The sequence below is a fragment of the Anas platyrhynchos genome, chromosome 8 (assembly GCF_047663525.1).
Source record: "Anas platyrhynchos isolate ZD024472 breed Pekin duck chromosome 8, IASCAAS_PekinDuck_T2T, whole genome shotgun sequence".
Taxonomy (NCBI): domain Eukaryota; kingdom Metazoa; phylum Chordata; class Aves; order Anseriformes; family Anatidae; genus Anas; species Anas platyrhynchos.
This window is the reverse complement of record NC_092594.1, coordinates 31,539,321-32,692,753: the sequence shown is the minus strand read 5'-3', so window position 1 is coordinate 32,692,753 and position 1,153,433 is coordinate 31,539,321. Positions and strand designations below refer to the sequence as shown.

The following is a 1,153,433-nucleotide window of genomic DNA, read 5'->3' as shown; positions in this document are numbered from 1 at the left end:
TATTTTATTCTTTATTTCTCTTTTCCTATATTTCCTTCTTAATTATTTTGCCACTTCTTTATTTTGTCTGCTTTCTCTCTGGATGATCTTGTCCGGTCGTATAATTTCACCCGCTCTTGTTACATAGCTGGGACGCAGCTCTATTCCTCTGCTTCTCACTGGTCTCCATCCAATCCCATCTGCTTGTTTCTCTCTCTCTGACAATTGCTCCTGGGTATCATGCCATCAGCTTAAACTTAATTGTATGCCTTTCTTTCTCCATCTTCTCCTTGCATGTCATTGTCGACAATGACAATATTGACACCATCATTGTGACTTGCAACCTGAGGCAGGTTTGTTTTTGTTTTCTGAGATTCTGTTTTCTTCTGTTGCAACAGACAAGTCCTGTATAGAAACAATTACAACTAACAAACAAACACAGAAAACTATATAAAACTGGGAGCACGCTGACATGATGTAGAAGAGAACAGTGCTGTCGTACCGCTTAAATTTCAGCAGATTATGCCTGTGGCAACCACAGTCAAAGAGAGAACTGTAAATGTGTTAAGTACGAGGACTTCAGATGCTTTCATTATTTAATTTAAGACTTTGGGAAGGCTAAGTCAAGTGGTTTGATGTTGTGCACAGTGTTATTCTAAATTAAGCAACATGTAATAAAGGAAGAGCAGGTACAAATTTGATTCCAGTAGTTCTTGTCCTTGCTAATTAATTCTGAGCATTGCATTAGAAGGGTTAGGGGATTGCTTGGTTTTGTTTGTTTTGTCTTAGACATGTTTCTTCATTTTATGAACACAAACTATTTTCAGAGTATTTGCCTTCTAAACCGTACTCTTAAATGTACAACTTCAGCCTCGCCAAGCTGGGGTGTGTTTTGATAATAAGAACTGAATTTGTCTTGACATCTTGTTTGGAATATTTCTAATCAAATATTAACATTAGCACTGCCACATGTCTCTGTTATTTCCTTTATCTTTTCACTCAGTCCCACAAGCCTTCTCTAGATAAGAATAACACTAATGCATTACTTAAGAGTTCTTTTACTGGAAAGCCTAAATAATATAGAGCCCAGAATGAGTAGCAGCTATGGATTTCTGCAGAAGAAGCATGTTTAAAATTCTCCCAAAAGAGACCCAGTGGAGACTGACTTCATTCTTTGGCTTACGTATCTGTGTGTCAGTAATGATACGGGAAGGGCTCAGCAGTGACAAATAACTTTAATAGATATGGAAAAATCACTGTTTTATTGGGATTATGTGACAAAATTGAAAGTAAAACAGAATGTTTGATGTTGTTATAAATCTTCAATGAACGTTCCATGTTTTTGTGATGTGTCAAAGATAGGCAAATGCAAGCCTTTGCTTACACTAATAGGGAAGCAGAGATGGGTTTTGCATTTTAAATGTGGTCAAAAAGGAGAAGAATAAGGGTTAAGTGGTACTGTAAATTTGTCTTGCGTGCATAGAGACAGCCTTGACTTGGCTACAGTATGGATGGAGGGAGGTGAGGATGGCGAGGCTGTACAGCTAGCTGGGAGCCTCTCCTTGTTGCTGGTGCCCAAGGCGTGTATGATGCCCAGCACCAAGAGAACAGGAAGGCTGCCTGCCTTTCCCTTCATTATTCCCCTTGCCTCCACTGAGAAGTCTGTGCGTGAGATATGTGAGTTAAACGTCTTTCGTGTCCTTAAGTTCTCCCTTCGTCCGTGTTTGAATCAATGTGTTATACTTAATTATTTACCGTTTGAATGCCTGTGTTTGAAGTGCACAGCCCTGAGTCTGCTTTTTGTAAGAGACTGCTGAAACCACACCGGATCCCATTTTCTCTCTTCCGCAGTACCAGTGGTCAGATGGTCTGTCGCATCTTGTAGGCTTAACAGTTTTGCTGATAAATCTAACTCGATGCTAATGGATGTGCTGTAATACAATATGGAACAGAAGCTAGGACCCCGTGGCCTGTCATGGACCATGTAATTTATGACTGAAACATCTCAGATATTTATGCTGACAAGAGAAATACTTGATATTTCCTGCTAATGTGCTAGCCCACTCTTCTGATTCTAGATGATTTTTTGGCCTATTTTATTCCATCTCCTTTACCACTCCTGCCATCTACTCTGTCACTCAGAGCTGCCAGGGCTCTTTTGCTTCTGCTGCCCCATTTATTTTAACAGAGAGAGCAACTGGATGACTGCAATGGTTTGCCTAGAAATAAAATAGATTCTCTCATCAGTTAAAGCCAACACTGGTATCCTTCTAAAAGTAATGATATGTTCCAACTTCACATGACTGGGCACAATTTAGAAATCAGAGTGAAATTCTCTGGCCAACATAATGTAGGAAACTGGACTGGAGAACAGACAGTCCCTGGAGCCCCCAAAATCTATGAAAACATGTCAATCTTTTCTTCAGATGTAGTCACTTTTGCTCTCCGAATCTGGCATTGGAACTTGCATTTCTTCAATTTGCATTAATCCTAAGAAGCCTCTGTAAAAATATTGATTTGCAATTTCTTTTCCATATAGACTGTAAATATTTTTTTTTTCCCTCTCTCATTTCTGATGCCTTCTTGTGTGGTTCCAGCAATGTATAGATGGAGTGGCTTGGATTGGTAAAGCAGCAGTTTTCACTTGATTTCCATTTTATTATTTGAAAGAGTAGCCAATAATTTGGCACATTTTTTTTTTTTTTTTAAAAGAAAATATGACATTAATTTCACCTTTTTAACACATTGTTCTAAGAATGAAAGAAACCTAATGTAACAATAGGGATAGGCAAGCATTGCACAATATTTGATAGTCTTTTCTGTGTTAAATTCTGCTTTTCTTTTAAAATAAGACAAGGACCACACTGTGTTAAAGTATGGTTGTGCAGGAACGTTAATCTTCTTTTCTTTTAAATTGTGTGTTACTAATGTCTCCCAAATTTTTGCTTGCTTTTTGCTTGTATTCATCAATGTTTTAATGGTTTCATAAAGTACAAATCCTCACTGCATTTTAACCATCAGTCATGTGTACAAAAATCCTTTAATTTTACCCTGCATAGACACTGAAATAAAGAGGAAATTACATATTTAAAAATAAAATAGGACAACAGAATTCAAAATTGCATCAGCCTCAATTTGTTTATATGAGCATGAAAGGGAAGAGGGGGAGACTTATCCGTTGGGACTGTAAATGGCACCTCCTGCTGCGGTATTAAATTCACCATTTGCAACCTCCTGTGCTTCTCTGAGTGTAGAGGGTGGCGCCTGACTTCTTGGCGCCAGAGAGTCAGCAAAGGTGTCTAATAGATGCAGACACAGAGATGAGGGCTGCTTACTTAACCTTGCCCCAGCTCAGCCCCACTGGGGACAGCCAGCTGATCCCCCCCAGCCTCGCTCAGGAGAGCGAGGAGGCTCCAGAAGCAGTTTATGGCTTTAATAATTTACATATCCTCCGTTAATCTCCCTTACAAGCAAGCAATTAGTTGGGGAATATTCATACTGCCTTGATATATATTTTTTATATACTGATCAATTAGTGGGAAAGTAATGAGGTCATAGACTAGCAGGTGTGACTATTAATCTTTGCTCTTGAGAAAAATACTTTTGTATTTCTTGGTAAAAAGAAACAACAGATTTATTTATTTATTTACTTATTTTTGTGTTTTCCGATACTGTTTAGCATTTCCTAAAAACACTTTAAGCCAGATACTCGATACCGAGTTTGATCATCAAGACTCTCACCACACAAGCGTGTGTTTAAGAGGCTTGAAGCAGGATTGCTCATGTGAGTAAACTTATTCAGACACATAAATCTTTGCAGGACTGGGTTCCTTAGTGATTTAGGATGAAGTACCATTGGAAAAAAAAAATGTTTATTCTGTTGCACCTGCATGATGCAGCAGATATTGTGAGAGCACCATTAGCTACTTAACGTACCAACTAATGACTGGCAGGCTTAAACGAGTGTAGCTGAATAGCGGGCAGCCTGGTCCAGGAGGGTTAATGACACCAAATGGCTTAGTTGGTATGAAAACTGGAGACAGCTTTGCAGTCACGCAGAGCTTCAGTAGCGCCATGTCATAGAACCATAGATGTGGGAATGACATGATGAGAATTGTTGACTTACCTTGGAATTGATATTAATACAAGGGGAGAAAAAAAACATTGTCTAGCATGTGAAGTTTTTTTTTTTTTTCTTTAAGCAGATAACTGCAGTGAATCTGCATGTGTTCTGGTGGGTTAATAGTGATATATTTCTACTGTCCATCTAGCCCTCCTTTGCATAATTATATTCCCCCCTCCCAAATGAGGAGAGAAAACCTATGAAATCTATCACGATGTCACCTACTAGTATGAAACAGAAATCTAGATAAGAGTGGCTGGAAGGAACTGCAGCTGTGGCAGATTTGTCTTTTGGGTGCAACCACACTAAAATAGGGTGAGAGAAGAAAAGCAAAGGAAAAGAAAACAAAAATGATCTTGGAATACATCAAAGATACAGCAGAGAAACACAGAATAGAAAGAAATACTTTAAAAAAAATTAAGATCAAATGCCAAGCCTAGTTTTTACCACAAAGCACCAAGCTGATTTTTCATAAAATAAAAGAAGTCCCTGAATTGAGAAATATGTGTGTCTCTTAGATTGGATTGTGCAGTGAACAGTATCAAGAACTAAGCAATAATAAATCATCAGGCTGTATGTCAGAGTGAGCGCTACAAGATAAACCCCTGTTGGAATTGTCATGAAGGTGACCTTATGAGCAGCTACAGAAATACTAAAAAATAAAATAATAAAATGTTTCGATGTTCTCTTTAAAACTCCAAGGTAAATCTATTCATGCTTTGTCTTTCGCTATATTTGCTATTTTAATTTGCTGTTTATTAAATGAAATATTGCTCTATCTGGGGAACGCTGCATGATAAAATTATTGAAGATGCTGCTGGTGCAAAGCTATTTGTAGCAAATGAAATCCTGCTGTGTGCAATTCAGAACATCATATTGAACAGTCCAGATAGGAGCATCTGTGGATAGCTCTTAAGACTTGAGACTTGCCTTAGTTAGCTTGTTTGTTTTTATCCTGTGTTATTGATCTGGACTTCATCATATGTGTGGGGAATGGCTTTTCAGATGCTGGAAACATATTTGGAGGCAGGTCAAGTGGATTGAATAGAGGCGTAAAATCTGCTGATTCCTAGAAGATGTCAACACATGACAGAAAGAGTCTGGAGAGTGGGAGACCTCTTAAACTGGTATTGACATTGCCCAGAAATTTGCAGCATAAAAGGGGGAAGAGTGTTCTGTCTCATAAACAAAGCTTGCACTATCAGCAATGCCTTTGTGAGCTTTGACAAATAACATGCTATCCTTGCATGTGCTCTGAAAGGTGCAGTCAGTGTTAGTTTTTGAACACTGCAGTTAAGGCTAGAGGATAAATAATGCTACAAGTACAGAATGTTTTACTCATTGCATATGTCAAAACTGTAAAAAAAAAAAAAAAACAACTCCCCATGCTGCTAGGATAAAACATCATCCAGATTGATTCAATACCCTCTGGACTATGCTGAAAAAGAAATGTTAAAAAAAGGAGTATTTTGGCTACAGAGATGAACCAGGAATACTGAGCAATACCCTATTCTCTGCTACAGGCCGTGGGTGTGACCTTGGGCAAATCATTTATCTCCCTCTACCTCAGTCACTCATCTATGATAAAACAGAAGCAGTAGTTACTTCTCCGGTAGGGGTTTGGATGCATACGATAAATGGACAAACCTGGGTAGCAGAGTTACCACGGGACACACCGAAGAGGATGTTTCAGATGCCGAAGTGGTTTGCATTCACTTAGGAGAGCCTGGTTCTGTGCAGACCAAATCTGGGTATTTCTGCACTTGTGCCATCCTGGATCTATAAACTGGATAAGCTCTGTATGGTTTAATTGATCATTGACTGCAGTATTTTAGCATCTCCAGGGTTGCTTAGAGGCTTGATTAATATTTAAAAAGCTCTTTGAGATCCTGGGATGGAAAGCTTTTATTGAAATAGAAAGAACTTATTGCTACCACTGCTCGAAGATATTGTTTCCCAGGTTTGTTTTGATAGTCTGCAACTAGAATGTCTTATCAGTAGTCTTGCATTATTGTAGGAGAGACTACAGTCTAAACCCTTGTAGTGTGATTTTTTTCATTCTTATATTCAATAAAAAATGGTTACATGTCAAAAATACAATCAGGACAACACAAACTTTGTAGTTGTAATATAGATGCTGCTAAGAATGCTCTTGCACAAAGGGGTAGTTAGTATATACAGGCAGGATCCCGAGTGAAGTCTATGCGACTGCAATCCATAGTGCGCCACATCCGAGGTAACATCATTGCATTGTCAAAGACTGTTGATTCAACACCTCCCATGGATTCCTCTGTTCACCTATCCAAAATGCCTTATTAAGTAGCTATCATGAAGTAGGTTGCATGAATCCTACTGTATGCATTTTCAGGGGATTCAAAAGATAAGTCAGGTGTCTGGCAGGAACCGAGGAATTCTAAGTATTTGTCACATCCTGTGCATTTCTTCTAAGAATGAAGTATTCTCGCAGCATTTGAATACATGACTTAAATAGTGGATTTGTTGGTATGAATCAATGCAACTGAGACTTAGCAGACTTTGCAAATATACTTAATATATTATGAGATTTTCCATTTGAACAGTAAATGACTGACAATTCTTTGCAAGTGAAATGCTCTTTTCTTCAGCCCAGTTGCAGAGTAGACGGGACTTCTGCAGGACTTCTCCCCCAGTAATGACACTGGTCTCACTGCTAATAAATAATGTCAGGGATTTTATTTTTTTCCTGTCTCCTAAACCACAAAAGAGGAGTGTGCATATTTGAGCTCAGTAAGATGAGTTCTCAGGAGCAATTCACTTTGCACTAGACCCACAGAAAATGATTAGAGCAGCACAGTTATCCATTGAGCCAGCTGTCTGTTACTCTTTACTTCTTTTTTGTCTTACTTTTTTTTTTTCTTTTTCTTTTTTTTTCTTTTTTCCCTGTAGTGGTAACTAAATGGAATCAAGCTACTAATTGATTTAGATTATTGCAGCTAATTGCTGAGACCTTGGGTGCAGAGACTACCTAAGTGACGTGCTAAGAAGCTTCCTACAACATAAGGGTACACAAGAAAACAGTTCTGAAAAGGTACACACAAAACCAGTTCTAGAGTCTTCTGCAAAAATACCATTTCTCCCTGGCTTGTACACCCATATTCCCTCCCCATGGAGACTACGATGTGCATAAGGTGAGGGAACAGCATTTCCCATCTGTTTTGTATCCTGTTCTGGAGTCAGGAGGTGGAGGAAGCATTGAGTTGGACTGAGGATCTGTGAAGCACTCCCAGGTCCTGCAATTATATCACAGCCAGATATCTACAAGTGATAATGCAATCCATTTTTTGGATAGTTGAGCTGGAATTATTCCTGAACTCAGAAGTTCCAAAGTGAAAGCACGTTTTCCAAATTAAGGAAGGCAGAAGTGTGCAAAAGTCCCTTCAAGGCAAGGAAAGACCATAAATGTATTTCATAACAAATCTGCATAGTCAATTTTTTGTTGCTGGGAGGTGTTATCATAAAGAAATTTTGTGTGTGCAGTGGAATCTTGTATGTTTGTCCATTTCTCTTGGCTGCAGACCCCCCCCCCCCCCCCCCCCCCCGGCTGACTAGGAGCAACTGTGCTTCCCCAGCAGCATGAACTGCAGGGGCCCTGCAGTGGTTTCAGTCCACCTCCCAGCCCCATTCTGTCTTTCCTGGCAGGTTTCTGTTGATCTCTATCAGAGAGGTCTGTTAAAGACCTCTGCTGAGGGAAACTCACAGCCTGCCCTAAGCAATGCTGCCCTATTTTAATGCTGCACTGCCTGTACTGCTGGTGTGCTTTTTCTAGGTCTAACTTGACTATTTCTTGCTGCATTAGCTGAGTATGTTTTGTTCTATTGTCAAGGACATGAGACATATATTATTCCTTTCCTTTCTGAACCATGTTTTTACACAGGAATGTCTTTTAAGTACTTTCAACCCCTCTCAGCTATCTCTTCTTTAGTATCAAAACACCAGAATTTCTTTTTTAACTGGTCACATTTTGGAGTTTGCTCTTTGACCAAGTGAGCTCCGCTATGGCTTCCTGCTTGCCTGTTTGCCTGCATCTTTCTGAGCAAATGGCAACAGCATACCTGCTGGGAGAATGGAAGGGTTTTAGGATCATCTTTCCAGACCTGACTTTTTAAGTTCCTGTTTAATGACTGCCTTTTCTGGAGCAGTATGGTAATGTGAATTCGTCTGCAGCAGAGAAGTAATTTTAACCTCCCACTATGGTTTGGAATAGGACTTAGCTTATCTTAACTAACTGGTAGTAGGTCATTTTGAACTGCTTCTGTTTTCCAGTAAACTAGTGGTCCTTCCAAATTTCCTGTCATCTGGGGGTGAAAGCAATATTCCCTGTGACCATGCCATTAAAGAAAATATTGAGCATAGCAACATTCAAGACAAATCCTTCACAGAACTCAAACAGTGATTTGCCTAAGGATGGAAAACTACAGAAATAATTGCTCTTTCAGCATGATGATCTGAAAAGTTTTGTACCTAACCTGTGGTTAGGTACCATTTGGTGCAGTTCCATTCATGCCATATTTTTTCTCACACTCTAATTGATTATCATATAAGATCATATGGCAAACCTTATTACATTCAAGATATAATGTTAACTGCTCCACCCTTATCTACAAAGCCCATTACCTAATTAACAAATAAACAATGTTTTCTTGGCAAGACAGAATCATTTTTGGGTGTAACCCATTTTTTTATTATCTTGCAGGCACCTATGTTTGAATATTTAATTCCAGTTTTTTTTTTTTTTTTTTTTTTTCCTTCCAGGAAATAAAGCTGAATACTAAGTAATTTTCCAAATCCTTTACAAAGACTGGAAAGCATAATAAAAATCTAGTCCTTTATTCTACTGCAAGTCTATCAATTAATATCCAAAGCTAACCAATAATGTCTCTGAGATCACTTCTAACAGAGGTTTAAGCCTCCTAGGATACTCTTACCTTGCCTAAGTATTCCAGAGAAGAAACAAATTCAGTGGTAGATTGGTTTCTCATGTGGCTATACACTATTATTTTTTTTTTTAAATTAGTGTTTGTATTCTTGGGTCCAGCTGTTAGTCAGTCCATCTGGATGAGCTTTGATCAGACTAGTAAGTCTTTCTAAATCTTTTCCACTTCCTATTTATAAAGGTGCTCAACTTTATTCTTATGTTTCTTCTAAGGCCGGGGCTAGTGACCACTGTTGATGTACTAACATGTTAATGTACTAATATGTTAGATTAAGCCAAGAAGTTACTGTCTAGTAATATTCTAGAGGTAGTATACAGATCAAAAATCTCTTTGCTGCTGTCAGGGAAACGATGGGAGTCGACCCAGTAGTAGATTTTTCAGCCTTCCCAAATTGGTCTTTTCCCTACCACAGACAGGCAGAAAAGGCATTGTGCTGGACAGCGATTTTTCTGGAAAATACATTACTATGGCTCTGCCAGAATCAGACTTGGAGTTTTAGGAACTGAGCACAGCTGGCTTGCTATTGTAACTCATGCCTGACTTTACTGCTATCAGACATTCCCTTCCTCACAACTTACTTTTCTCTTCTGATTTTTTCAGTGAATTTTATCTTCAGAAAAACAATGCAGGGATCTGCCTGGCACTGGATGCCACTAACAGTACCTTCTCTGTATTTTAATAACTTTCTTCTGCTATCTCTCTGCCAATAGCTGAGCATCTCCTGATCTATTTCTATTCACTTGGTATAAACATAGTAATGATGCCCATGTATCTTCTTAGTCAAGAGCATTATATACCTTTTACATATATAGAAAACAAATTTTCCAGAAAGGCAGTGATAAGGGTCGTTTTGTGCTGTATGCTATTTAATCTTCCCAGTGTCAGCTCTGACCCTTGCCGAGGAATTGAAAAGATGTAAAACAGCAAAAAGTAATTTACCTTCCATTGTTTAGTCCATTCAGCTTTCAGAATCAGATTTAAATGGTTTGCATTAATTACTGTGAAACCTCATGAGACTTGAAGATCTATCTTTATGGGGTTGGAAAAGATAGAGGCTGTCTCAGCAGAATAAGGGTAGATTTTTTTTTATTGGTCTTTTGGTTAAAAATCTTTTCTGTTAAAAATTAGAAATAAGTAAAACTTTTTTTTTTTTTCCATTCAGCAAAAAATTGTGTTAACTTGCACAGAAAAAAATGAAAAACACGATAGAAGTTTTAGCCTAAGTCTGTTGAGCTTGGAAAGGACTAGTAGTTAAAATACAGAATTTCTATGTGTGTGTCTGCATAGACCAGTTTTTATTGCCAGAGCAGAAGTCATAGACAGAATATTGATTTTTGTTTCTAAGCAATACTCAATATGTTTTCATGTAGCTCCATATTTTTGGGAAAGTTTTCTGAGGACTAATGAAACTGGCAAGCGTTTAGGCATTGGCAAAGTGATTACATTTTAAATGAAATGGACTTTCGGTGACGTACTACTGAAAGTTAGTGGAGACAACTGGCAAATTGAGGGTGGGAGAAGATCAATACACAGAATCTACGGGACTTTGGATCTGTTATCCGAATTATTGATTGAGTGGAGAATTAAAGCAGAGATGCAGTGAGTTTAATTCTGCTGTGTGACAGGTGGAAAATGGGTACATTAATTAGGGAGCCCCAGCAGGAACGTTCTCAGCAGGACTTGTGGTTGCTCCAGGGAATCCTTTAGTAATTGTGCCTCGTTTTGTAGTGGGTTTGATGATGTCATTCTTAAGTCTCAATTTTCTGTGCACTGTATTTTTTAATCTTTAAACATTCTGTCTTGTAGAGCCAGGCAATAATTCTGTATAGTGAACGTAAATGGGGAATGCATGCAGAAGACTTTTGGATATTATAGGGTGGTTCTGTCAGACTTCATTGTCCAAAAATAATGTATTTTGGTAAAAGAAACCTGTTACCATTTGCTGTGCTTATCAAGCATCAGGCAATCTCCCCTGTAAGTCCATTATGTTGCATTTCAGAGTTGTCTGGCTGTCCCTCTCATGTGGCACTTGAGCGGTCACTCATAAAACCTTTTCTCTTCTCTTTATTTATTGTTTTCTTAAACTGAAATAAATATAACTTGACTTAAAATAGCCTGTTACATTCAGGTGAGGCAAAATATAGCAGCCTACATGAATGACAAGAGGTTACATGAAAGGGAAGTGGCGGAACAAGTGCACCCCACTACCCAGATGTACCTCACAGCCACACATCTGTGATTGCTCTCTTCCCTGATACAGATTCTGTAGAGTTTTTGGCATGAAGTGTGCCATTGGGGTCTGTATCAAGTGCTGTGCTCTAAGTTGTGCCTTTTCATGGCAGAAGGAAGCATCCTGTCCAGTACCAACTGCTGATGGTTTCCAACAGATCAGAGGCAAGCTGCCAATGAGGCTATGGCTTAGGGAGAATTTGGTCCTAACTGTGACAAGAAATGCAAACAAAACCGAAATTAACACCTAAAGCTGTCATGTAATACAAGACTGTCAAAACCAATTCTAAACCCATCAACCTCTACATTCATTTGGACTATTTCGAGCACTTTGTGGATATTTTTCCCTTGACTACATTCCTGGTTTCAGTCAGCAAGATTGGTGTCCCAGTTAGGAGACAGGGAGAGGTAAACATAGAGACCTTTGAAGTAAATTACTCCCCTGATTTATTTCTGTCTCGCCTCTACAGGAGGTAATGTTGCTGTTATTTTTCATCATGATGTTTGAAACATTAAAGTCTTAAAGTAGGCATTTAGTTCCCTATTTTCAAAATGTTTGCTCACAGAGGACTGGGGGTTCATGTTTGCTGCCTGAACAAGCTAGTCTTCTTTCATTAGGTTCAAAAAGTGAGGGAGGCAAAATTCCCCACCATTCTCGGTGCAATGCTCAGGTGAGGTGTCCCACCAGCCATGCCTAATGCAAGCACTTTATTTTTGATATAGAAAGAGTGGGCTGCCCAGGGCCAAAGGTGCTTTCAGGATCTGTAGCTCTGGACTTGCTGCTCTGAAGCTGTGAACGCCATGGCCACTGCAGCTCAGACCAGGTCTCTTGAGGTTCATGGACTCTCCTGTGCAAAGCAAGCAGTCAAAGCCAGCAAGTCTGACATGTCCTAGAGCCTGGTACTCTGGAAATATTATGCTACAGCTTTTCAAATTGACCTGAACAACCTCCATTGGGGTTGATGTCCCCACACAGTACAGTTCCTGCAAGGTCACACCTGCTAGCAGTGCCAGGGCTTGTGTCTCCAGCCCAGCCAGCCTGCAGGGCTTCCAGGCTTTCTCTTGCAACATGAAGTATGTGAAAGTCCTGGGGGACCTCTGCTTAACCCCCAGCCTGGCTCCACAGCAGAGAGTATGAATGTTGTGCTTAGGAAGACATCCTTCTGCAGATATGAGTTGCAGCTGTGGGCCTGGAGTCCTCTGAAGTGTTTCCAGTCTGCAGTTACAGGGCTGCATTTTCATACAGTTCATTTCACCTTGTACTTTAGACTTTGGGGCCAAGCAAAGAAGAAGATGGCTCAGGACTCTCTAGAAGCCCAGGAAACCTGTCCCAAAGCAGAAGGCTATGAAAATACTGAGCAGACAGATCCTGAACAGGAAGAAAAGGTGTTCTTGTCCCTTTCGTGCTGATTGTCTGGGGATGATTCCCAGCTAAGCTGGGAAATGTTGCATTTCAGTCCTTTCAAAATGCATTTTTTTGGGAATGGCTCAAATCTTCATTTCAGCCCTATTTAGAACAAAACCTTAAAAGACATATTTTTTGCCAGTTGTTCTTTCTTTACTTTGGCCAGCTCTATTAATTGTAACAAATGATGCGTAGCACTGCAGTATATGCAGGTAGCTACCATATGCTGTCTCAATGGAAACCACCCTGGTGTGTCTCTGCTATTTCAAGTACATAAACAGCGTGTTCTTACAGACTTATAATAGGTGCAGGTGATCTTTAAGAAAAGCTTTGTGAGTGTGGTTATAAATATAAAATGCTGAGTGGAGATAATAACTGTTTCAAACCTTTGAAAGACAGGCACAAACGAACTTAGTATAAGCAATGTTTCTAAGCAAAATATCTAGAGAAGTGGCCATGCAAGTAAGGAGAGAATGGTTAGAGCTAAAGCCCATTGTCAAATCGTCCTGTTCATCCAGCATAATATATTCCTAGCAGTGCTTGCTGTCTACTACAACTTAGGTTGGTATTTATTGCATTAAAATGGTGAATATACTTTAGTTGATCACAAATGAGCAAAATGAATGTGAATGATCATCTGAGTTCACACATGGCTAAATTATTTAGCTCATGGGCCAAAGTACAGCAAAAGTCAGCAAAAAAATTGGTTTCTGTAACTAAAAAGAGGGTTTTCCTATGTGTCTACGAAAATGGGCCAAATATGTACTTTCAGTACAAGCAATTAACTGTTTCAAAATAACTGTTTTAAGAAGGCTTACTGCATCCGCAGTTGCCCTCAGAGTGATATGGTCATGATAAAGTGATATGATCTTGTCCTACAAAATCTCAACTTTTCTGTGTCCAATTAGGTAATGTGGCATTGCGGTCTGATTAGTGGCACTACCCATGTTGATTTAAATGGTTTGGCTCAGAAATTACTGTCCCTTTGGAACAGGGTTTTTTCCTCCATGCTTTATAGTTTCAGGTAACGTGGTTTTGTGTATGAATCTTATTAAGCAGAGAGTAACACCAAATTGTATTATATGTGACCCAAGTGCAAAGGTTCAAATCAGATTTCTCTTAAACATTGCATTTGTGATTATGTTCATGATTATACAGTCTTTTAATAAAATGAAACGATTGGGATATGTCATATTCAAAGCAAAGGTCAAATAATTAATTCACACATCAGTCTACTTTCTCTCACAGCTTTCTAAAATTTCCCTGAGTTTGGTACATTTCTCTTTAATTCAAGGTAATCTGTACACTTGTGAAATGGTATTCATGATGTCTGAATTCTTGAATCCTATAATAGAGATTATTTTCCAGATTGTATGCACTCTACAGTACATAATTTGGCCATGGGTCTACAGCTAAATTTATAGTCTTTATAGTCTATGGACTGATTCTTCTTTGTGGTATACATGTTGTAATGAATGAACCTCAGGACATGTGGTAACTATTAAAACTTTGCATATAAATTATCCAGTCTTTGTTAAAGTTTCGATTATGCAGTCAGCTGAAAATCCCTGTCCTAGGGATCAGTAAAGAACAAGTAGAAAATTGACATGATTAAATTCGAAAAGTCCGTGGCTGATAAATGAAGATAAGGAGTCAAAGAACAATGGATCCAACAGTTAGCTCTCTGCTACAATACAAAGCATCTATTTGAGGCCCCTTATTTAAACAGAAGGGCAATTTAATCTTTAGGTAACCAACAAACTACAGCAATAAATCCAAGTCCAAACAGAAGTGTGCTTGTCACAGTGGATGATTAGGGCCATCATGAACAGGGCCCCAAAGCACTGTGGTATTAGGCATGATATATAAATAATAATGTAATATATTGTAGCCAGGGCTATTAGATAAGTTTTTATTAGGAGAAAAAATGACTTCCTTTAAGCAATGTGACTGTAAGAAGTAGAGAGATCATGTGGTCTTCAGTGATCTGTTCTGCTCTGAATATTGTCAACATAAGGAAATAATTTTATAGAGATTTGTGGATCCAAATAGTGTTGAGGATCCTTCTTAAAGCTGGTTGCCTGTGTAGTTCACTGTTCATTAACAGTTTAAATAGCAAAAATAAAACATAAACAAACAAACAAACCCCCAAAACAGCAACAACAAAAAACCTAACCTCAAACTAAAGTATGCTTTAAATAGCAAAAATAAAACATAAACAAACAAACAAACCCCCAAAACAGCAACAACAAAAAACCTAACCTCAAACTAAAGTATGCAAAGAATTCACTGCCTTTTGACCATTTTACTTCTCTAGATGAATACTCTCAATTGTCACTTGAAAAACCTCCGGTGCAGCCTGTTCTGTGATTACAAACACATTCTGCTGTCAGGGAACTAGCAGCTTTCAGCATCTAAGCAAGAGCTTGTATCAACAGAGCAAGTGCACATTCTCATGTTATTCTGATGGTATTTTTATTTCTTCTGTGTTGGGTATTATATCACTCTCTTTCCTCCTACTCTTCCTAATAGCATCTTGGTAGTGTCTGTACATTTCTGCAATTGCCTATCCATGGTTACTGTCTTTATGATGGTTAAAATCCTTACAGAAGCTTATTCATAATAACCCACTTGAGCTGTTCCTGATAGGTGCATCAAGGTCTTCTGTTCTCCTACTGCATTTTTTTTTTTTATTACCTTAGATGAGATGCATATAAAATTTCAAAGGCATTTCTTTGCCTTGTATTAAAACTCAATGAAAATATTCCCTTCTGGTCCATTGCCCGTGTTAGTATGAGTGGACACAATTCCACCAATGAAAACTGAAGCCTTTGTCTCTAATGCTTCAGCATTAAACTTTCTCTATCTGGAAAGGTGCTGTCTTCAGCTAAGTGTTCACCAACCATTAGTTTTTCTAATACATTAGGCATAGTTTGGGGAAGGCCTGGATTACTTCCCTTTCATGTTCTGTTGCTGCATATTCATTTGGTAATTTTCTCTGCAGAAATCATTACCCAAAGGGACTTCACTTAAAACCTAGCTTAATGGGAACCTACGTATCAGTAGAATCGTTATCCAGTACCATAAATGTATCTTCTCCTCCTTCCTTTCCTCCACCCATTTATTTGTTTGATTTTGCTGCCTTTCCACTGTGTGTAATTTTCAGGAGAGAACTTTTATTTATAAGTGCAAAAATAATACTTCCAGTATTTTGCAGGAGCTGAGGATGAAAAGGAACTTTCTCATAAGACTTTTTTTTTTTTTTTTTTTTTTTTTTTTTTTTATTGCCTGGCTTGTTCTGAAATTTCACAGCCTGAGATGAAGTAAATCTATAAGCAATAACATTTGGTAAAACACAAGGGTATGATGCCAAACCCTTCCTTGCTTGCAGCTACTTAAATCCAATGCAAAGGAAGATATTTTAGTTCAGGAGTACCAGCTTTAAATTAATCTATGTTTTTAATGTATGTTTTTTGTTATGGTACTTGATCAGTGTAACATTTGTATTATTGCCAAAATAACCTGCCAGTTTGGTTTTATGTGAAAAGAAGTTAATGATCTTAGCATCCAAGCAAAATTGAAACCAAAGAAGCAATTGTGAGCTTAGTGTGCTGTAAGGCTCCCCTTGGCTCTGAAATGAGAAGTACGAGAGACATGCTGCCTCTTGTCTCTCTTCCTTGCTAGTGCATTCGAGTTCTCAGAGGAACGCTTATGTAACTTATAACTAAAATCAAGTGAACAGGACGACAACTAGGAACAGAGTGAGTGGAGGCAAAGCAGAAATTTCTGCTTTTTCACGCAGACACTGAAGCACCAAGCTTGAGATGGGGTCACGTGTTTTAGCAAAGGCAGCTACAGCCAGCAAAACGGTAGGCATCTTCTCAAGAGAGGGCAGTGAGCCTTGCTGATAAAATAGGCAGGTATTATCCCACACTTAAATTATTGCTATGTGCATGATGATGATATTGTTTACCATCGTAGTTATTCATGGCCATGTTTATTTTAGGTGGAATAATGTCTGTTTAAATGTGTTTAGAATGATTTTAGTTTTGATTGCTACAACCCTGTGAAATTGATCTTACCTGCAGTTAGTAACATGACTCAGAGGATCTGACCTGGTGGAGAATTCTCTAAGAAAATTGATAATCATTGTTTCCATCTAGCAAAGATGTCTTTATGAAACCTGTATATTGTAATATCTAAACTAAAGTGAAAAGGTTGCTGGTATAGCTGTAGAGGCAGGCCCTCCTGGTGGACACGTAACCCGTAACATAGTTAGAAAGGTCTCAGTTGTACCAGTGTAAGCCAGAGCTATACCAGAGTTTTAACTTCCTCAGAAATGTAAAAAATAAAAATCATGAACATAGCTGATGTTATGTGATACAGCATGGTTACAAGTATCTATCCTAGACTTGGTCTTAGGGAAGATTCAGGCTGCATCCCTGGCTGGAGGTAAATTGCAGCAGAAATAGAAATTCCTCTTTGTTTTTCTCAGAAGATTGACCTCAGTGCTTCCTGGCACTTGTGCTGTCCATACCAGGTCAGCTCTTCCTTACCTCTGCTTCTTACTCTTTGCCTCCTTCATTTTCTCTCAAATGTATGCCAAGTGAAGTGTCCAGTAGGGGGAATAAAGGTGTCAGAAGTTGGTCTGAAAAATTCCCCAATCATATCTTGATTCCACTCCTCTCAGTCCACTACTGCAAATCCTAATAATGTTTGCTGATGCTGGGGAAGCACAGAATCTGACCCTACTTCTTAATCCTTCCCTTATCAGCATTTCCCTCCTTCTTGGTCATGTAGAGAACTCAGCTGGAAATCTCTGCATCACTTATTTTTTCTTAAATTTATGGTGATATCAGTGGTTTGTTTCTTCACTTCTTTGTCATGTATATCCTATCAAATCTGGGCTGAGAGTCTGAAATATCTATCTTCCCAGCCTCCTTTCCAGCTTTAGAAGGCCAACAGTGGGTAGATTTCCAGGGATTAAGAAAGTAACTCAGAAACCCGTCATCATTCAGTCTCTGTTCTGCTGCATGCACCATGATCGTGGGCAAATAACTTGGACACTTAGTGGTGTTTCTCATCTCCAAGGGGTACAGATGTGTTAAAGAGACTCTGAGGCTGCAGGATGGTGAAAATATAAGGTGCAGTGAAGATAGGAGGTTCAAGGGGTATTATGAAAAAAATATCAGAGCTTTGCAATGCATCTGCAGTCAGCAAGAAACAGTTAATACATTTCCTCAATCCTGACATGATGAACTTTAGAGTGTTATCTTTGGACAGTGACACATCCAGATTTTTTTTTTTTTCCTCTAACACTTTAGCTTTATAATACAGCCTGGGTGAAAAATCAAGAAACTGCAGAGTTTATGAGGAAAAGTAAACAATGCTTGGTAATTACTTGGATTAACGTTGCTCTTACAGGCATGACTTTTCTTGTGTACAGGATTTTTAAAAAAAGCAGAAGTCACAACATGTACTGATCATCCATGCAATTAAAGAGTATTCTGTGCCATGAGATAGACTTTCCTTTGTGATATTTTTATATAGCTGGAGTTAATGCTGAATATAATCTACATCCAATCAATGGTATTGTGCATCATCAGATGAAAAACATATTCAACATAACTGCTGTTAGTTCCTGTTTAAAGCCCTAATCAGAGTCTATGCCAACATGTAATCACATTGCAGAATAAATTGTTGTAATATAAAGTATGTGGAATAGATACTAAGACATGCGAAAAGACTGCTTTCCATCTCCAGAAATAATTGCTGAGAGGTTTCCTTGGAAATGCCTCAAACCACATGACCAAGCAACTATAACAGTTATTGCAGAGAGTGTGCAGGGTAAGAATCTGTCCAGCATAGGAGCCAATAAATGCAGGGAGGGAGAAGGTGGTCATGAGTTTGGTATCGTGTAATTCCCTTCTGTGCACGGGCCACACCAAGATCCAGGTACCACTAATATCACTATAAATTTAAGAAAGACTAAGTGACACAGAGATTTCCAGCTGCGTTCTCTACAAGTACATAAATGGCGTGACCGTAAGAGCATTTTCCATGCAGTTAATGATGCCTTTTAGCACTGCCTTGAGCATGAATAGTTTATCCAGGAAACCTACCTGGTCAGAGATACCCCTTTGATGCAGTCCTCTCCTTGCATCCCTCTTGTTCTGCACAGATACGTGCTGGTGGTGTTGCCAGTTTTGTATTAAGTAGCTACCCTTGGCTCAGCACGCTGCTCCATGTGCTTCCCCAGAGCCCTGTCCTGTAAGTGGGAGCTAAACAGCAGAGCAGCCTTTTTATGACATTTTTTTTCCCCTCCAGACCAGCTTCTGGATTGCCCAGACAGGTGTACAAGAATCTCCCTGTCTTCACATTCCCTTCTGGTTGAAGGTTTGCTAGTGTCACAACTTTCTCTTTACCATGCAGCCCTGCTAGCCTCAGAGGGGCAGATAGTACATCTTTGCTAGCAGCTCCTATGGCACTGCTGGGGAAAGAGAGGAGTTTTGTTCTAGCGCACAGCTTTGTGAGCTGCAGTGACAGCTGCAGGACAAGGGCGTGATTTACAAAAGCACTGAGTTAATTTTGTGTTCCTAATGCGTTCTCTTTCTCTTATGTCTCTCCTAAATCTCTGTTGTTCCAAAAGCTCATTCTGGTGGGACCTTTGTAACAACCCAGAGGGCATTAAGCCTTGGAGGGAGCCGAGACAATGAGTGCCACATACTGTTTCTTAAGACCTGGCAGTTCATATATGCAAACATCTGCGTCCAGCATTTGAAGTGTTTGTGAATGATGCTGCTAAGTAGAACTATTATGTGGTATTTCTTTGGCAATTTTCTTCTTACAGTTGTTGGTACGTAATGGCCAGGGCTTCAGCACTCAGCAAGCACTGGGGTGGGTCTCTGCTGGGCAGCCCTGCCACAACCCTGTGTCTCCTGGAGCATGGGAGCTGGATCAAGTACGTGATTCCTCCCCAAATGCACGGCCTCTGCTCAGTCCAAGAGGCTGCCAGGTCTGAAGGCTGGCTCTGCTGGGGGCCTGGCAGGCCTTACCAAGCCAGGACTGTTACCACCCACGGAGCAGTCTGTGGAGGATCTTTTACTCACCTGCTTCTAGTCCTTTCTTATCACGTTCTGGTTGGCTCGTCTCTCCAAAATTGGAGATGTATGGATCTGTCTTGCTTTTTCCTAAAAGTCTCTGCACTGCTTTAGAGAGAGCTATCAAGCATGTCCAGTGACTGTCACTCTCCCTTGTCTCCTGGAGCCTCTGGACCCATCTAATTAAGATGCTGTGTTTTGCTCCTGGTGTGTGCACACAGAGCACTCAACACACAAAAAAATCTGTCTCCTCTTCACAGCTTCTCTCCTGTTTGGACAAAATGAAAATCAAACGATGCAGTATAAACACGAGGGTTACAAAAGTCTTTGAATGTTGTGCCTATGGAAAATATAGGCCAGCAACAGAATTATGATTTAAACATTCTCCCCACCATGAATCTGCTATTGCACTGTTTTTAATAAAATAATTTGCAGCCGCTCCCAATCAGTTGTGTCAGCAGATTTAGTTCATCTTTGAGGCCCAGCAGGGATGACAGTCTATTTGTTATTAGAGTAATAAATAAACAAGGAACTTGTCAGAGGCAAAACTGGTATGTGTGCCTTTGTAAGATAAATGCTGCCTTTGAATAGACAAATATTTACGGTCTTACAGACCAAAATTGTCATCCTAGCTAAAGGCCTTGTATTGTGAAATTAAAGGAAAAAATGGTGATTTCTGGAGCTTTCCAGTGAAGGCAAAGATAGCTCTACCTAATGAAAATGTATCAAGAGATTTTATGATAACAGGCAGGCCATTTTAGTGAAACCATGGCCCTGTAACCCTTTGTCTTCGCAAAGAGAAATTTATGTTGGGTTTTTATGTCAACATGCTGTGGGTATAGCAAATATTAAAAAAAATTAACATCACCTCCAACTTTATGTCCCTGAGTGCACTACATATATGCTCTGAGGCTTGTGGCAAGAGGTTTTCTGAAATGCTTTAGAGGAATTAGGGGAAAGGATATACAGAAAATCAAGGCTGTTCCTGACATGAGTGCTGGGGAGTCTGAAAATCTTCAGAGGAGAATGCAGGTTGTTGGTTTGTTTATTCCAGCCTACCCAATATAACGTTGTATGTTTTGGGAATAACTGTATTCTATACAGAACTGGAAAGATATGCTAAATTTTAAAGTTCATTAGATGGCAAGCAGTCTCATACAACTATTCTTCTGTTGTAAGCTAGTCACTGCATCAACTGACAGAAGGAAGTATGGAGTTGAGGGGTCAAAACAAGACTGACAAGGCTCTTAAGAATGAAAAGATGCGAAGCGTGAAAGCAAAAGGATGCCAGCTGTTATCAACTTTTAGGAGTTAAAGTTCCTGCATTTCATTAAAAACTAGGGAGGAAATAAAAGATTCATTGAAATAAAGTGAAAATTCTCCTGTTCCTGAAAAGATTCCCAGGAGTCCTCAGAAACTCCCAAGAGGAATTAATGCCTCTCAGCTCAGGAGGTATGGTGCACTTAATTCAGTCTTATATAGAATATAAGTTGTGTGTGGAGTGCTCTGTGTGGTCTTCAGACCCATCAAATCCCCGTGTTTATTTGCTTGAGTAAAATGTAATGACCATGGACAGAAACAGAGAATTTTGGACATTTCCAATATTAAGAGTAGCCACAGCTCCCAGTTCCTTGATACCAGCCCTGCTTTTAATGGGAAACAGGAGTCTAAATGATGAATGGCATCAGGAGCCATGAATGGTACTGCTTTTTGGCATGAGTTATGTCAGACAGGAGATGCTGAGGGATGAAGTGATACCAGGACTGCCTCTCCTCGTATTTTTGACATAAGGAATTTGTAGCTCTCGCCAGCAAGTTTCTTTAGAAAATTCTAATATGATTCTCTTAACTCATGCCACCTCTTATGATCTTCATGCTATAATTATATATTCAAAAAATGTTCAGAGGGAAATCACAGCTGGGGATTGACTTTAAGTTACTCTGTGAGCTGAATCAAATCTCATTTAGAAGCAGATAAGACTTATTGGGGACTATCTCAGTGTTTCTCTTCAGGCAAAATTTTGATTTGTGTCCTGTGTTGTTATGGTGTGATGACAGCCTGTGTCTAAGTTCAATTCTGATCTCACTTGCCTTAATTTGTCAGTCTTCTGTGACTATCGAATTTACCTTGTTTATACCTATGTACGTGAAATGAGAATCATTTTGCATTTCACAGGAACTACAATGCAGAACTTACTGCTCTTACTTTAGTGGTATTTTTATAAGCTGGATCCATCTTTTGGTGCTGTCATTATCATAGAGTTTATTATGATCTAGAAGCTAAATAGTCTAAGCAGCAATAAGAAGCAAATTAAAAACCCCAGAGCAGTATGATTTCATTCTTCTTCACTGTGCTCTAACTGTAATGTAAAACTTGCCTTTTTTTTTTTTAAAAAAAAAGGAAAATAAAATTTGCTCTTCCGTCACCTTGTTTCTCTTTTAAGAGACTACCTCATAGCCCAATTCACCAAAAATAATTTCCTAAGCACATTCCCTGTGCTGTATCCTGATGTACACTCAATTTGCTGAGATCATTTTTTCTGACTGTCATTCAGTGAGCCACACTACAACTGTGCTTGTGCCCCACATGGGACACAGAGAAGCAAGATTAACCACCATCTAATTTCTACTTTTGTCATAAATGTTGCCCATAACACATGGCAGACAAAGTGTGCTCTCTGAGGAGTTTGACACAGCCACTGTCTGGCAGTCTGGGTGGTAGAGAATATATTATTTATCATACTCAATGGGATGAGGCGGGCACTGAAGCTACTTATTGGAGCAGCTGTGAACCCCCAATCTCCTTAATTTTCAAAACAGGTAATTAACTGGAAAGTCATTTATAATAACTACTGACATCTCCAGAAATCACGGAATGGGTTGTTAACTTTGCAGCTTTATTGTACTGATATTTTTGTTGACAGTTAGTACTGAAGTCTGTCAGAAAATTGCATATTCTTTGTACTGAAGGAGAAATATATTTTAACATTTCTGACATGTCGATATTAACCTTGAACAACAGAAGAAATGATTGGAAGCTGGATGATTTGGAGGACAGAGCAGTAGGACATTCTTGTCTGTGCTTGTTTTTAACCACTGTGTGAAAAGAAGTGACCCAAAATCTGAACAACGAGCATTTCATGTAGCAAGAGTTTTGCCACTTACTGTGCTTGGATGCTGGATTGAATCCTAAAATAACAATATGCATCGATGTAAAGGCTGACGCATCAGTGAGGGCAGTGTACCAGTGGGTGTGAGACTGCTGCAAACAAAAATCTGCTTTGTTTCACCCTAGCTTAAGCAAAGGGCCAAGGGTTCAGGCAACTGGGAAGAATGAATTGGTTCTAACAGGGCTGTCAGCCCGGATAAGCAATCAGATATTTAAAGCGGTAATGTTATGAGTACATGTATCAAAACTGACTAGTAAATGGAGTCACTTGTGGCATCTAGGTGCAGTGATAACGGTCTGGCAAATGCACTAGACAGATAAGATGCATCAGATAGGTGTCCTTACTTTACACTCTATTTGCCTACGATAAAACCTTCCATCTTCAAATGACTGTCAGGGAGTCTTAGGCTGAATTTTCTGCTCCTTTCAAGCAGGTTCTTTAGGATGAAAGACAGCTGATTTTAGCAAATGTTTCTGTTGAACATTTCTGAGCTGTGAGTTGTCTTTATTATAGTTTGATTCTTGTTGAACAGAAAGCAGAATTCAGCGGAAACCTGTTCCTTGCTAAGTGAGTATCATTTGTCAAAATATACTTGATACTAATGAACTAACCCCTGAATATGTGGTAGTAAGCAACATCATAGACTATCTATCAGGACATGTTTTTCTTAAGTACTTGGAATATTGTACTAGAGTTTGGCTTCACCTTAGAAAATTACTGTCAGTGGTTGTTAGACAACAAGGGAATTTTTTTGTAACCCCACAAATCAAGGATCTAAGACCCTCATAATAGTAACAGCACCTTGTTGGAACGAGTGATAACAAAGTATGGGGCAGGATTTGCCAGGATTTTCCAAAGCACTGGGCAATGAAGAATTCTGTATCCACTGACATGTAATTTCTTTTTTAGAGGGAACAGAGATAGACAAAAAAAGGGGGGGGGGGGGGGGGGGAGGGTGCCTTGAAAAATCCATCCTGATGCATAAGACATAGGTACAAAGCACACACGTTAAGATGATGTCCTTTCAGCAGTATTCCCCGAATGCTATTTTTTTGTGTCTTAATTCAAAAACTTCCAAGATTAAAAAAGAAGGATGGAAATAGTCAAACAGGGAAAAGAAATGCATAAGTTGCATGAAAAGTCTATCCAAAAACTTGAATTTCTGAGGCAGATTCTCCTGTTGACTACCCCCATTCTTCATACTGACAAAACACTGTTCCCTGGAATTGCCAGCTCATTTGTGAGGGCTATGAACATGGGATGGACAGCAGAATTCAACTCTGAGATTCTATTTACTAAATTAAATTTTGTTTCTGTGTTTTTACGTTTGCCTAATTTAATTGGATTTTGTCTGTTGTAGTGGGAAGCACATCTTCCTTCTTTGCTGAACATAAAATTAGCTTTCATTGGTGATTTGGGTTTGTTTGGATCTATATAAGCTTTTCCTCTAAATGAGTTTGTTCTTTCTAAAGCAAATATCACTCTCATATTTTGGAGGTGCAGAAAATTTGTAATCTTGTTTCTTCGTTTTCCTTATTATGTTGTGTTAATTTATGTATACATTAACATGTATTTGCATGATTTATTCATTTAAAGCTGTACATGTTTATTTGAAAAGAAGCTCAAAGAGCTTTATCACAAAAATGCTAAATTCAACACCATTGACAGAGCGTGTGTTTTTGGACTTTAGCCACAAGAATAAAAAATAGGTCTATCATTTTGTTTGATTAAAAAAACTTTCTGAAGCAAGATTTTCTATTGTTTTAGTGACTGAAGGTGAACTTCTGCAAGCACTATGAGGACTGGGAGATACTCTTTATTTCAAAGGCCCTGCTGTATATGACATTGTTTGGAGTATTTTCTTCCAGTCCTTGTGTAAGTCCACGTAGAGTAGGCAACAGTAGATCAGGGTGGAGGTAATGATTGTAAAGTATAAGCAACCACTAACTGTTGTAAAAAGAAATTTACCAAATCCATCTGCAGCAAAGGAAGAAAATACATTTTTCCTCTAAAAGTTGATAAAAAAATTAACATAATTTTCACCAGTAGAAAGTAAACTCAACATGCTCATATGCAAATATACCAGGAATCCCCTTCCATTAACTACAACAATGAAATCCATTTTATTGAGAAAAAGAAAGTAGACATTCAGAAAATTTTCGGACAGTGCTGATCCTCTTTCAGCCTTGAGCAAGATAGGCCAGAGCTAAGCCAAAGCAAAGCATTAACTCTTCCTGGAATCACTCCTGGGATCCAATCTTCAGTACACTGCAGAGCTCTGACCTTGATCCCACAATCAAGCAATCTTCGAGGTGCAGCATTCAGTGCCATCAAGAGAAAGCAGTCCTGGGGCCTCATATCACCACGTCAGCACAGGAAGAGCACAGTGCAATAGGCTTGTATTTGTAGCATAAGAAAAGGCCATATGTCCACTTCCGTACAATACAACATTGTCTTGGATTTTTTATTATGGATATTGTAATTTCTTTAGTTAAAATCAAAATTAGAGAGACAGTGGTGCATCCTTCTTATTCTTTTGTTTATATAGTTCCTGCTGCTCTAATAGTTGGATATTTTCAATTCCTTTTGCCAAAAAAGATGAAATCACCACTTCAGCCTTTTGTTTTGAATAGTTGAAAATGATGAAATTAAACTAAAAAAATAAAAAACACATAGAGAAGCTGAGTGGAAAATTGAAAAATCTGTAGCAGTGCATGGTGCTGTGTAAAATAATTGCCATTAATTGTTGTTTGGAGCAGGAAATAAGTGATTTTCAGTTGATGTTACGTAGAAAATGACAATTGCTATTAAATGGGTACAATTGTACAGAAGTAGTCAATGTAAAGTATAGGGCATGGAAAATTTTTCTATTAAGGGAAATTTTTCATTAAGTGCCTTGATATTCAGCATATGGACCATTTATCCACAGCCATCTCACATTCTCTGATAGGTCATCTCAACCTGATTAAAGAGCACCATTAAGGCACTCCAGCACTTTACAAGTGTATTAACGTGCTCTCACTGAGGAAGAGTCCCTCAGGCTCTCAGTTAATTGTAGTCCATGCCCACTTTCAAGTCCCACTCAGTGTCCACACTGTAAATCTTCATGCTTGTGCTAAAGAGGCTGCCTTAGCTCCAGAACTCACTGGAGGAGAGGTGAGGAAGAGCCTGACCTTGTTTTCTCTGGCAACATGGGACTAAATTCTTCACCGTGTCACCAGAGAGGCTGACCTTGGAGACAACTCAGCTTCAGGGCTGGACTGAAACAGTCAGCCCTGTGGCACAGGTTCACCTGCTCCTTCCATAGCGTAACAGTTCCTGACTTGCTCTTTTGCCTACAGTGTAGATAGGAGAAGTTCAGAGTTTTCACCTTGTGCCAGTGGGCATTACAAGCTGTGCTTCACCTGTCAATACAGATAAAGCCCAGTCAGGACTTCTAAACCAAAAATACCATCTCATTTCAGTTTGCTTGTAAGTGTTCTCTGAGATACCATCTCTTCATGTGAAGCTAATATAGACCTTTGCTGAGAAGAAAGAGCATTTAAAATCTTTACAGATTTTCCTTTCAAGCCACAGTGCATCTCTGACCACCCATTTTTCCAGGTAAGCATTATATGAGAGGCTTTCAAATCCTCAGGCTTGCAGAAACCAGCAGAACTAGACTGGAGCAGCAGCATGGGGCTGTCTACTTTGGAGATGTTTCCCTGATAGATAGCTCACGGTGTTTCCTGCAGAACTGTGCTCCAGTAGAGTCCTCATCACATTTGGTGATGCAGAGTGGGCAAGAAATTCAGTAAGTTGGTAACCAGACTGAGTGTGGAGAGTGCACACACAATGGATACCCCAGCAGCTCTAGGGCTGAACAATATTTCTGATGCCCTTTGACTTGGGAAAGGAGAACTTGCTCCTACAAATGTCTGAAGATCCCCTCCTCTCCAAATCCAGTTGTCTCTGCTTTACCTTGAGGTCAGGATTCAGTCCTGAATAATTTCAAACAGGAAGAGAGCGTTTTTTGCTCAAGCAATCCAATTTTAAGCTGCTCAGTCTGCAGTTCTTTTCACACATACCCACTCTTCACATGCTCTTGATGATCTGCAAATAAACAAACAAAAAAATCAACAGCCACCAGTTGTGAGTTGGCCAGCCCACTCTGTTGGATTGCACTGGAATTGTGTAGGCACAGGGATATTAAAAGAACTGTCTTGAAAAGGTTTTGTGTATAAGGCTGAACCTAGTACAGAAAACGTATGTGATTGTTGTCACGCAGAACTGGATTACACAGCTAGCTTAGACAGGAATAACAGAGCCTTTTAAAAATTCACTTCAGTCTCATTTACTTTATTCTGTGAATCAGAGAGATCCAAGGCCGAATAATGAAAATGGGAAGGAATTCCCCTAGTCCTGTGATGAGCATGAGACAGCTCAAATTCCCATCACTGCACAGAACTCCTTAAAGACCCGGAAGCAAAACACAGACCTGTAATCTGAGTGTTTAAAACACAAGGCACTAATTAGAGGTCAGATCTCAATTTCTTATGCAGTCTTGGCTTACGCTTGTTGCCTTTGGAAATCTTGGCTTCTACTTGCAGCATTGTGATGGGAGGTTCAGCAAAAGCTCCAGCACAGATGTTAATGCGTGGAGGTGAATTCAGATTGCACTTGGACTGGGATCAGAATTCGAACTTCTTGAAGCTAAGGATCCAGCACTCTGGGTTTTTAGTATTCTTTGCTCATGAAAATAATATTGTTGGAAAGTGACTTCTCTGGATAAGCATCCAAATCAATATGTATACATATGTTGTAGAAAACATGAAAGGTAGGTTATTGAAAGTGCTCCAAAGGCACATTTTGCAAGGTGATAATATATCAGTTGAATTTCAGAATTGCCTAGTCACCCTCTTCTGATTGATTTCCAGTGAGCTTTTTGAATTTCATTAATCATTAGCTTACTTGTTCAAGTTCCTAAAAACTTTAAAAACCAGACCCTACTTGAGTTGGAAGTATCACCCATCTGCTTGGGGCCTAAATTTGTAAGTCAGATCTTTCTGATCAGACTGTAAGTCAGATATATTTGTAGAGCATTTGTAACAACTCTGGAGCTGGTGACAATGCAAGTGAGGGTGAAACTGAAAACAGAGCTTAGCGAGTGGTCTCTGCTGCATGGGTCTTATGTGTGGTCCTGGCTTGGGTCAAGGCCAGGGTTGGGAATTCAGGTACAAATTCTGATCAAGAGCAACGTGTGTGTGTGTGTGTGTTTGTGTGTCTCTTTGGGAGTGGGATCAGAATTACAGTCTGACAGAAAGTCACTCAAGAAGGCAGGTGCTTGTTAGGTTTTGAGCAGGGCAGAAATTCTGAGAAATAATCTTGTGATATTTCTGCTTTCCAACTGCTCCTTTCATGTATGCAGTAGAAGACCAGGCAGCTTCTGGTTTTATTGGAGGCCATTCACCCATCCCTAGGAGTTGTTGCCTATTAATTTGAGTGTAGCTAAGATAACTAGCAGACTAAAAACTGTGCTTTCTTTTCTATTTAATTTTCTCTGCATTTTCCTGCGGTGCAGTATCACTGTAATTCACATATGAATGTTGGTTTGAATGGTGTTATTGTTGCAAAAAAGTTTAATAGGAGCCCGAGGGTGTATAATATTATTGAAATGAAAGTTTTTTTGAAACTCATATTTCAGAGCTCATTAACTTACACAGTTCTGTGGGGGGTAAGGATCAGTAAATGAACAGCAATTATCTATAATCTGCTGTACATGTGCTGGTGTCTTCCTTAGCCTCATATCTAGGTCTGTATCTAGATAGATAACCCTTTATATATTCATACAGATGGTACAGATGGAGAATTTATCTTTCCAACCCACTGTTTAACACTACCAAAAGACAAGGTCAAAAGATTACTGCACATGCAATCTTTGACTTGAACTCAAAGTCAAGCCAGAACCAAGAGTCTCAAAGCTCGAGAGCAGGGCCGCATGGGTAACCTTAACTCTGCCCTGCAATGAACCTGCCAGCGCGGCCGGCGTGCTCTGCTGAATCTCAAGCTCCGTGTCTGCTGACCTTCAGCCAGGAGTTAGTCAGTTTAAGCCCACAACAACGTTTAACAGTGGCAGCACAGACCTTAGCACGGCTTGTGAAACCCATCCCAGGAGCCAAGCGGGTTGTCGGGCTGTATTGAACCACGCGCTGCTACGGTTTCACTGTCAGCAGGATTCCTGTCATATAATATAGAGCTGTTTCAGGACTGTAGCACATGTCACTCTCCAGCTGCTGTCCAAAGTTTGCCAGTTGTGGTAAAATGGATTCTTCCTTAGCACCTAGTTTGAAAGAGTTACTAAAGGGTCAAGCAAAGCACGTTTTATATTATGTTAGGCCTACAACATGGTCAAATCAAAGCCAACGTTGGCTTCAATTCTTAATGACACTTTTCTTTAGATAAAGCTATTTTTCAGTTCAGATTTCATCTTTTTTTGTTGATCAGTTTGGTTCCAAATCTGTTTAATTTCTTTTTCTTCTAGATCCATGTATGCATTTTGCTTTGCCTTTTCTTAGGAGTTGAATCATTTCTACTGAAATTTCCATAAACAGTAACCTTTAAGTAAAGACAAACCTTGGAAAAAAACAGCCCCAAAGAGGAAAATTTGAGAAAACGGTGGCTGAAAATAGGGGGTGAGATGAGAACTTTCTTCTGCTCTGATCCAAGAATAGCAGCTCAATTCAGTTCTGACTTGTGATGGCCTAGATATCAGTGACGGGTGCAGTACAAGAACCTGGTGAATATTGCAAATAGACATTGGAAGCCACATGGACACAACAGACTGTGCCTGTCAAACCCAAGAGTGAATTACCCTCAAGTAGTTTGTGATATTACTGTAGCTCTGGGGTATGGGCAAGCCTGTCTCTGAGAGTCTTCCTGATTGTAGGTTCCATGTTATAATTTAGTATATAAAACTGTCCCTCAGATTCACTGCCTTTATATTTTTCTTTTCCTGGGCCTTTTATTGCAATTTTGTTTTTAGGATTTCAAGGGCTATCTGCAGCTTTGGCCCTACAGCTCTGCCACTCTGTGCATTTCCTCTGCTATGCCTCACCTCTCTTGCTATTCTGTTCTCCCATAAGACTTTCCCCTCTACTGCAGTTCTGCTTCCTTAACCAAAATCTCTTCCTCTGATGTTTTGCTCTTCTTGCTCCCTTGGAATTCATCATCTTCGTGTCCTACAGGACCTCTGCTCCCGTCGTTTTACCCTGGAGGTTTTCTTGCCCCCTATCCAACTCCTGGAAGGATTAGGAAGCACTGTCTGCAAGAATGCCTTCCATCTGCAAGTTTCAGCAGTATATGCCCAAGGCAACTTGGAAGGGATTGGTTTTTATTTTAAAACATTATTTGGGAGTAATAAAAATTCCCGATTAAGTTTTTCAAATAAAAAAAATAAGACTTGTTAAAGGGATAACCCTGGGGTTTCACTATTTCTCTTTTTTTTTAACATACAGTATTTCACAGTGAAGATGTTATTCCTGTTCAAATGTCACGTCCCCAGAACAGGTAATTCCATCCACTCCTACGGGCACCTGCAGTGCACAGCACACACCACTTGCACTGCTCTGCCTCATATGAACCACCGTGAGGGGTGGGAAAGGAAAAAGCAAGCCTGATTTCTGAGATCAGGCTGGAATTTCTTCCTTTAGTTGGCATCCTGGTGATAATGCTCATAAATGGTCTCTGCGGTTTTCTGATGGCACTGGAACTGGGACAATCTGTTTATGCCCTTGGAGGGTACAAGGGCTGCCAGAATTTGCTCACTTCAGTGTACTGCTGTGTGCAGTATTGCTGTATAAAGAAGTGGTACTCAACACGCTGGTAGCTATGTGTGTCCTACATCAACAACAAATGGAACTAGTCCCTCTCTTTTTCTTCTTTACTCTTTGCCCACTTCAGATTTTCTTTCTCTCTCTCTCTCTCTCTCTTTTTTTTTTTTTTTTTTTCCCTTCCCTTTTTCTCATTTTCAACCTACCACTGTTGGAAATCTAACAAGATAATTTCCTTTCTCCAGACTTGTAGCCAACTGTAGCTCCTTCAATTGCTTTTACTCAGGGCTATGACAGCTCTTCACTTTGAATTTTTATTAAAAAACCTTAAAGTGGGATGGGGAGTTTATACTCCTGATCTAACTTTTAAAAATAAAACTGTTATAGTTCAAAGGCAGGACAGCTGCTGGTAACTGCTGTTGAGAGTGCTGGCTGTCAGTCTGATTTTTACAATGACTGCTTCCCTCCTCCCCACCCACTGCAATAACTCCACGTTCAACACTGAACCTCAAAGCTGTGATGTCACCCGGGGGCTGTATGTATAGCAAGTGCCGACTTAAACATTACTAGGCTTTTGAAACCAAATAATTGAAAAATCAGTTCCTTCTTACTTTTCTGTCAGTAAGACAGCAATATCAATGCTGAAAAAGATCTGCCTGTTGTCAAATCAGTGCCAAGGACATGAAATTATGTCCTTCTGTTGTTTTGTTGATGTTGGTGGTGGTTTCTTCTTTTTCTTTTCTTTCTTTCTTTGTTTTCTTTTTCTTTTTTCCTTTTGCTATAGTTTCTGATATGCTTGAAACCAGTTTGATAAATTCAGATCCAATCTGAGTCAAGTGTTGGAGCTGGTGTCAGCTCGCCAATTGCTGTAGGATGGGCACTGAGCTCTGGAACTAGGAAGAAAAAAACTTTTCTAGCTTATATATGTGCTATTTGCGTGCTTATGCACACATATATCAGGTGCCAAAAACTGCCAAATGTTATAAATTTCAGGCTTGCTCTCTTACTGGTGAGCTTTACAGTGTTCATAGTAGTTAGAATAATCAGCATTGTGTGCAGCTTGCTCTGTAGCTATGGCCAGGAATACAGTCCTCAGACCAGACTCAAATTTCCCCAGGAACGGTGATGGGGGGAGGCAATGATTAAAGATGATACTAGACATTATCTGTAATGCTTATGGTCTTGGGCAGCCCTGAACAGTACACAGAGCCACTCTTGCAAACTTCCATCTCCATGGGGTCAGCCTACAGGTGATGTGGTCACTAGATGCAGCTATAAATGGCAGTCAGGTGTTACTTAACCAACCCAAACACTTGAAGGGAAAAGGGAGTTGTCTTCCTCTGAGATACCAAAAGGGTTAATTTGTTGTTGTTGTTTTGTGAGTGTCTTGGGTAGCTGCTGCTGCAATTATAACACCAAATTGTCTTCTTTTAGAGAACTATTAGCATTGGCAATGACATCAAGCACCAATTCATCAGAAGCCACAGTGTCAACTTCAGTTAGGTAGTGCAAAACAAACAGAGAGCTGAGATACTGTTCTTGGGAGAGGAAAACTGCTCTGGGGAAGGCATTACATTATGGGCACCTTTTTCTTTTAACAATAACATTTAATAGCCTTTTAAAGAGCATTTTCCCCATTCCCCCAAGTAATTTCTTGGCAGGCAGTTAAGAGAAAGGAAGAAGTTTTTTTTTTTTTTTTTTTTTCTAAGGGCTTTTATATGATACTAAATAAATCTAGCAGCCTTCTGAACAACAAACCCCTCCCCTACTCCTGCCTGCTGTGCTGCCCAGACTGTCTCTTACCACGGGCCCTAGGGTGGCCTGATGGTGTCTGTCTGGGAAGTGCTGAGAGCATTACCAAACCACACCGAGGGCCAAGCTCTCCAGCAGATGCCAGACGGAACCGGCATCAAGTTATTATTATTATTTATTAATTAAGCACCTGACTAATGTGCAGAGCAATTTGCAGCTGTTAAAATGCACATTATAGATGGAAGAAGCAAGAGGCATTTTCTTGAAGAATGTATCTGTTCTCCAGGGATGGACACCTTCTAAATGGAGAAGTTTTGCCTAAGACGAAGCAGAAGGTGAAGGACCTGGGCACCTCAGCAGTGTGCCTCTCCTGGCTTCCTCCTTGCACAGTGATCTGACAAACCCTGCTGCCACATACAGCATGTGGTGGAGGGTTGGAGGCTGCTGAGTTTGCCCTGCTCTTTTACAAAGCATGTCCCACATGTACAGGGGACCCCACTGGCTGTTTGTCCTGGATTCCCTTGGTGCCCACAGAGGAGCAGGTAGAATTTGTCCCTGAATACAGAATTGGGCTCTGTGGTAGATGCAGTAGATTGGGTAGATGCTGGAGCTGCAGACTGTAATCATGCATATAAACCTGTTTTTTAGGAGCATTCCAAATGAAAGGGAAAAAATCTCAGCAGCTTTTGACAGAGTGGTTGAGATGTCTTTCATGGTGTGGGTCTTAATGTTGTTTGCCTCAAAGTCAGCTTTCCCTGCAAGCTGGGGGTACTCATGTGAGCAAGGAATAACTGCTGGTTGAAGGGAGAGCTGGGATGAGGGACAAGACATGCAGGGAGTCAGAAGAAATAAGATCAGAGAAACAAGCAAGCACAAAAATGTGGAGCCTCTCCTCACCCCTTCGCCGCATTCTTTTCTTGAAATTTTCTGCTTTGTTGTTTATTTTTTTGCCCTGAAAACTTGTGTGGGTTGGAGTGTATTTGCCGAGGGATTTGAAAGGTTCTAGGAGGGTCTGGTTTGTGGTGGAAAAGCCCATGCAGAAATTTGTGAAGCTGTTAGCAGCAGCTTTGGGAAACATAAGTAAAGGGGTCAGAAAGAAAGATGTGAATCTATTTGTCTGCACACCATCAGTCATGGTGAGACAGATGCCTTTGTACTGGAGCCAGGACTCCATGGCCCTGTCAGAATGGACTCAGGTTTGGGTCCTGAAGGTAGTGGGCATTTTTTCATATTTTGACCTTAGCTGTAAGCTTGTTTGAGGGACATTTTTGATATCAAATTAAAACCAAAACCAAAACCAAAACAAAACAAAAAAGCAAAAACCACAAAAACCAGCAGTACTTAATGCTATATCCAGTCTGTGAACTGGACTAAATATTGTGCTGACGATCCAGTTCTTGACATTTGCATGCCATGGAGCTATGTAGTGCAACGTGATATATATTATTCATGCTTTCATGTACCTCGTTTTCACTCTGTGTGACAGCACTTCCAGGATCAAGGTTCAGCACACTTCAGTGGACCTGGAGGCTTTATGGTTCTGATGCCTGGCAGCAAAACAGCAGAGAAGCAGTCGGGATGCAAGGTGTCTTTTGCCCAATGGATTTGCTTTGGATCATGCTGGTTAACCAGGTCTTTGGTCAGCACGCAAATAGGCAATATCTTTGGCTCAAGTATGCACCTTAATTAAAATGATTCAATTAATGTAGATTAATTTAAGATTCAATTTAAAAACAGCTTAGTTAAAGCAATGAGGATAGCTGTGTAGACACTTTGATCTTTCTAAACTAGACTTTTTTAGCTGAGTTTAAAACATTTAGGCCAACGTGAAACAAGGTGCTTTACAATTAGTAACAGGGGCTTAGCTCATCCTCAATAAACTGCTTTAAGTAAATCAGAGTAAGCTTGTGGGCAGATAAAGACTAAATAGGTCAGAGACAACTGGTGTTGACTTAATAGATTTGCATTTCCTCTGGGTTAGTTTAGAGCTGATGCCCTCACACTGTAGGGTGCCTTTGCTGATGGTGCTCTTTTTCAGAGGAGCTATAAAGCTGAGTTCCTGACCAACGATAAAACCCCACTTAATACTCTTTCCTCTTTATGTTGGCCTGCTTGTATTTCAAAAAAAAATTGTGTTTGGAATGTCTAAAATTTTAATCAAAAGAATCTGCTTTGTGCTTGTGGCCCTGATCTTGGTGGTGATCAACCAGTGCACACCACAAATCAAGATGACGTTTAAAGGATGGCCTTAAGCCCCTTCTGTGGTGCTCTGCCCCACTCCAAGGATAGCAGTGCATTGACTCCTATGTAACAGCCATCCCAATGGATTGAAGCAATGCGTAGTGCCAACAGCCCTTTGCAGCTGGAGAAGATGAACCTCATCATCCTCTTCAGCAGGCTGAGTGCACAGTAGAAGTGGAGGACGTGTAAAGGTGCTGTGCTAATTCCGTGCCCAATTCTATGCTATGACCTTCCTGTAGCAGACAACTCCTCCCTATGCTGGCTGTGGGGCTGTCCAGACCACGGCTGTAACAGCAGAGCACTCCCAGGGAAATCCCATCCTGCTGGTCACCAGCAGCATCGCATGGGTGTAACGTGGAGCTGGGGATACTTTGGTGGGGTAAAGCAACACCAGACGAGAGTCGGACCCCATATTTTTCCTTCTCTTTTTGTATCAAGTAACTGCTTTGCTGTTCTATGTTAAGCACATTCCCAAATGGCTCTCTCAGTGACGACAAATACATGCTCAGCAGTTATTTAGTACCTTGTTTTTTAGATGTGCACGTCAAAGGCAACCAGCGGCTGCACCCTCCCCTCCTGCCCCAGACAATCTCTTAAAGAGACTAACCATGATGCCACATTGCAGCCCAAATATCAACTAATCATTGACGAGGATCCTGGAAAAGCTACGGTATATCATTATTCTCATTATATACATGAGAAAATTGAGACAGGCAGAAGCTAGGTCATTTGCCTAAGTCTGTACATTAAGCAAGTGTCAGACAGGGGGGTGAGCTCAGAGCTGCTGGGAATAGGAACCCATGACCTGTCTGTTAGACCATTTTGCTTCTGCTAAAAAGGTTATTTGAAGTCTGCTTTCAGTTTGCAAAATGCTTTGGTTCCTGACAGATTTAAAGGAATATGTAAAGCATCAGGCTGAAACATAAACACGAGAAATGAAACCCCTAAACCCAGGCCCCAGATGGGCTGATATGGATGGCCCAAATCACACGCTGCACGCAATGGAAATGAGCTCTTGGTCTTTGGAGACACTGATTTCATGCTGTGTATCTAAGAGAAGAGCACCAGGCGCTGCAGGAAGCTGGACACTCAGAGATCTGAGCTTATTCCTCTCACATCCCCAGGGAGATGGAAGTGCCCATGCTGTGGTTCTGTGTGGAGTGCTGTGATGGAAAGCTACGCCCAGTGACCATTTGTAATTAAGAATAGTTGTTATTATTTAGCATAATGACATGGGCAGTGTATCAAGGGATTTCTAACTTTGTAAGATAGACAGAATTGATGACAAAAGTCTTTCTTTAAAGAATAGTTCTTTCAAGGATAGCCAAAACTGTGCTTGCTTTGTCTGTGATATTAGACAGAGGGTAGAAGCCAGTCAGGTAGGAAACAGCAGGTACTGCAGGCACCCACGTTGGTTCTGCTGAAGTTTTGTGGTGGAGCAGAAACAGAGCCTGAGATCCCACACTGTTCAGTGGCAGGTGTCACCAGCGTCACAGGGACAGAGTCCCTTTCCATGCACCCAATAAAGTTCCAGAAACCATTCCCAGCAGGGAGACTGGTTTATGTGCTGAAACGCTTTTGGTCTTGTGAGCCAACACATTTCTATCTTCCGTTTATATCTTTTACAAATACATATATATATATATATATATATATATATATAGTATGTAAATGTTAGGTTCTCAGTAATGATTCTGTGTTTCTACCATGCTTGGGAAGAAGTGATGCACATTTTTGAATAAGGATTATAGGTTTTAACATACTAGTAATAAAAAAAATCAGTGTTGTAAGAATTTGGGCCGTGCTGCTACATGTCCTAGGATGCAATCGAAATCATCTCTCTCTCTCTCTTCTTTTCATTGTCATGAGTAATGCTGTAGTATTTCGAGGAATAAAGAAAAAAAAAACATGTCAATGAGGGGTTAAAAGTATTGACTTTTGGTACTCATAATAGGAAGACTTTTCTTAGTTCTGCAGGCAGGCTCGTATCAACTTTGAATTCAATTTAGGGATTGAATTTAACATGCATAACCCACTGGGTTTGAAACTATAAAGGGACTTAAAAATGTACAACAGATAGGACCTTAGAAGTCTAAAGGATCCTTCACAAGATGAAAAGTATTTTATGTTGTTTGAGATACAGTAGTCTCTGAATTACACTTCAAAAAGCTTAACACATCCTTAAAATACATTTACAAGGGAAGATAATAATGTACAGTTTTAAATTTAGGCAGTGCATGTTCACCAATAAAGTTTCATCATCTTGAATAATTTAAGCCAGTGTGGATATTATCACTGAACTTAAAGAGAAAACTGAAAAATGTGGAGACCCCTGCTTAGTGCTGATGACTGTGTAATGCTGTGAATGGTTGTAAATCCTTTGGGGAATCCACTGATGCATTCTTCTTGTATATTTATAAGAAAACTGTGGTATTAAAGTTTCATTTTCTTCTGTTTTAAACCTAAGCAAAAACAGGAGTATAAAAGCCATCGAGGAATGCAGAAGTATTACTAATGTTTCAGAAAATGGAATTATTAACCATAACACAATAATGCTCAGGGCCTGCTAGATGTTGCCTACTGATCATCCCGCCTTGAAATTATGTTTATTTGCTTAAGTGAGTTTTTGGTTTATATTCTGTGAAAACAATCTTTTTTTTTTTTTTTCTTTTTCTGTGCGTGAACCCAAAATTGCTTAGTCTGTGTCCTTTTCCCTCGGATGCGATACCATAGCAGCAGCACCAGAAGCACACGCAGTTGCTAGCTAGGTAGCTTATTATTATGGTCACACTCCAGCACACAGCATACTTGTTGGAAGTTTCCAGAAATATTGCACTGCAGTCATTTTCCTTGCCGTTATGCTAATGGAATCAGGAAAATCAATTGTCCTTAAGGAACAGGGGAATGAGATGTGCTGTAAATGCCACAGGATGAGTGATTGGTTGATTGCAGGGATGGTGATTCAAACGCGCCTCATCTCTACATTATCCTGATGAATTTTTATGGCCCTGCCTTTTTTTCTTCTATAGCTGTGGAGGAAGGTTTATGGCTTGCAGCTTTTTAGTTGATTGAATGCAGCTGGCATTGTTGCAGTGCAGAACAAATAGGTACTTTTTCTTTACAGCCTTAAAAGTAGATTGAAGAAATTGCACACCAACATTTTTGCAACAAAAGCATTCTTAAAAATGCAGATATTTTATGAAATTACTTTGCTCTCCTTCTCTACTGTCAGTAATCTTTCTATCAGAATAAAGGGCAAAAATTGCTTGAGATTCTAGAGGAACATAGCTCCAATTTTTTATTCTTATCACAAAGAAAGCTAACTAAGGAGTTTCATTAGTATTCATTTTAGCCCAATGTAATTTTCTCCTTCCTAGTAACAAAAAAAGAAAAAAACGTATGCCTGTAACACCACTGAACCAAAGAAGGTCATCCTAAGTATATCAGCATTTTCTGTAACTCTTTCAGATTGTATTCACAAGGTAGTAAAGATAACTGCCTCAGCTCAAATTATAATAGTCCTAGTTACAGAATATAGAACACTATATAATATAAAGGGTCTTATTTGATTGACTAAAACAACACCCATGATCAGCTCGGAGTGCTGAGCTGCTGACAGCTAAAACCAAACACATAAGAGCTTTCTATTTCCGTCCAATTAATTTGCTGATAATTTATTCTCCCACCATACAGTTTCCACATTATAGACCATGCTCCTGTAACACAGGGAGCCTTTTTATGCGGTGTCTTCTTCAGGGCTGGGAACCGCCTGTTTTCTTTCCTTTGAATTGGCAATCTTAAAGAGGCATTAAAACTTGGGGTTACAGCATTTCCCTTCGGAGTTATAGATACACCATCATGACTCAGGACTTTCGGAATATTGTTCCATTATGTTTTGCATCCATTCAATATTTTAAAGAATAAGAGCTCTATAGTAGCTGTGCACTGTGACATCTTCCTGACACAGCCATGTCTGCGCATTTCTAGCCTGATTTGTATCAACTTTGTTGTTCTTGGGTTGCTCCTAAACAGTGCCTTCCAGCCACATGATTACTTGCTAATAGTTATAGGAATCTGTGAATTTAAGATGAACTTGACACATTTTTTTTCATTTTTCTTTTTTTTTTTTTTTTTTTTTTTTTTTTCCATTTGTGCCTAAACCCAGTGATGATATCTGTAAGGGAAGGAGTGTGCTATTATTTTAAATACAGAAGCGCTGATTCACCACTGTGTTTAATCTCATATAATAAATTGCATCTGTGCCAAGCGGGTGCAAAATGCCACTGCTGATGTGATTGGGGAATTCTGGTTTGATCGCATTTTACAGCGAGTTTGCACAGGTGTTAATATCAGCATGAATGTAAGAACATGGGGAATGCTTCCTAAAATTAAAAGAAACCCCTCTGTATGGAAAATTAAGCTCAAATTTATGATATTGTAATGTTTCACTTTTGCATGAGCATCACTGAAATCATCAGACACCTCTAAGACTTGAATCGAAACCAAGTTTAACAAGAAACCTATATTCTGAAGGATCATGCATGTGTAACAGATGATAGTACACACACTGGGTAAATGCAGGTTTAAGTAGGACATAAGTAACACGCAGCACTTGTCCTGTGAATTTCACCTTCTGACAGCATTATAACGAGAAACAGAGGTGCCAGATCTTAGGGCTTACCTTAACAGAGCAAATGCAATATGATTTTTTTTAGCATTGTGATGACTCTGTTCACAGATGTCATGGATATTGATGACACTGTGTTTTAGTTTTTGCCGCCAGGTTACTGGAAGCAATTTTATTTTTATTCTTTTATTCATTCTGTTACCTCTGTTATCAACACTTCCCTACAAAATCTGCGCTCCCGTTTTCTTCTTGTTTCAGATACATACCCAGACAAAATTATTGTGAATTGCAAATGCCCATTATTGGAAATATATACTCTCTGGGTTGATTGTCTGTCAGATAGATTTGCTTGAATTTAATTTTATATACATAATATTGTTCTTTCCAGTGTCCTGGTTTCACAATGAAGCAATTTCCTCCAAATTGGTAATTCATTAATGTGAAGTGGTAATGACCTTCTTATCTTATTTGTTAGTGATGATTTTTTTTTTTTTTTTTAATCTGAAGCACATAAATGTAGTTTCATTAACACATTTTATTGTCGGAACTGCTGAAGTTTTTTTTGTCTTCTGTGTGGCTGGGATCTGTGTCAGCCACAGTGAAACAGAAGAGCAGGAGCTGCATGATGAGGGTTCGCCAGCACGGATTCGTGTCTTGTGACGCGCGCGTGGACTCCAAGGCGACTTACATTGATAAGGCTTTAAGAATGGCTTATTATCATAGTTACACAGGCAGCGAGCCAGAGTCAGCTCGCTCTGACTAATACGGGTGGTCTTTCTTGTTAACGTTTTGGTCAACTATCTAAGGGGATGCAAGGAAGTAGAAAGAAACCATTTTGAATATTAATGAACGAGGGAAAATCACCGCTCATCAGATTACAAAGCCCGCACTCATTCTGGTGAGCAGCAGCCAGAAGACGTTCCTACGTCTGCTTAGGCAGCAGAGAGATATTCCCCATGGAAGTACGGGGGCTCTAACAGTCCTGTCTCCTGTGGACGTTTGCGTTTTCAGTGCATTTATTTACATTAGGGTTGTTTGTGCTGTATTATGCCTGATTGAACCAAAGTCTCTTGGAGAGCAAAGCGCTTTTATTTTGACATTTTCACATGGAAGTCAGCCATCACCCCTATAAGGAGAGTAAGCAAGATTTATGATGGGAATATTGATTTCCTTTATACTCTGTTATAAAATACATCCAAGCACAAAGGATAAGCTAGACCTCTTTGTTTGCTTCTTCGTGCCATCTGATGTCAGGACTTGCTGGAAGTGCCGTGATATTTTAAATCATAATGCAGCGAGGAAGGCAATCTGGGATTGTCTATACATCTTTATGTCTGTATTTAAAAACCTTAGAGGGTGAGAGCTGTAGCAAGACTGAGCACAACCTGCAGCCTATGGGAAGGGGAGATGCCTTCTGAGCGGCCCCGTGGTCCCGTGCCTACCACCCACAGCCACTGGGGACTGTCCCCATCACTCATTTCCACCTGCGCTTCAGCTGCCTGCAACACCTTGTCTAGGCCAGGGCAGCCGAGTGTCTCCAATGAAGGGAACCGTATCTGTGCTCCGCTGCTCCTGTGCTGGCAGACTTCCCAGTTTTTGGGACACGTTTATGCCTTTCGACTTCTCTATCTGCCATGGGGAAGCTGGAGGAAGGATGAAGTTCTCAGCTGTTGTTACCAGCCCTGTGTCCCACCCGGGCGTAGCTCGTCTGAACGCAACATTTGGGCCAGTTTCCCAAATGCTTTATATACATGCATGAAGCGTTAGGAGTGGTCACGCTGAATCTGTGAGCTGTGCCGGCTCCTGTTAACATGACTGGCAAATCTCTTTGCAGTGAGAACATGATCAGCCCAGCAGCCAAAGCGAAGTATGTGTTTAAATCTTTCCAGGATCGGAGCCCTGGTAATTCTGTTCCCACCTTTTACCTCACTTATAGGCCTGATTTTTTTTTCCAGTGTAAGTTCTTTGAGGTAGAACCAACATGGACAATAAGTCAGATGATGTTAATAATCCTGTGACTTTTTGCCATTTGCCAATTTACAAAAACTTACCGAACACTCCTAAGATAGCTAGTGGTAATGCACAAAACCACATTTTCTCCTCCTGTCTTTGGATCTCTCCTTGTTACACATATGGCCTGACCTTAAAAAAAAAAGAATGAGTAATATTTTCTTGGAATGGAAAATCTTTCTGCTTCGGGTTTAAACTGAAAATAGAACCTGTCTCAAAAAAAAAAAAAAAAAAAAAAAAAAGCTGAAATTCCTGATTGTTTCACACGGGTGTGTATCGCAGAGTGCTACGTGCCCCAGTAGCCCTTATTAGAAACCATCAACAAAAAAAAAAAAGAGAAATGTCAGTTAACCTTGAAGTAAATTAATTTGGGTACACAGACACATCCTTTTGTGACTCTGCTTAGTTAACATGTGTACTATGAATAGAAAACGAACAAAATTGGGAGAATCTGATTACTATAAAGTAATCCCACTAGAGGGTGCAACAGAGTAAATTATTTCTTGCATGGCAATGTGTTAAATTTGCTGAGAATCAGAATGATTCCTTGTGGCTGAGCCAGCTCCAGGAGTGACTGAAGCTCCAAATGTGAAGTACCGTCTGCCTGCTACTCCTCGGTCATCAAGGCTAAGGCAGCAAGGCAATTCTTCTAGTAACCAGGCACTACCTGAAGCAGAGAGCTTTATTCTGAATTGTTCACTTAAAGCCTTCTTAGAGCAGTCTCTTCCTGTAAAAAAAAAAAAAAAAAAAAAAAAAAAAAAAAAAAAAAAAGAGAGAGAAACACAGAATTATCCACCTTTGCTTTGGGATTTGGTATGAATACAGTTTTAATATGGAAATATCTGATATGTGTATTTCTCTAAACCAGATGCAGCTCTCAGGCTTTTTTTTTTTTTTTTTTTTTTTTGAGATTTAGAGATGCTGTGAGTGGCAGACGTACCAAGTAAGAGCCATTTGATGTTTCAGTTTCTTCCTGTTCTGTTTTTACCATGCTTAATTTACATGCAATGCTTTGATACTATGCACCCATTTTTTCAGCTGTAAGCGCAGATTTCACATATTGTGTGTATTCCGACAGAAAAAGAAAGATTTACTGGTATCCCATGCAAAAAATATAAAAAAAAATATAAAATCCAAATATAATTATGCAGTGGCATTCTATTTTAATGAAAGTTACAGATGGATACAGCTTCTGCTATCCAATAACAGCTGATGTGCAGCCAAGGTGTGTATTGTACATATATGTTAACAGCGTTGAACCATTTCTGTAAAAATTAGGCTGTTTCCTGCAGCAGTTATCTGAAAAACAAATCTCTCTGTTTTTTCTTTTGTTATTATTCTGTGTTTGGAGAAAGCCAGTCTCACAAGTACATCAGGGTTCATATACTGTTCTGCCAATATTTTCTGTACATTTGTTGAGCCGAGCTATTTGGAAAACAGTGCATTAAAAATGTAAAAAAAAAAAAAAAATCCTTCAAAAAGCCATTTGTGAACGAAGTGACTTGCAATTGCTTGCTGGATTTACAAGATTATTGACTCTTCCTACGGGTGCAGCGTCAGCCCCATCCAGGTGCCTTGCCCGCGTGTTTGCTGCCAGCATTCCTTGGTCACAGGCTGCAAAGGGGTGCTGCGTGGGAAGGAGCAGCTCTGTAATCTTCCTGAAAACAGATAATGAGAGATTGTGCAGATAATTTTGCAATGCAGTAATTCATGGATGTGTGCATGTGCACGTCTGGCTGCGTGTCCGAAGAGCAGTGTCAGAACCCCGAGCTCTGTGTGCTGTCAGAGGAAAGGAGAGTTGGAATAACATAAGGGTCTGGCGTAAATTGAAGAAATGTGGGAAATTCAGTTAAAGGCTGAAATGCCATCTTCAATTCACCCCTGCTGTACTTAGTTATTGCAGTACATGGGGTACAGGAGGTCACGCTGCTCGGAGCTTTGGCTAAGAGAAGGCACAAGTATCTGTGGGGTGCAGGGACAAGAGCCTGAGTGAACGATGAAGTTTTGACCCAACTTTGGAGTTTTCCTGACTTTGTTCAATTTAAACGAGTCTTTTAATGTTACTTTGGCATGTTTGTCCTTGAACTGAGTCTCCCTGTCGGATTTTTTTTTTTAATTGGCATTAGTTTACAAACTTTCCTTTTTTTTAGTGTTTATTATATCCATGTGTTTATGAGCCTGAGTTATCAGGGTCACTGTGATGAGCAGCCCGAAGTGCTACAGAGGAGCTGTTCTTCCCCTGAAGTACTTTAATGAAGATATGGAATAATTATGGGCTGATGTTAAACATGCAGCTGGGGCTTCATCTTCGTTTGAGCAGGTATTTAATAATTTTTAGAAGGATTCTTTAAAGGCCCTGGGCTCGATCCATGCAACGTTAGCTTCCCTGGCGTTTGTCTCCATGGAGTCCACTCTGTTCAGCAGCAATAAAGCCAAGCGTGACGTAGTGCAGAGGGAGATCTTCTTTCATGCACAACTGCATCACGTCTTGTTGGGCCGAGGCTCCCTGGCAGCATTTTTTAAGAGTGTAGTTGCCAGGATCAGCTAATGCACTTGGAGGTCCCGGTTCCGTTCCACCCTGCATCTTAACATGGGGACGTACAAATGCCTTCCTGATTGTTTCAGAGAAGACTTTAAAGAACCTTTGTCTGATGATTCGGGAGGCTCTGTGTGATGGGCAGTTCTGCTGTAAAGGCCAGATGGGGGTGGCTGACCCTGTTGCCCTTAATCGATGAGAAACGAAAGGCCAGTGGCCAGGATAAATGTCCTGCCCTTGCTTACAGCAGAAATCTGCAAAGCCAGGAGCAGCAGCAGAGAACCCAGCAGAAGTGCTTCATACATACATACAGAACATCCGTGCTCAATGCTGGGACTGTTAAATGATGTCTGCTTTATCATGTATCGATTTCACACAGGATAATTAGTTTATCTTTTCATTTCTGCTTTAAGAAAGGCCGGCCTCCCACCTTCCTGGCTGCCTTTGTTCGCTCCTGCCCTTCCCTGCCCTCTCCCCCATTACCGTCCTTCAGTCAGAGCGAGGTCAGGAGGCAGGTTTGGTGTGCCACATAACTGAGTAGCTAGCAGGCTGTAAGATTGGGAGCGGAACGAGAAGGTCCTAAAATAGACCTGCTGCCAATGAAACACAACGTTTTTTTCCTTACTCTGAATTTTCTTATTCTTTAAGCCTTGCTAGTTCAGCTGCGTGTGGGTTGTGCAGAACAGGGACAGAAGCAAAAGAAACCCAAACAAATAATAAAATTAGCATTTTTCCATACTGGTCACAGGTTATGCTTACAACACAAAATTAACACCTCTGCTCTGTATTACAAATAGAGATCCAGTAGGCTTATTATTTCTTTGTATTGTGGTTGAGCCAAAGAGTGATTTCAGGGGAAGCCATGGAAATTTAGGATCTTGATTACCTGGTATTCTGAGTTTTCAGGCAACTAACTTCAGATGGCATATTGCTGTGCAGCTATCATGGTCTGGGCTAAAAAAAAGCAAAACAAAACAGTTCGAAAGTGCTTCCAGCTTTTGGCACCTAAATCCTTTGGCATGTGGATTAATTTAGAATAAATTGACAGTCAGAGCAGCAGCCTCAATATGTGCTTCATTAAGACTTTGACAAAGACATCTCGGGCTGCAATCAGTGCATGAGGCTATTAATGCTTTCTTAGTAGTGGTACAGTGTGGTACATGGTAGGGTGTTAGCTGGGTATCCCGAAAGGTTAACATCTGTCCCAGAACTACTGTAGGGAATATCCTGCTGTAAGTATTGGGGAGGCGGCTGCATTATCTCAGATGGGGCCGTGTGGTAACCAAAGGCATAAGCTTGCTTTTTAGCAGAGATCTTTGAAACAGCGTGGTGTGGCCTGGAGCCAGCATGTCGGATTTTTGCAGAACCATGCTCCTGTTATAATAATGGTGCTCTGTGGTTAGGTAGAAGGTGAAAACTGAAGTATTGTGGTGCATATATGAAGTTACTTGGCATGGCCATGACAGATTTTTTTCTTATCCAAATGGTGTTGAGGTCATCGGGAGCTTGTACGCATATGGTCTGGTTACACACCCTTCAGATTTAGAGCTTTTTACATTGATTGCTAGTAAATGTGGGCATGTCTAGAGAGTACGGCAGCCTCTCCTGGAACAGCTCCCTTCACAGTGGACATGCAGCACGATTCTTTTAGTGGTAAGCAAATCCCTCCCTAGCCAGAGACAGATAAAGGTTATACTCCTTTGCCAGTAAAGAGTAGTTTCCAAATGCATTTGGAAAGTAATGTCTAGACAAGTAATTTTTTAGTGATTTTTTATGAAATAAAAAAGATGGGATGAGACTGAATTTTGACAGTATGTGAGCTGTAGGAGCTGTATTGTAGGAACACCATCTCTGCATGATGTAGCAATGACCTCAGCTTTTGGGGGGTCTCATCTGTGACTCAGACAGCATCTTCACCTAATACAAAAGGAAGTGGTGTTTACTGACGTTATCTGTAAACACTTCAAACACATCTCAGTAAAGGGGGTGCATTGATAGCCTCTACCTAGACACTGTCCTCTGCTCCATTTCTGTCCTGGAGCCGCATACAGCATCACCGAGGGACAGGAAAGGGATATTTACTAGACATATAGCATCTAAACAGGAAAGCATTGTGGTTTTGAGGTTCAGTGCCTCATACTGCATATGATTTGTAGGACAAAGCCAAGGCACAGATGGAAGATAGACTTGTAGAAAAATTTAAAGGATGGAGAAGCCACCTTTGTCTTGAATAAACTACGTGAAATGCTGCTTCATTTAAGGTAAAGTCAGGGACTGAATGGCTATTTTGCACCTCTGAGAGCTTTGACATTGCAAAATTCTGCTATTTATTATCATTATTATTATTATTATTATTATTATTTTTTAATAAAGAATCCTAGAAGATCCTTTTGTAGGTAAAGAACTCAGCTGTAGTAATTGGCAGTGGAAGCTCTTAATTAATTAGCAGGTTTTTTTTTTTTTTTTTTTTTTTTATAATTCTTGTGTTCCTAAGTATAGTATCAATTTTCAGGGAACACATGGCAATCACTTTTATGTTGACATTTCCTAGAAAAATAAGCGTAAAAGGAACATTACCTAATATACAGGAAATTGTGATTCTCTAAAATTTTAGCTCATTTTTCTACTGGCCAATCTTTCATTTTCATTCTGTCTTTTTTTTTTTTTTTTTTTTTAATTAAAGAAACACTATCCAAACTACTGTTACGGTGCAGTGTTTATGGGGTCTGTGGCAGTATACAATACAAATCTGTATTTCATTCGATTCATTTTTTATAGTTCTTCCTAGGACAGTTACAGGTGATGTGTTTTTCTCCACTGTGCAAAGCTTTGGAATCAGACAAGTGGCTGAGGTTCCTGACACACGTAATGAGTGAAGAGAATCTCCTGGCACACCTGTGTGCAAACAGTTGTGTGAAGAGATGCTCAATAGTGTCTAAATATCAGTTTGGTTTGCCAGAAGTGCAGCATGAATTGGCAGGTTGAGATAAGGAGAGAATGATTACATATCTGGATGGGAATGCACCGACTGGCTTAGGAAAGCTGGCTTGGCTCAGGGAAATAATTGGCAGGTGTTTTTTGCCCTGTTTGCTGACTTGAGCAGTGGAAGAAATGTTGCAATCTTGTGGGATACCTGTAGGAAATGTGTGTCACGGAGTGCATGTCTGGTGCTTGGTTCAAAGAGAAAAGAGAAAATGGCTTAGAAGAGCCTGCACAAGTTAAGGAAGAGAAGTAGTTCACGATGGGAGGAAGAAACTGAAGAAGAAAATGCCAGGCTGTGCTCGAGTATACAAAGATAAAATCAGATGAGACACCACATGTGAACATTTGCAGGGTGACTGAAGGAAGCCCCAGCAGTCAGCAGTGGCAAGGAGGCTTTGTCGATGCCAAGCTCACTTCCCAAAAATTAGTGCTGTGGGGAAATGAATATGAAGAAGAGGTGAGGAGATGTTTTGGCTTCGTGGTGCCAATACGCACACTGTAATTGTTTGACAAATCCCCTGTAAATGAAGAGTGGTGAGAGGGATAACAGCTCAGTCTCAGAAGTGATCTACCTCTGAAAATTAGGCCTTCGCACCCAGAAATAGAAAGCTAAGGCAGGGCCCTCGGAAGCCAGTCAGAGGCTGGCAGCCCTTCGCTCCATTTGGAACACGTTTGGGAAGCGGTGAATGGCGGTAGGGAAGCACTAAAGAGCTCGGTTATCTGCTGCCTCTCGCTTTGTCTTGTTGCCCACACAGATGCAGGGTGCCAGATCGGAGCTCTGCTGTTCCCATGGTGGTGGCTCGTGTGGGTGCACCCACTGCTCCCCTGCGCTCAGGACACCGTGGGGCAGGGGAGAATCAGGCCCATGGCCGCTTCAGGGGTGTGCTGTGCACAGAGGATGTCGTGTTAGCAAAGAGGGATGTGTGTCAGCACCAGGCAGTGTCTGGCACTCTGTAGAGCTGGGCGTTGTAGCAGAGAAGACCTCGTCAAAGCAAGGATTTTGTTAAGCGAGAATGTGAAGTGAGCCAAAAGCTACAAGAACGTTGCTGTGGGCCCCATCTGGGAAAATGCCACAGATGAGATATTGTGGGAGTATGTAACAGGATAAGTGGTAGGAAAAATGATATCTCAACATATATAAATCCTCAAAAATACATGAGGGTATAAAGTCTTAATATTAATTTCAGTGATATTCAGAGAAATTTTTTAAAGTGGTACCTCTAGGGGCTGAAGTAAATAGTCCCCCTTAGAATAAACGTTTGATTGAATTCCCAGTGTGCCAAAGTCATTGGGTATCACTAGTAGTCTGGAGTTACACGAACTGAAATAATGATTAGTGTAATCGAATCCAACCCAGCGCTGAAAGGCACAAGCTGATCGTTTGTGGAGATCAGGAGGGGAACCTTCCACCCTTGTGCAGAGTTGCCTAATGGGTGAGGTACCTCAGGGAATGGGCTTTGTTTTGTTTTTCCTTTCTTTCCTAGATCACCCAGGCATGAGTACCATGCCATGGACTCATCTGTTGAGGGGACTTATTACAAACCATCCTCAGGAGATCTCACTAACGAAAAATTAGTGGAAGGAGGTGAGAAAGATCCCACCTGCGTTAGTTCCCTTCAGACTACACAGGGTACCTTGTAGCTCAGCCTGTAGGTTAGTTGAGGGAATAGGGGTCGCTAGAACCTCTCTTACACGTCTACATGAAATATCTGTACACCGAGACCTGGGCATTATAGGAACATTCAGACCAACATAGAAGGCCATAAACCTTGGAGGACTTGAGGCAACCTTGGCTGAAAACAGGGAAGGAACTCTGAGGCACTGAATTTTGGCAGCAAGTTTCAATTAATTCAGTACCCCTTGGTACACACCAGGCTATGGTGAATCTGTGGTGCAACACTTGCTCTGTAGTGAATCTTGCTGCTCACGACGGGCAGCTCACTGGCACCACTCTGTGCACTCCCAGTAGCCACACAGGGAGGCAGTGGGCTGTGGGCCGCTAATGCACATTCACATCGTGCCTCCCTTCCTACTGATTTTTTCAGAGGGCGAAACCTTGGAATCTAGTCTTGAAAATGCTGCAGACAGCTCAAAATGCTGACCCAATGTGAGAGGTATTTCCTCAGGGTATCATAAAGCAAAAAATGAAACCCTCTCTGAAAGCCCTAGCAGAGAGGGAGAAGATTGGAGAGAAATATATTTTGCATGGAGCCCCTAATCTTAATGCTGGAGTGCCATGTACGTAATCAGAAGGACATCTCTTCTACCCAAAAGGGCTTCACATTGCTTCTTTTTAAAAGTCACATTCTTAGGTGGGTCATTTGCATAATGTGTAATCACAATAATATCAGTCATGAAGGCACACGATGTAAACATTATTACAATTACTGATAAATGCCGTAGCCACTTCCAGTAAGGAGATGTGTAAGTTAAGAGAAACAATGAAATGAACCATGAAATCCTTAAATCTGAAGCATATTCCCCCACTTTTTTTAAACCAGAGGCACAGAATTCCTCAGGCACAGGTCTTCACTGGGAATTTTCCAGCCTGAGCCTCATTATATGGACCATTACTGCATTACTGTAAAACCTATTGATTTCAGCCATGGTGATGTGCTGGGAAAAATACCCCCTTCACGGTCTTAATTGCAGCTGCAGCCTCCAAGCTGACCAGAAAGGGACACAGAGCCAGTGAAGATCACAGACTGTTCACCTAAAGCGATGCCACCAGTGCACTGGACCAGGCGGGTCGCTTGGTCTCCGTCCTGGAGCACCCCCGAGGCAGAAGAGGGGCTTGTGGTGTGTGCTCCTGAGGCAGCTGGTGAGCCGCATTTCAGGGAACCGTGGCTTGTTCATGCAGGGGGATTGTGGTCCTGGCTGGTCTTAAATGAGTGTCAGGAACCGTGTGAGTGCTGTAGATACATTTTAAAAAGTGACTTGTGCTCTTTCCTGAGCCTGTAATGAGAGCAATCAGAAAAGCAAGACGACTTGTCAGAAAATATGAGCGGCTAGATGCTGAAGGAACAAATCTAAGGCTTGCATTTATTAATCTCAGTTACATGAGGTATAGACTAATATACTAAATGCATTTGTAATGTAGTTGCCAGTTAAGTTTTTCACTGACTTTGAAGATGATGGGAAGCTTTCCAAACCTCCTTTGTTTAAATGTACATTCAAACCAAAAATAACATTTCAGAGAGCATGGAGTGACGGGCTGCGGACAGATGTGTCTTGGCGTATCATTTCTCAATATGCAGATGCTGAAGAATTTGTCAGCAGAGAAACCTATGGGATGGAGCGTAGAAAAGAGTACCCTCACCACTGGAACACACAGAGGGGAGAGGGATGGTGCCTCTGACTGGCTATGGACTCAGCTCTCAGCAAGTGCTTTTCTCAAGGAGTTTTGGTGCCTGGTTCACAGATTGCAGCTGTCATGGAGCACACATCACAAGGCCATGCATTATGAATGTGTCTGTCTTTTAACTCGAGGCACAGGAGAAGTACAAAGATAAATTAGGCCCTCCCTAAATGAAGGAATGGGTGACTTTCTAAACTCATACAAGTCAAATCTTGGACATGCAAAACACTGGCACCACCTCTGGTGAAAAGCATGTGGCTGTGCTCTCTGCACGGGCTCATCTGGACAATCTTGGAGTTGTACTGCAGACCTTTCTGCAGTTCTGGCTGTGAAAATGATATACTGGGAAGAAGTGGGGATCTTGTAACATGTTTGAGGAATTTACATTGTCCCCCACTCCTGTTTTTCAAAAAATGTGAGAGTAAATTGTAAGGCATTTCTGATATTTATAGATAAAACATCCATCGGGTGTGGATGCTCTCAAATGCGTCCAGAATCCAAGCCCCAGCTGCAAGCTGCCTTCTGCTAATGCAGCTGTAGCATGAGTGCATGGATGATTGAAACTACCAGCCTGAGCAGATCCGGGAGCGAAGGTGTGAGGAGTACTAATATATTTGCAGAAAACAGCACTTAATTAGCTGACTGCGGTTTTTGCAATTTCTGGTTCTTCTTAACCTGTAGCAGTCTTATGAGCCTTTGTCTTATTAAGGGGTGACAAGGCCACTGCCCTGGTAGGTGTTTAGTTGCCTTGATTTCTGTGGGAGTTAGGTGGCTCAACACTTTTGAGGCTCTGAGTCATGGTTCAGTTAATGGATTTCAGCTGCAGAACTTCTAGTTGTGAATCAGGTGCTTGTGCTGGTATTGCTTTTAAATGAAACACCTCATCTGGGTCAAAATCAATGGTTTTCTTTGTGTGTAGTGTCTCTAAAGTCTACCTGTAGCTCGTTGCAGTCTCTTTATCTCTCCTGTACGGCAGGGCTTGTCACATGGAGAAACATCCCTGCCTCTATTAGTGGTGATGAGGAGTAATTAAGTCTGTAGCACGGTGACACCATTTTTGTGGGATTTTCTCCTCAGTCTAGGAAAACGGTGAAACACTATCTCTGTCTGAGGCTCAGAACAGGATCTAGAAATTGGGTCCACACTCAAAATCACTTACCTTTGCTTAAATTCTAGATGTGATATCACTTTTAATAAGGTTCATACAGACCTAAAATGAAAGTAACATCACTGTGATTGCTGGCTTTTGTTTAAATCTCTATGGAGTCACTCAAACATTGAAAGATTCCCTTAGTAAAGGACATGTCACACATCATTTTGGTTTGAGAAAACCTGAAAGACTGGAACCCACATATTAACAAAGGTGAACCTGTCTAATCAGCTCCATTTTGAGGCCAGAGGACAAAAAAAAGAAGACACCTACTTCATTAATATTTTATTTTTAACATCAGCATACTCTTTGTGACTGATCTGATGTAAAAATAAATACACCACTTTAAACTGGAAATCCTCTTTGCTTTTTTTGTGGCGGGTTCAGCAGTTGTAGAACAGAGAGACTGTAAACTCTGAAATGGTTTAATGGTTTTTGTTCTGTGCTTGTATGGCAAAAATACAGAGGAATGTTAGTCCGTGATTAAAGCTGTTATGTATAATGATTGTATAAATAACAACATTCATATATTCCTCTTAGAGGAAAGTACACACAGTGCAGTGGGTACCCTTACATACCCTGTCATGGTAATAAAAGTCAGAAAATGATTTTTCATTCTCAAATTTTAGCGAAGCTGTCTTTAGAGCAGAAGTATACACAGATGTAAGGTTTTCCTGGTAACCACAGGGTTTATTTATGCACCAGGAAACTTGTTGATGTTTAATATTTGTTCAAAGGCTTTCAGTAGTAATTCCTACCAGCCAAAACAACACAATTGACAAGGAGCAAAACTGAACTCAGCCAACAGGCAATTTCTGACTCCATTCTGTGTTTCTGCTTTCTATGGGAAACGGTAAATGTCAGCGTGGGCACCCTCAGGAAACCCATCGCTTGACACCAGAAAGAAGGGTGACTTGCCCCTTAATGGAAATTCTCTCTTTGCTGCTGAGAGGTGGTTCAAGAAGTCACTGGACTTCACCTTGGCATTTTCAACACATTTACTTTTGCTCAAGCTGTTGGGAAGGGGGGTGGTGGGGGGGGTGGGGGGCCATTACTTTAAGTCCCTACAGAATGCCTTATCTCACTTGTTTGAAGGGAGTGAGGAAGTTTATTTCTGTGAGTAAGAATAAAATTCCCGTGGCAGCAGAGGAGATGAGGCTGGAGAGCCTTATGAACAGCTTGCCAGGGCACAAGGTAGGACCAAAATAAAGTGTCTTCAGGGGCTTGAGTGCAGACATTGCTCTCCTAAAGTGAGACTGCCACTGATTGCTCCTGCTGCTTGCTGACGCTGCTGGGCCCCAGGCAAGAAATATATTCATAAAAGCATGTAAATCGGATCTCTCAGTATATGTAAGTATTTAACTCACAACCTGGATCGGTTCTAGTCCCAGGCTTTGGCCAGGACTGTTAGAGACCACTGCTCGAAAACACTTTCATGGAAAAACACCATAATGAGATTGCTCTCGCTGAGGGCTGGAGTCTTGGCTACTTTTGTGGCTGATGTGGATCGATTCAAAGTCAGGAGTGGCCTTGAGCAGTGTCCCAGGGGCAAGGGATCCAGGCTAGAGTTAAGTTTTAAGCGAGCTAGATAGCGTTCTTTGTGAAGAGAAGTTGTTTAAAGCAGTTTTAAGGCATTACAGGGAGTTCAAGGAAGGGTTAAGCTCTTTCCTGTCTCTAGCTATGTGTATGCAAAATGTACTCCTTGAATGACTGGTTTGATCAGCAAAGCTTTGCTCTTGTGCTCTTTTGCTTGCCTTTTCAGTGAACAGAACAAAATGCTTTATAAACATTTGCTTAATATTTCTTACAACATTTTGAGCTTAGCCTTCTTTTCGTATTTAAACTTAAAAACCTAGTGCACTGAATTACCATTTGGTTATAAACTTCACTGTATCACTTCCCTACTATGAGAAAATACTCCCCGCACATGAATACCAATTAGTCCACAGTTGTTTATAAAGTGCATAATGGCTGGAGTAGGTTAATACATTTAACAAACAAATGAACCACAAGGCAACCTGGCAAATATAGGATAAAGAAAATATGACAGTTTAAATTCTTTATATATAGGCATGAGCCCCAACTCCCACCAAGATAATCATAAATAATAAACTTCTCATTTTAATAAAAATGTGTTTTTGGAGAGATAAGAAAAATATATGAATTTATGTTAATGCTGCTTGTAGCAGACATCACTATGAATATTAAGAAAGTGTAGCTTATATTTTAATCACAGTTGTAATTTATATTCACAACATATTTTGTTCCCTATGGTCAATTACAAGGGCAAAGATTTTACATTATTTTTTCTAAATAAATAACTGAAATGAAATGTGTTTGTAAATTGCTCTGCTGTTGATCCTCCTCTAGGAAGTTTTACCATTTTCAGGTAATTTGCAGATTCTTGTCTGGAATGGTTATTTAGACACTGACATTTCTCCTGCGTCTGGCCATGCCTTGATATCAGGGGAATATTTTAGATTACGATTACCCAGGTGCTCTGCTGCAAGGCAGTGCCTCTCCCTCGAACCTTTCCTTCTAAAAGAACATTGCTGCTTCATGAAGGGAGGGAGGGAGATGGTGAAAACCTCATAAAACCTGGTCTCTGAATCTTCACTGCATCCGCACAGAAATTTTTCTTGGCAGGCAGTTTCTTGGCATTGACTGGCTGTCAGCAGGAGCAGCATATCTCCTGAAAATGTGAGAGTCCAGTTCCTCACACTGAGTGGAGGAGGCTGCACTGAGACTTCTTGCATGACATTTTCTACAAATAGTTATGAATTCATTCTAAACCTGTTTTTAGTCAAAACATGCTTAGCATTGTAATGGGATGAACACAAAATTCCAATCCAACAAAGTATGGAGCAGTTGTTAATTCATTTAGTCCTCGCTGGTCAAATACTTCATGCTTGCAAGTAAATCTTAGTGAAGTTATCTTAATGAAGAAGAATCTTAGTGGTCCTCCCATTGGAAGATGGGAGCCTGTGCTCCCTTTAGTTTCCTGCTTATGATTCTAGAATCTTATTTTTATTTTTACTTAAAAAAGATAACTACCAATCTACTGTATACTGTATACCGTATACCATATCTTTCTGTTTGTTTGTTTGTTAGCTTTATCTCCTCCTACAATGTTTCCGACTCACCAAAACATGCTTAACTAGTCAAGAAATACAAAATGTTAAACTGCAAACAGGAAGACGCCAGCTAAATTTTGGGGTTGTAAAGTTCACGCCATTTATGCATGTGCTTAAGTTAGGCATGTGCTTAACTTTGCTCAATTCTGACTTAATTACTACATGAGTCAATATTTTAGATCATTCTTAAAAACAGATACTTTAATCCCTGTATTGTAGGACCATTCTCTGCCCAGGCCGAACAATGGATCATTATTTGGCCTTGTTCTATTTAAATGTCCCCTCAATTGGTGCATAGGTTATTAAGAGGTGGGAGATATGGTTATCTAATTGCTGTTTTAAAGAATAGAGGAGTCTTCTTTCTGGATTTTTACTGAAAAAACTTGAATTTATAAGGCTACTCTGACAATTACTTCCATAGGCCTTGGTGTCCCCTGGTGAACCAGGCAGGGGCGTGCTTCTTTGGAAACAGCAGTATGTCTGGGGTACGGAGGAAAGAGATCTTTCTTAGGGTTTCCAGAAACAGATTTAGTTGTTGAGGACAATAACTTGCTGAAATAGATCCCAAAAAGGGTCTAAGGATCTTGATGCTTGGTGTTGCACTCTTAGCTCTAGGAACAGAGCTCACAAGCCAAAGGTGGGTGTTTGAGTTTTCTGTATTTTAACTAAAGAGAATTAAAACAACAATCATAGTGATGGGAGGGAACTTAATGTGGACAATGTGCAGTGCCAGTGGAAGCATCCAAACCTCTGTCTTTTGTATTTAAGGGGTTCTTTGAGGCCTTGCAGTCAGTGATCTCTACGAACAGGAATACAAAGATCATAATCCCTCCTGCATTTAAAATGTACAAGGGGCAAGGGAGGGAGCAGGACAAAGCAGCAAAATGCTTGTGATGAGAATGTTCTCCTCAGAAAGAAGGAATTTAGGTTAAATTTTGCTCCAGCTGAGGAGATTCAAACACTCACCTCCAACCTTCAATAAAAATATTCTTCCTATCAGCAAATTGGCTATTTTACAGTGGTAGCAAGGGATATCTTCTATATCTCCAGTTGAAACTGGGCCAATGTACAACCAATTATGCAAGAGTCATGGGGACAGAGTTAGAACAAGCAAGAGGAAGTCTATATTTTAATGGTTAGAACTGAAAAACAGGGGTGTAAGGATAACATTAGCGTTTGAAAGGTGGGCCACAGACACACACCTCATTTGCTACTTATCACGCAGATGCCTAAAGCTTTACATTGATATAGTCAAATAAAATTGAAAAGTATCAAGGTATGAGGATGCAATAAATGAAGTCATCCAGGCATAGTAGAGTTATATTATTATAGTGATTAGTTTTCTGGACATCAGAAGAGACAACAGTGGAGCACAACCAAGGGGACTTTATTAACACAAATCTGCAAACATCTCCATAGGAGGACTATGCTCTAGAGTTCTCAACAATCCTAAATATGTATCAGGTAAGTCAAACCTACGCTTTCTGTGTGCCAGGGGAAGTCCAAAAGTTCCTGACCTCATTGCTGGAAGCAAGAACAAATAGGCACTGATTAGACTCAAGTTAAGTATATTTCACCTGAGGGCTCATTAACTATAAGAGAAAGGGAATTGGGATGCCTTTTGAATGTAATAAAACACAGTGCTTGTACTGTAAAAAAATACTGCCTTGATGGCAAAAAATGTATATAATGAGTTTTCTGCTAAAATTATAAAGATACAGCTTAAGAAACAATTTTCCAACAAATAATAAGTAATAACTACAAGAGTGAATGCTAAAAAAGTTTGCAGTTACTAATATGAATATCAGAAAATATAGTACAAAGCAAAAAAGGTAGCATAGTTCCAGTGTATGGTTTAAGTTATGCTATAATTGGGTATGATGCTGAATATAATCACAAGAAGGCTGATAAAGAAATTTGGAAATGTTAAAAAAAAATAATAATTAAAAAAAAAACAAACACCAAACAATAAGGAGAAAGGGGAGATACTCCTAAAGGTGACGCTTAATATTGATATTATGTATAGGGAGAACAATAATAAAAAAGGCTATCAGATTTTAACCATAGAGCAAAAGCAAGCTAATAAAAGATATGCTTTATTGAAAAAAACACCACCAACAAAACATTAAAAAAAGGATGTGTGGCTAGTAATTCATCAGGAAATTTGTCTAAAGGAAAAAAAATTAATGACACCAAAAGGCCATTGGGAACTCTCTACAGAAGGAGTGCTCTGCTCCTGTTAAAAATTATGTGTTTATTAATGTCTGCACAAGTACTGCAGGACTGTAAAAGGATCAGAACAGATCCAGAAGGAAGATGGCTTTGTCAGCGATGTTTATTCATTTAAAATTATTACTGAAATGAGGAGGACTTCACCGGTTTTACTGTTTGGTTAGTGGTTGCAACAGCTCTGGATTCACAGATAATAGTGGCCTCATCAGCCCAATTTTGGGTCAATAAACAAGTAGCACAGAAGCTTCACTGTTAAAGCTTAAGGGTTGGAATCAGTTTATAAAACAAAGAGGTGATGAACATTTGAAGATTCCTACCTTTATAGGGAATATACTTTATTTCTCTGAATCTCGCAAAACACGTATCCCAGATGGTTTAATTTAGATTTAATTGAAATCCTCAACGTTAGAATTAGAGCGACAGTGTCTCTGCCTATGTACTGTTCTTCATAAAAATAAAGTCCATGTCAGAAGAAAAGATGGAAATTAAGTAGCACTAAAAAATAGACTTTGTGAGTAAAACTGAAAATCACAATAATTACATGATGGGCAGTGCCTTATTAAATTTATCTAGAGAATGCCAGGAAAGGCTTTAAAAATTATAAAGGGATATCTATTAGTTCATATAGTGGTTTTAGGAAAAAAAAAAAAAAGATGTAGGCATGAGACTTGGAACAATGAGCTTGGACTGTTTAGGAGAAATATAATGAGATGGAATTCCATCTATCCAGATAAGGATATTATCTCATAAGGATATTATCCTATAAGGATAAGGTAATATCCTTATAGGATATATCTGGGATCCTTATTCTATAAGGACATTATCGAGAGATGATAAATGTGAAAAGTCCCTTCTTGGATAGAACTGCTACTGACAAAAACAAGAGCCCAAAACCAAAACTTGGTTTGCAAACCCAAATTTGTATTTGCAGACAAATATTTGCCTTTGTGATATCATTTCTTTCAAATGGGGAAGCAATTAGGCACATTAACAGTCAGACATTTAAAAAAGATTATCTGGGATAGCCATGAGATAGTGGATGCTCCTCTGAAAGGTGTGGAACCCAAGTGTCTTTAGGAGGGCTCAATTTCTTAACAGTCGTCTTTTTGTAGTTAAATATTTTAAAAACTCAATCCAAATAAGGATGTACCAAATCAACCTCCCTCTTGAGTTAATAGAAAGCCGTATTTTCTGCTAAGTTCTGGCAGAGCTACAGACAAGAAAGCTTAAATGATGCAAACCAAACTGTGTTTTAGAAAAATAAGTCCCTTAGGTTAAGTACAAGAATATTCCTCTGTGACATTTAGTACATCACAGAGTCTAAAAAGAGGTTTATTCTCAGTGTGGGGGCACAGAGAAAGTGTTTTCCTTGGTAACATTTCTGTGTTTTTCTGTGGAGAAATATGAAAAATGCTATCAGAACTGAATCAGCATGGGAAACTTCTTTCCTCTTGCATTGGGTTCAAATGCTTCAAAAACAAGGAACAAGACAAGTCTGTTCATTATAATTTGTTTAATTATTGAACTATAAGTGCCAAAGATTAGGGACATTGAAGAAGTTTAGTAAATAAATGTACTGGGAATATGCTGATTACTTCATGCTAGCTATACAAAATTTCATTTTAATGAAATGGAAGCTTTCATTTGGGAACCAGTTTACAGACAATGCCTAGGTTTCAAAAGAGGATAACTGCCTATTGAAAACAACGTCAAAAAGGTTAGATATGTAGGTATAAATACCAGAATAGAAGAGCTACATACTTTATCATATTAGGTTTATGTTATAAAAATTATCTGTAGTGACATAAACAGATGGATGTCACCATAGACAGAATCATAGGCATTCTGCCTGAAAACCTGCATCCTTTTTCAGGGATTTCTTTTATAATCTTCCAGCTTTATTGTCCCAAGAAAATTAAGATGTTAATAAGTATTTTATTCTGTGGTCAGCATGAAAAACAATAGGGACAGCAGAATTGCAGAGATCATTCATTTGTGAAGTGACAGATCAGGATGGAGCTAGAATACATTCTTACTGGAGAGAATCTATTATGGACTAAAGCAGAGACAGGCATGTATGTATGTCATGACTGAATGATGTATCAGACCATATTTCAAAATTATGGTCCCAAGAAAGTGCATTTATTAATTAGGCCTTAGTGAGGTATAAAGAAAAGAAATTCCTGGGATGAAAAAAGAACATTTAGACTGCTAAAATAAATACAAAGATCTCTTCTGGGATGCATGACGCTGAAAAAAAGGTATGTTACATTAAAATACACACACAATAAGTTAATACGTATTACTTGCTTTATTGAAACACTTCTGGAAGAAAATAGCAACCGCAACTGCATAAAAGCATTTCAGACATAGGATAGCATTTTGGTAATTAAGATTATGTCTAGACCATCTAGTTATGAATGTTTTTTCAGAGGTAAACTACATTAAGCTATTTAGTTATGAAGTGCAAATTGTAAATATGAAACATCAGGGAAAGAATAAAATATAAAGAATGAAATGAGCAGAAGTAGGTGATAAATACTGGCTTTGCTACTAATCAGGTAGTGTTAGTTCTGTGCTGCCTGGTTCACAGAATATTTTTCTCTCTGTATAATAAAGTACATTTTGTTGTGTTGGATGTCTGTCTAAAATGCCAAACAAACTGTCTTTCAGAAAAATTATATGGCACTGTTACATTTCAATGTGTACTGGAAATCTGACAGGAATAAAAAAAACAACCTCAGACAGGGAACTCAGCTAGGTCTTAAAGGTATGCAGTGGGAATTGGTGTGCTAACAAGATTTCAGTTGCCCTTTGTCTATAACCTCCTCTAAGCCTGAACCTGTGCCCTTTATTAATTTTTTTTTTTACAAGCCACATAGAATAAATAGTAGAATATTTAAGAAGAGAGACTTCCTGTAGTTAGGGTATTAAGAAGAAGAGTAAAGGTAGTAATATACTTTGCCTAGGAAAAATGGCATCAACAAAACAAAAAATGAAGCAGGTGCTATTGTCTGAGATGAAAAAACAGTAGAAAAAAATGCAATTGTAAAGGAAGATCACTTAAATGTCCTTCCTTAACTGTCCATACTTGTCCTGTCCCAAATGTCTGGCTCTCTGCCTTGCTAAAAGTGTTCAGCTTCTCCTTGAAATCTAAATTTTTATGTTAAAGATGAAAGATTACCTGTAAAATTAAGCTGTATTTTTTAATTTATAAAAAAGTTAGGGGATTTCTCTGACAGTGTAAGATCAATATATATTTTTCTATAGAAGTTGCAATCACAGGAGGCTACACTACAGTTTCTGCCAAAGAGACAATGTAGGGACACTTCATATAAATTTGCCAATGTAGGGAAAGGATCATCACAGGGTAAACAAAAGTTTCATGCAAACAAGTGTTCATTCAGACCACGTGCATACTAATTCTGAAGAGGTCAAAATTTGACTTCTGCCTACCTTGGCAGTATTGTTTTAATAGCCATCTGTGAGTGTCTTTTCAGCACTAAAATTATTTTTAATGTAATGTTTCCTATGCTGGATGAAAATAGTTTTTATAATCTAAAGTGGGACTTGAGCCCAGTATCCCAATATATAAAGCCATTACATTAACCAGCTGAGATGCTCCGTCATAAAAAGATAACTACCTTTACATAAATAACTCCTGACAATGCAAGCAGAGCTTGTCTTTGAAGGTGAGAGAGAACACTGTAGTTTACTGTATTATGTGAATGATAAAAATGATATTTATAGACCAGACTAAAATGACCCTAGTGATGAGCACTGAGAGATTTACACTTTAAGGGGAAAAAAACTTTTTAAGAACTGACATCATCATCAAACAATTTGTGTTTCTCAGTGAATCTATGAGCTGAGCCTGGTGTTTTAATGACTAGAAATCATGAATATTAAACTAGAGAAAAGTTGACAGTATTTAAATGAGCATCATTAAGAGACACATAAATTAACAGGATTTTTAGTTCTTGTGGAACCGCCGTTTCAATGTTAATTAAACAACTGGAGTGCTCTTGTGCATTCCCAGCAAACTGTCCCTAATGTGTTCTGCTGAATATCATTATGGGTGGCTGCCTTGCTGTTTAATTATTTTCAAGCTGATTTTTTTTTTTCCGTTGCTGCAGTGGTTTTGTGCTTGTCTTGCATTCAGAAGGTGATGGGGCTTAATCCCAAAGGAGTCTGTCAGTTTGATCTACATGTGGTGCCTATACTGAAATACCCATTTTTGTAACTAATAAAACATGCACATATAGTGTTGCTGCCTAACCCTGCTGAAAAAGCCCCACTATTGCCTGCATTATCTTTGTACGTAACAGCCATTTGATGACTTACTGGGATTTTAGCGGTAGTTCTCTATCACAGTGGTAATCATTATTTATTCCATTCTGCACACGCAGGTGGTAGGGAATATGAATTTAGATATAGAGCCGGGAAGCAAAATAAGCATGAGCTCTAGTTATTTTATAAATGTGAAGAGCAATCCTGCACAAAGCTCTGTTTGCTCTATCTGTTTAGCAAATTCACTGTTCCTTTACTTCTACCTGCACTAGGTATGTGTAAATCAGGAATTAAAAGTGTTTCTTTTCAATCACAGACATTCAGCTCAGTACCATGTCGGTAGCGAGCACAGACTTTTTGATTTTCCTTTAACAGACCTTGCCTTACCAATCTCCCTTGGGTGGCTCTGCATCCTTCCCTTCCCATGGCAGTGGCACTCTGCCTGCCTTGCAGACATGTCCTCAGATGTTCACGTTTGAAGGCCATGTTGGATGGGGCTTTGAGCAACTTCGTCTGGTGGGAGGTGTCCCTGCCCATGGCAGCGGGGTGGACCTGAATGATCTCTAAGGTCCTTTCCACCCCAAACCATTCTGTGATTCTGTGATTTATCCAGACTCCATGTTAGACTGCCTGCTCAGCCAGAGGCCTGCCATGAGGCTCTGTGTGGACCCCTGGAATGGAAGACCACCTCTGCTTTTTAGGTTTTCACCAATGTTACCTCCTGTCTTGCCAGGTGGTTCCTCATACTATCTGCCTTGAACCTCATGTCTGACCATCAGGAAGCCCTGTTTGGACATGGGTCTGGGCAACCTGCTCTGGGTGGTCTTGCTTGGGCAATAGGGTTGGACCAGATATTTGGTCCCTTCCAACCTCAGCCATTCTGTGCTTCTGTGCCCTCCTGAAGCCAAGGAAGATGTCCAGACCAAGCACATAGAGGTGAACATCCCAGCTAAGCTACCCATAGGTAGGTGCTGCACTCTACAAGTGAGGCAAACACCGTGCCAAGCATCTGCGTAGGCTCCACGTAGATGGGCCACTGGGGACTGGGCCAGCTCTAGCTTACGCAATGAAGAGGATGTGGGTATTTTCTGCCCCTTCTGCACTGCCTAAGCACAACAGAGAGAAGGCTCTAAATGCTGAGTTAATGTCCATTAAGTCATATGCAACTGCCCTGCTTCCTTCCCTGCTGCCCTGCAGCGTCATTAGGAGCACAGAACACTGCCTCCAAATTATGGCTGCATATTACTGAAACCCATCAGATCTAAATCTTTGGGGCTTTGAACACATTCCTAATCCATTTAACCTCAACTGACCGACAGCCTGGCCTTCAGAATAAAAACGTGGGTGGCAACATGACAAATTGCTGGCTGGCCTGAGTTTGAGAAAAGGTCTTTTTAAATTTGTGAGTTGAGGCAAGAAAAAAATATTCTTGTTTTCTGCCCAGGAGAAGGCAGACTTGGATGTGTCAGCTGGTGATGTTTCCCTACTCTGTACTATTACTCGGTATCTAAGTAAAGCCAGAGTGCAGGTGTTAAAAAAGCTCTACCATCCTACACATTTGTAATGCCAATAACTGCATAAACACACTAGGAGCAGCAGTGGCTTTCTCCATGGAGTACAGCAATCTGTAGAGATAATATACTTAGTGGTGCTGTGCTGAAGTTTTGAGGAAAAAAGTAGATGGAAATTAGAAGTCTGATACAATCCTTGGTTTTAGGATTTTTTTTTTTTTTCCAATTTACTGAGAAACATGACTGAACATTTGTCGATGGGGGAAAAGTATTTTGCATCCAGACCTCAATTTAATTAACTAAAAGTTGTTTCTGAATGTTTTTCTTCCTACCTACCTACTCACAGTTGCCTGTATTAATAGAAACGGTTGATAGATGTCTTCGGGGGAACTTCCTATCTAATTAGTAGATTTTTTCATACTGCATCTTGCCAATAAAAACAAAATTAAAATAACCAAACAAAGCTAATTATGTGGTGCTTTGAAATACCTGTCACATAGTTGAATATACATTTCCTCCTCCCCTTATTGTACATTACATCAGTTAATAGGTATTTATACATGATGCATTTCACTTTCTGACAGAATGCCGTGGTGTCATGTTTGCTGAGGAGGTGATACCCAGGTCCTTTCTGAACGGTTCCTGACTGGAGCAGCAAGAAATGAGGCAGCTGGATTTCACAGAGTAAGCAGTCGCATCAGCCAAACAAGTTCTTGACTTTATTTGTTTAGTCTCACATCCTTGGAGATCCTCCCACCCCTCTTCCCCACCAAATCTCTAAGTAGCTGGTGACAGGAGATGTGAGTATTGAATGCAGAGCTGGAGTAGCACAGAGTTTGGGGTGTCTGGATGGGAGACCTATTTAGGTTAGATTTGGTGCCTGATTTGGTCTTGGGTTGGTTTGGGATAATGCAAAAGGGTGCTGTTCGCATGTTGTCTCTTAGAAGGTGTAAATAGTCCTTGGCTTAGTACTCCAGTACTGATTTAATAAAATGTATTCTGTATAGTCTCTCCAGATTTATTCCAGACTTAATCATAATGTAGGAAAGCATGATATTGTGTCTCAGTTTGGCTCAAGTGAAAAATAGAGTTTACTTGGAGGTAGACCAGCTCTTCTCTGAGTCATCAATTTGCTGAATTTTTACCAACTTTGACCAATCTCTTGGGATTTCCTGACCTCAGGGAGGGGGTGAGAGGCAGACGTATGTGCAGTTAGATTCTTTTTGTAGGATAATGTTCAACTCACTGAATACACACTGGATATTGCTTCCAGAGCTGGCAATTTCATGTAAGTCGTCTGCATGGTTTCAGATTGCATGCTACAAGCAGCTGGCAGAGTTGTAGACAGCTCTGTGTTTTATTACTTATAAAAGACCTGTCTTAGGAGGCATGTGTGGCAGTTCCTATGGATATTTAGACCAGTAGGAAGTTGTAAATGCCAGCAGCAAAAGCAGGTTGCATGGTGCTGCTAGTGCAAAGGCAAACAGAACTGTATTGGATAAAAATCTTGGCTACAGGTTTCAGGAGGGAGGACAACAAACCTAACCCAGGAACAAACTCCCATCAGTTTAGCCAGCCAGCAACACCCACGATAATTCAACAACCAAGGTAGGAGGCAGGCTTTCCTTTGCACTGAACTCTGCTGGAGGAAAAAATTAAGGTCTATAAGCTGAAAACAGTGCTTCAAGGGTCATGCCAAATGCATGCTCCTAGCACTGTTGAAGGCTGCATCTTCCTTATGTTGAAGGGCAATGATCTTCCTCATTTACATTTATTACAGCGGCCACGCTGATATGATTTTGATTCATTAGACCAACTTTTACCTTTGACTCATTTGAATTTCTTGGAAATATCTGGTACAGTCTATAAATTCTTGTCTTTCTTTCGTATGAAAGAGGAAATATGAGCCTCCAAAAATGCATTTTATAATGAAGACAACTGTGCCATCTTATTACTTATTCCTCCTCACCAACTCCCTTGTGTTTAACTTCCACAGTAAGTGCCACACAGCACAAACTGTTATTCCCGAACACAAGGCTGTATTCAAAACAGTTATTTAATTTTGCTGGGCCTGTAGCATAGGATCAAGCAGTGTTGTTTAGGTGCTAAATGTTTTATAGAGATTTTCAGAGTGTTTCTGTGTCATTTAAGTATTGCAAATTGCAACCAATGTCTTGTCAATAAGGCATTATACGGGTGGACGTCTTTGTGAAAATAATCAGAGTAATGAAAACATTTACATGCCCATGCCTCCCAATTTTGGATTTTCTTCTTTGCTGCCTTTGAAGCTTTAATTTATCTGAAGGTTGTTCTGAAGCTGCCTGCAGGTTTTCCAATAGAATCCCATATCCTAATTCGTGCCTCTTCAAAGCTAAGCCCATACATGTTTTTGCTCCTTTCCCTTCAGTCGATGATATCATTGCCATCTGTAATCTTTAGGTATTAAAAGGTAGGGATAGATTTTAAATATATCTTCATGTAGATAGATACTTCCATTGCTTAGCTTTCTGGCTCTGACTAAAATAGAGATGTAATGAATCCTCTGGTCAACATCTTTAGGCCTATTGCATGAAGGAACCTGGGGATTGTTCAGCAGGTGAATCCTTCTCCTCCCAGCTCTGAATACTGGTCTGCCTGCTCCAAACAGCTGCTGCCACAAGTTTTGGTTACTGAACAGGAATAAAGTCAGGGCTAGATTGCCAGCCCTGCAGTGTGTGTTTTTATTTATACCTATACAAATTCTGATTCTGTGTCCTATTTGACACTCTGCACAGTTGTCAGTGATGTAACAAGGTGTTGGAAACCTGGCCTAAACTCACCACCTCTCAATATCTCTCTCTCTCTCTCTCTCTCTCTCTCTCTCTCTCTCTTTTCCTTCCCCAGCAGACTTTAACAAACTAATGAAATTGGGCTTTGGCACCCTTGTTCTGAAAGGGTCTGGGATAGTGGATGAGAGGCAAACTGGTTCCTGGACATCAGCAGTTGCTGCTCTGTGCAGGTTATGATGCAAAGGTGCAAGCTATGCGTGCTCACTGCCTCTGCCGTGCATGGCAAGCTGGGTCAAGTTTTCCTCAGTGTGTAGGAGGAAAGGAGAAGGTTGCAATTTCATTGTTTAGAAAGTTGTTGCAAGCCTATAGTGGAGTGAGATGGGAAGCAGGGAATGCAAGAAGAGAAAACCCAGCAACCAATAAAGGGGCTTGAAGACAGCCTAAGGACTAGAGGGGAAGGAAACCAGAGACACCAGCAAGAGGAGAACCCTTGCTGTAGCGCCTGGTTTTGCTGTTTTTGCTCTTCTCTGGACACAGAAACACCGGAAATAGATGCAAGCTATTAACATGCCCAGATCGAGCCAGTTTGAGGCCTTTTCTTCTGACGTCTCACCTCTGATCCTGCACTGACACGCCAAGCACCCATTTGTGGGGCTGTGCAAGGATCTCCTCCTGCGTGGAGCTCCTCGACCCAGCCTGCAGTTCCAGGGCTGTGCTGGGTACCCGCAGCCCGGGAGCTCTGGTTGTTTGCAGGAGGTTTGTAATTACAGTGTTTTGAGACAAAAGGTTCTGAGCAGGAGCGTTTAGCTGGCTCCCTATCAATTGAAATGCAGGTTTTCAAGCAGCAGTAATCTGATACTCTTTGCTTCTGCGATTCCGAGCTGCTCCCGCGTGCACATCAGAGCCGTACACACAAAATCAGATATAAAACAGCTTTTCAGAAATCTTTCTTTGTTCTGGGCTTTTAATGTTTATTTTTCTTGTACACAATGATGATTCTAGTTAAAATAACATTGCATCATTTGGCTCAGGTTACCAGATAATTGGGGAGTCTTTAAAGCGGATTTTCAAGTTGAGAGTAGTAGAGACAATTTATAGTAGAACAGATGGTTGGCCTTCATTTGCCTGTTGACAGGTAGCGTGTTGTCAGCACTTCAGGTTGTTATCATACAGAGAACAGCAGTTCAGAATCTTAATTGGGACCCAAAAGGATATACTCTACAGCATTTCCTGGGCATTTACAGGCACAGGAAGATGTACAAAACAGAATGGGGGGAGGAAAGAAAGCCGAGGTATAAATGTGATTCAAATGCAAAAATGTTGGGTTTGTGCGTGACGATTGCAGTGTACAAATCTCTTAATGAGAAGAATACAAGAACTGAGAAGATGAAAGAACGGGTGAAAAGAGCACTTCAGCCCATGCATGGGGTGCAGCTGGGGTCTTTGCGTCCTCACACAAGAGCATCCTGTTGTAGCAACAACAAACAGTTTACTCCAGCAGCAGAATAAACTGTGCAAGCAGCCATGCAGGGCACCTGGAAGAACGTTAGGAAAATTGAGGGATTTCTAATTGATTTTTTTTTTCTCCACTGTGATTCATATACTCACTATATCATGCGGGAGGCAACTGAAATCATTCTCTGAGGCAGCAACGTTGTCATTACCTGTAATGTACGTGTCCAAGCAGGAAGAATGTACCATAAAAATCTGGAACACTTTTTAAATAGCAAGGTTTGCATTAAGTATTACAAATCAATTGCTAGCATTGTTACCCTTGTAGTTTATTTTACTATATTTAATTACTTTATTTGGTGTGCTGACTCCTCCGGGGAGGCTGTGTTTTCAGAAAGTCAATGGTTCCAAAGGGTTTGAAGAAGAAATGCTTGTTTGGATAACTGCTGGGAAACTAAAGTATGTGCTGGCAGCAAGAAAGCCGGCGGTGTGGTCCACGGGGGACAAATTCCTCTCTCCTACTTGCTGCTTAGAGAGAATCCCCTGAAATAATGCCATTATCCCCAAGTATATTGTCAACCTTTGCTCTTCAAATATTCTTTACCTCACACATCCAGTTATGAACTCCTTTCACAACTCATTATTATTATTGAGGGCTAACAGTGTGCTTGGCCCAAGTCAGTAGCACATAATTCCTGCCTACAGGGCTAACAAGCTATGGTGGGCTGCACTCTTTCAGAAATGAAATCAGAGTCTAGAAGCAGGTCACATCCCAGCTGTGATATTTTCCCAAGGAAAGCAGCTCGGTTAAGCATACAGCTAAAGCGTGATCTCCATCTGAGAGGCACATGACGCTGTATTATTTAGGAGTGGATTATTTGAAAAAAACAAAAATCAGTCTCAAGGAAGGTGCGTTTTCAAGCCTTGCAACAAAATGGAAAGGAAGCAAACACCTCTAGCACAACTTTGTTTTAAACAGTAATGAGACATCAGAGGAGACCATTATAAAATTCTTTGGGACTCCATACAGCAATACAACAGACACCTATTGCCACAGAAATTTCAGGAACACGTGGAAAATGCACACAAACTGGATTAGAAACAGAATGTCCTCTAGCAAGCTTCATTTTTTTTTTTTTTTTTTTTTTTTTTTTTTTTTTTTTTTTCCCCAGCAAGCCACAAATGCTACTTTCATGCTCAAAAACAAAAGGGGGAGAGAACTTTACATCGGCTGAGGAGTGTGAGAAATTCACACCACTGTGCCTTGCCTTGCGGATAAAAAGCTGACCTCTGCTTTCAGCAAGCCCTGCTTCCTCAGCTGGGCAGAATGATTGGACCTTATTCAGTTTAGAGCAAGGTTTGGATTCTCACTGTTTCACCCTTGCAAAAGATTATTTTGGCCAAATCATGATTAAAAAGATATTTTTAACTGGCTTCCACAGACAAAATGTCAGAGGATTTCTTTCTGAGTCAGAGATTTAACTTCTGTTTCGGGAGCATTTCTGGAGCTCTTCTGAGTTGCTGCAATTCTCCAGTGCAGTGTGCTGAGTTTATTGTTCTGTGCAAAATCGAGTGGGTGCTAACTATTGGACTGAGAGCCATAGTGGCCATGCATGGGGTCACTGATGCTCGGCTTTAGATGGATGAGATGTACCATGAAATTAGTGGGCTTGCTCATGCTGAAAGCCATGCATGCTTTGGTGCTTTGCCAGATTGGAACCAAAGTTGTCTTTTGATGCATGGTACAGGTGTAATACAGGTAACAACATTAACAGCTGGTCCGCTCCTCCGCACTGCTGCAACCTTGTGTGCACCTGAAAAGTCATGAATAGCATAAAAGCCCTGTTTATTTACTGTCTTTGCTCATTTAGATCTTGGAGACCCTGCTGAACCCGAGCTAGCAAAATTAGCTGAGCTCAGGTGAAACAAACATGTTCTTGCCAGTAAGCAAACGAAGGCCTCCTGCCCATGTCTGTGAAAAACTGCGTAGGGATGAACTTCAAAAGTGCTGTTGAATCTAGGGGCATTATCAGCCGGTGTGCCATCACTGCTCTCGATGGGTCTGCCTGATAATATCTACCTCCTACACAGTGCTCCCCGTCTGACAGAAAACTGCCTACCTGGCAATCTTTGCCAAAAACTCGTTCAATCTTAGGCATCTCTGACAACTACATGCACAATACGATGAGATGAACAGCTGTAGAAGCGAGATGTAAGGAAAAAAGATTAATCTATTTTTTATGGCCAAGAATGGGATTAAGAATCCATGCTAATTGTAGACAGTTACACTAAACCTCTATCTGCTTTGGCTACTCTTAAGCATTTCCTCTCTATCTGGTGCTTTATCTGTTAAATTAACCTGCCACAGCTGCAGAGGTATGAGCAGATGCTGGAGGACTACCTTGCTGAGCGGGATCCAAGCACAGAGATGGTGACATTTGACAGATATTTCACAGTTCGCTGGGCAAGAGCGTACCATTTTCATTTGCTGCCAACCCCCAGGGAGAACATGGAGCTCACCGGTGAGCCAGGACCACTCATTTTGTCTGGGGTAGGAGCATAGTCCCCGTCTGCAACCTGCCAGCCCCTCGCAGACCACGCACTGGGGCCCTGGCTCCCGGCTTCCCTGGGGAGCAGCGTGCAGCATCTGCTGGGGCTTTGTGGGGTCAGAGAGCCCAGGGCAATGCTCTGTACACCCTTGGTTCCTGTCCTGCGCTCCAGGCGAGCCAGGCACATTCGGTCCCTAATTATCCCCAATTAATAATTAAGTGGGTTTGTTTGTTTCTTTGTTTTTAAAGGCTTCTCTTTCCCTTCCATTTTCTTTCCTTACTGTAACATTTTCTTGTGATACTGGAAAGCATTTCTTCATTGTTTGGACTAATTTCCAAACAGATTAAAAACTGTTGTAGCAGTCAAGCTTCAGTTCCTTCGTTTATTAGATTCAGAAGACAGCAAATTCCTTAAAACACAGATATAAACAATTATGGTAATGCATTCTGATTTTATAATTAGTTTTCATCGCATGAAACATATATAAGTTTGAGCATCAGCTTTTTTTTTTTTTTTTTTTTTTTTTTTTTTTTTTTTTTTTCCTGCCCTCCTCTTTTCCCAGCTTCGAGTTTGGAGTTCATGCATTTCCATTCCCAAATGTGCTCACAGTCCTTGGTGGGCTACATAGTAAGGGATGCAGCCTTACTCCTCAGAGACACCAAAATATGAGAGAGAAGGCCACAAATGCTGGAATGGGGAATATTTTACTGTAAAATAGATTAACTGTGGCATGTCTTTTTTTTTTTTTTTTTTTCATTATGAAAAAGATAAGGAAATTGCATAAGCTTTCTGAAAATTTTCATTCCCATCTCACAGTGAGATCAGGAACCTGGGAACTCAAAAGCATTCAGTATCCAGGTGAAATAAGGCACAAATGGTGCTAATCTCTGGAGTAGGGCAAAGTGGCTCTTTTCACAGTGAGTGCTAGAGGGGAGGTTTTTGCCTACGGATATAAATACAAAGCTCTCAAGTACTTCATGGCAAGCCTGACCTCGCCCTGCTACACTCACTGAGATATTTTCCAGTGACTTTTTTTGGGCACAGAATCAAGCTGTTGGGACTTTGCTGAGAGCTGAATTTGGGCCCTTGTTGTTATTACATCCAAGAGCTTCTTAATTTTTGTTTTAATTACTTTTGTCTTACACATCCAGAAGGATAGGAAATGAGTTCTATTAATATGTTGAGAATGCAGTGATCATTAAAGAATAAAGAAAGGATTATAGTAGTCTGGTGCAGTCCTCCCACATGGAACCCCGAAACCTAATTGTAGCCCTTGAGGGTTTGAGCATTGCCCTGCTTAATGATAATTTGTGTCACTGCTCCAAAAAGGAAGTGGCTGTTAGGGCAGGAAAAAAGCTCTGATGAACAGCAGGAGAGATTAAATTAACATGAATGGGAAGAAGCCCCATATGTGATCCTGGGATCCATTAAGAGAGGTATTTCCAGGAGAAAGAGGGAAGTATTAATACCATTGTACAAAACACTGATGAGTTTTGAACAATCTCATCTGTATAATTCTCATCACTTACCTTCAAGGAAAACAAAGTCAAGCTGAAGCAGGTGCTGGAAAGGACAGCAGGGTGATGGGGGCGGACGGCTGGAGAGCCTGCCTGACAAGTGGGGACATCTCTATTCTGTGTATTGAAGTACGGCAAAGAAAGCCTTGAGCTAGCACCTGCCCAAGCTAGTACATCCAGATGGTGCACTCAAATGTGGAAATAGCAGCATCAGTGTGGCCCTGAACCTCAGCTGAAGTACCCTGCAATGCAGCAGTGCTTGTTTGCTCAGGTGAAATGCTGTGCTGAAGCACCTTTACAGCTTCCTTCAACTGAGGCTGGCTTCTGTGGAGGCCAGCTTGCACGGCTTTTTTCCTTGGGTTGTGGCACATCCTAAAAGATCTTGCTGAACCTACTCGAGTCAAGACTGAATGGATATAATTTCTCTCTTTCTGAGGAGAGAAGCACGTACTGAACTGTGTGCACATATGTTATGGGAAGGGTAGGTGAAGGAGGGAGAATGGGAAGGAGCTAGTTAAATCTGGAGCAAGGATAAATGTACTATAAGTGGTCATGAACACAGAAGGAGCCCTAACTGGCAAAGGAGCAGTTCTGCAGTGGCTTTATATTAAAAGTATTGAACCTGGTTCTTAGCTGATGTTTGTTACCTGTCACATTTCCTGGGTAAGTCCATGTCCCCTGTAAGTGCCAGAGTGCTCAGTAAATCTCCTGAGGCCAAGAATTCACAGGGTCTTCTGGGCTGGATAGTGGTGTCTAACTTACATCCATTCATTCTGTCACCTAAACACAAACATCATTTAACCTTTTTTTTTAAACACGTTTTATAAGTAGACCTCAATGAAACCTAAAAAGAATATTGGGATCTCATAGATAAGGGAAATATTTTCACCTGCAGGCACGGAGAAGTGAAATGACAGAGCTGTGGTTGCACTGTAGACTGGGGACAAAAAGAATCCATATTTCTCATGTTTCAGTTACAAGGGGCCAATTGAAACCAGTGACAGATTTACACCGACTGGCATTTGAGAGGGTGAATGAGGGCCCCCCCTTTGGTTCCTTTTAAAGAGGTCTTTACCCAGTACCGATGTGCAGCCACTTCTGGGTGAGAACTCAGAGGTGACAACTAATTTACAACCTCCTGCAAAGCCTAGACATTGGAAGTAAAGATTTGGCTAGAATGACAGGACGCTTTGTAGACCAAGATCCAATCACCAGATTTAGTTTCTTTGATAGGAAATTTTCTTTGGTGATTCTGGAAAAAAGTACTGCGTGAAGTTCCTTAACTTCACTGAATGTACCACTGCTTGATGTTGCCTTGGCTGATGTCTGCCGATGCGCTGAGATCTGTGCTAGAGCACTGCTTCAGTATGAACTAAATATCTCCTCTTTGAGTAGGAACTGAACTGCTGTCTCCCAAGTTCTCACTAGCTCTACATCTGATCTTAATTCATTTGTCATGGGTCTGAACGAGAGCGCTACATGCACAGAATGTGGTAGCTCCATAACTGTGGCTACCCCTGCACAAAGGGCTGTTAGTATAACATGGCAGAGAACTGAAGCTCAACTGCAAAGATCTTTGTATGTATGTGTAGGGCAAGGCCCACAAGGTGAGCCAGCCACGTTGTGCTGATGTGCACAGGGCGCTGATCACTCCTTGGGGGGCAGGACCCTTCTGAGGTCGGTGTGAAGGTACGCTGAATTTATGCACTGTATGCTTAAGCATGATGCCAAAGGCAGCCTCTATGTGTCTGTTTGTTTCACTCTTCAAGGCAATTTATACGGACTAGAAGAGACAGAGACAGTGGAGGTTAAATATTCAGGGTGGGGATTTAGCTGCGTGGATCCTTTCAAGGTTAATGGAAGTTGTACCACTAAGTCCCTTCATGTCACTCCGAATAGTCAGTAACCCTTGTACTGTATGCCTTGACAGGAACTTTGTCATAAACAGGAGCAGCTCCAGAATTAAAAATTGTCTGATGAGCCAAATGAATTGATCATTCGAAGGACAGCAAGTTCTGTTGCAGTTGCTATTATGTTCAGAAACTGAGACATACAAAGAGTTAAGGAAGAGATTAGGATTTTGCAAGAAGTGACCTCTGTTTTCCTATCTGAGATCCTTTTGAGCCTTATGATGCATCAGTTTTCATTATCATCCCCATGAAGATGTCATCAAATTCTCATCCTGTTATGTTCCAAATATCTCCTGAGAAATTTGAGCCACCTTATCTACACTGAGAGCTAAGCATGTTGAGCACTTGGCACAAACTGGGCTGTAGCGCAAAGGAAGCCAAGCTATGGCTTTAACCCAGAGGTAGTGCTCTGAGGTCCTGGCCATGAGCTGTCTCTGTAATATCTGGGTGCAAACTATTCTGAAAGGAGTAATGTTGCACACTGGGCTGTTAGGTTTCTTTCTGGTGTACCACAGCAGAAAACTGGAGGGCAGGGGACACCCGCCTTTCATGCAATAAATTGTATCTCCCGGGGATGTGGTGAAGTTGCAGAGACCCTCGCCTGGGCAGACTTGAATCCTCCACCAGCAGAACAGCTATAACCTCCAGGAAATGCTTCACATCATAAAACCCTCACCACTTCAAAAGTGGTGTTTGAAGTCACTTTTTCTAGCAAGTCTGGTCATCAGTGACAAGATAAGGGTTAAAAAGTCTTTCTTCCACTAGGAGAAAACAGTAGATTATCAGCCTTTATCCTTCTCAGAAACACCCAGGACACAGGTCAGCTGAACCTTTATGCGAGTCAGGACTCATTTTCTCTAATATAATCATATGTTTGGTGATGGATTCAAAGAAAATTGCCCAGTACTTGCAGGGTTAAATCACTAATAATGATGTTAGTAGTGATCCGGCTGGTGAAGTATAATTCCCCTGGGATCACTTTCTCCAAGAAAGGCAGCTGTGTGCTGTGGTGCTTTTTGTGAGGAAGGCATTATACCCTGATTTCATGTGGATTAGGTGATCGCTTTCTCATCTAACCCTTTTTTTACGCTTAAAGTTCATATCAGTGAGGTGATAAGAGAGTGACATTCACTGACATGTGACCATCTTTTGTCTCTATTTGTCTTCATTACCAGGTTTTGGTAACCTTGGAGAAACAAGTTACAGCAACCATCAGCCCAGGCGACAAATTTGCAAGCAGGCCAGGGTGTAAGCGGGAGGATCTGATCTGAGGTGAGTCCCTGCTCCTCCTGAGTAATGCACCTTCACAGACTTCACTCTTCAGGATGATTTGGTGTAGCAAAAAGGTGTGAAACAGGGAAATCCAGACCCAGGTAATTCAGCTCACGTTTAAAAGGAGGTTTTGCTTGTTGATTAGGTAATCCTTCTCTAGGAAATGCACGGCACCAACTGCTTTTCATGCTAGATTAGTGCTCCTGTGGTCAATTTGCTTTTACTAATGTCAGGGCCCCACGGAGCAGGTTCATCTGTCGCATAGCAACTGCTTCAGCAGCAGTGGAGGTAGCCATGCATAAAAGATTACACATGATGGCAGGGCACAAGTGTGAAGATTTTCAAAATTAGATACAATCTCAGCATGAATATGAACTGCAGAATTGACATGGAAGGATTTTTTTCAAGTCATCAAGTTTCCATATTTATCAGAAAAAGTGGTTTAACTGCAGTGCATGTAAAACCAAGGAAATGCAGAGGGCAGTAATTTAGAAAAAGCAGCAAACAAGCCAGTGTCTGTATACAAATAAATGTAAACAGAAAGCCCCACACAGCTTCTGCCAACTGTGAGGCCGCCTTTAGTTTCATGCTACGGATGCCCTCAGGAGCGGAGACTATCTACAATATTTTATGTACATTTCGAAAGGTCACCCTCTGAAACATCCCACTGGTAAGAGTGGGTGAGATAACTTACGTGGCTTCATTTACAGCAGACTTCAGAGCGACCCGTAAAGCTCCCACACCCTGCTCCACCCGTGCTGGGACTCTGCCTCCCTTGCTGCCTTGTTCAGAGGAGCACATACATTTCCAGCTTTTACTAGCTGCTTTATTTCTGGCTTCTGCTTTGTCTCACAGTCCAGCTTTCTTGGACATTTCTTTTCAAACTACATGCAATCTTTTCTCTTAATAGATGGACAGAGAGAGAGAGAGAGAGATTGATCGATTAGTTATTTTAGAAGCGGTATGTCAAGGACTGTGTTTTGTTGCTAAAAGAGGTTTTTCTTCTGTCTCTAAAGTAGAGCAAAAGTGAGAATTTGAAGATCTTTGTATTTGAAGTGCCCTGCTAATTTGACAGACCACTTTTGCAGGGAAGGTTTGTTTTTGTTTTGTACTCTTCTGTATTCCCTCTTACAGGGAGGACAAAAGACTCAGCTCACGCTGCAGAGCGCTGTGGCTGATCCTTTTGTATGCAAGACCAGCAGACTTGCCTGAAACAGGAACCTTGGAGGTAAATCAGGCTAATGAAGCAGCTCAGAGAGGCAATGTGCATTATTTGTATCCCACAATGATTTTAAAGTCAACACACATACAGTACCGAGTATTTTGAAGCCTAAGATACCTGTAGGAGATCCAAGAGAAGGCGGTTCATCTAGTCTCCTCAGTGCTTTCATTTAGCTGATAGCAATTAGCTCTCTTTTCATAGTGAGGAATACAGGAACCATTTCACTCTCTGGATAAATTTTATCTAGGCAAGAAATTATGTTATGACAGTTGCTATCCGTGATGCTAAAATGCTTTTATTAGGACAATTACAGCTCTTTTTTACTCCAGGCTGAAAGAGAAAGTGAAAAGCTAGCTTTGCTAGAGAGAAGGCAGTTTGTTAGGAATGGCCTTTTGCTGCAAAAAGATCAGGGTCTTCTGGATTAATCTTTGGATTATATAGATTTTCCAAGGATAAGACAGCTAAGTCATCCTCCGTCTCTAAGGAAGACAGCATTGTAGCTGCTTTGGCTAATCTAAGACAACAGCTTTTCCCTTGGAGGGTGTCAGTAATCCAAAAGATTGGTAGATAAAATAATTGAAGTTCTCAGGGGTTAAGTTTAGAGACTGCAGCCATTTTTGCAAGAGCAACAGCTTATTAAACTGACAAAGCCACACTTCACTACCCACTGGCCCTCGCTCAGCTGCCATCACAGTGTTACCTCCTCAGCTTGTGTTTGGGGCATTTTGAGGGGAAGGGAAGACAGGAGGAAAAAAATTAGGGCGTCATAACAGCCAAAATTCTTCCTTGCCATGAATAAGGTTCATAATTCTGTCCAGTTCAGCTGTATTTACCAACCTGAGATGTCGAAGCACAATCTAGGCTGCAGTGGTGGTGGTTATCCTGCTCTACACAATGGGAATGCTTTACTAACCTTGTTTGTAAGCAGGCAACTGAGGCACAGAGTGCTTACCTGATGTTTCCCATCATGCTATATATTTATGGTATAGGAAGGAGAGTCCCAAATTTTATTTCCCATTTTATACTATATGAGCAACCTCACGTTCTCTTGGGCCCAATGCAGGACCTCAAAGTCCAGCAGTTGGTACCATGCCATAGCTTGTGCCTGGAGCCTGGTACACCACAAAAAGCACACACAGCCCATGGAGCCAAGGGCTCTCCATCCCTCCCTGCATCAGAGCCTTTGTCAGTGAGCATGCTTAGCCCTGTGAGCCACAGCAACATTTCACGTGACATCTCCAGTGCTGAACCCTCCCCTTGCATGCTTCTCCAGAAGGCATGGAGCAATTGGGCTGGGGAATAGAAAACTGTTATTAAATCAATGCTTTATTCAGGTTTGGTCCTGTGAAAGATGAAAGAGGGAGGCTCTCCCAGGGGCCACCCAACCACGAGTCTTTTTGTGTTTGAAGAGCCCCATCATTAGCCTCCACTGTTTGCAGATATCTGACATATTCAGGCAACGTTTCTGATAAAACACATAGAATAATTTTCAGCCTCTCCTTACATGATATTGCCAAGGGCTCATTTTCTATCTTGCACTTAGACTGCCAGCTTTATAAGACCAGCCCTAGCTTTACTCAGAGCACGTTTGGCAACTCCTATTTTTCAAGCAGTCAAGTTCATCCCTGTCAGAGTGTGAGAAGAAACATGCTGCCATTTTTCTGGAGCTATTAATAGGAGACAAATCATCTTCCTTCTCTGATAGGAAAGCTAAAGTAAGAACAGCAGTCATGTCTTTCTGTCTAGATGTATTGAAGGTGATACTAATTATGTTTCCACAATAAAAAACAATTTCTTATCAAATGTATATGCATTTTACAAACCCACACATATGTACAAGTTTAGTACTTACAGTATGGATGGATTCTTTTGTTCCTTTTTAAACTGTCCTTTATTCTTCTCTAAAAACCACTCACAAAGCAGAAAAATATGAACAGTTTGACTAATATATGGATTTATGCTGTCCAGCCCTGCCTCTAACAACAATCAGTGCCTGTTCCTGTGGCAAAAGGTGCAGTTCTAGAGCTGTGGCATAGTGGTGCCAGTCACACTTTCTTAATAGACTTGGTAGGAGAAGCTTGGGGCAGGCTCTGAAGAAAGGTGTTTCAAAACTGTTTTTTTTTTTTTTTAATTTAAAAATATATATTTAGTGCTGTCACCTTGCATATACTGTCTCCTGCAGTGCATTTTCAGAGCCTCTTGTCCTTATTGGAGCACAACATATTCATGAAGAGTTGAGTAGGACTGTTAAGCTGCTTTTAAACCTCATATCTACAATTTCTTTACACATTCAGCTTATGTTTCCACCCAAGACAACCAAACCATTTTATGTTAAATCAAAAACAAACAAACAAACAAACAACACAAAACAAAACTATAGATTGGGTATAGCATAGAGAATAATGTTGATGTTTTTTCCAGTATTTGTGGCTACTCCTGAATATCAGTGGTTTTATACTTCAGCAAAACTGTATGCAAATTCTAGATCCTTTATCTGAAATCTGGAGGGCTCTGATAGAATTAATTTTGATTTTATTATCCTTATCTGTTCTTAAATATCTACTGGTATACCATAATCTCTTCTCTGTCTAATACATATTCTTTATATTTTTACAATTTGTTCTACTTTTTTAAAAGTCTGACTCTAGTAAGAGCAATACATGATGCTATAGCCTTTTCTTTACAAATATTTCAGATCTGATAATATGATCACTGACTTCAAATTGTACAGCAAATTGTGCTTTACTGATCATCCTGGTTCATTTTTTTGAAACAGAGTCCATGAGAATTATGACCCTCTTGATTCACTCATACAGGTAGTAAGTATATAAAGCCACTATATTCTGAAGGAGACTGAACTAATGAACTAATTTTCACTATTGATTTTTCCCCCAATTAATGCTGAAGTAACATTAAAGGTATAAAACTTGGTCATTCTATTTGATACATCTATTATCTGGATATGTATTTGCATGTTTTACTTCTGCTCTGGACAGCTAATTATACACCTAAGTCTCTCTTTCTTTCCTCCACTGTTCTCCTTCCCCCTTTCCATCCTATTTACATCATTGCTGTGGAATCCATCACTTTTTTTTCCAGTCTTTTTTGCTACATAGCTGAATTTCAATGGTTTACACAAGTCTATATTATTTTGGAAAATAAATATCATTCTGTTTTAGGTTTCTTAATGCAAAAAATATAATTCAAGCAGACTTACACTGTATAAAATTTATGTCAGTACAGAGAAAAATAGTCCCCATGTTATTTTTTAATTGATAATAATGTTTTCTTGCTGGAAGGAACAATCAGCCTTTCCATTTTCTCTTACTTTGTTTTCCTCATTATACCTTTTCAGATTAATAGTATTTTGCTATCACATACTTTCACCTGAGATTTGATGCTCCCATTCTACTGTATATCCAGTCCTACAATTAGCATTTGCTAATTAAAAATATCATATTTCACTGTTAATAGCCACTGTATCCTCTTCCTTTCTTTGTGCAGGTACAGTTTATTTTTCTTAGTCTGCATTGTTTAAGTACCATGTCAGGACTGTCTCAATGCAGATTCACAGCCTTCATCCATCAGTGACAACCTGAACTGTTTGTTCATCAAAAATTTTTGCTTAACTCCCAGATTCCTGAATGACTATAAGTGAGCTTGAACTCTTTACCTTTCCTCATCATCTCTCTCACTTCACCCTGGGGACTTAAATCTTGTCTTCAATGTCATCTACCTTGTCTAAAGACTGGCCCCCAGCCCTCTGTAGTTTGTGTTCCTTCTCTATGCTCATGAAATCCAGTATTCATTTTATAATTGAGCAGCATCATGGTAATGGTTGCCAAAAATGTACCTTGCACTGGGATTCAAGCCTAGTTAGATGTGAGGCTGCCAGTAGAGACAATGGAAAGAGAAAGGCACCTCCAGAGAGCAATTAATTTTACCTATCTCAGGCACATGACTTAGCATAGGCACGCACCGCTGCTTTGGCAGTGTCTTTTCCTCTCTCTGGTGACTGCAGTGGGAGCTGAAGTGACTATCTTAAAGTCAGCGCCCTGCCTTACCTTGGCCAGCTAAAGCTAAGTGAGATGAATCCCACCCTCAAGTTCAGAACAAGGCATCCAAAGATGATGCTGAACATGTTACTTCATAAATTGGTCCTGCTGGTAAGAAACTAGCTGCTCCATTTGGGAACCAGATGTTTAGCCATTATGTAGGTATGACAAGATGCAGGCAGCCCCATCTCTGAGTGGAGATGATCTGGACAGAGCAATTTCTACTCATCCAGAAGATTTTTGCTAGTGAGGGAGTTTGCTGCTGATGCTGTAGATGGCCAAGCCTTCAGCTCGCACCAGTTACATCAGGTTATTCAGTGTCTGTACCTACATGTTGGCTCACACATTTGTACTGCAGTTTCCAAACGCTGGCATCTCCTGCAGCTACCTTGTGTACCACAGTGACCTGTGAGAATAGTGTATGGAATCTTGCATCCCTATTTCTGGTCTGTCAGGAAACTTCAAATTGATCTTCAAGCTTAATTTTATAATAACCCATAGGTAGTTTAAATATTTCAGTCAGTTCACCTCCTAATCACCTTTCCTTGAGGCTAAATAATTCCCATTTCATCATTCTCTCAGCTACTATGTTAGCTTCTCCAGTACATTAATCATTTTGGTTGCCCTCTGCTGTGCTTTCTCCATTTTATCTACATCTGTCTTCCACTCTTATGACCAAAATTGGACATTATATTCCAAATTTGGTCTATCACCACAGGGTCTTATCAAGAAAAAATGTAATTTTATTGGCTCTGTTACAGATATACCTCTTTCTTAATGTATACTAGCATATTACAGACCTTCACTACTGCTGTCTGTTGAAGTGAGAGTGGTTGAGTTGGAGCAGTCAAATACACCCAGGGCATTTTCATCTCTCATGTTAACTACCTCATTACCAGCTTACCTGTTTTAGTTTTAGTGCATCTCTGTTAATATCAGCATTATTTACTATGTGGATGCTAGTATTGTGTGAACAGGAGAGAACAGGAAGACATTACAAAATGAAGTGAGGATACCAGCACTAATCGGTGAATTTTTTCTTGAAAATTTGGATGATTACATTGGGAATTGTATTTTCTCTTCTGCTTATTATATTACATTTCCTTTATACCCTTCATCTATCTATTAGTGGCAGCAAAGCTATTCTATAAACAGCTATATCCTTCAGAGTTCCAGTGATCAGCCCTACTTTAGTGTCATTTGTATTATTTGTAAATACAGAGAAAAACCCTAAAAGGGACAGTCTGAGGATTGCACAATATAGTGAATGCTGCAAAAACTGACTAAATTGCTGTGATGCTCTGATTTTCTCAGAGACACAGCCTCATCTTTTCTCTAAAAAAAACCAAACAACCAAAATCAACAAACCAAACCAAAAACCAAAGCAAAATAGTCCCAAAACAAACAAGCAAAACCAACAACCACCTTCCCTCCTCTCCCCTCTTCCTTTCCTCCCAAATCAAGAAGTAATCTGAAATGAAATAATAAAATTCTGTTCAGGAAAAAAAAAAAAAAGCATGATCCTATTTTCTGGGCAAAGCTAGGATTTTTTTTTTTTTTCTCCAATATTTTGTCCTATAATCTTCCTAGGATTTCATGCAACCTTATATTTAGACAGATTTAGAATTATGAGCCTTATCATAAATCAAGAAAAAGCCTCCTTTGGATCAGTGTCTTGTGCATTTTTAGTAACAGAATAAAGCAAGAGAATCATGCTATAATAATATAGAGGAGGATGGGTACAGCATACCATTTTCTTTTAAATTTTTTATTATTTTAGTGACAGACGGTTCCAGCAGTTAGAGTATCAGTTTGGGACTTAGGAAATCTGAGTTCAATTTCAGTTCGATTGAGTTCAGTCTCAGGGCAAGTCATGTAATTTGTCTTTGCCTCAGTTTCTCATTGATGAGCAATTCTCTGTAAATGCTGAACATACTGGATACTGTGGTTATAGAGACCATATATAAAGGTCTCAAGAGAAGCAGCAAAGCATCTTAACTTAACAAAGCATTTTACTGGAAGCAAAGACAATGCCTTTATCAGCAACTAGACTTGGAGAAAAGGTGGAGGATTTGGTCATTAGCCCCGGTGGGTTTCTTGTTGGCTTTAAATGTGCTGGGGGGAATTACAAAGGTGTGGAACAGCCACACATTGGTCAATTAGTTTGCCTTCTGCAGTTAATGGTAAGGAAAATGTGACATCCAGATTTCTCAGGAATCCTTTGAAACAATTATGGCCAGAATATACAGTCCAGATTTACAAGGGCTAAAAATCTGGGCCAGAATTCACAGAATATCTGAAGAAATATCCCCTGTGCACTGAGAACAAAATTACTACTAAGATTTTTGGAAAAAATATGGCTTTCATCTTTAAATGTGGCAGGTTGTTTGGATAATTTGGTTAGTTAAAGAAGTTGGGAAAATTCATGAGAAAAAATATCCTGGAACATGTACATTTGTGTACTGTTCATCCCAGGCCTTTTTCTGCCCCTTTATGCTGTTCAAACTGCACATACAACTTTTATTTTGACACACGTGCCAACACAGTGTCACTGTGAACTGTTTTTAATGCATGATATTAAAGATATAGACCAATTGATGCAATATGGTGCTTAACAACATTCACTTTAGACGATACCTGATGATTCCTGAAATTCTTTCTGCCCAGAATATTAGCTAATATTTCAATAGATGTGAACTCCAAAAATGGATGGAATTGATTACACCTCTGCACAAGAAATGACCATTTACTCCAGATGATGACTAGACTTCAGTGTGTAGACTGAATACCTATGACGGTATATATTTTTTGACCAGAAGGCAATCAGAAGTAGGATTTTGAAACACAACTTGTACTGGCATAATCTATTTAGATGAGATTTAAAGATTAAAAAAAAAGAGTAAGAGAATGACTTGGATGACTATGATGTAAATAAGATTAGATAATGAATCATTTCCTAATGCGCTGAGAAAATAAGATTAGTCTGTTCCTGGTCATGTGAACAGCTTTTCATTGATGACCAAATCCAAGCCACCAAAAATAAGCCTTTGCTTGTCCTCATCTCTTACATTGTATCAGGAATGTGTCTTTAGAAATGATAATTTTAGGCATCAAGGGTGAATACGGCAGTTTTGTGTGATTGCAGGATATAAGATGACAAAGAACTGGTGATCCACAGCTTACTGCAATTTCTGTTGCTCAATATGTTTCATTAAGGTTAGTTTATGAAGGTTAGAAGCAAGCTGAGACCATAGAAATAATGGAGTTCTGCCACCAGTTTCAATGCAGCCAGAATTTACTTGGGAGATTTCATGTTGTGTCTGTCTACCCTAAGAGGAGCTGGACATGAACTATTTGTTATGTGATAACAAATAATGGTCCTGGAAAACAGCACTGATGTTAGTCATCAACTAAACCTGGAGAGCAGAAACAGCAAATGCTTTATTCATTGAACCTCCATCTTTTATCCTTTTCCGGTTTCAGCTGTCATTAAACCTTTTTTACCGAAGTAGTTTTAAATTACCACATTAATTTCAAAATCAAGCTAAGTTCCTTAGTAAGTGAACCATTTTCATCAGTATCTGAAAGAATTCATTATTAAGTTGATTCACTAAGAGCTCTCAACTTACTACATCAAAAGAACAGCACATTTTTCACAATTCAATACATTCTTAGTGAGGAGGTTCAAAATAGTTGTTGAGCTACTATTGAGTATTCATGTAAAACATTGTAAAAGCATTGCTTTTTTTTTTTTTCTTGCTTTTTTTTTTTTTTTTTTTTTTTTTTTCTGGTAGTAATTTTTCTTCCCAAATATAGATATAGGACTAATATGCCATGGGAGATGCATCTCCAACTGCCATAAATCAGTATAGCTCCATTGACCTCATCCAAGCTACTCTAAGTCATAGAGATCTGACCTATTAAAAATCTTTATTTCTGCTTCTGCATTTTTATATCCTAGTCAATCTTCAGTGATGGGAAAGGCTGAGATGAAGGAGTGGATCAATGTGAGAACAATTGTTAAAATTTTAACTGTTTTTATTGGTAGAAATAATATGTAACTGCAAGGTGTATAAAACATAACACAGTGGGGTCCATTTATGAGATGAGCCTTTATGTACTACCACAGCACAAATAATATACTCACTTTTCCCATCTAGCAGCAACAGGGAATAAAGATGAAAGAAAATTGTCCGGGGGAGAAAGAAAAGAGAAAGAGTTCAGGCAATCATTCACCCAAATCCCTGAAGGCTAAGGTGACATGTTTGCATCAACCATCTTTTGTTGATTACTTTGTATTACTTTCATTTGTAATGGAGTTTTGGATGTACTTTGAATAAACAGTATTTGGCAAAACCAAAAGTATATTCTACTGTGAAAACAGGGGCAAACTTTAATGTAGTTTTGTTGGGTAAGTGAAATGAAGCAATTCCTCCCAAGGTGGTTGGTGTTACCCACAGCTTTATTCATTGACTGTCTTATTTTTACCAAAAGATAGAAAATTGTGCTTAGATTTGGTAAGCAGTTTTCAGGGAAATCTGATTTTATGTTTGATGTGGCAAAGTGATTTCACCAAAATAAAATCATTGTCCTGCCTGCCTCACCCATAGTCTAATAGAGCTTTACTATTTGCACATGGGAATAGTGGTCCTGGAGATATCCTAGAGGCTAGGGGCTGTAAAAATATTGGTTTAGACCTTTGTATATCCTTTTTCATACTATTTTCAGTGAGGAACTACTGCTTGTTCCGGTCTTTATTAGTACCATGTTCCATATGAATCATTCCTTTGCTTCTGAAAAACACAGCTTAGGGGAAGTTTGTAAGAGAAGAGTTTTGGAGTTTTTCACTCCTACAGAAATTCGTCTCCTGAACACTTTCATGGAAAGTGATGTTTGGGTCCAGCAACTCCAAAAGCAGATCAATATCTACAAAAGCAATAAAACATCTCAACAGAAGAGCAGCAAGTGCAAAAGTGCAATTCAAGAGTGATTTGCCCCTGACAGGAGAGCCTAGAGCAATAGAAATCTTGCTGAGGCACAGTGAATCACAGTGGCACAATATCGCACACCCAACACTGACAGAGCACAAAGGACCACAGAATTGTAGAAAAGAATTGTAGAATTGCTGAATTGGAAGGGACTCACAAGGATTGAGTCCAAATCATGGCTCCACACAGGACCACCCCAAAACCAAACCATCTGAGAGCAGTGTCCAAATGCTTCTTGAGCTCTGACAGGCTCAGTGCTGTGACCACTTCCCTGGGCAGCCTGTCCCAGTGCCCGACCACCCTCTGGGTGCAGAACCTTTCCCTAACACCCAGCCTGACCCTCCCCTGTCCCAGCTCCATGCCGTTCCCTCGGGTCCTGTCGCTGTCCCCAGAGAGCAGAGCTCAGCGCCTGCCCCTCTGCTCCCCTCGTGAGGGAGCTGCAGGCCGCCATGAGGCCTCCTCTTGTGAGGGAGCTACAGGCCGCCATGAGCCCTCCCCTCAGCCTGCTCTGCTCTGGGCTGAACAAACCAAGGGACCTCAGCCACTGCTGGTATGTCTTGCCCTTCACCATCTTTGTAGCCCTCCTTAGGACACCATCTAATAGTTTTATGCCTTTTTTTATACTGTGGCGCCCAACACTGCACAGACCACTTGAAGCGAGGCCGCACCAGTGCAGAGCACAATCACTGTGCCTCATGCACACCAGGATATGTTTGGTCCTTTTGGCTGCCAGGGCACAGTGTTGACTCATATTCAACTTGATGTCTACTAAAACCTCCAAATCTCATTCCACAGGGCTGTTCTTCAGCCTCTAGTCCCCCAGCCTGTCCCCAGAGAACAGGGTACAGAGTATGATAAAAGGCCTGATTTGTAAAGAGGAACCAGTTCTAGAGCTATAAATACCTTGCCAAAAGAAGTGTTAAGATCAAATGAATCACATACATCGGATATTTTCTTTAGGGTAATCATTACATTTTCCAGAGCAGCATTGCACACTGGCAAAAGGGAGGCAGTGAAGGCAAACGTCATGGAGAGAGATGATAACTTCACCTAGCTGACCCCTGGATCACCAACATAACTAAGAATGTATTTTACTTTCTAGAAGAACAAATTGTTGTAACTGTCCTAATTGTCTTCAGTGTTATACAACCAAAACTTCTAGCTGGTATCTAGTTCTCCCTGACATCAGCAGTTCACAGGAGTCTCAATGTTGAAAATGTTTCCAGTGACATAATAATTCACTTTCAGATAGGATATCTATATGCAAGCAGTGTATCAATGTGTTAATACTCTCTGGAAGAGAACACTCTGGGGAATATGTTTAACTACTTGATGCCTCTGGGTGCATCACATATCATCTGGGTGTCTTGTGCGTTCTGGCAGTGGGATATAAACTTATAAAACATTTCATCTGCGAAAGCACTTTGCTACTTTGCCTCCGTGATTCAATGAAGGGAAACGTGCTAAGGATGCTACAAACAGTGGTGTCTAAGTCCCCTTGTAAAGAAGCTACCAAAGAACTTTTGGGTTATTCAGGCTGTAGAAGTGAGTTGTTCTGTTACAGCACCTCGTTGGGGGGCAGTCACATTGTGCAGCGGGTACACAGATATTCCTACAATATTAGATTAATCCAGAGTTAGATTGCTGTGGCTGATTAAGGGATTCATCAAAATGAGCTTGTACCTTCCATAAAGGTTAACTTTGACTTGTACAAAGTGCATTAAAGATGAACAGTCTTCAGTATTATGCTCTTCAGAATTTTACAGTGAATGAGGCACGTCATTGATTATTTACAGAGCACTCTACACCATAATAATTCCAGAGTAATATCAAGATATATGTATTCTGAAGCTTGTTGGAATGGAAAAAATGTTGCCAGTGATATTTTGTAAAATAAGTATAGTACAAAGGTCATTGTGAGGAGGTGTACAATTACAGAATATCTTGGCCATGAAATTCCGTTGAAATAAGTTCAGAAATTATTAATCTGTCCTTAGAGTGAAATGATGCATTGGCAAATCTGCTGTGAACTGATTTTCACTTAGGTTTTTGTTTTAAGTGGAAAACTGAAGGGAAGAGAAACCCCAGCTGCACAAAGATTTTCGATTTCACCATGTTCCCACAGAAGAACTGCAGTTTTGACAGGGCTTCAGCTTCAACTGGCAGCACGTCCCATAAGAGATTTTTTCCTCTCCTTTCTTATACAAAGACAGTGTTTAGTATTGTATCTCTGTGTGTTTGCCTGGAGCAATCTAAGGTACTATGGCTTTTCTAATAGCAATTCACATTTGATTTTCATATTATGGCTGTTCAAGATTTCCAGTAGTGTTTTGGTTTTAATTTGACAGAAATTAATAAGTCTAAGGAGAAAGATATCATACATCAGTACGGTACAGCATATTGTCACACTTCCTAATTTGTTAGACAATAAGAATAATCTACCACTTCCAATTTAGACTCAGTAAAATAAACACATGTATATTAATGATTTAAAAATATTTCTGTTCAGTCAAGCATGTCTTCTTTATGCAGAATAGCATCAGATCAATAATTAGTTGCCATGCATTTTAATAACAAGAGTTTTTGCTTAAGATTGTTTTTCATAATTTTGCATTTATGTTTGACAAGTTCAGGAACTTGTCTTATTTGAAAGAGAAAATATTAATGCAGAAATTACTTCTCATTGTATTATTGCTTGCCAAATCTAATATGTAAATACCCAGTAGAACTCATGCTTATGTTAATGGGGAGAGGATCATAGAAATCTTGTAGACAGAGTCTATTTGTCCCACTTTGTTCCACACATTAGTATTCTCTATGGTACTTAATTATTCAGTGTTTTAATTTTAAATTAAAAATAAATACTGTACATGAATGATAATTCGAGTGAAATGATAGGAAAACATTGTCACAATGAAATATAAGTTCCTTTATGGTCTGTTTCTAGTCAAAAAAAGTATCACAAAGAACTACTCCTTATATTTCCTAAATTTAACTCTGTGCTATCATTAGAGATCTAAAGAATACATATCAGTGACTGGTTATAATGTGGAAAAGAAATCCATCTGAAACTGTTGTATAGCCAAAGGCATAGTGAACTTATTATTTAATACTGGATTTATTACTTCTGTGCACCTTTAGTGGAGTATGAGGATTGTCACCTTTAGTTAGAAAATTCATGCCTGGCATAAGAAATAGTTTTTATATATGGATTTTCTTTTGTCCTAGTGGATTCTCTCAAAATAATTCATTAATAACAATCTTATAGATGACAATTTTGCTGGGATTTGGCTCACTGCTCTGACTGTACTTGTTGGGCATTGTGGAGTACTGTAATGCCTCTCTGAAACGAGAGGAAAATTCTATTTCCCACACAGGTATGGCTCAAGAAGTGACCTTCCTCTAGATTCTTTTTTTTCCATTTACACTAAACATAGTGGTTGACAACAGACGTGTGAAGATAGTTTTCTTTGCTCTCTTTGAATTGGGAGCCATCTCTTCCCCTCCACGAAAGCATTTTGCTTTGCAGTAGTTGATGTTACTGCTTTCCCCCCAAGTTTGGACCTGCTGTAACTTGCACCTGGGCTGAGCTGTTGTTGAGTTGCTTACCACCTCATTCCCCTTAACATATTCCACTTTTACCACATTTTAAAACTCACCAGCTTGTTAGCAGCTTTTGTGTTCATTGCATGTATTTTGTCGAGTTTGGAAGAGGCCTTCAGCTCTAGCAATACATAAACCACATAAAATTACACATTGTTATTGATAACGGAGTTCAAGTAAAAGTCTGATTGTTGCTTTGTTAATTCACAATGGAAACAGGCAGGAAGTTCAATCCCCTGTTGTTACTGGTGCTCAAATCATATAATCCTGTACATTTATATTAAGCTCCATTTTACAAGCAGTTGGATTTTATTTCCCCACTACTCTTACTGGAAGGTTGTTCTGGAACGTCTCTGCTCTTCTGATTGGAAACCTTCTAATATCTAGCCTAAATTTATCCCATTTATACTTTTTGCTTTAGTGGCAACGTTGACCTGTAGCACAGATTTTTGTTCTTTCTAAGGTGCTTCTAATGTTAAACTAATCATTGACTGCAGTCATTTCCCCTCTCTTCCTCGATTTCCCCCCTAATCCATCCTGTCCCTGTTGTTTGCACTTGTTTGAGTTTTCCATTCTTGAATCAGAGGACCAGAATTACTCATAATATTTGAGAGGAGGTGATAGGAGTTCCTTGTGCCATGGCGTTAATTCTTTGCATTTGGAAATACCTTCCTGGATACACCCTGAAGCTGCATTTGTCTCGTTGACAAGTGCATTGCAATGACACCTCACAGTATCCACAGTCATGGGGGAGCATGGGCTGGTAAATTCAGCAGCTACTCTGAGTAAGCTGGGCAGATGCTGGTTACGTGTGAAGGGTAGGGATGTGAATATTTTTTGTAATAAATCAACACTTATCTTTTCACTTTGAAAAAGTATCTGTCAGTTCTAACTGGTAAATTTTAATAGTTTTTAGGCTATAATTTAATAATGAAGGGCTGGGAATTCTAAATGAAACAGAAGATGAGAATCAAAGCAAAATCCATGACAGAAAAAAAAACTTATTGCTGAAACTTGCATTATCCAAGCAGTATTTTGTAGTTTAAAAATATTCAGTTCATTATATATATGGCCTTCTGGTTATCTGAATAAAAGTTCCACTTTCTGAGCCAATGAACAAAACAAACAGGTTTATTTGAAATGTCAAAGCAGGGGATAATGTATTATTTTTTGCCATCTTGCTAATGGAAACAAGATATTTATCAGTATAGGAAAGCCACATTTCTTCACCTAGAGAATACTTCAATAAGGAAAGAGATAAGTCACTTACCTTAGTAACATATTCCTGTGAACTGGAGCAGCAAATCAATACCGTGGGACCAGGGATACAGGACATTAATAATCTTTTCTACATGTTAAGACAGGAATAGCCTTTTCAGTGGTACCAAAGCAGGGATATTGCTATATACTACTTGTAAGATACTTGAAATTATGATTTAATATGTTAATATTTAATATGTTAATTAATATCTACTGTGCAGATAATCTACAATCTAAAGTTCCAAGGGGGTAGGACTTTGGTTAAAGTTTTAAAATGAGTTAAATACATTGTATTGACATGAGTTGACCACACGCATGAGGCTGAGGATGAACTTGGTTTTGACTTGGCAGCTATATCTTGATTACATCATAAAGTAAATCATTTATCCCGTAAGTTTGAATTCCTGTATACGAAACCTGGGTATGATGCTTATCTTCCAATTGGTACTAACAGTTACAGTCAGGTATCATCTGTGTGTACAAAATTGAATTACACAGGTATTCCCGTATACTATACAAATATGAAAATGCTACACCAAGATAATATAGTTATACCTAAAGGTGAGTTTATTGTGACACCAATACTCATATAGAAACTACTGGGGGAGATAACTGTGAAGAGCTGTGCCATATAGTCTGTGACACTACAGACCACAATAGCCACACTCTTACTTTTTAAATAGAATTTGGAATTTAGACCCTGATTTGTCACAGCATTTAATCCTCGGTTTAACATGTGATAGAGTTCAGAGGTGGATTTGCATTTAAGTAGAAGCTTAAGACAAGTGCTTTTCCCTCTAGTACAGGTGTAATAGGATGCTTTTGTCATATATAGTCCAGAAGAATGAGTGGCAAATGATACGTCACCCCAGAGCATATCTAATATATACTTAATATCAGGAATAGAATGAATTAGTATTACGAACAGCTATATTAGAAATACATTAGTTTTCCCATGAAACAACATCTGTACTGCAGTTAAGACCACTTGAAAGTTTTTAGGTCTTGCTTTTGTTGTGATACAAATAAACTGGGAATTCATGGGATCTGAAAACCTGTAATGCTCCAGAACTTCGCACCTTTCTAAGGATGACTGGAAGAAGGGCTTTACAAATGCACAGCCTCATGGTTTAACTTGAATCTTTGACAAGTGTATATTTTAAAGTGTTGTTTTTCCTTCAGTCAACCCCATAATATACTTGTATGCTCAAAGCCTTACAAAATCAAAATTGCTATGGAGAAGGGGATGGATTGCCATATCCCTTCTGCAGTTTCAATTAAAAGGCCTGATCATCAAATGAACTCACTCTTTGGGCTTTGCAGCAGGTCCTAAATTGTCATTCACTTGCTAATTATACAGTCTGTGGTGCTGGTGATTAGGGAGAAGAAAATAAAGGCTGAGTTTGACTGCAGATCTGAAAGTGAGCTTTCAAAGGTGACAATTAGAGAAACCCTCTTTTGACTTGCAAAGTTGATACAGAGTCAGAGAAAGATTAAATCTGGATCCAGTAGCTTTGTTTTGATTGAGGGACATTTCCAGCTGCAGCTACACTTTGCACGGTTACATTTTTGCCCAATCAATATGCATAGCGGGTGGGCCATGCAGAATCCGCGATATCAACTGCTTACAGGGTTAGAAGTTTGCTTTCCAATCAGACATGCATGTTAGGCTTCAGTAAATCTACTGTACTGAATCTGTGAAGCAACACTTTCAAATATAAGGCACTATTGAAGTCAGTAAGTATAAAGAAATTGCGTTATACCGTATAATGGGTAATAACAAATTTTGGCAATGCTTTAGAATAAATGTTCTTCTGATATTGTTCCATTGCAGGTATTTCTACTGGAAGAAAATTCTGAAATTTCAAAATGGCAGAGTCTTCCAGAAGTGGAAATACATTGGTTGAGAGGAAGCGTAAGATCCCAAACTGCAGAGGTAAAATGAGAATCGATGCCACCTTAGAACTTGCAAAAGAAGTTGAAACAAACAGTAGGGTTTTTTAGCCATGAAAACTAGATAAGAGCGAGGAAAGTCACCGTGTCATTGGGTAGAGGGAGGATGAGTTTAAGGATAGCATAAATGCTTTCAAAAAATTAGATGATTTTGTGCCTCAGTGTTCAATTTGGACAATGACTCTGAACTTGGATGGGAGAAAATTGGCTTTATGGGAGTGAATTTGGAAGGATGGAAATGATGCCTTTTGAGGTAGAAGTAAAAATCAAAATCAAGGAGTGCTGTTTCAGGGGATCTGCGTCACTGTAGTCTGAAGGAATTGGCATTTGAAACTGCATTTCTACTTGAAGGATATTTAGGAATATGTTAAAGTGGGAGTGGTATGCGAAATTTCAGACATGATTCCTATATTTAAGATAGGAGAAAACTGTCATCTAGTTAAGCATAGGCATATTAGCGTGACATCAGTAGCATGCAAGGCATTGCAGTGATTTTGGAAAGAAGAGCAACAGAAAACACAGCAAATGGAAGACGTGGGATAACACAGTATCGGTTTACCAAAAGCAGATTTACTGGATTATCTTGATAATCTTTCTTTAGATTATCCTGATCTTTTTAGACAAATAAAATGGCAATAGATGTGATGTATGTACGCTGTGAGAGAAGCATCTGACACAGAGCTACACGGAGAATCATTTGACTGGAAAAGATGAAGATTAGGCCTAGAGTTGTAAAATGGGTAGGAACTGGCTAAAGCAGATAACAGATGATGCTGAAAGAAGAAATACCAAGTTAGAGGGAGATAAAAATGGAGTTTCTGAAGGCACAGTCTGGGGACCTATATCCGTTAATATTTTCATTAATCAACTAGGCACAAAAAGAATAAGAACCTGCTAGAGAAATGTGCTGATGGCTGAAGTTGGGAGGGATTGTCAATAGCAAGGAGGCTCAGAGCATACAGAAAAATAGAATATCCTAAAGGATTGGGGAAATATAAATGGGATTACATTCAACGGTTCAAGTAGCAAGGTCACGTAGCTTGGGACTAATGACAATTTCTAATATCACAGAATCACAGAATCTCTAGGTTGGAAGAGACCTCAAGATCATCGAGTCCAACCTCTGACCTAACACTAACAGTCCCCACTAAACCATATCCCTAAGTTCTACATCTAAATATAAGGTAAGGCTTGTCGGTGGGACTGATACAGGAGAATTGGGCATATATTTTGGCACTATTTCAAAAGAAGGATTTCTAGTTGAGATAGGGAAGAATTAATGACCCGAAGAAAGCTTTGGTAAGACTTCTGCAGGAATATGGTGACTACCTGTGACCACCTGTGTTTGAAAGAAATTCATCCTAGAAAGGTGAGTAGTTTGATGTGTTCACTCAGCGTACTGAAGGCTTCAAAGAAACAGCCATAAACATGACAGGAGTGAAGAGGAACATTTTAAGCTTTGACAATATTGTTACATAAACGAAGTGCAAACTGCTCATCAGTAATTTACCCTGTATTTTAGAGAAGGGTTATTAATGAAAGATACGAGTTTCTGGAAGAGCCTTCAACAGGAGCAGTGGCGAGAACCCCTCTGACTAATTCAGTGATGGAAATGGGTTTGTCCGAGGGATTCAGCAGCATGTCTGCATGCTGTAGCTGCTCCGTGGCTCAGTGGGCTGTTCCCGTTCATTCTGATTCCACATTAATACAAAACCATTTCAGCTTTTAACCCCATATAAACCTCTGATCCAGAGCAGGATTATGACAATTCTGCAGCTTTAGCAAGCAGACTAGGGTGGCAAGGAGATTCTCCAGCCCTAGCAAATTTGGGATCTGAGGAAGAATGTTTTACCTATTCCCTTCGCACTGAGAAGCAAAGGGAAGCAATCAGCTGTACTCCATAACGAGCTGAAATGGAGCTGCTCACAAATAAGAGGTGGGTTTCCCCAGGTGTTTGGTTGACTAGTCGTTACTTTAATCCAAAATGTTTAGCTGAAAATATTGGTTTCTCATTGACAAATTGAATGCCTTCCCTTCCCCCAGCCATTACGTTTTCTGGGTTTCTGCTCATATCTCTTCCATTTCCCTTATTCAATTTGTCTAGCAGAATGAAATGAAAACATGCTGACATTTTCAAGGAAATCAGATACTTCCCATGAAAGTTTCAATGGAAAATTTTCAGAGAGCCCTGAGGCTCAGGGGCTGGTTGCATCGGGGTGTGGCCAGCTAAATCTGCTGCCTGACTCACTGGGGGCAATGCCTTAGCGTCCCTTAGACCTTTCAGGTGATTTACTTCTGAGAGGGAAACATCTTTCATGGGGAGCCCTGTGCTGTGGGTGGCACCAACTGCTCTCGCAGCAGCTCTGGCTGACCTTGCTGCGAGTGGTGCAGAAGGCTGAGCCCTGGCTGCTTCCACCCTCCCCTCCCTCCCCCTTGCACTGCGGAGGCACATGAGAACTGACCACAGCGTAGCCCTAAATGTTTTATTTTTAACTTTTGCCAGACAACACGTGTATCCAAGGCCGAACAAAAAGAGCCGGAGAATGGGGTATAAGTGCTTGTCAATGTCAGACCCGATCATTGTCAAACAGGGGCTGGATTCTGCAGCTACGCTGCATACAGCGCTCCTGTTTCCTTCAGTGGTGCTCCCAAGCCACAGCGAGGAATGCCTAGAGAGATGGATAAAGGCAGACAGACATAGATACAGACTGACAGAATCAACCCCCAGATGGAGGTTGCTTGAATTTACCAGAAATTAAGATGCTGTACTGCTTAAGAAAGAGTTCCATGATCTCATTAAGTCTCTTTTGTGTCTCTCTTTTCATTTTATCCTCCACTTTCCTCCTAAAAAAGAAAAAAACCCACATACACACACAAAAAAATCCCAACAACTTTATGTCATTTGCAGATTGAATTAGAGGAAAATTGCCTATGGACTAAATAAAATGTTTGTGTACTTTTCTACTAGCGAAGTCCTGTACTGACGGCTTGTGTTTTTTAAAGGAGACGAAAATGCAGCATGTCACAGTAATGGCATATAGTCTAACTTGCTCTTGCAAATCAGGACTTCTTAATATTTTCCTTTTAAATAAAAATGCCATTTATCATTATCAAATGAAGTGTTAATGGAATCAACTCATACACAAACTCATGCATATATATCTATAAATAAATATAATATATACATAAAAAAATCCTTACTGCAGAGAATGATCAAGCACCTTGTCAGCAATCCATATTATATTCGTTAATTTGATTCCTGCCAAAAAATCACTTAAGTGAGACCTTCTGATTTCTTTCTTTAACGCTTGAGGCTCCTTTCATCCAGGCAGTGTTTATTAACCTATTTCTGGAAATCAGCATAAGCACAAGCTATATTTAATCTGTTCTTTTCATGTGCTTTTTTTTTGCTTCTTCCTTTTATTTTTATTTTTGTTTTGTGTGCATGTTTGTGTTTTTGTTTTTAATTCCAGTGTAAGAATTAGATACTGAGCATTGGCCACTGTTAAAAAACAACAACTTCAAATAGTGAGAACTGAAATAATAAATACTAAGGTTCATTATGTGTGTTTATATGCTTGGGGGAGGAGGGGGTCTGAATCCAGTTTAGTTCCAGGACTAATGGTAATGGCAGCAGGAAAACTACTCACCTGAAGAGTAATACTGGGACCTCATGGCTGAGCTTTGGGGTGCAGCTTCAAAGCTCTGCACTCTTCTCCCAGCTGGTAGCTGGTAGCCCAGTTATTTTCCATGGCAGATCTCTCACCTGTATGCTTCTGGGTCCCCATCTGAAAAGTGGGTGTAAAATATTAAACTCCTTACTTAATTTGAAGTCTGGGATGACTTGTTGAATGTTAGAGACTGAATCAACCCCAAATCCTTTGACAGAACCCAAAATAAATATGGGTTGCTTGAGCCACTCTGTTCAAGCACATTCCTGAAAGATGTTATACCTCACAAGAATCACTTGGATTTGTATATGTTGGTAAATAGAGTGAGTAATAAATCTTTGTAGTATTTATTGCTCTGCCAATATGTCTGTCTTGGCAATATTAAAAGATATGCATGTATGCTTATGAATTTTATTTCTCTTCAAAGGAGCTAGCTCCTTGCACTAACAATCACAGCTATGACTTGATAGACTCCTCTTTACCTGTCATGCCTGTAGAAATCTCCAGAGAATTAGAATTCTCATTAAGTGCTCTGGAAAGCAGAATTTAATCAAATGTATGCCAAAGCTCACAGTTAAAAAATATGCAACTATAAATTGCATTTCTGTAGAAGTTGTTGCAGTCCTACAGTGACCACTGAAGTCTTTTTTATTTATCGTACTATGAATACAGAATAGATAAAATTAAATCCTCCATAATCAATGGCTCCAATTTACATGCTTTACTTGTCAAAGTGACTTTCTCCAGTCCCCACAAAATGCTATATAATGTGACATCTCGCAAGTCTTCAGGAACACCCTAAGATGAATCTGAAAGATAAATATTGCAGTTGTGAGTCTTTCTGTCATGACTCAAATAATTTTAAAATTGCTAAGATGTATTCCTCTAACAATGTTAAAATTGTTCTAATGCAGGATAAAATGGTAGTTTTAGTCTCTGTAATTTTTATAGCAGCTTGTAATTTCCTTGCACTCGTTACAATTCTCAGCTCAGGAAAGATTACAGGAGAAAACATTTTCACTGGAAAGTCTGACTCTGCTGCTCATCTTCCCTGTGAAGAATATACCCAATATTTAGAATCTAAGAAGGCTTTTACAAGTTGTTTGGTGCTGTAAGTGTCAAAGTTAGACCATTTGGTTTGGAATAGTGTCATTTCTGGAGTCTGTTAAAGGCATAAGTATGAGCCCACCTCCTGGTTTCTCCCCCAAACAGCCTTTTATGAACACTGATGCACTCATCTGTATCTATTCTGTTTGGGGCCACTCACCAGCAGGCTGGGAGATTTTTGAGAAGTGTGAAATATCAGAGTGAAACATTCGTGTTCTGTGTTTCTGCTTTGAATCAGCTTTAAATCCCCAAATTAGAAGAGCTGTGATTGCCAAGGAAGAGGTTTTTAGAAGTGCTTGAACAGTAAAAACCCTCAAAAAGCAGGTACCTTATGTGTACTGAGATCTGACAGAGTGCTGTTGACATATGTCACTATCGTTAAATACACGGCGCTGAAGCTTGGGCTTATTTGTAGATGTGTAACACAGTTATCCTTTCAGGCTGTCTTTGGGTTAGGGTGCTGTTTTGACTGTAGCTGTGGTGACATGACAGAGGGGAAGAACAGATATTTTCTAGATAAGCTGATAAAGGAGGAGAAGCAGAGTCATCCTTCAGGCTCATGCAGAGATGGGAAGAGGAGGAGGACAAAGTGGTGTTCAGAGAGACAAGGGTGAAGTTGTTGCACCAAGTCACACTGAGTCTGGGTCACGAAAAGGTGTCTACAGATGATGGTGTTCTGTCAGGCTGCACACCTACAGCCACTGAACCAACACTGCCTTTTTCCTGTGGTTGAACTGGTGAGGATACATTTCAGAGATGGGTACCTGCATGGGCGTAGGCGTGTCATTCTGGCATGCACAAAGGACTGTGCTCAACTGTATTGCTCCAGGGTGAATTTGTGGAAGACCCCGGGCAGATTATGAAGTAGGAGGCCCTGTGGATTCCTGCCAGCATGCAGGGGAACATTTTGGATTTATATCCATGGGGACAAACAGGCAAAGTCTCTGATTTCATGGGAGCTGATTTCACAGGACCTGCTGACTGCCCTGTGCCTCTCTCACTGTCCCTTTGGGAACCACCTGGGTTTCCTGGATGGTGAGGGGTCAGTTTGCTTCATGTCAGTGGTTGGTGGAGAATTCCCTGCACCCCTCTCCCATCTTATCTATCCCCAGAACATTCAGGACAATAACCTGTGCAGACACTGACCTTTTCTCATTCTCCGGCTGCCAGGACTGGCTCTGAGACACAGGGCCCTAAATCACAAACCTAGAGAAGAACAAATCTGGCCTAATGCTGCCTGTGCCTTTGTACCCTCAGCTTTCTTGGAGGCAGAGCCCAGACACACACCTTCACTTTTCAAAGGCACGTTGCTGGTGCGCCAGTTCTGCAGTACCCTAGGGGCCAGCCGGACGGAGAGCCCAGAGCTAAAGTCAGCCTCTTTGTATGAGACCATGGCTTTTTAACTCATCTTCCCCATCCTTAGTGCCTGAAATTCTATAATTAAAAATTAAGACAAGTGGGTAACACAAACTTTTGAGCTAGAAACTGAGCGCTAGGCCTCCCTCCCCACCCACTTAAAAATGCCGTATATATTTTGTTCTTGTAAAGAGCTGTGGGATACAGCATCACCTCAATTGTAACGAAACAGCAAAGAAATTCCACATGGGGAAAGGTTTTCTGAGGGTATATTCTCAGTTACTGCTGAAGATTAAAAATAACTTCTCAAGCAATAAATTGGTTGAGACAGTAACAGGACCAAAATCATAGTGAAATCTAGTAATGAAATATTAATGCTACCATGTTAAGCTGGGAAAATCATAAAAATTCATTTTGCAGAGCTGCGTAGATCCTATTTCTGGTGTCCTGAGCTGGCTGGATTTTAATGTGCAGCGCTTTCTACTTGTGTCCCGTTCCTCTACACGGTTCTTATTAGCAGAAAGATGACCAAACTCTTAAGCCATGTAACAAGAAACCCTGTTGGAGAACATGCCAGCAGCTCTCTAGAATTGGAAGGCATGTTGTGAGTGACACAAAGAGCTGCCACGTACCTGGTGCTTCGCTTTACTGCACCACTAAATGGCCATTGTAGAGCCGTGGCAGACGTATGGGGGGATTTTATTTCTAGGGCAACATTATTTTGCGTGAAACTGAAATTAGATAAAAACTAGGTGTAAAGGTGTGTTTGAATTTCAGTTCCTGCTTGATCTTTGTGTGCCGAAAGGACCTCCCTCGGATACTCAGTCTAGCTGCAGGCTTTCTTTCAGGTCCTGGAACCTGCAGCTTTCAGAAGTCAGGCCAATTTAAATTGTGTAGATTTTGCTGCTTTACATAACCTGTTTGAATTCTGTGGGTTTAAAAACCTGCAAGGTAAATAGCTACATTCTGCATGTGCCTGTCCTCCTGGCTCGGGCTGGAGCTTTCATGTCACACCGTTAACCGTTAAACAGGGTGGAGGGAGGAAGCCTTGCAAGGTGCAGCCACGTGCCTTGCACCGTGCGTGGGGCTTTCCAGAGCTGAAGGGGTGGCTCATTCACTGTCCAGCCAAGGTAACTGCTTTGTTGGTGTCCTTTGTCCTCCAGCTTGTGTCAGCCACTGTCCCTTTCTGAGACACTACGTTATTAGCAGTGGCCATAGCTCAGCTAGAGGTGGCTGCTTTGAGCTCATAGATGTAAGGGGGGGCTGCATGCTTATTTTGTAACACTGCCTGGAAGGAGGGGTATGAACCTTGCAGTCAGACTGGCACCATGTGCCCAAGAAAAATCATGCCTGGAGTCACACTTGGGCATGCTGAGGCACCAAATGGAGGAGCCCAGGTAGCTTCCCTTGGAGAGAGAGGGGCACCCCCAGGGGTGAAAAAGGGGTCTGGATCTGAGCAAGACAAGCTGGAGAAGCAGACCTCACCACAGCATCCACACCTGATGCAGCTGGTGGAGAGACAGAGGTGTGGTACCTCCAGAAAACCAAAGCTGAACCTGAGATGGAGTCTTCAAAGGGGCACCCAAACCCACAGGACTGGCCTCGTGCCCATGACCGACATGGAGGCCTGGAACTGAGCTGCTCTAAGGGAACGGGCTGCATACACCAGCAGCCTGTGGCCAACATCCTCCTTCCACCCCTCACCCCAGGCCTGGGCCTTTCCTAGTCCCTGGCAGCTACTGAGTTTCACGGCCGAATTACCTCCAGGACATCGATGTGTGTATGTGTGTGTGTGTGTTTTTTTTTTTTTTTTCTCTACTGAATCCAAGGGTTTGCTCCCCTTGAAGTCTCAGAGGAGGACTCATTCAAATCAAATACCGAGCTGCTTTGCTGCCTGCGTGCCAAGGATAAGAAAGCTAAAAAATAAAAATCCCAGCAGCATCCAGCACTGTGCCCATGAGCATCACCTTGCAGCCCTGGTCCCTGGGCGCACACGGACCTCGCTGCCCTGGGCTTTGCCATTTGCTGCAGGCGCGAGCCTTGTGGAGCCGCCGAGGGGACACTGCAGGGTGGCTTTGCTGGGCGCGTGTGCCCCGGGGCAGCGCCTCGGCACGCTGATGCTCTCATGTGAGTACTGAAAGGCAGCAGAGAGCATAATCTGTTTTAATGGCTCCTTCTGCTGCTGCCGAATAGCTCCCTAGCTTGGATTACTTCTGCTGCAGGCACGATTAGTCAGCAGTTGACAGGGCAGGGGGTCTCGGTGGGGAGTCCATCGCTGGCTAAGAATAGGAGCCAGATAAACATTATTTTCTGGCTTATTGGGAGAAAAGCTTGCAGAGAGCAGAAAGTTTGTCCCTCGCTGTTTTCCTGGGTAGGGGTGCAGTCTTGAAGGCGATGAGACAAACACTTGAGGATGGCTGATAGCACTGGAGTGCAGCATAAACAAGGAAATGATACTGGATCCCAAGGCATGGGGAAAAAAAAAAAAAAAAAAAAAAAAAGAGGAGAAGATGCCTGCTAAAGAGAGCTCAATATCAGATACATTTTGGAAGAAAAGCTTCCTGAAAATATGCGAAGTCACTAAAACAAGGTCTGAAAGGATGCTCAAATGGTTCTCACCTCCTTCGCTGGAAAGAAGTGGGCGTGTTGAGGGAATGCTTGTTCGGTGTTTGCCTTTGAATAATGACACAAAATGTAATGGTCAGTGGAGTTAAGCCATTAAGAGTAAATCAGCTCTGTTTCCACCGGAAGGCAGCCTGGATTACCCTGCAACACCGAAGCCATCTGTAGTTCCCACATTGATTTTCTTCTCCACGGCACCGAACACACAAAATCAGCAGGCGCCTTTGAGTGCTCTCTCAGTCGCATGGAGAAAATAGATAAAAGCCCTCTGGGCCTCCTGTATGTCCGTGTGCGGCCTCACCTGTGTGACACCTGGCTGTGCCCAGCACAGAAAGAAGCATAGGCAAGCTGGGAAGCCTGCTGAATCGGCATATTTGCCGTGGAGGAGGAAAGACTGCCAGGAAGCAGTGACCTGCCTCCTTTCTGCAATGCACCGGCGTGTAGCCTCCCAACAGGAGCAGCTTTGTTTTGTGCCAGCATCTTGGAGACGGAGGAGGCTGTGCCCAATTCAGTGGAAATAAAAGGCAACCTCCTCTTTTTGTTATTTGCTGCTCTAGTGGAAACTCTGCTTCCCCTGATCCACTGCAAAATACTGTTTTCGTTTTCCAGGCAGCTACAGTTTTGGCCTTTGCAAGAGAAAATACCTGTTTAAGTGCCTTGGAAGGCACAGCAGCTTCTTCGCCGCGCCTGATGTTTCATTGCATCTGGCCTTGCCCTGACCAGGTGATGGCAGCAGCTCCGGTTACACCAGAGGCAGCCCACGGCGCTTCCAGATGCTGAAAAGCTCCATTTTTATCAATCAAGCAAAGGCTGAGCAGCACACGGAGGTGCCTGTGTCCCTCCTTTAATTAGACACTCCAAGAAGTGAGAATAGCATCAAATAAGGTGAGGTCCCGCTATTAATAACTAGCAATTTATATAGATGCTTTAAAAAAAGATCCAAATAAAAACCTGCCAGCTTCAGATCAGAGACAAAAAAGAGCCTTTTATGTTTCTGAGCTCATCTGAGCTCTCAAGTCGGGGAGTAAGTCCACTTCGCAAAGCCACGACTGAGCTCCTGCCGGCCTTTGCATTCAGCATCGCTGCGACTGGTCACGTAGCAGAGGGTGAGGCTGCCACGACCTTCCTGTCCCACACAGCACCCACAGCCCCTAGAAAAGCCACCGCCTTTACGAGGAGGCAGCGAACCCATTGGGACCCCCTGCCTGGTGGAGAAACCCACAGAAGACTGCATGCTCCTTCACTTTCAGTGCTGGGAAGAAAGGCAGCGTGCAGAAAGCCACAAATGTCAGAGGACGATGACGAAGTATGAATTCAAAGGTTAGTCCCTTGTTCCCCACAGCTGTAAAGGAGGGAATCACTGCCTTCCGAGATGGATAGCGCCATTCATCAGACACAGAGAGCTCAGTCCCTCGTACGGTGCCAAATCATCTGGACCTTTATCTCCCTGTCCCTGTGCGGGAAACAAATCCAGGCCTGCTGGTGCTTGGGATGGGGGATGGGGAAGAAGTTATTAGGAGGAAATTTTTGAAGCATAAACAAAATTTCAGCAAAAGGTTGTTCCTGCCATGACACGATTATAAATGAGATGATCAACCACAAAGAACATTATTCTTCATGGCTTTAGCAAAATGATGCTTCTGGTCTGGTGGTAGAAGTAAAAAATTTAAAGGGAAAGGGAAGGGGTTCCTTTAAAAATTCCAGATATTTTAATTAATGCCAATAGCATTAAAATATTATGGCTTGAGATGCTTATGAAAAGTCTCTTTTATTCATTAAATTTCCCAGACCCAACATAATTAGAATTCTTAACATTCGTGATCTCTCGGCGTTGGCTTCCAAAATTAATGGTCTGAGTAATTTCTTACAGCAGATGAACTGAGTTTCAAAATAAATGTATTGTGGTAGTAAACATCAGCTTTTTGTAAAGGTAGGGTGCATCATCTAACAACACTTTCAGAGAAGAAGAACACCCTCCATTTTCCTTCACCCAGATTTCCATATTCAAAGGACATATTAAAAGACTGGAAATTCTCATATGCAAAATTTAGGAACTCCCTGAACAGAAGCTGCCTGCATCGCTGCTGCATGCAAATCCCTTTGCAGTTTTAGCACCACAGGTTCTTACTGCAGGTTGCTGCTTCATGTGTCGGGGAGGTTGAGGGGGCTGTGAGGCTGCAGCGGGCACAGGAAGGGTTCTGGTTCAGGCGGCTGGATGGTGCCCTGCAGAGCTGGCTGCTGCCCAGAGCCTGCGTTGTAAGCCCGGGAAGGTTGGTTAACCCAGACGTGTTGCATGGCTCAATGTGTGCTGTTCTTTTTGGCATCTCATTTCCAGGACGTGGAGCACTCCCAGCTGCAGCTCCTGCTGCTGGGATGTGAACCCAGAAGAACCACACGGTGCTGGGGGCTGGAGGAGCTGCTGCTGCCTGCTGAGCAGGGCAGGATGGCACAGATCTTCTGGCAGCCTCCTGACGGTGACACTCAGGATGCAGGAGCCCATTCCCGGTCCTGGAAAGCCAGCAGGGATGATGGGTGCAAATCACTTTGCCTTCTCTGCATCTCATCCTTATTCCAGATTTCTGTCTTTGCCTGGCTGGTCCTGATCTCCACCATTCAGGTTCATTTCCCAAGGCTCAGCCCCCTTCTCTATGCTGCACCAGGCTTCCCACCCCTGCACTGTTGCTTGGTCCCCTGTCTTTGCACAGCCCATCGGTTAACGTGGCCCTGGTAATAACCCATGGTGGCAGGTGCGTGAGCCTGTGCTGCAGGCAGTGCTGCAAGGGGACAAGCAGCTCAGGCTGGGGCTGGAAGGGGCTCCCCCGGTCTGGATGAGCCGAAGGGCAAGATGAGCACAGCAGGACAGCATCTGCAGAGTTTTTAGAGTTCCCATGACAGAAAGTCTTTACTGAAGAAGTCAGGCTGGATCTTTATTTTTATTTTTCCAAATGCTCTCACTTGGCCACACTTGCTTGGACTTCCACAGCAGTAACGAAAGGCCCATCCTAAATGCAAAGGTCACAAGTTGACTAAATTTCTGCTCCCCTATCCAAAGCGTGAGGAGACGTGGTGCATCTTAAAGAAGCGGATGTCAGTTCTTTTTCTCTTTTACCATTACAAAACAGTGCATTGTTCCCTGGCCTTGCCCTTGGGAATAGCTATATTGTTTTGGCTGAAGCTTTCCAAAAAAATTCAGCCTGAGGCAGATGCCCGGGATGGAAAATGACAAGTTACTGGTCAAAATATGACAGTTATAAGCAGCTGAAAGTAGGGGCTTGTAATTGGAAATGTCAGATGGTCTTGACAATAGGCAGTGCTACCAGCCCACCAAGCTAAGGAAGTTTGCTCAGGATTTCATGTGCAGGGAGAGGCAGCGTGTGCTCCTCCTCGTCGTCTCGGTAATTTCATACATCACAAAAAGGAGCAGCTGCCTTTCCTGGGTGTGAAAGCACGGCAGGCGCTGCACTCCTGCTGCCGCCACCTTTGTCCTCTGTTCCCTGCCCCACAGCCCCATCAGCGTCGCTGATGCTCTCGGCACCCCCACTGCAAGTCCCCTGAGTTTCTGCTCATTTCTGGCCCTGATACCTGTGGGCTGGCCACTTGCAGCTCTCTGCCAGCTTTATCACCTGGCCCTTTGCCTTGAGAGGAAAACTTCCGAAGGCTCCAGGCACTGCTCGCCCTGACCCAGCTGGTCCCTCCCCACCACTGAGCCATCTCCCGGGGACAAATTCCCTCTCCACCCACCCCGCGCTGCAGGCAGTTGCTGCACTTTCATTAAGTTTATATTTAACTTCCCCCCAGCAGCTGGGACCAGGAGGAGCAGGTTAGTGTCTCAGAGCTGGAGCACGACATTGAATTACCTTGTTGGTTTACCTGGCCGTAATAGCAAAAACATCCCAGCGCTATAGTTAAGGGTTTGTCAGCATTTCCATTACAAACCTCCTCTTCTCAAGAGGTTTTAAGTTAGCTGTAAAAATCTGTTCCAATGCACAAACTTAGTTTATAACTTGGTGTAGAACTGTATTTCATCTTTTAATATTGGAAAATACACACAGTCAGTTCAGAGTGAAGTTCATACGTATTTACCAAAGAGGTACTGGTCTTAGGCGGAGAGAGCAACCTGTTCAGCATCTTCTTTTTAATTTAGCTGACAAATACTATTACTCTGGCCATTTTCATGGATAAGATATTGTAGTCTGACATTCTCTTCCATTACGGGCACACAAACTCCTCTAATATATGTTAATGTGATCATTCACAAGTGCAGCACAGTCAGTGTGGAGGAAACGTAAGAGGCCCGGCACAAAGGCTGCTTGCCCTTCGCTTCCCTTTATTCCACGCACTGATTCAAGGACACTTCACTCATGCTCTGCAAAAGCAAAGCCTTTGACCAGCTGCCTGGCAGGGAGGACTCGGCAGCTGTGTCGTCACGGGTCTCTCTGCCCTGGCCTGCAGGGCATGCAGGCACCAGAGGCACAGCCTCCTTTGGGTGCCTTCTCCTGCCTGGCCCGGTCCCCAGGGCCTCTCCTCCCCTCCTCACCCTCAGCCTGCCAGGTGCCGTGGGCAGGAGAAGGGTGGCGGAAAAAGAGCTGGCTCTCAGCTCCCACCGGGGTCCAGCTGATGATCTGTGGTTTCTCTAATCAAAAGTTGCTGTCTTGGTGCAAAAAGGCTGAGTCACTGCCCTTTGGAGGAGCAGAGGTTGTTCATGTCACATAAGGATCTAACCCAGGGATTACATCTTCTGCTCGTGGAGGGGGTTGAACTCAGTACCAAAAAGCACCACGTGGTTGGCATGGGAAGGCAGCCCCTTGTCCCAGAGCCTCCATCCTGCTGAGGCGAGGTGGGGACTGGGGTGAGTAGGATGTGCCATGCAGGGAGCCTCCACACTCACTGTCAAATAAATGTTTTCCCTGGAAATTTATTTCAATTTTATTTTTTTTTCCAGACAATTTGTTCTTTATGTGTTAATGAAAAGTATTCTTTTCAGCCTTTCTAGCTTTTGAAAACTTGTGGCAAGGCAGTCCAGGCCCTGCAGGCCCAGAAGTGCTCTCATTTTCCCGTTGTGGCTGCACTGCTGCTGCTGAAGCAACTCTGAGAAAGTGACTTGTTGTTAGCTAGGCTGCCTGGTTGCTTTTGCTTCCCCTCCCAGCCATCCCACCTTCCCCTTTTCTTGCTGCCCTCTCCTTGGTGCTACTGCTGAACGCCAGTTGTGGTTTGCTCAGGGTGGGATCTGCCTTCAGCCACTGCTCAGCCCGGGGCCTCTGGCTGCCCTCGCTGCAGGTGGCTTCCAAGTGAGTCAGGGTTCTCTTGCTCGCAGCTTTCCCTCCTCTTCTTCTCAGCTCCGCTTCCTTTTGATGCTTACCTTTGGATTCCCTTCCCGTATGCACACTTCCACCCCCGTGACAAGGCTCATTTTTCAGGACAGAGGTTCTATTTCTCATCAAAATGCTGGCAAAGATAAGGGCCATATAGGTCTGGGGACCAGCTGATGGAAATTCATCTAAATCCCTGCTTCCTGTCGATAGCCAAGGCTATGCAGGCATGGCTGCAAGCCCATGATTCAGCAACTTTAACTGATTAATCAAGTCACTTCATTTTTTATGCATGCAAGTTTGCCCAAGGCAGCTGTGTTCCGTCGGCTTCTCGTCAGCGTGTTAGCAGTGCTGAGGATGTCAAAGGGTTTGTGATACTGATATAAATATATATATATATGCGTAGGTTTCTGATTAGGTTGTGATTTTGAATGCTCTTCAGTGGTATGCGTTTGGTTGATAGAATCCTTTCTGCGCATTTACATGCACGTTGTACCTCTGATGCTGCGTTTCTTAATTACCGATGCACTTTATCTGAGTAAAACACATAACAGGCCCCTTAGCATAAATTACACTCGGTGTGTGTGCACTGAGAGTCCTCCCCAGGTGTGTGAGGGGATAAAGACGTGTTACAAAGCACACGCGTCTCAGAAAAGGTTCAGGAAATCTCGCTTTCCCCCCAAAAAACAAAACCAACCTTGCAGCTTAACCTCATAAGAACAGCAACCCAGAGCAATTTTGGGCTGGGGTGAAGGAAAGCTGTGTCTTGTATTTCCTACCTAACCTTGTGGCACTGGGGGTGTGCATGTAGACTGCAGCTGATGAGGGGCCTGGTAGCATCGCATCCTACTTTAAGGGAAAAAAAGGGGAAAAAAAGGAAAATACAAGGAAAAAAAAAGAAAAAAAAAAAGAAAAAAATGAAAGCAAATTAAAAAAAAAAAAAGAAAAAAAAAGAAAAAAGGAAAATAAAAAAAAAGGAAGGGATTCTGTATTTTGGGTATCAGTGTTCATTGCAGCAGCCATCGCAATGCTGCAAAAGATGACTTTTTTGAGGTTTACAGCTGGTGAGGGTGTGGAGAGCAGGTGCTGGGCTCACAGCCCACAGCTCCTCGTGAGCACTTGGCCATCTCAGCTGCTGGGGGCCGATTTGCTGAGCTCTGCTTTGGGGCTGCTCTCACCTTCTTGTACCTAACCACTCAGTACCCCAGTGTCTACTAGGTTTCATTGAAGAATTCATCGCCTTTCTTGGCTACGAGTGGAGATTCACCTCTGTATTACAGCCCAGATGCTCAGGTGGCCAAGAAGGCCAACGGCATCCTGGCTTGTATCAGAAACACTGTGACCAGCAGGGCTAGGGAGGTGATCGTCCCCCTGTACTCGGCTCTGGTGAGGCCGCACCTCGAGTACTGTGTTCAGTTTTGGGCCCCTCGCTACAAGAAGGACATCGAGGTGCTTGAGCGGGTCCAAAGAAGGGCGACGAAGCTGGTGAGGGGCCTGGAGAGCAAGTCCTACGAGGAGCAGCTGAAGGAGCTGGGCTTGTTCAGCCTAGAGAAGAGGAGGCTCAGGGGTGACCTTATTGCTCTGTATAAGTACATTAAAGGAGGCTGTAGAGAGGTGGGGGTTGGCCTGTTCTCCCATGTGCCTGGTGACAGGACGAGGGGGAATGGGCTAAAGTTACGCCAGGGGAGTTTTAGGTTAGATGTTAGGAAGAATTTCTTTACTGAAAGGGTTGTTAGGCGCTGGAACGGGCTGCCCAGGGAGGTGGTGGAGTCACCATCCCTGGAAGTCTTCAAAAGACGTTTAGATGTAGAGCTTAGGGATATGGTTTAGTGGGGACTGTTAGTGTTAGGTTAGAGGTTGGACTCGATGATCTTGAGGTCTCTTCCAACCTAGAAATTCTGTGATTCTGTGATCAAGGCGCTTGCCACAGCCCAGCAGCTCAGGCTATGGGACTTGGGATCGTGTGGCTCTACCAGGTGTAAAATTAAGAGCACAAATTAAGTTGGTATGTTAAAAAAAGCAGGAGGGAAAATTAGAAAATGATGCTTGGCTTCAATGAAGTCAAAGGGATACAGATAGCTGTGTTTGTTAGATTTTTTTTCATGGCAGCAGTAGTTGTTGATGTTTATTTTCCCTCACTTCAGTAGAACAGTGTTTGTTAATAATTCTAATAATAAAACATCCACAACAATGGCGAGATTTGCCAATTTTTCAAAATTGTGGCTCAATTGAATTAATAAAAAAGGGATTCTTCCTTTTTCTTTTTTTTTTTTTCTTTTTTTTTTTCCCCTAAACATAGAATACCTGGTGTAAAGTGGTGGTGCCCGCTGTGAATGCCTCCATGAGCAGCTCTGGCCAGGAGAAGAATTCAAGTAACTTCATAGACTTTGCATTGTCAGTTGCAACAATTATTGCAAATATACCCCCATCAAAACAAAACAAAAACCCAACCCTGCTAGAACTGACTCGCAGATGGACAAATTTGTTATTGTTTGCATGATCTTTAGCAATGTGTTTGCAGGTTTCCACAGCCTTGTTTAAATTCAAGCAAGGACCTTTTTGCACCAACTTTGCAGGATTTCATTTGTGAGTTGTACATTTAATTCTCCACAGCAGATGGTGATGTGTGGGTGTACTGCTGTATATTTGCAACAGATTCCTTATCCTACAAAATTAATTAAGTGTCTCATGTGCTGATTTAAAATCAGAATTGTATTGTTCGTAAAAAGCTAATTCTTGCATATCATTTTGCTGGGACCTGTGCAATCCACGCAAAACGTAGCAGACAAAAAGTCTAAGTGCTTCCTTAAAGCAAAGGGATGGTGGCAGCACCCGGTAGCCCTGACGCGGGCTGCCGAGCTCGTGCTCTTGTGTGTTTAAAAGTCACTTAAAGAAAAATGAGGGTTTGGGGCCTCGGTGCCAGTTTCCCAGATGTTGCTATGACAAAGGCTGCTGGGGCTGGCACCCAGCGCTCATGAACACCCTGCACAGACACGGCTGCCGATTTCAGCCCCTTTTCCTTTGGTGTGTTCCTTTCCTAGGCGGGGATTTATCTGAAAATGATTGCTCCTTTGCTAGTACTGCCTACAGTCACACACAAAGTTGAGGGGCTTTTTGGTGTTTTGCTTCCTCCCAGTCTGACCACGTCGCGTGTCTTTATGAACGCTTTCCCTGGGGCCTGCGGCTGCTCGGCGGCCTGTCTGGTGCTTTGGGGTCTCAGAGGAGAAAGAAACCGAGAGGGTGGACGGAGACATTGGGCAGTGGGAGGCTGCCTTGGCAGCCCCGTGGAAAACCGGGCTTCCTTCTCCATGGGGCCTCTGTTGGCAGCCTCCAGGAGGAAGCCCAGCGCCTTGGAGGCTGTGGTGCTGAGCAGGGACATGGCTGGCAAGGGGAACCCAGCACTGTGCCATGCAGGACCTGTCTGTGCAGCTGCTGTGGCAGCTGAGTGGGGTGGTTGTGTGGGGCACATGGTCACAAGAGGTTCCCCAGACTGGCAGCTGAGGCCTGTGGAGACAAAATGTGTTCTGGTGACAAATGACACCAGGACTGTCCCTCACACCTGCCCCCAAGCAACGTGCAGTGTTGGTGGCTCCTGGCATAGCAGGCCTGCCCTTGGCATGGTGTGCCTTAGACCTGGGGGGGCAAGAAAGGAACCGGCCTTGGATTGTGTTTGCCCGTGGGCGAGTGAGGGGCTGTAGCTGGGGCAGGTCTGCTGGCAGCTACAGACTGTGGAGTGGAGTGGGTAAATGGTTTAGGGTATTATTATTTATGCTACTGCCCAGGAAAAAATGTGCAGCCCCTTAATATTTAAAATTGAACAAAACTGGATATGAAATAGTGTGGGCCCTTTAAAGTGTGCTGGCTCAGTGTTACAGGCTTGAGGATAACAAAATCTCAAACTTTGTCTGAAAAGCAGCTGTTTACTTGTGTGTAGTATACGGGCGTGTCCATGTCAACGTCTTCCCACTTTTTCTACTGAAAGGTTATTTCAGAAATTTGCTAATCTGATTGTCAGAACAAACAGGTCTGCCTTCTTGCCTTCAGATGTGGATGAATTAAATTAATTAGAGTGACCTGTCCGTGTGGTTGCTTTACTTCCCACAGACCTTTTGAACAGTTGTCCCTGGTAGATTTACTGAGAAGAGGCTTTTCTAAAGGCAGTTTTTGGGTTTGTGAATATAGAAAAGATATAAGCTTGGTGACTCTTTCAGTGGAGTTAAGTTTCCATTTTCCCAGCATGTGGTTTCTGGTGAAGGCCTCAGACGTGCCTGCACAACAGCCTTCACGTTCTCCTGACTCCTACAACTACCTGGGACGTCAGTGATTTTTTTTTTTTAGCACGGGGCTGGGAGCGTGCATCTAGGTTCTGCTTTTTGTGTCCTTCCTGCAGAAGTTGTTGTTCTGCCCCTTTGTGATCTACCGAAGCTCACCCGCATTGGCTCCATCACCTCTGGGATTCAGAAGTCAGTTATTTTTAGACAAAAGATACTGGATTAGTCTGAGATGTCAGAGATTTTGTAAAGTTATGCCGGATTTGACCTTTCATTTTGCTCCGTACGTACAATGAATTACTGCTGTGCAGTGAGCTCAGGCTGAGAGATCTTTAGGGCAGGGAGCAAATCTTTCTCTGTCCCCGCAGGCTGACCTGGCTTTACCTCAGCTACCTGCGGCCGCTGAAGTGGAACGTGTGAGATATAACAACCTCGCCTGCTACAGGAGATGGCAAAGGTGGTTTCTGGGGGCATCTTCTGTGTGCACCTCTCGCCCATCCTCATCCTAAGGCTGATCCCACACTCAGGTAACACCCAGGCTAGGTGGGGAGCATCCAGTCCCGCTCCAGTGGTACCAATGGAAACCGCTAAGTGTCAGAGCATTTGTCTGTGTGTGATTGCTAAAAACCATCGTCCCTGTGTGAGCTGAGTTCCCCACGTGAACATCCAAAGTCACCCGCTGCCCTCGTGAGCCCCCCACCAGCCAGTGCCTGTCCCAGACCCCCCACACTTCCACCCCAGCGCCCAGGCTGAAGTGGGAGACTTCAGTGCTCTTCAACCACCCTCCCCCAGGTGATTTTCCATTTGTGCAGCAGGCTCGCTAATTGCAGAAAGAGTGATTACCCTTTCATGAAAGAAATATAAAACTTGATTACTTTGAGTGAGTGCAAGCGAAATACGGCTCTGATCCCAGCTGGGCAGAATTGGTGTTTCAATAAGAATTTTTAGAAACACTCAGGCAGGATGGGTACAGGGAGCAAAGGAACTGTCTGTGACCACTTTTATCTGGCACACAGTTATGATGCTCTCCTAAGCAGGTCAGAACTTTACGTACCAGATCTGTAACAGTGGCAGAAGCTTTTTGCCTTTGTTCTATGTGCATGTGAGCTTTCTTACAACTCACATAAGCTCACTTGTGATAGCTGTATGGAATGGAAAAATAGACACCTTATGTTAATGAGATGCTGAAGAACAGCTGAGCTGGGATTAAGTGGAAGTACAGAAATTGTCTGGATCAAAGTTCTGGCCCCTCCACAGTCAAAAAGAGGAGGACTGAGTGTACAGACATAGCTCTGCCTGAAGAGCAGCTGCAGTGTCCAGCGACTTCTACCTCACTCCTCTCCTGACTGTGTATAGGACACAGGAGAAAGGAAAGGGTGGACACAATAGGTGAAGCTAACAGATGGTGTAGCAGACCCAGTGGTATTTCATTACAGGCACTATTTCCTGAACCCTCCCCCCTCCTTTTTAAGAACAGAAAGTTTAGTTTCAATTAAACTCACTGGTGCATGTTATACTATTTCCTAAAGTGTGCCTCTATGTGTATATATGGATAGATGGATGGAAGACACTTTTCAGAGCCAACTCTTCAACCCAAGCAAATGATTTGTGTATTTTACTATGGAAGGGTCAGATTGATTTAAGGATTAAGCAAGCCATAAATTTAAGAACAAACTCATTTTGTGGCCAGAAATTATTATAACCACCATGGTAACTTAATCTCACAAAAACACAAGTTTATTAATAGGTGAAGGAGCTGAAGAACTGCACAGCCCATCCAGCCCACTGATATATTTTTCCTAATCTGTTGAGATTCAATGCTGCAGTTTTACAAGGTACACATTCTCAATCAGTGAGTGTTACAGAACATAAACATGAAGTGAATATTTGTATTCATGGGATTCAAACAAGTCAACTGAAAGAAATATCAACTCTAGTTATAACACATGGTGAAAAGAATCAAACTGGGAATGTGGTCAAATATACTGTTGTACAGCAGATATGTACACTTTTATATCGCGTGACATTCATAGCATGTTCATAGAAATGTCAAATTAAATGACTTAACCTGTATTAATGTTGAAATTTTCTTATTACTTTTGTTTAATGTTGATATTGACTGAGTTAATATTCTCATTGTGTAAGAACACTGTATATGGTAGAAATCCTTCAGTATCTCCCACATTCAAATAAAGGTATTTTACTCACAGTTACAATTTGGTATTTGGTGTCTTAAATGGTACCTTAAATGGCAGATTCTTTCTATCCTTCAGAAGGAAAAACCACAAATAATGAACATGCTTAGTCTGGTCTGACTAAGACATTTGTCTCCACGACCTTGCTTCTGAAATCATACTAACATCTCCCTCCTTTGAGGTGTGGCTGGGATCACTAAGACAGCTGAACACGGTTAAAAAGGTGGAAAGTCCATAGCCATTCTACACACTTTCATTTATTGTCTGGACAATTAAAGTACAAATAATTCAAACACAACAAGGTTATGAAAAAAACATTTACAATACTTTCCCTCAGAAATGATCTAAACTAGCAAGGTTATAACATGAAGTCATTCATTATAACTAAAGTATACAACTGCCTGGTCCTAAGAAAGATTTTTTAAATTATTATTATTATTATTCAGATAGTAAAACACATCGTAGAGAAAAGATTCTGACATGCCTTCCCCACTAATGCTTAGCAAATGCATCAAAACTTTCCCAGCAAACTGCGCTCATTCATAGCAGATGATGTATAAAGGTTTCCCTGAACATTGAATGAGTGTTCCTTTAAACTAAAATCTAACATTGTTAAAGTAAAAAACTGATAAAATTATGATGCAGCCTTTGCTTTAGTTATTTGTCTACTACAAAAGTTTGCCTCTTCAGTGTGAAAAAACAATACTTAGTCTACATGCAGTTAGTGGGTATAGCATGGAAAAAATGCACAAAATAAGCACAAGTTATAAATAACCATAACGTTTTATTACCATTAAGACTAAACTTGTATTGAAAAGATTTTATATAACAAGACAAGAAAAGCAATAGCAAATTTAACTATCAACTAGATTATGCATAGCGAGTAACTGTTTCTAGTACTCAGGGAAGAGCATGACCCTTTTTTGTTTTAAATATATAACCGTACAAAGCACAAACATACTAAAATGATCAGTGCACTGGACATGGGAGAGCACCCCCCTCAGTCATTTTGTTCCCTTAGCTCTGTTTTCCCCAATCTGAATTACATTAAAATAAAGACCCAGTTGTTTTCTTTTCTACTGTGCAGTAAGAAAAAATATTCACAACAAACATGACAATATATCAAACAATATTTCTACACAAGTTACCTTGATACCTCTGTCACTTAAGTATCATAAGAAAACATTTTAAGACATATACAAACAAAACTAGCAAAGTGTTACAACTTATAATAAATTAACCAAAAGAAAAAATAACTTTATATATATATATATTTATATTATATATACACATACACACACAACAAAATGACACAATAATATGCTTCTTCCCATAGTTTAAGTAAACAAATAAGTAGACTAGCCAAACTAGCTATATTTGATTTTGGCCATATGCATCACATCGGCAATTAAATAAATAAGTGTTTCAAGCAACATAAACAGTGTTCCAAATGTGCCAACACAGCCCAATTATATTAGCATGGGCTATAAAGTGAATTTGAAAATTCTTAACAAATTTAAAGCAAATGTATTCTTTCTAAACACATTACATTTAACTATGATACTAAGATATGTAAATAATTTCGTAGCACCTACTGCTCAAACCAAGGAAGTTTTTGATCAAAAATTAATTTTTTTTTTTAAACTTTTGTTCTGCTGATATCCCATACTGATGACTTAAAGAAAAACCGTCTTGCAACTCATCTCCTTGCTTTTGGGTTTTGACTGTGGGTAACTGCGTGCCTGGGAAGAACACTCTCCCGTACTGTATTTAATATTTTTTATTACATGCTATGAAAAGATACGAAGATCATCTGTTTGTAGCCCATCCTTCAAAAAACAATCTACTAATCCAGTTTAAAACACACATCTTGATCTCTAAAAAGTTACCAGTGCAGTATGAACATGACAAAGTTGTCAATTTCCCCTAAATTAGCCAGTCAAAATATTTTTTCTCAAATCCAGATTCTCTTGTAAAAATTCTTTATATTTTATAAAAATAGATTTTTCTTGAAACCCATTTTCAGCAAAGAGACCACCTCTTTGGCAACATTGTTAATGTTATTTAAATTGTTATGTCATCAGGTATCCCCCTTTACCCCATTCCCTTAACAGAAGACTGTTTAGTTCACATGATATAAAAGAAAAAAGGAAAAATAAAAAAAGTTGCAAAATTATGTTCTTTTTTGCAATTTTTATTGTTCCTCTTTAATTTTTATGTGGGGGGTTTACCAATCTGATTGGATCAATGTTTTGAAAAGAAGAAAAGAAAAGAAAAAAATTTTCTCGCTTTTAATCCCATTAGCTTGTAAAAATTGTTTTTTGTTTTCTTATTTTTTCAAATGAGTGAATGGTCATCTTAAAAAGACCCACCTTCAAGGAAGGTAGTAAAACTAGCTGGCCGGGTAAAAATCCCTGCACATTGTTATCTATGTATATTATATTCAACAACGACAGCTATGAAAGAACATTCAATGCATCAAAGGTTTTTTTTTTTTTTCTAAGCATTATAAAATCCTTTCCTGTTCCTCACAGGATATCCAATGTTTTAATACTTAGGCAACACTGGCTTATAAAGTCCATGGTTGAATATAAGCCTTGAAGAGTTTTTTTTTGTTTTGTTTTGTTCGTATATATATTTATATATATATATTTTAGTAAGTAAGGATATGAAATTCAGGATTTGTGGGTTTTATTGGTTTTAAAGGAAACTTGCAATACTCTGTCTCCTAAACGGTATCCATTAAGGCTGGCAATCGCCATGGCAGCTTCGTCGTAGTTGGTCATGGTGACAAAGCCAAATCCCTTGCACTTGTTGGTGTTGAAGTCGCGGATCACCTTGACATTATTGACCGCTCCGAAGGGACCAAACAGCTGCCACAGCACGCTCTCATCTGAGTCGGGAGACAAGTTGTAGACGAAGATGCACCATCCAGTCCCAGTGTGACCGGGGATATTCATTCCAACAAGGCTCGTCATACCATCAATTGTGATCGGAGAAAACCTACCAAGTAAAAAGAGGGGTCTATTCTAAATATATCTCTTGGCACAAGCTACATGGAACCAAGATTTCAAAATAATCAAGCCAGTGTTAATTTAGGTTCTCAGTCCTACCTAGCCACCTCGGTCTCTAACTCTTACTGGAGTGGAAGGGAGCCACACTACATACAGAAGACCAAATCTGTGCATAAATGCATTTCCCTTCAAGAATAAGCCCTATTTAAAGGCATACAAATATCTAATAGAGTATCCTTCAGCATTTAAGTTAAAAAAAAAAAAAAGAGCCTGTGTTTATGGCAGCATATACAAGTTAATTGAAAAAAGGCCTATAGGAATTTGCCATGTATTTCCACTACAAAATATTGTTTCATGAGCAATGGAAACTAATACTTTACTTTTCAAAAGTCTGCTGTGGAGAAAAAAAAACTTCAAAATTTATTTTAAAGATTACCATGAAATGCCATTGTTAGGATTCAGGTGAAACAGTAGCCTCTTTTAGCTGAAGATACTACCAGAGAGCTCTAAGTGGTAGGTTTTAATTCTCCTCCTAATAGTCCTTAATTGACATTCAGTGTGAAAAAAATCTAGTTAATAAAAAAAAGTCCAAAAGCCAGCCAAATATATTAAAGATTTATGCAGCAGTTGTAGAGTAAGTAAACAGTGCGTAGATATAGTTAGTGAGCATATGTCAACTAATACCTTCATACCGCGAGACTCCATGTCCGTGACTCTTCAGGTAGTGAACGTAGAGAGAGAAGCTCCTAGAAATCTGATAAAGAACCCTAACTTCTCCCCAAGTCTTTAGGGGTCTGCTTTGTTTATTTGAATGCCTGAATTAGAAAGCTGAAGCCAGGTAGTGTGTTTATAAACATGGAATAGCATTGGCTGGGCAGGACCTGTGGAGGTCATTTAGTCGAGCTCCAGTTAGCCTCACTTCAAGCAGAAGTGAAATTAGCTGCTCAGGGCTTTGCACAGGGAAGTTTTTGAAGTTTCCAAGGATGGGACTCCACTCCTGGGGCCACCTGCTCCAGGGTTTGACCATCCTCACTGTCAGTGACTTTTCCCTTACATTTGGCTGAATTTCCCCCACTGCAGCCTGTTACTGTTGGCTCTTGTCCTTTTGCAGTTGACCTCAGAGAGCAGCTTGGCTTCTTCTTCTTCTAACACCCTTGTAGGTAATTCAAGACAGCAGTCAGTGGCTACACTCTACATTTACCCTTCTTGAATTTTGCCAGGTTCATTTCTGGCTTGTCAAGGTCACCCCAAAGGCAGCCATGGCCAACAGCATGCAGAGTGCCCCTACTCCCCCACATCAGTGTCATCTATTAACACAAGGAGGGCGCACTGCAGCCCATGACTCAGGTTATTAATGAAGATGTTAAGCAGTATCAGCCCTCAGGATCAACATAATTTTCCTTTCATCAGTTTGAAAAAAATATGACATGATTTCTGAAGCTACACTTTGGGATATGTTTTAAAATAACAACTGCGCAGAGGAAAAGTCTTAATAAAAATCCAGTTTCACATGTACCTTCAGTCTGATGAGTTTTAATACCAGAATTGAATAATAATTCCTCTGGATCTTCTGAGTGATGACTGAGGGAATAGAGGGGGGAAATCCACAGTGTAGCTAAGAGAAGACAGCTCTTATGCATTCCAAAGCTTCTCCTTTTATACTTCTTGTGTTTTGACACAGTATTCTGCACAATATTAGTGCATATTAAATAACCATAAAAGAAACTACACACTTGATGGCTGCTGCTTTGGACTCCTTTCCTCAAATATACATATAAAGTGCTATCAGATGATACTTGGAACATCCATCTCGAGCTAAGAAATATCACTAGAGTGTAGCTACACGATAAACAGTTTGTGAATGCTAACAGCATTGGATCCTCAGACATACACAGAGGTTTGCAAAAAGATGTTAAGAATATATGATAATCTTCCTACTGAAGTTCACTTTCACAATTCCTACACTCAACATTTAGTTCCTAGTATGTGGGGGAAAAACAATTGTTCAGCATTGTTCTGCTAACCCATGGCATTTCTGCCGCTCTGAAAACAGAGGTGGCTGGACAGGGCTAATTTATTCTGCTCCTTCCAAAACACACCACCATGGAACTGTAAATAGGGCAGCTAAGACAGAGCTTGTACAAGCCAACAGCTTCACATTCCTTTAAAATCTGGAAGATAGGACTTCAATCCCATTGCTGCCAAGTGCCAACTGTGCTAGTACCATATGTAAGCCAGCAAACACTCGTTTTCTGCATGTTGAAGCTTAACATGAAGTACAGCACTAATACATACATTTCCTATAAGTGGTATTACTAAAATCTGTACAATGCTCAAAGCTGTGCATATCAAGTGGTATTTTATAGCTTTGTTTTTCAATAAATGCTGCACTGATACAAAGGGTTAAAGTTTCATACAGTTCATTGAAGAGCAGCTTTTCCCTGGAAACCTTTTGGAGATATGCAGCTTTCAACTACCTACATACCATGAGCACAGGAGGTACTATAAATGCAAAAACATACGCATGAAACTAGTAGAAGTTTACTGACAAATACAACACAAGCTACTGCTAAGCAGCAGCACTGACTTATGCACATGATCTGAAATTACTGATCAATAAAACCTTCGTCCCACAGCTGCACAGCTCATTTTCTATCTGTATTTCCCCACATAACATGAGGAAGGAAGACTAACCACCAACCCAAAAACAGTTCACTACAGATATTTTAGAAGCAGCTTCCAAAGTTTTGATCAATACAGTATTTTTCTGGTGACCCTATGCCTGTAATTAGAGTTCGCTATCACAGTTTAAGATTTGCTGGGAGGAATAAAAAGCTAATTTAAGATGCCTAAACAATAACTGTTCAAAAAACAAACAAGCAGCTGTTGTGATTCAAGGCTAACACTGCAGAATCAAAACAGTAAGGCAGACAGCCTAAAAAGGCAGGTAAGTCACTTTTTCCTCTGCAGGTGATAAGAAATCTGAACTCAAAACTCTGACACTTAGGACCAAGCACTGTTTGTCCTACACAACATACCAGCGTAATTCTGGGGAAGAAATTAAAAGCCAAGGACAACTCCCTTGAACACCACCACCTTTCTGAGAGCTTCTTGCACCTGACAGATACTTGAGGCTAAGTTTTGCAATATTTTTGGCATATATCAAGCAACAAGTTGGAGGGCAGAACACAGGAGGAGCAGAATGTGATGAATTCAGGTGGTGATACAGTGACTCAGAAATTACCATCACCACTACGTATATTGCAAATGAAACACAAGGAGTGCTTTAGAGAAGGTATGCCACCTCTGTCTTGACCATTGACTTCGGTTTCATAAGTAGTCTTACGATCTGCAATTTGTTTGTACAGCAGCTACCACCGCAGTAGTTAAAATGTACATTACAATCCACTACTGGCTAAAGATATACTTACCGTACCATTTACAGGATGAGCTTTGTTAAAAAAAAAAAGCTCAAACAATTTTCAACTGTGGTGAGTAGACCATTTCAGAAGATTAAGTGTTTTCTCATCTTAATTGTGGGGATGGCTGGACATCTTACATCAGGAGTAAGCCTGCCTGTATTGTGCTGTAAGGTTGGCTTGCGTTGATGTGTGCCATCAGAAGAAGCACTAACAATATATCATTTTAGCTATCAAACATTGAACGTACTGATGAAAACAGCATAAACATTTATAAATCAGCTGAACATTCACACATACAAGTACATACACAAACACACATTGCTATTTCAAACAAAAAATAAATCCCAAGCACCAAGAAAATGTCAACAAAGCACTAAACCTGTAACAAAAGAAACTTAGGGCTGATTAAGGTGCACACAGCTATATTTTTAAGTCAAACTTGTGAAGCCAGATGTAACAGAATGAAGGTCTTAACAGCTGAAAAAAGAATTAGGCTGCTGTTGTCCAGTTAAGTTTTTAACTAATATCTGATCTAATAACATACAACTTAAATTAATAGTTCTGTTTCTGGACAAAGTGCCATGTGGCACGACAACTGGAGTTTGAATGCTCGTAGCTGTTGCACCTAAACCATTTGAGAGCCCCACCTGTAAATAAAAAAAAGTTGAAAAACCCACAGAATGTGTGTGTGGCCTTTAAAGTAACAAAACCAACTGAAGTCCAAACTTAAAAAGAATCTGACATGCTGGTGGAAGAAAAGAAGGAATTAAAAAAAATAAAGTTAGTGAATTAAAAAAAATTGTAGCACCAATCTGTGCCAACACGGACATCTGGCAATCTGTGGAATTCTAATTACCTCTTTACGCCATAGGCCATATTAAGCAAATTGTCCAGCCTGAAAAGAGAAGGAGGGTCTTTGGGTTAATGTCTCACAGATGGCAAGATCGCTCAATGGAACTATTATTAATAGCGTTCCATTTTCAAAGAAGAAATGTTCAACAAGTTTCCCACACATCTAAGGAGTCTAACAACTTGCGGCCTGCTTTGTTAAGCTTGAGATTGTGCTTAAATTTCCACCACAGCATTTCAAGTAATTTTAATTTATATGAAGTCTTAAATAAAGCCTTAATTTTCATGGTTTGTTTTTACTTTTAAAAAGATTCACGTTTGGTTTATCTTTTAAGACAGTATTATGAAATTTTTGCAAATAATTCAGTTGTTCGCCTCATACTTAGTTAACTTTGAAATAAAGCGCTACAGTCCAAAATTGATGGAGCTAGAAAATGTCCCGACTTTCAACTACTTTAACATAATACATGCTCACCGCTAGGATGCATTCAGTAATTATCCTTAGCAATACATCGATCTAAATGACCACCAAGTTTCGCAAAATGACTAATCAACTGCTTTCCATGGCAGTACACTAAATAGGTCCTTTTATTGATGGACTGATAAAAAAAAGATAACCTCAAGGGACACAGCTGCATGCCAAAGATGTACTAAATTTGTATTTGCTTTTATATCAGTCAGATGATTGACTTTTTGCTATGATCTTATTTAATTCATTAGCACTTTGTCACCAAAAAAATAGAATCACTTTTTAATAATTCTGTAAAGCCAGTATACAACTCAGTTATTCAAGTATACGCATTTTAAAAAGAGACCTTTAATTGAACACTAGGTTGCCTGGAAGTTATTATAAAGCTAACAAGGACACAATGTATTGCAAACACTAGCTTATGGATCAGATGGAAATGGTATATTCAGAATGCGTAACAAAACACCTCCCAAAAGCATCTGAGGGATCACACCAAACACTAATACAAGGTCTCTTCATAGTAAGAGCAGATCTCAGGCTAATAAATTTAACGATACTGCTGCTGACTGGAACAGACTCAGCTTTTTTCCTGCTACGAATCCACTGTCATTAACATCAAAGTCTAGGCTGCATCAAAACTGTAATAACATAGCAGAAAATAAAAGCATTACCAAAAAAATTGGGAAGAACAGAGTAGTCACTGCTCATTTGATTATCAGTGTAACTCTATTCTGTCCTCCCTTTTTCTATGAGGCTTCAAGAGATCCGATTGTACAGTACTTCATCTGTTTTAGTAAATACAACATGACTACTGCTGTCAGCAGATTTTCCTCCTCATTCTCCAGGAAAGAATATTTAATTTTACAAAGAAAATCAGGTCAGCCTACACAACTAAAAAGTATTTTCCTGTGCAGCACCTGCCCCACATCATCATCACTGGTAGAACTTCAGTTCTTTTCCAGGTAATTACCTGAATCTCTGAGCCTGGTGGTGAAGTGGTCCAGGGTAGCGTCTGTTGGGAGACTGATACAGCTGTGAAAGGAGTGCCTGGCTTGTTTTCTGGCTGGGATTATTGGCAAACTTCACAGTAATTGGTTCTGTAGCACCACTAGGCTTCTGGCCATTTAGTCCCTTTATGGCTTCTTCTGCCTCTATTCTCTTATCAAAACGGATAAATCCCACACCTCGAGAAACACCTGGGAAGTAAGCACATGTGAACAAATGAATGAATATATGTAGGAACAGCTTCATCTATGTAACGATGAAACAATGTTGGTTTGACTTAGAGAACACACAGCTTGCAAATTCAGAGAAGTCCTATAATAAAGAAAAATGCTATTCCCCAGCTGTGTTCTCCATAATCAGACCCTACCATATACACAATCATTTTAAGAAAAGTGACATTCTGCATTTTGCAATCCCTCATTAAAAAAAAGCAGGTACAACCCCAAGCAGTTATACCTATAGAGAACTGGGCATGCATTTTACATTAAAAAAAATCACACTGTCTTAAAACCCAACTGCCAGCAAGCATTTGTAATTCTGCTATTTCCAGAACCACGCAGGCATCTAGGAAAGATTTATTTTAACCTGTGACTTGATCAACCAGAATCCGTGAGGTGATGATGCGTCCATATTGTGAGAATAACTGCTCTAATTCTTTCTGGGTCATTGTTTTCGGAAGGCCGCTGACATACAAGTTTGCATCTCTGATTGATGCTGAACTTGGACGGGCATATGACACCTATGGATTTAAGAAAAGGAAATGCGTATTAGTAAGCAGAGCTTCCCTTTACATTTTAAATAGACAGATTGTTTTCTTTTTCCACAAGCAAGAAACATTAGAGTTCAGTTGCTTGAATAACCCTGGAGTTCAGATACTACCTGTTCGACAAAACCAAGAGAACCAGGAAAGGTTAGAAGAACAAAGGAAAAGCAAGAGAGACCTTGAAAACAAATGCAAGGGTTCTTTAAGTGCAGGCACAAAATAACTATTGTTCCGAGGTAGATTAGTGTGTGACTTCCTACGCACGACTTTGTAAATTTACCCCTATGGGTTGTGGGTGTATGGATGATTTACTGTATCTAACATGTAATAACCTTAGAATATACGTTGCATTCTGAAGTTCCAGGATGCTTTTCTTCACAAGTCTGAAACAGATCAGATTATTTGCAGAGTGATCTTTTGTGCCATCTCTGTTTTCATCCTGAGCTGGCAAGATCTGTTCTGGATGAACAGCAAAGCACTGGTGAAATTACACTAAATGAACATCTGCTCAGGGAACTGTATACTGACACTCATTGTCGCATCTGCAATTTATCACAAGAAGTTCCCTTGCACCGTAAGCCCAAAACCAGACCATAAAATATTATGACCAAATAAACAAGAAAAGCAAGCTGAGGCATTTCATGCATGCTGTCAAGAAATTATTAAATCAAATCTTTAACTGCTCTTCTACCTATGAAAATATAAACCCAGACCTAAAAGAAAAATCAGATCTATAATTACAATATGTGCATAAAAAGCCTTCTGCACTATTAATATATTCGCTTAGAATAACACAAATTTAACAAAAATACTTCCCAGATAAGGCCTAATTGCAAGTATTCAGCACAGATCACGAAGAATTACTTCTCAGCACATCTGAAATAGCATCAGATCTAAACCTGAATATTTTGCACTTCATCCTGATTTATTTAAATATAAACAGATTGGTATGTTACTGTATCATGTCTTAAAATGCCTCTTGGAAGAAAATAGGGGGGGTCTTGTCATAAAAATAACGTGTTTGGCAATTGTATTCCCCTCTTCCCCAGCCTTAGCCCAAACACAAATGATGTCAAATGGATGTCTTTGTGTTTTATGTGTCAAAGAGTTGTCTTTATGTGCTCCACACCTAAAAATAGATGTTGACTCAACACAGAAAATGATGTGAATGACTAATATTTGCTTCTACAATCTTCTGCGCATAATAGCAGACAAACTCTAAAGATTTTAGATTTTAATGTTTTTGGCAACTTCTTTTTAACTTGCATGCTTGTACATAACCTTTTAAAACTAACATTTCAAGAGAAAGCTAAAGAGAGGAGGTGGAAAGATTTAGGGGAAGAAATGTGCAAAAGGAGGTTAGCTAAAACATTTGCATCAACCAAGGCAGGCTCAGGCGAAGCACACAGGCACAGGCAGGCCTAACAAGCAGGGAAGCATCCAGCAGCAGACAAGCAATGAAAGGGAAATGGATGGTGTGGAACTGTCCTGTGCCACAGTGACTTGGGGCCACACAGCCCACAAGCTCCCCATGAGCTGCAGCATCCACAGCACTCACAGGCCCCAAGCATCTCTCTGAGGCCACCTGAGCTCTGGCCCTGGTGCACCACTTGGCTTCTAGCTAATGAACTTAGTCAGGTGCTTGGGGACACAAAACCAGGGGTTTCATCTACATATACCGTGCTTAACATCACTGCATTGCTGTGCTTGGTTGAAAACTTACATGGTTTTGAGCAGGCTCTGGAAGACCAGCAAGCCCAGCTCAAGTCACCCAGAGGTGAGGAACAACATGGCCGCCAGGCATGAGGGCCGGGTGCAGCCTGGGCAGTTCAAGCATCACCTCACAGCTCCAGCCAGGTATGATCACGATCAGCCCCACATCAAGAGCACGTCAGGACTGAATCCCATCTCCTGAGGCCAGGGAGGTGCCACCCATTTCACGCAGCCAAAACCACCCTGGAGTGTGTGCATTTCCACAATGTCCCCACACTCTGCAAGTGCCTTACACTGAGAGGGTGCTACCAGGGCTCAGATACCTACAGCTTAACCTATTTCAGGAATAATATTTTAAAAAACACTTAAGAGCCTCTCTGGAGTGAGGGTAGGGACCTTACCTATTCCTCAAAACTGAGAGCTGCAAAATTAATAAAGTTCCTGGGAAAACAGCCAGGGGTTTCCTTTGGGTTTTCTCACTCTGGCACATTCATTAACCAAATGCCACATTACAGGGAAGATGAAAAGTACTGGGATATGCAAAAAACACCACTTCCCAGAGCACTGAGTGCCTGACATTTTATATATAGATATACACACACACTTCTACACAAGAAAGTAAAAAAGCCCTGCTCTGTTCTTGTGGGCCATGCAGATACGAAGCAGAAGGAATCTGCACGGTCTCAAATTCATCTACTCACAGCACATGTAAACATGCATCACCGCTCAGATCTGATTTTTATTTCCTCCTGCAATCAAACATTCAGGTTGCAGGGGAGTCTGGGCCAAAGAAAGAAGCTGCCAAAAGCAACTCAGCTGTCTTTAATATCAAGGAGAAAAGGTTGTGAGCTGAATGGACGCAAGGCTAGTGGTGTCAATTATTTATCTCCTTTTGAATCTTTTTCATCTTCTCTCACAGGTCAGCCAATGACAAATCGATTGGTTAGACCATGCCATCCTGCTTTCAAGCTATTATTCAGTTAGTACTAAGGACGGGATGTCTTCCCATGTATTAACTATCAAAGGAAGAAAACATCCATCCTGACCCTCCACCTGACCAGAAGCAACTTGCACTGTGAAAGTTAAAATGGGAGCTGGTGTTGGCTCCCATTTTATCACTGAACTATGAAGCACTCAGGAAGGATACTGCATTAATTCTTTATATTCACAGTTAAGAACAATTTTTTTTTTTTTTTTTTTGCTCACAGCAGTGTTAGTGCTGTATAATGAAACTGCTTGTTGAAAACAAAAAGAATACGGAAATCCCAGCCACTGGAAGAAATTCAAATAGATGAGCTAGAGTACGCCAAGCTGTCATTTGACTTATGCATTTTTCAGCACTGAAGTGTTTGTCCACTTGTATGCCTGTCGGAGGTCTAACAATATTTCATTTCACATAATAAGTTTAGTCCTTCACAGGGAAGATATTTTAATATTTTCTAATTCATTTCATGAATTATTTTTTATTAAATATTTTTATGGCTTACTGTATATATATACATATATATTTATAGCAACTAACATTAGAGGTCAGAAATTGGGGAAAACATGCTAGCAAGGCTATTTCTCATCTGACATTGAACATCAGCCTGTGTAATCGCTTCTCCAAAGTATGAGCAGCCCTCCCTCAAGAGGCTGCACTGCTACCAGAGAATATGTAGGGTCCAGAGTTTCATATTTTCCATGGTAATGAACAGTTATTTTTGTTCATGAACACAGAAAAATCACCCAGTTAAAGCAATTATCTTCCCTATTGATTTCCTACTCATTTTTCCAACGCAGAAAACTTTTTGAACAATTTTTAACCTCAAGACTTTTCAGAACATAAATTGATGCAGTCTGGTCTTTCCAAGCCAGAGAGCCCACAAAGGCACCTAGAGGCATGAATGCATCCCATTTGTCTTACAAGACAAGGTTCTGGATGTTATCGGCCATAACTTCAACACTGACACTCTTAACCATTTCACTGCTTCTCTAAGATGCCTTCATCTTACACATTAATCCTGGACTTCTAAGATGTTAAGCCCATTTTCAGGGGTCTTCTAGAAGTTTTTGTTTGTTTGTTTTTTAAAGTAAGCCAGAACAATGTCTCAGTTGCTGCCTGCTCCAGAGAGGTCAGGCATAATCCTTGCCTGGAGCAATGCCTCTGTGAGCAGAGCCACCCTGTCCTGGCCAGAACATCTCCTGACAAGCCACCTAACAGCTTGTGTCTTTCTAAAAACTTTTCCAAGATGATATATGCCTCTCACTTGGCACCTAGCATTGCTCACCTGGGGAATGCGAGACTAGACAGGAGCCTTTAATTGAGTGCAGCACAGCAGCACGGGCATCCCCAGCCACTGGACCAGCAGCCGACAGTTCCTGCAGTCCCCAGGACATGTCACCAGCTGCCACCACATGAGGTGCAGTCGCTGTTAAGCAATGCCCTGGGCATCTTTCAGAAAATCCTTGTGTAACATGTTCAAAAATACTAAGCTTCACTGTGACCTTAAAAGTAATTTTGAAAGACTTTGCTTTGTCTGCGTGATAAGCTCAGATGTAGGATTGCTTGCGTGATTTTGGGTGAGTCACTTCACAGTTTTTTCTGTCCGAGGTCCAAACACGCAAAATGGGGACACAACTGACCTGCGCCAGCTGCCTCTTACTTATTCACTGGTACACACTGCAAGTGCTTGAGCACAGCTGGGCAAAGAGCTTCACATGTGTAAGCACCATCCCACTTTTCCCCCACATACAAGCAGATCAGTAAAAATGCACTACAGCCAGAAGAGGCAGTTTCCTCAGAGCCTCTTCCAGGCCCTCATCCGTGCTCTAATTCTGTGTAAAAATTCAGAAACTCTTCCTTAGAAAGCCACATACTTGGTCATTGGTCAAAACAAAACATACACAGTCCTCTATTCCACACGCTGAAGATAGAAGCCTAGAAGGCCTTCACATCCCCAAGGGCACTACATTCTTCTTCTCCCAGCCCAGGGCTGGGGACAGTAGGGGAGTGACAATGCACTTTAAAGCAGCATTGAATCTCTCCATGGTACTGGGACTAATTATGATAGCAGGTAAGATAAAACAGCCTGTCCCGTCATTTTAGGGGAGACATCCATAGATAACAACCTAGAAGCCCTCTGGCTGTAGCAAGAGCCGGGCTAAGAAATAATTGCTCTGGCTCTAGAATGAAAAGGAAGCTCATTGGCAAATGTGAAGCAGTTAAAAAAGACATTTCGATTAAGCGCAGATGCCCAAAACTAACAGGTAAAGACTCTCTGGTGCCTGCTGAAAGCAGCAGAACCAGATTTGAACCTTCAAATGCTCCGCTGAAAGGTCCTGTGAGCCACATCATCACTACAGGCAAAGGGATTTGTTAACCAGCACTGAAGTCCAAGCAGGTACGCAGACAGTACACAGACAGAGGCTCTTAAAGAGCGCTGAAGAGCAAAAAGTCAGTTTACTTAAGGGTTTCCAGATCTGTGGCATCCTTAAAGCCTCCTATCTAAGGCTTTATCCCAGGGTGCCACAGTCACAGCAGACACCTGTTTATGAGAGATCCTGAGCTACCACGCGATAGAACAAGCCATTACCTTGACGACAAGAGCTACCAAACCATATCCCAAACCTGCAGCTCAAACATACCTGCAATGCGAGTTTTCAAGGAGGAAAGGAATGTGATAGGAGCTGCCCCCGGAACTGCAGATGTGGGTAACTCCACCAGCACATACGCTCAGTTCCTCCTTGCATCTTTCACACACGCACCCCTCCATCAAAGTATGCATGCCTGCTCTGTGCCTCCTCTCCCTTTTGTTCACCCCATCTCCCTGTATCAGAGCATCCCCAGACCTCTCCGCCCAGCCTGGCACAACACCCATTACCCTGATGGGAGAAGCTCCTGAAGGCAGGCTTGGGAGAATATAGGTAAGAAACTCAGAATTACATCTTAGGCAGAACATCACACTGAGGCTGTGCAACACTCAGACTCTGCTTTCACTACCAGCGAGCCACCTTTTCCTGGCTAGAACTTGGATTGTTGGGCTGGTGTTTTTCCCCAGCAAGCCCTGAGCTCTTTAGGACTGGGTACAGATCCTCTTCCCAGTGTGCTGCTGCAGCCTTCCTCCTCTTCTCCCTCCTCTTCTTCCTCCTCCTGCTTTTGCTTCAGCATCCTCATCTCATCAGGACTGAGAGACAAGCTTTTGAGAAATGGCTTTGTAGGACAGAGGAAATCTGCAGCGGCTGTTATTTGGCTATCCTATAGTGACAGGATAGGCTGTAGCTTTGCAGACAAACACAAAAGCTAGTGTGGACAGATTTAGAGCCTGAATTTTGTAGAAATACTTGGTCTTTAGAAAAATACCAGAGCAACCAAAATAGAAAGTAGTAACGTTGCTACTTCATCTCCAGAAAATAAAGGAGTGTTTTCTCCCAGAGAACTATTCACTCTATTTTAAACTAGTGCCATCCAGTCCTATTGATCAGAAAATATGAGAATGGAGTACAAGTAAACATTTGAACTAACAATTGAAGAGTAGTTATATTCCACAGCAGTTATTCATTTAACCGAAAATTAGAAATAACCCAAGAAGCAGAAGCAGCCTCTGACAGTAGAGGGATGATCCTATTTGTTTGTTACTAAATCCATCAAACCTGTGAGATAAGAAGAGGGAATCAAGGGCTCACAGAACCCAGATTCCTTCTCTCCTCATCAGAGGCTTTTTCCTGCTCTGGTGGCTGTCACAGCATGCTACCTGCTCCTGCAAGAGAAGAACAGAACCAACCTACTTCTCAGGCAGCAGAGAAGGAGAGGGGAACACAAAACCACACTTCAGGTGGTCATTTGCTGTTGTTTCATTTCAAACTTGCTTTTAAAATTCTGTTCTGTCCTTGTTCCAGTGTCCCCTAATGTGAAGCCAGGTCACCTGAATCAACGTGTAAATTGCAGAACACTTCCTTTCACTCCTTTCAGATGCTGGGCATTTTTTTTCAGGGCAGAGCAGCAGAGTTTAAGCAGTCTCTGCCCCATGCATCACACACCTTGTTTTCTTTCAGATACTTGATGCAACTGAATTGCTAGGCAATCTTCAACAGCAGCAGTGACCTTTCATATGCTTTTATGGATGGGCAAATTTAATTTCTAAAAATAGATTCAATTTCTGGAATATATATTTATTTCAACACATGCTGTATCATCTCTCATTCTAGACTATTTTGTAGAATTATGTCAAGTTTTAGCTGTAAAAATAAAGTGAAGCCCTTTTTGCCTCACAAGATGAGGATGCCACGAAATGGCATAAATAAAATATGCACTATGATCAGCTGAGGAGGAACATAACATGTATAACCTATTACCACCAAATACATAACACTTCCTTCAGTGCTTTCCCCAAACAGATATTCTGTAAATAGTCACCTCTCGACTTTGACTTGAAAGGGCATCATTGACTTAAATAAAATGCACATAAATATTTTAGCTGCTTCAGTGGAAAGGGATTATTTATTGTAACAATGAAATAACAAAAAGAACATTTCTTCAGTTATTTTAGTCTGCACATTTGAGAGCAGACTGTGCCTAGCTGTTTTGCTGATCCTGCTATAAAGCAGTTCCTCTGGTGCCTGCATGGCTGCTTTGCAAGGCATCAGGAGCGGGAGGGAACATTCGGCTGCCACGAGATGTTACAGAAGCGAAAAGGACAGGATTTGGGGACACACGCAGAACCTGGAGCTATTTAAAATCTTTTTTTCCATAGATAGGAATTAAGCTTTATGGGTCAAAAAACCAAGTGCAGATATTAGACCCTGGAGCCAGCTCACGTCCAGCCGAGGAGCAGGGACCCACGACAGCTGGAGCAATGAGATGGGAGGGAGCTGGCCAGCAGCACCAAGGTGACCTTGGGGTGTGGAAGCAATCTACGCCTATAAAAGGCCTCAAAAAACTTTGTGAGCTATCTATCCCAACAGCTCCCAAACAAAACACAGCCAAGGAAATGCTACCGCAGGGCTGTGGCTACCGAGCACCCGCAGACAGGCAGAGGCCAAAGGTTCGATCTATCCATCAACATGGCATTAGATTCGTTCTGCGCACGAAAACAAGCCATGCTCATGAAGAAAACAGCATAAAGTAATGCTCGGTACTTTCCAGTTCAACATTATTTTAGCGTTTAATTAAATATTTTTGTAGGCTACGAACTATATGCTACCAAATCCCTTTCTATACATCCTTTGTGAGGCTTTTTTAATGCAATGGAAGTGCATATTTAATAACTGTAAAGGGCATCTAGCTAGAATAAAGTAATCAGCTCTAATAATTAAATATAGTAATTCCAGGAATTAGGGTGCTTCAGAACGGGGCAATGAATCACAGCGAGCTGCTGGTAAGGGCTGTGTGGGGGCACCAGACAAGCTCAGGGAAGGCGGCAGCGCCGAGCGCGGCTCTGCAACAGTTTGGGAACCGGGGACATCTCCTCCAGCAACACCGACACTGCTGGGAACGGCAAAAACATGATTCACTGCTTGGTTTGTGCGACCATGGGGAAAGCCTCCTTCCCTACCACACAGTACCAGGCAAGCAGACCCAATTTAGGAAGGTTTTCCTTTTTTTTTTTTTAAATAAAAAAAAAACAATGATAAAATTTAACCAAAAACCCAGTTGGGTAAGGTGAGAGAGTCACATGCAATACTGGAATTAAAAATTGAGTTAGAAATTGCTGATTTGATGTCACTGTGTTTAAAGCTTGGCTATTTGAAGAGAAGGCTCCTTTAGGCATGGTTTTAGGTGACTCTTAATATTTACTTGAAAATACTTAAAGTCTACACAGTTCTTCCCAATCACTGAGGAAATTATGCAGCTCCTGTGCATGTAGGTTAGGTTAATCTCTTTGCTTATTATTAAATTTTAACAGCTTTCAAGAGCCCAACAAAATGTCATGTGTTCTATAAAAGTCTAGTAGCTATTAATAATCATGAAATAAACCCTAACCTAATAAACTATTGGTATTCATAAAATTTGAAGTGAATAAAAATCCTGCATGAAATGCTTTGCATGGTAAGTTCCTGCCTAGAACAAAAAACTCACTACAAAAAATAAAAAAGAAGGCATAATAGTTAATTTTGCTATTTAATTCAGTGCAAAAAAATGTAAAAATAATAATGGGGGGGGGTGTTTGGAGGATTTGATTTTTTTAAAGCTTCCACAGGTCCTGTAAGTCTGGAGTGTCACAGCAACAATAACATTGTTGTGACTCAAAAAAAGTCAAGAAAATAGGTGTGGAACACCACAGGTACTTATTCAGGACAACAGCTGTACTATATATACTTTTGCTAATGCTGAATATTACTCACAGTACAGATCAGTTTTTAATGCAACACTTCATTTAGGTTTTTAAAGTTCTAGAGAATTTTTTAAAATGCATTTAAGAGATAGGCAAGTAGTTTCCAAATACTGTATTTTTTCCTGACAACATAAGAATACTCTGGAGAGCAACTTACTGCTCAACTTTTAACCGTAAGCAGAAACTGCCGAGTCCAACTGCTGTATTTCCACCTGCAGCAGCAGATAAGACATTAGATTCTGCTTTTGCCGTACATGTTCCTCTGAATTATTCTCTATTTAACTGTACAAAATCATACTGCGAGCATTTAGATGCATGGCCCACATACACATCTATGGGATGGACCTGTTTGGTGTAAGGAATGCTTGGAAGTAGCCCTTTTTACGTGGTCCTTGTAAGTGTTCCACTCCTAACCCTCAGCTCAGACTCTCTGCTCCTGCCTAGTCGGACCAGGAGAAAATTGCTTGACATGGTCCTTAGAGATGCAAGAGAATTCAAATAATTTTGCCTTCAGGAAAAAAACACAACAATCTTTAGTAATAAAAAGGTAAGTACAACTAAGTACTGATGACACAGTATCTTCGACAAGACACAAATGTCAAGTTTTATACAGATTCTTTCAAAAGCAAAAATTCTATTTTTATATTCTGTAACATTTTTTGCTTTGAAATACAAAACGAAGCACCAAAGGCCAGCAATTTTAAATAATCGAAGCCATTTCACATAATTTGAGTCAGATTTGCTGTTTGTTCCTCTTCAGGTTTTTCATTTACATTCCTTAAGCTGTACTATTTTTTAGAATTTATTTTTTAGATTTCAGAACGTAGAAACCTTCTATAAGCTTCTTTAAAAAAGCTTCATCAGCCATGCAGCAACAAACGTGACTGTAGGAATTTGCTTTTCTTGTGAGACCACTAAAAAAGGTCGTTGAATAACTAATGGTCTATTACGACAATGAAATGAGAGACTTCAGTGGGATCTCTAATCCCTCCAGTTTTTAAAAGAATAAATCAAACTAAGCATGGGGAAATTGAGTTTTTTTAAATAACATTCGAACTTGAGAAGTGTGCTTTCAATACCTCATCCTGATAGTAACATGAGTATCACTGAAGAATGATTCCTTGTCAAGGTACTTCCCATTAAAACACAGGAAAACATGTAATTTATGTATATATGGTCCTGTATTTTATACCTGTTTATGAATAACTGTATCACTGTGGCTATTTTATTCTAAATAGAAGTCCTACTGCAACATTTTAAGGAGCTTCCTGTTACTTCCCCCACCTTAACAATAGTTTCAGTTTTAGAGAAGGGTTTTAATTTTAGAGAAGGAGAGATTTGTCTTCTGCTGTTTCAAGGAGACTGTGGCTGAATGCCCTTTGCAATAGGAGATTAAAGTAGTAATGAAACTGCCAGAAACTGTTTCAACTACTTTCTCCTCTTCCAAATTGAGCAAGAGGCTTTCTGCATTATCTTACCTTTATGGTTTTGGTCTGGAGTCTGAGTCCATTTAAAGTGTTAATGGCTTTCTCTGCATCCTTTGGATCAATGTAGTTAACAAATCCATATCCTAAACTCTGCCCTGTTAAAACAAAAAACAAAGAAAAAAGGACTTAGTACTTTTTGTAAACACTTTCAAGTTCCTTTCATCACTGCTTTCCCCTATGGTCTTCATGCCATTCCTCCCCATTTCATTATCTTAAATTTTTACATTGGCTTCCCACCGTTAAGAACTGTTTTTCTGAAGATCCTACTTTAAAAACAAAATGAAGCAAGCCTCCATGCTTCTCCAAGAGTTTACTGAAAAGTGTACAAGGCTTGACATCAGAATTACATAATGGTTTTGTGCCGAGCTCCCAATAAATATAACTGCTTGACTTGCCAGAACAGGAACGAGGTCACTGCTTAGAAATAAACACAATCTTGCCACTGTTTATAAACAAATCCATAGGTGTTTAAAATGCAAAAGTTACGGAACAATGTTTGAACATGAACCTTAAAGCAGCTGACTGAGAAAGACAGCCACCTTTCTATCTCATTTTATTGCTCTGTGAGCAGTCAGGAAATGGGAGGAGAAAGGACAGCTCAAATTGCACTAGGATAGGAGATTGCATTAAAGCTTTCCTCAGTGTATTAGAGATGACGGCAAAAGCAAAACAGCACAACTGCTGCTGCGCATGGGATAGCAGGAGCCCACTTCAGCAGCCAAAATCATTTCAACAGCTTCTGGTTTACTAGCAAGATCTGTGTTTGCAGTAAAAAAAGAGACCTGGTTAATAACTGGTAATAACACGGCGCTAGCAGCGCCACCGCTCTTCATTCACACAGAGCAGGGACAAAGCTGCGCATTTCCAAATGCTCTAAGAAAGCCTGTACTGAAAAGGCAGGTTTTCCCAAATTCTAAGTACCAGTTTTGCAGCATTGGTTCTATTAATGCTATGTGAGAGACCACAGCTTCCCCCATCCTTCCTCTTACAAAACAAATTCGGGAGGAGGTGCATGTTCAGAAAAAATAGGAGTCACTGTTTTTTTTTTTTTTCCCTTAGGGTACACGTACATAGAAGTACATAAACAGAGATCATCTCACTCCAAAAGGAAGCGGGCAGGCAGTGTCTCCTGCACCTCGACCACGCTGCTGCTCGTGCCCCTCTAGGCACGGATGTGCAGTGGATGCAAGTGATCCTGCGAGCAGGCAGCGAGCAGGAAAATCTGAAAAATCCTTCCTGAGGAGGATGGCAGCACTTGTGAACATGGCCTGCCGGGAGATTTCTATCCACGGCAGCAATGAACAGTGACCCAGCTCCTTCTCACCAGGAGAAAGCCGAGGTTGTGAAAGCAGCTGCACATGAAGTGCCTTGATGTACCCCGGAGGCACGGATCCTGCCTCCCTCCCCAGCACAAGGCTTTGTTTCTTTGTCTCCTGGACTACAAAAAAGCATCTGTCTTTCTCAGACACCACCAAAAATACAGTGTTTGCAGTAACACAGATACAGGGAGCGCTTCTGTCTTACAAAATCAGATCAAAGCACTAAAAGCTGCTAACTATGCTATGGAATACCTTAAAAATCCATGGAAACACTGCAGTTCATTCCTAAAATGCCCACATGCAGGCGTTTGGGTACGAAATGGCTGTTTCAAACTACAATATATCGAGGGAGCAATTCCATCCAATCAATTTAACTTCAGACCGAAGTATAAAAACATACCCAGTCCTCCTGGAGAGCTGAATTAACCCCAGCAAAGCTATTCTTACCCGAGTTACACGACATTAACCGAGGAAGAACTGGAGTCTGACTGAGCAGAAATAGGGTGAAGATGCTTCTCCTGCTATGCCTTCCCCCTCCTCTACCTAGGATACTTTATCCAGCCCCACTCCTGCACAGCTGAACTTAACCACATCCTTTGTGTATTTCGTTCGGAACAGTCCTAGGGAGAAGGGAGCCATTCTCTAGCAGACTAACCCTGTTTGGTGGGAGACAAAGGGAGGCAGAGGCAAGGATCAGGGCTTGGATACCCTGACCTCCTGCGCTGTGTACTGACCTTCAGAGGTACGCAGCTACTATGAGTAGCAGTGAGGCACTGGGACTTACATCAACCTGTCTGAACACAAGCTTTGATGTCCTGACACTGCTATTCCCAAGGTGCAGGGACAGAACAACCTCTAAAATAGAGGATTCTTAATTACAGGAAAATAGGGGAAAAAATTGACTCGTTTCCTTGGACTTCTCCAGTCACATTGTTCAAGTTACTCAGGTATCACCATCTCCGATTCTCCCTACCAACTACAAAATCCTCTCTCCAAGGTGGAGGATAAGGAGTACCAACAGTAACAAACCTGTTTGCAAGCCAAGTTCTGCAGGCACGCATGAAGAAAACAATGACATTGTCATGAGTTCTGCTTATAGTAACAGGTACGTGGAGATGACTTAATCTTTACAGTATATACTCATGAACACTGAAATATCTAACACTTGACAGAACTGAAAGTTTCTGATCCAGAAGGTATTAGTTGTGATTTTGTATCAAATACATTAATTGCAATAATGGCTGTATTACATTCTCAAACAAGACCAGGATGAGTCTATTCAGCATTCTGAAGACTGAATTTCTGTTCATTAAAGAAAGCTTACAATAAAAAAAAATCCAAACCCTACACCCTTTGCAGCCTGCTGAAGTCCTGGTGCCGTTGCTTCAATTAGCAAATTCCTGTTGCTGTGTGTTGCCATATGCTTCACTTTGTACTGGTGAAGCTGAAGGGAGAAAAATCTTTCTGTTAAGAGCGTGTCACTTCAGAAAGATCTCTTGCTTGGTTTACTTTTTGTTCTTAGGTACTCAATATGCAGTGCATCTCCCCTAAATGCCAATGTTTAATGAAGACAGGTGTTGTTTTCCCCTACCCCCAACCTTGAAAATTGAAAAGAAAATAAACCCAGAACAAAAAAAAATATTTTATGAAAAAGCTTTACGACTGCTGGCAGACATCATAAAGTTATAGTGTGCTAAACATTTACTGCTAAGCAGCAACAAAAAAAGATATATCCAGCTAAAAATATTATTTTCAAATTACTCCCAAGAGCAACACACCTTATGTCAGACAAAACAGACTCTAGATGTGAAAGAGCTAAAAAATTGTTACTGGGAGAGAAAGGAAAGCATTTGTTCCAGAATACAGTGAAGAAATACGAACTTTCAGTGCATCCCCCCCTCATGTACTCTTATTGCATGCACTCGAAAAGGGTAACATTTCTTTGGACGCAATCTGGCAACACGAAGCAAGCAGCTGGACCTCTCAGTGGGACGCCACACAGACACTGAAGTTCATTCCCATGCTACACTTCCCAGGAACAGCACCGTAAATAGTAAATATTTTCTGTTATTTGGAATCTAATAGGTCATCGCATGCTGTGATTCAGTACGGTAGGCAAGAGATATTTCTAGATGATCTTAAAACACCACCTTTTTGTAGCACTAATACCACTGCTCTTTCAGAATGTTTTGTGTAACTTGAAGAAAATGTGCAGGAGACCTCCTACAATTTGGTAAAGAACAGGTCTACAAATTAGTGATAACAGGATAAAAAATGAACATGTTTTGACCGACTTAGAACAAACAGGCAAAAAACCCAAACACACGAAGACAAGTCCAAGCTTGTAATGTACGTATTTCATATTTTCAAAGACTCCATTTCAGAGTTGAAAACCACAAGATTAAAAAAAACAAGATATGGAATGCATGAAAACATCATGTTTACAACATTTAATCACACACCCCAAAACATGCAACTATAAAATAGGCTGTGCCAGTTCAAGTCCTGTACCTGCCTCGCTCTATAAGCCAGTCTGCTTGAGCCAATTCCATACTTAAAAGAGATGAAGAGGAAACAGATGGCAATATAAATTACAACAGAAAAATCCTCAGAAAATGAGAGAAATGAACCCAGAGAAGTCTCCGACTAGCAAAGTTTAGAATATTCAGAATAAAAAAAATTTTCTTCCTTTTTAAAAGCTACAGGGGAAAAGATATTTTCACTCACTCACCAATGTATAGTAAGAGTAATACAGCAGAGAGCTTGGTGTATAACTAAAGTGCATGAAGTACTAACTAGTAACTCAGGTGGACATTAAACAATAGCTCCTAGCATTGTATACATTTAAATGAGATGATCTGGACTACTTGCACAGAATAGCCCTCAAAAGTAAAGGGCAAACAGCTCCCTTGTGATTTTTAGTAATTCTTAAAGCACCAAGCAAATTCCAGGAGCTTGAAGGAAGAATTTTTTGCACTGAAATTCAAGAAGAGAGGACTGGATAACCCAAGTAATTACAGGTCCGTCAGCCTAATGCTGAGCAAGACAACATTACAGAATATTCGATACTGGACTCTAATAATAAAGAATTAGAGACGGGTAATATAATCAATGTCAATCAAATTAGCTCTATGGAAAATAGATTCTGTCAAACTAAACTGACATCCTTCTTGATGAGATTACAAGTTTGACTTATAAATTTTAAGAATGTCGATGTAATAGCATTGATAGACTTGGTCTTCTATAAAGCACTTGATTTGGTACTGCTTATTAATTGACTAAAAATTAACATGGTACACATTAAATGGATTAAAAATCAGCTGACAGATCTCAAACTGGGAATTGTGGATAGGAAATAACCAGAAGATGCAAATATTGCAGATAGCAGAAGGACAGGGTGACAGGAAATGATCCAAGAGGACAAAGCAATTTAAGCTCCTCAGCAAACTGCTCCAAGTAACTACATCCTTTTAGGTAGCACACACCCAAGATTACATCCCTACAAACCAAGAACCTCAGCATATTTTCCAAACATGGACTTATATTACTAGTGAAGGGCTCAAATACAGGGTGATAGATAATCAACCACATCAAGCTTATAATGCTGCCAAAAGGATTAAGTGATGCTTCATGGCTTAAAACGTGCATTTCAATGGAGGAAAAAACAAAAGTCACTGTATCTGAACTAGCTGCATACTTCGCTGCTGTACACCAGGACTGGGCATGGAGCTTTGTGTTTCATGAACACTGATGCCTTGGAGATGGTGAAGAGAAGAGCCATGGGAATGACTACAACTTAAACTCTCAACTGAAAGGTGATGGGCATCAGTCTGCCTGATCAGAAAAGGTCAAGATGAACCTTAATAGCACTACAACAGTATTCAACTGACATTTTTTTTAAATAACGTCTGTACTACAGATTGCAAAGTCACATTGAAACTGTGGTCCCCACTACAAAGAGTTACTCGTGAGAATGGGACAGTAACAATAGTAACTCAAATTGTAGTCTTGTTGTCTTTTGCCCAAATATAAAACCTAATTAAAGCTGCCCGTCTGACAGCCATAACACGACCGCCACTGAGTGCTGATGCTTTTCTTTGTGACACGGTATCTTCCTCTAGAACTAGGCCAAGTCTGACAGCTCATCTCGTATTAGCCAGGCAGAAGCCGTCAGACTGTAACAGCCTTCAGTCACTCTGGGTTGGGGACCAAAGGATAAAACACTCACCATGAATTCTCCAGGGCTTCCAGCTCCAATTTTCGCCCATTTAAACCTCAACCATTTAGGGAAGAAACTGCTGCCAGGGTGAACATGTCAATTGAAACACTTGAGCACAGCCTACATGCAACTTCATGCATGCGCATCTATGCATGCTCTTGAACCTTCTCCCATGATTCTTAATTAGGGATGTTCCTAAAAATATTATCTACAGAAGTATAGCAAGAGAAGCAGTCAAGTGAGATTCCACAGTGAAAAGTCTACCACTTTCCATCTTCTAAAGAAGAGTATAAAAGATGGGACTCTGATGTTCAAGGCAAGTCCCACTCCAGCTGGTAGCCCTGTTTCAATGCACAACCTTGGAAGCCTCCAAACCATTTCAGAAGTGTTTTAAACACATTCCTGGAAGGACAAAGAATGACTACGACTCATATGAAAAGCTCTATGAAGCAGGGGCTTTTGGAGAAGGTTACATAAATACCACTGAGAGGATGTATTTAAGAATTACAAAGAAGGTCAAGTGAATTGCTTTTTTTTTTTTTTTTTAAGTTTCTATGACAGTTACCAACAAATAAAGCTGTTTACCTAAAAAAGAAGGTAAACTAAGTAGAGAAAATTCAGAGTATCAGAAAATGCAATCTAATCATAGGGCTGATGCTTTTCTGTAACAATACCATCAGCCTTACTCATTCCTCATCACTTTATGAAGGAGAAAGACCTGCTGTCACCCCAGAAATGCACGCTGCAGTCACAGAAGCAAAACAGGAGGGAAGTAACCTCAGCACACAGCCCTGCTCAGACCAGATGGTCAGAGTAAGGCCATCACCATTAGCTTGTTGTAATTCAGTTATGAAAGCAACTTGTTCTGTGCTTAGTGCAGAACTGTCATAGTACCCGTCTAGTCTACAGTTTATTTAGAACTAATACAGATGCTTTGTTTGTACTGACTAGGATTTGTTCAAGAAACGTTGTCTATGAAGAGAAAGCATCTCCCCCCATCACAATACAGCTATCACTTTTGTAAGAATTAAGGGAAAAATATACAGTCTCTCAAAGTAAAAGTTAAAATTCTTTCAAAGAGATGCTCTTCTAGATTAGGTTAGCTGCATTTAATACAATCCAGCCTAGAACCTCTGATGTGCCTTGATGCTACAGTGCACCTATAGCTAAGAATAAATAGGGCTGCTTGGTTGAAAACAGTTAGGAGCAAAATTCAAGTACCAGTAGATGCTTCTTCTAAAGACAGAGAGGAAAGGCAGGTTCTATATTCGCATGGGAAAAACCCTTGCAACAGACAAAAATGACATTTGGAGTTGGAATTTTTGGAATAAATAAATAAGCAAAATTTAACCCAAACCTTCACAGAAAACCCATCTGCTACATAGGCTGAAGCTTAAGATCTAGCTAGAACACCTGTGAACACACACATGCTGCCCTGCTCAGAAAGGAGAAGATCCCTCAGGAAATGATTCCCCTAAGGCCTCAAAACCCTCATCCCCAAATAGCAAAGCTGGGCCCTCCCTATAGATCTGTAGGGATAAAGTTTCCTTCACTGCCTTAATCCTGGCAAAGCCAAAGAGACCAAGATAAAAGCTTGTTTGTGCTGGAGACAAGTCTTTTTTTTGGGGTGTGTGTGTGACAGGTTCAGTGAGGAGTCACACACACTCCTGGGAGCTCTGTGCACTGAGGGCTTCACAGGCCCAGCCCCAGAGGAAGGGGCTTCCTCTGCACCAGGCCTTCACCAACCAGCACACTGCTACACGACTGAAATCCCCCAAAGGAAGCCCTTGCAAACGGTGTGCTACATCCCACGTAAAGCTCTCCCTCGGGGAGAAGATATGAGGGAAAATGAACCAGACGTACAGACACCACTCACTCAGTTTTAATATCTGAATGGGAAGTGCCAGATACCATGACAACAGGACTCGAAGAATAAAAGGAAAAGGAAAGAAGTGGTGCCCAAAATGTGAAAACAATCCTATGAACGCAGTAATTGTTTGACTGCTTTAACTACTACTGTACCTACCTGAACCTTGGCTCCATTTGGAAGGTAACTACTGGGCCCTGAATATAGTGACCTCAAAAACAAAACTGAGCCCGCACAACCCAAAAAAAACAACTGCAAACTCCCCACAACAGAAAACAAGGTCACTCAGCTAACACCCTGCCAAGTTAGAAAACTTGATTTCACCATGCAGTGCCAGCGAAGATTAAAACAGCAGTTCTGTCCTCTTGTAGTTCTGACAAATCCCTTAACGCAAGACAATGTCATTTCATGTATTGATTTTCAGAGGTGCTGAAGCCATAGCTCTTATGGAAGTTAAATACCAATTGACAATAGTAGACATTCCTCAAAATTAGACATCAAAATGGCGTTTATTGAGGAATATGAGGTTCATTTTCATTCTGAACCCTACATGCCCTTCCAGAAAACACAAAATGGAGCATGTTTTGACAGGGCCTGCTACTGTCTAGGCACCACTACTAGATCCTTCCAAAAACCCTACTCCCACTGAAATTTCAAGAGGGCTTTCGAAAACACACAATTACTGTTTTAAACTTGACTGCAACAGCGATACAAAACATGCCTACTCTTGCAAATAGTGCCTTAGAAGTATTTTTAAAGGATCCTAGCATTTCAGATATTCTGCATCTCATCTGAAAGACAACCTTGCTCTTACCTGCTCCTATACAGATTTCTAATGAAGTCAGCTGTGTAATTACTGTACTCGACGACTTGGACTAATCAGCATGCAAAGCTAAAGTGTCAGTTTGAGACAGATGCTGCTGACTTGACTGGAGTCCTCTGTGGTTCCCATTACAGTAGCATGGAAGCATTTTTATCTCTATAACGCACCTTTCCAACACAAACACCACTTTCAGCAAAGTACTTTTATTCCTACTTCGGAGAATAGAAACTGAAAGACATCGAGATCTTCACGGGGAACTTGGACCGTGGATGGACTAGCATTTAGCAGAACAGGAAGCTAAAGCTGTATTCCCCCCTTCCAAGACAGTAACCTTATTATTGGACCTCAGTGCTTTTGTGCGTTGTGCTGGGCTCGAGATATCTTGTAAACAACGCACACATTTTATGCTGTAGAATATATTAGCCTCTTTTTTTTTTTGTTTGCTTTCCTGCTTTTATCAAGTTTCTTTAAACGTAAAAATGGATTTTAAGCACAGGTACATTCATAGTACTGCAAGCAGCTGATTAAGTGTGTTTTCAGAAGCCACTGCTCCTGACACACAGGACAACTGGAGTTCGATTTCTGAACAAATATTTGGATTTTCTCCCCCCTGAGTTGACATCTCCTGCTTCCCTTTTTTCATCTTCTCCTCTGCTTTCCTTTAAGGAGCGCACAGCCCCTGAATTAGCAGCTGTTCTGAGAAGAGCAAGGCTGCACTCCTCCCCGCTTTGTCCCCGAACAGAACAGGGACTGTACTATAAAAATCCACTGTTCTGGAGACAGGCATGAATGGACAAGCAGCAGCCATGACTTATCTATCCCAAACAGTACATTCAATGCCGAAGAAGGGACGAATTGAACAGAATAATACAGAAGTGTGCAGGCTAAATTATTACAATATTCAGTAAGAAGTGAAAACAGACTTAGGAAAAAAGTGAAAAACAGATCAACGCAAGAAATGGGAAGCAGCAGTGTGGAAAGAAATTTGCAACAGCAATTAAAGGAGTCACTGAATTAGATGATATATATTATTTGTGGTAGGAAGCCTTCCACATCCAAAATTGGCTGTTATCACATCATGGAGAGAAGCTATGACACTGCCGGACCTAAAAGAAATAGATCTAGCTATACTCCACTGCAATCATAAGTGTATTGGAGATGAGAGACAGAGCAACAAACTAAAGACAAGAGTCAGTTACCAGCATTTTTAAATCAGTTTTTAAATTTTAAATTTAAATCATATTTAAATCAAAAATGACTTAAGGCTGGAGAACAACTTAAGATGCAAGATTAGAAGTGTCCAACATAAAAAGTAAATACTATCCCTTGGTTCAACAGTGACTAAAAAATGCAAAAGCCTACAGATGTTTCAAGTGTATAAAAATTATGACTGGAGAAGAAATACTGGAAGCATGTTACTTAATTTCTCTTACACAGAACACCAAGGAAGTACAAATTTTATGGTCCAAAACCTAAGATAAAAGGAGGAGGAACCAGGCAGTCAAACGTACATGCTTCGTAACAGCAAATGCATCTTCCCTCCTGCATTCCATTCCAGAAGCTGTTCTCTGAATTCGAGAACAGAGTGGATGGCAACTCAGAAACTTAATACGGAGCAAGGGGGCAGGAACTGGTAGCAGAACTGACTTTTCACTGGTCTGGTCTCAAGCAGAGGTGCACTGTCTCCAGAGCACCATGATCCTACCACATTGTGCATGTGCACAAAATGGTGATATCTGGCATCCAGAGGCCAAGTCCAGGTGAAAACCTGCTGCTGTAAAAGGCAATGGCAGCGAGTGGTGGGATGGTGCGGAGAGAAAGACAGTAGAGAACCATAACATGGACCAGTCATGGAACAAGTTTCCAACTTTCATGACAATCAGAACAGCACTAAGGACATCCTGCCTTAAGACACAGAACTCAGTTTACAGGAGAGATTTTTGTTAGAAGGCAAGAACATGCTCTCCCATAGAGGAGCTATGTAACCGGAGGAATCAAGAAAGAAAAGGCACAGCTGAAACATGCAGTGAATCTTCAAGCTTGGGAGCGTTTTGTGTGGAAATAACAGCCATAATGCTGAAGTCTTAAGGAAGTGGCAGAGGCACAGAAAACCAAAGGGAAAATAACGCTTTGCAAAACAGGAATATTATGTAGGACATAAAATGCAGCAGCAATACATGAGACCTGGTTGACTGAAAGTTCAAAATGCCTTGGTAATTTTGTCATTAAATGATTTAATTCACCAACGTTTAGGGTTTTGTACCTAAATAGACTGTCAAACAACAAAAAACAAGAGCCACCACAACACTAAGAAATCTCACAGTAATTCTGAACAATGACTCAGAATACCTATTCTGTCTCAAACAGCCCACTAATTAAACTCTTTAAGCTCTACTAACCAGTTTTTCCAATGCACAGAGGAAAGTCATTTATTACAGACCGGAATACAAAATTTAATATTAACAACACAACCTGTGTCTGCAGCATTTTTAATCTGATCAGTGAAAACATAAATAAAAGCTGCAACCTGACATCTAAAAAGGTTAATCTATAATAGTTAGATTTACGTAGATTACTTCACATAGCATCTGGAAAGATGCTGAGAAAAGTAAAGCTACTTCATCATGTTCCAAAATGCACCATCTATAAAATTTTGCTATCTGTAAGTACTTGGACTGTAGCAAGTCTACTTAAAATTTGCTTCAGTTTTAAAGCAGACCTTTCAAGAACTTTAAAATGAAAGGATTTTTTTCCAAGATGCTTCAAGTGGTTATAGTATTCTACGTAGATACTTGCAGGTAATAGAAGTAATGAAAAGCAAACTGCTTAAAGCAGGAAACATTATGACTTCGTTGTGTGCATATACTAACTAGTTCTACCTGTTAAATTTATCGATGATTTCATTGAAGAGGCAGCCAGTTCTCAGTAATTGCCTTTTTTGGTCTAAAATGCAGGTTTCAACATACTGTTCTCAAGAATATTAGAGTTATATTAGAAGAAACACATTCATCACTTCGTTTTCCCCAGACTGAAAAGCAAACTTTTTCCTTTTTTAGAGGCGGCACGCTGTCTGTATCAGTCAATAGCTTCTTCTATATGTCTATTTACGTAGCACTAGACATACCAGGTGTGGATATCACGACTACAAGCTGTTCTTGCTGGCTGACCACCACAGAATATGGTATAGATTTCAATACATGACTTCAGTAAGGAGACATTAGCTTTCAATGTTAAACATGTAGGTGGGTAAGCATGGGGGATACAAACATTTTTCTCCTTCCTTTTGTTTTCAGTTCAAAGTACTTAACCTGGAGCAAGTACGTACCATGATCCTACAGATAATGTCCAGATAACAAATCAAATCAGCTATTCCAATGCAGTAGAAAGCACCAGGGCAAATGCTCTATCAGTCTGGCTCCAGAGCTGTTCACATTAGGGACTGGGGTTGTTTGATTTAAGACTGAAACTTCCAGAGCAGAAAAAAATGAAGTAGAGAAATAGGGAAGAGAGATGCATGGGTAAATAGAAATGACACAGATACAGCATGTAGGAGAATAGGAGAACAGAGGAATCTAAAAAAGGAACTGCTGGAGTATACTTCTTCTTTGCTATATGTCCTATCTTACCCTGCCCTACCTACCATCCTCCCAACAGGGAAAGTAAAACCACCCGCTACATCTAACCAACAGCATCCTAAGGAAGAAGAAGGCATTATAGGATGCCATAGCAAGAAGCCCGCTGATAGCTAATTTCAGGTGCTTTAACGCATGTGCAAACATGGACTATCTGTACAGGACAGCAGGGACACTACACCTTTTACTGCAGAAACAGCAGCCCCTCCAGAACAGCAACAATTAATCATACTGGGGATGCTGCCATTTGTTTGCTTGCAGGTGAGCATGATACAGCTTTTCATCCATCTGCTTTTGCAACACCCCTTAAAAAACATCTAATTGAATAAATATTCTGGGCTCTTGTGAATAAAAATAATGAGAGTTCAGGTTTTTTCTTCAAGCTGATATATTCCACTGATTAAACAGATGCTGTGAGAGCCATAAGAACTGCAGTACTGGGTCAGAGCAGAGGTCTGCCTACTCCAATATCCTGCCTTCAGCAGCACCTGCAGATCAGTAACTTGTGCTGAAACTCCTAGGGGGGAACATAAGCAGAAACACCTGCAAAGTCAGTGACAAATCCTGCTCAAGGTGAACATGTCCAACAAACCAAATGAGTGAGTCAGCCAAAACAGAGCTGGTGAGCAGAGGCAAAGAAACAGCATCACATCACAGAAGTCCAAGCCTTTCTTCTACTTTCTCTACATTTTTCTTCTTAGACTCAAAGTCTCACAGTGAAAAGAAGGACCCTGAGACCATGGAGCCACAGAGATCTGAAGCCTTGTATCTCAGCAAAACCTGAAATAGCAGGCAGAGATACCCCAAGGCCTGAACAAGACTTGGGCTTTACCATCTGTAGTTTAAGTCAGAGGCTGCAATGCCCTTATCAAGGACTGTTCTAGGAGAGAAGGATGTGAATGAGGAGTCTCGAGAAACCCAAAGACATGCTTGGCTTTTGTCAGCTGACAAGCATCAGAGCAACTTCCAATAGACAATGGATTACTGAGTGTTATTGGCACTGACTACAATCACAAGACTGCTGTTGAGCTGCACACAAAAGTTGCTGGACACCCGATTCAGCTAGCAAGAGAAACTATCCTTTAAGAATGAGAAAAGATGGTTTTGTACCATTAAGGATGCACAGGTGTAGAGAACAGCAGTAAATCCTCCTTTCCAAGGTATTATTGTAGATAATGACATAACTTGATTAGAAATTAACCTCTCTTAGCCGTAAGTCAAATTAAGATGATATCCTAAGTTTCAAAGCATTGAGTTTGAACCACTGAAGTTTTCTGTGAGCAAAAGAGAAGGAAAGTATGTAAAGCATGTCAAGGCCTCCATTGAGCAGATTTCCCAAAAGGAATGCTACCTTCTGCAGAGGGTCCCTCACTTGAGAAGCATGGGGTAAACAGGTTAGCTTGATCACATAAATGGGTCCTCATTCAAGTCAGACACAGGGTATTCCAAAATCAGAGAAGACTCCAAAAACAAATATCTGATGGATGGCATCTGAGCGGATGGAGTCTGAAGAGGCAGTTTGCTTTATCTTTCACTTTGTACACGTAAACTGGGCTAGCAGAAGATACAAAGAAGAGCATGAGAACGCTGAAGATGCAGACTCCCATAGGCAGAAGATCCCAACTGGATTGGAAGGTCTCAGGGTGACTATTTCCAGAAGCTGAGGTGAAGGAGATCTTGCAGGGCTCTTCTGGCTGTGGAAAAAAGCACCTGCACTCCAAGTAGTCATATCATGATTTGATCATGATGAATCAGCTCTGCAACAGAAAGGGGCAAGTACTTTCTGGCTCACCAAGTCTGAGAAAAAACTATTGCAGGTAGGTCAAATAATCCTGGTAACAAATGTATAAAACACCATCTTATAGCCAAGAAGAAACTCCTACCAGTGTTAGTAAAAAGCAGTCTTGGAAAAGAGAGAGCAGGAGCTAAGCCAATTTCAAAGCCATTTAGAGTGGTTTTGTACAGGTAGTTTTTTTTCTTGAACAAGTTGTCTAGCAAGAGAACTAGGGAGATGGGCAGGGGTAACAGCTGCAGCACAGCTCTGTTGAAGGGCAGAAGGTCTTGAGCAGAAGTGAACAGATGAAATGCTGGTAAAGCCAACCTTAATGCCCTGAAAGGTATCTCCTCATACGCTGTCTACTGCTGCCACAAAAGGCCCTGCCTCAGCATTGCTAGTAGAAACTGCTGCCAATCTCCCAGTGCTTTCCTGGAACTTTCCTTTCCTCCCCCTTTGTCTTTGTCCTCCTTGGGCTAAAACGAAAGAAAAGAAAGTGTTAGGGACAAGGGACTCTGGGCTCTGTGTTTCCAAACAGAGGGGCACAATGGGTTAGAAAAGGGGCAAAATTCTGGAGGCAAGGATGGACTGTCATCAAACAGAGGGCTCCACCAACAGATCTATTTCAGCTGGCTCTTTCATGGTAGATGATCTTCACACAGACACAAAGGGCTGAAAACATCTCAGACTATGTCAGCAGATGCACCGAAAAGCCTCATAAGTAGCCATCTATCTGGAGGTCAGATTCAGACCTGTAGGTGTGCTTGTGCTGTTGAGAAAGCCATACCTCTAATCCTTCCTCATTAAACTTGATGGGAAGGTAATGTTACTTACTCAAAACTGTGAAGGATACACTAAATATGCATTAAAAGCATTTAATGCACTCCAGAACAGGTCTCAGAATTGAAACTGCTACAAAGTTAATGAAAAGATTTTTCTTAGCACCAAGGGTCATGCCTTCTTCCTTTCTGCCTATTTGCCCCACTCACTTCAATTGCTTTTTTCTCCAAATAATGAAGAAATCAAAATTCTTTTGTTTGCCTGTGCAGAAAATGCACCAGACAACTGCAGAGAGGCAATAAAGAAAATGACGGATGCAAATTCTATCTTTTTCCTTTGTGTTTAGAAGAGACATCAAATCATACCAAACATTGTAGAAATCCACCAAGACACTCATTACTATTCCTATGTTCCTTCCCCCACAGTGCTAATGAATTTAGTTCAGGTACTTAATGCAAACACTGATTTAGATGATCAATATTTGGTGATCGTCTTCAATCTGCAGCCCTTACAAAAGGATACGTGACACTGAAATTAGGTTCTCTGCTCAAGAAGAGAATGTACTTTAGGAAATAAGAAGCTATAAAAATAACTAGGCCACCAAATTAAGATCAACTTATTCAAAATCTTTAATGACATTCAGAACCACATATTTAGACTTAAAAAATAATTCTAGATTTTAGGTTTAAAAAGACTGACACGTCTGTTTTTACCATCTATTATTTTTTAAATCTTTCACACACAATTGGAATTACCAAACAAAAGGATTATAATCAAATTAAAGCATGCTCTGTATTCCATCTGATTCATGGGAAGACTCTTCCTTTTTCAGCTCCAGAACACATTATTGCAAGACTTCTTGTTTTCTGGGCACTTGACTTTCAGCTGCAGTTACACTACTGTATCTGACCACTCCTTTCCCACTGCATTTTGACCATGGACTCAACTCAAAATACCACTCATACAAGTCTCCTTTATTTACTTAAGTACAGTGAGACCAATCTGCAAGTCAATTCCTGAACAACCAAAGGTAAGTCACTGAATTTAGCATTATTTTCCAGCTAAAAGCACTCTAGTGCATATACACACCCACCCCATATATATAGATATGCAGAGCCAGCACTATCTATTCTTCTACCTGTATTTCAGGAAATAAGTCTGAGCTTTCAAGGAAGTGAACTACAGGCAAATTAGATACTTACAGGCATTTCATATCCAGCCATACTTTCTGTGCATGTGCTACTAAATACTGCCTTTAAATGCAAAAGGAATTAAACACCAGAATTGTATTCACTTCATAAATGGTGAACACTACAGTACCTAAGTGCTTTTCTATTCTGAAGGATTCTGTTAATTCTCATCTACCACTGGAGCAAAGCAATTGCTTTTGATGCTGAGACTAGTCTAACAAGATCTGTACCAATAAGTGATCAGAGATCAGTGACTAGTTATCACTGCCTCAGAGAAATACAAAAAAAAACAACCCTTCCAAGTCAAGAAGGGAATAAACTACCTCTACAAGGTATTTCTCTCATAAACCCTGTTATTAGGCAGGCTTATGCCATGAGGCATGAGTTTACATACTTTCTAAACATTTTATAAATCTTATCTAACCTAATCCCTACATTCTATAATCCTATCTGTTTAATGTAATTTTGAGTGGGCAAAACCGCTGGAACCAGTAATATCTCAAAATGGAAGGAACTTTCAGAGCACCACCAGTGAATAGGACATCAAATGTAGAAGTCGTTTATACCCAGATTAGAGTTAACCACTTCAGATTGGGTAACTTAAAGCTGGATTTCACAGTGAGCTATACTTATCTGCAGATGGGTCATACACTTAGTTTTCCTTCCCAACAGGAAGGATTTTTTGGTATACCCTTTTACTGAATTCTTAGAAACTTATATAAAACACTGACAGTCTTCGTACGTGAAATTTTCAGTCAATGTTCTATCTGCAGTTTCTGAACATAAATAACTATTTCTTTTGAATGAAAAAAATAGATATTCCCCCAATGATAAAGAAACACAATTTTACTTATAACTCAGCAATTTTCAACTTGGGGCTTTCAAATATAGACTTCACCATCTGTTACCTATTGTCATGAACTGTATTACCTCAAGGCCTCTTCCATGGATTTTTTTCACCTCAAGACCTCTTTCATAGATTTAAATTTAACCATTAATCTTGATTTTGCTTTGCAACTTTTCATTATGATTTTGCTTTTGGAGCTTTCAGAGTCCCCTCTTGATCCCAAGACGGGCACTGTGACCTCTCTCTCATCTACACTATCAGACAGCAAAATCTCACATTGAAATAAAGCTTAGCTGTTGCCTGCTGCAAGCAGTGGGCCAATACTAGAAGAGGTTGGTTTACTAAGGTAAGATTAAGTAGCGTTTTCTTGCTACTGCACACTTTGTCAGACTCAAAAGCTTCCCTCCTGGAGAGCCTTACTGTTAGGCAACATGATTATACCTGGCTTTCTTCCCTCCTGCCTCCTAGGGTCACTGCCACAGTTTGCAATGCCAATTAATGGCTTCTCCTGAGGATACAGACCTCCTCCAGGCAAGGCTCTCAGAAACAGCCACTGATTCTGGATGCTGAAATTAAGACTGCTTAAACAGGCCCCAGATTTCATAAGGGACCAGATAAGCAACCTCTGAACAGAACAGTCCAGACAGAACCACCAGTTCAGCACCATTCACCGCCTACGCTTGGTTAAATAAATATCTGTGCCATGATTTTTACAGCAGTACCTCTTAGTGCGTATCGGTAAGCCACTTCTTATGCACAGAGCTAGGAAGAAATAATTTTTAATACACAGGGACAGAAGATGCCAGCTTCATCCTTCACAGATGTATTTCTGGAGCAAAACGGGTGCATTTTCAGCTTACTGGGAGCAGAGGCAGAGCATCCACCACTGCAGGCTAGGAATTGACTGGTGCCTGGAGAAGCACACAATGAACACTGCTCACATGGAAGACTCCTCCTGCGCTCTCATAATGCTGCACTGTTTCTCATTCCGACATTTTGCTAGCTTCTGGTTCTGGGATGATGTGGTTCAACACCCGGAGAGTAAGGAACGGACGGACAATCCATTACTTCTAGACAGGACTACAGGCAGTCAGTACTTTTTTCTCTTCCATAACATGCTAACACACAGATGCGACTGCTTTAAGTAGATTGTTTGTCTTTTCTGCCTTTTCACTGGGATCATCAATATTTATATTACATTTACGATGCCACCATTGTTTCTGAACTACAATCTTAATTTAAGTCTATATCAGTCCTGTCATAATTACTTGAAATGAAAATGAAAGATGTAAATCTTTGTGTATAATCATAAAGGAATTCAAAAGGAACAATTTAAAACAGTTGCTTTTTGGGGAGAAGAGCAATGAAGTTCCTGATTATGCATGCAAAGAACATCAAATTGCACCACACAGCAGGAATATGCAAACTCTGTCATATGTTAAGTGATGCACAGAAATCCTGTATCAATAAATATTCTGCTTTACAGTGTGCCTGGATCATTTTAAGGTATGAAAGGTTTTTATAAGGTATGAAATATTCGAGATCCAAAAATTTTATATGGTGCTTGTTTGAAGATCAGGGGCTACAAATTTGTGTAAGTTATAGAGAAACAGAAGTGTAATTCTAAATAGCTCAGATCAGGTCACCAAATCAATTAAGTTTATAACAGGCATCCTCTTTTCCCCACCTGCAAATTTAGTCAACAAGGACAATGCACTTGGCCAGCAGCAATCACAATGCTTCTGATGGCCACTATGCTGACTATATCTTTTGTTCAATCTTTTGACAAAAGCAGCTCAGCATTTCTTCTCTGAAAATTTTCTAATGAATTCAAGCTGTTCCCTTCCTCAGCTTAAGTCAGTGAGATTTATTACTAGCTTTCTTTGGGCAAAAGAAGAAATGGAGTGCATCTGCAGTGCTATACAGTTTAACGTCACTTGTAAGAACTGAGCCTCGCATCCATCTGAAGACATAGTCCTCCTCCGTAAAGTCATCTCCTTTCATCTAAAACTGTTCTAAAATGTTTGTGTCATTTAGTTTTTTCTAAAACTCAAATTCCTTCTTCTCATTTTTTTGAGAGCTGCTGATTAAACCTGAACAACTGGGTTGTTGGACGAAATATGCTGTAGCTATGAAATGGTACAGCAGGGACCAGTTTCACTGTTAATTTAAAATGCTAGAATTAATTAGGTAGTGTAAATGAAGAATTTAATAAGCACACTTTACAACCACAAGTTCTGCTTTTATTAAACACCCCTGCCAAATGAAGGCAACTATCTTCAGTCTGTTTTTCCTTGTCTCATTACCTTAAAATCTCTGCAGCGAAAAAAAACATTTTTCTATTGCAGCCCCTCCCCCATAATTAAAATGTATGCCTGACTTCTATCTCCTCTTTCAAGTCATTAGCATCTTTTAAAAATGCTACTGTATATCCTGCCTGTTCTGAGAAGCTACCAAACAAAACCGAAGTTTACAATTTTGGTTTTGAATACCAAATTAAAGGCTGTCTTAGAAGCTGTCATTCCTATTCAACTCAGTACGGTGTACTACCAAATTAGCATATTTTTTTTAGTAAAGGAATATGCTTGTTTAAACATGTGTCTTTCCAAAGCGAGGGGTAACATCACGAATCAATTTTCTTAAAAAAAAAAACCCTGCTAGTGTTCTAAAAGACCTGCAAAAAGACTTGGAGCAGGTGATTACTGCTGACATATAATGTTTAATCCATTTGAAAAATAAAACAGTTCAGATCAAATTCTCTGAGGGATCCTATATATTTAACAGACTCTGTTTAGCTTTGAAATCCTTGAAAAAAGTATTTTTGAGAGCCTAAACATTTCACAAGATCTGCACACTTGCATAGCAGGGCAGGGAATATAGAATTTAACTGGTTCATGTAAAGGATTTAGTCCAGCCTCTGAAATACATTCAAGATTTGTCTAATATGGTTTTGCCAGGCTAGCTATTTAACATGATGATTTGGTCTGTGACCTTTTCTATGCCTCTAAACAGATGCTGAAACATTTGTTTAGCAGCACAAAACAGCATACACTTAGCTGTGATTTATTAAAAGAATTTCTGAACAAACAATGAAAAATTCAAAAGCAGACAAAACAAAACTAATTGTTTCAGACCTCCACCATCTCAGCTCAAATAGCTTAAGAACGCTATTTTTTCTGCAATACAACTTTACTGTTAAATAAATCTACAGTGATTTTTAAGAAGGAAAAGCAGCAAAGAACCCTGAAAAGGTGGTCATTCCTGTAACAGCCTGCTAACATGCTTTGCCAGCCCCAACCCCCAAAATGCAAAACAAACAAACATGAAATCCAATAAGCCTCACTTACATTATGACCCTGGAAGATGAGTTGGGTATGACCTTTGTACATTTCCATTTTATTACTCCTCATGTTCTAAGACCATCAAAAGATTATTAACTGCTTCTGGCTGACAACTCCATTCAATTTAGTAACTCCAATTTAGAGTGAGGAACACATACCCTGAAATGTAGTAATGTTGCACAATACCTTGATAATAGGCCTGAAGCTTTAGCAGATTAAGTTGTTTGCAAAAATAAATGGCACAAAGACTTTGGAGGACAATTGTTTTTCTCCTTGGTTTGGTTCTTATCTGGCTTGCATCACTTCTTAAAATATGCAGGCTCCAAAATCATTTAGGGGTGGTGACCTCAAAGCATTTTTTATTTTAAAAGAATAGTTATGAAATATTTTACCGATCATAACCATTTATGCACTTGGTATGGAAATGAGAAATATAGGCAAAAACTACCCAATATGTCTGTAAGATCATATAGGCAATTTCTCACATCTTCAAGTACAGAGACAAAAGCCCAGAGATAAAATGGAACAAGAAGAACGCTGTTCCTAGCAGATGAAGTAATGGTTCCACTTACAAAGGCTGCCAATTCTACATGAGAACACAGAATATATAAAATCTTGATGTTTTATTTCAAGTAAATCCCCATGAATTTAAGGCATATGGGAAGAAAAAAAAGCTACTGAAACGTAGGACCTTGTAGGATCAAAACTCAAGCTAGGCACACTAGACTTCTGCAGACAAGGGTTAGTTGTTCAATTCCATCTGAAATAACTGAAGTAACCTACGGTTCAATTTCTAAGATCATATTCAAACTGAAAAGAAAAAAAAATATATGGACCTAAACTAGTCTGGTAGCAGGTATCAAGGACAGTATGTCATATTGAGATATTGAGTCAGCTAGGCTTGTAAGAGTGAAGAGCTTCAGCTCTTCACATGGAAATTTTTGGAGAGGGATGACTATGACTGATTTTTCTTTTAAGTAAAAAAAAAAGTGAAGAATAAATAAAAAGTCAAGTCCATTTTTCAATCTGTTTTTTTTTCATACCCCCGAAGCTGCGTCCCAATCAGAAAATATATTGAAATAGATACATCATGGTCAACGTGCAAGAAGAAAGCTCTGCTGGACTACACTTCTGAGGACTTGAGCTGCCCTGGGGCTACTGCCATTTATTATGTGCCTTGCGTTAAACAAGAACATTGCTGCATGTCAGGAAGTAAATAAAAAAGAAACATTGCATGTTTAAAAGCACTAAGCAGATCTTCCTAATGCTGCCAATAAAACAGCTGCCAGGCTATTACAGGGATAGGTATGAAGATTTGTCTTTCAAATTCCTTATCTTTGCACAGTGCCCCTTTCCCACAGAATGCACACCCAAGCTGCCTGGAGTGCATCCTTGAGAAGAGATGGCTCCTGTTCTGGAACCCTTCACTTCCGAGGCTGCTGCTTTTCTTTATGCTAAACATAACACTGGTGATGCACTGAACAGCAGTGAAATTTCAGCTGTTCCCCACCTACAGTGCGAGTAGACACACAGCCTATAAAACTAACCTATAAAGCAAGCTATAAAAAGTCATTGCTCATCCTGCTGTTGTCTCGTGCATCAGTGATTTCCTGGTTGTGGCAGCAAAGATACAGAGCACATTAGGCACACTGGCACCTGTCCACACCTTTAGTGATGGTGCAGACACCTCTCCCCTCTTTTTGAGATTTTGAGTTAAGATCTGTAATAGGAAACTTCTCTCATTTTGACGACACCTATAAACATTTGCCATGTCATGCAGGAAGGGGTCTTCACAAATTAAGGTGTCTTCAGGGAACAAAGCTAAGATTAACCAACATCCACAAGCATCCAAAAGAAATTGAGAGCAGTGGCCCCCAACTACAGACCGCTACTACTACAGAAAGACATGGTAAGTGGGCTGTGAGGGACGCAGAGCCATCGTGACTTTGAAGTGTTGCTAACAGGCAAAAGTTTCATGAAGGACAGTAAGGTTCAAAAGAAATAATCAAAATTACAAACTGTCAGTTTGCTCAATCGATTTAGACTATGCTCTGCCATTCTGTGAATGATCAGGAATGCAGTATCACTGTCTGAGCTCTACTACAAGAAGCTGCATAGGAAGCATGTACATGCACACTGGTAACGTTTGTTCCTCCTCTCATTTCTGTGCACAGGCTAGAAATGCAAGGCTTCTCTTATAGTTTCCTAGATCGGATGTGCATCACTGAAAACTGCAGGCCTACCGCATGAAGAAATTTACTGTGATATTTGCAGTAAGTCCCATGCTAAGCACTTGTAACATGAGCACTGGGATTTCACTGACCCTAAATGTAAACTGACCCTGATGTATGTGAAGGTGAACAATGCTCAAGAGCTTACCTGTGATTTTGTCTCTCACGAGCTTGCAGGATTCTATTTCACCGATGCTCCCAAAGAGGCTCCTGAACTCCTCCTGGGTCATGTTCTGGGGTAAATAGTTGACTATGAGGTTGGTTTTGCTGTCATCTGTGGCAGCCCCCGTCTGCATGGGGGAAGGGCAGTTTCTACTGTTGCTGGAGGGTCCATTGGTTGTATTGGAAGTAGGGCCATTCGACACCTGAGGCTCCATGGTGCTAATTATCTAAATCAAAATAAGAGGAAAAGAGAAAAAAAGCCTTAAGTTTCATAGATACAATTGCTATTTTTAAAGATACTTACAAACGAATGAGTAGGTAGCATTCATGGCCAATTTAGATACTTCAACAAAAAACCCTGCTTGATTCCTCTGTTATTGTTGCAAAGTAGGTCATGCTAGTCTTTGGCTGTGAGCATATACTAAGATGCAGTTTAAAAAACCCTTCTTTTTTGTTAATGCGAAGCTGATTTCTGCTTTCATCACACAGCCATTTTCACAAATGTATATTTAAACCACATAAATTTAATTATAATTTAAGGTAATAATCATAATTAAAATTATAGTTCCATTAAATCAGATTAACTAAGTGTATGGCTCTATATGAAAAGGTAAAATATTTTACCTATTTAATAACGGTATCACAGAGTGCAATGACAACAACATTAACCAGGCACAGTCAATCTGCAAAGTGTCGTCATTTGGACTGCCTTGGGTTAATAAACTTGGTGTCCCAAGACATAATACTTCCTGGTTCCAATGACGACCTATATTCTCCGGTTATTTTTTTCGCTAACGAACTGACACCTCTTTAAATAATAAAGCCCTGAATTCGCAATCTTCCGAGATACAAAGGTCTTTAGATATTTACTGGAACCAGAAAGGTTTAATCAGAAAGAGCTTATCAGGCACTGACTAGAATTTTAACAAGTGGTTCTACCTTGAAACACAGAACTCTGATTTTCACCAAAGATACTCAGATCTGTACTCCGATTTTTCCAAAACATCATGCAGGAACCCATCCCAGCAAAGCAGACGTGTGACAGAGGCCGTATTGTCACCAGTGCTCCTGGCTGCATGGGTGCAGATGTCTGCAGGGTATGGACCAGAGAACCAAAGTCTACAACACAACGCTGCAGAGATATGGATGAAGAACACCAAGAGCCTGGGCACTGCCCAAGTACCTGCCTTACAGCGCCCAGGCTGTCTGGGGCTGCCCACAGAAGGGTACCTAATAACAGATGAATCAAAGCAATGCAAATGGCAGCTTTTGCTGTCTGCTGTAAGACTGGCTCTAGTGCAGCTGCACTGGCATCTGTCGAAGCCCATCCCTAGGACGGGACAGACAGACAACAATGGACCGACAGACGATGGTACAGGCTGGAGCCACAGGAAGGTGCACTGCAGGGATGGGCACAGCAGAGAGCGACCGACACTGAGCCTTGCGCTCGTCTCATCCTGTAATTATAATAATCACTCATGACTTAATTAGCTTTCTTTTTTAAAGCCAGGGAGGTACATATTGCAACAAATTAGGCTTGTAGTTTGGGGGGGATGACACTGAAACAGAGGAGCCTGTTCTAAAATTAACTGCGTCACAGGTTAAGTTTCTAAATAGCTTATATGCTGGTCAGTAGTGTTTTCTCTTTAAAATTGAAATGCTTTGGTGTTGCTTTAAAGCTTCATTTGTAGAATAACCCCCCTTTTTAATCAATTGAAACAAGTTTTGAATTACTATTATTTTTGATTATTTGACCCAGAATTACCTACTTGGCATAGCAATTTCCAAATAAAAAATAAAAACCTTGCCACATTGTGTAGCAACAGAAAGGCCTTCAGCCACAAAGCCGAATCCTTTTGAATACAAATTCCCCAGGAACAGTAACCTCCTGGAAGCAGTCAGCAAGCCCACTGCCGATCTGGCCAGCCACGCACCATCACCAACACCTTCCATGAGGCAGCACCAACCCCACGCGCTCGGCATTCAGGGCCTTCTGTCTCACCCGCTATTAGCCACATTCCCTCTTCCAATCCGATTTCATACATGTATTTACTCACATGTACTAAGTCCTTTGGATGCTACTAAATCTGTTTAGCTCAGGAGTCCATCTGGAAGATAATCTTTTGATCTCCACATCCCCAGCCTTACAGCGGACACTAACTCCAATCCTAAGCTCGCTAATAACCTGCTGCCCGTGTATGCTCTCCTCACCCTAAGGGTAACACTCATCCTGTGAGGCACGGTATATATGAGCATGCTAAGCAGTATCAGTTTAATTAAAACAAAAGAAATCCAGTTCAGGTTTTCCCTGAGCACCATCCTTGTGCTGATGAAGGCTGGCGTCCCTCCCTTGAGCCAAGCAGAAGATGGAGGCCGCCACCACACAGGACCAGGCCTGCTCCAGCACTACAGCTTGTCCTGCACCGCTGACCACCACCACCAAGCTGTCATTGCCTTTTGACTGAAGGTGATTATTTCATATGCTGTATCAAATTTTCACCCCTTCTTCATTTCATATAGTAGCTTCCACGCCAGGTGCTCCAGCAGGACAGTGCATATTTTCCTCTAATGTCTGTGTTCAAACGCCATTCTCTTAGCCAGTGAAAGCCTCGCAATTAACAAGGTACAGTCAGAAGGTGACAGTAAGACAGCTGATATGGTTAACTGCAGCTGTGTATTTAAGTCAGCTGATCAAATCGTTTCTATTATAAAAGCAACACAAACTGCAATTCTGGGGACTGGTCCTGCCCTTCTGAAGCAAACTAAATACTGTACCTGGTTTCAGTTACAGCAGAAGCAGGACTTCAGCACAATTCAATGAGAAAGGTACATCACCTATTATTAGCAACGGGAACAAAAGCTACATACCGTTTCCCACAATAAACAAAACCCCATGATCTTTTAAAAAAAAGTCTGTTAAAGCAAACAAAATTCAAAGCTGGCTGGTGTCCTACTTAAGCATTTTGCAAACTCTTTTTGGTTGCATTTTAAACATGCTCACCTTCCACTCCATGCAAATAAATGCAATTTAACTAAGATATTTAACAAATACTGAATATTAGATGTAAGCTGCTCAGAGAAAGCCTGTTCTTGAACAAATATATACTAGTATAATATTTCTGAGTACCCTGGCATAAATCTGTGTTGCACCATGCACCAGGTTTTCTTCCTAGTTACTCTTACTCAGCTCCAATTAGGTTTTCCTAATTATTAGATATTCAATAGTAGAAAGGAAAAAAATCACTTATTTGACCTTCAAATTATTACAAAATTGTAGGTTACTAAAAATTGATTTTCTATGTAACAAGAAATATTGATAGAGAAAAATTGTTAAGAGTTACTAGAAAGGTTTATTTTTTTTACTGAATAATTTTTAAGTCTGTGTATAGTGATTTCTGTGTAAAAACAGGTACATACCAGAGCATGTATTCTTGTGGTCTCAAACAAGTAATATTTCAGCAGTACATACTGATTTATTAGTAAAGACTTAATGGTAACAAAAAGGTTAAGTCCCAGTCCCCTTCTTTGAGCGTTGTCTTCTCCCCTACACATCCACCTCAAACTGTTCGGAGTTCAACATGCATTCACAAGGACACTGATGGTTGATGAATGTGTAATATTAAGATGTTGTTGATCCCACACAGTCAGCACATTACATAAGAGTAACTACATTATTTATTCAGAGGGTAGATTTTTAACATGCCACTCACTTTTCTGATTTATAACACTAAGATTTAGATTGTTAATTCAATACTATTATCACAATATGGACATTTCTGAAATTGATACTGAGTTTCCAGGAGCTCACTCTCATTATGCTTTAATTACTGGTAATAACATTATTTTATTGTTTTATAAAAAGAATACTGTGTTGCAATTAAATTCCAACAAAAAACTATGAAAGGAGGCTATAAATCTACCTTTAGCTCACCAAGAGCTTATTTGGATACTAATAAAACAAATACAGAAACTGAACAGTAATGTAACACAGAAATATGTTTTTAAAATATAAAATACACTATTATTCCTTTTAGATTAGTATTACACCTCTACATATGCTATATAAAATTGTTTTCATGATTTCCACATTGCTTTCAGTGTTTTCATGGTTTTGTAGCCCTTCCTGAACCTAATTAGGTAGCTACTACTGGTCTTGAAATATTGCAGAATATATATATGCTGATACGCATTTGCTACGGATATAGCATCACAGGTTTTCTTTTCCTTCATTTTTTTTGCCAGACTTCCGATACTGCAACGTTATTTTCTATATACAGGTTATTAGTATCTCTGAAGAAAAATAAAGTAGTTGCAAAAATAAATTAGTTGCTGTTTTTAGACACTGATAATTTAAGCACCAATATTTGAATATTCTATCTTCACAATGCTATTACTACTTTTAATCTGTGACTTAGGCAGAATTTCAAGACTGATTTTGTCAGTTAAACAAAGGCAACCCGTACCTCAAATTGTGGATATGTTTCATCACATTGTTGCTTATAAAAATTGCTTCTTGGTGTACTACTTTTCTCAGTATGGTAATGCATCAGCCAAGTAGAAGGTATTTTGGTTTGACAGATTTCACAAAGAAAAGCTTTGCTGCTCAGGAAGACAGCATAAGCTTTGCCAGTGTTTTGCAAAACACTGCTTACCAAAAGGCTTCGTATAACCCCTCCTACAAAATATCAGCAACAAATACCCGTTTTAGCAACTCCTACATTCCAAATAATGTTTCAGAAATACTCCTGCCATATCTTCATATACATTTTTTCCAATTAATTCAATTAATTTCAATTTATTCCTGCTTAACTATTAGCTGCAACAATAATGCAAATACCTGTATGTATAAACAAAACTATTACAATGCTTAAACAAGCCACAATAACTGACATTAATCTTCAGTTGCTATTACAGTAAATGTGTGACATCCATCTACCATTACAAAGCACAGTTAATGAATCATTTAGAAAACTACCCACAGACTGATTAAGACAGTCTTATCTTCCTATTGCATGCATAAGCAATAGCCAATGGCTCCATAAATGTAAATATACATGTTGTATATTTACAAGATTTGTTCTCAGTAGTCTAAAAGAAGATCTGCACATTGGACTGAAAAACTGTCACATACATGCACTGTGAGAAGCTTGCATTCAGCAAATAATTTAACACCCTTTCTTGTTATCCAAGTTACATATGCTCTGCTGCCCATTTTCCACAATGAAGAGAAATAAATTTGAGAGGGGGAAGAAAATCCAGTAGCAATTACAAATCTTAAAAATATGTATAGGCACCAAAGGGATGTGTTTGAGACATAGTCTTCCTAAAAAACACAACAAAATGAATAAATGTCTTCAGTCTACGAAGGATTCAGGAGTCCTTAAAATGGAGCTGTCCACATAAGTCAGAAATGTTATCTATGAATAATAAACTGTTCACAGCACCTAAATGCCAAGAAATATGATCATGGTAAATTACACCTCATGAACAATTCATGAGGTCTAATTTTATATTATTTCTAAGTGTTCATTAATGAACAAACTCAGAACATTCTCCCATAAAAAAGAATTTAGATAAATAATGCAAAGCTCTTACTTTATCTAAAAAAGCTCTTTAATTAGCATTGCAAGTTGTTTGCTTGTACATGGGAAAACAAATGGTGCCATGGCAGAGGTCCCATAGCCATCTCCTGAATAACGATGACAAAGGGAAAAACAAACAAAACCTCTCCAACAAAATAAACAGTGTTTTTTTTTTTTTTAAATCTCTCAGCATCTCTTCTTCTGAAGAGAAGGAAGTCAGGATGGCACAGAAATCTGGGTCCCACATCTTTTCTGCAGGTGGGAAAGGCAGAATCGTAGGAGCTGCCTGAGAAATCCAGCCACAGGCCTCCCATCTGCTCGCACACTTGTCTTTGACATGGCTATCCCCATAAGGCTGACCCATAGGTATCGCGTGAAACAAAGACCTGCACAATTAGGCCCCTCAGCCCAGGACCAGCAGCTGTATGCCCTTGCCCCACTTTAATGCTGCCAGTTCTCACTTCAGTGGGATTAAGCTCATCTCATATGTTTTGGCCTATTTTTGCTGGATGGTAAGATCTTCAGGACAGATCATGTCTTCCCACTGGAGTGTTTAAAAACAGTGATTTTTAACTATTCATTCGTTGAAAGCCTCAATTCCAGCAGGAACAAGCAAGTGGTACACCTGAACCTTGCAGGCATGTTGTGTGCGCTTCCATCAAAACTGACCTTCAGAGAGGCAGATGATGCTGTATGCAGCTCCAGCACAGATTTTCTTCTAACATAACTGTCAAATTTCACTGTCAATTATGTTTTTTATTAAAGCTTATGTACCACACAACTAGGCTTTGCTATTATTTACCTAATAAATACATCATGAACATGAAATAAAGAAGGGAAACGAAGCTTTTGAGCAAATCTGCCGGAAGGCAAATCCAATATCCCAGAAATGAATCATTATCAAACCCTCCATGTTTTGACATACTCCCCACTCATACACACTCTTACATGCTCTATCTTTCCCTCCCTTCCAGGGGAAGTCATATTAAATATCTTAAATATAGATATAGCTGAAAGTCTCAGCTCAAAATGAGCAGTCACCAGCTCTGGCAGCAGGGCTACAGCCTTACAGAAATCTGCTTCAGAGTGCACTACACTCAAGTTGAGATAGTGTTTTAACATTTTCAGCAAGTTCAAATTCATCGGGTGCTCCAATAATTGTACAGAGCATCCAAGTGATCCAAATGGAGAACAAGAAATGCATTCATTTTAAAAGTTTCAGTTCAAATAAATGAGAAAATTGTTTTCTTTAAATTTTATCTTGATCTAATCCATTATATGCTTTTGCATAAATATACTGAAGCAAAATATTTTGTCTCCAATTTGCAGCACAATGAACGTAAAGTCCACTGGCAATATTACTTATTATCACAGCAATGCCTGAAGGATAGAATTGATACCAGCATCAAGTCATGCTGGATGCTATAGGAATGGGTAGGCAGGCCAGGGACTTCCACTGCAGCAGCACAATAAGAACTAGAAAGGCAAACCCTGTTATTTTTATCTCAATTTTTGCAGAAGGTAAAAAACAAAAGGAAGACAAACCAGAGGAAAGCAGACCACTGAAGTCCCATCATGAGCTGTGACAGCTCTAGGAGTGTAACGGCCTATGCACAAGCCTGACCTAGTCATAGAGTCACCTTCCCTCACAATATCAGAAAAAGCAAAACAGCATTATACAGTAAATCACAATTATTTGAAACTTGAAAAGTTTCATGTTCCAATGAAGTATGGGATCAACAGTTGTAGACTTGCTTTCAATGACAGAAGGGACTAGGTTAAAGAAAAAAAGGTGTGTCACTAAAGTAACTTAAACATTTCATCAATAGCTAAGATGCAAGTAGAGGAAGGCATGCTCAGAACTTCATGTCCAATAACCACTAAGAGACAGTAAACATATCATACTTCGTATGGTCTCTTACTCTCACTGCAGGTATTCTGAGGCTAAGAAATGGAGAGGGGAGCACCACAGTTAGGGTACTGCTGTTTGATCCTCCCCAAGCCTACTGAAAACACATGGAAATGGAGAGCAATGTATGGGCAAGCACTTCATGTGCAGCAATTTTTGGGAAGCACAATATTGTTACAGATTTATCATATTTATTACCTCAACTCACAGTATTTGTTGTTCTGTATGAACTTCTATGAGGCTTCATTGCTGTTTCCAGCTTCTTCACTCATTGAGATGACTACGGAGAAGCCACGCATCCCATAAACCTCAGCACTGTCTGGCTCTATTCTTCAGTGTTGTCCAAACATCTAGGAAAGCCTACAGCAAGTGGGCTCAACAGCCCTGAAGCGATCAGGCAGTTGGACTTCATCTTTACAGGTCCCTTCCAACTGAAGGAATCCATTCTATCAGCACTAAGTGAAAGTAAAATGGAAAAACTAAGATAACAGGCAATGGTCACAGAAGTTGCCTACTACCCCTGCACCAGGTTAAGTCCTTTCATGAAGGCAAACCAACTTCTTGTAAGCCTGTCACTCAGAGCTTCTTTATTTAGACTGGTTTCACTGGAATTTGCTTGCAATCATTTCTGTCATTAAACTTGATTTACATATGAAAATATAGGAGAATGCAGCCTTGATTTCGCAGTACTCAGCCGCAGCTCTGGCATGCAGCTTTGGAGAGAGGAGTCACAGACAACACCCAGCAGAAAATGGACGCATCCCTGGCCTACTTGTTAGGCCTCACAATCAGCTCAGGTCTAAACCCCTTGTGATTCCTTGTCCCCCCACACCATGGACCTGAACAAGAGTGGTGGCAGGGAGCTGTCCTACTTCTGTGCCAGGACAGGGCCACCAATGGCTCCTGCCCACCCATGGCCCTAGGGTGGCCTCTGTTCAAAGGCCCGTACGTGCCCGAAACCAGAACAAAGGCAATGTAGTCCAGCTCTGCCTTCTGAAGGAAGATTTACTTCTTCAATCATCTTATTTCTGCCAAATTTGTGTCAGACCACTCATAACAGAAGTTTCACAAGTCTATTTTATCATTCTGTATTGTTCCTTATTCCCTCCTAGCTTTTTTAAGCTTAAGTCACAAGCTACTACTTAATTCTTTCAAGATGCATACAAAGGCCAAAGGGGTCTGAAGAAAAACAAAAACAATCTTAACAGTAAGATGACATGTTTTTTTGATTGATGCTATAAGACAAAGTTTGATGAAAGCATCTTTTTCCACCATGGACAGCATTTTATCAGACAGATGCCACAAAGGCAAGGTCTCCCCCTGACTGCCTAGTCATCTCTTTTTCAAGAAGGACAAACAAAAACTGTATTTAAATGTCTGTGTTATCAGGGTGATAAGAAAACACAAAACGTTAAGTATTTGAGACAAACCCTGAAAGATTGGAGAGGTTCTCAAAAACCTCAATACTAGACAGTAATAATACACAGCATGCTAGAGAAACACCTGAAACAGCTTTTCAGTGTGAAGGAGATACAACCTAAAAATACACTGAAGCAAAAGGAATGTAAATTAAGAACCTTATGTTTTTTTCTTACTTTCTGGATTTTATTTCAGCTTGGAGTTGTTTCCTAATCACCACCTACTTTTTTTTAGTTTACTGACCATATTACCGAGTTGCACACTGCTAATCTATATCTGAACTATATTACCAACCTGGGAATATGTGTGTCATACTGTGTACTCATGCACAGATTCCCACGGGTACGTATATGTAAGTGCAATAAGCAGACAGCAAGTCTTCAGCTGCTGTAGACCTGTCACAATTCCACTTTGTTTTTCCCTTTAAGAAAATACTCTAGAATCATTCGCAACCTGAAAGTTTAGACAGTGAAAGCTGTATTACAAGCCATGCTGTACAACCATGCTACTGGATCAACATTAAAAAACCTCAGAAGTCTACTTACCAGAAGCCAAGGCAAAGCAAGGCCAAAGCAGGCTCTCCATGAAGCCCAGGAACATCCAACCCCCCACTGCTGTTATTACTAGCAAAGTTCTAGAAACAAAAACTATAATTTTCAAAAGCCCTTAAGTAATTTAAGAATCGTTAATGTTCGCTGCAGTAGGATTTCAGCTTCTAAGCCATATATACACACTTTTTAAAGTGTTGCCCATACATTTCTCATACAAAAAAGAGTGCTTATATTATGCAGCAATTCATAGCTTCGCAAGACACACACCACAACCAAGGTATTTTAGGCTCCGTCCTCAACAGGACCTTAATGAAGACACACTGGTAAATGCAATTAGAAAACACTAATCAACATGTGTACATCTCAACTGCTGGCAACAACATCTCTATGGATACTGCTGTTCGCAGGTCTAAGAGACAGACCCTAAAATAGGACTTAACAGAACACAGGAATTTCCATCCCCTTCATCTGAAGTGTTAGCTCACTGCAAAGTAACAACTTATTTCCTCTCCTGATCTTAAACTGAACTGGACTAGCAATAAAGATGAAATTTACAGCTTCTCTGCAATTCACCTGCAAATCTACAGCCCTGTACCAACTAATGTTGAGGATGGGAACAATATCTTCATGAAAATAGGCATTCTTGCTTCTGTAACATGCTCTGGTAGAGCAAGTTACAATGAATTACTCCGAAGTAGTATGTCCATCACTACCTTAAGGGTCATGAAGATAAAAATTAAGTTGAGGATTTGAGAAATGTCTGGGGGAAGAGTGATAAGGAATGACCTTCTAATATACAGAGGTAGGTGTTTACTTTGGTATCGCAAAAATATCTAAACAATGGCTTAAACAAAATATGTTAAATGTATGGAAGGGACAAATTTCTGCATGAGATTTAATTCAAATAAATACTACAGATAAGTACCTATGCTGAGATCAAAGACCATTACCCACAGTTTAATTATGCATTATTCATCAATAAAGGACAAAATATCAAGGACATACTCATCTGTCACAGGTCAGGCTAAAAGACCCTTCCTGATGGTTTAAATTAGATAGAAACAGTGTTTGAAATAAGACACATACCCTAGGCCAAACCAAACATCTTCCTTATCCCTAGTACTAAGATTCTTCCTGAATTCCTGAAGTTTCCAAATAAATTCATATTCAAGTTCACCAAATCCTTACTCCAATAAACAAGTATAACCTAGACACCAACGCATTCAAAGATCTTTCAGAACTCCTCCTAAGTAAAGGAATGGGCCCATGGTTAGCAATCCTGACTATGGTGTGGTTAGGCTAACACCCCCTGCCAGCAGCCCTGCCAGCCTTACCCCCTGCTCATGAGCAGGGCAGGTCCCAAGTCACCACGAAATAGTAACTCAAACCCCCATACAACACATTTTGCTCAGAGGGCAAGGGGTAACCATTAAAAAATGGCAGCAGCGTTAAGATTATTAGGCAGAAGCATCTTAATATCCCCAACACAGAACATCTTACTCAAGTGCTTCAAAATAAAGAAAATTCAAAATAACTATGCTAATGCCATTTCTGTTGTCTAATTTTTCCTTCCAATATTCACCAGTCAGACTTAACGCTTCTTCAGAGCTGAATTCAGTCCAGTGTTTTGCCTCAAAGAAGAGCTCAAAGAAACAACAGAAGGCATGACCTTGTGTCATTATTAAAGCAAAAAAATAAAGAAAATAATCACCTAAGCATCTCTAGTTGCTGGGGCATTCAGCTGAGGTGCCACAGTCCGCTCTGGGGTGGGAGCCTCGGAAGGGAACACAGTGGCTCCTGCCAAAATGGCTGTTAAGCTTCTCAATAACCACGTATCACACAAATAATGTTTGATTTTTGCATATAGCAAAGACTAATCATGGAAATTAAACTCAATTTCTATCCCAGTGAGCATCTACATTTATGAACACTTCTTTCAGTAGTTTGGTAATGACAAGCAGAGACAATAAAAAAGGATTCTAAAAATACACTACTCTTTTTCCTGGATTAGTGTGTCTACAGTTAAATATAAACTGTGCTCTATAAATTATCAAACACAATGTCAAATTCTGAAGTGCACTCCGGAATCTCTCACAGAGCACACGAAATAGAGAAAATGGTAATTTTGTCCTGGCCCAGTTAGGCTGAAGAACAATATGCTACTGTGCTGGATCATGGCGCTACCTTCCATCGGTGGCCACTCTAAAAATGGCCACAACCACCACAGCAGTTGCGCACTGCATTTTTCAGGACCCCTCTGCATTAAGCAAAGAGATTAATTCCCTGAACAGCTGCTCTTACAGGAAGGAAATCAACAGCAATATTGCTACAGAATAGCTGGCACACGCACATTAGGAAGAATTTCCAGCGTTCACGCTTTCTGCTAAAAATCAACTTCCCCCTACTCATCTACTGCCAGTAACTTCATTTGGAACAAAGATATACAGGGAGCGGTATTAGAACTATTTTTATTTAAGGAGTATTTGTTTATGTGCATTATTACTTCCACAGCATCGTGACTGCGCCTTCTGCTCTGCAGAAATAAAAGGGGCGAGTCTGTGCCCACCAGCTCTTCTGCACACCATAAGCAAAGAGGCACCGACCTCCATCTGAAGCTCCAGGTATACCAGCAGAAGGTGAATACAAGGACAACAGGTAATAACCACATTTACAAGCCCTTCAATAGAGTCAAGAACTATATATCCCCAAATCTCTGCTCCCAAGTACAGAATGCGTTAACACTTCACCACGGTGTAGGAGCTTAAACATGGGTTAACTCTGTGGAGTGGTGAATTTTGTACGACCAAGCACAGAACTGCTCAACTCTACAGAGCCCACACCACACCAGCTCCAAACAATGGAGAACAGGCACAGCCTCCTCCCCACAAGTCAGTGTTCAACTCAAATAAACCTATTAGTATTGTGCCTGTGTGGTTTTTACCATGAACCTCTCAAACCTGAGCTGCTATGAACAGGCTCATTTCCTACCCACTATAAGCACATAGCACACATTTAGAGTTTAAATTAATCTGTTTATTAAACAAAAATCCCCAATGTGAAAATTTCCAAGAAAGTTTAGCCTAATGATAACTCTGAGTCAAATACCAGTTTCGCTTTTAATAGCCGTAGAAAAATATGGACTTCTGGCAACTCTACTCATCTGCACCGCAAGAGATAACGTGACAGTCGGCTCCTGGAATTCCACGTCCTCATTGGGCAGCCGCACACAACACTACAGGATGAGTCAGATCCAGCTTAAATTATGAATTGTGAGTATTGTTGTCTTTGCCAGTTTTCAAGTATGCAATTATGAAAGATTCATAAGGGAAGGAAAAATAAAAGAGGACAAGCTTCCTTCATTCCTCATGTACCTACAAAAGCTTTTAAGGAGCACTCAACCTGGGAGCGAATACAGAAGAGCCATCAGCTCCTCCAACCGAGCACGCACGCAATCACAAGCTGGAGCACGGGGCCCAGGCGCAGTGCGGTGACCTTCCCATTTTTTTTTTGGTCTCTACATGGGACAATGTCCTCAGCAAGTGTCCCCGAGGACTCGAGACCCAGAGGGAGCCATTGGTTTCCCTTCCACAGCTCAGCCAGGCGCACGGCTGAGCAATGGGGTAGGAAGGACCAGCACTACTGGAAGGGCTCCAGTGGCACCAGTGCCTTCTGCCAACACCAAAAGGCACCAATGTGGGCAGAAACCCGTTACGCAGAGAACCTTCCTGAAGCACTGAATTACAGAGCAACTTCCAGTATTCATTCGCGTCTGCTCTGAAACAAACATAGCGCATTGCCTTTACCTCCAAGACTTCTGGATGCTCAGAAGTCGAACACTACAGCCCCCATCCTAAAAAATGCTGGCGCACAATCCACGCGTTGGGAAAAACACCAACTGTAACATATGAGAGATTTCATAGCAATAAAAATGAATTTAGTATTAAGAAAAATAAATGAACCTGAGGAAAAAGTATTTTTTAGAATTCAAGGACGCATAATTTCCCATCACAACAGCATTGCTGACGCAATTGCATGTGCCTTAGCAACAAAGGCGTACTACAGCATCTTATATACATCACGACTCTAAATATTGTCAAAGCCAGGCTTGCATTTTATCGTGCAACTAACCCATTTTCAGAAAGGACACACAAAGGTTTAGCCATCTATCTTTTTCCCCTTAAGTGTTTTCTCTTAATATTCTATTTTTACTTCCCATTTAATTAAGGATTTGTTGCTGGTTCACAGCATTTCCTGACTTTTACAGATTTTCCTCACTGAAGGAGAAAGTCCTCACGTAAGACACAATCAAGGGTAGAACAATAGATAAGAAAGATGCTCGGCTTCCTCCTCTCTACTTTATGGGGCCCTAAAGCAGCGATAATGCATTAGGAGACCCAAAACTGTTAGGAAAAACATGGATTACCGTTACTGAAAATAAAGATAAACCTAACACCAGTGCTATTGAGCTAATTCTTCATGAATACATGCAAGCAATGTAACTGCTACCAACAAGACAAGCGTTAGGTAGTTGCAAAAATTAACTGCATTCTTATTATAATCTCATCTGAAAGTATTTGATTTCTTACAGTGATGTTCCAACACTATTGCAAATTGTCTGAATACTCAAATAAGTAAACAACAAACAGAAAGGTCTCATCTTCAGTGCCCCAAGCTATCATCCAAAACTGGTTATAATTAAAGGTGTGAACAACAAAGTAAGTAACAAACCTGCAAAGTCAAGGTTCTGAGAAATTAATGGGCATCACACCACTGCACCAGTTCAGATTTATCACTCATTATCTCCCTGACTAGCACAGTGCAGTTTCACGTATTTGTGCCTCATTCTTTCCTCCAAGCCTTCCCTTCCTTTTCTAGATGGCTAATTTTAGACAATTACTGCCTCTGACACATTGAGACCTTTTCTCCCTCCTTTATTCTTGCTGTAAAGCTAGTGACCTACAAAAGCCCCCTGTACCCAAAATATTCCAGTATTTTAACAAGTAAAGATGGATCATTTGAGGGAAAGAAAAAGAGCAAGCAAGCAAATAGGATCTGAACGCCCATTTCTCCATCATCTTCACTCTACATCATCTCAAATGGTTAAATGTACTTAAATGCAAAGGCTAAGTCCGCATTAGATACCGATTTTATTACGGTTAAATCTATTTTACTTGTTGAATTGACACGTAACCCTACTCTTCACAAAATTCTCTGGAAAAGGAAAAATGTGTCCTGCTGTCTGAGTTACTCAGAAGTCCTACGCTTTCGGTAACCGGACATTCACACGCACAATTCAGGAGTTATTACCTTACGGGAGTGCCCTTTCCATTCTCATCCCAATCCCAGTGTTTTCTTTAGCATCCGCTCAGATGCGAGAGAAAGATGCACATGCATGAACACACACACAAAATCCATGCACACTCATCTCTTCTTCCATCCTGCTCGGAAAGAAGAACAGAAAGAACGAGGGAGAGAGGAGTGCAATGGGGGAGGGGTGACTTCCCACCACGGATTAGCAAATTTTGCAAAATCTGGCCCATCGGTTACAGAGGTGCCATGCTTTTTATCACTGTCTCACTCGCAAAAAGACTGTTTGCGCCCACTTCTCCCCCCAAACCCCAATGACATTGAAAAAAAATACTGCAATGCAGTATTTGCCAGTGCATCCAAGTGTATCCAGTCAGCTGTCCCACAGACAAACAAATGTACATTTTAATGTGTCCAGGCATGTAAATTAGTTGTCTAGTGGACGCAGATTGCCAAAACAGACAAGTGGATTTGTCAAGTTATCAGCATCTCTCTCCCTCCCTGCTCTAATATCCTCTCTGCCACTGCCCATTTCTTGCCTGGGGTTCTTGCTGAAATATTTTGAAAGTGCAAGTTCCCACAGAAAACAACAAATTCCCCTGCCAGAACATGGGACACGAGCAGACTATTTCTTTTGAAAAACCTTTGGGTGTAGAGTGGCTCGAGGTTATGTACCAACACTATGACAATTACACACAAAATAACCTGCATTTAATTAATACATTTGCAGCACACCAAGTAGAAAGGTTGATGAAAAATAATTAAAGAAAAAAATCACCGTAACCTAGAAGATAATAAAAAACAATGCATTAAATATATGTAAGGTTGATCCATTTGGATTTTTCTTTCAGTAGAGTCAAAATATTTAACAGGACCAAATAAAGATGAGGAAGACTATTCCAAACCCATTCAAACGGGATTTTTAAATATACCCCTTCTAATTCAGTGTAACCATCCTTTGTCACAACAGCTCAGGCTCACTTTCAGAGAGCTCAAAAAGGCAAAATTAATAAAAGAAAGCAAAGGAGGCAACCAAGCCAGTCAACAGTGGAGAGGCATCTCTGTATCTAACATGGGAACTTGATCAGCAAAGTACATGGAGACAGGATTTTAAACTGGGATTCACATTGCATCGATGTCTAATTGTAAATTTCATCCTGACTAGTTGTTCACCAAGACAACAATATTTAAAATATACCCTGTCTAAGGACAGCTACACTTCCTCTACCTTTTTTATCTAAAAATAAAGCAGCTTTGTTTTAATCTTTGTTTGGTATTCCAAGCTATCTAGCTATTAATTTCACCAACTTAATGGCTATTTTTTTCTATAGGAGGCTCTACAATGCAATCTCTTACATGCAAGAAGAGAATGTCACCATGTACAGGCAGGCTGTATTCATTAATATCTTCTTAAAACAAAGAAAAGAGGAAGATCAGGGCAGGAACACGTGCGCCATAAAACAAGGATTACATTATTTTTAAATCTTTGTAAAAATACCAAATTGAACAGAAAATGAAAATGTAACTACTAGCTGATGACTCTTAAGGCAAACAATGCAGCTGTGTATAATAAAAGGCACCCTTATTTATTGTCATGACTAAGTTAGCAGATTTAGAACACAGTACCTCTGTTTCGAATGGAAGAATATCATTTGCACTCTCACGTACAACTGTTACACATCAGAATATAGCCTGTGCATGTGCACAGATATAAAGCACACAATTTCACACTTGCACACACACCCTGAAGATTTTTCTCCCCTTTACATTGTCAAGCAGAGCAGTTTTCAGAGGGCCATTCAGCTACTTCTTTACAGGCAGGATTGCAGCAGAAGCTATACATAAAACAAAGCAAATTAGAAGAGGGTTTTTTCTTTTCATTCCTATTTAAACCCAGCACTAACATCCCTGCTCTGATTTGCATTCGGAGTAATCATGCATGAGAGAAAGGAAAAAAAAGTGAAAAAATATCTGGAAACGTGAAGACAGAAAGAAAGGCGTGTTCTGTATTCTTGCTTTGCTTCTCTCGTGCCTCCTGATGTGTGATAGATGAGCATTTTCTGGGCAACCACATTTTTATATCTTTTACGCTACCGTCTATCACTTACTAGTCTACTACGCTTTTTAACACTTGAGCACCAATAGCCTCCCTTAAAGATGCACTTCTGCTATTTCACATTGTTCGCCACCACAATGAGAGACCAGCACAATTAGCGAAATATTCGGCTGCAGTTTAAGAAGTAAAGTTGCCACAAGGAGCCTGCCATTGAAAGTGGGTATTGCTACAGCAGATGGAGAATAGACGGTGGCTAAAGGTGGGGCTGGAGACGAAGAGGAGAATAATCTCGTTATTTTCGTAAATTTCGCTCAGCACATAAACCGTAGGATATGGTGAACTCCCCTGAACTGATTCTTCTGCCATATAACCATCTGATTTTGTAAAAATACCAATATCACTTAACACAAAATCACTGCTTAGGGTAAATTCATTCTACCTACTGTTCTCATAGGGACATTTGCTGGAAAATTCTAAGAAATGATTTGCAGAAGCTATCAGCTGTGGGAGTTCACTATTATACCTCTGTCAACTTCATTCAATATAATTTACATTTTTTTTTATACTGCCTCACAGGATTCCTTGCCATTTTTTGCACGTACAATTTCACAGCAGGGAAGGGGGAAAAAAAAGAAGAGGGAAAAAAGATACCCCTCTTTCGCAGAGAAAGAACAGATGCTTAAAAACAGATTTCTAGAAATCACTGTAAGCCTGAGCCAGAAATGTAATTAACACCTATTTATAAAGAATAATTAAAGTTGTGACTGCCACAAAGAACAGCAAAGATAATCGAGGTAGCCCCTGCTTTTTTTTTTTTAGATTTTTTTTTTTTTACACTGTTTGCAGTATTCCCACATGATTGCCACCTGCTCCCCCACTCAGCTTCCCCTATGCTCGTTTCCCCGGCAACCTTTCATTGGCTTTTCCTCCCAGCTATCGCTTTCAGTTCGGCTGCTCAGTCTAATCTTATTTGTTTTACACCCATCACAACAAGCAGCGAGACAAAGACAATCCTGTAAGAATGGGAGAAGGCCGCCGCTTTGTTCCCCGCTCACACCGGGTACCCGGGGCGGGGGGGGGGGACACGAGGGGGGACCGGGGAGGGGTGGGGGGCATCGTGCGGGCGGTGCCCCCCGCCTCTCCCCCCCCCCACCCCCCATCCCCGCTCGGTGCTGCCCCTGCCCCCCGCCGCTGCCCCTGCCCTGCCCGTGCCCATTTTGCGCGCACGCTCCGCGGGTGGATGGGGGGAGGTGGGGGGGGGAAAGACGAGCACAAAAGAGCGAAGCGAGCGGGTCGGAGCGCTCTAAAAATAGAAATACTATTTTCACAGAAATGCCTCCGGGCTCCTTCCCGGCATACTGAGGATGAAAAAAAAATCACGAAAAAAAAAAATCCACAACAACAAAAAAAAAAGCCCCCCCATCCTCCTTGCTTCCCCCCCCCCCCCCCCCCCCCCTTCTTTCTTTCCACAAAGCCCCCCGCGCTACCTGCGCCTCACCGCCGGGTCCGCGCCCGCCGCCGGCCGGGGCCCCGCAGGAGCGGTGGTGGCGGTGGCAGCGGTGATGATGATGATGGTGGCGGTGGCGGAGGGGCCCGGCCGGTGCCATCGCGCCGGGGCTCGCTCCCTTCCCTGCCTCCTCGCTCCGCGGCCGCGCATCCCCCGCGGGCGGCGAGCGCAGCGCGGCGGGGCCGGGGCGGTTCGAGCCCCACCGCCGCCACCACCGCCGCCGCCGCCACCCCGGACAAAGGAGCCCCCGAGCCGGCCGGCCGCGCTCACTTACCATCTTCAAGCCATTCCACTCCATCTGTGCTCACCAAGATGGACCCTCACAGCCCCTCACCGAGTCGGAAGCAAAGAGAGCGTTATGTAAAAGCTGACATTCCTTCTTACAGCGCGGCTGCCCAGCGATGCAACAAAATCGACATATACTAGGCGCTGCAACACACACAAGCCTCCTCCTCTTTTTATGAGGTCATGACAGGAAACTCTTTGAAATACAATATGCAGCATTTACTGAAGCTCATATAAATCACTCGCTTTTAAAATTACCATACCTATTGCGCAGTCCACCAAAAGAAAATTACCAATCTTGAGGCTTCCCCCCCCCCTTTTCTTCTCCTCCCCCCCTCCCAAGGATTTTGCTCCGCATTTGTATCTCCAAAATGTCAATGTGGAAATTAACTCCCCCCCCCGCCCCTTATAAAAAAAAAAAAAAGCCTCTTCTTCCTTCTGCATTTCGGTTAGCCACATACCAGCCTCGCATCAGAAACGAGCTTTTCTCTTTATTCTGGGAGAAGCCACAATTACCTTAAAACGACCGAGTACATCCTTTATTAAAGGACACGCACACATTAAATATGAAAGGGAGGGAGGGGGAGAGAGGAGAGGAGAGAGAGAGAGAGAGAGAGAGAGAGAGAGGGGGGAAAAAAGGGAGAGATCATGTACAAACACAGCAGCAAGCCAAACCCATGTGAAAACACAGACTGAGAATGATGCAGATCTGGGGAAATCTGTATGTTAGCCTCTACAGCTACCTCTAGAGCAAACCGCTACGATCGAGCTTAAATCTACCAATACCTACCATAACCATTCTTAATGGCAAATATTGGGTCTTGAAAGGCTTCAACTCTTCTACAGACTGGCTAAGGTTTCAGGGAACTGATTTTTATTGGTGTTTGTTAGAGATCCACCACGCACAGCGCGTGTGCGGCGCGAGGACGCGAGCGGAGCCGGAGCGCGGGGGCGCGGAGCGGGCGCGGAGCTGCGCGGAGCGGAGCGGGCGGGCAGGGACGGCCAGGGCCGCGCTCCCGCTGCTGGCGCTGCCTGCCGGCGGCCCCGCGCCGCGCCCCTTTATGGCACCATCTGTCAGCGGCGCCCGCGCGCTCATTGGCCGCCGCCGCGCGGGGAGGCGCCGCAACATCAGGTGCTATTGAAAGCGGCCGCCGCCAGATTGACAGCGCCCATGGTTTCCCTGACCCCCCGCGCCACAAGCGCCCGCGCCCCGCGCCTCAGCCGCTCCCGGCCCGCGTGAAGGGAGCCGAGCGCCGGCCCTCGGCCCCCGTCGCCTCACGGCCCGGCCCCGCCCGGAGCGGGTGGGCGCTGCCCGCGGCGTGGAGCGGCCCCGCAGCCTCGGCCCCTCAGCCCGGGGCGCCCCAACGGCGCCTCCTCGCCCGCCCGCACCTCACAACCCCGCCCGGCACCGCGCCCCCGGGCTGAGGGGAAAGAAGGCGCCCGGCCGAACAATGCGGGCTCGCCCTCGGCCGGCTGCCGCGGACAAAGTGCAACAACTTCGGCCCCCGGCTGCGGTCCCGCAGCCCTGCCCGGGCTGCTCGCCGATCCCGCACACCGCCACCCGTCCGCTCCTTCCCCTCCCCGACTCGGAGTTGCTCTCCTCAGGCACCCGCTGGCCAAAGTCACGGGCACGGCACCCCCTTGTCACAACTGACCGTGCCTTCACGTTCACCTCCACCACAGCCGCCCGTACCGCGCTACCAGCACGGAGGAAGCGTTTAATTTCATCGCTCGGGTGTCCGTCTCCACAGCCTGAGACGGTTCTTAAAAATTCAGTATTACTGCAAGCGGTTTTAAGCCTGGGAGCTAGAAGCTGAGGACGCTAGGATGGGCCATGTTACAATCCCACCGAGCTCTCTTTGCTAGAGAAAGAAAACCCACTTACAAACCAAGCCCACTTAAACACTTGTGAAAATATGTAATCAAATAATCGCTGTTCTTGAAGTTTTATTTTTTTTTAAACATACAAATATGCCCTCAGAACCATTCAGCTCAGAACTGACATTCTGTACATTTTAAATTTCTTTCAGCCACAGACACGCTCAAACACACACACAGACTAAACACACCAATAAAACGTATGAAATATAGTTAAGGTTATAAAATCCAGCTACAAACAGACCAAGCCAGGAGAAAATCGCATTTAAAAGACATCATACAACCTATTTGTGGAACGAGCACTGAATTCAATTAAAATATGAACAATGTAAAAGGACTGCAGAGAATTTCTCTTACCATACGTCTTTTTGAGCACATTTGTAGCTTAGCAAAAACTAGCAAAGATTAAACTAGTTTGGAAGACAGATTTCCTAACTCAAATATTTAAGTGACCTATTAGGCTGAACACACTAGCATTGAAACGCTACAGAGCTAGTATATTACCATTCATTCACGTGCAAATATACATCGAATATTAAAGTTAAATTTGTAATGCAAATTTTTTTAAACCCGGTCTCTTTCTGGATTACGAACATCGAAGAAGGAACCCAGAAATTTTTTTTTAAAGTCTTTCCAACTTCAGCCTACTTTGTTGCTATAAATTTGTTATGCACATCAAAAGATTCAGCCATTTTTCTGAAACAATAATTGCAAACTGCTCTCCTCAAAAACCAGCTATTTCATCGCTCTATAAATCCAGGTACTCTGCACACTGACCAATTTCCCAAAAAGCACCCCACACATGCAGGCTTTCCAAGGAACACTAAAACAAACGCTCAAACGTCCTCAGAGGCCTCCCTCTGTAAAGACAAAGGCAGAATCCTATTGTTGAAAAAAGTCAACCTTATTCTCGTGTTTCCAATAGTACCATTTATCTTTCAGGGTAAGTGCCTGACCACAGCATCACAGTTGACATATTTGTAAAGCATCAAATTCTCAATACAGCCTCTCCAGAATCAGCCAGCAAGCCCCTCAGCAAAGCATATTTTAAAACGCTATCTTCCATCCCCACAAAAAAAAGAAACTTGTCTTAAACAGCTAATCCAATATCAAAATGAAATCCCAGGGTTGTTTCCCAGCCCCCCCTCCCTCTCCTTACCATAAATGAGCAGTTTCTTGACTCATTAATGACAGTTTCCCTTAAAAGAAGTGATCTCATATCACTGAGCCCCTCTCCACCACGCATACATCCCAAAGGTTGCGGGTATCTTAGCATCAGTAGCCGCTAGCAAGCTCTCTCATACAGAGCCCAGATGGACTATACCAGAAGCCAATTCAGCGTTAATAACTACCTACTCTGTGCAGTTTAGAAGCCTTACGTGGCATAATGTCCTAGGCAACAGCAGCCGATTGAAACCGCAAATAAAAGACAACCCAATTCTCCAAAAGCATCAAAAGGAAAAGAAAAATGATAAATTGAAGAATGATTTTTTTAATCTCTTACTTTCAGAAGATTAAACTGAATCCTTCATAAACATATGAAAAAGGAGAAAAAACAGATGCTGCCCAGAAAAAGTGACAAAATATTACCTCATTATTTAACAAAGCAGCATTAAGCGTCCTGCTGATTTCAAACATCTTGCCACAGATTTTGGTTAAGAGAAACAGAAAGAATCCTTTGCAAGCCCTCTGTCTGCAAAGGGTTCTTCAATTTTCTTGCGCACAACAGAATAGTCAATATGTTATTTCCCTAGAGTTCGCACATTAAAACATCTAGTCAGTGAGCTGAATTTTCCCCTTATCACACAGTAGACTCCTGTTATATGTACTGCTCTCTTTGCAAGATTAGCCTGCCCCAAACATGGCTGTTGTTTAAACTATTCTTTAAAGTAACAGTTCACTCCATAACCACCAGGTGGGCAGTGTACACAGATTCAAGTAACCATCTTAAAGATTTTTCTTGGAATAGCTTTAGGTTGTGATATACAGCGTAACACCCCCCCCACCACCACATGCTTATCAAGCAGGGGAAAAAAACCACGTATATATTTTGCACTCTTCTGTGGTCTTTCCTTCCCAGAAAGAAGCCCAAATAAAAAGAAAAAAAATGAAAGCACTTCAACTTTTACCATTGATTTTTTTAAAGGGACCTTAACATTTGTGCAGGAGCAATTCATTCAGCAAAAATGAACTAAATGGTAAAATCCAATCAGTTCCGAGAACAAAATGAAATTAAAAGGGAAACACACCCATTGGAATGGTCTGTACTGCAGAAGAAACAAAATTAGCATCAAGTTCAGCGTGACACTGTTGTTTCACAAAAACACAAAATTCAGCGTACAAGTAATTCACATGTGGGGAGAGTCTGTTAGAAAATACGAACTATACCTTCAAGCAAATTTGAAGACAACTTTAAGATACTGCTATGACGTATTTTGGCTTAAATTCACTTATGAAATCACTGTTGCACGCATCAAAGCACAAGACAAATACATGGGAAGGATACACTTTTCAACAGTGCATAAGCCTCCTGATTTATCAAACTCCCCCCATTCCCACATCTGCAAGCGCTTTTTTTTTTCCTCCTTCCCTCTTTATTTAAGGCCAAATACCTCAAGGAATACTTCTATTACTATAAAATATTTATATATAAACTCACCCAATGCTCTACAGCAACACCCAGAGGCTTGAATGAGATTGGGATCCTTTGTGCTAGGTGCCATACAAACATTTAAAGAGTCATTTCGTACTAAAGGATTTAGAAACAACACTTACAAGATTAGAACATAAACCAGAGGTGTGAGAAGGAACAACGAGCCAAGATAATCAAGTGTCTTCATGAGCCAGGATAGATCACTATGATAATTACAAGATCTCTGGCAACTACCTGTGCTAAGGCAGAACCCAAGAGGTTATTTACTGAGGTTAAAGAATGAAAGCATGATACAGACAAGGGCTTCTTTGGATTTTTCCCCTACAAAGTACCATCAAGCTGATTCTTTCATATATAGCAATCCTTGCTGAGTAAGTATATGCAGAGTAGTGATTTTCTTTGTTGGCCTTTAACTAATATTAAAGTGATGCAGTAATGACTTAACCTTCTTGAATATGTATTGAGTTTCAAGTCATCCCTTTTTATACAAGGAGAAAGGTTATTTGCATCGATTTCTGTTTGCATGAAATAAGCTTATTTTCTCATTCACCATATGCCTTGAACACTAATTAAAAGTGTCACTTTCTTCTAATGTAAAAGCGTAATCATTTAGTAAATAAGTACTCTTGGCTTTCTGGTCTTTGTGATAATCTATTTAAGGACTTTTTATTTCCAGGTAACTTCAGTGCTTTGATTACCACGTACTCCTCTGATTTTGAGAGAAGTGTTTTATAAATATACATTTTTCCCCCCCCCAAACAAAAAGAAAAAAGCTAGAAGTGCATCTTTAAAGCCCCACACTCCTCTTACCCCGAGGCAAATCCATCCAATCAATATGAAACCATTCACATGCCACCATCTGCCAAGCTGTAGAGCAATGTGGCTGGAACAGACCTCTTATAAAGCAGCAGTAGTCTCATTTTCAGTCTATTAGGAAAGCACCAGAGCTCTCATGTGCAAGGGCACAAAACTCCAACTCCGACTCTTTCACACCAGTTCCTCCGTGCACTGCTGCAGAACTCCTGTAATTTTTGCTGCTCGAGTTTCCACGCTAATCATCAAAGCAAGAGGGAGGAGAAAATGATCAGTAACAGTCCTATTTCACTGCAGTACAAAATAAAGAATTCAGTTTAATTCTATCCTAATATGATTATAGCAAACCATTTAAGTGCTGCTGCCTGTGAACCACAACCTGGCATTTTCCATCTTCTCATTTCCCACTCTGGAAGAGGTCTAAACATTTATACCTAGGACTACGTTTATTCTTTCCTCAGACATTTCTATCAAAGTTAATATTTTATTCTGATCAAAGAATATTTTGTTGTTCAACAGACGGGAAGGTGCAGGTAGATGAGGAACAAAGGAGACATGTGGGAGAATAGGAGGTGGATTTAAGCTATCAAGTGATTTAATAGAAAACAACAGGCTAGGAAAGGACATTACACGATCCAAGCACTAGGGTTTGCCCTATGCAGTAATTCAAGAACCTCTGCAGAAACAGTCTCCAGTTCAAGATATCACATCAACACTATCTTTAACAACACTGAGCTCACACGTAGCATTTTCATCAGCAGATCTCATAGTAATTTAAAATCTCATCCACCGCATACACCACTGGAAACCTCACTGCATGAGGTCTGGCTAAAAAAGAACAACAGAACACAGAGGGAGTTTATCAGGGTGCAAGCCCCTTACAAACATACAGGGAAACTATTTTGAAGCCATCCACAAAAATCACAGGGAAATGTGAAGCTAAGCATGCAATTCTGGGATGTTCAAAGTCCTAACTCAGGTGGAAAAAGCTTGGCTGAGATGCAATGGACAATTTGGCCTGGAGTCAGACTTCAGAACAAGAAAAAAATCAGTCCAACACATCAGAGTGCAATTCTCTATGCATGTGTGCAGGAGGTGGGATGGACCAGGGACAGAGGAACAATGATCACTGAGCAGTGTACTCACACATACGGAGCCACCTCCTTATTTGAACAGCTTAATATCTGCTGTATAAACAAACAAAATCAGCTTATTTAGCTACTGAACAATTTAAAGAACCACCACCGAAATAAGACACCTTGCCAGCTGCCCCATGGAAATGAAGCAGGAGTGTGTGATCAAGACTAATGTTGCATGACAGTGCAATTTTCTCTGGGCAACTGCTCTTTGAGGTTAGTAAATTCACATATTTGTGAAAGAAGAGTTAAATTTAAGGTTTCTCTATGATAAACATAAAATGGTAGTCACAATCAAACACTACCCACAAAAAGTTTAGAGATCCACAGTTGAAATAGTGCACATTTTGAGGCGATAGATGAAAAAGGATGGCCAATGTGGTTTGGAGCTTATTTATTTCTTTCATTTGAAGAACCTCTTGGGAAAGCAGAAACCCATCCCTGCCTCCCGTTCTGCCTGTCATGGACCCACTGACAAGCTGCACAAGCCCTGGGCTGATGCAATGTAGTACCAGCTGTGCTGAGATTCCTCCTGATGCTGGCGAGATTAAATACATCATGAATCTACCTGGCAAGCCTGTCACCTTTTTGATCTGTGCCCAGAAAGAAAAAATCCAGGAGTAACCGAGATCTAGCTCCTCAAAGATGCTGGAAGTAAAAAAGACAAGCAGCAAAAAAACCAAAAACAACCAAAAAACTTTCCTACATACATGTAAGACCAACTAAATGAGGAATTCTGATGCACAAAACTTAAGCAAGCAGTCCCTGTTCCCACAGAAGTCACAATTCAACTGCTTTTATACAAATATGCTATTTAACATTGCTTGCCCACTTTCTTTTTCATGCCTTATGAGATGTGTAATTTGAATGCTGCATAGCTGCTCTAAGTATCACACACCAATTTTCCAAAGATGTGTGTATTTGCAAATCCCACTGTGGATACTTATGTTCAAATGCTGGGAGACTGGAACAAAGCTCTCAAGGGCACAGCAGAGCACAGAGGTAACCAAATGAGTAGATGTAAATAGCTCTGATCAGGAGAGAAGTCTCACTGATATGAGATCTCACATTCAAAGCTGGAAACCGGGCACCCACACTGATATGGACATGCATGCATGGCAGTAAATAAGCACACACAGATCTAGGAAATTGGTGAAAACCTAGAAAAGCTCCTCGAGTAGCTGTGCAAGAAAGCAGAGATGCTGTTAACAACCTCCCTGGTCCTACACACTACTGACATGTAAAATCTTACAGGGAAAAGGAGGGGTCAGTAAGGGGAACCGAGCAGGCAATGCCAAGAAAGGGGACAACAAACAGAAGGTGGAGAATTTGTAGAAATATTTGGCCTACCTAGTAGGAAGAGGAGAAAGGCAAGAGGAAAATGAGTCTACTCCTCACATAAAAGCACCTGCCATGCCAGCAAAGCCTTCCTTCCTGTGATGGTGAGCACCTGAGCCACCTGAAAAGGTGGCCAGTGCCCCACAGCCAGCCCCAGCCCTGCGCTCTGCTCCAGCTCCCAGCTAACACACTGCATCCCTCGGTCACATTGCTCATCTTCTCTGGCCAAAATTCAATACATTTTAGAGAACCACAGTCAGCACTGCAAATCTGGGAAGCGAGATGCAGCTGATATGCTAGGTTCATGCAGCATCAAGAGATGCAACTAATTCTTACCCCCCCCCCCCAATCCCTGGTTACTTTACTTTTGTCTCAGGAATACACATTTCAGTACTTTCAGTCCCCCGATTTTGCTTTCTTCCTTTTAAATTTAGAGATATTAGAACTTGGATTCAATAGCAGACATCATAAATTCTGCAGCTTGCTTTGCTATTGCTATAAGCAGGATCCAACCCTACCTACGGAGAGAGTTAAAACATTTCTACGTGCTGCCAATTTTGCGTAATACAGTTAGCAAAGTTTCTACTGAGCACAAATGAAGAAGTTTTCAAAGATTTATGACTGCATTTTTAAAATGTATTTACTTGTAAATAATGAAAGGACCTAGACACTGTAGAAGTCTAGACTTACCATGGAGATTTACATGAGTTCAGCCATTTTTAATGCGTCTGTGTGAGCACAACAACCCTCATAAAAATGTGAATAAGGTCCTTCAGCCAGTATTGCCTAATTTTAGAAAAGTTGATGGATCTAGCTTAAACTCATCTGTAATGGTGCTCTATATGCCTCGCACTCAGGCCAAATAATATCAATAGCAAGAACAAAGCTAAGAAGCTGAAAGGGGGATTAATGAGGTGATGTTTCCAAGCTTTGAGACAGTGATCAGAAGAAGATCTGGGGAAGAATGCGAGGTGGCTGGTAGGAGAACGGATCAGAGAAGAGGTGCAGCGGGAATCAAAGGAGCCTGACAAGCAGCATACAGAAGGGTTACGTCTCCTGCAACTCGCAATTACACAGGAAGGATGCAGAGCCAGGGAAGATACAAAAGAGAATAAAGACAATAAAAAGTGTCAAGAGCTATTAATTGTCCCAATTACTTCTCGTTAGAACAGCTGGCACTTATGGAGTATTTTAATAACAGTAGGCAGAATGTAAACAAGCCTTACAACTTCACATTTAAAAATCTCAGTCTCACCTGGGTCAGACCCATCATGTACCTAGCAGTAATCACCATCCTACCCAAACCCAAGGTGCTTAAAAGGAGAAAAAAAGTTTTAAGTGGCTCAGCTACATAAATCAAGCTCTCCTCATGTCCCGGAGCTTATTCTTGTACTTACAAGCATCTCTGCAGGAAGCTTCTCAACTACACCCATTTTATTCTACACCTTTCCTTTTACAGATAAAAAGTAAAGGGTTAAATAAATTGCTTCAAGTGCACCCCAAAACCAAAACTAAGGAATAAATAGCTCTCTTATGAACATGACTCATCTTTTTATTGTATAATCTGGATTCCAGAACTGACAGTTTTATAACAGTAACAAGAACTAAGACAGTGAAGTACAGAGGGGGAAAAAGGTGGAAAAAGCAGAGCAGGCACAGAACTGCAGAAAGGACCAAGGATGACTCTGAACTCTCCACACTGACATACAAACAGGAAAGGGCCAGAGGAAAGCAGCTACAAGAAAAAAAAAAATCACACGGGGTTCTTCTTGCTCTCTAGTTTACGGAGCTCACGTCTTGGGATCTGGATGACTCTTACCTGTCAAAAAGTCTTCAGTCTTTCCTATCCAACTCCTACAAGTTTCCAAGTGCATTTATGATGTTCATTACACTACTTTTTACAACAGACATATCTTAGCAGGTCATTTTCAGCTTTCTTTAAACCAAGGCAGATGAACAATGGGCATTTTAACATATACTTAACAGAAACCTATTTGAAATTCATTTACAGCTATAAGAACTTGTCTTAAGGCTTAGATCACAATTCCCAAGCAATCCATAGTGTGTTTGGATTTCCAGGGATCCATGGGGCTGAGCTGCAGAAGCTGGCAGGTTAGCAGAAGGGCAGGTTTATGTTCTGATCAGCAGCCCTGGGGTACTGCAGAAGGGCTGACCTCACCTAACAATGCAGGTCCACAGCTGGGCTCTTCTCTCTAAACCTCCTCATACAGGCAGTTATGGCAGATGTTCTCACTTTCAAGGCATACTTCACCCACCCTGTTCTAGGCATCTTAGGTTATCATGCTCTGGACCTCACCAGTAATGAATCAAGGGGAGCCTTGCTCAGCCAGAGCCTCTCTCTGGTCATACCAATGCCACCACAATGTTTGGTGCAATTCAGCACAGCAGTTTTTAAGTACAAGCCGCAAGGAATGTGAAGCAAGTTTCAGACAGCCCAGGGAACCAGACATGGGATTAGGAAACACCTGCATTAACAGCACCTGTATCAGCTGAACAAAGCCAATTGTGCAAGGCTGTGTTGGTCCGCACTTGTAAAAGCCCATCATTAGAAGCACACAAAATTAACGAGCCCAACACTTAGCAATCTTCATTGATGTTTGTTTCATGAACTCCAAACTAGATGCTTCCTAATAAGTAAGAAAAGCTTCAACTCTGGACCATGACTTAAAGCCAATTCCAGCACTCCAAGCAGCAGAAGCCCTACAACAAAGTTCCAGCACATACAATTTATAACTGTTGAGAAAAGCAACAATCACATCGAAACAGCTACTCAAAATCTATCCAGCTACAGGCCATCACCCCGCAGTTTAAGAGTATTTCATTCCATTGCTTGAACACATTTATATTCTTCCAGGCAGTTTTCCTGATGTTTTATAAGGATTCCCCAATGCAACAACAAACAATCTTTCTTTTAATAGTATCACTGGATGTGTTGTAACCTGCATCTAGGGACACCCTGCTCTGCTCAGATAAAACTTAATTGTTCTTCTGACATCGAACAATGAAGGAACTTTAAACTCACCCAATAAACTAACAGACCTATTTTTTACCATTTTCCATAGCCCTAGTGCCAGCAGAAGTAGACATCATGTAAAAAAAAAACAAAAAACAAAAAACAACAACTCTTAAGAAGAGCATGAGTGACCAACATATACCTAGTGAGCAAAAGAATGCATTTTATTTTGTTAAACTGTGTTAATGAAGAAACTGGATTTTTTTTCTGCTGTGCAAAGGTCCTGTTTCTGTAAATAGAGGCAAAACTAACAAATGCAGTGATGCTGTGTAAGATTTTAAAGTTTCAACTGTTGAGTCCTTAAAAAAAGCCTTAGAGCATGCAACTATTTTCTCTTACCCTTGATTCTCTCCTTCCTTTTCTATTGTCTGGATGATCTTTTCCTTTCTGTTAAAATATCAGATAGCATATCCATATGCCCACCATAAAACGGTACGGTTTGTTAGCAGAGATCTCAGCTTCTGACCTTTCAGGTTAACAGCACTATTTGAATTTAAGGCACAAATGAAACCATTAACCAGTAACTCCCACTGACATTGCTGATGACCAAAGGTGCTCAACATTGAAAACGAGGCCAATTATTTAGGTGCTGTCATCTGTGCAGGAAGCCACCCACTTCAGCTGGTGAGGAGAGCATCCCAGGCTGGTGGATGATGACATGGCTTTATTTATTCCTGCCTTTGTCACTTTTCATCTACCATATGCTAGGGCACAGTCTTCAACGCCACCAGTGCAGAATGTGGCAGTGTTTCCTCGGCACACAGATTACATTAAGCACACCAAACCTCTTTTCCTCTTCTTCTGGGATGAGATCATGACTTCAGACACTTCACATGCACAGCCTGTGCCCATAACACCAGGAGCTATGAGAAGACCCATGACAAGACTGCACTTCTGCACATGTTGCTGACAGATGCAGAATTTCCTGAAGCAAGGAATGGCCCGAATCCCATCACTCACTGCTCCATGTGGAAAGCAGGGCCAACCTTTCCATTATATCATAAAATCATAACAGTAATTTATTAAAAAAATCTGACAGAACAAGACACTATTACATGTTTCCCAAGCTTTTAAGTAATGAATGAAGGAAAGACATCTGACATACAGTCACACCAACTATGCAAACCAAAATAAGAATAGATACTAAAAAATCAATGTTGGAGGAAAAACACAGAGGTGAACATTAATATCTTGCTCCAAATGCTTCCTCAAAACTGAGGGAAATAGTTTTAAAAACCCCAACACCAAACTTAGTGAAAGCTTCACTTTACTCAGCTATTTTAAAACCCATGAAAACTTCACTTTCTACACAAGAGATTACTTGTAAGGTTCATATTAAGATGGACAGGCCAGATGCTCTGGTGTACCTAATTTGTCCATCAGCACTTCCCTCTCCTGTCCATAAGCTCAGCTTAACCATTCTGCTAGAGTGCAGCCACTGAGCAGCAGGGCTGACGGGTTAACGGAGAGGAGAACAAAGCACGTCAGCCGATGACAGTCCCGTACCACAGGAGGATCCCAAAAGCATCGTTTGATGCTAAATACGCAACACAGCCTGGCAAAGTTTCAAACAGGTTTCCAGGAGAACAGTCTGCAGGGCACAGCATTAGGTTCAGAGACAAGCAAGCAGGGAAGCCTCAGGTCATGCTGTGAGGGAACTCCCTGGCCTCACCTGCCCCAACAGGCCTCACCTGCAGCCTCCACCTGCACCAGGAGCTTTTAAGCTCCAAACCAGGGCAGGAAAGGCAAACTCCCACCTCTCAGTCTGTGAGGAAACCACTGTGTTTGAGAGAATGGATGGAAAGGACACAAACCCACACACCTACATTGTACTGACAGCACACCTTCCAGGAGGACAGGGTGAGCTTTGACATCCCTGTAAACATCTGTAGGGTCAGATCAGCAAGGGTCAGACAGGCACACAGATCCAAGAAGTGCCTGTGCTGCACACAGCATCCTGGTATTACAGGGATTTCTTTCAACTGTGTGGTTTCATAAAGGGTAGCTAGTTCTGGGTGCTAATAACCCTGATTCAGAACTCTACTCAGCAATGTACTCTCATTAGCTAGACCATCTGTGTAAAGGGAACAACCTACGCTGTCACAGCACACAGAGCCTGGGGCTGACCTTAATATCTTCCCCCACATATCAGCAGAGGACAAGAGGAGAGAAGTCTGGCACCCATTTCTTTCCTTCCTCCGCCAGAGGAATATATCTGGGCTAGCAAGAAAGTTTCGCACCCCTCCAGTCTCACTGCCAGCTGTGGGGAATGTGGAGCCGCAGCTTCTCTTTCTCTAAGGTCCCACTGGTGAGGTGGGAAATTTGGCTGTCCTGTGAGTGTGAAGGCATCACAAGGCTCTGACTTACTGGGAAAAAAGAGAGGCTTCACAGATCATGTGGAATAAGCCTCCTGACATTCACAGCCAGTGTAAGTTAGCTGATGGACTAGAAAGCACCCAGCATGACATGGAATCGCATGACAAACAGCACTTGCTGCTTTTGATCTTCTTGCTCCTTCCTCTGTACCACACACCTGTCAGCTTCAACAAGCCACTGCAAACTGCACAGTGGGCTTTCCTGTAGGTTCCCCCTTCCTACATCCAAGTCCTATTCAGGACTCAGACCCCTCACACAACTACTGCAGGAGTAACCTTTCCAGCAAGTGTATATGGATCCCAGGGACTTCAGAACGGCAAGGACACAGCCCAACAGCACATGAAACACATGTCCCAAGGCTTTTTTCTGCAAGTTCATTTTTAGTCAACCCTTTTTCATTAAACATCATTCCTCTGCAACTGCCAACAGCCAGCCACTCATCATATCCCTTAACAAGCTGAAGCAGATTAACTGCAGGTGTTAATACTTCCACAAAACAGCAGGCATGAGGAGTAAAGTAAGTCTTCTGTAACCTACAGCTTGGCCTGCAGCAGTGGTGGGCTTCAGGTAGGAGAACCCTCCCAGGAGGGCAAGCTCTGAAAGTCTTAGTGGGCAATATGCACTGAGGTGGGCAAGTCTTCCTTGCCCCCAGGGTGCCAGGCCATCTCTTTTGACCTAGAAAGCCTCTCCAATGGAAGCAGTTCTACTAAGCAATAACCATTTTTATATACCATGGAGGATTGGAATTCTGCTTAAGCAGTGAGCAACAGCTTAGCCAAATGTAGCTTCACATGGTTACTGCACCTAGAGGCTACCAAGAATGGCAAAGTGCATGAATTGAGGTGTAAAAACACTCACTATAGGAAATTTGCAGTTATGCTTTCTTAAGCAAAAGTACATACAGAAAGGATATACCATGAACAAGCTTACTGGAAAGGTTAGAAAACCCACTACTTACGTATTACCCATAAGAAAGCAGCAGGTGTATTTTGTTTTATAGCAAGCTTAACTGAAGGAAAGATAAAAATAAAGACAAACTTGAACAAGATGCAAAGACTCTTTAGCTATACATCGCATGGAAATATGGAGCACAACAGTTCACATAAAGTCAACTGTGCTGGAAATAGTGCATGAAATCCCCGAAGTGACAAAACTACTAGTCAGTGAAGAAAATGAAAGGAACCAAGTGGAAGAAATCAATCATGAAGAAAAGATGTTTTTTTCTTCTTTAAAAGGCAGGCAAGGGGCCAGATAACATAGGTGGACATATATGCAAAAAAAACATAGGGAAGCATAGGTTTAGCTAGGAGTACAGGAAGTGATATGTTTGATAATAAACCAAGAAGCAGGGACAGACTTGCTCCAAAGTAAGGAATGACAGCAAGCACCAAGGGGTGCAAACAATTTTTCTTGCACTGGAAAAAAAATTGTTCTAATGCAAATGGATGAGCTGATTAACAAAGCTTGCAGAGACTGTTGTGAAAGATGGGTGAATGGAGAGAACCCAAGGGAGACACTAAGAGCATGTAAACCAAATCAGGGAGCAGCTGACTGCATTTAGAAGGAAGAGGCTATAGGAGCACTTAGAAACACAAAAACAAGAACATGACCTAGGCACAGTAAACATGCTGAAGTGGACAGGAATAGAAGGCATCTCTTCAATGTATTCTTAAACTGGAAACATACAAGCGCAGTTTCACAAATAATACATTTGTTATTACTTTTGATAATCTGAAGTGGGTTTGGGGGTACCAGAATAATTATTTCTTACCGAATTCTTACCAAACCCATGTAGAATCTGTATTTTTTTTTCAGCACTAAAACCAACTGTTGAAAGGTGGGAAAAACCCTTAATTTATGGAAATCCTAAACTCACTCCCCCATGCATTAACTTTAAATCATTATGGGAACAAAGGCTGCATATTTTCTGTTATGAGGACATAAAGTTACATTTTTCTTTAAAAATAGTTTACTATGCCATTGAAATTGCAGATGCTTCTGTGCACTTTGGGGACTTCAAACACTGCATCAATTATCTGAATAAATAATGAAAAGACATTGTGAATAAAATGGTTCATCAAGCCTGGTTCACAAGTCAATTGCTTTTTGAATCTGGTAATATACTGTAATATTTGACATATTTTTGTTTTGCAAGAGGTCAAGAGTTTTCTGTGCTTCTGTACTATACGTGCTATGAACAATTCGGGAAGAAAACCAAATTGATAAAGTATAGAAGGCTCAACAAACTGTAACACATTTAGATTCTCCACTATAAGCCTCTTTCCACACCAAAAGAAAGAAAACCACCAAAACCAGTAAATGCAATCAAATGGGACACATAAAAGCCTCACCAGCAGTTCAGGCCAGTGACCAGCACTTAATACTTTAAAATTTAGTCTCTGACAAACCGTGCTAGGTCACAGAGAAGGCAGAACACAAAATGCCTGTTTGTTGAGCTATCGTTTCCAGAGTCTCTTACTGGCACCTGGAAACAGCACAAGCATAAGGCTGATTATCATTTCCGTAACCCCAGAGGAAAACTATCATGCAAGATGTTTGAGTAAGAGCAACGCTGTTCGAAGGCAGCATTCATAAACAGAACAAAGACTAAACAAAAGGCTAAACAAGTACATCATAATTAACAACAACAACCAAACTTTTAATTAAGATATGCAAGAAAAATCAAGGAGAGCTAATTAAAAAAACAGAAGCGTATATGCTTTCTTAGAAAAGTCTGAATTGGTACCGTGAAGTAAACAGACTAATTGTAAGTGATCACAATTATTTTGTCACCGTTACAGAGTTCAGTCGTGATTTTTCTGCTTGCTGTTTAATCCTAGATCTTGTTTGTACTCCTTTGTTGTTTTGATGTAGGATTCTTCTACCCAAATTTTTCAAAAAAAGCTGAAGAAAACACTACAGAAACTTAACTCTGCATGACAGGCATATTTTGTAATTAGTTTTGAGGCACTTTCTCTCCTGCCTAGGACAGTATAATTCTCACAAGGCCAGAATTATAATTACTGTACACTCCCCCTATTCACCCTGAACAAATCCACAGCTAACTGCAAATGGATCCCAATGCATTGCCACATCAGTAACGCCACACTCCGCCTGTTTTCCTTTTATCCAGGCAGCTAGACCAATATAAAAATATGATGTGATTTCACACAGATTTAACTGTTAGGTATGAACTTCCCCTAAGGCCAAAAAGCAGTTACAGATAATAGGAATCTAACTCGCAGTATTAAGGTTTTACTTCTTTCCTCCTGTACTACCCTTCCATGGAAATACATCCGCTTGGATTACTTCTGCAATTCTTCAGAACTGTTACCAGGCTGATTTGAACACTAGGAGTTGGCTAATGCTGATAGAAACAAGCTGAGAAGAATGCTGACAGAGTTATTTAAGAACTTATTTGCCATGCATCTCTTTCTAGAAAATTAATAAAGTTTACTGACTTCCAGCTACAGTAACCCCAGGTATGCAAAGGAAAAATAAAAACAAGTACAATAGGAGTTCCCACAATGCCTGAACGCAAACACCCAACTGGCTTGCAGTTAACAACTCCCATGTCTCCCCAGAACCTTGCTGATAAAACCCCATGCCCTGCCTAGGCAAATGCTGACTGTTTCTGTGTATCAAGCCTTTAGCAAGGAGCCATCCTTCGGAAAGTTATTTCTGCGGCTACGCTGCAGAACCAGAATTCTACATCTTAAAACACGCTCTTATATTCAATAAGAATTGACAGGCTTTCCAGGGATGCCCTGTTGGGGCCTATCTCTGCGCATCAGCCCAGCGCAAGCCTTGAGCTGCCTGGGGAGAGCCATCAGCCACAGGCAGCACACCCCGGGCCCTTCTGGAAGGCAGCAGGGACACCCCGTCTCTCAGGCCACAGATTGTCCCCTTCCCTCTGCCACGTGGCCTGGCCAGCCCAGAGCCTGGCAGCAGTCTTGGCTCAACCAGAGCTAGAGCACATCTTAACGTCAGCCACACTAAGCTTCTGAATCCAAGGGATTTCTTTCTCAGCAGAAGACTAATATATATTAAGTATATAAAATCATATATAAATTTTTCTGTATGTTTAATTTTGTATATAGTCCCTTCTGTATGAGTACAAGAGGTGTTACCCATGTTTAGAAAAACCCTTTGAGGCAGAAGCACACATGCTGGTGCCACACAACCAGCGTGGCCCTGAGCCATGGTTCAAGATCTGCCATCTCCTCAGCCCACGCCGAGGCACCCCTGCCACCAAAGCCAGGCACACATTTTTCCCTGGTCTGTGTTTTTCTGTTCAATAGGTGGAATAAAGCAGAAGGTTTATGCCTGTGCAAAAGGTTCTTCCTCTGCATAGCAATGAGCCTCACATCGTAATTGATTTTTTTTTTTTTAAAATGTCATTTAAATTATTTTGGTATGATTTATCTTTCCTTACTTTTTCCTAAAACATCTCAGAATATTAACAATGAAATAAACGTAATAATACTCTAACACCTTCAAACATTACCTAATTTAAAAATCTAATTTACTTTCCATCATTTAGGCTTCCTTACTATTTTGTATGTCACTCAGGGTGGATAGTAAAATTAGACTATCAGTTTCATTTCTGCTCTGAATACGTCCCAGCTTGCGCTGCTCAGCCACTAGCACGGTGCTCCCATTTAAGCTTTCCAATATTCAGGAGGTTTTAAATAAATAAGCGGGAATAGGTTTAATTTTATTAATATACGTATCAGGTGCTCTCCCCAGTTATTTTTATAAAAAAGGCCAAGCGCTGGCACACTAAAACTCACTGTTAAATAGAACTACGCGGCCTTACACTAATATAGAGGCAACAGAAGCCTCAACCTTGCCTTTTTTGCCCCATTTACGCCTTATTTACACACTGTAAGGAAAGAAAGCGGTGCTGAGCTTGGAGCAAGCCGCTGCAGGAGCTGGCAGCTATTTAATTGCACCCCCCAACACACACACACACACAGCCCCCCCCCTCGGCTCACCGCACACTGCACGCGCATCTTCCGCCGGGGCGTGCAGGAGGCGCGGGGGCGGCGGCGGCCGAGGCGGCAGCAGCAGCGCGGGCAGGAGCAGCGCGGGCAGCGGCAGCAGCACCAGGAGCAGCAGCTGCAGCACCGCGCGCGACGGCAGCACGTGGCGGCGACGGGGTCTCCCGCTCTGCCGGGCGGGGCGGGACGCGGCACTACGCAGCGGCGTGAGGCGGCGCCGCCATCTTGGCAGCGGCAGCGCCCGGGCAGACGGGGCTGAGGGGGAGCGGGGACGGGCTTTTTATCCCCGTCAGGCGCCGTGGGGAAGCAGCTGCGCGCTCGGCGGCGGCGGCTGCAGCCGGGGGAGCTCGAAGGGGGCAGCTGGGGTGGGGAAGAGCGGCGGTGTGAGATCCATGCAGGGGGAACGTGGAGGGCGGGTGAGGAGGGGGAGAGAAGCCAGCGGGGGTAACGTACCCGGCAGGTCTGTGGGCTCTGCTCCTTCCCAGGGCCGTCACACACGCAGGTGCCTCGCAGTTTGGTACTATCAGTAAACAAAACGCAGCCGGCAGGACACAGTGTGTGTGCACCCCCTGCTTGGAGGTGCTTCCTTCCTTGTTTCTCACCGGGTCCGTGACCCCCTCCGATAAAGATGTGCAGGGAAGAATTCTGAGTAGGTTAAAAAGCCTCTTTTTTCAATCAATGCTCGAGGAAAGGATAAGACGATGTGACACAAATGTATGATCGTGTGCCACAAATAGAACATTGTGGGAAGCTTTCCCTTAAACATAAGCTTTGTCCTATATTTTTTCAAACAGTTTATTTCCTTGCAGTGTAGGTCATTCCTAACATTAGGCTAAATTTAGCTGAAGATGCACCAACGGCAGAGACAGACTGCCTCAGAAAACAGGCCCACGGTCTCATTGCGTGGCCTGGTCAGGAGGCTGGATGCAAAACTATTTACATTTTTATTGACTTTTCCTCAGGGAGCTTGATTAAAGGTAATAAAATTGCAGCCATTTAAATAAAATATCTTTTCTCTAGAAAATTAAAAGTTTACAGTGTGGTATTCTTGTGCTGCAAACCATATATCCAACCTGCATTAATTTCAAGGGTATTTTTACCACACAGTGAGGAAATTCTAGCCCTAACATCTCAGGCCGTTTGAAGATCTGTACCTGAAACTTCAAAACAGGGGTCTAATCTCTGCTTCCACGAAGGATGGCAGAATTTGTACTTGTTTATGCACTTTGATTTTCAGTTCTTTGTGTATAAATTTAGCTGTGGGTGGGGTACCCTGAGCCAGATTTTTCCCTATATGCTATACATACAAAAAGAAAGACATACACGGTTCTGTGCTAGATTGACAATGAATTACATTTGCTAGCAAATACTGGATCAGATCCATCTGTTTCAGAAATTAGCATAGCATCAATTTGTTTGTTTGGCTTCATCTGTCTATTAGTTTGGTCAAAATCCTCATTTTAGAGAAACTAGCACAGACAGAAAGGACCCGTGATACTGTCAGTGAGGGCCTAAAATACATAAATACTCTAAAAAGTGGAGATATGAATTGCAATTATCAGAAAACCAGACAAAGCTAAATTAAGATTTATTTATTTATTTTTATTCTAGAAACAAGTTTGACTTTTTCGATACATTCTAACAATCTTAGGATATGAACAATCTTCTACCCCTTATCACTATACTGATAACAAAATACTTCTCTCTGAACCAGAGTTGAGTTGCTGTACTTGTGGGCGCACTGTGCCTTTTCTTTCTGTATTTTTTGACAGAATTATGGAAGTCCTTCCTGACTATGCAGCTTTGTTTTCAAGGGGTATTGGTATTCTTACAACTCCAAAACAATAGCCAAACTTAGAGCTCCAAACAACAGCCAAGAAAAGATCATCATCAATCGATTAAATGATAAGGCGTCATCCCATTAGACAACAGCTTTTTCTCTAAGCAGTTCATTCTGAAGTCCTCTATACTTGTAGAAAATGATATCTCTTGGAAAATGTATTATTTGATGTATATTGGGTCTACACTATTCAGTGTTTCAATTATTTCCCTTGATTTATTAGGACTCTGAAAAAAAATAAAAATCTACTTAATACTCCAAAACCTTATATCTACCACTTAATAGTTCATATCTGGTTACAGTGCAAATATTTCTCCACAAGCCTAGCAAAAGGTCTGCATTGTACAATTAAATATCCTTATATGGCATTTGCTTGATGATACAAGTTTAGATTCATATGATATTCCTCACTGCCTTTTAAAAATATACCAGAAAATAGTCATAGGAAAGTGTTCTGTACTCTTGAGAAGAGTACAGACTGATACTGCTATACTGAAAAGAGAATTCTAAGTAGATCTGTTCAAATATGAAGAAATGTGAATTGTAATCGTGTTTCTCACAACTGAATACTGCTAATGCGTGATCTAGGTATGTACAATGCAAAGTAAAAGATTTAGTTCATTTTCATGTTACATCTCTTAGTTACATCTCAAAACCAACAACACAAACACCTTCTAAAATAAGAACTTACGTTTCTCCTTCAGAAAAATGAGTCCTATGTTGTAGGCAATGAAAATGATGTGTAGTCTCAACTCAAAGGATGTGAGGGCTCATTCTACATGTGAATTAGATGAGCACCTGTGTTGCTTTGTCTATGTGCATCTACCTGAGCATCTAATTCATATTACTCCTCCCACAATCCGCCCCATTTCTTTGTCTAATCTGAGCAACCAACAATAGGATCTACAGAAGTTTAGAAACCTGCACTGAATGGAGGGGGCGTGATTTGCTAATGACAAATGGTTTACCTAGTTCACTGCTGAAATCATTACACCAAAGCAGAATTTTGCTTGTAATACTTTGCAACGAAAGAGAAAGACTGAAGTCAGATGGTGACAAAACCTAACAGCGTCTAAAGCTTATCTATATTTATAGATAATAAAGTTACCTATTTAAAACATAGCATTCTAAATCAATATATTGTTAATGGATACCACCATTTTTAGAATAAATAGCAAATGTTGTCAGAAGTAACTATGTATTTTAAGCAATGGAAAGAGAGTACAATTCCTTTTCAAGGTAAATCTAGAAACCCATTACAAAGCTTATCTTTGCAACTGACCTATAAAAGCTATAAACACATCAAAGGCATTGAGGACATCAGATACAAACTTTAATTCTTTACACCATCAAAACTCCCATGAAGCTAGTGTCCCAAGATCACAACAGTGAGCATGATCTAAATGCTAATTAACTGCATGGCTACCTTCATTCAGAATTTTCTTTTAAATCATGTTAAAATTTATTGAGTAGTGGTCTTTTTTTTTTTTTTTATGTTGAATGTAAGGCAACACAGATTTTTAGAATAGGATTTCTTAGAGGTTTTATTAGTACAGAAGAGAAAACCTGTCACTGAAATATATCCCTCTGCTTCAGGACAGCAGCTTTTTGTTTACAGTGGGCAGGATAACAGGTTATACTCGTGTCAGAAGCAAAGATGGGTGAAATTTCTTCCAGGTAAAGAAAGTAAAGATTCTAGACTTTCATCCCAATTTCAGATATTAGAGGAAAATGTTTGTTGTTATCTTTTTGTCCAGCTCTAGCCATTGTGCTTTTAGTCAATCACAACACTACCAGTTTTAGTTAATGTATTTTTATTTTTTATTTTTAAGAATACTTTACAATGTGGCTTACTATAAATACTTAACAAAACATACGATTATCGTAAGCTACTGAATACAGAGGGGATGAAAATGCCAGTGGGTCCTGCTGAATGATTTAGCCTTAAGGTTCCTGCTGGTTTTACTCAGATTCAGAATGGTAGGAGCAGAGAGGAAGAGATAAATAAAACATTTTTTTTTTTTTTTCAGAAAGTAGGTGACTTTGTCAGGGTACTGATTTAAACCATGAAGACTCATCTCTGATCAGTCCTTTAGCTGATCAGAAGAATATTGTTATGAAGTGAGGCTGGTTAAGAACACTCAACACCGCCCCCCAAGTGGCATTTATCAGTAAATTTCTGCTTTTCTGTTAACTATTATTGCACCTTCTCTGAAGTTCTGTACATAATTTAGTCAGCGACTCCCACTGATTTATCACAGTCACTCAGACATGTTTTTACACCATTCATTGAATATTTCGGTAGAGGTCTAATCTCATTTGGATTTATTACGATTTATCTTGGATTAAGCATTTATCTGCTAAGGATTATGACCTATGCTATAAGGTGCTGATGAAACATAGGAGTTCAGGAACTCCTAAGCACATTAGAATGAATCAGCAATGTTCTTTTTTAACACAGACTTCGCACATTATCTTTTTTTTTTTTTTCAGTCAACTTTGCAACATTCATACAGACACATTGAATAAGTATCTCATTTTAATTTAATACAGTAACCTGGAAAACTTAGCATCCAGTAGGAGTAAAGCCGCATTTAATTAGGAGCAGCTTAAAAGATCAGGCCTCAGACCCACATGACTTCATATTCACTCTGCCTTCAATAGTCAGTATAACATTTTTTTTCATTTTTTATACCAATTTAAATGTCTTTCCTTTTTGAACTGTATTTTGGTGAGTCTTCCACTCCTACCCCAACTTTCTGCAATTTCTGATTTGCGCAGACAGAAGCAGAAAAACAACAAGGACAAAGAACGAGGATAAATTCCTCATTTATTGCCTTTCTGGACTTCTAAGATTTTTTTTTTCTTTCTCATTTGAATAGGTTCAAACTGCTTCCTCTGTTGATATACATGGTACTGCACCAGAAGAAGTTGAGTGCAGTAATATTGTGTGATTAAAAGAAGTTGGTCTGTAGCTTTAGTTTGTGGCAAAGCCACCAACATATTCTATAGTTGCCCAACAATGGGCAATAGCTTCTAGCTATTTTCATGTTTAATTATTTGTATATTTATCATATTTTAGAAATCATATTTTATGCCATGTTCACTGACAAGCTTTAGAGAATTCCAGCGGCCACTTTAGTTTTGTATGCAAGTTTCTGTTACAGCTTGAGTTTTTACTTCATGATCTTACAGCACAAAGAGTGTTTAAATACCTTGAAGCAGTCTCTGGTAATATTGGAAATCAGACCTCGGATGTGAAACTGCACAATTTAACATGTTTACACACTCTTACTAAAGGAATTAGGAAGAAAATATATGATTCATTTCCAGTATATGTTTCTACAATTTGCTAAATACTGTCACATTTAGAATGTTCAATTATGTAACAAATGACTCTACTGTAGTATTATTGTTCATTTTGAGGACTCCTCTTGCTAACCAGGGAGTTTACAATATGAACGTAACTGTAAAGAGATGAAACCTAAGGCTGTAAGAGGACACTAGCTCCTCTATGTCTGACTTCATGAAATGAAGTAATGTAAGTTGGTTTTGTTTATCATGAGAACGTTTCAAAATTCACATTCCTTTCAAGCATGGCAAACCTTGGTAAATCCATGCTGCCTTCTCTTCCTTCACATTCCCGAGGATGTGCAGCATTATTTTCCCACAGGAGCAGATGCTGACAGGCCAACAGTTCTCTGGATCATCCTTCTTGCCTTTCTTTAGCATTATGGGCTTTTGGGTGGATTTGAGTGTGAAATCTGACTTTCACGTCATAGTTAAGAGATTTGACATAGTCCGTAGTTACATGCTCCCTATAAACTGGGACTGAAAAGTCTATAAACAGTTATTGATCTCCACGTGCTACTGGGGAAATTTTCCAAGATTGGTGACAGCTTGGAAAGCACTGGCATTTTAGAATCAGATCGCTGCTTCACTTTTTTGGCATTTACAGTCTTGCATTGTGGCAATGAACACGTTAGACGTGTGTATAACAAAACAAAATGCTTTTAGCGTTTTAGTATATTTTGTTTGAGCAATATGAAAGATGGAAATTTCCTGATACAATTCAAAATAATGGTTTTGTTTATTAAAGATCATCATGCATTAAGATGAAGTTGGGATGAGAAAAATGCTTGTTTGTGTGAAAATAATATCTGCTTTCTCAACACAAGCATCTCCTGAGGTTTCTTTGATTCATACCTGATTATGTTAATGACTAAACCAAGTTTTTACTCCTGTTAACGCTGCAGAATGCCTACAGTTATACAAGAGTAAAAAGAATTTTAGACCTCCCCTCTACCCCCTTTTCAGCCCCCAACTCCCTTGGCAATACATCTCTCAGTTAATTTGTTATTCTAGAATTACTTACAATGAGGAGGGTTGATTTCAAGTTACTGTCTTCTGTAGAGATGGTCAAAGCCTTGGTGGTCAGCCACTGAACTTTCATTATCATTCAGGATGTGCTGTGCACTTACCTACCAAAGGGCACATATTACATGACAGCAAAGGGTGTGTTTACAATGTGTAAGTTAACATATTACGTGTTAGCATGTTAACACTTGCTAAAATCACATCTGCTGTTAGAAATCCCAAGCTTGTTTCATGCTGCCCAGGGCAGGAGGGACCTCGTGCTCTTCCCACAGTGATTCCTCCAGCTGGTTAAGGACCTGCTGTGATGTATTCTGAAGGATGTTACATATGCCTTGCTTGGAAAGGTGATGTTTTCTGTCTATTGGCTGGAGACAGATGAGAAGGGGAAGTGGTGGGAGTGGTGCCTTGGATGATCTCTAGAGAAAAAATAAGGCAAATATGAATTGAAGATGAGCTGCATATACTTCTAGGTATAAAACTAATTGGCAAACCCAGATTTCTAATTTCATAATTTACTGTATGAGATTCCTGCACCACAAAAAGACACATTTTAAAATAGGTTTAAGAATGGACTAATAAGATTAGCTGGCTAATAATGTTTTAAGGCAAAAAGTATGTCATAGAAAATACCGTTAAATCTCAATCTGGAAAGAGGAAGCAAGCATTGCAAACAATAGGCTGCTTTGAACTAAGAACTTTGAGTACAGGCTGAAATTGTTCAAGATACAACAGGTTTTACTTAATTTCTATGACAGCATCAGTCATCCACAGTCTCTCATGACATGGGATATGTGAAGGTATCTTTATTCTGCCCTCTCAGCTTCCTTTAGGGAATGATTTGTGATTACTTATCTAGAATTAGGAGTACAGACACTGTTTCAAATGTCTCTTAAAATATGTGGTATTGCAAACAACGGATATAAAATGAGATTCACACACATAGCTTTGCTGGTGGCCAAGAACTGTGTTGCAATATGCCGGAAATCCAAACATCCTCCTACTCCCAGAGCCTTGCTGACAGATCTGCAACAACTTCTTTCTCTTGAAAAAGCTACATACAGAATAAGAATAAGAAATAGAGAAGCCTGCTTTTTCTTAGAAGCTAATTTAATTTATAAAATGGAAGGTTAAAGATTCCTCATCAGTATGAAAATCACATTCCTTCTTGATAATTTTACAGTTTCAGGTAACACATAGATTATCTAAAATCCACCCAAAAACAGAAAGAGAAAACCTTGTCATCCTTGAAAAAGCAACAACAGCAATCCTTAGGATTAGTGTCATTGTTTTCTTATATAGCCATTTAGACCAACAAATCATTCGGCTTCTGCATAAGTACAGGGGTGTGCATTAATGGAACTTGATACAGAAATAGAGCCTTAGTTCAGCAGATCCTTCTATGTTGAAAAACCAATTAAAAAGCAAACACAAGGGAATGGAAAAACAAGTTACTTTTACAGGAATGTATTTTTTAAACAGAGCATACTTTGCAAGAAGTGCTCTATTAGATGCTACATATTTTAATTAGCTGTTTATAAAATCAGGTTGACAGTGTCCTTTAATTAGTAGACATTGACTTATTCCACATGTATTATGGCATAGTGAATCTTATTAAGATAAATGTTTCTCTCTGAAGATATGAAAAAAAATCCACTATCATTTGTTTGCCTACCAGATTGCTCACCATCAATATGTCTGTTATTTAAAATGATGAATTTTAGTCACATATTTAATTAGCTAATAGCTGATCTCACTGTAAGGTCTTGATCCTCCTTACATGTGTTCTTTCATCCTGAAAAAGTCTTTGGTTGTATCTTGTTTTTGAAGTTTTCTTTTGAAATTGTCCTTGCTACTTTCAAACTTAAAATGCAGCAAATTAAATTATTAAAAGTAAAAATTATTGTGAAAACATTTACCGTTTTGTGTAGTTTTATACCTACTGTTCATATTACTAGAGGCTATGGATTAAAAAGAAACATAAAAAAAATTAAAGTTAGTTTTTCCACTTGGGTTGCTGTAGATCCTTGGCTTCTGAGAAAATTATGTGTGCTTTTAAAGGCTATTAACCTGAATAAGATTTCTGTGCCTTTGCATACGACTGCTCGGTATGCAGCCTTCTCACAGATTGAGGTTGTTTGACGGCAATAGCTGGAAAGTACAGAGAACGTGCTTTAGCCTATTCTGAGTCGAGAGAGCTAATAAGAAAAAATTATGTCTTAACACTGTTCACATGAAAGATGGTAAAGCTCTCATGGACATCATTGGTTTGGAAAGGGACTTTTGGGGAGATAATTTGTTATTAGTTGTTCATGGTGCTTCATGGTACAAATGGTACTTCTCAATCCCCATGGATTATATCAGTGCACAGAGTAACATACAAGGAAAAACACTCCCCTCTCTTTACAGAAGAGTATATGCCTGGCCTCTAAATCTCTTCTTTTCCTTCCAGTTTGCAGTGATGTATCATGCTACCAGTACCAAGAAGATAAGAAAGAAGAAAGCTTCTTCTTTATGGAGGTTGCATTAGAATGGGTTATTGTGGCAGATGTGGTGCTGCCAAGTAGAAATAGAGCCAGAGATGCTGCAGAAGTTTGAGGCTTTCCTACAAGTAACCTGGAGGCTATCTGTGGGGTTTAGGTAAGCCCAGGCTGCCAACAATTACAGAAGTTCTGAAGAAGCTCTGCGAGATGCATTTGTCAATGAACTTGCAGCTACATGGATGTGTATGCAACTGCCAATAAACTTGCATTAGCTTAACAAAATATCTATCTATCTATCTATTTATATATAGATATATACATATCTGTATTACGTGTGAATGAACTTTCATTAAAAGGAAACTCTGTGATAATATGTGGTCACTGATACGAGTTACTCAGAAACTACTATAGGCCAGATGGCACAAAATCAAACAATTTGCACTGCGAAAACAAAGGGCATGAGGGTGCCAAGTGCTTCACAGTGACAGACTAATAGCGTACTTCAGAGTAGGGTGGAATATCCATCAGGCTGTTTTTGCTGCTTTCAGCTTCCTCACAAACACTGAACAGTAATCAAGCTTCAATCTCTATGGAAAACTGGCTATATTACTTAAAGAAAAAAGTATTCTCTGACCTCTGGAGCATGTTATTACTAAGAGAAGGGCATAATTGACTTTTTGGATAGACAATTATTTGTTCTTGCTATTGTCCCGTAACAGCATGGTTTATAAACCTTATATCCCAGTCATGCAGGCAAAACTCTGTTACCTTAGCTTGCTGTTTAATTAGCTTTTACAATTGGACATTGTTTATATCCTAATAAATGTTGCCTGAGTATAGACTTCCCCTTAACCAATTATACCAGATGTTTTTCTGTGAAGGTCCTAATTAAATAGCATCTATTCTTGTGTTTGCTTTAAATCCTGCCTATTGTGTAAATCTCTGTAAGAGCACAATGCTATACTGGGACATTTTACCAACATTTCTATCCCTTTCTGGTTCACTGACTGGTTGCATTTGCTCCTTTAAAAGTTTTTGCTTACTGTAAATCTCAAGTTTACCCCACAAACATCAGGACTATATATCAGGAAGGTCTTGATGTTTGTGAGGTGAGCTTGAGACTTGGGAAACCAAATCAGTTCTTTCCTCTACAAAGTGGGCTTCTCAAATGATGCAAAGTCAGGTATGACCCCTGTCAGGATGGCATAACGGGGTGGCTGGTGTGGTTACCTGCTGTTCAGTCCTGCAGTTTTCAGTACAGAATTTTAAGCAAAGATGGAATTGACTTGAAAACCCTCCTCTATAGAGAACGTCACATTGCAGATACTGCCTCTGGTTTATGAGCAACTCTGTCACCCATTTTAATTTTGGTACAGTTTCTGGAACAATCAGCGTCAGCTGTCCCAACCTGTGCTGTCTCCACTCTTTAGTCTTTTACCTGTCTCGAGATGGTCAGGCTGGAGTCTGCATGGGGGCACTAATCCCTGATTATCTTGCCATCATCACTTACCACATTGTCCTTAGGGGAATAATGACCTTTTTCTCTTGAGTTCACATTCTTCTGCCATAGCAGAAGGATTTAGTATTTAGTATTAGTATTTAGGACTATATTAACCAAAGAACCTATACTCTTGAGGGAAGGTGGTTAGATTTGATAGGCCCCATATTTTGCTTTACTCTGTACCCTGGATTCCAGTGGGAATGGCTCTGACTTGCTGTTACCCTGTTTCTAAGCTGTTTAGAGTGCAGCTATGGACTTGAGTTTTCTTTATTGTACTGTTATTAAGGCTAAAATTGATAATATTTTGCACTAAAAGGACTTCTTTAGGTGGCACTACATGATTTATGGAATAATTGGCAAACCAAAAATGTTCCTGCACAAGTACAGCACAAAAACAAAGCACAAGGTGAACTAGGAGCTTGATAGCTGACCGCCTTGAACCTCTTAGTGCACTGATCTCAAGCCCACATGTGAACTTAACTACCACAGGCAATCTACCTGCAGCCTTTGAATTCATTCCTTGGATTCATTTAAAATAAAATAATAATAAAAAAAGACCATTGCTAGTCCATGTGGCTTGCATTAGTGTAGATCTACTTCACTACTATGTGAGTACTCATAGGCCTATATGATAGGAGAAAATGATAGTTCCTAGTCACTTAGCATGTCAAAAATATCCTAGGGAAGACAAGTGCAGATTGGGGTGTGCCAGATGTTTACCATGATCTGGTGTATTTCACAAATGTGAAAACTGAAAAAGGCCTTTTTGTACTGGGATTTTATTGTGTCTGTTGCCATGCTTAAGCTAACATAAGGTTATTGTGTTCTTAAGTAAATTCCTCCAAGGACTGTATCAGAATCATGTCAAACCTTCAGAAACATCGACAAAGTACCAGAGTATACATTACACTTAAGGTTTGAAAATTATGCAGATGTTCAAATGCCAAGAGAACTGATTTAACCTTTCATCTTTCCCAAATAAAGTTCACTTTTCTTCTGTGTATGTATATACCTTTCCAATAGGAACTTAAAAATGAAGGTTCTTTATTTCCTGAAAATAATTCTAAAATATTGATCTTGCAATAACAAGGGTTTGCTCCTGTCCTTGGGTAACATTTCTTTTTCTATTCTGCACCCAAGTGTCTGGTACTGGCCTTTCCCTTGGACGTCTTTCCTTTTCTCATCAAATGCAGGGCATACATTCACACCAACCCCTCAACATAGCTCTGCACCACTTAAAGGGACAGTAAAAAGCTATATTTGAGAAAGTGCTGCGTGTTGGTGGTACCCTGCTTTTACAAGCTCAAAAGCGCTTGTGGAAGAGTGGAAAAGAATCCCAGAGTCACGAGTTGCACACTGTCTGTACACAGTAGAGTTGTAATTTACAGAGTGGGTTCCTTCAGGCGGACTGTTTCCCCATGTAATTACATGATGCTGATGCACATCCTTGAGGACAATCATTAGGAAAAAATAGTTCAAAGTAGCCATAAAATGTAAAATTAGAAAATATTTTCAGGAGTGAAATGAGATGATGCTTTGCCAGCACGGGCACAAATTGATCCAAGTTTTGTGATCATGATGTCTCATGTTTCACATCAGTTATCTCAGGGTAACTTTTTGATTATTTCTGAAGTCACGCATTGAATGAGAGGAGACACACTCTGACCTATCCAAACGAGCTGCATTTTAATTTTTCCTATGCTTAGAAATACTACAGAAAAATGCAAGAGGTGATATTATTTTAATACATTGATACATTAAAGATACTGTCCTGATAGAAGAAATTACAATCTGTTTTTATACATTACATAAAAATTGCAGTAGTAAATGCTAGGGGAACAGAAAGAGTGGATTGAGTTTACAAATAATAAGATTACAGCACTTCTCTACCATGTACACATACATGTTTTAAAATTCACTTCAATTTTGTTGCCTCAGTCTAGGAATCTAGGTTTTGATTTTTCATTTTGTCTCTCCCTCTTTTTTATTTTATTTTTAAAAATCATATTATCAGATTATAATTTCTGTCTGAATCCTGCAGACCATAACATCCTGGCTAAAAACTTGAACAGACTTTTTTTTTTTTTTTTTCCTTTTCTTTGATTTGGACTGCACCTACTCTACTGTGCCTCCACAGCCAATGTTGATGGCCTATTTCTAGCAGAAACGTTGAGGCCTTTTATCTGACAGAAGTCAAAGCTGAAGTACTATATGTACACAAATGCATGCACTGCTTTATTCTACACTAGGAAAATAGTGTAAAAGAAGTATTATATGACATAATTACACCTGGATTTTTAAATCCCTACTTTGAAGAACATTATCTTTCATACACTGTACTGTATCTGGGGTGTGTGAAAAGCATGCAAAACTTCTGCATTAATACTTTAATTTTCTATTCTAATCCAGCCTTAGCAGTTACTTAAAAACAATTCATGAAAAATCCATAATGCAACTTAGTGGGCTTTTTGTTATGTATAAGAAGTTTTCTTACTTTCCTTCTTTTTTATTTGCAAATTTTTTAAACACTGTGAAATTATCAGGATTGTAAAATTGGATTTTTATTGATTTTCCTGGAAGATCTTTGAGGTTTCAACAGATATATATTGACAGCAGCCACCTCTAGTTGAATCGAAAGTATTGAATACATAATGCAAATCAATCTATTGTCAACATATTTGAATTATCCTCATGTTAAAAAAAAAAAAAAAAGTGATCAGATTTTTTTTTTCCTGTCAGTCTTTGCTCTCGTGGTATTATGTTTTCTTATATTCTTATGGGCTGCAACAAAAGATAAATAAAACAATGGAATATCTAATATTTTAAATACAAGCAAGAATAAAAAAGTAAAATATGCTTCACAAGTCCCTGTAGATTATAAATAAATAAAGATAGCACAAATCCATATTTAGAAAAATAATTTCTTTCTCAATATTTGTAATGGAGTTGTCAGTCACATTAATTTTTATGTAAATTTGTCTAAGCTGATGAATCATAACTGAATAATTGCTTAATCTTCCCAGGTTTGGCCAGCATTTCCATTTGTATTTCCATTATCTCAATTTATTTTTATTTGTTTATATAATGGTTTTTAAGAGTCCACTCCAGAACCCATACCTAACACGGCAAAAACAGGGGGCCTGACTCAAGTCACTTTCAGTCCAGCACAAGACGTGGATGCAAGAGACAGACAGAGATCAGAATAAGACAACACTAGTCACCATGACAGACAGTAATCTTGGCACACAGCTGACTATTCATTATCATTCCTTCAGTAGACATCACAGCATAGGAGATTTTTAGGGAGGGATTTGAAGGAGGAAAATTAGGTGAGTGGGAGTGAGAAGCAGCAGTGAGGGAAAGCATGAAGGTGCTGGTTTGAAAATGTAACAAGTAGAGAGTTATTACTGAATGAAATGTGTGGGGGGAAGACGTTGATTTCTCTATAGGATATTAAAAGATGATAGGGTGGGAATAAGCTGTGAAGAACCATAAAAGTGAAGCAGCTTCTGCTTGCTGAGATGTTGAAGGAGGAAGGATACATTGAAATAAGGAATATGGCTGAAACAATGAATGTGAAGGTAACCAGTGCAGAAGTGTTTTGTAATGGCGTTCTGTTGTTTTGTGATATTCAAAATTAGATTATTAGCTCTGGAAGGGCAGTGACCAAAGACATCTTTGTAATAAAGAGCACCCTAACGTCTTTTCAGATGCTATAAAAATGTGCAAATGAAAAGGAGCAAGTGTTTTTCCTGATCACTCTTTCCCTCATTCTTCAGTCCTTATTCTTGAAGTTACACCATTCAGGTATACTTCTCTTTTCAGATGAACTTTCTATATGAACTTTCGAGTTCTTTTCTCTAGTCAAATTAGCTTACTGTTTTTGGAAAGACTGCATATCATCTATATTTAACACCGTTTCAGCTTGGTGAGGTGACTATAACATAGCATTAAACTCAGACTAAAAAAAACCTGACTGTGGCATTTCTAGGTTTTTCAAGAGTGTTAACTCAGAAGAGCTAATTTGACTGAAAAAAATGCTTTCCCCCAGATGTCTTTGAATTCAATACACATTCTTGCAGGTATCTGATAGAATGGCAGTTGGATGCAAAAGGCCTTTGGATTAATATTTGTGGTCACCATAGAAGGAAGTCTCTCAGAAAAATGTGAATAAAGAGGTCATGTGAAGAACTGATATGGAAGGTTTCTCCACGGGCACTTAATTCTTAGAAATTTGCAGATGAAAAATGCTCTATGAGTATTAATAGATAGGAATGAAATATGGATGAGGGGACACTAAAGCTGGAATAGCAAGTAGAACAAAGGGGATAGGGGACTTGGGGACATGATAAGAAACCAGACTAGAGTAGCAGACAAAACTGTGTAAGACCTGGAAAAAAAAAAAAAAAAAAAAAAAAAAAGTTTAGATAAAAACAACGAACAGCTGAGTATTATGAAAAAATATTTTAAGGTCTGGGACATGGCTACCAGGGAACCTAAATAAAAGAGGTTGTAACAGACAGGGTAAAGGATGACCATAAACAAAAAAAGCATCCTAACTACCGAGATAGATATGGTCTGTATCTTCTCACAGACAAAGAGAAAGCCAGACTTGATAGCAGCTAGGCAAATAAAGAGGAAGAGAAGCAATCAGGTTAGGTCTATAGTTTTTACAACAGATGTGCAGGAGGTACTATAATGTGCATACACGGAGAGGTCCAGAAGATAACATAAAGATGTTTTTGTCTATGCTAAGCTTGAATTGGTGCTGATGTTTCTCAACGGATATGCAGAACATTTAATATACACAATCAGCCATGAGGTGTGAATGAACAGAAGAGAGTACGTGCAGCATATTCTGAAGAGAGGTCTCCCAGGATCATTTGCCAAGCAACAAACAGGGCCTGGGTGATTAGCTAGCCTGGGGAAACGGTATGAGGGAGAGGATGGGGGGCTCACTGTAGTTCTCTGTCAGCAGTGAGACAAATCAGGCTTTGCAATATCCTAGTGTCCACCCACAGCTTATGAAGGCTGAAGAGATAAAAGTATAAAAAATATTTTCCAGAGCTTGAATCTCGGTGGCCCTTGATGACTTTTAAATGCTGACACAAAGCAAAGAACAATATGCTTGCTCCAAAAGATCTTCTGACACCATCACAAAGTGTCCTTAGTGCAATACTTCAGATAGGTGTTTCACGTCATTGGCATAGGAACATGGCTATATTTGAAAACTTGTGACTGTGGCCATCATACAGAAATACACTGAGTGAAAAGAACTAGATGAAGAGACCTAAGCACCACTGAAAAAGAAAGGAAACAGCAGAAGATAACCTAAAAAACAGATGCTGTAGAAACAACCAGAGAAGTATGAACTGAAAGAAGGCTGGGATGCTGCAAAGGGCAGGGAGAAATAGAAATGATGAGGAGGTAACAGACTACAGAAAAATATAGGTGTGTAGAACCTGCAGGCATTACCCAAGTCAGTACCTTGTTAAGAGGAGTTACACTGGAGCAGAAAAAGCACATGCCCAACAGGAAGATAGGGAGGTGAAGTGATGTTTAAATAACAACACGTTAGATGGAGAAATATACAATTTCACTTCCCCTGATTTTTAGGCTTGGAGTGTTTCACTAACTGGTCATTGGTCTCTGTGAAGTGGTTATGTTAATTTACTAGATGTAAATAAACAGACACATAAATGTTTCCATTTGTCAGGGGGTGTAGTGACAGGCAAAGAGGAATGGCTCCAAACTAAAAAAATGGTAGATTTAGATTAGATATTCGGAATAAATCCTTTACTATGAGGGTGGTGAGGCACTGGAACAGGTTGCCCAGGCAAGCTGTGGAGGCCCCATCCCTGGAGGTGTTCAAGGCCAGGCTGGATAGGGCTTTGCACAACCTGGTCTAGAGTGGAAGGTGTCCTGGCCCATGGCAGCGGGACTGGAATTAGATGGTCTTTCAGGTCCCTTCCAATACAAGCCATTCTATGATTCTATGATCTCCCCCCATGTCTGTCCATGTATGCAAATATACATGATTCTAGGACTTGATGATTGCGCTTTTAATACCATGCTCGTCCGATGGCTAGCCTTGCTTCTGAGAACTTGGAGTTTGTATGCGCTGAGGACATACGATGAAGCTTCCATCTCAGCCTTGCATTAGTGAGACATGCATCATCAAACCCAGCACGCTGGGTCTTTTGGGAAACACACACATAATTAGCCCCTTTGCACCAAAGACCTCATCGCTGTATTCGCCACATGGTGAGTGTCACCCAGTGGGCCTGCGAACACACACACACACAGGCAGAAACCCTCCCGTCCCCTGGAAGCCTCACTGTATTTGCCATATGGTCAGATTCACCTGCTAGGTCTGGGGGATGGAAACAGACGGGTAACACACACACACATAATGAAGCTCCCCACTGGGCTGCCTTAAAAAAAAAAAAGAGAAAAACATAAAAAAAAATCGCCATAACTTCCACATGAGCAGACTCATGCGCTGAATTTTGGGGCGGGGTGGGGTGGCCACAGAGCTATGAAGGCTGCCTTCAGGTACTGCCCGCGCTCCACCTGAGCTCATCACCCTGAAACCAGGAGCGGGCGGGCTCTGCCCCTATGGGGCGACCCAAACCCTAACCCCCCGCTCTCCCCGGGGCCCCCAGGCTGTAATTGCTCCCCCGTGGAGGCGGCGGGGGTCCGCGCACCTCGGTAACGAGCCCCCCTCAGAGCCCAGCTCCCCCCGGGGGCAGCGGGCAGGCTCTCCCCGGGGCGGGGCGGGGCCGGGCCCTGTCAGCGCCGCAACATGGCGGCCTGCGGGTGGCATGGGGAGGGAAGGAGGGAGGGAAGGAGGGGGGGGGGGGGCGCGGGACTCCCCTGGCGGTGACGTGTGTTGCCATGGCGACGCGCGGGCAGCGTCTCGCGCCGGGTGGGGGGGAGCGGGGGGGATGACAACAAATATGGCGGAGAGGAGCAGGACGGCAGAGACGGGTCAGTGCCGGCCGCAGGCGCCTGGGCGGGGGGAGAGGGGAAGAGAGGAAGAGACAGACCCCCCCCCCTCCATCCCTTTCTGCAGGGGGTGAGGGCTGCTGCTGGCAGCAGAGGGGAGGAGAGGGGCTGCCTCGCTCGGAGCCCTGCTCTCCGGGGAGCCGGAGGGGAGCGCCTCCTGGCTGAGGGGGAGAAGGGGTCCGGGGCGGGAGCCCCCTGCCCAGGGAGCTGGGGAAGGAGGGGCAAGGCCCCGTGCCTTGAGGTGAGGGGCACCTTCCAGGGGGTAAATGGTAGTGGGGGGTGACCCTTCAGGCAGGGGAAGGGGGAGAAGCCCCAGGCTCTCAAGCCCTGTCAAAGGGGGGAGCCCTGTCCCAAGGAGAGCCCCCCAGCCAGGCTGGCAACCCCCAGCCAGCCCACACGAAATGTGGGGGGCAGCCCTGCAAGAGGCTGGTGGGGCAGCCTGCACCACGCACCTGCCTGCCTGCACGGGGCAAAGGTGGTGGTGGTGAAGAGCAGAGCAGAGCGGTGGACAGGGGTTCCCCTCACGTGAGAAACCTCAACCTACTTTGTCCAGAATGGGAAAAAAAATAGATTTGAGGTTGGAATAAAAACTGCACCATGAGGCTGATGGCTCAGGGGGTGACCCACAGGTGCTGCTTGACCTGTCCCCGGAGCCCTAAAGAGTCTGGAGGCTGCAGAGGGACAGCCTGCTGCATGCCTTGCATCTCACACGTGCTATTCTGCCAGGGTCTCTCTAGCGTAGGTGCCAAGTGTTTTTCCTCCTATTCAGGACAGATTAACAATGGCTCTGACTGTGTGTGTATGTTGAGATAAGTTTGTCATGAAACTCAAGTTTTGTGTTTCTTCCTGAGTGGTAAGAATCCTCTAGGTACAGGGGTCTTTCCTATTGTAACAAAACACTGTGAAGGTCTTTTCCACCCCACAAGAAAACAAAACCACCCAAATAATTTATGAAAATTCAAGTTATTAACATTGTGAGGATGAAACCAAGATAATGACAGTTTTTCTGAATATTTAATATCCCACAGCACCATACATAAATTATCTAGCTTCCTGAACCAAAAGCTCATTTTCCTTGCCTGCTGTTAGCTGCTGTGCATGTGCTTTTCTACCTCAGAAGTGGCTCCATGTTTAATGAAGATGCATTATCCGTAGAACTGACTTTGGATTTTAGAACCATTCAAGGTGAAAAAAAGTGATAACTACATGAAATGCTCTTGAACTCTGGAAAAAAAAAAAAATACCACGAAGGCTATTTCTGAGTAGATTGGCTTAAGGTTCTTCAACTCCCTGTCTGTTTCAAGCTTGCTGTCTCTGAACCCCCAAAACCACACCAAGAAGTTTATTATACATTAAATTTGTCCACAAGGCAGGTGATCTGTTTCATCTGCTGTGCAACACTGTGCTAAGCACAGCTGATCGGCTCTGACTGCACCACGGAACAGGGAATGCATCTCCAGTGGCCACCATTCGACTTCGTCAACTTTCCTACGGACTTCATCCACCTATGCCTATCTTTGTCAGTAACTTTATATAAAATGTGATAGAACTTACCCACTGTTTCTGTATTAGTACATAAAGTTACATTTATATTGCGTTCACTGCTTTAATCTTTAAATTTGCAGCCTTACAGTATTTGCTTTTTATTTTTAACCTTGACATGAGCTTATTCACATCTGTCCATTTCAGCTAGGTAGTCAGTCACTTTCTCATAAACGCATCAATTCCATGAGATTGCACTGAAATCATGTTTCATTGCGTGTCCTGATACATATCCATTTAAATTTTGCAGTGCCTGTCTAGCCATTTTGCAGCTGTAATCTGTGGGTCCCTCCTGTTCGGAGAAACCAGATGAAGAATTAAAACGTAAAGAGTCAAAAAGATAACACCAAAAGTTTTCAGAGATTCGTGGGGCTTGGGGAAAGCAAGTGAAACAAATTTATGGTTCCCATTTTTAAGAAAGGGCATAGAAGGTAGGGTCTGGAAAAAGTTTCTGGTTTTCCCCCTTAAACTTTGGTTTCTGACGCTGTTTGAAGCACAGAAAATGTAGTAGTAGCTAGGGAATGTTCTTGCTCACGGTGCATCCTGTGTACTTCCTATGTCCTCATGCTTTGTCGGATATGGACTACTCTTGAGGAGATCCAGGAGTCTAGCTCCAGAACCTGCATTTTACACACATCTGATTTTTTCTGTGTTCACGCAGGGAGAGCAAAGCCATTACAGGAGGACTGAACACTGTTCAAACCACATAAGCTGATTTAGCTGGTATGACTATATTATACTTGCTGTTTCAGTTTTGCAAAAACACCATGTTTTTATTCCTGGATTTGTCAGAGAAACACAATTCCAGAATACACAAACAATAGCTAAGTCTTATCTTTCCATTTTGAAATACTGTTATTTCTAATTTTCAAATGAGAAGACTGCATTAAAGAGATATTAAAGGTAATTTACCCATGCTTTATAGCAGCACAGATTACTGGTATGGAAGTGCTATTCTTCTCCTTGTTTGCTTATAAGGTATTTTCAATCTTTCTAAACTCTTAGCTTTGAGAATATGCTATGTCAAGTGCTTCTGTATATTAATTATGCTTTATGGAAAACATATCTTTTTATCATGTAAAAATTTTGCATTTCAGTTTACCTTTCTTACACTGGTCATTATACATACTGTTTCCATATAAAAATGTCTTCTAATGATTTTATTCCTTTTTCATGTAGAAAATTTTTACTTCTGTAGTAGTTTCTACAAATTTTTATTTTTATTAATAGGGAGGGGTGTTAGGACACAGAATTCTACAAAGATAGAATGCTCTCAACTCTTACTGTACTGTTATACTTAGCTTTATTTTCTAGATTATGGTTTAAGCCAATCTGTGTGTTTCAAATGAGATTGAGATTTAATGTGGAAGGTAGATTACTTCACATCTGTCTACTGCGGAGTGCATTATGTGGTATGATGCATGCTGGACTAGGCAGACATCTGGTCTAATCCATTAAAATAGTTCCTCTGTGTTCTGATGTTTGGTTAGAGCACTACAAAACATCTTGTTTTATTCTGGATTAATCAATCATTTCTCCATTGCACTTGGCTTCTTATTCTTACCTGTTTCCTTGGAACGGCTCAAATCCTATTTCTGCAATAGGCCATAAGTTTGTTTGCTTGCTTCCCTAGGTAGGTTCTTCACATTGCAAGCTTGGAATCCAAATTAAAAGCCACTTAACCTTCACTAATGAAGTCTGCAGGAGAATGAAAGGGATTAAGTTAGTTACTTTCAGGTGCTGCTTGGTGTCTATCCCTTCCTCATATTACGCTCAGCTGAACTTGATGTCTCATACCTTTAAAAATGCAGGATATAGCAAGGTGGCCTGCTTAGTTAAGTTTCTTCCAAAAATTTAACATCATTTTTCCAATTCTGTAGCAAAGATGACCTTATTAATTTATCTAAGGAAGGTTTAGGAATAGATCAAAGTGAGCACAGGATACCTGTATTTGATATTTTTTTTTTTGACTCATGAACCACCCTCTATCAAGATGTGACAATAACTGCATAATTGTTTTATCTTTCTGATAAATAGAAAATGAAGATCAGATGAAAGTATTTAACTTTTCAGACATGGATCTAGCTAAACTACATAGATCTTGCCTAACTACTGTGTTTTCCTCAAGTTACTGTTCATCTGTCGGTCTGTGTTGTTACCAGAAGACTTGCCTCTTGGGGTTTGGCTGGCCAGAGGGTGTGGGTTATTCCTGGGCTTTGTAACAGTTGTCGCTCTTGGGGTAGGTGTACGTTAGCCTGGATTGGAAGCTTAATGTATTATCCCGTAGTTGCAAGTCATTTTGTGGGTATTAGTATTTCTGGTGTTTCATCGAGTTGTTGTTGCTGAAGTAATAGCAAAAATAAAAAGAAGACATTTATTCATGGTACTGGATGGGGTATGAATGTGTCTTGAAACCAAAGATCCTTGTTACTGGGACAGATTTCTCAGCTGGGTGGGTAGGTGTTTCATGTTCAGGTACGTGTTGTGATAGTTACCTGACAGAGTCATGTTAACTCACATTTCATATTAGGACTGGTAAGGGTTTTCAAAAGTATTTGCAGTTGGGCTGGCCTGGCTGCAGTGAGGACAGCTTTAAACTACTGTAGAATGCTGAAACATCCCTCAAAGTTTTGGTAGTAATTAAAATTTCTAAAATACTTAGGGTTGAGATCATTGTTTCACCAATCTGTGTGTGGAGAGCCTGACTGATGTGTAAGTTCAGTAGTGCTTTCTAACTGATTTTAATGTGATAATGCTGAGCTAGACTGCTTTGAAAAAGAGCTTTTGATTATTCATTCTAAAAGAATAATTATTCTCTTAAAAATACTTAATCACATATGGTACAAACGCATTCTAGTATCAAGAACATACTGCTTTCTTTTAGGTGGCAGCAGCTGCTAAATAAAGAGCTGAACTGAATTAGACAACCAGTTCCATGGTCTTTTTTTTTTAATTTTTTATTAAATATAGGCCTTATGGGTAACTAGACTCTCTCATTCACCAGTTTTGTCATGAGGAAATTTAAAATAGGAGAAATCACTTAATTATTTTAACAGTAATACTTGTAATCTCAGTCTTTAAAGTAACACCAAATGTCGCTGGCACTTCTGGTCTCCTAGGCAAATTTAATTTCTTAAATTTAATTATTTCTTAAATTCCTTCTGAATGTTGAAGTGTATATAAACAACATAGCTTATTTCCTAATCTACACAAATACATAGCTTTGCACTTTACTAGCCTGTACGCATAGCTGAATTCCAGTGTTGGGGAAAAGTGGAACCTTGGTGCTGAAAGGGATCTGTCTCCTGTATCCTCCTATCGGCAGGAAAAGATTTCAAGTCAGTGGAAATTGTAAGGGTAGTGGGCCCAGACTTGCAGATGTTCCCACACCATAAAGAGCTATTTGCAGTTGTTTATGAAATGCTGCAGGATGTATTTGTAAACAAATTCAGAATGTGTTTTGTTCAGCAAACTCATTTGCCAGAGCTTACTGACAGCATGGGCATGTTTTAACTTAAGCAGTTCAAAGTCAAGGGGATATTAGAGAGGTTTATTAGTAAATTTGAAGCACTCTAAGACCATTAACTACTTCAGCTTTTAGTGCTTAAGTTGGAGTATTTATTGAAGTAACTCACAAAAATTAATTATAGTTAACACAGAAAAATAATATAGTAATCATTGTACTATGTTGCTGATAGACTGATATTCAACTTATTTCCAACTTTTTCAATTATCTAGTAGAAACAATTCCAACTCCCCACTAGAAGAATTTGCTGAAGAGCTGCTAGTGTATTTTTGGTGCTGATAGCTTTGATCATGTTTCTATTGCATAATTCGCCAAATAAGGAGACCTAAAAAATATTAATGAAGGCTTTATTCAGCCAGAAGATATAATTTAAGAAAAAGAAAGAGAAACAGCAATACGTTGAGTATTCCGGTTGCCACCTCTTAATGGTTTACCATTTCCTAGCCATGTTTCAAACAATTTTTCTCTGACAAATAATCAAAGCTTTTGAAAGTTACTTACCTCAAGCCTCCCAACATTTTTTCTTTCCAGTGAAGTTCAAAGCACCCTATTAATTATTAGCGCTTGTGAGAGAAGGTTTCTGAATTTATAAAAAGTAAAATGAGACATATTGAGAATTTTAATAGGTTTTATACTGAAATTTGTAGAACAAGTTTCTGCAAGTTTCTTTAGTGTTTCTGTCACTGTGTTTTCTAGGCAGAAGTCTCATGCAAAAAAAAAAATCAGATCAGACTCACAATGCATTTATATGGCCTACATTGCATTTCTGTCTTTTGAAGTTGAACTTTATAGATACAAAGCTCATTAAAATAGGTTTTAAATTCAACTTCTTGTGTTAAAAGGTAGCTGGCTAGGTCTCCACATGGGACTACTGACAGGACTGGGAAACGTAGATCTGCAGCTCAAACCCAATTATCAAATGGGATATCTAATAGCAATAGCTGTTACCTCTCTCAGAAGAGCTGGACAACCTGTCTACACTCAGGCTGTTTTCACACAGAATTTCTAGGTTGGAAGAGACCTCAAGATCATCGAGTCCAACCTCTGACCTAACACTAACAGTCCTCCACTAAACCATATCCCTAAGCTCTACATCTAAACGTCTTTTAAAGACTTCCAGGGATGGTGACTCCACCACTTCCCTGGGCAGCCCGTTCCAATGTCTAACAACCCTTTCGGTAAAGAAGTTCTTCCTAACATCCAACCTAAAACTCCCCTGGTGCAACTTTAGCCCATTCCCCCTCATCCTGTCACCAGGCATGTGGGAGAACAGGCCAACTCCAAACTCGCTACAGCCTCCCTTAAGGTACCTGTAGGGAGCAATAAGGTTTCCTTCTTGCTGCTCTTCTTTCCTCCACCAATATCTGCTTAGGAACAATAGCTATAAGGTGAAATGATGATGTAGTTATCTTCACTTAAAAAACAAACAACAAAAAAAACCTAGGATACCTCAGTAACAGAGAACACCAAACTGTGTAAATGAGGTGCTACAGGATGTGGAGTGGAATTTGGCTCAGGTGCTTTTTGCTGTCACTCAGATCCAGCTGCTGCCCAGCAGCATTGCTGCAGGGTTTGGGCTGGCTCCAGCACACCCCCCTGGGTGTTTGGACCATGCTACATCATTCTTGTTTATTGTGGATTAACTGTGCTGCCCTTTTCCAGAACTGCGTGATTCTATAGAAACCAGCTCAGATTTCTCGAGTAATCCCCCAAAGTAGTTGGCATGCAGAGCCATGACACAGCATTGCTATGTTTAGATTGCATTGTACCTGAGATAAGTCTTTCCAGGCTCAAGCTGTGTCTGCAATTAATCTACAGTAGAGGTAAAACCAAATTACAAGCAAGTGAGAGTTGGCTATAGGTACACGTTTTTGTGTTCATATTCCAGTTTCCTTGTTACAGTGTCTCTGAAACTCCTCATTTTCTTGACATTAACACAGAGGCCAAGTTTGTCATTTAAGAGCTTGGAGTGCTCTTGAATTGTGGAGTGCTCTACTTTTTTTTTTTAACCTTAGACTTTTAAATATATTTTTAAAGCATTAGTACTATTTGTAAGTCATAGTTTGTAAAACTCTACCAAATAATAATCATGATTCTGATTTAATTTTGTGAATTGTGCAAATTGAAAGATGTGGACTTCATATTAATTCTAGGGCCCTGATCCTGCAAGTGCCTGTAGATGTGAGATTGTGGATTTTTTTTCTTAATGTTGCTGCTTTCACGAGTAAATCTATTCATGTATGTATGTGTATAGTAAAGTGTTTTCATGATTGATTCTGGTTTAGGATAAGTAATGTATTAAGGTTAAAGATAAAATTTATACAGTGTGATACATATGGTTTCTCGTATACATATCTGCCTCTGTTTTTGCAGTATGGTTAACTGGCCTGATTCATAGAACTGTAGTGGCAAAAATCAACCATAAAAAAGGTTGTGGGAGGAGAAAATAAAAAAATATATATTTTAAGTATTATTATTATTACATAAATTTGCTATCTGACTTTATTTCACTTGCTAATTTGCATAGCTATTTACTTAGCAGTTGCTCTCCCAGTTGCAAGTGAAAACGGGCAAGATTTCGCTTTTACATATTGTTCCATAATCACCTTGAAAATGTGTTGAATTTCAATCTCTACAAAAACAAGAGGAACGTCAGTTCCTGTGAAACACCAGAGCAGAACGGCAGGAATCCATTCCAAGGAAAGCCCAACAGGAATCATTACAGGTTTGCTGATGTGTTTTTGTTTGCAATAAGCAGTGAAGTTACTGTAGGATCACAGCACACTTTAGAGCTGGATAACACCTATCAAATGGCTATCATGTTTTCGTGCATGTAACCTGCACATGGGGTAGCATATACTCGATTTATGAAATATTCCTCAAATAACATATACAAATCCCGAGGCAGTTCTGTTTTGGTGGTGGTAATTCTCCATGTAAAACAGGACTGTGAGGTAAACTTGCCTCTGTACTACTTACTTGTATCTGCAGTCTCTACTACTGCTGAATCACAGATGTTTTGTAACTACGCAGAATAGTGGTATATCTGCTGGTTATTTTATTTCTAAGCAGAACAAATAATCAGTAATTTGATCTCAGTTTTCTGTGTGTAAGTCTTCTAGTAGGTAGAGCTTTGGTTTGTGTTCTGAATACTTGAAGTAATTTGTATGCATTTCACATTCCTATAAATATTGTATCAACGTAGCATTTGCTTAGTTAAAAAAAAATGCTGAATATGGTGTATTGGTTAGTAGTGTTCTCTATAGTTAAATTCCTGTTACTCTTGCATCAGCAATGTAGTTAGTGGATCAAATGTGCTTTGCTGACATTTTTATATCAGGAAACAGGAATTCTGAAACAATATTTAAACCTTTTGCTCTACTGTACTTTGTGAATAAAATAAAGCACCACAATGATCTAATGTTTGATATGAAATTCTAGATTATGCTGAAGTGTTTATTATCTAGAGTAATTTCAGCTGTGTGAGTAAGCAATGCTTGGGTGGAAGAAATCCACAGTGGTTTAAACTTGTAGTTTGGAATGGACTGTTTCAGAAAGTAGAGGCAAAGACGCTATTTGCAACTAAGAATTTACAGGAGTTGTTTCAATGATTAATTACGATTATGAAAGTAACAGTGTAATTAATTTCAACAACAGGGTAAAAATATTCCAAAAGTAATATTAAAATCCTTATATTATTTTAGATGTATTCTAGTAGATAAGATTTTTAAGTAAATAAAGTAAATAAGTAAATAACATCTTCCTTGATGTGTTTGAGACTATTGTTGACTTGACTGACAGAAGACATGCCTATCGCTAAATGAAAAATGAACAGGAAGCGAGGATAAAACTGTATTTCTAAGTTACACCCATTCAAGAGTCAAGGAAAAATAAGTGTGACCCTAAGAAGGATGCATGAATTAAGGTGCATCATACATGGGATAGAAAATGTCAATGAACTTGCATCACCCTTACGTGAATCCACTATTACATGTGAAAATGGTGTTGAAGAGAAAAGACGCTGCTATGTGGAGCTGCTGAGGTGCCTCCCCACAGGATTTTGCCCTCTGTGGACCCATCACAGAGGGCCTGGTCTCCCCTGGTGTGAGGATTCATTGCCAGTTAGTGGTTGAGTCGGGAACTGAAGTCACGTATTGTGACCACTAGACTTAGTGATATTCAAATACATGTTTCTTTGGACAGGTGCATCCCCAACAAATGTACTGTAGCTACTTGTTAAAAACCAAAAAATCAAAATACCACTGAGTGGTGTGTTTGGTGGAGTACCAAAGCTGTCCCGAGGGCAGGCTCACCAGGCCTGAGGATGAGAAAAAAGCCTGATCCAATCTAGAAGTCACAGCTGTATTACCTCAGCGCTGAACCTGAATTAATTTGCATAGTATAGTTTATTATTGCTGGCACTGCATTACATCTATAGCTGGGTTTATTTGACCCTTTTTTTGGATCACAGCTGGTGTTGAGTAAAATGTGGTATGGGCATCTCTTCAAAGACAGTCTGGAAAGCCCCTGCTAAATCAGCAGACGTAAGGATGTCAACAGTACTAGGAACTCAGTGTGAAAGGTTTAATTTTCATAAAGAGCAAAAACACTATTTCTAGGTTTATTTAACCTAGGCAGTATTCTTGAAAGACTTCCATAGTACTTTGTACTTACTAAGGGACAGCTTTTGTGGGCAAGCATTTTGAAAGTGATAGTCAGGACTGGAGGGTATGAGACCTAGGACAAATAAAATAAATTATGCTACAGCCTGTTGATAAAGCTGACAATAAACATGTATCTCTGTTGTATCAAGAACAATTATCACCTGTTGGGTTGTCTTCAGTTTCCCAGCCCACAATCCTAACGAAGAGAGGCACACCAACTTAATGACTTACCTATTAAAACTGAAATCTCTGTATTAAAGGCTATGTAGTCACAGGTCAGGATCATTGCATTGTTTGGTACGTATTAGATGTTTTAGTTGCATCTAGCTGGCCTCAGTGTGAGTTATTTTTAACATAAATATTCATTTTGTCATGACTTCTTTTTAGTTATGCTGTCATTAAAACAATTTAATTACGCTGTTCTCTTAGGTTAAAGATGACCTGATTGGCATAGTGCACACTCCTGGTTAGGATATCATGAGCTGGTTGTTGCTTAATCACATGGCTTTCTTGTGGTCTTAAACCAGAAAAAAACATTTATTCTATAATATAGAGTGCAAAACAAGGAAAAAAAAAAAAGCCTCTGAGGAAGTAATGTTCCAGTTTTTGGAATAGAATATGATTTTACTGCATAGAGTAGAAGTGGGCAAGGTGTAGTCCACAGGGCAGATCTGCTGTTGCTTTGTCACTGTAAGTATGGATTAGGAATGGTGTGGTTTAGACCTTCTGCGCTGAAACTGAAGTGTGGTCTGCACCAACTAGAACTAACTGAACCGACTGAACCATCATCTCTTGGCTGGTGCTACTGAGGTTATTCAGAAATACCTGTTAGTAAGCATTTTGTAGGTAATCATTTCACATTTAAAAACCTTGCCAAAGAAAGGCTTTTGAATATACCCAGGATACCCGTGGGTCTGATTAGTGTACCTAACAGCCTAGGCTCGATATCCTGCTTTTGTTAAATCAGTGCTCCGTACCTGGGCAGCTGCTGGAACCGTGGCATAGATCTTTCCCTTTCTTTCCTCCCAGTTCTTCCATCTTTCTCTATGTTACTATGAAAACAGGTGTATTTTTTGTAAGCTTTTTTTTTTATTATTTTTTTTTTCAACATTATGCAGCATGGGAAATATTTGTAGCATTTTAGGATGCTTCCAGTGAACAGTAGTGCGTGACTCAACCACCTGCCTCTTTTTCCAGTTTTGCGGATAGTATCATGAGCTTTTGCCCTTACTTGACATTTTCGACTGACTGCAATTCCAAACCCTGCAATTGTCTGTGTATTTTGACTCAGTATTTTTTGCAGGTCATGGGCATTCCTTGTCTTTGGGAAATCAGTTGCTTACAGATTTCAAAAATGCGTGGGATCTGGAGGAAAAAACCTTTACCTGTTGAGGTTCTGTAGTACCACACAAAGCATCTGCTTTAACTCTGACATTCCTCTCCTGCCTTAGAATCCTTAGACACAAAATTTCCTCATGCTTGGTGGGAAACACTGCTTCCCTCACAAATCTTTTGGTGACCTAGAACTTGAATTTCTATGCACTCTTCAACTGGCATTGTAGCATCTCACATTACTTATATGCAGACCTAAAACTGAGCCATCTCTTATCTTCCAGAAAGGATGGGCTTGCTGATACAATTACCTTTTTTTCAGATGCAGCTGGGAGGACTAGCTGACTTCTGGAACTATTATTTACTGTTTTCTGCTAGTTGGGGATGTATGTCATGCATCATATTTTTGTTTACAGTTTATGTTTTATGCTTTTATTTGAAGAAGTATTGCTACTATAGCAACTGTTGCATCATGTGATACCTTTGATATTATCAAATGCCAAATACTTGTTAAGGAATAAATATGTATATCAGATGAAATTGACTGATTCTTACAATATTTTTTAAGTAAACTTATTTTTCAGTTAACATATCTAGCACTACTAACTTTTTTCATATTTTTCTACTTTCTGGTGATGAGTGTTTTAGTGGAGAGGTTAGAGATTATAAGTACAGTAAAAAGAGTAATGAAATTCATATTTTTCTTGTTTATTGAGTTTGCAGCACCAATTGCTTTTTTTTTTTTCTAATTTAATTTGGAAAAATCTGTTTATACCTTGCTGGACAATTTTGGTTTCACTAAAGGGATACAAAAAATTCCATTTGAATCTGAGAAGAATGTATATCCTTGGAGAGAGCTCACATTGAGGTAATAAATAAATATTCATGAAGTAAAGCTTGAAGTTATGCTTTTAGGTTCAAGACAGGAAACAAATATTACACATAAGTCAACTTGTGTTGATGTTTTTTTGTTTTATTTTGTTTTCCTGTAAACTTATCCGATAATGCCAGCCACTGGGACTGAGGAATCATTGTTCAGAGCTGTATCTGTCTGCCAGATGTTGCCTTCAGTTCAATGTTCTTCACTGTATTTTTGAAAGGAGTTATAATTGACCTTGGATTGGTAATTGGATCTCTATCTGGATCCATTTTTTTTTTTTTAATGGACTGGGTGGTAGAGGTTTATTGTCATCTTTTCATACTTAATCAGCCAGTAAATTGATGGCTTTGTCTTGAGCTAAGCACCTTCTGTACTTTTTTTTATTCCTGTTTCCCTTAAGGCTGCCTACTATCTGCTCAGTATAAGCGTTTAAGCACAGTATTCTTTATAGTACTGCCAAGCCTTTTGTAGAGACTCTTGCAAACATTTTTACTAATCATTGTGCTTTGATGTATCTGCATAGGAGAACAAGGCTTTTTCCACTCTCAGGTTTGATTGAGACACCAATGCCATGCCTTCTGCATGAGTATATCGGTTTGGACATGTATATCTAAAGAAGTCTGAGGTATTTGTTTATATGTACCTTGCCTTCTGACCCAAAAGAAAAAGTTAATGTCGCATTACCCAAGGAATTGCATTAGGAAGGTTAAAAGGATAAGTTGTCTGGTAGCCTCTGTAGAAACGGTAACTTGGGCAGTAGATGTTAAATGGCAAGCTTCCTTCCTATTTATGCAACCTACTGTAAGCTTTCTCCAGCTCATAGAAGAGAGAGCTAGCAGCCTATTCTTCCTGAGTAGTTTGAAAACTTCTGCAAAGCTCAAAAATTACCTGGTAATCTCCGCTGAAATGGTTGCTTGTCTTTTAGTTTGCATGTTTTCTTGGTTATGAATATCTTAGTGCTGCGAGACAGTCTCTTGACAACCAGTCTGTTGGTCAAACTGTGGGAGGAAAGTAGCTGAAGAGACACTTACTGTAAAGATGCTAAGTCTCAGATTGTGTTTCTAAATAACAATACAGCATGTTACTATTTTTTAGAACTAGACTGTATGAGAATGCCACGTGATAATCAACATTCCCCTTGATCTGCTTGACCTGTGAAACAGGTTAAAAGTGACAGTACGGGCATGGTATCTGAATGTGAAGCAGCAGGTGTGGTTGGTACCATGTAGGGTATTCTGGACCCTGGAAAGGTGAAGACCCTAGTCTTAACATAATTTTTTTCCATTTCCTTTCAAACCATGGTGACCCTGAATTAAGTCGATTTCAGGCTGACAACACTCTGCAGTGTGTGTAGATTCTTAGGGTCATTCCTAATCCTTGCTGCATGATACGTGGTTGTGAAGATCAAAATGATGCTTGTTTTTCTTCCTAGCATTTTTGAAGCCAGTGAAATTTAAATTCCAAGTTCTTGACTGCTGCTGCCTATAGGATTTTTAGGATAGCTCTAGAGCTTTCAGAGCTCATAGCAGGCATAAGTTCTCTATATTGTTGTTGCTGAAGCTTATGAATGTTGTAATATAAATCTTTTATTAAAAAGATTCAAAGAACAGCAGAACATAATGAGTTACTAACAGTTCTTGGAATTTTCCCTACAAATGCAGATATAAAATAATTTTGTATTTTTCTGGTTGGCAGAGAAGACAGTTAGTGGCAAATCCCTCGAGCAGTGTTCATTCAGAGACTTTTACATTTAGGAGCTAATAGGAGATGTGTTGCCATCTGAACAAATTTCGGTTTATTGCAAAATATGCTGAGTTCAGATTCACTTCTTTGCATGGGTTTGCAATAACTCTACTGCTCATGGCTGATGAGTATCTTTGCTGGGACACTCGGACACTTTCCACCTCCTGGGTGACAAGAATTTTGTTATTAGATCTTTACACACCAACTTAGCCATTAAGTTTCATGATGTCACTGAAAATAATACGATTTTCCCAATGCATTTTGTAGACCTAGTGACTTGATTTTGGTATGTTATTCAGAAATAATTTTTTCTTCTGAACAGTTTGACCCAAAGTAGAATATCTGGATTGATCAAAACCAATTAGAGCTAGCCTACACTAGATTCACAATCAAAGCTTGATTCATTTCCTGTAAAGAACAGTGCAGCAGCAGTTATTTGACCATACAGAAGAGGTGAAGTTAAAATGAAAATTATCAAATTCAGAAACTGTATTTCATGTTTGTTTACCCTGATGTAAAGGGTGGTACCTTATCAACAGCAGTAGTAGTTCTCTAGCTATTGACAGAAGAATCAGTAGTAAGATGTATAATATTTTTGTTATAACAGAAAAAAATCGAGGCATATGAATGTCATTTGTAATATTTAAATAAACTCTTCTACAATGTTCAGTTGCAGTTATTGTATCTTTTCGTGTTACCTTACTTTTCTAATTGGCTATCCATGTTAGGCAGTAAGTCTGATTATAAGAATTATGCAGGTTTACCAGGAAATTTTTTCTGTGTCTGTTTTAATGTAGCTGTGCTCTCCTTCTACTTAATGTAGCATGAGGGTAGCTGCCGGCTGCCACCTCCATAGATCCTGAAGTTTGTCACAGCTGGAAGTGGGCTTGTTGTTTACTCAGTTCAGAGAATAACTATTATTTACTTCCTCCAGAAGCTTTTTTTTTTTTTTTTTTTTTTTTTTTAAGAAAATGTACCTAAATTTGCATGATGTTTACTGTAGCAAATACTGTTTTCATCTCTGCTTAAATAAAAAAAAAAAAAGTGTTGGCTTTGTCATTTGAACTTAAGAGTAGTAAGAAGCTCTGAAAGTTTCTAAACTTTTCCTCCTAAGAATTCCAGTCCCTTTTAACTGATTCTGCTCATTTTCACTACTTTGATATGAAATATTTCCAAAGTGGCAATCGTGAAGAGTGCAGACACCTGAAGACTGTCCAACTTTTATAGTTAGTTACAGAGATTTCAGACACCTACAGATTTTATACTTGATAGAAAATTGCCATTAAAGTTTAATACTGTGGTAAAAGTAAATCCTAGGAATTTGCTGTAGACTCCGGGAGTTTAAGCTCTGAAGAATTAGAGTAAAGTAGCCATGTGTCCTACAACATATAAGAAAAATATTTGACAAAATAAGACCTGTAGTATGAGAATATTTCTTTTCCAAGTCACTCTTGCCTTTGCTTGTGTTATCTAACCTTTTTCAAAGGAGAACAGGTTCTCCTTAGGAGCAATGTACAATATGTTCTTCAGTTAATTCTTTTCTCCCCCTTTCTTTTGTTTGAGATTGAGCTATCTGTTGCATCTCTGCCTTTGGTCAGGAACATCTGCTCCAGCTGGGGGGACAGGATCTCTTTGCTGGCCTGAGAGCTTGCAGCTCGGTGTAACGTAGCTCTCCATCTGAAGGCGGTGATGTATTCTCAGCAACACTTGCTGCATCCGCTGAACAGATGAGCATGAAGCCGTGCCTCTCGTAATACAGCAATGCTGGCTCAGTTTAGGCCTTTGCTTTATTACCCGAGGAGGACATGCTAGTAGGGACATGTGCTCATGTGCTATGTAATAGCATGACGTTCAGAGGCTGCTGTTTCACAGGTTTAGTGATTAGATGGTAACTCAAAATAACAATAAAATAGCTCAGAGATAACTCAAAATACAACAATACATTCTGCATATTCAAAGTACTGTGTAGTAAAGAAACTCAAAGGACAGGCTAATACTGTTAAATGACTATGAGGCCAGGAAGAAGAAAGGAAAGCTTTTTGCTAGGACAGTTTCTTGACAGCTTCCTTCTGCACGATGTAAAGATTGTCCAATTTGTCAGTTAGGTAGAAAGGGAGACGTAGCTGTCTCCTACCTGCTTGTCCTACCACTCTTACGGTGGCAGTATTATGAATGGCATCTCTTCTGATTTCATCTTTATCTAAGTGGTGTTTACCAGCTATCTTTTAAGGATTAAAAGAAGCCTATTATTTTTTAGCAGAGACTTGACAGTGAGCATTTACCAGCAGAAGCTCAGTCTCTAGTCTGTTGGCTCTCCACCTTCTATTTCACTTTGATCCTTGACAGCTCATGTATTCTTGGTGGAGATCTACAGGTTTTCCCTGATTTATATTTTTTTTGTGTCCTTGTTTCCATGTGTTGGATTACAAATCATTATCTTGACTAGTTGCACCAGGTATATGGAGGATCTTAATCAAAGTGGCACTGGACTGGAACTTAGGAAATGTTTTTTCTGTGGCTGTTGTTCCAAATTGCAGGCTGCATGATGCAGTGGGATGAATTGTATTGAGTGACATGATCATGGCTATACACAGAGTCCTTGCTCAAGTCTAAGTTCGCCTCTGGTGTTACCAGCCTTTAAGCAAAATGTAGCAGCACTGCTGCCAGACTCTGCAGGGTAAAATACATATAGCTAAAAATACCAGAAGTAAGTAGCAATTTTACATTTAAAGAAAACACTTAAAATGCCCTAGGTTGCTATCTGTGGGTAATTATTCAGTCTAAAACAAATAACTTTGAGGTGGCAAATAGTAATTTTGCTAAATAAATAAATAAAAGTACACGGTGTTTAATTTATATTTTTTTATTTTTTATTTTTTAATTATTTTTTAAATATGAAAAGGTCTAAATTGTCCTGGTTCTGTTACAGGAATTCTCAAAGAAAGTAAGTTTCAGATTTCTTCCCTGGGAAGACTATGAATTTATATGCTAAGTGTTGAGGTGGATATACATATTTTTTAATCCAGGATTTATATACCTCTTAAAATATAGGTGGATAATAGAAAGGCTGACAGACCCTTTAGCTGTGGTGTCACATACATTGATATAATTTGTTACCTCAGCTAAGGTGTTTTGCCTCAAGAGGTAGAGTACATTTATATATGGAAAGGTCAGTTTTAATTAATAAGCTGTTTTCATCATTCGGGGTGATATGAATTGCTTGTAACATTAGTGTGAAATAGTTTTCAATATAAAAATAAAACAAATTGAGCTTTATGTCACATTCATCATCCCCCATAACCCATTTAAATGTCAAAAAATCAGTACAGACCAAAAGTCTATTTCTAGAAGCCTCAGTAGCCCTATTTATCAGAGTGAAATAAGATATTATCATCCCATTATTCCATCACATGCCTTATGCACTTGAAGACATACACATTACTTCTAGTTTTCTTCTAACACAGAAGATAGTTTTTCTATTGTTACACATTTTTTGTCCAAACAGTAAATAGTGAAGAGACAATGTCAGAATGTACAGCTAGTTATATTATTATGTATCTCTTTCATTAAAATGTAATATTCATGTATAATGTAATATACAAATATTAACTTATTTTCTTCTGCATTTCTCAAATGAAAAAAAATCAGTGTTCTTTCATCGCTACTTGGAAACAATTTTTTTTCACACTGCAATTTGCTAGACAGTATAATTTGACTGTGAGAACAAGGTTTTCAATATATACACTAATGATGTATTTTGACAAAAATCATGCAGTAGTATTGAAAATTTGTCCTCATTTAATTATGAAATAAAAAAACAATTTAATTTTTTTCTCTAAGTTCATTTTCGGAGCTTTGTTTGCTGAGCAAGCAAGGCTTGCATCATCACATCTCCGTAAATGTATGTCTCTCCCTTCTAATAACTTTAAATTTTCAATTATGAGTGGGACTTAACAGTTTCAGAGGTTCTTAGTTCATATAAGATGCATGAAAATGGGCAAAATGATAGAGGAAAATTATTCTCTTAGTACCCATAGTGAGGAAGATGCTGCTGTAGGAGTTCAATTCTAGAGAATCCATGCAAAATATCAGAGAGCTCTCCATGTCAGAGTTCCAGTCAAAAGAATTAGATTCAAATACAGATCAGGCTTCATTGCATGAGTGTTCAACTGCCAGACATGCAAGTGCAAGAAACCAGGCTGTGTGATTTGTTAGAGAAGCTTTAATATATGAGGCCATTCTTTTATGCAAATTCTTAAGCGAATCTTGACAAGAAATTTCATTTACTGGTGTATATTTTAAATTGTGCAAATTCTGTGTTATTTGGAAAAGCATGGGGAGAATATCCTTCAATTGTTTTTTACTGTTTTTTTTTTTTTTTTTTTTTTTTTTTTTTTAATGCTTATGCTTTATTTCTGCTTTTACTGCAACAGGTAGTGACATAGGAGGTGATGATATCATAGCAGGGAACGTGAGCAAGTACACTGTTCTCCCAGCTGGTTATTGTGGACAGCCTAAAAAAGGACATCTTATATTTGATGCCTGTTTTGAAAGTGGTAAGCATTTTCAGCATTACTTTATGTAACAGCTGCCAATATATTAATGCTTATTACTGTATTGCTAATTTTTATTAAAAAAATGTCTTAATGCTAAAGGTTTGTATTAAATACTGTTTTACACACTGATTCATTTCAGAGTATGATATAAAATCAGACTGTTCAAATGTAAAAAAAGTATGTGAAGTTTGTCATTACCTGTAATGTGCATTTATCAGGTACATCTCTCTTACCCCATGTAGATAAATTAATGGGTTTTATTCTATTATTATATGTATAATTATCATATACAGTGCTTATTGTTAACTAGTCAAAGATGTAGGATATAAAAATGTTATTTTATACTGTAATTTTCAAGGTTAACTTCCTCAACAAAGTTTCAAAGCACTGTCTATCCTTGCATAGCTGGAAGACTTTAGGAATGTGTATGTACTTGGTGTCTTTAAATATGGTTCTTATTTGTGTTTCTTGTGGCCAAATTCTATGCTGCTGAGATTATTGGAAGTTCTGCCTCTGATGTCAATAGGAGCAGAATTAATTTTTAGGAAGCTACAGCAAATTGAAAGAGAAACTATTTTTTTTTTGCAAGTGTTATAGTTAGTATATTAATTTGAAGAATATTTTAAATCATCTATGTTTATATGCATGTGGGAGGTATGTAATTAAATATATATATATATATATATATATATATATATATATATATATATATAAAAGTATGTAGCTGCATTTTGTGTTACATATATGTTTGTCTCCAGATTGTTAGCTTGCATCTATTATTATTGGCTTACAGACCTGCAGAGCACTGTTAAACACCATATGTACAAAAGGCATTTGGCAGGAAAAACTAGTTTCCAGCGTGGTTTATATGAGAGGTGCTGGTAATGCCAAAACTGCTACAGTGTCGTGTAAAATGATTTTCTTATAAAGAGTTATATCCCTAAGGGGTAGAATAGTGGCTGACAGTTCCTGGAAAAATATTAGATTGAGTTATTTAATTCCTCTGATAGCATTGTGTAAAACGCGTAAATGATGCAGTTGTGTAGTAAAGAGTATTTTATTTTTAGAGTGTATATCTGAAAGTTCAGACAATACTTACATATTAAAAAAAATAAAAATACTTTGGATGCTATTTCATAATGATTATGAATTTATGATTTTTTGCATTAGAAAACGATTTATGAAATTAATCAGTGGGCCAAGCTGAGAAATTTACTTTATTGTGTTAAGCTGCCGTGCAATGAAAAGGATCAATTGCAGCTATCAAATGATTTGTGAAGCAATGTGAATCATTCCATTATGGTTTAATTCCAATTTTTAAGCAACAGAATTAATTATATTTTTAAATTAAAACACTTCTGTAGTTCAAAAGTAATGCTCATACTTTGACAAGTACAGCATGTGATAGAGACAGGTGCTATATGAAATACTTAGTTTATTTACACAGTAGCGTGATGAGTCTCTGATGTTGCTTTGCATATTCAGACACCTCCAAAATACAAATATGAATAAAATTAATAACTTCATTTATTTTCTCATAATGACAACATATTAGCAAGAACAATAATAATGTGTATACTTCATTTGTAAATTCACTTTAACTATTGTTTATGTCAGCCAAGTAATTGCTTACAGTACCTTAATGGGTCAAAGCAAATTAACTGATTATTGGATATTTTATCAAATTGTTAATAACTCTGTAATCTCTCTCTTCCTATCTTCCAAACAGTAGAATAAGACGCTTATACAAAAATGTATCGATATGCTTTGAGTACCACCTTAAAATTGGCAATAGCTATACATGATATATTCTATTGGATTTGCCTTTTTCATAGAACATGGTTTTTTAATAGTTGACATTAATTTTGTAATAATTCCAAGTTACTGTTATCTTATAGACCTAAATATACTTGAAGGAAATACCTGAAGATAGAGTTGTGCTTCATCCATTATGACGATGATATTATTAAATGTGTCTGAAATCCGAGATCCCTCATACTTAAGAGGTGTTACAGGTTTTTTACAGTTAAATTTTTGTAAGGATTTATTTAATATGTATAAATAAATGCAATACAATTAAAAACAATAATTATAACACATGATGATTGTAGCTCTCTATCTACTGTAATGTTAACAGAACTTGTCATTGTTTTATATAACGCTTTCACTGTAAGTGATCATGATCCTGATGAAACTATGATAGAGTGGAGCAAAACTGCCTGGACAGTGGTACTTGGGGAGTATTTGTTGACGATCTGTTTTCAGGATAGAAGTTCTGTTAAATGTGATTCCACAAGTGACTTTCATGTCTTTGGCTGCATTCTGTGTTTTCTTGAAATACCTAGTTGATAGAACTGAAGCCTCCCTTCCAGACCAATTTTTCAGTGACTCTTTTATTTTGTCTTGCAGAAAGGGAAGTACATACCTTTTCAGAACAGATAAAGAATATTAAACTTGCAGAGAACAGGAAAAAAAGCATATAGATGAAGTGCTATGAATGATTTATTTTTGTAATGGCTATCATTGTTCTATTAAGTAGTGTTAAGGAGTATGAATTTGAGATGGAGGTGTGTTTTTATGTAGTCTGGTATGTCTGATATGAATGTCCATTTTGCTGTTTAGAGGGGCCTTTTTTTTTTTTTTATAAAATCATTAAAAACAAACAAACAAACAAAATAGACATGGAGATTTCTTTTTAGTTCACCGTCCTGTTGAAAAGCAAAACATACTACTTTTGCTATTCCTGAGAGATACTTATTTTCCTTCCTCATAGAGACTTTCAGTGAGGAAAATTTCAATGAGAAAGCAGTAATCCGTTCTAATGCTGTAGTTTGCTCATTATATGAAACTTTTCCTTTCAGTGTAGAAATGTTCTTACCAAAAATGCATTATTTTCCAGTAATGTAGGTATTGACAGCAGATTGGTCCTTTCTTCTTTGACTTAGTGGAAAGCTATAATATCTTGCCTTGACCTTTCCCTCTTCACGTTAAATAACTATTTTTTTCAATTGTTCCTCAGTGGTTGTATTTTCCAAATTTCCTATCATTCTTTATTTCCTCTGGACTGTGTCCAGCTGTTCCATGCCTTTCTTGACATGCAGTGATCCTAGGCAAACGTAATACTCAGATATGCTGGTGCCAGTACTATGTATCGTTTATTACATGATATGCCTTGCAATCTATTTACTTCTGCTATGTGACACAGTCCAATCTTTTTCACAATAGCATGACACAGTTGACTTCTTTTGAATTTGTGATCCCTTATGTTCTCCAGATTCTCTTCAGAAGAGCCAGCTAACCAGTTTGTAGCTTGCACCTAACTTACTCTTAATTAATTTAACTAGTGAAAGAATGTTTGCGATAAAATAAATACTGTCATTGTAAATGAAGAATGGTGGTTGAATCCTTTATCTTATAAATAACAGATGGAGGAGTAAAGGAGAGAGAAAGTAATTGACTTGCAAGTATCTAAGGAATTTGAATTTGTGTTCCCATAGTTCAAGCTAATGTTCTAACAACTGGAATCTTGTTGTCTTTATTAATATTTAAGAATATATGAGGCCAATAGAAACTTTTCGTATTCACTTATCACTGGCATAAAAGTAAGTGCTGAAAATTTAGATTTCTTGTATACCACAGTGTAATTTTTGGATGCCAATTTTCACAAGAAATATGAGTTACCTTCAGGGGAGAATGGAAGCGTGGTCATCTCTGCATAGTATCAATTTGAAGGGAATAAATGTCACATTTGAAATGTGTAAATTTGTGTCAGTTATAATTCTTTTTCTTCATTAAAGCATTAAATTATCAACGTAGTATTGGTTTAACAGCAATGCAGCGCTCTATAAATGTTTTTCTGACATCCTATCTCCTCTGGCAAAACTGGGAATTTTGCAAAATATAGTGCTTCTAGGAAATGGATGTATTCACTCCTGCTATATGAAGAAATACTTCCTCAGCGTGTCAGGCCCAAACTTCAATGTTCATCGGGGAATCTGGCACCTTAATATTCAAGGTGAATTTGTATTTCAGACATTAGAAGTTTTGTGGATCTAAATGACTTTTAGTTTAGCTAGTTGCCTGTACTATCTTGTAGTGTTGTGGTGCATGTATTTCTGATGGCATCAATTTAGTCAGCAGCATTTTTGGTGTTGTGGTTACTATTTGTTTTTATTTGCTTAATCATTTTTGGAGACAATACCTCCAGAGCTGAAAAACTTTTTTTTTTTTTTTTTTTTCTGTGTACTTACATAACTGCTTTGCTTTCCTTTGCAGGAAGTCATACCATTCACTAATTTTAAGTGATAGACATGAAACCTTTCAAACCTGTTTTGCAGAGCGAGCAAAGAAAACATGAAGCAAATATCTTTAAAGAGAAACCAGTATTTTTATGGTGCTGATGCCAGTTCAACCTTTCATGAAGAGCACCAGTCTTATCTTCTGGCTCTACAAAAGGGTGGATTTTCATAGTGATCCCAAAGCATGGCAACTTCAAGGGTTTGACCATAGCTTATGCAGGCTGCAGAAGTGTCGTTTATGGCAGGAGACAGAGAAAAGGAAGGACTCATAGCTGACAGTGACATCACTACTTTCTTCTAAGCCCCCAAACATGATGAAATAGGCCAGAGTACAATGAGTTGTAAGGTACTAGAAACACAATTGCAGCTATCCTGGAGCTCTGAAATGGACCGCAAAACCTGAGAAGCTCATGGTCATTGGGGATCTTTTTTTTTGGTCATAAGACTAAAATCTATAGACTGTAGATTCTCTGAGTATTCAAACAGTTTGAGTTCCTTGCACAATCATCTCATAAATCAGAAGAAACCTCAAGCATGCTGGATTCTTGGAGTACTCTAGAGGGTGCCATCAGACTACATGGATGACATGTTCTTTAAAGTGCCTTGGTTTGACTAGAGTCTGTCAACCCCTGTTCTAGGACGGTACAAAGCATGGCACACACTGTCATGCATTCAGGCTGCGTTACTACTGCTACAGTATACCTTCAAAAAGTCCATAAGACATGCCAACTACTCAACACCCATCTTGTTCACTGCACTGGTCATAGTACTTTGATAGGACCAAATTTTCTCTGAGTTCAAAACACATTTATACTTGCAGAGGCTTGCAGACATTTTTTTCACACGGTGCAAAGACCGTGTTTACAGGGTGTTGTTGCCTTTTCATCTCAGTCATTGAGTGCTTTCAAGACGGGCTTAAGATGGATATACCTTTTGCTTCCCCTGCCTCTTGACTTAAAGAAGTGGCATATGGAAGAACATTGATGCTTCCAGCTGTGGCTTCACTGAAGAACAAAGCAAGAATTCAAATATTGTTCGTTTTGTTTGGTATCATCTAGATTGTCAGTCACCTTGGGAGTATTGGTTAGTAAATCTGGCCTGTGCATACTTCTGGATCAATCCCAGCACCTTCTGTTTTGCATGGCAGGATGTTATAGGGAACATGGGAGGAAGCTGGAGTTAGGTGGTAGACTGTTACATGGTGAGTTGCAAGGATGGTTTTTGTGACAGAAGAAAGAACAGAAAATAAAACCCTAAAAACCCAAGTCTGACAGTTTCTGCAGCTTGTGGCTCAAATTACTTGTTTTATAATTTCATTTGAGGATTGAAGGAATAAGGTTGGCTCAGAGAGGTTCTTAAATCTCAGTGTTCATACTGTTAAATACAGGGGCTTTTTATAAGGTTTTGAAAATACATATTTTGGCTTGTTAGTCAAATATAATGCTGTTTAAATGTTAAAAATACTGTGTTTCTTGAAATTAGAAATGAAGCTGCCGTCTGCTTTTATTCTCATTTCAACCAGAAAGTGGAACTCCGCCAAGAGTCATTAAATCTTCCATCCTTTGGATGAATTCTTATTTTTTTATGAAAAAAATGTTATGATTGGGTAATTTGTGTATTGTGGTTTATGTTCAAAAGGTTGTAATTAAAGTTTTGTAAAATTTTAGATTTGACCTCAATTACTGTAAACCTCATATTATTATGTTGATTGATACACAACCACCTTGCAGCAAAAATGTTTGACAAACATTGGTTTGGCTTTTCCTATAGTATATTTATCAAAAATTTCATATTAGAAGCCCAATAAAAAGAATTCAGTGCTGATGGATTGCAAATGATTTTAATCAGCTGGAAAAAGTTAAGATCTACAATCTATTAAGGTATCTCATGTGACTGAGAAGTACTCTTGTATCATTTTTGTTAAGGTTTTAAATATCTTTCTATATTTCAAAAATAGGGTAATGTACTTATAAAACACTTTACACAACACTCAGACTTGCAGTAAGTGATTGTAATTCCGCTGATCTCTTTGTAAGCGCTTACAGGCGTGAAATAGGCCATTGAGCTTTACCATGAAAGATATCTTTTGAACAAAAGCAAAGATAGTATAGGATGAACTGCCCTTTGGGGATGCCTGTGCCCCAGTTGCTAAGACCTAACATGTAACTTTAGACAGCTAAAATTAGATGAGATTAATCTTACTTGTGATTACTAAAATATTGTAAAATTTGAGTTCAGGCATTTATGAAGTGGGTATTTTTGTTTGTACAAAATTTAAAAATGAAGAATATGGATGTGATGCTGTTAAAGTAATGTTCAACAACAACAAAAAAGTGAAATTGGCCCTACAAAATAGTTAAGTTTTAGCCATCTAATGTAGTATTGTAATATGCTTCCAAAATTGTGAATGCAAGCTGATCCTGAGTGTGTGTACATTTAGGTGAACAAAAATAACCTTCTTCACCTTATTTCACTGGCACTACTATAATATCATAGAACAGGAATAAAGCAATACAAGCAAGGGTAGTAACGGTAAAGTAATAGAAATAAAGAGGGGGGAAAAAAAAACACAACACATATTTAAAGTTACTTTCTTCCATTGTATCTAAACACAGTAGAATAAATTATTTTTTGGAGTAAAAAACTAATTTTTGTTACAAATTTCCTGGTAGGCTGTGTTTAGCCAGAATCACTAAGTCATGTAGACTGTTTTGGCTTTCACTTCTATGTGAATACTCACATGCAATGTAGAAACAGAAGAAATGAGTATTGATATAATCAATAATGAGGTCTGTTTTCAGTCTATTTTTGTGGCATCAAGGTATGTCTGATTAATGAAACATCTTATTTTTATTATTTTCTTATATATTGGCAGTTATTTATGCTCTATTTCACGTAAAGGTATTAAGTAGTTATCGCTACCACTAGGGATAATTTTACAAATGCTTTCCTTTTGTGAAAATGTCTGTTCCCAGTTCAGAGCAGTATTATTCTCTTGTAGTATCAATACTTGTGGACTACTGCAGGTTAGAAGTCACAAAAAAAAATTAAGAACAAAAGATTGATTTTTTTTTTTTAATGATGACCCTAGGCATAGATTAATGGATGTAGCATGCACAAAGTGATATCAGTTAACATATATGACATTACTCAGATGTCTCAAACTCCGGAAAAAGCATGTGAATGATTTATGGAATTGATATTAATCTCTTTCCAGTAAATGCATTACTAAAGTTACATGGGAAATTGATGTTACTACTGTAATGCCAAATTAATTTATTTCTTGCTAGGTCAGCATTTCAAATAGAACTAAATGTTAACCTTTTAAATATCTAAACAGAATATAGCATGGAAGACAATTTTACAAATGGGGCAGTGCTTAGTGTTGGTGTGATATCAGCTAACAAATACAACATTAATCAAGTATCTTAACTTGTGGGAAATGGATATTAATGACTTACAGAGCTAATGACAATGTGATAAGAATTAGTATAATAGCATCAGTACAAAATTAGTATATTAATTGTAGTTGGTGTACTGATTGTCATTTTCACAGTCAGTTTATCTTCTGATATTCATGTTACCTTCTTTTTCAAGACCTAGCCTTTCCATTCTCCCTCTTTCCATGTTTGTACCCCTCAGCAAGCATAAGCACAGAAGAGGTTGATTTGCTGTTTGGCTGACCTAAAGAAGGAGCAGAATAAGCAACTGAAAATAGAAGCAGTCTTAAATGGGATAATTTTAAGTTCAGAGCAGATTTGCACTAGCCCATGTATGAGAAACAACCAAGTGAAATAGAACTCCTTGGTCTGGAAAAGAGAGAATTGATGAAGAACATCTTGGAGATCTGTAAAATCATAATTCTCCGTCAAAATTACAATGAATAGGGAACAGTGTTTCCCTCTTTTCTCTATAGAAAAACTAAGGACTAGCAGATGAAACTAGCAGTTGACAAGTTGAAAGAAAACAAAGGGAAATGGTTCCTCACATTTTGTTTAATTAAGCTGTAGAGCTTCCTGTTGTATGTTGTGGATGCTAAAAGTTTGTATGTGTCAAAAACAGCTGACAAGACCAGGAAAGAAAAAATCAGTTGAGAGTTACTATACACTGACAACATTTCTGGCTTAGAAGTTTCATAAACTGCATGTTGTAAATTGAGGGACTGTTCTGGGGAGGTATCTAAATGATTGCTTTGTTCCGTGGCCTTCTCTGGGGATCCATTTCTGGCACGGTTGCTGGGCTAGACCTTGATCTGACCTGGTACGTCTGGTTAAATGCTTAATCTTTTTTAGTTCATACTTAGTAATCTTTTACATTTTAGCGTTTTCTAAAAATAGATTACAGGTTATATTTACAACATCATGCAAAGCTGTAATTTGGTCAGATAATAGGAAGGAAAATCTTACAGTTAATTTTTCCATTCAAAATAATTTTCTTCTGAAGGTAGTAGTTGAAGATGCTATTCTAACTTTAACAATAGATGTCCACAATCACACCTGATGCAGATTCTTTCTTAAGATCTATTTCTATATGTTCTTGGTATTTATTTACATTTCAATCACTTTCATTTTTTTGGTGGGATTTTTCTAAACTTGCTCTTTGTCAGAGAATGAATAATAATAATAATAAAAATATTTCATACAAAGGTGATTAAGTTATTTTTGAGGATAAGCAGAATGATTTTCACATATACTAGGTTTTGAGATAAATTTTCCAGTTTCCATTTTTCTGGCTCTGTTCAAATTTTTCCATCTGGAAAAATGATAGTGGGAAATATAAGAAAGAATAGCAATGTCCCTGCCAGTATGAAGGAACATTACATTACACTGAACAAATATACTTATCTGAATGTACAATCACTGAAATAAATGCAGCTGTGTTTATTTCAGCATAATCAGATATATTTGAATATAAAATCATTGACATAAATGCAGCTGTGTTTATTTCAAACTGCACATGTTAATATGAACATGAATGTGACATCGGTTAATCGCTTGTGAATGTATAGAGGTAGGTATATATAGTGGCACAATAGAGGCCTGTGTCTGTTGAAAGTAGCAGAAAAAAAATCCAGCTGAGTTTGTGATTTACCTAAGGATATTTATAACAGCATTGGAAGTCACTGATTAGGAGAAGCAAAATTCCCCTATAAAATCTGAATAAACCTATAGTTAATCTATAGAGAAACAGGTGACCTATTCTTTAGTTACTTACGAAGGAAATAATTGCTTTGAATAATTGCTTCTTAAAATAGAAAATCATGTTAGTTTTCAGCAATTTTTGGGTCCAGGTCAATCACTTCTAATGGGTGTAATTGGTAGCACTGAAGACACTATCTTAGGTTTTTCTCCGATTTTGAGCCTTGAGAAGAGCTGCCAGCCACTCTTCAGAATTTCATGGTACTTGCTGGGTACTCACATCTAGGGAAAATCCATGAAGAGCAGAGCCAGTGGGAAAATTTTAGGATCATTTATTTTGTTAGGGATGCTTCTCCTTCCTGTTTCTCCACAGTAGTTCTGTGCCTTTCCTGTCCTGTTTATATCCTTATCTCTGTCTTTTTGAATTAGAGCTATCCAGAATTAGAAGAAATTTGTAAGTGTTCTTTACTCTGCTTATGCAGACAGTGCTCTGTAGATGGATCAGAAAGAATGGCTGTACTCAGAATAGAATGTCAAGTGGCACCAGAACAGTAAATATTTTGGACCTAAGAGGTGGTGAAAAGGCTTTATTTCCTCCTTGGAGAAGGCTGAAATATTCTGCTTGACTAAATAGCTGTATTTTGTTCAGTTCAATAACCGGCATTATTATTTCTCTTTTGGAGAAGAAAGCAGCACAAAAGGCTTGGTTCTTGACTGCCTTGCACCTTCTGCAGTGAATTTCAACTTTGTGAAATGAGAGCAAAATGGTTGAGAAATGTTGAGCACTTTGCCTCAGTTTCATGTGAACCAAATAATGAATGAAATTTAGGAAATTTCACATCCTGTATTATGTCTACTAAAATTTGGTGATGTTATAAAGAATAAGGAAAGAGGCTGAAGCAGTGAAAATAAAGAATGAATTGAGACATCTGCATCAGGTCCTGCACTCAAAGGCTGCATTGGCACAGCAGTGTGGTGCTGCCATTGCTCTGCTCTGAGCAGAGGGGTTGGACTAGGTCATCTCCAGAGATCACTTTGAAGTCATTTAGAAGATAACCATTTTATTCACCCTGAAATTAGAATATACTTCAGATAGGTTCTTTTGTTCCTTTTTTTTTTTTTTCCATCCCTCTTAATTGTTTATAAATTCTCAGCTACGTACCGTTCCAAAGTTAACAATCCAAATTAAGATTTTTGCTTGCTTGAGCTACCACTGTAATGCATGAAGAGGCAAAACTCTCTGAAATGCATCATGGTCTGTTATACTGGCTGAAAAACATACTTCAGAAGAGGTGCTTATACATCAACTATAAATTTTTATTTTCTGAGTAATACTATTTGATTTTTAGGAGAAAATATTTTGCTCAGCTTAACAGTACTTTGGAAACATTTTGAATACATGTAGAGCTTTGTTTTTTATTGATTCTGTTTTGTAACCTAATTGCCTTCTAGGTCTGGCCTTTAGCATGCTAATTTTGATTTAGTGTTTGTATTTCTGAAAACAAACTGGGAACAAACCATATATTATCACTGTGTGTTCTTTAGACAGCTACTGGGATTCCAGATCTGCTACCGTAATATAATGTGAAGGTAAATTACCATAATGCATTAAGGGGCTATTATTATATTCTAACAATTTGTGGTAAAATCACATCTCTGTTTTTCTCATCTGAATCCATAAGATAACTTTTTGTTCATAAGAACTATGATTTAATCTCTTCTAAAAAAAAAAAAAATGTTTATTGGTGCTACTGTACTATATTATAAATAATTCATTATTAGTAGCCTTTTCAAAGATGGTAAATGAAAGTCAAATTTCTGATGTGAAAAATTTTAATCTTTTTTCATGAATACAATATAAAAATACATAGAGCTAAGGAGTGATACATCCTAGATTTTTTTCTTTTGTTTCACCATTATGATAGCTTAAGAAATTATGTTTACAGTGACTTTTGAAATGATTGACTATTAAGTTTTGGAGATTTATATCCCTTTTCTGTCTTTTTTTTTCCATTCCATTTATTTATTTAATTATATTAAAGTTCATTTATACAAAGCCTTTCATATATCTTTCATGTTGTTGTGAAGTTGTATGGTGACATTCTTCAATGTTGATCATATAAATGTATATATACCTGCACTGAGCTGACTGCCGCTTGTGTAGACATTCACATCAGGTATGTAGCAATGGTAGTGTTGCCCAAAATGTGTTTATACTGGATAAATACTGAGACAGTTAGCCTACACTGAGTTTTGTGCTGCTATAGGTACATTGTTGTCAGAATACCTGCGCTAGTCAATGTAACATATAATGATGCACTTACTCCTCTGAAATGCATTGTAGATACAGTTAAGACAAGGAATAGAATAGCAATGTAGTAATTAACCTATGCTTTTATCTGAAAAATAAAAGATGATGGCAAGTTGAAAACTTGTCTTTTGGTTATTACTCTATGTGTTTCCTGTTATTCTTCTGCATCAGTAGCTTCAGAATTGATCCATTCTCATTTATTCCAAACACTTATCCTCTTGCTTGATTATCACAACCTTATCCTGCCTGTTATTTTTCTTTCCTCTCTCAATTTTTCTAAATGATACTGTTGTAGTATCTTCTTTTCTATGTTGAGAGAATGTTGAGCTTCACTTTTTGAATGTGTACACTGAATGCTATATCAAATTAATGCTTGTTATCCTCATCTCCAGGACTCTGTTATCTTCCTTCCATTAGCATCTATTTTGTTTTTTATTATTCCCATCTGTGTGCTCTTCTTTATCCCTTTGGATTTAGTGATCCATTTATTTCCTTTCCTCATATTTGCATTTTCATCGAGAAACATCTTTGTCCCTTTTATTTCAGTTATGGTTTCCCATTTTCACATAACTTCCCCTCTAAATGTCTCTACTATTGCACCTGGAAATATTTTCCTAAATCCATCTTTCCAAAATTTTCCCTTTCATTTTTTTTTTTTAAATGATTTTTTTTTAATTCACTTTTTTTTTTTTTTTTTTAAATGAACCAGGATCAGAAACTGTTTGGTGTTGTCCTTAATCTGTCTTCATGTCTTAATCTGTCTACATTCTTTTGGATAGTAAGTGTATTTCTTACCACAAGCTTTGACTGTGCATGATAAATCTTTTCTCAAGCCCAGGCGATCTATGCTGGCAGATGCTCATGCTAAATCTTCAGGGCCTAGTTCTGGACAGAAATCATTGGAAAATTTCAGCAAAACTGCAGGGATTCCTGCTGTCTTGGATGAATTCGTAAGTTTGTGAAACTTTCTATGAATTAATAATCATGTGGCAATTGGGAAGATGCTCTTTTAGTCTGAGGGCTGGAGGTCAATAAGTGAATGCTAGAAGAAAGATACTGATTAGATCACATGAATATAAGAACATTTTGAGTGATTACAATCAGGTTCAATTAAAAGTGTCTGCTTGATATATCTGTAGTGTAACAATCATTTTGACATCTATGTACTTTTTAGGGTGCTTATGCTTATAACCTCTACTGCAGGAGATTGCTGTGCACTTTACAAGGCACTTGTTTTCATTTTATAGTTCAGAAATCAGATTTACAGAAGTTAAGGGAGTTACGCAGAGTTGCACAGTAGAATTGCTATTTGAAGCATTTTGACATAAACTTCTTTGAAGTACACTAATTGGATTTAAGCACACACCTTTGATTACTCTTTGCAACTGAACAAAGTACGTGTCATTCTGAATCATGGTGGATAAGATGGACTTCCCTTTGTGGGGATTCAATTTTAGATAGTATTTCAGATATAACAATAACAGTTTTTTTTTTTTTTTCTTTTTTTCAGTATTACAGGAAAACTGTAGTGTTGGAAAATTGTGCTAGGTTATCTACATTGACTCAAACTAATGATGAATGAACCAGCTGAGTAAAGAAAGTAAGGGAGAACAAGCATTATCTTTTGCAACCTATTCAATTTTGACTATTTTGACCTAGAAGAGAAGATAAGCAATACTGTGTGTTAGGAGAGGACTGTAGTAAGCTTTGTTAACTTATAATAATAGCTGGAAGACTTACATTAAATTGTTGATTCATTTACAAAAAGAATGCCTAAGACAAAGTTATATTACTATAATCTGATAATTGTAATTTAGTCTTTATTATCTATGTGCCTTCGTAGTGAACAAGCAAACGTAGGATAGTGTATTTTAGCAAAATCAAATTCAAAAGTGTATGAATTAGAAAATGTAGAGAAAATTAAAGTATAGGCTGATTAATGCAATCTGGTGTGATTAATGTTGGTTTTATTTCAGATTAGGTTCCTTGCTGTTAACATACAGCATGTAAATGCAAAAATTATAAGAGAGAAAGAAAGGGAGAAAAGAAAGATACTAATATCAATATGACTGTGTAATCCCTGGTTCTTCAGGATTTTGGAAGTAAACCTATGTATGCACCAAAAAAACTATTAGCTTTAGTTTTTAATTAAAATATGCCTGATAATCCTTCAGAATTCCTGATACTCTCATTATGTTTTTATTTATAGAATAAACATTTTTATTAATAAATTAATATTTACACCACTCCTACTCTCCTAGTGAACTAGAGCAAGCTGCCCACCTGTTCAGAATTATAAGTTTTTAATTTTAGTTCTAACTTTTAAATTGTAAACTATTTCCGGCCTTATAGTGAACAGTGGGACTGCTGTTTTTCTTGTTAGTCTGGGATGTTCAAAAGCAGAAGGCCCTTCTGTTGCTGACTTCCTTGCATATCACCAGTATAACAGAAAGTTATACTTCAGAGAGGCGATGTTTTGATGTCAGTATGGTAAGAACATGAAGATGAAGACTTCTTAAATTCCTGGATTTGAAGATTAGTTTTTGGAACCAGTATATTTTTCCTTGTCTGTTTGGTTAAAACTAGTGTATGTTAATATATCTTTCATTTAAAGATTTTCCACTATTAATAGTAACATTTAAAAAGTGTACTATTAGTACATCAAATATGCACATTTTTATTTCTAAGTAAATAGAGAAGCACAGTTTATAAAAGTTAGATAGATAGAATTATTAAAAATTAGCAAGCAGGAATAATTAATTACTTCTTAAGGTGATAATTGTTTTGTTATGCAACTGCTTACACAGCGTTTCCTGATCTAATAAATGTTTCTAATGCATTTAATAGAGAAAAAGATTTTTGTGCATCACAATGAACATGTTGTAATGTGCATGCATATAGATCCAAACTCAAAATTGAAATTAACCTTGGATGTATTTAAACAACAATTTATTAATTAACCCTTTTATCTTCTGTTTAATATGCTTTATGTGCCAAAGGACGTATATTAATACCCAAGTAGCTTCTTATATACAGAGAATTATTTTAAGATTAAATTTTAGTATAAAATGACCTTGCTATGGATTCACTAACTGTACTATTACAATACTGTATATAAAAAAAAAGTAGTGTTTTTTGTTGTTGTTTTTAATTGAAAAGGTTTGATACACTTTCAGGTTCTTACATAAATAGAGGTAAATTGGCACCTCTTGTTAGAAATCCAGGAAGACTAATTTTGAATAGAAATACTGCTGTGTGTATGTCATTGCTTTTGAAGACTTAAAAGCAAAATTGATCAAGGTCACTTCGTGTCCACAAGAAACAATAATGCAGCTCAACAATCACTGTATTATTATTGCTTTATGTTATTGATTTATTTTCTGTTTTTGTCAAATATCTTGTATGAAAACTTGGTTTGTTTTTAAAAACGTTTCTTTTTTTTTCTTTATGGATTATGGTGATCCTACCAAACACAGACCCAGAAAGAATAAATTTGGAGATACAATCAAATAAAAGATACATTTTTTTTTTTTTAAATTAGTCCACTTAATTAGAATCCTAAATAAAGCTTAACTGGACATGCTTATAGGCTGGAAACCTGTGGATAACAAAGAATTGCTAAAGAGCAGAAAAGTCACTACCTTATGTGATTTGCTTTGTCTATTAGGAGTATGTAGGAATAGCCCTGCAGATCGTGCCCATAAAAAACCTAATCCTCCTACTGAGTTGTCCATCCCAAATTTTGCAAATAGCTTCTTGACTCAAATATGCCTCTGACTGTACCCTTCATTTCAGCCTATATATAGACATAAGTAATAAGAGAATAATCTGAATGCTCATCTTACAACTTCTTTCCTAATACAGAATAAAAATTACACAGATAAAACATTTCAGCTGAAGACCTATCGTAAAGTAAACATTATGTGCCTCCTCATTAGGAACCGACTGGTATCTGTTAGACCAGGTGCTACCTGTCTTTCTTAACAGATGGATGGAAATCAGACCTGCAGTATGATGGAAAGACTCAGGAAGCGAAACTGAGAACACAATCATGAGTTGTGAGGCCACACATTCTCTTCCCCAGAAGTTCTGGGCTTCCTATTAGCCTAGTTGGAAGGAGCTAACTTGATCCTATCTGTGGTGGTTTTACCGTGCTGGGCAGCTAAACACCACAACCGCTCTCTCACTCCCCCTCCTTAGATGAGGAGGGGAAGAAGTAAAGCCAAGAACAACTCACAGGTTGAGATAAGGATAATTTAATTAAAGGGAAATAATAATAATTAAAAAATATTATTATGAACTAAACAATTTAACTGAAGGGGAAAAAAAGGGAGAGGGGAAGGAGAAAAGGGAGGAAAACAAACAAATAAAACAAATGAAGGCTATGTGGAAGTGCAGAGGAAGGAAATTACTCTCTACTTCCCACAAATGAGCGATGCTTGACCACGTCTTTGAAGCAGGGCCTCAACGCACGTAGCCAGTGTTTGGGAGGAGGACCAATGTTTTCACGACGAGAGCCCACCCCCTCCCCTCTTCTTCCTGTTTCCACCTTTTATTGCTGAGTGTGACATCACATGGTATGGAATACCCCTTTGGTTGGTTTAGGTCAGCTGCCCTGGTGATGTTTCTCTTCTCACTTTTTGCCCACCCCCTAGGAGGGCTAGAGAGAGTCCTGATGCTGTGCCAGCACTGCTCAGCAGTAGACACAACGCTGGTGTGATAACACTGCTGTTCCAGCTACAAGTGCAGAGCACAGCATTGTATGGGCTGCTGCAGGGAAAGTTAACATCCCAGCCAAACCCAGTACACTCACACGTGGATGTAGTGAAATACATTCTCCTGTATCTGCATTTTATATCCTTTCAGTCCCCTCTGGATCCTCTAGCATCTGTTAGTTGCCTGCTAGCTGTAATATAAAGAACTGTTTTCTCAGGATGTTTCAGTTATAGTAATTTCCAGCCTGGACAGTCAAAAAGGCATTGGTTGTGTTGACACTCAGTTGGCAGAGGTGCTGTGGTTTGTTCACTACAGTGGCAGCATTTTTTTTCCTAATTTGCCATATTTGAAAAAAGACTTAATAGTTGTATTTCATAGAAATTTTAAAGTAATAATTTCATGCATTTTTTGTGCATTGAAGATAAGCATGAAAAGTAACAGCAAAAATATAAACAAAGGTAGAACTTGTTGGCCTATACAGTAGTATGCAATTTGCACTCTTTTTAGATACCTGTATGTCTGATAGACAAGGCAAATTACATTTCTTTTATGACTCAGGCACGGATGCCTCTATCCAAGAGGACATACACGTGGGAACTACCTTTTAACCAACACAGGAAGCTTACTGTCAGTGTCCTACAGTGTGAGAGGATGGAAAAAAAATATATATATTTTTTGTTGCGCTGTTGCCTCTTTGTTTAGATGCATATCAGACCAATTTTTGTATGTCTCTTAACACTGTAAAATCCAACTACTTTTGCTCATTGTACAACTAGTGTAACCAGAAATTCTGGGAGCATTCGATACACATGTAACCTGCCACACCCTGCAACCAAGCCATCAAGCCATTACTTTGGAAGTATTTTGGTGTTTACGTGGCTACAGACATGGCTTTAGCAGCTTGCTTTGGTGGAGAAAATAAGGTTAGAAGATAAAAGCCTATAAAGGAAAGTAACACGCTTTTAATATACGTAATGATATAGTTGAAGCTACAAATATACCCGAATGGTTACGTATATACACACTGTATGAATATAAATGTGTGTTCGTGAAAATTCCTGTTTGTGTAGATGTAGCTATTTTACAAATCCCAACTGATTGATATTTAAAATTAGCATTTACCTTTAACATAATACATCCAATTGTGCACATCTGTCCAAGAATACGTTTTTGTTGCCAGCTTCCTCTTTCTAACAGTTTCCTCCTGTTTCTTTACCTTTTCTTTTCCTTGCCTTCCACTCTCCCCATGCTTTAGGCATTATTTGCTGATGAAATCCTCAGTTTGTGTTAACTCAGGGAATAAAATAGTATGTTGATGGTTTGGATTCCTGTTGGCATTCTGATGATCCCTGAGCAGAGTAATGTGCTGTCACTTTCACCATAACTGTCCAAGGTTGAGAATTTTATTACATCTTTAACATACTTTCATGTGAAAATGAAAAGGAGCTGAATAAAATCCAGTTTGTTTGAGCTGGGCTGTGTGTTCACTTATGTATATAAGACTCCTTAGGAAACCAAGTTTAATTTTATTTGTTAATACAATTTTGTTCCTGCTTTATGACAATTATCATATATGACTTTTTTTTTTTTTTTTTAACTGCCACAGTTTGAAGTGAGAGCATTAAGTTAAATTAATTTGACTTTGGTTGGCAAACGGTAATAGTAGTACTTTAACAGCTGTTTGCTTTCCTGAATTGTCCTTGGTGCTGAAATTGCTTTTGTATCTAAACAGCAAAATGTGTTTATAGGGCTACAGAATATGGAGATAAATTTAGCCTGTCAAACAGATATTATTGGGGCTTTTTTGTGCAGTGTTTCTAGGAGTGGATCCTGACTACAGTGCTTTAATTCCAAACCGTGTGTGCCTTTGGACATCTTACAGAACTGTTTGTGGAGCTTTTCTGTTTGATTTATGACCTTGCCTGTATGGACTTCTGATCAGATTTTATTCTCATTTAGTGCAAGAGGGGCTAATTATGAAAGTGACAAAGACTCTTTCATTGTGCTAAAGCTTTTTGAATGACAAAAAGGGGGCTTTAAATTAAAATGAACTTTAACAAGGCATTTTCACATTGAAGTGATACACACTCTACCACTGATAGAGTAATTCATTTTCAACCCTTTCTGATTCTATAAACACATTGTCTCACAAGATCAGTAATTTTTTACCTCTTGGGCTAATGAAGAGTGGATCGTAGACCAATGAATTCTCTTTTTGCAGAGCTGTTTTGACATTCTTAATTTTTTCTTAAATATCAAAGAAAGGACAAAGAGCTGTGATTTTATTGCATTAATATTAATAATCATTTATCTGCCAGAAAAACATTTAAATATCACTTGACATTTGCAGAGAAAGATTAATGTTTAATTTACTACAAACATAGAAATACTTTGAAATAAAAGGAAAACGCTTTTGGATTTGGCAAAATGAAAAAAGAGCCTAAAATTAAGAAAGACATTCAAATATAATAAAATATTCTAACAACAGCAGAAGACAAAAGCATGTTCTTGCCATTTAAATGTCAATATTTAAATTATCACTTAAGGTTAAAAAATTAAATCAACTAGATTGTTTAGTTAAAGCTTAAATTAGACATTAAAAAACCTAAGATGAGTGAGGGCAAGCAGTTGTTTTCTGTGTACATCTATGTTGATACAGGTAAGAAGGCCTGCTATAATTTTGATATAGAAACTCAAATTTTTGAGTATAGAAACAAACCAGCATAGTGTCATTTCTTACTTACATACAGTGCATTGGAGTAAAGTTGTGTTATAAACACTATGTTATAATTGGTGGTAAAACTGGAAGTCAGGGAGGGCTTCCAGAACAGGCTGATGACTGAAGGAAAGGAAAGGAAACTAGCAAGGCACAGGGGTCTGAAAATTATACATGAACAAATTGTGTTCCTGAAGGATCAAAATGCTGTATAGTAAAGGGAAACACAGAAATCTCCTTGGTGTGGAAAAAGCATGTCAGACTGGGAAGTATGGCAGATGAGTAGGTGAATGGTGAAATTGTTCATCAATCTAATCTGATGACATGGCTGAAAGTGTATCTAGATTTCAGGGAAGTATATCTGTAAATTTTATCATGGAGATTATAATATAAAGATTTCACTTCTAGGCAATGAAATACCGAGATTAGTGTATTAAATGACAATAATATTTCTAGCCCCAAAACTGGTTTTGATTGCTAATGGCATAGAGAATCAAATTCAGTTTCAGTAGAAGCTGTATATAGGACTGACATCTGTAATGAAAGGCTATCTTTACATTAGAGCAGCATTCAAAGAAACTTTTGCTTAAGATACAGAAGGAGTTTTAGCAATAATATCAGCAATTTCTTAGTTAAAGAGAATTCAATTCAGAATCCATCTCAAAAAGCAAGATAAGACAATACCTGGAGCATTTCCATTAATACTCTTTCTTTATATATATATATATGTGTGTGTGTGTATGTATGTATGTATATGCATGTATATATGTAATAATAATGAAGTAAATGTATTTACTGGTGACTTTGGAGAGGTCCTTCAGAAAATAATTTAACTATAGGTTTTGATTTGAATCTTGACTGATTGGTGTTTCTATCAATTAATTTTCCTCAAATGTGAGTTTGTAATTACCTGGAAAAAGTGGTGGTTCTGTGTATCAGGCACCAAACTAGGCCAAATGCAGGACTACAGTGTTGACATACAGTAATAAATGAACTGAAAAATTCTTGCTTGTAGTATGAAAGAGCTGTTTTCCCTTTATGTTATTATGATACTCAGAGTCTTTGCAAAATCATGACTGTATTGAACAGAAAACATTAGAGAAGTTAGGGCTGCTGTAATGTACTTAAGAGTAAAGAATATGCTGCTTTTAATGTTTTTAACTACTTCCAATGTGTTGTTTGCACACCTGTGATGTCTAGGCAGCAGATAAATAGGACAGTGTTTTACTTTAGATACAATAGGTAGCAGTGGACTTTAATGATGTACATGTATATTGAGCATCAGGTCCTCACAAAGCAAGTAGGTACAAGTTTTTCCCTGCTACACACAATGGTACGCCCCATTGTGGTACAGTAGTTATTATTCTCTGATCTGCCTTGGTAGTTGCTTGCGTGGTTAAGGCTGCTGATGTTATAATTTATTTATTAGCTTATTAATTATTTATTTAGGCTAGCACCCATTATATGCTAAGTGACTACCAAACAGAAATTTCCCCAAATGCTTTTCCTTTAAGAGCTTTGCTTTGAAAAATGTAATACATACACAGTAATGAGGTACCAGTTCTGATGGCATAGATTTTTTTAAAGAAAGCTGTGTTTCATGACGCTAATACAAAATCTCTTTGTATTCTGATTTTCCTTTAACAAAGGTTCACTGCCATGGATAAATAACTGCCCATCTGTCATTGGAGGCCTTTGGGGATTTGATAAAGAGGGAGTGGAGAAATCAGTAGTCTACTGTTTTTCTGTGGATTTGATGGTTTTGGTTTAGTGGGTGTGCAATGGCTCTCTTAGGGTATGGGTCTCTGATTTTTGTTCTTGACACTCCCTACTAAGTTGATGCATTTCTCCATTACTGCTTTCAGTTTCTTCATTTAGATTATTTCTATTTTGGAGTATTTATGCTGCAGTCTTGGGCTCTGCTGATATTTTTTCTAATTCTTAAGAATCTCACAGATGCTGGAGAGGGAGTCAAAAGACTGACACCATTTTTTTCATTCTTTACAATTTTTTCTACACAATGAGCATTGACATTTTATTCTTTATAGCACCAGATTTTTAGTTCCTTTAGCTGAAAGCATTAGTATTTATTGATAATGCCAATTCTGAAATAAGGTTCTTTTACTGCAAGTGATTAAATATCAATCAGATTTCATCAAAACTATAAAATTCCTTTAGTGAGATTTTACAATATGATTTCTTTGTATATATTTGTTTCTGCTGTTTACACAATAATACTTGCTATATATTGGGATGTCCATTGCTGTTTTGCTCATAGTGGTTTTTTTTGAACAACAACGATTGCTAAATATTTAAAACTGCTTGTTGCTGTTTTTCATTGTGCTCTGAACTGGCATCAGGACTGGTTCTCTTAATGAACATAAAAAGACAGGAAATATTTCAGTTCTTCTAGTTTTAGCTGAAAACCATGTGGTTAAAATAGGACATTTGTATCTCATGCCTTTATAAAAGAGATGTAGGTCCTTGTGTATCTTTTCTGTATATTCTTCCTACTTATACATATTTCTAATCCACTTTCACTAATTTTATTTGAAACACTTGTGCTTGTGTTGTCTTTCTAAACGGTATCATTTACTTTCCTTTTCTTTAAAGGAAACCTTCAAGTAGTGGGAGTAGGCTGCCTTTGGGACATGCTAGAATTTAAAAAAGATATTTATACTGTGGAGTCTTTAATAGTATCTCTCCATTTCAAGAGAAGCCTTAAAAATACTGCCCAATAAATTTTAATGATGACAAGTTCTTCTCTCTTAAAGGCTTCTAATCCCCTTAATTTTCTGCATTTAAGACCATTCTTTGGCCTGTTTAAAAATGGCCTTCTACCTTTTCCACTTCACTCAGAGGCTAATTCCACAAGGTTATTTTAATCTAGTGATTCAGATTAGATGCTACCTAAATTCTGCCTCCTATTCTCATTCAGAGAAGTTTCAATTTTTAAAACTGGTGGTGTGATTGGAGTGATATGGAGATTGGTGTGATATGGAGAAGCCATACTATTCACTAATATTTCCACAATATAACTTGATAAAAAGAATTATAGGTTTATTTATTACTCTTCTTTAGGTACTGAAAAATAGTAAATATAATCCCAGATAGTGTGGGCAAAATGCTCTTGGGAAATAGATCTAGTGCACCCGTAAGTTCTACTTATATCACTTGTGAGGAAAAATATTGGAAAGAGTAGATATCAGAGTACGATCCTGAAAATGTACAGGAAATCAGATCGATATGAAACTATTCAGCAACAAATAAACAAATGGAGACCCGTAATTCATACACTCAAAAGATCAATAAGATTTATTTTATGCTGTATTTATAGATAAATAAGAAAAGTGTTAATGCTAGAATTTTCATGTGCTGTCAGTCACAATTAGATTTTATCACGTTGTCTAGTTATAATCAAAGCCCAATCAGAATGGTTCGGCTTCTGTAAGTTATGCATTAATATGTACATCTCCCTTTCCAGTGATGGGAGCTGGCCTTTTACCAACAGATGCTAAGAACTATGTTAGTGCTTTTTCCCATAAAAGTCTTTTTCACAATGAGATTCACAGGCTACTGATTTACTGTCCTTTGGATGTCACTATTGATAGAAACTTAAAACATAATGAAAACACAGCAATTTAAACTTGCTTAATTGAGGTGAGAGGACAGAAAAGAGACTACCAATACAAGTCTGAAGCATCCAGCTTCTCAAGCCAGGTGCTTCTGAAATGCTTTGCCTGTTTGACTTCCCTAAAGCAGTCTGGATTTTCATTGAATGTTATGGGCATCGCTATTGTTATATGTATAACACCAGATATTTAAAAGAAAACTATATTCTTGAAGAGTGTTGAAATTTTTTTAAAGCATTGATATAACTAAAGCAGTGTAAATATTATTTTGTTTGGTAGATCTTAAGTGCAATTTTAATAATTTAAAAGTACTTAAATACCTTACACTTAATTTATATGTGTATATGTGTTTTTTAATTGCATTTGTTTTTATTCAAATCATGTTCTTTGCAGTTTCAGGAATCTTGATTTGACATATACTTTGGGCAGGAGTCCAGGAGATGATACAAAAACAATCATAGGTTTTCAAAGATCATTGCTATTTCATTAGATTTCTTCCTATTTAAAAATCAAATGCTGTTTAGTTGTTGTTTAGGGCTATTAAAACCAAGCTTTTTTTTTTTTTTTTTTTTTTTTTTTTTTTATGAATTCTTTTCACACACAAAAAACATAAAGCTAGTGGGAATTTACAACTGGTATTTTAGATGCACTTCTTTCAGAAGAAATCTAATCTTTCACAGAAGAAAGTTTTTACAGATCTTGGTCCCTGTAGTTCTGCTTCCATTTAGGACATATCAGTAAAATTTCTTTGCATTATCATCTCAATGTCTTTTGTGATCTTTAAGTATGAATTCCACTCAGGGTATTCCACACTCTACCTTTCACTTTATTTTATAAAATGCAGAGTTGTATGAAAACATAGATTAATACTGTTTGGCTGTCTTTGGACTTGATCCCAGGTTCAACTGGTGAAAATGATGTATATTCCAATCTGTTTCTTGGTTGTTTTTGTTTAAAGAATTTGTATAGATTGAAATGCAGCTGCAAGTGTATTAGTGATTTTTCTATTGCTTACTTGTCAAGATTTTTATTGTGTGGATGAAAAATAGTATTTCAAAACCTGGCAGCATATTGACAAAAACAGAAGAGCACTTTGTGTAATTCTCTTTTTGAAAAACTACCTCTTTTAGAGACAGAGATTGCCTCAGCTACTTCCATTCATATGTAACTTGATCAATAGATTTATTGATAGCTTTTAGCCAAGGTTTAATTCTTCCCCCACCCCCTCAGTTCACCATGGTGCTCACTTTTCTGAATTAAGAAACTAGAATTAGGCTCCTATAAGCAAGGCACATAATATGCAAGTGCTCTAGGTGTAAAAGGAGGCATTTGACCTTTTGTTGCTAATCTGTGACAGGTGCAGGCTATTTTCTTCCAAATGGTGTTAATTTTCATGTGCAAATCCACCCCCTGAAACCTGCATTCTATATATCCACCACAGGGGAATTGGTGGTCATCATAAGTACTGTAATGGACAGCTGAGAGGGATAATCACTGATATTTCAGCACATTCATGCTTGCAACTCAGTCGTTTTTAGTGCACTTCTGTTTTCACTGCTTATTAGGGAGGCTGAAGTTAGTTATTCATTGCTGGACAAAAAAAGTGTCTGAGAAAGTTCATGTGCAGGGAACAGCACATTGTTACAAATTAGTTTCCTTTACCATTTCTGGCAAACTCATTACAAAGTAATCGCGCCCTGCGCTGAAGTGCACTTCCTCTGGGACCAATAACTGTAAATAAGCAGGGCTGCAAGCTGGCTGATAAGTTGTTGTTCTGAAGATAACGGTCCTTTTTAGCAGAGTGTTTGACCTTTTTCTTTATATTGCCTCAGGCTTGTCTAAGACCCTCAAGGTCTATTTTTCATCTTAAAATTCTCTGTAGGAAAGCACAATGTGTGGTTTAAGAAGATTTTAGGATTGCTTAACATATCTATATTTTCTAGCATTTTTATGATAATTGTTAGAATGCTTAGTAAGTTCAGCTAGCATTTTCTTAAGCAGGTTTTCTTTCTTTGTGTAAAGTATACTTTTTATTGATGTAGGAAGCAATATATGTTAATATTTTATGAGGACTAAGTGTATGTTGCATGATTAATAAATAGTAATGTTTTTTTTTCTGACTTTTAAGGAAACTTGAAACATGCCACTGACCCCTTTTACTACTCACATTTTGAGATTATTGCACTAAACATTACTCTGTAAAACAGTTTAAGCAAATATAATTACAAATTTCAGCTTGAATGATTAAAGAAAGGGACGCCTCTTCTTTTCTCAGTATGCTAAGAGTATTGAACAGAACTGTGACTGAAAATTGAGCATGTCTTAAAAACAAACCTCAAGGCTAACTGAAAGTCAGTTTATAGACACTTGGGAATCTAATTTGTTCACATCTTCCCATGAGTTTAAAAAAGATCTGTGCCAGTATATTTGTAAAGTAAAATAATAATAGAAAAATCATCTATTTTCAGAGTGAATAGGAGAAGTCCATAATGGTTTCTAAAGTGTTAGCTATGCTAACAAATTGTTTATTTTACTTTAAGATATAGCCAAATAACTATTTGTTATCTAGATGTGCATCCAAGCTGTAAAAAGAAAATTAAAACAAGAAATGTCTTTCAATGTCAAAGAGTTCAAATCTTTACTGCTTTTTTTTTTTTCTCCTGCAGATCACATTACTTGATCAGTTCATTAATTTTACGTATACCTTAAATAACATTATTAATATCTTATGCTTTTATGGTGTTATTCCACGAATATCATGCAAAACACAAATTACGCAGTATTGATGCTTAAAAAATCTTAAAATCTCATAGATCCATATTCTTTGTTTGTTGAATGGTGTGGTGTGAGCATGAAGTAAAGGAAATCTGATGTTCTAGTAGTGTGATTTTTTTTATATTTTAAAAGAAAGTACTTGAGCAATATAGTTATGAACAAACTCTCTTACTCATATCATGGATTACTAGAGCAAGAATGTACACAACAAAAACTATGCAAGGGAAGGCATTGTCAGGCATGATACAACTACTGTGAACTACTGGTAGGTAGCTTACACAATATTGGTATTTTCTAGCTAATAAGTTTATCATGCATTACATTAAAAAATGAAAAGACAAATCCTAAGGAACCTTATATAAACAAATACAGTTTAGAAGTTTTTACTTGAGAAAAAAATGTTTATAGTAATTGTTAAAATATTAAAATGGTTTAATGGTTAAATGGAATAGTGTAATCCATGTTTAATTCCCGTTTCATAGTTTCTAATGCATTTCACTGTGTTACCTGTGGTGCTGGAATATGAGTCTCACACATTAACATAAATGTATTTCCCGTGATTACAACAATGTGAAGGCAGCACTGAAAAATTATTTTTATTTATGAGATTATTGTTGGGAGGTTTATATACTTTCTTTGACACACAAAAAACCAAATTTCTGTGGTACTGTCCATTTTCTACAAAGCATGCCTTAAAGTGAGGAAGTGTTTTATTCTTAGAGTTCTAGGCTTCTTTGTACCAAAACTGCCGTCTTGCTTAATGACCTTGCTGTGTGGGTTGAAATTAGGCTGACAGATTGTGAGCAAAGGCTGTGATACTACAAACAATGGTCTATTGAGCACGAGGAACTTGTTGAATTGGTTACCAAAGGCATCAGTGTTAGGTCCAGCCTATTTAGCATCTGGAAGACAGAAAAGAAATAGCGTGCTAATGAAATGTACAAATGATACTAAACTGCAAATGGCTGCAGGTGACTACAGCAGCTGACATATACTATGAAGAAGGCTAGTGAGAGGCAGTTCTGTGTGCAAAAAGCAATAAAGTGAGATACAACTCACAGAAGGAAAAAAAAAATCATTAAAGGGGCAGGTGAGTATTCAAATCAAGTATTCGAGATAAAGATTAAAAACAGTGTTGGGAGTCCTAGGGAATCCTGCACACAGTGATTAAATTGTTAAGACTGTTGCTGAGTTTGAGATAGCTATGTAGCTCTTCCAGAGCAGACTGGCTTCCAGTGTAGCAGCACTTCACCATCAGTGATTTCACTGACATCAGTAGAATTCTCCAGTGCTAGTTCAGGGATCTTATGGACTGCAAAGAATTAGTTCAGAGCGAGCCGTCTGCCTCCAGAACAGTTCAGATTGATATTGAAATAGCAACTGAAATGTTCAGTAGGTCAGAAATCAAGATTTCATTTTGCTTGCAGTTTGTTTTTAATGATTTGTGAATTTAAACTGTAAATTTAAATGCTTTTGCTTCCTCATTTGGAAATACTTCCATCAGAATTTGCACCTTCTGGTCTGTGCTGCAGATAACTTACTCCTTATGTGGAACTGTTGGGATCATTGGACACATGTATACCTAACAGTTTACATGCCGGACCTCGTTCACAGTCTGTGTTCATCCAGCTTGCTGCCTTAATCTTAGAGGATCCACCAGTTTCACATGTGCAACTCAGGTTGCAGTGACTCTGGGTGCCCATGCATTAAGCTATGTCCAGAGAGAGCTCGTGACCCGTGACCTGAACTGTGGCCTGTCCCTATTATTATTTCCATGTAACCTTATAATTATTGTTGTGCGAGGTAATTGGAATCCAACCTATACTGCTAAACAGCTCGGACCACCCAGCTGGTCTCTCACTCTCCCTTCTCAACAGAAAGGGGGAAAGAAAATAAGATAAAAAAGCTTGTGGGTCAAGATAAGATGGGAAGATCACTTACCAATTATCCATTTAGTTCCTGGGAAAATGAACTGAAAGGGGGGATATTTTTATTTTTATTATTTTTATTTTTATTTTTTTATTTTATTTTTTAAATTAAATTATTGCTGATTGAAATAGGGGTGAGTAGTGAGAAACAAAGACAAATTAAAATCAACCTTTCTCACCCCTTCCTCCTTCCCAGATCAACGTCGCTCTTTCATTCCTGCCCCCGCAACAAAGATCACAGGGACCTAGAGAGAGGGCAGGTGGTCAGTCCCTGATAGCCCCTCTCTGCTGATTTTTCTTCCTCACATTTTTCCCCTGCTCCAGCATGGGTCCTCCCCAGGTCCTTCAGGAGATACCCGCTTTCTCCAGCACGCTTCCTCCACAGGCTGCAAGGGTGTCTGGCCTGGAGCACCTCCTTACCACCTCCTCTGGCCTTGGTGCTTGTGGAGCTGCTCCTCAGCTTTCTTCCCTGCCTGTGTGCCATGTTTTGTCTCGAATACACCTTCACAGAGGTGTCACCAGCGTCGCTGAGGGACCTGGCCGTGCCCTACAGTGGGGCCATTGGAGCAGGCAGTGACCAGCATGAAGCACTCGGCCTCTGCTCACAGCTTCTCCTACAGGCCTTGTCATTGCCTGGACATGGGCACCCTGTATGGCAGATAACTTTATTTATGTTTGGAAAAGGACTCACTGTACAATATTGCCATTTTTTCAAATATTTCATATTCCAAATGTATCCTTCAGGCAAGTGTTTGGGAGCAGATTGTTAGCATGAAGTGGTTTTCTGCAGCGGGAAACAGGAGAATTTTGTTCTGAAAAGAAGGCTGTGGGCAGGAAAAAAGAGTGTAACATTAAAAATAGGGAAGATTGGAAGTGTTCACTGTTCAATTGGTAAAGCCAGAAACAATTTAGGATAAGAGACATCCTGAAAATATATTGATGAACAGATTTGAAAGTGTTTTTTTTTTTTTCCCTGCTTCTCCACTCCAAGATAGCTGATCAGCCAAATTTTGCTACTTTTGCTTATATTTAGTAGTGTGTTACCAATGAACAATTATACGAACTGAAATGCAACTTGCTGAGGAGGGAGTTGTTTAGCTCCAATAATGTTACAAATAACTATTTGAACCCAACACTATATATCCTACACCCAAATATATCAGGAATCATAAAAACAGGTTGTCTTAACACTGCTAATCTTTTTCTTGCATGTAAAGCAGCATTTGGGAACGACCCTGTCTTACAAGATCAGATAGGATGGGTTTTGGGTTGGAATAGGAAAATGTGAAATCTTATTTTTGTAGTATATTGATGAAATGGACAGTCTAAGCCCTGTCTTTAGATTTCTGGGCACATTTCAAAGGCGAAATGGCAAGTTAGCAATTTAAAAGCACTTAGCATGTTTCCTGGTGCTGAACTTTGCTTCTATAGCCAGTTTGGTTACTTGCTAAGTAATGCCATGGGGAATAGCTCTGACCACATTTAAAAAATTTATTCCATGAAATTCACCAGGAAAAAGCTAAAGTGAAACCTTATAGCCTCATTTGTTTCTGTGGAAGGAGGTGATAGTGGCCCCAAATGGTAAAGGAGATATATTAAGATGGCTTTTGAATAACAAAGGAGATAGAGTCCTGGCCATCTGTGGACACAGCACTGGCCAGATGTGCCATGTGAAACTCTGGGAACTAATTTTAGAGGTACTTGAACATGAGCAGAAAATGGAAACTTTATCAGAAAAGTGGGGAAAAAGTGGAATAACCAAAAGGGTGGGAGGATGCTTAACTGAAAGAATAAGATTAGAGAAGACAAAAAGTCAAATTGATTGAATAATAAAAGCCCTTGCAGACTTTTTTTTTTTATATGTATTCACATATATTTTACATACTGGTATGTATTATATATATCTTACTTTGTGGTTACTTACTTTGTCATTTAAAAATTATTTTGGACTTTTGTAAAGTCTCTTATACACATATCATATATTTTAAACATTGGAGGTAATTTTTAAAAAACTTTTCTCTGTATAGCTCCTGTTCTGGATTTTTTTCATTTATTGAAATACATTCTTTTTCGTATGTTCTCATTAGGTAATCTTGGACGGGTGGACCACATCACAGAGTTTGAGTATGACCTGTTCATTAGACCAGATACCTGTAACCCACGCTTTCGAGTTTGGTTCAACTTCACTGTTGAAAATGTAAAAGAATCACAGGTATGTACGTAATAAATTAAATAGTACAACAACTTTAAGAATTGCTTGTTCCAGAATATAAGATACTTTCATTCTTAAAAAAAAGAGATGCAGTTCAGGGATTGTAAGTGTTGCTTTGCTGTAAAATATGTTTCCTTCCTTCAAATTTTTATAAGTAAAAGCAGGTATCATCCTGACTAGATATCACCGTATTTTTCAACTAAGATGTAATATAATTACAAAGATAATGTAACAGTTGAATTAATGGGTAACAGGTGTTGTACACTTCTGTTAATATACGCAAACCAAATATATTTGTTAATGTATGAAAACGAAGTCCACCGTAGCTGTTCAAATACTATTACTCAAAACTTCATTTAAAATATCTAGAACATGAGGTAGCACTACAAACAGACATTACTCTAGTGTACTATAGAAGAAGCAACCTGTCACTGTGACCCCGTGAAAGAGGTTTGTCATTAAATGTGAAAGACCTTGATAAGCAACTGATTCAACTACTTCTAAATAACACTTTTTTTCATAAAAATCCTAAACAAACAAACAAACAAAAAAACCCACAAACAAATAAAAAGGGAAAGAAACTTCCTTGCTTCATTTATTTTAATTGTTTTAAAATAAGAAAAAAAAATTCTGTGCTTTCACATTGACAAATCCACAAAGATTTAATTCCACTTTTTGCATTTTATTCTGGCATCCTGTCATAGTTTGTCATAATCAGACTGTCGTTTTCACCTAACGGGAAAAACAAACAAACAAACAAAAAAAAACAACACATGTTTGGTAAGAAAAAAACTGTAGAAGCTTGATATTTGTATTCCTATGAAACTAATATCTTTATATCCACCACTGTACCATTCCTGTTACAACTAGAAATCATGAAATTGTTTATCTATCTTCCTGGAGCCTGATACTTTATCAGACAGACCCTTTCCCCTGCTGTGCCTTAGTCAACTATGATCAAATTATATAGTCATGAGATGAATGGGAATCTGTCTCAAGGAGGCAAAGAGATCTGGTAGGAAGATACAATATATATCTAGTGCTTACAGGATATTTGTTTTCATGGTTGTCTACATGAAAGAGAACGGTTTCACTATTAAGTTTGACTTGTGAGGTCTGTTTTTATAATGTGTCTTCCTATAATCTTTTTTTCATCTCTCCAATTTCCGTTAAAACAAGACCTGCATGAACGTAATCTAGTCTGGAACCTTATTTAGGTCTTTGTACTAGCGGACACGGGCAGTATTAGTCACTGCAGCTCAGCTATATTAAATGAACGTTAGAAATTGCTATATCAAACATACTGTATAACTTGGTGGTTTGTGCATTTTGATTATTTTCTTTTATGTTTTGCTAGAAAATAATAACAACCAAAACCATACTATTCAGTATTGCCTAAAAATGTTGCACAAATGCAGAAGTAACTTCAATCGCTTTATTTGTAAAAGTAGATATATTACTAACTATATATAAATAATTATCTGTCTAATATTATACTTGTTTTTAGTGTGTCATATGTGTGTCATGTGGGGGGTAGATATATGTATGCATTTACATGTCCCGTCTGGTTTCAGCCATTTAGATGAAGACTTAAGGATAGTAGCTAAATTTATTAGTTTTATTCATTGTATACATTACATTTCCTTCTTACTGTTCCTCTTTTTTCAACCTCAAATTCTGAACTAATATACTTCGACTTTAAAAAAAAATAAAAAAAAAATTGAAAATGTTCTTATGCATATCTCTCCAGTCTGGCTTGATATTCCATACTAAAGACTTTAGTCACAATGAAATTAATTTCAAAGGTATCATGAGAAAACAAGCAACCTCCTGTCATCATCTGACTAGGAACACATAATTGTACTGGATGCATTTTTGATTTAGTTTTCAGTTCCACTACCAGTTAGTAGAGATTTTTACAGTATGTTCAGTGCCCTATATTGTGTTATGAATCTAGAAAGAAGTGTTAAGAAGAAACTTCGAGATAGATATTCTTGTCAAGCTAACTACCCCTGCATTGTTCTGTAGAGTACTATTTTTTTACAGTGCAGTTTTTATTGTCTTAAGCTATTGAGCTTCCATCACTAATGTCTAGAAACCCCTTTTCATAGACTTTGCTCACTGAGACTGTTGCTTGATATTTAGCCTAAAGCTTTCTTTTAGTTAATCACATTATTCCTTCTTGTAATTCTGCTTGTTAATAACTCCTCTTGGTACAAATAAATCCTCTTCATCCTTGACTAACATTTCTATTTCTGTAGATTATCACATTCTTCATCATTTGTCTTTTAACCTAGCTATCATGTATGGTTCTTTCAGTTCTCTATCCAATAGAGTACTTTAGCTTTAAGTGTTTAAGTATTTTTCTGCTTTGGGGCCTTTGGACTTTCATCATAAGTGAATCTTTCCAGACCTTTGATAATTAGCCTAGTTTCCCAGGGAAACAAGGCTTATATGATCATACTGTCTATGTTACACTTGCTAGCCTAGATTTTTGTGTGGCTAATGGTCTTTCTCCTCTTCTTCCTCCCTCAATAGCTTTTTAACTCCTGGCCAGTTTCAACCCCACTGGACAGGAATTTCTGTAAGTTTCAGGAGAGCAGAATGCCAGATGGGCAAGAGACCCCATTAGTGTTCCCAATGGCAGAAAGGCTGTAGTATGAGATCATTTCTTATTCAACATCAGATAATCCACAGAGGAGACGTGCAGAAAAAAGTACTCATTGGAATTTGCATTTTTAAGGTAACATGAAATCCAACCAAGAAATCCAAATCCATAGCACTTTACGTTTTTGCGTCTTGCAGAACTTCTTGGTATTATTATTATCATTATTTTTTATTATTAATTATTATTATTATTATTATTCCCCTTCCAATTCCTTCAATATTTTCTTCATAATATGGAACTAAAATTGAATGGGCATTTTTGAGTACACTGACATCCTGGTTTTTGGAGAAGAGACTGTAGTCTTTGCTCTGTAACTGTCTTACAATAGACAGCTGAAAACTGCAGCAGCCTTTTGTTGCTTTTATCACTATGGAAACCCATGCCTAATTTGTTGTTCACTATCGTACATAAGTCTTTTTCAGAATGATTGCTTCCTTCCTCATGTTATGTATGTCTTAGGTTACCATTGTGCTTCAGCAAGAAGGGCAGGTAAAAGAACTAAGTTATGTAGTATAGAAATGGGAGACCCAGTCTTTTCAGAACTATTTTTAGCATTTGACAAGTTTATTTTACTTCATATTTGCTACTTTTCCCTACACTACAGCAAAATCAGTAGAACTTTAGTTTCATTGCAAACTGGTAAACAAGCTTCTTCCATATGACTTGGTCTTTCAACATCATACATTTCATTGTCTTTTTTTTTTTTTAGCAAAGAAAAATTAAAAAAAAATAGTGGTTTGTATTTATGGGAAGAAAGAACTATCATATAAGATGCCTGTGAGATGTAACATTTGGCCTTTTGGTCTTCCCATATGTTTTCTAACTTGCAAGTCAGTTGGTCTGATAAGATCTGAAATGTAGATTTCGTTAGTCACTTGTTCAGTGAATTCAATTAACACTGATATTGGAAAGAACAATAAAAAAGAACTGATATGTTATATGTAAGGCCTGTAATATGTAGTCATGCATTGATTACTTTTACAACAACCATGAAAGGAAGAATGAAGAAAAGAGGATTTGCATGTATTCTGACGGGCAAAGCCTCCAATTTCTCTAATTATTCATGTGTTGCAAGCTACTGTCTTTTTCTAGGTAATGCTCTATATTGGGCAGAATTTATTTCCTCTTAACATCAGCCTTGGCCCCTACAACACTGTCTACAATTTTGCTAAACTCCTTCTCTGTGGAATCAGAAATTGGATGAACAAATGTCACATTCAGTTTGCATTTCAAGTATTTTAAATAGACAGTGCTTCGGGTGAACAATTACTTCTAAGCTATTATCATTAAAGGTTTTACTAGCAACAGTGATTTGTCTGAGAACTGAGAAAAAAAGAAATGCGTGTACCACGATAAATTATAAATATACTAGGATACCAGAATTGGAGGATTTTATAGATGAAAATAGTAATTATTTCTCCTGGGGCTCATATCAAAAATTCTACCAAGTAGTAGGCATTCATTGTTCCAGATACTGTAGTCACTCTAGAAAAAGTGGATCTCTGTACTGGAAACCTTTGATAAATTTGAGAAGAGATAAGAGTTGAATAAAGCAATGTGATTAAAATATTAAAAACGTCTTTGAGGATATTAATTACTCTAAAGAACAGCAACCATATTATAGCATTGCCCATCTAGGTCATCCAGTATATTCTGTATGTGTATGTATTCTGAAAAACTCTACTGTCTGATGAATCATATTCAGAAATGAAATTTTCACTGAGATTAAAAAAATAATTTTCAACATAAGGGGTTTCCCAACAGTGTCAAATTTTGTTCTGAAAGTGTCAATAAACACATTATGAGTTCTTAATCACAAAGGTGACAAAACATACTGAGAAGGATAGAGGAGAAAAATAGATATTTGGCAACTAGGATGTGATCATTACCTACAGTTATGAAATCAATCCAAAACAAGGTTAAAATCAAAGAACAAAATGGTATCTACTTGAAGGAATTCTCTCTGTTCAACTTCAGTTGCACTTGGATTGAGAATAGAATATTGGCTGAAGATACTTTGTTTGCTTTTTTGTTTTTATTATGTATGAATATAGATCAGGAAAAATAGTAACCTTCTTTAGAAAGTTATGCAAGGTGCAAATGTAAGACAGATAATAACATAACTGGACCTTATAAATGCTTAGAGGACTTAGAGTTAGTTTCTCTCTCTCTCTCTCTCCCCCCTCCCCCCTTTATTCTTTTTTGGTTTGTTTTTGTTTTCCACGCTGTTTTTTGTGGGGGTGGTGGAGGTCTGGGGAGATGATGAGAGAAAAAAGCTGTAAAATCTCTAGTGTCTTTATTTCATTAGATTTTCAGTAATTATTTATTACTGTTACTGGATTTTTTAGTTTGCTCAGGCCTCTTATTACAGTCCTAAAAAAAAAAAGAGATCCTTAGTGGAGAATTGCTGTAAATACATATCTGTCTGCCTTGAAAACATGAGATACATAGATAGTTGAGTGCATTTGGACAACAACTTTTAAGTAATTTTAGTTACAACGGGGTAAGTAAACTATTTTTTCATATGGTATATGCCATTCAACTTCAAAAAATTGTAAGAATGGCATAGCCAGATTCATGATGCATATTTTGTAAGATCTCATGGAACCATGATACATTGATATGCATGTGATACATTGGATACATTACTTTTGTTTGTTTGTTTGTTTGTTTTTTTGGGGGAAGTGCTTGCATTGTCTGAAATGTATATTAAAAAACATAATGGATTATTTAAAAGGAGCCTTGGGAATATATAAAAGTAGTTTCACTGTCCTCTACTTTGGAAAGTGATATAAGTTTGTTTTAACTTGAAGGTGCATAGGGTTAGACGAAATGTATAGTGATTAAAGTAATTATTTATTTACTGAAGAAGCTGTATGAAATGTTAATTAAATAAAAAACAAAGTGATGACATTTAAAATAGATTGTATGTTCATCTCAACATTTAAAAAAAGAAAAATCAATTGAACATACTGCAGTTTTGAAGAAAAATAATTTTGCCATTTTGGAAGCTTGTGCCTATATTGGTCATGTATAAAATTAGATTTATAAACGATGATTCTTCCAAGTTGGAATCCTTTCAAGTACATATAATTTTATTTTGGATCAATAATTTTGTTGTGCTTGGAATAGATTGAGGATGTGTGTGAAGCTTTGGTAAGTACAATATACTGTGCATCTCCATGAAATTATCCAAAGCTGTCATGACATGTATTATCCTTTGAAAAGTAATGAATACAGATAGGTTAGTAGACACAGACAATATTCAATATTAGTAAAACAAATGCTGTCCTGATGAAATATTCTCTTTTGGCATGAGAGTGTTAAATTCATAAACTTATTTTATTCCAGTTGTCTCTAAGAAAATTTTAGATGTCAGGGTTTTATAATTATTGCAAGCATACTGTATGTTTCAGATTTAACACTTGTTTTTTGCTTGCAGGAAACTAATGGCCAGGTGTGTTTGATTTCCTGTTATGGTGGCATCTGTCACTCCGAATGTCAAAAATACATTATAAATGCCATAAACAAAATCAGCACTGTGATGATTTTGATGTCAGTGATGTGACACACTTGCTTTTCTTTCATTTTAAAAACTTATTTATTTATTTATTTATGATTAAATACCTACCTTTTTAGTTCCAGTGTTAATTGTCTTCTGTACAAATTTGATTTAATTCTGCTTTTATGACTGAAAAGTGTTAACATCAAAATGTGGAAACATAGAACTAAAGTAAAAAGAAAAAAAAGTCAAATTGAAGAAATAAAAGTGAAATCTTTAAGCTTTCCTGTTTTTTTTTTTTTTTTCTTACCTTTTTTTTTTTTTTTTTGACCTTTCCCATGCAGAATATTCTATACTTGAGCCATGTTGAGATACTATGCAGAGATTGTTGACACCTGAAGATAAAATCAAGACAAAATATATGCAGACTAATTCATGTTGTGGGGAGGGAAACCATTTCCTGTGTACAATGACAGTGCAGATCTTCTGAGATCTTCCTGGGAAGATCATGGAACAGATCCTCCTGGAAGCCATGTTAAGGCATATAGAAGATAGGGAGGTGATTCAAGACAGCCAACATGACTTCACCAAGGGCAAATTGTTCCTGACCTTCTGTGATGGAGTGACTATATTAGTGGACAAGGGAACAGCAACTGATGTCATCTACCTGGATTTCTGTAAGGCCTTTGATCTGGGCCACTACAACATTCTTTTCTCTAAATTGGAGAGAGATGGAATGATGCATGGACTATTCAGTGGGTAAGGAATTAGCTCTCTGGCCACATTTAGAGAGTTGCAGTCAGTGACTGTCCAGGTAGAGATCAGTGACAAGTGTTGTCTCTCAGGGGTCTGTACTGGGACCAGGACTGTTTAATATCTTTATTAATGACATAGACAGTGGACTGAGTGCACCCCCAGTAAGTTTTTGGATGATACCAAGACAAGTGGTGCAGCTGATATGATAGAAGGAAGGGATGCCACCAAAAAAGAAATCTAAGAAGGAAGTAGTAGTGATATTCCATAGAATGTAATTAGTTGAGAAATAATTTGGAGCTGAATAATTTGGCTACTGAAGTAGCCAGTGTTATGGCACCAGATTGTGATTGAGTGTATTAAGAATATGCCTCCAGTAATCCCATATTCTTTTACCTCTTGGAGTTAGGATTAGAGAGATCCTGCAATCCTTCATTGCTTTTGTTTGCTACCTGCAATTCTAACATGAGAACCCAATATGAACCCGATGACCGAATATTGGGTCACTGTGCATGGAACGTCTTTGCATTTCTGACACATTAAAATAAACGGAAAAAGTGGAGAAAACTTGAATTTTGATGGTGAAAATGGAACAGAGGATAAGTAAATTTTTGGAAGTTAGTGTAGTGCTGTGTTATACTCAGTAAGTGCTTTTCACTTTGCTTGTGTGAAAGCAGTTAGAGAGATCAAAGGAATTGTTAAGAGCGGTAAATCTTTCACTGATCCTAAGCACCCATAACCTCCTTCAGAACAAGTGCCACAAGGATGTAGTAATATTATTGTACTTTGTTGAAAAGACCGTGCATTTGGTAAACCCTTTTAGCCAGTATGGATTCATTCATCAACCAGCAACTCATTTTTAATCCCAGTGTGTTGCACATTTTTCTGCAAGTGTCTTGGAAAGCCAAACATGACTCAGGGCTTTTGAGTCCAAATCATGTTGTTCTTGGATTGCACAAGAGAATCATAAGCAACTGGTCCTACTCTTAACTTAACTAGCCTAACTCACTAAATGACGGAAACTTAACCTTCTTCAAAGCATGTAGTGTCACTACTGTTTATTCCAGGAAATAGCCTGGAATATAGCTCCAGAACATGGCATGTTACGATACCATGGAGTTCCCACCAGTCTAAATTAGGTACAGGCTGTCAGAAGTCACCAAATTTGTTGTAGTGATTGCCTCCAGATTGCTTTTTCAGAGCAGGGATAGATAGACTATATAAAATGTATCATTCTTATCTAATCTGATTGTACTTTTCATGAACTTGAAGCAAGGAGTTCTACAGATTAATTATGCAGTTTGTATGAAGAGTACTTTCTTTTCTTTTTAAGATATATGGTTAAGATTTTGTGTCATTTTTGTGTTATAAGAAATTATCTGCTCACTTTCTGCATATATTTGTGATTTTATAAACATGTATTTCCACTTATACAGTTTATTCAAGTTAGTAACTTGTGGTCTAATTCGTCCCTTCTTCGGCAATCCTAAAATCTCTTCCTACAGAAGCTTTAAAAAGCCTGGGTATGCCCTATATTTACCAGTAATTTTGAAGGGCAGGTAAAAGAGATTTTTCTAGGAAAACAGATGTACAGCGACCCATCAAATTCAACCCTGTATAAAAGATATTTTTATTTTTGCCAGTGGAATCTGAAAAAAGCATTTGTCTCTATGGTAGAATGAGGTAGAGTATCTCCCATTGATTTCAGTGGGAGCAAAGTTAATACAGGGTTAAATGCCTCAGAAAATCCCATCCTAGTTACAATTACATATTTTGTTGCATTGCTATACCTCTTATAAATGTATGCTTTATTTATAAAATTCTGGACATATCAAGCTTTAAGTTTCATTTTTTTAAAGGAGGAAAGAAATTAAAAAGGTATGGTTTGAAGCTAATCTATTTTCTAATGTTAATTGAAACTGAAGATTCTGCACTGTATAGGTCACCCAAGATATTACAATAGGTGTAATTAAATCATTATGTTTTCCTGCAGCCAAAAATATTTTAATCTTTCTGTTGAAGATACTGTGAAGTTTTCTGTAAAACAAAGGGAATGTGCAATTTTTTGCTTTAAGAAATTACGAAAAATAACATGGAATTAAATATTGACCCTCAATGTATAACTACTGGGTTTTTGGTACATAACACTGTATCATCAACTGATTATAATTATAATGATCAGTACAATTTACATCAGTTTAAGATCTGGCCTGTAAGCATTAGATAGGCAATATCTGCTGTTACACGGGAGCTCATGATGGCTTTGATAATTTTTTTTGTGAATCGAGAAGCTCCATGGAAGCTTCTAATTTTCATAGTGGCACTACCATGATGAACTGCAGCTCATTACAGTAAACTGATGGCAGCTGTTAATACTATTACAGGCAGAGACTTTTTATTTAAGGGAAACATTAGCCAGTAACTGCTAGATTTCTGACACAGTATTACATAAACTTCCTGTTAGGAAGGGGAGCAAAGAGAAATGGATTTGAACCCATTAGTATCAGAATTACGTGTCAGAAAGCTAGAGCAGAGTTCAATTTATTTCTGCAATAAACTGTAAGCGAGAGATTGACTTGACAATTATTTTACCTTACATTGCTCTGGTTGTTCTGAGATGACTATTCCAACATCAAATCATCTTGTTTGGACATCTTTTACTAAATAACATGCTAGTCTAAATATGCATTATGTTATGTAGGAGCTAAAACTCAGAATGCTTTTCAAGTAGAAATGAGTTTTTTATTACTATTTTTACTAAAGGATGTATATACAGCAGAACTTATTCAGTATAGATTTAAAACAACTGCATGTATTTCTGCTAAATCTAGTGTATGTTGCTGAATATAGTTTACATAGTCATTGAAAGGATAATCTTTCTAAAGCTTTTAGTAGCTTGGTGTAAGCAATATAAATAATCTGCCCCCAAACATTTGTCTACTCTAAGCCAGTCACTGTGCAGGATTATTGCTTCTGTTTCTGGTCTCCTTTTTCCCCACTAGTTTCCCAAGATAAGTGACAACAAATTAGTTAACCACTTCCTTACTATATTTTTCAGCCGTAAGAAGAGTATTTTATCATCATTTTTTCCTGTTTCATACATTTAACCTCCAACTAAACACTGAGGTCCATGAATCCAGATTCTTGAATTTACACAATACAATGGTACAACAAGCTTTTATTGGAATGACAAATATGACTGTATTTTTCTTGCCTTGAAATGATGACTTTCTATAGAACGTTTATTTAATTTTCTAGTAGTGTAACTTTTTTTTTTTTTTTTTTTGGTACAGAGTTGTGTTCATTGTCCTCATACTACCTGGTGAAAACTAACATGAAGCTTCACACAAAAGATTTACTGTTTTTTTATAGACTGGGGTATTTTTTATAGACTGGGGTATGGATTCTCCTAGCAGGTTTCCATATGCCTTTGCACACTTTAGTGCAAGACTATTGTCAGGAGTGATATAGGAAGTAGAATGTGGCTTATATTGCATCATCTTGGATGTTCATATTCTGTTCTGTGAACTCTGGGGACAAAACTAATGCCAACATCAGAGGACTACAGAATATTGTGATTTATGGTAGGACATGCTTGCCCCTGCAACTTTACATTGATGTTGAGTGCCTTGTGTTAGATTTAAATTGCTTCAATATCCAGATTAAACAGAATATCCTTCCTGACAGGCCTGTGGGATGGCAATTCCATGGGTTTGGAATAGCTAGGATTCAGATACAGTAGCCATTCCCTGCAGGCCATCTCTTCCCTATGGCTGCAAAAGGACAAACAAATTTCTGTGAAGCAAAGGTTAATACAGCTACTTACCTAAGTAATTTGTTATTTTACATGAAGTCTACCTGTTTTTATCACAAAACTAATTTGAGTTTTAAATAAATATATATTTATTTTATTATAAATACAGCCTGCATTATAAAAATCTGCCTACAAAAAGAGATTATATACATGTAGGAAGAGAATTTCATTTTGCCAAGAATTTCTCATGCATAAATACAAATGAATATTCTAAATGTAAATGTTTGGCTAGATTATTCCTCAGAGACGCATATTGATTTCTGTTGTCACCCTTCAGTGAGATTTACTGTGGAGTACCAGGAAGTCCTTTCTAAACACATTCTGAAAAAAATGTAAAATATGATTTCCCTGACAGTCAGTGAAAAGAGACGGAGTGAATGTTAACAAATTAACTGTGTTTACTCCATCTTCACCAGTGTAAGAGTCTTTCAGCTTTTAAAAAAGTTACTCATTTGATGCTTATAATATACAGGTCCATATTGTGCTTGATGTACTAGAAAGTATGTTTTCAAATTTATAGCTTAGCAAAAAACAAAGCTTTGCAGTTCCTGATTTTTTTTCGTGTATCTAAAAGTAGAATTGTGTCTCTCTCACCATAGTGGGAAGCACTGTAAAATTTTGTAGCTTAGACTGTTCTAACAAGCAAGTAGTATGGGTCTCATGGTATGTGATGGCCAAGTTTGATCCTAAAATAATTTTTGTGTTACCTTCAGCTTTCTAATAAACCTGACATTTTAAATTGTTGAATGTTTTTGTGTGTTTTATAATTTTGGATTATACTGATTTTACACTTCAGTGGTTAAATACATATATTGTTCTACAAATAAGATACCTTTTTTTTCTTCTTCCTATTTAGAATGTACAAAATATGTTTTGATGGTTTAGTTGGACTGAAGGGTAACAATTTTTTTTTTCCCACAAACTATATAATTTTATAGCTATCTAAGAAAATACCAAGATTACTCAGTCTTAGTCTTAGTATTTTTGAGCATTTACTAGAAGATTAGAGACTATGGGAATATTAGATTAATTGGAAAGAACTTTGCAAACTGTAAGTATCTGATAGAGCAATTTTTTTTTCAAGAATTTATCAAAAGTTTTAATAAAGCCATTTAAACTAAAACAAAGAGGACCCAAGCAGTTGCAAACAGTTTCGTTAATGTTATCTTTCTTTCACCTCTTATTTCTTCTAGTTATAGTCATTTGTGTAGTCAGGATGTTTAGTTTGCATGTAACACATAGAGCTTTATATAAGAAATGCAATAAATAAAATGCAGTCATTCTTATGTGGAAAAGTAAGAAAGAAAACAGCTATAATAGGAACAAATACTGGCCATCGTAGTTAAGTTGTATTTTTAACTGGTATTGATTGTGTGAGTAGAAATTAAACTTATTTTTAAATAATTTTATTGAATTTAAATTTATTTTTCCTACTTTTTTACATAATGTCTTGCGAATACTGTTAGCTTTAATTGTTGAACTCCTTGATAGTAGATGAGTGATAATAAAAATCAAGAACATCTGCGAATTCAGAGCAAATTAAATTTGAGAGCTACAAAATTTGAACAGTTTTTGCTTTCTTGATAGTGTGATATTGTTAACTTGCCTTCATTTGTTTTATAAATAGTTAAAAACTATTAATATCACGTCACTTAAAGTACTGTCAATAAATGTTTGGTTTACCAAATATATTTTAATATATAGGAGATGACACTGCAACATTCCTGTATTGCAACAAGATTTAAATCATATTTTCTATCCTCATTGCTTATTCTATAGGTAATAATAAATGTACAGACTTGGAAGCAAAACTTTGCTTCTGTTCTTTCAGGGGAGGAATGATGCTTGTGTTGTATATAGATAGTAGTAAGGTTACAAATATTGAAATCACACACCTATGTATTTGTATTTCCTCAAAACATTTGGGAGTGTTTGGAATTTGGCTTTTTTTTTTTTTTTTTTGTTAACAATCTTTCTCTGATATACTTGAAGGAGACAAAGCAGAAAGACTTTAGGAAAAATATTAATCTTTGTGGTAAAACTGGCTTTATAGAAGTCAAACAAGCAGAGGCATTTTAACATAATTTTCTCCTGACTTAAACAATCTTTATTTTATCACTTTGCCTCAAACTTCCTTTGCATGAAGTATGTGCGGGAGATACTTCTGAATTTGCATTTTCATTAGATTTAGCATTCAGCACCTAATGCCATAAATTTGTTTTTGAAACTCTTTAGTTCCCCTGAGTGTTCCAACATATTGAATGCTATTTGCTTTGTATTATGTTGGCAGCAAATCTGCAGTGAAAATGCTGTCAATATATATTCATAGCTAACATTGTTAACTAAAAGCAATATTGTTTTTCTATTGTAAGCTGTCACAAATGTTTGGCACCCTGTTGTGCAAGCCAAAAATATGTCAAAGAAAGGAATGAACATTTTTGAAGAAAACTGCAGTGATAGTGTCAAGTTTTCTGTATTAAAATACGGTCCTGTTTGTAGAGACCTTTACAATTTTTAAAAATTGTGTTTTGTAGTAATGTAAAGTCAGAATATTGTGAGAGCATGCATGCTGTTACAGATATTATATTACATGATAGGAGCACAGTAAACGATACAGCCATTTTGCTTTCTGATATAATGCAATGCTAATCAAGCTGTAAAGCTGTTCTATTTATCCCAAAGATTATTTTATTAAAAGATGGACTATTTGTGGAAAATGAACTAAATTTTTACATATACCTAGATGTATTTTTACTTCTTTTTGTAGGTGAAGTGTATAATTAACAAGAACAACCACAAAGTTTGCAATATTTTCCTTGGGCAATTCTCTCTCTCTCTCTCTTTTTTTTTTTCTTGTGTGTGTGTGTGTGTGTGTGTGTATCTGTGTGTGAGTTATACCGATTTTGTTTATTTGACTTTGTTTCCTTTTTTCAAACATTCATTCTTTTCTAAATAAATTGCTATGTTTTTGTATCTGGATGTATCTCATACATAAGAACATCTCAGAATTAAGTACTTTAGAGAACTTCTGTGGGGAGAAAAGAGTGTAAGATTAAAAGGAAAAAAATGTCTACCACAAAAATAACTGTGTTAGTGATAATAAATAATATATCTCCATACGTTAAAATAAGACAAATGGAGATCTTTTATGCTACTCTTGCAAATACGTTAAGTCAGAGAGCTTGTGACCTGAGCAATGTAAATAAAAATTTTCAGATAATGTAGTCAAACAGGCTCAATGAAGTTTCTTTGCAATGAGCTGACGTACACTGATATTAGTCACAATTCAGCTGAGATCAGTGGAGAGCAGTGATAAATTAACACTCCAGCCCCGTACATTGCTCTCACTGAAGTATCAGAGATTTACAAAGATGCAGATTTTCTCATACTCTCATTTGTCCACGGTAATATTTTTCTATATTCACTTAGGTGAAAAGATTAATCCATAAGTAGTGAAATACTGAAAAAAAACTAAAATGTTCTCATTCATGACACCTTTTGTCAGTTTTTAGAAACCAATGCCATTTTTTGAACTTGACAAATCATAATGTGTTAAGTTAAGGAAATGTTTCTGGGAAAACCTCAATACACTGAATATTTGATATGTTGTCCAAAACGAAACTTAAATATTCTAATCCACTGTTCAAATACAACTATTGGTAAGTCTGGTTGGCCACTACTTTTTATCCAGCTATATACTGGTGATACATATACATAATCTATGATTTTTACACAGATCCCAAGTACACTGATCACATGGCATGCTGCCAATAATAATTTAGGTATTCCTCTCACCCTTGTACTTTATGATAACCTTCTCTGATTTCTGCACTTATATGTACTACCATGTACAGATATCGCGAATGATTTCACAAAGTCCCTGTTATGGAATCACTGTTTTCAAACATTTTCTAAGAATTGCAAAATAACCCCAGTTTCCAATGAATTTAGTGAGATTTCAATAAAATCAGCGTGTTGGAAAATGGGCCCTTTTATTCTCTTGCACCAACTTCTATTCCTTTGCAAATGTACTTTCAAATAATATTGGATAAACTTCAGAGCTTCGTGCAGTGATAATGAATCAATGTATGACAGTGGCTTAATTTTAGTGTATGCTGCAAATATCTTATCATGAGGCATTCCAAAGTAAGTCTCTCTGACACTGGTTTTCTTTTTTATTGTCTCCAGTAAAAAAAGTTGAGAGAGATTCTTTCTCATCCTGTTCAGAGCTCGTCTTGCTGGGATCATGTTCCTATGTCCATTTTGAAAAGGCACAGGGGATTTTCTGAAGAAATGACAAATATAATATAATATAGATTATAATATATAAATAAATATCATAATATGAATATTATAATATATAAATAAATAATATAATAAAAGAGACTAAAGGCACATACTGATGACTCCCTTTACAACTGGTGCTCATGACAGTTCTAAAAACTGTATTTTGGACATGAGCCAAATTATTATTAATGAAAAAGACAACACTTAGTATTCACTTTATATGCAAAATCATAAGGTTTTCCCACTTCAGTTTTAATTTCTTTCTTTTTTAAACTTGGATGTATTAGATGTGACTTGTGACTTCACTTCTGAAGGTTTTTTTAGATTAGAATGAGAAACAGTTAAGTGGACTCATGGACTGAGGGGACAACTGTATCCACCCAAGGAGATTCATAGTAGTTTCTAGAATAGTGTATGTGACAATGTCAAGAACCCACAGACTTGAAACACAAGCAAGGAAGAAAAAAATCAGAGACAGGAGCATCTGACATTCAGATGCATCTGACCATCAGATAGTAAAGTACAATATACTGAGTGTGCCATCTCTAATAGTTCAGTTTTGCTTATTCTAACAGCCAGTGTGGTCTAACTTGGAGACAGAGAAGTAAACCTTACCTGCTCATGCTTCTGAAGCTCATGTTTCAATTATGGGAATGTGAAACTTGGAGGGGAATTCTCCTGGCAATTCATAATGGTAGGCACATGTAGCATTCACTTTACAGAGAAAAGTGATTTTTTTTTTTTTTTTTACGAAAGAATATGCCATTAACTATACAAAGGACACTGCTCTAAAATTAAGGTGATAACTTTGCATAGTGAATTTCATTACCACAGCAAGAATATATATATACATGTATATGTGTGTATATAGAAATGTAGAAAATGCTTTAATTTTTAGGAGTTATGCAGCACTTGGGATATGAAGTTAGTGCTGAGAGACTATCCCACTTTAGAAAATGGAAAGTAGATATTTAAATTCTGGATGAGGGCACTGAGTGCACCCTCAGTAAGTTTGCAGATGACACCAAGTTAGGTGTGTGTGTTGATCTGCTTGAGGGCAGGAAGGCTCTGCAGGAGGATCTGGATAGACTGGACTGATGGGCTGAGGCCAACTGTATGAAGTTCAACAAGGCCAAGTGCCAGGTCCTGCACCTGGGGCGCAACAACCCCAAGCAGAGCTACAGGCTGGGAGATGAGTGGTTGGAAAGCTGCCTGGCAGAGAAGGACCTGGGAGTGATGGTGGACAGTCGGCTGAATATGAGCCAGCAGTGTGCTCAGGTGGCCAAGAAGGCCAACAGCATCCTGGGTTGTATAAGAAGCAGTGTGGCCAGCAGGTCTCGGGAAGTGATCGTCCCCCTGTACTTGGCACCTCGAGTCCTGTGTTCAGTTTTGGGCCCCTCGCTACAAGGACACAGAGGTGCTTGAGTAATTTCAGAGAAGGGTGACGAAGCTGGTGAGGGGTCTGGAGAACAAGCCTTATGAGGAGCGGCTGAGGGAGCTGGGGTTGTTCAGCCTGGAGAAAAGGAGGCTCAGGGGTGACCTTATTGCTCCCTACAGGTACCTTAAGGGAGGCTGTAGCGAGTTTGGAGTTGGCCTGTTCTCCCACATGCCTGGTGACAGGATGAGGGGGAATGGGCTAAAGTTGCACCAGGGGAGTTTTAGGTTGGATGTTAGGAAGAACTTCTTTACCGAAAGGGTTGTTAGACATTGGAACGGGCTGCCCAGGGAAGTGGTGGAGTCACCATCCCTGGAAGTCTTTAAAAGACGTTTAGATGTAGAGCTTAGGGATATGGTTTAGTGGAGGACTGTTAGTGTTAGGTCAGAGGTTGGACTCGATGATCTTGAGGTCTCTTCCAACCTAGAAATTCTGTGTGATTCTGTGGGTGAAATCATTCAGCGCCTTGGCATGTCATGCCTGATGAGTATGCTTGGATACTATGGTAGTAAGAGGTTGTACTAGAAGTAGGCATTTCTGATTCTATATCTCATTCTATCCAGCTTTAGCTAGGTTATGTTAGTTTCCTAACTTTCCTACTAATGTCCAAATTATTTTTTTCTGCCTTTTAGTTCCTGATATTCTTTCCTTATCATCATAAATTAAAACAAACAAGCAAAAAACAAAATAACAGATCAAATGTATTGCTTTTGGAGTCCTTGACTGACATTGTGTAATAAGATCAATTATAGTTCTAGCTGAATGTCCAACACATTCAAGTCTGAGAGAGAATGTGTTTTTCCCTGTATTCATGGTTTTCTAGGTTCTTCCAAGACTGTGGGGATGATTGAATGTAATGTTTCTCTGGAGAGGCAATATACTTGGACAATTACATTCACAGGGGAATGGTATGTTCTTAATACAATAATAAACTTATAAAATTCTTGAATAGCTCACAAGACAGGGCTAGTGAATATTGAACAGGAAATAGTGCATTATATAGAGAATAGACAAAATAGACTTTTTTGTCTTTAATGTGTCTTTTTGCTTCAGTGACAGAGAGACGCAGGGTCTTTCTATCATTGTTTAAGTTATTTTGGAAAAACAGATTTTATCATGACTAATATCCATTTTCCACAAAGGTGGTGTCTTGTGTCGTAGAATGTTTAACTTTTGTGCATATGTGAAATTACTATGCTCAGCTCATCCTAATGGAAAGCTTTGGACTTCAGAGTGTCATGATTGCAGAGGATCATTCTGCGTCCTTACAGAAATTTCTGAAGCATTTCTGAAGCTTTAGAAAGCTATGTGTCAATTTATCTGCTAGTTAGAGTTACTTTTCATTATTTCTTTCACTATATATTGTGCAGGGGGACCTTCTATTTTATTTATTTATTTATTTATTTATTTTTTACTGTTGCTTTGTTAGATAAGAATTGGTGCTGCAGCAAGAATGAAGGTGTGTGAGCTATTAATTGTTTACAAATCCTTATTTCTATTTCTATTTTCTATGTGTATTTATTTTCCTTCTATTACCCTTATATGAAATTAAATTGTATCTTTCTTTTTTTATGCTTTAGAGTTTAGCCTTTATAAATGATGAAGGCCTGTTCCATGTGTCCCCTTGGAGAAGTGATGTCACAAAAATGATCAGAACATTTTTTTAACTTTTTTTTTGTGGTAGCTACAACAGTGCTTACCTCTGCTGAGGAATTTATATGAAGGACTCCTCCATGATGTTACCCTCTTTTTCTACTAGAAGGAATGACTCAGAATTCTCCCGTGGGTGGCTGTTGCAACAGTGGAGCACGAAGACTAAGAAATTAATAAAGTAAATAAGAAAGACAGTAAATATAGACCAAAACATCCTCATTTACTGTTAGAAATCAGAGAGGAACAGTATTAAGGTACATAGATGAAACAAACCAGCACTTATCTACGGTGAAATCTATAAAATGTCTTCGATTGCTCAAGGGATCTTTAGATATAGCATTATTTTCTCTATCTTATGGATGACTTGACCACCTCCGCTATGAATTTTTCATGATTTTCCTGACCCAGCAGCTCTTGCCTGTGGAGAGAGTAATACAGTATTGATTTGGGTGTTAGGTTTCTGCCTTTTTTGCCACAACAGGATTTTTCTAGCCTAGAAACCTCCATCCCTGATTACTCATTAGAGACTACAACAACTTTTCTTAGATCTGGAATGTAAAAGAAGAATCACTTGGTTACTTTTGTCATGGGTAGCCTTTGTAGTAGCATTTCATCTCATCTTATCTCAATCAATAATTAGTATTGTAGTTATTAAACTTTCCTAATTGAATAGGCACTACTAGGCCTTCAGATTACAAAGGTACTGTTGTCTGTTTAACAATTAGTGTGTTTTCAGCAGAATTATACTAGTGATTTTGCTAATTTAGAAGCATATTGCAAAAGAGTACAATAAGTAGGGGTCGGTCCTCCTGCATTCATCTTTGCATTGATGTCTTGGTGACTTATTTTCTGTGCCTCTCAGGCATATTAGAAAATTGAAAGGAGGCCATGATGTTGCTATTTCTCATTTAAAGTGTTTTTTTTTTTTTTTTCTAAATAAAAAAATCCATATCTTACATCCTCTGAAAACTTACTCTCACCATTGCCATGGAAACAGATTTTTAAAAGAGACTTAACTGAAATTTAGCAGCAGTTTTTATTTCTTTGTGATTCATACTTCATAAAAATGCAAATGTCAAACTAATACATGTTTTACCTTAATATTTTATACTACCATTTAGTCTTAATTGGTCTAAGTTTTTCTTAATTAAATTTTGAGCTTCTTTGAATGATTTTAAAATTGTACTATGGACCTATCCAGCTTTAAATTTTGTGTGACACACAATTTAAGATATTGTCATAGAGGAAAATCAATCATTTCAACCTGTAATCACAAGCACAACGAAAGATCTAGATTTAAAAAGCCCTTTGTCCTGATGGGAAATTTCTTGGCCTTTATAATCTTCATTTCCAGTGAAGTATCACAGCAAAAAGCATTTTATCATTTCTATGTTTTCCACTTTATTCCATCCTACTATGTGAAGTTGATTAGGGGATAAATTATGCTGTTCTCCTAAATAAAGCTTCTATTCATTAATCTCTTAGGAGGTGTATTTTGAATATCCAAAGCCACAGTGTGTACACCGGTATGCATTCATATCAACAAGCATAAGCTACATTAATTTAACATTTTATTTATTTAACATTTTATTTGGGTATAAATGTACAGTTGATGTTAGTTTGATAATGAAAATGTATCTGGTGGTCTTCTCTGAATCCCTGAGTCTTCTCTGAATTGAGATATCTGGTCAGACCTCACATAACACACCACATCTTGCTATTTTAAAATGAATATTCAGACAATTAGAGCGGGCATTTTATTGATCAAGATGGAAATGCAATGATAATATAGAAAGACAAGCCTATATTCTTTTGCTTTCAGTGTGCTCACCTGAAAGAATACTAAGGTACAGACTGAATACGACTTTGAAATTGTTTAACTTTAGCTGGTTTAAAAAGGTATTTTAGTTAAACTTGTGCTACTATGTGTTCACAATCAGACTTTTTTTTTTTTTTAAAAAAAAAATACTTTAATGTAGACTTCAATTCAATTAAGAATTTCCACATAAGTTTTGTAGCTTTTTTTAATTGCTTTTATGTAAGCCACTGTATTCTTCATTATAAACAAGGTCCATCTTTGTTGATATCATATAAGTCTAGCAAGACAATCTGAGTTTTACATAAAATATTCATGTGTTAAAAGCTTATTTGATCAGAAACACTTGAAATTTACTGCATATTTATTGAATCATATTGAATCAAAGCTTTATGTATTCAGAATCCATTTCTGAATTAATTAATTAATTAATATATATATATATTTTTTACCAGGATTGAAACGTTCACTAGAAAAAATATTTTGTGTGAGTAGCTTTTACTGTAAAGAGGATAATCAAAAAGAACATGCTGTGTTCACCCTCATTTGTGTACAAATTTTCATGATAAAAAATAACAATCGAAAGTTTTGCAAAATAACTCTTCTAGAAAGATAAATTTGCGTTACATTAGAAGATGGTTGCAGTGGAATCCCATATTCTTAAAGAAATATAGTGTTCCTTTTGAAGGAAATTTATACAATCCTCTAAAGTAGTGCCACAAATGTATTTTGAAATTAATCTTTGTTTTTGAAAATGTAAACATCAGAAGTTTTAACACAATGTCTTTTTTTAATTGAAGAGAATTTTGGACTATTGTAAATAACTGCTGGATATTTTCCTCCCTGCCAGTATCTTACTTGTGAAAAACTTGGAAGCCAACTACTTACCTTGTTCAAAATTGCAAAGTTTATAGAAGGTGAAAATTAGTTCCTTTTTTTTTTTTTAATTTTATACTTTCATGTTTTGTTGGTACACAAACCAACTTCTGCTGTGTTGTAGCTAGCTACACTGGTTCTTTGCTGGTGTAAAAAGAATTAGTCCACTACTCTTTTTTTTTTTTTTATAACAAAGTGAATTAGTATCACTGACAAAAAAATTGTAATTAGCCTTCACTTTTCAAAGTGAAGCTAACTTCGTTATAGCCATTTTTGGCAAAGAGACTTCGTTAAGACATCCAGTCAAACCTAGTTTTTTTCTTTTTTTTTGGTGATAGGACTTTCAGCTATGCAACAACAGGATTTTGTATCACTAATATTAGAAAGAAAAAATTGGTGTTCAGCATATACACTCATGGCCTTACTCAGAAATTGTGAGTGCTTACAGCTTGATCAGTACTTATGGATGATAGATCCCTCAGTACTAAAATGTAAATTAGCTGCATTTCCCCTTTTTTTAAATTGTATTCTAAGACATTTTGAAGCAAAGCAGAAGGAGATTCCAGTTAGATTATGCTTTACTGTGGAAAAAGATGTGTACTCACAGAGTGTATGCTGGAAGGCTTCTTCCTTGATGATATACTTTTTGTATTAAGTAACTATTCTCTAACATTTCTATGTCCTTTATCTTACTTAAAACTTGCATTATATATGCTCAAGATTTATAGATATATATTTACTTTCCGCAAACACCTTATTGAGATTATGAGGGTTATGGATGTGTGCTGAATGATAAAAGAGTCTCCAACTATATTTGAAGCTAAATTTAATGCTAATTTTCCCTGAGTTTAAACAGCATTAAATATTTATAGTAACCTGCTGGGTAAAAGGTAAGTTTTTTCCATCAGACAATGGTTGCATGAATTTGACCACTCAGTAGGGTCCATGGAAAAATGGTTTAAATATATTTGTGGTATTTAGTGCAAGTGAAAGATAAGTACGTTTGCTGCTGAAATTGTCTATTATTTAAATATGTGAACCTGTAAAAAAAAAAAAAGAAAAAAGTATCATTATTGTCTATATTACAACTTAATTTAAAAGCTTAGAAACATGTTGGTCAGGTTCCCAGGGCTGCCCACTCAGATTTAGATGAGTGTGTATAAAAGCTTTCTTTGTAAACATAGCAAGTCCTGCAGTTTGAGCAGTGTGTTTGCCCATTTTTGCATGCTCAGCCTATGTGCATTTTTCTGAAAAATAATGTGACATTCTGTATGGGTTGTGCTTACCACAATGAAAGAGAAAATTATTCAAAATATAATATTCAAGAACATGCTCACACGTGCACTTATAGGAACAGTACTAGAGAACCAAAAAATACATATTTGAAAACTAATCAAATCTCACTTTTGTACTGAAATGATCAAATAACAATGTTCAACAATGTCTTTACCTACAGACATTGTTGGTTCTGTATTAATAATCCCACCTAATCAACACTGTCCCTATTTATAATATGTATATGGTGCTATTTACAATGCTCACTTTCTCCTTTTTTGAGTTACTGTTTTGGCCTCTCTGTAAAGATGAGGAATGTTTTTCCAAGTTAATGACAGTCCTCTTCTACACAAGTAAGATACATATTTACAAACTGTTGTTTTGAAATGTAATTGATATGAATGTGTTTAATAGTTAGACTTGAGTTCCTCATCCTGTACTCCTTAATTGAGTGAATTAATTAAGAATGTGTTTGCCCATAAAAGAGTGGATGATCAGACTCAGTACTTGGTGTCACAAATAAAACTGAAAGTGAACATAATTATGTTTCACCTTCCTATTTACTCATTTGTTGTGTGCATAAGCATTCAGTTAGTTGTACACAATATAGTATCTTAAACGGTTTCATTTACACTTTGCTTTTTAAGAAGAGAGGAAGGGTTAAAGAAAAGTTAATGACTAGATAATGATCTCTTTCTGAAAGGCTGAGCACCACTTCTAATTTTCAATTTGCAGAACATCAGGGCAGAAAATACATTTCTGACAGTTTTTTTTTTTTTTTTTGGTAACTATACTTTATTCAGATTGAAATTCTCAATGCAGAAAAACAGAAGTAATTTTGAGTATAGGTGTGAGAGTGTTATTCCTACATACATGTGTATTTATGGTATAGAGTAACGGCTGTAAGAAACATGATATGCAAAGGTATCTTCTACCTGTGTTGTTCTTTAAAATCAACAGACACTGATGATGTGATTTGATGATGTGATGATATGATTTCTTCTAAATTAGTCCATATTGTTGAGTCAAAATAGCATGGTTATTGCCCTAAAATTTATACAAGAAATACATTTTTTTAAAAATTATTATTATTATTTATCATTTTGACTGCAAACAGTATGGAAAACTAAAAGCAGTTCAACCAGCACATTGCTTGATATAATTGTTCTTTTTGTGGGATTGTTTTTCTCGTCCCCAGAGAAACCCAACATCATATTCATGATTTGGATGAACTTATTGAACAGTAAGCAATTGCTTTGTCTCCATGAGGGATTTTACTACCCAACAGCATGATCAGATAGAAGAATAATTCTGCACTTCTATACAGAAACATTGTGTTGCTACTGAATCAAAAGAAAACTTATGTGATTATAGACTGTTTTGATAAACATCAAAGAAAAGAGCTGTAACTGTGAATGCTGTATCAGTTCATTCAGAACTGATTCAAATTAAATTAAATGATGAACAGGAAGAGGTGCAACTGAAGATTTTAATTTTAAAGGGCTAAAATTTGAGAAAGGAGGGAAAGTAGGACATAATGAGAACTTAGGGATTGAATGTTACCCCACCATCCAGCCCTCTGCACCAAACATATGGAAGTAACAAAATGATGGATGTGAAAGGGGCTTCTAACCTAGAGAGCTGAATGCTTTGTTATCACAAATTACTAAATTTAGCCAGCCAAGTTGTAAAATTAAGTATTCCTTAAAGAAGCGTGTTCCAGATAGTAGACTTCTGAAAGGTAGAGACTCTTGAATTTCTTAAATAAATCTCTTTATAACCACTTAATAGACATTTGTTCTTTTGTCTATCCTTTTTTATCCTTAAGAAGGCAGTTCTGCCTTCCTAATGTTTCTTGCTTCTATATATTTATGGAGAATAGTCATATCCATTTCTGGACCTCCTTTTGCCCTACAATACATTCAGGCTATTAAATCTCCTCTAAAGATAAATGCCTTCTTCTTACCTGCTTATGGAGCTTGGATTTATCATTTCTTGTTTCTGTTTGAATCCCTCTTTCTTGAGCATGTATGACAAGGGATGAGATTTTTTTTTGTTTTAATTTTATTTTTATTTGGACTATGTCTCTTGCAATTTTTTTCTCTTTGCTTTAAATACAAGTTTCTGAAATTGTTTCAATTTTAAGTTAAAGGTCTTTTCCATATTTAAACTGTGAGTGTTTTCAGGAAAGCTGACATTATTAATTATTTTCTGTAATTTCTCACCAGGCCCTTTTGAAATATAGGATGCTGGCTGCTAATCTGTTATTGCATATCCTTCTGGTTTCTGTGAATAGATTTAACTCATGATTACTTTCCTTAAGGTATTTTTTATTACCACTCTTCTGTTACATGTCCTCATAATTTGCAAAACACTCGTCTTAAACTGTATAGATTACCTACTTTTGGTTCCATCAATATTGTTGTTCATAATTCTGCTGTTTGTTTAGCCCTTGATATGTTCATGTTTACATGATTTTCCTATGTATTAAATCCATGTCTGCCTTAGTTTTGAATTATAGATCTTTTCATCAGCTATTCACCTTCAGAAAGCTTGTACTTCTAGAGCTCAACTGGTGCCATTTCCACTGAGAATATCCTGTCTACGAATATCTCACAGCAACTGAAAATCCCCCAAATTTCCTCAAAATTCTGGTCTTTGAATCATCTTTGATGTTTCATCACCCTTTTCACGGTGACTTAAATAATTCCATTGAGGATCACTTTTGCATCTGCGTCTTCAACTTCCTTTTCTTGTCTGGTGAATTTTTCTGTAACACATTCTCACAAGGAGGTGGCGATGTTGTTTGCCCTGACATGAAGAATAATGTGTGGAATTTTCCCCACACCCAGCAGGGTTCTCGTTGCCCTTAATTCTGTGTCATGCCATCTTTGTTCCTGGCATGCAGACAACTTTTCTCTTGTGCCTCTTTGAGGACAAACTCTTTCTCCACAGCCAGTTCTTTCCAGTGAGAACCCTTGTTTGCACGGTATTTTCTCATTCTAGGCTTAGTGCCAATCACACAATCTGATATTTCTGACTGAAGGTGTTTGAATTAGTTTTTATTTTTTATTCCTGCACTTTGGCTCATTGCTTTCTTGGTATTTTTCAGTATGTATTTCTATACATACCCTTAGTATCAAATCATTTTAACATTTAGTTTTTAGTGAAAGTAGTGAATAAATTTATAATGACTTATGCTTATAAATGTTGATGAAATTAAAGGAGTTATGAGAATACAGAAAACAAGAAATGTTAAACTGAAAAGGGCGAAGACCATATCTGAAAGCAGTAAATGTTACTTTGTGAGTACCCATATAGTCACACCAGTCAGGTTTCTGTACATGTATTTACAGGTTCTCATAAAATAGCAGGTGCAGATTTTCAGTATCTAAAGCTATTTTACAGGACTAGAATTGTACTTCAAGGTGTAAGTGCACTGTCAGGACTGTAAAAAGAGTTGTTTATGCCAGACCTGTACTTTAGTTTGATCAATACATTAATTCTTTACTTCCATTAATATCAACTTTGGTTTCAATATCATGAGATATAAATAAAATATTAATGCATATAAATTGTGACTCTATATTTTCCTCAGATAGTCTGTGAGCAATGAAGTATTGGTGGAAATAGGGCTATAAGTGTGGCTGTCAGAGAAGTATTATATCAAATTAGTACTCAGCAGGAACTTTATCAAATCTTGGAAATCTGTGGAATGTGTTTATTTCTTGTAACACCAGGTTTCAGCTGACGTTTTTCTGTATGAATCCTGAGACAACCAAAATGCATTACAGCTAGTAACAGTTGTTCTACTAAAAATCCTTAAAGTCTCTTTCTTTTTACATTGCAATTCACTAATCCATTCTGCATTTTTTTCATGCAGAATGGTGATATGAGTAACTCATGAAAGGCTGAGCATAGTAATGTTATAACGACTGCCAGCATTTTCCATCTACTTGTTAGGGATTGATAAGTAGAATATTAATAGTCAAAGGTGAATATCATAGCAGATGCATGAATAGTAAATAGAAACAGGTAATGAAGTACTTGTTTATCAACCTAATACAGCCATGAAAAGTTACTTTTTAATGTCATATTAAGATAGAAAACTTGTGAATTTATCTACTGCTGCCCAATGACACAGCATAATGTTTAATGTGTGTGTGTGGTTGGGAAATGGTGTATCATAAATGTGTTAAAGGAAAAAATGTGACTGCCCAAAATAGTTGGCTAAGTTTCACCTGTGTTCTACTAATAGAAAAAAACAAAACAAAACACCACAATGATTTTGGGATATATGAGGCTATTATTTTCTTGACCTTTAAGGTTTCTCAGAGTAGTAATAACAAAAGATAGGAAAGACATATTAGGCATGCCATTGGCTCTGTCCCCTCAGACAGAGGTTGTGTATCAGCAAGTCTGAATTTGATAATAACATTTAGTAACTTATACCACACTGAAATATTATGTATTTCTGGTCTCACCTATCCTTTTTTCCTCCAGGACTGAGACTCAGTTTCAGCTTGGTAATGGTAGTGTTAAATGATATATTGATGGTTATTTTGCCAGGTATTTGTTTTCATTGCCTTTTTTTTTTTTTTTTTTGGTGAAGAATAGATTTTCTGTAATAATAAATTGTACTAAGAGGATTTGAAATTTATTTCCTCTTAATTTTAAATAATTTCTCTAATGTTAATTTTATTTAATGATTTAAATGTGAAATATGTTTATTTTGTGACAGGAATGTCAGGAGTTGCCTCATATACAAAAGATTTTCATAATTTCAGCCCACAGCATCTCCATTGCGAATGGCAGTTCTTTTGCCTTATGAACAATGAACAGGGTGCAAGACCCCCTCTCAGGGTTTCAGACTTTGATTTAGATGAAAGGAATTTTTTAGGGATACGTAAATAGATTTTATTGCAGACTATTCTTTCTTCAGGAAGCAAATTCTTATAACTGCTGAATAGGTGAATTTTCAGCACAAATCAAAATTTGGACCAATGAAATAAAATGTTATAGCTAGTTCTATAAATAAGAATCAGATTTTCGTAATAAAAGCTAAAAGCTGAAGAAAGTGCTAACACAAGCAGTAACATTTTAATAGTAATTATTAGGAAGTAACAAGAGTGGGACGTTCCCTGTGGGCAGGGGAGCTAGGAGCTGAGCATGACAACAGAGGCAGTAGCGGAGGTCTTGCTGAAAAGGGAAATAGGGCAAGCAAGCCTGGGGATGGTAGGCAGGTTCAGCCAAGTGTCTGAATTGCCATAAAAGTCCATGGAGACAAGCCAGTGTTAAGACTGGGTGAGAGTCTTGGCCAGTATCTAGCCATGCACAGGCATAGATGGTGTATAGCTCATGAAATGGTCAAGGTTGGGAGCCTGAGCTTAAATGCAGCTCCCAAATGAAGGGGGGCAAATCCCTGCATCTCTGAACAGCCTGAAAGAATACACATGAGGTCTGGCCTTGTTAATGGGAGCTGAAACCCTGACATTAAAGTTTTACTCTTAATAAAGGAAGAAGCTCAGAAAAATTAGAGCATAAACAGCAATATTATTTATTTATTTATTTATTTATTTATTTATTTATTTATTTATTTATTTATTTATGCCTTTTCCCAACTTTGAAAAGAATATTCAGATTATTAGGGACTAAGTAGCTGATTTTAATCATTGTTTGTAAGTTAATAGTCATTGTATTATCAGAGATTACAAATACTTTTTTCTCTAATGCTGACGGATTTTTACCCTCATGTATTAAGGGTCTAATAACTATACATTAGGAAAACAAACAAACAAACAAAAACCACAACAAAATCAACAAATTAATTAAGGAAATAAATTCTGTCCTTTTAAAATGTCTGACTTTTTTCTTCTGGTTTAGATGAGCTGAAAGTGGAAAAATGAAGTGTTATTTTGGTAAAACTGCACAATCTTTGAAAAGACCTCTTTCAATCCGGAATTTTATGTTACTAAGGCTTTAATGGCAATTAAAAAAAATACTTGTGAAAATTTGATAATTTTATCTTAAAACGCCCCAACTGTCAGAAAAGTACCAGGAAATGTGAAACAACAAACTCTGTAAAGAGAATAGTAGAGTAAGGGCAAGAGAATCACCACGCTAACTATCCTGGGAAGCCTTATAAAATAATGGAACAAACGTTAAGGCAATAGTGTGTGTAACAATAAGGAAACATGAACTAAAAAGTAACCAGTTGTAGTTAACAAGTGTAACTGGAAGAATTTTGTTCCAGTTGTAGTAATTGGCAGACAAAAGCAGTAACGGTAACAATAATAAAAGTGATTTAATAAAATTAATTATTTCTACAATTTTTTATACGAGTGTAAAACAATATATGTATTGTAGAATATAGAAATTTCAAAGTGAAAATAGAAAAACATGATTTCTATTTAGTCAAATGTGAAAATACTTTTGAGGACAGGCATAGAATGAAAATTACTGAATATACACAAACAAAAAATAATTACAACCAAGATGAAACTGCTCACTAAAGCACTTCCAGATTTGGTGATAAGTCTAATTTTATTTGGCAATTTTACAAATGTTGTGGAGGAGGAGTAGACCTTGAATTACATTCTTACATTGTGCTAAACAGGAAAGTGCTGTGTATTAATGAGGACAATAATACTTCAAACGTACTGAATGATTTTAGAAATATGAATGTGAGGCAATAATATTATTTCAGCTTGGATAGAACATGACAGTATGAAAAAAAGAATCCCTTAAAAGCAAATTAAACCATAAATAAAATATTCGTCATATATTTGAAAACTGAAAAATGGAGACTTCAGAAACAAAAAACAAATTATATGTTTTTGCTGAACTACATTACTGATGACTTAGATACGGAAAATATGTTCTTTTAAAAGGCCTTAAAAAAGAGGGGTATATTATTTTCGAGATAGCATTACTTTCAAAACTCTTCTTTCATTCTAATAAACAATATTTCCTGCAAAGTAAGAAATGTTTACTTAAATAGCTCTTACTCTGCTTTACAATGCAAATTATCATAGTACATTAGATATTGTAGAGTGAATTTCTCTCCAAATCTGTATGATTGTTTGTATCTGCAAAAATGTGTTCTCAGTCAGTGATGCTACTCTCTTTGATTCTGTAGAGATTTGTACCTTGATTAATTTTAAAATGAGTATGTCTAATGTAGGTAAATATTAAAAAGTTAGGAAGTGTGTGACTTTCTAGGACTGTCTTTGTAGACTACTGTATTAAAAATATTCACAAAAATTATATCTGAAAATACGTTGAAGTACTATTGAAGTTTTGTGTAGTACACTAACTTTGTTTTTGCAGACTTTTAAATAATAATGTCTTCATGCATGAACATGTCCAATTTTTCTTTTAGAAGGTTTAGAAGGAGTAGGCAGACTACAGGATGACATTTAGAATACTGTAAATTTCTTGTGATGAGAAATAGTCATTTTTGCCATGAAATGAACTGATTTGTGAAGCTTGAATTTCAGTCCTGTACGGACTGTAAGCACTTATGTTCAGTCCTACGTAAGTAATCACTTAAGGAATATTTATTAATTAAAAGAACTTTAGCTGAAAGATGAAATAATATCAAAATGCATACTGCATTTTAATTTACTCAATTTACTCAATTTACTCAATTAAAATAAATTACCACATTCTGCTTTCATTAAGTGAACACATATTATTGGCTTACTTCCTTTTATTGTTCTGAACATTTACTTCTCAAAGTGTATTATCTTAACAAAGAATAATTTTCTTATATCTCTGTTTCTAATTTTCTTGTATTTCATTGCTTTTAAGTTTATCATATTTGTCACTGCCAAAGAGTGTTACATTTTTTAATTCAGTTTTAATTCAGTTTCCAAAAATACAAGAATTTTAGGAAGTGATTCTGATCCTGCAAAGCATAATGAAGCTCATGGATGACAGATTCTTATTTCATATTATATATAGTGCCTCACTCAAGCTCCAAAGAGTCAGTTTTGGAATTCCAGTTCTTACTGTCTCTATCTTGTACACTACTTGCTTTATTTTCCCACCACATTTGTGTGCAGGCCTTTGAGCGTGTTTCTTCTTTGTTGCCATGTAGTCAGAGATGTGGATGCTGATTTTTGTGAATGGATAGTGCACAAAAGTGCTTTGTCAATCTGCAATAATACAGAACTCTATTTGCTGTTCAGTAAACAAAAATTTCAGCCATAGGCAAAATTTATAATTCACATCCCAGGTCTTTATCTCTGAACAGAAATATGTTGGAATTCTTGTTTTCTCTGGCATATTCAAGGGTATTTTAGGCTTCCTTTTAATGGCATTAGGAAAAATTTCATACAAACAATTCAGCAGTTTCTTCAGTGGAACACGGCTTTCATTTGCTTCTGGTCTGCTTTGGCATTTTCATTAGTAGCTTTGTCATAATTGTATTGTAACAATGACATTTCAACCGTAATATGAAGATAGGAAGCATTGTTGTTACATTGATGGTCAGACTTATGAAGATAGTCTGTAGAACTTAAGCAACATAATTGAAGTAAGGTATGACAGTGTGAACTGGAAGATTTAACAGTTAATAAAATGCAATTTTGTTATAAAATGGAAGTAATTGCAAAACACCAAAGCATGAGTTATTAAGTATATTCCTCATCAGCAGTGACTGTGAGGCATCAGTTTATAAACATGAATTTAAATATGTCAAATGAAGATAAAAATCATGCATCAGCAAGATCTGTTGTCTCTAGTTCTGGTTACCAGTGTTGAGAAGGGGTTCATAGAGTAACCAGTGCAGAGAAAGGCTGTTACAATTATAGAAAAGTACAGAAGCTGTCTTACAAGAAATAACAAATGCTTTCTTTACCTAACATCTGTAAATTGTGAAGAAGTTTTCCCAGTTAATGAATAAGTTGTTTTATTTTTTAATTATATTCATTAACATAATGTTTGTTTTTTTTTTTTTTTTAATTAATTAATTTTATTTGTCCAGTTGCAGCTTCTAACCGTTAGGTATCATTATATCTTTCTTCTGTTAGAGAAAATAACTGTTTATAACTCTCTGGCATTTTCTACAAATCTTCAGCCACAACACCAGTCTGTTCTAGTCAAAAGAAAATTGGTTCAATCTCTTCTTAATTCCTTTACCAACCCTTTTAATTGTTTGATTAGTAAGGGAAAATGGAGAATTTTGCTGCTTAAGTTGTGCTTTCAGACTTCCAGAAAAATCCAGTCTCTGCATAAGAATTGTGGCTGTATAGGTACATTTCTGTCTGCAGAAAATACAAATACATATTTTCTTTTATGTAGTTGGGTATCTTCACCGACCCTTTAATCTTATAACAGAGAGCATACAGAGCCTTTATAACATTATAAAAAAGTTCTCATGGCCTCAAAGTTTTGGACAATATTTACATCAGATAACCTAAAATTTAAGGGAAGTTGTTAAAACATAATTACATTACCATTCACATATTAAATGTGTTCACAGATATCTATATTGTGTTTTCCACCAAATGGCACTAAAGTTACTGTGGCTTAGTGAATTGGGGTTTTAGAATTACAAGGCTATTCATTCCAAAGCAGTTTTTAAAAATTCTTTTATATTCCAGTTCATGTTGGTAAATCAGTAGATGATTCTTTAATCAGTAATGCCAGAAGAACTGCAGATGGAGACATTATTCTCTGAAGGTGCATATGAAGTCAAGGTTCTTATCACTGATGAGCATTAATGTTTCTGGCATGCTTTTCAAAGATAATAGTATTGACTAAATATATTGACTAGATTGCATTTTGGCCTTTGTTTCTCATCTTATTTCTTATTTCCATCTTATTTTCTTATTTTTTTGATTTCCGTCTTATGTTGTTAGATAACGTAAGTTATATTTTATCTGCAAACATATTCATTAGTAATGGTAGACAATGACAGTTTTAACGTTAAGCTCAAAGTATTTATCAGCCAAACAGAATTACAGAACAATTGAAGCTTAATTTTTGAGGCTTAGTTAGATTTCTGTGTTTCACAGTCTAGAGTTACATTCTGTAGCATTTTAGCCAGAAGATAGTTTTAAGTGGACAATGGAAGATGAAGAAAACGTTCATCTATGTATTTGTAATACTCTCCTGGTTGCCTGTCTTTCTTATCTGAGTATCCATCTACAACACTATCATTCACATCAATTTCACTTTTGATTTGTGAGTCCCTCTGTTTCAGCCCCTGTATATTATGTAAAGCTTGTATATATAAAATACAAAATTACAGAAACTTTGGTTCTAAAAAAGTTGGAAAAAAGAAAAAGATCTAATGAACGCAACTCTCAGCAAAAAGAAGGCTCTCTTATTGTCATTTAACCCAAAGTATGTGCATGCTTGTAAATATATAGGAGCAGAGAACTACACTTTTATCAGTAATCAGTGTGTAGAACAAATAATGGAAAGCAGAAAGTTCAAAAAGGTTTATTTCATCTTTAACTTCCTTAGCAACAACTATTAACTTCTTTTAAAATCTTACTGTAGTCTCTGGTGATTACCACAGAACCTTTCCACTCAGTGACAAAATTTGTGGAAAATCTCCCATGTAAACACAGTACTTTCCAAATGCCAGGTCTTTGCTACCACCAGAGATTCATCAAGAGTGGTATAGAAGGTTATACTTCAAATAATGAGGAAGTATGCATTAAATAATTTTGGATTGAGATACTTGATGTAAAAATTACTGGCAGAGCAAGAGCTATTTCTGTTTGTTTATACTTACCAGTCACAAAAATGTCAACTGTAGAAAGGCAGCTTAGAATATGTAACTAGACGACGTACTGCAGGAAGTTGACATAATTGCTACCTCAATTATAAACAGGCATACGTATGGAAGTAGAAATAGAGCCTTTTTTCATAACTCAACCAAATGCGTACAGCTCTTAAGCTGAAAACACTTTCTTTAGTTAGCTGAAATAGCAGGTTGCATGTTATTTTCTCTTTAGGCCAGTATCTGTTAGAAGAAACTAAACAATATTCAGTCATAGATGTAAAGCCAATGCCAGGCTATCTAACACTCACAACACAGGAAATGCCATAGTTCAGGACTTCAGGATTTCTCTCTCTCTCTCTCTCTTCTCCCCCCCGTCCCCCTCCCCCCCCTCCCCCCCCTTTTTTTTTTCTTTTTCTCCCTAGATTTTAATCTATGTTGTCCAGTTTCTGTGGACATTTGGTTCCAAAGATAACTTTAAACAAACACCAAAGAGGGCTAACAATATTTATATTGCATGTTTTTTTCTTGCCTGCCAGTATGGCTATGTGAATTAATAAAATATCTAGGTAATCAGGCTTAATCATCCTTAGATAATAGAAAATTTACAATTACTAAAAAATCTATCCTGCATATATCAAAATAAAGTGTGCTAGAAACTTTTAAAAACCACAGCATATCCAGAAAGAAAATAGCTTTTAGCTAAATTCTGTTAGTGGCTTTGAGGAGTATGGCTTCAGCATACACCAGAGGGGTATTCCAACATCATGGAAAGCTCAGAGATCAAGGCTCAGAGAAGTCAGTTCCCCTTAAATAATCTTTTTTTTTTTTCTTTTCTTTTCTTTTTTTCTCTCTTTTCCATTTACAGTTTAATCCATTTCATTTTTCCTTTCTTAAGCACTTCTGAGATCTTTTACCTTTTTCCTCTTTGACCTGGTCTAACAACTGTGTCCTAGCCTATTTCCCAGCTAAATAAAGCTCAAGGGTATTTGAATTCAATTTGGGCCCATCTTTATTCCAACAATGATGTTGCTAAATTAATATCATTATAGGTCGCTAAGAAACTGTGTAAGGAAACAGAACATGGCTAATAAATGCTATTTCTTTTCTGGACAAAGTAGCAAGTGCATTGTTGTAATTGATGTTCAAAGAGATTACTCTGTCATACGGTAAATTCCAGGCACTGTGTCATATTCTGCAAAATGTTCATTTGACTGATTTGACTGTTCTTTTTAAAATTATTTCCCTTTAAGGGAAGTTTTTTTTTTTTTTTTTTTTTTTTTTTTTTTTTATAATGATTCATTTAAACTTGACACATCTTAGTAAATGCTGAAGCACTGGGGATAGTATTTTTTCCCCATTTGCGTTTTTACCAGACATCTGTTTGTCTCTTAAGAGGAAAGATTCCCCACAGTAAACTGTAAAAGCAATGTGATTCTCTTTGTTTTAAAAAAAGAGAGTTAATGCTTTTAAAGTTTTTCTTATAGTTAAAACGTAGATGATTTAACTTTACTTTTTGTATAAAACAATTGTGAAATGAAGCAGCTGTGTGAAATCTAACAGAATCAGAGGTAAAAATTCAGAAGCAAATACTGTACAGTTTTTAAAAAGAGTATTTTATAAGTTGTATGGATAGAGAAGAAAAAGTAGATGCTGTATAATCCTGATTTAGAGGACTTCTGTCGTTAATAATATTATCATTAACAAAATGTGGAAGTAAGTTCTAGATAAAATTATATTACAACAGAATCTATACTGGTAGGGTATTGCTTTGAATCCAGAGGGTGGTTTTTCATGGTTCACAATCAAAACATAAGAAAGTATTGTGTGGAACTGTGGTGTTCTGTTTCTCCTGTTAGAATTAAATTTTTAATTGATGACACCATTCCGGGAGAGATTAACGGTATGCTGAGGGACAAAAATAGAATTCAAAATGATCTGACAACTGGAGAGGAGAAACAGCATCCTGGAAAGCAGAAGCAGAATCATAGCCTACACCACATGTGGAGTGATTTTTGAGCTCTGCACAGCATGAGTAAGGCCAAGCTGTATCCAGTTTTGCATGCTTCCCTTCAAGGAAACTCTGGACTGACTGTAGACAGCTAAAAGAAAGTGAAGGGAATGATCTGAAATGTAGTAGGTGAGCTGTAAGGAAAAATGAAAGAACCTAAGCTTGTTAGCCTAAAGGAAAGAATATAACAATTGTTGTTGAATAAAACAACAATTTTCAATATCTGTTGTCATTTGTGATTAGGACAGTAAGTAATGGACTTAAATTGTTGCAGTACATTAGAATTGCTGAAGGAGAATTCAAAATAATTAATAGGTGTCTAACTGTGGAGGCAGTGATCCACTGGAATGGCCCTGCCTAGGAAAATTACAGGGTGTCCATCATTAGATATCTGTAGTATAGATTAGAGAAGAACCTGTCTAGGGTGGCAAAGGTAGACCTGATTCTTCTGTGTGGTAGCAGGATGCAGTAAATGACATCTGAGGTCATTTGCTTAGAACAATGCTTATTTTATTGGTAAGTCAGACTTTAATTCATGTTACATTCATACTAGCAGAATCTTGATTTACATCTTGATTACCTCCTTTACCTTCTCATTACCTAGGGGAAACTAAGTAGTTTGCATTAAAATTGGCTTGCATATAGAACAATGTAAAATATTCACAATGAAATATGTACAAACTAGATAGTGCAACTATACTTGCATTCAAATTAGCAGTTTCACACCCCCCTGTTGACAAATGATAATCATAGGAATTAGTATGTAAACCTTAATGCACATATGGAAGCTTGATTTACACAAGCAACTGAAAAATACTTGCTTTTACAAACACTAACTAATAAGTTTCAGAATTAAGTTATATTTTGGATCTGTCCTGAGAAACTGCAAATTGGGCCCCACACTTAAGCTAATTGCATCCAACATCAGTGAAAGTTGCCTTGTGTTGAGAATGAGGAGTTGCTTTACTGGATGAAGGCCAGAATATCCTGGTTGTCTGAGTCTTATTTGATCAAAAGATCCCTTTGTTACATTCTACATTTGAAAATCATGAGGTATGTTATGATTTGAGATGATCAGAGCATATCAATATCTTCAAAAAGTGGTGTGAGCCCAAAATGTTATTCTGTAGAGAAAAGGAAATTGGGAATAAGGAGGTTCTTTGCTCAGATAATTTCTTTACTCGCTATCCAAGGCTATGCATATCTTTACCTCAGCTTTAGAAGTTATAAAAATAAGACAATAGTACATATTGTATTCCATAAATAGAATATACATGTGCAAAATAGAACATGAATCATTGATATTATTATTAATAGTTCTTAACTTTTATTACTATATCTTAATTATTTTCCCCACAAATAAACACATCTGATGTAGAACTGTTGGTGCTGTTTCCCTCAAGGTTTGAGATACCTGTAGTGAAGCAATATATTTAAGGTTCTATTTTTTGTGTGAAATATAATAAATTAATGAAAGTCAGATGAAGAAATATTTGTATTTGTTGCATATAGAATAAAGTAAACAAAGTAGTCTATAAAATCCTTAGGGCTGTAAGCATCTAAATTAAGCCTTTTGGCAGAAAGATAAAGTTTGTGTACATACATGTATATATATTGATTTAAATGGGTCTTACTGCCAAGGCATTACAAATGGGACTGTCAGTGTAGCAGCAGAGTACATCAGCAGTATCAGGCAGACCAAGGAGACTTGGACAAAATTATAGTGGACAAATCTTATTTAAGAGCTAACGTAACTCACTTTTCTTCAGTGTTAAATAAGAAAAAAAAATACAAACTATAATTTTGAGGTAAATATGGTATATTATTTTTTAACTGCCACTAAAAATGAATTAAATTTGTGGTTTGCTCTATCTTGGGTAAGTATGTTGCTATTGCATTTTTTTTTTAAATGTCTTTTGGGGGCCTCTTTGCCAAATGGATAAGTTCTACTTATATTAAAGTAATTGAGAAATGTGCTTGTCTAACTTAAAGTAAAATATATTTGTAAAGTAAAATCTTTGTCCTGTTTCTTTTGCCCATTTCTTTTTCTTTCTCTCTGCTTTCAGTACTCATTTTTCTCCAATCAATCCTTCTAGTTTCAACCCCACCCCTCTTCTCTTTCACTTTGCTTTTAGATCTTTATAGATCTCCCTTTCGTTTTCTCCACTACTACCCAGTTATACACGCTTTTATGTTACAGCGGCATAAAATCTAATTGTTTTCTATTTAAAATAAAAGGAAAAAAGCAAAATCTAAACCAAGTCCACTAGCCTTGAAATATATTTATTTTTTAAAAACACAAGCTGTTATATTTTTTAGCCATACAATAATAGACATCCTTATGGATGATGCTAAATACTCAGTGATGTACTTGAACTATTTTTATGAACCAGGTTTTTATCTTTAGATTTTTTCTTTTAGAAATGGGATTTTGTTCTCAGTTCATGAGATGAGAAGTGTTAAATGACACTTGTCCTTGATTCAGTTTGCTGCTTCTTCATGGTCCAAATTGCCCTTCATGCAGAGCTGAGCTTGTAATATGTACTCTAGATGCTGAGTAAATGCTTTCACTGGCTGTCCCTGGCTTACTTACTCAGCCAGTCTGAGTCACCTTCAAAACATCAAGATTATGTGTATATACACTGTAATAAATAACCACCTGCACTGAGGTAATGCAAATTGAATTTGTTGAAATATGGCCTATTATATTAAAATTTATGTTTCTATTATAATTTTTATTGTATGAAACAAATTTGTCCTGTATAGAATTACTGAGAAGATCTGTAACCATATATAGGAAAGCTTATCTTTTCTTGTGAACTGTTTAATAATAGAAGATACGTGCATGGTAAGAATCTAAACATCTATTTTTTAGCTCTTAAAAAATTCATAGCTGGATTTTGTCATTCTTAAAGCAGGTCAAATAACTTAATCATATTGTACTCATGTACATACCCTAAATCATGTATACATGATTAGAGAGTTGGTTTCTTTTTATACTTGAACTAGTTATTTTCTAAACAACGTCAATAGATTAGAAATAAATGTAAAACATTCATTAAAGGTATTTCAGAGAAAATTCAGCTGTAGGGGTGTTTTAATTCTGAATCTGTACAGAAGATAAAGATATGGTAAAAACAGAGGGACCATGCAAAACACAGTTCAGAAGTTGGCACACCTCTAGCTTTTACTGGATTGAAACAAGGTACTCAGTGAACTGTGTAACAAACAGGTATTTTCCTCAATGAGAGAAATAATCATTAAAGAAAAAATCTGAAATCAATTGGTAAATATTCAGGCACTACATTAGCCTTATTTCATGCTTATTCAGCTTTATTGAATTCATATCACCATCCATAAAAGCTGCCTCTGCTGTTCAAAGTAATATCCAGTATATCTCAATTAACAATGTGTTAACCTTTCATCCAAGCTGGCAACAAGAGTGAAGCTAAATAGATTAACTATCAAAAATGGAAATAAAAACCTAAGAACAAGAAGAGAAGTTAAAAATATTTTTATATCTTATAATCATTTTAAAAATATTAGTAGAACAGACAAAATAACATTAAACTACGAATATTCCCGTCTGATAATACAGATAGTACATATGTCTGTTTTTAGATATTTAAACTAGTCTTATGAATATTACAAGAATTTAAAAAATGTTTGGAAAAGCAGTAGGCCATACATTATATCTGAAGAGAATAAAAGCCTGTTCCAGCAGACAAATGGGAATTTTGACTGAGTCTATTTTTGCCATATTTTGCGGGTTATTTTGCATTAAATGTCTGTGGTTGCTGTCCATTGCAAGAAATTAGAATCTATGATCTGAGCCTTCATTGCTATAATAGTGGCAATATTTTTCTATTTAGTTAAAATTCAAATTCAAATTGAATTTGTTTATTTTATAAAATGTACCCTTCTGCTAGAATAGTTTATAAAACTAAAGGTAAGTAAAACCATTATCACTCATATTTTCATTATTTTTAGTTGTGATTTTTTAATCCTTTGCAATGTGAATGGGACACTATCTTATTGGATTTGATCTCTCTCTCTCTCTCTCTCTCTCTTTTTTTAATATATCTTGTGAGTTAAATCAGTTCAGTATGGAGATGTTATTTTTTATTAATTGATCTTGTCTTAATTTAAACCTAAGAAACTACATGGCATTATATTTTTTATCACATGTAAAAGCACAAGTAAAGAAATCTTTGAGGTTCCAATAGCATATCAAACAAATGCATATTATAGTGAATTTAAACTTGATTTTTGTTGCTGTTGTTGTTAAATATAGCCTACATGTCTCTACAATGTATTTTACTACTTTAAGGTCTAAAAATATGCTATAAATCATACAGGATGGGCTATATTACTAAGTTAGTGTTGCTATTGATACCTTCACTCTTGAATCCCAAGTTTGGTTTCAGGAGTTTTCCAGTGCAATCTGAATATGGCATTAACACTTTTTCTCCTTTACTCACTAATAGAAATTGTGACTCATGAATGGAGGGACCATATGCTACTTTGAAAAGGCAGCAGGGGCCACGGAGACAGTTTATAAATGATCTGAGTAAGAAATGAACACAGAGCAATTAAGCTAGTTAGGAGTCCAAAGGTTTTGGGAAGTGAGGATGCTAAAATTGGTTTCCTTTAAATATGAAGATAGAATTAAAAATTAGTAAAAAAACAAACAACAACAACAACAAAAACACAAAACAAAACATCTTTTCCCCTAATGATTTCTTCATTCAGTAAAGCATGGTTTTTCTTTTCTTAATGTGGGACAAGGAGTTTAACACTGGAAGTTGGTGAATGTCAGTGAAACTACAAGGACAGGAGTAGTGGCCACTCACGTTAGGTCTTGTCACTGAGGAAAGTCTGTGCATTAAAGAATGCATACACAATTACCACATTAATCAGGCTGGTCAAAATAGGTGATCCACTGAATATCTTTGTGCCCACTGCCATTTAGTGCAATTCACCCATATATCTATTATAACCATTTAACACCACAGGTGTGCCAAGTGCTTTGCAGATAACCTGAAGATGAAGGTTCCTTTCTTAAAAACTTAAATTCAAAATATCCAGAATACTGATTGGATGGTAATAAATGCTGGAAAAAAAACTCAGTGTTTCTTTTACCCATACTTCTATTAATTTCCTGATTCTTATTTAGCTTTTGAGAGCTATTTGGGGAATATTTTTTATTCTTTATCGGGTCTCTGGAAAGCAGCCAATTAGTGATAGAAGAGGACATAGCCAAGGAAGGCTTTCCAGATGTAAAAGGCAAGATGAAAAAGTGCCACAGAAGAGAGCTAAGGTACAATTTGAGTACAAAAAACAGACAGATTAAGATACAAGTGGTTTATTATAGTTACTATTTCTTTTGTAAATGAAAAAAAGTAAATTCAGTATTCTGCCTGTATTAATTACATACAGAGAGAAGAACATGAGGGACATAGTGCTGACTTAAATGCATGGGGAAAATTCATATTTAAGACATTTATTTTATTTTAAAATAATAATAATAAAAAAACATCTTCGGAAAAGAAAATAAAGTTTCTGCTACTTCAGGGAACATCTGAGTTCTCTTAGAGAACCTGAGATGTTAAAACATGACACATATCTTTAAAAAGAAAGCTTCCACGGATAGCTACCTCATATTTAATACTGCCATGTATGAATAGAGGTTATTTAATTGACTGCTTAGTGGTAGCAGTCACAAAACTGATCCATTATTCTTTTTTCTCTTCCTCTCTTGCAAAACTCTTCCCCCTTCTCTATACAGATTGTAAAACAATGTGACAAGGGCTAGACTGCTGGTGTATGGGGACCATACAATCATTCAGGCTGACCAGAGTTGTCTCATTGTTTCCTTGTGCTTTCCCATATGTCTGCATCTATCTGTTGTCTTGTGTCCTGTACGAAATGCTCCTTTGACACAGACCATTTCTTTCTTCTGTTTTCTGGCAGCACGCAGAAGAAAAGAGATGCTGATCAACATCTTAATTTCCTATACATTAGGGTAATATAAGCAATACACAACAGTAGCAAAATAATGTGAATAATGCAGATTTTGTTTTTGCCTAGATAAATGGAACAACATAACATCGAGTATCTGAAGTGCACTGCATATCTAAGTACCTCAAAATGCTTCAAGATTATTGTGATTCATTGTAATTGCCTCATGATATTGCCATTATATTGCAGTCATGTTATCATTTAAGTAATAAACATTTATCTTAGGAATGTTTGTGTGCACAACATAATTAGCTCTAGAATAAAGTGTGTTAAACATGAGGTGTGATTCATTAGAAGAATGATAGAATTTGATTTTTAAATTCTAACAACTTATTTTAACTGTTGCTTGTTAAAAGTGAAAATGAACAGTGAAGTTTTGTTAATTACAAAACTCTCATATAGAAGTTTAAGTAGTGATTGAAAGCTAGTATTTAAATATTTAAGTATATTATAATATTTAAGTATTTAAATATTAGTACAGTATGCAGTATAAATATTACTTAGATATTGTTGAGCTTTCCATTTTCTACCACTGAAAAATGTAATGAGTAGGTTGAGATCTGCCATATTTGTGATTCCAAGTAGGACTGACTGGTCTGAGGTCTTAACTAAGAAAGTCCTTTGTGTATCAAAAAATGAACTAAAAGAACAACTTAAACCAAATCTTCTTGGCTAAATATGACCTTTAGATTCACTACAAAAGTAATTAAATAGCTGTAAAATAAAATAAACAAAAACTTTCAGTTATGAAGATGCCAACCATAAAGAGAAGCTGAAAATCTTTATATAAAGTCAACTGTAGCTTAAAAGCAAAGTATACTGAGTTGTAAATTGGTCGCTTGATTATTCCATTCATTAAAACTTTTGTGCTCTGAGGCCTGTCTACAAAAGCCAGTGATCTAACTGTAACTTAATTAGCTTGGTTACTAGAAGAAATATTAGCTCAAGATACAGCACTGAGTTATGTTGTGAAGACAGTACCCATGTCTTCTGAGTCTTGGGGTATCATTTCTTTGTAAGTATGACACCTAAAACCAAAAGAAACAAGCAAACAAACACTGGAACTGTTAAAAGTGTAATTTTTACAACAACTAGTAATGTTTGAGGTCAGTGCAGTGGACCGTATGTAGAACAATCTAGTCTAATTGCCTTTCTCACTGCTGTTTTTGGAATGCTGTTTCTGAACAGTGTTAAATTTGAAGTACACTTCTATACTTACTCTTTGGTTACCTGTGCAGTGTCCTGTTGGGTACATTCCTGCTGAGCTGCCTGAATTTTGTATTGATCTGATGGCAATTGCTAATTTAGGTGTAATTATATAATGTTTTCCATTGAAAAGAATCTTTTAAAACAATAGGGAAGAAATAAAAATATCAATATATATATTATAGCATATTTCAGCAGATATCTAGATTTTTTGACTTTTTATGACTATGTTTTAACATATATTTGCAACTTTTAAAGTTATGCAGAACAAAATATTTAGTTTTTAATGTAGTTTGCCTTGAAAGTAAATTTTAAGGTTAAATCCTAATTTCAAATTGAGGTTATTTTGAAGGAGATTTACTCTTGTTATGAATGGGTTTTGTGTGGTTGGACTGTGTGCAAATGACGAAATCCCAAGAGAGTTAATTAGAAATAAGATAAGCTTCATATAACCACAGTATCTGGACTGAGAGATTCTGAGAAATTTTAAAACGTATGGTATCACTGTTATACGTTATAAAATATTCCTGCAACTGTAAACTAGCATGTGTAGATACATACTAGTATACATGCTAATTACTAAGATATGCACTAAAGTTTTATATATATATATATATAATTTAGATTAAGTTGTACTAGGGAGATAATTTTTGTGGATGGTGAATCACAAGTTAGTTTCATTCCACTTTTGCTTGGTCAAAAATAATGCTTGTAATGAGTACATTTGCAGATCTCAGTATGCATAGCAAAAGTGGTAGCTTTTGTTTATGAAGATATTTAAGGACAGAAAGGATCTACAGGGAATGTTAGAAAATGACCTAGTTCTTTTCAATGCCACAATAATGGCTGGCTTCTTGCAAAGAAAGTTCTTATCAAAATTAACAACTATCAGCCATAACATTTTTCTACAGTGCTTTAGCCATTGTATTATTTGTCTGCAGGTTTTAAAATTGGTAGTCAACATTGAGTACTCTGCAGCTTTGTGGGAAAAATAACTATCAGCTCTTTACCAGTTATTATAGGTTAGTCACATTAGAACCAAATAAACATTAGAAACCTGATCAGGAAGGGACCTATCCAAATTATTTTTGTCTCAGTGCAAGTCTATCCTGTATTCAAGTTAAAACTCCACCCATCTTTCTGGAAGAATAAGATCATATATATATTCTTCACTTCAAAGTGATAAATGATTGCTTACTATAGGTAACAGCAGGCTTTTTTTTTTTTTTTTTTTTTTTTTTTTTTTTTTTAGCATAAGATGATGCACCATCATGCCGTCAACAGTGGTGTTTCTTTGAAGTTTTCCTGTGTTATGTTCTCTAAGTAAATGATTAAAGTAGTTAAAACCCAAACCACCAGAGACTATGAGGTGTCTGCTTTTTATTTTTATGTTTTTCAAAAGATTCGTGCACATAAACCCAAATTTTCCTTTATATGAAAACTTTTTATGACAACTTAGATTGTTTCAGTATGGTTTGCTACAAAATGTAATTGCTATCATTTCTAACTCTTTTGGAATTAATTTTAAAATTCTGTTAATCCAAATTAGTCCAAATAATCCTGTTAGTCCAAATAATCCCTTAGTCATGATCTCCTATCTTTGACAGAGGAGAATGTTGTCAAAATTATCTGCACTTATTTTAGCAATTCCTCATGTACTCTGAAAACATAAGGCCAGAAAGTGAGCCAGAGTATTCTCTGGTTTCCTATGATCCATGTAAATTGCATTTCCCATATCCTTCTTGTCTCGACATAGTATCTCCTTTTATTGAGACAGAAGAAAATAAGGGAAAAGGATATGAGAACTCTGTATTACGTCAGCCAAAATAACTAGATTTGATACAGAGAAATGAAAATGCCACAGCTTCTACAAGAAGGTTGGTCTCCTGTTTAGAGTTATCTAAGTCCAGAGAAGGATGGAAAACTATGTGAGAAAAAGTATCTGGTTCATCAAGTTCTCAGTGAATAAAAAATAAATGTCAATGTCCAATATATATTTATCAAAATCTGCCTAGAGGGTCAGAATTATATCTTAAGCTCACCAAATTTCATGCAAAAAGAAAAAAAAATCATAAAAATAATTTAATGTGTTTAGACTTTTTATCTGACTTGTAAATCTTTTGGGATGTTTGAAAGTATAATATTAATGTAATCTCTGTAAAGCTGAAGTTTTTATTACATATTGTACTGTAGTAGTCACACAGGTGATGATCAAATAAAGCTTGGTAGATGTGAAATAAAGTATTACTGTTCTGGTTGATTTTTATTTTTTAAGAAGAAAATATCCTTATCTTCTTTGGAATTGGTCTCTGAATCTCATGATATTTTTCTCTGAGGAAATTTTATAGAGATGTGAGTTACTCATAGGAAGTGGTACTCAATACACTTTCTATTGTTTGTTTGTTTGAATCTATGTATAGATATATTTCTTCACATTTTCATGACCAACAGAGAACAGCTTCCTCCAGTACCGGGTAATTTTTGAATTCTTAGACCTATAGCGCTCAACATTATTATGATTGGAAAGAAAGCATAAGGTGTTGATAAAGGTCACCATAACAAAAAATTGTGAAAGTAATAAATAATGAAAAGGACAGATGTGCATGCCCATCTAGGAGGGGAGCCTTCATCACAGGAAGAAAGACCATGAAAGAAGCTAGTGTGAAATCAAGATGAATTAAGAACTGAATGTGGAGTCAGGAAGGGTCTGTATAAATTGGAAATGCTCTAGAGAAGACCCAAAAGAATGAGTAAAACAATGCTTTGATAATGAGCTTTTCAGTTCAATAAATAGGAGTATAAATAGGATCACTGGAAATTGAAGCTGAGATGAATTCAGACAGGATTTTTTTATAACCATTAGGTTAATTAGTGTTGGAATGATTTACGATAGTCTGGTTCATTCTCCATCACTGGCAATTGATGGGTGTTTTCACCCTCAAATATATACTTTAATTCAAAAAAGAATTAGTACATGCCTGTATTATACAAAAGGTTAAATTCGATGGTCACAGTGATCCCTCAGGCCCTTAATCTATAGATTTATGAAATTCTCCAGATGCTTTGGTTGTGTTGTTGCACTAGGCCCCTGCTGTTGGCCACTACATCATAAATGCATACAAAACATACTAAAGTCTGGCTCACTTATGTGTAGCTGACGATTCTGTAGTCCTGAAGATTCTGAGAAGTTGTTCACTAAAACCTTCCTGAGATATGGTACTTTCCTGAGATAAAGTGGATATATAAATAGAAAGCTTGTCCTAGGGAAATGCAAAAAATCAAAATTTGTCGTCATGTAAATGAAGTGGAAATGAAGCTTGCATGACTGCAAACTCTCATATTTGAGAATATGCTGGAATCAGTAGCAATTAAGAAAACATATTTCTTGTGTTAGGTTCTGTCTCCAGAATTTTATGTATGTTTCTTTGAATCGGCTTATATTAGCCCTTGACTAGGGATGTTGGACTGGATAGATTTAAAAAGGAATTAATTTTTTTTTTTTTTTTGTGAAACTGGATTAAAGTTTCATATAGGCCAGTATCATTTTTTCTCTTTTAACACTTCAGCAACAACCTCACTGGTGTGTGTCTTGGAGATAACAATATTATTAATCATAGAGCCATTAATCGTCATAAGATTTTGGCTATGAATTTGCTTCTTTCTTTGAAGCTAGAGCTGTCTCAGTAATATTGGGAAAAAAACTTGATAGGCAATGCAGTCACTCAATAGTAGCCAGTGTGCTTGAGGTATCTTGGCTCATGTACTTAAGTGGTCTTTACAGAGTTTGCGTGAGTAGATATTGCCAATTAATAACTGAGAAGGAAACTCAGAAATAAGATCAAAACTGAAAACACCTTCACACAACTCTTCACCCTGTTCTTCACTGGCTTAATGTCACTCCTGATTCTTCTTTCTTTTCTGCTCCTAGCAATGCAGGAGATAAGGAGAATGGGGGTTGTGGTCAGTTCTGTGCTGCTCCTTCCTCCTCACATTCTTCCCCTGCTCCATCATGAGGTCTCTCCCATGGGATACAGTTCTGCACAAACTGCTCCAACCTGAATCCCACTGAATACAGTTCTTCAAAAACTGCTCCAGCGTGGGTCCTTTCCATGGGGTACTGTCCGTCAGAAACATACTGCTCCAGTGTAGGTCTTCCAAGGGCCAGAGTTCCTGCCAGAAAACCTGCTGCATTGTGCACTCCCTTGGGGCTGCAGCTTTCTGCATGGCATGTCAACCTGCTGCAGCATGGGGTCCTTCATGGGCTGCAGCATAAATATCTGCTCCAACATAGTCCTCAATGGGCTGTGGGGTAGACCCTGCTTTACCACATTCATCTCTATGGCCTGCAGGGGAATCTCTGCTCCAGCACCTGCAGCATCTCCTCCCCCTCCTTCTTAACTGACCTTGGTGTCAGCTGAGTTGTTGCCCAAGAGTCACACTAAACAGAATCCTAGTAGATCCAATGGTCTGTGGAGCTTCTCGTGGCATATTCCCTAGGAGAGACCACATCAGTGTTCCATTTTGTTTTCTGTCACTTGTTTGTATGTGAACAAAATGAGGAGTTAAAATCTTCCCTACGACGATCTTGCAAATGTCTTGCCACATTTTAGCCAATAAGAGCCTACTTTTATTTATATGCATGGTGTCAGAGTTAGAACACCTTGGAAGGACAAAAATATCTCTTCAAACCCTCAGATACAAATCTAGTAATAATAAAAATCCCCTGAAGAATAAATGCTACAGAAAGGAAGTTAGTCATTTTGCTATTAAGTGCTATATGTAAAGGACAGAAAACTGACTTTCCAGAAGGACTAACATCTTCTCGACAGATACAATTGGCCGATTTTGTCTATCCCCTCCCTTAATGGATGACACCTGTAAAAAAAAGTAAATCTATTTTTAATAGGATAGTCTGCTTAAATGACCCAATTTCAAGAAGAGTGCACTTTCATGAATATTTATTTAATATGAAAACACTAAAGTAAACTAGAAACTGCATTCTATAAATAAAACCAGCCTGGAGGGTCAAACAGTGATAGACTGTATGATATGAAAGGTAATTTAGTATTACTTTATGTGCTAGGTTAGCAAAACAGATCTTAGTACATACCTCACAACAGCAGCCAGTATCTGTATTCTTACCTTTACACAGGCAGTAGGCAGCTTCTGGACAGTAAAGCATTGAGATCATAGACTAACGAATGGATGAAGCAGATAAAATGTTTGAAACATGTATTCTCATAGCTTGCTGTAAAACCACGTGTGCACACATGCAGTTTTCTGTTGTCTTTCTATGCAGTTCTTAACATTCATTGTTAGTGTGGGTTGACATTCCAGTTTACAATATGGTTAGGCAGGAGGTGCTTTTGAGAGGGCATGTAGAGATGAATCTATGGTTATTATCCAGGTTCCTGTCAGTCAATTTAATTCCGTAAGTTGCTCCTATTTAGTGCAGATTTATTTTTTGATTTTTTATTTTTATTTTTAATAGCAAAACAGCAACTAGTGTTATCGGATAACCTTGGGAGGTGAAATTAATACCAATTAAGACAGCAACTGGGTACATACGATTATTATGTTCTGTAAATATATGCACAAAATAACTAGCACAGTGAATCATATATTATATCAATAGGATCTAGTTATGAGCCACTAAGTACTATTCATTAGAACTATGTATTTGTTCTTGTGTCTGTTATGCTTAAACAGGAGAAGTGATCTAGATAATGGGAAGACCAATATTAGAGCAGAGTGAAGAATCCTACTCAGGTATTCTGACTCTTTCAAATGAGCACACGGAATCATTACAAAGAACTATTATTTTAATAATTTTTAACATAAAATCACATAGTCAGAAAAACAGCACATCTATACTGTTTATCTTTGTTCAAATTACAAGTAATTATATCAAAGTGATTCCTATATAATTTTGTAATTTTTTAAAGTATGTTTGTCTTTTTTTGTGTAAGTGCCATCATGCCTTCTAGTTGCCCAATGTTGAATTTGATTATTTATCCACTAAATCACTTGTAGTTAACTGTAAGATTTATTTTTGCTTTCTTTCAATACAGTACTATACCTTCATTTATGAAACACTCAGCATTTGAAACCAAGCAACGTGATATCACTTTTTTTTTTTTTTTAAGTAGCACCAAATCATCACTTTTTTGGATTAAAAAAAATACCAGTTTGAATGACATTTATAGGAAGTGTGTGAGAACTGCTTTCCTACACAGAGACAAGCTATATCCAAACCATCTGGTTCCAGGAAGGCAGCAACTCCTGAACCCACCAAATTCTTGCAGGTTCTGTGTAGCAGGCTGGCCTGGGAGCCTTTTCTTGCAGAAACACAAGATATTTCCAGTTAGGTTTTCATTGGTAACTTGCTGCGTGGAAGCTAAAGCTCTGCATAGTATCTGTGGAAACTCTCAGACCCCTGGAGCCACTTCCTCTTAGGAAGTGTCTGTCTGGGTTCATTTTTTCCTTATCAGGTAAGCATTCCAAGCTCAAGTTATTTTAATATCCACCTATCCACCTAATATAGTAACTCTCATTGTCTTTGTCTTGCCTTTAGGATGGTGAATACTTTTTACAGTGTTGTTCTCCACTTTTTTAAAACTGCGGGAGGTACAGGAAGAAGACACAAACATTTTAAGAGCTGGAGAAAAAGCTTTATAGTGGGAGATTTAAATAGCTCAATCTGTTTATCTTATCAAAAGAAGATTGATAGGTAAAATGATTACAGTGTGCAAGTAAATTCACAGGAAGAAAATACTGGATATTAAAAAGCTTTTTTTTTATTAAAGCATAGAAGCATGGTGGAAACTAATGCTGGAATCTTAAACCAGATAAATCAAGTTGGATTGAAGCACAAATTCTGACTGGTAGGTATCATTAACTTCTGGAGCAAACTCTTAAATTGAGGCTCTCTGTCTTGTGATTATCTTTGAAATGGGACTCTATATGCACAGGCAAAAAACATATAATTGTACTAAATATGAGGGTGAGTGGCATGTTTAGTGACCTATGAGCTGCAGGAAGCTAGCTTAAACATCTTATGATACTTCTGGCCTTACCCTTTATAAAATCTATGAAATGCCAAAATTCTCTTCTGTTGGAGACATATTGAGCCCACATGCTGAGTTTGTAAAAACACTTATGCACATGGTGAACCTTTGTGGGTTCCAAGATACTCAAAACCAGAAACGGGAATTTATTATTTGCCAGGACTTTTTAATATCATTTTGCATGACATTTTGCAGCAAATATCCTCATGCTGTGGTTCACTAGATGTCTGCTCACCTCTTGCAGCTGGTCATTTGCAGAGGGTCTTGTTTCTCTGTTTTTGTCTAAAAGTGTGTATTAAAAAATAAAAAAGACAAAATACTCTTTGACTCCACAGAAGTCAAAGACAAGGTTCTAGCAAGCTGTAACAGGGCTAGGATTTCAACCTAAAATTTAACTAATACTTTTGTCTTGATATGCACAATTCATATGCTTCTCAGAAAGATTTTAAGATTTTATAGATTGGTAGATCTATACCTTGGTAGATGTAGACCTTGGACTGCACAGTTGTGAGTGAAAGGAGAGTAGATTATGAAATTACCTCTGTGAATGCAAGATGGATTGCTATGAAGAATATTATGAGATCTTATTTTGTAGTATGTGGTATTTTACTTATTGCCATATTTTATTGTTATAAGGTTATGGTGGCACATTAAAATGTAGGACTACATCAGAATAATCTGGAAGCATCCGGTATGTCTTTATAAATACTGTAAATATTTTTATTTAAAAAAATCAATAAAATAAGAGAATGACTCTTATTTTACCAGTGTGCAACTTTTTCCTAGATTGCTACCAGTTTTTCATTTTCAAGTCCCTATTCTGCATCCTTTCTGTTGTACATCCTAATCTCTCTTTTTATAACACTGTCTCAGAGTGATTCATTTGTGACAGTCACAGAAGCATGCACTCCAACACCCACACGCAGGTAAATCTGCTGCGGTGATATATTTTAATTACAGATTTAGTCAGAAGTAATTAAGGTTTTATGTCACAGGGATAGCGGAGAGTTTTAAAAATTCATGCGGTTTCAGTCTTTGTGAGTGTGCAGTTTGTGACACAATGGCTTGCAAAACAAGAACGACCCCTTAGTGCTGTTAGATTAATTAATAGAAAGAGAATAAACTTAATGGAGCTAGAAAAGTGCAAAAAATTGTGTTTTTTCCACTGTATATCACACAGATGGAATGGTCGTCCTGGGATTGCAGCGGGGGACAGTAATTGCATTTTAATTACAGTGCTGATGGCTTCTGCTTCCTACCAGATGGAAGGCCCTTTTAAAATAGAGGCACAATAGCAAGCCTCTGCTTATTTTCTCTTCTGATGCTGGCTAACATAAAGTGACACAAGACAAAAGCTATTATGGTATGGTTTGATCAGAAAGACTTTATTCAGTGCTATAATACTTTCTAGTATGAAGCAAATCCATTCTATGCCGATATTAAAAAGACACTTCTTCTGTCTAGAAACTAAAATGAAAATATGCAGGAAACACCTACTGCTTTTATTAGTAACAATCATAGTTAATCACATTGTTGCTAGGTTGATAATATTTATAGAAAGAAAGACAGACAACTGAGATTTCCTTTGTTTAGAATGCTTAGCAAAGATGGTTCTCAGGATGGCACCATACAGAACAAGGTATGAGTTAGACTGAAGTTAGCAGATGTAAAGTTTACTGTGTGTCCTTTACTTTACAAATATTATTGGGAGTTAGCAAACATAAAAGTGCTGATTGTGGAGAAACTGATGTTGCAGAGAAGGGTCAGATCTGTAAATAGTGTGAAAATTACATTCAAAGCTATTAAATTGCATTAAGAAGCATACCTTTGTAGATGCACATACAGTATTCATAAGTGAATAAATGAATTATATTTAATAATATTTCACCTCTTTGTCATAGTTAAAGTGCTTTATATATTAGTTTTCTTCAGCAATATGCCCTTTCACTGTCATTGCATCTTCAAGACTATAGTTTGTTTCATTGTAAAAATATGTATAAGAATCTTCTAACTGTGCTTTGAGTCTTAAAAAAGTGCAGGTAGCAATAAATAGATTTGCTTCATAGTTAGCGTATAACTGATTTATTAAGCTGCTGCTTTGAGCCAAGGGTCATTCTCTTTAATATTTGTGTAAGAAATGCAGTGGGTACCTGGCTATAATAGTAATATTATTTAATACCTGTAATAATTAATAAAAATTAGCACATTGGAGATCAGAAAGATTTGACTTTTAGTGCTATGTTGCCAGCAACTCAGCTTCCTTCTGGGCAGTTTCCAATTAACCCACTGGAGTCATCTCCATATTATCAAGGATTTATGCTTAAAAAAGAGACAGTGAGCAGGCTGCCCAAGGCGCATGCTTCAGAGGATGTGAAAATGTGGGGAATGCTTTGAAGGAGATTGGAAGGTCCAGCCAAATGGTCCTTATTGCCCATTTTCTTGCTCTGTGGAATTTGAATTCTGGTAAGAATGGAACATCTCTAGGCTGATTATTCTTGATAAAAATATTTTTGCATAAGCATTTACACAACCAGTATTTTTACAGCTGAATAATACATGTACCATTTTCTTCTATAATAAATTTATATCAAGTTTATACTACTTTAGGCCAAAAGGTCACTTTGAGTATTACAGTAAAGGTTCAAAAAATGAATTACAAAGCAAGTAAAATATTCAGTGCTTTCCTCACTTTGGTCTTCATGAAATTGTAATCAGTTAATTTTTTTTGTAATCAGTTGAAGTGGAACAGCTTGCAAGCCTGTTGGAAAAAGGTCTCAGAATTCTAAGTGATATTGACAAAACTGCAGGAGTGATTCAGTAAAGATAAGACTAAAGTGTGGTCTAACATCTAGGAAGGACAAGCAAGTCTTGAGAACAAACTGCAAAATCACTGGTTAGGGAACTGCACCATCTGAAAGGAGGAGAGTGACAGAGAAATAAAATCTGAATTTGAATTGTAACTGAGTGGAAAAAAAATTTCCAAACAAACAAAACCCATATTACTCTGAAATGTGTAACTAGGAGTGTTGTGTTTAAGACATAATTATTATGATTTACCTCAGGCATGTGAAGTTAAGATGAATAACATTTCTTTAGTGTTTACTTCAAGAAAGATATAGGCCATTTGATGAAGTTTCAGAAGGAAACAGTCTAAAGGGACACCAATCAATTGTTCTTCATATCTTCATGTCATAGGATTTTACTCACAGAAGATTTAAATTAGATTGTAAAGGGTTTTTCTAACTACAAGGATAATCAGGCATTGGAACAGACTGTCTAGGGCATGAAGTCTCTTTTATTAGAGACTTTAAAGACATTCTTATAATCTAACCAGAGATGTGTGGTCAAGATGAAATTGCATTTATTTGAGTGTACTGGATAAATATCTGTGAAGAGTAGTTTCTAGTCGATACAGTCACTATTTATTATTATCTCTTACAGTCTCACAATTATCTCCTATGGTCCCTTGCAAATTTTATTACTTGTGGTTCTTGCCTTTTTTGGTCTTGGTCCTTGGCCTCTAATTACCTCTGTATTTTTTTTTTATTTTTAGAAATGTAAAACTACAGTAACAAAACTACGCATCATATAAGTTAGCAAAACCATGCCTAATGTAAGATATGAAAATTTCTAGTATTGAAAATGACGTCTCTATTGGGAGTTGTGAAAGTGGTATAAAATGTGAATTTGCTTTTTGAGCAACTTAAAGTGTGGCCACAATTTTTTGGACTTCACATTCAGTTCAGAAAAACAAAACAAAACAAAACACATTATGTTTAAGATGTCAAAAGAAAAACTACAAATGTGAGAAGGAAATGGCAAATAATTATTTGCTACAGTGTACTTAAAGATCTAAGGCCATGATGCAGCAAAAGAAACCACTGAAAGTTATAAATAGTTACACTGACATCAAGGTTAGTGCATCACTTGGTTAAATGCTCCCCTGGGTAAGATATGATCAAATAGTGTCTAAGGTTGGGAAAGGTACATGATAATGTACTGTAAAAATCTAAGAGCTAAAAATCCTGAAGGAAGAGAATTTTGTGACAGTGAAGGCAACTATTAAAAGCTAATGGAGTAAAAGAAAATACTAATTTTGTGCAGTATCTGGAAGTTAAAAATATCCAATTACATTTGAGATTGAAGATATGATCATGAAATCAATATAATTTAGAATAGTTTTCCAAGAGCAGTGGTACATAAAAACATAAAGGTAGTATGAGGTCAGAAAAAGGTCATCTATAACAAACTTTTATGGCCATCAGCAGATGCTTGTGTTAGCAAATAAAAAGACAATGAGAATAAATAGGAGCTGCAGTACTCAACATTTACAAATCAGAAACAGAAAAAATATGGTAAAAACAATGCAATTTTTATGTAGCTAATTGTTGGAATGGGGTACATGACCTACATGTTAGAGGAGAAAGATAATTCTTCATTTATCTGGTATATATGCAAATTTTTGCTTATCTTTATACATGTAGATATGCTGTTAAATACATGTGCTGGGAAGACATCGTGTTGACACCAGCTTCTTTGGAAACAACAGAAATACTTGCTAAGTAGAAATTAAGTTTAGACTTATTTCTAAAGAATAAGTAACGGTAACTATTAGTATGAGATGAAATTTAGAGTGGTCCCATAAGGGAATAACTCAGCAAAATGCATAACAGTTATTACGTTATTTCATTATGATAATGGGGTTTACTATTTAAAATAACTATTTGCAAAGGTCTGAAATGCCTAAGAACTTTCCAGTGTCAAGCTCCATATTTAAAGACATTTTTCAGGTACATTATTTCTGGCATTAAAGTTACAGAATTCTCTCAGGTGTTATGCACAGACTAGAGGACAAAGATGGCTTTAAACTTGGAAAAACTAAAATGCAGTTCTTTATGTGAAAATTGTTACTAATCATCACAACACTTGTAAGTTTTTCATATGATAAATATGCTTTCTGTATGTATACTTTTGTACTGATGTGTATGATAATCTGGCCTTCTAGATTTCAAAATATGAAATCATAAGTTTCCTTTCATTCTTAGATAGAGTGCAATTGCACAAAGAATATTTAGATTACAAGGAGCTGTACCAATATTGGCAGAGATGATGGACATTCCTATTAAATATCTACTTATTGTTTATATTATGTTTCTAAGCATAAATAAGAGAAGATTCATCTAGATACCATGGTAATAGGTGCTATAGAAGTTAGTTAAAAGAAACAAATATTTGACATGTGTATATCCATATTTAGGCAAATTGATGAATTTTGGCACTGTTATAAATTTCTACATTGTAGAGAAAGTTTGCCAGCAAGGAACAGAAGGAATATTGACTTTTTACTATAATGACATTTCTATCATATTAATTATAAACTCAGGAAATATTAATCTAATTGAAATAATACTGCTAAAATAATTTTTTTTCCCCCTAAGTTTAATAGTTGACAAAAAAGGAAGGATTTGAAATACAGTAAAAATTAGAGAAAATAATTGTTAAGATTATAATAATTAATCTGAATATTATTGAAAAGTTTTTAAAAAATTCTGTTTACCTTATTATAACTCCATCTGACCACAGTGGAAGTAATATATTTTTAATTATCAATAAAGAAAATAATATAAATAAACAATAAACAAATATATATTATATTCATTAATTTATTTTCAAGACGTGTCAATCAGCAATCCGTCATATTTAATTTATTTTATTGATGCAATAGAAATGACAATAACCAAACTAAAATGGGATTCACAGTTCACTTGCCTTCCACATTTGCATTTGACAAACTAAATTCTAAAATAGATTACATTGTTTAAATTTAAAAAATTGAAGATACCGAAAGATTCTAGTGATGTTACTCTTAATGAACAAAAGAGACTGTTTGCCAGGTTAGTAGAAGCCTCAGGCAGATGCCTCAGGCAGATGTTCAGCTGGACTGTGCTAAATCCAGGGTAAAAGCCAGAACCTGAGGGAAAGCTGCCTTGACTGAGAGATGAGAAGTTAGGAGATGCTCAGCATCTATTAGACACAGTATTTAAGTATAAAATGGTTTAAATGAACACTTGCATTAAAGCACACTATACAAACACAGACTTGGAATGTTAGTTTATGAAAAAAAACATTGACAAAAAGGCTATAGCATGCACCTTGTTTGCATCTGTAGTGAAGCTGATAATGATGTGAAAACACTGACTTCTATTTGATGCTGACGTGGTCTTCTTTTTAGGTGCAGAATTGGATTTTGATGCATCTGGCACATGTAGCGCTGAGTGCTCTTGACCTGAAATGGTTTCCTTCAGTATTCATGGCATCTTCCACTTCATATAAGAACATTTTCTTAGCAGTCTGCAAAGAGATGATACAATGGCCTTTATTGCCTCATTTTGTACTGATTGTCTAAATAATGTGTTTTACAAGTCTAGTAAGTGGTAGATTATTGAATCACGTAGTTTGTTTAGGGTTGTAAAATAGTTGCTGTGTTTCTAACTTCTGAATAATTTGGGATATCTTGTTTATTTATAATAATAATAGTAATTATTATTAAATTATTTGCCTAATACACTACTTGGTTTACTGAAGAGTTATTGGTGGAAAGAATGAAATATTTATTTGCACCATTGAATAAAACACAGAGCCCCTTAGTGGTTGTCACTACATACTAATTGCTATACCAGCATGCATATGTTAGTTTACACATTTGTGAGAGATTAGGTGTGTGCACTACAGCACTGTTTCAGTTCCAGTATTGTCCCAGTGTTTATCTTTCTTACTGAGCACTCACAAGTAAAAGAGAGGAATGTCAGAAGGAAGCTTCTCTGAAGCACAGTGGCCTAAGGTCATCACAAAAGGGCTTCCAAACCTGGATCCTTCTCTTACATCAGGACACCTTTTAGTTTGTGAAAGGGGGCAGAATTTTCATTTTAAACAGGCACTAGATGTCGTAAGCATTAACAGTTCATACTTTTCTGGACAAGCGATTCAAAAACAGGTTGAAGCATAATGTCTTACTCTCTGAACAATAACAACAGATTTTGAGTGTTGTTCAAAGTTGCTTTGGACTTGAGAAAATGGTTGGCCAATTCTTAAGTAGAATGGCTTTTCTGTGCTGTAACTGTATTAGATTCAGGGGGACTTAAGGTATCTAGAACTTTGGTAATTTCTCTGCAGGTTCTGGTTCTGACCGTGAGAAAAGAATTTGCACCACTAGTGAAGCCAGTGTGAAGCTTGATTTTGTTGTTGTTGTTAGATTTACAAAAAGTAAAATAATTGGTGCTGCTTTGTATCTACAACTTTCTTGTGAGAGACGCGTAGTAGCCACTACGGAGAAATTTCTTTTTCTGTTTGTGAACAGTAGATAGGTAAAACTGAAGAAATTTGGTTCTGGTTGTTAACAACAAAATAAAATGAACCCACTCTAAATTCTTTGCATTATTCCAAAGTTGGATTTTGGAAGCAGAGCTCTTTTGCACCAGTGGCATGCAATGATGAGGTCTGCACACACCTGTTCTCATGAATCTTATCTTGAATCTGGACTTTCTAAAAATACAGATACACTTGGTTATTTATCCATGTTCAGGAGTTAGCTTTCTGCACATTTTTTTCTAAATAACAGTTCTTATTTTTGTTCTGAAAGAGCTTTGTGTAAGGATGCAAAGTAGGATAGAAGGGCTTGGTTTTAAAAGCAACTGATACTTCTGAATGATATGTTATAGAGAAATGTATTCCACCTGTAATGGCCGTATTAACTCTGCCTTTATATAAAATATTTGTGCTTTTGTTAAAAAAGTATTACAAATTTGTTTCTCCCATTGTATGTGTAAAATTTATTACTGTATCATCAAATATATTATGGCTACATGTTGTTTGTTTTTATTATCTTTATCATATAACAAAGACAGTGTGAGAATTACACAGAAATGTATCTCTTTTCCAGAAATGTATTTATTTAGGCATGCATTTGCATTTTCTCCATATGTTGATTCGTCACTGAAGCAGGCAACTTTTATCAAAAGGAGGCCCACATATATAATACTATGAATATAAAAAAGACATTTATGAGAAAGTAGCTAAATAAAACCTGCATAGTAATAAAATGATAATCACCTCTGTATTAATTGCTAAAAGCGATGATTATGTTTGATAAAACACTGAACTGAGACTTGGGAGATCATATGGACTGGTTAGGAGAGTCTGTTTGCCTCATTTTCCACACCTATAGAATGGGAAAAATGCTATTGACTTTCTTTGTGAAGTAGTTTTAATATTTAATGCTGAATAATGCCATAGATTAGATATGTATTGTTTATAAACTACAGAATACATAAATAAAAAATCAAAGTGTTGTTTTGTGTTTAGAAATTATCCAGAGTAAGGATTTGAAACTATTCTGGAGAGTGTGTTAGAGCTATTAAAAAGTACTGATAGAAATTTAAACCACTTAAACTGGGGAATCAGTGGTATCAGGAACGACACTGTGGTTCAACTATGGTATCCATGACAGGACACAGGAAAGAAAGGACTGCAGCACTGTAGCAGTGCCCTGAATTGCTTCCAGTTTATTCTTCAGCCCCACAAAAGAACTGTTCATTATATAAATCATGTTTAAGTTCTACATAGGTTGTGAAGTGTTGTCTATATTTTAATTTGATTTATGTATGATGAAGAATTAAGATGTGCATGTCTGTTTTGTAATCTGTATGTAGGTAAAAACAACTTCAGAAGATACCTATTTTTCTTCTTTCATCATTTATTATTGGTACTCTGATTCTTCATTATATTGCAGGAGATGAGTAGGATTGCATGTGAATCCTTTTACAAGTATCTTCTCCAGCATTACAGGTGCAATATATCATTTTCTTTTCCAACAACTCTACATAGATTTATTTCTAAAAATAGATATTCCCTGAACAGAAAATCAGTTCCACACCGCTCATTCGCATGTCCTAGCCCATTCAGTCAGGGTGGTTATTTAGAACATCTTCCACAGTATAGCTCACAAACTCAATGAGCTTGATGAGCACAGACAAAATAGAAATTATGACTTATGAAAGGCCATGGAAGATTTCTTTCCTGCCACAACAGCGTCATTATGCTTTGACAGTTCCTGTTTGAGTTCTGCTCTTCCTTAGCTTCCTAAGCCACTTTCTAAGCCAATCTATCACTAATAGTTTTCTGGTGTGATTGTCTGAAAATATGTTCATGTAGGTCAGCTTCTTGAAATATAAAATTTGAGAAATAGTAGGAAAACAAAGTGTGATTAAAGTTTGTCTTAAAACCAGCTGTGCTTGTTTAGATAAGAGTGTTCCTACATTTTTTTTTAGAATACATGCCTCTTTCAATTTTTTTGATTAATAATCAATATGGTTTAGTAAAAACTTTTACTCATAAAGGAATATGTTTTATTAAAGATAATTATTGAGGAAAAAGGTTTGATGATTCCTGACAGAGAAGCCTCTTTTCAGTCAAACTTTTTGTACATAAAAATATGTTTTTATCTCCAAGAATGCATGTGCATTTATACTACACAACCAGAGTATTTCTTTATAGACTGCTTCTGTTCTTGTACACCTCAAAATTTTCCACTAAGTAATATTTATTACTATGAATGCTTACAGAAGACCTATTCAAATATGATATTCATCTAAGGGAAGAGTAACAAAAAAACTAGTATCATGATCTGAACAATATTTACTTGGTACATATCCATAACAAAGCATATAAAAAGAAGTTACAATTATTTATGTGAGAAATGGTCTACAACTGTAGCCTTCATTAGACCATCATGTCTACAATGATGCTACAGTGAGACTTTTTTAGCATTCATATAGAAAATTTCTTTTTACCAATTAAGTTGTAGCCAGTGTCAGTGAGATGGAAAAAAAAAAGGGGGAGAATTATTTAGTATTAAGTACAATCTGTAGTCATAAATCTACTTTTCTGACATGGGCCAGCTTGTGTTTCATTTCTTCCCCTCTAATTTTTAGGATAATACACTATGTGAAGCCAGGTTCATGTGCTTCAAACCAGAAACATGATTTTTATTTATTTATTTATTTATTTATTTATTTTTCCACCAGCATTTTACACATACCTAGAATCAAAGACTGAAATTCTGTATTTCAGCATTTATTAGGGATTAATGTATAGGTGTGGTGAGTTTTATCTTGGATAGAATGCTGAGCATCTGTGTCAATATTTATACCAGTTAGGTTATTCATATGCACCAGTTCATATGCAGAGCAATAATTGCAAATTCATTTCTTGATTTTGCTTCATTAAAATTCTCAGCTACAGTGTTTTGTTAATGGGTTTATTGCCCTAAGAAGTTTCAGTGAACACCAGTAAAAGAATATTAACTGCTGTAAGGAGGTTTCTAAAGTTTAGATAAATGACCTGCTGTTAAAATATTGAATTACTGTAGTATCATGCACCTTCCAGAGACTATAAGGCATCGAGAGGAGTGAATTTAAGGTAGTAACACAGAAAAGACTGATATTCTCTTCACAGGGTCATATGTACAAAGCTTAACTTATCATGGTCCTGCAAAACCTGCTTTAGCTCACACTGTCTGAGCAAGGGGCTTGGACTAGACAACCTCCAGAGTTCTCTCCAACCTCAACTGTTCAGTGAGTCTGTGATTCTATGAATACAAATACAATTTATTTGTTACATCAAAAATGAAAGTATTAAATATCACATTGCCCAACTAACAAATACTTTAGTCAAATAAAATGGATTACTGTCCCTTTCCAAATGCTGCCCCAGATTAAGAACTGTTCTTAATTAGGAATATTAATTTGAAAACCTCTCCTTTCTCTACTGTTATTTGTGGTAGTGTGGCAGAGTGTTAATGCTTATAAACTTGAAAATGACAGTGCATTTTAAAAATGCTTTGCCTAATTTTATGTTTGAAATTTTAAACTATTTAAAGATTTTATTTCACTCACATACAGAATTTGCATGAATGTTCTGAAGTAAAGGTTAGTAAAAAACAAATATATTTTTCCCCTGCTCTTCAAAGCAGGGGTTTTGTCGTGCATTCTACCAGCTACTAGGAAGAAAATTAACTCTGTCCTAACTGAAACCAGGACAATATGCTCTTCCTAACATGTTAGTTCTTCATGAAAATGTTATTAACATGAACAAAAATTTGATGAGATCAGTAGTGACAATCAATTATTTGATCACACTATAATATAGATTACATGAAGGCTCATGTACTGTTGCATTTCCAATAATAAACAGTTATGGAAATTATTTATATGAAATGTCCATACTGAGTAACTTTCAAAACAGTGATTTATCATAAGGTTCCCACAGAGATGAGACAACAAATGTAAAATTCAAAAATTCATACTGGATTTTGTTAGAAAGCATTCAGGGACCTTCAGCATTTTGACTATGTTAAGATACTTGGTCTATTCTCTCTGTGTTTACTGAGATTAATAGCCTTTGTTGTGATTCAAAGAACTTTAAATGTACTGTGTCTGTATGTAGATTTTCTGTATATGCATGCTTGTGGCACAACAGTAAACAATAAATTGTTTTGTCCATTGTGCATAATTTTCAAGGCTTATAATAAATCCCAGTGTATTCATATCTCCTTAAACGAAAGTTGAAAGGGACAACTTTTATTTTATATTATTTTTTTTTCATAGCATCCATATGTTTGTTCTGATGTCTATTTTGCAACATAGAAAAGAATGGAAGGATATTTGCTTTGCTTGTATGGGTTGCAGGCATCTGGCTTGGTTATTTCATTAGTTTAAGTAATATGTACATAATTAATGAAAGTCTAGTAGACTAATTATTTTTTAATTTAATTATTACTTAAAATTTAACTGGTTTCTTATATTCTTACCAATATTTTGGCACAGATTTCATGGAGATTTTGATCATTACCTCATTAAAATGAGTGAGAATTAAGAGGTCAGCAGGTCTTTCCAAAGACAACCCTAAATCCTCAAAGATTCTTGTATGATAGAATAAAAACAATTAATTCAGAAAGTAAAACAGTCTGGTGAAAATGGTGCTTTTATTTACCTTCTGTGTTGTAAAAGTAAAAAAAGCGCATAATAAAAGGCAAGCCTTTTAGTACTTTTAGTTCATAAAATATACATGAACTGATGGTGATCATGTGGAAAAATCCACTGTGTAGTCTTATTAGAAATGATAAAGAGTTCTGGGTCTTGTGCTCAAACCAGTAGGTCATATTGCCTCATTTAACTTATGAAGGTACTAAGATTATTTAAATCAATTACTTGGCATCTCAGTCTGAAGGCTAGGAACAAGACTGTCTCAACTGTGTCTATAAACTTCATCACCAAATTGACCCAACCATGTAAATGATTCTATTCTCTTGAAAAATTTTATACGGTAATATTCTAATGTTTCCATATATAAATAGTATGTATGGGTTGCTTGTGTGTTTATGTCAATTTGTTTGATGTACAGAATATTAGCAGGCCATGCAAAGTGGTGTATTACTTGCTGTTAAGAAGTAGACAATTATTATTGGTTACCACACAGTGAAGTACCATAATTTCCCTCTATAGTTAGTTTAGGCATTGAAACAGAGAACAAGGTAACATTGTTGTCAAAAGGTGGTTGTGTAATTCATCAGGTATAGAGGCACAGAACAAGAAGTTTTCTGCTTATTTTTGGTTTGCACCTGTGTGGTCATAGTAGCAGCTGAGCCTGAGTTTAAATTCAGACAGATGAAGTAGTGCAGTGTCCACAGGTATGGGCTAGGCTGTATTTCTGCATGGTGTGTATTAGTAAGTTCAACTGCATTTTTTTTTTCCCCTGTTGTTTGTTTTATTTTGCATGCCTGAGCCAGGAAGAGCCCAGCTTGTCATTCAGACACCAGGTTGTGTTTACTTGGCTGGCAGTTAGAATGATTATCTCTTCAGTAGTAATTTAAGCAATTAGATATGGACATCATGGAAAGACAATAAACGTGGAACTCTAGAATGCTGTGTTTACTACCATTTTTTTCACTATGGGCCTATACACTGAAAGCCACCAGAAAACTGCTTATGGAGGTCAAAAGTTACTCTTCTCATTGTAAAAGAGCAGAGAACAATTTTAAAGCTTCATCTTTGACATAAAGACTGAGTGCAAAAGAGGAAACTTTTTGCTTCTTCGACTTCAACTTGTGATGAAATACACTAAATTTCAAAATATCACTGTCTTTTTGTACCTTAAACCCACCATACTTTCTGAGAAAAGAAAATTTATAAATATATGGTGTCTCACATTTGAAAGTTAGTCTGCCTGCAATTTTTATGTAAAGGTGTAATGGGATATGGTTTTGTTCAACCAGGGACGAAAGAGCTCATCAGTTGTTTTTGAGAAATGTGCATTTGAGCATCTTCATGAGACTGATATAGTAGGGATTGACAACTGGGTGATATGACGATTAGTTTTAGGATTACAAAACAGGGTGTTCTGCTTTTATAGTCCATTGGGTAGTTGGGTTTTTGAGACTGTGAGGGCTTAATGATAGGAATTTGTGTAGTTATCAGAATTTTCTGTCTTGTTAATGCTGAGTCACTTCAGGATTGTAACAGCTCATAACAGATAAAAGGAAAATATATGCAAAGCTGAGATGCAACAAATGCTTGAGATACAACAATTGCTGCACCTCTCAAATGCACGAGGACTGATTATGGGCTACTGTTCTGCTGGAGTAGTTGTTGCGCTGTTGATTTCCCATGCAGGTTTCCTTGTGAGCGTGCATGGTTGTACAATCTCTAAATACATAATGTCACATTGTTTTCAAGTACAAGATAATAATTTAATGAGTAGTGATCCAATATTTGGTTTTATCATGTTCACTGTGTCCCAGGCTACCGTATATGCTGCCTACTATACAGTATTTAAATGCTGTGCTGAAGGCAGAATAATTAACTTCCTCATGGGCTTTCCTGAAGCATTCATTGCTGTAAGATTGGAGTGTCTTACAATGTGAAATAAATCGACGCCTTAATGTGTGTTTGTTGAGGGGAGGCTATTTCTGTTCTCAAGCATACATAAATGTCAGGCATATTGTATATGCCCAGTTTGAAACATCTGAGGCTTGATTTCTTTGAGGACTCACTGGTATACAATGCTTTGTTTGTTTGATGTATAGCTCCCATTTTTCTTCAGTTGCAGCTGAGACTGCTCAGCCGTTCTGCAAATCACAAACTGGAAAGATGATATAAATAGGGAGCACCTGGGAGAATGTGCTGTTTAAGTTTCTTGCACTGTGTTTGAAATTTCTGGAGAAGAAAAGGGTTACATGTAACTCCACTTTGTATGAGGTAGATCTTGTGCACTCCTGCTGTTATGTTGAGGCTTAGGTGCAGCAATTTACAATGCTCTGAGGAGGCAAATGTTTGGAATTATTTATGATCTTTACTCAGTTGAGGCAGGTGGGTAAAATCGTGGAAAAAAAACTCAAAATTGCTTAACAACATAGATGCCCAACTCCCGTTTTCAGAAACACATAAATTGCTTATGAGCTTAGGTGCTTTTGGAAAATTACTTTGCCTTTTTATTTTTTTTTCTGGAATAAAGATGATAACATCTACATCATTGTGGAAAGACAAAATTTCTAATCTGAAAATTTTCTACAGGTAATTTGTAACAATACAAATTTAGTTGAAAGCTATTAAAGAAGAATAATGACTAAATAAATGCAATATATCTGTCTCATGAACAATATATAATAATAGTCTTTTTTATCTGTTATATAACAAAAATGAATCTTTAGATAAACTGCATCCTTTTGAGGTAACATCCTTAACTTTGCTGATGCTAACACCATCAGAAATTTTCAGTCTTATATTCTTACTTGAAGTACTGAGGTAAATCAGCTTGTCTGACAGATAAGAATACTTATTGGACTTGCAAAAACAAATTTGCAACATGTAAATGAATATGTCATACCATTTAAAGCTCTATATAGAATACACTGCAGGCAAAGGTATACCTGCTAAAGATGTAGTACTATAGGACATCATGAGCATAACAACACAGTACAATTTAAAACTGATTATTTCTTAAATTGCTGTATGTAATTTAGTATATTAACATCGATTACTGCTAACAGCCTAATATAAAGAAAATACTTAAATTGCTTCTCAAAACTACATAGCAAAGGATGAAATAGTACAGGCAATATCACTTCTGAAACTGAAGAACATTTTCATAATTAGTAACTAATTCATATGAAACATAACATAAAAATGCACTTGATTATAATTCCTTCTTTCCTTCCTTCCTTATTTCCTTCTTCCTCTATTCCAGCTTTCATAGGTTGGCTATTTCCCTTAAATACTTCTGTTTTCTGTGATGCTTCTCAAGGTATCTGAAGAAATTGTAATATAAAGTGTAATGTTTTATCATGAGAATAAATACATTACATTAACATAATGCTCAGTTTATCCAGGTTTTGACTGTGAACTGACCTGAGATCTCCAAACTGAGTTTTGCTATATATTTTACAGAGCTTGAGGTACTGATCTAATTACCTTTGTGCTTTTAGTCTCGTAAACTTATGAAATGCAGTCAGCAAATCAGGTGTCTGGTATAGTTGTGACTAAAAGTTTTGAGGAAATTATTCTTTTTTTTTTTTTTTTTTTTTTTTGAGGGGAGGGGGGTTGGGGAGTGAGATGGGAGCATGGTTAAAAACAACAACAAAACTGTAAGTCAACAGGGCTGAATTCGTCTGGTCTGTCTTCTTAAGTGACATCAGTCTTGTATTTTATCTGTTATTGTTAAGCTGAGTTGCACCAATATATTTTTCCTGGAAACATACCTGAACTTTATACAGTTTTCAACACCCATTCTGAAATAGAAACACTAGAATTGTGTATGCAGCCCTAGTATCAGACTTTCCAATGCCTTATATAATTTTTATTGTATTTCTTTTATTTATTTCCTTGTTTATGCATCCAAGAATCCATACCACTTTGTCACAGCACTGTATGGTTTTCTAGTGTTAAATTGCTTGTCCAGGATGAACCCTCAGTATTTCCTAGGTCTTTCATTTCTATGAAATATGTAGCGTAAGGCTTGTGTTTTCCCCTCCCCTCCCCTCCCCTCCTCTCCTCTCCTCTATCTATATATATATTGTACATGCTTATCTTATAATATGTGCACAGAAGCCAAAATAGGTGATTCAGTTGACTTCTGTGGCTATCCTGTCCTTTGCATTATTTGCTTGTGTTACCTGCAAATTTTATTAGTAGACTGAATCCCTGCATTCTGATGTATGTGTCAATATGTTCACCGTCAGTCTGCCTATCAATCTTTCTGATGCTTTCTTAAAACTGCTGATAGGTTTTTCCCTATTGATAACTATCAATAGGGAATCACTATCAATTCAGCAAGTTCTTATATTCTTTGCTGATATTCTAAAAAGTTAATTTTAAAGTTAGTCTCATGCAGTATGGATTGAAATATTTTATAAAAGTGCAAGTATATTACATCGGTGAGATTAACATTTTCAAGCCCACTTTTAGTTTAAAATAATAAAATTATTTTTGACAAGTTTCATTTTCTGTAAAATCATTTTGTCTGGCATTATTTATGTCCCCTCCTTTAATTCTTTATCAATTGAATCCCTTATCAGCTTTTTCTTCTAACCTACTCAGGATTGATAGTTACCTGGGTCATCTGCTTTGCCCTTTATGAATATTTGCATAATCTTCTAAGACTGTAAGAATTTGTATTTTTTCTCCAGTACTGCCAGATTTATTAAAAGCATCACCCATTGGTAGACAATTTCAACATCTCTTTAAGGTTTCTGGTCATAAGTTTTTAAGAGTAATTGACTGAAAAGACAGTTATCCAAATTAATTATTATTTAACACTCTGAAGCACAAGAGGTGAATCATTCAGTTAGATATAGGCAAAACTGTGCAAAACTCCAAAATGGCTTCAGATTGTCTGGCCTTCGTGAATTGTAATTTATTTTATTTTATTTTTTTTTAAATCTACTGTGACATTCTTGCCCTGATGGTTCCTTATAGTTCTCTCTACTAGAATAAAATAAAATGATTTCCAGCAACTTACATCTTAGATGACAAATGACTGTTATATGTTCTGTTATCTCTATATCTGCATTTACAAGATTTATAATAAACAATTATTAATTTTGTTTGCTGCAAACAACTTTCTGAAGAGAACTTCATATAATGGAAATAAATGCTCTGTTTGTTGCCAAGTAAAGAAAGTGCAAGAAAGTACAATTTCAATGATCTTTTGTCATTGAGTCCACTGTGCTTTGGCCTTAACATCACTCATTGCTGTCCTGACAGTGATCATTCTTCTTTTTGGATAAGGTTAAATTCATCGCATCTTTAAGCTTTTTTTTTTTTTTTTTTTTTTTTCCCCAGCCCATTAGGGAATTGCTATAGAAATAAAGCTTATAATATTGCTTTTACATGCAATCCCTGCAATAATATTATCTTCTTACACTGAATGAACATCTTGACTCTGTCTGTGTTAATGGCAAAATCATCATTTCATTTAAGTAGGGAAAGGATTTTTGTCTAAATCTTAATTCATTGTCAGACCCTTCCATTATCAAGGAAGAAAAGAAAATGGTCCCCTAATGAAATTGAATCGACTTTTTTTTCTTCTTCAACTACAAACTGTAATTGCCACTGAATAGTCTTGAATATATTTTTCTAAGCCATTCACAATTAAACTGGGAAAAGGATTGCTTCTGCAACGCTTGCAGGGACCCAACCTGCAGAAGAAGCCAAACAGGGATTTCAGCCTTAACTTCTAACTTTTTATGTTGTGACTCCTCTTTTCTTTTGTGTTTATATGTGAGTCTTAAGAGAACATTGATCCAGTCTTTTAGTAGTGGGCATATTTCTGTCAGATGTGGAACCACTGGGATTTGTGTTGAACTGCAATTTATTTTAAATAGTGCCTTCTTATGTAAAATGACTTTGAAAACATTAGAGGCTCTTAATGAGTTAAATACTGGAATTAAGTACTGCATAAGCTCTCCAAGTTACTTTTTGTATTCTTAATAAGAGTTAAAGCAGAATGCTGATAATCAGAACAGCACTGAGAAAATGGATGCTTTTCAATGCTGAAATAGAACTTGGATCTCCTATTCCTTTTTTAATATTTGGTCAGCTATCTTTGAGCCCACCTGAAATGTCACCTTCTGAAGCTGTGATTCAAATTGCATTATAGCCAAGTCTGGATTTTGTCTGGATACATGATGTATGTGTGCTTTTTCACACAGTTCTTTTTTATCTACTTTTCCCACTATGCGTGTTTCTGTTTTATTTTGGCATTGATTCTGCAGTACTACTCAGACATGCTCATGTGAGCCCACACAATGTGAGGTAGGTGCAGCAAATTGCACAATCAAGCTCATTAAATAGAATTTCACTTCCATAACAGAATATGACAGCTGTCAGTTAAAACTGAGAATTCCTTTTCCCAACAAGCACATTTTATTCTGATACAACATCAAAGGAGTTCTTGCTCCTTCAAAAGAGATAGAATAATAGAGATTACAATGGAGTTTATTTTAATCTAGTTTAATCACCAGAAAAAAAGAAAAACAAAATGGTGTAGATATGAATTGATTTGCATGTTTGAAGCCACAAGGTGGGGAGAAGAAAATTTATAGCAACTGACCCACTCTTCTTTGGCATTCCATTTGAAAAGTAAAATGGGCTTGATAATTTTATTTTAATTATTCCATCTGGTTCATACAGAAACTCTTCTAAACTGAAAACTCTGTGCAGCATAGGCTTCAAGTTCTGTATGACCATTTGTGCTATGTTTGGATCATTGGGACATATTCCAGCACTGATTTGTGCCTGAGTATTTGCCAGAAAAACTAAGATAATCATAGGTAGAACACAGAAAGTGAACTTTCCTCTTCATTATGGCCTTTTTATGCAGTCTATAAATAAAGTAATTCTGAAGTTTTTTTTTATGAGTTTTTCTATAGAAAAACTCATAGAACTTCCAGAAATAGTCTGACATTTTTATTCTGTCCTAAGTATGCCTTTTATGAATAACCATTATGATATGCAGATATAAAAAAACAAAACCAAAACACAAACAAATGAATGAATAACAACAACAACAAACAAACCTTCAAAGAACAGAAATACTGTATTTGGCCCCAGGACTAATTTATATATTTGCATATGCTTTTGATTGAAGTACCAAATTTTGCTAGCAAGTTAAAATTTCACACAGCAAATAAAGACTCTGCAGAATATATTGCTGCAACTTGAAAATGACCTCTTGAAGTTATTAGACAAATTAACGGTAGGTTCCACTTCCAAGGGCTAATAAAGGTGACCTAGATGCATGAGCTATGTTACATGCTTGTGAAGTATTTAAATACTACTGGAACACACTGGGACAAATACCATTCTGTAACTGCCCTGAAATACTATGTCCATAATGACCACCAGAAACAGGATGACATGCTAGAAGGACCTCTGTCTGATTCAGTCCTGCTCCTGCTACATTACTTTTACAAAGGAGACATGTTACAGTGAGAAAGTGTTTGAAAGTCTGGCCAACGTCACAGAATAGCTGGTTTTATTTATTTATTTATTTATTTATTTATTTATTTATCGAGACCACATGTAATGCTCTGGAAAGAGGAGAAAGTTTGTTAGGACTTCAGTCAAAGCTCACACTGGATTAAGCTTTAGAAATTTGTTCTACAAAAGTGACATTATTTCTTCAGCTCTTCAGTGTTTCCTCAAAAATTGCCAAGTTAAAATGGCCTGTATTAATTATATTAACTTCAGTGAGAAGAGTTGCCTGTGTGGACTGTGCTTTACAGAGGTTGCCTCCAATAATAGAAATTATTTATTCCTCTGGACACATTCAGAATCACAACGAATTTCAACATCTATTTGCATCTCTCAGAACAATACACAAGATCTGTGTACTACTGGTACAATTTGACCCATCTATTTAATGGCTTTCTTTTACTGGGGTTTTCACTGGTCCTCTACTGTGGAGTAATTTTTGCTTGAATGTGTGAAAAAAGTTTTTCATGGATTATACAGAACTGTTTCGCAATAGTAGAGCTCATACCCTTGGAGGCCATGCTCTGATATAAAAATTGGAATATGAATTGACAAGTATTTGGAGAGAAATGTCCAAGTTACACAATTTATAGAACCTTTAGCTTTGTTAAATAATATTTTATTTAATAATAAACTGTTGCCTGGCTGAGATTAGAAAGAAATATTTTGATGTGGTTTGTGTTATACCCACTTCAAGCAGCCGTATATTTTTTCCTGTCACTCTCCTCAATATTAAATTTCATGTCTCTAACTGGTGTGAGTTGGCTTTATTTTCCTCAGTCAGAGCCTTTAATGTTTATGTTATTGATTCATTCTAAAAAAAGGAAACGATGAAAGGCTTCTTCAAGATACGTGAAATTTGATCAATTTTCTTCTTTTAAATTGGAAATACAATATGCCTAGTACTCAAGGATATGTGTCTCTAAGTGCAGGCGGTTAGAGCATACAGAATAATTTCCTGTTGTATTTGAATGTACAGGCTCAGCATCCATATTTTATAAACGCTGATGCTCTAAAGTTAAGTAGGCTAACATGGCAGTTTTGAAGTAGTAATTTATATTGCAAGTAAGACATTATTAAAGTTAAATAAGTGTTTCACAACTAACTTTATCATGTATATTTTTCAAATACTTGGAGTGATATCTGTAAGTGCAGTTCTAGCACACAACTGTAGTTTTTGAAACATGGTTAGAATCTCTATTACTTTATCTTCAATATTAATTTTATCCTGGTGCACATGGTTATATCAATGTTAATAGGTGAGTGACAATTCCAGAGGGAGAATATAAACAAAAATGTATTTCGTCAATCACTATCTCAAGACTGTTAGAACTTGATTCTACATTTGTTTTAATTCAATTTTAATCACGAGGGGAAATAACATTTAAAAAAAAAAGAAAAAAAGATCATTATTACATGTGACATGAGAGATCAGATAGGTAGAAAACTAGGAAACAACTTTAAGAAAAATCTGTCAACATACTACTTCCCAGCAGGCAGAAACAGCCACTGTGGCTCTTTTTCATACTGAAGACATAGAAAGAAATCCATACAGATGCTTTAAGGGTAGAAAAATATATTTTGGACCCTCCTTCCCCCCACCCCCCCCAAAAAAAAAAAAAAAAAAAAAAAGAATATGCAGGTAGAACTAGCAGTTATTAATATGCAGAGGGAAGGGAAGAATGAAGAATGCAGAAGTGCCAAAATACGTGGCTGTTTCTGCCTGCTGGGAAGTAGTATGTTGACAGATTTTTCTTAAAGTTGTTTCCTATAAGCAACTAAAAACTGAATGTTGTTTTTGACTTTTGGTATTGAAGGTATGGGCAGGGGGTTATGTAGGGTGCTGGTACACCTCCTTTGGTTGCAAGATCTGGCCTGTGTGTTATAGGAAGAGGTATGTGTGTGTTTGTGAGGAGTGTAGTGCTCTGGGAAGGATGATCATTCTGAGCAAGGAAAACATTACTTTTTGCGAAATATAGGTGGCTCAAAAGTAGGAAGAGGGAGCATTAAGGCAGTGGGTAGTATCATACAAAATAGAAGAGAGTTGTGGGGAAAGAAGACCCTTGAAGTTTCATACAAATAATTTATAAGTATCAAGATATCTAAATTGATATTACTGTGCCTCTGAATTATCCCTTTTTTAAACTTGAGCACAAACATTGGCACTTTAACACTTGGTAAATTAAGTTACATAATGGAAAATCTCTGTCATTTTCTTTTTTGAGGACTATTATGTAAAAGTTGGTATTTCATGCTTTGATTTTTCCTTCCAATAACCTACATCTTGATCCTCAGAGTGTCATGTTTTACAGATTGGTACCAGAGGAGATGAATTTCTAAGAAGATCATAATTTGAGAATGTTCAAAGCATAATATCAAATAAATAAATAATGTGTATCTTTGTTTCACAGGGATAGATGCATTTTATTGCATATTCTTACTCAATTTATAAATTCTTGTCAGTCTTAATGGCTTCCTTTATCCATTTTAACAGAACTACACGTTATTCCTATTGTTCCTCATACTTGTTTCATTCTCATCTTCTCTGTTAATTCCCTTTGTAATTGTTGTTCTATCTCCTCCCAGGTATTGACATAACACCTGCTGGTGAAATTTGCACTTAGCCCTGAAACTAGTAATCTGGACAGCATTGCTGTTTTCTTTGTTTGAAAACTTATAGGTTTTTATATTCACTTTAGTAATAAAGACAAATTCTATTTTTTCTTTAAAATACAACAACCATAAATAATTAAGTCAAGAAATTATTATTAGATAAGCTCTTCATTATACAGGATCTAGCATTCTTTATTCAAATTAATTAATGACAGTATTAGTACCTAAAAAGGTCTATAAGGTCTGTAGCATCCCATTCTGTTTTGTGTGTGATATTTCTGTTTTAAAGTGATATCATCCAACTGTTGCTAGATGAACATAGAGTTGAGTGACTAAAAGTCAATTTGCCTTAAAGAACTTCTATTAAACTTTTAATAAGAACATTAGTAATTTGCACTAATGACTTCTGTTTGTATTGGAGATGACCAAACTGTGTAAACTAGGAACTGAATGAATAAATGTAATAAATAACTCAGAGATAGTGCATTTTGCTGTGTTCTTTATTCTGTAATTGAAAAGGGTACTTTAATTAATGATGGTGATCATGCAGCAGAATGTGTTTTGGAGTGTGTTTCTTTGTAAAGGAAAAAAATCTGAGCAACATGAGAGGAACCTTTCTTCAACACAAAGGGGCAGGGCAAGGATCATTTTTTCATCTTTGAGACTTTTAGGATATGTAAATTATAAAACCTGAAAAATAAAGGTTCTCTTATCCTAAGATTTGTTTGTTCTTTAGAAATTTAATTCTTTTTTCTTATTAGTCAAGTTTATCAAAATCTTCTCCCCAAGCTGTTTTCATCACTTGAATTGACATTTATTAGAATAGTTAGAATCACTGTCAGTGTTTGTCCTGAGAGTTGTAGGATGCTACTAAGGGGTAGCATGTTCACGTATACTTTAATGGGGAGTTGGCCTAAGAGCATTTTTTCTGCTAGTTCTTACAGAATTTATCATTCTTAAGGCTTTAGTTTTGCATCTCCAGGAACCTCAGAGCAAGTGAGTGATTTAGCAGTGCTGCATGAAGCTCATTGTGTCCCAAAAAGAAAGGATGCTACAAGCACCCTGGAGATATAAATGGAGAAGATTCAGAATCCTTCCAATAAATCTGCTGGGCATTGTCATTGTGCCCAAACTTCTGAATTTTATTTTTACTTTTTTTTTTTTTTTTTTTTTGAGATCTAAACTATAAAGATTATAAGCTAGCTGAAAAAAATCTTACTGGAGCAGTACGGAGGCAAACCGATTACTTTAATTCATCCAGACCTAAAATAAGGGTGATGATGATGTATCGCAGCTTTTTGTTTCATCTGAGTTATGTTGTTTTTAGTTAGAATAATTAGCCCCAATTTCTGAGTAGGTATTAATTATTTAATATAATTTAGTTCAAACTTTTAAATCAAAGGTAGGCTAGCTATGAGTCACATGGTCCTTTTAGTATTTTTTTTTCTTTTTTTTTTCCATTTCCCAAGCTAAATTTCAGGCACCTGGAAGTTTCCCTGATAGGCTCTCCATGCCTTTGGCTTTAACATTGATTTCAGACTACACTATATCTACCTCTGCCTTCATTTTACCTTTTCTGATGTCAGGGACATCTTTCCTTCCCTCATGAATATTCAACAAGACCTGTCTACCAATAAAATGTATGTATATCTTGAAAAATGCAAAATCAAAACCTATACAAGCTGTGTTCTGTTCTTAGTAACACTGATGGCATAGAAGAGTGACTTTATTGAAGACAGCAGAGCCAATCTTTACTGTCACCAACTGAGAGCAGAACTAGACTCGTTTTTGTCCGGTGCTTCACCAGTTGTTGACCTTTTGTATAAAGTGCTTCTTGTTACCTTGAAGAAAGTAACAAATGGAGATACAGTTTATGTCACTCAGTGAACTTAGACTTTTGTTTTACCAGTGTATGCATTGCATGGCAATGGGATGTATGCTAGGACTTATGCCAATGTAACATGTTAATGACTTAGATTTTTAAGATTTACTTATGTTTGTAATCGATATAAATTTAGTAGAAGGAACTCAGCCTCAGACAGACTTTAAAGGAGTCTTTTGTCTAACTTAACATAATTTCTTCTGTACCCCCAAAGTCTCTCTATTCATTTTACTCTGGTCTGTATTTTCAATGATTTCTTCTAGTGAGTTCCCTTTTTGAGTAAAAAGAATTAGCAGTTTAATTGCCACCTGATTTCAGAACTTTGTTTCCTTGACTGAAGATATTTCCTTTAAAGACAGCAAACCTTTCTAGAATAACTAACAAACTGATGTATAAACCATGTATGCACAAGACTCTGTTTATAAAGTGTAGATCTATCTAAGCAATAGTTATTGTAAACAAATCATTTTTTCTCTTTTATTTCCATATTTAACACTTTTTTCTTTATTCTTTCTCCCCCCCTCTTTTTTTTTTTTTTTTTTTTTTTTTTTTTTTTCCTAGAAGAGAAATTACAATAATAGTATTACAACAGTAAACCGTGCATATATTGGCCAGAAATGTCATCATAATCTTTAAACTTCTTTCAAACTTTTATTTCTGAGAGAAACAATGTATCTAACTCCCACAAAGACATTTCAGCTTCTTACCATGTGGTTGACACAATGAGTCTTATCTAACAATAAGAAAAGCTATAAAAAACTCTGGAGGGTTGTCTTTGTTTTGTTTTTGTGTTTTGAATAATAGGTGGCAAGACATGTTTGACATAAGACTACAGAATGATTAGACTAAGGATTTGGAGTGCAGCTGCACTGATGATATTTGGCAGCCTTATTGACACATTGTATTGCCTCGGGCTAATGATTCTTTGCAGTTTTTCAGTCATTTCTTGCAGTCTGTTTAGGGAGAAAACACTTCATTATATCTACTTTTGAGCTGGTTTCTATCCAGCCTCTGTCTCTCTCAACTTGTTGTGGCAAGCTGAGGCAAGTGACTGCAGAGTTGACTAGTCTGGTTCTGGCAGATGGGAGTAATTCTTTCTTGCAAAAGGCCCTTCATTGGCAACCTGCTCAAGACTTAATAGATAGATTATTTACTAGGTGATAGTAGTAGAAATCTTTTTCCACATTTGACTCGAGCATCAAGCATGCTTTATCTGCCAGTCATATTATAGCACATCAACAGTGATTTCTAATGTATGTCTGGGCATGCAGAACTATCTGATATTTGCCTACCAATGGCTTCAGATTCTAGATACATTTTTCCTCTTAGCTAATTAGTTTGTTTACCCATTCTTTGTCTTCATTTTTATTTCAACTGGGATAAGGCAATCTCTCTAACTGTCTTGTATTTGTAAACTCTGTTAACTAGCTACTTTTAACATACAGTGAGCTAGTATTTCCATTACCTTGGACAGAAGAAAAGCAAGAGCCCAAATGGAGCATTTTTTTTAGTGCTTTACCTTAGATGTTATCAGGTCAAGTACTGTATTTCTATAATTTTATTTCATAATCATTCTCCAAATTCCACAGAAATTCAGATTGAGAGGAAAAACATATTTGAAGTGTAATAAAGGCATTATTTTGCCAAGATGCATCTAGTTAGATAATTATCATAATATATTTATAGCATTTGTAAAGCAAATTCTGGTGCAGTCCATCACATTTGTGACTTACCCAGGACAGGTTCAGGAAGCTGTATTCCCTACCTCCCTGTCCTACTCCTTTCCTTTGGAGTGACCTAACACAGTGTGTGCTATTGATACATAATGTGTTACAGTCAAGCCTCCCATGCTGGTCATCTGGACACAACCCAAATAATATCGAAGTAACATGTATAACAGTAATTGCTACTGAGTAAATTGTTTAATGGCTTATAAATTACTTTTCACAGTTAAATTTTTTGGCTCTCTGACATATGTTGCTCACATGAATTTTATGACCCAGATACTGTCCTTACCACCTGAGATACATATTGGGTTGGAAGTAAGCTTGTTTGGATTCATGACACCTGTGGCTATGCTGATTATGAGGCCACAACTGAACCACAGAGCGCTGTTAAAAATAGTTCAGTCTTCTGCCATGAGGCACATGCATATGACATATCCAATAGAAATCACAACAACTTGAAAAATTAGTATTGCTAGAAGATATGTAACTGTTCCTGAAGCAAACTTGCATCCTTAAATATATAATCATATTACACATTTCATCATTGTTCTATAAAATGATTTTTTACTCCATGGTAAAAACAACAACAACAAAAAGTTAGCTTTGTAGGAGCTTAAAGGTTTTTCATTCCCTTAACTTTGGTGTGCCTAAAATAAATGTTTAGTCTGATGTCCAGACTTTATGAGCAATTTTGAGGCCATTTGGTCTAATCTGAATTTTAGAAAAGCAGTTGGGCACTGCTGTGTGACAATTGTCACTGAGCTTTCTTGTCTCCTTGAAATGTTGCATTCATTTATGTTGATAACTATGCAGTCATCTGCAAATGAATCTTTACCTGTCCCTCCTCAGTGACATGTGGGTTATCCAGTAGCTTGTGAATAATTAAATTGGAGGCAATTTTGTTTTCCTGCACATAGTGCTAACTATTTGAGTATTCTCTTCTAGAATTCTTATAGGCTCAGACTTTTTTGGTATTCTCCCTAAGGTGAATTCAACAAACCTGGTTTGTTTGTGAAAAACAAACAAGCAACAACTTTTTTTTTTTTTTAATATATATATATATATATTTTTCTTCAAAGTATTAAATTATTTTTCAGAAACATTTCAAAACCATGATTCAAGATACAGAGAAATGAAGGATATATATATATATATATATATATATATATATATATATATATATGCACACACACATATATATGAAATAGTTTGCAATATTACTGTTATTAGTGACTTATAGAGAGGAATGAAAATAATAACATTTTGATAAATCATCTTTTACCATATTAAAACAAAGCAAAAAGACTTTTTGATTATTTGGAAGCAATGAAACAGACTTGGTTAGCAGTAAATTATGCAGATGTTTTTGTGGTTGAAAGGAGAAGAAAGTAAGACCAGAAACTCTTAACTCTGCACTAGCAATGTTGTTTGTCTAAAGCTTACCATAACTTCCAGTTTGAAAGAGGTTTAGCTGCAGCTGGCAATACATTGTGTATAGCAATCATGCTATAGTGCCTACATATAACAAAAAATAATATGAGGAAAGATGTATTCCACTGGTCAGCTTGTGGAAAATAGTTACATCCTTCTCCCTCTTCCTGACCATTGTTTGGGGAACAGAGGGGACCGAGAGAGGGCCTACATTCTACTTCCTCCTTTTTGATCATGAAAGTAGAACGTAGAAGTGGAGCAGAAATAGAAATGGGAGAGCCTTACTGAGATTTACAGCCTTATTGAGAAAAAGAGGTGATGAACTTTGAGTGAAATTCTTCTCCATTTGTTCATGGACTGGGAATTATGGCAATACAGCTTGGGTTTCCAACGCCCTTTTATTGATACATTTAGACACCAAAGAGATGTAGACAGGTACAGTAAGCTCAACAGCTGTAGCAGGATTGAGAATCTGATCATACTGTGAATGATTTGAAGTCAGTTTTTGTGGAAGTATTTTTCCCTAATGAGAAAACCTGTTTGTTCATCAATAAATATTATCAAGGGTAACACAATACAGATTTTCCAAGCATTCCAATATATAGATATATTAAGTATAGTTTCTGCTATGACAACACTATTAAATTCACCCACTTATAAATGTATGAGTAATCCCAAAGTTGAGGTATTTCATACAGAACAATTTATACACATATAAGTGAGTAGTACAACTACTTTTGAAAGAGCAGTCTGTAATATTTTTTTTTTTTTCATTTTCATTGGCAATATCTTCACTTGTTTGCTCAGATATGTCTGACTACATATTACAAATTCTGAAATGTCAAATAGTTGAAAAATTGCTATCTACTTGAAGATTTGGTTGTTGGTTGCTGCTAAATAGGATCAGTTTTATGAACTGGATGTTTGCTTTTCCTCCCTCCCCAGCAGAGCTTAATCTTAATAACAAGATCAGTACTTTAATAGTGGGAAATACTTTGCTTTTGCTCTGATGTTTTCTTCATTGTAACCAGTCACTAAAGAACATATACTATACTAATGTGTGGAAACAAAAACTCTCACCTTTATTAGATTAGAGTAGGAATCACATTGACCTAAGCCACAGCTGTATTTCATCTGATGTATTTTACTTGTGGCAAAGCAAAATGTACTTGTCAGTATCAATTTTATTTGAGGCCTAAAACCTGTGTTAAGTTCCCTAACACAAAAAAGATATTGGGTAGTTTAAATATAACTTTCTTTAAAACTTTTTAAAAATATCTCACAATTTTCGTACTTCAATCGAAAAGTTTTGGTGGTTTCTGTATTTTCCAGATTTGTGTATTAATTTCTTTTTGCATTATTCCATTGCTCCAGTGAAATATTGAAGACATGGAAGTATCTGCTACAGTGCATTTAGTTATTTTATAGCTATATAAAAAGTTGCAATGTGCAAAGAAAATTTATGTGACTTTTTCACATGATATATCACAAAGAGTACATTTTATAGTATCTCATAGAAAAAACATTATAATTAGTGCATAATAAAAACAGTTCCCTAAGAATAGAAATTAGCATTTTGGTCAAATGCAGTTCCTTAAATAAGATTAAAAAAGAACATAACGAAATAAAAGAAACCTGCCTCAGTTTCTTCATCTGAATGAAAAATGAGTCAATGGCAGCAAGCTTGCCATGAACATTATTTTTTCTAGCAGTTATACATAATTCCTAAAAATATAATAAGATTAACTAGATTTAAGGGTAGGAAACTAGCAAGTGTAAGACGTTCACAAAGCAGAAGTCTGCCACATTACAGGGCAGATGTACTTAATTTATTTGGTAGAGCAAAATTCTTCTCAGTAAACTATTTGGAATAAGATTGTTTCACTTTTAAAGAAATTAAAATTATTCCATCTCAAATCATAAGAATGTATTAATTAAAATTGAGTTAAGAACTTTATTTTAATTTTTAATTAATAATTTATTTTATGTAACAGGATTGCCTAGGGACTGAAATTTAATCACGATAATTATTTTACTTTGTATTTCTAATATTCTTTCTTGTTTTATTTAACTCGTGAAGTGGTATCTACTGTCAGTTTTTTTAGATTTCTCTTTCAGAATTAAAAATATATTATGCCTTGATTTGCTATGGCAATAATATGTCATTTAATGAGTTTAGAAAGTTTCAGAAAGGTGCCTAAACATTAAATCTCACTAAATGGAACAAAACTATGTCCTGCCAATGCAACACACAATTTAGTTAAATGAAAATTAATGATCTGAACCAAGCATGTAGTGTTGACTAAACTGAGAACAGAGATTTTCTTTTCTGCTATTGTAAGAGAGAAGTGCCAGAACCACTATAGTTACACATAGAAGCTAAAGCTGTACTGGGATTCAAAACTACGTCTCTCTTGTTGAGAGTGGGTATGAAGGAACTCTGTTGAAAATGTTCGTATAAACTTTAATTCACTTTGAAACAGTGGAAGCTTAAAAAACTGTGCACTGCGCTGACAGGAGCGGAAACCTCACTGATGTGTATTTTACACAGCAAAGTCCTATATTGCTGGTGTTTTGACCAGTTAATGTTTATTGCATTTTTATTGTATAAATAAATGTTTTACATGTTCAGTTAGACAGATACCCTTAATTTAAAATTCTCAGTCACTTGCATGCTATGATCATTTGGAGCACTGTTTTTGACATTTCTCATCAATGCTTTCCTGTGCTTCCACGGTGACGTTATTGGTAATTTCTGGCTTTCTGTTTCTTTCAGGGGACTAAAAAGAGCATTACAAACATGTTTTTTAAGAGATTAATGCTTTTACTTCATAATGTCCATATCATCATGAGTCCTCAGTAACTGAGAAAGAAGAAGGGAAATGTCTGAGGGTTGTTTGCTGTGTGAAGTTGCATAATTACTGTGTGACTAATGGGGAGAATTGTGCTCAGTAGGACTCATTTCACAAAAACTGGAGCTTCTTACAGCTTATTTACACAAAATGAGTTAACTTGCCCTGACTTTAATGTTTGTCTGAAAAGCTATTATTTCTCCCCTTATTACAGCAAGTTACTATATTATGATTGACAGAATGTGTGCTTTATGTAGTTTTGGTGCCAGTGAACATTAAAAAAGTTATCCAGAAAGATTTTAGACCTAGAGGATTGTGCCTGATGGACTATAGGAGGACTACTGATGGCAATATCTTTGAAAGGTCATTAAGAGGATTTCAAGGATTATACCCCCTCTTTTTGTCTGGGTGGAGATTAGTGGAGGAACCTGCACCAGTGGGCATTTGGTGCTATCAAACCTGACTGCAGAGTTCTCTTTGTGCTGTGAAGGCAGCTGGACAAAAGGGGGCTTAACACCGACAGCCTTGGTGTTGCTGTGCTTGGCAGAGGGAACAGGCTGCACAGAGGCAGGGCAAGTGACTTCTGGAAAAGGGCTTGGGTACAAAAGCGTAATGTCAAATAGGAGACAAAAGGAAACACTGTTATGTGCAGTTATTGAAGCAGAAGCTTATAAGGAAAGTCAGAGGGGGGATGATAAATGTATAGGGATGTATGTTCATGTATAGGGATGAAAAATAACAATGTTCATTTTTCTTACTTGCAGCTTTCCCATTTTACAAATCTAGGTTTAAGGTAAATAGGAGAGTGCGTCTTGCAATGGCACAAAAAGTACAAGAGGAACCATAGAAGCAAATAAGATCAGTCCCTCACGTTTAAGATCATCTTTGATATTTGAGGAGAGGGAGAAAATTTGCCAAATCATGAAAATACTGAAGGAGGCACTAGAAAACCATAAAAAGGTCTATAAAAACAAAATCATCTGGAAATAAAAATGTCACCTATGATACTGAACACAAAAGGCTGAACATGGCTGTAGCTGATCTCCCGTTAAAAAGGAGTTAACTTAAGCAGGGGCTAAACAGGGAGGAGTCAGGCACTTCAGGATGTTTTGCAATAGCCTGTGCTCCTGGAGATGAATGTTGGAAGGTTCTCCTGGTGATGTCTGGTGGATGTATCTACAAGAGAGAAAAGGAAGAGGACCTTTCCCTTCCAAGTTAATCTGTCCAAACTGTAGCTGTATAAAACTTTTACATAGAAACCAGTTTTGGGAGAAAAAGGTCAAGTGTCTCAAGTTTTTCACTGATACAGGTTAGTTCCAAATACCTTTTTGTCCAAACTGAATGTCCCTACAAATTAAGCTGGAACAATTTGAATAGGATTTTATTTAATACCTGGATAAAATATTTCCTTTTGGAATTTGTATATGAAACTTCTCTCTACTTCTTGTTTTTTGTGAGTTTAATACAGAGGGTCCTACAGACTTGCATGTCATGAGACCCAGATACTTTTTTTCAGCAAGGAACTCTGGTGTATCTGGGTTACTGGAACAGTGATAGAACTGCCAATGTGCGTTGACTCTTTTGTCAAAATATTTTAGATGTCTTCTGCTGCTGAAAATTAATCTAAAGCTGGATGCCAGTGTTCTGACTTGGAGTGAAAACTTCAGCGCAATTCATATGAAATTCTATAGATTTTGTGACTGAGATTGAATTCTAAAATAACTTGCACCTAGAAGTGATTTTTAAAATGTACTGTAAAAAACAAAACAAAACCATCTTTGAGAAAATTATTTTGTGAAAATACTGATTACCTGATAATAGTGCTGATAATACTTGCTGACTTATTTGAAGATAGGACTTCAGAAAATTTGTTATGAATGGTGTAAATAAATATATTCTAAAGTAGTTCTTGGCAATAACTTCTGTGGTGTATGCATGGGCAGAATCATAGAAAAGTTCAGTTTTTCAATTTTTCCTCTGAATGTCTTGCCCCAAAAAAGAGCCAACTTCTAAGATGGGTGAAGTTGCGCAGCACCTTGTCCCATTGAATTTTACAAATGTTTTAGGATGGAAAAACATCAGAAAACAGGGAATGGTGTGTCAGGTGGCGGCAAGAACTGGCTGCTCCATCAGGTATGGGTGAGGACATCAGAGATGTTACAATAATTCCAAGGGTAACAACATGACCCACAGTACCTCACGGAGGTGATTAGTACAGGTATGCGGGTGGTATCTGGGTGAGCCCGGAGTCCAGACCACAGAGCCGACTCATGTTGATGAGGCAGGTCAGGTCCATGTGGGGACCCTGGAGTGGGCAGAGAGGGCTGTGGGGACGGGGACCGGTTTGGGATGCCAACCCAAATCTTGGACATAGCTAAGCAGGACCCAGAACCAGGGAGAAAGGGAGGCAGCCCTCATTACTGGGCCAGGAACTGACAGTCCCATTCAGGGCTGAAATGGGGTTCCTGGGCCTTGGGCAAGGGTGGAGAAGGCTTTTTTCTTCCTCTAGGAAATTGAATAATTTATTATTTTTCTTTTAATGTTGTAGAGCATATCTAGTAGTGATATCTATAAGACGAGCTGCTCATGTCACTTGAAACTAAACTGTATGTGCATGTATGTGTAGTAGAAGGCTGTAGGTTTGGGTAAGTTTGGCCTGAACATGACTCTCTGAGTTTGTAAAATATACAACAGATTTTGTCATTAAACTTTGTGTGTGTGTGAGAGAGAGATAGAGAGGAAGTTTCTATAATCAACTCCCCCCTTTTTATTTAGAGGTGATATTTTAAAACCAGAGAGGAATTCTATACATTAATATTCACTAAGGTATTGTATTTATATTTCATCCTTTTTTTTTTTTTTTTTTTTTTTTTTTATCCACCTTAATGGAATGGAATTTATGTGTTGTGTGTGTTTTCCTGTTAAATGGCTTGAAGTGCTTTTTTTTTTTATTTTAAATTTTATATAAACCATACTGAGGTGTTTGGAACTGAATAATTGTCTGTTACATCCATAAACTTGGTAAGGATTTCAGGAAGAACTGATGCAGTACTATTGTTTTAAAAGAGCAGTGATGCTTTGATGTGCATCCTCAAAGACTTAATGGAATAACCCTAAAAAAAAAGAATAACCCTAGTCTGGTGATGTATTGATTTTTTTTTATTATTATTTATTATTATTATTATTTTCTAAGTCTTTGTAATTTATATGTTGAATGGAAATAAAGTAGTCTTGATGAAACTAGTGTTACTTCAGCCATTTTAGGTTTGTGTTTTCTTTTCCCATGTAATAGGTAAAAACATTATAATGGGAAATAAATATCAGAGAAACAAAAGACTTTTATACAGAAGGATTACACCAAAGTACCTGCTAAAAGAATGAAAGAATTTGAGATATAATTGAAAAGTAAAACTGAAAACACTTTCCATAGAATACTCACGAAATAATGTTCATGGCTTTGGAGTACACGAAGCAATAAATGGCTTTCATGGCTGATTAAATGCTGAAACGAAGCTAAGATGTTTGATCACCGTACAAGTAATTTATTTCAACACTATGAAACATGATTCCTATCATAAGACAAGATAAAAGAAGATACAACAATATTTCTCTTTGCTTGTGAAGGTCAGTTAGAACAATTAATAACAGGGAGACCAGATGAGTCAAGGGACAGACAATGGGCTCTAGACTGTACTTTTAAATGTGGGACATATGAATACTAAATAACCATTACTATAATCTGTTTTTCTACCATATGCAAAGTCATGCAGTTTTTTCAGTCCATTTCTCATGAAAAGTGTTTGCAGCATCAAAAGTCACAGTCGTGGTTGGCACATTTGATCCTGTTTCAGCAAAAAGACTAAAGAATACGTTGACAGTGTCAACTGGGAGTGAAGTAAATGAATTTATAAACTCAGATTTGTGGAATTAGGTGTGCACAGTTGCCCACATATATTTGCAGACTAACAGACCATGTGTAAACACAGATGTATTCCAGGCTTTGGTTCATCTCACTTAAAAAATTTGGCTCATATCCTGTTCTCCTTGGGCATTTAAATGTTTGAAAGTACTCTTATACAACTGAGTATTCAAATACCTTAGAAGTGAAATAGAATAAAAACAATGAAACTTCAGCACCATAAATCATGTAGTTTAAGATTAACAGAAAGATATATAACTTTATAAGAAAACCTATTGGGGGATTTTAAATCAAAAAATAAAAATGTTAAAATTACAAAGCTTTTTGTCTTTGACAGTCATTTAATAAATATTTTAATACTGTGCATTTGATATAGTTCCTATTATTAAAGAACTTTTATGATGAACTTTCCAAATTAAAAGGATAAAGACTCTGCACAGAATCTTAATGGGCAATTTTGTACACACTGATGTTACTACTTGAGATATTGCTGAATATTCTATCATATTTACATTCATATCACTAGAAATTTTCTTTTACAGGAAAACATGTTAGAAGGGCTAGCAAATTTCCTTTACCTATTGCTTTTGTGAGGCAAAGAAACAAATTTTCTTGCTTTTGTGTAGTTCATTGTATTTTAGTTTGCCGTTATTTTAAATATAGAATTTCTTCATGCCTACTCTATTTGCATTGTAGACATCCCAAGATTATAGTGTCTAGGCTTTCCAGGGAAGTAGTCAGGCTACCTGAGACAGTGGTCATGGCACCAAGCCTGACAGAGTTCAAGAAGCATCTGGACAGTGCTCTCAGATATAGGGTCTGATTTTTGGGTGGTTCTGTATGCAGGCAGGAGTTGCACTTGATGATCCTTGTGGGTTCCCTCCAACTCAGGACATTTTATGATTCCGTGTTTATTTCTATGAAGAGGGAATAGAAATTTGTATGTCAAAAAACTCTTTTTTTTTTTTTTTAAGGAAATTTTTCTCCAAAGCAACAAGCTTTGACAGTTACAGTAAGCAACATTTAATCAAAAAAAAAATAAAAAAATTCCTTTGTCTAGAAACACTTTAATTCAGCAGATGAAATTTTCATTGTAGGTTTTTTTTTTTTCTTTTTTTTTTTTTTTTTTTCCCCTCCTGCTTAACCCCTGAGTCTGTATTTGTGTATTTGGGCTAACTTCTATTTTGTCCATCTTCTTTATCCTGATAATTTCCAGAACCCAAACTGCTGGAAACAATTCCTCACTTCTTATCTATTTCAAAACTTAAAGAGTTGCTTAAAACTCACTATGAATATAATAGGCAATAGGTGTTATAGATGAGTCATGAATAAAAACCCTGTGAGATGGGATACAGACTGCTTCCATGCACAAGGTACAACCTCTCCCAAAAGACATAAAGTATAAACACCATAAAGAAAATAAAAGCAGAATTAAGTTGAAGAAATCCCAGCTTAATTCTTCCTCTACAAAATTCCAATGTAAACAAATGGGGCTCAATGTCAACCTCAGCAGGTAATAGTAATTTATTTTGTACCTTTTCTTATATACTTAGTGTGTTTAGTTGCATTCGTATAATTCTTAATTTTCTGTCACCTCTGGCTTTGACAATTTGTCTGTACATTGTGTAGCAGTGACAGATTCTCTTGTTAGATGACTGCAGGATTGTACTTTATTACATCTCAGTGATTTGAGTTTTTAATTTTGTAGGTTACATGACATCGAGTGAAAAATAGCAGAATGAAGTATAGGAGTACTGAATATAGGCTTCCCTATACAGTATACAGCAATATTGATGAATTCTGGGAGTATGCTTCTACCACCATTTTTCAGTTGTGTAATTCTGGCATTCATTGAGAAGAAACATACAAAACACTACTTCTGTAACATTTACACAATACTAAATAATTTACTTAATGATATAAAAACATTCAAAATACTTGCAATAAGTTTAATACATGTAAAAGGTTGTAAAATGTAAAATCCAGTTCTCACTCCTTCTGAAGGCTGACGTAAAAGTAAAGGGGCTGTTTTCCTTTTGCATGGCAACATATTTATAAACACTTGCTTTTGAACAGAAAATAAATTTATTTGAAAAAAAAAAAAAAGTATTTTACTGTCGTGTGTCCTTTGACAAAAAAATCTGTTCAACAGCCTGTAGAATAATTTTCTTAGACAAGTATAGGAAGAAAGCAAAGTGTCAAAGAATAATGAATTCATTATTGTCAATAATTGGTGAATAATGTGGTGAATAATCATACAGATGATGTGATATCGCAGAGGGAATCTGGATAATAGGATCCTCATTTCCTTACTGCAGGTTTTCATGGGAAATGTTACTTGGTCGTCTACCTAAAGTATCTTTCATTTCAGTGAGGTGTTGTAAGCAAGTTAATATCTAGGTAAATGGTGTTTGATTTGATCAGGAAGGTATGCTTATAGCCCCTTCCTCAGAGATGTACAATTTGCACAAAAAACTTAGAAAGTACAGTGAGCCACAATAATATAATAGTTGTCTTGAATCCAAAGTTTCACAGGCTCCTGAAGCATTGGAACAGATTTTTTAAAATTAATTATTATTATTATTTTTATCATAGAAAGGAAGAGAGAAGAAGGGAAGACCTCAGTGACAAAATAATGGGTGGGAAAGAGCAAAACTTTGGACTGTATGTAGCATTTGAAAGTTTGAGTTTGTGGCATTTGCAGTTGCTTCATACTAATTTCTACAGGAAACTGCAGCAATGTTCCATTGCCATTTGCAGTGCATGGCTTTCTGTGAAGCAGTCAGTCTTGGAACACTGTTTTGCAGCAACTCTGATTTAGGCAGATTGAGATCCTAGTGCTGCAATCAGGATCCTGTACTAGATTGGTATCTCTGTTAGTTTTAGTGCTCTTGGCTTTCAGCTCTCCCCTGTAGCCTCTAAACAAAGATGACATTCATACTTAGGGAGTTTTGACATTCAGATTTATTATGAAATTCTAATTGGAAATGACTATTTGTTATAAAATAGTAACATTCACAAAAGTAATAATAAAAGAGAATAGTGAAGCACTGTGATGGTTTAATTAATGTTAGGCTAATCTTAGAATATCGTAAATGTCATTTTTTGTCGGCTATGTTCAGGCTGAGTTTGGGTTTTAGCCCACAGCTCTGTGTGGTTGGTGGGTGGGCAGATCCTTCTGCCTGTGGATCATACTGTAGTACTTCAGTGCCCCTTTTTCTCTTTCCTATACCCCGTGGATCAGTAAACATTCTATTTTCTTCTTTTTCTTCTCTTCCTGTTTCCCACTGTCTGCTCATGGTTAATGCAGAGGCTGGCAGATAGGTATGCAGAGAAGTCTGAGTACCTGAAATAAGTACATATCTTTAATTATAATATCTATTTTTTTGTCTTACAGAGCTCTTTATTTTCAGTACCTAATAATAATACTTAACACTGTTACAGCATTTACAATTTTCACAGCACTGTACAAACATTGTCTAATTTGCCCTGTCTGCCTGCTACAATACACATGTTAAGAGAGTTGAAGTGGAAGTTCATGTGAAAGTTCAGTACCTGAGGGCTTTCTTTTATGCTTTGCCACTTGCCCTCAGAGACTTGTATTTACCACAATCCCCCACAAATCTGGTACTTCCATTCTGTAAAAAATACAAAGACAAAAATTTGAGGTTGTGCACAAACATTCTTATTTTCCCATTCTCATTCACCTGATTTAGATGCTCTACTGTACTCTTTATTTTTAGTCTATGCTTCTGATGTATTTTCCACATGAAACCTCTGTGCTTCTGATGTATTTTCCACATGAAACCTAGACCTAATCCCAAGTATTGCTTGTAGTACTGCAGCAGTCAAAGTATCCCTAACCCTGATTAGTCTGTAAGGAGAGGATCAAACTTTGAGATAATGCAAAACCCCGTGCAATGTTTCTTCTGGTGCAGCACTTCCTGTAAGACACGGGGAAGGATGACAAGGCATTCCTTATCCTCTGGATGAAGAAAGGCTGCTATAAGAATCTCTGTGGATCAAAAAACACAATTTATGTAAATCATAACAACTGCCTCCCTGAAATTAAACAAATAGATCTGGTCCAACATGCAGTTCTTAGTGGCCCTTTCTGGTTTGGGTATACAAAAAGTTTCTCTTTGAACAACTAAGAAGAAGTCTTACTTCACCTTGGCACTCGGGCAAGTTAAGAAGTGTAACTGCTTGTTTTTTCTCATTATATGCAGCTTAGGTCAGAAAGTATCTACTGCAGTATCATTTGGATTAATTCATTCACATTTTCCAATGCTGTTTTGTCATCTTGCCCATAAAAGCAGGGTTTCCCTGAAATCTGCACTAAAAGATGAAACAATTTTAGATGCCATTTCACTCACACTTCTAATAGGGACAATATTAGACAGTCACATTGTATTTGCAGCTCATGTGTTCAGCTTGAAATTTCATATTTGATTTTAAGATAATATTTTTGTGAAAGTGCTCACATCTCTGGTTCCACCTTTTCTCAGTAAAATTATATATTTTACTGTTAGTGGAATAAGAATTTTTGGAATAGCACTTGAAGGCTGCCAGGAACCAACAGTGAAACTTTGAGGTATTCAGTCCTTTTATGTTACATAATATGCTGAAATAAATTTATGTAGGCTTTTCTTACAAATTACAGTAGTTTTCCTATTATTTTCTCCCAAACTAATGTTTAAGAATAAGATCTTAAAATTTTTCTGAAATGCTAAGTATGACCCTGATTTTAATAATAATAAAAAACAAACAGACAACAACAACAACAAACAAAACAACATCAACAAAAACCACTTATTCTACCTTACCTTTTCTTAGGTAAGAAAGTGTAATACAAAGAGGAATGTTTGCAATATGACTGGAGAAATGTTGAAAATATTAACTTTAATACTGAAATGCCAGGTGTCTAGATCTCTCCAGTCTAACTGAAATTCATGGAAAGTAAAAAGCTTCCTGAAGAGGAATGACCTTCCAGGGATGGTTTGGGGAGAGGGGGAGAAGTCAAGTTGTTTGCTTTATTTTTTGGTTCTTAGCACATCAGGATTTTTTTTTTTTTCCCCTTGGAGAGAAGAATAGGTTAGACTACTACCAAAGTGGAATCTCAGTAGGGACTTGAAGGCACAGAATGGTAGCTATTCCTCATTCTGATTGGTAAATATTTTTTAGTATACATTTAACATGTAGTTGCTAAAGATGACTTAGATGATTTAAAGAATAAAGGATTTTTTTTTTATTATTTTTTTCCCTGTGGATATTCTGCTACTCTCGCAGGTGATATACAACTTGGAACTGATCTTCTTTTTTATGAATAAGAATACCATTTGAAACAAAAGTGATTACAGTGTTTTTCACTAATGAAATAGCGCAGGTGTATGTTTTGCTTTTAAATCACTTATTAGACTTTTTTTTTTTTTTTTTTTCCACAGCTGGGCACTACGAGACAGTGTAGTTTAGTGAATGCAGGAGTGGACTGGTAAATTTTGTTCAGCCATTGGAGTATGGTATTATTCGTGAAATCGTATTTTTTCAGACAATTTATCATCTTCCCCATTTTGGATTGTTTTACCCTCTCTTGTTGAAAGTGTGGAGTTAGACTAAGGTATGTAAACCATGACTTCCAAAGAATGATTTATCTAACTCATATTTTCCAAAGAAGCCTAAGACAGGACACAGTAATAGCCTTGAGGTTTGGCAAAAGCAATATCAGAATTTCTGGTTTCTCCACTTAAGTATGAAATGCTTCTGTCATCTGACAGGGCTGAAAAACAAATGTAATATTTTGTGGAAACACAACTAAGTCCAACTCGTTTTGTAGCACTGGTCCTTCCTGGAATCTGAGCCCCATCCACATCAAAGCAGTCTATCCTCTCTGCAGCAAAACCAGATTAGCTCTCTTATGTATATTAAAGAGAAAACAAACAAGTTCCTTTTCCTTTTACTGAGGTTAATGTCAGTCACTCCCTGCTACTGTACTCCCAGAATTATGATAAAAACCCAGAAGAAGGTAAACCTCTCCATTCCAGTGACTGTCTTGGCTCTTCTGAGATTGAATCCCTGCTCTTCTTCTTCTTTTTTTTTTTTTTTTCCTCTTTTTCTTCCTTTCCTGCCCCTCCCTCCACCCTACCGCCCCCCTTTTATTTATTTTTTTTTGTTGTTGAGGTTTCTGTATCAGATTGCATTTTATGATGCTCTTTATAGACTTAAACAGTACTTAGTTTATTCTATCTTACACATGAGGTCATTCTTGGAGTCCATTTGGACTCATGTACCCACTACTGTTTATTTATGGGTTTCAGATAGTTCAGGTGGCGGGACTGAGAAAATATGTAAGGCTGAACTTATGATCTTCTTGAGCTGGCAGTCCTCAACTCATCTTGAAAAATCTCTTCACTGTCTCCTAGTAACAGTGTATTCTGTGCTCAGAAGATTTTCTGATTTCAGGATCTGAGATAAACCTTTCTCCTAGCCCATTCTTTTGTGCCATACAAAGAACTCACCTAGTTTTGATCCTAGGAAGTCTGCCAGCGCTGTTTCCTTAATATATGTATATATATTATATGTATATATATTATATAATCTGTTTTTTTTACCCCTTGCATACCCCTTGCACCCTGATTTCGAGTTTTATTGTTCATAATTAGAAATACACTGGGGAGCAGACACAAATTTGATTTTACTCCCTGAGGCAGACCATTTCTAGGCAGCAATTTTTTTCTGTAGATATTGATAAAGACATACATGAGGAGGGACAACTCATGTTTAAGCCTCTGAGTGAGGGTGACTTCAAAGTTAGCTTTAAGTGACTCTGTAGATATATATTAAAATAACTTTAAGGAATACACTACAGAGCATGGAAAGTGTAATATGTCTTGAAAACAACTTTCAAAAGTGCAAGAGCATAACACAAAAGTAAGATAGGAATCATATAACTCACAGAATCTAGGGTTCTGCTGTTGCAAAAAAGCTCATAAAAGTCCTTTCATTTGAAATGCCATCTTAAAATTAATTGGAATTTTTCAAATATTTGCTTAGGGTGTATATTTTTTTTGTTTTCAGAACTGAATCATGCGAATGATAAAATAAAAATATGTGGAAATATTATAAAACTAACAGTAAAATTGCATTTATGTTTAATATAAAAATATATATCCAACAAAGAAAAAAACAACATTGATTATTCTTATACAAACCTAAATAGTTATTAAGGTGCTGAACCTTTTAATAAAGAACTAGATTATTTTTAGAGCAAACGCAAAGTAACAAAACCCCTTTAACAAATTATCCTTAGGAGATTGTTAGAGTTTTAATCGGTTTCTTGTACTTAAACTCATTTTCCCAGCATGATGTACACTATCTATGGGAGCTTTTCATAAGAAATTCACACTATGATTACGGCACAAGCTATTTCAAGTAAAACATTGTGAAATGTTACTATTGTTTGGGCAGTTGGAACTGAAATGATTGAGTGAAGGATGATAGTTATGCTGCAGGCTAATTACATGGCTAATGTCTTTGCTTTACATATCAATAGATGCTTCTAGAGATGAGCAATAACTGCGACTCCATTATCAGTCCGATACAATGCACTTAAATTAGCCACCATTTATGAATACTATTAAAATAAGAGCTGGCTAGTGCTTAGTGATGTTGCACTTGACATGTTTTTTGTTGTCAGACTGTAGATACTGCATATGGCATACTAGAGAGTTTTGACATGGACAGAGAAGATGTTTTTAAAATATTTTGCTATTAACTACACATTGATTAAAATCACAGATTTTTTCAATGAAGTATGAGATCCCAAAGGTCATTAAAACAATGGAAAAGAGGCATTAGATCTGAATGTTACCTTTCCAAATGCAGTAAGCTAACTAGCAAAGTGTTACACCAGTGAGAGGCTCTCTAGTCAGCCAAATGATGAAGCTCACTGGAGCAATGCTAAGGAGTGCTCTGTTTCAATTTTTGATATGGAAGATCATGAGTTTACCAATTTTTCAGCTTTAAAGCCAAAATGGAAGAGATCATCCAAAGTCTTAAAGTGGTTGCCATAGAACTTCATAGAACTTCATGGATACTTAAGGAGCTATTTTACTTGAGTGAAAGGCTTAACACAGATTTTATGTTAAGCAAGATATTGTCTCTTTGGCATTCCCTCTGTTTTCAGTGTGTGTGGGAAGAATGCACTGGAATGTCATACAGGCAGCACATGGATTAAAAAGAATTAGGTTTTGCTGACAATATGCCTCTTCTAAGTGGCAGCTTAACTATTTAAACACAAAGATTAAAAAGGTGGGATTAATTATTAATCCCTATTAATCACAAAGTTCTTGTTAGACTGTTGTTGTCCCCTGTTCCTCCTCCCCAGCCCTCTCTGCACTTGGACAGCACAGTGCTTATCAGATGGTTATCAGTGCTTCTCATCTTTTGACAGTAATGTTGAATCCAATGGTAATATCTAGAACTGATTAATATCTGGTGACAGCAGGCTTTTTTCACTTACTTAAACAACATCTAGTCTTCTATAATCTCAAATTTATAGACCAAACTATCAATCTTCAATACACATATAATTTTCACTGTGCTATATAGCCGCAGAGGCTAGAAAAAAATGTAAATCGTACAGTCAAATTTCAAAATGCTTTCAAAAGGTCAGGAAAATATTATTTAATTAACTGGAATCTGTTTATAGCAATCATTGAAATTCATTATATTTCAGCTTTCCTTAAAAGTAAACGAAAAGATGTTGGAGGTATCTAAGATGTGTCTGAAGAAAAAGATCAGTGTGTTTCCCTTGCTATCCATATTCTGAAGCAAAAAAAAAAGGATCAGGTAAGAAAAAACAACTCAAATAATTGCTTCATGACACAAAGCAAAGGTATATAGGGTAAGAATATGCAAATTATAGACAAGGATTGGGACCCTTTCCTTAAGGAAAGAAACTGAAGGTTACATGCAAAGAATTGCTATGTGTATAATTGATGCATTATTCTTTAACTGAAATCTTCACTGAAGACTGAAAGAACAGAGAGATAACTAAATTATCTTTGTAATATATATTTATATACTGTGATCAATTCTTGCATTTTTTTTTATTATTTTTTTTTTCCTTCACACTACAATAGACATGCTTCAAGGCCTCAGGGATGTTAAACATTTGCCAGTTAAATATTTACAGTTATGATTATCTTGTTTCACTTATGGGAGTTGATATTAATATCAACTGTTTTCTTTGTTTCTTCACATCACTCATATTTAAGAGATTGATTTTGTTTTTAATCAGCTTCATGTTGTAGTTATAGATACTATTATGGTTTGTGCATGTAAGCTTACTTGCTGGCAAAGTAAAAGCAAATTTTTGAACCTCCTCTGATTACTTTCCTAAGAAAGACTTCCCATACTTTTTTAAACTACCATTTCAGTAGAGGAAAAGTATTCCAGTATGGCACCATGTTGGAAAAGATCTCGGTTACATGAACACTAACAAACACTTTACCAACTTACATGTTCCAGAGGAAAAAAAAAATAAAAAAATAAACATGTCACTCTGACAGAAATGGTTATACAATTTGTTCAATAACAAGTTATTCAATAAAGACCATGACTGATTTACTGGAAGCTAAACAGTGGAGTAAAAGATCTTTCTCTGAGAAGATACTGTGATATTGCCCTGATTGCTCTTGAGACTAGTATGCCTTCTCCATACTTGTTAATGATTATTAGAATAACATCTTCCTAAATTACAATAGTGATGCTGTAACTTTGCTGTAGTTTAAGATGGTTTCCTAATAATGGTCTCAAACCAAAATTAGGGTCCTTTGAAGACACTTAGTGACCTTTTATACCTTCTTAATTTTTGAAGAGCATTTGCTAGTGGAGAGTGAGAGACTAGGAAGTGGAGAAAATACTCATAGCAATCAGAACATGAACAGCAAAATGACAACATGGTTGAAGAGCTAATATATTTGTCCACAGTGAAAACTCAGTTACTTTTTTATGTTTCATTGTCTCTGCTCCTTATTTCTACTTAGAAAACAACTCTTTAGGTTACGATATTTTATATTTATTTAGCATATCCAGCAAGTATTTTGATGGTAATTTTTTCTTATATTAATATAATATTATAATAACAATGCTTTGTGAGCCATATGGAATCAACAAGGACACAAACACAACTTGAACACATGATAAAATGTTGTGCGGATGAACTTCGTAATTTATTAGGCTCTGGAAACTACTGAGATCAAGGCAGTTTTTCCTGTGCTGTAAATGTTAATGAAGTGCTGAAGTATCCCACTAGACAGCTGTATCTTTTTCTTGATGAGTAACACTGAGTTGAGGAGGGTGGAGTGTTGCTGCAACATTTTCAAAGTCCTATCTTAAGTACAGTGAAGTATTTTCTCCAGTGCTGTGTAGCACAGTTTAAATTAAAGATTAAGAACTTCTTTCAGTCCACAGTCAAGTCGGTTATTACCTGAGCTAATGCTGAAAGATATTCCTTCTTTGACTCACATCAGAATGGATTGTGGATTGTTTTTACTTTGTTGAACCTTCATTTCTGCTCAGTCTTTTCCCAAATGGCAATATAACCTGTACAGATCATCTTTAAAATCACTAGGGATTATTATTATTATTATTTTCCCACAAAATCAGTCAGAGTATGACCTCTGCAGTCCTCTGGATTTGGAGGTTCCTAGTGCTAATTAAATGTACTTACTCCTTATCTCTGTTTATCTCATATCTGGTTGTTCTATGCCCATGAATCTGTAGTTGTTCAACCCTGTGCATCAGCTACTCTTTCATAACACAGAGGTGTCCTATATCTTTTCCAGATGCATGTTGAAAAGTTTCCAGAATGTCTCTCTTAAGTTATATTTTCCCTTTAGAGCAAGATTTGTACCTGGATTTGCCTCTTAATTTCCCTAGGGAATCTGGGAAGTGCATAATTAGAAAATCTTACTTGGTTTGATTTTGGAATGCATTTTTCCCTTGAAGACTGCTAGGTAATTCTCTTAAATACATTTATAAGTTTCTTGCAATGAAGTATGCATAATGCTGCTACAGAAGTAAAGCTAGGCACATACCAAAAATATCTCCCCAGTTCTCAGAAAAATCCAGCAAACATAGTGCTGAAAGATATTCCATCCAAGTTGTATTATGTATTAAAAGAAAAATAGGAGAATTTAATGCAACTTTCTTGATGGCCAATTATAGCCAGATTACCTTGATACCTATAATTTGGTTATATCACTTCAATATGTAAGTAAATACACTTTATTATAGATTTAATATACACTTTATTGTAGCTGTATGATTTTTAGACCTTTTTTAGCAGTCCAGTCACAGTTCTTAATTCTTTGACAGGTGGAAACAATGTGTCTTATGATCTGTGCTTATTTGCATGACGCTAAGTTCACTTACTTTTTGCTTCTTTTCTCTCTCTCATCAAAAATGTAATTGTTTTATTATGTGTTTCACAGCTTTTGTTATCTACATACAATTAGATAAAATTATAATTTTAAATTTATTATTTTTAGTAAAACTAAATAATTTGATGGTCTCTGTAATGCTTTCGTAGATGAAAATACTGTTTTTAAATTAATGTTCAATGCAGCAAAGTAGCATTATATTGAAACATGCAATAACATTTCAAAGAATTTCACAGGTAGTTACATTATGCACATACCTAGGATAATTGAGTAGAAATGTATCTATGTGATTATCATCACATGTGATGCAACTTAACATCAGTTTTTTTTTTCTTGTGCCTATTATGCTTTCAAACATATTTCTATCCATCCCTTCATACACCTACAAAAACGATTACTCACAGCATCCTATACAACTGTGAGGAAAGTCCTGGCATGGGTAATGTTTTGCATTATCTGAAAAATTTTTGAAAAATTATGAATTCAATATGAGGCTCAAATTTGTCCAAATTGATTTTTTTTTTTTGACAGCACTGCCAATAATGAATTTTGTGAATTTTGTAAGTTTTAAGTCATCTTTTGTTACTCTCTTTTCTGATTAATGCAAATGTGGAGAGTATTATTGTTTCTACTGTGTTAAGTAATGATTAGTGCTCCATTATTTTAAAGGGTGTGATACTTAAATTCAAGAATGGATTATATTTTTCTATACAAAACTATGTGCTAAATTTACGTGTTCAGATATTCCCATCCAAGCTATCAAGAACAAAAAGCCTCATCATTAATGATGTTTCTCCCTATTCTACATGTGTATCAAAAGTCTTCAGGTTCACGGAAGAAAAAATGATGGTGTTCCAAATCAGAGGTGGTTTTAACCAGCGCAATTTGGCTCTGCTTGTTTAGTAGACAGTTTGCTGTCTTTTTAAAGAGCTGCCCAGATATCAGAATTTGTATACTTTGTCTACCAGCTTTGAGGATCAATTCTACTTTTTTCTAGTTCCATTGTCACTGGGAAATGGAAACCAGAAAGAGTATGAAATTACCTTAGCCAGCAGCAGAATATCTATCCCTTCTGTGAAACATTTTCAACATACTAACTCAAAGGATTTTCTCAGAACAGTTTATTGTGATAAGAGATTCAATCTTCTCTGTGTCCCAGAGCAATAGGGAAAGCTCCTGGCCAGTTTCTGGTTAAAGCATCCATTTAATGACAGACAACAGCATAGGAGTGTTTTGCATGAAAAAGCAAGGAAGCGTCACATCTGTTTCTTAATGCAAAGGGATGTTTTGTCCAGTGAAATAGTGCATCTTACAGAATAACAGTATCCATGACTTATCTCCTGTTCTTTAGAAATGCATTGGCAAGTCACATCAGCAAACATTTCTCACAAAGTCAAAAATGGACAGTAAAGGATTTGATCTTTATGTCTCCATTTGATCAATGTGTGGTGGTTTTACTCAGATGGGCAGCTGAGCTCCACCACAACCGCTCTCTCACTCCCCCTCTCCTCAAAGAGGAAGGGGGAGAAAATACAACACAGAGAACTCGAGGTTTGAGATGAGAAAGGTTTAATTAAAGGGAAAGGGAATGGGGAGGAAAAAGAGAAACAAAATAAACTATCAGTCCGCGTGGAAGCACAGAGAGAGGGGAAAAAAATTATTCGCTATTTCCCATCAATGAGTGATGTTTGGCCACGTCCTGGGAAGCAGGGCTTCAAACGCGTAGTGTTTTTTTCAGGAGGAACAGCCCCCTCCCCCACGAGAGCCCCCCCTTTTATTGCTGAGTGTGACATCAGGTGTTATAGAATATCCCTTTGGTTGGTTTAGGTCAGCTGCCCCGGCAATGTCCCCTCCCCATCACTTGCCCACCCCCAGCCTGCTGGCTCTTGGGGGCTTGGAAGGAGTCCTGATGCTGTGCCAGCACTACGCAGCAATAGACACAACACTGGTGTGATATCAGTGCTGTTCCAGCTACGAGTGCAGAGTACAGCACTGTGCGGGCTGCTGCAGGGAAAAGGTGACTCCAGCTCAGACAGACCCAACACACAATGGCATTGGACCCAACACACAATGGCATTGGATATTTAAATGCACTAAAGGCCTTTCTTGGATTTCTTACACCTTATAATGTTCCAGAGGAAGGTTTCTAGGGAAATACCTTTCTAACACCACATTCAGTAGAATTAAGATCCATCAAAACATTCTTCTTGTCAGCCTGACAGCTGGAGCTTTAGTCTAGTGGTGGTATTATGCACTGCTCTCAGACCTTTCTCTAGGCTAAAAAAAACCCAACGCCTTCAACCTTTCTTCATCTGTTAATTTTTCCAGGCCCTTAATCATCCTGGTGGACGTCTAATGGAATTTCATCAGATTTTCAGTGTCTCATGAACTGTGGGGGACCAAATCTGGATATGTTATTTTTAGTGTGGTCAAACAAATGCCAATTGGAGTGGGATTTTTGTTTCTTATTTAAGAATTGATAAGAATCCTGTTCTTTGGCTAAATCTGTGTATGCTGACTAGCTCTATTGTAGATGCTTCTCAAAAGTAAATCTTGAAGGAGTTTACTTACGTTATAAGAAATATTATTACCACTTTGCAGATGGGAATCTGAAGCATAGTGTGGTGAAATTATTTTTGAAAGGTCATCTCACACGGTGAATCTGGGAAGAATCCAGGTATTGGTTTTAACTTAAGTTGCACATAGAAAAGGTGTTAAACCATGTAAAAAAATCAACCAAGCTTCTGACTTATTTGTAATTTTATTTTTAAAATTTATTTTTAAAGCTATCTGACACAGACAGTCACTGCAGAATAGCCTGAAATCACAAGCTGATCCTTTTGCTTCGGGTGTATGTTACTATATGAGTTCCTATCACATCAGATTTACTTTATCTTGTCGCTGTACTTACAAACTCAACGTTTTAAAAATTTTAACATACAAGAACCATCCTTCTCAAAACACCTTATTCTAACATCTAAGAAATAAATTGTGACAATTTAACAGTTGCTGCTAGCCTTGCTTTTGTCTTAAGGGTGTATATAGTGTGTTCCATAAATTGCATTGATTCAGGATTAAATTCTACTTTTATAATATACTGAGATGAGAGAGAGATACGCACATAGTACTTCATGTGATTGACTGTGAAACTTTACTTTGAGTTATCATTGTCAGTTTGGTGAATTACTTCACTTAAAATAGAAACAGGTCACATGGATTATAATAAGATTCTAAATGCTTTAGAGACAAGTACTGAATGGAGCTTCACCCTACAGAAATATACTTGTCTACCAAGAAATAATTAGTTTCTGATTGACCAGAACTCAGCCTTCTGGACTGCAGAGTAATGCAGCATTTGAAAATGAACGTGGAACATACCAAAACCTCAGGCATAACTCCAATATGTTTAATTCACTGTAGCCTATTTTCATGGGTTTAAGCCACATCTTATTGCTTCCTAAACTGATAAAATGTAAACATCAAAAACAATGTTAGCAAACTTTTGCCTTGCCCTTCCTTTCCCTATTGTAATATTCTCAGTGAACTATAAAGGATTTACATTGGTAATTTAGGTGAGTAGGTAGAGTTTACAATACTTTTTCATAAGTCTTTCCTGAGGTCTTCCTATCGTGGTTTTTGGTTCCTCTTCATGCTCAGGTGGGCAAGAGGCACAAAATTGCCTCTCAGCTTCACCTTTACTCTTAAGTATGTTTTCTGATGTACACAGTTTTAGTCATCATCATTTTTGAGGATATCCTGTTCTCACAAAAGAAGCTGCCTTTTTTAATGGAAAAAAACACTATTGTAACAGTGAGGAGAGACCAAGACCGTTAGGGAGAGAGGAATAACAACAGGAAATTTTTTCAAGGGTGATCAAATGTGAAAAAATATTCCAGTTATTGAAAAACATCGTCATTAAATATAAGCTTGTGAGACTCAATAAGATGTATATAATACTTCAGAAATAAAGTCAGCTTTCAATGGCTGAACCAAATAAATACATATTAGAATGGCTTTTCTATTAATTTAATTCATATGAATTAAAAAATTAAATAATTTTCATATGAATTAAATTAATAAGTAAATTTCCCATTTTTATTAGGTCCAGCAATATTTTATACCAAGGAATTACATTTCATCCAGTATTTCAGAGTACTTTGTGGAGGTGGAAACTTATTCCATTTTCAGAGATTGTGTATTTCAAGCAAAGGGTTCTGGTTACTCAAGGTTACACAGGTAATGAATGGTAACTTAGGAAGCATATTTCTTGATTCCCACTTACCTACTGTTTTCACAAGAGAAAGGTAAACTATAGCTTCAAAGCCTTGACAAAATGATGAGAGCATTGAAAAGGCATTTCCTTTTTTTTTTTTTTTTTTTTTCTTGGCACAGAAGAGACGGAAGAGAGGGCTTTATGTTATAACATTACGATTTTTGTTTTCCCTGATAAAAATATTTCTGTTTATTGTTATAGGAAACTTAAAAAAAAAAAAAAAAAAAAAAAAAAAAAAAAAGCTGTATTCAGACCAACTGTCTTCAATTGTAGACTACATTCTTTAGTTGCTTTGCTGAAGTTTTCATGTATCTATGCAGTGTATAAAAACACATTATATTTATGGTACTCTGTGTGGCATGAAAGGATTATATAAGAGGAACGATATTGCTATAACAAAAAACATATCTCCTGAACATGCTCCTCTGTTTAATGTGTGAACTGATGTGCTTGTGTAAAATTAATAATCACTTGAATTTTTAACAATGAAAACACTGGGAAAATTACAACAGAATGATGGAAAACTATGCAAGTGAAAGTATCAGCTGGAAGAATAATAGCTTCATTTGACAGTGTTTTGACATCATTGATGTACTGTTGTCACTGGAGACCTTCCTTTCTGTGTTTGTGATATACTATTTCAATCCATATTATCCCAATAGAATCGCAAACACTGAAAAGATGTGATATGTGATATTCTCACTAATGTGTGAGTTGACATGTTGATTGTTCTTTCATATCTGGGATTTGTGAAAATACTGTTTAAGTAGTATTCACCAATACTAATAAAGGATATACAGTTGACAAAGGGGATACAGGTGTTTTGGAAGTGATTAGCATGTAAAGAAGCAAGGTGGATTATCTACTCTATTTTGTACAAAGTGAAGAAAAGCAAGTGCAGTAATAAATATGCCTACTGCAGTTCCTGTGTTAAACTAAAGACAAGTTTATCATCATCATTTAATAGACCAGTAATACAAGACTTCTTGCAACCTAAAACTTCACGGTTCCTATTTTGAGGTGATGGCACATTATGGTTATAATTGCCCCTGATTTTTTGCCCCTGTTTTTTTTTTTTTTGTTTTAAAGCTAGAGCTAGATTATGTATTTTTTTTCCTCCCAGAAGATAGAAAATCATCAAAAGAAACAGGTGTGGGGAAAAGGGAAACAATGAAGCAAAGGAAAAGGTAAAAAGTCTGTGGTCATTGCAACTGTTATCAAAGAGTTCTCTCTTGTCAAGGCATCTATTTCTGGCTGAGTCTACAGCTTTAAAGCTTACAGTTTTTTTGCTGGTATACAATTCAGGTGCTCTTGAGTAATTCTGGGCAAGCATCGTTTTCTGTCTTGTTGTGCAACTTCCAGTTTTCTTTGGGTTGTAGGCTTTGTGGAGCACAATTTCATAGTCACGGTAGACACACTGGAGCAGGATGTAACAGCCTCATCAGGTTTCAAACTTCTTGTTGAGATTTCTCACCTCATCAAGTCTGCATTGTTATAGGCTTAAGCCTGGGAACAGTGTAGTGCAGAAGACTCTCAGAAACTTGGACTGAGCAGGAGGGAAACTGCCTAGGCCAGGTTAGCTGCCACTCAGGTACCATGTTATAAAACAATGAGAATTAGGAAATACTGGTGAAACAATTCAGTAGAATAGCCCCCCCGAAGAAAGACTATTAATCTTCTGCTGTTATCTCATCTCAGAAGCCAAGTGATATGAGAAAACAGTAAGGAAAGATGAAGTGCTCCTTTCCTACAAAGCCTAATGAGTAAGTTCTCTTCAAGTTTATTATACAACATTGGTTGAACGAGAGAAAACATGGGTTTGAATTTCAGAACAGCACACTGATAGGGATTTCCATATGCAGTGATAACATTTGCAGGAGTTTTTCTTGTAACAAATGTGTATCTCTAATTCAAAAAGAAATATTCTTCTCCTTAAAGCTGCTGTGTCTTGGCTTTATCCTAGTTACTTTTCTCCATCCCTGACAAATACTTCCTGTTTGGATTACCAATATGGATTAAAGGTATCAGTATACATATCAGTATATATAGACGGGCAAAAAGATTTGGTTAGCTATCTACATATTGTCTCTGGAAAATGGGCTCAATTTCTTCATTTAGTTCACTAGTTACTATGTTTCTGGTAAATATTTCAATCCTAGGCATAAAGCAGCAGATGGGAATAAAAATTGTGGGTGCCAGGATGTGTGGGAGAGGAAAGGACTGTTAAATTATGAAAGGGAATGCAGTATTCAGAGAGAATAGTCTTTGGAGGGAGAGAGTGGACAGGACAAAATCAAGGACAGGAATTAAAGTGTATAATATAAGCAAAAAAAGCGAAAAAAGTGGGAAGAATGAGGAAATAGCAGGCTACAAAAATCAATTAGATGAAGTTCACTGTAGTGCTTTGGAGGAAAGAGGAAGCACAGCATGAACGTAAAAGCTAACAGTGGGTGGAGAGCTGGCTAATGCTCCTAATCTGCTTCTCACGCCCTTTTTTTTATCAGCAAGCTTGTATCTTTGACATCGTACCATGGGGAATTACATTTTTTTTTCCCCCAGAGGCTGAACCTCATAGGTTATTATGAGTTAGGTTATTAATCCAGCATTCATAGTAAAACAGGTTTCCACAACTTTGTTTGTCAAATGGTTAGAAATCAACATCTAACTCTCAGCCTAAACTTATTCACGGCTGTTTTCTACTAGAATGGTTGTTTTCTATACTTGGAATAATATATATGTATATATATATAATTATTATTATTATATATATTCTACTAGAATGGTTGTTTTCTATACTTGGAATAATATATATATATTATTATTATTATAATATATATTATATATATATATATTATCTTTTTTCAGAACACTTTGTTGCCTTTCTTTACACTCAACTTTTCTAATATATTTATATACACAGGTTTTAATTCTACTGAACCTTCACTTCGCTATACAAAGCCCCATGTGAAGTCCATTGAAGTCCTTTCCATGGTGCTGAAATGACCCTCCTGTTTCATAGCGGCTCTCTAAGAGCTCTGTTAATAGCAACCACTGTGAGTTCAATGCAGCATCTTCCTAATCTGCTGCCTTTAACATGCCCTGTCCCTTGGTAAAGCTTGAAACTCTTGACAGTTCCTGACATCCTATATATAATAGAAATAAAACAGGAGTTGACAGTTTGCAACATTATAAATAAATACCTCATACTGTGAGTGATACAAGAATGTTGTATTCCTTTAAATTGTAGAAGATGAGGCTTTTAGAGTATGTTACCACTGGCATTTTTTCCTGTAACAAGGGGCTTAGACTGGAGGCTAGGGAATGTTAAATAAATTTCTCAAGCTCTAATGACATCTATTTTTTAAAAAAACAGTGTTGAATTGGAACCAGTGACCTTGTCATTGCAGGCATCACAAAATTTATTTTACAGTTTTCTCTGCTAGCATTAGTAAAGAATATATTGTGAAGGAAGGCAGGCAAAAAAAAAATAATAAAAATTGCAGCCATCATTGTGTTAATTTAAATGTATATTTTTTCATGTCCGGTTTAATGAAGATAATTCCAGCACTCGAGAACCATTTAAGTGATAATAAACAAAATAGTATCTGATAATACAACTTTCTATTCATTGACATGAGTACAGTTAAATCATATTAAAAAAGTATCAAACAGAATTACCTATGCAGAATAATTTTAGTTTGCAATCTCCAAATTTCTCTGTCTTTTTTTTTTTTTAATGACAACCTCTTATTCTTCTTAGAGTGTTACTGTAAGCTACTTTAAGCACCCTATCATTAATCCTGAAATATGTATATATCTTCCTGCATTGTTAGTCAGATGAATGTGCTGTAGCTCTTATGATCACCTGAAGAAAATTATAACTTTGAGAGAAATATTGATACTGTAAATTTGCAAAATGTAATATGATCCGAAGTGCAAATATATAATTTTCTCCTATTATAGCTAAAAAGGATTTGATTTTCAAAAAATACTTCAGGGAACTTGGGAACAAATGATCCCTAAATTTGGATTTGAATTTATGTACCTAGTTTGTGTAATCTTTGAAATCACTCCACCCATTAGGTGTCTGAAGTCTGGCAGGTACCTGGGATTTTGCCAGAGAGGTTTTTTCTGTTTCTTCAATTCAGTGCATACCCATAGCTGCCTAAGTCATATGCAAAGATGTAACTACGATCCTTATTCTGCAAATAAATACTCTTTCAGTGGTTCTTTGAATCATTTTAAAATGAGGGCATAGATCTTATGCTCATATATCTTTAGCTCATAGCTAAATGATCCTAGAGGAAAACATGTCCTTTCAGTACTCCTTGTGTTTCAGCATCCCTGGTTTCTCTAGCCTCTCCAATCAGTGACTCCCTGCTGAGGATTGCTGGGGTGCATAGCTTTTTCCAAGATATTTCTGGGGAGCTGTTTTCCACCTGAGGTGCATGTGCCTGCTCCTTAGGTACAGCATAGCATTAAAATTCCTTGGTGGCCCCAAACTTTAATTGTTGTTTAAATTTTGGGGGAAACTGAGGCTCTTAGACAATAATTGCACCAAGCAGTGTTTTACATTTGCAGCTGCTAAACTGAATTAGGAAAAAACAAACTTGTAAGTTCAGTACTTCCAGTAGTCTCCAAATATCCATTCAGTAGTCTCCAAATATCCATTTTCCATGTGGACAAGTGCTAAAACTGTTTGGTGACTCACCTTTTTTTTTTTTTTTTTTTTTTTTGTAAATTACATTTCATATTCTCAATCTCCTATGGAAATAATAAACAAACCTGTACCTGAAAATCATCCTAGTTCAAAAAATCCCTAAGCATGTAACCATGACCTAAGTAAGTAAATACTTCATTACTTATTCTACTATATGTTTCCGTATTACAAGATATAGTGATGTTGTTTTTACTAATTTGATAAAGTAAACTAGTAATTTGGTGGGAATAAAAAGGAAATGAATTACAGTTTTAGTTTTTCTTTCATTTGTTATATAATAGATCTGTCCAATTATATGAGGTTTTATACTTTTTACTGAGACAAATCCTGAAATCCTCATTTGTCCCTTCCTCAGGACAATCTTCTTTTAACTTCAATGAGATAATAAGGCTTATGTTGCTTTGTAAAGTACTTTGAGATCTATGGTGAAAAAGATTTAAATAATATTGAAAGGGAAATTTGATTGACTTCAAATTAAATAAGGAAGTTCAGGATCCAGTTTATGGAGATTGCTCATTTTTCATCATGTGTGCCTTTATGTATTCATGAACTTTTCTTACTTCTGTTACATGTGTAGTGAATTAATCTGCCTTCAAGTAGAAATGTGTAGGAGGGATAGTTGTGTCTGTCCTTGGATCAGGGGCTATCCTCCTGCTCTGGTACACAGTCTGTCTCTTAATGGATATGTTTGCTTACAGAATTACTTGTTTAAATAAATTACTTTAACATGTGGCTGAAGCATTACAAAGAAAATAGTTTCTTTATTCCATCTTGAGTAAAACCTGTCCTGAATAACAGTTTGTTCTATTTGCTAAGGCCGGGTAGGTCAGAACTTTAGAGAAGCCAATTAAGGTAGATTACAAGCAATTTTCAGTTTATAAACTTAGTAAAATTCATGAAACAGAAATCATAGAATCAAAGAATGGTTTGGGTTGGAAGGGACCTTAAAGATCATTTGTTTCTAACCTCCTGCCAAATAATGTAGGTTATAGAAATAATAATAAAAAAAAAATAATGAAAATACAGGCATATATTTTGAGAGAAAATGATAGATGAAATGGTAATGCAGATGGAAAAAATATAATCATATCAATTTCCTATTGATTTTATTGAATTAGTCATAACTACCACTTAAGCATTTTGCAATCTACTAAAAATGATTTTATAGTGTAGAGATTTCATTTTATGAGTTTGAGAGTTTGTCATAATGCAATCAAAGCATTTAGGCTAACATCTTCATACTAGGAAATATCATCCACATAGTATTATATAATTCTTTTTGATTAAGGGTAATATTTTTAACGTAACTCTCTAGTTATGTATAAGTAACTTGATAGAAAAATATCAGTTATGTAAAAAGACAATATTGTGCTCTGGGACTAGAAAATAAATCGGTGAAAAAATAAGTTAAATTTAAGTAAGCGTTGGAATATATATTGACACAAAGAAGATCTACTGCTACTTCCTCTGATGTTCATGGAAATCTTATGATTGACTTAAAGGAAAACCATTTTTGCACTGAAACAACTGATATAAGATTTTTGTGATCCTCTCTCTTTCTGTAAAATTTGTAAGGAAGAGGTAACTAGAGGATTAGAGCCACCCATTTCTGGATCATAACTTACATGAAACATCACACTCTCAGCCATTTGGGAGAGGAGGAGGAGGAGGGTGGGTGTATGGAGGGGTGTGTGTAACTCAGGTACGAGTGGAGTAGCCAAGGAACTCTGCTGTAACAGAGGAAGAAAAAAAAGCATCTTACAAATCACATGGTGATTTGTAACTTCTGTGCCCCAAACCTGTTTTCTCTGGCATTGTGAGGGGATTTTCTCATGCAGGCTAAAGCAATATCATTTCTATTATGTCTGCTATGATACTGACACTGCACTGTCAGCTACTTTTTGTACAGCCATTTCAGATTGAATGAACTTAAATGAAATAATTGGCTTCTTCTGAAAACAGTTGAAAATGGTTAGATTCACTGTTGCTTTAATGTCAAAACAGATGAATTTAGTAAGTGATCAGACAATATATTGCATTGGGTTACATAGACCAAGGCTGGAAGGCACTTGAAACTCTGTTTCCATCCACCTGATCCACCTGTTGGTAGAAACCTTCTGTTTTTACTCTACAGCACAGCCTCCTTAGGGATGATGATCTGAGAGCTGGGTTTTGTGGTAGAATAATTCTTGCAAATGCTCATTTGAAAATTTCTAAACACTTAATGTGTTTAACATTTCAATGTGTATGCTTGCAATATTTGTGGAAACTGCAATTCAAGCTATATTGGATTCCAGTACACTTATTTGGAAGAATTTGATTAAGTATTGCTGGAATGTCTAAACTGCAGGCTAGTAAATTATATAAGACACTTTAGTCTGTCTGTCACTCTGTCTATTACAGATGCAGTCAGAATTCCTGCTCTAGGTATTGACAGAGGATGATGCTGTGGTTTCGAATACTACAGCAGATTGCCACGTACTGACTTTCAAAGCTATTGTATCCCAGTTGTGGCTTTCATGTAGGGAGAAACATCTGGTTTCTTAAAATGTTCTGAACCAAGCAGCTGTATAATGGCTCTTTGGAGGTCAGATAAAGGTATCAAAGAGATCTTTCTCTTTTTTTCTTTTTTTTTTTCTTTTTTTTTTTTTTCTTTTTTTTAATTATTAATTATTATTATTTTAATTTATATTTCCTTTGTATAAAACCAGAGGTGTAAGATGTCATTATTTAATGAAAAAGAAAACACTTATTCAATGTTATTAAGGAACAACACTTTGTAAAAGGAAAAATATGAAAATATGGATCTGTCACAGTGGAAGCTTTGCATGGAGTTGCTTAACATTTGCTCAACAGGAAGATTTGTTCTGTGAAGTCTATATACATGTCTTTAGCTGCTTGAGAACAAAATAGGAAAGAGAATCTGAAGAATCTATTAGAGAATGCCCTGGAAGTGCATCTTTGTGTGAGGAGGAGCAGAGGCAAAGATATTGTTGTAGAACTAAGGGTTGTTCTACTTTGTGTTCAGAATACTTCCCCTTATTTTTAATTAAAACACATTTAAATTATAAGTGTAAATATTCAAGAACAATATATAAATTTATTTCAGTAACATGATTGAATAACATTGAAATTAAATATTTAGCATACTTAATTATGATCTTTATTGGTTCAAAACCACCTTTTTATCTTAAATTTTAGGGAGTCTATTTAGTCCTCAAGAAACAAATTTTCTGTTTCTCAAACATTTGAGAAATGAATGCAAACAGAAAGTCATCCTGAAATGAGGGAGAGTTTACCTACATGTACTCAAAGCATCAAATACTTTGTGCTCAAATAGAATATTTACATCAATAAAGCAGGTAGCTGAGTGTACAAATGAGCACTTACCTGGTACCTAATCAGCTGCTATGCTGAATTCCTGGGGATTGAGGTTTTAGCAGGTCAGTGCATACTAACTAAATACAATTTTAAGAATTCTCTTTAGTGTTTTAACTTAGGAGATGAAGAACAGTTGTAGGACTAATGTACAATACAGCTTTACACGTAAAGCCACAAGTAACAAGCTCTGTTCTAAAGCTACTTTAATTTGGTAAGAGTCTTTCTATTGACTTGGATGGACTTTGGATTGAGTATCAAAATGAGTATTTTTGCTTAAGTAAACAAGAAACATATGGTAGACAGCTGATTCTCTTTCTGTTGTTTGTTCAGTTAACAGCTTTGTTAGAATCACTACATTTATTACTGAGAATATAGAATAGGGATCAAATTAAATAATTTTCAAATTGCTTACACAAATTTATTGGCTTCTTGGAGGCAAACTGAGTAAATTAATCCCTGAGATTGGTGACTAAAATATCTTTATTCAGAATATTCATCCTTTGTCATCGAGGCTTCTTTTTAGAGGCTGTGGCTTTTTTTTTTTTCTTTCATTAGTAAACAGCTACTGAATCACTAGAGACATTTAAAAATAACCTTATAAAATTCAAAATGTAAATGCATATTTTGTGTTATTTAGCAAATATTTATTTATTTCTTTATGGAGTTTGCTGCAGGTGTAATACATCTTTTTTCCCCTGTATCTACAAAACATTGAAGACTTTTCTCCAAGAAGAATGCTTATTTCTGATTCTTTTCTTGCCTATGGCTGCTATTACAATATGGCATTGGTTGCTGATTGTCTTCTTCTAAAATACATTCTAATTTGCTCAAATGTTTCTATGCCTACCAGAATATTTAATCACATGTATCTCCAGTGACAGTGGCCATAGGCTAGTGCATACTGCAGGGTGACCGCATCTTTTACTAGGTGGGTATTTTTCTACATGAAGAAGGCAGCTGTTATCTTTCTTAAACCTGTTATGGCATATTAACTATGCCAGAATTAAACTGAGGCCCACTCTTAACTATTTTTATTTGTTTTTACATTTTGCAGTTATGCTGTTGGGAGATTTTTTTGTTTGTTTGTTTTCTTTCTAGAACAACTTCATATTTTAGTCAATTTTGTTTTCTTTCCATTAGTGTTCTTCTCTGTTGAATTTTCTCATTACTTTTTCCCCATCATTTCTTTTTATTCTCAATTTCATTTCAGAACATCAGTGCCATTCAGAATGGTGCCATACCTTTTGTCTGCCTGTATGTGTCATTCCCACTAAACCTTTTGCCTATTTTGATTCTTTATTTTCAGTTTTTCTTGTCATGCTCTGTTCTTTCTTTTAATGTTTCTGTCTTCCTCCCTTCTCTCTTCCAGGATACATTGTATTTCATACTGCTGTGTTATTTCATACTGTATGCACAGACAGCAGACCTCTGCTTACCACAGCTTGCAGCACCATGAGACTCGACTTTTGTGATCAGTTCAGAGAACCACAGGCTCTTTAATGTATTGTGGGGAGTGGGGTGGCAGGGAAGGTTTGTGCAAATTCCATTAAATACGTGGGCCTCCTCACTGTCTTCCACATCATTGCTATTTATCAGTTTGCTGATACATGGATAGAAGCATTCTCTTTTTATGTTAAGCAGAGACATTGGAAAGCAATAGATACACCACTGAAGCTCATGGTAACAGCAAGGTATTTTTATAACTTTGAGATATTTTCGCTTAAATAAAACAGGATGGGGATGAGAATGAACAGAGAGTAAGATACTATAGCACTCATATTTTTGTAAGGAGAAAGATAACACACAAAGTGTATGTTGCAAGTTAATCAGGTAAAATGTGTATAGTTGTAATACCTGAGGCCACAATTGGCAATGGCCAGCAAGGCATGTTACTTTGCAATGTGTAGACTTACCAACCTATGGAGAGACTTGGCTCTGTCTCTGCCTTGTCAAAACCATCTGTGACACATGAGTGTAAAAGAGGTTTTAGACAAGAATAATATTCAGGAAGTTAGGAAAAACTGTGCCAAACAGCAAAGCACTTATCTACTTACTTATAGTTTTTTTTTTTATCCTTCACTATGGCTTCAGTGTTGATATTTATATCAGCAACATGATTTGTGTTGATATTGCTTCAGTCCAAGACAAGATGAGGAGCCTAGACTGACAAAAGAAACATAAATGCATGTAAATTATGTGTTTTTTAGTTTGTTTGTAAATATGTTAATGGTAGAATTCAACAAATGCATTGTGAATAAAAATGAAGATACCTACACTTAGATTCCTCCCTACAGCCACAGGTTGCATTTACATCCGCAAAGTGTACACCCTTGGCTTGAACCTGTAATTATTTTGTTCATGATGCATCTGAGTTAAAATGTGAGTGCTAATTGAAATACTTACACCACTTTTTTTTTTCTTCCTTTTTTTTTTTTTTTTTCTTCTATTGGTGTTACTGTAAATTACACCCACTTAAAGATGAGTTAGGCTGCAACTGTTGAGAATCTGCTGTACAATGCAGCATAGATTTTTTAAGGATATATGTTTTGGCTTTCACTAACAAAGGCAAGGTATCAAATTTATTGAAATATAAGAATATAAATCTGAAGAGATGTGGGGGTTTTATGTTTCTTGCTCTCCCATACATACTGATTTTGTGTATGTACAATCACTTTCTTTGTTTTAAGTCTTGAATGAAACTCATCAGTATCTATTATAGGAGATAAAAAAAAAAAAAAAGATAGAGGTGAGGTGCTCATTGTGCACATAGAATTCAAAACAAAGCTGTCCAGAAAAATAAAGCATCTCATAGCTCATACAGCTCATCAGCAAACTTGACCCTAGGCAGCCTGAAAGGCAAGTTTGGCAAGAGCTCATGTAGACACAGCAAACAGGTTGCAAGAGATGTGCTGGGAGTCTCAGGAGACACCTGTCTTACAAGGCATTTGCTGCTGCCTGATGGGCTGTCTAAAGTTACATGGACCAATGGCTTTGGTGTTAAGGCAATTATAAAAGGAAGGTAAAACTACCAGTTTCCATAACAATCCATACAAACTGCTGATTTAATTTTATAATGCTATACAAAATGATAAACTCAATTTTGCCCATAATTAGTTTTACTGTTACTAGCACGTTCAGTGTCCCCAGTAGTCTGTGCAAGCTGGGGTGGAATGTAGCCATACAGTGAATTAAAAAAAAAAAAAAAAAGTGATTTGACAAATACTACAGCAGAGTAAACCTCATGTTTACATGATCAATTTTATTTAGTCATTTCAACATTTTTTTCTTCTTCCAGAGGGATTTAGGTTTGAATTTCAAGCTATGCATCTGTTAACAACACTCATATATGTATAAATCTTGGGTTTGTAAAAATGTGTACTCCTGTATACATTGTATCAGTATCTAACATATTTGTAAAGCTTTAAGTTTGTGTTTAAATGAGACAATGGGAATTTACCACCAAGTGTAATCATCTCATCACCATCTATACATCTCCATCTCTCTATATTTTCCTGTTGTCTTGCATGTGGTAAGCAGTGCAGTGCAGGATCTATGTTTTTGTTCTATGCTTATGCAGCATCTAGTGCATAGCACTTGGCACAAAGGAGTCCTGGCCAATGACGAAAGCTATGAAGTTTTATGATGATACAGCAAGTATTATTGTCAACTCCATATCTGTTAGAAAGTTCAGTTACATAAATGACTAGTTTGCCCAAGAGTTTTATCAAATATTTTATGTTGTTAAATTATTTGTGATATGCTCATTGTCATACTGCTCAGCATAAATTTAAAAGACAGTTTTAACAAGGAAAGAAAATATTTATAAAGGAAAACTAGAGGCAGAAATAAAAGTAATAAGTTAATGAAAACATCCTGATAATGGCAACAATCCAGATGAAAATTATCTCTGAGGTCATTTGCTGTTGTAAGGATGATGTTGCATTTGTATATACATGTATTATGTGTTGGATTTTTCCATCTTCATGAGCAATGGGAGTAGTGGAGGACATAGGCATTCTGAAAAGATTTTGAGGAAAAATTACCTTGAAGTACAATAGCCAGTGAGGAACATGTATACAGTAGTGCTGCTGGGAGGTGCTAATACCATTTCAAATTTCACTGGGGACTGGAAGAGCAAGGGAGAAGAAAACAGGAGCATTTAGGATGTAATAATAATGAATAACCTTTAAAGAATTGCTAGAAGACAGAGGCAGCAAGAATACACAGAAGAGTCCATGGCCCTGAAGCAAGAGCCCATTCATAGCAAGGTGTGCCATTTTTGACTGCAGAGAGCTATAGCTGTGCCTCAGGGAGAGGTCTCTCATGGGACAGGAAAAGGTTGTAATAAGTTATTTCTATACTGTAAATATCATATGTCAACTCCATATTGGATCTATCCTTTACTAGTTTATGTAGACTAAAATGTCAGCAACATACTTCCACTCAGTTTTATGTCACCTTCACAAAAGCAACTACTCTTGATAGCTATGTTGGTAAGAAAAACTGGATTATATGTGCTTTACTAAAAATGATCCAGAATATTATGGACTCTTGCTTTTATTTTATTATTCCATATTATTGCAGGTGTTTTGTGGTTGTTATTGTTTTTGTTTTATTTATTTATTATTTTGACAGCAATTAATTAGAGCAGGTAGCATTGACCATGATCAAGGAGGCTTTTGTTTCAGAAGGGCATTGTTAAAAAGGCAGGGTCATCTTTGGTCTTTGTAGGAGTACCCAGTGCCTTTTTTGATAGTGCCACCAGACTTTCCAGACAATCTTTCTCCTGGGACATGTAAAACTTCAGAGAATTGGTGCCCACATGTCATTATTTTCATATGTTCAGCAAATCTGGCTGGAGATTTCTGATCGCTTTCACATCTATGGATAAAGCACATTCAAAAACATTCAGTGACCAAATACTAAATTACTTATGGTAGCAGACACCAAGATTGGATAATATACTTGATATTTTTATATTTCATTTATGAAACTAAATTAAAGATGGCAAACAGGTGAAAAAATCTCAGAGTTGGTATACAGGGTCTTTGTGAAGCTCCTAGCTTTTTGCCAAATGCAAACATCAAATCTGCCTTGATATGAAGTGATGATTCCATCAAGTTCCTCAATATATATAACCTATATTCCCCAAGGTTTGAAAAAAAAAAGAAAATAATTGGCAAACCTAAAAGCTGCTTACCACAGAGATAAACATAAAGCAGAAGCAAATGTTCATATTGTAGCAGATAACTGGTCGAAAAAAATGTAAAAACTTCAACATGCTTCTGTTTGGAAAAAAATTTGAAAGCTTCTAAGACAGCTTGAAAACAGTCTCTGGCTGTAAAATCAGTGGTGTTATGCCATTCTGTAGTGAAGATGGTCAAATGCTGTCAAATTGAATGAAAGGAAAATCCTCTGTCACTGGCACAAACATTTCAACAGTTTAATATAACCGTCTGCCTAAAGCTCTAAATGAAGTTCTGCTCTCCCCCACATAGGAACAGCACTAAGATCTACAGACTTTTGTTTTTTTAAAGCTCTTGTGTAGACATCACAAGGTGAAGCATTAGGTCTCAGTGATATGCTTCCCCAGACATTCAAATGCAGAGGTCAATGCTTTGTCAAAAAGAAGGCAGAAAAATAAAAATGTTACACTTGTTTGCTAGCCTATGGGGTAAGGAGAAAATTCTTGGAGTTCAAAGACAGAGAAAACATTTGCCTCTGGAAACAAACAAACAAGACCACCTGTACTGTGTTAATTATGAAAATATCTTTTTTCTTTAGCTGTTGGACAAATCCTTTTCCGAGAAATGTCAGGCATACTATTGAGTTTGCTGAATTTCCAGTCAAATTAGATTTTGATCTAGATGAAGTGCAACCAAGTGTACTTTGCAGTCAAATATTTCTTGAAGTAAATGAAATGAACACATTACGGATTTATATAAATGCTTTTGGAGGTTTCTGTACAAATTCCTCTTTCTTCTAATCTTTTCTAACTTTTTATTTTTATTTCTTTTTTTTTTTTTTTTTTTTTTTTTTCAGTGTAAGTGACCATGAACAACTGTAATTCTGTAATTAAGGGAACATTCAAGTATATATTCCAGCTGTTAATTGCACATATCCATTTGTTTTCAAAGGATCACATCACATTCTATATTTTGCCCTACAGTATTTTGCTTACATGTCAGGTGATAAAATCCAGAGTTCTAGATGGATTTTGTTTGTAATAAATTATACAGTAGGTAATTAACCTCTTCAAAAATCAAAAATAGGTAAAATTAACCCCAAAGAGGATGCCGCATAAATTCCTGACATAAATCTATTTGCACACTTTCCTCCTTTTCTTGAAAATTTAACATAAGAGTTTCCAAATACAGCCTATTCACATGGCATGAAGTCAACATAGCTTAGGGATATGGTTTAGTGGGGACTGTTAGCGTTAGGTCAGAGGCTGGACTCGATGATCTTGAGGTCTCTTCCAACCTAGTAATTCTGTGATTCTGTGATTCTGTAACATATCCAGAAATCAGAAAATATGTATATTACTTCCAAATTATTAGTCCTCAGTAATTTCTTCCATGCTCAGACTCTGCATACAACACAAAATAGTTTGTAATTTGTTCATGTATATTTATATATGTTTGCTCTGAGAAGCAAGGCAGCCCCTGTAAAATATAACTATTCATTGGTCTTGAAGTTCCCCTGTGCTTTGACTTCACCTTCAAAATGGGTTAGTACAGCCTTCCTGAAACTGATGGTGTGATTAAATTTCCAAAATATTTTTTCTGTTCCTGACAACTATTAATGAGAAAGAATGTTTAATGAGAAATATGAATCCAGACTGGGACCACAGGTGACTTCTCTCTCACTTGTGTTACACTCCTAGCTAAGGCAAGTGCTAGGAGTATTTAAGAAGTTATTTAATTGGTTCCTAAGCACCTTACTTTTATGAGTGGGGCTTAACTGTGGAAATATAGGAAAGCACATTTCCTTGTGTTTGGTATCAGCACAGTAGCATATAAATGTATTTTAGAGAAAATCCTTGAAAGCCTCCTAAATTCTTACTTCTTGGGAAAATGGAAGACATTATCCTGTAATCTTTATTTTTATTAGAGACAATTCCCCCCCTCCCCCCCCCCCTTTTTTGAAAATTACTTTTTTCATGTCCCAATGTCCCATTAACTTTGGTGAGAGGTTCATAGATGTCTGAAGGAAGAATATATGATTTTTAATTTTTTTACTTTTTCAGGGGGGAAGGAAGTCTTGAAAATAATGCCTAATATCTCATGAGATATGAGTGCTGTGGTCTCATAGTTAGTGTCACATAGTGACACTTCTAACAGAGTAGTGGGACAAACTGAGCTGATACTGTATCACCATCTTCTTCAGCCTTCTACTTTAAATCCTTATAAACAGGTTGGTTGACTATGTATAATAAAATGTGAAATGTGTCTGTAAAGTAAAAGCAAAACATCGTTTTCCATCCTCCAAATACCCCCCAAAAAGACAAACCAAAACAAAACAAGAATATTAGACAAAAAACTATACATTTGTTATCCAGGCAAGATTTATAATCTTTACAGATTTATTCTGATGTGCCTTTTGTCCCCTCTTTGACATAGATGTTAAAATAAAAGGAAGAAATACTTTTCACATTACTTAATTTTCTTCAGGAAGCAGAATAATATAAACTAAAAATAGTTTGGTTGCTTTTTCTTGAAATGCAGCACACTTCTATGAAGTCTTTGTACTAGTCTCTCTTGTTTGAATCTTTATTTTCATGAAAAGAATAGCCTGCAGAATACCAATGATGGTATTAAAGTAAATGGAATTTATTAAAGCTTACTGTTAATAAGAGCCAAATCACATCAGATTACCATGGATGAAGTTTACCAAACACCATATCAGTTTAATGAAAAATGTGTCATTGCTGCTATTATTTCTCAAAAGAAAAAGGGTCAACTGGAATATCTAGATACAAAAGTATGTTTTTTGTTTGTTTGTTTGTTTTTTATGTAACACAATTTTTATAAGTACATTTTATCCATACAGACTTAATTTAATGATTATAACGGCCTGGTGTAATACCCTGAAATTATGTTTTTTCTTCTGTCAGAGGACAGAGTATGTAGAGGCAGAGGCACAGTCAACATTCTGTCTTTTAACAAAACTGAACATTTGACAGTGTAGAATTGAAGATGGTTGATGATGTAGTAGTACTTGTTATTAAGGCAGCTGGCTTCTGGGGGAAAATCCATTGGGTATTTATTATTGCTTCCTCTCTCTGTATAATGGCCTATCAGACAAGTATTTCTTTCCCTTTCATAATTATTTGTTTAGTTTATTAAGGAAAAAAGAATTCTGGTGACCATTAAAACTGAAAAAGTTTCAATTTCTTACACAAGTGGGAATGTAGTTCTTTTGAAAACTTTATTTTTATATATTTATGGAGATTAAACATAGACCACATAGATTTGTTGGGAATGCTATTATTGCAGAGTGCACCATCTGTTTTCTGTCTTCTAAGTCTTCTATGGCCTCTGCTTGAAGCCTGTCTGCAAGGATAGCTACACAGACCAAAAGTAAACACAAATGTTTAAGACTTGTCCGGCTTTCAGCAGCAGTGGCCATACCTGTTCTTGGCATTCCCTGATGCTTTTGACACCTATTAGGACATAGGGAATGTCTGTGTAGTTGACTAAGGGATACTGCAAAGCACATTTCAGTTTTCCGTTCTTTTTACTGTTGGTGATGGTAACATTTGAAACTGGGATCATTTGAAGAACAAGATTTAGAGGGACAATTGATATGTGAGAACAACATAGCTAAAAAAAAAACAAAAAACAAAAACAACATACAAGCTTTCTGAAATACAACTGTCTTGTTTTAAAATTTAAATCAAAAAGTAGTTTGTTTTACATAAAACCCTTAAGGTGGGGAATCTACCAAAAGCCAGGAAATTCAAGATGAAGGATGACCTATCATTAACTCTTCCTCTTGTATGCGTTTTTCAACAGTGTCAGTGAAGTATAGTGTCATCTTCCACCTTGAATTTTTTGGCTTTTGTCAGATTTTCTCACAACTTTACTGTATTATGTGTTTTTGTGGTGTGGAGCAAGATAGAACAAATATATATTGCATCCTGAAACAGATCTGTATAAATTGTACAATGTCACTTAGGCTTGACATGAAGAGTAAAGAGATCAGTTTGTAGCTCAGCTGGAAAAGAGGAATTTATTCCATCCAAGCAGAATCCTCCTTAGAGAAAATCTTGAAGAAATTTAAGGATGAAGAAAGTGAGTTGATGCCCATAAGGAGGATATGGGTTCTTAAATTCTTTAATACTGTAATAATTCTTTTACAGGAAGTTGGCCTGCCATGTTAGCAACCCAACCAATGGTTCAGGTTTTGTTGATTACTACAGCACAGATATTTCTAATGATGATAATCAGTATTGTAGAAAGCACTGTTGTATGAAGAAATCCCTCCTCACAAAGCAGATGGAATAAAAGATAAAAATAAAATATCAAAAAAAGTAAATTATGGGTTTCTAATCATGTGAAAGCCATGAGACTAGAAATGAGTACTGTAAAGTTAAAGTAACTTTTAATTTTCATAACATAAATTTTATAACAATGCAATTTTACTGACCTAAGGATAGGTACTTCATAATTGCATGATTAAAAAAATATATATATTAAAAAAAAAATTCTTTACCCCCCCCCCTCCCCCCCCCGCACTGTTTTACGGCTTTAGGGATGATTTATTTATTTATTCATTTTTAACATATTGGACATTATTTGAATTTCAAATAGTGCTTTGTTAATGACAAAGTCTTTAAAAAGTAAAGACATTCACATTTAAGGTTCCAAATAGATAGCAAAGTCCAATAGGAGACATTTCCATCCAACACTGATAGGAGATGGTATCTAGATGTCCTCATCCACAGCAGTGGAAATAAAGAAGAGATTATGGCTTATAATAAAAACTTATGTTAATGAATGAACTTCAGTATTCTGAAGTGCTAAATCTACTTGCCAAAAAAGATGTTATAAAACTCTTCTTTCTGCAACCAATGAGAAAAGATAAAACAACTGAAAATTGAATGTCATATTTTAAAAGCACTTTCTCCAAATACTGTACACATAAAAGTATCTGCACAAATTATTTAAATATTGTATCTGTTAAATAGCTGTGTATCTATGGCACAATTCTCTTTCTAAAAAGCACGAAAATCCCACAGCCTTTGGCAAGGTATTTTAGCTCTTGATTCTCTCTCTCTCTTATGTTTATGTAGCTTAATCTGCCTCAAAGGTCTTGTTCACTTAAGTGTATGCTGTGAATTATTTCCTTCCTATCTGCTGCGTGCATGCCATTTCCGACCTACCCAATGGAAGACAAAAAATGTTTCCTCAAGTGTCACTGTTTTTTTCCAAATGGTGATTTTCATATTTTATATGCCCAAAAAAGGCTGTAATACATTCTAACAAATAGGGTATTTTTTGTAATTTTAAAGGAAAATGAAAAGGAAGTAAAAACTTATGTACCATCTGGTAGGATATAGGAGCTGTAGGTAAGCACACTAATAGTAGCTAATGCTACCATAACATGCTGTGTTTTCAGCTCTGGAGGCATCTAGTGATGAATTCTCAGAACATTTCCTGTGCTCAAGGTAAACGTTACTAATCTCTTTAGGGAACTTGCTTGGTCTCACTGAGAATAATATCCATGTGCTTGCCAGCCTTGGAACCCCTAAAATCTGCTTAACATTGTGTCTGCTGAAGTTTGTTTTTTCTCTGTCCACCCATTCTTTGTCTTGCCCTTTTGACCAACTCAGATTATGCTTTCCCAGAGAACCCACAGTGAAAAAAACAGTCAAGTAAGCAGCCTACTTATTCTGAGAGATCTGGGTGAACACAAGGAAGTAGTAAGCTCCCATCAAAGTGTAAAGAAAGGCAGCTTTCCTTACAACTGCCCAGGCATCACCCCATAGAAATAGGAAATGTTCTCTGCAGTTTGTTATCATTGTAAATATACATGCGTACTTCCTAAGCTGTAGTCTCTGCATGTTGCAAAGTTCTTATTAGCTGAAAGAGACAGGCAGCAGAAAGCGTAATATATTGTTACAATTAATGCTGTAGTCTGTGACTGTGTTTAATTAATTATTTGTATCACACTAGCAGTATGTTTAGTGTATAATTAATTAGCCTGGAAGGAAAAGAGTAAGGAAGAACAACTTGAAAACTGGTGGGGAAAAGGTTTCTGGCATATGATAGTTAGGCTGGTTCATGCTGTCTTTATTCATTGTGGAAACTCCTTAAGGATTTTTATTATTTATATATTTTTTAAATATACCAAATAAATTCCTATACATTTGCTAAGGAAATTCAATACATTGCTTGCTCTATATGGAAAAATATATTAGTCCCAAATTAGTGCAAGATGTATAATACAGTTGCATGATTATTATTATTATTATTATTATTTTTGATATCTGTTTTACCTCTTAGGCAGGAAAAACATCAGCTCCTGTTCAGTATCTGTCAATACTCCAAGTGGATGTGTTACATTTTTCTCACTTCCCAACATGACAGACACTGGGACTACGGCTGCATCTTGGTCCTTCTAGTTCTGGCAGCTGAATTCTAATACTTGCTTGGGGCTTTCTCTGACAAGTGCGCTCTTTGGTAAGGATGCAAGGAGCTTCCCCTGCCTTTGCACTTAAAAGCACTGCAGAGAAAGCTCTGCTCCTGTTCCCTGGGGCAGGTGGACTGTGAAGCAGACAGAGGGGAGGCAAGTCATGCCCTTGTTTCTTTCCGTCTCTACCTGGGCCCTTGGTACAACTCACCTGAGTTGGTGGAATTAGGGGAGCTGGTTGCATTGCACCCGTCCTGGCATGCAAACCAGTGCACACTCTGTGGAGACTTGTAGGGGAGCTCAGCACAGCTCTGACATTTCTTCCAGGAGTGCTGAATACACCCTGCAATCCTGCCACCTGGCACATGTGTCTGCTGAGGTATTAGGACTGTAAGTGTGGGAAAACAGACCTTTGTGGAAAGATATGTGACGCAAAATGCACACAGGTTGGGAATGAAAAAGAGATGACTTCATTAACTCTGCTTAGTCTAGAGTATTGAGACTACTGGAGTCAAGGAGAAATGCCCCTCTACAATTTGCTGTTAAAGTTTTTGCACCATTAACAGTAGGATTCAAGTAAATTAAAGCTAATTTGACTTATTGCAGTGTCTTTCACTGCATTTATCTGGCTTGCAAATCAGTGCCACAACAGGATGAATGAGTCTGTCATGATGACAGTCACACACATAAAGCATGACGTAAGAACAATGTACTCTGTAAGATTTCTACAGGGAAATGTTACCTAGTTTTGTAGCTTGCTCAATGCTACTGAAATCAGTGAATAGCATTAATTATTCAAATCAGGCATACGTTTTTCTGTCTCCAAATGGAGATCCCTACAATACTTACACTCTCTAAATGCAGATAATTAAAGACTGTGGTATGATTCTCTCCTCCCTTGACCCAAAAGCAGTCATGAGTAAAGTCACTAAGGCAATTGGTTACTGTCACATAAAACTAACAGAAGGTGTTAGGTATACAGTAAGATTCTTAACTTGTATATACTTGCATTTATTTGGGTGGCAACTTCTTTATATTAGTTCATATATACGTACATATATATATATATATGTATGTATAAACTTAAATGGCAAAGTACCATGGCAATTCTTTTTTTGAAGGTGAACAACAGCAAGTCAAGAGAACAGTTATGTTAATGTCTAAACAGTGGGAAGGAGTGGGTCAGCAATGCCAAATTTTATATATTTTTTTCTTTGTTTATTGTTACGGTTATAAAAGAACCTACCTTGCTTATAATTCACTAAAATGGGTCAATGACTGAGCTAGCAGTTGCTCTGAAATTACAATGACTGACTGTAATTAAGAACTAATTTGTAGTCATAAAAAAGCCAGATAAGGGGCTATCCACTTCATAAAAGATGAATATAATCAAGATAACTGGCACAGCTGGTGGCCATATTCTGTCCTCAGTGAGCACATACAATTCCCATAGTTCCTAATAGGACTTCTGTATCTGCCTCAGAAGGTGAACACTTTAGAAAATTTCCTTTAGATCAATGATTTGAAGTGTTAAAGCTTATAGAGTGATGGGGATGTGGTTTGGGAAGCACAATGCAGCTGTTTATTAATTATACAGTATTAGCATTCTGATTGATGTCATGTAAATGAATCAGGTAGATGTGTTTCGCTTTGCTAGAAAAAGTCAAGTTTGTTTCAGAGAGAAAATATCAAGGCTGAATGTGCCATTTCATAAATGTAAGCAGGAATTGACTTTAACTCAAGCCATTCTTCAGTCACATTTGAATTTGTGGACTTATTTTCCTTGATATCACAGGCAGACCTAGCAGCGATACCCTGTAACCTTTTCATCTGTGATATTCAACTAACTTCTGTATGAAAACAGTCAGCTGTAGTTTTACTGCAGAAAATATATCTATAAAACCCTGTTAACTGTTTTCCTTATGCAAAACAGCAATTATGACCTCTTCAACTTAGCACTTATTCTACAGAAATAAGCAATTGCCATTTGGCTCTATTCATTTTGTACTTTGTTTCACACTTTCTTAAGATGTATCAGCAGACTTTTAATTATCCTGCAAATGATTCTATTAAGCATTCTCCTTGCATATTAAACGCAGAAGACATTGTTTTGAGCTTCCTTTGCCTCCTGTGAATAGAATGTGGGCAGACATAGAAAAATCAAATTATTTTACTAAATGAAAACAACCTGAGCAGAAGAAATCATTTTGAATAATGACAGCTTGGGTGAGAGTGTCACCATTTTCTATCAGTTTGCTCTGCATCACATAGGAGCTCACTTGATGGAATGTTAAAAAAAAAAATGTGTCTAGTAAAAATAAGCTGTGACAGTCTCTAAGTAAATGTAATAAATCAGGAGGATTTTCAAAGGGAATAAAAAGTGTCATTTATGATGGTTACAGCTTATACGCCCACTATGATTCCTGTACTGGTACAGTTTATACTCTCCCATGGTAGATAAAATTATTACTTGATCTGTCAAAATGGAGTGACAAAATTTTTGTGGGTAGACAGCTTATTTAAGAATAGTAAAGTTCTATTGTGTATTTGCTATCCTAACTCAAAGTACTGTAGGAAACAAGAAATGAGGGAAAGCAATCTTTGTTCAGAAAGTTGATACAAAATTGGAGAAAAGAGGTTAATAGAAAAAATCTTAATATTTTTCCCACAGGAATCTGGAAAATAACAAACATATTTTCATCTGAAAAGTTATTATTTCAGTAGCATATGAGACCTAAATTCTAGCCGTTTTCCTATAATATAATGCATTTGTTAATGCTCAGATTTCACTCTGCAGGAAGTGGACTGGGTTAATCTCTCAGATCCAGGTGTTTACAACCCAATAACAGACTGATTTCTTAGTACTATCTCAGAGTACCTCTTAGGTTTGCCAGACACCCATATTTGACCTGAACATTCGGAGTTATGGAATGCTTATGCAACCTCAATCATTAAATATAGGGGCAGGTGCATTTCATTGCAGTTGTGGTGTAACTTGTATATACATGTAGGTGGAAAACTGCTCTGAACCTTGGAAATGTGAACATAAAGTGGACTTCACAACATTTCTTTAAAGACAGAGGCTTGCTTTGCTTCAAAGTGTGATTAAAGAGAATACATTAGATTTACAAATCATTTCCATTTACAGTAGTACTATTTCTCTACTTTTTGAACACAGTCAAGAAGTAGCCAAGTCACAGTGTATAGCTGCTTGCACAGGTACATGCAGTAATTGAAAAAATCTTATGGCTAGAAGTAGTCATCAAGGTACCAGCAGTAAATAAAGTGCAAATATTTTAACAATGGGAATACTTAACCTTTGGGATGGATTGTGAAAGAAATTAATAATGAATTTGCCATGATTTGAAGTCTCTAAATTTTGATTAAGAGTCCTTCCAGCTCCTTAAACCCAGCACGAGCTACAGCTGAGACCTAAATAAAGGCCAGACATACTCTTCTGTACCCTTTTTTCTATGCTTGCACATTTCAAAAGCAATGTTATGGAGTTAAACTTCCTGTGCTAAATATGGAGTTGAAGTTATGTGCTCTGTTAGAAAACCATTTAGAGGATGAATGCATTTGCATATTTTCTGAAGATATATGATCACAGTTGAAAGGAAAGATGGTTCCAACATAAGGAATAAGTCCCATATTTCAAACTTGTTACTAATTCCCTGATAACAGATACTACAAAATCCCTCTGGACAACTTAAACCCCAAGTGCTCTGGAAGGAACATGGTTGTGAAAATTTTGGTGGTGATCTATCTACAGTGACTAGAAGAATTTTCACTTATAAAACAACTCCTTTCTCTCTGCTATGGCTAATTATTGACGCTATTTTCTATTCACACAACTTAATAAAGGATTCACATAGCTTTGGTAAGGGAGAAAAGGAGTAAAGAGAGACAAAGCAATTTGAATTGTGAAGCTATTACCTTCCCTTCAGATGAAAGAAACGTAAAGTGGGCATCTGGATCTCCAAAAATGCCTAGTGAGATACTGGTTTGTGGTTACCTGTAGCAAACTTCAGCTTGGTGCTGCTTTTGTGACTGCAAGAATACTTGTTTCAGTGCTTGCTGAAAGTAGAGTAAAATTGAACTTCTCCCCATGAAAAAAATGGGCATTCAAGGAAACAGAAAACATTCCCTTATGCCAACAGAAAAGTCAGCATAGAGCAGTCTCACTAGGCAAACAGCAAAATTCATGACAAAAGTAAGCAGAGGACATCAAACACACCATATATATATATATATATATATATATATATATATATATATATATATATTTTTTTTTTTCCAAGAGCAGAGTCTTCTAAATATAGATTATAGTAATTTACTTTCAAACAACTCATTTTCAGCATCTGACATGTTCATTAACCCCAGGTAGAAAAATTATTGTGGTGCATTAATTTTTCACCAATGAAGACATTAGTCATATTTGCAAGTATCATTAGTGTCTGCCACCGAGGTGGAAAAGTCTTACTGTCTCTCTCCAAATGGAGGATGCATTAGAATGTTAACTAGGGTCTGCTGAGTTCTGTGGGTTATCAACCCTTGCACACTTTTATGCACTGAATTTTAATTAGACTTTTCTAAAAGTACATCATTAAAAGGCATGTTTTATAAGTGAGTGGGACAGATATGTAATCCTTTAGTAAAATAAGGTAAAATGTACAAGGATTTAGTGTAAGTATTCAGATATTTCTTCTGACAATATGAAGGGTACAAGTTCATATATTAAACTGTATGTGTGCTCAGCAATTGTAAGAAGGAAATGAGATACAAGGTATTAGACTCCACAGAAGGGGAGGGAAGAAGGTTTCAAAAGGTGCTAACATCAGTAGGTGTCTCTGAAAGTAAGTGGGGTCAGAAAGACTTGAGTTTCTCTTCCCACTGTGTTGTGAGAAATTCCTTACATTATTTCTTTTTCCCTTCTTGTTAACATAGGTAATAGTAAAAGGTAGACTGTCATTAGATTATCCTGGGAGAGAAAAACCCTAGGAAGAACCATTAAATCTAATAATTAATGTTAAGCTTATTTGAGAAGAAATGAACATATGCAGGAGGATACAAAGAACAAGTATGATCACTGCCATGTACAGTAGTTGTATAATTTGTGATTCTGCACTAGATTTCAATGAGGTAACTACGGGTAAAGTTGGAAGAGATCTCTTGGGTAATGCTCATGTTGAAAAGTGTTTTTGATGGTTTTTCACGTTGGATAAACAATGTGAAGAACTGGATCACATATACATTTGAGCAATATTTACTGTGTCAAACTGGATCACATGTAAATGTGAGCAGTATTTACTATATCATCGTTTCTTCTGTATTTAATTTCACACTGAGATGACAGTGACTCTGTGGAAACTGCTTAAAACTTACGTGGCTACCCATTTTCAAGTCCAGTAAAGTAGTGAATCTATATGTTTAAATGTTATAATTGGGAACACAATTGGGAAATAAAGTCAAGAACGCTTTTGAACTTCATGTATCAAAATAAGAATAATCCTTTCATGGCTTTGTTGTGTTACTCTTGGGCTTTCCTTGCTTGTAAAAATTCAGTTTAACTGGTACTTAATTTAGTCTTGCTATTTTATTTTTTTTGCTAATGGTTTAAAATCTTATTTTTGATTATATTTAAGGAAGGAAACTTTGGACCAAACCTGTTTGGTCCTTACGCTTATTATTTTTTGTACATATGAATGGTTATTCAACCAAAAATTGTATGATGTTCAGATAGAAAGAACATAGTTTCAGGTGTTGCTTTTTTAATTTTGGTGATCTAATTTGGATGTTCTGTCTATAATAATAAGTCCATATGTGAAACATTTTGTATAACCATTTTTCAATACAGTTTTTCCCCTTTAAAAAGTTTCTAGGAAATAGAGAGCTAGTTGAATAATTAACCCTTCTGTTATTTACTTATACCTAATTTTATTTTTCTAGCTTTTACACAATACAAAAGCTACGTATAGCATTTTCATTTATTTGTCTTTGAGCTCAGCCATAGAAAGCTATTCTCATCTCTAGATACTTGTATTATTTAAGCACTTTTTGTTTTGATGGAAATTACTTTTGTAGGAAGAAATTTACCACTTTGACTGTGATCAGGGCCACAGCTCAGTCTGTAACATTCACTGCTGACATGCCTATTTCCTACCTGTCAGAATGAAATACTAATGGTAGGTCCTATCAATTCTGACATTGCTTTCTTATTTTTTATAACCAAGGTCACTTTGCTTCAAGTTTACATATGCCATGCAAATATAAATGAAACTATAAAAAGGATTTTTTTTCCAACAAATTTGTGCTGATTGTGCCTTATTTTAATATATATATATATTTATTTCAAGGAATAAAGCTTTTGAAAAATGTAAAGCAATCGATAAGACACTTCTTGGAAAATAGCAAAAAGGTGTTTTTCATCTTTATTATTAAATACTCATGCAAAATCAGACTGGCTAATCAGCTGGTCCTTTTCTCAGCATTTATGTTATTACATTATATTTAAATGAACATTTGAAAGGTGCTTAAGGACTACTGTCTAACCCTTACAAAATATCTGTTCACAAAGTCTAAAAGAAGCTTTAGTCTCTGTAGGAAAGGGAAGTGATGATTTCTTAGTGTAAAAGGCATTGCATTTCTCTTGAACACACCAAAGGAAACTTGCATTTAAATTCCCAAAGCCTATTTTTCACTAAAACTTTGTTCTTTAATCATAATTTCCATTATTTTCTGCTTGGTATCACATCCTTATATTTACACTCAGAAGTGTATTTATTTTGTTTATACTTCTGAAGATGTTAAGAATAGCACCATGGGAAACCCTTGTTTTATCTGCATGCTCAGGTGTAGCACAGGAAAAGCTTCTAATGTTACACTGCCAATGACCTCTATCATAATTTAATGGACTCTTTCAGTAGCCTGGCAGAAGTAATTTTGCCTGTTTAAAGCTAATATTTTGGGGAGAGTATTCTTGCTGTTCTATGTTTCCAATTGCATTTGTCATATCTCATTCAAAATTAATCTATTTGATTTAGATGATTTTGTGTGCGACTTGTTAGCTTTTTGTTTGTGTGTTTTATCTCTAATGAAAAATTAAAATTCTGAACTTTTAGCCAACTGCAATAAGACTATTATAGCATTGCTCTGACAGAGACAGTCTTGTCATAACATAAGGCAATATAAAGGTTTTGCATAACAAACTTCTTATTTATTGCAAAACTATGGAACATTGTATTTCTTTTGTTAAGAAATGTCAAAAAAAGGAGCAGTTTTCATATTCAACAAGCTGCTCTTGTGATGGAAACAACGCCACAGCACCTGGGATTCTCTGGAGCATCAGAATAGACCTTAATAAATAGTTTCTCTTGTGTAGTTTTTGCAAGGGAAGGAGTGGCTTCTAGACTTCTCCACTGCAATGTACACAATTTTGGATCTATTCCAGTTTTGAAATAATAAATTGATGAAATGTTACAAGAAAAGAGACTGGGATATTCAGAAAGAAACACTAGACTTTATAAACTAATGCTTTTTCATACTAGACAGGACAACGTTCCTAAGTTATATTCCTTCACAGCCACCCTCATCCTTATTGTCTTTTCATATGAAGCAGAAATATTTTAAATTTCCCACAAAATAGTTTGTAATTTTGGTCTAGTGGTCACCTCTCTATTAATTATTCTTCTATTATTTCTCTCATCATGCTACTGTTACATGTAGTATTTGATGCTTGTAGTGTTGCTTTCTGTCTTATAATTCCTACTTTCTATACTTGCTAGTTTCCTACCTCTTCCACAACTAGATTAAATGTTTCAAAGCAGGTGAATTTTTCAGAAGGATTAAATATTTTTATTTTTGCCAGTAATATCAAACAATGAGTCATAATGCACAAACTTAGTCAAAGCTGCTTGGTCTTATTTACCTTTATAAGATTTTCTAATACTACCCTACATACAGTCTGAGCAATTTCCCCTTCCATGAAGTAGAAATATAAATTTATTCCTACATTATAGAGCATTGTTGTAAAAAAACACAATACTTGTAGAGCCGTTCAAATGCTCATATGAAAGGTTCAAAATAGATGCAGAGGATTATATATTTTAATAATGAGTGTAACTACTACTACAGGCTATATCCCTTGCTTGAGTAAAATATAAAACAAATCAAGATTTTTCAGCAGCACTAAACCTTAATAGAACTGCCTACTCAGTGGACAAAAACAGACAATCCCCTGACTTTTTTTGGTAATTTTTGTTATAGTCACGATGTTGATGTGTGGCATCATTTCCACAATTTCATCCTTATTGAAGAAATACCTTTGTTAAACTTTGTATTTCATTTTTTTTAGTATCAAAGAAAATTTCATGGGCTGGAAAAGGCAGAATGAGAAGTACCTGTAATTATCATCACTTTCTGTTGACAGTTAGTGAGACTTTGTGTTATTTTAGTCAGCTTTGTAGCTGTAGAATTCTGGTTATTGAAGTAGATAGGTTATTTCAGCAGACAATTGGGTCTAGAAAATGGCTCAACTGCTTCAAAATCTGTAGGATTTTCTCTAGTATATTGAGATTTCTCTGATCTCAGGAATAGGAGAAAGTACACCCTTAAGTAGAAAGAATGCAATGTCAGGAGGACTCTGATAGATCTGCCCTTGACTTTGCACCCAGAGTTTGAAAAGTAGTATGCTTAGTGCCTCCATCCCTCAGTGTTCCACCTCAGAAAGTTGAAGGTTTATTTCATAATGTTGGAAGGCACTGAAGTCATATGAGAGGACATATACAAAGTATTTAGGTTCTAGGAAAAGCTGATACAGCCTGTGGTATTCTCTATGTTATTTCTTTATGTACAAGTAATTTTTTTCCTGTTGTTTTAATTTTTGTTTACATTAATGTGGAGTCTCTTACCAACTAAATCTAAAAAGAAATCAGTAAATAAAAGTAAAGCAGAAATATATTTTTGGGGCAGTATTTTTTATCTAGCCAGAAGCATATATATTAGATTTGTTTTCATGTCTTTTGTATGACGTGGTTAAGTCTAGGTATTACAAGTCTATAATCTTAAAATGCCATTTCTCCTGAGGTAAAGGAATTTATTTCTTATCATTTATTAATTTATTTATTTTATATGAGATCTCAGTGTTATTCAAGGACAGTGGCTGGGCAGTTTGAGAAAATTCATGGAAGGCATGTAAAGGACTGTTTAGACTATTTTCCATGTTGATATCACAGAAAAGGTCTCAAGTTATTCCCTTCTTGAGTAATAAGCCAAAAGCTCCTGTTGTAATGTGTGTATCCAGCATTGTATCTTTTCTCTTTCAGACAGAAGGGAATAGACTTATTTATTTAATCAATCAATCTAACCTATGCATTTCTGATGTACACGTTTACCAGAGGTCTGAGCATTGTTTGTGTTGCTCTGATTTATAGGGAGTTCTCACTGATATATGGCCTTGATGTTCTCCCTCTTCTGTATTTTAGCTGTTGGTGGCTCTCTTTTGACTCTATTTGTTAAGTCTTGTTACTACTAGGGTCTAAGTATAGCTCCCATTATTTTTAAGAAAATGTTGAAACACAAGCTCAAAAGGGGCTTTAGAAGTGCATAAATGAGAACTAGTGATGTGATAAGCACACATCAATTGGCTACTGGGGCTTTTCACTTCCTATCATTCAAATAATAATTAGAATATTTCGAAGCTAAGTACAGACCTGAGACAGAAAATAAAAGAGAAAGTTATATAATAAATATGTTAATATAACATAATTTATATAATAATATGGATCTTCACTTGTGTTGCTTCACACACAGTATGGAGTTATGTATGCTTTTCCTTTGTTTTGCAAAACTGTTCTTTACAGGAAGTATAGCTTGCTTTTTATAGTAAATGAAACTGCTAAATATGGATTATGTAGGAGGTGAATTGGTAAAAGACCTGCAGAATGGCTGCATATTTAAATACAAAAAGGAAATGAACAATCTAAATCCTTAGGGTAGGGACAGTCTAAAGCATTATTTCAACCTGGTTTTGACCAGAGACAAGCGTCAGGGAGAACTTCTAGAAACGAACAGCTTAAAAGAGAGGATATTTAGTAATACAAATACAGACTATAGTGGTGAATATCAGTAAATAAAATGCTAAATAAACATTGCCTAGAAATATCTGGACCAGTCACCATTATGCATATTTCTTGTAATCCATGTGTGAAAGCATTGACTTGAGCCTGTATTTTAGGATCAGGAAGGGTGTATGGAAGCTATACAGTTAACTATGGCTGCAAAAAATCTGATTTTGCAAAGATGAATCTAATATTCTTGCCGTTTCTGCACACATATTGGAAACAGCAACAATGTCACTGACACATTGATGGTAAGACCAACAGTTTACTGTAAGATATTTTAAATCCCTGTCCTACAAAGCTTTTAATTTTTATAACTGAAGCCTTGCTCTCTTGTGACTATTGACTCTCCATGAGGCTAATTCTGCCATAAATATTTTTTCCTTTACCAATGTAAATGTTTTTGATTTCTTATACTCCTCACCTCCCTCTCTATATGCCTAGTGATCTTCTCTATAGATCCCTTCTGTCTGGATAACTGTGTGCATCAGATGGCAAGTAGTTGGCTGCTGGTTTACATGTTGCAGGGATCAGTCCTTCACTGTTAGGGCAATGGACTGGATGACCTAAGATATGTCTTTCATCTTTATTTTATCACTGCAAAATGCAAGTGGGCGTGCAAATCATAGCTCTTAGCCAAAGCCATCTGCTCAAAAATATTATACAAACAGACAAGGAAGGTTTAAACTAATTACAACTTTCATCTGTTTATAAAAATGATTCACTGCAACTGCATATATCTGGGCTTCCCCTAGTTGTGTCATCTTCTAAAATACAAAAATTTCATCAGGGCACAATCTGAATACTCTGGACATTTTTTAGAAATATATGCACATTCCCCAGCCCAGCAAGAACACCAGCAGATTCTCTGCTGGCCGATAAGTTCAATGTACTCATTGTACAAAGACTGTGCATGTATATATATATACATAGATATTTTATTTTATTTTATTTTATTTTATTTTATTTTATTTTATTTTATTTTATTTTATTTTATTTTATTTTATTTTATTTTATTTTATTTTATTTTATTTTATTTTATTTTATTTTATTTTATTTTATTTTATTTATTGTATTTTTTCCTTAGAAGATCAGTGATAGCAATGTGGAAGCCCTACATCAGGCTTTCTATTTTATTTTTGCCCCTATCTTGTTTTTGCACATCAAAAGGCTTGTGTTTAGGGAATAGTTAGGGTTCACATTGACATACAGTTTTCTGTCTGGCATAGGAAAATCTCTGCATGCACAAAATGATGCCTATGTGAGAACGTTATTGTTTCACATGGGCTTAAGAAATTGCATTGAACATAGTTTACTTCTGGGGCTTTGAACCAACCAGAGTGAAACAGTCCTTCTAAACTTCCATCATCTCCTCTTTCTTCCAGTGCTCCTTCCATCCCGTGGACTGTCATATTAACAAAGCTTCTGGGGTAAAGTGAAAAGTTCCCCTTATTAGAACAACTTGTTCCCTTGTTGCATTGCCAGGCTGTTCTGGACAGCCATTTTCCATCCTCAGCTTTGCAGCCAGATAAGAACTGCTGCCTAGCCCCATTCAGCAGGTCACTGAGCTCAGCACTGAAGCTGTACAGTGTTACTGCTGGCTTTCTAAGTGACAGATGGAAAGCCATAAGTTTTGTCACTAAGTGTTGCCTGAGACAGTAACAGTTGTATGTGCAGTTCAGGGTGTTGGTGTGTTCAAAGTTTTATTTGTGTGTTTTTGTTGTGTTTGTGTGATATTTTAAAAAAAGAGGGGAAAAAAAAAAAGGGATCTCTTCAGTCATTGAAGAGAACTCCTTTTAAAAATTGTATAGAGAAAAAAGAAACCCATTTACATTTTATTTTTTGTTGACAGAAAATTTCAACTTAAGTATTTCTGTATATTATTATTATTATTTATTTTTTATTTACAAGGTTTTGGTCAGCTATGGCTTTTATTCATGCAAGTCATAACTGCAAGATTTTTTTAGACACATTTTTTTAGAGGTATCAACTGCAGTGAAACTGTCTATCTAAATAAAAGGCAAATTGCTCATGGTATATAAGCTGAGAATTTGATCACTTTCAACATTCTCTAAAGTAATTACATTAGCCTTCTGTTCCACTAGTTTGTTTTTCAGCATGTAGAAATCTTTTGCTTTGAAAAGTTTTTTTAGGACGGTTAAACTACATATTCCAATTATGCATATTTATACTGCCATTTACTTAGACTTTAGTCTCATATTAGCAAAACAGTAGAATAATGCTAAAGGTTTAACTTAATGTGAGATATGAGAATATTTGCTTAGAATTTGTGGGGTTGGTTTATTAGGAAAAAACAGCCACCATATTTAACTAATTATTGGAATTTTTAGCATTATAATAGCCAATAATTAACAATTTTACAACTGAGTTAATAAAAAAAATAACAATTAAACTTCCACATATGGCTTACTTTGTAAAGTTACCCTGCCATGCATAACTAACAGGTTTGCTACCACATGCCAAGGATAATACTGTTAATGAAGTTTAATGAAGCTGGTGGTTTGCCTGTTGCAAGAATAACATAAAATTCTTATTAAATATCAAATACAGTATAGGCTACAGATTATCCTGTATTTCCTTCTAATAGGCTAAGAGAAGAAAGACACCATGTATTTTGATTTGTTGAGAATTTTAGTTTCAGTGAGCAATTTCATCTTATAGTTTAAAGTGGAAGATTAACTGAATTTGGAGGGGAGTCACTACATTGCATGGGCATCTTAGTGCTATGACTAAATACTTGTCACTTTATGAGCAATATATTCTGATAATAATGATACACCACCCTTATCTTCTGCAGGTTTCATGTCAGTCAAATATTATTCAACCTGGACACTCAAAAGGTCTAGGTAGCAACCTGAGTTTTCATGGTCATAAACTGTTTTACAAGCTCCAGGCTTGTACGGCTGAAATGGCACTAAGGGCAGGACTGTTTGTATCCAAATACAACCTAGTGGAGTCAGCTGAGCACAGTGATTTCTGCTTGCATGGGTGCTGTTATGATGGCAGGGTTCTGTAGAAGTGGCTGATGAAGGAGCAGAATTTTCACTCATCACAGCCATCGTAGGTGAAGGCTAAATGCTACACAAGTTTCTCAGGAGCTAATGTTACCCAAGGGCTGTCTAGAAAAGATGTATAATAAGGCTTGTCTAGAAAAGACATGTAATAAGGCTGAACACAAGGTTCTGTGAACCGGCAGCCCTTGGTAGTTTTTGGATAAAATGCCTTGCTTTTCAAAATTGCAGCTGTGTGGAATTTGCAGATGCTGTGATTGCAAGCCAGAGAAAGCAAAGGAGGGGGAGCCCAGAAGCCAGCTGTGATGCTTCAGTCATGGCTGAGTGAAACTGCATTTGTGTGCATGTCATGCTAGTAACATACAGTGTTGCTGCCCAAAGAACCTCCACATTAAGGAATTTTTCTGACTTCATTCACTTTTTAATTATAACTAAAATCAGAAGATCATGTAGATACTTGCAAAGACTTTAATACATTTGAAATGAAGTTTGATGGATATTTCCATAATAAGCTGATGATAATCACTTTCTTATCTGATGTCAGTGTTTTTACATTTTTTTTACATTTTTTTACTGTTCTTAAAAAAAAAAGTTGAATTATTTTGAAAAGAGAACCTTTTCATGAGGAGATTTTCAACACAAATTGTCTATATTGTTTCATGTGCAAACTTCAGCTTTACCTTTTCAACTTCCCTGTAATGTTTTATGCCTTATGACATTTGTGTCAGATTTATTTTTGTTTCTCAGTGCAGGGTATATTCTTGTACAATTCAAACTGTATGTCATCCTTCTACTGCTAAAAAGAACTGGACAGAGGTTAGGATGTTATCTTTTTCAGACTAATTAAGTTCCAGCATAATCATTATACATAGGCTATACTTGCTTATTGAATACAAAACCTGTTTTGAGCAGGAGTTGGATGAGATAACCTCTCAAGGTTCCTTCTAACCTGAATTATTCTGATTCTATGAAAAGAAAAGGCATGTGTTTCATTGCCTAAAATTCTGTTTCTGAAAAGTCAGAGGTCATTTTGATTTAAGGTAACAGAGCAGCAGAAATGGGAAAAATGAGGTTTTCCAGGAGAAAGCTGTAACTCTACTGTGGACACAACTAAACACGTGCTTAAAATTCCTATCTGCCAGCCTCTAGGACCTCCATCCTACAGAAAATACCTGTTTTTTTTTCCAGATCGTGTAGTCCACAGAAGGCATACTTGTTTTTCTCAAATGCAGTCTTATCTTGTTTTAAAAAAAAGATTGAAGTGGAAGACTATAATTTAAAAATAAAAGTCCCCACAGTTGCAGGTTGTGGAGAGCTCATACTGTATAAATTTTTTAGAACACAAATATTTCAGTGGCTGAGTTGATGGATGAACTTGGCAGCCTGTCCTCAAACGATCTGGGATTTTTAGAAAAACAAAAAACAACACCCTTAATGCCAGGCTCTAAACTGTATTTAATAAAAAATAGAGCTGTGTGCAATGTGCTTATTTTGCCTTTTTTTTTTTTTTTTTTTCCCCTTACGAGGCCCATTGCTGCATTCAGACATTAGCCTCTACCTCATTCTGTCAATATCTAGGATAGGAGAGCCAATAAGTTGCCCTGGCAGCCTTTAGGAAGATGTATGCTAAGGAGAAAAAAACAGCTCAGCTACAACTTCCATGACTGTTTTAACTCTTTTTCATCTGCGTTGGTTGATCATGTTTATTCTCCCATTTAATTGAGAGAACCTTTTGATATACCTCTAATGGGTATAGTGCAGGTCATGTGCCAATTCTGTATACAGAGAATGTATACTGAGAAATGTGAATATATCTCCACATCTAAATTATTGCCCAATAACATAAGTTACTGTTTTCTGTACACAAGATTCTACAGAACTAACTGATCAAATTATTAAAGCTCTATCTAAAACTGTATAATGCAATTTCAAATAAAATTGTAAGTATTGAACTTCACAGTTTCTTCTCCTGCAGTTTCTATTGCCTTTAAGATTGGGAGCTGGAAGAAAAAAGTGCACGAGGCAATGCTTTAGTAAATATGCAGAAAATTTAAAACCAGGAGACTGGTCTTTGATTGTGTATCCAGCTGTGCAGTAGTTTACTGACTTGGTTTCTTCCTTTCTTAAATTGCTCTGTGTCACAGGCAGTTTCAATACAAAAACACACACAGCTGGCAATAAACCCACATGCTTCCTTCACTGCACCAGTTATAATATGTCAGATCTTGTGCAGTCAATCAAGTAATGTTAAGTTACATAGCTTTATTTACCGTTGAGTTCTACAAACCAGTGCTCCATGTCATAACTCAAAAATAATTAGAAAAATAGTTTGGCAGGGGCTAGGGTAAGAAGAAAGCAATTTAATTTCTATACAGCTCAGGGTTCATGCTCAGTTAATTACAGAATCATAAAATCACAGAAAAATTGAGGTTGCAAGGGACCTCAGGAGATCTGTAGTCCAACCTCCTTCTGAAAGCAGAACCAGCTGTGAAATCAGACCAAGTTGCTCAGGGCTTTAGTGAGTCAGATCTTAAAAACCTCCAGGGATGGAGATGGCACAACCTCTCTGTGCAGCCTGCTATACTGCTTCAGTGTCCTCATGGGGAAAATGTTTTTCCTCCTATCCAGTGAGATCTTCTCTAATTTCTAATTTATGCCAGTTGTCAGTCATCCTCCCGGCATCCACCACTCTGAAGAGCCTGCTCTGTCTTCTGCATATCCTCTTTGTAGGTACAGGTGGCTGCTGGTAGGTCCACATGAAGCTCTCTCTTCTCTAGGTTGAACAAGCCCTCCTCCCCCAGCCTCTCAGAGCAAGTGCTTCAGTTGTTCAATGTCTTTCTTACTGTGGGGCCCAGAACCATCCTCCGTAGTTCAGTATCTAGTGGGCTGGGTAGAGAGGGCTAGTTGCTTCCCTAGGTCTCCTGGTAATGCTCTTGTTCATATAGCCAAAGATGCTATTGTCCTTCTCTGCTGTCAGAGCACATGGCTGGCTCACGTGCAGCTTGCTCTCTCCCATCTAGTCAGTTCTCAGCTTGTGTCATTGCCAGGGACTGCAGAACATTGCATTTCTACTTGATGAGTTTCATAAGGCTCCTGTCTGCCCAGAACACCAGCCTGAATGACAGTCCTGCCCTTAAATATGTTGATTGGTCTCTTGAGTCTGGCTCTATCAATCTGTAAAATATTGCTATACATTTCTAGTGTAGCCATATCTGCTATATTTATTATGGTACAAATGAAGTAAATAGCATTTGGACTCAGTGTTTTAACATAAATTTCTATTTATATTGTAGTTGCGAAGATATGATACAGAAAGCTTAATAAAACTAAACTAAATCATATCATCATTTGAAATAAAATAAATGTATGGGTCAAATATCTATTTTATTTGGGTTAAATCTTAATTCTGACATCATGCTGTTGACATTCAATTACAATAGGACCCTCAGTGCTAGACATGTTGAAAAAAGGATCATAGGTTAGTATCTGTTTCCTGAGTATGTTACTAAGTCAGTACAGAGGCTGTAAAATGCATGATGATGTCCATTTTACAAATGGTTATAAAAACTCTGAAAAATAATGGTTTGGTTCAGTGTCCCATGGGGCTGGAAAGAGAAGCCAAATCGCAAGTCTCATTCCACTGTCCAGGCATTAGATTAATCTTCTTTCTGGCAGGTATTTAATTCAGAATAGATTTAGATCAGAACTTTTGTTTGAACACAGTGGCCATTTAATCATGCCAAAATGTTTCCACTGTTCCTACTTTTTCTTTCATTATATTGTGTGCAAAAGAAATTATAATCAGCAAAGCACTAGAACTATCACCTGGCTATCCTGAATCATAATGAAATACTGTGTGGCATTTTACTGTTCCAAGTCCTGATTTGTGGTTAAATTTGATATGCAGCATACTGAATTCACATTATTGTGTAAATATTCTCATTATAAGCTATAATTTGCTTTTGATCTGAGAAGGTCATAAACATGCCATCAGTTATTTCATAGTAGTATATAACAATTCATTGTTTTTTGCTTCACTTCAAATGAGAGGTATCTGCAGTAACTGTGTAGTAATGGCTGGCAAATGTTGACTTTTATCAATGGCTTGTGTTCACTTCATGCCTTCAGCTCCTACATATTACAGCAGTGATTGCTGTTTCTATTTTATTCTGTGGTGGTTTAGTATTATGCTGGATATACTGCTTTGCATAATGTTATCAAATTCCTACTATTAGTCCTTGGAATATATTCGTCTCAGATTCCAAGCTACTCTGAAATAATGGCAAGTTTAAGACTAATTTGCAGTCAATCATTCAAGGTCTATAAATGATTGTCAACCATCAATTTCATGTTTCTTCAATTCTGCTCTGAAAAACAAACATTTACATTTTATCTGGTTTCTCTCCTGTCCGAAACTCTGTTTTTCACTCTTTTTTTTTTTTTGTTGTTGTTGTTTTGCTGTTCCTTCTGGCCCTGTCACAATTTCTTCATGAATATAGAGTAATGAATGTAGCATAGAAGCTTTTATGAGAAAGTGCTTCAGCATCTCATGAGACTAAGAGGAGGAATTTGTACTCAAACTGAGCCAGAAAAGGAACGAAGTAACAAGTGGCTCCTTTCTCATACAAAATCTTGTTGTTAGGGAAGGTACCAAGGTAGCAAGAACAGAAAATAGTGTTATTTTAGTTCCAATGCCTGCAAATTAGAGCTGCGTACTGGTTGATATTGCCCCAAATCTGAACGAGTGCTTTATAATAAAGCAGAAATACAGAACAGCGTGACTTGTTAAATACACAAGGTCTTTGGAGGCATGGCAGAAGTCCTTTGTTTGGACTACATAGTTCAGTTTAATTAGTCACCAACATTGCATGTCTGTGCTAAAACCCATGCAATTAAGGAAAAATTAGCCACCAGCGACTACTGTTTAAACCTACCTACAAGTCAGGTTTTCACAATACTGCAAGTAGCACAGGAGGTAGCTGTACTGTGCAAAGAGAAGAAGCCCATACAGTGAGTTCCTAATACAGAGCAGGGAAAATGACACTTCCCACCAGCAAGGTGCAATGAGAATCTGAAGCTCAGTGCTGTGTGTGTATTCTCTGGATTATGAAAGTGCACTAAATGATACCTCTGAGTTGAACTTCTAAGTGAGGTTGTGCAACTTGTTGACTCGTTGCTTTTTAAAAGTTCCTCTTTGAGCTGTGTGTTAGCTCACAACCTTTTTGTTTTGGTGTTACTAGTCCTTTATTGGGGCAATTTGCAGGAACAAGTGCAGTACATAATCTAGGATTAAGAATCTTGATGATCAATTCCTTTTTTTTTTTTTTTTTTTTTTTTTGACACTGTTCTGCTGGTGGAGTATATTCACTTTTTCACTGTACATAAGGCATTTTCTGAAAACCATCAAATATTACAGCCTTTATTATTTGCATTATGAGAGCATTAACATCTAAATCATGGATGATGAATGACCACTCTGATGTCTGAAGCTGGTGTATCAAATCTGCTTGAGCAGTCATGTTAGCTGAGTGCACGGGTTCTTTCATACAAATTTACTACTCAGAACCATTGTTACATGCCCCTTGAAATGTATAGTGAAATGATGAACAGGCTTTTGGTATTATTTGAACTCTTTGTATCTGGCATCAATTGACTGATCCACTTTATTTATTGATTGACTGATTGATTGATTTTCACCATTACAAACAGCATGAGCAACACTCATATCCTTTTTCTTTATGAAGAGTCTGTTGAAAAACAGTTTTTGTGACTTTAAACAGATACTTCTATGCAAGTTTCTCCTGCAGTGTCAGAATATTGATGGGATCTTCAGGGATGTGCTGTGTATTTAGCCCTGCTGACACTGAATTTATTCCAGCCAAAGGTGTTTTAAAATGACAACTAAATATGTTTCTAGAAAAATATATCACTAATAGTTTCTCAGTAATTTACATAAATATTCAGGATGCCATTCACTGGGATCCTCAACTTTTTCACAATAGGTAGGTGTATTTACTACCTAAATTACAGCTGAGATTCCTAGGTTGCATTTGCTGTGTGTTGTTCTAATAATATTGGAGATTAAGCAAAGAAAGCCCAAATTTTTCTGGCAAACCAGTCTTGTCATCAGTTTGTCTGGAAAATCTTCATGTGGCTCATAAAAATCCATTTATTTCCACTGTTGTCTCACATGGTAGAATAACTTACATAACATTCTCAGGCATTCCTTATGTATCTGGATAAGAAAGTCTCATAGTTCCTTGTGGACATTTTTTTATTATTTCTACCTTGACATATAGGTCAGATAACAACATTCACTTTTTTTCCCCTGACTTTTATTGAGAAAAGGACACAAATTAACTCTCTTATTTACATTTATATTTAATTGGTGAGGGATCTTTTCTCTTTTCTGAAGACCAGGGAACAGATTCATATCCAGATAAATAGTTTACCACTGTCTACTTTTGAAGACCTGTTAATTAAAATGTGGATATATGCCTTTCTGGGTCTGTTTAAATATGCCTTAAATGTCATAGTATGAATTTTTGCTTTTAGACCAACAGCATACAAAAATGATGAAAATAGACATTTGTAAGGCAATTTTTGTAATAGAAGAAATTATTTTTTATAATTAACAAAAAATGTAGAAACCATATTTTTTTAACAACTTTTGTCTGTGAATGCTTCTTAGTAATTACATAATACTGTAGAGAAGTCCATTACTAATATGCACTGTTATAGTTTTTGCTGTTTCTTGTTAGTGATGGGTCTGTACATCCTTTATATACCAAACTAATTCTAAAACAAGTATTTGCTTTTGCTGAAAAGACATGAAACAGAAGACTGAGGTAGAGGATCATGTCAAAATATCTGAAAGTCAGCAGGAAATTGCTTTCTAGGAAAAAGTTCAACATTTCTATAGTGCCTTATTTACTTCACGATACAAGTGGGGATTAAATACTGCCTAGAACTACATGTAAAGCTTGCAGAATCCAAGAGGAGGGTGAAACAGAAAAAAAGGTTATGTATAAGTGTAAAATTGATGCTGGGACTAAGTTCCCTAGCATTCAGGATAAGAGGAGGTGGTAAAATTTGTTAAAGGAAGATGTCTTTATGCTTAAACACGCTGGTTAATATTCTAGCCTAAATAAGTCAGGAACAAACTCCCACCGATATCAGTGGCACTGAGATTTCACACTTTAGCTGAGGGAAGCAGTAGATCTTCTTTATTTCCATCTTTCTTTAGAACTCTGACTCCAAGGAGCTATTTGCTTTGCATTTGACTTTGCCCATGGGAGATTTGCTTTCCACTTCAGTAGGTGTACATCAGTCCCTTCCTGCCACTGCCTAGCATCAAGAAAGGAGGTTTCTCCTGTGTGTGTGTGGAGCTGCATCCAAGGGATCATAATTTTTCTTTCCATGCTTTGTGATTACATCAAGAGGAGGTGTTTATAAATGTGTTATTTTTATTTGGGGTTTTACTAAGGATGTGGTGTTCTGAATCAATGTCTATTTTAACATTAGTCACTGTACTACAGATAGTACTGCCAAGTGACTAGAGACAGAGCCCAGAAGAAACCACAACTGCTGGGAGTCCATGGTGGTCAGTATTTATGCTCATGAGCCACAGGAGAAAAAAAAAAAAAAAGAAGGAAAACAGAAAAAAAGAAAGTGGTGTGAGAACAGAACTCTCTTGGTTTTGATCTTTTTTTTTTTTTTTTTTTTTTTTTACATTACAAATATGTTTTTAAAATTTATTCAGGGGTGATATTTAAACTTTCCATCCCTCCCCTCCCCTCCCCTTCCATTCACAATGGCTTTTTTTTTTTTTTTTAATTCCTCATTTAACATTTTGTTTGTGCATGATATTGCATTTCTCTTTAGGAAATGCCAACAGTCAGTATTCCACAGCTGCAAAGTTACTACTGTCTTGAGGCTGATACAGAAACAGATACAGAGCTATAGTCTGTTTAAATGGAGATTAAAATTTTATGTAGCAATTAATGGTTAACTGGGGGTAAATGATCCAAAATTACCCAGCAGGGTCTTTGTTGAACAGAAACACTGCTTAAAATTGCTTGTTTACTAACAGTCTGATGATGAAGAAGACTTTTCTTTTTGTATATTGTCAGGTCCACTTAGAAGCTAGAATGTGCTACTTTGGTGCAGTAGGACAAAGATCAGAGGTATTGTAACTTGCCCTGGACACAGATTTACACTCCTTGATACACCATGTTAATGCTTTGGGATCTATGACCACCCAGTGAATACAGCTGACTGTTGGAAAGTGCTTAATCTTCCAGCTCAACAGAGACCTAATAAAACTGTGATAGTTGTAATGCAATGCAGCCTTCACAAAGTCATCTTCCTACTTCTCAGCACTACATGGAATGTATGAAGGCCCATGCATTTCTTTGCCAGTTTGATCACACAGGAAAATTATCTTCCTGTCCAAAAATGTATGTTCACCCACATTCTGTACATGAAAAGTGATGAAGGTACTGGTTTAAAGCTGACAACTTAGGGATGGGCTCCTGGTTTTTGAAAAAAACTTCTTTTGCCCCTTTGTCCATGCTTTTGTGTCACACTGGGAAGATGTGACAGAATATATCTCCTGGAGGTGAAAAGAAGATGAAAAGAAGAAGGGAAGGGGGACACGAAGACTTGTCCCATCTCTTTCGAGCAAGCTTATTTGTTTTGTGAAGTTCACTTAAATAGGCAATAACTACACTTGTGACTTTAGGTTACTTTTTGGTACTGTAAATACTGTGAAAAGGTAAGTATTGACAGAAAGTGGTACAGAGAACCTAGGTCAAATGCTTACAGATGGTGATGACCTGGTTGTCAGCCTTGAGGCAGTGTATGAAATAGTATAATGTATGAAATGGTAAAATTCCCCCTCCCCCCCCCCCCCAATTTCCACTGCAATCCTCCTAAGTCATACACTAAAATAAAACTTCAAACAAACAAAAGTAGCAGTTAAATCATCTGCTGTGCATTAAATGTACAAATACTGAAAATTAAAATCCTTCTTGCAGCATGCATCCCAAAAGGTTTAAAGATTGTTTTGTATGGAAGAGTAGGAAGGAATATGTCTGTCAATGCATGCTATATATGTTAGCTGTGAAAAATATTTCATAGACTTGAAGAATAGAAGGGAAAAGAATCCTGAGGAGTGATACAAAGTGCTGATTGGTTTTCAATACACATAGATCAATTTAAAAATTAAAAGAGGGGAATATCCAATAAGTATTTTATTAGATAATAATTACCAACATTTTCTGTAAAATTAGATTCATAATGTACACAAGTATCCCCCCAAAACTGGCCAAAAATTACAAATAGCCACTGATACAAAATTCAAGCGTAGGCAGATTACATTTCAAAGCGATAAGCCATTTTGCATTTGCTGGCAGGAGCTGGCATCTGTTTTTAGATGTAACATCCTCAGTGTAGCTGAAGAGCCTCTCAGAAAGAACGTTGCTGGGAAGAGCTCCAAGTGAAGACAAAGCCAGGTTTGCAAGATGTGAAAGTGAGCTTGCATTAGACTTCCACCACTCAGCAAGACCTACTGTGTGTAGTGAGCTCAGCGAGGTACAGAACTAGTTCATATTTGGCAGAAACGGGAGTCACTTGAGCTTGAGGTTGTCATGATCTTTTCCAAATAGCTCATTACATTTGCAGCTTCCAGGTGGGCTGGATGATACTCTTTGGTCTTTATTGCTGCTTTTTGGATGACTGGGATTTTCCCCTGATGTTCCTCAGCTTGACTGTGTGTGACAGTTCTGGCATTGTCTTGGCGAAGTCGAGATCTGGCAGAGAAATGCCAGAGCTAAGGAATCAGATCTCATGTTACATGGTGTCTTTACTGACACCACACTGTTAAACTACTCAGAAAGACAAGATAACACTTTCTTTTTCTTGGCCTTGTTGCCTTGATCCACTACTTGCATGCTGAAGTGGGACTGTCAGAGCCCTGACAGCTGGCATGATGACACACATAGAAGCATCTCCAGAGCTTATTTTTCAAGATAATTCTTTAAAGGGGTTGAGGATGTGAATGACAGTGTCTGCCAGGATCCACTGTACCTGAGTCAGCACCAGCTGTTTCCAGCCAGAAAACTATTCATGATTGTTTGTTCTTCACCAGGCTCTTTAACACGTAATATGCAGCCTTCTGTGTTGTGACTATGCCCTGGGAGGGCATAGTTTGTGTCGCGTTAAAGGGGTGTAGCTGATTAACCGTTACGGGCCCGTTTGGATTCAGAGTACTGAACCAGTCGGACATTCACCAAAACTGGGGGTCCGTTCGGACAATCACCAAAAACGTAATAACCGCCTGGGGGTCCACTCAGACATTCACCAAAAACGTATTAACCACCTGGGGGTCCGTTCAGACATTCACCAACAATGCATTAACCGTCTGGGGGTCTGGTTAGATTCAGAACACTGAATTATCACGGATAATCACCCTCACCCAAGTCGCATTAATGAAAGCTATCACAATGCAATCAAGTATGGTTTATTACAGCAACAGATAATCAGGTTCTTTTGGATTGCCGGTGATAGTGACTGTCTGCAAAAGCAAGCTAGTATGCATGAAATACACGGGTGTTATAGGTGTTACAGATGTTACAGATGTCACAGATGTTACAGATGTTATAGATGTTATAGATGTTACAGATGTTATAGGTGTTATAGGTGTTATAGGTGTTACAGGTGTTACAGGTGTTACAGGTGCGCAGCCTAGAAATAAACGCGTTAAAAGGATCAAAGACTCTATAGAGATTTATGAGCAAATATTCAGATCTCACCCAAAGGCGTCCCAATGGGGGGGGAAGAGAGGCTCAGCCCGTCGACTGATCCCAGGAGTCAGGAGGTCCTAAGGATGTTGTATGTCCTCGGGATGGTATCTCCCCTGACGATGGTATCTTCCCTAACATCCCCTCTCTCTTGGGCCAATTTATATTATTTTCTATCTTTTAGGTGGAGCTTGAGTGGCTCTAGTCAAGCATATCTTAGTTATGATTGGTGTAAAGTTTTCCCGTCTCCGTTTAAAGTAATAGGCTCCGAGAAATTCAGAGCGCATGCTCAGTGAGGGGTGGTCGCACCTTGGAGGCGGGTAGCTTTTGGGATGGAGGTGTGTTTTGGTATTATAATGATATTATAATGAGCAAAAAGTACACTAGGGTACAGCATTTGTCAAAACATGACAGGTCTTTGGCTTAGGGTGGCAAAAAGTGCAGCTTTGTGCACAAGAACAATCGAGGCCCCACCTGATTACAGAGCCTAGCCGTGGTGTCTCCACTCCACTCCACGCTCCGTGGTGTTCCTTAGAGCTAGCACACCAAGTTTCCCCAGCGCGATAGCATCTAAGGTTGGGAGCCTAGGGAATGCTCAGATAATGCAGTTATGCCCTACCCTGAAAGCCTCTTCAATGCTGTACCTTTTCCTTAAAAGTGTGAATGTTAGTTTTATTTTCCTAGTTACTTCAGGCATTTACACCACAGTTTGGAAACAAAATTGTTAGTGTATTTATAGTTTCCGAGTATTCAAGTGGTAATAAACCTGTCTTCAGTCCTTGAGAGAGATTTTGGTAAGAAGACTCATTGGAATGATCTTATTAGGAATGATATGTCATTCATGTAAACACAAAGGGATATATAGAAAGTATCTGTCTAATCACTTTGTAGTCATCAACCAGCTACAGTAACAGCATAGTATAAGGTCCTTTCTGACCACTGTGTAAAATTCTCTCATTTCTATTATTTGGGCATGTCCAGAAAGGCATGCTCTAACCATGTCTCAGCTGCCGAAGGCCAGGTCATGCACAGCACAGGACTTAAAATATTTAATAACTGAGTGAAAAGAGAGTCTGAGTGGTGACATTTGGACACCACAGACTTGCCGGTATTTTCTGGTTTCAACATGACTACTCTTCATAGGTAACCTTGTCAATGTACTAGGGAAAATGAGGACAGAATCACAGAATCATCTAGACTGGAAGAGACCTCTAAGATCACCGAGTCCAACCTCTGACCTAACACTAACAAGTCCTCCACTAAACCATCTCACTAAGCTCTAAGTCTAAATGTCTTTTAAAGACCTCCAGGGATGGTGACTCCACCACTTCCCTGGGCAGCCTATTCCAATGTTTAACAACCCTTTCAGTAAAGTTCTTTCTAATATCCAGCCTAAACCTCTCCTGGTGCAACTTTAGCCCATTCCCCCTTGTCCTGTCACCAGGCACGTGGGAGAATAGACCAACCCCACCTCGCTACAGCCTCCTTTGAGGTACCTGTAGAGTGCGACAAGGTCGCCCCTGAGCCTCCTATTTTCCTCATGTGCCTGGGGTTGCAGTATTTAGAAGCAGAAGAAGCTGACGGAGTATTTACAGTGGGAAGGATGATACTGAAGTTCTAACAAGCACATCACTGACCCAAAGGTACACTGTTATAGGTGTTCATGCTTTCTCAGACAGTGTAATTTTCCTTTGGGAGAGGAGCTGTCTGATGGCACCTGTTGTATCTAACATCCATAGTCTTCATTCTTTTGCAGAGCTATCGAAGTAGTTGGCGTTAAAGGCTGACTGCACGTATGTAATGACCTTATCCTTTGCTTTGATACTTCTATGAGTTTGCACAAATACAGTTTCAGCATACTTTTTTTTTTTTTTTCCTGGCTGACATACAGCAACCAATATAACAATCCTTTGAGCAATGTTGACTTTCTTCTTCTTCTTCTTCTTTTTTTTTTTTTTTTTTTTTTCTTTCTTTTCTTCCCCTCCCCCATCTGTGTCTAGTTCACTAAGTCCCCTTTTTTTCTCTTGGACTTTTATCTAGCAGGATCCAAAGGGAGACATCTCTTACACAAACAACATTTTGGTCATTACAGTATTTAGTAAAGACAGTGTACTTAAAAAGTGTTGATCATCCAAATGATACAAGGCTAAGACTCCTACACTCCCAGGCTTCAGTACCCAAACAGTGAAAAAAATAGTTCAGACTGACAAGCTTTACAGAAAAAAAAGAAATAGGTCAAGTGTTTTTCACATCCTTGGAAACACTTGTATCTGTTCTTATAAAAATAACTTGTTGAAAATAATATCTCATTTATATCCTATAGAATGTGATGAAGGTTGGTTGCCATGCAGTGGGACTCTACTTAAATAAATTGACTGTATCATGTATCCCAATTACTTTCACCCTAAATGCATTTCCAAAGAGCACTTAGAAAAAAAAAAAAAAAGTCACTTAAAAGCATGCAAGTGATCAATGCCTCTTTGATTCTAACTGCCAGATAGTGAGTTAGGTAGTTATTTTTATCTAAAAGTTTTCGATCTAACCATACAACCTAGAAAAATTGATGTTTGTGATCAGGAAATTTCACCTTGGAAAATAAAAAGGAGTCTACAACAATACTGGAAACATTTGCTGAGCTGCAATAATTTTTTTTTTTTTCCTGGCTATAGACTGTCCATAAAGAAAGTATCTAATTGTACTAGACGCACTTTGGAAACTTTCCCAGAGGAATAATAGATAAGTTAACGGAGCACTTTTTAATTTTGCAAAGTGCACTCTTCCTTATAATTTACTTAATATAGAAATTTAATGTACTGCAGTTTACTGAACAAATTACATTTAAAGTATTTTAGAGTTAGCTTGAAAGCTTTGCTTTGGTAGCCAGTTGGACTTTCTTATTTGATTATCCAGATAAGGACAAGCAGTAACAAAGTTCTCTGTCTTAAGTGGTTCCAGGGATTATCTCTCAACCATTACCACTGTTAAATGCAGAATTTAAATTCCCAGAATAAAATAAAGGAGTACAGTACAGTGCTTTCCTGCGTCTGCTCTAGTTAATACTTAGTTTCCATTTGACCAATTTGAGAGGACTTCTTATTTATTCTGTAACAGCTTTCATGAAAGAGCTATAACTTCATGTAATAAAAAATAAAGTTATAGGAAAATATGAGAATGCTGGAAATGGATATGACCAGAATCAAATGTCTTCTTTGCATGCGCTGCAGTACAGATAACCAAGGCTCTTCTTCCATTTATTTGAGAACTTCCCCAAAAGCACAATTCTGAATTAGAAATAACAACGTTATTTCTAATATAACTTGCTTTCATTGAATCTTTTTATAGACACGATTCATCATAAATGATTATTCAGCCCTGCCCTGCTTAGGGCAACCATATAATTAAAACAAACAAAAAAACAAACCACCACCACCACCAAAAAACATAACACAATCTGTTTTTAAAATTATGTTATGATTTTGTTATCAGACAGAAGGTCAAATGACTGTTTGTACTTGGAATGCCATAGACTATGGCACAAATTATCATAGGCTCTAAATTAGCATGTTAAAAAGTTTCACCTGTTACCTGAAGGAGTAAGATAGAATTGTGACAGAATCCTCTGTAAAATCCTCATTCCAGAGGATTTTGCTGTCTTTTAGACAGCCTGGGATGGTCACAGCGAGCACTTGGAGTACACAGACTTACTTGAACTTTATGAGAAGCCAATGCAGAGAGCAGAGTTTTGATGTGTTCTTGCAAGTCATTGTGGCTGAAGCACTGTTGCATACTGCATTGTTTGAAATTTCCTATGAATGGTTTCTCTACCAGGAGGAGTCATAGAAAAGACAGGGCATCAAAAGAAAGGAAGTATATCTGAACCTTTTGGTGTCTGCTGCTGTTGTCTTCAGCAAATGGGAGTCTGAAGTTGTACAGAGATGGCAGTGGCTGGGAAGAACCTCATAGGATGTGGGAGAGGATGGCAAGATGAAGAATGGATGTAGGAACTAGCATGACAGAAGACCGCAGTAGGCATTATTGAAACTATGTCATCACGTTAAGCATGTGATGTAAGAGATCACTGAAGTATTTTATTTTATGTTGTTTTGTTTTGTTTATTTTATAACACTCCGCACTGGGCAGGGCTGTTGTCTGCAGATAGATTGTTGATATGCTTCAGAGCTTGAATAGCTTTTTGGTGTTAGACTTGATGGCTGGAGATGAAGAATTAAGTTTTCTTCATCTGGAATATAGCCTCAAGATAACCTCAGAGAAATATTTTATGCTTCTCTTTCTTTGAAAAACATATATGCTGTTTGGTTTTAGCAAAAACATATAAATGGAAAAATCAGAAAATGGTCTCATGAGATTAACATTCAATTAATGGATGATTTTCTCTACACAAAGATTTTTATTATCGTTATCGTTACTGAGAATAATTAGTCATAGAAGTCTCTACTATCATCAAGTTGAAGAACATGACTGTATCTAATTAACGCTGATGTGTAGATTTGAGTCTAGGACAGCAATGCAAAATCCCATGTTCTTGTGAAGTATGAGCTTCAGTGACATCATGTGGTCAGGACACACTTTGTTTTATCTGAAAGAAGGTATTTTCTACACCTAAAAATGAAGGCATACTGCTTTCTGAAAACCGTACGTGTTAAATATGAGTATATAACCTATAGCTATAGCATGCCATCTACAGACCTTAAAGACTGTGCTAATGACATGGTCCTCCTAGAAAAATTATGGTGAGAAATTAGAGAGAAGCTGAAAAAAAGTATCATTTTGGATCTATCTCATAAGGTGGTTCCTGAGTTCAGAGAAAAGCTAAAACTACTCTTTTAAACCAGGGAATGGCCAGCTGGGAAAAGTAGCAGTCTGTTTCCTTATAGGTCCTTGGAAATATAATTTTATCATTTGACTGCTGTATGTCATTTCTGCCTGCACTTGTGGATTGAGTCAAAAACACAGTTTAGATATATCAAGTTGTTATTAATTGCAGACATAAAAAAAGATATTAAAGGTAAAGATGATCATTAATTTCCTTGCAATGACTAAAGTTTTTATATTTCCAGAGGCCTACCCTTTCTTTGATGAAGTACTTTCCATGCTTTGGCTCACTCAGAGTTTTCTGCCATCTCAATGAAACTGTACTTCTTCCACAGGGGAAAAAATATCTTGATAATGTTGGCATAATGCATGCTAAGTTGTTATAAAGGAAATGAGCTGGGTGGGTACATAAAATAGCTAAGATGGATCACTCTCCACAGATGAAACAAAACTTTTTGTTTGTGGTCTAAAAAGGCTTAGGTGAATATTTTATTTTCTACCTTTTTTATTTTCTACTTTTTTTTTTTTTCACCTTTAGCAAATTGTAAGAGACAGTCTTCAGCTTGTCAGGCAATAGCAAGTGAAATTAATGTGGAATAATCTCACAAATAAGGAAGTATGTAGATTTAGTGTGCAGATTGACTTTTTGTTTAACACCTTATATTCCAAGCCATTATGCCCACTGAATTTAATTGCAAGGAAATTAATATACAACGTCTAAAGCAATAGCAACAAACAAACAAACAAAAACAACAGCAACAAAAACATATAAATTTCTGTTGTTTCTTGCTTCTTTTCAGCTTTTCTCTTTTGATGTGCATGTAGTTGATACAGGTTATCAATTGTTTTTGTAGAAAAATAGTAGAAGACATTTAATAAAAACAACTTTAATAGTTTTCTGAAGATGATAAAATGTACATCCAAGGAAGGTTGATTTCACAGAATCACATTCTGTGATTCTGTGATTCTGTGATACATCCAAGGAAGGTTGATTTTTGCCTTTAATTTGAACATTAACATTTTATTTTATATTTAATGAGTGTAGTGTTGGGACTAGCAATTTGGGTGAATTTTGTTTCATTTTTCTGTGTAGGATGTTACTGCTGCTGAGTGTTAGCAAGTGCATCACTAATATACATTTAGAAGTTTTTAGAAAAATTTTAAACAATTTGTCTCTTTTCTAAATAACAACTGTTGTCATGAGCTATTTTTCTCCCATATTTTTCTCACGGATCTCTAGGGAAAAATTAATATTTTAACTTAATGTGTACCAAGACAGAAAGGTCTGAAAGACAGACTTAGATGTCTAGAAATACAACTCATCTCATGAGTATTTGTTATTAAAATCTACATGAAAGTGATGGTAGGAAGGGTGAGCAGATTTGAAAGCTCACAACCCAGTGAATTCTAAAAGTCTTAAAAATCTGCTCTTTCTTTGTTTAGATGGAAATTTCAGAGACTTGATAGCACATCAACTGTGAGATAAGTTGGAGGTGTGAAACAGCACAGTCTATCTATCTCCTTTTTTTTTTTTTTTTTTTTTTTTTTTTTTTTTTTTGACTCCTCCTTATTTTATTCAGGTGCATTTGCAGTCAGAAGCCTCTTATCAAATGTGTGCTTATAGTTGAAAATGACACACCTGCCCAGTATCTATGGTAACAAAGGCTCTCCTCAATCTCAGACTTCTTGGTGCTCTTTTCAGCCTTTTTATCCCCTGAAAGAAAAGATAATAACAAGTATTTTTAACAGTTAGTTTTAATTTTTGTTGCTAATTCTTTGTAAATTTTCTGTAGAAATCTGAGCATTTTACCACTATAAGCTTTTATCCACTGATTAGAATAGATTGGCCTTTTGCAATGATGCAGGGTTTTTGTTTTTGTACTTGCAGATATAATTGAAAAATGCAAGATAGAAATGGTAAAATAAACATTCTATTTTTGGAAAAGAAGAACTCCAGTTAAATGAGAGTTACCAATGATACTTATTACTGCAACAAAATCTTCCTGCTTCTATAGATTAACATAAAACACTGCATATCTATGCGGTTGCTTCTAATCAAAATTATAAATAAACTATTGTGTTTTTTATTGTTATGGAGAACTGATCTTGCCTTCCAAAAATGTACTAAGTTTTTCCCTCCTGTTGATATTGATTAAAAGGAAAGGTGTAGTTTCTCAAAATATCAGTTAGCTTGGATGACTACACTGAATCAACACACCATGGAAAGTAATCAGATTAATAACTATCTCTTTATTTATAAACCCTGACAATTAAAAGAAAAAAATCCCAAACATAAGGCCTGTTTTTCCTCTTAAAACCTCTCTCACTCTTTTCAGTTTTATAAGTACAGTCAGTATTAGCTAAAGAAAAGGGCTTCAGTACCATCTGTTTTGCCTGGTTCTGAGATTCTTTCAGCAAAATCAGAAGACAGCCTGGGCATATTTTGAGTTTAAGTGGTATTGTGTGTACGTTCTTTTAAATCAAGGTGAAGAGACAAGTTCCCCTGTGGAGTTCAAGAATCACTTAGCAAACCAGATCCTTGTCAGAAAACATAACAATATTCTTTCTTTATAGTGCATTCTATTCAAGGCTGCCTTTCATAAGACTACCCATGACATGAGGCTGCTATTCTTCAGTTCCACCTGTACTCCTATTTCTCATTTGACAAGCACCTTCCAACAAGTGCAAAATTCTTCACTTCTAAGAACTGTCTTTTTATTAAAATGTGTTATATTCCTTGTCTGTGTCCTACCTATGAAACCTCATAGACCTAATCTACTTCACAAAGGACTATGGGTCATATTTGTCTCCAGAATAACCATGTAAATCTCAATGAATTCACTGAAGTTACTGTATATTTATACTCATGTAGCAGAGCAGTGATCTGTTCCATTCATTGAATGATTTCTTAACCACTGCATCATTTTATTAGCATGGTTGAGAATGTGATGATTTATTATTTTGTTTTCATTAAAGCTCATCAGTTTTGGATACCCAATGCACAGTATCACAGAATCACAGAATTGTAGGTGTCGCAAGGAACCTCAAGCAATCATCAGGTCCAATCCCCCTGCCAAAGCAGATCTAGGATGCCAAAGCATACACTAGGATATGTCTAATGTTTTAGGCATGGAATTGTTTCTTAAACAAAATTACTGAAATGCAAATTTTTATCTGAGCCTGTGAAAAGTGTTGCAGATGAAGGTGAACAACTTGCATGTGTCTGTGAAGAGAAAAACAGTAGATGGATTCAAAGAGTAATAGGGTCAAAGTAGCTGACTGGAAGAAGGAACTTTGCAGGAGCATCTTGAAGAGCTTTGAAAAGTCATGATCTATGATCAGAAAAGACCTGATGATGGGTATTGTGACATTATATAAAACATTATATATAAATAAATATATATTATAAAATATATAAAATAAATATATATTATATATAAAACAGTGGCTGAGAGGATTCACAGCTTCAAATGACCTCTAGCCCAGTTGCTGGACACCCAGATGAGGTAGGAGGAAAATTTGGAATCTGTTCTGTTTGACAGTAGGGCAATGGTTATTGATATGGGCAGTAGGGCAATGGGTACAGTAGGGTAATGGATACTGATATTTCCCGAGATTGAAGACCAAGATTTAATAATCTTATTTCTTAAGTAAAGAAAAAACACTTTGAAAACGATAAACTTTGAAACCTTTTGTTCTACTATTTGTTTGGGAAGTCAATTATTTGAACATGTCTGTTGCACATAATTCATGCCTTATATTTCCTCTCTACCAGCTAAATCTAAGCATTTTCCATTTTTGATAGTTTTTCAAGTGTGCATATGGTTTTTAAGCGTATGCATTGGCTATGCAGAAAAGGGTTAGGGCAGTGCTTTGCTTCCATGGAGTTGGGCATGCGTATAAACCACTCAGCTGGACCTCCTGAAGGGAATCCAGAGCTGAGAGGCAAAAGTGGGACTTCATAATGTTAAGGCAGCAACAGCAGCACCAAAAGTGATGCTGCCTCTCTGGTGAGCAACTTAGCTAACGCAGTGTCTGTTGGAGGCAGAATAGGTTAGACAGGACAGCACAGGATCTCTGTGGATACTCTACTGGGTATTTTGCTTGCCACCTATGAGAAAACCTCTCTGTTCTTCTATCCAGTCTCTTCTTCGTATGTGAACAACACTGCTTACATCTTGATGCTTAACTTCAGGAATCTGCTGAATGGTTGACCTTCAAATGAAGTTCAAAAAAGGTTGACATTCAGGACTGAAAAGCATAGGCAATTTGTGCATATACCTGTATATGAACATGCATATATTCATATATAGAAATACGGGTGTATTGAGTATTTTTATATTTTTATAAGTATATTTAGCCACTGCACTTTATTCCTCTCATTTAGTGTCTACTTCTCTATTATGGAGTCTATGCAGGGTAGTGACAACAGGGAACAGAGGTCAAAAATATTAATAGGATTGTTTAATATTATAAAATAATTATATTTTTCAAGGTTATTCTTATATCCTAGTCAATAGCAATATCATCACTGTGTCTTCATGTAATCAGATTATGCTTAATAAAATATAATGCTGAATACTCAAAATTAAAATGAAGATGAAATAGGAGAAGAAGATTGTGATAAAGAAAGTAAAGTTGTCATCGTCTTCATTTTATCAAATAGTATCTACTGAACAATGGTAAGTCTCCACATTGGCTCTGTGGCCTTGTGCACAGAGGTCACCCAGAGATAACACATCTTTTCCCATCACCATTTCAATTATCAGGTTGTTTTCAAGTTTTTACAGAGCTGACATGAGCTTTAAAAGCCATGGAGCTTACTTCTTGGAGGAAGGCAAATTTCTCCATTGAAAATATGAAGCAAAACATAAAGACCTACTTAGTTTTACCCAGTTCTGAAGTATGGGTGTAAATACTCTTTCTTTCTTGAAGAAGATGCTTGAGAGAAACTCCTTCTTTCGCTTTTCACAGCCAAAGGAGAGAGCAATGCACAAAGAAATCTGTAAAGGAGATAAAAATGACTGGGGAAGAAGCTAAAGGCTGGGAGAACAAAGGAATGATAGTTTAAGGGGGAGAGAATGTGATTGCTCAAGAAATAATTAGACTTGTTACTTAATAAATAGTGTTTCTTCTATTTATTATACAGTTAGAGCTTGTTTGGTGTCTGTGAGGAAATAATTGATTTGACTTTTAACAGACACTTAATGAGTTATAGAATAGCTTAGAAATCTTCTTCACACTGTGAATGGAATTGTTTTCAGAGCCGATTTGTGAAATTTGTGAAGACAGGCCCAGAGTTCAAAACCAAACGTGAACTCCTACATGGAAGGTTTATTTGGATCATTCTTCATGCTCAGTCTACTTGTAGAAATTGGGTTAAACCTTTAAAACTATTTTTTTCTTCCTAAACTTAAGGGTGTTTGAGACTGAGATGCTATTGTGAGGTTCCCTTTGAAATTTTGTTTTACAAGTTGCTTCATGGTGATTGACAATATCATATCTGTTGCATAAAAGGAAACAAAGGCAGGGTAACTTCATTTTGCTACACAGTAAACTTCTTATGGATGTACCGAGAATCATTAATTTTGGCTTAATTTTATTTTAGATCGTTAATAGCACATAGAGATTTATATGTTTATTTGTTTGTTGTATGGAGATTACAACATGCAGGAGTTATCACTCTTACTGCATTTCTACTCTACCTTTAGCCTTGTTACTTTAAAAGAAGGTATAAAATATCTTTTTTGCAGACTCAAGTGCTTAAAATTTACTAACGAAAATGTGACTGTGATCAGTTACCAGGCTGTGGGTAAAAGCTGTTTCATTTAAAATTGGAAAGAAATCATCCCTTCTCCTTTACTCCAAATATAAGGGATAAACTGGATATATGGACTTTAGAGTCCAGGTGGGTTTTTGTATTGTCACTCAGTTGATTAAGGCTGATTTGTAACTGATAGACTGTAAATTTTGGGAAGGAAATATAACAAATGAGATTGCTTTTGCAGCTTTTGATAAGAATCTCTCTGGTGAACAGATAAATGAAAACAAACATACAAACAAACAAAACCAGAAACATTCTACCATTGTACAATATGAATATGTTGTGCATAATTTGGTAGATGCTATGCATCTCTGTAAGTAAGTATGTATTTTTAACCATGAGAATAGATTTTTTTTTTTTAATAAAAGGAAATTCCTTTCTAATAAAAGACTAATAAAATTAGTCTTTTAGACTGACCATGGGTTATTTTAATAATAGAAGCCAAGGATAATGAAAGTGAGGGATACAGAGAGTTGAAGAGACTGACTGAAGGAACCAGTGTATTCAGCACATATAAAAAAAAAAAACTACAAATACCAAAAATTTCATGGTTACTCACTTAACATGGTTTGTTACTTTTACTTCTGCAGCATTGAATGAGCTGAAGAACACTGCTAAGACTCATAGAGATTATTTGCATAGGCTGGAGACAACCAACATCTTTGATCTTCAGTGACCAAAGGCATAGAGGCATCTAGTGACTGGGAACAAATTCAGAAAGTATTTGCAGCAGTGGGCAAATATATTCAGCATTTGGATCAACTTAGTAGCATCATGGACTTCATCATTTTAAGCCTTTAATCAATATGATATCTTTTGTAAACATACACTATCTAACAGAAGTCTCAGGTTTGATGAGAGTAATGGGGTGATGATATGTGCTCTGTGGAAGGCTAGGTAATCATTTTTTATGAGAAACAAAACACAAATTCCATAGTGTTTGCAAATTCCACTTAGTCATCCTTCTGTAGCTCTTCTTTTTTTGCAAATTAACCGACATTTTCTTTTGGGTAAGGCCAGAAATGAATGTAGTAGTCCAGCTGGTAGGTTACAGATAAAAAAAAAAAATCATAAAAATAATGTTATACTTCAGGTAATTAGGAAGTTTGCTTATTCTATCATTAATTGTGCAGCTGTTTAATTTAAATATAATCTGATTCATAGTGTTAAAGTTTATTCCAAGCTGCATGTTACTGTTTTCCCTGCAGTCTGCAGCATTTTGTCAGGGAAATATAAAATCTGGAAATAAAAGGAAAACACTATTTTTTGTTTGCAAAATTACATGTTATGCCTATGTGTAATTTTTTTTTTTTTTTTTTTTTTTTTTTTTAATAAAAGGAACTTGAAGTAATGCAATTATTTCTACTGGGAAAACCCCTCAGGAACAAGTTGTACACAGTAATTATGATTTTAGACCGAGCTGACATCTTTACTAAGTTCTGTGTTATCTTACCCTCTATTAAGTATGTTCAGTTTTTGAAGTGGGTGTTTCAAATGTCTTCTCTTAATTATCACTGTGTAACCGAAGAAAAAGTACAAACTCACAGCCCCCTAAATGTGAAGACTGTTTTGATTTGTTTTGTTTTGATATTGCTTTTCACATATAAATCATATAGACACATCTGCGACTGAAATGGGGATAAGCCTCCTGGTGTTATCTTATTTCTTAATTGTAGGCTCTCATTTTACAAGGCATGTGTTGACTTGGTCCTTTCCTTATCATGCCCTCCTCTGTTGTTTACTTGCATATTTACTGGCAAAGCTGCTTATATTTTAAATCTATCTAGGCAGAGCAAGCTTTAAAAATGAATGTCAGATTTGTTTTAATTCAGAAACCATTTTCTTTAGCTGCACATGTATGCTTTTTTTTTTTTTTTTTTTCACACTAGAGTCATAGAAATACCTCCTCCAGATAACAGAAGGAGGCAGGTGTTACTGAGAATAATCTTTTTGAAGAAGTGGAACTATTATTAAAAATACTTTCAGATAAATGTCAGTTTTTATACTTTCTGATATTTAACTCACATTTTAACTCTTTCATTCTTTCTTTCTTTCTTTCTTTCTTTCTTTCTTTCTTTCTTTCTTTCTTTCTTTCTTTCTTTTTTTCTTTCTTTCTTTCTTTCTTTCTGTGCGTGAGGGGGCTCTTTGAAATGAGACAGTAGGATACAAAACAGAGCTGCTTTTGCTGTTATGCTACTAGTCCTGAAGTCCTGCACTGAGAAAGCTTTGCAGGACTTTGAATCTAAGCAGTGTATTTTTCACCTGACTGTAATATTATTAGGAATAAAATCCTATTGCATAGCCTGTGGTTGGGTGCTCTTTCACCTTAGAACTTAATAGTTCTTTGGCACTTTCCATTTTATTGCACAAAATCACATGCCATTTCATTTGCAAATATAAAATGGATACTTTATAATAGTAAAAAGGTAATAAAGTTATAATGTTCTGTTTATAAAGTAGATACCTTTTTTCCACTGGTGGAAAAACTGAAAAACGCAGTGTTTAAATCAGGAAGAACTAATGACAGCAATAAGAGAAAGCTGCTGCATTGGCAATGAAGCTGCTCTTCCCTCTCTAGATATTCTTTCCTGTTTATCCATTATCGCATATATAACAGTAATTGCATTTATAAACAATGTTTCATTGGGTGATCCTGGTGTTTTATAGATATTAATTAGTTAAGACTAATAATAATGTGAGGAGACAGGTAAATGCTACTATTTCTGTTTTGCAGGTGAAAAATGGGGTTCACGGAGGTCATGTGATTTTCCACACGGTTATGAAACTTATCAGTGTCAGGGCTAAAACTTGGGACTGAACACTGCTTCCTAATAGTGCTCAGAGACAAATCAGCCTCAGATCTCTGTCACAAATTTGAGAAAACATTTTTCCTGCCACAATATCTTGATTAATCGACTTCTGCTTGGCAGTAAATGTGGCAGCAGTGTCTCAGATTCCCAGTATCCTGTTTTGTGAACCTTTTAAAGGTCTTCTTCATTTTGCACAGCCGTCATATCCTGTCACAGTTATTTAATGATTAAGTAGAAAATGCATTTTGCACCTAAAGTGTGCCAAATAAAATGGGCAAATGTGAAATACAGCTGGATGAAAAAGAAAAGGTCATACCTTGTAAACAGTACTGAAAAGAATCTTCCAGATGTGACAGATCGTGTCTTTAGATTGTCTTTATATACTGCAGTTAGCTGTGCATCCACACAATGAAAAATTAATAGAACATACCCTGAAAATTTTGGAAAACAAACAAGAAACAGAAGTATTTGGAAACACAGAAAGTGGTATCTACCACAAAAGTAAGCTTAAACAATTCAGTTCTGGTAATTTAAAATATTCTGAAAATAGAAAGCAAATTCAGAAGACACTGGGTCTAAAGAAGCAGCTGGAATTTGCAGCTGGAGTTTAAAGGAACTACCTTCCTCAAATATTTCTGTATATGTTTCTAGAAAACTTACGGTAAATTATGCATTTTGGTGAAATTTATCTCAGTTTATATGCAGAGCAAGAGGAAGAGGCAAATGAGAATGATATAATCCAAGTTTCCAACTAATCTAAAAATCTAGTCTCAAAAAAGGAAGACAATGTGCAGTCCTTTCAAATTTTTAAGGCATGTGTCTCTGAAATAGGCACTAAATTCAGAGATCCATTCTGCCTGATTTCAGAAACTCTTAGAAACATTGTTTTGCATGTTACTGTCTATCTACTAGACCAGCAACAGCAAATAAGTAATAGAGAGTTTTGAGAATTGTGCTCTGCGTTTACCCATTGCATCTGAAATGTCATTTAATGCATATTTTTCCGTAATTTTGTTACATTTACCAAAAAAAAAAATATTTAGAATGACTTGTGTCTGTGTTTTTTCCACTCTTGATTTATCAATCTTTTAGGAGGAGAGAAAAAAAAAAAAAAAAGAATGTGCAAAGAACACCTTATTTTTCTGACTAGTTCATGAATAATGATTTTTATTTTTTTTCCTAGTAACATCTTCATCATGAAGTTATTTTTTCTTTGATACTTGTCTTTCTAATTAGTATAGATAAAAAATTAAAAACAACATTTTCCTTTTGGATAGAAATAATAGGCTGGCATACTTATTTTTTTGCACTGTAACACATTTAGAAAAATTATTTTCATACAGTCTTCTCTGAGAGGAGTATTGTGGTCACTATATATGATTTTTATTGTGAAGACTAGAGTTTAAAATTGATCTAATATAATCCCATCACAACTGCATGTATTTTCATTAATTGGTATTTATTATGTACTCTTTAGAAAGCCAATTTTCACTGTCTGAAATTTTAATACTATTTTAAACTCTGTATGAAAAAAAGAAAGACAATGTCAGTGGCAACTGAATGGCTAAACTAAGGATTAGAAAGAATTAACAAAGGATCACCTGGCAGGTCATAAATGCTCACTTTTGGATGCTGAACACTGGCAGAAATCTGTGGTCAGAAATCTCAATGGGTGTCACTTCTCCTCTTGGAGCCCAGAACAGTGTGAACCAAACTGCCTCACTTCTCTTGTCTAGACAGAGTTTTACCTGGCTTTATTCAAGGATCTTTTCCTCAGGCCTCTTGATACTTATAGCAATGATACTCTTGAGCCTGCAGCCATACAGAATCTGTAATAAAAAGAATGAGATACTAGGTATGGCCCTGGGAATTTCCTGCACTGTGAAACAATACAGGCAGATAGGTGTAACCCTTTGAGAAAACACTTGTGGAGGCTTCTGCAAATGAATCCTACAGGCTTTGTGGCACTGCACTTAAAACATTTTACCACTGGGAATACCTCTGGAACTGGTATTTTCACCCAGACTGGAAGCCACCATTTAAAGTGTAATTTTACATCCTTTTTTCTTAGTAGCACCTCGAGCTGTTTATATGTCATTGAATTCAATAGTCTGTTTTCATGCTGCTGCAGATTTGCACGACACTCCATTAAATAAGTATTAAAAAAAATGTTGCCAGGTTTTGGCAGATGGGGTGAGGAAGCTGGATTCTTCATGGCTTGAAAGATTGCTTTTTGACTGTTAGGTAAATTTGCTGGGTGTTTGTGCTGACATTATCCACAGTGAAATGGTTAATAATAGTAATATCAGTGAAATAACAAGTGCAGGTCACTCAGCTCACTTGTCACCTTTACATGTTTGTAGACAAGGGAGGAAATAACAGTGTATTGGATTGTATTCTGTACATATTTTTGAATTGTTAAAAGTCATAAAGGAGGAATACTTCACTGTGATCATGCTGGTTCTGTAGCAAAGGGGAAGAAAAACAGAGTACTTAAATACCAATATTAGAGCAAGAACAACACACTGAGTTAACTCTAATTAAAATCAGACTGTAACACAGATAAATCTGTCATCACAACATGTGCCTTTCATGTTTCCCTTCTCACTGCTTCTGGGTAGTTTTAGAAGACAAAGTATAAGAAGATAATTTATGAATGTGCCCAAGTCTTGCTATTTTGACTAAAAGTTTTGTAAAACTTTATACAGTCCTGGACCACTCACATGGGACTCCCATTTACATCTTTACATTGTTTTACAGATATGACTAAACCTATTTTTTCATTAATTAGCTTGTAAGCTTTCTGTGGCAGGGACCAACTCATTGCTACATCTCTGTACAGTACTTAGCCCAATGGGATCATTGCTTATTATTCCTATCAGAGACAGCTTAATTCTTCTAAGCAGCGTAGGCGAAATTGAATTTTGTTGTTCCTGGGAGAGCTGACAGGGTCAGGCAGGTTTTCAAGGGGATATGGTGTAGGGGACATGGAAAGCTTTCAATGTTGGGAGTGTTGATACATTTGAAATTGTGAGAAGTTCAGGAATGCTGCAGAATAAGGCTGGATTATTACAAACACTCAAAATCTACGTGAAGGTCATCATAGTATAGTTAATGTCCCATTTGTTTGGGCATCTTTGGCTTTGCAAAAACCAACTCTGCAAGCAGCAAATACACGGCCTAAAATGATTGAGTAAGTATTGTCCATCACACACACAAAATATCTAGGATTTAATGAGTTTATAAACTTACTGCCTGGAAGGGTCTTTGCTGCCTAGAAGGGTCTTTTCTGGTCAGCAACATCTCTGATGGGAAGGGTTGCCCTCTGTATCTTGTTGGAGCTCCTCCCTGGTGTTTCAGAGTTGCCATCTTCCACCTACCCTGACATGAGCATGGATGCACCCAGTACCAACAATTGATCAGCACGGGACTCTCAGCTCACCCAGGACCAGAATAATGCTAACTCAGACTGCACTGGGGCTGGGATGGTTTCTGGCAGAAGTTATGGTATGGATGTTACCCAAGCTCAGCTGTCTCCAACATGGGATGCATCACAGCATCAAGCGTAGAAACAAGGGCTGTGTTATGTGGGTCAGTGAATCACGGAGTGAAACAAAGGTAGAGGAGATGGAGACTTTCCAATGTGAGAGAGTGACTTGTTTTGCATAGGAGGGCCCAACAAGCATGGCATCTTGTCCTCGTTTCTTAAGACCTAGTCATGCTCCCCAAAAGTACAATGTCAAGCAGGAACTGTCAGAGGAATGCCAGAATAGAAACAGTATGGATCATACATGTAAATATAATTCTAGCATAGCTTCCAAAACCAGAACTACTCCAACTTTTTTAGTTGCTAAGAAATATCAAAGTATGAAAAATGATAAGGTAACTGCAGCAAACTGTGTTATACATAGTCATTCAGATAGGTCACCTGATTGTGAAGGAAAATAGCATTGTCCTTCAGGATTCAACCTAGCTAAAATAATATACCTTACATCTGAATAGGATTTTATTGCCAAAAAATGTGCTAGTTCTTTTCTTCAGTTGGGGGAAAAAAAATTTACTAAAGGCTTGGTTGAAAAGCTGTATTCTTCTCCATGGATACTGATATTAGAAAACAATATCAAATGTTTTTAACACTTTTTCATTCCTGCATGGTTATTTGATTACTTTCAAGAAGAAAATGAAAGTGTCTTAGAAATATCTGGAAATATAAAAGGCAGAGTGTGACCAAATGGTTTGAACTTTGAAAGTGTGTTACCCTTTGCAGCTGATAATGCTAACATTAACTTAGAGGCACCAGTCTGCTTGCAGACTAACAGAAAATAAGAATAAATATTTGCTTTCAGTTGTTGCCCTTTTCATAATATTCTGCATGGTATAACAAAATAGTAATTATTTATAGACATGAAACAGAAGTCTTGATAATATTTTTCTTGCAATATTACCAGCATCTCTGTTGGTCAGCCATTAAAATATGGAAATGATGAGGCTTGTCCACTGAATAATTATCATTATATCCTGCAGTAGAATGGGTCTTTTTTTTTTTGGTGTTGCTTTTTCAGTGAGAAATGCCCAATTTCGATCTTAGGATTCTTTAAGAATGAAAAAGATGATCATGATTCAGAGTTGGTTAAATGTGACTGAGGCTTCTGTCAGAATGTTTTAAAACATTTTCTGTTTCTGATGCTGTCTAAAATTGGATCTTTGCTCAAACTTGACATAATGCCTTAATTAAAGAATGGGTTACAACAAAATATTTATGACAAGTTCTTCTGTCAGAAATGTAACTCATCTGAAAACAAATCCTGATAGAGTGGAAAGAAAGGAATAAAGTTGTATTCAGTAACATGTGTTTGATTTCAGAAAAGGAAATTACCATGGCCTGTAGTTTTCCATGCATGCTTCTGGAGTCTTTAACTAGGAAATGTTTGATCTTGAAATCCTTTTTTCTCAATATCTTAAAATTTGTGGAATTGATGTCAGGTTTTATCTTGAAATACATCAAGACAAAGAGTAGCTCTTTCAGTAATGCATGTAAAGGACTTTATGGATTTATTAAATCAAGACACATTAGTAAGTTCCAAAAATGATTGTAAATCTGATCTAAATAACATGTTCCAGCTTAGGGTAACTAAACTGAATACTCAATACCAGTAGTAATGTATATCTGAGAGAAAAACATGACACACTATGTAAAATGCTGTTTCTCTGAATGGTGTTATAGAATTTTCTTCCTGCGTTAGCTACCCACAGCCTCTTATCTCCCCATGTGTAGATATTTTACAAGTTTTTTGTACCCAAACCAGTGACTTCCCCTTCTACTAATACAGCAATGTTCTTCACATACTGATATTCTAGCTGTCCTCGTTATTTTAGCTGTCATTCCTTACTTGTTTGCTTCTATGAATGTGTCAATGAGTCCCAGTCAATCTACTTGAGCAGAATAATGCCAATGAGACCTAAAACATGTCAGAATGTTGTAGTAGAACAACATAACTTCTAAGATGTAATAGCTAGCGTGCTAATAGTTACTTAGAGAGAAAATGTTTTCTCTCTGATAAAAAAAATATAATTTTGGGAGGTGTCAAAAAATAAACCTTTTCAAAAGACCCCCCACTCTCACCTTTTGTAAAGTTGAATCTACAGTAAGTTGAAAATGTTTTGTACTTCATAAAGGGAACATTTGAAGTGGAAGCATTAATTTCTACCTAATATATGGGCTACATATATTAGATACAATATAATCAATATAAAATACACTTTGAAAATGCAAGACTTTTGTCTGGCTGGAGCATATTAATAGGCTATAAGGGAAAAATGGTGTACTTGAGATTTCAGGGAAACTAGATTTAATTTGTTTCTGTTCAAAATGTGTATGTTTTCCTTGGAAGACTGTTCATGCTGTATTTTGTGCATGTTTGTCCTGTAGAGTGGTAGGGGCTGTGCTTTTCTTTTTGGAAATGCCTTATAAATTCAATCTTGTTGCTGTTTTTAATTTTTAGTATTTAATTGATCAAATGTATGAAAAAGAATGTGCATTCTTTTCTTTTTCTCTCTCCTCTCACTTTTTGTATGATATAGGCAGACATAAATCTGTTTCTATTTTCAGATACTTATATTTTTAAGAAAAAAAGCACCGGTACAAATTCTACACTACAAGTTGTGAGATAATAGTATTAGAATCTTGTTATATAATGACACTATATAATGATACCATAATGATACACATATCTGGATCTTACTATTTGTATAATAAAAATAAATGAAAGCTCTGAAAGTATTTAATTAAATACTGCTCAAACTTCTTTGGTGAGAAGATGATTGTCTTGATAGTGGAATTTAAACCCTTATCTCTGCTTTATGACTTTGGACATTACTTTCTAGTTGGCAGCAAATAGGAAATTTCAGCATAAACAGCTACAAGCAGGCAAATATTGTAGACAAGCTCACTTGCTGCTGCAGTACTGTGTAAAATCTTCTGAGATATGATTAAAGTTGAAGCCTAAATGGAGAGAAAACAAATAGGACTAAGCTAAATCTAAAAGGTAAAGCTGAAGAGGTTTATTTATTTTAGGCAATGAGATTACTGTTTAAATTGCATTTCACCTCATTATGTGACCATTATGTCTGTCACCTCTCTTTCTGACATTAAGTTACTATATACCACAGATTCCACCAATGACTTTTTGTAGGACACATTTAGGACATTTCGTAGAAGAGTTTGTATTTATTTTTCTACTGTACAAAATGATTTAATTTCTTTTTGAACAGACCTGTGAGTTAATTTATCTGATTAAGGATTAATTATGATAATATGGTACCAATGATTATCTATCTTCAATGTAAAAATCAAAAATATATTTCATATATTACAGAACTCTAGACTAAACAGCTTGCTAGCTTTTGATCTGGTATTGACTTGACATTTTGAAAGTATATTTTTAATGAAGATGGTGGCTTTATTTATTTATTTATTTATTTATTTATTTATTTTGTTTATTTATAGGGTCATCATTAAATGGTCATATCTCTGCAAGAAAATGTTGTGTTATAGAGCACATTTTGCTCACAGATGAAAGCTGTTTTTTTTTTTTTTTTCTTTTTTAATCTAAGAGAGCTAATCTTTTATACACAGTTCATAAAAGTTAAACTGACCTTTTTGTCTTTTTTGTGGCAGTGAACTGTGCAGCTTAAACACTTATTAAACCCTTTGTAAGTGATATGACAGAATTCTGTCACAACAGTTTGAAGCATGAAAGTAAATTAATGTTTATACCAGCTGAAACCATTCCTGGTTTCCCAACGAGTACTTCAGTACAGCAGATAGCTTACTTTTCATATAAATAAAAATACATATCAAGGATAGGACTTTCAAAATATTCTGACAAATGCAGTGGTTGTAACAGAATGTCATGCAAAGGCTCAGAGCTGAATTTTGACACTATAGACCAGATTTAATTTTTTATTTTATTTCTAGAATGTCACAGATTCTATTTTTTTTTCTTTCTGTAGTTTATTTCCTTCCCTTTGTATTTACTCCTACATAATCATTCCATAATCAAATAATTATCCATTAGTACAGCTGAGGGAAACACGAGAATGCTGAGACAATAGCAAATTAGTTAATATCATCAGCAAAATCCGTATTAAGTGTCTAGTTACTTTAACACATTCAGTTTAAAAGAAACAGAACATAGCTGTACTTGACTTAAGGGAAATTAAAAGAAAAAAAAAAAAAAACTTGAGGAGAAAATCTCTATGTTAATATGACCATGTTTAAATGCATCCACTTTCACCTTTTGTAAGTTCTAAATCACAGTAAGTTGCAAGTATTTCCCACTTCACAGTAGGAGCTTGGGAGGGAGAAACATTTATTTCTCCCATCTAATGTGATCAAGAAAAAAAAATGGTGAATGTATGACTTTTGTCATGATATATATCAAGGGACAAGAGGAAAAGCACATATGCTCCAATTATGATTTTTAGAAAGTAGAGTTGTTTTGGTTTTCTTTGAATTTAATTTGAATTTCTTTGAATTTAATTAATTTGAATATTAATGGAAATGATGATGATATCTGATAATGATTTATTTGGGGATACTCCATCTAGATTTTTCAGGATTGACCATACTGTCTGAAGAGGAATAGGCTTTCATTTAACTGTGTATATGTAGGCTTATGTACTGAGCTGAGCAGAAATGACATATAATTGAAAAGAACAGCTATGTGGCTGAGAGTAATGGAGATTAATTAATGTAGTGTTATTGCTAGAGAATTGTTTGTGATAAATTTTGCAGTTATTTTGTATACAATGGAAATATGAGAAACTGGATTATAATTGTCATGGGGTTGAAGGATGTCCCAGTTTATGGTCTCTCACTATTGCATTTTTCCTCCCTAAATTGTTTTTTTCCAGACCAGATGTTTCTTCCTGTACTTAGTTTTAGTAAATGGTTTAAATACTTGACATCAAATTCTGTCATTGTGTAAGTAGGTTTAATGCTGTTTTCAGTAAAATTTTTCCCTATGCATATCAGGGCTGCAATTGGCTGGCCAAACAGGATTTGTTCAAGACAGGATTTCAACCTGGAACAATAATGCAGCTTTAGCATCTTTCCTAAGAAAATCCCAGTTAATATCCTTAAATTATTCTCTTATGTCAGTTTTGATTATATTACAAGTACTATACAGTTTGAAGCATTGGCATAATAATAATATTCCACATTCATAAAGTATTAGAATTTCTCTATAATTAGTTCAATTTGTAGTTTAAAAATATTAAGAGAGAAAAACATTTTTTTTTTTTTTTTTTTTTTTTTTTTTTTGCGGGTGGAAGGGAGGAATTGCATGTAAAGGATGACTGCAGCAATATTAGTAAAAGGCAGGAAGCTATATCACTGCTAATCAATCTAGAGAGCTCTGTCTCTTACAGATGTCAATACAAAGTTAAGTGCTAAAATAATTGTAGTGTAGGCTTCCTCATAATTACTGTTGTTCATTTGGTATGTTGTGCAAAAAAAGAGAAAAGAGGAATTTGCTTTGCAGTCAGCAGTCACTAATCTCTAAGGAGAAGGAAAGAAGATAGCAGAAGGCTGATAGTCATCCATCATTCCTGACAATTTCACAGCCTAGAATAACTTGACAGAGACCCAGAACAAAATGTTGTTGAGAATTGAATGCTGCTAAGCTGAGTGAATTGACTTTCTGATGTCAAAGAAGGACCTGTTTGAAGTGGCTGATGATTTTCCTTTTCTGATTTCAGAAACACTGGTGTTTAAACTGCTTTGTGGTATGAATGCTCAAAGCAGATTTGGAAACTGGGGAACAGTTTTGAAACTTTCTCTCTAGGTATTTGTAAGGACTTTATTAGCCAATATGATTCTGGTCAGAAAGTATGTGAGTTTGATCACAATAGTAAAGAGGGTTTGAACTTTGCATCTTCTTGCTCTAGAAAGTCAAGAAGCGGGCATAAGGGATCAGAATTGTTCCTAATGTGTCTCAAAACAAGACATTTTTGAAGGATGTGTCTCATGTCACTTCCATCTCTCTTTGGGGTTGTACCAGCTACTCTTCCACTATCCTCGGAAAAGTCTTTGATAGCAATTTATTACTGGTCAAACTCTGTCTCTTTGCAGAATGTGGGAATGAATTAAGTGTCTTTGAATGCCCATTGTTCCCCCTCCCCCCCCTCCCCCCCCTTTTTTTTTAGTTAAAACACTCTTGCATTGTGTTTAGAATAGGTAGAAATTCTTTGCATTAAAACATCAGAATGAGGTAAGTTGTGACACAGTTTCCATTTAAGTATGTAAAGGACATATTTTTCCAGCTATTTATTTAGGAAAAAAAAAAAAAACGAGATTGGAAATGTTTCTAAATTATGACAATTAAACATTTATTTACCAATAAATATTGCCGATTTTATCTAGTATTGAAAGACTAACCTTCTAAATTGCTTACAGCCATTAAAATGTATGAAGAACACAGACTGCAAAGCTTAAGTGGAAAAACTCTTATTTTGTAAAAGACACTTTATATTTTACAAGTATAAAAGAAACATAGTGTAAATAGGATGTGTGGGCTAAACATGCCATTACTGATCAATAATGTAAAAGGTTTAGCAGGTTTGTTTGTAAACCTAACAGCACAGATTTAGTCAGAATGGGGCCCTGCACTGTGCATCCAGGCATTTAAATGTTAGGAACAAGGAATTTCATTAGTATGGAAAACACTCTGCTGCCACTCCCCAATCTCTTTGAATTGTTTCCCAATATATTCTTACATTTCTGTTGTGTATGCCTTTTTTTAAAAATAATAAATTATTATTATTATTACTAGTATGATGACTAGATGAATTACTAGTACAGTGCTTCATTATTTATTTAACTTTACTATAAATTAGCATAAGGAACAGATATTTTCAAAATGCTTTGATTCCTAGTAATGGTTTTATAGCTACTATATTTATGATCACATAGTTATAGCCAATATAAAAAAGTTAGAGTATGAAACCTACTAGTTTACTACATTTTGCCCTTCTTTCTATTTCCTTAAAAATATAATATATGATGCCTAATAGACTGAGGCATAGTTCTATGGCTTCTCTTACAAGATTTAAGCAGCAATGAGAAATATAAAGAAGAAATTGGTGAGCTAGTTTTATTGTATCTTGGTGCTAGAATTAAAACACCAAAATGTTGTGTACCACATTGTTATCCCATTTCTTCTCCCTTCCCTTCCCCTCATCACAAAAAAGAAAAAAGCCTGAACTTTCATAAAAGTTAAAGACTTTCTGCCATTTGAAGTTTAGGACAATTTTATTCTGTATTTGTCTAGAACTCTTTCCTAATCAATACAGTACATCCAAGAAGAGGTTTCTAGGGATAAAATAGCTGCCATTGTCATATTCTAATCAGAAGATACTTCAAATGATATCAAATATTTTGTCTGTCTTTCTTAGTCAAGCTTTTGTTTTACAATAATTCAGATATGAGAGCTTCACTGAAGACAGTTTTCTATATACTATTTAATGACAGTTATGCTGAATATTACTGTGGTATAGGAATAGAAATCTTTTTCTCTGGGACTAAATGTTTCAATGAATGGACATATTTGAGCTATTATATAGATTTTGAAAAAGAATATTTGAAATTTTAATAATTCATTCTATAATTTATTTTTTAGTTTCAGGTTGTAAATCAAAAGTTTGTTTGCAGACTGCAGATTCTACAAATGATTTTCAAGTTATCTGAAGTTGTCATCTGTCCGACAAAGATATTTTGTTTGAGATATTCATCATTTTGTGACGCTTGTGTTTTGTTTACACTATTCTGGTATTTCACTTCTGGGACTGAAAGTTGCTTTTGAGGTTTAGGGACACTGCAGGATGCCAAAAAAAGCATCAGATTCTTCTGTATTTGAAAGATTTTGGGCCATCAAGAGAACAAAAGCTGCCAGAATCAAACCTGAGATCTGCCATTATAAATAAGGCACTGAAAATTCTTATTGTGAGAGGTCGTCCCCTGGGTGAAAGAAATGAATTGCCCTGTTGTTTTTTTATAAGTAAAATCTGTATATGCAATGATATATTTATTTGAGAAACTTCTTTATATGTAATACATGGAACACTTGTATTAAATTCTGGTGCAAAAATAACCATTTTAGCTTACTTATAGGCTATCAAGATAAAAAAGATAAAAATACATCTTAAAATCCAGTTGTAGTCAGCAATATGAAATTCTTTGGACAACAGCTGCCCCGCTTTTGAACTATAATTTATTCTGCTAATCTTGTATTTATATATGTAAGTTTATGAAATGCAAAGATTTTTTTTTAATTTATTTTTTTATAAACACTAAACTTTTAAAATGTATCCAACCATTTTAAGACTGTTTATCAGGATTAAATTAAATGAAGATATAAATGATCATCATTAAAGAAAATAAAAATCTAATAATTAATACAAGTCTTAACAAAAGGGAATAAGTACAGTAATTTAAAATATTTACCATTGATTATATTTGTAATACATATGATCAAAACCCTGAAACAATTTACAGAAGTCTTCATATATGAATATTTATATATGAATGTCTTTGAATTCCTATGCTTGTTTGCAGTTGGTGAGGACATAATGCAAAACTACTACAGTTACCACCTTAAAACTTAGCAATAAGATCATACAAGCAAACGTCTATACCAATGTTATTTCAAAATGATCTATAAGAATTGTTCAATAAAGATGTTCCTTACATGTATAATTCTGCTTTACTTGTACAGTGTGTTTTTTTTTTTTTTTCATATTTTTAATAAAAAAGTTACAAATTTGGAAAAAACTTCTATAAACATGAGCTGTGATACACAATGTGAGAAAAGTAATTGTTCTCTCTGAAAGAGGGTATCTGACTGCCATATAATTTTACAAGGTGGGCAGTGTTTAGTAGGAACAAACCTCATGGTCACATTTTTATCAGTGTTTCATAAAATTTGCCATGGTACAGACAAAAAACACACAATTACTATTAAACTGCCTTTATACATAAAGACAGCCCAAGCTACTTGTTATGAATGCATTATTTATACACGGATACTACTCTGAGTTTGTTGTGTTTACAGATTCTGCAAGCTGTGCTGAATTGTCACCTGAAGAAAGAAGATCCACGTTTCAGGGAGTTTTTTGGTGGCAAAGTTGGTACTCTGTGCTATCACAGAGAGTGAATGACTCAGCTTTCCCATGCTGGGGATCACAGCAGCTGGGGTGAACACAGACTGTTAAGATTGCTTTGATTTATGCCAAGGAAATCCCTAATGATCTGGAACTAGGGCAGAACTAAACTGTGCATTTTACCCTCTTGAGACACATTGTGTGCTCTTCTTGCAGCTGACACCCCAAATCTGAATCACCACTTTATTTCTTACAGTCACATTTACATCTTGAATCTTCATTCCTGGAGTATCTAAAATTCCAGTTGACATCAGTGTCAAGTGTGTAAGGAGCACAGAAAAGTGTTCTCCCACCTGATAGGTATTTGTGTTTTGTTGACAGAGCACTTGCCAAATCTTGTAGGAAACTTCATTATTTTTGAAGTTCATATTACTATTTGCTATTTGATGAATTCTTCTAAACATACCACTGCATACACTTACTTTTATTCATATTTTTCTGCCTCTTTTGTGATAAGTGGATTCTTCCTCCTCCCTATGCTTGGCCACCAAAGTAGTTTTGCAGATTTTTGACTTTCTGATACATAGTTATAGGCTGGCTCTTGGTGCAGCATAAATAATATAATAACTATAGATAAAAGTAAAATCAAAGGAAGTCTTGTCATATACACTAGAGTTTAAAAAAAAAACAGTCTATGTAAACTGCATTAGCATTTGGGGATAGTATGGTTAGATTTTCAGTCAATTCTGGAAAAGTAAAGGTGGTCAGCTATAGTTCCCAAAGGCATTGAGAATGTCTCAGATCTCTAGTCAAAAATACTTTTCCTAATGTGATGTTGATAATCTGTATCTTCCGCTGTTATGACTTTTAACCTCTAGGAAATATTAAAGGAAATATCTTTAAATATTGTTTCCTAAAAACCTCCTCTAAGTCTTTTCCAATAGTCCAAGACTGAAAAACATAAAGTGTGAAGGGTCTTTTGCATTACTATTGCTAATATTGAGATACGATATAAAGATACTATGTTATGAAGAAATATTATCAATTTTCTAAGTTCCTCAGAATTTCAGCAACTTTCCATATTACATCAAAGGGGCATATTAACAAGTGTAGATTTAAGATGTTAACATGCACAGAGCATTTGCAGTAGCCTCATAACTATAATCTGCTGCAACTGTTGTTTTGCAGAAGAATAAGAATAGAGATGATATTTTCTCTACCAAGAGGACACTTTGAAACAGATTTTTACAATAGCTTTTGGAAGTGAGCGGAGGTAAAATCAAATCTGTAAGATATTGAAAGGGGCCTTGGTCAAATATGATGTGATTTCTTCTGAGAAGATGTTCAGCACTGTGCCATGTTTATCTCTTTTTGGAGATTCATTTTTGGTGGAAATTTACCAGAATTTGTGCTGAGACTTGCTCAGTATCTAAGCAATGTTTTTGATAACTTAATATAATGGTTTGAGCAAAGTACTTCAAAGCCAATAAGTATGAGTGATCCACTCTCAAATTCCTTTTATTCATACAAATTTCAAATTGATTTACATAAACTACCCAAACAATATTACATTTAAAGTTGATCTTTACCAGTAATAAAAATGTCCCTGCATCCCAAAGCTGCAGGAATGTCACTTCCAATCTACGGTGATTAGTTGCGAAGTATAAATTGTACCTATGGGATTTTGGTAAATCCAGCATCTTTTTCCCATATTGTTAGACTGTTTTAACACCTGAATCAGAAATCCACCCTTATTCAGGAAGGAAGTATGGGTGTTTACTTAACTTGAAGTCTCCAGGAATGCTTAAAAATGCAGCTAATTATACATGTTTGAGAGCTTTTCTGAATGTGAATGTACTTTAATCCATGTTCAAAGCTCAGTCAGGACAAAATGTAAATTTTATCTATGGCATTAAAAAAAAAAAAAAAAAAAAGACCAAGTGGCTGAACTGCAGCTATACTGCATGCCCCAGGAATAATAGTTATCTTTGTTTTGGTGCAGTTGTTGTATGTTTGGTTGTTTGCTTGTACAACCCACCTTGAAGGTGGGGTTAGTGCCAGAAAAGAAAGACATTTTTGTTATGCAACTGCAGCACAGGGCACATGACTTCGGACTCTGAACTGTCGTGTTCAAATCCTCCCACTTTTGTTTAGCTGTTCTCCTGTTTGTGACATTGCCAAAACAAATTTTTTAACAGACTGCAAATCACCTTTGCAAATGGACAGAGACCATCATTTGAATCCAACAGTTGGCATTTCAGCATCAGAATGGGAATTTCAAAGCCAGGAGGACATTTTAAATATCTCCTTACTGTTATGGTTAGTTAAGCGAGCTGTGAGGTCTTATTCTAAATATCAAATAGATAGGTACATGAAAATAGCAGGAATTAGATCAGATTTCCTTCTACTGTTACTAACCTTGTCTACTAGCCTGTTACTACAAAAGCTGAACACTTAGGGTAGTTTAAGAAGTGAAAATTGAAAATACAAGAAATTACGTACTGAAGTACTTTAGAAATCAAGCAATTTTTCAACTCAATACTGCAAGTTACTAGATGTTGATGTTAAAATCGCAACATATACTAACATATCAATTACGTTTTGTTATAGAAATAGGTGTATGTGTAAATGTTGCAACATTAAAAAAGGGTTCAGCAAGAGAACAACAACAAGTATTTTATCTTTGCTGTGAGAATAGCAAAGATTATTAATTTTATGAAAAAAAAAACAAGAGGTTAAATGTCATAACAATATCCCTTATTTTTATGAAATTGATTACATGATAGGTTGTATTTTCCACAAAACACGTATTTATTTATTTATTTATTTAGGTGGCACTGCAGCTTCTCCAGTAAAGATCCCATTCCAGTTTTGTCTCAATATAAGAAAATCACGGAATATGAGGAAACATTTAGTCCATTACTATTCACAACCATGCATGGCAGAACATAGAAGGTTCAAAGGTTTCATTGTAACAGCAATAAAAACACTTGAATTAAAAAGAAGAGAAAACCAAGGACCTCTGTGAATAACCTGGACACAAAGCCCATCTGTGCTTAGTTTCTGGAGAAGTAAATAGAGAGGTTTTATACATTTGCAAGGCTAGGATCCCAGTAATCTAATCAAGACCACTGTCAGTAGTAACAAGTAGTTCTAGATATCAAAATGTCTGTTTTTGCAGCCCTTCAGAGAACACTGAGGCAAATATATGTTGCTGGTTTTGAGCTCTCCCATATATTCCGTCTTTCCACTTTCTATGTCTTATGTCCTTCTTTTCCCCCACAGGTTTTTCCCACAAGCTCCAGACAAACAATAGCTTTTAACTGTGAAAAATGCCAGCTGCAAAAATCCAAAATAAACAATTGCTGGAAAAGCTTCATCCAAATCTCTTTCTTAACAGGGCTTTCTTTATCTTCCTTTTGCTTCTTGTAAGGACTCATACATAAAAAGAGTTTTCATTCTTATCTTTCAGCCTGGGTATCAGACAGATTTCTGCCTTTGTGTTTACATGCTATTTAAATTGTGATTATTACCTTCTGTGTTTTCAGGGGTTGAGCAAAATCATGATCCATACAAATATTGCTACCTCTCTGTCATCATTAGTGCCACTCTCACCTTAAAGTATTTTAAAGTCTTAAAGTATTTCTGTGGGAGTGTCAGTTGTCAGCACTCCACCTGTATGCTTTGAGTACTTATGGCTGTTTGGTTATCCATCACAAATAGCTAATTTGTTGATAAGTGTATCTCTTGTCCATAAGAGAGGCTTTAATTCTGGATCATAGGCTGACTGTTGCGCTTCATGAATGGCCTAGAAATATTGAAAAGAACAAGTGATCATAACACTCCTATGAGTAAGTGCTTTCCATTTCATTGCCCAGTCTACAGTAGCGCACCTTATACCTGTGCTCATAGGCTTGTATTTATTTATTTATTTTAAAAACAGCGGTTCTCTCAAACAATGACGCAGTGGGTATTCCTGCTCCTGTTCCCTTTTTTCAGACCGGTCTTTTTGTTTTGAAGCCTCTTGTGAAAATTGTGAAAATATTTTTGTGAAAATATTTTATTGATAGCATTGTCCTTTTTTTTTTTTTTTTAAATCACTAGCAATATTTAATTATTATTTTAAAATCCAACCAAAAATTGCAGAATTTCTTCTCACTGGATAAAAAATATTCTACCAGGAAAAGGAAAACTTAAGTCTTTTCAGCTGCTTCCTCTTGAGGGATGTAAGATATCAGCAAATTTTGCAAACATGTTCCAGAACAGCCAGCTGTTACTATCCACCTGCAGCCATAATATTGATTGAAAAGGGTATGGAACCTAAACACAGATAGCTTCTGTAATTATGTAGAAAGAGTTTAATACATGACTATACTTCAAATGTCATCTGGCAATGGTTGCTACATCGCATGGAATACATTAGGAAGTAAGATAGCAGGTTTAGAAAGTCTCAGTGAAAGACCACCCACTGTTTCCTTATTTTCTATTTCAACTGATTCCTGAAAATACCCATATGTACTGAGAAAGTCAATGACAAGACCAACAGGGCTCAGGTGTCCAGTCAAATATCAGATAAAATGTTGATTACATATTCCTGCAGCACTACAATTTGCTAGAAATGGTTCTTTGTCTCAAGATTGTGCATATATGAAAAGAGAAGAAACTGAAAAGTTGTTTTTTTTTTTTTTTTTTTTTTTCTCTCAGAGCTGATTAAATAAAGGTACCTTATTTTTATTTCTATTTCTATTTATTTATTTGTTCACAAAAAAAAAAAAAAAAAAAGAGTGGAAAATGTTTGGAAAGAATCTTTCAACTTCAAATCTGTTTTCACTACCTCTGCAGCCTGGATATACTCCCTGTTAAGGCCCTTACTACTTTCTTTTTGATGAATCAACATGATGCAATATATGTCTTGTGAGAGAATTACAATTCTTTCAGAGATTTTGGCCCAAGGGAGCAAACAACCCAAGTTGGTCTAATCACACCACTGCTGGTTTTCTAAATAGACTTTTCTGAGTTTTCATCTGAAAGCTTCAGATTATCGATGTTCAGATGAAAGTAAAAACATTACTAGAAAGATGACTTCTGTTGCTGGGGAAGGGTGCTGAATAAAAAGTTTGCCATTTTCCCAAAATATGTTGAATGGTGACTCGTTTCATCACTTTGAGTGACTCTTGCCCTCTTGCCCAATATTTAGTTTTGACATACCATGCAGAGAAGCCAGATTAGTGGTATATAACATTGAATGAACACACAGAATAACACTAAACAGGGAAGAGTAATTTCTCCTGAGATGCCTTTGAAAGCTTTCTGATAGAAGATGACCATCTGCATAGAATCCTCTTCCCCAGACCTAGGTGAGGTAAGACTAATATGAACAGTGACATTATGCATGTGAATTACTTCCATATGCAGGTGTTACATTTGTGTGTGTGGGCTTAAGTGTTATAAGGAATATCTGAAATACACAGACAAATACAATGATAAGCAAATTTTATACTTGGCAGAACAGCATATCAAAGGTTTTACTGCAGTAAAATCCTTTGAGTCTTATTTTCATGCTGCTCTTTGTAACGTAGCATTTCTCTAAGTAACTAAATGAGGACCTCTACCAAGGGAAAAAATCCTATAATTCACAATCTGTAAGCCATTTTCTGCATCACTTTCATAAGACTTTGTTATTTTACAAGGACTTGACAATTTCCAGTTAACAAGACACAGGTGCAACTGATTAGTGAGTCTGGTGGAGCTCTAGATGGTCCCTAACATCCTCCCTCAGTAGGTGAGTATTTATTTTCTCCTTCTGAGCACCAGCAGGTTTTGAAGACTCCTTAACTGAAAAAAAAAAAAAAAAAAAAAAAAAGCTGAATGCTATCAATGTTAAAAGCTTTTCCATTTGAAATGATATGTATTTCTGCAAAGGGAAGAAGGAAGTATGGGTTATTTTAAGATGTTAGTGGTAATGAACCATTTAAATTTAAAAAGGCTATGAAAGTGACCTTTGTAAATCTTCGTTGTGGATTTTGCACAAGACTTGATAGTTGTATCATTTGTGTTCTTCAGCATCTATAGTAAGTGTAAGTAATGCTTTTTTGTTGTTGTTGTTTGTTTTCCATTCTCTGTTTTGGAGTCCCTCTAGTATAGTTTATTATTATATAACTTTATATAAGATGTTTTGTCATGAAAAATCCCCAAAACCTCCTGACACAAATATGGAAATACTGCCCTTTTTTGAGAGAAGACAGTAATCTGATGTCATTAGTTTCTCATGTTTAGAAATAATGAGTTGTAATCTCACAACTCATGGGGCTAGCTTAAGAAGTTCATTTGTTTGACTTCTGGTTTTATTATTATTATTTTGATAGAATATAATTCTGAAGTAGATATGCTCTTACAAGGGAGGAAAACTTGCAGTTGTAAAAGAAAGAGGAAGGAGATTACTTTTTCTCTCTCTCTCTCTCTTTTTTTTTTTTTTTTAAAGGATATCCTAGCTCACAAAACACTGCAGGTTTCAGGAATTCCCCAAACACCATAGTATGTTAAAAAGTAAATAAAAATGGCAGGAGAGGAAGTCAATGGGTGAAAGTGAAGTAAAGCCCCATAGTATCTGGAATCTCTGGATCTTTAATGCTTATTCAGAGTGCAAGAGGTCAGACTTGGTTTCAGCTGAAAGGTCTTAGCATTGCTACTTCATGTCCAGCTCACTTTAGTTGGTTGAATGATGAAATTGTTCCTGCCTGACTTTGAATTCTTAGTCCTTATGCACTTTATCAGCTTATAGGGAAAGTTGTATCACACTTGTAGCATGCAGCGTTGTCCTGTGCATTGTCGTTATGTTATTAAAATCAAATACATGTATATATAGTCCTTAAAGCATGTTACTTAAATACAAAGAATGCTTAATGCTTCCTATTATTAACCCTGCTTCCAATTAGTTATAATTTCTCATATTTGCAAGAATTTGACAAGAAATTTTCTGTGCCAGGTGTCTTCCTCAGGCTGAATTTTGTGGTGTTTTTTGGTTTGTTTGTTTGTTTGTTTTCTTCTTATACTGTCAACCACAGCAACTCTGTTATTCCTAATCAGTTTGCTAGGGAAAATCATACAAAAATCAACTTGGCAGTATTTTTAGAAGGACCAAGGGTGACCTTCTCCTGGGGGAAGGCACTTAGCCTTCGGTGAAGTGATGACTTGTCTGTTGGAGATCTGTTTCAGTTGGTAGGTTCAGATGAAAAACCTGCCAGAATGAGTGATTTACAATGAGTTTATAAGTTTTTTCTTTAGTGTTTACATGGACCTGTTGGAATACAATGTCCAATATGACCATCCATGCTTAACACTTCCAGCTCTGATCCCAAACCATCCTGACGTGTGCTATTCCCCTCCAAAAATCAGCAGTTTCTTCCAACTGCAGTCAGGAAATTTTGAAAAATTGTGGCAATGAGAAAATGTGTGATAATTTTTAGTCAGCTTTTTCTGTTTGTGTTCAAGGTTTGTCTTTATCTCCCTCATGCTAAAATAAAAAACACAGAGCATCCCTTAACAGCTGATTATTTTTAATTCCTGAAATAAATTTTCAAAGGTCTACTGGAAAAAGAACACTTCACCAGTAAATGTTAAGGAAAAGGCAAGACCAAGTCTTCTCTTTTCTGTCTTAGTGATTTTAACCGAAAGATACCTCCGACACTTAGTGCAGGTGTTACGGAAAGAGGACATCATCCTTCTTTCAGTAGGCATAATGTATCTGTGCAGTCTCGTGTTTTTCAACAGCTGTATCAGATCTGACAACCCATGCACACAGCCTGATACTGCAGCAGACACCTTCATGTTGCTATACCTTCAGCACAACCTGCTGTATGCCCCAGAATGGTTTGGTTGTACTTGGCAGTCTCCTGGGAGACTTTTCTGCATTGTGCTTGTTCCACCTACTGTTGCAACCGTTTGTCAGAATGATGCTGTAGATTGAAAATACTGCATAACTGAAGTGAAATCACATAATTACTGTTTTTGTTACAGTGTAAGTTAGTATATTGCTTCTTCTAGTGGTATTCTTATGCTCTAAAGTGAATACAAGGAAGTATTTTTATTGTAAATTTCTTTGTCGTTTTTCTCTGGATTGGTACTCTGGAGACCAGAGCAATTTCTAGGGAATTTATAAGCATGTTTTATCTAGTTTTAGTTTCTTAACTTCATGCTTCTTTAAAAAAAAAACAAAAAACAAAAAACTTTTTTTAATTTATTTTTTAACACCTAGATTATATTGTTCATTAAATGTCACATATTGTCAGTCTCTATAATTAATGAAAAAGTACAGCGTGAATATTTTCTTAGGAAAGAGTGTTTCAATGTAAATAGTGTATATCTGGCATTGTTGCTTTTAACAGTTTATAACTGGCATGTTAAGAATGTCTGTTTTGGCCAAAATTAGACTAAAATGTAGATTTGTTCAGCAAATGTTTGCTCACTGTATCACAAACTTTTATTATGGCATTCGGGTGAAAGATGTTTGCATACCTTATTGAGCAAGCTGCATATTTTTTCTGGCTGAGGTGTGTATACTGTAGTCATTACATTTTTGCACACTTCACTGACCGAGCTGCATGGACTACTTTAACTATCACCTGGAATACTTGACTGAGTTCAGCTGCTTATTTGAGCGCTTCAGTTTGTCTACTTTATTACTTCAGTGGTGTGTGTTGATAAAGTTCTGTTCTGTGCTGCTAAATTTTTGGTTCTGCCAATCTAACTATATACCATGCTGAGAGAAATGCACACATTGCTAACTGCTTACTCTGCGGTGAACATGAGTGGTGGAAATGTTATAATCTGCAGTGCTTTGTTAAATGAGCTGCATATTTTTGTTTTTATATATGTTGCTTACCCAGTTGTGTACATTTGCCGAACTCATTATACAAAATAAGCCTGATTGGAATAAGAACATTCTCTACCAGCTGTCTGCTCTGAGTCAGTATGTAACAAAATTAGCAACTTTCTCTTTCCAACAGTGGCATGATTGCATCCAAAGTTTAAGGCAATTGGTTTGGAGATCTTGTTTGTTTCATTCACTCTGTGCAAACATCAAGATTAACAAACCAATGCGTTGCAACTTAATTTGTTTTCACAAATATGAACAGAGTTAAGTAACAGGAAAAATTCAGTATTCTAATACAGAAAAATGATTCCATATGTATTATGAAATTTATGCATTTATATATAGATCTAAATATAATTATCCAACTTAAAGCTATACATTGTAAACATAAGATGGAAAATAACCAGAGACCTCTCAAGATGTATATTTCATCAAATAAGCAACATCTTAAATACATACAATAACAAATACAGAGTTCTGTAAGTCAAATGCATGCGTATATCAAGAGTTATAAAAATAAACCAAACGCATAACCCTTAGAAAAACTCAAAATACTGCTAAGTACATGAAAACTCATGTGCACAGATATGTAGCTTACTCATTAAAATTGATTCAAAATTGAATCAACAGCTTCAAGAGAGTGTTTTTCTCAACTTCTTAATTTTGAGTCACTTCCAGTGAAATCTACAGATTATTAGATTTTGTTTGACTAATTTGCAGAGTTTGCATATGTAGCAGCTTGTTCTTCCATTTACAAACCCTTCATCTCTTCTTAATTTTTCTCAAGTACAGAGATGATTAATTAAAGCTATATAGTTTGCCTGGATTCTTATCTGCCCCACATACAAATGTACCTGGCACCTGTTAAGTGGAAGCAACCAGCAGAGGAACATTAAGTTTTAACATGCTATTTTCTGAACACATTGGCTGAAAAGTCCCAGATTTGTTTTTGTGAAACTTTACATATGAAAGCTTAATTCAATTTTTTTACTTCAGTCAAAATTTTGTGATTCTAAGATGTGGCCATTTAATTCTCAGTCTTCTCATGAACCATTATTTAACTGTAAATATTATAATAGTTCATTTTAAAAATAAATGTGTGAAAACACAGGCACAAATATAATTTTTGGCAGTCTTCACTGATACCAGTGGAAAATAGATTTAGTGAGAGAGATACAAATGGAATGTATTAGTACATCCTAGAACATTTTATCAAACAAACCTCAATGATTCTATGATCTATGAAAATGAATTCAGTGTTCATGTTTTAGTTTTTCTGTGTACATTAATGTTGGATATCAGAACTATATGAGAAACCAGGTATAATGGATTTAATATCTCTAAAGTTAATGGATGAAATGAACTAGGTCCCAGCTAGACTTTCTTAACAGAAAAAGCAAAAATAATTATCCATAAAACAATTTACAGTAGACAGATGGTAAGGAAGAAGGCTTTGTCTTTTTCTTCTCTCAGCATGAATCTACTTTTGGTGTAAGTCCATTACCAGTAAGGATCTAGATTTTTCTCTTCCTTTGAAACATTAAGTACCAGCTACAGACTCGACTTACTAAAGTTATCAATGTTTGCTAAGATCAGAATTGTGCCTTTTTCCTTATCTATGATATTCAAACATATGATGGCTATGTGCAATTTCTGGTATACTGTGCAGTTTTTGCAGAAGAAAATTTTTCCTTTTGTCAGGGGGCATGAAGAGAAATATTATTTTCTCTGGTGAAAGAAAATCAAATCTAACTTTTCCTGCTGCTTTGGCGGGTAGAAAGAGGTAACTAAGAAGCTTTAAGAGATGAAGCAGTTGGAAGCTTTTCATGAGGACCATTTTCCTGTCCCTCAGATTTCCACCAACCTCTCTTACATTAACTGCAGAAAACTGGACTTAATTTCTGTTTTCAAATCTGAGTAAACTATCCGTTTGGTTAGAATACCTATTGGAAATCAAGCATACTAAATTCAAAATATATGTTCCATGTACATTACTCTTGTAAAACAACATGGACAATCAAAATACTGGGAACAGACATGGTATCTGTTATGAGATCTACTGAGACTAAAAGTACCTTGAAGCATAAGATACATGTCTATTCCATGTATTTTCTGTATGTTTTTATGCAGCTGGCATATGCAGTATGCATTAGTATTTCATAACTTATACCTGAACTCTTTTTTTTTTTTTTTTTCCAGAGGGTAATTTTCAATGTTGTTAACTTCAGCAAAACAAAAAGCCTTTACAGAGATGGGATGGCTCCAATGGTGAAATCCACAAGCAGACCAAAATGGTAAGTTATTCTTTCAAAGGCTTGCTTGTTAGGAGAAAAGCACATTTTACTTGGAACTATTCTGTAGCAAAGACCTTCTGGCTCAGGTGCAGCTTTTGATAAGAATGGGAACATATTTTGATGCACCAGTGGCATCAAAGGACTGGTCTCTGTGGAGTGTATGGACTGGGTGAACTCTGGAGGTTTCTTTCAGCCTTGCTGTTATGGTGTGTGTCAGCAGCTTGTTTCAAGTAGCGTGACCGAAGCATGACATGGGAGTGAACTGAACAGTTGGGGCATGAGCCAAATTGCAGTTCAGTGACATCCTCATCACCCGTTAGCACGGTCCATTGGCCCAGTTTTGGCTTGTTTCAACTTGCATTCACCAAGGTAATGCCTGCAAGCACTCTGGGAGATGGAGTATTGGCCATTTGGATTTGGTCCTGCTGTTTTGGGGAGAGTTTTGTCAGAGTTAAAAGGGAGAATGCGAGCTTTGCCATCTGAGTTGACCTCATGTGAATGAGCAGTCTCTGGTCTGTTTTATATTCTAAGATACCTGAAGGCCAAACAACTTGGTCATAAGTTACACAGTATATACAACACAGAAATTCATGCACATATGACACCTGTATAGATGGTCCATTTTCTCAAAATGTGATGAAATGTCTGCTGTGAGTAATAATATGTAAATCTAATGAGTCCTAAGGCATGCAGGACTCCCAAGAATTATATTATTTGCCTTTAGCTAGGTTTGTTTGAATATGGAAGTTAGGCTGTGTACAGCAATGTATCCTTGTAAGCCTTTGCAGCTGGTACTCTTTATTGGTTAATTAATAAAACATTTAATCAATCTCCACATAATTTGAGTCTTAAAAACTTCTTAAAATACTTGAACTATCACAAAATCTTCATCCACACAGTCTTAATTTTGGTGGTCATAAAATCACTTTTATTGTATCACCTCCTATTTGTCTGGACAAAAGATATGGCTGCCTGTCTTTTCAACTAGATGGTAAGGTCATTTGGAGAGAAAAGCTGTCTCAGAATACAATTAGTAGATGGAGTCAATTATAGCTCAATAGGAGCATGTAATAACATTGAAAATTAATTAAAAAAAATCCATTGTGTTTAGTGTTTTTGTAGCAAAAGTCATGTTAATTGTGTTTACTGTTTAACTTCAGAAAAATCTTTTGGGGGCATTTCAGGGCAATGTTTATCAGGCATACTTTAATCATCTTTCAGACCTCTTCCTTCTCTCACTGGGGTCTGTTATTTGCAGCGAAGTATATATTGTGTTATCTATAAATCAGATATTACTTTCATACAAATTTTATGCCTTAATTTGGTTTCAAATTGAAGTGTAAATCTTAGAAAACAATGCAAAGTGGGCTTTTTTCCTTCCCCCCCCAAGAAAATATAGGCTTGTTCACTCTTAAAACCGATTTCCCTTCCACTTCCCAGGAAGCCTATTTATTTTTGTACTTTATATTTTTAGGGGGTGTATTTTGCTTCTGTAAAAGTGAGGAATGAATAGCATTGCCTGGGGCCAGGCACAGTGTAGGCAGCAGGTGCCTAGAAGCTTCCTTTTACATGGCTACAACCATACTTTAGTTTTAGTTCTGTTTCAGAAATCCTAGCTCTAATTTATTTCTTTAAAAAATCTTAATATTAAAATACATTTTTTATTTTCCTATTAGTCCATGTATGAAAGTGTTGTTCTGAACTTGGAAGGTGTGTTTTAATTCATGTTATTACCAGGGGCCTCAGTCATGTTGGTGTCCTCAGTATAATTTTTATCTTGATGTTAATAGGAGTTATATGTATATTTTCCAAGTGGGAAAACGCATGCATTATTTTTGGATATGTGTTTTCTGTTAAAGATGTCTTCCACTTGGATTATGCTTTTTGCAGTTACTTCTGTATCTGTTTCCATGGTATTCCAGGGAAATCTGTAAATAAAATTTTCTGCTTCTCTGTTTGCTGAAATGAAATGGGATTTCCAAGTACTTCTTGTACTTCCAAGTTCTTAATACAGCATACAGGTACTTGTAGTCCTTAAATGTGAGTAAGGCAACATATGGCTTGCATTGATTTGGTCCTGTATGGCACTTTGTATAAATTCGTCTAGTAAGCAATACTGAATTGTTCACTGCTGTAAAAGTCCGGAATTTTACATGAGGATACTCAAGATTCAGGATTGAGGATACTCAGGATTCAGAATTGTGGAAAAAGACTAACACTTGAAACTCTTCACCTTATGTTAAGTTTTAAATCCACATAGTATTTACATGGGTATAATGTAATTAAATTAGAAAAAATGTTTTTTATTTAATGTAATTAAATTAGAAGATATATTAATTATGGGAAGATGAGGAAACACACAAATTTTAAAATCAAGTTTAAAGAAATAAAACTATGAGAAGCCAGGCTCTACAAATATCCTGTAACAGAGCTCAGTCCTTCATCTATGAACTCTCGTGTACTAAATATTTGAGGAACACATCCTTATTGTACCTGCCTGTGGAGGCATGTGATTTGTAGTGAAATTCTCCCACCTTCCCCTAGCCATGCTGACAGAAGCAGTGTTGTGTCACACACAGCTATTCCACTCCATTTTTAAATACAGGTTTAAGTTTTATGATGTGTCAATTTTTCTTTTTGCATTTGAGCAGTGTTATGCACCTCTTATTTAAATAAAGTCCCCACTATATTCAGGATAGAATTTGGCCATATATCTTGAAAAGCCCTGTGTATCAGAAGTAGATTGGCCTCCAGGGACTGTGAATTTTAATGTTTGTTTTGAATGTGTTCATGTAAGCATGGCTCCAAGCTTTGCAACGTTTTGTGAGTTTGATTCTTGACTCTGGAACAAATCACTGCAAAGTGCTCTTGAAATAGAGAGTGTGTCAAACACAGATCAACGTTTTTGACCTGTATTCTCTTGCCCTGTGGGGTAAGATCTTTAAATGCAGTCAGCATCAAGGTTCAACTCAGTGTTACTGATGTAAATGGAGTATATCACTGTCATCAAAGCACTCTATGTGGACACAGATGTTCTGGTGTTGACATATTCTTCTCTTTTGAAGTAAGGCCAAACATTTCCAGTAATGAGCTACTTAAAAAGAGGAAGCAGTACGCTGAAGGATAAGGAAAAAACAGATTTCATGGTAAAGAAATAGATTATATTTAAAAAGAAAACCAGAAAATTTGATTGAAAAGATATCTATGTTCCACATACACAGTGATGGTTTTACTGAATATTCGTTCCCAGAGGGGTAGAGGCAAAAAATAAGAAGTTGATTTCTGAGTCCCTCTTCCTATTCTTCTGTGTGTTTTTTTTTTTTCTTTTCTTTCTTTGTGGATGTACTTTTTTGACATTAAATAGTATGGGGCTGTGTCAGTTACATCACTCAAATCTCACTGCATTGAACTGCAGCTCATACATAGAAATGCAGTGTTGTCATACAATGTTACATCAGTGGTTTTTTTTTTTTTTTTTTTTCCAAGACAAAAGTTTAAGTTTTATTTCAAGCCAGTGGAATGCGCTGCAAGTAGTCACTTAACATTTTTTCTTAAAAGTATCTGGTCATGTGGATATATTACACCAAGATTTTAGGTATTTAGTTTATTTTTTTTTCTTGGTAATGACTAATACAAATATATAAACTGAATGTAAACCTTTTTTGCTTGGGTCTTTTTGGATTGTTTTGTGGAGATGAAGAATTTGAGGGGAGATGAATTAGATGACATTAATTTTTTACTATGCTAATACAGTTTCTACTGTAATCCTTTTTTTATGCTTCATTCAAGCATGACTTTGGTTGCAGTTTCTTAATCATTTCACACCAGAAACATCATTCCTGGAAGCTATTAGTAAAGCCTACCATGTGGGCATGGCAGTGGAAGACCATTTAAGTACACGTACTGTACTATTATATTGATTCTGCGAAGTTTTACAACTTTCTCAAAGTGAAATAGAAGAGTGACTTGTTCGAGAGGCAGCAGATTTTCCAAATGATGAAGTGAGCAAATATTCCCTTTGGGCAGAGAACAGCTATAACTCTTGATTATTCAGTGTGAGCATTGCCTCATTGGGGACATTAGTTTTTCAAATTGTGCTAATCTTTTAAAAGTAACAACTGGCCACTCATCACCTTAGGTATTTCAGCAAGATCATGTGCAAAACTCTAATTAGTATTTATAGAACAGCAACTCCTCCCAGTAGAATAGTAGCAGTAGCTGGCAAATATCTGGTTGACACCTGTTAAGTCTTCAGACATCCATTGTATTTTATTCTGCATTTCAAATGAGCAGAGAGCAGTAGGTGAGGTCCCCATAATTAAGGGATAAAGGATAATAAATAACATGATTCCTGAATGAATGAACACAAGGTTAAAGGCTGTTCTGCACTAGTGATGCTGTACTTCAGGAAATGCTTGTATGGAAGTAACAATAGCTAAAATATTACAGAGCCTTCAGCATACAAGAGAGGATTTATGTGTAGATTTACATGTGTGTTGTTTATAATGTCATATTTCAAACTGCTTCTTGGCAAAGTAGTCACTTTCTTTTCTGTCTTTTATCTCACTCAGCATCGATGGTTTTTAACTGGATAGCTGCCTTTGCCAGCAAGCACTCAACTACCTCTGTTGCTATAACATCTACTGTTAAATACTCACAACACATTGCTTCTGTAGCGTTTTTCTTTTCCAGTAAACCTGGGAGTACAGAAAAACTTTTAGGTAATTAATTCAAATTTGAATCTATATGTATCTTGGTAAATATTGTCATGATGAGGAACTTTGGTAGACATCGAGAAAAGCAATGCAAGTTTTATGAACAATACTCCCATATGTTCCATTCATCAGAAGGGGACAAGACTGAGAAAATCTGAATTTTGAGTAGCTAAATCGTGTTGATTCTTGCCAAGTTTCTTTAACATTTGTCTACAATGCAGTGTTACAATCACTACCATGTCTACCAGGATGCATAATACATTCAGAGGCTTTCAGCAGCATTTTTAGTATGTATTTATATATCTTTAGCCATAAGATAAGCTGTTTGTGAAATGAGCTGTCATTTGTGGTGAAACAGTTTGAGAATAAAGCACTAAATATATATATGGCTTGCTAATCCAAAAGACTAGTAGTGCTTACTATGAGATGTGAAGTGAGCCAAGGTTAGTGATAACGTAAACCTGAATTTAGGTAAAGAAAAAGAACGTGCTGTTGCCACTACCCAATTTCTTCCTTTGCCTATTTTACAACCTTGGCTGCTCTCTGGAAGTTTGTGCCTTTGCCAGTTTTTTAATGCAATGTGTGCTTTTTTTTTTTTTCTTCTCTGAGAGAGCTGGTAGGAATGCTTTTGGAGTTTCAGAAATATTTCTCTGAAAATACATAGGCTTGTGTCAACACAGGTTTAGGCAGGTGCTGACCTGGTCACTAAGAAACTTCCTCCACTGTCCTGATGTAGTTCTGTGAAGGGTCATTATGTTGGGAGCTGGTTCTGGTTAAAAGTCTTATTTCAAAGAAGAGAAAGAGGGTTTAGTCTTGGTCTAGTTCATCATAGATGGAACTGTATGGGTGCAACTGGAGGAACAGAGGTAGGTGGGAATAAGTGATTGTAGCAGTGTCAGGGGAATGAGGTCACCAGAAACTAGAAAGATGCCTAGGCAATCGTTTGTGGAACCACAGGCTCAATTTCAATAGTCTGTAACATTTTACTTAGAGAAAATAGGGGAAAAAGAGATAGCAGTACTGACCACTTAAAATCCCACTTTGATAAGCTGGAGGCATTTTGTCTTGGTCTTACTGCAGCTCCTTGAAAGACAGTAAGGTGTTTTCAGGTAGTTTTGAGGTTGCCATGTATATGAAAGTAAAATAACTGCCTCTGAAGTCAATCCCTGGGTAAATTAACATTTGTGTGTATATTGTAAAATAACAAAACAGACCCAACCAATCTATAAACACATAAATAGCAAATGCTTCTTTCTCTTTTCCAATCCAGCAAAAGTACTTATTCCTGGGTATATAATGCAAGTTACATATCTCTCTTATCAGCAACAGCTTCTGTGGATATAGATGAGAGGTTATATTCTGCTGACACAAGGTATGAACTGGATCCCCACACTAATGTGTTTATTGTGTAAACTAAATTGGAGTAGTCTACAGAAAGAAAGTTACATTTTATCAACTGGATATTTTACTGGAAAATTAAGATGCATGGAATTATATAGGGGAAAATTAATAACAAATAAATTAGATCAATATAAAAGAAGCAAATGAATATTAAGATTCAAAGAAAATAAGAAAGAAGCTCCAAATTACTGCTAACCCATTGTTTAAAAACCCTCGATATTTTATGTGTTTCCTCATCATTTATCTGACTGATCTCCTATAAATCAATTTATTTAGATTACAGCAGAGTCCAAAGGCCCCAGTCAGGATCAAGACTCTTTGTGCTTAGTGCCATGGAAACATATAAATAGACAAAGCTTTCTTCCGAAGTTATGAAAATTTTATGATTGATTTCAGTAAGAGCAAAGTTAGGCCAATACTGAGCACTTCTGAAAATTCCATCCTTAAAGATTTATTCGAAGCAGTAACTGTTTAAAAAATGACATACAGCTTACATAAGAGTCTAAATATTTGATGTTTATAGTATTTACATCTAAAACACCAGAGGCTATGTGCTTTAATACCTCAATCTGTTTCCCATATACTCTGTCAACATGAGTTCCCTGCATTGATTGAGGGCACTCTGTGATCCCTAAGGTTGTATTCATGAAAGGTTACCCTTGGTACTACTTTATTCATGGAAGGTTTGAAGCACATAGGAAACAAATGGGTCTACTCTTGCTAGGTGCATTTTGTCATCTATAAATACTTAATTACTGGTGTATTGAAGGAAAATTAAAAATCTCAAAAAGATGCTGTTGCCTGAAAATAGTTTCCCCCATCCCCAGTGCAAAGCACAATGAACTTTGCAGCTGGGAGGATTTGTGGCAGTTTAAAACAACTGAACTGTAGGTTCTTCCCATTATAGTCCATGGAATTTAGTTTAATGGCTGCAAAATATGACCAAAAGCTTTGCACTGGATCCCATCCTGAAACTGGTCATTGTTTTTTCTTAGGTGATCGGCATTTAGCAGAACTGATTTCATGAGAAGTGTTCACAAAATTGAGACCCTGGAATGTTTTCAAAAAAATAAATAAAATAAAGGCGTAAAATTAAGGTGCTTTCCCCCCAAATATGTTTGTAAGTTAGATAAATATGGGCAGCAGTGAACTCAAAGAAGAGTCAAACTACCAAGAGGACACTGCAGCTTTTCATTGCAATTTTGTACTTTGAACTAATGGAGCGACACAGAATGAAAATCACCTCAGTTAAGAATGGCATTTATCAGCCATAAGTACTTAGTAGTAAGAGCCCTACACATACAAAGCTGAGTGTCACCAAGAAATGTACTTGAAAATCAGACTGTTAACACAAGGCTATACAAATAAGAGCCAAAAACTGTAATCAGAAAATGTAACATCTCTTTAAGAATGTTTTAATGGTCTGAAGAGTGCTAGACAAGTTGAATTTAACAATCATGACAATAATTTAGAATGCACCAGGACACAGCAGTCAGGTTATATTTTGGCTTTCCTTCACTTGGCCTTGCAACTTCAAAGATCTTTCAACATATTTTAAGAAATACATAGCACTGCTAAATTTACATATAACAAAAAAGCATAGGATATTCTTGTATATAGGATAATATATCAGAAATAAAATGTTAGGAAATGTTAGGGCTGAAAAATCCAACCTAGTATTTTTAAATGTTTGAATCCTTACCTTGCTTTTCATTCACTTTCTATGAAAAAACAATATTTAATGCAGAGGAAAGGGTAATGGGAACTATTAATTGGGAATTTCTGATGGGTGAGATCTCACCTGATATTTGCTGTACCATGATAAAAGCCCAAACAATGGATTCAATTTCTCTTAATGTGATGGAAAATAAGACAAATGTTTTTGATGTACTGTGGAAATTGAGAATGGTAGAAAAAGAGGTAAATGAGTAAGTCAGTTGATAATGCAAGAAAAATGTTAATGTATTTAGGTGCTATGTCCTGAATTTTGTCTCATGTTTTGACAGTGGTATATAGAACCAAAATATAAAACTCTATTTTTTACGCTTTGGTTAACTAGGTTAATTTATGAATTAACTTTTTGTATGACATGCCATTAGCTAGAAAGAATTACAAATTTAATGATAAACATCTTTCCTGCATCTCTAGATGACTGAAGCAGCAGTTAAAACTTTTTTTAAACTGCTTCAAGAAGGATTATTGAATTCTAGCTTGAAAGTGAAACTTTGTCTTCCTGCTTCACTCTATTAACCTAGCAAGTGTTCCTCTAGTGTGTGTGAGTGTTTCCTTGCATCTCGGGTACCCTTGCTGTTGTGTTCTCAGAACCAATTCTTATGGTGATATAATGCTGCTAGGAAAAAAAACTTCCTGTTCATATATTTTTGTCAAATGGGAGCTGAAACAAAGGTGATGACCCAGTTGAGAAAACGCATCCCAGATAACATAATCAACAGATTAAGATGTTGTGGTCCCCTGCTATGGCTGAGAGCTGTGGCAGGAGAACTGCTTTGCATCTTTGGGGAAGAAACGCTGTGCTAGGAGAGGACAGGGCTCCTCTGTTTCCTTTTAAAAATAGAAACATTTAAAGCACACATTTAGGTGACACCAATGAATGTCCATGAATCTTAAAAGTAATACAACAAAGACACAAAAAAAAGATGCTTAAATCTATCGTATGTGCTACAGATGGGAGACAGACATGTCAGTGTGCTCTGTTTACAATGACCATAATGGTGTTTCTCCAGCTCCCAAATCCAAGTAAACCGAACTATTTAAATGAAGCTGCATAGCGTGTATTTCAGCTGGACTGCCCTGTTGAAGAGCTAGGCTGAGGGGGCCTGGGTTAGGCCTGGCTGTGGCAGGAACAGCTCCACCCACCTTCCCTCAGGAGCTGCCCATGCTCCCCTCTTGCACTGTTCAGGCTGTCACTGGCAATTTCAGAGTGCTTCTACCCTCCTTTTTTTTCCACTTGGTTCCCATATGCTGCCACCTATTAAGCCAGTCCTTAATGCTGCCAAGTCTGGAGATGAAATGGTAGATGTGGGTGACAAGGCAGGTCAGGATTTGCTGTCATGCGTGTTCTTTCTGAGGCACCTGCAGGTGTGTAAGTGTGTTGTGGGGTGTCTGCTCTGCCACCATCTGCACACAGGCACTTTGGCTGAGGGAATCGCATCACAAGAAGGACAGTAACAAAAATATTGTCTTAAAACAACACAAACTATGGCAAAACGAGTGTCAATAAGCAGTTCAAGAATTAAACTATTAGTGATTAAATGTAACTTTTGTTGGGGAATCACACTGGGTAACTGGATTCAGTGAGTTCAAATGGTGGAATTAGGAACTTGACAAATTAATTGGGAATTGCTATTGAGGTTCAAGAATAAAATTGTATTAGCCTTTTATTTAAAATTTCACTATTGTTCAGCCCTTTGCAGGTGCAGATAAAAAAAAATAAAATAAAATTGTTCTTATTCTACAAAGAATTTTGCAAAACATTTTTTTGGAAATGGGGTACCCTTCAGCAAATTTATGGGAAAGGCCATTACAGCTCCAGATAAAAAGAGATTCAACTTGAGAGGGTGAATTCACCGTAGTAAGAAATTGAGGAATATCCAAGCTAAAGTAGTTTGCCCTGTCTTTTAATATTAGATAAAATCCTTTCCTAGTGTTTTTCTAAACATAGTTAAAAAGTACCTCATAACTTTAAGACGAGCAGTGAGACAATAATTTAACTTTGATAAGGAAAAGAAATTGTACCCGTTTGCTACTCTGCTGGATAGTTTTATGCTCTTATCATTGTTTTTCAAATATCATTCATTGTGATGAAACAGGATACATAAGTTTGTGTGTAGATTTTTATTAGTCCAGGAACACAATTCTCTGGGCTTTCATGAGGGATAGCCATTGTCCTGGAAGTGTTGGTGGAAGGGATTGGGGTACAAATCATGCTTGTAAAATGGTTCATGAGATTTGTGAACTTGGGAAGTGACTCAGCAAGGGTAATAGTACAGCTGCAGGTGCTGTTCACCTTCAGGAGAAGCTTCTATAACTAAATACAAAGTAAGCCAAGATAAGCAGGGATGGAAGTGTACTGTGTTTCACTGCATATTAACCCCTGTAGTCAGAAATCTGATATTTTTTTTCTAAAAGGATAAATCAATTAGAGGATATATTGTTTGTGCACCAAGTGAAATGAAGGAATTGATTTAGGTGGGAGTCATGGATATAAATGGGCAGATAATTATTAATAGTTTAGTCTTTTGTAAAAATAAATTAGTCTTGTGTTGCAGTACTGTATGTTAAGCTCCTTGTGCATATGCGGTTACGGCAACCATTACCTTTGTCTGCAGAGCACATTGGCTTTAAGACTGTTAAATACACGCAGTCTTGTCCTTTCATGATATTGTAATGTGAATGGTCACCAAATGATCATCTGGAGGAAAGCTGTTTGTAACTTGCACTGTTGTGAAATTGCAAACTTAAACTTTTTACTCAGAGCACGGAGGTATGTGAATAAAAAACCACCAGGCATCAGAAGAAAGAACAAGTAGCTTTTATTTTAAGAGTATTTGAGAGATATAACCCTGCTTTTCTGCCATTATCTCTTAGTAAACATGGGTCTTGAAGTTTGTATATCAGTCTGAAAGAGAATGCTAAGCTGCAGGTCTGCCAGTAAAGAACTTAGGTGTACAGTGTAATGTGCATATCAATATTTGAAAAACGTCTCAAAGCAGTGTGTAGGAGTCAGTCATTGTGTTTTTTTATTTCTGTAAGTGTGATCTACTGAGAGTTCTTACAGATCTATTATAAGTATTCCCTCACCCACCCTGATGTGAGATACCCATACTTTAGAAGTTAGTATCTGTGATCTGTGTGGCTGGTGTTCTTTGACAAGAGTCTCCCAGTACTGTGAAAATGAACAGAGTGTTCTGGATTTGTCATTTCTAATACTCTTCAATGTGTATCTGTGTACTATGAAAGTATAGAAACCAATAAGCTAGATGATTCATAAATGTCTGGGGTGTTTGTTTGTGTGTGGGGGATGCTTCTTTAGTTTGTTTACTTTTCCTTTTATTTTGGCAAAAATTCCAAGTTTACACTAAGGCTGGGCTTCAAAAACATATCTGAAGAGAGGAAATGAAAGACTGGATAAAAATGCAGAGAAAACAGTAGCCCAGAGTGAAATGTGTGACTAACTGTTTGAGGACTCTTGATACTAAAATTACAGAAGGAAATAAATTACATGTTGACTGCATGGTTTTCTTCCAGTCTTAGAACCATAGAAACCAGGATGTCTTCTATATAAAGTAACAGTGAACTTAACTGTAACCATGCATAGGAAACTGTATTTTAGTTCTTAAGAGACTCTTATCTTGCTTCACAATAGAGCATACATCTACATTCACAGTACTGCCACTGTGTGGCTTTCCCTGAAATTCTGCAGTTGAGGAAAGCTGTTCTCTACCAAAGTGTCAGGATATTCAAAGCACTGTGTGCATGTGGGAAAGAGTGATTTAGTGAAATTGCATGGTTGCATTTCAGAGGACTTACTCTTCTGCTGTTTTTTTTTTTTTTTTTTTTTTTTTTTCCCTGAAAGGGGAATTTCATGTTTGTATATTTGGACAGTAGAAATTTTGTTGTTTCAGTACCTTAATATTTACTGTCGAATCCAAAGGGTTTTATTTATTGTTTTAAAAGCTGGTAAGCATGTTTAGGTTCAAACCTAAAAGTTGTCATCAATTTCCTTTTAAGGTTTTAATTCTTTAAAAGTACAGTGCAATGAGAAAATACATCAACTGACAATCCTGCACTAACATAAATAAAGGCTTTCATAGCTGTAATTTAACATATAATTAATAAAAGATATTTCTCTTCAAGCCACTTTACGTGGATTAAGGCTTAGAAAGCCTTCTGGTAAATGAAGCTGGGATACTTTACAGATAATGCACAGGTGGTGTATATATTCACAGACATTTACAAGTATCACTAATATATTCTGTCTGACAGTATGAGACACATGCATGAGAAGTTAATGGTCACCTCAATAAAAGCTATGTATTGAAATGTTTAAGATTAACTTTTAAGTACAGATATTTTGAATTCTACTTTCCAAATGAACTCCCTACTCACTTCTTAAGCTGGTATCCAAACATTTTTGTTTTGTATTTTTATGTAAATGTCATTTTATAAACTATTTAAAATGTCACAATCCTCTGACACTTAGCACAATACTTATTGAAGTTGAGCTTAAACAGTTTTTAAAAAATCCTTTAAGTCAGTTGTATTAAAATATCTTTTTACCGTGCTACTTATGGTAGAGGAGACTTAAAGCTCAGGACATACTAAACAATATTCATTTACCTTCACTTTCTGCAAGACAGTGTTGGAAATCTTCAGTCTTAATTTTGAATTAAACAGCTGTGTTCTTGAAATGATGATTAATGAGACTTTCTTTTGCAGAATATAAAACTGGAAATGTATTGACTTTTTTTTTTGGTGTGTGTGTGTCAGATGTAAGTGTGGCTATGTAGGCCAGAGTAAGAAAATTAGGAAGCTAATAATGACTGCTGTCTTTGACAATTTGACTTCTATTCTTCTTGTTTGGAATTATATTTTCTTGAATGCAAGATACAAGCTTCTGAGAGAACAGTGCCTTGAGAACGAGTACAGTATACAGACATGGGAAATCAGCTGTACTCAGAAGCTGAAGCCACATTTCACTTGCACAATAATAATAAGCTAATTGTGAAGTTTATAATTGCAGAGGAGGAAACTATTTTTATTCAGTAAATAAGACTTCTATAACAAGTAAACGAAGAAAAATTACTGCTACTTTAAATGATGATACCACGCTTGGATTGTACAACTGAAGGTGATATCTCAAAGTACTATCCAGTCTAATAGCTTAGCCTTATCATATCATGTATATGGATGTATATGTATATCAATAGCCTTATCATCTATGTATATGGATGGAAACAATTGCCTTGGGATAAAATGGAAGTCAACTGAGGTAGAACAGGGGCTTTAAAAATAGTGAGATCTTGACAGGTTTTGAAGACTAGGATATCTTTGCTTGGGTTTTTGTGGGGCTTGTGGAGAAAGCTAATTTTAGGAAATTGGCTAGCCCTAACCAAGGTGGTTGTAACATTTCTTTGTCTTCCACTTTGTTCCATCCCAAGATAAAAATATAATGCTTATTATCACATTTTACAGGAGGAGAGATAAAGGCAAAGGATAATAGATTTTTTTCAAGGTCATTGTAAGGATCAGCTTTGGAGCAAACTCAGATTTTTTTTTTTCATTCTGTTTGCTTCTCAGTTCAGTGATCTGAAAGGAAGAAAAGACTACTACAAAATTTACTACATTACACTGTTACATTATTAAATTAAAATTTCATCCAATATGGAGCCTGTCTGTAAGCAGGTCCAACTTGGTTTGGGGTATTTGCTTATTTTTATTTTCTTCAGAGATATCTCTAGGAGTTTTCAAAAATAAAGCTATAAGGTTTCAAGGCCGTCACAGTGCAGATTTTTTTTTTTCAAAAGCAATTAATGCTTCTATCAGGATTTAGCAGATTTTTTATTTGTAAAGGGATGTTTATATTCATTTATTTTAATTTGAGAGTTAGAATTTGCATCTCATATTTGTAGCAGCAGACAACTTCTATATATTTCTGAAAAATCACTCTTTTACCACCTCATAATGCATGCATGACTTTTGTGTTTTAAACTTGTCTGAAAATATATCCAGGCACGAAAGAAAGGGGGGAAAAAAAAAGGCAGCAAGAAACTTGCCATAAACTCCAGAACAATTAAACTCAGAGCTCTCTTCCAAATAAACCATGCACTGGGTCAGTAGAGCCCACTAAAGATGGTCATCTAGATCCACTTTAGACCCACTTTTTGCAGGGCTTTCTGCCATAGGACTTCTGCGAAGCTGTGAACCATGTCTTAGTTCTAACTACCCAGAAACCTGGACATTGAGTAAGATTTTGTTTTCAAAAGTTTTCCAACTAAGTTTGAGCAACTCAAATGAAGGTTCATAATAGAAAGGTTACCATACCCTTCGTTGAAGTGATGCCACTATAATGTGGCATATTAAATATTTAACGTAGTTTGCAGTAGATAAAAAGCAATTTTGTTTAATTTTTCCTAAATATTAATGCTATCATGCACCTTAATCCTTTCATTATAATAAAAATTTGTTCAAGCTCATTCTTATTAAACATTTTCTAATTTATAGGATATGGATGTTTTGCTTCTGATTCTAATAAGTAATAAGGCCAAAATGCCATTGTAAAAAAAAAAAAAAAAAAAGGAAAAAATCACAGGCTGAGGAATGACTTTTTTTTTAAAAAAAAAAAAATATAAAATCAAAGACACCAAAGACAATGCTTATCTTCCAAGTAACCCAGCTCAAAGTCTTTGAGTTGTCAAGGAGTGAAATCAAATACCTGCAAAACACTCAGTGAAATGACCTGGAAAATAATTTATAAAGAGGTTGCTATTCATTTCAGAGTGAGGAGCATTCTTTCCTCTGTATCTCTGAACTGCAGAAAAATTAAGGACAAACAACTCTCTTAGATTAGAATTAGTTTCAAACCAACTTTTCTGTGAACCCTAGAACAAAAGTGCAGATGGCAATTTATTTATGATGCTAATTAGACTTGTTCCTCCAAACAGTTAATAGGGTGGCTAGAGGCAGTGAACACTTGATACAATAGCATTTCCCATAACCCATCTGTTTACATTCAAAAACAGTGGCAAGGTATAGTATGCACATGAAAATTTGCAAAAGGTAACCTTAAGACAATATTGTTTTGAATTTTAGTATATGTAGGCAATATTATACTCAGTCTACATATATAGATGTCTCTACTAAGTGCAGTAAAGTCATAATTGACAGCCAAGGAAGGTCTAGACCATGTTTTGTACTGGGTCTGATGTCTCCAGCGTGCTTCAGATATTCTCTGTTTACTGTTCTTTCTTTCTTTCTTTCACATGTAAAAAGATGTGGAAATTCACATGCTTGCTTTAAGACCACATTTTTCTAATTACGCAGCTTGTCTTTCTTCATAGAATGACTTTTTAATTTACAATGTCCACAGGCCTTAGGTGTACAGAAAAAAAATATTAGCTTGTACAAACTCTTTTTTTGCATGGCAGATGTAATTTTCAAAAATTACAAATTCCTTTAGATATTAAGCTGATTTAAACAGTTTTTCTTTTGGTAATTCTTAGGCCTGCTGAATCTGATATTACTTGATTTTCTGAGACAATATACCTCATACAGAATAAATACATAAATATTTCTGTTGAGAAAGCAAAGAATGAACTTTCAATATAAAGAACTGAGTATAGTGGCAGTAGAGATTTTGAATACAATAGGTCAGTGATTGTTTTCATGTCAGTATAAATCTGGAGAAACCTTTGGATTTAGCTGAAGTTATTTTAGATTTATACAACTGTAATGTAGGCTACTTACCTCTGCTGTTATATTATGGGATATTGTGATCTCGGTTCAGCAAAGCACGTGCTTAATCTTGAAAATGTGAGTAGTTTACTGGAGTCAAAGTTAAACACAAATTTAAGTGCCTTGCTGGTTATAGTCTTCTCCTCTCAAATGCCAGCAATGTTCAGGCTGAGGCCAAACTAAAGGGAGGTTATTCTTCCTCTCTACTCTGCCCTTGTCAGGTCCCACTTGGAACCTGAGGCCCCCCAGATTGCAGCTTCTATTCATCTGTAGACACCATGCTTTTTTCCTTGCGTCCTCAGAAAATACAGGGAAATTCTATGCTTAATTTTACAGATGAAATAGTAATGCTATTAGTCTTAAAAGTTGCCTATCTTGGTCTAAGATAAGTGTTGCCTGTATTTCGCAATTGTCAAAGTGGCACTTCTGTTCTCAAGTGCTCTGGTCATAAGTAGCAGAGTTCAGGTTGATAAAATACAATTTTTCCATGGTATTTGTGACTTTGATTTCTTCTACTGGAACATATTAGAGCAAGGAATCTTTCTGTCCTCTATAAAGAAATAGAGAACTTTTGTCAGTGACTGTGATGAAAACCAGTAAAAACTGAGATAAGAAAGATCAAGAAGAAAAAAAGAGATTTGTAATAGTAGGAGAAGCTTTAGAAGAGGGAAGAAATTATGCTAACAAATCATCTGTCCTGACAGAACCAGAATGCAAAACAGAATACCTGCCTTTGTGAAACTGAATATTTATTTTACAGGTTCTGTGGCAGTGTCACATGATGGATAGCTAAACTCTCTCTGAAATCAAGAGCAAAATGTTTTTCCTAATTCTGGACAACAAACAAACAAAAATTCCTACTGTGTCCATCTAAGTAGAAAATGCAAAGAGCACCTTGCAGTTCTTGTAGATGAGATTAATACGGTAATTAACTAGAGGCAAAGATACTAAGATAAGATCATACTTGTGCCTTTAAAATTATACATTATTATACATTATCAAATTTAATGAGAATCCCAGAAATCTCATGCTGGATTTCTTTCTTGTGCTTTCATGTGCTTGAAATAAAAATTCTCAGTAAAAAAAAAAAGATGTGTTAGCCTGAACATTTGTGCAAGGGAAGCAGTAGAAGCCTTACTATATAGAAGACTTGAAATACTGCTCAGTGGGATGGAATGAAGAATCCTATCAGGACAAGGAGCTAGACTCCCACAACTTCAGTCTTTGTCCATGTGTAGTTTCTCTCCAAATATTTAGCTTTACAGTGATGTACATATGGGAGTGTTTGATCCTAGTTTAGACCTCTGTGCAGCAGAGCATACATGTCTTGAAGGATTCTACTAAGGACTTGAGGAAAATTATTTAAGATTATACAGTACACATTGCCAGTGTTCTGCTATATCAGTGACAAAGCTATGAACGTTTTGTCTGTAAGTGTCTGTAAGTGTAAGGTTATTCATTATAAACCAGCTTTTTATTCAAATTAATAGGGGTTGACTTCGAGTTAAAACTGTAAATGAGGTTTGCTATTTCTGATCAGCATCTTACTGAAATCTACAGATGCTTTGGCCAACATTTCAAATTATTTCCTATTTATCTATTTCCCCAAGTAAGGGCACCAATACAAATTTAAGTGCTTTTTCATTTCTTATAGTGTTCTATAATCCTTTTAAACATGAAAGAAGGGAGGGCCATGTTCTATGTATCCCACAGTAATGACAGACGAACATAAATACAACCTATTCAAAGAACAATAAAAGTGAAGGTTTGAGTCTAAAAGTGAAATCAAGATTTGTTATGCAATAATTATAGTTTTTTTTGTTTGATTGTGTTTTTTTTTTTTATACCTGGATGAACCTCAGGACAAGAGGCTGAGTCTGATAAATCTCAGTAGCTTCCTTAATGTCAGGAAGTACCTGGCAAATTTGCGAGAAAAATGTTAGTAAAGGGGAAGAAAGAAGTTGACATCAATGTCATATGTACATAAAGTACCTTGATTTAAATTAGATATGTATGTTTAGACCTCAAAAATAAGTTGTTTTTCAAATAATGAAGTCCTTAAATTCTTGATTTACTAAAGTATGACTGTACTCTTTCCGTAACGTAAACATTAATTCAACAGTTTTGCAATGGATTGGTAGAATGTCTTATAATCATGCCCTTCTTTGCAAACACCAACTTAACAGTAATTTGTCTTGAACCTATAAAGATCTTTGGAGATGAAGAAAAATAGTTACAAAACCCATGGTGCTGTATGTGAAAAATATTGGAGCTCTATTTTATATATTGCTTGGCGTATCAGAAACTTTGCACCGGTAATTGCATTGTCAATCATGTAGTGTCCCATTGCTAAAGAAATGGTAGGTAAAAATCTAACCATTCTTTTTTTTTTTTTAATGGATACAAAATTGAGTTTTATAATCAGAAAATAATGCAAATGATTTTCTCAAAGAATTAACGCGTATTGCACTGCAAGATTACCATAAGCAAATTAAATCATGAGTTGTGCTCAACTTCTGTATTTTCCATATTTCTAGTCTTTTCCTTAAACAGTCTGAGCTACAATAATGTCGACTGCATACAACTTGAAACCTGTAGAAAGATTATAGTTGATACAAGCTGATGTGTTGTTGATGATCTCAGTCTGCAAGCTGTTTAATGTTAAAAGTTCTACTCAAACTGTCAGTAGAAAGTCTATGAATAATTTCAAAAACTATCCCAAGCTTATCTGTTCTCTTGCTTCCAGCGTGCTGCTTTTAGTAATGAAACTAGTGGCCTTATAGATGCTTGGCTAGTTGAAAAGTGAGTTGGAAGCAGTTTCATCACAGCTGTGAAAGACTGAGATGCCTCCCTTTTTCTCTGCTGGAACATTTAACACTCATTACTAGTAGTAGTGAGACTTGTATTTCAACAGACAGTAGTGGAAAATTTGTGTGTGTGTGTATGTGGATGAATGCAGCATGGTACTCAGATTTTGATCTCATTTAGGCAATCCACCTTTTCTTGGAGCCTAGCTGACTTGCATGCTTGCTGCATCCTACAGGGTTGGTTTGGGTGTGCTTGCATGTGCTGTTTTAAAAACATCTGCTAATTCTTAATTATTTTTTTGCATAGCTTTTTTAGTACTAAGCACATACATGAAATTGGACTTTCTGCTTTACTCAACATTCATTTGTATGGATGGTTTATTCTGTAATGAAGTATGGTTCAGCCCAGGCTTTTAACCTTGCCTGTTGGAAGTTTTGAAATACCAGTTGATATCCTGAGATATTTGCCAGTGTCTTGCAAAAATCCTTGTGATTTTAGTAATGTGGTCTCAACTAAGCTCAAACTAGATAGGCGTCTTCTAGTCTTGATGATAGTCTAGCAAAAAAGAGTGAGGAGATTAGGTGGTTATTTCTGATAACCACCCAATAGAATTTTGAGTTCAATTTCTTTTTCCATCTAGGAAAATGAATGATATTTAACAAAGGCTATTATTGTAAAGGGCTATTTGTAAAATCATTATTAATTTATTGGGAATTATTTCAGTTATTGAAAGGCAGATAAAGAAGCAGAAAGCGTAAATGGGCAAATATTTTAGCTAATTCTTTTGGGCCATAGGTGTACTTCAGTAATGCAGATGCAAAAGAAGATATTTGGGGTTCTTAGTGTGCAAAGTTCATGTTGCCTTAAGAGTCTGGTCTGTAAGCATAAAATAAACACTCTAAATAAGCTTATAAGGAGCAATACTCTTTGAGATAGACTGTTACCTTTTTAGTAGAAGGGTGGTTAAGTAAAAGGTGATCTACTGTTGTAGAGTCATTACTTTTGATACTTACTATGATACCATGGCAACATCAGAATTAGATGCAGAAAATGGGGCAAGCAGTCTGGTAGAAAGTAACGAAGAGTACGGAGTGTTACAGGGAATCTACAGAAGGAATTATTAACAAGAAAATATGCTAGGGTTCTGGGGAGGAATTGTAGAACCCTTTTGGGGAATGGCTTCAGTAAGGTATTTGTCAGTAGGAAATGCTGAAACTAGTGGAAAAAAATGTCTTATCTAGGTTGGTAAGAGAAGTGGGAACATTAAACTGCTCCTATGGAGGGGTAAGTGACTTCTGGGATGGGAAGTGTTAGAGACCAGATAGCTTTGGGGATCCATGAAAGCTTCAATTTACTTTCAGTAGAGGGAACGAACAGTTCACTACTGCTGTGCACATAAGTTCAACCATCAGTGTCCTAATTAGGTCCTTTTTGTTATTTTTTGAGTGTCTGAAAGCAGAGTATAGTCTTCTGAATTGTAAGAGCTGTTTTGGGCAATCTGTTCTCTGATTTACTATGTAATCCTAACAGAAGACACAGTTATTCACTAATATTGTTTGCAGTGCAGAATAGCATAGCTACTGTAGTTTTGATAGACTGCAATTATGAAGAATAACACTACAGAAGTGCAATGAATGTATGTTTCCAAATTGAAAATATTTGATGGTCATGCTGTCTCAGTATTTGTCTGAGAATTCAGCAGACACAGATTATAAAAATACAAGTAATGAGATTAATGCAAGATCATAGGCATCATTACATATGAGACATACAGAAGTAGACCATAGCAAACGTGTTTTTGCTTCTCACAGGAAGTGTTTGTGCTCTGTTTCAAAGGGTTCATGTACACATTACAAATGTACTACAACAGTCTTGTTGGGTTTTGTTCCTTGGCTCTTTTGTGTTGCATGGGTATCTATGTACCACTTGTACAGCTGGAGGTCCTTATGTCAGCTGATCACAGGTAGCAGGTTTGGATGCTCTCAGCTTAACTTTATGAACTGTTGGGTATTCTCGACAGTTGAGACCTGCTGAGAATACCTTATGACCTGTCAAAATTGTTGCGGATGAGCATCTCAGGATTACGGAGTTGGGAATGCTATCCTACCATTTAATTTCAGAAAGAAAGGTTGGAAGATGTTGCTTATACAATTGGTTGATCCCTCTGGTGTGAGGAAATAACCTTGGGAGAAGCAGACAGCATAAAAATATTTTATGTATGACAAACATGTTATGCTTACTGCCCACCTTTACATTATGATGATTGTATTGCTGGTATGATAGCAGCCTCAGTATAAGCCTGGATTTGACTATGGTCTATAATCTCATTATCAGTCATTACGTCCTTTTCCTCAGTCTTAACGGACAAGATTTGCCAGGTTTCTATGTTCTGTTTAGAGTCAGGGTTCAAGGAGAACTATCAGTACCAGATGAAGATTGAGCTAGGGATTGCTTGAGGGAGCTTGACCCACTCAGGGAGCCAATGTGTAGCATCCAAAGTGATGAGAGTTGGCAGATGTCCTAGAGAGACCACTGTCTATCACCTTTGAAAGTTTATGAAAATTAAGGGAAGTTATTGGTGACTAGAGAAAGACAAACGTTTCACCTATCTTCACAGACAGCCAAGAGGTCTACACAGGGAAACTTATGCCAGACAACCTCACTCTGGTCACCGGGAAAATCATGGAAGGCATTTTTGGGCATGTGAAGGGGATGGTGTGTGAATTTACCAAAGGTAAATGATGCATAACCAACCTGATTGCCTTCTCTGATAAAATACCGGGAGTTCCAAATGTTGGGGAAAGTGATAATTTATCTCAAATTTAACAATGCTTTTGACATTGTCTTTGAAAATATTACTGTAAGTTGATTTGGTATGAGTGGGTGGACAATTAGACAATCCTCAGACATTAACTCAGTTATCGGAATGTCAAATAAAGACTTTGAAATATGTAAGGGAATTCAGTTACTCCAGAGAATTATTCAAAAACATTCTGTATATTTTCGAGGGATGAAGTCGGCTACTCTTTGCAAGATTCCAAAGCATAAACAGTATTTAATTTTATTTCTTAGGGGCCATGCAATTTCATTTTTTAGTGTTCAAGCCACCAGAAAATAATTAAGAACATGCATTAAAACTACAGTAATAGTGTTTAATATTAACGTTGTCATATTAAAACTCTAATTTATAATCCCTTTTTACTAATAATTACTATTTTTGTTGTTTATTTATGGTTATACCCACTATATATTAGGATGTCATCAAACACTGGCAATGACAGTCTCTTTGTTAAATAGGAAATTCAGAGCTATGGTTGAAGCTCTATTATGCTCCTTTGTAATTGACAATAGCATATTTTTCATTAAACCATTTTTATATTATAAAGATAAATGTTTTAAAAATATGCAGTATATTAAAGATTGAACCAAACTTTAGATTCTTAACCTGTGATTGTGTGGTGACCTTTTGTCCTCGTTATATAGCCTATTAAGTCTTCTCAAGGTTTCTTTCTCAGTCTGAATGGGGAACTGTGTGGTTAAACACAGTCATGAAAGTCAGAAAATGTGTTCTGTTTGCAGCTGTGAGTGAATTAGAAAAAAAAAGGCAATAACACTTCTTGTTATTGCTTTGCTTTTAATTGACTTTATTGATAGGTGACTAGTCTATGAGCTGGGAGGTCTCTTGGGAGAAGGAAACTCCTCTCAAATCTGGAGCATGTGCTCTGCCTTCCTTAAGCAGGCAGTGGCCAGCTGGAAAGGTGACAGACACTTCTGCTTTGTTCTGATTTTCTCCTTTCTTGTACAATAGCTCACTGAATACGTGGGAATATACTTTCAGCACGGGCTTTCAGCCACATCATCTTGCAATGACTAGTTGTTTATGAGAAACTACATTGCATGAGGATGAGGACGAAGTTCAGTCGTGGACCAAAACAACTTTTGTCATCTTTTCCCGGAATTTATGGGCACAATGCACTCTTAAGTGGCACCTATGCAGTTAGCAGCTCTTGCCTCTAAAGCTGACGTACCGTCAGACTTGAAGTAACACTCTATAGAGCATACACGGTTTATTAGGGCTTAAAAGTAGTACAATTTTAAGATGGTGGGATGTGGGGAATTTGTAAACTCGTGTTTAATTTTATTTTTTTTCCTCCTCATACTTAACAGAATACTGTTGAAGAGAAAACTTTGGAATGTGCTTTCTGTCTTAATGCTACTTTTTTGCCTTGCAAGTAACTGCACTTCTATGACAGAAGATATAATAGTAAGTGGAATTTGAGCTGGTGTAAGATGCAACTTCCTGGGGAGTTGCACTAAAAGCAGTTTCATATAGACAAAGGCATGTGGATCTGGTTAGAAAAACAACTGTTTGATAATCAATTTCACATAGTGGATGAATTAAAAAAAAATCCTGATTTTCTGGACTTGATGGGGGAAATAAAAGGTGAACATTTTACTCCCCTTTCTTAAAAGCCAGAAGTGGGGATTAAGATTGTGAGAAGAGCAGACACTGTTCTAAAGTATTTAAAGTCCAGAAGAGTGAAATGCATATGTCTGTACCTGCTGAGTAATTGAAGGAACTGGTTAACACCTACTCCCACCTACTTCACGGACTACTTCAGCCACTTCCAGAGTATCCCCAGCCCTGGACTTGTCAGTCACTCGAGCTCTGTTCCTCTTCTTCGTCCTGTGGTTCATGGCTGCTCTGTGCTGCCACAGGACTTGGTACCTGGTGAGTGAAAACAGCCGCACTTCAATGGCAGGGCCTTGGGAGTTTTGTGGGAGATTATCATTACCTGTAACTGTAGCTTTTTGCACATGCCCAACATTGTTCCTTAGCTTTCTGTCAATTTGTTTTTGACTATATTCATCATATTTTTACAGACTTTGATGTACTGTTTATTGTCTGCATATGAGTTTGTTTGGATGTATTTTGAGCTGTTTCAGCATGAAAGTTCTCCCATAAATATAGAACTTAAAATAAAAAGCTGTAAGATGTTACAGTATTATAAATGAATTATCTTGAAATAGACCAAAAGAAAAGGTGTGATACAGCCAAAGCATATGGGATGAAAACAAATGCAGTCCTTACCTCTGCATTTGTATGTGAGCCATTACATTTTTTTTCCTTTTTTTAAATTGCATTAACAATTCCAGATAGACATTTAGTCTCTGAAAGAAAGGCCCTTGACATTAAGTGTACTGAAAGGTCATTGAACAGTCATAGCTTTCTTTTAATTTTAAATGCATTTATCCAAGAAAACTCAGCTCTGATGTAACATCTGTTTTTCAAAGGGATACTGTCTTCTAGCTGAGCTGACCGAGGTTTACAGAGGTCAACTGAAATGCCTAAGGTCACTCAGAGTGTCAGAGTAAGGGGTGGGTATCTGAAAACATACTGGAAAACAAAACTATTTCCCTCCCCCTCCCCCCCCCCACCCCCCCCCGAAATTACAGGATTCTCTTTTAAACTTCTAGGTAAACAACAATATGATTCTGAAAGAAAAAAAAAAAAGAAAGAAAAAAAAAAAGAAAAAAAAGATAGGAATGTTAAAGATGGTGACTCCTGTTGTGCTGATTACTATTATTACTACTGATATTGTGAGTTATATGTAGAGGTTTCTAAATTCCTGTCTGGAAAAATAAAACAGTTAATATATTGCAAAAGCAACAAATACTGTTAAGGCAGAGGACTGAGATAGTTCACTGCTTTGTGGCTACACATCACCTTTTCTAATTTGTTTCTTAATACTTTTTCAGAGATTGACTTCAGCTAAATTACACTGTCTAAACTAGCTGATGAGCACACTTATAAAATCATAGCTATTTTGGGAATGAAAGATCCTCTACCCCGTCATTCAGCAGTGAAGGAGTTGTGATGACTGATTAGCAGAATACATGCATTCTTACAAGGAAAAAAACATTGCACTGAGGATAAAGTACAATTTTAGCTTTGGAAATCTGTACAAAAATGTTTTCAATATTGTAGTGATATCTTTCACTTGTGTTTTCACATACATTTTAATCTTCCAACTGTAAAGTCTTGCAGTTTTGTTCAATTCAACAAATACTACCATAAATAAAATTAAGAAAATACAACTGATTTAAATGAGTGTTCTGCAAAAGCAAGTTCTGCTGAGAAAGTATGGAGTCAATACAGTATGTTTGTGTTAAAAACTCTGAAGAATTGGATTAAAAATAGTTAATACAATTAATTTTATTCTGCATTCTGTATATACCTAATTCCTGTTGACTTCTGTGAATGTGGAAGTGTGTAATGTACAAGGAACACAAGTTATAAAAATGCAAGTTATAAAATTTAGTGTCAGAAAATGAATGCATTTCATAGTAAGTTTTAAGAGGCAATCTAAACAAATTAAATGATTTTAAAGGTTGCCAAGAGTACCAAGAGTAATAACAAGGAACTGTTTTTGAAGTAGTACAATCACATTACTATTGTTCACCTTCATTGCTAGCAACCTCCCCCCCCCGCCAACATCATAAAATATATATATTGTAAGGCTATCTTTGTAAGTTCATATGGAAAAAGAAAATGTGAAGAATATATGGGAAATATGATATCCTTTGCATATGATAGGATACCAAAGACTGATCAAAAGAAATGTGACCTTTTCCCAAAAGTGATGTACTTTTAACTTATTCTGCCAATTTTATGATGTTTATTTGCCATTCTATCCCCCAAACACTCAATTTGTCAGAAGAAAAAGAAATAACTATTAGAAATATCCCCCACCCACTTTTTTTCTTTTTCTTTTTATTTTTTTTTTCTTTTTCTGGGAAATTTGGTAGCATACAACTCTGGGAAAAAGAAAACCAAAAACCAATGTTATTTCTCAGAAGCACTCTAATGTTATTTGGTGGGACATTTTACAATCTTATTAAACATTACAGTTCTTTTGTTCTGTATTATATCTGCGTTGGCCAATAAAATGTCTGGGTCAAATATTTTTCTTCTGCTTTTAAACTGCATGTATGTGTTTGAAAAATGATTTTGCTGAAGTAAAATGCAAACTGATCAATCATACAAACAAGACAAAACTCCCACAGAGCACATGGGGAAAAGAACAAAGATTATTTTTGTCTGTCTAGTTAGAATTTTGCATATGCTTGAATATATCTGACAGGTTGTTTGTGCCTTTTAGAAGATGAAAAAAGATAAATATATATATAAGGAGAGGAAGAAAGAAAGAAAGGTGCTGATGAGTACAATAGCAGTGTTGATTTTCATACATTTGGGGTGCTGACACAATTCACAAGTGGCAAAGCAGACTGAATAAGTTGTGTTATGTCATCCTTGCAAATGAAGATAAATGTCTTGTGCTTTATCACTCTGGATTATATTCCTGAGAGGAAGATTTCTTAAATGGATTTTTATCTTTATACTCCTTTTTTATTTATATATGTATTTAAAACATAAAGGAAATATTTGAAGATCTGAGTTAGAAACTGTAATACTCAAAAGCTTGCTGGGCTCCAGCCATGTAAGTCTATGAAATACTGCTAGTATCCTGTAAAAGGGAAAGAAAAAAGTTCTATTCCTTCTACAATATGTAGAGCTACAGGGATTGTAAAACTTCTGCTGAATGGGAATATAACATGTTTATGGGAGCAAAAATACAGGCCATAAAAAGATTTGTCTTCCTTTGCTGTAGTTAAGAACTGTAAGAAGATAGAAAATGAGTTTCAGTACCTGATTTGCCATATAGAATTACACTGCTAGATTTCTTTTGGCTCCACTGGAATCGTATTTCCTTAACGTGGCTTTAGTAGTGAACCTCTACCATATTTGGTTTCGGTGTTCTCTTGCAAACCTTTTATATGGCATATTATGTCTTTGTTGGTATGTGTGCCCATTAAAAACAAAATCCAAATTTGCACATCCAAATTTTAAACAAGTACAGAGAAATATTAAGTGGTCTTGCTTAGAAATGCTAACATACAAATTTTCCTGAATAGTTATAGTTACGATTCCCACCCTGAATCCTTACCCAAAGCTTGAAGCAACTCCACTGAGAGAAAATGCACACCTACCTAGACAGTGGTCTGCTTCTATGCCTTTCTGACTATTTAGATTTATAAAACAATGCATTTCACATTGTATCTGAAGCCTCAGTGTATAGGAAGGTTAAAGAACAAAAAATACTAATGATGGGAAATAGAAATTAGGTGAGCAAATTCTATGTATTTGTATACATTATTAAGATGGGCTTAAGGACTGGACTGAATGAGCTTTACTATGGGAATATTCAGAGAGCTCAAAACCGAAAGGACTGACTTGGTGGTCTCCAGAGCAGGGAGAGAAAATCCGCTTAGTTTACATCTACAGAAAACGAAAGATCTGAAGAAGGAAGGAAGAGATGTCAGGTCCTACTCTCACGTGTGGAAGGATGGATTGAAGAATTGTGTCGAATGAGAAGCTTGAATGTGTTTTGTTGTGGAGCAGTTATGAGAAGATTTGTGTGAGCATTTGAGCTGCTGTTGGGTGCTAACTCTGAACCCCAAACCATTTGAATGTCTAATGAAATGAGCTTTGTGTTCAAAATGTTGCTCAGACTTGTTAATATTTGATGGAAGAAATCAATCATTGTCTAAATTCATGTGACCCATTTTAAACACTTTTGGGGAATATATGTGGTGAGGTCAAGAAATTTCACATGGTTCTTCTCATTAGTGTATGCACTGAATTTCTGCAGCTTGGGAGACTATATATTTTCTCCTCTGCAGTGTAAGGCTCTAGAGATATGGCCTTTAAACCTTTCTGTTTCCCTGATTTATGTAGAGCCCTAATACCCAACAAGGTCAGTAAGTGTCCCTGTACACCCACAGTAACTGAGAAAGTTCTGCCTCTCCCTACCCCAGGGGAAATTTGCAGCATCAGGTGCTTCCTAGCTAGCATGTGTCTCCAGGGTGTTCTTCAAAGAGAATTTGCCAGCGCAGATTTAAAAACAAATGCTACTTATGGAAGCATTAATTCTTCTCTGGCTTCAGGAGGGAAAGCTTGGCAGCATACCTGCCCTGTGCCCATGGCCAAACTCCTCCCAGCTGCAGATCTTCAGACCTGTAGAGAACCTCCTGTGCAGTCCAGCCGCCTGAGCCATGGGGCACCTACCTTCCGTTGCCGTGTAGAGAGAGAGAGATCTGGGTGGAGAGACCTCTTGTTTTGTGGAGATCAGTATGATTTAAAACTACTACGTCTGTGGCAAACAAGTTACTCTATGAACAATAACCTTTGGTTTTGTAGAGCTAGCTGAAACAGAGTCAATCAAATGTGAAAGAAGCTAATTAAGAAATGGTAGACTAAAGTAGTCATAACAGTAATTTCTTTGGCTTCAATGAGCTTATTGCATGGATGGGTTTTATTGGAGTTTTTATTATTAATACAGAAAGTATCCCTAAAGTTAGGAGTTATGATGTCAAAGTTGTATTTCACCTCTGAATACTATTTGGGATATTCACAAAATGCTTAAAACAGTTGAACAAACTTCTACTGGGTCCCTTACGTTTGAGCACTGAGACTTGTTGAACGTCTAAAAAATATCCTACTTAGTCAAGTCAGCCGGTTGCTCTGCTTTTGAGAAGACAGAGTTCCCAGAGTACTAGGTGATGTGCTGAGGATGTTCTTGCATTAGTGTTTGTTTCTGAATGTAGATGGTCTGTGTTTATAACATACTTTCTCGGTCAGAAAAGGATGGAAAAAGCTGCTTTGTGTAGCTGCTTCTGCATCTTCTATTTAAATGACATTGGAGACTTTGTACCTTACTCACACTGAGATGGCAGAGCCCTTTTCAGGTTAATTGGTTTGCCTCTCCCTCAGTTTTCCAACTGAGTCTATTTATGAGATTCTAGAAATTATATTGTGAGTCCCTCACAATCAGAGCTCTGCAGAAACCAGGTGTGCAGTGCGAGTAGCCACTTGAGCTGTTCCACTGGGCTGCAAGCCTGAGTGGTGCACTGGCTTCCGAGACCTCTGGCCCAACTGAGAGGAGTTCATCAAAGGTACTGAGCAGATGCATCTCTAAGGTAATCTTGACATAATTAAAAACAAAACAAAACAAAAAAACACAAACCAAAACATCAACAACAAAAACCAGAAACAAACAAACAAAAAAACCCTCCTGTAATGCCAAGTACTGGGATGAATAAGATAGTCTTGGTATTTGTCGGGTTTGTCTAAGGTCAGATCTGGAAAGTTTAATTATTTGGAAATCTAAATGCTGTTGAAATCCTTGGAAATTTGGTGTCTGCCTCATGGGGATCTGGGCCTGAATGATTTGCTTACAGTCACAAATGGAGAAGAAACAGGAACTGAGCGGAGAATTCTCAAATCCCAGTACAGAGCCTTTACCATTAATCCTTGACTAATCTGGTATCCTATGATCTAGGTTTCACTTCAGCCAGCTGCTTTCATCAAGTCATTAGTGTCATCTGACACTGGGGCGGCTGGCCAGAGTTTAATGCATAAGTGTCACCTGCATACTTCTCTCATTTATACCCGTGGCATCGTGTGGTACCTGCTAGCAGCTCAGCATAAATACAGATTACAAAATGGGAAGAACAGAGTTTGTGAACTTCAAGAAGAAAAGAGAAGGTTTTGGATCAGAGATGTTGGAGTCTGAAAGATAAAATCAAAACTGCCAGAATCGCGCACTGTTTATGTAGATAACAGGAAGGTTACTTACAGGGGACATACACAAAGCATCTGCATTTCTGTATTATACATGCTATGGAGAGGTCCAGGTGAATTAATTCAGATGACCTTTTTTTTTTTTTTTTTTCCCTTTTTTCTTTCTTGGCTGGTAAAAGCTCAGAATGATTTGCAAGGAAATCATTTCTAAAGTGATATTATAAGTAATGAAATGGAAAAAAATAAAAGTATCAAAAGAATGACTTTGAAATACTTAAAATATAACCCTGATATTTGAGAAGAAAATGCTAAGCAATAAAGGGGTTGAGTTTCCACACCACATATTGCATAGGAAATTTGGACACACAATCTTTTATTTGTTTAATGGATTTTCTGTGAACATCTCCCATTAATGTTTGTAAAACTTCAGCCTGAGAAATTTAGCTATGGAAGGGAAAGCATTTATATTCATTAGATGAGAGCAGACTTTTTGCTCATGATTTGGGTGGAATTTAAAATGATTAATGCAGCTTAAAGTAGTTAGGTGATAGGAATTTTCTAAAACATTTTATCTGAGTCTAATAAGTCCTCATGGGGATACAAGAGTGTATGATGCATATAAGGAAATTTAGAGTCAGTTTATTAAAAACACATTTCCACTTTAATGGTGTTCTTCCACTGTATATTAAGATTACCAGGTGTTTTACCATCTACTGCAGCCAGTCTGTAGAGACTATAACCATATGAACCCCTTAATCTGAGAGGCCCATCCTTTCATTATAGAGATTGGAGTTGCTGTTTACTAAGGATGAAAGGCTGCCCAGGGCGGTGGTGGAGTCACCATCCCTGGAAGTCTTCAAAAGACGTTTAGATGTAGAGCTTAGGGCTATGGTTTAGTGGGGACTGTTAGTGTTAGGTTAGAGGTTGGACTCGATGATCTTGAGGTCTCTTCCAACCTAGAGATTCTGTGATAGACAAAGTTCAGAAAATCCTTCAAAGAAACTTAAAATGTCTTAAATTTCTGCAACAAGAATCTCTCTCAAGAACCTTTGTCAAAAACAAACAAACAACAACAACAACAAAAAAAACACAAACAACAACAAGAAAAAACAATCAATGAAACCAAAAACTTTCCTTTTAAATTGTGGCCTCAAAATTCATAATTAAGAACTTATGTGATTTTTTGTAACTATCAGGATGCTGAAAGTGGCTGTTTAGTCAAATTTTATGCAGAATGGTAATTTGTACAACTCAGAATTACCTGAAAATAAATGAAATTTCTTTTCTAAGTTTTCATCCTCATAATGGTAGAAATGTCGGTGTAAATGCCTGTAATAAATCCTTTACTGTGTTTATAATGGCAATTAAAGTGGTACACTTACTTCTTTAGGTCATTGGTAAATCAGCCTTTTCAGCATCACTATTGGTGCATTCAAAGCCAAACTCACTCTTAGAAAAATAGAATAATAGTGTTTCAATTATCCTGGCATAGGTTATCCAGCTGATGGATGGGAAATAGGCTGCAGGTACCAGGACACTCAGTCCTGCTCTGAATGAGTCACTTTGGCACTGCTGAGTGAAGTGATGATACCGGCTTGGAGGCTCAGGAGGTCTTATTCAGCATTGCTACTGACCTCTCTTTTCACCATTTTATTCCTGCCATATTTTTTGCAGCATAATTTCCAAGAGAAGGGTGACAACAGGCAGTAAGGTAGCAAGTTAATTGTTCCTTAATCCAAAATTTTTTGCACACCCTTCCATATCATGTTTACGATGACTTGCAGATATTATTTGACTGATCTACTTTGAATAGTGTATTTTACTGAGTGAGAGAAGCTGAAATTTTAAAATTAGAATGCCAAAAGATGAATATGATGTATAACTATTCCTTTAGAATTTGGTATGGTGAATCTAGTTCAGAGTACTAGATCTATATCTATAGTAGAAACTTTCTCAAGATAACATTACACTGAAGTTGTTATACTTCCTGCTTCTGTAAGATCTAGATTATAAAAATGCTAGGGAACTCTTCATGTAGTAGGTAATTTTTCAAGATTTAACCAGTTCTTTTCCATGATCATTGCAGCTATGCTGGCAGAAATCTGTAGTCTTGACATAGCCTGAAACTATATTCACCTCTGTTCTTCTTATACCCAGTCTCCTTCTTCTCATAAGGGCTTACTTTAATGTGGCTATAAATTTTCTGAAGGAACATTCTGAACTGAATGCCACAGAAAATAAACCACTGTGATATAATGCAGTAGTGCTTTGTTTCTCAAAGGACATTCAGGTCAAAATCTAGTATAATTTGTTTATTGTTAATCCTGTCTTGACTGTAGAGCAGATAATTAAAAAAAGGACAGGGATTTTTAGCTTTTAAATTTAACTGCTGGTTACATTAGGAGAGAACATGAAGGGATTGGCAAAGTGGTATGATGCTGTTGGTGAGGCTCTTTATTTCAGATCTCAGTGTCACCATGAAGCAGCACTTTGTGATGGTACTCAGCAGTGCTTACCCTGCTGTACTGGCTACCCAGGTTGTTACAACTATGATGTACAGCTGGCAGTATGGTGTGTATGTGGATGTACCTGTGGAGACAGATATTGGGATGTGACAGTAAAATCTGAAATTATTTTGGGCCAGTCATAACAAGGATGGATGTTTTTAGACAGGAGACATAGGAAAATAACATATTTTGGGGGGAATGGGAGGGTGGGATGGAGTAGGGAGGACAGACTGAATAATTTTTCAGGGAAATAGTCCTCTACTTATTCAGTCAAAACACAGAAATAACAGTTTTCATTTTTATTTGCCTTTTCACTTGCTATTTTTGTTTTTGTTTTTGTTCATTTATTTTGTTTTCGGTGGTCTACTTTAGGCATAATGTAGTATGTGTTTAATGGATATTTCCACGTGGAGCAGAAGTTTTCTGTAGTTTGTGTGTGTGTTTGTTTTAGAAATTTATTAAAAGGACATCCATTCTTCAGGTGGAGAGATTTCTACCTGCTTTTCTGCTGTCCAACTGTGCAATTCTAAACATCTCCTTGCAATATACACTGAGTATTTCTTTGTAGGTGCAGATGCTTTTAAAAAGTGCCTTAAAATAAGCACAGAATGAAGAAATCGCCACCAGATGAGTGAAACTTGGCTGGTCTTCTCTCATTTCATCTACATATGCACACCTCTGCAATCATAATAAAATATCATTTGTATAACCTGCAACGATCCACAGATACTCAAAAAAATGCCATGTTATTGTGAGGCTGTTGAGGGTTTTTATAGCCATGTAGTTCTGTCTGTACTTCTGGTCAGGCTGTATGTGCAGGCAGGCAGAACGTTAGAGACTGAACCAAAATTAATCTGTCCTGCTTGGCAAAAAGTAACTTTGCTGCAAAAGCATGGAGGCAGAATAAAGATTTGTTCATCCTTAACTATTTGAGGCAATGGACTCTACTGCGGAGCCAGCAAAGCCTGCCTTTTGAGGTAGGGGTTGATAATTAGTAGTAACTATATAGCTTGATAGCAAATTACAGAAAATATTCTGGAAGAGGATTAACTGACAATTCCTGATCCTTGCCTTATGAATATACAGGAAATATACTATTCTGGCTTGTAGAAGAGTAATGAATCTGTAGAAGTAGAAACAATATGCACCACACCAGATCCATATTCACAACTCCAAATGCTCCTTTTCTTTGCATTCCAACATCCCAGATGGCAGATTAGCACAATTTAAAATTTTCAGCATGCTTACTGAACTGGTTTATATATTATTTTGTCCCCTCTTCACCATCTCCTTCCCACTTAAGACCCCACCATTTAATTACCTACGGGTTCATATGGAGAATGAATTGACAGGATGAATGACAGTATACATGTACAGGGTGAGAGATTTCAGTTTGTAACCTTGTTGGCATACAGTCCATAGCATCTCTAATAAAAAGTCATTTTAGCTCTCCAGGCTTTTCAATTACTGTTTTAATTTCTTTGCCGTGTTTATTGCTTATCACAACAGGGGCTGTTACTTGGATTATCTTTATTGTTACATTTTAAATAATACTGAAAGACACCTTAAATTTTTGTTCTGTAGAAGAGTTAAAATAGCTAGAGGAGAAAAAGTCCATCTGTCATGGACTTTGATGGTCTCCTAGTTGTCCTGTTTCAAAAAGAATAAGCAAAGAGGTCGGTTCAGGTGGTATTAGACCCACCAATCTGTAACTGTTTTCCTCAGATGAAATAGTCATTTTTATTTTAGTATATGACAAATCTCTGGTGAGTGAATCAGATCTAATGAAAAGAAAGCTGAGCTTACATGTATTTTAACTGAGTAAGAATTTAGTTGTTTCATACAAAGACAAACGTAACTATCATAATTTACTTTCAGCTATACTTAACGCTTAGGTCAATGGTATCTTGGAATGTTTCTTGGAAAGTCAGCGATGTGTCCAAGTATTTTCACCTAAACATATCAAGGTTCACCTCTTGCAAGTGGGATTAATTTAGTCCTAGTGTTCTGGCCACATTCCAAACCAGCTAATTATATTCTTCCAAATTTTTCCCTCAAAGTTCCAATTAATTATCTTCTTTGCTTCCTTTTCTGAAGTACTGTTGTGTCATGTTGTTTCTATGAAATGCCTGATAGTGTCTTGCATGTAAAGTGGCTGTATTTCACTTATGAATGAATTGTTGCTGTAGATAGAGGGTTGTATCCATGACCAGAAAGTTTCAGTATGACGCATTGATCATAGGCAAGGTATTTTAAATATAGTGATGATGAAGCTGGGTCTCAATATTCATGCTTAGATTATAAAATGAGGTCTGAGTTCTTTTCTTTTTTTCATCAGATTATCATACATATTAATCTGCGCTCAAACTGTATTCACCTTACTCTTTGTGAATAATATCTTAAAAAAAATAAAAAAGAAAAGAAAATGAAAATGAAAAAGAAAAAAATCCTTCTATGGAAAGGTAATTGGTACCAACACATGTATAGCTAAAACGGTTAAAAACGGATTTTTCATAGATCATTCAAATGCATACCTGTATATCAGCTACTCTCAAGTTACCAGGATTTCTGTTCTTCTCAGTTACTCTTGAAATACAGGGGTTACAAATGTTTAAAAAGTCGATAAAAAGTGTGGTTTTATTCTTCCTTCAGGAAAATGGTTAAAACACTTCTGATTCCAAAACAAACAATTCTTCAGAAGTTTGGTATATTTCAAATCCTTCAAAGTAGGGCTTTGTAGGAAACATTAGGAAGTTTTAAAGTTAACTTTAATAGGGTTTGCATATTAAAAATGACTTTTGGGCATTTGGTTTATGCCCATAGCTGTCATTAAAGGATTACAGAAAGAGTGATGGGGAACATCAAAACACATAGATACTATGTAGTGTTATAAAATTATTTCACTGAATCAATATCATATTGTGTTGAAAATGTAGTGGAAATTGAGTCACTATCTTTAATTTCAAGTATGAGAACAATAAATTATAAAAGTAGAATATAGTATAGATAGATTTTTCTACAAACCGTAGCTCAAGGTGCACCTCTTTCTGAGATGCTGATGCATTAAGTAGGTATCATTTCTTATTGTATCTGAGCTTTACATTAGTACAATCCTGAGCAATAATTTGTGACATGAGTCTACGTTTAGTTGAAAGAATGAGTAGAGAAGAGAGGTTGTTGTTGGGAGGTACTTTTCACTGTCTTTCACCTGCATATTGATAAGCTGGCTTTGAGGTATCTTTCCTGTTTGTTTGCAATTGCCAATTCTTACTAAATTGTTAAATTGCAGCAGAACATCTTGACTGCATTTTATAAATTCACAGCCACTCTACTTAAATACAGTTCTCACCCACACAGAGTTTCATTTGCACAAAAGTCATAGCAGCAGAATATCAGCAGTTCCCACAGAAATGACAGCCCAAGCCTTTAGTTCATAATATTGAAAAATTTCCCGAACTTGCAATGTTTCCTGAGGGAATGTCAGAGTTGGCATAGATTTCTGCTGCTTTTCTCTAATTTTTAACCTCTTATTACAAATGAAAGCTTGTAGGGCTTTTTAACAGGTGTTTTTTGCCTGGAAGAACATGACAGAGGTAGAAACTCAGAGAACTGTGATAAAAATTAAACTCAGCAAATCTAACCAGTCTTAGTGAGAATGCAGCAGGGAATAGCAAATCCTTAGTGAAAAGAGTTGATGATTTCTTAATTAAACAGGGTTGCAGAATTGGATCTAACTTTAAACTTGAAATTTAAATGAATTTCTTTGGTGAGGAAACTCTGGCTTCTTGAATGTCATCCTAGGTTTATTTCTTTTTCAGTGCTGGCATGAAATGTCATAGTAAGTGTTCTGTTTCAAGTCAAAGTAATAGTTGCCTATTTCACACAGAAGTTTTCAAAATCTGGGGGGATAGGCTTTTACTCCCTTATTTTGAAACTTTCTCAAAAGAAAATACTAGTTAGTGATTTTATACTCTGGACTGTAATTCAGAATGAAAGCACATAACAGGAAAAGAATTTACATCTTTGTGGGTTGTGAGTACTCAGTTGTTGCACTGAATTGAGCTGGCAATATTTAACATAATTGATTTTCAAAAGGTGAAGTGACAGCAAATTTCACAGAAGATCTTGGAGGCCCTTGAAATCAAAGACTAAGGTATTATAAAAATCAGTTAAAATCAAAAGAAGTGTTATTAGAGAGGCAGATAGAGATAAATGCTTCTTTTGAAGAAAATTTTGGAGTAAATATATGAAAATTAATGTGATGTCTCCATTCCAAGGGGTTGCATTTACAATTTATTCTCTCCTTTGCAACTCAGGATCTCCCTTATTGTAATTCTAAAAACTTTTTAGTTTGTGTGGTGGGGTTTTGAAATGGATCAAAGTGCATTAACTGAAGTTTCATGAATAGCCTGATGATTTTATTTTCAGTCTTCAGAAGATTTACTGTGAGTTGGAGGTAAGCAGGATTAAGTGAGCTTTTAATATCTTGTCACCATCACCTGAACATTTTTGGCAATTGTCAGCTGTCCAAATTTTTATGAATGCAAATCTCTACTTAGTTAGCATCAAAGACTGTGACAAAAAGTTTTAAGACATTGAGCTTCGTGGTTTCAGAGGTCCTTGGCATAGATCCTCCAGCAAAGGGCCCTGAGGCACTTCATCTGAAAATGCAAAAGTGATGCTGACTGGGGACGTGGCAAGGCCAAGGTGCCTTAGGGAAATGATGGTTCACTGCTTCTGCAGGATAGCTTCCCTTGGATGATGCCAATTAAGCTGTAGCTGTCATTTAAAGTTGCTGTCTTCTGGACTGTGCCTCCTGTGCACAAGCAGGAATCAATCAGTCACTTGTTCAGTGTTATAAATAAAAATGAAGGTCTGTGGTTTTGTAAATGTACAGAAAAAAAATAATAATCCAAACCCAAAGCAACAAACAGACCAAATCTTGCTCATTTCCAATAGTGGCAATGATTTCTTGAGCTGTTTCAGGAAATATGTAAGTCAGTCATCTCAGAAGTTTCATGTATTAGATAAATTAAACTAATTCCACCACTTAAAAACCTTTATAAAGCTGTGAATTATTTTTAAATGAAGGCAGTATCATATCAATAAACAAACATGTAAAAAGCTATAGTGTTATCAGGTTTATTGTTTCATAATAGGTTTATAAAATTATGAATACCAGAGTTTTATTAATGGGACTTTTAATTATCCACTGTAGTGAAGAGTGATGTAAAATATCTAACAGCTCTGCTCTGCTAATTAATATGGGGATTCAATGGTTGTTAATTAAGGGCAAATGGGACAGGGCTAACACAATCCACTTTTGACTATGATGAATAAAAAGTCAAACCAATAGCTTATTTCCAAATTAAAATGATTGATAAAAAGTCAGCTCAGAGCACAAGTCATTCATCCTAAGGGAGCTACAATTTTAATGTTTAGACAATACAAAAAAGAACATGTCTTTAGGCCTTGAAATAAAAGTAAAAGCTGCAAAAAGCCTCAGAGGGCTAAAATACAGATATGTGAAACTTGCTGTTATATATTTAACTTTGTGCACAGAGATTATTTTCAGATCACGTTCACTTCTAACAGATTTTTAAAAAGCTGACATATGAATGAGTAACTGTTTGCAATATATTCAAGTGAAATTATCCATTATTTGACTTTCTTCTCTATTTATCAGATATTCTGAACAGCACTTTACGTACTGAAAAAACAGGCAAGGGAGAAGGGAGAAGCAGCTTGCCAGGAAGTGGCTTATCGCTCTTGCTCTCTGCAATAATAGCAGTCCATCCTCTTCTGATTGCTGTCCATTCCTTGCTTTCCTGTATATGCCTAAACATAGGAAACTTCTGTTTAAAATCTTCAGAAAGCTAAAACTAGTATGTATATCATACATACATATGTGATATATGATACATATATCATAGTTAAAACTAGTATGTATAGCAAAGCCTCCAAGGTAGAATCTAGAATGTCTGGTCATGTGCTTATGTGACATAATACACAAAGAGACTGTAGAACTTCAATAAGGGCATGGGAACTATTCAGGGGAACTGTAGACAGAGATTCTCAGGTGGCTGTTTTCAGAAATCCTGAAAATCTCTGTGGATTTATATCTTTCTTTCTTGCTACCCATCCCTTTTGCTACCTTGCCCAGGACACTGGGGAGCCATTCCCACCTGCTCAGCTTCCACAGTCCAGACCCACCTCCAGATGCTAACATATGCCTCCTATCTCCTCTTAGGTCACTCCTTTAAAAAGTTTTCTTTTTTATGTGTTAAATTAGATATATTCACATGGGGTGTATCAAGAGTTTTGATGTGGTATGTAAGGTCTCAATCTTCATTTCCCCTTGCCTTAAATTGATTAAAACCTATGTTTCTTATGAGGAATATCTTGCTACCAAGATAAGGGCTACTGTGTTTTGGGATTGCTTCTAGCTGTCTTGTTACAGCAATGAAGTGTAATCAGAGCAATGAGTACATTTGATGAGAAGTCAGATGTCTTAAATGTGGTTTCATGGGCAAAAATTTCAGGAAAGCTTGGGCCTATTAGGAAAAACAAACAAACAACTGTATAATTGAAACATGCATAAAAACAAACTACGGAAAATCAGGAAAACATTTTGTCTTTATGAGAGGGAAAGGTATGTGTATGCTATTTGACATACTGTGAACATAATTTGCATAGTTTAATATTAATTTTTAGATTTTGGGATTGGAAGAAATCTTCTACAGCACATTGTCTTGTCCTCTTCTGTCTCAGGCAACTATGTCACACAAACTTTTCTCAACCTATTTTGTATTAGAAATAGCTACCTTGGGATGATATTTCAATGCATTGACTCTTTATAGTTAGAAGCCTTCTAATTTCTAGTTTAAATTTATTCATAATCATATTTTTTTTTTATTTTGTTCATGGCCATTTCTTTTTTTCTATTCTAGCACTGACCTTTAGCTTCTCTTCCTCCTTTGTTTTGTATTTACCAATAAAGAGTGAGTGTTTTGCATTTTTTTTAGCAGTTTTATTTTTATTATTATTATTATTATTATTATTATTATTATTATTATTACTATTACTTTTCTAAGCAAGCTGATTCTTACAGGTTCTGTTTATTTGATACGGTTTTCCTTCCCAATTATTTTGATATAATTCTCTGCATCTCTTCCAATTTATTTTTCTACACAGGAAGCCAGCTAGGGCCTTGTCAGTGTTTTATTCAATCCTTTGAAAATTTTCTTAATCTCCCCTGGAAATATACTGATTGCATCCTATCTGTGATCATATTTACCTTTTTCTGTTTGTTTATCCATATCACTTTTTTTTTTTTTCTTCCCCCACTTTCCTGTTTGCAGCATTTGTGATTTATAGTATAATTTCCTTTTAATCTCTAGATGCATAGCAATTGCAGTTTCAAATTTCATCCAACCTCTATTGATTTACTCATCAAGATTCTCAGGTTCTTTAAATGTGATATCCTAATCTTATGTGTTGACATAAGATTAGAAAGTGAATCCTTTTTGTTCATTAGTAAATTCCATTGTACTTCTACCTTTTTGTAGTGAATATGAAAAGCTTGATTATGAAAAGCTTGATTCTAGTGACTTTCATTTCGGTGATGGTAAAGCAAATTATTTATTTTTATCATTTGATAAAACTGTGATCCACCATACTTTGTATTTCAACAGTATCGTAATAAATGTACATTTTTAAAGTTAATATTTGCTAAAGTATCATGAAAAGGAAAAAGTTCATGGTACGAGCCAGGAAGTACATCACGAGCACTTTAGGTTTTAAATGTTTAGCTTTATTATTGCCAATACATAAGAGCACATATATGAGAAGCTATATTAGCAATAACATTTTCTTTAATTAATTTTTCCATGAATGAATTCCTATTAGAAATTCATTCTTACAACATTGTATTGTGTTGTGATGCACTTTGGTGAAATTAACTCGAAGAGCTGCTCTTTGCAATTTTAATATTCCACTGGGTTTTCCATTCTAGAAAACTCATTATTATACATGTACAAAGCTGAAAAGAAACAAGAGAGAGGCATATTGTGTGAATAACAGTCAGGGAAAAGAGACAGCTGGCATGATAATTTTCTAATAAAGCTTAGAAAAGGCTGCTGTGTCTTGAAAAAATGAAAGAGTTTTAATTTGAGTATTCCTTTTGTTTGGATTTGCTTTGTACTAAAAAGTTCTGAATCTTATTCACACCTTTTATGAATATTAACTGAAAAACAAATATATCTTGTCAAGTCCTTCTACTTGGTAGGTGCAAAAGAATCAGTGGTGTGTAGCCAGAGGGGGGATGGTATTTCTTGTTCTTATCCACTTTTATTCTCCTCCAACCAGACTGTACAGTTTGGATTTTGATAAATAGAGACCTTCTGAATCATGGACAAGTTATTAACACATGGAGCCTTTAACTATCTATGTGCCAAACTGCAGCCTCTAATAGGTATTTGCATTTTTTTTTTTTTTATTCTTATCACATTGAAGATTGTGATTTTTGGAGACTGTGCCTAAAAGCCCTTAGTCAGCTGTAGCCCTGGGCTTTGATTAAGGAAGATACTGGACAATGGTCATAGGAATTAAATGTTTCATCTGTGATCTTCAAAGTCATGCAAATCTTTTTACTTAAAGTAATTTTACCCCCATATATATAACGTATTAAAGACTAGATGCTACTCTCTTACAGGCTTTAAAAAAATAGATGTATATGTATATTATGAATATATATAAGTATTTACAATAAATTACAAAACTCAAATGCACTCCCAACTTTGAGAGGCGCTTAAGGTGAAATTTTATATTAAAATGGAGGGAGAATAATTAATCTGTTAAAGTGAAATTAGAAGCACCAAATTCTGTGGTTACTGCTGCCTTTCAGCAGTGGATTGGCAAGATACTAGTCAGCATTGAGTAAACTGTACATTTCTGTCTGGTCTTCTCTTTTGTAAGGCTTTTAGAAAACATAATGAATACAGTTTTGAACACATTTTCATAACAGTGTTTTTAAAATGTATTAGTCTAGTAAAATCCATTTTTCTATTATTGTCTTGATATATTTTTCTAATGCATTGCCCTAATATTAGATTGTCCTAATTCTTTTCTATTTACATCCATTCATCCTTTTTATACAATATAATATTATTGAAATTAATGAAGTTACTGCTAATTTATGCCACAGTAAGAAAGGAATCAAGCTATCTGGTATCACAGTTCACGAGAGAATCAGTTAATTGCATTCCGTTAGTAATTAATATAGAGGAATATGAAATACTAATGTTTTGTAAACCACACATTTAATAGCCCTTAGTCTCAGTGGCTACAGGGCTATAAGTGACAGAAAAACAAAGGCCTTGATGTATAGATAAAATTTTTACTGTTAAAAACACTGACAATTTTTGAATTCTGTGGTACAGTCACTGAGTATGTGGCATTGGTACTGAACTCCAGATATTTCTGACATTTAGTTCAATGATTAAAATGAATTATTGTTCCATTTCTTCTGTTTTATTACAATGTAGGTTGTTTATTTATTTATTATATTTTTTTTTTCTTTTTTCTTTTTTTTTTTTTTTCCAGTACCTGAGCTATTTTTTTAAACCCATTTTTCTGTAAAACCTCGTCCAGTGAGCTGTGTGTATCACAGTGGGTTGCAGTCACTGGGTTCAGTTTCCCAGAACACCACATAGACCTAGGGTAGTTTCAGCAGGTTCAGTGATACAGGTGGCAGGATGTAAAAAAAGGTTCAATTATAACTACACACCAGCTCCACTGGAGGCAGAGATCGAGTGACCCAGCAAGAAGAAATCCTAATGATAAAGTCAAGAGAGTTCATGTTAAGAAATCTTTCAATTTAAATCAAGCAGTATGAGCTCTGTCCTGCTAGGAGTGGGATGGAAGCTCCCCACTTAGAGCTGGAGCCAGAAAACACAGGTACACAAGATAAACAAATGCTGGTGCTGTTTTTCCCCTTGGTCTGTAGGCCTAACACCTGTAGCTTCTCCATGTAGGCAAGGAACTTTACATCTAAAAATCCCATTGGTATATCTGTTAAATTCATTAGGTCAGATCTATTCCTTCATTTCATTCTGTCTGCTGGCACATGGATTTTAACTGAGTTGTGATGATACTGGGTTTGATGGCACTGTGGAAGATATGAATTTCATTTGCCATAACACACAGATTTTGAACATAAGTCTGCTAAAAGGTGCCTTTGCTGTTCTGAAAGACATGTCTGCGAGACTCTTTGAGATTATTTTCTTTTTCATGCTTATGTTTTCAGTTAATTTCACCTGAGAACATTACTTTGTGTCTGTTTTTGAAAAGGTATGTTTCCAAGCTCCCCCATTTCATTTGATGCTGAGATGCAACTATCAGCCCTAGAGCCATTCCCTTACCCATGCTTTTCTTAGCCTGTCTAAGCAGTTTCTTCATTGATGCACAAAACAAAACCATACATTTAGTGTACGTTGAGAACTGATTTAGCTGTCAATAGATGATAGAGTTTTAAAATACAGCATATAAAACCTATCTGCAAAGTTGAAAGTGTCTTGCAAAATTAGCATTTTAATGCCAGTTTTTCCTTAGTGGAGACTATAGAAGTCCTTTGAATCTTAGGATACATTTAAAAATAAAAATTGTCCTGTAGAAAAATCCAGTCCAAATCAATCAAGAGGAAACAAGTTAACCCATTAGTCCTAGTTTCATTTCCTGGAGAGTGTTTGAGTAAAATATCATGGAACTGACATTACCTCTGTTATCTCCTGGTGATAATCTAATGAACCGTCTTACATGGGAAGTTTGGAAACACAGCCTGTGTCAAATTGTTTGCCATGATAACTAATTCTGGAATGATTTTGGTTATTACAACTGTTTTCAGGAGCTTACAGTTGTGATAACTGTGACATGCTTGAAATAAGGGGGCTCAGCTTGGAGAATTCTCATTTGGGAAACAGCATTAACTCACAACTATAGGCCCTTCTCCAGTGTCCCACTTCATTGACAGTGGATGGGGCTGGGCCAAGAAGGAAAAGATATGTCTGAATATTGAATTGGGCCTGACACTTCACAGGTAGCACTTGCAGTTGAAGTAATACTGCACCCAATGTATTTCCTCCCCGCTTCATGATTTATTGCTACCATAAAGTCAGGCAAGAAATACATATTTAAAGTGTTGCCTTTTTTTTTTTTTTTTTTTTTTTCCTACCAACTAATTTTAATCTTTGACTTTGAATGACAGTTTATTTGTAAATTAAGAATAAGTGTGAGTAAGAAGAAATGGATAGCCCAGGTGATAGGTAACAGATACAGTCTTTCATTTGTAGCTTGCCAGTTCAAATTTGGCCCGGGTCTGTATTGACAGAAATTCATTATCATCTGATGGTTGTTTGGGAGTCTGTGTGAAAGGAACTGATGGTATTCACATGCAAAAAAAAAACAACAACAAAAAACAAAACCTGTCACAATTACGTTCTTTTTGGCAGCCTCAGTGAGCATGAGAATGAACTTCCCTCTGACATCTTAAAGCAGTCTTTGCAGATTAGGCTTGAGGCAAATTGGCAGAAGGATGTTGAAATTTGCAGACACTCTCTGTCTTTCGTCTAATCAAAGGACCTTAAGCCTATAAATGAAAAGAAACAGAAGTGTCTTCTACATGGCCTCTAACTTTTACTTTTTCAGGTGCCCAATGTGCAATTGCTGCCCTGTGATTGCTAGAGAATACCAAACATCCACAGCAGCTTTAACTGGATAATGTGGGTGAGGCCACTCTCCTTTTAAAAATGTTTGTTTCAGAGGTTTGTCCTTGGGCACATGTAAGTCTTCCAGGCAGAAATACAGTGGAGTCGTTTTTGTCCCTTAGCCTTGACTACAGCTTGGCAAAAAGAACTGCCAAAAGCCAACAAACTCCCAGAATCCTGTAGCAAAGGTACAGACCAAATCTCTCAGCAAAGCATTTTCTGGGCTTGGTGATATTTAACTTAATTGGGAAAGTGCAGTATGTCAGTATGTACTTTTCCCACCCCCTATTCTGTCTCTTTTTGAGATAGTCATACCATTTCATTTCAGCAATACAGAAACCTTCAACCAGTAAAGGATGTGCCAGCCAAAAAACATCACTGCCAACAATTATATGCTAGATGTGTGTGGGCAATAACATATGCACTTAAAAGGACTGAAAAAGAAGGTATGCATGGTTCTTAACATTTTATCTTGAGTTTCAATGTCTCCCTAAAATTAGAATTAATTTCAGACACCAAAAAACCTCCGGGAACAGAAAATGTAGGAGCCCTGTGATGAACCAGGAGATCTTCAGACCACATTTTTTTTCTGTTACAAGGACATGCATAAACAGAACTGTATTTGTTACTCCTTTAAATAATTAACGCTTCCAGTATACTTCAGACATTGATTATCTGACCAGTTGTTAATGGACAAAGCTAGAATGCCTCATGGTATTTTTCCTTTATTTGTACTTGAAATATCTAATAACCTGAGCATATGTCAAAACACACGTAGGTACAAGAAGTAGGATTTCAGTGGTGACTGGAGTGTGACATGACTCATCTCCAACATATAAAAAATAGACAAGCTGTATTATAAGGAAAGATTTAATGCAAAAACTGGAGAAAACTGGAGAAACACTGTATAGGATACTTTTATATGCTTGTATAGGAATTAAGATAATGAGATCAAAAAGGTTATTGTCTTTGATCTACTGAGGCAATTTCCATTGTATTTTTAAGAATATATTTCACCTTTAGTCCGGCATTAACTAGATTCACTATTGTCTGTTGGAAGTCAAATTCAGGTCAATTTTTATTTTGGCTAAGATGTAGATTTTAGTTCTTAGGTGTTTTTTTTCTTTCTTTTTTTTTTTTTTTTTTTTCAGTCCACATACTGAAAAAGTCCTTCTCAAGGCTGAATTCGGGTATACAATGTATTCATTAAAAACAAAGGATACTCAGTGGAGTGCTGTGTACATCTTTCACTGTATATTTTCATAAAAGGTGACTAGCCTTGGCACAGGTGCACAGAAGGTCAGGGAAGAAAAGAACAAACATACCAGAAAAGCTTTGTTTGTTTATTCTAGTAAAGTGAAGCCTGAAAAAGGTTAAGATTTGCCTTATAAATATATCATAGGATTGATGTTCAAGAAGGAAATTTGGCATCAAACTAAAAACAAATGGGTAACACTGTCAATGAACAAATGTAGACTGTAAATTAGAAGTATTTTTGAATACTAGAAGAGAAAGATTTGAAGCAGACTTTGAATAGTAGGTGAATTCCAATTCATTTTTAGTTTGAGACAATTTTGAAATCGATTAAATGATATGCTTTTTCTTTGGAACTGTGATTTAACATGATGCAGGAAGGTTTTTCTAGTCAGAAGGCCCATAAACCCAGAATGGGAGGGTGGTAACTGGCTTCTGACTCCTATTGTAGCTGAACAGCTTGAACAAGAGGATATCAGTTTTTCTTTTATGGGTCTTTCACACTAGAATATGAAATATCTTTGGAAAAAATCCTTTAGATCACATCCTTGTCACGACACAAAATGAAGAGGTTTTTGACAGCATCAGTTCTGTGAGCAGCAGCAGCATTTGCTGTCTTGTTCTGAGTGTGGATGTGCTTGGGTTCCCCAGCTGCAGAGCTCACAGCTGCTTGGGAGCAGCTCTGAGTATGGTTTCCATTAGGGGCATCAGAGGTCCTAAGACCAGTCCATCTGCAAGCTTGAGAGAAGCTGTTGGCCATTTAGTCATTGCTGAGGGCTAGTTGTAGTCTGTTGTAATCAAAGATATATTTGGTTATTTTTACAGAGCATCTATTTGCTTGGTTTTAGCTCTGGCTTTAATGCCAGAGTCATTTTTAGCTACACGCATAGCAAGGAATTCAAATTAATAATCGGGTAATAATCAGCATTCAAATGCTATGTAATTATCTATAATGTTTAAGGGTTTAGCATGTGCTGTAAATGTTTTTATTTTTAAATGTGATTTTTTTTTTGTTGTTGTTGTTATGTGAAATAACTGTTTTCTTGATTTTTGTTTTTCTGTTTTATTTATTTATGCTTCTTGAATACTGTCAGTATATACAAAACTGAGATTTTACATCTTACATTTGCTTGTATTCTACAGTTATACCATATGTTTGTAAAAGTAAAGCCTACCTTTGGAACTCGTAGCAATATTGCAGAAATTAATAAATATCATATATGGCTTACTATTGCAGCTGTATATTACAGAAAAATGTATTCAGATTGTCTCTATATTACTGTTGGCTAAAAGAAATGTTATCGCCCAAGATTCTACAAATTATGCAATTTATTCTGTTACTACTATAGCTGCAGCAACAAATACCTTCCTTGAGCATTAGTCTGAAAGTTGTGTACTACGAGTCTGGTTAGTATCATTCATGAGCAACACTGATCATCAGTCACATAACTGCGAGTTATTGATAAACATCCAAACCTGTAAATAAAAAGTGCTTACTGTTCTACTCTCCTGTCTTTGATTGGAGACACATTTCCCCAAAAGACTGTGTACTTGATTTTACACTATTGGATCAGGTGATTCAGTTACTTCCAAGCTCGCTAGTATTCCTTTGGGGGAAGCAAACAATAAATGTTTGAAAGTAGCTGTGGTACAACAACTAACCTGTATCAATTACATCTTGGTGTTCATCAGAAAATGCATGTTTGTGTCTCACTTTTTGCAAAAGTCATTTTAATGATGGATTCTCAACAGTATGTTATAATGTTTCTTATATATATATATATATATTTAATTTATTTTTATTACCTAGATCCTTATTATCAGGGTAGCATATGCTTAATCAGAAAATAGAGTTCTTGTTTGTTCTTAACTTTGTCTTAAAGTGTAAAAGTCACCATTTTGTACTTAGAAAAGAGGGATCACACTTTTCAGTTTTTATGAATAATCCTTTTGATATCAATGAGCAAGAACACCATTCAAATGACTTAATGTATGGTGTACTGAATACTGGTTATTGGCCATTTCAATGAGGTTTTCCACTCTATGATTTATGTAAGAGAACTAGTTTAAAAATTTGTTGAGCAAAGCTTGAAACCTTTTATATATATAATTTTATTTTTTTCTTGAGGTAAGACTTAGGATTGGGGCTCTTGCTTATATGTCAACACAAGCCCTTCTTCTAGTGCTGATAGTATGGAAATTTCTCATATTTCTTGTCACTGAAAGATGATACTCTGCTGGTTGTGTATGGTGAAGTGTGCCCATACCCTTAGCCTAGGGACAAGAGAGGGACAGAAGTGTTAGCTTCCAGGAGAGGTATGGGCATCTTTACACTGCATGTTGCCCCCTTGTTGAGGTGGTCATCCCCAGCTGCAAATGGAGCCTTAGAGCCCCTCTCACTGTGCAACTTTGTCTTCTCTGACAAAGGAAAATAGTATTTTTTTGATTCTAGGGAAGATGAATGTGAAGCTTAGTTGGCCATGATTCATGTATTTGATTATATATTCTGGTTTGATAAAATCTTGTCATTATTGTATTTGAATATAGTTAGCTAAAAGTGTTGAATTCACTTTGTCTTGTTTTATACTGACCACAAGGTCATGGACAGCATGATGTTAGCTAAGTTGTTTCCTCACAATCATGCTTTAAATTCTGTAGTTAAACAAATCCGAGTACAGAATAAGGGAAGATTGTTCCCACACTTTCATTCCATGGGGACCCTTTAGTCCTTTGTCCTGCTGATATCTATTTTGAAAATAAATTGGAAAAATCTTTTAGAGGAAAGACTTTAGAATACGAAGCCTTTGGGATTTTCCAGTTTGAGAGAAGCATAGTTTTATTTGCCTTTAAATAATAAAGTTTATTTTTTCTCTTTAAGTATTTATAACAAGTGAGACTGGGGTTTACAGTATGAAGTACAGAATTCCATTTTCCAGAATGTCCTATTACTTTTTAATTACTATATGCTTTTAGAAAGTGATAATACAGAGTGCTTAATCATTCAGATTAATGAAATAATATTTGTAGAACAGGCAACTGCTTTTTATGAAGGTTGGTTTATGTGTTATGTGTCTGACTAACAGCTGTGCATCTCATGACTAACCCTTTATTCTGCAAATTGAAGAAGAAAATAAAAACTGGAGTAACTAAATATGCATTCTTGTGAATTTGCACAATGTTTTTTTTTCTCGTTGTCTTATTTTTTTGAACTCTTCCAGCATTAAACACAGTTTTCATTGACTTTTTTTTTCTTAATCTGAAAGTCTCAAAGCACTTGATTAATTTTAATTATTTTTTTATATTACCTTAAAAAGTGACTTTTGAAAATGGTGTTTGGGGAATACTCTAACCAAGAGGTCATTTCACAATATTATTACTACTCTGAAGTGCTGCCGAGATTTGGCTTTCATTTCCTCTGCCTTTGGTTGAAATGTAAGATTTGAAATGAACTGATTTGAAATGTCAGAAATCAAAATAAGTTACAGGAACTAGAAAGTTCAAAAATTATATATTTGCAATCTCATAAAATATTATAGTGAGTCACTTTTAAAAGGAATATTATATTGAAAGGCACAAAGCACTTAGCTGAATTAGGGCTTTTTGGTATCAATGCAAGAAGTTGCTTTGCTGAGAAACAGACGTGTAAATCTGTCTTGTTTTCCCAGTGGGCAGTTGCTGTTAAAGTATGCCCCAAAATACTGGGAATAAAATAGGTGAATCCTAGATCCAAGTGAACTCCTCACAAAATTAGCATATAGACTGACTGTCTCTCCCTCTCTCCTTTGGGGAGAGAAGTTGCAAAGGAAGAACAGCAGTCTGAATTAGGAGTGCTCTATTAACTTACCTTTTTAGCTTTTTTGCTAGTCTCTTATTCTGGCATGGACTCTGAAATGCATTTCCTGATCCGTATATCGCTTCTCAAGTAGTGAGCTTAGAATCCCAGGTGCAGTTTCTGCATAAAGCAGCAAACGCCAGCTTTGGAAGATCAAAAAGAATCACTTGTGACTCATCAGTATTTTAACACAAAGGTGATTATTGATGAGATGTTCCTAACATTCTTGGCTAGTCATTTCTTTAAACCTTACTCATTATACACATATCCATCTTCCTGACTGAGCCCAAAAATGTTTGTTTCTATTGGCATCTTTCTCCAAACACTAATCTTTTATTGTTCTGATGCTGTGGAGGTGGTGGTGGTGTGTGTGTTAAATTTTAAAACTGTATCATTGGAGATACAAAAGAAATCATGTTAACATTAGTGTGAGTGTTGATTTAGCCCACTGAATCACCTATTCCCTCTGCTTGGACTCCTGGGCAAGTTCATAATCATTACCTTTTCGGCTAAAAGATAACAAATGTCATTGTAGTAGAGGCTTCATCTTTTTAAAAATGGAATGCCCAACTGTATTTCCCCCCCATTCCCCACGTGCCAGGAGGGCACTCAACACAGGGTCTTGCCCTCAACCTGATGTTTGGTGTGTCTGTTTAGCTTTTTGCTCTTGCTGAATTCTGATTTTGATGGAAGTTGCAAGGTGGGAGTTGCTAGTTCAGAGATGCTACATCTACCTGCTCCCTGCCCTGCTGCAATTCAGGGCCTGCCCCTGTGCTGGCATTGCTGTGCGGACTACAGGCTGCATATCCCTGATTTAAAAACTGATGTAGTTTTCATTAGTGCTTTTCAGACAGAATACCTTGAAGATGTTTTAGCCCTCAGTCCTAAATTCATGAATTAAATGGTCTTCTGAAAGCCTAGTCCTAATTTTTCAAAAGGTTTGTCCTTTATCAAAAAATACCACCTTGATTAACATTCGGCTCAAAAGGGACCCAGGACTTGAAGGTAAGATGAACAGTGTGATTCAGACTGCACACTGCGAGTGCTGTGCGTGGAGGCTTTCACAGTGCCTGCCTGCAGTAGGGAGAAGAGCCTTGCTGCAGAGAGAACAGATGCATTTCAGAGTCGCCCGCCAAAGGGAGTATATTATGCTCCCTTTTTAAACTTTCCCAAACACACACCATCTGTTTCACACTAGATACTTATAGGGTTTGATCAAATTAGAAGTCATGCTGAAAGGGAAAACTAAGGTTAGCATGGACAGCTTTCTTAAAGCTACAGAAGTTGTGTCTCTGTTGCATTAAACCTTGAGTACTATGCTTAGTAAACTGAATGAAACATTGCAGGTTACTGACATTGTCATATGCATTTGTTCAGTAGAGGATCAATATTAGTAAATGTGAAATTCAGAAAATATTCTATATAGTGAGAAAAGACAAGTGGTGGACGTTACGAGTGGCTGTTAAAAATGAGAAAATAAGCAGATGTTGACTGGTTCAGAGTAGCTAGTCATATATGCCTGACTGCAATAACTTCTGAAAACACTGGACTTCAAAATCTTCCTTCTGGCAAAGAAAGGTAGGACCTAGTCTCAGAATCCATGCTAAGGAAGTCACCTAGCAGTGGTATGACAGTGATGTGAAACTGAAACTAGCAGAGGAATGTCAAAGTAGTGCAAATTGAATAAGGGTAGTTTTTGTAGTTGGAAAGGAAGGGTATGGGAAGGGAGCAGAGGCTTACAAGTCTTTCACAGGTTTAGTCAGGCAACAGGCTTATGCTTGTTTCATTTCTGAGGCTCTGATTTGCAAAGGTATTTAGTCATTGCCTTGTTCAGCATTACAAAGTGTGGTTTCCATAGCTAAAGCCATGAGACTTCAGGAAATGGCATCGCTTCTGAATATAAATGCTGTGGTTGGATCTTAGTGTCCGTGGCTGCATTCAAGGTGTCAGATCTTATGACCTATGTGGCTTTAGCCAAATCCAAAGTGAACTTCCTTCCTGTCCTTAACCTTGGTCAGTGTTCCCTGTCAGGGTCTGGATACCAACACATAAACCGTGTGGGGAAAACAAAGTTTTGCCTCCAGCTGCTGTGGTCCTATAATCACTGGAAAAGCTCAATAGGCATTTAGAACCAGCACAATGGTCCTAAAAATTTAGGGCTGAGCTGTTAGTAGTGTACAAGGTGTGGTACAAGTCATCTCTTTTTCCTGAGACAAAACAGTATAAAGCCTGAGAAGCAACTGAAGAAAGCATTATCAAAAACTTTGCTTTTGCTGTGTTAAGATTGTTTTAGTTAAATCTCAGGCATAATCACAAAGAACATATGTCACAAATTATCTTGTTTTGAAGTGTTGTTTGGTTTGTCTGAGACAATTCTAAAACAGAAGTATAGACACATAAAACACTTCTAAAATAATGCCAAAACACCATGGAAAAGGCTGTGTTGAAGACATTTCCAAGCCATCTAGCAGTAGGAAGTTGAGGATTTCTTTCTGTTTGAGCATCCAAGATCCAGTCATCTCAAAAACAGTTATCCTGCATCAAAATGAAGTTTCTTGTATGGTGGTCCTATAGTTGAGTAAATTGCCAGATGTAGGTGCTTATTTAAAACAAATCTCAGAACTCTGATCATCCATTACTACTCATTATAACCATTCATTTAATGCATATTTCAGTAAAACAAGAAGTTCAAGAAACACTTTTAAATCATAAATGTTTATACTGGCCCTTTGGGCAAATGGGACAGAGCTGAGAGGGCAAATTTGGTATAATATTTTGAGTTGTTACTCCAGTAGAATGTTGCTTGCTTCTTTACTTGCCCTCCGTGTCCCTCTTCCCTCCTACCCCCTTAGCCTTCCCCCAAGTAAAAATAGGCCTAAGACATCTTGCAAGAATTTTAATTATGTATGTAGAACTTTTCAACTTAGTAGCAGAAACTCTAACTTAAAGGAGATTGTTCTGTTCACTGCACTTGTGAAACCACTAGTCATTGCAATTTTTACGCAACATCTTGATTACATTCCTTTAGATGATAGCATTTTTCTAAAAATGAATTTCCTTTTAAAAGATAATTTCAGAAGCCTACACTGACATTCTACATAAGTGGAATGTGATATTGTCAAACCAGATAATCTATATCATCACAGTCATCACAGTATCTGCACCAAAAGACTTCCAAAGCAATTGCTGTGGTTATTCCTGAGCTAAGGGGATTTAGATGAGTAATGTTGCCAGGATATTCTTTGCTGATTAGAAATTAATTTCAGGTCTTCAGGTCCATGATGCAGTTTCACATAGGTATGATCTAGAATATATAAATACTATAGTGGTATGGTGGAAGAGGAATTGGTGAAAGAACAGCACACATCTGTCAAAATTTTTATCTTTACCTTGAATTATTTTTGTTTTAACCTTTCCTTTAATCTACATGCTTCTTGCTTGAGGCAAAACAGTCTGCCTTACAAAACCATCTGTGTGGTTTCAAGACTTTCATATCAATGGACAGGCCTAGAATAAGGCGCTATGTAGCAATAGGCAATTTGACAGAGGCTTTGACAAATTGAAGATAAATTACAACATAAGTAATGTACCTTTGAGTGGAGTAATATACTAATTATATTTTTATGCCTGATGACTGAGAGACATCTAAGAAAGAATGCAAAATCACCAGTCACACTTGTTGGGAGATGCCTTGAGAACTCCATCGTATGTTCTGGCAGTGTGAACATTAAAGCTTTAAGGAACAACAAGAGATACGGTTACCCAGCAAAAACTTTCTTTAATGTTTGCATACGCTTCAGACAAACTAAATGAATGGATAATAAAGTTGGTTCTATGTCAGGTTGCAGTACCTGTGTAGTACATCAAGCAAAGTCCCACTGTTGGTATTGTTGGTTGTCTTTTTTATGGTATTAGAAAATACATCAACTAGCCGGTGCAGCATTAGCAACTAGACTTTAAATTTAGTGCAAAATATGGCACTTTTTCTTAAATTTTTAGTAGCTCTGTGGAGTGGCTGTGTGATCTAGAATCAGTTTCTGAACAGTAGGGAAGAAAATAGTGTGATGGCAAAATTTACATATTGTTACCAGAGCTAAGCTTTAGGCAAAGTACTCTTCCTCCAAAACAAGTGCATCTTTAGTGAGGTCAAACACATGGGTCAGCATGAGCTATTATGGTACCACTGGTGAATTCAATAGGACATTACAAATAGCTGGAACTAGATGGAAACTGTCTGAAATGAGAAATGTTAAAGTAAAGATTGCAATACAAATGTAAACGGAGTATATCTATAACATTCAGATCGTCTATGCTTTGTTGCTGGACAAGTCTTTTGCTGCGTTTGTACAGCACCTTGCACAATGAGGTCTCAGTTGATAATAGGAGCATCTAAGTACATACAAATATTGGTAAGCATTTTTATTCCTAGCTGAGCAAATTTAACTAAGAATGCTTTCTTCAGAAATGCAATATTGAGTGAACAGACCATGAAATCTGTCACTTGGCTTTTTTCTATAATCTATCAGGTTTTATGTGCTTTTCCTATAGTACTAGGTTTAGTTATAATGTCTCACAGGGGCACTTTGCAAAGATACACCCTGTTTTTATTTGCAATTAGAGCTGTTGTCACTTTCCTTAAATAATGCATTTCATAATTTAAAGCAGACAGGGAAAACTAGACAAACATGAACTTAAGTTTATATCTACAACACTCCTGTATGGAATTTTAAAATGATGGTATTGTCATTACTTTCATTGCTAAATCGATGTTCCAAATACAGTAATCAAATTTAAGACAGGGGTTACCAAAAGAGTTTTCACTGAAAATTGAAATGTTTGACATTATGGGCTTGTTTATAACTTACAAAGTAGCTGACAAAACACAAAAAATATGCATATTTTTATATTACTTTCCAATTATAATAAATTTGCCAGATCTGTAAATCTGGCAAGCCATTCCCATTAGTTTAAGAGAAGATAGTGATGGATAAAAATTGGAAAGAGAACAAAGCCTCTTAAGTATAGCTCCAGTCACTATGGTATATAGGTTCTTACCTACAGGTCACTAGGGACAAGCAGAGTTCTTTCACTGTTTTCATAGAGATTTGGATATTGCCCACAGCAAAAAAGAGCATAAGCAAAAAGCCAAGGATTTTTGAGAAAGTACAAATCTGGATGTAAACAGTTTGAAGAGCTTCTTGCCTGGCTTGATGGCAATTCTAGGTATAAGCTTCTCTTTGATGGGAGAGAATATTAAAAAATAGCATTACTAGAATATGAATAAAATATCAGAGGCTAGGCTCTTTTCTTCTATTGACAGGTGTCTCATCTTTGTTAAAAATAATTTGAATGATATTTAAATATATATTTTATAATGAGTCAGGGTCCAATTTAGTAATTTTTATCTGAACCACATGTTCATGGTCAATGTTTAGTAATGTTAAATAGATTTATCTATTATTATTGTTATTTTTATTTTAACTTGCAATAATATTCAATGCTTGGCATGGAACTTGCTTTTTAAGGTTCTATGAAATATATTGAACTGATTAGGATTCCCTTAAGGCAACATTTCAAATACTCTTTTGAAAAACATTCATACCAGCAGGCAGACTGCATGTATTTAAGTTCACATAATTTTTTGTTTTCCTTCTTTAGTCACTTGGATCTTATAGCTTCAGTCAGTGAAAAATCTGGTCTAGGTCTCTCTTACAGAGATCATTGTAAGGGCTTTCCATAGACTTCAGCTGGAGATAAGTTGAGCTGCATTTACCTATTTTGCAAACAGTTGTAGACTTCTCAGTGATATTTCTTGTACTTACCTGAATGGATCAATTAATAAATAAGAACTCCCTGAAGTCCTGTTCCTTAAAGAAATGTATTCTGACCTGTTGCATATTCTCACCTGCTCAACAATCAAAGCACTTTAATTAAACAAATGAGCATAAGTGCCTTCAAGAGTCAAAAAACATACTTGAGATGGAATTTGGGGAAACTTCCTTCTGAAGTCAGAGAACATGACACAGTAACAGCTAAGCAATGGGGATATGGGAAAGGAACTTAGGATTCAGTTCCATTTGTGATACAAATTTATCACAAAATTATCATACAAAAATAGTTCATTTCTAACAAACCTAGATCACAGTATATGGGAGTTACTAACATTTACTGTTAGTCAAGATTTTTAATGTACTTTCATTCTTTTAAAGTTAATATGATCATATTGTTCTTATCTGTTCTGGAAATAGTATTCTCATGTATTTATGCATTTTGCTGCTGTGGAGCATACTCAGGAATCAGTCCATTTCCATTGCCCTTCATCCTGTCATCGTGTTGCTAACTGCTGTGGCCTCTCATTATACAAACCTGGCATCTGCAGGCTCCAGATGTTGATCTCTGGGAAGAATTTTTCTTACCATAACATATGGACTTTAGCATCCTTGTCTGCTTTATTTCCTCCTTTTTGTCTTTTTCAACTTGTTTGCAAGATGCTGATACACTCTTATTTATTTATTTATTTATTTATTTTCAGTGACTTGTCCTGTTAGTTTCTTTATATATAGCTATCCATGCTTTCTTTATATTTGTATTTATGAATGTGCGGAGAGTTCTTTAGTAGTTGGAAATGTTCTTCTAGCAAAATTTCTGGATCTTCATAGTAAACTACAGCTACTGCAGCACGTCACTTCTCTCTTGCAGCATTCTGGGAAATTGAATATGGCATAATATAGATCTCTTTGTCATGATACTGCATCAGTTTTTGCTATGCATTATCTAAATGTGAATGTAACCTCCAGAAAGTAGATGTTGGTAGCATCTGAGAGTAGCTAGGCAGTCTTATAAGTAATGTATAGCAAAAGGAATAGACAAAAAAGCTGCCCCACTGATCGGAGTATCAAATAATAATAGTCCAACTAATATACTGCTATGTTAGTGGCGTAATAACACAATAATATGGAAAACATGAAAGGTATTACTGGTTAAAACTGAAAGATTTTAGCGAGTAAATTTTCTAGAATAATTTGTTTTATGGAAAGTTTTTTCTGAGATCATGCTAATTCCTTTTTAACTGCTGTCATTACCACTACAGTGCTGTATTTTAACAACTCCCAGTTTTGTTACGGCTGTGAACCTTTCATAGTTTCTTTGTCCTTAGGATGTCAAACATGAAAGGGAGGCAGTGTCATGCTGTTCATGAATTCTAGGTGCCTTGATCCTTGATCACTTTGTTAAATCATTAGAGGGAGGTCCCTCTGGGAATTATCAAAAGTCTCTGAAGAGTCACTTATGAAAATGAATGTACATCTCACATAACATATATCACTTCCAATTCTGTGTAGAGTCAGGCTTCTCTCTGAAATGTTTCCGAATGTTAATCAGTAATCAGGGCACAGAATGGCACATGCTGCTGGGCTTTGAAGCTATTCCTGTCACATGACTTGTCACATCCTTAGTAATACTTTGCATGATTTTTATACATATCCTATTAGGCTTTCTTGCTTAAGGACTTTAGATTTCAGCAAAATACTTGACAGCACCCAACTGTTGGACATTCTTGAGAGTTTCACATCAGCAAAGTACAAGGTGCCACTTGACAGCTCCAATTGACTAGAGGATTTAGAAGTGGGTTGTACTACTTGTCTCTGTTGTAATGGCATTGCTGGGTAGCTTTTCAAAATGTCGATGCATATCTGTATTCCCCAGCCTGGATACTGTTAGATTGTACCCCAACAATTCTTCTCATTTGTTTGAGAGGAGAGATCCCAACACTGTATTCTCTGTTTTGTAGTGCTCCATAAAGCTGCAGCCCATGAGTGGGCAACTATTTTCCTTATAATGTTCTGAATTTGCTTCTCTGATAGAAAATATATCATAAAAGTAGTACGTTAGACCAGGTTGATGTTTCTTGATGAAGTGATTTTTCCTGCAAAAGAGCAGGATTATTTTTTTTAATGAACATTTTCATGTACTTAAAAGGACCTTTTTCAAGGAAAGTTATTTAATTTCAATCAATATTTTTTTAGCCTTATATATTTAGTTGCTCACTATCTGTGTATGTTTTAAACTGCTTAAGGAAAAAAAAACTAAATTGTTTTAATTTTAGGGAAAAAATAATAATTTCCTGTGTTACGGTAATTCATCTTGGCCAGATTCTTTGCAAGTTTTTGACTTGCTCTCTGATTTAGAAAAAGAATCTAGGTATAAATTACAAAATATTCTAATTAGAAGTCCAGTGTTTCTGTAGGTTTAGTTCCTATTCTGGCAATGAGAAAGGGAGTCATACAGTAACCAGATAATCTAATAAGTGTTGGGGAGACTCTTTGCTCTGTCCACTGGCTATAGGGAATGAAAAGTGGAACCTCACTGAAAACTCAGCTGAACGAAATATTGTAATTAAGACTAGATTTTTAAGCATGTATTACAAGAAAAAGAGTGAAATGGGATGAGAAAATACTAAATTTCCCTTTAAGTACTCTAAATATTCTTCTTCTGTCTCATCTCTTACTTGGGGCGAGCAGAAGTTGTTTGGGGTTCTTAAACCCATAATGTAGATATAGAAAGTGAAGTAGAAAATAATACAGCATGATTATAAAAAGTTGGTGAGGTTAGGTGGGTCTTTATCCCCTTGCAAAACTTACTGTAGTATATGTTAGCAGTACAAAATATCAGAATGTGATCCAGATTAGCAAGAAACCATTTGTTTAAAAAACAGGTTCCAATTCAAATATATATAAATAAAATAAAAATCTTTCTTGTGGTACTAATTCTATGTTGGAAAAATAAAATTTTCAGCAATGTGTTTTGAAACTTCAGTTTTAAGATTTTATACTCATCTTTAATAACATGCAAGTGAAGAAGCAGTTGAAACTACCAGCTGTAAATTAGTGTTTATGATGATTCTAATATAACTGAGAAATCAAATTAGTTTTTAGCAAAGTCTAAAGCAGACTTTCACTGCATTTACAGCCATTATTTCCTCTCACTTGCTGTGTGTGTATATGCATGGGGCTTCACAATATTTCTAGTAACAGAAACTGAACTTTTTATGACTAATGCAACTGATTGCTTGAAGTGAATTACCAATACCTTTACTTAAGCGGTGGTGTAAATGTTACATGTTAAACAGATGTTTTTTGGTCTTATATAGGGTCAGGGTAAAATTAAATTAAAAAAATGCATAAAAATTCCTAAATCTTGTGGACAAACTATTTTGAATGAATAACTAGATCTATTCTAACCTCTAGAGTGTATCACAAGTTTATACCTACAGTCAAAGCATCTGGAGAATTTCTAAAATATTTTAAGTCGTTGTATAACATGAACTGAATTTAGTGTCAGTAAACCGATCTGATCTAGCATATTCTACATTATTCTGCTCCTCTTGCCCCTTTGGTAGAAAATCCTTCTGATAAGTTCCTCTCTGATAAACCCCTGTAGGAGTGTAAAAGAATATCATAGAAAGAGAAATTATAGAAACATCTGCAGTGAGGTTAGTTGCGCTCTTATTGAGGAGCACAATCACTTCACTTTTGTGCCAGGCTAGCCAGAAGCTGAAAAGGGAATGTGTGGTACCATTTCTTATCACACTCAGATAAGGAGATTGCCTTCCACAGTTGGATAAGAGGCATTTACTGAAGAAATTATTCTGTAAGGAAATAACTAATGGGAAACAGACCTGCAGTGGACATAAGAAATATCTAAAGATGCTCTTGGGAAGAACTTTCAGCTATGCAACGCTAGCAGATACAATTATAGAGGATTGTGAAACCACATCTGCCAACTGAAATAACTGGCAGTGAACAAAAGATGATGAGTGAAAGAAAATAACCATTGGCATGGTTGTGAAATGCATTATCTAGTCATTTCCAGCATCTGTAACAGCAAGAGCATTCCTATTTTATTTGTGGAAGCACATGCAAGGTTCAAATCTCATGGTACAGAATGAATTTGTAGAGTTACAATATTTTCTTTTTCCAGTTTGCATTGCATCTCATAATATTGAAGAGGAAAAAAAAAAAAAAAAAAAGGTGTGTTTGTATAGTGTCTAGAATCACAAAAAGAAAGAATTGTATACTCTGGAACAGGTTTTCATTTCTCTTTCATTCCCTGGAGCATATATTGAAGAATGATTACTGGTGCATAATTTTGTCACTGGCTAAATCCGACCTGACCCTGTCAAACTGCCAGAGTCACTTTCTCTACTTGAAGATCCAGCTTCCTCACAAACAAAACACCCCTTCCAATAAGACCTTTACCTGTGGGCACACTAGTTTTATTTCTGTCATAAGTGGCACACTATAGCCACTATTTTATATATATATATACGTATATAAATATATATATATATACGTATATAAATATATATATATATATATATATTTTTTTTTTTTTTAGAAATGTGTATGGAGAGGTAGACTAGCCGGAGGTGTGAAAGGGGGAAAACAATTTATTTTGTTTGCAGACACAGTGACCTCCATACACTGTTGTATTGGACACAAGTAACAAAGTAGAACTATGGAAGGCCAAATCAATTCATAAAGCAGCCAATATCTTCAAGTATGGGGCCATATCTCTGGGTACTCTGCCTGCAAATGAGTTTCTCTTAAGGTAGCTACTTGCCACCAGAAGGTCAGGTTAAGTTTGGATTTAAACATGTTCTGTGATATCATAAGCAAATATGTGCTAGGAAAAGCATGTTTTCTTTCAGGCTGGAGCTTAATCTGATGAGTATGTCTGTCTTTCACAGACAATGAAAACGCATGAGCAAGCTTTCCTAAATTACAAACTAATCTGCTTTCCAGTGACTCTAAAATATATTTCTGAAAGTACAAACAGCTGTCTGGACTAATTAAAATGTTAGGATTAACCTACGGTGTGCTGTTGTCCACGCTTCTAGCAAATGAGAAAGGCATAGCAGAAATAAAATGGCCATTTAACTGGTACTGCCCTAGAATGGAGTTCTTAAGTAAAATATCAGATGACTTTACATGACACACTTAACCTCTGAAAGCTTCTAACTGCTGCATCCATTCCTTAACTATAAGTAAAAGTAGTGGTCCACATTATCTGAAGTAATGATGTTCTTAGCAGGAGAAGTTCAAATCTGCTATTTCTGGTTTATAAAATCAAATGTTATTTTTAATGTGGCATTTTTTAGTAGCTGCAGTAGGTGAGGATTGCTTAACCCCTACAAGATCACTATGTAGTGATGTAATCTAGTGGACTGTGTTTATATATATATATGAAATATATGCATATAACCATACATCAATTTATGAAAAGAAAACAGTATTAAGGTAGCAAAATCATCTCTGTGAAAACAGGTTTAAGGATATTGGACAATCTTGATTTGGATCCCTTTTTCCCTATAAGCATAACACCAGACTTCTGATTTGTATATGCTTCATGGGCAATTCAGATTCATTTCTGTTTGGCTAGCAGCATGGTGTTTCTGAGGCAGGGACTGTTGGGTATCTAAATTCCCACCTATGAGGCAAAGGTTTGCAAAGGCTGACATTGCTAAGCCATCAGCTGCAAATCCAGTTCAGCTCTGTTACACAGTGGAGTGCATACGCCCTTGAGGTCAATCTGCTTTCTTTAATCTACTTCTGGGCCAGCTTGTCTTTTTCCCTTCTTCCTTTTTTTCCCCTTTAATTTCTTAAGTCTAGCTCTTGTCTTCTGTCTTCAGAAGGCTTTCTCCTCCACAGTGCTTCATCATCAGGAAGAGAGAAATCAGAAGCATGGGAGGAAAAGCTTCTCGCTTATTTTCCAGATCAGCAACTGAACCTAAGCAGAAAAAATGACAACTTCCACCAATCAACACAAATTTTTTTGGTGGATTTTAGCTGGGAAATTTTAACCAACTTGCACAGACATGAGAAAATTGTGATTTTATGAGTTTGTAACCTGTCTAGAACTCATACAGGAGCCATGGGAGAATTGCAGAATCTGAACATCCATTGTGGGAAGTTTTGTCTTAGATTGTTAAATGTAAAACATTAAATCATTAATTTTAACAACTGAAAACCTCTCTTAGTGGGTAAAGATTCAAGAACCTTGAAAAGCAGGTGCTTTCAATTATATCTTTAAATCAGCTAGTTTTGCAGCTAGAAAGAATGAGCATACTATATTTAAAATCAATTTTTGTTTTCATCTGATGGCTCTGTCCATTACCTGTTCAGTGTTTTTACACCTGCAATATGTAGTTATTGCAGTTAGCTTATACTAAAACAAGATTTTTGTATTTTTCTTTAAAAGCTGAAATGCTTTTTCTCTGTTTCTATCTTAAAGTTGTCCTGCTTCATTGATAATGTAATTGATTTCTGTGGAAAATAATGAGTAAAAAAATGGTTTCAAATGAAGGCAAAGAACAAATGAAATTCCTAAAAATGAAGAGCTTCCAAAAATATATACGCAAGAAAATACCAAAATCTGGGTTTTGTATAAACAAGCATTCTAACCAAAATGTTTCTCAAACTTTCCCATTAAGTGTGAGTGGGTCTATAAGTTCAGTGTGCTGATGTGCATGTGGTAAAAAATAATAGGCTAATAACCTATTAGCATCTGCAATGCATTTGGAAAAAAAAAATGGCAGCCATTCATTGTTGGTCTGAAGGGTACTGTAAAACAAAATGAAAATGCTATGTTATTTCTAGAAAGATGGGGAATTGAACCTCACTTTAAACTATTGTATTATTACCACAATGGAACTATCAGTCAGCCAGACAGACATATTAACCAAGCAAGCCATAAATTCCACAAGATCTTTCAATTGTACTTTTCAGGTTTTTACTTGTAGCTTTCTTAAAAGCTGTTGCTCTTCCACTGGCATCTTCCCATGTATATAAAAGTTCTGCCAGCTTTGACCTTCAAAGTGGACTTTTTCCAGTTGCTTTCTATCACTTTCTGAAGTTACTGTGCATATCATTTGCACAGTGCAGCCATCATCAATCAAGCACATGTCACTAAACACTGTCCCTATCTATTGCCCGGTGTCATCTTGGCTCTGAAAGTTTCAAAAACTATACACTTGACTTCCATTGATCTGCGTTTTAAATCCATATTTAGAAAGAGCCCCAGCACAAGTTAGCTGGTATTTCCATGACATGAATGATTTTATCACCGCTAGCCACTCTTGCTGGTCAGCTCTTTAGGTTTGATAAGCCTGTTGACAGGACTGCATGGCCTATTAGGGAAACAGCTTGTGCGTACCCCTTCATTACATTACCAGAGCTGTTGTTATGGCTTGGGTGGACTTTGGTTACTTGGCTAGTGTAGGAAGGTTATCGCAGACCCTCAGAATACTCAAAACAACTGATCTCCTGTACCCTGTTACATGACTACCAGCTTTTGGGAGCTTTTCACAAGAGGGAAATAGGATATATTGACATTAAAGCAGAAAAATGTACCCCACCAATATTATCAGTCCTGGTGTGCATAGACCATACTTATAAAAAAAAATAAACAAAATCATGATATTGGCTGAAAAATTGTGAGACTGAAATAACAATAGTTCTGTGATGAAAAAGGGCCAATGCAAAGGGTAAAGTGGGAATAAAGAGAGCCCTCAAAGGGAGATACAACTTCCAGGAAGGTAGGACCATTGATGGGGTGTCTTCACCCCTTTAGATTTCCACCAGCTTTCAAACACCAAATGTTTTCCATGATCTTGGATCTCTCCTCAAAATACTTGTAGCTCCTTTTTCCTTAGTCTCTACAAGTGAGGACAGTTGGTAACAAATTCAGCTAATGCTAAGGGCTTAGCACCTAACTCAGTGCCAAGCAAGTGTGTATTCCTTCCTTGTAACCTTGCATATGAGAAACCATACTGTACTAAATGCCTATTTCCATCCCCAAATCTGTGCTGCTGTTGTCCTTCCTTCCTTACTGCTGCTCTGTAGTAGCTTACTGTTTAGAGCCTTTCATTTAAATATGGGAAACTTGACTTCAGTTTCTGTCTGACAGGATTCAGGATCTCATTCCTGGATGAGGTCTCTAATCTAGAGGCAATTTGGAAGAGACAGGAGAATAATCTTGCCTATCAGAGCTTCTCAATTTTGCCAGGAAGTGAGAGCAAATGTAGGCTTGATTGTAACCTTGTGACTCTGTCTTGCCACTGTGCAGCAGAATGGCCTAGTTTCCAATAATTTTAACCTTATTAAATGGCTATTCAATGTAAAATGCAAAACAGTCTTTGGGAGCACAGACCACCATAATAGGTGAGTGTCAACCCAAGGACTAGCACTGAGATACTGCCTTTCCCTTTTCTTCTGTCCTGCTTCTTGGAGCCAAATCTGTTTCAGCAGAAAGAACCAAAAGAGCCTCCTATGCTACCCTCTAGCATTAAGGGGTAATGTACTCTGTGAGGGGTGGGCTGAGGTCTCCTCAGAGAAGTAGGCTTTGGAGGCAAGCCTTGCACATCTTTAGTGTGAACACTTCAGCTGTAGTGCCTTTCTTCATGACGAATTTTTTGAGGAAGAGCTTGTCTGGGGATCACAGAAGAGAATCCCAGCAAAATGGGGCTTATGTGATGTAATTTAGAGGTTGAGGACTGGCTTCTGGTCTTGGCTCCTCCTCTCCCATTCTTCATTTAGTGGTGGCAGTCAACATGTTTCATCTTGCGTGCTGGCTGATAGTGATGCTGGTGTAGAGCACCTCATGCATTGGATAAGGCTATGTTTTCCCAGTAGGTTTTCCGTAGATCTGTAACACTTACTGCTTTTTTTTTTTTTTTTTGTACTAGTCTCATATTTATAATACAAATTTTGCTGCTGAAGAGAAAGTGTTGTGCAGCTGTGTTCTGTTACCCAGACATTCATTTGAGCCTTTCTGTTTTAGAGTGTAAATTTGGAACACACATGCATAAGCAATAATGCATTAGTAATTGCTTAATAACTTATTAGAATCTAGCTTCTGTTGAGACACTAGGGAAAAGCTACAGCCAATTAGTTGTAAGAGGGCGGTGGAACAAAGTTAAACTTTAAATTATTGTTGGAAAGGTGAGCTGATAAACTTTAGACTAAACTAGTGTATTAGCACTACAATAGAACTATCAGCTCTGTATAAAACATTAGTATGACAAATTAGTGCTTTGATCGTGCTAGATATAACCATATTCATTTGTTTAATTAAACAATCTAGGCTTTTCTTGGTATGGGTCATTTTAAAAAATGTTAAAAATAAAATTAAACACATAATTAAGCTGACAAGAGATAAAGACCCTTGTGCAGCAAGTTGAAGGCAGTTAATTTATAAGGAGCCTGGTCCCTGAAGGCTGTGTAGTTTATTAAAGCTACTGAGGCAGAGATGTGATAAAATATTTTATGTAGTTCTTTAAAGGCTAAATTGCTCTGACACTTTTAAAGTCCATGGGATACAGTCAATTAGGATGTCTTGTTATCATGTTTTTTCCTCATAAAGTAATCTAAACAAAATCCATGGTTATGCTGATAATTTCTTATAGTTGCTGCAGTAACCTTTTTTCAAATATTTTACTGTGATACATATAATGACCCTCATTGCCCACTCTGGTTGTGATAAAGCACGTTGGAAATGTTGCGTCTGTCCCCACGTGACTAGGTAGAGATGGCAGACTAACAAGAAGAGGGAGGAAAGTTGGAATTTCAGTCAAGATCTAAAAGCCATCTGGTTCTAGAGGTTCCAAGGTTCAGTCCTCCAAAGATCACCGTAGACTTATCAAAGCAAACGCATGTGAAGGTGCTGTATGAGGAGAAAGAATGTTCTCCCTTAGATGCCTGGAGCTGGAAGAATATTGATTAGGTATTTTCCAATACTTTGGTCTGTATTTGAAAATAAAGGGTGTTAAAATGCCTACGAGAAAATGTGTATTGCATAGTTCAGTTTCTTTTCATCAGCTGATGAGTCTATTTTACCAACTAATGATCTGCTTTCTCTTAGGGTTAGAAATATGAGTGTGGGGTTAGAAATGAGTTTTAAGAGGTAACTGCAGTAATACTCTTATTTTTGGCAAATGTTTGGCAAGTTTTCTCTCTGATATTTCTGGGGATTGAAGGTGTTATTTTTCCTTTCCCTTTTAATGGGATACTTCCAATTTCTGTTGCTGCTGCCTTTCAGCAATCTTATGTCAATTCAATCTTTTATCAAGATCACAGGGGCAGCTACTAAACTTCTACTGGACTTTAGAGAGTTTTTTTTTATATAACCCTCCACTTCTAAAATGAACAGGAAGACGCGGAAAAAACAAAACAAAAAAAACAAAAACAAAACAAAACAAACAAACAAAAAAAACAAAACAAAAAAAACAAAACACAAAGGATATCAAGCCATATTCTTGAGAAAGGCTAAGGCACTACAACTATCAGAAAGGGATTTAAACCAAAACAATTACTTATAAAATCTCCTCATTCTACACAGGCAAAGATTTCCAAAGGATATCTCACCTCATAGAATAAATCAAGTAAAATCATTCCCCACCTTTTGTACTCCTGGTCATCTCACCTTCTGAAAAGATTTTTTTTTTTCTTATCTGATGAAATTTCTCTGAATGACAAGTCCTGTATTTGTCATACTGTACAGTGTGATGGGGGGGTTGGATGGGAATCCCATTATAATTCATTGAAGTATTTTTACACACCCATAAGTGTCTAAAAATGCCCACCTTTAATAGAAGTATATTTGCAAACATCTTTATAGAAATTTCTTGATCAAATAGAATTTTATCTGGACTTTGCAGTGTCTGTGGGAGTTTTAGAAGCATCACTTAAATCAAAATTGAAAATTCGGGAGCGGGACGCAGTTAAGCATTTGTCCATAGCAGTGAGGTTTGCAACTGTCAAAGCCATGTTAAAGAACTGCAGCCAAATACTCCATTACTAAATATCCTTATAGAGAGACAGAGGGAGCGACAGGGGTTGACTGCTCAGAGATGGGTTATTGTTTGTTCTGTAAGCAATGGACCAAAGCAATGTATAGCTTTATATCCATTTCTGAAGCTTCTTGTGCTGGGTATTGTAAAGCTAATAACAAATCACCTGAGACTTAAATTCACTACTGCTCAAGATTTGCTTCTTTCTCATGTTTTAGAGTGGACATATCAAGCACTGAAAACAGAAAGAGATGCACAGATTTTCTACTAAACTTTTTTGGGGAAAAGAAGTCATGCAAATGGATTGATGATATTAATCTAGAGCTCCTGCCAGGCCTTATAGCCTGTCATACTCCAGATTTCAGAGATCTGCATTGCAGATCTTAAGGACAGCCTCAGATCACAGAAAAATAACTAGCAATGAGGGATTCCCAAATGAATTTTCGCTGTGTCTGCATATTCCTTAGCTTTCTGAACTTCTATTGCTTTTGACTGCAGGTCAGTTTTGATTTATCATTTCAACTATAGTTTCTATATGAACATAAAAAGAATACAAATTTTTCTTCTATCTTATTTGAGCCTGATAGAGGAAAAAACTCTTTTTGACTGAAACTTTCTCACTAGTTAATTGCATTCAAGTACTCTGAAAGGTTGTATTCACTAACCCATAAACACAATATTTATGAAAAAGTTGATTATACCGTACTTTAAAAAGAGGTATGCAGGGTAAACAAATTGTTGTAAGTAAATTTTCCTTTTGTTTAGCATAGAAATTTTTAAAGCATTGGAAGTTCATGCTTGAATGCTTCTATTTTTATTTTTTATTTTTTTCATAAAAACTACTATGGTAGATGAAACTGAATATTCAGTATTTGAAAGTAAAGGGAGAGATTTGGTTCACAGTGGGATAATGAAAACTGAAAAACAATTATTCTACTGCAATCAAGATCTTAGCTACAAATAACTAATTTCACTTCTCCTCCAATGCTCCAAAATATAGTGCTTATTGTTCTTAAAATATTTATGTTTTTGAATTATTTACTGAGCAAAGGACACTTGCAGTCCTTTAACATAGAAGGAGATGAAAGATTATTTCGTGTCAACATAACAGAAGACAATAATAAATCCATAATGTAAATAACATGCCTCAGAAAGAATTGTGTATTATTAGTATGTGACTAGGTTGCAGCAGGGCTCTCCTTGTGATAATATTTTTTTTTTCTAGCAGTGTGGAAATACTTGGTTTGAGTGAACAAAGTAATCCATAGTCTTTCTGTAGTTAGTTTATTTTAGAAAGATACTTGATATAGTCACCTTGTACTAGTTTTAGATTTGATTGCAGACAAGATATGAGAACATGAAAACTAGAAAACAATGATTTTTTTTCCCATTTCTTTAGTTGTCGATTTGCAATATTAATGTGAGCAGTGTGAATTCTGATATGTTCTGTTGTTTTGTTTGGGAACAGTGGGCAAGTATTCCTGTTCCTGTCTAGCCAAGTGCCACCCTTCTTTCCTTCTAATTTTCTTCACAAAATTTCTTAATTTTTCAGTGATACTTTATTTCAAGTATATCAAAGAAAATCAACAACAATGAAAAGCATTCCTTAAGGGGGGGACGGGACGGATGACAACAACAAAACAAAACAAAAAACAACAACAACAAAACAGAAACAGGATATTTCTATATGGAATTACTTATACTTGAAAACATTTTACCTGTTATGTATTTCTCCTTCTCTTGTTTCCATGTAATTGGCATAGTCCCTTCCTTGCCCCAGTTTTGTCTTGAGCTTGTACTCTTTTTCAGACTGTAATGAGCTCAAAATGAAGGGAGTCCTGGACACTCCGATGTAGGAAAATATTTAGTTTCAGGATGTTGAGACTGAAGGTTGTGTTTTCTTGTGTTTCTTTAAACTGTTATATGTCTGAACATTATTAGATGCAATCAGAAATCAAACTTGTGCTGTGTACGTCTTGGAAATTCCCTCAGAATGTGAGACAATTTAGAATACACTTTCTGAGAATGTGAGAATTACTAGCTTCATCCAAATCCAAGTATCTACAGTCTGGCCCTCATTTTGTAAAACCCTAAGTTTCATGCAGATGGAAACCCTCTTTCTCTAGCTTAATCTCAGAGGAAGTGTGTATGGCCATGCAGTCTTCCACAGGCTGCAGACATCCAGGCCTACTTATGACAGAGTAATGCAGAATGCTATGACAGGGTTGAGGTCAGTATGCCGGCTTTTGAATTTGTATTCCAGCATTTCCTTCCATCAAAATCTAACCCAGGTAATCTAACATTTTGCATCTTCAAATTCATATTAAAATAAAAAATAATAAATAAATAAAAAGCAGCTCTATTTTTAATTCAGAAGCCAAATATAATTCTGTACAACTTTCCAAAAATGAACAATATCCAGCATAGAAATTGACACTGTGGAACAGAGCAAGAGTATAGCTAGCCAGTAATCTCTGAGAGCTGGCAATTTAAAATCATTCATAGGCATTTAGGCATTAATGGAATACATTTCTCACATGGTGGTTTCTTTCTAGCCCCAGCAATGATGACTAAGTATTTTAAAAATCTGAAATATGGGACAAAACAAAATGAAAGGGTAAATGTTCATAGAGAGGGGATAATGATCACAAATGTTTTCCTTGTGTTTCCTGCAGAAAGGCCTGTGAATGGGGCCTCAGACTGTATCCTGCTGTCATTGAAACCAATTAGATTTTTTGCATTAACTTCAGTAAGAGCAAATGCAGGCCCCTGGAGATGAAGATTGCTGTCAATATAGTATAAAAACTGTTTCATTTCAGGTCATAATGGAGACAGAGATGTGATTCTGTCTTCTAATCTGGTGTAGAGTTTGTATAATGGAAGGAGAAAGGCACTTTAATCTGGGGGTTACAATGATTATAGTTTGTGTCTTCTAAAAAAATCACATGGGAATTGTTCTATTATAAAACTATTGAGAGTCTTTCCTATACTAAAAGAACAATCATATGATTTTGCCATTAATGATTTTGTGTAGTCAAAGAGTAGCTGAAGCACATTCCTTCTTCTCTGTTACAAAGAACAGATACTTTAACAAAGCTGCCAATTTTTTTTAGCATTTTTAGGGGTATACGAAATTTGAAATGCAAATGAAGACTTTGTTCCCCCAGCCCCTGCATAGAGGTTCAGGGTCTTGAGAGACTGGTGGTGAAGACGGGCAAAGAGGTTATTGAGGACCTCAGCTTCTCATGTCTGGTGTTACCAGTTCTACTCTCTCTTTTACTGGAGGTGGTACGCTCTCCTTGGCCTTTATTTTCTGACTAATGTCAGAAAATCAAGAATCCCTTCTTGTTATTCTTTGCATCCATTGCTGAATTCAGTTCCATCTGTCCAGACAGCAAATGGGTGCTTCAGTGCTTGTCAGCAAGGCTTCTCTAATTACTAACACCCTTCATGCTTTTTTGGTGGCACTGGTTCTCATACAGGTGGTCGGTTGGTCCAACATTGTATAGTTGTCCTTTCCTGGGTCTTGATTCATGCACTCTCCTTTTTCCAGTCCCAGAGAATTGTGTCTGTTGCGTAGGGACACTTTGGGAACAAGGGGGGGGGGGACGACACTCTTTCTGCTCTGAGCAAAGACGAGTCCAGTTTCCCTTCTCTTATGAGTCAGTCAAGTCTGTCAGCTCAGAGATGGAAGCTAGCTTGCCTTCTGGAAGGACTGAAGGCAGGGCTATCGGTCTGTGTCAGTGCACAGTATCACAAATCAACCTTATGTTTGGATTTCTGGATACTATATTGCTTGGTGATCTCCCCTTGCATCATGACAACTTGCTTGAAAAGTTTGTTGAGCTGGGTGCACTTGCACTCATGACACTTACCTCTGCCTCCCAGCCCTAGGGGAACTTCCAGATTCTGGAGATCCCTGCAGCCGAGGGTCTTGGCAGCTTTTTCAGTCTTGGGAGGTCTTTTGGGGTATAGGTGTCTGCCTGGGGTGGTTGTGGCCTGTCTGGGTTTCAGCCTCAGCCTGGCAGTTGCAGCATGTGGACGCCATTTTTGGAGTATATGGATAGTCACCTTTCCCTCTGAAGAAATAGTTACCAGTAAGAATATATAAATAACATTGCCATGATGAAGTAAATCTAAAGTCTTTATTCTGATTATTGTTAACTCAATGAATATGGTTCTAGATATCCTTATAATTATGTGATTTATCAAATAATGTCCATCTTCAATACTAGCATCTGTGAAATTGAAGAAAAGGTATGTGCAGGTAACAGGAATCTAAACAAGCATTTTTTTGTTGCTTTTGGTGGACAACCTTTGTATGACTTCGTGCAAAAATTTTGTTCTGCAAAAGTGCTTTGGGTATATTTCTTGCCTATTTTTCCCCTCAAGTTAGGAGCAAAATTAAAACCAAAAATCAATATTTATGTTTGGAAAAAAAAATCCTTCATTGTGTTCCTTTTCAAAGACAACCATGCTTCCTTCAGAAAGGAAATAGATACTCTGCAGTGAAGCCTATGACCTTGGGAACTCCTGTAACCACAGGCAGAAAATAACATGATTCTTGTTAGCCGTGGTTGAACACTATTAAATAACGTCAGCACAACTGACCAGCTTGTTTAAACCATGTCCTAAAATAAGAAACTGAAAGGAATTGTCAGCTTTGTTCTTCAGTGGCCAGAGTTTGCTTTCTTCCAGCCAAGCAGGCTTCCATAAGACATTGGGCTTCTGGCTGGTTGGAGAGAGGCTGAAACCTGCAAGCTTTTAGGAATGTTGGCATCCTGCTGACTCGGGAGGCACCATAAGCTAAGTAGCAAAAAATAAGGCTGGTCTCTGGAGCTGGTAGACAGGCAGGAGTCCACTAGAATTCTGCCTGATATTTGCTGAAAGATTAGAAATGGAACTATTTCTACAAAGTGCCTATATTTTGATATTCAGTGAAAATCATACATGAGATTTCTGAACAGCTTTACTTAGGTGTATTCAGAAGCATAAGAAGTGAGGATGTAACACAGTGTAGTCTCTACTAGCAGTGTTACTTCTATGAAATAAGCTTGATGGGACCTCTGTGGACAGATGGGGCAAATACCTTAACTCTGACACATTCAGGGTTTAATTTCTATCATCCAAAGTTGTTGGGACAAATCGACCCCTTTCTGAAAAATGTGTCTAGAGGCTACTGATACTATGCACAGATAATCTGCCTTGTTTTGCTTCACAAATCAGAAATAGTTCAAACTTCACAAATCAGTAAGTGTGCTATAAACTAGCACATAATATTCAATATAGGCAAATATCAGGTGATGCATATGAGAAAAAATAAAATCCTAACTTCATGTACTTATGATAATATGTTTTGATTTTATACTGAATGTTTTGGAACAAGGTATTCCAATTACAGTAGGTAAGTTTCGAGGGTATCAATTCTTTAATGGTCAAAAGACAAATCAAATGTTAGATATTAGATAGGTAGATATATAAGGAGCATAACAAAATGGAGAATTACACTATTATGTGAAAATCCATGATCTGCTGGCACCTTAACTAAGAGAAACTCTTGTGTCGTGTCTTTATCGGTCCCCTCCGCACTCCGCCTGGCCCAAGTCTTCAGAAGGCCATAACTGAACTAAAAAGGGCTCCACGGAAGTTCCTAAAAGATAAGCAAAGCTTTGGATGAGTTTCTGAATTAGAAATGATTAAATAATTGAATATCTTTCAGTCTTGAAAAGAGAGGACTGATGGTTATGATAGTAGTTTATAAAATCATAAAGAGAACAGATAAGACTTGGTTGTTCATATTCTTTTCACAGTATCTTGTCTAAGAGCCAGGGGAAATCAGATGAAGGTAGCAAGAGCCAGATTCAAAACAAATAAAAAGACATGAATTTCATGTAGTGGGTAGTTGATCTTGCCAAAAGAATGATGGATGCTAGAAGTTTGTATTGGTCTAAGGGGAGACAAGGCAAGTTCATGGAGGAGAAATTCACAGAAGGTTAACAAAACACGTAGGTATCATATCTAGTTCAGGAAGTCCCTAAGTTGAAAATAAGTGGAGCCTGGGTGAATATTAGGGGAAATATCATTTATACCTGTCCTGTTTCTATACACTTCCTTAGTTGTGTCCGCTGGTGGAGACAGAATACTTCACTAGAAGAGTCTTTGGTCTCACTCTGTACAGCTGTTTTTGTGTTCTTAACTACTTCCCAAATTTACCTGAATTTGAGGAATTATGTATTCCGTATCCTCAAAAATGCTATTAAACACTTCATACTTGGAACAGTAAGTCTAAATCCAAAATGCAATTTCTGACCTTGATGTGAACCTTTTAAAGTGGGGATGGGAACAGAAATTCCCTGGTAGTAAAGATATCGTAATCAAACCAAAACTCTACCTGAAGGTGCAAAATATAACCCCAAAATTTAACACTGACTTCCCTTTGCTGGTTCCCCTATACTTGTTTGCATTTCTAAGTTTTTATGTATGGATTAGTGATTTGCAGAAACTGTTAACTTTATATTGAACGAAGTATAGGGCCATTTTAGACAATGTGCTTTCATTACTGACTAAATTGTCATGTAAAGTCATTGAAATGCACTCTGCATTATTAAAAATAAATCTGGCAATTTATGCCAGTGATATTTCAAATGAGAAGTACATCAAGAGGCACATACAGACAGACAGAGACTGCACTGTATCTGGTGGGCCAGGTGTCTATAAGATAATTTTTATTGAAACTTTTAAGTGGGGTATTGCTTTCATTACTTTTATTGTTTCCCTACAAGGCATGTTTATTTATATTTTTATATTAAAAACTTGAGGTAAAATATATTTCAAAAAGCTTGCAAAAGTAAACCTGGATCTTGACATTATTCTTAAGATTTGACACAGGAAAAAAAGTGGTCTTGAAAAGGGGAAATATTTGTAATAATCTGTGGAATGTTTTAAGAATTACTAATGCTTGTTTTTGAAATTGTAATTATATACATTTTAGAAATTATTCTTAGAAGTATTTGAGAACACGAAATTATTCACATAGAAAACATATCTGAATGCTAAGTAATATACGTAATTGTAAATAGGCAAACAAAAATTCCAGATGAATTTGAGTGACTAAAAAAGCTTTTTCAAGACTGCTTTACTAAAATGAAGGATCTGGAAAGTGAAATCTTGATCTCTGTCAGTTTCTCATTTTATGGAATTTGTTAGTGGTATACTGGGTGTAGCCAGTGTGTGAACTCAGGGCTAGCTATGCAGTGATGAAACCCTTGCCAAGCTCTTCTGTGAGTTTTCCTGGCTGGAGATTCCCTGTGTGATTTTCAGCAGTGGTTGCGTATGATCTGCATGGAGCTGGTCATGACCCCTTCCCATCCATCTCCATCTTCTGGCTAGTAAGTTGTCTTAAGCACAGTTTTGAAAATGAGTTCACAGAGAGTGCTGTTTTTTCCTTGAAAAGCAAATGCTGCATATTCCACATGGAAGATAGGGATTATGAAGAGGAGAAAGGGAAAATGTCTATGATGATTGATGGAATGGGCTATGAAACCACTGCTGTTAACAATGTAAGGTTCATTTAATAAGGCATCAGGCTCCAATTCATAAAACAGCCATTGCCACTTTGCAGTACATCCTGGGCAGTCACCACACAGCCTGTCTGCTCGTGCCTGACAAATGAGGTGAGACCAGCCTCTGTTAAGACAGACACATGTGGGAGCCATCATGCTAGATCTGGGAGCACTTCGTGAAGGAAAAGGTGGCATAGTCTACTGTTCATGCTGCAGATTTGTTTAGAAACATCTGTGGCAGGAAACAAAACTAGAAGTATTTTCCCTGTCTTTAGCTCATAGCTTGCTACTGATTTTCCTATTATTCTATGAGGGTGGATGAGCATGAGGTAAATAGAACCCAATGTTACCATATTACATATACAGTTTCTTTCAGTATTTACTATTTTAGAAAATAGTGTAATTTCTTTTCATTCATTTCTACCACTTAGTATGGAAGCCTTTTCTTTTGTCATCCTTGAAGCATAGGTATGCTGTGATATCTTGCACTAAGAATCATTTTCCCCTGTAAAGCTTTTGAAGCATTACAGAATCTCATTTTTTCTAATCAGCACTCTAGTTTCTTGTGGGCTAAAATTAGGCTTCCTGTCTCTGGCATGCGAGGCGTCAGCGTGTGTGACCTTCAAGCTGCCATCCGGCCTTGAAGTGCAATTTTTGCATCGGGAAATCTAGAGGCAGCAGCTTTACCCTTTTTTTGCAGCAGCAGCAAGATCATCAGAAACAGTCAACTGAGCAGCAACTGCAGGCGTATCACTCACGGGGAGCCATGTTACTGTGGTGCACAGAGAGCTCTCTAGCACTGAAGTGCTGACGTAAAACAGGGCTGATTCTCCACTGCTCCCTGCATTCTTGCAAGGTGACCAGCCCAGAATCTTTGCCATGAATATTAATGGATAAACTATAGAATGATGAAGAATCAATACTTTAATCTGCATGCAGATAATGTGCATTCCTTATGCATTACAAGACTGCTGCACTACAGTGTGTCTGAATTCCACTTATACGCTAAACTCATCTGTGAGCTCTCTCCTTTTGAATTATGCATATATTACACAGCCTGTTGCCTACAACAGATTTATGACAATCTCATTGCACCTATGCAAATCGTTTTTAGTTTTAAGAATCAAGCATTTAATGTCTTTTCTCTACTGAAGGAGAAAAATCATTGTGCAGAAGTGGATACAAAAAGGTTTTATTACTCACGCTATATACTCTTACTAACTTTCATATTAGTTCCACATTGTGTCTGGTCAGTCAAATGACCGTGTTTGTGATGCTCTCAGCACTTTGTTCACTGCAACTACAGAAAGGCTTTTTGCCCTCTTTTTCTTTCACGTATCAAGCACAGCAGCTGATAATAACAGAACTGAAGTTACAGCTTGGTAATCAGCTTTTTAGGTGATTTTAATTATGATGGATGAAGAAGAAAAATGGCAAAAACATGCTTTTGGTAGTACTGAGCAAATATGACATGGAACTGATACACAGAGCTTATATTACAGATCTGTCAAATTACCCAAGGATAATTTGGGTAGCTGGCAGATTCCCAGCTCATCAGTTCAGTAGCACAGGCAGCACATGCTGGTTAGTTTTGCTTGGGCCTGACATATAAATGTCTGACCATCACCAGAGGAGCTTAATTGATAATGGACATCTGATTTGAAAATAGGTGTGTTCCCCTTTAAACGGTGGCTGTCACATTACATCACGTCACATCACATATGTCACGTCATGTCCCATTAAATCACATTAGGTGCTGGCATGATGCAAGATAGCATGATGAGGGGCTAATGCGATGTGACAGCTAATACCTGCTAACAATTTGAGTGGGGGGTGTTCAGACCTGAGCGCGTGCCAGGCTTCAGCCAAACGTGTGTGAAAGTGTGCGAGGTCTTTACTCAGAGGTTTCTTCAAAGGGTAACCACGGCAGCTGCCCAGCTCCATCCTCATAAGCAGCAGTGGCATGTCGTGTCAAGTGACTTACGGCACCTTAAGGGACAGGCTAAGGAAAAGATTAAGGGCTGTCATTCTGACATACAGAAATTTGACATATATGGCTTTCATTTCGCAGCTTCTGGCCCATTTTAGGTGCCAAAGCACTCCGGTGGTTTGCCTAATATGAAAGATTAATTTATAAATCAGATGAAGCCTTGATTAACGCAAGAAAGTTCAGCTAAGTGATCTACTAGAAAATTTTCAATAATCTGCAAAACATGCTATACTGTTTTAATGATCGGGTTAAGTTTTCACACAGTGTTTATACAGCACCCTCTGGGATCTCCACAGGTTAAATTACAGTATATGCAAGAGTGAGTTATGGCTTGAGTAAAGGCAGTGGGGAAGGAACAGAACGTGCAGCTTCCATTTTTCATCGCTTGCACTACATTTGCAGCAATGTCAGTAACATAGACCTTGGGGAATCGGAGTCATTGTGAAATCACAGGGGAAATTTCTCATGTAGCTCTTCCCAAATATTGATTGTTAGGCAATCTTTGAAACCTGCTATGTAAAGAATTTTTTTGCTTGTAGACTGCAGGGATGCAAAGGTTTCTAAGTTAAACATAACGCAAGATAAAAAGTCTCCTAATTGGTGAGGTTTTGCCTCGGGACTGTTGTTGTTGCTTTCTGCACTAAGTCTTATTAAAATCCTGAATAATTCCTGTGTCCTGCATTATCTATTTAAAGACCTGATTAGGCTGTGGGATATTTTTATTTTATTTATTTTTTTTTGTCCCAGTCCGTTCTTTTTGGACCTTAATTTAATGGGAAAAAGACCAGTCATTTTCTGGAATTGCTATGACACGATCATTTAGAGTATAATTTAAAAACCCAGAAAAGTCTGCATCAATCATGCATGTACAGTAATTGCTGTGATAGCTGTTTCTGGGTTCTTAATTATTATGAAACATTAGGACTGTATGTCCTTTTGTAATCCTTCTTGATAGCCTTTTAGCTTGCACCATATCTATGTCATATCCTCCACTTCATAGAGCATATCAGTCTTTGAACAGGTAAGTCCTTTCAAATGCTTTCAATTCTGGTTTCCTTAGGTACTTCAGGAACAGTTAGAATGGTCATTATACTGAGAATAACCATTTTTCAACTAATTAAATTGATTCTGATAGCTCTCAAAATGTCATGACTTCAGCTGTCCGGAATCACTTGTGGGAAATGCTAAATTGGTGCTAATCATTAATTACGGATTTTCACCCCTTTCTAGGGTTTACTGTAATGGGATATGGATAAGATCATCTTTTGGGAGCAACTTGGAGTCTGCAGCTGGTGCAGAGTCCAGCAGACCCAGGCCTTCCTGGTGCTGTTGGTTAGACTGAACCTATGTTTCAATCTCGAGTAACCTAACCTCTGTTTGAAATTTTAGAGATGTTATTTGTATATTCTTTTCCTTGTTGGCTGTGTAAGATTTGTCCAAGTTGCTATTACATAGCTGAGGAGCTGCACTGGCTTTTAGTGTTACAGAACTCCAGACTCTCTTAAGGCGATGTAACTTGATGGAACAGTGGGATGAGAGCAGCATTGCTGCTTTGGGGTATTGGTGTGCTAAAAGCCAAGCCTTCCTGTTTCATTGCAGTGATGGAATTCAGTTGAGCTACTTCCTTGCTGCTGTATTCAGATGGTGTAAATTCCACAAGTCTCTGGTTCTTGTGCTTCTATTTGACTTAGTCACCCTGAAAGCCTGGAGCCAGTAAAGATGATATTCCAGGTGCAGTGCCTGAGGTGGAGTCTGAGCAACTCGCAAATGGCACCAGATGTAGGTGCACAAGAATGCTGAGGATTTTTGGTAAAGCATGTACAACTCTCACCTTTTGGTGACCTACCAAAATCTGTACATGGTGCAAAATACACCATTTTGATTGAACACTCTTCCAGTGATTCATTACTTTGAATGTTTTTCTTCATTGAGCATGGCTGGTGTAATTTGTTCATTTAATCCAGTAATTTATTTATTTTCACTTTTAATTTGTTGTGTTCCTAGAGACTATGGTTTGTGGATGCATCAAATAACTGAAAATATGTTATCACAGCTGTTGTGTTACAGCATAAACAAAGAATGAGAGAACAGTGGCTTGTTATTTTAAATATATAATAATTTAAAAATATATTAGGTTAAAATATTCAATTAACATAAATACCAATAAATCCCTTCCAGACTGTAATGCAGATGTACAGGCTATATAATATTTGAGTTTACCAGTAGCAATACTGACATACTGTTCTGGTTCATATCACCACCTATGTATTATCTGTCCAGTCTCCATTATACATTTTTTGTCTCCACAACTCTATGAAAGCTTGCCATCCCTCATCTCCACTCTTATCTGCTACTGTACAACTAGATCCTGCTCCTTGCTGTGAATCAATGTGTCTTTCCCATCATCCTTTTCTGAAATAACTGATGTTTATGATTGTCACTTTAGTTTTGGTTTTTATTCATTTCCTATCCAAATGGTCTTCTTTTCCCTGTTCTATACATTCTAATTCTGCTTATTAAAGTAGGAGGATTTCATCTGAATACTGTAGTTTCTTTAAATCCCCACAATGCATTCCTAGTTTTTTTCTTATTCCACACACCAGTATAGGTTGCATATGGGTAAAGGCAAAAATATACATTAGTATAGGGAACTTAACTATTGAATGGATAATCTGCAGGGAGATGTTTTGATGGTATGGTAATTTAGACACCGTAGATGATGTAACAGGCTAAATTCTATTGCCCTTGGCACTCTCGGAGAAAAAAAAAAAAAGGCAAAATAATTCTCTTAATTTGAGTGGAATGACAGTAAGGAGGGATGAAGTTGGCTTACTGAGTTATTTTTATAGAACTGTTTTAAAGACATTCTCTTATATGTCAAATCGGCATGCGAAGACAACAATCCCAACGTATGGTGTCATCTGATAATGTGACATGGGTTTTGTTGTTTTGTTTTGAATGTCTTTTGTTCCTACAGCAACTTGAGCATCCCTTCAAAAAAGAATTTGTTTTTTTTTTATTCTATGTGGAGATAAGTATACGGAAAATGAGTACTGTGGGCCAAATGGTCTTTGCCTGTTCCGATGCTATTTCATGTTCTTCATCTCAATTACAGTAGGTCCTATGGAGATAACTGTGCAGAGGATCACAGTAGCAGTGGGATAATGATGAACGTGAATGGCTGCCTGTAGTAAAAGCCCCAGGTGATGGGGATTTGTGCAGTATGCAAGCGTTTTGTTTCTAGATGCTAACATTTATGCCAGCGCTTACCAGTGTGACTGGTTATAACCCAAAAATTATTGAAAGAAAAAGTGCAATAGCAAAGGTGCGTAATAACTCAAGTACTTTTGTGTTTCAGTTTTAAAATATGATATATTAGTGTATTTTTTTTTCTTTTTCCTTAGTTTAATTATTTTTTACAGTGCAGTTTGGAATAATCTTTTTCTTTTCCAATGTGAGGAAAAACAGGGTTGTGAATGAGTTAAGAAATTTTTGTCCCTAAATTGAAGGAATGGATGTGTCATTACTCAGAAAATTATGGAGTTAATTTCCAGCAGCATCAGTGTTACATCAGGGCTTTTCATGTGGTGTATCATTTCATCAGACAGGAGTTAATTTCTAAGAGTGATCCAGCTCCAATGTTGATTTCGCTTTATACTGCAAAAGCTTTTTCAGTGCTGGCTGAAGGCTCAGTAAGAGCAAAAACAAAAAAATAAGCAGAATGACACATCAAATTATAACATAATTAACTGAAAACAGAGTTATGCAATATATTACATTTTACATATTTTAAAGTAATCTTATTGTTTTTAGCCATGGGAAATGTCAACCAAAATGCTATCATTTTTCCCTTAAAAGAAGAACTTTTACTTGAGCCATGTTGACAAATGTTAAGTGATCTGTGAGTGGTCTAGCACTTTAGATTTTTGCTGTAAGGCCTTAGAATTCTCCACAAAATACATAAAGATTGGTGTTTTGTCATCTTGACAGAAAGGTTCAATCTACTTACATATTTTGAAAAACGGGAGTTTTCACATTCTCTACATGTCCCAGGTGGTGCACTGTCTCACATCATTCCTTTCCTGTTTCTGGAAGAAGCAGCCACCACTGCATTCAGATCAGGAAGTGTCCTCCACCACCCTTCAGCAATAAAGACTTCATTGTTTTGCCTATGCAGAAAGGGGGTGAATTATGATTTATACATTCAAATAGTTCATTTTGCAAACTTGCTGCTATTTTGACATACCTTTTATTTTTCTACCCACTGTGCGTGGCTATGGTTTCCCATGTGTTATGTATGGCACATGAGCTGTCCAGCATGTTAGTGGGCATCTGTGCAAAATTGCAGAGTTTTAAACACAGCTGCTGGACTTTTGCCAGCTTCTATTACTGGTTACACGCAGAGAATGACAGTAGCAGACAAAGCACCTACCACAATCTTTCATTGATTCACACTTTTCTGTATTAAATGTTTCTCTTTAGATGCTAATTTTTTTGTTGACTGGAACACAAACATCCTTCTAGAATTATGTATCTGTAGTCAAAAACAAGATCATCCTGAAAATTAGTATTTTATGATTTATTCCTGTGCTCCTTTTTATGTTTCAGCTGTAACACTCGCTGTGATGCTAGTGCTTGTCATAGTACAACACAAAATTGCTCTAAGATATTCTGTCAGTTTAAGTTGTTTAAATTAGGTAGTGGTAGTGAGCTGAACCCAGAAAAATTGAAAGTAAATACACAATCAAGTTAAATAACCTTTCTTACACTGCATACTCAGTAATATAGACACAGCTTATATCTGAACATGTGTTCATACATGCACATTAACAAAGAATGACTAAATACCCAGGTCTATAGGCTTGTGAGTTGTTCCTTTACAGGGGATGTCAAGAAAATGGTGTCTGCTTTTAAAATGAAGCAAATATGCACAGGGAAGAATAATTGACAATTATGCTGCCACCTTTTGACTGTATTCAGTAGTTACAAGCGGTAGTTGCAAGACATTTAATCCAAAGTAGCAAGGCTGAAAAAAGTACATACATACCTCTGTAGAGGAATAGTTATTATATAGAAATAGAAATGTATTGATGCTAGACTTTTAGCTGAACAGGTGACCATATCAGGTACTATATTTGATGTACAGCTTTATTAAGCAATTTTGTTCAAACTGTGTAATAACTTATACATTTAAAATGAGAGGACTGACAAAAATGATAAATAAGTAATGAATTGCAGCTATGGTCTATTCATTTTCTGAACTTATCAAGTCTTTACTGTAATACATTTTTATTAAATTTACTTTAAATCAGGGTTGCCCACCTACTCTGTTGTTAACCAGATCTAGCTCTCTTGCTCTCTGCTACCCTATTTCCTAGAGGTTGCTCAGAGGTTGCTCAAGTGTCTGCAAGTCACCTTGTGGGACTGAAATGTGAGCATCTCCTCTCACACTACGTGTGAACATTCTACATGACAAGGTTTCATACATATGTCAGACTGTGTGATCAGGCTCCTTCCTGGATGGACACAAATGCCAACATAGGGGGAATGTCTCCTTTCTAGCCAGGTAGCTAGCTGGTCTGGAGACAAGCATATGACGGTGTGTAGTCCCCATGTGCCATGATAAAGTAGTAGATAGCCTACCTGGTTCATAAGTCCATGCTGTGAGGTCAGATGTTATGCCCACTGAAGTACTTTTTTTTTTTTTTTTAAAAAAAAAAAAAAGCTTATGAATACTAGATTCTTAATTTCAGCATGGAAGGCTGGTATATGACTGTCAGGTCTGATGCTTATTTCTTCATTAATCTTGAGTGTTTTCCTAGATTGTCACACCATAAAGCATAGTGTACTGTGCCAGAAAAATGTTTTACAATTAGTTCTTCGGGGATTAAACAGTCTAATGATAAGGTGATGGAGGCCATATAAATAACTAGCCATACTAAAAAAAAAAAAAGTTAAAAAAAAAAGTGCATTCTGAGAATAATTTGAATATTCAGTTCTGTTGCCAGTAGGGAGATATTAAATTACTATGCTATAAAGATCATTTTGTAATAAATGAACAATTTTCTTCACAGTGAAATTCTGTAATGTGAGAACACGGATATATGCTTCACTCAATCATAGGCCAAACTCACTGCTGCCATAGAAGACAGTATTATCCTGGCAATACAGATGTTTGAACTCATTAGGGAGCTAGTATATCTTTTTCAAGTTGAAATTTATGTAGGATTGCATCATAGGAAGGTTGACTTTCAGATTAATGATATCCTTGGGCCTAGATTTGTGTTTAGAGTAGTGGGCAGCTGAGAGCCACAGCTGACTCAATAATGTGGTAGCAGGCAATATATGTGAAGGGGCTGCCAGCAAGGGAAGTGTGGCAGGAACAGGAGCTGCTAGAAAGAGCAAGCTGTGTTTGAATCAGTGACCCATACTTGAAATGTTTTTTAGCATGCTAACAGGTAGAAATGTATATTTTCCAATTCTCACTAAGAGTGGGAAATAAGGACCTTGGAGTGCTGGAAGTTATTTGTCAGGAGTGATTAACAAGAGATGAGACTTATAGGAAAACCATTTGAGAGGGAAGCCACGGTCCCCCCTGCAGATAGGTCAATTATGTAGCAGTGCAACCGCAGCAGCAATACATGGATGGTCACACAGAGCCCAGAACTCATCACTGGGGTTAGCATTGTGGGTAAGCGGTGGTGTTATTAAGAACTGTAAAACTTGTTTCAAACCAAAGGCTGCCAGTGGGTGTGAAACACTGGGTGGGAACTCTGGAACAAGCTGGAGCAATCGGAGAAAGGAGGTAGAAGTCAAGTTTAGATGGTCCTTTGTTTTCAGGCACATTCTCAGCCTGATACATGAGAAATCAGGTTTCTAATTCCTGATAATTGGTGATGTGCCTGATTGCTAATACTTCAAGCAAAAATATAATGCACAGAAGTGTTCAACTATTTCATAAGACTGTCTCATGAACAGATTTTGCTCATTTGCAGTTGAGTTGTTTGTGCTTCTGTTTATGTCAGATACCCATTACACTTTCATTTACACTGTGACAGTGTTTGGCTATATCAGATTCTCACCAACTCAAAGCAATTAAAACTGCTGCTGGCCCAGTGTCACTTGTCTCAAAACATACTCAAGCATAGTATTATTACTGCATCCTGGCTTTTAAGACTGAATTGTGTATTTAATGGTTTCATCTACAATGTGGAATAGACTGATTATAAAAAGGCTAGATAAGTGCAATTGTTGAAAATAAGATGAAAAACTAAGTGTGATGTCATCTAGCCTGATACCTGCACAGAAATTTCCAGAGATGAAGTAATATTGAGCTCATTATGGTAAAGTATCGACCCAAATGATATACACACACCCAATTCTAATATGCTGTCTTCACCAATTGATAGTTGTTCCCCATAACAGACTAAACTTTTTAGAAAACAATAAGAGCCTGGATTTTTTTCTTTTATAGGGGAATAGCGTATCTTTAAGCGAGAAAGTGAGAAGTGAATTATACAGCCCAGAAATGTTAATGTTGACTGCTTCAAGGTGAAGTAGGTCAGCTGGGTGAAACCCTTATCACCAGTATTTTATTTTTTTTTTAAGCTTATGCCTTATTTGCTGTTGTTGTTGACCCCAATTCTAACACATTAATTTGTTGCCTTCTGGCCTGCCTGAATGGACTTGAACTTGTTTTCAGTGTGCAGCCATTGGGGGAGGATTATGAATTACCGTAGGATCTACCATGTGTAGATCCTACGGTAATTCATAATTGTGAGGCCTACCAGGCCTAGACCCTATGGTAGTTGATAATTGTGAGGCCTACAAGCAGAATGATGGTCTCTCCAGAAGTCTGACTCCAGGACCTGAATTGAATTATATGTAATTTCCAGAAGGCCATGACCTAATCTTTTTTTTTTTTTTTTTCTTCTCTAGAAATACTTGTATGTTTTACTGACTTTTTACTGTTTTCCTGTCTCATCTGCTTCGAAATGACAACTGTATGTGTAGAAGAAATACATAGTTTTAATCAAAAGTGTGGTAGTGGTAAATTCTATTGATGTCTGGTGCCAAATATATCAATAATGTGCTTTTTAACTGATTATCATCACTGCTGGTCCAACCTTGGTATCTATACCAACCACTTTGTTATCACTAGAATAGATGAAAGTCGATAACTTGCCACAGAAAGTGTGAGAGGGTAAAATAGCTGTTGACATCTCCTAATTTTACAGCTGCAACTATGAATAAATTGGATTTTTCAAAATCTTTCCTTGAAGTCTTTGTTCAGTAAAACTTGTAAGAACAGAGTTAACTTTATGTGTGCATTTAAATTCCAATAAGTTTTAAATATATCTGTGTTCTACCGTGCAGAGTTGAACTGAGAAGTGACCAGTTTTTTGCTATGCAGGCTCAATTTAGCAAAGCTCTTAAATATGCCAAACAGCAAACATCTGGCCTGTGATTGCACTTGTTTAATAGCTGCCCAAAAAGAATGATTTTAGGCATTCTAAATCTCTGTAATTTAGTACAAACTTCAGGTATCAGTGAGATTGACTACAAAACTTCCTGAATTAAAATTGTCCTGAATTAAAATGGAATAATCTCTTTTACCTGTGGCAGATTTTTTTTATTATATATTTTTTTTTTGGTCTATCAGGGGTAAAAATATCTACTGAAGTACCTTAGTCATGGCATTTGTTTGTTGCAACCCTTAATTATTTTAATATCCTCATAAAAATAATCTGAGCAGGGGTAAATGCTATGCCTGAGTTAATTTTCTAACTGTCTTCAGAGCAGTTTTTGTTTGTTTCAGCTCCGTGTTTAATACCAGAATTTTATTTCTGCTTACTGAATGTTATTAAATATAGCTTGGGTTTTCTACCTTCAGTTTTTGCTTTACCAGTCTTTATGGATTAACATTAGGAATCTTTTTTTTCTATGTGTGCATTAATGAAAGTTCTCACAACCTTCACGTTCAAATAATTTAGTTCAGTAGATGATGACTCAGATGTATAAACCACTTGTTTCTTTCCTTGCAATTGCCCAGCTTCTGGGACATACCAGGATCGTTCCCTTGGATGTTTCATTTTAGCTTATGCTCCAGTTTGGCAAAATAGCCTTATCACTTGCATTGCATATAATTTCTGACAATGCAGCTAAGAGGTGAATCATTACAAACCAAAAGGCATGCTTAAGGACATCTGTAACTGTTGCCAACTTTTTGGAGGGGGGCGATATGCGTGTGTGCATGGAAGCCAGTGAGCCCATCTATCAGCTGCTTCAGATGACATAACTACATCAAGGTTAAAGCTTGAGCTCTTGATTCCTTTCTTCAGCATGGGATTTCTTTTTATTATGAAGTATTAGAACAGGCTCACAGTAGAAATCTATTGAGTGTATTGTAGTTAAGGGTAGGGTAACACTGCCTCAGTCACATTAGATGTTCCCAATCATGTATGTTTTACCATCATCAGTCATCTCTATATGTTCCTGCTTGTAAACAATAGCTAAGGTAAGTTCTTAGTAACAGAGAGATCTTCCTTGCTCCACATGGGGAAGAGTTTAAGGGTGCACCTCTCTTCACTCTCTTACCCTTAAAAAAATCTTCCCAGATTCATCCCTGCTCAGTCTGTCTGCTCCATTACCAAGAAGGCAGAAAGGTTTTACCGAGTTCTAGAAATTGTGTGCTAGTCCTGGTTTCGGCTGCGATAGAGTTATTTTTCCTCTCAGTGGCTGGTATGGTGCTGTATTTTGGATTTAGGATGAGAATAATGATGATAACACACTGATATTTAAATGTTGTAGAGCAGTGCTTACATGGAGCCAAGGTGTTTTTCAGCTTCTCACACTGCACTGCCAGTGAGGGGCTGGGGATGCACAAGGAACTGGGAGGAGACAGGGCCAGGACAGCTGGCCCAAACTGGCCAAAGGAACATTCCATCCCATATGGCATCATGCTGAACAATTAATATGGTGTTGCTGGCCAGGGTGTGTGTGTGAGGGGGGACTGCTGCTTGGACACAAGCTCCGCATTGGTTACTGGGTGATGAACAACTCCAATGTTTGTTCATCACTTTGCTTTGTACATTTTTTTTTTATTATCATTATTATTATTAGTCCCTTCCTCTTCTGTCCTATTAAACTGTCTTTACCGAATAGCTTTTATTCCAACTCCTGTGCTGGGCCCTGCAGCCACTACAACTCCTATGCTGGGCCCTGCAGCCACTCCAAATCCTGTGACAGGCCCTGTGGCTGCTTCAAACCCTGTGATAGGCCCTGTAGCCACTCCAACCCTTGTGCTGGATTCTGTGGCGACTCAAACACAAGTGCTCGGCCCTGCAGCCATTCCAATGCCTGTGCTAGGCCCTGTGGCCACTCCAACCCCTGGGAGAGATCTTACAGCCACTCCAAACCTCGTGATGGGCCCCATGGCCGAGCCAGAGAATCAGCCTTGGCCAGTATCATTACCCTACATGCAAGATGAAACAATGAATGTGAAAGTGAACTTCTTCACAGCGAGGGTGTCAGAGCACTGGAACAGGCTGCCTTTGAATATCTCCTTCTCTGAAGATATTCAAGACCTGTCTGGATGCCTACCTGAGCAACCTGCTCTAGGGAACCTGCTTTGGCAGGGGTGTTGGACCTGATGATCTCTGGAGGTCCCTTCTAACCCCTACAATTCTGTGATTCTGTGATTAGCAGTAATGACCTGGAAGGACTGAGAAGAACCCACAGTGTGTGAATTGGCTAACCAGCTACATCTGTATGAAGAAAGTCTCTCTTCTTCTCTACAGGCTTGCTTCTCGGCTGTAAAGAAACTTTCTCAAGAGGTCCCCCAACTCAAAGAGAAAGCTTCAGAGAAAGTTTTTCCCAAGAGGTCCAACAGCTTAAAGAGAGTATCTCTTCTTCCCTAGCTGTATGAACAAGTATTGCACGTTAGAACTTCAATACAAATTGGAGTCAAAAGCAACCAGGTGGTACACCACAGTCTATGCCCCTAATGCATTTTTCTCTATCCCTTTGGCAGCAGAGTACAGGCCACAGTTTGCTTTCACTTGGAAAGGTGCTCAGCACACCCAGAATCGACACCCCCAGGGATGGAAACATGACCCTACCATTTGCCATGGACTGATCCAGACTGCACTGGAACAGGGTGAAGCTCCTGAACACCTGAAATACATTGATGACATCATTGTGTGGGACAACATAGCAAAAGTTGTTTTTAATAAAGGGAAGAATTAGTCCAAATCCTTCTAAAAGCTGGCTTTGCCACAGAACAAAGTAAGTTCAAGGGACCTGCACAGGAGATCAAGTTTTTAAGAATAAAATGGCAAGATGGATGTTGTCAGATCCCAGTGCAGGTGTTCAACAAAATACTGGACAGTACTGGAAAATGTGAGACCCAAGCATGATGTAGACGGTAAGAATAAGGGGTGAGTGGGTATATTGCCGCCCCAATAGGCAGCTCGTTTAGTCAATGAGCAATTTTGATCATACAGTACAATAGTTAAAAACACTCCAGGGCCCCAATAACCTTCTGCCTCTGAGGCCTGATCTCTGTTACCTGGCCTCATTTTGAAGTGCCAAAGATGAAAATGGTCATTCTGAGAGATGCAACCAAAGCCCAAAAGCCTCTGTAACTGATGGCAGAAATTTGTGAAGGAAGCTGCTTCTCTGATGTGCCCATATAGTTTATCACAGAATCATTAAGGTTGGAAAAGACCTCCAAGATCGTCTTGTCCAACCACCCCCCTAACACCAATATTACCCACTAAACCATGTGCATAAGCACCACATCCAGCATTTCCTTGAACACCCCCAGGGATGGTGACTCCACCACCTTCCCGGGCAGCCCGTTCCAATGCCTAACCAGTCAGTGTAATATAATTCTGTCAAAGCTTTGGGTTGTTAATTTTGCAGGATGAGATCTGATACACTTACTGGACAGGACATGATCAAAATATTTTGTTTCTCTTACTACAGTAATCTGATTGTCAAAATGTAACACATCCCTTTTTTTCTGGAGCATAACATCCAAAATGGCATAATTTGTCTAATTAGGAACTCCTGGTTATTTCATGAAAAGAACAAAACTTATGAGTCTAATTTTATTGCTTAGGGAGATAAATATCTTGTTTAATATGGTTTTGGAAGTTTTATTTGTTTAAATTTTATGCTTGACTAACCTGCACTCTATTGATACCAGTTTAAACTACTCATTAACCCATATAAGAATGTGGAGGTGGGTATTTGGACATTTTTCACAAATGTCCCTGTGAATTTTCACATGTAAAAAATGCCAGAGATTTCTGAATTCAAATGTATATGATTTGTCTGGTGGTTGTTAATGAAAAAGAAGATAAATGGCAATCTCCTGGATTCTTTAATGTTCTGTTTTAGCTTGCATGAAGAATACATTTAAATATAGAAACATGAAAGGAAAGGATGGATTATTTTAATAGTTTTAAAATGACTACAGTGGCAATAGTTGCATACTCTGTATTTAGCTAGACATGGCAAATTCCATGTATAATGCATAGCCTGTTGGGGTTTTTCATCTACAGGCTAATATAGATGCTAAGAAGGGGGGCTCCTAAAAAGGGGGTTATGTGCTTTTCTTCCTTGCATCAGATTGTTACAAGCATCTGTCTTCTGACTTGGGAGACTCTATTTTCAGCTGTTCTTCCCAACAGTGTCTTCCATGCTCTTCTTTGAATGGATCAACACTGCAGACGTATTTGAGAGATATTCTCTATGTCAGTCTTTCAGTTAGGCACACTCAAGGTTATGTCAAGGTTAAAATCCTTATTTTAACGGGACCAGGATAATATTTTACCATGTATGATTTAGCACGGAGGATATGCTTTCTAGACAGCTCTGCATTAAACTATCAATGGTTTCTGCGGTCTTGCGTCCTTCTATCGTGGCTAATTCAGGAACTAGTTATTAGTGTGGCCAGAGAAGGAGAAAGAACTTCAGAGAGACTGCTTCGCTAGCAGATGTTGCTGTGACTGTCATGCTGTGACACCCTAATGGTGTCTTTACATGTGTAATCATGTAAATGAAGGCTGGAGCATAACGGGTGGATATAAAGGAGCTAAACTGATTTCTTCACTTTCATATTCAACTTTTCCAAGTTGATGATGCTTTGAGGAAAAGCGATGTGTTAGGAAAGTAATGTGCAAGTGGCAGACATGAAATGCATCTAAATAAAAAGCCTTTTAGTACTTCTGCTTGCAAAACACTGACTTGAGATATGAAGTCTGATATGATTTTATGTCTTTGTACCAGAGAGATTGCAATGTCAATAGCTGCTTGCTGTATAGGTAGCTCACTGAAGCTAGTGGCTGGATTTATCCACTTCTCTCAGGCTCAGTGAGCAGCAATAGTGTCCTGTTGTTCAGAGATAGCAGCAGCAGTAGAAGCTGTATTCGACTGCAAGGAATGGCCTGGGACGCTGAACCTCATGAAGTCTTAGTCAATACAGTAAGATGTGTTTTCCTGAGAATGCCCAAAGCCATGACTTTTAAAACTGTCTGTACAAGGAGCAACAGAGAAGGAAGGTCAGGGTGATCTATAGGGGTTCCACAGTATCTGCCTGGAAAGGGGAACTATATTCTGCTAATATGAAGAACTAAATTTAGCACTGGTATTAGATGACAGAGACCATATCAATCACTTTAAGAAGGTAACTGGAACCTGGCATCTCCCAGATCTGTTACACATGATATTGGTATTATGATATTCACAAGTAAATTATCATTGCTGTGTTGATGGAAGTCTGTGAGCAGTCAACATAACTGATAATCTACAGTTTCAGTGCATAAATATATGCTTGAAATAAAAATTGGCTCTGAAACAGTGGAATGCTGAAATTATGTTGGGCACCAGTGGCACTGTTGTGTTCATAGTTTGCTCACGGTGAGCAGTGGAGAAAATGAGGGCTGGCCATATATTAGCAGAAGGTAAAATGCTGATCAGCTGCACCTCCATTTGCAGGGGTGACTCCTGAATAAGGAAGGCTTGGGAAAATCAGTAGTTAGTAGGGCCAGACACATGGGTGAAAGAACTGGGGGAAGGCATTGGAGAAATACCTATGTATGGGTAGTACAGGTGTGCAAACGTGTACTTCTGTTGATACCATAAATTTAAGGTGCACCATACGCTTTCCCTAGGTCCTTAGCCAAGTATAAGTGGTCCTTAGCACAGCTTTAAAAAGAACATGAATACGTAGGTAGGGGTTCATGTGTAAGTCGTAGAGGGGATCACAGACTGCAGCTCTTGCATCCTGCTGCTAGTGTGCATATCAGATGTGTGAAGAGTCACTGAAATGAGGACTTCCCAATTAAGAATTTGTGGATGCCTCTGTGCAACAAACTGGTTTGACCTCACCCTTGCTGTTTGTTGACCAGCTTCAATGTGGAGTTTGAAGCACCAGGGATCAACTTCTGTGTACTCTGTGCATCTAGAGTAGATTTCCTTGCCTATTTCTCTGTTCATCTTATGATCTCAGAAAGCAACAGCACCTGCCCCTTCTGAAACAAATAAACAAACAAAGAAACAAAAAAGTATGCTCTGGAAGAAAATGTGTTGTAAAAGAAACTCAGTAATTCTTCCCTGTAACAGCAGCACTGACGGGTGTTGCTGTAATTAAGAAAATGGCATAGTCTGTCGTACAATAATAATCTCCTGCTGCTTCATAAGTGTTGAAGAATTTATTTTCTAAGCTGGAGACATTGATCCTGTGGCAGTGTTCTGTTGCCATAACTTTGTTTACATCATAAAGGAAAAGTGATAGATGTAATCATTTAATTTATGGCACTAAGAAGTGCCAATTGCTCATTCTACCAGTATTGATCCTAAGGCATTCCAACTGGCTCACACATCAGACCTCTTAAATTTTCAGATAATTGGAGACCCAAGTAAAAGTATAGTTTGGTCAGCATGATATTTTCCAAATCCAGTTGTCTAATTGGTTGCACTTTTTAATACGACCAACATGTTAAGTAGTCATTATTAAGTTAGTTTTTGAGACAGCACTTGGTATAATAAACCAACTTTATAACAACAACAGCAAAAAAAATATTGAAGCATTTGAGTACAATTCTTCGCGATTTTTTTTTTTTTTTCAATGGGAAGTGTCTGGATGCTCTTTAGGGGCAAATATACATCTTATTGGAATCATTTTCAGAAATAGGATCTTGCGTGCTTTTATTTATTTCCATTTTAGTTTACATATACATTTTTATATTTATAATATAGGGTTTCTGTGAGGGTATATGAATATCCATGATCTATCAAGAAGGCAAAATAATTAACATTAAAAGAATATGTAATCTCACAATAAGCAAGAGTTATAAAACATGAAAAAGAAAGTGTAAACCTTTTTAAAGATTTCAAAGGAGTAGCATTTAGTATTTGTAAATTCAAATTAGTAGGATCTAAAATTAGTGAAAACACTATTCAGATAAAGTTTGTGTTTAAATGCAGCTGTGTGGGAGCATTAACCTTCACAAAGTTTTAAATATGTTTGAAAAGAAAACCCACCAAAACCTAATTATACACCATTTTACTTCCCACCAGCTTCACTGAAGAATGAAGAAATTGCCCTCTTTAGGTCCTTTTCTAGTTTATTCCATTAAAAATAGATCTTTCTTCTGCACAACAGGAAACACTGAAAGCCTGGTTTAAAATTTCAGGAAACTCCCTTTATTTTTGATCCTTTGAAATTGTAATGTTAATACATTTTCAATTAAATATGAACAACTCTCTGTGCATCTCAGCATGAAATACAAAGGGATTTTGGGACCCTTCCAATTACTAAGGCTTGAAGATTTTTCTTAATTATTTAACTTTTTCAGTATTTCTTTTTATTTAAAATAAAAGTTGTGCTGTGGGGCTCCCTCTAAAACAGAGATGAATACGACAGTATTCTTTTTGCCCTTTCAAGTAATTTATCATTTTAAGTCTGGATGGAAATTTGTCTGGTCCTTTTACTCTATTGTGCTTTTGCTAACTTTCAGTATCTACTTTGATGTCCAAGACAGAAGCTTTTTTATGTTCCTGAAGAAAGGACAAAGACTTATTCAAAACGATAATAAATATATGCTTGGTTAATTTATCTTCTGTAAATAAATATGTTCATTCGATTGCCACAAAATGACTTGGACATCTCCCCAGCCAATTTGGGCCATTAGGATCCAGCCCTGACACTGCACTACAAAGTGTTGATGAGTGAGAAAAACATGCTACAGTGTCTAAATATGACTTTTGGTGACAACAGTTCAGAGAGAACCTCAGATTGACAGATGTTGGCTATATGTGCCCTAACTGTGAATAGCAGAGCATGGGGAGAGCAACTAACACTTAAATATAGGTGACAGCATCAGTAACAAATCATTATATTTGATTGATACCATTTAACAGTTATTGCTTTCTATCAGTTGCATGGAAGAAACAATGAACTAATAACACCCAATATGGACTTCTCACTTCATGCTCTTAAAATGCTGTTTCATTAAGTAGCTGTCACCTGCACAGATGGGTGAAGTTGGGAGTTCAGGGTGCTGCTTCCACCTAACTGTGACTGCCTGGGTTGTGGCAGGTGTTGCTGAACAGCCAGCTGTGGGTGGATTGTGTGCATTTTGGATTCCTATTTTTTAAATTGTTTTCCTAGAAATGAGATTTTTTTTTCTCTCCTCATTTTGTTCTGTCATTTTAACAAACATATTCTGTTGTGTTACAGATGATGTGTTACAGAGATGATCAGATTTCAGTTTTGGTGACAAGTGCATCCATGTCTCTGAAAATGGTATCAGTTGCTGCAATCACAAAGCAAGACAGTATACAAATAGTTTTGTTAGCCTATAACATAATGCCTGAGAGGTTTTACTTGTGTTTTTCTCTTATGTTCATTAAAAAAAAAAAAAAAAAGGTTGTGAAAATAACATATAGGCATAGACAAGTGATATCTTCTGTTACTTCACTTTCTTTTATACAGTATTATGTCCAAGGTGGTCCTGGAACTGTGTCATGTTATTAGCCACTGTATAACTGAGAATATAGGTTAATTGTTTTCACACTTGCATTTCTAATCTGTTACTTCAAAGCTGTATGTATGGCAATAGTATGGCATTTGATTTTCAGTCAGAAAGCCTCAATTCTTGTACTGAAATAGATATGCAACATCTTTAGGTGATCTGTAATGGATTTATCTTTCTGGCCTTAGCTAGGAGTGAAAATCATGATGGTAGTGTTGGAGCTTTGACATTCAGACTCTGGCATTGACATTTGTTGTTTTAGGGAGTCTCGAAATGGAAGTCAAAGTTCGTCACATTTAGTAGTAAATCACTGTATATGTCCCATTCTCTATTGGGGTATGGGGAGTATGATCGGTTTTGTAAAGACAATATTAGACAATATTGCTGATATTTTAGTATAGCCATAGGTTGTGTTTTTTTTTTTTTTTTTTTTTTTTTTTTTTTTTTTTAATTCAGAGAAAACTGTACAGAGCTGGCAAGCAATTCACTATGGAATTTGGAGTTTTGTTTCCTGGTACAGCAGTGTGTTTCATATTTGTTTATTAACTTTTGTAGTTGGATACTCTGTCCTGCTCAGGTCTGTATTATCCAATTATACAGACTGTATAATGTCCAATGTCTGTACTGTCCAATTATCAAACAGTTGAGGTTTCTGCCATATATAACAGCTTGTTGAATGAGCCATATGGTCAAAGTAACATTTATACCTATTTCTTTATTCTTTTCAACTTCTTTCACAAAGGTGGTGGTATGCTAAACAGGATTCAGTAAGTTCATTCCTCACTCGCACAGGAATGAGACTTTACTTTCTATTCATTCTTAGCTGGATGGCAATGAGTTGTGCAGATCTGTTCCAGCAATGAGGAGGTGGTACCTGTGCATACAGAGTTCATTAAATGTGTTTCGTGGCTCTTTAGGAATGCAGCCGTTGGAGGAAGAGGGAGCACAAAGGGGTGGTGGTTCCTTGGGGCAGTCCACCAAGGGCTAGGAGAATAAAAGACTCTTTGATACTGCATAGATAAGCTTATGGAACAAGTAATGTGAAGATATGATGTGTTTTTGTTGAACAGTTATCTTTATGCTCAGCCCAGCAACAGCTTGTTCTTCTAAAATACACAATATTTTAATTTATTTATTTTATATTTTTTTTATTTTCTTTGCCAGTGAAGCAGTAATTTTTGAAGTTAAACTTCAAATAAGAAGTTCTGAAGGTATTTTGGAGAAAAGAACAGACAAAAGTAAATGTTGAATAAACATGTCCTGTGAAGACTAGGATCTTTAATCAAGCATTCTACCTTAAATGTTGCTTTTTAAACATTGGCTACTGTACTTTTATAGATCACGTGTGCTGAATATCCTTGAGTTACTCTTGAGAGCTTTCATTGATGACAGTTTGGTTTAATTTAGCTACCACTACAAAGAGATTAGGTTGTCAAGAAGATATCATTGGAGGTTTAGGGATTGCTGAAATCCTTCTGAAATGAAAAGTAATATAAACTGTAACTTTCTTTGATAGTTCTTTCATGAAGAAACTGGATGAAAATCAACCACAAGGGAACAACTTCTTTTCTGGACAAAAGAGAGAAAAAAATCTTCTCATGTTTAGCAGTTAATAAAAACTGAAAAAAAAAAAAAAAAAAAGTAAAAAGAAAAAAAAAAGTAGCTGCAGTTACTAACTTAACTCCTTAATGCCAACAGCTAGGATTATAATATATATATATTTATTTATTTATGGTAATAGTCTATCCAATTTTCTGTAACTGTAGTTATGGTAGTTGAAGGTATCTTTCTAAATATTATTTTTGCTTATTTCTTTGCTCTCTTTGCAAATGCCACTGGCTTGATTCTTCTTTTAGATGTAATATGAATTTAGAGATTACAAACAATGTGGAACTGGTAGCTTGAGAAATGGTGCCAGAAGTTAGAGTTCACATGCCAAGTCCACTTACTGGGTGACTGCAGAAAGCTATCAACATTGCCTGAAGCTAATGTTGGTGTTTTTAATAGGACATTTGATGAACAGAGGCAGCCAAGACAGACACACATTTTGGTTAATTAAACAACATAAGCAAGAGACCCAACACTGAAATACTCTGCATATTTTATTTTCTAGGTCCCCTGATAACAAACATTTTTGATTCATTTGGTTGATCTGTATGTGAAACTGTTTGGGCAAGCTTTAATATGTACAGTCACTTCACTTTGTTTGAGCACTCTGTTGATGGGAATATGCCAAGAAAACCTGTGAAACTTTTTTTACTTTTTGTAATTTTTAGACAGATTGTCAATAGTATATAGTTTTGTGCTATAACAAACAATAAAATAATCAAACAAACAAACAAACAAAAAAAAGGTCAATGCCGCACTTTTAAGCTAAAATATTTTAAAGTTTTGTTTTGTTTTGTTTGTTTTGTTAGCGCTAGGTATAATCATAGGCAAATGATAGGATGACTTTTCCTTAGTTTTGTTTTTGCTGCTTACATTTAACTGAAGAATTCAGACCCACTTTCCCAGTGCTAAAATGAGCACAATCCTTCATTTCCTGTAAGGAGACCTGGATTCAAAGTCATGTATTGTACTTTATTTGAGAGTAACTAATTGTCCACTTTCTATTCCATTTCATTTTTCCACTTCAAATGATGTTTTCTTGTGCTGTATCTGAATTCCAAGTAGTTACAGTTTTCCAGTATACAAACTGTAATAAGGCACAGTTGTAATTAATTTCACCTTGCAGGATGGCCTTGTGATGTGCTCAGTCTTCTAAAGTCACAAGTATGAAAACTGAGCTCCTTGTCCACATAAATGGAATATTTTTTTGAATGCAATTGTAGGAAGATATTGGCTAGTTGGAGGGTTACTGAAACTATGAACCTGCAATTTCTGACAATTTTTTATAATCTCTAGTGGTTTTATCTGTCTTGAGCAGCATTCGAAAAGCTGTTTCATAGAAAATTGTTTACGCCACTTTGTATTTTTTTTTCTTGAATAGCTGTGAATCTTTAGCTGTATGTGCTGTTAGCCATCTTGTGCAGTGAGCTGCATTATCTTGTAAACATTTAGCTTTATCCTGTGAATTTCGGCAGATTGGTACCAAACAACTATAATTCAGTTGGCATAGTTTCAAGCAAACTGCATCATAAATGGCTACAGAGGGTTTTCATTTTATGTCAGAATGTGTGGCATTTGCCCGCGTAATCCCCAGTAACCTTGTCTCCCCCTGCCACCATCATGCTTTCTGCTCCTTCGTTTTGGATGGATGTCATATGCTGAGAAGCAGGAATGCCAGAGAGTCTTCCCCTTAATTGTTCATGGCAGTATGAAAATACCAATATATTAGCCATTGATGGAGGGGAAGCTGGTTGTGTCCTTGAGTTTGACAGTGCTCTTCCTGTGATTAATTCTGAGATTATCTTGTTTTGGTCCTTTTCAGAAACTAGCTTAGATCAGGGGCTTACTTATGGCATGCAGGTTAAGAACAGCTGGATGCTGGGATACAGGTTTGTACATAATATTCCTCCAGGTGAGGAACTGCACTTCATACTTGTTTGCAGATCAAAGAAAGCATCAGAATGCAGCTTTGTTTAAAAGTAGCTGTAGGCAGCACTGAATTTGAAAAAGTAAACTTGACCCATCAGAGAGCTACATTTGCAGCTTTCTAGCTGACTGCTATTTATTGTAAAACTGAGTAGTCTGTAAGTTTCTAATCTTAAAATGGCATGGTGTAGTTTGAGCCTATGTTTCTAGCACAATATTTGATCTTGATCTGCTCATTCTGAGCAGCAATATTTTAAGCCTTTGCCGGCTGCTGTCAATATTAAAATGTATGGAGGACTGGAGGAAACATTGTAGAATTCAGTGGTTGGTGTGGTAGCTGTCTCTGATTAAAACCCCTGAACAGCACAGGAGATGCTTGAGAAATTCTTTACTGGAACATAAAATGAGCCTTCTTCCTACATAAGGCAAATCCCAAATCTCTCTGGAACTGTAATTGACTCAGAATGTGATTAATGTAACTTAATTGTCTTGACTGTACATACATCAGGCACATCACCACCATCTGAGTCCAGGGTGCATTGAATCGCTGTCTAATTTCCAAAGGCACTTTAAAGGATGTCATCCTCTTTGTCTAGACACTGACACCTTTTAAGATGAGGAATACCATGTTCAGCAGGAAGACTGAAGTGTGCGTTGCACCTTGTTTATACCAAAGATCTGATTGCTGCCTACAATACATTAGGTACATCAGAGTGGCATTTTCATTCATCGATGCCTATCTGAACTGTCACTTGCAGACAAATTGAAGAGACTGACAAAACCTTCTTCCTTTTTAACCTGAAATGAAAAAATATATTAAAAATATTGTCCATTAATGGACAGCAGCATATGGCAGTAAATTGCAAAGCTGTTCTCTGATACAATCTTAAAGAATAAAGTAGAAATACACTTATTTCACTTAGAAATTCTTTGTGTAAGCTCAGCCATAAAGTTTCAAACTGAAAGTCATTTTTGTACAGCTAGTGAGTTAGCTTCCTGGTCCCTACAATTGCAGGTCATTAAGTAGGTGGTGATGTGGTTTAGTTCATCTGTTTTTTTAATATGTTTGTGCAATAAGAAGGTAATAATTTCATTTCTTTGTCAGTTTGCCCCTGAAAAGGAGTATAAATACATTGAACCATGAGCTAGAGCATGGTACAGGGATTCAAACTGGTGATAAAAGCAGCATATCAATTGGAACGTATACACATGTATATATTTAAAAGGACATTTGAATTTTGACAGAAAACATTAAAGACATGAAATTCATGGTTACAAGTGAGGTGTGCCATATGTCCTCCAGCACTTAGACACAAAGATCACATTAACAGAGTAATTAAAGGGCACCCTGTTGTGGCTAGGTGGTGAAGGACATATGGTGTATCAGGACTAACCATGAATTTTGAAGTTTGTATTATTTTTGGTCATAACCTTGTTTGTAGTTTCTGTGCAATGGTATATGTTTCAGTTGTGTTGGATATTTTGCTTTCAGTACAGATTTCTTTTTGAAGTAGTCACCCTGAAAATTTCATGTTATTTATGAATCGTCTATTTTAATCTAAAGTGACTTAAAATATTAGTGTCACAAAACACTGACTTTTGATAATGGGGTATCACGTGTTTGTGGCTATCCTCCATTTCACACTTGTACTTCTCTATTGCCAGTGTAAAATACAACATGTGGCAAGCAGACACTTGGAAAGTGTCGATTGTTGAAGGCAGATTCTGCAGATTCCACCTGCACTTGAAAAAAGAGCAACGAATTTTTTGCCTCTTTTTCTTCCTTTGTCACTAATAGCATGTATTATGCAGTCAAAATTCAGCTGAGAATTTTGCTGATGATGTGTAAAGCAAAATAGGATCTACTTTGCACAAATTCAGGTGAAAGATATCCAGCTGGAACATTACAAAAACATTGATTTATCTGTAAACATGCGTTATTCAGGGACCCAGACAGAGTTGTTTAAGGCACTTTATTTACATAGTTGAATTTCTAAACATAGCTGTCCTCTGTAAATGCAAGTCTGGTGGAGACTGAAAATCTGCGTATAAATAAGCCTATTGTTTTTGAGCAAACAGAACAACTCTGAAAGTTTTATTCTAAAACAGCAAAGTCAACTAGCTGTCTCAGCATGAACTTTTAGTTGAAACCAGGCATTTGACATGTTTTTCTACCTGGATGGAACTGATCAAGGTGAAATGTGAGGTTGGCCTAGGGGAGAAACTACAATAGGGGGCTGAGCACCTCAGTAGATTCAGGCCTGCCAAGATTTAGGTCTGAGGGCACTGGTTGCACCTGAGATGCCTGGAACTTCTGGATAACTGCAGTCACTAATGCAGCTCAATACGTAATCTTCCACTGGCAAAAAAACCCTAACACGTAGTTTTTGATAAGCGTGCATGGCACAATGAGCAAAAAAAAATCTTGTCAGGAGTTAATTTGGCAGATGTCCTCCATCTGCTTCCAAACATATAGTAAAACCATAATTTTCTCCCTCTTATTCCCTAATATCTCAGAAATTAAAGCTTTTACTTTGAAAGTAAGAAGGTGATATTCAATATTTTTCTCCTGCCTCAGTCCTAAGAAAGTTCCCCAACCAACCAAATTATGATGACAATCTCATCCTGTGGATTCCAGTTGGTTCCACTTTGCATCAAGTATTTGAACATTACCAAGATTGGCGACATTAGCTGTGCTATGGTAGACTGATCAGAGCTCTGAATCCAGTGCCTCCTGTTCACAGTGTGAGTAATCCAATCAATGCACTGCTACAGAAAAGTGGGGCCATGGCACCAATGAATATAGGCCTGACCACATCTAAATTTCCAAGTGTCTCCAGGAGACTTCAAAGAGATTCAGGTAGCTGACTGCAAAAATCAGATCATGGAGAGTCAGCACATGACATTAATGCCTAAGTCCTTTAGCCTTTGAGCTGTCTGATAGTTTTTAGTGACTTCAAGGTTAGGTAGCCCAGAAAAGTCAGTGGACTGGAGAGTTGCTCAGCACTCAGGTGGGCTTCAGATGCCTAAACGGACTGGATTCAGGCTTCATGGCTCAATTCCTTCTTGTTCCGCTTGTACAGAGTTCTTAATGCTCATTGCAGCAGGGGGTGGGGAGTGAGAGCAACTAACCCAAAAAGATATTTTACATCTTGAGCAGTGAAGATTTGAACTGAGATACACTCAGGCAAAGAAACAAACAATGTGTTTTGCACTCTCCGGTAGTGTTCTGTCCCATCCTCCATTGTGTAGAGGGGGGGAAACTTCATTGTTGAGCATGGTCTCATTTCAACTTTGGCTCTTAGAGATGGTTTTATGTGCCCAGTTCCAGCACATGCCTAACCACTACTGCATCAATTGTTAAGAAACAAAAGAAGATACAGAACATGTCTTTCCTAGGTGGGAAACCAGTTTTCTCTGTGTAGTGTACCTTTGTGTTTGGTACTACTGTCAGCCTTACGCTGTGTATCATGAAGGGACCTGAATTAGCAAAAGTTTTCAAACCTATATTGCCATTCATACAGTTACATTTCTGTTTTTACTTTTGTTTGAGTGGGTGTTAAGCCTGCTATTTTACATAGAAAAATGTTTAATTTAGCTGTGGGATATTTTTTTTTGGTAGAAATAAAACACCCGTCTGGGCCTAGAACAATTATAGTCTGTAATATCTGAATAATGCACCGTAGCCAACTATAACCTTTAATTATGTTTGCCTTCAGAACATTGCCAAATGAGAATCTGAATTCAGACAAGTGTCCAGATCTCCTTTTTGGCATCTTCTTTAATATCTGTGGGAGCTTATTTTGAGCTTGTTATGCTGTTAGCGCTATATGCACCATTGCTGTTAGTAGCTGTTGTACAGAAAGGGCTTCAGTTCTCAAAGGTTGTTTTACAAACTGACTTTGCTGGAATCAAAATTTCCTCAGTGGATTTTTTCTTTTTCCCCCTGAGGGTAATAAAAAGAAATGTGCAAGTTAGCAAAAAGGTAAAAGAACGTTATAATCGCTTAGCCCACCAAATCAGGGGAGACTTTTCTTTATGATATCTCATTCTTGGATTTTCATATACTCTTTTGCGTTTGAGAACAAACAGGACGTCTTAGAGCACAATTATCTGGGAACCTCTTCATTAAGAGTTTTAAGAGACAGGGTTTTTTAACTCAGGAGGTTTTGTTTGTTTGTTTGTCTGTTTTTTTACTTCTACATTTTTTTTCTATATTTCTACATTTTTTTTTTCAATATTTCTCCAAGCTTTCATTGTCTTAAAATTTCCTGTGTTCAGGATGGACTTTCCAGAGAGAAAATCCATATCCCAGAGACTGGTTCTTGATGAAGATATGGAAGACAGTGGTCCAAGTATTTTGTTGGTTTTATCACAGCCAGAACTTCAAACTAGTTTCTGTTGTACTGTGTGCAGGAACAGCCATTTCCAAGCTGCTTGGGATTGTATTGTCTCTTGTGGTGGTTTCCTGAAGAAGGTTATGTTTAAATAAGTATTTATTAGATGGGAGTATGACTTAAGTCTCTCTGCTTTCCAGTTGCTGAGCAAGGAGCTCCTATTTTATGTTTGTAGATTTTTTTATTCTCTATTTCCTGTTGGGGGGAAAAAACAAACAAAAAACAACAACAGCAACAACAACAAAATAACTGTTTATCTGTAGGTGTAATGACAAGTGCAGCACTTCACAAGTCAAAGGAGCATTTCCATGACTTTTAATAGAAAAGACCTCTTGTGATATTTCTATATGCCAAACTATATGCATTTTGTCCTTTAGAGATTTGTATTGTTGTATTGCAGTGATCATTTATGGTGGACAGGAATACTTCATAACTGCTGCTCTCATCCAGGAACTGACTGGGATGTAATCTCTATTTTGTAGCTCCAATCCTAGACTGTACTTGAACATAAACTCTCTGGCATCAGGTGTTAAGTCTTATTCCCTTGCTCTTTGGTTTTAGTCCCACATCCCTCAATTCTCAAGCCTGTACCAAGTTTTTGAAAAGATTTCTGTCTTTTGATAGAAATTGAGGAATAAAATGTTGTATTCTAAAGCAAACTAGTAGTGATTCACTTGCTAAATTATTTGTGTAGTTAACATTCTAAACACACAAAAATAGAAAAACTGGCATAGATAACTTCAGGGAATATGCTATGTAAAACACATCTCCCTGTTGAATGCACAAGGCAGTGGTCAAGGTTATGCTAGTCACATATTTTGCTGATCCCAGGGTCTGGCCAGCCAGAAATAAAGTGTGAGGATATATCTTCAGGATGTCCCTTTGGCTTAACAAAGAAATATGCTGATGCTCCGCAGTGTTTCATTGGGATTTAATCAAGGACATAAAATCTGAAAAACAAATAATGTTTTGTTTAGGGAAGTTTATTGCTGAAGCCACATTTTTGCCCATTTTTTTTTCCCCTTCTACTTTTTTGTTGAAAATGGTTCTAGGGGTAAGTTGAAAATTTTACGGGCAAATGATCATGCTGAAATGATAACAAAGTCATCCTTTCCCTGGCTATGGGGGCTAAATAGGAGTTTGGCAAATTTCAGCACTACTTAATTCTGATGCTGATTTTGCTGTTTGCCTAACTTCCACTTAAGGAAATATAAAAGACTTTTAATTTAGTAATGAGATGTGATTGAAACAACTAACATTGTTAGATTGTTATAAGTGGAAGATTTAAAATAGAAATGCACAAAAAATGTGAATAATAATAAAAAAGAAAACTTTAATTTCATTTCCTTCTTTGCAGTTATTCAGTTGTATTATTCAACCTATGTGCAAATGCAAGGAATTGTATGTCTGAAGATTCAGACCTTTCACACACAAGTTCATTGCTTTCAATGTTGTTCTGTTTAAATCAGTACCTAACATTACTTTTAAGTCCTTTGTATCCTTTGGGGTATTTATGTAGGCTGTTTGTGTTGGAACCATCTACATGAAAGAAGCAAAAGTGGAGCACTGTGACCAAGACCCACATCACACAATACATAAACATACCACAGGGGTTGATGTCATGGTAGTGGTGTGTAGGGCATTAGGACTGATACTAACATTTTCTCACATTTTTCCCACTCTTACATGCCCAGCTGACATTAAGCTTGCATTTGTGTAACTCCATCATCTATTCTGGGTATCTCATCTCAGCAAATGAAGCTCAGACTCAATATGTTATCAATGAGACTCTGTTAATTGCTGTTGTTCAGTAAAGGGGTTTGGAATATTGGCTTCTTGAAGATGTAGGCAGTATTTAAGAATGCAATGACTGGATCCAGCAAGTGTTCAACTAATTTCAACCTAGAATTGAATATTTCTCCCATCCAAGTCAGAGTTTACACAGCTCTAAATATTAACTTCTTATTTGTGTTTAGGAGGCAAGTCAGATACTGTAAATGAGCAATGGCAAAATATTGGAATAACAGTGATATACTATGATTTTTTAAAAACATCTATTTATAGCATGCTTTCTGCTCTGAAGATTGGGGGAAATTAAGCTGGGATTTTTTTTTTTTTCTGTTCCTTGATGAGTGTTAGTGAAACACATTTGCTAACAGACATAGAATGTATTTCCGTGTTTATAGTACCTTATGGTAGGTACTCCTGGTACAGTACCTTATGGCATTTTATTTAATGTTTGTGAAGTTTTCTGATTGCTTCCCAGATAATTTATTTTTATTGGCAGCTAGCTTAGTGCACTCATATGGAAATGAAGCTGAACCAGGATAACTTTATATATCTACAGAATTTCCAAACTGTTTAAAAATGCTAATACATTGTTCAGTTCTTTACTGCTAACAAATATGATTTTAATCAGTTTAAATATTATTTTAATCAGTTGGAAAATTCTCATTGAGAAAAAATATATAGTATGTAATTAAAATAATACACATAAGATACAATAGAATTATTTTTTTTAGCTGAAAATTTTAAGAATCTAATGTTCCTGGAGTCATTTTCAGTCCATCTGCACGGTTCAAAATAGCATGTTTATATTTAAGCCATAAAGGGTGGACTCAGCACAAGTTATAAATGTTCTTTCTTCTTTTCATTAATAAAATATTTCTCAGGTATCTTTCTCCATTTTCTTTAGATGCATCCGTTCATCTGGGTGTTCACTCCCATAGCTCCTCTTTGTTTGCTGCCAAGTATAATTGCAAGTCCCAGACCATTGGCAGCTCTGGCTTAACAGAACCTTATTTAAATCACAGTTAAAATAAAATCCGAAGCAACACTGCTATTTTGTTTTTACAGTGTTGTGTCTCATGTGATGATAAAAAAAAAAAAAAAAAAGATGACTTATTAAATAACTAAACTTTGTAAGGGCCTTTCCAGCTTACAAAATACACCACAGTTGTCCCTGTTTTAACGTAGAAAATACTTGCAGAATTTCATGTAGGATTATTACGACAGAAATTCCTTCAACTGAAAATACAATATAAAAGTGTAAAGCATTATACAGCATTTTCTTCAGCAGATGTTTTGCTGTTTTGTCACTGATTTTAATTAAGAATCATGTGCCTACCATTGTATTTTATATTGTCTAGTCACGTACAGGGTTACTTTTTAAACTCCTTCCCCTCTGAGGAGCAGATGGTTTGAAAAGCAAGACTTAGTGTGACAAAATCCAGCCTCTTGCTCCTCCATTGTTCAGAGCTTTGCCCTTGTTCCATGTGGCATGCTATCTAATACTCTGCCCAGCCCACTTTTAATTTGCTCAAATGGAGTATTTTCTGTTGCATTTCTTGGGAAACAATATGAGAAACCATATCAAACTAGCTCAGTTCTATACTGAAACATTTCTTTTTCTTTCTTCCTCTCTACCTACCTACCTATCTATCTATCTATCTATCTATCTATCTATCTATCTATCTATTGCTACAAAGCAAGATGTTGTTTTTGTAATTCTTACTTTTAGTCATTATATTCCAAGTTAGTGCTAAGATTCATAGAGTCTCAAGAGAGTTGGAAGAGGGTAGGTGAACAGACAGGAAAGGCAAGAAAGGGGTAACCACAACAAGTAATACCCAAAGTAATAAACTGGGGTTCTTACAGACAATGGGTTAAATGTTGGAACACAAAGAGACATCTTATATATTTTGCTCATTCCAAATACATTTTAAATGCCAAAATAATCTCTTCTTCTATCCTTACAAATTGATTCCAATTTGCTAGTCAAAGACTGTAATGAAATGACTCAAACCATAATCTTATTTCACCAAGGAGTTTGCTACAGCGTTTTTTATTAATTACATTCAGACTGCAAGAACTGTCAGAATGTTAAAATTCCTAAGGATAGTTTGCCAACATCTATCACTGGATTAGAACCAGCTCTGCAAAACCTTCAGCAAAATAGATAATATTCCATCATAAAATCAATAGAACTAAGCAATGTCAGCACAGTGCTGACAGTTTCAGCTAAAACAATTTATAATTTTTAAAGAAGATATATCTTAAATAGAAGATAAGCAGTTTTTTTTTCACTTGGTCCATCTTGAAAAATACAGCCACTAAACAGAAATCAAATGTAAACATTTTGCTACTGCTTTGTGTTTGTCAGCCCTGCTTGACCTTTCTCTGTTTACCCAAATCTTCCCTACCACAGTTTTCTGAGTTGAACAAATACTTTATATTTTGCAAACCGTATAGTATGCTATACTGATCACCTTACTAATTGCATTTGCTGTACGCAAAAAGGTGTCCAAGATGCTGTTTTATCTCCTCCTTCCCTGGAATAACGGCTTCTAGGAAGAATGAACAATACCAGGGGAATAAAATGATATCTGTGGTGATAAGAATACAGAAAGTGCTGCTCTTCTAGATGCTAAGAATATCATGTGGTCATCTGGTATTGCTTCTTGCAGAACACAGATTTCAGAATAATACTCATAAATGCTTCAGTGACCCCAAAATGTCAGTCTGGACGTATCTCTAAGAAAGGCTTCCAGTCTTGATTTACAGATGACGGGTAATAGACAGTTACTCTCTCTTCAGATCTTTCTCAGTGGTCAATAATCTTCATGTTTGAAAATACCCACCCTGTTCTTAGTTTGAATGGCTTTTGCTTCAGCTTTCAATCTTGGGCCTTTGCTAGCTTTTTTTTTTTTTTTCCCCCTATTCCTCTTCCTGTTGAAGTGCTATAGTTGGGACTATTACCTTTTTGTAAATGTAGCATCTTTTTTGTTAAACTAACAAGGTCAGGTTTTTGCAGGTGGGTCTAACAGCAGCTGCTGCAGGTCACCTACAGCTACTGCAGTGTCACAGGAAGTTAGCTTGGGTACTGCTGGTAATATGATCACAGAGGCAGTCAGTGGGAGCTCCTAGGCATACCCATAAAGCTGGAGAGGATGAGCATGACCATGCTGTCAGACATCATGCAGTTACAGCCAATTTGTGGTTATCTCCGCACTCTCCAGGATCAGCTATGATGTTATGTAGACATGACCTATCAGTGAGGGGCAGACAAGATGCAGTTTTTACCTCTTTTCTGAACTTGTTTTTTTTTTTTTTTTTTTTTCCAAATTTTCTTTCAAAAGGTGGGTAACGAAACTATTCTGCCTGGTGGTAAAGACCTGAACTCATTGTGTGTATGTAACCTACATACTTTCTTGCCATTCCTTGTTTGTCCATTGAAAGATCCTATTACCCTAGTTCTTTCATCCTGTTCAGTGTCTCCTTATTCTAGAATAAAATAATTGTTTTGTGGTTTGCTGTTATTTCTTAGTTCCAAGATTTTGCATTTCATATCAAAAAGCACCACTGTGTTTGTTCTGCAGAACAGGTATTTACGAAATGCAGAGACACATAGTTGAGCTAACTGGACAGAACTGGGCAAACCTTATATTAAAATATGTAGTGGTGTTTTCTCCATATCATTATTTTCAAACTTTGGTGTCTTCTGAAGATGTTACCAGGCAAATTGCCATGTTTCCTAGTTTATTGGTAAAGCTACCAACTAAGAGCAAAATTCCATGAAGCTCAGACTAGAAATGTTTTGTGGAATGATTCTGCATGTAAAGTAACTTCTCTGGCTCCATCAATGTAGTCAATTTAATTAAAGTAAACGGACATTCATGACTTTTGTCTAGTGCTGTTTTCATTCTTCATTTTATTCAAGAAAAAGCTAAACATTTTGAAAAAGCTGAAGAACAGTGCATTGACAGAGTGCCCGTCTGTCCCATAGACATGCCGAGCTAGCTGTAGGACTGAAAGCAGTGCTTTGATGTTGTGCTGTCCCTCGCCTGCTTTCCTGAGAAGTGGGGTTTGTTCTGTTTGAGGTCCTTTGCTAAGGCACTTTCCAGGACACGTTAGGATTTCTGTAGCCTCACTGTTACTTCAGGGATCTCTTAGCTGGTGTTACTTTGTTTTGTGTAGTTGTCCTGTAATCTTTATGAAACTGTAGAGTCATTTGTTTGAAATGACATGTCCTCTGCAAATCATGTTGCTTGCTAGTGATTATCATACTGTTTTCTACCTTCCTGCTTTTTGCCTGTCATCTATATATTTATCTGTGGATTGCACATAAGGAGATCAGTTGTTTGAGTCTTTCTGTACTTCAACTCTTCATAATATATTTATTGATATCATTATGTGTACCCACAGGACTTGTTCCTGTTCAGTATTAGTGACTGGATACAAAGTTGGATGAAACCAGGCTGTCTTAACGCATCAGGTCTTAGACAAACATATACCTACTCAATGTCTTATTTTCTGTAGTTCCTGTCGTTGGGTATTTGACCCAGCTGGAAAAGTAAATATTTGTAAATCTGTCATACCTTGAAGTTTCATCCAGGTTCTAGAGGGGAGTGTGATGGATGAGTCAGTCCATGAGAAATCCATGCTCTTGTTTGGATTTAGACTGTAGCTGCGTGTAGTTGTTGAAATAATTTTCTTCTGCAACTTGAAGGCTTATTTTTCAGAACGTCTTTGAACAAACAGTTGGGAGCAATGATTTGCCAAACTATAATTAAAAGGAAATAGACTCATTCTGGGAAGTGTAAATAATGTGCTAAAGATAATAAAAATAGGGTCCTTAAACTGATCAATCTTGAACCCAGAACAGGACTTAAGTTTTCAAAGAATTTATTTGCTGGGGTGAGACTCAGCATCTCACAGGACTTATGCATTTAGTGACCTGCAGAAGCATGTGCAGTTTTTATGGGTTTGCCAACAAATTTGTGGAATTTTTGTCCTCAGCTGTACCAGCTCCCTGTTGCTCATTGACATACAGTGCCAGCAAATTCATAGCGTTTTTTTTTTTTTTGGTCTTCAGCTGTGTATTAATCAACTCACTATTGCTTGTTAACATACCTCCTTTTTCCTATCTGTGATCACAATTTATTCTTTATGAATAAAATTTGAAAGTAAAATCTTGTTCTATCCAAAACTAATGTCAAAACTTCATTTCTCTTAAAAGCAAAGCAATAACTGAAGCCCATGACTGATAATGCTGTGGTTTCCTGTAACAATGTCCTCAGAACAGCTTTGCAGAAGCTGTTATCTTTAATCTGAGAACAGTGGGCCATATTTCCATACTGAACTCTCATCTCATGTTTTCCACTTGTCTTCTCTGATCTTGAATTCTTTGTTAAGAGCTTACAATAATATCCTTGTATTTTCATTCATCCAAGAAACTCATCAGATACCAGAAGTGGTAGCAGCGACATGTGTCTTGGGAGGAACATAGAGATACTATTCAAGCGTGCAGGGATGGGGTTAGGAAAGCTATGGCCCATCTGAAGCTGAATCTGGGGAGGAAAATAAAAAGCAACAAGAAAACTTTGGTATTTCAGCTGTAGAAAAAAGACTAGGGAGAATACGGACTCACTGCCAGTGAGGTGGGGGATCTGGTGAAAAAGACATAGGCTGAGGGACTCAATGCCACCTTCTTCATAGCCGTTATGGTAAGACCAGCTTTCAGGAATCACAGGTCCCTAGTATCAGAGGGACAGTCTGGAACAAGGAATATTTACCTCTGTGGTGAAGGACCAGGTTAAGGAACATCTAAATAAACTGGACGTGCAGAGGTGGTGCCATTCAGAGGGACCTTGACAGACAGTGGGCTGACAGGAATCTCCTGAAGTTCAGCTAAGAGACGTACAAAGTCAGGCTCCTGGGTGATGCCATGCAGTATGGGCTGGGGAATGGCTTGGAAAGCAGCTCTGTGGAGAGGGATCTGGGCATCCTGGAGGACTAAATATTGGACGTGAGCCAGCAATGTGTCTTTGTGGCAAAGAAGACCAACAGCACCATAGGCTGAATTAGGACCAGAATTATCAGAAGGATGAGGGAGGTGATCCTCGTGTACTCAGTGCTGGTGAAACACACCTGGGCTGCTGTGTCCTGTTCTGGACTCTTGAGTACAAAAAATACATTTGCAGTGCTTGGCCACTAAGAGGATTAAAGTCACAAAGTATCTGTAACACAAGGAGAGGCTGATAGAGTTAGGACTTGTAAGAATGGAGAAGAGAAGGCTAGGGGGGATCTTGTCAAGTTCTACAGACACCTGACATGGGAGACTAAAGAAGGCAGGCAGATTATTCTTGCTGCACAGTGAAAGGATGAGGTAATGGGAACAAACTGAAATTCAGGACATTCTATTTAAATGTAGCAAAAAGCTTTTTTTGGATGGTGAGGGTGGTGAACCAGTTTGCCCAGAGGGGTTGTGGGGTCTACATCCTGGGAGACACAGCCTGTAGCAGGTGAACCTGCTCTGAGCAGGCGGTTGGACTACATGATCCCCAGAGGTCCTGTCTAACCTCAGTCATTCTGTGTCTCTTTAAAATCCAGAAAGAAAAATGAATGAGAAGTGGAAGATTTTCTTGGTTAGACTAACAGCTTTCTGTTTAACTTAAAATATGTACAGTCATTTTTCTCTGAATCACTTTTATAATTATTTTGATATATTTTGTCATGTATTATCATTTTGAAATATTGGCTCATTCAGAGACAATTTTTTTATTGTTTAAAAATGTGTCTTTTTGTTATATTTCCAGGATGTGTACTGAAAACATAAAAGAAGATTTGCCTATGTAGTTTCTAAATATCTTTTATATAAAATTCTTTGCACTGTGAAAGAAATTCTCTTATAAAGAAATATTTATCAATAAGTTATTTTTTTCTTAGTAAAACTGCCAGACAGATATAAAGTGTTTCTTCATAATTGATCTCCATGTTCAATTTTTGATTTTATTTTATACTTTTGCTTAGCATGAATGCTGGGCTTACCAGGATGTTTTGCTTCAAATGCACTAATGCTGGAAATACTAAAAATAAAAATATTTTTTTTAAAAAAAAACAAACAACAACAAAAAAACATTTTCCTAGGCATGTTTTTGGTGTGAAGTTTATAGTGCTTACAGGATGGTGAAAGTTACTGCAGTTAATTTTCAAGGCTGTACACTTTTGATGGGCAATGTAACTTCTGTGGTCCGTTACTGGAAGGACACAGGTGTGGTTTCACATCAGGTGTCTCTGCAGGCAGGACCTGTCTGGGAGGGTCTTTCAGCCTTTCCCCTTCCTAGGGGTTTGTTTCCTCTCTTTGTTTCTGCACCTGGTGTTGAAATCAGGTTATAAGATGACAACAGAGGTGATTTAAGAGGAAATTTGAAGGTTTTTAAATTATTTATTTATTTATTTATTTATTTATTTATTTATTTATTTTACTCCTGGATCACGAATCCAGTCCTGACAACAGACAGAAGGATAGTTGGGACACCTTATTTTAACTTCACTACTTGATAGCTTGAGTCAAGGGTTACGCTTTTATATTAACTTTTTTTTTTTTTTTTTTTTTTCCCCGTAAGCTATACAACTCTGTGTGTAAGAGAATGCGTAAAGATCTCTTGGTAATCTGATAAGTACAAAAAAATGTTTCCACTTATTTATTTTTATTTACGTGTGGAAATCAATCAGCCAAGCTCATGCAAAGAGCTAGCAGTGGTCAAGCTCCATCAAAGTGAGGAGTTTTAACACCTCGTGTAATGGCACCTTTTTTTTTTTTTTTTCAGTGAAAGGATCTGTTTACCATTTATTTCGACCTTCTTGTTTCTGTCTGTCAGTTGGTAGTAAAACTAGTTGAATCTCATTCTGCAACAAATTTCTTTTTGCTTCAGTCAAAATTAAGATTTTTATTTTTAGTTTTTATAAATCATAAAATATATTTGACAAGATTGGTTACAACTGTGTTTACAAGTCATAATCTTATAGGAATCAGAGTTTTCAACAATTCTCACTTTCAATGCAATGCTTGCTTGCCTTGGTGTGGAGCACTGTGGTACTATGTGTTTGTGTTACGTTATACCGTGCCATGAAAATGATCCTTGGAACAGGAGTTGTGTACATAGCAAGAGGGCTTGTTTTCTGCCTTGGATTGTGTTTTATTGTGTTTTATTAAAGGAATGAGTTGCTTTCTGTGGTCTCGGTGTGAAGATGATAGTTCTGAAAGCATTACCCTACACTGAGCTGGTTACATTATTTCAGGCCTTCAGAAATGTGAGAATAAAAATGTTACATCTTCCATATATGCATATCCTACTCTGGAGAACTACTTTCTTCTCCAGAATTCACACAACCATGAGTTCCACAATGTCTGTTTCTAGTAAAAAAACAGATTAACAAAAAAAAAAAAATTGAACGACAGCATCTACCGGCATTATTGGTTGTTGTTATTGGCAGCTGCAAGTCTTCTAGGGTTGTGAAGGTGACCTAGGTGGGACTGTGGTAATTTTTGGAGCATATTATACTACCTGTGTTCTTTTTCCGGGTCACTGTCTAAGACTTTCCAAATACCTACAGAGTGCCTGGATTTGCATACTAATTAGTCTGAATCAAATATTCATCACATCCGCATTGAAGTGATTGGTTGAAGATCTGATTAACCTATAAGTAGCTCAGTCACTAAACAGATTCTTGTCTAGCTGATGGGGTAATATCCCTGGTGTATATATTTCTTCTTCTTCTAACACAGAATTATTCCAAAGAAATGCCCAGTCTGAGCCTTCTTTGACCTTAGTTTTGCACGGTGTAAAAATCTAACATAGAGCAAAACTACCACAAAAGAAACAGTAAGCCATACTACTAAACTAAAGGAAGACTTCATTGCCTTTGAGGGAATTGCTGAGACTATGAAAATGATGAAGGTTTTTTTGTGTCTTATTCTATTACTATGGTTCACTAACATTAATCTTTAAAGGTTATGGTTATGTTATAATAGAAAGAAAGTCATGTAGAAATAAAAACAAGTTCGCAGCAGTGTGGGAAGGGAGCAAGTCACTTCCACTAAGCATACTGAGGCCTGTTGAAGGGACAGCCACTGTACTGCAGATGGATCTTTTGGTAAAATCCATGGCCAAGGTTATTGGAACAGTCCCATAACCTATTCAAAGATTTAAAATTGGCAAAATACTCAGAGTAGAGGAATGAGCATAAGGTCTTGTGTGCACTCCTGAGCAGACACATATGAGTTGTGTAAGCCTGACAAAACCCAAGCAATAATGCACAATTTGTTAAATAAAATCATTAAAAATGTTGTAGTAGTATATTGGCAACATGCACTTATCAAGAAAATGTACCTAAAACAATAAACTGCTTTCAATAAACGAGTCTTTAATATCTCTAAGCATTAGAATATTTAATTTCAATGTTAGTGTTGTGATGGGGAAAGTAAATTAACTTGTGAAATTAATCATTTTATTTTTAATGAAAAAATATAAATACAGAAGCAATTCTCTATCTATTATATGACTTGAGGGGATGATGACTTATATTAAAAATACTATTTCGCTGGAATTTCTGTTACTATTTGAGATAATTTAATTTGTGTCATTTGCATATGAAAATATGCAGTGAACTAGCAGCAAAATAACCTTTACACAATTCTATAATAGCATAAAATAGAATACATTACACTTTCAATTATTAAGCATAAAAATGCTCCATCTAATTTTGCAAAGAAAATAATTTATATAGTTCAAAAAAACTGAAGTTAAAATTCTCTATACAAACTTGCATCAGATCTTTGCAATTTGTCTTGCTTTGTTATCAGTCAGACATCTGAATTAGTTAAAGGTATTTTCAGGTATTTTATTCTGTAGCTTTTCCTTTTTAATTAGCTTGCTGAAGCAGAGATGCATTCTGTGCTTTGCATGCTTTCCAGTAAGGTCATCTTCACAATAGCTCATATAATTTACTAGTGATGGACACAATAGAGTGTCTTATACCTGTGTGTTACACTCCTGTCATATGTTGTAGTGCTCCTGTGGAATAGACATTTTCTCCAACAACCATTTTTCACTGCCATATGAGTATCTTGCTAATAGATCAACCATCAGCATTCCTAATTAATGTTTCCTTTGTTACTATCATTGAAGACTCTCAGCTGATTAGTGCCTTTAGCTACAAAAAGGGTGGGCTCTGTTTCTTTTTCATCATTATTTTGTCTCAACCGCTGGTACATCCATCATGATAAATGGATTTAGAGTGTAAGAATTCTCTTGGAATGGGCCAGGATGTGGCAAAGATCAAAAATATGCTGCTGAAAAAACTGATGAATGGCCATCTGATCTGATGTGATTTGGGCAGTTTTCCTAGACCCCCAAATAATGGTTAAGAGTTGTTCTAAAGCTCCTCCCAAATTCATCCCTAATTAAATGCACTATATTATTATAATATTCTTTTGTTTGTTTTTTTGTTTTTTAATATGGTTCAGTCTGTCCTTTCATCTCTGACAGGTTAAAGAATCAATCCCAGGTCACACACCAGTATTCTAGCCAAAGGGCCATTTTTCTTCTTAATTTTAAAAATATTCATTAAAAGATTATTTCTGCATTCTGATAGCCAGATTCTTTACTCATTCTAAAATTATATATCTTATTTTCTCTAGCTTCTGGCCAGATAACTGAACCCAGATCTACCTCATTGATTCGGATTATATAGTGGCTAGATCTTACTCCCTCGTCTTGAGAAAGCCACCGCAGGTTTTTGCTCCCATCAGCAGTCTCTTATGCAGTCCTTCCCTATCATGTTTATTAAAAACAGCCTCTTTCCAAAATGTTGGCACTCTCCTCCTGTGTTTACAGAAAATTTCGCAAAGCATTTGGCCTACATTTTAATTGGCTTCTGGAAGGTTTTTCTTTTTCTTTCTTTTTTTTTTTTTCCTTTTTTTTTTCTTTTTTTTTTTCTTTTTCATTTTTTTCATATATATATATATATATATATATATATACATACATACATACATACATACATATATTTTTGAGGTACTGTGGAAGCATATCTCCTTTAGTGACAGCATGAAATTTTGGTGAAAGCCAAGAAGAAACAGTGCGAGACGAGGAATTGCTTCCTGCTCCTCTAGTTCTTTGCACGTGACTATCTCAGGATGTGTAGCCCAAAGCAACAGAGGAAAACTTTCTTGTGATTTAACCCTGCTGTCCTTTGTCTATGAGGGCTGGCACAAGCACAAATCTATGCTGAGCCCATGGGGTGCAATTCAGCTGCCATCAGTGACTTCCTGGAATTGCAGCTAGTTCCTGTGGGATGCCAGAAGCTCTCCCGTGATCGTTGGGCTCCCCTATCTCTTACAGTAACATTTTTTATTCTATGAAAAGAACACCTCCCTCCAAATAATACTCTCCCTTCCTTATCAGTTCTCTTTTCCCCCTTTGCATGTCTTATAATCTTGAAACAGCTCCATTCCTCCTTTTGAAACTGTTCTAGGCTCACTTACAATATGCAATATGTGCATCTCCTCTTCTGAGAGTGCCAACTGTTAGGTCTTCTCAAATGGCCACTAGTCTCAATGGCCCAGTAAGACTGCCCAGTGCTTTCTGCATAACTTTATTCAGTGTTTATTTTTTAGATACTCATATTTTCTTTTTCAGTACTTATTTCTTTTGGAAATTAAATCCCAATACATTCAAAAGTAGTTGTTTTAAGACGGTCTGAGTGTTTTATTCTGAATAAATCCAAACAAAGTTTTTCTTACTTCTAACTCTTCCTTATTTTTTTTCTTCTCTGGGATAAAATGTGTTTGGAATAGTTTCAAGCATTCCAAAGTTACATTTTTACATAAGCACCATTATTTTCCAACTGTAAATAAAAATTGCTCAGTTCTAATAGTGTGCCTTTTAGTAACAGTTATTAACAAGTATTTGCTTTGTGTTATTCTTATTCTGTAAATTTTAGACAGTAAAGAATGAAGGATAACTTCCAAGAAGGAAGCAACATAAAACGAAAACTTTAAAAAAAAAGAATTATCATGAAAGACTGAACAGAAACTTATGCAGATCAGATATAATAACAAGGAAAGGTACTTATTTCTATTACTATCAAGATAAAATGTAAAAGGAGATATGCTAGCTCTATTCTGATGTTGATTCTTCGTCTTCCCATTTTATATTACAGAAGGGTTTCATTCTATAGTGCATGCAGTTTACCTCTGCAAAGAGAAATGGATTACAAACCTTCACATTTCTCAGCTTTTGACAAACAAGAAATCAAATCAAAAAATCTATTAAAAGATGAATTAGCTTGATGCTCCTGTACTTTCTCAGAATAGACACACACATGCAACAAAAGCTCATTATCTCTATCTAAAATCATAAAATATGGGTGTTAGTCTTTTAAAAATAAAATTAAAATGCCATTTTCTATACTTTGTAGAAGGTACTAGAATTTCAGTATGTGAGTAATACAGTTCTGTGTAGGATTTATACTGTCTACCATTGTAGCTTGGAATGGAAACTTTATTTTGTAAAAGAAATACTTTCTATAGAAAAACAATATCTTTGATAGGTCAGCAAACCTATAGTAATTCTGATTACCCCTCAGGTGTGATGTCTGTCAGTTTTGTAGGTTAATCAGGAGTGAGATAGAAAACAAATCCAGTTGAAAGGGCCGAGAGGAGGCAAAACAATTTTTCCTTTATCTGGTGTATCTCTAGTGAAACTTTAGCCTGAAGAGTTCAGAATAAAAATTGGAAGAGTCTGCTGAGAAGAACCAGCAGTGTCACAGGTGGCCACAAAGTTGAGCCCTCATGAGAAAACTCCCTGGACCCAACTGCCCCATGACTCAGTATCTCCTTGTGATTTTTAGCAAGCTCTAGACAAAAGACCTTTCTTGTACCCTAGGCAGGTGGTCTTTGGAGGGTCCATGCTGTCCTCAAGTCTCCTCCTCCTCAGAGAGTTTGAAAATCAAATTATTTGTTTTTCTCTCAGTTGTTCCCATCTCCATGTTTATTGCCTTATAGACCAGTACTGTAATTTCATAGATTTATTGTGTATAGATTTATTGTGTAAAGTTCTGAGTCTGTGTGTGATTGCTAAATCCAGTACCTCAGAGTTCTCTCTCTTTTTTTTTCTTTTTTTTTCTTTTTTTTTTTTTTTATAACAAAGGCTAACCTGTTCTGTCTTCTTCATGCCTCAGGTATAACACTTCCTTCTCATCTAAGTCTTATGGATTTCTGTAAAATACATGTTTTGTTTTAATACTTATTGTGACTCTCTTTTGTGCATTGATCTTTATATCTTTCTGTGTATAGTTTGGAATTATTGTGACTAGCAGATTTCCTGAGGACAAAAACTGAAATCCAGGTTTATGTACCAGAATCATAGTCCTGGCCTCCAGAGTGTAAGCAGACACAAATCTTTTATCTGAACTGCAATAGGGCCCAGAGATCTCACTGTAAGAGTAAGTTAACTTTTTTAAAGATCCATGGCAGTCAGATGAGGGAAAGCGGGCCCTTTTTTGATAAGTGCACAGAGTACCAACAGATAGGTTCTTAAGAGAGAATGTCAGCAGACCAACACTTTTTGTTATCCTCATTTCCTTCAAGAATGGCATTAGGCAGAACTATTCAACAAAATTGTCAATAGTTCTGGAATAATTTCCATCTGTGGCCCTTCTTTAGTGGCCAGATGCTGATAACCAGAGCCGTGTGGTTGTGAATACTATGAATACTGAATATCCTCTGTGTTTTTAGTGACAGTGGAGCTGTTTGAGAAGAGATGACAAAACATAACTGGCGTATACTAAAAGACTTGCATCAGACAGATACTTTCAATGTCACATATCTGGCATTTACTGGAATACCTGTTCTAATGAGTGTCACTCACCATCTAGTACGTGTCACTGCATGACTCTGTGCCAGTTCTGTTCCAAAAAACGTTGACTGCTGCTCTATTCTGGGCATTGGTAGGAAAGAGAACATTTTAATGTTTCTGAAAAGGGGTGTGTAATTAGTTTTTGCTGTGGGATAGTATTTCCTTCTGCAGAAATTCCAGGCAGGTTAAACCCTTCAGACTGCTGATGGCATGCTGAAACCATTGCTTTTTTACTGTCCACATATAGATCATATAAGGACTTTATGCCCCCTGAGGAATGTGGTACCAAGACATTTTCTGTCTTCTCAGGAACATTAGTGGGAAGAGCAGGACGAGTGAATGTGTCCCATTGGGTCAGTTCAGCACACAGTAGGTCCAGTCCTGCCCTCCTCCTGGCTGCCAATGCTGCCTTTCTGTAGCCTCAGTCTTTCAAGTAGAATAAATGAATTTCACCATCTGTATTTACACCAGTTCTCTCACCAGTTCCCAGAAAGCTCTTATATTGCTTATATATGCAATACTTTAATTATATGGAAATTCACCAGTCACAACTTTAATGAACAACTTTTCTTGTATTCAAATGAATAAGATGCTGATGGCTGTTTCTTTGTACACAGCAAATGGTACTCATATGAAAGCCATAGTAAATCAACAGCATAAACTGATTTAATCACTAATTTGTTGCAATGACTATTCCCATACCTATCATAACGCTGTGTATTTAATTATCATTTACCCTAATGCAGGTATGGTTTTTAGGTTATATCTCCAAGTAGGAAAACTGTTTTTGAAATTTTCTGTTTTTTTTTTTTTTTTTTTTTTTTTTTTTTCTGTTTTTTTTTTTTTTTGGGGGGGGGGTGTTTTTTTCTTTTCTTTTTCCTTTGCAGCTGGTAAAACTAGCAGCAACTAGCATGTGTCTAGTGATTAAGACTTTTTCTCTTTGTAATTGTCAGATTGATTGGGACAATTGAATGATAATGAAAAACAGCTTGTTCCCTCATTTCCAGAGGTGACACTTTCTGCATAATACTGCAAAATATAACAAAAGGGTTTTCTTGGACGCTGCTTAAAGTTAATTGACAGCATCTGTTGTTTGGAACAACGGAGAGAAATAGCATTCCCTTGGCTCTTGGGCACGTTACTCAGGATTAGGCACTGTCATGCCAGCTGATATCTGAATACACTGTATCTATCCACAGGGTCTTAGCTGGGCTTGCTCTTATGTTGGGGTGTCCCTTTGTAGATATCTGAGTTGAAAAAATATATACAGTTGAATAAATTAATGATGTCATGAAAAATATATGGTCCTCATAAAAAAAAAAAAAAAAAAAGGATAAGCCAAATTACAATAAACAATGGGGTTTGAAAATAATTTAATGGTTATGAACTGTCTTTTTAGAAGTATCTTTATTTCAAAAGTCTAACCACAGACTTCCAGTGGCATTTTATAACTGTTTGGGGTCTATATATCTATAACAGCAGTAATCACTGTGAGCACAGTGCTTATTTGCCCAGGCAGATAAAATTCTAAATAGATTTGAAAGCATGTGAAAGATTTTTCTTTTTCATTCTGCATTTCTCACAAGAAAAAAAAAAAAGAAAAGAAAAAAAAAGAAAAAAAGAAATGCAGGCTTAATTTTGCTCTTACACTGGCTGAACATGTTCTGAGAGCCTGAACATCATTAAATATGTACATCCTTATATCTTTTGGCAAACTTTTACATTGCTGCTCTTCAGTCAGATGTGCATTTTTCTTTATGAGATTTAATATTTCTCTTCTAGAACATTGATCAGTGTCCAAAGTCACTTAAGACCAGTGGAAAAATCAATAGGGAGTGCTGATTGGCTGGCGTGGAGGCTGCTGCTGCAGCTGATCACCAAGAAAGCAGTGATTTGATTTGATTTTGCATTTTCAAGTCATTCTCTTTCTCTGTACTCTCTGTCAGTAAACTTTGAAATTGCTGATTTGAAAATAAATGAACACATGTTACTGTTTGAATCTGTTTCTTTTACTGCTTCTGGTACTTAACACAAAATGGCCTACACAAATATTAGCTTTATTATTGCTTAGATGGCTGCAGGGGTGTGGCAAACTCCTAGCTGAACTCAAGGTCAGATACTTTATGATGTAAACTCTTGAAGTCGAGATTTGTGTTTACATGGAGGGTTCATCAATCATCATATGTTAATGAGCCAGTTTTGTCATCTAATTCTGGCAAGTAATTTGAAATTTTGCAGTTTTACTCCTTTGTTGAACTCAGTTCTGTAGGCAGTCTGATATCGAACTGATTGTAATCAGAACCAAGAAAATATTTCCTATTCTATGCTGTAACAAACAATGTGTTCTAACGTAAGATATGCTTTATAGTGTAAAATATAACAAATTGCCTTTTTTATTATTCTGATCTCTTTAAATATTGGTACAATTACTGAATTGAAATACCCTTGCTTTTTCTGTTCTATTTAGCTTAGATGCTGCACTGTATTTTATGTGTTTGTGTGTGTACATAATGCTTTGGAGAGGAAAGGAATAGAAATGTTAAATGTTATAATAAAATACAGGCTTGCCATGTCTTGTGTTAAATCAGTTGATTTTAAATTATGTCTATGCCTTTAAAATATGTCTCTTTGTATGTATATACGTATGCTCACATGTGGCTATTACTGCATGGTGTATATAATAATTTATAAACTAATTCTTAATTCATATTTATCATTAAGAATAGCTGTACCAAAACAGAGCACCGTGTTCTGTTTCAGAATTAAACAAAGCTACACAGGCAAGGATCATGTTCTTTTTAATATCAACTGAATTTTAACACTTGTTGTAATATAAATGATGCAATACTCACTTTCCTGTACTCACACCTCAGCAACAGATCCAAATGGTGTTTTGAAGAGAAACTGTAAAGATTTTAAATATTCATAAAATGTTAACGATGCTACTACAATATTGAGAATCGTAGATTTAAAATTATGTAATTTGAAAATGCTTAATGTAATTGAAAATATCTTAATGCTATAAATACTGATATGAAAGTCCAGGAAATACATTCCTCCCATAATACTTTCTCTTCCCTTTTGGACTGGTTAGGGCTGATCTCAGCAGTGTCAGTAATTATTATTCTGATGACTTGCCCCTGAAAGGCATTCGCTTGTACCTGTGGGGACAGAGAATCCATTTGCCTGGCGCCGGGGAGTCGGAGGCACAGGCTGGCGCCAGTGAAGAGAAGGGAAAGATGATTAATATGTCTTATAGATTCACTGCCTCTTCACTTGTCCTAGACCTGCCAGTAATTCCACTCCCCTGTGGTTCCACCTTGATCACAGATAATGGAGGCAGATTGAAAGTTTGAAGACACAAGCCTTTCTCTCCTCCTGAACTGACATTACTCACCCAGGCTAAATGAGCTGTACAACCACTGGCACCTGCCTATGGGAAGATGGGAAGGCATCTCAGTGCACTTAGCAGTAATGCTGCAATAAAGCAGCAACTGTACTCTAATTAACCACCAGGTTTCTTTACTTTCCTCTTTTTTTTTTTTTTTTTTATTTCTTCTTCTTCTCCTTTTTTTTTTTTTTTTTTTTTTTTAACTGCACAGCAGGCTGCCATTAGCAAACCTATGATATTGCAATGGAAACAGGAACATGTGTTCCTTCACCTTTGCAATTTATTATTTCATACCTTTTCCTTTTTATTTTTTTTTTTACAGAAATGTATAATACAAAGTTATTTTGTACCAATAAGGTAGCTGTAGCATTCTAAGAAGCCAGACTATGAATTTCAATGCAAACATAACTGTATAAAGAAAATCTGAAAAAATATTCTTACTTAGTATGTCTTAAAGATAAAACCCTTTTATTTATTCATTTTTTTGTAAAGCTTACTGGAATTTTTAGGCCAAATGTCAAAGTATAATAATCTCATGAGACTGTCTTTGCCAACCAACTTCTAACAGAAGTATGTATATGTGTTCTGGTAAGAAAATGAGGTTTATTTTGGAAAATACAGCAATAGTAGAAAATGAGGTAGTTATCTGTGGTGGTGGTGGTGTATTTTTTAGGTGATGTGGCAACATCGAGGACTATACATGTGTATGCCCATTTTGCATCTTACATTTAGATAAATACCTTATTCTGAATCAGAATGTTAAAGTGATACCAGTTTTAAGTATCTAGGGTATTATTATGAGGAAGGAAGAGAAGAATGAATAGAGCAGTCCAATATATTTTCAAATGCAGTACAGCCAGGAGTATAAATTTTAAAAGTCTTTTTTTTTTTTCTTTTTTTTTTTTTTTTTTTCTTTTTTTAGCAAAATAACTGCTAGGATGCTGTATAAAATAGGAAGTGTTTACATGCTACAAGGTCATAAAGAATAATTTTGTCAGCAGTAGAGAATATAAAATCTATACACAAAAAAAAGAAAATCTCTTTGTCATTGCTCATCTCATGTAGCCACTGGGGAGATATCAGTTTGGGGCTGACCTTTGAACTTCCAATTCCTGGTCAAGCGAGCTGGCTTCTTGAAAAGATTAGCTAATGCAGCACTAGGGGTAACCATATTAACAAGGAGAGAGAATTGGGGTTATTGTGAGAAAAAACACGGCCCATTCATATGGAAATTCTGAGCTCAGAATTTGTAAAGGTCACCAAGCTGGTTATAGGTAAAGGTTGATAACAAATAATGTGGAAAGTTGTACTTTTTTTCAAGGGAAAAATACTAATATTAATTTAAAAGAAAAAAGGTAAAAAAAAAAAAAAGAGAGAGGAAAAAAAGCATGACATATTAGAATTTCACTATCTGGTTATGCCCCATTAAGAACTTCATAGCTGTGGTCATTGTCAGATAGAAGACAACTTCCACTGGTCTCCCTGGGTCAAGGACTGACATAGAAAAGCACAGAAAGCACCTTCTAAAATAATACTTTTTATTTTTTATTTTTCCAGGAATAGTTCCTTGACAAACTCGGTTTTAAATATAATAGATGTGATAATATACCTGGTTTAAGGTAACTGAAAAGGTGGCAGTGTTATAATTTAAAAGGAGGAATTTAACAAGTGGAAAGATGAAATTACTTTCAAAATATCATAAAACAACATATGAGTAACATATGAGTACTGGACCAGAACTGTTTAATATCTTAATCAATGACATAAACAGTGGGATTGAGTGCATCCTCATCAAATTTGCAGATGACACCAATCTGAGTGTCAGTTGATAGGACAGAAGGAAATGATGCCACCCAAAGGGACCTGGACAGGCTTGAGAGGTGAACCTAATGAGGTTCAAGTCTAAATGCAGGGTGCTGCACCTGGACCAGGGCAATCCTGGACATCAATACAGACTAGGAGAAGAATTCATTGAGATCAGCCCTGCGGAGAAGGGCTTAGGGTTCTGATGGATGAAAAGCTTGACATGAGTCAGCAGTGTGCACTTGCAGCTAAGAAAAGTTAATCAAGAGCTAAGACTGGAGGCAGTCCATTCTCCCATTGCAGCCACTGGAACACTTTGCTTTTTCAGCAGTATCAGCTGTGTGAAAGGCATGCTCAGAAATGCAGTCACCAATTTGTAGTAGTCAACCTGAAAATACTTGAGAGCTATTAAGAAATAACCTGTACTTCACTTGCTATGTAGGGCATAGAGCCTTGTGTGAAGATGTATTCTTTTTGTTGTGGGTGCCATCTGCATGGGGTGGTATGTAGGCTAATTAGCTATTTTAATTGAAGGAAGATCCATGACACATGATTAGCTATTTCAGTTGCCAAGAAAAGCAAGGACACTTCTCAATTTTTTAGCAATGGAGAAGTGTAATTTTTCTATTTAACCAGACCTACAAATTCTCAGGAAAAAAAAAAAATAACATACATAATAATATTGTCCTTTTTTTTAACTATTTTTTCTAATAATAAAATATTATTTTGATGTTCTTAATTGGTTCGTTATTGCTAAGCCAAAAGAATAACTACAATCACGTATGTGAGTAGAAGTGCTGATCTAGCAAGAGATAGTATAGGGCATAAAGTATGTGGGAGGGTAGACTTCATGGCTGCATGTTACCAAAAAATCACTTACCAGTGGTCAACAAAATCTATAGAATGAAAAAATATGCTATTTACAACATCAGTAAATCTGCTTTATTACTCACAGAGTTGTGGGGAACAGACTTATGTTTCCTCATTGGATCTGAATATAGCACACATGCAAAAAAGAGAAAGGCAAAGTACTTTCATAGAACCCACATAAATATTCACTGTATATGTATAGTTTGGTACTTTATTATTGATACATTTAGGGGGAAAAAAAGCATAATATGTTTATTTATTTATTTATTATGCTGGCAGCTATAAACGCTTCTGGGCATAGTGCTGATTGCCATGAGCAGTCCCTGGTTTACTGTGGCAAGCAGTTCTTTTAGATCAGTGCTACTAATGACAGCAAGCATTACACGTGGGGAGAAATGTTTCAGATTTATCTTTTTTTTTTTTTTTTTTTTTTTTAATAATGCTGGATAATGGAATACTAGATACTAAGTTTAGATGTATAATTTTGTACACAGTGCCACCTGGAGAATTTGGGAATAAGGTTTTGAATATGGGATTATTTTTGCTCCAATTTTTTCTCATATTAATTTAATCTTTTTAGGACTATTAATGAACTTTCTCTAAGTCTACTGTGTACTGTTAACATTTGATATATTAAATTCATGTCTGTATGTCTGATCTAGAAGATGGATATTTGCAAGGGCTTTTGTGAACATCCTGACTGACTGTAGTTCTTGAAACCTAAGTATAGAAGTTGTCAAAGTCCTTACTGAGCTTTACAAGCATTCGTGGTCTATAAGATCCTATGTTTTGACATCTGAATTTCCTGTTTACTTAAAGATTCATGTCAGTATTTGTCCATAGGTACTTCAGTTGTAGTCAGTAGCAGAGTCCTAAGCAATGTGTCCTGACAAGATCTATAAACTGGGCAGTCCTCAGCTAACTGTTGTGCCTGATCTGATGAGTGTGATTGGAGTACAGCTAACTTCCTAAACTTTTTAGAACACAAATTTTAATATGGTGACTGGGGAGAGAAACTTACCAAGGTCTCCATGTGCAGGAAATCACCACTGGGCTGCTGAGACCTTTTTTCCTCAACAAATCACTTAATCGCTTCATGTAGAACGGAACCATGCATGTAGGGAGAGAGGCCATTCCCATCATAGTCCAGCTGACAGCAGACTGGCTAGTCCATCCCCTGAAGGGAAACCACTTGGTCACAAGAGAGAATTAGTACAGGTCTCCTTCATGGTGGATGAGCATCCCAATTATTGACATAACTACTGACATGATGCATAACAAGTGATATAGCCATTGTCTCCAAGGTCTGCATGTTGGAAGAAAAGAATAGTTTCCAAGTTTCTTCTTTAAGTTGGAAGTGTCTAATCCCATTCAGCTGTAGAGAGCTGTGATTAGGCAGAAGAAAGTAGCATGTGATATTAAGGTTGACTGTCCTCATGGTGAAAACACTGCCAAGCATAGGAAAAGGCTGTTCAGAGACATTGTACAGTCTCCATCGCTGGAGGTTTTCAAGACTTCATGAAGTAAAGCTCTGAGCAACCTGGTCTGATCTCATAGTTACCCTGATTTTGAGCAAGAGGCTAGCTTTGATGACCTGCTGAAGTCACATTCCAACCTGAATTTTCCTGTCATCTTCTGATCATAAAAGAGAGAAGTGTGTGAAATGCACCTGTCCTTGATATTTTCTGCTGCCTCTTACCATGTGTGCTGACCGTAGCGGATCACATTCAGACATGTCTAACTCTATGTACTGGATAAGCAGCAAATACACTTTATTTAGGTTTGTGAATTATGTTTTTAGACTTAGCTTTAAACAACCAGCCAATGTACTAGGAGTCTCTCATACAAAACCACTTTGATCTTACAGCTATACAAAGAACGCTGGAAGAAATTCAAAGTAACTGCAAGCATTCCTGCTTCATTACAATTCTGGGCAGACTTATGGAGGCTTTCAAGAAAACTTGTTCCTGTACTGAGCAAACCTAGGGCTAGGTTTTTGGGAAGACTTACTCAGTTTATGGCTTACATCAAGGTCATAAGAGATATTTGAACTATGCATATTTTCTGCATAAATCATTATAGTTTTGAACAAGTGTTGTTTTGAGAATTTGTCTTTATTTATACTTATACAGGTGTTTTGCAGTACTGAGATTCACAGGTCAAAATCTCTAATTTTGGATTAATGTCACGGTAAACAAAATCACAATAGAAAAATGCAAAGCAACATGAAATATTAATATTTCTAGTGTCTTTCAATCTATTTTCTGGGTTTCTTTTTTTTTTTTTTTGTGTGTGTGTGTGTTTTGTTGTTTTTTTTTTTCTAATTCAAAGGACAGTTTTCAAAGGTTCTGCAGGAGATTATCTCACACTGCAAACAAGATGCTCAAATAGAGGATTTTTAATGTTCTTAGCAGTTAAAATCTTGATATTCAATTTTGTCCAAAGATCTTATCATTCTTCAAGAGCACTTTACAACTGAGCAAAGTTGGTGAAGCTTTCGCAGTAGAGTGTTATCATCAGATGGCCATATTTTTTAACTATAGTTAAAATCAAAGAGATGGCAGATAACTTGGTGTTTTAAAACTGTGAAACTTAGTATAATGCACACTTGAAATAGGCGATGACAAGAATGCACTAAAAGCCACTCTCACTCCTTCAGTGGAGCAAGGTAGGGCAATTGCTTTGGTCGCTAGGTTCATTTGGTTCCCAGTACAATAGGATTCCATTGGCTCTGAATCAGAGAAAGGAAGAGAATGAAAGCTTCATAATAAACATATGGTAAATAAATAATCTCTTTCTTTGTAAATTTGGATGTCTACTAGAACTGTCAAAGCTAGTATGAGGATTTTTAAATTGCCTTTTCTTTCGAATATTTGCTATAATGTTTGCTATCCTGAGGGGGGAAAAAATGTTTTCCTGCACCTATATACAGGTTTTCCAAATCATAGTAAGGACCATCTCTTAGAGAGGCTAGGGGTCCTGATCAGAAAGTTGGGATTTTCTCCAGCAGTAAGTTTCCTTCACCTTTCAGTGATGACCTATATAATTTCCCTTGAAGCAACATTCTGCTAAAATCTGTAGGATCCTTTAACAAAGTGGTTTGTTCCGGTGCATAATACTGTCTCTTGATTTCTGTGATGTGAGGCAAGAAAAGGACCAGAGAGAAAAGTGGGCATGCTAACGTTCCCTCTTCATCATCATGCAATTTTGTTATGGGGGCAAGGTAAAGTCTACCTGCATCAGTAATCTCTGTGTAGTTCCAGAACTCATTTGTTTCTGTCCATGATTTTTATTTTATTTTTTATGCAGAAGGGGAACATATGGCCCTAACTCCCTCACTTGTTTGGAGAAGAATGGCAAAGCAGAAAATCTAAACTGCTTCAAGTCAAAGCCTTTCATAAATTAAGGCTTTTTTTTTCCTCTTCTCCTCTGACTGGCTTAGCATTTTCCTTCCTGTATGTTGTTTTGGTGTGTTTAGTGTCTACATGTGAGAGCGGTGACATTTATATGAAGTGAATCTAATAAATTCTTTATAATGAATAGCATGTAACTGTAAAACATATACAGTTTTCTCATTTTACCCTCCTCTGGGAGACTACGACAACATTTTGGCAAGTAGGAGTAAACAGCTTTGTGTTGGCATGCAGTAAATTAAACTGAGTAATTAAAATCAATAGCAAAACACTAGCTAGGCAGAAAGGTCATATAACACAACAGAAAACTGTTGGGTAGCATATTGCAGGAAATCAAAATAAATTTCTGAACTTTTCATTATTCTTTACATGCCTGAAACTAGCCTTAAAAGGCTTGTGAGACACAGCAAGGTATTGATAGAAACAGGATCATTCTCTGAGATGAAATAAAAATATTTAGATGCTAATGTATGAATATTTGCAGCTTACAAGGCTGACAGGCACAGTGGAAAATATAAAAGAGGTCTTTAATTTTACTACTATTACACAAAGTTTTATTTGTTTAGGTTGGCTTAGCGCATGACTTAGTAATATCTGCAAGAGCTGAAGTCAGGTATGGGTCTCTGTCAGTACAAGTGTCAGTTACAAGATTTTTGTTAAATTCTCCTTGGTCAGCTGGCTGACCAGTTATGCTCTGCTGCCGAGGGAAAAAAAAAATACACTGATGATTTGTGAAGTGTTTCAAGTATTTGTCTTGCAGCTTGAGAGAGGGAAGTGAGTCAAAATTTGTAGATCAAAAAGAGTAGTCCCAAAGTGAGCAACAGCTGCAGGACCATGGCCTAACAATTTAGGGGAGATGCCAAATTTTAAGGTACACATCAGGTCTTTTCTCTGAATGTGATACTCTACTAACTAGAGTATTTTTAAGGTGCTCTTCTCAATGAGTGTACTTCTCTAAGGGCCATGGGTTCCAAAGTGAAGCCTATTGTAGCTTTTTGCTTTCTTTGCTGAATAAATGTGTTAGCAAAGGAGGTGGTGGAAGGAAACAAGATCAAGAGACTTGGTTCTGGGAAAACTGGAGATGTAAGATGAGTTGTTTAGGAGTGGTTTCTTGGGACAGCCTGGAAAAGAATCAAAGGCATAGCTAACCTGGTAAAAGTATTCTAATTCATGAAGTCACCATAGCGGTGTTGTTGCAACTATGGTTATGAAAAGATATAAGAAAGTAGATGTAGCTTAAAGGTAATATATTTTATAAGACAAACTGATTGAGTTGGTAAAAGCAGAAAGCTTTATGGTACATGACCACTTCTGACTGGCCTTGTTTCCTTTTTCAAGGTCCATCTGATGTTGTAATAGACAATGATACACTGCCTTTCTTATGTTTCTTGAATTTGCCAAATCCATTGGCTCTCTCTGAAGTAACTGACAGACAGAAGATGTCTTGTGTCATCATTCAGAAAGTAGGAAATTTTGCATTTACATGTCTTTCTTTGGATCTTTGTTTTTGGGTTTGCAGCAGTTTTCCTTTGCAATTTTGAAGAGCTTTCCCTTACTGTGCAACCCCTGCGATGCTATGTAGCTACTAACTCTCAGCTGATCAATGGGTTTTATGGGGTAAATTCTGAGTGACAGTGCATACATCTGACAAATCAGAGCCTTCAGCCAGTCATGTGCTACAAAGATAACTGGAAAAAAAAAAAAAAAAGCACTGAGTTATTGTTGGTGCATGTATTCCTATATATTTCTGAGGTCATTTAATTTCCATTGTTTGTAATTTCAATTTATTTATTTATTTATTTATTTTTCTGCATCCATTTATATTGTCTGTTTTGAATTTAGTTCTAGCAATTTTAAAATAATTACAGAGATAGGCAGTTTTGTACTGGCTGCAAGATAGCTGTGTCTTGTTGTTTAAAAGCCATACTGTATTCTAATAAATGAGTGCTAGCAACTGGTTGAGAACAGCAACTGTGCAAATGGATCTGTCGCTTAAAGTTGTGTTCAGATTTGGTTTGAGTTATGAAAATGACTTGGCCTTTTACCCTATTCCCTTGAGAATACGTGTCCACATCCTACAATCAGCACAGGCTGAACACAAAACAGGCACTCTCATCTCCTGGTGGGAGACTCCAACGATCTGGACAGCAGGAATATTGCAGGTTCACATTAGCTGTATTAGCGGTACTGCGTGTGGAACATGTATTATATCCACCATAAATGGTTTAACTAGTCAGGTCCTCATGTTCAGTGAATATCAAGCTTCATGTTTCTGAGACAAAGATTCAGAGAGAAAAATGACCATGATCATATCCAGTTGAAAATGCTGTAAGATATTACATTTATTTTTTTTTTTCCCCCCAGTTCTAATCCAGGTAAAGATATGTTAAGAGCTATTTTTTTTTAATTTATTTTTTTGGGGGGGTATTTTCATTTTTAGATGTATGGGACTTACATATGTTTATATAGAGATATATATAAATTGTATGAAAATGATCAGAAATTCTTGTCCTTCTCCTGCCACGTGTATTAATGTAGTGTGTGTGTTTACTTTCTAAAAGTTAGCTGTTAACTTCTAAGACCTTTCACTATATTTTCAACTGACCCTGAATTTTTATAGTCATTGATGGAATAGGAAATGACATCTACCTTCCTGTCTGTTGATTAACCCTAATTTATGAATCTTATTTAAATCTATGGCTCACGTTAAATAGGACTGCATCTGCTTAAAGCTAAGCTAATATACAACTGTAGGCAAAATGAGATTGATGCAGTCTTCTACAAACATTTCTAACCATTCTTTAGTAGTATGTTATGCAATAGCTTGATGCAATTTTAATTAAGTTCATGTGTGTCTATTTTTCCCTGTTATCACAGTGAATTTTTTTTAATCTTACTTCAGTATTACATAGCTAAATTTGCTAAAATACTAACTGTTATAGCTAACACACACATGTATAGGTGTGTATAACACCTCAATACGTTCTTGTCACATTAAAGACCAGAGGGACAATGTTTGATACATGGTACAGCCTGAGAAGGCAATAGATATGAAATTGTGACTCTTACTGAAAGCTTTTAAATATATAAGGTTACTACAACCTACATTTTCACCATTTGTGTGTTTCACTTGATAGCTGTATAAATTATATGTCAAGCACTCTTACAAATATTTTTTATAAGAATATTGACAAATGTCCTGTCATTCACCTGGAAATACATAGTATATGGAACATTTTGTAGACAACTTGCTTACAAAAATTTTGTATCCCATGTTGTTTCCTGTTACTCACACCTCCCATTCTATTTGTCTAAACATAAATATTACTGCTTCTTGATGCTATCTGGAAGGTTTTCTAAATGTTATTGAGATACTTCAGCCTTATTCAAAGAATCACAGAATGTTTTGGGTTGGAAAGGACCTTAAAGATCATCTAATTCCAGACCCCTGTCATGGGCAGGGACAACTCTAACCAGACCAGGTTGCTCAAAGCCCCATCCGGCCTGGCCTTAAACACTTCCAGGGTTTGGGCAGTATAACCGGAAATTAATGTTTGGGTCAAACCTTCAGAAATGTGGAACAGATGAGTTCCTGAGGTGTCATAAAATAAATCCCCAGAAAACTTTACTTCAAATAATAGTAAAATGTTGTGACAGTCCCACTGGTTTTTCTGTAGGTTAATATTCTGTAAGCAGAGATGTAGAGTTATCTAACATGTTGATAGTAGTGATAGTATAAAACCTTAAAAAATAAATAAATAAAAATTAAGAGCATTATTTCTGCCTACTTTGCAAAACAGAAAGACCAAGTTGACAGAATCAATGGTATCTTGTTTTACACAGTTTTTACTGAAGTTTGGTATGTATGGCTTGAATTAGATTTGTTAGTGCTTATCAGTACAGGAAACACTGAGAAACGCAAAAGACTGTCCAAATATCTCAGGATCTTTTCTGTATTTCATTTTCTTAATTTTAACATTAGAGTTTGTAACCTAAAATTCTCCAGGGTTTTGTCTGCCCGGTTTCTCCTCATCTGCATCACACACAGTATTATTAATGTGTGATTATGGGCCTGGGCTAGCCACAGTTGAAACATCTGCTTAGATAATCTCATTGATTAGGCCCTGGAAATGCAAACATTTGAATAGTGATTTTAAGAGTAACCACTTTGGAGCCTTACAGTGTGTACCTAGAAATCATTGAAGGCATAGTTTTTGCAGGTGCATTTGTCTCTTGGATCTCAGACTCCTTGCTATAAATCACCATGCCTCTTCCCAGAGTATGCTGAAGATTTGTCTCAAAGAATATTTGAGTGGTGAAGAAGGGAAAGGGTCTTCTATTGTTTAAAATGCTTATATTTCCTGAAAGTACAGAAAAAAATGCTTTTGTTGACAAAATATGAAGTTCTGCATTGCACTGGTGATCGTTGACATGTATGAGTCATGTTGCATTTGCAGTTCATAACCATACTCTCCTGATATATCAGCCTCTTCACTGACCTCTAAGCAGTATGTACATTCTTCTGCTATGTTTTATAGCAGTGTAAAAAGGAAGGAAAGTGTATAGATCTGTCAATACCTTTACCAGCAAGAAAATGTAAAGAGTCTTTCAAGATAAAACTAAATAAAATTTTGTGTGATTTATCAAAGCGAATCCTACATTCCCCTTCCAGTCCTCATCAAGTCTACTTATATTTCAGAAGAGGGTAAGGGAGGTAATGCTCTTGTATTCTAAACAAACAACATGGTGAGTGGGACAGTGCTTTAAAATATGCATAAGGCCTGCCATTACTACATTTTGTGACACTGTTCAGGTAGAAGGAAAGGAAAGGAAAGGAAAGGAAAGGAAAGGAAGATTTTTCCTCAAATGAATGTATTTTGTAATGCTATCAAGAAAAATGATGCTGGAACTATTATTGTGAAAAATTGAAGTGGCCTGGTTGATATCATGCATCCAGTTTGGAAAAACAAGATTAGTGCAACACATACCATTTTTCATTTTATCTCGTCTTCAACAACACCAACCACTGCAGCATCTCATTTTTTAACTTGGTGTTTAGGATGAGAAATCCCATGTGTGTACAGTTGCTTCTGGCTGCCTGGTCCTCCACTCCTGGCTTTCCATCTGCTTATGTGTTTCCTTCTGTACCATAAATAAGAAGTGACCGAGAGGGCAAGATACTTAGTCTCTTCTGAGATCAATACTACTCCATGGGTCAGCAATGAGCAATGTTTGAAAAACAAAAGAGGGAGGGAACTGTTTTTATTTCCCCTGCAGACTGAGGCCAACAACTTTGGTGTGGGTTCATTTCTATTACCTAGGGAAGAAAGCCTGATAAGATTATTTCTGAACCAGTGTCTTCTGGCAAAAAGACCACTGTGAATAATCTTGCAACGAATTAAGTATAAAGAGAATCTTTGTTGTTGTTCTTATTTAAATGAAACTTTTAATATCTAGGTGGCCATCCATATGCTTTCATCCTGGAGTTGAATTTAGTAGGGAGAGAAGTTGTAACTGTCATGTGTTGGAGTCTTTTGGTTTGTGAGCCAGAGCACTGCTGTGCTGTTGCACGTGTCCACTTTCATCTTTGAAGAGAGGGGCTTGCTGTATTTGTTGTTCCCTTTTTAGCCAAGAAAACTGAGCCTTTTCATTCCAGGCTCCTCTATTTTCCCCTCTGTGTTTAATATGATAGCTCTGAGTGCTGTCTCTGCAAGGGATAAATGAAGGACTCAAAGGGTGGGTCTGCAGAGCATAGTGTGGGTTTAGCCCTTGAAGTATTGCCATTGTTAACAGCAGCCCATGTGCTGCTGCTGGTGGGGAAATGTGAGTCCTAGAGGCTCTCCTTGTAGAAGGAGAAAAGTGAGCATGCTTGGAGATGGTTACTCTGTAACACCCTCAAGAGTAGGTTGTTTTTATTTTATTTTACTTTATTTTTTAAAATAGAGGAAGGTGGAAGGAGAGAATATGAAGGAGCTTGTAGAGGAGAATGGAGAAGAGAATGTGTCTGTGCAAGATGGGTAGCCCAGGGGAAAAAATAAAAAGTTTGTGATGCTGAATTTAAATTATTTGCCCTCGCATTGTCACATCTTGTACATGTTTTAAAATGATGTGCTTTCGTGCAAAGAAATCAGGTGGTTCTACATCATAAATCATCCTTTATAGCAAACAAGTTTTTGGAGGGTACCTATCTTAGACCTGTTATTGCCTGGGAATAAAAATGAGGAACTATCAGAGACTGAGAAGATGGGGCAAATTGATTAATTAAAAAGTAGTAAATCACCATCCCCACATGATTTATGTATAAAAGAATTCTGAAGAAGCTTAGGAATGAATTAGCTGAACTGCTAAGATTTGCACTCTCATTAAAACCAAGCTCTGTTCCAGAGGGTTGGCAAGTATCTGGGGTTTATCCTATATTTAGACCGGTAAGCATTACATCTGCACATTGCAAATGGTCAAAACAGGAATTTAAAAGGGAATAATAAAACACCTGGAAGATCACGTTGTTAGAGACTTTAATGAGAACAGCTTTAGCAAAGAGAAATCATGTTTCAGCTTAGAACTCAGTGAATGTGCCTGTAAAAAGAAATAGGTGAGGCCATCCAGATCAGACCACAAGTCCCTCTTGTCCAGTGCCCTGCTTTTGACAGTGTCCTGTCATAGCCACGTGGGAAAGAGAAGAATAAAAAGGCTCAGATAACCCTTTTCCCCTGGACTTGATTGACAGCAGCAAGAGCCAGCTTTGAATTTAAGGGGGTCACTGCAGACATGCTGACATCATCTCTTTCCCAGGGAAATCAGTACTGACCTTCCTGGTGTTTAGAGGAGTTTTCCCCCATCAAATCAGGAATTAGATGGCATAATAAACATTGTATTCATAAAAAAGAGGAGTTGAGTCTGACAAGGTAGATGCACAGAATAACAATACCACTTAATGAAGTATAACTGTAACTATATTTTTTTCATCTAACAAGGCAATTACTGGTCTACCAGCTCATTTTCAACAACCATGATTCACAATTTAAGATTACCTGGTATTGCCAGTTAGCCAAACCAAATGGGATGTGCTAACTTGCATGTATTTTAGCTTCTCTTCACTCCTCCAGCCATACAGTTCCCTGCTAGCTATACATAGTGCTTCTGCTGGTCCCAGCTCCTGGTGCTCTGCAGTCTGTGGCTCTTACCCACTGTTCCAGTTAGCTCCCACCCTTCTTGATGCCACGTTTTCTTCTTTGAGCCTTTGGAAGGGTAAGGACAGTGCCGAGAACTAGGGAAAGCTCTTAGTCCATGAGAGAGACTTAAGCAGCCTCTGGTACCCATCTTGCAAATGACTTCAACTAAAGCATCTTACCTCTCTCTCTCCCCCTCTTCCCTCACCCCCCAGGTGTATCCTTGGTATTTTAGTGCTTTTGCCTGAATTGATTTACTTGGATAGAATTAGTTGACCTAGACTTCCCTACACTTTCTCTGCATAAGCAAGTAACTCCCTTTCTAACATAAATGCCTTTCAAAAACATAATTACAATGCATGGAAAAGGAAAGTGTTTCTGGCTTGTTTATCAGTCTTTTCTGTTTATCTTTCTTTGTTTCCATTAGACGCAAAGATATCCTTTCCCCTGGGAATTCTTGGGAAGGTATGCCTCACCTTTAGGTTTCAGTTACAAGGCTTAGGGGGAGAGCTGCCTTATATAATGTATTTTGACTTTTTAAAAGCTTGTGACAAACTCTATCACAGACAATGCTACAAAGGCTAAGTAGTCACATATGGAGACAGGGCAAGTATCGTCATAGATCAAAAAATGACAAGGAGACAAAAAGGCAGAGGGCTAAGTGGGCAGTTTTCATCACAGTAAAAGGCTAGCAGCTGCGTTCCTTAAAGTTACCTATCAGGTCATATGGAAATATATTTATTAATGATCTAGGGAGAGAGGTGAAAGATTGGGTGTAACACTTACAAATGATGTAATTACTTAAGTAATTTAAGTCTGTAACACAGTGTTAGAAACATCTGAGTGATCTAAAGAAGTTACTTGAATAAAGAAGTTCAGGCTCAATAAATGAAAAGTTAATATGTGGAGAAAGCTAAACAAAATTCTTATCTTTTAAGTGAAGGGCAAAAACAGAATATTGCTGTTGGCAGTTCCATAACAGAAACTACTTGAGATGTGGTTATGGTGGAAAAAGTGAACAAGGTGCTAGAAGGCGTAAGAAATGGGACATTAAAAATGGATTACTGAACTCAGGCTTCATTGCGTGGAGACAGAGGATAGGATAAAGCACAATATTATGGGTAAGTTTGCCCAGCTAACGAAGTCTGATCTCTGGTGACAATTTCCTGTTTTCTTTTGTCTTTATCCTGTTCATACATCATCTACTCTCAGAGATACTCTGATCCTTAACAGGAATAATATGCATTGAGAAGGCTCAGGCTTCCAGAAGGCTTCAGGTCTTCTTAAAAACAGCTCAGTAACCAAATTACAACTGGTAAAAACTTATTTCATGTCCATTATCCTTCCTTTGGTAGTGTAGTTAAATTTCACATCAAAATGACATAAATTAACAATCTCAGCTTTGTATTTAGACTGTGAAATCATCAACATTTTTAACATGGATTTTAAAATTCAGACATTACTGAAATACTTCCTCAAATTGGGGCTCTTAAGAGACCTATAAATTATTCTTGCATAGAAGAGAAGTCACCTGAGAATAACCTAAATGAAGTTAACATAGATTTTAAAAATTATTCTTGCAGAAGAACAGGGAGTGGTGGGAATAGATGAGCAGATGGGAAAGAGAGAAGAGGAAAGTGAAGAAAAAGCTAATTAGGTAATTGAGGCTAAGAGGCTATTAGAGCTGACCCAGTGGTCTACTAGTTGTGCAGTCCAGGGACTTGAATTTGGGATTGAAGTTGATCCCTTGTTCCCAGGACAACACATGCTCCAAACATTGCAAGTACTCAATTTTATAACCTGTATGATCCTATAAATATATGTTTTCCTGTAAACATAATCTGGAGGGATTATATGTCAGATTATAGTGGAGAGAAGAAAGAATAATGGGGTAAAATGCTGAGTTTGGACATGAAAAGACAAAAATAGTATGCTGATGGGTGATGATCATTTAGTAAAATTTCTTGGAATTCCTTTGAACCAGCTGTTGGAGGAAAATCTAATTGAAATAAATGTATTTTGAAGAGGTTCTGAATAGGCATGAACTGTTTCTCACTGAGTAGCCTTTTATTAAAAGTCTGACTAGTACACTGGATTCTCTCAAACATACATTTTTGTACAGATAAGGGAAAGACCAAAAAGATAATTTATTCTAAACCATTCTAGTACCTTGTTTCTGGCCAATTTGAAGCTGATATGCCTGAGGTATGCTGTTCTTGTCTTCTTTCAGTCTCCTGACCTATCTTCATTGACATGCTTTTTTTTTTTTTTTTTTTTTAATGATTATTTGTCCCTGATGCTGGTATATTCAAACTGTCTTCTGAAGTTGTCAGTAGACTTCTTATTTTATGGCCAGAGTCTGGTGTAGGTCATAGCTAGGACAAGCATTGCCATGTGGTTTTCAGATTTATATGCTGAGGTGGAGCATTTCTTGTCCTCACCTTTTCTAGTACAACATTATTTATGCTGACTTAATTCTTTTAAATCTCTCCACTCGGACAGTATTTGTGGATATTCTATTTTGAGTTGCTTCTGAAAGACTGATTTTTCTTTTCCACATGTTCCAAACTCTTTAATGGCAGTGATGCAACATTCTGAAATGGTTCTCCCCCCAGCTTCTTTCATTACCTTATCCAGTACTACCGATCAAAAATTCTATTTTTTTTCCAATTTAAATCCTTTAATTTATTTAGCTTAACCCTGTGTTTCTTTCCCAGCAGCTGAATTTGGGGACAGAAATGCTGGACCCTGCTGGCTCCTGTCTCCTTGTCTTGCTTTTATGACCTCTTCAAAAGATTGCAGTGCATGTATGGCTGATTCCACTGTGTTCCTTTCTTATTTGAGTATTTGTGTGAAAAGTCAGCTTTTCTCCCTCTCTTTCTTCTTTCCTTTGTAAGTACTGCATAGAGATACTGCTATTGAAGCAATACGCCTGTGGTCAGTAGGCAAATCATATTTCAACAGCAGAAAAAATCAACACTATTCATTATCCCTGTGGTTTAAAACAGAGTTTCTGTAGAATAATTATAGTATTAGAACTACTGGTTTGGAGGAAAGTCACTGCAGTATGAGCTTTAGCCACTGGACAGAGTACACAAAAGATGGAGGAGGGAGTATAGTTTTGGCTATAATGTAGGCGGGAGGGAGAAAAGAAGGTAAATCTGCTGCTTGTCCACTGGAAACCTCATTTGTACCAGCTTCTGGCAAAAGGTTTTGGAATTCACTGACAACTGATGGCTTCCCTAAGACATATTATAGTGTTTATGGCAAAAGAGGACACTGTGCCAAGTCTAAACCTCAGTAAGCATGCTTTGTATTTAGGGTATATAGACTATTACCTCACACAAAACTATGTTAAGGTTTGGAGAACTTGAAACAACACTTCTCTTCATCAGTGTTGCCCTGTCTTACGTGAAGATGTTTAAAAGAGTCATTCAGTCATTTTTTAAAAGAATTATTTCAGATCATAATTTAGTTAGGTCATAATTTAACAGCTGTCACATTTATAATGTTATGCTTATTTTTGTGAGTCAAAGGGTGATGATTTCATTTTTGGCAGAATCCAGGAACAGGATTTAAGCATTGCTTTATATCTCATGATGGTGATCTGCTAGTAGGGACTCACTTCCTGACCATTCTACACTGCTTAATTATTCTTCCCACAAAGTACACCCTTTCCTCAGCCTTTTCTTGCCACTCTTTGGAATAATGACTTCTACTGATACTCCGTGGTTTTATGTACAGTAGTTTCATTATGGTTTTGTTACGAGTATTATCATAGGATCTGCAAGACTGGCCCATGGACAAGCACTATGTTTCTGAGAGATATTCTGCAAACACAAAACAAAGGACATTTCCCATTGCTATATTCAATTTATTGTTTCTCCTCACTACTGAATTTTACTTGAAACTGCACTGTGTTGAAGATACAGTTTTGTTTAAAAGCAAACAAACAAAACATAAAAACAAACAAAAAAACATTCTTAGCAAGTTCTCCCAAATGTATCCAAGTGTGTAGGAAATACGGGGAATTATTCTCACAACATTTGCTCACATAAATCTGTTTCTCAGTTTGAGCTTTCAAGCTCTAAAACATATATTTTCTACAAACATTTAAAATGCTGATATTCTTTCCCCTCCCCTTCAAATTAAACGTGCCTTATTATTGTGCTCACTTATTTAAGAAAAAAGAACAGTTAAAACTCAGTGTTTTCCCTTTGAAGTTGTAAAGAATACAGAAAGCTAACAAGCAATATTTGTGTAATTCATTATTATTTGAATTACCAAGCAGTCTTTATAGGGGTCACTTAATTATTTCAATAAACATTAACCCTTGAAAGCTGTGTTTTTAATGTCTAGATTCTCTCAGTGTTGTGAAAATCATCGATTTGCAAAAAAAAAAAAAAAAAAAATCTTTTTTTTTTTTTTTTAATGTTTAATAAGAAACCAGCTATCTGTATAGGTGAAAAACCTTGAGTTTCACAGTAGGCTGTGCAAGATGATAAAAATATTCAGAGAACATTCTAATAAATATTAGCAAGAATAAAAGCAGGACTTACTCTGCAGTGTCTAAAACTGAGTTAGTTGTGCCAAAACCCATTCAGCTCTCCACAAAAAATATTTAACACCACAAGACATATTCACTGTCACTCCATGCTCTGTGAATCAAACATAAAATTCTGTGCAAGAAAAAAGGGTATAAACTTATTTTGTCATAAGTAAGCTAGGAATTTTGAAGATGGTCATCTCCACTTGTCAACAGGAATAAGCAAGAAGAAAGATAACATCTTAGACTAACAGAGAAATGAGTCAGTAAGGCCTTCAACTTGAAAGGGCTGCCTCCCAGAAGAGGAGTTTGCAGTGCATGATTAACTTCCTTATATTTTCTCCAGAGTTTGTTGGATTTTTTGCAGTTATAAATAGGGACATCTAGCTTTAAGAATAAAATTTGAACACTTGGAAGGAACAGCTAGATCTAGCATTTTGGGTAGAGTCAATAAATATCTTAAGGTTATTTTCAAAATCAGAATTACATTTTGCACTTCAGATCTCTTTAAAATTTAGATATAATTTCCTTTGAGGTAGTGACTTAGTCCCACCCTTATGAATAATATAAGAAAGCCTGGGAATTAGTAAAAACTGTGAAGTTATATTCCTACACCTGCAAACTGATGACAATTGAAAATGATCACCACAGTGTGTCACCACAGCTAGCACTACATTTCAGTCAGATCCACTTGAGCATTTCTCTGCAAGTCCAATCACTTAATTTTTCTTTTGGCCATTGATCTTTTACAGCACCTGCAGCTTTTTGTTTTTCCTCCAAAGATCATCATTTTACTTTGAAGTCTACTGACTGTGATATGTCTAACCCAATCCTGCAGAGGCAAGGAACTGAATAATTACTTCATGAGTGCCATACCAAGAGCGGTCCAAAGACTGTTTAGGCTGCTCATTAAAGTCATTGAGAATTTGGCTGGGCAAGAGCTCTCTGCTTTAGTCATGCAATAGGGGAAAAAAGGCCCTCTAAAAATTGTTATTTTCTAATTAGTTGTGTTGTGATATCACACAAGGGCTCTAGTCTTTGATTAACACCCCTATGTGTTTAAAACCTCAAAAAGAACTGACACCCACTCACATCACTCCCCAGTTTCTACCTTTTGAAAATTGGAAGTTGAAGCAGTAGAAAGAAACAACAACAAAGGACATAAATTTTAGGTTTAAGCTCAAAGATGTGCTAAGCTAGAGATAAAATGAAAATTATTTTCAAAATTGAAATATAGTTAGGATAAACTTTTCAAAAGTCACTTATGTGTAATGCACCTTGCTGCCTATTGTAGTAGCAAAGGGTAAAATCCTGGGACCTCTGAAGTTATCAGGCTTTTGACTCTGACTGCGGGCTCCAAATTTTCCAATAAGCTAAAAAATGTGATCTTATTACACTCTACCAAAAGAGAGTAAATGTCCTGACTGCAGACAGCAATGAAGCAAGCATATAGAAAGAAACGTGTGTGCGCACTAAAAGTACCAAATATGCTAGGTTGAGAGTGTATGCTTGTCAGATACTCAAGAGAAGAGAAGATACTCAAACCCACTGGGTCAAGTTTTGACTGGCACTGGACTATGAGAGCCAAAAATAGAGGGAAAATTTCCATTCTGTGCTTCCTTCTTCTTTCTCTTGTATTTATTTATTTATTTATTTTTGACAGAAATAATTTTGTATTTAAGACCAAACAGCCTGAATTTGTTTCAAAAGGAAGTAAAATACTAAGCTTCATTTTTGCAAATATATTTCTAAAAACTGAGTGGAAATTAGTGGCCTGCATGTTGTGCTCTGTGGCTTTACTTAAGAATCAGGCTGGTTCTCCTTTAAATAACTGCTCAGAAGCAAGGAAATTCAGGCAGTTGTGTATCAATTAGCAGGGTGCAATTCTTAGTGTGAGCTGCCTGGAAATGCAAAATGACAAATCTGAGTATTAAGCTTTCTGCCACAGTTTTTCTTTCTTACCTCTAACTACAAATCAGCTTCATTGTGACTTACAGTGTAAGAAGTTGGTGCATTTCTGCAGATCCATGATAAGATATTTTTCTCTGGTAAGAAATGCAGTTAAACTCCACAGTCTGAATCTGTCCCTGCCAGGCCCAGATGCATTAGTATTCTACTGGCAGCTGCCTGTAGGTAGGAATATTGTTTTTGTCCATAACCAGAGGGAACAATCAGACTAAGCCGTTCCCCGGCTATAAACCAGCCAAAGTAATTGGGTTTAATTTTAATTTTTGTAATAGCTTTAAATTAATAGGAGCAGCTGCTGCCACAGTGTGTGGGTGTCCTTTTCCAGAAGGCATAGAACAAAAAAGGGAAAGAGTAAACAATAGTGCGTCTAGGACACAAAGGTTAATTCAAGAACTGAGCAATGTCTTTTCGTTATCAAAAACTCAGTTGGTGATATCTAGCACTATGTCTCATTTTTTTCTTTTTCTTCCTCTTTTTTTTTTTTTTTTCTTTTTTCTTCTTTAATTCCCAGATAAGATCTCAATCTGATTAGGCTTCTCTGTGTAAAGATGTGTTGTTGGTATCTAAACACTAACTCTTTTTCTCTATATGACTCACAAATAGATTAGCAGTGACAAAGTGCTAGGAGAGATAAAAATAGATTCACAGTGACAGGAGTACTATTATAATTATTTTTGGAAGATATGGTTTGAATTAAGAGTTAGGGCACTTTCTGCCCTGAGAGGGTGAATTTAAGCCTAGGAACTGAGGATGGTTTCTGCTGTTGTGTCAGACACCAGATAGTGAAATGTCAATACCAGATGTCCTAGACATCAAGATTAGCCATAATAGCCAAATGCAGCCATAAAGTGATGTGTCAAAGTGGATAATAAAACAGATGCTTAGCTTTTATAATGAAGGGGAGAGGGAACAAAATATCAAAAGTGCCCTTAATACATTAACAAAGTTGTCTTCAACTTGCTTAAAAGTAGAAAGTTATTGAACCAAGGAGAACTATGTGTCATTTAAACATTAACTATCAGCAAATGAATTTCAATTAACATTAGGCTTTCTAAAATCTTGACTTTCCTCTTATTGGTCTAATTTTACATGAAATTTTTATTTCATAAAGTGGGGCTTGTCCTTTATTACTTCTCCCGTGCTAATTTGGAAACAAATAAAGTTCAACAACTCAGCAACATACTGTTTAAACTTGCATTACAGTTTGAGGATTGGGAGCTGGAATACATTTACCCACTGCCATATCATCTGCTTGATTTGAGATTAAATGAGGGATGTCCTATAGCACTCCAGAGTAAGGGTGAACGATAGAAATATGTTAAGATACTGGAGAAACCTATTAGGTTAGGGTACTGTATGCAGACGGTTGGTGGCATTTTTTCCATACTACAGCTACTTTAAAAAAAATAAATGAAAAGAACTATTTTATTTTGTCCTTGATATTTGTGGCTTAAAATTCATTTTCAGATATTAATGATAAGCAAGTGTCTTATTTAACCAAAAAATGCTGAAGCAAATTATTGAAACTCTGAAAGTTCAAGAACCAGGGCAATAAAAGGGGCAAATAAATTCTTATTTCAAGTCTAATTAACTGCATCACTGGCTCTTTATTGTACTTTTTCAAGAACATCTCAATTCCTTTCTGTTTCTCTTTGTAGCTTCTGAGTCTTGCTGATCAGACTCCTTAACTGCTGCTAATTGGCAAACATGTACTTCTGCATAATGAGAGGGTTTTGTCCTCTATTTCATATTAGCAATGAAAGGCTAAAACTGATGCTCTGCAGTAGACCAGTTTCTCGGAACTATTACAAAGAGGCACATTACTACTGCTATGTCTGTAAATCTTATTATGTTTTCCCTCACCAAGATGCTAGTTCAGCTGAGATCTGCTCCAATCATTAGATGAGACCTGTTTATAATGCTGTGTAATTGAATCAGTTAGAGTCTGCAGGACCATAGTGTTTTGTTGCCAAACAGGGCTGGTAAGTTAGTTACATCAAATTACAAGTACATGGCATGACTAGAGAATCTCCTGTCTAAATAAAGGTAGAAAATCCATCTATGAAATGGCAAAGGGGTACAGAGAGAAATATTGAACACCTCTGGTCCATAGAATGTTTGTATCTCTGAAATATTACTCTTTTCTGTTTAGAAATAAAAGAATGGCTGAAGTTGGGTGGAAGATATCAGGCTGACATTTTTTATTTCTTAAATAAATACCATCTTAGTAACAATAACATAAATGTCTCTGCTGCAATTATTTACCATCATATATATTCATTTTTATCATGTCAGCACTATAAGCCAGAACTCTTGAGGAGGGCAGCAATTCAATTTGGAACAGGACCAGATAAACTTTTATCCTTCACTTTCTAATTCAGGACCAGGTTATTTTCTGTACCCAAAGATTTTTCATTGTTTTCCCTTAACAATTTATCTATTCCTCTGTTCATTGGATAGGTGTTGATACATCCTGACTAATAAGGGTAACAAAGATATCCTGAAGTTTTTTAACAGTTGTGTCAATGTTGCCTTGTACTGACATTCCTTCACAAATTATGCCTTGTCTGTGCGCTGACTGATGAGTCAGTCCCGTATCAAAGGATGTAGCCACACTCCAACCAAAGGTTTGGCTGAAGCCTGTAAGCTATGAGGCTGCAGCAGCTTGATAGCAAAAGAGATGGTATTTTAACTGCCTGTGCATCCAGCTTGCAGCTTGGGAGTGGGTTTCTGTGGCTGTGTGAAGCTCTCCCCTGCTATGGTGACCCTGCAAGCTCAGGCACTTGGAGAGAGAACTCTAGCACAATAGCAGAGCTCAGCATGGGCCGCAGTATGGAAGTCCTCTGCATAAGTGCTCTGAAACCCAGTCTCTGGAATCTGCTCACGAGCTCCTGCACTGCTCAAGTTAATTCATTTTGTTTACTTGAGAGGAAATAAAAACCCCACATAACTTTTTAATTCAGGTTTCTTATGAATGTGTGTATGTATGTCAATGTATATATGTTGCTTTTGTTTTTTAGGCAAAGAATACCCTCTAAAAATGTGTATTACTATCACTGCCCAGACCACAGGAAGAACTATGTCATGTCATTTGCATTTTGCTTTGACCGTGAGGATGACACTTATCAGTTTGCTTACTGCTACCCCTACACCTATACTCGCCTTCAGCACTATCTTGACAACCTACAAAGGAGGAACATGGACTACTTTTGCAGAGAACTGCTAGGACTCAGTGTGGTAAGTAATAGGCATGTTTGCCAACTAGCAGGCTTCATTATGAATGTCTACCCTTAAATGCTTACAGAGTATAATTCATCATCCCTGCTAAGGTAAACGCTCACAAACATTTGTTTTTACTGCTATCAATGACACATGAAGTAGCCTACATGGTGAAATAAAGACAAATGCTAATTTAATTTCACATAAAATATTTCCTTTGCAATATGTAAGACAGTGCTACAATTCCCATATAGGATCAATATACCTCTGAAAACATTAAAGGAAGAAACTGAAACAGCTTTATTGAAGAAATGTGATTTTTATAATATTTCCATTTGTCTTTATCGAAGAGCTTTTCTCTTCAGAAAGAAATAAGCATCTTTGGAACCACAATATAGCTTTTTCTAGTAAAATAATGCAAAAACATTTTAAAAACTACTTATTTACTCTTAAGAATGTCTGCTTTACTGGTTTTAATTAAGAGAAGTTTAGTGGTCTCAATATAGAACCTAATGGGCACGTGAAAATAACGTGATAATTTTGGTACAGGAAGGAGGGTTAATGGTCAGGTTGAACTTGTGCTCGCTTTGCTGTAACCTTTCTCTGAAATGTTTCCTGTCCTGAGGATTTGGAAATCATGACTCAGCCACTCCCATACCAACTCAGAAATCATCAGAGAAAACAAAATTTCAGCAATATTTTTCTTATTCCTCTTTTGCTTTCTCAGACTTTGTAATGCACTTGTTCCACAGTTTTAATCTCTTCTCTGAGATTTGATTTGGTCTAAACTTGTACTGTGTGTGTGTGTCTGTCAGAAAAAGAAAAGATGCAATTCTTATGAAGGTTGCTGGTCCGAGCAGCCAGGGCTTTGAATAGAATCTCAATATATATTTTGAAAATCAGAATAAAATCATATGAATACTGGAATAAATAATAGGCTTCTACCATTAGAACAGGTCATGTGTTTCCTTTGGTGGCATAAAACTTTTAGGAAAAAATCAATTTATAGTGAAGAGTAAAACCAAATTAACAAAAGAAAGCATGTTCTTAACCCTTTTTTCAGTTAAGTACAATTCTTTTTCCAAAAATGACTATTAAATATCCCTGAACTGACATTAATTATTAATCATTCCAATTAGGGGAACAAAAAAAAAAAAAAAAGAAAGAAAAGTAAAATCTTCAGAGGGTATGAGGAAGGAACATTTTAATGTGTGTAGGGTTTTAATTATTAATCTTAGGGGACAGAGCTATCATTAATTCTATGACAAAACTGAATTTGTTTCCTTTCACTCTGAAAACAGTGTATAAACAGTCACATTTGCATATTCATCAAAACCAGATCTGACTGATTAAAACACTGAGATGGAAGGATATGTCTTTTATCTGCATTTTGACAGACAGTGCTATAGTCTTAAATCTTGTTAACATTGTGTTACCAGTAGTTGCTAAATATTATTTTTCATATTTCAGCAAACTAAACAAACAGATGCCGTTCAAAATGTGGCAGGAAATGTGCTGTGTATAAGTCCTGATTTTATATCTATATGTACACACACAGTATGTTTTGCAGAAATTGATATAGTAACATTTTGCAGCTCACCATGCTGATATGTATAAAAAGCTTCTGAATCAGGCTTGCACTGTAATCTTTTTAAGTAACATTACAATCTCAGAGCATTTCTGGCTTTTCTCCACACACAACTGTCCTAGAACAGCTTGGTAATTTAATGTCTTTGCTGAGCTTGAATAGACAATTTCCATAAGTTCTCTGCGAGTTAAATATTTTAACATAGAGCTTTGTTGCTATCATACATCTTTAAATGGTGAAAAACAGGATCCTTCAGTCTTCACTGCACAGTGCTTCATCAAAGCAGAAGCTGGCTGTACTTTAGAGAATTGCGTGCCATATAGGATAGATTTAGAGCTAAGAAAGGGAGCTCCATCCCTGCTCTGGCCCCTTACGTAAGATAAGAGGAATGAGATTGGCATAAAGAGGCCCTTAAAAGCTCTATTCCTGGTGAAGGGACGATACCCCTGGTAGTACACGCGGAAAACAAACTTAAAGATGCCTTCTGAGGACAGACTCTGAAGTCCTCATGCCAGGTGTAGGGCTCAATCAGGGTTAGCGTGCTAGGAAAAGGCTGTGGCATATCTGCCAAGCTGCCATGTAGCCACCAATATCCTTTGTTTCATTCCAGGGGGATTTTATAGCTCCCTGCAGCAGTTTAAGATTGTGAGGATGGAGAATGATTTGAAACAATTTCAGTTCTGGATTATGAAATTTTGAACTGTGCCTCTTAGAGACAACAGAATCTTGCCACTGATCTTTGTGGTTATTTTTTTCTTTGCAGTGGAACAGTAAAATGTGAGTCACAAGAAACCATGCTTAGATGATTGCTCCTGAAGGCTTTCTGAGTGCACATTTTCCTGCATGTAATGTTTTCAAGGCAATCTAATTTCTAATCTAATTTCATATTTTCTCTAAAGAAAGTACTATGCCTCCATTAACTCCTTAAATGCTTTCACTAATTCTATGAAAATTGAAAGTGAAATATCAGTATGGGACATGTAATTGTCATTAGGATGCAGAATGTCAAAGTGGTTCAGAGCCAAATGGCAAAGATTCCCATTGCCAGTGTGAATGGATAACTTAGCTGTTCTATTTCTGACCTTTTAACGCTTAAACTCTTTACTTCAGAGAGCTATCCCACATTCTAGATGTGCCAAATGATCTTGAAAATAGTCTCTCCTGCAAGCCAGCTATGATGGCCATCCAGGTGTCATTTAAACTGCTGTATTCATTCTGCCATTGTTGGCCTTAGGTAACTTCAGACTTGGTGTGGATTGTCCAAAGAGATCATAAGTTTTAAATCTGTGAGCATTTTTTAAAATTTTGCAATTAGTTTTTGCATATTACAGATGTGTCTGTCATCTTGGCAGATATTAGGTGATGCTATACAGCATAATATATTGAAAAATACTTCTTATATGTCTGTGAATATATAAGCAGAGGCTCCATTTATGATAATTATACAATCTTATTTGCAGTAATAGTATGTGCATCATTATAAACTATACTGCAGAGTTGGCAAAATTTTTGTGTCATCATTTGAAGATGGTGGTTTAAATTACTTGTGTATATTTGAAGTATGTAGACAATAGATGAGACCTGTACCTCTACCAGCATTTCACTATTACACATACTGAATTAAATGAGATTTGGAGAGCCTTACTTAGCTCCTACAAATTGCCACTTGCTTGGCAATATTTTTATTGCTCTCTCTAAAAACAGACAAGATTAATTGGAGACAGATACTTCCTTTCACCCCATTAGGCAATGATGCCACCAAATTATGCTTGAGGAGTATTGCAACTGTACATATAAACCACAAGCCTCAAAGGGACTTCCACAGTGCACAGAGACTAGAATATGGAATCCTGTTAAATTAAATATTAAACATACATATTTTAAAACAAGTAGGCAATATGTCTAATGTAGAGCTCTGTAAGTGAGCCAATCTCTAAAGTCAGACATGAGATACTGAGTGAAACAGATTGGAACACAAGGTGCTTCATTCTGACTCCCCACCACCTCAGTGAATGCTTTTAATTTACATAAGTTGCTCCTAATTTATGCTAGTATCAGAGAGATCAGAATCAGGCCCTAAGACTGTGAAACTGCACACCAGATGTCATATTGCTGGATCATTGATCAAATATCCCTTATTTGCTGTCTAAATGACTTGGTACCCCAGTTAAAACAGCTAATCAGTTCTACTGATATCTACTGGTCCATTTTTAACTGCTCAGTTATGACTATTTTAAAGCATGAAGCAAAGAAAATAGACAATTTTTCTAAGGTTAAATTTCCCATTTCTGTGTTCAGTGTTAGTTTATGTAATAACTGTTCTATAAAAGTAAAGTATACTCTTCATCTCAAAAAATAAAAAAAAAAGGAAGATACAGGCTTCAGTGTGTTGTATCAAGCCTTGGAAATCATGTTGGTATCAGATTCCGTACTTTCCAATGGATCTGATTGCAAATAGGTTGAAATGTCATCTAAATGTAATTTGTGGCAATTTACTTGGCCTGAAAAAGGCCACAGAAATAATGATAAAAAGAAGTAAACTGAACTTCTCATTTCTCTAAAATGCAAAAGTGCATCTACACATATATTCAGGGCACGTTCTTTCTATTCAGTGGTATATCTATTTACTTATATAGTGCTGCTGTTTCCATATGATTCATAATATGGATGTTATCCCAAAACTATAAACGAGATTTTAAGTATTTCTGCAAACCTTTTCTTAGCGGGTTTGGATATCAGCAGAAGCAGAGTTGGATCTAAAAATAATACCACCAAAATCTCTGTCTGAAATAAAACATGATTTATAGTATATAATACCATAGCACATGCTAACAGCAAAATTATATAAATAACATGAAAAATAGCAGGGAACTATTCTGTATCATCAGTTCTAAGGCAAATTTCTTTGTTAGAATTTAAAGGAAGTTCTGAAAGATAAACTGGCTTGTGGAAATCACAGAGAAGGAAAGACAGGCAAAACTGTTGCTATTGCAAGTTGCCATCTGTCTTTAGGATATATACAACTGCTCATGGTAAAAACAAGAAATGCTTTGGTTTAAGTTGGCAGCAAAATATAGTTTTAGAAAAAAACAAATGCAATAAAATCATCCTGTACAGTTAATATTGTGCAAGGTTAATGCATGTATAAGCTGGCTCTCTCTTAAATTCCAGAAAAAGCACTGCTTCCTATAGAAAAATCATTTCCAGAAGGATCCACATATATTGCTGTTTATCTAATGCTAAGTAATAAATCTTAAAATCATAGAATACCCTCAGTTGAAAGGGACCCATGCCAGTCACGGAGTCCAACTCCTGGCTCCACACAGGACCACCCCAAAACTAAGCCATCCATCTGAGAGCAGAGTATGAAGTGTATGAAGAACATACAGATATTATGAAGATATGCCCTAGAAACCATCAATCTCCCTGGATTATATTAATTCTTTCACTCCCATTAAGAGAAATTTGTTTTCCTTCTTTTGTGGCACAGCATTAGGCAATAATTACCATGTAGACTTTGATGCTGAATGTACTTACATGTAGGGGAAATCGTGCTACATGGAGCTATTAGATACATTTGCCCAGTAGCACTTTACTGCATTGACTCTGCTGGGATTTTGACTATGTTTGAGTTGGCTTCTATTTAGATCTCCAGAGTAGTGACTGTGTAATTCATCTGTGAGACCAGAGTTCTATTTTAATGTGTTCTTCAATTGTAGACCCAGAAGATTTTTAGCCTGGCCTTCTTTACCTGTAGGGGTGAGATCTCAGAATTGAAGGCTTATCTAACAACGTTAAAGTATGCTCAGGCAAGAGGATTTGTATTTATGCCTTTTAATTTAAACAAAGAAAGAAAGAATTATTTATTGATTTAGTTTTATACTTCCTATATAATGTAAATATAATGTATTAAAATCTCTAAATACCTTAGGCAAAATCTTATTCATATAATTTGTGTAAACTGTACATTGTTTTGATGCAGAAAAATATTTAAACAGAGAAATAAATTTAAGCCTGTTAAATAGTCCTGGTGAAGTAATTAGCACAGTTCATGGAATCAATTTAAATGTGTGTAAAAGTACCTTTGGATCCAAGGTCAGAACAATCAACACTTTGCAAGATCAAGTGCCCTAATGTTTTGCCATTGTCTTGGCACTAACACTATAACAACTTGAATAAAGCAAAGAAAAACAAAAATACAAATCTTACACTTTAAACCCAGGTTTCTGGCCAAATGTACTTCTTATGAAATAAAAAAGAATAATGATGTTTTCAGTCTGTTATGAATGGGTCTGCTTATTGGTTGATTTATATTTCAGTTATTTTTAAGTGTGTGTTTCAGTAACCTCCCAGGGTCTTGCTTATCTAACATTTCACCTTTATGTACAATGCACTGAGGCTGAGAGCTAAGTAAGAGATCTGGTGGTAGGATATGGAAAAAATTATTTTTACCTGTCATTGGTAGACAATGGACTTGGCCAGTGGCTTCATTGACTCCCTGCAGTGTAGCCATAAAGTAGATTTACAGTGAGGTACATGTCATTTGAAATAATATGACATGTTATTATATGACAATATTATAAAATTCCCACTGAACAAGATTTTTAAGACTTTTATCTAAGATGGTGAGGTACTTACAGGTTTAAAGGTAGTTACTCCCCCTTTAAAAATAATGTAAAAAATAAAACATTTAATAATCAACTAAAAAAAATATTTGTCACAGTCAGGATTTTAGTGTTTTGCAGAACTTTTTCCACACTCTCTTGAAATTCATCTTTCCTCTTGTAAGGGTATATAATAGAAAATTATATATATCTATATATTAAAAAAAAAAAAAAGACACAAAAAAATTGATTTAAGAAAGCATTTGTCTACTACTACATTTTTGGATGTTTCATTACTTGACCACATTTTGTTGGAGAGAAGATGGTTCAGGTAATGTATTCTGCAACCCTTTTTGCAGCTCTCTATAAATATGTTGAATGCTCATGTGTGAAGTGAATTCCACTACTGCTCACTAGTCTTTTTTTGTAGAGCACCTGTCAGGTGTGCACTTCAGGCCTTCTGCATAAGAGATCAATGCTAATCCTGGTGTTCTTTATCCCTGCCTTGCAGATGTTCAGTAAGACTTTATCTTGGTTGTCCTTAAGCCTTGAAGGCTGAAAGCTGTCTCTAAAAAAACCACTTCACTTTCTATGTCAGAAGGGAATCTGGGTTATAACTTTATATCACATAGGAATGAGAAAATAAAGAAATAAGAGAAGATTTTGATACAGATAACATAGACCAAAGAAAGTATAGTTCACATGGCTCAGACTGGCTAAGCGTTTCCTTACTCTTGACACTAAGTATTTGAATATGTGTACTTGAAAAGAAGAAATAAGGCTCACCACAACCTAATATATTTATAGAAAGCACAGTTGGCTGATACAGTTTATAGCCTTGATTGCAGTGTGGGTTTAGTGGCCCTTACTTTTCTGCATTATTAGGAAACTGTTTCTGAATCAAAGAATAGTGCAAAGAATACGAACATCAAGCTATCATGTAAGGGAAGCTATTGTTGTCTTTGTTTAAAGACTTCAAGTATATTCAAATTTATTTTAATTTAGAAAAATGTATTTACAAAACACATACAAAACAACTTGCAAATAACACGAGGAGACTAGATTTTAAATGCAAAGCAGTAGGTACTTAATTAAAAGCTTTTTGTTTGTTTGCATTGTTTTTAACTTAAGAAATATAAGATGCAATTTAAAACATTTTTATTACTCCTCAAAAGAGATCTTACATAGCAACCAATGATATTGATACATGAAAAGAACTGCATTCCTGATAAGAGTTTCTATTTCATGTTTTCAAACAGCAGCTGAGCACCATACTGTGGCAGCAGAGAACAATCTGAGAAATGAAGAAATGAACACAGATTGAAAAGGTTTTGGTTACATGACACTTTCAATTAAAAAGAAAAAAAAAAAGTCACCACTAGGCCCACATTGAAAAGTTTTCACTCAGAATTCCTTAGAATTGTGGACATGCCTTTTTAGGGAAAGTTTGTTTTTTTTTTTTTTTTTTTTTTTTTTTATGAACTAACTTATCTGGTGTTATAATAAATATATTACATGGAAGAAGACAATGGATGTATATAATCAATTTCAGGAATTTTCATAGGTACACCTAAGAGAAATCAGTTCCAGAAATGAGATTTCTCCAACTTGTTTTAAGTTTCCCATTAGTTGCATCCAGTTTTGCAGTTAGTCTTAATTAGTTAAACTTTAAGAGGAATGTTACTTTCTCAAAATCAGACCTAAAGAATGTTATATATATACATACATTTAGTTAGTTAGTTAGTTAGTTTTAACTTAGACTTGATGCGTTAAGGTAGATTATACTAATGCATTAATATCCATCATGATATATTTCATCAGCTTCCTAGTTCATTAGTAACAGCTGCATATTGTTTTTATTATTTTTAATTATTTTCATAATTAAAATAGCAACTAGTCCCCATATTTATGAAATCTGCAGTTTTGAAATATGGAATGGGAGAAATTTGTAGGTCTATTAGAGAAAATCCAGGCTTGTTTTTAGAGCTTTTGCTATGATAGCCTCAAAAATTGTGCATAAATGTCACTGAGTTAAGGTTCATAACATTCTTCTGATGATAGTGTCATTAAGCCACTTTAATAGGTAATGAGATTACTGCAGAAACTGAAATAAGATAGAATCTGTATGTGATGAAGACTGATATTCATTTTCTGAGCTTATCCATATTAAACAGAGTTTGTTTATAAGAAGTTCCCCTTCAGAATACAGTCATTTGATTAGAACATCGTGGTCAGGACCATGGACAGTGCATCTGATTTATCTCTTCAAGGAACTCACACTTTTTCACGTACAAATTTTTAAAAAAATGATAATACAAACCTGTTCTTTCAGAAGTTTTGACAGACAAAACTAAAGCCAAACTTTTGATAGTTACACACCAAAAAGTAGTTTGATGCTTTGGAAACTAGGCCACATTCACAACTGCTGAGGTCTTCAAAGTGTGGTCCACAGTGTTCAAGAAAATAATTAAAAATGAAGACTGTTAGTTTGCACAGTTCATGCAATTCAAGACCTAAGGTCTGTTTTCCTTATTGGCCTTCTGAGAGAGAAACACAACCAGTAAGGTGTTATGTCTGACGGAAAACTTATAGGAATGTTGGAGATTACTGATTAAGGGCACTTTGTAGATTAACAGATGAAGACTAAAACAGAGGTTGATGGTACTATGCTGAGAAAAATAGGAGGCTTTTTTGCACTACAGTGAGATGCCTCAAGATTTATTTTAGACTTGGAGATTGATATTAATCCAAACTGTGAATATTTCAAAATCTAAAAGGATAAGGCAGGAATAGTGTTACTACTCCCAACAGAGTGTTCAAAGGCATTGAATCTTCTTTGTCTACAGTGAATGGAAATGCATAATTTCCATATTGCCCTGTAGTCTAGCTTCCTCTCTAAAGGTTAAGGGAAATGGTCTGTACCTTTACCATGCTCTAGACAATCTAGTTACCGATGTAAAGTATCTTCTGCTTGAGGACCTCTTATAGGAATTAATGGTATTTGGGGGTTCCAGAGAATTTGAAAAAGCTTTATTATTATTATTATTATTATTATTATTACTATTTTTTTATTATTATTTTTAAATTGCAGTGGTCTCTTTATGAAGTATCCAGACAGTATATATTCTCACTCTAATAGAACAAACTGCTCAGCATGTTTGGAACAAACTGCTCAGCACTCAGGAAAGAACATGTGTTTCAGTGGTATACTTTTATGCAGTTGTCATCATCCTTACACAATACTGTGGCAGCACCAGACTTGCCTTCATATCCTGATGATTTTGAAATCCTTCAGAGTTTTAGAAATAAAACTGCACATATTTACTAGATTTCATTTTTAGAAATAGATAAGATTTTGTAACAACAAATAAAACTGCAGAGCTTCCATGGCTGTTCTCACATAAATGAGACTTAGGTGCACTCAGACCAAATAACATTTTAGACTCATATTATGCAGACTCATGGAAAGAAAAAGAAAAAGATAACATATTCCACATGGTCAAACAGAATTCTTATATGTCCATCTTGGCTGAAATTCCCATTAGCCATAGCAACCAATGAGAGAAATATGCAGCAACATATAACATCTAATTTAATGCTGACAAAGAAGTGGGATGTATTGATCTGTTTGGCAGAAAACTTCATTCTTTTTCATTCCTATAATTCAGATTTTCTCATTACTGGACACAGATGGCAAAATATAATTTTATTAACTATAACCATTTGTTTTGCAGTTCATCAATTAAATTCCAGAGTACAGAGACTAGTTCATGCCAGCCATTAACAAAAACAAGTTAGTATCTAGAGCTATAATACAAATGGCTATAGATGTTGTATACAGTGCTTCAAGATCATTTGTTGCTATGACAGTAATGAAGCAGAGTAGCTGGGGTCTCTGGAATCTCAGATTTTCAATGTTCCCAGAGAGTTAGAGGTAAATACAAACTCTCTTAGAGAGCTGAACTTCATTCCTTCAGAACTACAATGAATTAAATATGTTCATTTGAAAAAAAGGAAAAAAAAATAGTTTGCAAAGGTCCTGGACAGCAACGACCTCTACTCCCAACATTAATATTAAGTACCAGGTAAATACCAAGCAAATAAACTGAAGACTTTCCAAAATCTCCAGTATCAAGCACAATTTTGGTAGAACTGAACAAGAAGCACATTACAAAATCCTTCCCTGATCTCATGTATCTTTTTCTTCCATTTACCTGATAAGATGTGCACTTTTTATTTATTTATTTATTTATTTATTTATTTATTTATTTATTTATTTATTTATTTTCAATATCTGGCAAATGAATTAGAATTTGGAAATTATTAATTGTAACAAAATTGTACCAAAGAAGTTTCTTGACTCTTTCGAGAGATACTCCAACCAAAATTTACTCTGAAAGGAAGTTCTTTCCTGTAGCTGCTGACCACGGAGTAGTTGCTCCATAATCCCTCTTCCATTCTCTCCCTAGAGAATGCCTGTTTTTTATGTCTATATTTATTTATTTATTTATTTTTTAAATGCAGATAAGCTCTTTTCTTTCATACTGGCACTGGTTTACAGTGCCTGTGATAATGCCAAATCACATCAAGACATTTATGAAGATCATGGACTGGTGGGGTGGTGATTAACACTGATAAACTGCTAACTCACAAAAAGTACCTTCTTAGTTTCAGAAGTTGCTGAATTTAATTTGAAATCCAGTCCAAGTGCTAAGATGTAGGATAGCCTGTGCTGTGATAGCAGCCCAGACTATATAAGATATTGGAAAACAATGGATGTATCTTTGATAGAATAGGGAGCCCATGTGCAAAACAGACAAATCAGAGCCCTTAGCTTCTTCAAGAATTGTTATTAAAGACAAATTTTCTAGAAATAACAAAGGTATTTGGACTTTGAATGTTTCCTTTCTTTGTCTCAAAAGTACCCTGTAATGATTGTAAGATGATGATCATTGCCTACTGCAAAATTTATGTGTTATGACAGTAAATCTGTAGTAAACCTCTGGAACTGATCACACATCATCATATCTCCCTAACCACACTTAACTTACCAGTGTACCACTGACGGCAGATGTATTTCAACAATAATTATGGATAGGATTCCTTACATACTGTGTTCTGTTTGCCGGGCCTACCCATCTGCATCCCTGTCTGCAGCCAACAAGAATACAAAATTTTGCAGATTTTGTTCCAGGGACAGTCGGAGTCAAATCTCTTTAGGAGCCACCTTCACCATGTCACAGTTGGGTAAACTGATTGTTGTTTACTACCGATGATGTTGAATGCCAAAGGAGTAAAACAGTTCTTGCATAAACAGATTACGCGTAGCCAAGACTTGATTTCAGATGTCCATTTTCTCTTGTTCTAACATAGGATTGGCATGAAAAAAAAAATCTCCTGCACCTTAAAGCATTACATGGATGTGTCCTGATTTCATAAGCAAGTTCATTGCAAGTTTAAACATGCTACCTAACAATAAACTGGAATCTACTTGAATGGCATAAATTTCTATTAGGAAAAAAATATTGTGTGATTATTTTCAATTTTTCTATCTACTAGTCAATACTACTGTTGCTAATTTGGAAAACCTCCTTTTTTTGTTTTGTTTTGTTTTGTTTTTGTTTACAATTTCATATAGCATCTGAAAATGCCACAGTCAAGTACGGTTTCATGATATTGCATTCAGTTTCTATAAAATCTGTCAAAGGCCTTTACAGTTTTTTTCACTATTATAAAATATACCTCCATTGTTTCTTTCATTTCTCATGACACCTACACTGAAGCATTGGTCACAGTCTCATTACTCTCTCTCCATCAAAGTTGCCTTCCTTCTGAGTGTAATGTCTGTTACAGAAGCAGTGGTGCAGGGAGAGCTATCTGACCTCTCCTGTGCAATGTCTCATTGTAGCAATGGTCCTAGATTACATTCAAAAAGTTTTCTCTCTCTCTTTTTTTTTTTTTTTTTTTTTTTCCAGAATTAACAAAATTATTAAATTGTCTGTGTCTTTCCTTAAGCTTTGGGCTAGTTTCGAGAGTGTCATTCACTGATAAAATTCTAGAACAGCTTTAAACTTCTTCTTTCACACAACTAAATTCTTCAGTAATCAGCTTGGTTTTATTATCTCATTATGTGATTTCCATAGAGGTCTCTACTCTTAACAATATCCAAAACCAAAAAACAACAACAACAACAAAAAAGAAAGAACACAGAAAATACAGACAGCAACTGTTTCAGTATTACGTTGCAGATAAATTCTTACTATCTGTTGGACAAATCGGGAGGGGGCCTATTGGAGTATTTTACATGCATTATGTGTTTAGTTCTGGTTTCCGTTCTGTATTTCTTGTTATAGGACAGTTCTGCCATAGTTTTTTCTTCAGCAGAGTAAGCCTTCATTTATATGGTTTGCTATTTGGAAGTCTCTCACAGTATTGTGTGTACAAAAGCAACATTGCCTAACAAATTTTAAAGTCATGTACAAAGAAATGCCTATTTCATGTACAATCACCATGCACTTATTTGTAGCTCAGGTTCATATAATTTAATATGTCCAGATAAAGCAGGAGCACCAGAGCCATGGCCAGGAGTAAAATCCAGGGAAAATTGGACATAAGTCTTTGAGAAAAATAGATGAGATCATCAAGTTGCTGTAAGATATGCATAGATGTTTTCAGTTGCTGTTTGTCTTTCAGTGTCACCTATGAACCAATGATGACATACAGTCTTTGTGCTTGCCTAACATTCTGAAGACACTTGTGACAAATAGGGTCACATAATGATGGTGCTTACCAGATTTAGGAATATGTATTGCTACCATTACTTCAGAGGTCACTTTTAGCTTTTTGAACTTCAAATTAGGGTCCAATCATCTTCATTCCCACTGTGTGTTTTGGAATAATGTCTCTGATGAATGAAAGATATGCAAAACTGTTTTGTTTTTGTTGTCTGTTTGTAATGTTGGAGCTAAGGTTATTCATTTTCTTTATAGATCATAAATAACTGTGAAATAGAAGAGCCTTATCAGAACTGTGTATATCAAACAACTTGAATGTGACCACATATCTGTAGAATAGAATTGAAATAAGCAATAGATACCTTTATTCTGAAATATTTTGCTATATTAAGACAAGCCAATGATATTTCACAACAATAGTTTCAGAGGCCATTTTTAATTTTTTTTTTCATTCCTGTACATTATTCTCAGCAGGTATGCCAAGAAATGCTCTCAGAAGTGCCTTCATTCAGTTTTAAGTCACCTGCAAGTCCCTACTACATTCAGTGAACTTTCACAAGAAACAAGATGATTGAAAGCTTGCAGAATTTATATATAGTGTTGCATTTCCAGAATGAATTTCCATCCCCTTATGATTTGCAGTTTATGAATCTGAGACATCTATTTTAATAAATCCCAAAACAGGATTATTTCAGTCATCCTGATCTTTATTGAAACCTTCTGAGCACGTCCCTTGGAAGACAAGAAATAGTGAAGAGCTACTGTTGGAATTCAGGAATATCAGAAAGGAGTAGTGTCTCATATGAAAAATCCAAATATCTGAAAAAACTTGCTTAAACATAGCTGCCATTGTTAAGTTTCTGTCCTCTTGCAAGTCCCTAATCTGTTCTGGGAAGAGAAGTGTGTGCATTTGGTTTCACTCATCAGAGAGCTAAGAGACAGAATAATGTTCAATAGTGATGTTAATCACAGCACAACAGTTTCCACTGAAATGACTCTATAGAGGATTTATTCTCCTATCTATGCAGGTGCATAAAGAATTCTCTTAATGGGTGGTGCATATACTCTGGTAAAGAATAGACCTTTTTGTATTAAAATTATATGTCTTGGGTTTTAACATAAAAACTGAAAAATCCCACTGTGCAAAACTGACTTAAACTCAATTTTCATCTCCCCCTCTTACAATGTCAAGATGCCTGAGTGCTCAAGTGACTGAATAAGTACTAAATATTTAATGCATGGAGGTTACATTAACTGAGTCTTTGATCTGAAACTTCTTAAAAACATCTTAAAAGCCCTTCAAAAATGGGTTAGTATTTCATTACAGTCACTTAAAATAGATTTATTTTATCAAAACATCCTGTCAGAAACCCCAAAGCTGTGATTAATAACCAACAGCATTTTGACTAAAGCATCTCCTAATACTAGTTTCTTAGTGTATCAACAGATTGCCCATTGTGGGGAAAACAAACAAACAAACAAACAACAAACTATCCAGCCTTGTCACCTGTGTTTGACACTTGCATGTATTCAGAGTTTCTCTGCTTAGTTTCAGCAGTTATGGACATAAGAATTCACAGTGGAATTCTTCATATTGGCAGTGTTCAAATAGAATGTCTTTAATTTTGACATTAAATTACCTTATGTATTTATTTATTTTTCTTTATGGAGTTATGTTAGTAGGGCAGTTTTCTACAAGTGTAGAAAGTATATGGTAAAACTTGCAAGTGTTTGGGCAATAACAATGAGATAGGTAAATAACTGATAACATTCTGAAAAAATTCTGCTTCTTTTTTTCATCTGTACAGAGTAATTTGAGAGAAATCCTGGCTGTGCCATGACTGTTATTTTGTTATTTAGATATATATTTTTTTCTATTATTATTAGTATTATTTAGTTCTCATTTAAAGGCAACAGACTACAGTATGATACTGCATGACTATTTGCTAGACATGTAGATGACAGGAGCATACACAGATACAGGTTTCTATCTGATGAATTTCCATTGCATCCAGAAGACCTGTTTCATAAGAGAACTTGAGCCACCCAGATCTGTCTTTCCCCCTTGTTCTTTCCCATTGGGTTTGTGCACCTGTAGATCCCATTCTGTAATTCTCACTGTCTTTTTCATTGTAACACAATGTGAGCACACAACCTATGTGTTCACACAAGTTTCTTGAATGGTTTCATCACAAACAACCTGGACACTCTGCTTTAAATTTTGAAATGCACTTCATGAATTTTTAGCTCATTTCTACCTCTTAATTTCATACTAAGCAGTGGAAAGAAAGCTGAAAATATCAGTTTAGGAACTGGTCTGATTCTCACTCCTTAGGAACTTGTAGATTAAAGACAAATGTTAAGCATATTCTGGAATACTAAAGGAAGTTAAGCATTAGATTTTGAGCTCACTAGCATCCTGTGCAGTCATATGCTACTACTTTCTCTAAGCAAAAGGTAAGAATTTCTTCTTTAGCCTCCCCCCAATACTAGTTAAAGGCACATAGCTAAATCTTCAAGAACCACTTTGAAAATATATTCCTTATTTCTTAAGGGAAATGTATTTTTGTCATTATATAGCTTGTGTCAAGCATGTTTTGCATATAAAAACCATGTGTAGATTGAATCCTGTTATATAAAACAAGGCTGGCTTTCTGTGGAGTTCTTTTGTAGTACTAACATTAAAAGGGTTGTTATAAATAAAAGTGGAATATAATTATAAATGCCCTTCTGAGGAAAAAAAAAAATCCTTGATTACCTTTGAATTCTTTTGCCCTTTAAAAAGGTTATATTTAACTGGTTCAGTTTCTTACTTGATGTTTCAGTTCCCAAGGGAAATCAACCTCCAGTACGAACTATTTCAATTGGGTTACATGACTTTACTTTGTGTCTTGCATTTGTTAACAGACAGGTTATATAACACTGCAGGCTAAATATACATTGCTCTGTTTTCAGCTACCATTGTTACTCTGTGTTTGGAGGGATGGTCACTGAGGTGGGAAGTGGTTTTCAAAATTTCAGCTGAAATTAACCCTTCCTGAAAATAGCTCAAGCAACTTGACAGTAAAGACCCAGAAGTCCTGTGTAACTATAGAACTTAAACTATAAAAATCTGCTTAATATTTTGACATGCTACCTATCATCCATGACCAGAAAGAAGTGGGTCAAATTCTGCTTTTATTCACGGTGGTGTGAAATATGTTAGCACTGTTGACTGGTAAAATTTCCGTGAATTTCCATGTTGTTTTCCATGTTGAGTTTCCATGTTGTTTCCATGTGTGTGCTACCAGCATGTGTGTGCTACCTCACTGAAATGCTGGGGGCTGAATTATAGGGGGATATTTTCCACTTCTAGGTAGGTTGTTGTTGAATGCTTTTAGATTCATTAATTTTATATTTCCATCAAGTAGTATGTTTTTCTGGTAGAGGAAATATGTTTTTCTGGTAGAGATGAAAGGACCTTTAAAGATATATCAATAACAAAAGAGAGAAAAGAAAAAGGGTTTTCATCCAGGGTGTGTTTTTGTTGTTGTTGTTGGTTTCGTTTGGTTTTATTTTGGTGGGGGTTTGCTTTTCCTTTTAGTCACTGATCAATATGCCCATGAGGGTGCTATATTTAGAGAAGAAAAGCAAGCAAACAAGAATCTTAACTAACTAGCTGGAAGTTGATTGTAGCATGCTGGTGCTCAGACAGTTGATAAGAGAGGAGGAAACATTTATGCTGAGAATCAGCAAAAGCAGGAATGTACTTTACCGCTTTGCTTATTTCATGTCACAAATCCAACATACTATACATAGGCCCTGGAGATAAATTCAGAGTAGTTTTTTAAATTGCATGGCATAAAATTTGAAATAGGATGGATAACGAGATATGGCAAATGATATTTTGATTCAGAAAGCAATAGTGTTTGTATATGAGAGACTACATTCATGGTAAAAGTAGGAGTAAATTAGTGAATAGCCTAACAACAATCTGTAGATCCCTTGTGCAGTATACGTGGCACAGTGGATGCATCCACCAGCTGTTCTGGCAGCTAATTCCTTGCAATGGATATCATGTATATAGTACTGTCATTTTTACCTATATAAATTCAGAGAGCTCAGTTAGAACTTTATTATTATTATTATTATTATTATTATTAAATTATTTAGAAACGATATTTTAAAAATATGTACTAGTGGATCTGAGTTGGTGAAGACTTTAGGCCTGGTTTCTGTTTTGAATTGATTTGGGATTTTCTTATTTATTTATTTATTTATTAAAAATGTATATTCTATCCAGAATGATTCCATTCCTAGAGTATTTCAGAGCACTGCTGAGTAAGTGAAACTAGCTGTATATTTCTTCACAGTCACCACCACTCTTGGAAGGCACCCTTATTTTTACACTTGCTTACTGATTGATTTTATATATATACATATATGTATATTTAAATAAAGCTTTTGTGTTTTTTAGTTTGATTTTTAAAATGTATTTAAAACAATCAGTTTAAATTTGAGGATCTCATAAAAGAACAGGATGTATTTTTATAAGTTCTTCTGGAACATTTTTTCTTCCCCCTCCCAGAGCTCATTCCTTTTATTCTTTTATGAGCATGTCTTGTCTTGCCTTTAGGCTCAATAAAATGCTGTACCACATCTTCTGTGTGAAAACCATACACTGACGGATTTACATTAAATGAATTATTTCCATCTTTTTTTTAATTATTAGTATAAATTGCTTGCACGCCTCTTTCTGTAACTTAAGTTTATGTAAAGTTTTTCTTTAAATAAATCCAGCTCTTCCTTTTCCAGTCTGGTTTACTGGATGCCTGAACTTATTCTATGTTCAGGGCTAGCAGTTAGTGAAGTTAGACTTCCAAGAGGAAGGAATTTTGAATTGTATTTGCAGTTCTGTGGTGGTTTTTTTACATTGGCATACTTTGTTATTTTTTGGGGGAGTTCTATTAATATTTGTAAAAGAAGTTTGAATTAGACTTATGAAATATTCACTGACGCCTAATATTCCTAACCCCTTTAAAAGACACAAAAAATGGTTTTTGCTCATACTCTTTAGCATATAACTATTTATCCTGCAATAGGTTGAATTTCTTGTTTACTGTTCCTATACTCTTAAGCATTCATATACCTGCAGGGCTGATGTTGCTCTTTTTAAATTGTCATGTATCTAATTTATTTGTTACAAGTCACTTTAGATATGACACTTTTTAATTATTTGCTAAATTATTGTTATGTTTTAAAATGTGATAGCACAAAACACTCTGAGAATTAGCTTTAGTCTTAATGTATTGCTTGTGGTATTTCTTTACGTCTTATGTCCTAGAATGCACTTGATTGTGCAACATATTCAGATAGCTAGGGAAGAATGGAAATATATCTTGAGAAAAATGTCCCCCTCTATAGCTTTTTGCGTAGTTGTTACTTTAATCAATATCAGTAGTAAAGACCCAGTGTGATCAAAGTCCTGGTTTTCTCAGTCTCCTCCTGCCTGTAAAGGCACTTCCTTATCTGCATTCAGTAAGTGCCCTGAAGGTCTCCAACAGCATCCAGACTTTTTATTGCCTTTAGCTTATCCCCCAGCTCTTTCTGCCATGTCAGCCAATGTGTTTACAATTTACCCTATTCAGCATCACCCAAAATCAATCTTGCCCACTTATTCCCTACTTTGATTTGCTGTGTTAGCAGACCATGTATCCTAATATGTAAATTGCTTCTTTGGTTTTCTTCAAGCTTTTGGTATTTGGAAGCAGATTTCTGCAGTTTATTGCAGAAGGAACTGGTAAGATTAGCTTTTGTTCTGTTTTGCTTAAAATTGTTATGACTATGTTACTCAGAGCAGCAACTTGGGAACAGGAGCTCTCAACTGTTCTTATTCTCCACCATCTTCATTAATATTGCTCTAACATCCAACCTGTAGCCAGAATAGTAGTGCATACACTCTGTGGTTTTTAATGTTCTTTGCATCAGTGTTAACATTGTGTGTGTGTGGTAAAGATCATCTAAACCTCGTACTTCAAAATGATTTTATCCATGGACATATGAGAGTTAAACTTTCTTTCCCTTACAGTTTTCATTAGACAGAGACTTACTGGTACCATGGCAGAATGCTCAAATAAGCATTTTAATGTTGAATAAAGGTCAACGCACTGAAATTTGAAACCATTAATCCTTTTGCTCTTAAAGAAGGCACAACTTTAACAGACTAAATAACACATTAAATAGCAGACTTAAAGTTCTGAAGAGAAAAAATGTACCTTTAAATTACCAATTTAGATTTCTAGAACTTTTAATTTTCTGTTGTTTTAAGCAACATAAGGTTATTTTATTCTTCTTCTCTTCTCTTCTCTTCTCTTCTCTTCTCTTCTCTTCTCTTCTCTTCTCTTCTCTTCTCTTCTCTTCTCTTCTCTTCTCTTCTCTTCTCTTCTCTTCTCTTCTCTTCTCTTCTCTTCTCTTCTCTTCTCTTCTCTTCTCTTCTCTTCTCTTCTCTTCTCTTCTCTTCTCTTCTCTTCTCTTCTCTTCTCTTCTCTTCTCTTCTCTTCTCTTCTCTTCTCTTCTCTTCTCTTCTCTTCTCTTCTCTTCTCTTCTCTATCTTCTCCTATCTTCTCCTATCTTCTCCTATCTTCTCCTATCTTCTCTTCTCCTATCTTCTCTTCTCCTATCTTCTCCTATCTTCTCCTATCTCCTCTCCTCTCTCCTCTCTCCTCTCCTATCTCCTCTCCTCTCTCCTCTCCTCTCCTCTCCCCTCTCCTCTCCTCTCCTCTCCTCTCCTCTCCTCTCCTCTCCTCTCCTCTCCTCTCCTCTCCTCTCCTCTCCTCTCCTCTCCTCTCCTCTCCTCTCCTCTCCTCTCCTCTCCTCTCCTCTCCTCTCCTCTCCTCTCCTCTCCTCTCCTCTCCTCTCCTCTCCTCTCCTCTCCTCTCCTCTCCTCTCCTCTCCTCTCCTCTCCTCTCCTCTCCTCTCCTCTCCTCTCCTCTCCTCTCCTCTCCTCTCCTCTCCTCTCCTCTCCTCTCCTCTCCTCTCCTCTCCTCTCCTCTCCTCTCCTCTCCTCTCCTCTCCTCTCCTCTCCTCTCCTCTCCTCTCCTCTCCTCTCCTCTCCTCTCCTCTCCTCTCCTCTCCTCTCCTCTCCTCTCCTCTCCTCCGCTCTTTCTTTTCTTTTTCATTGTTCTGGTTGAAGAGGATGTTCCTGAATTCATAGAACTTTGGAAAAAAGTCCCCAGAGTATGAAAAGACCATGTGCAATGGGGATGATGCCAGCGCTTTCAGGTCACAATGATTATATCAACCTATGAATTTAGGGGCCCTCTTATTCAGAGGAAAAAAAAAGCTCAGGCTCACTTTAAATTAATTTTTGGAATTTGAACAGTTGTAGCAGCCTTCTAGGACATCACAGAGGGTTAAATTAAACTTGTATTGCCTTGTATTGAACTTTTAACCTATGCATGACTGAAGCTTGTCTTTTGGGAAGGCACGGAGTGTCTTGATTTCAAGACAGCAGGAAACAGAGTATCTGCTCCTTTGGTAATTTGTACCAATGTCTGATTACTCTCACTGTTAAAAACATAAATCTAATTTTTGAGTTGAATTTATATTGGGTTATATATTTATTTGGTTTCCTCTGGAAGCTAATTTTATACTACAAGATTAAGAAATCATTGCTTTTTGGAAGATGAAGGGAAGGGAAGTTGATGGTAATGCAACAGATTATAGTACTTGATTCTCACTTCAAGATTCACTCACTTCTCTCCTCAGCCATTAAGTAGTTCCTTTTTGGTTTGTGCTGCACGAACTTCAGTTTTGTAGTACTCTTTTTTTTTAATTTATTTTTATTTATTTTTTTTTTTTTTAGGGGTTTTAGACTTCCATCATTTTATTCAGCTATACAAATCCTGTATTTGGAAAAAAAAAAATGTATTACATCCTACTCACTGATCCCTCAAGAGTACATGCAAAGATCTCATTGCCGAAACATTTCAGCTCATGGAATCAGGGAACTGCAGAAGACCATTGGGTGATCTTGATCACCTTTTCTGCACGGAAGGATCAGCTTTTCTAAAATTTACCTTCTGTCTCCCTGGTTGCTCTTTAGGTCCCTTATGTCTTGCCCTATCAAAAATCAACACAGAGAGCATTTTTTTATTATTATTTATTGTTGTTGTTTTTTTTTTTTTTTGCTTTTTGCTTTGCAGAAACCTTTTATTTATATCATTTCTTTTTATTTTTTAACAACAGTAATTCATTAATTTTTTACTTATAGGTATATTTTCAAGACTTTCATTGTTTTAATCAATTTCTTCTGGATTGTCACAAGTTGATTCTCATTTTTTGATGGTGCAGAACCTGAGACTGGATTAAATAATGCAGTTGCAGCTTTACGAGTGCTGAGTGGAAAGATTCCTTTTTGACTTGCAATCTATATCTAATTAATACATTGCAGTAGGACATTTGTCTTTTCTGGAACAGATATTATATCGTTGATTGATTAGCCAGCATGTGATCCAAAACAACTTCTCATTTTCTACAGAATAGCTACCAAGTCAGTTCTTCATCACAAGCAGTTAATTATTCTTGGCTAAATACGTACTGTGCATTTATGCCTATTGAACAAGCACTATGCCTTCCAAATCAGCTCTTTCAATTCAACCAAGGTTATTCCAAATTCTGATCTGTTGTACAAAGCGTTCGAAGTGTTCCAAGGAGGACACCAAGAGAGACTCTGACAGATTCTCACTTTGAGGTAATTTTCATGTTGATTGTAGTGGTATGTTGGTAACTGCTCCTCAAGCATAATATTCTAAGACAGTGTCACACCCCTTTGGTACTGTTTTCAACTGAATCATGCTTCAGTGGTTTACTTAGAAGAATACCATGTGGAAGAGGGTCAGAAATATTCCTATGTACACATGACATCTGATTCTTTTCCTATGTTCACAAAGTCTGTTAACCTATCAGGGAAGAAAATTAGATTGCTTTGACATGATTTCTCTTGACAAATCCATATTGGATGTTAGACATATCTTCATTGTCTTCCAGGCACTTTGGCTATCTCAGTATTTTTCCATGAATTGAAATAAGCTGTTTGTCCTACAATTCTCAGTTTGGCTTTTCTTTTTTCTTTTCCTTTCTTTTTAATCCTCCTTTGTAAAGATAGACATTACTATTGCCCTCTATTTGTCTTCCAGTTTTTTCATTGTCCTTTATAAGTTCTCAAAGGTAAATCTTAATGACTTTGAGATTCTTAGTTAGCTTTTTAAGTACTGTTGGATAAAGTTCATTACACTCAGCTTGTTTAAAAACATCTACCTTACCTAAGTACTCTGAAAATTATACTTTACCCATTTGAGGCTCAAGTCTCAAGTCTGGCTCTTTGTCAGCAATATTAATTGTGATAGCTACGTTACTGCAATTGACCTTATAATAAAGACTGAGGTGAAAAAAAGATATTCATTAGTCTTTTTGGCATCATCCATCATGTTCAATTCCTTTCTTAAGGAGTGGACCAACCTGCTCCTTGATCTCCCTCTTACTGAAGTATCTATAAAGTGATTTTTCTGTGCTTCTTGTCCCTTGGTGTTTGCATGTCATCTTATACCTACTCATTTGGATTTTTCCTTGCACCTAATCATACAGAATTTGAACCGGTCCAAATAGTGACCCAGTTTGTGTAACTAACCTGCCCCTCATAATCCTCAGAATCCTTCAGTGCATTCAGTCTGTCTTGTCCACAGATGACAGCTATCACCTTTTCTTCTAGATCCTAAAGTAAAGGATTGGACAGTGTAAAGGTAATACCTATTTTTGTGGATTTCCATCAAAAATACCTGCATTTTATGATAATTCTTTACTTCCTGGTTCTTGGAAATTACCTTTAATTGGTTCTTAAGCATTGAACATATGCTTTGTTGAATTTATGGAATTACTTTTCTTGTTTGAACTGAGATTTTTAATCTTAAGAAGTGGAAATCCAGAAGTGCAAATGGGGAGAAGACAGGACCAGAAGGCTGGATTAGGATGAGTAAATGATTAAGAATATAGCAATATACCAAAACTTCCCTCTTATCTGTAAGAGAATATAGAAATATATATAGAAATTTATTTGTGAATCTGGGGGAAAACAAAGCAAAACAAAACCAGAGAGGACAAGAAAGAGACCTCTGCATGTGCAGCTTCCTTTTATAACATGTATCCTTAATATCTCCCTTTCTGTTTCTCCTATTTCTATGTCTCTGATACAGACATACAAAGCTCCACCAAATGAATGTCCTAAGACTTACACCTACAGCTTGTGCCAGAAAAATACCTAAGCCCATGGAGCTCAGTTTATTCCTAGCCTTTGAATCTGCCAAATGTTTTGGATAGTGGCTTCCATTGTTTTGGTGATCACACTTTATAATGCGGTACTATTGCTTTTGACATTTATACTGAATGAAGGGCAGATTCACAGAGGTCTATGATTGCTCATAGATCAAAGACAGATTTGCTAGCCGTCACCAGCCCTGTCCAGTATAATGATATGCATTGACAATTATGATGCTAAGTGCATTGTGATTGTTTATAGATCATTTCTTGATTTAACCAATTGAAGTAGCTATAATATCACTGGTGATACAACAAATATAAGGAGAGAATAAACAATTTGATTAATATTGTGAACTAATGAGATAGGCCATTTGCTTACAAGGAAACTTGAAGGTTAATCATTCATACTCTAACAAAAAAAAATAAAAATCAGACTTTCTGAGATCATATTATAGTTAATTGAAGAAGGCAAATTCTAAGTATGAGTCATCCATTACTTACTTGTAGCCTTGTTTATTATATGACTAGATCTGACTTGCCAGTTAGGATTTCCTCATGTAGAAATGCATTTCTCTCCATATTTGGAGGATAGCAGTGAATGTGGCTCTGTCACATTTCATTACTTTAGACTTTACTCTGTTTCATTTCACTCTGCAGTAGAACTGCTTCTGAAATGGGATTATTGACCCCTACCATTGATCATGCTGCCCCAGTATGTGTGAGTGTGTGTGTGTGTGCAGTTAGTACTACTATCAAAATATGAACATCTGAAGGTAAAAATAATACATGATCTGCAGTGTAAATAATATCTATGGATCTTTGCTTTTTCTTTCTTTTTTTATCCCCCTTTCTTCTGAGGCTAGCTTAGTCTGTCAGCAGGATGAAAGGAAAAATTGCTACACTTGTGCTAAATTTCCCCTGGGAAAGTAAATTATGGACAAGCCTCCAAGGACAACCCAGAAAGAAAGGGATAAGATATTGATGCACAGCATACCTCTCACTCTTTCTTCCTTGTCCCACAATTGAGCACTCCTTCAATGAAAAGTTACGAGTTCCTTGTTAAATTGAATTTCTCTCCTCCTTGTCTCACAATTTATTGTGATGCTGAAAATTTTATAACTTGGTAAAAACTGGCGGCAGCCTCATTTGTCCCCACAAGAGGTGATCCAGGTTTGAATAGGTTTTGAAACAGAGCTATGAATGCTCACACTTAAAGACAGATAGTCATGTCAGTTCCTAGTTTAAAGGAACTTTTTTAGTTACTATATTTTTTTCACCCATTTTGACTGTAATGCTTTTTTTTTTTTTTTTTTTTTTTTTTTTTTTTTTGGGGGGTGGGAGACAATAAGACTGTGGAAGAAATAATGGTCAGGAAGAAGAAAATTTTAAATGGTGAATGAATATAATTTTATCAGGTCTCTCTAAGCATTGTCTTTTGATTTTTTAAAGAGGTACTGACAAATTTTGCCTCTTAAATTTCAACATTTTGGTGGCCACAAGAATCTCAAGGGACAGTTTTAAAGAGAGCTTTTATGGAGATATTTTTAGCCATGTTCATGGATGCTTTGGTTGTTGATTCTCATATTGATACGCATCCTTCTTGGTTTTACTCCAAATGTGACTAATGGCATTGAAAATATGAACCATACAGCTCTGATGGGAGTGCATTCTGGAAGGGGTTGCACACTGGGCACCCTGTTACTCACCAAGAGATGGATCAGTGCAGAATTTAGCCAACACATAGAATCAAAAACAGACAAAAATTAGTTACTGTAGCACTGCGGTAGCATCCATTGTATACATGTATTGATCCAACTAAATATGCCTGCATAACTTTTTCCCTAAATGCAATTTAATAATGGACAGAAAAGGGGAGATGATAGAATTGAATTTTGAGGGGATTTGGTAATGGTCTCTCTCTTTCCCATACTCATGAGAAGAAAATGGGGCCAACAACAAAAACAAATGTAAATGCTGGAATTGTTCCACTGAAAGTAATGGTGAGGGGAGGGAAGAATGAGTCTGCTTTCATCCTCAGTTACTTTGATACACCAATATTTGACTGTTATGTCCTACAGCTCCCACAGCCTCTGTTGTAGCATGGCTCTTTCTGTCCAAAGGAGTACTGAAGTTGTTAATGCTTACAGGTTTCCTAAGTATTTCCATTTTTTTCTTGTGTCTTCACAGTTGAACTGATGTGAACTGACCAGTGTGTTGCTGTCTATCTGTCTTTGTAAGATTTGCTCATGGTGGTGATAAATCCCAGCTTTCACTGACTCTTGATAGCATGGTGGGGTGTGTCTGCATTTTGGTTGGAGATACAGCAAAGAAAATAGTGCTGTGAAGGGACTATTCTTTTCGATGTTCAGGAAGAGCTGAAGTGATGAATTTTCCTGATGCTGATGAAGCCTGATACTGCAACGGATCAGGAAAAGCCGTTAGTAGGCTGGCTACTAGACACATTGTCTGGTCTCTCAAAATGGACAAATCTTTTGAGACTGACCTCTTATAGCCTTACCAGTCCTTGGTGTGGTTCCTGCTGTGTTGTCTTATAAGCCACAGCAGAGGTTTGGATGGAAAAAGGGCTTCTAAAAATTTGTTAATACTCTAAGTGAACGGTACCTCTTGTATCAAATACAAATGTTGGAAAGAAATTGCTTTGTTTTTTGTTTGGTGGTTGTTGTTGTTTCCCCAGGAGCTGTAGTGATGCCAGGTGCTTAGTTCTGGTAAAACAGAAAAAAGAAAGACTGACGTGCTACATGACATTCCAGTTATGGAAGAAAAAGAAATGTAGAAGATTGACAGGCCAATAAAAATACACATTAGGTTTTTCTTCCTTCCAGGGTTATGTGTGTGGAAATGTGGGACAAGAAAAGGATGGGGAGGGTGAAATATGTGTGTGATTAAACATACAAGCATACACATATATGTACTCATATGTCTATGTACACAAACAGTTTTTCAACAGGTAATGATGTATTTTCCAAAAAATAAAAATAAAAAAAAATTTCATCACCATAACTCAAGTTGGGCCTGAACTGATGTTACAAGTGAAGCAGAATTTCTTCTCTGTAACTTGTTGTAAAGTAGAGAACCCCAGGAATTTTTTCCTTTGTGGTATAGTTTTAATTCAGAAATATGAGTAGCACTTTGCTTCTGTTGAACTATGTGTGCATGATACAAAGACTGGGAATGTGAGCATACTAAGAGTTTAAGTTATGAAGAAAGTAAAGCTCTCTAAATGCTTAAGATGGATTTAAGAATATTAATCAAAAGTTTTATGTAACTTGTAAAAATGATCTTGAAGTTGGCAGTTAAATTATATAATATTTCATGTTGCATTTTGGATTTGATATCTTGGTTTGAGCTCAACACATGAAAAAGGGAGCGGTATTTTGGATGAAGTCACCCTTGTAAGAATGTCTGCTAGTCTGAAGTTGCAGAGATTTAAGAAAATAATGCAATTCACAAGTAAAGCTTTAGCTTCATTTCTTGGATGAAAAGATTGAGGATTGTGTCAATTTTGTGCCTTGGAGATAGTTCTACCATTTTCTAGGTCCTTGAAACACTTTTATTTTTATTTTATTTTATTTTATTTTATTTTATTTTATTTTATTTTATTTTATTTTATTTTATTTTATTTTATTTTATTATTTTATTTTATTTTATTTTATGTACGAACAGATAGTAGTGTGGCCCATTGGAAACTACCTCGTTTGCAAGCAAGTTTAGATTTCTGATAGTCTTTTCTCAGTTATTTTTCTTAATCACTTGGTTTTCTGTGTTGCTAGGTGCTACCCAAAGTATTTATAGAAGTCAAAATGAAAAGACTCTAACCAAAATGCAGCACCTATTGTTGTTTTCTCTGTTACTCCAACAGCACTGTTGCCGTATTCAGTCTTCTTCCTGGCTTCTTATTCTTACCATCAAACTCAGTCTTCCTTTCCCTTTCTCTGCATCAGAGATTCTCACTCCATATTGCTGGTCTCTGCTGCTGCTTTTTCCTACCTTACTTTTATTCTAAAAATCAGTCCAAAGTGATAACTGACTTTGCTGACCATTGCCTTACACCTGGCCTCCACTGTGCCTGCAGTGCCCCTGTGGGTAAGCACTGGAACCAGGAGTTCCAGCAACTCTGATAGTGTTTGGGGTAAACAGTGATAATATAGGAGTGCCACACACAGAATAAGGAAAGATCTACCTTTGCTACAATTTATATAGCTTTGCCACAAATCTGTCATACTCAAGGGCACAGGCACCTTTGTAATGTGTAACAGAGAGAAAGGAGGCACAAAGGAAAATGCCAACCAGTTCTGTATGAGTTCCCCCTTCCCCTTTCTCCTTCCCTTCCCTCTCTTTTCCTCAGAAAGTTATTTAATTGCCTGCAGCACTGTGAATAATGTACCATTTACCTGTAGGCAATTGGGAAAAGAAGAGAAAGGGTGAGTAGTGGCAGAGTGGCATTGCTGGTGGTTGGGGAGCAGAAGAGGTTTTGATTATTTATTTATTTGTTTTATTTATTTATTTATTTATTTATTTATTTATTTATTGAGACTGGCAAAAATAGAGTGGATGGTGGGATAACCATTGGAAGAGACAGTTTTAGATGGTTTTAGGACAGATTGGGAAGTGGGATATATGTGTACATTGTGAGAGAGGCATTAGACACAACTGTTAGAAAAGAGAATCTTTAGAAACAGCGCCCTAAATCATTAGAAATAACACTTCTGGATGCAGCCTGTAAATAATTCTAGGACAGCCTTTAAAATTGCTGAGTACACTGTCCAAATATTCCTTCCAAGCATACTTGGAAATGATTGACTGCCAATAACAAATAGTAAATAGCACCAGTGATACATGCCTTATGATTTCTTTTTCCAGTTAAAGAGCACGTTCGTTTTTACATTCATAAGATGAAAGTTTCATCTATTATAATATAAAACTACATTACTTATGTGATATATTAGACACCTACATCTGTACCTCATGACTATAAAAGTATTTTACCATGGATGAAGAGAAAAAAGTATTTAGATTTGAATTCTACTTTACAACTTTTGTTGTTGTTGATGGTGGTGGTGGTTTGGTTTGGTTTGGTTTTCAGTATGTGATACTGGGAATACTTTTCAAATAAGACACTTTTGTTTTTAAACAAATGTACTTCTGTGTGTTTTCTGTCTCCCATGAGTTTGAAAGAAGATGACAAAGACCATAGATCTACCCTTGTGTTGTATGACTACAGTATATACAAATGGCTTTTGCCACAGTTTTTCTCTTCTACATAGTTTTTCTTGCCATCAGTTAAATAATCTATCTATCCATATATATGTATATATATATATTTATTTTTTATTTTTTTCAAAAAAAAAGGCAGTTCTTGTACCTCCTATTTTCAAATGTTCTGCACTATTACTGGTTAGCCAGAGAGTCAACATGAATTGCAACAAAAATTTAACTTTTCTAGCACTGACATTACATGAGCATGAGAAAAATAAATTGTACATACACGAGTATACATTCTGTTTATTAGCTAAAGCCCCTCTTTAAATACTTTTTTTTTTTTTTTAATGTTAGTAGTTCATCAAGCAGCTGTTTGAATATGGTACATTTTATGTGCACTCTGTGCGTATTTATGAGTATGCAACCTAGCACTGAGGATGGGAGAATCCCTTCCCTCCTTCGGACCTGCAGAAGTCCCCACATACAAATGGACCAGGGGTCTCCTAAGCCAGCTGCCCTCTCAGTTTCTTACCTGGGGTTGGAAGTGCTTTTAATTACTTTCTCTCCTTTTCTGCTCTTGGGAGAGTAATCTTTCCCAGCTTCATTCAGCCAAGCATCCTAGTGTGGTTAGCCAAGGAATGACATTTAGTCTATAGCACTACTTAACATTCCCCCACAGTGTGAGGATTCATACTTGAAAGTGCTTGAAGGAGAAAGAAATGTAACAGTTCTTGTTCAAAATGTGTGGTTCATAACTACCTTATCACACTTTTACCTAGTGCCTGTCCCTCATCTTGCCTGATGGATTTCCAGGGAGGTTGAGAGGAAATGATACTGTAGGATGTGCAATTTTTCTTTATGGTAATATGACTGGTTTACTTCAAGGTACTCATGTGCCCTGCAGCTGTTACTGAGGTCAAATACATCAGTAGCTACTTTCCAGTGTTTGTATGCACACTTATAGAATCATATCCATCTGATTGCTACATCTCAGAGAGGAACAGTTAAGTTCAGAAACCTTTTCCCTCATATTTATTTATTTATTTATTTATTTTCTTTATCTGCCTTGTACTATTAAAATGAATAAATGCTGTCATTGCTTTCAAAAGAAGGAACAGGTATCTACTTTCCCGTGGATGTGATTTTTTTGTTGTTTGCTTTTAAATTTGTGTACAGAATTCAGAGTCAAACAAGGGATATTGCTCTGTGACAAAGGAAGAGCAAATGACAATTTTCTGAATATCATTCTTCTGACACCCAGTCTGAATCTCTTGTGATATACTTTGTTAAATTGTCAGGCATTCTCAGCTATACTGGACTTTCTCAGAAACTTCAAATATTTAGCACCATCAGACCTGGAGAGGGTTGTCTCCAAAACACCTCGAAGGTGAGAAAATAGTGACAAAGTTTGAGTACTTTGAGACTGACAGTTTTGGGTTTGCTTTCTAATGCATGTTCTACCTTCCTATGTCTGCAAAAATATGCATATACACAAACACTTAGATTTTGTGTACTGATGTGCTTCAGGAGGTAGATAGAGATATATCATCATACAGACGTAATCGTAATGTCATCCTGGGCTACTTTAGCATAGCTGCCAAAGTCTGGTGCAATTGTGTGCATAGAAAAGCCAAGGTCCTTAATGCAATGGTCAAGCCATTTTGTACCTCTGTTAATTATTAGTATTAGTCTATTTCAGTAAGAAAAAAAAAAAAAAAAAAAAAAAAAAGAGTTCTCTAAAACCTATTTTCTTTGTCATCAGCAATGCCAAATCTCCTTTTGCCTGGCTGGGTTAAGAGCCAAGCTGCTCAGAGGCATTTCTGTATGGGTGCCAAAGCAGAACTTGCTAGTTTCTAGTTAGCTTTACAGCCACAAAATGCCGAATGAATGGGATACAAGTGGCAGCTGAGGTTCACAACTCAGGATCACAGTTCTGGGTTTTTGTACCAGAATTCATCCTGATTTCAATTTTATGCCTTCAAGTCCTTTTTTAGACAAAGTCCCAAGCAATGTGGCTGACGTTGCTGTCAGAATATAAGCTCACTTTAGGCAAAATTGTTTCTTTCCTCACTTAAAATGGCATGTATATATATGACTACGTAGTCAGAATAGATCATTTCTGTGAGGACATTCTCAGGACTCTATATGGTCTCTGTGATCTTTTGAATAACAACAGTGAATATTTACTCTCCAAGTATGTCTGCACTGCGCAACATGTGAACAGTTCAGATTTCTGAGCAAATTTTGAAGCAGACTGTGTGCTACATGCAATGTGATTGCTATACTGTTGTTTATGTTCAGTAGCCACTTGAGCTCCTGTGAGCTCTCTGTGCTTTGCTGCCTGGTGGCACGTACCCTCTGTGTCAGACCCTTTGGTGGGCTGCAGTCTCTGAAGCTGCGCAATTTGGCAAACTGGGAATACCTAGCAGGAGAGACTTATCTGGTGTGTGCCTCCTCATTGCTTACTGCTGTGTGTAGTTAAGAAAAAGGGAGTATGATGGAAGCACTTATACAGCAAATACTTCCAATGCATAGAGTGTCATGGGAGTCTGCTTTTATGGCAGAATCTGAGCCAGACCCATGGTGCGTCCAAGGATTGTTGCTATAAGACTAAAGGAAAGCACAGGAGAAGGTACTGTCTGTTTTTCTCATTGTCAGGTGAATATGCCACCACCAGCATCTTGAAAATAGTCCATTTAAAGCTTAGTTGCCAAATCAAGTGGGTGTCACTGTAATCAGCTCTGTGTTTACCCTAAACAGTGCGTGTCCTTATTAGTGCCTTTTCAGTCCCTTCAGACACGCTGATATTGATTGAATAAACACTAACGATAATCTCAATCAGCAGAAAGACATGATATGCACACATACCGTAACCTCGATGTTACTGTCAATAATGCTGGAAGATTTCATTTGCATCCAACACCTCTGCACCCCTACCCTTGGTATAAACATCACAGCGTTGTTTTCTCAAACTGCTTTTACATCCTCTTGAGTGTTATGCTTGCTCTGATCTGTTCTCATGTAGAAGTTAGGTGTCTGTCCTTTGTCGTGTTCTCTGTTTTACAAAAGTATCTTAAAACAGCTTACGAATGCTAATAAAGACAACAGTCATTTAGCCGTGCACAGCCATGCTGCTCTGCTCCGGACAGAACATACGCTATTCCCTATCCAAATGAAAGTGCAGGAGGGAGTTGAGGTAGGCAGAAAGTACCAGACTTGGAGTTTGGCTGGGACATGCTCCTATTACAGAAAGAGGCAGGGCACCTTTAATTATAAGAATGGTCAGGACTACAGTTCTTGCACTGTAGATGAAAGATGATATTTTGTACCTTCTAACACCATTTCAGAGACTTAGTTCTGACTCATAATAGTGGTTGGAAAACTGTGACCTGCTGAGTCATAAGCATCTTAAAGAAACATTTATTTATTTGTATTTTCAATTCCATGATGCTTATATTGCAACATCAGAAGGCAGTGTGGGAACAGATATGAAGACCTCGGTTTTGGTCATGTTAGAAACTAAGGGAAAGTCTCAGTAAAATGCCTCCATATTTGGTTTACTTAAAATGTCTGTTTTGTTGGAATGGCACACAGAATAACCAAGCTTCAAACTCTGAACTATACAAGAGCTCGTGAGCTCTGTTTTGATTCTTTCTTACATGGGAAGAACTCCATTCCATGTGTGACCCACTATATAATAAAAGCAGAGAAAGCAAACAAGATCTGTTTTCTTTGACTTCTCTGCCTGCTATCTGCCTGTCTTTCATGGTTTCTTTATGCAAGCAAAAATATTTTATGAAGCATGAAGCCCTGTGGCAAATGCTAATCTAACCAACAATCAGGAGAATAATTGTTTTGCAGGCAATATTCTCATTCTGTAATAGAGAACAAAAGCCTTGCAATTAAGACAACAGAACATTAATAACACACATTTATCATTCTATATGAGCTTATTATTTCCAGTTCTTTGCAAATAGTTTTAATTTATATACCATTCCTTACAAAGCTGTACGTTAATGTGATCTGCATTGCTGGGTTAGTATCTAGAAATATTTTTAGCAGCTTGCACTATAAAATTTTCTTCTCTGGATTCTTTGAAGGACAGATCACAACCTTGAAATCAAAGAAACATTCTTAGTCTTTCTAGCCTGGTACTCTCTGTCATCCTCTTCCTTGGGTCTAAGAACTAGATTCTATTTTCCTTTTAAAACAAAAAAAAATCCTTAATTTTCATCTCAGTGTTAGTATGTTTGTTCTTCTCACCCATCTCTTTTTGCCCATTATTTTCAGACTTATACAGTGCCTTCATCTAACTGCTTATGCCTAGCTGTTCTTTCAGCCCTCTGCTTTTACAGGAGAGTCTGCATGATTTCTTCCTACGCTGTCCCATACGTCCAGGCTATTTTTTCCTTCTTGGTCACTGTGACTGGGTTACTATACTTGTTTCTCATGCATAATCCCAATGTTACTTTCTCCTTTGGTCTCTGAACCAGATGAACTTCCTGGGAATAGAGCCATGACTTCACACTGGTGTCTCACAGCTGAAGAACCACTTACTGAATTCAGAGGAGAGAAAAAACTGCATATAATAAAATGTTGTTGCTGATGATTTGCAGATGCAGGTACTTTATACAGAATTCTTATTGAAAGGGCATCTTTATTCTATTTTAGCTACACTCCATTGCCAGTGGTCTAGTCTAAAAGCTTGTGTAGTTACCACAGTTCCCCACCTCTATGCATAGAGAGCTGAACAGTGGTGGAATGCTTCAAACACTAGTGAATGTTATGCTTACAGATCTCTTTAGAAATATACATGTTTTGTAAATATTGAGGGAGTGGGTGTCAAAGGATTGCTTTAAAATATTGTAAATCATATATACGAATATAGCTAGGTTGTGAGTAATTTTTGTCTTGCTTTGGCTGTTACAATTCGCTGGCTGAGATCAAGGGAATGAGCATGTGAATAAATTACTAATATTTAAACAGAGGTGTTAATTTGCAATGCATGAGCTGTTCCATAGTAACTGCTTATGTGCATGCTCTGACCTGGTGATAAATGAAAGATATTGTCAGTTAGTTTGCATCAGTTAAAGTTAGCCCAAAGAGAACAACTCTTCTTCAGAATTACTTGTCTCTTCTCCTTAGAGAGTATTTGCAGTGAACTACTCATGCAGCTATGCTGTTAGGAAAAATATAAAAGATAATGGAAGATAAAAAATGGAGTTAGAAGTTTGAGAAAAATATTTGCTTATTGCATCTAGAATTGCAGCCATCATAAATTGAATGAGATAACTTTCCCAACGTAGTTATTGGCTTTGCAGAGTGAAAAGTGTATAACATCTGTGAGATCAAGCCCTTCTATTTGATCTTTCTTATATTTGTTTAACTCCAGTTTGTTGGTATTTTTTGAGAACAAATTCAATTGTCCAGAAGTGTTTTCTAGAAATCCTTTAGATACCCTTTACTATCTGAATCATTTGCATTGGTCTTGCAAATATGACACAGATCTATAGCAGAATAGCACCTTTCCAAATTGGCAATGGGAGGCACTTGCAGTCATACAAAGTTTCTATGTTCAGGCCATTAAATTAATCCTGGCTGCCCACAAATTTATCCTCTGTATTTCTCTTAATCTTAAAAGGTTAGTGAGCTAAATGGCTATTGAAAGGCTTTGATATCTGATGGTATTTCAAACCAAAATTGAAAAATATTTGATATAATCATTTTGAAATATATGAACTTGTTTCAGAAATATCATAAAAAGCATTAATTTGGGAAATTTTTCACTGTTTTTACTCATTTTACTCGCTTTGTTTACTCAGTTTACTTATCACTGGATCTGAAGAATTCACTGTTCTTCCTAACCAGTATTTTAAGCTCTCTATAAACTGGTGACACAGGCAACAACCTTTAAGAAACAGTTAATGAAGTAAAAAGAACCTTTTAACAATCATTAATAACCACCTATGAAAGATTTAATGTTCTAACTTGGATTCCCAGATCAGTTTTGCCTAATTTCAGTCTCTGTGGAAACCCCTTTATCTTTGCCAAGGTGCAGGGTGATTTATAGATGGTGGGTTACTAGGCTTCAGAATTAGTATTATTTATCCAGGTGTGCTGCCCTGATTTTTAATACTTACCATTAAATGTATATATACGTATTATTTCATATGTTCTTATGGTAAAAGGATGTACAGGTTAGATATGGTCCCACAAAAGAAATTGCAAAGGATGAAGATAAACAAGGGAAAGACAAAGACATCAGAATATGGTATAAAATTTTCATAAATCTAGACACTTGCAGGAAAAAAATTAACTCAAAGAATAATATGTTATGCTGCTAGAGACACAAGTGCTATAGGAATATAGAGAATGAAAGAAGGACAGGAGTAAGGGGAGTATACCATTTTGTTTCATTTTGCTTTGTTTTTGTACTTTGAAAGACTGAGTTCAAATTTGGGTTTGACAGTGAGATAAATATAGCAAATATATTTTCCACTGTTCCTTTCCCAAACCAAAACAAATGTTTTGCTCGAGGGTATGTTTGGAACATACAATAAATCAGTAGTAAAAGGAAAAAAATATTTAAACACTACCAAAGTGTTCTTGCGCATCCATTGCCATAGCATAATGGTATTCTAATGCTAACACATAATGTGGAAGGAAAATAGGACACTTAGGGAAAGTAGCTTCTGTGATAAATTTTATGTATTTATTTTGGAGGGAAAGAGGGGGTCTTATGACATTGTTTTATTTTAATGATTTGAGTCTATAATAGCAAATAATTTCTTATCATTATACAAATGTGATGTGAGTAATTTTTTTTGTGCTTCTCTAAACTACATGGTGAAACGTGTGGAGAAAGACCCTCCATTGAAGCAGTGAGATTTATTTATTTATTTATTTATTTATTTTTTAATTAGAGTAACTTCAAGGGCTCAGTGTATGTAATTTCATTTAATCCAATGCTAGTCTAACCAAACTGTATAATAAAAGCTGTTTTGAATTGTATTTTTTTCCATCTGGCTTTTATCTGAGTTGTTGAAAAATTGTTGTTAGTTCAGACACATTCCCAGTTTGGTCTGTTGATATAACCAGTACATTTCTCTTTGAGGGAAGCAAAACAGGCTTCAGTAGGAGTTCACATACTGTTGGGATCTGGAATCATTGCAAATTAAATGGCGTTATATAAATTTGCCCTTCAGAAATTTGCTTTGGGAATTTGTAAATCCAAATATAAAAGTCCTTTGTTGCCAGTTAATGGAAAAGTTGCAACCAAATGATATAAAGTACATGCTGTTAGGTATTAGTGCACAGCCTCCACAATGTTACTAGGGGGCTCAAAAAGCTGGATTAACTATCTTTTGGGAATTAATTTGTTTATATCGCTAAATACGTGGTCAACCATACAGCAGTGTGATTAGCTGCCATGGATTTCTGTTGGCACAGTATCACTTTTACTCAGTATTGTAATTATTGTATTTTAGACAGGTTAGCAAAGCAGAATTCTTAGCCTGTAGTTACTTATTCTCCACTATCTTTTTGAAAAGTAAGAAAATAATAATAATAATAATAAAAATAATATCTCTCAACACTTTGTATAATTTCCCATTACTGAAAATGTTCTCTATCTCAGAAAACACATAAAGACCAGATTTTGCCCTCTGGAGGCCTGTAACTTAGTGGTCAATCTGTAAAGCTTCTGTTAAGTAACACAGTGACTTCTAAGTATTTCTTTGTCCTTCATCTCTATTCCATTTAAAGGAATTTAAGTATCTGAGTAGAAACAAAATGAACTACAAAATGAGCCATTGCTGATACTTTTGTTCTCTGAAGTCTGGATTATTATAACTTTGTTTGGTTTTCTCATGTATTATGGGCAATTTGTCAAGTAGATAACATTAGTAGAATTGTAGTTTTAAAACACTTCTGATCACAATCTATTTGGCTGCAGAAGGAATGTGAAAAAAGTTGTAAATTGGTTATTACCCTGAGTGCATTTTCAATATAAAAAATTCCTCTTAAAGTGAGACAGAAAAATGAGAACTTAAATCAATGAGAAGGTGCATGCTGACTGTACAAACACAAGGATTCAGTGGTTTCTGTGATGTATTCTGTGGAGGGTAGGAAAGATCACAGACCATTCCCTTGCAAAATAATCAGTTCCAAATTAAAGAAACTGCTCTGTCCTAATGTACGAACTATCTGCAGTAGCCTGAGGCTTGTTTCCTGCCACATGAGGAGTGAGAAAAAGGACAAAAAATAAGCATTGGTGATTGGCCAAGTTCTCATCCCTAACTACATAATGTCAGGAAGACCATGGTTGAGACTAAAGCTTTTATATATGTCTGTTTTGACTTTACCACCTGTTTTGTACAGAATGAGGTCTCCTCGAGTGTGAATTGTAACCGTCTTTAAAAGGACAAGGTGACATCTGATGAACAAAGATACGGATGTTAATGTAGGACCTACACATTCAGCTAATTACATTGAACACAGTTGAGTATCCTGAATATACGGTGTCCAGGGCTGCCTGAATTCTATAGCATATTGTGTGTACAGTATTCTGCACAGCCTGGCAAACGTTAGTGAATTCAGTAGCACTTCTGTGGCAGTAATGACATGTAACCATCTGTGATTTCGCACCTGCAGAAGCCAGTGTCAGCTGTTGAAGTTCAGCAGCCCTGGCTTTGCATGAATTTAATGGAAAAAAAAATAATAATAAAAAAATCACTCGTTTACTAGCCATGGAATGCAGGTGACTCCTTCAGTGAACTTTAAGGTCTTACATATTATAGACCAAAACTGTGCTCCAGAGAGAAAACCCTACCAGACTGCCTCTCTGATTAAATACTGTTTGTACACTGCAGTGCTTTTATAGAGTAAATAAGAAGTTTATATAAAAATAATAGCACTGGTGATACTAGGACACTGTTTAATGCTCCCACTAGCACTGGGGACTTTTTGTGCAGGTGGTGTGTGAACACATGCAGGAAGGCAAAACTCTCCTCTGAAATACAGAAAGTGGAAAAGGTAAACAGAGTCACAGGACTGTGAGCTGGCCCGACAGGCTGTACTGCAGCACCATGGGGAATCCAGGAGTAAAATCTCTCTCGATCTTCCCACCAGTGCCTTAAACACTGCTTTATACCATCTGTCATTAAAATGAACACGATTGGCTTGCTTTCTCTAGCTTCAGACTCTGCTACCAGGCACTCACATTATATGATTTTATATAACTAACCTCAGAATAAATACAAACTTTGTTTATTCTGCTAACAAGAGAAGTAGTTCTATTAAATGGGAACAGATTTCAGCTGTTTCTTACCAGAATGTGTGCTGAGCTTGGTGTTTCTCACACGACCACTCTGATTCATCACAGATGTCGATGCATTGTTTTCTATATCCTTTTACAAAAGACTTTTGTGGGCATATGCAGGCTCTATAGTTGGTACACACGCCACCATCCTTTTCACTGAAGTACTACTGGTTAGGCAAAACATTATATAAGGAGATCTAAAGGACTGTGGGACCACAGAGCTGTGACCTAGTATATCATGTAGTTTCTATAACATAAATATTTGGTATTATAAAAGTTGATTTCTGTAGATAGATGCATATTTTTTTAGTTTTCTACAATGAACTTGACCTAGTTGCTTCCTTGCTAAGTGCTAGGTAACGGGACTTTAAATGCTTTAAATTCTAAGGTGGACAAAGAGATAAAAATATTTTAAAGATCTTGCTAACTTTTCCAGACTTAAAAGCACATAAGAAGTGTGAGAAAAAATGTCTGGAAAAAAGATTTTTCCTAGGAGGAACAGAAATAAGTTATATTTTAAACCAAGATTTTCCCATACTGCATGCTCTTTCAGAATTTTAAAAAGCCACATCAGGTACAATCCAAATCTTACTTTTCTTTTTTTTTTTTTTTTTTCCCACTTGTTCTATTTTTCAGTGGAACAATTAAAAAGGTTCAAGGACGATTATGATTTTTTGAATAGTGAATGAATCAAAAAATATTAGTGGCGAAAATTGCCCTAATGTAATGGCAGTTTCCTACATGATGACAAATGTGATAGATTTGCCCAACTTACTGACACCAGATAAATGATCATTTTTCCCAATGTTTGCCATTATGTGATTTAAACAGGAAACATACATTGCCAAGAACACACAAAATGAATGAATGATTTTCTTTATCACAGAGGCTGTGGGGAAATCAATTTCTTTAATAATAGTTTGGTAAAAAATGATAATACTTTAAAAATGTTAGTCACAGCCTTTGAAGCTGTGCTATTTCAGATGCAGAATGGGAAATGATCTATAGCCATTAGAAGACAGACAGTGTAGAAAGGAAGAGCTGAGAGAAAGCTGTGTCTCTGTGCTGTGAAAACTCATGAACTTAGGGAAAGTTAATTATAAAGAATTCACATTAAGTTATTTAAATCTAAGTCTGTTCCTTTAGCCCTAACTAGGTTGTCTGCAGTGCAAGTTACAAGTTACAGTGCAAGTTAATGGTGGAACTATTAAAAATATTAAGGCTTGTGTAAACCTGTAAACAGGTGAGTGGTCCCTTAGTCAAAAAAAAAAATCTAAGGGACTTATTTTCTTAGACTAAGAAAATAACTCTTTTCTAAGACTTATTTTCTTAGAGTAAGGAAAATAACTTGCCTACTTGCCTGCTCTAGTATCAATGCACTTACATAAAACATGCTTACATGCATTTCACAAGGCTGGAGGCTTAATTAGTAGTTAACCAAGGCAATGAAAAAACTATTACTAGCAACTAAGAACTGGATCCTATTCACAGTTTGTTTCCAGTACCATAAGAAAAACTTCTTTTGAGTAGTTACTAGAAAACTTCTTCTCTGGCTTCTGTAAACTAATATTTAATAAAGATGCTAATGGATGTGATGAGTATTTTTAATTTCTTTAATGAGCTTACACAATAACAGTGCATAATTTATGGGATTAACGTAATTAGGCAAAATCAATAACAATAGTAAGATTCCGATATGCTAGCATTTAAATAGTAGGTGGTCGGGCCAGTCTCTATTTTCAAGATCAAATAAAATATTTTTCAATGCTTATGATATGGCTGCTGTATTTTATTTATTTATTTATTTATTTTTGCCAGTTGATTATAGTGTAAAATGAAAACCATTCTATGGTATTGTAAATTTATTTATTTGTTAAGAATGTGACTTTCGGTACTAACCTGTGTGTCTTCTGCTGCATTTAGTGTATTAAACTGTGTACAAGAGCATAAGGGCTGTACTGAATAAGGGAAGTCAAAGAACCTTTCTTTCTTTCTTGACTACAACTTTCTTATCACAAATTATCTCTTTTAAAAAGACTTTTTTTTCCCCATATGCAGTAGTGTACAGTGCTTTTGTGATCTCATTCTACTTTTAATGAAGTTAGAGAATTCTTTTGTATAGTGCTTTGTGGACCTGCCTTGCTGCTTCTCATTGTGTGTCTTGTGTGTCTTAACCTCTTTATTTGCTTGTTTTTTTTTTTTTTTTTTTTTTTTTTTTTTCCACTCTCCATAGTACACTTATTATGTTTGTAAACTGTTCTCTCCTCTGCTCCCCCCCCCCCTCTCCCCCCCCCCCCCGCCTTCCGGGTTCTATACCATTTCTTAACTGTGTTTTAGATCACCAAATTGTTAGTGATTTCACAAAATTTATCTCTTATGGAAATGAGCATTTTTCTTGCATGCTGGCATAAACTGTACTTGTGTCCTAAATAGTTTTTCAACACTATTGCTTTACACTTGCTTTCTATTGTGTCTAACCTTGTAGTTCACTGTGTTTATTGATCTTGAAGGAACTCCTTTGTCTTAATTTTCCTCTTCTCTGCCTTTCTCTTCTCAGAACTTCTTAACTGATCGGTGCCCTTTTCGCTGCTCTCTTCTTTCCTGTTGGTCATTAGCAGACCCCAGCCGGCCTTCCTATGCTTGTTTTCTCCCAGTCTTGCTGCTTAACAGAAAGGTGCTTAGCAAGGAAGGAGACTTCCCAAAGAACTTTCTCATTCTTTATGTTTTCCCTCACTTCTCCAGCTTATTTCCTGTCAGTCTTGCATTAGAACACAGATTTCTAAGATGTGCCTTAGACTGACATGCTGTCTTCATTTTTGTCCATTCTGTCATCCCTGAATGAAAATCATCTGACTACTTTCTGGATGTTCCTAGAGTTTTATGTCATTTTACATGATTATGAAGAGACTGAGAAAAAGGTTTGATTTGAGAGTTCTCATTTTTCTTGCTGAATATGCACAATAATTGAAATCACCTAACTGAAATTGATAAACAAAGAAATTACATGCTGTGTTTTATTTCTTTTTGTCTGATTTTTTTTTTTTTTTTTTTTTCCCAGTGGTAAGAAAACTTAGTTGCTGACACTAGTCTAAGCACTGTCTTCTTGAAGTAGTTGAGGTAGCTCTTTTATGAGAAACAATTTTATCCCTTGTTCCTCTCTATTTCTTTCAATGGCTTTTGTGTAACAAGATCAAGGGGCAAGTTGAACCAATTATCACCCCCTTTTTGTCCATTCCTTAAATGCTTCTTAGTCACTTGCTCTGAAAAGGAAGTTAAGAGGTAAATAGCTGAATTTATTCTTGGATGCCATATAAGAGTTTAAAGGTAAATTCTTTGCTCATATTTTAAGGCTTCTTCAGTCCTTTACTACAAGACATTTGGTTATTATGGTTATTCTCTGAGTCACAGTTATTTTAGATGAATAGTGTTCAAATAGGACATAAAAATAATATCCTGGGAGATAATGAGGTAATCGGAAAAAGTTAATGCAATGCAGTTGAAACAAGCGATCCACAAAATTTGGACAAAATTGCTTCTTGACATGGGTTGTGTAACTCATCAGACTTCGTAATATCTAGGTTTCCTTTTAAACATCTTAAGTATTTACTAAAACAGAATTATTGAACTTTTAACTAAAACATGTGCATCATTGCTGTAATACAAATCTAGTAAAATAAATTGCCAGTTGCAGGGCAAAATCACGAAGTAGCTTGTATTTGTTGTCCGCACAGGTTTTTAACATATCTGCTAAGTAAGTTTATCTCAAGTTTTCAACAAGAAGGTATGATGAGAAGAGACTGAGGGATACATCCCCAGAAAAATGCTTTCTTCTGTAAGACTGTCAACATGCACTTTGAATGAACACCAAAATAAATAGTTTTATGAAACCTTTCAATTTTTTAATAAGTCAAAATACACTTTTCTGACAGCATAATTTCTTTTCATAGTGGGCCTTAAATCTGCACCACTATAAAAGAATAATGCTACAGTAGATCATTTGTGAAAACTTAATGAAAACTGAGTTAGTGAACCTCGGAGTCAGTAGACCTTGAAATTCACTTCCAAAAACTAATTTGCAGTAAAGGTATGAGAAACATATTTAGACATGATGAACTTTCAGTCCTCTGTTAGCTAGGTGTAGAAGTTTATCTTGATTAACTATTTTTTTCTTTTAATTAATTATTCATGTAGGTAACCAAAATGTTGTGAGTTACACTTCCATTAGTGACACTCATCCAGCAAAAGCAGAATTATTTTTTTCTCAACTTGCATAAATAATCTAATACACCAAATTACAGTATTTCTTCGCTCACCTTCACTGTGTATCTTATCTATCATTGAAGATTGATGGGCTACTCTAGATATAATTCAGGCAAGTGAAAAAATATAACCTTTGTTGGCAAGTAGTAACTATTTAAAAGCACTAAACATTAATTTTATGTGAATGTAAATGCTTCACACACCTATCAGTATATATATATATATATATATATATATATATGAAATTGTAACAAGCGCAGTCAAGAGATCTTTCATTGTCACTTCAACTTTCTGCTTTCTGTGTGTAATTTATGTAGATACAAGTTAGTAGCAACAGGTTAGCCCCTGTGTTGAAGAAAAAGGAGGGGGACCTGCACTGACTTCAGTGGGAGATCCACAATAAAGAATGGTATTATGTTTTGATAACATCAATTTATTGTCCATTAAATAAGAACAGGTTAGCGTAGATAAGTTTGTACTCATAAGCTCTGCAGTAGTGCAACCTCTTAAGTGAGATTCCTACCTCAGAAAATGAAAAATATTTTATTTTTAAAAACAATTTTTATAAAATAAAAATTTCATCTCTTTTATCACAACTTCCTAGCGAGTAAACTTTTTTAGCCTTGAGATGATTGGTCTTATGACTGGCAGCTGGACATGAGTCTTTTGTGTTACTTTCCAAGAATCAATTCCTCAGTTCTTTCTGGGACTTACTTCATTTGCCCCTATAAATTGCAAAGTATGGTTTTGTTGATTTTAATGCTATTTCTCTCTGTTTCACTGTGAATGGCTTTTAAACAGGTTGTGGGAGTTTTTAACACCATAAAGTCACTGTTCTTGGAATAAGAATGATGTTTAAAAGATACCAGGCTGATTAGTTATTACTTTCAGCTTTCAAAATCTGGTTTGCAGTATATAAAAGAAATCTAAGCTCATGAGACACTGGAACTCCAGGCTTACAGGCCAGTAGACTTTGATGGTAAACTTTCTGCACATTCTTTTTCTCAATAGCTTTTCTAAATGTAGGCGAGTGCAGATTACTGAGAGAGGGGAAGCACAGTTATGTTAGTTCTGTTACAACAAAATCAAGTCCAGCTTAGTTTGGCTCACCGAAAAACAGAAATTATTAGATTTTGTTTTATTATCTCATCCATTGCAAAGCTTTAAATTCTGATAATAACAAATAATAGTGAACAGTTACGTAGCCATTTTCATCAATAACTGAACCCTGCTTGAAGATGATTAATATATATTTTTCCTGATTTTAAAGATGGAGTAAATAAGATGAGTACTTTCCCATGGTCAAAAAGAAAGATAGTGTAAGGTTGTTTCTCAGACTCATTCTTCATCCACAAAGTCTTTACGAATTTCTTGGTTAATGCTGAAGTATGGTCTAAGGTACTTTGGCATTTCTAGATGTAACAGGTAATTGTCTCTCATTCTGTAATTCCATGTATCCAAATCAGTTTGCTCGAAATCTAAACTTTTGAGAACTATCTTCTAATTTATATTGTCTCTTATATTTCTGCTTGGAAATTTCTTTTTGAATGTCAGCTGAGAGTTCTTCTATCTATCAACACAGTAATGTACTCTGATCAGTGTCTGGTGTCTGAAGAAGAGTGAGGGAAGGCCTGTGCACTCTACTCTTTATGGCAAAGGAAGAGAGATCAGTGTTTCTAGTGTTTTTTGTTTGTTTTTGTACAGATTTTAGCAAAGTGGACTGTATTCTTAAAAAAAAATAAATATAAAGACATGGGGTTTATTCAGTCATTTTTTAGGGAAAAAAAAATAAAATTGGACTTTCAGGCATCTACTTAAAGACAGTTGGTGGGAAATATAGCCAGGTAGAACAACTAGAGTAAGGTTGCAACAGAAGACAGTAATAATTCCTCGGGTCTGACACAAGTATAAAATTCAGGGGGTTATTTTTGCTCCAAGCTATTTAGAGCTTTTCCTAGCTCTATAAAAAAATTCCAATTTTTTTCTTTTCCTTTCCAGTGATTGACTGATTCATTCTAGAATACAATCATTCCCTGTTTTGTTAGAGTTCTTAGAGGTGGTTTGCAGCCCAGTAGTCCCATCCTCTTCCCCCTGAAGTCATTGACAAAATTCTTGTGTATTGTAGGCAGTGAGACTGGACCACTATCCAGATCCACAAGGGATGTAAATGTGCTTACCTTCAAAGTAAAGTACCTCCAACCTGTTGCCTCCCACCTTCAAGGAGGTGAATAGTGACTAGTTTATTGAGATGAGATTGAACTACCACTGAGTAAAGTGCTTTAATATTTACAAAAATAAAGTTTTATGGGTACAAGTCATTTCTTTGTATTAGTAAAGAAAAAATAGTACACAAAAATGCATTACTGGACAAATGAGTTGAGTGTTCCTTTTTCTTAATTAGATAGATAATGCCCTAATCTGTTTGGTATTGTTTCATGTCTCTCTCTCAGTCCCTTAAAAATAGTGAGATGAGGTTATCACACAACTCCAGATTTGCCCAGCTTTGTAGTCCAAATGTAAATCATTTAATGAGAGTGCTTTTCCAATCATTGCACTTTAATTGGCTCAAGTGGAAATAAATGACGCATGTCAGTTGCAGTCTTTTAAAACTTTTCAATGCAAGGTATGACAGGCTGATAAAGTGTGTATTATTGAGCAGGATATATTTTAAATATTATGCATTAGTGAAGACTACAGATGGCCTCTTTTCACTGGCTGCTGTGAAACTCTCCAATCAGCCTTTGCCCACTGTTTCTCACAATTAACATTATGAACCAAAACTATTTGTCCTTTGAAATTCTTTTTAGTTAATATTAGAGCTTATTTTCTTAAATGACTTTGTAAAATGATAATAAAAAGGTAAGTTTTCTTTTGAGAAATCTAATTGCAGAATTAGGACTGCTTTCTCATAAACTGGAGTTAATAAAAATGTCTTCCCATTTGAAGGAGTGAGGGAGAATGCTGTTCACTTTACTGTGGAGTACCGATTTATTTCAAAATACTTTTTCAGTTATGTTTCCATATTATATAAAATCTCAAGCAAAAAAACAAAACAACAAAAAAAAGTTTTGTTAGAACAGTTTTGCTTATGTGCTTGTATCTACTAATATTGAGATAGTATATTATAAATGTATGTATCAATCACTAGGATCCTAGAATCTAGAACCCTTCACATTTTACAGAGTTGAAGTCATTCCAGTGGTCTTGCATCACTTGCACCGGAGTGGTTTCTGCTGCAATCAGCAGGAGTCTTACGTGTGAGTCCCAGGAAAGAACCAACCCTTGATGTCTCCATTCTTTGCTTCTAGAAGCATTTGGAAGAAAACACCTTACCAGTGTGCATGTGATAAATTCAAAACACAGTAGGGTTAAAATATGTTTGTTATCAATTTTATCTAGTTAAGCATAGATTCAAAGTACAAAATAAGATTAGTTTAATTATTTAGTAAACAATACATCACTGCAAATACCACATCAGAGTGGTACTCGCTGTCATAAGCAGAGGTTAAATGCAGAATGTGAGGTGAAGAAAGATTTTTTTTTTTTCCTGTGAGAAATTTTGTTTGGCACCTTCAATGATATCACAGAGAATGGATAATACAATAAATAGTGATATTTAATCTTCATTTTTAAAAAAGCAACAGTCCTGCCATTTGTATAGCACCATTATATTGCTCTAGCAGAGCTTAACAAAAAGTTGAATATGCAAAACATCCTTTTACACCTACCTGCTTCTCCTGCTGCCTCAGGTTTAGAGTCATTGCCCAGATACCTGAAGTACAGGGCATTTTTACGGTGTCCTTTGACACATATAATGCTGACATATCCTGGAATTCCTTCCAGACAGCATCAGCCACAGTATGCAATGCTGGCCTTTAGCTGGTTTATCTTGCTATTTGACTGGGGATTTAAAGCCTTTATATGTGGCATATCCCAGATTTAAAATAAGAGACCAGGACAGTGCTCAGTGAAACTAGCAGTGGGGAAGAAAGCTGTTTGCTGAGAAGTAACATGTGCATTGGGATCCAAATTATGTCACTGTGACTCTGGATATAAAAAACTTCCAGTCCTAACTTAAACTGTCTGAATCATCCTTCCAGATCCAGGAGCCTAGTGTGCAGGTGTAGAAATTAAGCAGCTTGTTTCTTAAAATAGCATGTGTGAATATGGCCTAAGTGCCTTAAAGGCAACTCATTTTTGTTCATCACTGCTAATTGCTAAGTGAATTTTAAGGTTCTTCACTGTGTTAATTACAGGATACTAAGAAATCCCGGAATGAATCTCTGTGAATTCAGAGAGCATTGCTATTGCTATATGCCTCAGTCTTTAATTATGATAAAATTACAATGGGATTGCCTAATTTTAAAACTTCAGTTTTTAAGGGGGAAGAAAATAGAGCCAGCTCCTGTCCCTTATACAGCCGTAAAAAAAGCTATTACTGTATGCCAGCATTATACCAGCCTGACTCATCCTTCAGATGATCATCTTCATTACAGATGAGGATAGATGAATCCAGTGTGGAGGCGGTGTTTGGCTCATATAAGATTCCCACACCTCTACAAGTCTTTTCTCTGTGGCCTACATCCACCGATACATAAATACATGGCTAACTCATATTTTGGGATTAGCTTTATTAAGTCAGGAAACACAAAATACTCTTTTCTCTGTTGCAAAAAGCAGACATTGAAGAAGAGTTTTGGAAGGGGAACTTCTTTGCATTAGGATAGAAGGAAACATGCATTTTGATTGCTGTGCAGGGAGTTATTTCCACAACTTCATAGAAAATGATCTGTGGCCGTTGGTTCCTTCAGGCACATGTGCAAATAGAATCAAGTAGGGTAAATAAGATGCCAACCAACAATATTAGTGATCTTGCAAATATTCTTCCAAATCATGCAGGGACCTTTCATATAAAAAAATTCTAAGCTACATTTTTCAGTAAGTCTGTAGCCCTGTGGGTCAATTAAAATCATGTTGTTAAGTTAATGTGACAAAGAAAAAGTATCACTGCAAAATAAAGCATACTCTAGCATATTCCATGACAATAATGAGCCCTGATCTTTCTTCCCTGTTTTGAGCAGCTGAGTAATAAACCTTGTTGAGACTTCACTTGATTGATAGATGGCTTCTATCCAATGACTCCAGATAAGACAGTAGGGAAAAAGCAACACAAAAACAAGAGGGAAAAAAATAAAACCGATCTCAGGCTGTTATGGTCTGATGGCTCAACGTGCTATTTGTGTCTGCCAGCATATTGATTCTTTGCATTTGATAGCACTAAACTGGCACTTCTACCGACTGGAAGGATAGGAGCACGAATGACAGAGTGGAGAGAGTTGGTGCCTAGTTTTTGTAGCTTCAAGGCAAACAAATATCAGGCAATTGTTTACATTTGATAGGGATAAAAGAAACTGGTGAAGTTGACTGTTGGCTACTAATGTCACATTTTTCAGGAAAACCTTTGAATGATTTTCTTCTTATTCAGCTCTAGAGAGATATTGTAATGCCGAATGACCTTGTGGGCTTCTCTGTGTGAGTGTTACCAGCAAACTCACCAGATATATGTGTGTGCATGTGGCAGCACTGGGAAAAGCAAAGTGATGTAAATTAGTACTTACATATAGAAATAAAATAAAATTAGCAATATGATCTATACAAACTAGTGGTTACTTTTGAAAGACTGTAGAATAAAAATATTTAATAATTTTTTGAATAAACATTACAAATAATTTACAGGGAAAATCTTATTCACAGTTCTACATGATTAATTTGGATTCAGTTTTCCTATATATTCAAACTCCTCTTCATATCACTAGGTGTCCTATGCATAAAGAGAGAACAAAATGTTACTAAGAGGATCTTAGGATCTTTCATGTTAATGACACACTGTTTTATGTTCAGGATTTATAGAATAAATGAATTGAAATTCTTGGATCACTTTATTTTGATTTATGTTGTCTTTTTGTATATTTTTTGACTGGGTGAACATTGCTTGGAAAATCCACTTAGATGACATACTAGAAAATCTGATGTATTATTTGCAAGGGTCATTCCTATTTATTTATTTATTCATATTTTTAAAAGAAATGTCTTTGTGCTTCATTTAAGCATAATGACTAACATACACAGTAAAGATCTTTGAATTCTTCCTATTTTTTTCTCATGAATAGTCTAGATTGCTGCTTAGAAATGTATTATACTGTTGGACACACAGTTGTGGAAGATCTAATCAGGGCACAGATACTTACATGTCTGAAAAATACCATTCAGACAACATTTTTCAGATGTTGCACATAAACAGATTTTACTAGAAACAAACAATATCTAATAGTGTGTGGGAACATTACAGAAGTCTGTATTTCCTGTGTGTGGGTTAAAGATTTAATCCTTTATGTAAGATGAAAGGCACTGTAGGTTCCTGAAAGGGTGTATGCATTCACTGAGCCGGAGAATAATTATAGCACAGTGAGTTATAAAATTGATGTTTCCATGTTCAGTTTCATTGTCTTGTTGTAGCGTGTGTCTTAATGGATTAATTAGCCTTCCATTAGTGTGTTTACTCTGGGAGGTTGAGTAGTACCTGCTTGCATTTATCTGACTTGTTTTTTAACTATTTTATGAAACTTGGTCTTATGCAATCATTTGATTGCAAAATTCATTCCTAAATGGAAAAAAAAAGATGAGGGGAGGAAGGAACAGGTGTCAAAGTATCAAGTCAGATGTCAGATTTTTATAGAGTCACCAATCTGGGTATTTAGCAATTAACTTTTATTTTATTAAAAGGAATTGATATATGTATATTGGTTCACATTTTTGTCACAAATGCTACCTTTGTTTGTTTTGCCACATTTATTCTTTCCCTAACTCCTACTCAGCCAATGTTGCTCAAGAACACGAGCTGCAGGTTTTTATGGTGTTAATCTCAGCAAGTTGGTATCTGATTTTTCAGTCTGTTTTTGCCTTGGAAACCTTTGAGGACTTTGGGCCTTGTTGGGATGATTGCTTTTCCCCTTTGTCTGTCCTTCCAGGATAAATGCCATCAGAGTGAAATTATCAAAACAGCTGCCTGAGTATTGATTCAACAAATATAGCCAAGGCTTCAAATGAGCTGTAAAGAGTAGCAGATCTAAAAGGCTTGAGCATTGCTCTGCTTATACAGCACCATCTCCATTCCTTATCCTCTGCAAATACACTTGGTAAAAAGATGTGGAGAATCCCAACACCATTCCAGGTTATTCTCACTGATTTCCTCTAATTCTTTATACCTGCTCTCTGTTCCTTATTTCTGATGGTTGGTTATATTTAGTATTTATGTCAAAGCCAGTCTGTGAATCCTAAAATAACCAAAATTTCCTTTCCTACATGGGATGAAGTAAGGACTTACAATGAGCACTTACTGTACCAGTTGCTCTAAACCAACTGTAGGTTTTCTGCACGTGGTTCTAACATGCTGTACTGGCAACTTTAACAATATTGACATTAATTATGGTAGATTTCAGTTTTGTGCTAAAAGGAGGGTTTTGATGTGAAAGTAGATTGTGTAGGGGCTGATTACACCAGGGAAAAGTTGTGTAATTGATAGCTTTTACAAGCTTTCTTTTCTGCCAGAGAGTGTATCTTCTGTACTTGCTATACATCAGGAGTAGCAATAACTGTCCTGGGTAATGCTCACAGCACGGCTTTACTGTGTGACTGGCAGAGCGCAGTGGAATAATGCTTCTTGCACTTTTCAAGGCACTCCTTAGAGCAACAGAAGCATCAGCTGGATTTTCTCCTGGGACTTTTCCTTTTTCCTCTGCTCATCCCACCATTTTGCAGACACAGCCAGTGCACAGTGTGAAGGACACTCTGATATCGTATTTGATTTAATCGTATATCAATATTCGTCCTTTAAAACAGCCAAGCTGTTGATGAGGAAAGAAGCATACATTCCATTATTTCTTTAAATAACAAGAATGAACTCTTCAGCACAAGTGAAAGCAGACCATATGCCTTCCCTTTGGGTATCCCTTGGCACTGAGGTTCTGGCATCGCACTCCTTCGTGTAGAAGCCAGCAAAAGATGTTTAATGGCTTTCAGACTCTGAAATGAGTTCTGTGGCCATGTGTGTCCCTCTCCAGTTGTCTGAGAAGATGAGCTTGAATTACAGCTCAGCCACTGCTGCCAAGCACTCTCCATTATTCCAGCAGACCAGGTTGCCAAGCAGGATTTATGGTCCTTTTAACTCAAAATCAAGCATGGAGCAGCATTGTGTGATACAGACTGTATACCAGAGATTCTTATCAATGGAACAGGACTCTCTAAAATCAGGGAGATAATCAAGTCTGGAACTATCACATTGGTAATTGGCACCACTCAAAACATAGTTAAACATAAAAATACAAACAAGGAATGAAGAAGAAATGGCTTTGGTTTTGCTGTAGATTAAATGCACTATGCAAATAATACAATTTTCTTTCACATTAAGATTTTCTAACCTTCTTCCCTGCCCTCTGTCCATGAAGTTTTGAATATACTTGCAATACAGTAGCACTTGTGATTGGGTACAATCTTGATAATTACAATTATTTTTAATCGATTGTGATCTGAGGCAAAGCAGGCTTGTCTGTTGCTAGTAGCAATAAAGCTCTGAATATATTAAGCTTTATTTTTCATTCCTATGAACAAAGAGACAGTTATGCTATGGAAGTAAACATTGTCATTCAGATCTAAAAGAACAGTTGGTTTCTTCTGTGATATTCATAGTTTAAGATTCAGTTTTAGCATGAACTACAAGTGTATCTTTTCAGTTATTTATAGCCAGGGGAAAAAAAATCAAATCATTTTGGAGTGTTCTACATATATTCACAGAAAAGATAATCTATATAACTGCCTATGCTTTTGTATCTCTACTAATTTGAATACAATGTGCAAACACTCACCTTGGAAAGACTGGGTCTGGGGTTAACATATTAGCTCTTTGTTTCCCTTGCTATGAAATGTCATTGCCACTCAATAATTATATTAAATAGTTACACATATAAATTATGTGGAAATAGTTGTTTAATAGGCAGACAGAAATAAATGGCATAGCAGCTATAATTTTCTTGATTCTGTTTTTCCAAAATGTTACCAATTTGTAAGAGTCTTTTGAATGCCCCTGCCAGAGCTACAAATGGTGTTGTTGACCTTTAGTGTAAGCTCAGAAACAACAGCTGTAAAACACAGGTAAATTAGAACATGGTTTATGTCAGTATAATTACAGTATCTTTGTACAACCCAATAAAAATAAGAAATAGTGAAAGAAAGAAAAACATTTGCTCTTTACCATTCAACATAAACTATTCAAGTATTCAAGCAAATTAGTCTTTTGTGATATATAACTGCTGGTGGATTTTACTGGGTGTTGGACTCAGCTCCTGTAAACAGCTTATCTAGTGAATCCTTTAAAAATGTATCTCTCTTCCTGTGACTGTGCTAGACACAAGCACCAATACCTTACATGTTATATGAGAATCTGCTCAGATGTTTTGGTAAAAACTACTTTTAGCTGCGTATCTTGCCCTGACTATTGTGAACATGTATTTTTTTCTTCTTCTATTTCATCTTGTTGCTGAGAACAAAGGCATTACATTTATGTTACGAGGCAATCCAACTAATGGCTAAATTAGTGGTATTCAGAGGATACCAACTAAAGCTAAATTTGTATTGATGTTTACAGTTTCCATTAGACTTCTGGATGACTAAAGAAACCAATTATTAAGCTGAAATAATGAGACCTGATATTCTCATGTTATTCTGCCATCTAAGGCTTTGCTGAGAGAAGCACTACAGAAGTCATCCCAGGTTATTAAAAAACATCCATGGAAAATATGCTTTCAAATGTACTAAACCCTTAGATAAATAAAACATGACTTGAACAAGCTTATAGTAGAAGCTCAACTGCTTTGTCACAGCAGTGTCTGTCAGTCCTCACTCAGTGTGTTCATGGTTTGCTAGTAACTCCATTTTAAAATCTGTTCCTTTGGTTGACATTAGCTGGCTTTAAGCATAAAGAAAACCTAAAATAGCCTAAAAGGAAAGACTGTTTTTATTTCAGTTTAGTAGGAAGGGAAACAGAGGAAAAAATGAGGCTCTGGTACTGTATGCTGTGGTTGAAAATGAATGTTTTCCCTCAGGAGGTCTTTTGGGGACTGGTCCACTTTGGATGAGCAGGATTTGTTCCTGTAGGACACAATTTCTTGGAGATGGAGGGCTTCATTTCTAAATTCCACACAGCAGTTTGGATCTTCTATGCCATGCTTAATTTCCTTTCAAGAGAGGTCTAATATGAGAAGGATGCCATATTAAAGGTGAACAGGCTGACCTGCCTGTAGATTTTGGAAAGCAATGATATGACTTTGTGTCTGGTGATTTTCTTCCTGTTCCCTTCCCATCTTCCAGCACATGGAGTGCAACTGCCTGGAGCACCTGTCAGTGCCCGGAGGGTGGGTGTCCTGTGTGGGGCACTGCCACAGATGGGACAGCTCATGGGGTGGGAAATCTCTTCCTCTTAGTGCCAATTTACTGGCAGAGACCATTATGTTTAGGTATTCCCATCCCTAACGTTGGCAGATCTGTGGGGACAATTGAGCCTGTGGAAATCTCTGGCTTTGTGCATGCTATTCATTGTGCTCCTTTGACTTAAAGGCTGCTTTGGCTTGTGTAATTTTACAAGCTGCTGAACCAGGACCTATTGATATTTTAAAAATAATTAAATCAGAGTATTGAGTATTAAAATGCTGCCTTTATGCAGTATCTACTTTTCATATTACAGCATAAGATTTTCACTCTACTTTTGCTATTATGAATCCATTACATGTAAATGAATGAATACTATTGTTAATAACCATTTACAGCATACAGTGTAACAGCTCCAAAGGAGCTATTAGAGTTTACTGTATGCTGTGAATATATATGAAGAACAATACACAGACCTCAGCTAAACTGTAATGAGTGCATTGACATAACATCAGCTCTGAAAGAATCTAAGACTCCATAGCATGTGAATGGCAAAACAAAGAAATTCAAAGTCCAGACTCTTCTCCTTTAAATCACCCAGCTACAACATTCTGTGATGGGTATCATTACTGGTAGCAGTTCTGCAGTGTTGCTTGTAATGGAGAACACAACGATTACCTCTTGTACTACAGAGGTCAGTGTTTAGCTTACAGTGTCACCTGTTATAGTTCTGGGATAGCCCTCACATTTGGGTTATCTTGCACATCAACATACAGTTTCACTGCAGGAAAAGAAAGTTTAATGAGAGATTCATTCCTTTACATACTAGATTTGCAGTATTTTATGAAGAATGCAGTCTAGGTTTGTGTAGGTAGGTGCACTCTTCCCAGAACAACATTACAAGAAAATATTTGCTATATATGTGCATGTCTCCATATTAATGTTAGCTTTGGCCACACCTTCAGTACAAATGCATTCGAGTAAATACAAATATGTCTTAAGTTTAACCCAAGCCACTGCAATATAAAATTATTCTTCTTCTAATATAAACCTGGAGGTAATTTTTTTTTTTTTTTTTCAGAGGTAAGATACGTTTTTGTCTCCTTGCTAATTTGATTCTAACACTTCTGTGACAAACTTTATGGTCTACTGCCTCGTCATCGATGTGGTAGTGGACTGTTCAGACAGAACTGAATGAGTGCTCACAAATTGCTTCAGTTCCTACATCCATTAGGCTGACCAAGGACTTGCGGTTCCTACTTTTTCAATTATGTTTTGTGTTTTAGTTTATTGCTTTTGATTGTAGCTTTAATCTGTTCTGGAGGTAATGTACTGAAATTCTTCATGTTCATTGACCACATTTAGGAATTAGTGAAAATTGAAAATTAAATGGCTGTCCAAATTGGGTGCTAGTATCAATACCCTTGGCTTTTTATTTTCATTTTTAGGGCATTTCTTCATCATGATGTTCTACTGACTTCCCAAAATATGACACAGATTATTGCTAGCTGCCACAGAGCTGCATGAGGAAGGGCATTGAGGTCATTTTGTAACTCAACGTTTCTTCTGAGCCAGTTGTAGCTCCTGAAACTTTTCTGAGGGCTAGATGTGCTCTCTAACAAGCAATACTTGTGGTGCTTGCTTTTCTGAAATGCAGGTGGAGGAACAGTAGAAAGCAAAGTTTTGATTTTTGGAGTCCAGACGCAACTCTCAAAAATCCAATCAGCTCCAGAGCACTATGTTGCCCAGAGTTTCTTACTGTCCATGACTGTGTCCTACAGATCACAGTCCTGAGTTTTAGTGGCTCGGTGAAGTCAATAGCAAAATTACATTTGACGTTTTAAGTAGAGGTAATTTTTCATCACATGGAAAATGTGAAATTGTCTCTCTCTTGTGAAGTCATAATTTGAATTGTTTAAGACAAAGAAAGAAACATAAAAACGGAAAGAAATAATTTTTATTTTTTTTTTTTAAAGCAAATATCCCTCTGGTGACAGGGATTAATATCTTCAGGCCAGAACATGAGTGAAATGGAGCAGTCCTGCAGCAAAATTCTTGGCACAGCCAAATGCAAACTTTTCAGTTTAAGTTTTCATTGGGGGAGGGGGTGGGGAAGTAGTGAATGTGCAGATAGATAATTGCCACCCTGGGCATTTATTTTTATATTTCTTGGAGGTATTGATAAAACATCTAGATAGTAATTTCATTGTAAATTTGTTCTGTGTGTTTTCCTCTGATACATCTAATGTTGTAAATTAGAGCTGCTCCTTCCTTTATTATGTGTTTCCGATGGGAAGGTATAAGATCATACCTTCATGTACTGTTTGTAAAGTTTACTTTTTTACCATGCACTTAGGGATCAGCAGTCAAGGAGGCTGTTAAAGACCAAAGCTAAAAACACAGCATTATGGAACTGTATTGCTTCCATGGCCTTTTCACTACTGTAAGTGTCATACTGTGCTGTTATCAAGACAGTTTTAACAAGTGGACTGTCTGGCAACATCAGAAAATCATCACCATAAAACTTATTCTCTATCTTTGTAATTTCTCTTCTCTAATCCAAAACCAGTGGACTGTTATTTTAATATCTGTTTTCTAAGCACGTCTCCTTTAATTAGGTCCTGTATACTTCTTAGATTTGTTTCATTGCCAATATTAAACTGTTTTCTGTATAGCAAGCAGATTCCAAGGCAGATGTCCAATCCTTTTGGATTTTGCTTACTGATTGTAACAAATTTATTCCTTCTTTCATGCAAACATAGAGCTAAATTCTTTGTTGCGCAACAGACCTACACTGAATATCTGTAAAACCACAGCAACACAGCAGGAGCTCACAAGCATTAGTGGTAATAACTTCCTCTGGATAGCATTTGCATGCATTTTACTTCAGGTTTCTAATTTGTAGCTCTTCCATTTCTGTGGCCAAAAATTTGGCTCAAGCTTGAACTTCACTTTGTTATATGCACCTTATTCTAAAAGATCCAAGGTAAATGGGCTGTTCAGAAGGCTTCTCAGACAAACCAAACAACCAAACCACTCAGTTTAGAATGTAGATCAAGTATATACGAATAGACCATAACTAGCAAAGGGAAGAGGCTTTCAAAAAATGTATTGTTAGATACATCAAAGATACACCTTTTTTTTTTTTTTTTTAATTTATACTTATATATATGAGTGTATTATATATATATTTAATTTTAATAATGTTACACTTATATTAAGATCTAGATTCATATCTGGTGTATGGGCTGATATAAAGAATTGCCATAGATGCTCAAAATAGCCAGACCCCGGTATTGTTTGCTTTGGATCCCAAGCAGCTTAGTTTTGCTAAGTGAAAGAGCAGAATAAGGTTATGCAGGTAGGATCAGACTCTTGATTATTATTCTGCTATCTTTAAGTAAGGACTTTAAAAACTAATATGCTGAGAATGAGTTCTTGGTTCTATTTGAAGTTTGTGTCATCTTAACAGGTAGGTTCCCAGAGGTCCAGCTTGTACAGCTGCATGTCTCTGCAGACCTATCAGCCAAAGCTGAAACTGTCAGCTGTCTGTATTGTATCTGATTTTCCATATTATAAGGTCACACTCCATGTTCTTTACAAAAGACACGTGAGACAGCATTTCCAACTATGTTTGGAGGAAGTGGCTGCTTTTCTAAATAGCTAGAAGTACTGTGAAAATCAGCTACAATTTACACCTTACTTATGCATAATAGGTCTATCCTGACTCTTCAGACTAACTGCACATGCACAGAGTGGTTTCCAATGTATGAGCAGCGATTTGGCTGGCTTTGTTCCAGGCTGGAGAGACTGGAGCAGCCCTGTTCCCAGGGCCTCCGGACTCCTTAACACTGACCATGCTTGAAGTGTTCATTGTGCAAGTAAACATGCACACAAATTCAATAAGCCTGCTTGAATGCATGAAGTTACACATGGGGTGAGCATTCACAATGTTGGGACCATACTGAGCCCAGCCAGGTTGCATTGCTCTCAGGCAATTAACTCCCCCAAAGAAATAAAAAACAAATGTGCCATTTCGGCCATTCTATGTGGTGTTTGTAAGTACTGGAAAGGAGGACAAAGCACACACTTTTAACAAGTAACAGGAAGAGTATTTGTTTTGTTTTGTTTTCTTTTCTTTTTCTTTGTCCTTATTAAGACACTCTCAACATGCCAGAGCTAAGAACCTTTAATTTATCACCTTCCTATGTTTGGGGCTTTATTGCAGTCATTGTTTAAGCTAATGCAGGTGGTAGTGCCTTGCTTTGCAGCTGGTTCTGCTGTTACTGATGGTTGCAGTTGATTTTTTTTTGTTTTGTTTTGTTTTGTTGCTCTTCCCCTATTTCCCAGACGTATAAATAGTTGCTTCAGTTTATTTCATTTGCATGTATCAGTTCTTCATCATTTTATTGCCACTTTTTAGCTGCGACTCTAAAGGAAGAATAACATTTATTCCCTCTGCCCAGTAAGCTTTAAAACTGATTCTCTGTGCTACTGTTGTTCTTTGTGTCTTTTTAATGCAACATCATCTATTGTTTACAGTGTATTTATGAGCAGCAGAGACTTTGATGCCTTTTAGAATGAAATGTCTTCGCTCCTTCTAAAAGTCTCCTTATGTTTTTGTAAAGCACTAAGTATCCTGGTGGTGTTCAAAAAGAGGAACATGATTATTAGCACAGTGGAGAGGAAGAAATCTGTCAATCTAAAAATGGTTGCTCTTACTCAGCAAATCCTCTCTCTGTATTCTGAATCATCTTCTGATGGCAGTGACACAGAAAGCTTATAGTAATCTTTATTACACCTGTTAGTACAGCAGAGTCAATATAACTCTAAAAGCATAAGCTGTTTTTTTTTTTTTTTTTTTTTTTTTTTTTTTTTTCACTCACACATTTTTGTATCTATGTCTTCAATCTGGAAAGAAACTTATGCATGTTGGGTACAACTTTAAGTATCAATTAAGAGATTTAGAGCCTCAGTGGTATTTTCGAACCTGACTTAGGTACCTCAGGGATGAAAATCTCTCGGCGTTTTCACATCAATAAGAACTTACAGGATTTTTCTTTGATCATAAATTCATTTGGTGAACATATCTACATATGTTCAAAAAAGTGTGTTCAGGTTTGGGTCCAGGTATTACCATAGCAGAAACTGGTTATTGGACATTAGCAAGAAGGATATGGTATAGATTCATGTTAAATTATATTGCATAAAGTAATACCAAGTTCCAACCATTCTCAAACAAGTAGATGAAAGGTAAAATTAAATTTTTATTGAAAATAATAAGCTAATATGGAAATTAAGGTCATAAAATGAAAGTCAGTGTGAAGAAAAAACAATCTAATTGATATTAATTTTTTTAATACTAAAAGTTACAGCTTGAAGACTCAAAGGGCTTTTCAGAGATGGAATGTGAGCTACTTGCATTTTCATGAGGCCAACTTTAGAATAATGTCCTCCCTGATTAGCACAGTGAGCATCATTGCATTTAATTGGGTAATGACCTCTGCTTAGTGAATGTTATAAACTAGAGTGAAATTTGAAAAGAGGTACAATAGCAAGCTGCAGTAATCATGTTTCTATTGGTATTGCCAATTGAAGATCATGAATGATAAACATTAAACCACAACATGTAAACAGTTTTTTTCCCTGCAGATTTTAGGCTCAGACCGATCACTTGTCTCTCTTAATATGATTTGTCCTGGCTATTGAAAACAAGGACTCCTCCCTCCCCCGATATCTCTTCTAATGTAATTAGCATCTAGTCAATAATGTTCAGCATTTCATTTTACCGCTTTAATTAACAAATTCAATTTGTTCAAACCGCTGTGAAAACAAATTAAAAGCCCAGTGAATAAAAACCTCTAGTGCCAGAGATGTGTCTAAGGTGTTCACCAACACTTCCACTGTTAAAAGACCTGCAGTGTTTTTTTCCCTTGTAAAATTACTGGGATTTTCAAAGCTGGTTCTAAGTTTTGTTCCACCAGAGTAAATTCAGATTAATTATGATGGGGTTTGTCTGCATTTTTAATAGTCAAAGAGATGGTCTCACACTCAAAATTCAAGTCCAGGAAACAAAGCAAGGCATTCTTGTGATTCTGCCTAAGCTGTAAATGCTGAGCATTTCCAAAGCCTTTCCTAAAGTTCCTTGTTGCTCTTCAGAATGCCACTTGTGTGCCTCTCTCCCAGGCCATGCCAACAAACTGCAGCAGGCATTTTTGGTGCAAACACATCAGAGTCCGTACCAGCCACAGCAGCCTCTGTAGCGGCTTGTGTGTGGCCCAGACAGAGCTGCTGCTTTCTGCTTTAGCGTTTAGAAAGTGGTATGTCCTGGGGCTGCAGTCAGGGAGCCCCATGTTGCTTTCACACCTTTCCCCATGCACAAGCCCCAGCAAACTGCCCAGCCTGCGAGGGAGGGCCTGTGAGTCCAATATCATCGTGCTTCACTTTCTTTTTTTTTTTTTTTCCTCATCTTCTTTTGTAGATGAGAGCATTTACTGTACAAACATTGGCAGAGCTCTAGAAAGGTTGAAACAATACAGATCGGGTTTAATAACTACTGTAAATGTCCCGCGAACTTGGTCAACAGACCAGCGTATATTTATGCATGATAAACACAAACAGGCGCAGCCCCCACGGCTGTTTGGAGGTCGGCCTTCCCTTCCCAAGGAAGGTCACCGGCAACTGTGGGCTTTCTGCCAACATGCAGCATTTAGCTTTGCAATATTCATGCAATGGGTTTTTAATATTTACAGCTTTAGATTTGACACAGCTCTCCTTATGTATTCTGATTGCTTTGGCTTTTTCCGAGACCTTCCTGAGGAGGCTGGTCTAGGAACAGGGTTAAGCGAGTAAATGTTAGCTGCTGAGAAGAGCCAGGGCTGGAAACAGGCTGCTGAGGTGAGCATCATGCCTCCAGCAGCCAGGGGGCCCTCAAGCACGGAAGTTGGTTGAGGTTGGTTTTGCAGACAGGCGTGGAAGCTGTGGAATGTGCACACCAGCACCCCATGACATTGCTTCATTTGGATGTTGTGGTGCGTGATACACAGCCAAGTGCAGGTTGTGAGTTTGCCTTCATCTGGGGAACCAGCCTGAGTGCCTCTCCTTTATCTTTCTCTATCTGCAATATCAATGAGATTGCTTTGAGAAATTTGGTGAATGTTGGCTGGTGGGTGTGGTGGTATGGAGGGAACTGACAGACAAGAAGGGATTTTGTTTTACCTAAACCTCACTTCTATAGGAAGAAAGGCTGAAAATTACCCTCATTTTGGTGTGTTTTCATTTGTAGTGACCCCATAGATGATTTCCCATGTCCAGATTTGAGAATGTGCGGTCTTTACTACTCCATCAAGTTTATCTCCAATTACAGGTGCTCTGAATTTCATGAAGCTGCATATGAGCACTGCATTTGAATTTTTTTTAATGTGATCATTCCTAAAAAGGAAACAAGAACATTACTAATTTCAATACTGTACAAGACAAATGGTAGTATTTACATCAAGTTGAAGTACCAGAGGAGGTAAAACTTGAGATGTTTGGATGAAAAAAAAATATGAGGTGAAAAGCATAATCATGTATTCATGTAAGCAAAATTGAGACCTTCAGATGGGAGTGTTTTAAAGAATCAGTGTTCCTATTATCCACTCTAATTTCTCTGCAGTGGAGTCACCAATCCCTATGTTTCATTTAAAATTGCCATTATAATATTTAGAGACATGTACTGGTGGTGTTGTCTGTGTAGATCTGTGTCATCTCTGCCCAGATATGTATATGTATAGTTCATGTCTGTCTGTCTCTCTTGGTTTCTTTTCTTTTCTCTTCTTCTTCTTTTTTTTTTTTTTTTTTCCAAATGTAGCCGCATGCCAAATGGTATAAATTATCCAACCATCTGTCCCCCTTCATCAAAACCCCAAGGGAAAATAGATCTGAAGTGCAGCTCATTTTCACCAAAAATGCCAGTTGTAATAGATCCTCACTTTTGCATCCATTCAGCTCATAACTGGTGGGAAATCCCATAGCCTTAAAATTTTTGGTACTAACTCAGACCCTTTAATTAGCAGGTGGCCACTTTTGCGTCTGCTCAGTGATGGCAGCAGCTCCTGGACCTTCTGGCAGGTTTACTGTCACCTCTGACCAGGAGAGGAGCTCCCCCTGCCTGTTACTTCCATAGCATTTTTAGAAGGTGTTTGAACTGCTCACATTTTCCTGATACTTTCTTTCAGATTGAAATAATTTTATCTAATTATGCATCCCTCCCTTAATTTTCTGTCTTGTAAAATAATAAGGAAACTGATTTTTCCACATGAGTCAATTTGCAAATCAAGCAGCCTTTACATTATTTCCCTGTCTGCTGAGTTTCTGCGCTGAGTATCGCTGTCTTGCGTGTATGTTTCCCCCACTCTGTCTTTCTGACTTGTCAGCTGAAGTTGAAATGCTAATTGAAATCGAATCGGCTTGTCAGTGTGTTGCCACTGTGCTGCTCTCCCTCTGGTATGCTTAGCTGGTGTGTTCGCTCACTGGGATTTAGGAGCCTTTACACTGAGGGATTGAATTGTATCACACAGCGAATCAAACTTGTTGAACCTTGTGGTCCTCTGTAAACTTACTGTACTGGAGCTATCCTACAAAACCACGTCTGTCTTTTTAACTGCGTACAAATACAGATGATGAGCTTGAGCAAAGGCAGTTGACTCTGGGACAGTTCTGAAGACTTGGAAATTTCTTCTTTTTATCTCAAATTGTTATTAAATAGGGAACTCATCAGCTATGCTTCTACATTGCTCTCTAACATATCGCATGCTCAACTGATCTGAAGAGATAAAAAGAATCAGATCTCAGATTAGGACAGCTTCAAGTGCAAAGATCCTTCAAAGATATCTAGTCCTGGTGGTATGATGATTTAGTACCACTAGAGCTTTATGACTGAACTGAAATGAAGTAGGTAGTCTTCCATACCTCACACACACAGAGCCACATATACACACATGTGCAAACTTCATCTTTTGAAGGGATTCATATGACTCTTACAGCAGTCTTTAAAATCTACAGAAGATTGAAAAGTGTCCATGGTACATTTGCCAACATTATACTTGTGTCACTTTAGGAAGAAGGTAAAGCAAATAATTTATTTCCACACATTAGTAATAAACATTAGTCATAAACATATTAGGGAGGAGCTTTTTTTACTGTAGCCAATATGTCCTTGTTTTTGTGTTAAGTTTGTGTAGCAGTACATGAATAATACACCAACAACTGCATGTTTCCAGAAGTTGCTGTGGTCAGTAAGATCTGGCCTGACTGAATCCAAGGGTGTAAATAAACCATATAATTCTGGCTTGTCCCCAGGATATGCATCCGGATAGATTTTTCATTAGTTTGAAGCTTACCAATTCACATTTCTGCATGACTACTTTTATGCCTATAGACAAATATTTTTGCAATTGAAAACAGGAATGTGAACTCAGATTTTTGAAGTTCACTTTTATTAAATTGGCAGTGCGATAGGAGTCCAGTCATGATAAAGATAAGGATATAAGTAGCACAGAGAAATTCATATGCATTTTGGTATGTGAACCTCAGTTATCCTTTGAAAATATTTCCTTTGACTCTGTAGAAAGTATGTTAGCTGGAACTGTTTACCTTGCTACAGAAAGAATTTCCAGATAGCAATTTTTAGTAAAACTGTGGTCTTCTAGCTTATCTCGGTGTGACAGCTCTTCCATTTCAGACAGATTAAGATTTTTTTTTTTTTGCAAAGTACACTGGATTGGTGGCAATCCAAGCTTATGTCATTTGGCATAAATGGAGGATAGTTATTCAAAGATGTATTTTAGTGCTCAGGTATTTGATTTATTTTTTTTTCCCCTAACGAAGTGGTCCTGAAATAAATTTTGTTTATTAACTAAGCACATATCATTTTTCTATTAGCAGAACTATTTAACCCTGTCATCCTACAGATCTGTTTCCACTAACCCCAATTCTCACCCTCACCCCAAAACATGCTCCATGAGATCCAGTGGGTGGAGGAAAAAACCTGTGGCTTGTCCTGAACTCTGTGTTCATGATGATTATCAGGGATTGTTGCCAACCAACAGATATAGGAAACATACAACTTGATGTCAGCGGAACACTGTATTGGATCTTTGTCTTCTCTACCCTCCAGACTTCAGGAGGAAATTAGCAATTATTGAGATTTGTGTTCCCTCAAATGTCACTGACCATCAGGTTCAAAATCATTTTGGTATCCTCTGGCTTATAATGACAAATGAAGTGATAATTTTGCCCTGATTCCTCAGAAGGCCTACATTCCCTGCAAGAGCTGTATTTGGAGCTTTCTCCAAGTGTTAGTCCAGCAAGTCATTTAGAATCTGTTTGCCTTCAGCTTGCTATCTGTAAAACAAAGATAATGGTACACCTGAACGGTGTATTGTCATGCTTAATCCATTAATTTTTATAAAGTTACTTTCAGCTTCTGAGACAGAAGGCACTAAAACAATACAAAGTATTATTCATACTATTATTATTTTATGAGTCATACCAAGACTTTTCTTCCTCATAAGAATTCCAATAAGATCTCATTTCTTCATTGCACAGACATGGTCTTAAGTTTTCACATTTCCTCAGGAGCAAACTACAATTGTTGAAGTGACTGGTACATTTTTCAGAGATGGGTTCAATGTTCAGTTCCTTTTTTTGTTCTTAACTGTGTTGATATAATCTGACAGACGCACAGAGTTTGATACCTTCCAATTACCTGTGGTTTGTAATGTGAACTTGATAATTTTGCATTTCTACAAGCTCAGGTTAATAACCACTGTGGCAAGGCTAAATAATTTATGGATTTTTTGGTCTTCCAAGTATGGAGAGAGCCTTTATAACACATCTAAAAAAAAAAAAAAGAGAGAGAGAGAAAGAGCTGATTACCTCTAATTGATGTTTTATGGAGGTATCTGTTCTAATAACATCAACCTGGGTAGGAAACAATGCACAAACAGGTGTGTTAAATAGATAAACAAGGACAGATGAGGGTTTGGTACAGGCGTGATGATAACTCTGAAACAAATGCATTAGCATAAAAGCAGAAATCTTAGCTTGCTGCTTGCCTAACCAGTGCCAGATTGGAGTGACTTGTAGCTATCACTCAGAGGCAGAGGAAGGTGTTAAGAACATGTTTAAATGAGAAGATGATGGCAGCTCTACAAATTTTGACAGTCAGTTTATCCGATGCACAAGTTCTTTGCTCTTTGTTCTTCACCAGTTCCCGAGGGGCTTGATTTTCAGAAGTGCTGAGCACTTGCAGCTTCTATTGACTTCAAGTGGAGTTTTAAGTGTTCTGCACTTGTGAAAATCATGCCCAACTGGATTAGCACAAAGAGGTTTTTCTTTCAACATCAGCCAGAAATCTCTTTTCTTCCTACCTGACTTTTCCAGCAAAATACATTTACTGTTTCCTAACACAGGCAAAATTGTATTATTCTGTGTTACTTGGTGTCTTACTGAATATGTGTTGGACTTTATTATGCATTTCTACCATTTCTCACAGTCAAAGAAATAAGAGATGGAAAAGACCTGCTAGGTCAGCTACTCTATGTATCCAGTAGTTCAGCATTGTTCCTTTCAATATGTTTTCCTGTGCTTTGTCCCACCAAAATACTGGAGACTTTTTGTTTAAGGTTACAGTGACAAAGGCAGAGGAACATTTTATCTTTCTTTAAAAAACAGTACACACATTTGAAAGGAAAGGAAAACAAAATAGAGTATTTCTAATTCTCCCTCCAAATTAAGAAAAATACTATTTTTATTCTACAAAGGGTTATGCTCATATTATCATCAGAGGCAGCTGTGGTCATTTAAAAGTAAGGGTATAAATGCAAGATTCTTTGTAGATTATATTCTGATTTAAAAAAAAAAATAAATCAATGCAGAGCAAGGATGATCCTTTTCTGTCTTTATTTCTGCTCTTTAGCTATCTCATTGGTCTCTCTCTCATGATTTCTGGATGCTTCTCCACTTTGGCATGTGACCAGGGATGCAAAATACCCTGAAGACTACATCCAACAATGTGTTTTAGTTCCACATTCAAATATATCTTTGGCCACCCTGTTCCGGAGAAGTCATTGCAATAGACATAATGGGCCATAATTCTGCTATTAAATCCAGGCTGATGATAGGAAGAAGTGTAGTCATTCCAGTAATAAAACTGACTGCCCAGTACAATATAGGCTTTCTCTCTCCCCCATCTGCATTAAATATAGTTATTGGAAGAACAATTGCTGGATACATTTCAATAAAATACTTTCCCATAGTACTGTTTTCTAGGGCAAAATAATTTGTTGTCTGTTTTAAAAACCCTTATAAAAACAGCTATCTTTTGAAATCTTTGTTATTTACATGATGAATCTCTAAAATTTTCTAATAGCAAGATAATATTTGCGTTCTTAAATTTTCCATTGTTATATCTATTTAACATATAGTACCTGAAGATTTTTGCTTTTATTATTATTAAAATATCTGACTAAAAACTGGAGGAGGAAGGTAACCTTTAATTTATACTCCTGCTCAAGGAGAGGTCTTTTTATAGTTACATTCGTGTCTTTTTTTCTCTCTTTTTTTTTTTTTTTTTTTTTCCTGTGGATCATCTATACTATTAAATGGTTTTTTATTCCAATTTAGGAGACATTTCATCTTTAAACCTGTACTTACATTAACTTTTGTACATGGTTGCCCAGGCAACAATGTAATTGCATGAAACAATGGCATTCTCCTATGTACCATTTATGGCAAGTTTGCATTTCAAAAAACTTCTTGTCTTATCATCAAAGCAGAATTTGTAACCTTCTGACAGCTGAAGGAATGTTCAGGGGCCTTGATTCATATTCATTTTCCCTTGTAATTTTAATGGGTACCGTCACCTTTCATTTTCAGGGTAGTTCTTTTTCCCCCTATGATAGTTACTGTTTTATATGAAAATTCTAGAGCAGGCAGAAGAAACTGATTAAAAAATAGCTCCAAGAAAAGGCTGTGAGTACCATTCTTCTAGCTTGTAGCCTGTGAAATTGCCACTGTTTAATTGATCTCCTATAAGCTTATCTTTCCAGTGAGATGTACCATTATTGTACATTAATCAGTGCCTCCAGACATTATCACTGAGGTAACCAAGAGCTAATCAAGCAAGAATGGAGCTGGCAGACGCCAAGATGTCACGGATGCCTTGCTGTGTACGAAGTCTGTCAGAGTTTCAGCTTCCAAAGGAACCTGTTTTTGCAGGGCTGCAGACTTTGTATAACCTTGTCATAGCAGTGGAAGAGGGGGCAAGCAGCCTGAATGTCAAATAGGTGGGCCACGTGGGGAGCTGACGCTCGTAGAATCCTCTACATGGCAAACAACAAAGTGACACTGTAATAATAATAATAAATGATGCTGTTTAAGAATAAACAAAATGTTGACATGTTGATTAGTTTTTACTAAATAGCAGTTTCCAAGGGAAGAAAATCAAGCAAAGCAAATTTACAGTGGAAAATATTCAAAATATATTAATCAGTCATTGCAAAGTGCCACTAGAAATTGCATTCCTGCTTTTTAATTGATTTTATTTTATACATGCTCATATAGAATAAAAAAAGGAAAAAGAAAAAAACACTCCTCTGAATTTTCCTGAGTGTTATTTCTGGCAGCTAGATACCATCTTGGGAAAATAACAGAACAGAAAAACAATACAGAAACGTACAAAAATCATTTAATCAATTTAACTAAAAGTATGCTTATTCTTGGAGAAACATGCATGACACTTTACTGTCAATTGACAGAATCTGTAATTCGGGGTAGAAGGGAGCCTAAATTATGAAAGGAAGCAGCTGAATCTTTGTGCTGTAGGTTCTGTCATGTGAGATGAGTTTCAACTGCTGGCATGTCTGGGCTGCTTGCTTGCTGGCATTCGATGCCTCGATGGCATCCTTGAAATACTTGCTCCTGCCATCTTCCTGGTGGTAGTAGAGAAGCTACTCCAGTGCTGGCATCAGCGAGGTGAAGCTGTACTGGGGCAAGCCTGTTCGTCAGTCTGTTAGTGACATTCATTTGTATAATTTACCCAAAAAGTATCCGAGGACCTGAGACCTACAAGTACATTTATACCTGAATTGTATCACTTACGAGATTCACAGACAACCCAGGGGAGCAAGAACAGGGGAATGGCTTTCCCCTTCAACAGGGGGCAAAACACACAGCCTACGGTTGGGACTGCCATAGAGCTTGTGGGGCTTTTTGATTCAGATCTTAAAATGTCACTATATTTTTCATGCTGTATTTTGTTCTTAGTTTCCAAGAAATTGTAAATTAAAGACACTGTGAGAGCATTAATAAACAGATCCTGCATAGTTTTCACTTTGTAATTCCACTGACTTGTGTTGATATATTCCAAATATAAACAGGTAACAGATCAGAATTTGCCCACTGAATACAGTATATGTAAAACACTGAACCAAATTGCCTGCTGGCATACATCCACTGACAAGAAGGAGTTTTGCCAAAAGGTAGTTTGGCTCATTATAGCTAGTAATTTGATTATTAATAAGTGGAAAAAATAGTAGTAAGAGTTGCTAAGTGTTATTGATCATATTCTCAAAACTATTACTTCCATGGAGTGAATCTTACAGTACTGCTTTACAACTCTCTTATTGATTTAAGCGAGGATCTTATATTCGTGATGGTTTGCAAGACTAAGGTCATTAATGAAGATGTTTTTTGTTGGGTGGGAGGAAAGGATTGGTTTTGTTTAATTAAAAAACCCCATGAAATAGAAATACTGCAGAGGGATGAATGTTTCCCTTTCTGAGTATAAACATCTTGGCTTCACCTCAATGTTTATTTTCAAAAACTGCCTAAGTTTTGCTTCCATATTTATCTAACAGCAGGGGATCATTATCCTGTGACAAAGTTCTATTCCACTGACATTATCTCTTAATTAGAATTCATCCTTTTCTAGTTCTATGTAGTCAGCCTGTAGTTCCCACAAGCCCCATAAAGCAATGCACATTTTTGGAGGGAGAGGGAAGAGGGAAGGTTTTGCAGACCATTAAGAGCTGTTTAATAAGCAGCCTGGTGTGGAAAAGGCTGCTTTTATTCTACATCGGCATATCTGTGCAGAATTGCTGATGAAGGCCAGCCTCTCCCCTCCCTTACATCATGCCAACCAACTTTAAGTGATGTGCCAGGCCAGGAGAAAGGGCATCATCACAGTTGAGAAAACAAATTGCTTGTCTTTAGGAGAAAAAGAGAAGAATCAGCTTATGGTCGTAATCATGGTACACTTGAAAGGTAGTGGTAAAAGGGTAAAGACAGAGGTAAAAAGCAACCTTTTCAGGTGCAGTGAATGTGCACCAGGATCATAACCATCAGTGGCATCATTTCTATTGCTAAGGTCTGTCACTGTGATGAAGGCACTTGCAACTTTCCCTTCTCTCAGAAAATATAAATAGCCTTATTCTATTAAGCCCTTCACAAATGCATATAAGCAGCCTGACCCCAGAACTATGTGTTTGGGTGTGTAAAACAAGCAAACAAACAAAAATGAAAATCAATAATGTAGAAAAGTTAAGGTTAGGGCCCTGCTCCTACGTCATGACTTTTGGTTATCTATTGCAACAAGCCTTACATCACCACTAAAAACATTTTGATGTCTGGGCAGTGATCTCTCAGTGAGGATATTAAAGTAGGAAAGTCAAACGGATATTAATACCTCCATTTCCATGTCCTGCATTTCAGTGGGTAGAAATGTGAATAGTCCTTTCCACTGCTGCTTGAACACACTGCATCTTCTGAACTAACTGGCATCTCCTACCCAAGGTCTGCCTGCATAAATAAGAGAGCTGTATAGCTTGGCAAAGATGGTAGAACATTTAGCAGCTGCTATGTAACATCTTTTTCCTTTATGTAGTGCATTACACCAGACACCACAGAAAACAGACATAAAACTAGGAAAAATAATAATTATCCACAGAATAGCAAGAATAGTCACTGCTACTGGAGTAGTCCTTATACAGAGAATCACTTGTGAAACTCAGAGCCACCAGATGTAACAGAACAAAAATATGGGAACACTCCCCTAGATCCTTGAATGCATAACAAGAAAAACTTGAGTACTAATTGTCTAACAAGTTTCAGATACTATTAAAACATATGTTCCACCATTAAATTATTTCATATTAGGGATTAGGGAGAGACCAAAGGGAGTAACCTTACCTGAACAGCTGTGTGAAGTAAGGCTTTGGGGCTTTTTCTCATTTTCTTCCAAAATACATGCTGTTAGACGTTTTTTTAAGGAAAGAACAATGGAGAAGATTGGTCCATGAGATTCATTAATTGTGGCAATTCCTATGCTGGCATGATTTTTTTGAAATGGTTTCCTGATAATGTTTTGCTATGAAGTAGCACATGAAGATAAAAGAAAATTCCCTTAAAAGTCCCTAGCCTGTAAATTAGCCCATGTATAATTTCACTTAATGTCTTAAAGTGATGTTCCCAGTTCTGCTTTTCACATTCTTATCATCTTCAGTTACGCCCTGTGAGTTTGTTCAGATGTTCAAACCCTTTCTTTGTCCAGAGATGCAAAGAGGAAAAACCACAAAAGATACAAAAGCAAACTATTAGCAAGTCTATTAAATCCACGGAAGTTGTGTCTAATTGAAAAGTTTGCTGAATTTATTTAATGATTTGGTGCTACTGAGAGCTGTTATAACTTTATTTTATTGAATTATGCCATATCATGCTCTGTTGTCAAATGTTTCCTTAGTTCTCATTAAGCCTATGATTTATGCTAATATTGTATCATTTAAACAGATTCCTCAAGCACTGTTTTATTATTGTTTGTTAATTTATGAAGCATAGTTTCAGTGTTTTGTCGTACTTTAAAACATTAAGGAAGGATAGAATATTAAACAATCAAATGCATGCTGATACTCAGGGATAAGTCAGCTTCAGGGAGACAATGTGTATGGAGATATATAACATGCCCCTCAGGAACATCTGACAGTTTTCCTAAGTGGTGTCTTCCCTTTTACAAGGGCTCACATTCCTTACAGTTTTAACCTGTATTTCAGTGGAAACTGTTGAATTTATCTCCTTTCTATAACAAAACAATGTGAATCGGACATTTTACCTTATGTTGCCAAGGGTAGATTTGCTGAGTTCTTGGTCTTTGATGCTCTTGTTCCAATCTTGAAATTTCTAAATTTCCTTTACTACTACTACTGGAATCAGTAAGTCTATATTTCTTTTAAAATACCCTGCTCTTATATATATTCATAGAACATACGTGTTATGCTAGATGGATATGATGAAACTTTCATTGTGAATGTCCAGATCAAACCTTTTGGCGACCAGGTTAAGTACAGGAGTGCACAGTTTTCTACTTTTCTCCAGTGTGGCTCCTGGGACTTATGTCCAGTAACTATTGCAGAGGCTGAATGGAGAAACATTCTGCTCATCTGTTGGCCTCTCCTTTAGCTGCGTCCCACTCCCTGCTTGTCTTTCTTTACTTCTTGTACTCCTCACCTGGTGTGGCAGGAGGATTATATCTGTGTTCGGTCTTCTCCCAGTTCATCTGACCTGATAGAATTACAATGATTTCTCTGCTTTTTCTCTCCCCAGGACAGGTGTTTGTTTTCTGTTTTTTGTTTGTTTGTTTGTTTGTTTGTTTGTTTTTACTTTTACACATCTGAGAGGTGTGATAGAATCTTGGGACTAAACAGGTCATCAAACTCCATCCAGTTCTTAAAATATAATTAGACGCTGAAACAAAAGCAATACATTAGTGCTGACATCATGACATAAATATCCTGTCTGTTCTTTTGTTCTCCCTCATTATTTGCAATGCATTTGCTGTGTTACAGGAAGCATTTATTTACAATGCATTTGATGTGTTATAGAAGGCATTTCTACATTTTTATCTTTCAAAAAACATTGCTATTGTTGGTGCTTGAATTTTAATATGTGGGTTTGCAATTTTGGTATGTATCTTTGAGACTCCAGCCCCGCTGGAAGGCTGGAGAGAGCAAGGCCTTCTGAGTTGCTGATAGCAACATTGTTGGGGAGCCTAAGACTCCTCTGCCAAGGCTTCATTTGCACTGCTTTGTGGCTGAGAAAGCAATCTGGACTGTGAAAGTATTTAGTTAAACTTTGGTATATTTTCTGTAATCTCTGAAGGTATGCATTTCCTGACTGCAAAAAGATAGGAAGTCATCTGCCCTTCTCTGTCTGTATCTTTCTCTGTTTTCTCACTGCATTTAAATCAATATATGTATTTTTTGAAGACTAATAATTACAGAACAACATACAACTTGGTCAAATTTTGGAAATGAGATCTTATGAATGGAAGGAACCAGATGATTTGAAACACAACCACCTCACTGTCATGGAATCGTAAACTCAAAATGTTTTTTTTTTAATAATGTAGATAATAGCTTTATACAAAATTAGTTATCACATATAGAAACTGAACTATTCTTCCAATAAAAGATCTGAACCAACTTTGATTTTGTATGATGCATTTTGCTTTCATTTAAGGAAAGGAAATATAAGTTTGTCAGCAAGTATCTGAGATCTTTGACTGTGTATGCATCCCATAATGCCAAACAGCAAAGCGCTTATAAAAAGTCCTCTAGTGGACTTAGTGATATTTGTCTCCTTTCTAACACTGGCTGTTCTGAAATTCTTCCAATTTCATTTGTTGTGAAAGAGAAGAATTAAAAGCACAGATTTTTTTTTTTTTCCTGTTTTCAAGTTCCCCATTAGTGGTCATTATTTTCCTGCTTTTGTCCTTTTTTTCCCCCTTGCAATTTTGCTGTGAGTGATTCTCTCTGTCATCTTGCCGTAAATTGATTAATACTGCCCACTGATGCAGTGCACCACATGGCTAATATATCAGTTAAATGGAAACAGCAAACACCACCTGCTCCTTCAGGCAAATGGCACTTTGGAAAATGGAATGTGTAATCAATAGAATTAAACCTTAAGCAAAGCACTGCAAACAAATCCAGGGGCAAGGTCTTTTTAACTCTGTGGTATGAAAGATTTTTCCTTTAAAAAAAAATAAAAATCTGTTTGGCTTTCTTTCAATATATCAATTATTTCCCTTGTGATATACAGTATTCTCACTATAACTGTTCTCATACAGTTCTGTATTACTTGGATCAAAGGTGATATTTTTATATGAAAAGTTTTAGATGAGTCTGGTTCCCTTTACATGTTAGAGATTTACACGACCAATGCTCGTCAATGGCAGTGATAGGTAATAGGATAAATCCTTCCCACTGATGGGGAGATAAATGCCACTTGAATTTCACTTTCAAATCTGCTAGAGACTGCTTAGCATTAAGGCATTTGCCTTGTTTGTGAGCACTTTAACGATTAAGGATTTGAAAAGCAGATGCAAAAGACACACAGAACTTTTCAGCTGATGTCAGAAATATCTTCAACTAGTAAATATGTTTTAGAAGTAACAAAACTGGTCAGCTTTGGTTTCCAAGTGAAAGAGTAAAAATTTGAAAGAGGTGTTTAAAGGGAAGAGTTGTAAATACAAAGGACTAAACAAGCAGAGACCTCTTGCAGTTTGCATACAATGAGAGAACGAGGACTAAGAGCATTTGGAAGTAATGTTTAACTGATTCAGGAAGGCAAACCATGGCTTGGAAGACTTTGGCTGCCTAACACAGACTGTCTATTACCTATTTTAGCTCAGCAAACAGTTAAGGAAAATTAACTTTCTCCCTGGACATAGGCTCCTGTGGATCAGAAAAGGCTCTCAGGATACCTTCTGCATTCAAGTAGCCCTGATGGCTGCAGCCACTTCATAAATCTGTAGATGAAAGCCTAGGTAAAACTCCTCTTACACCATATTTTGTATTCCCCACCTGTAAATTGACACATCTGTGAGTTTGTTTAGAACCATATTTTTTTTCAGATTTTTACAAAAATAAACAAATAAATAAATAAGAAGGGCAGTCATTAGTACATACCAAGTGACAAGCAAGTAGTCAGCTACAGTTGCAGGAAAATAGCCCGGGTCTATCTCACGGCTGCTTCTAACAACTCACAGCAGACTCCATTCTCTGTTTGTGGTGTACTAGTAATTACCTTCTCACTGGCAGGATTTAGAGTTTGGTTGCCAGGGCCCAAGCACCATGTAGCAAGTGTTTTGGTAATGAATAAAGACGGCAATCAGCAGCAACCTGAGAGCTAGCTGAATGAGACAATCTGGCGGGCACTGAGGGGGTCCTGCTGGCTTGCTCAGATGGGCAGCAGGCAAGGATGAGATAATTGATAGGAAAGGGTAATGAAAGGAAAGGAAGTGGGAGGGGGGAGAGAGAAGAGAACAGATTTAGAAAATAGACAAAGATTTTGACCTTAAAGCTAATAGGCTACTTAGGATATTATTTTATAAAGACCAGAATAAAATGAGCTGGCAGCTGAATGTCAGTACAAAATAGTCCTTTGTGTGTGTGTGTGCTTGTGTACATGTGCCAGCACACATGGGCGTGTGGTGGACTGGGGAGGGAGGAAATCCCCACATGCAGATTTTAGATGATTTCTAAGAAATAATAGAAAAATATGAGTGGTTATTGGTAGTACCCATAGTATTGCAATGTTCTCTTACATACGCAGCCCACTAAAACATATCAACCTGAACGTGAAGTCTGGAGCTTATAGGAGGGAAATTCAACAAAGAGATGTGACCTAGACAAATTCATGTAAATAAGGAAGGGTTTCATGTTTTGGAAAACTGTAGTCTGGTGTGAGGGTTTTTGAAAGCAGTAAAAGGAGTTTCACTGATTTTTGAAGACCTTAAACTATTCTGACTTTGAAAAACTAAGTAGATATTTGTCTTATAATCATCAAAGCTATGAAAATCTCTGAAAAAAAAAAAAAAAAAAAGCATTTTCAGTTGCAGGACCTGGAAAAAGGGAAATGCTAAGGGTTACAAATAAGGGTTACAGATTTACTTTTCTTTGCAGATAAATCATTTACTTAGTCTGTCCTTCTATAAAATAATTACTCCTTCAGCCTTCACACGCATGGGGAAAAAAACACAGATTAAATCCTTAGTCACAGAAATCAAATGCCTCCTAAGACACAAGACAAGTTTTGTGGAAGGAAGCTCTTTTCCTATCACTTTGCATTCTTCTGACACAAGGTGTGCTTCCTCACTGCCTCGTGAGCATAGGAAAGGATTAACTTTCTGCATTGATGTTTGTTCGTTTGTTTTTAAGAATTAACACAGAGTTTAGGACAAATAGGTAGGAATATGGCAGTGTGAATCAAGTTCTAAGTGGAGATGTTTTATATTTAGTGATAGGGCTTTGTTTAGATCCTGTTTGTTTTTGTTTGTTTGTTTTTTGTTTGTTTTTTAGGATACCATTTTTATTAATATTGATAAGCCCATTAGAGCCACACCCCTAAAAATATCTCTTCATTAATCCATGAATTTCCTTGCTTATTTTTATTTTTAAACACATTATGTAATTTAAAACAGGTCATCTTACCCAGATTTTAAGGTATTAGGAAGATTTCAAGATTATTTTTTTTTTTATGTTTTCTATCTCTCTCTGGTAACGTACTGCAGGAGCATGTGATTTGCCATGTTATCAGGGCTGGAATCTTTGCAGGTCTGATAAATCATATTATCTTAATCTGAGGGAGTAGTTTGATAGGAAACCTCAGTATTGCTCGTGGATCTCAAAAGCCATATTCCTGGTGATTCAGTAATTAATGCTCCTCTTTTGAGCTGATCTTAAATAAGTTGTTACAAAGTGTACAGTGGTGCTAGATGTTCTTGGTTTGGGGCAGAGGTACATCAGCACTTCAGGATATTTGCTATTGAAAATGTACTGTGTTAGTTAGAACTTAGACACAAATGCACCATTTTCCTGCCCAAATTTCAAATAAAAAAGGTATTCTTCACTTTCTGGGATTTTGAAAAATTTCATGCTGTGCTACTGTGTAGAGTTCATCAGTGCACTGCTTTCTGAGAAATATGGAAACATGGTAGTGATAAAAGAAATTATTCCATGCAGAGTTTTACAAAGCGCTTTGGGATCCTTTGAGATAAAAGATACTATATCAGACATTATGATAGGTAGTAGTTATTAATATCTGTCATATTGTGACTTTCTCAATCACTTTTATTCTGCTTGGAGCAGTCTCAGGAAACTCTCTTTTACCCAATTTGCCATAATTGTGATGTGACCCATACTGTACCCTCCTTTCCAAAACCTTTTGAAATATATTATAGATGCTCTCCACGACCTTTTCCTAAAAGCTTTTTAATTGAAATGTTGTCATGCAGCTTCCATATTTAAGATCATTTCATATTTTGATGGCTTTCAAACATAAGTTGAAAGTATATTACAAATAGGGAGGAGGGTAATGGAGTTGGTTTTTCTGGGGGCCTTTTCCAGACACAGCAGTAAGTGCTCCATCTAGTGCTTCACTGGATGTGTCAGCATGCTGGATGGTCTGACACGTCAGATTCGTCTCCATCTTTCAGTTTACAAAATAAATACTGAGGTTGTAATGATTTACTGCAAATGCTACTGATGAAATTAGACACACACACAGAATGACTTGTTACCACATAGGATTACCAAGTGTGTTTGCATTGACTACAACTTTGACTGCATCATGCTTGGATGGAAGGCAACTCTTTGCTCTGAGGAATATGGTAGAGGTTGTGAATGGACTTAATGGGATTATTATTTTTCTGGGAAGGGATTGTCGGCTTGGTTTGCAATTGAGCAATGCTTAGTGTAACAGAGTCCTGTTTTCTTGTTAGTACATTACGGTACTATGAATTATTATTGTCAAAAATAATAGTACTTTTGGCTTGGTAAAATGACTTCTATGACTGAATTAAAACTATTCTCTAAATGTTATTATCTGATTCAAGGAATGTCTGTGTAGAGGCTTTTGACCTCCAGAAATTCTAATGTTATAAGCTCATAAACTACAAGGTAGGTCAAATATATTTTCTTTGGAATGAGGATCAGTCAGAAGTCCAGACTGGGTAATTCAGATTCAGAGAAGAGGAGAGAAAGCTACATACTTAACAGCGACTGCATCACAAAATAAACATATAAACTATTTCCTTTGAGACGTAATACAAAGAACCATAAAATTCATCACAGTGAGTAGGCAAGGTACAAAAGTGATCATCACCTTTTTGCTGAATTGTAAGTAGAAGCTCTTACAATAGCAAATTACAGTATTGCTTCATAATGACAAAAATCCAAACCTTTACTAAATTTAGTAGAGGACATTATTTATTCTACTAGAGCACAACGCTATATTGCAGTTCAGAAGTGGATTTATTCATGCTACAGCTTTCTGTTGTATATTCTTCACAGAGGTTTTCCACCAGTTTCATATTTTGACCTTCCACACGTGAAGAGGCACAGGATATGCAGCAAAGATCAGTCACTGCAGATAAAAAATCTGCAATGTTGATTAGATGAGAGAATTATTCATTGGGCCAGATTCTCTGTGGTGTAATTTTACTTAGCTGTATTGAATTCATTGACTGATCTTTATTGACCTTATCTCTTTGACTTCATCATGGGTATTCTGATCTACATCAGCTGAGGATCTGGCTCTCAGTATTTAATTTGCACAATAAATGATAGAAAGTCTTTAGAAATGGAATCTGCAGTGTAATTAATGAGAACTGATGCTTAACATTGGATCCTTTCCCAATAGCCTGTTATGCAGCACTAAACATTATGGGCCAAGTACTGATTTCACATTTTGACGCCAAATTCCTATTGACCTCAACAGGAGCTTCATGTGAGAAATGATAGCAGGATATATTCTATTATTTCTTGAAAAGGTCAGTGTTCTGATAAAAGTGGATGAAGCTGTCTTTTTCATAGCTGTCAGGCAACTTGGCTTAATGTAGTCACAGAATCTCACCATGATAATAGAAATCTGGCATGATTGCCTTCGTATACCACATTGTAGCTAACCATGAGTCCTTGTCCTTGCTTTATATGATGGCTGAAATTCAGACTTTTTGAATCAGATATTAACAACTGGAAGTATTAGTAGCTCCAGTTGGAGAAAAACATGTATCTCTCACATGCATTAACCATTTATATTTAGATTAATTTAGTCCTGAGTTCTTACTCCTAGATTTTGTGTTCTGTGCATGAGGAAGGAAATTCTTGAGTAGATTTTTGGCTCTCGGATAATAGTAGAGTAATAACTACAATTCAGACACTGAACAGCATTAGCTTACAGAGAAAAATCAATCTGTTGCTGGTCACTCAACATTACTTCTACCTCTGGCAGACTAATCAAAATAGTCTCTAAATTTGCTATAGCTGTTATTTACCATTATTATAGTTCTGTGGCACCTACATTTTGTCCGTGATTTTTGCCTGCCTCTTGATCTCCCGAATTGCTTTTTAAGTGTGCTCAGAATAAAGCTGTTTTGACTGTTTTCTGATGTCCTGCAAGGAGACTGCTTGTCCCCATAAAACACCAGAGGATGGTAGAAAAATACAAAATCAGAGCCATAAAAAGATGTGGCACATTTTCCCCTGCAGAGGGGTTAGATGTGTGTGGAGCCAAGCTGGAAGATCACTAGCTCCATCTACTCCATCCAGTCTTCCTCTGCAAGAGCTGATCTGAAGCTTGAACTCCTTGGCTCACTCCCTTTTCATCCCCTCACTTTCCATTGATGCAATCTTATTACCAGAAAGACAGGAAGGGTCAGATACCTACTATAAGGTAGATGAAAATGTTATTTTTAAAGTGGGTTTTTATTTAGTTTTGTTTGCGGGGTGATGGTTTTTATTTTTTGGTTTTGTTTGTTTGTTTTAAAGTATGCGTCCTAGGAAGCAACAGATCACTTTGGGGAAAAAATGTTATTAATCTCAGTATCTTGGTTTGAGAACTGGAAAAGTGGTAACCAATTTTTTAGATTGTCTTCTGAATATAATTGACACTGTGTATTTTGTTGTGTTTCAACAGCAAATGTATGCCACAAGCCCAGTTTCCTTAATATAAGTGGCTGGTTAATGAGAAACCCCATTGTGGAAAACTTTACTTGGGCTCATCTTGTTCACATCACCAACACAACACTGGGATCATTGTATTGCATAATATATTTTCCAGTTTGTCATTCCCAGATGAAAAAGTATGTATGGAAATGGTTAAATGAGAGGCCTTCCTGTATTGTTACCAGTCAGGACTGGGAGAAGGAAATTGAGTTATTTATTTATTTAATTATTTTATTTGCTTTAGTCTTGCAGTTTCATGGGTGAAGTCCTTTGCATCCTTTGGCTTTCTTTACAGAACAAGTATTGGTGCAAAATGGGAGTCCATGGTGTTAGTGAGCTGTGACACCTACTGGCTTTCTGCTTTGGGTCAAGGTATTGGTCTCCCTCTGTAAATGTCTTCAGCCCTAACTGATCCTGTTTCAGCATTTTTTCTGAGATTCGCTCCAAGCTAGGAGCTTGATCTGGGGCTTTCTCAGTAATCAGTAAAGAAAAAGACACTTCCAGATTGAATTTGATCTAAGGTTAGCTCAAATGCTTTCTGGAGGTGTCTGTCTCTCCTGCTTAGTGGTACACATTGCTTAGGGTGACTTAACTCCTAAATAAGGTGTATCAATTCAATTACAAAAGAAAGTGTTTCCTCCTTAACCTAATCTTGGGATGAGTGGATCTACAGCAGTGTAAAAGAGAGGGAGTTGTTGCCAGAATATTTCCTGGAAAGGAACCTTGATTTTGGAAAATACTTCTGTTATCTGAAATAGCCTGCAATTTTTTCTTTCTTTTTTTTTTTTTTTTTTTTCTTTTTCCCCTTTGTGAGATGTGTTCTAAGGCTATATGTGTCCCTAAGCTTTCTTAGGAAAATGAGTGTGGAGTGGCATGGATATTTAAGGAGTGGTGTTGTTTGGTTAAGACTTGATTTCTGACAAGCCATGGGACTTGGTAAGTTTATATTTATTTACTATTACAAAACCAGTCTGCTGTAGTGAGTAGCACAGAAGCTTCTGTATGGACTTCCTTTTTGGGAAACAATGATCCCATCAAATTGCCAGGATGACTCATGCTAAGTGTTTGAATCATTTTTATTATACTGCTGATGATGACTTGGATGTCAAGTTTTTGGTCATCAATTTATTCTGCATCTTTTATATTGACTGACCCTTGTATATCAGAAACATGATCAGTTAGACGTTTTTATGAGTTCAAGGAAAGATGTTCAGTGTAAATAACATCTAGTCAAGAATGAAAAGCAAAATGGGCACATATGACCTGATAATGTATAAGTGTGATGTTTTGAAAGCTGTATTTGGTTTGTAGTATACTAAATCAGAGAACTGGATAAAGAGATTGCTCAACTAAAATAAATACACATTGTAATGCTAAAGGACTAAAAACTTTTATTTATATGCAGAGATGGCTAGGTTCTGAAACATAACGGAGAACTGTTTCAGGGAAAAAAAAAAAAAAAGATTGTAAAAAAAAAAAATTACAAGCAGGCAAACCTCCCCCACCTTTTTCTATCTTTTCTGCTGTATGTTTTCTACATATTTCTGTCTTGGTTGTACAGAAGCTTCGAAAAGAATAAGTATTCAATTAGATTATTTTAAAGTAAGTAACTAATAGTCTGGCAGTGGGTATGTGTATACTGCACAGGTAGCACAGCTACACTTACTTTTCGAGGATTTATTTTTTGCGACTATTTAACACATCTCTGCAAATCTGTTTCCTGATTTCTTTTATAAGTCTCAGATATGCTTTTAACTTGGTCATCCTTTACACTGAAGCCTTAACCAAGAATGTTGGAAGATATTAGGCAAATATGGGTTTGGAAGCTGAGCAAATAACAGGGTAATTTTCCCCAGTACTTAGTTCAGTGTGAGTAACACTCTTGGGTGACATCAGCTCGGGCTGAGCACCCCTTCACAGGTGAGGTGTATGAAAACAGAGTAAGTAATGAAAGGTTTGATGCCTGCTATCCCCTTCCTCTCTATCCTTCCCCCCAGTCACTCTGATTTACAAGTCCTGTTAAAGAGCAAAAAGGTTTACATAGGTGCCTTTGTGAAAGGATGCTGAAATATATTATATTTAAACACTTCAAGTAGATGCATATAAATACTAGCTTCCAAATTGCTAGCAGCATTTCAACCTTTTTATCTCAGCATAAGCTAAATATCATGTCTGTACTTTCTAATGAAGAAGGGTTTTTTTTTTTTCATCTCAGTTGTACTTTAACCACTACTTTAGACTGTGTTTGAGAAACTCAATAATATGCCTGAAGAAAAGCCCAAAGAAAAAACCTACCCTAGAGTCTGAGTACGTTTATCTTTTTTCATATTAGTTAAGGGTAAAGCTTGCGTGTAGTCCCATTATAATCAGTGGGACTACTCCCATTAGTATGGCAAGCAGGATTTGGCCCTTTGTTTGTGATTACACATTCTCTGCCTGGTCTGTTAGACTGAAGGGTATAATAAAATTAAACTATTGGATTAGAATGGTAATTTCCAAACACAAATCAGCAAGGGAACATGATTACATTTGCTCTTAGGGGATAAAGTGAAACATTCCTATTTCTCTCTTGGTTTATCTAGGCTGCCTATTGGAAGTAATCATGTATCCAGACAAAAATGTGAAAAAACGTAGAAATAAGGGCATAAAAATGTGTTCCTCTTAGGAAAGAAGGAAAAAAAAAATCCACAGATTCTTTTGATTCTTCTTGACATTTAGATCAGCAACCACATCTGAAAGCTAACAAAAATCATTAAGGCCTGCTCCTGAACAGATTTCTTCTGTATGGGACTAGGAATAGCTTTTCCATATGAATAGCTGTCTTTATACAAATAAAAAGCCACATTTTTATTTTCTTGATGAACTAGAATTGTTACTATAACACCATGTAATCTGGAAGGGAAAATGACTTCCAGTTTCAGTTTGGCTGTGGTTGTTGGGCACTTGTGAGTTCATCCAACCCAAGACGATGAGAGCATGGTTTATAAAACAAATATTATTCAGTGTTCATATTATTCTGGTGTTCAGCACTAAGAGGTGGCTTTTGTAGGGCATGAGCTTCCCCTTGTCCTTCCCCTTTCTCTTCCCCTTCTCCATGTAAAAGGGCAATCTGCACATGTTTCACAGCATATTTACTTTTTTCAGAGTAATATAAAAACATCAGAAATTCCCTACTGAATCAGACCATGGTCTAACTGTGCCCTGTCCCTCAGTGGCAGCAGGAGATGCTGTCTAATGAGAGTGGATGAGCCTGACCACTGTCTGCAGTCCCTTCCCCTCCCAACCCCTCAGCAGCCATGAGCACTGGATTAGAGACATTAGAGAACACATCCCTGCCTATTCTCTTTAGGATCTATTTGTGGACCTGTTGTTCCTGAGTTTTCTGATCTCTTTTTGAACTTGGCAATGTGTCGATAGCCCCCTATGGCAACAGATTTCAGAAGCTCAGTGCCTGATGTTTAAAAAAATACTTTTATCTGTTTTAAGACACTGATCCATTAGTTTAGGTAAGAATGGTGGCACCTGGTTTTAATCGTAAGATATAGTGAGTAACAGCTCTGTTATTCTGAATCACTCTCACCCACTACCTCCAGGATTTTTTAAACCACAATCACATCTCACAGCCTTCTATTCTCCAAGTGGTTAAGTCCTAGCAATTTCACAGTCTCCTCATCAGGCGGCTATTCATAATTCATTTCTAGCCTTTCTCTGTACCTTCTCTCATTCTGCTGTGTCCTTCTCAGGATGCAGAGACCAAACACAGTACCAAAATATGCATACTCATGAGGATGTATGTAGCAGCAAAAGCATCCTTGTTTGCAACATTTTTTCCCCTATTTTTTTTTTTTTGTTCCCGACAACCTGTTGGGGATTTTTTGTCTGTCATGGCAAATACAAGTGAGAAGTAAATATATGATTTAGTTCTTCTTAACCTGGATGGGGAGGAGTGGGAAGAAGTAGTTTACTTAAGCTCTACATTTTTCTGGGTGAAGTCTTTAAATAATCATTCAAATACAAGCTGCAAACTGAGCTATTGGACATTTTCTTGCTTTTTACAGGTCTGGGATTTTCTCTGTTCACAGTTTAAGAAAGCAGGAGAAATGTAGTGCCGATGGTGATTAGGATGGTTTATGGTTAATGCCAGCGGTTTATGGTTAGGAATAAGCAATAGAGTAGATTATCTTAAAGAAATCTGTTTCAAGTAGCTTCTCTGTGGTTTATTCTTGTTGTTTTTCAAATTAACTGCTACTGAAGCTGGACCAATTTAGGAAAGGGAACAGAGACCAAATAGAAAATATATACTCAGTTAAAATGATACCCAAATGTTTTTAATACTCTGTCATTCTAATGGCCTACAGAGGGCATATCAAACTCCTTGTAGACCAAATAAAATGATAAACATCTTCCCTTTGTCTGACATGCTGCAGCTGTTGCAGCCTTTTTTTTCTGGTGCGATTTACTTACAAATCAAGACATTTTGTTAAGGCAGATAGATACAGTAATTACTGGTGGATTAACTAGAGATGTGAGCAGAACAGAGGGGACTGCACCAGCAGTTGCCCAGACACCAAGCCAGGACATGTCCAAAGCACTTCCTTGGATCTGGGACTTGCACAGGGATATGTCCAGTGAAGGAAGAGGAGAACTGGGGTGCACTGCAGAGCATACACAGGCCTTCTTGCAACAACTGGAAGTCACATTTTGCTTTGTCCTACAGGCACCCATAACTGTTTGGCTGGTATTATGTTCCTTTTCATGCTTCTTGCCTGACATAAACAAGTGGGATTAGGTGCAGTACAGACACAGACCAAAAAGACAATCTTTGCCTCTCAGTAGCTTACAGTGCGTGTTAAATGGGATGACAATATTTTTCAACCTCTTAAATGACTGTGAAACCAGAATTGCCCAGGGATTCAGATACAGCTGCAATGGAACTGTATAAGTACTGAAAAGGATAGATAGCTGGGTAGGAATAACTGTTCTGGTCTCTGTTAAAAATCAAGTGAACTAAATTTTATGTATTGTACTTGCTGTACAGGAAAGTACCCACAGAGTCTTCTGTACTGAACTCCAACCTACCACAGTGGAGTATGATGAAGTAAACATATAAGGCCTATCTAACAAGAAATCAGTGGAAAGACCTTAGAAATCAGTGAGTTTCCATTTCATCTCTGGAATTTACAATATAGTTCTTTTAAGTAGATAGTGATGAAACTTATATTTCTATATACTATGTGAGGTTAAAAATTACATCGTTACATTCAGGAAATGGAAGAGAGAGCTTGAAAGTATTTTCAAAACATATTGAGAAGACATTTTGGTGGTGCACATCGTAGCAGTTCAAGTACAGGCAACTTATTCAAGTAGTATATAAGCCAGTCTTCTTTCCTTGCTATAACCCACAGCATTCCTTAAGCTCTTCTGGGAAGAGAGTCAACAATAGTAGAGGAAATGTGTTTTCTTTTCATGGCATCTGATATAGAAAAAAAGTGAAATCTCACACAAAAAACCTATCTGCCACATTTTCAAATTGCATGGCAATCACGTTCCAAGCAAGGAAGTACCCTCTGAGCCCCCTTGCTATATGTGGTTAGTGGCATGATGAAGCATTTTATTATGCTCGAACACAGGGAAGCATATTTGCTCAGTTCAGTCTGACAAAGAGACTTGGAAATGAAAACTGCCATGATACTTCAGTCCAGCCAGGCACCAGTGGAGTTAATGCGTTTCTGCCGCATAAACTGCAAATATATGTAATATGGCGTGTATAGAAAGGCCACTGAATCTTTAAAGGGAAACAGGCAGAGCTAATAGGTTTCTTTGAATATAAACATCAGTATATATTTTTGTGACTCAACTCAGCATATTCTATATAGATTGTAATTTTAAAATTAGTGGTTGGAGGGAGAGATAAGCACCATCAATAAATTAAACTGTAACCCAGCGGTTTAGTCATGAAAGGTTAAAATAAACTTGCTTGATTGATTATGAATTTTAAACAGTTTTTCTTCAATGTAATCAGTGCTCTACCAATGTCATTGCTCATTAAAGAAAAGATTTTCATTCCATCATTTGATTGAGGATGTTTTTTCTCATTTGCATTTTGCTTTCTACCGAGTAAGCATCTTGCCTTCAGAATTATTAGATTTTTTCCTCCCTTGTCTGTCCATAAAAGCCGTAAAGTGGGATGGAGCAGTGATTTAGAGGGATACTACATAAAGATTGAATGAAGATATTGACTACCAGGCCCTAATGCAAACAGGACTGTCTGATGGACTGCCTTTGACAGAATGATGGAAGGGGGCCTTGTGGCCTACTTAGCTGCCCTTCTAATTGGCCTTTATGAATATTTAATGAAATCAAGATGAAATTCAATCAGAGCTTTTACCTGCTGAATCTTAGGGAAAAAAAAAAAAAAAAAGCAGGATATTATTAGATTTTCCTAGCCCTTGTATACAATAAGACTGTACTGAAATTTCTGTATGTTAGTCAGGTGGCTGAGATGCTTTCTATCCAGGGACTTGGTTTCTTCCAAAGGAATTAACCTTTTTACCACAAAAAGCAGCACGATTTTCCATTTGCATGCATCACTGGTATTTTATTACTGGCATAGTATAATGTTTAAGCCATAAACAAGCAACAGCTATTCCCTTTGAAAACATACCCTTAGCAAATTCTTAGTCTGTGCCAATTTGAAGCCTTTTAGGGAACTTTGAGGTCATATAATAGTTTCAGAACTACATAATGTTGTAGCCTAATACTTTGTGCCACATTGGTTGATATATGGGAGAGAATTTGCACGATCTCATTTCTCAAACATAATCTAGGTTGCATCAATAACATTACATTATAGCAATGAGGTATAAAACAGTCTGACAGGCTCCTGCTGTAGTACACTCTTACATTCATTTAAATGTAGATTTTGTTTTTCTGAGTGGAATGCCAGAAAAGCTTTTCATTGAAGCACAATGGACAGATTAATCTATAAATGGTAAATTCAACAGCGAAGAAGGTTTTCCCCATTTTTAGTATTGTGAATTTTATCTTTCTCCCCCAAGATAAGCTGTTTATTCACAGTATGTTGCTTTTATGCATTTTCAGTATCATTTTTTTGGACAGAAAGGAGTTTGGTACTCAGAGATAAACACAGCATGCTAATACTAAGCAATGCATGAGTAAAACCTTATAGATGCGACTAAATAAGAACAGTTCAATATTGCTGTTTAAAGGCTTGATTTCTTTTCAGAAAAATACTTACGTGGGCATCAGTAATGCTCCCTTGGCTCTCTAATGCTGATGTCACCATGTACATAGCACATACTTGCGCAATAGACAGGTGCATGGTATTACTAGGTGGGGCATGGATGAATACTTCCATCAGTGTTTAGATATGTGTGACTATCTCTTTCTTAACATGTATACTAATGGTGCTGTGATTAGAGTGATTTATACAGCACTGCATATGAAGACTCCATGGTAAGCTGTGAGATGCTTTTAGCCTAGTTCTCTTCCTTCTATGTGTCTGGCCAAATATTAGCATCTATAGTGAATAATGAAATAACATCCATTTGGGGGGAGACCACAGGTCTGTGTGTTCTAGCCTCTGGCTCCAGCAGCACCCAGTGGCAAATATGCAAGAATAAAGTTACCTGAGTTATCTGAGTCATCCAAGTGGGCTTCTGCCTTCTGAGCACATCACCTCAATAGTTGTTCTAGTCTCCACCACTGGGCAGGGCTTCCTTAGGGTCTCCAAAGGGCCTCTCTGGGTCATGTAGGAGCTAGAAATAGCCAGAACATGAAACAGAATAAAAAGAAAAAGAATTATATATGTTGCAGCGAAACTGACCAAACTGGCAGCACTGGGGCTTCTGTAGTCATCTCACTCAGCTACACCTGTATTTACTAAATACTGACTCTTGCTTTGCTGTGCCAAGCTGAGCTGGCACTAAATGGGCTTCGCCACCAAAGAGCCCCAGCGTCATGAGGAAGCTGCTATGTAAGTACAAGATTAACAGAAAGGTGCCAGCACTTTCCTGTTCTGCTCTCACACTGAGGCATGTTTTGTCTTCTAATTGTCTTTTTTCCTCCCCCTTTCAGTGGTGTATGAGCTGTGAAGCCTGGGAACTCGGAATTCATAAGCAAAGGAAATTTGCACAGGAAAACCAGTTCTTCCCAAAGTTCCCTTCCTTTAGGTAGCTCTTTACCCAAGGGACAGTCATCTAGTGTAAACAGCAGCCTACATCCTAATGACTGAAAACCATTTTAGGAGCAAAGTAAATTAAGTTATTTCAGTATATATATATATAATATATATATATGCACACACATAATATATATATATATATATACATACACATAAAATATATATATATATATATATATATACACATAATATATATATATTATTATTTTTTGGGAGGTTCTCTTTTCAATGTATACCCAAAGTGGAAGGATGGGTGAGAGAGTGAATGGTCACACATGTATGTGCATGCATGAATGCTGAGGTAAGAAAAAATAAATACTTGACAGACTTTTAGAGACTAAAGACTGTATAAAGTCAGGTACAGAACTGGCAATGGAAGTACAAACCACTCCACATCAATCGTAGTCTGGCTTTGCAGGAACTGTATATATGGATGAGATATCACAGCCTCTCTGCTCATTGGGAAAAATAGTGGGTTCTTTGCATATTATTGCCCCAAATCCTTGTATATTCTATCCATATGGAAGGGGTAGAAAGCACATATCTTCTCATACATCTGAGAAAAGAGTACATACCAGATGCTGAAACTAAAAAGTACCTTCTGCAGTATTCCTCACTAACTACTCCAAATATTTTGTCAAACTTTGTTTAAGTAGTCTGGAAATATTAATGTCACAGGTTTACTTTCAGTAGATTGAACACATCAGTTTGTCTTCAGACCAAATAGATATGCAATGGATTTCCACACACAGCTTGGACTGCTTATTTAAACACAAGCCTTAGCAGTGATAGTTAAAATATATATATATATTTCGGGTTTTGCATAAACATGCTTAAAAGGCAATGTATTTATTTATTTATTTATTTATTTATTTGTATATGCAGGACAACATTTAGAAAGATAAGTATGCTTGTTTTCTCAGAATCTTTATCCAAGAGAACCAGTAGACTTTGGACAATGAATGGCACGTCAGTGAATTATATATATATATATATATATATATGTATCATAGTTTAGAATTCATTCTATTCGTTATCCTGTTAAATATAAAAATTTATTTGACATTCCATTTTAACATCTTACTAGTCTGCACTTGTAGTCTTTGAGTTTCATTCTGCTTTCACTCTTGTCTGAACCCGTAACAGTGACCTCCATGGTACTAAGACAGAATAATTTACCAAGTGAATGATACAGTATGAGAGACTATGAGGATGATAATGAAGTTTATCTTCAAGTTGAACTCAGCTACTAAGGAGAGAAGAATTCCTTCTTGATGTTGATCAGAAATTAAAGTAGATGCTTTAAATTGGGAGGGTATTGCTAACAGCTCTGGAGGTTATTTGAAGGTGGTAAAGTACAGCAGTGACTCTTCTGATACGCTGAAAGGTGTGAGATGAATGAAATGTGTCCTGATTTACTCTTAACACATTTCAAATAGAAAATTCGTTTGCTGTGTACCTGTACATATTTATTCCCTCATTACTTCTTGGCAGAAACTTGAACAGCTTGAGAATCCAGTGCTATCTAGAAATCATGGACTTCATCTAAATCTCTGTCCATCCTAAGCAAAAGAACAAGCTGCTGATTATTTCATGGCTAGTTATCAGTGTGTGAATGCAGAATAGAAATCAGAAGGGTTATTAGCTTATATTCTAGAAAATTAATATTTTCTAATAACAAATAGTGTGCTGGTCAGCAATAGGCTCAGCATGAATCAGCAGTGTGCCCTAAGAAGGCAAACCACCTCTGGGGATGCATTAAACACAGCATAGCCAACCAATCAAAAGAGGTGATTCTCCCTCTATATTTAGTGTTTTCAAGGCTTCACCTTAAATATTGTGTACAGTTCTGGGTTCTACAATATAAAAAGGGATATTAAGGTCCTCGGAAGTGTTCAGAGGAGGGTACTAAAGCTGGTAAAAGGCTGAAAGGCATGTCCTGTCAGGAGAGGTGGAGGACACTTGGGTTGTCCAGTCTGGAGAAAAGGGGGCTGTGAGACAGCCTCATTGCTCTGCAGCTCACAGAGGAGGGGAAGTGCAGAGGGAGGTGCTGGTCTCTACTCCCTGGTACCAATGGCAGGACATGTGGGAACAACACAGAGCTGCACCAGGGGAGGGTCAGACTGGACATTAGGAACAATTTCTTCACTGTGAGGACCACTGGAACAGGATTCCTAGAGGGGTGGCATCAATCACTTCTCTAAAAGTCTCAGAGTTCAAGAGGCATTCGGATAATGCCCTCAATAATATACTTTAACTTTTGGTTAGCCCTCAAGTGGTCAGGCAGTTGAACTTGATGATCCTTGAAGGTTCTCTTCCAACTGAACCCTCCCCTCCCCTCCCCTCCTCTCCATTTAAAATAAATTAGTATTATTTGCTTCTTTAATTTAGAGATTTAGAGATTTAGGGAGTTATTTTAAAGGCCTTGGCAAGATAAAGACTGGGGCTTGGGACAAGAAGCTAAGATGACTGTTCTCTTTCTCTCTCTTCATTGTGGAATTGGGGGAAGAAATTTTAGGAGTCAAAGAAAGGAGGAGTAAGTGGAGTCACCAGAAAAGCAAGGGCAGTTTGTGTCCCAGGATAGGAAGCAACAACAGCATGTGTAGAACATGCAACAGCAACATGTACTGAATAAGGCTAAAACATTTCTAGCACAGTTTTGTCTGAAAAGCAGTTGTGATACTTATTTCAATACTTACTTCAGTATATTGTTTCTAAAAATGAACTCGAACAAGCAGAATGTTAAATCAAGAGCATATCACACAGAATCACAGAATTATTCAGGTAATCGATGTCTCATCCTTCCAAAAGGTAATGTGCATTTTCCTCTGTAAGAGATCTTTGCTCCTTTATTTACAGAACTGGGGACAGACTAGTGTCAACTTCTTACTATTGGACCTGAGAGACAGACTCCTGGGATCTACTCCCAGATGTGTAGCTGATTTTCTCTGTCATCTTGGGTATATCACTCTTACCTCACTTGGCCCATTTGTAAAACAGGAACCACACCAAATCACATCAATGGTTTCCTTTGTCCTGTAACCTGTAATGAACTGTAACAAACATATCAGTAAGAGTGGCAGAGATAGCAGGCAGTTATGGTATAACATAACTATGGCCAAATTTTTCCCTACAAATATCAGAAAATGGTGAAAGTCTTATTTAAAGCATGAGCTAATTCCTCTATTTCTTTCTACCCAAAAGTAAACTTGAATATTCTCATTAGATGTATAGAAATCAACTAATCCTTGAATCACACTGACTTTTCCTCTAATAACTTTTTCTACTGTTTCAGAGATTAGCTGTGCATAATATAAGAATTATGCATTTAATATTTCAAATGTTCAGCCCTTCTGTTTTATAGAATGGCCCTTTTCTCTCACCATTTAATAATGGTAAATGGCAGTCAACTTCATCCTTTTTTACCACTACTATTTTTCTATATCTTTTTTTCTTCCCCTCTAAATTAGGAAGCCTCGGTCTTTGATATGTGCTCTGGTGATATACAGCCTTATGTCCACAAGACTTGTTTCATCTGCTTCAAGCAGTTAGTGCTGTTTGAGATACAGTGACCAGAACTTAATGCAGCAGGTAAAGAAATATTTATAACATCTGGAGTATTATTTCTGTCTGATAATCAACTCATATCTTTATGCTTTACAGAACTGCTGTGCAGTTCACTGTCTGTAATGTATTTTCAGATCATTTGAGGATAAATACTACTAGAAGCAAGGTACTATGACAGTATTATCTGGTGCTTTGTATGCCTAAAAAGTGAATTCCATTTCCTGGATCAGAAAGAAATGAGACCCATATCCAAGCCTGTGTATTATCTATATACAAATTCAGAATACTCTGATCTCTCATCCTCAGAACATGATACAAGATCTTTCCTCAACTGATGTGGTGTTAAGTTGATTAGAGATATTTTATCTAAGAGTATCTCTGGAGTCCGAAGCTCAGCAGTCAGAGTTTGTGCCCAATTTGGTTTAGTTTAATCCTGCTCTTCCAGCAGAACTTCACCAGAGGTTCTTTTTCACACTTTATAAAAAAGTAGAGCTGAGCTGGAAAATGACATTAAATACAAGTCACAAACTCATTTGATTCCAGTCAGAATTGTATTCAATAATGATTGGCCAACATTTATAAAAACAAAGCAATAAATAGCAAATACGACATGATGACAATAAATATAGTGCTTTCACTGTGCATTGGATAAGAGATCTTTATGGAATTAAACTTTCTGTATATATTATGTACACATGTATCTTCAGCCAACTTGGGGAAAAAGAAAGAATATCACAACTTCACATATGCAAGTGATCGAGTTGATAAATTACACCAAGAGCCCGGTAGCTGAAGTTAAACAGTTTGAAATGAGATATAAGACCTTCAGCTGGTATAAATCTGCTAATGCTATAACACCTGAAAAGTTGGCCCAACATCCTTGGATTGGGATAAGACAGAAAATTTTGTGCAATAAGACAGAAAATTTGAAGCAAATTGGATTCTTTCATAGTTGCTATTATTATGAAGAGAAAAGGACAATTAAAGGGGAGGAGTGGCGTGTTAATATTAATAATATAATATGAAACAAGCAATATAAATTAATCCCAGAATATAGGGTATAAATGTTTCATTGTCATGAATCTAGGAAATAGGATGCATTTCAACTAGAATGCATAGGAAAAACAATTACACAGATGCATGTACATTATTGCATTGCAAGGAAATAAATGAAAACCTTAAATTATTACTAAATAGCTACAATTCTTTCACCCCTTTTTTTCTGTTTTGTCAGGAATAATGACTATGTTTTTGTGCCAAAGGCAAATATGTATTACTCAGACTGCTGGTTCAGGACTGAAGCCTATGACAGTATCTTTAATAATATACAGTCTATTTAATATCCGCTTTTTTGTGTCCTGCACAACTTATAATTATTGCCAGCAGGCAAAAAAAGAAACAGTAGGGGAAAAGAATACAGTGCAAAAATCTTTTCTGATCACTAACAAATGGTATAAAAAAGATAGGCAGAACATATTAGAGACGGTGTTTGGATTAAAGTGAGTGCAATGAATTGTACATATACTGTGACAGTTAAACCTGGAAAAGATCTTACAAAATCTCCATTACATCACAAGAGATGGAAGATTTATAAGATCTGAAAACCTAAAGCAAAACCAGTTTCAGCCTGCAGGCCCTTTTGGAGTCCAAACTGTGCAATTACAGGTGCTGCAGATGGTGGAAAGCTGAAGGCGCTATTTATTTTTTGGTGGCAGACCAAAAGTACTCACACAGATTTAAAAAAAAAAAATGCTTCTTATTTGCTTTTCTCTCAGTGTGCCCTCAGCAGTGCATTCTGTGGTTGCCTAGAAATGGATAGGTTTTAGAAAACCGACTCCAAGTTCAAGGGCCAAATTCTCTGCTGGCATAACTCCACCAACACTAATGGTGTTAAGCCAGCAGAAAATTTGGCTCCAAATGCTGTCTGATTGGATAGTCTGTCCATGGGCTCCAAGAAGCCCAGAAATTTTCAGTATAGTTTAATTCAGGGTATCTGTAGAGAGTGAATATGGGCTGTACTTTCTATAGGAAAATCAGAATTAGAGATGCTCTAGGGTGTGAGTTAGAAACACAACATCTATCTGTGTTACTAACCATTCATGTTTGGAAGACTTGGCTTGAAGTTGTAGGAGTTCTGGAGTGAGGAGTTTTGTAGCCAAGTGTTATTTATATTTCCATAATATAAATACCAGGAAATCATGATACTGGCTCATACTCACTGTTCCACTGTGGGTGTCTTCTCACGTGACGTCCCCAGCTGATCAAAACTAAGACGTATTGACAGAGCTGTGGTAGGGTTGGCAATCTGCAGTAATAGCCTGCCCGGTACTGGTTATATATCCAGACACATTTTTTTCAGAAGTACTGTTTCTCTATTTTATTTTATTTTGTTTTGTTTTGTTTTATTATTTGGTAAATAAAGACTATGTTGGCTCCCCATACAATTAGATTCTTCAACAATTGATATTTGTAATTTTTGAGTGTTTTTTGTTTCCTTCTGGAGATGTATAACGAGATTTGATCTCTCAATATTTTTATGGTATTTTGGACACTAGATATTTTTAGTAATTGGGACTAATATTTAAATAATGCCTAACTGAAATTTTGCTTAATAAAGGTCCACGTCCCCTTATAAAGACTTAGACCTCTAGCCCAGGTCAGCATTTTCAAAACCTTATTAGCTATTATTTTAATTGGTGGGTCATAAAACGTACTTCTTACAGAAATAGAAGAAGTTGACAAAGATATGCATATATGACCATTTACTTATTTATCTACAGTAACTGGAACCAGTCTAATTGTCTGCCATTGCCTACTTTAGTTTGATGGATTCAGATGGATGTGAACCTCTTTAATTGAGAGTGAATATGTCCTCCTGACATCGAATATTTACTTAATATTGTCAGGAGAAATGGTTTGATTCCAAAATTGATCTCTACAAATACAATTGTATCTAGATAACTGAACATGAGTTGCCACCTGTATTGTTTATTTTATTGTGTCTGCTTATTAGAGAATGTGGCGCTGTCTAGATTGATAAGTTTGGCCCAGACTCTTTACTGCAATCTTATTTCTTTTTCTAGTCTTAATACTGTACAACTCTTCAGTTCTATCTGCTATTTCTATGCAATCTCCAATCTATGATTTCAGGGGGATTTCAGAGTAAATAGAGACTTTTTGTTACTAATCTTATTCTATCACTGCTAAAGCAACAGCCTCAGAAAATAATTTACAGAATGCGGTAACCTTCTCCCTGACTAAAACTAGTCACTGCTTCTCTCACTGTTTTCGTACTGATGTGGACATAAAACTCCAAAGGTCTTTTTATGAAAAGGGCTGGTGTGAGAAAAGAAAACTCAGTGGTTTTCACAAGCAAGCCAGCGCTCACTGGCGTGCTCCCAACAAATGCTTTCACTGGCACTGGTGCCCCATAAGCACTGAATTTGTTTTCTGATACCAGGCTATTTATGATTCTCGTGTGAGGCATGACAATCATTCATCATTCTCGCAGGACAAGCAAACAGGCCAAGACCAGTACTAATACCGAGAATGTTGTTACCGTTGCTCAGTACTAGATTTATTGGCATCATATCTTTGAGAGTAACAGGAGGTAGCTCAAAGCCATCCGCTACTGTAGCTATTTAATAAAACTACTCTCCTTTAGTTGTTTTCATATTTTAATCCCAAAACAAACAGATTAAGGTGAACAATGAGAAGTAGCACTACAGGGAATACAGAACTGCATTGGGATGGAGAGCTGGTTTCATACCTTTCAGTTATTGCCTATGCTATTGACTCTCTGTCTTATGCTATAGGGTTGCAATTCTCCATTGCTTTCCTTAGCCAAGTCTACTCTTTATTTTTCAAATATATCTGTGACTCAAGAACATGCTAGTCTGTTGTCTTATTGGGAAGAATTCTTCTTGCATAACTTTATCGTTTAGATTTAGGCATCTAATCCATGCTCATTGTCCAGATTTCCTCAGTAATAGATGGAGAAATAAAAGCACATCTATAGGGCAATTTATTCCATCTTGAACTTGGTGTTTACGATAGATAAGATTAATTGTCCTTTAGAGGTGCCTGTTTCTATCCTTTTAAAAGAAGCCTAGTTGACCAGATTAGCTTTTATGCCTATCCTTTAAAGATAAATGAGATGGACCTCATACACTGTGTCTTGACAGACTGCCATTTTCAAAACTTGTCTATAAAGACAAAGTTCTCTTGCACATTTAATGTTTGAGAGACCATAGATGGCACAGCAATGCTGGAATCCTGCTTCTAGCAGAGCACAAATTGTCAATTTATATGATTTCCCTTAAGGTATTTCTCTAGCTTCACAAATTACAATTAGTTTTGTTCTAGCTCTTTTATTTTACTGAGATCTAGTATTTCTTAACTTTCCTAATATTTCTTCTTATTATAACAACCTGACAAAAGTTAATATTTCTTACTCCAAATGTGCACGATGGACTTACAGAACTATGGGGTGAAAACGAGGGAATGCTTTTACAAGCTGTTATTTTAAACTCCTATTCAGAACAGTAAAGTCACTTCATCCCTGTCATTCTTTGTAGAGGTTTTATTTACAAAGAGGCATTCCCATCCCAACAATTACATAGAAATAATTACATTGTTCCTGTTGTTTCTCACATTAACTGTTTCCATGCAATGGGCTTTTCATAATCATAGAATCATTCAGGTTGGAAAAGACCTCTAAGATCATCTAGTCCAACCTTTATTTAAAGACCTCTGAGATCATCTAGTCCAACCTTTATTTACTTATTTTTCTGATATAGTTGTCCCTCTTGGATCAACTATGACCATTCGGTATAACATAGCTATTTTCTTTTACATTCTGTGTACTTGCTCTTATGAAAGCAGAACAATTTGTAAGGAACAGATAAGGTAACAAGTTAAGCATGCATGGACCTGATAACTAGAAGGTTATAGCTCATTCTCTCAGTTTACTTCTGTCTGTCTTGTTCTCTTGTTCTGTGTTTTTCCCCTGAAGCTGCAAAAGCATCATGACATTTACCTGCATACATTTTTGTTAAAGGTTTTCCTAGTTACTGAACTTACGAACTTTGGAAAGGATGTTCTTAAAACAGCTATATTCAAACACATGACAATATTCTTGTTTGTTGTTTTTCTGTTTGTTTTTTTATTCATCTTGTTCGCATTTTTTAATTTTTATTTTTATTATTTTATTTTAATTTTTAGTCGTAGACAATTTGGTTGTGCAGTACTTGCTTACACAACTTTTCTGCTTTGCTGTGCAATCAGGGCAACATAAAGGAGACCCTAACCTCAATGCTGAAATAGAGCCTCAGCAATTGTTATACACTTGTGCTAATGAATACAGGTATCTGGCACAAGCAGCAGTGCTGGATTTCAAGCTGCTGGAGGTGATGACTTTAGAGGCACAAAGAGATCAAAAATTACAAAAAAAAAATAAAAAATAAAAAAATTGCATTCCAGACCATTTGGTAGGACTCTTGTTTCTTTCAAGCTTAATTCAAAGAATTTGACCTGTTGGATATGTGGCAATGTTTGTATCAAGTGTTCTTCCTGTTCCTTCAGGAGTCTCAATACCTTACATTTCTTCATATGTGTTATTCAAGTTTTGTCTTCTCAAATAACTGAAGTTAATTGGATTTCAGAGAGTAAAAGAACAAAATGTGTTCAACCCTTAACCTCTTTTCCTTTTCCTCTCTCTCAAGTTATGTCCATTAATGTTGACAAGCTTTCTCATTCAGATCCTCCAAGAATGCCAGTACTCATGAGCTTATATTTAGTGCCATTTGAAATTCATCTGGCTTGTTTGCTTGTTATTTGTATTTATGTAACGTAGTTTAAGTATTTCAAAACTCTTTTCCCTATTTTTAGATTCTTCTTACTCTATAGCATCTCTTGCTAAAGAGACTTAAACTTGAAATGAAAGTTTTTTTCTCCTTTCTTTACTACTCTGTTGAGAATCTTCCTACCCAGGTAAAGTTCAAAACACCTAATTCAGAAAGAAGTATCAGCAACCAGGTGTTTCAGGTAAGTAGCTATCTTCGTGTGCCTTCCATTCTTCCCAAACTTTAGGGTGAGATTCATTTCACCTGGTGACAAACCATAGTGGAGACCTTGTTCAAGCAAGCCATTTGGCCTTTTTTTTAATGGCTGGCATGGAGAATCTCTTGAAGATGATTCACTCTCTCTTACAACATTTATCTGAGAGAAGTCAAATGATTCATCCTGTAGGGCTGAGTGATTTGCGCTTTCCATCGATAGTAACAAATGAAGATTACTGGCTTACACTAGATGACTAGTTGACTAGTTTTTTAAATGTATAAGATTGTGAAATCAGTTAGTTCTATGAGACATGGAATACATATATACAGTCTTACCCTCAACCTAATCGAAACCACTGCACCAAATGATTTCAGAGCAAGAGATATAGCTAAATTTGGTTTGGGCTGCCTCAATAACACTTCAAGTTGACAGTGATTGTGGCATAGCACCTTACATTTTGAGTGAGAAGTCCAAGTAGCACCCTTATCCCAAACTTGGGACTATTGATCCCCAACAAACATTTATCACTTGTTCATCACATGTTCCAAATGTAATATAGTGTACTTGTTATAAAGATACAGAAAAAAAAAATAAAGTGTTGACTCCTGAACCAGGCTTAAAAATATTGGTAACTGAGGGGCTAGCCTCACTGTCACACTAAGGCGTGTAATTAGAGAGGCTGCTCACTTTTGGATAACTATGTAATTTTGATGGGACTCATCCAGAGTAGGAGCCTCACATGTGTGTTCTGAATTGCCCTCCTGATCAGTTTTTCTTTATACTGCTAAAAAGGGAGACTAGCCAGCTAATAAAAGCCCTTAAATTGAGTACCTAAATTTAGATACTATCAGTACAGCAGCACAGCTGAACTGAAGTTTCAACAGTGAATGGATTCATCATTTTGCATCACTGTTCTGAAATTGCTCCTAATTTACAGTCTAGGGATACAAACATTGCAACTATGTGGTCTTGCTCCTACTCATTTTCTGAAGATGCAGATCTAAAACCATTTACGTCAACTGAAAATTTCTCCTGCAAACTTTAAAGAAGTACAGAAACTATTTATGAAAGGTTTATTAAAGATAAGCTTTTTTTTTATTTTTTTTTTCCTCCATTTTATGCACAAGAACATTCTTATTGTTCAATCTCTTTGAGTAAGTATTTTTAAAATAGCCTGGTCGTAATATATTCCGTGTGTACTTGGGATCAAATGCAATTTCTTTCTGGATATTTATATGCAATTATTTTATCCAGGCTCCTTCCCTCCTTTAGCCATCTTAGCAGTGCCCAAGGTTACTTTCGACCAACACTGATAAAATTCATTCTCTGATTAAAAAATAAAGTCTGATATCAAAACTCCATGTAGACTGTAGACAGACTTCCATTGTTATAGAGTCCTTATTGTCTTGGGTTCGTAGGCTGCAATCTTTGGAATATTGAATTACTCCTTGAGCTTGCTATACTCTCTTTTCCACTCTGCATTTTAAAAAGTGTTCAAATATGATCGTTTTGTGGATGCAATTTGAATACCAACAATTTTTTTCTAAGGAGGAGCAGATGTCAGGAATATAACTACTGCTCAAAGACTTCCTTCAAGGTTTCTTTGCTGATAGTTTATAATAATAATAATAATAATAATAATAATAATAATAATAATAATAATAATAATAATACAGTTAGTATTTTAGAATCATCTCTAATTTAAAACACTTTAAAATACCTGATTATTTATTACTGTCATTATATTTATAAAGGAAACCATGTAATGACCATATAATAGGCAGAGCACAGCAACTTCACTGTGAGGTTGATTTCTATAGATAACCTCCTGAGAAGTTACTGAAGATCATACAAGAAATTTATGAGAAAACTAATAATAGATAACTGATATTTTAGACATGCTATCATCTACCTCTGATATAAGTGTTGCCCAAAATGGCCTATGAGAGAAAAAGGAGATTTGTTCAATAGTGAAAAGAAACAACAAAGATTGTTTCTGTTATGTCACTATATAGGCATTATTATCAAGCCACATTGCAAGTAAATTTAAATAAAACTAATTAACAAAATCACCAAGATTTTATTTTCCTAGGAGTTTAATGAAGCATCACCTAACCAGCCTCATCCACACACACATAAATAAATAAATAAATAAACAAACACTGTTTTAACTAAGTTGTGAAGCAGTCAGCAAAAGGATTTTACACATCTTAAGTACTTGAATGAATTACAAATCTGGAATTTTAGCAAACCCGCACTACTAATACATATACTGATATTCTGATATTTAAGGTGTGAGTTCACTAAAGACAGACTATACAGATGGAATAATGCTGACCCAAAGCAGAGGAACAAATAAAAAATAACAAATAGTTGTTGAATTTCTTAATCAGGCTGTCTCTGCTGAGACCTCTTGAACTAAGTTTACAAATGATTCTCCTTCTAAGTCAACACAGCTACTCAGGGAAATGAAAACTTGTGGCAAGCATTTTGCTGTCACCAGACAAGTTTAAGGAGGGGGAATTAAATACTGACTGCGTTGAGGAAGGGACTGAACTTTTCCACAGTAGCACAATGCTGCCAGCTAGGCCAGCCACAGCTTGTTGCACCCAAAGCCCTTGGGACCAAAGCTCTTATTAGGAAAGGAGGAGGCATGCAGGAAGAGGGAGATGCTGGAAAAACATTAAAAGAAGTTTTTAACATGCAGAAGAGCTGAGGAAAGTGCGCAGCTATTGTTAGAGAAAGGAACAGTGACAGTCAGCAGGAGATTGAGCAATACTAATCACTGCTAAATCACTGGAAGATGTCCCCACTAAGCAGAATTGCCACCCCTGCTAACCAGCAGTCATTGACATTAAATATTGTGGAGCTGAGCTCAGTTCTCTCAGAGGCATGCTGATTAAAAATGCCCTGATGAAATGGTGTGTTCTGTAAGAAGTGGTGCTTAGTATTTTGTCTTCATAATACTTTAAATTGCACTATATCCCCACAAGGTATTTCACCATTCTCCATTAAAAATGGGTGACTGACTTTCAGAAATATAGAATCACTGCAGTACTCAGCTGACTTCACTTGGCATTTGTGAATGCTAAGACAATTTTTTAAAAAGTCCCTGAGTTTTCATTGTTTGCTAAGTACTGTTTTTTGTTTTGTTTTGGTTTGGTTTCTTTACTATACCCGTTTTCAAAACCTATCAGTATCTCTAAGTCACTCTTAATACTTCTTGCCGTACATTAAAAGTTATACAAAAGTCCAGAAACCATTCCTTCCACATCAGTGCAAGATATTATGGTTCATTTTTTTACCATGCTGATTTAAGCTTTCACAGCAGTAGCTCCATTAGGGTCTAGAATGGGTTTTCATATCACAAAAGCATAATATTTTAAAATTATTTGTATTTTAGATGATTTTATGAAGTAGTTAAAAATTAGTCCAGAATGAAAATGTTTTCTGCAATCAATGAAAAAATCTGGTAAAATGTAGGAAATATATATATAAAGAACTCATTGTTGATCAGAGAAAGATATGAAAGAGAGGAAGGGAGTAAGAAAGTCTTACTTTTTCTTCCCTAATCTGTCCTGCACTATACTACATTGTGGTTTGTACATTGGGGGATTTTTAGAGTAAAGGGAAAAATAAGTAAATTATGCTCTCTATTTTACTGAAGAAAGTAATTTATTTTTTACAAGAATTCAGTAGAATCTTTCCCAACCTAGTAAAAATAATTACAGAGTAGAAGAAAAGCATCAAATCCTATTTTTGCATGAACAGAGGAGATCCTCTCTGCTCGATCTACACTGCTCATGGAGAATGACCATGTCCTTCTGTATTTCCTCTTCGCTATACATTCTGAGGAAAAAGAAAAAGACAACAGCACACAAGGCTTACAATTCATCCTTCTTTTGAGTTTTTATCTTGTCTTATCCCATCCTTCCTTTTAAACTGCACACCTTTGGAGTAAGAATTTGTATTTGTCTTCTGCAGCCCCAGGGACATTCTCTTTACTTACCAATTCAGATGAGGTTTAAATACTGTACAGTTAGCACAGTGAATGAAACATATAGGACTACATTGCCCATGAGGAATTGTTAGAGATGATGGGAATTTCACTGTTCTCTCTCTGTGCAGAGGGTGAAAGGAAAAGAAGAGCAATAGAGGAGGTTAGGCAAGATCTACCCATGGAACAAGCTATAGAAGAGATATTTCAGTGCTCTTGTTAAGTGCCCCAGGAGGCAAGTGGCTACCTGTGCAGTTTGGATGAAGATTATCTACTTCAGCCTGGAAAACATGTTGCAATAATGTGAGTCAAGGTCTGTCCCTGTTCCCAAACACTGGAGGGTGTTTTGTTTGTTGTTTTTTTTTTTTTTTTTTAACATTGTGGGATCTGAACATCTTCCATGTGAAGTTCATGTCAGCAGCAACACCCATAATTTATTTGAGAGAAAATTAATATTTTCTCTTTTCAGCTAAAAGGTTTGCAGGTTAGGATGTTGGGGGTGGTCTTGTTTGTTTGTTTCAGTTTTATTAATATTGTAAATTTGGTGAAGAAGGTTGTGGAATGCTTCGCCTGCTGAATGGGGAATTCAGGTCCTGGTACAAAGCTTCTCCTTTGAATGGGCCAAGGAAAACCTCACAGACCCAAAGCACTATTGACCAAGAAGAACTCTTTTCAAAGCCATCTGTGTTTTGTTCCTCTTGAATCTGTAGAGAACCCCCTGAGGCTTTGAAAGACAGAGGGCACTGGCACAGTAGTGAAAAACATCCCTCATATTCCCCATCACTTGACTAACTCACAATGTTATATAGCGAAAGAAAGCTGCCTCAGGAAGAGAACTGCTGGAAATCAATATTTGATCAGATCTGTTTGTGTTTATTGACATAAAAGAATATTTCACAGAATCACTAAGGTTGGAAGGTACCTTGGGAGATCGCCTAATGGATGCTTAATGTCAGTAAGTGTTTTCTAATTTGATTGGCCCTTTTTCATATACAGAAATGGTCAGAAGGTACTTCTGCCTCCAGGCAATGATACCAGCTACAGAGGAACTCATGACAGCCACTTTCAGTGGCAGCTGATAAAGAAGCCCCAGTTGGCAAACACAGTACCCACACTTAGATTGGGCTAACTGTTTTTATATCTCTCTTTCCTGGATGTTATGCGATATTCGTGTAAGGTACAGGGAAGAATTCTTCTGCCCTAATACTAGAGTTTATTCTAACAGTCAGTGATACAGAGACCAATTGCCCAAGTAATGAATCAAAGTGAAATACGAGGTTATACCTGTGATAAGAGAAATATTGGTAAAATGGGCACTATTATTCAAGGTGGACATTCATTTAGTAAGATATTTCTCCAGCTTTCAAATTCTTGTGCGGTCAGTGTCAAGGTTTATAGTTTGCTAACACCAAGTTCAGTACGTGTCTAGTCTTGCAAGAAATGATTTTTATTATTTACTAACGCCAGCTGGAGATTCTCTTTCACAGGAGAGATATGCATGTCCCCCCACTATGCTTATGCTATTTTGAAAGTTTTTTTGACATGCAGTTTGCAGATGACTCTGAAGGTAATTCATGTAGATTGTTTCTTATATCTCAAAGGCCAGTGGCCCCTAAAGTGGTTTTGTTGGTTGGGCTAGACCCCATAGCTGCAGTTTGGACTAGAATACAAATGTAGCCTTTTTTTTGCCTTTTTTTTTTTTTTTTTTTTTGTGATCTTCCAAAGCCAGTCATAACTAGTGTGCTCCTTCTCAGAGTAATGACTTCTATTTTGAGACATGATACTTGAGACCAAACATTTATGATCACTGAAGAAAAATCATTAGATAATTTATTCTCTTGAGGGATTTATAATGTTCCTGAGATATATATCACTGAGATATATATTTGGTGACAAATAATAGGTAATTATCATAGATAGTAATAGATAGTCCTTTTGTAATAGCTAGTCATATTCTAGGTGTATTTCTCTGCAAGTATATTGCACATTATTCTCTAAACATGCCTTTTCTGCACTCAAAGCTGCACTGCCAACTTGGGTAGACCTAGTCTTGAGTACATACCAACAGGAAAGTAACTGGAGCTGAATGGATTTCAGAATGAGCTGGAAAACTTGCAAAGACCAGTGCAGCACTTCTTCCAACATGTTACAAATTATACAGTTCTTACACTGTTGAGAAAGGGGAAGAATGCATCTCACAGAGCTGTCACTGCATATTTGTTATCAAGTATTGCTGTAGCTAGTTGTTTTCCATAGCCCTATTCATACCCCATGGAGTTGAAAACTAGTTTATCATTGTATCTGCAATGAGTATGTGAATGCTGTGGGAAGGGGCAAAATGGAACAGTGCTGAAAACAAAAGGGAAAGAAAAAACAAATACTCTAAGCTTTGGATGGTAAAATGCCAAGTGATAACAGAATATTACATATTTTGTTAACAGTGGTTTTATATGAGTTGTTTAATATTGAAGAATGGAAGAGATAAGCATATGTGAGGGAGCAGGGATGAGAAGTACAAAAGTGGGAAGAAAAAAAAAAACAGATTTGAAGATGCAGAAAGTTGTCTGAGAACTGATTGTATAATATATGTACAGACACCTTAAAAGATCAAAATGGCTGCTGAAAGTGAAGCTGTAAATAAGATTCTTTAAGAGAGGTTTCTACATGCCCAGTTTTTTCATGGCTGTCTTCTTTCTGTGCCATGTTTTTTCCTTTCTGTTCCATTGCCCAGAAAAGGCTGTTGGGAACTCAGACAGGGTTGCTGTGCATGCACAGTAAATCCAAAATGTCTGACATGCATTGCTCTGACTGTGCAGAAATAACTGTACATTACAGGCTGATATGGAGGATGGGATTGCTTTTTCTTTCTTTTTTCTTTTTTCTTTTTTCTTTTTTTCTTTTTTTTTTCCAATTCATTGAACAAATGTGTTAAAGAACTAAAATGTGATGCTTTTCTGTTTCACAAAAACTGCAGGGAAATCACTTTTTTTTTTTCTCTTGTCATCAACACATTTTCTTTATTCATGTAACAGTAGGTGTCATTTTTCTTTAATTATGCCCAGCTATCATATGTTGCCTTTATTTGTTGAGAATGTTAGTTTCAGGGAAAATAATTTAGACAGTTCCATTTTTCAGGCAACAATACACTAAATCCTGTGCTTACAAATTGCAATTAGATAAGAATTCTTCCTTCCACAATCAAATGTGGCAGTTTCTTACTGGAAAGTAATGATGAATCAAACTTATAGTGTAAAACGGGAAGATCAAAGCATTCAAAGAAAATGTAATGAAGAAAATACACTTTTATGGCTTGGCATTTTAAATGTCCTCTGTTATATATCACCACGGCAGCATACAATAGTGTAACTCTTTCTTTGGGAATGAATACAGATTAATGCAGCCTCATTTTCTGTGTCAGAATTTACTTCTTACTGTGATGATATTTCTTCTCGCACCCCCACATACCTCTCTCTTCCCACCCCCAGAACTTAAAAGTACTTTAAACACGTTTAGCCTGTCAACAAGCTTTTGCTAAAGGGTTTTGTAGCCTTTGGTAATGACTTCTAATTTACGTGACTAATTATCCTGGGATAAATAGAGATGAGGTGCTTTAGGATAAGGCTAATCTGCATGTCTGCTGGAAGCTTGAATAGTGCATTTTATAAAGATACAAAACTCAGCAATGCAATGAAATTAAGGTTGTGACAAAAGGCAGGCAAATTTAAAATGAAGGCAAATACTTCTCTTCATAAGCTGTTGTGGTTGGATGTGAGAAAGACTTTGATGGCATGGCATGAAAAGAAGTATCAGCCCTGATTCTGGAGTTTGTTTGGGTCTATACTGAAGCTTGAAGAGATTTTGCCCATACTGTTTGCATAGATGCAGTTACATACAGAATTACATCATGATTCATAGTCTTCAGCACTCATCTTGTGATTTTGATGCCTTATTCTTTAAAACCTAGTGGTCATCTATCTATGACCACCTCACCCCTTATTACTGCCACGGTATAAACAATCATCAACATATGTGCATACAGCAAAGGGCAATCCCCACATAAAAACTTAGAATCATAGAATCATAGAATACCCCAAGTTGGAAGGGACCTATAAGGATCATATCATCAAGTCCAACTCCTGGCACCGCACAGTTCTACCCAAAAGTTTAGACCATGTGACTAAGTGCACAGTCCGATCACTTTTTAAATTCAGACAGGCTTGGTGCAGAGACTACTTCACTGGGGAGCCTGTTCCAGCGCACAACAACCCTCTCGGTGAAGAACCTCTTCCTGATGTCAAGCCTAAATTTCCCCTGCCTCAGCTTAACACCATTCCCACGGGTCCTATTGCTGGTGTTTACAGAGAATAGGTCACCTGCCTCTCCACTCCCCCTCATGAGGATGTTGTAGACCACAATGAGGTCTACAAGTCTGAAAATTAAGCTCTGAACACTGAAAGATGTTATCCCAGATTAAACAAACTTATACTGGTATTTGAGGAAAAGAATGAAAGAAAGAAAATAACACCTTTTCTGCTGAGTAGAGAAGTCCAGTTTTCAGAAAAGCTCTTAAATTTAGAGCTTGGCCTCCACAATCCTATGCAGAGCAATGCATACGGACTTTAGGAAGTCTAGTCTCATTTTCAAAACTGAATTAAGGAGATAGTCTTATAAAGATGCTTTTACAACGTCAGTTGCAGATAGGTATGCTAGAAGGATTTGTTTCAGCTATGTTCTGAAAAATTTATAATGGTTAGCAGCTACATCCCATGCTCTCATTTCTGAATGATTTTACAACCACAGCTGGTTCTCACCTGTAAGCTTAGAGGTGGGCAACACTAGACTGTACCTGTTCATGTAGGCATGCCTTTAATTCTTACTGTATTGGCTGTTAAGATCAGCATCTTTAAAAATGATTGGCTCTTTTAACCATCTCACTGCTCTTGAGATGTTAAAAAAGCCCAGGTTTCCAGGGTGTGCAAAATAGAAAAATTAGATTTGTGTTTAGGTATGTAACCAAAATGTTTTTTATATTGCATGAATTGCTTTTGAGAACACAATGTCTAACTCCTTTAGGAGCCCACATTGCAATGCTTAAGACATCTAGAGCTAACTTGCCCAGAGCAGGGAGAATGACAGATTACTCAATTCCCATTTCAATTACTTAACCACAGGATCATCATTCTACTTCACTCAAATTGTGGTATATTGATTTCTGTTGTGACTCAAAAGATTTTAATTTTTAATAAAAAGTTAGTGTGACATTCTTTTTACGTATATAAATCTAGAATAATCTGCCTGTTGCAGACAGAGTAGTTAAATTGAAAGACTCCATAATACTTATAGTGTTTATAAAGAGCTCTCCCTGAGTTCACCTAGCCAGTACCCTCTTGCTTTGCTTCCCCATAGGAGGGTAAGCTTTGCTTACCCACAACAGTAACACAAAAGCCTTTGAGGCCTAGATGAGAGAACAGTAACATAGGGAACTTTCAAATTTCAATAATTCTTGACAAAAACTGCTAAAAACTCTTATGGTATAGAACTAGAGTTTTAGAATATCAACTGATGTAAATTACAGGGAAGTAAAGGGGAAAAGTTCACCAAACACTTTCACTCTTTACTATTTGAGGTCAAATTAATAGGTCTAGGTTTTTGGTTTGGGATTAAATACTGAAGAATTTGCCTGAAATTGCTTTTAGGCTCAGCATATTGACCTCGAACACTGTTTTTCTGAGAAGTGTGGTAACAACTCAGTTGAAGAGTTTTCCCTTGAAAATTCCAGCCCTCTGGTCAACTGAGAAGCCAGGTGTAACAAGTTTGGTAATTCAGCTGAGGTTCAAGGCACTGCTTCTTACGGTGTGATCAGCATCTTAGAAACCCTATATGCAGGTAAAATCTTTTGTACCAGCAATGCAAATATGAAAATAAATATAAAAATAATCAATGTTTTCCAGTTTAACTGCTTAACTATAACCCAGAGCTTCCATGGAAGAGCTGCACAGTCTAAGCTGGCCTTTATATTTAAAGGAAATTTCTTGGGGACCCTCTGTACTTCTTGGCGCACATCCCAGGAAGAGACCAGTTGGTGAAACAGCACTTTCCACATTTGTTCTTTGGCCTTTCCTCTGTGACCTATTTTCTTGACTAATCCTGTGGGCTTTTTCCCAGCCAATTCCAAGTTCCCTCTCTTTCTGGCGGCTCCTGACCAGCCCTGTAACTCTCAGCTCCCAGGAAGATTTTGTGGGAAAGAGCTTAGGGGCTTTGTGTGGTTTATCGTGGTTTCTGCAGAAGGGCAGTACAAACATCAGAATGCAAGAGCAGCAGCCTCCTCTGTGTTAGTAAATGCAGATGGTCTATGCAGACGAGCTCTTCCCTAAAACAAAAGATACAGGCAGGAAGGTCAGTCTGTATTATTGATGCTGAGGTTCGTAGTCCTGAAAGCAAAGAACTCCTAGGGAGCTTTATAGTGGTGATCTGTGATGCTTTTCTGTTGTTGCCAAAAGAGGGAGCCCTCATAGAATTATATATGCTCCTAACAATGTTTTTCGTTCTGTGATCTGCTCTTTAAAAAGGTCTGAATGTAGGACAGTGTGAGTTTCTTACAAAGCTTATAGGCTTTTTGGTTTAGAAGAAAATAAGTCTGTGGCACAGGTAACATGAGCTGTGAGTTTTGCCCTCTTTGGATTCTCAGTGACCTCAGGTCACAAAGAAATGAGACATGCTTTTCATTTTCAGAGTTACACAGCTGGCTGATATTATTAAGTGGTTTACATTAAATACCGTATTTTAGCATTCCAGTTCTGGAAATAACAATCCTGCAAGATTGGACACTACTGGTTGGGCACTGGACTTATTTGAAAAGATACATTAGGGTCTGTTCTAATGTGAGCCACATTCTGCATTCTGTTTCTAGGAGCTGGTAGGTATCAAGGCTGGTGTCCATTTCACCACCTAGCAATCCCAGAATTATTTATTCTGAATGACAGAGTTTGAGAAGAGTGAGTAGGATCTTTCCAGTTTGCCTGGTGATGTAAAGGGTAAATTAACACCGGGTTTATTTGTAATTGCTTGTAGGGTGTCCTTCAATAAACTTTGGAGAGGCTTTAGGAATGCCGCTTTTTACTGATTTTTACCACTGGATTAGGTTCAAAGTGCTGAGAAAGTAGAGGCACTTTTATTACTGTTTATCTTTAGGGGGAAAGCCTTTGTCTAGGGTCTGCAACAGAAAACTGCATCAAATAATAAGTTTACCAGAGAGGCTCTGTGAGTGTTGTTTCATAGTTCACCCTTACCTCTTTCTGAGCCTGAATTGGCTAAAGGGAATGCTGGCCGACACAAATTACTAGTGTTTTAGGTGATCTCTGTCATCTTTTGTGAGCCTGTACTGGTCCCTAGACTAGGTCCCTTTTGAAAAATTTTTCATCCTGATGGCTTCAGTGACTCTATGGCACAAATATCCAACTTGGCGTTTGTTTTGCACAGCAGCTCTCTTCCATTGACATATAGTTTGAGTGGACATGGCATTCCAGCATTTCCTATCTTCCCAAAATCAAAGCCAAACTTACAAAGTAGCCTAATGCCAGGGGAGTTCAAAGCCAGTAATTGGGCATTGGGATTTAAAGAACATACTTTTATCTGATTATTTGAGATTTTTTTTTTTTCTGTATTATTTTTAAATGTAAATTCAGAGGCTATGGCATGGCTTGTCTTATTTATACTTAAGTGCTTAGGACCAGATTCTCAAAAATATGTTAGCACATTTTGGTGCCACTCCTAGGTCAGCTGTTCTGAAAAATGTCACTTTATATGTGCTGCTCATGGCAAGAATGCAGCTCTATACAGCAGAATTGTTGCATCAGAGTAAAATCCAGTTTAGAAGTGCATATGGATGATTTGCTGTTAATAGGTATTGTCTGAAAATTGCCGTGTGATTGTTGTATTATAATAGCAGTAAGATTCAGAATGAGTTCAGGGAGTCAGTTGGCTGAGGTGGGAAGGATCACATTTAGGTGATAACTTTTCTTTCTCTTCTCCATTATGCTCTTGTTGTCTTTTTGAACACTATTAGCATTCTTAGTGCTGTAAAGAAACATAAGGGAGATTTAGGGGCAGGAGTGAAGTCAATTGTAATCAAACTACCTGATCAAACAGAAGAATCAGCCCCAAAACAATTTTATGCATTTTCTTTAAAAGAAGAACATTCAGAGTTAAGACTGAAATGGCCAAAATGGGTGTTTCTGACATTTTATGGATGTTCTGCATAGGTAGTGTGCCTCCAAATATTGGATGCTTCTATAGACCATATGTGCTGCAATTCCTAAGCAATACAGCAGATGTTTTAGGTGATCAATTCAGAGCTCACTGGCTTTGTTTAGTTCTCCCCATTCCCAATTTTACATGATGTGAATGTGCCTGTCATCATAAGTAGAGAAGCAGTTCCATATTTAAAAATCTGTGCATAAGTCAAAATTGACACAGTAGCTCTACTAAAACACTCCCCAGCCTAGAAAATCTCATGTTCCTCAGAACCCAAAACACCTAATCAGGAAAAGCCATGGCCAGTAAAAATTAGCTTTGTGTGGCAATACTTAACCTTTTTGTTTATTTTTTTTTCTTGAATTTAGGTTTATTCTACAAGTTGGATGAAAGCTGATAGTCCTGATTTCTTTGCTGAGCAGAGGGCTGGTTGAGCTGGTTAGCTTGCTTATTTGTTTTTAAGAAAAGTTTAATCTTATTTCTCTGTAATGTCCTCTGAAGTCAGCTTTCTAATGGTACTTTTTTTTACCTGTAGTTCTTCTCTTAACACTTGCTTCTTCACCACCTCTTTTGTATGGATTATTTGCCAGCTCTTAGTATACAAGGTGCCTTTTCTGCCCTAAGAAATTTTAAACCACGTATTCCCCTCTCCCTCCAGCCCAAAGCTTTTCAACATTAATCCTAAATTACTTCACTTATTTCCAGCGCAGGTGATCCGAAAGCTCTGTTTCATCATTTTTCTTCATGAAAAACTACTTTTAAAAATACCGATTCTATTGTATCTTCTGACCTGTTTTGTCTGTTTGTTTGGAATTATAAAAAAAGACTTGAGCTCTCATATTTTTTCCAGTTGTAACAGAATGGACATGTATCTGATGCCACGGCTAAGACAGTAGAGAAACCTCTCTGCTGGGGTGTGTTGGAAGGAATAAACTGGCTGTCTGCTAACACCTGTCCTCCATTAGAGAGGCTGGGACAGGCAAGGGTAGGGTGAGGTGTGCCACACTGGCCCCTGGCTCTCGGATGGCTAAACCTGCAGAGGCAGAGTTACATTTAAAAAGGAAAAAATGTTCTCTGTCTTCGGTACCAAAAAGAGAAAATTCAGCTTTCTGGGAAAAGAAATGTATTGACACTTAATTTTACCACTATAAATAAGAACATTTACATTTCGTTGTTGTTGTTTTGTTTTGCTTTGCTTTATTATTATTATTATTATTTTAAAATAAGTCCTGAAATATAACTGCCTGAGACAATAGAATTCAGGGTAAGAGCAAGGATACATTTTCCTCACATGCTTACTTGAGGAATCTTTGTTCACCTTTCCTGTAACTGTGAAATTGGTTTGAAATGATGGACTGATACTTCCTCATGAATTACTCTTGACATACCAGAGCTCTTTTGCTAACTAAAAAACTCTTTGCGAAGGCAAATGTTTTTCCAAAGACAGTATGCAAATGTTGTTGCTGTTAATGTCTAGAGAACCAATTTTTAAGGCTAATGTTCAATAATTGTTTGGAAACCTATTGGTTTTCGTCTAATTGATGAAGAACATGCATAACTGCAGTGGAAGCAATTTAAATGCAGAACCATATTTTTCCAAGAAGTGGAAGTTTCAGAATGACTAACAAATCAAAAGTAAACATCCACATTTCAATTTCAATTTCATTTGTTTAGATAAATATATTTTCTGTGTAACCCAAAGAACAACTGCTTTGCAGCAGATTCATGGCATATTTACTACATTCTTGGTTAACTGTTTTCTACGTGTACATGAATAAATCTCGACTTTTGTCTTCTGGAGATGTAACTTTGAGGGATGTGGTCTGCTTTCAGTGACCATCTTAGCAAGCAGAATTGAGGAAGCTGGATGGACTATGCCATTAAGCAGCTGAGGCAAACCCAGCAATGTTATATAAAATTGATTAATATGACATTTGGTTCCCTCCTCTCTTCTACAGAAGTCCCCATGTTTTGGGTGCTTCTTGGCTTAGATTTGTCAGTCACCTGGAAGGCTTTTCACAAGTGTTTGTTTTGTGTTTTTAACCACTAGTAGATGTATATCACATAGCAGGTCCCCGATGAGTTGCTTATAGCACAACTGTAAAAAAGCGATAATTTGAAGCAGTTAGCAACCAGGCTAATGAAAAGAGGATTTCAGTTCTCTTATCTCTGTTTGCTGTACAGGGCAAATGTTGTTCCTTATTTTATTAGTCAGAATAACCTGACATGGACCAAAGAGATGAACAAAATAGTAATATCTGGGTGGCCTTATTTGCTTACACAGATCCATTTGAGGCTGCTCTTGGGCAAACCAACTCTACTCAGTGATTCTGATGAACCAAATTTTTATTTTCTCCTTGAATATAACATGGTGTATTATATAAGAAGTACACAGCTCTCTTCAACAGTTGTGAATAAAAATAAAAAAAAAAATGCCCCTGGAATGTTTTTCATGGATTAAAATGCTCAGGAGATGGGTTTGGTCTAAAATGCCAAATTTTGGAAAGGAAATCAAAATGTTCAGATCTGGGTGTCTGAGGCTAAAAGCCATGCTAGTCCTGGTAGCCTCCTTTTTATTGATTTTGCGAACAATTTTAAAGTCACCACGCATAGATTAAATGTGAATCATGCTGGATACTAACACAAAGGCAGAGTGATTCTGGAAGTGGCTGTAAGTGATGAGTGTCTCATCACTCCTTGTTAATCTTTCAGAGTTTTAGTATAGGATGCAGCTTTAGTGGACATTGATCCAGGTACTGTGATGTTCAAGATGTTCAGATATAGGGATTTTAGCATGTACAATAGAAAACTACTGAGGTATTGCTTTATAAATGAATGAGAAAGTGTTGAGTCTGTTTGGGAAGTAAGGTTGTTCTTACCTGTGGGATAGCCTACACCCACAGCTGCCGTTTGAATTCCCCAAACTGTGCTTTCAGGAGCTGTAATTGCATTTAGAAGAATGATGTTGGACTGCCTCAACTGGTTTATTAAGTGAATATCACAAGCAGTGGTCTGGTTTAGGGGTTGAGGGGGGATAGAAAAGAGAACGTTTTACATATTTAAACAATAGAAAAACTCACTGCCATGGATTGTGAAAGGAAACAGACTCAACCTGAAATTAGATGAAAAGCTTGAAATTAGATGAGACCACAGTAGCTGGACATATAAATTTATGTATTTGTCCATACATAGTAGATTCTAATTTAACTTTTCACAATTATTTTGATCATGTTGTCTTGACTTATATATGACAAACATGGATCTTTGCTCACTATAGGGTGAAAAGACTGTTAGATAAAGCAGTCCTCTAAAATACCATGTGGAGACTCTCAGTTCTCTCTCCCCCTCTTTCCTGCCTGTCCCTATTGCAGAAAAGTCTTTGGCTACAAAGCTGCCTTGGCAGCTGGAGCAGGACTTGGAGGAATGGAGTTAGCTGTCCCCATGCTGCATGAGAAAAAATACTGCTTTTGTCTAGCTGTTGTGCAAGTCTTTTGAATCTGATATTTCCAATTTACTGATTTACATTCCCATAATATTAGCTGTATGAAAAATGCAGATGAAACTGGGCTATAGCACTTCAGCTGCATGGAGGAAATGGAAAAAAAAATGAATGAGGAAAAGTGAATGTGACGAGAGTAGAGAGCCAGTGAAGTCACAGCTGAAGATTAGGAACTGAACTCCTCCAGTCTGGTGCATTGGAAATCAGTTTCATTGACTCCTCTAATGCAGATTTCCTTCAGCTCCTCAAAGGGATGCTTCTCCAACTAGGCACCCATGGCAGTTGTACTGCTGTGTTTCTGTCAGTGACAAAATGCTAGCTTGGTCCTTGGATAGGTAAGGTAAGTATTTTTCCTTCAGTAGCTGCAATACTAATTGCCTATATCAATTCCTTGTCTATAGGTAAGGTGTGCGTATAGTTTTATGACCATTTACAATGCCAAAGTGAATAGACACACTGTGGTATATACACACATCTGCATGAAGATGCATAATTATTTCTGCATGTTTTTCTGTGACTATATACATATATATATATATTTGTGTATACATGTGTATGACTGAAGTCATTCTAACTGGAAAAGTAACTTTCAAAAAATAAGAAGTTCTGTCTTTTCCTTTTGAATGCTTGGAGCTGTAGGTGTGAGATGGCTTTGAAAATGAACAGCGATGGTTCAAACAGAAATCACTGAAGAAGGATTTTGTAGGTGATATAGACTGTAAATCTCATGCATACCATTCACCAGTTATAAAGTTCTCCCAGTATTTATTCTGCTTTGTGTAATAAAGAAAGCCCAGCTACTTTAGACTTGCAGGTGAAAGTTTGCTCAGCTTGTAGAGCTGAATTGTGCACTACTGAAAGTGTAGGGTTTTTTTTTGTGTGTTTTTTTTTTTTTTTTTCTTTCTTTTGGGTTGCTGTTTTTGTCTTTGTTTTTCTAACTTTCTGACATGTTTGAGTGGGAGGTACTAGAAATATAACGTACTGTTGAGGCATTCTTCTAAATAAAATGGCATGCATTACCACTGTGTATGAGTCATGCAGTTGCCTTTAAATATTGGCATCTTTGAGTGGAAAGGAAATATATTTTGAATGTTTGCAGAACACCTTCAACCCCTGAAACTGTGACCTGGAAATTCCTGTGCTGTGTTCTCACACAGCTCACCTGTATCTCAGGCAAACTCCAATACCTTAAAAGACAATAACACCCAAGATAAACACATCCAGGTAATTCACACAAAATCAGAAGCAAAGGCAGGGAGCTCTTGGAGGGAGAAGAGAGATGGGACTCCGGGGAGTCAGAGAAAATGGCAACGAAAGAAGTTGTCTTCTCATGTTTATTTTCACTCTGTTGGTGGATCATAGGGACTTCTTAACACATAATTCATAGGTTTTATGCATGAAAATGCAGCAATTTTTAGAAATTTTATATTCACAAGGAACTCTACTCTTGTGCTGCATCTTTTATGTGTCTTTTTCTTCCTTCTTTTTGTATTGCTATCCTTATGGTATGAAACCATGGGAGGCCTGTTTCTTAAAAGTTTATCAAAGATACATTTCCTTTGGCTGGGCCCCAGTGTATTAGGGATAGGATGCTGCCAGTGCTATAATACAGAGCTTTGCTGCTTGGTTACGTGCTGCCCTGAGCAGAATTCCAACACAGAGTTTGAGCCAGCCCAAGTGTAAATGCATACTGCTCCCTAAACCAGACAGTATTTAACTTCCTCCAAAGCAGAAATCTTTTAATGAGAATTTCTTGTGTTTCAGAAAACTCCCCAGTAACTCCCTCAGAGTTCTAGTTCTGATTTTCTTCTCTCTCTCTCTCTCTTTTTTTTTTTTTTTTTTTTTTTTAAAGAAAATTTCAAATTGCAGTTCTATCAACAGTGATTTCCTAGAACCCAACATAGGTCTCTTTCCTCACAGTGTGCGGTCTATTCTGGCAAGATGGCAGTTTGAAGTATTAGGCAACAAGAAGAAAGCAGGACAGCTGCTTCAAGTTGCTACTTTGGATGTGGATGTTGGAGCTTACATCCCATGTCAATAAATACTTAGTTACACAAAGCACACAAAGTTACTTAGTTACGCAAAGCAAAAGAAGGGTTAGGAGAATTGATCTGCTGGTTAGGGTGTGCATAGCTGAAGTTCAAGCTCAGAGTCCAGATAGAGCAGAACAGGGACAGGAACCTTTGGTTTTTGCCTCCTTTAGCATATGATCACAGGCTCCTACAATAGCATAGTTAGTTTTAACATTGCATATGTTGGGAGTTAATCTGTCTTGTCTGTTATCTAATACAACCCATAAACAATGGCTAATTAGTCAATAACCCATTACTGCTATAGGTAGATATGCTTTGTTTCTAATGAAACATTCATTGAACACTGTTGTTTACCCTGCCCCCCACCCGCAAATGGTGGACTCTCAAAGTTCATAATTGCTTTCACTAATCTATCCCTTTTTCTGTCCAAATGCTGCTTCTTTCCTCCATAAGACTTAACATACGACAGGAATTCACAGCTAAAGAAGGGCTGTGCAATGCCTGAGAAGCAATCTGCGTCATGTATGGATTTTGGTTGTTAATAGCACTCTGTGTGGTCTGTATAGGTTTTCCTGCCCTTGTTTACTCTTTTTTCCAAAATAAATAAAGTTTAAGGAGATGAGTTTATTAGCTCCTGCTGCTTACTATGTACTTTAAGACATAATCCGCTGTTTGTGGCATTACAGTAATCTCTATAGGCATTAAGTAATTGATGTCACAAGCACAGGATTATAACCACGGCTCTGCAATTTGCATAATAATACACCAAACTATGAAAAACCTGCATGGTGGTTTGTTACCAAAACAAACACTTTAAAAAGCTGAGTTAAATTGTGGAGTGAGTAGATCCCAAATCCTTGCAGAATAAGTATTCAGGCTTCATTTAATACATGCGTGCAGCCACCTTGTTGTTAGTGGAACTACAAGAGGCTGGAGTCAAACCTGGATGTGTCATCAGGCTGCCAAGACCGTGGAGAAATGGGCTTTATCCTCTTTCTGTGTTTCTTGTAGGCCCAAAATTTTAGGGGAGAGCAGAGCAAAGATGAGATATTGGTTATATCATCCATTCTCATTCCCTGATCTTTACTGGGGCAGAAATGGTAGGCTGTGTATATATACCCTATGCAGGATGTGGGATGACTACAGCACTGTGCCTGTAAATTTGCATCAGCATTTCAGGCCTAAATTAAGTAGGAAGGTGGAAGCTTATGAAGTTGGGAGCTCTGAGTCGTTTGCCATTTGGGTTCAATGAAGTGATTGGATTTGCTTGGCATATTTTGACATGGCTGAAAGAGACAGCACTATTAAATAATCAAGCATGTCCTTCTATGCCCTCATCCGAGAGGGTGCAATGTATGTGCATAGTATACATCATTAACCATATAGTCACTACAATTCTATCTTTCGATTACTTCACTGAGGTGTCTGAGGATGTTTCTGTTTTTTTTACAGAGGCAGAAGCATAGGAAAATGTAAGAGTTCTTCTGTTGTCCTAACGCTCATTTGCAAAGTTAAGGATCAGTTCATATACCAGAGCAGCTTGTTCCTCCTCTCTTTCTTCCCAGAGATAAGAAAGTCTTAATGACTTTTTCTTGTGATTGCAAATATTTCCTAGTGAATTGGTGGACTTTTTTTTTGGTTCCTAGTGGTTCACCGAGACTCTGGATACTATCTTTATGAGTGCTCTATATGTAAATAAGGCAATTTATAGATAAAGCACCAGCAGATGTCACTCAAGAATACACGGAACAGACTGAGAATTGGTGTGACCAATAAAAGTGATGATGCGTATTGCAAATGGCCTCCAATGCGCAGCTGCTTGGGTTACTCAGCTCCCATAGCAGTTGCTTTGGGTGATGATCTACCAATACTAGTGGTAATATGTTCACCAGGGCTCTGAGGCTGCGACCTACTCCTACTACTGCCATAGGTAGTAGAGAGTGTTTTTACATGCCCAAAGATACCTTGCGTGGCTTTTCAATGTTTCCTGAGCCTTCATTGTGTTGATATTATTTCTAAATACCTTTGAGCACAGCACAACTGTAAGAACTAGGGAGCTTGTTAATAAATAATACATTATGTATGAGTGTTGTATTCTGGAGATAAATAGTTGAAGCAGGGAGAAGGATATGTTTTAGCTACTTGTTTGGCAGTGTTTCTGAAATATAAGAAAGTATCATGTATCCTTGGCACTTTGGATTTTGTGAAAGAACTGCTCAGGTGTCAAATATTAAGGAGAATATGTGAAATGTAAGGATGAGTAAAGTTACTTAATAGATCAGCACTGCCTTTCATCATTTGGACTTGGTCTTGATTCTAAACCAGAACTGAATTACCAAATATTGCAAAGATCAAATGTGTGTAGAGGTCACTGTTTAAAATGCTCATTATAGCTCTTAGCATGAGTGATAATATATCCCAAACCACTTTATAAATGTTCCCCCACACCTATATTATCAATAATTGATTCCACAGACTAAGCTACAGGAGATGCAATTTACTAAAATCCTAGTCAAGTGTCAACAAGCTGACTGGTTCATTTTATCATTAAACCAAGGAATGTTAGCAGCTAATAATAAAGCAGGTACAAATGTGAGATCTTGTTTCATTATATGAACAAAACTTATGATTTCAGGATGGAAAGAAAAGATTGTTGCTTGGCATCATATTGTAACTTTGAAAAAAAAAAAAAGAGCTTTAAATCATCAGATTATCTATTTTAACAGGATTTGAATTAGTATTTTACTGAGATCGTTACATAAATTGAGATTCTCTCCTTGGCAATAAGTCTTGCACTCTGAAAGAAAAGAGTGTGTAAGTAGAGAACCTCTTATTTGAGAAGCTAGACAGATGTGAAATGCTCACAAAATTATATTTACTTTTTACTTTTTTTTTTTTACTTTTTTTTTTTTCTAACACTCCTTCTTTATCTAGGCTTTCACTAGAAAGATTTTCCAGATGTTGATTATCCCTGAATATTTCTTAAACTGTCCACAGCAAACAACAAAAAGAAGCTTTACACTTTTCTGTTACAGAAGCATCTCCTGCATATGAGCAGAACACACCATAGTGTGCGGCTTGTCACCACGTGGCAGTGCAAATGGGTCGGATACAGCCAAAATCTCTTCTTGTCTGCACTGTTCCTCTCTTCCTCCCTTATCTCTATTGTAAATCCCCACAGTGCAAAGCTGAGGAGGCTTCTGGTGGTACTTGAGTGCTGCTGTGTTGTACACACGGTGCTAAGTCGCATGATTGGGATCTCCTTGAACTTTTGTCTGAACTTTTGGATATTTTCATGAAGAAATGGTAGAGGATAGCTTTCAAAGGCACTGACATAACTCGGTGTGGCATTAATAAAGGCCAGAGAAATGTGAAATTCAGCTCTACAAACCCTTCAATACGTACTCAGCTTTCCTTTGTGCAGAGATGCACTGGTTTCAATTACTCTTATGTCAACACAGTCTGTTTATAGAAGAGCACTAATTTAGAAGTTAAAAAGAAGAGGCAAAATTAGCAACAACTTGTGGCAAATCTTCCAGGGAAATGAAACAAAAACAAACAAACAAAATAAAAAAGAAAACCACATGCACTTTATTTCAATTTTAAACTCTCTGAATTGCATTGCGGATTGAAGGTGGTAGGAAGAAACACCTGTTCAAACCACATTAAATTTAGATAGAAGAGATCGATAGCAGAGACCAGGCTGGGTAAAATACATTTAGGAAGACAAAGCTTTCTTGTGGTCCCAGAGACTCAATTCCAGCCTTGTGTGGGTGGACTATGGGAGGAGATGCTAGTGAGATGGGCAGTCTGTCCTTGGGTTCATAGCTGCAGAAAATAGCGCCTGCAGAGCGAAGGCAGTGAAATGGCACAAACCCAACAAGAGCCTGCCAAAGCTGAAGTTGATCTCAGCTCTGGGCTTAGGATATTTATGTGGTGACTCATATAAAACTATAGTTTTATAAAGATAAATAGATAGTCCCGGGGCAGGCTTAGATGCCCCTGCAGCCTAGGGAAAGCCATGCCAGAGCACTGCCATCTCCCAGGATATGAGGGCATGGGATGGGAGAAGGAGCTTCCAGCAAAGCATCTTCTTCTGTGAGATAATCTGGGTGGCTGCCTGTCACCTCCATCACTTCATTGGATGTTGGGGGCTTGGAGATGATGAGCTGGGAATGAAAGCAGGGGTAAGGATATCTTTTGGATCCTGGCTAGAGGGGGAGTGTAGGAGCAGGAAGATGACTTTATAATTGCTTTTTTTATCACTCTTTCTGACTATATTGACTTTATACTTGACACAGCTTTGGCTGGCAAGTGAGGCCCAGATACATTTGGAATTAGATATGACTAGGCTCATTCTTACATGAGAAGAAAATCATCGGTTGCTACAGAAACAGCTCCATATCAGTCTCGTGGGGCATCTTTGCATCTGGCTTTTTTTCCTTCTCTTTTGCTAATCTGTAGATAAGAGTCAAAGCAAGTGCAGCACATCCCACATCTATATAAAAGGTTGGAGGAACTCTGCAAAGTGTGAAAGAACATCTCATAGATAAGCTAAACTTAAATGAATGAGTTAATTTATACCCCCCACAATTTTTTTTTCCTTGCATTGCAACTCTCACTGAGTTAATTGAGGTGAAAATTAAATGGCACCAGTCAGAAAGTGTTTTAAAGACCACCAACATCAAGGAAGAGAAAGAAGGTACTCAGAAAGGGAATTACTAGGAAAAATATAGGAAACGATATAAGGAGTGAATTAGAATCTGTCAAGAAAATTGCATATGGCAATGGAATAATATTCCATGCTCACTTTTAGGCAAGTTGTTTAACATGATAAATTAGGGAATTAGTTAAAAATAAGTGCACATTATGGGTGAACAGGGACCATTCTGCACACTTTAGACCAGATCACCAGATAGGTTTTTCAACCAGTTTTCTAAAATGTAATGAATTCGTGATGCTTAATAGATTAATATTTATTGCGTGAATCAATGCTTAATTTATTAAAAATTTGCCTTCCTTGTATTTTAATATGATTTATTACTCATCAGTGCTTATTGCATTAATTAAAGACTGTGTTAATTTTATGGAAGTGAACACGATCTGCTGCAGGTTTGTTGCAGAGCCCTGCACTGTAGGGACTGTGCCTCTGGATAGTACCAATGATGGAAAAATGCACAAGATGGGAAGCCAGGAGGAATTGCCAATGGCCTCTTCATGCCTTTGGGCTTTCAAATAGCCAGCAAAGTGAAAATGAGGATGCTGCCCCTTAAGGGTAGGACAAGATTGTAGCGCTACAGATGCTGTGATAGAAAGAATCTTCCTGTTTGCCTTTTATACATTATGGCTGTTGCTGTGGAAATCAATTTCATGTTTCTCATGGAATGCCTTTTTGTCAATGTAGGTGAAATGCACAATTAGTGATAAGGGAAACTGTCACATCCCCTCATATCAGGAATGATAGTTGTGTTTTATAGCACTCAGGTAGTAATTCTTAGGACAGGAGGTTGCCTGAAGATCAGGGTAGTCCCAAGCATCTCAACTGGGGTACTCCCAAACATCTCTGCAGGAGCCGGTGTTTGAGAAGTGGAAAATTACTAAAGGCAAAACAAACAAATAATAATAATAATAAAAAAAAGCCAGACATCTTGAGATGTGTCTTTCAAGAAATCTGTCAAAACAGGGAGAGGGTGATCATGCTGGAGGGGGGCAACAGCTGCAATCTGCATCTTTCAGCATTGAAGGGAGAAGAGGATTATAAAGCCCTACAGCCGTGTTATTTCTGATGCCATTATTTTCTTAATCTTTGACACTTTGTGTAGTGTCTTTCTCTTTAAATCCAAATTCTGTTACTTTTATAGCTACTCATAAGTGTGCCAGTATGTTGTTTTTTTAAAAAATCCATATAGTTACTAGTCTGCTTGCATCCAGCTGAGCCCTGGAAACTGCAGAGAGCTAACCCCTGAGATGTGAGAGCAGGCTTGAATTTCCGGAAAGTGATTGGATCCATAATTAGTGTATTTTTACATGTTGAAATGCATGATTCTGAAATGCACTTTGCTGTTTCCTCCTCTCCAAGGCTTGGGTGAGTGTGCATAAGCTTCCCTTGCTGTGCTAAATTCAAGAAATCTCTTCAAGGTCTGTTGAAGGTCAGAGCAGAGAAATTTCTTCTCCCTGGGTGCCCTGGTCAGGCAGCCACCACTGAGCTCCAGCCTGGAGCGCTTGGGTGGAGCCAGTGCCAAGAACCTGGTGGCATTTCAAATCCCTTGCAGCAGTTAGGTGTTTGATGCGAAAGATCAGTGCTGCTCCACTTGAAGTCACAGAAATAACTTGTGCTTAAAGTTCAACGCATACACAAATATTTCCTGTGGACCTATATATATATTTTTTCAAGGCCAATTTGAATGCAACATCCTTTAAGAAAAAAAAAAAAGTTTTATATTTTGTTTAGTCTATTCTGTATGCTTTTATTTTTCTTGCAGCATCAAGTTAAGCCACTTAGGTTTTTATTTAATGCTTATTCTAACTTTAATAACCTTAAGTCAGGACTGGGGACCTGTTGAGCTACCTGAATGTCTCTCCATTCAAACAATAGATTTTGCAACCTTTTTTAATGTAGGATATTTATATTCCACCTTTTTTTCCCAGCGGAGAAGCTTTCACAGAGTATAGGTTTTGGATATATGTTTTCTGCTCTAGCTGTTCATTAGATATACATCATTTGGAGTTCCAGTTGTGCCAAGAAAAGTAAGCAAAGGTTCTGGCCCAGTGGGTGCTAAGCCCTGGCATTTCATATCTTTGTACATATAACTCAGGATTAAGGCATGGGATCTATATAAAATTCAACTCATTAGGAGACATTTCTTCTTACGGCTCCCACTGGGGAGGTGGGCCCTTGATTTGCATTATTGCTTACTTTGCTTTGTTGCTCCCTGAGAACAACTCTGGGGTTAGCACACCCCGGGAGAGCAGGGACAGCATTTCTGAGTAGCTCTTGCAGAGGCGACACAAGGCAATGGGGCAGAGTCCTCTGCTCCCTTTTACCATTAGCCTGGCATGCATAGCTTAGGCTGGCCTTATATTTTATAATAAAGCAAATGTCAAACATGCTGCTAAAGCCATACTCAAAATGCCTCGCCAGAGCTAAGCAAACAGGGAGTACCTATAAAAGCAGACAGGAATGAGGTTTCTCTCTAAGATGGTTTGCATTGCACAAGAGGTAAGGTCCTGAAGGCCAGGAAGGTTTCAGAAAATATTTTTTCAGCCTCACACCCTACTCAGTTTCCCAGCAGGCCATGTTCAGCGTTGGCATGTAACTCAAGTATATTCAGTGGATGATCAGCTGTGTCTGCACGCTTGAGCCAGTGAAGCTTTACTTATAGAGAAATTATGAGTTTAGAAAGGAGTTTCATCAGTCGTAATTTCCAGGGAAGAGTGTTCACTGTAGGGAATACCAAGTCAGTGTTTCCTCCTCAAGGACTTTCAGCTGTCACCGAGGGAATACAGTGAATGTAATGATGAGAATTAGATTAGAAAAAGATCAATAGGGCTGACAATAAATGAAAGTAACACAGACATTATTGAGAAGATTAGGAGAGAGAAATTAAACTGGACAGTATAATCTGAAATGCCAGCTAGACACACTAATGTTGGTCAAAGTTAGGGAGAAGACAGTAAGTTAAAAAAGCGAGGAAGAAGAGGCAGTAAGAATCTAGTCTGCCTGTGAGATGGGGGCTAGCCCTGCCCTGTCCTGCTCTCCTGTGATGGAGAGCACCCTCAGAAAGGTTGAAGGATGATGATAAATGTCCGTTACATGTGGATTTCAGTGGAAGGCCGCAGAGATCTAATGGTGGGAGAAGTCTCTTTAGAGTGGAAACATGGAGGAGGTAACAGCTTTTCCTACATGGTAAAGGGGAAGGTGAACCTCTGATGCCCCTTGCCACCATCAAGGCTTTGGTGGCATAGCTTGTTCCAGGGAGGGGAGAAAAAATGTTAGTAGAGGTTGGTTTACCTGTGAAAGTTTGCAGCCATTCCAGAAACCACTATTCTGTTTAAACTTGGTATTTGCCATCACAATCCTTGTATTTTGTGATCTGTACAAATATTCAGTGTTGATCAAGACTGGCAAGCTTTAGGGTGAGGGATATCTGGTGGCAATGAGCTCCATGGGCTAACTGTGCTCGGCATGAAAAGAAGCTTTCCTTTTATCAGTCTTGAGTTTGTCTAGATACCGTTACAAGTCTTTGAAAGGTTTACCCCAAGGCAATGTAATTGTGTTTGATCACATACAGGCTATGAGTCAGTGATTGATATGAATAAAGAACTTAGGGTTTCTTGTCTTGGTTCCTTGTCTCCTTCCCTGTGGAATCATAAACCACTTTTATAAATATATCGGTCCATCTGTGCTTCTAGCTATCCATTTCAAGTATATGCTCCAAAAAAAGAAATAGTAACACTTTATAAGTGCAAATAAAAACACATTAAAAGGACTGAGCTAGTATTTTTTCTTTATTCCTCCTAAAGTACATGTGGATCCCATCCAAAAGAGTTACTGTGAGCCATGTAACTTGTAATTAATTCTGCTATAAATGTCAGAACACTTACTTTGCAGGTCTAAGATGACCGACTAAAATTAGTCCCCTTTTAACAATTCCTTTTATAATTTGTTTTTCAGCAGAGACGGCAGCTTGACCTCCTGACAATAACCAGCCCTGGTAAGTGAGCTCTGCCGCACGGCTCTCTTCTCTTTTCTTAAAGAGGTGGTTGTCTAAATGTGGTGTTTTTTTTTCCCCCCGTCTCTGACATGCAAAATGAAAAACACTGTTCCCCAGAAAATCTTTCACATAATAACAAGTGACAGCTATATTGTGCTTGGCAAAGCCCCGGGCAGTTATCCGTTCACAGAGCTGCCTCTTCAGACCTTTACTCTATGAATTTGAGTGCTGATATTTCTTTAAGCCTCCTGGGGTTACAGTTAGAGGTATGTCTGCAGGGCAGATGCCCTCAAATTCACAATGTGTTCTCCAGTATCACAGAAATGTGAGTTTGATTTTCCTTGGTGGCAAATGTGAGCAGTTTGGGGAGCAATGGCATACTGGCCCTCTGTGTGCATGGTAGTGGGAGAAAGGAGGTTCAGGCTTCGTTCTAAAGAATGCCAAAGTGGGTCAAAAAATATTTAGGTAAAATTGAAATGCATTAAACTGCCTTCTCCATAATGGCTTTATATATTAGCCTGTTGAAGTGATAAAACAAAATGTGTTATACTACAAAAGTGTCGGGCACCTTGGCATCGTGAGTTTGAAGACCTCAGTACTGTGATTAAAATGCAGGTTGTTTGAGAAGTGCTTCTATTTGATCTCTGCTCTTAAGGCTGTGTGGCTATTAATTTATTGTTATTTTTCTGTCTCAGTTTCTTTCCGTAAGCAGTCTCTTCTCAGTTTCTTCTGTAAGCAAACTTACAGAAGTTTGCTGCCCAACAGCTCCAGATGTATGCTGTGCCTGAATGGTGCTATCTTTTGGTTAACTTTTTGGTTTTTCAGCTGTATGTGCATATTAAGCTCTCAGTTTGCCTTTAACTGGGACTAATGAGTTCTGGCTTTAACTGGGAATAATGTGTTAGCGAAATGAACAGGTGTTATGGGAAGTGAACAAAATGTGACACATTTGCTTGGATAACAATTTTGCATCAATAATTGTTCTGACACCCTAAATGTAGATATCATCTGTGACATGGTTTCTCCTTCACTAACCTTGTTAAAATAATAAGAATTAAAATAAGGAGGAGGAACACTTTGTTGGGACAGATGTTTGAGGCTATTGGCAATTGCATCACATTTTTGCATGTTCACTTTTCATGCAGTTTGCAATTATGTTAATGTATGCTCAGGGCACTTGCTGATAAAAGCAACAATACAGTGTGATACAGCCATTGTCACTATTCTGACTGTAACTTCAAGGACAAACATGGCACTTTTTTTTTACATTTTTCATATCTTCGATATTGTCTATTTCTAGAGGAAAAAAAAAGAGAAAAAAAATCGCTGAAGGTCTTAATCATAACAGACACTCAGATCTTGGATAAGGGTACCAAAGATCACCCTTTTTTTTTTCTTTCTTTTTTTATTTCTTTCCTTTCCTTTCCTTTTTTTTTTTTTTTTTTTTTTTTTTAAGAGAAAAGAAAGGTTGGGGAACAGAATAACCTAATATGAGAAATGTCTGCAAAAGGAATTTATGATACCTTTCTTGTAATTTTGGATAGAGTATTCACTGGAACAATGAAAGGCTGACTAAGCTGAGTTTGTGCATAGGTGTGATTGCAGTAAATAGCTATGCTTCAGATCTTTCAATTTAATGCAGCAACCTACTAAATCAACACAGCAATTAGTTGGAACGACCAAATAGCTAAATTTGAAAGCAGCTTCCAGTGACTACATTGGTAGATGTGCTGCACTAAAAGGGAGGAGAAAAGCTTTCCACAACATGTTTTTTTTTTTTTTTTTTTTTTTTTTTCTGAAATATAATTTTTACCCCTAGGTATTTAGCCAGAAATAAACAATAATTGGTTACTTAGGGGAAAAATGGTGTATTCACACCACAGTTATTGAATTGAGCTGTTACAACTTTGCTTTCAGTAAGGGCATTTTTGAAAGGAGCCTGGTGTTGGATCAGGGCAAACTTACTTAAGAGCCTAAAGCTGAGATTTTTGAAAGAAGCTAACAGAACAGAGTTAAGCACTTAATTCTTAGTAGGATGAGAAAATATCAGCCTGTGGATTAAAGGGTCTAGTTTGGGCCCTACAAATATCAGAAAAGTAAAAATTAAACAAAATAACAAAACAATGACAAAAACAAAACAAAACAAAACAAAAAACAGTCTTAAGGCTTTTACTGACTTTGTAGATTGTAACTTTTTAATATTTGAGCTTTAGCTGCAAGATCTGACATCAACAGTCTGTTTTTAAAAAGCTGTGGTGTCATTTATGATGGCTGAGATCAGCTATAACCAGTGTAGTCCCTTGATTTAGTGATTCAAATTAGGGACTGGGCTGTCTATTTGCTGCTATTAATCCCTGGGACTTGGTCCTGTGCTCCACCTTGCCGTGGGCAGGCAGCCTTCGTTTGCACTGAAGGTCACCCAGCCTTATTTATGGGAAAGTCCTCCTTATTTATGGGAAAGTCCTCCACATCTCCCAGGCAGGATCAGCCACCAAAGCCTTACTGCCTAATTGTCAGAACAGACAAAAGACTTCAAAACCAAAGGTCACCTTTTTGATCCACATGTCTGTCATGATGAGCATCACTTTAAACGTGCAAAATTTCCTGAACCAATTTTTGTTTGTTTAGTCAAGAGTACTTGGGGATCCCTTGTGGATGTTAAAATAGCTCTTCTCCATATGCCACTACAAACTTTCCAAAAATTGATCAGCCAATTAATGAGATTAATCACAAGGTAAAACAATTCTGTTAATGTAGAGGAAGGAGCGTTGAGGTACAAGTGCTGAAAGAATCAAAAGAGTTTGTGGGATCACCGAAACCTAACGTTACCTCATGGCAGTTGAGATGTTTCCCATGGCCGTGGTCATTGAATGATTGCTCAGGACTTCACTGGTGGGTTGGAAGTGGTGCTTTTTCTTCCTGCCCCAAACCCAAACCCTGCTCACAGAGTGCTGGTGACCTGCCGTGGCTTCTCGCCTTGCTCCAGGTTGGTTCCAAGTCCTGAGCCATGTGTGCATGGCACCACAAAACCTGGTAGAAAAGCATGTCTTTGTGTTAAACTGAATAGGTAGGCATCATTAATCTCTATCCTGGACTGGGAGAATTCTGGAGAGGGAGGGGGTAAAAAAAATAAAAAGGAAACAAAAATAAAAGGAAGAAATGAAGAGGGTGAGAGCTGTAGCTCCAGCTACATGTTCTGTATGCAACATGCACAGCTGACCTGTTCCAGTGCTCCTAAGAAAACAGCTCCGGAAAGCTCCACAACGTGCCCCAAACTGGAGGAAGTCTTTGCTTTGCTGTGCATCTCCAGAAACAGACAGGCACAAATGATGCATAAGCTGGGAGCAAGCCAGACTCCCTCATGCTTGAATATATTCCTTTGAAGTAACTGACACCCATGTAAAATGTGGAGGGGAGTTCACTACTCTGCCTTACTGCTGAGTAGCTGGAGGAATGTTAAGTTAAATTTATCAATGCTCTTGCCACACTCCTTTCTTCTTGCCCCTTGACATGCAAGTTACAATTAGGCTGTAACGCGCTGTACGGTTCAGGGTGCCAGGTTCAGAGCTGATGTGCGCAGTGGGCTGGGGGAAAGATTTTAAAAATTTATTAGTAGCTGGCAGGGACGTGCAGGCAGGGAGTGGGACATAATGAGGTTTAAGTTCTGGTAATTTAAATTTTCTTTAAACTTAATCTTTTACCTCTGAAGTTGATCCAAAACATTTCCTCAACACTGTCTAGTAGACTTTGGGTTTTAAGACTGAATCTTCAGGTGGTTTAATTCAGCTTTGCTGTGGGCAGGAGCTGAGGGCCTGCCCTTAATTTCTATGTGATCATGTTCTGTAACACTTTGCACATGCACATACAGTCACACGGCATTTTTCAGTAACCATTCAATAGCTACAAATAAGATATCCCTGTTTCCATAGCTTTTCCATGGAGACAAAGCTTTTTGCATCTCCTGTGTTTACAATAGTAATATAGCTTTTCAATTTCTCTTCTCAGTAAGGTAAGTTCATCTCCCACGGAAGTATTTTTTAATTATTGATACCATAAATGGAAGCGTGTTGGAAACTATTGGCTTTGAAAATAGCTAACATGTGATATTATCCTAGAACCATCAGGAAAATTCTTTTGAAATTCTCTTTGATTCAGCCATCCTCAGGGCTTTATCCTTCTCCACCAGTCTCTCTACTGCCAATTTAAAATAACATTCTCTTGAAATCAGTGCAATGTCAGGAGAAATTCATCAGGACCGTAGGTGCATGTTTCCCAGATGTATATAAACCTACTACATTTGGCAGCAGTAAATTGATTGCATTTAGAAAACCTGTGGTAGCTGAATATTCCATAGTGCCCAGCTTGGCTCCAGCATGGAATATAAAGTATTTTAAGTTTCTTTCAGCTCTGTTTCAGGAGAAATAAAGTAAGAGCTGACTCCATAATTCCTTCCTCTTGATTTACTCAGATTTTCCTCTGACCACATTAGAGGTTTACACACGCTGACAGAGTGAAATATTCCTGATCACTACAGAGTGGCACGGAGATTCGATCAGAAATGTTAATAGCTGTGTATGTGCTTCCCCCTAATATTCAAGCTCTTCAACTTTTAAACAGTGAAAAAAAGCTTGATTTTAAAAGTATTTATCAGACTGATCTATGTGGTGAAATATTCTCCCCCTTTTAATATCTTCAGTGCTGCATGCTCTAAAAATGTCTCCATTTCATTAATTTGTGATACACTGCTACACTGAATTCTTTTAAGGTGGCTTTAGTTTCTGCCATACATATTTTACTGCTTTAAATTATAGATATAGGACTGTTGCCTAGTTAATTTCCTCTGGTTAGGAAAATATATTTCTGCTCTCCTGGTATTGCATAAAATGATATGTGGGATTTGCTCTATTTTTTAGCTGATTAAGTTTTGCATTTCTACATATTACTGCTTATGAGACCTCAAGTAAAACTAAGCAAAGGAAGGAGAATAAGTTTTATAGTATATTTGAAAGTTTCATTTAACCATAAATTCCACCACTAAGCCCCCCTACAAGACTTTTCCATTACCTTCATGGATAGTCTGACTATCTACTTCTTTCTAATTGAAGCATGAAAATAATATGAACTCAAAGTCATGAAGCTAGAAGACAGGTATTAGTAAAAATTATACAGAGTAATAAAATGTGACAGAACATTGTTTGCTGCTAAAGCTTAGGTGCTATTTTTGATAGTCCTTATTAATTAATACTACATTGATTTTGGACTAAGTATGTGTCAAGGGATAGTGTCTGTTTTTTTAAACAGCCTAGTGTAATTACTGCTTGTGTTTGTTAGTGAAACTTCATGTGCTATTTTATTTGGAAAGATGGTGGAAAAAATAAATAATTTATCTGTCCAGCAATAACTGGGTCTTTCAATGCTCAGTGATGGATAGGAGTGAAACTGTATCATGTATCACCATGATGCTGAGGTTAATTCTCCCATATGCCCACCATAGTGTAAAATATCTTGGAAGTACCATGCTCTGCAAGGCAATAGACCCCAAATTCTTTGTACAATCCCACAGTACAAGATCTTTGTTACCATAAAAATATATAAGCTGAGGTATCAGCTCAGAGTGAAATTAGTGTTGTCAGTCTTAGCTGAACCCTAGAATTACAGGAAGACATTTGTTCCATACTTGATGATCCTTCAGCAAGATGATACACTAACAGCAGAGAGAAAACATAGGGCCATTTTATTGCCATTATGTTGGTTCTGGCTGTCCTGAGCCTGATTAAGAAATTTAACTGTATCCAATTCCTCATCTTCACCTTCACAGTATCTGAACAGCTGTAAAAATTTCCATTTGCTCTGATAAGGAGAAGTAACGTTGTTGCTTGTAATTATTTATGCAGATCAGTATGTTCCTAATTCTTACTTATATCTCTCCAGTTGCTTGGAAGGAAAAAAAAAATAATGTAGTGATGCTGCATATTCACTGACCAGTGTTGTTTTTCCTCATCTTTTCCCTGTGCAGACAGTCCTCACTCACAACCTGTCCCAAGAGAATAAAGTTCACCCTCACCTGTCTGCACGTCTCCCCTGATTTATCCCCATCTGTCTCCCAAAACACCACATATATCCATCTCAAATGTCACAGTTTTGAATTCTGTTGGAATGACAATTTTTTTTTTGGTCCAATGATGAAACCAGAGGTTTTTTTTTTTTCCATTTAGTTACTAAATATTGACTTTTAGTAAGACTGTTTCATCCCCACCTTTGCATTTTTAAAAAAATGACCTTTTTTTTGGATACATGTAGAATAAGTGATATTTGCAAAGTCAAAATAAGACTGCAGAGAGGATATTCTAAAGGCTAATCCATTACTTTTGAAGAAAAATATCAAGCTTTTCCACAATACCTTATTATTATTCTGGGTCACCATGATGTTTCCATGCACCTTGGCATGTCCCTTTAATTGGATCCTTACATAGGAAGGTCCGGCATGGCTGCATTGAAAGCTGACATTTCTAACTAACTGACCTTTTCAGGCCCAGTGATACTCCTATAATGATTATCCTCTAGCATTGTTTGGACACAATACCACATACTTCACAGCACATAAAGAATATGTGCTTTGAGAACTATTCAAAATGCCCAATCTCAAGTTAGCAAAATGAGAAAATTGGGTGCAAACATTCATCAGAGTGTTATTGTGCAGGTATCGATTTGAATGCCCTTTCATTTCTCTGGGAAAAAGTGTTGTATTATAGAGCTCTAAATTAACTTCTGTTCTGTTTTTTTTTTTTTTTTTTTTTTTTCTTCTCTTTTCTCCTTTTTTTTTTTCCCCCGTAAGTATAAAAAGGTCAAATTCATTCATAAGGCTGAATAGATTTGCAGGATATAAGCAATAAGATAGCAATCAACCTTCAAATAACCTTTAAAGAGACAGTATCTTTTCTTATGACCAGTAATTGATCTGCTCATTAAGTCCCTGCGTAATCTTTGGGGCTCACCTAGGCAAAAACGTGCAAGCCCTGTGACAAAAGGATGTCAGCTAGAACAAAACAGGAATAAATCCTCATGTGGAATTATAAATATTTTACAGGTTGGGGGGGGGGGGAAGGTGGAGTTGATGAAAGGCTTGACATTGTGATGGGAATTCCTCAACTTGACTGTCATAAGGCTGAGTGAAAAAGACATAGAAAAGACCTCAAAGTGTGTGATTGGTATTAGTGAGGGTGACGATGCTACATGTTCATACATGCTGAGCATATCTTCCACTGCCCTTATGAATGCGGTGGGTATTGTGGGGTGGTGGCGGCTGGTACCTAGAGGGGCTGTCCCCACGGAGCCTGCAGCACATCAGGGCTGACTTGTCACCCACTACTGTCATCCCACATCTCAGCAAAGCCAGACTGCCAAGTAATGTCTCGCTTTGCACCACAAGTAATTTTTGGATGTGTTGTGTGTGTAAGGGTGGTTGATCCTCCCTGCCTACACAGCAATAAGACCCTCCCTGAGGGCAGCCTGCTGCAGCCTTCACAGGACCTGGGCCACGCAGCTTGCTGCTCTTCCTGTGGAAGCCAGGCACGTACAGAATGCTGGGGACTTGCTCAGGGAAGCAATATCTAGCCGGAAACTCGCTGAAAGTACTGGGATTGTTATTTAAGATACCAATCGGGAGATTAGTGTTCTGTCCGTGTCCATATTTCATTTCTGCATGTAAATCCATGTTATGTTTTCAGTATTATTTTTATGAATCATGCATACACTGAGGACTATCTGTGCATAATTGATTACAAGGAGTTGTCTTGGCGTTTATCTTTGATCAGAATTTTCAGAAGCAGCAAGCATCCCAGGTGACGAAGCTTTTTATACTGTAAATGTTTGCACATAATCTTTCTGTAGTACTTCACAATGTGCAGAACAAGCTCACTTAGAGTGAAAATGAGCAATTTTGTGCACAGGTGTATTGTTCTTCTCCTTTTTTGGGTAACCGTGAGGAAAATTTAACATAATCTCCCACCACCACCCCTCAAAACAAAACAAAACAAAACAAAACAAAAAAACCACCCCCCAAAACCTTTATAGTATTAGGTGTTTTTAGAGAGCATGGATAGCTTCCTTCCTTTCTAATGAAATTTTAATTAGCAAGGACATCTGTATGGAAACAGTCTCTTCACTTAGGAATTTTTATCTGTCTGTTTAATTATCTGCTGAGTGACCTGAACAAGACTTAGTGAAAAATCAGTGTATTCTGAATACCTCAAAGCCAGCAGGGGATTATATTGACATTACAAAATGGAGTGCAGCGCAGAAATGTCTGAGCCAGCAGGCACCTGCCCAGCAGCTCTGCGCAGCTAGCAGCAGGCTCACCAGCATGGGCCCAGGTGCCAGCAAAGCCCTGTTAGCTGGGTGCTGTGCCTGCGATAAATAAGCCCTGGCTCTCGCTGGATTTTGCTGGCTTTAGTGTGCTGTCATTCCAGTGCTGCTGGATTGCACCTGGACCTGAACCTTTACTTCTGAGGTGCTGTTTTTTTTTTTTTTTTTTTTTTTTTAAACCTAGCTGGGCTCATATATCTAGCTGTGGTCCGTTTCTATTTTGGTAGCACCCATGTGTCCCAATCCACAAAGATGTCATTGTGCTGGATGAGCACAGTGTGACACCAAGCTGCCCCTGAATAGCTGGTAACTAAAATAGACAAAGCAAGGGGCAATGGGCAGGAAACATGGACAGAAAATGTCAAAAATAAAGGATGATTTTAATAGAACTGCCTTTTATTTTTGAGAAGCTGCCCGTTGCTCTCTTTGCCTTCTTCTAGACTGCTGTGCCTCTTTGCTACCCCTGCCCGTCAATTTCTGGTGTAACAGAATGGCAAAACGGTGATGCTGATACAGCTAAATGGATGGGGCTGAGGAAAAGGGGAGCTGGAACTGCACAAAGAACCATTCCTTAGATTATTTGTTTCTAAGAATTTGCAGTGGGCTCATTTCTTGGTATGCATAACACTTTCTGTAAAAGCAGTCAGCCAAGGTCATTGGGAAACCCACAAGAAAGGATAACCTAGAGCCTTTATTATTATTTTGAGCTTGTATCTTGAAGGCACAAAGGAGTTTTTAGGAGAGATTTGAATGGGGAAGGTGTGATGGCTTTGCAAATTCAGACTGAATGTGCAGGATAACCTGCGGTGGAAAAGTGTCTTGTTCATCACCCAGCTCAGCACAGTATTGTAGGGAGTTATCTGAGATGCTGCTAAATGAGATAATGTGAGTACTGTGAGGCAGTAGTATCACTGCAGTGTCCTTAAAAATCAGGTTAAAGGAAGGTGAAATACTCACTTAACACCACAGTCTGCCTCTGACGTGGCAGGTGCTGTGCTGTCTGTGCCGGGCGCTGCGAGTGCTGGGACAGAGAGCGCTGGCAGAGGAGCAAGGATGCAGGCAGAATGGGACAAGGTCTGCAGCGGGGCCTGGGGAGGGCAGCGTAAACCACGAAGTTCACATTTGCTGGGCCATACAAATGAAAATGAATATAAGTGTGTTTGATCCATCCAGAAGACAGCAGGGGATTATATTAAACTTGATGTTTTTATTACATTACTCGCCCTGTTACTCAGCTGCAGCCATTGTCCTTATCCTCTGGGGACTACTGGAAGGAAGAATCATCTGTAATGACCCTGATTTTCCTGCCTGTCTCTAGGACAGCCTCAGAGTGATGCTAAATTTTGCTGTGCTGCCATCCCCTGCACTCAGCCTGCCTGGTGGCTGCTCCTGCCAGGGGCTGGGAGGGTGCAGGGCCTGCAGTTTGATGCCAGATGAATCCTCATCTGGTCACTCAGAGCAAGTCTGCTCTGGGATCTGATCCAAAGCACTCAAGTGGCCTCTTATGTGGGCCAAACCCCCTAATCATTGTCTATGATCTGACAAAGCTGACACCATGAAGAAATTCCTTAAGTGTGTGATCCTTGTCTCACCCCCCTCACTCCACCATCCAGCATTTTGTTAGTCTAGCCCCAAAATAGCTTTTTGTAGTCTAGGAAAAAGTTCTGGATTGGCCTGAATGTCCAAGGGCAGCTGCTCTGGGCTGGAGCACTGGTAGCAGCAAAGCAAAGCAAGATGTCCCCATCACCCCTGGGCTCTCACAGCAGCTGCACAGACACTTGTGGAACCTGGACAAATGCCTCCCAAAGCAGGAGCCATGGCGCTGTGTGTTTGTGCCGAGTGCAAATAGAGATGCTATATAATAGTGCTGCTGCTAATAAATATAAACCGTATAGATGTCAGGTTGCCCTGAGAATGTATTCTCCCCACAAACCAGGCGTCTCTACCGCAGTGTTCAGGAATTAACTGCAGGAGTATTACTCTCTTAAGGCTTTGTGTTATAGTTCTGTTTTCTTCACCTTTAACCCAACAATGGATTATGACCATACTTTCTCTTATAACTAAATGCTCTTCTGTCCTTTGACAAAACAGATTTGTGTCTTTTCATAGCTTTCTGTAGAGGGCTAATAATACATGGGAAAGCTTTACTGCCCACAGGAGACTTTGCCTGGCCGTAATAATAAGAAACACTGTTGAAAAGTCATGATCAATGTTAATTCAGTTATTTTTCATTTTCTCTTTTTATAATGAAATCTTCTACTTTGTGCATTTTATCCAGTGCTGCCCCATGAATTGCTCATTGGAGAGAGGGGTCATTGGTTATAAAAATGAATTCTTGTTGTTTGTCCTCATACAAAAATAACTGCAATATTTTGAAATGATGAATTCAAGGGAGAAAGAAAAGTGGGATCTTGGATGTACAAAAGATGTAAATGTTGTTTTCTAGTTTTTATGGTTCCCAGATGCCTCCTCTAATTGCATAGCTAACCCTGAGTTTATTAAGTTATTTTCCAGAGTCAAACTCATTTGTAAACATGTCAGAATAAAACCTAAATATAAAAAAAGAAAAAAAAAAAGAAAGAAAGAAAAAAAAAAAAAGACCTTTGGATTAGAATTCTGGAGTGATAAACAAACTAATTTAGAATGTATTTGCATGTAATTTACATGTGCCAAAATGGTATTGCATGTGGTTTGTAAACACAGGTCTTGAATCTATTTACATTACAGAATAGCACAGAAAAAAAAATAATAATTGTAGCTTAAAAAAAAAAAGGTTAAAAAATAAAAAGATGTCTTAAAATGGCCCATGATGTTTGAATGTGACTCAACATGCAGAAACTGGTGAGGAGAGATAAGCACGCAGAGAAAGCTGTAAATTTTAGCAGCAACATCTGTAGTAGTTAGAATACTATGTTTTATAGCAATCCCTTACCTCCCCCCATGGACATTACTATGGCATCCAGTATATTTATTATTCACTTTCTGCAAGAGAGGTTTTGTTAGCACAGCCTTAAAAATAAGGTCTGTTTCCCCTTTTAATGTTCAGACTTGTTCATGGTTAATGCCATCAACTTCATTTGAGGCATCTTGTCCACTTTGGCCTGCACCCTTTAGCACAAGATAACAATTTATAATTATCCTGTTTATTACAGTAGCTCCACTTTGCTAGGCACAGTTTTTTTTTTCTGGAGAAGACCTGCCAGTCATTTCTCCTTGCAAATCTTCCGATCTGAAAAGAGGAGGCAGAGTTAGAGAGGGAGAAGGTTGTGCAAGGCAGTAAGGAGTGCTGGTGGTGGGACTAGCAGTGAGCTGGGTGGAGGGGACATTCAGGGAAGGAGAGGCTTGGAGCAATGACCACATGGAGCTGGAAAGGTCTGGTCAGGAGTGCTGCAGGTGCTCAGGCACCTGAAACAATAAGTTTCATGTGCTGGTTATTTCTGCTGCCAGAAGGAGGCCACAACTGAATTCCCCGCATTTTTTTCAGTTGAAAATACAGCTTGTCAAGAGGCAGAAGGGAAGGTACCATCTATGCCTGTGGCTTCAGAATGCAGGACAGAGAGAAACCTAATTTGAGGAGATCTGAGGTAGGAGGACAGACATCATACAGATAATAGAAAGCTTTTGCATATATCCCAAATGAAGCAAACCACTTACATGAAGATCAGTGAAGCTGGAGCACAAGTATATCTTGTAAAACCTGCTGACTGAATTGATTGTGGGTTTTTTGTTTGTTTTTAATGTACTGTTCAACAAATGAATGGCTTCTTGACAAAAACTATGTATGTCATGGCTAACTTTATCAGCTGAGTCCTGAAGATGAAATGTGAGGCTGGCAATTAGCACCAGTGACCAGCTGTGAAAACAGGAGTTTCTTATTTATTTTAATTATATTTTTGTTCAAATATTTGCACATTTCATCTCTTATTTGTTGGAACTTTTGCTATCATTTCAACAGCAAAGGAGACATTTCAGATTAAATTTTTGTACAGCGTGTAGTTATTTGCCAAGTTAAATGCAACAATGAGCACCTGTTTATATTAAAGGTATCTATATCGACTTATCTATGTGATCAGATGCAAAGCTGGACGTTGGATTGCATAGCTCATCAGTATAGCTTCAAACATTATCCAGTAAACAATGGAATGACTTTAGAAATCTGTACTGTGTTCCTGAAACTTTAAATGATTCCATTTTGTTGCCCTGTGCTGCTTCGTGGTTCGCTATCAATGGCTGTAGAACCTGGAGCACTCTCCTGTTTCTAACACATATCTTTTGTTCAGAGATGATCAGTTCCAGAGAGAAACGCTGTGTCCGTGCTGGTATTACCTCCAACAAATTCCCTGGCTAGAGGAAAGGCACCTAGTCCAGTTCAGATGCAAGTGCAAATACCACAGAGTTGAATTATAGTTGCATTTGTATTACTGCCAATGATATGGCCTAATCTCTTATATTGTAACTCAGGCTGTCCTGTGCTGTTGTAACATTGCTAAGGAACACGGAGAAGATCAACACAATTGAACTTGTGTTCTCTCCAGAACTTGGGCAGGCAACTCAGGCAGACAGACCACTTGGGAACCAAAGCTAGAACCCTTGCCTTTTCCTGATTTCATTAAAATGTGGCTGGCAGGAGTGATGGTTGTCTGTGACAGACTTACCTTGGATGAGGAAATCAGAAAAAAAAAAAAAGTCACTTCTCCCAGGATTATATTCCATTATATAAAAGTTAAGAACTCTAAGATGAATGTATGCCCTGTCCCAGATTTCTATGAAGTAGCAATCTAGCTTTTACCACTCAGGAGTGATATCTCAGATTCATTGCAAATGTCTGCTCAGAGAAGAGTAGCAGTCAAAAGTGCAAATAGAATATTTGAGAATAGTAGGAAAACTGAAGAACAAATCAGATGTAACAATGCACTACTCTCAAAATAGGCAGTAGAGTAGCAAAATACAGTGAAAGGCAACAAGGATGATCAGTAAAATGTCTTCCATATGGAAAGAAATTGAGAAATGTGATTTTTTTTTTTCTTTTCTGTAGGATCTGCCACTACAGTATGTGGAGTTTAAACTCAGTTTCTAAAGTTCATGTGTTTTTGTTTGTTTGTTTTTCCCATAATTAAAAATGCTGCAACTAGTACCACATAACTCTATTTTGAATGACATGGTGTTGGATAAATACAGCAACAAGTACAAGTTACTACTGGCCTAGAAGCTGGTGGTAGTTTTGTGAGCAGAGATCATAACAAGTTTATATTTGTTTAGGCTGAAGAGAAGACAACTGCTACCTGTAATCTCATTTGTTTGAGAAGGACTAAATTTCTGCAGCAGTAGGAAATTTCTGGCAAATATTTAAACAGAAAATGTGCAACAGCACTAGGAATTAAAACTTAAATATATATCCTTAATAGGAACAGGAGGCATAAATAACTATCAAGTGTAAATAATAGGAGGTAATTTAAAAAAAAAAAAAGTAATAGAAATGAAGGAAAAATCCATGTGAAGCTAAAAGTTATAGTTGTAATATATTTTCTAGGATCTATTTTATTCAAGACACTACAATTTTACAGGTTTTAATTCTTACTGATGATGAAAAAAAAAAAAAAAAAGGCAGGTGTATACCGTGGGATTTTCTTTTGGTTTCTCTCACCTTGAAATGCTTTCAAGTCCAGTAATAACTGAAAAGGATGTTGTTTTGATCTCTGGTAAAGATAAACACTCTTAAATCAGCAGGCTGGGACATTTGTTGTACAGGAGTCCTAAAGGAGCTGGGATCACATCAGATGTGATGCCACAAGTAATTAGTATATCTTGGAACATGGGGAGATGCCATTTTATTGTGCAAATACTTGGAAAGGCAAGTAGGGTGACTTAGGTTACCATGGACTGGTATTTTGACAACAGCCCCCAGGAAATTAATGAAAAGACCGATGGAGCTTTAGTTAGTCAAAGTTAAACACGAATGAAAGGCAGTCAGCATTTTGTGAGAGAGGATTTGTCAAACAATTCGTCTCAGCCTTTGAGTATATTATAAATTTAGTTGAGAAAGTTAGCTGCATAATCTTTTGAAGGTGTTTGATTTAGAACCTTACAACTTTTTAAAAAAATATAGAACATATTAAATAGGTTAAAGATCAGTCAGCTGCCACATCTCACAAATCACTCATCATGGGAGAATCTCGCTTGAACAGGGCTCTTTTTAATGGGTTTCTTTTCACGGTAGTGGACCCAGTGCTATTGCTAATGATGATTTGTTGGTGATTAAAACATCACTGTTGAGTGGTAAAGAAAATGTAGAGAAGCTAGTCATACAGTGCAACCTTGATCTCTTGACAGGCTGCGTCACTTTGCACAATATACATTTCAATATAGCAAAATACAGAGTTCTGCTGCTTAAAGTGGGGAATGCACCCAAAGCCTGCTTATTGGAGCAGTATTGATTGAAAAGAATTTGGGATTCTGATTGACTTCATCTAGTAATTAAACTAGATGTAGCTTGGAAGGTTATATGCCAAAAACATATATATATATTTTTAATAGATACGAGGAATTAGAATGGATCAGATTATCAAAAATATATCTTAAACTCTGTGTACTATATACTGTTCTGGTGTCCAGGGCTGGCATTAAAGTATTGGAGAATGAAAAAACTATTTTAAAATACAAGAGTTTAAACTCTGTGTGGCTCATCAAAATGGAGTCTGGGAGGCGATGTGATAGCATGTATTAGTACTCCCCTTACAGCACAGTTTTAGGGCCTGCAGGTTTTTTAGTCTAACAGAGGGTAAAGCTGAAGGCTGGATGACAGAAATGAAAAGTCAGCACTGGAATTAGCTGTGAAAGGAAGGGGGGGGTTCTTCATGCCCTCTTGATTTAAGGATGTCAAAGCTGGCCCCTATTTTAAAGACGTGCTTTAAGCCAGCCCAAATTATTGGAATCAACATGGGGTAAATGAATGACACTGTGGTCAACTGCTACCTACAGGTTAGTCAGGTGCATCATTCTTGACTTAAAAATTCCTGCATGTGAGTGAAAATGTAGTTGTTTTTTTTTTTTGTTTGTTTTTTGTTTTTTTTTTTGTGTGTGTGTGTGTGTTTTTTTCCCCCATGGGACATTTCATACTGAATTCCTTCTCTTCCTTTTCAACAAGTACTTCTAAATTGTGCAGGCGTGTTTCAGAAGAGATAGTAACCTCAGAGTGGTTTCAAAAACTTGTACTTCTTTTTGATACAGTTGCTTTGAACCACTGTGGTAATTCTTCATGATAACACTTTATGAGTTACTGTAGTATTAAAGAATAGGGGTTACAAGAGTGAGGAAGAAACAAAACCCTACGTGAAATCCATGGACAACATGAACAACAACAAAAAAAAACTTGTTCTGAATCAGCAGAAATGTTCTTATACCCATTTGTTTTGCAGCAAAACAGTTGGGCTGTAAATATCTGGGGAGTTGAAAAGATCACTGGCACTGCTGTGATAAAGGAACACAAGATTTTGTAGTAGCCTAATGCAACTGCTCACAAAAAGCTGAGCAGCTTGGAGAGGTTGTAGATAAAAGTAGAGCTGCCTCATTATCTCCCCTCACACTGATCAAGTGGCCATTACACAGAATGGAAAAGTATCAGCTTATCCACTCCTTGCATATGTACATTGTAGTAGTTTGGCAAAATAAGTGTGTCGTCACACTTAGTTGAAGAATAATAAAACCATGTCTGGAATTTGTCTAATCTTCCCATTTCAAGCCAAATTTTAGTGCAAGAAAGAATGGAATTTTTCAAAGGGGAAGAAATCTGGGGCTCTGCCCTTCATCACCACTACTAGCCTATGGGATGCACACGGTCACTTTGAGACACTTCACACATCATTGCTAGTTAAACCCTCATCCTTCTCTGTTAGTTTTTTCTTGATGTTGTAGCATTTTGAAAGTAACAGAAAGAAATTCAAATGCAATGTAAATAAGTAAATAAAGTAAAATCTTTAAGTAACCAAACTCAACAGGAGCATCTGAAGGCAGGTTTACACTGAGTGTACTCAGTGTATGTGTGTGCGCGTTAATACAGACAACTGGTCCAAATTCTTCTTTATTCAGTCATGATTTCCCTTTTGTATAGCAGCCTTTTGTGCATGTTCATGCTTGTGTCTGCACAAATGAGAGCTGTATTCAAAGGCTTTAATGGAAGTTACATCCCTGTGCACACAAAATAAGAGGTCAATTTAGAAGCTAGAATCTATTTAGAGCACAGAACTGTCAAAAGATACTCTGTGTACCTATCATAATCAGGACCAGAATCCCATGGCAACACACAAAGGTGTCTTGTACAGCATGGTATAGACTTTAAAATGTAGTATTTACAGTAATATTACCTACACTGGATGGAGCGTCAGCTTCTGGACTGGTACTCTTCACGGCTGGTTCAAATCGTATTGACTTGCTTACTATGAAGGGATGAAATCGTGGCTTGCCTGAGTTCAGATTGAAGTAGGTAAATAATTTACAGCTTTGTTTTGCTCTGAACCTCTATGTAGTATTCAGGCACTGTCAAAATGGGCAGAGTCAGAAGATAGGTTTCTGGAAAGATCCACCCTCTAGTCAGAGGAGATAAATGCACCTGAGTGTTACCAGTGTGCGATCAAAGTGGAAAGTTGTTATGTCAGTGGAGAGCAGCATAGCTAAAAAAGCTACCAAGGAGTAGTGATAACAGGCAGATTAACTGAATATGTAAAGTTTTACTGTAGCTTCACCACAACAGCAGAGCTCAGAAGTAAACCTTCAAATGCTCAGTGTATTCTTGCCTGACTTTTAGGTGACCAATTATACCATGTACACTAGCTAAAATATTTCATGCTGCATTAAGCAAGGAAGACATAAACAAGAGAGTAACATGGGAGTAAAGCATAATAATTTGTCTGCTGAAGTACTGTGAAGTTAATAGCACTATATGAATAATTGGGAAGATGCACAGAAAACAGAAAATAAAGACCTGGATCAGCCATGGCATTGGGCAGTCTACCAAAAATGACATTTCTGTTGTGCAGCTTTCCTCATCTACTTTGAACAAAATGTCCAATGTGATGAATTATGTCTGGAAATCTATCAATGTCCCAGAAAATAAAAAGTTGTCAAAAGATATAAGGATATGAACAGAGTGAACAGAATAGGCATGCCTCTGAAACAAAATTGTATATTACTCTTACTTTAGACACGGGACTCTGACAACATCTCACCAAAGTTAAAGGTCAAACTAGAAGCAGGGAGCTCACAATGCTAAACTAATAACATGGAAGAAAAATCAGCTTGCATGATGCTGAAGGTTCCTTTGCTGCTTTTCAGGATGTTTTTATTTGTGTAATTTGAAGTTTGTCTTTCCCTTTAACAGGGCAAAAGAATTTAATGGCTTTATATTGTTTGGAGTTGAGTGAGTGCCCGTAGGCTTTTCCTGATGTGGAAAGTGATATCCTGAGGAAACATACAGCAAATTACAAACAAAACCCTTATTAGTAGTGGCAGTTACCTCCTGTAGGAGGATTGATTTGGAATCCCTGTAAAGACAGTGCTCTCAGCAAGCTCAACAACTAAGAACATCTCTTAGGAGTTCTTATTCAAGTTTCCTTGGTGGTAACATTCAGATTCAAAACAACTGAAGCAAGGTGCTGAATGTCACCGTGTCAGAGAGATTCATACTGTAAGTTACACATACACTCCTTTTCTCTTGTAACTGCAGTGAAATAAGCTGCTGCTTCTGCTCATCCTTAGAGTAACTACGAAGAGCAACCAGGATTAAAAGATTTAAGGTGCTCTTGCAGAAATATAGCATTTTCTGTGTGGGTCATGACATTTTGTCATGGCTCAGAAACCAAAAGAATCATTTTGATCCATCCTCTGTCCGCCCATCCAAAGAAACGGCATGCAAAGAAAAGCAGGAGGTAGAGGTATGCAAATAGAGACTATCCCAGGGCAGCAAGCAGGTACTTGGGATGCAGGAGGGAGGACGTGGAGATAGTCTAGGCTATCTGACAACAGCAAGGTGAAGCAGCAGACTTATCATTTTTGGAATCTTTTTCTAAAAATAAAATGATTTTTTTTTTTCATATGTAAGCAATGTAATAATAGACTTGACAGGAATTAAAACAATCTGCAGTACTTGTTTTGTTTCCTATCAACCACTACTTATATCACAGCAGTAAGAAGTGAATAGTACCAAAATATTTATTTCCTCTTTGACACATACAACTAAAATATCTGAAAACATTTGTTTTGAAGATGCAAAGAGCCACCAGAATGATGACAATAACGAAAATGCTTGGATTTCATCCCAAATCATGTTGCTCAAGCTATGTTTAGATTTGCAAATTGTGTGGACTGACAGGTATGGATTTTTAGAGCAGCACATTTGGTGCTAAGACATCATGCCTATACTGTATATTTTTGAGGTTTTTACTTTGGATCTGCTCTAGTCTGCTCCCCTGACTTGAATGTCTGTCGGCAGTTGGATCACATCTTCTGCTTTAATTTCATCTGAGGGGAATCCATTTTGTGTGCTCCAGGATTGCTCTGTGATGTGAGCCAAAGCATGATAAGTGCAGGTAATAAGACTGGCTTCAAAACTTAAACTGCTTAGGGTGTCATACAGAGTAAGTAAACATCTAGTTAACTTACTTGTTGTTAAATGATTCTCCCAAATTCCTTTTTAAGTCAGAGCATCACCAAAGTGTTCTGAAATTAAATTGGTTTTAGTACTGTTTAATTTAGTGAGTGAAAAATCACTGTTAACAGAGTAAAACAATAGCTGTTATTTTAATGCATCATGTGGAAAGGCAAGCATTTAAATATTTGCTGGTTTATGTTTTGAACGATATTTAGTAACTATTAGCTCTGTCGCTGGGAGGTTGGATTTCTGCATTGATAAACAAAACAGTATTTCAGATGTGAAACCATTCAGAAATGCCATAAGTACATCTGTTAATTGAATATGCTCTCATGGCCTGAATTTTTCACCTTGAAATGTATTTGACCTTTTTTAAAGGTACATTAATTTTCAGAAGAAAAACAAAAACAAAAAACCCAACAGCAACAAAAAAACAGTGTTGGCAGAACTACAAGCTTACCTGCCTTCTAAGAATTCACACATTGCTTCCTTACAATTCAGGTGCAAGCCTTGAAAGTTGCATGCAATATTTAAGGCTTTTGCCTGCCACTGGATATAAGTAGGAATTCAGAAGTGTCTGCTTACATTTCATCACATGTATGGGAATAGCCTGCTGTAGGTGCATCATTGAGTATCTAGGAAGAGTCTCCTCTCCAAAACAAGATTTCAAGTCATTTTTCAGAGTTTTCTGATTTGAATTAATATTGCACTTGTATGTATGTAGTATATTTTTTAAAGGCTAGGAGGAAAAATAAGAAAGAAAAAACATGTCACACATGAGGACTTGAACTGCAAGGTATCCCAGCACAGTATAGTACTCCAGTACCAAATGTGTTTTTCTTGTCAGGCAATGATTGACACCAATTGGTGCTGGAAATGAAGTAGTAGGTTAGATGGATGCCAGTTTGTTCCTGTAATGATAATACTTTGTGAGCAACTCTCAGTAATCAATTCATCTCACTTCAGTAAGAGTCTAAGTATCATTGACACTATATTTATGCATATATATTTTTTTCTATAATAATTATTTTTAGAGGTTTCCCTTTTATGAAACACTTTTTTCTCTTCTCCCCTGGATCTTCTAGGACTTATTCAATGGTATAAAGGATATTTATAAAGGGTATTTAAAATGTGATTACTATGGGGGAAACATTCGAAGAATTTGATCAGGAAGCGGATTGAAAGCAATAAGAAGATTTTTTCATGATTTGTTATTCATTCATCTGTTTAATTTTGTTTCCTTAAATGGTCTGTAAGAAGAGAAGCTACTTGATAGAAGTCTGAAGTAATGCCAGATGAGAGGCTGATTTACTCCAGAAATACTACTCTGTTTAGCAGATTTGTTTGGATGACTTCTCACTTGGTAGCAGTCATTCCCTGGTTAGTATAAACATGGTCTACCTTCCAAGGTTACTCCTCATTTATGTAAGTGCTCTACTCTTTTACACAGTAGGTATCAGCTTTGGGACTGTGAAGACCTTATAAAATGACACAGCAAAGTCACTACCTTCTGCTAAATCTGGTACATTAAAAATGTCTGTGAACGTTTCCTCGGTTTCATCACCGCATTGGTCTTTTCTTCTCAGTGGCAGACTTAAAAAATTTGACAGGATAACCTAACACTTCCAGAACGGTGTTAAAAGCAAGATGCTCCTCTGCATAAGAAGTCAAAATAATATTACATAAACCATACTTCTTATCCATAAGCATTTTGGGGTCTGGGTTATGTTTTGAATTTTAATGGAGAGTATGCTGAATACTGACAAACAATTATTTTAGCTTTGTAAGGTCTTTTCTAGGTTCTATATGTAAATTGTGCCTTCTGCTTGTTGTGATTTTTGGTTTGTTTGTTTATTTTCCCTGTAAGTGAATGCATTTGTAGAGATCCACAGGTAGGCTAGAAACTTCAGGTGGGGTGTTTGGGCACAGAACAAACAAAGCGAAACCCTTGCAGGCTAAACTGTGTCCCCATGCATCTCAACTCTTCCCCTTAAGGAGGAAAGCTAGAGGAAGAGGGCAAATCAGTCTTTTTGCCCATTCAGTCTTGGCCTTTTCACCCAAGTCTGTCAGCAGGTGTGTTAATTAGTGTCAATTGTGACAGCAAGGAATAGGACTGCTACCACAAATATGTTTGCTAAGCCAGTTTGCCAGAAAACAGGCTGCAGGTGGCCATGACTTTCATTTGTTATCAACTTGGGCTGTGATATAATAGCAGACCTAAAGGTAAAAACACTGCTGTTCCCTGTGCTTCTCCCATATTCCTTTGTTTTAAAAGATATCCTGGAAGGCTGTAGTTCAAAAGTTTCACGTTCCCATTTTAGTTCTTTCCTTCTCTGCGATAGACTGCTCCATAAGTATTTCGATATTGCTGAGGATATTTTGTCAAAGGCGTTTGGGTCTTCTATTTTAAGGGATCAAAGGAAGAAATAATTTGGGTTTTTGCAAATGGATGCATGACGTTGATGTTGTATCTTCAGTGAATTGCAGAGTTAATGTGCTCAGTCTGCTCCAGAGGCTATTCTAATACTAATGTGTTTTATGCCTTAAAAAGTCCATAACCTAAATACAAATAGGAATTATGGCATGATTTTACTATTTAATTGTTGAGAGTTGCTATGTTTTGTGGCCTACCCTAGATGTTCATGTCATGGTTTAGCTTCACTCTTGTCCATTTTATTTTATTTTTTTTCTTTTCACTGTTTTCTACAGTCTCTGGCATTATCATTTCAATCCATTGATTCTTTGGCTCTGGGATCACCCGATACTAAGGTCTCATTTGTACTCCTCTCCACCTGTTTGAATGGCAATCAGAGACCCCAGCTGCCAAGTTCTGCAATATTTTGCTCAGTTGAGTATTGTGCTGGCATCAATGCAGATTTCATTTAGTTATGCTGGCAGCTCTCACACTATCTCTGGGCTTGATATAGGTGCAGACACAAGTGTTTTGGTCACTTATTCTTTTTCCATAGTTTAAAAACACGTAAAAAATGTGCCCAGGCAAGTTGTTCCTTCATCCAAATTTACTTTATTAAACAGGCATGCCATTTCTAAGGTGGAGGCATGCAATTGTGCTCTTCACTTGGCATCACGTTCTCGTGCTGGCAGAGATGCTTGTGCTGCCCTTGGCATTCCTCCTCTATGTTTTTCGCTATCACTCTTGGGGTGGCTTTGGCAGCTGCACTGGCCAGATGCAAAGCTCTCGCCTCTTTTTCAGCAGAGGCATGTGAGGTCTGTGTAAAAAGCTTTCTGGCAGAGACTCTTCATTTTGCCTGGCTCTGCTTTGCTTCCCCAAAATTTGTTCCTCATCCTGTGGCGTGCTGTCTCCTGACCCACAGGCAAGCATGAGGAATTCAATTGTGTGGGGTGGGCTTTTGGAGAGAAAGCAGCTTACCTAACACACATGGAAAGCCTTATTAGTGCCCGTCTCTGCTCCATTTCTGTTGTATAAACAGTTAGTTTGACATTTGATGAATTTGTCATCTTTTATCTTGTAAGCACAGCAATACCATGCACCCCTTTTAGAATAAGCAATTCTGTTAACAGCAAGATTAATAAGGCCTGCTTGCAAGTACGGATTTTCTGATCTCTAATAAGTAGTGAGCTCATTCTACAAATTTTCCCCCGACGAAGACATTTTAATAGTCTCTCCCCTTGAATGGTCTTTCTGTTTTCATAAAAAAATGTGAAGAAATTTCTTACCTTGTAGGATTCTACATTACCCTTTGTCTAATAGCTTGAAATAGTTCAACCGGTTCAAAAGTCATTGTAACCAAGCATGCTCCAGACAGAAAATGGAGATATAGTTTTCCTTAATCTCTGGGAAAAGTTCAGGACAAATTCAAGAAGGAATGTTATTAGTGACCTCTGCCAAGCAGTCCAACATTGTCCTGGAGCATTTGTGCTGGCAGCAAGCAATATCACAGAATCACAGAATCACAGAATTTCTAGGTTGGAAGAGACCTCAAGATCATCGAGTCCAACCTCTAACCTAACACTAACAGTCCCCACTAAACCATATCCCTAAGCTCTACATCTAAACGTCTTTTGAAGACTTCCAGGGATGGTGACTCCACCACCTCCCTGGGCAGCCCGTTCCAGTGCCTCACAACCCTTTCAGTAAAGAAATTCTTCCTAACATCTAACCTAAAACTCCCCTGGCATAACTTTAGCCCATTCCCCCTCGTCCTGTCACCAGGCACATGGGAGAACAGGCCAACCCCCACCTCTCTACAGCCTCCTTTAATGTACTTATACAGAGCAATAAGGTCACCCCTGAGCCTCCTCTTCTCTAGGCTGAACAAGCCCAGCTCCTTCAGCCGCTCCTCATAGGACTTGCTCTCCAGGCCCCTCACCAGCTTCGTCGCCCTTCTTTGGACCCGCTCAAGCACCTCGATATGTTTAATTTCTCTCCAAATTTAATTATTGTAAGTGGTCTTTTTGTTAATAAACAATCAAGATCCCCCTTTGGAAGATTTTGATAAAGTTAGTGAATTTGGTAGTCTATTTCCTTTAATATATTTCATACCTTTAAGAAATTTCAGTTAGCCAGGAAGTAACTCAGTGTCAGAGCCAGGGGGATTTACAGCCTCTGCTCTGGGTGTCACACCAGTAAACTGTCCCACTCAAGTAACGTTCCTGTTCCTTCTGGTTCCATTCTTCCTAAATCTTTCTGGTCCACTTACCTGCTGAACTTTTAGAGTTGTAGGAGATACCTATCACAGAAGCACTCAAGTGTCACATACAACATTAAATGAAAGCAAAAGCTTAACTCTAATAGAGCATGCTCAACACCATCTGCTTTACTGATAAAACTGTTGTTTATGCTGAAGTTTTCATTTTAAAAAAAAAGAGAGAGAATCACTACTGCTACCGTAGAAAATCCAGATCTAAGATGCCTTGCCTGATGAAGGAGGTATAGTGAAAGTGGTATAAGCATATAGAGGAGGTTTGTGTTATGATGGTCAGTTAGGTAGAGTGCCACGTCCAGAGACCTTCAGCACCAGCAGTGTGAAAGCAGGAGGCTGCCACGAGGGATGCTGGACGCTTGGGATAGCGATCAGGGAATATTTCAGTTAGGTCAATAGTTTTACCCTATATAAAGACCACAAGAAAATCTAGCCATCATGTTTGATGTTCTGAGGTCTCTGAATTGCTATATCACTGAGGACTTCATAGTTAATAGCCAGTACTTCAGTTTGCACCTGGAATGAAGCTGGCAGTCAGCATGAGCCCAAGAGCAGGTGCAATGTGCTCTTGTCCATTTACTCATCCTCTGTGGCAGGCAGCCATGTCCTGCACCAGCTGAAGCTGCCAGATGTCCTTCAGGTCAGTCCCACACCACACACATTGCAGTAGTCAAGAGTTTTGCTTGTTGTTTGTTTTTGTTGACTGTTTCTACTAGTGTTGCTACATTAGTCTCTGTCTCTTAGTTTAAAACCTCCAGTATTCTGCATAATTCCAGGGGAAGGATGAAGGGACCTGTTTTGAGGTGGAAGTCCCCTATTGCTTGTTAATTAATTTATTTATTTTTTCCATCTGATGAAATGTATTTATCATTGACTTTTTTTTTTTTTCAATTATTATCTTCAGTGAATTGTTTGCTCATCGTGAATTTTATCCATAGGAACAGTAAACTTTCCTATATCAAGAAATTCCCTTAGGTTCCTACAATATAGTACATTACATTCTGTAATTATTACATTGTTACCTTCCTTTTCTTAAACACAAAACTCAGTAGTGCTGCCTTTCAAGCTGAATTGGCAGAACCTGCTATATGGTAAACTATTGTCATGCAGTTCAGGCTTTTTCTCTAATGGCAGCAGTTAGCTAAAGTAACATTTCAGCCAGCTGACTGTAAGCATAAGTTGTAATTTTCTAAGACAACTTCTGATTGTGGTGTTTGCCTGCTTCATGAGACAGTGAAGAACATCAAACATTTTCATAAATGTCATACATTTTAATTTACAGTTCTAATCAAGGTATATGATTAAAAGTTCTGTGGATAAACAGTACTTGATCACTGGTTGGTATTTTTAAGAAAAACTATTTCAAATTGAAATAATTCACTCTCCTGAGGCCAAGCAAAGTGGAATATATATATTTGTTTGCTTATAAGAAACAAAGGAAATACTGGAGATTGTTGAGTGACAATTTTACATTCATGCTTCATGCTTTTTGCATTCATGTCATGGTAATTCTGCATATGTTCATTTCAAATGATTTGCCTTTTTTGTTTTGACTGTTCTTTCAGTTGTTATTAGAAGGGCAGAGTTAAGGTCACTTGACCTACCCATATAATGTGCCCATGTAATTTTTGTCTGACCATAGCCTTAATTTTGCTTTCCTGAGCTCTTAAGATTTTTGTTTTGTTTATTTGTTTTGGGGTTTGATTGTTTGCGTTGTTGTTTTGCTTTGTTGTGTTTTGTTTTTAAATAGCTATGCACATTCTTGCAAGGTTTATTTCTTTTATTTTGCTGATCTCTAGTCTTATACTACCATTTTTCTTCTGTGTAAGAATAAGAATGATTTGTTTGGATGGCAACAATGCCTCTTTCTGCAGTCTCAGGTTTAAAGAGTAATAAGCTTGAGTATATCTGTTTGTACTTTAATAATATGCACATCCCTTATGTGCCTATGCTGCTGTTTCACTGAAGTTAACCAGGAGTGCTCTGAATCCTCATTCACCAATCCTTCTCTTCTCTTAAATGTCATAGCTGTCAGCAATGGGGTGATGTAAAAAATATTAACACAACATTTTCTAGATTCTTCTGTGATCTGCTGCTACTTTCCCTCATGCAGCAAGTGATGAGAATCATTCAGCAGGGACAACTTAGAAAATGATAGCAGCTGAGTAAATCTGACTCAGAATTAAATATCATGGATCAAATGGGCTTGTGCCAAACTCTCCCACTGGATTTAATGTAAGACTCTGACCCTTGTGGTATTACAAAAGTGGGTCAAATTTTCTGTGCCTGTACAGCAGGTCTTTTGACATTTTGCCCAACGCCAGTGTGCACTATCAAAGGTTTTATCATCAGCTGCCAAGGAGATAACTACAACTTTTGAATTCCAATAAAGAGTGTAATTGAATGGACTGTGTCTCAAGAAAATAATAAGGGGGGAATGGATAATGGCTCATGTTAAGCCTCTGTGTTGCAACAAGAAAACTTGGCAGCAAGGCTCAACTGGAGGCTGGATGGCAGAGATGACAGAATCGGAAAGGAGATATTTTTATCTGCACATTGGGGGAAATTTCAATGCCCCTCTCAGTGCCCAAAACCACCATTGGTTTCAAGGCCATTCTGTTGTGTCCGGGAGGTGCAGGTGGGCCATGCTGGGAAGATGGCCTGTAGCTCAAAACAGGGCTTTTCTCCTTTTTCTCCCCATAAGTACTAGTGGCCTAGTCCTGATCTTGAACATTCACCTCACTCGGACTCTAATTTTAATACAAATGTTTCACTGTCCTATTTCTTTCCTGTTTACTGGCTGCTTGCAGTCCTCAGCCCCGAAGATCTGATGCCCACTTTTCTGAAATTAGTAATGACGCACAACCCCTCATATGAGGTAGAGCAGATGAAATTTTATTCCTGCAGTCTGCATCTCATGTGATGATGAGTCCATAGTTCTGCAGTTTCCCCCTCTTCTTCATGTTGCTCTGTTCTGGGGGTTCCACGAGCTGGAGCTCAGTGAACCTGCAGTTCTCAGCGCAGTCACTTTTCCTGTTTCCCATATTAGTGACACTACAGCTTGTCACCATGCACGTATTTATAGTGTTGCTAACTGCTTCGTGGCCTCAGGCAGGGGTAGAAAAACAACCAGTGTTGGATGTCCATTGTTCACAGCAGGTCTCGGTTCACCCAAGGCAATGGTGAGGCACTGCCAGAGGTATGGGGCAGCCTAATCGTGTGACAGCCAACTTTGCAATTGTCAAAGCTTGACTTTTGTCCAAAGTGAAACAAAACCAAGTCTTCCAAAATGGCGATAATCCGCCTTATACTACCAGGGTGATACTGGAGGGGATCATTTATTTGTGAACACAGAGTGTAACCACAGGCTGGTTGCAGGCCAGAGCCAGCCTCCTTTGCAGCTCTTATAAGTCTTAATTCTGGCAGCACAGAAGTTAATAGTTTAGGAAAATTTTGCTTTTTTATAATTAAGTCTGTAGAAGGTAGAAATCAACAGTACAGTGCGTTTTCCCAGCAGAGACCGTAAATTAATTAGGAGCAATTTGCTGTCAGAAACAATTTCCATAATTTTAAGTAAAAAAGCAGAAAACCCATTTTTATCCTGAAGTGATTTAACTCCTGTGAAGATGAATTATACAAAATTGCGATTTACCTGCTCCTGCCTCCTGGTACCTGGGAATGATGTGGATGACAATTTGGGTGGTGGTTATTATTGCTGGGGTAGAATTTCTGAGAGTGATGCCCTCTCTTCCCACCCCCCCACTGTTCAGATCTTGACCTTTTCATAACAGAATTGTCTTTGACACTTGCAAATTCCTGTCAGGAGATAATGAACAAATTGCAGTGCTAATCGAACACAGGCCTTTTCCAGGCTTTTGCCTGATAGTCACGCAGCAAAGGTCACAGTCTAACTAATGAGGGCTTTGGGTGATACCTACACAATATGTGGGCTTTTCTGAAAGGCCAAAATTTATGGGTGCCACTTGGGGACAATTCAGCTATCACAAGCATCTTAGAAGTACAGGAAGGGATGATCCATCCATCACTAAAGCCCCATTATTGGACTTAAACACTCAGCCTCATATGCATAATTGCCAGACCTTGGGCTCCTCAAAAGGCCTCAGTGTCATTATGATAGATCCTCCTCCCTGTTTACCAGGAAGAAGGAACGTTAGATGGTCCATTGTGGCATTTAGTATTTCAGCCCATCAGGATTTTAGGGTGATTTGCAGATATCAAGTCATGGAGATGCTGATTTAAATGAAGGGAACATTTGCAGAACCATAAATTTGTCCTATGAAGTCTATTATGTGGATACCTTTCTGCAGCTGATAAGCATTAAAAAATTTACTGCCCCATACTTGTATTTTCTCCTTTTTTGGTGGCCTTTTCAGTTGTGAATATATTTATTAGTCCTTTCTTTCTTTGCTGATGTACAATTAAAGCAGTCTGACCTCTAGCTGCCAAAGGTTTCTGTAAAATATATTTTAGAAACTGTGGTTTCTGGAGGATAAAATCTGCTGTATCATTAGTTCTTACTTTAAAGTGACACGTATACTTTATTAAAACTATTTCCGAATATGTGAGAATTATAGGCTGGAGATGAAAAGGCACTGGAAGATTAATTAGGGTACTATCCTCAAAATCTGCAGGTTACCTGCAGAATATTAAACTGGGCTGGAGAACAGTAATGCAGTAAAGGTGCTTAGCTACTTTCCCTTCTTCCTCAGTGTGCTAGCACCAGATCACAATCTGAGCAATTACATTTCTGTTGGTCTCAATGCATTTCGATCACATACAGTCTGATGCTGTTTCCTCTCATTAAAAGGTCTGAGGGATTGCCATGTGCAGTTAAACAGCTGCTGCACTTCAGTGCCGGGTGAAGCAATCCCTATGTGTAGCTGATAGATTGGCTCACACTCTAGGATGCTGTGGGATGTAAGGTGCAACATAAATGTATGTTATATAAATATTTTTCAGTACTAGAAATACAGGGTGTAGCAAATGCTTGAATTAGAGTTGATAGAGTAATTGGGATCTACGTTTCCCACTTGTGTGGTGCAGTCTGCTAAACGCCACCCAGCATCACTGTACACTTCTAGATCCTCAGCAGAATTTTGAGATGTGAGTTTTGTTGAAGTCTGTATACTTTTTTTCTTCTATATTTACTTTAAAAAGCTGCTGATGCTTTTTTTTTTTTTTTTTTTTTTTTCATTCTTTTGATGACTATCTTGAAACTGTCTGTTTATTTACTGACAGAATTCAAAACACCACCAGCTGAGGATTTCTCCGTTTCTGTACTGTGACGCTTGCTAAATGTCTGGGTACCTCTTAGCTCACAGAACTGCTGAAAGGCAATGAAGACACCCTCTCCTGGTCATCCCCTGAATGCACAAATTTTAAATGAGCTTGCAAGTCTTCTTTCACGTGTGTGTGGTCTTATTTAAGATTGTTTGGAAATTAGTGCTTGCTTGAACTCAGAGTCTGAGACAGTGCAGTGAGACATCTCTTTCAAACTACCATCACCATGTGTCAAATGCCAGGTCTGGTTAAGTTTTGCTGGATGTGATAAATTTGGACACACCAGTCCATGGAGTGGGAATCATCTTGTGGAACAGGATTTGAGTACTGCCATCAATACCAAAAAATGAATGACTCCAGGGTTTATCTGTCCCTAAAGTTTTGTTTAGGGTTGTGTTGGATTGTTTTGCTTTAAGTCCATGCATTTTTGTTTTGAGCCATTTCATAATCTCCTCTCCATGTAAATACTATGGCCGTGGCTCTTCCTGTTTGTGAGGAAAGCACCAGAAAGATCAGATGTAACTCTAGTTGAGTGACGAGCATGTCTGGGCTGTAGGAGCAGAGTATGAGAAAAAGATCAGGGATATTTTGGGGCTTTGTTCCACTAATATCTTCTGCTTTGTGGAACTTTGTACTTCTGAGGGAAATTGCCTGCGATGGACTACACAGTCCATTTCAAAACACACAGTCAGCTCTTTCCCATGCAACATCTATCATAAACCCTCAGATTTCATTAGTGTGTGCAGCTTGCCCTGATTCAGAAAGTATCAGCTGCTGCTTTGGCAAGGCAGACACTGGCTATTCCATGATCCCATTTGGAAATAAATATGTAAAAACCCCACAAAAGCATGGAAAAAACCTTTTGTGTATATGTCATACACAGCCTGGATGCATTAGCCATGACAAAACCACTCCAAGAATATATATATATGTATTTTCTGAAAATGCCACAGTGTTTCGCACATAACACATTGAAATTTTTGCTTTTGACCACTTAGGCACTGCTTAGATATAATCTCTCTAGCTCTTCAAATGTTCAGCTGGTCTGCCTTCTTACAACATCCTTTGACTTGTCTAAGATCCTGTGTTCTTGCAAGTCATGAACAAGGCATTTTTACCATAACTGGAAAATCTCCTTCATCACGACCCAGCCTCCTCTTCAAAGTCTTCCTTCAGCATTCCAAGTTTATGCACTGCTCTAGAGTTGCTCTTAGACTAGCAACTGTTGGTTTTAACCCAAATTTTCAGTCAGAGGTTTCTTCAGCCAGGATGAATTGAAAATGCAAAATACTAGATCAATAGAGGACCAGGGATAAAAAGTTTGATTTATTTTTCTTAGAATTAGCCCAGGATTTGGAAGGTTCCTTGCATTCCAGACCTACCCTCTATAGATTGCTGTTTTCTCATCCTTGTCATGCTCCTGGTCCTGGACATGAGCATAGCTACGTTCCCTGAGGTTCACTGAGTGGGTTGTGGCTTTCTACTTGAACACAACACACATGAGCTGCAGCCTTGCTACTAACCCCCAAATGCCTTTTACCTATGAGCACAAACTCCTCTTTGGACCATATGAGCAGTGATGCCCATGTGTGGGATGTTTTGATGCATCCTAATCTGGATATACTCTTGCTATAATGTTCGTGAAGCCTTTTAGAAAACTTCTGCTAAACCATTACAGAGAAAACTTCGAGGAGGTTTGCCAGGTGGGGTCCTGAGCATATTGATGAACAGCTTGCATAAAGCAGCGCAGAAGCTCTTCATTGTCAGACAATTCTGTGACTGAGATGATCATAAAATTCTCTCATTAAGTCCCTTTCTTTCCTTTTTTTTTTTTTTTTTTTTTTTTTTTTCCTCCTTCTACAGAGGTCTTAAGAGGTCTTATCTGCTATTAAGCAAATGGAAATGTTTTTGCCATGGGATAGGAGAAAGCTTCACACCTCAGGCTGCTAGGAACACACTGATCCCTTGGTGCAGATGTATGGGAGGAAATGTGTGAACTCTCACAATGTAAAGGTGTTAAACTTTATCAAATGGACTCTTCTGCAACCTCTTGGAGACCTGCTGCTACCCATTATAACAGAAATAATTTCCATCTGATATTTTGGAGTACCAAAGAGACTGTTAACATTGCCTGCTGATGATAGGTCACCTCTTCTTAGGTCCATTTGTGACTGCGTTGAAGAATGAATCTGCAAAACCTAAACTTTATGAAAGGGGGAGACTATCAGGAAATTAGGCAGTTTGGAGACAACTCAGCAGGAATGTGAAAAACCTTTTTGAATAAAATAAAAATATAGTGTGGTCTGAAATGAGATACAGGGCAAAAACTTTATAACTTCAGGAAGAATATTCCAAAATGAATTTGATTGACTTTGTATATAAGTATTTAATTTTGTACTATTTGATTACTGTTGTTAAGGTCAGCGACAAATGTTATTGCAAAATAACAGCCACCTAAAGAGAAGAGTCTGTGGACCTGATAACCCCAGTATGTCTAGTAATGAGGAGTCATGGAAATAACATAATGGTGTTTGTGCTGAACAGTGTTCTGGATTTTAGGAGGTTCTGGTTTGGATGAGCAGATAAGTAAAAGCAGGATCCTATAACCTTTTTTCTATAGAGTGGTGATAGTGGATGGCAGTGCAAGGCATATCTTAAGTTTAAAATATGGTATATACCAGTCTCCCGAAGGGTCCACTGACCTACGAGGAGGTGATTGATGCTGGTGGGATTTTAGCAGTAGGGCCCTCTGACAGTTCCAGCTGGATTTGCTTTGAAACATCAGAAGGGTATTGGATTCTTCTATGGACTGTAATTTATATATAATAATATTAACAGCAATGTGTTCTTAGCCTTGATATATAATTTAGAGTAGTATTTAATTAAAATTGTTCCCAAATGGGGCAGATCATTGTAACTGAGAACATACGTGTCTTGGAGAGAGATTCAGTGGAGGCAAATCATAAATTTAGCAATGTCCTATATATTAAACATTTTGTGAAAGATTGGAGTTATGGGAACAAATACTCCAAGCAAATGAGTAAAATTCCTTGTGTTGTTTGTGGGGAGGAGATATTGTTTGGCCCAGATCCAAGGAAGTGCTTAAAAGCGTGTTAAACTTTAATGAGGTGAATAGTCTCATCTCTGTGGTGCAGAACATTTAGGCTTAATTTTAGGCGCATGCTTAACTTCTTTGCCAAATTGGGGTCTGAAAAAGAGTTATGCTTTTGCATTTGAGAAGTAGGAATAATATCACATGACTTCTATATTTAATCACAACTACTGAAGGCAGCTGGGATTTTGAATACAGAATACTTAAAGCAAACTGTTCTTGATCAATCCATAGAGAAATACTCAGAGGGAGAAAAAATATATACAGTAAATTTGAATAATGAACAATTTTGAGGAAATTGCAATCTGCTTGCAGACATTTGGAGAGCAGAAAGGAAGCTAAATTTGTTGAGTAAGTTACTTGCTGTGATCTATTCTCTTGGCTCTAATTAGAGGGAAGTGAGCAGTGAGGGAACCCAGAAAATGAGACTGCTGTGGACTGAAGTGCCCAAAGAGAAGACTCTAACTTGGAAGGCTTTTTTAAGTGGATTATTTTTCCCCAAGTATTCTTTAAATAGGAAAAAAAAAATGATGCCTTGAAAAGTTCATTTGAAAGGAATGCTAACTGGATAAACAAACAGAATTGATTCTTGACAAATTCAACAGAAAACACTTGTGTTTTCTTTGGAATTTAATCTCTTACTGTAAGAGATCACAGTAAGACTAACTGCATCAGTTAGCAGCTGACAACTCTGTATTTTATTTGATTTTTTTTATGTTAAGGTTTATTACTAAATTACCGAACTATTTTCAATGGCTACTTCAGCTCAGCCTTGCTCATTAATAGAATGTAATTCACAATACAGCAAATAATTTTCTCTTCTGTCTTTGCACACATTATATGTTGAAGGTTACTGTGTGAAAAACTAAAACCTAACTACTCCTATTGTTTCCTCTAAACAAAGCTTGCTGCCATTAAATGCAGGCTCACACCTGGAAATTATTAAATCCAAACACTTCTCTGATCAGGCTGTCTTTTACCTGCTAAGAGGTCTGCAGCCATAGTCACGAGAGCAGAAAAACTGACTCTTTGGTGAAGGGCAGAACAGTCCCAGACTGGTGCCAAAAAACATTTCTGTAGGAACACAAAGCTCTCACTTGTCCTCCTACTCCAAGCATAAGGTGTATTGGTTTGGCCTTATCTTTTTCCAACACAAAATGCAGCATAGCAGTGTATGTTGATATAAAGACATGACCAACTGATGGAGGGGGTAAGTGGAGCTTCTTCTCGCTTGCCACCTGTGCAGCCTCCTCCAAGGTGGCTCTTAAATACCTTTTGGTAATTTCACACTAGGGGGTAGAGTCGGGACCAGCTACTCCACAATGTTGATGAGCTCATATTCCCAAGTTAAAGTGGATATTTATATACACTTAAAGTATATGCCATAGGCATGCTGACTGCATTTTAATTGTTTCCGTATTTCCTTTTAATATAACTTCCATTCCAAATTTCCAGAGCTTATAGTACTTATTTTTTTGATTACTGCATTACCGCTCTGAATTCTCTTATGGAAGCTCCCCTTATACACAATTAGACATGACTGCAATGCCTGTGTCTTAATACTACAACTAGGTGAAAAATACAACAAATAGTTCTTCCCCTATGCATGCATAAAAAGGAAAAAAAAAGTCTGAAAGTACTAGGGTTACTACAGATTCTTACAAACAAAATGATTAGATTTTAGTCCAATCGTTTTCTGTTATTCAGCTCCAATAGAAGGAATGGTGCCTGTTGTAGCTTGAAGTCTTGGCAAATGTCAGGACCTCATTCCTTCCTATTTCCTCTCTCTACCAATGACATTCTTGTTCGTGCCACTCAGATCCATGTTTTTTCCCCTTGATTTCATTCATTGTATTGTAGCCTTGCAGGATTGTTCTCAGGGTAGAACAGCTTGTTGAAAGGTGTTTATAATAACAATTACACCTACTCCAATCACTAAAGCGTAATCTTTATCTTAATCAAAAAAAAAAAAAAAAAGAAAAAGAAGAAAAAATATACATCACAAACTACTCCAAAGTTCTGCTTGAGTTATTTTTCAATTACAGCAGGTGAAGCAGAACGAAATTGTTACAGCCATTTATTGATTGTGTTACTATCCATTAAGGTACAACAGAAGAAGTCCATCATATTGTGTAACAACTTAACTATTTAAAATAACAAAGGCTTCCTATTGTTTCTCTTTTTGCCATCATCCTGACGAATACATTCTACTTCTGTGCTGGAAATCAAGTTCAGGAATCATAATGAAGAAATTTTCTATTCAAGTTGACATTATTTCTTCCCCTAGCTATTGAAATTATTCAGCTTTTTTGTTGAAAAATAACTGAAGCAGAACAAAGGTAATGAAATATATTAATTATATTAATGATGTTTTAGTGAAACTGGCTGCTTCCTAAAGAGGGTGCATATATAACTATAAGAGATTCTATCAATGTGTAGACAATTAACAGGTAATACTGTCACAGTAGTAATTTTAGCTGCTATGAACTGTTCAGCCATATGACTGACAAACCCTCTGAAGTTCTGTGGTGTAGAGCAAGGTTTACTGAGTCTTCTAGGATGGGAAGATGCTCTTTGCTAGGGGGGGAAGCCAGTAGGGTTGTGTGGTATGACAGAGATCACGTGTGATGTGATGAGAGGGCAGCATTTAGGTGCCACTGGCAGTGTGCAGGAGGAGTGTTCTCAATCCTGCAGCAAAATGGTTCATAAAAAAGGTCTTAAACTGGAGCTTATAGGTGTTCCTAAGGACTGGATACCAGTACCCAGAAGTAATAATGATGATGCATCATTAACACTGAAGCGCAGTGGTTGTTGTCTCTTCTGCCCTCTGAAGAAGGGGCTGAAGTCTGATGAAGGTCTTGAACAGGCTGCTAAAACTTCCCTACAAATTTTGTGTGCGCGCATATATGTGTGTGGTTAATCTTGTTGGTAACCAAAAGGAAAAGACTTTCTGGCCTTGAGTGGGACTGTGGTAAAAACAGGTCCCCCAGATAGCGGAGGTGTCCCCAGGTGACAAGGAGAGGTCCTGTCCCACAGTGCCAGCCCCCGCTGCTCAGGGGAGGCAGGAGAGTAGAGATGTGCACGGTGTTATTTCTTGCAGGTGTTGGGAAGTCTTGCTGCATGGGATCAAACCCCAGTATGTCAGGCCTGTGTAGTATTCGCTTTGTTTCGTGTTTATTTTCCTAAGTTCTTACTTTCACCCACATACCAACTTAAAATTCCTACTGTACAAACAAGCAAAAGAAGTAAGAAAATGAAAATGACAAATAGGATCCCTATTCTACTTCCACAAATGCTAGTAAAGAAATTATTAGGACAGGAACAAGAGTCTCTGTGGTATTGACCATGCCTTAACCTTGTTGCTGCCTCTCTTCCCACTTTCAGTGTTCAGACCCTTCTTCCCTAGCACTAAAAACTTGTGTTGTGGCAACTGCTAACAGAAAATAGCCATTGTCTGTTGCTGAAGCCACAACTTCTCTACACAAACCTATTCACTACACATCAGCATCAAGTTTCTTTTAACTACCTTGAAGTAAATTAGAGTTTCTATTGCAAACGTCCATTTAAAGACAAAGTGAGGGTGGCATTCAGACTAGAGTGTGTCTTTGTAGTACAGTTATTTAGATCTTCAAATCCCTAATGATCATTTTTTGGTTTTGTAATCATTGGAAAGTTTTGCCAATTCCTGCATTCTGCTCTGCTGTCATTGTGCGTTTGTGCTCTTGCAGCTCTCAGATGTCTTTTATTTGACTGGTACAGTAAATACCTGTCAAACTCCTAGAGTTCTTTCATCAAAGAACCCCTTGATCTCCATAATTGATGCTGAAATGCTCGCTACAAATACCAGTTGTGTGTGTCAATGTTCTTTAGGATAGGCTTGAGAAGTATTTTTGTAGGGGAATGCCTCCTGCATCCGTGCAGTTTGGCTGAGGATGCACTGAACAAGCAATAGTGCCCACAGGACTGGGAAAACAGATTCCCAACGCACTGTGCTTTCAGGAACTGTGGCTCTTTCTGAGCCTACAGAGAGGTTGAAAGTAAATATAAAACACCTTAAAAAATTACCATATATATGTATATATATAACTTCTCTGTATTTCTTAGGTAATATAAATAATTTCTTATATATAATATGTATATACTTTGTTAGGCAAAATGGCACCTATGCGATCACCACAGAGCCCAGTTTGGGTCTCACATTAGTGCAGTTTCACTGCACAAGCAGTGCTGATTTCCTGGGTGATCAAGTAAAAGGTCACAGATAACTTTGTTTCACTGAACCAACAAATACCAAGCAAGCGTGTTGGGTGATTGCCCATCAGGGGTTAAATTTGTTCTCAAAGCACATTTGGGACTGTGTTCAGGCAGCATACAAAATCAAGGCTGCGAATCAAAGAAAGCAGGCTATCTCTTCCCACAGATCTCGCAGCAGAATTTAGGAGCTGAACGATGCAACATGTGCATAAAAGCTTGATAATGTTTTTAAAACATATCACTTGAAATATGTTAACGCATATGTTCCTTCATTTAGAACTCTTTCAAAATACATAATTTGGCCCTTCAGCTTCATACCCAACTCATTATGGCTCATATGCATACAGAAACCTTTCATTTTTTTTTTTTTTTTTCCTGGCCTTTCCCTAACACTAGAGTGACCTTTCTTTCCTGTGTAAGCCTTGCAAAGTCCCTGCTCTTCCTTTACAACTCTCCCTCCAGCTCTTTCAGTGCCATTTCCAGTCTGGTGGCAATTTATCCCACCAGCATTTGCAAGGGTGGCAGCTAGCTACAGTCTGCCCAAGGCAGGACACAGCTTGCTCTCATTTCCAAAGTTTAAAGGTTTCCCATGGTTCAATTTTGCCTGATAGTCTGTATGTGACTTATTTATTTATTTTTAATCATCAGGCTGGGTATTTTTATTACTTGTATCAAGACTGGATGAATAGCATAATAGAACCTCCACTCTTATAAAATTTTTGGTCAAGTAGGCAAATCAACGTTCCATATGAGTTTCACTGAAAGTTTGAAATTCAGGTGAGAGTGTACGCAGTGATGCATACAAGCTGTATATGAAACCCAATCTAATTTCTCAGTCCCGGTAAGATAACGTATTTTCAGTATTTTTGTTCGAATACCTGGGGAAAAGCAGATATATCACTGCTCAGAAGTTCCCCAGGTAAGGCAAGGTAACTCTTTTCATGCCATATTTTCAGTTAAATAAAATATGACCTTTGCACAGTGCTGTAAATTGGCCTTGAGCACACCTCTAGGTGGAATTACCTTCACTTCCCAAGTATAGCATGCTGCAAGCTTCCACTGAGCTGGCTGTGCATGCATACATATTACAATGCTGATTTTGTAAAGTCTCCAGTTACTCAGATGTATGGTTTAATCAAATCAGGCTCTTTCCTGATTTCTGAATTTTATATAATTTTGCTCTCAGTAGTTCCCTTTCAAGGTCAAAAGTAATCTCTGTGCTTCTAGGAATATTCTACTTGCAGAACTTTTTGATGCTGTTATGGTTCATGATTTTTTCTTACCAGCTACCGGGTGACAAGATGCTACTGAAGAATACCTGCAGGAAGCAGTGTTCTTGATCTGTCTCATCTGGTGTAAAGTGAGGTTGTAAAAACTTCTGTTTTAATTATCACTATTAGATGACTTCCCTGTGTACTGGGGTCATGAAGCCTGAGTCGTGAAATTTCAAAATACCAGGTGCTGATTGGAGTGAGAGAAACTAAGATGCTCACTTAGTCTTGAACATCTGAGAGTGCCTATCGATGTGACCTAGTACTGAAATGTGAGAATTCAGGGAAGAAAGAACAAAAATGTTACCACATTTTTTTCAGCTGAAGTCTAGCACTGAAAAGTTGAAAATAGGCTTGAAACAGAAAAGAAGTTTCCACGTGAAATCTTTTTTGTGGTTACCAATCTGTTATCAGAGTTTGAACCTTGCTAGTTTAGCCTTTTATTTTGTTTCCAAATCAACAATATTATCTTTTTTTTTTTAAAAAAAAAAGAAAAAATTACAATATTTCCCCACCTACCTTTCTTGCTCACCATCTTTGTTTGCTGCATACCTAATCAGACTGTGAACAAAACAGAAAATACAAATAAATATTTCAGTGTGAACTACAGATCCATTTCTAATGCCTTGTAGATTTGCCATGTTTTAGAAGTAAAAGTTTTATATTTGATTATATTTTGATAATGTAGTAAGCGCTACAGCATATTCTTTGTTTCCCCCGCAACATATGGGGCTTTTTGTTTATTGTCTTTCACTAATTTTCAGTATTTTCCTTTGAGCTTTTGACAGCAAAGGCGTACACTTCCCTCTGCGGTTTGCATTTCTTCAGAAAAACACTAGGTGAATTTGAGTAATTTCCTCTTGCAAGCATGTATTTTGTTTGAGAGTTTAGGTGAATTATATTCTGCTTATTAGTGAAGCAAGTGCTGTGCTCCATCTGCTAGAGAATGGGAATGGGATATTTATAACGTGATGGATGTCACTGCTGGGTGGGTTTGCAGTGCTTCAATATGACTAAGCGGTTCACTAGGGCTGTAGGATGCTTTGTATGGTTTCTTTTAAAGAGGACACACTGACTTGGGGATAGGGAGCGTTACTGCATAACTGTGCCTTTGTGCAAGAACTAAACTGAAGTGTTCAGCATCAGGGACAAAGCCAAGGCATACCACCATTTTAAAAATTAATTCAGGAAAACAAATGTGCAGAAACAAGGATTGATGCACATGGAATTTGATTTCTCAGTTATACATGAATATTCAATGCTCAATTTTTCCCCTCAGAGCAATTAGAGAAGGGAAAGATGTCAGGTCAGTGAAATTTCTCTTCTGCACTTGTTGTGCTGCAGTACCTAACAGGATGCTTCTCTTGTCATAGTTTGCTCAGAATTACCTCCCCCCCTGCATTTTTAAAATTACTCTAAAACGTATACCTTTGCTCATCACAAGAACTAATGGGTATTTCAGTGCTGCAGAAATGCTTTGTGTTGTTGGTACAGTGACACTAGTGAGTGCATCCATGTGTTTCAGTATTCTGAATGAATGCTACTGTTCATTTCTTGACATACTTCTCCTTACAATATGAGCAGTGACTATTTTTCAGCTTACAGAGATGACATAATTACAATAAACCAAGAAGTTTCAAAAAGACCCCCAAACCACGAAAACTCCAGCAGAACTGTGCAAGGATGTCTTAGTACTGAACCCTGATGAAATCTGTTGCTCTTTAAAAGTCAAAGGGATGTATTCTGCTCTTTAGTAAAGCACTTATTTTTCTTAAGGTCATACAAAACAAAGCCCATTATTTGAATAAATGTCAGAATAATATGTCTGTGATAAAATATAGTATTTACTCGCTCTCAGCATTTGAACTGTGACAAATCTGAAAAGGAAATCAACAGTTACTGTTCTTATTAAATAGTCCTTTTAATATTACAAGTACATTTACATTGCTAGGCCTATGTGTACCTTAATGATTCCTGGAAGCACTATGACTTGGCCCAAAGGGAAGCACAAACCAATACTTTATTTTGTGTGAATTAAAAGCAGCTAAATGAAGTGAAGGAAAATTAAAAAGTATTAGGCAAAATAAAAATGCTACTGTAAAGCTTATATTAAACACTTCTACAGTGAATAAAGATTGTGAAGGAAAAAATGAACCTCTGATTCATTTATGTGAATGCTGCTTACTGCAGTCTCCTGGCTGGTGAGTGAGGCACAGAGGTATCTGGATTCAGAGCTCAAACAGGTTTGGTCCCTGTTGTCAACCAGAAAGGTTGACCATGGGATGGTCAGCTCTGCAAACAGGATTCTATGTGCCACATCTCACAATGATCTCCCATGTAGGTGGAACAAGTTAACCATTTAAAATGTTATGGGTAGTAAATGGTGATCTGCCAGCTTGTCTGGTGCACCATGAACATTTTCTTTCTTCCTCCTTGTGGAAGTTAATATCCTATAAATAAGCTAGCTCCTGCTGAGGTGGGTGGAAATGGGAATAGATTCCATACAGGCGTAATTCATAAACAAAGTCACACAACACCAGAGAACCTGATGATGATCTCCAAGCATAATAGGCTACACTTCATTCACTCTGAACTCTTAAAAGGTGTTTTCCTCCATCATTTATTTCTGGAGATTTATATTAAAGTACTTTTTTGGGAAGTATTTGTAAGAAGTTATCTGCATTAATAGCCTGTGCGTGGAGTTTCATGATCATACCAAGGACAGGCAAGAAAGTTGATGGACAGGTGTGCATGGGGTCTAAATGACCATGAAGGCAGTTGACCTTTCAGATAAGAGCAACATATAGGACACTTTTGTTGGGAGCCAAATATCCTAGTTTGATTTTAGTGTCAGGGGACTTCATCCAGAAGTCAGGTGTCACCTAACAACCAGGACAGGCTTTTTATTTTGATAGAAGTGTGAGAGAGTAAGCTAGGAGGAGTCAGAAAGTAGGACAAAACTGAGGCTGAGGAAGTTGATATTGGAGGCTTTGTGGCAATGAAGACAGACTGTTGCTTTCCTGATAATTACTAGGAGAGAGCAAGAGAAATTAAAGAAAAAAAAACACTTGCTTTTTTTTTTTTTTTTTAATAAAACTTAACTTCTCTGAGGAACAGAGAAAAGCTAAGGAAAAGTGAGAAAGGAAGTAGCAGAGTTGCAGAGTCTGGGGTAAATGTATAAAAGAGAAAGCAAATGAGTAGGGGAAGAGGGGTTGTAGTAGATAAAAACAAAAGATTATTCAATGAAGTTCAGATAAAACATGGAATTATGCTAAGTTTTGAAACGATTTTTTTTTTTTGTGATAGAAAACCAAAATGTTTCAGTTTTTGGAAACGATTTGTAGTATTGTCTTTAAGACACCTCCATATTTTGACCTTTTTCTTTTCTTATTTGTTTGTTATGACTTGGAAATGAAATACTTGCAATGCAAACCTTTCAAATGCTATGGGAATCTTGGATGGTACCCAGCTTATTCAGACTTTATTGTACCATAGATCCCACAGAAGAACTGTACTGCTCTTCCAACAAATTACAGTGTGTTGTTTCTGAACATAACTTCCCTTTCCTGCTTTTGTTAGTGAGCCAGGATTTTTACTCCAAGTGACCTGGTGATTCTGTACATACCCTGCAGAACTCTACTGGTGATGGGGGTGACTGCTTTGAAGAGGACTCATGTGAGGGATAACAATCTCTGAGAGTGGACTTGGTGCTCACAGTGAAACATACACTGGAAAATATCACTGAATGCACTGGTGTTATATATTTAGGTTCATTTTCTGCTTTTACTTATGCCTTCATATCTCTTATTTTCAGGTCATTTAAATAAGAGACATGTGGTGGGACTCTATCATTTAAGCAAAATTGGTATTCTGCCATCCATGAAATTGCATGGACACCTTCAACTTATCCCGAAGTGCAAATTATGTGTATTTCTCTCCTTTAAAAAGTCAATGTGAATAAATGCTTAAAAATATGGGTCACAAAAAGCATTAAAAAGGATATATACATTTTTTCCCTCCAGGGTTCATTTTCTGATTTCCAGTCTTTCTGACCCTCCTTCAAAGCACATATATCAAGTTGAATTGTTGTTGAGTAAATAACAGGAGTATTTGACATGCTTACCATCAACTTATTGTTTTAGTCCAGATGCTTTTATTCCTCCCATTTACTCCTGCTGGAGTAGCATCTTTCATATCTATACTTCCTAGCCTGTCTGTGGGAGCAAGCCCAGGATGATGGTTTCATGCATTCCCAGCCCACGACTGGTATGATCATGGACTGTAATTTCACTGCTTGTAAATCCCAGCAGTGTCCAAAGGAGCCTGTTTGACTTCTCAGCCTGATGGCTATGTGACAATATTCTACCATGCTACAGGACATTCATGGCCGTGCCTAGGCTATCTGTGGATGCATCTGAGGATGTAACAGGGTATAATCAGGATGTGAGTTTACAGGAGGAAACATCTCACTATCATGCTTTTAATCTCTCCCTAAATCCAGGCGCCTGAGTTCAAATCCACTCAGGAAAATATGGTGTAATTATTGGGTTTTGTAGAACCAGAACATTGTGGCTTCTAAATGGCCCACCTTCTGTTAGCAGCCTTATGTTAGCACCTAACCAGCAAAGGGGAGTGGACCTCATCATTTTCTACTACTACTACCTGAAATGGCATTGCACCCAGCAGAGTGTCAGTCTCTTTTCTTATGTGACAAGTGATAAGATGTGAAAAAATGCTCTTAAGTTGTATCAAGGGAGGTTTAGACTGAGTATTAGGAAGAATTTCTTCATGGAATGGGTGGTCAAGTGTTGTAACAGGCTGCCCAGGGAAATGGTGGAGTCCCCATCCCTGGAGGTATTTCAGAGACCTGTGGATGTGGCACCTAAGGGACATGGTGTAGTGATGGGACTTCAAGTGATGGCACTCATAGGTCAAGTTGATGTGGAACTGGTGATCTTGAAGGTCTTTTCCAACCTAGATGATTCTATAAATATGCCACAAAGTCATTTACAATCAAGAGATTCTTCAAGTTACAACCTAGTCCAATTTTCAACCCAAGACAGGGAAACCTGTACCATGCTTGAGGGATGTTTCTCTAACATCGAGGGACAGAGATTTCCTGTTCTTAGTGAGAAGCAGCCATGGTATCTGGTGGTCTTAGGTCAGAAAGGTCTACTGATGTCTAAACTAAATTGACCGTGCTGAAAGAAGAAATCCATTGCTTCTGCCCTCTACAGAAGACCACTACAGAGAGTAAATCATTCCATTATTTTTCTTTTTTAAAAATGTTTTTAAAAACTCTGAAGATCTGATTTTTTTTTTTCTTGAGACTGAAGAAGGTTTTTTTGTTTGCTTTTATTATTATTTTTTCCTTGAACCTCTTCTTGATACCAAACAACTTCACTCCTTACAGCCATTTGCTGTGTGTCACCTCTGTGAACTCCTTTGCTCTCCTGGATTTCTTGCAGAATACTTTTTTCACTGGTCCAACTAAGACCTTACAAATGCTGTGTATGGTGAACAGATGAAATCCCACATTTAATATTTGTCTCATTTGTAAAGTTTGAAGCTGCCGACTTGTGTTGACTTTCTGATTTAAAATATGCCATAGTTTTTCTTACAAAACAACGTTCTCGTATGTTGTCTTCTAGCCTGTATTTGTGCAGTTAGTTATTCCTCATGTATAACCTTGTCTTTATTGATCTGTCACCATTTTTTCATCAGGCTCTTTCTCCAATTTCTCATGCTCGTTCTGAATTTTAATCCTGTCCGACAATATTTTTTGTGGTCTTTTAAGCTTGATACCAATGACAGAGTCCCTGAAAATGATGAAGGGGGAGGAACAGGATACTCAGTCTGGATAACTTATTTCCTAATTCTGTCATTTATTATGAATTGTTTGGTCTCTATGAAATGCTGTTAGTAAGCTGATGCCCATAGTATCAGTAAGATGTATGTTTGGCTATTATTTCTTAAGGTACATTGCTTATGAAATATTGAACTGTTATGAAAAATTATGAAACATTGAAGCTGAAGGTGACAAACAATGGCAAAATACCAGTAAGGATAGAAATTTTGAGTTCAGCAATCTGAGTAAACAGAGTAATGCCAGATGTTTGCAAGCCTGGAAAGCAAAGAGGAGTTAGAGCCTACAGAAAGGTTAGTCCGCAACTTCGTATTACTATTCCAAAGACTGTGAACATTTGCAATTTAATCTGGAGTTAACTGCAGTTTGGCTTCTCAGGATTAGAAGATAGCCATTCGATTAGTTAATGTGTGTGCCTACACTTAGAAATACTAGCCTAGCTTTTAAAGATGTAACACCTTCCTCCGCTTCTCCATGTAAAGTGACATGCAGGCTTGTTTCTGCCTGCAAGGTTAGGATGTGTAGTGGGATCTTTTAATAATCCCAAATGGCAGGACCTGCCTGCTCTGTGCTGTCTAGAAAACTTTGATTTGCTCTTCTGGGCCTGCTCCAGGTCTTGAAGATGGTGCAAGTTGGATTAGATTTTAACAAGGTAGAATAAGATGAATATATAACAAGTCCTGATCCCATCCTTATGTCGTTTGAATGTGCTACAGTTGTTTCAAGTTTCCTTGCTTCACCTGCTTTTCAAACTGCTGCTCACATCCTGTTGGCTAAAAAATGAATGAGTAAAAATACATTTCCTTACTGGTTGTGACTGAATTTATGACTATTGAGCCTCCAACATTCAGTTATGATCCGTCCCATATATGTAATAACACATTTTCTGCAGGTGATGAGGTTTCTGTAACTTGTGATGAACTGCAGGCAGCACTTCGGTTTATTTTGTAATGCTTCTTTGTGTGTACCTGAAAATGGGTCATTTTTCTCCTGCAAGAATCACAACAGGTATCTCTGCAGGGGGACAGCCAGCAGTTGGACTGCATAGGGAAGGAGAGATGCTGCCATTAGTTTTATTCTGATTAAACTATTGCTGCAGCTGGAACATACCTACCTAGATACAGGCATTAATCTTGCCAGGTGAAAATTGTTTAGTGGAATAAATAAAAAAGATGATGATGATGATTGCCTCTTTAACACACATGTAGTGGGGGGAAAGGAAATCAGTCAGCTGTGGGTTTTGGTTTGGGGACAGCAAAGATTGTTTCCTACCAGGAACTTTATAACAAGAAGTGCCAGACTTCATCCTGTATGTATCAGACTATCATGGCATTGGATATTAATCCTGATGGAAAAGGATTATGTGATTTTCACAGGCACTGAGATAGATTATCCTTTCTGGGCTGGTTGTAAGGTAGCGAGAGTCTCTTTCTGTAGATGCTGGCAGGGAGTGGAGTGCTCCTGGGAGAGCAGTACCAGAATAGCCAAGCACGAACAGCACTTCTGACTTGAACTTTCTTTTCACTTTCCCTTCATTTCCGTTGTTTGAACGTGCTGCCTTTGAGGACTTGCTTCTTTGAGCAGGGGCGGTGGCGTGGACTGTGCTGGTATGGGCTTTGAGAAGTCTGCCTGCTAATAAGCTCTTTGACGCACTGAGTAAAAATACGTGAAACAACTTGTAGGAGAGCATCACATTTAAAAAGATGCTGCCCATTCTAACATTAGAGATTTTGCCCAATATTTTGATAAATAATGTTTTGCCCTTAGTTGTGGACATGACTGATAATGGTGTTTCGCAGTATCAACTTTAGCCCTAGTAAGTCTGCTGGGTTTCACACTGGATAATAAAAGAGAACCAGCCGTGGTTTTGCTGGTTCAAGGGTTGGATCCTGCCCAGCGCTCACCAGCTGAACTGCACTGTACCAGAGCACAGCAATATGGGGCAGATCTGCATGTTATAAAACAGTGCAGCTTCAGCCATTTCATGGGGTACCAATTTACAATAACTGAGTCATTTAAAATAAAGCTATATAAAAACAGCTATTTTTAACTAGTTAAACTTCTAGGCTTGCACTGGGACACTGTAGCCTGGGACTCTGCTGAGGTCCATATAATTTTCATCACTTATTTTTTTCTTTGATATTGGTAGACTGAAGTATTAAAGAAATATGAGCAAGTATGGAAGTTTACAAATACATATTTTAAGCTCTTCTGTATTTGCTTTCTGACTTCTGAGAAATTTCATACAGAGAATATTTTCTCAGACCTTCCAGAGAGCAACTTATTCTTTCTCAAAGTAGGTAACCTCAGCTTCTCCATAGAAATGTACATCTTTCCCCAGTGCATTGGAAGGAAGCTCATGGACTGGACACCTAGCTTTCAGACAAAGTAAAGAAAAATGAGAAAAAAATCCCTGTCTCCCTAATGTGAATGCAGAAATCTTTGCTTGTGATGTCAGTAGTTTCTGCTCCTTAAGTCCACAAAGTGCCCAGTGAAAATTGATCTGAAAATAAATGTGCAGTGATTTTTTTTCTGTTCCTGAATTATGCATTTAATTAATCTCAATCAGTTTACAAAATCCATTTTTTTTACTCAAATTTAAAAAGCAAATGCTTTGATAAATAAATCTAGTAGCACGTGTAGGAAACTGTTTATGATTGTTGCAGTTAAGGCCTGTCAGCTACTCAAGTGTATGATTACTAATTGCCCAAGTTTCATCGAGTCAAAACACCATAGTTTTATGTTAAGGATGGAGTCCAAAACTGAGTCCTTAAACTACCAGATAAACTACTGTACTGCAATTTAAGGAAGCATGCCGGTTTTCACTGCCATAATTCAAAAATTTGTCAATAATTGAAGACATCATGAATAGGCTTATTCTTTTTAAAAATCTGGTTAAGCTTGTTCTTTTTTTAGTAGTATTATCATATATTTATTTATTTTGGTTGTTGTTTTCCCTTTATGCCCAAATCCTGTATGGACCTAAGAGTGCAGTGTATAAGCAGCAGATGAAGATAACTTAAAAAAAAAAAAAAAAAAAAAAAAGGCAAGTAAAACCTACACAACCCAATGATATAAATGTGTACAAGAATTGCAAGCATTATGTGTATACATACACAAGTGCAACCATTCCACCTCCCTTGTCTTTGCAGTAATGCTTTATATTTCATGATACAAGCTGGCTGTTCGCACCCCACATTTGTTGCCTAGTTGCATTTATATCATTCCTGGTTTTGTACCCATCTTCCCAATTTTTATGAAAGTTAAAGTTACTGCAAAGGGACAGTAAAAACCCTTCAGCTTGTATTGTGGCAACTATCTTGAACCAAATTAAGATCTCATTTAATTTTTTCCTTTTTCATTTAGTTGCTACATTTCTTCTCTTAATAGTGCTAGCTTTGTGGCTTCAAGCTGTATTTTTTTCAGGAGTAGTTCAAAAATACACACACATTCTCCCTTTTTTTTTGTCTTTGCTAGCCATACTTCTGTCTGGCACTGCATCTTAAAAGTTGCTGTGCATAGATTTTGTTACCATATCCCTCAGTAATATAATAACAGCTTTCAAAATAAAATCATTCACTTTGGGATTTATATATATATATATTTTTAACAGTACACTAGCCATTATTTGCACAGGGGTATTATTGAAAATATATCTTTAATTTTCAACAGGCAGCAAGCTATTCAGGAGGACTAAGGTAAAGGACTTTATCTTAAATAAAAAGTCCTTAAAATAAAGGACTAAGAACTGCGTAACACTATGCAGTGTGAGTTGCTTCAGGCTGCTGGAAGGCTCTCATTCACACTGGGCATACCAAGAGCCGTAACACAACCCCTGGAATAGTTAGCAGTCCCTTTCTCAGTTACACCATGATGTAAAAATAGTCACTCAGACTAGCAACCAGATATCTGACCTTATAATGCTCTACATGGAAGCTAATCATTTTTACACTTATCTTGCTTTGTTTTGCCCCTGAATTATTGCAGGATATTGGTGACTTTTTGAAGAGAGTTTCATTGCATGTGGACGAATGTGAGGCTGGTAATGGTTGGAGACTGCAGCAGGGGTTCTCCCTAAACTCAGCTCTTTATTAATACAGGGGCATAGGTGGAGGGAGGATTGCTTTGTTTTAGGTGGGAAGGAAGAGAAATTTATATTAACATTGTGGATGTTTATCATTGGGAATGATTTTTTAATGTATCTTAGAATTCCTATCTGTACATGAAATAGAACAGACATAAGGTAAATATAAAGGAATAAATATTCAGGCCATGCTCCTGCTGAATAGCAATTTATGCATTCAGTGGATTTTATGCATCCATCAGTGATAACCTGCAAATAAGTTGTTATAGTGTGCCTTCTGAAACTATGAGATGTTATTAAATAACAATTAAAGGAATAGCACACCTTAGGCAAAATACCTACAACATGTGTCACTCATCCCTCCAAAAGAATAATATCAGTCTCTAAAAATGAGGGAAGTGAAAGGCAGTTTCCAAGGAACAGCATATTCCTTTAAATTCAAGGTCATTTAATCTCAAGGTTGATACATGAGCTACTTAAATATGGTGTTCGTAAGATTGCTATCAGACTTCTTTCTGTAACCAGTGAGTTTTATGAGACCTTTTGTGGAAATTATCTTCTGCATCCCTGCTTGGGTCCGACAGCAGTTACCAAAGTGCAGTAGAGTGCTTAGGAACCTCTTCTGTGGCTGCTCACAACTAAATCTCTTGCTCTTTGAATCCTTTTGTTGCTTCTTTGTCTTTTCTACTTTAGTGCTGAGCCTGTTGTCCCTGATAAGGCCCACATAATCCAAATCTTGGTTTTGGTACATCTCTGCAATTATCTCCTGTATCCCTTCCAATATATACACTCCACCCATCTTCACAACATCATCATCACGATGTAACTGCTCAATGCCTTCCATGATGCAATTTTCCAAATTTTGTTTTCCTTATTTGAACTTAAAGGGAACTATTACTCTTTTTTTTTTTTTTTCCCTCGTTCTGCATCATCTCATAGACAGCCTGTTGTCCTGGGACATTTGTCAAGTCTGAGAGAGTCAACCCCAAAAATATCAGACTGCAAACACATAGATATTGTGTCCTGAATATCCTGATTAGTCATATATGCGAATCAGAGCTTTTTGTCTCAGTTGTGTGAGTTGCTATTAGCTGCGCTGGGCTTACGCATGATAGCAAATGTTATGTTCAGCCACAGGTATTTGTGGGATCGTATTCTATGACTGTAATCTCTTTTGGACAGGGAATGTGTCAGCATTTTATAAAGGGATGCAAAGATGTGTGTGGCCTATAAAAAGTCTCTAATTAATGTTGCTCTGTCAGATGATTACAGGAATATATAGATTGAACTAGCATGAGGCAATAACCAGACTGATTTTATTTAGCATTTATGAGGAAAGGATGGGAGGAAAAAAAAGGGGGGGGGGGAGAGTTGTGTCAAATGTTTCTTGATGGAGTAGCTCTTCACATGGACATAATGCCCAACTGTTCAGAAATACTCTTGAGAACAGAAATATGTCCTTGTGGTTTCTTTCCCAAATTCAGACTGCTGCTTGTGTCTCAGCCTTATCTCCCCTGCTCTGTGTATAAGATATTTGGGATTTATGGGTATTGAGAAGTTTTGTCTTTAAATTCCACCAGGTGTTTCACTGGGAACTTTGTAAGCATCAAATCGTTGAACTGTTTGACAAACTGAGGAGAAAAAAAAATATATATATAAAAAACAGAGAAGGCCAATAATTCTCTTTTATGCAATCTAGAAAATAATACTATAAAATATTACATCAGCTGTTGGCAGCTGTAGGTTGGTTTGCCTGGCTGCTAATTTACTATCACAAGTGCTCCAGAATCCTTTGTAATCCAACCATTGCTATTTATATTCATAATGATTTATTTAAGAACTCTGTGCACGTCAGTAAAAGTCACCAAAAAAAGCAAAAGGAAGATTAGTTGACTGAAAGTGCATAGAATAGAGAAGAATAACCCAATAATGGAGTTGAGATAACGTTTATACACAGTAAATAACTAAAAGGGAGAGAGAGAGAATAGCTTTATTTTCAACTCGTCACACAGAAGGCAGAGCCCCTGATTTTGGCATGAGACGGCTCCCATCAGAGGCTATTAAGAGACGGGAAATATTTCCTCGTGGCCAGCAAGGAAATGAGAAGTCGTGACACCTGGTGACACCTGCACTGAGATCACAGGCATCTTCCTGACGTGTCTTGAGGAAAAAGTCTTAACTGTCTGATGCCTCTGTTCCTCTTCTGGTTGTAGGGACACCTGATTCTCAGCTGTTAAAACTTTAATTTATTTATAAAATGTTTTTCTGTAGAGAACCATAATGATGCACAGCAACTTTATTCTGTTTGTGGAAAATGCTAAGTTAAGGGAAAAAAAACTATGAAGGATTGTGTAGTGGAGCGCAACACTTCTCAGTGTTGAGTCTCTAGGTCATTCTGAAGCAGAGATTTGAGCGGCGTCCCTTAGGATTTGCTGTTATACATGCTGAAATGATCAATCAAGGATAAAAAATGGACTGTTCTCATCTCATAGATCATTTCACAGTGAAACAGTTAAACTCCTGGCTGCTTTCTGGAAAACAGAGATCTGCATTAATAAGGTGACCTTATCAGAGCCATCCCCGGGGGGAAGGGAGGGAGAAAAAAGGTTGTGGAAAGAAAGTGAATCCAATTGTTAATCCTTTTTTCAGGGAGACTCGGATTCCTGAATGCAAATTACTTTATATTTAAATTGTGTGAAAGCACAAAAGGTTCGTGTCTACAGTTGACAGTTATTTCATTAGCTGACTCATGGAGCCTTGCAAATGGTTTCTAGTGTTAACTTTCCTTGAATTTGTTTTCTTTGTTCTTAGCAGATCTTGCAACAGCGATCATTCTGATTAATGTATTCAGCTCTACGTTCTACTCCCAGTTTGTGTTTTTTGCAGCAGTCAGCATTCCGGCCTAGGTAAGGTGAGGATGCAAGATGACTCTGGTGCATCTCCAGTATTGCTCATCTGGTGGGATGGCTTCCAGATGGACATGAGATAAGCACAGAGGCCACTGTAATGTATTTTGCATGGGAGCAACCCCAAACACAAGTTAGAAAAGGACTTGGCTTTTAAATAAGCTACGATATTGTGTGTAATAAGGTGTAAACTTTTTGGGAAAGGAGAATGGGTGGGCTAAAGTTCATCAAGTCTTGTTTTAGGCTTCTGAAAACCAGGTGGGTGGTCTGTGCTACGTGTTGAGGAACCAATCATCAGTTCACGCAAGAGTTGTTCTTCCTATACCTAACTGATGGGCAGTCTCTCCTCTGGAGGTACTGACTCACCATTCACCTAAAATATGAGTTTCAACTTGCTTCTGAAGTTTTACTTGAAGTTTAAGGCAGATCCTGTCTACCCTACCGACTGAACTAGACCAAATACCATCATCAAAGCAGAAGCATCTCTGTAAAAATCAGTTATGCAAATTGCTTAAGTGCCCCAGATATAGGTCAATTATGCAAGCAAATTACCTGAGGCCTGCAAGCTCTTTGTATCCATTGGTTCTTTTTTATTTCTTTAACTCAGCACATTTTTATTCTTTTTAGGATGTTTTGGCATTTGTTGTTGCAATCAATCTGCAATTTCTTGCTGATGCCTCTTATTTTTTTTTTTTTCCCAAATCTTTCATCAGTGCTTCAAGCGTTACATTGTTCTTCAACCTGCATCAGGTATCTAGTCCTAAAACACAAAGACATCAGTGGCCTGGGCCTTAATTCTTCACAAGTCACTTGTCTCTGTTATGCTCTCTGAGAGCTGCATGTTCAGGAATCCCATCATGGAAAAATCCTAGGACAAAATGCTTGAGATACAAAGGCAGAGCCTCAGCAATAAAATCAGGAGATGTTTGGGTCTAACCACTCCCATGCTGTAATGGAAAATGTTGCTTTGAAACTGTTGTTTGTGTGCAGGGCACTTGAACCCATCAGAAGTCTTTTTACTTTCTTGTGTACCTATTCAAGGCATTTTCTATTTTTATAGGAAATCTAACACACAGAAGGGTTTGGTTTGGTTTGTGAAATAGAGAACTTGTTTTTTCATGTTCAGGTCTTTGACTTTTTTTTTTTTTTAAATTCTGGTTTTACATGGTTAACTACAAACAAAAAAGGGAATGGGGGATGGAAAAAGATCTTGATTACTATAAGATAGGCTCAGGGAGAAAAGAATGGAAAGGTAGATCATTAAAAGGTTGATTATTTTTACCTCACAAGTCAAAGTGTTTTCCCCTGTTCTAACTCTACTGATTTCAAAATAATTACAAAAGGATTTTTTTAGCCTCTTTCTTGGATTTATACACTTTTTACCAGTAGATATTTATATTTAAAAAGTGAGAGACAAAAACAAGGACAGATTGGAGAGGGTATCAGGGAATTATAATAGTTGATGGACACTTGAAACCCAAGGGGAAGGGAATAACAGAATGACTCCAGCTATATCAGTTGAAACCAAACACTATTGATCATTCTATTTTGAACTTTTACTTTGAAGTAAAAAATCTTTAAACAAATATTTGTAAGTAAGATTCCGTCAAACTGCTTTTTCACACACAATTTTCACAAAACACGAGTTTGGTATATAGCTGAACAGCTCTTCCAACTGATCTTGAAAAATTGTTCTGATCTGTTCACCCACAATAATCAGTAACAGTGAAAACACACATGTTCAACATGAAAAATATAAAAATGTTAAAGAGAGAAGTATTACTTTCTTCTGCTTAATCTTTAAGGGTTTTTTGTTGTTTTTTGATGCCAAATGGTAGGCTTTCTGAACACTGTGACAGAGAGCTGTTACTTGTGCACAACAATTTCAATGGTTTTGGTTGAGTTTTAGCTTAATGTATGAATCCCACGTTCTTGCTGTCATGAAATCTCCATTTTACCACTTTTGCAATATTGCTGGCATATGTCTCCAGCTGTCTGCTGCTGACATAGAATTGCTTGTGATTATCTGATGCTGAGCTGTTCTGCTCTGTTTTTGTGTTTTTAATCTCTCCAACAATACCTGAATGTGCTGTGCAGATCGTGGTTATTGGGGCAGAATACAGTCGTCTTTGAATTTTACTGTCCCACACAGAACATTAGAAATTCTAATGATCTTTATATCCAGATTGAATGTAAGCTAGATTTTTTTTTTCTGATTTCGTAATTTAACATTGCAAACTGTTGACTTATTGACTATAATGTTAGCATTTTCCAGATTGGCAGACAAATTGCCTTGTAGGAGTGTCTATGTATGTATTTATATATCATCCAAAGGTTGAACTGTAGAATAGATTTTAATTGCCTAGAGAAAACTTAGTAAATCATTTCACTAGGAACAAAATTTCTAAACCGAAAAGATGGAAGTTAAGATACTGGAACCCATGTTACTTTCCAACTTAGAAATACAGATTACTGAGAGTCTTCCACTATGTATGTTAAATAGCATCCCAAAGACATTGGTGTCACTTCAGAGGAGTCTTTAAGAGGAAATTCTAATATTTTTAGTCTTCCTAAGTATGAAGATTATATTGATCTTGGTATTTCAGTGAGGTCTGCAACTAAAAATAAATAAATAAATAATAGTGGGGCATTTATGCTCAAACCAATTTTTATTTTTTTTTTTTTCACTTATAATTGTCTTACAATCAATGTTAAAAAAAAAAATGTAATACAATATAAGAGACTGCAAGTATGTTCACTGAGAATGTCTTGTTGGAGGAAACATAACCTTGGAGGTATTTGAGAGCAAGTCTAATTGTTAGTTACATGTCTTACTTCCCACTTCAGCAACATTTTTCTCTCTACAGACCTCAAAATAAATTACTGCAGAATAACGAGCTTCCCACAAATCAGCTGATTTACAGTAACTGTCCATGTATGTGCTCTTACAATTGGTAAATGTGAGTTAATTCAAGGTAGTTTGCTCTCAGGGGAATAGATTTGTTACCCTGCAGTGGCTTGCTCACCTGCTAGGCTTCTGCCTTTACAAGTGATCAATTAGAAGTCAACTGGAATATTATACATTGAGCCTGAAATTTGGAGACACGTATTCCCTTCCTGCTGGAGGGCGGCTCTAAGAAATCATGTATGTCCAGATGAAGAAAGCAGTTTTTACAACTGGAGGCACAGAGTGGAGGTCTGAACCCCTTCAGCCAGATTAAAGGGGGGAGCCAAATATATTCCTTGCCCTGGTGGGAGGTTTTTGATATAACGTGGGAGATATCATGGTGGTGCCCTCCTGGCCTTGCTGGCCACTTTGTAAAGATCTCTGTCTCAACCTGTGTTTTGAAAGGAGGGCTGCATATATGTTCAGGTGAGAATTTCAGGCTGTGAAAGAAAGAAGATGGAGGCATCCTCTGGCAGTCCTTGTTCCGTGGAGATGGGAGTTCCAATGCACTGTGCTCCATGGTTTCTATGGATGGGATTTGGGCATCTTCCACACTAAGCATGGATGGTATTTGAGATCTTGTTTTGAGACAGCCCTGCAGGGTAAGGTGATAACTCTTTAGGATTTCTTGGACTGCAACATTGCATGTTTCAGGCCCACTGAAAACATTCTCTGAGTCCATTTCACAACATGAAGTGTGAGTGGGAATGGCTATTGTCCCTGTTCTTTGTGATGAATGGAATGGACTTAAAAAATAATACTGTGATAGTGGTCAGGAGAGATTTCAGTGAGTTTTGGAGACACCAGGGAAAATCAAAATATTTGTCACACGGTGTGTAAAATCAGTGAAATGCATCTGTGGGTGACAGCTGATCACTCAGGTAAGTAGAAAAGCCTCAATATAATGTGTGGTTTTTTTATTTTATTTTTATTTTATTTTTATTTTTTTTTATAATCAGTAGCCTTGTTAGTAGTCATAGTAGAGGATTAAAGACTGAGTGACTTGCCCTTGGAGAATGACTATGCCTTTCCCTCCAGGTCAGAGGCAAGGCAAATAACTGTTGTCAGTAGAACTGTCCTTTCTTGTTAAGAGATGTATTGATTAATCACTTTTCATAGGTGGGAAATTCATCTTAACCATTATTAGCAGACTTCCCAATGAGTTGACTTTTTGACTTTTTAACTTTTTAAGCAATTAACTATTTAATTCTTGTGCTACTGCACTGACCAGCTTGTATTTGACCCGTTGAATAAAATTCAGACTTCTCTGTGGTCTTTTATTGTATGCCTTGTGTTTTTGGATAAAAACTGCAGGCTTGCTTTACATTTATGATCACTAAATACTGTGGTTATTCTCAGTAGTAACATCTCTTGCTTGTGATATAATCCTTGTCTCCCCACCTATTTTATCTTTTCTATTTTATAACCTCTTGTATGTACTAGTAAATAAAAGGGGAGCAAATTTGGAAGATACAGGTCATTCAGAAGAACTGCTGTGTGTATCACATCAGCGAGTTCAGAAGATTATGGAAATATTTACAGCTCCAAAAGAGTCAATCTGTACACCAAGATTGAATTTAGGAATGGACACAAGCCCTTATACTCTATCTGTCTGGAAAGACTGGTTTTACTATATTTTATGGCCTTGGAATTGTAAAGCTAGTTATGATGAATTTAGTAAAGTCTGTATACTGCGTTGTTCCACTGTTTTTTATTTCATTGACATAATATTTTCATCGGTTTGGACTGTGTAGTATCTGCAGACAGTGTATGTTCAAAATATTGGATTGCTGTGTTTTTGCATACAAACCTTATAAAGGAAAAAAAATACCAGACTGTATGTACAAGCATCAAAATTTGATTATATACAGGATCTAATCTTAATATCACACCATCCTCTCTGAAAAGCGTTGCAAGAATATTTCAATTCATATTCTGAATGGCATGTTTCTCTGCAGTTATTCTGCAGAATTTTTATTCCTACCAGGAGAATATCAGTACATTGAAATGAATAAAAATGTATACACTAAATTGCTTATTCAAATGTCCAGCTTTGATGTTTGTGGAGAATTTAAGCAGGAGGCAATATAACCTGAGCTTTGTTTTATTGATAAGAGAGGCTAATGGGAGTTACAAAACAGGAAAGAATGAGAAGTTGTATAATATGCTGGAAATGTGTAAAAAATGCAGATTTCTGTTATTAGCTTTCACAGTTCTATTTGCATAGAAATATACTAACGTCTGGATGACATTTCATGCATGAACTTGATAGAGCATCCTTAAACATATTCATGTTAGAAGAGTGCTTAAAGGGAACCTCAAACTTGAAAACTCCCATCTTTGTTTAAAAATAAAACAACACAAAATTAAACAACTATAGTTTCCCTGGGGTATTTTAGTACAAGGTATTTCTTTATGAAACAGAGCTTGCTTTGTTATGAAGAATACAGTGACAGCCTATGAAGGGCCCCCCTTTCTGATCACACTTTAAAAAAGATCCTGATTCTCCTGAATGTTAAATATTATTGTACAATAGATATTGCTCAGGCTTTTGTGAAAAATACTAGCGAAGCATGAAGCCCCTTGAGAATTAAAACAACTCTTGGGTTTTCAGCTTCCTATGCCTTTTTCTTTTTTGAGGGAAACAACTTGTAAGTAGGGCAAAGATGAATGCCAATTTTCTTTGCTACGTGAGATAATAGGAGTTACCCCTCCTTTAAAAACTAGAAGAATTCCTATGTGTTGGAGTCTGTTATAATTAACACATGAATTTCTGGGAGATTGGCAACAGCAACTCCTTCCAGTTTTTATATATTATATATATATATATCTTTATAATTTATGTATATATAAAGATAAAAAATTCACCTACTTGTGCAGAGCAGGTTCACTCCATTTGGAACCTGCGAATTATTGTATCAAAGATATCTGGTGTTAGTAGGTGTGGAGTGGTTCACAGACTATACCAAAAGTTTGCATAGCAGTGACGACTTGCATGTTTAGTATCTAGCAGTTGCAATGTTCAGTTTGCCAACTGTAACATATTACGTTCTATTAATTTAAAATTTAAAGTAATGAGACACAGCTGAGGACGGTATTTTTTCTGAAATATTACAAGGGTTATTTCTGTTGTGTTATCTCCTATTGACCTTCCACAACAGGAATTTTACATGCTCACATTCGTTCTTCAAAAGAGTTGTTGGTCCACCTCTGATTGTGACTTTAATCAGAAGAAGCAGAGTTGATCTTCTCTTCTGAAGTGGTGAGATGTGAGCACTATTTCCTGGGAGTATTTTATACAAACTCACTTCAGACTGAACTATAGCTATCCTTGAAAGGGATTAGAGAGGGCAAGACAAAAATATGAATTAAAAAGCACTGGGGTGTGAAAACATTTCGCTTTAAGCACTTTTGATTCTGTCCTCACTTATGCAACCCCACTCCTGATGATTGTCAAGAACTTTACAAAAAGGTAGGACTCATCCCTAGAGTCTGTCCCTTCTCCCTCTGAAATCAGACTTTCGAAGGAAAGTGGAAATGTGAGTATGTGAAGGTACCATTCTTAAAAAATGCAGTCGGTAGTAGTTGACTCTTTCTGTTGTACATATCCCATGTTATTTCTGTGAACTTCTCAAGCAGAATTGACCTATATAGAAAAGGGTTGTGGGACTGTCTTCCCTTGCCAGTACGAGACACAAATGCTGGTTCAAGATGGGACAATGCTGTACAGATGTGAGAACTGAAAACCAAAATGGAAATACTATGAAAAAAGGTTATGAGTCCTGTCTTACTCAGAATCTCTGTATAAGCTAACCATGCACAGCGTATAGTAATTATAATTTACACTGAAGCCAGGTTGCGTAGTGTTTAGTCCTTGCCAAATTACAGTCCCTTTGGCATCTAAGTTAAGGAAGGAATCCAGTTCCTGCAGTGGTGCAAAATCTATATATGTAAATCTACATCTATAGTCATATTAGTAAAATTACTGTAAAGAGCCAACCAAAAGTCAGTTTAAACAAAAGAAAGGAAAATCTCAAATTAAATTTTCAGATTTACAGCTATTTGTAGGTTGAAACCTTCAGTGGATGTTAGCGGTAAAATCATTTGGACTGCAGCTATGTCTTCAGAGAAGGTCTTGAAGATGGTGGCAGTGGTACCAACAGGACACCTTTTAAAGGCAAGTCCATGCCTGCGTCAGCTCAAAGAAAACATTGTCTCGCCTACTTGCTTCTCTCAGGCAAGAAATTTATAGTGTGGAAAACAGCATACTGCCTGAATACAGAGGATGGCATTTAGCAAGATTTTGAATGGTATCCAGCTGGGTGGGAGCTGGAAGTCGCGATGCTTTGAGGGTCATTTGCAGCTCCCAGACAACCCAGCTCCTGGCCCCTGCTGAGCGAAGAGCAGGGTGAGAGTGAGGACAGTTGCTGCCTCATGCTGAGGCAAGGTAGTGCCGACTGGCAGTGCCTCCTGATTCCTGTTGACTTTCTGTAAGCACGTTTAACCTGTAATTTGGAAAAGGAAAATACAGTCTGGCACCCATTCTTGAAGGGTTGCCAGTCCCAGATCTATCCATTGCATAGCCTGACAGAATGGGAAAGATAAGTGTCTTACAGACCAGTATCCACAGCAACAGACACTGGAATTTTGTCTTTTCAATACGTACAACCCCCTAAAGAATATAATTATTTATTTTCCAGCTTTATAATAGTAATAATGGCCTTTACGTTGGGAATTTTCAGCAGTTAATGACAGTCTGTCTTTGTCTTTGTACCTTGCTTTCTCCAGCCAGTCATTAACAGCAAGGAAAGCGCCTTCTCCAGTGGTCACTTTTGCTTAATCATTACGTTGTCTTGCTGCAGAATGTACCAGCTACCTCTGGGAAATAAATGTCTCCTATGTGAATGGATCCATAAAATGTTCCTTAGGTTTCATTTCTTTGAAAGAATATTCTGTTAGGATGCACGAGTTTAATGTAAAAGAAGATAAAGTATTATCAGCCCCAAGAAAGGTTAGATCACCCTCTGGAATTGGGACTAAATAGCCTTGCAGTGCTGCCCTTCTTCCTGTGGGGATGGTTGAAGGCCATAGATTTCAAAAGATTAAATCTTAAGAATTTATCTATGTAATCTAGGTTCCCATACACTGTCCTTTTGGTATTGGAGCACTTCAGAAATTATATGTGGACACAAGCATTTTCTTGTCCATCTCCTAGGATCGTATAGGAACTGGACCTTGTTTTTTATGTTTGAATTTTATGTGCAATCATTGACACTGAAAACAGAGTATGGCAGTGGTGTCTGGAGAATTAAAAATTATTAATAATAAAAAAAGCTGAAGTGGGACCAATCCTTGGAAATGCTTGCATTGTCCTGTCTAGATAAGTCCCCTCATCCCATCACCTTCTCCATTTCAAAACACCTAGAAGTTGTATATGATTTTTTTCATGGAAAGATTCATTTATACCCAGAAATGACTTTATCTTTCACTTTATCAAAAGAGGAAAAAATGAGATATTATGTAATTGATCAACTTGAGATGTTTTCTGACTACCTGATAGAACATATTCTTGGTCAAAAACTAACCGTATCCTGAGTGGATTGAATGTGTGTACTTAAACCTTTGAACAGTCTTCAGTTCCTGAATATTGTTAGCCATTCTTTAAGCTTTATGAGTTTAACTGCTATTGTTAAAATGCAGCGAGTTATCTAAACAGTTGTGAACACATCTTTCTTTTGGTACTTTCAAGCTCATGCAACTGTTTAAGAAATGTATTACTTTGAAGATAAATAAGTTTTTACCAGAAAACAATTAAATTTTCTAAATAGTGCATTTAATGTGTGAGGATTCCTACTAGTAGCCCAGCATACAATTATTGTTGAATAGTCACATAGCATTGAAGCCCCTCCACTTGAATGGTAAAAGAAAATGGGAATTACTTCATTGTTAGATTTAAAACCAATATGGCATTCCTCGAAAGTTTGATGTTAAACATGGAAGTAACGTGACTGATACGTCTAATTTTAATGTTTTGCTGTGGAAGAGATTTAGCACCTGCATAACTATTATTGGTACTATTAGCTTTTCATTTTGTATCTTTAAGTGAAAACACAGAGTTCCCATCAAAACAGCAGGCATCAGTTTTCTGCTTTAATGCTATTTTTTTGTACTTTTCAAGAAAAATAGCAGCAGAAAAATGTAGGTAGTGTTCCAGGAAACAGCCACTCACAAGTCCTTCAAGGGCTGGGACTGTGCTTTGTGGTTTCCTGACTCTTGGAGTGACACTTTTACTTTTTAAGGTAAGGCTTCATTTGTATTTTGAAAGTATGACAATCTCCTTCTCAGCAGGGTTTTGTTGTTTCTAAAAGGTTGGGAATTGCTAAAGGATTTAAATCTGGTGAGGATACAGTCGTTCCCTTAATAATGAGCTTTCAAACCTACGCCTGTAAAATAGCTCTATGTCTTCAAGCTTTAGGTTCTCTGGCTAGCCATTGCTCAACCAACTGGCTAACTACTAGCAGAAAGGAGGAAGGTCTGAAGGAAAGGAGTGCTGATACTTCTGTGTTTGTATTCTGTGCTTAAACTGATTTTTTCCGCTGCTTCACAGCTACCCAATGCAGATTATTTATAGATTTCAGAGCCAGAAATTAACACAGTGCCTTGCAGGCAGAAGAGAAATGTATGGGATCATTATTAATTCTTTAGCATTATAATGCCTTCTGGCTCAATGTGTGTGCTGGGGACCAAGTGTAAACACACATTTGTCATTCCAACCCTTAATCTGTTCCCAAAAATGTCCTTCAATGGAGAACTGTGAAACAGCTTTTCTAAACAATCTGAGACCTTTTTTTTTCTTGCCACTGACACAAAGATCTTTATAGCCTTTGCTGTAATTGAACCTTCAAATGTAAAATGTTGTGAATGCCAGTTTAGTGTTCCTTTTCCAAAAAAAAAAAAAAAACAAAAAACAAAGCAAAGTAAAAAATACACACTCTGATGCTACTTGCCCTTACATGAATGTTTTTATAGTTTTCTTTCATTAGGGGAAATTACCCAGGTCTCCTTGGTACCTGAAGAGATCTTTCCTCTTCCGCATCTACCCTAACCTTTGAGTCCCTAGCTTCTTTTCGTTTCTCCTGTTATATCTACTTTCTCCATTTTTCTGTTTTCCTTTCCTTTTAACAGCAGCCTTAGATGTTGCTAATAGATTTCAGCTGCAGAGGAAATACAATCCCAATAAGACTCAGTGTACTGAATCCCTCACTAGCCACTGAACTTAGTCAGACAAAATTGTCCTTCATGTAATTTTAACAGCGTCCACGGAGTAATTCCAGCCATCAGTCTGTCCTGTCATCTTTCTGCAGCTCCTTCTACCTCCATTGTAACAGAAGGTAGAGGATCGCTACAGCAGCCCTTATTGTTTGATCAGCAACACAGTCTTTGCTGGAATTTCATTTCCCGTGCAGCCTAGCTACTAGAATACATTTGTCATCCATACTTTGTAGCAGACTTATATTTGCCTGTAATTACATACCAGTCTGGCAATACTTTATTGTTAACATAAAGTACTGGCGCTTAAATCCCCAATCCTAAACTGAAGTATTTGCAAAACTCTGTAATTGCTAAAATAATAAAGCTGCCATTTTTGTATGGGAAGTTTACAGCCTGTTTCTGAAATACTTGTATTGGCTTAACTATACCTGTACGCGTGCCTTATGTTTTCATGGGCTGCCTGAGACAGACAGCCTTCTGCTATGCATTTCTGATACCTTCACAAATAGCTGAGGAGGGAGGGGACCTTGAATCAGAATATTCTGACTCTGTGACCTCTGGACATCAACTTGTCCATAATCTCCTCCTCAAGCAAGTCCAGCTAGAGCTGGCTGCCCACAACCACGCGCATCTGTCAAGTTGTCTCTGAGTGTGGAGACTCCGTTAGTTCTGTGGTCAACCCATTCCAGTGCTCAGTCAAAACTTTACTTGATTTTTTTCTTCCAGGTTGTGGTTTACTCTCATGTACAAAGAAGCCTATAAACGATAACCAAGAACAACAAATTCAGTGTAGTTAAACTCAGTGTAATGGGCAGAAATACTGGCAAATGTTTAGGGATATGCAAACCAGGAAAGTATTTTGGATTAATTTTGTGTTGGCATTTTGGGTTGTGTTGCCTTTTTCCAAAAATAGAGATACCCCTCTCTCGCTGTCGGTTACTCATTCTGCTTTTATTTTGGCCTTTAAATAACTCTGTTGTGTTGGGCTGCTCTCAGGGCTGGGCCAAACAGACCTCAGAACCAGAAACCTGGGTTAGATTAAGCAATGTGGCTACTTTATTTCACACAGGAGCGTGAAAACATCCGTTAACTCTGCTTGTGTGCGCCCAGTAGGTTGGGAATTCGTGCTCAGAATGCCACGGGCACCGCTGTCGGACAAGGACAAAGAGTTTCTGCGGTGTTCTGGGGGACACAGGGGCAGGCAGGAGGGCACCGGCCGCAACCGGGGGCCGGGCCTGGCGGGCCGGGCCCCGCGCCCTCCCTCCCGTCTCCGTGCGCTCCGCGCTGGATTGCTCGTGCCTTATCCCGGCGCTGGCGGCGCGGCCAGGCGAGCTCAGCCGAGCGCAGAGGCGGATTTTGAGGAACAATAACAGAGCGGGGAGCGCGGGACCGGCGCGGCCGCCCCGCCCGCCCGCCCGCCGCACCATGTACGCCTTTGTGCGGTTCCTGGAGGACAACGTCTGCTACGCGCTGCCCGTCTCCTGCGTGCAGGACTTCAGCCCCACGTCCCAGCTCGACTTCGACAACCAGAAGGTCTACGCCGTCTACCGCAACCCCGAGGAGGCGGACGAGGACGACGAGAGCCCCGGGGAGTGGGGAGAGCGCCTGCTGCTGCACAAGGCCCAGATCCTGGCGCTGGCAGGTGGGCGGCGGGCACGGGGATGGGGCTGGGGGGGGGCCGAGGGGAGGGGGGGCTGCAGCCGCCCCCTCGCTGCTGAGGGAGAACGGGGGGGGGGGGGAGAGCGGAGGAGGGGGTGGGAAGGGACGGGAGGGGGGCGGGAGGGGGGTGCTGTGGGGATGGGGGGGGTCCTGGTGGTCCTGGACCTGGATCTGGTCCTGGTTCTGGTCATGGTTCTGGTCCTGGTTCTAGTCCTGGTTCTGGTCCTGGTTCTGGTCCTGGTGGTGATGTCGAGGTGGAATTAGCCCCCCCCATACACACTCACCCTCTGACACACTCACACACACCCGTACTCGGGGGCCCCGAAGTTGAGGTGTGGGTGCGCGGGGTATTTATAGCGCCCGCAGTCCCCGCTGTACGCAACTCTGCGGCTCTGGGCAGCGCGCTGCCAAGCCGGAGGGGTGCTGCTTTATGTCCGCGCTGCTTGTGTAAGGCACTTCGCAAATTGGAAGGCAAAAAAAAAAAATAAAGCTCTTGGCTTGGCTGCCTGGCGCTGGTCTCACGTTCAGCTTTCATACCTCACCTACATAAACCACTGTTAAGAACTGAACCCGCTTTTTGGGGGGCAGCCCTGGTGAGATGGTGCTCCCCTCCTGCGTGGCCCCAGGTCACGTCTCGCCGCACGTTGCCATGAGGACTTTGTGTAGTTGCCTTGCAACGATGCGCTGCCCTGCTCGGAGTTGGCGCACCTAAAAAGTTTGAGGTTGTTTGTGGCAACTTGCTGGCCAGTGCGGGCTTGTCCCAGCCGCGGTGGGAAGACGGTGGCTGAGGGCTGGACTGTCCCTATGAAGAGCCAAGGGGACGTAGGGTTTGGATCCTGAGCCCTCCGCTTGGGAAGGAGAAATGCTGCTTACGTCCATTTCCCCAAGTGCAGAATGGGCCTCAGAAACTGCTCTCTGGCACTGAGTCCTGGGAAGGCAGTGCCTGTTTCTCGTCTCTGAACAGGGCAGCTTAGTGCTACAGTCACGTAAAACTAGTGTTTTCTTAGTTATAGTTTTATTTTTGGAAATAACAGTTCCCAAAGTGGAACAAGTTGGTGGTCCGTTTAGGCCTGGAGTCAGCGACTCGTGCCAGTGTCCTCTTTACAGCAGTGGCCCCAAGCAGGTGCTTGGAAAGAATAAGAAAAAGGCAAGCATGTACATCATTCCTTGTAAAGTTTTTCCAGTTTCTGAACAGCTGCCACGCCAGGAGTTCAGGGTAGCAGGAGAACCCACTAGGTGAAGTTTTTGTTGTCCTGTGCCACCACTTCGTTTGTGTGTCCTGTCTATAGCAGAGCAGAATTTGTATAGGACGTATTTCTTGCAAGTTACCTGTCAGATAACATGGAAGACATCAGGGTCGCTGTTTGGGCTTTGCTTGGCCTCTTCTCAGAGACATCCCACATGGAGCTCACCTTCCTCTTTCTTACTGGAGAACTGCAGTAGTAATGTCCTTTCTGTTCACCATGTTCATCTCAACCCAAGTTAAAAGTTTCAGAAATTCTCACAGCAGATTTGCTCACATGGTGAGCCTACCAGGTCGCCTCAGTTTGCCAAGTAGTGAACCCAGCAGAAAGTGCACCTACTTCTGTCAATTTCCTTGTTCCAAACAGGTTGTACCTAAGAGAAGTTGTCTTCTGTGCAGTTGCTCTTTGCTTCATCGCTCTTGAGACAGAACAAACCAATGCTGTTTCCTCCAGAGAACTAGACTTGTTACTTATATTAGTGGTTTGCACTAATTGCTCCTCAGAGATTGCAGTATCTACAGGAGATACTTCTAGTGGGTCAGGAGCACAAAGAAACATACAACTGTCTTTATCACATCTATCACATCTCAACATACCTGACTGTATCTGTGTTTGACATCCTTGGAGAACTTCTCACCTGAATCCTTACTTCTGTTCTTCGTTCCTCCCTCCAGTGTGTAAAGATACTGTAGTTGAATTCAACATATGTTATGTACAAAGGATTACTTACTTTTAAAGTTGTCGCTTCCTCCCCAAATTTTTAATATAGGTGTTTATTTTAGAGTGGTTATAAATACTGGGGAGAAAACTTGATCTTACGTGAAGACCCTTCAGCAGAATTTTTGGTTTATAGTGACCAATTCAACTTTTACAGATTAGCATCATGATTTTTCTTTTGAAACAAGTTTTCCTTTTCTATGTTGTTTAAAAAAAGGATAGTTTTAAAACTTTTACCCTCCTTATTTTCAGCAGGAGTTCGCCAGGGATAAATAAGTTTTCATGCCCATAGTACAAACTTCTATTGGAGCTTTCTTTGTATAGATAATTCATGAAACAATTGTCTTGATTTGAGAGAGTCTAGAAGCACTTCTTTGATCTTTTGTGGTGAGGTTGAATGTTTGGAAACCTGCACACCTGTGAGAAATGCTATTGACGCTGCAGGGCAGAGGGAACTGATGTGAAGGTATCGCAAATTTTTTTCCATTTATTTTTTTTAAAGGGTAGTGTGTTGGGCATGCTCAGAACATCACATAATTGTGACAGACTTGGTATGGTAGGGAGATAAATACTGTCGTCTTCTGGATACTTCAGTAATAAACAATATGTAGTAGTATGACAGCAGTGATAGACGAGCTGAGAGCAGGTGTGTGCATTTCTCATGCCTGTGTGTGTGTGGTTGGGACCTGCTGGTTGTGGCAGCATGCGTTGGTTTGGGAACCTTCGACTTCTTCAAAAGTTAGCCCAAGACTAACGCTAGGGCTAGGAAGGTTAACCCCAGGCTAGGACAGTTGTAGACATTTGAGCTGTAGAAGGCGTACTGAAACGAACGCTCTGTTCCACAACAAGTTCAGTATCTGGTTAATAGGCAACTGTTGTTACGTAGTAATGAAGGAATCGTTTTATTTACCTCTTGAATGGAAAATACAGCTCAGCAGACTAGAGTTGCACTGTAAAGCAGATTTGGAGGTGACATGTTAACTGGTCTTTCTCATCGAGAATACAAAAATAGACAGCTTTTCAGAAGTTCGAGTTTGTCTTTCTGATCATCCACATCTCTCCTTTTTTTCCTTCCTTTGTGTCCTTTCATCAAAATGCTGACAAGCTGTTTTCTGATCCCTAGTGTTGAAATATGTGTGCCACTTGCAACTTTTTCCACTGCTATCCAATATAGTCACTGGGAGTTTTGTCTCTAAGTGTGTGCACCTTTTAGGAGCTTGTATGATTCTTAGATGACCTTACGGGAACCTTTCCTTGCTCTACAAAGTGATGAGTATTAGGTGGAACAAGCAGAGATACAGGGACTTTAAAAAGTTTATTACTAAAGGTTGCATTTGTTAACGAGTTAATAGGGACTACTTTCTAATACATTATTTCTTGACTACAGTAAATTATTTTCCCTACCTGATGTCCTTAACATTTCCCACCCACACAGTCATAGCAAACTGATCTCCATCAGATTCTTACTGCAGTTCCCTACCTGCCACTGCAGACATGTTAATACCTGCCTGTACCCTTATTCTTTCTTGCTCCTTTATAAAATGTTATGCTCCACTTTTTATTAAAATAGGTTAGGTGATTTAAAAAAAAAGAAAAATCTTTAAAAGCCAGTGCAGCTCATCATGAGCTAATTGGCTGTGTATTTCAGAAGGCTGTAAAATCTTTGTTCCCAGAACAATTTTAAATTATATGATTTTTGTTGCTGAGTTGGGAGTAAGTTTGAGGGTGGATACACTTGAACAAATTGAAGCTGCCTACTTTGGATAGCTGCTGGAGGAGAGGCATTGTCAAGTGCTAGAGCAGGTGAAATTTTTACAGGATGAGATTCTAGATTTTCCCAAGAATATACAGAATTTAGGTCAGGAAGTGATCTTGATGTATAAAATTCATCCAAAGCTTTTATTTGTATTTCTGTGTTTGTGCTTCTTTGTGCATTATTATTTTTTATTTTGTTATTCCTTGCACTATGTGGAGTAGGCAGAGCAGGGCGTAGCGGTGCCCACCTCGTGCCCATGGGGCAGCCTATGCTCAGACACAGGGCAACCAGCAGACTGCATGAGCTGTTGTGGAAGCTGCAAACTTTTCTGTTCCTAGAAAGCTCTAGGTCTGTTTCCTGTCATGATGTGCAACTCAGGCAACTGCTTCTTGGGTATTTCCAGTGTGACCCCAAGTAAAGAAGTGCCATAGGAAGCCTTCCAGTAGTAGTTGTGGTTCCTCCCAGACTGTTTTGTTTGTTTGTTTGTTTTGTTATCTTTCTGGGATAGTTGTGGAGTACCTATGGGCTGAGTGGGACTTCGAACTCCAGGACATCAACACGTGTCTCTTCCCACCTGTGCCTTGGGTCTTGCCTTGTGAGTGGCCCTCCTCTAGTCACTGAGTGGAACTAAGCCCAACAGGGCACACGCTGCTGAAGCAAACTTGTTCAAAATACGGTCTAGATTAAATTTATGTGCATATTTATATATATACATATCTATTTCTATATATTACTTTCTGCTGTGATATTTGAGGTGCAGAGGCTCACCAAACCATTTTGCCTGTATGTCACAGAATAACCACATCACACTCTTCAACAGAACGTGGTAGTGTTCTTACCACATGAATACAAGTGTGGTGGTATTCATAAAGAATATTCAGAGCCGCATTTCACACTCATCTTGTGTTTGATCCGCTTTATTCTGAACTATTTCAAGATGAAGGGTGGATTGTTATTTTTTCCCCCCTTTCTTCTAAATTTTACTGTAGGAGCATGTCTGAGATATAAAGGGCTTATACAAAGGCACATCTTTATCATATCTGTATGTTCAGCATTGAAGTCTTAATAGGGCACATTAGTGCAAAGCCAAAAAAAAAGGGAACTTTTAAAACTGTTGCCTGTAACCCTCATGATAATGGTTATCGCTGTATGTCATCAGCGGCATAAAGTGCCAGTAAAAAGGCGTTTAAAAAGAATGTGTCTGTGTGAGAAGATTTTACCCCCTAGTTTTCTCTTTTCCTTTATCTCTGCATTTATTCCAGAAGGAAATATCTTTTTTTGTTCTTAAACCATTCTCAATTGACCTGCTTGCTCCTCAGTCACATTTGCTTTTTGCTTCTGAACAGTCGGAAGTCATTTACTTACGTATTTTTATGACACTCAGGCATACAGGTCACCTACAGTGTTATTTCTCTTGATCTTTGTATGTACCTTATGCCACATAACACAAGTTAAGCTTGTAAATGTTGTATAAGCTTAACTATGGTACAAAAAAAGTATGAATTTCAGGATTTTAATCAAATTGACTTCAAAGGTAGTGTGGTGATGGTAGCTATGGTAACTAACACTTACTAATTAAAATATGCTAAAATTTGCAGGGAGTGAAAAGGGGAATTAATGTAAGTTAATGTTTTTGTTTTCTTAATTTGACTGTAAAACATTTTTTTCCATGGAATTGCCTATGTGCAGTCAAGTATTTGCTGGTGTTTTTCGTTCTTTTTTTTTCTTTAAGAAACCTTTTAAAAATAGTAGAGCCTGAACCACATCATAATTTTTGTATGTAAACTAAAAGAAATACGTGAATCTACCTGCTATTTCCATAGCAATTCATTCCTCAGTCAGAGAGAGTTGTGGAGGTTTCCTGGAGAGTTCCCTGTAGGCTGCTGCTTCATTCCGTGCTTGAATAGCTGGTGGGCAGCATCTCCACTGCTTCGTGGCCTTTTTGATTGGAAAATCATTATCAGGGTTTGGTCCTAATACCTTTCTTCAGTGTGATTCAGACTGGTCAGGGCAGGCAGATTGGCAAACTGTAGCTGGCATTGAGATAATGATCTCCTTAAGTGAACTCTTGAACTTTTTGAGAAAAAAAAATGGCTTTCATAACAGAATTTTGTTTTTATAAAATATTTATCATGTCCAAACTTCTGAAAAGTAATTCCCATAGTTGCGTTTCCTAGATAGGTACAGATGAAAGATTTAAAAGATCGATTTTTAACATTCTACTTACTCTAAAGGTTGCTTTTAGTTTACTTGTTTTTGTTTTAATTTAATGGTAATAATGTATTACTATATTTGTTTCAGAAAGGATTAAGAGAGCTGCTTTAAAATGCTATAATTCTTTATGTTTGACATGCTCAGTGTATTGTACAAATATTAACAAAACTGCACAACACTTCAATGGGGTAGATGGAGACATTGAGAGAGGTTGAGTTATTCAAGGTCAGTATTTAAGTAAATATTGGATCCAGGATTAAAGTTCTCCTCAGTGTAGTTTAAAACAACAAAAGATTTCCTGTTTCTCAACCTGATGTCTTTCCTTTACTTGATCTTGTAGCTCCATTAATTTCTACTGCCACCAAATAGTATTCTAATACCACTAAGAAATTAAATGGAAGAAACAATTTTGTTGGTAAAGGATGATAATTATTTCTATCAGAGTTTTGTTTTTAGCCATGTTGCTTTGGCTAATTATTGTTGGAGAGACTTTTTTTTAACTTTTGAGTTAAGAAGTACTTTCTATTATCAATATGAAATGTGAGAAGAAAAATAACTTCACATTTTCTTGCAATACAAATCTGAATTTAGCTGATATTCAAATAGTAAATCTGAACAATCTGCTGATAAATGAACACGTGCACAAGGAAGGTGTTTTAAAAATAGTTGAATGTTGTCCTGTGCTTTAGAAACAAGACTTCAAATAGGTGTCCACACTGACACAGTCTCACTCTTTGCAGTATTAAACTGCATATCTCTGTGCCACTAGAGAAAAAAGTGTAGATTCAGACCTCAACCTTTGCTCCTTTGTGGTGGATTTGGTTTTATGAGAGCAGCTGCGGGTTTGTGAATGTATTTTGTCTCTGTGAACATATTTTTATTACTATATTGATCCTTAATGAAGGAGCGCTAGTCTTGAAGTAGGATTTCCAATGGAAGTTAGAGGTGGAAGTTATTTTTATTTAGTCCTCTGCTGTTGTAGGCGTCCTCCTCCTTACTCTTGCTCTTTGGTCTGTAGCCCCTATGTGCAAACCAGGCATCCAATGGCTTGCCCCCCATCATCAGCGGGCAGCCTTGATTCAGGCTTCTGGCATCTCATCCCTCTCACCAGTCCTCTAACCTAACAATTGGTACGTCAAGACCTTTCTATTTTGCCTTTTCCCGATTCCATTAAGAATTATTTTCATTCTGGCTTCTATTCACTCTCATAAATGAAATTCATAAGACTTAACAGCTTTTTTTTTTTTTGGCTGGCTCCTCCAGAGCACACCCTTACCTTTTTTTTTGTGCCTTTTGGCCCTGTTTGTCACAGCGTTGTAGCTTGTTATGTCATCCTCCCTGACTTTCAGAATCCTCTTTTTGTGCTGAAGACATTCCCCACATCACTTGGTTGTCTGTTTCTGTGTTATTTCTTGGGAAGTGCTGCAGGAGTATTTAGTTCTTAAATTTTGGGGGGTGATGTTAGCCCAGATGAGGGCAGCTCACAGCTCTGCCTTTTTAATCCTTTTCTCGTTGACTCAGATTTCTTTCCAGCTTCCTTCTCTGTCATCCTTATGCAGAAAACTTTCTTTCAGCTTAAGCTTAGGATAGCCCGAGATATTTTCCTACCATTTCTGTCCAACTAAATGTACTTCATGTGTGTGTTTTCACTGTGCCCAGTCTCTTTTTTTTTTTTTCTGGAATCTCTTTTTCAACTTCCAATAAAGCTCTGCTCCAATATGAAGGAAAAAAAAATAAATAAAACAATATAGTGAATTATTATATCCAAATGACGAATTGACTGTGCCAGCAGCTGGTGGATGCCTCTTGGCCTACTGCCCTCCTTTGACCCACGTCAGGTTTGGTGGCACGTCACTTACTTCTTCAAGTAAGTTTTGCATTTCTGCAGCCATCCGTTACTCTGTGTTGTACACTGTTGTCGTTCTGAGTTTCTTCCACTTTGGTGGTGGCCTTAACCTCCACTGCTTCTAGCCCTGGGGAGTTTTACATGAGATTTTTCTTCCTCTGTATCCTGAACACTTTGTGAGCGGGCAGGATCGTTGCATTTTCTGAGATCTCTTCTTCCTCTTTGCTTGCAGTATATGAGCTAAGAACGTCGTTTATGATTTTCCTTTTTCCATTTTCAGATAAACTAGCTGCCTTTTGTTGTTGTTGTTATATTATCGTGCTGTTTTCATTTTCAGTCACAGCAATATTGATTATTGTTTATTTGTGCTTAAGTGGCACTTAGGAATCCATGCCCTGTGGTGCTTTCTGCGTGTATTTGTTTTGAAGCGCCAAGTATACCTTTGCCTGTGGGCTTTTTGTTTTGGTTCTTGAGTGTCTTTCTCTCTACTTGTGCTCTTTAAGTAGTGCAGAGCCTCCTGAGGCAGATGATGTTCGCAGTCAGCACTGAGGCAGCTCAACACAGCAGCGTGGGGGGAATTTGGTGCAGGTGCTGCCCATATGTGTTGGGTATATGCCTAAAAACGGGAAGGGCGATGTTAAATTTTTTGAACTGTCAGTATATCATTTTCCACAAGGGGTGGAATTTTTTTTTTGAAGGCTTAGGGGAAGGATGAATTTTGCTCAAGGTTCTCTCGTTTTATTATTATAAGATTTATAGCATCACCAAGCCGCTTGCTTGGACAGATCCCAGACCTGCCATCCCTCATCTACTCAGAGTGCAGAGCTCTCTTCCTCTAGTTTTCCAGCTTTTACTCCAAAGGTGGAAAAAACAGCACTTGAACTATTTTTTCAAAGGGATTAGTTTTTTCAGTCCTTACTCCTAAATTAGAAAGTAAAGAATGTTTTAAGGAGACTTGGAGATTTTTTTATAGTTGTACTCTACGTCCCAGGATAGGGTGTGCAGTTTTAGATCACTCACAGAGTTTTACTTGAATTTAACCACCTCATTTCCTGCCCTGTCAAATTCGCTTTGTCTGCCTCAGTTCCCTGCTGCTGCAGGCTTGAAGCTATTGCATTTTGGCCTAGATCTGCCCATCCTGACACTGAAATGAAGGGCTGACTGTGAAGAAAGCGTTCCAGGAACAGTTTATCCTTCGAGTTGATACAGTCTCTTAGGCAGGGTTGGTTTTTTGGCCTATTTTCCTTTGGCACTGCTGAGGCCGGATGTCTACCAATGCTCTCTGAAATGTCTCTGCAGTTGGCTGTCTTTTGGTACCCTGTCTTTTTGGCACTCTGGTGGGTGTCCACGTGGGCTGGGACCGCTGGCCCTGGAGCCGCGCGCTTCCACATGGCTGGCCGGCTGGCCAGCACGATCGCTCCATCCCGACCTTTTCCTGCAGCACTGGTATCCCAGCCTTCTTGGTTCTGTTCACCGAATCACAAAATATAATTTTATTTGTCTGATGTTGTGGCTGCTGTGCACAAAACCGGTTTTTCCTAATTTATCGGAGCGCATGTCTTCAGCATGTCTTTTCTTAAAGGACAGAGGGCTTCAGTGTTGTCGTGCTTGCACCACAGTTCTGCAGCATGTATTTTGTTACAGGTACCTAATTAGATGTGTTAAGCGCTAGTTCTCAGTAGCTAGTTTTGCTAAATCATTTATTCAACGTACAGGAAAAACAGTAAGCACAACTTCATAGCAATCTGCTTGTGGCCATCCGAGGGAAGGTATAATGTTTAACTTGTGGTGAGGTTTAAATGACTGGGGACGAAGTCTAGCCAAACGATTCACATCATTTCAAAGAAGGAAGGTTCAGTGACAGCATTGCTGGGACTGCCTTTCACTTTCTTAACGTGTTCTGTGGCTGCAGTCACTGAATTGCATCTTGTTCAGACATTTAGGTTCATATCCTGATTTGCTTCTGGCTCAAAATTTGTGCGTGATTTGCATTTTGCTGGATTCCTGTTTTGTCCTTGTCTTTTGTAGGCTTGCACAACAGCAGAAACGGAGGCCTAAGGAGAACTGCTCGAAAGGCACGTTCATGTTTCTCCTCCCCCTCCCCCTGGTCTACTCTCACTTCCCTCCCTCCCCTTCCCAAATTCCATTAATATTTACAGAACACGAGCCAGTACTTCAGCATTATCCTCAAATTCAGAATGAGATTTTTCTGGCTCTGTCTGCAGCTAATGTGGAAGACAACAGACGTTAGAAATGCACTTAAAAAAAGGAAAAACAAAAGACTTTTCATATCCAACACACTGGATGAATTGTGTTAGGTTTAAATAGGCCTAGAAAGAGCTGAACATATGTAAGAAAATATTGTATGTAATTCCATTGGAAGACAGAGGAACATAACATTTTTAGCTCATAAAGTAAATGAAAAAAATACTGAGCTTTAATTTACATAAACACATTTTTACCATTGTCTCTTCAAATATAGTGCACGTGGGGAAATGAGTTCTTCAACTTACTGGCTCATTTACAGGTTAAGCAGTAAAATCAAAGAGTCACACAAAAAGTTTTGTCAAACATAAGAAAGACCTGTGTTGGTAGTTCTGCACTGATAGTTTAAAAACTAAGCATTTGTAAGGAGCTATAAATAAACTTGTACCTTCAGTCCACCTGTAAAGTTTTGCAAATACAGATTTCACACACAAACTGAGAAATTGGGAGGGGAATGGAGAGTGAAGAAGTCAAATAGCTTTATTTGACCCCGAGCTAGGTATTTTCTTTCATTTCTGTTGTTCAGAGTATTAAATATGTTCTTAACCTCTCTAAGTGGACTTAAAAAATAAAAAGCCAAAACCAAAAGATAAATATTTCTGTTCTTCCAAACTGTTTTTATTTTAGTATTGTTTTATTTGTCAGAAAGTATTTGCTGACTTGACTGTAGTCCGCACATGCGCTTACTCCTTGGCGACCCTTTCCCGTGACCGTTTCAAGGCTTTCTTTTCCCTGGCCGAAGAGTGGCCAGGGTCTGTTTCCAGTTTGCCTGGGGTTCTGGCTAGTGTTGACCTCAGGCCGTTGCCAGCAGACACTTTAGATAACTGTGAAGCAATTGGATCGTGTCCATCTTGTTATGAGGCCAAGGGTTATTTCAGACCATAGAAGCAGATCTATATCCTTTAAGTGTAGAAGGAATTCATTTGCATGTTCTGTGGGAGATGGTTTGGCAAAGCAACCTGGAGAAGCTGGCTCTGCAATGAGTGTGTGCTCAAAGGAATCCTCAATCTATCAGGTGGCCCAAAGTATGTAGACACAGAAAAAAGTATTTTTTCATTCAGTATGGGTTTTTGAACTTCTCTCCTGTGAAGGTGCCAGTACCTATCAGCCTGTTTTTCAGTCTCTAAATTTTTAGATTTTTAAATAAGAGCTCCCGTTTTCTTCTCTGACAGTAGAAGTGAGCTATCTTACTCTTCTGATGAACCTACATTTTCCAGATGAATGAAAATATAGGTTTTTGTCTTTTTGTGTGTGTGTGTTTGTTTGTTTTTGTTTTTTCCAAAACTGAAACAGTTGGATTGCCTTTTGTTTTACTGGGATAAGCATCCATGGTGCTCTGGGGAACAGAGAATGATCTAAAATAAGCCTAGCTGTTTTTCTGTTGTTTATCTGTTTCTTTTTTGCATCTGTCTTAGTATTTATTGCTACCATCTGCATTTCATTTCAGGTTGTCTAATGTCTTATTCTGCATTTTCTGCGCCTATTCTTTTTACATAGCCTTGGGCTGTAATATCACCATTTGCCTACAAGAGATCCATTTCTATCTGTAACAAAATGAATTGCATTCATCTGTGTAATTCATTTCTAATGAATGCCTCACTCCTCATTAAACAGTGATTTACCTTTGTTTCCCTTTTCTACACTGTCAACACAAACCATTCTGAGGTCCTGTGGAGAGATGCTAATTTGAGAAAGCAAAAGTCAATGCAACTGAGCACTCAGAAATGCCATCCTCATTGGCACTTTCAAAAATATTCATGGGACGCTTTCTGAAATACAGTTTGCAGGTGGATAAGAAGACTCAAAATATTTTCTTATTCATAGACTTCCAGTGCACAAATACAACACTTCAGAATTTAAATGCATCTCTCCTTGTCAATGTCTTGAACAGGTAGACAAGCTTGTGCTTCTATTAAGACCTTGTTTGCTCTGCAGTAATTTTACAGTTCACAGGCACACCCGGGGGGATCATACTCTAGATTCCCCGTCCCCTCTGCAGCTTCTCAGAACTATTAAAATTTTTCAAACTTATTTTTAGGAGGATGCTTTGAAATACTTAAGTCTTAGAAATTTGAGTCTTTTGGAGTCAAAAATATTTTACTTCATTTTTGGATGAGATTCAAAGATTAAGACGACCATTTATTGGTTTCATATGTCTCTGAAGGAAAAGGATTAATACTGTTAAATAATGAAGTAGGGGTCATATCATTATTTTGATACAGATTTGGCCTATGTGCAGGCTTTGCTGCAGTGCCCATTCGATGTGTCCTGCAGCATCCACTTTTCCTGCCCTGATCATTGCAGAACAGCAGAATCTGCCATGTTTGCAAATAGATCTGTGCTGCTCGCAGATGATAGACAAAGTGTAGGGTAAACTACCAAGTTTATATTTGTTTTAAACCTAAGCAGAATTTGAACTGTAGCAACAGATAACGAATATGAAAATACTGTTGGTAAATATAATTTAAAGCAATACAGATGTTTTGTAGGAAGTTGTCTTATTTACAGCATCTTTAACGCTTACTTCAGTGATAGTACTACCTACTTGTTAAAACTTTTGATGACTCCAATAAATTTAGCTTGGCATTTTACAGTTATTTGCACTTGTGTTTGGCCAGATCGATCTCCTGTTGAAACTCTAGAATTGTCAGTGGCTATCAGTTGAGTTACACCATGGATTAATTTGAGGGGATTGAAGCATGGGAAACTTTTTTTTTTTTTTTTAATACTGTTCTTGCCTAAGTCATGTAGCATTTGGAAGTAAGAACGCTGATTAATGTAACAAAATTTTATTTTTAATATACGTTTTAGAGGACAAAACTGACCTTGAGAACAGTGTGATGCAGAAGAAAATTAAAATCCCCAAACTCTCTCTCAATCACGTAGAAGAAGCTGGGGAGGTTACAGATTATGGGGAAGAAGATGTGGAGCTTAGACACAGTAAGGTACTGAAGTCTTTCCTTTTTTTTTCTTCCTTTTCCTCCTCCCTCCCTCTTTTTTTTTTTTTTTTTTTCTTTTTGAAGTTCTTGGGGCATATACAGCTGTTGTAGTTTAAGAATTCCAGGCCTGCTTTTGATCCCATTAAAACATTGTGTTTGTTGTAATTGGGTCAAATTGGGGGTGGGGGGATGGGATATGGGTTTTCAGAAAACTGATTCATTTGCAAACATTTTCCTGTTTATACGGTCTGCACGGCTTAATTGCCATTTGAGATTTTTTGGAACAATTCTTTCATTTTGCCCAGAATGCTTTAAAAATGACCGGTTGCATGAATGCTGAGCAGTTTGCAGTGGCACTTTTGACCTGTTGCGTTCTGCCTGTTTGGAATTGGAAGGGGTGCCTTGAGACATCCCAAATACAGCAGTGGGTGAGAAGACAGACTGACGAGACAGCATCCCTCCATTATTGTTGCCTGTTGCATTTTTAGGTCCAGATTACAGAAACCCACTATGTAACTGTATTTATTTTTCGATATCAAATGATTTCTTTAAAAGTCTGCCAGCCTTCAGAATAACATACTGCTCTGTGGCTTCATGTGTTTTGCAGATGCAGGAGTGATACTAGTATGTTTCTTTATGGTGGGCCAGCATTTTTTTAGAGCATGCGTGGAGCAGGCATAACATCAAATAATCTCATTTTCTGCTACATTACTCATGGATATTGTGGTATGGGAATTGATAGTGTCAGCTTCTTGTCTCTACCCTATGACCTACATTTGCTTTCCTTGCAGTTGCTTGGAAGTTCAAATGCTTTTTCCACATTTGGCCAGTAAAACTTAGTGACTTTTACCCATGCTGTTACATTTTAATACTACTATCCTGGCCCCGGAAAAGAGGTGTGCTTTAATTTGTAGGGTTTGGATTTTGTTTAGAAGACTGAAGGTAAATTTCTGCTTAGAAGTTCAAAGGAGATGAAGCCTCTGCAATGCAGTACTAATGTAGGAGTCAGTGGATCAAGGAAATGAGACTAGATGATACATTCTGTCTCCAGTTTCAGTGTTTACAATTCCCTTTCAGTGTGTTCTGATAGTGTTAACTCAGTCACTTGCATCACCGAAATGGGTGATGTTCTAGAGGAATAGCCAGAGAAGGCTTTGATTCCTAAAGCGTGGGAAGGACAGTCCCCCTGTGTACAAAACAGCTTTCACTGGTATGCTCCTTTCATCTCTGATGTTTTTACAGGTGACAAACACAGCACATAATTGATTGTTTCTCTTACCAGAAAATTCATTGTTGTAGGAAACCTAGATGTTAGGTGTAAACTTTAAAAGAAAAGAGATCCAGATCCAGTATTTTCTTTAAATAAATTATCTTTGTGTATGGAATCAAGTGACCTAAATACACTCAGCTTGCTTGCGAGTGTTGCACAAATGCAGAAACAAAAACCTTTAACAGCCTCAGAAGTTCATATATGCACTAAGCTGAATTACACGTGCATGCTAGTTAACAGGTCTGTCTCCATACAAATCTGTTAGGCAGAACATTTTTGCAGGCAGTCTGTCGTGTCTTCTTTTTCTTTAAAAAAAAAAAAATATATGAACAGTTCACAAATCTGTAGAATTTAATTTGTATTAAATCTTACTGCACTTCTAATTTATTTTTATTGTAACGTGCAGAGGCAAGATGGGAGGAAACAAAGTGAAGGTACACACAAAAGCATCGAAGCAGTTGTTGCTCGCCTTGAAAAACAAAATGGGATGAGTCTCAGTAATACTTCCAGCCCTGAGGAGGCTTTTATGGAGACTTCAGAAGGGATGAACAACATGGACGATGCTGTAGTTCCTCGGATTCTCTATGAAGAATTGCTGAGGAGTTACCAACAGCAGCAAGAAGAAATGAGACACATTCAACAGGAGCTTGAGAGAACGCGGAGACAGCTTGTGCAACAGGCAAAGAAGCTAAAGGAGTATGGGGCACTCGTGTCAGAAATGAAAGAGCTCAGAGACTTGAACAGGAGACTCCAGGATGTACTGCTTCTAAGACTAGGTAGTGGTAAGTGCCGGACTTAAATGGGACGAGTTTTAATGAATTTTGCAAGTGTGATCAATAGTAATGGAAACATTTTTGAAGAATAGCAGTGGTTGTTAAACTGGACATTGAATGTTAAAAGGGTTTTCTGCTATGGCTGTACAATATATGTCGAATTTGTATGATCTGTATGTCTGGGTTTTTCTTTAATGATAGTAGAGGTCTTTGTGCTGGTTTGGTTGAATCAGAGTTCCGTTTTAAGCAGCTGTATTTTAACAGGGTCTCTGAACTTCCAGTATATGCTGAAAAAGATAATAAAGTTTCATCTGCAAAATATGCCAATATGTTCCAGTATTAAAAAGAAGAAAGAAAAGGCAGTGCAATGAATATTTGGGCTAAAACTATTCTATTCCTTTCAGTTAGGGATTTTGTTTTTTGTTATGTGACTGTGTTACCTTCAATTTTCTGCCCCCTCTTCCCTTTAGTGGTACATTGGAATGTGATATACACCTGGGCTTCTTAGCAGTGGCTTTAAACAGCCGTGCTATTTAAAAAATAGTGGATTGTTAAAGAATAATTTAAAAACCATTCTATATTAGTGTCCCATTATCAATACTTGTTACAAAATACAGGCTTGTGTAATTTGGATTTAAAATTTAAATATCTTGAATCAATTGCTAATTTGTTTTGGTTTATAACAATTATTTAACGGTTATGTTGGAATAAATGGGAAAAAAGACAAAATAAAAATTTCATCATTTTCATTGAAGATGGTACCGTGGAATACCTTCAAATATTTTACTGATTTATATTTGTTTGCTATTAGAATGTGGTACTGTTGTGTTGAAGGAGATCTGCTTGGTGACTGAAACTTGGTTAAAATTTGTGCATCCAAACTTAGCATGCTGTGTCTTATGTCTGCGTTTGTGTATCTGGAAAATTAATTTTTGCATGTAAATTGGATATCGGCTCTTCTACTTGACTTGAACGAATGCATGCAATGCATGGGGGTCCGAACTCCATTCATGTACAAACTTGAACCCAAGAGAGCATGTGCCTGTGCATGCATTAAGGTGTGTCTGCAAATTTGGAGCCAGGTTCTCGAAGTAGCTGCTGAAGATTTAAACTGGGTGTTTGATTGTGAATGCTCATCATTATTACGCTGTGCATAATTAAAATGTCATTACTTATTATAAACATTATAGTTAACTTTTTAAATAAAACTAAATAGGCAAGATTTCCACAATCTGCAAAACACAATGTGGTTGGCAGTAGATTCCAGTGAGCTTTCTAAAAATTTTCCTTGGATGGAGAGATGTTTCTTCATCTGCAAGTAGTTAGCTAGAATTTATGTGAATGGAGCACCAGCCAGATGTTAGTAGGCAATGGGGCTGAACAGTGTAAAATACCAATTTGACTTGACAGCAGTTTGAGTGGTGAGACCAGCAATGAAATGAAGGCAGCTTCTGAATTCTGTCTTGTTTCTTTCACTTTAAGAAAGGAGGGATGCATTTTCACTTGAGCCAAGTCAAGAAAGCTTAGAAGAAAAAAAAAATCTTGGAAAAAAAATCTGAATCTTCGCTCTAAGTATTGGTCCATATTTTCAATTGTATCAGTCAGCCACCTGCTTTGCAGTTGAAAATATATCTTCATTCCGTTGAAGACAAGTTTTAATTTAATCACATACCTGGGCAAATATGAATTATCAGTAACTTCCAGAAATCCCTTGTAATAATTTTTTGTAACATTAAAACATTATGGAGGTGGGTTCTGTCCTGGATCCCTTTGGAGTTTGATGGAACTTTTCATGGACAACAAAGTTAGAATTTGGGTCCTCTGGGCTGTGTCATGTGTGTGTGTGTGATGTGGTGATTCAATGTACTAACTGCTGTTAATTCTATTGCCTTTCCTTGTAGCCTTATAGTGAAACAACCCAGTTCTAGAGAGATCAGTACAAAATTCTGGAAAGATTAGACAGGGAGACATCTTCAGCAAGTTATTAATTAGAGAGTCTGATGACAGTCTGAAAAAGTGCTAATTTTAATCAAGAAATAGATATATAAAGACTTGTTTAGTCTTCCTTACTTTACAGTTTTATAAATGAGGTATATTTGAGTATGTGAATAATCTGTGAAAATTGTTCAGAAAATATATTACATCCTGAATTTATCTTCAGTTGTTGTGGTGATCTCTTAAACCTAGAGTTTCAAATTACATGTAATTTATGTTACGCTTTACTTCTAGCAAGCTGGACTTAATGCAAACTAATTGCATTTCTGTTTCACCTTGGAGACTTCTGATTTCTTTGCATGAGATGACAGCTGGTTTGTGCTGATGAATTGCAGCTGTGGGAAACGCGTGCCTGTTGCCATTTTAAACTCGCAGATCAAATATAGAACACCCTCTTGAGCTAACGTTCAGTCAAGTATTCAGTCTTCTAATTTCTCATCAATATGTCGATTTCAGTGAGAAGTTAGAAGTCAGCGTATATCCAGACCTGGCCCTTCATCTCTGATACTAGAACTTGAGCCACTCGTGTGGGAAGAGTGGGGTTCGTCATCTTTCACGTGGTGACACTGAATTGCTGTTTGCTTTAAAAGAGCCTTGAAAACAGCTATGGCAAATGACAGTAGTGAAATCACTACTGATCCATAGGGAAAATATTGAATATTTTTTTTTTATGATTTTGGTATACTGTTGCCCAACAGATCACTTCCTTGAGGACATGGGCATTTGACCAGGGCTCTAGGCCTCAGCACAGTGGGGAAAAAAGGCTGACAGTAGTGGAAGAGGTTACGGTATCCCTCACCCAAACTCCATGAAGAACGCACACAGCCAAAAACTCTTTTCCCTTGCCTACTTTGAGATCAGGAAGCCTTGTAATCATAGGCCTTTTCTGTTTTCTTTCCTCTGTTGCACCTGAAAATGCACTAATTTACCCTGTTTGTACTAATAGAGAATGAGGTGATTTAGAGAATTACATCGATGACTCTTTCCTGTAGGCCTAATTTTAAATTCTCCTTAGATTACAGAAGATAAGAATTTCAAAAACTTTTAGAAGTAGGGGATCTCCAAGTATGACATGTACAGTTTACTATGATTGTACATGACCAGAAATAGTGAAGTTGTAGCAGGGATAATGTTTTGGTGTAGTTTTCCCTCTGATACATACTGATTTCCTTGTTGCACTGCTAAGAATTAACATTGCTTTAAAGCCTGAGAGTGTATCCACCTTCATTCAGTCACAAAATAGTTATTTTTATCATAGTCTTTTCAGGGATATAGTTTACAGAGTCTTGGGAGTGACAACAAGACAGGGAGAATGAAATGGTATTTGTGTCGTACCACACGCTTAAGCAAGTACTTCAGCTTCTCTGGGTTTGTTTGGCTTTTTGATGGAGAGAAAAAAAAAAGCCACGTTTTCTGTCAAGTAAGAATACAGGAAATACTGTTTATAAAATATTACCACTTCTCAGACTCCTGTTGTTTTCCTACAAATCTTGGTAGGCTGTGTTAGCTCAAGAGGTGTTAAAGAGAAGCCTTCTGCCTCTTCGTAAAACATTTGATGTTGGTGGCCTGTCAGGGAAACTTTACAATCAGAAGGAGAAGGATTTTTTGTGATAAAACATTTGTGTCCTTGTTGCATTTTGAAGAACTGTCTTCATTTTTTCATGATCCATATGTAATAAATATGTTGTACCTGTACTCCGTTCTGCTGAGGCCTCACCTGGAGTACTATGTTCAGTTTTGGGCCCCTCACTACACGAAGGACATCGAGGCCCTGGAGTGTGCCCAGAGAAGGGCTACGAGGCTGGCGAAGGGCCCGGAGCACAAATCCTGTGAGAAGCGGCTGAGGGAGCTGGGGGTCTTTGGTCTGGAGAAGAGGAGGCTCAGGGGAGACCTTATTGCTCTCTGCAGCTACCTGAAAGGATGTTGTGGGGAGCTGGGGGTCGGCCTCTTCTCACAGATAACTAAGTGATAGGACTACAGGGAAAGGCCTCCAGTTGTGCCAGGGGAAGTTTAGGTTGGAAATTAGGAGACATTTTTTCTCAGAAATTATTCAATACTGATACATCAGTCAAGCGTTGGAACAGGTTGCCCAAGGAGGTGGTGGAGTCACCGTCCCTGGGGGTGTTTAAGGAAATGTTGGATGTTGTGCTTAGGGACATGGTTCAGTGGGTGATATTGGTAGTAGGGGTGTGGTTGGACCAGATGATCTTGAAGGTATTTTCCAACCTTTATGATTCTATGATTATTATTAAGCCTACCCTTTATGTCCCTGCCCATTCATTTCTTTACAATAAGATGCAGAGCATGAAGCTTCAAAGAGAGAACCTGAAGTATCGTGTATGGTAATTCAGGCACACAACATCCAATAGCACAAAGGCAATAATGCATAATCCATCTAATAATTAATTATGCAATAATGCATAATCCATCTAAGTTCACACTGGCAATTATGTCACTGCATCTGCCAACGCGAAGATTTGTGCAAAGACTCTGGATGGTTCAATTGATCAAAAATTTTCCCCCATCTGACTCATTTTAGCAGTCTCAAGTATAGAAATTTCAGTTTGTTTCAGTCTCACTGTTCTGTATGCATGAGAATTCAGGTGCTTGTTAAGGTTACTATGAAATCGCAATGCAAATGGTCTGTTTTCTGCAATTCTTCAGTTGCGCCATGTTTGCATTGCACATGGCTCTTAAATGCTGTTCTTAAGACACTCAGCTGGTAGCTCTGCTGTGTGGTCATGTAAGTTGCCCAGGCAATTTCTAGTTGTTCCTCAGCACCAAGTGGCAGTCATCTGAGAACATTTAGCTAGCTACGTAGGAGCAGAATAAGCTATAGGATAAATGTCAAATGCTGACAATGGAGGAAACACTGATACGACTGTGTACTAACCTGTGAATGAAACTGCATGAAGTAGGAGGAATGAATACTTTGGTTGTTCCAGGCACAGGAATTATTTAAGATGCGTGACTCAAGAGATGAGTTCTGGTGCCAGGCTGACTTGCAGAGTTAGATCATTTCAGGGCTCGGCTGGTGCATGATGGTGACATGCTGACTGAATTGTTGAATATATGCAATACCTGGTACAGTGTAGTTCTTACAAGTGGGTGAGTTTTTCCTTATAGCTGTTGGAACGGGGTAATAATTGTGGTGTCCAGGCCCTGAGCTGGCAACTTGGCTGTTAGTGAACCACCCTCCTGCCTGGAACCTCAGCGGCTGCTGGAGTTTAGGGACATCAAGAGACAAGGGTAGGCTTGGGGCCAGAGCTGGTTCGGAGTTTTTGGTTTAGCTGCTGCAATGAATGGAATGATGAAATCCAGCTCACAAATTATTTTATTTTATTCTTCTGCCTTTCTAGGAACGCTTTGTCAATTTGACCTGGAAAAGAAAAGATGATGACTGACAAAATAATTATCCTCTTTTGAAGCCTCAAGCATATGATTAACATTATTCTATTACTTAAGCTGTGCTTAATTTTTGTTGATTACTTTAAAAATAAAAATCGGTGTGGTGAATAGATTGGACAATCAAAATTCTAATTTGTGCAGGTTTTGTTTTTATAACTTTGAATAATCTTTCTATGCATGATACTTGAGCATAAATAGCCTAAGCCTGTTTCCTTTGTACCATTGCTGTAGATCCTCACTATTTTTAATATATCTGTTTTATCTAAAGAGACTTCAATTTTTTACAAAATACATAATGCTACATGGATAACTTATATAATTATCTCAGTAAATTATGTAGGTTTCTACATAACTGTATAGTAATTCTTATTTGGAGAATTACTGTTCTTTCTGATTTATGAATTCTGTGCCATTCTAGCACAATATCGATAGTGTGCATTGAAGCAATCTTATCCATATCTCTAATTATCCTTACATTTTGAGAATAAAATTAAACATTGAAATATAAGCTAAATATTTTAATCTATATAAGACAGAGTTACTTATCCTGCTTTTACATGTTGATGTTCTCAAGTAGGATTTTGGTTTGGGCTCTTTCTGACTTTACAATGAATGTGACTACTGTGATATTTTACACTAACCACTGGTGATGAAGTAATTGATTTCATGTTCTCTGGGATAGCAGACAGCTCTCTTTTCTTAACTGTCTAGGACCGGCCATTGAGCTTGAAAAAGTAAAACCAGAAACAATTGAGCCCGAACCTGAGGTACAGAAGACCTTCAGTGAGGAAGCAAATACATCAACGTATTATCCTGCCCCTGTTCCAGTAATGGACAAGTATATTCTCGAGAATGGAAAGGTATTTTATATTAAATACAGCATGAATAGTTTGTAAATGTCCTTCAGGTGATTTTCTTGTGGAATTTTCATACTCCTGGGGGTTTTGCATGGTTGCAGTTTGTACAAACTTTCTCAGTTTTTGCGAAGGTACACTGTTATGATGAGAAAAATGAAGGAATTATACAAATATGAACAGCAGTGAAAATTATGCTCAGTGATGAGAACATTTAATGCTGTGCAACACAAGCGATATGATGATTAAGTATGCATGCACTAGCATGTTTGCATAGTCTTCAGTTGGTGACATACATTAATCCATTGAATATATACCAAAGTTGATAATGCATGTTGTAAAGTTACATTAGTCTATTTAACAGAAATACCTTTTTTCTTAAAAGGTCTTTAATATTGTAGTGTGCTGTACTCATACTGCAGAGAAACCTTCATGCTTTGGTTGAAGTACAACAGCTAATTATGAACTCTGGGATGAAAATGGATGCCCTTGGATATGGTGGGAGCATTGCCATTGAGTTGAGCTGAAGTAGTTTTATTTTCCAGATGCTTTTTTAAAGTTGATGAAATACCGTCTAGGTGCAGTGTGCCAGCACCTGACTGATAGTTTTTCAGACTTCAGTATGTTTAAGACATTATCTGCTCATCCACAGAGGCCTGCTTTTATAGCTGTTGCCATTATGATTAAATTAACATTATATTTCTTTTACAAAACCATATGTCCTTAAGAATTGGCTATGCAGATCCTGTCTCTTAGGATATGTATGCATTCAGTACCATAATCTGAGAACCCTTTAGAAGGAAATGTCCATTTCAGCCTTGACACGGAGCTGAATTTAGTGATGGAATAGCATGAAATACTACATTTTCAGATCTGCATTAGGAGATTGACTGCACAAGTGCCTGTCTTTCCTAAAGATGATTCAACGTAATTGTCGAGGACAAAATGTATATGACAAATGGTATAATTTTGGCAGTTTGACAGGTATTTGGTTTAGATAGCTTTTCTTGCCTAATATATTTAACATACATCATTTGCTTTTTTTTTTTTTTTGTGGATATGATTGCTGATGGAAACGTAGTATGTATTACTGTGACAGTTTGGTTTACTTTGCTTTTTTTCTCCTTAAGGTTTGTAAGCTAGGGCACGTCCTTTAGTATTCATATGCAGCTCTTTCTGCACCTTCATTTCATCTGCCAATCTCCTGGCATTTATGCTGCTGAAGTTTTTTCTCTCTCTACAGTTACTAATCTCTCTTTAACTTAGCTTCTGTAGTTTTGGGGGTACTTCTAATGTTTACCTATTTATTGAGGTTTCAGCCAGATCAGAAATGTGAACTTGATAATGTACTTAGAGTGTTGGGGAGATTTTTTTTTCAGTTTTCCTGATTTATCCCTTTTTTTTTTTCTTTCATTACACCTTTATTGACATACGCTGCCAGAACAGTGGAAATACTTTTTTAGAACTCCTACCCTGTGTGGCATTGGATTTGATCTTAGCAGGATTCTTTCCAAGCAGATAAATCTTTCCCCTCCAGAGGGACAACAGAGTTACTGAACAAGAGCCGATGGCATTCATTGTGAAAAAAGAAAGTCCAACTTCTAAGATACATTTAAATATGTTGCACTTGTTAGCACAGTTACAATGGCGAGCATTGCTTTCAATTTGCTGCTGTTTTTGTTGCACTGTGCTTAGAGGTTGATCCTGCAGTTGCTGAAATCAGGGGCAAAGTTCCCATTGATTTCATCAAGCCAAGGGTCTGGCCCATGGGGCATCTATTCCAGCAAGGAAGAAATGAGTTCTGAATCAGCGCGGTAAGCTCCCCGTAGCTTTGGGAGTAATAGGAAACAGTACCAAGCCTGTTGGAAGAGAGGTAAACTGAGACATGGACAGATTAAATTCCTTGCTGTAACACTGCTAGAAATAGAAAAAGGGAGACATAAGATTTCTGTGTCTGTGACTGTCTGTCACGTACTTGCTGTTACCATAGGTGTTTCATATCAGGGATCACTTTTTTAATAAGTGAAGTATGTTCAAAGAAAAGATGATCTGTCTGCAACATAAGTATTGAAAATATTTGCTGTAGCTTTATTTTTTATTTCAAATAATTTAAAGCTAATGAATAATTTACTAATTTAAAGGACTAAACAATCTGTAGCAAAGACAAACTCTTACCTTTGCAGAGAGGAGTCAGATTTTTGATCAAATAAAGCAGTCACTACGACTAACTTAATACAGAAATCCAAAGTTTAGCATCACGACATTCCTAATCTGCTATTTTCTAGGTAACTGTTATGTTTGTTTTTACAGATAATTTTCCATATTAAAACAGAAATAGCTGAATTATACCTGTAAGGTGTCTGTTTTCCGAACACAGACTGCATAATCTGCATGAAAGTGTCTCACAAAATATGTAGAGAGCACCAAAAAAAGTGTGAATTTTCCTAAAGCAATTATGGAGAGGCTTGACAACAGAGAAGGAAAGGAAAAAAAGGTGTTCATGTTGTGCTTATTACTAGTTCCATTTCTGTCTGTTACAAAATATAAATGCCATGTGGATTTGTGAAAAGCTTCCTAAAATCCTCTTAGTATAGAAGTTTCTGCAGGAGAGGCAGCTTGATTTATGGTTTTATACTTTGAGAAATTTTTGTATTTTTTATTTTTAACAACATAGTTTGTAGCCGAACCATTCATATTTTTCTATGTAAGGTTTTAAACAGCTAGTTACTTTTGAAGGATGATGTTTCTTGAGGCTATACCTGCAATAATAATTAAGACAGGTTCCAATTTAAAGGAAAATGGAAGTTTGCGTGAATACGGCCTGTAAAATTATGGCTATATAAAATTTAACAGTAGTTTTGCCCAATTTTCAGTGCCTTTAATGGGACTTATGTGATAGTGTTCAGATCTGTGTGAGGAGGAGACAGAGTTTCTGTAACACCATATGAAAGGAGTAAAATCACAAAAAAATAAACTAAAAACAAACCAGCTAAACCCAACAAGGTCTCCTAATACAGTCATTGCTATAGAATTGTGCTCACAGGATTGGTTTTAAATGATGGGGTGGAAGTAAGCTTTTATTACAGAGTTAGTGTTACAGAAAGAACCACCATTTGATCACATTTTATGAAACCTGAATATGAGATATAAAAATCCGGTTGATACATATTTTGGGTATTTTCCACTTCTGCAGAATTATCTGACAGCAGGTCGTATGATCTTCTTTTCCAGTGCAGTGAATTCGTATCAGTGATTAGATTACTCAGGTCATGCCTTATCTTGTCATGGGTGCTGAGCGAGTGTGGGTCCAACAGAGTGACGTCCATCACCATGTGAACAAGGCTCGCTGTGTGCAGGCAGTGCAGGTGTCTGCAGTGTACTCCAGGACCTAGGAGCACAGATTTGTAAGGGACAGACATTATCTGTGGTTCTGCACAGGGCCAGCATTTGGATCCAGTCAGACTTACTGGCTGTGCTTATATCAGATCCATGATATATCAGATCCATGCTGATTACTGGTGGAATCATTTTCCTTGCTGTTGCTTGACAGTGGCCTGGTTATCGTGAGGTTTATCAGCTTGAATGTACTCAGCGTTAGCCTAAGGACAGGGCTCAAGTTCTCATCCTGCATTCAGCTGGAGTCGGGAGCACTGGGAAGCTTGGGGTAGAGATACTGGGTGGTTCCGTGGGTGTTAACCCAGCGCAGTCAATGCTGAACAAGGCTAATAAGTAAAACTAGTCTCAAGCAGCTGCCTAGCTGCCTTTTGGAGACTATAGTGGCTTTATGCTGCCTTTTTCAGTGCTCATATTATCCTGCTTTATTACTGTAATGAAATATCTCTGCTCCCTGTTGTCTGGGTAATGGAAAATTTATGATGTTGCAGCAGTGGGTCATTGCCTTTACCACAAAACAGTATTCACCTGTTCATGATAGGCGAACTTTGTGATAGAATTTGAGTCCCACAAAACTTCCAAAGTCTCTTGATTTATGCTGAAATTGGAGCTCTCAAAATCCCTCCTGCCCATCTAGTTACTTTAAACAATCAGGCTGAATTTTGCCAACAGGCACAGGATATGGCTTAGGAAGTATTTCCCTCTCTACGGCCTCCAAAATATGCTTTGGGTCCTTTTCAGCCACAGAGAAGCTTTCATGTTAAAGAAAATGTTTTTTATCTTGCTCCTGCACTAGGCTGGTGCAACTGCTTGGTTTATATGCTGTGCATATCTTTGTAATAATACTGGATGTGTTTACAGTTTCCTTCTTCTAGTTCTCTTTTCTAACAACAGTCTTTGAGGAGATAGGCTTGGGGAGGGGAGGGGGGTAAAAACACTAATAGTAATAAAAATGGTAGAGTAAGAAGAACTGAGGGGGAACAAAAAGGAGGAGTAAATCCCTGACCCAGAAAGTTGGAGAAGTTTCAGAATCAGGCTAAATGAATTTGTTTAGCCCTAATTACTGTTGTTATAGTACCTAATATTAATGTTCCTACAGCACGTGGAGACTGTTGTGTGCTACATACCATAGATAAGTTGTTATTATTACTACCTTCTAGGTCCATCTTGGCAGTGGAATTTGGGTAGATGAGGAGAAATGGCACCAGCTGCAAGTAACACAAGGAGATTCAAAGTATACAAAAAATCTAGCGGTTATGATTTGGGGAACAGATGTTCTCAAGAACAGAAGTGTCACAGGAGTTGCAACCAAAAAAAAGAAAGATGCCGTTCCCAAGCCACCTCTCTCACCTCACAAATTAAGCATTGTCAGAGGTAGGTTATTTGAAAACTTTTGCTTCCTGCTTTGGAGTTTAACCATTAATCACTGAGTTGAAAGATGCTTCATCTCAGCTCATGTAAAATTAACTGATTAAAAGCTGTAATTAAAATTGCTATTGCATTGTCAGGAGCATACTTATCCAGGAAAAATCAGACCAATTGCAATAGCTGCACACAGTGCAGGCCTTCACAGTTGAAGAGTTGTACATTGACTTCAGTAAGGTTCTAGAAGATCATCACTCTGAACCGCTTGCAGGACAGGACTCTGAGCTTGGAGAATACCATGTTGTTTTGGAATTCGTTTGTAACATTATGATCTTTTAAATGCACGTAATTGCTTTTAACCAGCCTGAGAGTAGCTTTAGCACATTCTTCCATCCAGAATGTAACTCTGACGTGAGGCACAGAAGTCATTATAGCTGTGACTATAAAAATATGCATGCCTTCAGAGCTGAGAAAGAATAGCTTTACACTCTAAAGTGGAGAAACTATAAATAGTAAAAATTAAATGTTACGCATGAATTAGAATTTGAACAGGAAGTGTAAATCACTGACCTATCTGGCAGGAAAAATTGCAATGACACTTTTAGTAACTGCAAGCCTGAGTCCATGCATGTAGTACATAGAGAGAGCAGGCCTTCTCCTATATTTAAAATGAATAGTGAATTTCAGTCCTTTTGTATCATCATGCTTGTGTTTCACATTCATTTCTGTCTCTCTTGGTATTTTAGGCTTCTTTTTAAGTTAGAACTGAGTCAGTTCCTCATGGAATAAATACCTAATTTGGATTTAGGTTTTGTGTCCAGGCTCAATTGCAGTAAGGCTGAAAGAAGTCTCCCTATTAAAGTTTCTTCTGCAATTTGCTTGAGCTTCGTTTTTCTGTATGTCCTGTTCTTAGTCACTATGTGCTATTAACTATGAACTCTTTTAAGAGCAGTTCTAATCTGCCTTGCAAGTATCATGCTTTGGAAGTAAGCAGTACAATTCCTCTTTGAGTTTGTGCATGTGTCTGTGTCTGTGTTGTGGGGAGCTGATCTTCCTACTGTTGTCTTTCTTACTCTGTAAGAAATGAATACAAGAGGTTTGTTTTTTTCCCCCACTAATCTGTTTCAAGAATAAATGTAGAAATGCAAGCTGTTCCATACTGAATTTCTAGCTCTGGCTGGGATCTGTTGGTAAACACATAAAGCAGTGATGTGCTGGCTGCGTAAGGAATCCACTCAGTGGCTGTGGCTACCCTTCTCAGCTTCTAATGGCAAAAGAGAATTGGTCACCCAGTATACAGATGCACTCTTACAAACCCACAGTAAAAAGGGATGATTGTTCATTGGAAAGAGCTTTCAAGTTTCCCAGCTGGAGGCTGTTGCTTCTCAGTGCTGCTGGCAAGGTTGCTTATGTGAGAATTTGCTCTTTTACTTCAGTCAGGGCCAGTCTGTGTTGCTTACACTGTTTAAATGCTAGCTTTCTTCTAACTCATCTTGTTTTGACTACAGAGAGTTTGGGAGTGCACTCCAGCAGGCACATGGTGAGAGGCAGATGGAGCTCTTCCCTTTGTGCTCTTCCTTACCTTTACACACCCCAGCAATTCAGCTCTTCCCCACCTCCTCAGTTTTCTCTGTTTTCTGTCATACTTCTGCTTCCTGCCTCAACCCACATTTGAATTCTACTGTTCTACTCACTGGTTTTCCATGTTCTTCTTTTCAGTGTTTTTTTTTTTTTTCACCTTGTCTTTGACTCCTTTTTTGTTGGACTCAAGACTGCACAATCTCTTCACGAGCCAGTTAAACTGCATGGCCAGTACTTTTAGGTGGCAACAGACAGAATTCCTGTATCAGCGGTACTGGGCAGTGTACAAACATGATTTCCCACATCGTTGTGTCCTTTTCATTTGTGTTAATGTTAGCAGGTCATCATGTCAGCAGTGTCTACTGGAAAGCTGCAAGTAATCAAATGCAAAGTTATAATGTTATGGAGAAATAAGGAAGAAAAAAAAAATGAGTAGCAAGTGGACAAATGGTGAAATGTGAGGAAGCTAGTTGGGCAATGACTTGGTCAGGCGTCTCACGGAGAAGTTTGGGTCCTCGTTAGTCTTTGAGGTCTACTTGGATCTTTGGTTAAGTCAGAAATAAGAAGGGGTATCTCTACGCTTCTCTACAATCAAAAGACAAAAGCAGAACCCCTGAATCACTCTTTGGAGCCCCTGAGCGAGCATCTTTATGTAACTACTAAATGACGATTTCTGCAGCCCCTCGTAGAAATGGAAGAGAAAGAACTTTGATAATCTTTACTCACGGATCTATCTGGGTCGTACTGACTTTAAGAATCACAGCTGGTGTGTAAGTTCTGTCAAGTAATTCTTTGCTTGACATTGTGGCTGTAACAGTTAGTTTACTGAAAGTTCACCTTACTAGGTGTATCTGCTGCAACCTTTTGGCAGTATTCCTGAGACTGACGAAATTCAAGTTTATGTCTTACAAACATGCTGGATATCTCCAGGCTCTCAGTGACATGCCTCTTCTTATTTCATATGTCTTATTTTCGTATTTCAAATCATAGTTTAGTGACAATTAGTCTTTCAGCTATCAGCCTGCATGGTGAATGGTTTTATTTTATATTCAGTGTATATCTTACAACATAAAATTCGCATTGTTTTTAGATGTTCTCATTGGTGGGCACAGAATAACGTATTTAAAATAGATTTTTGAGTGATAACATTAGCTCTTCATGTGTCTGATATCTCTAGCTTCTTTAAAAACTCTCTACTGTATAGTATGTAATAAAGAAATTATGTGTGATGCATGAGCACTGCTATAAAACTTGTTAACACAAAACAGCCTTTATAAAACTTCCAAGAGGTTTCAAAATGAACTACGAAGCACGCATAGTACTTAATTTTCATAACTTTTAATGTGATGCATTAGAAACGTTATAAACTATGTTAATTAAGTGATAATCTCTGTGGCTTTCTGTATATGAAGCAATAAATGGCTACTGGAATAGATTACTAGGCAAAGCAGAACAGAGTTTGTTTAATCAGTGTGAGAAGCTGTTTATTACTAGTAGCCTACACAACAAAATGCATTGTTCTGGTTATGAAACCAAAAAGCAAAACCTGCATGTCTCTGAGGATTTGAGTGTGTTGCATCAGTTTCAGTAACCTGTGCTGAGTCTTGGCACGAAACTACTGACACTGTGGAACAGAGTTGTCTCTACTCATTGTCCTCATTGCTTTGCAGTTATTACTGTTACTTGCTTGTTGTATTGCAGTTGAGTCCACTAAGTGCATTGTGCAAATCTGCGGGAAGATGGCTCTCGCACTGAATAATCTACTAATAAAAGCAGGGTACAAAGTATGCCCAGGGACAGGGCATACAATAAAGATGCAGACATTAATGTATGTTGTACAGATTTAAATAATAATAATAATAGATCACTAAATGCCTTCTACTGGTTACTGCTTGTCTTGTTAGCATTATCATTTACTGAATGTCTGAAAGGTGTGATGATAGAAGTGACTCACAGGGACCTGTAAATAACAACAGGTCTGGTGAGAACATTCATGTGGGAGAAGATTCTAAATCTGCTGTGGAGATATAGACAAATACAAGAGTTAGGCAGGCAACACTGAAACTGTAAAATGTTGGAGATAGCATTGTTTCTGTATAGAAAGCTTCTTAATGTAGTCACAGCATAACTAAAAGTTTGTCATGCCACAGATTCAACCCTGGTGAAAAATCTTTCTCTTTAACAAAATAGCCAGTGAATCAATGAATGCTGCAGTTGTCTTGCAACAAATATACACAGTGCTTACTCAGTGTTGTCTCTTGAGTAGTTAGCCCAAAACAGGGCTATATTTTTTTCTAAAAATAGACTAATGGCTCTTTTCTTTTTTTTTCTCCCCAGAATGTTTGTATGATAGAATAGCACAAGAAACTGTGGATGAAACCGAAATTGCACAGAGACTCTCCAAAGTCAACAAGTACATCTGTGAAAAAATCATGGATATCAATAAGTCATGTAAAAACGAAGAAAGGAGGGAAAGTGCAAAGTTCAATTTGCAATAAATTTTGGATTTTTAATAAAATCTTAGTGTTTTACATAAGTGTTGTTTTTTTTAATTTGTGTGGCATTTTTGCTAATGGGAGAAGCTGCCCTGAAACGTTACTCATTCTATAACTGATTCATTTTTTGAGCAATTTTGTTAAAAGCCTTACTATAGTGTAATCTGCTTTTAAATAGTGTGAGATAGATTGTAAGTCCACTCACAATGAAACAATGAATTTTCAGAGTTTTTTTCCAATCAGATGCAGTATGTAACCTGCAGTTCTGTATATAGGTTGTAATTCTGCAAACACAAACCCATTTTGCCTACATTTTGTTTTACTGGAGTTAGTGAATCTAGGATGCAGTAAAAATCTGTTCAAAAGGTAGAACTGTAAAAATCCACTTTGCTATTGAAAAGGATTTTATTGTATTTTACAAAGTGTTTTTTCTGAACTGAAATTTTAATCGTTTGTTTTTATAAATATTTGTCTCAATCTCTAACAATATATTTGGTCAAAAACACAGAAAGAATGCTGCTTCTTCACTTACTATCTTGTAGTTAGATCACTATTGCCGTCATAGTTGCAAAATATCCAAAGCTATAAGTTGTAAAATAATGATAATTTATTTTAAATATATATATAGAGAGAGAGATCTAAAAACGGTTCTTTTTCAGGCGCCAAGGCACCTTTCAGATTTCTGGTTATGGTACAAAGCTCTTAACTATGTCCGTGTTACTGTTTTTGAAATAATATTTGTATTTTTAAAAGATTTAAAGATTGCTACACTATGGCAAGAGTATGTATACCAGAAAATCTGGTACCATTGCCCCTTGAATCTGTAATTTAACAACAGATACTTTTAGCATAAACTTGAATTAGAAATAAAAAAAAAGCATTTAACACTGAAGTTAGACATGCGACACAGACATAAGGAATAATTTGTTGTGTCTGAATTATATCTTACTGTCAGTAACTGAAAGTAAATAGCCTTAACTCTTGTTTCATGAAGGATGTTAAGAAAAAGATTTGTAGAGGTAACTTAGGGCCTGTTCTGATGAGTCTTGAGATTTTGTTATATTTGTGATTTTAGTTAACCTTCCATTTATTTTCCACACACAGGTGTGATTACCTACCTTTTAGCTCGTCTGTTCCCAAACATCAGCGTTTGTTTCTTTCTACCACTGCAATCTGCTTCCTGTAGCTTTGAGACACTTGCCATTTGTTATCGTCTTCCTTTAGTGCTGGCATACCCTGACGTTAAGCCTGTTGCAATGTCCTGTGTGTGCAGATAATGGGAAGGGAGCAAAGCGAGGGTTCCTTCAAGGGCTGGGGTGGCTTGAGGGGAGGAGGTGGCGTGCTGGAACTGCAGTGCCTGCTTCAGGAAAGGTGGGGAAAGCAGCCCGTCATCTATTCCTGCACACCACGTGCTTAAATGATGTCTTAATTTAGGGCATAAGCATTTGTTTCATGCTTTCTAAGGTGCAATTTTGTGATAGGCTTAAGCCGATCCAAGTGTGTCATGCTGCCAAAAGAGTACGCCCCGCTTTCTCTGCCCGTGGCCCTGCGTTCCAGCCTCATTCTTAAGCCGGCACTTGTGATTTTACACAAGGCTGTCAGATCACACCATTTCCAAGGTTCATTTTGTCAGGGCTTGTGCCAACAGGATGGAGCCAGGGGGAACTTGTAGCAAGGGTTGAGGAGAGGAGGAGTGTCCTTACGGTGGCTTATGCTTACTCTGAAATTACTTTTAACAGCCTAGCTTGTCTCCTGTTAATCTCAAAGTGTTCTTAGGTAGTGTTTAATGAAGTGCATAAATGTTTATGCTTCCTAATTTGGGATGCTAAATAGCAAATTAGTGTTTATAATGTCAGTGCATGCATCCTTTTATTAATTAAAGAACAAAATGGAGATAACATTGGAAAAACACTTAAACATCAAGCTCCCACTTTTCAAGCGGACTTGTAATTGTACAATGTTGGTTTTTTTTTTAAAAAAAAGTGGTATTAGGAAAATCCACTACTTTGGGGGGAAAATGTCCATAATTTTCTTAGTCTTTTATGCCTTTAGTACTAATGTGTTTCATTGTAACATCTTTAATGAGAAGATCGTGCCACACTTCTTAGGAGATAAGCCTATTTGAGACAGCGTTTTGTAAAACCTGGGAAAAGCAGATTAGAATTTAATTAAAGTGAGGATTCCAGCCTGCCCCCCAAATTCAGAGATTTGTCTGTAAAGCCAACATCATCTTTCCAAGGTTTCTTCTTGACAGACTTGCCCCATTAGATGTTAATCCTGCATATTGCTGAAGAATGTCAGTGTCGTCTTTGAGGAAGGTATCTTAGAAGTCTTTGTTTGATTTATCACCCCAGGTCCAGCAGGCAATTTTTGGCAGAGTTGAACTGGCGTATTGTGGTAGGACAGAAAGGTTCACTTCCCTACAGTGTGTAGTGTTGTGGGGCTAATTCCTTTGGGTCAGGCAACTGAAATTTAATGTGAGCATCACCTGAAGTTTTGCTAAGTTACAGTAAGGGAACAGGACATCATAAATGCAATACACCTCTTTATTGTATTTTAACTTGAAGTAAATGTTTGGATTTCTGGAAATAAGCTTTCGCTGGTTGTAAAGCAATTTGTGGAGGGCTCTTTAATGGGTAGTAGGTGTGTATGAATAACATCTTCGCACTTAAATTTACTTATTGCTCATTTTTTCTCTCCCTGTGTACTCATATAAAGACTATAGAAGTGTCTGTTTCCAGTAGGCAAATAGGCTGCAGTTGTCGTGTGTTCCAGCATTACCCAAGGAAAAATACACAATTTACAGGGGTGTGTTTTTCTGAATTGAAGTACCGATTGATAAATTAGCTGTGGATTTCATTTCACTGTTTTATATTGCATTTCTGACCAATACTGTTCTTGCTGGTGCTTTCATTCTTTGGGAATTGTGCCTGCCTGTATATAGTCTTTGTTTGTTCCTAATTTATCTGCCATGAGTCTACTAGGAAACGTTAAGCAAGAATAGTACCTTCTAACTTTATATCTGTACTTCACGTGAAACAGGCCAGACTTTTTGACATAAAATGAAATAGGACATATCACAGCCTGTAGTACTCCTGATTCATCATGTTAAGGTTTGTGCTCTGCTATTAATTCATCCTGTAAACCTGGATTTTGTAAGTAGCAGGAAAACTGATTTAAGAGGAACTGACTTTTTGTCCAGATCAATGGATGCTGTTTCTTTTTTTTTCTTTTTTCTTTTTTTTTTTTTTTTTTTTCCATCAAAGAAAGAAGGTATTACTATTGTATGCATAATCTGCGTCCTTTGTTGCCACACATTGCTGCTGCACATTGTAATATTCATGACCTGATCCATACTAAAAAGCCTCTGGCGCTGTTGTAAGGAAGCAAGATTAGAGTTAACAAAAAGGGCTTTATTTTCCATTAATGATTTTTTAAGGGAAATGAGCTATTATATTAAAGGAAACAATCCTAACAGAGATTTTAATACCTCAGTCAAGATGCCTTGCCACTCAATTAGGAAAAGAAAGCTAGTATTTATGGAAGAGAGAAAAAAAAAATCATCAGGATCAGCTGTTAGAGAACAGGTTTGGATTTAGTGATGCTTTAAAGAGGTAGAAGGGGAGGTGGTGCTTTGGTTATATTGTCTTTATTTTTATTTTATTTTATTTATTTATTTTTAATACAGCCAGACTAATGTTCTTATTTATTTAGTCATGTTGAAGTTTAGCTACCAGTGGAAGGAATTTGAGGTTGCATTTGGGTAGCTGTTGAGCGTGACTGTGAAAAGAAGACACGATCTCCCTGCGGGAGGTAACTTCTCTGCTCTGCACCTTTGATGTTCTATCTGATAGATTGTTGCGCTGCTGCTTTGTTGTCTTAAGTGTAGATTATTGTTCTCTTGGAAGTTTTAAGTAGCAATAAATTGAACTTTATTTGGTTTTAGTGAAATTGTAGAGATAATTCAGCTTCACACTTCCAGAGTTTGTAGACTTTCTTAAAATAAAGCCGAGTGCAGTTCATTGCTAAAATAATACTACCTTGATGCAAAACCTGGAAGGAGTGAAAATGTTGGAATTAGGACAGCTGTATTAGCTGTAGCCTTACTGTTTGTTAGCTTCATTCATTACTCTTGAAAACCCAAATCTTGGCTGGTTTCTGGAAGGGAAAGCAAGGTTGTGTCATCTGGAGAAATGCTGAGGATTATTTCAATATTCCATCTTTTGGTGTGAAAACGGCTAATCTTAAGGAAGATATAAAGATGAAATTTCTGCTTCTCCAAAATGAGGTGGTAATTTTCTCAGTCTTCTTCAAAAATATTTGTCATTATGTGCATGCCTTTAGTCTTGGATTGATGAAGTCATAACATCAATTGCTTCAACTTTATTGGTGTCATTTTCTTCATCATAACAGTGTGGGATTGTAGAGTGATTCATACAACACTGAGGCAATAAAAATGCTATGAAGTGCAATTATTGCATGTTTCATGCTCAATAGCTAATTTTTAATTTCACCATCTTGGACACTTTTTCACCCCCTCAGGCTTTCTAAATAGGAAATGAGAGTCATTTGGACTTCTAAAACAGGAACAGTAATTCAAAAAGGAATTAATTTACTTGACTGTTCATTTGCTTTACTTTTGCAATTATTTCTGCTGTTTGTGTTTGAACAATAACTTTCACTCTGTGCGTCAGATACCCACTTGAGTGAGATCACAGTCCCATGGTTGTGACATCAGTTACTTATCGTAAACGTGAAATACCTCACCTATGGCATCAGAAGTTCCATTATGACTGGGTCAGAGCAGAAGTAAAAGTGAGTCTGGGAGGAAAGGAATAAACTTCCTCCTACTAAGGAGGTAAATGATCTCCAAGTTTTGCAGAACAGCAACTTTACATTCCTTGTTTATAGGTAGTAAAGCCTTAATGGAGCTAAACTCCTACTATTTTTTATTTTCAATGATTTGGGCTAGGAATTTTGCTGAACACCCAAAAGGAGGTAGAGTGAAAGGGACTTTGCTTTTGTTGCAGTATAATAATCGCTAAAAGTCCTGTGAAATACAATAAAAGAAATTATGCTTGCTGGTATTCATGCATCTTTTATAGTTTCATGCTTTCGGAGTGGAGAAAGATGTAGGCTTCCAGGGATGGGGTGATTATCAGAAGAATTGGCTGTGAACACCCTTTGGTTCAATCAGAATGAACATAAAGGGTGTATTGGGATAGCAGGATGGAGCGTCTTCATAGCACCACGTTATGCTGGCACCAGGCCCCTCCACATGAGATTCAGATGAATGAAAAACCTTACATGGGAGAGTTTTGTAGTCTTTCTTTTACAGAAAGTCTTACCAAATGTTTACAGAAATAATTTTACTGAACTGCAATTTAGTTAAAAATAAATTGTATTTCCATGTGTTTTCCATTTTCCTTGTATTAGCAGGATAGAAGTTTGATGGGATCCATTTTTCTCGATGTTTGATTTGGAATGTCAGCCCACTGGTAGTTGAAAGTTGTCCATTTGGGCATTTTGAGTCTGTGATCCAGATGTGCCGTGTTCTTCCCTTTCCTGGGGAAGTCCTCTGGATATGGAGTCCTCTGTAGGCTTTATGGGAATGCTTGGTAAATAATAATTCTCAGAATAAGCAGGATTGGAGGTGGGTGGAGCAAAGCTCCTACTTCTGAGTTACTGTTCTGTGTTACCATTTTTATAAAATGTCTTGGGTTATGAAATGACTAAAAAATACTCCTGAAAGTGGGATTTTACATTTTTACGTCGGTCTGCTTTGACACTTGCTAGTTACTTTGTAGTTGCAAGGACACTTTCATCGTTCCAGGACCAATGTACATTCATGTAAGTTCTACATTTCACTGTATATCCATACAGGAATAAGCATTTGAGGATGTAGAAATCTGGCAGTAAGCAGGAGTGAATGTGATGTCACAGCCTCTGCTCTGCTGTGCAGCTCAGTGCAAGGGATCACCCTCCGTGCTAGAACAAGGCAGGACAACAGCGGGATGGCTGTTCGTTAGGTATATTCCCCTAAGGGGAAAGGTTGCTTAGGTATATTCCCCTAAGGGGAAAGGTTGGTAAATATGTGCAATTCTGTGGCTTTCCTAAACTTAAAGGGAAACTGAGATCCATTCAGCAGCAGCCTGAGGAGGAGGACCATGGCTGGTGGTGCAGGCTGCCTAGCAGCAGGTCATGGAGGAGTCACGTAGGCCTTTTCACCTTCCCGCAGAGAATTAATACATGCTTTTTTAGATTAAGTGAGTAACCAAATAGCAAAATTTCAAGCAGATTGACTGGCATTTAAGGTTTCAATCAGTGAGAAGTTTTATTAATTAAAAAAGTCCAATCACTCATACGTGCCAGGAATTTAACCTTTAACAAGTAGAGTAATCAGCACTTTCTTCTCCAGTCAGGGACCTCTCTCTCGTGCAGTTACACAGCTGTATGTTTACAGATATAATATGCTGCTATTCAGTATAACTCTGTGCCATGTAAATCCACAAATTGATCATTTTTCTGGTGTTGGCCAGCCCTATCTGTTTTCCTGGTCTTCTTTTTCTGCTTGTTTCTTTTGCGAGTGGGAGATGGTCTTATGTGCTTGCTGTAAGGGACAGAACCATTTCACAATTCACACCTTGCAAGCTGTCAGCAGGGTTCTGAAGTGAAATACCTGCTTGTTATTCCTGGAGATAAGTGACACAGAGCTAGAGTGTTTCCTTAGGAGATCTGGAGCTCTTTCTGTCACCGTACGCAGACTTTGCAGTTCAGGGACTTCACACAGCAGCATTTTATTTTTTTTTTTCTTCTTGCTGTGCCAAAGCAGAGATTGCAGAAAAGAAAATTTTACTCTTTTATGGTGGTCTCAAAGTGGTGAGATAGAATTTTCTGTAAATAGATCTTTTAGTAGTATTTCCCAAGTGTTCAGTCCTCAAAACAGAAGTTCTCCAGTGGCCTGGAGGTTTCCCACCTAATAGCACTGCCTGTGAGCTTGGGTTGTCATTTCCATAGTCTGAGCAATGGAAAGTGTTAGGCATTTTGACAGATTATACTGATTTATGACTTTAAACTGCCTCCTGGGACTTGCTTTTTCCATTTACTGTATGAAAAGCAGCCAACCTGTTGATCTCAGAAAGAAAGAGCTATTTCAGGATCCTGTGATCTAAGGACAGTTGTTGGGAAGTGTCACCTCAGCTGTTGAGCTCCAGGTGTGAAGATGGATGGAAAGGCAGGCTGTGGTGTCTGCTGGTGGGTCATTCAATGAGATAGCGTGGTCCCCCACTGGAAAGCCTCAGTTGCTCCTTTGAAGAGAAATATTAGCTGGACTGCAGCCTTGAAAACACATTTAAGTGTAAAATCCATCTTTTCCTTTAGTAGTTTATTCCAGTGGGTAGCTACCTCACTGCTCAACTTCTGCCTTATTCTTGTGCAAGTTTTTCTGGCTTAGCTTCCAGTTCCTGGTTCTTGATTTGCCTGTCTTAATATTCTCTTGACTCAGTATTACTCTGCCTCATTAAATTCTTCACAATAAACAGCGTCTTCTACTCTTCCACCGCTACAGGTCTCCTAGGTGACAGCTCATTTTTGTAATAATTTTCCTTTATGCCTACCCAAATTCATTTTAGTTTCATGGAAGTACTGTCTACAGAGAAATTGTTGATAGTCTTTTAAATACAGTATTGGGTTTAATTGATGTGTACTATCTCATGTTTTAGGATACATGACACTTTGTTTTAGAATGTTATATGCACAAGTTATAATTTGTCTCTGTAGGGAGAAAAAGAGAGCTCTGCTGAGACAGGCAGGGGGGTGACAGTGTGGGACCGAGCTGAAAAGAGCAACAGGTGACCTGTGTTTCATACAAAAGAGGACAGTGAAATGATAAAACAAAAAGATGGTAGGCTGCAGTCATCTTACTGTCACTTAATTTTATTCTGTCTTTAACAGAGGGGTTTGGAGTTCTATTTCTTTTGGTGATGCCTACAAACTGAAAGGTGAAAAGTCATTTTCATTATGCTGTTATTTATGTTCAGAAGGAAGGGAGGGTATCGTTAGAGACAGTCATTTACTGGAATTGTGTCATTCTGGAGTCTCCAGCCAAACCACCATACGGGAATTGGACCTGCCAGGTGAAGAGTTTGCCTCAACCCTTGCTGTGTCTACTTTGATAATTTAAAGGTTGCTTTAGGTAGGACTTGCACATACTTTTTTTGATTGTGCCTGCTAAACATATCATATCCTCAGTTAACCTCAGGGACAAGATGAGGAACTGCTAAATTCCTCCACTGAGATAGTTTAATAAAAAAATTTATTTGCTAGATTTCTGAAGGTCAAAACAGACTTAAATATGTAAACACAAATTCTATCAATGTAAAGAAAAAAAAACAAACAACTTTTAATTAATCCTTCCTTAAGAAGTCCCTTCCTTCATTTGAGAATTTTGAATAGTATCAAACAGGCTTCTTCTAAATTTCCTTCATCATCTCTCTAAAGGTTCCCTGTTAATTTAGTAACTTGTAAATGTTATGTGTTTGTTTTTTTTTTTGTTTGTTTGTTTCTTTGTTTATTTGTTTTTTGATTTGCTTTTTAGATTAATGGTATTGTAAAGGCATCAGGGAACTTGCATACTGCACCTTTTGAAAAATAATTAATGTTTCATTTTTAAATGCCTATTGATATTTTTGTGATTCCTCCTGATTTTGAAATGAATGCCTCTGCCAATTCAAAGCTCACGTACTGGTTCATCCAAGTGTCATTTATGAAGAATGGACAAGACAGCATCACAGGGCCAGTGAAGTTCAAATGATGACCCATACCTGATGAACTCAAGAAAAAAAAAAGACTTGTAATGTTCTGCCTAATGTGGGCTTCCTCCCCCTCTGGGGGTGACTGAAGGGTGGCCATTTTCCATGTGACCCGGGAGGGGCTGTGTAGGTTTTAACTAATGAGAAGCTTAATGATGGGAGGGATAAGATCTGAGCAGTTCCAGTGTGTGTTGAAATGCTGAGCGTGGAAACCAGTTGATTCTCGTATGATCCCACCCCAATGCTGCGGTATTAACCACTCTGGGCAAGGACTTGGTGATGTTTTGCAGGGTTATGGGTGGTGCAGAAGTTGCTGTCATGGTCACTGCTTACCTGACTGATCCTATCTCCTCTTCTGGAGGTAGAACCTGTACCCAAAAGATTTCACCTTTGTGGTGCAAGATGTTGTCAGTTTTTCATTCTCTTTCAGGAGGGAATTTGCTGTCTCATCATGGTCTGAACCTTGGTGGGTTCCAGCTCATCCACTAGCTACGGCAGCTCAGCTAGTGCCACTGCTTTGCTAGGGAGAAAAGGGCAATGCTACTAGTCAAGAGGAGAGCCGCTGTGCCCTGCCAACCTCTGCAGGTGACAGTGTGAGCTGGTTGCCCCAAAGGTGATAATAGTGCTGAGACAATTCTGGGATCTTTCTGAATCAGGTTGCATTTAGATCTTCAGTACTTCTGTGGTGTGTTATCTACCATTGCACTGTCTGTTTGTAGCATTTAAGACTCTCCTTATATGTTTAATATGAAAGTTAATGGTGGTCAAGTGTATTTTTTTTAATGATATACAGACCATAGAGTCTGGTACTTGCACTTCTGGATGGGCTTCTCTATAGCCATTGACATGTCAGAAGTTCCTCAAGCCCTTTCCTCAGTAAAGTTACCTAGCATTTTCTTCTCCTTGAACAAGGAATGTACCTGCAGTTGTTTTTCTCTGCTGATAACTGGGACCTGAGCAGCTGTATCTGTTTGCTCCCTGGTCTCTAACCCATGACAACTGGAAGGGAAATGCTAACTTGATCCCATCTGTTTATGAAATCAAAAATAGGTCATCTTTGGCTGATTTTATTTTTCCCTCTTTCAGAATCTTCCAATAAATTTTGTACATTTTGGCTATTCAGGCAGTGCAGCAGAACTTTGGGATCTTTTGTTGCTAGCTAACAATCAAACTTTTTTCTGGTATTGCCTGTACTCTGCATATGAGAGTTATCTATTTGTACTGTCAGGGGCCCCAAATGGAATAACTGGAAGAACCAGATACAGTCTAAAAAGCATGATTAGAGGAATTCATATTTGTTATTATTGCAGGGTTTTCTCTTTATTAAATACTTTAGCACCATTTCAGTAACCTATGACGTCTTTTGAGAATTTTGCTAGTAGTAACTCATTACATCTGAAAGGCTTTATAACCAAGTCATCCTTTCTTGTCAGAGACATGGAAGATGAATAGATGGATCTTGACTGCAATTTCCGATCTCAGGGGAAGTTCCTTCTCACTGCCTGTGGTGATGCTCAGCTGCATCACTGCTTTTAATTGCCTCCAGGCTCCTGCAGGACTCTGTGTGTCCCCTCTGGCATGACCTACATCCTTGCAGAACCATGAATCCCTCGGCACTGGTTAGTGGAGTCTGAGCTCAGGACAAAAAGTCCTGTTGTTGTGAATCCCTGACTGTCTCCCAAGGCTGTAAGCTATGTGCCAAACTCTTTCTTGTGTCCTAAAATTCATCTAGAGTTCTTTTGCCTGTGGAAGGATACAAATGAATTTTCTGTATTAAAGATGATGGCAGAAAATGTGAATGTTGTCTTGAGTGTTATGGATACAAAGTGCGTTAATACAATGAAATCCAGAGAAGGATTCATTTTTTTAGAGTACAATACCTTAACAAATCACGAATCCATACGTCGTAATGTGTATTTGTTTTTCCCTTGGGAGAGAGAATAAACAGTGAAGTAACGATTCCAGCTGTAGTCTGGATTGCATCACTTCAGGTCACATCAAAGGCAAGTGTATTTCTGTATCAGATTATTCAATTTAATTTGGAAGGCTTAGCCTAATGGAGGAATAAAATGATGACATTTAGGGTGAATTAATGTAAATATTACAGTCTGTTATGGAAAGGAAACATTTATAAAATATAAGATCAGCTTGTTCATTTTGGCAGTGGGAAGTATAGTACTCTTTTCCAAGAATGTCTGTTCCGCCATGAATTCTTACAGTGAAGCTGTTTGGCTGTGCTAAAATAGGTTATCCCAAAACCTAGAGAGCTTTCAATTGCCAAGGTTTTATTGAATTTAGGTTCCTGTTTTGCTCTTTCTCCATGTAATGGTAGATAAGCTTAGAACATAATTCTTCAGGACTTGTTTTTTAACCCTATTTTCAGTTTGATTTTGTTCCTGAGGAAATGTTGCCACCTTGTCATAGTGTGTTTTTTGTTTGTTTGTTTTTTTGTCTTGTCTTTTGTCTTTGTAAGAGATTATGAGAAGTCACATCCACTCTACCTTAACTAGACTGAACTGCTGTTTAAATTTTACTTGGAAGATATACTCACTGATCCATCTGCTTATCTTAGTTTCTTCTGTACTTGTCTCTTATTTGATCAGTGGTGCTTTGTGCTGAATTTTATCTGAGGTGGTAATAGTGCCTTATACAGTGACATTATCACTCTAGAAATACTTTTCTCTAGAAATATCTCCTGCTCTTTTCATGGCTTTGTCATGCTGAGGACTTTTAATTTAGTGGTAATCGATGACTCTATTGACATTGTTATCCTTCCTTTGGGTTTGTGCTGTATACCAGACTCCCTATCAGTCTGTAGGAACTTGTATTTAGATTTTCAAACTTAATCTCACCTCCATTATTCCATTCTTGAAAGTCATCTTGAGGGATCTTCTCTTTCCATCTGTTATATCTCTGCTGCTGCATCATTGCAGGCCTTCAGTGTGGTGCCATTAGTAGATGTTTCTAGCATGCTCCCTCTTCCTCATGCCAAGGGTGTATGCTTACCTAGTGCTCATATGAAAACTACCTGTGCCTTTTATGTAGATTTTAACCTATTCTAAAACTATTTGTAAACATTTAATGGAGCTTCAGGCTGTCCCAATAGATTAAGTACTTTTCTAAGCAATAACTGACTGATAATGCTTAGAAGTAGGGAGCTGGTTAATGGTTCAGTGTCACACCTTATGTCAGAAATCAGTACTGAAGATATAATCCTGGGTCCCGTGCTCTGAAAGTCAAATAACACTGTATGCCTTTTATCAGGAGACTATCCAAAGGCTTTTAGAAAATATATGTCAATGCAAGCTTGAGACTGAGATCTGGAAAGCCATCTGTAAGATTAATTTAATGGGAACTGAGTTTCATAGCCACTCTTGGGTAGCTTTGCAAACTGAAGCCTGGATATTTTAGCCACTGATATTTTGATCGGTATGTTTTCTTGGGCTACCACAAACATAAAATTTTCCTGTTGCAACACCAGGACGAATTTCACCATTATTTTTATTTACACATTTATTTCTAATATCTCTGAAAAATATACAAAAATATCTGAAAAAATATCCGTGTTTCTCCCTGATGTCCCCAGTTCTGTTTGTCAGCATGGTGTTTATTGTGGAGATTAATCTCAAAGCATGGGGTGATTGTGAGCTTAAGTGATAATGCAGAGTGAAATCTCCTAAGGAACCAAGGTACAGAGAGTGCATTCATAAAAATATAAATACTAAGAGTCACATCCGGCTGTGCAACATGGTACCTCCCTTGTAGTTTGGATTAGCATAATTTATTCTGCTGCCTCAGCACCACCTTGTCTTGCTTCATTTCTCCAGAATACAGAGCATACATGCTTCCACAGAAGTTGCCACTTCAAGGTTTGTACACAGCTTTACCTGTCTTTCCTGTAAAGCCAACCTCCTGCCTTTGAGCCAGGCCTACCAGCAGAGAAAAAAAAAAAAAAAAAAAAAAAAAAAGTAGAGAGAAGAAAGGGGGGGGGGGCAAAAAGTTATCTTTTCTTCAGAAAGTAAGGTACCCCTTTTCTTACAGGGTAAGACTGCCCTGGTAGAAAGGTTGAATACAGAGTTTTTCCCTAGACAGGATAATCTTCTGGTGATGAAATTTGAAATTTGCAATTAAATCGCTTCAGCTTACAAATTATAGCTTTGTGTAACTGTTTGTGTGTGAGAGCTTTTGGTCCATAGCAAGTGCAAGCTTAAACTGCTTCTCTGCAAGCTGAGGAAAGTCAAACTGCTTCAGGGTTTGGCTGTGAAGATGTGCACATGTAGGGTTTCTGTGGATCCTGACACATGGTGAGAACAGGAGCCTGTGTGCTGCTGGAGGTGAGATGGATGCCCCGGGTCAGAGTGAGTTGCGTTATCAGCATACCATGGAAAAAAAAAAAAAAAAAAAAAAGCAGAAATGGAGCCTGTGAAGAATTCCATTTCCCACAATTTCACTTGAGACCGGAATGACCCCAAATTAGTCTTGTTTGTGGGATTTTCCCATTTTACCCTGTCAGCACATTATCACAGAATCACAGAATTTCTAGGTTGGAAGAGACCTCAAGATCATCGAGTCCAACCTTTAACCTAACACTAACAGTCCCCACTAAACCATATCCCTAAGCTCATGAGGTTGTAGTAATTTGCAACTGAAATGGCTGCTCTGGTTTCCAGCTGGGAACTGGTGTCATCCCACCACAGCCACTGGCTCTAGCCCTTTCTTTCTGTGCGGCCAGTGCGCTGCTGTGGCTCCATGGCTCCACCAGAGGACCGGCCTACAGCTCTGAGAGGAGACCAGGGCATCTTCCCTTCTGCCTGGGCCTCTGCTTCTGGGTGCTTGTCCATGGGCACTAGGGTAGCACACTTCCAAGTAACAGCACTTATTTCCTTTTTAACTGCCTGGGTCAAAGCCCAAGGATGCAATCTACTCCAAAAGCTGAAGGCCTTTCTGCATTCCCCAGTCCTCCTCTCATTGAGTGAGCCCTGCCTGAAGGCTGGCCTTCAGCGCGGGGCTGCGCTCGGCGCCATTACAGCCAGCGGGTTACAGACCAAGCGTGCCGGGAAGGAGGCTGCCTTCCCAAGGGACACGTGGCAGCAACTGACAGATAGAGCAAATCCGAGGTGGCCTTGAGGGGAAGTTTCTTTTGTGAGATTTCCTAGTATGGTGCGTTTACATTGCTGTGCATTGTGAAGAGGATTTCTTATGAGCAGCTTTTAATCTTCGCTGATGTGGAGTGCAAACACTGTTTTGACATCAATCATGCTAACAACACATTTGTACATGGAATAACAGTCACCTTTTAAATAACTATGGGAATCGCAAATACATGCTGACAGAAAAATGTATTTAAGCAGTTTCAAGTCTGTGCTGTAATAAGCAAAGCAGCCATTGTATTCCACAGAGCTGCATGCTCTAAATGCCTTAAAGAAAAAAACAAACTCTAAAGTGATTCACAGTAATAGAACAGAAAGTGTTTACATATCTCAAAACATTCTGTACAATAATCACTCCATCTTTTAAAATTTAATTTCAGCAAATTTGAATCCAAATGAGATGAAGTCTGAAACATAAGCTTTCGTGGTAAGGTACAATTCAGCATGTAATCTTTTGCAGGTGGCTGTTATTCGTTTATTATTTGTATTTCCATATTGCTTAGCAACCCCGGTCCTGGACCAGGACCTGGCTGCTGTAAGTGCTCTGCTTGCATTGATGGAGCGGATGGTCGCTGCCTCGTGGAGCGCACTGCTTTGAATTGGAGCCAAAAGTAAACTGCTGATTTCTCACTCGGTCCTCTCTGAATGAGGAAAAATGAAGGCTGACTGCAACTCGGTTATGAGATTACCAGTGTAGCTCTTGCAGTAACCAAATCAATGCAAATATCTTGGGGCCTCTCAAGCATGCAGGCTCAAATGTAGGTAGTTTTTCAGACTTTGTTTGCTGATGGCTGCAGTGGGGAATGCAGGGGGGGAGCGCAGGCGGGGTTGCTCCTCTCCAAATAACCATTCACTGACGCAGTTGCAAACAAATATCTGCTTATGCTTTGCAAGACCCTGCAATTAAAGACAAACAGCCTATGCCATGTTGCCAAATTCTTGCTAATAACCTCTCTGCAAGTGGCACAACACACATACCTTCAGACAACTGATGCACGCAACATACATTTGCTTGACATGTTACATAAGTCAACATTTACGAATCTGTGTCCAAGTCCTCGTTTAACCTCTTAAGTAGAAATGTCCTAGTTCTTCAAGGGAAGCGGGGTTTGTAGAGAGCAATTATACCTTCATTTGAGAGCTGGAAAGTTGGAGAAAGTAGACAGACTTGGTCTCAATAGATTATGAGTGAAATGTTCAGACACAACTGTTCTTGAGCTCTTAAAAGTTGAATGGCTGCTGTGGGGCAACAAGAAGTGGCTTAACATTAGTGGCTTTCATTTGTCAGTCATGGACAAGCACTAAAAAAGGTCAGGTTTGTAGCCCTGCTGCAGGCAGGATGCTGTGCTCTTCTCATTTGCCCCATGGTTTTATCAGTTGCTGTGGCACCACAAGCCAGGACAGGAAGCAAATGATACCTGTGGCTCCTGATGGAGATTCAAAACCTTCATATAAGAAAGATGTGTTTGCGTTTACATGAGGAGAAAGTTTGGACGATAAAACAATAAGAACTAAAGCTTGAACAGTGTTATAAGGCACCGAGGGGTTCTCCAAATCATGGATATGTTCAGTGCTGTGCTGTGATGGGTTTGGTTCTGTAGTGATGACAATAATTAGCTTGCCTTTGGTACTGTCCAGATGCCACACAGGACCAGGCTGTGACCAACCACCTCCAGAAAAGCTGTCTCAGAACATCTTTGGTTTGCATGTGGTGGCTTATTTTAATAGCAGGCTCTTATGCACAGAGGTTCTACCGGGGAGCCATGTAAAATGCCTTTGTATCAAGAGGTTAAAAAATGACTTATGTTAATTCTGGATTCCAGCCAAAGTTGCACAGCTGTTTTGCTGAGGCTGGGAGCTAACAGGCCAAAAAGAACACACGCCATTAAAATATCACTCTCTGGAGAGGCAGCTGTCAGTGAACCAAAAGTGAGGCAGGTTTGACTGCAGCAAATGGTCTGGGAGACAGTGGTCCATGTATGGTGTTTGTGTTACACCTGGGTGTGGTGGGAGAGGAGAGGAACCTTCCCTCAACATTATGGTGGGGTCTCATTGCTTGTGGTAATGAAGGACACCGTGAGCTTTTGTTGTGTGGTGGCGGTGTCACTATGTGAACCTATGATGATGACTATGGATGATAAATACCTGATGCAGAATTTATTTTGTGAGGGGAGGAGGAAGCAAATACAGGATTTTAAAAAAATGTTGAATTATTGCTATTCCCAAAGCCATAAGCTTCTGTATTTCATTTCACCAGCTGTGGTTACTAATTCACTAGTCTATAACTACCATTTGTAGGCAGCCATTTTAATCACTAAATAATGTCCTATTCACAGATCAGATATTGCTCTGCAAATGCCAGGTATTTGGACCCTGAACACAGTGGTGCATGCTTCTGGTTTGAGCTCTCTTCAGCTTTTCTATCCCTTCTTCCTCTCTGCCCATATAAATCTATATAAATCACAGAGCATGTGGAAGCACAGTTCATGCATACATCCTTTTCCAGTGTTTTTACAAGTTGAGCAGACTTACTCCTCTCTACTCATCTACATAGAAATTCATTGTAACACTCCAAACTTTCCCAGAATAAATGCAGGACCCAGTGAAAGTGCCTGTCTGGATCGGTCAAGTCCCCTCTGTCAGAAAATGCTCTGCTGAACGCTTTCTGACGCCTGGCTGCATTTGTAGTCGTTTCTACAGCAGCCGTGACATATACAAATGTAAGTGCTCTGTTAATAAAGTGACATCTTTTCAACCTTGAAGTCATTGCCGTTGGACATATTGCATGCTGGTTAAAAATCCAAACTGCCTATATTTTTCTGTGTTTTCTGAATTTGTCTAACTTTGTTGTACCTGGTGTGACACTAGATAGCATTGTGTTTGGCTGGAATACAAATGAAGTGCTGTCATATGCAAGTCAGTCTAAAGGTCTAAAGGTCTAGGGGAGAAAAGTGTAAATTAAGTTTGGGGGGGGATGTCATGAATGTCATTTTATTTGCTATCTTTATAGGCCTACAAATCATCAGTGATAACGATGTAAAACAACAAACATCAATTGTTTCCCTACCAAAAAAGAAGCATAGTTTGTGAAAACTACTTTAGCTTTTAAAGGGTCTTGAGGTGCAAAAATATATGTCCTTTAAATAGGAGTAAGGCTGAACAAAAGGTAGGAAATACTTTTCATGGATACTCTGGTGAACTCTGATTCTTTGTAGCCTCATCACCTGTTTTCAATTAGAAAAGCAGGGTGATTTCAAGCTCCCAGTCCAACTTGGCTGTGAACTGAGGCAAACAAGTGTTGTATGCTTCTTTCCAAAAGAGGGAAGGGAAAAAATCTTGCTATAACCTTCCTGTTAAATACATCTAAAACTGATGTTTATTCTGTGTTTTTGTGCTCATAGCTCACAAAACCCTTTCAGAGAAGAAGACCTTGCCTTCCCTGCACCAGGGGCTTGGAAATGAGAGACTGTGTATGGCAAAGGTTTCTTAAATTCATCGTCTCAGTTGTTTTCAGAGCTGTGAATCTTAATCTTCCTTCCTCCTGTTGTAGTTTCCTGCCTATTGGAAAAAAAAAAAAAAAAAAAAAAAAAGATGTGATCTATTATAAACACAGTCTGTGTTGGTACTTTTCTCTTTCAGAACATTTCATTCATCTTAAAAAATGCTTGCCCTCACTGCCTGGAGTACCATCCCATCCGCCTCTGCCTTTCAACTGTAAATGCATTGCATGAGCTGTCTTCGTTTGGAGGTCCTTCTGCCTGATTACGTCCTAGCTCATCTTTGATGTGAATTTTGTCCTTTCTGTGTCACTGAAATTTCTTCTATACTTGGTTTCTTCTGTTATTATTATTTATTTTTTTTTTTGCTTCTACCTCTTCCTTTGTTTTTTACTTGTTTCCTGAAGGATGGAAGGATGTCACCTTCCTTTGCTGGAATACCAGGGGGCTACAGAGGTCTCTTTTTCATTTATTTTTGAAAGTTTTCCATAGTAACTTCATAGGTAGCCAGCTGCCAAACTTGAGATTGATTAAGAAATGAAGGGATGAAGGGGGGAACTGAGGGTTTTACAAGGCAAGGCTAGTGAGTATGAATGGGACATAGTCATACTGCAAGGAGGGCATAAGGGCAGGGATATGGGCTGTTGGTCTGGAATGGAGTAGTGAGAAAAGGAGCTGGGGATGTTGGGAGAGGAGAAGGTATCAGGAGGATGCTGTACTGAGAGGCTAAAGGATGAACTTGGAGTGTTGTGGAGGGCTTGCAGGAAGAACTATGTTGGGAGGCAGGTGGGAGATAGAAGACCTGAGCTTCTGAGAATGAGACTTTGCTAGTTGTGCTATATATGGAGGAACTTGTTTTAGCTGCAAGGTTAATAAATGAAGAGAGAAATGCCTGCAAATTTGAGGCACAGAATTTTCCAAAGGCAGCTCAGGGCCGGTGAGGAAAGAAAGGCAGAAGGATTTGTGCATGTGTGTCCTTTGGTAAAGGTCTGTGGTTGCTGGGGCTGCTTGGTGGACAACCAAACAGCAGGAAACTGGGGGTAACACTGTCCATTGAAGGGGCCAACAAAAGTGTAACAAGGAGAATCAGCCCAGGGAAACACACTGAAGGGTTTTCCCCCTTTCTAGTGCAGGAAGACCAATGGAAGTGTTCGAGTGCAGCAGAGCGAGTATCTGGGCACAGGATCACAGCACCTACAGGAACAGATAAAGATGTGCTTGTCACCAGCACATCTTCTTCTGCAGCTGTGCCAGTGCCAGAGGGGAATTGCCATCCTCAGACCCAGCACAGCTATGACAAACTTCATCATGTTTTCCAGTGGCTTGTCTCGTCTTAGACAGAGACTCTGCAACTTTTTCAAGAGGGTGTTAATGCATAATGCAGCCTGTGCACTGAACTGGAGGCAGGGAGAGATTTTTATTATTTTTTTTTCTCAGTATTGATGTCTTTTTGTAGATTTTTAAGGCTAGAAGGAATCATTATGATATGTCTTTCTTCTTAACCTCATCCTCTGGTTTCCATACCCTGCTCTGCAGATGCTTCTGTTCTGCAGTTCTTAAATTCTTGTGCTTTGCCATACACTGGAAGTAGTGTGTATATAACTACTACATGAAGGCCACTGCATTTAGAAAACTAGAGACTTAGCCACATGTTGGCTTATATCTGGAGTAGAGAGGTAATAATACATTTCTTTTTGACCCTACTTAAAACACTAAGTTAAAGCAAAATCTCTGTGTTTTTTTTTTTTTTTTTATCAATATTATTATTTTATTTTTATTTTTATTATTAGAAATTAAAACACTAGCTCCAGATTTTGATTTCCCCCAACACAATCCATTTTGTCTGAAGTGTTCTGCTATTACATATTAATGAAATCCCCTGGAACCTTCAATTACCGCAATTTGTGGAGGATACTATTTTCCTGCAGGTCTGGCAATGCAGAAGACCGACATTTCAGCCTTTGTATGTAGGAGAGCATATGACCAGAGTCAGAAGCTGATCAGTCTAATGTCATCTGACAGTGGGTGTGTGCGATTTCCCAGCACAGAAATCGGAACTATTCAAGGTTGCTGCACCAGCCATGATTTTTTTCTTCATTTTTTATTTTTTCCTTCTCAAATTAGAGATTGCAAATGTCAAAAGAAACTGGTGGAAGCCACTTCCAGAGAAGCAAGGAGCTGGATGCCCATGTGGCTTTGCCATTCTGCAGGTCAGGAGCTCTCAGCTTCAGATGGTTCCAGACCTGGGGAGAGAGAGGAGAAGGGAGCTGCTGTGTTTGGTTCCCTGTGGCTCCCAGCTCTTGCCCTGCTGCCAGCCACTTCTCTCGGGGTATGGGTGAGATGGTGCTCCTGCCTGGCCTGGCACCATGAGATCAGCTGTCCCCTTCACACTGCTATGTAAGGCACAGTGAAAATACTAACCCATGTTACTTTTAATGCTCTCTCTCAATAGTCAAAGATGCTATTTCTCATACAAGCAAGGGATTTTTTCCTATGATTTTATCTCTGCATTGTCCCTTTAGACAAAGCCTTTTGTATTCTGTGATAGCTGGGATGCTGGTCCATGTGACGAGCACTCACAGGGGATGGAGGAACCATGGCTGCAATAGGTTTGTTCAGCTTTGCTCACACTATGAACAGGCTGCAGTGAAAAACTTCTCTGCCTTTCGTTCTCTGTGTTGCCTTTTGATATTAGTAGGTGACAGATTTCCACTTCTTAGCGTTTGCTATCTGCTTTGTATATGCCATTTGTTATCTCCTTTGTATATGACAACAGTGTAAGGCTTTTGTTGTACATATTTTTAATAAAAAAGCCAAAATGTTTGAAAGCTAAAACGGATATTACTTTTCTCACGGAGCATGCAGCCTCCTTTTGATAGCCTAAACCTTCGATGAAGTGCGTTGTAAGCTAGGATCTGCAGTTAGAAAGCATTTACGTGTTTGGGAGAGAGCCTGTTTTCTTTATGATAGGCTAGCAGTTGGGTCCTGGAGATGGAGCGATAAAGACTTATAATTACAGGTAGTGCTGAGAGGTGGCTATCAGCCCTTGATTCAAAGCTGAACCCTCTCCAAATTGCATTGCTTGGATTTGGTGTCTGGCTTTGTTCTGTCGCAGGGATTGCAAGGCAAGGCTGGACTTGCTGTGATCGACACTCCTCAAGCATAGCTGTGGCCAGGAGAGAGTCCTGTCCTTCACCAGGACCCCGGGGTGCTAGATGCTGAGGCAATATATCATAAAAGGGCTCCTGTTGCTGCACAGATTTTGCAATCTGCATGTGAGGTATGGCACAAGAGACAGATGAAGGAAGCTCCTTCACCAGGAAGCACTGAGACTCTGTTGTCTCACCATCAAAGCGATCAGCAGTGGTTTCAGCTCTCCCACAGCCCAACCACTGCCAGCGTTTCTGAAGGTCTCTTGAGAGTTTTGAAAGCCTTTGAAAGCAAAGGCATGACCCTAATGTTTGATGCTGTAGGGAAGGACAAACCAAAACTGTGTACTACTTTATGCTGTACTCCTGCGAACTCTTCTTTCCACTCTGATGTTTGTCTTCTAGGCCCTGGGCTAGAATATCTCCATGGCATTTCACCTCCTGGCCCAGAGCCCATCGCCGTGCCAGCAAAGCAGTGCATAACCTCGCATAAACATGCCTTGTTATGAATGACTGGAGAAGATACCACTACATATCTGCTTCTGCCAGAGGGCACCTATCACCCCCAAACAAAACAGCAACACCCCATATCTAAATAAAACAGGTGCTGCATCAATTCTCAGCACCTTCGGTGTGCCGTCATTACAGCTCTGACTGGGGCTGCACACGAGCCACTTGCAGTCTGGAAGTATTTCCTGTTTGCATTATTTTCACATAGGGAGCTGCACATTCCCCTGTCTTCTCCCCTTTTAAAGTGCTGATTTAAAAAATAAAAAGGACTTCTCTATAACCTGTAAATCCCCATGTCATTATGATTTTCACAGTGGCCAGGTCTTGCATGTCAGTTACCTTGCCTTTCTATGGGATGTTCCCACCTCTCAAGCTCCCTGTCCTTAGCAGCGAAGGTGAATCTATTGCACAGCCATTGAAGTGAATCACTGGCTCTCTGTTTCATCACTGACAATCTGCAGCGCCTGCACAGAAGTGCCTTTATATCGCAGAAAGAAAATAATGAACTTAAAAGGAGAAGTGCTGGAGCTGCTCTTAGTGACGGTTCTTCCAGCAGCGTAGTGCAGATTGAAGCACAGCTACAGGAACAAACTGTTAGTAGCAGATCTAGGAAGTGTTCTTCCCTTGTAAATAAACTGCAGAAACTCCTCTCTGTAACATGGTTATGCCCTCTGTGAGAGAAAGGCATCTGTTCAAGTAACCCTTGGTGCTAATCAGAAGGTCTGAATCTGCTTCTCAGCTCTGTTCTCACAGCTCTCGCCTGCCATCTCTGCCTTTGGCTCCTCTTGTCACCTCTGCTGTCTGGGCTGGGGTGGTTTGACAGAAGCGAGGTGAAGCTTGGTGCTGTGTAAGACACTTGCCTTGCTTAGCACTGAGAAGGTCGAGCACCAAGTTTGCTGCTGGATCCCCATTTTCAGGGCAGCATGTGCTCCCTCGCCAGTCCCGGTCCCACGAGGACCTCCACCCACCCTGCGTGGCAGCAGGGGAGGATGCCCCCAGCTTGGACAAGTCCATCTGTGCACAGATCCGATGGCAGATCAGCCTGTGCAGTCTGATTTAATGTAGCTACAGATAGCCTCCACTTTGGGAAAGATTCTCCATCTCACAGCATTGCTCCCAAGGAAAAGGGCATACCACTGAAACCCCCCTCCTTGTTGCATGCACTTTTTTTTTTTTTGTACAAGACGGCTGTTTCCTTTTACGTCTCTTAGACTTCATGTAGCATGGAATTGCCAGGACTTTACATATGTATCATGTACTGAGTGACTTAGCGAGAGCATGGGATTTAATCTAAGTGCTGCGACTGGAAGTTATGAATTTGCTAATTAACACCTAGCCTTGGCATTGACTTCTGATTACTGAGGAAATCCCGTAACTTCTTTTGCCTGGGATTGCTCTTTAAAACAGGGATGCTAATCTTTATGGACCTGATGGGTATGCTATGCCAATTCAGTAGTTAAGATTTTCAAAGCGCTTTGAAGATGAAAAATGCTGAGTATTATTGGCCTTTTATCTAAAAAGACATTTTAAAACATGAAGCTAGGGAAAGATCTGCATAAATTAATGCATGTGTTGATTATGCTCTATCTTTCCTTTTCATCTGAATGTATTAAATAGTGAGAAAACTGTAAGAATTTGTATCTTTCCTTTTCATCTGAATTTATTAAACAGTAAAAGGACTCTGTGAATTAGTAATCTAATTTGAACATCAAACCAAAGGCAAAATTCTTCCTAATCCATCTTGCAAATCTCTCCTCAGCAGTAGAGATTTCTTGCATATCTCAGGTTGAAGAATGATTTTTTCAGGCTCAGGCTCGGGTTTTGATACTTTCTGGATTGACGAGACTTCAATAAAGAATTATTTTTCCAGATCAACCTCAAAGGTTAGTAATAACTCTCTACTATTTAGTAAAATAAATAAGGAGCATCAAGCCAAACTAAGTTGCTAACCCAAGTCAGTGATGTTGAACCAGGTAGTTTTCACTGATTTCAGGAGGGAGTTCTGCTTTATAAACTCCAGTGATATTCTCATAATTTACTAGAATAACATTAGTTCAATCATCTGAGCATTTTCTTCAGTAAATATACACGTCACTAGGCAAAGTTTTGCACTTTCTGAGATTTAATTCACATTCACAAACTGTTTTAAATTCTTAAGTGTAAGATAACATGACAGTGTGATTTGGTAGTGTTTTGGTTCCCAAATGTGAAATTTTGGAGAGATGGACATCACTAATTTTGATAGAGGGAATACATCACGAAATCTAGTGAAGAATTCTTCTTGATTTGAAGTGTGTTGCAGCTGATAACCTCAATCTTTTATCACCTTCAGTTTAAAATTGAGAGGAAGAATGTAAAATTACAAATATTTGGTGAAAATCTTTGAGGAGTTCCAAAACTTCTCAATGAATGAACATACCATGTGGTGAATGGAGACAGGCCCCTGATGGGTTGATGGAGGAATGGCTAATTTCCAGCTACTTTGGGAAATTTCCCCAGAAGTGTGAATCTTTCCAGCTTATTGCTAATTCCAGGAGCAGAGATATACTTGCTTTTATGCAAACAGCAAATTAAATGAGAAAAATAAAGATGTTGTAGTTATTTAGTTGGTTGCTTCTGTTTTGAAGTGTTGTTGGTTTTGTTACAATTTAAAATAAAAGACATTCCTTGTAATAGCAAAATTCTCATTTTCCAAAAGCTTTTATCCACACGTCATCATCACCAGTTTCCCCAGTGCCAGGAAGAGTGCCTGCAGAAATGGTCTCAGTGAAGGTTATTTAGGTTAAGGGCCTGCAATGAGCAGCCAGAACATCATTCCAGCCTTCTCATCCCCAGTTCCCCGGACCTGAGACCTCGAGGTGAAAACACAGCCCCTAATACCTTGTTGGCAATATGATATCACTCTGGCAGTGAGACTCAGAAGAGGTATTTGTATACATTCACTGTGCTGCAAGGTTCCTTTTTCTGATTTAAAGTAATTTCCTCTTTACACTGTGGTGAGATGTACTGGATGACATGTACCTCTTTGCTGCAGAGGAAAAAATAAACCACAGCTTTTTCACAAAAATGAAAGAAGGCTTTGGTAGCCACTGGAATAGCTCTAAATCTCATCTACCAGTCAGTTTGGTGTTCAAGTAATTAAAGAGGTCAGGCACAAAAATATCCTGTACCTGGAGTTTTGCCAGCCTCTTTTTCTCATCTCTTATCATGCTTGTCCATTCGGGATTCTTCCACAAGCTTTGTTATATTCATCGTGTAGATTAATGGTCTGCAACTATTAACAACAAACTTTGATGCTACAGAGTGGGAATTGCTTGAATAAACAATTTCACAAGTAAATGGAGTCACAGCTCTGAACCAAGAGAGCTCCAAACTTGTTTTAATTTACAGAGGTCAAAAAAGTAAATGGGATCATTGCTTAGGGAGGGAACTTGAGGAGAACATGCAGCATTTATTCCAACAAAGGAATGGAAGGTGAAAAAATGGATTGACTTCTGGAGTCTGATTTTAATTGGCTTTATTCCTACCATTACCAGTGCAGTGGACAACCATTGCAAGCAGGGGAGAGATGCTGGTACATATACTTTTTTATTTATTTTTTTTTTCTTTTTTATTAGGTCAGATCAGGTGAGTGGAAATCCCACAAGGAATGAGTGGGTTAGAGTTTGCTCTGGAAAACCAGAGTGGGAAACAGCGAGGAATGAATCCAAAGCATATGCTGCTGCTTGGGTTTTCTGAGCATCTTTTTCCCAAATGCCCCACAGCTGCTTGCAAGGAGGTGTTTTTTTTTTTGTTTGATTTGTAGTCTGGGGTATTCACGCAGAGGAGCAGGGTGCCATTTCCAGCCACTTTTAATTGCAGAAGACTGTCACTTCCAATGAACAGGCATTAGGTTTTACTGAATATTTCCTGAGAGATTTAACAGGATATGAGGAGATCACATAAGTATCTGTAAAACATCCTACATAGCGCTATTCACTTTGGGTTTATTTACAGCCCAATTCAGTTGCCTGTGGTAACAGGGCTGTTTCTGCCTATTCGTCAGCTCCCATCCACCGCACCCTATCTGTACCTCCCAGGCAGGAGGTGAGGGGCTGTAGGGCAGGAAATGTACAGAAACCCTGGCAGCATTTTGGGAAGGGGTCTCACAGTGTGGGCCATCAGGATTCCTGGAGGGCAAACAGGAGGTACAGCAAGTGCAGACCTGTGGGAAATCACCAACTACTGGTGAAATCGTTTACCCTCAGTGTGGTTTTACTCTCAGAGCTGTCAGGAATAATGGGAAAGTTGCTGACTTGCCTCCCAACCTAGCCGGCTTCCCACCCCTTTGATCATCCGACTGCCGTGAATGAGACAGTGCTCAGCAGCTCCACTTCAGCATAACTCTTGGCAGTACTTGCACAGCTCTACCCGTCCTCCAGACCTGTTTTGTGTGCTCTGGTAAGAGCTTGATGTCCCAGGCAGAGACATTGGCTCTGCATCCCCTTTTTGTCCTCGCTCAGTGCATGGGGATTGCTCTGCTCTTTACAGCTGAGGTGACTGCAGCAGGGATGGTTTGGTCTCTTCTCAGCTGGATGGTTGGACTTGAGGATCTCCGTGGTCTTTTCCATCCTAAATGCTTCTTTGGTTTTGTCAATAAGCCAACACCTAAACAGTGTTAACAATCAGCACCCTCATTAGTCAGGGGATGCCAGGGGCAGGTGCAGATTAAGGTGTGGGGCCTCTGCTGTTTTTTGTCAAAGGAGAGGCTGTGCCTGTCAGTGTAATGCAGCTGGCTACCTCCGGCCTTGCTTCCTAGTGAGTACACATCTCCCTACCGAGGCAGTAGAAGAAAGCTCAGACACATGCACTGCCCCTGTAGCAGCTTTCTGAATGAGTTGTGAAATACCGTGCGGGCGCTTCCTATTGATAATTAAAAGCGACACAGATGGCGATGCCTGCGATGTTTCCTTAAGTCACAGCAAGTAACAGAAAATGAAGTGATAGTTTTAGGTGGTGGCACATGTAGCTTCAGGTGTTTGTTTAATATTCAGTGTTCATGCTCTGAGAGATCTGGGACGTGCTTTCAAATGTTACTCCATGGCTGTGCGTCACTGCACATTTTTTTTCTTGTTTTTCCTTCTCCAGGCCTGACAGATGGTGATGTTTAGATTAAAAGTAATTTCTTTATCAAGAAAACACCCATGTTATCAGTGATTTTTAACAGGAGCTTCATTTGTTGAACCAGGACATTTGTGGAGTGGAAGTGTCTGAAATGGATGGAGGGTTTTAGAAAGACAACTAGGAGGGCATCGGTGTACAGGAGGGGAGGTAGGGATAATTGCATGCTGGGGTTGGGAAAACAGGCTTCCGTGTCTTCAGTGTCATAGGTAGGACCTCAGAAAAAATAATGAGGTTTTCATTTTTAAAGGCTCCTAAGGAGGCTCTACAGCCTTTCAAGCATATTTGTATCAAGCCTGTTTTATGGACTAAAACCATAACATCTTGTTAGTTAGCACTAAGTGCAAGTTCTCCACACAGTCCTGTGTTATATCATGTTCTTCTAGGGAATGAAAACGTCAGCCGAAGGAGAACAAATTTTAATTCTGCCATTAGATGCCGCACATTTTTTCTCTTCTTTTAAGTTCCTATGGGAAGGTAGATAAACCTTCAAAAAATGAAAATACACTCTCACAAATTATTCTGCTTTTGGGGTCATATTTTAATCAAAACCATACCTGCCTTCAGGAGAGAAAGAAAAAAAAAAAAAAGTAAAACTGATTGAATTTAATAACTAAAAGAACATAAACTGTCTGCTTTGAAATGTATAATCTCACATGACATTTATTTCATAATGTGATCAAATCATATATGTTGTTATGGGGACAGTCTTTATTAAAAATGCCATTTATTTTAACAAGCGCAATAAAAAGAAACCCATACTTTTTTACTGTGGCAGAGAAAAAAACTGCTATTAAGCTGCTTTCAGCTAAATGAAAACATCTTTCAAGACTTGTTCTAAAATATTTAAATAAAGTGCTATGGAATTTATTCATTTGCTGCCTTCCAGCATGAATAGAAACCCATTAAATTATCTTAAATACAATAAATGATATAGAAGAATTTGTTTTGGTTCACAATATCCTTTGCTGATGAAGAATAAGATCATTTAAATATAACATTTTAATATAGGCCTGTAATTATGTCATTGAAAGCCCAGTTTCAAGCAGAGCAAAGCATAGAGCTGGCTCTCCAGCTGCAGCCAGAGTCTCAGATAGGCACCTAAAGGGAATTGCCAGTCGACGTCCCCATTAAAAAGGGAACAACTGGGAGACCGTGAAGCACATATGGCTTCAGTGAGACGAAATGCATGGCCTGTCACCACACAGAGGTGTCAGTGAATGGGAGGATGACTTCCCTCCCTCATGGGAATATGGTGGGGAGGAGTATGGTGCCTTGTCCTGCTGGAGTTCCCATAGCAGATATCTCATGGACAGGAGCCTGCGGTACCATGTGAGCCAGGTGTATTTGAAGGCTGATGATGTTTTGCTTATGCTTCTCTCCATGCTGCTGTGGAGCAGAGCTTTTTCCAAACTGCTCCAATATGATGGCCCTGAGCCACAGCTTACCCTGAGGTGTTTAAATCACCTGAATTCCCACCCTTGGTACATCAGGATTAGTGAGGGGACGTACTGAATGAGAGCTTTTCAGCCAAACAGGACATGGGCCAAACACCACATCATAGTGTCTGGAACCTGTCCGATTGTGAGGACATGGCAGGGTGGGACAGGGGTGGCCCTTGGCTGGGATACCAGAATCAACAGCAAAATGTGCAATGATTGCATTATTGCAGCTACTTTGTGGGTTAAAGTTAGGCAAAGATGGCCTTCCATTATGTAAAATTCCAGAAACCAGACTAAAAGGGAATAAATATATCTAAGTTCACTTTGGAAAGAATTCTCACATTTAAGTTATTCTCTTTTCCTACCATGCTGGATTTTATAAGGATGCGGGGGTGCACCGTAATGAAGTTAGATTTTGTTCTCCACTAAAAATGTAAGACTTAGGGGAGTAACATATCGATAATTAGCTCTGAGAAGCTAAAATGTGCACAGCACCTTAATGGGGTGAAGGGCCTTTGTTACAAGCTGGAGGAGATACTCTAATTGTTCCTTCTGGTTTTAAGCTTAGGGGGTGGAAAGGAGGGGATCTCCATTAGTCATTATTTCTGCAGTTGTCTTGCACTTCCTCCTTAAGGAACAGGGGCAAACACCTGGAAAAAAAAAAAAAAAAGAAAAAAAAACGGATTGTCAGTATAGTTTCAAAGAAAACTCACTTTACAGTATATGGAAAGTGCTTTATCTATGATGCTTTCTTGAAGAAGTCTTTGAAGTTTCTATCTATGAAACTTGTAGCTATATAGGTTGTATTTATAGCTGTTAGGGAAAGAAAAAGTTTTACAATTGGGTCAAAGCCCGCTTAGATTTTGTCTGGAAAGCCACAAACTTCTTTGCTGTGGGGGAGGTCATGATGCTGCAGTAAATAAAATGATGAATGTACTATTGGGGGAAAAAAAAAAAGTGGAAAATGTACTTCATTGCCTGAAATCTAAAGCCTCCCCTTTCCCGATGGCTGTCATGGAGAAGGCAGGGAGTGGGCCTGCATCCACTTTTGCCTGCTCCATAAGGATTTGATGCCTGGGGACAGGTGGGAACAGCCCGCAGCCTCCAGGAGCAGTGGGGCAGGGTGCTGGAGGCTCCAGCTCCACATCTCGTGTTCAGATACATCATATACTGAACTGAGCTAGTGCAGGGACTGTGGACACTGTCCCACAGGATGCTTGCAGAACTCTCTACTCCTTCCTGTTGATTTCTTCTAGGTCATGCTATTTGACCATTCTTAAAAGCCTATAGAACATTTTCCCTCTCTCCGAGGAAGCACATACTCATGGGTTTCTTTTTTTTTTTTTCTTTTTTTTTTTTTTTGCGGGGGAAGGGGGGGGCGGCTGCTTCATCTACTGTAGTGTTTATGCAGTCCCCAAAGTAATAGAGCTCAGCCAGGCTTTCCACTGGCTTCCCAGGGATGCCTGCAGTGGTGTCCCATGAGGTTTGCTCTGACAGTCCCTGCAGTCCCCCTGGAGCACAGAGGTGCACTGACTGCATTGATTCTCGGCAAGGAAATTCGCTGTGAAAGGCATTAGGGACTTCAGAATGAGATGCCACAACCAAGCTTCTTTCTGAAGTATCTAAGAAAATGCTGAACTGTACTTTGGGCCTGAAAGTCAAGGAATAGTTAATGCAGTTCCATGACAGCAGATGATGCTAAGGTCAACAGTGATCAGCCAGATAAAAATAGCACTCTCTTGTACAAAAATGCAGAGGGTTAAGGATCAGTTTTAACCAAATACTGCTCCCAAGTGATGTTTACTCAATAACCAGCTAGCACTGATCACAGCCTTGAAGATCTGTTATAGGCGGGGAACGAGGTCTAGGTATGATAACTAAATTCGTGTTTACATGCACACCCAGAGCTCTTCCTGTTTCTCAAGAGGAAACAAAGATTCTTGGTCACCAAAGTGGATGGATTTGCCAGACTTATGTATACAAATCTGTTTCAAGAAATAGGGAAACACAGCAGAAATAATCTTTAAAAGTCTAAAGGTGTCAGCAAGGCAGAGTAATGCCCTTGAGTGGAAGTGCTTTAGAGTGAATCATGGTTGTGCAACTAGTTTACCTAAACTCATTTTAAATCAGAGGAGTGACAGGCCCAGAACACTAAGTGATAGAGGATTGCTCCGTGATGTTCTTCGAGGCATCGGGTTGGGTGGTGCGCAATCATTTCCTTCTAAATTGGTTGTAGTCCCCTTTCAAATTGTCAGAGTAGTTTTCTTCTGCTTCGTTGCACTTGAGAAGCAGGTGGATGGCAAGCTGCTCAGCCTCGTTTGATCCATGTGCTGCTGTTCAATGGATAGAGCAAATCAAACTGGAAAGGCTTTCTGATATGGCTGTAGCACTGCCCTGTTCAGTGGCTGGATTAACAATGGGAATGTGTCTGTGTTTCAGACACAAGGAAATTCTCTAGTTTTGTCTTTCTTGGGGCATATTAAAGAACACAAAGACAAATTTAGCTCCTTGGTGCCAAGAATGGTAAGCGTCAGTGTGACACTTGAATGCAAAATATACAGTCAGGCCATCACTGCATGAAGCATTAACTATCCATCGTTTTGGAGCACAGAGTGCTCTCGTTCCTAAAGTACACGAGGTTTCATTTGATCTAGATCCTAGATCACTTTGGGGATTTATGTAACCTCCTATCCCATCTCTCTGAGTTCCCCCATCTGAAAGAGAGGGGAAAAACAACTTGGCAGTGTTGTGGGGCACAATCCATGGAGGTGTGAAAATTTTTCTGAGTTCCTTGCACTCAGTACAAGGGAGAGGCACAGCCTTTCTCAGTGGGTTCCTGTGCTTTCTTGCTGCACTCTGCAAGAAAACATAAGTTGCCAACGCACTCTGTTTTTGTTTCCTTTGCAACTACGAGTGCTGGCTTATTTGAAAATTCACCTGAGGTTTAGGCCATAGGTTGTGAAACAAAATGAGAATGGAAAGAGAACATTTCTTGTCAAATGGTTTTGTGTTCTCTCATAATGAGAAATCAGCATCCTGCAAAATGAATTTGCAGAGAAATTCCTTGGAGCTGTTCCCTACCTTGATCTGAGCGAAAGCTCAGCCTGGTTCAAGAAAACACAGTCAGGCAGCAACCTGAAGAGCACCTCTGCAAGTCTGCTCTCTCCTCTGAATCTGACAGGGTGCCTCAAAGCAATGACATGAGCTTCACAAAGCACCCAGACACATCAAGGGTGGTCATGCAGACTAGGTAGCAATATCTGAGGCTTCTCAAATGATCTTGTCTCAGTGACCATCTCAATGGACAGTAACCCTTCCCTACCTTTGAAGGAACCATACAGAAACTGTGACCCCTGAAGCAGCCAAATGCTAGGAAAGATGTACACATCAGTGATGCTCTTATTCATCACCTTTTTCTCTACAATAGCTTGGAACAGAATGTTTCTTCAGCATTTCTGTGCTTCACAGGGCCAGGAGACTGGGTTTGCGTGTGTGCAGATGCATGATACTTAACTTTTTATACATGCATTTGTATTTATATTGTGAATGCCCACCTGACATGGATTTTCCTCACACTGAGCAAGGCATGCTCAGTTAAGAAAGGCACAGGCAGCACCGGTAGCGGACTGGGTTTACATACTCCCTGGCGACAGTGCAAACTGTGTAATCATCTTCTAATTTTGAATGTACTTTCCTTACCGGCGTGGTGTGCCAGGAGACGGATGTGTGTGCTGGAGGGCTCGGATGCAACGTCTGGAGGAGCAGGGAGGTCAGCTCCATCAGCAGGAGCTGACACAATGATAGAGGAGGAAGAAATGACACAGCAGTGTGGAAACAGAAAGCGGTGGCCAGGGGACTTTTACAGCACCTGCTCTGCTGTGTGACGATGCTGGAAAGGACCAGGTGTTTGGAGATGAGAGGAAAGCATTTGTGTGTGTGTGTGTGTGTGTGTGTGTGTCAGGGGGAGATGTGCCTTCACAGATGGATGCCAGTTGCTCCTCACTGTCCTGCCCAGAACACGGTGCTGGTGGCTCTGAAGTCACACCAAGACAGGGGCATGGCAGTGGGGTGGGCATGGCTGGGTGTTCCCCCCAGTTCTCCCACATACCCTCAGGCAGAAGACACAGAGCCAAGCTGGGCATTTGGGCAGCCCCCGTCTCCTCCCCAGTCCCAGCAGGGTGGGCAGCCCCAGCTCGTAAATCGCCACGGGAACCTGCTGGCCTGAAAGAGGCTCCACATCTAATTAATTTGGGTGCTGTCGGTGCCAGGTTATAAAGCCTTCTACCACTCTACAGCAATGGGATTTTCTCATGCCATTTCCTGGTGGCGGCCTTCTCCGGTGAGGCTTTCTCTCTCTAACACTTTATACAAATATAAAATGTGGGGAAGAAACAAAATGACACATAATTCTTGACACGGAATAGAATAAGGCTGGATTTTCATTTAAAATCCCTCTACCCGCAGATACTGTGAATTGCAATGGCACAAAATTGTTAAATTGCTTTACATTTGGGAAACCTCAGTTCATAAAAAATTGCTAACAATTTATTTTTGTACTACATGGTTGACATCACTCTCTCTCTTTGCTGGTTATATACTATTTTTTTTTTTTTTTTCACTGCATGTCTACTGAGATTCCAAGAAAAACCCAAGTGTGTCATACAACATTGCTTTCTGATTTGCAAGTTAAATAGTTTACATAGGCAAAAATGTGGAGCAATTGGAATATTCCCTACCCAAACACTTAGGGACTCAAACTGCACATTTTAGCCTGGCAGGCCTCCACTGATATTTTTAGCTAGGGAAAAAAAAATAAAAAAATAAAAAAAGAAAAAGAAAACATTTTGAAGTAACAAGGAAAGACAGATCAGATCTAAAAAAAATAAAGCTAAAACACTATTGGGCATTTTGGTAAATGTTGTACTTTCGGTGCTAGTGTATATGTTGCTCTGTGTATAGAGGAATGCAGTGCATTTAGACTTTGAAAGTTTGGGCCCTTCTGAAATGAATGTTCCCGAGATGGGGTCAGCCTTCTTGCTGATTGATTTAGTCTTTTGGAAACAGGCAAACCATCAGGAGCTTTCTGCTCAGAAAGATTAGCATTCATAGCCTGCTGTTTTTTAATTAAAAAAGCCATTTAAATACAAGGGTTGGGGTTTCTGCCAGCAACCATTAAAAATACCTGTTTTGTAATTATCCCCCAACCCCTTTTCCTATTTAATTCTTTTTTTTTTTTTTTTTTTTTCCTTTTTTGTTTTTCTTAAGTTTCTGACAGATTCTCCTCATTTCATCTACCTGCTCCTGTGGCATTGCACCTCCTGCTAAGGTTAGCAGCTGGCTGTAAATCTCATGCCACCCCTGCTGCAAGCAGCTGGCAGGAGGTGTGGGAAGGATGTGTTCAGCATCCGTTTTCCAGTGACTGTGCTGATCCTCTGCCTCCTGTTCAGAGGATTAGGGGCACCAGCTGAGCTCTGCTGCCAGCACAGCCGCAGGACTGCAGGGACATCATTCCACAAGGAATTCCCTCAATGTACATGTCAGCATCTGCACACTCGGGAAGTGTGGATGTCGTGGGTTGGGTGGAAACTTCAATAGGTATTAGCTAATTAGTATGCTGGGTGGTCAATATTTATTATCTCTGTCTCTCTTAGGGAGATTGGCTTATGGGCAGTTGTACAGACAAACTTTCAGGAGCAGATCCTCAGCTATTTTAAGGCTTGGCTGAATTTTTCTCTTTTACCCAGTTCTGTGATCACCCTGGGTGCCTCCATGCAGGATGTCTGTGGTATATTTGTAGCAGTAAATACGTTGTTAGACAAGAGTGTTTGGGAATATTTATATGCTTATTAAAACAGAGGTGACCAAAGGCATTAACCTGAGTGGTGGTTGCTTTCTGATTTCCTGCTGAGGAATTTACACCTAATGGCTGTTGTAATTCTGCTTGGAGTTTGGCCTTGGGTGAGTGCAGAAACCTTGGCCCATGATAGCTATGTCTCCATTAAGCAGACTTTTTTCCACCAAGCTTCGAAGATTTGTGCTGCTCTGCAGCACTGTGTGGGGTCATGTATGTCAAGGGGTGAGGAGAAAATTCCTGTTTTGGTGTCTGACAGGTGACTGACAATATATGGGTTCATTTTCACTCAGAGCAACAGTCACACATGCAATATTTCAGCCTGTCTGATCCTCTTTTGCCCCTTCATCTTCTTCTGCCCATTACTGTCTTCAGCTCCATTGCCTCCCTCTCTATCTGCAGCTCTCTTGATTCATCTTACTTTTCTGCCTCTTTCTTTTTCTCACCAAAGAATCCCATAGCTGAAATCTCTGCTTGGCAATGATCTCTGCTTTTCCTTTCCTCTCATGTTTTCAAATGCACCTTCTGGATTAAAATGGGGAATAAAAATCTGGCGTTTGAAGATTGAGCAAGGGCAGCGTTTATTCTCTGCAGAGCGAGGCTCTGTGCGGAAGCTGACAAGTACAGCTCTTTCCTTCTATTTGCATAGCGGATATTTTGATTCAGCATGTATTACAGAGGCTCTGGGCCACTGGAGCAAGAGCTCATCCCTGAGTCCAGCCCAGTCCTGTGTTCCCCTTGGAGCCAACACTCAAGTTGGAGGTGAACGTCCTCGGCTACACCTGGCTCTTCTCTGCAAATGTCCTCCTGCTGCTGCTGCAGCATCAGCATGCCTGCACAGAGGGTGTTCTGTTGCTGATAACTCACTGCAGCAAGCTTCAAGCCTGTCAAATCACGTAAGCAAGATTATTACTGACTGGTTTGGTGTGTTCTGGTGTGACAGAAGTGTGGAAGAAATTTCAGGTTTGGACACCATGAACCTGAACAAATGTCACCCTCTCTTCTACTGCCCTGCTCCTCCTGGCTACTTCAAGCTTCCTGTGCTGATGTTTCCTTCTTCTACTTCTGCAGCCCTCTGGTTTAATGTTAGTGATATGAAAAGTCTGTGTGATGATAGTGCTCTTGACAAGATATTCTGCACAGGATAGGAGCAAAAATTTCCTGGGGCAGACTGTTGGTGTTATGCCACAGGCCTGAATGTTGGTGTTAGGCCTGCGGCCTAACTTCCTCCAGTGAATACTTAACACAGGAATGGTCTCAATTTCATACAGCTGAAAATTCTACTACAGTCCTCAAATTGCATGCAACTTTTTCTGCAACATATTCAGAAAGTTGTATTCTACACAAATCGATAGATGAATAAAAAACCAGATGCCAGCCTCTAATTTGTTTTTAAATGCATATATCTTCTAGACTTCTTTTTAATTTTCTGGTGGTAGTTTTCAGTTGTATTCTTCCAGTGAAAACGATCCACATGCTGTTTTACAAATACACGAATACAGATCTCATCTAATTTATTGACTGTATAAAAGCTTAGTAAAAAATGTGGGAGAAATATTAAGGCTCATAAGTGTCTCTATTCAATTCAGCAATTAAAATTGGCTTTAATTTGTGGTGGATACGCAGAATACTTCTGAAATCCCACTTAGAGTGATTGTGTGTTATGAGATAGCTACCATCCAGTGCAAAGCTTGTGGAGGTACTTTGCTGCTGGGGAGTTTCCTTTTCAACCAGTAGTTCCTCTGATGGGGTAGATTAGTGAATCAGCCATCCAATTGCACTTGCAGCATAAATGTAAAAAATATGGCAAAACCAAACATTAATTTTATTTATGTTTGCATTTTCTCTTTGCAAGCACTAGTTGGACTCGTGCAAAGTTACGTCCGGGTTGTAGAGGCATTAGTACCCTCATGAGGAGGAGCCACAAAGGCACATGTTGTCCCTGTGTAGAGCCAGACTCACCAGGCACCTACTGTCCTTACCTCCCTGCAGTGTTCACAGGGCATGCTGCAGAGTGGGAGCAAGGGACTTGCTTTAGTCTCTAATCAAAAGTGTTTTCAGAAAGGCATCCTTCTTACTGAAAGTGGACGGAAACTCATTATATGGAGCATTCAGAGCTGCTGGTCCTCTTGTTAATTTGTGACCCTCTAGCCTCTGTGAATTATTCCCTGGAAAGGTGTCTTGTTCTCATCCCACAGCACCCTCCCGTTCTCTCTGCAGAGCCAGGAATAACAGCATCCTGCTTCCTCCCTCGATTTACTTCTGCTGGTAGAAACAGTGCCTCTGTCTAGACCCCTCGGAGAGAGCAGCTGGGGAGCATGGCAGGCTTCCACATTCACTCATGCCTGCCCAGGCCAGCAATGGCCGAGGCCAGCCCATGCTGGCTGGGGACCCCCCGACCGCCTGGTTAAACTCATCATGCAGGAGGGTTCCAGCAGCATCCAGGGCTTTGCCTCCAGCTACAGCGGGTGGGCATTTGGGCGTTAACCCAAATGGCTAATGCTGTAACTAACCTAACTGTGAAGTGGGGATTGCAGCTCATGATTCAGAGTTTACAGGAGGAGCCGGGCCTGCCAGATCAGATCCTTTTACAGCTGCCAGGTCTTAAGGTTCTTTATTCTTAGTACTAGTTTGCTGTCAGAGAACAGCCATGAAAGCCAATAGCAAAGTATACATCTGATCTCATCTCCTTTCAGAGCTGATTCTTAGATAGGATGAAGGCTTTTTACTGCTTTTGGTTACTAGATAAGCTCACATGCTGAGAGCTCTAGGTGGATCTGAAGGATCAAACCCTGTTTATAATTCATCTGTGCTCAAGGTGAGGCTATGTGATAGAATTTCCATTTTTATAACTTTGCTTTAAAAAAAAAAAAAAAAAAAAAGAAAAGAAATGAAATGAAAATACACCAAAGAACTTTGTTCAAAGAGCCCCACCTTAGGAAATGGCAGAATGAAGTTGGTTTTGGTCTCTACTGAACTCTTGAAGAATTGTGTTAATAACCTTCTTTTAATGTAGATTTTGGGTGTGGAATACATGCAGAGAGGGATGTGCACTAGACCATGTCAGTAAAACACAGATCTTATTAAGTGCAAAAGTCAGTCTTGTGTGGGCTGACAACAGCTGAAATCTGCTTCTTTCCTTGTGCCATTTATATTTTCATTCGGGGTTTCCATATGGTATTTCAGGTGTTTACATTTGCGCTTTATTGATTTTGTCATCAAAGCAAAATGCAAAGTTAGCCTTTATATGCAAGGTGCCACATTGTGGTTGGACCTGGAGAATAAATAATTCTTCCATTGTTGCCAATGTTTTCTCTCTTGGTCTGGGATACCCTAAACATGAACACATCAAGGGATTGGCATCTAGGTCTGGAGAAAGCCCAGATGGCCTATAAAAAGTGAGAGATGGTGAAACATCATGTTTTATTATGCAGAACAGAAGATACTCTTGAAAAATAATGCACTTATGTCAGATCTTAGCACCTTGGGGAAGATCCTATCACCATCCAAGTTGCTTTCCTGGATGACAAAAGTCTGGGGAAGGTTGCCAATGCCTGTTATATTGAACAGCGTAATATATGTACTCTATGCACTCATTTATTTTTTATTTTTTCTTATTGTAAGCATTTTTGTGTAACACAAGAAAGGTATTGTTAGGTTCTATGCTTCCTCATGGGAAAAAGAAAAAGTGAACCAAAGCAGTATTTTAAGTGATATAGTTATATAATATCTTTGTTTAAAAACTTAAGAATCTAACTACCTCAATGCTCTACCACATAATTCCGCAGGACATGTGAAACACAGCATAGTACAGCACTTAGTCTGTGGAGGATTCCCTTGTCACTGTCAAAATTGTTTTAGAAGTCTAAATTAATGCATAGCACTGCATTTATTAAAATGTGAAATAATCATAAATTTTTCATTCTTTGTACACTTAAGCTAATTTTCACATAAATGAAGCACTTGGCAGTTGAAATTCCACATATGGTTGACAGTGATGTTTGATGTCAGAACAATGCCCTAAGCTCCATGCAAATTAAACATATTTTAATTATTCTGGATATCCATTCTTCCTTTACAGTGTGTCTAAGTAGAATATTAAAAGGGATTTTAAGTCTAATGTATTGTCAGCAACTGACTCCAAGAGCCAGGGTGAATCCTCTTGCCTCGCCTGGCGCTGAAAGGGAGGTGACCCAAAGTGAAAACTGTAAAGGGCAGAAAAGAAAGCAAAACTTTTCTTAAGTTCTGGCAGCCAGTCTGGCTTAATGGGAATGCCCTGAAACTCTCCCTCCAGCAGCGACCTTTGTGGCTGTTGGACTGAGCTGCAGAGTCTCTTGAGAACACAGAGCCAAGCCAAACATAGACGTGGTGCATTGGGAACAGGAACTCAGGCCCCTGCTGTAGCTTCCCTGGCACCAAGTTTCAGTTCCTTGTAACACAGACTCTGGGTTTCCATTACAGTGATGATTCCCTGATTTTTCTTGGGCAATTCTATGGGCAGCATTAATAGCAATAGTAAGCAGACTGCTGGCATTTGGGGCATGAATCTGGAAACATCCATTTTTCTCCCAGTTTTGCAGCAGTTTTTAAGAGATCAGGAGCTGGGCATCCCCGAATTTCAGTTTCTCTTTTGACACTGCCTTGTGTGATTAACATGTTTACTGAAAGCAGGTTTCTACAGCTATCTGGTTGAGTAAAGGCAGGTAACTAAATCCACCAAACAAATCCATGGTGGGGTTTAGGTGTCTTCAGTTTCTCACAAGAAAATTAAAGAAATTCAAGCGTTTAAAAAATTCTCTGAGTCTCTTTCTAAAAGATATTTAAACCAAAATTGAAAAAAAAAACCTAGCCTAGAGTATCTAGAACATGATTGCAAGGGTATTCAAGTCATTCTCTCTCTCTGAAACAAATGGGGGTGAACTCCAAAATAAAAGACTGATTTCTAAGTGGCAAAAGAGCTTTTAGGGGGAAAAATCAACAAAAGCTCATAGGCTCCAGTTTAGGTAAGTGAATTGTTTTATTAACTTTGCTAATGCACTAAATGAAATGGAGAAAATTTCCAAAACTGGGATCATGCATATTCCCAATAAAATTGAAATAGTATTACGTATGTCTTGTAAAGATATTGGGCAGATGATTTGAGTCAGCTCTGTGTAAAGTCCAAAACCAGTATGAGCAATATTTAATTCTTTATCATTTCTGATTCTGTAGGATTGCTTAGGAACATTGAGCATTGCTTGTGAGCATTGCTTTGCTAGTCTGTTTAGAATGTATTTGTAATTTTACTACTATTTCTGGCTACTTTCAGCCATAAATAACTTGATCTTCTTAAAAATTTGGAAGCAAATAAACATGTATCAAGTGAGGACTTATGGTCTTTAATTACTGATTGAGTCTTCCATCAGAAAATAATTTACTGTAAAATATTCATCCTCCAATGAAAATTAAAAGTGATGTTCCAAAATGTTGAGGAGGTTTTCTGGAATTTCAGTGGAAGCCAACGATTCTACCTTCTCCATATTTAATAGTGATTGTCTTTAAACTGAGGAAATGGGCGTCCAGTTTTCCTTGGGTTATTTCTTCCTATTTGCCAAACAAAAGTCTGATCCTTTTGCTAATTATGACCTTTGAAAAACTTTACTGTTGTGTTCAGGTGCTTGTTTTTCTGTAGGTGGAATGATCCTACCACCACGGTCAGAAGCATTTGCCGTAGCCCTTGCTCTTGAAAAAGGGACAACTGGTGTTGCCTTGAACCTCACTTCTTGTTCCTGTTTTTTTTCGTCATATGCCATTTGGGTAAATTTAAATCTCTGACCCCCTCTAGCTGCTGGATAGAAGAGCTCCTTGTCTCCTTTCCTTCCTTCTCTCCTGCTGTGGAGATGGAGAGGGGTAAAGTTCTGAGGAGGTCAGGTCCTGGTGGAATCTGCTTCTCGGTGCTGTCTCCTGTCTCCCTGCTCTGGCTCTGCTCCCCACTCCAACACTTGAACACCTCCACTTCTGGCCTCTAGCTATTCATTATTGTCCCAGTGTCAAAATGGGAGTCCTGATGGTTCAGCATGCCCTGGAAAAGCTTTAAAAATATATTAATGCATTTGCCTGGGTATGTTAATCTCTGCTAACTTTAATAGTTCTTGTTGTATTTTGCTGTTCATTTCTGGTGGCTACGGGAAGACTAAGAAAGACACGTTGCCCCGAGGAAGATGTTAGGAGACAAGTCTGAAGGCACAAGCCCAGTGAACCTTAATGGCTTGAGAGCCAAAAAGTAGCAAATAAGCTTTTAGAATATATGGAGGTTTTCTTTTTATTATTATTATTTTTTTATTTTTAAAGCAGATACAAGCACTCCAGTAAGTTCTGGCTCCTTAAACCTTGCTCCTGCGGATTTCGTGTGGAGGAGCAGCTATTAAAAATGTGCAGAGGCACTGTTAAAATGAGAAGTAAAAATTCTGACACTGTAAAAGTATTTTTTTCTCCTCTTAACTTTTCCTGTTTCAGCTTGAGGAATGAAAGCTTCAGTGCACTTATTAACTTACCAGTTAATGAGATCTTGAAATGGGGACGTTTTGCTTTGCTTTCCTCTGGCTCATCACGCTGCCTTCTCTTTGGAGAGTGGCCACAGAGTGAAGATGAGGAAAGAGAAGTGCAGGACTCATTTACGTGCTTGATGGTTGTTGCGAGCAGATAGATACTAAGTTGGCTTTGTCTCAGCTCAGCCCTTCCCCTGTGTGTGTTTCACGCTTGTTTTTTTGGCAACTTCAGACACAGCAAATACTGGTGGGTAGTATGCTGTTCACAGGCAAAATGTGCTTGCAAACTTTTGCCAGCGACCTCAAAATGTGGATATAAAACTCTTGGAGTGTGTCTCTGTTCCCTTTCTCGTTTTAAGAACCTCTGCCACATTCTCTGCTTGGGCTACTACAATAAAAGATATAGCTGGGAAATAATCTGGAGCATTAGATCAGGGTTCAGCAAGAAGTTTGCAGTTAAATAATGTTGACAAGTGTCACATATAGGACATGACATGAAAAATATGCATTACTGATGGAGAGCACATATTTCTTGTTCCTCCTCATGATGAACAGTTTCCAGCAGGTGATGAGACTGGAGTATAAGATGTGAGAATACATGTAGGTGTCTGTTTTGGGGAAAAAGGTGAGTGTTAAAGAACAGTCAGAGAAATTGATCTTGCTTAAACTGTCAGAAGATGGAAATATATCAGAATACCTGAGCACTGGACTGGGTTTCAAGCATATTGGGTGACCCCATCAGTTCAGTAAGGTTCATTCTGAGTAGCTCATATATTCCCATTTATGGAGTGAACTGTTCCTCCAGTAGCACTAGAATAAGATGCATATCAGGTGGGTTTGTATGTCTATGCATGTGTGTGAGTGTATTACTATTTTCCAAGGTGCAAAGTGTGAATCCAGTTTTAGAGAGAAGTTGATCTGAGATAGTGCAGGACATCAGGGATGGCTTCATAAAAGAGCTGGCAGAAAGATGACCACAGGAATTGTGCAATTTTCTGAGAAATTAAACCAATGGTACGAATTTCGATACGGCATCAGACTTGGGTCCATGCAAATGTAGTGCTCTGAAAGGAGAGCGAGATGCGTATAGGGATGGTGTTTCAGAGTATGAAAGAAAGAACACCTGCACAGGGCAGCAGGACCCAAATAAAGTAGAGACTCCTCTGTCCCTCTCCTCTGAAAAAGGCCAAGATGAACCTGGCACTTCCTCACACCAGGAGATGGAGTTCACTTCGAGTGCTCTAACAGGGCTAATGGGCTTATGCCTTGCCAACAGCCTGGCAGAGAATGTGCCCACAGGGCAGAAAGGTGCTTATCCCTTTTCTATGCAAGACTACCGCTCACTTATCACTTCAATTCAAAGCCAATGTTTAAGTGAATAAACAACCCTTTTTCTGTGCTTAAAGGTTAATAAGGTTAATGCTAGAAAACAACGAAGCCTGAGAAAAATGGTTCTGTATTGACTTGCTACCTTGGAAGTATTTAACTGGCTGCTTTGCAGAGGCAGCTGGGGGGACCGACTGGTGGCTATCACTTAACAGATTGCATTGCTCTAATGAATTGGTGGTCACAGCAGATACTGTTGAGGATGTGGCATCTAAAGATGGATGGGATTGCATCCTGAGTTTTCTTTGCTTCAGTTGCATTCCTCCTCTTTCTGCTACTACTGCATGCTACTGATTGTTCCATTAGGATTGAGGAACAATGTTCTAAAACTAAAGAAAGGACTGTAGATGTGGCAGAATAAAACGTACTCTCCCTTGGCTCCTCACTTACAGTGAGAACCACTCAAGTGATTTCAAGAAGACTGGGGAACAAATTTCAAGTGTTGAGCATGGATTGTCCTTCTGTTGCTCTTGATACTTCTGGGATGGGGGTTAGCAGGAAATAGCAGAGATGTCAGCGCATGTAGAAATAGCAGATGAATTTTCACAATATATTCTCATCAAGTGAAATACAAATTCTTTTACTGACTGGTTTAAGAGCAGCCATGTGAAGATGCTGAGAAATGGCTCTACCTATTGGATGGGCTAGCAAGATCACTTTACTCATGAGACGAAAAAGGACATTGTGTGTCACTGGCAATTGTATATGGTGTTATTTTGGGAAGTGCTAAGCAACCAGATGATATGGTTGGTATGAGACCCTTTGGACTCAGGATAATTCTTAGAAATCTCCTTGCACATTTGGACAAGTAGGGAGGGAACTTTGTTTACCCAGGAAAAAAAAAAAAAAGGTTCTAGGGAACACCATAAATTAGTAGAAGAGTTTAGCAGCTTTAAAAAGAAATATCTTCCATTTCATTGTTACACTAAACTAAACCAAACAATTTTGTTGCCTTAACAGGGGAAAATGCAAGGTCCTGGATGTTGCATCATTGGGAGTAGGCAGTGGCAGTAACAGGAACAGCTACAATCATCATCATCCTTCAAAATCATGAAATATCATCCTGCCTCTTGGTTTTGTAAAACCCACCACTGTTTGGCTGTTGGCTGAAATGAATGAAATTCTTCCCTTGGTTGTCTCCTGCCTGCTGCTCAATAGCATTAAATTAGAACTGGGATTCTTCTAAGAAGCAGTCTGGAATCAATTTCAGTATTGATGCCATTCCAGACCAGAGACAATCAGCATGTACTCAATAAGTATCTTTGGCTTCAAATAAAGAATAGTGCCTTTAGCTGCCCAGTGAATTAGTGCATGGCTAAGGTGGAAGGGTCTTGCATTTTCAACACACGAGAGAAAGAGCTGAGGTGCAAGGGGGCCTGTCAGGTGCTGCAGGCTGTGGCACTCATCTTTCCAAAGGCTGGTGCAGGAACATGGTGGCTGTTGCTGGAGTTTCTTATGGTGAGCATTGGGACTAGATTGTCCACAGCTCAGCTAAAAATACTGGTAGATTTTTCCTTCTTTATTGAACCCTCAGTGTATTTGCAGTGCTGCCATTTGTATGGAATGCTTTAGGAAGTTTAGGAAGTTAGGAAGTAACTAGATATTCATTCCAATCAGAAAAGGAAATTAAATTATTCACCCAGGCAGGGTGATCGAGAGAAGGAGAGCAGTTGCTGAACTTTGCCGCACTACCCTTTAGCTGCAGAACCGACATTCACGTCTTAGCCACTTTGGGGGTAAACCATGAAAGATAAAGTGCATATTATTAATTTAGTGTTTAATAAGATTTCAGAGGGCAAATTTATTCCAGGCTCCACTGTTAAAGCTAAACTCTTTTTAACAATATTTTTCTAGGCTTTTAATTCATCTTGCTTTTCATAGTATTCTGTCATTTCCACTATAGTTAAATATTTTGTGTTCCTATTCAGTGTAGCTGGCATGTTTGGATTTGTGTATATACACAATGCTTGCGGATATGGGGCCTGAGGACTGATCCAGGTAAAGCAACTTAACTGTTTAAAAATGCCTGTGAGTGCTTTCTGAAGCTTTCAAAGGCTCTAAAATGGCTGAGCCAATTAGTAGAAATTAGCAGTAGGAATTGGATGCTTTAGAAAGTCTCCATGGGTCTCTGTCTCCATCCTTATGCCTGTGAGAAACATTAAGTGCCTTAGGATCTGAACCAAAGGTTCTGGAACTCTAAAGCAAATACACATTAGGTTTTGTGACTTGGAGGGGGGACCAGGCAGGGCACACATGTTTGGGCAGGACACGCTGTGTGCATCCATCAGCTGGGTCAATGTGCATTGAACCCAACTATGGCTTGGAACCAGGATTGTAAAACTTTAGGATGATCTGGAAGAGAGAGGGGGGTGAAATGGGATGATAGCTTTACAAAGATCTCACAGGTTAGGTGGCAGCAGTGTTTTTTTTTTAAATCTTGGTCATTTTTGGTCTTTCCCTTGTCCCCAGTGGAGATATCCTGGGGTCTTCTGTTGGGATCACAGATTGCACTTCACATTTTCATCTGTGAACGCATCAAAAGCTTGCTGGAAAATAGGTAAGGTTCAGCACTCAACTGCACACCTGAGCTGGGTACAAAAGCTGCCTGCTTTGAGATCTCTCCCTGCTGTATTAACACGGAGATTCCTTGGCACCACTATGTTTTTGTACCATCACTAATGTTGATGTAGGACAATTTACAGTGCCTTTCAGGATGGCAATTAAAGAAGCCAACAACCACACAGTCAATTAGTGGGGAAAAACAATCAATATAACATACAATGAGCCCTAACTAGCTGGAAGACAATTAAGACAGTGGAGATAAAACAGTGACCAGTGACAAGTGCTAAATCTCTTGCCAGGAGAGTAGGTGAGAAAGGAACACTTGGTCCCTAGGGACAGATGTTTTTTTTCCTCAGCCTTGCTACTGACTCGCATCACCTTTGCCATATCTATTAAGTGCTAAACTATTTGTGCCGTATTACTAGTCTCCTTCAGGAGGAGCATAGGTGGTATTTCATGAGCCAGTGTGAGTTCTTCTACTGAAATAGCAAAGGGAACATGGGCTTTCACATTTTCACATTTCTTGTGAAAAAAGAAAAGAAAAGAAAACAAAAATCAAAGAAAAAAAGCAACAAAACAAAACCTCAAAGAAACACAAAACCTCAAGACAAACAAACAAACAAACAAAAACTCAAAAAGCACAGAAACATTTTTCCAGGGTGTGTAGGCGTTGGTTTTTGATTGTTTTCTTGTTTTTCTTCCACTTTAACCCAATAATGAATTATCATTAGTCTAACGTGGATTGTGCTGTGGCACAGGTAAGGAAGGCCATTGCTCTGAACTGCTTTGGGCTTGCAAAGAGCAGGGGAAATGCCTCTGTGCTGGCACTGGGCCACTGTGGACATGGGCCCCAGACAGACAAGTGATGCATGTTGAGCCTGACAATGCCCACAAGTATTAGCTGAAACAGGAATCATACAACAACTTATGCAAGTATGCCCAAGATTAAAAGATTTAATGTTCTCTGTATCTGCCAAAGGCTTCTAAACCCAGAGGGGGTACTGATGTGCTGAGGGCAAATCTTTTAACTGTAGTATCCGTGTCTTCTTGACTGATCTGATATAGTCTTGAGGAATATTATATAGGTTTAATGTGCAACAGCATCAGAAATGTGTTTCCTTTCTCTTTGGTGCATTAGTAGTGTCGTTCTTAAGTGTTCCTCTGCTACCCTGCCATACTGCAGGAGTGAAAAGTGCAGAAGTTCATGAATAAGTTATAACCTGTACCCTATTAATAGTCCCACTGATGATATGTTATGGCAATCCTCTAGCTTCCCTCCCCACCCTCAGGCTTAACTCTTCCTCTGCCTGTCAGGAAGCTCACTGTGAAATGCGCTCCCTGACACTGCTGCCAAAGCCAATTGCCCTCCCAGATGATCTTGGTGAGCTGCAGCCTGGACTTGCACAATGCCTATTTTGTTCTTTGTCAAAGGGAAGTACCTCTGGATGTTGTCGGAGTACCTGGTTTTCACTTGGAGTCAACAGATTCGGTATTTTCCAGGGCAGAACCACCATTTTTCATTCCATTGTGAAACACATCTAGTGCTGTGATGCCTTGCTCTCAGACAGGGTGGTAATGGTGTTTTCCAAGGCTAATGTTTAAAGCCATTATGATAATCAGGGAGGTGTCAGAGGTTGTTGGTGGAGCATGGCTGAGATAACCTTATTCAACAGGCAGGAGAATGTGTCACTTAAACAGAACCGTTAAGCTTCTGACTTCTAAATAATTGTCATTAAGGGCAAGACAGGTTAGGAAAATGCTATGTGACCTTATGGAGGTGCTTCCCTGAGATACGGGGGGCTTTCATTGCATGAAGGTTAGTGCCATCTTTACAAGCTTTTATTTACTGCTGAAATGAGCTTCTGAGCTGACCAAGTCTTCCTAATTTTATTTTATTTTTTTCAGAGTATTGCAAATGTCTCTCCAGTCCTGCTCAAGGAAAATCATTCCTTGTTTCTTCTTCAGGGCTACATTTTACTCCTCCATCCCTTCTCCAATTGCATCACTTATTTCATCCATTCCATCTACAATAGAAAAACCTTCAGATGAGTAGAGAATAAGATTTAATAATTGGAAAATAATTGTAAACTAGAGCTTCATGTTTGCCCACATCAGAAAAATTGCATAAAGCTAGAGAGTAAATTTGTTGGATGCTGCTTATTTTATTCTCACTGACCTAGACCCAAATGCACTGCCTTGCCGGCAAGATTACACTAGAGCTGGCCACAACCAGATGTATTTCAGCAAAATAATCTAATATTTGCAATGCTGGTTTCAACCTTCAAAAACTTCGTGAAACTTTTAGAGAAAATATTTCTGAAAACCATTCTTAGAGTTGGGGACTTGAAATTTTCCATACACCATGTGCACAAGTACAACCGAGAAATCTGCAGCAGTTCTCAGATGATCCTTAAGCTCCTTACCGAAAAGGGCACCTGCCTTGCTGTGAGCCTTTGCTGTGTTGGAGCCTCATCAGAGCAGTTGTTAGATCTGAAAACAGGTAACCTTGGGGGGAGCAGTAGGAACTGACACGAAATGAGAAATTGTTCCTGGAAAAGGCATGATGATCCCAAACTGCCAAAAGCCTCTAAAAATCAGGTTAGAATAACTTTGAAAGTACTTTCTGTATGTAACCTCAGATTTCCCAGTTGCATGTGTTGAGTGGACAAAATTGAACTTTGTTTCTTCCCTATTAATATACATAAGGATTAATTCTAATTTTATGGGAGAAGAAGAGATGGTTCATTACTGATGCAGGATGCACTAAGATGCTAGCTAGATTTATGGGAGGGAAAGTGGGGAATTTATCCAGTATTTAAAAACATATGCCCCACAGATTTTCTGGCACCACAGAGAAAAGCTTTATAAGCTAGCCCAGATAGATGGAAAGCTGTGATAGGTCTTCAGCTGAAGGCATTGCTGAGATATTACAGTGATAGTCATGTTAGAAAAGATGATAGATTAGATGCAGCCCCACTGGAGGGGGCATGTGTGCACAGACTGCTGAGTGCTCTGTGCACATAGAGGCACAGCTTTGGAGCCATCACTTAGCAGCTCTGAAATGTCTGTACAATTTTTTATGCTGTAATTTTGTATTGTTCATAAATATTCATAGGTACTGCTGCTTTTCTTGATCATATTTTAGTGAAGCAGCACAGTCTGTTGGTTAGAAAATGAAACTTGGAGCCAGCCGGAGCTCCAAACCTCCACCCCAAATGCCACTGGATTCCTGGGCGGCTGTAAACTAGGCACTTAACCTCGTCCTGCTCCGCTTTTCCTATCTGTAGATTAGCTATCGCATTAATAAGTGTCTTCCTTGCAGGGGAGCGGAAGGGATTAATTAATGTTTGCAGAATGGCTCGAGCCCCTCTGTTGAAAGGTGCTTCAGAAGTGCAAATGGATTATTGTTATTAGGACGCTTCTCCACACTGAGTCACACTGGAGTGAAACGCTCGGCTCTCATTAACTATCCTGGGGCTGAATCAAAGCGGGCAGCGAGACATCGCTGCGCTTCGGAAATGGCTTTCCCCTTCCCTGCATTTTGGACAGGTTCCACCTTGTTGAACCCAGCAAAGGTGGAGAGCAGAGCCTCAACTGGTTAGGGCAAAAGGGGGAAGGGCAGCAAGAGTGGAAGTCCCGTGCTTTTGAGGAAAATCGGCATTGAAGTCCTGGGGACATTATGTTAATGGCATTACTCAATTTCTGGAAGCAATGCTGATTAAATATTCATTGACTTTGATTATACTGAAATTAGGACTAAAGCGTGAACTCAAATTGAGTGGAATAATGGCAGTGTAAATAATGCATACTTTCTAAATTGAAAACACCAGCTTGTGCTCTGCTCCCCCTCTCCCCGCCCCCTCGGTTTGTCATTGTGCCATTTGTTTAGGAGATGATTATACTGATGTGTGCATATCTAGCTATCGTTTTTACCAGCTGGGGGAAAATGTGAAATTAAAGGTTTTCCACATTGTTTGCTTTTCCTTAGTATTGGAAAACAGAAGTAAATACAGTGCAACAAAGACTAAGCTAGTTTCATGAGAAGGGGTTAGAAGCTGCTGCTCAGCATCAGTCCTCTGTAACTCCACTAGAGGATAAGAAATGTTGGTGGCAATTGGGCCCTTGGAGAGAGAGACCAGGAAGCAATCGATGTGGGAGACCACAGCACAAGCTAGAAAAATGTTAGTCTAGCTGTCAAGGTGTGAGCTGGGGACTTGGGTCAGTTCTGTGTCCACCAAAGGCAACTTGTGTAACCTAGTGGACAACATCTCTACTGCCCTGGGTGTGTGCTGGAGGCTGAATCATTACCTTTCATGGAGGTGAGGTTTTGAAGGTGTCTTGAGGGTGTGACAGTGCTAGCAGATGTCTTTTTCTTGACAACAGCACCTAAACCCAGCACTTACCTCTGGACATTGCAAAGCCTACCAGTCTCTGTTGCACGATGTTGGTTGCATCGGGTGATGGCCACCTACCTGCAGCTGGCTGAGCAGCGCCCCTCTGCCACATCCTTCCACCCAGTCCCCTCTCTGCAGAGGGGTAAGAGCAGCAGCTTGCTTTCACCCTCCACTTCCACTAGCCCTGATGGAGCCCCTGCTCCCACCCTAATCCCACTGGTTTTAGAGGGGCTCGTCTGGCTCTGGAGCAGTACATGTGCAGATGACACACAGTATGCCCCTTCTGCAGGCCTTTTTGCTTATATTTCTGTTTCTAAAAATGCATCTTTTTGGCTTTTAGGCAGGTGATGTGTCAATAGCATCTTAAAAAAAAAAAAAAATATTTTTAAAATCAGAAGCACATTATTTTACATACAATCCATAATGCAGAAGGTGCCCGGCAGCTCTGGATGGCAGGCTTGCCAATCAGGCAGCCAGTGCGCTGGGAGCCAGGAGCTGCGTGGGTTCGTCGGGCCCAGGACTACACACTCCAGAAACCAAACCAGTGGTTTTTTAAAGTTCACATGCTGATTGCAGAGAAAAAGCCCATTAAAGAGCAAATCGTTTAAGGCACAGCCTTCCTTCAAGCCCCAGGGAACTTGCTTTCTGTGACAGCGTGATGGAACGGTTTCTTATTCATACTTGGCTTTTCCCTACGCAGCAGGCCTTGTTGCTACCTGAGATTTACTCTATTGTGAAATTCTCACTGGAAAATAGAAGGCAGGGGAACCCGCACCTGATCTACCCTTTCTGCTGGCAGGCAGAGACACGGCTCCTGCCCCTTCCTGACTGGGGGCAAGATTTGGAGCAGAGGATAGAGGGGGACACGCACAAGGAAGATGGTGCTCAATGCCTGCATCACTGCAGCAAGACTGCAGACACCACAGAGGCATAGACCCTTCCAAGAGTATTTCTATTAAGTCGATCAAGGGGCTGGAGCAGCTCTCCGATGAAGACAGGCTGAAAGAGTTGGGGTTGTTCCACCTGGAGAAGTGAAGGCTCCAGGGAGACCTTAAAAAAGCTTTCCACTGCCTGAAGGGGGCCTGCACGAAAGCTGGGGAAGGACTCTTTGTCAGGGAATTCAGGGATAGGACAAGGAGGAATGGCTTTAAACTAAAAGGGTGTAGATTTAGGTTAAATATTAGGCCCTGGGCCCAGACAAGCTGTGGATGCCCCATCCCTGGAGATTTTCAATGCCAGGCTGGATGGGGCTTTGGGCAACCTGGTCTGGTGGGAGGTGTCCCTGCCCATGACAGGGGGGTTGAATTAGATGGTCTTTAAGGTCCCATCCAACTCAAACCATTCTGTGATTCTATGATTTCTGCTTTTCTTTTGACCTTGGCATGTGTTCTCTTCCCCACCACCCAAGGCTAGGAAGCCTCCAGGAGTGTCACTTGCAGTGCTCAACTAAATGAATCTGCCCCTTTCTTGCTCCTTTCCAGCAGCTGCTCATTTCCCCGCAGGCCTTGCAGAAGCTGTGATTCGCCCTCAGTCCGTGTTTCTGCAGCCAGCCTTGGTGTGGATCCAGGCTCCTTCTACAGCTGCAGTGTGTCTCCATGGCTAACCCAATATCATGCCTGCTGGCGTGATGCATAGACATTTCTGCCCATAAACCTTTCCCTCTTCAGGGGTGTGCTGTACAGACCTGGGCCATTACCCCGTGCGATTCCTCTCAGGGCACTGAATTAGTGGCAAATGTGTATTTCAGTGCCAGGGATGAGGAGATTGCCTGTGTCACTGTCCCTGCAGGCAGAACCCCCCCCTGCTGTGGCTGCAGCAGGATGGACAGGGCAGATCAGCCTGTGCTCCTCCATCTTCTATGGTAAATTTATGCCTGGAGTGATTTACTTAATCCACACGTGATGCCATGAAAGCAGATGTGAGGAGGAGCTGCATGCCCTGCTAAGTCTCATAGACTCCTGCTTTTCTCCCCTGACCTGTGAGGTTATGTTGATAATTTAATCACATCAATTAGATTTGTTTGGAGCCCCTTTTTCTTAGGACTTGCTTCTTCATCCTCTTCTCTGACCCATCCCTCAAGCTGTCATCAGCCCGGATGGGGTGGAAACTGTCATCAGCCTGGATGGGGTGGCTTGTAGTGGTTCTGTTTTTTTTTTTTTTTTTTTTTTTTTTTTTGTGTGTGTGTTTATTTTAAATGACCACAAACTCCCAGTCAGAAAAGGAGGCTGTGAGGCATTCTGCACCATAGAGTCTTCTGTGCTGTGAAATATCTCTTATTAAAACTGTTATTCACAAATCAAAGCAAAGTTACCAGCTGATTAAAACTTGATAGGCTTATTTTCTTTCCAGGATGAATGAATGTAACAACAAAAGCATAAAGATTTGTCTTTTTCCTCCTTAGGAATTTCCTCTTTTAATTTCACCACCACAGCAAAGGAGGATAACAGCACTATTGCCTATAAACATCTGGACTTTAGAAAGTTAACAAAGTGATTTTTGGTATGCTGAATGATAAACAAATGCAGAGGAATTTGCACAGTTATAAAACAGAAATTTATTCAAGTTTCCGTCTGAATGGTTACAGTGGCTACAGTTTTCTGATTTCTATAAACTAGCAGAATTTTATCCAAAGCCTTAAGAGTGTCTTGGACTCATTTGATTCTCTTTAATGAAATATTCAAAGTGAGATCATCCCACCTGAACAGCTGGCCAGGCTCCATATTACTACTTTAGCAATAAGTATCTGAGTTATCTATTAAAATAAATGTAAAAAAATATGATACATTGCAAACAGAAGTCATTGGACTTTTTTTTTTTTTTTTTTTTTTTTTTTTTTTTTTTTTTATAAAAGGGGAAAAACGTGTGCTTCCCACAGAGTTCAGTCTACTTGAAGAGCTTGTGGCTGTGCTTTGAAATCGGCTGGGTGTTTGACAAGTGTCTCCCTGCAGTCCTGGCTGTTCCCAGGCTCTCTCCTGCTTTCAGCCGGCACCTCGGGGGACATGCCGCGTGGGGAGTAGGTGAACAGTCCTCGGGAGCTGCCTGCGCTACGTGATGTTCCCCAGCTGTTGTGTGCTCCTGTGTGGCATTTTGTTAGGCTTGCAGACAAACACAGCTTGCCTTGATTGACATGTTGACATGAAAGTTTCCTTTCTCTACTGTAGCTCACTACCAAACTAGGAAGTCAGAGCATTATCTGTAATGTCCCGGGTCAAGTCTTTGCTCTGAGCCAACGTGCCAGTAGCCGTGGTGCAGGGCACTGCGTCACGGGATCTGGAAGCACTCAGAGGATTGTTTTCCAAAAGTTTACAGTCTGTATCTTTCCTTTTCTTTTTTTCAAATCTCTTTGCAGCCTGGCACGGCACACACGTACTTAATAATCTCAGCTTGTCTCTGTGTAAATAATTAATCAGAAAGGGAAAATAATATAAATCCTAGCTATCATATTGCTATTAAAATTGCAGAAGCATTAGTGCATCCAATAAGTATTGTTTCTGTAATTAGATAACCTTTCTGGGCTGTATCAGCACTTAGAATAGGGAACATATGACCATCTGCTCGGAGGCACCCATGGTAGGAAGGAGGAAGCTTTGTTCCATCAGGAGACGTAGATTTCCATGCAGAGGGAAGGAATTAGTCCAGCCCAGGAGCAGAAAATTTATGCCTCTTGGTCCTTGGTTGAGAGAAATCGTTTCTCGGAGAGCAGCCCTGGTTGAGGCAGGGGAGCTGTGCTAATACAAGGTCAGGACCAAGTCACTCCCATGCTTTTCCCCTCCTCTGCTGTACTGCTGAGGGCTGGGGGCAGAGACCCGGAGCTCAGAGGAGCTGTCCCCTGGGCTTGTTTTTAACCTGGGATAATCATCCCTGCAGAGCTATGAAGTGAAGCGGTGGGGCTGGGGAGTTGAGCTGAGTAACTGGGGACCTGCCAAGCCTTTTCCTCAGATTTTTACTTCTCCCCCTTGATTGCAGAGCTTCCACTCTCCAGGGAAATAAGCACGTGCCGGTGTGACCGGCAGAGTATTGCCTGTGAATTTCTGTTGGGCAAAGGTGGGCAAATATTCACTATTTCCCAAGCTGTGTAACCAGTATTGCTTCTCTCTGCTGTTGCTTCATGCCTATTAGCATCTTAACATCAGAAAGGCATAAATTTATAACTGTGATTTACTTTTTGCATAAATGATGCATCCTTTTTGCTGAAATGCTGATAAAATCCCATCAAGACAGTGCTGAATTTCTGTAAGAATGGCATTCTCAGTAATACCAAATAATTCAGTTTTTCACTCACAGTTTGAAGTCTTAGTACTCATGGCACACAACCAGGCTTTTGTATAGGGCGCAGTACTATAAGATAATTATGCAGAGTATTCATCCCATTGAAGGAGACCTGTGAGAGCTTTTTACAATGTATTTGCTAGGCAACTTGGGCTCTCCCCACAGGGATGTAAGTGGGCTGTACCTGGCTTCCTCCTGTGGAGAGACCTGGGTTTAATTCTGTTTTACTGTAGATTACATATGGAAAGGAACCTGGCTCTGTCACCACTCTCATTACTGCATATTTTTTCCATATGGCAAAACTAACATATGGTTAGTGGAAATTAGGGTATTTCTATTGCACAGGTCCAGGACTGAATTAGAATGGATGGTATTGCCCAGGACGGAGACATATGGACAGATGCTTTAGGAGCATCTTATTTAGCATTCGTCAGATTTATACGTGGGAATAGTCAATTCTACTAACTTGTAGTCTCAAAAGTGTGAAGCTTCTCCACAGATTAATTCTAACTAGATTTTTCAGGGGATCCTAAACAGATTAGGTATCAATCCCATTACCTTTTAATGGGAACTGGACACTTCTCTTTATTAGGTTCTTTTGAAAATCTATCACTGAAAGATCAATCGGTGGAATAATTGAAATTGGACCGTATCTTAGTTGCAAACAACTGGCTGAGGTGTGGGGCTACTTTTGAGCATCTCAATCACTCTTGAATTGTTTGAAAAAAGCGTGTGTGGGTGCTGGCCTGGTGAGTGAGCTTCACAGCCTCTGCTCTCACTCAGATATAACTGCTTAAGAAAATTAACCCCTGCCCCCTGCTCACCTCCCCGAAACAAAACCCCAACAGAACAGATTTTTTTTCACTTTCTCTTTCTTTGGTGGCAATGATTTTGGAATTCTGGTTTTGATAGAAAATCTCAAACCAGCCAACCTGCCCCATCACTGAGGGGCAGGATAGTCCATGCCTCTTCTCTTCCTCCACGAGCGTGTGAAAGTCTGGGGACTGTAGTTCTGTAAGTCCAGCTCTTTTGAAGGTTTTTGAGTTCTCTGAGTCTTGCTTTTTTTCTCCCTCTGACCTTTCTGTAGCAAACATCTATGTGTGTATGCATATTTGCTGTTACAAATGAAGACTGAAGAAAAGCGCTTCCTTTCTCGTCTGCAAATGAGCAAAGGGAAAAAGAAAAACAAATCTGTAGTGACACTTCCAGTGTGGTTTTATCTTTCTTTGAATCATTTGATGGATGAAGCTGGTCAATCATCCAGAAACTAGTTAAAGTTGTTACACAGGATGAGGACTCCAAATCAAAAATAAATTATCCTGCAGCTGCTTCTGAGTTCTCCAGCATGTCCTATCACGAGGGCGCTCCTTGTGCAAAATTTTCAATGGGTAACATGCTGTTTAAATAGCTACTGATTAGCACACTGCACGGTGAGCTCAGTGCTTCTGACAGGCAGGTTAATGGTGGGCTGTGGGGAATCTGCTTTTCCACAGGGGCAGCACTGTGGGTCTGCCCACTGCTGTGCACTTGGACCTTTTTTCCCTCAAAAAACATGTCAACTCTGCCACGTTAGCCACAAGTGCATTGTAAAGGGATATGTGCTGGATGTGAATCACTGAAATAATTTAGTCCTGTGTTCACATGAGCTGAAGATCTGATTTTCAGCATGGAAATCCATACGTGTGTGTGGGTTTTGATCCACTGTTAGTAAATGTTTCCTGGGTAGTGATGTGTAAAACAAAATTAATACTAATATTCATTGAAAGTGATAACAATTGAATTGCTCCTGTTACAAGAAGAAATGAAATATAGTGTGTAATTTGTTGAAGTTCAAATAGAGTAGCATGTATTAATTTTAAATTGCTACCATTTTTTTAATTGTATTGCACCTTTCCAAATTGCTGCTTTCGATGAGTCTTGATTCCAAACCTAACATTTTTAATTTGATTATGTCTTATTCTTGTGTCTATTGATGCATACTGTCTGAAGTCCTGGTTCTACACTTTCTATACTTTTTCCACTCCAAATCCAAGACTGAATGACCTTTAGATGATTTTAGGAAGATAATTTAAAATAATATTTTTTAAATAAATTTATAGTTGACACATTGTATGAGCAAGAGGAACCCTAAGCAAAACTCTGCAGGAAACAAGGTGTTAGTTTGCCACACCTGGTGCCCCTTAGCAACATGTGTTACTGGTTTGGGTTTTGTGCCACCAGCTCAACCAAGGAGTTAAAAGGACATAGGGCAGCTGAAGGGTGTATCCCTGAAGTAGGGGGGCAGAAGCAAAAGAAGGTGCTAGTTGTTGTGTGGGTGATGCATTTGCAGGTAAGCTACAGTGTGATTTGTTTGGTTATCCTGACTATTAAGATGTGCAGTTTAAGAGGAAAATTTTACCATTTATTGGGTAATTTTACCATTTATTGTCTCAGGCCCTGGGGTTTCTGCAAGAGCTTTTGGTTGCAGGATTGGTGCTGATTGTGCAGGTATGTGTGAGTGCAGCTTGTTCAACAGTGGTGCATAGAAAGGCAGTGCTGGGCTCTTGCTAAGTAATGTTCTCATTGAATTTTTAAAGTAGTCTTTCCAATTTCCACAATTATAAGAGTCATCCTCCAGCATGTGTGGGAGAAGAAGGCCTTAGCAGTGAACATCCTGATTTTTCTCTGCAAAAATACTCTGTTACTTTATATAGCTGAGGACACCTAAGGGAGGTTTTCAAAACGGTGTAAAGATGGCTGGATTGGAGTTAAAAGGAGCATGTAAGAATAAAGGGAATCATTTGGGAAGGCCTTACTGTATTGGGGAGTAGTACAGAAGCAGAGGCACTACAGAATACCTGGTGCCTAAGGCAGCACTTGAGCAATCCTCTGAGGCTTCTGAATGTGTATATATAAATATTCCTCTTTTAATTATTTAAGTGGTGGTTTGACCCTGGGATGAGCAGCTGCCTTTGGAGGTGGAGCAAAGATGAGGCAGTACATAGTACCTGGTTCTGGATGCAATCCTGGGGCATTTGCCAGGTCTCCATCCCCTCTCTCAGGGCGGGCTCCCTTGAGTCTGGGTGTATGGACGCCCACCAGTGGTATCGCCACAGGCAAAACTTCCTTGGGGTATTGAGCCTGGAAGTTGGAGCACCCACAAATGGAGGCTTCATGTGGAGCACCAATGTTTATCAGCCTGTTACCTGTGCTGTGTGGCCACGTGGGCTGGGATCAGCAATGTCTTTATGGTCAGTGCTGGAGCTCACATGTGTAACCTGGTGGGCTGCAGGGCAGTGAAACCAGACTGAGCAATGTGGTTTGTTGCAAAGGGAGCACCTGATGCTACTGCTGGTATGCAAATGGGAGATGTGGGGTCTTGCTGGTGAGCAAATCTGCGTTTCCCTAACTCCAGCTCCCTGATAAGGCCATTAGCCTTGCACCTTCTTCTCCTCACTCCTCCCTTCTTCCACTGTACAGCGCAGGCAGTCCTTCATCGTGGTACTGAGAATTATTTTCTTGTTTTAAATCTCAGTTTGAAAATGTCAAAGTTCATTTTTAGAAGAGAGGGAAGTCTGGGTGCTAAAAGCAAGAATGTTCTTTTTAATTAGAGTTATGCCCTCAAGCAGTGAGAAACCATTATGTTTTTATTCTTCCTCTGTACTTGTTCCAAAACCTTTTACATGATCAGACTAAAAGGTAAGTGCAAATGAGTAAGCAGCTAAAGGAGTAAAGCAGATACATTAAAAAAAAAGGGGGGAGGGGGAGGGAGGAACCTGGGGGAATGACAAAACTTGCTATTTTATATTTATGAAATAACTGACATTTAAGCTGTGCTGCTGTTTCTAGAGACAAGATATTTGAAAAGACCATTTTCCTACCCGAGCGCTGTGCTTTGGGTTGTGTGTGTGAAGCTAAGCACTGTTTGTATGACATCTTCTAGTATTTTCAGTAACATGATGTGATGCTCAGCCAGGGAGGCTGGAGGAGATACAGCTCTCTGCTACCACGCCCTGTACAGCCATGCATGCACTGGTGTGTGTGATGCCCCTGTGGGTGTCCAGGGCATCTCCCCCTTGGATCACACCCAGACTTTGGGGTCCCACGAACACAGAGGGCTCTCAGGAACTGACTAAAGCCATGGGAAACACAACCAGAGTAAGAGCCTGAGTGTTTCCAGCTGAGTTAAACCTGATGCTCAGGTAGCTTTGAAAGCACTGTCCTAAGGAAAGCAATCTGCAGCCACCCTGGGTGGGTGTACAAGGGGCAAAGACGGGATGTGGACCTCTTTCTTGACCATCCTTGTGCTATCAGTGCTATCAATGGCTGGAGGGCTCTCGCCATGCTCATTCCTCTCTGTGCAGATGTGGGCAGGTTTCAAAGGCTGCAGGAAATCCTTTTTGTTGCAAGCAGCCTCTTCTGGCTAGTCTCCCAACAGCACCAATTGCTTTGGTCTCATAGCACTGAGGATTTGGTTGCAGCCACAGGCTGCAGTGCCTGGTTCCCTCCTCTTGCCCTGTTTCTCCTCTTCCTCAGCCACTGTCCCAGCGTGGCAATTTGCTCCTGTAGCATCAGGAAAGAATTTATTCCATTTTATTGCTGAGTGAGCTTAAAGCCTTAATGAGCCTAATGAATTTTGGGAATGAAAGACATTAGATTACTTGTATAATTTATTGGAATGCAAAAATTAAGACATTTGGGAAAGGGACCAGTGGGTATTTAAAATAAAAATAAAAATCTTCTGATGCATTTTTTTCTAAAACATTAGTAGAGTCTGATTTTTTTGGATGGCACCCAGAGAGTGACAGGATATTTCTGGGGAATGGGTAATAAACATATTTGGATTAACAGATACTGCGATAGGTCTGTGTCGCTTTTGGTGCTGGAAGTACATGGGACTGACCCGGACACACCAGATTTAGGTCATGCTGGGAGCTTCCCAGCTCTAGCTGGGGGTGGAAACACCAGGCACTTATGTGAGCTTGTGCACCAAAGCCCTGCTCATGTCACAGCTGTATGGCTCAAATTGTCTGCTCTCTGCCTGAGCACCGTGTGCCATGCTCTGGGGATGTTCCAGTATGAGAAGAGGAGCCCAGCTTTCCTTATATTTGTCTGTATTTGTTGGATCCATTCACACAACCTCTGCATAAGCTTTTTGCCCCCAGATGTGCCTGTATGTGTGCATAAGATAGAGCACTCCAGCAAGCGCACTTTGCAGATCCATTCCTGCATAAATTATATTTACGTATTACATGAAAGAACACATCAGCCAATGTGCAAAACTCAGGCAGGAAACTTTGAGATAACGGAGGGGGGAGGAAAATCTCACCTTTTCTGGTTTATGTTTTTCCTGATAAATATTCTTGCTGTGAGTGTTATAAAGGAGGATGTTATTTGATGCAAGATACAAAAATAGGAAGGTGCTATCATGGAGAGGAAGGCACTTCATTTACCCTATTCCATCTTTGTCACAGATTGTTCTTTGTCTGGGGCAGTGAGGGGAAAGGCCTTATTTTCAGAGGCATCTGTGGCTTTATTTTAAAGCATCTGTTTTAACCTGGGCCAGAACATGGCTCCAGGTTAGGTTGCCTTGGGAGGCTCAGAGCCCTCAGGCTGGCAGCGGAGTGCTCCCTGATAAACTGCTTTGCAAAGCTGAAATAGAGGAGGTGAAAGCTGCAGTTGTGCATTTATTGTTTTAGTGTATTGGGTGTTGAGAATTTAAACCCAGGGCTAGGAACCCATGAATGTGATTCGGATTCATGGCAGTCAGTTGACCCAAGAGCCAAGCCGTGCCCATGCTGGCAGCCTGAAGGCTACGATGCTGGAGGAGATGTGTGGGTGGCGCCCCATACGTTGGAGACCTGACCTTGGCTGGTGCCTCTGCATCACGCTGCACACAATAGTATTGCCCAAACTGGAGGGATTCTTGTTGCAATACCTATCTGCAGAGGCAAATTGACTGGCAGCCACCAATATATTCTAGCTTTGAAGCAATGCCACTAAGCTAAATTATCTTATTAGTGATGCCCAACAAAGATGCAATGTGGTTGTAGCTGTGCTTTGGACCTCTGCTTTGAAGAACAGATGCATTGTGTATTGAGAAACTTGCACGTGCCTGGGACTCAACTTGTGTGAGAACTCAGGAGGATGAAAGGGACCATGAGGAGGGTGATTTAATGGAGGACTGGTGAAGCCCGACTAAAGAAAACTGACTTCTGTGTTTTGTTTTCTCTTGCTTTTGCTGGTTCATTAAAAACATTTTTATTTACTTTAAAGGTTTTGTGTTTATTCCCACCACAAGGGACAGAGTAAGGGAGGGCAGAGAAATAGAAAAACATTTTGATAGCAGTTGCTGTCTGTCTAGATGCCAGCTTTCTGCAGGGAAAATCTTAACTGGCATGCTAGCTTGTTGAGTCCTGAATAATAAATAAGGTGCAAGGTGGACAGATGGGTGATGGATGAGTTTTGCAAGACTTAAAGGGAGGAGAATTTCCCTTTCTTTTACTGACTTTTTTTTTTTTTCTTAAAGCCCAAGCCCTATAGAAACAAAAGAAAACCAGATTCTCAGCTGGAAAAAATCACATCCTCCCATTTAAGTGGCGTTTGTTTTCTTCCTCCTAGTTGAAATGAAAGTTTGGCTTATTTACAGTAATTGCATCTCCAGGCACAGCGGTGCCAAGGATGCCTGAGCTGCCCCGGTGGGCTGGGCTTGTGTCATCCCCCAGGCACTGCAACATGAAGCAGAGGGTGTTCACACAACGTGCTCTCTCTTAGTGACACTATCTTCATTTTTTTCTGTTCTCTGTAATAATGAACCATTTGAGTCTGGAAATATGTCTTGGGCTGTGTATGGCAGTGCGATAACAAGTGGAAATGTGCATCTGCGTTTATTTTGACAGGGACCATCTCTTGTGAAGGTGTTTATTGTTGGCTCCTGTTTCTCTGTGTGTTGGCAGTCACCTCCGTTTTCTGCCATGTAGAGGAGATGTCAGGATTTCATGGCCCGGACTTTTGGATTCCCCACTTGTAAAGTGGTGGGGGATTATTCCTGGCAAATCCTCCTCTGGAGGACTGGGTCTTTTCTGTGACATTGAAACGGCTGAAGAGACACCGTGTGGCACTTGGGCACTTGTGCAGGGCTGAGTGCGTGTCCGAACACCCCTCCACCAGCTGAGTTTCCAGCTGCTCCCTGAGAGGAGGTGGGGAAGCCATGGTGTGGGGAGCAGCGGAGCTGGGATGCTGCAGGAGGAAGCTCCTCTGGCCCTGTTGTTCTGCAGGGAGCTGCTAGAGATGGATCCTGGCTCTCTTCCACTGGGCAGCGGTGCTGAGTGCTCACTGCTTCCCTGGAGTATTACAGGAGTCAAAGATGGGTTAAATGAAGGAAATCTGGTGGCCTAAATAGCAGCTCAAGCTGCATGATCAAAGTGTCTCTAGTGCTGCTGCCAACTTGTCCTTCATGCTCTCTCCAGAGCCGAGTCAATCCCCGTCCCCAGGCAGGGACTTCAGCTCTGCCCAGAAGATGCAGCTGGCTGCCTTCTTAATGTGTGTCCCCAGGACTCAGCCCTGGCCTTCAGCCTGAGCTGCAGCCCATGGCTCAGCTGTTCTCACCTGGGCTTTCTCTGTGCACTCACTGGTCCTGCTGCATTTGGTAAGCACCTGCGGGCTGGGGATGAAGATGTCCTATACAGGAATTTTGCCTCGCCAATGTGTTGGTGTAGCCCCCTACCTCCAGACTTGATGTGCTCCACTGAAGCACACCCAGTTGTAACAGGGGAGCTTCATGAAGCTTTTAATGGGCACAAGTTGCTCTGGCAGTAAGACCAGGCTTGTCCCCTCCCTGTGCTAGTGACCCTGGCCAAACTCCATCCTGGGGGCTGTGGGATTATGAGCATGTGGACTCTGGGTGACTTTTGTGAAATGCCGTGTCTGATGCAAACTGCATAAGGGAACTTCTAATCTTTCAATTAAAAAGCCAGCTGTAGAAGAGGCTGTCTCAGCTGCTCTGTCTTGATAAGAAGGAAAAGCTTTACAGTGTGCTGTCAAGTCATCCCTCCTTCATGCATGCGCAGGTCTGCTCTGCCAAAAGCAGCCAGAAACGCAGAAAGAAAACCTCACATCAGTTTCATCTCTTTATTGAAATCTATCTTGTCTGACAGCGAGCCTTTTGAAGATAGGTTCTTCTCACCTGTAGAACTCACCTAGGACTTGTAGCATCCCACTGCTGTTGCCTGAGGTCTTTCCTGTGCTCCCTTACTGAGACTTGTAGCCTGAAATTCCCTCCCTGCCTATTGAAATAGGAAAAACAAAATAAACAGCGGGCCTTTGCAAAGGTCTGGTGGTTAATCCCAGGCACACCAGTGTTTAGGCATTAAAAGCATTGTCATCCACTATTTACCCGCTGTTGGGAGAACATGATGTTTAAGTTGATGGCAACAGAAGAATTCTTACATGTGTTTCTCCACTTGTAAACATTTAGGATGAAGGGAAGCAACTGCCTTAGGTTAAAATAATAAAGCCTTGCCGTGGACTCCTGGGTTACTGATCAGGAATTTCTATTACTTGAGCAATGTTTCTAATCAGCTGAAATAGCAAGTGCTGTGTTAGAGGATTATTCTAGGAAATGAGTATTAAGTTTGATTATAACATTGATTTCGCACTTATTAAATCCTAGCCAAAGAAGGTGCCTAAGAATATTATTTCTATCCCAAAGTGTTTTGTTACAGGCGGCATTTGTGCTTGCTAAGCCTTCTCTTAAGCTGGTGGTTATCCTTTAAGAACAGTGTTCATTGACTGAAGTGAGTGTGCTGGAATGCTTTCTGAAAAGAGGGAAGCACGGACATTTAAACTGCTTTCCCATGCTTGCTGAGGTGCCTTTTTGCTGGTGCATGTGTGTGTATGTGTGTACATGCCTTTAACTGGGCCAGACTGCCTAGGGACATGGGTCACAGTTATTCCAGTGGTCTAGGGTTTTGGAAGACTTCAATGATTGCTTGCTTGGAGGGTTTGTTTAGTACAGTCAGTTTAGGACCTGACTCCAAGGTCTTAGCACGCCTTCCTCCCAACACTAGAGTCTCCTGATGAACCTTGGGGGAAATTGGTGCTACCAGGGCCCCAGCTATCTGGTGCAGCAAGAAGTGAGTAGCACAAGGTTAAATAAGCATCTACACACTTCCTTGTTTTTAGAAACTGAGGATGTCTACTGCTGAGGTTACTTAATTTAGTGGTCAGAAGTGATTGTTGTATCTCCTCCCATACCCCCCACTGAATGGCTCCTTCATCCATTGGTTCCATCATTGACTTGATGGCTCCTAATTACTTATGCCATTAAATGAACCATAACTTTTGCTTGACTTAAGGTGTTTCTGCTGGGAAAATGCCCCATCCTGCCTACACCTGCTAGTTGGTTCTGATCCTTTAAAGGGTGGTGTCAACGTGAACATGGGCTCTGTACAGTGGGTGGATGGGCATGCACAGTTACAAACCCACTTGAAGTATCAGTGGTTCAACATAAACTTATCATGGTCATCTTGTAGGTTTTCAGAATAATGTCACTGATCAGTGTCACGTGGAGCTCCATCTACTGGAGATGCCTACAGAAGGCTATGGTATGGGTATCATTATGCCACCTGAACCTCAGTAGCAGCCTGGGTGTGTGCTCTTTGCTCGTGGCAAGTAGATGGTGATGCAATTTATCTACTGATGATATTGGAGAGGGATGTTGATTGACCTAGCCATAATGCATACTTGTGGGGAAATTTCTAAACCAATGTCTAATGTCTGTAAAAAGCTGGATCCTAAGAGGTTAACAAGCTGCTTCCTATGCAGCAAATAAAGGCTCTGTGCCAAAAGAAGGGGATACCAGCAATGCAGAACGTGGTGGTCTCCTTCTGAGTCAGCTAATCTATAAACATTAATCTATTATGCCAATTAAGTGCTTAGAGAAGGTGAACCATTATGTAAGTACCAGGTGTTGTGGGAAGCCTGGGTCATTGCAATGCCAAAGGTGCAAGCTGATGGATGGGGAGATTAAACAGAGGTCTCCACTACAACTGCTCATTAACGATTCTGTAGCATTTTTCATGACAGAAACCTTCCCAGGGAATTGAAGGTGAACACCTGATCAAGGTCTGAGCTTATTCTTTCAGCTGCTGGTCAGTAAAAATTGGATGCAATGCTAAAAACCAACGCTACATTTCTCCGCTAATCCATGAGCTATGAAAAACACTAAACCTGAAGGTAACAGATGGTAAAAGAATAATGATGGATCCAGTCAACAATAATTTCCTGTCCTATAATTTCTTCTGGCTGTGGCACTATGCTGCAAGCTGAAAGGCTGAGCTAATTTCCGGACTGTACCACGGTCTTTCTGTATGATGTGAGATCAGATCATATAGGTCCATGCTCCTCATTTTGGATGCCTGGCTTCACTCCCTGGAGATGATTTGAGCTGATTGTTCTTCCAGTGCTGGCTGTGGCTGGGGCTGGATGCGGGTCCTTGGGCTCAGCACAGAGCTTGTAGCTCCGCTTGCCGGCAGCTGGCTCAGCGGTGCTGAGCAATGCCCGAGTGCTCTGGAGGTTGGATCCTGGGTGATTTGGCCAGTGACTGAGCAAATATCCTGAGCCAAATCCCCCTCTCCTAAGGCCTGGGGTAGTCCTCAGCCAGGTGGGCAGGCTTCCAGGGGTGAGCGACTGGTGTGACTGGAAGTGGAGGCATCCGGAGTTAATGCCTGTTGTCAGCTGGAAAGGGGATGGGAACGTGCCTCCTTTACAGCAGCGCGATGCGGCCAAGTTAGTTAACATTTATTAGGTAATGATGAGCTGCGCTATTGAAATGCCTGTAAATAAGCAAACCATCTACAGATGGCCACTTAATAGGCTCTGCTACCAGGTTGTAATACCTGACCCCATGCGCAGATGTTGCTTTCCTGGAGCAGCTGTGCTTCACAGGTCTGCTTTCTGCCAAGGCAGCGTTCCCCTCCTGCAGCAAGGAGTAGCTGAATTTCTGCTTCTTGAAGTCTATATGCATCCTCCCTGCCCACCCCAGCCCCGTTCCCAAGGTATTATCATTTCCACAGTTTGTTGTTTGGAAAAGCAGGCTGTGGTGCCTGTCATCTTTTGTGTGTGCTTTGTCTTTGTGCCAGCTCGCATCCCGAGGAACTGCAAAGTGGCACCCGCGCTCTCTGTCTCACAGCAGGCATGTTTTGCATTTACTGACACATGGGGAGTGACTGACTAATACTAACATGAAAACAATTCTGACAGAACAAGGGCTTGATGCAGGGGGAAAAAATATCCAGAAAAACAGAGCGTGTGCAGCATATGCTATTGCTTTCACCAGTTCAATAAATATTTATTGTATTTCTTATAATTGAGTTCCTCCAGTGTAAACCTAAGTGGAAGAGAGTGTAAGGAGAAGTTTAGGCAGATGGCTTTTTTTTTTTTTTTTTTTTTAAGAAAACAAAAAATAAAACAGGATCCCCTACCCAAGCACACCAGCAGAGGTTTCTCACGGTACAAATGAGAAAATATTTCAAGAGATTTCTCCCAGCAGTGTGAGTGTGGATTGTGGGGGAACAACAAAAACAATAAGAAAAGCAGAGTAAACAGCCCCCACAGACCTCTCCCCACTCATTTGGGACTTGGTGTGGCTTGGGGCTTTGGGGAAGAGGAAGAGGGGCAGACCCTAAAAAAAAATCATCTGTGGTTAGGAAAAGCCCACAACTGAGACAACAGTAACAGATGGGCAGAGTCATTAAAGACAATAGGAAAAAATACCTGATATGGTGGGAATAAATCTTAAAAAACAAACAAACAAAAAAACAAACTGTAGGTCTCCTGTTGATGGGTTATTCTGCTGGATAGTGCTTCCCTGGCCACTTTTTCCTTCATTTCTGAAGCTGATTGCTGGATCTGGTTTTCTTTTTTTGGTCTGTCCTCTCAGTTTGCCTTGGTTGAGCTGTGAAGCCCAGCTCCTTGGATTTAACGAGAGTCTTCAGGCTGTTTGGAATTTGTCATTTTTAATGCTGCTTTTTGGCAGAAGCATCCATGTTCTGTGACATTTCCCTTTAATTTAGAGCCACTTTGGAGCATCTGTAAATGGTCATGAGATAGGAATTTTAATTGTTTTAATTATGATCCTATCTTCCCCAACCCCCTCTCTTCAGTGGACCTTTTTACACTGCATCGGAGAGAATTTTCTTCCCCCAATACATTTTTCACATACTGACATCTGGAGACATTCATCAAAGAATAACTTCCACTAGAAACCAAAAATCCATTAATGAAGCTGGAACTATTTGCATAGTAGAAATTATACTTAATAACCTTTAAGGGGAAAACTCGCGTGATTGATGTAGAATACAATTATAGTTAATGGTCAGGGTGCAGGGGTGTTAAAGCCTGTTGTTTTTTCAGATCTGCTTTTCAATTTCTGGCACACTGGGGCTAGTGCTCCTTTGCAGGGCATGGGAGCTGGAGGAAAGGGCTGTTCCCAATAACCGTGCTGAAGGGCATTGCTTGGGGTGCACATTGTACACACAAGCTGCCCTGCAGAGGGGAGGAGGCATGCAGCAGGGTTGGCTTCTGGTGGCTGAGCTCCTCAACAATGCCTGTAGAAATGCAATAGTATTTATTAACTTGTTTGGGGGCGGGGGGAAGCCACTTATATGGGCTGCCGTTCTAGGAAAGAGGAAGAAAATGAGATTTGCTTCAGACATGAGTGTCTGATGCCCGCTGTGTTGGCCTCCCTCTCTGTGAAGGGCACAGGGAGGAAACATTGCGTGCAGCGGCTGTGGATGCGATGGACTTGATTTGGAAAGTTCAGGTATTTCATGTATGGCTCTGTCCCACAAGGATGGGTTAATGGAACAGGCAGGAGCACAGCCCAGAAGGTCACTGAAGAGAGGAAGCGTGTAAAGCTGATGCAGATGCTGATCGTGTGCCCTGCGGGGGAGCTGCCTGGGGAAGGCCAGGGCCAGTGCTATTAAAAGAAATGGCTTTGCACTGGGATGGAGGAGATAACTGGGAACAGGACCCATGAGTCTCTGGGTCCATGCTCTGGGATAGAGCTTGGCTTGCTGTCCTGAGCTGTGCTGACATCCTGATCCCAGTGGGAACTCGCTGAGGTGACTGGGGATCACTTGGTAAGTCTCAGACTTCATGGCACTTGTGTGCCTGTGCAATCAAGTGAGGGGGCTGCTCTCTGGATTCACAGCAGACTTTGAAATTTGTGCTGAAGTGAGTGATGTGTCTGCAGTTTGGAGCTGCTTATGTCCAGTGCAGTCTTAATGTTTGTTCTGGGATGCCAGTACCCAAGGATGAGATCTTTAGCAGAGATCTATCTCAGGACAATAAAAAGTGTTATCCCAGGACAGTAATTACGTTACTGCAGAGCTGCCTCCTTGCCCCTCTGCCCACTTGGGGACAGTTTCATTCCCAGCACTTGGGTCCTAGCCTTCAGTAAAACAAAATTAAAAAGAAGAATCAATTATTTTAATTCAGTTTAAGGGCACAGTAGCTTTAACTGTGTTTGAGGCATCACCCAAGGTGAAGGGCTGAGGGAAGAAGATGGGTATTTCAGTCTGGGTTTGTTAGAGGCAAAATAGTGAGGAGAGGCACAGAGGAACCTGAGGTATTTAGGGGCCCTGTATTTGGTAGAGCTGGCTGATTGATTTCTTTCTGAAGAAATACCAGTCCTAAATTTCCTTTTCTTTAAACCCACAAAGCAACAAGCAAGCTGTGAAGAGGGTGATGTTATGAGTAAGGGAGGAGAACAAGCTCCTCTGGCATGGGTCCGAGCAAGGAGCAGAGGACACCTGTGTGTCACCACCACCTTCCCTGCCTGGTGTGCAGTGTGGGGCTGCTGGGGAAGGACAGGGGCCCGATGCATTTCTCACCACAGTTTCAGCCTCGCACCGAAGGCAGTGCGTAGGAGGCCGCTGAAGTTCTGTATTCCTCTAAGGATTTCCGGATTATGGGGTTTGTTTTTCTGTTTTTAAAGGGATCAAAGTTTCTAAGCTGATTTTCATTCAGATGTCTAACCGATAGTGGTGACAGCAGAGGAAATCAAAGGAGGGAATTATTGTCTGTGCGTCTCGGTTAGTCATTCTTCTGGCTGCCTTTATCTGCGAGAACATTTCTGTTCCTTAAAGCCACACTTAACATAAACATAAAACCTTTTTGGCAGGTGGGCTCTGTGCTGGTACTCGGATTGCTGGATTTCTCTGTGACAGATGGAGTCTTTGTCCCTTTCAGATCTGGGGCTTTGCACTCGCTTTCTGTTTTCAACTGCTTTTTTATTTATTACTCATCAAAGGGAAACCACATAAAGGAAGTAGGAAAAAAAAGAATATTTATTATTTTTCAAGCAAAGAAGTACTAAAATGAAGACCTTCCATCAATAGTTCATGAGTTTGGGGTCATTTCAATATGTTATTGCAAGATTTTCTTTAAACAGAGCATGATTTACTATTGCACGTCAGCTTGCAGTTTAGAGCTGTGGGATTCTGACTGTCGAAGAATTTGCCCTGAGAAATTACCATTGGTCATGATAGTGGACCATGACTTGGCATCCTCATAGATGGTGACTGTCAAGTTAAACTCAAGCTGACCGCCAGTGCCAGTCCTTGTCTACCCACAGCATAACCTGGTAAGACTTCCCGGTACAGGCTAGCCTGAATATATGAAGTAAGCTTTTCAAAGAGGAAGGTCTCCTCACTGCATGGCCTGTTTGCCACTGTGTGCGCTCTATAGTCCCGCCTGTAATTGCACCGTGAACACTGTGCTGGACTTGCCTACCTTGGATTAATGCGTGGCCTAGGGGGACCTCTTGATGTCCCATTACTCTGGAAATTCAGGCTTGAAGTTTAGGGCATGGCCTGGCCTTCTGTGGAAGGCAGCTGCGAAGAAGCAGGCGATGCCTGCAGCTCTGGCTGACTGAAAAGGTGTGAGAAAGGCCAGGCACAGCTCATCCTCCCACTGCCCCCCCTCTCTGCAGCAGGCCTCATTTCCTATTCCAGGCGCGCTGGTGCCTCTGCCATGGAGTGGGAGCTCGGGGAGCAAGTCACAGGGCAGTGCTGCCCAGGAGGCATAGGTACCCAGCACACCCCCTGCTGCACAGGAACAGCCCACCTTCCTCACTGTGCTCCCATTAGACACCCACTCAAAAAAACAGCACCAAAAAAAAAAAAGCACACAACGTGGCCAGTTCAGCCAGGAGTGCAGATCTCTGAGAAGGCAAATCAGCTCACCTGCTGCAAGCTAAGATGAGAAACAAAATGCCTAAATCAGGACCCCATTCAAAAACTAAGTCTGTGCATGATTATTCTTTGTCTTACCACTCTGAGGATATTTAGAGGACGTTACTGACTTCTTTCACTCAGATCCCAGAGCAAATCGTGGATTGTACAGTGTGATAAATCTATTCTGCAAAGGCATGCCTGGACCAGTCTGAGGCATGTTTCATTTGTATTACAGTGCCATTAGGTGGCATAAAAAATAATAATTTGTCAAGCTTCCACTTTGCACTGCACTTCAGGTAATCCATGAGCCCGCTGCAGGATGCTGCCTTTCACCTTTCACTGCTGGGGCTGAGCAGCCTATGCAGAGCTCTAGGTACACCCCACATCAGGGTTAGTCCTGTCAGGTGTGTACATACGAGCTGAATCTGCAGTTGTGATGCTGGAGTACAGCTGGGTATGGGGGCAGTTGCTCCAGCCAAGGCTGAAATGCAGCAGTCTGTGGGGTGAAGTGTACAGGTTAGGTTTTTGACCAAATTGCTTAGGATTAGTGGCAGATAAATTTAAGCAGAGATGAGCAAAGGGAAACCAGAATTACTCAGGTAGCAGTTACCCTGCAGAGTTAGGTTCTTCCTCTTGCTGAAACCATCCTGGAAATATGTGATAAGGCTTCAGTTCTCTAATCTGATTCTTTCTTCTGTCCCCTTTCACTTTAATCTGATTAGCGGTGTGGGCTGTGAAGTGATGCTTATGAGGTGGCTCTGGTTTGGGGAGAAGCTCTTTTTCTCAGAAAACCAGCAGCACCATCTCCTATGGAACACAAGTTTGAGTTTCATTGACAGTCTCCGGCTGTAGTACTGATCCAGCCAGATGGCTTAGCCTGCGAGGTCTGATGGGATCATGGGCAGAGACAGCGAGAGGAACAAGTGGATTGAGTACTATGGTTTCCACAAAACAAATCTCACAACCATGGATAATTGAATAGATCTTCTCTGTGCTTATTCTAGTTTTGTGAGCTCCAGAGACGCACTTTAAAGTGCTTCATTTTACCCCCAATTAACTTTAATTCATCTTGTCTTGCGCTCTTGAGAATGGAAACCCTGCCAGACTGGTTGTCTTTAGTCTTTTTTTTTTTTTAAAAAAAAAAGAAAGGTAAAAAAAAAAAAGTGAGGTTCACACTGATTGCACCAAATTCTTTAAAATAAGAGCATTCAAGTGAACTATTAAATTTTCACCTCTATGGAAATAAGGCTCTGTGCGAAGTGGAGAGCCTGACAAGTGATTATTACTTTCTGTGCAATGTAATGGCCTTGAAGTACCATAGTTTTTTTCACCTATCAGTTTAACTCATTCACTTGGTAGTGACTAATGAGTAATATTAAATGCTTCTCCCAGAAAAATCAACATTTTAGAGGCAAGTTACTGATATCCCATTTTGCATTAAGACCAGGATGTATTAGGTACACCTGCAGTTCTGGTTTGTCACAGATACATAAAACTGCTTTGGAATGGCACTTTGGAAGGAAATAGCAATTTCTGTGGGTACAAACATGGCCTAAGTAATGCCATTTTGCATAGAGACTCCATTTTGTTTAAATGACTAGTTCACATACTTTTTTATTTCCCTGTCTCCCCTTTTTAATATACATAGATGCCGATTTAGTCAGACCTTTGACTACTGCAGTGAGCTACTTTAAGCATGTAAGCATGAGGAAAAATAAAATAAAGGCATGAATAATACTGAGGAAAATCAGGAAACAATGCACTGCAGATGCAGGGCTTCTCATGAAAGAAGTTAAAGTAAACAGAAACCCCTTGGACATTGATTTTTCCAAGACACGGACATTTAAATAGGGTCAACTGAGCATTACTGTGGTTTGGGAGTACAAGTACAGTAAAATAAGGACATAAGCAAGGTTGAAACTGGAGAACAATCGAGCAATTTACACGTCTGCTTTGTCTTTGACTGAAATCCTTGACAGCAAGCTTGTGAGTGAAAAGTTACTCTTATTCCTTTGTTACTCCATTTAATCTGGCAATAAAGTCTCCCATATAATGAGCACTTATTATTACTGCCTGACCACCTAAAATTGCAGTGCAACAAGAGAACACCTAATAGCCAATATGTTATCCCCATGGAAGGAAATGATCCATTAGCAAAATGCTATAAACTGGCAGGCAGGAGGGCAGCTAAGCATTTTGACCCTATTAGCCTGGAGATAGGAAACCTGGTAATCCTAAATGTGATTGCCTCAGAGATAAGTTTAATTACTGAAAATGTGAGAACTGCAGAAAGCCTGAAAAAAATAAATCCCTCTTTGGAAGAAAAAAGAGGCAATATGGTAGTCTAGCAGCTAGAATGGGGACATAAAGCTCCATAATTAGTGCAGTTAATCCTCAGGTGTTACTAACATGTATACTGACTCTCCAAGGTGTTGTAAGATGACCTCTTGAATATTTTTCTGCTTCACCTTTGTTTCCTTTTAGTGCCTTTCTCTATTTGCATTATTCCTAAGCTCTGTATGCTTGGAAGTATGTTGTCTCCTTCAAGTTAGTTCAAAGAAGGTCTGGTCATAGTTAATTCGTGATCACAAGAACTCCGTAGTGCCCTTAAATGTGGCTGTCATAGGGAAGTTATGTTGTGTGAGTTGGGAAGCTTCTTAGAAACCCAAGAACTAGCCCAGAGGAAGTTTCAATATCAAACATCGTGGCTACGAATTCAGTCAAGCAGCCAAGTGAAGTGCTGATTCAGGTTCTTTGTGGCATGCACGTTTGAAGGGCTGCTCTGTGCCATTCCTTTGACAGTTAATACTTTTGGGAAGGAAGGTCTAAGAAAACAACTCTGCTTGCTGCAGCTGGGATCTGGAGGTGATAGTATCACGCAACAGAGGTATGTCATTCAAGTTCCTTGTTCTTAGATCTGTTTCAGTGCTTCAAGGGCAGTGGAGAGTAGCTCAACTTGTATGACTGTACAAATGAGTAACATCTGTATTACTTTGCCTACCAGGATATTTTTTCAACTCATTATCCAACTCTATTTATCTATTGGTAGCAGAAGTAGCATTATTCCAGATTATCATTCACTTAGTTCCTTGCTGATGATTGTAGTTGATCAGTAGCTGTTGGTCATTTTTAATAAGTGTTATATGTACGCTGCTTGAAGTCATTAAAAATTCTTTCAGCAATACGTAAGAAATCCAAAGATGGTCATAAAAATCTTAGCTAGGTCAATGTCTGAGCAGTGATACATCTTGTACACCTTTGCGTGACTGTCTGCATTGAGCAAGTTAGTAATTTAGCTGAGGGTTCAGATCTGAAAGTCACCATATGTCACCAGCTCTGAACAAATTTCTTCTAAGAAGCAAGGTGCTTGTGAAGGTACAGAGAAACTACTGCAGTTCTGCTGCGATATCCTGAACTCAGACAGTCATGTCAAAACCCACAGAAATTCAAGGTTTAGAGGGTATGTGCTAAAATAAATGGTGACTTTCTCATACTGTGACTCATGTGGCTGTTTGTGTGTCTGTATCTATAGAATAGTTGAAGTTAGACATGGCAGAGATTATTAAGACTTCACTCTGAAGTGAAAAAGCTAACCTGAAGAGAAATAGAGAAATCTCATGTTAGGAGCATGGCTGTGGATAGGGGGATAAGGAAATCGTTGATGTCAAGCAGAGCTGAAGGTGATGCTTCCTGACTTTTTTTTCTTTTCCTTTTTTTTTTTTTTTTTTTTTTTTTCCCGGGCTTGCTCAGGAATAAGATTAAGAAATAAGTCAGTCAGATGTCAGCTGCATCAGATAAAATCCTATCCAATGCCAGTTGTACTGTGGTGTGTTTTGGGAAGGACTCATCTCTCTTCTGGAAGGGTTTGGCTCACTCAGAGTGGGTCCCATGTGTTTGTTCAGTAGCATGAAGAGAGATGGCTATTAGATTTCTGAAACTACCTGTTGTGCAAAATGGTGAGAGCCCTGAGAAGAGATTCTTGTATAGATCATAGTATGTTGGAGTGCCGACTCAGAGAGGCAACTCAGCAGAAACTCCACAAATGTGTCCTCAGAGCCTGGTTAGTTTAATGTTTTAAACTGTTCCAGCAAATCTTCATGAAACAAAGCACTGACTGTTTCCCTGACTTGGAGGAAACTTGAGCAACCCAAGCCAGCAAAAAGCAACCTTCCCTCCCTGGGAGATGAGGGTGGGGGAGAAAATGTTGTGTTCCTGGAAGCTTTTATCTGCTGTCCCAGGAGCTGGAAGTAAAACCAGCTTCTCTCCTTAGCTGGAAACCAGTGGGACCTTGCCATTGTTTCTTCAAGCACGATCAGATGGGCAGGACAAGTGAAACTTCAAGGCATGGTTGCACATGTTATCTGACCCAACCGGTTTATAAAACAGTCACTGATTGAGGAGAAATAATTGTGCTCTTTACCATCTCAATAGACGAGTATATCAATCATGGGGAGGAAAAAAGCCCAAACCGCTAATTGAAACAGCGGCTGATTAGCAGCGGGTGCAGCACCCGCTGTCATGGCAGGGAAACCAGTTGTTAAGGAATCACTCGGAAAGGACTGGCATCGCTGATGAGCTTAAGGAAGAGCCGTGCCCTTATGTCACCATGAGAGATGGACGGATGAACTGGGACTGGAGGAGGAGGCAAGTGACCCCTGTTTGGTGGTAACACAGACAGCTCTGCTGGGGTGCTTGCTTTGCTGCTCCTGGGCTTTGGCATGCCATCGCACGGGGCGACTGCAGAACGCCTCCAGTGCATCGGAGATGTCAAGAAGACCAGATGTGAGAATTTCACGTTAATGCGCTGACACAAAGCCCGGGGTCATTGGTAATATCTTGAAGTAACAAGCGATTGTGTAAATACGTGTCCCCCAGCCGTCTGCTTCTGTTAGACAGCGCTGGGTATTTTATCACGAATTAATCATGCATTCTGACAGTAGCTGGAGTGGCATTTTCTGCTAAACTTATCCCTTTAATTAAATGTAGATGCTCCATCTTCAGGCTGACAATCTCGGGACACCTGTTTAATTTTTTAATTGGGGCCAATGGTTTGCCTGTTCATCGTGCTTTTCTCTTTTGCATCTTCTCATCTCCTCACATGTTCACATAATGCACTGAGTAGAGCTACAGATATTGAACAGGACAGTCTGGGCTGACAGCTAAGGTCACTTCAGCGAAGAAGTGGAGCACTTGTGTGCTTGAACTGAGAAAGCTGCTGTATCTGTTAAATGCAGATTGACAGAAGTGTCCAAGGGACAACCTTTCTTTTCTATAGGAAATGTTTAATTACTGCTTTGCATTCAGTGGAAATGCTCGCAAGTTTCTGCAGTCACATCTCCCTAAATCATGTCTGATCAGTTTTGAAGCAGGCTAGATGGAAAAGAAGAAATGTTTGAAACATTTATTTATTTTTCTGGAGGGGAGGGATTTGGAACATTAAAATGGTCCTTTTGATCCTCTTAGAATCCCAAAACAATGAGCGAGCTTCTCTTTTCTTGTGAGAGTCTAGATGCATTTGCCCTTGCTGTGTGTAATTTCCAAAGGCTGCTTTGGAAATATTGTCTTGTTTAGTGATTGTTTTGAATCAAGTGTTTTATGCTTCATTCCTTTTAAATGGAAGATTTTGGTGGTTTTTGTTGGATTCATAACTTTTTTTTTTGAGGTCAGATTTTTTTTTGAAGTAATACTCTGTGCATTTCCAATGCCTTTCCAGTTAATGATCTATGAAGACCTTACGCATTGTAATTAAGCTATACATCACTTGAGGTCTGTTTTCCTGCAAGGCTGCTTTGCTCATCATACGAGATGACCGCTGATAGTGTTCCTCTGTGGTGGGACTGTAGGGTCTTCACAGCCATCTAGCTCTGAAGGTGCAGCTCCTGGTGTAACTATCTGTCCTGAGTACTTCAGTAAGGAAGAAAAACAAAGCTCTTTCTGGTCACTTTGCACCTGCTCCTGCAGAGCAGTTTGCAAGGTAACAGCTGTCAGGTGGCTTCTTCTGGAAGTAAGGCCTGGAATAAAATCCCAGTTACTCAATTGACTTAGGTCAGCGTACACCAGGGCTGTGACTGTGGTTAATTCATGTTGCTGTGCCTTGCGCCCGTTTGTGTTGCTGGTAACCGAGGCTGCAGCAGGAAACTGTCCCCTGAGTGAAGTAACTTCACTTTACTGGTTTCTATGATGCAAGAGTTGTTCAGAATCTTTATTGTTTGGCTCATTTGTGGCAGCCTGCCAGAAACAACCCAGTGCTACGTTGGCATCATGTCTGGGTCAGCTTTGTTGGGCCAGAGTGCCCCGGATTGCCCCACAGTGCCTTAATGTGATACCGCTTTCCTGTTCTGGTGCTGCCACAAAGAAGGAGGTGTCTCTTCTTTTTACCTGTGTTATGCAGCTGTGATTTTCTAAAACTATGGGAATATATGTATTTTTAGTGTGGATTTCACTCTCCTGTTGAAGCACTCTCCACCTGACTTACCTGAAATGGACTCACTAGTACTGCTGATCTCTGCAGGGTTTCACCAAAGACAAAGGTGCAAGGCTGGGCCTGAGATCACAAACGAAAGGTGAATTTCAGGTGCACACACCATGCTTCAGCTCAGGCTGGAGGGATGGAAATTCTTCCAGTGGCTGTCAGAGGGCTTTCAAAGAGGAGATGGGTCGGCCTGCAATGAGGAAGTTCCCAGGTGATTTTTTTGTTGGTTGGAAGCTGAAAGTGGAGAGAAACTATCTCAGCTTTGGGAAAGGTCCTGCTGCTCAAATCCAGCAAGTCTGACAATGGGCAAAGGGTTCCTCCCTCCCTGCTCCTTTCTCCTGCCTGTGCTCTGAGTGCCACCTTTGGGAGCAAGGCAATGCTATTGGCACAGTGATGTTGTGCCTGGAGATTTGGATTTCCCAGCTGTGATGAGGCTGTGTGTGCTTCCTGGGGGAGCAGACTTTGTGTTCAATGCCCTATCATGTTCAGCAACTCAGTTATTTACAGACTGCTTTTTTTCCTCTTTTTGCCATTTAAGTTTGTTTTAAAATGGTCATGTGCTTCAGGATGTGTGGGTTGTTTTTTACTTAAAATGTCCTCACTTCCAGAAAAAGGCTTGACAAGAAGTAGTGAAACTTGGCTTCTTTCAGAAATGCTCATTAACAAATATCAGAGTGGGACACTAATCCTCTTTTTGGTTGCATTATGTATTCCTTTTTTTCCCCAATGTGGAACAGAGCAAACTCCTTGGGGGCTGGAGAGGAAGCAGTCAGCAGCAATCAGTGCTCCCTACGTGAGTGAGCAGGACTGAGTGAGAGTATCTGAATGTGGAGAGAAATGGAGTGCTGAAATTTGAAATCTAACCCAAATTTGACAGCTTTTGGTGAAATACAAAACCTGACAAATGATGATGTTTGTTTAAAGCACTGATGACCACCTCCAGGCTCTGCTCTGACAGTCAGATCTCTTACAAGTCTCCAAAGTAAAGAAAACTTGACTAGCTCTGACCTGCATGCTCCCAAGGCTTGGCTGTCTGGGTATTGCTTATGCACCTTTCTCTCCAGGGCTGCAGCTGGACTCTGTGCCTGTGTAGCCACAACATGAAATACAGCAATTGAAGGGATTCCTGCATTGGCTCTGGGCCTTTCTACCCTGATGCAGACCACTGAACCAGTACGGAGCACTGTATGGAGCCATTCCCACGTCTGGCAGTCATGGCAGGCTTTGATGTGGAGGTTCATGCTAAAAACCCAACGTTTAAGAAATATTTTCCCTTTTACCCTGGGATTTGCCCAGAAGTGGCTGGTGTCTGATAACCCGATAGCATGTGTGAATGAGCTGGTCCCAGTCCAATCCTTAATAGCCATCTGTATTTCTCTGCATCAGACCATGATCTAGCTCAGTTGGTCTGATTAGCACAGCCCTAGAGAAAGCCACTGGCTAAATATCACAGCGAGAAACCTTAGCCTCCAGCTCTGGACTGCATCCATCATGCTGAGAGGTAAAGGGATGCTTTTTTTTTGTTTGCCACCAATGATGCTGTATTTGGCCAGAGTCTCTGTTTCTAATCTAAAATGTCTGGGGCCAGGTTCTGATTCCCTTAACTCCGGCTCAATAATAACTTAATTTGCCGGTAGCCCTACTAGTGAAAATAATTAGAAAGTAAAGGATTATTTGGTGTGAAGAAAGGTGGAAGAATTGGGCCCTTGATTAAAGCACTAAAAATAGCTTAATAGAGTTTCAAAGAAGATGTAATTACTTCTTTTATCTGCCCAGCTCTTATCATTTGTGAAAGTTACTGGATGTTTCGTGGTGTGTTTTCAGACCTATGACTTGATTGCGTATTGCAGACTCTTTTATGCAGTTCCTGAACATTGCAGCAATCTCTGCTTAAACAAATGTAACAATGGCAGTCAGTACCTATTGCATTTGCTATTTTTGTCCTGTCAACTCATGCTTTCAAAAGATACAACTTGAAATCAGTTTCTTCCGTATTTATTCTCCACCAGTGAACTCCCAGATCAGATTTGCTCAGGTTTAAAGTCAAAACAAGGTTTCTGTACCTGCTGGTGCTGAATGCTCAGCCTGGCATCTCAAGCTCAAGCTGTGCTCTTTCTGCCTCGTGCGTTATCATGTTGGCAGTCACGGCTCTGGAACTAGACTCACTGGCAATTTTGCTGGAGATGCAGAAGGTGGAAAGAATCTATCTTGCTGGTCTATGTGGATTTTGTTTTTGTCAGAACAGTAAATATGCGTTACATACAACTCCTTTCTGTCTCACTCTGGGATAGCTGGCCTGTTTTAGGGCTGCTCCAAGCTTGCACAGGTGCTATGGAGGGAAGAGCAGGACCATAGACTTGGATCAGGCTATGATAGGCAGCTATGGGTGGTACTTCAGTGTCTTTTTAACTGACATTACCCTTCTGCTTAAAAGCAAACAAACAAAAAAAAACTCCTTCAGTTTATAGTCTTTGTTTCCTGATGCAACCCATTAAAGAGAAACAAATGGGTTTACAGTAGCCTGCAGTACTGTCCGATGTGCTGTGGTTGATGTATAAGTGACAGCTTGACAATTTCCTATGTATTTTCTCAGCAAGGCTCTTTTTAATTGTTAGGTTTTCTCTCCTCCTTCCATTAGTGTGATGTACTGTAGCTCATGGGATTTTACACTAAATATTTCATGTTGAGAAGCAGACTCTTTTTCTTGCTCATCATGGTTTTGATTAGGAATTCTACTGATCCCTGTCCAATAGAGCCCTTACTAAAATTCAGTTAGGGAATTAATAACTGAGAGTGCATGGAAACTTTTTGTCTAAGTAAGGACAATGGGTATTCTTATGGCTCCTTAGTCTTCTCTCTCTCAAACAACCCTTTTCGTCTCTACAGAGACATGAATTAGTACTCTAGTAGGAAAGAAAATTTTACTTGCTTCTTGCCAAGTTGGTTTTGGCTTGAATGCCCTGCTGAGTGCATGGGATATTAGGAGGAATAAACTGTGCATTCGATGTTCAGGAATGTTCTGGGGTCTCCACTTATTGCAGCATCTTTTTTTTCTCTCCAAGCTTCAGTGTTTTGAATCTAGTTGGAAGACCTGTGGCAGAGGCAGAATGACAGTGAGAAAGTCAATTCTGTTTTTTGAAAATATAAATTAAAAAAAAAAAAATTAGTCCAAATGTCAATGTAGTTTCCATATGTTCTTATAATTTGGTTGGAAAATCTATGTCTTTCTCTGAGGTTGAATCAAACTTTTCCTATATATATATATATGTATATATATATAAAAAAGTCGTGTCCCCCCCCCCCAGTTTCTTTCTTTGGGGTAAAGACTTGAAGTGTGCAGTCTCAAGGAGGCCAGCTGGCCAGCTGCCAGTGCAAAAAAAACATAAGCAGAAAGGTCTTTCCTTTAATGAATAAATTTATTTGCCATTAATGTTGTTGATTGGTTTCATGACAAAATATCACGGTGCAAAACAGAGCTGCCTTGTCTTCCATCCAGGAGCTGCTTATCAGCTTTGACGTTACAAGCTATTCTGTCGTATGTTTTCAGAGGATTGTGAAATTTCTTAGAGCAAGTGGCAAAAGGTGATTTTTTTGTTTCTTCAAGTCTGTGCACGCCAAAATCTTGACAAGGTGAAGCCCCATGTAGTGTATTTGCTGGCATATTTCCTTGCCCTTCTGAAAGTCTGTTTTGATTTTGTTGGTTTTCTGCTCTGTACCTTCAAGCAACAATTCAACTTTAACAATGCATGTGAAAAACTCCACAAAGAGCTACTTCTATGTGATGGCTGGCTCAGAAACAACTCTTTTCTGTGACTTACATCCCTACTCTCAGCTGCCAGCTGAGACTTATAGTGCTTGCTCCACTGGATAGCGGTTATACAAATTGTACTTGTGTGGGCAGCAACTGTCAAGTCCTCAGCCGAAGTACTCAGTTCAGAGTCCTTAAGACTTTGTTCCCATGATTTGTTTTTATGGCTTCCCTCTGTAGCGTGTCATCATAACTTTGGAGCTGCTGATTGCCATCAGCTAACCAAATCTGACAGAAAGGTGGTAGTCCTGAAGATGGGTTTCTGAAGTCTTTGTGGAAAATAATTGATGGGATGCTCAAGGCATTCTCCTATGTCCAAATTGGAAATGGCAATATGGGCTCAGCTGTTTTTAGAGCAGAGAATACTCCCATGGGAGAGCTCTTGGGAAGGCCTGACTGCTGTAGAAGTTTCCGCTGAAGGTTGTACCATCCTGGTTGCCTGCTTTGGTCAGGGATGAGATGCAAGTCTGCTGGGAAATTGGCTTCATCCTATGTGATCTTCACGGTGCAGTTTCTGGCTTGTGTAGCTGAGTGGGACACATACTTTGCCCTGAGCAGATTTAATTTCAGCTTCTTAGGCCTTTCTGTGTTGGTGGTGGTCTGCAATTTTTGCTCTTGCTCAGGCCTTTCATGGGGTTTTAAGTTCTCTCTTCGCTCATCAAAATTTCCTGTGGAGGCCTTGTTAGGAGCAGCAGACAAATGCTGACAGACTTTGAGTGGCAGCTGAATCAACCCTCCGAGCAGTAAATCCTAATTCAAGCCATGTTAAGCATTTACATCTGCAGAACTGGGCTGGGAGCTGTGCGGTCAACAGCTCTTTAGTGTGCGAGCTTCCCAAATTGTTCTGCCTCTAAAACAATGTCTGTGCCCTAAGGGCACGGAGCTTGGAGTGAGGATTGATGAGCCAAAGGAGTTCAGCAGTGCAGGAGGAGGAAAGGTGAGGGGAAAGCAGGGGGCCTCCCAAATTCCTGAAGTTTCTGGTTGTGGTCGTTTCTCAGCTGTTTGCCCATATTTCTATTTACATGTAGATTTTAAAGTATTGGGAAGTGTTGGCTGGGGGAACAGTGCAGTTTTGGAAATGTAATTGAACTCTGATCTTCAGCTGCAGTGTGTCAATAAGAGGAAATCTAGATGAAGCTGTAGTTTGATCCCAGGGTGAGAAGTGTTTATCATGTCTTCTCCAGGGGTTTGGGAAACGCTGTCCTATTCTGTCCCTCATGATCACAAAAGTTGTTACTGTCTTCCTCTCAAAATAAGCTTCATTCCCTTCTCCCTGTAAGCCCAATTTTCTGTGCTGCACTGTACCCAACTCAATATCCTCCAAGCCTCCTGATTTACAGGTGCTAGGAAATCTGCAGCCACTGCACTGTATCCATTTAATGAGACTTCATGCGATTGCTCACCTGCTTGTGGCAGATACCACAGCTCAGATTTCCTTGTTGTCCTGGCATGTTCCCATACTTTATTGGATGCTCTGAGATTAAATCTGGTTTCACTTCATAAAGTGACTCTGAAACATGGATGCAAATCAAAGCCCAAACAGATGCAGTGAGTTGATTGTGCTATGTATATTTTTCACTTCTTTGAGTGGATGAATTTATAGTTGCCCTAATGATGTTTGGCTGGTGTCTGAGCGGGGACAAGGTGGCAGGTTGCCCGAAGTGCTGCAACTGATCTAGGATGAGGTGGGAGCCTCCAGGTCTGGGAGAGGAAAGGGACTTGGCAGGCACAGCGTCCCACCTTCTAATGTCCTTGGCTTCAGGAATTCTTCATGTCTTTAGCAGAGAAGCCCAGTCAAGCCCAGCATGTCGTAAAACAAATCTGCTGCAGATGAAAATGGCATGTTTGCTTCTTAGCAGATCCCATTTAAATGGCAGCGTGAGCCTAGATATCATCTGCTGTGTGCACTCTTTGTTCTGAGCTTGTACAGACGGTGATTTGCATGGCCATCATTTCCAGAAGTGTCGTCTGCCTCAGACCAGATGTTCATCATTCCTCCTCTGAGACCCTGTTCTTTTCTTCTTGTTCCTTACTCTTGAAACAAAGCTCCTGCAGACATTATCATCAGGAATGCAACTCTGCAGTTTGCTTTCGAGTGACACGCATCCAGCTAATATCAGTGCAGCTAATGGTGCCGAACCCTCCCAATAGCAACTGCTGCCATTCATGCTGCCAGTCCCTTCCAAACTTGTTTTCTCAGACCTTTGCATACCTACTTCCAAAATTGAGTTAAGCCACACCCTGCCATGAAAACAAAACAAAAAACTACCCAGGGGAGCGTTTAATGATGGTTCAGTGTGAATGTTGGTGTCCTGTTGAAAAGGTCTTTTATCACTGCCAAATGGGTATGGAGTGTTGCAAAGATCAGCTGCCAATTGACTCGGGCTGGGGATTGCAGCAGCCCTCCTGAAGCTGATAGGTGTGATGTTGGGTGGTCAAAGCTGAACATGAGCATGGCCACATGGTTGTAGGCTTTGAGGACTAGATTAGAATAAGTTCAATTTTATATCATGACATACAGCCAGAAACTTCTTTTTGTAATACACTGTGAAGTCTTTTTTTGTTTATCCTGATAGCGTGAAGCCATCTCCAGCTTGTTTTGTTGCTTTGGTTACTTTTACTGTATTTAATTCTGTCTCTGGAGTTCCCAACTCCTCTTACAGTAAGTGAAACCAAGTCATCCACTGGGAAAAGACAGATCTTGAACTGCAAAAACAAGTTCAGTGTGTTATACAGGGGGAAAAAAAACTTTTTTTGTCTGTTTACATCTTCTACCTCCCACCTACTGTACACACTAACATGTGTGCATGCAAATATAATTTTGGACAGAACTTTTTGTATACTGTTCCCTGGCTAAATAGGGCATGTAATCCCTATAGCAGGATTACTTTAGGTTATCATGAGGTCTTTGAAAAGTTATTGTTCTTTAAGTATTTTTTAGATGCTGCTGTTGAATTTGATCAGTTCCTTTTACAGATAGCAAGAATCCTGTCCGTTACTTTTGTGCCTCTCTTTCTGCAGTATGGGTCAAATGATGCAATTAATTACAAGGAAATGAAACATTGCCTAGTGTTTATTAGGCCCTGACAGTGTGGTCTGTGCCTCACGAAACAGGAAATCGCAGTTCCTGCTTCAGTGCTCCCAAGCACTGAGCAGAGCAGGGGATGTTACATCCAAGCAGTGTCTGGGATGGATCAGATCACCAAAGCTTGGTCTTAAAGCGGTACATGGCTTTTTTTGTTACAATTTGTTGGTGAATTGTTTTGAAAGGTTTCACTGAAGCAATGTCTCTCTGGACAGATGTGAATGGAAGAAATGCAGCCAGGCACATAACAGCAGCCCTTTTACGTGCATGGGAAGGGAGGTTTTGGCCAGAGTGAGTGCAAGATAGGAGCTGGTTGGGAGGCTTAGAGGGAGTGTGGGGTGTAAAGGCAGGGGGAGGAGATGAGAGCCGAGGTGCTGGGGGGATTAGGTTTCTGTGCATCAGGAGAGAAGCCTGGCTTTAGTGTGGTAGATGAAATGAAGCCGGTGGAGGGATTCAAAGACGAGATTAGCACAACCCAGTGTAGGAAAAGAACAGAACGGGAGAGGAAGAGCACTGGGCAGGTAGCAAGTGAGAGGCAGAAAACACTGAGGTCAGACCTTGGATGGGCAGTGAATATGAATTAGGTTGCACCTAGGTCTCTGGAAACCAAACTCATGGTTTGAGCAAATAAAAAGTGAACAAAAGCAGATGGCAGGGTGGCTTGACTCTGCATCTAAATGGGAAGATTCAGTGGTTAGCGACTTCATTGTTCCCAGGAAAGCACTAATAAAAATCTTTCCAACTGTGTTTTTCCCCCCACTCTATTTGGGAGCATAAAGCATCCCTGAGCTCACTCAGCCCTGACCTCGGAAAGAAGAGCTGGGAAAGGACAGCCAGCACATTTCCATGCACTGGGCAACGTTTTGCTGTGTCACTTGTTGCTAATGGAATGGGCTGGATGTTGGGATTCCCCTTAGCTCAGCACACAGGTGCTAGACCTTAGTCATGAGCAAATAAAATGAGAGTAGAGGTAAATGGGGAGCCAGTGCAAAGACCGCAACCTGTCTTGCAGGAAGTGGGGTGTTAGCTCCTGCATGGGTTTGGCAGCTGGGGCTGCGCTTGACAGTGTGATGCCTGCTGAGATTATAGTCTCTTCTTTTCTATTTGCATTTTCTTGGAGGTTGATTTACATAATGTAATGCAGTAATGAGATGCTGACACGTGGCATGGTTGAGTTAAACTCTGGAATGGCTTATTTGCATTAATGCCAATCAGTTGGTGCTGGCAACTGGCTTTTTATTCAAAAAGGGAATCTTCCAGGGCTCCTTGCTAAACCTGCCAGCTAATCAGCAGGACATGGGACATCAGATTCTGCCTTGTATTGCATTGTTTCTGGATTAAGACTCTGAGATGGAAATACTCAGGAGAGGCAGACACAGAAACCCAGCTGGAATATTTCCCTGATTGCTTGTTGATGTATTTTTCAAATGGCTTGTGTCAATGAAGTGAGCTGATGCACATGCCAAATTCATATTGAAATTGCCCTGTTCCTTGCTTCCTAGCACAAATATCCCCCCACCATCCAGTGCTTTGTGCCGTATCTAATGATGTCCTCTCCTGACACGCTGCTCCCTGTAGTGCTCGCACTTTCTTTTGCTGAGGTTACTCCATGGGTTTTCTGCACCCCTTGTGGTTGGTGAAGACAGTGCTAAAACCCCGTCACCGTTTTGGCCAGCTAATGGCCTGGTTTAGGGTTTGCTGTGTATACATTGGTATGCACTGGACCAAAGATGACGAGCAGCATGTTCAGCTACAGTTGTGAAACCTGAAGAGCGGTGCGCTCTGCCAGGTCTGGAGGCTTTTCTCAAACAGCTGGAGTGCAGGGCTTTGGCTTGCCTAAGTGCCAGATTAACTACGAATTAATGTTTAAAAAGGACTTGGAAAGTTTGCTGTCATGTACATTGTAAAGTCAATAAGCAAGTTATGTCAGGTTTACCTAGTTGAAAACATACGGTGGTCCTTTAATCCCCCTTTCAGATCAACTGTTCCACCTCTTGTGTGATTTTTGTTTTTCTCTCTATTCCTTCATTCCCGAGAATTTTAACCACACCTCTGTGTGCCTTTTTGTGCACTGTAAGCTAAATAATATGGATGAGTTTTATAGCTGCTGAGATTAAATGAGACCTGGAGTATTTCAAGAGGGACCAGGCCCCTTGAGCAGACTGGAAAGGGCCCAGGCTTGCATATGGGCAGCAGGCTCTGCGAGTCGATGAGGCTGCTCCCGCTGCGAGGGTGAGCAAGCCCTCGATGTATCAGCTGCCTGCAAATGGTTATAAAGCAATCCACCACAGATTGGGGAAAGGTTACAAACATATGGAATCACTCATTTGGCTATCTTTGAGCTCGAAACCAAAATAAATCTGTGCAATTCACCCAAAGTATGTGTAGGATACAATGTCATTTTTAGAGGCCTGTTTTAGAGGCTAGTGCTAAGGCAGGGTGCGTGTGCTGGGGCCTCAATACAGGCAGGAGGCATGCAGGTGAAGCTCCAGCTAGTTTCTGTGCCCACAAGGTGAACAGTGATAGGGTAAAGCATCTGATGCGTAGAAATAAACTGTAGCGTGTGTGTGTGTGCTGGAAAGTCATCAAAATTGAGTACTGTGTTCAGTTTTGGGCCCCTCGCTACAAGAAGGACATCGAGGTGCTTGAGCGGGTCCAAAGAAGGGCGACGAAGCTGGTGAGGGGCCTGGAGAACAAGTCCTATGAGGAGCGGCTGAAGGAGCTGGGCTTGTTCAGCCTAGAGAAGAGGAGGCTCAGGGGTGACCTTATTGCTCTGTATAAGTACATTAAAGGAGGCTGTAGAGAGGTGGGGGTTGGCCTGTTCTCCCATGTGCCTGGTGACAGGACGAGGGGGAATGGGCTAAAGTTACGCCAGGGGAGTTTTAGGTTAGATGTTAGGAAGAATTTCTTTACTGAAAGGGTTGTTAGGCGCTGGAACGGGCTGCCCAGGGAGGTGGTGGAGTCACCATCCCTGGAAGTCTTCAAAAGCCGTTTAGATGTAGAGCTTAGGGATATGGTTTAGTGGGGACTGTTAGTGTTAGGTTAGAGGTTGGACTCGATGATCTTGAGGTCTCTTCCAACCTAGAAATTCTGTGATTCTGTGATTCTGTGAAAAAATGATGCAGTAGGTGATTCTGTGTGGTCATACCTTGAAGTAATTGGCTAGCTGACTGCTCTGTCTGGGGTCCTGGGAGCCTGAGGTTGGGGTTCTCCGTGGGACTGGTAAATCTGCTGGGCTTTTTTTTTCCTTTACTAAAAATTGGGATTGCAGTGGTCTGTGTATCTGAAGATAGCACTCCTTTTTCCTGGGCAGAATCACCAGGATTCAAGATCATGGGTGAGGACATTCTCTTCCTAATCAGCAGAACCAACAGTACACGGTGTAATTTCATTTAATTGCAAATAACACACATCACACTTGTCTACTGAACAGAACCAAACATTGCTTGCTGCCAGTTTCTGAGCTGCCTTTCCTGGCACCATCTGACCCGAGGGCTGTTTCTCAGCTCCCTGCTGGTTCCTCCTGCCCAGCCAGCAATGGCTCACAGGCCTGGGCACTGCCTCAGCCTGCTGGACTTCTGATTCATCAAAAGTTAACATATTGCCTTCACGTTTTTCATGTATCATTACATGGCATAGCAATAGTTGACTCTTCGGATGACCTAAATTACAGTGGTGACCTGATTATTTTTGTCTAGCTATACTTACATGGTACTGTAAGGTGGTGGGATGTATGGACATGCTGTTAGTGGAGATGTGTCCAAGATGTAAAAATGAGATTAGATTCTTAGGCTTTGCTTTTTTTAAGGATAGGTGTGGCAGACTTAAAGCCCTCTTCCATGAGGCTTTGCCCATCTGCTGTGGGTGGCAGTACTCTTTATATATGGTCCCAGATGTTCAATTGGTAATGGGTACTGATGGACACCTGCCAGTTTGGTGTCAGCTCTGACAAATGAAATGTTTTGAGAAGTTCATGTGAAGGGGTGGAGAAGAACAGGGGAAAGCAGACGACATTTAAGGACCTATCTGATCCTGACTCCTACGTGACTGTCTGGAGTGGAAGGGGGAACTGATCTGAGCAGTCCCTTCCAGTCCTTGGACAGTGCTTGCTAACTTGCAATTACTTTTTGCAATTGCCACTCTAAAATGGGTACTTACATAAACAGTCATGAGCTGAACCAAAACAATCGTGTAAGAAGCTGGACTCTACTGGAGGCTGTTTCTAGTAGCACTGTCTGCAAACAAAACAAGATGTGCCGTACAAAACCTATTAAGTCGATCTGCTATATTTATGCTTTGTGTATTCAAGAACAGCATGTTGCTATGGGCCATCCTGTAATCCAAATTGCCTCGTAGGGACTCAGAGCTTTAAACCATTCCAGAAGTTTCACAGCACTTTCTTCCCTCCAGAGGCCACCTGGCAGCATTGCAGATTTTTACATGTGATTTTCATCTTAGGTCTTCCCTAGCTATGTATAAATCATGGTAGCAAAATTATTTGAGGATGCTTGAAACTTTGAAATACCCCTCTGGGGTTGGGATGGAACCAGGCCTTTCCCAATGGGATTTCATTTATTTTTCACTGGGGCTAAATTCTTCCCTTGGATATCTTATGCTGTTCTTCAAATGGTTTAAAACCATTTTTGGGATGTTATGTAAATATTTTTGTGTTTGAGGTGCTCTGGGTCAGTTCTGTCTGAAATGTTGATGCTGGTTTTGACGTATTGCAGGCACTAATATTTCAGCTAAAGACTAGGCAATTATGAAGATGTTACTTGTGTAGCACTTCCTCAGTATTGCCAGGACAGAAAAATTTATCCTACCCTGAGACCTTGCCAGGGCAGCACACTTTGCAGGATCAGGCTCTAATGCAGTGTGGATGGTAGCCTGCTGCTTCACCCTCAGCACTGAGGGGGAGCTGATGGTACCCAGGGTTTGGACAGGTTCAAGCCCCTGGAAAGTGGTAGTGGAAGAGATTAAAGCTGAGTCATGCAGGAGAGCTCCCAGAAAGCCTTCTCAGTCTTTTCTTGTCTATTTTTCCATTTAAAACAAAACAAAAACAAAAAAAGTATGCTCACTGACAAGGGGCCTAACCATTGCTTCCCTCTCTTGTGAGAGGGGGAGAACTGGCTTGGAGAAAGGTGGTCTAGGTTCCTTGTCCCATTCTCACAGAGGAGAAGGATGTAAAGTAATTATATGCTCTCTCCAGACAGAAAAACAGAAGGTCACATTTGGGACTTGACAGGGCTACCTGAGGATGCTGTTGCCTGCTCCTTGTGTGCCAACTTGGACAATATACAGAGAGCCTCTATGCCTGGCTTGGAGCTGTGACTGCCCTCTGGAAGGGTGAGGGGATGATTCTGTCAGCATTGGGGGGTCCCTTTTTACAGATCTGAGAGCCCTGGAGTTGTTTAGGTTCTTGATAATCAAAACAGAAGTCTCTAAAGGAGATGGGAGTAGAAGCTGTGTCCCCTAAGGGGATTCCAATCCTATCATAAAATACAACATTAATTAGCAACTTATAGCTATTGAAGGCCATAGGAGACTGTTGCCTTTGGGAAGCTTTGGAAAGTGCTCTAGTGCTTTAGTCTTCCCTGCCTCCCCCTGATATCTGGAGTAAATGAAAATTGCTTGTGGTAAAATGATTTGTCCTGCTTGGTGGGACAAGACGTGTGGAGTCAGGGAAAAGTAGAAGAGGAATCCAGGTGCTAAGACCGCCAATGAAAAGAACCTGCCACCAGGGCAGGCATTCAGGAGCTCATAGATAGCAGGCTTCCTCAGTGGCTCTTGCTTCAGCAGTCACCCTCTGGGCATCCAGGCAAGAAATTCCTGGTTCCCCTGCAGTGCTCAGTCTGCCACATGTGGAGGCAAGCAGTAAATAAAGTATTGTGTGGAAGCAGGTGCCTGTTATATCAGAGTAAAACATGCCCCAGGGGGAAATTTTCCAGTGCTAGGAGAAAGGCAATGATAAAAGCATCCAGCAGTGAGGCAGTGGGAGAGGCACAGCTGCTTTCAGGTACACTTGGCTTAACAGGCCGACTGATGGAAATGTGGTGTTTTCCTCTTTTCGGCTGGTAGTCAGCAATTTCTTCTGCCCTGGGTTGCTGTGGCAAACTGTGCTGTTAGCTGGGGCAGTAATGGAATAGGTGCATGTGCAATTAGTCATGAGATAAAACAGAAAAGCACTATTATTTTGTTAGCATTGGCTCAGCCATTGTAGACCTGCACTAATAGACATTCAGCAGAATTTGGCAAAACTACAAAGTGCAGGTTAGTCCCGAACCTTGTAATTTACTACCGTTGGGCATTGGGGAAGTCTTTCAGTAAGCAGCTATTTCTAATATCTAAAACTGGTTTCTGATCAAAGATTTTTATTTTTTTAAAGTATTAAAACCATTGAATGTGTTGCTTGATATCAATGGTGGGTAGAAACAATTCATTAATGCTGGTCTAAGTGGGCTTTAAAAAACGTACAGAAATGCAGCAGGTGGATGATGCAGAGCCGTTCCATCTTTCCTTTAATGTGGGGAAGTGGAACATAATTGCATCAAGTAGTGGTTTTGAAATATCAGATGTCCATTAGTGCATAATTAAAAAGTTAATGATGTGTTGCCAAACATGTGATGACCTCTTTTTCTCCGCCAAACTTTTAGACACTTACTGTGTTAGCTTCTTGGACTTGCACATGAAAAATATGTACTGGTGGCAGCATGCTTAGCTGTGTGTTCTTAAAAGGTCTTGTATGGCTTAGGCCTGTCTATATGAAATACTGAAGTCCTGGAAGCAGATGGAATGTCCTTTTTTTTTGTATGTTCAGCATTGCAGTCATTAATTTTTGCTCTTGCCTTGAATATATCTGGACCCAGCATGTCTAGGCTTCCTTAAAACATGGAAAGCATAACAAAACCAAAAGACCGTTGATAAAAGGGAAATTCTAAGCCGTCCGAGGATTTAAATAATATATATAAATGAAGTTTACTGCAGCAGGACGCGAGGACATAACTGAGACCAGGATTTAGAACCCAGCAATTTCACATGCTTTTATCTGCTGCATACATAGTATATGATTGTCTGAAAGAATAATTAATTACAGATCTACCTTGATCTCTAATTCAGATAAAACTGACTAGCTTAGGAGAGCTAGGTTATTAGCCAATGTAAGTCTCTTGCAATAAGCTTGGATCCAAATGTGGACGTTTTAATTGAAAATGGTTGCTAGATTAGGAAGGAGTGTTCTTTTGTTCTTTTCTGACATAATATATTATGTTAGGTCAAGTTCCTTTTGGCTCTTATTAATAAGATGACTGCAGTGATGATTAAAAATAATAATCAAAAAAATGCTCTCTAACTACCAAATCTCTATCAGGACAGTGAGTGTTGTCTAGGGTAAGCAATTGAACGTTCTATCAGAACTAATTCTGGCATCTGATTATGGCCTGACAAATAGCTTGTGCACATTGTAATATTGATACTGTCTTTTGAAGTTTGTTATGCCATGTGGAAGACTCAGTGCATACATGTATTTCAGTGGATACAGTAGGTTTTTCAAATTTTCCTTATCATTTGGCAGCTATAGTTTAGAGACTTGATGTTGTTTTTTGTTTTTTTTTGTTTGTTTTTTTTTTTTTTTTTAGGATAGTAAGGTGGACTTTCAAATGCAATTGGTTTTTATTGTCCTGAATCAAAATTGGATTGTCTTTACCTGTGTCTTGCATACTTGTTTGCTCCTGATATCCTTTTCTTTACTATGTTCAGGGGTTGTTTTTATATGTCCTTTTATTTTGATCACCAGCCCTCATTGTCTTGCCTTCATCCATGGTACCTTTGACATAGATCTACCTCCATCTTTTGAAAGATTAAGTGATCTATCTATCTCCTTTCTTGTTCTTTTTTTTTTTTTTTTTTTTTTGGACATAGTTAGTTTCCCCTGTGAAAAATGATGCTTGTCTTCTAATAAAGATGAGTTGTGTTATGTACTGCTCTGGAAGGTCTTGTGGTGTTACCTTTAAAAAGTTGAATTTGCTAGTGCTGCTCTAAGGTTTACAGTTTGACAAGATATATATCTTGCTTTGTTAGTCTCAAAATGAAAGGTCCTAGGTTTTTAGTGCTACTCAGGCTACTACTCATGTTAAGAAATGTATACTGGGTCAAGTTTTTTGTGTGTCTAACTCTACTCTATGCATTTAAACTTCTTTGGTCTGTGTTTTTATTTATTTTATCTTAGTACCTGAAACATCAAACTTCTGTGCATAAGGCTGAATTTTTGGGTAAACCTGTGTGGTGCTAGGAGTTGGACTCGATGGTCCTTTTGGGTCCCTTCCAACTCGGGATATTCTATGATTCTATAAGTCAAATTATGGAATGATTCAGAATTACACAGAATTTTCTAAGGAAGACAGGCTTGTAACAAATTCTTCTACCTCTGAAACTTACTCTTTTCCTACCCATCATAATCTAATCACAGGTAAACAGAATAGAAAACTTTGCCAGTTCTTCTCCATATGAGATTTTTGAGGGGAGAAAAAGAGTTCTGAAAAATTAAAAGTTATAGAACAAAACGTGATGCACCAATTCCCCAAAGAAACACCAAGGTACTTAAGTGTAAATGGGAACTAGAAAGTGACATTTTCTTCATAATAGCCAAAATATTTTTTTCATAAATATAAGAGGAAAAAGAGGAGACTTTTTTTCTTATTTATGAAAATCTTACTAGATTCCAAGCCACTAGAGAAATTATTCAAGAAATTGTGGTTTGTGTAGGGGAAAAATGGCTGCTGTGAAGTTGTCAATGTTAGTGTGATCTGTTGAGACTAGATGGAAGTGCAAGTCACGCAGCCCAGCTCTGGCTGGGGAACAGCAGTAACATGCACAACTGCCCGAGATGCTGGAGAAAAGAGTGTGTTCAGTACCACCACTCCTGGGTGTCCACCAGTGTGTCTCCACTAGCTGGAAATTTATCTTTCATGAGTCATTCTTGACTGGAAAGTCTTGCATGTGAAGCTCCACAAAAGTTTAGCATAGCGCTGCACTGATGTAATGTCTTTCCATTGGAGTAAAAGAAGATTAATTTCTGGCTTTGCATCACTCTTATCTACATTAACTTTTGAACTCAACTGCAGAGCTTACCAGAAGGGATCCCAGGTGCTACACAACAAATTCTTTTGTATCACATGGGAAGAAGGCAATGTGCTAATTCATCAGGTACAGGGCATCAAATGGTATTTACTATCACTCTGTTAGCCTTTCAGGAGCTCCAAAATGCTAATATTCTTTCTGCTACCTAAGAAATATAGAAGAAAGTTAAGTAGGCTTACTCATGAAAGGTCTCTGCTGATGTTTCAGAACTTTTTTGTTTAAATTGGAGCTTTCTAACAAAGTATCTTTATACAGTGTTTTGGGAGATGACTGGTTTCTTTCTTTTCTGAGATTCTTGTTTGCAGAAGAAAGGAAAATGAATATCCAGGTCTGTAGAAGGTTCCACAGAGCAAAGGTCTGTTCTGATTAACTTTATTCACTGTGTAAATGAAAGTAAAGTCTCTGCTTTAGCAAAATTGTCTCAAGGAACGCGTTCAGATATAACTTACTAGTGGTTGTACAATAATGACCAGTACGATAAGAGAAGCTCTGGCCTTTATCAAGGTATTTGTCCTGGAGGAATCTGGTTGGTTAGTAATCACATACACTATTGAGGCAGCCTGTGCACCTTGCTAGCAAGATAGGACTTGCTGACTGTCTCTTCTGTTTTTGTAACATATGACCTTTTATATGGTACAATAGTTGCGGCACTCTTCTGAAAAATTGGTGTGTTAATATTCTGTACAGCTGCTAAATGAGGTCCTACCAAACAGGAACACTGAATCCTGCATCTTCACTTATGTAAATGGTGGTGGTCTTCAAATGATGCGTTGGTCAAGCATGCGGGGGGAGGAAGACTTGGGGAGGGGGATGTGCGGGGGTAAATCTATAGTGTTAAATCTTTCTAAGCTTGATTATTTCTTAAATATTAAGATTTGCAGAAAGACCTAGGACCTAGAAATGCATAGGAGTGAGACACCTTGATGAATTTAAAGAGCTGAAAGAGTGATTGTGAAAACTGGACAGAAACTGGTTTCACCATTTGACAATTTAGGTACTTAGAAGTATTTCCCATTTTGAGCTGGATCAAACTCTGGAATGTTTTCATCTGTGTGGAGGACTTTTTTCTTTTTCTTTTTTTTTTTTTGAGGGTTTGAGCTAGGGGAGGGAGGATTTGCTGTGTCCCTCTTTGAGAACAAGGGAAAGAAAATAAGCCATTTGTATTTTAAACACCTCTCTCCCCTCCCACTTTAGCTATAAACCAGTCAAAAACATGAGGTCACCTGGAAAATGCAGATATGATATGCATGAACAGCTGGGAAACTTGAAGATGATTACCTTAACTTTGAAATTCAAATTGTGTTAAAGCTAATCCTTTCCAGCAAAACACTTTTTGTTTGAATTAATTGGTGCTTTACTTGATTTTATTTTCCTAGATAGTACTATTTATTTTAAACTTTGTATTTAAAGACATTATCTTTGATCAATGGCTAAGATATTCCACAAGAAAGCAGACTTTTTTTCTGAGGTGAAATATGTCTAGAATATGTAGTAAAGAAAACCTAGGAATCATGCCTTTACCTGCTCTTTAAAAGACTATTTTTAATCTTGACATCTTAAATAACTGTTTAAATCATCTACAAGAAGAAATATATCAATACCATGATCTTATATTTAAAAAAAAAAAAACAGCAGATGTGACTGGCAGAGTATGTGTATTTATAGCTTCTCTATTGCTGCTGTAATCTACATTCATTTCTGTGACTCCAAAGAGTTGTACAAGCAAGACTGCGTTTCTTAAAAGCATTTGAATGATTACTTGTTCATGTCAGTGTGTGTAGTGAAGCAAGTGAAAATTCTTTTCGCTTCCTCTGCTAATATACCGTTTAAGTAAATACTGTTTAAAAATTATCACCATCTTTGGTCTACATCATGCATATTCTGTAGAAAATCTGTGATCTTTTATGGCATTAGATGAACTTTTTTCTCCTGTCTTTTTAGAAATGGAAAACACACTTCTTTTTAGCAAAAGATGCTGTCAAGTATTGTAAGCAGTTCAATTAGAATACGCTTATTTTAGAAGGTTGCTTAAATGAGACTTAACAGCAGGAGAAAGCGGTGCAAACTCTCTCTTTTAGAAGAGTGGTGCACCTGTGTTCTGATACATTATGCTCCTGTGAAAAATGCAGGACTGGGTCTTTTTGGAGCACTCATTTAGCTGTTGGCAAGTGATCGAATGGTACTTGAATAGGTTGTGCAATATGTGGAAAAGTCTGATCTCTGGCTTCTTAAACTAGGAACTGCAAAGTAATAATGAAGGAAACAAATTTGAGTAATGCAGTGAATATTGTTTTGGTTTTGCACTTTTCATTCTTATTGTTCCAGACTGAAACCTGCCTCTTTAGTGAACTGGGATGATCAGCTACCTAGAGATATTTCCATTAAAGGTTTCTGCTGCAATATCATTTTAGAAACTGTTTTTTTAGTTTTCTTTGGAATGAAAATGTGCTGACAGTCACAGAGAGAAATCCATTCCGAGCTATATTTTCCCAGAGGATTATTTTTATTACTGATGTACATGAATTACAGTAGGATGCAGTAGCTAGATCAGGCATGAATACAGCCCTTCAGTGTAACATTTCAGTCCTACGATTAATCTAAATCTACTCAGGCATCTAAAAGCAAGCGAGAGGAAGCAGGAAATGAAAGAGTAAAAGAGGAAGAGGTGATCTATCCTGGGAGAATGATTTATAGTTTTCCAGAATTATGCTGTGATCTTTCAGCACTGAAATACAGGCTCTGGATGCTGTAAGGGAAACAAAAAACTACTTCAAGTGCAAAAAGCTTTCTTCCCCAGTGGAGTGGGGTTCAGGTTCCACCAAAGCATGCTAGTGACCTGTTTTTCCACAGCACATATACGATGTGATAGATAAGGCTGCCTGAACAGGGATGAGTGAGATGTCAAGGTCACTGAAACTTGACTCTTCTGCTCACCTTGTTCATTGGCAGAGATCTTTTACCTCTCTTCTACCCTTTTTGCCTTCCACCTCATACCTTAAACATCTAGAAACGTGGTTTTTTTTTTTTTTTTAAGGTTATGGTATTTCAGGTTATGGAATTTCATTGTCCTGGTTATCAGGAATCCAGGGCTGGACTCCTGCACTGAGCTCTTTCCCCTGTGTATTGTCTTGTGCTGGTGGGGAGGGACATTGTCACTTCCCCAAGCAAATGTGCAGTGCTCAGCGCAACAGAGTTCTCCCTACCCTCACTGGGGGCCTCCAGACACAAATTAATAAAGATGATTTTTACAATTTTTTGGAACAGTCACATCTGATTAAATATATTCCTACCGTGCTTTAAAAAGTAATTAAAAAAAAATCAATTTTTAAAGACAAAATTAACCACATGGCACCTGCACTGACTTTTTTTCTTAAGTAGCACATCTCTGCTGACGCTTGACTGCAGTGACTCATCATACGAGGCTAAATCAGCCATGTAGAGTAATGCAGCGTGACTGATTCAGCCAGCTCTGATGCAGCATGATGAGAGTAACTTGGACCTGGAAATTTCAACGCCTTCCCCCTTCTCTCCAAAACTAAGTACAAAGGGAAAGTTAAACATCTTTCCAACAGTTAAGTGTTTTGCTCAGGGGAATAGCTTTTGTTGTTGTTTTCTGTCAACTAAGAAGCTCATGTTTAAGAAAAGCATTAAGATCCTGAACCAGAGCTATTGAGGTATCTGTAGGCAGAGCTTGCTAAAAACATCCAAGCACAAAGTCTTCAGTGCCTTCATCACCTCAGACATGTACCCAAATGCGCAGTGAGGATTTTTGAGGATAATTCCTTAAAATATTACCTTGTGCTGTATAATACGTAAAGTGTATACACAGGCTTTATGTACTTTCACATGTATTTACCTTTTCAACTGCTGCATTTAAGACATCTGACTAAAAACCTTATCTGGTTACTCTGCATCACCTGCGCCACAGTAGCTGCCTCAGTGGCAGCTCTTATGCTACTCAGACCAGGAGCTGTAGTATCATTCTGCCTATGTATGTTCTGCAGAGATTTAAACTAAGATAATTTCCTCCACAATCTGAGTATTTTGAATCACTGTAACAGCCTCAGCTGATGCATGGTAGCTTCTCAGGCTCAGTAATTTGATCATGTGTTTGAGCTTTTATTCTTGGATGCTTTGTGCGTTTCTGCTGATGCTAGCGAATCTGGTTATGCACACCTGCCACTGAAATTCAAATCAGACCTGTAGAAAATCAACCAAATGTTTGCATTTTGAAAGGAAGTGGAGGAGCAGTAGGTTTGGAGGCAAAGAGTGAAGGCCTCCTGTCTGTGTTGTGTGTTCTCATTGACATCAAAATACAGTGAGTGCAATTATTACCAAACCAGACTGGCTGTAGTTTGCAAAGGGGAAATGTAACCAAATGATCCTATAACAGGCCAGGGAATATAATAAGGTAGTTTAGGGAAAAAAAGTTTGTTTCCATACAGTTCCTAAAGTGGAAGAATAGAGAGATGAAGAAGCTTTGCTAGCCACCTGTACTTCTCCAGATGTTTGGCTGAATCATATCAGAGTACCAAGTGTGAGAGTCTGTTACTGTGCCTTCTAAATTAAGGCTTTAAGGAAAATTTAGATCTTAGGGTAATGATGAGGAACTCTGCTTACAAAGTACTTTCTCCATTGAATATGATCCCTGTGCCTCTTTTCTTACTGAGTATCATTGATTTTTAGGAGTCTTGCAACACAGATGCTCGTTGTGCAGATGCTCTTTTGATCAGTTTGAAGTGCTACCATGGTGTGTGTGTGTGTATATATATATAATCTTCTGTAAGATGAGAAATTCACTGAAGAAAAGTTTGTCTTGACAATTGCCTTAAATCCTAGATGGGATCAGCTTCTGAGGCCAGAAAAATCAATTGTCAACCCTTAGTCCAACAGAGCATCCTGACAGACTACATCTGACTTAAATTTTCTAATATTTCCAAGAGTTTTGATTTGAAACAAGATATTTCAATGTTAGAATCCAGTAAATAATCTCTTCTACCTTCAAGTAAAAGGGAAATTTTCATTGTAATATCTATATATATATTTTTCCCCCCATCACTGTTCTGTGAAGGGTAAATAAGAGCATCAACACCAGCTTTTGAACAACAAATGCTGGTTCAAATCCCTCTTTGCTAGGTGTTGGTTTCCAAATACTTATCGATTGAATTTTTTTCTCAAGGTTTGCTTCACAATATCACCTAAAGATTTTTAGATAGGATAATAATGATTGTGATCTGTGAAGCACTGTGCAGCTTGAAGAATGTTAATGCTGAGCATAACCAGAATCCTGATCTGTGTGGTGATGGCAAAACACTTGCAAGAACTGGACTGTTAGATATGATGGCCAGCGCTGTTGACTTGAGTGTCTTCTGTGGGGACCAAAATTTAGTTTCTGGTGATTATATATAAAATGTGTGTGTTCCTTCCTAAGGAACCTAGAAAAAACTCATAAATCTAAATTTTTATTCTTATATATTCTTCAAATTGTGAATAAGAAGAAACTGGGAGCTGCCTAGTGAATACTGAGGAACACATCTTTTCCCTTGGAGTTGCTGTCTTGTGTTTACTGACCACGTGCCACAGAAATCTATATAGAATCTGAAAGAAATACCTGAATCTGGTTCTGTGTGTTGAAGGGAGAAGGGTTCAATAATTACTGTCATCAAGCACAGCTACAAACCTTAAGCAGGAAAAAAAATGACAGCAAATACATTGACGAGAGTGCAGAAAGACCAAGAAATTAAGGTGTGGGTTTGGTTTCTGGTCAAATGAGACTTTCTTGGATACAGGATAAGAAAACTGTTCAGCATTGTGGAATGCATGCTCAGAGAATGCATAATTCAGAAATGAAAAACTTCACAAATTTCCTTATTAAACAAAGCAGTGTTCAAATAAGCTGCACAGGCTTTGCAGAAGATCAGATCAGTGGAATATTTTATTGAACTTGTATTTCTGCACATGCTGAAAATGGTACTTTTCTGTAGAGCTCACTTAAAATCCAGTTTATCTCAGTTTTTAATGTGTTTTGCTTAATTTTGAAATTTAAATAGCACTTTATTAAACATAATTCAATTGTATTCATTGTCTTCTATGAAAATATTAAGTATCTTTACATATTTATGGAAGATTTCTGCAAATATCTGCCTGGTTCTTTCCAAACAGACTTAGTTCATGAGAATTAATTTAAATATTAAGCACAGATTTAAGGAATGGTTACTGTGAACAAGTTAAACGATAGTTCTGTGCGTTTTTCTAGTCTTAAGCATAATTATACCAAGTTAGTGATACAGAATTTCATAGGCTATGCAAACACTGACTTCATGTCCCCTTTCACTCTCTAGGTGTTAACAGAGTGGTGTTCTTCTGTGTCTTGTTCTTCAGTGGAAATTCTGTTGATTGATTATGCTTGTTCCCCAGGGCCTGAGGTTAAATCCCAGGTTTAACTCTGTTGGGATGTGATAGATGATCTGATGTTGTCTTCAGCAGGAACCAATTTAAGCCTTAAATTCTTGTCAGGCCCACTCTCTCTAGCATCTTCCAACATAATGTCTCTCCAGCCTGAGGCTATCTTCCTGCCCACTGCCACTCCTGTAGGATGTCTGAATTTTATTTTGAAACCCATGATGATTTTCTCTTATAAACACTCTTCAGCAGCCTGCTATTGAAATAAGGGTCTGCTGCTGCTTCATCTAACAGTGTGTGCAGGCAAACTTCTTGAAGCCTTTCCTGGGAGAATGAGGTGTGGTTGGGGTTTCATGCCAACAGGTGTCTGAGATAAGCCAGCAAGGAGCACAGCAAGTGGCTCTGAAAGCAGAACACCCAGTGAATCCCCCCTGGAGAGGGGATGATATGCTGGGGCCCTATCACTGGCCTCTTCCCCTCAGCAAGAGATGTGAAGTCACCGCAGCCTTAGCTGGGGTGTCTGCTTCCATGTATACCTCAAGCTTCAGCAGCTTGTGGGTGTATCTTGTCTTGTGGCTGACATTTATTAAACACGTTGCACATTTTAAAGTATTTTAAGTGAGGGGTGACTTGTGTAGCATTACATAAAATAGCATAAGGTTGAAAGGGTCTTCTGGAGGTCACCTAATCTGATCCCAGTCAGTGTGGGTTCAGTTACCAGCACTTCCAGTCAGGAACTGTGTCCTTGGATAAGCTGTGGAACACCCTATGTCCTCTTATGTGTGTCAGTGCTTATCTCACAGGTAAGGATTAATCAGTGTTGAAAAAGTAATTTGAGATCCTTGATGAAAGCTACTGTGTAAGAAGAAAATGTGACTGCACAGATTATGATCACCAGCATTGCCTTTTGTAAACTTAAGGGAAAGTGGTGGGAGAGTGTTTAAAGAGGGGGAAACACTCTTCTGTATTGTAATTGCAACATAAAGCACAGGTACCCCTGAAAACCCGTGTGTGTTTTATCTTACATATGTGGTTATGTAGTTTCATTTATCTTTGCAAGAAAATGACTGTTCTTGCTCCTGAGACCTATTTAAGCGATTATGACCCAAGTTAGTTCACAACAACCATCTTTTACAGTGCTTAATCAATAAACCCTGAAAGCAAACTAATCTTCACGTACTTTCAGAGGCAACTGCAGGAAAATGAGAATTGTCAGATAAAGCTGGGGATCAGCATTCCTACCTCAAGGCCAAGGGTCAGATATTAGTACACAGATTGTAAATACAGTTCAGTCTAACAGATGCTAAAATAAGGGTAGGGTATGGTGGAAAACTACACCTCTAGGGGACAACACTTTAATGCATGCAATAACTGATAAGATAAGCTTCTTTATTACCAAAAGAATGAATTTTAAAAACCATATATAATTTGTCTTCATGCTCAGGGGAGTGACAGAGGAGAGGGGGACTATTTGGTGGAGATAAGTGGATCACTGGAATATTGTATTAATATTGTGCTGTTTCCTGAGGATATTAGATATGTTAAAGGGGGAAAGAGAGAAGTACCCCAGGTAAAACACAAATCAGATGGATGTTTAGCATGGTTTATTTCTTTTATGGAAAGTTTGCTTCATATAAACTTGATTCCCAGTATGGAGTTGTTAGCATTTAAATGTGGAAGAGGGTACTACAGGGGATAGTATATCATGGATTACTAATACCCTGCGTGATGTAAACAGGCAAAGTACTGCAGATGTCTTCCTAGCATCATTAGGGAATCTGTACTGTAGCTTTAGAAAAGCAGTCTTTTGAAGTACGCACAACATCTCATTGTGTGTTCACAATTAACAGAGGGTTAATGATAGTGACAGTATTTTATGTGGTGAGTAGTCTTAGTCCCACTGATTCACTCTTCCTCTTGAACCTCAATTTTTCTTTAATTTCATCATTCTTTTCACTTTTAAATTGTGAAACTTTTGAATGAGGAAAAGATAGTGTAAGTGTATTTGTTCTTATATGCACCTGGCCTATAGAATAATAAATACTATTCCTTTTAAAACATAAAAACAATCTTCTGTTAGTAGTTTCTTCCCTATTTTTTTCTAAATGAATTAAAATGGTGGTTATTCATTACCCTTAATGTTGGCAGAGAGGATACCAGTCATTTGACATGAAGGAGGGTATAAGCTGAAATGAAGATCTTCTGTATATATTTCTGGAGCAGGAAAAAACTTTTTTTTTTGTGGCACCTAGTTTGTGTTCTTTCTGTCTATGTTGAAGCAAATAACAAAACCTTAAGTTACTGTCCTTCAACACTACAATTTTTTTTAGTAATCTTAATGGGGAAAAAACTTCTGATTTTCCCCGAAACAGATGTGTATGGTCTTGCATTATACATGCTTTTTTTTTTTGAAAATTGAGAGTAGCCACCTTATTAATTATGAGAATTTGACATAGTGAAATTGATGACTCAGTAGTAATCTAATACCGTCTGTAATTTTGAATGTGCTGCCTGCAAATATCCCCCTTGTCCACTATCTTGTTTGATTGGGACACCACTAAATTACTATTCCTTGCCAGAAAAAATCGTTAGGTGGAGGGCTTTCATGTAGCTTTTCATTGGGTGAATAATTGAATTCCTAGAGGACCTATCTGATTGGAGGCCACAACTTTCTTGTAATGCAGTCTATATAAAAGTAGCATAAATCCTAGTGGGAGATGAAATGATGCATTTAAAAGCAAAGAAAGAAACTGCAGTACAGTCAAGTCTTTTGATTGTTCACTAGCCAATTACCTATGTTATTTAGAAATCATCTCGATCTTAATCTCTTCAAAAAGCCTTTTGTATTGGTGATCTCATTCTACTTAACTTTGCCTTTCAAATATATTTGTATATATCCTAAATAGAATGATTGCTTTGTCCAATTTGCATATCTCTCACCTTATCAACTTCTTTTGCTATGCCAACTTTCTGTTATTTCCTCTTCCCATTCTAGTACTATGGATAATTGATGATAAGCTTTACAGAGGAGATTATGATAACATTGTGTTTCATTAGGCTGGAGTTACACAAAGTGCTAGCCATGGCAGTAAAAGACAATGGTATAATTCTTGTGCCACAATGTGTGGTGCAGGAGGTGACCAGAAACTTAACCTTACAGACAAAAGCAGAATTATATAAGTCACTTACAGCTGTTTCACCATCCATCTGTTACCCAACCTGACAAAACTTTTATTTGGCAGATGTACCGTAACTTACCCTCATGCCCTTCTTATTTGTCCTTCCATTTCCTTCTCTACTGTGAGCATGCTGTTCTAATGGCAGACTAGAAGACTGTGCTGTTTAAGTAAATTTATTGCAGAAATAATTGTCTTGAAAATATGAGGCGGCTTTGCAGGAAGAAGCAGTGAGACAGAGAACAAAGTTTGAGCCCTATAAAATATACTGAGACATCTATGTATCTGAGGAAGCTATTCCAAGATGTCTTTGATTACTCTTTGATTGCAAATGTTTGCTGTCCCTGTCATCATTACCTACCCGGTGGGCTCAAATTGATCATACTTCAGATTTTGATTGTGTCAATGTTAGTCTTTGTGTACTGTACTCTGTTAAAGACCTCTAGAGGTCTTTATTATTATTTAGAGGCCTCTATTAGAGGCCATTATGACTTAACATTGTACCCTTTCATTAAAGGTGGTTCAAAGGATTAAAACAGTTAAATATATTCAGGATTATCTCTTGGTTTTCTGATCAGCATGCTGAGACATGGAGTGCTAGTTCTCTAAATATTTGTTGTGACATTTTTACACTGAATTAGCGATCTGCAATTGTTGAGCATGTGTGAAGAAGTGATTCTTAACAATGAAAGTAATTCAGATAAACCCATGTATGTGAAGAAACATAGGAGGTCATGAGATGAGCAAGGGCTTGAGTGTAGGCCAACAGCAGTTGTGCAAGTAAGAAAGTAAAAACCTGCCATGAGCTGGCTGGTATGGCTAGATGTTTTCTGGTGATTGTAATGAGACCTTAAACTGTTTAGGGCCTTAAAAGCTAAAGCTTCCTTTTACCTGATTTTTCTACCTGCAAATCAAGTATCTGACAGTTCCTAAATCTCTGCAAAAAGACTATGACAGAGCACAAGTGTTTTTACTGTAATAAATGATGTGAGAAAACTTCGGGTACCAATGAAGATGATCAGATGGGTGTGATTCCTTGAATCAAGAGCTTTTGTGTATAGTTTTTGTTTTGGGGGGTGTTTTTTCTTCTGTGATGGTATCATGGCTACCATGGGTAGCCGATGTCTTGGAACTCCTTTTGTCACTGGGACAATCCTACCATTCTGAAATTCCCCTGAGAACAAGGATTATTGTGCCCAGCTTTAGGAAGTTTCTGCCACTGAAGATTCAGCCTTTGGAAGAGTTTACTAAGTTATAATTAGGTTTTCTGTCTGTGGAACTTCAAATTGTACAACTTCCATGGATATATATGCGGTGCGTTTTGCCTTGTTTCAAACTCCTGCCAAGTTCTTGCCTCAAATTTAAGACATCTGTAGGTAGAAAGAGACAGCAGAGCATTTTAACTTAAGGGAAAACTTATAATAGGAGACATATTTCTACTGTCAAAAACTCAGTCACCGCTCATCTGTAACCATATTCCCCTTGGTCGCCATTCATCAAGGTCATCACACCTTTGTAATGGGGATAAGCAAGGGGAGGTATTTCTCTGTTGGTTTGTAGTGGTGTTTTACTCAGAGGGTAAAGTGATGAGAGACAAAATGACCAGAGAAAGCATGCATTCATGGGAGTTCAGTGGATTTGTGTGCTGGATTTTCAACTATTGAGACACAGCTTTAAATACTACTCTGACTTTCAGATGAAAACGAGTGCGCAACTTGCCTGTTCTGATACCAATTTTGCACCTTCAATAAAAACGCTGCAAGTTTTGCCTTGACAGTCTGCTGGTGGCAGATTTACAAAAGAACATATTGCTATTTGGGTATTTGTAGTGACAGATGCCACATCAGTACTGTGGAAGCCAGTGGTCAGGAGTAGGGTGAAATGTTTGAGTCTATTTGTTTTTAGAGAAAGCCACTTTCTGAGGAGGGCTGGTTTACGCTGACTTTCTAACACCACTCTCCATTCTCCTTTCCTCTCCCAAAGTGTTTCTAAACACAGGTTTATTTTTATCCAGCCAGGAGAAATCCGCTTGTTCCCCATTTCACCTAGCTTTCTCCTTTTAGATGCACGTTTGCCGTTTACTGTACTATTATGAAGAACAGTGTGAAATTGCATTGTGTTAGTACAACACGTTTGCAAGTTCTTTCACTATAGAGAACCAAACAAAAATCCCAGTACTGTAGGGAGGAAAACAAAACAAACAAACAAAAAAACTAGGGTCAGGTTCAAACCATGAGGGACCGTCCTTCAGCCAGCATAAATTGTTACCGCTCCACTGAAGCCAATGGAGCTATGACTGCTTCCCTCAGTTGAGAAACTGCCCTGAGTCACTGGCTCATCTCTAATGGCACTGCCAGGGGACAAGGCGGGTGGAAGGGAAAAAACAGGGAGGAAGGTTGATGTAGGGCAGCAAGCAGTATTTTGTTTTTGTTTCTATTTTTTTTTTTAAAGAAGCTGGCAGTGTTAATAGAAACTCTCTCCTGTTGCATTCTTATGCAAAGCTCAGATCTGAAGGTTACCTGCTTCCCCAATGACTTGAAATGGATTTTTTTGTAAAGTAATCTCTTCAATCTGTCTCTTCCTCTATTTACAGAACATAAAAGTAACCACAAAATGCCACCGTTTTTGAGCAAATCTAATCTGCCCTTCCAGTAATACCAAGCCACACAATGATTATCTCATTTTCTTTTTGACAAATGTGGAATTATTGGCTGGTGATTGTCAAAAAATTCATGTCTCCACATCAGATAAATAAGAGTAAAGACAAAAAAAAAAAACCATGAAACACCGAGCGTAAGAAGTAAGAGGCTAATGCATCTGACTGGTGACCTGTTCTGCAGAGTAAGTGACACAGAGCAGTCCCAGTTTTTTACACTGCTTATAGCTCTTCCACTCCTTTCCTACTCCCTGTTTTAGTCATGAAAGAATAAAAAGGCAAGAAAAGTATTTGCTTCTGTATCAGGGAAAACACTTTTAACAAAAAAGACAGCCATAGAATAGCCTGGGTTTGGACAGCCTGATTCAGGAGCTCTTTGCTGAAAGAAGGTCAAAGGTTTCTAGAAGGGAGGGTTTACACAGTTATCTAGGGATGGAGAGAGAGTCTCTGTGAACCTGAACAAATGTGGGATGCAAACAGAAAAGACAAAAACATCTGTTCTAGACTCCTAATTGTCAAGGACTGAGAAAGGAAGAGCTTGTCCTTGGAAAATCCAAAGCATCACCAAGTTCAGAGAGAAATAACAAGCAGTCAAAATGAAACATTGACAGTCTCAGTAGGGATGCTACTTCTGCAGCAGGTACACACTGCAGGACTGCCAGCATACCATCGACCAACCTGACATGACCACTGAAAATCACAACATAACTCTTTCCCTGAAGAGAAGCAAAGAAGTTTCACTGCATGACAGAGCAACCCATAACCGTATCCAAGACAGATGCAGCACCTCAGATACTCAGCTCAGAGGAGAACCATCTTCTCTCCCATTCAGATTGACTCTTAGTGCTAGAAGCCTCAGGTATTTTTCAGTGTGTGCTGACAAAAGCAAGGTGTGTACATCAGTCCCAGCAATCACGCAGCATAGAGCCAAGCCAATGTGAGACTCCCCTTCACCAGTACTAGCAGCAAATATTACGTGGAAGGTCATTGTAGCCCTAGGTAGTGGAATAGAGAGCCTTTTGGCTTTCTGGAAAAATATTGGAGAACAAGTCTGAAAAAACGAAGTCCTGAGGGCACAAGGCAGATTGGGCAGGAACAGACTCAAGCTGACACTTAACCTTTTTGAATCCATGGGATTCAGAAGGTAAAGGTTGAGTCAGACACCTAACTGCCTTCTCAACTTCCACCTAGGATTCATCCCACCTGACTTCAAGTATTTAAGTAAAGAGCCAACTATCTCCACAGGGCAAAGCAGGTCTTTGTGGGTTCAAGCACCCTCTGCAGTTTCATGCCTCCTTGCAATGACTGCAGTGAGCCTGGAGTCTCCAGCCCTAGCAGCTCACATAAGCGTTCTGATTCTCCAAAGGCAAATCTTTGGTAGAGTCTCTCTCTGTGAAATAAAGATCAGTCTTTTTTGAGTGTTATCATATCCAAGCTTACCCTAAGCAACACTCAATATGAAAACATCATCCTGCTCCTGCTTTTCTAAGGGACCTCAGTAAAAGCCCAGATCAATTCACAGATATGGTTCTGGTAGTTGTACAGCCTCCATTTTATTCAAAAAAAAAAAGCCTAATCTAAAGCACACCTTGGGAATACACAATGCTGGGCCAAGAAGTGGCATAAACCAGGTTTATATGGTGCAGACTGTGAAGAACTGAAATGAAAATATAGAAGTCCTGCCTAGGTACAACAACTGCATCAAAGAATCCCCATTACGGCCATTATGTTTTATTCCTGCACTTTCATTTTCTACTGTCATGAGACAGACTCCAAAGGCATATTTGCATTACCAAGGTGTTACCAAAGTGGAGTGAAACAGCTTAAAGTTTCTTTTATAGACAATACATCTATTCATGGTAGATAAAGGGATTAAAGATCCTACTAAAATCCATTAGAACCAGGAGTAATACTGCCACATATAGTTTTATTTTGCACTTTTATTATACCTTTCCTCCCAGGATCTTAGAGCACTTGTCAAATAAGAAATTAGGCTCTGTTACTTTTCCGGAATAAAATAAAAACTCTACCTTCAGATAGAGAGGACAGCTACAGTGACAGCTGAAGGTCACACAGGAATAGAGCCTGGGCACTCTAGCTTGTGGGTTTCTGCTCTAAAGCCCATTCCCTTTTTCAATTAGAGGGATGACAGCACCACATACACATGGTACTTAGGGTAAACATTTGTCTGAGTTCTTCATCTCCTCCTACCATTATCTGCACCATTTTTATTTGAATGCCTCATTTTTTTTCCCAGAGTTTTCTGCAAAATTCAAATGAACCGTGAACAAGAGAATGAGAGGTTTATTGAGCCATAGCAGGCTAACACTACCCATGTTGCTGCATGATTCGAATACTTAAGTGGCCCAGATGCTCTAACATTCAATTAATGAATTCTGGAGATCTGGGAAGGGGGTGGAGGGAGGGAAAAAAATTACACAAGATGTTGGCTTTGCCATTGCATTATCCTAGGTATCTCACTCTGATGAAGGTTAATGAGGAGAGTTCAAATGCTAAGACATAATTAAATAGCAATAATTAAAGAAGCTGACATTGCTAGAAGCAGCAAACTGAAATAAAGTAAGATTGTTTCCCTTTAAAAGAAAGTAGGCAGTTATTGTTTAAACACAGCCCTAGCAGGTTTGTGAAATGGTTTCCCATCTTCCAAAACATGAGGCAAGCGCTCATTAATTGGTATCATTACACATTTAATGCTGTTTGCCTTGCCTTCCCTGATCCCATTTGCCTATTTTTGGATGGTAGCCTCAGCACAAATGAAGCCCATTTGGCAAGACTGCACCCGGATCAGAGACAGGCATGTGGTCATCCTGGCTAATGCACGGCTGAAAGGTGTTCATGTACTCCCCAGGTAAGCATGATATGAAAACTGACAGAGAAAAGAATTGTAAGGCAGGCAATGCTCTGACCCTTAATATTCTGAGATCGCAGTCAATACAAGGCATAAAAGCTAAGTCAGTGTTTGGAAAATCGAAGTATTCAGATCCTGAATACTGTGGATGTTTTGGAGCACTGGCCATCCCTGCCTGGGTTACGTGGTATGCAGCAGAAAGCAGAAAAAAAAAAAAAGGCAGTTTCTACCATGCTTTTCAAATTAATTTGCAGCTGCTAGTTAACATTCATCTTCTTGTTAATGACATCAGAACTTCCCACTGTTCAGAAAATTTCACTGATTTACTGAGCACTTCAGAATCACTCAGCACTGTCAACAGGGCGAGCACTACCCTGGTAAGCACAAGTTTGCCTGCTGTTGAAATCTGACTCTGGATTAATGGAAATCAGGTGAGATGATCCTGGCAAAAGCAATGTTCACATGCACTAGTATTCTCAAAGACAGCCATCCCATCACTTCTGCAGGCCCATCCCTCAAATGGGTTTTCCTTACGGATTCTTCTAGGTGGATTGTTTTAGTGAGCAGAATGAAGGACAGTGGAAGTGCTATATAAATTTGTCAGGTCAAAGTTGCGTTAGGCTCCACACGTGTCCTAATGCTGCCTCATGGATTTTGCAAGGAAAGTCAGGCCAAGAGAAGAAATTCCAGCAGTGAAAAATGGCATTCCAGCACTGAATTCATTCAGTGATGAATGAATACGAGGTACAGTATTATTTCCCTTTGCAGATAAAAACTGGATGATTCCATTTTTAGCCCCAGTGAAGAATCCCATTTCCTTCCAGGACTTGCTAGGTGCCATTAGCTCAAAGATCTTTTGTTAAAGAAATGTTATCAGTCCCCAGATCCAAAAGAATAGGCTGAAATCATCTTAGTTCAGGTGAATCTCATGGGCTACTAAACTGAACCAGAACATTGGACCCTGAAACTGGATCTGAAATTTGTATTTGTTTCTAGAGTGTAGTATTGTCTCGCAATGGATGTGAATCTAAACTGCTGCAGAAGGTGGGAAGATGAGGAATCTTTGTCGTATGCAGATCTTATGCCAGCAAGTCAGTTTTTTTATTCTCCTGGATATTTTTGTGAAGGAATGGAAATATTCTGCCAGTGGTGTGGCAGCGTTCAAGGAAGGATTGTGTTTTTATGCAGAGTAACTCTGCATGTCTTAAAGCTTTAGTGAGGAGCCAGAACTACTACAGAAGTACTCAATGATAATATTGATTACTTTCATGCAAAAATGTTCTCTAGTGACAATTTGCATAATTTTGGGTAAGTGTTGAGTAAAAACAGGAATTTCTGGATGCTTGTTAATCCAAACATAAAAAAAAAAAATATTTGCACTTGAGCTGTTTACATGCAGGGGACTATTTCAAGAATAATGAAGGAAATCAGATCTTGGTCTATCATGCTTGTCTGTACCCAAGAAAAAAATAAACTGAGGCTGTTAGGATGAAATAATTGTCAAGCTCAAATGTGTAGTTGTCAAAAATATCCACCAAATAGTGTTTATTTTGATAAAAGATTCATAGATCTCTTTTCACCCATGGTTTATTTAGATTTAAATGAAAAATATTTTTATGCACAGGAGCCCACAGATGGAATATTTGCTCTTCCAAATACATCAGGTGATTGCTCATATCCCCAGATTAGTAATATTTAACTTATGTCTGTTAAGCTTTTCAACCTTCAGAAATGAACCTTCAGTTTTTGATAGTGATCTACCTTGTGCAGCAAGCTAAGTGAATTCCCAGTCACAGTTTAGGTTTACCTTACTGTTAGTTACACGGACTTCAAGTAGTAAGGTGCTTTGTTGTGCTGACTAGTCTACAAGCACATGGGAATCCTGGAGTTACTGAAGTTAATGGCAGAATTATCTTTTTGTCCACTACTTCATGCTTAAGGAGAAATACCTGAAAGGCCTGAGAATGTAAACAGACAAGGCCTATAGCTAAACATGGGAAAGAGAACTGAAAGGTCAAAGCAGGCTGTTGTTTGTGCTGTGGTGAAGCTCTGGGGCTGAAAGCCTGTTGAAGTGTACATCAGCTTCATTGGTTGGTTATGGGGAACTAATTTTTCATCACAATCCTTTAGACTCCTTTCACTGAGGTTACATCACTTCAGAAACTAGACGTGATCTTTTGTTTGTTTGTGATGGCATCTAGTTGCTCCGTTCTCATTACATCCTTATACAAACAATCCCTCTGCAGAGCTAGTTGTCCAAGTATAAGCAGTGGATCTTATGAAATGTCCAGAATTTATTTCTGGACTACTCTTCTGCTGTCAGTGTCTCTCCATATAATTCCTTGGCTCACCTGTTGCTGTAGTAAGGAACATATTACAGGGGTATACGGTTTACATTGTTATCATAATAATGATCTGTTTGGTTGTTTAAAAAAAAAAATCAAATAAATATAACTTTGTGTAAGCTCTGCACAAAATTAGAAAAACTGCTGTAACTTATGTTTACTGTTCATCTTGTCAACCATGGCAGTGTCCTATTGAGAGGCTTCCTGGTGTCAAGTGCACTTTCTTCAATATGAAAAGGGATTTGTATTTGTAATGAATATTCATACAATAAAGACATAGACAATCCACAAATAAAACATTTTTTTAGCCTAACAAAAGCAGTACCATGAGAATTAATGTGCAGGGAATCTACAATGGCACATTCAGAGTCCCTCATCACAGGAGCCAATGGGTGCAACTCTGCCCAAATTGATGGAGTGGCTTTCATTTACCCCAACAGTGAATTTGTTTCCTACCCAGCCAGACCTAATACTTTTTGACATGAATAGATGGGAGGATCAGTCCATTAATGCAGAAGATTTAGTAGCTATTTTGTGAGTTTTTGCCATCTTTGACATTTCAGAATGGAGCTTAATGATGCAGCAGTTTAGCATAAACAACCTGACTGCATGGGGACACTTTTCCTCTTTCTGCTACCTTCTCCTCTAGGCTTGGCATTCTCAGTGTGTATGTGACTTGGGACAGTAGGGTCCCTTTTCGAGTGCACCTACAGTCTCTGCCACAGCTGTTAAGCTTTCTTTGTGAAGCAGGAGTTCTACAAGGGCACAGGTTAGTTTTTCAGAGCTTAAAATAATCTCGTTTCCCTGGTTCCTCAGAAGATGTTGTGTTTAAAAAAAATAAAAATTACATACTTTAATAGAAATACTTTTCCTTCATTAAATTAAATCTCTAAAGCCCAATAGCATTTTCAGTGCTTATATGAAAATGCCAGTGGGGATTTGAGATTAAAAGCAGTATTTTTGTACAAGTCAATGAAGATCTCAATAGGAAAGAACACTCTTCAAATATAAATTCCTCCAGTATCGAAAAAGACAGATTTTCTACTTAGGTCCTTGATAATACTTCTCCCAGCCTTGTTATGAAATTCTGTTTTCACATATCTGATATAAGAATGTTACACATTAGCTCTCCGTTTAATGAAATCTTATTAACGGTGCCTTTTTTATTATAGAGATATGCCAAGCTACTCAGATTTAATTCATGTTTAATGGTAAACATGAGGTGCTGTGACCCATTTGTATGCAGCTCAGGTTCTCTATTTCTATCCAAAAAAGGAGTAAATGGCATGTTAAAAAGTAAAAGCATAATATATCCACTATTGGCTTACTAGTATCATCTGGACATACATTGTATGTGTGACCCACAGCCAGATAAAATAGGAAAGGAATGGATTAAAACCAAAATGTTCAAGAAAGCCTTTTTTCTTTTTTTTCTTCCTCCCCCTGATGTCTCCTGTCCACTCAAGCAAATAAAATATTGGAGTCTGCATTTTTGTAGATAAAATACTGAGTGATCAAGGTGCAGATTTTGGAAAAGTACTTTCCAAAATTTCCCAGCGAAGAGGCAAAAATAACAAACACCTGAGTTATTTTTAGTAATATATGCATGCAGATGTAAAGTTCTTTTCCATTCAAAGATATCAAAGCAATGTTTAAAACCAGGTAATTATTACCAGTGTTATTAAACTGGGTGAAAGTAAATTGAGTTGTAAATGTAGGGGTACAAAAAAAGGAGTTGTACGTACATACAACTCCTGCGCCAATTTTGAAGGCATCTGAGCTGATGCTTACAGGAAGCATCAGTCCTTCAGTAGTCATCTGTGCTCCAGAACATTCAAAGAATGAGAATTAGAAAACCAGCCAAATCAAGGCACCCAAATATGAAGCCCTGAAGAACAGGTCTTGAATTCTGTCCATATCTTAAACACACTTTTTAATTAGCACTGAGAAGGCTTTTTGACTCACAATTGTCTCCTGGAGTTAGGCAAGCCATTCCCCCTAACGCTCCCGTTCCAAAGGATGATTGGAAGACACAACTTTTTGACCCAGCCTCCATAATCTTAGTTTTTCCAGACTGTGTTCTAAATCTGAGCCTTGAAAGCATGCACGTCCTCAGGCTGTGGAGCTAGGAAGAGGCTCTTAATTCTTCATGCTGAATCTACTTCGCTTTCTGTCACCCAAGTCAATGTACAGTGGGTTAGTTGTTGAGCAAAAGTAATCATGATCCTGTAAATTAGTATTAAGGGTGTCAGTGTGGAAGGAGGCAAAACAGGATTCTGCTGTGTCCTTTTTTAATGTTAAGTATTCATATTAAAAACAACAACAACACTTCTGCAGTGTGATATGTTTAGGGTACTTTTGGAAGTGTGAATATAGCTTCAAATGCCATCAGGCAGAGCTTTGGTTTGGGGACGTCCTTCATTCTGAGTAAGTACTGAAGAAAACAGGTGGTTGCCACTGTGCTTTTACTGCTATGTTTTGTTTGGTTCCCTTCCGTTAGGTAAAATTTAGAAATGCCTGCTGAAACTAGTGGGAGAGACAGAGGCATGTGCATTTTTGAGGGGACTTGGCTAAAGAGAGAGCTCTGTTTGCCTATGGATATTGACATCTCCTAAAGTAGGGGACAACTGAATAAAGATTTTTGAAGATCTAAACTTTGGGCTTAAATGGGATTTAGGTTACTTTAGTTGCTAAATCTGTTTGTGGATTTATTCTTGAATGTCTTTTGAAAGGTTACTCATCAGTTTGGTGGAGGAGCAACAAAAAACACAGGATTTCTGACTTCAATCCTCATGTTCAGACAATGCTACATCACATATTTGATAGAGGACAATGACCTTCAAAAAGTTTTCATTTTAGAAGCTTTCTGAAAATTGGGGTAGTGGTTTGGGCTCAGCCTTGACAACTTCTGAAAAATCTCTCCAGGGTTCAGTCTTAAATGTCATCAGCGCGGACATGACTGGTTTGAAAGATTTTTCCACAGTGATGAGAAAATCTTGTACTTAATGGCACAAACTTTATTTTTTCTTCTTTGCCTTGGAAATATGCAGTCTTGCAGTACTACATTACACTAGCACTCTGGAAACAAAACTGTTTAAATCCATTTTCACTCTTGCTTGCTGTCTGTATGGTAATACTTGTGGAACCTATCTTTCCATTAGCAACAATTATTATAATCAATAGATCAAGAATGTAAAGATAAAGCAAATTAGGGGTAATCTATTCTCTGTTTCTTCTAAATCAGTTCTTAAATTCAAAAGGCAATCACTGCAAGTGCTGACCTAGTTTTTCATTCAAATTAAGCTTTTCTGTCATTTACTGGTAGCTTCTATTGAAAAAGGCCATCAGGATTAAGGCCATCAGTTGCTGTTTTTCTCCCACTCATCTGGAGTATCTATTCTTATAGCTCCAAATCTGTCAGATGTCTTCAATGTGGAAGAGTGTTCAGGTAATGTGGCTTCCATCAGAGATGTAGGTAAGAAGAAACAGGGTCAGTCCTCACAGCCTGGTAAGGACAGGTTGATGTGGGGAGTACAAATGTTTTGCTGGCAGTCATGCCAGTGACTTAGCAGCCTGTGTTGGGTGAGCTGTTTAACCCACCTATGCTTCAAGTATTCATCACTTGAATGGGCTTGAAATTACTTTTTTCTTACTGACAAAGTGCTGCTTTAAAAATACCTTTGCTATAGCCTGAGGGATATTTAGGAGGGATTATCAACTCCTGTGCAATTGGGGGACACTTAGCACAAAGAGGGATGTATGTGGTCATGTTGTATTCACTGATTTCTAACTCCATGAGAAACCCCAAGGCTGACTGTTTGCTCTGAAGTCTACCTTTGATAAAGGCAAGTAATGTTCAATTCCAGCTCAGCTGAAAGTCATTAGCATTCTCCTGCTGTATTACATGCAGATTTTCCTGGCTTACAAGAATAGCATTACATGGAGTATGCATCCTATATCAGCAAAAGAAATGCATGCATGCAGAGCTATAGCCAGGGTTTATAAGGTTTATTAGATGATGTTCCCTCCTCCACATTCTCTGTCCTTATTTTCTGCTGACATTCCCCCTGGCTGTGTTTTCCCTTCCTCACTCTTGTGTCCTTTCAACAGATTGGGGTGAGAAGGGTTGTTTTTACTTTAAATTACTTAAAATCAGCAGCATATTCTTTGATCTATCACCGTCCTATATTGGCTGACCCTCGGGTGCACGGACAGTGTGTAGGGTAACTATAAACTCAGTTCTGTAGCCTTGGCTCACAAATTCAAATGTCAAGTGGCGAAGTTCCTTATGCTGAAGGAATACTGCCCTCGCTCAATAGGAATAGCTGAGTAACTAAAATTGTATCAAATGACATAGTCATGCATGTTGAAAGTTCTCCTCTATTTGTTCAGAAATGTCTATATCCAACCTAGATGATCTGTGCTATCACACACCATGTGTAAACTGAGTCTCTGTGTGCACCAGTGTAATCTGGCTTTGTATGGTATGGTACAAAGAGGGGCTAATCTTTTCTGCCTACTGTAATTAGTCTGGGTCTTCCTATTTACATCAGGAAAAAAAAAAATAGGAAGGCTTCTGCATATGCAGTAAAATGTCTGCAGAGAACAGCTTGTTGCTTAAGTACAATGTTATACTTATGAATTTATGAATTGTTGGTCACTGAATTTGGTCATCCAAACACAGTCTCACATGTACTAGTAACTGGCTGGTTGACTGCTAACAGTCTGCACACCCTATCTCCCAACACTGTGTGGTGTGTTCCTTGCTAAGGCTATGAATGCACATCAAGGAAACTGCAATGTTTCTGGACACATTTCCACTTCAGTCATTGCCACTTTGGTTTGAAAAACTGTTGCTGGCTCCAACCTTTTCTGTGTTTTATAGGTTCCTAAGTAAGTTGCATTGAGTGAAACTGGAGCCTAGAGCAAAACTGTGAGATGCCTAGTTGAATACCAGATCGTTTTCAGCACAATGGTAAGGTAATTGAAAGCAATACTCTACAAATGAGGGTGTTCTGCATGAATCTTTCTTGACTAGCATCCAACCTGTGTTGTAAAGTCTTATTAAAATAAAGATAAGGCTGAGGGTAGAAGAGCTTATGAGCTGAGTGGCTGAAAGGGACTTGGGAAGATTGCAGAGAAGATGGTACACAAATGCCATGATGATCAGCAGGCAGAGTCTGAAAGGTCAAAGACCTGAATGAGGTAGAAAGATACAGGTGGGCAGAGAGGTTATTTAAACGTCACTGAAGTGATTTTATTGCACCTTTTTCCATTTTTGTGGGTCTTGGAGAGTCTGTGCAGCATATGCCATTGGCACCCTTGATAGTGTTGGATGGATAAATATATCACAAATGAATTGCAACTAACGAAGTCCTAGGTTTTGTACTTCTTTGGCATTGAATAGCACCTCAAGTTCAAGCTATTTAATTAAAGACCAGTCAACAATCTGTCAGTGCTGATGGAAGCAATGACACCATCTCAGGATGTGGCATCCCTCTGTGATGTCAACTACTGTCTGAATTTTTTCTTAAATTTTTAGTAAATATCCCCATTGTGCATACTGACTCACACTTTGTATTAATGAGAAATGTAAGGCTTTAAAAAAACAATTGCACTGTAGCCTCATTACTATGAAAAATCCATTACGTGGAAGTAATTTGTCAAAGCCAACTGTTTAGTTGCTGTAATTTACATATTTATCAAGTTTGATTGGAATGTAATGACTTTGACTTTCTTCATTTTTTTAACCTTTCTAACCCTCTTTCCATGATAAGGGCATTTCTTTTTTCTTCTTTATGGAAAAGGGCAAAACGTAATTCAATTTACATTCACTAATAAATATATGTATTAGGTTCAAATTTCAATTTTTTTTTTATGTTGGAAATTAGTTACATTTTTGTTTTTATGTGGAAATTGATGTGGGATCTTATCAATCCATGAAGCTTTTGTCCCTACCAAGGGATCTGGCTGGTGAAAAATAGACAGCACAACACTGTGAATGAGATAATGAGTGTCAAGATATGCAGTTAATATTGGATCTCCATAATTCTAGTAGTTGAAGGATCAGACACGCATGGGTTTCCAGCATAATCACATGATTTATTATGGATGATTACTTTCATTTGCATCTGATGCTGGGAGGCTTGTGATGGTACACCAACTAGAAGCATTATATTCCCTTGAATACAGGGTTGGAGACCTAGGAGGCTGCTAAGGACACTGATCCACACAAGCATCTTACACCCCAGTGAGCTGTTACAAGACAGGCAGGCGGAGGTGATGAGAGTTTGCTATAGCAGCTGATACTGGGAGTTGTTAAAGCTAAGCAGCATGGCACTGCTTGTTTGCAACTGGCCTCAAGTGAAGAAATCTCCCTGCTATGGAAAAGGCTACAAAATATGATACAGGGGCTGCAAGAATGACAGGTGAAGAGCAGAATGCCAGCTCTCATCGGAGCATTGAAACTTTCTATATAAAAAGATCGTGAGGACATGAGAATTGAGCTTATCTGTGGTGAGCTTGTGCGTACGGGTTCATCTGAAGGGGTCAGTTCATTCCTCTGGAATATTCCAAAGCCTGAGCAGAAGCTAAAACAATGCATGCAAAATTAAGACATTTAAAAATATGTAAACACCAGGGGAAGAAGCAAGTGAGAAGTACCAAAATTCTGCAAAGGAAACTGCTGGGTGAATACCAACTAAAATCTCGTCAGGGTGAGGTAGTGGAATAGTTCTCAGCACAAATTGGGTGCTAGCCAGACAAGGGTGGTCTAGATGGGCTGAAAGGTCCTTGCTAGATCAAATGTGAAAGGGAATACAGATATTTTGGTGACTAACTTTGAGAGGTTGTGAATATCAAGCAGCAGGTGGTCAGACACAAATATAACCTCTGTGACAAAAAATGATCTGCTACAGGAGCTGTGGCATCCAGTTCATCAGCCCATTTTCTGTCCTCTGCTGCTTCACAGCATCTCCCACTTGACATTCCTATCTTTGACGTGTCCCATCCTTTAAATAAATGATGACGGAGAGTGATCCCCTTGAGCTTCAACTTGGAGCGCGTTTTTATTAATTTATTTCTTGCTGTGCTAGATTTCTCCCTCTCCACTTTTAAAAGCTCCTTTGACTTTAATTAAAATTCTCCATAGGCTTATTGCCTTGAGAGAGAGAGTGCATGTGTATAAATTGGTTTTAACAGTTTGCTGACTAGCTGTGTTGTACAAAGCTTGCACAGCCTTCCAGTATATTTATGCAGACAAAATGATTGTTGCATAGCATACCCAATATGCTGTGCCATGTGATTGTACCCCTGAAATTTATTGCTAACTAATGATGGGACAAAAAGCACAATTAAGATTGGTAGACACTAGTGCACTAGTTAATGTGCTGCTTGCAGACATCTTAGAGAAAAATCATCTGTGTGAGGAACTGTTCTCAGTTCACAGAAAGGCAGGTAAGAGGGGAAAAGACATGGCAGGTTGGTTAGAGTAGGAGAAAGTTTTGTGTGTCCAGGCAGAATTTAAACATTTATTGGTAACTGCTTATGTAACAGTATGTGTGTGGGGAGTTATAAGCAGTGTCTGAATCAGGATGGTAGCTTACTTAATTTTTCATCTTTAATGAGGAATGAAGGTGCCCTACGTCTGGGCATGCATCTTGCCATTTTCCCTTGAAGTGAACTACAAGGGTGTGACAGGATTTTATCCTCCTAGACTGCTGGATGTACGATACAGGCTGAATATTCTTAGTATGCTTCTGTCCAAGGTCATGTCTGTGATGCTTGCTGATGGTAGGTCATGGTCCAGCGTGTAAAATATAAACACATAAGCAAAACTGTTTTAGAACTGTTTGGACTCCTCTCATGCCACAGACTCCCTGACAGCACATCCCTGTGACTACAAACTGGGAAGAGTGAGCGAACAAAGCAGGGGCCTGGCAGTATGTCCAGGAAAGGTGGTAACTCAGCTTCTGATGTGAGAGGAGATGGTTTCCACCCTCTATTCCATCCCCTTTACATTAAAATGAACCTGCCTCTTATCCTGATTTGAAAACAATTACTAATATTACAGTAAAGACAGATTTGCTTCTGTGCTGCTTTAGAGATGTGTACAAGTGTTTCAGGCCTGTGGTAAGCTGAGGCCTACCTGTGTCCACCATCTTGATGAGGTATTTAATTTGGTACATAAGATCCTCTACTGAGAATCTTAATTTTTGGTGCTACATGCTCAGGTCTGAACTTTGATTTCAGGCAAGCTGTGAATGTGAAGAGGGGCTATTCACTGGTGTCTTTCTCATCTTGCAGACTCAACACTCTCTCTGAAGACAGTGTTAGCGCTTCCTGGAGAGGTCAGTGTCATGATCTGAGGAGCAGTGTTCTTCATGAATCTCATTTCAGCAGGTTGCTTTTTATTGACTTCTAGCTCAGCTACTGAAGAACACACTGCCATAGTTCGGTAAAGGCCAGAACCTTTTGCAGAACACCTTGCATGTCCTGCCTGGGATCACTGCTTTCAAGCAAGGTCTTGTACATGGAAGGCTTTATTCTGCTTAACCCTGTATCAGTCTCTTGCCTTCCTCCCACGGAAGGTCTGACAGAGCAAAAAGAAGAAAAAAAACCACCTCCTGCGGGGACACCCCATGCTCACTTACAACTGGTGTTATGGGAAGAATGAGAGAATGGTTTGTGGTGTTCATGTCAATGTCTGAGAGAGAATATAGGAGGCAAATCCAGCGACTGTGTTAGTTGCATTGCGGAATACTTTGTGCTTCACTGCTCCCCTGGGTTTGAGCTGGCAGAGGAAGGAAACCTTGATTGCTTTTTCATTTCTTTTCTCCTCAGAATGATCTATGATTCTACTTAGAACAAAATACATTGGGAGGTAACTATCCAGCTATGTCCACCATTTTGTGCTTCTCCTGTCTTTTTTCCACTACTGTTCACGTTGAGCTCTTGGCTGTTTCTGAGGAGAATGAAGGCATAGCCCCAGTGGGTGCTAGTGTTCAGTCACAGCTTTCTAAAAACATCTTCTGTGACCCATACATGTTTTTCTGCATGTTTCTTCTCTGTTTATCCGTTGGCCTTGAGAGATTAGAGATGCTGGACAAGAGGATTCAAGAGTTGCATCTCCTGGCAGCTGCAGATGTCCATTTCAGAACTGCTTTTTTGGAAGGATCTGTGGATGCAATGATGTGGCTCTGCATCTCAGAAGCTTAGAGTCTGAGTACAGCTGTATTGAGATTCTCAGTCCTCTTCTGTAGTTCACATGTTTATGCTCATTTTTTATACGGGGAAATTTTAAGTACTGAAGTTAATCACAGACAAATCCACAGCAAAACTGGAAAGAACAGAACAAAGGTGTCCTGGCTGCTCCTGTAACTGCTGGACTGTTCTGTGAGTGGTTGGTAATTCCCTCTTTGCTATCTTGGCTGAAATTCTGACATAAATTATTCCCTTATCTTTCAGCCCATGCATACTTGTAGCAAACAAACATAGCCTTAGCCCTCTCCACTGGAGAGAGCTGATAGAGAATTGCTTTATAGCATGCCCTAGCAATATCTTTTGAATCCCTGGATTTTAAAGACAAACTGAAAAGATACCAGTGTAACTGTAGTATTGCAGGTGGAAATATCTTGCATCTGAATATTTTATTTCTATATTTTATTTCTCTCCTTTGTATAAAGTGAAAGCTACTGGGACAGCAAACATTTCTAGAGGGATGATAGCTGTGAAAAGAGAGAACAAGATAGGTACCAGTTAGCATTGATTCCTTCCCTAAGAGGAAGCCCACTTCTCTTGTGGCTGCAGGCAGCTCCTCAGTGTTTCTGCCTATCTTCACTATCCTGGAGTTCAGTTAAGAGAATTCTGTGGAATGGCTGAAGATTTTTATACTGCCACTGGTGGTAACTGGAGAAGTGCTATGTACATAAACTACTGTGTTTGTCTGGTGTACGATTTTTAAAAGATAAATGCTACATGTTTTGGTTTGTTTAGTTTGCAATTTGATATTAACATCTGCAAGAAAAAATGATGAGTGCTGTAGATCAGAGTTTATTTATTCAAATATGGATGGGTGTGTTCTGATTCTACAGAATTTAAGGAAATAGTATTGAAAGGCACACAAACAAAATGACTTCTAGAAAAAGATGGCTATAATGCTTTTTCCTGCAGGGGAACTTTAGTTTCTTGTTCTATACCAGCTGAAGGACACAAACATTTTCTGGGATTTTGGGAATGATTTCTGGGGTTCTGGGATTAGGCATCAACTTTAACAAGATGATATATAGCTTTGAGGAGACACATTTGATGTACCACTTAGCCTTCCCATAATTTACTGCCTGTCTGTGGTCTCTGGAGGGCAAGGGGTTTATCTACACTCCAACCTGACTTTATAAATAGCAAAGTAGGAGAGGGAAAATGAAAGCAGGCTAGGGACCTGTCTGCTAAACTGTTATGATATGATGGTGATGCAGGTAGGTGACATTAAATGCTACTGTCTGCATCCTTAATTATGAGTTGTCATCACCTTGGCCATTTGAGGACGATAATGTGCTGTTCATATTCCAGATTACTGTTCTTATTCATAGGACTGTATGTTCTAATGTTCAAAAGAGTATGTATAATTTAAAAACAAAGCCTCATTTTTTGGTGGGAGTGTTTCTTCAGTGGAGAGGAGGAGTGAGGGAGGATGATATGAGTGTACCTGGAATGGTTTTATATGTGGTTAATTTTCCTGCCTTGGAAGGGTGGCAAGCTGACAGTATCAGACCAAATGGAAAAACAGTTGCTTCCAAGACTTAATGAAGATTAAAAACAAACAAGTGGGTCTGGGAGGTAAGGGGAATCTTCGTCTACAGTTACTTGCCATTTCTGATTTTGCAAATAGCTTCGCAGTGTCATTTGATCTACTTCAGCGTAATTTTACCAGGAGATACTTCTGGCCTTTTGCTTTACAGTCAGATCCCTTTGCTGGGCTATTAGTTTGAAAATGCAGTCAAGTATTAACATCAAAACTGTTTATGTAACCTCCCACTGCATGGAACCCCTCCAAAATACCCTGCAATTGAGGGAAGGATGGGGAAGGAGATGAAAAGCAAGAGCTGAGCAGAAATAGTGGCTGCTCTGGGATTTAAATAGGTCAACTCATTTCAGTAAATAGAAGTTAGGCTGTTGATATATGCCCATCTAGTTAAACCGTCATCGAAGTTCACTTAGCTGCAGTCTAGCAGAGGTTGCAGGCCATCAAAGAGATGCATAAGGCATTGTTAAAATGGACTTGAAGGAAGAGGAAGGAGGAACAAAGAAATAGCTAGGCAAGGAGATCATACAAGTATTACACTTTCAAATTCCTTGTGGCACTGAAATGTGTTGATAACTCTTCGAACATCTACCTTCAGAACATTGAGTCACACGTTCCTGCCCTTCCCCTGTGTTTGTCCCTATAGGATGCTTGCATATAGCAGAAGTCTAAGTGCTCCTTTTTCCCTTTTCCTGGAATATATTTAATTTCCTTTGAACAAGAGCAAACCCAAATCCCAGGGCCTCTGAATAAGGGGGAATTATGGTGAAGGAATACAATGAATGTCTTAATCCTGTGTCACCCTGTCTTTGAGACACTGTGTTACATTAAATTGATTTTGCAAATGAAAGCTAAAAGCTAAGTGAAAGCCCCCAATCTATTTTGCCTAAAGATGATTTTAGTGCTCTTTATGTTCCCCTAAATGACAAACCAATTTGTTACCTGCCTACATAAACATTTGCCTATATTAGTACCAGAAATGTTTTATTTTTATTAGCCCAAACTTTATCTTTTTATGAAGACACAAGGGCCCAATAAAATTAGTGTGCAAATATAATACCCAATTTGCATTTTTCTGTGGTCAGCAGAAAAGCTGAGCAAAATCAATTTGATATTAGGTCAGCATATACATCAATAAAGCATACGCACACACAGGACCATTGTAATGGTCCCTGTAATTTCTACACTGCCAGAGTAAAGAGATTAAATAATATTAAATGCCCCAAAATAGCTTTGCTTTTAAGAGGGATGTAAAAAGAAAAAGAAAAGAGACTTTGGCATAAAATAGGCAATAAAGGATAATAGTGCACAATCTCCAACTTTAAAATATTGTGACAATGATCTCAGAAGCAGGCTTCCTGCTAAAAGGCCCCAGTTCAGCAAAGCTCTTATGCCAACACTTATGTTTAAGCCCATTTTTAAACACAATAGAGGTCTGTCGAACTAAATCACATATTTAAGCACCTGACAGAGTCAGGGCCAGAGCCTGAATGAAAATTTGGAACTTGAGAGGGTTGGATCCAATTTTGAGTGCGATGTGTAGGACCGCTGCTTGGTAGAGTCCAGGTACAAGTGAGGCTTTGCTAAACAAAATCCCTCTGTGCTCCAGGTGGGACTATGTAAGCATGCTTGGAAGGTGAGGAGAGTCAGTGAGCAGCAAAGGCACTGTGTGGAGGTGCTTCCCCCTGCACAGAGCTGACCTCCCATGGATGCTGTATGGGAGCCAAGATCCTGCTTCCACCTCCACCAGGAAAATGTGACTAGGGCGAGATGTCTGATTTGAAGAACCTGTAGTACAGTCTTTGCTCTGCAGTACAAATGGCACCACTTTTACCTTCTGTACCACTTGGTTTCTTTGCACTGCTCACACAAGGCTTAAAGATGTTGATGGGACGTGGGCTGCAAACCACTGGCAAGAAAAACTTGTGTTTATTTGACCCAACCCGGTCTAGTGGTGCTTGATAGAGACAAGAAACTGTGTTCTTTTGTAGTGTGTGTTGCTGAGATATGTACTCCTACCTGAAATGACATTTGTGACCAGAAGTAACAAAAACAAATGGAATTAGGTGCTAATCTGGTCTCTCAGGAAAAGCCAGAGTACAGTAAATGCTGCTTGGATTGGATTTGCTAAAGCAGTTTAATGTAGCAGAGACTAGGCGGCCAGGACAGCAACGACATCAGTGTTCGCTTTCAACGCAGATGTTACAGTTCTGTTGGACAGACAAGCCGAGACAACACAGTGAAGCGTAATGCAATATAGTTCTTTTTTATTTCCTCTGTGGAGTCTTCAACTTGCAGGGTTTTGAATACAAAATGCTGGCAACAGCCCATCTCATGCTGCAAAGTCCCTGGGAAAGGAAGACTGGAATTTGTTTTGCCAGTGGATAGATGTATTTCATGAAAATGTGTGGGCGTTAAAATCAAATGAATGCACGTTTTTTAGGATGATGGCTTCCATTTCTTCTGATTAGAGCCTTCATGTCTAGTATGAATGGGGTAAAATGTGGGAGAGGAGAAAGGCAAACCATTTCTAAAGCCATTATTAGTACCTTGCCCCAGCTTTGCAGCACTCTGTGAAGGAGCGGAGTTCGTTTCCACGTTCTCCTGCATGGGCACCAGTTAAAGGCTTTCTGAGGTAGACTGCTGGGATGAGACTTACTCTTCCTTTGTACTTCACCAGCCTTAGCAGTACTGATTTGGGAAATTGCGCCAATACCATACCATACCATGGCTTTAGGACCAGAAACCTGCTATCTCTCTGCAGTCTCTTTCTGAACTGGCATGGTAGCAGGAAAGATCTCCAATATTGAACAAACTCTATTTCAGTCCTGTTACAGAGCTTCATTTTGGTAGTGCAAACGTGATTTCATAAATTCATTATTTCTGCAAGAAAATTCTAGTTACTTAAGCTACTCCATACAAATAGTTGTTTCCATGTTATTATAGAAGCATAAAAATGAAATGAAAAAGGTTAATTGAATTTTCTGCCTTTCCATGGAGGTTTAGATTGTGATTTGTCTCCTTTTGGTAGAAAACATTTTCTGAGGGACTCTGTTTTAGTTAGACTTGTGTAATCTGTAACCAAGAGTAGAAGTTGTCATTTACCAGGTGAGAGCTGAGGGAGTAGCCAATGAGACTGCTTCAAGTGACCGATTGTATGTGCTATCGTGTTGGAGAAGGAACGTGGGTTGTGGGCCAAATAATGCAAGTTGTATTCAGAGAGCTGAGATTTGAGTTGTTTGTTAGCAATTAAGTGGGTTTCTTTCCAGTATGATATTTGTCTGGTGTTTATCACCATTGTGATAAACAGAATGTGATTTCTGTCACAAAATTTGTGACATTTTTTTCACAATGTACTAAACATTGTGATAAAAGCAGAATAGATGTTGAGCTGAGTTTAATAAAGTTTAAAAGAAAATGGTGGAGAGGGTCAAAGCTGTCATAACCAAATGCAAAAATCTCATCCTCTAAAAAGTTTCATAGTTGAGAAGCTGCTGCAGCTCCAAACGGGCCACTAGTTTGCTGACCACTTTGCTGAGTAGTCATGTTGCTGCACATTGCTTTTGTGATGAGTCTGTGCCCCTTTAATGATTTTTTTTCTGAGGAGAAAACTCCTCCTCTTGCAGGTGTCATCCCAGACTTCCTCTTTTGCTCATTAAATTTGGTTTGCTGCTACATCTCCTTCCTCCCACGCTAATCAATGTTAATGCAAATGATGTGGGGTGGTCATCAGCTGATGTTGTTGTATTCCTTTTTGCTGCCTCCCACTTTTCCTCAAGACAGAAGTGACCCCACCAGCTGCTATGTTTGTCAAAGACATTCTTATATTTCTTTGCCTCTGGGGCTCAGAAACACCAGAGTGGTGAAACGAGAATGAAAGAATGGTTGAGTTGCAAGGTGAGCACCTGTAGGGCATTTAGAAGGGCTAAGGAAATAAATAAATAAAAACCTTGCTGAGATCTGTTGTCCAGTTGTCTCCTGAGAACAACCAAAAATGTACTGATTATTTCTGTGGTTTTTTGTTAGGTGCAATTTACTACTGGGTAAGCTGAGCATTCGTAAGACTCAGGAAATTAAAAACAAACAACCCTCAGGTGTTGGTGTCAGGCTCCAAATATCTTTCTTGTTTAAGAATGTATGTATGTAATGCATAAGCCTAATTTAGAAAACAAAAAACAAAACAAAACAAAAAAGTTTGGATTTAGTTTTCAGTTGCCTTTCAGTGAAAAAACTTTATTTCAGAGTAAAGATTTAAATTGGATCCTGCTGTGTCTAGTATTACTCCTGCTGTGTGTTCAGGTCTAGATAAGATATCTAACTGAAGTCCTGACCTCTTATGGTCTTTTAAGTTCCCAACACTTCTTTGAAGGGGTATAATTTTTATTTCCTGTTTGTTAACGCTGTCAGTGCACAAATAGGGAAAACATCCCGCTTTATCCATGAAGCATCATGGTTTCAATAGTGCGGGATTAACCCATGGAAAGTTGTGTTAGGATCTTTCTTCCTTCTGCTGAACTGTAATTTGAAGAGGACCCGGTTTATTTTCCAGGTCCATGTTCTCTCTTCCTCACAGAAGTTTGCTTAGTGCACCTTTAGCCACCTTTTATAGTCCACTTCAGAGGTTCTTGCTATTTCATGTAGCAGGGCAAGTGATTTCCTTAACATCTTAACATGATTCGTATACTTACTGTTTCTCCACAGTTTAATTCTTTTTTCTTTTTTTAATTTTTTTTAATGTCTCTTTCAATCAGAGCAGATACAGACCCAAGTAGTTAAGAAACAAAAGAACCCACAAGCCCCCCCAGAAAACCAAAACCCGTGCTAATAAGTATCATTTGTTAGCACTTACTGTTGTTTGGCACTGCTAAGGTTTGTATCAAGTGTAATGCAGGGTGCAATTGGCTTTACGATGTGAATGGACCCCCACTGTTCTTCTTGGTGCCCCAGGGGGACATTTATCACAAGTGAGAGAGCAATTACAGTGCAGTTAAACTCACTGTAGTAAATCTTGTTTTTTAAAAAGAGAGCTAACTTTGTTGTCGCAGGTTTGGCTGCGTGTCATTAGGTTTGCAGCCCTTGTGCAGTCTGCTGTTATGGCCTGGTGCGGAGACCCAGTGACGCTGCCTACTTTAATTATAGATTGCGCTTATTTATAATGTATGACCAATTTTAATAAAAGGATATGCTTTAATATTAATGTCCCTGTGTGTCCTACATATGGGACCCGGTTTAAGGATCTTTGTCTCTCTTTTTTTTCCCCTCTGTCACCTGCCACCCCCCTCTGCTGCAGCGAACCTGCGTCCAGGTGCAGAACAGAAAGTGGTGTTCATCACTGCGCGTGTCCACCCTGGGGAAACACCATCTTCCTTCGTGTGCCAAGGTGAGTGCCTGCACTGTCACAGTTCTGTGACAAAAATGAAAGATCAGATCTGGTTTCCTATGGATGCCCTTGCTGGATATGCCTAATTTTGTTGGTCTGACAGAAGGCTGAGTTCATGTGACGTGTTTTGTTTTTTTTTTTTTTCCCCCGTGGTGAAGACACTAGAAGACTCTCACCTCTACCCAGCTGTATGTCTTTTTGAAGTCAGTGGGAATACATTATCGCTGAGACTTGTGAATGTTTCCAAAATTTGATCAGAACTGGACAGTGGGCGCTGAGGTTATTCAGGAAGACTTGACAGCCTGACATGCACATATGCAATGTGATCCCATACAGCTCCTTTCTGTAGGAAAACCAGTGGGAAAGCTCTGAGAGCAGTTCTCCATTATTTTTTCTTGCTTTCTACTATTTTCAATATTTTTTTCCACCGCAAAGCAATGGCCCTAGTTCTCCGGTGTAATTCTGAGAGGCCTCTATTTGTCTGAAGCTGCTGCTCAGAGGAGCGCAGCACCCAGTGGCCGACAGCTGTTCTCTGCACAAAGCATTCCTGCTAAAAATAGAAAGCAAATTACCCAGCTTGTATTTATAACGAGTTATAAATCTCAGGCTTGTGGGTACAAATAAATAAATAATCCTTGCATGTGTTCATATAACTTCATTGTATAGGTCTGAAATATTGTACTTATGGTATGTGATTTTTCTGTGGTGATAAATTGTTGATGGTGTAAATCAGCATAACTTCCCCGAAACCAAGGGAATGTGCTAATTTACTGCATCAGCTCGGGTATGGCCCTGCCTAGCCAATGAGTTGCATCAATCAAGAATATGCAGAGCTTATTATATTGGCTGCTCGTAATGCTGCAGATTGGTTTGCAACTGGCCCTCTTGGTACCTAAAGACCTCAGTGTGGAAGGTCTGGCACAGTTTCATGGTCTTCTGTGCACTTCTCAGCCTGGCGAAGCCCCATGTCTGGCGTCTCTCTAAGGCAAAAGGTCAACAGCTGTCACTTCTTCTGTCATAGCCCGATGGGCTAAGAGGATACTGGGCCTCTTCTCATCAGCTTGTGTGCTAGCAAATGTAGTAAAATCTTTCCTTTAAGACAACAGGGCTTCAGGCTGAGAGCAGGGAAACTCAGCAAGTGCTTCATCTCCTGTGGTGGCATAGTCAATGCAGGGCATTTTAGTATACATGGTGTTTGTTAATGAATATGGATTTTTAATTGGGTGCTTTGATTCTGTTTGTGGCTGTTGGCATAGCCCTGCAAAATGAGGGCTGAGGCATGCTGCTGAGGTGGTATTTGTAAATGAAGCTATTTTATTTTTATAATGGAGAGTTTATTCAAAAGGGGAATAAAAAAGGAATGTGAAAAAGTGGGTGGCATGTTTAGCCTGACAAAACAACTGGATAGAAGTCATGCTCTGATTCTCTCAAACTGTTTTGTAGGAAAAGAAAAAAAAAATTAAAACAAGAAGGGGGGGGGAAGCAAGAAAAAAATAGGGGTCAGTCTTGGAGAAGCACATCAGAAACTTGCTGTGACTGCAGTTATAATGCACGCTTGACTCACTTGGAAATGCACGGATCTGAAGGCACTGAACTCTGCTGTGCATCGAGCCATTCTGCCCAGTGCAGATGAAGCTGCCTTGTGTGTATAATTAGTGTCAAGACAAGTAGAAATGGCAAACATTTCAAGGCTGATGCTGTGTTGTTTCTAGTATTGCCAGATGTGAAAGTGGGTGCTTGCTCCATCTTTGGAAACTTTTGCGTGGGAGGGTCAAAAGAAGGGATGAAAAGGATCCCTCGGGCGGTCAAGTGAAGGCATAATAAAGAATTTTATTTCTGGAGTCCTGGGAGGCATTTTGGCAGAGTTAGATGCTGCAGATTTAATATCCAAATGCAAGCCCAGTGCATACGGAATGTGTCAGGATTTTTTTCCTCAGTAGAGAGATTTGTTCTTGAATACTCGATTATACTCATCACCTCGTGTGTTAAGATATGGAAGTTAATCCCAAAGATTCCCCAGGTGCAAGCAGGATCTCATGGAGGAGCAGAATTGTGACTGCCCAAGCCTGGAGAATCTGCCAATAGAGGAACCAGAGATAAGTTACAAGCACTTTTTTTTTTTTTTAAATGTTTCATTCATTTCAGGGTCTGTCTTCCTGTTTAAGGCACTAAGTGCATAATTAACTCCTTACCTGTCTTCCGGCTAGCAGAGTCTCTTCCTACTCTCTTTGGCCTTCTCTCTGCTGAGGATATACAGCTACGTGTAGCGTCAACACTGACCTCCTGGGGCTTCCTCTTGTCTTCCACTTTTTGGTTAGGCAAGACATCCTGAGAAGGAAGTTATCTAGCCTTGATATACCAATATATACTTGGTCCTGACTATTGATCCTTTGTCTTCCACATAGTCAAAGATGAGACCTAAAACAAGGATCTTTGTGTAACTGTGGGAGGCCATAAATGCTCCTCTCCGTTCAGAGCTGTATTGTTTCTGTTATCAGTTTTCATTTTCCATTTTGAAGAATCTACTGAAAACTGGGCTTTGGATACAAATACCCCTTATCCTTGCAGATGTTATGAGTGTTGTAAACTTGGTTACTCACCTTATTCTCCTTACAGCTGTGGAGTGCTAGCAGCAGTAGCCAGACCTCCCTAGAATCATTAAACACCTCGTCCAGCAGTTAAAAACAAGTGCCATAATATTTCACATGTGGTGCAGCTGCTGAGCTGTAGCTCAGTTCCTTAAAAGGCAGATAAAACCCCAAAGGGCTTCTTCACAGACAGATGGATTAAGAAACTTTTGTTTCTGTTCTGGTGTTTCAAGAGTTATTACAATGCTTAAGGTTAGCCTTTTCAGGAAGTTTTCCTGATAGTTCTAAACTGCTTGTTGGGAAGTTTGGGGTCAGAGATGGAGAGTTAGTCACCAGACAGTATATCACATGAGTACCCTTTACATACAAAGGTGTAGAACAGTGCTCTCCTCCTCAGTCTGTGATGGTGATCATGAGCATTGATGCTTGTCATGTTTGGGGCTGAGGAAGTAGGAGTAGGTTGAGGATGAAGAGGCCTCTTGTTTTCAGTTTACTCTTACGGACCATTTTCTATCAGATCAGTCACTGCTGCTCCTGCAGGGCTTTTATCGTGCAACAAAGAAACATGATAATTCACCTTAAAACTTGAATTCATCTCTCTTGGGCTGTTCTGATTTCTGAGAGGGCCTTCTGAAGTTTGGATAGGACCAAATATCAAATAATGCCTATATACTTATGCAGCGTGCATGTGTGTAAAATGCAAAATCCGTGAACAAGTCCCTACCATTCAAAAAAAAAAACGGTGTTAAACCAGCTTGGATTTCATTCAAGATATGGCAATAGGAGCATTTTTTCTAGTGTTCTTTTAGTCTTGTTGCTTTGTTGGAGATGGCAAATGCACGTGGAGTGTTGCAGGAGACATGGTAGCTAGCAAGTTTAAATTTTCCTAGATGTTTTTGTTTTTGCCAGCATTCAGCAATTGCAAATTTCAGCATGTCTAGATGTATGTAGGCATGTACTTTCCTCATAAACTTAGGATCTTCTGTTAAAAGGATGCTGTTTTTCATCTCTGTAATATGTTTGCTAATGTGGCATCCACTATGCCATTTAGATCCAAAAATTAAAATTTCTTCCCCAGGCATTTTACTTCAAAGTTTCCTAGACTGGGAGCCTGGGGTTGAAGACCTAGTGCAGGAAGGAAAGGAGAGGGATTTGCAGATGCTGAGCATCTTGTACTAAATGCAATTTGACCTGATGCTGACCTTGAAGCTTATGGGCTGAATAGGGAACAGCCGTTAAAAAGAAAATGTAAGGAAAACAGACACCTGGGACTCTTATCCATAAGAAATGGAGCAAAAATGACTTTTCAATCAATCTCTTTTCATTACAGCTGTTTAAATGAATGCTCCCTCTTGCTTCACCTTAAATCAAATGATATGAAATGAAAAACCAGACTATACCAGTCAACGTCTTTTTAGGTTTTCTGTGAGCATTCTCGATCTGCGGTTTTAACCCCCACCCTCTTGCCACTAGAGGGCAGGGAAAAAAAAAAAAAAAAGAAAACTTTTGTACAATTTTTGATTTAAAGTTTGAAAAATGGGGTAGAAGGGAACAAACTGCCTGAAAACAAGTTGTCTACCAGCTATCTCTGCTATTGTATAATAATTCATCAGGCTAATAGGTTATTGAACTCGCTCTCTACATGACTAAGGTTCTCTTCTCCATCTCTGTGTGCTGTGAAGGATCTTATTCTAGGACAGACTCCAAGATATCCTCTTAGAAGTGGTGGCAGTTGTCTGGTTCACTTCATGGAGGCAATGCCTTCAGATTCTTTGAATTTGTTCCTGGAGAATCCCTGAAGAGCAAAGTTGCTGCAACAAGACTGGAATTTGTTTTCTTTTTGCTTGTAGGAAAGGCAGCTGTATATGCAAAAAGTCATTTCTGAACTTGTTGCTTCTGGAATTTCTGCCAATCTTTGTCTTTTATTATGAGGAAATAGGAGGAATAAGCTGTGTCTGGGTTAAAAGCTTTTTTTCTACCTCCTTCACTAAGCATAAATCTTTGGGCATTAGGGCATAAGTGATAGTTGAAAGACAGGACAAGGCATGTTTTCAATGCAAGAGTAAATGCAGCTAATGAAGCCTTTACACGTGAAAAGAACCTTTCTGAAGTAACACAGGTGATGATCTTGCTTAGCTATTTCACAGGGATAAATTTCACCTAGAGAAATTAAACTGAGTCCTGTAGGCATTTGGTATAGGGTGCTTTGGAAGCAGCAGGCAGCTGTGCCGGCTAAAAGCACTGAGTCCAGAAAGTGCCTGTAGTGATAATGATGGGGCCTCAGAAGCTTGAAGGCATCTGTTGGACTTCATATCAGACTGAATTTGTCTAAATAAATGCAAGATTTGCATCAGTTGTAACCTCATTCTAGATGCATTATTTGTGATACTCTTCCTTCTAGCAAGCCAAATCTTAATTTCTCGGCTATATTTTTTACCAGAGGAGGAAACCAAATAGCGTTCCACAGTGTCTGAGTATTACACATGCATATTTGTTATATTACTGTAAGGTTCCTCTTCTGTCTTCTCTGGCAAATGAAAGAGACTAGAAACAAATGTGTATACTCTGCTGGCTACATCTAGGCTCAAGGAAATGAATGCTGCCATACTTATCAAGACTTAGCTTGTGGTTCATCTTTGGATACAGGAGGGTGCTCTGCCTTGGCCATGCAGAAGTTCTGGTGATGCTCCTGGACAGGAGTGCTCTTCATGGTACGATTGCCAGTGTCTCCATTTGTCAGCTGCTTTTCTTGTAGCAAAGAAACCGAACTAAACAGAAGCTCCACTTGAAGGGAGTTTTATACTCTTCCCACCCCTAAGGTATGAAAATGCTGAGTTACCATTCCCTTTCAGTATTTATTGTACCCTTTACAAATCTCCTTTTTCACCTGCAATCCTTAGGTAAATCCTTAGGCCATTGCACATTTCTCACCTAGAGGTGACAGGTCTTGCTCAAAAAAGAGCAAAATCTTTCTATAAAATTAATGGTATTCTGAAAGATGTTATGCATAAGTTGTGGCAGAAGTAGATGGGAACACTTTTCTGTTCACTTAGCCATAGCTTAGCACTTCCAAGTACTGAGGGGAACACGGTGAACAGAAGTTGCAGTTCATGGTCTCTTTTATAGGGGTTCAGGAAACCAAATGATAAGTAGACAAAGACAACAGAATTCAGCAGCCCAACCATAAAATGAGCTGCAGGGCTTTCTTAAAGTTGTTAGACTGCATTCATCCTTCTCACTAAGACTTTTTTTTTTCCCTCTAAGTGCACAGCTCCTAAGCTTTAATACAAAGGGAAACACACTCTCCTTGACTTCTAAAGCAACATGAAAAACACTATTGTCTGTCCCTTGTAAATCTCCTGGATGGGATTTTAGTGTGAAGTATCCCAGGGGAGAGAGGTTGTTGTGAGAATATAAAGCGTCCATATTGGAGTAATGGAAATAAAAGCTCCTCTTAAAAATGTTGATGTAAATAGACCATTAGAAGAATTTCTGCTATGTTAGGTGTTATAAGATACCACATCTTGAATCAAATCACTATGGTGTCAGGCAGGCATGAGAGCTTACATGACTGGTTTCCTGAGCTGGAAAGAACTTTTAATGAGGATAAATTTCTCTGGCTATATAGTTTTGTGGCTCACTCATATTGTGTGCTTTTTGGATGTGCCAGTGAACCTCTGCACGGAAGAGAAGGTATGGAGGTGGCAGGGTGGGTGTGGGAGTTGCACTCTGCACGAGGAAAAAGGAATCCCCTGGGCCCATGAGAGCCAGGCTGCTTTGAAGGAAGGAATTGGGGCATCTGGGGAGAAGGTTGTGGCCGAGACACGTTTTGCTACCAGCAGCAGTTGCTGTCTTATCTCCTGTATTCCCTCAGCAGCAGTGGGACTAAAAAACTGGACTCACTGGGCAGGCTCGCCCCCTGAGCCTAGCCCTGCACGCTCGCTTTGCGTCTTCCAGCAGAAGGAATGGATCGGTCTTAACTCCTCATCCCTGGGACAACAAGGTCAGCTTTGCCTACGCAGCTAAGAAATGTCAAGTGGTTTTGTTTGATTCAGTTTGCTCTTTGCCCAGGGCAGGCCTTTGACTACCTCTGCTTAACTAATCCTCTTTACAGTAATCAGAGTTAAAGGAGCCCTTGGTCTTCAAGAGAGAGAATTGAGAAAAGCTTCACTGCACAACAGCAGGCAAATTTGCTTTGTCTTCGGGTGGGATTGCCCAATTAATCTCTTAAACATACTGTTTTTGCAATGTTTCTTGACTGCTCGTACTTCTGAATAGCATTAGCTTAAAGATCATTTCCTTCCAGCCCTAACCAACCTGCCTGTAGGGCAGAGCACGTCATCTTTGCAACAGCACACTGTGGCACTTTGTTGGTTTCTGAGGATAGGAAAAGGAAAAAATATTGCTACAGCTGAACTTCATGGTCATTTAGCTTTCCTTAATATGGTCTGTTTTTCCAACTGGAAATGGCAGTCCAGGTGGATTTTTAAGATGTTCTTCTCTTTCCATTTATCAGTTAGGTCAGGACCATTTTACATGCATATTGCTCTCTGTATGGCCACGGGCAGCAAGTTGTGCTCTTGTAGGGAGAGGTGCTTTGCCCATGCTGCCCAGATTTCCTGGTCCTCCACGGGAGCCCAGGCCTTCTGGAGCTACTAGATGGCTTGCTTGTGGCATTGCCAGCAGGGGCTGTGCAGCTGTCCATCTGGCTAAGAGCATCCATGTCCTGTGCAGGTAGGTTTCCCCGAGAAACTGGGTTTCACATGCATGGGACAAAGGGCTGCTAGAGCTTCTGGTGTTAAGGGAAATCCCAGGGAGAAATCCTGAAGTCCTGCCCCAGTGGAATTGGAGCAGGGTGTGAATATGCACAAATTGGAACAGGGCTGGAAAAAAACATAGGAAGTTTGGGGTTGTCTTTAGATTTCATCTGCATGCCTCTGCTGTCAATGACAAGGAATCGCAGGTAGTGAGTAACTGTCATTAATTTCTAGGAATTAAATTTGTGAGCTGAAGCCCTTTCTGTAAAGGCTATAGTGTGTGAGATGTACTGATCAAGCTGCAGCTGTTGTGCTGGTATCTCAGGCTTCACAATTAGTTCTCTCTTCTAGTTTTTATACTTTAATCCTTTTCCTTCCCTTTCAGTATTGTCCAAGATCTTTCTCACAACTGATATTAATCTTGCTGGTCTATTGTTTCCAGCTTTGTCTTCTGACCCTTTGTTCTTCGCCTGCCCTGGCTCGGTTCAGCTGAATTGAACTTTTTGTTTCCATTTTGTTTTCAGTTCTTTTGTCTCCAAGGTGCCCTGTGCTTGCCTTCCTGCTCCTTCTGCAGTGCTATAACTGCTGCTCTGAGGAGCTGGCATTCATGTGTGACTGGGACTTGGCTGCTGGAAACTTTTCTTTGACACAAGGGCACCTGGGTGAGATGCTGCCTCTGCCCCTGCACAGATTGCTCACATGCTTTGTGTGTGCCTGTCGCAAGGTATTGTGTACGTGTTTATAAAGAGGCATGCTTCCTTGACTTCTGCAGCTTAAAGAGCAAAGAGCCTAAATCTCCTCTGGAGGGCAAGTAGAAGGGACTCATGATAAAGGCGAATTCCTGCCTGAGAGAACAGCACTTTGGGGAAGTCATCTTTGCTCTTGCAGCGCTGTCCCGCTTTGCACTCTGAGGATTGAGAGGAGGGTAATGGGGCACATGCTTCAGCCAAAATTACCAGTCCTGCTTAATTTTATCTTAGAAGAAATGTAGGCACAAATTGCTTTGAGGGAAATGTTAATACTTGGGCAAACCTCTATTAAATACTTGGTGGACAAGGAGTTAGAATGTGGATTTGGGATGATTTTGAACCGTTGCATAGTTCTCTTAAAAAACAAACAAAAAAACACTTTACCAGGAAAGTTGACCCTTTAATGATAGATCCCTATAGTGGCTTTAAAATAAACTGTTACTCTGCAGTGTGCATGTCAGTCTGGGGTCTCAGTTTGTTCAGTGTTTTCAGTGGCACCCCCCACCCCTGATGTCTGTATCGTTCATACAACAAAAGAGGCTACTTATTAAACTTATTAAGGTTGTATTTTTCTGGTCAAGATGTTAAAATTCTATCTATTTGCTGTAGGTAAATGTTCTTCATCTCTGGTGAGACGTGAACTCTTTTTTTTTTTTTTTTTTCTTTTTAGTGATGTTCCTAATGGCCAAGGGTAAGAGCAGAAATAACACCTTGACATTAGCTTATGTGGTCACAATGCTGCCAGAGTCTAAACCCATTGATGTGAGGAGCCTGGGGAGAAGTTTTGTCTGAGGGCTTGCTGGCACTTGGCTTGCCGGCACTTGAGAGTTCATTTACATCTGAGGCAGGCTGTGAACGTAGAGTGGAGCAGACTATTTCTTAAGCAATTCTTATTCTGGAACAAGAGCATCTTATTCCTACTTAAATATGCTTCAAAGTAGGTTCTGTAATGAGCATCTCCAAACAGAATTCTTTAGGAAATGCTGTGGTTTTTTTCTTCCTAAAACAGCAACAACAAAACTCCTTAATGCTTAGAGAACCCCTGAAAGTTGTATCTTGCTATTTTCTTCCCTTGTGCTCTTCAGATGGAAATGTGTAGTTTATACTCTCCTGGAGAATTTTACCTCTTCACAAGCAGAGATGTCAGTTGCTTGTGGCAGCCCTACTCACGTGAGGACAGTTTACTATCTGGATATTCCTTCTTCATTGCTAATTACCATCACCTTCAGGATTTGCAGCACAGCTTCATTTTCGCAGTAAGGTTTTCTTGGGGGTTGTGTGGAGATGGTGGGTTTACAACATATTCTGCTCTATAGAAGCCAGGAGCTTGTATTTGACAGGCAGTGGCCCGATTTTTTTTTATTTTTTTTTTCTGTAGAACTTATTCTTGCCTGGACAACATGCACTGTAAATAAAAGAACAGATCCCTCTTTGTTGATGTGGGGCAGACTGCTGCAATGCTTTTCTTGTGTAGACATGTGGTCACCTTGTTGCTTTTTTGTTTTTGTCTTAATAAAAAAAAAAAAAAAAAAGCAAATCACAGAAAAAAGCTTTTCCCTGCTGGAGACTGGTGTAAAGCAGCTACCCAACACGTCCCCTCCAGCAGCTCTGGAAGCAACCTGCAGATACACAACTTTCATCTCAAATTCAAGGGGAGAAAATTCAAATGCAGCCAGCAATTTCTTGGCGATTGTGTCTTCCCAGAGGATTAGGTTTTTGTTTAATAAATCACTTCTTTTTCCCCAGTCTGGTAAGCTCATGAGTCACCAGGAAGTAGTTCAGGTGTCGCACACAGTCCCAGCTTTCGGTATGTAGAGGCTGAAGTTAGACTTTGCTGTGCAGATGGTCGTATGTGCTTCATTTCATTTTTTACTGTTCTTTGATGCTGATCAGGATTGCTCAGCCTCCACCACCAAGGGAGAAATGGATGCAAACCTATTTTCTCCCACAGGCAGTTGGTTTTACTTGTGTGGTACTTCCAGGTGTTTTTCTGAGGTGCAAACTCAGGGTAAATATTTAGCTGAGTACCTCTCTTGTGACAGTGGCTACTGGCAAGTACCTGTGGACTATTTATTGAAGGTCAAGGCAACTTAACAGAGATACCCCCCAATATAGTCTTGCAGCACTCTACAGCTGAAGGAATCTGGAAAGGATAACTGAAAGACTACTTCAGCAGTGGCCCTCTGGTCTGTGATAGAGCTTGGTGTGCCTGCCTGCTTCCTACCTATTGCTCCTGGGTCTCTACTTGACTGAACAGCACATTTGCAGATGTTGGAAGCCATTTTTAGAATGTGTTTAAAAATATATTTTTCATTTTTCCTAGCATTATTTATGCAGTGCCTTTTTTCTTTTTCACCATGTATTAGATTTTCATATGTAAATGAATTCTGCCTCCCTCCAGAGAAATCTGTCTTTTGCTTTCTTGGTTTATAGCACATTCTTTGTTTGGACTGATCTATCCATCTTCAGTAGTTCTTCTTTGTTTTCTGAAGAGTTCCATAGTTCCTATTGCTACAATAGCTAATGCCATAATAGTAAGAGCACAACATGGCTGCTTGTTTGCACTTACTGAACACGAAGAAATGTGCTATATGACAGGTCCTGGAGAAATGGGCTAGGCCATCCATGCCTCCATTCCCACTTCCACCTTTGTTAAACCAAGCCCACTGGAAGCCCAAAGGTTCCTGGTCCCCAGAGAAAGGCAGAGCTGCCAGGCTTTGAGGAGGTAACTCTGAGCATAGGGAGTGTAAAGAGTCCTGGTGAGACAATTCAGCAAAAGGCTTGAAAGAAGTGTTGTCATCTTTGGCTATTCCTTGCTGTCCAGCAAACTTCAGTGGTTTCCCAGGCAGAATAAAGTCTGCCTAGTCCTCCCTGGTGTTTCTTTCTTTTTTTTTTTTTTTTTTCATTGCTTATAATGCTCTGCTGGGAATCTTTTTCCTGGTGTGGGCAACTTGGGAAACTTTGCACTTGTGGTGCAGTCCCCTTGTTGGCCCCAGAAAGGCTCCTGACATCCAAGTCTTCAGTTGTTATGGAGGGGAAGAGAATAGGCATTTTTCAGCCTTTCAGAAGCTCAGACTGGTCCTTAGCATCAACAGAGCATCAACAACATAATAGCCTAGACCCTTAACTCCAAAACTAAACGGGAAAAAAATGGAGAGAAGTGATTTTTATTTTTTTTTCCTTCTTCACTAGTGCTGTGTGAGCTGTTGATGTGTGGCTGAATCTCCCCTTCAGGGCCATGGCCAAAAGACTGATGTTTTGTAAGTTGATAAGGATAGCAGGAAATAATGCAAGGATTCCTGAGTTAATTCTGCAAAGAATAAAAATGCCTGCTTAACCGTGGTTCATGCATTCTGGATCTTCCTATTCTGTGTGCATTTTCCCCCCTTGCCATCAAGCCATTTTTCAGGATTGTGATCCTCTTGTCTTACACATCAGGGAAGGCAGAATCTCCCTGAATATTTCTGTATTAGCTGTATTGAACATTAGTTAATTCTGTAAAAATTGAGGGCCATAATCCAGCAAATGTTTTTCGTACTGTCTGGAGGACTTGCACTCATGGGAAAGACAGACTTTGAATAATAATGATGACCAAACACATCTTCTGAAACAACATCTTTAGAATTATTCTGATAAATCCCAAGTAATTCATTAATAAAGCAAGATCATCTGATTCCTGCAGTGTTTCCCCAGGAACTCTTTTGTTTTCTCCCAGGAGGAAAAGAGAGGCATCGTCCAGGGCATGTTGGTAGGCTCATTTTGATGCAAAGAGAACTCCAAGCACCTTACAGCATATTAGGAAAATTAAAGAAAACAAAGCTAACCAACAAAGCCACCCACTCAGGTTGCGCTGTGCACTGAATTTATGAACCCTTCGGGCAATCCTGCAGCAGCTGCACACTCCTGCTGATATGTCCTCTCTTTGACAGCCTGACACGTTCTTTCAAGTCGATTCCACAGGTTTTGCTGTTGTGCCAGTTTTACTGGAGAATTGTATGGCTGCCTGCAAGGCCTGGGGGAGATTAGTTTGTAGTTAAGCAAGCTACATCAGGGTAATTAAGTGGCTGAGGTATGGATTCATCACTGCAGAGGTCAGGAGGCAGTCTGCTCCTTTCTGTTTAGTCTTGCATTTACCAGACAAATTCTGTCTTGGCCTCACTCTATCCCCATGTGGGTATATATATATATATTTTTTTTAAGTTAGTGGGAATCCCATTGCTGTACAGAAGAGACAGACACCATGAAATAATGGGGGAGATTAACCTGATGTACCACCTGCACTCATAGTGAGTAACCGGCTGCTGCTGGAGAGAGCACAGGAGTCCCATGTGGCCAGAGCTGCAGTGGGTTGAGGTGGTTGGTGTCATGAACATCCTGCTGCTTCTCTGATCAAGTGTTCAAGCAACATACTGCTGCCGTGAACCCCCAAGGTTGAAGCTGTTGAGAAGCAAACTTTTTTTTTCATAGCTCCATGTCTTTTTCTAAAGTCTGAAAAGACCCGGAATCCAAAATCAATTGCATCAAAATGGGTCCTGAGGCCATAAATTGCTGGCTTCAATGAATGGGAGAGAGGTTCAAACTGCTGGGTTCCTCCAGGTCTCCAGCTGTTAAACAACTGCCAAAACATGAAAGTGAGTCTTACAACTTACAACATGCTAGAAGGACAAGGCTCTGGTTATAGAAAATCTGGAAATTTTTCAAAGTAGGAATAGGACTTGCCCTCACAAAATTCTTAATTTTCTCATTTGTGGTTGACAACTTCAACAGGCAAAATTCAAATACCACATTTTACCAGTCTGGGGTGATCTTATGAGAAACTACCTGCGGTTTCTGCAACACGTTCAGTGTTCTTTGATTTCTTTAGAAGAAAAGATGGCAGTATGCTGAGAATACTGAAGCCTGCATTTCTGAAGTGGCCAGCAGTTCTCACAGTCTGGAAGGTTACTGGAAGATTTTCCATCTTAGCCTCTGCAGGGGTAGGTTTTAGAAAGTGCTTACATTTGGGGCAGGCTAGGGGAAGCAATGGACTGTCAGTGGCACAGATCTCCTCTACTTGCATCTGGGTGAGAACAGAAAAGTTTCAGAATTTGCACAATACATAGCAAACCTTTTTATTGTTGCCACTTGCCACGTTTCCAAGTATAGTCAGCACCAATGAGCTTCATGAGTTTGTTTGAAAAATCCATCTGCTGGTTTTGGCCCCGAAGATACTAGCATTGCTACCCTGCAGATCCAGCCATTGCTATCTCAAGTTGAACGTGGTGAAATAGCAGACTCTGGTAGCAACCTGCCAAAAATCAGCAAAGCTAGAGACCTCGATCAGGCATTCTGGCTCGTGATCCCACATCCTAGCCACTGGGAATGCCAACTTCAATTATGTTTTACTGGCAATGTATATCTATATCTTTTCAATACTAAATCAGAACATTGTGCTCCAGCCCAGCACCAGCAGTTACATATCCTCCAAAGCAGATGTGAATCTTTTTATGAGGAAAGAGCCACAGTTTGTAAAAATACATAAGAAATCCCAAATGCTTGCCACTAACCTTTTTGCAGCGAATTGATTCTACTTTTCTACTGTTGATTTGTGGCTGATTTGGTTCCGCTTGTATCCATTCCTCGACTTGGTTCCACTTGTATCCGTTCCTCTACTTGGCCATCCTGCTGGAAATACATCTAGAGCATCACGTTCTGGGACATGGCTATAATTGTTCAGTGTTTTGAGGCAATGTTTGCATGGTCTAAATGTAAACATCTAGCAGAAAGAGTGAGATGTGAAAAGTAGATGGTGTAAGTGTATCCCTTTTGTGTGAAAACAAGGAGTACCAGTGTAAGTAAGTAAATTCAAGCTGTTTTCCACACCGCTCTGTCCCACACTTTCTTAATCAGCGGACTCATTAAAATGGGCAAGAAGGCCTGTCTAGTGGCATCGTATGGTCCATCTTATCTAGAGGTCCTGGCTGGTTTTACTATTGCAAGTTGTTCTCAAATTATCTTTGAATTTGTAATCTCTGTGTCATTTGGGACTCTAACAGCAGAAACATCTTCTGTTTCTATGCAACAGTGTGAGGAGGATTTTTATAACTTCATTGGGTATTCTGGAACACTTGAAATATTTGGGTCCCAGAATGGCCAGCGTTGTTTAATTATAGAGCTGTGTGATAGTAATGCAATTACTGCTTACTGTCTTCACAATCTGTGATTTGCTGATTTGTCTAGAGAGGCCTGCCACTTTGTTGTGGTCCTACAATAAAGACTTCTTTCCCCTCAGATCATTGTGTGCAAGAGAATATATTGGACAAAACTGGAGGGGTGGCATGCTTTGATGTGGGTCAAACATTATATCTTGCTGGCAAAATCCGTTTGGGAGGCTCTTGACTGCTGTTTCTACCTCTTGCGTCCTTTGTGGGGGCTTGTGCTTCAGCCCCACCAAGTGCCAGATAGATTAGTTGTGATGCTAACTGAAGGACAGAGGGAGGGGAAAGGTCAGAAACAAACACTGTGTGTGTGTTTTCTTTTTTTTTCTTTTTTTTTTTTTTTTTTAATGATTCTTTAAATCAATTACTCTGTGCTTACTGAGCACATTAAAACTTGAGTTAAAATCCATAGTGCCTTGCTCTGCCATTTTAAGCATTTGTTGGTAGCTGTTATCAATTCCTTTGCACGCAGCCCCTACAGCAGAAGCAGAGTTTTCTCTGGAGCTGACATTAGCACTGTTTCACTGGGCTGGCAAAATGCAGTGAGCTAGCGCGTTCCCTGGGAGACTGGCTGTTTTCCATTTATTTCACTGTTCTGGAAACAGGCCTAGCTGTAATGGCCTAACATATCTTAAAACAGGGAAATTACTAATTCAAGTCAGTGAGCATATTTTCATTTTAAAAGAGTAACAAATTAAATAAACTCCCTGCATTTTGCATTTGAGACCTCAGTGTTTCATCTGCTGTAATCTAATTCACCCATTCATTTCCTGCACATTCATTTTATCCCATTATTTGAGATTTCCTTTGCTTTTAATCCTGTGTTTTGAAGAGACAGAGTTACAGCAGAGAACAGATGAGAGAGAAATGGTAAATAAAAGAACAAATATGCCATAATATGGCTTGATGTTCTCCTAATCAATATGCTTATCATAGCTGAATCCTTAAAGTTAGGTATGCAACTTTTGTGGCTCAGGCTGATTAAACTTTGAAGACAACTGAAATGGAACCATGTGTACACTCCATCAGGTAGCTGTTGCTATTTGTTTTTAAAATAGCAGTGATGGATGAGGATTTAAAAAATCTTCTGAGATGACCACAGGGACCTAAAGACTTCTCAGAGTGCTTTTAACCAACCGTGCTCAAGTAATCAGATGTTATTTAACACTGAAATATTTACTCATCTAGCTGGGGACAAGTTGTACCATGATTAAAAGGCCTGGTAATCCAGATCAACAGGCCTGTATATGTTAGATGAACTGTAACTAGGAATGCATCTAGTTCACCTTCCTAACTCTGTATCGCCTGTCTTAATTGGCTCCTGTTTGCCCCGTCATGGGTAATTGTGTCATTGAGTCATTGCCTCCTTTGAGAGCTTCACATCCATGGAACTACTGGCAAATTCCTTGTATCTTCTAAAACTTGACTAGTTTTTGCCATGTGGCACCCTCAGGTCTGTGCAGCTCTGCCCTGAGCCTATCCTGGGGGAAGGTTAGATGAAATCCAAGCATCCAACTAGATGGAGCAGGGACTGAGCTGAGAGGTGGAGTCTGACGAATACTTGCTGATGTCTGTGCGTGGTATTGCATCCATCTCAGTGAGAGCATTTCTCTTGCACTTATGTGTGTACAGATGAGGGCCAGAGAGGGAGCTAATGAAAAACATGTGCTGCGCTGGATCTTCCCACTCTCTTGTGATTGCAGTAACTCTGGGGCATATGCTTGCAGATATGCATCAGGATTGGCAACTGGAAACTGTTGACTGATATCCTACAGGCACTGAGGTTTCTTTCATCCAACACTGTAACCAGCATGTCTGCTTTAGTACTGCAGTGCTCCTGCACTGCTCATATTTTAATAATTTTGATGAAAAGTTTTTTGTTTTTTTTTTTTTTTTTGGCATGAGTTCCAGAAGGACTTCTGGAAAGACAGAAGACCAATTAAAGCATCACCTTCCAAATCTATAAATTCCTTCTGTATTAATGTTAGGATAAGATCCTTTGTTTTTTCTTTACTTCTTCTAACTCCTTGTCCCCCTTCTGTCCCAATAAACATATTTCTAAAAACTGTGTGTGTAAAAAAAATAAAAAAAAAATTGTCAGTCTGTTTTTAGGTATTAAGGTGGCGAACAGCATTATGAGAAGGAGTGGAGTCAGTATTTACAATGATCCTGTTCTTGTGGATCACTATGTGATGATCCTTTGTAGGCACAATGCCAGTGACAATGTGATATTAGATCATGTCAATAACCCTGCTGTGAGCCAGCTCTGCTCATTTATCACCACTCATGTGCTTTTTTTCTCCTCTCCACCTCTTGCTGTTACATTTAATGTTGGAAATGATTCAGGTGAGACATCATTATTGTATCATTTCTGCTTACTGGCCAGCACTGGAGGCTGTACCAGAAGCACAGGTACCTATTCTGTAGCCGTCACATCGGTATGGCATTGCTATGACCTGTGATGTAGGGCTCAGTGTGAGTATGAAACCTTTCCCACCATGCTGGGTTGGAGAATTGTCCTTCATCTGTCATTTTTTGTCTGTATGGCCACAAGAAATAGGGTGAAGGATGAACAGACAAGGGCCCCTTGGCCAAAAGAGTTTCTTCACACCCAAGTAATGACAAAACAGTGCCTTGCTGTTATTTACTGCTTGTGCTTTGTGAAGACAGGTCTAAGCAGCTACAATAGCCTGTCATCTGGTATGTTTTTATCATTGCATTAAAAAAAAAAATCTCAAAAAGATAAACCCCACATTCTTATTTTCTACAAATGTGCAACTACGCCTTTTGTATTTATTGAAAGGCCCTGTTAAAGGACAGAGAAACAGTTTTATACAAGCATGAGCATCCAGAACTCTTTTCCAGTGAACATGCACAATTGTTGTGTTAATGTTCTTTAACCTGCAGGCTATGGTAAGCTGACTGCAGGACATGAGCAGCTACTCAATGTTAAGAAATGGGTCTGAAGATATTAATCACTTCTTTCTTGGCATATACTAGACACAGGGCAGGATATGTTTGCATTAGCAGTTGCCATATTGCATTAGTATCTGTGGTAATCAGATTTTCTGTAATAAGAACAGGGCAAATGTATTATATAGTTATACTATTAAACATATTGTCAGACAGTGAAAGGATGTGGTGAGGGAGAAACAAGGTAATACAGGGATTGCCTTGGAAGGAGTAAATATGGAGAGGTCATGTTGGAGATGGCAGGAAGTTTAAACAGAGTTTAAGGCAGTTGATTGAGGAAATGCATGATTTCTGCTGATTTTTTTTTCTGCTAAGCAGAGAAGGTTGCTTTGCCACGTTATAAGACAGGAAATGGTTGGAGAGAGTGGTAATGAAGCACCACGAGATGGTTTAGGACAGAGACATTTCTGGGATCTGGTGTTGGAGTAGGCAGAGGTGCTGAGCTGCAGAAGGCAAGGAAAATTCTAGAAAATGTGTTTAGCCTCAAGAAAGAATGACAGAGAAGTAACTCTAAGTAGAGAAGGTCTGGTCCTGATTTAGCACAGTTTCAGTGAAGCTGTGTTTGCCAAGGACTGATTTAAAAAAAAAAAAATCCACTGTTAAAATGTTGGGAGTCATTATGACTGCATATCTAAAGGCTTGAAGTTGTCAGCATTGTTTTCCCTTTTCTTTGTTCTCAGTTCTTTCTTTCTGTCCCCTCACAACAACTATGAAAAGCTCCTTGAAGTTAATGCAAAGACTACAGCTGATTTTTTGTGGACTATGGATGAGCCTCTTCTTATGTCATGGCTGACTGCTGATTTCAGAGCTGTTCTGGTTCCAGGCAGCATCTACAATTACATGTTTGTTTGTTTGTTTGTTTGTTTTTAAATATTAATAATTATTATTTTAATTACTTTTCAGATACCAAAATAATCTATATTGGTTTCTTCTTTTCATTGGAGAACTTTCGCACACTGTAATGTGCTTGAGTAGGCCTATTCCATCATGTTATCTGTTCTATTTTGAAGATGCTTGAAGAGCCATTACTCAGCTACTGGGCGATTTTCCTTGATCTCTAGCTGTAGAGATTTGTTTTTTAAGAATCCTTGTCTTATTTTTCATAGCTGATGTGACTGATTCAGATTGGATTATTTCATTTGACCCAAACTTGAGCTGTGGTTCGAAGATCCAACCAATCTGTGGGCAGCCTTTTTTTTCTTTAATAGCAGACTAATTGGCAGACCAATTAATCTGCTCATCTGTGAAGAGAAAATTTATAGCAATAAGTAGTTCTATTTCCAGAAGTCATTCTCTAAAGTAACATTACAGTGGCCTTGTTTACTTCATGCCCTGCAACACGATCCAGTGCTTCAACAGTAGCACAGGTCAATTAGTGGACAAATTAAGCAATTATTAGCCACTAACAAGGGTGACTGGCATCATTACCCTTCCTGTTTACCAGCAAACTGTTATTTTAATACAAAGATCAACAAATAAATTAGGGCATCTGTTGTATTGCCATGTCTGCCTTGAAGTAAATGATATTAAATGGGCTTTGGTTGCTGCCAAATTCTTAACCCCCGCCTAATGAGATACACTGATATGTCTCTTGCTGATTATAGAAGCTGTAAAATTTAGTTTGTATTGATTTATTAACAGGAGGACCAAGTTCTCTGGGATGGTATTTTTTAATAGTCTGATATCTGTCTTTTTTACTTTAAATGTTATCGATCCGGAGACCATCAAGTTCCTCTGAAAGACAAAAGTTTATGCTAATTGTATTGATTATTTGGATGCTTACAATATTTGTATGGTGAAGTTCATATACATAGATGTACATTTTTACCTGATGCTTCTTTTTTTCTTTGGAACTGCCTTTGTTTCCAGGTTAGATTTCTGTGAGTCAATTCTTTTTATCTCTTGCTTCTTCTATCATGGGGTAAGACTTGCTCAGGTTTAAGCAATAGTCTTCTAAATAAGAAAATAAAGTAAATCTCCTTCAAATGGAGGACTGTGAACGCAGTACCTCCTAACAGACTGAGGGCATGTTGGGAGATGCTGGGTCTCTTTTGCCACCCAACTGTTGAGTGTCCAAGGTCAGTCCTCTTCACTTTTGTAAAGAGCGAACACTCAAGCTATATTGGCTTGTTTCTTTTAATTGGAGAATTTTTGAACATGTTTATACAGAGCCTTTCATGTTACAACATGTTCTTGGTTAAGGAATAGTATTTACCTGTGCAAGGCTGAAAACTGCAGCTTCTAATTACCATGATGCCTTTGTCAAGCTCTGAGTGTGGCTGCAGCAGTAACAGAAGGAGAGTGAGTAACATCCAGACAAGACTGGTTAAAGCCAGAGGAAAAACTCCAAGACAATGGGCTCTCCTGTTGTCATCTGAATGAAGAGCAATTATGCTGTCCCCAAGGCTCCTGCTGTATGAAGAGCTGTTGCAAGTACCCACTTGGTGCACCACCACATCTCCTGGCAGTCATATCCCATCAAGGTCTGTGGTGAAGTAGTAGATCATACTTTTTCAAATTAACAGAGCCCCAGTGCAACATTTATACAACTGTTGTGGCCTCTGTGATAGCTCATGTGTGACCTGGGTGGAGCATGTTCTGGACATACTGATCTCTGGGAAATGAACTCTTCCGTGTCATTTAGAAGACATAAACTGCTTCAGGGTTTTGAATCTAGTTGCAAGCTCCTTAAAGCTAAAACCAGTGTAGTGTCTCCAGAAGCCATGACCTAAGCTCAGGGTTGTATTCCTTTAAGTAGTTTTGAGCCCTCCAGGTGTGCTTACTGTGGACTACGTTTTAGACACTGCCAGAGAACAGTCAGAGCAGCAGTTTAACATAGCTAAGTCTTTCATGTTTGCATACAGGCAACCTGGTTATTTGGGGTCCAGCTGTGTCCCTGTCGTTTCTTCTTGTTCTTGCTGTTGTATAATGAACAAAAGACACAACACCAGCCAAAAAGCAGAATGATGTTCAGTTTCCTTTGTTGGGAGGAGGTAACTGCAGAAACATTTCCTGAGCAATATAATTATGTATATGCTAATTTGCCTCAGAAATTCAGGTTTAATCTCTTTTCAAGTGGAAGACCTGCTTACAGAAAAGGGACTTTCTCCTCTTCAGGATTAATCACTAATAGATGAAAAAAATGCTGATGTTTAGAGTCAGTTATACCTCAATCATCTTAGATATTTCACAAACCTCTTTTTTCCCCCCTTATGCCTCAGTAAATTAGAATTCATTCCAACAACAGCATCGGTTCAGATTTGTTAATATTTGAAACACAAAGTGGGCCTTAGGAAATAGGCCAAATGAAGGAGCAGTCCAGAATGTGAGATTTTGGTCCCATTTTTATTGTGTGTTTCAGCCAAGATACAAGCAAGTGTGTTTAACCTGGCATGTACCTGGGTTTTAGTTTGTATGTTTGTAAAAGTATTGATTGCATCAAAAAATCAAGTCTATAGTAAACTTTCTGAAGTCAGCTAGTCAGCCATGCCATCTCTTCTGTGCTGAATTACTGCTTGTTATATCTACTCCCTAGGGCTTTGCCCTGTCCAGCGCTAAACGTTTCTGATGACGGGGTTCCACTCTTCCCCTGGAGAGACAATTCCACAGTCTAATAGAGATTGCCATTAGTGAAATTTTACTGATGATCAGCCTTAATTTCCCTCTGCTTAATTTTATCCAGTTACTAGAGCATAGTGATTGATTTATTCTGGGGAAATTCAGTAAATGGTTCCTGCTTCACAGGATGGACCTCACAATAAATAGCAAATTGTCATGACCTATCTGTGGGTGTCCTGAGATTACACAGGAACTCAATTTATCCAGACATTCATTCCCTGGAAGCTATTTCTGTCGGTACCAACTCAGTGGGAGAATAAGCAATGAATCCAACATCCTGCCTCCTGCTCCAGCCTGGGAGCTCAGGGTTGTTCAGTTGCTCCTGAGCACTGGGCCCGGAGGCAAGAGCTCCTGTGGGGTCTGGTGCTGACTGTGCCCTGCAGAAGAGCACTTAGGATCTATTTCCCCCATCACTTGACTTGGTTCCAGGGTAAGGGAGCTGCGTTGTTGAAGTGGAGTTACTCCTGTTTTTAACAGGTGTAAAGCAAGTGAAGAATCTGACCTTATCAATTCTAGTCTAACAACCCCACAGTTTCCCCTGTGCCTGGTATAGAGTTTATGTAACTCTCCCAGAAATAGCGGGACATCTTATAACTCCTACACATTCAGATGACCCGATCCCTGTGTTTACGTATCAAGGGTAGGTCTAGACGCATGCTCAAAAAAATTTGAGGTCCCTCAGCTCAACAAATTGCCACTAGTGAACTAAGTATGAGCCCACAGATGTGCTGGCTATGGGAGGTGTTAGAAGTAAATTTTACATCACCGTTTCACCACTCACAAGGAGGAATATTTTGTTATTGTGGCTCAACTGATGAGCAGTGACTTGTCCCTCAGTGGAAGCTTGGCTGTGTTTGATATTTTGTCTATACTGTACTTGTGTTATCAGGAGGGACTAAAGTTATTTATCCTTAAGGTTTTTATTTCTGGAGTATTTTAGAAGGTGAAAAGGTCCAAATTATTGCAAGTGGTTCTGCTGGAAGAAGGGGTGTTGCCAGGAATCAAGAGGGATGATTGTTTTAATTGTTTGTGTGAATTTTCATATAAATACCTGGAAACTGTTGATACTGTAAACCTCCCTCTTCAAATTCACATTTTCTTTTTCTCAGGTATAATTGATTTCCTTGTGAGCCAGCATCCTATTGCAAAAGTACTGAGAGACCACCTGGTATTCAAGATTGCACCTATGCTCAATCCTGATGGAGTATACCTAGGAAATTACAGGTATGGTGTGGACTATGAGTTTGCATATTTTTATATCTACCTTATATACCCTGTCCTGTTTTGTCACTGTATGACTAGTTTCATTTCATTTCTCTTAAAGTGGAAGTTTTCACATGACTCTAAGCTTTCTGAAGTTCCCATCGAATAAGGGGACTCAATGGCAAATTTACTTGCTTCAGGAGGTAGAGGGCAACTCTCCAAGGCAGCAGGATATTTGCTCTGCAACCCACCTGTAGATATGGGAGCTAAAGTCAGCTTAGAGTTAGACCTTAGCTGTGTTTTATGAATGCATTCATTATGCTGCTCATCAGCCTCTATGTAAATGTGTCAGTCAATCACAGTTTCCTTCAACTACCCAGATCATCTATTATAAAGTCACAGATTTCAAACTATTATTGTACTGTAATAGATAGTGATACATGGAATGGAATAATCATCCACCCTATGCTAATTTTGCTTCCTTTTAGTATTTGAATTACTGCTTTACCTCCTCCGCTGTTGAGAATGTATTCAGATAATCTTTTGTTTTCCCTGAAATTGTTTGCTCTTAATGTGTTTATTTACAAAATAGATGTGCTGCTGGAGGTGATAATGAAAAGCAGTTGATTAGCTGATGATTTGTTTGTGGGGGCAATTACATCTACCACATATTTCTCAGGGGCTTCTTCAGAGAACTGTAATATACTGTACGTGGTTTTGCTTACAGTGCAAGACTAAACACAGTACGCTGAAGCCAGGCTACTTTGAGCTTTGATCTAATTAGGTATTGCATTGCTAAGCAGAATAAAACTGGATTATTGTGTGGAAGGGGAGACCACTGAGGAAGAAGTTAGAAGATGCAGTTTGGTGTAGCTGGTTCTGTTCTTTGTTTTGATATGTGGTTCTTAGCCCTCCTATGTTTTGCTTCTTACTAAACTGAAGTAGTAGAGAATTACCTGGGTAATTTCACATTGTTTATGTACATGTTTTATATGTGAAACTTCCAAGGATACAGGGTCTCCCTCCAGCTACACTGATACTCCCTCAACTCAAGTAATCCAAAAGCAGAGCAATATCACTGTAGTGGCATCTCAAATTTATCATAAATTCTATGTCAGTTTATGGGAATAAAGCCCTTAAATGGCTGTACCATGTCACACTACATTGCTGTGGTGCAGGTGCCTTGCACTGAGGAAACTCCACTTGCAATTAAGTAGCTTTCTTTTCATACCATAAATTCTCCTGCCCTGTAGGTTTTTCTCCTGCATTGTTATTTATACCTTTTCGGAGGCATGTAGCTTTAGACACGTATATGGCTCATAACCTGAAAAGCCATCTGGGAACCCAAGTATTATAAAAAGGCATGTGAATTCAGCTGGAATTGCTGATGATATGCTATTGTTTCAGCCTTTTATGAGATGCAGAAATTTCAACCCTTCTGAACTAAAAGGACTTTTAATGAGGTAGTTGGAAAAGCATTTGATTTTCTTGCAATTCTTCACTTTGTTTACAAAAAGCCTAATGTAACTAATAACTTAAAAACAGGATAATAAGCAAAATGCTACCTATTATCTTGAGAAGAATATTAAAAAGCCTAGTAATGTGCCGGCATTGTAGTTAACTAGTGCTGAGTGAATAATTTACAGCAAACACTTTATTTCCTGCTCATACAAAATCCACAAGCACATCACAATTTACTTGCCTGAATTTGCTGGATGAATTTTTTAAAAAAGTCTCTAAGGATCAATTGCTAGTATTTGAAATTTTAGCTCCGTGGCTTCTATGTGATTGGTTAGATAAGACTGTTTCATCTCTTTTGGTCTTTTTTCGGATTAGCACATAAATAGGACTTTAAGATTTCCTCAGTGCAGCATGGTATAACACAGGTGTATCATCTGGGGACAATCCTCCTTGTTTTGCAAACAAGGTTTGTGGTGCCATAGGCAGCGAGAGCAGCTTTAGTCATTTGAACTTCTACTTCCTGTTATCTCCCTCTTTCTCAAAGCAGCAGCTACTGACTGTTTCTTTGGTTCATTGAAGGTGCACATTCAGAGCTATGCAAGCTAAGATAATGAAATGGGTAATTAAACCTCATGCTTGAGTTTGTAAATTGATCTCCCGCCAGTGTGAGAGAGTTTCTTTTACCCCACCAGCACACAGCTTTGTACAATTGGCAAAGTGTACTGTTGGATGCACTTGGCTGTCCTCTGAAATCCCAGGCGTAGTGAGCACCATTAAAAGCCTGAATGTGTCAGCAGTTCTTGTAGAAGGGATGGGATATGCTAGTTCTTGTGTTCTCTGGACAGAAACTAATCACTCATTTACACAGGACAATATGGTAACAGTTGGCTGGTGGAATTTTCTTCATTGTGCCTTTTGGAGATGCAGGACTCTTGTGGATTGTGTGGGTCCTGTGCTCTTCTCTGAAACCTGTTTTCCTTTGTTTTGAGTGCTTGTGAACTGAGGTCTAGGAGTTTAAGCTAAAACTGCAACAATAATACCAATAATTGTTTATTATCGATAAATTGTTGCTCGTTCTCAAGAGAACAGGCCAAATGGGTTGTGATTCTACAGAGACTTTCTTGTGGTGAAATGTTCATAACCAGCAACAAGTGAGTTTAATATCACAGCTATAAAGCATGAGTGCTCAAGGCACAGGAACATCTGTGAGGAAGGTTGTTTATTTGTTGCACATACATTGAGGTGGGTCTAAAATGGTGGGTCATGGAAATGAATATCAATTTTCTGTATAACAGGATGTATGGAAACAAGGTGCTAAACTTTACTGATGTATTCAAGTATATGCAAGTGTTTGAGAAGTGTGTTTGTAGATGCATAGAGTTCGGAATAAAAAGGCAACGTGCCTTATGAGGCTAAAAGACTGGTTAAGCCTCCTCTCTAATTTAGAATGTTTGGGAAGTCTACACAGTTTTTTGGGGGAAAAAATAGATAGAAGTTGTGATTTGTTTGTGATTTAGAGCATAAATCTTCTAATAGAAAATGAACTAATATGGATCTTTCTATATCTATTGCTTATGTACACAAACCAAGAGAGCTGGTGAAATCATCTCTACTAGACTTCATTTGCAGTGAAATTTCTGACTGTTTAGAAATCAGAACATTTAATTTTTGCTTTCATCCATCTTTTTTCTCTAAAAAGAGCGAAGAAATGGAAATTCATGGGGAAACTATGCTACAATAGATCAGAGCTGGCTGGAGTTGTCTGAAATGTTAGGTGCAGAGAAGCAGAGCCCTCAGAGTGTAAATTCACCTGCAAGCCAAAGTGCCGAATGCCTAATTGGGATTGTTCCTGCTTGCAGCACTAGCTGTTGTTTGCTGGTTTGCTAGCACCATACCCTTCTGTGAATATAACTACTGAACTACACTCTTTCTTCAGTGAAAAAAGCTCCACAGTCCTTTTCTTGCCACACTCTACCCAGCTCTTTCTAACATACAGAATAATGATCAGGACCTGCTGTTTATTATGTCCAAGGATGTAGGGTCTCTCCCAAAAGAGGAAGACAGGCTTGATCTCTTACTTGAAGTTCTTTAAAGCCTGGTATTGCTGTACTTCTAAGTGTAACTGGCTTTACAGACAATGGGTAAAAAAAGTTATGCTACATGGGCTAGTTAATTAAATTGCATAGGAGTAAGCCGTAGGTTGTCCTAGCTGAAACTGTGGTTCTTTACCAGATTGGCCCTCTGTTCTGGCTGGTAATTTGTCCTCAGCTCTCATCCAAATTGAAAGACTCTTTTTGATGGGGATGTGGCATGACTTGATTTATTTTATTTTTTTTGCTTCACAAAAGAACATGGCAAAAAATAAGTATATTTTTGAATTTCTCCATTCCTCTGATGGATTAAACTGTGAAACAGTTTTAGGAAGTAAAGGAAAACTACTGCTGCAAAGGGAGATTTCTTGACTTTTCTCTCAGCTTGTGCTATAGCATTATCATCTTCTGAATCTATTACCGTCCCCGGGGAGGTGGGGTTAGGCTAGGAAAAAAAAACCTGTTCTTGATTTAAAAGTCGTGCATCCCCAGGCTTGGCCTGAACTTTCCTTTATCGAGAGCTTGTTCTTAAGCTGGCATTCTGCAGCTGAATGCTGAAATGTGTCCCTGCAGGCGAGATGACTGTACCACACTGTCTTAGATTAGTTCCAATTTGTCAGCCTCACCTTCCGGAGATGAAACCCCATACTGGCACCGAAAGGGATGTGTTTCTTAGTCTGGGCAGCTCTCCACCGAGGTATCACAGAAATGCCATGACGAGGCACTTGAAATATCCTGACTTCTCTAAAGGCTTTGTTGCATGACCCATGAAGGCCCACCCTTGGCATTTGTGTTGCTTTTGATTGGTAAGCTGTGACAGTGTCACCCTTCTGTAAATTAAAGCCATTAATTAGCTGAAATGTTCTGGTCTGTCATCACTAGAATATCTTTCTAGCTTGATTGTAGGGTCTTCCAGAGTTTGTGTGGATGGGAGAAAGAAGGCACACACCAATTCTAATTCTTTCTTCTTTTAGTGAGAAGTACGACATTTTAGAAGTCAACACAATCTTTACTTTCTTGCTTCTGTGGGGGGTTAGCAAAACAATTTGCTGGATGGAAAGGAGGCCAGCCCTAACAAAACTGGAAAGCCAAATTCACTGTAAATGGTGGCAGAGTCCATATGGCACCGAGAGCAGTTTGGAGATGAAATGTTTTGGACAAGTGGTATATTTTTTGCCCCCCAAAATATAGTTTCATGAAGACTTGAAACTGTTTGTAGAAGTGAGCTGACTTTTGCAATTTTTTTTTTGAAGTGAAGAAAAAAAAAAGGAGAGGGAAAGGCTAGAGAAACACTTTAAATGAATAATTTCAGCATTTTATATGGACAGTCGTTGTTTGCTAATGGCACGATCTGTTTAAGAACTGGCCTTTTTTTCTTCAGGTCAGTTTTAAAGAGTCTGAAACATAAAGAGAAAATTTGCCTTCAGATCAAATGAAACAGTTGATATTGTTCCTAAATAAGTTTCTGTGGACTTTATTTCTGTAACTAGCAGTCCAAGTTCAACATCCCTGTTCGCATGTAATAGAAGAAGGGTCATCTGACAGTAAAAGTATAAGTGAACTTTATCCAAAATGGTTTAGCTTTAAGTTAGAACTGTATGTTGTGACATTGCAATGGCTGATTTTGATTTTTGATTATAACATTTTTGGGGTATATGCTTATACCTACATACGTGCCTGTATGTTCACAGTAGCTGCATACACCATCTCGTGCTTACAAGTTGTCTAATTGGGAGACATGGTTACTCATGTGCATCTTGTCATTTGCATAAAATCTCTCGATTATTTTTTCATCTATTTTTTCTGGTGGGAAGGTTTTCCTTAGCTTCATTTCATGCATGTGAAACGCATGCATTGCCTTGAATTGAAAAACAGAGTATCCATCTCAGATGACAAGATGAAGCTCTCGATGGAGTTTATTTTTCCTAATTAGGCGTTTGTCATTGTGTATTCTATATAACAACGTATAAGTAAACAATCATGGACCTTTTGAATAAATTTATTGGTTTTATTTATGTTACTGGGCATAAAAAATCTATAATTACCAGGTACAGCCGCAATATAACTGGTATTTAATGACAATTACTTTTTGTTACCATAGAAATGAGTCCAAAGTAGTTACCTATAATTTCTCATTCCCAAACCTCACACATGTTGTATTGCAGTATTACCATAGTAATTGCCTATTAGTCATCATAAAATAAGCAGTTACCCAGAAGATATCAGGATAGTGTGAAATTTCTCATCTCCTTCAAACTTGCAGCACATGCCGCTTCTCGTCTTCCTTCAGTGGGATTTTGTTGCAGTGACAGAAATATTGGTGGTACATTAACCCAAGGGATGAAAGGATGCGATTGAGAGAGAATTATGCTTTTCCTGAGTTGGTGTATTTTTAGAGTATGTTCCATCCCCTGAAAATAGAGCACTATTTCTTAGTATTGAAAAACAGGGATTTTTCAATCCCATGAAATGGAGATTTGTTCCTTGCTTTTAATTTCCTATGGTGTTTTTTTTCAATTCCATTATGACCAAAGCAGAGGCTGTACGCCTCGAAGGGTCTGTGAGAACAGCCATGCTGCCAGACCTCACAAGCCTAGTGTTTACCAACGCAGCAGTGGATGGTGCCAAGGGAAGGGTAAGAGCTAAAGATGCTCATTGTGCTTTCCCCCAGGTACTTTCTCAGTTTTTCATGATTCTTCTTTCAGACGTTTCCTGAGCTGATGGGATTTCTTCCTAGTTAAAGTGCAGTGGGTTTGTCTTCCTCATATTTGTCTGGTTTGTCTTCAGACAGTAAGTGCTAGCACTTTGTCTCCTCTGGTCTGAGGCCATTCAGCTCCTGCCCTGCTGCAGGAAAGGCTGCATCCTTCAGGCTGCTGTGAGCTTCATGGACTTCTTAGTGGCCCCTCTTGCACCTTGCTTGTCTTCTTAATTTAGATTCAGGGCACTGAGGCTCTTCCTGCCCCTGCCTAGATCACATTTAATATCACCCATTCCCTTATATTACTTTCTTCCACGTGGATGTGGGAGGGGATGAGGCATGGCAGAAGGCTTTTTGTCCCCCGGCTCCTGCTCAGCATTGAGGACTGCTCAGAAATTTTCTGTGCCAGTCTTTCTTCTGTGTACGCTTTTTTTTGCAGATCTTGTGCAGTGTGCTGGGCTGGGGTCCTGAAAAGCAAAGTCAAGCATGGATCCTCAGCTGTGATACAAGAGTGCAGTGGTCAGCAGCAGTAGGAAAGAGTGGGGAGGCAAATGAGTAGCAAAGGTTTTATCTGGCCTTTACTTCCATCTGGCTTACATCATTGCCGTTCCTTTCCTTCTTGGAAGTTTTCTTTCCATTGTGCTTTTATTGCTCATAGTGCTGTGATCATGGAACAGTTAAGGTGGTTCCTGTTTCGCTCACTGCTAGTTAAAAAAGCTTCCTTGGGTTTTAAAAAAATAAAAAAAATAAATAAGAAATTTGTCATCCTTTATCTTAAAACAAATACCAGGCTTGCAAAAGCATTCCTATCTACTGCCATTGAAAATGCTCTTTATATTGATGTGGTAACTGCTCATTTAAACCATATTACAGCTCCTGAGTATTTTTCAGTTGCTATTGATGTGACAAATTCTCTTGCACAGAGGACTGCACCAATCAATAGAGTCAGTATATGTGCTTTAACAACAAAGCCACATGCCTTGGGGTTCCAGTTGAATCTGAACCTTTTAGTAGCATTAAATAAAGCTATATTTATTTTGCTTTTGGTACAAGGAAAAAAAAAATCTAAACCCAACCTAATTTAATACAACTTGTTGCAAGGGCTTGAAGGCAGTATTATGGGACCATTTCCACATGTGATGAATACGTAACTAGTGTTGGAGCTGCTATTTTGTTGTTGTAAGTGAACCCTTCTCTTTTAGTTAGATTGATCTGGGACTAGACAGTAGCCTTTTATTTTTAGATGATCGGGGAGAGAAGTCATAACAAGAAATATTGAAATCATAGCTTTTTTATATCTGCCATTATTCTACTGAGAATGAGACATGGTGTTCTTAAAGAGACGGGGCTATTTATTTTCTGTTTAAATAGGACCATTTGTGATTATTACCTTTGAGCTGTTATGCAGAGAATAAGCCCCCAACTTGTGAGTCCCAGCCTAGTGAGTCAAAGTTTCGTACCTGAGTAACGTTTGTGTGTATTGATGTAGGGCCCTATTCTTGACCTTCACTGACTTAATCTTTGCATATTTTTATCATCTAGGATTTATTTGTATTTGCAATTAACATTAATTTAGTTCAGGTGTGTGTTTCTTCTCCTACCCTCCTGACTAGCAGATCTTAAATCAGAATAATCTTATTTGTGTTTTTGCTTTACTTTCAGTTGAGTAAATATATTGGGCTTTCTTCTTTTTTTCCTCTCATCTAGCTTGTATCTCTGGTGATTTGAGCTTTTGAGCTCTTGCTCATAGTAAAAAAATAAAAAAATAATAAAAAAAAAAATAAAAAGGAGCAGTCTCCAGTGTTTTTGTGTTCTTTTTGTAGGTGTGTTGTGTGTTTTGTTTTTTCTTTTTTTTTTTTAATTTTTCAGATGACTTGCAGTTAACTTCAGCTTATTTACTATAGGTCTTTGCTTTGGTTTCCCCACCTGCAGTTGAGAAATAATATCTAAGATTATAACTCATAACCAAGATTAGCTGTACAGCTACATTTATTAGTTTGTGTAAAAAAACATGGTGTGTTCCTTTGCTTTGAGGCACTATGTAGGTACCAAGCAATATTGTTTAGAAAAATGTTATCTTTAAATATAGCTGTGCAATGAGAGCAGTGCTTTTATTGTTAGTTTTGCAAGTGAGGGAAGGGAGAGTTGGTCTCTGCCTAGTGTTATAATGAGCTGAGCTCTACCACTTCAACAGCAGTTGCCAGTCCACAATCCATGGCATTTAAGAACTGATAGAGAAGACTGGAGGGCTGCTCAGAAAGGTTATTTGCCAGACTCAGAAAGCCATTGCTGTGACACAACCCAAGAAGTATGCGGTGTATTTGCAAGTGCCATCTGCTGGTATGGTTTTCTGAGCTATTTTCAAAGACAGGTGCAAGACGTGCCTGTAACTTTTTGTTTGTTTGTTTTTATTATCATTATTATTATTATTATCGTTATTATTATTGGCAGTCTGCAGGCAGCTGCCTATACGTGACATGGTGTTAGCTTCTAACAGGCATTGCACCTAGCTGCAGTTGCACCAGAGATTCTCCAGCAGTTGCCAGCAGGATTCTGACTCAGCAACAGCATGGGCAGGACAGGTGTCTGTGGGGTACTTATCCCAGCAGATGTTGTGTAGTGTGGAAAATGCTTGCATAACTGCTAGCAGTGGGGACAGTCCAGCTTCTAATTCCCAAAGCTTTGTCTCCTCCCTTCTCCCAAATGAAATTAATGATACCACTGCTTTGCTGAAGGTCCAGTCCAGGGAAGCGCTCAGCAGTGTCTTTTACAGGGACATCTGTGACTCAGGAGCATGTGCGATTTTTCTGTGGGCTATCTTCCCCTTACCTCACCCTTTTAGTTTTCCCTCCTTAACATAAATTACTGACCCAAATAAAAGGTATTGTTCCTTGCAGAAATCAAGAGCAGCCAAAGCTTGGCATGAATGCTCTTGCCTTTGTCTGCATTGTATGGGTCCTGCCAGCAGCATCACTGAGTTGTTGTGGATTCATCTGGAGCGGATCCCAGAACCTGGAGTGTTGATGAGGTTGAGCTTAGCTCCAGCCCTGCTGTACGCTCCCGTCCTGGGATGTAAGGACTGTCTGAAGCCCTGCCAACACCCAGGCTGTACATGGGGATTCAAGCTGTCCTTGTGCTGTCAGGGTTGTTGAACAAAGTTCTTCCTTAACTAGAATCCTCCATCCCTCCCTCACTTTGTGAGTCACCTTGGAAGAGATTTCTGTCCTGGCTTCTGTCTAGTATCGAGCAACTCAACTATGCTCTCCTGACTCCTGAGGAGATCCTAGATGCTTCTGTTGGTCCAGAAACACAACCAGGCTACTTTGTATTTTAGATTTACTGGGGTATATTTGAGTGCCTGTTCACACCAACAGGGTTTTTCTTTGCAACAATTAAGTGAAAAAATGTAATCTATAAATCAAGGGAATAAATATTTTTCTGTAGAAATGACCATGAGCTCAAATTTTGCATTGATGAGAGCACCTAGTTGTCCTTTTAGGGGAACAGATTAAAGAGGGAGTATGAGAAAGGTGTTTTCTCTTCTATCCATGAGCACAGGAATGTCCAGCATGTGCTTAGTCTGTATCCCCATTTTGGATTGTTTCACCCCAAGTAGTACCTTTAGAATCTTTTTCATCATGGCTAACATTTCAACTCCCCTCTCCATTATTTAAGGGGGACTCCCTTAAACTTCCTTCCCCCTTATTTAAGCAATGACTGCTTACCTAGATGAACAGATTTACCTGCCACCTGTCAGGGAAGGCAGCTAAGAGAAAAGCTTAGTGGACAGAGACCCTGGTGTTTTTTGAAGCTGCAGCCATTCACAGATAACCAGCAGCCAGTGATCACTCCTGTTGCCTAAGAGTCCTCTTGCTTCTGGTCTATTTGCATGATGTTCTGCAAGCAGAGGGCTCAGTACTTACCTTCAGTTTATGGTGGAAGGGTTTATTACATATCAATGTAGACATCCTGTACTCCTGTTCCAAATCAGGCTGTGTGGGTAGGGAGAGGGAAACCCCATCCAAGTTATTAGGAAAACAAAAGCAGCCTAAGGGAATGTTTGTATAGGTTGTTTTTGTTGTTTTCTTTTCCTCCATGACAGCTGTTCTTTTTTTTTTTTTTTTTTTTCTTTTTAAATTGCAGCACTTAAAATGATGGCAGCTTGCTGTATAATTTATAATATTAGTCCTAAGGGCAGTGTCATGTAAAAGGAAAACAATCCTGAGACAAATCTAAATAATAAGCATCCATTATCTAAAACAATATTGTGTTAATAACATTTGTATTAACATACATATTGTATTAACAGCATTAAATAATCTGATGATGTGCATCACTTCTGATGTGTGTAAAGGCAGATGCCTGCCTGAAGTTCTCACTCACACGTCTTGGTCAGCATGTTGGCTGTTGCACCCCTTAATCTTTGTGACACAGAAGAACCTTGTTTTCACCCTTCCCAGGTGATGCACCCAGTGTTCTGTCTGCAGACGATACAGTTTTGCTTGGTTAATTATCATAGGTGGATTCTCTCCAAAGAAACATGGCCAAGTGTTGAGTCTTAGGAGTTCACAAGCCCTTGAAAAATAGTCTTGGTGTTCATCTAAAAATTTAGGTTGCATGTGTAAAAGAAACTTTTAATTTAGCTGCTAGTACACAAGTCTTTTCTGCTGAAGTAGAGAGAGATTGGAGACCACTGTTTCACAACTATTTTAAGCTAAGGAAAGCGTGTGCTGGCACCCAAAGGGGCAGTTCAGTTCTCTTTTCCCTCCTGGCCATGCATCCCTGTCATCTCCTTTGTGCCAGGACTGGTGCTTGTGTGGCAGTGCTATGAGCCAGAAAAGGACTGATCCTGCAGAAAACCAGCCTGACAAAGCAGTTCTCAGTTGGCTCCCTGTGCAGGCAGGAAAATGGGACGATGACAGGAGGGAGAAATGAGCAGGGATAGATCCATTTTTAGTGGCATCTTGGGTGTAATGGGCTTAAAGCAATTTTGAAGCTGGAGCCTCAGATCTTGGTGGTAGTGGTGCAGTTATTCCAGAGGCCCTGGAGATGGAGGACAGGGGTGACTGCTGATTTCCTGGGTCATTTTTGGTGTGTTCAAGAATAATCTTGTCTGTATGATCCGTTTCTTAGGGCTATTGTTTACTAGTAGGTGCAAATGATTATTTTTACTGCTTGGGAACCAGCTGGGTAGCTGAACGTGCCTATACTGCTCTGGAGAACTGGGGTTTTTACGTTGTCAGGGGCTGGAGACGAGCTGTTTCCATGCAACTGTTATGTCCTGTGACGTGTGGTGAAAAACCGCCCATGAAATCCATTTCTCTCCCCACCCCCTTTAAATACAACAGCCAGCATAAGTGTGCTGACATGGCAGAGGGAGCAATTAATCTCATAGCAGATTACCTCTTCCCTGCAGCCCCTGGCGCCAGGCAGAGGGGGGATGTCAGGATAGCCGGAGAGGAGGCAGATGTGACAGCTGATGGCTTTGCCTGGTTGGTGCCTGGGAGCTGGAGGAAGAGTGCTCTGCTGACATGGAGGGGTTGGGGTCAGGAAAGGGATGGAAGTGACATTTCTGGTCACAGTGGAACCACAAATGCAGTAGCCATCTCTGCCAGTGTGAGTGGAACAGGTATTCTGCCTCTTCTCACCCTTCCAGGCTGGAAAGGATGTATATTAATAGAAGGATTCGCAACTTAACGTGCAGCTACTTGGTGTTAACCCAGGTCCCCAGGGAAGAGAAGAGCTTATTTCAGGTTGCGCAGATCATAAACCTGCTGTCTTGTGTGGTGCGTGTGCTCTGAATACTAATGCTCTCCTTCCCTTTTCTTTACTGACACAGCCATTGAGCTGATGAATTGTATAGATTATACAATGATAATGGATGGGGAAGGGGAATTTCATCTGTCTCTTTAACCAAAGTATGAACAGTAAATCCTGCCTGTTTGTAGAGAACAGCTGGATTTCTAATAATGCTGGAATGCTGTGGTGGTGGGGGGGGGGAGCTTAGCTGCCCCCCTCCCTTTCATCACTGCCATTCAGATATCCAAGTGCTTGCAGAAGAATGGAGCTTCCCAACACCCTGAAGCTAACATAGCACTGATCCCAGGAGCCTGCCAGCTCTGTTGGTTCTAAGAAAAGCCTGAACTTCTCCATGGTGCCCCTGTGCAATGCTTGTGGGAAGAAAGGGAGACAGAGGCCTTGCATTTGATTCTCCAAGTAACAGCTGGGTGAGGGAACGGGTTTTCCTTGTAAACAAGACTGGTCACTAGTTGTGGAATGGGCTGAGCTGTGACCTGGCTGTGTAAGGCGGTGAGTAAGCCTCGTTAAGGAATGGCTTGTGATAACATTGTGTTCATCTCTGGGAATCTCAAGAGCTTCAAGAAGGATGTTGTGAAAGTGTGCAAAGTCTCCCAGGTTGGCCATATATTATATTATTAATAATAAATTTTGTATATTGATTTCAATTGCATCAGGCCAGCAAGGCAGCCTGAATGCTTAGATGAGTGATGATGCATTGATGCTGTGGTGTTGACCAAAAACCACAATCCTGTTCTGTTGGCTGCTGTACAAGCGCATCATAAGTGATCCTCACTTTCCCAAAGTGCTTTCAGAGTTTGTGTGGCACAGCAGGTGGACAAGGCAATCAAGCAAGCTGTTAGAGCAGGGGAAGACAAAGTACTAAATATAATAGGATGAGTAATGTTGTTTTATTTATATATATATATATATATATATATATATATATATATATATATATATATATTTTTTTTTTTTTTTACATTTTTTTTCCACTCCCCTCTGGTTAGTGGCAGGGAACACAATAGAAATCTATACAATCAGGCTAAAGAACTTTCATTTATTAACTGATACCGGGATTTCTCTAGATTTAGTGAAGCTGTGGAAGGGAGCTTTCAGTGATTTTGGATAGGTTTGCAAAGGAAGGTTGACCCAAAAGGTTTGTTTCTTCAGCATGTTCTTCTGTTCTTCACTGGTTGGATGCAACTGTGGAGCTCTACCCATCTCCCAGTGCAAGCATCATTTCAATTCTAGCTCTGGGATTTTTGTTACCCTGTTGCAGCTGATCAGTATTATGGTTCAACCCATTGTTTTACATCTGTATTAAATTGTCTTTTTGTGCAGCTGGAGATAGTTTTGTTCAGTAGGTTTTGGAAATCCACAGATGTTCAAGGCTCAGTCAATCTTCTGGCAGCGCTTGCTAGTGAGGAAGCTACACAGTTAGAATATCCATTCCATGCAAGCACTCTCAGCAAGTTTTTACCACAGCAGTTGTCCTTGGATAGATCTTCTGTCTGCTCTTCCAAGACTGAAAAGAATCAATTGACAAACTGCCAGTCTATCTCCTTCACATTTTGCTGTGTCTTAGCAAATCTGTGCGTTTTCAGCTGCTAAAATCTTTTTTTGTTTTTAATTCTTCCAGTAAGGTTTACTTTTAGATCTTCTGTTGACATGAGAGGAGGAACTGATGTTCACGTAGGTTTCCTCTTGACATCTCCATCTTGCTGATGCTTTGCTAACTTGTGTAAAAGAAAGACAAGTTGCATCCAGGAGATGTACACTGTTATTGGTATGGGTGAGAAGCAAGCACAATCCCAGCAGACAGTTCTTATTCCTTACATTGGTCACCCTTTCAATTACAGATCTGATCTGCTAAAGTCTTGTCATTCTCATTCTAGTTTCTGTTAATGAAATGCATTTAACTGTCAGCTCCTGTTAACGGTAACAACACAGCTGAGGATTCATAAATTCCCATGGAAGTCAAATGACTGCTACCTTAGAAGAACTCAGTCAACTACTTTTTCATCTTGAACCTGGAGGAGGAGACAACCACAGCAGCCTTGATCCAGCTAACCAGGATATTTTGAACACTGAATTTATCTCAGATTTACGTCTGATTCCTGTCTGAAAAAATCTAGATCGATATTCTAAGAACCCTAGTTTTTTTTGGTCCATGCCATCACTTGATTATGCTCTTTATGTTTTGGGTCTCTCAAAACTTATTACTTGTTGACAGGAATATTCAAAATATTCATCTTCTCAAAAGACAGTCAGACAAATACATTCCATAGGTGTGCAAATGTTTGTGTTTGGCATGGGTTTGTCCCATTCTGAAGAACCACAAGGATGAAAAGAGAATTAGAAAAACTACTATATGGTAGGAGTGTCCTGGAGCTTAGTTTTAGGGTAACAGCAGGTGAAGGAATGATGTGATCTGAGACAATATGTGGGGACCCATTGGTCTATGATCTGAGTCCATACTTCAGAAATATGGTAACATGAAGAAAATGAGATACTTTTCAATATAATACAGGAGGGCCTAATAGAGACAAACCAAGAAGTTTTACACTGATGTTAAAATAAATAAATAATTAAGTCCTTGAGGGGATGGTTAAAGACTGGTGTATTTTCCCTGACAGAGTATTTTGAAATCAAAATATTTTCTTAAAAGTCCTGTTTTTTGGTGATTTTTGGTTGGTTGTTTACTTTTGTGAAGGGGCATTGCCTTTAAGGAGGTGGTTTTTTGTGTGTTTAGTTGATGGTAGATTGTGAAATATGATCAGTTAGCTGCATTCTAGCTTTAAAATATACGATCTTCAAAGTACTGTTCAGTGCAGATGGATTTCTTTTGCAAGAAGCCCATATGCCTGATGATCTTTTGGTCTTCCTTTAATATTATACACTTCTGAAAAAAATCGGATATAGTATATACTTAAATCATTTAATCTAATTGAAGTGTTCTACAAGTTCTGGAGACAATGCCTTCCTTTCAAATGACAAATTCCATTAGAATCAGTAGAAGCTAGAGGCATTTTCTTTCAACTTTCTAGTGCAGAGGGCTTTAAGGTTTGATATCATGTAAGCTTAATAAGGTACAGAAGAAACATTATAAAAATAAAACTTGATAATCTCTTAGGAAATCCAGTTAACTTCTATTGATGCTTTCCTGAATGCATGGATTAAACAGGAGCTGTTGGGTTGAAGATGTATGAGCATTTTTTTCTGGAGATCTAGGTCTGCAGAAGGAGGATGAAGGTCAGCTTTGATCATTTTGATCAATGTTCACATGAGCAGAAATGATTTTTACCTGCATTTTCCTAAATCAGTTCAGTTCATTAGAGATGGGGCTTTGTTTTAATAACCAAATGTGGAAGAAAAAAATAATTGAAAACATACAACCTCTAACCTATACAATAAAAATGGTCATAGAAACAACTAAGTTGAAAGTTGGATTTTCACAGGTATGGAACTTTCTCTTTTGATCCCTGTTTTAATGCTCTTTCCCCTATAGGTGCGTAGCTAGTGGCTTTTGGGCAGTTCTCATCTCCTGCAGACCAGGCACCCAGTTCTGATCCATAAGTGCTGATAACAGCTTGGCTTCCTAACACAGCTATTGCCATCAGATTTTGTTCCTTTGCGTGAATGAGTCCAATAGGACAAGAGAGCCTAAACCAGCTGCAAGTAAAATTTCCCAAGGGACTGCCTGCAGGCATAAGTGCATCAGTGTTGAGACGAGCAGCTGCCTCTGTCCTGTTAGCTAAAGATCTGTTCTGGGGCAGGATGGGGCACCTCGGGACGCACAGCATATGAGGAATGGTATTTGGAGGAGAGTGCTCAGCTGCAGGACAGAATGATGCCTTGGTGTACTTGCTTTCTTTGTTCTTTTTCTTTCTCTTGAGACTTTTAAACTTATCCAGGGAACAGCCTGAAGTCCTAAGCTTCTGTGTCTGGTTGTTTAAAGAAAAAAAAAAAAAAAAAGAGAGAGAAAAGAAAAAGAAAGGCAGAAATCTTTGGCAAATATCATTTGAGATGTTTCTCTTTGTTTAAAATTTTGTTTAATGAATGGGACTCTTCTTGATGCTTGTAAGCCATCATTAAAAATTACCAACCAGCAAAAAGCTTTCTGTTAAAGGGCACATTTGGAGAATACCCTTCGTTAATATACTTTATATTTTGGTTAGCCCTGAAATGGCCAGAAGGTCAGACTTGATAACCTTTGTAGGTCCCATCCAAGAGAACTGTTTTATTCTATTTCTAGAACTAGCTCGGTAGTTCTTTTGTACAAAAGTGGATTTGGTTTTACGTGAAGATATATTTCTGGGAACAGTCGATGTCGATCACAAAATCCTGGTAGTCTCTGCAAGAAATGATTAGATCTCTAAGTAACAAGAACATAACAGCTGCATGTATCAAGGCTCCACTGGAGACTACATGTATTTCCAGTCATCCTACAAGATCAACATGTTTTGAGTTGTTTTCAGAAGTCTCTTTATCCTAAATTTTTAAATAGTGTCTCTAAGGGAATTTGGTTATGTAGCATACCTCTATAACTACGCTATATAGGAATCTCGGTCTTTTAACCTCATGAAAATGATGGAAAACAGGCCTTTATTATACAGACCTGAACAGGAGGAAAGGTGCTGTCATCTGCTTTACTCCCTTTTTAAGATACCAAATCCACTGCACAGAGATCAGGAGTGAAGACCTGGTTTCAGGGTTGTAATATTTAAATGAATGATGAACTTCAGTGTAGTCCTGAGAGAGGACTTAATGCAAATTCTCAAACTGATTTTGGTGATTGGATTAGCTTTCAACTAAGGACACTTCCTTTATTTTGAGTACCTGTGTTGATGTGATTTGCTCACTGGTTTCTTGTGTTGTGTTGACATGCCATTGAAATGTACCTGTACCTATTTTAGGGGAAAATACTGAGTGGAATAACAGATGCCATTTATTAGTCTGGACTTGTCTGAAGCCCTCATGAGAGTGCAGGGAAGGCTACATGAATGTGGTCCACACTGAGATACTTGAGGTACCCCTGAAAGACGTCAGCTGAGTCACTGCACTAGTCCTGCGCTCTGCCCTAACTCATATGTCTGGTTGCACTGACTGTGCTTTTGGAGATTTGAAATGGGGGTGTGGAAAAGTGTCAAAGATCAATCTGAGGTTTGGAAAACATCTCTTGTACTGCAAGACGAAGGAGAGAATGTTATTTAATATAGGAAGCTGGTGCCACCATCATGCACGTGTTCAGGCAGAGCGGTAGTGTAGGAGTTGAAAACTTTTGCAGAGGAGGATATGACAATAATATTTCGAGAGTGAAACTTTCAAAGAGTAAAGGAAATGGTTCAATCTGTGAAACAAGCTACTGAGGCAAATAGCAGGTTGTCCTCTCGTGAAGCCTGCAGGTGAAAACCAAACTTTGTCCTTTATATATCTGTATATAAAGGATCTGTATGTCTGGATATAACTGTAGAAGCTTGGTGTCATTGGATGGTTCATTATTTAAATCAGTCTAGATGAATTTAGGCTCTGCCCTGGCATTTCAGAATACATGAATATTCTGAAGTTCTTCACAATTTTCAGGGTTCTTCAAAGTTCACTTTTCTGGTTGAGTTCTGTGGGGCTCTCTAAAAATCTTCAAGAGTGTGCTCTGCTCCTCAAATGATCAACAGGATTTTGCAGCACTTGGCACCCTGCTGACCAGGGTTTCCTTTTATAAAAACACCTTCAGCAGAGATAGAAAACTTACTGAGAGAATGATACAAAACTGCAGAAGCAATAATTATACTCATTCATGTCAGAGCTCTCTTATAACAAGAAATAATGAAAAAAACATTTACTGTATCCTTTTTCATAGACCAGGAAAGGATAATATAGTCATATTCAAAAGGAATTTTTCTAATGCTCTGTATTGCCTTCATTAGCACTTTTTTCATTTCTCATTTTACAACCCTTTTAATTGAAAGGGGTGGGAAGTGGGGGGGAAGCATATGAAGTGTTCATTTCGGAGGAACAACAACTAAGAAAGAAAAGTTTCCTCCTAAGTATTATTGGTTCCACTACAATATCACGAATACTGCTGGCACTCTATTGCAGCTCCTTGGATTAGAGTTTTCATTAAAACCTTTCATTGAATGTCTTTACACACTCAGTTTTTTTTGGAAGTCTCATTTCATCCAATTAACTTTTCTATATCTTTGAAGTTCAGCCAAGATCAGCGAGACAGTGACTGCTGCTTCCTGGGAAGCCACATATAGTAGCACAGAAGTCACATAGGGTAACAAGGCTCATTTAGCTGCTGCAAAAGGAACAAGGAAGATTCAAGAGCCCTTCAGCTGTGGAGACCTTTTGCCACTCTCAAGTCTTATTGGTTAGAGTGCTGTGGGAAGGGACTAGCCATTTGGGTGCTCTTTTGGTGGTCTTTGGCTGCATACATGAATTTAGTTGCCAGAGCTTTGACTATTAGTGTGATTTTAAATTTATTTGATAAGCAATTGAGTATGCGGTATGCTTGCATTTTAAGAGGGATGAAGTATCCTTGTACACAAATTCCTTGGATGTAGAGCAGCATTCAATGGAGAACAGACCTGATACGAGTGAAAACAAGGTAGTGAGCTAAAGCTCTCGACTTTCCCCCCAAAGGGTAGACTCCCAAAAGTTAACCTAATTAGGGAGGGCACTTAGGCCATGGGGTTAACAGCTGTTCTGGAGGCTACAGAGAACTCCTTTAGGAGCTGAGGTTAGACTTCGGAAATAGCTCCTCATGGGAGTATGCAGGAAAATTGCTGTGCACGTGTGCATGTATGTGCATAGAATTCAGAACAAAGGGTTTAGATGCAGCAGCACAGACAAGGATGGAAATAGGTCAGTCAGTCGTTTAAGTGCTCTCTACGTGTTCCTGCTCTGTGACAGCTCTGAGTAGCAGCTGGAAGACAGCCTGGGATTTCATTTAGAAGCATGAACCAGAAGAAAAAAAAGAAAGGAGGGGGTCATTTTGCTTGTTTTGATGCCCACGTGTCCCATTTTCAATTATCCATCTTATCCACTCTCACTGGGATGCAGTGAGATGCCTACAAATGAGCCATGAGAGAATTTCAAAGGTTTAGATGCTCTGTTCTGAAAACTTGATGGGGGGAAGGGGGAAATGCTGTGTACTACCTTGGGTTGTGAAATTTTGGCATGAAATTGTTTGAGGATGAAGTTTCCCTTGGGATTCTAGTACTCTGAAAAATCCAAACTTTGTGTACTGGATCGGGGGGATTACTATTTTCAAGTTGTCAGATCTTGCACTATAGATTCTGATCTTTATGTAGTAGGTATCAAAACACCTACAGTTACATAACTTAACCGATACAAGATTGGTGCATTCTCTGTTGTTGACAGCTACTTCACAAACTGTAAAATTAGTCCAACTCAGGTTTCAGTTTTATTTTGTATATCTTTTATCCAAAAGTCAGTCACCTAGGCTGGTGGCCTAGAGCTGTCTGTGGTCAGTGTGGTGTGCTCCCAAGAAACGATTTGTATCATCTGTAATAAGTGGACTAAACTGCTGTCTGGACAGGTGTCTTGAGCCCTGGTAAATTGGGAAGTGGGGGGTAAGGATGAGATTTGTCTGCCTTTAAGTTGTCTAACGTGAGTCAGAGGAGTGTGTTCTCCAGCTGGCATAAATTTACTGATATCTTTGCATATAGGTATCAACAGAGTTGCACTGACCTGCACTGACTCTGGATCTGGCCCACTGTTTTGTGTATGTGTTTGGTGAGTTTTTGTTAAGTATGGGTGTACCAGATGTTGCTAGCACCAGACTCTAGTTTGGGCTCAGTTATCATATCCGAATGGTCAGTCAGATTCCTTATTAGCACTGAAATGTTTCCTAACAATGTGGGAATTGCTACAGAAGAATAAACTGACAAGTTTATTTAGTTAGTATCTTGCTTGTGAAAAGAGTTCATATGGGATGCTGACACTGATCTACTGGTCCCAGCAATGTGTCTCTGTGGCTTCCCCCTCCTTTCTTTCTCTTAATTTTGAGATAAATCCAAGCAAACAGGGTAAAATTGTGTTTCATTTTTGCCTGCCATTCCAGTATTTATTATGATGAAATGGCTACTTTTGTGGGCTGAGTTTGGATGGTACTCTAGAAATAGACAAACTTTGTGATCGTTTCTGCTCTCTGTATGTTATAAATGCGCAGTAACCTCTGGCCACTCTGAATGCTCTCTGTTAGGCACTTTGCTTTTTGTGGCTAGGTGCATGCTCAGCAATTCCTTTCTTTCACCTTTACCACTTTTATTCTTATCCTGCTTTTCTTTACTCCATGTTACCTTAATCTCCTTCATTTCTTATCCTCGTAACTGGTCTACTGCTTTGATATCTCTACCCCTACACACCAAAATTGTGGATCTAACACATTTTATGTTATTGGACATAATGCTTTTGGATTGTCCTTCTTACCCTCTTTGCAGATGACTGTCTAGTCTTATTTAATGCGTAAGTTTTGTTGTGTCCAGAGCTAGCTACTGTTCTGCATAATACTCCCTTCACTCCCTTAAGTTTTCAAGTTTGTCTTGAAAATTTCTTGTCATTTGCTCGAACACTAAAACAAGTAGTATGGTGTGGTGAAGAAGGAAATGAGTCTAAAGAGATTTTGGGATGTTGTACTTTGTCTCAAAATGTCCACTTCTTGCACTAAAGGATTGATAACAGCCATACAGCTTTCATTTGAAATAGGAGTTTGGTTTTTAAAACATTAATTTATCTTCCAATTTGGACAAACTTTGAGCTAGGTTAGCCATCCTAGTTTGAGCAGCATGGCCACAGAGATGGCTGCAGAGCACTGAGGATGCTGGAGTTCCCAAATGGAAGTCATGACTTCTAATTCTAGGGGTGGGGGAGACCAAAAGAGCTATGAATATAAATTTGGAGAGCGAAGTTTTTGTCTTTGAGAATTGTCCCAATTATTGTGCTGATTGCCTCAGGTGTAAGCCACATTTCAGTTTCCAATGATATACGTGCATATTGTTCATTACAGGGAAGCAGCTTCAAATTTTTCTGAAGGAGAAGAAAGTTGATAATTGGCTTTTTTCTGCTTTACATCTATCTCTGAACCTCCATCTGATAGTCATCTTGTCAAAACTGTCAAGACAAGTAAAAAGCAAACTGTCTTTTTAGCCCAAATAATATATTGTAAGCTTTCCGGTTAAACTTGAATATTGCATTCCTGGAAATGGGGATAAATCTGCAGTGTTTGGGCCAATGAGGGCTCTTTGGGTTTATTCATTTTTTCCACACGTGCATTCTGGTTAAGCTGTTCTGTTACACTGCAGAAAGTAACATCAACACTAATTTGTTTGTCTTGGCTAAAGTTGCCTGCCACAGTCCAGTGCAAGTTGCTTTTTCATGTCTGGAGATAATTCTGCTAACTCGGCATATTTAGCTGTCCTGCGTTCACCTGGTGAATGTCATTTGCTGTTTACTCATGCCTTGATAAGTACCCTTGAGAAAGCATGGGTAAATTTGGAACTGGGGTTCTCTTCAGGTAAATAATGCTCATTGAGATCTCAAATCCTTCTAGCACTATCTTGGATCTTAAACATTCAAATGAAATTCTTGTGAGGACACGCTGTTTTGGCACACTTGTTACTTATGGCTGAGTCTGCCTGTACTTTCTGAGGGAACGACCTTACTTGGAATAGTGATATTTCCTTTTCTGGCTGTATCCCAGAATCATGGAAGGATGCACACAGTTAAAATTAACCAAACATTTTTCTGCTTCTTGCAGGGAGAGAGGTGATTTATTTACTTTTTGCAGAATCCTGATTTCTATTTATGACCCTGTCAAACAAGTCCAGCATGATCTTGGATGATTCACTCAATCTCCCTCTGTTTCTCGGTCGTCTTAGTTGCAAAGTGAGACTAATAGTATGCACCTGCCTTGCTGCAGCAAAAAGATTTCATTAATGCTTGTGAACTGTTCCAAGAACCAATGAAACGCAAACCATAGATGCCCGAGTTTTAGGAGTTTTTATTAAGCTCTTGAAGTACAAAGTTTTTGGTTCTGGAAAATGAGAAGACTCTAGAATTCTAATGTCTTAATGCAAGATCTCAGTCCCTAAATAAAGGTTACATGAAATTGTTCTTATTTTGACTCAAGCTTCGCTTTGTTGATGTTGGGTACCTAGAAATAAACTAAATAGCCATTCCATGCAGTGAAATGGTCTATCTGCTTGATAAAGTGTTGCATTCTTGTGACCTAAGGGGAACACAACACATCACTAAACCTGTAACTAAAGCATGGATTTCTATGCGGGTGGGGAAAACAGAGAAGTAGCTGCTGGGCGTGATTACAATAGCCAGCACGGTGAGGATGTCAGCTATTTATGCTCTCTAACTAACTGGGATTTGATGTGGGATAAAATTCCTCTTAAGAATTTTTTCTCTTGATGCATTTAAATTCTGTTCTTTTTTTTCCCCTCTCCTACAGAAAAATGTTTCTTCAGAATTTTGTTATGTGTAGTTTGTTACAATGTGTTATTTTTGCCTCTGGCACTAGCATATGGATTTTTCTGTGTGACAAAATAGAAGTGTACTTAGGATTTTTTGTTCCACCTGTTGCTCAAGATCCCCAGTTTTAAATCCCACTCGTTAGTTGGAATTGTTTTCAGGCATCTACTGTGACACTTGATGATGTTACAAAAAATGTAAAAATTCAGCGTGTGAGCTGCATAATTTCAAGTGGCTGTCCAGATATCAGATCTTTCTTTTCTGTGGATTTTTCTATCACCTTGCATTGTGCTAAACAATAATACTAATCCATTCAATCACCTTGAATATTTTGCTAATCTGTACTTACCCTTTGAAGCTATCTTCAGTATTTAGATAGGAAATGCAAGCTGAGACCAGGGAAATACAAAGTGATTGTGATGTTCTTTTTCTTTTGAAGGAGGAAGCATTTGATGTCGTTTCCTTTAAATGCACATGCTTTCTGATTTGGTCTCATGTTATCGATAATCATAGACCATTTCTGTGCTCTGCTTTTGTTTAGGAGCTGTTACAAAGCAGGATCCTGAATCTTGCTTGCCTTCCTATGTGACAATGGTATTAGTATGTTATTTCTTGTATTTAAACTCCTTTTTGGGATGTTTTGCTCAGTGTTGTGTGGTGTCTTATGACTTTATGGATTTTATGATGGTGTGATTGATCTCATTTATGTACCTTTCATTCCATTTTTATCATATGTTTAGAAAACAGATGGAATAAATGGAAGAAAATGCCTGTGTCCTTCATTCAAACAAAATATGGGTTTGCATAAGAAGTTGGAAATCATGCAGGAACTTGGCCTAATTTTTGAAAGTATGTTTTGAAAAAAATAATTATCCTCCTCCACCTGGATTTTCATCTTCCTTCTCATCGTTTTGAATGCTGTTGCCAAAAGTGCTTTCTCAACTTGAAAATCTTTCTGGAATTAAGTGGCTTCTGGATCTTGACAATGCAACATTTTGATGCATGTGTTTGTCACTTCCTGATTAGATTGGTATAACTTCTGCTCTCTCAGGCTCCTCTCAAAACTCAATTCATAAAACAGAGTTTCATACAAGATGCTACCGCTAGGGTGATGAAACAGTGAAATTCAATCATACCACGCATAGGTTATCCATTTTCCAGAGGCTGATGGGAGAGATTGGATTTTCAGGGCTCTTCTGGGCTGTTTTGTTTTGTTTTCCTTTGTCTCTGTTCTTGTCTTCCGGGCTTCAATAAATTTTATTTCAAACTGAAGTCATTTTCATCTCCTCTTTTTTTCTGGCCGTGAAACTATTTTTTTCCATGTGCTTCCATTAAAAGTGAGCCACTTAATTTTGTAAGCCTTAGATTTGTTTACTTCCATCTACTCTTTCAAGCACGTGCGTGGTCAGGGTGACCCATTTCACTACTGTCAAAGTTTGTTTTATTTGATTAATTCCACCCTGTGAGTTTGAATGTGAATTTCAGATAGGGATACCACAGTGTTCTTGGCAGGCATTCAGGTCAAGCCAGTATAGAAGAGTGATTTGATTTTGAAAGTAGTGAATTGCTCTTTTCTCTACATGCCTTCAGTAATCCCATTTCATGGGCCTTAAGAACAAGTTGCCTTGAAATTTTGTCAGGAGGCAAGAACAAGAATCAGCTTCCAAAATACTCAAAGGTGGGAGCACTAACTCCCCAAATCAAAGAACTACTTCAGTCCACAATGGAAGTCACAGCACTCAGTTCCTAGTCTTAGCTTGAACAAACCAGGTATCAGCACTGCTGAATAGTTTTCTGTCTTGCCTGTCAAATATGGAAGTACTTCAGTGCAAAATATAGCTGAAAGGACTAATTCCTGAACTGCCTTGGGAAGATGACAGTGGGATGTGATGGGAACACAAGACAGTTGGGAACACAAGAACTTTGTCATACGTAAGCAGTGGGCTCAGGTACAGTCTGAACTAGTATTTATTTTTGTTTGTGATTCTTCCAAACAAGCTTTCCATGGGAGGCACCACTGGTGCTGAAGCAGTAACAATCTGTGCAGTGCATCGCTGCTTTTAATGATGTGAGAATAGAGAATCTAATGGGAGAGTCAGCTGGGGAGGTGGTCTTTCTTAGATTGTCTGCTTACAGCTTAAAGGAGTGTCTATACAAATCTGAAAGAGAAAAAACTCTCTCTCTAATCACTTCATGATCATCTTTGTCAGCTAGAAGGTGCAGAAAGGGGACACCATCTGAGGTGACTGTTTTGAGTCTTGGTCCTATGCCAGCTTGCATACAGGCAAAGGACAAATTTCTGAAAAATAATGGAGGGGGGAAATATAAAAAATTAATTTAGGCTTTTCAGACTCATAAAGAGACTTAGCTGAGTGTATGCTCTTTAGAAGCTATTTCTGTTGCTTTCTCTAGAATCTGTTCACCCATTCTGAATTTTAACTCATATTTTCAAAAGGTCATGTTTGTTAAGGAGAAAGCCACATTTGACAGGGCTGCCTTATTTTTTTATTTTTATTTTTAACAGTCTGGGGGTAGCAGCATACAAGAATTGCTGTTACAGCTCCTGTGAATGAAACAGACAAGCTTCATCTTTGTCTCTAACTTTCTTAAGGTTTTAAACAATTCTTAAAGTGTTCTCTTCGCTCCAGGCTCTCTAGTTCTCAGTCTCCCTGTGTGTCTAGAGGACACTGTCAATAACCTCCTCCCACCTCTATATTCTGAGGATGAATTGTTTCATGTTTGTTTATGCTAAGCTATGAAAGCTTGAAATTGAAATCTGTTTGCTCCTCCACTTCCCACTCATATATGTTCTCATTCATTGTACATTTTTGCTATGGGATTGTATCTCAAGGGTGATGAACTGTGTTAAACTGCAAATACACAAAAGAAAAAATAAATCATTCTATAAGACTGAAGTCTGCTGTTCCACATCTGGGTTCTCTGGTGTCTACTGAGGTAGGAGCAGCAACTGAAACTTTCCCTATATTTGGGACTTTCATAGAATTATAGGAAAAAGATATTTATATGGACCTCTGGAGATCTTTGTTCAGACTCCCTTCTCAAAGCAAATCTAACTTCACTGATACATGTGTTACTTGGGGCTTTTTCCAGTCACATTTTGAAAATCGCTGTGGATAGTTTTTTATTTATTTATTTATTTATTTTTTATTTGTGTATTTTAAGCACGGATTTTGTTACCTAATAAAGACTTACTTCATTGCATAATATTTTCTTCAGTTGACATGTTTATGGGAGCACCCTTTCGGGCAAAAAGCCAAAAACTCCTTTCCAACTTCCAATTTGTCTGACATCTATGTGTCTGATTATCTGGGGGAAACTGTTTCTCATGGTATTGTCATGTCACTGTACTTCATCTCTAGTCCTTTTAGGGGTGTGCAGGGAGCCAGATGAGCAGAGATCTGTCCTGGCTGGACTTGCACGAGAACTTTGTTTCTCCCTCCTTAAGCCTTTTTCCCCTTAGACGCACAAGGAAGCATACATTTTATGAGCATTGGTAATCCTCCTTACCATTATGTCCTTTTCCATTAAACTGAGTTAAAATTAGCCATTGGGTTTAGAAGTTAGATGAGGGAGGGGTAGAGAACAGACAGGCAAATCACACCTTTGTGCATGCTCAGTACTGTACGGGTTGCACAAATCTCATTTTCTTAAGAGGCCAGACTGACAAGTAGCTCTTCTGTTGCTACAGTGCAGATGTGACATGGAAAGGAAACTCTGAGAACAGTCAGTGGGGAAAGGCAAATAGTATTGGGTACTGCAGTAAGCGCAACCACATAAGAATTAGTACTTTTTAACCCTGAGCTGATATTGCACTATATTTGCTGCTGTGGCATCTTACATTTCACAAGCCATAAGCTTAAGAGAACAAGTAAATATAAAATTTTGATCAAGTAATACTGGGCATGTGTTCTACCTATTCACTTTATTTTTTTTTGAGCGACAGTTGACAAGGTTGCCATTGAACTTAATAAAACTTCTCAACCATATTTTTTGATGTGCTAACACAATTTTAATATATCCATGTATGTTAGTGCTTTAATATTCATTAATAATTTGTCTGATTGAGTGGAGAGTTCTCTGGAAAAATAGTATAGACCATAAAGCAAGAGGGGTGCAGGTAGACTGAAGGATGCAGTTTTGTCTTTGACAGTTTTGAAGCTCTATGCCTTCTTCAGTTACGTTTGAAAGCAAAGCATCTCAAGATGAGAAGTACGAAGCCAGGTCCAGTGATGTGTCATAATTTCGTATTAAATGGTCTCTTAAAGGATTACACAAGAAAATAAGATCAGTTCTGTATGGCAGGTTTAATTTGAGTAACTGGACTGACAAGAAATTTTCACTCATATTTTTGGTTAACAGATGCTTTTTGATTAAACAAATTTAATGTACAGGGTGTGACAACAAGTACACTGAGGTCAGTGTCCTCCTGAAATTTCATGGTCTGCCTTTGTGAAGGTTACCTGCAGATTTAGTTTGGCATGGTATTTCATCATGAGCTCCTTTTTTCAAATGTTGCATATCTTCAGTAATTATTGCATTCTTCTATACATTGCAGAAAATGGTATAATTCTCTTTTAACTAGAAGACAAAAAATTGCTTTTCTGACCATTTTTCACAAAGTGCTTGTCTTGTAGGGATAACAGTTAAAAAAAAAAAAAAAAATGCTCAAAATCCCTGAAGGTTTAATTTTTTTATTTTTTTTTTTCCAGACTTAATATTCTCATCAGGATTCTCAAACTAATCTTTCATTGTACCATTAGTCATTGCAATGAGTTGTTTTCAGTGCTCTGGAATCAAAATGTGTACTTTCAGCTTGGCTCGGTATCAAATCACATTCTGCTGGTGCGTTGCAGTGATTGATAGAAGTTACAGTTTGAGTGCTTTTACACTCCCATTCTTCTGCATCGGGCAAGCATCTGTATCAGACAACTGACCCATATCTCATGCGATGGCACCAAATCCCCTCATACATTGTTTTGAGTTAGTAAGAGGAGATGTCATGGAATATTACGAGAAATATATCTTTGCCAGGTAGCTTGCCTTCTAGGGTGTATAGTGTGCTTAACTGACGGGACTAGTGGAAAATACAGAGCCTAAGTGATATGAGGTAAAATTGGTAATGGAACAGAGACCACTGTGCTGTTGTATAGTTTCCCCTCCTCTGTGTTGTTTGGACTAAAGCAATACCATGCAGTGAAGCTCAGATGGTAAAACTCTGCCCCTTAAATTAAGAAGTGATTGGAAAAGATCTGAGCCTGATTTAACTTCCTTTGAAAGCATCTGGTCTTTTTGTTGATTGCAATCAGAGACAGATCAGGGCTTTATAGCTTGTCTGCCATCTTCTGAAATGTTATGTGACAAACAAGGCACTGGGATTATTTTTGTTATGAAATGTTTGTTATTTTATCATAGCAGTGATTATGAAAAGAATATTTGCATCATTCTCAGAATTTCTGGTGGACTTTCCAAAGACAAATGCTCAGGTGTTTTGTTTTCTTTTTTTGTTGTTGTTGTTTTAAAACAACTTGGCCACATTGTCCCTTTGCTAAATGCACAACATTCAGTTGGCAGGTATTAAAACAACCTAATAAAGTAAGGTTAATGTGCTCTCTTTAATTAGACAGCAATATGTAACACACCCAGTGGGCCAGATGACCTTGGAAATTAAAGTGAGAATAGAGAGACATTTGAGAGGAAAAAATCTTTACTTACAAGGATTTGTGTGTAGAAAGAGCAAGAGGAAATATTCACTGATACATATATATGTAGATGTGTGTGTATATATTTATACATATATAAATAAAAACTCAGAATTTCTCTCATAAAGTGAAGCTGGGTTATGTTATTGCTCTTACAAGTATTTCAGAAGCGAATGTTAAGTGAGAAGTAGTGCAACCTCGTTGGAAGCGAATCTCACTGCAATTCAGGCTATGTCAGAAAACCTTCCTGAGATGCCATAAACCACTTAAACTCCATCTATAGAGCTTAATATATTCCCATTGCTGTAGCACCAAAGTATTTTATAATCCTTCACATATTTCCTTTCAAAACACCATGGAGGGTCGGTAATATAATTATTTTTACAAGAGGAGTACTGAGGCATTGCAGTTTTTCCATGGGTTGCATAAGAGGCCTCCACAGTCTTATGTTATTGCCCTAAGTGAACCACTGGGTCATTTTCCCCTCTTCTAGGATATTATGAGACCTGGGCTGTTGTTCAGGACTTTCCATACAGTTGTAAATTTTTCACCTAATAGGTGGCAAAGGGACTCTGTATTGGAGCTCCTGGCTAATGAATGTACCCATGACTCTAACTGTGGGTGAAAGGTAGGCTATAACTAATGAAGCATGGGTAGGCTGCTTGCAGACAATGGGTATGTGTTGAGTAATGCTGTGCAGAGACGATAAAGGGGCCTTCTCTTCTGCCAACTCAAAAATGGATGGATATTTATGTACCCAATTCAAAAAGCCATTTGCAAGCCTAGCTAGTTACAGACATGGCAAGACTGTGCAGGGATACAATCAATATCCTGGCTGTGTATGAGGGTGAGAAATACCTAAGTGTTAGAGCCTGTTAGCAAACAGAGTTATAAAAGGAAGCCAGGGATTGTGCTCTCTGGTGCTGGGCAGTTAAATCTTGCTAGCCAGTATTCAGCGAGCAGGTTGCCAGTCCTGTGCTGCTTTTCTGTTTGCTGTCTCATCAGAACAGAGCACATATTCCTAGTAGTTTGTGTATCAAGTCAAACTCGCACTTCTGGCTATCAGAGGATAAGGCCTTTGAGATACTGGAGATGGATTTCTTCTGGCTGACTTCTGGCGTGGACCTATTGAGAATGTGTGAGTACCATCACTGCCTTAGTGTAGGTGTTAGTTTGGGATTCAAACAGTCTGACAAGCTGCAGTGCAGTGGTGTAATTGGTTAACTCTGTTCAGGAGAGAAAGGGCGAGATCAACCACTATGTATGAGAGCAGGGTCTTGGACAGAGTTCACTGCAGCAGTAAACTCCAAAGCCAAGCAAAATGGGCGAATAAACATATAACCAAAAACACCTGAAACCCATATATAAACTATTAATAACATGTTATAGGAACCTACACCTCTAGCTGTCCTAATTCCTAGATGTGGCTGTTTCTAATATTCCAATGGCCAATGTTGTCATTTCAGGTCATATTTGGAGAAGCCAGAAGCCTTGAGTATGGTCGGCTTCAGCTCAAATCAGACTGTTAGATGGTGAATACATAACATGCTATGTAAAGTTCTCTTAAACAAAAAAAAATCTTGTCTTTAGCCTCTCAGATACAGTGGTCCAAATTAGTGTGTGCCTTTTTATTAATTCACTGTATTCTAACTGCTTTTCTATGAACTGGGGACAATGTGGTTCCCTCTTGTACCAATGCAGTTGGGAAAATAAGTCCATCAGTGTTTATAAAGCAATTGTGTCCTGCAGTGTTAAGCACTTCAGAAAAGCAATGAGGAACTGAATAGCTCTGTCTTTGGAGGAGGCTTTGAGTAGCATGCAGTAAGCAGGAGCCTAGGGCTGAATATAGAGCAATAAGGAAATGACAAAATATTGAATAATCTACTCATTAATGAACAGTGTTGATCCTGCGTGTGGAATAAAGCAAGAACCCTGTGGAAAAGGACTCTGTGCTCTGGCAGTTGAAGACTGTGTCATAGTAATGACATACACAGGGCTGAATGAAGGTTGTATGCCTCTGTGCAGCTGTGGCATATCCAAATTTTAAGAGCACAGATTTGTGACATAGAAGTTGGCTCCTTTAACCACCGCTTTTGATGTGTAATAGATCTGATAGTAAGACCTGAACCATTTTTGGGGGGGTGTTCATTTAATACAGGTCTAGAGGGAACACGCTACTCATTTCCTCTTCCCTGCAGTTGTTTTTAAGCAAGACTGCTGACTTCATCTGACAAGACCTATGTGAAATATGCATTGTAATGTGAGGAAATGTTGGTGTACAGCAGCTGGAGTGCTTGCTAATAACTGAGAGGTGTTGTGTATCAGATAAGCTAAATAGTCTTAGGAAGGGGCAGAAGTGGGAATGAAAGCAGGACTCAAGACAAGCTGTGTCTTGGGAAATGCTTATGTGTGTGTTGTTTTCTGTGAACACCAGTGATGAGTTTATCTTATCCTCTCCCCAGCCTGACAAAGGGTACTAAACCCAGGAAGGTAGAATGACAAAGAAACACAAGTAGTTTATAGAAGGTCTGCCTTTCTGAATGGAAGGGTTTGGGGATGTTGTGCGGAAGATATGAAATGTCAGGAAGACTGGGAAGGAGGACCTAAAGGAGTTTGGTCTGCTGACAGCACGCAGAGAGGTGGGAGTTGGGTAAATAAATCACATGTGAAGTTGGAATTACCTTTTGCCAATGCTAACAGGTTGTGATCCATGAGTTGCAGGTGGATCGTGGATTCTATTGGGAAAGAAAGTTTGTATATGTTACACTGCAGTCTATGTATATGAAATTTCTGAATGTTCAGTGTCCGCAGTGGAAATTTTTGGGAACCCAAAAGGTGTGAAGAACTCTGCTGGTTTCTTCTCATGAAGTGAGCAATATGTTTGGGTTTGAAAAGGCCAAACAATGAATCAGGCTTTAAAATGGAAGAACTGTGGGTGTTCTCAGTTACTTGCACCTGGGTATGCAAGATTGATGTGCCAGTGTGACTCAGCACCCCAGCAGGGAGCAGGAGTCCCAGGAACACCTTCCTGGGGAAGAATGGGCGACACCTGCCCCTGATGAGTGGACATTTGGAGAGACCCACGTGTGGGGCCAGACACACCCTTCTTAGGGAAGGGCTTTGCTAAACTGTGACTTGTCTCCCTAGGGATGTGCTGGTAACTGTGTAAAAATATGTAAAAAATGGAGAAGTGGACTGGGCATAATGCTGGAGAATGTGCAGGGAGACCGTGCTAATGATCAGCTCTTACTGTCTTGCATCCCAGAAACGCATCAGGATTCTCCTATACATGGGATGCGTTTTTATTTTCAGTGCTCTGCTTCATGCCCAGGAATCCTTCTGGCATTACTGAGGACCCAGGGTGTGTAGGGAGAGCAAAATACTGGAATTGAGATGTATCCTACAGATCAGAGAAGGGAGTCTGCCCGTGTCAGGTGGGGATGTGTATTCTCCTTGGTGCGTGTGTCTGTAGCGCCTATTACCAGCTCTGAGAAATGCATGTATTCATCAGAAGGAGAAAATATCCCTTTGTGTTTATTCTTATTTAACATTGTTTACACAGAAAATGGAGAAACACATCTTTAACCGTCATGTACTATTTAAAATTATGTCAGTACACCATGCAGCGCTCATTCTGTAAACATCTACTCCACCATGTGGTCTCTGGTAGCTAATGCTGTTCTGCTCTGTATGGCCACTTGTGTTCTGCCTGGGGCACGCTGCAGTGGTTATGTTAAATAGCCTTTGTGAAGGTTTCCAGAGCTCTAAATTAAAAATGCAGAAAGCTGGGAAGGGGGGAGAGAGTTGGGAGGGGGATTCTCTGTAACTGGAGTGTTAGAATGTCTTGCTACCTAATTGCCTTAGAACGTGTAGGCTTGAATGAATCCTCTTTAATGAATAATAGGCAAATGCATAAATCGCAAACCCCAAGCACCCGCATGATGAAATGCTCGCTAATGAAGACTCTGACTTCGCCGACAACAGCAGGTGTAGAGTTGATTTGTAAAATGTCGTGAATATAACAGGTTTAAAATGATATATTTATTAAAAGAAACAAGTCTTCCATGTGTTCCTCTTGTATTCGCTCTCACACTGCACACCTACTCTTCCTGCGTGATATTGCAGGCTGCAGTCTCTCAGCAGTTCTTTGCTGTTACTCTTGCCTCGAAGTGCAACAATAGAGACCAATTACCCTCTGTCTCTGCTTGTATTGCAATAAGCCTGAGGTCCCCCCACTACCTTTTCAATTTCAAATCCTAACCCTGTCAGTAGTGCCATTTGTGGATTTGAACTCCCTGGCTTTGTGTGCAATATTATCTAGAGATTCACCTGGTACTGATCCAATGAACCAACGCAACCTTACAAAGCTGAAGGGAAGAGTGTAGAGTTTTCTTTGTATTAAATCATATGCCATGAAAAAGGATTTCTTTAACTCTTTTCCTCCATTATTCTCCATATCTCACCTTGTGGAAATGGGTCTGTTAGCAAGAGACTCGGACTCACATAGTAGGAAAAATGAATAGGGGAGGGAGAAGAACCCAAGTGAAAGGAATGCAGAGGTTCTGGAAGTTTCTGTAACTTGGAGATTCCAGAAAGAAAATACACAGCTTGAAAGAATAGGAAGCAGCCCTAAAAATAAACCTAGTGTAGGCCGTGGTGTTACACCTTCCTCAGCTCTAGCAAGGAACAAGGATTTTTTCATTAAAGCAGCTGCATAGGAAGTCCTTAAAACCTCTGTTGAGTTAAGCCCTCGGAAGCAAAGAGGTTCTGTCCAGATGATTGCCCAGCAAGCTGAATGCTGGTCTGAACATCTTTGGTTTTATTGAGTGGAGCTGGTAACCTCTTGAGATCTGGCTGTCTCCCAAGTAGGGAGGATAAATACTGCAAAATGTTTCAGTTTCCATTTCAATTTTGAAACTCATTTGCTTTGACTGAATTTGCACTGTGTTTATGTAAATTTGTAAACACTGTAATAAATTTATCTGCTGGTAGAAAATAGAAATTTTAGAAAAAGGCTGAAGAACATTTGTGAAAAGCAAATTCTAATTCAACAAGTGTAACAACAGAACCTGATTTAAATGTATGTTGTCACGGAACAGAAACATAGTAAGTGCAATATATATCTAGCAAACCCTAACCATAACAATCCAATATTCAAGTAATTGTTAACAGCTTAAATATTTTAAGATGTATGTCATTTTGGGGGGTCAGCAATGACTGATGCAAAGCCCAGGTTTTCACAGAGTGAATGATGGCCACAATCAGGTGATAGAAGCAGTTTGCTACTACATTTTTTATTATTATTATTATTTATTTTTTTTGTAGAAAACTCACCAGCTCCTGATTCCACCTCTAACTTGTGGTAGTCTGTGTATGTCCTTCTTATTTGGCTCCATGTCAATACTATCATTACTAAGAGCATTTATGGGCATGGACATCAAATGTCATGAAATGGAGTATTTTCTGATGCCCTTACTCTAGAAAAGTTCACTTCCTCCATCCATTGCTAATTTTGGAACCTCTTTTGTCTTCTGTTGCATCTGTTGGAGTCTGTAATGTCTCCTGTTTTGGTCTCTTCCACATCGCTTTTCAAAGATTCAAAGATTATTCTTAAATAGTCCTTTAATGTTTTTTAGGTGGGTTGTATTTTTGTCACTTCGTCAGTTTTGTACAGAGCACTTTATGTCACAAAATAAACTTAATCTCAGTAGGACAGATCTGGGGAATACTTAGTTATATGAGGAGCCACACCAAAGCCACTTGCAGTGTAAGTGAGAGAGCAAGCCGGTCTTGAATACTGAAAGGCTCTGTATTGCATTAGAACATAATTGTTTCCCATTGCAGAGCTGCTGTTTCCAGAACATACCTGTGTTTCCACTTTGCCTACACAATGCTTGAAGCAGAAAGTAAACAGTTAAGCAATGGAAATTTGCAAGCATTGTGGACTGGAAATGAACTATTATAAGCTTGGTAGGGGGAATTAAAAAGCAGTGCAAAATTCAATTCTTAAGTTATCCTGTTCAAGTGCTTGCATTGGAGGTACTACCATGAGGGAGATCACATCATCTGGGAGAAAGAGAAAATAATGAGTGTAGCATCTATAATAGGCACGTGGGAGACTCTTACTCTGTGTTTTGGTCATGTCCTGATATACGTGAGCTCTGGGAGACAGCTCCACATGTAAAAGAGTCAATAATCAAATCTGAAGTACTAAGGAACACAACTTGATGTTTCCTTAGAGAGGCCTCAAGTTTGCAACAGATGAATAAAGCAAAAGTGTGGTGGATACAAATTTGTCTTTAGGCCAAAAGGGGGAGGGGGAAACAACACTTATAGGAGAAAAAAATTTACGCTGTTCCCAGACTGGAAAGAAATATTAATGCCTCCATCAGAAATTGAATTAATTGTTCTTACATTGATAAAGATGTGATATATCACATCAAAGACTAGCTAAGTGATATCTGGAAATTAATTTGGGATCCTATTAAATAGAACTCAGAGGAGCTTCCCAAATGAATAACTTGTTTGTCAAGCATTGTGGGATTTTTGTGTTTACAAAGTCTTCTTGAGTAAAGACAACTATTTTCAACTGTTCCTCTTGCTCAAAATGAACTATGAGATTCACCACTAGACAGAGATTAGTGGCAAATTTAGCTAGTGCAAATTGCAATGCCTTGGTATCTTTCATAAATTAGTTATTGCTTATTTCTATTCCTTATAGGGATGACTTATACAATGTTATCCAAAAAGTCCTAAGTCCCAAATATAATATTGACAACCCATGTATGAATTTAAAGTTTAGTCTTGGTGTTCTGTAGCTTGCCCACTTTAATGTGCTTTGGAGAGTAACATAATGGAATCAAAATACACTTGCTTTTAATAGTGTTATTAGTTTGAAATAAAACTAAAACAAAATGTAAATGGGGCACTTCATCCATAAGGCAGTATGAACTGTGGTTCTGACCTCTCAACAAACTCGTTCTGCAGAGTGAGGTTGCCATTTGTTGGGAATTGTTCCAAAATGCAATAAGAATTATGATGATGACCAGTTTCTGTATGTTAAATGAAAACCACATTCCTGTGATTCTGTTCTGACACTGGTTTGTGAGGCATTGGAACAGGCTGCCCAGGGGGGTGGTGGAGTCACCATCCCTGGAAGTCTTCAAAAGACGTTTAGATGTAGAGCTTAGGGATATGGTTTAGTGGGGACTGTTAGTGTTAGGTTAGAGGTTGGACTCGATGATCTTGAGGTCTCTTCCAACCTAGAAATTCTGTGATTCTGTGATTCTGTGGTTTTGTCCCAGTGTAATTCCACGTATGTCTCTGAAAGTACCTCCGATTTTATATCAATGTCTGTGAGATCAAAAAGAAGGTAGGATTAGCTGAGCTGACTGGAAAGAGTTTATATTAAGACCAAAAAAAAAAAATGAGGGTAGTGGGGGAGAAAACTTCTATAATGTGTTTTGCTTTATCATGGACTGGAGACAACAGTCATGATTGTCTGTGGAATTGTTGGGGTGTCCAGAGAAATAGCACAGTTATTCTCTAGATAAGCAGACTGGTGATGACCAAGATAAGGTGATGACTTCTCCAGCTCATCTCTGGTTTCATCCCTTCGCTTTTCTGAGCATTTCACCTGTCTCTAGCTTTTATTTGGGATTGATATACACAGTCATTTGTTTCAGCTGCTAGAGAAGTGGGAGCATTTTCATTTCTTTTTGCCAGTTAAACTTATGGTTTTTGGTCTCTAGATTCTTAGAATTTTTGTTGAAGGATAGTGCCACTGGAGTAAATCTCTGCTGTTTACACAGGTGTGTTTAAAAGATTAAGGTTGAACAGACATTCTCATAATAGACCAGGGATCAATGAAAGCTCTTGTTTTCTCAAGAAGATTTAAGGCTTAGCAATGAAGTTGATTTTTTTGTTTGTTTGTTTGCTTGTATTATATAGAAAGTTGCATTTGTGTCTGAGCTTTTATTATTTCTGTGGACTTTGTATGATCTTTCATAGAATTCCTGAGCTGATTTCAGGTCCCAATTCCTGAAGATCTGCTTGAGCTTCACTGGCCTCAGACTCAGACTGAGACAATAGAAGGGATTTAACTCCCAGCTTGTATCAGTGGCCAGAGATTGTCTAGGTGATCTCTGCAGTAGGCAAGGGAAATGATTTCCCCCTCGTATCTCTGCCTCCTCTAGGTTTTTAATTTCTTGTGCATTCACCCTACCACCAGCACACTGAGTTTTAATGGGGCTTCACCAGAAGGGAATATTACTCCATGGGACTCAGAGCAGCTGAATCAAATGTAATGCAATGTACTACAAGGGAGATGAGCCACGGCAGGAAGGAGAAGCCAAAGTGGCATATATGTTTCACTGACCACAGGATCCGATGGCCTAAAAACGTTTTAACTTAGTGTCTTGGCTGGCTAATTTTCTCATAGGCAATTGCAGGAGGGAAGGAGACTGAGGCCCTGGGTTAGTGAACAGTTGCATTCATGCTTTAAATCCCTTAAGCACATACTTAATGGCCATTGATTTCAATGCTCTTAACAGCTTTGCTGAGTCAAGGCCTGACTGAGGGCAAAGTAAAGGCCTGGTGATGCAGTGCATGAATTATCCTTATAGCTTTAGACCCCCAGCTGCAGCTCTGAAGAGACTTGAACCTCGAGGGCCAGGCAGGCTCCTCCAGCACCAGTGTGGCAAGCTGGTAAAAGGCAAAGGACAGAGGGAATATCTATGTTGTGCATGGGAAGAAGGCTGAATAGCCAAAGATGTAGTTATTTCATAGATAGTCAGCTGCTCATATTATTTCTAATAGTGGCTGTTGCTGCAGGCTTTCCTTGTCTTCAAGGGGGAATTTTCTTTTTTTTTTTCCTTTTTTTTTTTTTTTCCTGTAAGAATAACTTATTCAAATGCTGCAGCTGCAGAATACAGCCCTAATTCTACATCTGAAGCCAAGAGGAGCTACAGCCCATATATGTCCTTTGTGTTGTGTTTTTTCTTGTATGTGCAGGTGCTCCCTTATGGGGTTCGATTTAAACCGGCACTGGGCAAATCCATCTCCATGGGCTCATCCCACCCTGCACGGAGTGAAACAGCTTATCATCGAGATGTACAACAACCCGGTGAGTGGGGAGAAGTAACACCAGAACAGCCGCTCGGCTAAGGTACTGTCTGTCTCCTCCTGCGGGGTTGTGAGAGCTGCCAGCAACTCTGACGTGGCTTAATCCAGTGGCAAACCAAAATAAGAGAGAAGCAAGCAAACACCACCCCCACTGCATGAGATCAGGGAACATCTGAAGTGCCTTTTGTTGCAGGAAGCATCGGAGTGGAGAGAGCAAGTGAAATGAAGTTCAGCTCAGATTAAATATGAAATAATGCTGAAAGCAGGGCCTAAATTCAATCGAGCTGCTCTCGTGATGTCCTGAGCTGGATTTGAAACAGCAGGCCCCCCAAATTGAATTACTGAATGGCATTGATGCTTAATCCAGAGCTCCGGCAGGGGTTGCTATGTAGCGTGCAGAGCAGGAGGAGGATAATATTTGCAAATATTATATAAATACACACGCACACACTCGTGCTCACTCAGAAGCAGAGGTGTTCTTGAAGGTGAAATCTTAGCTAATCAGAGGAGATGGATTGCAGAGAATATGGAGAAGAGGAGTGGGAGGGAGGCAGACAGCTATTGAATGTTTGACATCAAAGTGCAGAAGGATTATTGAATGTGGCACCTAAGGAAAAACTGCTGAACAAAGATGGAGATGGGTAGGAAAAAATCACTACCAAAAAAATAAAAGGAGATTTTATAGCTTATTATTTTTTTTCTGTGTGGAATTCCTGAAATTTGTTCTTTCTGTCTGCCTCACATTATGGAAATGGCATTTGAATCTTTAATTCCCTGGATTTTTATTTTTTTTTCTTTCAGTTAATGTATTAAAAAAAAAAAAAAAGGACCTGGTTTGCCTTGTTAATAAAGAGAATAATTCTTACTGCTGGCTACATTATATACAGAATAAGAGCTTCTTTAACTCCTGGTTCTGCTAGTACATCTTAATTGAACCTTTTACCTTCCAGATAGTAGTAATACCTGTACAGAATGGGTTTTAGGCACAAAAATGGTAAGTTCATAGGTAGGAATCTACCCCATATTTAGTACACTATTGTATGTAAAATGTTTTCTAAGACCACCAATTGTTTGGCTCAGAATTTTTTCTGTTCTGTTTGTGCAACACCTAGCACTGTGCTTGTGACTGTAGCTCTTAATATATCTTATATTAGAATGGTGATGATGGACAGTAAAGAAAGGAGCATTCCAGCTAGTTTGGTCTTTCTTTTCTTTCCTGCTCCAAAGAACAAGACAATTTCCTTCTTGAAGATGGAAAGAGCATGCAGGCTCCTTTGTCTGAGCAGAAATTTTGTTTGCTTGTTTTGTTTTGTTTTCCAGGGACAAAGAGGTCCTTAAACATTACAAGAACGTTGGGTGTAGGGAAAATCCTATAGCTCGTAAAGCGACACATCTCAGCACTATTAAAAGTCACTGTCAGTAAAATAAAGCTATTCTTGGGGGAAAAATTCTTTTCAGCTTTGTCCCATTCCAAGGAACCTTTGAAATCTCTGGTAGTTTCCTGTTGCCTTGTGTGCAAAGAATGAATTTATTTGCTGTGGTAGCTGAAATGAAAACTCAAAAGAAATGTCTGGTCAGAGTTGTTATGAAATGGAAATCTTTTTCTCCTCCATCTCTGTCTCCCACCCCTCTGTGGTGATCAACCTGAGATGAACCAGTTTCAGTTCATTTCCTTCTGAGGGAAAGAAAAGGAATCTTTCAAACACAAATGTAACATTTCATTTTCAGGGTTATTTAATTTTTTTTTTTTAAATGCAATTTAGGATTATTTTTTTTTTGATTAGATTACTAGAAAAGTTCAGATGTCTCTTCAGAGTTTCATTTCTCAGTGAATAAGCTACTCACCAAAAAAACCCCACCTCTTTTCTGATTTTATGATCCCCTACTCAATACCAACCTTTCTGTCAGTTTGAGACCCTCAGCAATACAAGAAAGGATTTTATTTATTTATTTATTTATTTCCAGGCAATACCATATTCTTAGTCCCTCTGATCCCAGTTATATTTGTATGAAAAGACCATAGCTGAAGTTCTGGGACAAAAGGGGAAAATGTGCCAGATGCCTCAGAGAGAGGGCATGGGGCTGTACATACGCCATCCTGCTTTAATAGTGGCTGGTTTTATTAAGTACTCGAGATAAAAACCTGTCTTCTCCTCCCAACAGGGCCAGAAGAGAAACCTGCTTTGAATCACTTCAGACTGCTAAAATTTTAAGTTCTGTCCAGGCATAGAGTGTAGCTTTTAGATGAGTAGCACATGATAGAGGGCTGGCTGCATGCATAGGTGAACCAGTTGCAAGGGGGCTGTTGTCAAACTGTGATGGATAAGGGAATATACATCTGAAAAGGTTTGTCCTGCCACCTTCTCTTCACCTGAAGTCTCCCTACACTGGGAAATATGAAATGAAATTATATGCAAAGTAATGGTCCCTGCAAAATATTGTAATAACCTCAGTTTCTCCCCCTCCAGACAAGATCTGTCTTGAGGAGCTGCCCACAGGAGAACTGGGTTGTATAAAGCAGAAGTTCAGCTTCATGTTGTTATTCCAGAATGGCTTGGTGCTGGCCCTTTAGATGTATTCATTCCCTTTAAATCATTTAAGGAAAATTAGCTGCCATAAGAGCATAAAACCACATTTTAAGTGTTGCTGTATAGGAGGATTTTTCTTCTACTGCTGCAGTATGGAAGATAAGCTGTTTCCTTTGAAAAAAAGTTCATTCTAGAGGGGGGAGGATGACTGACACAGAAATAAGTCAAGTGGGTATGAGGCACACACACAATGCTATAGCGACAGTGATTCCAGCACTGAATGGTCCAAAGCTAAGTGTTTACTGTAGTTACTGTATAAAAATAAACCAATGCATCTGTGGTTCTCTTTTGTTCTTCTGGGTTTTGCACAGATGCTTATTTAAAGAGTTTTAAATTCCGTAATGACCATATCTTTAGGTGGAAGTGGATGGGTCAGGGCACTGGAGGTCAAAAACTTCCTATCTTTGTCTGTCATTGATTTTGAAACGATTGTTTTTGATAGGCCAGCACAGTGAAAATGACTTACTATGTGTACTGTGGGGGTATTCTCAGCTCTGAAGCTAGTCACTATTACAGGTGAGACTGAAGTGACGGATTTACTCGTCTACATCTTGAACTGTTGGCTGAAGATTCTTGATCAGCACAACAGGATGTAAACACATGAACCATCTTGCTGACTTCAACCGTGTTCCTTGTGTGCTTATGGTTAAGCAGGATGTGTTTTGGATAGGTGGTCAAGTGCTCAGCAGTGGCAAGCTCAGAATATGGATGGTCTATGGAAATCAAACAGTGCTTATCCCCTGGTATAACATGAGGCCTCCAAGACAGAGAGCAGTAGAACTGCTTGATTGGCTTCATGTGGCCATACAGCACCTATCCTGAGGAGCAACTGAACTGTTTAAAACAGATTTAATGAGTGGACTTAGGTAGCATGTTCAGTGTTGGCTTAGTCCCCTTGAGTGTGTACATTGCAATGTGGTCTTTAACCACAGGGGCTCATATTATTCTTTTGTTCAGCCCCTTGCCTCCCTGAGCTCTCCAAATGGAAAACTTTCACATAGTAAGCAGCTATTCAGAGTTTTGTTTCAGCTTGTGTTCATTGTGGAGCCCTGTCCTGTATTTACTGTGTTATTCAGATCCTGCATTGAAGATAGGATTTTTAATCTCCTTGTGGGCTTATTATGTTGCTTATTGCTATACCATGAGAGCATTTCAGAGAAATTAATTATTTTTCGTGGCACCTCCGTGAGAGACAATTACATTATCCTTGCATGAATCGGGAACAGAGGCAGAGACAGTTATGGCAGAAGTACCTACTCATTTGAGATGGATAATTTAAGTTGACTGGGACCAGATTAGTTTCATGTCATTCACCTGTTTTCTATTGCCTGTTGTCATTGAAGCTGGAATCCTACCTGCAAATGTTTCCAGTATTAGACAGTATTCACCTTGTGCCCTGAATGAGCTGGAGACCTGACTGGGGGGAGAGGGACCAACACTTACCTGATGTGTGCTCATTAATTATCACCTCCTTTGTTATGCACACATACACCAAAGTCTTCAATTATTTTTTGCACAGACAACTTTACACTTACCATTCCTTACTTTGGAGTGTTACAGCCTTTGCAAACTTTTAATACAATTCCAAGTGAAAGCTTTCCTTGATTCGAAACCAAAACATACAGCTGAAACGTAGCTCCAGCGTGCTGAAGTCTGAGTCATCCTCTGGGCTGGAACTGCTCTATCCACCCCACAGACACCTGTCACATGGGCTGATGAATTAACTGATGGCAATCTACTATTGCTGTGCACTGGCATGAGGGAGGGAAAGAGATGCTTTGCCTGTGGGCTTTGTGGGTGTCTGCTGACAACAGAGTTAATAATAAGGGATGAGTAAACATAACACTGCAGACTTGGGGCTGGCTTTTAAGACTGAATAGCAACTTTTCTGGGTTTGAGAGCTTTAAGATCCCATGTACTGGCTTAGATTTGAACTAAAGCATCATATATTCCCAGTCTTGCTGTGTCTTGTTTTTGATCTGCATAGGCTTGGCTGTCCAAGCAGTAAGACTATAGAAGAACAAACACTTGTCTAATAAGCCAATGTAACTCCTGATTCTTTGGCAGATGACTGCATTCCTCTCTACAGTAATATATATACCTTCTTGCAAGTATATTGGACATACTCCTTGTTGGTTCTGTGTTGCCATACATCTTTATATCCTCTAGAGACAGGTGGATATCCTTCCCTGGGGTTGGTTGCCCTCTGTACTTCATGCATCTTCACTACTGCAGGAATACTGCAGAGACAGCTTGGCCAAAGAAAAAGGCATGAGATGATCTGTTTTCCAGCTTGCTTTCTCTGCTGATAGTCCCAGACACTAGAAATCAGATGAGGTTGAATGTTGAGTGGTGTGCAAAACAGGTTAGGATAGCCAGTTGAGGAGAAATGCATTCTCTCCCTGACAATCCCTAACTCAGTGGAGTTGATTCTGTTGTTCAGCTAAGTGGTTTCTCTAGGTTTCCCCACCATCTTTGCCAATGGATATAGGCTCAGACATCCCCTGTGCTCACACAGACATTCTTTTCACGTTGTTACTCATTCTGGTACTGAGCTCTGATCATCCCCATCAGGAGATCATGCATTCTTATCCCTCCAAACCACTCCCAATCTCTTTCAAAGATTCAGTTCAGTTGCTAGTGCTTGATATAGGCATCCAGTCACCGCTGCCCTTCTGCGTACAGCTCTCACTGACTAGTATTGTCTTCTTTCACTGTTTAGACTGGTGGCAGTCACTGCTGTTGTTAAGCAACTCTTTTCCTAGGCTTTCCATAGCCACATGTATAATGTACTGTCAAGAAAGGTAGTTTTGGCTGTGCAGGATCAGTGTTCAGATTGCGGAAATGTTAGGGGAGTGTTACATGTGCTGCAGATCCAACCCCCAATGCTCTTTGTTATCTTGAACTTTTGTAGGGATGAAAATCAGAATTTTAGTTTTTCTAGTGACCCTGGTTATAAAGGCAGTGCCATATTTTGAGGGAAGTGTTCTGATTCCATGGAAAGCTAGGTCACAAAATGAAAGATTAGAAACCTTTAGCTGATACTTTACAGCTTGCAACTATCCCTAATGGCAACACCACTTTAGTGAACTCTGCCTCCTTTCTCTCTGCCTCTGGCAGTGCTACATCCTTCAACAGACAACTCTGCATTAAGAGGGGAGGAGGAAAAAAAAAAAAAAAAAAAGCTGCTTTCTTAGATGTATATACTTTGCTGGAGTGTGACATAAATTTTCCTTTTGTCCGCCCTGCAAATTGTGTCAATCTTAGAGGCTCTACTTCCACTCATCTCGTGAAATGATGTTATTAGTATTATCATCAGTGTGATACTGGATAGTTGACAAAGTATAATAACAGATTTTTGCAAGAGTTTCATATCAAAATTGCACACTTAGGCTTCTTATACTATAAGCCCACAAGTACTATTATCTAATCTAACATTGGAATGACTGGAAGCAATTGTTTTCTGCTCAAAAATTCTTTTTCCCTCATAATCTTCCCTGCTCCTGTTATGAATTGGAGCAACAAAGTGGAATATATTTCACTGCAAAATTATAAGCTGACTCTCATTCCAGCTGAAGCCAGTTTGGATGTTAATAAATGTTTGGAAAGGCTGTGGGTTAAGGCTTGGTATTGCTCAGAAATCACTAAGAGCCAAACGAATCAGCTGAGGTCTGCATCATCTGGTGTATGGAGTCATAACAGATTAACAAAGTGTAATGAGATCTGTAGCATAACACGCTACCTGGCTCCATTTTGCTGTTAGCAGAGCCCTTAGACTTCTTTCCCCAGCTAAACAACACAATGGTAATGAATAATCATTGTTAACAAAATATTGAATTCTAACAACCTACTAAGAGGCAACATTCAGTCCCTCAGACATCCTGGGTTGTCATTTGTACCTGATGGTTTTCACTCAGGCATCAAATCAACTGTCATCAGGCATCAATTTTCACCAATAAATTAGTATTGTGCATGTTATTCTGAGCTGTTCGTAGGCAGAATGGCCAACATGCTGCTTCTATTTTCTCTACTTCTGAAACTAGAGGAGATTCTACCTCTTCTTATACCGTATGTGTTCAACTAGGGTAACCCTGTGGCTGCTTTTTGTGATGCTTGTGCCACTTTGTTGCTGTTGTAGAAATGCCCTGTACTACTTCTATCTTACCAGTCCCTACTGACTGAACAGTAACTTTTTAGAATTGTGAATATAATTCTTATTTCAGTCCTTTGTTGAACAAAATGCCAGTAAGGGCGACCCTTCTTTCACTGCTGCTAAGTCAATATTTAGCAAAAGAATGGATGGATCATTGTCTGATTCCATAACTTTTGCTAGCAAGTGCTTTGGATTTTGGCTTTGACTTTATTTTCTTGTATTCTGTTGGACTAGCATAGTAAGGGTTACTAATGCTCTAGCTAACATTATACTTCATAGAAACTGTTTGAAAATACTCCTGTTAAGCTCTTCCTATTGTTAAATATGAATACATTGCATATCTGCCGACAAAAATAAATATCATGTTCACGACCAGTTTGTTAGCTATGGTATCTTCTGCTAAGTGGTCTTGTGGGAGTGGGAGAAACAGTGGAGAAGAATTCCTCTCTTTCTTTCACTCAGAAAAGAAAGATTTAATAAACCTACTTCACTTAGTTATTGGGATAAAAACAGTTGTGCCACTAATACGCTCTATATTTCTGCTAGTTAAAGCAGTTTCTGATCTTAGCAGTTTCCTTCCCATGGTCTTTTAAACACATGCAATACTAGAAGGAAATTGCTAGCAGCAGAGCTAGTTAGCTACTAGAATAGATTTACTGGAGATGCTGAATCTCTGCACTGGAGGGTTTTATGGTGTTTATTGGGAAAGGTTTAAATAGAGTTAAGTCAATTCTGAGGCAATAGAATGGAATTCTATAGGTTCTCTTCTGATCTCCAATCAATCTCTTCTTTTCACCTTCTCTTGGATTTGTTTCAACATGTAAACTGCCTCCATGCGTATCTTCATACATACAAATGTATATGTAAAAGTGAATCTATAATTTCTTTGATAATGTCTTAGCAATCATTGACACCATTAGATGAAGTCCCACCTAGAACCATGAACTTCTTAAAGTGATGGTTGTGGAAGGAATGTGCTGTTTAGGTCACCCTCTGCAAATAACCTTATTTTTGTAACAGCTCTGGGAATTACAAACCACATTTCAACTAACCTAGACAAGCCTTTTGTTTGTTTCTGTTTTGTTTTGTTTGTCACAGTGATGTGTTCATAATCTAGCTGTGGACATTGCTCTGTTGCACTTCTGTCAAACACTAGACTCCCTCGGGAAACTGTTTATACCTAGCAAACTTCTTTCTGTGCTCAGTGTGCTAATCATATCACTCTGGTAATCTCTGGCACAGGTATTCTTTTATTTTTGTTGTTGTTGTTCACACTTCGGTACTGTTTGTAGCTAGAGTAGGCACTGTTTCAGCTAACTTAGGTCTCTCATAGAAGAATGAAACATTTCAATCCCAGAGAGCAAAGCCAAAATGTTAGCTTCGATGCAATGACCGCTTTTGTACCTGACACTTCAAAGCTGCTTCAAAGCTCCATTACATTCAAACATGTTTGAAGCCTCTGTAGACAAATTAGCACGTGGTTCACATCATATCTCTTAATTGGTACCCCATTAGTTAACCCTTTCAGTTTCCCAAATGTTGCAGTAATATTTGCAACTTGTGACTTGGGGCACCTATGTGCAGTAGCTCTTGTAAGTGGCTGTTCTACCCGTCTAAATCAGGCACATTTTTCTTTTCTGTATTTCACCATTCTGAGAAATCTTTGTACTGCTGTTTTTTGTTTGGGGCAGACATGTTAGTTATGACCTCCACTTTGCAGTGATCTGCTGTACACCTTATTATCTTTTCTTCTGGGTGTTTTATTGCTATTACATGGAACTTGCGTTGTTGCTTTCTTAGTTTTAGCTCAACAACCCTGTGTCTTTCCTCAGCTCTGTAAGGCCTTTAGTCAAACTCTTCGTTTCTTTTACCTTGGATCAAAATATTATCTATCAAAGCTTTAGTACCCTCTCTACCATCAAAACACAGTTGTATTTTCCTGGGACATGCCTGGGGGGCTGAACACAACTCAAAAATCCCTCTGAGGAAATAGTGTCTCCTAAAATAGTTTTTGAAGATGTACAGCCATGTTCTCTGTTTTTCTAGGGGCATCTGCCAGCACCCTGCTGATGAATCAGAGCCATCTCTTCAAAGAATTTACCCCTTGTCAATGGAGGAAAATATTCCCTTTATATAATATACACATTTTTTTGGTCTGTGCATACACCAGAGGTTCTGTATGGATTTTTTTTTCCTCCCTCTTGCATCTTCTTTCTGCTTTTACCTTCTGTAATTCCTACAGTTGTAATGTTTTCAAATTCCTTTTTTAGTATCTGCACTGGGGAGAGTAGCATTAATCAGGGAGTGGCTGACATGTTCAGTGCTGTGCTGAGAGTTTCGCTGAGCCTGGGAGACATGTTTAAACTCCTCCTCAGTAATTCTGGCTTCATGTTTCTCCTCCCCTTCTCTGTTTTTCAGGGAGACACGGGGTTTGAGATTTTTTATTTTTTTTTTTACCCACTTATGAAAAATTCCCCCTTAGAAGCACTTGCAGGAGAGCAGACACTATAAACTGTGTCAGAGTCAAGGTCACTGACAAGTCTGCTTCAGTCGGTGGCTGCATTTGAACTGATGAGCGCTGAGGAGGATGAACTCCTGCACGATGCAGCAGTCAATTCCAGCCGGCCCTTGCCAGAGCTTCTTAGAGATGGGGCTTCTCACAGGATGCAAGTGAAAATGCCTGGAACGAGCTGATCCATTTTATTTTTTGTACTTCAGACAGCACTGGGAACATGCTCTTTGTTCATGCAGCTCAATTTTCTGCCTGGGATTGCGTTTGCCTTTTAAGACATAGGGGCAAAGTCACTGCCAGGGCTTTTTTATTTAATACAAAAGAGCTCTTAGTATTCAAAAATGATTTACAGACAGCTGGCCAAGTGTTTGACCTAACTATGTCTGTTCGTGCTATTCTACTGGTGCAAGATAGCTGTAATAGAGGCTTACCCAGCCAGTGGACAATTAGCCCAATGTATGCAATGAAGATGGGAAAAGCTGATTTTAAATGAGGATATTGACATAATAGCATCTCAATCAGTGGGCACTGGAATAGCAGTGTAAAATTACTCACGAACAGCAGAGGAAACTAAGCCAGTGGAGGAGTGACATTGTAGATAAAAGAAAGCTCAGAAGCAAAATAGGGGGAAAAAAGGGGGGGGGGGGGGGAGGGGCAGGGGGCAGATGGACGACACAGACAGGAGGCTGGAATCATATCAACAAGTACCAAACAGTATCACAATCTCTATGCATTAAAGCATCATGCCAAAATGGGATGGTAACAGTAAGCATCCTTTTAACGGCATGCTAAGAACAACCAAAGAAGCTATGAGGGCTCAGAGGGTAATGACAGGGGCTGGGTAAATATCATGATGATGTTTTATGTGAAAACTGCATTTGTATTCTTATTTATGTTCTTTAAAAAATGACTTTGGAGCAACAACAAAAAAAAAATAGTTCAAAAGAGAATACTAGATTTATTTTTTTTTTTTTTCTGAGAAAGGATTAAGTCTTGATTGAAGATGTAACTGTCACAGAATCCACAGAATCATTCTGTGGTAATAAACATGCTCAAATCCATCATTCCTGGTGGAGCGTAAAAGCTAAAATGTCTTTAGATTTTCACATGCTTTTGAAAAGGGAGCAACATAAAATGGAAAACTAAAAGGAGTAGCTAAAAGGGCAAACCAGAGCAAAATAACACTTTCAGGTGACACGGCAGCTATATAAAAACACTATCTTAGCAGTGCATTTTTCTACCTTTACCGTTAGGGAGTAAGCGTATTAGCCCTTTTTGAGAAACTCCACAACTTTAAAAAAAGGTCACATGAGAAGTTTCCAAAGGGGAGTATTAGACTGAAGAAGGCCATTAGCAGTAAAAGGACGCTCTTTGAAGTCTTGTCCAAATGAACTGAGGAATAAACCCCACTGCACTCTAGCAAGTTAAATGCAAAACTGTAATAATATAGGACAAAAACAATTTTGAAGAATAACTTGCTAAAGGCATAAAAACTAATAATAAAAACTTTTTCAAACACATCAGAGGCAAGAAGCATGCCCAAAGGTCTATAAGGTTGATAGATGATCAAGATGTAAAAAAAGTCCTCAAGGAAAGAAAGGTCACTGCAGAAATGCTAAATGAATTATTTGCTTTGGTGTTCACTTTGAGAAGCCTAGAGGGAATTCCCAAATTAGAGCTGCTTTTTATAAGGGGCAAGTCAGATTACATGGAGAAGAGTGGTACAATGCTACATGTAGTTTTGGAAGAGGAATTTATGCTTCACAAGCCTGTTAGCTGTTTTTGCAACAATACAAACAAATTAAAGTTATCAAAAATAGTGAAGCAACAAGTAATCTGCCAAAGACTGTTAATACTGTGTCCAGAGCTGGCAGATCCAGAAGATGTTAAAAACAGGGATGCTAGTACTTGGAGCAGTATTGTTCATATTTGTGATTTTACTTGTATTGTTTTCTTAAATGTCCTGTGTGGCAAAGAACACTTCTGCTACCATCCTCTGACAGCCTTTTTTACTGTTCGCAGGAAAAAGGAGAAAGGGCTGTGTGACGGCTGGGTTAGGCCTACTGCTTTCATTGGTGATAGCTGTTTTGTCTAAAAAAAAAAAAAAAAAAAAAGCTCTATTCTTCCCATTCTTCCCTTGTTTTTACCTCTGCAGTCCCGTACTTATGGTGCCTAAGGTTTCCTGAACCTTGTTGGAAGTAGTGTGCAGTGCCATACAGTATCACTAAACTGCCAAAAAAAAAAAAAAAAAAAAAATGAAGAAACCATATTCTGAATTTGAAGAGGGAAGTATAGAGACTGTATGATATTCCTAGATAAAAAGAGAATTATCCTCAAACAATGAAAGCTACTGTATTGTCTATCTGATAACTCACAAAGTTACAGACTAGTTTCCTTGATTTCTGGCCATATCTCATTGCACGGTAGAAATCCCAAAGAATTCTGCAGATCAGATTCTCTACTGCTTATTTCTATCTTGTGACTGTTTTACTGTGCCATCCAGAGCTTGGGCATGCGAGCAGGAATCCCGGAAGGAGAACACAGCAGCTGCCTGCAGTTTAAAGAAAGGTGTAGGAACTAATGGATCCACTGTGGGTATTTTAGGCAGATAGGCTTTAGTTATATAGTGGTTGACCAAAGAACTGAATGAGTAATACTGTTGCTCTTGTGAAAAGTATAATAGATATCCTTTATAATTTCAAGTTGCCAATATCTTTGTCTTTTTGAAAACTCGTCCTATGACCATTATAATGAAGCAGAGCTGCTTCCCGAGTTATTATTTTTCTTAAACCTGAAAAACTGCACTTTTAGACTTGCAGGCATCAAAAATAGTTTAATGCCTGTAGCATTATTAGCTGGAATTTGCGGGCAGCAACCCTGCAGTTTTGCATATGTTTTCTTGATCTAGAGCCCAGTTTAAGCTGTTGAATGGGGTCTGTGTCTATAATGTTCCCTAAGTGCTATTATACAAAGAGATTGCTTATTTGAATCATTAATCAGTCTCTGGATGGCTGTGAGTTCTTATATTTCATGGCTGGTTTTCATGATGTATGTGACCTATTCGTAACGTTGCTCAAGCTGCACTGGAACAAGACTTAATTCCTCTTCTTGTTAAAGCTTTTCTGCTGACTGCTTTCGCTACTATATGCTTAGAAACTATCCCAAACCCCGAGGACCGCTATATGCAAAAATCTACTGCAAAGCTTTTTCAGAAAAGAAAACTATTTTAGTAGCTTAACTCTTTCCAGCCAGTGTTAACATGATAGATTGTTGTTTCCTATGTAGTTGTGTTCAGTCATCTTTCCAGAACCTGATTGCTATTTGCCTAGCAAAAAAATCCAATTAAAATTAATGCATTAATTAGCAGAATTTTAATTGTCTTCTTGTCAGTAGATATATCCTGATGTTGGAATTTTACAGCATCAAAGTTGAGAATAGTTCCCATCTTATAAGTATTTTGAAGGCTTCTACTTGTTGTCTTCTGCAGTGCTGACACTGGTGGATCAATAGGTTTTTAAAACCAGACAGGAATCACTGTGATAATCTAGTCTGACTTACAAAGTACTAAATATCATCCATCATGGTTTTCCTAAATGGGCATCAAAGTCTGAGCTTCCCCAACTTCTGGTGGCTTAGCTGTTAGAGAGAATGACTGATCTAAAAGAGCTCAGACATTTTATCTCACAGGAGCATCTGGAATGTCAAATCTTTCTCCAAATACCTTCAGAAACTCTGTTTCTGTGCTGGTCAGCGGTTGTGTTAAGCCCAAACACCCCACTTCCACCCCCCTTTTTTCTTTTTTATTTTTTTTCTTTTATTTGATTTTCTCTTCAGTGTATCTACCTTATGGGAACTGGCATATAGGAAACTTCACTGGAGAGAAGGATTACCAGTCTGGTTCATTTTGATGGCCTGAGCTGCGGAATCTGATCCTGTGACTGATGAGGCCACCTGAGTGCACAGAAAACCAAGGGCACTCCAACAAGTGAGCTGCCACCTTCATTTTTGTTGGGGTTACTTGTGTGTCGGGGTGACTCTTCTAGAGACAGTGCTGTTATTTTTGTCACTGTTTCTTGAAACAAGGGAAGAGAAGGGATCACAATTTGAGAACTAAACCTTGACAAACAAACGTATGTCTGGGAGAAACAGGATTGCCTGTGTGTAAACAGCAAAGCCCAAGATGAGCACACCACAGAGAGTTTGCATCAGGGAGGAGAGGGACCAATGCACCTAATATTGCTGAAAAGAGCTCTGCAAAAAAAGTTGCGTGCAAAGTCTGTAGAATGGGTGTTGTGCTGCTGCCTCTCTCATTGTAGTATTTTGGTCTGTTTTACCCTTTTAATGCTTTGAAGTATAGAATTTGATGCTTTTTTGGTGGCTTCAGTGGTTTAGCTCAACACTATCACTGTAAGATATGTAATGCTACTGATGTTACCATTTTATTATGTCAAATAGTCTGTTCCTTTAAATGCTTTTTATTTATGGACCGTCCACTACAAGATCATTTTCTAAGTGTGAGAATATCTTGCATTTAGATTTGGATTTTCAAAAGTACCTTCTGAAATAGGGTCCTGTCCTCTCTCATTATATCTTAAATGTGAAATTCAAAAGCAAATTAGGATTCAGTGCATGCCCTACTGAAATATAGTCACCTTTGGAAAAGACCCCATCAGTAGAGCATTGTTTGAACAGTGTAGACTTGTATGTTGAAAGAAATCTTTTTCTGTTCTGAGTCACCTAATCTGTTGTTTTGTATTTTTTGAAAATAAACTGCCTCCATCTTAGTATTGGTCTTCTGCTAGGGAATTTGTGGTGGTTTATGACTTCCCCCAAAAAGGGTATTCACTGTAGAACTAAATCTTGGCAGAAGTAGATTTAATCCTCTCTGATGACTTGTAGTCTATGGAAACATTATTGCTTGTGCTTGGTTGGTGAGTCTGCCCTTCAGGAGTTGGTTGTTCTCCTCTTGCCACAGTTAACTCATGCAATAGAGACAGCTTTTTATTGTTTATGTCCCTTGGTAATGGCTGTATTGATCTGGCCTGATGTAAACAAAGATTCACAGTTTGCCAAATGTTGCTAAGGGTACCAGACTATTGCTGCAACCAGCAGACGTATTCCATCATTCTTCAACCTTGGTGTATGAAAGCCGGAGCAGCAAGATGCCACATGTTGGTGACTCAGGAAAATGGCACATGCCTGTACCTGCTGCATGTCAGACTGAGATGTTTCTAAAATTAGGAAGAGTGTATTTTTTTGCCATGTTTTTTGGACCGCCAAGCAATGCAGGAACATTTAAAGGTTAGCCTAATTTGTATTTGTTTGGAAATGAAAGCCACAATGACAATGCTGTGCAAGAACATCTTTGAATTTTGTTATTTTGTTGATTTTGAATAAGCATTCCTATCTTCAGGGGGAAAAAAAAAATAAAAAAATAAAAATAAATAAATAAATAAGGCAAGTTGCTGAAACTGACCTGATTGGGAATAAGAACCAGGAGGAAGCTGGGCTGTTGTCCAGCCTGACAGCTCAAGGCAAATCACTTAATTATCTCCTCACTCACCCAGTTTAACAAGGAATTTTCACTGGAAGGCAAAAGCTAAGAGAAAGGGTTTTGAGACAAAATTCTTACATGCAGCAGCTCAAACTAGAGCTATAGAAGTGAGAACTGCTGAATCTACTAATATTGCTTGGGGGATCAGGATCTTTGTTTAGAAAACAATTTAAATCTGTTTACCTGGTTCTTCAGCACAAAATCCCAGTTGTTCTTTGAAATGTGAATTATCCCAGCTCTGCAATGATGAGTACATCTCATCATGACAGAACCATTTGATGGGTTTTCGACTATTTTTAAAAGCAAGAGGCTTCAGACTACAGTTGGGAAGGGGTGGTGGTGAAAGAACAGACTAGCTATTAGATCCTTAGGTGCTTTTTCCTAGAGTCCAAGATGGAGGAGAGATGAGATGATATAAAGGGCAAATTGTTTTTTTGTTGTTGTTTGTGTTGTTGTTGTTGTATTTTTTTCTCCTTGAGAGCCAGAAAATGCTGATTGCTTGATCCCATCTTATCCTGATTCTAGTCTGTTAATTCCAAAAATCGTTCTCCAAGTGGCATGGTTACTTTCTAACAAGATTAGAGGGAGAGAAGCAGTGAACCACTCTAGAGACACTTGGAAGGTGTGATTTGGAGTGAGTTGGCTAGAGAGTAGTGCAAAGAGGCCTGTCTGACCTTTGCATATTATTGTACGGATTTTACATCTGTCACAGTAGTGGATTGTTGTTTGCAAAAAACAAATATTTAGCTATTATTGGCTGTGTTAGTCAAACTGATGTATACCACTGTTGTATAATGTGATATTCTGTACAGAGCGTTTGCAAAAGACTTTGATTTCTGCAGTATTGTAATAGTAAAGGGCAATGAAAATTTATATCATAACAGACATTGTGATTTTATGTTATTAGTGAAAATAACTTCAAATGCAGTTTGCTAGATCTGAAATGGAAATTTATCCAAATGAAATATTAGTTCAGCTTTTGGTCTTGTTCTGAGAGCACCAGTATCTTCCACTGAAGTCAGTGGAAGCTGTAAATGATGATTTTGTCTGCTTTTAGCTGTTCAAATTGATTTATGCTCTGAACCCATTAGTATCTGTGCACCAAGAGCAGTAGAAGTGTATGTCTCTCTATATATATTACACATATAGTAAGCTTTATGCATTGTTTTTCTGTTGATTGTGTTTTTTAAAAAGGGTATTTATCTGCCTGTTTTCCCCTTGGAGTTCTGAAGTATGACTGGATCTCATTATACTCCAACTTGGGGAAAGACGGGAGGATTTGGAATAAAGCTTGGGAGCTGTTTACCAGGCCATCACAAAAACTGTGGTCTGCGTTCTGTACCCAGGCCCAAAATGCAAAGGAGAAGCTGCCATCTGGCTTTGCAGGCTGGGCAGCATCAAAGGGGTCCATGCTAATTGGATCACAGCCTCACAGTGAGCTGTAGGGAGCCATCCTGCAAGAACTCAGAGACTGGCTGGATGACCTGATATAAATTTTCCTTCTCTAACTTGTGCGAAGGAGAGTTGGCTGGAATGCATTGCCAGCTGCCACCCTCTTTCAGGACACTGGAGAGAGAATAAAGCTGAAGTTCAACTAACTGGCTCTGTACCCTGGTGAACTTTGTTATTAACAATGTCAGTGCCCTCTAAAACTGCACTGGGACTCAGTGGGGTATTTTAATTTTTTTTTATTTTTTTGGACTAGAATTTACAGAACAGTCTGTGGGCAGAACATATTTAATTATGCCATTACTTCCTTCAGCCTTGTAAAGTAGTTGTAGTGATGCATAGGTGAAGATTAAAACGTTTGCTTAGGGAATTGTTACATTTTACAGAGAATGGGCAGAGTGATTCTGATTTACTCTAGGGTTTTCAAACGTTTAAAGTCATTCTGACATCAGTACTTGCTCCCTCTGTACACTGAAAACCCCTCAGATCAGTGCTTGGCAGCCATCTACGCTGAGCACGGGAGTTGTCCTCAACATCTTGTCTCTTGTTGAACCAAACCTCTGTTCAGTTCTCAGCATTACAGTTTGTTCACTCTCATTCAGTCTTCAAGCCCAGGGAGTTGTCTGGAGCATCAGTTCCTAGCTTTGATAAGAGGAAGCTTCAACCATTTGGTTTCCAGACAGGACATATGTGCACGTGGGACCTTCCAACACACACCGCATTCTCTGTCCTGGATGCCCTCTCATGCTTTTTGCGCCCAATTCCTGGCCAAGATGTCTGGAAGTTGGAAGCAGTTATATTGCCTGGGAAGGCTCCTAGGAGAAGTCTGCTTGAGAGAAAAGGTGCTCTGGAGGCAGCTTTTCTTGTGACCTGTAAGATGAGATGTAATTAGATGGCAATGACGACCTTGATGGAAAATGACTTCCAAGGCCAACCTGAAGTATGGACTATGCACACATGGCTGTAGGTCAAAGATCTTTGATCTGGCTGTCCAGATAAGGTCTCTGTATCCATACTGAAGACGAACAGTGTGATTTCCACCACTCCTGGGCATGGGAAGGCACACTTGTTTTCTGAACATCTGAAAATTAGTCTGCTTTGGCTGTCATTTTCATAAACAAAATAGCTAGTTCTGGTATTCAAGCGTTTAGATGCCATTGCAGCTTTTTCTGAACTTCATTATTTCAGTGCCAGTAAACTCCATTTATTTTAACTTTTCCCTGTTCCTCGGAACTAATTATACTTTGCAATCCTTACTTTTATCACGGAGTTAATCAACTCTAAGCATAAAATTTAAAGGGGAAGAAGAGGGTAAGACAAAAATTTAGAGGGTAAAATGATTAAACACTAATAATGTGGAAAGTTGTAATGGTGTGACATCACCGTTTTGGTTGTAACGGTGTGACATCAGAAATGCTACTTGCAAAAGGAGGATATTTTTAAGATCTGCTTTTTTCTCCACTAACAATACCTTTAAAAATGCATCTGGTAATGGCCTCAAGGATTGTAGCTTTCAGAAACAATTCTGAGATGGGATTTGTATGAGAAACCTTGCTGAAAACTTGTTGAAGGTACAAAAGGACAAATAGCCAGATAAATGGAGATAGAAGGGCAAACAGAGGATGTTAGCTTTCTCCTGAACTTCTTACAGGCATTTTAAAGTAATTTTGAATAACTTCGTGGAATACAGGAGAAACAGCTTTACTGTACATTGGGCAATACCTGAGCAGGCTTGATGTATTTTGCAAGGTGACACCCTTGGATGTAATAATGTGGATGGATTGAATTTAGTAACAAAACAAATAACACACAGGTTATTAGGCTGCCTGTGTTACTCATGACCATATTGCACTCAGAAAAACTTTCTATTCTTAAATCTGCTGCAAGCTGCCATGGAAAATCCCATCTGTCTCGGGAGAGCAACGCAGGAGTCCAGGGAGTGCCACAGCAGGCATGGTGCCAGCTTGCTTCAGAGTATTCAACCTTGCTGATCCATTAAGGTGGTGTGCTGCGAGCTGAAAACCTTCGAAGAAACAGTTCATTAGACTTCTCAGGGGAGCTGCTGACTCTCTTTGTGGTATTATGGGATGGGGTGACCAACTTGTCTCCTTTGAAGACTTGTTCCCCTATTCATTGTCCAGCAAAATGAGGAATCTTGAAACTAGAAACTCTACCCAGCCATTTTTAAAGGTCTATTATCAGAAAGGAAAGTTAGTTACAAATTGTGCTTGAGGGGCTGCCTGGTGCCAAGTGGCCTTCAGGTATTCAGTAGCCTGGCAGCAGCATTTCACTGCTTGAAGGAATCGTAGAGCTATGTGTGAGGGATAGATAAGACTGCTTGGGAAGAAATGGCATTAATTCTGAATAAAGATGCATCTGCAGCTTCCCTGCTGGAATATAATCCTTGCAGTTCTGGGGTTATTTCAATCAGCCTTAAAAGATCACCTCTTAAATCTGGCTGCCATTCAAATGAATTTACCCGTTTTAGTGGTACCACAGCCACAACCAGATGTGGATCATGCTGCTGTCCCCACCACAAGATGATCTATTGATTTCTGTGCTAGCTGAACTTATAGAACCAAAGGAAAATAGAAAAGGAAGGTGAGCCTAATTTGAGGGGGAGGAGGAGGGAAGCAGTCGGAGAAAAAAAAAAAAAAAGATCTCCATTGAAATTATTATTTTGTAAGTATGTTATGGTTGGTTGAGTCTATACATGGAAAACTAATCCACTGTTGTTACCAAAGCTACTTACTTTGTTCTCTGGTAAAATTTGGTCCCCTTAACAATGTGTAATTGACATACGTGGCGGGCAAAGAGACCATTGCAGCTTCCCACTCTTCTCTTTCAGGGCAACTGACATTTTAAAAGTTAAGCCTTACATTTCATGTCCATTTTGCATTGGATCAAGCCATTCTTACCTCGCTCACCAACCCCAGGTCAGTTTGTAAGCCCTGTCAGCATGAAAAGGAAGGTGGAGGTGCTCTCTGTGGGGAGCATTTGCTCTAGGTGGTTCACAGACTTGAAAATGACTTGTCGCTGGTGTGACAAATGTTTTTCTTTGCGCCAGGAATTGGCCTGTCCCTTTGCACATTGAATGAGCAGATGCCTAATTAGCCTATTATTTACCATGGTTGAGATAGCTGAATTTTGATGAAAGAGACTTTACTTTAATCATTGATTCATGACACAGATGCTCATACTGTGCATTAAGCTGTTTAACCTTCTGCAAATATAGTTGCCCCATGCACCCTTTCATAAATATCCTGGCAACTGCCCCGTCTTCCTTCATTCTCTGTGAGGGAGAAGCTTGGGAGCCCCAGAATTGGTCTTTAGTGCTGCTAATGTGTGCATCAAATGCAAGCAGAAGACACCAAATGGCACAAGGGCACTGTTTGGCTTAGGCATATGGCTATCTTTCAGGGGAAGAAAGAGATCCCTATGCTAGCATGGAGCCGGGCTTGCTCCAAATCCTGTCATTCACTGTTGGAGTCCAGAAAGCCAAACTAAGGTGTCCCACTGAACAGGGCTCTCAGGGCATCCCTGTTCTTTTGGGACAGTAGCATGGCTGGAAACCCAGGAGCACAGCTACACGGAGGTGGGATTTTTTTCAGGCTCCCCTGCCACTGCTCCCAGTGTGGCTGTGTTAGGCAGACCCTATCCTCCTCAAGTTTTCATCGTCTTCTCTGGAATGAGTGGTGGCGACTCCTGGAGGAGGCTCAGTGCTAGTCTGATCACTGCAGCTTTGAGAAAGCTGAATCTCCACTTGGCAATAGCTCCTTCCTGTATTCTCCATCTTCTTTTGGTCTTTGCTTCTGTGTAGATGATATTTCACTATCAGAAAGGCCAGTTTCTGTGTCAGAGAAGTTCAGCCGTGGTGACGAGCAAGGCTGTGTGCTGCCTGCAGCACCTAGTGCCATGGTGGGTTCACAGCTGGAGGGCTCCTTACAAAGTAGCCAAATCTGTTTTAAGCAGGTGCCAAACTTCTGTAGAAAGTACAGCAGAATAATTATCCGATGCTTTCTAAAGGCCTGAAACTTTCTTTCACAGAACCCTCTTACACAATAATGCCAGACTTCTCTAAATATGATCCTGAATTCAGGAGAGGATTGGCACAAATATCATTCGAATGAGCCAGGTGTCCGTAGGAAAGCAGATCCTTTTTAAAAGGCTCTGAGAGCCTTTTCAAATGCAGTTTTTATCCACCTCTTCACACCCATCTCCCCAAGACACATCGGTTCTCATATGCTCTCTGCTTTATCGGTTAGGTACTGTACATCCAATGGCTGGTGAAGAGAGGAGCCCAAAGAGGCAGAGCTGTAAAAAGAAGCTGGATAAACATCGATTGCATTTTAAAATCTGAATAATTGTTGGGTCTGTACTGTTAGGAAGAGAAAAGGAGTTAAAGATTTGCTCTCTGTTTGGTGTGATAAATGGCACATTCTATGTAATACCGATGATGGATGCAGCCTGAAAGGTCAGGGGAATTCCCAGCACAGGGTCTGACCTTTATTTTACTCACTTCTCCACACTGAGTTTAGAATAAATTCACCAGCCAGAAGGAATCTACCACTGGAGGTTTTCTCTTTGTGTTTTATTTTTGAATGCGCTGTTTCACTTTAAATTCTTCTTGGGGATTTTTTATTTTTTTAGCAACAGGAGGAGGTGAAGAGAAGGGAACATTCTAAAAAATATTTGGAAGATCTCAGCGGTTAAACAAATAGGGAGATGCTTTCTTTTTTGGAGCTTTGAGATTAGTCATGCTGCTGTCTGTTTTGGAAAAGTGTTGATATCGTAATAGAGAATCCAATCTTGTGTTAATGTGTATGGACTAATATAGCCTTCTCTATACTGCAGAAATCCTTCAAACTGTAATAAATTGGAAACCCTTTATTCTGAGAAGAGCAAATATCAGAAACCAGCATATTTCTCCCACTCCCTGTCACCTAACTTTGTGCTCTCTTCTAGAGTTTTGACTCACATAAACCCCAAAGACGGAAGGATTTATAAATACCATTGACCAAAGTTTTAGCAGAACAAGTTAATGTGAATAAGTTAAGGGGAAAAATTCCTTAACTGTGGGATCTATTAGGTTGCTGGAATAGTGTCCCAAATAAAACAGAGAAAGGAACTCATTTTTTAAGTGATTGAAAACAGAAATTCTTAGCTATGTCAGGATTTTGACCCACTATTCAGAAGTTTTGTAGAAATCACATGCTACTCATAGTACATGGTCCTAATGAAGAGCAAATGCAGTTGTGGAAGATAGGGCATTAGAGCAACTCAAATACTTCATGGAGCACAGGTGGGCCCATGCCTCTAAGGGGATCCTCAATGAGCTGGTTGAGTAAAGTTATGTTAATGGGGAAACTGAGCTGCAGACAGACATGGAGACTGCACTGGGTGCTTCCACAGCACAAGTTGAAGTCACCAGGAGAAGACGAAAAGGCAACATCAAGCTGAAAATGTTGCTTTCCTGGGAAATGGCTGTAATTAAATTAAGAGCAACCCTTTCTCATGCTAGTAAGTGACACAGCATGGCATAGAAACCACCTACCTTTTGCCCTGCATGCTATTGCACTGTATTGTCTGTGTTCATTACGTGCATTTTGTTTTACATTTTTTGTTGTAACAGCCAACATCAGCTGAACTCCTTTTAAAGACTGCTGAATTTTTCATATGGCTGGCAGAGGTCTGGAGGAAGAGCAAGCTAACACTGGAAGTGTCAGTATTCCTGCAGAATACATGTGTATAATTGCAAAAGTTTCTTCTTCAAGGAAGTCTGTGGGGGTACAAAATGTCAGTCTAAAATACTCCCCTAAATTACTGTGCTTGAGCAGCAAGACAATCTAAATTTTCCCTCACTTTCTGGTATACATAAATGATTTCACATATTTGGTGTTGTAAGGCAACACCACAGATTCTTTAGACAACACAGGGAAGACTTCATGCAGGTATTCTGCTGGAACATGTGGAATGAGGTGTAATGTTATTGTGACCATCTTGGTTTCAGAATAGAAAAGAAGCAAGGCTTTTAGGAAAGTAGTAATATTCCTTTGTCCAGCTGGTATTGTTAGACAAGGAAGGCAAGTTTGTCACTGTTTTGTGACACAAAAACTCTGCCAGCAAGTTGCATCTTATGAATCATACCTAATCCCTGGAGATCTGGGATGAATTTTTATCTGGGAAATATAGGCTCCTAAAAGCTTTATTTAAATTGCATGGATGATAGCTTTATAACCAGGTGTTTGTAACAATTTATTCAAAAATTTTGGGACCTACTGTGAGTATAACTTACATCTTTCCCATCCAGTGTGGTGTTTGTGAAAAAAGGATGGAGGGACCATTTTTCTTCTTTGGAAAAGTCCCCTAGATGACAAAGGTGAGGAGCCTGTAGCATCTGCTAAATGTTATGGGCTATTGTCCTCACATTGAACCTGACTCATCTGAGGGAACTGGGGTTTGTTTCTCTGCCCCAATCTCAGCCCAAGGAGGTTCTAATTGTTAAAAGCTTCTGAACATACACATATACCAAGAAGAACAAGCCAACTGACTGTCCTTACCAGTTTTGAACCTGTCATAATGAAGATTTTTATTTTTTGAGCATAGGTTCCCTATTCTGTAAATCAGTGTTAACTCATTACGTACTTAAGAGAATAGATCTTTCAGAAGAAATCTCCACAGTAATCCTACTACAAAGCAAGTATCTGAAAAACAGTAAGATTTTGCAAAATATTTCCATCCCACTTCCTTCCATTAATTTCCCACATATGTTTCAAATTATTTAAAAAATACTATCATTTCTAAGCTGAAATTGAGAAGAGCATTTTCAGTATAGAAGCTTTTGTGCTTCTTGAATTTGAGCATAAGTTCAAAAGTGGTGCATAAACTGAATAATGTTTTTTTAAAGTTCATTTGACTTGTTCAACAGTTGAAGTAGATTCCCATCTGAGTACTACTGAAGATGACATCTTCAGTTTATTCCATCTAATGAATATCATTCGTAGAAGACAGTAGGCCTACTTACAAAAAGACTGTATTGAAAACATGATAGAAGAAATTAATTAAAAATGAAAAAAAAAATCAAATCAAATGAATGGTTTCTACCTTTTGCATATAGCTGTTCCTGAAAAGAATTAACTTTGACCAGTTAATCAGTACTAACATTTATTACTCAAAATGTTATCCCTTTTGATCTGACAGGCTTGTTTGGGATAATTTGTTAAAGATGACAAAAAGGCTCATATGCTCCTCATTCATTTTGACCTTTCTTACTATTAGGAAATTAATTTCAGAACTGAAACAAATGTATTAGTGTTGTCATTAAGAAAAAAAAAAAAAAGATGAATACCTTGCCTTCCTTGCCTTCAAGCTGTTTCTTTGTATTAATCCATCACACTGTAACATGATCACTTTTTGACACATAACATCCTACCAAGATACCTTCGACATTCACACCAGCTCTTATTAAATACTGCACATAAATTCTAAGTGCTGGAAATTATTAATAGAGAAAGGTGAATAATAAAAAAGTATAGATATAGGAAATACATGGAGGGTAGAGAGGCTTTTTTTAATGAGAAGGTATATCAGCTCTGGATATGTGGTTTTAAAAATTTTAAAGGGTAAAAACAGACATACTCTTTTTATTATTGTTTTCCCTTGATAATGTTTTATTTTGTAACTGACAAAACAGGAATCAATAAATACTTCCAATTGGTACCTTTCTTACTAAGAATTTGCAGGTTTTCTTTCATGTTTGCTTAGCGGAAACAAGTTTTGATCCAGTCAGATTTCAAAAGCTGAAAATGCATTTTCTTGTAGTTGTAGCAACATTTGTTTGCCTCTATTTCATTTTAATATTTACTGCTGTTTACCCATAATTCTCACCACGTCCTCCCCCCAAATTGCCTGTAGCTCTCAGAAATGTGTTGGTGGGTACCTTAGTGAATAACAGTCATGAGCGATCCCTTTCATCCTTTTCAGTTGTATATGAAAGGAAATGTTTGAGCTATATGGACAAATTAAATGATGCACTGCTCCAAGATGCTAACTACAGACTAGCTAAGCACTGGTGGCTGTCAAGCACAGTCGCTGGGTGTGAGTATTGAATTGGAGTCGTAGTTGTTAATGAGGACTTAAGCCAGGCAGGGTTTGAAGTTCAGGTAGGATGTGAATAAACACTCAAAAGTTGGGACGCTTGTTCAGAAGAAATATATATACTCTTCATATGTGTTTTTCAAAACTGTGAAGCCCAGTTTTTCAAATTTCTGAAAGGGTTATGACATGGAAAAGAATAGGAATCACACTAAGATATTGTGGAGATGCTTTCTTATCAAGTACACTTAGCATGTGTTGGGCTCTGGCTTTACAGAGTTAGTTACATCAGGTAAACACAGTATTGAACCTTAGCAGATTCTTTTCAATTTGGGAATTCCACCTTTCCAAGAAATCCACATAATACATGGATTTTAAATGTATCGTTCGTGAGTAGACTAGAGCAGAAAGGTCACATCACCTGCATTTTAAATACCACGTGGATAAATCAATCATTATCACATCAGAACAGCAGCACCTACTATTTTGCAAAGATGAGTTCAGCAAAGTGCCAGTTGTTATGTGCTGCAGTTATGTTTATGCAGCTACCAGCAGCTGCTGCTTTCCGTTTTCATGGCTTAAATGGAAGGCAGACTCATGAAACTGAAGGATGGTTTTTGTTACTGCTGGTGCTGCTGTTTACTTGTACCATGAGATTGGGCTAAAGAGAATGTTAAAAATGATGTTTAGCGATGGGAGGGTCTGCAACCAGGGAAAAGTGAAGGGAGTTGTGTACGGGTAGAGCATGTTTGTACTGGGACATGACACTAACACTAACATGACATAACACTAACAGGGAAGGATTTGTGTGCCAGGCTATACCATTTCAGCTGCCTTGATCATTTGAGTCCTAAATCTTCAGATGGGAGTATAAAGGTGTATATGGTAAGGGAACACTGACCTTATTGTATTGTTTTGCTGGTTGTTTGAAAATACATTAAATAAAAGTATTTATGCTAAGGTTAAGGGGAAAAAAAAACGTACTTTGTCCTGCCATTTACATTCTTGTTTCAAATAGTGATCAAGAGACAATGATTTTCCTTGAATGGCATTTGAGGAGCAAGGTTACATTTAGAGAAATGAGAGCCAGAAAGTCCAACTAGATGTTTAGAAGACTTTATGCAGAAGGAAAGACATGATATCTGCTAGGAAGGGTCAAAAAAACATATGGCATAAAGAGTGGATTATTTGTCTATGCATGAGAACCAGTCAAAGGCAAGGCTTTTGTATACATAGACTGCTTCAGCCAGGAATCATCCCCTGGCTGAGCATCTCTCTTTGCTGAGGACTGAGTTTCCTGATAAATTTGATTTTTGGTACTTGAATTTATTTTGAAGTATGAAACAAGGGAGAGGGAATATCTGAATAAATGTGTTAGTGACTGAAAACCACAATTCTTCCCCTCTTTACCCATTTATATTTTTTGTGTTGTGTTCAGAGGAGTTGAAAATGTTTTTGTTTGAAGTTCGGTTTTGTTGTCCTTGAAAATATCCTTTCTGGCATGTGAACAATCATGAGAGAAATGCAATCCAAATATAGGGGAAATTTACAAACTGTAAGGATAGACTGAAAAGCAGAAAAAAATACTGGTGATTCCTGAGAGCAACATTTCAACCAGAAATATAGCATCACATGTAATACTCAAATACCTTTACTTATTAAATTATTATTATTATGAATGTATTTACTAAATTGGCTAAGTAAAATAACTTATATTTTAGTTATTTTTTCTCTCTCATATCTCACCTCACTGAAATTGTGTGAATACCTGCTCTCTAGCTAATATTTCAAAATAAATAGTGAACAGATATATTGTTGAAAAATTTGCTAGGGGTTTGCTATATATCTGTAAGACTAAACGCACTGAGCTGCTTGTACATTCCAAAAGATAATGTCAATGTGAGCTGGGGGTACATGTTGCCTTCTGAAACTAGACCCCAACTGATCTTCAGTCACATCATTGCTATCAGGGGGCTTGCTTGGGAAATGCAGATAATCGTGAATCACCTGTGCTGGCTTTGTAGTAGATTTTTCATTCCTCTAGCAACTTAGAAGACAGAGATGGGAACAATCTGTGAGATTAGCCAGTCCACCCCCACAGCCAGCCAAGTTGTTTCTTACCCTACTGTGTTTTTAAGAAAACTCTTCACTCTGTTCTTAGTTATTTTCTTTACTGTTGCAGTGAAACCCACTATTACACTGAAGTTGCACTTACTTAAATCATACACTGACCACAAAGGGTCACTCATTCAACAAACCCCCAAGATGCATTTTGAAAAGCCTTTCCTTACTAATTGTCAGTCTGCAACATAACACAGAGCTCTTCCCATAAATGCACCACTGAGAGCAGTTTCTGCAGTCTCAGATGTTTGGTTCGTATTTAGAACGAGGGGACGTTTCAAATGACAGTTGTTCTTTTTCCTTTCCAGTATATTAGAAATAATGAAACAGTTCCGTGTAGCATGTAGGACACTTTGTACTGCACACAGGAAAATGATCAAGTTAAAACATTATCAGGAGAGTTCAGGTTCTAGATTTTTTGCCCTTTCTAAGGATTGTGAAACACATGCTTTAATTTTTATTAAAATGAGTTCTCTGTGTGATATTTAACTTAAACACATTTTAGGGATTTATTTTGGTATGGCGTAAAAACAGAAAAGCACAGTTGTGAAAGACGTACCTTTTCAGACAAGATGATGTTTTGTTTTGTTCCCTGAAAAGCTATGTGCTCTGTCATAGTCCTTCTCTAGCTTGGAAGGCTTAGGCAGTAACACTGTGGCCAGCTCCACTCTCTTCTTTTGGAGAATACAAGACATTGCTGAATGCACACCCTCTGTCGGAGGCTAAATTCCAGTTGGTTTCAGTAAAAATGGGATAAATACATTGTTTCCTCGTCAGCTTTCCATGTGGATAGTCAGAATCACTTACTGTTGAACACAGTGCTAAAATGTCAGCTGAGCACGACTCCCCATGCAGCTAGCTGGTGACCCATCGATTCAGTGACTCAGAACGATGATTGATTGAGAAAAATGATCGATTCTGCAATGTGATCGGCGTGCCGCTGAGCTCCAAACACAGGATGTGATCATTACACCCAGTAGCTTGGCTTCATGGACCACTCTATGCTGCTTCCTGGGATCTCAGTTTCCTCCCATCATCATTAAGATACTAAGGGATGGTCCATAATTTCTTCTCAGGAATGTAAGAAATTTAAGCAGAACAAGCTACTCCATTTCTCATGCCATAGTGGTAGAGACTAAGTGGGGGATCAACTTGAAATTAATCTCTTTCTTATCAAATCTTTACAAGATGTTCATAATTTTGGAGTCTTTTGGATTAAAGGAGTAGAAAAGAATGACAGCTCTCAGGAAATAGTTTGTTGGTAAAGAAAGGTAAAGCTGATAGAAGAGATCTGCAAATCAAGCGGACCAGTTCAGTCCAGTCCAGCTGATGGCCTGAGGCTTCATTTGGCCAGCAAGATCTTTCTATCTTCTCTGTCCTCTCCTGGGAATAGGCAACACCTCAGCAGCCAAATCCCACCTCCTGGACCTTTCCATACAATTGGGGTGCATCCACTGAGGTGCAATAAGTGGGAGTAGTATAAGGACTGCTGATAGGCAAGGTACGGAGGGAGAGGTGGCCGTGTCTGGGCTTCGGTCACCTCTCCTTCCTTGCCTTGCCTATCAGCAGTCCTTGTGCTGCTTGGTGGGGTTGCAGACAGGTGATGGGAGACAAGGAGTAGCTGCTGTGCTGATGGTGCTCTGAAATCTGCTCTCTGCAGCTCTTACGGGAAACTGCATGGGCTTTTCATTTATTTTTCTCATTTTGAGCTTTTAATTCAGTTGCACTCAAGGACTGTGTGTGTTACTCCTTGAGGTTTCTTGGACTCCTGTGGGAGTGTGACTCTCTACCTATTGCCTCCTTAAATCAATTCAGACAGTCCTAGAAGGAAAGCCTGACTCAGGAGAGCCAAACTAACATCCTTCCTGCCCCTTCCCCAATAGCATGATGCTGGGGAGAGTTGAGGTTGGAATCCAGAGCTGAGCTCTTTGCTCAGACCCTCTTGCTCTATAGAAGTAGGAGATATTATTAGCTTATTTCCCCAGCTATGAACACACACTTCTGCAGGTGGTTTCTGTACTTGCACTGAGAAGGCAGCTGTAGTGTTCAGCCCCCCAAGCCACAGAAAATGCTAACTGTTCCTTTAAAACATCTGCACAGTGACTTTCCTTTTCCCTTGATCCTGCTTCTCGCTGCCATCTTCCTAACAAGGGAGTTGTTACCCAAAGACTTGTTATCCCTCTCTCTGCTGACGACTCGCCTGACAGCTCTGTCTGTATGTAAATTAACTTTTTTTTTGTTTTATTTTTTATCCAGAGGCATTTTGGTTTTGGCAGTCTCATCAAAAAAGCATATTCTGCTTTAAATTACCCCCAGTTCTCCAAAATGCCTCCCACACCACGCTTAAAAATCATTCTTTCTTTTTCTGATCGGGAATTTCAGCAACACTTTAGTCTTAAAATAAATGGCTTGTTTGCAGTTGGATACTCCCCCCACGCAGACACCTTTTGTTATTAATATGTGCACATCTGCTTGTCTAATTATTTGATCTTCTACGTGGAACCAAAAGTCATATTTTTTTTTAGAAGTTTGTGTGAGCCGATCACAGAAAATCTTCTTGTTTGGGGTCACAGCCGCTTTCATTCCTTCGCCTTTTGGGCAGCCGTCCAATGTCAGTCACTTATCATAAATAATCAGTCTCATCAGGTTACTGCAGAGATTCAGCCAATTGCAGACACGCAGAGGGTAAATCTGGCCTTAACTCCAGGCTGAAAGTGGCCTTTCAAAACTAATTTGGGGATTTACAAAACGACAGACAGGCTCTCCTTGTGTGCTGAGATGCTTGCTCGTTGTTGTTGCTGGTTGGGTGTTTTTTTTTAATTGCCTAGTTAATATAATCTGACACACTTCTAATGGCCCGCTGGTGAGTTCAATAGGGTACTCATTTTCATCAGGTGCTGGTAATAGGGTAAAGGAGCTTGGTTTAAAATCTGTTAAAGATGCAGTAATCTTTTTTAAAAGCTCACTGCTAGCAGCGCTTCTGGAGTCTGTGCTAAAGGATATTAATGTCAGGACTTGCTTTGCTACCAAGCTGAGTTCTGTGTGCTCTTGTGTACATTTGGTAAGTAGGAAATTGCCAGCCCTTGTGACAAATCCTGGAATGGGGATTTAGGATGCAGAATTTGCAGCTGAGGCAGAATAAATTGGGGGCCCTAGGAGAAAAACCCAACTGAGTGTTGCAGAAATACCAGAGGTTGTCTGTGAAGTCCAGGTCTGAGAGCAGGGACAGATCTGTTCCCGACTTATCTCTCTTTGGGCTGTGTCTGTACAGGGAAGAAATTCTCTATTTTTAGAGGGTGTGCAGGGAGGTGAAAAAAAAACACTAGTAAGCCATAGGCTGCGTGGGTAGCTCAGGTAGGAACTAACCAGGCATGTTTTGTCCTGGGGTTAAGTATTTTTCCTGGAGTTATCTGGTGTCCTGTGTTATGGCCGTTTGAAGTCCTGAAACGTTTATTGTTTTTCCTGATAGTGTGTGATATACTTAAACATTTCTAATATTCTTTAATTCTTTGGATGCCCCAGGAGCAACTTTTGACTCTATTTCTAGTTGAGCAGAAGCTGTTAAAGTTGGGGTCACAAGTAGAAAGTCTCACTGAAAATTATGTCTTTTTTTTAAGCTTGCTTATTTGATATTTTTTTCTCATATACTTTGCTTCTTTCCAAAACATTAGCCAGAATGCTAGACCTGAGGAAGTCCTAGACTTAAAATGTTTCCCATTTGTGCATGCTTTTAATTTCATGTTCTGTTTTGCCTAATATTGTGGTTTTGCTTAAGAAAATCAGGCATTAGTTGAATTTTCCTGTTTGACAGTCCTGTTTTAGAGTGAGAACTTGCGTAATTCTTCCTTGTCCCTTGCTGTGAACTTCCCTTCTCACATATCTGAAGGGAGGAAAACTGAGCTAGCTGTCAACCCTTCTACACTTTTGCAAATGGGGAGGGATCAAAGCTGTGGGTTAATAGCTTCAAAATATATATAGATTGGATACAGCCTTACACCTGAACTTTGAAGCACAAACTCACTTCTAATTGCAAACCACTCATGCTTTATTGAAGTGGTCAGTGTTATTTCATCAGAGCCTTTTGATTTTCATGGTTTCTTGGTACACATATTAGTAACTGAACTGCCGCCTGTGCTCTCTGATCCATGCTGTGTGCCTGCTACATGGTCTCCACTTTTCTTGCCTGTGTCTTTGACACCATGAACTGAGGTTTCCATAGCATAAAATATGATGTGGAGTGTAGCCCTCTGTAATTTCATTGCAGATAGACCCCACATACTGCACATGAAGTTGTTATCCACATAACATTGCAAAAAATAAATTAAAAAATGCCAGGTCTCCAGTTTCCAAATGGTAGCAGGAGGGGGGACATCTGAACTGTGTTTCACAAGTCTTTCTGCACCTGTGCAGGTGTCAGTCTGTCACGTCCAGCCACCCCACTGCCACGGCAAAGTGCACACAGCAAAGAGCACAAAGCAACAGCAAAGGTGATGCTTTCATTTTGCGAGGGGGAGTGGGCTGCGGTAAACCCCTGAAGATGCCTGTGCACGCAGTGAGCTATAGGAGTGCCCTGTCCTGGGACAATCAAGGTCTAAGGGCCAGAGATACTAATTTTGCTTGGTATCGAGAATATGCTGCTTTCTTCCTCTGTTTTGTATTGTGGCTGAGATGGTAAAGCCTTGCTTGCGCCCTCGTATCACGTTGCTATCCCTTTTATTTTCTTTGTGATCACCGCTGGAAATTTTGTCCGATTAGAAGAAACTTTTACCTCTATTAAGCCCCCGAATCTCCATCAAGCGTCTGATAGACTGGGCCCTAACGGCAGCCGCTTTACTTCTTTTCAGGCACCATCCATCAGGCTGACAGTGACTGCCGATGGGCCAGTCATATTGTCTATATTTCATACACAAACATCAGGCCTGCTGACAGCACTTTGCACACTCGGAAATTGCTTTTGCTGTGAGCTGAATTTCAACTAGAGCTTTTTTGCTGGCTCCATCTCTCAGTGTTTATGACCCTCAGGAGCAGAGGAACTGCTGTGAATAGATAATGCTGAAAGCACTCTTGTAGCACAGAAGGTTTCATGTCTGAAGTATTTAATGTTTACAGCAAATTTGGTGTTTGTTAATTTGCATTTTTATGCATTCCTTAAAGAACTGTCACCTTATTCTTCTGCTTGTCCTTTGTACAGATGTGTGGCAATTTCTGCTGGGGGGACAGTGCTGATAGGGGTGGGGGGAAAGAGGAGAAGAGGTGTTAAGGGATGGGAAGAAGGCAGGATAGAGTCACAAGGTGCTCCGTGGCTTGGGTACCGAATCCGAATAATGCTACTTCAGAGGATGGGAAGGAAAGGAATGTAAGCAGTGTAAAGTTACCCCTTTGCACCAAACTGGAGTAATTATGATTTATAACTCATCATCTGTTTAAAAGTCAAATGCATAGCATATAGGAAAAAGACTAACCTGGAAGAGATTGTATCTGTTTGTCCTTTCCTTTAAAAAGCAGACAAATTATTTTCCTTACTGGAAAGGACAGCTACCTGCTAATAATGCACTCCTCCCAGCAGCTGCATTGTATTTCTTGTTGGTATAGAAATGCTTCTGCTGGGCTGTAATTGTTGTGTTTGTGCACAGATGTAGGTTTTCACTTGGGTTGGTACCTAAAGTACCGTGTGTCTGTGGGTAGGCTGGAGTCTTTGTCTATACCACTGTGCATGTTTTTACAGGAAGAAATGTGTTTGTGTTCACCTGCATGTTTGTTTCCAGCTATCCTTGAGAAAGTTTGTGCCTGGGTATCGTTCAGAAACTGAAGAGTGGATGGGGAAGAAATAAAGATGGCTGTTTAGAAAGTTGTGCAGCAGTTTCAGTTGAACTATGGAGGTCACATAGATTAACCTATACCTACCAAATGTTCCCCAGGCAATCAGAGCACTCCGGCCAGCCAGGCAGTTTTATAAGGATTGTAAAGAATATACAGAGACATATCCCTGTAAAACCATCTCTTACCTGAAAGCTCAACGAGCCATGAAATTCAGGAAAAGAACAGCCATTTCTTGGGAAAATGTAATGTTAAGTGTCCCAAAATTAAACTCCAAGCCAGTATATTTTTGATGTTCAGCTAGAGTGACCTATGTTCAAGTAATATTAAAGAGAAATTTTCAGAGTAAAAATCCTATGTTAACAGGAAAAAAAAAAATCTCAGACTTTTCCACTGTTACCAGGAATGGCTTATTATATGTGTTGAAACTGAAAGATTTAAAAAGCGTTATTTATTCTTTCATTTATCCTAATAGCTTTTTTTTTTTTCCCCTCTGGTCATTTTTCCAGCTTAGAGGGAGCTGAAGACTCAACTAGTCAGTTTGTCTGCATATGTGCAGTTGATTTTACTGTCATGCTGTAGCTCAGCGATCTTCTGTTTAGGTTGCAAACTATAAAGGGTAACATTTAATCTCTGTGTTCTTTTTGCCAGGCCCGACTGACATTTGTGTTAGTGATTTTTGTTGTGCTGTTGTTGGTTTTTTTCTTTTTTTTTTTTTTTTTTCTCTACCCTTTTGCACTTTAATTTTTAAATGGAAACTGAATGTTGTGCCTATAGCTTCCTGACAGGGTTAAAGAATGACACTTCTATTTCAAAAATAATTTGACTATATAAAAACTGTGGAGCAAAACTGATTTTCAAGAGACATTATTTTATTGATGATATATTGTATGACCTTTTGCATTATTATTGTTGAGATATGGGAATAGCAAAAATATTTCCTGCATTGATTTAACCCGAGGTACAAAACATTAAATACAAGTAAGGGCGGTTTCTTAAGTAAACAGCACCTTTACAAACAACAGGTTATGTGGATGTTCCTATTACAATAACTCTTGTGCATCCCTCCTGAAACACAATGAAAGGGAGTTGTGTTCAGGTCTGTGTAATCACAGGCTATTTGTAGTACAGCGGTTCCTGGGAGCTCCTGTTCTGATCAACGTCCCATTGAATTTGTGCTGCCATACACTGTGAGCAAGTGTCTTCCATGAGAAGGTTGTGATTTATGAAGATTAGACAGACAGGCATTCTGCAATCCCCATTATAAAAGTGAGAGCTGAGAGGAGCTGAATGACTTGTTGAAGGTCAAATGCAAAGACCGTGGCAGAACCGAGGAATCAATGCACGTATCATTTCATGATGTGGAGGCTTCCTGCCCCTTCCATCTCTGCTGGCTGGGGAACAGTAGAGACAGGGCTTCCCAAAGCTAGCATTGTGGCAGGAGTACAACATTCAGTGTGTGATAAATGAGCACATTGACTCAGGAACCAACCACGGGAATCCACAAATGTCAGAGTCCTGGGAGATATGCTCCCAGGTAGCTGACGTTATGTCCTTATCATGAGTTGAGTGGAACAGAGCCAGAATTGTGTTCATGTTGGGATACTTTGTGTCTACTCTCAAAATGAAGGAAACAAGGTTAACAGTGTAAAAGTGCAGGAAACAGCGTTCATATGCAACTGTTTCTTCAAAAACTATTTTCCTTCTAACTCCATCCATCCATGCATTAATAATAGAAGTCGGGCTCAACTGTGAAGATTTCCTGTCTCACCTAACTTATCCAGAAGAAGCAGAAGAAGAGGTTAATATCACTCCTCTCTCCATGCCATTTTTGCTGTTACATCTACCTTTGCTCTACTTGAAAATGGCATTTAACATGAAAAAGATCTAAATTCAATACCTGGAACCTCTGCCTACCTGTTCAGAACAAATAAGAGCAGAGGCGTAATGGAGAGAAATTGAAATCTTTGGTTGACTTCTGAAATCCTTCATGACCTTGGGTAAGTTGTTTTAACTCTGGACTTCAGTTTGCCAAGCTGCAATGTGACACCAGTAACTTATTTAATTTGCAAAGTGTTTTAAGATCTGCTAAAGATTAACAGTGTCACAGGGAGCACAAACATATTGAATAGTAACCACAGTCATCTGTGATGCTTATCCAGTCTAGTTCCATCAGAAACATGGCAGTGGTGGCTGTAGCATGTGAAATGGTAGGCGAATAAATTGGGAATCTATGATGGGGCCATCTGTATGATTTCACTACAGGAAATTTGACAGTGTTCCCTTTATCTAACTGTAGTGTGAAGGAAGAGGAAGGATGCACAGCTATTATACGATGTAAGTTATGATAGGCTGTTTTAAGGGAGAGAAAGAATACAACCACTTAACTCTTTGATAAATCTGCACATGGCTGTTAGAATATAAACAGTTGTGAAGCAGTGAAAGAAGTGTTTGATGGTGGTTTTTATCAATTCTGGGCTCCTCAAAGAGGAATAACTGGCTTTGGGGAGTCATGGGGACTTTGACTTTCAGAAGCGACTATCTACCATACTAGGCAGTGTGATAGTCCAAGGCAATAAAATACCCACAAGGTCCTCTTTGATGTAGAGAATGTGTGGCAGGTTCCACCTCCACAGGGAATCTCATTAGGTATTGCTGCAAGGAAGTGAAACAGTCAAGAAGCTACTCAACCTCTCTCTTTTCTCTCATCGTATTAGCCATTGGGAAGCAATTTTCTTTTGTTGTTTTATGATCTTTAGAGATGAGTTGATGATCTCAACCCTGTTCTCTGGATAAGTAAAAACCATTATAAGTCTTTTTCCTCCCTCTTTCTTGGTATTTAAAAACTAATTTCCCAGGCCCTGTTTCGATAATGCTAGTATCTACAATGTATATCTGAAATGGTAGGAAGTTCTATAAAAGCTGTGTTCCATTTAGGAACACTGGATCCTCACGTCTCCCTTTCTACTCCACACATGTATGTGTGCATACAGTTAATTTCTAGTGTGAAAAATAACTTTTAAAAACTCCTGAGAGTATCCAGTGATTCTTTCGGGTCACTCACTGCAATACTTCCATTTTGGTTCAATAATTTCTAATCGTCTGAGATCACTTAGCAAATATATATGAGAAACTTATTTTTGCTGTAAATAAAGATAAATTATTTCCATGTCAAAAGATAAGTAATTTTTACTTTAGTGCTAATCCTTGTATTTTCTTCATGAATCTACAAAAATGACAATAAGTTTGTCATGGAAGGGAGACCTAAAAGGTGTGTAATTCCCATGATTTCTTCCCCTGGAGCATTCCTGATTATTGATACATTCTGTCACTTAAGATTTACATCATTGATTAGTGTGATTTAGAGTGTCATAGCTTCACATTCTTTTAGCCTTTCTAGCAAAGCAAGCAATTTAAAGTCGTAGCATGTGATACAAGATTTCAAAGCAGTAATTCAGCTGCAATGTTATGTTTGATCTAGCATTTACTGCCTACCTACTATAACAACTGGCAGTTTATAAACTTAGAGATTAAAATGATGAGAGCTTTAGAAACTCATATAACAATAATGAAGTAGTGTATGAATGCCTGTGATTTTTTTTTCTGCAGTTTTCTTCAACATCCTCAGGTATTTGGCAGATACTGGGAATGTTCATGGACATGCCCAATCCATGAAGTGTAGATTAGCCATGATAACTAAACCAGCGAGAGTTCAGACTCTGATCACAGTGAGAAGCAAGTGGATGGACTTTAGGTCTGGCCATATCAGACAACATTTAAATTCCTGTGTCCATGCTGCTTAAGAACTGGACTCAGGTCCTCTCTGTTCCTGCTACGGGGTTCTGAATTTCATAACCCAGAATTTTCATAGTGAAAGTTGTTTAAAGGTTGTCTTGGCCAGAGGTGTGCCTTGGCTTATCAGATATTACATTACCGTTGTTCCCACAGAACTAAAATTTCCCCAGGTCTTTCATGCAGCCTATCTGTAACATACCTGTTGACATGAAAACAGAAGTTTAAAAAAATGTAATTCATAAGAAAAGTCTAATTATTTGTGACATTTCATCCATCATGTCCTAAGCTTCTCCAGAGGAAAGTAGTAACATTTCGTCTCCTTGACAGCAAACAACACACTGACGGACTGAAAAATGTTCTGCTATATTTCAAACTGCAGCATTTATGAGTAAAGAGCAAGTACAAAATAAATAGCAAGAGTAAAGAGCAGGAACCCATGTAAGTAGGGGGCAGAAGCTTAGAGAGCTTTCTAAAAGCTTTCTCTTGGTTTAAAAAAAAAAAAAAAAAAAATCCTTCAAAAATAACCAGAACTTCTCAGGGTAAACAATCTGTTGGATGGAAGCTATAACAATACCACTCAGCCCAATCTGCATGGACTTCCCTAACCACGCCTGCAAGGAGATGCCTTGGGTGGTCATTGCAGCATAGTGCAGTTCATGGAGGGCAATAGGAGCAACTGAAGATAGGCTGGAAACTGTCTTTTAGGCTACTCCCCTACTTCTATCACCAGCACTCCAGGACTTGAAAAAGAGTGCTTATGTGATCTGCAGGGCAGAGAAGCATAGCAAGGCTGTGGAGCCTGCCCTTGTATTTTTGTTTTCCCTCAAAGTAACAACTAAGCCCCTGAACATTGCTGTTGATTCATACAAAAAATGATTTTGCTTCTTCATGTTCTTTCCTTAACAAACCAATCTAGATAATTCGCCATACTGACATAATTATCTCTCTCTGTTAATCTCTCTCTTTGTTACTGGTAGTGGTTGTTTTGTTTTGTTTTTGGCAATTATCTGATCGTGGATAACTTATCTCTTTCCGCATGGCTCTTGTGGTCCTTCTTTCAGATCTAGATGTATCTGTTTCAAAACTTAAGGGTTCCTCCCACTTCAGCAAAAATAGTACCTCTGTTAGTAACCCCTATTCCTACAAATGTGCAGATATTAAATTCCTACTGTTTTCCTCAGAAATATGAGATCTCATGTCTGCAAAACATTGTTTCCATACACCGATGGGCTGTGAAGGTCATCTATGGTAGCATGTGCATACAGCTCTTGAGCTGTTTTTCAACTCCTAACGGTGTGCTGTTGACAGATCTCATGTTCTCCAGACTTCATCATTTAAACAAGCACCAGGGACAAAAGAAAAGTGCAAGATCCCCATGTGAGGCATCAATAGAATCTTCCATCTTGGGAGTCTAATGAAGAACAGTAATGAGCTGGGGATTTTTGATGTTGTTTGGGTGTTCTTTGTTTTCTGATCTCTTGTTCTATAAGAAATTTGTGCTACAGCTTCTGTTTGTAAAGTATCTCTCCTTTTAACTCTGAAAAGCTGCAAATGTTCTTTGAGGAAAATGCAGGTTTATGCAGACATTACTAATCTTTTATAGGGTGGAGGCTCTTTCATTTCCATTCTTTTTCTTTTCCTTTTCTGTTATGCGTGCACACAAAAAACTCAGGAGTACATCATGAGCCGAACTGTATTTTCTGTTTATTGCCACCAGGTTAATAACAGTAATGGTGCGAGGAGAAAATGAAGTGTTATGTAAAATCCTGCATTGCAGATTTTGGTGCTGATGCAAAGAGCTCAATAAAGTGTAACACTTTAATCATGGAGATAAAATCACACAGCAGCTTCACAGTCTTCCAAGATGCAGAGCCTTAAGACAAAATAGAAGTGGGAAGAGAAAGAGAAACTGACAATATTATTAAGTCCCAGAAAAGTTAGGGAAGAAAACAGCCCACTTTCTTTTCCTGTGACGCCGTGATTCAGTCACTGTATTTACAAGATAAACAACTGAAAATGTGTGTATATGAATTTCCTGGTATTAGAGAGAGCAAAATGCCACAGCCTTATACACAACTCAATGACATTTACAGGAACCTGAAAACCTTTTAAAAAACAAAGCAAACAACTCCCCCTCTCCCTGCCAAAAAAAAAAAAAAAAGAGAGAGAGAAAAAAAAAGCAACAACAACTATAGCGTGGTATGATGGTATATATTGTTTTTTTCCAAGTAGGCAGGCAGCCAAACATCATGTTAACTATAGTTGCAAGAAGTACATATTCAGCATGCTAGCACAGAAGACAGCTTGATTTTGGATGGTGCTTATACTCTGTATATCTTTGACTGGTCTCTGCATCTTTGAGCTGGTCCACTTGCTGTGAGGCACCTGACTGCAGCCGTGTGCCAAGTTTATTCTTCTTTGAAAAATGTTTCCTACAAATTTCTATTCCCCAAATCTTGGCTATTAAAAAGGATATAAGAATAGTATTTGAAAAATTAAAAAATAAAAATAAAAAAGGAAGAAAAAAAAACAAACAAACATGGAAATACCCAGTTTGGGGGCCTTGGGTAACTCAGACGTGTCATGTAGCTTTGTTCCTAGTATCTGCAAACAGAGGAGCTGAGCACAGGGAGGGAATCTCTGTAGTGGAGCCCAGTGACTGTCTGGCCCCACCCTGGAAGATGTTTCTCCACACCAGGGTGGTGCAGCACCAGCAGAGAAGCCATTCCAAAGAAAGTACATACTCAGTGAGAAATGTAATTCCGTTTTAGATGGTGCCTGACCCTTTGGGAATCAGCAGCCATTACCTGGAGCAGCACAGCAGCCTGATGAGCCACATTGCCCAGTACATGAGCAGAATGGAGGTGGTTATACCTTAGCTTTATTGCTGGGGCTCCACTGGCTGTATTCTGCCTAATTCCTGCCTGTTTGCAGCTGGTTAGAGCTGCCTGTTTCAATTTATTGCATAGTTATTCCCTTGGGTAAGATTTAAGGTTAATTCAAGGGCATGCTAAACCTTGCTGGGGCTGGAAGGTAACCCAGAAGGTTGAGTGTTTCCACCAGCTGTGATAACCATGTGCCTATGTTTGGGACCGCTAAGTGAGAATCTCCTACAGAGACAGAATCAAGCATACATATGACTGTTTTTTGGTAACTGATAAACTCTGTCATCACTGCTTACCCATGATATGCCCATCATAAAGAGTGCCTGATTACATGGCTGGTTTAATCCGTATAGCATGAAAGCTGACATTTTATATTACTTTATATCCTCTTGTCCAGCTGAGTTCACTTGTGTGGAATTAACAGATGTCAGATTTGGACGTTATGGGCATGGATGCCACAGAAATGTGTGTAAATAAACCATCCCTCATGTAGTATTGTTAGAATTGGTCATGGTAAGAGATGGCAAAGGATTGAAATGTTTCATAGGATTTCATAATAGTAAGTCATCGGATTGTGGGGGAGAGCTCAGGGGTGCATCAAACTGACATGCCTTTGGAGGCTAAAATTGTATCCTAAGGGTTTTTCTGAAGTAAAAAAAAAATTCTGCTTTTACTGAGATAATGTCGAAGTCCAAGAACAGTACCTGTTTCCCCATGGTGTGTTACAATATTCATTACCCTTTGATGTAGTTGCATTAATGGCCTACTGATCTCGACATTTTCTCAGTTTTATCCAACATATTTGGGGTAAAGGATCAGGTAGGCTGTAATTACCTATGTGTCTTGAAAGACTGCATACCTGGTGGCTGTAAGCTCATTCATCAAAGTGAAGGGGCAGTGATTCTAGGAAACCTACCACGTTGTGTCAACAGGTTTTGTTTGCTTGTGAAGATTGCAGGCAACTGGATGGATTTGAAGAGCTGTCTTTTTAAGGGCAGAAACGAATAAAAACAAAGTCCGGGGGGGAGAGGGGGGGGTAAAAAAATAAAATACCTAAACACAAAACCTCTGTGAAGAGTTTCTCTGTATGAATCATACAATTGATTCTTTGGGTGGGGGGTGATGTATGGGCAGTTCAAGGAGGTGATTGGGCTGGAAGAGAGATGACTCCAAATATTTAGACTTTTTTTTTTTTTCATCTAGCTGGAATGGTTCCCTAGATGATAACATGGGTCCCCAGCAAACTGTGCCAGATTACAGGGTTACAGTACTGCATAGACCTGGAAATGCGTGGTCACCCATGAGTAGGTGAAGTGGGAAGGGTGGAGTTCTTAAGGCTGTCCTTTTTGATGAAAACATGCATGTGAAAACAGAGGATCAGTTCAAAATGGGGCTGTGATGCCTTCTGAATGAAAGGATGGTAACAGGCACAAATAGATTGATTGAATTAATTGATGTAGATACTGCTTTTAGGTTGGGAAGTGCTAGAAACACTGGCACCATTTGATGCAGAACCAATAGACTCTTTTGCTCTTTGTGAGGGTAGCACAAAGGGGAACTCACCAGAGACAGAGGGACCACTGCGATAATGGATGAAGTATGTCGGAATATACTTTCCAATAGCAAGGTAGTGTTTGGGATAGTGTCCTGGGAGACTAGAATCACTGTCTGCAACTTTGAAAAGAGCAAGTTAGTGATTTCCTAGTGCTGGGTATGTAGCGATAGCACTCTTACCTCCCAGGCATTTAGATTGTGTGTGTGCCTTTTCCAACCATTTAGGTACTCTTTCATCTGCTTTTAAAAAATACAGCTAGACCATTTCTACTGTGTATTTTTTTTTTTATCCTATTTGTTTCATGTGGGTTTCTCTCAATATAACACACAAGTGAGTTAAAAACAATCAATGTAAAGACTCACAAAGTGGTGGCTGGATCTGTGGTTAACCCTTGTTTTAAAAATGATGAGGTTCCTTTTTTTTGCCTGTGTCCTTTTAACACTGTGGGTCAGCTCTATGTCAGAAAAAAAACAGCGAGGGGCAATCCAGCCCTGGATTGAATAAGCTGCAGTGGTAGGTCACCTGTTACTTGCTGGGGTGCTCCAGCCAGATAAAGTGGTCAAAAATGTTGCTACATCCTTCCACGGACTGAGATGGCATTCTTTGAGCATGGTACTTATAAGTGTATTTGTTTTGATTGACTCCCTGGTTAGAACTGATACTTGCTTTCCTTGCCAGGAAGAAAAGGGGTGTGGGGAGAAGGAAGTTAATTGCTGACAAGCTTCAAGGGTCATCACAGTATTTGTCTCCACTTCCATTCTTTTACAAAGGCTTTAATGCTATGTAATTATGGATTTGTTCTAAGTCTTATTTTCTCTTACAAGCTGATCACCTCATGCCTTGAAACACTTGCAGTAGTTCCAGCAATGAAACCAGGGCTATTGTAGCACAGAAATCTCTAAAATTGCAGTGATTTTCAGTTGGACACTGACCCACTGTACATCTGAAAATGTAGGTGTTGCTCTCAGGGAGCTGTTTGGCATAATTTTCTCTGTGGGGACAGATCACAACTTCTGCTGGTCTCAGCTGTTGGGCAAATCCCCATCAAGTCTAATAGTCAGTGCTCCTTTCCCCTTGATCAGCTGGGCTTTGGTCAGTGCTGAGTTGAACATTGTTCACTTAATGAATAGCTCCCAGAATGCAAACTTCACCTGTTATCCTTCCATTTAGGAAAATTGAGAGTTTAGTCTTTTGTACTCCGCATTCAAGAGATGAGAGGGGAAAAAACCACCTAAATGCCTCCATTTAAATGTAAATTTTGACTTTTCACGTCTGCCTAAGTAGGGTGTTTGTTTTTATAAACAATATGTGTATAAATAAAAGCCATGGAATTGAAAGAATAAAATCCCTTTCTTGTTGATATTGATATATTTTCCACGCAATAATCTTGCTCTCATCATGTTATATATTTTTCTGTTTCTTTTTACTTTAAAACTAATTTTGCTGTGAGAACAAGAACAGGAGATCGTTAGGAGGAAATACTCTGGTGCTGGCTTGCACAGAGAAAACATGCCATCTGCCTAATGTGTTTCATCTTGTGTCAGCCTAAGATTTGTTGTTTGGGTTTAACATGCCAGTCACTAGCCTCGAAAGAGTTCAAGCAGCAGCTCTGACACATATCCTGGCTAGGGCTCCAAATCCTTCCTGCCTTCCAGGCACTCTTCTTGCTGTGAAATAGGCCTCAAGATTTTGGGCAGAAGGTGCAATTCCCATCACTTATCATGTCCATGTATATGAGTACTACCAGCATTTGTGCAAGGAATTTAAGTGGGTTGGGTTATATTTTCAGTCTTTGTCGTGTCATGCTGTCAAGATCCAAAAGCAAAGACCCAGCCTGAAAGTGGAGTGTGGTGGTGGGTCCAAGAGGCTGGTGGATGAGGATGTGGTGGTATCTCCCAAAGGCAACCATGCAGTACAAGCTTTACGCTTCCCTGCTGTGTTAGGGAAGACCTGGAAAAGCCATTTGGCGTAGCACTTGTGTCCCAAAATCAGAATAGTCATTCAGTTGAGCCCTGCTCACTCTGAATGGAGAGGTCTGTCCTGTGACTTGTGCCTCATCACTAACTTGGTATATGTCCCTGCTCCAGCATGCATTGTGGACTTGGCTGCCGGCAGGAATGGGACATGTTTTGGGGCTCAAAGCTGTCATCTGAACCAGTGAGAGACTGAGGTTCAGAAACAGGCCCTTCTTCTTTACCAGATATTTCTTCTTCTTTAGTCACAGACTTTTTGCCTGATAAATGGATGGCATATGTCTCAGCTGGGTAAATGTAGCTGGTCATATTTTGTTACACTGTGCGTAATAAAGACTTTAGCTTATTTTGTTATTAAGAAAAGAATTTGGCAGACAGCTTTAAATGTCTGCCTAAGGACAAAATGAACTGAGTTTTGTAGATAGCTGCTTTTTTTTTCTTAATAAATAAATAAATGGAAAGATTTTTATGTTGATAATAAAAATAACTAATGCAGAGCTTTTTCCACTACTGCCTGGAGACATGGACAGATGTGGGATTTTGAAGGGATAAAGAATTGAATTCTGTTGGCAGGTAGTTGCTATAAAAATGACTATCCTTTCTGCCTCTTATTACAGACCAACATTCAACAAATGAAGAGTTTCTGAGAAAGCTAATAATGACAGGATCAGGTTCCAACCACCAGAGATAGCAGAAACCTCCTCCCTTCAGAGAAATCTGAAGTTAAAGGGAAGTGGTTGGGAGAAATGGGAGCTTTATTAAAGTTTACTAACGGACTTTCTCCGACTCACAATGTGATGTGTGGGAGCATGGAGGAGAGCAAACCAGTGGGGAAAATATAAAGAAATAGAATGAGTTCACCAGAAGTTTGGTTTGCCCATGAGTTGTCTGCTGAAGTTTTATGCGATTACTTTTCTGCCTCCAGAGAACTTTCATTAAACTGTCCTATATATTTCATTTCTGTCTTGTTTTGTGGTCTGTTGGAATAACAGGATATTCTTTTGGGACTTCTCTGGTTCCTTTGGTTAGCAGAGTTGGTGATGCATCTTTGGGAAGGCAGGTCAGCTCTTTGGAACCATCTGGATGTGTTACCCGACATTAAGAAGCTGGGGCAGATGTGACCCCTCTGTATTTTCACTCGAGTTTGGCAAATGGCTAGCTTATGTCACATCATATAATTCATCAAATTATGGGGAAATGTCTTATTCACTATTTTTTTTTTCCAATACTAGCTTTTCTTGTATCCAAGTGGTATTCAGTGTTATAGCTAAAGCTTAGGTCAATCTCTGGAGGGACTATAAAGCAACAAACTCCAGTGTAAAGTGTTAAAAGCTACTAATATTGTTGACTGCCATTTTTTCTTTAAAACTCTGATACCATTGCACTGAGTTGTTTACTGTCCCTTCTCTTGGCATCAGACTATTGATTTGAAACTTTCCAAGTGGCACAGATTTATATAAGGTCTGGCATATCTTCTCAGTTGAGGAAAAAATCAGCGAGAAAGAAAGGCCTCTAATTTCAGTGGTAAATCAAGGAGTTTATGTTAGGAGTGTAGTTACCTTTGTCAGTGACAGAGGAGAAACCACTAGATTGATCCAGATCTAAGTGGTTTCATTCACATGTTGAAGAACCTATCTTTCTCTAGGGACTGCTGAGGTAGTACAGGGACCAATACAATTTTTGCTTGAACAAAGAGTGCCAGCCATTTGTTGTTAGGATTTTGCATTCACACAGCAAATTAGACCATGGAAAAATGAAGTATAACACCACAGTATCAGAAATTAAAAACTCAAATTAATCTGAATTCAGATCTCCAAAATTAACTAGAACAGGAAGCTGGCTCCTTAGCCCAGACTTGGAGGAAAGCATCACTTTGTAGAATCACAGAATGGTTTGGATTGGAAGGTACCTTAAAGATCCAATTCCAACACCCCTTCCACCAAACTAATGGACAGCATATTTAGAATTTAGTTACTACCCAAATTGTTGCATCTATCGGAATATCTTGACAAACCAGAATTATACTGTTTCCCAGTGTCATTGGATTGTAGGACTTCTGAAGCCCTACAATCTGTTCTGGCTTCTGAAGCAGTCAGTAAAGTATATCATAGACCTGGGCAACCACTCTAGTGTTTGGTGACTCAACCTGAAAACAGTACATGGACCATCAGCGCTGATGCTGCATTTAGGAGAGCAGAGATCAAACATTGACCTGATACACCCATAAATCAGAGCAAATTGCTTTTTTGTCCATTATAGAGAGATGTAAAACAGGGTACAAGGATGAAAATGAGTTTAATTTTATATATATATATTCAAAGATGAATTTTGTATACACACACACTTATAAAGATGTATATATTCATGCATAAGAAAAAGCTGACACAAAACACCTAAATCTCTAAGTCAAGCATTGTCTCTGTGGGTCAACTCCTACTGTCCTGGATAGGAAATACATTTCTTCAAAGAAACTATAGCTTTGTTTAGTTCTTTGTTTGTTTGTTTTTTGTTTTTTTTTTTCTCTTCAAATTGTCATTCTGGTTATTTCTTTTACCATTGTGCTGAATCTTGAGCCCCTGATGTTCTGCAAGACCTGGATCCTCTTTCTATAGGAAATGTTTTTTTTTAAAAAAGGCGTTCCCCAATATGTTTGCAAGCCATACACTGCCTTTGAGATCTTGCCTTGAGAATTTACTTAAAGACACCATTAACTGCCCTGCTGTCTTGTTTGATGGTCAGAGCACAAGGTGATAATGCCTGCAGCAGCACAGTTGCCCTGTCAGCCAGTGTGGGTTGGGGAATATTGGAGAGGAAAAAAAAAAATCAGATGCATCTGATGCTGATAAGTGCCTTGCAAAAAGCATGATATGTTGTGCTTACAGTCATAAAAGCAGATCCTTCCAAAATGACCATTACTTTTTAACTTTCACATCACTGTACAGGTAATAAATACCACTAGATGTAAAGCACAGAGGAAACATTCTGCAGTTTGTTGGGAAATGCTATGCTGATCTGAAAGGCTGAGCTGTCTCTGAGCCAGTAAAACTCAAGGAAACCTATTCTTCCAGCTGCGGATGAATTTTGGGTCAAAAAGAAGATATCATGGACAGTTCTTTTTTTCTTTTATTTGTTAGCATGCTGACCCTCCCTCCAGTAGCTATGTCTGCTGTATAGTCCCTAATCTCTTTCAGTTCCCTTGTGTTTCTGTTTATCAGCTTTCACTTTTATCTCTTACTTGGCTGTGCTTGTTGCCTATGCTGAGTACAAGGAAAGAAAAGAAAGTGGCAACTTTCTGAGGAACAGAATAAGACTAATGACTGTGGATGGCTTCTGCTTGTGGTGAGGCTGTGCCAGGAAGACAGAGAGAGATCATTAGTTTGCTTTTCAGCTGTCCATCGCTAGTAGAGCACATGTGCATTGTCCATCCATAGCCATCCTGTCTCTTTCCAAGGAAGTAGATGGCCACACAACTTTGGAACAACACATTTCGTGTTGTTTCTTTCCACCTGACTGGACAGGTTTACAGTTTGCATATGTTTGTCTCTTTCTTATTCCACATTCATCTATGTAATAAGGGCTTACTTAAGGACTACCACTACAGGTCATCTCATAGGTCCAACTAATCTGATTTTCTGCATCTTTGTTAGAAGCAGAAGATGACACTTGGGGGGGGGGGGGGGCGCATCAATATGAAAGCTCGCATGTGTAAAATGAGCCCTCACCTTTGATGTCTACCTTCTACTAATCACTGGTTTTGAGGCTTCTGGGTCTAAAAGCTTTCTTCTGGGTCTAAAAGCTTTATGTAGCGAGGACCTACCATTCAGTAATCCCTCTAAAGTGGTTTAAACTGTAGAAATACGCATGTTTGTTTTTTGTTTTTTTTTGCCAACAAGCAATGCGTTAACTTTCTAAGAACTACACAAGTCATATTCTGCAATATAAATTAAAGTTTAATTAGAAAATAAGAACAACGATGTTGCATCAAACCCAAGGTCTGTTTGTCTCGGTATCTAATGGCCTATTGCAGATATAAGGGATAGACTGGAAGAACAGGGCAAAGCCTCCGGCAATGTGTAATTTGGGGATTTTCTGATCAAGAATTTGTGTTCACTTCTTTGTGTGTGATGGTAGAATATTTTTATTTGAATTTATCTAATTGATCTTTATGTTTTGGCCAAAATCTGGTGGCAATGATTTCTGCAGCATAAGGTAATTTTAAAAGTACTTAATTTTGTTTGCCTTAGGTCTTCTGCCTGATGACTTTATATTCTGTCAGCTGTTACTTATTTAATGAGAAATAATGAATAATGACATATATTATTTGAGAGACTAGAGAAATTTATTATTTGGAATTTTGATTTGCTTACATGCAATTTGTCCAACTGCATTAGTCTCTAGGAAATTAGGGGACAGCAAGTCATAATTCCTATATTCCATAATTCCTCTCTTTTGAGCCTCTTTCCCTTTTTAATTGGAGGAGAGACAGGCAATGTCTTTGGGCCTTATTTATGTACTTACAAAGTAAAGACTGTGTACCTTAGAAGATTCTGCAGGGGTAAAATTAAAAGTTATTTGTAAAACACAAATTGATTAATGCTTCTATGAAGTTAACAGGTACTCTTGGACTTAATATAGGTTCAAGTATATAAACAGCAATTAATGAAGCCTGGAGACATTAAATGACTTGCCTATGGTTACACAGCAAGTGAGTGTCTAAGGAACAGTACCAAGGAGTGCTAAATTCCCTGATACAGCTACTGGGAGCATTTCAGCAGAGAAAACTTGCAGAACCAGACAAGAGTGAAACTGAATCACCCAGTGACAACATGGTCACTTAGATATTTCTGTTTTGTCACCCAATTTCCTTGCCATTAATTGCCAGAATTACAATGCTGCTTCAGCTTTTCTCTTTTTGTTGCTTTAAAAAAAAAAAAAAAAGTACGGTTCTTCCCCTCTCCCAAAAACTTGTTGGTTATTTTTCCATAATTCCTTTTTTTTCTGAAAAGCTGTCTTTCTGTAAAGCCAATGCTGTTGCAGACAAGTGAGCAAGGCAGGATTTCCAGAGCTTGTTCAGCAGAGCATATGGTGGTGGATCCAGATCTCACAGGGCTTGCATGTCAACATGTGCAGAGCAGGGATGTGAAAGTGAGGTCTGAGATAGACAGGGCCAAGTGAGATCATCAAAATTTAGTGTGAGATAATGGGCTGAGACCCAGTACAATTCCCGTGCTTTATTCTTATTATCCAGGCAACTAAAATCTTCTGGGCTTGCTGAGGTCAAATCCCATCTCTCTGAGTGTCTGTGCGTTGTGTTTGTTCCTGTATAAAGGAAAGAGAGAGGATGTGACAGAACAATGACTCTCCTTGTTCAGAGTTACCCTTCTTGTTTTGGCTTGGGGTCAGTCCCAAAATCCAGAAAGAATGTATTTCTTGATTCCTATTCATTGAGGGTAAAAGTTTTACAAGAATTTTCCATGCAGTTGACCCAAAAGTCTTGTCTAAACTTGATCTGGGTCTTAAAATTGTCCCTTTGGCCCCTTTCTAATTTAATATGCATTTGAACAGAAGTGACTTCTTGATAGAGCCTTTCACCTCCAGGTCACCCTTTCAAATCCAATTCAGGCCTGTCATGACCAAATGTTACCGCCATCTGACGGCTCTTCCGCGTCCTGTGTGAATTTCTGGCTTCAGTCCAGTAGCTGGTGGACAGGTGCCTGAATTGCAAAAACTGCCAGAGCTGACACTAACTGAAAGTCTCTGCAGAGAGGTCAAAGAGTGAATCAGCCTGGCAGATGAATTAACACTTAACTTGTACGCACAGTGATGCTTTATATCTTCAAAGCGCTTTACAAACGTCAGCTAATCCTCAGGAGGTGTTGTTATCTGCACTGGCAGGTGAGAGAAGCAAGCAGATAGAGAAAGAACCAGGGTCAGAATATGCATGTTGCTGATCTCCCACTCCAGGGCCAAAACTACACATTTAGCTCCTTTCAGGCCTACTGACGGGCACAGCAGAGCAGGGTTCAAGATCACTGAAGGGGGTTCTTCTGTGGATAAAAGTATCCCTTGCTTTTTAAGAGGCATGATAGCATTGATGGACATGCCATCCTTTTGCTGTATGAATCCATGGAACCAACAGAAGTTTCTTCTCCATCCTCTTTGAGTCACTAATGATTCATGTCAGTTTATGCCTATTAATAAGAAATATCATTCAGATTGAGAAATTGGCATGTAATCAGATGGGTAAGCCATTCAAATGACTTCTAAATGGCAACTGGACTGGAGTGGTTGAATCCAAAAACCATCTCTCAGAACATCACTAAAATAATTTGGAAAAAAAAAGTGTGAAGTGTCATGAAGAACCGTTAGAAGGTCATGCAAAATTAGAAGGGCATCAGTGTTTACAATCTGCATTTGCAGGAACACTTAGACATTCTCAGATTGCACAAGGGTTTGTATAAGAATAAGGAGAAATTGACTGCTCTGCATGGTATCAGTGAGAATAAGAGTGTATTTAAACTGGCATTTTCCTCTTCACTGGAAGCAAGAAGAGGAAATATTGTTTTAAAATGTTTTTAACCTTTAGAATTTTTTAAAAAATAGTAAACCACTTTTCTACTTTTATTATCTTATGCAAATAATTGCTTTGGTTGCCATGGTGTTGCACAAAGGTGAATGGATCACCATGAGATGATGAATGGAAGGAGAAAGATGAGGTTGTCCCTATGGTTACAAAGGAGAGTGGCATATCTCTGAAATACTGCCTCTAATACGACATGGCTTACATCATCTGCAAAATTGGAGAAGACACTGTGGGCCCAACTTGCTGATCCCCTGGAGTTTATAGAATGGCAGAGGAAAATATTGGAAATATTTTTTAAGGGTTTATGCTGTCTCTTTCAGATTTATGGGAAAAATAGGGGGAGAAGGTAGATGTTAGAAAAGTGATTTGGCTAAAATTCACCTTGCCAGGCATCCAAATTTGGATATTTCAGGGGAGGTTTGAATGTATGACACAGCAAGACAGCCTAAACTCTACCTCATGTTTCCTTGTGTAGTCAACAATAGATGAGTGTTGTGCATCCCTCAAGAGTGATCCAAGGCACTGGACAGAGTTTCCTGGAGCTGAGAGGGTCAGGACTGATGGTTTCTAGCTGAATATGGACTGCTGAACATTTGATGCTGAATGCTCAGTTTTTCTTGATTTTGCTTATTAGCATGTTGGACTTGTGTTTTCTGGTGTCACCTGCAGGAATTGCCAAAATATGAGCATGTGGCATGGTATGTACATGAAGATGGATATATCTGAAACCTTTGTGTAATTTTCTTTTGAGAGATTCTGGACCTGAGGAAGCTTCAAAGAGATAGTCTTTCTGGGAATTTCTGAATCTTTTCCAAACTAAAAAGGGCAAACTCCTGATGTGGTGCCAACTGTTGTATGTCCATTTGCTTCAGTGGCTGAGCAGTAAGGCTGGAAAGTCTGCCTGGAGGCTGTTACGTTCACTACAACTAATGACAAGCCATGGTTTTAACAACCGTATAAAACATTGCAAAGAGTTTATCCCATCCCCCATATGATATATTGGCCTGAAGAAGTCTTTTGGACTGTCTTTCTAAACCAATTGCTATTCCCAAGAATTAATAAAATCCATATTGAAGTGACAGCTGGTGGACAGAGCTGGCTTTTTCCTGCATCACTTGCCTCTCTAGTGGCCCATGTTCTGGGGTTGATGCACAGTTATCCTTTTATTACAGCTTTTATTGATTTTTTTTTTTAATGTCAATTTCCTTAAGAATCATAATTGCACTGTTCAAAATCTAAGTTTGGTTATATTGGCACTAGCTGTTAACATCATTCTTTTCTTTTGCTCTTTAAGTACTGACCTTCCAAAAGCATTCAGCTAATAAAATAAAACTGCAGACAAGTTGAGAATGTTTTCTCAAAACACTTCACATGGCAACATGCACCTGTTTCTGTGCTATTTTGCCTGTGTCATGTCTTAACAATAAATATGAGCTTTCATTCTTTACCATGGTTTCTTTCATTTTTCCCCTCCCTAATTTTAATGTATATTTCTCAAACTGTCAGAAACTTTATTCTGACCCAGGAGAACAGTGAAAATTGTGTGCCACGAAGGCAGGGATTCAAATAAACTTTAGAGCAGAAATTCTTTCACTTATTTATTTACTCTCTTTTTATGTGGTAAGAAGCAAGAAGAGGCAAAGACCATTCTTTTCAAGAGAGAGAATGTTAACTGTTGTTTTCTAGGAAGTGGGGTTCAATGATTGTCAGTCTAGTGAGTGTTTTCTGTTTTGACACAGAGAAAAGAAAGAGCAAGTCTGCCTTTGTTTTCTCCAACTCTGTAAGCTGGGTCATCCAGGTAATTACAGCTTTACTTAAAAAAGAGAGCATGAGAGAAATTCTCTGCTGCTGCTTGTAAGCACAAAGAAAAGACAGTTGAGGGAATTAAATTGCATGATGATTTTTATAAGGCATCTGAATCATTTTGCATTCCACCTCTAAAGCAGAAAATGATGAGTTTAATATAATATTGTAGGATGTAACTTGTAAGTCTCTCAGAAGGCAGCTATGGCAGCCAGAAATGTTTGAGCCTGGTTATTCATTATTTTCTGCTTAAAAGCTGAAGCAAATGTGACTGAGACTTTGAGCCACATCTAAATTTATTCCCATTCTTACTTGTAGATGCTACTGCTTTAGAAGCCATAACCAGGGTGGGTTCTGCTGTGTAGATACCATCAGATGCCCTTGTGGTTTAGCAGCAGATAGAATTAGTTTATGTTTTAAGTGTGTTCACGTGCACATATGTAAATGCACACATAAATTTATTAACTTCATTTCCAATTAAAATTCTCCCTATCTCCAAGAGAAACAATTTCAGGTCAGCTCTCTGCTGATTTTTTGGAAATTCCCACCAGTAGGTGACATTATATATTTAATAAAATGCTAATTCTGTGATCCTGCCTAAATTACAGGAGATCAGTAATTACGTAAAAACCTTCCAGAAAACCTCAACTGAAATGTGAAACTTTATTCCTGTACTTAAATTTCTGATGTAGCAGTGGGTGAAAGCTTCTACATGTAAAGTACTTATGAATATGCATGTCTCTAAAGAGAGGGAAGAAATACCATAATCGTTTAGGAGAATATTTTCGTTCTTTTGTGAAACACGTTTGCAAACAAATCACCTGCTACTCAGTGGCATGCGTTGGAGAACTTTGAGTTAACATCCAAGTGACTGGGCTGTTATTGTCCATTTTAAGGTCAGAATATTTTTGTGTCTGTGAATAAAGAGAATTTTTCCATTAGGAACTCATGTGTTATATTAACAATGCACCGAGTTATTCTGTTCTGTAACGGAGAATGCTCAAGATGTTTCCTTTTGATAAAATAATGAATGTGATCAGAAGAAAAGAAATGTGAAACACTGAAATACTGATCTGCTCACATACAGCAGTGTCTGGGAGTAGTACATTTAACTGGCAATTACTCTAGTGGTGTTTAACAACTTACTGAATAGGATGGACAATTGCAAATTGGCACTATATTTAGTGGGCAGGAATATGTGAAATTGAGATTTTATATGTTCCGTAGCAGGTTAAGGAGCAAGGACCAGCAGGCAAAAAAAAAAAATAAAATAAAGTTTATATAGATATTGTTGGCTGACATAGAAAATTACTTTTGAAATATGTTGGGAATGATTGGGTAAATGGTTTTAATGACTTACCTAGGTGATGAGTTCTCTCTTAAATGTCATGGTTTGCTTTTCTTCAAAGAATCAATTTATATCTGCAAATATTCTGGATGATAAAGAAAGACTTTCAAAGAAACTTCAGCACCCTAAGAGACTGTCTAAAATTCTCAAGGACAATTTTATCAGCAAATTTTTAGCAAGAATGCTTGGAAAGTTTAGAAAATAATCTCTAGTATCAGACTGGATGGCTTGGTCAAATGAAAACTAAGTTGAGGCTCAGCTCACACACATTCTACAGGTGAATTTTTTGCTGGTAAATTATTTTACTAAACTGTGCTTCTGTGTGCTTGTTTGTAGACTCTTTGGAAATAACTTGAGAACTTCTGAGAAGTACATGTATAGTACAACACCTCAGCACGGATCATACAGTATAAGCCGTTCCCTTCAGTTTTGTTTAACTCACAAATTATGCTAGTCTATTGTTGTATGTCTTGCTATGTTTCTCAATTACTTTATATCAGTAAATACGTTGCTATAAAGAACTTTATGTAGTTCTAAAATAAACATACCTTAGGTCACTGACTTCTGTGTGAAGGACATTCATGCTTTAGAAATATCCATTGCAACTAGGTTATCTCCTCACTTCAATATCAAATCACTGTTTTAAGACTTTACAATGTGTTATGTTTTATGGTGATAAAGAGGTGTACATCTATCTCAACAAATTCTGTTTCTGATGAGAAATTATTTTATGGAAAAAAGTATTATTCGATCTTGGTTTTAATTTGTGTGTGCTTGGAGAGGAAGGAAAATCATATGTGATGTTTTATCTTGTTGATGCTAAGCTTTCTCTAAATAGCAGATGCATACTTTATTGCACTGTTGGTCCTCTATAGCACAGCAAAATGTTTTTGCAGTAGCAGACAATTTATTGTTTTAGAGTCAAATACAATCAAATGTTCCTTTTCCTGTGAAGCATGGTCAGATATTGATATTACATTAGCTAGCATCTTAACATAGGAGAGGCTTAATAAGATACAGTATTACTCTCTCTAGGCTGTTTAATTAAACTGAACATTCACTGTGTATTGTACATTGCTTTTCTGCCAAGGGAAAGTAAATCTGTATCATATTAGTATCACATACCAAATGATGTTCTCCCCCTGTTAGAGACTCTCTAGAAGAGCTGATGCTGCTCTCATACAAACTGCTTTTTTAATACATTAGACTGCCTTATTGCTCAGTATTCTCCAGTAGCCTGAGCAAGCTTTGGGTGCAGACCAGGTACAGCTGGGGAGTTGCATATTGCATTTTACTGGCAAGGGGTATATTATTTGCCACTGAGAGGTACAGGGCTGTCTAGTTAAATATCATAATCCCCTGTCCTTTTAACAGAGCTCTGCTCCTCCGTCCCACCCAGTAGATTGGGATCTACTTTCTGGTGGCAGTTCTTACTGGCCAGGGTGGCCAGGTAGTGAGGTAGGTTTGTTGTTTTCTGGTCACAGAGCACAGGCTGTTCAGGACCAGAAGTTGCAAGTGTTCGGGAAACAGAATCACATGGAAGCTACAAGGATAGAGGTATTCAAGGCACTTGCTTTGGGGATTTTTTTCCTGTTGGATTACTACAAAGCAGAGTAAGACAAATTTCCAGGCGGATTAGGTAGAATTAGAAATTTGTGGTATTTTTCTTTATAAACTGAAATAAACTGCATTGGAAATACTGAAGAAAGTCTTATTTACACAGTTTTGAGCCTGTCTTTGCTGGCCGAAAGGGTACATCTGCATATTGTAATGCAGAGCCATTCAGAGATGCCTGAACAGTCATGCTCTGGAACTGGAAGGTACATGCTTTTATCAACGGCATGGAGCCCTGTGGCAAAGAGGACAACAACGCCTTGGCTCCTATCTGCACAGTGTTCTGTGCTGCGTAAATGTTCCAACCTGCTGAGAACAGCTAGAGGAATGTTTGTCAAGGTCTTGTGCTGCATCTTGCACACAACCCCAAGAAGACATGAATGGCTGGATGCATCAAAACAATGTCTTTGGCGTGGCTCTCTGACACTGACACCATGGGTAGACTCGAGGAGGGCAGTACTGGATTTACAGAAAGCTTTGCCTACATAACACGGTTATGATTTATCTCACACTGTGTTGTTTTATTTTGTTCTTCCCCTCAACAGAAGATTAACCTGGAGTTCTATATTGACATCCATGCCCACTCCACCATGATGAATGGCTTCATGTATGGGAACATCTTTGAAGACGAGGAAAGATTTCAGCGACAGGCTGTTTTACCCAAGCTACTCTGTCAAAATGCTGAAGATTTCTCTTATGTAAGCAATGCTTCTCTTAATTCATTTGTGTGTGTGTCTAATTTATTTTTAATGATAAATCTCTATCTTAATTGAATTATGTGAATTTTATTTTAATACCAATAGAGGTCTACTTAAAATTTTTGTCATGATTAGACACCATCTTTCCTCTTACACTCACCTTTCTCCTAAAGTGATAAATTTTGATCTTGTGTATGGTTATTAGACACATGAACAGAAGCATGTTTTTCATCTTCTTTATTATAACCTTCAGTTGTGATTTATTAATGCACTTAGTTTTTATCAGAATATGTTTTAGCTTTTGATCAACTGGATTGGGTTTATTGTTTTTATATGATACATTGGTAAACTTTTGACTCATATACTTTAAATAATGGTATAACATCAAATGACCCTCCCGTCTGCCTCCAAATGCTTGTTCACCACTCCTGGCCCATGTTACACACCTATGCGGCTGCCAGCTCAGCTGCATCCAAATAGCTCTCCCTTGCTCTATTTCAATCTACACACTCCAGGTTTGCTTCAGTGGACAGTCTTTTAAGTAAGAGTTGTTTGGTGCCCTGGTTTGCTTTGAGTAGGATAAGGAGCGTTTACAAATACATCTCAGCCAAGGCAGTAGGAACTTTCAGACATGAGGCAGTGGATGACATTTGACAGCCATGTAGTGGGAACAAGCACCGTTAAATATCACTTTGGAATCCTGCACTGAGCAGAAAAGAGTGCAAGAACTTACTGTTAGGGTCCTGATCTTATGTCTGTCATGTTTCTAACCCCCTTTGTTACCCACAATACATTATTACCATTCCTGCTACCCCCTTATTGCTTATACTTCATCTTGCTGGCACAGAGAGATAAGCACAGGTCTCCTACAGCTGGGCATGATGTCTGCCTCCTCTGCAATGCCATCCCAACCAGCCTCTGGCAGAAGTGGTAGATGGAGGAGGACAGGAATCCTTCTGTGTTGCATGTGTTTAGCTCTACAGAAACAAAATCTGACACCAGACTAAAAAGCAGACAAGTCTGCACAGCATAATTGGAAAAAAGGCCATTTTCATCATGGCAGGAATGCTAGCCTGAAGCTTTCTCATCAAGAAGCAGTAGAGAAATCTTTCGTCTTGTGTTTGTGCATATTGCACTGTGGAGCTTAAGAATAGAAAGTGGGTGTTGAAATGGAGCTGTGCCACTGTTTTCTTGACAGATCTGTTCCAGCAAAAAGGAAGAGGAACCACAACTCCTGACTCCTCTGTTCCTCTAGTCTATGGTAGTTTGTTTTATGAAAGAGTGGGAGAAAGTTTGGATGGGTTGCTGGCACTTCTGAAGCTAGGCAGAAGATATCTTTATTTCTTCTATTTTCTGTTCCAAGGAGGGAAGTTTCTTATAGACTGAATGTTTCCTTTTTCTGCTCAGGATGTACCCACAATGGCAGCTGGCTGGATATTTCCCGGTGGGGTGCTGTTGCTTCCTCTGTTACCTCATAGGATTGGTACCATTACCTCATAGGATTGGTTAACCATTGTCTGTTTGGGGGGATTCTGGGAACTGCTGCAATTTGAAGTTTTCTGGAGCCAGCAATGGCTTCTCAGAAAACTGTCCAGAGCACAGAAGGCTGAATTGATACTAAACAAAAAGAAAAAGCAGATGCAGCTGTTCCCAGATGTTTGGAGTGTGGGGAAGCTGGGGTAGGGTTTGAGAGCCTGTTTTTGTCAGTGAAGATCTCGGTAATGAAGTTTCTTATCTGCACCTGTTTGTTTTAAAAAAGAAGAGTTGTTAAGGGGGTGCTAAAAGATCATAGCTATGAATACTTCCAGTTTGTAGGAATTTACAAATTTTGTACTCCTGTGTAGGACTTCTCTCTGTTACTGTGGAAGATTGTGTTCCTCTAAGTGCAAGTCTCAGTTGGCAAAGGGAAAATCTTTGAGAAAATGACATAGGAAATAGAAGCCAATAGCTAAATAAACAGAGCAATCTCTCCCTTAGACTCTCAATCTCATTTCTGTAGAAACCAGCAGTCAGGCATACATGTTGGCATCCAGTGCATCATAGTTTGACCCAGGTGCTGCTTGTACTCAGTGCACTGGGCTTTCAACCTACATTCTGATGATCTCTTGAGACCAGAAACTTTTCCCCTGCCCTCCATCCAAGCCATTCTTCTCAGGGCAGTAGAGGGTGTGGAGGTGTTGGAGGAGGAGACAGCCACAAAGTGTCCCGTGTCTGTGAAGCAAGAGGAGTGAATGTTACTGCTGGGTCTGAGTGGGAAAGTTTCTGTTCCCTTGTTTTCAGCTCCAGCCATGTGGGTTATGTGACTCGTTAGAAATATCAGGGGTGAAATTTGTGGCTTGAAAGAGAGGAAAAGAATCCAGAGCTTCCTGCGTTTTCTAAAAGGGGGGAAAGAAAATTGTTGAAGATTAAAAATAGTGTATGTAAATATGCCCTATTGACTGCTTGAAGGGAAGGGGGGAAGTGCATCGTTAACATTACCAGGCTGGTGTTTGAAAGTGTGGGAATGGACCACTGTTGTTACTAATTAATTTTCCAAAGCTTCAGGAGGTCTCATTTACATTGTATGCTGCTGCGGCCATTTGTTGGGATTATAATACTTCAACAGCAGCACTTCAAGTGAAAACTGGCGGCTGCATGAAGTGTTGTCCATAATTGACTAGCTCCATGTCTTCACACAGCACAGAGACAATGTTCCATTATGTTATCCATTGACAGTATCATTGAAAAGATTACTCTCCTTAAAGCATCTGTCAACCTTGATTGATTTACAAGGGACAAAGAACTGAAAAGGTTTGAAGTGCGGGTACAATTTTTGCCACCGTTTAGCATACATAATGGTTCTCCTTTGATGTCAAAAGCTCATCTTCTATTAATAATGCAGAGGGCTTTTGAATGCAGGCTACTTGTATGGAGTTCCACACTAATAACCTACTTGCTGTGAAATGGGATTCACTTTGGAGAAGCAGTCATTTGTCTGGGTTTTACATGTTCGGAATGAATCCCGACTCAAAGGGATTTCTTTCAGTGCTCTGCATGATTGCAGCTGAGCCCGGCACGGGTTAGGGAAAGCAGGCAAATCCTAGCCTACTCCTCCAGCCGAGAATCTGGCAGAAATCACGCAGCCAGATGCAAAGGAGCATGAACAACAAGCCTGGATGATGCGATCAAATGCCTTGTGCCGTTTTGTCTGGCAACCTTCTATTAATATACTTTAGAGTGCATTTCATGCCTGGACTGCTTTCTTCACCTGTCATTTCCAATAGGCCTTTTTATTTAAATGACAGCATCCGAGGGAGGCAGGTGATTAGAGTAGGGGATGTATAGGGGATTTGTGCCTGCACGGTGTTGTAGGACCAAAGGCAAGTCACCCAATGTCTCTGTACCCTGTCTGCTGAGCAGAACACTTAACCTCACAGTATGCTGGAAGGCTGACTGAGGTTCGCAGGTAAAAGTTGTGAAAGGGAACAGAAATTCTTCATTTCTGCGTGGCTTCAGAAATGGAGGCCTGTCTTTGGCTTGGCTGTCAGCACGTGAAGGGGAAAGGGAATAAAAGAAGAACTAGGAAGTTTTGCTCTCAAAATATGTGAGAGATTCTTGGGAAGCTGTCTGGGGGGGTGGGGAGGACAAATGCTTTAAGGAAAACATTTCATGATTTCAAGGTTTAGGAAGGCTATTTTTACACACTGGGAAGTAAATAGAATCAGTATGAAAGCTCTAGCAGTGAGAGCTGACAAGCTCTTTTGAAAGGCTGACTCACTGGGTTTTAGGGAGCAGCTGTTGACACCACGTCTGAGTGCATTACACATCAGCCATGGCTAGGAGTTGGTGCAGTGTTTGGAGGGGTGTTCTTCATTTGACCTTTCTTGTTCTGGAGAGTGGATTAGTCATAACGACCAGACACAAGCACTTGAACATTTCAAGAACCTGCTAGTCTTAGGAGTGGCTAATTTCGACCTTTGTGACAGTATGAGAAGAGACCATCTGTTCTCTCTGGTTCATTTAAAAGAAACAACCACAGCCATTCGTGGGTAGCTTTATCATTTTGTAAGGATTGCTTTTCTTTGCAGTGAGATGAAAAAGACTGGCCTTTTTAAGTACTTGGCTTAATCTCGTGGGGTTTGTTGGTTTATTTTGCTTTGCTTTTGTTTGTTTTGTTGTTGTTGTCATTCCTTTTGGCTCAGAACTGGTGGTATTTGGGATACCTTTGAGTTCTCATTTAATTTTTTTGCTTTCAACCTCCCAGTAGAGCAGCTTCTATGAAATAGTGTCTGTCCTCCTTTGTGTGCTGTGGTTAGCCAAAGACCCTAGTAGAGACTTGGGATCCCATTATGCTGGGCACTGAGTTAACCTTCTGAGGAAGTCCGCAACTCCCAGAGCTTTCAGTCATGCTGGGAAAGAGAAGGAGAGACGGTGGAAAGGGTACTCGCTTGGGGAAATCACAGAATGAAACCCAGGTCTCCCAAGTGCCAATCTAATGCCTTTGTCAGCAGTTCACACAGCCTTCCCCATGGTTTATGCTGTGCTGCATAATCAGTAGTGAAGCTTCTGAGCAAGGACCTGCCTGCTTCACTTTGGGAAAGGCAGATCTTTGAGAGTCATTGTCTTGGCAAGATGAGAAGACTCAAACATGAAATGGCCTGGCCTAGTACTTTCTGTTGTTGATGTTGATTTTTTTTTAATTTTTTTTTTTAAAGTTCATTTAGACTTTTTTAGCCTGGATATCTAAAATTGAAACGATCAATTCAAAGATTTGAATCTATTTGTATTTTCTATTGCTTTCCTGAGTTTCACATGATCTAAGTCTTATTTCCACAGCACAGCCTTGATCTGTCCAAGCTTTCTAATGGAAGCTGTTTCTTCCAGCAAACCTCCTCCTATCTACTGGCTGTTATCACTTACCCTGGCTAGACATCTCCTTCTCAGTCTTTTGATCCCTGTACTAATCCCAGTGTATTTGGGGCCATGTCTGAAACAAGTGCTGGCACAAGTGCCAGAGGGAGTAATAATAGCTAGTGAACATTCAAGGAGCAAAACTCAATAATCTCTTCTGAAATAGAGAAGTACAAACTTGTGTTGCATGTGGCTGAGAAGAAAAAGGTGAGCAGTAAGAACGTTGCTCAGACCTGAGATTCATCCCAAAGTAAAATCCAGACGCAGTCCAACCACCATCTCCTAAATGCTTCTCTAATGTTTTCGATGAAAAGATCATTGTCTCAGAAAGGCAAAAGTTGTTGTGTTCAGGTGAGCTTTATTAACATCATAAAAGCTTAACAGATCTACTCCGAAATCTGTTAAAACTTGAGGACAAAAAATGATCCTACCTCCTTTTTTGTTGTCTTATACCAGGGCATTCCCAGGAAGACAAATACAGCTATTATTTGCTTTATCGCCCCTCTGGGATGAATTTCTGCTCACTGCTTCACTTCTTGGACAGTTTCTCCATTTCTTTCTTTCTTTATTTATTTATTTATTTATTCTTGGAGATTGGGAAAAGGGAGAGAGGAAGTGTGTCTGGTGGCACAAGGAACAGAGCGTAAAGCCTGTGCTTCTGAGCATGATAGGTTTTGGGATAGGTTTTTGTCTCACAAGAGAGTCATGACTAAACCAAACTGCTCTGTTACATTGTGCTGAGCCAATCCACCCCTTTTTTAACACAGAGGGTTGAATTAATTTGTATTTTAAAGAAAGGGGGGGGGGGTGCAGTAAATGGATTTTCTGTCACTACTTTCTTGCTGTGTTGTTTGTGCATATGAGTTGACCGTCCCTTTTGCATCCCCACACAGGTAGAAATTTTGAATAGGCACAGAAGAAACAACTTCTCATAGCAATTTTATGGCATATTTTCAAAGGCCATCATTATTCTTACCTAATGTCAAGGAACTGGGAGTAGGTGACAGACTTCCAGAGTGGCACAAATGAAAGGAGCTCCTTTACATTCAAATGCAAGTCATCTCTCTTGTAGAGTGGTGAAAATTTCACCGAGCTGGCACAAACGTTGCCATGAAGGAGGGGTAGAAAGTAGGTTAAGAACTGTGAGCCTCACCCCTTCCCAGGATCTCTTTCTGGGTATTACCGCTTTAAGTGTATGATATGTTAATATATGTAGAATAGAAATCTGGTTTAAAGAACTGTTTCTGGAGCAGTGAGAGAGCCTAAGAGGACTGGTTGTACAGTACACAGCACCTCCTCATGGAGAGCTGTAATCTGTTCTGGATCCACAAGTGAGCAGAACATCTCTTTGCCCTACTACAAACCACTTTTCCTGCAGACTGTTCAAAGCAACCGCATGCGTGATGGTTGAATTTTCCTTTCTGCTTCTCATTGTCCTAAGTCTCTATCATTTGTATAAATGATTATGAAAGCACTCCCAGGAGACTGCATACACGCTCATAAAACTATTGTAAAGAGAAGAATTGCAGGCTATTGCTAGAGGCTATTTTATTGTATATTTTGAGGAAATGTCTCATTTTCTACTGATGAATAGGGAAACTGAGAACTCCAGAGATGCGAGTTATTTTCTAAACGGCGTGATTATTCTGTGGAGCTTAGGTTAGGAAATGCCAGCTTTGGCATCTTCAAGGAAGGATGTGCTCTGGGAAGCTGAGATTGCATTTTTTTTTTTTTAAGAATAAATAAATAACAGGAAAAGCAGATCATTACCCTGAATCATGTCCAGTTCTGTTATATGTTATACATCACTGGTCAAAGCTTGGGCTGGCTATTTGTAGGGAGATAGGCTCCAGACATTCTCTGCTTTGTGGTTGATGGGTTGGGGTGTAGGTTAATGTCTGGGTAGGTGGCTATGTGACTTCTGATGAGAGGGAGAACCAGGCTCACTGAAGAAGAAGCTGAGAGATCCTGAGGAAGTATGTTTTGGAAAGACTATGTCGAGTCTGTGTATATGAGGATGTGTTTGGGTTGGCAGATGCTGGTGATAAGAGGAACTCCAGCCTAGGCTTGCTTAAAGGATGGGGTAAAACCTGCCTCCTTCTCTTGCCTTTCCTGAGTAGGTGGTAATGGGCTGCCAAGCTCTGTAAGGGTGTGCTCGACTGACCTTGTGAAAGCCTCAGGTAAGGCTGCTGCCACTCTGCTTAGCTTGGCTGCAGAGCATTGTTTAAGAAGCTCTCTTAGAAGACCCACTGCTTTGATTTGGATTTGGTTGTGCTGGCTGTTGTGGTGAAGGCAGTAAACTCAATAAACAACTTCAGTGCTGTAGCACTCAGGGAGATGGGAGCTATGAGTACATTTCAGTGCATGAGAATGAATTCTGGGGAATGTGAAAGGCCAAATCCCCACTCTGGTGCTGCCAGTGTAACTGGTCCAGGGTGCAGAGACAGGCAGCGGAGACCTCCAGCAGTCCTGGAGCCAAATGGCAAAGCACTGTATGGAGCCAGCACAGATAATGGGAGGTGAGAATAAAAGTGCAGCTATCGTGGTTCTCACAAGTGAACTGCCAAAACCCTGAAGCATGAAACCCAGTTAGTTTTCTAACCACTGAGTTTCTGAAAGAAAAGCTAATTTGGTTGTTTTGGTTTTGAGGCATAAACTGAGAGCTTCTAAAGCTCCCTCCTTCCAGCTCCTCTCTTAATGGCCATGCAAATATGTGTTTTTGTCAGCAAACTTAAGCAGGCATGACTGAAAGTCACTTGGGAGGGATGGGGAGGGGGAAAAAGATGTGGTGTTCCTTCACTACGCATTAAAGGAATAATGGAGCCCCTCAGGGAGCAGATGTGTGTGTGGTGACAAAGTACTTTTTAAACTATTATTTCTCTGAGGAGAACTTCACTTTGAAACCTGACAGTGCAGTGCTAGGCAGGTCGTCTTCATGGTATTCCTACAGCGTGATGCTGCCTTTAAGGAAAAGGTGATTGCTGTCTACTTTCCACCAAGTAGGAGGAGGAAGGAAAAATGAGCCAGGTAGTAGAATTGGTGGAAATGTCTTAGGATTTGAGAATATTTGGTTTTAAGGTTTCATTTTCAGGCTTTTCTCTTTCACATTCTTAGGACTAGTCAAATCTCCTCTGTCTCAGACTTCTGCAAATTGAAATCTGTATTTTTTTTTTCCCTTAGTCCAGAGAATATTCCCTTATTAAACCCAAGGTTTGCTGCCCACCTCAGTGCTTCCTACCAGACACAGAAGTTATGAAACAAAAAGCTGTTAACTCTGGAGCTGTCAGCAAGAAGTAAGAGCACCCTGTCACAAGAATATCAACCCAATCTGTCTGTCCCTAAGGGATTTGAAAAATCTCTAAGTAATGGGATCCCTATTTGAAACAATCCTGAACTTTTCAAAACCTCCTCTACCCAAATTTCAGTAGTCACAAATGATTTTGAGATTGAATGTGTGTCTCTCCTGTGCATCAGAAATGCAGCAAAGCTGCAAGGTGAGATGAGTCAGGGAGTCATTTTGAGCTCTGTTGCCATTTCATCACATCTCTGTTCCCAGAATCCTTCCTCTTTACCTGCTGCCTCCTTCAGATCAGCTTTCTGCTACCATCTGCCTTTGGGATTTTCTTTTCTTTCTTTTTTTTTTTTTTTTAATCCATCTACATTTCAGATGCTGTCTGCAGCTTGTTTGTAAAATAAATTGGAAGAGGGCTGCCTGAAAGCAGCCTCCTGAATGCCATGATTTCCATGTCTCCAGACCCAGTTGGCATGGAGTTGATAGTCTATCACAAAAAAAAACACTAACACATATGCTTTCCAGTCTATTAAGAGAGTTAATGGAGCTGGTGAGAGGTGGGTGTGAGAAGAGAGTTAAGTTGGCTTTGGAAGTGAGAAGTTTCCTCAGTGCTTCCAGAGAAGTAAGGAGATAAGTTTTGCTTGTAAGATAGCGTGATGAGCTAGCAGCTGTGGAGAGTGGCAGGGTCAAAGCAGTGACTGCTGGGCACACCGTGGCAGCAATTAGTTCTGCCCATACGGGGAAAGTGAGCTGCCAGTTGCACCCCTCTTATTGCACCCTGTGGAGGGGCTAACAGAAGAGTCACAATTTGTAATATCACAATTTACAACCTTCCGTGGCAAAGATTGCAAAGACGGTGCATTTCTGTGCTCTCTTTCTGACTTCCGCAGACTTCAATAAAGCACTCTAGAAAATGGGAGTGAGTGAGTTATAGCTGGTAGCGTAAAACTCTTCATAGAGATAGATTTGACGTCGCCTGGGCTCCAGTCAATTTCCCAATGGCACATCTATTCTTCCCTGATGACAAGTGTGTCTTTCCTTTTTTCTAGAGCGCTAACTACTAACTTTTTTATTATCACTTTTTTGCTACACTGGGACAGTGAGTTGAGGGCTCAGAGAGGTCAGACCTCCAGAAATAAAGCTCGCTCTTCAGCTGCGAGAGCAGAATCAGCAGAGAACTGTGATGAGGTTGTAACTGAGTTGTAACCTGATTACACTTGCCCACTGTTGGTGCTGGTGGGTGAAGAACATGAAGCAATTTGTATGCACATTCCCAGTTTATCCCATTAAAGTGCTTATTGCTCACCTGCAGAATGAGCAAAAGGTGTGGCAGGTGGTGTTTTTTTTGTTTTTTATTTTTTTGGTTTGTTTTGATTTAAGGAAGGGATCATTTAAAATGTGAAATAAAGCTTATTTCCCAAATGGAAATGGCATAAGGTGACCCAGCATATTTTTAATTATATGTTGTAATATGAAACCATTCTATAATTATGAATCCTCTTCATTTTTATGTCGCTGCTCTTCTCCAGGGAGGATTTCTAACAAGATTCTCTGATTTTGTGAGAGTACAATTGAAAATGCTACATTCCTTTGTAAAACAGTTCCTGGACTTACCTCAGCTATCTACACAGGCATATGGGAAAGATGTCTTTATTCTGAGTATGCAGATACTCTGTTTGTAAAGACAAATGATCTTGTGGGAAACATTTGCATGCACACTAGAGCTCAGGTTTTTGAAACCATATGCAGTTTGCTACTTCCTTCCATGGGCACATAAGCAATCAATAGTTTTGCAGTAGATGTGAACAGCTGGTAAAATGTATCTGTTGGATTACAGGAACCCCCTAGACCTTGTTAAATCAGAAACTCATCTTTCTCAATCTGTCATAGCCTGTGACCAGATTTCAGGCTGGTTGATGATTTCTCCCCTAATTCATTTCTGAGTTATCTGTACCTTGTAGTTTCCTTTCTTGCTGGGTTAGAGAAACACCTAAAGATTGATTGTAAATGATGTGCAGTCTATAGCCTGGTTCCCATGCTGGGAGCCTGGTAAGGCCTGACTTGCTCTGTGGTTATCCCTTGATCCTTTTTCTTCCTAATGTGTTTGGTAATTTCAGAAGACAAAGATTCATTCCCCAATAACTCTTGTATAAGGGTGCAATGGCTTTTGTACCATGTCCTTTTCTCTTGCCATCAGTGAAAGGTAGAACTGATGCTCCCATCCATCACAAGCTGGACACTGAGCCTGACTGATATTTCAGCCCTTTTGGGCATCTCATCTTTTACAGAAGAGTGGGACCAGATTTACTGGATTTTGCCTTTTATTTTTCCTCTTATGTAACCTGAGGCTTCCTCATGATGTTGCAGGACAAGTGCACTGTGAATGCATATATATATACATATATATATATACACTGAGGAGGTGATCCCATCATTGCAAGCCCCCACCAAGCAGAAACCTCTCAGCATCCAAGTCCATCAGGAAGGTCTTGGGCAAGTTCAGTCAGATATAGAGCTGTGCTATTTTCATTTTTGCATTTGGAGCCCCTCTTCTGACTTTGATACAGACAAGCAGAAGCAATCAGTAAACTGCCTGCCCTTACTTGGAATATGGACTGCTCAGGGCATTCATTCCATAGCTTTTAGCAGGACGGCGGAGCAGTGCCAAGGAACCAGGAGTATCCCTCAGCCATATGGAAGCTGCCTGAGCTGTTGAACCTGTGATCTAGGGGGCTCAATTCTCTAAGGAGAGTCACTGCATGGTCAAGTGTCCTCAACAGCCAAGAGACAAGGCTGCCCTGGAGACAGGGGTTCTGGCACATTGAAAGGTCTGACCAAGGACCAAGATTATTTTTTTTCTTCTTCTTTGAGACTACTCCAAAAAGAACTTGCACACTGATTTTTTTTTCATATTTTCTTCCCACCCATCTCTTTACTAAAATACCTGAATAAGGTCCAATTGGTTTATGAATTTCTCTATGCTGTCTGGAGGATCCTTGTAATTCCCCATGGGAAAATCAGTCATACAGAAGGCGTTCAGCAGAGCATGGGGAGGAGGGATGAAATCTGGTAAGGATGCCTGGGAAATCTGCCACAAATGCCTGAGATGTAGAGAGAGGATCAGAAAACCTTGAGGCTCCCAAGTGAGTGTGAGGTTCCAGGTGTAGTTCTCTGATGTGTTTCTTCCCAGCAGAAAGTGGGGGAATCCTTCACCTTTCCTCATCTTACTCTTTCAGCACTGGATTCTTGTTGCTTGGCACCTCCTAACCCTGAGGATAGATAATTTGTTCATTGAATTTTCTCACGCAAGCTGGGAAGCAGAGTCCTTCTGTCAGCTTTAATATATATGTGTGTTTTAATAATGAATTACTGTTGATTTTATACAAATATCTCTAATTAAGAACTTCAAAATCTTTGATGTTTTTTTCCCCCTGCTTCCCTCCCATGCCCACCCCCATCCCACCCTCCACAACCCCCTTCTCGATTTTGTACTTTTTGCTGCTGCTGCTGTTGACACTCCCATGCAATTCAGCCTTGGAGAAATAAATATTTGTTTAGCTGTTCTCCTGCTGTGCCTGCTCAGTGCATTTGCTTAATGATGACTTGAGTTCAGCTTTGCAAGGGTTTTAGAGCAAGAGATTCAGAGAGAACAACAGACTCATTTGTGGACAACCTGACCCGTGTTCTTTCCCCCCTTTCCCCAGAGTAGAGTTTGATTAAATAAATGTGAATGCAAAACGCTCCTTCTTTGCCATGGGTTTTCATAGTCTTTGTTTCAGCATTATCAGTTGCCAAGATCAGTTCTGGTAAGCAATCAATTGTCTGTGTGTTTATTTTTCCATCCTATTTTTCTTGAGTTGAGACAGTGAGTAGAAGGTTGAACTCAAGCAAGTACCTGCAGTCCTTCCTTGCCACTACTTGAATTGTTTTGAATCTGGAATTTTCTTCTTTTCATCTGAAATACAAAATCATGTTCTGGCTTGTAACATTTATTCTAGAGCCAAGCCCAAGCTGCTGTTTCCAAACTTGCATGTGTTCATATTTGAAAGGTTTACATTATATTTTCTCTCCCTCACCCTCCTTGAGTCAAATCAGAGATCTTTCTTCTTAGTGAAGATATCAAGTTGATCTGTGCCATCAGACTTTTTGTTGTTATTTTGTTTTGTTTGCAATATGGGGACAAAGTTAACATTCAGACTCTACATTTGTGCATCTAAGTGAAGCCCCAGCCCTGGAAGTGTAGCACTACCTGGTAAAGAAATGAACAGATGATTTTATTAATGAGATGATTTTATTAATGGTGTGGCCACCATTTGAAGGTTTGTGTTTTTTTTTTTTTCTTTGCACAGGTGAAACTGGAACTTATCTTACAAAAAAAAAAAAAAAAAAAAAAAAGGAGAGAGAAAAGGAAATAAAATTACAACATAAAATAGCATTATAAAATGCTACTTCCAAACTCTGGAAAGATCTAAATTTTGTTTTCTTTTTTGGCCATTTAAAAATCCTTCTTCGAATTATTTACTTATGCTTCACTTCTGAAATATGTCAAGTATAATTTTGCCAATAACTAGATCCAACTTCTGAGCTATTTTCTGCCAGAAAGCAAAAATCACTTCAGTGAAGTAATACATCAGATCTCTCTTCATCTATTTCCAGCTGATGAGGTTTCAGCTTATAGCAGAGATTGTTTTTTATTAGGCCCTGAGTACATGACCTGGCACTTGTGCAGCTGAGTTTCATCTGCGTACTATCACTCCAGTTCTCAAAGTCATCCCACTGCTTTTTTTTGTATGATACTCAGAGCCTCCTCCATAATGATGATTCATTCCACATTGTGTCATCAGCAAATTTTGTTGGCATGGTCCTCCTTTACTGTGCCAAGGACTGTGATGAAAATATTATGTAAGATTTATATCAAGAATAATCTCTGAGGAATTCAACTAGTAACCTTTCTCGAGCCTGATTGAAATCATGGGAAATACAGATATAAAAAGGAGCTCGTGTCCAAACTGTATCCCAAAGATAGATGGACAGATACCTGACAGATACTTGCCCAATTTGTTCTTAAACGTAGTTGATGAGATTCCATAATCTTCATAGATGTTCTATGTCAATCAGTACCTGAGTTTCCTAACTATGGGAGCATTTCTGTGCCCAGTGTCTGTCCTAAATCACTTCTCTATCATTTCTCTAGTTTTTTTCCTGTGGTGAGCAGTGCCATGTTCTGACACGTTGTCTTCTTCTTTGAGCTGGCTTCGTACATGCTTCGTACACCCATATTCACCAGCTGATGCTTTTGTACATTAAATGTTCCACATTCATTTGAACATGAAGCACAGTCCATTGAAATCAGTGTGTACCTCCAAGAGTATGATCATCTTCCTTTCTGTTTCTGATCTTAAGTGAAGACAGAGCTTTCCTCAGTTCCAGAGTCTTGGTAGTCTTTTGAAAACTTTGCAGGTATTCAGAGAACTTTCCCTCTTCCAAACCTCCTTGAGTATTTCATTCCATAGAACAAATTAGCAATTAATTTCCCCATCAGTTCTTAAGAGCGCTTTATCTCCCTGTCCAGGTATTCAGAGCATCCTCAAGTTTCCTGACATGCAATTTGAAGAAAATTATATGATAAGTATATAGCAGAATACATTCTGTGTACTTTTTACCACAAAGCTAAATATTATGTTACCACAAAGACGACGTCACATTTAGAAAGCTCTATATATAATGCTAATAAGAAACCCAATTCCATCTTACTCTAATTAACCTGGAAAGGCTTCCTTTTTATAACATGAGAGCCTTGAAAACATTCTGAATGCTAATAAACCCACAGGTATTTCCGTTCTTTGTCTTCTGGTATACACTATTCATCAAGAATTGTTGCTTATTTCAGTGTTAGCATGACTCTCTCAGTCTACAGGATTTTAACATTTTGAATGATTGCATCTCTTCTATTTATTTATTTATCTTATTTACTAGAAAAAAAAAAAAAGAGTCGTATCCCCTGGTTCTGATAAGATTTGATACATACTAACATTGTGTTAGTAAAAGAAGATGCCAGGTTCTATAGGAGGACCCCCTGGATAGCTCAGATAATTCACCGTGGGCACAATGACTGAACCATAAGCTATATGTTAAGGGTTCTTTATGTTTCTCTGGCAATGTGAAAATCTCAGTGCAGAAGATACTAAGACTTTCTACACAGTCAAACCAAGTTGGATCTGCTATGCTTCTTTTTTTTCTCCTCTCTCTAATGGTCATTAGGTTGTGCTAAGCCCAGACTGACTCAGTTTAATGGTTATTAGGTTTTTGATAGGGTCTGGTAGCCAAAATGAAATCAGATTCCATTTTTCTGTTTAGTTGGTAGAAATAGGCTCTAAGACTTAAATCAACCTGATGATCTCCCCTTGAGTGTCAAGATGTCATGCCTTCAAAGGAGAGCTAAAGCTCATTTATGGAAATACTTGGAATCCTTCCCTCCACCCCTCAAATGAATAGCCATAAAGCTGTATGGTTCTTAAAGCCAGATCTTCAGTAATAGCACAAAATACTGTCCTTTGTACTGTGCTGCTAACGCTGTTAAATAGTGTAGTATATTTTTCCACCCAGAGAGCAACATCCAGTTAACATTCTAAGTTAGTGAAGTGGAAATTTGTGTGACCTAATTTAAGAATTAATCAAATATCTTAGGTAAAAAAGTTTCACTAAGATGTAAATACTATTGTATTTCTACTTTGCTTAAAGAGTCTAGGATAAGGAGTTGGGGGGAATGCTTATGGTATAGGAGAATGCAGCAGAGAGAAGGAACTAAATATTCAAATAATGATCCATCATAACTTCTGAGATGGAGGGTCTGGAGAGTTCCCTTTTGGCTCGTGTATACAACAGGCTTTCTTTAAGTATTATCCAAAAGGGAAGGAGAAAAGCTAATGTGACTTGTGAACTGAGATTAATTTTGTGAAAGTTTTCAAGATGTTATTTATAGCCTATACACCACAATTGTATTTCCATTAATGGTCTCTCCAGGCCACCATTGAAAAATATCACAGTCTCAAATAACATAATTGGGATTTGGCAACGCGAACTTTGCTGTTTTCTGTTTTAACAGACTCCTTCCCAACCCTTCCCTTGTTCCACTCATGAACTCTTCATGTCTTTGTGTTCTTTCCTCTGCAGTCCAGTACATCCTTCAACCGAGATGCTGTGAAAGCAGGGACAGGCAGGCGTTTTCTTGGTGGGCTGTTAAATGATACGTCCTACTGCTACACACTGGAAGTCTCATTCTACAGCTACATCGTGGCTGGAACTACAACTGCTGTCCCCTACACAGAAGAAGCATGTATCCTTTTGAAATCCTGCCTCCTCTTGCAGCGCACGTGAACTGAGCACTTAAGGTAAATACTTCTATCTCAATAAGAGTTTGCTGAGATAGGAACACACAAGTAGAAATGTGAGTCTGCTCCTGATGCTTTAATTTCCCTCATATTGATTCTCCATACTGTGGAAATTCAAGAAGAGAAAGGCATATTAGATCAAATAAGCTATTTCCCTCTTGTAGGAGATTGTCTCACACACTTATTACAGAAACTAGTCCTGGAGAGCCTCTGATCCATTCCCTTCCACAGTCTTCCATTTCTTTCTTCATTTCTCCCCTTATTCTCTCATTATACCTGTGTTTGTATCATTGTTTTAATAGCAGGTTGAAAGTACATCTTTGGTGCTGAGTTAAAATATCTTCTCTGCCTTTGAACTGCAGCCAAAAGACTCTAAAGGGTCCATTAGGTTCTGCAGCTGCCTCAGGGCCAGATCTTTAATACTGGTTGACAAAGAAATGGAAAGCAAGCTCTACAAATAAAACTGACAGAGTTGTTCGCATTTTTGAGGACTCGTGTACATGCAATGTCTCATTGCTCAAAAAACACGTATCCATCTGGCTATCTCAGTGTATCAACAATTTGTAGAATTCTGGTCTAATGATCTGTTTTTATGTTTTTCTTTTACTTTTTGTCATTGTGCTTAATCAAATAACTGGCACCCACACCTTAAGCTTGGGCGTGTTGTTTCATTTTGTCATTCTATCTTGGTAGCTTTTGAAGTTTCCACAGGTTTAGAAATATTGCAGAGGGAGGAAGATTAGCTGTGATTGCCTATTTACCTCTCCACTGCATTTTGGAAGTAGGGGAAGGTTTACAGCTTTAGGGTAGCGAGGGAAAATTTTTCATATGACACATAATTCTTCACTATCTGTGTATGTATGCACATGGTGGGAGAACCGGGGAGAAAGAAAAAAATTCTTAATCATTTGGGTGTGTTTTTTGTTGTTGTTTTTTTGGTTTAGTTTCTCTTAAAGCAAAATTTGGAGGAAGAAGGGGACTGAATATATCAAGGTGATTTAGAACACTTTATCATTTGAAATACAAGCTCCTTTTTGCCCAGTAAGGTTAAATATCTCCAAGGAATAACTTGCACAGCACACGTATATACTGCATCTTGCCACTGAGAACAAAATGTTCATGTTGTTAGGTTTGGGTACTTATTTTCTTACGTTGGTATTTTGGCCTTTTAAGAACATGTGCCTTAGTTTCACTTTTAATTTTCCTCCTCACTTAGTACTCATTGTACTGACAACTGCTTATTTATCAGCCTTATTTATCAAAAGCAGTTTTAGCAGTGAGGAGTGGGAAGAGTCCCAACACAAATGAGATCATGATTCCCTTGGATACATTTTTCTTGATGACTTGTAGGTCATGCTGGCTTAGTTTCTTTTTCCATGAAGGTTTTTTTATTGTGCTTCACATTACAGAGGTTTTGGGTGTGGGGTCTAGTGTCTCTACCCATTTGCTTGGTTTGTCTTCTTCAGACAGCTGCATTATTCTCAGCTCGCTCATTGTACCTGTCAGCAGCAAGCAGGCTCCAGTTCACAGATAACCTTCTTGTTGGTGAGGTGTGGCAAACTCAGGTATTGACTTGATTTCCACAGTCCCAGATTTACCTAGCTGAGTGAAAAAGGAGAAAAGGCTGGTTTTGACCAGACTGGCAGAGAGCAAGCAAGGAAGACTGCCCATGTAGTATGCACTGCTGGCATTTTGCCTTGGGTAGGTTTTATTATTTCCTTTTCAAAAGGATTCAGGAGGGTTGCTTATGACAGCTCTTCCTCATGTGTGCAGTTTCCTAGTTAGAGAAAGAAATGGAGCTGCTTGAGGCAGTCTCTGGGCTGGTCTGCTCTAACACAGGAGCGGCTGGATTTATGCACACTGTATCCTGGCAAGGGAGAAGTTTCATCTCACAGAAGTGCCTGTGACCAAAAGTAAAACAACTGCAGAATGTTCCCATTTAGCTTGAACAGTTCTTCCAAGCTATTTGCAAGTCAGTGATTAATTAATGCTCAGATTTTTTAATGGACCTGAACCAAAGACACAGGCAGTCAGCTCGCATTGGCCTCCAAGGACAGGCGTGCTTCTATTAACTATCTAGCTACATGCAGACAGCAAGTCAAGCAAATAAATGAAGAAAATACAGTGAGCCCAAATACCGTGAACTGATAGGGAAAGTTTGCAGGAAATCTGCCTTCAAAGCCTTATTTCTTAGGAGTTTTTTGTTGTTGTTGTTGCTTTGTTTGTTTGTTTTGTTTGTTTGTTTGTTTTGTTTTGTGGTTTTTTTTTTTTTTACTTTCTTAGGATGAACATCCCACCGTGATGCTATTAGGTTATAGAGTTGTTTTATTGTTGTTTTATTTCGTTTTTGAATAGAAACTGGATCAGGGTGGCTGAAATTGTTCAAAGCTTACAGTGTTAGATGACAAAGTACAAATTGAGACTAAGCTTCCAATTTGGAGAATGGACAGAATTTATGCAACCCACAGTCTTGAGCAGAGCCTATGGAGGACACCATACCCCATATTCAGAAACGAGCTATACTAGCTCATGTAGAGATCAAAACAACTGATAATCTCCAGATTCTACAAAGGTATTTATTTAGCCCAACATTTTTCTAGAGTTGCCTGGTAGAAATAAAGCCATCTGACAGGTGAGAAAACTGAACAAACTGTGAATAGTCTTCTGTTTGCACTGGTGGCATACAATTCTACCTGTCAGCCTCTTTCATTTACAGCATTCATGGCAAATAAGATCACAGTACCACCCCCTTTCATGCCATTGTACAAGGGTATGAATTTTTTTTTTTACTCTCTTCATGTTCCTTAGGGTTTAGGTGCTAACACCACAGTCTGTACAAGCCTTTATGTGAGCCTGTATTAGATATGTTTCTGCACTGGATAAGATTATGCATTTTGTTCAGACTTGCATGACTGAAACATACTTAGCAATTGTTGAGATAAATGGGTACCTTACATATGTGAAAATGGGAGATGAACTTTCAGCATAATAGTGTTACTTAAATTCTGACATTGTCAGTGTGGGCAGTAACTTTTTTTTTTCAACAAGAAAAGAAGAAAATTAAAAATAGCAAGGGAAGGTATCATTAAAAGTGAAAATCTTTTCCCAGTTTCTCCAGTTAGTATGACTGAATATATTCTCCAAAATTAATACCTCAAAGATTGAGCATTCAGAGGATTACATCTAGATTGTTCTGTTAAACAAACAAACAAACAAACAAGCACAGAATTTACTTTAAATGAAATCTGGGAGTGAAGGAACTTCCATCACTCTGTGCAGTGTGTGTATGCTTGGGGATCCCAGCATCCTGTGGGGTGATGGATTTCTGTTCTCTTCAAAAATAAAGAGAGCTAACATGGTTGTATGAATGTCTCAGGCCTTTATTAGCCCGATGTAGGTGATGGTTATTGCTGGAGTGCCTCTTGTGCTTTGCAGGATGGAAATGCTGCATCAGGTGTAACTTCCTGAATGTCCTGTTACACATTCTTTAAGAGGTACGTGTGTGCTTGGTAGGTCTGTGTCTAACTGATAGGTACCCTACGATAACATGTGCTGTAGATAACAGTGAATGGACTTTGTTTCGAAGGCATAATAAAAAAATTGTGGGCTTGTTGGAAGTAAGTGGACAGAGAAATGTTTAAAACCCTTCTCACACATGCACATGTTTGATGGCAACTGATTAAAAGGTGGCATAGCAACAGTTTGCTCAGCATCAGGTAATGAAGCTTTAAAATGAGCTGATACGCTTCCATAAAATACCATGTTTTACTAGGCACTTACTGGGCTTATGACACAAAGCATGTAAACTGTCCACAGCACTCGCCACCAGCAGCTCAGCTGCTGAGCTGTCTGGATACACACCAGCCTCAGAGCTGGGCAAGGAGCAAAGGATAAAAGAGGGGGAGGAAGGATGAAACCCCAGCTGCAGGACTCAGCGCTGCTCTGATAGCACACCCAGAATTGCTTTTTCACTGTAGCTGCTGAGCAGCAGCCATCACAGCCTGACCTGAGAGTGGCAAGTAAAGGAGCCTCATATCAACAGTTTTCAAATCTATTGGGTTCATTTTTTTAGAGTGTTTGAGTAGGATCCCTGCTGCACAGCAGGCAGCCCATAAGAGAGCATAAAGGGTTTCGCTCCTCCAAAGCCTTGCCATGAGGTGGAAGATAGAAATGATGGAGATGAGGCAAGGATTGGTATGATTGTAGCCCAGTAGCTGTAGAGAGAATAATCATCCACATAGGTGGGCAACAGAACTAGCAACGTGTCCTCAGCTGTGGTGTGTTTTAATCTTAATGGTTTCTCTCAGGTGGGGGAGGCCCCCACCCAAAGACAGGCCTTTAATCATCTATGTATATGGATTTACTTGTTGAAGTCACTTCTGAGTGGAGCAGGAGATGGGGTGTCTGATGGAATGATTCTCCTTTGTACGGCTAAGTGCATCAATTTACTTCTTTGATTCAAAGCCCTCAATATATAGAATGAATTTAATGATACTTCTTTTGGAAAAAAAAAAACGAAAAAAAAAAACACTTCGGAAGTAATGGGTGAAGAACACAGAAGTAAGAGATATTCCTACTATTCTCCCAAGGTAAGTCTTTTCACATCACAAACAGCTGAGAAATGAGTTTGATACTTTAACACTATAGCTGAACCAACTTACAGTGATATGATTTGGTATTTTCCATTTCACTGTATGTGTTGAACCGGAAGCTTTGCATCCATTAAACAAGGCACAGTTGCACTGCTAAACTCTCTGCCGTGTTTATGGACATAAAAGATGTCTTTATGTGGCTACAGCTTGCATGCATACTGGTACACGCAGAATGAAAGCTTAGATCGACTGGAGTCTCTTCAGGCACCTAGCAGGTACTTGAATCTTGGACTGTCAGCACAGTTGGGACCACCAGGTTTGCTCTTATTCTTAACTTTTAAGCCTGCTGCTTGACCACAGGGGATTTGAGAACTTAAATCCGCTGGAGGAAGCAGTCATTTGCTTATACCCAGATTCCTCTTTGAGTACTTGGATCTCAGTAGATGCTTGTCCTGGGGAAAAGAAATCTGTATGCAAACTGCAATTATAGTAAAGGCATCTATAACTTTTAGAGCTTCATGGATCTGCCAGTCCTCTAGGGCAATGTACTTGGCTATTTGGGCTTTTTTACATTTCTGTTTTTAGAAACTGCCTGCCCTGATCCTCCTTGCCGTGTTAAGAGAAGATCCTCACAAGCCAGATTATAGCCCTTGCAGGTTTGCTCCCACCCAATAAAGGCAACATTACTAGCAAAAGCCAATGAGGTATGAAAGGCTGTGCTGATAAAGCTGAGGGAGCTCTGCAGAGGTTACCCAGTGTGCTTTATGTTTGAACTTGAGTTAGAGCTTGTTGCCAAGATGATTTCCAAGTCAGTCAGGCATATACTCAGCAAAAGACCTCCAGAGGTCTACTTCTTCATCCTTCTTCTGTTAAGCTCCTAGAAACAGGCTCCTTTCTGTGTGTTGGAAAAAGTGGCATTAATCCTGATTCTGCAGAGATTTCCCTAAGAGTGACCTCCTTGCACATCATCTCTCCACTATTTGGTTCTTTCTCAATACCATGTTTTGGGCTGTCTTTGAGGAAAGAAAACAAAATCCTCTTTCAAATCCCCAGTCTGTGTGAAAGAGTGTCAAGGTTTACAGCCACAATTTCAAATGCTCTTAATATTACTGGAAGCATAGAGTTAAATTATAGAGTTGTAAAGTTACTTTATAGTGATAATGCTGTCAAGCATCAATATCTCTGCCCCAGGGCACCATGGAAACTCAGTTAATGATATAAGAAGCTGATATTTTTCAGGGTTGCAGCTGTTGGCTCATACCCAGAAAGAATCTGCGTGTTTGTTCATATCAGATATATACAGGGGGACCTGCTCAAAGAAAATTAAGAAACAGAAAAAGTCTGTTTAACGAAGTGCAGTGGAATGAAAGTCAAAAGTAGGGTATGGTGTTCCCATACACATACCTTGTTCCCCCACAGAGTTCAATATACTGGACAGTGCTGTAGAGAGATACTTAATTTTGCTGTAAGGGAGGGAGTTGGGGGGAGGGAGTGTGTATTTGTATGTAGATTTGTTTATCTAGTCGCCTGTAGCATTGACTGCATCAATCTATGCAGACACTGTCTGGGAGTATCAGTAAAGAAATGGAAATTAAGGCAAGTGACTAGAGTCAAGTTAGGAATATCTATAATTTTTGTAATGGATTTCTTAGTGTGTGCATCCCAAAGTGCTTTGATAGCCTCAGATGAAAGATGCTATAAAAGTGCAAAGTGCTATTATAAAGGTGAGGTTTTTTTTCTTTTAAAGAAAGGGTTTATTTATTTATTTCTGAAATGCAGAATATCACTCTTGGAAGGTATCTTCAAAGCATTTCCTGGGGATTTAACTATATGATTCCCATTACCTTTTGGCTGGGAGCCAGGTATCAAACACCATGCACATGGGGAAATGGTCTTTCAGTTAACTGCTGCATTCAGAGTGGTCATGAGTAACTAGGTCATTTCTCTGCGTGCCCAGGTGCTTTGCACACCTCCTGTTCTGTAAGCATTCACGTGGCTTTCTGTGGGGAAGGAGGGCAAGCAGGTCAGACTCACAGGCCTGTTTTATATCCAAGTGAAAGGAAGTGTACAACTGAGGACCTAGTCTGGATGAAGCATCAGATGTACTGTGAGCCCACCTGTCCTGTCAGGCACAAGTCAGGCTGAGCAGCAGGTGGGCACTGGGCTTTGCTCTAGAGCTGTGGTGTCTCCAGATGCTGTGTGTCACGAAGGAGGGAACCCATAAGGGTGTGGATTATTTTCCTTCCTCTTGTGTGCACAGGTTGCTTTCCTGAGGATGGTAAGGTGCAGGGAAAAGAAGAGATGGTTGGTGTGGGACCAGAATATAAGCAGGCTGCGTACAGAAATGGACTAGAAGCTCAGAAGTACTCTCAAGTCAGTTTTAGCCATAAATACAGGAGCTTAGCTTCTTTGAAGAGCAAGTGCAGGAAGATTTCAGAAGCTGTGAGCCTGGGCTAGGGAATTTGCACAGGGTGACTTGAGAGCTCTCAATATTTACAGCCCTATTTGGGAGTAGGGACCCTGTGGACAGTTGGAGCATAGTGTCTTACAGAGGCACATGTGCAAATATCGTCCCTGCCTTCTGCCAGCTGTCTTCAATTCAGTGCTGGTGGAGAATGTGCTCTTTGGCCCAGGTAGGGCTATATCCAGTGACAGGAGAAGACCGCTACCTATAAGCCAGCCAAGATGAAGAAGCCCAGCTCCAAAAATGATCTTATACCCAATTCAGCCTTTGGGGTTTCAGCTCAGAGACTGTATGTTAACCGGTGCTAGACTATCACTAAGGCTTTACTGATCGAAATCCCCATCACTGCTTTCCATTCAAGCTATCAATGGCTTGTGGTTGCTGTAAGGCCAGCTTAGTCAGTGGACTGTAAACACAAAGCTCTGTAATTCAAAATGTTCTTGTTGGTGGTATAAAAATTCATTTGACTGTTAATAAACATTGTTACATTTGTCCATTAGTATTTCTTTTACACACAGGAGAAAGTAACTTTAACCCAAGCTCAAGTGATGCTTCCATGGCTGGAAGGTGAAGTTGATTTACATCATTGATTGCAGAGTTGTGGCTAATATATGTAAGGGGGAAAGCTCCCTCCATGTGCAGCTATCCCTTTTGCATCCGATTCTCAAGGTCTTGAACACTTTTCAACTGGCTTTTCCATAAACTTGTGTTTTTTTCTTTGTCTTATAAGCAACTTAGACAAAACTAAGCATATGGAACTGATAGCAAGGCTCTTGGGTGCTCAGAACACCATACAAATGCTATTAGACCCGTAGTTAAAATAATTCTTTGGTAAATGTTAAATTCCTATTAGTAACACTTGCTAAACTTAAGTGCAAAGGAAAGGGCAAGGCTAATCTGAAAGGCAACGGAGAGCAGGGCTTAAAAGTTATTAACAATTTGTTGGAAATGTCTGAGGGGGGTGGTTAATATGACTAAACAGTAACATCTGTGGGTTGAAGATTTAGGTTGGGAGAGGGCTTTAGCCAGTGATGTGCTTTGGAGCTTTCCCAAATGTCAATGGGAACAAAGAGAAAAAAAGCTATTCAGGATGAAGCGCTTTTCAAAAAGCAATAAACAGAAAAATTGCAGTCGGTGTCTCTTTGATAGGTCTCTGCATGCTATTCTGCTAGCCTGTACTGGTGTTTGTGTGTCTCTGTGTTTGTCATATTTCCCTTCTTCTGCCCCTTCACTTTCGGCTGGGTCTTCTCCTCTGTGCCTGGCCATTTTGTGTCTGTATCCTCACCATCTTGTTTGTGGCTTTAGGTCATTATCCCTACCCCTTGCATGTGTCTTCCATGACTTTTTGTCACCTCATTGGATTTTTTGCAGATGGTGTTTCATTGTTCAGACACGCCCAATTTCTGCTTTTTGCCCACTGTGTGCTTTCTTTCAGCTAAACTATTCCTTCTTTTATATTTTGCCACCTGAAGGCTCAGCAGGTCTTTTTGGTGATTAAAGGGAATTCTAGGGAAGGAACAGAAGCTATTTTTTACTACTACATCTTTAGTTTCTCAGACCAATATCCCAAAAGGGCATCAGAGACATTTTTTTAGGAAACTCAGCAAAGAAATTAGTGTCTTGCTATATGTGTATCTGTCTGTCTCAGCTGCTTGACCAATTGCAACCAAATTTGACAGTGATGAAGGTCTCAGAGATATTACATTCCTACAAGTTTCATGAAAAATAGCTGGCTGAATGAGTACAGAGACCAAAATTAATCTTTCTACTAGGGACAGCTGCATCTCTATTGTTAGAAACCAGAGGAGGATAGTAGGAAAGTCGCAGGAAACAGATCCCACATCTCATCACCCTCCTGGGCCTGTCATTAATGACTAGAGACCATACTTCACTTTCCTTTTCTCTGCAAGCTTTTATTGCTAACATCTCTGAAAATCTTAAAGGATATCTCGTGGCATCCTGAAAAAGCAGATTGCATCTTCTCTATCAAGCCACTGTTGAAAGGGGTGAAAAACGTGGCAGGTACAGTCCATGGGTGAAATGAATACACATTCAAGGCAAGGCCGCTACATGCTCACCCCAAGCCAATAGCTTTTCTTGTAACCTAGAAGTGACACTTTGTCCAGGGCTCACAGCAGCAAAGTCTGAGCATGTTTCAGTCAGAAAGTAAAGATAATCTGCAGCTTTGATCTAGTGTTCAGAAAGGTCACCTTTGTGTTTCTGTAAGAGCGGGATGAGTCTGATTCTCCCATGTCTCAACTCTTAATGGAACAGCCAAATCAGCTCAGATCAAAATCAGTCCTCCGCAGTGTCTCATCTCTGATAGAGGCCAAAAGAAAAAGCCTGAGAAGGATATAATAATAGAATAAGCAAATAATAATACTTCCTCTGAATATTCTCCCAGCTTCAAGCAATTAGTGGTTTGGGATCCCACAGCTATAGATGTTGATTATGTCTGTGGTAACACTCAATGGATTTGTCTCCCATGAACCTGTATGAATTTTTAGTATACACAGCACTCCTTGCCAGGGATTTCCACAGCTTAGCAATGTCTTGTTTGTTTTAAACCTACCACCTGCATGCTTTATTTTGTGATTCCTAATTTTTACACTGGAAGTGGCATTGATCCCCATCTGCTTTCCCCACGGTGCTCATATCAGTCCTCTTTTTTTCAAGTTTGAAGTCTCCTAGCCTACGTAGTTATTCTCTGAATATTTATCTCGTACACTGTGAGTGGGAAAATATTACCAGATCAGAATCATTTCTGGAGTTGGTATATCATCTACACTTTCCTTCCAGATATACACAACTCTGTGAGTTGCTAAGCAATGGAGAATCAACTCCAATGACTCTAACGGCAGTGTATGTACTTGCTGTGCACTATGGTTACTGCTTTTGCTCAGGATAAATCCTGCCCTGGTCACAGACGCAGGTATAAGCAAGAAAATGAGAGATACAGCTTTCAGCTTCACAGTACACACTGTAATCATCGTGTGTCCAGCTCCTCATGCGCTTAACAGTCTGTGTGTGTTCTGCTGTACTTTTCCATTTCCTACAACTTATGAGGGATTCAAAGCCCGTTAAGGTAACTGAATTTCTGTTCAGCATAGGCTGGGGTTCTGGTCATCTGGTGAGGAGAGCCTAGGAATCAACTGCTGCTGCATGGCTTGTGAAAACTGCTGTATTAAAGCAACATCCCAAATACCTTGCTTTCTGTCAGTATGATTGGTGTGCATTACTCTTTCTTGGCAAACCGACTCCTGGATTACATACTCCCACAGTCGGGTTGCGTGTATGGTTCTGTCAGGCTACTTACTACTTTCTCTAAAATTAAGCAACCTTTATTAAAGCAGCAGCTGTCATCTGGTGCCACAGAAGACCAAATGGCAGGTAAAAACCCATTAATCCTTTCTTCATCTCCCAGTCCCTCAGAAATCCAGTGTGTAGGTAGCTACCTGAGACCCCATGTGTAGCAGAGCATCACGTGTACCAAAAGCTTATGTGGGTCTGGTTTCTGCAGACATTTGGCTGGAGCAGTGTTGAAGAAGATGTACAAAGTGAGATTTCTTTCCACCATCTCAGTACATGACCAATCTCAAACTTCTTTTCAATAAATTCTTAAACAGGCTACTCAAGCGGAATATAAGAGGCTTAATCAAGGTAGGGGATGGGAATGGCTTGGAGGATTCAGTTGTCCTCCTCAGTGCTTTCTAAAGGAGGGGCAGCTGGATTGCTAACAGCTACGAGGTAGAGGCAGGACCACATGGTTTTGCCAGCCCAAGGGGAGAGAGTCTATAGTACTTTGGTCCCATTATTCCCGTTTTCAAGCCTTTTCATCTTTGAGTTGTTGTGGATTTATTCAAGGTCTGGTAAGTGGCTGGTTCTGTAGACAGAACATAGCTTCAAACTCCTCACCTCCTACTGCTTAGTAGCAGTAATACCTCACCTCAAGAACACCATGACTGTGTCTGTTAAGTCTCACATCCTCATATTCTTGCTTTTTTAGGATTTAAGGATTTGATACCATAAGGATTTAAGGTTGGGCCCTTCCTGGGCCAATAGAGTTATCATCCTAGTGTCCTTTCTTCCCTGCTTAATGATTCCTGTTTGCACTGCATCCCTCACATGTCTGCCAAGTAGAATTTGTTGCATTGACTTTCTTTCCAAAGCCCGCCAGGAAGGACAGCTTTCCTTCAACCAGGATGCAGAAAGGGCCTATGTCTCCAGAACCATCAATATTTTTCTTGAGATGATAAATGAACTGCCAATAAACTGAGGCAGCTGCCAGATTTATCTGAGAAACAGACCTTCAGACCCAATTTGTCCGTGCTTGGTTTATTTATGTGTCTGGAAACTTCGGAGAGGCAAACAGAGGACTAGCCACTCTGGGGGAGCCACTGAGAATTAGATGGTATAGATAGATGAAGTGGGACTTTATGGACTGATTCAGATACATTAGCTATTACTCTGTGCTAGCGTTATCTCAAACAAGAAAATGGCTTGAGATTCATCACTGGGAACACCACAGAAAAGAAACAAAAGTCTCTCAAAGCCAGACCTAACTTTTCATACTTGCTGTATCATTCAATTTGTTTTTCTCCATCTCTTCTCATCTTTCTTGCCTACAATTCTTTTTTTTTTTTTTTTTTTTTTTTTTTTTTTTTTTTGCATAACATCTGACATTTTTGTGTTGTTGGCACGATTTTTCTAAGGAGATGAGACGTGGCTGATCATGCTGGGCCTGGAGGGATGGGACCCATGTATGCACTGCAACAGGTAAGGTTTGCAGGGACACCAATCTTTTATTGAACCGGCTGATACAACTGGAAAAAGCAGGCAGTATTTAGTTTTAGGGCACTATTTATCTTCTGCTGGGCAGTTTTCATGTGTGTTTCATATACGTTCACTATTCACCCCAAAACTTCTGAGCCCATTTTTTGGTTCCAACCAAAATTGGTAGAGAGAGACAGAGTGCTCAGAGGTATTATATTTGGACAATTTTTCTAAAAATAGAAAGGAAAGTCTCAGCTGATGCCTGTGTTTTGGGAGGAACAGGAGTAGGGACAGGACATCGGTATTTCCACTGTTGGTGGGGCAATTTAATTTCAATGGGGGTTGTTAAGCAAGGTCAGGGAAGCAAACCCAGTGAGGATGAGCACTCAGTGTCCACTCTGAGGAGGCGATTGGAGGCCCAGCAGCCTGGTGCCCCTCTGTGCCTCCCAGTGCAGCCAGGTTGGGCGTAATGAAGTGGTTTCCCCCTCCCCACCTTGCCTGCCTGCCTGGGTCAGCACCAGGCGGCACAGCTCACGCTTGCCTGTAGTTAAAGTGCCCTCTTCTGGCACGAAACGTTTCATTTCTCAATGGCAGGCGACTGAAGAGAGGTGGGAGTTCTTTTCTGATGGTTGCTGAAATCAAGAACAAAGCAGGTTTTTGCTTCCTTGCTTCTGCTCTGTGTCCTGGGCTGCCTCGGCAGGCAATAGCGGTCAGTGAAGGAGCCTCCCTGTCGTACCAGCCTGGCTGTGTCAAAGCATCTCTGTAGGACAGCGCTATGATATGAGCTTGTTTGCATCTGAGGTCATTTAAAAAAAAAAAAAAAAAATCCTCCTTTTTTTTTTTTTTCCTGCCTTATCTTTAGCTGATGTAGATCAGGAGCTGTGTTGATTTACACCAGCTTAGAATTTGGTATCCTTTGCCTGCTTACATTTTCTACTCTCTGCTGTATAAATCATCTCTTGGCTATTCTTGACCTGTTGATGTCAATAGTTTTCGCTGTGGAGCCCTTTGGGATCTAGATTTGACCTGTATTGATTAGGAGGGAATGTTTGATGATGAAATGCGGGGAGAGGAGAATGTGCAGCTGCTGTCAGAGAAGTTCCCATGCTATGCACTCAGATGGGAAGGGAAAGTTTTGATAAAACTTGTTAATGTGAATTCAAGGTTAGCAGTACACAGCACAGCAACTGCATCTGTCTGCAGAGGGATTTAAAATCAGCCTTTAATAAGAAAAAGGAGTTTCCTGCACTGCTTTATCGCATCAGTTACCATCAGAGGCCTTTGCATGTGCTTTGGATTTTTCTCTGTATTTAAGGAGCATTTCAAGCTATAATTGATTATAGCTGAATTTGTGTTACAAAGTAGGGAACAGCAGGTCAGGGCATTTACGCTATGAGACGAGACTGCGCCTGATTCCCATTTAGATCCTTTATAGCAGAAGGGTAGTGTTTTTTCCCCTGGTAACAAGCAGTGTCTCAGCTATTGAGTACAATGCTGTATTAATAATTCTGTACTTATTGTAGGCTCTCTGAATGCAAATCCTTCACACACACGCTGGATTGGCATAAGCCAGTTTAGGAAGCACACATACGACTTGCACTGCCCTCCTCTGGGTTTACAAGTAAAAGGAGCTGGAACCAGGTTTGCCAGGTTTTGCAGTGTGCCGAGCTAGAAGCAAAAATCCAGCTTCTCCCTTCAAGGTGAAAAGGACAGGAGAGTCTGGTTTTGGTCTGCTCGAGGCTCTTCCTTCAGCGATCCCTGCTCTATTACATGTTACATGCAATTTAAAACTGTCATATCTTGGCATGGCATCTTCATGGTCACTTCAGTATTAGATATTTAAATGAGGTTTCAGGACTGAAGTTCAGGAAATGCGACTTCTAATCATGTGATTTTATTTGAACTTCATGCCCATGTTTCATCCTGCATTTTCAGTCCTGGCTACTTAAATGATATTTAGACAGAAACAGTGTGTGGCTAAGTACAACACCTAACACAAAGAAATCCTGCTCTTGTTTAGACCCTCACAGTATTACAACACCAAACCCAACACTGTAGGGAGATAAGAGCATGTACAAGAACTGAGACAAAACAAGCTCAGAGTTTCCAAGCCAATATGAGTTGAGATGCTTAAGTAATTAATGTGAACAGACAACATTGAAAATAGTAAGTAGTACTCAAATTTTTACCTTATTACTTCCAAAGTGATTATCCTAGTACGATAGATGGATAAAGTGAACCTGTGTGAATGTGAATTCACTGAAGTGAATTTCACAATTGTGAAAATGTGTGAATTCACTAACGTGTATGTGCATTAAATGCTCATATATACCAGAACTTTCTTCTTTAAGTATGTTCTTAAGATTCACAAAGCAAATGAATTATGACAGAGAGAAGCTCTCAGGCCTCTCTTTGTCGGGGGGAGCTCTGAACAACCACTGTAGGTAATAAAGATGCCCCTCTATCAGTTCTCTGCAGATGGCCCTGGAACTGGAGCAGCCCAGAGTAATGGTGCTGAGAAGTTGGTACGATAACAAGGCAAAGCAAAGTATAGCCTAACAGGATGACAGCACAAGGCAGCAAAAATAGGTGGCTTTTGTATGACTATAATAGCACCACCTGCTTTCAGAACGTTAGTCATCCCGTAAATGTGTCCATTCCAGCGAGTATCCTTGAGGGAGCTGACACAGAAATCCATAGAAACGAAGCACTGAATCTGAGCAGAGAAAGGGGAAGAAGCGCAGGGACTCGGCAGGCGGAAAGCAGCCTGCTGGTGGGGGGAAAGAAGCAGCCTGGAAATGTGTGCTTGTGTGTGGGTGTGTATGGGGTAGCTGAGGAGAAGTACGTATGCTTCTCAGAGGGAAGAATTTGTTTCCTTCTCATCACACCTCAGCCCCTGCTGTTTTCTTTGATTTTTCTCTAGCAGGGCCAATCTAGGCACTCAGTGATGATAAATAACCCGGTATTACAGGGTGACATGCACAGTGACACAATAATATGGAGAGAAGAACCAAAAGGACAGAGTTACTGTGTTTTATTTATTTCTCACGTGTGTTCTGCAGTGCAGGCAGTTTTGGAAGCCAGTCTCACCAGTCCTGTGCAGCCTGGTGGAGACTTTTAGGGGAGCCAATCAAACCTCAAACCTTGCTACCATAAACAGTCTTTTTACTGGTGAGCTGTGTTTGCGGTGATCCTGGTAAGATGTTTCGGTCCTATTTTGATAAGGGCATTTGGGACCTTCTGTTTGATCCGCGTTGAGGTGTAGCTCTGGGTTTCTGGATACCTGCATTCAGCTGTGAGCTCAGTCACTGCCTGGCCTCAGGCGAGTTGTGCAATCTTCTTCCCCACATTTCCCGATTAGCAGGCTTTCAGCTTTGCGATCATAACGGTTTTTTTAACATTGCATTTGTGTGCAATTTCCTGAATTTTGTCAAAGCAAACTGAGAGGAAAAGTGTTGTTGTGCTGACACGCACAGTACATCAGCAGGGCCGAGCCTTCGGCTTCAGCACACAGGATGCTGCTGCTTGGGCTAACAGAATAGCAGGTTGTCGTTCTCTGTTGGACCAACATAAGGAGGGAAGAAAGGTACATTTTGCCAGAGGGATTCATGGTCACTTACTGATGATGAGGGATGTTAAGACTTGGTGATCTGAATTTCGTTTGTAACTCTGTAAAGAGCTTGCAGATTCAGTGCTTTGCTCTGCCCGTCCTTTCCTCTCCCAGCCCTCTCTTGGATAAAAACACAGGATAAATGGAGAAATGGCGTTGTCTAGACGATAACACAGGGCTAGGACACAGTCTAGTGAGATAAAAGGAGAAGGGAGAGGCACACAGAGAAGTGATTTGCCTAAATCTGCACAACCAGATCTCCTGACTCCTTCACTCTCCCTCCTGTGGCTTCTCTTTAGGAGATGAAGTTGATTGATTGAAATTGCCCTTTTTACTGATTACCATTTTAATAATCTAACCAGTAATGTCAGAAATCCAGCATGAGGGATGTTTTTTGTGTGTGTGTGTTTTTTTGTTTTTTTTTTTGTTTTTTTTTTTTGTGTGTGTACAATCTGTTTGCTTGCATTTCTCTCAGGTGGGCACCAAAATTGGACTGGTTGTGTTCTCTTTTTATTTATATTTGGTTTTGTGTTCTTGTCATCCAGGCATAACATAGTGTTACTGCTGCAGCTGCATTCTCACATGACAAGGGAATATTCTTATTACAAGGAAGTGAAAATTAAAAACAAAAACACCTCCCCTCCCAAAATAAATGTACCTGCAAAAATAAACCTTGAACTCATAGGTCTTGTGAAAATCTCTGTGTGTACCCATACACATTTCATGGTCATCTTGTATGAAATTCCTGCTTTCTGAGTGTGGGATGGGAACTACTGCTATCTTCTGCTTTGCCATTTCTATCTCCTCCCAACCCCCTTGGCCTGTTTTCAGTCACTTCTGCCTCTTCTGACTGTAAGATCTCTAGGGAGGAGATGGTCTTCAGTGCTGACAGGGAGTCTTTGCCTTGGAGTCTTCACTGACCACCCATTCCTTCCCAGTTTTAAATAGGTGAATAATAACCCAGCTTCATGCCCTGCGGTTCTAATTCTTGATGAGTTTTCCCACATACTGTCAGAGTGCAAATAAATAATATCTACACGGAAAGGGGACTAAAATCATCTTGGCTCCTTTCACTGAAAGCCAAATGGCCTAGTGGCTGGAATGAAGAAAGGATATTCCTGTTCCCCACTCATTTGGCTGACAAAGTAATCCCTCAGGATAATAAATCTTCACTGGAAACTTAGAAGTGGAAGAGGAACAAGAGTGCTTTCAGACAGAAAGCTGGGAGGGGACTTCTGTCTCTGTGGAAGCCCAGCCCTTGAGGGTCAGCACAAGGCCCACAGCCACTCCTGCCTGCTGGGTCCAAAATGGCTGCTGGTGGCTGTAGCCATGCCCCATAACTCAGCCCAGCCATGCCCTGGGCCCTGGACTGTGGCCTCTGTGCCTGTAGCCACAGGCCTAAGAGCAGGGGCTGTGTGTCAGCCCTGGAGTGGCCTTAATGTGCACCTGAGCAGCCTGAAAAGGGGCCAGGAATAAATTGCAGAGATCTGGAGCAGCTGCCTGCCTGCTGTGCTCACTCTTTAACCCTTCGGGAGCTAGTGCTTCCCACAGCCTCGTGAGCAAACAAGGACAAAAGAAGCAACCACAGAGCTGAAACATTTTATTTCCCCTACTGGGCCTGCCAATTAACCCTGTCAGGAGCTAGAAAACCACACTGGGCGCATCAACAGAAAATGAGCTGAGGAGGGAGAGTGTTGCAGAGACCTAATCAGCTCTCTGTCTCTCTGGAAGAGCTGAGCTGTGGCGCAGGGACAGCGGGAGCGAGTTTGCAAACACCTCCGCGCTTCAGAAACCGCTGCAGGGCAAACAGAGCCACGGAAGGCCGGCTCCCGGTGGGAGTCTGTCTCCGAGCTGTCTGGCTGCCGTGTGTCCATCCCTTTGCAGATGCCGCAGTTCCTGCTTCCACCCCAGCCCCCCTGCTTTCCCCAGTTGCTGTATTATCTGTGGTGACTTTAGAGTGGGGTTGGAGGGTTTGAAGATAGCTGGAGGGAAGAAGGGAGGCCACAAAGGCCTCTCCTTTCTAGGGTCTCCCTGTCTGGGACTCATTCTGCTCTTGATCAGCTTCAGCACTTGGTTCTGTGATTTTTCCCTGTGGTGTTCAGTTATCTGTTTCCCTCTTCCTTCACTCCAGGTAGTAGAAAACCTGAACTGGACTGAAAATAGGAGCAGCTGGATGTGTTGGATGAAACATGGGTCACACAGGATGTATTTGTGTGTTCCCCTTTGGCAAATGTGCCAGATGCTGTGCAGAGAGCAGGGCTGAGCTGAGAGGCAGTGGATGGAGCAGGGCCTCTAGCTCAGTATCACTGCAAGGGAGGCTTGGTCCATTCGCTGTGAGGATGGTGAAGAACTGGCCGTACATTTGGGCTGTTTAGCATCTTAGGTGTGAGTTATTTGAAAAAAATAGGAAAATTTCCTGTGGCATCAGCCTGCTGTGTTACTATCAAAATCATCCAAGTGATACCAAAGATGAAATTTGTCCCACAGTCACCTCTATAGCCTTTAGGGCAAGTATGGTTTTCATGCACAACCAGCCAGGGAGGTGAGCCCAGTATTTAGTTAGCTTTGCGTACGTTCTGTTCTGTAGAAAGCAGTCCCTCCTTCCACTTAGTACTTTCTTTACTTTGGGAATAAAACTGAGGTGTTGACTGGCTGTTATGGGCCCTCCTGACTGACAGAATGGTCCCACATGCAGTTAGGGGTGAGCACAGCCTTGGAAGCCCGCTTGCCTCCCCAGCCTCTTGCCGCACCACTCGTGCACTCCTGGTCCATAACACTGCTTATTGCTGTTCTGGTTCCTCTTGGGTGCTGGTGAGCCATGAGGGGCTGCTACACAGTGATTTTTCTTGCCTTTGCAGTAAAAGGTAGGAAGGCTCTGGCTCTGAAGAATAGCACAAATGAGAAAAGAGGAGCCATTTTGGAGCTGAGCTGTACAGAGTTAATATTCTGACTCTCAGGCCATGAAATCAATCATCCAGGTGAATTTGTGGTCTCTCAAATTCATTTTGGGCACGACACGCACCTCAAATGGAACTGGCTGCAGCTCTTGACGTCAGTAAATGCTTTCTTCACTTCAAAAGAGCACAGCCTGGATTTCATCTTGTTTTTACACCTTCACTTCTCCTTGTAAGGCTCATTGTCACCACCGGGTCTGGTGTCATCCAACTGCGGCAGTGAGACCAACACTCTGTGCTGCAGAAATTCCCAGAGCACAACACTCGGCAGCTGCCAAAGCTTTCTGCTGGCACCTGCTCAAGGCAAGAGAGAGAGAAATATCACTTTGTCTGCCTCCCTTCATTGCTGCCCACCAGGAAACCAACACAGACAGCACTTTGCTCCTTTGCTTGAGAGACGTGCAGGTTGGACACCTTCAGCCTTTTTGGCCTGTTACACAATCCATGTCCCCTTTGTCCCATCCCACTTTGTCCTGGTAGCGTTCCTGCTGCCCCATCTCACCACTCTTTAGAAAGCCAGCAGGGAATAGCATTTTGCTATGCTTTTTTTCTGCAGTTTCCCACCTGCCTTTAAATGGCACAAGCCTAATTGTTTGGGGCATTAAAGCTGGTGATGGCTGCCTTTGGGCAAACAACAAAAATACTTACAGCAAGGCAGCCTTGAAGAAGATTGGATATTTTTGACAGTTGTTGGGACAAGTTTCATCTCACCTTCTTCCTCCATCTGGCTTGATTCCCTTCTGACTCATGGGTGGCTGCTGAATCCCTGTGTCTCTGTGTAAATTGGGTTGGTAATAAATGTATTAAATCCCTTCCTTGTGGAAGAAACTCTGCAAATCAAGAATGTCAGCTCTTGTGCCTCTCGCTTTTCCAGCCAGCTTAGCTGAGCAGCCAGTTTGAATGACAAGAGGAGGCATCCTAAATTCAGATATTACAAGGTGTGCATGTGGGAAAAGGAGCGAATTTAGTGCTTGTAACAGGTCTGCAATGAACAGTACAAAATTGGCTACAGGTTCAGAAAGGCGTTGTGCCTTGCCTACCTGGAGCTATCTCAGGCCTTTCTCTGAAACTGCCATTGAGGGGGGTGGTAACGTTTGTGTGTCTAGGGCTGATTCGGTGGGTGTTCTGCTGGCCTGGGGAGCTGATGTGGGCACACAGTGTGGGCCTGGTCCCCGGGCAGCAAGGTCATTGTTTCCTGAGACCTACTCCAAGCAGCAGAAGCAGCAGCAGGACTGCCCCCAGCCTGCAAAGCTGGCTGTGCCACTTTCCCCGGGGAGTTTGGTGTGCTGAGCAAGCCCTGCACAAGAGGTCAAGGCTTGCCTGGTCTGACCCCTAGAGAGCAACGGTAGGCATTTTGGCAAAGCTTTTGCTTGACTGGAGAGATACAAAACAATGCAGATAAGACATGTATAACTTCATCACCCTAAAAATGGCTTTAAAATGCATAGATACAGTATGAAGAAATGTATTCTGTTTATTTTGAGCTATAGTAGGAAAAAGATCCTTCCCTCCTAGGTAAAGCGGTAGAGATGGTATAGAAATGGGAAATATATGTGAAATGGGAAATAATAAATGTCTGAATTCTCTTCCACTGGAGAGAATGTAGCCACATCAAGCAGATGGTGTGTAGCAGAAAATTCAGGCAACAAAACTACCCAAACTTGTTTCCGTGTCCTGCTAGGAGGAAATGCACAAAAACATAATAAAAGGAATCATGATTTAACAGATGAGAGTGAACAAGGTAAAAAAAAAAAAAAAAAAATCTTTCTTCCTGATGCTATTTGTAGCACAGACCATAATACGTGGAGGTTAATTCTATTTCAAAATCAGGGTTCTGTAGAGACAGGCCAGTTCATTAGGACAGGCTGGAATTGTTAAGGACACATTTTCTATGCATCAGAACAGTTCATATGAGGCTCAAGACTTGACTGGTCTGACCTCAGGCAATGCTATGTGCTTTGATAAAGCTTTTAGTGGCAATCAAGTTTTACTGAATAGTACTAGAACTGAAACAAACTGAGAGACATAAGGCAGAGGAAATGCTGAAGTATCCACCCAGTTTTTGCAGTCAGGTCATCAAGGACTTCCTGTTCCAGAGGCTGCATCAAGCCATCATCTTTAATAGCCACTGATCTACTTGTCATTCCCAATTCCATATCTAAATATTAATTACAGCAGTGACTCAAAGATTAGGAATCTGCAAATAACACAAAAATACACGAGGATACAATAACTTGAAAGGAAATAAGAAGATGCTTTTTCTGAGCTTGCTCTTTAAAAGAGGCAAGAAATTAATTTACAAACAATGAACAGAGCACTTCTTGTTGAGCAGTCAAGTCTTGAGAAGCTTGAATACTCGGGATTTCAGAGGGCAGACCTACTACTATCTTTCCTCTAGTTCCCCACTGGTAATGCAGCACTGCTACTGCAGCACTGCTACCTCTCCCAATTCAGAGTGCCCTAGGATGGGTGGAGCTGATGCCAGCACTGTGATAGCTGCCCAGCAAGATTTATGACCTAGCAAAGGTCAAATGCCCCTAGCACTGGTCTACAGCTTTGCATTGTGGTTTTCTAGGAGCTGTATGCCCTCTAGTAGAGGAATGTGCATCCCTTGTGACTAAACGTGTGGCACTAGGTCAAGAAAACGATGAGTGACTTGCAAAAGATGAAGCATGATGTATTTTGAGTTCATGTTCAAAAATGGCTGGGGATCCGCTTCAGAGAGGATAGTTTGTAGAAGTGGAGACTTTATCATTTTGCTTGTTATACTAAGAATGGTGAAGCAACTTAGAATTTTAAAATATGTTGGTTAATTAATGTTAAAGCACAATGGATGTCATTCATCATTTCTCTTTCTCTTTTTTTTTTTTTTTTTTTTCTTCATATGTGGGCCGTCCTGTTGCTTTGTTATTGAATTGTGTTAGAGAAAAAATCTTTCTCTGCCTCTTTGGATGACTGGCAGGCTGAGATGCATTCTTATGTGCAAATCCTCTTAATTGCTTTCTAAACTTTGCCCACTTGGGGAGTAGAAACCTCTGAGTGGGAGGGGGAAACTCGTACCATTCTGCAGGTTTTGTGGTCCAGAGGTATTTAGCTTAGGGTAAGGAACAAAATGCCATCTTGGCTGTTATGGCAAAGGAAATGATGCCCATGAAAAGGTTCAAAGTGGAGTTCAACAACACAATTATAACACCTTGACAATGTTGTAAATATTTAACTTAGAGTGGCTAATAGATTATTCTAACATGTAGTTGGTGATTGAAAGCCTACCCCAAAAAAAAGGCAGGTAAGGAGTTCTTACTGTGTAAATTGCTTTCTGGCCTGATGCCACATGCATTGATTGAAGTCAGGAGTGAAAGTCAGTATTACTATGAACTGAACACTGAAATATCAAACCATTGTATATATTAGATCCCAAATCTATGCTAACTAAACGTGCTTTTCATTGTCCTTGAAAGTAGAATAAGCTCAGAGAAGAAAATGGGAGTGGCTCTGAATTCCTCATTTTGTCCATTTTGTGATTGCTTGCTCTGAACAGAGGGGAAAGAAAATGAAACTTTCGTTTCCTTGACTACAGCACTTGTGATGTCATTTGTGTTGTATTTTTTATTTCCCACCCCCCTTTTAGGATCCTTTCTGATCTCGTTCTCATCTGTTCTCCTTTTAAAGCCTGCATTAGTTCTATAGGTCTTCCCACTGCCCACTTCACTCTTACAGCATGTATCACTTTGTCATGTCTAGGTCAGTCACTTCTCACACTCAGTGTAGTATATTTGTCCAAAGATGTCCAAAAATGTTGTGTAGTCTGGTTTTAGTGTCTGAATTGAACAATAGACTTACAAAGAGTTACTTTTATTGCTTCTTATAAAGATGAGGAACAGTCCAGGAAAATTTTATTATTATTATTATATATTTGTTTTGATATCTCAAGCCTGCACTACGCTCCTGTGTCAATTGTCTCTGCTGGAGTGGATGGTGTTAGGAGCTGTGTTATACTTCTGTAAAATTGTCCCCTCCCTGCCTTATCTGCTAACAGCTTTCAAGACCTGATTGCATGGAAAAAACTGTCCTTACACACATTTGGGTGGGAGGCACTGGAATCAATTTTGAGATCACATTCAAATTCCTCAAAAAATTCCTTCTCTCAGAAGCTCGGTTTTCATTTTGGAGCTTGTCTGCATTTATTATTATAATTATAATTATTATTAATATTATTATTTTTAACTCTAGGACTGTCAATGTAAAACAGGAGTGGAATTTCTACCTATACAGCCATCCTCACCAGGAGGCCAGAAGCAAGCCCATCCACTTTCTGTCTGGCTCATGCAAAGGTTACTGCATTCACCTTTATCAAGGTCCTGCTTACGTTCAGGCTTGGCAGAGTATTACCTATGCAGTTTTTTTGCCAGCCAAAGACATTACAGTAAGAGTAGACGCAAGTTCATTTTGTTGCTCTCTTTTGGTTGTCTTTAAGCAACCCAAATGTTATTCTTTTTTGCTGTTCACCTTGATTCCTTTCTTAACTTAAAAATGAATTAGATGGCTGTGCCACCTGGTCTTCATCAGAAAAGGCTACTGTCTTCCTGCTGTAGCCATTTTTGTTTTCCCTTGCCAAAGTCCAAGGCAATTCCTATTTTCTTGCAAGGTCTTGCAAATAAATTGTATTGCTTTTGCATTTGTCAACATTAAGAGTTATTTGCTGCACCTTGTCCAAATTACCTAGCAAAGCTAAGGACTCTGTAGAATTTCTTTGCTTGCTTTTTTTCTTTCCCTTCCATGTCCACTTCGCCAATTTTGTGTTGTCAGCAGGCTTAACCAGTTTGCAGTCAGCTTCTCTAAGCCATTTATATAAATTAGGCTTAGCAGGGGTTCCAAGGATCGTGTGGCAATGAACATTACTTTGCATTTGTTGACTTTAATTTTCTTTTGCCGTATGTTGACCCAGTTCTAGAGTAGATCTAAATTGTTGGGTATTTCTTGGCTGCCTTTCTCACGTCCATTATATGGCCCCACTGGCAACTGCAGGAACTCTGAAAACGACATCGCTTGAAGCCATTTACTCAACCTAAAACTGGAGCAGGAAAGGGGCATATTCACTGACCTAATTCAGTAGGACTCATCATTTAGGTTTAACGATGACTCTCTTTTGCTGTTCTGTAGCCTGATCACTATCTGTTCTCATTTACTACGCTAACTCTTTGCAAAATTTCTGCTGAATTTGCAGCTTTCTGTGGAGTATTTAGCCAAGCTGCCTAAATAAGCCACAATAAATTGTATCATGTGTACTCTTTGATTTACTTCCATCTCCTTCCAAGCTAAGGAATATTTTAATAGTTTTTGCCATCACTTATTAACTTAAAGAAAAAAAAAAAAAAAGGCACTTTGATGGAGATCAGAAGCCTGTACTTATTTTCCTGATTTTCAAGCTACTTACAGTGACTTGGTAGTAATAAGAAATACTTTCCACCTTGTTGTCTAGAATCCCAGGTGCTGATCCGTCTCTCAGGGACAAGTCCTCTGTGGTGGCATCAGCCCGTGCCATCCACAGTCACTGTGCCCTCTGAAAGTCTCTGGAGACTGGGAGGAGCCCACAACCCCTCCTTCCACCTCCACTGGTCTCTGACCAGGTGCAATGGGCTGCAGGAGTCTTGTCACAAACTGACCTCTGCCCAAAAGGAGAGATCATTAAAAAGGAGATGATCATTAAAACAATTTCTTTTAGGGCTCATTTACCCTGCTGTTTGCCACACGTGCTGTGGTGCTTATGACTGCTCCAAGGCTGTATCTAGCAGAGCTCCCAGGAGAGGGAGCATCATGGATGTGCCCTCAGGTCTGTTGTAAATATGAGTGAGCTGATCACGTCTCTGTTTCTTTGCAGCCTGTCCAGGACTCTTAATGCTTCAACTTAATAGGAATAGACTGGTCCCATGCTCTCAGCTTCAGGGCCTTTACTCACCATCAGTTTGGAGCAGCTGCATATATTTGCTCCTGGGCTTAGGGGAGAGAATACCCTTCTTGGAACTCTCCCTGGGATCAAATATTTCCATGCAATCTCTATATAAGATCAATGTTTGACCCAGTAATTTTATGGACAGTATGCTGAAATTAGACTTGCACGACATTTTCAGAAAGGAATATAGATACTACAGCATCCTAATAGCCTTCCTTCCTGTTCCAGCTGTTGAGTGGGCAGGAGACTGGAGCAAGTGGCATTCTTGCTTTTTGAAACTCCATTTTCTTGCCTGTGGATGCCAGGGCATTCAGATATTGTTTGCCATCTTATCACATCTCCAGTAAGGATTTGTAATCTACACACAACTCAGATAAAACAAAACAAGGGATCTGCAGCGCTTGTTTTGCTGCAGCGTTGGAATAAAAGCTGAGGGATTATGACTTTGGCCATAGAGCACCCAAAAGCAAGAAACCTACCCCTGTTCTTCCAGGCAAAGTAGTTCCCATAGGTTCATTGCTTTCCCCAAGACACCCCTGGACAGAAAAGGCAGGCTGCCTGCCCTCCTCCTGTGCCTCCTGGAACTGGACTTCCAGTGAGACAATCAGCTTGTTTCATTTCTCCAGTGAAAGGACAGCCAAGGCTGTATTTCAATACATCAGGAGCCTCTTGAAAAGGTGAGGCCCTTTCTGTTAGTGCTGTAATGGAAGAGAAGCCTAAAGAGAAGAAATGTGACCATTTCGGGGGCACAAAGTCATCGCATTTCTGCTGTTACATTCTGGGAACAAAAATAGCAGGGACAGGTCCCAGCTGCCGGCCACAGTGTGTTTGAAAAGGTTATCAAGACATTATAGCATGTAAACAGCAGAGCTATTAGCTCTGAGCTGTGAAAAGTTTCTAACCTTCACCGCGAAAACCTTAAATTATTTTTGAAGTGTTAATGAAAGTCAGCCCTCCAAAGATGGATGTGGAGCATGGAATTGCATTAGACAAATGGCAGTAACGTTTTAATAGTTTTTGCTTTGAAACGCCCCCCCTCTGAGAGAATCCGAGGGGGTTGGAAACCAGGCGTTTCCATCAGCCTCTTTTTCGGGGGGAAGCAATGTGTGTTTTATACTGAGCTATTTACAGAAACACGCAAATGTTGTTTTGTTTAGTGTGTGCTTGGGACCTCGTTCATACCTCCAAACCCTTGGAAGTGTTTTGATGCTTCATGTGGCTTTAAAGCTTGGTCTGCCCGCTTGGTTCAGGGGTAGGCCAAAGGGCCTGAGTCGTGAGGTGTGATGGAGATACCTATGGGGTGGGCAACATCCAAGCTGCTTAGCAAACCCCCACCCATTTCAGCAGGGTCAAAACTTCTTTCTGTGTCTTTATTCTCTGTGTATGCCCTTTTAAGATCTGAAAGGCACATAATAGCACCTGGTACTGCTCTATGCATTTTTTTTGTGCATTTTTTTATGTAATTAAATTATTTAATCACTAATTAACTCTAGTAGGCACTCAGAGAGGAAGGCTGTGCAGGGTATGCTCTTCCTCTTCAAGTGCCTGTCTTAGATGAGCCCTTTCCAATTCATATACAGCCAGATTTTAATGCTAATATATCACCCCAAGTCTGCCTGAAGCAGCACAAAATGCTGTCTCCAAATCACAGGTATTCATCAGGCAATGTTTAATTTGGGAGAAAGAACAGTAAAGATCAAAGTGTCTTCACATGCTGCAGTGGTTCTCTTCCACCCTCGGTCATCCTTTGACTTTGTCCATGTATTTTCATTATTTAGATTTATATGAGGAAAGATGAGTCTTACCGAGCCTTTTTGGTCCCATGAGGAACTTTTATAAATATTTCATTTGGGATACGTTCTACAGTAGATACGTAATTCTGTGGAGGATGGAGCCAGGGAGAGCGTGGTTTTGCTCTGTTGTGCCCTGGAGTACCTGCTAATGGTTCATGAAAGAAGATCAAGAAAAGAGACAAACATGCAGACCGTAGCTGGATTTAAACATTAGGTTTTCTTGAGCAGAAATGGGTTTCAGCAAAGTCCCCTGCACTGAGTACTCTCAAGTCTTGGTACAGCTTTTATTGTATCCTTTGGGTTCTTTCTCTGAGACCCATCTGGTCCTTTTGCTTCATTTGCACATTTTAGCAAGCAGAGTCAATTTTCTGTAAAAGGCTTATCTTTCTTTCAGTCTCTTTTTGTTGTCAGGTCAGATATTTCCCCTCTCCTCCCCTTTTTGCAACAAGGGGGAAAAAAACAACCCTTTCATTAGTTCCATAACCATTTCATGCATAATAACGTTTTAGGCTTTTATTACTCTGTTGAGACAAAGCAGGCTCTGATGAATTTCAATTCAGCACAGAATCGACCGTGTTACAGTGTCTAGTCATACAGAGAAGAAAACCTCTCTCCAATTCTGGAACAGGTTGAAAGACTAGCAACTGTGATTATAATACCAGAGTCAATAAAGCTTAAAGTTCTGTCTGGCTTCCCCACTAAGGAAGGTGAAGCAAAATCTTCCTACACCCCCCGAATCAATTTTAAAGCCCTTGCACAGTGATGACGTTCATTGGCATTTTCATGGCATACAACATGGACTCATTTTTGTGCTGAGTGTGTTCAGTCAAAGGGGCCCTGGAAGTCCAGGCAGGTTTTGTTAATGAATTACTCTCTGTCACTGCATCTTGCCTAATCCTCACCTCAATGTTTTTGAACTTTTATATTTATGTTTTCCTCTTCATTTTTATTTTCTTTTTAAATTCTCTCTCCTATTTCCCTGGGGAAAGTACATGGAAGGAAAGCTCAAAGTACAGGGGCATGCACCACTGAAGCTGGAACACAGAATTGCCAGGTATATTTGGGAGTCTTTAAATAGGGATTTTTGGTATATTTTTATGTCTGCATGCAACTGCAACATTAAGCTTTTCTCTCCAACTGTGAAACTACAATTGCATTTTTTAATGAATGCTGGGGAAACCTCAAATAATTCTATGGCTCCCAGAGCCTAGGCTTTTACAGAAAGTAGTCTAGACCTGCAAAAACCTGTAATTCTTTGTAAGGCTGGCTGTATTGCTTGGGAGAAAGGGGGAACTGGGTGAAGGTGGCAGGTCTCTCTGTGATTGTGTGCTGTGCTTGAGAGTGATCAGATATCTGAGCTGAATGGGTGAGGTCCTGGCCATGCGACTCCCCAGGTGGGCACTGCCACCACACAGCTCCCACACCTCTGGCTGCCAGGTCCCCCACACGGTGCTCTTGCAAGGCCACCGTGGCTCAGGAGGTGAGGCAGAGGGATGGGAAGGGACACTGCTAGCCTTAGGCACCTTTTTCATATTTTCTATTTACCACTTTACAAAAAAAAAAAAAAAAAAAGTGTGAGTTTGATCCTCAGGTAATTCCTCTCAGTACTTGCCTGTTTGTGACTGCAGGAGGATTTACTTTGCCAATCACTGCGTGGTGCCATTCACTATCTAGAGTGAGGATAAAGCTGTCTTGGACTTGAGGCCTTCTTTTTTTTGCGGAGTTGTGTATCCAGCTGTTCCCTGGATTTGTCCCACCTTTGCATTACTTGGTTCAGTGATGGATGGTTTTGCATCTTTGCTGATCTCTCGTGTACTTGCGTCGTTCCAGTGCATTTTCCTTCTCTGTGGAAAGCATCAGACTAGTTTGCCAGCGGAGCTTTGCAAAGTCAGATATTGCACAGGTTAGAGAGAGCCTGCTTTGATCAGTCAGGCACTAAACCCGCATTCAGGCTAAGCAAAACCCTCCCTGTATTATTCCTCTTGGAACGTGAAGTCAAAGTAACATCCTTCAAAATAAAGTGTCATGGAAAACTTCTGTAAAAGAGACTCAGGCAGCCAGCAGCAGGAGCTTTGAATTTGAATTGCCTCGAAAGACTCCTACAGCTACTTGGAGTACCACATAAGCTTCCAAAGAGTCGGATTCGGGGAAAATTCAATGGAAGCTTCACTTTTTTTTTTGGATAGTAGCTGAGTAGAAACCGTTTGCTTAAGACACTTCTTGTCCTCACTTTGAGCCATGCTCTTGTGAAATGTAACCATGGTTTGTGTGGACTGATTTCTCCTCGCCACTGGTTATGTTAAGAATTTCGTGCCCCATGGCCCTCACGTATGAGTTGATGGGTGTATTTCAGGAAGTGTCATAGCGCTCTTCCGAGATGGAGGGTGATACTTATCACTGTGCTTAAAGTAGCTGAACTGCAGCAAAAGATGGTGAAGGTTTTTAGAGGCATTTAAAATGTGGAGAAGTGTTTTCAGAGCATTTGTAAAGAGCCTAGGCCTTGAACCCCTTTTAATTGCAGCAGTGTGCTAGGACTTCTATTACATGTGGTAGTTTTAGCTCTGTTTGTGCATCTGGCCCAAAGGGATCTGTGGTGTGACACTGTAGGTTCAAAACCCCATGCAAGCAACCCAGGCATCTGGGTAATGTATTGATTGTGTTTGAAAACTGTAGTCACTACCAGCATTGGAAAGGGAAGGCAATGGGAGAGGAGGTTAGCTGTCCCTCCCCATCTTCCCTTCACTTAAGGCTTTTGGATCTGTTGGGGCAGAGGCCCTGAGTCCCCAACTGCCCTCTGTTGCAAGGCGAAGTCACTTTACAAGGGTAAGCAGTTGATTCAGAGCCTTGTCAGCTCAAATTGAGCTTAGAGTGTTTCGGCTGATGAGAATTTGGCCCCACCATGTCTTCTTCCAGCTTAGAGTGTTTCGGCTGATGAGAATTTGGCCCCACCATGTCTTCTTCCAGAATGTTATTTCATGGTTACTGTTTGGACAGGGGGGGAGAGAAAGAGATTAAAAAAAAAAAAAAAAAAAAAAAGAAATTAAAAGAATAATAAAATTACAGACAAGTTGTGTGAGGGGTTTAAATATCCTGCTCTTGGCAATGTAGCTTCGTTTTCTGTAGCTTCATTTTCTGTATAATCCTTGCTTTACAGATTTTGTGAGGGTAAAATCTATTCTTCTGGGGAAATTTTCCACCCCATTTGTATCCAAACCTCTTGACTCTATTGACATTCATGTCTTCAATTCAAACCCAAATTACAGTGGCATAAGCCTCCATTTAGTGATGGTGCAGCTAAAAAGGCTTTGGGATTTGGTTTAGCTTTGCTGAAACATATCAAGACTGCATTCAAACCTTCTCCCAGCTGATTTGTTCTGGAGCTCCTGAAGAGAACATGGTTATTATTCATTTCAAAAATGTCTTAAATCCCCACCCCCTGCACCTGTTTTTATTTTATTTTTTAAGATTTTCTTCTTTGTTTGTTTTGTTTTGTCCTTGGCAAATACCTTTTTTGTTTGTTTTGTTACATCAGTACAGATGTGCAAAGTCACTTTGCTAAATATGAAGCACAACTGAATGTTTTCAGTCCTGGTAGGTATTGAGAAAAAAATAATAATCAAAATGGGAGGAAAAAAAAAAAAAAAAAAAAAAAAAAAAAAAAAAAAAACAGAACAAAGAAGCTGATCTGATGATTAAGCCAAAGCAACCCTAGAAAAGGATACTCTGCTCCTGAATGTGAAGTGTGTGCTTTTGGCAGAGCCTGGCTCCCACACCAGGACCACCCATCACTGCAACACTCAGGAAGGAAGTTTCTTGATTTGAACTAGTTTAGGGAAGTCCCCAAATAGCTGGTGTTCTCCTCCTTCCCATAGCAGTGGGCCAGACCCCAGCTGTAAGCTCTTGTTTCATTGGAGTCAGACAAGCCCATGCTGGCTTCTACAGCCTGAGGAATTGATGCTTTTCAAAGGCACAGTGGGTCTTTCAGCCTGAAGTGTTGCCACAAATCTCTTTACCGGCGTAATTTGGTCTGAAACATCATTGGAGGACCCCAATGAAACAGCGCTGCTGAAACTCTCGGAGGGCTGGAAAGTGGCCTGAGGACAAACGTGGCCTGGTAAGGCCGTGCTGTGATTGTGCCATAATGACATCAGTGACAATATCAGTTGGTCTCAGTCATGACCAAGCTTCTTGTGACTTTGTGCACTGTTATTCCTGTTACCTCCCTGCTTCTGCTGTCCCTTCCTGTTCCCGACCTATGCTGCAGTCCCCATCTCTTCAGAGGAGCAGCCTGTGGTTGGCAGCTTCCACCACGCTCTCTGACCCCACCTCTTTCCTTTGCATCGCCAGGTAAAACCAGCATGTATTAGAATATTAATATTTAACATTGAAATTTAATATTTAACAGTATTAGATCTAGAAGCAAAACCACCACTGGCCTGTGGGTTTTTTCATCAGCGCGTAATAAATCATCATCAACATCTATTTTGTTTGTGTTTCCATAGTGAGATAGGAGCATCATGGAAAAAAAAAAATGAAGGCTTCACTTGGTTTTTATTTCATATGCTAGGGACTTGCTTGCAAAAGGCAGAGTCTGAATGCAGCGGGGGATCCCCAATGCAATCAGAAAGCCTCACCAAGTCCAGGAGGGGGTGTGCTTACCAGCCACAACAATCCAGAGGAAGCCTGGAGTGTTCCAGATACTCTAGTGGCACTTGATGCGTCTGCTGCTCTCCCTGAGTGGCCCTTCTCTAACCTGTGTTGTGGCTTCCCCCTGCTCAAAACTGTTTTCTCATGCTTTCCATCCACCATGGCTGTGTGTCAGTCCAGGGCATTTCACCACTTCTTCCTGGGAGAAGATGCACTCGTCATACTCGGTGCATATGGGAAGAATTTCATTGCCCAGTGACTAACTGTCTGCTTGAAATCTGGAACGTGTCTTGGAGGTTAAAAAGACCGTGTACCTTTCCCCCTCTTTGGCAATGGCAACCGTGATCTTTGTTTTTAATCAGAACTGTTCTTACTAGCTGGCTCGCTGTGCAAAAGCACTGAGCTGTCTGTCTAGCCATCACTCTGAGCCTGGTTAAATTAATATTAGCTCTGAGAAACAGGTAATTATTTTCCCTGTTTATTTGGTTGCACCTATAATTATTGCTTTACCTGGTGGGAGCCATAAGCTGTTGTAATTATGCTTCGTTAAAATGCTGATTAATAACGGCTCGCTTCTGAAAGGTGTGCTGTGGGACTTGCTTTTCCCTGGCTAGGTTTATTAATTGTAATGTAGATCTATGTACCTATCTATTAACTCTCAGCTAATATACATAGCAATAATGCTAAGGTTATATTTCAGCACCTAACTCAGACTCACTACCACTAGGAAGGAAATCCAGACCTCAAGATATTTTCTTCTCATCCAACATGGATTCTCTCTCGCTATGAATCTATTGCACATTGCTAAACATATCTAGAAAGGACAAGCTGAAAAATGATAGCAAGTGTGCTGTTGGTAAAGAGTACTTCTGAGCTCCTTTAAGATCGTGAATTTTAGATTGCTTTGGGAAGGAAGGCCAACATCCTCTCCATTTTACAAGTCATGAACATGAGGCTTGGAAAATGAAGTGGGCATGTTTCACAGGAAAAGCAGTGCTAGAGTTTTGGTCATTGATTCTCTGGACTGTAAGATACCTAGATTACACATGCTTGCTTATGAGCACAGGCTTTGCCATGGTTTAGCTAGCCACACAGTAGCAGCAGGCCTTACTGTCTGATCTTCTACAAGGCTGAGAAGGAGGAGTTTGACTAAAACCTAGCTCTAACAACCTACCTGCTACCTTTTGTAGTGTTGCTCTGAGATAACCACTCCTACCTTTTAATTCTCCTTTGTCCGTGAGCTTTGTTATCTAGCTGAAGCAGGAGGTGAAAAATGGTGAACCATCTCAATCAAAATGCTGCTTTCTCCTTTGACGCAGAACCAAAAGGCGTCTTGAATTGTTTGATAGTGATTGCTTTCAATACAGTAACAGAATAACTGTTGAAGTGCCACATAATTGTAATATTTAATGCACAGAAGTTGGGTTGTTTTCCCAAAGTTTTTTTTGGTGTTTGAGTTCCATCTGTATACGTATGTGCTGCAGAGAGCATCCTGCATTGGTGTTGGCTTATCTGAACAGCAGGATATATTTGTGGTGGTTTCAGTATCAGTGTTCCTACTGTTGCTGAGTGATGTGGTGGCTCTGGGATTCAGTACTTTGAAAGAAATAATTGCAGAGTTCTTACGGTGTCACCCGCTTCCCCAAGGATACCTGCCTTAGAGGTTTGAATCCTGCCAGCTTGGTACAATTCCTTTGTTTGTTTTTTTGTTTTGCTTTGCTTAGTTTTTAGACCAAAACAAATGGTCAAATTTTCACTTTGTGGTGAAAATAATGCAGACTGACTTTGATTTGAGCATTCCTTAGTCATGAAACACTGAAGGAATTCATAGATAAGGTTCCCATTTGGGCCATCCCTAATAACTTGTATTAATCAAGCATACTGTTGAGAGTTTTTGTTTGTTTGTTTGTTTTTGCTTTGTTTGGGCTTCCTCCTCCTAGTTTTTCCTGAGTAAATGTTAACGTCTCAGCCCAACTAGTACAGAATCTAGTCACAACAAAGTGCCTTCTAATAATTAATTATCCATTCTTTTGACTTTGTGTCAAAAGCTGCAGCATATGAGGATCTCTGTGTGTAGAGGACAAAAGAAGTAGCTGATGGCAATGAGTGTGTTAAGGATGATCGAGTGGGCAAGAGCAGCCAGAGCTTACTCTAAGTGAGGCAAAGATTCAGTCCATAAGTCCATGAGATTGAGTCTATACATCTTCATTAGTGCTTCATGCCTTAAACATGGTAATGGTTTCAGGAGTGAACACTGTATTTGTACATTAACTTTTTCACCTCTGAATACCCTTTTTATACCTGCTTTGCCTGGAACAGAACTGATACTGGGATCATTTACTGGGCTGGTCCCAGCCTTTGTATGTTCCCTGTTCTTGACTTCAGTTAGATTTGGCTGTGTACTTAACTCATTGCAGAGCCTGTTCTTCTCATGGCTTGTCTTGTTCAGTGAAGTCTTATTAAGTACAGTTGTATGGCAGGTCTGATACAGGAGCTAGAAATTACATGTAAGACTGGACAGGGAAAAAAAAAACTGTAAAGTTTTAATCGGAGATTTGTATGAGCTGTACCACAACTTATACAGAAACATGGTAAAATAAGAGAAAGTTTATATCTGAACTTGGACCTTGCTCATTAAGTCAACCTTACTGGACTTAATCTTTAAAATGGAACCTTCACAAGATCTGAATGAGCAGAGGTGTTTGGGTATTGCAGATGTGCCTTCAAATCTTGACTTGGTAACTGGAGTCCTTTAGCACAGACAGGAACAGTAATTTCAAAAATGGTGCCGAGTGCTCCTCTGCTCATCTAGCGTCTTAGACGGGGATGAGCAACCCTGTCCCTGAGCACATCAGACATTTTGCAAAGCTGAAATACCAGCACTAGCTTAGGATGATTAATCCATTTTCCTCACTGACCATAATAGAGATTTTTTAGCACAGACTACTGAATAGTTTCAGCCTCCTTCATATGAACTCTGTTTGTATTTTCACGGATTTGTCTTGTTGCAGTTTGATTATTTTCTTGCTTATCTGTGTTTATTTGTTGATCATACCTAAGTATGCCCTCCTTCATGTTCCTAAGGTAAAGGCTGTTTTGTGCTGCCCTCATTCTGTTCTCTGTCCTACTGTGAGATGCTTGATTAAGGTATGTTGGCAAAGCTCTCTTGAATAATTTGTGTCTGTTCCCACTAGGCAGGCATATGGCTGAGTTTGGAGCTGTGTCCACAGTTTTGAAGTTAAGGAGCACAGTAACAGAGCTGGGGATGGTGTTAGTCAGGATTCAAGCTATACCCATGCTTCTGGTAAACACCAGTATCAGTGTTAGCCACAGCTGGTTGTGGGTTCATGAGAAAAAGTTCCTGGCAGCCACATTAATTTGAAAAACTATTGCCCTCAACTCGCTGCTCACTCCTAGTGTGACATGGGGATGGGATTACGTTAAGCTGAGAACTTTCTGTCCTAAACCCAGGCCTTCTGTCCCATGTGTTCTTGCTTGCACACCTTGAGTGGCTGAAGCACACAGCACCCTACTCCTGTGAAATTGCTTTGCTCCCAGGGGTGGCTCATCTGGTGCTGCTTTCTTTGAATAATCACAGGTAAACTCAGGTAGTTTTCAGGTAGACTCTTATTTTTAATGCTACCTGAACGTTGTTTAAGGCAATGTGTACCTGCAGCTTTCCACACTTGGCTAAAGGATCATTTTTTTTTTTCTTTCTCCTTGTCTTTGGGACAGCAGAGTTTAATTTTTCTGCCAGTCCATAGATCTTGTTCCTGCACCCGTGCATGTCTGTGATCTGTGCTCTCTGCACCTCCAGGGAAGGTGTTCTTAGCTTTTAATGAAGAGAAATTGTGAGTGAGAAAATAGCATTGGCTTAAAAGTCATGAGATTTATGGCAAATAAAGACTGTCATCTTTTCTCTGTCAGCTCTCCTGACTCCTCTTGAAGCCTTTCCTGCATCCAGGAGGGTTGAAAATTTACCATGGCTTTCCTTAGCTAACATTCTTCCTTCTCATCCCACTGGAAAAACTAGGCTTTTGGTAATGCAAGTGGTGTTGCTAGATATGTTGGTGCTGTGGGATTGTCAAGAGATCAGGAATCAAATCCCTGGATAATGTGCTGATGACTGTTATGAGGACATAACAGTGTCTGGTAGCAGAGGACCTTGTCATTTTTGTGTTTTCTGAATAAAGGGATGGCTGGTAAGAAAGGTTTTTTTTTTATTCAAACATTTTTTCTCTCTCCCTTTCTAAGAAATATTCTTATCAGCCAACTGATCTAATCACAGGCCAGCCGATATCACTTGTGTGGCTGGCTGTACTGTCCTATTAATCTCTTGAAAAACAGCAAAAACCCTTCAGCCTTGCTGGCTCAGTTTTGGGAAGGACACAGTGTTATTCACAATCATTTCCAGCTAAGGTATAAATTATATGGAAAAATTGATACTGCATATTTTAAGGATCTTGATTTCCTTTTTTTTGTTCCCCTCTTTTTTCTTTTTTTTTTCTTTTTTTTTTTTGTTCCTATTAGACAAATGAATCATGCAAGCGAGTGTTCCCTGCAATGCCACTAATTGATGGGATGCTATACAATTGCATTGCAATAACAAAACACTTTCAGCCTCCGAGAGATTAGTTGCATTGGCCTGGGATTAAGAAACCTTTGAAATCCTGAATCTAAATTACCATTCTTTTGACTGCTGTTTGTGACGCTAATTAGCTGTGTTAATTGGATGTTTTGATACTTGAAGAGCAGAGCAATCCAAATCTTTTTTTCTTTTTTTTCCTTTTTTTTTTTTTTTTGGAAAGCCAAAATTATTAATGAGTTTGGCAAGGAACCCAGAGTTTATTTTAATGCCGTACACTCCTATATTCCCATTTTTGTTTTAGGTTGGTATTTTTGTTGTTTTTTAATGTTGCTATTATTATTTTTTTAAGCACTCTGAGTGAGTAATCAGCGTAGGAGTGAATGGTAAATGTTTGAATGTGCTTTCCAACAGAGAGCTCTGATGCATCGCTGTCTCCAAATTATTGAACTGCTGGAGAGAAAATATATCCAAGCCAACATCGTTTGTATTGTTGGGGAAGTGGGGAGATAAAGGGGGAGAAGTGTGAAACAGATGAAGAAAATTAACGTGAAGCCATTTAGACAGAGGGGCTTCCTTTATAATCACACTGTAGGTGATCTGAAAGGAGCTCAAATTTAGTTTCATCTGGGTTGTCATGTACTAGCTTGCTATTCTTGCATCAGGCATCATGCTGGCTCCCCAGTCTCTGGACTCATAAGAATGAATTGGTGTAAATAGTTGCACGGGTTTTGAGGAAAGGGTAGAAATACTCTGCCTTGTAGGATCAAAACTCATTACTCGCTTCTGCTACGTTCCTATCATATGGCTTTATGGTTTCAGTTCAGTTCTGATAGACCTTCTTGGCAATGGCCCTTCTTTGGTTCTGAGTTGTGGGGTTTTTTTGTTTGTTTGTTTGTTTTTAATATATTTATATATATAGAACAGCAAATAACCAATAAGCTATGTCAACTTCTGGAGGAACTGAATCACATTTTACTTTGAACCCAGGCCACGTTGTGATGGGATTTTGGAAGCAAACACATACACAGGCCATGTCGTAAAATTAATGTATAGTTGGTGACTCTATGCCTGTATCTCAGTGTTCTCTGGGACCTGAGATAGGGTGGCACATCACAGAGGTCCTTGTTTTTGTTCACTGTTCTTCAGAGGCCAGCTGGTAGGAGGACTGAGAGCGCATTGGTACAGGGGCTGGTGCTGTCTCTGGCAGAAAGACAGTGGAGGAGATTTGCAGTGCTGATGCCAACATCTGCTCTATAAAATACAGGATCGGAGTAAGGATCTAGGAAAGGATTTGCGTGTCTGAAACAAATTCTATGGGAACTTTACACATATCCTTCAAAATTATGTTCTGAAATGGCCTTCCTTCTAAATGCTACTTTTTAGAGTCCGTCTTTTAAAGCACTTGGTGACGCCTCTTTATTACGCAAATTTTGTCTAAATGCCCAGACTAACATTTGTGCTGTGCCATGTGCCTGGGAGCCCCACTATTACCGAGTCTTCCAGCAGCTCTGGAAAGGGCCCGGTCTGACCCCCAGCCTCTGAACAGACTGCATCCATTGGCAAGTCAGGGCTCTTCCCAAAATCAGACGCAATTGCTTTGTTCTGGAAATGGAGGTAGGTAGCACCTCTGGTAGAATCACCTTTTAAATAAACACCTACCCCCAAAGCAGGGCACCCGGATAATATCTTCCCAACCTGAGCAGTACTTTCCTGGCCAGGTGATGGGGTGGTTTGAGTTGGAGCATCGTACTCTCAAATTGGTGCTTCCTTGTTAAAAGGAGTAGATCTTAGCAGGTAGGACCTTCCCTCTGGCAGAAGGGAGCTTGGAGGCAACACCTCACTTTCCAGGCTTGTACATAGGATTTCTGCTAAAACATTTTGACTTACAAGTGGAAATAAGTCCAGGGCTGACAGCCTGTGTGGATGGAGAAGCCGTCTGTCCAGCCCTGCTTCAGGCACCGTGGAGCAGGAGGATTTACAGCGATCACTTGTGCCTGTTTTTCCTTCTGGCTCCCTCTGTGGAGCTCCTGCTCAGCATACAGATCGCTTCTGTCACCTCCTGGGGCTCTCTCCATGTGCCATGCAAGGAGCACAGAGAACGGATCCTGCCCCGTGTGTGCTACCTGGGCACCGGCCACCGAGAGTCAGGTGGGTGTCTGTCTCATGTACCTGAGGCCTTTAGGGGATTTGGCTCTTTTTTTGCCCACCCTCTCGCAGCTATGTTTCTTTCACAAGCACAAGCACAGAATTCACACAGTTACGCTTGTGGTGTTGTTGAAATTTTACTTTGAGTTTGAAAAGTGTTGTCTGAAGACTTGCATCCAGTTGGAGCACCATCTGGATGGGACAGGCCAGAGAGACTCGTCTGCCTCTAAAAAATCACTGAGAGAAAAAAAAAAAAATCATAATCCAAATTTTAATGTGTAATTACAGTGTGAAACAACAAAACCCCATCTCAGCCAGCTTCTTTGCAGCTTTGTGCTTTGGCCCTGGGGACATCCTTTTTCCAGGGGGGCTGAGGGAGTCAGTTCCTGGGCAGGCAAGAGAAGCGAGACATGGTGGGTAGCTGATGGATTTGATCTCCAGGGCAGGAGGGTTTTTATTTTTATTTTTTTAATGACTTTTCAGTCTCCATCTGTCAGCAGATTCATGTGCTGACATTGACAACTACTTTAGAGGAAGCAGCACCTCCTGGCTTGGTGGCAGCCTGCTGGTGGGAGGGCAGAGGACGGGGCTGTGTGTGTGAGTACGTCTCTAGGGGAGGCTGGAAGCCATACAGAAGTGAAATGGAGCCAGGTTCAGATGTCTGCAGCCTAAACACTTCCAAAGCAGAATAAACAACATAACATTTCAGCTTTTCACCAGGAACAATAATCAGCTTTCTGTTTTCAAACAGTTTTCTAAGAACAGCCCAAACACAGGAAGGGCATCAAAACGGCTTTACAAATGCTGAGCTTACACGGAAAATCCTTTTGTAAAATGCTTTTTAGCAACAGCTTCTTCCATCTTGCTTAGTGTCAGTTAAAGGGAAGGGGCCCAGGCAGCTGTGCACTCAGTGAGGGGCTGATGCTTCTGAGGGTCCACTGGAAACGTGTCAGATCATGAGTGAGGGGCTAGATTTGCTTGGACAACTCTTGATCTGCCTAACCCCTTGTGATCCTAAAAAGCACTCCCTTAATAACATCATTGTGTTTTTACGAGGTGTAATTGCTCCCACCTTCTGCAGACAGTCTGACTTGTCAGAACTAGGTGATCTTTAAGGTCCCTTCCAACCCAGGCCATTCTGTGATTCCTGGCATCACACAGACCAAACGTGGCCACAAATGCCAAGGTCACACAGGAACTCAGCACCAGAACCCCAAATAATTTTCCAGCTCAGCCTGACTTGTTCAAATGCAGGCTCAGTGATCTGTGGCATTCCTGAGGGCTCAGCCCTTGCAGTCATTGTGGACCACGTTTCTGACACTTGGTATTTCGGATGAATGCATCACCTACAATAAGTAAAAAAAGTAAGAGGGGACAGCATCTGAAATGTCCTCTGTTGTTTGTCTGGAGCAGTATCCTGTGCAGAACTTTGAAAATGGTGCCCTACAGTGCATTCATTTTTAATCAGATCTTGCTTCGCAAAGGTTGCTGCATCCAAAATCCAAGGAATGTGCTTGATACAAATATTTCTAGCCCTGGCTTTCTCCTGAGAAGAATATGCCTTCCTCCTAATTAAGGCTGGTTGTCTAACCAGCTATACCCACTGCTGACTGCCAGCAATAATGCCCATTGTAGTGTGGGTGGAAAATATGCAGTTTTCAAATCTCATTGATTCTGTAGAGTTTTACATTCTCTCATGAACAAGCTGCTCATTCTCTGTGGAGGAAAAAAATAAATAAAATGAGCCAAACCGCTCCAGCAGCACTGCGGTCTCTGCCCACATTTATGGAAAAGATGAGGGGACATTTACCTCAGTGTCCCTTTTCTTCTACATGCTCAACTCCCACGGTCTTCTTTTTTTCTAATAGTTTCCCTACCCCCAGTCATCCCTCCACATCTGATTTGGTGGATTATTTGACTGCACGGGTTATCTGAGGATTTATTTTCCCAGGCTGGTACTCTCAAATGGGTGTGAATTATCTGATAGGGGGATTAAACACACGAACATAAAGTAAAGGCTGTCATGGGGCACCCCAGCCCAGTCCAAAATGTTGGCTGTGTACATGATGATTATTAGCAACTCATTTCACAGTGGCCCTTCTGAACCATAATCACTGATTCTAATTAGTGATCTAAAAAGGAGTGTCACTGGCATGTCCTGGGGCCAGTCAGTCCCAGCAAGGGCTGAGGTTTTCATATAAAATATCTGCGTTAGCCTCTTTTGCTGTCCTTTGGTGAGAGAATGTGATTATATTGTGAGCAAGAAGGATCAGAGTACCTAGATTTGAAACTTCAAGTGATTGATCATTACTCTCAATGCCTGGTTAAGTCTTATGTCTAATTGGTATTTTGAAACACTACTTAATTTTTCCTTTAAGCCTTAATGTGCTAGAAGGCATTGTCAGAGATTCCTGCTTAGAGAGGCTCAAAGGATGGACTGCACTCGCAGCTGATTTGACTGATATGCAGGGCATCCACCTTGCTAAAATATGGGATTATAATAAAAGAAGATCCTTCACTAAGAACACATTTTTTTTTTCTGGTGCTTTACACCGGTGCATTGGATATTGTTGGGATATTGCTGTTTTCTGGTAAGGCAGATGACAAAAGCTGTGTCATAACCTCAGCTCTGATTAGAAATGGACACACACTTTCAGGAAAGGCAACAGAAGCTGTAGGCTGGGAATAATCAATAATTGCTCTTTTGGCAAATAGATGACCCTGTGGACTCACAGAAAAGATTTATGGAAGGCAATGTGTTTTTCTTATGAAAAAGAACAATAAGGGATAAAATGTCTGTTCCAGAACTGTCGTCAGTATATAACACTGCCTGATTTAAACTGAAATTCTGTTCCTTCCTCGTGGTGTATTCGCATTGAATGTGATGAAAAGGCAGGCTAAAAGTGCTGTGAAAAGAGTATGCATGCACCACATCAAACAATAGGTTCAGTGATGCTGTGACAGCTGCCAGTGTGTCTCATTGTACAGGATGTGTAGGCACATCAACTGGTTAGTGAGTGAAGATTAGCACAGGGAGCGCAAAGGGAGGAATAGGTATTAGGGATAAAGTAGCAGAGGAGCCATCACGAAGGAAGACTCGCGTTTTAGACCTTTCTTCAGCCCTATCTGAGCTGAACATGGAAGGCAAAAAGAACTCATAGCACACCTCTGAAAACACTAAGTCTTTGCTGAAACTGGCGTGGTCTGAAGAGAAAGGAAGTTTCCAATTCCCATTTGGTTTGAATTCAGAAGTCAGACCGTCTTACCTGATACAGCTGAGCGGGGGGAATCATCTTGCATTACTTCCCACCTGGAAACGTTAGACAACCCATTTGCAGTGAGCATTGAAATGCTGTGACTTTTGAACCACAAAATGTGGATCACTTGAACACACAGTGAAGTACTGAAAGCAGGTGAAAATGTCCAAACTAAAGGCTCGTAAAATGTGAACAAATATTCATGGGCATTTGTTTGCATTACCTTCCAATCTCTGTGAAGAAGCCCTTTAAATTTCATTTTGAGATGCTCTGGTGGTGTGAATACCTGTGCTTTAATTTAGTTTGCTTTAGCTCCCAGGAAGGTCTATTTCCAATAGTGAATTGAACTCCGAATCCTGGCCTGATTGATCTTGTCTCACCTGACAAGTCACAGTTGCTATTGTTTTAGTGTCTGGCTTGGTGCCCAAAAATGTACGTATTTGTACAGGCGTATGACTTGCAATTCTACTAAATGAAGCAATACAAATAATAATAGTTTTCACTCTGAAAGAGCTTTATAGCCATCCCTGATTTCAGCCTCATGCTGGCTCCATGCAGTGTGCTGCTAGGATTTATTATTGTTTGGTTTACGCTGAAAGACCTAGGTTTTTCTGTGTAAATTGGAGCCCCCTCGTGCTGGGGACATTACAAGTGCTCAGGAACGAAGTTCAAGATGCAGCACAGACAAAGGGAGGAAGAAAGGGGTCTACTGCTTTGATTTACAAGGTTAGGGAATAAAACACACACAAAAAAGTATTTGTCAATGGGATCGTATGCCCTCTCACAAGATGGGTCCTATATGTCAAGCCACAGTGGGAGCTCCTTTGAGAACAACGGTGAAGCCTGATGTGGCAGAGGGTCGGACAGGCTCTCCTGCTCCGTGACCCTGCACACTCCCTGGTGAGACAGACCACAGTCAGACTTTGCAAACACATCAGCTGTGGGCCTGATTGACCCTGATTTAGACTGTTTACAGAAAAACAATTGATTATATCTTTATCTCTGTCTCCATCATCACTGCCACACACACATACAGAACTGAATGTGTGGCAGAGCTGACCACTGAGCTGGCTGGGTATGCTGTGAGCTGGTGAATGAGCTGAGATGAGGTGACCAGATGATAACAAGTATCTGGGATTACTGTATCTCCACCACATGTGAAGCCCCCTTTGGAAGTCAGGCCCCTCGTGACATGCACAAGGTCATCTAGAAAGTGTCTGTCAGTGACGGGAACCAAACCCAATCCACCTGGTGACCCAGGCTGCTGTCCTGCACCAAGAGATGAAAAAGAAATGTGTTCTCATCTATCTACTTATACCAGTGTAATCCAAAACATATTTAGCAGGTGTATAACTTGAAACAGTAACGCTATTCCATGCAGGAGTATATTGATTTGCAGAGAAGAAATGGCTCTGTCAGAATATGGAGCTTTTATCCCATGGACTTATTTTCTGCAAGATGTCAGGCTGTGTAATCCTGCACCGCTACGAGCCTGGCTGCCATTGGAGGAGGCTGACGGGTTTTCAGCAGTTTCTTAAGCTCTACCATCCCCCATGAGCATTTGTTCTCTCTATGTGTAGGTGGATTGATTGCTAGGTAGCTCGGTAAATAGGTTGTGAAAATAATACTTAATTGACTTGATATTACAGGTGACTTGAAGGAGTTGGGAAAACAATGTCAATTAAACAGCAAACATGTATGTGTATGTCTGCGGATAATGTTTTTAAGTGCTTTTGGAAGTGGAAACTCCTATAATTTGAAATGCTATGCAGCTCTGTAGTGTATTTATTTGTTTGTGTGTGTGTGTGTGTCTGTGTAAGTGGTAAACAGAGCTAAAGCTGTAGTTTAATCAATAGCTTTTCCATAAAATTCACCTAAAACAGGGCCCAGCTCAGCAGATGTTGATGGCTGAATTTCTAAGATGTAAAGACCTCTGGCAGATATTACCTGTTATTCTGGATCTCTTGTGTGCTCAGATTTTGGTATGCAACAGCTCACAAATGAATACAGCAAAGTATGCTCTTTAATACTAGCAGTGCTCTGAATCACTTCAGGTGATTGAATATTGCATGAGAGAGCTCCTGAAAATATGCTGGATATCTTAATATAGTATTTTCTTAGTACTGCCTGGGCTACAGGAGAACTTTGTAATCCAAATAATATGGCAGCCTGACTGTCCACAAAACATCTATCATTTGCTTCTTACTAAATGTGTATTTGTGTTAATTTAGCATCCGTGGCATCTCATAATAGACCAGGATCCCACTGTGCTAACTGTTGTATGAATGTAAGGCAAAGTCTGTGCCCTGCAGAGTTTGCAGTCCAAGTCTCATTATCACTAGTGAAGATGCCTCTACTGGTGACAGCAAACTAAGTACACCCATTTGTTTTTAGTTTAGTTTGTGCTACAGTGCTAGCTCCTAGTTTTGGTTAATAAATCACCCGTAAAATGCAAACTCATTTGTTATTTATCAGTATTTGCTGAATGGTCTGGACAAAAAACTACCACCATACAGCTTCTTAGAGAGCTGCTTACAGTTGACTCTTTGTTGTGTAGTGGAGCAAACTAGTCATATGATATGGTATCTGTTCTTCCATCTGCACAGTGTTGGTTCCATTACAGAGTTTTTAGGCAGAATAATCAGGCTTTTTGCTCTTCTTAATTGCTTGAGATACAATGCTGCTCAACATTCCAGAGGAAACAGGAGCCCTGTTGAGTGGTGCCAGATACAAACCCTAAGGAAAAGACCATCCTAGCTGTGAAGGCTGTCCAATTCAGATGGACAAATGTATTATGGGAGAAGAAAAAGGCATGTGCAAAGTGAGATAGCAAATAAATTGCAGAGTCAAGAACAGAACTAATGTCTTGTGCCTGCCAAGTCAGTGCCACTTCTTCCCAGATAAGGTCTGGAATTTGAAACTTCAGCTGCAACATTCAGGATCACACTAGCCCCATACATTATAAAGGAAAAAAAATCATAGATAACTAGCATAAATAACCTGAAATTTGCAATAAAGAACATAATGGCCACTTGGATTTGTTAGTACGTACTTCAGCCAGTTCTACCTGGTGATTCAATTTGTGAAGGAAGTACTGAAAAATAAGAACTTCTTTGGTAGTTCTTCCAGTATCAAATACTGTCCACAGCTTATAGAGAACCTGAACCATTGTAATTTTAAAAGCTTTGTTTAACTGTGACTGATCTTTTCATGAGGTTTTAGGAGGAAATGAAGGCCTGATACGGGGACAAATGCATCTCTAGGCCCATCAGATATTATTAATGTATAATTGTATGCATGTTTATGTTCAATAAATTATACTTTTGGGATGCTTACCTGATTAATTAGTGCTTTTCATATAGGAGTTTCTCTCATCTGCAGGGACCACAACAGATTCTTTACAAAAGCATTAATTCTTTAGTTGAGATCAAAATACTTAGTAGTATTTTCACAGCATACTATACAGTGATGAGTTGGATTTGTCCATTGCTTGTTAAATGGTCAAGCTTCAAGTTGGCCTCAAGTTATCCCACTTGGTTCTTGGTATAAATCAACACTGTAATAAGTTGCTCTCATAATGATAAAAAAAAAAAAAAAAAAAAAAAAAAAAAAAAAAAAAAAAAGTCCCTGCTTCTAAGGCTTATCTGGAAGGAAAGAAGAAAGTATTGGCTCTGAAATTGCCTGGTTACAATCAGATTGAGTGAAAATTGGAATATAATAAAATACCTGAAATTACATCTTCTTTGCTTCCTTTTATGCATGCCGCTAGCTAGTCGACACACTGTATTTGCTGGGTTCTTTTGCTGTCTCTGTCGTTCCAGTGATATGTTAGAGAGACGAGGACAGAGAGATTTTTAGCTTCAATGCAGTATGGTGCTAAAGCTACTGAAATAGCACAAAAAGTGTTTCCCTGAGTGCCTACAATAAGCAGTAAAAATAAACACCAGTCAAAATGGCTCCAAGGACCATTGACTCTGCTTACCTCAAGGGTAAACTAAATGTTTTGTGGGGTCCAAAATATCTATGTAGCATCCTTTTGTTGCTTTTATTTTTTATTCTGCATTCTGCTAGAAACCAGAAGTTAGAAAGGCCAAAAATAGCTAAAAGGACTCCACCTGTACTCACCTGGAAGTGGGACATTGAACTTGCCTTTTCAGGAGTTGCCATGGATCCAAATGTTGAGTGAAGTCCGTTCTTTCACTTCCCCAGACCCCTCCACTAAGCACTTCTGAACACACAGAATCAAGTCTGTGCTTGCTGCAGTAACTGCGTATCTGTCTTCCACTGGCTCAGTGGATATAAAAATAATAGTCTTTTTTAAAAAAATATGTTCTTCTTTTGTGTGATATATAATACTAAATCCTAACATTAGTGTTTGATGTTCCAGCAGCTGTCTCACCTAGACAAATCACGATGCAGGTGTAATGGTCTTTCATGTCCCTGAATTTCTTATTCAGACCTTTTGGTCTCTGTTCCTCTCTTGGACTTTTTATAGTGTTACTGTACGCCACTAAGCAGTTACAGCTAAGTAAAGGTCTAGAACATTTTGGATCCTTTGGGGAAGGAAACACTAGAGCTGCTATGTAAGATTACTCCAGTTCAGGTGTTTTTATTGGAGGAAAAGGGGGTTGTAAAACATGAGGAAAGTATGGAGTTTCAACGCGTGCTGTGAAATTTGGAGGCATCACTAATTAAAAGGAAAACATGTCTAAATCCCCATGCCAAATCCCATAAAATTCCATTGCAAAGCTATTGACAAACTTGCTTTAGGCCCAAAGGTAGTGGTATCTAAACGAAGAAACTTAGTTCTCTCAAAACACAGAATTTATATCCGTTTAATTACATCAGATATTTTTTTTTTTAATTATTATTTCTATTTTTATATGACTGTTTCTGTAAAACTACTAACTAAGTACTGTTCTATCTTTGACATCTCTTAAAAGGATTTAGTGTCTCCTTCCCTCCGGGATTAAACCACACATGTACAGGTGCACATCTGTCTCTTCTAGAAATGTGATAACATTTTGAGAGAAGTCAAGCCCATGGTCATGAAGTCTTTCTATCTAACATTTCTGACATTTCCTTATTATTATCCCTTTTATTAAGGGATTGGTCGTGGTCCTTTACTGCAGGAGCAGCCTGGCCGGAGAACAGTGCTAGTTTGTAATACATAGTTCACTCAGTGCAGTGTTAGTGCTTAGGATACTGCTGGAAAGGAAGGCACTGGCTTTGTTTTGCTACCAGGGCTGGGAGGAGATGAAGTTATGCTGCCATTTCTGTAATACAGAGTGCTTCTCCAACAGAGTCCGAATTGGTTTGCAACAATCAAATACTGTGTAGAAGGTTCTCGCTGAGCATGCTTTCATCAGAGACATTTTGAAAGTGGTACTAACTGTTCCATCTTTCCCCCAGCTCGCTTAGCTCAAACACATGAAAAGATTTTTCTTAATAGCTGTCAGAAGTGGAGCTGGCAGCTCCATGTCTCCATGCGTTCCCATAAGATGTGTAAAAGAGGTGAAAACTGATGAACAAAGAGGACTTAGTATCCATGAAACTTTTTGCTACAGATATTGAGCTGTGAAGCTTAGGAAAGAGAGATATTACTCTGGCAAATATTTCAGTGGGGACCATAAAGAAAAATGAACTAGATATATCATTACTTCAAGAAGGCGATGCTGAAGGAGGTATTTAGCATGCAAAGCTGGCTATCAAATGTGGCTTAAAGAACAGGCAAGGCTTGGCCTGATGAGACTTGTGGAATACTGCAGGTGAGCCATCAGACAAGGAGAAAGAAATAGTTTGCTAAGAGGTATCCAAATGTATTGGGTACTTGTATGAGGCATGGACAACTGCTTTGGGCACAGGTGCCTGATGTCCTGTGGCAAGCTGGGAGGGATTCAGTGGATGATAGGAGAGTTTTAAATGCTCAAAGCTTAAAATTCCTTATGGATGGAAATTTGGAAGAATAAATTGAAGAAATGATGGTGCCTTGTGAATGAGAGTCAATTTGTTTGTATTTTAAACAGCTCTCAAGAGGGTAGCCTTAATCAGCTCTAAAATGTAGTATCACTGTGTCTCTGCCCCACATGCAGTTGAAGCATGGGTGTATCAGGCAATGTGCATCGTGGAGAACCAAGCAGAATCAGAAAGTGGGAGCTGTCCTTTGAGTGTCTGTCAGCCTGTCCCAGCGAGGCAGCAGATGTGCTCCTGGGGTTCTGTTGGTCCTTTACCTCGTACCTTCATTCTGAGATGGATATTCATGTGTTGCATGGAAGCTTAAACAAAGCTTTATTTTTTTTTGTTTCATTGCTGTTCTGCTACAAGCACAAAATATTGAGTGAAAGGTGCATTTCCTCTCCTTTGGCTTTACAGTTCTTTGTACATTTTAGATGCAGACAGGCAGGAGTGTGAGTAGGGAGTTTCTGACCATATTTTTCCATTGGACATGGTCTACAGTTGTGCTTTCCTTACCTGTGATTAGAATTAATTACTGCTGCTTCCACTATGCATGAAAGAGAAGAAAGCTGAAGGTATCTGTCAGCGGTGGTTGAAACAAAATGAGAAAACAGGCAAAAGAGGACAGAATTGCTTTTTGAGGCCGATGGATGTTGAGTTAATAGTTTTGCTACTTGCTAAAGAAGTATTTGTCTATTCTGTACGTACCTCCCCCTCCCAATCAATAGCAAATCAACCTGACAGACTCCTGAGACATACAGTGTGCATATAGAATGGAGATAAAAGCAAATGAGAATCTACATTTGCATGGAAAGTAAATGTCTCTGAATAGGAAGTTTTTGATATGTTGGTAAATACAATCCCATTGGTTTTATTTACTTATTTTCTTTGTATTTTTATTTTGGGTGTGTAATAGTTTTTATTTTTCCCAGATTGCTTCAGCATGCCATGCAATGCAATGCCACTTTTCTCCCAGTGAGCTGCTATTTCCATATAAAAAGTAGAGTGTTTTACAGTCAAGTATATATTTTTAACACTGGGGAATTTAAACTGCACCGTGTATTTGTAGAGGCTGCTCAGTGCAAGAGCTTCCACTTGAGAAGATCAAACAAATTGGAGAAATGTTCGGGGGAAAAAAAGAGAGAGGGAGGATGCTATTCAGAAAGCAAAAGCAGGAATCTATACGCAGGCAGGAAGAATCAGCTGTACAGAGCAAGGCAGGCAACAAACTACTTATGAAAAGGTTCTGGGAGCTGTGGATCACCAGCATGACGCAAATTCTGCTGTGTGGGGGGAAAAAAACCATCAGTCTTCCTCGGAAATAGGTACTAGAATGACCCCTGTGCTTTGCTCAGCATGAGTCAGGTCACGGCTGGGGCACTGATCCGTTTGGGGTGTGTGGTTTTTTCAAGAAAATGTGTTGGGAGAAGAGCTGCAGAAACAATTGGAGATCTGGAAAACAGGATTTGAGAAGAAGGGTCAAAACAACTCAGAGCTGTTTAGCACAGGAAAGAGCAGGATAGAGGGAGAACACGTTACAGTCTTTAAACACCTGCATGACTACAAAGAGGAAGGGAATAATCTGTTCTCCGTGGCCATGGTAGTTAGGAGTGATGGGCTTAACTCGCAGCAAGGGGTGGATTTGTCTGAGACACACAGAAAATACAGGGGGGTTGATAGCAAGGTCCTCAATTAAGCAGTGGGGTGGGAGGCTCAGGGACCCCATTGCTATGTTCAGAACAAAGGGGGCACCCATCTGGCAGGAGCTGCCTGAGCAACCTGGGGCAAAGAAAGGAGCTAGATAACCTCAGATGGGCCTTTCCTAGAAGTCCCTGTTAAAATTTAATTTTGACAGGTCCATTTGATCCCCAGCCCCTTTGCTAGACTGCAGATGTAGGCCCGGTGGCCATATGATCACTAGTGTGACTCAGAGAAGCTCTGTGACAGGCAATTTACTTCCTTGGATCTCCCACCCACGCCCTGCCGGAGGGTTAGCTATCTGATAAAAGAGCTGTGCGTCTCAGGGTGTCCGTTCCAATCTCGTCATGGCTAACACTGCTCAGTCTGCTCCTATAAACCTTCCTCAAAAGCAAACGGGCAGAATACATTGAGGATCTGCCGTGTGGAAACCTGTCAGCCTGAAGCAACATCTTACTACCCAGCAAGAACCAGGGCGGGACACACAACTGGCTTTACATCGGCTAACAAGTAGAAAAGATAACTACAGCCAGATTTTGTCTAGCAACGGATGGGTAAAACTGACTCCATCTCTGTTCTCTGTTCATCTTCTCTGGCTAATTCTTTTTGCATTTTTCTCCTTCACTGCTGCCTGCTTTTGAGGTTAGGCCACAGACTGTTGTTAACCTGGGAGATCGAGGTCCTGCAAATCCAAAAAGAGATGTAAAGAATGGAGAACTAATTTGTTCTGTTGTTTTACAGAAAGATTTTGTTACCTGATGACTGTAGGGGAAAGAAAAAAAGAAAAAAAAAAAAGTAACCTTGCTAGTCAGTTCTAGCTGAAATAAATACAGATAAAATATTCATAGAGCAACAGTCTGTAGATTCTAGGGTCAGTTTGTAATTATTGAATGCCTTCATTTTGGAAGCATCCTTAGCAATAAGCTGTGGAGGTAGGGAAAAAAAAAATCCTGTTTGTAGTTGCCTTTTCTGTGAGTCACCTGTTAGCCCCACCAAAGGGAGAACTGCTCAGGATGGAAAATCCATGCATGGAAAGTTTCAAAGACTCTGACCTCTTAAATGTCATCTATATCCTCCTTCCATTTCTGGAGTGCTAGATGTTAAGTTTACGTTCCTGAAACTACTGTGACCAGTGTGCCAAAAGCCACAGCTGCCAGTCCCCTGTAGAGCAGTTTGCTTAAATCCTATGCTGGTGTTCCTTTGGGTTCCTTTATTGTTTTATCTGCTTTCTGCATATACATTGACATAATTTTATTTTTGGCTTATGTTTGGGGGAATCTTGCCTAGTTTAGAGGTCACATGTTCCAGTGCTCAAGATATGACGTTTCAGCATTGTGGCTCTTGCAAAAAGCCACAGGGGATCATTCAGAACACGAAAAGAAGGCCTAGAAAATATTGTTGTGAAAAAGTATGGTCAGAAGCAGATTTAACTGCCATGAACCCTGTGTCATGGGATCAGTTCAGAGCAGGCAGGGTATGGAGAGAGTTGCTTGTTGAAACTCTGGCACCGCCTTGCACTACAGCTGATTGCTCCGTGCAGCTCCTAACCAGGCAAGGCTCTGCTTCGTGTGTACAGCTTGACGGATTCACAGCCCAACGTGCTGCCTCTCTTTATCTCTCTGAGTGTGGTACAAATCCTAGTTATTAAAAATCAAGAACAGAAAATCAAATTCTAGATGTAATATCAGTCCAGGTCCAATTCTGAGTAGGTGAAATAAACTGACTTCAGACACCAATGGACAGTCGACTGCTGCACAGTAACACAACACAATTTAGTACAATTTTCCACAGTTGACATATGTTGATCAATATAGGACTCAGAATTTAACAGGCATAGAATTTCAATTAAACTGAATTACAGAAGAGTATAGTCATCACCATGCTAGGAAAGAGGTGTTTTAGCAAATGAAACAGACAACCCCACTTTCTGCATGCTGCGCTGCAGCTGGTCTGTGAATTAAAAAGTGGGCTTTAGCTTTCAAATTTTCATCAACACTTAATTCTTAACCAAACCGTATCATTAAGGTAAATTGTTTTTTTCTTTTCTTTTTCTTTCTCACCTTTTTGGTTACTATTGGGGCGTTGAAAAGGATACGGACTGATTGCCTCTAGGCTGACAGGCACTTTGTTCCATGGGTGGGCACAAAGCAAGACGAGCAAACTGATGTCCAGGTGGGTCAATTCCATTTTTCTAGGGTTGGTCAGCAGCTGTGGTATGCTCAGCTGCACCAATGGGGGGCACAGCCACGTACACATGCTGTGTTGATATCCATATGTATGAGAAACCTTGTGGATGTGCATTTCAGGCCTGGTGCTCACTGAAATGCATCAGTGTGGATGTGAATGCTTCAAATGCCTTCCTGTTTGTTGCTCTTCATGTAGACACTGATGACTTGAGTTCAAAAGACATCACGTTGTGGTTTTGTCTGTCCCAGTGTCCACTTATACATTGCGAAACAATTGCAAATGCTTATAGAGAACCCAACTGCTGTCACTTGGTGACTTTTATAGTCATTACAGAAAACAGCAACAAGAAATCAGCTCAATTCAGTGAGGTAGATGAGTGGATTTTGACTGAAGTTAAGAGGCAGGAGTAAAGCAAGACAGTCATGAGTGACTCAATTCTTAGCTCTCAGATTTGCATTGTTGACACTGCTTCCCAGCTGTGGCAGAAATGTTTGGTGCATGTTTCCCCAAGCTGAATGAGAATGTAGCATAGCAAGAAGACAGGCTGATATTTACTGAGCTGCAGTTGGGCTGTTTCAAAAGGACGTCTCCCAGATACCAAGAGGCAGGTCTGTGTTTCCCTGAAGGAGCAGGTGCTTTCAGCTGCCTCCAGCTTGTTTTGCTCTGGAGAGCTGTTGAGTGCAGGCTGTCTTTTTTTTTTTTTTTTTTTTTTCAGAGCACAATGCTCCAAACTGCAATCGGTGTGAGACAGTTTTTGTGTTTCTGGGCTCTTCCCTGAAACATCCATTACCAGCCAGGCCACCAGGGTGTGGGGAAGGGCCAGTAACTCCGCATCCAAAGATGACCCAGTGTCTCTGAGACTCCACCGGTCTGTGCTGTATTTGAACACCCCAGAGAGTGGCTGTGAGGTACTGTGAATGGTGTGACATATACAAGGAATTGCTTTTATACCTTATTATGAGAATGTTGTGAGTGTGTGAGAATTTAGCAATGGATTAACAGCCCTGAAAAATCACATCCCCTGAAGAGCTTATCCGTGCCACTGTCTTAGCACTCATCTGGAAGGACCAACTTTAGAGGTGAAAAGTAAAGACCTCTCAATAGCCCGCTGAATGCCTTGCTTCTCTGTGAAAACAGGCAACAAGGGTGCCAAGGTGCCAACCCTGGCAGCAGGCTGTGCCTTGTGGACACATTTCCACTGGCAAATGGACCTAAGACCACCTCATTTCCTTTAACTGCACGATGTACATAGTGGCCATGCTTTACGAAATGGCCACCTGCTCCAAGCTGACCTGCTGCAGCGTTTTGCATGTGCTCACTTGAGCTTCGTGCCCCCTTCAAAGCCCAGGCCCAGTCCATACCAAAGCCCATGGCACAGCAGGTGAGCCACGTTTATTAATTTGAGGCATGGTGTTGATTGTCTGAAGGGGAGCACTCTGCAGGTCTGTGAGGTGGCCTCTGGGACCTCTCTGCTTCCTTCACATTTAAAGTCTCCTGCAGCTTTGGATACAGACAGGATCTGTACTTTAAATAGTTGTGCTGTGTTTTCTCTCTCTCATCTACTTTCTCAATGGTTTGTTCCTCTTTGAACATTTGGGGTTTGATTCTTCTCATTTAGAGAGTAACTGACATTTCCAACATGCTGTACTTGAACTTCCTACCAAATGGCATTAAATTCCTTTCTCTGTGGCTAAGGATACCTCTTATTTACACAAGAGTCCCACCATCCCTGGTAATTACATAGAAACACAGTAATTACATAGCATCTTCTGTTAGCCTGGCAGGCTCTGAGCCTAACAAACAGCACAGTGGCTGTGGCCACTTGGGTGTCCCTTGCTCCAGAAGCACAGTCTGGAGAAGAAGCACAAATTTTAAGTCACACCTCTTCCCAGGCAGGCTTTGTATCTTCTGTGGCTCAGGAGGTAGTGGGATATATCTGAATCCTTTTCTGGACTTCAAATCAGTTTTGTTTTTTACGGTACATACTGCTGTTGGGAGAGTGGTAAACCTTTCAGATGGGGAACCTGTGAGATCTTTCTGCATTTCCTCTATAGCACTTTCCTGGCGTCAAACCATTTTCAAGTCACATGCAGCTGGGGCAAGCTGTGGGTTCTGCCTCTTCAAGACATTGCAGAGCAGCACTGGACAGGCCACACATTTCACAAAGGGGCCCTACAGCACCGTTGGTAGATCTGTTTTGCAGTGGAGTCATGGCAGTGAATCCATCATGGCCCTAACCAAGATCAGATCACCTAGGGGAACTTGAAGCGCTGAGGATTAAAATAGCTGCACATTTGGACTCTAGTTAAGCAGAGGGAAATACGAAAAATTCACCTAGGTACATAATATATATACTGACTCTCCAGCAGCCTGTTTTCCTGCCGCAGTATGGGGACATTCATTAGTGCGACTGGGCGTGAGCAGTGTAAATCTCCTGTGCTTCAGTGGAAGGATCAATTGCGTTTATATGACATCCCAAAGAGAACAGTTCTAGTACAGATCAAAAACTATCTGGGCCAAGTAGGGCCTTGCTCGTTTTACAGGCTGTCTTCAAACAGATACTGTTAAGTTTTTTTATTAAAAAAAAAAAACTTTTTTCTTTCAGGAATTACTTTTTTTTGCTGTCACTAACACTTCTGTCTGTGTGAAATAAATGGAGAGAAAATACAGTCACTCTCTCCACAGCATTGCTCTTTTCCTGCTTTCTGCAGTACCTGCTAATTAAATGGTTTGTTTGTTACATTTCCCTTCTTGTATGAAATTTATTTGTAAAATAAAGCAGCCAGACTGCAAAGCCACAAACCCTTGCCGAGAAAGTCAGAGGCATGTTGCCCACTGGAGAGTGCATCTTTTGGGTTTCAAATTTAAGATTTTCCTTTTCTGTAGGACTGCAGAAGGTTATATCCATATTCCTGGCTGACCCCAGGAGCAGTGCTGTAGGATAGGAAGAGAGCTGAGCTGCTGGTGGTCCAGCACCACAGTTAACACTTGGGAATGATTCTGTTCCTTATGCTGGCTCCAAAGTTTGCAATTATCTTTTTTATTATTATTTATTTATTATCCAAGTAATTACTGCCCAGTTAGAAGCCTGATCCAGGTCTTGATGGATGCAGAAGAAGGCTTCCCACTGTGCTGGGGTTTAGGTCTCTCAGTCCTTTTGCTCAGAAATGCTTATTAACAGAGCACTCAGAAAAAGACGGTTGATGTCCAGACAGCAAATTGAGAAATTGCCAATTGGTGGCATTCAGGAACCTCTGGGAATAGAGCTTTGCTGGGCCAATAAAAGTTAACTCTTGTTGACAACCACCAGCTCTGGAAATGGTTTTTGGTAATGGTGGGGATAGTCAAGAAAGGTGAGTAGGTCATGGCGGGTCGGCGCACCAGAAATTGTTACTGTTGGTTTTGTCCAAAGACTGACAACAAATAACAAGAAGGCTTGACTTTTAATGGGAATGTTAAAACTGAATTGAACTGCAGCCCTGTACGTATTTTGTGTTTGCCCACTTTTGGCAAAGCCAGAGGTTGTGACCCAAGGTCGCTGCTACCTGATGAGAGGGGAGCTTGCCTCAGGGTATGCTTCTTCATTCTGCAGTTACAGAAATCCAGGGATGAGGTGAAAGGAAAGGATCAAACGTGTTTATGCTTAAATCTGTGAGCCTTGAGTGAAGGTTATACAAACACCAAGGAATATAAATCTGGAGAGGAACTATGTACTTACTGAAATAGAAGAGGAAACAGTTTTGTACAGAGAGGATAAATAGTTCAAACAAACCTATATTGCCCCTAAAAATATCATCCATCCTCCTTTAAACGTTATTGCTGGAGAAGTCTTGCTTTGAAATCTTTCAGAGCTGCACCCCGAGGAGGTGCTCTTTAGGCACCTGTCCTGGCTTTCTGCAAGCATCAGCCTGTCCTTTCTGTTTTCTGCAATGGGCTAACAGAAAAGAAGGGTCCAGTTTCTACCTGACACCTTCCATCCAGCTTGAGGATATCCTCAGACATAACTGGGTTTGGAAACATTCTGATCATAAAAAATAAATGAAGGTGTGGGCTAAATCTTATTTCCCACTGTTCCTGCTCTCACTCATCTCTGGCATCAGTGTTTGATGTATGTAATCAGCTGATCCATGCTGGAAAGACTAGAAGTGAAGGATGCTCCTTTCTGTTACAGATTAGCAAAACGGTAGAGTAGCTTTGGCCTTATGAGATTTGAGATAAATTGACTTAGCCCACATAACTGCAAGCTTACAGTTTGCTGGACAGATTGTAGTCATGGGTAAAGTTTCTTTTGGATCTAGTTTTGCTGCACAGACTTAAAAGGAAACTAAAGTATAGTGTAGATTTTAACTGAATAGTGCCAAAATGTCTTTAGGTTTTGGTCAGTAACCAGGCAATATCAGGTTGCTTCACCAGCTTTCCATCATCTTTTACTGCAGAAATCCTGTATAACTGCAAATTCTCTCCAGTTTTTCCTCAATCTTGAGCTCCCAGGTATAGGATTAAGCTGAAAGCTGATTTCAGTGCCAGAATCTTGCTGGCTGTGTACAGCACGGAAACCAGGGAGGCAAGTTCATACTGGGGATTTGAGTCCATCCCTTTCCCTTCCTTGTCCTTAGTAGCTCCATATCTATTTCTTGCATAGCTAGATGTCGACTTTCAAAGAGAAATGTTTCATAACATGCTCGTGATCTCCCCTAAGCTGTGGACTGTGGCCGTCTTTCTGTTAGTACCATTTTTGTAAGTAATGTACAAATGTGTGTTTGCCCAAGGGTGTCTGCAGGTGCTGCAGGCAATCTGGATGTGCAGAACCTGTCTGTCAGGATCTGAGGGTCAAATGAGTGTGTGCCATTTGAATGGTGGCTTCTCCTGTGCTGCCATCTGTCTCCAGACTGCTCTTGCTGGGCCTTCAGCCACAGATTGATTGCCCCGGCGCACCCCAGAAGCATCGCCGCCTTCTCAGCACGCTCCTGCAGTCAGAGCCACCACTCACAAGAGCAGCTTTACTTTTAAGAAGCAAAGCCTCAAGGAGGTAGGTACAGGTAGGAAGTAATCACCTAACCAGTGGATGCCTTCTAGGTTCAAATGATGACTTTACCAAATCTGCTTCATTCCTCCTCTGAAACCCATCCTGTATCCCTGTACCTTACTTTTAGTCTCCTGATTAATTCTCTGCTGTGGTGCATTTCCATATGAGTTCAAAGCATTTCTGGTTTGCACAGGCTTTCTCCTGTTGTAACTTGCATTTGTAACTTTTGGTTTGTAACTTTCTTCCAAGTTTATCCTTTGCTCCCAGCCCTGCACACTCTGGTTTTCTGGCTATTTACTAGGGCTGCCTTTTTTTTTTTTTTTTTTTTTTTTTTGAGTCATTCATCAAATTGACTGATATTGACGCATCTTTTACTCTTTCACATGAAGAGGATGGGAGGAGAGGCAGGATTTGCTGGGAACATATACACTAGTAACATCCCATTGATCTGAAAGGCATAAGATAGCTGCCACCAATTCCTGACAATAGGAGGCAGGTTCACAGTCACCTCTTGCTATTATCATGGGGAAACTGAGTCAGAGACATTACAGCCAGTATTTCACCTGAAAAATCTGGATGTCTCTTTAAGTGCCTTTATTTTTGATTTAGTGCTTTCACTTCAGACTTAGAATTATATTTTTTGGATTTGTATCTGAGTAGTTTGGTTTCTCTGACCTCAGTTGATGCCTAGCTGGGTGGTCTGGGCTAAGAATCAGGGTGTCTTGGTTCCCAGTCCTTTGCTTTACTAGTTGTGCTGCCTCCCATCCCATGGCGTTGCACACAAACTGTGCCTCAGTTTCCCTGCCTTGTAAGATGTTGAGCTTGCTTAATTTGCGGAGAGGGTAGAGAAGTGGTACATAACTTAGCCTGGATGGTGAGAGGAAAATGTGGAGGTGTCTGTAGCTACTGTCTATGCAAGCTGTGTGACCTTTGCTTTTAACAGTGCTGCAGGACGTGTCCCTTTGCAAAACCCTAGAGAGGCTGCATGCAGGGATCTCTATCACCTGGACCCTGGGAGCTCTGGTCCATATCCAGACAGGATCCTCATCACTCACTGAGCTTTTAATTCCTTAGAGAAGCAGAAGAGACAACATTCAGCAGCTGGTTATTTCTTCCTTTCCCTCAGTCCCTCACACCGAGTGTCAGTTTAAAAAAAATAAAAAAAAATGGCAGAGAACTGGCCATTAGCAAGGAAAACAGTTTAGGGAAGAGACAAAATAAAAATGCAATCAATTATCTCTCGCCGTGCCCAGGTGTGTGGGTGCAGTCAATTTTCAAAGTCATCGAGAATTTTAGATGAGAAAAGGGAAGCTGTTCATGGCAAATTGCAAGTGTTGGGGGAAGGGGGAGGGAGAAGGAGAGAGAAAGCAGAGAGAAGAGAGAAGGAGAGATTAATTTCCCTCTTGAGTGAGAAGTGTGTTTGAGACAGACAGATGGGCTGTAAATACTCCAAACCAAGGACAGGAGCTGAGACGAGGGAGAGGCTGGTGATTGAAGTGTGACTGTGATGGAGGCAGTACATTTCCTGGCCAAGGTGACTGGTTTTGTTCCGAAAGGGGGAGATTTCTGAGCTGCAGCTGCCGCGCTTCGCATCAACCCGGACCAGGACAGCGTATTTAGACTTGATAAGTGATATCCAGGTCCCAGAGGGGTTCTCCTTAAGGGTCAGCTTCAACTGCCTGCCTTGTAAGGGAAGTCTGAAGGGGGAGAGGGGAGGGAGGAAGAAAGGAAGGAAGAAAAAAAAAAGGAAGGGGGAGGGGAAGGAAGGAAGGAAGGAAGAGAAAGACGCTCTTCTTTCCTCGTTAAAATTATTGAGCTGTCTACAAGTGGCGAGCGAGGGGCCCATGTGACCGGCAGTTAATCACATTGCTGTGAAATGTGACTGCTGCTGATAATGGGATCTTTCCTTCGGTAGAATTTCTGTTTCAGAAGTAGTGATTTTCACAAAGAAAAGAGGTTGAGGGAGATATCGTTTCAGATCTAACAGAGCCTGTGTACATTTTCTTTAGGGAGAAAACCTCCCTTTTCCCTTTTCCTTTTGGCATCCCTGTTTGTATTATTATTACCATCATCAATGTTTCATTTTCTCAGCCCAAACTCGCCGAGTACAAATGTAACCCAGCTCTGCTCTGTCCGCTAGCAGATTAGTTCCCATTTAGTCATAAAGTTAACCAACCTTGTTCCAATCAATTAATCCCTAGAAGCTTTAATTTATTGATGCCCTGGTCTATGCTAGCTGTCGAGAAGATGAACGTCCTGCTTCAAAATGAACTGGTCTGCCTTTCCTCCAAGATGCTGGAATTATAAGAGGATGGTAGTAAATAAGCATTTAGAAATCCCTTCTGTGCAATCAAAGGCAACAGCAGCACAGAGAGGAATAAAGGGGATTTTAGCATGCATGAAAAACAGTGCAATAAATGAATCAGAAATACGGGACAGAAATAGCAGGGCTGTGGGATCAGCTGAGCTGGCTGTCACAAAACTGATCTAATGTGCGACAGGTTACTGCGGGAGTCACAGGCAGGTGAACAGGTGTCGATCTAGACACCTTCCCACCTCCAGGCGTGGTTTGCCAAAAACTCCTAATCCCCTGTTTGCAAGCCTGAATTACTTTCACCCCTGTTCTCCAGGTCTTTGACTGGACTCAGTGGTTAATCCAACATGAGACTTCTCTGAAGCACGCTGAAATAGCCAGGCGTCTCCCTGTTGGCATCCCTGCCTTGTGGTTCAGGTGCTCCTAAAGCAGATGCGTTAGTCAAAACCAGTTAGAGTTGATGTGGCTGCATAAGAGAGAGAAAAATGGAGCATTAAAAGCATTGAAATGCTGAGGTTGTTTCCATGTTACAAGATAGGAAAAGGACCTATTTTTAATTTCCTTTCTGTGTTTTAAACAGTAGTTGTTATTAACACATGTTCTTTTCTGAAAATACTAGATTTGGAAAACAAAAACACCTTTTTTTTTTTTTTTTATTAAAAATTAAAACAAAAAACACCAACCAAACAAAAATAGCAATCAGCTCAAGTGTTTCTGGAAAAGTAAAAAAGTACAGGCTGAGGTGCTCAGAAGGGCTTAAATAAAGGCCAGCTCTCAGCTCTTGTGCTCTTTCAGCTATAGGACACATTTTGGCTCTTCTGACAGTTTTGCCTTCTCTGATCAGCCTGGCATATTCTCCTGCCTGACAAATGATCAGCAAACAGACCCATGTTTTCCAGCTGCATCAGCTCAAAATGACTTGCCAAGCAATTTTGGGGTGGTTGTTTGATTGTAAGCCGTTCTTCATGGGAGCCACGCTTTGACAGGCGATCTGCTTCGAGGGGGCTCCCTGCTCCCGTGGGTTCGTTTCCTTTTTCCTACATTGGCTGAACATGGGTGAGGCGTCTCTTGCTGGTTGTGAGAGGGGAAGCAGCAGAGCACTTATTTCTTGCAAGCTGTGAGAAAAGCAATGTGCTGCAAGCACAAATGTTGCTGGAGCAGAGGGATTTTCTCGTAGAAAATCTTTGTGGAAATATTGTTGATGCTATTCCCTTCTTGGTGTCCTTTCCAAATAATGCATCCAGGCTGTCTCATCTGAAACGTGAATCACCTTGAGCAAGGACAGGCATGTTCTTATGGACCAAGCCAGGAAATTGTTCCTTTTCTTGTTTGCGCTGCTGGATTTCCTTGGTGGGGTTGGAAACATCACATCCCTTTTTGCACCTTGGTTTAATCTGCAAACAGAGGAGCCTGTGGGCCTTTGCAAGGTTTTTACTACCGGCAGGTGGAAGTAGTATTGTTTGATTTGTTGTTGTGACCATCTCTTTATGTCTCTTATCACCTGCATTAATCTTTGTATTTGGGAACACCGCTTGCAAGAATGTGCTGGGGAAATGTTGGCTCCCAGCTTGGTACTTGGTGCTGCAGCAATGTACCTGTGTGGTGGTCCCTTTGGTTCTCAGTGGGCTTTGCTGGCAGCTGAGAAGGGAAATTGGCCTTGCAAATGGCTGAGCTGTTTTTGTCCAGCGCTGTGCCCAAGCTGATTTGGGCAGTGAACTGATGTGCTCAGCTCGGGCACTGCCCCTGGCCGAGGTGGCTGCACTGCTCCTCTTACCAGGAGAGGGGTCTCTTCACTTGAAGTATTTCTTGTATTCTTCCTTTGAACACTTGCCTGTAACAAAGGCAGGCTGTTAGGGTAGGTTAAGTTTGGTCTGACCTGGTTTGGTATTTGTTGTGAAAGAATCTTTTATTCCTCCTCTCTGCAGGTTTTTTTTTTTTTTTTTTTTTTTTTTTTTTCTTTCCTAGACCAGTCAGAAATTCCCCGTGCTTTCTGCTTTCCCTGCTCTTTCTCTGCTAGAATAGCTCGGGTATATTTCTCTATTAGCTGACAATCACTTGCTTCAGTCCCTGCAAAATCCTCTACAGAGCAAGGACCAATTTCCTGGACCTTCTTACTATATTGAATGGTCATCCTACCAGAACACAGTCCCGTACACACCGACTCTCCTGACCACTGCCAGGCCCTAGCAGCATGGTCCAGCTGCCTTTCCTTCAGGTTTCCAGCATGCTCGAGGTAGGCCTAAGGGCCCCATTTGAATGCAGTTCAAGATACATAGTTCTGCCTCATTTCCAGTCTCACGGCTTCATTCTCTAACCTGTCGTCCCTTGTCTCCTGTTCCTGTACCCCGCAGCACTGCTGCCCCGCTTGCATATGCTTCTTGCTTCCCCTTGATTGCTTTTTGCACTTCCTCCCTTTGCCCACACTGGCTTGCTTTCGCAGGCAGTGTATTTATTGCTAGCTGGCAAACGCAAGCACTTGGACATACATTCAATTATCTTTGAACAATTTCCATTTACTCTGCTTTTGCTTTTCTCCCTTTCAGTCTCACTGAACACTGCCTGTATTTTCTCTGAGCCTGTTTGACTGCAGTACAGCCTGCTTCTGTTCTCCCTCCTTTTTTTCCTTTTTCTGCTTTTTTTTTTTTTCCTTTCCACAATTCCCTTGTTTTCATTAAGCTCCCTCACTAGACTCCGGTGACCGTTCCTCCACTGCTGCCCTCTCCGTACATTTGCACTGAGAAGGGTCCACGTTTAACCTCCGTGTGTTAAATGCTCCCTTCACCTGGAAGGAAATCAATGGTACAGGCAGATTGGGGTTTTATCTACTCCCCCACCCCAAAATCTCTTTCTTTTTGATGTACAGTAATCTCCCCCTCCCTGGTGGTTTCACTCTCACCTGTTTTTCCATTAAAACCTGACTTAGGCTGTACTTTTACGTCAGTGGAGTGCACTGTGGAGATGATAAGGGTCACGGCTGCTTACCGTTCAGGTGAAGGTATGTTGTTGATCTTCGGCTCTGCTCTCAAGTACGTAATCTTCCCCGAGAGCTTGCCTCTGCTCAGAGTTGCTGTTTTCCACTGCTTGTTCTCCCTTCCCTCGGGCTGGTAAAACATGTCTGTATTTGGACCGACTCTTTCATAACATCTCTTACGTTTCTATAAGAGAGATGTTTTGATTCAGTGTCCACAAAGAGATGGGATATGGCAGGAAAAGAAAGTAGTTGATTGTCCATCTTGGCAATTCTCCAGACTGGCTGGCTTTGTGGAAGAGTTGCTTTGGTCGAAATCTTCAGGAACAGGGAAATATCTGCAGCACAGAGGTACTCAAGCTATTTTTAAACAAGCTGGCTTAGGCACGAGAGAAACAGCATGAGGTGAGCTGTGCACAGACACTCGGTGCCGTGGTTTGAGTGCTCCTAATGATGGTTCAAGCATCTCTGTAATGCACCACGGGTACCTTGGGACTGCAGCACAGAGATACCAGCCTGTCACACAGCAAAGGGCTTCTCTCCTCCCGGGGGGGCTCTCTGTACCAGTGCCCCTTGACTTAAATGAATTCTGGTCAGCGAGGAGCCATACAGCTATCTAACGGATTGGATGCATGAAATTTATGAGCAAAAGTGGCAGAGGGGAAACTACCACCAGGTGAGAATGAGCCACGTATCTGAGCTGTCTTCCTCCACAACTGCATTAGCAATAAGCTAGTGATGGGAGCTGTCTTGATGATATCTCCTTTAAAATCTCTACTTCCACCCGCCAATGCCAATAGTTTGTAGGCTCCTGGTGAGTACAGCCCTGAGACAGAGGCCTGGAGCCTTTCTCCTCTAAGTGCTTGGGTATCGCTTACTTATTGGGCACGGAGCTAATTGAAGGGTAGTTAATGCCATCAAGCTTTGGGATGTATTTATATTTTTAACTACATGTAAGTGATTATCAACATTATAAATAATTACAGTCTGCCTCCCAGCCCCTCTGCTCCATTCCACCCTGCTAATTGCAATGCTTAGATCTCAATGAGCTCATTATGTTTTGTCGATATTCAGCTCTTTGGCTTGCTCACTTAGTAGGGACCGGGGGGGGACACAAATGGGAGCTAAAGACTGAAAATGCCACGCTCCTAGGGATTTGAGTTAGCGATCATCACCGCTTCATCTCTATGCGCAATTTATTCAGAACTCCACCTTCCCTAATAAATTATAGATCCCTCAAAGGGAAGCTTTGCCAAGGGATGGGCAATTGTCTCACTCGGGGGGGCAGGGGGAGCCCATTCTGTGCTGTATTGAGTCTCATTGACATCTGGCCCTCACAGGACTGGATCCCTCCTGCCCCTCCCCTCCGCCCGTCTCCTTCACACCTTTGGGGAAGCATTAACCTTTTCAACGTGATGTATGCGAAAGGGCGACAGTCAGGAGTGGCAGTTCCTAATGGATCCTGTTTGTTTGGTTGTTTGTTTGTCTGAGCTGCCTGCGATGCTGTCCAGACCTCTTGGAAAAGCAAGCCAGAGTGCAACCAATATTTTAATTAGCAGCAAAAGGCGGAGAGGCTTTTAAAGAACAGCATTTGAATTCAGAAATACCGAGCAAATGAATGCGGGGCAGGGGATTCAGGAATCAGTCCAGCTGAAGATGGCAGCATGTAGTGACTTTAAGGAGGTTGAATTTTCAATCACAGGCCATAGTGGTGGGTGGTGAGATGGTTTTTGTGGTCTTCTTGGGGTTGTGAGCTACAAAGGGCCTTAAAGGTATCTGATTCTAACCCCAGAGCCATGGCAGGGACACCGTGCACTAGACCAGCACCTGCCTCTTCATGCTTCTTATTCTTCATGACAGTAGAAGTAGAGACTGGCCGCATCTGCCTTGCTAAGGACTGAGAAATATCCTCATGGAGAGGGTGCTTGTACAACATGATCTGAACCTAGAGAATTGAGTTAGATGGGTACTCCTCTGCCTACCTACCCTCAGTCTTCAGGCAGGTTCAATTCTACTCGTCCCTCTCCTCATACCTGTTTTCCTAATTCTGCCTTGCCCTCTGCAGGAGATATTTTTTGAGTGTTTCATTAGTCTTATCACTTAAAGCTTACCTTAAAATCTAATGACAATTTGTTTTCTTGTGAAATAAGACCTTTGTGTCTTATCCCATCAGCAGCAGATGCAGATAAGTTTATCCTCTTCTACAGCAGCCTTCACCTATTCACAGCATCCTCTCTCTTCCCTGTTTTGTGGTCCAAAGGCCACAAAATTCTACCAGTTTTTCTTCCTCAGGCTTTCTGGACTTCTGATCATCCTTTTAAAAGTCTCTTAAGTTCCCCGACAATAAAGCTGAAATTAAACCAACTTCAGGAGCGGCAGAGGCTGACTTTTCCTGGTGACTCCACAGCCAAATGTTGCATCTCACAAAAGCCTGGGATGCAGCTGGAAGCTCGGCCATCCAGCTTAGCAGGGCTGCTCACTGAAGAGAGGCATTCAATCTCATCCCTGTGTGTCAGGGTGTGCAGCTGCAGCCAAGTCCTTTGGCACCCGTGGGTGAATATTCCCCGGTGATGTGATGCGAACACCAGTGTAGGAGGTGGGTCTGGGAGGGGGGTGCTGGTGGTGCAGAGGTCGGTGCTGCTGCATCAGCTGGGCTGTGTGTCTGTGTGAGTCCTCCACAAGATAGAGGAAGCTGTGAATGAAGGCAAGTTCTGGAATTAATTAGTTATTAATAGCAATATGGGGATAGAGACGGGGAATGCAAGCAGACAGTGAGACTGTGGCAATAGCAAAACAGGATATGGCCTCAAAATACAAGGTTTTTATAGGAAAAAAGAAATATAATACTATTGGGGGTTTGTTTTACCAAAAGAAAAAAGAAAAAAAAAAAAAAAAACAACGTAGGAGGCAAACAGCCTCCTGTTCCTGTTATCTTCATCCACTGGGACTGTCACTCAGTTCAGCCTCTCATTTTATTGCACAGGAGCTGTGCCAGTGCAGCAGACAGGCCTCACCTCCAGAAGGAGAATGTGAAGGGGAAGTGATTTTTATAACCATAAGTGACACTCTGGAAAATGGAGAGATGCGAAGTTGCTGCTCAGGTCTCTCATAAACTACAGAGGTTTGTGGTTATATTATGGTCACAAGCATCTTGTTAAGAAAGCCCTTTCCACCAGAGAAAGCAGTGGCTGTAAAGCTGCCCCACCAGGTAATGCTGAATCCCCTCCCAATTTGAGATGCCCCCTTTTATAAATCAAGAGCCTCTCCCACGCTGACTGCCTAGCGGTGTAATTCCAGGCACTTCAGCAAAGTCAGCTGTTGTTTCTGTGACAGGAGACAGTGGGGCTGAAGTTTGGCAGGGGTTTATTCCCACCCCATAGGAGAAGTAAGCAGAAGAGACAGGCAGTGGAGCAGGGGAGAGCTGCAGACCTTTCCAGCATCTTTATTTGGACACAGACACGCTGCTGCCAACAGTCCTTCCCTGAGGGACATGATGTAGGAAAGCAAGCCAGCTTGGGTGAGTAGCTTTTCTAGCAAGGGCTTTGTGACAGCAGTCAGAGGAGTGTTATTTGTGGCAGGGACTATATATAGCTATACGTGTGCGTGTGTAGATTAAATATATATGTGTGTGTAGTCCCTTATCACTGCATTCCAGCTTGAGTGTAAAACACAAAGGAAAAATCAAAGGTTTTAGAAAAAGCTAAATTTATCTGGGAATGAGAATTATAATAGCAAAAGAGGAAATTAATTGGGGGGACGGAGATTACAATAATATTTTACTCCTGCCTTACAGAGGCAAAAATAGCATTCATTTTCTCTACCTACTAGTAACAGCCTTAATTCTTTCCTGTCCTTTGCCAGCACCACTTTGGAGCAACCAGCTACAAATGAGGTGTGTCTGGCTGATGTGAAGAGAGCTTTGGCCTAGCTCATGTGTGTCCCCTACAGCCTGAGCTCAAGAGCTGGTGTGCACCTTTGAGTCCAAGACAGAAAAACAAAAAAAATAAGGTCTTGGCATGCATGCCTCATGTTCCCCATCCAGAAGAATTTTACTTCATTTAACTCTCATTGTCCTCTCATCCTTTAATGCTACTCAAGCTCAGGCAAAACACCCAAAGACGCCTCCATCATTGATCCACCCCTTGAGCCGGACCTTTTCTGCTACTCCAGCTCAGCCTGGTCCTTGCAGAGAGGGTAATGTGCCTGTCTTCAGTTTGTCCAGGCACAGATCCCATTGTAAAACCAATCCCCAGGTCTTTTTTCATGCTCTGACAGCCCTGGAAACATGCCACTCCCAGCAGAGCTTTCTGCTGCCTGCAGCCTACACCACAGTGCCTTATTCTGAATCAATACTTGCAGATACTGGAGATAACACAGGGAGAGAAATACATTAACGTAGCAGAAGAAACAAAGATAATGATGCTTCTCATCCATTTTTTTTCCCTCCTTCCCTCCTTCCACAGAATAAGATTTTATTTTCTTTCCTGCCCAGTTCTCCATGATCTGCACTTAGCAGGGCTCCACACTCTTGAATTATTTCACACTTTCCAATAAAACCTTAAATCTTTTTAAAAAACTGCTTATTTTAATTGAAAAATTTCAATCAATCAATTTGCCCCTTCTCTACCCTCTCTCCTTCCTCCCCTCCCCCAAACAGACCCATTTGCAGTAAATAATCTGTAGCCAGACTTTCTGCTCTAAAGAAATAAATAATTCTGAATTTGCTGAATCCCGCCTGATCTCCCAGCCTTAAATCACTGCACATTGTACTGAGCTCAGCCAAAATGTTGAACACACTGAAGCATGACTATTACTTGCAGCCTGCAAGTGTTTTTAAAGGTACAGCCTCTGAGGCCGTGGTCCTTTTTCCTCCCAGGACAGTCTGAGAGAGGAGGTGAGCCAGTTGCTGAATATAAATTGTTTCTTCCTTGCATTTTGCCCACTACAGATGCAGACGATGCCTTGCCCTGAATGGACTTACCAAAGACTGACTGAAGGCAGGAAGAATCTAGTGGGTCTCTGAGCAAGTCCTTAAGGAGAGGCATTTTAACTCTTTATCTTTCCTCTACCCGAAAGCTTTAAAATCAGTTACAGGCAGGTTTATATCACAATGGAACTCAATTCTCACATTTCATAATTTCTTAATTTCTCATATTTCTTAAATCCTTGTATTTCATAATTTCTTCTTTTTGGGGATTTCTCTCCTCAAGGCTACTGACTCTGTCTCAAAATGCAAGCTGCAGCTGAAGAGGGAAAATGCAGCATGCAACAGACTACTGATGCCTAGTTATGAGTTATACAATTCATGAGCTTCCAACAATTTAGAGATGAAAAATGGTTTATCCACACTTTGGTGTGTTGAAACATTCTTTTTACCATTTATCTTGAAACTGATTTTGTTTGGGTAGTGGTGAATGTTATGCACAAAGCTGTGAGTGGAATCTCTAATGAGAACTGTTAGATGTGAAGCGATGGGTGTCATCATGCTTCAGGGCTGAGCTGTGATGGACCAAGAGCATCCCAAAAAAGTTCTGCTCATGATTTTCCAGTGTATTTTGGGAGTTTTAATTGGAATTGGAAATGCTTGTACTCTTCTTGCATTTCTAACCAAACTGAAAACAGAAGCTGTTAACACTTAAGTTTACTTGCTGCTTTTCCCTTGTGCATTTGAGAACATCAGTGATCTGAGAAGATTGTGAATGCTGTATTTTCACTTGGAAATTGCTTCCTTTCCCCTTATCCCTTTTCAGTGTGTCTGAGAGAATCAACTCTGTAATTTTCATTGACTGTGTAAAGAGCTGAGGTCAGCTAATCCGCAAGGGCTCCTTCCCAGATCTGGCAAGTGACCAGAATTAAACAATACAAAATATCAGAAACGTTAACATCACAAGAAGAGACATAGCCTCATGTTTTCTTGATACTCTGACTACAGATTCCTCAGGTAGTAATGTGAGACCAGTAAATACTGGACCAAATTCATTCTGGGACAATTGAGGAGGAGCTGTTATAACTTTTTTTTTTTTTAGGTAAATCATTTTTAAAGTATATAAATATAGAGAGTGATGCTGATGCGGAATTTTCATGAATTAAAATCTACTGGTGCTGAAATTCACCCTTTCTGAGACTTTCGTTTTCAGCTGTGAGCTCTGACCTCTGCCCCTTAGATAATCTCATCAGGAGTCAGTGCTGCCAAGATATTAAATAAACCATTTTCTTTTTTCATTTTACAGCTTAGGCCAGATTACCATTTACAGGAGGGCCCATTTCCATCTCCCAGTGGCGTAGAGGGACTGTAAGATGAATAAAATGTAACTTGCACAGAGCAATGTGAAGATGGCATTAGGATAATGGAACAGCAGAGATGTCCCTGCAAAATGATGCTCATAGTGCAGGATAAATGGCATGTGGATTCAGAGGTAAAAACAGGCAGTGTTGCATTTCTAGTGCTACTCTGGCAGTGTCTGAGACATCTCACATCTCTCTGTTTCTGTGCTTGCTCTGGGTGGCCTGATTTTCCTGCCCCGTCTGCTTATCTTAAATCCCACGGTGAATTAAGTGCTCCCCTTTTCTGGCCGCATGTGGCGGCAGCTCTGCAGGTCAGTTTTGTGCAGAGGTTTTCATCAGCAGCCAAATGTGTTCAGTTCAGTTGGGTGGCTTCTTCGCTGGTGCTGTGGTGTGGCAGAGGGAGAACTGGGGCTCCAGGCATTCAAGCATGTTTCCCTCTGCTCCCCATCATGGGAATGGGGTCAGGGGCTCTTGACTCTCTCCTGGCAGGGTCTCCCATCCAGCAACTCCACCTTCTAGCTACTTCTTTCTCTACCAGCTGTAGAGCCCTCTGTAGCCTCTGTTTCCCACCCCAGACATTAACCAGGATCTGCCTGTTTCTGTTGAGTTCACAAGAAGGGCAGATGCGAGAGCTGATATTGAAATGAGTTCATGGGAAATACGGCACGGTCCTTGCGGCACACTCCCTCCAGCAGAGATAAAACCCCACTCTCCAAGATACCTGTTCTTCATCCTCCCCTTTCAGAGGAGGAGGGAAAATTACAGGCCTCTGATTACTCAGGGAGAAGAGCGCGCAACTTCCATCTTCGTAATTTCTTCCACCACAATCAAGCATTTCAGGAAAAGGGCCTGAAAGCCTGAAATAGTCAGCCAGGGGGCTTTCCACCCGGCTCCTTCCTTGATAACACACAAGAGGAATAAAAATGAAGACTTGTCTTTGCCATTATGTTTCATTTCCAAAAGCATCTGTGCTGTCCGGTCATGCCTTGGATCAGGATCAGAGGCTGTTGGGAATGGAAATATTCTCCTAATGTGCGAGAGGACTTGGGGAAAGTCCCTATGCCATTTCCAGGCTGGCTGCATTCAGGACATTGATAGATTTTAAGGCCAGGGGGGGATAGCTGCAATTCTGTCGCCTGACCTCCTGCCTCCTACCACGAGAGGCTGTGACCAGCAGTTCCCACATCCAGCCTGGGCCTCACACTGGAGCTATGAGGAGCCCCATCCTCACTGACCATGGCAGACCCTCCCAGGAAGCATGCCCACGGACACCTCGCGGCCCTGCAAGCCGACAGCCTGGTGTTTTCAGCGCTGTCCTGCCCAGGCCCTGCTCCTGCAAAAGTCGGTAGGAAGGACTGGGTCCTGTCTGCTCCCACATTCCCTTTTAGAAGTTCCCTCCTTTGCTAATGATTTTGAAATACGTAACCAGATACACGAGAGCATGTGAACATTGTTTCCTGCACTGATGGTTCTGGGGAAGGGTGTATGGTCGTCAGCACCCAGATTTGCACTGTGGTAAGTGATCAGGAAAAGCCACAGAATAGCCCCCCACCAAAGTCTCTGTGTTGTCCCAGTCACGCTTCATCTGAAGTGTCCCCCCACAATTAGACGTGACATGGGCAGCATCTCTTACTTGTCAAAGGACAGTGGCAGTCCTGTGAAACAGAACAAGTAAGTGACTGGCGAGAACAGCTCTGCTAAAATAGGGGACTGGTTCTGGGTGTAATATAGCACGGTAATATAGCACTGCGGTTTAAAGCCGTGTAATGCCATTTTCCATTAGAGCTCTTGTTCATGTCAGGAAGGGGTTTGATCCATTGATGGAAGCTGTTATAAACAGGCGAGAAAACCTCATCCATATTTCTCTTGAGATTGTATGAAGCTGACAGTATGCTCACTGACCACAGTCATCTGGGACTCTCCCACACAAAATAACCCTCTTTTCATAAATAACAGGATTGTTGTGGTGGTGGACTGAGATTTGCTGTAGAATTCAGTTTTGTCAGACAAAGAGCTTCTTCTGGTTTTTAATTTGTGCTGTTAAAAAGATTCATCTTTCTTTCTCTTTGCATCTCATTTTCCTTTCCTCTTTCTTCCTTCCTTTTTTTTTTTTTTTTCTTCTTCCCTCCTGTCTATCTATAGAACTTAAAGCTATTTGTTTGAAACAAAAGACTTGTGTGGGTCTGGTAAGTGGTGCCTCTGAATTGGAAGGTCACGATTTTAAATCCTGCTTAGGAGTAAACTTGGACGAATTCCATAAGCTAATAACCCAGCGCAGTGTTTCAAATTGATGGAGGTGCTGTCCTCTAGATGAGACACAAAAATAGAGATCCAATCTGCTTGGCAGGGACCCCACAGGACTTATCAAAGATGAGTGGGGGCTGCTAACTGTTCTGCCCTTGTCAAATCCTCGCTACCACCACAGCTTCTCTTCCTGTTCCAAAGCAATGACACTGGACCTTATGAAAATGAGATGGCAAACTTGAAGGAGCCATCCTTTTTCTAATTATTTAAAGCAGTTTGCAGTGTCTGGCGAGAGGGGAAAAGAGAGATAATCCACTCACTTGAAAGTGGAATGACCGTGAATTTCAAAAAGCAAAACAAAAGCGAGCGAATGGTGCCACCATGCTCTGCAGCAGCGACATTATTAAATGATCAGTGAGCTATTAAAGCAGCAACATTTAGTACCTCCCCTAATGACTTGTACCGCTAACTGGTTTCCAAATTGAGATTTTTATTGCCTCCACACACAAACAGAACAAGGCTGCGTGCTCACTTCTGGAGCCTCCAGCTGAAGCAGACTGTTCACAATAGGATCAGTGAATCTTCTCAGTCGAAAACTAGTAATGGCTTGCAAGATCCCCACTCCTCCTCTGTCCTGTTTTCATGCCAGGGCCAGCAGCTTCAGGGTGTGAGACGTGGTGAGGATCATAAGTGTGGGGGATTTAGCAGAGAGCCCCACATGATTCCTGTCTTATCTGAACTTCCTAGCATCTGCAAAATTTGGCAGCGTTGTGCATGAGCAGACTGTTCCGAAATCTCCCCAAAAGCACTGATGCCATTCAAAGAGCTAATGCTGTTCTCACAGCATTTCCAGGAAGGAAACCAGCCATGGGGAAGCCGGTTTCCACTTCCAGGTAGAAATACAGAGCGTGGTGAAACAACAAATAGATGGAGGAGGAAGGAAGAGGAGAGGAAGTCATGGCAGCCTGTGGGGGGAGAGATTCACCCAGCTGTTTCCACCGTGCCTCTCCCAGATGGGATTCCTCATGGGATCTCCTGTGATGGGAATGGCGGGGCAATGGTCTTCTGTCAAATGTGGTTGAGGTTCTGTAGAGCATTACTGTGAGCAAAAGCACAGCATGAGTGGTTGCAGAAGGAAAGATGATAAAAAAGCAAACCAGACCAACTACCCAGAAAAGGTGGGTTCTGGTTGTACCTGCAGTTACTTATGTGCTTGTGATATTTAGCAAAGCAAAATGGAGTCTGGGTCTTCTGTGCATGTGAAATAAATGCAAATGTCATTGCTTTGATTTGTTTTTCTCTGTCAGTTGTGCAGGCGCGTGCTGCCCGCACTGTCTGAGTGAGTCAGGCCATTTCTCGCCCAGGCTAGGCAGTCACAGGGAGAGGCTGTTATTGCTGTTTCTGTTTTTATGTATCAGGTGCCTGATTTCTGTGACAGAAACTGCTCATCCTTTGCGGAGGCGGCCGGCAGAGCAGTGGGGGTAGGATGGCTAGAGAGGCTAGTAATAGAACATGCACATTTTTTATCCCATGCTGCTTTGGATCTCTCTCTGGCAGCACTGACTGTGAGTTGTTCCCATGTCGTGGCTTTGCAGTAGCCACATGTGGTGGCATAAGTTTGCGTGTGCAGTTTCACCCCAGGGTCTGTCTACTGGTGTGTCCATGCTCTGCAACATGCCTTTGCCTTTCCTTGTAAACCTAGCAAACAGGAGCTCTGTGTGGGCTGCAGGACACGGTGAGAACTGAAGGAAATGGGGCTGGAGGGGCATTAGGGGCCCTTCTATACTTCCTTTCCCTAACTTCATGCAAAGCCAGTTAGACCTAAGTCCTTCTTGTCTGCTATGGGTTTAACCTGTTCTTGATGACCTTAACTCTGGAGATTTCAAGATGTGCTTAGGCAGGTTATGCCAGTAGTTAACTGTCCTTGTCATTAAAAAGCTTTCCCCAGGATCTAATTTCAGGCATAGAACTGGGTTCCTCCAGGTCAGGGCTGAAGCAGAGTTGTAAGGCACCGTGGAGGGGCTCACGTAGCCACTTCTGAGCTGCACCCACTCTTGTCCCAGGGCTTCGTCCCCCAGGACAGCAGGTCAGGCGTTTCCCACCATGTGAACAAACACGATGTAGGGAGACAGAGAAAAGGGCAGCAGGGCCAGCTCTGGCAGATGAGCCTTCTGAGAGTGACACCGACAAAATGTCCTAGAGACTTGACTGAGTCCAATTACCACTTTGTGTCTTTAAAGTGCCGAGTAAATGAAAGAAACTACAAGATCAAGCCATGTTAGTCTTCTCAATCCCTTAAATGTTTGACAGCCCTCTCCCCTTCTTTCTGGCTTTCTCAGATGACTTTGAACTCTTAACCTTTGCTGCTGCTTTGAGCTCACAGCTGCAGAAACCAAACTACCCCCAGCCATCCCCAAATTCCTGTAACAATCACAAAACACTTTCAAAGTGATGGTGCCCTCCTTGGAACCGATAAACTTGAAGCTGTCTCCAACTTTCTAAACTTTTGTGAGTGTACGGTTATCCTCACGTGTTGGTGCTGGCAGGCTGCTGCTCTCTGGGTGCTGCAGCAGCTGGTGCCATTTCACACAATCCCTTGTCCCTGTCCATGCAGACAACAGCCATGAACACCAGTTGTTTGGGCTGTGCTGCGCCGCTGGGCAGAGGAATATAGATGCCCTCAGCACTCATGGTATTAGGATGGCAATTAATGTACCCAGGAAGACCCTGAAACAGAAGGGATGGATCCATATATCCATCCCCAGGTATGGCAATGGAAACTAGAGAAGTGGGACCGGATCACTGGGGAGAAAATCGGTGCCAGGAGTCATCCTCAACCTCTTTATCAGGGCTTGACTGCAGTGGCAGCAGAGCTGGTGGCTGGCTAATAGTCTTTGGTTGCAGAGGTAGAACTAGAGACTGAGTCATGTCAGTTCGACCTCCCCTACAAATAAATAAATAAATGATAAAGAGATTTCACAGTGATGCCTGAACCTGATGTCTCATGCTCACTTGTTTTGATGTGTCTAATGTAAGTGGGCGGGTAATAAAAGCTTCATTTAGAAGCTAGCATCTTCACAGGCGCTGCTGGAAGCCCCTGGGATGCTGCACTTCTGGAAGTTTCCTCTAATGGAAACATCAGCAGATAACTATTGATGAAACAGAACATGCATACATGCACGCAAAACAACCCAGCAACGGTTTATTTCCTTGGACTGCTGGGTGTCTGATCCAGAGGCGTATTTAGATTCCCCAGGTTACGTACCCTCCTCAGCTTCTGCATCAACACCCCTGAAATAGCTGTTTGGGGCAGCATCGTGGTAAAAAAAATATGTGTCTGTGTAGGCATCAGTTCAAAATAAGCAACTGAGGGAGTCCTCAGCCCCCACAATACAGCTGTGGATAATGGAACCCATTGCATTTCTTCCAGTTGCTCATCACCCTGTAGAGGATAAGCGGGTGATACTCTGTAATGGGCAGGTCTAGCGCTGATGTTTCACATGCAGAGGAGGTTTGCCCCATAGATATATTGGCTAGCAAATTATTTTTCAATTCAAACATGAATTATTGAGCTTCTTTTTAGGCAAGTGAGTCTTCAGGAAGTTCAGGTGCCTGCAAGGTCTCTGCAGCAGTTTTTATGGGTAGCATCAGTGTGGTGTTGGGTTTGGGTCAGACAAAGCTGAAATCATGGCTAGTGAGGTGGGAAGAGCTCCCGGTGTTACTGCCGACCTCCTTAAGGTAATGTACAGCTCTCCAAGGCATCCTTCCATTTCAGTGCTAAAACACCATTTTAGGTCCTGAATGCACCACAACTAATGTAGAGTGGATTCTCCTAGGACAGTGTGGGAGGTCTCTGCTCAAGGTGGAGGGCTACAGCTTTAATCCCAGTGTTGAATTTGTATCCTGGTCCATGGCTGGTTCATACCACGACATCGTTGACCTTGTTTCCTAGATACAAGCACAGAAATACTGCCTGTATCCAGACATTTTTAGATATTTATTTTCCCTGAACACTGAAATTGGAACGCTCCTTGGTCTTGTCTATTACCTCACGAATGCCACAGGGATCTGCAGCCAGGCACTGGGAGAAAGGGAGATTGCTTCCTCCTGTCTGTGGTTTTATATAGCATCTGCCTCTGAAAACAAGAAGCAAACAAGATGACCCTCGCTTTATCTGCTTATGTAAGTCATTTTGCCTGAGGTCTGAGCACTGTGGGATGGCTAATGTAAAACTTGCTCATGCGTCAAATAGCAGTAATTTACCTCTAGACTCTGCTTTTTTATTATTATTATTTTTAATTATTTCCAGAAACGCTCCTTAATTAAAAACTTACAGATATGAAGCTTGGAAGGAATGTGGCCAGGACGTTCTTGGACTACTACAGACTGAACTCCTTGGTGGAAAGACCGCTAGCACCTACTCCTAAAACTCGGTAGGTCAAAAAGCAATTTCTCTGGCTTTAGTGGGGCTGCTTTTTAATACCTTTCATGACTAAACTTCAGTGCTGCTGCATTATGGCTTTATAATAAGTGTGCCAGTCTAACTGTGCTTATTTTATTGAAATTCCATTCGGAAATAAAGCATTTGTGATCAGGAAAGATACCTGGTTTATGCCTGAAAAAATATTCAGGGGATTTTGGAGATATCAATATCTTTCCTGAATTCTGTCTGCTACACACCAATCTCACACCAGTATCTTTAATGGACTTACCCTTCATTTATCTCCCAACAGTGAGAGGAGAATCAGACTTGCTTTATTTTGAAAAGTTTTAATTCTGGAAGTGAAAACTTTTCAGTGCTTCAGGAAATTACTGGCAAGCCTGCACTGAAGGCAGCGCTCTTCACCTTGCCTTGGACCTGCTGCAGTGCTGGCAGCTGGATGGCAGTTTCCTTCTGCTGGTGTGACCAGGACCCTTTGCCTCAAGTTTCCCCCTCACCAGTCCTTAATCCAGCTTTGCAGACAGTTTATTGGCTGTTTGTCCAAAAGCAAGTCCTCTTTGGACCTGAAGTAAGGCTACCAGTGAGCAATGCATAAAGGTGTGAAGAAAGGGTTTGAAATGCACTGCCCTGCAGCGCTGTTGGTCTTCAGTATGGTGTCCTTTCAGCATCTTACCTCGTGTAAGGAGCAGGGGTAAAACTACTAAAAGTGTTTGTTGAGAACTACCATTATTTGAACAGACAAAGCCTCATAAGAACATGGAGAAAGGAGCAAAGAACCAAAGCTCCTATTTCATGGGAAACACCATATTCAGAATTTGTCTCTGTTCTGAGAACGGAGCAGTTACACCTGCAGTATCAAAATTTCCAGCTAAATGCATTTGGATCAGTTGGAATGTTTCCCTTGGATTTCAGCTCTTAACAGCATAGCCAGATATAATTTATACTTTACAATGGAAAATCCAGTTCCAAATTGAATTGTTCCTCTCCACCAAGGAATGCAGATGAGCCTTGAAATTCACTTTCTTCTTTTCCCTTCTTTTTTCCCCTTAAAAAAGTAGCTGTGGGAGCAGTTGCTTGTTTACAAAGGAATACTTTCCTACTGAAGGTTTTCCATTGATGCCTAAGATGGATGTTACAAATATCAGCCCAGGCCATAAAGCAATTGCTGGAGTACCCTTCGGCAGCCTTTAAAAATCCTTTCGGTGCAGCCATTCTGGCAGTTCCTTATATATGTGGTCAGAGCAAGCCTGACTGCATTAGGTGTTTAAACACCCTACTTTGGGTCCATCTCCCTTTCTCTGTTCGTGATCTTGACACAACAGTTTAGGCTGGCTCAAGGAGGATTGTCAGCGCTGCAGCTCTGAATGCTCTTATCTGCAGAGACCTGCAGGGTTAGCAGAGAAAAGCATCCAGCATCTTCCTTTCCTCCGGAAATTGAATGTATCATTTCTTTCAGACTCCCAGGGGCCACAGCCTCCAAGGCTAAAAACCCATGACTATTACTGAACCTAATTACCACCTGACAGCAAAGTGCTTTTCTGTAGCATCATTCAGTTACCTCATCAAAAGGAATGTTTGTTTGCTTTCTTCATTTTAAATTAAAGAACCACTGACAGTGGTAACTGAAGCATTTTAATCTCATCAAATATCCATGTCCATCTCTATAGAGACAGCCACGCCAGCAGGGAAAGATACACATCTATAATCAGGTTGAACAGAGCAAATTTATCTCCTTCCCCCACCAGAATCTAATGGGGTGAGGGATCTTTTGTTTGGGGAGTGCTACCTCACAGTAAAATCCTAAATACAGTAAATGTTCAGCCCAGAGCCAACAGATGTTTAAGGAATAGATCTTTAAAGATTCATGTTGTTAATTTCCTCATCGCTTTCAAATACTGGTTTTTCCCTGTAAGAGACAAATGCCTTCTATTTGTATCCTGGGTTTTGTCACCTGACATTTGATCAGAGCCTGTATATATATAAAATGTACATCAATGAAATGAAAATTTCCTTTGAAGCTATCATGTTAACTGCAAACCTGTCCAAAAGAAAATCTTGCAAACTACTGGGGAAGAGGAGGGAGATGACTGTGGCTTTAAATATGTCTTGGCTGGGCAGTGGCACTAGGAAGGGATTGGGATATGGAAAATGATACTAAATATCTGTGTAATCAGGACTAATTATATGGTATGGTTATTAGCTTGAAACAGGACATGTTGTGCCCACAGTTTATGAAAATATATTAAAACATTACCAGATTCCACATACTCATTGAAAGAAAGGAGCAGAGTTAATAAACGTGTAAGGGACAACTAATTGGCTGCTTTGTCCCAGCCTACTACAGGCAGAACGATTTCTGTTCAAGGGAATTAGTGCAGCCAAAATGTGTGATAACGATAGCCCTGGAAATAAAACAACCTGAAATGCTTCCAGAGCACATCTGACTGAAGGATCTTAAAGAGGGAAGTGTGTATGTTGGTGTCATCGCAGAAGGAAACTGAGGCATAGAAAGCAAGAGATGGTCCTGAAAATTGCCGGAAATATTTCTAGTGCTCGGATTCAGGCACCTTTTCATAAAGTTGAGTCCTCTCAGGCTGTCTGACAACAGCCATCGTGGAGCATAGAGAACACGGGCAGTTTATGCTGGCCACAGCCTACCTTAGGGGTTTCTGCTCCCTCTGTAACCAAGGGAACATCTGGGTAAGCCTCAAGTCCCCAAGTAGCTCAAAGCCCTGGGGAGACTTCTGGACTCTACACTGACTCTGTAGAGAGCCAAACACCAAAATGAAATGCTTAAAGGGCATTTTATCACCAACTACTTCTCAGACAATCTTTTCTGGCTGTTCCACCCCCACCCTGCCCACAGCTATTCTTCCGTGTGGCCTCCCTCCCACCACAGTCCATCCAGCTTCTCCCAGGACCCTTCTTGCTGAGTTTCCTCCAGCCTTCCCTCAGCTTCCCCAGGAGCCTGGTGGCCACACAGGGTTTCCCACAGTCTGCAAAACCCTGTGATCCTAAACAAATGCCCAATTCAGGAAGATAATGTCCGTTGTTATCAGCATGCTAAGCCACTATTTTCGTGAAGGTGATGTGTCTGCTGCAAGATAGGAAAGCATCGATGACTCAGCTAGGAAGGGCAGAAAGGTTAGAATATTTTCATGTGTGAGCTAATGAATTAAGAGCCTTGCTGAAACTGCTGAACGTTTTCTAGAGTGATAAGCCTTCAGAGAGTCTCAGGAAAGTCCACCCAGCGCACAAAGACATCTCCCCAAGGTTGGGTTAAGTGGTCACAGAGCAAGAGAGCACAATGCAAACAGGGGCTGCCAGGTGGCAATGAAAGTCCATGCCCTTCCTCTCCTCTTGTTATAATGTTTTTTTTATGCTGCTCAGTAGCCAGCAAATTCTGCTCCCTCTGCACTCACTGGGAAGCATCTGACTGGGACTCCCTTTGATGCCATCAGTGGCACAGGCAGCTCTTTCTCTTGCTGAGTCTGTCCTGCACACACCTCTCTACTTGTGCCAAGGTAAAGGTTAACATTGCTTGGCTTGGAAGCAAAAAAACGTCCTCCACTGTAGTCTGGTAAAAGACAAAAAAAATTGTATGAGATGAAGAAAAAGCAGAGTACAGCTGCTAAAGTAGGAAAACAGAAATTTTGCAATGCAAAAATTTGCAAATGCAAGTCACCTTGCACACTGCCTGAAGCCTTTGCCCACACCAGCATCGCTCTGTTCTTTCAGTCCTGGCTCATTGACTGTGCAGCAGAGCCGTGCTCCAGCGCAGCGTCAGCAGAGTTCCTCTTGCCTTTCTAACCAACTTTTTTTTTTCTTTTCTTTTCCCTTAGAGCTGCCAGCTGCATGTTTCTGGTTTTCTGGGCAACTGGAGTCCAAATTATAGAAACACTGGGTGCTTACAGCTCTGACTGAGGTTATGGGAGATGGGCTTTGACTGAGGTTATGGGAGCAGTACCCTGAGAAACCTCACCTTGCCAGCAGAATATTCTGCAACTCATTTCTGGGCTGGGTTTTCCTTTAGGGGTGTAGGAAAAGAAATTCCTTCCTACATGGGAAACTTTCAATTGCTGCACTGATACACGTGTAAGAAAAGTTCAGAAGATGAATAATTCTAAGAGCAGGCATTTGATGGCATGCAGCAAATAATGCCTGGGGCAGCGCACTGAACAAAAAGAGGACAGAACAAAATATTGACCAGCCCTTCATTAATTGCTGCCTGTCCGTCGTGCCCTGAATGAAGCAGCAGTCTTGTTGAGGAAAAAGTAGGCTGTGATGAGGTAATTAAAGACTGCATCAGAAGGCATATCCGCCAGGAGGTTGAATTAAAATTGCGCTGACAGCCTTTATTCTGGCAATTCCTCCTCTTGCTGCTTGACTTTGCAGCCTTAATGATGATGTATGAGTTCACAGCTGCGTACCCACCTGGATGGAGAGGCCCACGGGGCTGCCCTGTCATCCTCAGAGGCGATGGGAACCATCATCTGCATCACGTCGGGTGGAGATGGGAAACATCTTCCCGTGGACAGGCACGGTCTGACAAGGAGGTGCTTCTGCGGGGATAACTCAGTCTTTCACGTTTTCAGCCCCATCTGACACAAAGGAGATGTTTCCAGGGGTTGTGTGGTCTTGCAGGCTCTGGCTGATGCCATCCCAGGGATTTTCTGCTTTGTGGCACATGCTGCGTGGGGGTCCTTCTGTCCCACTGGGTCTGGGATGTTCTTCCCAGTCCCCCCCTTGCTGTCTTTCAGAAAAAAAAAAAATCATCTCTATGCTTTAAAGACATGCCTTCAGGATTTTTGAGGTTTTACTTGCATTTGTCGGTGCTTTCTTTGACCTGGCCACGTCTGAGATGAGAGCTGGGAGTGAAGCCACCTGCCTGCTTTATGTAGATGGCTGCTTCTTGTCATTCTCTAGGGACTCTGTTTGCTGTCATCCCCAGCTCACTTCCTCCAAACTTAAACTGCTGTCTTGTCATCTTTTCCCCCAACATTTTGAGTGAGAAAGCAGTCTTATAAATATGTTGAGAAAAAAAAAAAAAAAAAAAGTGGAGCTCCTAGCAAGAATTACGAGTTTTGTCAGGGTAATAGTGATCTAGAACAAATTTGATCTCTGTGCAACTGAGATCCAAAATACTCCAGAGCTTCCAGGGCACAGTAGTGTTGCAATTCTGTGGAAGTGGGGAAAAAAGAAAAACAGGCACCTTTCCCTTTTGCTCGCAACTTCTCTCATACTGAAGATGTAGCTGGCCATCTTTGAGGCATACATCCATCAGGCTCAGGTGACAGGGCATTGGCATGTGTTAGTATAGGAAAATAAGCTTCCCAGCCCTGTTAGTAAGCGGGGATGAATGAAATGTCTGTGTGGGACACCCAAACTACACGTTCTCCAACACATGGGTAAGGAGGCAGCTCAGCCTTCAGCTGCATGTTTCAGCCGCTACTGCTGAGAGCAAGTTCGGTGTCTCATTTTATTTATTTTTATTTTATTTTATTTTATTTTATTTTATTTTATTTTATTTTATTTTATTTTATTTTATTTTATTTTATTTTATTTTATTTTATTTTATTTCAAAATAAAACCGACTTGGGTCTTCAAAGAGAAGTTCCCCAGAGCAATCCTGAAGACATTAGCAGGTCTGGCCATTTCTCTTGCCCACGGAGGATGCACACAGGCTCTTCACCTCCCCGGGCTACTTGTAACATCAGCACTTCGCCCTACTACAGCCTGAGGGTGTACGCTACTGGCAGCGCCTCTTGAATTGTGCAGGCACAGCAAAGTAAATGGTTTATTACCCTTCCTCCAGTGCTGTTCCAGAGGAAGATCAGCAAAACCACTTACAATTTGTAAAGAAAGGAGGAAATGAAGTGAGGGTAGGAAAAAAGTCAGCTGAAAAACCCTCCATCACCAGCCTGGCTCCAAGGGAGGATTGCAACCTGTCTTGGGGATTTTACCAGCTCATGGTTAATGGGTGCCCTATAGCAGTGTCCCTTTTGTAGGGAGAAGTAGACAAGTGGCAGCAGACTGGGTTTAAGAGCCTTCCCTGTGTCACTGTCAGGGCTGTTTGGGCCTGCAATGATGCACGATCCTACCAGCTAGCACAGAAACGCTGCCAAAGCCTGCAGACTGTCTTACCTGGCTCCCTTCGTGTTCAAACAGTGCAAATCTCATATGAGTGTCTAAAAAAAGCCCTGCTTTTTTATCCTCCCACGTTGGCTGGTGCACCTTTACAAGGAAAAAAAAAAAAAAAAAAAGAAGCAAAGCAAAAAAAAAAAAAAAAAAAAAGCAAATAAAACTGTTGAGGAGTCAAACAATTTCAATCTGATTTCCAGGGCTGTAAATGGCATTAGTAATGGGAACACCACTATGGTTTAAAGGCAAATTATATGTTTTGCCTCAAAAATTAATTTTTGTTTTTTCCCCCTTCTCTATTGGTAATTATAATCTGTCAGCTCACTCCCACGCACGTCTGCACGTTTTATGCAACTCTTGATACTTGTGGCTGTCGTTACAGAAAGCCTTTCAGGTTTTAAACTGTGACACATTTGCGTGGGTTCAATGAAAAGGATCCATTTGCAGAGTTTGGGGAGATCTGCAGCGCTTGGCCGGCTTCCAGCAGAGGGCTCACCAAAACACCCCATTACAACAATTACCTTGTCAAGCACTTAGGGACCGGAGCACTGGCTGGAAGGATTTCACCCTGGATTTAAGCACAGGCAGTCTAAAGCACATGCAAACAGCCAAATACACTTCGGGCTTGGTTATGCTTTCAGACCATCCCTGAACAAAGGATGTGTAAAAACACACGCCTTCAAGACTGGCCTGGGGAGCCAGCACGCTTGCCCAGCAGGGGAAAATAATCTGCATTATTGCATGAGGTAGACTGGGTCCGTGTTAACAATCCCTTTCAAAATGAAGGTGCTGTCAGCTTGTTTAATTCAATTTTCTCTACCTTAATTTACTTTTGGAAATGAGCTAAATGAATGAATTGAATTATGGCTACTTTAACTCTGGAGGAGCATATCCACATAGGAGCTTACTGTGGTTTCACTAATCAGCTTTACGTTTACACCCTAAATGTATTTGGATTAGCTCTCCTGGGTATCCTCACGTAGATATGCCTAGATGTACCCACCTGCTTTTCTCTTTCTTCCTTGGGCTTGCAGCTCTGAGGAAGCCAGGGCTCAGTAAGCAGATTTACAGCATCTGTGTTATTTCAAGCCTCACCCCTGTGTGGACTCTCCCTGTTTCCAAAGAGCAGGGCAGTGCACTCCACTTCGACAGCACGGAGAGCTGCTACGTGTTGGATGGGTTGACTTGGGTAATGTCAGGTGTACATAGCATGTTAATCCCAATGTCATATTTCTAATTTGAATTTAAGAGAGTCATTTTCTGCTAGCATCTCATCAGGTGAATGCAATGCATTATTCTCCTTAGAATATAGGAGGATGTGGGAAAAGAAGAAACCTCTTATCTTCTTTTCAGCTTTCTGCTTCAGGGTCAGTAAAGATACACCACTATGGCTGGGTCTGAGCCATGTGCATTACTTGTAATTATGACTACTTCTCCTCCCCCTGTGTGAAAATGTGGTCCCAGTTACAGGCAAATCATTCCTGCCTCCATGGAGTCTCCTTGAGAGGAAGGTGTGCCTCGCTGTGGTGAGCTGGGGAGGGAGGGCAGGAACAGAGGGATGGAGGACAAGCAGCAGGATCCCCTCAGTGGCACGGGGAGAAACACCTGCAAACTCCCCTGAGGAGCAGGCTCAAATATGATGCTTTCTGTACAAGCAGCGTGGAGCAATTCCTGCATTCAGAAAAGTAAGGCCACAGGGCATGGACCCAGTGAGACTGCCAGGTAGCTTTGGGATTCCCCATGTACCAAGCCAGTGGGCTTTGCATGGCCCAGAAATCATCATCTGCTGTATGGGTGGCCATCTGGCAAATCTGTATCTGTGCTCGCTTTCTGGAAATAGGCACTGGTGATTGCTCAAAGAAAAAAAAAAAAAATCAAGCCTGCAGTAATGGCTGAGGATTTCTGACCTTTGCTCTAACATTGTAAATTTGTTTTTATAGCTTCTAATTGGCCTTGCTTTGGAGCACGCACATTATCTAACTGCCAGGGTACTGGCTGTCATTATCTGCTGGGCCATTTGATTTGTGTTTTTTACGTTTGAAACTTGTCAGACAATCCCAGAAAATACTGCGCTCTCCTTGCAGTGTCAAATACGGGCCCGGTTAATTGTGCATCCCTGAGAGCGAAGCATTTGAAGTAATCAGGCATTGATTGTTTAGCTGAGATGGCTGCCCATCTGCAACGGAACCGCCGCTCCTCCGGATGGAGGGGAACGTGTAAAAATTAGATCAGCAGATACATGACAGCAACCAGATTTCTTGGTTTCAGGGATCAGAGGTTAGCCATTTCCCAGCCCTGATGATTCATTTTTGATCCCACTCACGTGTCTCGAATAACCTCGTTTTCTCCTCCCTTTGCAGTTTAAGCACAGAGTCTTCTTCTGTTTTGGCCCCCTTTAATATGCTAGCTGCTAAGTCCCTAATTAAAATCTGTTGTTCCCCACATCAACATGCTTCACCAGGTGGGAGCTAAAGTCAAGAAACGTATGTGTGAAAGAGCTCAAAATGCCAGAAGGGCACAAGTGTGCTTGGGGGCTGTGAGAGTCCTCACCTGCTCCGGGGCAGCGGCTTTGTAAACCTCAGCTCATCTAAAACATCAGCCAGGTTTGTCAGTCTGCTGATTCATTGTAAAACCTATAAGGTTTAAGTTTTCCTAGCAATTAAAAATGCTGATAAAATTGTTTTAGAGGCGAACATGGGAAGTGTGTTTGGTGAAAACATTTTTGGGGCTTGTCTTGATGGGCTGAGAGAGCTAAAGCAAGCAACATCCCCATTTTGCAGAATGTGGAGAAGAAGAAAAAAAAAAAAAAGCATCAGTGGAAACACCAACATGCTAGGCCTCAATATGAGCTATGCTTCTGCTGTATTTAGATAGAAGCAATTTTGCTGTTGAAATCAGAGGTTGGCATTTTTTCCCATGGGTTCCGTAACTCAAAATTATGTTGAGATCAAGCACGTAGTGTTTTTTTTTTTAGCAGTAAAGGTGAATGTATTCAGATTATTCAAGTGGTGATTTTTTGGATGTACAATTAGTTGACTGTGAGATGTGGTATAAATTTGGTATTGTAATTGCTATGCCTCTGAGATTTCAATTTGCAAAACAGTTTGCATGGCTGCAAGATTAACTGTTGTATGTGCGATGAGCTCGCAGCAGAGCTGCGATCTGATCGTGACTGTCTGTCAATTGGCTGTGCATCCAAAAATCACTGCCACGAGAACCTGGTGTGAACAGAGTGCTTGATACTCATGATGCTTCCGTTCAGTGAATGCTTGGATGTCTGCTAAAAAAGGGCAGTGTCTAAAAACCCCACCTGTAAGTGCCGCTGGTTAACTAAGGTTTGCTTTTTTGGTGTTACCTGGATGATGAAAAAGGAGGTATAAGACCCATTTTTCTCCTCTCCGCATGTTTTTATGTTGCTCCTTCTCTTGCAGAGAGGAGACAGGTTGGGTTGCCTTTCTGGGAAGGAGGTTCAGCAGTGATGCTCTCGTGCTCTGTAGGAGTGGGCGCAGGGAAATCAGTGCATCCGTAGGGTTGAGCCCTGCCTGGACAGTGCTGCTCCTCCATGGGGCATGGGCAGGCTGTCAGCAGTGACAGGGGCAGCCCCAGGGCAGGGGATGGGCTGACAGACGTGCCTCCCTGTGTTCTGCAGGATTCTCTGTTTGGTCCACAGCTGCTGCCGCGTTTGGGTCTCCAGCGTCATCTAGGAACTTGTCAATGTAATTATACACAGCACCAGAGAAAGCGCTTGTTCTCACTTCTCTGTGCCTCTCAGGTCTCCCTCCCAGGGTCCTACTTTATTTATTTTTGTCTCAGTGTTTATCTCTTCAAAATACCACTGTGCCGTAGGTTGATGATCGAGCTGTGGAGATGCAGCGGATGCTGAACTGGTGGCAGCTGTGACAGCAGCGGAGAGGGGAGGGCTGGTGGAGCAAAGCCCCCTTAGCCTTGTGCCCCATCGGTCCCTACATTATTACAATTCTTTTCAAATGCATTTTTAAACCTCTTACTGCAAATAAAAGCAGAAGTACTAACAAACACATCTGCATTGGGGGAAGGCAGGCAGCAATGTGTCGCGGCAGCAGGAAGGTTCAGAGGCGCCCAGTTCCCTGAGTGATTTGAGGTGGAGCGATTGGGGAACCTGGTTTCCATCATAGCTCTTTTCACTGAAGCGTTTCTGCTTCCGTATGGGTTTGTAAAACACCAAGCACCAGCCGGGTTTGGGGCTCCAGCTGCTGCAGCAGGCTCAGATTAGGAGGTTAGGAGGGAGTCTCTCCTCCAAGTTAGGAGGGCTGTCTCCTCTCCACTTGCCTCCTGCCATAGCAGCAGGGGTGAATGAACAAAACCAGCAGCACTGGGGGCTGCTGGCAGGGCCAGGAGCTGCTCTTTGGCTCCTGCACCCACCTCAGAGGCACCTTTGCAGCTCCGGTGTGACCTGACAGTGCTGCAAGGCAAAGGGCCTTAGCAGTTAGATGGACGGACAGACAGACAGGCTGAGGCTGCCCGCTTGTCTGTGCCTGTCATTGCTGCAAAACACAACTGGCAGGAGCCGGAGGGTGGCGAGAGAGCTGGGATGTGATACGGAGGATTTTGATTAAGGCCTTTAAGCAACGAGGCTATGTAAGTAAACAGAATAGAAATGCTACAGAATTAATGGATAATAAAGGCTAGAGATTTCCTTAAAGTAGCAAACATCCAGTGTGCACGCTGTAAACACACCCCAGCAGCACTTTGGGAAACCCGCGGTGATTTCAGGAGCCAAGGCTGCACGGAGAAGGTGTCTGCTGCCCTGGACAAGCTGAGGGAAGCCACGGAGCTGTGCTGAGCTCAGTCCTCAGCCCCAGAACTCCTGGGGCAGTGCTGCAAGAGTATTTTGTATTTCGTGTAACTCTGCCCCTCAGAGGTCAGCAGTTAACCCCCAGCGCTCTGCTCGGACAGCAGCCCACCAGGGGCTGGAAGTGCCAGGCCCGAAACAACAGCGATGGCTGCAGATTTCAATTACCTTTAGATATTAGGATTTAACAGGTTCCCCAGCCATGTGGCAGGAGTCTGGGAGCATCAGGGCCTGTGGGCTGTGTGCTGCCCTGGCAGTGGGGGCAGCGCAGAGGTGAGCACACCTGGGAACCCAGCTGTCCTGTTAACGGTATCTGCCCCAGGAGGAAGTATTCACACTGATACAAGGGGTGTTACTTCAGGAAAATGAAGTGAAATGTTTCAGGAGTGTGGGGGCTGCAATGAGCTGTAGGAGCTTTAGCCTAAAGGGAAGCAGTGGGGCCCATCTCTTGGAGAGCTCAGAGCTGGTGCAAAGCCCTTGAAGTCTCCTGGAAGGACTAACCCTGTGCTGGCCAAAGGGACGTGGGCCCAGCTGGTCTTTAACCACCTCCAATTTCTCTCGAGTTGCCAAAGCCTTGTTGCAGACATGCTTCCCTGTGAGATTTACATATGGTGGCTCCTCGGAGCTCAGCCCATGCGTGGCTAAACTGCTGTGGGAGCAGCACAGCATCTCACAACATCTCTCTTTCTCTTCCTTTGGCAGGAAAGAAAAGGAGCCGCTTTTTAAAGGCACTACCCCGCAGGGTCAAGGGACCGGCCACGTCGGCAGCAAGCTGGAGAAGAGGAGCCAGACACATCCAAAGGACCAGCCTCTCCCCACGCAATGAGAGGGGAGAAGAAGAAAGAGAGAAGAGGGCTGGTCTGTGGGGTGAGGAGGAGGAGTGCGACTGGGGCTGGAACTGCTGATGTTTCTCCTTTTTTTTTTCCCAGATAAGTATTTCTAAGATAACAAATAGTCCAAGGGGGAAAGAGGGAGAGGGAAATTAGCTAGAAATTTTACCATTGATTCTTTTTTATTTATAGATGGTAAATCAATTTCAGACTTTTTTTTTCCCCCTCATCTCTGGGAAAATAAAGAGTGACCCGATAGATTTAGAGAAATCATTTGCAGTGGCTGAAAAGCTATTTGTTACAATGAGAAAGCCTCCCCTTCCTCCACCAGCCTCTCCTGCTCTCTTTAAAGGGGTAATCCATACGATGAGCAAATGAGGGAGTCCTGGCTCCCCTGCTGCCCCGTGTGATGTCTCCTGTTTTAGTGTCAGGCTCAGAAGCTTTTATGCCAATTGCATGCAGTAGCCCAGTTAGCTTGCATTAAGAGAGCCTGATAAATAGCTTCTGGGAGTCAGGCAGGCGCTCCTCGATGTGCCGTTTATCATCCGCTGCATGGCTAGGTTTTTTGCTCTTCTATCAGATCATCTGAGGGAAGTGGTCATATGAGAAATGTTCCTGATGTCACCTGTCAGGCTGCAGGCTTGAAACTCACTGCAAGACCTGTCTAACAGGCAGAAGCCATGGTCCTCCAGCAATAACTGGTCGGGGTCTAGAAGGACTGGACTTCCCAAAAGATTTATGACTGAGACAGTGTCAGCTAGGGGTAGTGCTGAAAGGGATGAACCAATGATGTTGTGCTGCTGTTGTAAATCTCAGGTGGAACGTCACAATCATCCCATTGCATGGACAGCAAGTGCTATGTCTGCTTGAAGCCACTGTCATCAGGCAGCCTTGTCTCCTGTCTTGTGTGACTTACTGGAAACATTTGTCAAAGATGTGGATTTGAAGTGCAGTGCAGTTTCTCAGACTGGAGAGTAAAAGCGTGTGACTGGGAGGGGGTTGGAAGTACCTCTCGGGATGAAAAGGGACAGTGTACTTAGAAGTACTGGTTTGGAGAAGAGAAGATAGTGAGACCCAGTGGCTAGGAAGGGAAAGGATGAGCCAGGCTGGGGTTGAAGAGGGATGTGTGAAAGACTGAATGAGCTCCCCTTCGTGTGGGGTGCTTTGGGGTGCTTTTGTGTGGGGTGGCCTTGAAAAAGTAGCAGTCCCAGACATTCCTTTCTCTAGTGAAAGACCAAGGTTGGTTACTTCTCTTTCCCAGGACTTGAGCTTTATGATCGAGGAGCAGGGACAGACTCAGCCAGGCCCTCGTCTTACAGGTATTACAAAGAGCTACCTGAAAGCAGCCTGGGTTGCATACATGCAGCCAGGAAGCCAGTAGGCCCTCAGATGTGCTCATCTGTCTTTGAATCCTGTGTCTGTACCATTGTCACGATGGATGAGGAAGGGCAAGCTACTCAGGATCTGACAAAACTTGAGCTGATTGAGTCTGTGCATTTGCCAGCTGTTTGCTGGGCTTTTGTTAGTTAAGTTTCTCTCTGATAAGGGGAATTTGGCTGAAAACAAGCAAGAGGTATCTCACCGAAAGGAGAATGATTTTAAACACCAAACAAACCTGATATTGTCAGTCTTTCAAGGTGAGGGGGTTAAACTGTGAGCATTTTAGGTAGAATAAAATGCCCTCTTGTGATGAATTCCAAGGCATCCAAAAGGCACTGTGCTGGCTTTCTGTCTCCAAGAGGAGAGTAATGAATAGCAGTGACAGTACGATAATTAAAATGACCTCTTGGAGATATGGATTAGAAGGTATGCAGAGGGGGGATAAGTTCTCCTTTGAATTAATCTAGTGTTAATTTATGACTATCGTTGGGTTTTATAGGTTTTGAGGGGAAGACTTTCAAAGTTGGTTTACTGGGGGAGAAATGTTCCTTTTGTGCATTCATTGGGAAAACATTTGCAGAATTCTTTATTATTTATTTTTGAATGGTTCTATATATACATATGCATATATATAATGAGAATTTCAGGTATTTGCTTAGCAACTAAATGATTTACTCTAGAATTATGAATAAAGTAATAAAAGCAGCTGTGGAATGTGTGTGTTATTTCACATCCATTTCTTCTTCCCTAATAGTCCCCAGAGTCACTTTGAAACCAAGAAGAGGACAAGCTGATTCTGGGAAGCCCTTGGGCAGCCCTGCTATCAGGTGTCAGAGATTCCTGCCATCTGACTTGTCAGCCTTTTAAGTTCAGATTTAATAACGGGATTTTCCTGAAATCGCTGTCTCTGCTTCTTAATTGTCTCCTGTCACCCATATCTACTCCAGAGCCTGCAATTTTCAACTTTCAGTAGAGACCTAATGCAGAATCCTCATCTCTACCGGAGATGCTTCCCTTCTGCCGAGATATCCCAAGCTTCTAGTCGGATTGAAGGGACAGATTGGAGACAGTTACCCATATGGGAAATGATGACATCCCATTTGTCAACTCCCATGTTGGTAACCTTCTTCCCATCCTCTCCACCTGCCTAGCAATACCATAACATCCAAACATAAGGTTATCTGCCAAGAGCATCTGCCTTGCTCGTCAGCCGGGCAGCGTGCCCGTTCTGGAGCCCACCCTCCCCATCCTTGTTCCAGCACGTTGTGTTCAAAGTCTTTGCTCTCGCGTTTCACTCCTGTCTCAGTTTGTCTCCCACACCGTCTGGTCCGCTAGCAGCCCCAGCTGCCCAACCCATCTTTCCACCTCGACATCCCTACTGTGTCCCCTCTGAACCCTACAAAGTGAATCTATAGGATTTTCTCCAGAGACTCACCTCTGCTTTTGTGGTTCACCAGTAAAGCATGCTTCCTGAAAGCCCTCCCTGACCAGCTGGGGATGGGAGCCTTCACTGTTGGCTCACGGGATGAGGGCTTGCACATCCGTGGGGCAGAGCGTGTGTTGTGCACACGCCGTTTTACAAATGCTTGGGGACGATCATGGGAGGTGAAAGTATGAAGCATTCAGCGCCCAGTCTCTAGTTCAGTTTCCCCCACGTGAACACGGAGGTCCTTATCCGCCATCTGAGCAGACAGATCCCACTTCAGAGCCTTCTTCTAGCCTGCCAGCTGGCGTGGTTGGAGCCTCGTCTTCCCAGATAAGCAGATCTGTGTATCAGACGTAAGTAATGCACGTTGTACGCTCAACAAGTAATTCTTTCCTAGTCTCTCATGTCAAGTTCAAGGTAAGGCAATATCAGGGATTTTGAAAGTTTCAGATACCAATACACGGCCAAAATTGGGTGTCTGACTTGTCAGAAATGAATTTACTTTCCAGAACAAATGTGTGTGTTTATCTGAGCCCACGTGGTGGGCTCTTCTTGTGGGGAGACCAAAGCCCTGTTGCACTGCCCTGCCTCTCCTGCTCTCTGCCTGGGGAGTTGGAGGACCCTCCCTTGGAGGAGGAACAATGAGTTTACTTTTCTTTGCACAGGACTGGGGCATGAATATTAAAGTACTGAAATTAACTTGTTTTCTGTGCATTCTGCTCTCCTGACAAGAAAATCCTGCTACAAACCCCCACGCAGGCAGTCTAACTGCATTGAATTGGACCCTCGCTGTGAGGGGATTATATATTCTGATTGGGGCTGTGTTTGCAATTATTTTCTCTGCCACACCAAAGACCTTTACTGCAGAGCTGCAAACCAGTTATAGGAACATGAAATGCTTTGACTTCTTCACTAGGGAAACATTAATCCAATCACAGGTTATGTCCATTACAGACTATGGCAATATTGTATACAGGAATTCCCGGGAGAAGGTTCTACAAAAATTGGAATCTCTCTATAACCATGTTATGAGATTTACTGGTGTGGATAAAATGGGCAGAGTTAAAATTACCAGGCTGGCTATCTCTAAAAGACAGGTGAAGTCTGCTGGCTATCATTGCTTCATAATATTACAAATGGAAAAGCCCTGAAGTAATTGAATAACACATCTGCAGAAAAAACCTTGTGAACTGCTATAACCTGAAGATAGACTGCAAGGAAACAATGTATGTACAGCACCTGGTTAAAAGGAAAAAGATGCTTTCCTTACCTGGTGCAGGAAGATATCATAAATGTAGATACAGACTCTCTCTCTGGCTCCTGTATTATATGTTTGTGTGCTTTATAAATGTGTGTGTGTGTGTGTGTCTATCTCCTTTTCACATAAACTAAGTTAAACCAGTTTCCTCTGCAGCCTGAAGCACAGTGCTGGATGGTAATGATTCATAAGCAGAGCTAACTGTGCCTCCTTTTGTACTGGAGGCTGCTAAAAACATTTGGCATGGCTGGTGAAGGAGCTGATTTTTGTCCCCTTAAAGTCTCTCTGTCCTCACACAGAAAGAGATTTCAAAGTACTTTGCAGGAGTTGATTAAGGTTTTTCCCTGTGCTTTAGTACCGGTATGTAGTGGGCCGTAGCGCCAGGTTAACAGCAGAGAGCAACTTCACGGGGTCTCTGCAAGGCTGGGGCTACACGGTGCTGTGTAAGTGTGAACCTTTCAGAGGGCGAGGATGGCCCACAGCCTGCTGACTTGCTGAGTACCTCTGTGTAAATACAACTGGGCCATCTTCAGGCATGGGAGAGCCTGGAAGGCTTCCTGCAGCCACAGGCTGCCATCCCAGCAGAGGGGACCATCATCTCAGCTCTTCCCTGGAGGTAAGGGTGCTGTGGCCTGCATGTCTGTGGTGCGTGAGAGGGGATTTCAGCCCAGACATGGTACATCCTTCTGATACATCCTCCCCTGGTTCCACCTGGGCCTGCAGGAGCCCCTCTCATCACTCATGTTCTGCCTCATCTGGTGCTCCGAGCAGAGATCCAAGGGCATCCGATGGGAGCTGCACCGCAGCAGTACCGCAGCCAGGGGTTGTCAGAGCTGGTTAATTCAGGGAACTGGGATTTATTCCACATTTCCTGCGCCTCTCCATGGCAGGCTAACACACTCAGAAGGAAGATAATGCGTTTGAGAGAGCGAATCTGGAGGGGTTTGAATCCTCCTGTGATGGGAGCACAAGGGAGGCTGAGCTCATGGGCACTGATCAGTGATGTACTTTAAAAAGATTTGAAATCAGGGCCTCTTTTTTCATAAAATTGTTCATTAAAGAAGTTATTTATCATTAAAAACATTTGTTAAATATTAAAAAATATGTTAAAATGTTGCTTTTCCAGTAAGGATTGAACTTTACTCTCTGGAAATAGTGGAAATAGAAACCACCCAGCTCTAACTTAAGCAGCAGCATCAAGTGCCTGGGTGTATGAAGGAAGATTTTCTTACCAGCCAGTGTTTGGAAGATCAATAAAGAGCTACAGCAACTTTTGCCACTGGGGAAGAAGTCTTTCTCACAGTCAGAAGGGAGCCAATATCCTCCTGTGATCCCCCACTGCATGCACAAAATTATACTGAGGGTAAGGAGTCCCCTGTTCATTTTGCACATTTAGCGCTGTTACACTGGGTGCCTTCAGCCAAAGCGGCCTGAACAAATGCTGGGGATCTGTACACATTTCCCTTTGGTGCTAGGTGAAGGCAGGCAATTTTTTGGTTCCACTCCCTGGCTGTACCACGAAGACTACTGGGGATTTTTCTGCAGCATTTACGCCCCATTTCAAGGAAGAATGAAGGAATTTCTAGAGGTATCTTTTTTTTTTTTTTTTTTTTTTTTTTTTTTTTTTTTTTAAGGTCCTTTGTTACCCACATTATGGGATGCAGTTGGGAAATGCCACCTTACTGAGCTGTGCTGCAGTAAATGCAGAGGCTGCTGGCTCTTGTTCGCTTTGCTGAATGCTGAGTGCGGTCCTTGGTGGGGAAGTTATTTTCTGGCAAATCCGTGTTGTGCTCAGCGCTTTCATTTCTTCCTCCCCTGAGGCAGATTCCTTTCCCTCTTGGTTGGTCACAGCTCTGTCATACTCCCAAGGAGTCTGAGCAGCTGATCCTGAGTCACAAAGTGGAAAATACACAGTGTGTTTGGGCAGGCTTGATGAAGAAGTAGGAGGAAGAGGAGAGTAAGAAGGTGGAGAAGCACGATTTAACTTTAGCTCAGGAAGATGCTCAGAACAGAGGGATGCTGTTAGCACTGGAGCAGCCCTTGGAGAGCTTGCAGCTCAGCACTGAGGGTTGGGTGAAACCTTCCAGGTCAAGAATGGCTTTGCTTTTCTTCTAAATGAAGCCAGGACTTCACCCCGCAAATCTTAAGTGATCTTCAAATCTTGAATGCTCAGCCCTTCCATGGATGTAATGCTGCAAGATTTAGGATAAATAGCACAATATTCCTTTCTGTGATTCATCTCTGCCGTTCAAAACCCCACAGTAAGCCTACCTCATACGAAAGTTGCTTTATACAGCTGCTTTTCCACGTGAGGAAACACTCATTTCTCACGTGGTGGCCCAAGACTCAGGCAGCTGAAGTGAGTTGCAGTAGGACAGAATTGGATCACCGAGCCAGCCAGGGAAGTGAACGAGACCCCATGCAGCCCAGCACCCAGCTGAGTGATGCCAATGGGTGCTTGATGAACACATCACAGATGCTCCCACAGCAGTGCTAGCAGAGGGTAAATGGAAACTAATAATGGCTGTTAAATTGAGTTGATTCACATGTCTCAGCCTTGAAAAAAATGGGGAGAAAGGTTTTGTCAAATTATTTTCTCTTCTGTCACTCTTATGTTGTTTGTTTGGTACGTCCCTTTTTCCTGGACTGAGCTATCACTCAGCTATCCTGAGACATCCTGAACCACACATCGGAGGGTTTCTGACTGAAATGGATGTAAACACCACAGTCCCCAGGTAATTAGTTAGTTCCATGCCCAAGATACAATGTGGGATCTGTGAGACGATGCGGGTTTCGTGAGAAGTCGCACGGAGAAGAACCCCAGAAACCCCCATGACCCTCGCTGTGATCAGGAGCAGGGTGTGCACTTTCTGGGTTAATCGTGCTGAATTGAGAGCACCTCAGGTATAGTTTGAAAAAAAAAAAATGTTTTCATTGATTTAGAAAAATGGTGGCTAGCTGCACAGTGTGGGGCCAGAAGTGGAAACCCAAGCCCTGTTTTGTGTTAGAGTGCCATTTAGCATGGGATGTGCCAGGTTAAAAGGAGGGCATGCTGTGAGATGGGGAACCTGTCCTGTGAAATATCAAGGGCTGTCAGAGCAGCCAGCGGTGGCCAGGGTAAAGTTGTCTGAATTTTTTTCCAGCCTCCTTACTCTCTCAGTATCCAGATGCCTGCAGTTTGTAATAAAAACATGTTCATGCTGCAGGCAGCCGCTGTAGGTTCAAAACACTGGACTTGACCGAAGGCACAACTGAGAGGGACAAAGAGATGCACATTGCAGCGCCTCTGCCAGCAGTTTATCAGCACATTGGTGGCCAGCGTCCTGTCTGTGTTTGATATGGAGGCAATGGCCAGGGGCAGCAACAACCCTCAGACGCTTTTGTAACCCCTTACGCTGATTATGGGACTGCAAAGTCATGCTTAAATGCATGCAGGGCAAAATCCTTTCTTACTGTGAACTCCCTGGGTGAGAAGTTACAGGTGAAGTAATGCAAATAATGATGACGGTCCCAAGAATTTATATTAGTAGTGCTATGGACTAGCCCAGCGTTTCTGCACTTGATAAAAACAAGCATGTCCAACACATTCAGTTCTTGGCAGCCCCAGAGCACTTTTAGGGCTGTTGTGCTGCCCACCATGCATCAGGTCCATCCCGATTCCATCTGGGCCAGTTCTGGCACAGAAAAGCAGTTCTGTCCCGAGCAGGGCTGCAGGGCGAATTGTCCATCAGCACAACTGCACTGACGCCAGTGCAAAATCACGGGAGAGACTCTATCCCCGTGTACTTTTAAATCATCAAGCTAATAAGTACCCTGGATGATAAGATGTAATCTTTTAAATGCAGTATGGATTTCTTCCCCTGAATTATGCATGATAACATCTTTAGGCGTGAGCTTTGTTTATTTATTTATTTGTTTCTGAAGGAGCTGTCTTTTGGTGGTGGTGGAGATAATCACTGTGGTTTACAACAGCGAGGGAGGACCAGGGAGGGCTCCCTGTGGCTAGACAACCTCTGCTAATGGCCTGGAAGTTGTGGTGTCTCCATCCTTGTACAGATTGAAAACCCAACAAGACACAGTGCTAGGCAATCTGCTCCAGAAGTCCTGCTTTGAGCAGAGGGGTTGGACAGGATGCTCTCAAGATCTTTTCCATGCTGGGATTCTGTTTCCTGTTTCTCATATCAATCCCTGACTATTGTACCATTGCTCTGCAGCAGGTAGTATAATAATAGTAATATCCAGGTCTCCTGCAGCATTTTTCACTCCTTGATCTGCAACGTCTCTACAGAGGCTGGTGGTTCTTCAGCCCTTCTTAACACCTAGGGAAACTGGGACAGTCAGAAAGCAAATGATTGCTTAAAGACCTTAAGGAAGACGGGGCTAGAGGGACCACATCTCCAGAGTGTCACCTCCCACTCCAGCACCAGCACAGCAACCACAACACCTGTGCAGCCGAATTTCGAGAGACGCCTGCTGTGCCCAGCATCCAGCTGCAGCAGAGGCCGGAGAGGCGGGAGGCAGCACGCTGTCCAGGGCAGCAGCCCCTGGACTGTAAATCACAGCAAATGAGAGCTGCTCCTGTGCTTTGCCAGGGAGACAATGGAGCAGGCAGCTCCGCTCCGGTGAGCTCAGCTGAACCACGAACAGGCAAGCTGGTGCTTTAATGAAGGTGCGTTCACGACTGCTAAAAACAGCCTCTACCCACCAGTGCTGCAAACCCCAGGTTTAGTTTCGGTGTATCACAGGATTTTTATTTTTCCGGTGATTCTGCAGGTCTCAGATTTGGCCAAGTTACAGAGCATAACGGCAGAAAACTGCTCTTTATTAATAGTATTATTAGTATCAGTCCCTACAGATTGATGTGTCTAATGTCACACACACACACAAATCCTTAACTAAATCTTCCATAGCTATAATTTGATGTCTCAATGTATTTTGACCTATTGACAAATACACCTTTATAAAAATATATTCTCTGATTTTCGCATGAATATTGGAAATCAAACAGAAAGGCAGATGTGAGTGTATTTCTACATGCACACGAGCACAGAGCCCCCACTTCATGTATTTGCTTAAATCCCCCATCCTGACAAACAGCAGTGATCTGCTTGTTAGTCTTTTGGTGAGCTGGATAAATATACGGGCTGTGTTTGTATGGTACAGGGGAAGGCAGCAATAGCCATTTATAGACAATTAATCACAGCCATGTATTCTTTATTTCCTGTTTATGGGTGACACAGTGGGCTGAATTTCAATCAGCTCTCACGATGGTGGGTTTTCATGTTCCTGCTTTCAGCAGTTAACGCTTTAGGGGTATCAGGAAAGGAAACTAGAGGAATGAATACAGATTGGGGTCACTTTCTGGTTTTAGAGATGATTTTGCTTACAGCCTTAAGAGACGGAACAAACTGATGTCTTGTGAGTGTGGGCTTCTAGGACGGCAGCCTGGAAATGGGTGCAGTTAATGAGAACAGGTATCCCATAAAAATATGTACAATGGTGACCCAAGTTTAACTAAAAATAGCGTCGGAACCCAGCTTTTCACTGTCTCTACCTAACATACTGGAAAGGGGCTGGTACAGCTAAAGTTTGGCACAGCACGTGCTATAGCTTTCTGCCTCAACCTTGCTGCCTGTAGAGCCCAGCAAGGCAAATTTGAGGATTTCCCACACAAAAGTTATCGCAGGAATGGCTCCCCCATTCTTCTTTGCTTTTAAGCTTAAATATGCAGTACAGCAGAACAGCCGTCAGCAGAGACAATCTTCATCCCTTTGTTCAAGGAATGTGAAGAATAATTAACAAAGCCCTGACCTCCTCTCCTCGGATGATGCACAGTTTGACCTTTACAGTACTAAAGTGGTATTAAGATAAGAATCGTGTACTGTATCCTGACCTCAGTTACACCACAGTACGTCTGAATTTGGCGTCAGACCACTGAAGTAATTAGGATTGACTGGGACTAAGACTGGCACAAGTGGTATTTGGTATTTCTAGCACTTCTGTCCAAGCTGGGCAGTGGGATCCTACGCATGACACCCTACGCATCCCACGTACGATGCAGTTGTTACGTGTACTACTAATCACGTCAGGCAATTAAAATGGAGAGCATTTCAAAAGTCTAGTTGGCCATTTACATCATATAATTTGGCATAGGGGCCAGATTGCCCTGGATGATTTAGATACCTAACTCAATCAATAGGTATGAGACATCGAAATGCCTTTGGAAAAAAAAACCTGCAGCCCCTAATCTTTAAATTTCATCTTTAATTTTGGAGTGAAATTGGTGCTTAGAAAATATAGCTCAGGGAGGGCAGGGAAAGAAGCATCCAGTGAGAAAAACTGAAATCTCGCTGAGCCAGGACTGCCATCAGCTGAAGACGAGATGAGAAATTAGCACACAGATCAGGCTGGCTCGCTCTCAGGAATACATTGACAAAATTGATGCAGGGATATGACGCCATCCGGCCCCTAAAAACCTGCAGCCCTTTAAAATGAGGGCCCCTGGGTGACAGATACTTTTCCAGGCATTAAGACTCTGGCAGCCCAACCAAAGTACAAGATCAAGAAAGTAAATTTGAAGGAGTTACTTTATTACAGATAGCACTGCCTTTTCCAGATAGCCACGCTTCAGTTAAGCCCACCGAACCAAACTCCACGTTGCAATTCAGTCAGGAAAAGTAGCTTGCCCTAAGATATGATACAGGACAAGCAAAATTAATAATTTTGAGACGTATCATCATAGGAAGAATGTGAGGAGGTTTTTATTTTTTATTTATTTATTATTTTTTTTCCTATCTTTTTTCCTTCTTGTTATCAGGATGCTTATACCTTCAGATTCTCCTCCTGGGCTACTATTCAAACCCAAACTTTGTTCATGCTGCTTGGATCCAGTTTTCATGCCCTAGCATAAAAACAGGTCTCAGGAAGAGAAAAAAGCATGATGTATATGCAGTGGGCCAAGCAGAGAAGAGTCACTTCTGGTCCAGGACTGTAGCTACCAATAGTAAGAATTTAAGTGATTTTTGTAAAATGAAGACTTAGCCCATAAAGGAGCATGGGGATGTGGAGAGTAGCAGTTGGAGGAAAAATGATAGATCCTCGCTTTGAATTCAGCCTGAGACTGCAGAAAGCCACTCTGAAACTACCACTGGCCTCAGATCACCCTTAGTGTTGAGATGGGGAAGCTTTGGCTGCCTTTGGTGGGGTGAGTGAAAGATGTCAGTCTTCAGAGCTGCCAACATCCCGCACTGGAGCTCTGTGTAATTTGTGACAAATAAAATGGGATTTACACACCCAGAAGTGCTGTGCAAGTACAGTAATAGAGATATATGACAAAGAGTTTTCTCCTGGACACAATCCCTCTTGGGGCATTTTAGGCTATATCCAGGTAGCCCCATTTGAGAAGAGAACACTGCTTGCACTGCTTGTCTGTGTGTGAGTGCCTGTGCAAGAGCGCGCACACACACACACACACACACACACACACACACACACACACAGACACACACACACACACACACACACACACACACACACACACACACACACACACGTGCTTGGGCAGCTTCATGTTAACAAAAGATCTCTGTTGATTTCCTAGCATGACCAGTTTGTCCTCTGCTACACCCAGAAGGTGTGAACAGCATGGAAATGATCTGCTCCTCCTGAGTAACAACAGAACCCTTATTTAGCATGCTGTAGCAAAGGTTATTAAAACTGCCTGCACAATTTCAATGTCCATTTTTTTTTATTTTATTTTATTAGGAATTAAAATTTCAGCTCCCACATGTGGCTTTAAAAAAAAAAATCTGTTTACATGTCAAAAACTCCACACTCATTTATAACAAATTACCACAGGCTTTGTCTACAAATGTACACAGATTGATGGAGTGGGGCCCAAACTGTGGATGTAGACCAATGACCTACACGTTGTACCAGCCCAGAGTCCACAATGCAATATCTGTGGGGACCACAGCATAGGATCCAGCTGGCAGAACATGCACAGCCCAGTCATATTGCATGAAAGCTTCATCCATTTTCTCTTGTTACCCTGTGCCTTCCAGGAACTACTGTACTAGAGCAGCCATTCAATTTTCAAGGGTTTGACCATGCAAGAAGCAAACTGGCACAATTCCTCTTCAGCACTTAACCAAGTGAATATTAAAGTCAGATGTGTATTTGCCTGGTAGAACAGAACTGCCCTGGTGGGGCAGTGGGATCAACAAGGATGCTGTAATAGACCCTTACAGCATGGGTCTACATTGTGAGGATCCTTATACTAATTAACTTGTTTCTCTGACCTCTAAACCAAGTATTTTTTCACTTTCTATCTAGATCAACATCCAAAGACAAAGAATCTAGTGAAGAACATACTAAAATTTGAGCTAGGCCAGGGGGTCAATGAAATTCAAGGTGGCAGCATCATTCAGTCACCTGGGCACACATCAGCTGAAAAGCAAACAGAGAAATCTTCTCCCCTTGTCTGTTGGTTTTAGTTCTACATCTGGCCTTTGCAAGTCACATCAGCAAGTGTGGTCCCCAAACCTCAGTGGTTTAGAAGAAAAAGCTGTTCCCAGGGCGTCTTTTTGGAAGCAGCAAAGTTGCAGCTTTAGATTGATGTTCATTTTTATTTGCTGATCATAGCTAATTAAAAGAAATTAATAGAAACATAGCCAGATCCAAAAGTTTATTAGAAAAGAAGCACTGTAGTTTAATTATGCCACTATGTTGTGTATGACACAAAGCCCACTGAAATCTGAATACTTGATGATCTCTGGAATTTGACTAAGAGCTCTTCGGCCGTAGGGAGAAACTTGACAATTACTAATCTACATATGCTGACAATCTCTACATATCAGGGGCCCCGTGAGGGTCTTTAATTGCTCTGTAAACTTCAAACTGGAGTGTTCTTCAGCAGGAAAAAAACAAGATGCTGCATTCGAGCTAAAGAAGAGTGGTAGTTGACATGTTTATTAAATATCCCAGGCCCTGAAGGACTGCAGGGTGGAAGGTTCTCTGGGTAGAAGTTATAAATGCAGCATCAGGCTTATTCAAGACAGAGTTACATGTGAATGTTCACGTGCAATGATAGTACGACATGTCCAGGAAAACTTTCTGCAAAAGCACTTCAGCAACTCCAAACTGGACTTATACTCTCTTGCTTTCACAGCCTGTTTTGCCACATTTCTGTCAGCTTTATGACTATGCACACAAAATGTTCACATGATTTGAATGGAAGTGGACAGTAGATTTTATAAGGTGCTGACCAGGGCTTTTTCAAAAGCAAAATATATGACATTTGCTTTAGTGTTGTATAATGGTAGGCAGTGAGTTTTGTTTGTGTTTCTGGCAGGGGAGGGGCTTCTACTCTCCATGATACCTCCAAAGAGGGCCTAAATTTATTCCAGAAATTTCAGTGGGTTTGGTTCAAAATGTAGCTGCAGGAAAACTGATAGTTTCATGTGAGAAGTGATAGTTTCATATCCCTTCCTCTTAATTTCCAGTTTGACGTAAGCTCACACCTGGATGATTAAGGTTACTCGTGTGTTATGGACAGCACAGAAGGTTATCCTGGCTCAGCCTCCTATTGCTGGATTCACTTGATGGTGTCAGCTGTGATGTTCACCTTCTACATTGTCGACATAATCTCCAAGCAAATTTTGATTGCTTCATTTCTTATTTTATTTATTTGTATTTCAGGAATGTCTAGTTTTCCTCCCACTGCAGTGAGGGTTCACTGCCCCTCCTGAACCTGCCACAGAGCACAGGGACAAAAATAATATTGTCATCCCCACAGCTTCAAGTCAAAATCAACCAGTGATATGACAACCAGGAGAGAAAAGCTAACTGGGAGGTGATGGTGTCAACAAGCAGCAGCCACTGCATGTGTTTCAAATGCTTTTTAAAAACTCTGGTGGAGAGGTGACAGCCCTAAAAATAAGGCAGCAAAAGAGCACACATGCTTGCAGGCAGAGCTATCTGCTTAAACTGTGAATGAGGGACACCTGAGTGAGACACAGCCTGGATGCCCACCTGCCGTGTAGGCCGCAGCCTTGGCACCACCAGCTGTGGGCTCTAACCTGGCAAAAAAGCCATCTGACACGGCAGCACTGGTCCTGCAGAGGGGCTTTATGAAGAGTTTTACCCCTTCTGGGGAGCAGAAGGGACAGACAGAGCTTGGGTTGCAGGCAGGTGGGCAGTGCAGCGCCAGTCAGTGGGAGGACACCTTGCCATGCAAGGAGGCTGATCAGGAGATAATTGGAGGGAATAATTGGGACCTGCCCAGTGCCAGCTTCGTTCTGGGCTCTAACAACACAATCCAAACCTCTGAATTTGGGGAGGGAGAGTGTTATAGACGCAACGCATTAAACAACCTTAACTCCAGTGAGCAATGGCACCACTGTAACACTTGTTTATTAGCAAAATGCATCTGATCTCAAAGGCCTGCATGACAAGTTCATTACATATCAATTTAATTAGCTGATTTACATTTAATTTACATTTCAATTAATGTCTTTAGCAACAAAACGTTGCCTTAATAGGGTAATTGCCTGTTAGGCAATATGTAAAAGAATAAATAGTCACATTCTGAGGAAGAATTCCTATTTTCAATTTTTTATTACCATAAATAACCTAAATAATTATTGCTCTTAAGGGGCCACGTCCCAGTTCCCTTCTGGGCCTAATTATAAAGACTTAGTACCTCATTAAGCAAAATGGTTTCAGAGTCACAGAAAAGCATTACTCTAATCGTGACTCATTAGTTTCAACAAAAGAGGAGAAAACTGCAAAAGTCGGCACATTTCGCCATATTATTCTTGCGGTTCATAAGCAGCAGCGCATTTGAGAAGTGGCTGCTACAGCTGTGTAGGCGTTTCTGTCGTGGAGCCCTGCTTTCAGAGGGGGGTTGTGTGTAACTTTGGTTGTTAAAAGAGTCCTGTCAGGCTGGAAAAGCTGGCACACATGGTCCTGGCACTGAGCAAGGAGCTGGAGCAAATTTCTGGTTTTCTGTTCCCTGAGAGTTCCCTTTTCCCCATGCGACCACACACAGCATGGCTGGGTTGGAGGCTGTAAGGTGGGATCCATCTTCTGCCATGTCAGAAGGCTGTCACCTCCAAAATATATCGCAGTGCAGAGAAAGAGGATGCGGCCTCTAGGATGTCTGAATTCAGTGATACTAGTAAAAGCCCTTCACGGCAGTGCTCCTTCCTTGTAGCCTCTATGGGTTACTTTGCCACATGGATCCAGCACCATCCGTCCTTCAGCAGCCAGCACAAAGCCAGCATGACAGCATGAAGCTAGCCCAAGCTGGCTCGGTGTACGTGTCTGCACTACCACTGCACCCAGCGACACAGAGATCCAGGACCGATGACTCAAGCAGAGGCCTGGACTGCATTTGCTGAAAATGATGTCATACAAGCAAATGAAAAAGGGACTGATCAAGGTTTTCTGTAGCAAATGATAAACTCATAATATGCTATGAATACATAGAGCTTTTAAAAAGAAAGTGTTTAACTAATGAGGAAACAACCTTTCCATAGTTTCCTCATTAACCTTTAAACGATGATTCAAATGTAAAAGACCTGTACTCAAACACCGTGCTATTCTTTCTTATGCTGCAGATAAATCCAGAGCTAGAAATAGGATTTCTTAATGGTAGTATTTTGCAGCTTGTAAGAACAAATAGCCTGTGATGTGTTTTGTTGTTGTTGTTGTTATTTGTGTGTGGTTTATTTTTGTTATTTTTCATCAGTGGCTGTTACCTTTCTTATTTTACAGGCAGCACAGCAATGATAAGTGACGTTTCATACCCCACAGCTGTAAGGAGAACCCCGGCCATCCTGCTCTGAGGGTTGAAGCTGGTGGTGGCAGCAGCAGATTTTGGAATTCATCTTCAACCCCAAGGTCTTTAGACAACTTGAAGCCGTTAAGCAAACGCTGCGCAATGCTGTGCCAGATCTCACCTGGTGTACCTCACTTAGCTCCACAGGCAAACTGTGGACCGTGTGCCTGGGCAAATTATTGCTTGGCTTTTCCTATGACAGGGTGCTGTATGTATGTACCATTAGACAGTGTAAAAGACTTCAGGTTGGAGTCAGTTTCTTCTAACACTAAATGCACCCTTTCACTAGGATAAGCAAAACAGTGCTGTCCTTAGAGGGGAGCTTTGGGTGGTGATGGTGGACAGAAAGAGAGAGAGAGAAAAGCTTCAATTTCCAAAAAATTTCTTATTACCATAAGAACTTAATTGCTTAGACTCAGATATACCTCCTGGTATTCTGCATTTTATTTTTGCTCCCACACTTGCTGGGTCTGGAATTCTCTTCTGAGCTGCTAACTCAATTTTTGCTTTTTAAAGCTCATTTAAAACCTTTCCTACTTCCTCTGTCTGTGATTAACGCTAATCCACTCACCCCTTTCTTTTCCTATGGCTTCTTACATTCACCCCTTGCTGCAGACTGCAAGAATTCTAATTGGCATCTGCTCTTCTTTTTGGGTTTCCATTTTTTTCTTTCTTCCTGCTCCATTTTCTCTCTGTTGCTATATGGGCTGCTCTATGCCATCCTGTTATGCTTTCTAGCCTAGATCTGCCTAGTGCTCTAAAGGATTTGATGATTTTCTTTAGGACTGACTCTAATAATAGCCACAATCCTGCCCCTTTACAAATCTTCCTTACAAAGAAAAAAAAAAAAAAAAAGTTCTGCCCTCCAGAGTGAATTCCATTGAAAACCAAAAGTTCTTGTTAAAAAAAAAAATAAAAAATCCTTCTCCGTTCCTGATGGATTGGAGGAATTTTAAAGGAGTAATGCTATAATTTATGAGGAATTTGAGCATAGATCTCAGAGCACCCTATTAGACAGGGTAACTTCAGCTATTCTTTAAAGAAAGCATTTCAGTTTTCTTCTCTAACAGAACACCACACTACAGTTTTAACAGGAAAACAAGCCAGCCATAAAGTCCTTCAGGTTCTCTAGTGACCTTGCTGTTGTCAATCAAATTAACATGGAAGATGCTCAAACACTGCTACTTTAATGGGCAGGGGGACAAAACTCCTGCCACACTGCAGAGAGGCTTTTGAAAAAACAAGCAGCTAGATGGCATCTGAGCTGGCAGAGGCTAACAGAAGCCAGAGCCTGGACTACAATGGGATGTGATGGATTTGGGGCTTTAACTGCCATTTCAGATGGCCCATGCCCCAAACTGTGATTTCTCAGCCGCCTATTCAGATGCTGCACTAGCCTGGCTGCCCAAAGGTGAGGCTTTTCCCCAAAAAGACTGGTGTCTGATGATCAGAAGTAGCTCAGCAAAGACCACACCGAGGAGCTTGGAGCCCAGACTGTGCCTTTGTCCTCTGTGCCTCCCCAGCAGGAGGACTCCCAGCCCTGGGGAAGGCCGGGGGTGTGCAAGGCACCATCTGTAAGGTGTGGGAGATGGGCTTTTTGTTGTCACTTTTCTTTCTGTTTGGCTAAAATAAGTTTTGTTCTGACAAGAGCATGTCTTTAGTCAGCTCCTCATTTTCCTCTGGAATTGCTGTAAAATGGAGATTTCCCTTTTCCTTTAAGAGCTGGTTCCAGTGGTTCCTAATTTTTAATTCAAATTCTTCTAGCTTCAGTTTCTAGCAGCTGGCTCTTGCTATGCCCTTCCCAGTTATAATAAACAACCATTTAGTATCCTGCATTTTCTCAACACAAAGGTATTTATCAACTGTAATCAAGCCCCAATCTTTGGCTCTCTGCTCATGCGTCTGTGCTATCGCTGCTGCAGCTAGAGCCCATCACTGCCAACCTTCCACATCCACTGCAGCAGACGGGAGCCCGGTCAGATGCTGCCCAGCCGGCTGCTCTGGATTCCTGCAGGGCCAGAGCCATCATCTCTGGGATGGCAGAAGACTTGGCAAGAAGAGCTGGTAGTTTCTGTGTCCTCCGCTAGTATCATCTTGAGTTGCTCTGCCAACCTACCAAAGTTCTTTTCTTTGCTTTTTAAATACAAAGCTATACATGCATAAGGAATAAAACGCTCTAATTTATTCTACAAAAGTGTTCATCAAGTGAGAGACAGGACTCTGGGAAAAGATTAAGAGCTTACATTTTTCATTTGACTTATTTCACATAAAATTTCATAGAGGATAAAATGATGGGAGGCAAAGAAGCAATGATATTTCTGTTTTATCTCTGTCTAAGGACCATAAATCTTTCTGAAGTATCATTAATTATAGCAGCGCAATTCACAACGCTATTGTTAAAGGTCTATCAGCAGTCCCATTATAAACCCCCTATTTTCAGGGGTTTATAACTTGGTTAGAAGAATTTTGTTTCAGGCAAAAACTTTGCTGGGGCAACGTCTCCATCTAAGATAATTTAAAAAGAAAAAAAAAGAAGAAAAAAAAGAAAAAAAAAGTAAAACACAAAGGAATGTATTACCTCTTTTGAATTGATTAACGGAGAGCCCAGGAACCTTCTAGGGGTATAAATCTAATACCGTATTGGCTGATTGTATCTGTACCATTTGTGAATTCATAAGACTGAATGCATTGAAGTTATCTCTTAGATGAATTTAGATCATTCCTTTACAAGAAAAGTTTCCAATTACCACAGCTGAATTCAAGATCTGGAATATTCCTCCAGTGGCTGTAATCAAATCAGATTTGATTTCTTCCTTAGCTAAAGCCAGACAAGAAAGAATTTAGTAGAACTGGAAAACAACTTACATGTTAAGAATATTTAAGTATATTTAGGTAGCTTGTTTTTTTGTTGTTGTTGTTTTATACTTTTTTTTTTTTTTTTTTTTTTTTACTTTGCAGGCATAACTTGCATCAAGAATCGGTGAAGGTTAATGATCACATCCACCAAAGCGAGCTTTGGCTTAGCAGCAACACAGAGGACTCACTCTGTCATGGCTGAGTCATGGTGAAACGTCAGAGAGTTGCTGAGTTTCTCCAGATGTGCAGTAGAAAACGCTCTTCAATAGGCTGGGAAGAGACTGGGAAGGCATGGGGAAGATAAGTCATGGCTTCCCCTACAGAACAACATGACCAGGCACCCTTTGCCTGTAGCAACTTGTAGGTTCATCAGGAAACCTTGAGAGCTCAGCCCAGTTGTGTTCTTGCAGGTTAGGAAAGAGCAAGGCGAACACAATACACTGCACTTTGATGGGATCAACAAAGTCATTGTGGTCTTTTTCTAAAGCAGTGGATATTAATGAATATTAACTTCTGAGCAACTTTTTTTTTTTTTTTTTTTTTTTTTTTTTTTTTTTTTTCCTCCCTGCTTTAAAGTAGAAAGATTAGATGAAAATGTATTTTGTGAAGCATGTGCTGACACCCTCAGGTAATCTCCATCCTCTGTCCTCATCAATAATCTAACATTCTACCTTCTCTGTTACATTACTGTCTGCAGTAATGCAATTCACTTTGGTCCCCTTAGATCCTATTAGAATCTCTCACATTACAAAATTCTTCCAGCTCTGCTGTACAGTGCACTGGGATTGTTTAGTCTTAACTTCTTCTGGCTGTTTTCCTCAACTACAATTCTTTGCACAGGAACTGACTTTTGTGAATTGCACATTTAACCTAGCACTGAGTGAGAAGATCAAAATAAGTAATGCACATGGGTATTGTCCTATGGGGTCTCTAAAGCACTCTGATTCTGCTTTGAACACTGGTGAATGTATCTTGTTATAATGAATTCCACTATCTAAAGTACTTTCTTCTATCAGTTTTGATTGTTGTCTTTTAATTTCATTGCATGTGTCCTTTGAAAGGATAAATAGGCATGGGTAAATAGAAAAATCCATTTTTACATATTATTCAATCCCTTACGTACCTCTTTTGTATTACATCTTACTTTTCTCCTCTCCGAAGTAAAACAGCCTTAATGTTTTGTTTGTTTGCTTTTTCTAATATGGAAATCTTCCCATATCTCATAATTTGTTGCTGTTATTTGAGCAGATGTCTTCCTGGAATTCTCCACAGTTATTGACAAGACAATCACTCTCAGTGATGATATCTAAATAGAAGTGCTTGATGTGCATTGACTGAGGTCTTTTTTGGCTTCTCCGACAACATCAAGGTCTTAAAGTAGGCAGAAATGGCTCTCCGACAACACGCTTACAAGAACTGCAGTAGAAGGTGGAAAAATGTGGAAAGCTCTTTTATCTCCTTCATTCTTGTTGCCAGAATGTCTGTGAAATACCATTTTTGCACCCAGTGTAAAATGCCACTTTGCACCCAGTGTAATGCTTCCTAAGTTTGAGAAAACCATTCTTGTCTTCTTAACCGAAAATGAATCTCTGACGAACTCGGCGATGTGAGATTCACTCTCTGATCTCCAGTCTTATCTGATTCATTTCTCTCTAATCCGCAGTATTTTTTAGATTCTGGATTTTGGAATATCCACTGTTTGCAAACGTGATTCTTCCTATATTTCCTACCTACCTATGTTGTAGCATATACTGATGTGTTGAAACTCATGAGGCCTGACTCTCTGGCCCACTACAACAATGGGGTAGAATTCTTGTGATAATTATCTTAAACCAGGGCAACTTCAGTCTTTTGATAATTACTCCTCATTTACAATGATAGAAATAAGAACAGAATTGAGTATTTTGATGACACTAAGCTTCTTACAGTAGGTATGTGGAAGGGGCTGGAGGACTGAAAAGGAAGAAGCTTTTAAATGGAGGAGATTGTAAAAACATTAACATAATGCAAAGCTGTCATCCAGGCTCTTGTATTACATGGAACTAAGTATAAGTAGCGTTACAAGAAGATTTACTTTTGTAAAAGCAAAGGAATTCACATGTTTTCACAGCAGGGAAACTTTATAGCAGCTAAAACCTCAGGTCTATTTAAGTAGCATGCCCTTTGTGGTTTTGCTTATCAGTTTTGCTTATTAGCAAATGGATTTGTGCTGAAAGTCCCCTCATTGTCCCCAACTCCCTGCATCACTGTTCCCGCAGTGCAAATATAAGACTAAATTATGCACTTCGTCATTACCAGGAGGTCCAGATGGATCTCACACTGCTGCAGAACGGGCTGGACAGGAAAAACACTGCAGAAGCAGCAGCAGCAGCCCTTCCTTCCAAGGCCCAGCAGGGCGGTGTGGAGAAGTTCTGCAGACCAGAGGGATGGAGAAGTATCTCTGTGCGTAATACTCCAGCTTACCCCAGGTTTTCCCTGGTTTACCAGAGAAAAGAACTGAAACTCAACACCGTGTTGTCACTTCAGAGAGGCTTTCTGTCCTGCCTTGTGCTTGTTTTTCAAGGGTTATAAAGTACTTCTGTTCCAGGGCACTGTATGTGGATATTAAATTTTCATCACAAACATGATGCCATTTTTGATTTCAGTATTTATCTGTCTTCTGGTCTTATATGGCCACACTTACAGTAATATCTCATACCTCACAATCTTTAACACGTTATTTAGCCCTCCAAAAAGTATGTGTATGAAAGGTATCTGAAAATAAGCAATAAACTATTTTAATATCGTTACCATCTGAGCCCTGGATCTTTGAGAATTTCCTTCTCATTAATTCTGAAAAGCTGTTCATAACCTTGAGACTGATAATGCATATAAAATGTCTTTATCTAAGTGCAACCTCCCTTAATCTACGTAGCAGAGGTGTGCAATTAAAATAGGGAATTTTTTCCAGCTCCTAAATACAGAACCCTACCTTTTGCTAAGACAAAAAAGGAAAAAAAAAAGGGAAAAAAAAAGCTTTTTTTTTTTTTTTTTTTTTTTTCCACAGCTATTACAGAAGTCACAACAATGTCCAGAGAAGGACTACAAAGATGGTGAAGGGGTCTAGAGGGGAAGACAGAATCACAGAATTGTAGGGGTTGGAAGGAATCTCAAGAGATCATTGGCTCCCACAGCCCTGCCAAAGCAGGTTCCTTAGAGCAAGCTGCCCAAGTAGGCATCCAGACGGGCCTTGAATATCTCCAGAGAAAGAGACTCCACAACCTCCCTGGGAAGCCTGTCCCAGTGCTCCGTCACTCTCACTGTGAAGAAGTTCTTTCGCATATTGGTGAGGAACTTCCTGTGCTCCATTTTGTGGCCCTCGTCCTGTCCC

General features: G+C 38.7%; 2 protein-coding genes and 2 long non-coding RNA genes across 24 annotated transcripts in view; 2 read left to right on the top strand and 2 right to left on the bottom strand.

Annotated features, from left to right (window-relative positions):
• LOC106019428 (uncharacterized) overlaps nt 1–111,095 on the top strand; it is a 158,607-nt gene extending 47,512 nt beyond the window's left edge. For all 3 annotated transcript variants that reach the window (XR_003498781.3, XR_011810925.1, XR_011810924.1), the window contains 4 exons: nt 63,194–63,293; nt 73,982–74,078; nt 91,041–91,142; nt 109,864–111,095. This is a non-coding gene — a long non-coding RNA (uncharacterized lncRNA). The remainder of the gene's footprint in view (nt 1–63,193; nt 63,294–73,981; nt 74,079–91,040; nt 91,143–109,863) is intronic.
• A 111-nt stretch (nt 111,096–111,206) lies between these two features.
• On the bottom strand, nt 111,207–190,911 carry ELAVL4 (ELAV like RNA binding protein 4). Of its 9 annotated transcripts, none has more exons than XM_072041659.1 (7): nt 190,752–190,911; nt 153,897–154,137; nt 131,717–131,820; nt 121,035–121,188; nt 120,415–120,640; nt 118,983–119,021; nt 111,207–114,693 (listed from the first exon to the last, which is right to left on the bottom strand). In XM_072041659.1, the coding sequence occupies exons 1-7, from the start codon at nt 190,767–190,769 to the stop codon at nt 114,366–114,368; spliced, it is 1,110 nt and encodes a 369-aa protein (XP_071897760.1). In that variant the 5' UTR covers nt 190,770–190,911; the 3' UTR covers nt 111,207–114,365. The 9 variants fall into 9 exon arrangements, with proteins under 9 accessions (XP_071897760.1, XP_071897756.1, XP_012962116.1 ...); XM_072041655.1 differs by lacking the exon at nt 190,752–190,911 and adding an exon at nt 175,995–176,220; XM_013106662.5 differs by lacking the exon at nt 190,752–190,911 and adding an exon at nt 175,564–175,727.
• A 16,975-nt stretch (nt 190,912–207,886) lies between these two features.
• Nucleotides 207,887–1,131,501, top strand: BEND5 (BEN domain containing 5). 11 transcript variants are annotated; one of them, XM_027463542.3, is made up of 13 exons: nt 207,887–207,945; nt 226,084–226,206; nt 255,808–255,932; nt 435,670–435,764; nt 577,421–577,637; nt 699,446–699,485; nt 915,925–916,014; nt 938,006–938,120; nt 975,383–975,494; nt 1,029,883–1,030,035; nt 1,045,391–1,045,553; nt 1,119,395–1,119,491; nt 1,131,174–1,131,501. In XM_027463542.3, the coding sequence occupies exons 1-13, from the start codon at nt 207,903–207,905 to the stop codon at nt 1,131,295–1,131,297; spliced, it is 1,497 nt and encodes a 498-aa protein (XP_027319343.3). In that variant the 5' UTR covers nt 207,887–207,902; the 3' UTR covers nt 1,131,298–1,131,501. The 11 variants fall into 11 exon arrangements, with proteins under 11 accessions (XP_027319343.3, XP_038038742.1, XP_038038744.1 ...); XM_038182814.2 differs by lacking the exons at nt 207,887–207,945; nt 1,131,174–1,131,501 and adding exons at nt 211,770–211,980; nt 1,123,342–1,124,273; XM_038182816.2 differs by lacking the exons at nt 207,887–207,945; nt 1,131,174–1,131,501 and adding exons at nt 211,770–211,980; nt 1,119,792–1,121,934.
• LOC113844373 (uncharacterized) lies at nt 643,286–650,577 on the bottom strand. Its single transcript, XR_005267394.2, has 4 exons — nt 650,123–650,577; nt 647,266–647,897; nt 646,350–646,409; nt 643,286–645,959 (listed from the first exon to the last, which is right to left on the bottom strand). It is a non-coding gene; the product is annotated as an uncharacterized lncRNA (long non-coding RNA).
• Nucleotides 1,131,502–1,153,433: the final 21,932 nt, after the last annotated feature.

Excerpts from the sequence above, each read along its gene's own strand:
- ELAVL4 (XM_038183179.2), bottom strand. The coding sequence starts at position 172,341 with ATGGCACCGGCCGGGCCCCTCCGCCACCGCCACCATCATCATCATCAC. Across the intron at positions 131,821-153,896 it reads CGTGAGAGACAAAATCACAG|GGCAGAGTTTAGGATATGGA; the intron begins GTAAGCTCTTGA and ends TTGTTTTAACAG. Across the intron at positions 120,641-121,034 it reads TCTGGTTGATCAAGTCACAG|GTGTTTCTCGAGGTGTGGGA; the intron begins GTTAAAATAAAT and ends CTTACTTCCCAG.
- BEND5 (XM_038182812.2), top strand. The coding sequence starts at position 211,896 with ATGGGGTATGAATGTGTCTTGAAACCAAAGATCCTTGTTACTGGGACA. Across the intron at positions 226,207-255,807 it reads TGATGCCTGTTTTGAAAGTG|GTAATCTTGGACGGGTGGAC; the intron begins GTAAGCATTTTC and ends TGTTCTCATTAG. Across the intron at positions 1,119,492-1,131,173 it reads GCACCTACTCCTAAAACTCG|GAAAGAAAAGGAGCCGCTTT; the intron begins GTAGGTCAAAAA and ends TTCCTTTGGCAG.